We start from the raw sequence: 1,153,433 nt of genomic DNA on the forward strand, positions 1-1,153,433 counted from the left end.
AGAATGTAGACAAACTGAAATATGAAGTGGAGAACGGAGAATAATGTTCGCGTTTTGTATATACATGGTGTTACAAAAAGGTACGGCCAAGCTTTCAGGAAACATTCCTCGCATACAAATAAAGATGTTATGTGGACATGTGTCCGGAAACGCTTAATTTCCATGTTAGAGCTCATTTTAGTTTCGTCAGTATGTACTGTACTTCCTCGATTCACCGCCAGTTGGCCTAATTGAAGGAAGGTAATGTTGACTTCGGTGCTTGTATTGACATGCGACTCATTGCTCTACAGTACTAACATCAAGCACATCAGTACGTAGCATCAACAGGTTAGTGTTCATCACGAACGTGGTTTTGCAGTCAGTGCAATGTTTACAAATGCGGAGTTGGCAGATGCCCATTTGATGTATGGATTAGCACGGGGCAATAGCAGTGGCGCGGTACGTTTGTATCGAGACAGATTTCCAGAACGAAGGTGTCCCGACAGGAAGACATTCGAAGCAATTGATCGGAGTCTTAGGGAGCACGGAACATTCCAGCCTATGACTCGCGACTGGGGAAGACCTAGAACGACGAGGACACCTGCAATGGACGAGGCAATTCTTCGTGCAGTGTACGATAACCCTAATGTCAGCGTCAGAGAAGTTGCTGCTGTACAAGGTAACGTTGACCACGTCATTGTATGGAGAGTGCTACGGGAGAGCCAGTTGTTTCCGTACCATGTACAGCGTGTGCAGGCACTATCAGCAGGTGATTGGCCTCCACGGGCACACTTCCGCGAATGGTTCATCCAACAATGTGTCAATCCTCATTTCAGTGCAAATGTTCTCTTTACGTGTGAGGCTTCATTCCAACGTGATCAAATTGTACATTTTCACAATCAACATGTGTGGGCTGACGAGAATCCGCACACAGTTGTCCAGTCACGTCATCAACACAGATTTTCTGTGAACGTTTGGGCAGGCATTGTTGGTGATGTCTTGATTGGGCCCCATGTTCTTCCACCTACGCTGAATGGAGCACGTCGTCATGATTTCATGCGGGATACTCTACCTGTGCTGCTAGAACCTGTGCCGTTACAAGTACGACACAACATGTGGTTCATGCACGACGGAGCTCCTGCATGTTTCAGTCGAAGTGTTCGTACGCTTCTCAACAACAGATTCGGTGACCGATGGATTGGTAGAGGCGGACCAATTCCATGGCCTCCACGCTCTCCTGACCTCAACCCTCTTGACTTTCATTTATGGGGGCCTGGTACGTTCTGTTAATGTGTGTTTCCATTCCATGATTAATGTGATTTGAAAAGAAGTGATAAAATGAGCTCTAACATGGAAAGTAAGCGTTTCCGGATACATGTCCACATAACATATTTTCTTTCTTTGTGTGTGAGGAATGTTTCCTGAAAGTTTGGCCGTACCTTTTTGTAACACCCTGTATATGCTTTGCATAGATGTCTGGGATTTCAGAGCCGGTCGGAGTGGCCGTGCGGTTCTAGGCGCTACAGTCTGGAGCCGAGCGACCGCTACGGTCGCAGGTTCGAATCCTGCCTCGGGCATGGATGTGAGTGATGTCCTTAGGTTAGTTGGGTTTAAGTAGTTGTAAGTTCTAGGCAACTCATGACCTCAGAAGTTAAGTCGCATAGTGCTCAGAGCCATTTGAACCATTTTTTGGGATTTCAGAGATGCTGATTACAAAAATAAGCAACATATTGCTGCTCGTGAGACCGTCATGTGCGATCAGAACATAGATAGTTCGGCAATATCTGAGCTGCAGGGCAAAATTTATTGAATTAGGAGCATATATACAAGTGAATTAAGAAAAATACATGCAAATGTAATACTAGATGTAGAAATACTCTTGTCTATAAGACTAAAATCCCATCGTTCGAGTTGGCCCACTTTTTTAAAGGAATATTGTTGACAGGAAGGAAGGCTACGCAAATCAAGAAGCTACATTCTTTGTTCAATATTTATCTACTTAAAACGTCGCAGCAGTGCTCCCCATTCACATACGTTCGAATTTAGAAACATTGCCATCTTCAAGAGTAGTAGTTTGCAAACCATTCTTTTCTTAAATGCGGCCTGCTTCGAATAATTACTGCTGTTAATGTTAATAATTATTGCTGTTAATATTTATTGGTGTTAATGAAAAAGCGTCATCACCAACTGAAGCCGCATCTTATAACATGCCGAGTGTTCCCGATTGTAATGCATGCAATGTGATACGTAATTTCAGTTCTGGCCACAGTGCTTCATGCATTACAATATCTTTATTGCTTATCACATAATTAACTCTATTTAGAAGAAACGTTAACAGTTCTGGTGACATTCTAAGATAATTAAAATAACTTCTTGTGCCTTCCATTATAAATTATTTCAGCATGGATGCTTAGCAACCGAGCTGACGTCTTTTCATCCAGTCACGAATCGGAACATGTTTCTTATTTTTATTTTATGCAGCGATTCCACGCAACTAGCTTTATCTCCATCACAACTCGTGCGACGTGTAGCTGCCAAAACTTTCATTTCAGCCACGACTCAGGAACCCATAAAATGACGAAACTGAAGTATATACTGGTTTCGTCGTGTCTACAGTCAAATATGGAACAATTCGCGTGCAACTCATTCCATGCACCGAGTGGCGCAACCCAATTTCGTCGTGTAAACTAGGCTTAATACAGATCAAATTAACTTCTGTTCAGTTAAACAAAGGAAATCAACTTCCTGCTCAGCTAAAAACTTCATTCCACATCAGTTTAGTTCACAGAATGAATCCACTGTACGGCGGATTGTGCTCTGATTCGAAAATTGCTGGCAGATTAAAAATGTGCGACGGACCATGACTTACTTCCTTGCAGGAGTGCTAGTCCCCCGAGGTATGTAGGAGAACATTTGAAGCGACTTTTCTATCTTTCCCGACGGATCTGTTGCAAATACACCCCTCGTGTTTGCCGCCCGATCACACTGTGCAAATCCCACAATAATTCGTTGATACAACTGTTGGTTGGACGTCTTCAGGTGGCGGCAGCTGCTGCAGCACGCGACTGCTGATAATCGCGAGGAGGCGTCGATCGATGTTTATCAGGCGAAGAGCGGGCAATACGCGTACAGGGAAGACGTTCGCAGCTGGAGGAAAGCGGCGCTTATAGCGCCATAGCTACGTCTTTAGGAGACGAGGTACTGGTGCAAGGAAATTGAGTGTGCGGGTCTTTAAACGTGCTTGGATGTCCAGTCGGTGTAGCACTTTCCCCGCGAAAGGCAGAGGTTCCGGGTTCGAATTCCAGTCCTGCACACAGTTTGAATCTACCAGTAAGCTTCAGTTTCGATCAAATTATCCAACGTTTTAAAAACCACGTAGCAACCTGACAATCCTACAGGACTGGAAGCTTAGATGTGGCAGGCAAACCGCAATTCCCAGAAGCGATATGGGAATGTACACAAGTGATTACGTAGTTGACCGACCAAAAGCAGCAGTAGAATATCAGTTTACGGAAAACTATTTTGGAGCTCGTGTGAAAGTGTGTTGCTTGCTAGAAGCCGAAGTTTTATCAGAATGTGTGTCACGGATCTTCACAGGTACAGGAGTCCCCACTTTTCCTGTGCTTGCCGCAGCTCGCTTCGCAGAACTGCTATTTGTAACTGTCGGCTGGTTGCATAACTACAAGGCTCTGCTGCGGCCTGCTCTTGAGCAACAGTCCAGTATCACTCAAACAAAAACACCGCAGGTGTGGTACCGCAGCCAGCCACCATAATAGTGGGGTACAGGAACAAGGAAAGTCTACAGCAAACCTTCGCGGAAGATGTGACATCATCACACGGTTTCTAGCCCGTGTTGCAACTCGCCAATGTACATTAAAGTCGGACCCCTCTAACGTATCAGACCCTTACGTCCATATCGATCACCCTTTATTGCAGTTCTTTTATTTCAATTGGGGGAACGGATCTGAAACCGTCTGCACTGCAACTTCATACAGTCACTAATTCCGATATACTTTAAATACGAAGGTTTAATGTCTTATCAATCAGCTCCATGTCAAATTCTCAACACGTGTATCTATATTTTGCTAGAGGTGGCATCATTGACAAAAATACGACGAGCCATATGCAAATCAATGAAGACCATATTCATTTTTAGTAATAACAGTAGCTCAAATAGTTCAAATGGTTCTGAGCACTATGGGACTTAACATCTGAGGTCATCAGTCCCCTAGAACATAGAACTACTTAAACCTAACTAACCTAAGGACATCACACATATCCATGCCCGAGGCAGGATTCGAACCTGCGACCGTAGCGGTCGCGCGGTTCCAGACTGAAGCGCCTACAACCACTCGGCCACACCGGCCGCCAATAACAGTAGCGTTGAAAATATTGAGGCTGCTGATATGCTGTTTTCAGACTGTGATTTAATTCCTGAAATTTACACTCCTGAAGATGAACATTACTCTTAAGGGGCTCCGGAAAGGCTCAAAATCATGAAAAGTTCAATTTTTACTTTTTTGCGTTTTCTGAATCTGCAGACTATTACCTTTTAATAGATATATAATTTATTCAATTCCGAAGACTACAACTATTTTTAATTTTTTTTTTGAAATGTGTTCTACATGGGCGTGACCCACTGTGGCGCTGTTAAACTGCTGTCAAATGGTGTTATTATTAACGTCCGTGTTCATCAGGTACATTTTAGTGATGTGAGATAAATTATGTGTTGTGGCTAACCTGTGATGGTTCAATATATATCGCTGGTGTGATTGTCGATTGTTTCATGTTTATTTACTCTGCCGTTATCACGAAAATATTCGTAATTAATTCTGTTTCTTGAGTGTTTTGTTGAAGTATAATAATGAGTAAAAGTAAAGTTATTAGAAATCCTCTGAAAGCTTTTAAGAAAAGGAGAAATGTTGGAAAGCCAAAGGTATGTGTTATTACTGTAAATAATAACATTCTAACATGGTACGAGCGATGCTTGCTTTAGACAAGGAACGCCTGCGGGCTGCAGACAGGGCTGTAAAGAGTCTAGAAATACAAGCAAGAGTAAACAGGAGGAGGAACAAGAGGAAGCTGGAGGAGGAGTTTGCAGAGGATGAAGATAATCCATCCTATGGACCTGGAATGCACTAAAAAGTTAATCCAATCTTTGTCACTCGATTCCCAAAACTTTTATTTTCTCATACTAATTACATCTTTTCTAAGGATCTTCCAAACATATTTGTTTCAAACTTTCAGTAAATGTTACACAGTACCTTCTGCATAATTTAACACAGCCTTTTTCCAAAAAACTGTATATTTTTGAATATATAAATAAAAAATTGCAAAAATGTTGTGAATTTTCATTACAATTGAAAAAAAAATCATCTTTAATAACTGAACTAAAATTTTGTAAAATCCCTGTGTTAAGTTGTAGCCCATATTCCAATAAATAATCTGTAGAAAGTTCAACTTCCTACCTCAAATACTTTGTGAGGAAAGATGTAATTTATAAGCGTTATTTTAACACTGCAAGTATAGGGCGTTCCGGAGCCCCTTAACTATACTACCTGAAGAATAAACTTGAGAATATATGTGCTAAAGAGATTCGTTTGTTATTCGACTAACATTTGCAACGAAAATAGCTCGAAGCGTATGTGCTACGAACAGAATGTAGCGAGTAATTCATTTAATCCAAGGTCATTTTGAGCCCTCCGATTGTCCACATGCAATGGATCCCAAAGGAACACAGCCATACAGTTAACTCTACCATCCACAAGAGCGGGTCCCCTCACAAAGGACAATGTTGAAGCGTCTGGAAGTGCGACGCTAACGCAGCGCACTGAGGACAGCTTCCCAAGTAACGTTCATCACCTCTGTTGGCATTTACTGCCGTCAAGTCAGAGCTTTTGCGGTTGAGGTTAAATACGGAAACAAAACGACGAGGATATGATGCTGCAACACTGCACTGCACACCGCACGTTTTGCGTCATGTTTCTCGAGCATAATAATCACATTCGAAGATACACAAAAATTATTTTTACTTCCTGAATACCTATTCATAAATATGGCAGACGTATGCTTTTTATCGATCGCTAGCTAGAACCTGGATGGTTTTAGAGTATGAAATAGGTGTGCCATATTGTGAATGTCACTGAAATGCCTTAGTAGCAGCTTATGGTTGTTTTCATTAACACCTCAATCATCTCTGCAAGTTCCTAAAAAACTATCATTTCTCTCATAGTGCATTCCACACTATTAATGCGAGCGTTGCGAGTGGGTGAAGACGTGAGTTACATTTTGGCGAATGTTGCGTGCAGGTCTAAAGACGCTATACCTAACTGCAAGCGGATTTGGACATGTAAACTGATTTCATGTTTCACGAGCTATGATTTTCCCGTAATTTAGTATGGCCTCACTTAATTCTTCTTATCTAGTTGGAAAGTAACAAAAAAATCATGTAACTGTAAAGTGCAGTATGTGTATGCAAATATCATACAAAACACAAAACCGTAATTAGCAGCACAACCAAAACCTACCGATCCTCATCAGGAAACATTTAGACAACATTATTGACCAGGCTATCGATCATATCTCTGACGAACAATAGTTTCCTAACGTAACAACTACGGAAAAGGTAAAGGCACCAGAGAATTAGTTCCGTCCCAGAAAAAGCAGTCGCCAATGTAAAATGCTACAAGATGTTCGAAATTCTCAGAAAAATAGGTGTAGCTATAGGGAAAGGCAGATAATACACAATATGTACAGTAACAAAGAGGGAACAATAAGAATTAAGACCAAGAGCGAAGTGCTCGGATTAAAAAGGGTATAAGACAGGGATGTAGACTTGCGCTCCTACTGTTCAAACCGTACATCGAAGAAGCAATGACTGAAATAAAAGGTTCAGGAGTGGAATTAAAAATTGCTATCCTGAGTGAAAGTGAAGAAGAATTACATGATCTGCTGAATGGAATGAACATTCTAATGAGTACAGAATATGGACAGAGTAAATAGAAGAAAGAGGAAAGTAATGACAAGGAGGATTTGAAAAAGACTAGCGCAGGTAAACAGGGCATTCCTGGCCAAAAGAAGTCTACCAAACATAGGACTTAATTTGAAGATTCAATTTCTGAGAGTGCACGTTTGGGAAACGAGCGTTGTATAGTAGTGAAAACTACAAACAGAGTATCATCTAAGGGTTTGATATGTCTTGCTATAAAAGGAATCTGGAAATTAGCTGTACGGGTAAGAAATAATGCGATTCTCCGCAGAACCTGCGAGGAGCGAAACATACCGAAAACGCTGACAATAAGAAGCAACAGGGCGATAGGATGGGTGAAGACGAAAGGGAATAACCTCCCTGCTACTTGAGGGAGCTGTAGGAAATACAAACTATAGGGAAAAGACAGGTATTTGAATACAAGAAATAACTGAGGATGTCGGCTGCAAGTGCTGTTCTAACAAGGTGTCAACACAACAATCCGGGTTTTGCAAGTTTTTATATTAATGGTATTTTATGTTTAGAAGTATCAATCCAGCAAAGCAGTTCAAAGTAACACTCAAATATTCTCGAGAAAATATATTGATTTTTTCTGAGCATCATTCACTACAGCCCTTATGATTTTTCCGTGTAGCTCTGTGGTAGAATGATCACCTGTTACGTGGAAGACATGGGTTTGATTCCTGGCCGACAAACTTTTAAACAAATGTGGGTGTTCTATGAGCATTTTCATGAAGCGTAAAACAAATATGAAATTTGTAACGTTTTTAATTTAAACAATATTTATTAACAATCTAAATACAAAAGGAACTGTCCTGATGTCCTGTGCCTCCTCTTTGCCCAGCCCAAACCGCTAAGGATAGAAACTTTAAATTTGGAGAGGGTGCTGATCTTATATTGTAGACATTGTTTAGTAAGGGACTGTTCAAATTCAATGCTTAAGGGAGTGAAGAAGTGGATAAAAAGTTTTTTGAAAATATGTCGCTATTAAGACAATTTTAAAGCTAGAGCTACGAAAACTGATATTTGGTTTCTTGATTAGGAATGAGAAAAATATCACGTGTTTCAATATTTTTGGAAATTCAACCAATAGGGGTTATACTAGGGAAAGTTTTTCCTAATAAATCCTTATCAAAGAAATACTAAAACATTTTAAAGCATCTATGAAAATTCGTATTTCACTTCTTGGTTGCAAATAAAGAAATTTCTTAGGGGATGGAAGTTTTTACGGAAATATCACCACAAGAAATCAAAAGGCAGGATTAACAAAAACCTGTTACTGCAATTAGCAATATCGCTTTGTGGTTAGTAATATATTCGGGAAAGACCATGCTATGATCTTTATTAGTGTGGGAAGTTTAGATGGTGTTGAAATTTGTGAACGACATAAGAATTCCGCTACAAAAGAAAGACGGTGCAGACCGCACAGTCTACGAGAGCGAAGTAGCCTGGCACTTAGTGTTGTATAACTGATCGGTTATTAGGAATTTGCAATAAAAATTCGAATTTTGTATGCTATATGTGATTAGAAACAGTAAGACGTGCACTATTCGTGAAAGAATGACGCTTACGTGTTCATCAGCAAACATTTCATGAATTTTATCTTTAAATTATGTACATATTCGAACGACACTGGAAAGAACGAAACAAAATAACGACCAAAATCATTAACTAACGGTTAACGGAGTAGAACGCTACGGTGTTTTTTTTCTTCATCTTCAGGTGTTTTACGCTTCATGGACATACAGAATATGAACCTCCGCTTAAAAATTTGCTTGAGGGGTGAGCATTCCATCTTAGAGCCATGTGGCCTGTCGTAAATTCGTCCTTGCTTTACGGACAAAAATGCTAGGAAAACTTAGCTATTTTCTCCACAATTTTTTAGAGTTGCATCGATATGCTGTGGCTAATATTTGAGTTCTGAACATCGGTACCATAAATACAAAAAGTTAAAAATCCGAATGCCGATGGGCCGCTTATAAGATGATAAGAGAGGAATTCGTGGAAGACTGCATGAAAGTAGTGAGAAGTATGACGTCAGAAAACAGCTGACAACTAAGAATCTTATTCACACTGACGCCACTAAGTCAATGAAAGCAAGCTAATTGTAGTACCAGTATTGTTTATATATTTACGACAGGATGGCAATGAACGACTTGTTTATTAGAGAAAATTTATGATCTTACGAAATTTTGTTCATTTCGGTTGGTCACCTTTGAAGCAGTGTCCACATCAGTCCACAGATCTCAATCTCTCCGCGAGGCCCAAGCGGAGCTCCGCCGTTTGATGCAGAACAACGCATCTGCATTAAACATCTCTGACACTGACTGAGCTGAACGGTTTTGATTAAACTTTGCACAGCTAAAATTCGAATGATAATCGCACACTAATACGCCACGACACTTGAGGGTGCAAACTAAAAGCAGAAATACTGAACTTTGCTTTTCGAATGTGCCTTATCTATGGAAGATACAGATGTACTGTCCATGGTTAAGTTTCGCGCCACAGCAAATACGAGTGATCTGGTTGTTAGTGCCAGTGGCGTTTAGAAACAGAAAAAATAGCTAATATTAAACAAGTCTCCAGGTCCAATGGATTCTCAGGTAGATTCCATATAGAATCTGGATCTGTATTAGTTCTCATTTGAACTACAGTACGTTGTAGATCCTTTTAACCTAAGACTGTGCCCGGAGAGTGGAAGAAAGTACGTCACAACCGTATACAAGAATGGCAGCAGAAGTGATAAACAACACTACCGAACAATCTGTTGCAGAATCCTAGAGAGCTTGCCGAGCTCAAACATAATAAAGGAATGACCATCTGGATTCTGGAAACACTGTTCAAACGAAACCCACCTTGAGTTTTTCTTGCATATCATCCTTTAAGTCATGAATCAAAGTAATCAAATAGATGCAGTATTTCTTGACTTCCGAAAATCATTTGAATCGGTACGGCACCGACGCTTATTGATGAAAAATCCGATCACATCGGGTGTCTAAGTTTGTGACTGGATTGAGAATTTGTCTGAGACAGGACAAAGAATGGACACAAACAGAAGTAACTTCAGGCGTACACCAGGTGACTGTGTTGGGATCTTTGCTGCTAAGAATGTTTTACATTAACGACCAGGCAAATAATATCAACAGTGCGCCGGAATGAGATTTTCACTCTGCAGCGGAGTGTGCGCTGATATGAATATCAACAGTGGCCTCAATTTTCCCAGATGATTCTGTTATGTATAATGAAATATCGTAGAAATGACATGTTGCAACACGTGAAGCTGCCGAGTAATTTTTAATTGTATGGTCGAAGACCATGTTTCAGTACCCGCTGTAAAATGTTATGGATACGGAGCAAGTTTCATGCAAAAAGGATATTTGAATATTGTGGTAAGAGAGAATATACAGTGTACTAAGATATACATAGTACTTGCAGGTTTTTTAAATAACTTGTCATATCTCATGGAACACTTATAATAATATAACATATGTAAATAAAAATTTGTTATGCAAAGTTAGATGCATGGAATAATCCCGTAAAGAATTCCTACTATGACCACTATTACCTTTGTAATACACACCACGAAAATTTTCAATGTATTTTTTGTTTATCAGTTCAGGTTGTCCATTTAAAATGAAATTTGGATCTTAGCATAATGCGAACCAATTTCAATCTCTACGATAACATCCATTTATATCTACTTTTCTCTCTTTTGTGTAGAATAGTAACTTTTTAGTTTTGTGTACTATACGCTTTTTCCCCTTAAATGTGCAGCGTATGTCGATGGATTGCTTTTAACAGTGTTACAATGTTCTTTATAGCGCGTACATATTGTTTTACGTGTTTGTCCTATGTAAGTTTACTGCAGTAGTCATTTCACTGTTTTGATATATCTTTGATTGGTGGTAGTGGAGTATCCTATCAGATTTGTCCTATATTGTTTTCCATTGTAATACTAATTCAAAAATCCATTCTTTTTCACGTTCTACGAAATATGAACATAATTTAGTCAGATTCTTGTCCGGTATATAGTAAAACCACACATTTTTGTTTGATTTCCTCATCTATTGAAGTTCCCATCTGTTACTTACCGGACAGTTCTTATCTCTATAGATTAGTTAAAGGTAGTATCCGTTTTCTACAGATGTGTATTTCAGTGTATTCATCTTTATTTCAATGTAATCACTTAGTACTCATGGCATGTAAAAAGGCTTACGTATGTGTCGTGGGGGACCACATGAGATGATACGAATTGTAGCTATCAGACGTGACTAGTTTTAGGAAAACATTAAATGTACGAGTTCTACATCTACGTGATTACTCTTATTCACAATAAAGTGCCTGGCAGAGGGATCAATGAACCACCTTCAAGCTGTCTCTCTACCGTTCCACTCTAGCGGCGCGCAGGAAAAACGAGCAATTAAATTTTTCTGTGCGAACCTTTATTTCTATTATTTTATTGTGATGATCATTTCTTCCTACGTAGGTGGGTGTCAACACAATGTTTTCGCTATCTGAGGAGAAATCTGGTGACTGAAATTTCATGAGAAGATCCCGTCGCAACGAAAAACGCCTTTGTTTTAATGACTGCCACTCCAATTCACGTATCATGTCTGTGGCACTATCTCTCCCCTATTCCACGATAATACAAAACGAACTGTCCTCCTTTGAACTTTTTTTATGTCATCTGTCAGTCCTACAGTCCTACCTAATGTAGGTTCCACACCGCTCAGCAATACTCCGGAAATAGGGCAGACAAGTATGGTGTAAGCAGTCTCTTGCACGTTCTAAGTGTTCTGCCAATGAATCCAGTTTTTGGTTTGCTCCACCCACAACATTATACACGCGATCGTTCCAATTTAGGTTATTTCTAATTGTAATCCATAAGTACTTAGTTGAATTTACAGACTTCAGATTTGTGAGACTTATTGCGTAATCGAAATTTAGCGGATTTCTTTTAGTACTCATGTGAATAACTTCACTTCTTTATTCAGTGTCTATTTCCACTTTTCGCACCATAGAGATGATATCTAAATCATTTTGCAATTCGGTTTGGTTTTCTGATGACTACAAGACTAAATGAGAGCATCAAAAATTGTTCAAATGGCTCTGAGCACTATGGGACTTAACTTCTAAGGTCATCAGTCCCCTAGACTTAGTACACTACGTCTGAGCTAAGTAAACTCTAACGTGGGCAATTTGTTAGTGCTCGTATGGCTAGTGCTTCTGCAACCAAGGAAGAGTTTCGAGAGGCACCGTATCTGAGAGTTACGCCGCCTACAGGAAACCTAGGAAAAAAAAAGAAAAAATCCGCCAAGTCACAACGCGAATCGATCATGGACGCAAAATAAGTGCACGACAGCTGCCAAAGTCAGTGCAGAACAGAATGTCCCTGCCGCGAACCTTCTCAGCACCAACACACTAAGAGCTCTGCGAGCTGCAGAGCGAGCTAGAGTTCCAAAACCACTCGCCAGTGATGCAAATTCCCACAATAGGAAAACGTGGTGCAGAAGCCGTAAAACCTGCTCTATGGAGCAATGGAAGAAAACTATTTGGTCGGTTGAGTCTCATTTCAAACAGTTTTCAACTAATGGTCCAATTTACGTCCTAAGAGCGAAATATCGTGGGGGTTCAGAGAGGATTTGGGCAGCATATCGTGGCATTCCTTGGGCCCCCATGGTTACTTTTCCAGGTAGCATTACTGCCAAGACAATTTTGGCTCATCGGACCCATCGAATGGCAGAACGTTTGCTTCGAATGGTGATACTATGTTCCAAGACGACATTGTTCCCGTCCACACAGTTCACATCGTCCAGGACTGGTTTTGTGTGCAACAAGAATAACTGTATCAACTCCTCTGGCCACTTCAGTCACCACATCTCAAAATTGAGCTTTTGGAGAGAAAGGTGCTTGATCGCTATCAGTTCCGTCATCGCTACACAGATTTGCCACTATTTTGCAAGAGGAATGGTATAAGATACCCTTGAAAACTATACAGAACCTGTAAGTAGACTTAAGGTTTTTATGATGGTAACGCCACGTAGCGCTCTGTATGAAAATCACTGACTGTGCTGTGTACAGTTTGTGGCTGGTTGGACTGTGTTGGAATATTCGCTAGTGTAGCGTTGGGCCGTTGGAGGTGAGCCGCCAGCAGTGGTGGATGTGGGGGAGACAGCGAGAGCGAGAGATATTACTATAAGCGAACGATCTGGACATGTCAGCCAGAAAATTAAATTTGTAACGATGGATGTCATTAATTGAGATTATATATATATAATGACTTTTGAACATTATTAAGGTAAATACATTTGTTGTTCTCTATCAAAATTTTTCATTTGCTAACTATGCCTATCAGTATTTAGTGCCTTCAGTAGTTAGAATATTTTATTTAGCTGGCAGTATTGGAGCTCGCTGTATTTCAGTAATTCGAGTAACGAATATTTTTGTGAGGTAAGTGATTCATAAAAAGTATAGGTTATTGTTAGTCAGGGCCATTCATTTGTAGGGATTATTAAAAATCAGATAGCGTTGCGCTTAAAAAATGTCGTGTGTCAGTGTAGTAATGATCAGAATAAGTAAAGAGACAACTGTCTGAGTACGTTCAGTTTTCATGAGCTGTCTTTGTATCAAATAACGTAGAAGTTTAACAGCACAGACATTCATGATTTTTCTAAGGGGACGTTTCAAACCTTTATTTATCGATTCCGAGACGACTAGGAGCTGTTTTGAATACCAACGGCTTTCCTACACAGTGTTAGACATGGTGAAGTGTTGTGTCTTGGCGTTTCCATATTTTCGTCCAAACCTCTATATAAATAAGAGCGACACGAATGACCATAGATTTGTTGACTAACGACAGAACGTCACAGAAATTTTGAGAAAGTTGAGAAGGGAAACACTTGAAGGCAACGCTTATCATCACCGGAAAGCCCACTAACGAAATTTCGAAGAACCTATAAATACTCTTCAGCCTTCCACAGTGCTACGGAGCGAGGCCGTTTTGGAACTTGCTGGCAGATTAAGGCTGCCTACGAGACCAAAGAAAGATACTGGCAGAATTTTCTACCACGATAGCTCAGTGGATAAAAACACCGCTTCGCTAAGGGAAATTTTCCTGTTTGGAGTCCCGTTAGTGACAGTTTTAACCTGCAGGAAGTATGCGAATACTCTTGTTTCGTAAGTGTCGCGTCTTGCTAGACATGTTTTCTAGTTACAGCTGTCGCAAACTGCTAGCAATTAGCAGTTAGGGCAGTAGGGGGTCTGGTCGATGACTGAACTAGTGACAACACGTTCACCTTAAAGAGAGAGAGAGAGAGAGAGAGAGAGAGAGAGAGAGAGAGAGAGAACGATATGAAACCGGCCAGGGCCTTGTTTAACGTATTTAAAAAAATAAAGAAAATAGGAAAGGGTATCTTAGTCGCCATTTCACAAGTCACTGAAAGCTGCATCATTATCGGTGTTAACAATAGGTAATGCCGACCAACGAGACGGCAACAACAATTCCCAGCGTAACGTCCAGCCATGAGGAAGCGGCTCTCATGAGTCACGAGTACACTGTTCAGCTCGTAACTTCCTTCTGCGAAGCCAGAGGGCATAAAGCGGTAACGTCAGCCAGATAGCAGCCGCGGGGCACGTCCGCCGTTGTGCTGTTAATGGTCGCCGCAGCAAATCCTTATCTGCACTCCGGCCCTCTAATGCCTCTTCCCGATGGCAGTTCAAGTCAACACATTTAGTCCGTACCTGACACTCCTTAACCCGTTTACGATCATGCACAATAAGACAACTACGAATGTCGTTTGATGTGTCTGGTAAAAAGAAAAAGTGTTTCGTAAACAATACACCTTATTTCTCGACAGTCTCCTTTGAGGCACACACACTTCGTCCAGCAATCCTCCAGATTTTGCACCCCGTCCGAAAAATAGGTTCTGTCAAACTCTGCAACTACCACTTCATTTGATGAAAATTACTTCCCAGCAGGCAATTAATTAATCCAGAAGTAAATGTTCTTCCATGATGGTGTAGAGCCAGCGTGAACTTTAACACTATTTGTGCGGCGGTCCAAATCTTCAAATGAAAATGGTTGACAGCCGGCCGGGGTGGCCGAGCGGTTCTAGGCGCTACAGTCTGGAACCGCGCGACCGCTACGGTCGCAGGTTCGAATCCTGCTTCGGGCATGGATGTGTGTGCTGTCCTTAGGTTAGTTAGGTTTAAGTAGTTCTAAGTTCTAGGGGACTGTTGACCTCAGAAGTTAAGTCCCATAGTGCTCAGAGCCATTTGAACCAAGATGGTTAACAACAGCACGAAAATGTCTTCTCCATTATCAATCATAGTCGACACATTTATCACTTCAGACGGATGTCAACAATGTATTTTAAGCTGTACTTCGTTGGACTACTGAACGATCCTTTGAATAACCAAGCTTACCAGACATGAAGATGCAATAAAAATGTTACATCTTTTCATGGAAATTTACCAGACTTTTCAAACCGCCCTCGTACTTTTGGAAGTCACTAGCGTCACATGGCAGCAGACAGCAGTAGAGCAGAACCAAGTGAATAGTTACAGTTAGTAAAACAGTTAAATCTATACCTCATGACACCTCACAGACCCTCCCTCCCCTTTCTCCGTCTGTATCATTCTGGAATAGACCGCCGAAAGCTCCCAGTGAGTTCCAAACAGCCATTCTACAAGGTGTGCATAGGAATACGCAATGAACGATCCCTCGGGGATTTGGCAATAAACTTCTCCGTGATGCACAACCCCTCTTCTGTCGCTTCTGCCACTAGAGTTCCATGATCATCCCTGTGACGCTTCCGCGTTTACCAAACAAATTGACAAGACTTGCTGCTGTTCTCTAAATTTTGTCTACCTCTCGATCATTCTTGACAAGGCCTCCAAACCGACGAGGAATACTTACATGCATGTCTGAAAGAAAGGACACTTGACGTTCCGCTGCTGTATTCGCAATTAATTCGCTGATGAGAATTCCCTGACATCGGCTGTATTAGATATAGATCTACCGTCCAACAGTGACACATGAAAATTTGTGCCTGACCGGGACTCGAACCCGTATTTCCCACTTATCACTTGCGGTCGCCTAAAGCACTTTGGCTACCCGTACGGCCCGGCACAAATATTCATGTCACTACTGCGTAACATATCTATAACTAAAACAGCTGATGTCAAAAAAAGCATTAATCATCAGACGAACGAAGGTTTTGGAAGCTACATACTTACTAAGTATATAAAGTTTTTTTTTTTATACTTCTGTCACTGAGTCTGGGATCTCAATGCTGCATGCCGAAACACTTCTGTTAGTACGAGTGTAGCCTCCACGGACGGCAATGTAGGTATGACTGGCATCTAATCGATCGTAAACATGGTGTTGTTGTGGTCTTCAGTCCTGAGACTAGTTTGATGCAGCTCTCCATACTACTCTATCCTGTGCGAGCTTCTTCATCTCCCAGTACCTACTGCAACCTACATCCTTCTGAATCTGTTTAGTGTATTCATCTCTTTGTCTCCCTCTACGATTTTTACACTCCACGCTGCCCTCCAATACTAAATTGGTGACCCCTTGATGCCTCAGAACATGTCCTACCAACCGATCCCTTCTTCTAGTTAAGTTGTGCCACAAACTTCTCTTCTCCCCAATCCTATTCAATACTTCCTCATTAGTTATATGATCTACCCATCTAATCTTCAGAATTCTTCTGTAGCACCACATTTCGAAAGCTTCTATTCTCTTCTTGTCTAAACTAGTTATCGTTCACGTTTCACTTCCATACATGGCTACGCTCCATACAAATACTTTCAGCAACGACTTCCTGACACTTAAATCAATACTCGATGTTAACAAATTTTTCTTCTTCATAAACGCTTTCCTTGCCATTGCCAGTCTACATTTTATATCCCCTCTACTTCGACCATCATCAGTTATTTTGCTCACCAAATAGCAAAACTCCTTTACTACTTTATGTGTCTCATTTCCTAATCTAATTCCCTCAGCATCACCCGACTTAATTCGACTACATTCCATTATCCTCGTTTTGCTTTTGTTGATGTTCATCTTATACCCTCCTTTCTTGACAGTGTCCATTCCGTTAAACTGTTCTTCCAAGAGCTTTGCTGTCTCTGACAGAATTACGTCATCGGCGAACCTCAAAGTTTTTATTTCTTCTCCATGGATTTTAATACCTACTCCGAATTTTTCTTTTGTTTCCTTCACTGCTTGCTCAATATACAGATTGAATAACATCGGGGAGAGGCTACAACCCTGTCTCACTCCCTTCCCAACCATTGCTTCCCTTTCATGTCCCTCGACTCTTATAACTGCCATCTGGTTTCTGTACAAATCGTAAATAGCCTTTCGCTCCCTGTATTTTACCCCTGCCACCTTTAGAATTTGAAGGAGTATTCCAGTCAACATTGTCAAAAGCTTTCTCTAAGTCTACAAATGCTAGAAACGTAGATTTGCCTTTCCTTAATCTAAGTCGTAGGGTCAGTATTGCCTCACGTGTTCCAACATTTCTACGGAATCCAAACTGATCTTCCCCGAGGTCAGCTTCGACCAGTTTTTCCATTCGTCTGTAGAGCATACGCGTTAGTATTTTGCATCCGTGACTTATTAAACTGATAGTTCGGTAATTTTCGCATCTGTCAACACCTGCTTTCTTTGGGATTGGAATTATTATATCCTTCTTGAAGTCTGAGGGTATTTCGCCTGTCTCATACATCTTAATGACCAGGTGGTAGAGTTTTGTCGTGACTGGCTCACCCAAGGCCGTCAGTAGTTCTAATGGAATGATGTCTACTCCCAGGGCCTTGTTTCGACTAAGGTCTTTCAGTGCTCTGTCAAACTCTTCATGCAGTATCATATCTCCCATTTCATCTTCATCTACATCCTCTTCCATTTCCATAATATTGTCCTCAAGTACATTGCCCTTGTATAGGCCCTCTATATACTTCCTCCACCTTTCTGCTTTCCCTTCTTTGCATGATAAATGGTAAGTATTTTAATTATTCATGCTTTCCCGGCGAACTGTTGACATCATGGATATTCGGGAATCCAGCCGGATGTTCGCGTCGTTCTCGCACTATATTTCAACAGCGTGCCTCGCTGTCTTCTTCAGGTGCTACCTGAGATTAGTCCTTGGGTCGATCGAGTCCAGTATTTATGCCTGTGGTCCGCGCCCGCCAGACTGCTTCAATGGACCTCTCCAGTCGCGGATGTTCCGACTACCGTCAGCGCCCGTTTTGGCCGTCGTCAACGGCTGTGATCGTCATCTGAGGTGTGTCAGACCCGATCTGAGATGTTGAGTACTCCGAGTAGAGTACCCAACATCTCAGATCGGGTCTGACAATGTGTCGTATTTTAAATACAACAGTATGGCATCTTAGGCACTGTATAACACGTAAGTAAGCATTATAAATACGGATTCTTATATGCTTATATCACTTATGTATTTCACTGTTGTTGTTTAATATGCTTTCAGAAAACACTTGATAATGGCACTTTGAAGGCGCAATCATGAATGTGTAAGTGTAAATGTAACACTGTAAATAAACAACAGTCTAATGGCGGTACTGACTACGGATTTACACTACTTTCGCCTGCAGCCTCGGACTAATGGATTGAAGTTACGGCAAACGCGAGCCTAGTGAAGCTCCAAGGGAAGTTTACAACTCTGAATACTCCTCTGTTGGGGTTTAGGGAAGGGGGAGGGGGCAGTGGAGACGCTGTTGGAGCGATTAGTATTCGAAGTGTCCGTGACATCAAGAGGAATTAGTTTGCGAATTACGTTACCAGTGGTTCTAACAGACGGTACAGGAGTAAAGACTATTTTCGTCACAGAAGGAGATAAACCAAGCTTACCGGTCGTAAGTGCGAGACGACCCGACAAATACGCAGCTCGAGTAGTGATTTGGGTCGGTTGGTTTGAGGGAGGAGACCAAACAGCGAAGCCATCGGTCCCACGATCTAGGATGGCAGAACTCGAGGGAGGAACAACACAAAGAGCACAGTCCAGTGAGGGGGAAGGAATAACGTGCAAACAAAGAGGGAAAAGGGCAGCAGGAAGAGGAAAAACAGGGAGTGGGTGAAACGGGGAGAGCAGAGGTGAAACAGAAAAGCTACGCGCGTGGACATCAGCACCGCCACCAAATCGCCCACCTCACACCACGCCACGCCATTATTAAGATACAACGGGGACAACAAAAGGGGAAGAAGACAGAAGAAAAGGGGGAAAACAGCAGAGGAACAGACCAGACCAGACAAAATGTAGAAAAACGGCATGGAGGCCCTGGCCGATGTGGCGGCGAGGCCAAGACCTCCGTAACCAATGCCTAAGCTGAGGTACTCAAATTCCAGAGGAAAATTCAGTGCTGATTTTCTGTGTGGTATCGAACGTACAACATACTCCGGCAGCTGCTCTAGTTTCAGACTAACGATTGCCAGTTTATGACAGGTGGGATCAATTCGAAACAATTCGACGCTTCAACGACGAGAGAAATACAGTATCATTCAATGGCTACCTAATTACAATGTATTAAAGACGTGTTGCCTGTATACACTCCAATAAAACTGTTTACATTGCAAAAATTAAATTTTTTAATTCGAATCACACTGGTATTGCCATTTTGTAATTGGAAACTAAGTGTGAAACCGTGTACGTGACAGAACGACGACTGATTCAGTGCTCAGAAACATGGTATTAAACTATTACCTGATACAACTTCGATTCATTCCCAGGAGATTCCGACAACATTTCTACATGACCAGATCTCGCGAATGCTGCATTTAGAAAGAAATAAGTTATCCGATTTTCTTTAGCCTAGGCAGAAGGTACGAAGGAACTACGGTACTAATGAAGCGTCTGATTTCTGGTAACGCTTTACCAACTAAATCGCAAACTTTTATACCCATAGGAGATACTGAAATGTACGAACTCTTACGATTTTACAGCAGAAGAAGAAAGAATCATAACACGGGAACAGCGATTTTTTAAAATTTTACATTAAGTTATAGTAAAGTAATATATCAATGAACGTATTTTAATTTTCTCTCATCAGTGACTACTTTGTCACAAGTTAAAAATGTAACTGAAGATTTTTTTGACGGTTTTAGGCTGTTACTGAATTACATGCTGATCATTCAGAGGCTGGTTGTGTAGGTGATGTCCAAAAGCAATTTATTAACTGTTTAAAAAAGAAACGTTCTTTCCTTGGCCTGCGTTGTTAAATAATTGAAGGCCCAGGGGAATCTGAAGCTTTGTTAAACTCGCGGAGTTTATGTGCGAAGTAGTGAAACGCTGAGTCAGGAACTGCGTTTGACTTGCATTTGCCTTAAGCGGGTAGGACGTCAAAAATTAAAAACAAATCGACTTTTTAAAACTATGCTGATTTTGTAGCGCACATCTTCCTGAATAATTTGATGTATAAAACATATATTTGAGGAGTTATAAGGTACGTAAATTGTTCTTAAGTGTATGAAGGTGCAGCGCCACGCCCCTCTGCACAGAACTCTTCTGTCATACCTAAGTATTTCGCTCTGTAGAATTCGAATGTAATATTTGTGCCAAATACAGTCATACTATTGTGCAGAAGTTAGAATGTGTGTTACATGTACAGAAAAGACTTGGCACTAGACTTAGAAGGCTGAGACAAGATTTGTCAGGAAAAAAATTATCTGATTGGAAGGGAATAAAAGGGAAAGGGCGGCTGACGGATGCAGAAATTGAACTACAGACATATTATGGTTTGGCAACAAGAAGGAACACAGGGGACTTTAAAAACATGAAACAAGCAGTTTGGGCCTTATACTTCCACAAAATATCCACAGACAATAACCCTATCCACAACTTATGCCCAAAAGGAAGTGAATCATGGTGTGGCTACCAAAGGTCAATTGCTGGTGGTGAAGAATATCATCATAGGAATTCTCTAACAACTGCTGCAATGGAAGCCATCAAGCCTATATTCAGGGACCTTGCAAATTAAAACTTACTGAAGAAATACCTTCATGGTGGTACCCAAAACCCAAATGAAAGTTTTAACCAATGTGTATGGGGAAGATTACCAAAAACCGTTTTGTGGGAAGAAACGCACTAGCTATTCGTGTTTATGATGCAGTTACACGTTTTAATGACGGTGTGCAAATCAGGAAATATGTATTAGAGAAAATGGGAATTAAGCCCGGAGTGAACTGTATCAAAGCTTTGTATGCAATAGACAGAGAGCGTGTAGTGAAAGCAGATAAATCATTTTTGGAGGTCAAAAAATCAAGAAGAGTGCATGATAGGAATGTGAAGAGGAAGGAAACTGATACTGAAAACGAAAAAGAACTTTCTTATGGTGCTGGACAGTTCTAAAACTATGCCAAATACAAGCAGAAACTTTAACGGCCATTTTCCGCAAAAGCCAATTTTCTGTACTTAGGTACATGTAGCATCCAAAATAAATATCCTATTACTATCGAACTCGGTATGCTTATTAAACACAAACTCCTTAATGCAAAACTCTATAGAATTTTCCAAATATATTAAAAATTGTGGTAAAAATTGGGATAATTAACTATAAAATTTGAGTTTTTTCTAAACATGAAGTTTAAAATGTAATAACTCAGTCATTATTTCATAAATTAAATAAATTCTAGAGTTTCATACTCCTTTAAGTATGATTTGTATGCTGTGGAAAATTCATTGAATAATCTCTTACTTACGAAGAAAAGTGTACCTAAAGCAATTAATGCAACGAATGGTAACGGAAAAAATGGTCGAATTTCACATATAAAACAAATTGCTTTTGTTATGTTGTTCAACGTCCACTGCTATCAGTGTGAATCCTGACAAATTTTTATGAATGCATTTGTAAAAGTATAGGCAGTGGAAATTAAAATGACTTGTGGTGCCTCTCCTGCTATAAGTCGGCCCGTTTGACGTCATACCCCCCTTAAACCGCTGTAAGACGCAAAGCTTGTGGACACGGGCTGACACAAGTGGTCGTAGTTGAGCCGCCAGCAGAAAGGTGAACGGTCAGTTGGCAGCGCAGCGCGTAAGTCGTCTTTTGTCGGCACGTGAGGCCGGCCGTCGCACGCGCCTCTATCAATAGTCCTGGCCGACTTCCAAGCAGGCACGGCCCCCGCGCGCGGGTCAGCGAGCTTATATACTTACTCGAGCAGAAACCGCTCCGCCCGCCTACGGCAACGTCTGCATCAGCTAGTCCCACTTATTAAAACACTCTCCACTGTTAACCCGTGGATAAATGAATTTTTTGGAGAAAACCAAAATTTCGTCCCCATTTGCGCAGAACATCTCCAAGCAAGAATGATATTTTCACTTTGCAGCGGAGTGTGCGCTGATATGAAACTTCCTGGCAGATTAAAACTGTGCCGGACTGAGACTCGAACTCGGGACCTTTGCCTTTCGCGGGCAAGTGCTCTACCATCTGAGCTACCCAAGCACGTCCTCACAGCCTTACTTCTGCCAGTACCTCGTCTCCTACCTAGAGCACTTGCCCGCGGAAGGCAAATGTCCAGAGTTCGAGTCTCGGTCCGGCACACACTTTTAATCTGCCAGGAAGTTTCATCTCCAAGCAAGGTTTTAGTTTCTTTGAGGCTCCGGTATCCGATTCACAGCCTGGCTCACTACAGACTGAAAATAAAATTGCTCCAGCACAGCGACACGTTTTCGAAACTGAAGCGCAACTGGTTGTTGTCAGACGTTTATGCCCGATATTGCTATGCCTTTGCAGCCAGAAGGCGATCAGACTAAATTTAAGATGATTAGGGGGGTTAAAGGAACTAAAGATCTTCGTTATCAATCCCTCGTTCCACTGGAAATTCACGTAAATGATGTGGAACAAAGATGAGAATGGTCAGCTCCAGAGTCTTGACCTCGTCGTCGTGGTTGTACATTTGGGTGATAGTAACTTAAAAAAATGAGAAATCCCACGCAACTGGAAACTGTAGCTGGTCAAGACAAACGAAAGTCGGTGCGGAAGCAGAAGAGAAAGCAGCTGGAGTCTCCCCACTGGCAGACATCCGTGGTCGAAAGTGAACACCATCTCCCCCCCCCCCCCCCCCCAATACCAACAAACACCAAGAGGATCATCAGATCAGTTTGAATAAAATGGGCTGAAAGGAGTGAAGACTTGTTGTGGTCTGTTGTGTACATAGTTCCGCGTGGTCAGCGCAGAACAGTGCAGGCGCAGCACTCGTCCGTCTCCGCACTACGAGATGGCGCTGCCATAGGGACAGACCAAATTCTGCTTCCGCCAATCCGCATATTAATATGTAACGCAGCCAGTGATATTGCTGCTCATGTAGAAACTTTTCTCCTCGCAGATCACACTCGCGCAGTGATACATGAATGCGCAAGGTATTGTAACGAGTGTACAGACCTCCAATTAGTCAGTCTGCATTAGTCTGTACCAGCCTGTACGAGTTCTACATTTGTCTGTACCAGTCTATAGTCAAGTTTCAGTCTGCGCCTAATAAGATGATCATATTCCTGTACATAGCCATGAAGATACATGTATAGACACTTTCGTCTAGTATCAGAGATATATGCGAGAATAATATTAACGTACCAATACCAAAGGAACTTCAGATTGTCAATTTTGGTCACCGTCAATCTGCTACTCTAAGAGTGCAAATGGCATTTGTATCGTCTGGCCTAACGGCAGAAGATAAACACCCCACGATAAGACCACGAGACATATTGCTGACACTCGCCTACTTCGTTAGAGCGACAAGTCAATCTGATGGTGTGGGTACCGAAGGTCTTACAGTACGCACACCACACGGACTAAATAACTTATTAGCTTAAACAATTAGAGAAATATTCACATATAAGAACTAAAAAATGCAAGACAGTGCACGGAGAAAGCAGCTGTGGGCCATTAGGGATATGCACCACAGCGAGAGGTTCTCCCTCCACATCCGCCCCCAACATGGAACTCTTGAGGTGCTTTACATTCTGATATACAAGTTCCAGTCACATTAACGTGACCATCGCCTATGTTCCACGCCAACGTGCAATAAACTGTCACACAGCCAGTGGTAGCACTAGCGGTGGAGGGTATATAAAGCGTGTCGGGGGAGGGGGGGGGGGACAAGGAAAACAGTGCAGTTGTCTACGTAATGCGGAAATGGAGAGATTTATCTGACTTCCAAAAGGACGAGATCATTGGCTTCGGGCCAAGGATGGAAATATTTCCGAAACGGCCACGTTTGTTAACTGTTAGCGTACCGCCGTGGTTAAAGTCTTCTCTGCTTAGCAAAATAGTGCTACCAACGGCCATAGATTACAAGTGTGAACGACGGCTGCGGATATGAGTACGGGCGAGTAGATGTACAACTGTTGACCAGCTGACTGCCCAGAAGAACAAAGCAGTTACCAACATTGTCCCCTCAACGACTGTTCAGCGAACGTTGTGCGTATGGGTCTCTGCAGCAAGCGCCTGTTTCATTAACCCATGATGGCTGCTGTTCGTCGGCGTCAAAAGATGGAATTTGCACTCCACTGCCGCAACTGGACACACACTGACGACACGTGGCGTTTTCAGATCAGTCACGTTTTATGCTCCATCGGACCGATGGCTATCGGCGTGTACAGTGTGAAACGTCTGAAAGAAAACACCCTGAAACAATCGGCTGAACCGTCCAGGCCCAATGGGGCAATCCAACGTCTCACACAGCTCCCAGTGAGCGTGCTTGCTTCCAAGAGCACCAGGATGGATTTGCCGCATTCCCTGGCCACCAAACGTACTGGATTTAAGCCCAATCGAGAATCTGGTGGGCCACCTCTATTGGGGAGTTTGTGCCATGGATCTTCAACCGAGACACCTAGTGCAGTTGGGCACAGTAAAGGAGTTGGCGTGGCTCCATCTTCCTGTCAGTACCTCGCAGAATCTCACTGACTTCCAGCGTGTCTCGCGTTGCGAAACAACATTACTCAGGCTTTTTACAGGTGGTCACATTAATGAGACTGGACAGTATAATATCCGCTTTCCCTTAGGAAACTTACGATGCAGAGTCAACATAACAGACTTGTTTGTTGGTTACCGGCCTACATACTTAGTAATTACAGGATCTGATAGTGATCAGAGAATTGGATACTTACCAAATAGTAAACAAGATAACACTCTGTAGTAAAGGGACATAATATTGAGCTCGTGATTGGAACCATTAACTGAGAAATGATAGCGTCATCATTTTCTTGTAGTAGAATCTGCTTCGAAAGGCCAGACATGCCTGCAATCTGAGTGGAATTCAACAATGAAGTTTTGTTCAAATATTTTCAGATGAAAAAGTGGTAGTGATAATATATTTACGAATAAGCAGTTTGTTAAGAGTAATTAGTAGGGAACACTGACTCCCGCACACCTCGACGCATGTAGTAGTATGTGTTCATGAATAAACGTTCAAATTGTTTTAAAGAAAAGACTCGACTTTGATTTTTTTCCCCAGTTAATTTAAGCAAAGAGACAGAAAAAAGATTTACTTTCAAGAAAAATTAAAAATTACCTGTATTTAAGAAACAGTAAAGTTTTATTCACAATCAGTTTACACTTAAGTACTACGCAGAGCGTTAAGAGTGGTAAGAGTACATAACGAATTTGATATCGAGAGCTTCAAGGCAAGATTGCTGTGACTATTTAGCTGATGTTACAGTCACAAATGTTTGATAAATAACAAATTGAAAAGTTTTTAACAAAGAAAAAGAAAAATCATAAATAAAACGTAGTATAATATGGTAAGTCAACGATGTTATGAGCGACTGTATCAGACTAGTCGTGTAGAATCTTAGGTAGACTTAGTTGATAAATAACCTCGCATACGATCAACACAGGCTAGGAAGTAGTAATTTACTTTGATAAAAATATGCCGGAAGCTTATCGATAATAGGTAATATATTATGTGCGATTGGACCCATACGGATCACGCAAAGCTTTTCCGATTCAATTTTTTAATTCTCCAAACTTCTCTCATTCTTTCCCCATGAATTCTCTTTCTTTCCTCTGTCCATTTTGTCCCCTGTCTCTTGCAAACTTCATTCTCGGGTTGTACTTTCCAACTATTGATTTTTTGCCTGTATACATTTCTGTTTATAACTTTTGAAGAATTTATTTGTGCATTTGCTAGATCTGTTTTGGTTTCTTTTATCCAGGGTATGGTTTTCAATTTTTCAATGTATATTAAAATTTTGTGGGAGGGTCTGGGTGTTGGGATTCTGTGGATATGACCGTAAAATTTTAGTCTTCTTTTCCGGATGTCTGCGGCGAGGTTAGATAATTTTTCTGTAGTTTTCCGAGACTGTAGCCTGTATCCATCTTCAGTTCTTTTTGGGCCAAGAATCTTTCTGATAATTTTGCGTTCCTCTTTCAGGATGCCTTCCAGGTCGCCTTTTCTATGGAGTGTGAGTGTTTCGTTGGCATATAGTGCTTCGGGCTTGATTACTGTATTGTAGTGTCGTATTTTTGAGTGAATGGAGAGATTTTTTATTGTAGATGTTGTGGGTTTTCAAGTATGCTCTTTTCAGTTTTTGCAGTCGAACTTTTTGTGCAGTTTTCTCTCCCCCTGTGGGTTCTAGGACCTCGCCTAAGTATTTAAAGAATGGAACTCTCTCAATTTGTCCATATTTTGTAGTCAGTTTTTCAGTTTCAAATTTTTAGCAGATGAATTTGGTTTTTTGGAAGGAAATTTGTAGCCCAACTTTTTCGGCGCATTCTTTGAGAATGTCTATCTGTTTAATTGCTGTGGTCTCGTTTTCTGCTAGAATGGCCACGTCATCTACAAATGCCAAGCATGAAATTTTAATACCATCTTTCGATCTTCCTAGTTGTATAGGCTTCCAGTAATTTTGATGTTGTAAGTAAAAATATAATATTCTTTTTCACAATGTCTCGTTATAACTGAACACTAGACGAGCGGATTGATATCGACACACTTCCAACAAATACGAGGTTTACTGCGAACTGTGCATATTGGGAGGAAGTACGTGTGTGTGGTTGCATGATCGCCGAACAATCCCTGGAAGCAATCACGTACATTAAATACCAGGGAGTACACATATGGAGCGATTTAAAGTGGAACGATCACAAAAAGTAAGGAAAGACTGACGACAAATCAAGATTCGTTAGAAGAATGCTTAGAAAGTTTAGTTCACCCTCGTAGAAAGTTGTTCATAAAACCCTCGTTTGACAGATTCTTGAGTTCGTTCGTCAGCCTGGGATCCTCAATAAAATAGAACTGACAAATGAAATAGAGAAGACCTAAAGAAGAGTAGATAGTTTCGTCGGAGGTTCGTTTAGTAACCCAAAAAGCATCACAGAGATGATGCTACTACAAATCCAGTGCCAGACGCTGCAAGAGATGCATTGTACGTAACAGTGAGACACAGTTTAAAATTTCTGAAGTGCATGATTGATGATGATGATGATGATGATGATGATGATGATGATTGGTTTGAGGGGATCTCAATTGCGCAGTTATCAGCGCACGTACAAATTCCCAACCTTTGCTCAGTCCAAACTCGCCACATTCATGAATGATGATGAAATGATGAGAACAACACAAACACCCAGTCATCTCGAGGCAGGTGAAAATACATGACACCCCGCCGGAAACCGAACCAGGGACCCCGCGCTCGGGAAGCGAGAACGCGACCGCTAGATGACGAGCTGCGGACTTGTGGAGTGCAGTTTCCGAGAGGAGTCAATATAAGCTTCGCCATACGATTATGTCGCGAAAAGACCACACACAAGCTTACCAACGACCATTCTTCCCGTGCACCATGCTTGAAACAGCAAAGTCGCACGACTGACAGTTACACATAACTACCTTCCGTCACACATGAAAAAGATGGCTTGTGTAGTATGAATGCAGATATAGGCGAATATAGAGAAAAAGAATGAACTACACTGGTTTCGACAAGTTTTGCGGCACTAGGAAAATACCCCTACAGAATAAAAACAAAGGAAACTTTGGCGGCAGGGGGGACGAAGATTGGCAGTGGGAGGCAGCGTCGTTGCTAGCAATCCAGAGATCACATGGAGCCCTACAAAGCCATTCGGTTGACACGCTTGACCCTAGCACTTGATTCGCTGAAACGTCAGTCACGGTACGTATAACCAAACTGTGTGTTTACGATACCACCGCGGAGTGATTTCCCGGAAATGCCGTCAAAGCAGCAGTAAGGCACGCGTGCCGTGGTATTCCTCTGTAGAGCCACGGCCGGAAGGCGTTCCGCCACCTGACACGCATGCCTTCGACGGCTCGTAAACAAATCTAGCGACGCGATAACCGCACAGCCAGACACCTCATGCACCGACAGAACTGCGTCTGCCTCGCCACTGTAACTAACCGACCACAACACGATGGGGATTGTATCAGCTACCAAATTTCCCGGCCGGAGATAAAATATTCGTATCAGTTCTGAACTTGTGTGGTAAGTGCCACACCACATTTTCCACGTTTACGACTTTTTATTTACCCACCTCAGTTGATGAGGTTTTTTCTTTGCGTCCTCAGTCTTCTGACTGGTTTGACGGGGCCCGCCACGAATTATTCTTGTGCCAACCTCTACAACTCAACACTTGCAACCTACGCCCTCACTTATTTGCTGGATGTATTACGATCTCAGTCTTGCTCTACAGTTTTTAGAATCTGCAGCTCCCTCCAGTACCAAGGAAGTTATTGCATGACGTCTTAACGTATGTCCTACCATCCTGTCCCTCCTTCTTGACTGTTTTCCATGTGTTTCCTCGGCGATTCTGCAGAGAACCATCTCATTCCTCATCAGTCCACCTAATTTTCAACATTCTTCTGTAGCACCCTATCTCAAATGCTTCGAATCTCTTCTGTTCCGGTTTTACTACGGTCCTTGTTGCACTACCCTACGATGCTATGATACAAAAGTATATTCTTAGTACTATCTTCCACAAATTAAGGCCTACGGTTCATACTAGTAGGCGTTTTAGTAGTTGCTGCTGTCAGGTGTAAGTAGCTTATGGAAATGAAACAAATTTTATGTTCCCGTCTCCAAAGCATTCGTTTAAGGATTCTCTTCAACCTGTAATTTTGACACTAGAGGTTATGGACACAACTAAGATTCCTTTCCAGGCCAGTTCTCCACCCAAGGAATCTGCAGTAAATTTCAAGGTCAGAGTGAAAGTCCTCGTTCTGGTACGGAGAAGGTACTGGTAATTAAATTCTGATTCCATTATGTCCAGAAGTGTTCTGAACCACTGTGTTAGTTAAGTGCTAACTCTGTCTTCGAAATTAATTTATTCTTGTCGGTTCTGCAGCCAAATCACAGTCATCTTGACATTTCAGCAGTTCATTTGGCCGCCATCTTCAGGTGACTATGCTGCCCGCTAGTTCTCGCCGGAACTGAATCCTTCCATGGACTGTGTGACCAGCTGTACACCCAAGAAGAATATGACGAAGTAACAGGACGCGAAAGTTACGTAGTCATCTTCAGAATGTGATTTATTGGTATGGCTTGTGTGTATTTCGTTCAGATAAACAAATACAAGGGTATTTTTTTATGAGTTATTGTCCATGAAAGTGCAGTTGAAGTTGCTTAAAGTTAAATATGGGTAAAATATGCTCCACTGGGAGGACGTTCGGTAATTGCATCTCACATTTACCTTAAAACATATACTGAACTTAAGTTTAAGTTACTTCGGAAAAAAATGACCATCCCGATGGAGACCATGTATTCCGAAAACATCGATCATGCCAAACCCAACTTGAGCTTTTCCTGCGTGACATTCTCAGTATCGTGGATCAGAATAATTAGGTGAGGATACTACGTCATTTCTGAGAAGCATTCGAATCAGTACCACACCATTGCTTATTCACGAAAACATGAGTGGTATCAAACGAAATTTGTGACTAAGGTTTCTTAGTCCAGAGGATTGATATTAGTGCTTTTATAGGGACTAAACTACTATCCCAAGAAAACCTATGTTACGTTAGTACTAAGACAGCAAAGAAGTAAGGTCACGCCATCGTCGTACGTGTACATTAACAGCGAGATATGACAGTTCTGTTCCCGGGAAGTCTTTCTACGGCCTCTATGACACTGATAAGAGTCTGCTAGAAATGTTTAAACATCCTCTCTAGTAGCAAGGCTGGGTGCTCTGCGGGTAAAGTACGTAAGACTTGCGCTTAACGTGGTACTAAACTAAGTTCATACAGATTATTCACAGCCACAATGACCGTTATAAACTTTGACACAATACATTACGCAACAAACAGGAGCGAGAAACGTCCTGATAAACATTTCGAAACAAGAAAGTAAGGGTCGTTTGCAATGAAGTGAGGAGAGCGTAAAAGCTTTTCTGGGAACAGGAGCTTTATGCTGCGTTTGGGGAAATACTGAAACAGTTTTACGAACGCGCTGGAGGTGAAGTCAGGGCGTTAGTAAGGTAATGTGGAATAGAGAGAATGGCGGAAGCTTACTGGGAAGGATTAGCGCACGGTCTCTCTGCCTTTGATTCATCACATATAGTACACATCGAACGAAAACATCTTCAAGCACATTGTCAAGAACTGTTTCTCGTTAGCAAAGCTTGCGTACTGTGAGCCGTTTCAAACGTTATGCTGAGATGAAGTGGTCTGCACAGACTAGACTAGCGGAGAACGCCATCAAACCAGTCTTCAGAATAAAAAGCATAAAAACGGACGCGACTGCTACGGTCGCAGGTTCGAATCCTGCCTCGGGCATGGATGTGTGTGATGTCCTTAGGTTAGTCAGGTTTAAGTACTTCTAAGTTCTAGGGGACTGATGACCACAGATGTTAAGTGCTCAGAGCCATTTTGAACCATAAAAACGGATTCACGAACTCCTGACGTAGTAGTCACGCAAAACTTTACCGTAATGAAGGAACTATCTGCACTGTTGCTGACAGACGCTTAGAGCCTCTTGTGACCAAACGAAATTACTTTCGTCCGGCAAAAAGGAGGTTCTTTGCTCTGGGAGGAGGCTCATCAAAACCTTAAAATATTAGTTCACTTAATAACAAATGAGTAAAACATTTACTTAACTTTGCCACAGGAGTAATGGATAATTTACAACTGTCATTGATTAACAAAGCATCAATGCACTAATTAAACTGTTCTCTTGAGGTACAATGCCCGACACTTGCGAAAGAAAATCTGTCAAAGTTTGACTCACTCGTTAGTGCTGCTCCATCATGCTGACCGATTCAGTTGAGATCACAAATTTGGGGGAATGCTCCCATGCTCGGCTCTATTGAGCTCCGGTGTGCTTTGACAGAAGAATTTGCGAAGTATAAAACCAAACTAATTTACACGTAAAGTGCATGAAAATCCTATTCTTAGTGCCCGAACATAAGGCTTCTCCATTGTATTATCATAGGATTCGCGATATTCCGGAAACTTTTCCCCTTGTCTTACTGTAAACCCAACCGTTCAGTTCATGGAATCAATACTGGCAATACGAAAAATCAACAGATTTACCAGAGCCAATTCTGACGTCCCAAGGAAGATTCCATTATTCAGATACACAGTAGCAATTACTTGTCAACAAGCAAAACCAGATACTAATTAAGTACACTCCAAGAGTAGACTGAAGGATTCAGTTACGGTTAATTCTCACACAAACGTCGTTACTTAATGACGCACACCTTTTCATTTCTCCTGAGTCTGTAATTAGCATTGTGTGTGACTTGTTTGGTCAGGCTGTTTCAGCATGTCGACTGCAAAGTGCAGATGATATGGATCTTTGCTAGTGTGAATATGCGATCGCTTCGTCCGAGACGCAAAGTTATTTCTATTCTACCTTCATCAGCTAATGTGAACGCGAGGCGGTAGTTTTGGGTTGTTTTCCCGTCGCGCGTTTCCCAACACAAGACTCTACGCTGCTGATCTGTTGCTGGCGAACGTTCATTTGGTGGGGCAGCCATGCCATATTTAAGCAGTTATTCAGATTTTTCGTCTAGTGGCCTACTCTGGTATAATATGGTGGAACGCATATGGGCACGCGCATTCAGTCATAGTTTCGTTTGAAATTAGCTCAAATTAGCAAACTATCAGGTCGTAATTTCATGTGCTATGTGTGGGTCTGTTCGACTCTGCACTTCTCTACTACGTGTGATCCTCAGTCTATTTCAAGTTTTTGCATGTCCATCCTTTTGACTGGAGGTCTTGGGGATCATGGCCGTTCTCCATTTTAAAAAATGAAATGCCTGCAGCCATCCTTATGATCGTATTTGTTGTGTAACTACCAGTTTCAGCTCTTCAATGGCCAATCTTCAGGTCTTAGTTGAGGCTGAAGGTGTTATCACGATCCATATATACGATGCGTCAGTAGCCAACATAACTAGTTTAGGCAGACTATCTGTAACCCAGAATGAGATTTTCACTTCGCAGCGGAGTGTGCGCCGATATGAAACTTCCTGGCAGATTAAAACTGTGTGCCCGACCGAGACTCGAACTCGGGACCTTTTCCTTTCGCGGGCAAGTGCTCTACCATCTGAGCTACCGAAGCACGACTCACGCCCGGTCCTCACAGCTTTACTTCTGCCAGTACCTCGTCTCCTACCTTCCAAACTTTACAGAAGCTCTTCTGCGAACCTTGCAGAACTAGCACTCCTGAAAGAAAGGATACCGCGGAGACACCGGGAGTGAGTCGTGCTTCGGTAGCTCAGATGGTAGAGCACTTGCCCGCGAAAGGAAAAGGTCCCGAGTTCGATTCTCGGTCGGGCACACAGTTTTAATCTGCCAGGAAGTTTCATATCAGCGCACACTCCGCTGCGGAGTGAAAATCTCATTCTGGAAACATCCCCCAGGCTGTGGCTAAGCCATGTCTCCGCGGTATCCTTTCTTTCATGAGTGCTAGTTCTGCAAGGTTCGCAGAAGAGCTTCTGTAAAGTCTGGAAGGTAGGAGACGAGGTACTGGCAGAAGTAAAGCTGTGAGGACCGGGCGTGAGTCGTGCTTCGGTAGCTCAGATGGTAGAGCACTTGCCCGCGAAAGGCAAAGGTCCCGAGTTCGAGTCTCGGTCGTGCACACAGTTTTAATCTGCCAGGAAGTTTCATATCTGTAACCCCTTCGGCAGCAACTAAGGCCTGAAGATGGCGCATTGAAGCGCTGAAACTAGTAGCTATACAAAATAAGGAAGGCTGTAGGTATTTCATTTTCTTAGATCAATTATTTCAGTGGTATGTATCCTATACCGTAAGAGACTTTCATGCGACTTCTCACTTTTAAACGATGTATTTATCCCATGTTGCATATTTTTTCTTTGATTTTTTTTTACGATATTGCTCAGATTACATGTTGTAAAGTCAGTTAATTCCTACGTGACAGAACAACCACCGGACATGAGATGTATACTTATTTTTTCAGTTTTAGCTTCTTGCAATTTGACTTCTCCGTTTTCTGGAGCAACACACTTGCCATTTGGTATGGCATCCACGTTAGAATTTTGAATGATGCACTGCACACTACTGTGCTCCCTTTGAAGTTATCTTTCCTAAGTGGATTTTCAGGTGGTAAGATAAATCTGACGCGGATACAGCTTTCTCAGATCTTCCGGTGGAGGAGGCGAACAACTTGCATTCACTAACACGGATCTGTAGGTTATCAAATAGTAATGAACAACTGCTATTAAAATCTCCTCTGAACTCACAATCATTTTTGTGTATTTTCCGTTGCGATCTGAAATAATGAAACAAATCACGTTTCACAAAACATGTTTAACGTTCAGTCAGTCATCATTGTTTTATGATTTTTCACTTCGTCTGTTGCACTATTCCGCAAGGATGCTCCCCGTATCACTATTCGACTGGATCACGTTATCCTTTAAAACTGATTCTTACATTTGAGGATTTACTCCAGGGCATAAATAATTATTCTAAATTTGTGGGTATATGTAAAGTGCTAGTTCAAAAGACGGGGGTAGCTTACTATTAGCTTCATGAATTTCTTAGCAGAGGTGACTAATATGTAGTTATTAATACGAGCTGTAGGCGACGTATAATTTTTGAATACTTTAACGGCAGTGATGCGATGGATACACGTAAAAATTATCACTGGCTCCAGTAGCCCAGGTATTACTTTACGCAATTCAGTACTACGCGTTTTAAGAATTTGTTAGTTTGTAAATGAAATTTTGTTCCTTTTTGTGTGTTCCACATTACCAAGGAGTGCTTCACAGCCTGTCGAAATCATATTAAATTGAAATATATAAGGTTTTCCTTTTGTTGCAGTGTTTAACAGCAAGCATCCATTCGGCCAAGGGTGCGCTACACGTTGTCACTCCTCAGTGGCAGTCTGCTCTCGCTATCACTATGTTGTCTTCGGCCTTCCTAGCCTTCTTTTAGAAATGACCCAATTCTGTGTTTTTGAAGGCCACCGTGGGCTCTATGTCGTTACGACAAATTATCCAACCATCGTATTTGCCACTACTGTAATATGGCGCCCACACGAAACGTCAATAAAAAAACAAGCAAAAGAATCACAGCGCCACTTACCGTAGGTTCGCCTGCAGCCAAAGAGGCCGGTGCTTATTGTTGGATCTAGGGCATAGCTGGCATCCGACACAGCTGCCTTAACGCTCTCTCTCTCTCTCTCTCTCTCTCTCTCTCTCTCTCACTCACACACACACACACACACACACACACACACACACACACACCATCGTCTCTTGCGTGTACGGAACTGATTTTTTCGCAAACAGAATTTCATATTTTGCAAGGGGCAGCTGTACATTAAATATTGGTTTGTTTTACGCTCATGACAGTTCCCAGTGATGCTGCTGTTGGTGTTTTCTGTGTAACAACAGTCTTATTCACTAACTTTTCTTTGCAGTCAAGTTGGAAGATACTCCAATGCGGGTTTTCTGTTAATGATCGACATTTCGGTGAGTGCTTTTTATAGAAAAAGCTGTGCAATAAGCAACGAATACATCAATTTTCCTAATACTTGAAAATGTATATTCAATAGGCGCCAAGGCAAACTGTTTTCGTTGCACTGTTCGTAGCCGTGGATGCAAGAACTTCAACGTAATAAGCCTGTGGCCCATAGGCATGTTCGCTGTTACGTCTGCTTGCTCTCGTTACATTGTGTTTTTTCATCAGCTCGTTCTTCCTTTTCCCCCTCACTAGGCCAGCTTTGAATCAGCTGTTTAGTACTTTATAATGCTGAGTTATTTTATTCCATGCGTGATGTGTTATGGCATATTGTATCCGCTGAACTTGTACCTGGCGATAGGTCCTGATTTTGTAGGTGTCAAAGTTGTGTTTCTGTCAGCGAATTCATTTTTCTACATCCCTGAAATATATTTATTCTAGGGTAAATCAAGAACAATCAGAATTAACAGAACCTACAATTTTAAGAAAACCTTTAGGAACAAGTACAGAAGATGGAATACGGGACCCAAATCCAGTGCAGAAGTCTCCTGATGAATTCCTACAATCACGTTTACAATGACAGGGGACTCTCAGAGACAAGATACACGTAATGCGGCCAACATCAGATTCAGACTGTTCTGATAGATATTGTTAGACCCATCTGGTGCAAACTGAAGACATTAAGCTATTAGAATCGCCAAATTTACAGGACAAAGATGAATGGCCGGCCGCGGTGGCCAAGCGGTTCTAGGCTCTTCAGTCCGGAACCACGCGACTGCTACGGTCGCAGGTTCGAATCCTGCCTCGGGCATGGATGTGTGTGATGTTCTTAGGTTAGTTAGGTTTAAGTAGTTCTAAGTTCCAGGGGACTGATGACCTCAGATGTTACGTCCCATACTGCTCAGAGCCATTTGAACCATTTTGAAGATGAATGCAGGAAAGCCACACAAACACTGGGTTTCGACGAAGGCGAGAAGGACCAAACAAACACAAACACACACACACACACACACACACACACACACACACACACACACACAGAGATGGACGGACGGACGGAGCACACTCGTTGCGCATGAACGAACTATAAGGAAGACCAACACGAGTTAATCTCGTGTGGTCCTAAGCGAGCCATTCGTGGAGGAGGAGGAGGAGGAGGAGAAGAAGCAGCAAGAGGAGAAAATATGTTGGTCGAAGTGCTGCTCTCAGGCTTGCCAGTCACGCTAGGTTCTTCATTCCCAACGATCAAGGCTGCTTATTTGAGCGATACAAAGTATGCAGAACCTTTACGGTCCGAGTTATACATGTGTAGATCCTAACCTGAGACGAAATTAATGGTTTGTAAATGATTTTTTTTTTTATTTTTCAAATTTACGAAACTTCACGCGTAACTCAAATTCACAGCAACTGTTCAAAGTTACGACAACCAGTCTCAGTGCATTCATTACGTTATTGTCTCATTCTTACGTGTTGTACGTATTTTCATCACATCAGCGATACTTATTTCAGAACTCAAAGACGCCATTAAGAACCCCCATCCGTCAACACAAATTATATGAAGTAAGATTAAAATTAACTTCAGGGTGTACCAAACAGTGTTTTAGGGCCCTTACTATGGATGCAGACTACTGTTTATTGTTTATCAAGGCAGCGCCACCAATATCAAGGTGGCGTGGAATTTCCAACCTGTGTGACGTCAACGAGATGTTTCCGACAACATATTCTAGCCATTGCTTTTCAGACTGTCAAAGGAGGCCGCAGTAGTGGGGAGGCTCTGGGCGGAGAAACCTACGATGCAAAACTGGATGGTATTGGCCGTGGCTTTCCTGACTTTTGTAATAAGAATATCCCTTTATATTTTATCCAGGCTTAGTATTGGCTATGCACACAGTACAGAGGCATGTTTAATTTTGTTTTTGTTATTTTTAGTCTGGTTAAAAACGGGAGGTTAAATTGTTGCTCGTGAAATGAGGACTGATGACATTCTTGCTGGTCACAAAATAGTTGCTGTTTATTTCTGATTATGTTGCGATATCCGAGGTTGTGCTTTGGATGGAACCTAAGAGCACGGCGAGTGAAACGGGCAGCAATGACGGTACACCTCTGTTGCCGCGTCAAGGGAAGTCGCAACAGTGGTGGAGGCTACGGTCAAAATATTACGTGCCTAACTGTTTGGTCGGAACTGCCAATGTACCTGCGGCACCTACAAAACGGTCGTAAACGCCGCTGAGAAAGCGCATGAAGCCAATAACAATAGGCAGCCTTTTCATTGTTATGAAACGTAGGCAGAAAAAAAAGTACCTAACTCGCGTAGCTCATTCGAGACTCTGCAGCGCCTTAAATGCTCGTTTCTGACCCTTTTTTCTTATCTCGAAATACTGTGCCCTGTTCAAAATCAATTACCTTCCGAAGAAGTTTCACCCAAATATTTCGGGGCATCCTGCAGAAGCAGTGATTAAGTTATTTTAATTACTATCAATACAAATTTATTCGTGAAAACAGTTGCGGGTTAAAACTACTCCGGTGTAGACCCAATGTACGGTTCTGGAGGGCGGAGGGTCACTGTTTCTGTCTGTTCCCCACTCTCCCGTACCTTTAATGTAATTTAAGGTCTTTCCCCACTTTTAATGTGTGTAAAAATTACTATAATCTGTGCCCGGCATGCATTCGAATGCTTCTGTTTCTAAGTAGGTACACATATAGAAAGCAGACAATGACCCATATACAAAATAAAGAAGACATTGGTTTTTTGCATTAATGTAATTTGGAAAGTTTATTCAAGAGCTTTAGTATATACTGTATACAATATCTCTGGTGTTTCAGTCTTCTGCAAACATGAATTTTTGCTCTCGCACTCTTGAGCATGCAACATTTAATTGGTCGTGTCGCAAGTATGGATTTTTCAACGTTGATCCACACAGGTGCGCCTTCGCCCGAGTACCCATGTCACATATTTCATTCACAAAATAATGTATTATTTGATGGACACCGAACACATTTCACACCTGTTTGTACACATTTCATCCATATGTCTAGCGAGTTTCGCCCTACAGTTTCTTTTGAATTCTGAGGAAACTTTATTGTGCGAGAAACCGTCGTTTCGAGGAAAGGACCTTCGGTGGAAACTAAATACGAGGACTGTTCAATAAAGAATGTTAATTTTTTATGATCCTAATTTCTCGAGCTAAAATTCAATCTTATGATATTCTGTTAGCTTAATGAAATGTCGTGTAGCTAGGGCCTCCCGTCGGGGAGAACAGTCACCTGGTGCAAGTCTTCTTACTTGACGCCACTTCGGCGACATGTACGTCGATGGGGATGAGATGATGAAGACAATACAACAACCATTCCCTGAGCGAAGAAAATCTCAGTCCCAGCCGGGACTCGAACCCAGGCCCCTACGCATGGCATTCTGTCGTGCTGACCATTCAGCTACCGAGGCGGACTGTGCCAAAAAATGGAAATGAGCGTATGGCATCGCCGGCCGGAAGGGCCCTATTCGGGGAAGTTTGGCCGCCAAGTGCAAGTCTTATGTCATTCGACTTGCGCGCCGGTTATGAGGATGAAATGATGAGGACAACACAACACTCAGTCCACGAGCGGAGAAAATCTCCAATCCGGCCGGGAATCGAACCCGGGCCTGCTTGCATGGGAGGCGAGCACGGTACCACCCAGCTAAGCAGGCGGACAGCATAATGTGCAACAAACACGCCGTGGTAGTTTCCTTGTTGCGAGTGTGTTCCCGCCTGTGAGATGCAGGCAAGGGCGTCATGTTCGGTATCGCCTACAGCTGCAATGGAGATAACAAGCGAGGAACAATATGCGGCTTTGAAAGTCTGCTTTCGTCTCAACAAATCTTCAGCCGCGGCCCATACAGTGTTACAGGAGGTCTATGGAGAGTGTTCTTCCCTACAGCTCGAAGGTCGTTTAAAATGTTTAAAGAGGGGAAACAATTTCAAAGGAAGGTGGACCCGGTGCTCCAGTTACTGCTCTTGCAGAAGAAAACACTGATGCTGTCATTGTGAGAGAGGATCGACGAATCACCTTAAGATCACTTCCTGAAATACTGATCATTTCATTGGGTGCCACTCACACGTTAGTGACAAAAGTTACACGTGACGTGTTTGCGCTCGATGGGTTCGAAGACCATGGATTCCCAAACAAAAGGACATTCGCGTGCAGGTCTGCATGCAGTTAAAATTAATGTTACAGGGAGATACGGGGTTTCTTTCAAAATTAATCACTGCTGATGAAACCTGGCTACATAATTTTGTTCCTGAGGGCAAACAGTAAAGCGCAGTGTGGGAATCTCAATCACCAACCCCAAAAAAGCAAAAGTGATTGCATCTGCTGGGAAAGTTATGGTCATCACATTCTTCGATATTCATGGAATGGTTTACAAGCATGTTTTACCTGCACAAACATCAGTAACTGGACAATACTACAGGGATGTCTTGAAAACATTGCAAGTCCATATCAGGCGCAAAAACCACATTTCCGTGAAGCAGGCTGGACGCAGCACCACTATAATGCGCAGCCGCATATTGCCAATGTTCTTGCTGAATATCTTGCGTGCATCCCTTACACTCCCTATAGTCCGGATTTAGCCCCATGTGACTTTTCTATTCCTTAATATTAAGAAACACCTTCGTGGGAGGCATTATCAATCAGAAGCAGTGGTGAAGGCTGCGGAGATGATTTTGAAGGTTCTCTCAAAGAATGGTTTCCAGCATGTATCTGAAGACTTGCAGAAACTCTAGGACAAGTGCATCGCATTCATGGGAGACTACTTTGGGAAGGACCATCAAAATTATGAGGATGAGAAAGTATGCTGTCAAAAAAATCGTTCTCTATTGAACAGCCCTCGTTAACATCTGCAAGATCTTGGGTGGGCTTATCCTGATCACACACTTTCTCTTAATGATTAACGAGCACAAAATATGTTGCCATATCAAAGCAGTGAATGAAAATAGGCATAGTAGGCTAATTTACTGATATGTTCCTCACCAAAATTTGCTTTAACCCTAATATCATAAGTAGCTGAACCTAAACTTTCAGCAGATCATCGATGTGTTTCTTCCAATTCAATGGGAAGTGAGATTGGGCAGTAGTTGTTAGCATCAGATCCACCCCGTTTTTATGCAATGGTTTAACAATAGGGTATTTCACTCCATCTGGTAAAATGCACTGTTTGTGAACTACAACGTATGTGGTTGACAATCCTACTTATCTGTTGGGAAAAGGCTTTTAGTACTCTGTTGGAAATGCCATCAGTTTTATAGGGGCTTTTACATCTACATACATACTCCGCAATCCACCACAACTAGCATCTCCTCTCCCTGTTCCACTCCCAAACAGAACGAGAGAAAAATGACTGCCTATATGCCTCTGTGCGAGCCCTAATCTCTCTTATCTTTGTGGTCTTTCCGCGAAATATAAGTTGGCGGCAGTAAAATTGTACTGCAGTCAGTCTCAAATGCTGGTTCTCTAAATTTCCTCAGTAGCGATTCACGAAAAGAGCGCCTCCTTTCCTCTAGAGACTCCCAGAAGCATTTCCGTAACACTCGCGTGATGATCAAACCTACCAGTAACAAATCTAGCAGCCCGCCTCTGAACTGCTTCTACGTCCTCCCTCAATCCGACCTGATAGGGATCCCAAACGCTCGAGCAGTACTTTTCAGTGAATGTATTATTTTCCTAATTTCAGTAGGGAAGGTAGGTTGAACTCCAGTTTATCAAACTGCATAGGCATTACCTGTCCCACATAAAGCCTTACATTTTCTAATGAACATCTATAACAGTTAGGTACATTAGGGGGCAGACACTTTGTTCGAAACGTGCTTCCTCTGCATTACTACTCTCTAGTGACACTTTCTTCATCGACATCCTGCAACCCCATTTAAAAATCAGTTAAGTTAAAATGTGGCACTACTACTAATACATATATATATCCATAGTGACTCACTGACTCTTCATCGTCCAGCCAAGCCCTGCAAGGATAGAACTTGAAATTTGCAGAGGGTATTGATCTTGTTCTGTAGGCATCCTTTAACAAGGGATTGTTCGAACATCCACTCCCAAGGGGGTTAAATAGGAAATGAAACGCTTTTTAAAAAATGACGCTATTAAGACAATTTTGAAGGTAGAACTACGAGAATTGGTATTTGGTTTCTCAGTCACAAATAAAAAAATGCGTGTTTCAGCATTTTTGGAAAGTCAACCACAAGGGGATAAAATAGGTTAAGTTTTTGAAAATAAATAATCAAAGAACTAGCAAAATATTTCTGAAGCTACAGCTATAAAAACTGGTATTTGATTTCTCGCTTAGAAATGAAGGAATACATATTTCAGCGATTTTGGAAACAACCTCTAAGGAGATGATAAATGTGTGACTAGGGCCTCCCGTCGGATAGACCGTTCGTCAGGTGCAAGTCTTTCGATTTGACACCACTTCGGCAACTTGCGCGTCGATGGGGATGAAATGATGAGGACGACAACACCCAGTCCGTGAGCGGAGAAAATCTCCGACCCAGCCGGGAATCGAACCCGGGCCCTTAGGATTGACATTCTGTCGCGCTGACCACTCAGCTACCGGGGGCGGACTCAGATGATGAAACAAGAGGATGAAAATTTAAGAAAATATTTCGATATATCAAAAAGCTTTTGAAGCTAAATCTATGACACCCGGTACATTACTTCTCGGTTAGATATAAAGCACATGTGTTAGGAGATGAAAGTTTTTATGGAAATACCACAAGAACGCGAAAGGCATAATTAGCAAAAACCTATGACTGCAACTACCAGCATTGGTTTTTGGTCAGGAACCATTCGGAATATTTCTATGGCCTTAATTAGCTAGGAAAGTTTAGAAGGTACATCTACATCTACTACATCTACATCCATACTCCGCAAGCCACCTGACGGTGTGTGGCGGAGGGTACCTTCAGTACCTCTATCGGTTCTCCCTTCTATTCCAGTCTCGTATTGTTCGTGGAAAGAAGGATTGTCGGTATGCCTCTGTGTGGGCTCTAATCTCTCTGATTTTATCCTCATGGTCTCTTCGCGAGATATACGTAGGAGGGAGCAATATACTGCTTGACTCTTCGGTGAAGGTTTGTTCTCGAAACTTTGACAAAAGCCCGTACCGAGCTACTGAGCGTCTCTCCTGCAGAGTCTTCCACTGGAGTTTATCTATCATCTCCGTAACGCTTTCGCGATTACTAAATGATCCTGTAACGAAGCGCGCTGCTCTCCGTTGGATCTTCTCTATGTCTTGTATCAACCCTATCTGGTACGGATCCCACACTGCTGAGCAGTATTCAAGCAGTGGGCGAACAAGCGTACTGTAACCTACTTCCTTTGTTTTCGGATTGCATTTCCTTAGGATTCTTCCAATGAATCTCAGTCTGGCATCTGCTTTACCGACAATCAACGTTATATGATCATTCCATTTTAAATCACTCCTAATGCGTACTCCCAGATAATTTATGGTATTAACTGCTTCCAGTTGCTGACCTGCTATTTTGTAGCTAAATGATAAAGGATCTATCTTTCTGTGTATCTGCAGCACATTACACTTGTGTACACTTGTCTACTGCAATTTGTGAACGTAAAAACTCTAAAAAAAAAGCAGACCATACAGCACACGCGAGCAGCGGGCTGTAAGCTGCTGCTGCTACAAAATATGTATGCCATACAGCAGTGTAGCTACTATTGTGTTGTGCTGTCAATTTGTTCCTTTCTTGCGTAGTGAATAAGCAATTTCTGGTCTATTGCGCAAACTACCTACATTTCTGAGAAGGCATTTACATAGGCACTTAAGAATGTTTGATATAAATGTCAATTTTGCTGTCAGAATAAATGTGTGTAATGAGGAAAATGTTCATTACATTGGCGTCACGCATTAACGCTAATATTGAACACAAAGTATTTTCGATAACTTGTGTAAGCAGTGTTATAAAATGGTGGTAACAGTAAAGAAATTTCAAAAATAATTTAGTTTCATCACTGACACATAACTGATTCATTTTGTCTTTACCCCTCAGGGGGGGGGGGGGGGAAGTTGCCACAGGCTGGGAACCACTGCTGTAGGCTGAGATGATGATGATGATGTTGTTTGGATTGTGGGGCGCTCAACAGCGTGGTTATCAGCGCCCGTACAATTACCCAATCTTTGCTCAGTCCAATTTCGCCACTTTCCTGGATGATGAAATGATGAGGTCAATACAAACACCCAGTCATCTCGAGGTAGGTGAAAATCCCTGACCCCGCCGGGAATCGAACCCGGGACCCCGTGCTCGGGAAGCGAGAACGCTACCGCGAGACTGCTGTAGGCTGTCAGGCCGGTAGACAATCCACGTGAGCAAGGAAGAAGTCGCCTGTGTTACCTTTGTTCTACGATTCTTTACCACTTTCTAGACTTAATTTTAGAGGTTCTTTGTCCTCCAAAAGCTCGCTGTAAGCTTTTGAAATAGATGTGTAAAGATATGAACGCGTCTATAAATTCCTTTAGTGAGGGGGCGTAGGGGGTGGGGGGAGGGGAAGGTGTCATACGACTAAGCATACCGCGGCGGTCAGGGGCGGAAAGACCGCGTATACACAGCGCAGTGTATTTTCACCAGGCGACACGAGATTGCGAGCAAACACTTTGCGTCACCATATTGCATCATTCCCTCTACATCTCTGCTACCGAATCTGTGGTTCGTTCTCACATCCACAAAGTTTCTTTTTCCATATAGTTTAGGTGTAACACTGGAGCAGTAGTACATCACACCACTTCTTTAAATACCAGTTTCATCAAATTCACTGAAATTAAAAGCTAACAATGTTATTCCCACATATGCTATAGGAGACCCTCTGAGTTTAGAGTTTTCAAGTAATAGGTGGAAACTATAGTGACAAAAAATTGAGTTAGGTATGGATGCGTCCATATGGGCCGAAGGTTGAGTTGCGATAACCAGTTTCTAGTACGGGCCTGGAAAAATTTACATGTCACGGAATATTGATTATTCTTTTTACATTTCTGGCCTCAGGAAGACTTACGGAACACCACAAAGTAGGCTCTCAGATTCAAATCACTCGCTCAGGAAGGACAAGAAAAAGGCCTGGATCTGAATATAAAGTAGAACTAGCAAACTGTGTCAGATAACTGCTACGAGTAGAGACTTTCCCATTTCTCTAACATTTTTTAGAACGAAAGAAAAAGTTCCGTAAAGGTGGAATATACTTTGCCTGTATTCCTAGTTTCTGAAACTCTTCCTTCGTTCATATATAACCAAAACTGGCCCAAAATGTTGGTTGTTCGGGGGGAAGAGACCAAATAGCGAGGTCATCGGTCTCATCGGATTAGGGAAGGATGGGAAAGGAAGTCGGCCGTGCCCTTTCAAAAAAACCATCCCGGCGTTTGCCTGGAGCGATTTAGGGAAATCACAGAAAACCTAAATGAGGATGGCCGGACGCGGGATTGAACCGTCGTCCACCCGAATTCGAGTCCTGGCCCAAAATGCTATTACGTTGGCTGCTCATTGTGTGTAATTACGATACTCGACAAAAAGTACTAATGTTTAGTGTAGATCGTGAGGGGATGAATTCTACTGCTCAATGAAATGAAATCCCCTTAACTTTATACCTCTTTTCTTTCAATTCCCAACAATCCGAAATTAATACGCAGCAGCTTTTTCTTCTTCTTCTTTCGATTTCGGCCATCTTTGGACCACGTTCAACAATTCACTTGCCCGGCTTTTTGATCTTTTTTTCTCTCTTCCCAATATTTCCTCATCATTTTCGAGTGGTTCCTCCTCCGCTCTTCCGACCATTTCCTGTTATTATTCTTTAGTTTCGTTTCTTCTGGAAAACACTTAATTTCGTTCACTATTTGTCTAAACTTTTCCCTGTCCCTGATTGACTCACGGGTGACATTAAAATAGGCCAAATCCTTTTTCACCATCTGTATCCATTTATTGTTGGTTTTTTCGTTCCTGTTACTATGTTCAACCACTTTTCTTGTTAGTCTGTTTCCATCCATCCTCGACAGGTGACCATAAAAAGTTAGTCTGCGTTTACGCATTGCCTCACTCACTTTCTCAATAGTTTTGTATATTTCCTTATTACTCTTTAGCTTGTACTCTTCTCCAATCTTTCTCGGTCCTAATATTTTTCTCAAAATTTTCCAGCTTTTTATTCATGAGAGAATTTTCACAGAAATTGGTTAGAACGGGATTATAAAAATAGCGTAAAAAAGTAAAACGGGTCATAATTTCAGTGTGTGTGCGTAATTCTATCAGCCATAAAGGCAGATCAATACATAGATGGTCATTCCTGAAATTCCATGATGTAGCGCATTGTTTCGTTCTGCATTATAAATTCGTAGTTTGTAAGTTTCAAGAATCAACTATTCCTCCACAAAGTTCTTGTTATCGCCTTTACTTATACATGGACCGGCATCATTGTTCACGTACTACAATGAATTTTTAAACGTTCTAAATGTTGTCCGAGATCAATGCGAAAAGTTCTTAAAATAATAAATGGTATATTCAACTAACAAAAATACACAAACATGTTAAATAAGTAACCCTTGTGCACGCGTGCGTTTTTCCTTACATTTAACAATTTTTGATTAAACTAAGAGGGGTTCAGTGTCACTTTATAGCATGAGCTTTGTGTTCAATAGCTCCGATATAAATATATTGAGTTACAAAACAGCGTTGTGAGTTAGAATCATGTGAATGGTACGTGAAAGATGATAAACTAAACAGTATGACCATCGCTGGCATCGGTATGGTCCGCAAGAAAAGAAATTGTGCTCAGAATTGTCTGAGAAAGGTTACTGTAAGCAGCGTAGCTCCAAATGTGCCACTGCCCGAATTCCGAAAATGCTTGCCGTGTGGTGGGGATGCGACAAGTGAACGACGCGTCAGCTGACTGGCCGACTGCCAGTTAGCCATTGAGCACGCGCCGGGTTTGTACGCCTGTTACAACTCTCACGTAACTAGTACCTTTAAACACTCAGCGCCTGTTGGATAGAAGAACACAGGTTCCAGTGCTTAGTAGATACTGAAACAATGACAGACCAACCGTTTCAAAACATTGTGCCAGTCGTGCTCTTGGGCCATTGTAGTCAAACCTCAACCAACGCAAACAATTCTGGTTAGGACTGTGTGTGTCTAATATCAAGCTATTGCTGTGTCAGATGACAAAAGAAGACAATTGCGCACATAAAGAACGTATCCGAAGTTCATTTCGTTAAACAGCTGTGCTCACTGAAGACTTTGAAACAATTTTTATTTTCAATTAAAAAAGAAACGATCATTCGCGGCTGCAATGTCAGCATTCAACTAAGATAATGGATGTGCCGACCAGTATTTCATCGTCAGTTACAACGATGGCAGGTATGGCCTTCCTGTGGTCAATACAGTGGGTAAGAGTCCTTCACTCCAAATTATGTACATTATTCTCTATGAAACTTTAGCTTCTCTCAAACAGATTAATATAAATATATGGTCTAGTGGAGGGGATATCGTATTGCCAGTACCTGTAAGTTTATGAAAACAATGAATGGAAAAATTTGAACATACCTACAGCACAATTACGGACGGTACCTCAACTTCGCTACACAATTCTAAAAGAAACTTTTTAATATTTCGATTCACAGTACCAACAATCTCTCCAAATTTGCAAACAACTACCAAGAAGTTTCACACATGCATTGTTTACTTACGGACATCGGTCTTGCTTTTGAACAAAAATTCATTCGGGGAAGCTTATTCCATGCAACTGGTCTTTCCACTTTGATAATCTGAATTTAGTAGGTTATTGCTAGACAGCTGACTTAGCTTCTATGGATTTTGCCAAGAGAAATGCGTGCCTAGAAATTTCCCAAGATTTTTTGAATCTTTCGTCAATAAACAAAATTTCTCATATGTCGTGAACTACACTTCGCAATGTTTTCTACACAGCAGAATGTACTACTGAATTATAGTTTTCAAATACCTGTCAAGAGTCACGTTATTATGTTAATGAGAAACTGTTCCTAAGAAACAGTATCAAAAACCTTGTTCTGGTAAAATATTGAAACCACATGAAACTTCTATATGAAACAGGAAGGAAAAATACATTAACATTTCAAAATATTGACCTATTGCTTAATAAATTTACTATTATTGAGGAAAATGTCGAGGCATATTTACTTCCTTTCAACCAAATGTAAGTCGCTACGAATTCTAACTTACTGCAACAATTGTTGCAGCAGACGACGAAGTAATCTGCGTAGATTTCCAACATTTAGTTTTATGTGCATTATGAATTAGGTATATGCTTATATGAATACATAATTTAATAAAAGCCTCTGACACACGGTTCATAACACATCTGCTGCTCAAACAGACCAGCAATAAATGAAATATCGCCAAACACACGACCAAAAAACATAGTTATGTTGCCGCTGATATCAGCTACTCGTATAATGGCGTCGCCTTACCTCAGGTAAAATTTCGTGCACGTCGCTCATTTCTGACGGTTGAAGAAACGAAGGCCAACACGAGAAGCTGCGTGCGAATCAAGCAGAACTAAGCAACTAGACGCGCTTCCTCATATTGCCGCCGCGTCCTATGCTCTCGCCAAACGACGCTGCTGCCTCCTAGCGGCACGGACGGTAATTACTCCGCGACGCAATATTCGCGCGAGAAACGGACGCGTCGAAGCCACGCTCAGCTTAAAAGCCTCGGTACTTTCACAGTTTTTCGTGTAAACGGAATCCGCAGGAACGACAATGCGCATTACATGTAATGCTCTTTGCTAATGAGATACAATGAAGTCGTGTTTCGATTTTGCTTATTCCTTGTCGTTAAAATCGCTTGAAATTCCAGGTTCTAATTTCTGAAAGCAGTAAACGTATGACTCGTGGATGGAATACGACAATGAAGCTAGCAGTCTTTTCATAAAACTGAGGGACAGTCACGGAAATGTGATATAAAAAATGATTGAAGAACCATTTTACCGGAGTACTCCATTTGTAAACTAATTTTCACCGCTGTTCCTAAAGTTACGACACGCTAATGTGACGCTTTGTTTGGTGTCTCGCGTCAAGAAATGTATATGCTGTGAAACATAAAATGGATTTAGATATTCTCGAGCTTTCGACAGGCTAACGAAACGTTCGTTACCGGCTCGACATCTACATAAAGAGGACAAACTGATAAAGAACAGGAAATTTGAAAAATGCACTTACGGTCTCCGCGGACTTTCGGTTTCGTTCTGCTGTTGGTAACGTTTCCCGTGATGAATCATGGGAAGTGAACACAACAAATCATTAATCGGATGTGGGTAGCCAATCACATTGCTTGTTCGTATTTTCCTGTGTTTTGTCAATGAAATCAGCGGTAAAACTGTACAAAGGGCCTCAGCGCTCTTATCTTAACGCATATATTGTTAACGGCTGCCGCTAATTCGCGTAGCCAATATGAACGACGTTTTGGTTTGAAACGGGGCGATAAAAATACTGCATTTTTCAGAACATCCTCTATTATAGTGCATGCAGTTAGTGCGGTGGAGAAACACGGATACACAAAAACACGTAATAAATCATTTAACACAACTGCTATCGTTACGTTCTTGGAGGTGTGATCTGTCTATGCAACGAAATAAGATTTTATTTTATGGCACACAGCTCTCGCGTCTTTGTATTTAAGAAAGCACAAGCCAGTAGTGACACTTCGTAAATAAAAGGAAGGGAAACATATACGACAAAATAAACGGACTTTTATCTAGTTGCGTAGACGGACCATATGTCCAAGAAAATAAAAATATAGAAACAACGAAGGAATTCTAAAGAACATAAAATAATAACGCCAGAATTTTATTGGAACCAGCACATGACACTAGGGCTTTTACACTGTTGTTACACTCTTCATGAAATGCGTAAATTAATCCTGCTTTTAAGAGTCCCTCTGCGTCACACGTAGTCCCAAAAGTAACTGTTAAATAGTTTTTTGCACTGTCTGGTATCTTGAAGAGATCTCCTTATGGCCGACCAGGTGCCTTCTTACTAGTTGTGCATACAGCAGTTTCGGGGTCCTTAAATGTCACTTTCCCTTCATCGTTCAAGCATTTGTAAGACCTAAAACAATCGGAAATGTCAGTTGTTCTTGGAATGATGTACTCCTTGGTGATACTGAGCAGCACCTTCTTTGTACAACTCTGAAAAAAACACTTGTGGTTTCCACATTGTATTCCTGCGAAAACCCACCTTCCTGTTTTTTTGTTCCCTCTACAATATTTTCTTCTTCCAGACATAGCCTCGTCGTTCTCGACAATGATTCCGTCGTGACCAAGTTTCTCACTTTCGTGAAGCACATTTCAATAGGGCCTAAATACTTTTCTGCAGAAGCTTTTTCAGTCCACTACTGTCTTCTCGGACAACTGTAGTCCATCCGTAATAAAAAATTTTCCACACCTTTTGACCCAGAGACAAGTTAATTTTTTTATTGCTGTAACTCTGCTATCAATCTTTCTGCAGCTCCACTGCACCTCATCTTTACCTTTTGTACGAGAAATAAAGCTAATATCACCACCACACTTCGGACACTTTCTACAACTGGCTATAAAACCGTGAGCATACAACAGTTAATCACACCTTCGTGTTACATAAGGGCAAGGGCACTGTAGCGAACTTATTCCGCAGGCCATAGCTGAAAACACTATGGAGTCAAATCGAATTTAACGCTCAAAAGAAGCCAAGATCATCTGTTTCGGTATTTCTCATTGGCTACTTACAAGAACACTAAATGCAGCATTAATATGTATGGTTGTCTTATAAGGTGATTAGAGACAAACAAAATCAGGTCAAAAAAATGAAAGGTGATATCTCTGAAAATAAATATGCTTCAAAAAATTTTTCTTTCGGTTAGGCCGAAATAACCCCCCCTAACGTAAACCCACCCCCATTCGATGTTGTCCGATGCGAAATTTCTGCACAAAACAAAACAAATATTAATGGAACTTACTTTAGTAACTGTTTATCACTGCCAGTACTGTTACAAGTTGAGAGACATCAGTCATACATAGACCTTGGGCTACGCTAAATGTCAGTTTGACAACATAACCAGTGTTCCAGTTTTCACATTCGTTGGCTTTGCCTAGGTCTCGGGCTACGCTGCAGGCCAGTCTCTCACCACATCCAGTTTTTCTGGTTTCACATTCGTTGACTTTGCCAAATGACAACCAGTCTGGCCTTTCGACCTAACCTAGGTCTCAGGTTACGATACAAGTCAGTCTGTCATCACAACCGGTTTTCCTGCTTTCACATTCATTTACTTCGCCAACTCGCAACCAGACTGTTGCCTTCCAATCTAAAAGTGGCCTCGGGCTATTTTACAGGTCAGTCTGTAAACACAACCAGCCTTTCTGGCTTCTCATTAGTTGGCTCCGCCAACTCACAACCAAACTGTTGCCCTTCAACCAAATCTATGCCTCAGGCTACGCTACAGGCCAGTCTATCACCATAGCCAGGTTTTTTGCTTGTACATTTGTTGGCTTCGCCAACTCGCAGTCAGACTGGGGCCTTCACACCTAATCTAGACATCGCTAACTACAGATCATAACAAAAACACCAATATGCTGTAACAGCAAAAACTGAAGAAAGGGTCATCTACACAGCGCATGTAAGTCATCTCTCTTGGCAACCACAATTCACTATTGTAATGTGTAAAGTGTACCACTCAGACCGCCCTGATTTCGACCCAGGAGAGAAAGACCACAGTAGATTACGACAGTGAAAAATGCACCACATTGTAGAGCATATCAAAGAATTTATATTCCCGCATCAGAAGTGCCAAGTATCGTCGACAGAGTGCAGCATGGGCGCATGAAGTGAAAATGGCGACTCGCACAGCAGCGCGCGCAAACAGTAGTGTAGTTTGCAGAAACAAAAACGCCGATTACTGTGCCAAGAAATTATCTTCGTATGTATGAATGCGATCCACCTGGTGTGAAAACAATTAAAGAACGGTATAGGATGTTTCTGGCAACAGGAAGTATTTTGAAACATTCAGAAGACATAGCAGAGGACATCAGAAGCCCATGTAAGTCCTTTCGTCAAGCATGTAGGCAGCTAGATGTACCTCAATCAACAATGCATCGTGTAGTTCACCAGCGTCTTCGTGTGTGTGCTTACAAAGTGCAAATTCTGCAACATCTGACGTCGAATGACAAACCATGCTGTCAACAATTTGCTGCGGATATGCTGCAGCGTATTGATATAGATGCCAGCTTCCCAGAAAGATGTTTATTCTCAGATGAGGCAACCTTTCATTTGTCAGGAAGGGATAATAGGCACAATGTTCGGATTTGGGGTTCTCAAAATCCGCACGTTGTAATTGAACATGTTCGTGATAGCCCTAAACTAAACGTCTGGTGCCGGCTAATGCACGACAGGATTGATGGACCATTCTTCTTTGTGGAACAAACAGTGGATGGGTCAGTGTATCTGGACATGTTGGAGCAGATATACAAGACTTGCAACTCAACATCATTTTTCAACAAGATGGAGCTCCGCCGCATTGGTCAACGGCTGTTCGCAAGTTCCTGGGTAGGAAACTTCCCAATCGTTAGATCGAACGCGGAGGATCCATTGCCTGGCCACCACGTTCCCCCGACATTACACCGCTTGATTTCTTCATGTGCGGATTCGTGAAGGACCGCGTGTATGCGACCAAAGCGGACGATATTCCTACATTGCAACATTGTATCACTAATGAGATTGCAACAATAACAAGAGGAAATGTTACGAAGAACTTGGCAAGAAATTGAATATAGAATCGATATTCTTCGTGCTACGAATGGTTCACATGTAGAGGTGTATTGATGATAAGCAAATAAATTCTTTGAGATGCTCTACTATGTGGTGCATTTTTCATTGTCGTATCTACTGTGTTTCTTTTCCTGGGTCTTTGAAATCAGGGAGGTTTGAGTGGTAGGCCCCGTATTTACTTCCGGTCAGAATATCACAAAACAAAAATATCCATAATTTATGCGTACCTCGTAATAACTATTGCATAAAAAACGCTAACCTGCCTAATACATAGACAACAGATACACCAAAATGCAGCTGAACTAAAAAATTAATAAAGGGCCATCCTTAAAACGTGAATTATTCATAGCAGTCCCTCACCAACACCACATACACATTCCACAATGAATTATTAATAATATTTCACCACAGAAAGGGCTATATACATGAGTAAAAGAAATGGCAATATAATGTAATTGCAAAAACTGAAGAACGGGTTGTCTGCACAATGCATGCAATTCGCCTCTTATCGGAACAGAAATTCGCTACTGTATACAAATTACTTGCAATCAGACAGTCATAAAACAAGTTTTCATAATTTAGACAGATCCTGTAATAACTGCTTCAACATAAAAAAGGCCAAACTGCCTACATACGTCGATAACAGAAACTCAAAAATTAGAAAATTAATAAAGGGCCATCCATAAAACGCGAATAATCCATTGCTGTCTGTCACCAACACAACATTCCACATTTAAGAAAAAATCATTAGTAATATTTAGCCGTACAAATTGCTACATAAATCAACAACAGAAGCGTCAAAACACTGCAATAGAAAAAATCTCGGAAAGAGTCACCTAAGAAATACGGTATTCTGATCTTTATTTACTTCGTAAATATAGTTGTGTAAAAATAACGCGAGTCATTTGTCTTTTCTCGTTTTCTGGCTAATTCGTCATTAGCTCTACAACCGCTTGTCTCCAACTGGCTGCTACCATGATACAAGCATTTACGCTTTACCGCGAACAAGAGCAGCTCGTGGACGTCCTATAGTAAAGTTAAGCCAAGTTAGCTGGTATTTTGCTTTACTCACAGCCATTTAACCTGTGTTATTAAATCGCAACCGCGGAAATCGCGATGTATTACGGAAAACACCCAAATATTTGTGATAATCGAGGTTATAAAAGCCTGTTACGTCCCAACCTAAGCACCAATACGGAAATAGTGACATATTCGGATAAAATCGGAAAAGATTGAGCGATTCTCATTGGCTACTTTATAGGCGAGTGTGTTGTACCTAGAGGTCGGGTACCTCGGAACGCACCACTTTTCTTATTTTTTATTTTTTTGGTGTGCACTCCAGTCGAGTAATTGATTTTAGAATCACATGAAGGAATGCGCAGTTTCTACCATTTTGTACAGTTTTTGGTGTTGCTAAAAATGTGGTTGTGTTTTGTGCAGCATTTGTAAATAATTAGAGTGCCACACATTTAAATGGTGTTTGATACATTACAGCAATTTGAAATATATTGTTAATTCTTCAGGTACAGAATTTTATGATGAGTAAATCATAAATATACAGGCTGTATCAAAAAGAATCATCCGATTTTTTAAAAAAAATCATGAGTATTATGTTTATTGAGATATGTGCAAGAACGATGTACTGTTGGAAAGAGCAAACTCAAGAGTTTTACATGGTTCCCGCTAGATAGCAGCAGTGTGCGCCCACTTCATTTCTAGTAAATATGGTGACGGGACAACAGAACCGTTTTGTGCTCTACGTTTTGTGCAGTGCGGGTCATAATTGCTGCTGCGCGTGACTTTCGTACTAGGTTTGGTGTGGATCCTCCTACAGTACAAAGAGACGATGGCATGAAAAATACCGAGAAACAGGTTGTTTATGTAAAGGCAACTCGCCGGGTCGTCCCCGAGTGTCTGACACAAGACGTCGAACGCATCCGCCGTAGTTTCACAACGATTCCGCAGAAATCCATTGGCCGTGCAGCTCGACAGCTCAACATGCCACCATGTCCGTCTGTTGCGTCGACGTTTACCCATGAAACCGTACAAAATTCAGCTGCTGCAAGCTCTTCGTGAAGGTGACAAACGACAACGTATGGAGTTCTGTAATTTCGTTCTTGGAAAGATGGAGAATGACAGTTTTCTTCCACGCTTGGTTTTTTACTGATGAGGCAACATTCCATTTAAACGGAAAGGTGAACCGTCATTATGTGACAATATGGGGTACGGAACAACCACATGAAGTTGTACAAAATGAGAGGGACACTCCAAGATTTAATGTGTTTTGTGCCGTTACACGCGAAAAGATGTATGGTTCATTTTTCTTTGTCGAGAACACTGTTACAGGAAGCGTACATCTCGATATGCTTGAGGAATTTCTTTTCCCACAGTTGGAGACTGGTTCGAACGACAGGATAGGGCACGGCCACACTGACATCCGGAAACACGGGAATTCTTAAACCAAAGGATTACTGAACATTGAATCGGTCGCACTGGAACAAACGATTCAGCCTTTCATTACTGGCCTCCAACGTCACTGGACCTGACTGTGTGATTAATTCTTGCTTAGCTTTGTAAGAGAGTCTTTATGTGCCTTCCTTACCAACAACAATGGATTAACTGAGACATCAGACGTGGGGTAGCGTTCTCGCTCCCCACGCCCGGGTTCCCGGGTTCGATTCCCGGCGGGGTCTGGGATTTTCTCTGCCTCGTGATGGCTGGGTGTTGTGTGATGTCCTTAGGTTAGTTAGGTTTAAGTAGTTCTAAGTCTAGGGGACTGATGACCATAGATGTTAAGTCCCATAGTGCTCACAGCCATTTGAACCATTTGAGACATCAGATAACAGCAGCTGTGGAAGCTGTAGCTCTAGACATGCTGGCCGCAGTGTGGGAACAATTTGAATACAGCTTTGACACGCCGTGCGTCTCAAGGGGGCATATTGAACACCTATGAAACGGTGTGAAAAAAATAAATTTTTTTGAGTTTCCCGATTGTCAGAAAACAAAATTTATTGTGTATGTTTATTAGTTCCAGAAATGTAGATGTGCCAAATCGGATGATTCTCTTCGATGAATCCTGTATTTTTAGAACCACTGTATTTATAAACATGTGGACAGTTAAGCAATACTTCGTTAGGCGCGCCTGATCTTGTACTTCGAAACAGAAGAAGGTTTTTTTTTACCATGGAACATGTGACACTTGCACATGAACTGAGTTTCTTTATTACCCTAACAGTTTTACCATTCTTGGAAATGAAAATCTGTGTTAGTTTCTAATAATGTCTATTTCAAAACGACTGTAGCTTGTAACTGGTTTTTGATAATACCTGTTCTTCGTTTGAGTTCCTTTACTGATTATCGGTATGAAATAGAGAAATAATGTAACAGACGATTAAATACGGGTACGGTATTGACAAGATTTTCTCGCTTGCAACGCTTTTAAATTTACAAAGAATATTTCTCCCTGGGTACATGACCATGTTGTTTTCTTGGAACATATTTTCATATTTGGAAAAACCTTAATTTTCCAAAGTAATTTTTGTAAATTCAGCAACAGTGTGCAACACATAAAAAGAGAATGTCATCATTTAAAAATGGGATAAGGAAGCTACCAGTGTTAAACTAACATGGGTGGCTAGAGGCGAAAGTGTGAAAAACGTAGGTCGCATCAGAGGTCACTTACAGCCAGAGCTACGTATTACACTAATAATAAATAATAAAATGCAATCGAATAAACAGTTTATCACTTGTTACGAAGTCCACACGACATTACGGACGTTTCAAATAGAATTTTCAAAACTAAGTTTCCTTTATGTGTGAAAAGAAAGTGGGGGTCTGTTTCATACATTACGGTTGCTCCCGTACGGAGAACTGTTGTGTGCCGTGGCTGCTGTTGACTCTTCACACTTTGTTGCATTTTGCCGGATTGAGTAGCTAGATAGTTAATTTTCGATTTCATCGCTGTAAAAATTTGTTATGTAAATTTGAGCAGCCAGATCTGTTACTGGAATTACTTTAAAAACAATTGCTTTTCACATAAAAAAAGAAAAGTTCTAGTTTTCATTTCGCACGATTTTTCACGCCGTGTTTCTTACTCCAAAGTGAAAGAAGTATTCGCTAAAACCTAAAATATCTGAATTTTTGAGGTATTCCAAGATGTTACTCCAGGCCGGTGTAAAAATGAATGTGCGCAACGGAAAATACTGATCGCAAAAATGAAGATTTGGCCCTGTCTGACTACCCGCTGAAGCAGATCTTAGGATCTCTTAATGGTGACATTATTTCCTTCTTCTTGCTCTTTAACATATAAATTATAGCATAAACATAAATGAATGATTTAGGGAACTAGTAACTATAAATGATAAATGTTGTTTCTGCTTATACATTTATTGTTACTAAGTCCACACCACATTACGTGCGTTTCAAATAGAATTGTTTTTTAAATTGCTTTAATAGAATTGTTTTTTAAAACCCCTTTTATATATTACAAATGTTTATATATCAATGTCCAATGGACGTAAAGAGATACAAATGAATTTCCTACTAATATTACTGATCAGTTGCCCAAATCTGCACCTTTTTATGGATACGTGATCTAATATAAATATTTCAAGATGACTGACATCATCTACATACCAAACACTAGAAGACATTACTTTCAAAGATGCTCTGCAGTCGTGTGCAACCTCAGTGAAAATAAAATTTACGTGATCACAGCTGTTTAGCTTTATAGCCCTAATAAGCTGAAGCAATTAGCAATATCACTGTATGTACTGCGTCCGGTGCGTCGGAATGATGGTTCTTGTACACGCCTGCGAAGATGGAAGAACTCCAGCCTCAAGATAAAAAACTCATTCAAACACTAGGATGGCAGAAGGCTGTCCTCTGACTGGTCTAATCTAATACTGTCTTCTCCTCTCTGTGTTCTACAGACAAGAAATGCGAACTCCCAGCCACAAGGACATCATTCAGATAACGTCTCAACACAGAAGTGCTCTTGATCATTGAACGCTGCGTACTCAAACAACGACTCTATACCTGGAGGCGAAGTCAGAATCGTATAAGTGCGCAACAGTGCAGTGCCTAACCGTTCTAACTATAAAATCTCCTGAGAGCAAAGATGGCAAGTCCGTCTGTACCGACAAAAGCTGATACTGAGCGACCGTCAAACACGGGTGCTCAAAACAGATGACCCTTTCTCTCCACTGCTGGCTTCCCAGCAAAGCTCGGCTCCCGTCCGTCGTAACTGCAGAAGGCGAATAATATTCCTGAAACCACGGAATATTCTCCCTTTCTACAGAATCTTCTGAACGCCGACTGACCATATTTTAGACTTTTGTCGTCCAGCGCGGAAAGTTTGCGAGCAAATACCTATACCGTTAAATAGGAGTTCATAAAATGGTACGCTTCTCAGAGTAAAAATCCTCGGAAATAACCCAGCCTGCATGATTTCTGAGGTAACGCTTCCTTGCTCCTCTCTGTGGCGTCCAAGAGTTTCAGAGTTTCCGAAGTATTATTCGGTTGACCTTCTGGCCCCGCTACTACACTGGCCGTCCGCCGCTGTATTGTGCTCCAGCGCTCAGGTGCCCCGACCGTCAGTCTTGGGATACCTCCTGTGTTAAGCAGACCAACACACTTGCGTGGGCTTTTCCACCCAGGGCCTGAGTTACGCCTGCCGTTTCATTTCCACTGGCGTTCCAACCCCTACTAGCATAGGCAATCATTCATTACGCCATTTTGATAATAAAGACAATCCATCACCTTTCATGCAATAAGCGTAGACAACTATTACAAGGTGTATGTGATAATGGTAGTCTTCTTTAAATATTCATATATATGATGTAGAACCTATCAAATGATACCTAATTCCGGTTGTAAATCACGGCAAAGTATGTAGATGAGTGCTTGTAGTGTGTGAAATTATAGCCACCTTACAGTATGCTACAATGCCTTACAGTATTTAGCTACAAAATAGCAGGTCAGCAACTGGAAGCAGTTAATACCATAAATTATCTGGGAGTACGCTTTAGGAGTGATTTAAAATGGAATGATCATATAGTGTTGATCGTCGGTAAAGCAGATGCCAGACTGAGATTCATTGGAAGAATCCTAAGGAAATGCAATCCGAAAACAAAGGAAGTAGGTTACAGTACGCTTGTCCGCCCACTGCTTGAATACTGCTCAGCAGTGTGGGATCCGTACCAGGTAGAGTTGATAGAAGAGATAGAGAAGATCCAACGGAGAGCAGCGCGCTTCGTTACAGGATCATTTAGTAATCGCGAAAGCGTTACGGAGATGATAGATAAACTCCAGTGGAAGACTCTGCAGGAGAGACGCTCAGTAGCTCGGTACGGGCTTTTGTCAAAGTTTCGAGAACATACCTTCACCGAAGAGTCAAGCAGTATATTGCTCCCTCCTACGTATATCTCGCGAAGAGACCATGAGGATAAAATCAGAGAGATTAGAGCCCACACAGAGGCATACCGACTATCCTTCTTTCCACGAACAATCCGAGACTGGAATAGAAGGGAGAACCGATAGAGGTACTCAAGGTACCCTCCGCCACACACCGTCAGGTGGCTTGCGGAGTATGGATGTAGATGTAGATGTAGATATGATGGGGTAAGATCTTAGATTCGTAGCGAATACCTTACGTTACCATTGTTCATTATTATCATTAAGAAATTTCTTCATTACTGAAGTACGCGCATTTGTTCAAAAATATTTCGGGCTTGCAGCCGGTGGTCGTTAGCTTCCATCCACGATATTTCGACTGGACACCTGCAAGCCATCCTCAGGTGAGCCATCGAAGACTGACGAAGACGCCGTCCCTTCCGTAACATATAGCGTGCAGCGAGTATTCCGCGCATGCGTCAAAATCACATGGACAGACGAACCACACCGCCCGCCAGCAGCGCCCTCGCTGGTGGAACTGCAGAACTCAGCTGTCAATTGCCGCGGCCATCGGTGTACTCTGACGTCTTCGTCTGGAGCAGATCTTAGAGATGACGGGGTTCCACGCGTTATCTAGCTGGTAGCCATTGTCACGGTTGATAAGATTGTCTGTCATGCGAATTTCCACTGATTCTTTTATGACGGAGTTCCAAAAGGATGTTGCTGTGGCCAAAATTGTTGTCTTGTCATACTCCGTTGAGTGTCCAGTGGAAGTGCAATGTTCAGCAATTGCAGACTTGCTAGGTTGCAAAAGGCGAGTACAGCGTTGTGTTCAGTGCAACGTTCTTCTACTGTTTGCAATGTTTGTCCTATATATGACATGCCACACTGACAAGGTATATTATAAATTCCCGCCTTCCGAAATACTAGATCGTCTTTCACTGATCCCAGCAGGTCGGAACTCTTCGATGGTGGACGGAAAATTACTTTCACTTCGAAACTGTGGAGGATTCTTGCAATTTTGAAGGAAATGTTGCCAACAAAGGGAAGAAAAGCTAAAGATTTAGTAGGCGTGCTCTCTTCTTTCTCCACTCCCTGTTTCTTTGGCTTAATTGCAAGTGTCTTGCTAATTTGCCGGGTAGAATATCCATTCTCTTTGAACACCCTCTTCAGATGGGCAAGCTCTTCAGGCTAACTGTCTGCGTCTGACACTACATGAGCTATGTGTACAAGTGTTTTAAGTACAGTAATTGTTTGCGATAAGTGATGGCAGCTGGACGAATTTAAATACAAATCAGTATGTGTGGCCTTTCGATAAACCGAATGCCCCAGAGAGTCATCACACTTCCATCTAACTAGCACATCCAAGAAAGGGAGGCAATCATTTTTCTCTAATTCCATGGTAAACCGAATGTTCTCATGAATGGAGTTGAGGTGATCTAAAAACTCCATTATTTTTCTTTTTTCTTGGCAAACGTTTCACTGAAAAAAATTGACTGCGTGTAACATCGTTTGCTACATTTTGGGTCATATATGAACCATGGACCTTGCCGTTGGTGGGGAGGCTTGCGTGCCTCAGCGATACAGATAGCCGTACCGTAGGTACAACCACAACGGAGGGGTATCTGTTGAGAGGCCAGACAAACGTGTGGTTCCTGAAGAGGGGCAGCAGCCTTTTCAGTAGTTGCAAGGGCAACAGTCTGGATGATTGACTGATCTGGCCTTGTAACAATAACCAAAACGGCCTTGCTGTGCTGGTACTGCGAACGGCTGAAAGCAAGGAGAAACTACGGCCGTAATTTTTCCCGAGGGCATGCAGCTTTACTGTATGATTAAATGATGACGTCGTCCTCTTGGGTAAAATATTCCGGAGGTAAAATAGTCCCCCATTCGGATCTCCGGGCGGGGACTACTCAAGAGGATGTCGTTATCAGGAGAAAGAAAACTGGCGTTCTGCGGATCGGAGCGTGGAATGTCAGATCCCTTAATCGGGCAGGTAGGTTAGAAAATTTAAAAAGGGAAATGGGTAGGTTAAAGTTAGATATAGTGGTAATTAGTGAAGTTCGGTGGCAGGAGGAACAAGACCTCTGGTCAGGTGACTACAGGGTTATAAACACAAAGTCAAATAGGGGTAATGCAGGAGTAGGTTTAATAATGAATAGGAAAATAGGAATGCGGGTAAGCTACTACAAACAGCATACTGAACGCATTATTGTGGCCAAGATAGATACGAAGCCCACACCTACTACAATAGTACAAGTTTATATGCCAACTAGCTCTGCAGATGACGAAGAAATTGAAGAAATGTATGATGAAATAAAAGAAATTATTCAGATAGTGAAGGGAGACGAAAATTTAATAGTCATGGGTGACTGGAATTCGAGTGTAGGAAAAGGGAGAGAAGGAAACGTAGTAGGTGAATATGGATTGGGGCTAAGGAATGAAAGAGGAAGCCGCCTGGTAGAATTTTGCACAGAGCACAACTTAATCATAGCTAACACTTGGTTTAAGAATCATGATAGAAGGTTGTATACATGGAAGAACCCTGGATATACTAAAAGGTATCAGATAGATTATATAATGGTAAGACAGAGATTTAGGAACCAGGTTTTAAATTGTAAGACATTTCCAGGGGCAGATGTAGACTCTGACCACAATCTATTGGTTATGACCTGTAAATTAAAACTGAAGAAACTGCAAAAAGGTGGGAATTTAAGGAGATGGGACCTGGATAAACTTAAAGAACCAGAGGTTGTACAGAGTTTCAGGGAGAGCATAAGGGAACAAATGGCAGGAATGGGGGAAAGAAATACAGTAGAAGAAGAATGGGTAGCTTTGAGGGATGAAGTAGTGAAAGCAGCAGAGGATCAAGTAGGTAAAAAGACGACGGATAGTAGAAATCCTTGGGTAACAGAAGAAATATTGAATTTAATTGATAAAAGGAGAAAATATAAAAATGCAGTAAATGAAGCAGGCAAAAAGGAATACACACGTCTCAAAAATGAGATCGACAGGAAGTGCAAAATGGCTAAGCAGGGATGGCTAGAGGACAAATGTAAGGATGTAGAGGCTTATCTCACTAGGGGTAAGATAGATACTGCCTACAGGAAAATTAAAGAGACCTTTGGAGATAAGAGAACCACTTGTATGAACATCAAGAGGTCAGATGGAAACCCAGTTCTAAGCAAAGACGGGAAAGCAGAAAGGTGGAAGGAGTATATAGAGGGTCTATACAAGGGCGATGTACTTGAGGACAATATTATGGAAATGGAAGAGGATGTAGATGAAGATGAAATGGGAGATACGATACTGCGTGAAGAGTTTGACAGAGCACTGAAAGACCTGAGTCGAAACAAGGCCCCCGGAGTAGACAACATTCCATTGGAACTACTGACGGCCTTGGGAGAGCCAGTCCTGACAAAACTCTACCATCTGGTGAGCAAGATGTATGAAACAGGCGAAATACCCTCAGACTTCAAGAAGAATAAAATAATTCCAATCCCAAAGAAAGCGGGTGTTGACAGATGTGAAAATTACCGAACAATCAGTTTAATAAGCCACAGCTGCAAAATACTAACACGAATTCTTTACAGACGAATGGAAAAACTAGTAGAAGCCGACCTCGGGGAAGATCAGTTTGGATTCCGTAGAAATACTGGAACACGTGAGGCAATACTGACCTTACGACTTATCTTAGAAGAAAGATTAAGGAAAGGCAAACCTACGTTCCTAGCATTTGTAGACTTAGAGAAAGCTTTTGACAATGTTGGCTGGAATACTCTCTTTCAAACTCTAAAGGTGGCAAGGGTCAAATACAGGGAGCGAAAGGGTATTTACAATTTGTACAGAAACCAGATGGCAGTTATAAGAGTCGAGGGACATGAAAGGGAAGCAGTGGTTGGGAAGGGAGTGAGACAGGGTTGTAGCCTCTCCCCGATGTTATTCAATCTGTATATTGAGCAAGCAGTAAAGAAAACAAAAGAAAAATTCGGAGTAGGTATTAAAGTCAATGGAGGAGAAACAAAAACTTTGAGGTTCGCCGATGACATTATAATTCTGTCAGAGACAGCAAAGGACTTGGAAGAGCAGTTGAATGGAATGGATGGTGTCTTGAAGGGAGGATATAAGATGAACATCAACAAAAGCAAAACGAGGATAATGGAATGTAGCCGAATTAAGTCGGGTGATATCGAGGGTATTAGATTAGGAAATGAGACACTTAAAGTAGTAAAGGAGTTTTGCTATTTGGGGAGCAAAATAACTCATGATGGTCGAAGTAGAGAGGATATAAAATGTAGACTGGCAATGGCAAGGAAAGCGTTTCTGAAGAAGAGAAATTTTTTAACATCGAGTATAGATTTAAGTGTCAGGAAGTTGTTTCTGAAAGTATTTGTATGGAGTGTAGCCATGTATGGAAGTGAAACATGGACGGTAAATAGTTTGGACAAGAAGAGAATAGAAGCTTTCGAAATGTGGTGCTACAGAAGAATGCTGAAGATTAGATGGGTCGACCACATAACTAATGAGGAAGTATTGAATAGGATTGGGGAGAAGAGAAGTTTGTGGCACAACTTGACCAGAAGAAGGGATCGGTTGGTAGGACATGTTCTGAGGCATCAAGGGATCACCAATTTAGTATTGGAGGGCAGCGTGGAGGGTAAAAATCGTAGGGGGAGACCAAGAGATGAATACACTAAGCATATTCAGAAGGATGCATGTTGCAGTAGATACTGGGAGATGAAGAAGCTCGCACAGGATAGAGTAGCATGGAGAGCTGCATCAAACCAGTCTCAGGACTGAAGGCCACAACAACAACAACAACAACAATTAAAGCAAACAAAATGCGGCTGAAGTTTCTAAAAAGTTCTTAAACTGGAAAGATACTGATAACTGTCTCCCTTCATCAGTAAAGGCACATGACGTAAAAGTGTTAGTTCCACACACTACGGTATCGCAGGTCGGTGCTGATCTGCGTCAGCAGAGGAAAAAGTTGTTGCTTTCTGCTCCCTGCAGCCACTTGGTGGTACGACGACGTTATCCGCCAACAGATAGCGTAATGGCATAACTACCAGAGCTCACTATGTGTCTACCGTTTAGTAGGAAATTCTCGTAGTCAGAAGGCTCGGTGTGGTGCAGAATGTGTGAAGCAAGCAGACAACCGTTCCAAGAAGTACTCTTGTTTCCTATAGTCAACTGCGCGTTTTGAAAGGGCCTTCTGTGTAGCGGGGTGGTACTTTCGGAGAATTGCCATACAAGTTGGATTTGCTGCGCCAGTTGTGCAACGATGCTAGTTATCAGCGTTCATGTGGGCATTCTCTCACCCATAGACGAGGCGCTGGACGTCCCCGCAACATAGACGTCCGCTAGGATCGTCGTATTGTAAGGGTAGCAGTGGCAGATCTTACAGCTACCACAGGACAATAAAGATAATGTCGTGTGACGAGGGCCTGCCGTCGGGTAGACCGCTCGCCTGGTGCAAGTCTTTCGATTTGACGCCACATCGGCGACTTGCGCGTCGATGGGGATGAAATGGTGATTAGGACAACACGACACCCAGTCCCTGAGCGGAGAAAATCTCCGACACAGCCGGGAATCGAACCCGGGCCCTTAGGATTGACATTCCGTCGCGCTGACAACTTTTTTTTTAATCTCATTTTGTTCGTTTTCGTTCGTTGTATCTGCTCGGAGCGGACGTCGCAAGACACCCGTTTCAGTTCGTCGTTGATCCATTAACTCAGTTTTTTTTATTACAGAGGGCAGCTAACCCTCTGACCGAACACGCTGAGTTACCGTGCCGGCATTTTTTTTTTTTTTTTTTTTTTTTTTTTTTTTTTTTTTTTTTTTTTTTTTTTTGTTCGATATAGTTCGTTGCGTTTGGTCTGGGCGGACGTCACAAGACGTCCGTTCAAGTTGGTCGTTGATTCCTTGACTCAGTTCTTTTATTACAGAGGGCGGGCAGCCCTATGACCGAACACGCTGAGCTACCGTGCCGGCTTGTTCCATATTATTCATTGAATTTGTTCAGGGCGGACGTCCTATGACACCCGTTCAGTTTAGATTAGATTAGATTTACTTTCATTCCAATTGATCCGTAGTGAGGAGGTCCTCCAGGATGTGGAACATGTCAGAAAAACAACAATACATGACAAATATTTACAACTAAAACAAATAAGCTAATGTACCATTCCACAGGTCCCAAGTGGAATGATCGTCATTTTTTAATGAACACTAAGAGTCATTTTACAAATACTAATGCACTGAATTTAAAATAAAAAAGTTTTTTATTTATTTATAAGGTAATAAACATGTAATACAACTACTGTAATACTTATTTACAATGAACACATTACTGCACTGAAATGGTACAGAAGTTAGATTATACACACATACACACACACACACACACACACACACACACACACACAGACACACAAATTTTCAGTGAACACATTACTGCACTGAAATTGTGCAGAAGTTATGTTGTACTTATATACAAGTCAGTTGGTTTTACTAAGAAATTCATCAATGGAGTAGAAGGAGTTGGCCACCAATAAATCCTTTAGGCTTCTCTTAAACTGAATTTCATTGGTTGTTAAGCTTTTTATGGCTGCTGGCAAGTTATTGAAAACGTGTGTTCCTGAATAATGCACACCTTTTTACGAGACTAAGTGACTTTAAATCCTTGTGAAGATTATTCTTATTTCTAGTATTGATTCCATGAATTGAGCTGTTGGTTTGAAAAAGTGATATATTTTTAATGACAAATTTCATTAAGGAATAAATATATTGGGAAGCTGTAGTTAGTATCCCTAGTTCCCTAAACAGGCTTCTGCAGGATGTTCTTGAGTTCACACCACACATAATTCTTACTGCACGTTTTTGTGCCCGGAAAACTTTAGCTTGGCTTGATGAATTACCCCAAAAAATAATCCCATATGACATTATGGAATGAAAGTAAGCATAGTATGCCAGCTTTTTCATTTTTATATCCCCTATGTCTGACAAAATTCGCATTGCAAACAGAGATTTGTTAAGACGCTTCAGCAGTTCTGTGGTGTGCTCCTCCCACTTGAATTTATTATCGAGCTGTAATCCCAAGAATTTAACACTGTCCACTTCTTCTATCTTCTTGTCATCGTATGTTAGACATATACTCTTGGGACACCCCTTACAAGTTCTGAACTGCATGTAGTGTGTTTTTTCAAAGTTTAGTGACAAAGAATTGGCTAGGAACCAGTGATTAATGTCCACAAATATTTTATTGGCTGATCTTTCTAAGACTACACTTGATTTGCTATTTATTGCAATGTTTGTATCATCGGCAAACAAAACAAACTTGGCATCTGGTAATGTTACTGACGAAAGGTCATTGATATACACAAGAAAAAGTAAGGGCCCCAAAATGGAACCTTGTGGGACCCCACATGTAATTAGTTCCCAGTTGGATGATGCCTGATAGCTTGATACATGTCTCTTTCCTAATAACACCCTTTGTTTCCTGCCAGAGATATAAGATTTGAACCATTTTGCAGCATTTCCTGTTACACTATAATATTCTAGTTTACTTAGTTAGTTAGTTAGTTCGATGATCCGTTCGCTCAGTTTTTTTTATTGCAAAGAGTAGCTAACGCTCTGACCGAACACGCTGAGCTGCCGAATCACTCGGCTACCGAGCCACAGCAAAGACAAGAGGCCATTGTGAGCCCAGACGTGTCAATACCAACTGTTGCGAACCGGTTATTAGCAGTGCGACTGCGGGCATGCACACCTCCTGCCCTTCTTTCACTCGACGATGTGCGCGGCTCGACCGGTGCCTTCAGAGGATCACTTGCAAAGGTGGAATGGCGCGCCACGGTCTCTAGCGATGAAAGCAGATTCTGCCTTGTGCATTTTCAACTTCTCGCGGCGTAATGAATAATCCATTAAATTTCGGGCATGCAGCCGCGCAAATAAAATTTCTTCTACTGATATTTCGGCCGCGTATCGTCCGGCCATCTTCAGAGCGAGTCACAAGACTGATGACAAGGTGCCAAGCGCGGCCTTATATGCTCCACCGCGGCGGTACTGCGCATGCGGGTCACAGATGCTGCGCCGCCTGTGGCGAAAGCGTACGGACGTTCGATGTGCTTATCGATGTTTGATCGGCGGCGATGACACGGTGACGACTTCTCTGCAATTTAATTAGTCCAAGAGCCGGATTCCATGCTTTGTCCAAATTGAAACCTTTATCTCAAGGAAGCCATAGAAATTCGATTAGCCAACAATTTAATAAACAGAGATAAAGGTTTCAATTTGGACAAAGCATGGAATCCGGCTCTTGGACTAATTAAATTGCAGAGAAGTCGTCACCGTGTCATCGCCGCCGATCAAACATCGATAAGCACATCGAACGTCCGTACGCTTTCGCCACAGGCGGCGCAGCATCTGTGACCGGCATGCGCAGTACCGCCGCGGTGGAGCATATAAGGCCGCGCTTGGCACCTTGTCATCAGTCTTGTGACTCGCTCTGAAGATGGCCGGACGATACGCGGCCCAAATATCAGTAGAAGAAATTTTATTTGCGCGGCTGCATGCCCGAAATTTAATGGAAGATTCTGCCTTGATGCAACTGATGGTCGGTTGCGCATACGACGTAGAATTGGTGGGGGTTGTGTTGCAGAGTGCATTCGTCCGAGACACATTGGGCCGTAAGAATAAAGTGAAGCAAATGCTTTTCCTTCGAATTTCGAAGCCAAAGCTTCGGAATTTATGAATAAAATGTGAAGCAAGAGCTTTTGCTTGTGGGAACAAAAAGAACAATGAAAGCTTTTGCTTTCCCCTTGAGCTCTTGCTTCGGTATTAGAGGCTGGTCAGTGGCAGGCTCACGTTCGCAGAGTGCAGATATGGCTCAAATAGCAGCACGTTTACGCCGCGAAAAATGCTACAGACCACGTCGATGTCCACCTGGAGAGCATTATAAAACTCAGTATCGTTTCAACGAAGAAAATGTTAAGTGGATTGCAAAGCATTTTTTGACAGAGACAGGGGAAAGAAGAGGTGGAGCACTATCGTATGTAGCTGATCAAGGATTCCAGTCTGGAATAGCAGAAGAAGTGGGAATTCATCAAAATACAGTGAGTGAAACAGTGAGTAGTGTTTCTAAAAAGATAATGAAAAAAGCTGATTTGTGGATCAAGTTTCCGTCATCAACACATGATATTACTGTGGCTAAAAGAACAATGTTCTTACATTCACTCAGCACTTTCCAGACACTTGAATTTCTCCAGTTTCCGTCATCAACACATGATATTACTGTGGCTAAAAAATGAGTGGCTACAAAAATGTAAATTTCCAAGTCCTGTTGGTGTAGCTGACTGTACACATTTGCGAATTCCAAAACCTGTGCAATTTGGCGACGAATATATCAACAGAAAGGGTTTTGCTACTATAGATGTGCAGGTTACATGCGATATGAAGGAACAGTTCACTAGTGTTGAGGCTAGCTGGCCCGGGTCAGTACATGACAATCGAATATGGAGAAATTCAAGTGTCTGGAAAGTGTTTAGTGAATGTAAGAACATTGTTCTTTTGGGTGATGAAGGGTCTGGCCTAGAGCCCTGGCTGATGACTCCATTTCGTAATCCAACTGAGGACAGTCACAAGTCATTCAATAACCTTTTAAAAAAAGGAAGAGCTGTGACAGAGCGTTGCTTTGGTCAGTTGCAGAGGCGCTTTCCTGTTTTTGCAGTATATGTGTAGAGTTGCCTTACCAAATGTTCCAATCATAATAGCTTGCTGCTTTATACTGCATAATGTTGTGAAACGTCTACAAGATGAAGATTTTGAAGACACGGCACAGGATTTACATGAAGATGGTGATAATGAGGAGGAGGAGCCTTTAACTGAAGCGGATATTCTTCGGAGAGAGGCCGGCCGCTGTGGCCGAGCGGTTCTAGGCGCTACAGTCTGGAACCGCGCGATCGCTACGGTCGTAGGTTCGAATCCTGCCTCGGGCTTGGATGTGTGTGATGTCCTTAGGTCAGTTAGGTTTAAGTAGCTCTAAGTTCTGGGGGACTGATGACCTCAGATGTAAAGTCCCATAGTGCTCAGAGCCATTTTCTTCGGAGAGGACGTTAAAGAAGACAAGAAATTGCAGCTCTAATATAAACTGCAGGATTTTGAATTTTTTATTTATGAAAAGACACAAAATTACTGATCGTCTATAACAAAAGGAATAACACAGTCTACATAACGGTATATACATTAAAACTATTTTCATTTTCCTCCTGTTGCAAATTGTTTACATTATTCATCTTTATATTATGAAAGTTCATTAACATAGCTTCTTTTTTCATTTGCTGTCGAGTGAACTTCAGTTGCTCCAGCAGCACCAGCCTATGTAATTCTGTGGTACTGAGCATCTTCGTCCCGTCTGTATCTGGCAGTTCCTTTCTTCAAGGGTGGTGGCCTGGCATATGGACTTGCTCTAGACGAAGAGGATGGTGCGCCAGCACGAGGTGTAACATCTGTTCCTTGAAAAACATATGTATGCCAGAGATGTATACAACGGTAGAACTTAACGCGTGTTTGCATTTTTATGAAGATTTACTTTACAAAGATAACAGCGGAAACTTTCCTTCGCAAAGGGTTACGAAATGTTGGCGGCCCAAGTTAACTCTAGCCATGGCACTTAATGAAACTGAATAGCAAACATGGCTCTTACATATCATATTACTGCTAGCACCACTAATAACAGGAATAGTAGTAGCAGTATTTACGATACAGTAATAAGAACATTTCACTACTCTCGCAAAAACAAATTTACGCTAGTATCTTTATAAGTAGCAGTAATTAATTTTGTTTGACTAACAAAAACTAGTACTGAATCTTACCAGATGACTTCGAGTGCTCTACTGGCTCTACTGGCGATAGTGTAGATATGGAGGGTGCAACCCCTAGTGTCACTGCCCCTGAAAGTTAACGATTTGAAAAAAAAACTCATTTTAACATTTACAGACTGTGTGTAATTTTTTTAACCGAATGAAAATAAATAAATATTAACATCACACGAGCTTATAATTTATCTTACCTGGTATCTGGTTCATTGTAGGATTCCCATCTCCTTGTAGCAAGCTGTAAAACTTTTTCTCCCAAACATTTAAAACAATCGGTCTATTTCCCGTTCTGTTCATATCCGCTTTCCTTTTTAGTCTCGTTTTCATCTTACTAACTTTCTTTAGCAATTGTTTCCTGTCAATTTTAATGCCGATATTAGTTTCAAATGAATGTATAACATTTAGGATTGCTTCTTCTTTCTTTCTTTTTGCTTCTGAAAGTTGTGACTTTTCTAATAACTCCGAATGATTTTCTAAAGCCGTGACTAAAAACAACATCGTTGTTTCTGCACATACCGAGCTTTCATCCGAATCGGACGAGGACACCATCAGTCGATAAGTGACGGTACTCAACTGAAAATAAATGAAGCAAAACGCAGTCGCACGGCAAAGGAAACTGTGATGAAGCCTGCTCTTGCTCAACAATGGTTCCAAGCAGGCGGCTAGGAGGTTTTGCTACTGTGTTAGAAGTAAAAGGTAGAGAGGAAAAGCAAGAGGTTATTCTTACAATAAGAAGCTAATGCTTTTGCTTTAACCTTTTGCTTCCAAGTGAATGCTCTTACTTCTACCTTTTGCTCCAAGCTTGTGCTTCAGTTTTATTCATATGGCCCATTGGCTCCACGCCAGGCTTTATGTTGTAGGGTGCGATAAGGTACAACTCTCGTTCACCTTTGGTGTTTCTAGAGCAGACACAAACCAGCGCTCATTACGTTCAGGATGTTGTTAGATCCTTTGTTATGCCGTTCTTGCAACCGGAAGGTGGTACGTTGTTCCAATAGGATAATGCTCGCCCCCACACTGCACGTGAATCTCAGCGTGTTCTACGAGACATACAGCAACTTCCCTGGCCAGCACGATCTTCGGACGTGTCTCTAATCGAGCACGTGTGGGATACGACTGGACGAGAAGGGAATTGTAAGACTCGTCGAACAACAACTCTAACAGAACTACGTGAACAGGTAGAGCAGGCGTGGCGTAGTGTACCCCACAACAGTATTCGCCATCTTTACTATTCACTGGGTGCCAGAGAGCGTCTCCGTTGCCGCAGTTGGATGCTACATCACGTACTAACATTGGTTATAAAACTACTGGCTACTATTGAAATAGTTATACCCCGATAATGTTACCCCTGTGAAATGGTTTTTATTTTTCTGACCGTAACAGAGTGTAATGGAAAGGTGTCGGACTAATTCGTTTCCCTAAACATTTCTATTGATAAAAATTGGTACCAAGGTAAACGGGAATCGAACCAAGGCTCTATTAGCAACCTAGTAAACTCTAATTCCGTGAAAAGATACTGCTGCCAGCCTAATTAGGCAAACATGTACCCAGTACTATCATGGGTCATAAAGAAAGTTAACTATTGGGGTTGATTTTAGTTGATCTGATAAGATACAAGACAGTAGTACAGTTTAGCAAGAATGTACCAGTGAATTGACTTGCACTACACAGGAGAAGCATTAATGTGTTTAGGCAACAACTGGCCATCAAAAATGGTTCAAATGGCTCTGAGCACTATGGGACTTAACATCTGTGGTCATCAGTCCCCTAGAACTTAGAACTACTTAAACCTAACTAACCTAAGGACACCACACAACACCCAGTCATCACGAGGCAGAGAAAATTCCTGACTCAACTGGCTCTCAATAACACGTACTATCTGTACATTACAATAGGAATATAATAATAATTATAGGTAAATTGTTACTAATGGTGGAGCACTGCTGACATGGACAAGAGGTTCTTTTGTCACTTTAATTATAAGGAATTACTACTGTTGAAACAGTTATGAAGTATTTATATCTTTTGTACTGATTATTTTTTTCATTATCAAGGAATATTGACTAACATACATCATTTAGCTCAAATAGTATATACAGCCTCTGGATCTAGTATAGTTTGAATAATTGTAGCCAGATGCTTACTCTTGATTGTTGTTATTGTATTACGACATTTAAATTTGGCTCAACATTTAGCATGGGAACCAAGACACTAATTTACCAGTAGATTCAGATCGTGGTTGAACACTTTAGTCACAACACGACTTGGCAAAAACTGTTAACTACATAACACATGAAACTGTAATTTGAATACTGTTATTTCGATAAAAAGAATTTTTGAAATGAATACTTTAACTGTCCATTCATGAAAACTACGTGTTGTGTTTCAAAACTTATCCTCACTAAATAATTATGTAATTTACAGTTCCACAAAGTTTATTAACTTTTGTTAAAAATGATAATTGGTTTTCAGTTCAGTAAAACAGGATACTCGGATTCATCGCTAGTACCTGCGATAGGAGCCTGTCTAGGTAAAAGACTAAGGATAAAATACGACGGCTCTACTTAACGTTTACAGGACACAAAATGATTATTGAGAATGAAACCTTATAACTGGTCCATGCACTTACATAGTTCTCAACTGATAATTTGAGATGAAAGAGGTGGCAGCGTCGATCTCCTGTGCTATTAAAAAAAAGGCAGCAAAAGTATCCATGGCTGTTCCCGGGTAACAAGCTCTGAAAATTCTCTTTTTAGCGTCAGAGTTTCATAGTACAGAGCTAACCAGAGTATGTCATGAATAATAAGCCGCATTACTTCTTAATCCGAGGCTATACAGGGTGTTTCAAAATGAACATCCCGGTTTTAAATCGTTTTGGCATTTATTACGTTCAACTTACAATTGTAAACAATACACCAAATGAAAGAGCAACTCAGTTTTGTTTGTATACCTGTGCGCAATGCGAAGAGCATGGAACGACAGAGTGAAACTGAAAAACGTGTTGAACGAGTGCAAGTCTTTCACGCTTAGCTCCAAGAAATATCCCCGCGGAAAGTTTATGGGCCTTTCTTTTTCGGTGGATCAACTGTGACTGATGTTTCTTATCTTGATGTGCTACAGCTATGGCCCGTGCCTCAATGGAAAGAAGCTGAACAACACATCTTTATTTGGGAGCAAGATGGTGCGCCGTCTCACTGGGATAACTCAGTACGCGATTGGTTAAACGGCGTTGTATCCGACCGGTGGATTGGGTGCAAGGGGCCGGTTGACACAGCATTTTATGTATGACCTCCACGTTCACACACGATCTGACGCGATCATGTGTATGTGCCTCCGATACTAGCTGATCTATCCGACTTTAGGAACGGTATATTGCAACAGTTAATCCTAAGACATTGGTCAAGGTTTCGGAACAACTACCCTATAGACTCGATGTGTGATCGGTGTTCACACTGAATAATTGTAAGAAAAACTGTTTGTGTTTCTCTTTCATTAGGTGTATTATTTAAAATGAGTGTAATATGTACTACAAAGCCTATAAACCCGTATATTCATTTTGAAACACCCTGTATTATATAATCTTGAAGTTCTACTCGCTTCTTTCAGTTAACAAGATGCGCACCCATTGCTTGCTACGCACAGACTAACTCTTGCCACAAAGGAGATTAGCAATTTGACCTATTCCCTCCTAACCAGTTACGTTGCGGAGGGACTTCCCTGCAAGTTCTACATTATTGCAAACCTACTTTTTCTGTGCATGAACCAGTATTATAATTACAATATTAACATTTACATTCACTTACAGCACATTACTTTTGAAATTTCATTCATAGAATAATTACGATTTTATAAATTATCGTAAATAAAGAATAAAAAATTTACATCAATGTTACATCAAAGATCATGTTTATACAGAAGTCACATTTAAACACAAAGGAGTCAGATAAGACCATTACAGATAATGTCGATAATAGTGTTACAAGGTGTTTCAGCACGGATCGATACCTGGTACCTCAGAACTGCTTGTGCTATTGATCTGTAAATGTAATCATTTCATGTACTCCATATGCACTGTAACAAATATAAATCTTGAGTGAACTGTACATCTCTAAAAGGGCGTACTAATTTTCACCAGCAGTATATGTAACTGTGTTTCTCCCCGTGTAGAAAGTCTCAAAGTTTTCATTAATAACTGTATACACTAGGGATGTGCAATGTTGCCAAATCACCGACGTTGCTTTCGAATTCTAAACGTCTAAACGTCGATGCTGATAATTATCGACCCCAAAAAATTGATGTTGAATGACGAGTTTATAGAATGGCATGAAAAGCAACATCCAAATACATCTAATACACGTATTGATCAATAAATACAGCAATAGTTAAGACTGCATATGCCATAACGTTTTGTCTTTAGGACATTTTAAAAGAAATTTCCTCTTAGGTCTATTGTGTTGTTGGTGGAGAAGATGTGCAGCTTTTGAGAACAGTCTTTCAGAAGTTGTTGCTGTACAGCTGAAATATTTTAAGTGCAATTTTTTGTTGCTTTGGTATGTACTTCCAGCTTGAATATTATTCTTACCTTCTGCTGTTATGAGCGGTGTCTCAAAACTGTAGAATCAAATTGAAACATGTGGTAGTGGGTCCACAACCAATTATACTGAGACATGGAAACAGTCGTCGGAAATGCATATTTGGCCGGCCGGAGTGGCCGTGCGGTTCTAGGCGCTACAGTCTGGAGCCGAGCGACCGCTACGGTCGCAGGTTCGAATCCTGCCTCGGGCATGGATGTGTGTGATGTCCTTAGGTTAGTCAGGTTTAATTAGTTCTAAGTTCTGGGTGACTGATGACCTTGGAAGTTAAGTCGCATAGTGCTCAGAGCCATTTGAGCCAATGCATATTTATTGTGTCATGGACATACACAGCGTACACTGCATAACAACAACATAGCTATAGTAACTGTTCAAAGCGACGACCGCCAGTCTCAATACATGTATCGCAAAGGCGCACGCAGTTCTGCCCGCTTTCCATAAGACCCCAGGTGTCGGTTGTGCGATGGAAGAAGAAGCGAATGATAAAACAGCATACACCCCTGACCGCCAAACAGACATAGGCTTACTGTACACAACTTAACTCATAACACGAGGGTCATGTGACGACCGCACCATTGCACCGGGTCCGCCGCTCGTGGTCTCGCGGTAGCGTTCTCGCTTCCCGAGCACGGGGTCCCGGGTTCGATTCCCGGCGGGGTCAGGGATTTTCACCTGCCTCGAGATGACTGGGTGTTTGTGTTGTCCTCATCATTTCATCATCATCCAGGAAAGTGGCGAAATTGGACTGAGCAAAGATTGGGAAATTGTACGGGCGCTGATAACCACGCAGTTGAGCGCCCCACAAACCAAACGTCATCATCATCATCACACCATTGCACCGGCCCATTAACCTGTGCCGCACACACCGCTGTCTCTGGTGACAGTTGTCTGTTGCATCAGACGACTTGTGACGAGTTCGTGGTGAAGTGTGGTACTTTGTACAGTGCATGACGCGCAGTCAAAGATGGAACGTTGCTCGTCACGAAAGTAGGCAGACGTGCATTTCGTGTGCAGTGCGGCAGGATGTAGTGTCCGTTACGCAGTACGAATGTACAGAGAATGCTTTCCCAACAGGCGTCATCCTAACTGAAAGAAGTTTGTCTCCGTGGATACCAACTTACGAGAGACGGTGCCGTTCACACCACTGACAGCCACCCCGGGTTCCCACCAAAGGTATGTGCGAACACCAGAATTTGAGGAGATGGTGTTGGATCGTGTGACCAAACACTAAGCAATAAGCACCCATCAACTTACCCGTGAAACGCACACATCTACGGATACAGTGTGGGGAATACTGGTGGAAAGAATCGTAAAGAATATGTGCAAACTCTGGCACCAACGGATTCTGAGTCTCTCGTTCACTTCTGTCAATAGATTATCCACAATAGTGCCGTCATGCCTAACTTCGTATAGCTTGTATTGTTCACAGATGAGGTCTCATTCACTCGTGATGGCGTTTTCAACAGCAGCAACAGACACGTCTGGAGTGAAGAGAATCCCCACGCCACCCACATCGGTGACAACAGCAACGATTGTCTGTCAACGTATGGGCCGGCATTGTCCAAGATCACGTAATAGGACCTTATTTACTGCATCACTGTTTGACTGGTTACTTTATTTAACGTATGGCTTACATGGATCAAATAATAACATAAAATCAAGTATAGATATCTAAGTCAGCGTTAATATGATGATGATGTACGCTACAAAACAAACTACTATATACATATACACATCTATAATTTTACAGTTTAAATACTAAAAACTATATCCATATTTAGAATTTATTATGACATCTGACAATTAGAACTGTATTGTAATATCGAGGCCATTGATCCAGTCCAGGGCCGTGTCTGCAGCTTGGAAGAAATCGGCTGGGTCTCCAGGATATGATCTTAGTGGGCAGGTGGTTGTAATGCGCCAGATAGTCTGGCGAGGTTCACCACAGTCGCAGGATAATGACTCTGCAAATCCCCATTTGTAAAGTGCATCCTGACAGACACCATGTGAAATTCTTATTCTGTTAAGTGCCTTCCATACGTGGCGATGTAGTTTTGTTCCTGGAATGATCTCAGTGGGGTCGATGATGTTGGGGGCAAGGACTTGCATAGTAGACTTCCAGTAGTCCCTCCATTCGTCATTCGTATTGAAATTTTCTGCTAGTAGGTGTTCTGCCGTAATGAGTGAAGGAGACCTAGATTAAAGTCTTTTCAGAGCTATACCAGGGAGGTCTTCGTGGACAGGTAGACTGTGATTTGTTAATATTTTTTTGTATTCTCTAAGGAGGTGTTCTTGTCTGCGAATGTAGGGGGGGGGCGATATGACACAGGAGGACAGGGAGCCAGGGAACTGGAGTACTTCTTAAGCTACCACTGATTATTCTCAGAGTTTCATTCAGTTTGATGTCGACTTTCTTTGTATGGCAACTATTTAGCCAAGCCGGGGAGCAGTATTCAGCAACGGAATACACCAGGCTAAGAGCTGAATTTCTAAGTGTGGATGCGATTGCACCCCAGGTTGTGCCGCAAAATTTGTGGTTTACGTTGTTCCTAGTATTAACTTTGTTTGCAGTGTTCTCCAAGTGCCTTTCATACGACAGCGTGTAACGCCAGAAATGCATATCCTCCTATTTCCATCTTTTGTACTATAATTTTTTTTCCTTTATTTGTTACCTGAAGATATGACATTTCTGTGTCTTTATATATTGTAATTGTTTTACTATTTGAATATATATATATATATATATATATATATATATATATATATATATATATATATATATGTAGATAGATATATGCATTTATGTCGATGTATAATTGGTTTGTTTTGTAAATATTATTTCTATTTTTACGCTGAGTCTGGCCTAGGGAAAACTATGCTATCGAACGATTACATCGATAGGTCGTGTGGAGAATCGAAGTGTTTAGGATCTTTGGTAGTGTGAACTCTGCCGCATGGAGCGCGGGCAGAGGGAGTCTGGCTGGAGTAGGGCGGTGGAGCAGGTGTGTTGTGTGACGCTCCCGCGAGTTGCCGCGCTTTTGGGGTTTGGCAGCATGTAATTGCGCTCGACTTGCTATGGTAGTTTCTGACACGGTGTCGCGGACGGGAAGCATTAGCTGGCGCACATCAAGAGCCCGTTTCGCCTGGTGACCGTGTCGAGAAGAAGGCGCGCCAACATCCAGCTTGTGCAACAGCGACGGCCGACAATGAGTGACTGTCGCCACCTCCCCGATCGACGACTGCAAACCTTCAATCAACCAACAAGGAAGACTAAAAGCACGTAAAGTTTTAGAACTGTATGGCAGACCTCAGCTTTTCAAACTGTTGCATCACAAAAATACAGCAACTTAGCATGAACATTTGTTGTTCATTGTCGCAATTGCATTACCAAGCAGGGTCCCTTCCTTTTCTGGAATGAACCCGAGAGTCATTGAAATTCATACACCAGCATTAAAGTAATATCATTCCATTTCACTGCTTTAATTTCAAAGTTCAGATAAAGTATTCATAGTTGGCTAGAATATTTAGATTACACAAGCAGAAATTAAGAGTGCGAGTTTTGTTATCATATTTTAGCTTACCTGTGACTGCAGCTCAGCTTGGTACGTACTAAATTTTACTATTGATAATTGTTCAGAATCATTTAATTCAAGTTCAAAGTTAAATCTGTTATTTCTAAATTGCGTAGATTCAAGTAGCTTTTGAAATGATTGTTGAGGTAGCCCAAGACTAACCTTATTTTATTGAATTTCGTAGTGCTTCAGAAACAAAGTTCACTGTTAATTTCAGTCACTAAATTAACTTTCAATTTTCCAGTTTTATTAATTCTTTTGCTAAATTAAGTCAGGGTGTAGCGAAATTTATTACTTCTGACAAACATTCAGTTTTCACACAACATGTGTCAACTTTCAGTTGCCACGCTTTTAGAGCTAATTATATGTGCATTAATCTTTCATTTTCAGTTATTATAGTAGTTGTCCATAGGACTGGCGACCGCAATTTTCCCCAAATCTCAAATATCTAATTAACGCCAATTATTGTTAACGTAACGACCGCACATTTACTTTCTTTATTAATTTTACTCTTTCCTCAAAATTAATTTCCACCAATTTCATTTGCATTTTTCCTATCATTTAGATGTAACCCTTTCCTCCCTCTTTACCGATAAATTAACTTCGGTGACGATTGCTTTTCCCAAATTTCCATTAGGTGCACACGGTTTAATTTTTCACTGTCATTAAGGTCTATAAGTGAGGGGGAGGTTACAAGCGTTCTATCCGGTGTGATGCCCAGATATTTCAGGTATGGATTGTAGCGTAGGAGGTGGTGGTTAAAAGATGCTGCTGGATGCTTATATGGTTGTCCATTGTTGAGGTGGAAACCGGACACTTCAGTTTTATTCATGTTAGGAGTAAGTTTCCAGTCAGCGAAGTATTTGCCCATCACGGAGAGGTCCTCTGCGAGTATATTGCTGGCCTCTTCTATGGTTTTACTGCAGGCAGCTAATGCCAGGGCGTCAGCATAACCGTATTTCTTGGATCTTGTTTGTGGCAGGTCAGAGATATATAGATTGAAAAGAGTAGGTGCGAGCACCGATCCTTGGGGTAGCCCATTATTCAGTTTCCTTATTTTGCTCTTGCTTTCTCCCATGGTTATTTGAAAAGGCCGGTCACAAAGCATGTTATTTATTAAGGATACTATTTGGATGCATGGTATTTTGCACAGAAGTATGTAAAGAAGGCCCTCTCTCCAAACTGTATCATAGGCCGCAGTTAAGTCGACAAAAACAGCAGTGGTTTTTAGTTGACGTTCAAATCCAGCTTCTGTGTACGTTGTGAGGCTTAATACTTGGTCAGCACAGCTACGCTATGGTCTAAAACCTGCTTGTTCCACTGGGACACTTTCCAATATAACAGAGCCTAATCTTTTTAGAAGCATCCTTTCTAGTAATTTGTAGCATGCGCTAAGAAGTGAAATACGTCGGTAGCTCTCTGGCAGGTTCTTCGGTTTATTTGGTTTTATTACTGAGATTATTTTGACTCTTGTCAGATTTTGCGGGAGATATCCTGTTGATAAAATGTTAGAGTAAAATTTATCGCAGCCACATCTTTGTATGTTTTCCACAGTTTTTGAGAAATTCTGGGTGTATCCCATCAGACCCAGGGGCCTTGCCAGATTTGGTGTCATCTAATGCTCTGTTTATTTCTGTTATGGTGAAAGGTCTCGAGTATTCTGGATGAGCTCCTGTTGACCGACGAAGAGTTTTTAGCTGTTTTTTGATATTTTTCGTGTGCTGTTTCGTGCTGGGAACCCTGGAGAGCGTTACAATTCGTGCGGCGATTTCGTCGGCTGTCACCTCTGGTATTTCCCGAGTGGTGGTATCAGTGCTACCTAGTTTCCTCAAGAGGCTCCAAGCTTTCCTGCTCGATCTTTTAAAATCTGTATTGCTAGTGGTTTCTTCCCATTTCTTACGTCGTTCCATGTCAAGTCGGATGAGAAGTTCGTCTCCACCGTTCTGGAACTCATGATACAGCTCCTCGTTTCGCTGTTCCAACCAGGGATATATTCCTTACAGAAGCCACGTGGTACAAACCTCTTTGCTGTGGAGATGACAACTGTTGTAAACCGGTCGTAGTCAGAACTTTTGGGAGATATCCACCTGACAATCTCATCTAACTATCCTGCAAATTTGTCCCAATCTGCTTTCTTCAGGTTCCATCTGGGTCTGGGAGTCGAATGGATAACTGGAATTTTTATGCCAACCTCAAGTATAATAGGGCGATGCTGTGTATGTGGGAAATCGTTCAATACCATACTTGAAACTGTGACGTTATCTGGTGTTCCTGCATGACGTGCTGCCACGGTTCTTGGGGACGATGTCACCCGTTGCTCGCGAAAAGATATGGTTTCACCACGACGGTGCACCAGCCGACTTTGATCTTGATATCATCGAACTCCTGAACAACACGTGCCCTCATCGCTGGATTGGAAGGGAAGTCCTGTGCCACGCCCAACACGATCGCCGGATTTCGAACCTCTGGATTTTTTTCTTCTGGAGTTACGTTGGTCTTAGAACCCCGTAGAAACGGATGAAGTACTGCTTGCTAAGGTCCAAGCTACCTGTCTCATGGTACAACACCAGGGATCTTTGAGAGAGTGCGGCAGAACTGCATGCGCCGCTGCAATACAGGCATTGAGGCTGGCGGTCGTCGCTTTGAACAATTACTATGAGCTACATCGGCTGTGGACACACCACATGTATAACGTTTACTTCATAAATCGAATCTTGTTTCTCTGTTTTCTGTAATGTGTCGACGTGGCATCCTTACTCACTGGCAGTCGTTTCAACAGCTCCAAGCAAATTCATGATGGTTTTGATTGTGTTAGAATATGCTAAAGACTCTCGAAAGTAATTATTTCTGTAGCTAGTATCGGTCAAGTAGATATGGCTAACGCGTTAATATGTTCAGTTGGTAGCAAGAGCATTTTGACTGCTATGTTACTCACAAGATTCTCTCGAACAGTTTGTGTTGGTTGAATGCCAGATATGTTGATAGTGAACATACTAGTAACTGGAGTGACTACTGCTTACAACGTACTTTTCTACACAAAAATATTTCGTTTAAATGATGGAACAATTGTTGACAGTAGTAACAAATAGCCAGTAATCCGTCATCGGATAACGAAATTTTCTCTGTGATCGATATTACGATGTTTCAAGAACCCCATTATCATTTTGATAGGAAATCATCAATTTTGTCGCATGCCTGAGACGATACTCCATTGTCACGCAGCAGCATACTCTGAAAGGAATTTAACTGGTATACAAACTGTATCGGAAGACTTGCCTTTATTAAGTGATTTGAGTTGCTTCGTTACACCGAGGGTATCTCCTAAGTTACTCATGCTGGCAGCAGTTCTGATCAGAGTTCTAGAATATTTAATATTTACTTCGTCTTCTTGGTGAAGGAATTTCAGAAAACTGTATTTAGCAATTCCGCTTTAGTGGAAATGTCATCGGTAACATTATGATCGCTATCGCTGTTGGTTGTTTCCTGCTGCTGGTGTACTTTACATACGACCAGAATCTCTTTGGATTTACTGCCAGATTTCGAAACAGAGTTTCGTTGTGGAAGCTATAAAACCATCTCGCATTGAAATCCACTCTAAATTTCGAGTTGCCGTAAAACTTCGCCAATCTTGAGGAGTTTGTGTTCTTTCAAATTTGGCATGCTTTTTTCGTTGCCTCTGCAACAATGTTCTGATCTGTTTTTATACAACAGGGGATCAGTTGCGTCTCTTATTATTTCATTTGGTATGAACCTCTCAATCTGTTCATACTATTTGATTGAATTTAAAGCACATCTAGTCTACCCGTACGTAGTTTGGTTGGAAGGGATGTAGACTGCCTCTTAGAGAGGCGTAAAGCGAGTTTTTATGAGTTATGATTGTACTATTATAACCCTGAAACTAAACAGCAATCTCTGCGGCCCAAGGAAGCGCACCGAGGTCATAGCAACACTAAATATGAGGGTTGGAACTTTAATAGTGGCAACTATTTATTTACAGCTCGTAAAAAATAGATACTTGATTCAAAGTTTTACTGACCTTCAGAGTAGTCACCAGCATTGTGTATAACCCGTTGCCAACGATGTGGAAGTCGTAGAATGCTCTTGGCAGTTCCAGTTGTGTTGACAGTTCGAGCGGCGCGGTCTATTGCCCGACGAATTTGTAGCAGTTTTGAAGCGGATGCCGTGAAGTGTTTCCTTCAGTTTAGAAATCGAGTTGAACTTACGAGGGCTTAAGTCAGGGGAGTGCAGTAGGTGGTATAGCTCTTAGTAGCCCAATCAGTCAAACAAATCAGTAACAGCTTGCACTGTACGTGCTCGAGCATGGTCCTGCAAAATGATGGTCAGGTCCTGCAGAAAGTGTCATCACTTCTGTCTCTAAGCTGGTCGCAGGTTGTGTTCCAAAACTGAACAGCATAGAGACAGAAGTGATGACACTTTCTGCACGACCTGACCATCATTTTGCAGGACAATGCTCAAGCAAGTACAGTGCAAGCTGTTAGTGTTTGACTGATGGGGCTGGTAAGTGCTATACCACCTACTGCAATCCCCTGACTTCAGCCCTAGTGAGTTCAACTCGATTTCTAAACTGAAGGAAACACTTCACGGCATTCGCTTCAAAACTGCAACAAATTCGTTGGGCAATAGACCGCGCCGCTCGAACTGTCAACACAACTGGCACTGCTAGGAGTATCATACGACTTCCACATCGCTGGCAGCGGGTTATACCCAATGATGGTGACTGTTCTGAAAGTCAATAAAACTTTGAAACACGTATGTATTTTGTACGAGCTGTAAATAAATAGTTGCCACTATTAAAGTTCCAACCCTCGTAGATGCTAAATGTTTTTTAACGTACATGGATTTGCCTGTAAGAAATTTCTACCATGGGCAGAGAAGTTCTACGACGATGTTTTGAGCAGACTGAGATCATATGCTAGACGCAAAAGGCCTGATAGATGAGAGCATCGTGAAAATCCATCTGCACACACTGTGAAGAAATTCCTGGCATCCTATTCGCCTGATCTAGACTCTTTGGATTTCATCTTCCTGAAAAAGAAATTGAAAGGGAAGTGTTTTGACTCTGTAAGAGATTCAAGCGGAGCTGCAACTGATTTTGAACACGATTGAATCAGGAGACTTCCAGCACTTCATCTAACAATGGGAAAAATCGCTAGAAGTGTTGCTAAGAACCGCGAGGGCAATAGTTTGAAGGTGACAATGGAGTTGAGATCTGTAGTGAGTTTTCTGATTGTTACAGGGATACTCTCGGAACTTTATCGTAGTACCTTATAGATGAATACCATAACGCTGGAAAAGCTCAGAGGATGTGCATTGTCCAGTGTTGGATGTGAAATGACGATGACGACGTTGTGTTCCTTCTCCGGTAGTAACAACGTCTAGTCTTAGCAGATCTCGCCTAAGAGCATTTTTGCGTTCACTCTGATTTAAGAAGCGAAAGAGATGAGATCGGTACCCTCTTCGTTACAAAATGCACAAAATGGGGTTTATGTAAAATGGAAGTAATCCGGATGTTTCTAGAATGAAATTTTCACTCTACAGCGGAGTGCGCTGATATGAAACTTCCTGGCAGATTAAAACTGTGTGCCGGACCGAGACACGAACTCGGGACCTTTGCCTATCACGGGCAAGTGCTCTAACGACTGAGCTACCCAAGCAAGATTCACGCCCCGTCCCCACAGCTTTAATTCCGCCAGTACTTCGTCTCCTACCTTCCAAACTTCACAGAAGATCTCCTGCGAACCTTGCAGAACTAGCACTCCGGGAAGAAAGGGTATTGCGGAGACAGCCTGGGGGATGTTTCTAGAATGAAATTTTCGCTCTACAGTGGAGTGTGCGCTGATATCAAACTTCCTGGCAGATTAAAACTGTGTGCCGGACCGAGACAGGCTGTGGCTAAGCCATGTCTCCGTAATATCCTTTCTTCCAGGAGTGGTAGTTCTGCAAGGTTCGCAGGAGATCTTCTGTGAAGTTTGGAAGGTAGGAGACGAGGTACTGGTGGAATTAAAGCTGTGGGTACGGGGCGTGAGTCGTGCTTGGATAGCTGAGTCGGTTAGAGCACTTGTCCGCGGAAGGCAAAGGTCCCGAGTTCGAGTCTCGGTCCGGCACACAGTTTTAATCTGCCAGGAAGTTTCAATCCGGATGTTTGTGGATCTGTGGTAACTAAAACTCAGCCATGTGAGGGTGGTTATGAAGCTCCCTGAACATCGGCAGGTGTCATAGCAGTGACCTACAAGAGGGCGAAATGTGTATTTGCGTCTAAGCTCTGTAGGAGACCGCCAGATGCGGCTTCGTGCTTGAGTTTAGGACAGACGAGCGGAGGGGCGGTGGGCGGTTCCTGTGGAACAGTGGGGCGCTAATGAGACAACATTCAATTAACAGACATTCATCTTCGAGAGTTTTACATTCACTCCCTCCTTCCAGCGCTGCCTAGTAGCAGCCGTGCTGAGTCCGCTTTGCACGAAGGCGCTTGGGAGCACGTCAGCGCCTGGCGAGGAATTCGCAGGCGCAGGCTCTGGCGTTATCTAATGTGAGTGCCGTGATCCTACGCCCTGTCGTAGGAGGGTCCGGCGGTCGGCGCGTCGCTCTAACCTGGCGTGGCTGTGCACGTCTGTCGGAGTCCCAGCGCTCTCTTTGAGTGAAGCTGCGCTTAGACTCTGCATGGCCCTGGAGTCAGTTGCCGAAATGGCGAGCACCCAAGAGTGACCTGAAGGACAGCCAGAGATGTGGTTCAAATGGCTCTAAGCACTATGAGACTTAACATCTGAGGTTATCAGTCCCCTAGACTTAGAACTACTTAAACCTAACTAACCTAAGGACATCACGCACATCCATGCCTGAGGCAGGATTCGATCCTGCGACCGTAGCAGCAGCGCGGTTTCGGACTGAAGCGCCTAAAACCACTCGGCCACAGCGCCCGAGATGTGGTCCCAAATGGTTCAAATGGCTCTGAGCACTATGCGACTTAACATATGAGGTCATCAGTCCCCTAGAACTTAGAACTACTTAAACCTAACTAATCTAAGGACATCACACACATCCATGCCCGAGGCAGGATTCGAACCTGCGACCGTAGCAGTCACGCAGATCCAGACTGAAGATGTGGTCCCAGCATACAGTCGGTAAGGTGATATTCGTACTGCCCAGGAGTGACAGTACAGCCGTCCAGCTCCCCTGTTTGACAGCTCACAGACGGGAAGATCGGTTCCTCATTCACGGAAGATCGGCCTGGCACTCATCTTCAGCCAGCCATCATTGTGACCGGCAGGTGTGCAGCTCACAAAGCCAGAAGGCTGTAGCAGTCAACTCCAGTGGCGGCGGCTGTCGACACCTCGTATTCATCAGAGCATCCTGCAGCTTGTAGAGCTGTGATGCAGATAGCCTTTGAGTGCTCCTTTATGCAAAATTTGCAGCTCGAAACGCGTTCTTCTGTCACTCCTAATTAAAATTACTACACGTAGCCTCGCCACAAAAGAGGGTTGTGTCTGTTCTGCACTGTTGTCTAAGTGATGCATCAGGTTTTCCTGACGTTCTCTCTCTCTCTCGCACACTACGAGGCAGTAAGCTATCTATCTGTCTGTACATCAGTTGTTCCGAGTGTTGACAATGGTTACGCCATCGCTGCGTACCCGGAAGACGTGTTTCACTTAGCGTCGTCCCAACTGGTTCTAACAAAATTTTATTGCTACTATCTGCTGTGCAATAATGCTTCCTCCACTTCTCAAGGCCTTCTGCCATTCTGTGTTTCATACTTATCTACATCTAAATCCACACTCTCCGAACTTCTGTGAAGTGCATGGTAAAGAGCACTTCCCTCTGTAGCACATACAAAGCGGTCCAGAAAAAAGTAGTCACTCTTTGGTAGTCAGTGGTAATGGAACAAAATGACACCGTTACAATTCTTGGGCTGGGGGAAAGTTATTTTATGTGTTCAAAGTGACCCACGTCAGCGGCCAAACAACGTAGATGCCGCTGACCATTGACAGAACTACGGCTGTCATTGTTGCCGGTGTGATTGCCACACAGGAAGCCTCAATGGTTTCTTGTAGCTCGCCCAGTGTAGCTGGCTTCTGTTAAAAACTTCATTTTCCAAGGTCCCCCATAGGTAAAGTCAAGAAGTGTGAAGTATGGAGACCGCGCTGGGTATTCAACAGCTCCTCCTCGACCTATCCATCGTCCAGGTAGATTTTCATCCAAGTAGTCTCTGACATCTCTGTCGCAGTGAGGCTGAGCGCCATATTATTGTAGGTAAAGTCTTTCATTCCCAAACACATCTCCGAAGGCAGGTAAAATCGGTGTTTGATGTTTACAGCTGTGAAGATACACCTATCCAGTTCGGCCAATAAAAGCGCGCAATGACAGACACAGTGCACACATTAACACTCTCTAGATTAACATGAACGTGGTCCGCCTGCATAGCTGTGTGATAACGTGTGTGCCTACCATCCAGCGGGTGCTGGTTCTATTCCCGCCCGGGTTGGAGATTTTCTCCGCTCGTGAACTGGGTGTTGTATTGTCCTCATTATCCATTCATCGTCACCAACACGCAAGTCGTCCAGTGTGGCGTCACCTGAAATAAGACTTGCAACCCAGCAGCGAACTTCCCAGACGGGGCCTCCCGGCCATCAATTCCACACGATCATTTTTATATGAACGTGAGGACTTTCAGCAGCCAAGTACACGCAGCTGTGGCAGTTTAGAGTACCGTTCAGTCTGAATTGCGCTTCGTCAGACCTGATAAGCGTCTCGATAAACCATTCATCCTCGGAAAGTATGCCTTCAAACCACTATCAGTACTCCACCCTTCGGTCCGGGTCGTCCTTGTTCATAGCGTGCATCGATCTTGGGATGTACACTTTCCACTTTGCAGCCTTCAGAATTCATCGTACGCTTGATCGGCTTACCCCGCTTTCACGTACTCCCTTCTTCACAGGTTTTTGAGATGACCCAGTAGAATGCTGCAATACAGCAGCGCTAAAGCTCGACTTGTTGATGTTTTTGGCCGGCCAGACCTTTCCCTAAGCGCATCCTGAACAGTACCGTCGACTTCAAATTTGTCTCGAATACGATAAATTGTTGTACATATTGGTGGCTGAGTTCCGCACACATTACGCCATTGCCGTTGCACCTCCATCATGTTTTCGTGCTTCCAGTACCCCTTCAATTCGATGTTGCGTTGCTCAAACGACAGTCTTATGTCATTGATTGCTGCACTGTCATCTGCTGGAAAGATCTGTTGAGGAAACAATGGACGAAAAACCACCTATAATTGCAACGATGAGCCACTCTGTTCTAAAGATATTGACGGTCAAATATTGTCTGCTTTTTTCTGGACCCCTCTATATAGGTTTCTTCTCATTCCATTTGTGTATGGAGTGCGGCATGGACTCTATGCATACTGTAATTAGTCTCGTCTTTGCAATCCCAGTGGGAGCGATTCGTAGAAGGTTGTAGTATATCCACAAATCCCCCACTTCACACTGGTTTTTATAAGCACTAGATTCACCGTAATAACTCTATCTATCTTCAAGTGTCTACCAGGTCGGGTTACCAGCATTTCCGAGTCACTCTCCTGCGTGTCAGACAAATCTGTACCATTCGTGCTGTCTTTCTACCTATACGTTCAATATTCTCTGTCCGTCCTATTTGGCGTAGGTCGCACACACTTCAACAATATTCTGTGATGCGTCAAAGAAGTCTTTGTAAACATCGTTAGGAACTGCATCGTATAAGACATAGCTGTTCAAAACGGTTCAAATGGCTCTGAGCACTACGCGACTTAACTTCTGAGGTCATCAGTCGCCTAGAACTATGAACTAATTAAACCTAACTAACCTAAGGACATCACACGCATCCATGCCCGAGGCAGGATTCGAACCTGCGACCGTAGCGGTCGCTCGGTTCCAGACTGTAGCGCTTAGAACCGCACGGCCACTCCGGCCGGCGACATAGCTGTAATTATTATTTTATTTATACTATTGATATTGGTCAAATTCTGATGACCTTCGGGTCAAATAACCTGTTCCTAAATTGCAATTACGAATCATTCCGAAAAACATGTGCAATTGCAAACATGTCCTCCGTCTTGCACAGCAAACATTAATGACAAGAATCTCGTTTGTAGATTAACAGGGTTCTCCCACTATCCTACCAATGAATTAAATTATGCCATCTGATTTACTACAACTCAGTCTATGTGATCATTCCTCTCCTCATTCCCACAAACTTCTATCTAGGTATTCGTATGGATTGTAACTCATTAATGTTGTAAATGTAGAAAACTACGTTTTTGCATTTTGTGAGGTGCTCAGTTTTACATATCTGAATATTTGAAGTAACATGTAAATTTTTGCCGGCCGAAGTGGCCGTTGTGGTTCTAGGCGCTGCAGTCTGGAACCGCGAGACCGCTACGGTCGCAGGCTCGAATCCTGCCTCTGGCATGGATGTGTATGATGTCCTTATGTTAGTTAGGTTTAACTAGTCCTAAGTTCTAGGGGACTAATGACCTCAGAAGTTGAGTCCCATCGTGCTCAGAGCCATTTGAACCATTTTTTTGTAAATTTTTGAACTACTATGAAGGCTTATCAAAATTGATTGTCTGTTTAATGTTTTCAGATAACGCGTCATCATAGATATCTACAACATCTAAGAAGGCTAGAGTTACTATTAACGTTGTCTGCCGTCATTAACGATTTTCATGAACAACAAGCGACCCAGCACACTGTAATCTTACCCTCCACACATCACTATTAAATTTTTCTTAGTCTCTTCATTATTTTCAAAAGCTTCGAGAGGTGTAAGATATACAAAAGCAAAACTTCTTTACTTATTTTCATTTCCTCTTCTTGTTGCTGGCTGCAGTTATTGCGTCTAGGGGCAAATTCTTGCGGCTGAAATTTTGATTTATAACGTTATGGTCTAACATTCTGCGTGGTGCCTGTTTGTTCTATATCGTGTCTCCCTACTACTTTCGCTCAACGACGCTCTGAGCGTGTTTTTTAGGGAATTGACTAGTTTGAACCTGGGACCTGTTGCTGGTAAGGAGACGCCAGACCTCACATGACATGTAGAATTCAGAAGAGTTCAGTGAGACTAGCGATGATATAATCAAATACTTAATGATTTCAGCGTCAGCTCCACTGCACTCCCTGTAAAAGAATCTTAATACTAACTAAATTTAGTGGAAGGGGTTCAAGGCATTCCTATTTTTAGTTAGCTGGTAAAATAACGTCGAAAAAGCAGTTAAGTTTACCATTGGAAATGTTATTCTACTCACAAAACATTGTTTATAAATTGCACTGTTGATAAACGGAAATTTTTTAATACAGGATGGTAAAAACCAATTGCGTTCAACAAAAATGTGAACGAATATTCCCTGAATGGGTTTCCAAGTTCTACAATGGATCGAAGGATGACCTATGCCATATCACATCTATAATCTAGGTTTAAATTAAGTTTTATAAAAGAGAAAACTATCAAAATTGTCTACAGTGACCCTCAATTATCTTTAATTACTTATCTAACTTGTCATAAATTACAGTGGCTGATGTGGCTTCTCAATAACTATATAACAGAAAAACCATCGCATTTCAGATTTTTACTTCAAGTGGCAAATGTGAACACCATGAGCTTTAATTGACGATCTACACTAGTATTACGCAAAGAGGGGTGTAACAGATGAGACTTCTGCAGTTCTGAGTGAAGCTTTATGCGCTGTTATGCGGCATCGCGTGCGTCCATTACCTTGTCAGTGTTCGTCAGGGGGCGGTGGACAGCACAGCTCCGCTCACCTCGCCGTCTCGGAAGCAACTCTCTTCTAACTTCTCCTTACTACAATTTACCGAAGTTGGTTTAAAAAAAACTATCTGGCTGTGTTTTCATCTGACCAATCAGGGTCTCAATGTTAACCTTAAGCCCCGCCTAAAAAAATTCTGTCTATCCAATGAGAAACATTATACATTTCGTGGTGGGGCAAAGTTTTTAAAGTTTGCAACGTAAAAGAGACGCGAAAAAGTCTCACGCTAAAACTTGCAGGTGGTGTGGTCCTTTAGTGTTATCGTAAGATCTATACTGTTCTTCTGGAGGGCTCTATCTTTTAACATGGGCTGGGGGGTGGTCCTAACGTAACAGAGACGCGAAAAAGTCTCACGCTAAAACTTCCGGCTGGGGGGTGGTCCTTTTTGTGTTATCGTAAGATCTATACTGTTCTTCTGGAGGGCTCTAGCTTTGATCATGTGCTGGGGGGTGGTCCTGACGTAACAGAGGGCGGAAAAGTCTCACGCTAAAACTTGCGGCTGGGGTGTGGTCCTAGCGGTTAGCTGGCGACGTGGGTGTCCGTCCCTTATCGTAGGGCCTTCCAGCTTAACACGGCTCTGCTCTCGGCTTCTGTTCTCGTTTCTCCCCTCGGAACTACGTTTGTCTCACGGTGGGAAGGTATGACATGCATTTAGGCATTCTTGTGTTAGTCTGTGGTATTCCATTTGCTCACTCATTACTCGTATTACTTTGGTTAATTTAATGTCGCGATTTATTCGGAGCTATGTGACATACTACTGGATTTGCTTATCACGTCAGGGTTTTCATGGAAGGTGTTGGATTTGCCTGACACCTTACAATGGATTCCTGATGACTAAATAACTGATGAAGACCTGTATTATTCTTGAATTTTATTCTTTGTCACTTTTTTCAATATCACACCGACTTTACAATTTCCGCTTCTATCACAGCACAAATTACATTATTAGTGACACAATCAAATACACATCTTCTTCCATCAGAGGCATACCCACTGTTCACTACTTTCTGGGTACTCACAATATTCCAAAGAGTTTCCAAAACAAAAGTTTACAAACTTTCTTGACAAAAGAAGAATCATCAGCAAGTTAAATCATTATTTTATAAATGAATCCAGAAATAAATTATTAATGTGTCGTTAGATTGTGCAATTAATAATATGAATTTTAATATGCCACATATTTCGTAATTTCATATATTTTTAAAAGAAGAGTATTTTTAACTGTATTTATATAGTACTACCAAATTAATTTCTTTTTATACATTTTAGCCTGAAATATAATCATTGTATACAAAATCATACGAAATTCTTTTAGTTAAAGAGCTGAGATAATGTTCACCTATACAAGAATCGATAGTATAAATGGTATCGGTTATTTCTGTTAAAGAAGGTAATGTTAGAAAACTGGATGCCATAACAACACCTCCCTGGGCACCAGTGAAGGAACTTCTACATCTGCTGATGACTCTCCGTCTAAGATCACAACCTGCGTCCTCTACGAAGAAATTTTCAAACCAGACACATACACTGAGGTGACAAAAGTAGTGGGACAGTGATATGCACATTTATAGATGGCGTTAGTATCGCGTACACAAGGTATAAAAGGGCAGCCCATTGGCGGAGCTGTCATTTGTTCTCAGCTAATTTATGCGTAAAGGTTTCCGACGTGATTGTGGCCGCACGACTAGAATTAACAAACTTTGAAAGCGGAACGGTTGTTGGAGCTAGATGCATGGGATATTCTGTTTCGGAAATCGTTTGTGAATTCAATATTCCGAGATCCACTGTGTCAAGAGTGTGCCGAGAATTCCATATTTCAGGCATTACCTATTACCATGGACAATGCAGTGGCCTACGGCCTTCACTTAACGACCAAGAGCAGCGGCATATCCGTAGAGTTCTCAGTGCTAACAGAGAAGCAACTCTGTGTGAAATAACCGCAGAAATCAATGTCGGACGTAAAAGGAACATGAATGAGATTTTCACTCTGCAGCGGAGTGTGCGCTGATGTGAAACTTCCTGGCAGATTAAAACTGTGTGCCCGACCGAGACTCGAACTCGGGACCTTTGCCTTTCGCGGGCAAGTGCTCTACCATCTGAGCTACCGAAGCACGACTCACGCCCGGTACTCACAGCTTACTCACGCCCGGTACTCACAGCTTTACTTCAAAGCTGTGAGTACCGGGCGTGAGTCGTGCTTCGGTAGCTCAGATGGTAGAGCACTTGCCCGCGAAAGGCAAAGGTTCCGAGTTCGAGTCTCGGTCGGGCACACAGTTCTAATCTGCCAGGAAGTTTCGTAAAAGGAACATATCCGTTAGGACAGTGCGTTAATAGTGTATGGCAGCAGACGACCGACGCGAATACGTTTGCTAACAGCACGACATCGCCTGCAGCACCTGCCCTTGGCTCGTGACCATATCTGTTGGACCCTACGGACTGAAAAACCGTGGCTGGTCAGATGAGTCCCGATTTCAGTTAGAGCTGATGGTCGGGCTCGAGTGTGGCACAGACACCACGAAGCCATGGTCCCAAGTCCTCAACAGGGCATTGTGCAAGGTGATGTTGGCTCCATATTGGTATGGACTGTATTTACATCTAATGAACTGGGTCCTCTGGTCCAGTTGAATCAACTGAGACCATTGGCAGCCATTCATGGACTTCACGTTCCCAAACAACGATTGAATTTTTATGGGTGGCCATGCGCCATGTGACTGGGCTACAGTCGTCCGCGACTGGTCTGAAGAAGATTCTGGACAATTCGAGCGAATGATTTGGCCACCCAGATCACCCGACATTAATCCCATTGAACATTTACGAGACATAATCGAGAGGTCAGTTCGTGCACAGATTCCTTCAGCGGCAACACTTCCGCAGTGATGGACGGCTATAGAGGCAGCATGGCTCAGTATTTCTGCAGAGGACTTCCAGCGACTTGCTGAGCCGATGCCACGTCGAATTGCTGCACTAGCCGAGCATGAGGTGGTGCGATACGATATTAGGAAGTATCCCGTTCAAATGGTTCAAATGGCTCTGAGCACTAAGGGACTTAACATCTGTGGTCATCAGTCCCCTAGAACTTAGAACTACTTAAACCTAACTAACCTAAGGACATCACACACATCCATGCCCGGAGCAGGATTCGAACCTGCGACCGTACCGGTCGCGCGGTTCCAGACTGAAGCGCGTAGAACCGCACGGCCACACCGGCCGGCAGGTATCCCGTGACTTTCATCACGTGAGTGTATTTAGTTTATACCCTATGTGAAAATAGTTTCGAGGATAAGCACTGATGTGGTACCGTGTCAAATGTTGACGATTACTTTGCCAGATATCTGCAGTTTCCTTTGCTGCCGCTGATACCATCATCAAGTAGAGGTTAACTTAGTGCTAACAGCTGTGAAAATATGCTAGCAGTTACTATATGCTGTATGCATCAGAATGATTACTTCTCAGGAGAAGAAGCGCTAATTTAGACCCATTAATATAATGATCGTTTTATTTTTTTCGCTGATGGCAGATTCAAATAGAGGTGTTATAAAGACGTTAGTCAGTAACTACTTGAAGTGGTTTGCCTGTTTTCATAGGAGAGCAACAATGCCTGACAACTTGTTGCCGTGTCGGTTGCCACACAGAAGATGATGATGATGTTTTGATTGTGGGGCGCTCAACTGCGCGGTTCTCAGTGCCCGTACAAATTCCCAGCCTTTGCTCAGTCCAATCGCGCCATTTTCATGAATGATGATGAAAGGATGAGGACAACACAAACACCCAGTCATCTCGAGGCAGGTGAAAATCCCTGACCCCGCCGGGAATCGAAGCCGGGACCCCGTGTTCGGGAAGCGAGACCACGAGCTGCGGAGCCACACAGAAGGATACGACACACTCCATTCAAAGCAGCTGACGACCAACAGTACGTGGCTGCGTCTGAAATCAGTGACCTGGAAGTGGTTGCTATCCAGTGTTTAAGTGAAGCAAAGAAGAAAAATTGCGAAAGGAGACCCAGACAACCAGTCAACAAATTTTGTGACCACGAAGGGGCATTTCATGTTCTTTACTGAGAACTGAAAGACTGTTCAGTTCTTCTGTTTTCGAATGTCCGCAACCTCATTCGAAAAACTGCAAACAATTTTATATCTGATGCTTTTCGCTTCAGTATTATGGCTTTAATTATTCAGTAAACCCTACTGCTAAGCCACTGCTGAATAATGTTTTCATGCGCTTCACTTACGGAACAGTCTAATACATAATAACAATTGTCAAGGTAGTTATAGTGTACTGCTGATATTTACTACTTTACCCATTAGTTACTGTCTTGTGCAGAAGCAACAGTCTATTAAACCACATGATAAATCTACAGATTTCTTAATAAAAAAGTAATCTTCAGAAGACTGTTACGGTAACACAGCAATAATATCCTGTTTATCTACATATACGTGGCTGTTCTGCAATTCACACTTACGGGTCTGGAAACGTGCTCATCGAACCACATTCACTATCTTTCTACAGTCTCTCTTCTGAACAGTGCGCGGGAAAAATAAACACTTAAAAGCTCTCCGTGCGAACTCTGATTTCCTTTATTTTATTACGATGATAATCTCTCCCTATGTAGATGGGCATCAACAAAATATTTTCGAATTAGAAGGAGAAAGCTGGAAATAGAAATTTCGTAAAAAGATATCGCCGAATCGAAAACGCCTTTGCTTTAATAACTGCCACCCCAGCTTTTGTATTATATCCGTGACACTCTCTCCTCTATTTCGCAGTGTATTTTCCGCTAATAGGTTCAAAACGCACGCTACAGTAAATTCAGTATCGTATAATGATGTGAGTTCTCAGTAGTATTTACAACTGTTGATTTTTTGATTAATTACTTTAAATGTGAGCGATAACTTGAAATACGCTATGATCGCATAGTCATAAGCATCACACAGCTAGCAATTGAAGAAATACATGGTCAAATGGCGGAAGATCGGTGACTTCATGAGTACAGATAATTCATATTCTACGTCTCTCACAGAACGAGTATAGGCTATTATGTTTTACACGTAGTTCTCATAATTGAAACCGCTGTTTACATTAGCTGCTGCGACTCCAAACTCTTGACCAAAGAAGTATTCGGAGAAACCTTTCCGTGCAGAATGTGATAGCAGGAGAGGACGCAACATTTTATCTTGGGTGGAAAGGCATCGGCAGAGGTAAAGTACACACAGGCGCGCTACAGTGAAGTATGTTGCGAGTCTTGCTGTGTAATGATGATCTGACAGAAAAGAATATTAAGAGTATCTTCAGACTTTGCAGGTGATGCACTTATCCATAATAAAGTACTATCTACAGAAGTTGCAAAAAATATACTATCAGGCAACTTGATTTAAATGTCCGTAAGATAGATTCACAAAACAAAAACGTGTGTTGCATTGACTACAAAATCTATTAGTCACACGTACAGTCGGTCAACTCATACAAGTAAATAAGTTAACAGTTTACGGGGATAAGAAATGGAATCGTCATATAGGCTCGGCCATTTAGGCCCGGTGGCATGCATCAGTTTGTTGGTAGGATACTAACAAAAAACACAGGCTGCACGAGATTGCTTGGAAAACGTTCCTCCGATCCATCCTAGAATATTGCTGAAGTGTGTGGGACTCGTAGAAAAAAGGACTAACCGGGAACGTTGAAGGTATATAAATGTTGAACGTATATAAATAATGGCAGCAAAAGTTTGTTTGACACACGGGACAGAATCACGACAGTACTGAAAAATGTGAACTGGTATAAGTTTGAAGACATATATTAACCATCCCGTGAAAGCCTATTTGCAGTGTTTGAAGAACTAATAATAAGTGAGGAATCGACAGTAGGGATCGTAAAGACTAGATTAGACTAAATATAGCGCGAAAAAGGGAATTAAATACTCATTCTGCTTGCGCTCCACACGAGAATGGAACGGGAAGAAACCCTAATTTGTCGTATGATATTTTTCCCACTATGTTATTGTCTTAAGGGCACGTGCCTTGTCATCTACAGGGTGAATCACCTAAAATTTTGCACCGCATATTGCGGGAATGGAAAGTACTATTGGTGTGTGGTTTTCGCAGAATGGATTAGTAGTCAAGGGCTCGTATTGTTAGCCAAGAAATAGACTGTAATAATATTCAGAAAGCGTACTTTTTTGTGCAAACGTACACCTTTTTTAATGGAACAATGCCTATGAACATTAACAAACTAAAAGTAGAGTACATTAGGATGTTAATAGTGTTTGTTACTACATTCTTGTGCGAGTCGTATTGTCCAAAGTTTCCACACCGATAGTTGTTTGTTTCATTCAACCTGCATGGTTGCTGTGTACGATGTTGTTATGTTTGCTTACAGTGTGTTTATGTGTTCCTTAACTGCACTGAGACTTGCTAGTCGGTGTGTAGGACAGTCAGTAGGTCGTGAGTAGACTGGATTTACCAATGAAGGAAAAGCCGACATACTGACGGTGTATGGAGAGTGTGGGAAGGATGCAGTTCGTTCTCGTACGGTGTATGCGGCAAGATATCCCAATAGATGGTCAACCATCTCGTCAATTACTCATCAAACTCTTCAACCAGTTACGTGAAGGGGGTTGTCTAACACCTAGACAACGTAACAGAAGGAAACAAGTGATGACAGAAGTGCGGGAAATTAATGTTCTGGCTGGTGTTGCAGTTGATTCGCACATTAGATCCCGCTCAGTCGCACGAGGAAGTGGCATGGATCAGACAAGTGTCCTACTTATTGTCCATTGACATAGTTTCTATCCCTATCACATCTCTCTCCATCAAGAGCTGCATGGAAAAGATTTTGAGAACCGTGCTAACATCTGTACATGGGCATTAAGACAGAATACCGCAAATGTACCAAGTATATACATTAGTGATGAAGCCACATTTACTAATCTTGGCCAGATAAAGCGCCGAAACATGCGTTATTGGTCTGCTAACAATCCCCGTTGGCTTCGTCAGCTGTAACATCAGCGTCCATGGAACGCAAACGTGTGGCATGGGGTAGTCTACCATCAACTCATAGGTCTGTTTTTCATAGACGAGACACTGGATGGGCACAAATATCGCAGCCTCTAAACAGACCACCTTCGACGGATGATAGAAGAAGTTCCGCTGTAGACTAGGGGCAACCTATGGTACTAACATGAGGACTGTCCAGCCCATAGTGCACGAAGCACTACAGAAGTCTTCACGAGTTGTTACCGAATCGTTGTATCGGACGTAGAGGAACTGTACCTCGGGTGGCCCATTCCCTGGATTTAACGCCTGTAGACTTTTATCTGTGGAAAAAACTGATAGACCCTGTCTACAACGACGTGTCAACTACATCCGATGATATACAACGACGTATTACTGTAGCCTGTTCTGAAATGCTAGCACGTGTGCAGCAGTCGTCCCACACCAGATTGGAAACGTGTATTGCCACTGCCGATGGTCATTTTGAACACAACCTGTAATGGTCAGTTGTCTCGTTACTGGTCAAAATCCACATAACTAGTGTGCGATCTTGTGTTGTTCTTTAGTGTGTGCTACCACAGGTATTGCACAAGTGTCGGTGTGGAACTTTTCAAAATACGATATCTCGTAAACGACTCTCACTAGAATTCTGCAACAAACACCACTGGTAATTTACCTTACTTCTAGTTTATTAATGTCAACAGACATTGTTCCATTCAAAAAAATGTATGTTTGCACAATAATACAAAAAAAATGGTTCAAAGGCATTCAGCACTATGGGACTTAACATCTATGGTCATCAGTCCCCTAGAACTACTTAGACCTAACTAACCTAAGGACATCACACAGCACCCAGTCATCACGAGGCAGAGAAAATCCCTGACCCCGCCGGGAATCGAACGCGGGAACCCGGACGCGGGAAGCGAGAACGCTACCGCACGACCACGAGCTGCGGACCACAATAATACACTTTCCAAGTATTATTACTACGTGTTGATTGGCTAACAATACGAGCCCCTGTCTGCCAATCCATTCTGTGAAAACCACATATCAATAGCGCTTTCCATTTCCGCAATATTTGCGGTACCATCTGCATGAAAAATAGCAGAATGAGTGACAGACTTGTCGAAGTGTTGCGGAATACTAGCATTTACCGTGAGCTCAAAATGCTAACTTATCTAAAACAAAGTCACACTTGTAATAAACTCTGACGATATCGATCATGGGAAACACAATTCGCGGTGTTGACGAACGACCGTAAAGATCAAGATGTCCGGATGGATTCGATGTTGATTCATTTCTAGAAGCGTTTGTTTCAGTTCTGTGAGGGAGCCAGCAGTGCTTCCAGGCAGTCGCGGGAGCTGAGATGTGCATCCGTGTGCTGGGCTCAAATGTTCAAATGTGTGTGGACTCTTATGGGACTTAACTGCTAAGGTCATCAGTCCCTAAGCTTACACACTACTTAACCTAAATTATCCTAAGGACTAACACACACACCCATGCCCCAGGGAGGACTCGAACCTCCACCGGGACCAGCCGCAGTGTGTGCTGGGCTAAGCCATGCCTGAGCTGTATGCTAGCTTTGAAATGTGCTCGTATTTGGTGCAATGTTGTGCACTCAGCCCCTTATGAACTTATATTTGCTATATTCGGACAAAGAACAGACACCATTGATGACCTGCAGCCGTCTAGAACGAATTTAGAATTATATTAATACCTTCAGCTGCTAAAGGTCGTTGATATATATCAACGGGGACAGGATAAAATGTTTGCCCCGACCGGGACTCGAACGCTAAATCCCCTGCTTTCAGACGCTCTATCCAGCTGAGCCACCGAGGGCACAGAGGACAGCGCGACTGCAGGGATTATCTCGCGCACGCCTCCCGCGAGACCAACAGTCTCACCTTGTATGTTCACACACTACATTCGTTGTGTCCCACCCCACCATACTCATTACTCGTGGAAGACATTCTTACCAAGTCCCGTAAGAGTTCGGGGAATATGTGTGCATCCGCACAGAAGAAGGAGGTCCTGGCCGGTGTTGCCAGAACTATATACTTATATGGATATGGTGTCTGTTCTTTCGGATATACATGTCCGAAAGAACAGACACCATATCCATATAAGTATATAGTTCTGGCAACACCGGCCATGACCTTCTCCTTCTGTGCGGATGCACACATTCCCCGCGAGCGAGGCGGCGCAGTGGTTAGCACACTGGACTCGCATTCGGGAGGACGACGGTTCAATCCCGCGTCCGGGCATCCTGATTTAGGTTTTCCGTGGTTTCCCTAAATCGCTCCAGGCAAATGCCGGGATGGTTCCTTTGAAATGGCACGGACGACTTCCTTTCCCGTCCTTCCCTAATCCGATGAGACCGATGACCTTGCTGTCTGGTCTCCTCACCCACAACAGCCGACACGGTAGCTCAGCGTTCAGAGAGCTGGTTAGCCTCTGTAATAAAAAAAAAACTGAGTGAAAAGATCAACAACGGACTTGAACAGACGTCATGTGACGTCCGCAACGATAAACACAACGATTAACAACGCAAAAAAAAGATGGATGGAGCGTCTGCCATGTAAGCAGGAGATCCCGGGTTCGAGTCCCGGTCGGGGCACACATTTTCACCTGTTTCCGTTTATATATATCAACGCCCATTAACAGCTGAAGGTATTAATATAATTCTAAGCTCCTTATGAATTTTTTATCGCGTGACCTACAGGATGACAATTATTGAACTATAAGAAAAAAAAAAACGAAAACTAGTTACGAACTACCGCGTGCACACACTTTTTTCAAGACGTAAACGTCACTATGGATATTCGGAGTTAGGTTATGACATGTTCGATATGCCTGCCATCATTGACGACGATGCGGCGCAGACGAATAGTGAAATTGTGCATGACCCGCTAAAGTGGCGGAGCATCGATACTGTCTGGCCGTTTTCAGCCCAGGAATGGTTTTGAGCTATTGCTGTACACCTTGTCTTTAATACAGCCCCACAAAAAGGAGTCGCATGTGTTCAGATCCGGAGAATATGGCGGCCAATCGAGGCCCATGCCAGTGGCCTCTGGGTACCCCAGAGTCAATATGCGGTTCCCAAAGTGCTCCTCAAGGACATCAAACACTCTCCTGCTTCGATGGGATCGAACTCCGTATTGCATGAACCGCATCTTTTCGAAATTAGGGTCACTTTGGGTAATGGGGATGAAACCATCTTCCAAAACGTTCACGTACCTTTCAGTAGTCACAGATTACTCCGTGACTGGACGCTGCACACCACACAGTCGCCCGTTGAGGGTGAGGAGACTCTGGATCGGGAAATGCGGATTCTCAGTCTCCCAAATGCGCCAGTTTTGCTTACTGACGAACCCATCCAAATGAAAATGGACTTCGTATCTAATGCAAACCATACTAATTCCCGTCATGCCCCACGGCCAACCGTGCGGTTTGAACGCCCTAACGCAAACTGTTCAGAAGTGATGACGATTTTATTTCATATAGTGCAAATTGTCACCCGTGCGTATTTATTCAATATCATTTGATGCAGATTAATTTGTCTCTAAGGCATCTCTAGTCCTATAAATTCTGAGCAAGTACGTTTAGATGAATTTGCTTTTTATCGAAATGTTCAACGTCTCTTCAAGCGATGGTTACAGAAGTTTTTTTATTATATGCTTCAGCCTCAGTCACGTGGTATTACTACCGATTCAGATATATTACCACGCTATTATCAGATGATTTGAATACTGTACTCATAGCTTGTTAACTGAAAGGGACCAGATAGGTGCACGCAAGGTAAATAGTAAAGGCCTCTCTCACCCTCAATATCTATTACACAATAATAAAAATTGTGCAGTAATACCGGCCGTATGAGATCGGTAGTGGTGTTTCGCGCAATATGGTGAAGAAAACTGCAGACGCCTAATATTACTGACGCTCATTCAACACAAGGTGCAATATATTACACCTTGTGTGAGTGGTATTGCGCAATACGCATCAGTTCCTGCCGGGACAGAGAGAAATTTAGTAGCACAGGAAATTGAAGTTTATGGTGTCATGACAGTAAGCAGAATTGTTTCATTTCCTTTTAGTAGTTCTCAGAATCTGGAAGTAAAGTCAGGTCATCTACACAATGGGCATACATGCTTATTTCTCTTGCAACAGATGTCACAATTCACACACAAGACCATGTAAGCTTTCAATCGGCGTAATTGTTTTATTTCGTTTGTGACCGTAGTTTCAACAGAGAAATACATACCAAACAGTAATGTACACGATAAATCACACAGTACCCTTGTATGTTTGTAATTAGTAGTCGTTGACGTTTACGAATTTATGTTGCGATGCAGAAGAGGAGGAGGAGATTAGTGTTTAACGTCCCGTCGACAACTTGGTCATTAGAGACGAAGCACAAGCTCGGATTAGGAAAGGGCGGGGTAGAAATGCGGCCGTGTCCTTTCAAAGGAACCATTGCCTGAAGCGATTTAGGATAATCACGGAAAACTTAAATAAGGACGGCCAGACGCGCAATTGAACCGTCGCCCTCCCGAATGCGAACGTTGCCATGAAAGGGCTATGTTTAACTTAAGTATTCACGCAAACATTCTAGCCTTCTACTCGTTACGTTTGTGTTTTGCAAAGCAACTAATACATTCGCAATACATGCGAGTTCCACTTCTTCGAGTGTCTAAACGTTCGCTAACTGACGCGTACCGGACATAAATATCGCGCAATAACACTGTGCCGTTATCGACTTCCGCTTAGTATATTGGAACGATATTATTGCATCAATACGACTGAGTGCATAATGGGCTCTTTATGCAGAGGGGCCATCAGTCACGATTTCATTTGAATGATCTGAGGTTGAAATACACTGACGGGAAAAAATCGCAACACCAAAAAATAATTAATGTAGAGTAATGAAATTTCAGGAATACATTTGTCTAAGTAATATATTTAAGTGATTAACATTGCAAGATCACAGGTTAACGTAAGCGCGAGATCTTCTTCTTAAGTTGCCAATCCTAAGATTGATTTGCAGCAGCTCTCCATTCAATGCGATTGTCGGCCAGCCTCTTCAATTCCGTGAAACTTCCGAATCCTAGGTCCTGCATTATCTGGCTTATGTACTTTCTTCTAGGTCTGCCTCTTGCCCTTTTGCCCTCCACAAGGCCTTCCGTTATAGTGTGGAGAAGACTTTCATGTCTCAGAATGTGTCCCATCCATATATCTCTCCTCTTCTTGACCGTCTTCCAAAGAACTGGAACTTCCTCCGCTCTCTGCAGGACTTCTTCATTTGTCATCCTGGCCGTCCATGGAATTTTTAACATCCTTCGCAGACACCACATTTCGAATCCTTCAATCCTTCTTCTTTCGTCCTCTCCAAGTGTCCAGGTTTCGCTGCCGTAAAGAAGCACACTCCCAACAAATGTCTTTATTAACCGCTTCCTTAACGACAGACTTATCATATTTGATGTGAGGAGTCCTTTCCTTTTATAGAATGCAATCTTTGCCTGATTTATTCTACTTATTACATCTTTCCTACTACGACCATCTGATGTTATTCTGCTTCCCAAGTAGACAAAGTCTTGTATTTCTTTCAGCTTCTCTCCATTCAGCCTTATATTCGTAATTGCTTGATTATTTTGTTTGCTTGCAACTAAGATTTTTGTTTTTGACTTATTAATTTTCATGTTGTACCGTGTAGCAAGAGTGTTTTCCATTTCCTCCAACACTACTTGTAATTCTTCCTCATTTTCCGCTAGGACAGCAATGTCATCCGCAAAACGCAGCATATCAACTATTTTTCCCTGGATCCTGTTTCCATTAGCTTGTCCTAACTTTTCTCTGACCTCGTCCATTGCTTTCTGTATGTACATATTAAAGAGGACAGGGGAGAGTGCACATCCCTGTCTCACACCCTGTTTAATTTTTGCTTGTTGTTGATGTTCCCCACATCTCACTATTGCCACCTCTTCTTTGTATATGTTCCATATCGTTCTCCTGTCCTTATACTTAGCTCCAGTTTCCCTCAGTATCTGGAATAGCTTTTTCCATTCAACCTTATCAAAGGCTTTTTCGAGGTCAATAAATGCTATGTAGGTGTCCTTTCCTTTTTCCATTCTTTTTTCTATTATGAGCCTTAGGGCCATAATGGCTTCTCGCGTACCTCTCCCTCTTCTAAAGCCAAACTGGTCTTCTGTGAGCATGCATTCCACGTTCCCTTCAATTGTTCTGACGAGGATGGTCGTCAAAATTTTTGATGCATGTGATGTTAGGCTGAGGGTTCTGTATTGTGCACACGATTTTGCTGGCATTTTCTTTGGTAATGGAACAATAATACACTTTTTGAAGTCCTCAGGCAGCTCTCCAGTATCATATATTTGGCAGATTAATTTATACAATTTATCTTTTATTTCTGTTCCAGCTGCTTTGATGATTTCTGCAGGCAATGAGTCAATTCCTGACAATTATCTCAAGCGCGAGATAAGTCATTGCAAATGTGAAATGCTGGTAAATTGGTAGCCGGTCTAACTGCCAGAATGTTGAATGTAAGCGTGTAAACGTGCATGCACTGTGTTGTACAGGTGCCGAATGTCAGTTTGTGGGATGTTGTCCCACGCCTGTTGCACTTGGTCGGTCAATAAAGGGACGCTTAATGCTGTTTGTGCACGACGCTGGAGATGTTCCACATGTGCTCTATTGGGGACAGATCTGGTGTTCGAACAGGCCTAGGTAACCTGTCGATACTCTGTAGAGCATGTTGGGCTACAAAAGCGGTATGTGGCTGAGCGTTATCCTGTTGGAAAACACCCCTGGAATGCTGTTCATGAATGGCAGCACAACAGGTCGAATCACGAGATTGAACTACAAGTCTGAAGTCAAGGTTCATGGGATAACCATGAGAGTGCTTCTGCTGTCATACGAAATCGCACCCCAGACCATATATCCAGGTGGCAGGTCCAGTGTATTAGGCACGCAGACTGGTTGGTCGCAGGCCCTCAACTGGCCTCCTAACCAACACACGCCGAGAGTGGCACCGAGGCTGAATCACCCTGCGTCAGAAAACAAAACAGACCTCCACCTGCCCTCCAATGAGCTCTCGCCTCAGAGATGGGTCGAACTCCTTCATTGCCGTGAACTACTTCATTCATTTCGCTCTTTGCCGTGAAGCGTTCAAATGAAGTAGTTCATTCATGAAGTACGGAAGCCTGGCGAAGTTGTCCAGTTCGCCGCTCAGCCGCAGCTACGCTCGCTTCGCCTCGCTCGTACATTAAAGCTTCGTAATACTTCATAATTTTACCAACAGATGGCCGAACTATGGAGTAATGTGCACGCAACATTTTACGCTCTTACAGCGTCTGGGTTAACTAAGTAGAGCATGGTCAAAGGGGACAAAGGAAAGATAAATAGAGAAGCCTGTCACATATAAAGAAGGTATTACGTTTAATCTTGCTCGACATTTTCTCATGAAGCGCCCAAAAAAATCTTTATCTGCCAAGTAAAACCTTATTTGTTGTATTGATGGACTGAAAACTAGGGCTACCAACGAAATGCAGTCCAATTTTATGTTCCTTTCAAAATTTAATCAAAAATAGAATGAGTATGTTTACCACTGTCACAAAGTCTATACACCTACGTTAAGTAATTATTCAGAAATTTTCTTGTTGATTTTATTTTTCTTGAGAATAATAACCCTCTAAATTCAAAACGTAAACTGTCACCTGTAGTCATTGGTACGATTTCAGGTAAAATCCCTCTTTATTTTATTCGGAAAGCTGTTTTTGTATCTGTTCACGCATATACAATGGCTAGCACATAGCGATCGCGTAAAAGTAGTGAAATTTGGGGTTTCTTCGCCGATTTAGGTGATGGGAAAGTAAAGTGCAACTGTTGTTCTAAGTGTATTTTGCCGCGCGATTCGTCGACAGACAGTAGAGGGAGCATAGAAGTGAAGGGAGAATGAGTGACGTAGCGCCGACGTAGTGGGAGAGGGGAAGAGGAGAAGAGAGTGAGTGAACTAGAAAAAAGTGTGGAGTGTGCTATCTGTGAAGAGTTTGAAGTACCAGTTCATTGAAATTGAGTGGTTAGTTCACACTTCACTGGAGTGAAGCGTTCATTTGAACGACTCATTCACGAGCTCCCCATCACTACTCGCCTGACGTTAATGAAGTCGCAGATGGCGGTGGTTCTGGGCTAGTGGAATGCACGCTACAGGGCGCCTGGCTCGGAGCTGTCCGTGAAGGAACCGGTTTGTTCGTTGTGCCACTGTGGTGCCAATTACTGCTCAAACTGCTGCTGCAGATGCAGTACGATGCGCCAAAGCCTTACGCCGAACAGGGAAGTCAGCAAAGAGAAAGAAAGTTTTGTTGTTAGGTAGTTCACATGCCAGAGCTGTAGGCCAACTTTTGCAGGACCAGTTGGGATCGGAATACCAGGTAACAAATTTTTTTAAACCTGGTGCTGGTCTGGGTCAGGTGACAGATGATTTAGGTTCACACTGTAAAGATTTTACCAAGGAAGACACCGTGGTTATTGTGGGTGGGCCGGGCAATAGTATTGACAGAGATCCTGGGTACAATATAGAGTGTGGCCTGGCAAAGATTGCATCAGCAACGAGACATACCAGTGTTGAGTTTGTGTCAGTTCTGAGACGCCTCGACGGACCTCATTTAAACTCTTCTGTCGGGAGAGTTAATTTGGAGATAGAACGGCTACTTGGGTCAGGTGCGGGGTCACTTATTGGTTGGGTTCCTGTTGATTCTCTCAGTAGGTGGGATTATACTAGACATGGACTACACCTCAACAGGAAAGGGAAGGGTAAACTGGCTGGGCTAATAGCAGGAAATGTAAGGGGATCGGGGGAGGGGCACTGCCATGAGTGGTAACATACCAGAGGTCATAGGTGTCGGAGCAGCACCTTTTTTAGGATGGGTAGGACAGAACGAATTCAAGTTCTGAGAGAAGTAAAGATTGAAACAAACCTTCAGTTTGAGAAAGAAATCAAACAGCATAATCCTCGAACATTGGATTAGCGAACACAGATGTTGGTTAAAAATTTACAGCAGTCAGCAGAAATTTTATTTCCACCCGATTTCATCTCAGTAAATGTGAAATGCCAACTAACTTTAGTGCATCACAATATTCGAGGGCTTGGAAGTAAAATTAATGAACTACTTATGAGCATTGATGAATTAGAGTCATCGAATCCAGTTGATATATTCTGCCTCTCTGAACATCATGTGACCACCAGTATAGATATGTTAAACCTTACAGAATTTAAGTTAGACTCTTACTTCTGTAGATAAAATATGGAGAAAGGAGGAGTTGCCACATTTGTTAAAGACAGTTTTAAATTTAAGAATATTGACATTAATAAATTTTGCTTGCAACTCTTAGAAGCATGTGCAACAGACATATAATTTCATAATAGGTCCTTTATAATAGTAGCCATATACAGAGCACCATCAGGAAATTTCAACCTGTTTATAAACGGTCTTGAAGATTTATTATCTCATCTAAAATTTAAAAAAAAACAAAGAACTAGTGGTTGCTGGTGATTTTAATATAGATGTCCTGAAAAACACTGTCAGTGAACAGTTACTGAAATCGGTTACATTGACATTCAATTTGATTTCTACTGTAAATTTCCCAACTAGGGTATACAAATGTTCTAAGACTGCCATTGATAATATCTTTATAGAAAATTCTAGGCAACTAAGCCACATTACAAAACCAGTAGTAAATGAGCTATCTGACCATAACATGCAACACCTAACATTAAATTTTGAAAATTGTCAGGGCAAAACTGAGTACAGAAGGCCAATGAAACAGACAAAAACTGAGAAATTTGGGAGATTGCTCAAATAAATTAATTGGATGGATGTTTACAGCATCCAAGACACAAATGGAAAATACAAAACATTTATTAATAAAGTTAGCACCTTGTTTGAAAATTGTTTTCCCCTCAAGGTAACTCAAATTAACCAGAAGTTTAATAAGAAAACATGGATCACACAAGGGATAAAGATATCATGTAAGACAAAAAGGAAACTCTATCTGATGGGTAGGGACACCTTTGATACTAACATTATAGCTCATTACAAAAATTACTGCAATATATTGAAGAAGGTTATCCAGAAATCTAAACACCTGCATTAATGGAAGAAGATAAATTCATCCAGCAATAAAATAAATACAATGTGGGGTATAGTTAAGACAGAGACAGGTAGGACCAGAAATGAGGAGGAACAAATAGCTCTAAAAATAAACGAAACCCTGATAACAAACGCATGTTGTGTTGCAAACCATTTAAACGAGTATTTTGTCTCTGTTACTGATGACATGGGGTTGTCAGATTCAGTAAATAATGCAATGGAATATCTGAGACCAGTACACACAAGCAATCTCAGTAAAATGGAATTGAGGCTTACTTCACCCAAAGAAATAGAATCTATCATAAAGTCCTTGAAATCAAAGCATTCTAGTGGTTATGATAACATATCAACAAAGTTAATAAAAGAGCTTAGTCATATCTTAAGTTATTTGTGTAATCAGTCACTTATCACAGGAACATTCCCAGACTGGCTTAAATATGCTGAAGCTATACCTCTCCACAAGAAAGGGAAGAAAGAAATGCCATCAAATTACCGACCGATCTCACTTTTGACAGATTTTCCAAAAATCTTTGAAAAGGTTATGTTTAAGTGTCTACTTAAGTACCTTAGTGAAAATAACATACTGTCAAAGTCACAGTTTGGCTTCTTAAGGTTTCTGATATTGAGAAAGCTATTTACACTTACAGTGAAAATTCCATTAATTCAACAACAAATTAGAGGCACTGGCGTATTCTGTGACCTGTCAAAGGCTTTTTACTGTGTGAATCACAGCATTCTTTTCAGTAAATTAAAATATTATGGCATCACTGGTAGTGCTGCAAAGTGGTTTCAGTCATATCTTACTAATATAAAACAAAGGGTGTCATTATGTAACACTTCAGCAGTAGGCAATCAGACATCATCTGACTGGGAAGAAATTACATTTGGTGTTCCCCAAGGTTCCATACTAGGTCCATTTCTTTTTCTTGTGTATATTAATGACCTGTCTTATTTGCAGATGATACAAACATTGCAATAAATAGTAAATCAAATATAAATTTAGAAAGGGCATCTAATCAAATTTTTACTGACATTAATACTGGTTAATAGCCGATTCACTGTCATTAAACTTTGAAAAGAGCCTCTATATGCAGTTCAGAACTCCCAAGAGATTTCCTTCTAGTGTGTGTGTAAAATATGATGGCCTGGAAATAGGAGACGTCGAGAGTGTAAAATTCTTGGGATTACAACTTGATAATAAATTTAGTTAGGAGTGACATACTTATGAACTGCTAAAGCGCCTAAACAAGTCTGTGTTTTCAATGTGAATGATGTCAGACATAGGAGATATAAATATAAAATAACTGGCTTATTTTGCTTATTTTCACTCCATTATGTCATATGGTATCATATTTTGGGGTAACTCCACAAACCAAGAAAAACTTTTTAGAGTACAGAAGTGTATAATAAGAGTAATGTGTAGTGTAAATCCAAGAACATCATGTCGAAACCTATTCAAAGAATTGGGCATACTAGCCACAGCTTCTCAGTATATTTATTCCTTAATGAAGTTTGTTGTAAATAATACATCTCTTTTTCCAACTAACTGCATAGTACGCAGTATTGGTACTAGGAATAAGAACAATATACATAAAGATTTAAAATCACTTACTCTTTCCCAGAAAGGAGTCCAGTATTCAGCAAAGTATATTTTCAATAAGTTACCACTAACCATTAAGAGTTTAGTTTCAGACAAGGCACAAATTAAACATAATTTAAAAGAATTTTTGGTGGCCAACTCGTTCTATTCCATCCACGAATTTCTCAACAAGTGCAGTAGACCATTTTAATGAAAATATGTTATACTTTAATTTTTGACAATACTAGGTTGTAACAGCCTACTGTGTGAATGATGGATGTATGGAAAGCAATCTGTAAATAGTGGAAGTTTAATTTTAAATCTTGTACATAATTTGACTGTTCTTAACTGGGGATCATTCAATGAATAATTTACTTTAATTTTTGATAATAATTGGTTGTAATAGCCAAGTAACTAACTACTATGTGAATGATTGATTTAATGAAAGTTGATGTAAATATTAAACCTGTAAATATTAGAAGTTTAAATTTAATTCATGTACATAATTTTACTGTTTATTGACAGAGGATCATTAAAATTAATGAAATTCAAATTTTTCTAATTACATTTTTGTAATGTGTTCTCTGACATGTTCCACATCCAGAAGGATCCCCTCTTTTGTGGGTCTATGGAATGAATAATTAATCTAATCTAAACTATGATCTTCCCTCTTGGTAGTACCACGTGGCTGTCCAGAGTCCCGACGTCTTGCGACCCTGTATTCTCGGGATCACCGCTGCCAACAGTCCTCTACAGTGACCACATTCCTGCCAAGTCTTTCTGCAATATCGTACAAGGGACATCCAGCCCCTCGTAATCCTCTTACACGATGTCGTTCAAACTCAGTGAAGATACTGACGTGTTTGTGTCCTTAGAGGCATTCTTGACTTATATGAGCCCACCACGTCCAACCTCAAAGGTAACTAACGAGCACGACCATTAGAACGTGTATTTAATGCATGCCTGATTTGTATCCTCATAGTGGCGCTAGTACCGACGCTCTTACATGACTGGCGCGAAATTTGAGTAGACGTCGTCTTTCAGATGTAGAAGCACGAGCTTTATCTCGCATAACTCGTTCTTGGTGTTGTAATTTTTTTTCGGTTAGTGCTTACAGGGTGTCCCAGGAGGAATGTTCAGTTTTCAGGGATATGACAGGAACGATCATTCCAAGCAAAAAAGTCTAGTTAGTAAACAAACGTTCTACAATGCACGCAGCACAGCTCTTAAAGCTGTGAGCGTTTCTGCATCTTTGATACTGTGAAACAAATCTCTTTTACTGCAAGTCCTTTGCTTTCCATATTTTGGTCTGAGGTAGCATAGAGCAAAACAAAAAAAATGTCTAAGTAAACATAGCCTCTAAAACGCATACTTTAAGCGTTATGAGCACTTGTTCAGTAGATGAGATGCGTTTCACAGTAACGAAGACGAACAAGTGGTCACAGCTCTTAAGGTATGCGCTTTACACTCCATGTTTGCTGAACTTTTTTTTTCTTGTTTTGGTACATACTACCAGTTCTCAAAGTATGGAAAGCAAAAGGCTTGCAGTAGAAAAAAAAACCTGTTTCACAGTATCGAAGATGAAAACATGCTCATAGCTGTTAAAGCATGTATTTTAGAGCCCATGTTTATCAGATTTTTTTGCTTCAGAAAATCTGAATATTGGCAATTTCCCCTGGAAGACTCTGTGTAGCAATAAAATTGCAAGATATTCATGTTTCGCGAAGGCAGTGTGTCAAGTTTGTGATAGTGAAAAACTTGAATTATTTTTCCTCACAGTCATCTTCGATGCCGTCTGTCACGATCACGCACCACACGCCTTAGGCCACGTTGTGACTTAGCGGATGATGTTTTTCCGCTTTCCCTGTGTGCGGTATACATCTTCGATACGGTGCCTCTTAAAACACGAAACGTTTTTGCTACCTTTGTTATGGAAGCACCCACCATTCTAGCACCAACAATTTGCTCACGTTCGAATTCACTGAGCTCCGATATAATGCACTTCACAATTACACAGAACACCGTTCAGACCGCAATTGACACGTGTAACACGAGGACGTTGCACACGTGCCGTTCGTGCTAAATACGAGCGTTGGAACTTAAATAGTGGCAACTATTTATTTACAGCTCATACAAAATAGGTACGTGTTTCAAAGTTTTACTTGGTTCAAATGGCTCTGAGCACTATGGGACTTAACATCTATGGTCATCAGTCCCCTAGAACTTAAAACTACTTAAACCTAACTAACCTAAGGACATCACACAACACCCAGGCATCACGAGGCAGAGAAAATCCCTGACCGCGCCGGGAATCGAACCCGGGAACCCGAGCGCGGGAAGCGAGAACGCTACCTCACGACCACGAGCTGCGGACAAAGTTTTACTGACCTTCAGAGTAGTCAGCAGCATTGTGTATAGCCCGTTGCCAGCGATGTGGCAGTCGTAGGATACTCTTAGCAGTGCCAGTTGTGTTGACAGTTCGAGCGGCGCGGTCTATTGCCGACGAATTTGTAGCAGTTTTGAAGTGAATGCCGTGAAGTGTTTCCTTTAGTTTAGAAATAGAGTTGAACTCACGAGGGCCTAAGTCAGAGGAGTGCAGTAGGTGGTATAGCTCTTCGTAGCCCAATCAGTCAAACAAACTAGTAACAGCTTGCACAGTATGCGCTAGAGCATTGTCCAGCAAAATGATGGTCAGGTCCTGCAGGAAGTGTCATCACTTCTGCTGTTCATCTTTGGAACACAACCTAAGACGAGCACAGAGACAGAAGTGATGACAATTTCTGCAGGATCTCACCATCATTTTGCAGAACAATGCTCAATGACGTACAGTGCGAGCTTTACTGATTTGCCGGCCGGAGTAGCCGAGCGATTCTAGGCGCTACATTCTGGAACTGCGCGACCGCTACGGTCGCAGGTTCGAATCCTGCCTCGGGCATGGATGTGTGTGATGTCCTTACGTTAGTTAGCTTTAAGTATGTAACACCCCACCCGTCACTTATCTGGTTTTGGCGTGTGTTCGCTCCATCTAATTGACTGACAGATCAACAGAGAGTGCAAAACTGCGGCAACATCGGATAAGGCAAAAAAAGTAATAAGGCAATGTGACTCCTGATTGAACTGCGGTGGCAGTGTTGACATTAATTGATTCAGAATTGATCACTTTTAATTAAAAAGGGGTGCACATTGATGTTATATTCAGCTATTGAACACCAGATGCAAATGTTGAACATAAAATTAATTAAGAATGTCACTTGGGATTTCAACTACTTGACTGAAAACAGATGCAGTCAATTAGCACAAATTTATTTTAACTCCCGACCTTCAATCATCACATTACAAGACTCTCCTATCAGGCAGTGGTAATAAATTGCGTTTGTGTGGAGTAAAGCGCGATAACTCAAAAGTAATTCCTATCGACTGACCCAGGCGTAATGTGAAGTGCGAGAAGAATTCTACAATACAAGGCCCATGAAACCCTCGTGGAAACTTTGCCAACGTGATCCTACCAATTAATCAGTGGCCGGAGCGGGCGCAATATCACCGAATACAGCGTGGCGGAGCGGCGTCGTTGTGCGGATGTCGGCCGACCTCGTGGTGCTGCAAGGCTGCGCTCGTCTATTCACTCCTAGCTATCTTGCTCAGTACATAGCTGAACCAAAACTTCGTATCTCCAAGCTCAATCTTTCCATTTGCTAAGTCCTAAACTGCAGAGATGCTCACTCTTTCTGAGGCAAGCTGAGTAAAGAACGCCACGTCCGCAATCTAGGCAAGCTGGGAACGGAAGACCCTTACAGAGACTTCTCCCAGTCCGCTCTTCACCTCGGTTTCCCCTCCAGCAAAATCACTTACGCCAATTGCAGCGCAAGTCGCGTTAATTATGCGTCGCTTCCCAGCGCCGACCAATGCCTGCTCTGGGAAGTGAACAAATTCCCTCAACATTTCCCTTCGTCTCAACTTCTCCTATTTAGCTCCTCCCAGGCCGTCCACCAAGATTAGCGTCTGCACAAAACACCAATTTTTCCGGAATTCTGACTCCCAGGAGAGTACTTCAGACTCCTCGGTCCTACGTTCCCATTGGAGGCCGGCGTATTTCATTCTGTTGCTCTTCACCTGATTTACTTCAGACTCTGCGGATCGTGAATTCAGCGAGAAGTTGCTATAGTCACGAACACGCATATTTTGGACTCTGGTGACCGCTCCACCGTAGCTTTGCGCGGCTTTCTCGCATGTTTCACTGTAAACGGGACGACGGACATTTATCAACAGGCGTACAAGTTCTCCATCTGCTTCCCGGTACACCAGCATGGGGTCAACCACCCACTCACTGTCACTCATCTTAAGGCAGCCAGAGGCCGCGCCCCGTTACTGCTTTCTCAGAGCTTGAGCCGCCCTAAGCTGCCTATTGTCGCTTCCCTTCGCCGCTCCCCAGCTGGCCACGGTCAACTCGAATACTTCCCTGGGATAAACTAGCCTCCAGTAAATCGACGCGTTTCCACAAAGTTATCGTGTTGTGTGAATTACTTTAAAACCATAACCCGAGATTAATTATTGCAATACGTCCGTACTATACCCTCTACAAGATGCATTGTGTGTTGTCAGTCATTTTCGTTCATCCCTACTGTTCACTCAAAGTGAGTTAGGTGGTCTTTAATGACTTTATGTAAGGGGCATAGTTCTTGCCATCTTACAAGTAGTTCTAAGTTCTAGGGGACTGATGACCTGAGAGGTTAAGTCCCATAGTGCTCAGAGCCATTTGAACCATTTTACTGATTTGTTTCTCTGATGGGGCTGCTAAGTGCTATACGAACTACTGCACTCCCCTGAGTTCAACTCGATTTATAAACTGAAGGAAACACTTTACGGCATTCGCTTCAGAACTGCTGCAAATTCGACAGGCAATAGACCGCGCCACTCGAACTGTCAACACAACTGGCACTGCTAAGAGTATCCTACGACTTCCACATCGCTGACAACGGGTTATACACAATGCTGGTAACTACTCTGAAGGTCAGTAAAAATTTGAAACACGTATCTATTTTATACGAGCTGTAAATAAATAGTTGCCACTACTGAAGTTCCAACCCTCGTATAACAGTGCTGCCCGCAGTCTCGGCTAGCACCCGCATTTATGTTCAAGCATGCATTGCTCGCAGCGTTTCCATGTATTGTCCAAACCCTGTACTTGCATCAGCTGTAGAAAGCTTAAAGTTACTATTAACATATCTCCAAGGTCACTAATATACAAGATGAACGCAAGGGTCCCTACACACTTCGCTGGGGCACACCCTAAGTTACTTTTACATATATCGATTACTCTCCTTCCAAGGAAAGCTTATTTCTGTCATAAATGTCGTTGAAAACCCCATACGGTCAAGCTTTCGACAGTAAGCGTACTGAGTCAAATGCTTTTTGACTCTACCTGACTGTTCTGATCGACAATTTTCAGCGCGAATTGGGATACACACATCAATGTTCTAGGAATGCTGCTGTTTGGCAGGGATGAGGTGATTTTGTTCGAGATACCTCATTACTTTGGAGGTCAGAATATATTCGAAGACTCTGCAACGACTGGATGTCAAAGATATTGGAAGGCAGTTTCGTGGATTACTTCTGTTATCCTAGTTGTAGACCTGTGCCCTGTTTCAATCACTGGGCACGGTCTTGTGTTGCTGAAGCGTATCTGTTGAGTGCAGGTGATGGCAAAGACTATGTCGACAGTGCGGTGTTGTACTTAGGTTGTTGAGGATTAGAGAAGGGAGTATACGAATCCCAGTACCAGTATCATAGGCTAGTCTTCCCGATTAGCACCATGTGGATCTCAGGGCTTAGTGTCCTCACCAGAAAGATAAATCACCCTCACCGTCACCGCTCACTTCACGGGACTATGTAGAAAGGTCTGGGATTTTATTCAGGACAAAGAGGCAACGATGGGTGGTCAGGGGCTTTGTGCTACCATCTCTTCTCCCCTTTCTATCGAAATACTGGCTGTTAAAATTTCTTCCATCGCAAGTATTCGAAAAAATGTTGCTAGGTCCAATTTGAAGACAAGGGATAGTCCAGAATGAGATCTTCACTCTGCAGCGGAGTGTGCGCTGATATGAAACTTCCTGGCAGATTAAAACTGTGTGCCGGACCGAGACTCGAACTCGGGACCTTTGCCTTTCGCGGGCAAGTGCTCTACCAACTGAGCTACCCAAGCACGACTCACGCCCCGTCCTCACAGCTTTACTTCTGCCAATACCTCGTCTCCTACCTTCCAAACTTAACAGAAGCTCTCCTGCGAACCATGCAGAACTAGCACTTCTGAAAGAAAGGATATTGTGGAGACATGGCTTAGCCACAGCCTGGGGGATGTTTCCATTGTGTAGAGCACTTACCCGCGAAAGGCAAAGGTCCCGAGTTCGAGTCTCGGTCCAGCACCCAGTTTTAATCTGCCAGGAAGTTTCACATGGGATAGTGGTTCATAAAACCGACGGAACAAGGAGCTAAAATATGGGACACAAATGAGGGACGTAAATTTTCAAGCATTTTTAACTGATTTCTTATGACATGTTATGAACAAAATTGGTACACTGGTATAACTATCCTCAAAAGTAATGTTCTGTTTGTCAAAAGTATGTACTTTTGGCTGATAATAAAAGGTTTTTTCGCAATAAATGAAACTGGATTTTTCATTCGACTTTGACTCATAAGTTAGTCTTCAAAAGATCCTGAATACAAAAAACCGTGCACTGAAGTGTTAAATAAGACGAAACATACGCTTAATAAAGAAATCTATGCTTTTCGTTTCTGATGAACACTAATGAGAGTTGAAAACGTAAGACTGTTCGCTGCTTGGATTTGTTAGCGTAGTTACTTAATATGCCTATTAGCTTGTAGCTCCGTTCAAATGGTTTGTATTTACGATGTAGACATATGTTCTATAAATTAATTACCAATCATATTTCCACTGACTAAACGAACTGAAACATCGACAGGCGTTGTGCAGACAACTACAAGTCAGCTGCCTCACAGGTTTTGTTTCTCACTAAAAACGAAAGCACGAAACGAACAAGTGGGCAGACACGAGAGGCGGTGACCTCCATGGAAACGAAATACAAAACTAATCGTCTCGCGAAAATAGGTCAACATGTGAGTACATCAGCATCACTTTTACAATAAACGGATTAAGCATAGAAGACATCACAAATGAAATTGGGCTAGGAAAAAGAGTAATTTGTCAGCTTAACTCTTTGCTATGGAGTGACAAACGTACCGAGGGAACGAAGGTCATGCTGCACAACTCAGTCGTAGAGAGTACCGCCACACATGGCGCTGAAATATGGGAGATAATAAACAGGAGAAAAATAAGTTGATGGTCCATGAGACGGATTTTTGGCTAAGAAGTTATCGCGTCCCCAGATTGGAACACGACAGAAATGACTAAATACCGGAGATTATAAAAGGAAAAAAACAACCATTATCGATGCCATACAAGCAAGATATTTACTTAGCACGGCCACCTCCAATGAATATACGATTATACGATAAACGATGGCCAGGAATAATTTACGAATGGACATTAACTAAGCGAAGAAAATGTACAAGACCACCTAGAAGATGGATGGAAGACTTTAAAGATACGATGAATTCGCGAGGCCTTTAGGAAGAAGACTGGACAGAAAGAAAACTATGGAAGTTAAGAAGTGGAATACGACGACCACTGTAAAAAAAGCCAGCTTATTACTTAAAGGGAGTTTGCAGAGCCTATGCGGTCAATGTTAAATAAGCTACGTTTACGTACCTTTATTTGGTAACAAATGTAGATAAAAATCTAAAATTTTACAGATAACTTATCCATTTTATTTATGTGCACTAAAGCACATAGTGAATTAATAGATAAGATGCCACAAATCGAGAGATGTAGGCCTAATGTTTTTAAATTATGCAGCTTTTTATTAAGAATATTTGTACATGTGTGCCTCTAGATTCATATCTATCCGAATGACTACCACAATTGTGCTACAGTATTTATAGTATGTTATAAGAAAGCAGGTCACACAATTTCGTACAGCTACCACAAATAGTTTTTGATATATAGGTACATAAAGTACTAAAAATAGTCATTTTAAAAAAATTGTATTTAAAGTGTTGTAAGGTGTCAGGCAAATCCAACACCTTCCATGAAAACCCTGACATGATAGCAAATCCGGCAGTATGTCACATAGCTCCGAATAAATCCTGACATTAAATTAACCAAAGTAATATGATCAACGAGTGAGCAAATGGAATACCACAGACTAACACAAGAACACCTAAATGCATGTCATACCTTCCCACCGTCAAACAGACGCAGTCCCGAGGGCAAAAACGAGAACAGAAGCCGAGAGCAGAGCCGTGTAGGCTAGGAGGCCCTATGATAAGGGACGGACACCCACATCGCCGGCCGATCACCAAGAGCAGCCCCCAGCCCATGTTAAAAGATAGAGCCCTCCAGAAGAACAGTATAAATCTTACGATAACACTAAAAGGGCCACACCAGCTGCAAGTTTTAGCGTGAGACTATACGTGTCTCTGTAACGTAGCAAACATTAAAAACATTGCCCCACCACGAAAAGTATAATGTTTCTCATTGGATAGACAGAATTTTTGTAGGCAGAGCTTAAGGTTAACATTGAGACCCTGATTGGTCAGTTGAAAACACAGCCAGATACCTTTTTCTTAAACCAACTTCGGTAAATTGTAGTAAAGGCAAGTTAGGGAGTTGCTACCAAGACGGTGAGGTGTGTGCAGCTGCGCCACCAGCCGACCCTGATGCTGCCAAACCACCGACAAGGCATTGAACGCACGCGATGCCGCATAAGAGCACATAAGGCTTCACTCAGAACTGCAGAAGTCTCATCTGTTACATCCCCTTTTTTATGTAATACTAGTGTCGATCGTCAATTAAACCTCATGGTATGGTATGGTATGGTATGGTATGGTATGGTATGGTAAAATCTGAAATGCAATGATTTTATGGTATGGTATGGTATGGTATGGTATGGTAAAATCTGAAATGCAATGATTTTTCTGTTATATAATTATTGCGAAGCCACATCAGCCACTGTAATTTACGACAAGTTAAATAAGTAACTAAAGATAATTGAGGGTCACTGTAGACCATTTTTGATAGTTTTCTCTTTTATGAAACTTAATTTAAACGTAGATTATAGATGTGATATAGCATCCTTCGATTCATGTAGAACTTGGAAACCCATTCAGGGAATATTCGTTCAAATTTTTGTTGAACGTAGTTGGTTTTTATCATCCTGTATTAAAATATTTCCTTTCATCAATGGCGCAATTTATAAACAATGTTTTGTGAGTAGAATAAAAATTCCAATGGTAAACTTGACTGCTTTTTTGACGTTATTTTACCAGCTAACTAAAAATAGGAAAGCCTTGAACCCCTTCCACTAAATTTAGTTAGTATTAAGATTCTTTTACAGGGAGTGGAGTGGAGCTGAAGCTGAAATCATTAAGTATTTGATTATATCATCGCTAGTCTCACTGAACTCTTCTGAACTCTACATGTCATGTGTGGTCTGGCGTCTCCTTACCAGCAACAGGTCCCAGGTTCAAACTAGTCAATTCCCTAAAAAACAGGCTCAGAGCGTCGTTGCGCGAAAGTGGTAGGGAGACACGACTTAGAACAAACAGACACCACGCAGAATGTTAGAGTGTAACATGACAAAAACGCATTTATATTTTTAAATTATGGTTTAAAAGCATGCAGAAGCATATTCAGCATCACCCTCCATCTCTAAAAGCTTCAGCCTTTTGGTTGACCTTGCTTCTTTGGTGGCGAACTCGTCTGCACGCTGTGCCTCAGTAAGTCTCGACTTTTCTAATAATTTCAACCCCTTTACAGTATGACAGCCTCGAGTGATGTTAAGATGTGCTAGAACTCTGATTCTCCCCATGTTTCAATCATTAAATGTTAATACAGCATCACTGACTCCCTGTTTCACTGTATTTAAACATACAAGACATTTTTGGGCACTCGTGTCCAAATAATATTATTGAAAAACTCATTCCGACTGTGCAGACACTTTCGAAGGCGGTCTGGATTAGCTAGGTTCCTATAAATTCGCCTGATGGCTTCCATAACAGACTCAGGAAGAGAGTCCTTGTGTTCAAAACACAAATGTCAAAAATTTTGATTTTTTGCTGGCAGATCCTCTTAACATAAGTCGCATCCAGTCACTGGACGAGAGGTGGGCAGATTTGAAACTGTTCAGGAAACATAGAGATGACCGTAATAATACAACAAATACGTTTTCGAAACGTACGGTTCCGACATACCCTGAGGCCTCCCTTTGCTTCTGTGATTGTGAAGATGGTATCTGTTCTTTCGCACATGTCCGAAAGAACAGTTTTCAACTGTTCCCGTTGATATTTATCGACGCCCGTAAGCAACTAATGGTCTGGATTTCATTGTAATTTCATTCTTAGACAGCTGTGAGATCACCAATGGTATCTCTCCGAAAGAACAGATACCATCTTCATATATACACTATGTGATCAAAAGTACCCGGACACCCCCAAAAGAACACGTTTTTATATATTATGTGCATTATGGTGCCACCTACTGCGAGGTACTCCAATCAGCGACCTCAGTAGTCATTAGACATCATGAGAGAGCAGAATGGGGCGTCCGCGGAATTCACGGACTTCGGACGCGGTCAGGTGATTGGGTGTGACTTGTGTCATACGTCTGTACGCGAGATTTCTCACTCCTAAACATCCCTAGGTCACCGTTTGTGATGTGATAGTGAAGTGGGAACGTGAAGTGACACATACAGCACAAAAGCGTACAGTCCGGCCTCGTCTGTTGACTGACAGAGACGGCGGACAATTGAAGAGGGTCGTAATGTGTAGTAGGCAGACATCTATCCAGACCACCACATAGGAATTCCAAACTGCATCAGGATCCACTCCAAGTACTATGACAGTCGGGGGGGGGGAGGGGGGGAAGAAGGTGAGAAAACTTGGATTTCATGGTCGAGCGGCTGCTCGTAAGCCACAGATCACGCCGGTAAACACCAAACGACGCCTCACTTGGGGTAAGGAGCGTAAACATTGGACGACTGAAGAGTGGAAAAACGTTGTGTGCAGTGACGAATCACGGTACACAATGTGTTTTGGAAGGCCGACTTCGTGCCAGGCCTCACCGACCGACATCGATACCTCTCCTCAGTGCAGCACCCCGTGAAGAATGGGCTGCCATTCCCCAAGAAACCTTCCAGCATCTGACTGAATGTATGCCTGCGAGAGTAGGAGCTGTCATCAAGGTCAATGGTGGGCCAACAGCATGCCGAATTCCATCATTACCGATGGAGGGTGCCACGAACTTGTAAGTCATTTTAAGCCAGGTTCAAAATGGTTCAAATGGCTCTGAGCACTATGGGACTTAACATCTGTGGTCATCAGTCCCCTAGAACTTAGAACTACTTAAACCTAACTAGCCTAAGGACAGCACACACATCCATGCCCGAGGCAGGATTCGAACCTGCGACCGTAGCGGTCACGCGGCTCCAGACTGAAGCGCCTACAACCGCGCGGCCACACCGGCCGGCTTTTTAAGCCAGGTGTCCGGATACTTTTGATCACGTAATGTATAAGGCTTACCGGCCAATGATCTTCAGTGCGGATGCACTCAGATTGCTCAAACTCTTAAGGGAATCGGTAGACTGACTGCCGCGAGTAATGAGTATAGGGGGCAGGGGCACTACAAATGTAGTGCGTGGGAAGTTCGCCGTTGATGTTTATCAACGCCTGTAAGCAGCTAATGGTCTGGATTTCATTGTAATTTCATCCCTTTACTTCATCGGCGGATCGCGCCCTCATGGAGCACAGTATTCTTCTTCGATTAGCACCTTCTAAGAGTTCAGAAAGTCATTTCGGAAATTTCATGTAATCTGCCATTCTTTCAGTGAATACGCCTTGTATTTCGAATTATTAGTAGAGCCCAAAAGTCGCGATATTTGGCGTCTCACGCAAAGTTTACATGGGGCGGATTGTGACACCCCTAAAAATTGTGCCACACCCGCGGAAATAGTTACATCTGGCGACACCAACTGGAAGTGGCTGCCTCCGACTCGAGCACCACTGCACAACCATACGCTGTCGATCTGTGCCCGTATATGAACATGTAATGTGAAATTGCTGGAATGTCTTGCATTCATACTGACAGTGGCAGATACTATTCTTGGCCGAACACAAAACGCCTAATACCTGTTTCCGCTTCTTACGATTAGTGAAATTCCCTTCACGATTTTACTGGATTTTAAGAACAGAGTTCCAGCATTTGGAAGTAAGGTCGTGGGTGCAGTGCAAAGAGCTTCAGGATTCGATTACATCTCTGTCTGGGCATCCAGATTTAGGTTTTCCACGTTTTCCTTATCCTTACGACGGCAAATGCCGGGATGACTGCCAAACAAATGATACTGCTGGTTTCCTTGATTATACTACCCCAACCCGAGTACGTTATCTGCCTCTACTGGGTTCAGAAGCGACATGCTCAAGGTCGTGCAGGATCTCAATTGCCCCACGTGTCTAGCGCCTGAGAAGACACATATACTGTTCACTCAGCTGAAACCTTGAGTCAGAAAATGAACTTGTCTAGAGCGAGACATGTATCATTTCGACGACGTTCGGAGTACTACAGACTGTCAACACGACAATCTTTGTTGCGGCTTCCCTTGGAGCGTACACCGACAACACTGGACACAGATGTCGCCCTTTCAGACGAGCTCGGATTCTGCTGCAGCATCACGATGGAGTGTCCGTGTGTGTTGGCTCCGGCTACAACGAAGTCGCCAGATAGGCATTCGTCATCACCATGGGGTGCAACACATTGTGTGATGGTTTAGGACGCCATTTGGTACACAACAAGTTCACTTCTGGTTCACACTAGCTGGCAATTTTGAGGGCAGCCGATACGTTTCTTACGTTTTAAAGCCGGAGGCTGTGCCCTATCTCTGAGTTCTTCGTGACGTTACCTTTCGATAAAATAACGCAAGACCTCTTGTTGCTCATACTTTGTTGACCTACCTCGACACAGAAAGTGTTAGGCCAGGGGTGGCCAAATTGATTATACCCATGATCTACTGACGAAACGCTGTGTGATCTACCACTTACACACTTCCTGAAATTTTGAATGAAACAGCATAGTTCAATACGCAATTATGTAGTATTTCTTATTTCATTAACAGGGAAAACAAAAAATTGAAAATTGTTCTTACTATTTATTCACATTAGTGTGAGCATTGCGTCTGAGCATCTTGCGCTAGATTAGCAAAGTCAGATTTGTATTTGGAAACTGCCAACCTTAAAGAAGTCATTGTATGAGCATCTGTCAAGCGAGAACTTTTTGTTTGTTTTAAGTAAGAAACTGCTGATTCACGTAAATACGATGAATCAAAACACGAATGCAGTTGTTCAACACATTTCTTCAAATTTGGATATTTCTCTTTGGAAACCAATGCCCAGAAATCTAGACCAAATGATGACCTCGCGTTTATTTAGATATAACGCAGAGCAGAGTAATAATTTCGTTTTGCAGTATCAGGTGTTCAATTTGAAAAATACCTGAATGTTTAGACGTTTCATAGACGTCGCTATGATCAGTGGAATTATTATATGGATAACTGATGAATACCGCCAGCTTCTCAATTTTTTTTCAAGTCTCTAAGGCGAATTTCGAAGTCTGATACCACTGCCTTAATTTCTGCCGTGTACTTGTCAGGAACGAAATCGTAGTTCGGATATTTTTCCATACGATCCTTGATGTTTACAAATTGTTGGAATTTTTTCTTCTCGATGTCAACTATCATAGGTGCTGTTTGACTTTGGATGCTGCAATGTAAATCATAATTTCTGCTACTGTTTTATTCCTGCCTTGTAATTCCAGATTTAACGTGCTCAGTTTTTCGGTAAAATCTGCCAAGATGCTAAATCACATTGCCAGTCTAAATCACGCTGTTGCTGATAAATTTTATTATCTCGTCCAATAGATCTCGAAAGTTTGCAAAAACTTGCTTCGACTCTGCCACCTCACGTCAGTGTGCAATGTCAAACCTGATTCCTCCTCATCTAATTGCCGCGACTCTTTAAAGAGCAGCCTTTGCAGAGAATTTACAATTTGAGCCAAAAATTCAATTACATGTTTTGTGTTTCTTACCTTACTAGCCAGTAGTTGTTGATGAATTATGCAGTGGTAGCTAAAGAAGTCTGGGAAGTCTTCGTCTTTGTGACAATGAGCGATAAAACCATTAGGAATACCTGTCATTGCAGCATTGCAGGAGCCCCATCAGTTCTCACTGATACGAGGTTGTACAAACGTAGCTTCATCTTGCTAATACATGTTTTGAATTACGTAAATAAATGAAGGGCACGGGTATTTCCTCTTAAGGAAATCATTCTTAGCAGTTTTTCTTTCGCCGTCAAACGTTCAAAGACCATCCGAATAAAAATAAGTAATTGTGTGGTATCAGTGATATCTGTTGACTCGTGAAGTTGTAGCGAAAAAGCAACGCAACGGACGACGTCTCTTTGTGGTTGCTCGTTTGTGATTTCACTCATCGTTTCGATCCGGCGCATCACGGTATTTCGAGATAGCTGTAAGCCATGAATAACTCTTTTAATTCCATTTTTATTTTTGAAATTCACGAACAGCGAATCTAAGAATTCTTCGAAAATTTCCTTGAGGTATTCTCCGTGTGAACAAGGTTTGCACTTTAGTGCAATTCTGCAACTTACTTGGAAAGAAGCTTCAGTTGTAGCCTTACTTCGCTCAATAGGCCTACAAAACATGTTTTCTTGGAGTGTTAGTTACGATTTCAGTGCTTACAATTTACTCTTTCTTATTTCGCTGTTAGGTGGTAAAGCTGTCTGATATTTACTATTAATTGTGTTAAATTTACCTCTACAGCAGCAACAGCTTTCTTTAAACATAACAAAGAAGTAGTCTAGTTCCCATTCTTCGTGAAAGTGATAAGTTTTTGATTTTCTTAGAGCACCTTCGTCGAGGATCCACAAAAATGAAATTAAAATGTCAGTAACATAATTCGTATAGTAATAAAAGTAGAGATACCCAACAACTAAATATGCATTAAATTTATTTTCTTAATGAAGGCGGAAAGTTAGCGAGTGAACATTATTTCGAAGTTTTTATTTATTTACGCTTTTGGTCAAGCGGGATAACATCGGACACCGGAGGAATTTCGGACAGTATGGTTTATCTTCTCTCTCCCGCTGCATAGCAACGAATTGTCGCTAACTGTCGCCTCTGCGCGCTGCTTATGTTAAGCATGAGACTATTTCCCGCGTTCTGCGACTTGTACGTTGGCCCGATTGTTTGCTTACGTAATTATCTGACGAAAAGTATCACTGTTGAAAGTTCACGCAGTATTATGAAGCGGCAACTTTCTATTGTTGCGGCCGGTGGAAAAGTATTGTAGCTGCTGTTGTCAACTAGATCAGTAGCCTGCGGCATTGTGACAATTGCTGTACGAGTTTGTCAAGATTTTCGAGTAAAGTTATAAAATACCGAAGGTTTTTACAAAATTATGTCTTGTGTGGGGTGATTTTGTTATACATATACGCCACTACTTCTGTAACAAACAATGCAAACCTGTGTAAGTTATGGTGAAAAAATCTCAAAACCGTCCGCAATCACCTCGTTTGACTTAGTGGGTGGGTAACTCGCCTGATCCACCGGGCACAGTAATACTTAAAATATTACCTTACTTTATTTGATGAACCTTCAGAAGCATTTCTGTCTTCATTTGAAGTTCGTTCAGCGTTTCTATTCGACCGCTTATCCATAGCGTATGTGGCGCGGTGAAGAGTGTAATCCTGCTTTACATCGGTACTCGTTGACGTCGTAGCTACGCAGTCGCTGTCGTCAACTGACGGATTGACACCAGCCCCACCCCCGCATCCCACACGCTTCCCGCCTATTTCCACGACGTGCCGAAAATATAAAAGAGAGCTACAGCCTGGAAGAGAGGATAAATAAATAACGTGACGGAACAGCGATTGAAGTATTGTACAGGATTATGCGCAGAGCGGTTAGTGATTACGTTGCGCAGTGTGTTCTACGTATTACTATTGTTATTAGGTATATACATGTCTGTATGTTGCCACGATCGACTGGACTAATAATCAATTATTCAAAATGACAGCCACAACTAATAGTCGCGATCGACCGGTCGATGGCGATCGACCGGTTGGCCATCCCTGTAGTTAAGCTCTTGCCCTACAGAGCTGGTCAGCACGTTCTCCAGATCTCTCACACATTCATAACCTGTGTTCATAGGTAGACTCGTGGCCACCATCCACCAGCCACTACGACTAATGAAGAATCTGAAGACATACAGACTTTGGTAAGACGTACTCGTATCTGTAATCCACTACCAGTTCGATTCGACGCCCAGTGGTGTTAGAACAGTTGTTGCAGCCGTGTGGCAGCACTCTGCAGTACGTTTCACCTCCTCTTAAACCCAAAAAACACCTACAAATGTTATAACGTATTCTTCATACTACGCCGTTTACACACAATTTTTGAGGTGGCGTTTATCTGGTGGCGCTGTGGAAGCTTCAGCAACATCATCTGCAGCAATCGACCACGAACGGAATTTCTAATTGAATGGTCGGTAAACTCTAATTTTGCGTCCTTTATTCCTTGAGGTCCGCCAGATTTAAGGTTGACGTGATGGCTGTGGGCATCGAAGGTTGGGCTGCGGTGTCGCTCTGCTTCCACGTGACTGGCTCTGTGCCAGTGATGGAGTAGAGCCTGATTTCGTCACAAGACTCTTGTTTCCTCGATGTAGAAACCACAAAGTTTTTCTTCACCATTTGACTCAAGCTGGTTGGTGCTATAAGGGGCGATGAAAAAATATCCGTTTGAGGGCGTTGCTGAAGAGTGTATGCAACGTAGCGTGACTCCGATGCGGGCATATAAGCACCGACGTATAAGTAAAGGATTAGTGAGGCATTCGCGTACGGTACATGCGGAAACGTGATATATGGCCATATTATTGTGATGTTATTACCAAATGCGTCTAAACAGAACCAATGCTGTTATCCTGTTCATGGCTGCCAAGAGACAAACACTGGTAGACGTCTATCGGAGAACGAAGAATGTGTGTGGGGCAACTGAGGCAAAACGCTCGGCAAAAATTGCGACAAGGGTGCTCCTGCTTCTTGATAACGTATGTTTCCATATCACAAATGTCGTAACGGAGAAGTTATGCCAACTCAAAGAAGGAGCCACTCGAGCACCCGCCCTGTAGTCCTGATCTCTCTCCATGTGATTATGAAGCCTTCGGTCCCTTAGATAAGGACCTGACTGGTCGACGATTCCTGTTGGATGAGGATGTGCAGCAGGCAGTTACCAACTTCTTCAGCCAGCAGGACACGATCTTTTACCAAACGAGAATCTTCAGCCTGACTCTTCGGTGGTTCAATGGCTCTGAGCACTATGGAACTTAACATCTGAGGTCATCAGTCCCCTAGAACTTAGAACTACTTAAACCTAACTAACCTAAGGACATCACACACATCCATTCCCGAGGCAGGATTCGAACCTGCGACCGTAGCAGTCGCGCGGTTCCGAACTGAAGCGCCAATCACCGCTAGCCACCGCGGTCGGATGATTCTTCAGTGGGTTGATGGTCTCAATGTTCACGGCTATTTTGCCTGGTTGGATTGTACGGTCCTCGAACAGAAACTTCCTTATCGTCTCTTTCATTTAAAAAAAATTAATAATAATAACAATATAAGACATCCTCCAGTTCTACTGATTTCCTTGAAAATAATGCATCATGTGGCACGTTAAGTGTCATCTCCACAAATAATCACTTTGTAATAATAATAATAATAATAATAATAATAATAATAATAATAATAGATCCCGTGGAGGCCCGGGAAAAGAATAGGCCTCCGGTATGTTCTACCAGTCGTAAAAGGCGACGAAAAGAACAAACCACTAATAGGGCTAACCCCCCTTTTAGTGTGATTACTTGGTTCAGGACAGAACTAAAGAAGCCTCGGACAAGCGCCGTCATGGTCGGGGACGACGCTTGAACCCTATGCCCGCCCACAATGGTAACGACACTGCTATGGAAAATGATTTAAATCCAAATAGAGGTGTTTTGCAGGATATGCTTCCTGCAACCACCCTAGAAGGAAAACAAAGACAGAGGATGAGATGGTCAGATGAAGTTAATCGACACCTCATATTCTGTTATTACCAAGCAACAAACCTAGGAACCAACACAACTGGATACAGATCACAAGTATACACAACATTTATTACGAGATACCCAGAATTAAAATTTTTAACAGAACAACGACTAGCTGATCAGATCCGTGTAATAATAAAAAATAACAGGATACCCCAGTCAGAATTAGAAAACATCAAACAACAAGTACAACAAATACTAGAACAAAATAATGTGCAATCAGAAGAAGAAGAAAATACAGTAACGGACTCAAACATCCCAGAGAAAACAAACAAAGAACAAAACGCGTCAATTAAACAATCAGAGGAAAACGAAATCTTAAGACAGCCACCAGAACAAGCACAAATAGAACACGAAGTGACACACATGTTAGATATAGAAGAGAAATTTCAGCTGAAATATATAGAATACAAAGACACAAATACAGACATTAGACCATTCTTGCATAGACCGCCAAATAACCCACAAGTCGGAACAACAATAAAAACTATCAACACAATCATACACAACAAAATAAATGAAGACACAACTATGGAAGGGTTACAACTACTGGTTTATATAGGAGCACTCACTACACTAAATATACACACTAGGCAGAGATCAGAACCAACCAACACACAGAAGAAACCCACAAAACCAGCATGGCAACACAGGCTACAGATCAGAATAGAAAAACTGAGAAAAGACATCGGACAGCTAACACAATTTATAAGAAATGAAATATCAGACAAAAAACGAAAAAGGTTAGGTAAAATCTCACAACAAAAAGCAAAAGAGCAATTAGATGAAAAGAAGCAGAAATTACAAGCATTGACCAAACGACTTAGAAGATACAAAAAAAGTGAAAATAGAAGTAAACAAAACCAAACATTTAACACAAACCAAAAGAAATTTTATCAGACAATAGATAACACACACATTAAAATAGACAACATAACAGACATGGAACACTTCTGGAGCAACATATGGTCAAACCCGGTAAAACATAACAGGCATGCACGGTGGATACAAGCAGAAACAGACTCATACAAGATGATACCACAAATGCCTGAAGTGATAATTTTGCAACATGAAGTCACCCGAGCAATTAATTCTACGCACAATTGGAAAGCCACTGGAAATGATAAAATACCAAATTTCTGGCTAAAGAAGTTCACCTCAACACATTCACACCTAACTAAATTATTTAACAATTACATTGCAGACCCATACACATTCCCTGATACACTTACACAGGGAATAACTTATCTGATACCTAAAGATCAAGCAGACACAGCAAACCCAGCTAAATATCGCCCCATAACATGCCTACCAACAATCTACAAAATATTAACTTCAGTCATTACACAGAAATTAATGACACATACAACACAGAACAAAATTATAAATGAAGAACAAAAAGGCTGCTGCAAAGGAGCACGAGGATGTAAAGAACAACTGATAATAGATACAGGGGTGACATATCAAGCTAAAACTAAACAAAGGTCGCTACACTACGCATACATTGATTACCAAAAAGCTTTTGATAGTGTACCCCACTCATGGTTACTACAGATATTGGAAATATACAAAGCAGATCCTAAATTGATACAGTTCCTAAACATAGTAATGAAAAACTGGAAAACCACACTTAATATCCAAACAAATTCAGATAATATCACATCACAGCCAATACAGATTAAGCGTGGAATATACCAAGGAGACTCATTAAGTCCTTTCTGGTTCTGTCTTGCTCTGAACCCACTATCCAACATGCTAAATAATACAAATTACGGATACAATATTACTGGAACATACCCACACAAAAATCACACATTTGCTATACATGGATGATCTAAAACTACTGGCAGCAACCAATCAACAACTCAACCAATTACTAAAGATAACAGAAGTATTCAGTAATGATATAAATATGGCTTTTGTAACAGACAAATGTAAGAAAAATAGCATAGTCAAGGGAAAACACACTAAACAAGAAGATTACATATTTAATAACCACAGTGACTCCATAGAAGCGATGGAAAAAACAGATGCCTATAAATATCTAGGATACAGACAAAAATAGGAATAGATAATACAAATATTAAAGAAGAACTAAAAGAAAAATATAGACAAAGACTAACAAAAATACTGAAAACAGAATTGACAGCAAGAAACAAGACAAAAGCTATAAATACTTATGCTATACCAATATTGACCTACTCATTTGGAGTAGTGAAATGGAGTAACACAGACCTAGAAGCACTCAATACACTTACACATTCACATTGCCACAAATATAGAATACATCACATACATTCAGCAACAGAAATATTCACATTAAGCAGAAAGGAAGGAGGAAGGGGATTCATCGACATAAAAAACCTACATTATGGACAGGTAGACAATTTAAGAAAATTCTTTCTAGAACCAGCAGAAACTAGCAAAATACACAAAGCAATCACTCATATAAATACATCGGCTACACCACTGCAATTTCATAACCACTTCTACAACCCTTTAGATCACATAACATCAACAGATACGAAGAAAGTAAATTGGAAAAAGAAAATACTACATGGCAAGCACCCGTATCATCTAACACAGCCACACATCGATCAAGACGCATCCAACACATGGCTAAGAAAAGGCAATATATACAGTGAGACGGAAGGATTCATGATTGCAATACAGGATCAAACAATAAACACCAGATATTACAGCAAGCATATTATTAAAGATCCCAATGCCACAACAGATAAATGCAGATTTTGCAAACAACAAATAGAAACAGTAGATCACATCACAAGTGGATGTACAATACTAGCAAATACAGAATACCCCAGAAGACATGACAATGTAGCAAAAATAATACATCAACAACTTGCCATAAAACATAAACTAATAAAACAACACGTTCCCATACAAGTATGCACCACAAAATGTACTGGAGAATGATGAATACAAATTATACTGGAACAGAACCATTATAACAGATAAAACAACACCACATAACAAACCTGACATCATACTCACCAATGAAAAGAAGAAATTAACACAACTAATCGAAATATCCATACCCAATACAACAAATATACAGAAGAAAACAGGAGAAAAAATTGAAAAATACATTCAACTGGCTGAGGAAGTCAAGGACATGTGGCATCAGGATATAGTTGACATTATACCAATTATACTATCAACTACAGGAGTCATACCACACAATATCCACCAGTACATCAACGCAATACAGCTACATCCAAACTTATATAAACATCTACAGAAATCTGTAATTATTGATACGTGCTCAATAACCCGAAAGTTCCTAAATACAATGTAACATATACCGTACAGTTAAAAGGAAGTCATGCTTGATGAAGGTCCGCGTCACTTTCCATTTTTAACCAGACCTAAGGTCTGAGAAAAATAGAAATAATAGTAACAATAATAATAATAATAATCTCGTGTGGCTCAGTGGCCATGTGCAGGTCTTTCAATTGGACGCCACTTCGGCGAACTGCATGTCTCTAATCTACCCCTATTATGCAACTGGGAAAAGGGGTCCCACAGTTTATCATGGAATCCGAACCGTGTCTTTTCTTGGCGACAGCTCTCATCATTGAGAAGTGAAGGCTACATTATTTGAAGACTGGAAACAGTTAATGTTGGTTCAAATGGCTCTAAGCACTATGGGACTTAATATCTGAGGTCATCAGTCCCCTAGACTTAGAACTACTTAAATCTAACTAACCTAAGAACATGAAACGCATCCATGCGCGATGGAGGATTCGAACCTGCGACTGCAGCAGCTGTGTGGTTCCAGATGAAGCACCTAGAACCGCTCGGCCACCACGGCCGGCTAAGACTGAAAACTTTCATGGTCCAACCGCGATCTGATCCCGCGATCTCTCGGTTTCCAGGCAAATGCTTTACCACTAGACCTCCAGACCCGACTGTTTGTGATTGATGACCAGTTATTTAAAAAAAAAAATGGTTCAAATGGCTCTGAGCACTATGGGACTTAACTGCTACGGTCATCAGTCCCCTAGAACTTAGAACTACTTAAACCTAACTAACCTAAGGACAGCACACAACACCCAGCCATCACGAGGCAGAGAAAATCCCTGACCCCGCCGGGAATCGAACCCGGGAACCCGGGCGTGGGAAGCGAGAACGCTACCGCACGACCACGAGATGCGGGCACCAGTTATTTAAATAAATGTTGTAAACCGTTGGAGTCAGGTATTTTTCTGTTGTTGTTGTGGTCTTCAGTCCTGAGACAAACCATGCTACCCTATCCTGTGCAAGCTTCTTCATCTCCCAGTACTTACTGCAACCCACATCCTTCTGAATCTGCTTAGTGTATTCATCTCTTAGTCTCCGTCTACGATTTTTACCCCCCACGCTGCCCTCCAATGCTAAATTTGTGATCCCTTGATACCTCAGAACATGTCCTACTAACCGGTCCCTTCTTTTTGTCAAGTTGTGCCACAAACTTCTCTTCTCCCCAATTCTATTCCATACTTCATCGTTAGTTGTGTGATCTACCCATCTAATCTTCAGCATTCTTCTGTAGCACCACATTTCGAAAGCTTCTAATCTCTTCTTGTCCAAACTATTTTTCTAATGTTCAACATTCTCTGACGATTGTCCTTACCCAGACGAACAACAAAGTCAGTACAGATTTGATGTTTAATCTGCCATTTTTAGACGTCTTGGTACGACGGAAGAGTGATGGCACACTTGGTCACTCGGTGTACAGAAAGCCCACTCATACAGACATGTATCTACAAGCTACTAGTTGCCACCATCCAGCACAAACAATGGGCGTTCTCAAAACCTTGGTCCACCGTGCCCATACTATCTCTGACGCCGACAGTCTTCAAGCGGAACTGGAACACCTGCAAAAAGTATTTTTGAAAAATGGCGTTTCACCTAGGCAAGTGAACAGAGTGATGAAGACCTACAAACGGCGGAACAAGGAAGAGGAAGAGGCCTTCAGGTCGACTGTTTATCTACCATTTATTGGGAATATTTCTTCACAGACAGGCAGAATATTGAGAAAGTATCAAGTGAGAGTCATCTTTCGCCCTCCTTCCAAAATTTAATCACTGGTGGGATCCGTTAAAGACGACCTGGGCCTGCGTAAACCAGGTGTTTACAAAATTCCGTGTGAATGCGGCAAATCCTATATAGGGCAAACAACACGAACTGTGCAGGAACGCATTGTGGAACACCAACGGCATACTCGCCTTCTCCAACCCACCAAGTCCGCAATCGCCGAACATTGTATTTCCACAGACCATTCCATGAATTACAACGACACAAAAATTTTGGCCCATACATCAAACTTTTGGAGCTCGATTATCAATGAATCTGTGGAAATAAGATTGTCTGACAATGAGACTCTCATCAATCGAGATAGCGGTTATCAGCTGAACTCTGCTTGGAATCCTGTTATAGAGAAACTTCGTAGTCGACGTAGTTATCTGCATAAAGATGGAAATCGACCTGACATCGATACGCCAGGCTTTCGCAGTGGAGGGCGCGAGGCGCAGCGCACGGAGCCGTTATGAACGCGCACGCTGAGCAGCGCATGCGCAATGTCACCTCAGAAGGCTTTAAATAGCGGAGCTCAGCGCGTACTCGCCAGTACTACTATAGTGGCATTCACCTGAAGATGGCCAGAAGACTCTGCGCCGAAATATCGTGGCAAGAAGTTACTGATATCCGGCAGTTCTCCCGTGTTTTTATGGAACAATCAGTACAGATTGATTGTTCTTTTCGAGAGTCTTCATCTATATTGGATACTCGTATACGGTAAAGCTTCACTAATTCAGACTTCACTGTACCGGAATTGGCGATAATACGGACTGGCTTTTTATCGTGGAGTGCCGCCTTCCTGTACTGCGCGTCATTCGTGCCAAGCTCTTTAACTGTGAAATATTGAATGCCGCTCCTCCCTTCTCATTTGCTTCAGATGTCGTCATTGTTGGTCATAGGCACGCAACGAAATCAATGTCTACTCTAATCGCTTGCTGAAGCCTACATAAGAATTTGTTTACAATTCCATCTGTGAGATCGCTTAAATTGTCATACAGTACAATACAGTACCCAAGATGAATGTTAGGAGTTAATATAAATCTTTATGTTTAGGAGATAACATGAGAGTGATCAGTACAATCCAGAGTGCTATGAGTTTATGACAGAGTTGGGTGGTCTGAGGCGCGCTGCCCCCCCCCCCCCCCCTCCCGCCCGTAGGAGGTTCGAGTCCTGCCTCTGGCATGGGTGAGTGTTTTGTCCTTAGCGTGTTAGATTCAGTAGTGTTTAAGCTAAGGGAGCGATGACCTCAGCAATTTGGTACCACAGGAACTTAACAACACCACCATAGAGTTTGTTTGCTACGTCGACTTTCTACGACATTAAAAATTTGAAACTCTGTGCTAAAAAAAGACGAACTAGCCGGAAAACTAATATGGAGATCTGGATCAAAACTGACAACCATTGATAAATCTGGTGCAAGCAGTCTGTCGAAGATCTTGCAAGACGATACGAACTACAGGCTACAACGGAAAGATTTGCAGACAAGTCTGGTACAGGATTTCACATAATATTACTCTTCATCAATATTTTAGCTTCAGATCAGTATTTTACAAATTTTTGCAAACATTACTGAGCTTTCGCTGTATTTAGTGTTAATCTGTTATGCATGAATGTCACCACATCAACGACAGCTGTCTATGTACTGTGATCACCCTCCAGCCTGACATCTGTGCAATGAGCTACTTACAGACCCACACACAATACGACGTTATTATTTGCTATTCAATAAGCAGTTCCTCTGTACGGCTCGATATTCATCTACATCTACATCTACATGATTACTCTGCAATTCACATTTAAGTGCTTGGCAGAGGGTTCATCGAACCACAATCATAATATCTCTCTACTGAATCACTCCCGAACAGCGCGCGAGAAAAACGAACACCTAAACCTTTCTGTTCGAGCTCTGATCTCTCTTATTTTATTTTGATGATCATTCCTACCTATGTAGGTCGGGCTCAACAAAATATTTTCGCATTCGGAAGAGAAAGTTGGTGACTGAAATTTCGTAAATAGATCTCGCCGCGACGAAAAACGTCTTTGCTTTAATGACTTCCATCCCAACTCGCGTATCATATCTGCCACACTGTCTCCCCTATTACGTGATAATACAAAACGAGCTGCCCTTTTTTGCACCCTTTCGATGTCCTCCGTCAATCCCACCTGGTAAGGATCCCACACCGCGCAGCAATATTCTAACACAGGACGAACGAGTGTAGTGTAAGCTGTCTCTTTAGTGGACTTATTGCATCTTCTAAGTGTCCTGCCAATGAAACGCAACCTTTGGCTCGCCTTCCCCGCAATATTATCTATGTGATCTTTCCAACTGAAGTAGTTCGTAATTTTAACACCCAGGTACTTAGTTGAATTGAGAATTGTACTATTTATCGAGTAATCGAATTCCAACGGATTTCTTTTGGAACTCATGTGGATCACCTCACACTTTTCGTTATTTAGCGTCAACTGCCACCTGCCACACCATACAGCAATCTTTTCTAAATCTCTTTGCAACTGATACTGGTCTTCGGATAACCTTACGAGACGGTAAATTACAGCATCATCTGCGAACAACCTAAGAGAACTGCTCAGATTGTCAGCCAGGTCATTCAAATAGATCAGGAACAGCAGAGGTACCAGGACTCTTCCCTGGGGAACACCTGATATCACCAGTTTTGCTCGATGAGAATCGGATGAGAATCACTTTGTCCATGCTTTCATAGTATGGGACATAAATGTGTTGAAACTTACTTAAACTTATTTCCTAGAACCTGTTACTGTTATATTTCTGATTTTTCAGCAGACCTCTGGGGTCTGCAGGCCAATGATGAACGCGACAGTTTCTAACACAGACTCCAAATCACTTCTTCATTCTGTCCTTGTGTCGCCCTGACTATCTGTTTTGTCATATTTTAATGCGTGGATGGCATTTTTCAGGTTTTTCATGGCAAACAGGTTGCAAAAAAACACTCTGAGTAAAATGTAGCTTCGATCAACGTGCGACAGTATTTCACGAGGCCCTTTTTTCTGTTTTCCTCCTGTAACAGTGCGTGCCTTATTTAATAAGCTTTTAGTAAGACTAAGGCCTGGAGCAGCGGCGTAATAATGTGCTAGGGAGATAAAGAATGGAATTATCACAGTGGGTTTGCAGTTTGTAAAGCAACTGGTAGGCCACAACTCATTGATAAGATAGGGGGAAATTTTGGTTTGCTTGCGAAGATTTATTTGTAAATCTTTATCTCTAGTTATTCTGAAGTATTGATCAACTGTATTAGGATTATGATCAGGATGAATGTACCTTCGGAAATTGCAAAAACAAAGAAAACCTCATGAAATAATGCCGCACGTTGATCAAAGCTAAATTTTGCTCAAAGTACATATGTTACCAAGCCAAAGGTTTGGGGTTCTGTCCTGATTGATACGATTTTTTCTCTAAAATTTGCCTTGTTTCACACTTGTTAATTACATGGCTGTCACATTAATGTGACTACTTGTCAAAAGCCTCAAGTACATATGCTACCAAACCAAAGGTTCGGGGTTCAGTCCTGATTGATGCGATTTTTTCTCTCAAATTTGCCTTGTTTCACACTTGTTAATTACATGGCTGTCACATTAATGTGACTACTTGTCGAAAGCCTCAAGCCGACAATCCTTCTTTCCACGAACAATACGAGACTGGAATAGAAGGGAGAACCGATAGAGGTACTCAGGGTACCCTCCGCCACACACCGTCAGGTGGCTTGCGGAGTATGGATGTAGATGTAGATGTAGAACCACCTTTTGCAGCGTGTGGCGCTGCGACACGTGCAGTTAGAGAGTCAGTGATGTTATGGAAGGTACTGACAGGGATGTGGAGCCATGGCGATTCCAGTGCCGAGGCCAACTTCTCGGTTGAGGATCCATGGGGCGAAGAGCCTGATCGAGGTGCTCCGACAGATTCTCGATTCGATTTAAATCCGGGCAGTTTGGTGGCCAGGGGAGTACGGTATGGAAACGAGCGTTTGGCGTAATTGCCGGGAGGCCCCTTACGGGGCAGGTCCGGCCGCGTTGGGGCAGGTCTTATTACATTCGACGCCACATTGGCCGACCTGCGCGCCGGATGGGAATGAAATTATGATGAAGACAACACAACACCCAGTCCCTGAGTGAAGAAAATCCCCGACCCAGCCGGGAATCGAACCCGGGCCCCTTAGGACGGCAGTCCATCACGTTGACCATTTTTTTTTTTACATCTCATTTTGTTCGTTTTTGCTCGTTGCATCTGCTCGGGGCGGATGTCGTAAGACATCCGTTTAAGTTCGTTGTTGAACGATTAACTCAGTTTTTTTTATTACAGAGGGCAGCTAACCCTCTGATCGAACACGCTGAGCTACCGTGCCGGCGTCCATTCAGCTATCGGGGCGGACAGGGGAGTAGTGTAAATTCATCCTGGTGCCCTTCGAACGTACACTGTGAGCTGTGTGACACGTTGCATGCCGACGTTCCAGGAATAATAAACGGCACGTAACGGTGGACGTCCCCCACAAGGATGGATGCGTTCTTATGTTGATACATTTTGCCTTCCTGAATGGCAAGATCATTGAGCCAATCCCAAAAAATTCCCGAGATTGTTGAAGGGTGTCTGCCTTCAAACGTTTCACGCCGTACACGCCAACAGCCATCTGTCCGACGGAACATAAAACGTGATTCATCTGAAAAGGCCACCTCGGTGGACGTCCAGTTGCGGTATATGCGCAGTGCCGATGGTACTGTTACCAACGACTGTGCCGCTAAAGCGGAGTTATTGAACGCAGTTTTCCGAAATTCCTTCACCAGTGAAGACGAATGGAATATTCCAGAATTTGAAACACGGACAGCTGCTAGCATGAGTTTCTTAGAAGTAGATACCTTAGGGATTGCGAAACAACTCAAATCGCTTGATACGGGCAAGTCTTCAGGTCCAGATTGTATACCGATTAGGTTCCTTTCACATTACGCTGATACAATAGCTCCCTACTTAGCAAATATTTACAACCGCTCGCTCACCGATAGATCTGTACCTACAGATTGGAAAATTGCGCAGGTCGCACCAGTGTTTAAGAAGGGTAGTAGGAGTAATTCATCGAACTACAGACCTATATCATTGACGTCGGTTTGCAGTAGGGTTTTTGGAGCATATACTGTATTCAAACATTATGAATCACCTCGAAGGGAACGATCTATTGATACGTAATCAGCGTGGTTCCAGAAAACATCGTTCTTGTGCAACGCAGCTAGCTCTTTATTCGCACGAAGTAATGCCCGCTATCGACAGGGGATCTCAAGTTGATTCCGTATTTCTAGATTTCCGGAAAGCTTTTGACACCGTTCCTCACAAGCGACTTCTAATCAAGATGTGGGCCTATGGGGTATCGTCTCAGTTCTGCGACTGAATTCGTGACTTCCTGTCAGGAAGGTCGCAGTTCGAAGTAATAGACGGCAAATCGTGGAGTAAAACTGAAATGATATCAGGTGTTCCCCAGGGAAGCGTCCTGGGACCTCTGCTGTTCCTGATCTATATAAATGACCTGGGTAACAATCTGTGCAGTTCTCTTAGGTTGTTCGCAGATGATGCTGTAATTTACCGTCTAGTAAGGTCATCCGAAGACCAGTATCAGTTGCAAAACGATTTAGGAAAGATTGTTGTATGGTGTGGCAGGTGGCAGTTGACACTAAATAACGAAAAGTGTGAGGTGATCCACATGAGTCCCAAAAGAAATCCGTTGGAATTCGATTACTCGATAAATAGTACAATTGTCAAGGCTGTCAATTCAACTAAGTACCTGGGTGTTAAAATTACGAACAACTTCAGTTGGAAAGACCACATAGATGATATTGTGGGGAAGGCGAGCCAAAGGTTGCGTTTCATTGGCAGGACACTTAGAAGATTCAACACGTCCACTAAGGAGACAGCTTACACTACACTCGTTCGCCCTCTGTTAGAGTATTGCTGCGCGGTGTGGGATCCTTACCAGGTGGGATTGACGGAGGACATCGAAAGGGTGCAAAAAAGGGCAGCTCGTTTTGTATTATCACGTAATAGGGGAGAGAGTGTGGCAGATATGATACGCGAGTTGGGATGGAAGTCATTAAAGCAAAGACGTTTTTCGTCGCGGCGAGATCTATTTACGAAATTTCAGTCACCAACTTTCTCTTCCGAATGCGAAAATATTTTGTTGAGCCCAACTTACATAGGTAGGAATGATCATCAAAATAAAATAAGAGAAATCAGAGCTCGAACAGAAAGGTTTAAGTGTTCGTTTTTCTCGCGCGCTGTTCGGGAGTGATTCGGTAGAGAGATAGTATGATTGTGGTTCGATGAACCCTCTGCCAAGTACTTAAATGTGAATTGCAGAGTTATCATGTAGATGTAGAAATTCCAGACTTCGTCGCCGATGAACAGCAGTCAGCATGGCTGCATTATAAAATGACTTTTATCTCAATAATATGAATATTTATATATGTGTTTGCCGGCCGGAGTGGCTGTGCGGTTCTAGGCGCTACAGTCTGGAGCCGAGCGACCGCTACGGTCGCAGGTTCGAATCCTGCCTCGGGAATGGATGTGTGTGATGTCCTTAGGTTAGTTAAGTTTAATTAGTTCTAAGTTCTAGGCGACTGATGACCTCAGATGTTAAGTCGCATAGTGCTCAGAGCCATATATATGTGTTTGAAGAGAGAGATTGATTTTTGATTGAGATTTTTACTTTAAGGCGTAACTGGTACGTGAATTTTGGTTGCTGCCTACTTGAATGATCATCTTGTGCACCAGCTGGTGACGTATTATAATTTGGAAGAAATTATTGTTCTTTAAGGTTTAAAATACGACTCTGTTAGTTACTTGGCCGTATTGCGGATAGCTTTGAGCCCAAGTTTTCGTAGCTTTTCATACCTAAGGGACCACTGTTGTAAGTAAATAAGATCAAATAGCAATCTGCTTTTCGTGAGAAAAGAAGATTGCTTAGCACACAAACTTCCTTCAAACTACACGTCCTGGTGCATCAAACTTGGTCAGTGGAGTTCAGCACCATACTACACTCCTGGAAATTGAAATAAGAACACCGTGAATTCATTGTCCCAGGAAGGGGAAACTTTATTGACACATTCCTGGGGTCAGATACATCACATGATCACACTGACAGAACCACAGGCACATAGACACAGGCAACAGAGCATGCACAATGTCGGCACTAGTACAGTGTATATCCACCTTTCGCAGCAATGCAGGCTGCTATTCTCCCATGGAGACGGTCGTAGAGATGCTGGATGTAGTCCTGTGGAACGGCTTGCCATGCCATTTCCACCTGGCGCCTCAGTTGGACCAGCGTTCGTGCTGGACGTGCAGACCGCGTGAGACGACGCTTCATCCAGTCCCAAACATGCTCAATGGGGGACAGATCCGGAGATCTTGCTGGCCAGGGTAGTTGACTTACACCTTCTAGAGCACGTTGGGTGGCACGGGATACATGCGGACGTGCATTGTCCTGTTGGAACAGCAAGTTCCCTTGCCGGTCTAGGAATGGTAGAACGATGGGTTCGATGACGGTTTGGATGTACCGTGCACTATTCAGTGTCCCCTCGACGATCACCAGTGGTGTACGGCCAGTGTGGGAGATCGCTCCCCACACCATGATGCCGGGTGTTGGCCCTGTGTGCCTCGGTCGTATGCAGTCCTGATTGTGGCGCTCACCTGCACGGCGCCAAACACGCATACGACCATCATTGGCACCAAGGCAGAAGCGACTCTCATCGCTGAAGACGACACGTCTCCATTCGTCCCTCCATTCACGCCTGTCGCGACACCACTGGAGGCGGGCTGCACGATGTTGGGGCGTGAGCGGAAGACGGCCTAACGGTGTGCGGGACCGTAGCCCAGCTTCATGGAGACATTTGCGAATGGTCCTCGCCGATACCCCAGGAGCAACAGTGTCCCTAATTTGCTGGGAAGTGGCGGTGCCGTCCCCTACGGCACTGCGTAGGATCCTACGGTCTTGGCGTGCATCCGTGCGTCGCTGCGGTCCGGTCCCAGGTCGACGGGCACGTGCACCTTCCGCCGACCACTGGCGACAACATCGATGTACTGTGGAGACCTCACGCCCCACGTGTTGAGCAATTCGGCGGTACATCCACCCGGCCTCCCGCATGCCCACTATACGCCCTCGCTCAAAGTCCGTCAACTGCACATACGGTTCACGTCCACGCTGTCGCGGCATGCTACCAGTGTTAAAGACTGCGATGGAGCTCCGTATGCCACGGCAAACTGGCTGACACTGACGGCGGCGGTGCACAAATGCTGCGCAGCTAGCGCCATTCGACGGCCAACACCGCGGTTCCTGGTGTGTCCGCTGTGCCGTGCGTGTGATCATTGCTTGTACAGCCCTCTCGCAGTGTCCGGAGCAAGTATGGTGGGTCTGACACACCGGTGTCAATGTGTTCTTTTTTCCATTTCCAGGAGTGTAATATTACTCTTCATCAATATTTTAGCTTCAGATCAGTATTTTACAAATTTTTGCAAACATTACTGAGCTTTCGCTGTATTTAGTGTTAATCTGTTATGCATGAATGTCACCACATCAACGACAGCTGTCTATATACTGTGATCACCCTCCAGCCTGACATCTGTGCAATGAGCTACTTACAGACCCACACACAATACGACGTTATTATTTGCTATTCAATAAGCACTTCCTCTGTACGGCTCGATATTCATCTACATCTACATCTACATGATTACTCTGCAATTCACATTTAAGTGCTTGGCAGAGGGTTCATCGAACCACAGTCATACTATATCTCTACCGAATCACTCCCGAACAGCGCGCGGGAAAAACGAACACCTAAACCTTTCTGTTCGAGCTCTGATTTCTCTTATTTTATTTTGATGATCATTCCTACCTATGTAGGTTGGGCTCAACAAAATATTTTCGCATTCGGAAGAGAAAGTTGGTGACTGAAATTTCGTAAATAGATCTCGCCGCGACGAAAAACGTCTTTGCTTTAATGACTTCCATCCCAACTCGCGTATCATGTCTGCCACACTCTCTCCCCTATTACATGATAATACAAAACGAGCTGCCCTTTTTTGCACCCTTTCGATGTCCTCCGTCAATCCCACCTGGTAAGGATCCCACACCGCGCAGCAATACTCTAACAGAGGGCGAACGAGTGTAGTGTAAGCTGTCTCCTTAGTGGACGTGTTGAATCTTCTAAGTGTCCTGCCAATGAAACGCAACCTTTGGCTCGCCTTCCCCACAATATTATCTATGTTGTCTTTCCAAATGAAGTTGTTCGTAATTTTAACACCCAGGTACTTAGTTGAATTGACAGTCTTGAGAATTGTACTATTTATCGAGTAATCGAATTCCAACGGATTTCTTTTGGAACTCATGTGGATCACCTCACACTTTTCGTTATTTAGTGTCAACTGCCACCTGCCACACCATACAGCAATCTTTTCTAAATCGCTTTGCAACTGATACTGGTCTTCGGATGACCTTACTAGACGGTAAATTACAGCATCATCTGCGAACAACCTAAGAGAACTGCTCAGATTGTCACCCAGGTCATTTATATAGATCAGGAACAGCAGAGGTCGCAGGACGCTTCCCTGGGGAACACCTGATATCACTTCAGTTTTACTCGATGAGAATCACTTTGTCCATGCTTTCATAGTATAGGACTTAATGTGTTGAAACTTATTTAAACTTATTTCCTAGAACCTGTTACTGTTATATTTCTGATTTTTCAGCAGACCTCTCGGATCTGGAGTCTACTGATGAACGTGACAGTTTCTAACACAGACTCCAAATCACTTCTTCATTCTGTCCTTGTGTCACCCTGACTATCTGTTTTGTCATATTTTAATGCGTGGATGGCATTTTTCAGGTTTTTCATGACAAACATGGCTGTTATGGCTCTGAGCACTATGGGACTCAACATCTTAGGTCATAAGTCCCCTAGAACTTAGAACTAATTAAACATAACTAACCTAAGGACATCACACACACCCATGCCCGAGGCAGGATTCGAACCTGCGACCGTAGCAGTCCCGCGGTTCCGGACTGCAGCGCCAGAACCGCTAGACCACCGCGGCCGGCCATGACAAACAGGTTGCAAAAAAACACTCTGAGTAAAATGTAGCTTCGATCAACGTGCGACAGTATTTCACGAGGCCCTTTTTTCTGTTTTCCTCCTGTAACAGTGCGTGCCTTATTTAATAAGCTTTTAGTAAGACTAAGGCCTGGAGCAGCGGCGTAATAATGTGCTAGGGAGATAAAGAATGGAATTATCACAGTGGGTTTGCAGTTTGTAAAGCAGCTGGTTAAGATAGGGGGAAATTTTGGTTTGCTTGCGAAGATTTATTTGTAAATCTTTATCTCTAGTTATTCTGAAGTATTGATCAACTGTATTAGGATTATGATCAGGATGAATGTACCTTCGGAAATTGCAAAAACAAAGAAAATCACATGAAATAATGACGCACGTTGATCAAAGCTAAATTTTGCTCAAAGTACATATGCTACCAAGCCAAAGGTTTGGGGTTCAGTCCTGATTGATACGATTTTTTCTCTAAAATTTGCCTTGTTTCACACTTGTTAATTACATGGCTGTCACATTAATGTGACTACTTGTCAACAGCCTCAAGTACATATGCTACCAAACCAAAGGTTCGGGGTACAGTCCTGATTGATGCGATTTTTTCTCTCAAATATGCCTTGTTTCACACTTGTTAATTACATGGCTGTCACATTAATGTGACTACTTGTCGAAAGCCTCAAGCCGACAATCCTTCTTTCCACGAACGATACGAGACTGGAATAGAAGGGAGAACCGATAGAGGTACTCAGGGTACCCTCCGCCACACACCGTCAGGTGGCTTGCGTAGTATGGATGTAGATGTAGATGTAGAACCACCTTTTGCAGCGTGTGGCGCTGCGACACGTGCAGTTAGAGAGTCAGTGATGTTATGGAAGGTACTGACAGGGATATGGAGCCATGGCGATTCCAGTGCCGAGGCCAACTTCTCGGTTGAGGATCCATGGGGCGAAGAGCCTGATCGAGGTGCTCCGACAGATTCTCGATTCGATTTAAATCCGGGCAGTTTGGTGGCCAGGGGAGTACGGTATGGAAACGAGCGTTTGGCGTAATTGCCGGGAGGCCCCTTACGGGGCAGGTCCGGCCGCGTTGGGGCAGGTCTTATTACATTCGACGCCACATTGGCCGACCTGCGCGCCGGATGGGAAAGAAATTATGATGAAGACAACACAACACCCAGTCCCTGAGTGAAGAAAATCCCCGACCCAGCCGGGAATCGAACCCGGGCCCCTTAGGACGGCAGTCCATCACGTTGACCATTTTTTTTTTTTTGCATCTCATTTTGTTCGTTTTTGCTCGTTGCATCTGCTCGGGGCGGATGTCGTAAGACATCCGTTTAAGTTCGTTGTTGAACGATTAACTCAGTTTTTTTTATTACAGAGGGCAGCTAACCCTCTGATCGAACACGCTGAGCTACCGTGCCGGCGTCCATTCAGCTATCGGGGCGGACAGGGGAGTAGTGTAAATTCATCCTGGTGCCCTTCGAACGTACACTGTGAGCTGTGTGACACGTTGCATGCCGACGTTCCAGGAATAATAAACGGCACGTAACGGTGGACGTCCCCCACAAGGATGGATGCGTTCTTATGTTGATACATTTTGCCTTCCTGAATGGCAAGATCATTGAGCCAATCCCAAAAAATTCCCGAGATTGTTGAAGGGTGTCTGCCTTCAAACGTTTCACGCCGTACACGCCAACAGCCATCTGTCCGACGGAACATAAAACGTGATTCATCTGAAAAGGCCACCTCGGTGGACGTCCAGTTGCGGTATATGCGCAGTGCCGATGGTACTGTTACCAACGACTGTGCCGCTAAAGCGGAGTTATTGAACGCAGTTTTCCGAAATTCCTTCACCAGTGAAGACGAATGGAATATTCCAGAATTTGAAACACGGACAGCTGCTAGCATGAGTTTCTTAGAAGTAGATACCTTAGGGATTGCGAAACAACTCAAATCGCTTGATACGGGCAAGTCTTCAGGTCCAGATTGTATACCGATTAGGTTCCTTTCACATTACGCTGATACAATAGCTCCCTACTTAGCAAATATTTACAACCGCTCGCTCACCGATAGATCTGTACCTACAGATTGGAAAATTGCGCAGGTCGCACCAGTGTTTAAGAAGGGTAGTAGGAGTAATTCATCGAACTACAGACCTATATCATTGACGTCGGTTTGCAGTAGGGTTTTTGGAGCATATACTGTATTCAAACATTATGAATCACCTCGAAGGGAACGATCTATTGATACGTAATCAGCGTGGTTCCAGAAAACATCGTTCTTGTGCAACGCAGCTAGCTCTTTATTCGCACGAAGTAATGCCCGCTATCGACAGGGGATCTCAAGTTGATTCCGTATTTCTAGATTTCCGGAAAGCTTTTGACACCGTTCCTCACAAGCGACTTCTAATCAAGATGTGGGCCTATGGGGTATCGTCTCAGTTCTGCGACTGAATTCGTGACTTCCTGTCAGGAAGGTCGCAGTTCGAAGTAATAGACGGCAAATCGTGGAGTAAAACTGAAATGATATCAGGTGTTCCCCAGGGAAGCGTCCTGGGACCTCTGCTGTTCCTGATCTATATAAATGACCTGGGTAACAATCTGTGCAGTTCTCTTAGGTTGTTCGCAGATGATGCTGTAATTTACCGTCTAGTAAGGTCATCCGAAGACCAGTATCAGTTGCAAAACGATTTAGGAAAGATTGTTGTATGGTGTGGCAGGTGGCAGTTGACACTAAATAACGAAAAGTGTGAGGTGATCCACATGAGTCCCAAAAGAAATCCGTTGGAATTCGATTACTCGATAAATAGTACAATTGTCAAGGCTGTCAATTCAACTAAGTACCTGGGTGTTAAAATTACGAACAACTTCAGTTGGAAAGACCACATAGATGATATTGTGGGGAAGGCGAGCCAAAGGTTGCGTTTCATTGGCAGGACACTTAGAAGATTCAACACGTCCACTAAGGAGACAGCTTACACTACACTCGTTCGCCCTCTGTTAGAGTATTGCTGCGCGGTGTGGGATCCTTACCAGGTGGGATTGACGGAGGACATCGAAAGGGTGCAAAAAAGGGCAGCTCGTTTTGTATTATCACGTAATAGGGGAGAGAGTGTGGCAGATATGATACGCGAGTTGGGATGGAAGTCATTAAAGCAAAGACGTTTTTCGTCGCGGCGAGATCTATTTACGAAATTTCAGTCACCAACTTTCTCTTCCGAATGCGAAAATATTTTGTTGAGCCCAACTTACATAGGTAGGAATGATCATCAAAATAAAATAAGAGAAATCAGAGCTCGAACAGAAAGGTTTAAGTGTTCGTTTTTCTCGCGCGCTGTTCGGGAGTGATTCGGTAGAGAGATAGTATGATTGTGGTTCGATGAACCCTCTGCCAAGTACTTAAATGTGAATTGCAGAGTTATCATGTAGATGTAGAAATTCCAGACTTCGTCGCCGATGAACAGCAGTCAGCATGGCTGCATTATAAAATGACTTTTATCTCAATAATATGAATATTTATATATGTGTTTGCCGGCCGGAGTGGCTGTGCGGTTCTAGGCGCTACAGTCTGGAGCCGAGCGACCGCTACGGTCGCAGGTTCGAATCCTGCCTCGGGAATGGATGTGTGTGATGTCCTTAGGTTAGTTAAGTTTAATTAGTTCTAAGTTCTAGGCGACTGATGACCTCAGATGTTAAGTCGCATAGTGCTCAGAGCCATATATATGTGTTTGAAGAGAGAGATTGATTTTTGATTGAGATTTTTACTTTAAGGCGTAACTGGTACGTGAATTTTGGTTGCTGCCTACTTGAATGATCATCTTGTGCACCAGCTGGTGACGTATTATAATTTGGAAGAAATTATTGTTCTTTAAGGTTTAAAATACGACTCTGTTAGTTACTTGGCCGTATTGCGGATAGCTTTGAGCCCAAGTTTTCGTAGCTTTTCATACCTAAGGGACCACTGTTGTAAGTAAATAAGATCAAATAGCAATCTGCTTTTCGTGAGAAAAGAAGATTGCTTAGCACACAAACTTCCTTCAAACTACACGTCCTGGTGCATCAAACTTGGTCAGTGGAGTTCAGCACCATACTACACTCCTGGAAATTGAAATAAGAACACCGTGAATTCATTGTCCCAGGAAGGGGAAACTTTATTGACACATTCCTGGGGTCAGATACATCACATGATCACACTGACAGAACCACAGGCACATAGACACAGGCAACAGAGCATGCACAATGTCGGCACTAGTACAGTGTATATCCACCTTTCGCAGCAATGCAGGCTGCTATTCTCCCATGGAGACGGTCGTAGAGATGCTGGATGTAGTCCTGTGGAACGGCTTGCCATGCCATTTCCACCTGGCGCCTCAGTTGGACCAGCGTTCGTGCTGGACGTGCAGACCGCGTGAGACGACGCTTCATCCAGTCCCAAACATGCTCAATGGGGGACAGATCCGGAGATCTTGCTGGCCAGGGTAGTTGACTTACACCTTCTAGAGCACGTTGGGTGGCACGGGATACATGCGGACGTGCATTGTCCTGTTGGAACAGCAAGTTCCCTTGCCGGTCTAGGAATGGTAGAACGATGGGTTCGATGACGGTTTGGATGTACCGTGCACTATTCAGTGTCCACTCGACGATCACCAGTGGTGTACGGCCAGTGTAGGAGATCGCTCCCCACACCATGATGCCGGGTGTTGGCCCTGTGTGCCTCGGTCGTATGCAGTCCTGATTGTGGCGCTCACCTGCACGGCGCCAAACACGCATACGACCATCATTGGCACCAAGGCAGAAGCGACTCTCATCGCTGAAGACGACACGTCTCCATTCGTCCCTCCATTCACGCCTGTCGCGACACCACTGGAGGCGGGCTGCACGATGTTGGGGCGTGAGCGGAAGACGGCCTAACGGTGTGCGGGACCGTAGCCCAGCTTCATGGAGACGGTTGCGAATGGTCCTCGCCGATACCCCAGGAGCAACAGTGTCCCTAATTTGCTGGGAAGTGGCGGTGCGGTCCCCTACGGCACTGCGTAGGATCCTACGGTCTTGGCGTGCATCCGTGCGTCGCTGCGGTCCAGTCCCAGGTCGACGGGCACGTGCACCTTCCGCCGACCACTGGCGACAACATCGATGTACTGTGGAGACCTCACGCCCCACGTGTTGAGCAATTCGGCGGTACGTCCACCCGGCCTCCCGCATGCCCACTATACGCCCTCGCTCAAAGTCCGTCAACTGCACATACGGTTCACGTCCACGCTGTCGCGGCATGCTACCAGTGTTAAAGACTGCGATGGAGCTCCGTATGCCACGGCAAACTGGCTGACACTGACGGCGGCGGTGCACAAATGCTGCGCAGCTAGCGCCATTCGACGGCCAACACCGCGGTTCCTGGTGTCTCCGCTGTGCCGTGCGTGTGATCATTGCTTGTACAGCCCTCTCGCAGTGTCCGGAGCAAGTATGGTGGGTCTGACACACCGGTGTCAATGTGTTCTTTTTTCCATTTCCAGGAGTGTATTATACAAGAAGATAATCCAATTACTCCAATTAACAAATTATGAGAGGTTGTTACGTATTGAATGAAAACTATAGAGAATGCATTTCCTTTCCTGTATTTTAGTGAACTTTGTACACTAACAAAAAATAGCTCTAAGCAGTATGAGACTTAATATTTGAGGTCATGAGTCCCCTAGACTTAGAACTACTTAAATCTATCTAACCTAACGACATCACACACAACCATGCCCGAGGCAGGATACGAACCTGCGACCGTAGCAGCAGCGCGGTTCCGGACTGAAGCTGTACACTTACAGTTCTGTCGATTGATAGCCGGCGACGACAATGAAGTTCACCTCCTTTTCCAAAAAACAAGATATTTCTATTCTTCACTTCCAGAAAATTTCTATACATAAATGTCTGGCAACTATTACACATACTTTAGTCGGTTTCATACTGAAATTTCAATTTTCATTAAATGTAACAATATGTTCTGAGCGACGGCCTAGCAACACGTCCTCTTTCCACAAGATACAGATAAACAGTCTTCTTTTTTTTTAATAAATCAATTTTTTTTAGAGTCCATACTCAAAGGTTCAAACTACTATAGTTGCGGGGATTGCGCGCTAAAGAGTTTGTTGGTGTCCAGCTGCGCTTCACTTCACTTCAAGTACTTTTGGAATCAAATTTACATTTGCGGTATTTACATACATTACTGAGCTTCTCAGAATAAAATCAGGCCAAATTAGTTAAAAAAGGGGCAGTTTGGCTCACACAACATCACAGCACGAACCAGGCAGCTGCCGCTGAGACCCATACGCAGCAATGATAGCAGAACTGTCATTGGGGAGACACTGTTGGCAGCCCCTTGTGTCATTTTGGCGGTCACTTGCTCAACAGCTGCGCGTCTATTCGCCTGCACACATCTCCGCAGCTGTCGTTAGCCCTTTCACTTATGGCCTGTGGTGCACCACAGTTGCCTCGGTACCGACATTAGTTAGCATCATTTTAGCATGCGCCGCATACTTTAATCACGGCGGCACACGAACATTTTACAAACTTAGCAGATTCGGATATGCTTCCACCTTTGCCCCAAACACCTATGTTCGTGCCCTTTTGGACATCAGATAAATCGCTCCATTTCCGCATTACAACTACTGCAGCGTTTTCTCCATTCCCCCTATACACTTCATGTACTCTCTACTGCAGTGATGCCACCTGCCGTCTGTGAGTGTTTGTTGCAAGTTGACGTCGTGGTAGTTGTATACTTCGCACATACATACACTCCTCGAAATTGAAATAAGAACACCGTGAATTCATTGTCCCAGGAAGGGGAAACTATTGACACATTCCTGGGGTCAGATACATCGCATGATCACACTGACAGAACCACAGGCACATAGACACAGGCAACAGAGCATGCACAATGTCGGCATTAGTACATTGTATATCCACCCTTCGCAGCAATGCAGGCTGCTATTCTCCCATGGAGACGATCGTAGAGATGCTGGATGTAATCCTGTGGGACGGCTTGCCATGCCATTTCCACCTGGCGCCTCAGTTGGACCAGCGTTCGTGCTGGACGTGCAGACCGCGTGAGACGACGCTTCATCCAGTCCCAAACATGCTCAATGGGGGACAGATCCGGAGATCTTGCTGGCCAGGGTAGTTGACTTACACCTTCTAGAGCACGTTGGGTGGCACGGGATACATGCGGACGTGCATTGTCCTGTTGGAACAGCAAGTTCCCTTGCCGGTCTAGGAATGGTAGAACGATGGGTTCGATGACGGTTTGGATGTACCGTGCACTATTCAGTGTCCCCTCGACGATCACCAGTGGTGTATGGCCAGTGTAGGAGATCGCTCCCCACACCATGGTGCCGGGTGTTTGCCCTGTGTGCCTCGGTCGTATGCAGTCCTGATTGTGGCGCTCACCTCTACGGCGCCAAACACGCATACGACCATCATTGGCACCAAGGCAGAAGCGACTCTCATCGCTGAAGACGACACGTCTCCATTCGTCCCTCCATTCACGCCTGTCGCGACACCACTGGAGGCGGGCTGCACGATGTTGGGGAGTGAGCGGAAGACGGCCTAACGGTGTGCGGGACCGTAGCCCAACTTCATGGAGACGGTTGCGAATGGTCCTCGCCGATACCCCAGGAGCAACAGTGTCCCTAATTTGCTGGGAAGTGGCGGTGCGGTCCCCTACGGCACTGCGTAGGATCCTACGGTCTTGGCGTGCATCCGTGCGTCGCTGCGGTCCGGTCCCAGGTCGACGGGCACGTGCACCTTCCGCCGACCACTGGCGACAGCATCGATGTACTGTGGAGACCTCACGCCCCACGTGTTGAGCAATTCGGCGGTACGTCCACCCGGCCTCCCGCATGCCCACTATACGCCCTCGTTCAAAGTCCGTCAACTGCACATACGGTTCACGTCCACGCTGTCGCGGCATGCTACCAGTGTTAAAGACTGCGATGCAGCTCCGTATGCCACGGCAAACTGGCTGACACTGACGGCGGCGGTGCACAAATGCTGCGCAGCTAGCGCCATTCGACGGCCAACACCGCGGTTCCTGGTGTGTCCGCTGTGCCGTGCGTGTGATCATTGCTTGTACAGCCCTCTCGCAGTGTCCGGAGCAAGTATGGTGGGTCTGACACACCGGTGTCAGTGTGTTCTTTTTTCCATTTCCAGGAGTGTATATCTATGTCCGGATCCCGCTCCAGCTACTGCCGGGTCTGGGTGCTGACGAGTCCTCTCCATTTGGCTCGGTCCTCCCATCACTTTTCTTCCTCCACTTGCTGCCAGGTCACACCTCTCCTTTCCACAGATAATCTCACTCCCATTTTCCACCGTGTTTATGGGCGCCCTCTAGGTCTTTTCCCATCCATCTTTAGTTCTTCCATAATTTTGGGGAGTCTCTGCCCCATACATCCTCTTAACATGCCCAGACCATCTTAACCTCTTTTTTTTCAATTTCTTCTCTCATACATTCTTGTTTAAACTCTTTTCTAATCTCTACATTCCTTACTCTGTCCATTCTTGTTTTCCCCATTTCTCCTGCTTGCAGTCTGCTCCAGTTCCTTTCTGTCATTGTCCATGTTTATCCACCATTGGTGACAAAAGGGAAGTAATAATTCTTATACATAAGGAGTTTTGCTTTTTCTGAAACTTCCTTATTACAAAACAGATGTTTTATTGTGTGGTAGAAATTGCCTCCTTTCAGTAACCTCCTAGTAATTTCGTTAGTTATTCTTCCATCCCTAGATATTTCACTATCTAAATAAGTGAAACTTTCTACCACGTTGAGGGGTTCTCCATTCAAGGTAATATTTCCGTTGATCCCTTTCTCTGTTCCAAATACCATTACTTCACTCTTATCTATATTTATTTTTAATCCATACCTTTTCATTATTTCCATCCACGCATCAAGTTGTAACTGTACATCCACCTCTTTATCACCCCATATTATCATATCGTCTGCAAAAATCATCTTTTTGTCTTTTTAGTTTACTAGATCTTTAACTGCCCTTTTCGTTCCCTCCATCATAACATTAAAAAGTGCAGGCGATAGAATACTTCCTTGTATAAGTCCTTGTCTTATTTCGAAGAATTCAGAGTTCCCCAGTGGTGTTCTAATTCTACAATTGTGTCCTCTGCACATTGTCTTTATTACATTAATGCATCCATCTTCTATATCTATCTTCTTCATTTCTTCCCAGAGTCTTTCCCTATTAACTGAGTCATATGCCTTTTCTATGTCCATGAAAACCATTATCACCCTTTTGTTATACTCCCAACTTTATTCCGTCAGTTGATGGACAGAAAATATCAGGTCGATCGTGCTTCTTCCTTTTCTGAACCCATGCTGTTCTTCACTCAGCTCCTTTTCTATCTTTTCACTTATTCGATTTAGTAAAATTCTTTCAAAAATCTTTGCTGTATGACTCATAAGGGTTATTCCTCTGTAGTTTTTACAAAGATGGGAACAATGTCTTCTCTTCTCCTGTCGTCAGGTATTGTACTATTTCTCCACACACTTGATAGTACTCTATACAGATACTGCATTCCCACTGGACCTGCTGCTCTTATCATGTCCACTGATACTTCATCAAGTCCTGGGGCTTTCCCCCCATTCAACTTCTTCACAGCTATTTCCATTTCTTCCAGTGTAATTTGTCCTAATTCTGCTTCCCAACTTCTCTCAATTTCTCCATTATTTGTTGTTTCCTCGTGTACCTGCTCCTCAGCGATTAACAATTTCTTAAAATGTTTCTTCCAGAGATCTTTTATATTCCCTGGATCTTCAATCACGGTACCGTCCCCTGTTTCCATCTTTACTGGTACTTCAGAAGCCTTCCTTTTATTTTTCATCATTTTATAGAACATTTTCTTATTGCTCTTCACATCTTCTTCAAGTTTTTTTGTAAACTCTTCCCATGCCTTTTTCTTTGCTGTTTCCACTATTTCTTTGCACTTCTTCTTTTCCTCTACGTATCTTTTACGGTCACGAATCTCTACTAACCTTTGCTTATCGTCATTTGCGCTTTCTGTTTTGAATAGAGAATGTAACAGCCTCTGCTTCCTCAGCATTTTCCGAATTTCGTTATTAAACCATGGTGGGTCTTTTCCATCCTTAATCCATTTACTAGGCAGATAATGCTCTGGACCACGATTTACAATCTGTTTAAGCTTTACTGATAATTCAAGTACGTCTGTCTTACTGGAACTAAGTGATTCACTTCACTGTCTAAGTGAGATCCTAACAACTGCTTATCTGCTCTTTCTTTCAGAAACACTGTCCTAGCCTTTTTGACTCATTTATTACCTTTCGTGACGACATTGCTATATTAACACCATGATCGCTAATCCCTGTTTCTATACTGACGTTGTCGATAAGGTCCCGCCTATTTGTAGCTGAATACACAGCTGATGCTGCCGGGACTTCATTTCCAGACGTGTAAAAAACTGATACAGCGACGCCATATGAATATGAATGCACCAGTAAAGACAGATGAAAGGAATCATGTGCTGAAGTGCATTCAGGTAGGTAGTTTGATAAGGTATTTAGTACTTACTCAGTAATTAGCCGTAGAAACATTTGGCAGAAGTGTTTCAGTGCATCGAAATAATATTTCAACGCTTCTTTCATGTGTTCCAGATCAACAAGAAAAAGGACAAGCAAAGGAGAGAATATAGACACGGACATCGAATGACTGAAGTAACAGGCCACAGAAGATCTGGAGACTTTAGTTCCCATTAAGAATATCGGGACATCAGTCAGCAACAGTAGACTGATGACGATGGCACGTTACTCCGTAGAAAATTCGCTGTACAACGACCAGTTACCGACAGACTTTCAAGCCACCTTTGTTTTTATTTTCCTCTCATAAATCTGATGACGAGTTCAATTCGAAACCAGTTATTTGTTCAAACAAATGAAGTGGACGATTAAGACAAAAAATTCTACAGCTTACACTGACTGTTGGTACTCTTGTCGGGTTCGCAGCCGGATCTTCAGGTTAACACGATGTTTCGATGGTCCATCTGGCTGTCATCTTCAGGTGAGGTGCTGGTGTTGCTCAGTCTCGTCGAACTGATGGCGGCGCCCCTTTCAAGGCCAGTAGAGACTACTCGGCGCATGCGCAGAGTGCCGTCGGTGCTGCCTTCGGTGCAAAGGATACGAGCAACATCGGCGGTGGTGACCCCAAACGAAAACAAATAGGTGAATATCTCAACAGGGACTGTTCGGCCAGCTTAAGTAAAAATGTCTCTTAAATTTGAGATCACTTGGTCACAACAGCCAAGATTAGGTATTTTGTATATGTCAAATTTATTAAAAGTGCAGCACTATGTTTCGTTCTGAGAGTGTATTAATTCTGTAAATATTAGCTGTTTACTGTAATGTATTCGCATATTTTGACAATCTCCTGAGAAATTTTCAGTGTAGTGAGTGTTATATTCGGATGTTTTATGTTTTTTATGTTATATCTTCAAAATTGTTCCACACCCACGAGAACCATCTCATTTTCGGGACTACGGAACGAAGAATGTCGTAACGCAGAGTTCCTCAACTTGCTCAGAGGATAGCCCTTGTACCTGCATATTAATAAGATTATCAGCGACTACTGTTATCAATGGATTTCTTCCGAATGCAGTCAGAACCATACGAAGCTGCTACTGCACTCGTAACAGTATTGACAACCCTGCGTACGCCCCCTCCCCTTCTTCTACAATCCATAAAACTACTTTTTTGCATTTTCATACGCAAATGTACCAAATTTTATAAGCAGGATTAGTAAAAACTATGCATTATTGAAAAAATTACTTATATGGATTGTGTATGTTGATGAAAATATGCCAGATAAAAAAAATGAATGTATCAAAAATTGTATAAACTTCCCAAAAATTGTAATTAAAACAAATTCTATTCCTTATTGTTTGTGGCAGCTTTCAAGGGAACCTCCCTATCGCACCCCCCTCAGATTTAGTTATAAAATGGCACAGTGGATACCCCCTTGAAAAACTGAACACAGATCAATCGAAAAAACAGGAAGAAGTTGTGTAGAACTATGAAAAAAATAAGCAAAAATATACAAACTGAGTAGTCCATGAGCAAGATAGGCAACATCAAGGAGGTCGTGAGCTTAGGAGCGCCGTGGTCCCGTGATTAGCGTGAGCAGCTAGGGAACGAGAGATTCTTGGTTCAAGTCTTCCCTGGAGTGAAAAGTTTGATTTTTTTATTTTCAGACAATTATTATCTGTCCGTCTGTCCGATGCGAGGTAACTGCGCACCTAAACACGTTTTTGGGAGAGATTATCACATCCACAAGAAAACCTAAATCGGGCAAGGTAGAAGAATCTTTTTACCCTTCGACAAGTGTACAAATTAGGTGGGTCGATAACATATTCCTGTCATGTGACACACATGCCGTCACCAGTGTCGTATAGAATATATCAGACGTGTTTTCCTGTGGAGGAATCGGTTGACCTATGACCTTGCGATCAAATGTTTTCTGTTCCCATTGGAGAGGCACGTCCTTTCGTCTACTAATCGCACGGTTTTGCGGTGCGGTCGCAAAACACAGACACTAAACTTATTACAGTGAACAGAGATGTCAATGAACGAACAGACAAATCATAACTTCGCGAAAATAAAGAAAGTAAACTTTTGCTGCTCACGCTAATCACGGGACCACGGCGCTCCTAAGCTCGCACTGTCCTTGATGTTGCTTATCATGCGCATGGACAACTCAGTTTGTATATTTTGCTTATTTTTTTCATAATTCCACACAACTTCCTATTTTCTCGATTGATCTGTGTTCAGTTTTTCAAGGCCTATCCAATGTGCCAACTTATAACTAAATCAGAGGGGGGTGCGATGGCGAGGTTCCCTTGTTAGTATGCATTGGCTTTGTATTTTGACCTTTCTTTCTTTGTCAGATTCCGTGTCCTGTATCATTTCGAATGTATCCCATATGCCACTTTCCTTAACACATAAGAAATGTATCGGCTACTGTCGAAATTACCAGATATGTGAACGAAAGATGAATGTGTTGTGTATGCAGCGGCATCCCAAACCTTGACTCCAGGCGCTGCCCGACATGACGATGACGGATGCAATATGGCAACGTTCGCTCTACTCGGAGCCCCCACACACGGACAATCCATCGTGACGCTGTATGAAAAGACGGCGCGCTGCCGCTGCTCCTTTGTCCACCGTTGTCGTTAAACAAGTGACTGTCTCCTGCCGTGTCAAGGGGAGCCACAAAAACGGGTCTGTTCCCCTTGTCGGCCAAATACTATGATGATGATTTCTTAGCCCAACAGGATTAGTATGGATGCGTTCAGCTAGAAACACTGTGCTAGCAAGCATTAACCAAGTGAGCTGTGAAACCTGTCACTCGCATTGCCGAAACGAGCGTGTCGCCATCAGCTCAGGCGTTTTTCCTGAGGTGAAGCCGTCCTCAGCCCAAAGTTTAGTTTCAACATCTCCGTGCTTTGCTTTGCTATGCAGGGTGCTACTGGAGGTGATGCATCTCTGTCTTCCTACGACCTGTGAATTGACTTACACAGTCCATTATTGGAGGACTTCAGTTTAACAGGACGCAACCCGTCGCATCATATACACAAATATGCGTTTCCGTCACACTAGTGTAACCACAACTGTGGTCCAATGTAAAGTCACTAAGCGGATCTAAGGCTTTCATCCGGTCGCTCGTTGACCGGTCTGGAGTGGTAGCAAACGAAAGCAAAAGTTTTAAATTTTGCGTTCAAGAAGTCGTTCACACAGAAAACCGGACAAACGTATCGTTGTTTGATCATCGAACGGACTCCCCTCTGGACGACAAAGTAATAAACATCCCTGGCGTAGAGAAACAACTGAAAGAGTTATAAGCAAATATGTCACAGGTCCCGATTGAATCCCAACTTTGTTTTAAAAAGAGTACTTTATGGTATTGGTCCCTTACCTAACTAGCATTTAACGCGAATCTCTCGCCCAGCTGAAACTCCAAAGTGACTGGCAAAAAGCGCAAGTACACATAAGGGTTAAGGAATGAACTCGCACAATTTCAGACAAATATACCTAATATCGGTTTCCTGAAAAATCCTTGAACAAATTGTCGGTTCGAATGTAATAAATTTTCTTGAGACCGAGAAGCTTATGTCCAACAATTGGAATACTTTTAGGAAGCATCGCTCTTGCGAAATTCAGCTTCCTCTTTTTTCACATGATATACTGCGAACTATGGATGAAGGGCACCAGGCACATTCCATATTTCTAGATTTGTGGAAAGCATTTGACACGGTGTCCCATTACAGGCTGTGAACGGAGGTACGAGCATATGGAATAGATTCACAGACATGTGAGTGGCTCGAAGACATCTTAAGTTATGGAACAAAGTATGTTGTCATTGACTGCGAGTGTTCATCAGAGACAAGTGTATTGTCAAGAGTGCCCTAGGGAAGCTGCATAGGACCGCTGTTGTTCTCTGTATGTTGTTGTTGTTGTTGTTGTGGTCAGTCCAGAGACTGGTTTGATGCAGCTCTCCATGCTACTCTATCCTGTGCAAGCTTCTGTAAGTAGGCTGTTTATGTTTTCTTTATGTAAGTAGGCTGTTTATGTTTTCTTATTGGCAACGTTACGTAGCGCTCTATATGAAAATCACTGGCTGTACGGTGTGCAGTCTGTGGCTAGTTTGCATTGTTGTCTGCCATTGTAGTGTTGGGCAGCGGCAGCTGGATGTGAACAGCGCGTAGCGTTGCGCAGTTGGAGGTGAGCCGCCAGCAGTGATGGATGTGGGGAGAGAGATGGCGGAGTTTTGAAATTTGTCATGAACTGCTATATATATATTATGACTATTAAGGTAAACACATTGTTTGTTCTCTATTAATATCTTTCATTTGCTAACTATCCCTATCAGTAGTTAGTGCCTTCCGTAGTTTGAATCTTTTATTTAGCTGGCAGTAGTGGTGCTCGCTGTATTGCAGTAGTTCGAGTAATGAAGATTTTTGTGAAAGGTGTAGTTTAATGTTACTCAGGGCCATTCTTTTGCAGGGATCTTTGATAGTCAGATTGCGTTGCGCTAAAAATATTGTGTCACTTTAGTGAATGTTTGAGTACGTTCAGTTTTGCTCAGCTGTTTGAAAAGCAAATAGTGTAAGAGGTTTATCAGCACAGTCGTGTATAATTTTTTCTAAGGGGACGTTTCATATCTATCCTGTGCAAGCTTCTTCATCTCCCAGTACCTACTGCAGCCTACATCCTTCTCAATCTGCTTAGTGTATTCATCTCTTGGTCTCCCTCTACGATTTTTACCCTCCACGCTGTCCTTCAATACTAAATTGGTGATCCCTCGATGTCTCAGAACATGTCCTACCAACCGATCCCTTCTTCTAGTCAAGTTGTGCCAAAAGCTCCTCTTCTCCCCAATTCTATTCAATACCTCCTCATTAGTTATGTGATCTACCCATCTAATCTCCAGCATTCTTCTCTAGCATCACATTTCAAAAGCTTCTATTCTCTTCTTGTCTAAACTATTTATCGTCCATGTGTCACTTCCATACATGGTTATACTCCATACAAATACTTTCAGAAACGACTTCCTCACGCTTAAATCTATATTCGATGTTAACAAATTTCTCTTCTTCAGAAACGTTTTCCTTGCCATTGCCAATCCACATTTTATCTCCTCTCTACTTCGACCATCATCAGTTATTTTGCTTGCTCCCCAAACAGCAAAACTCATTCACTACTTTAAGCCTCTCATTTCTTAATCTAATTCCCGCAGCATCACCTGACTTAATTCGACTACATTCCATTATCCTCGTTTTGCTTTTGTTGATGTTCATCTTATATCCTCCTTTCAAGACACTGTCCATTCCCTTCAGCTGCTCTTCCAGGTCTTTCGCTGTCTCTGACAGAATTACAATGTCATCGGCGAACCTCAAAGTTTTTATTTCTTCTCCATGGATTTTAATTCCTACTCTGAATTTTTCTTTTGTTTCCTGTACTATTTGCTCAATATATAGATTGAATAACATCGGGGATAGGTTACAGCCCTGTCTCACTCCCTTCCCAACCACTGCTTCCCTTTCATGCCCCTCGACTCTTATAACTGCCATCTGGTTTCTGTACAAACTGTAAATAGGCTTTCGCTCCCTGTATTTTACCCCTGCCACCTTCACAATTTGAAAGAGAGTATTCCAGCCAACATTGTCAAAAGCTTTCTCTAAGTCTACAAATGCTAGAAACATAGGTTTGCCTTTCCTTAATCTTTCTTCTAAGATAAGTCGTAGGGTCAGTATTGCCACACGTGTTCCAACATTTCTACGGAATCCAAACTGATCTTTCCCGAGGTCGGCTTCTACCAGTTTTTCCATTCATCTGTAAAGAATTCGTGTTAGTATTTTGCAGCCGTGGCTTATTAAACTGATAGTTCGGCAATTTTCACATCTGTCAACACCTGCCTTCTTCGGGATCGGAATTATTATATTCTTCTTGAAGTCTGAGGGTATTTCACCTGTCTCATACATCTTGCTCACTAGATGGCAGAGTTTTGTTAGGCCTGGCTCTCCCAAGGCTGTCAGTAGTTCTAATGGAATGTTGTCTACTCCCGGGGCCTTGTTTCGACTCAGGTCTTTCAGTGCTCTGTCAAACTCTTCATGTAGTATCGTATCTCCTATAATATTGTCCTCAAGAACATCGCAATTGTATAGAACCTCTATATACAACTTCCACCTTTCTGCTTTCCCTTCGTTGATGAGAACTGGGTTTCCATCTGAGCTCTTGATTTTCATACAAGTGGCTCTCTTTTCTCCAAAGGTCTCTTTAATTTTCCTGTAGGCAGTATCTATCTTACCCCTAGTGATATACGCCTCTACATCCTTACATTTGTCCTCTAGCCATCCCTGCTTAGCCACTTTGCACTTCCTGTCGATCTCATTTTTGAGACGTTTGTATTCCTTCTTGCCTGCTTCCTTTACTGCATTTTTATATTTTCTCCTTTCATCACATGTTTCTCTGTCTACATTAATGAATTGGCGTATAGGGTGGACAGCAATCTGCGGCAGTTTGCTGATGATGCTGTGGTGTGTGGTAAGATGTCGACGTCGAGTGACTGTAGTAGGATACGAGATGACCTGGACAAAATTTCTAATTGATTTGATGAATGGTAGCTAGCTCTAAATGTAGAAAAATGTATTTATTTATTTAGCATATGACTAATACAGACATATCATAAAATTAATTTACAAATACAGGGCTATTACAAATGATTGAAGCGATTTCATAAATTCACTGTAGCTCCATTCATTGACATATGGTCACGACACACTATAGATACGTAGAAAAACTCATAAAGGTTTGTTCGGCTGAAGCCGCACTTCAGGTTTCTGCCTCCAGAGCGCTTGAGAGCGCAGTGAGACAAAATGGCGACAGGAGCGGAGAAAGCGTATGTCGTGCTTGAAATGCACTCACATCAGTCAGTCATAACAGTGCAACGACACTTCAGGACGAAGTTAAACAAAGATCCCCCAACTGCTAACTCCATTCGGCGATGGTATGCGCAGTTTAAAGCTTCTGGATGCCTCTGTAAGGGGAAATCAACGGGTCGGCCTGCAGTGAGCGAAGAAACGGTTGAACGCGTGCGGGCAAGTTTCATGCGTAGCCCGCGGAAGTCGACGAATAAAGCAAGCAGGGAGCTAAGCGTACCACAGCGGACGGTTTGGAAAATCTTATGGTAAAGGCATTTCTTAAACAGGAGATTGGAAAACCGATGGATCGGCCGTGGTGGAGATCATGATCAGCAATTCATGTCATGGCCTCCACGCTCTCCCGACTTAACCCCATGCGATTTCTTTCTGTGGGGTAATGTGAAAGATTCTGTGTTTAAACCTCCTCTACCAAAAAACGTGCCAGAACTGCGAGCTCGCATCAACGATGCTTTCGAACTCATTTGATGGGGACATGCTGCGCCGAGTGTGGGAGGAACTTGATTATCGGCTTGATGTCTGCCGAATCACTAAAGGGGCACATATCGAATATTTGTGAGTGCCTAAAAAAACTTTTTGAGTTTCTGTATGTGTGTGCAAAGCATTGTGAAAATATCTCAAATAATAAAGTTATTGTAGAGCTGTGAAATCGCTTCAATCATTTGTAATAACCCCGTATATATGTCCATATTGAACCACAAGAAACTTAAGTTTGTCTTTACAACTCAATATCCAGTCCTTCAATCCATCGCACTGCATCTGCAATTGCTAGCAGGAAGTCCTCTTCAGCACCGTGATAGGCTCGAATCCTGCATTCACTGACAATGTGGTGAACAGTCTGGTATGGAGCCCCACAGTCACAGGCTGGATTAGGCAGCTTTTCCACTTAAAGAGAGCATCCCTGCATCGGCCATGGGCGGTACGGATTCTGTTGAGAGTAGTCCAGGTCTTGCGTGGTAGGTCGAATCCACTTGGAAGTTCAGCACCCGAGGAGATGTTATGCAGGCGCACATCTGCCACTGCTTCCCACCGACCTTTCCATTCTTCAAGGGGTTTGAAATCCTTAGCAACCATGTCAGCAGCATCGCACAGAGTTGGATGGCGTGATTTCAGTCTTTCACGATCCAAAAGTGCAGGTCGCTATGCACAGGTAGGTTAGAATTCCTGGAGATCTTGTGGAATTCTCTCGTAAGGGCAGTACATCTGCGTAGATCAGGAGGCATTATACCGGTTAACAGTGGAAGCGAATAAACTGGAGCAGATCTGATCGCGCCGGATATTATGTGCACTGTCGTATTCAGCTGGGTGTCAACAAGCCTTGTATGATGACTGTTCATCCAAACAGGTGCACAGTACTCAGCACTTGAGTACACCAAGCCCAGAGCTGAAGATCGCAGGGTGGTTACTGAAGATCCGCAGGTAGTTCCGCATAGCTTATGGAGGATGTTGTTTCGAGTCCTCAACTCTTTAACTAAGTTATAAAGATGTATTTGAAGCATAGTGTACGGTCCAGCATGACACCAAGATATTTTGGGTTCCAATTATGACGAAAAATTCTTCCTCTGAAACTTACTTCCGGTTTTACGTACGCCAACCGATTATTTAAATGGAACCGACACACTTCTGTTTTACTCACACTAGGTTGTAATCTCCAGATTTTGAAGTAATGCAGACAGGTCATTGGTTAGAATCTCTTCTGTTGTCTTCATTTCCTGGTGTAAAATCTAAGTTAATGCGCATGTGTAGGAAAAACAAACCAGTAATGTTCGGCTACAGCATTAGTAGTGTCCTGCTTGACACAGTCATGTCGTTAAAATATCTGGGCGTAGCTTTGCAAAGTGGTATGAAATAGAATGAGCATGTGAGGATTGTGGTAGGAAAGGTAAATGGTCAATTTCAGTTTATTGGGGGCATTTTAAGAAAGTAAGGTTCATCTGCAAGGGAGACCGCATATAGGACGCTGGTGCCGCCTATTCTTGAGTACTGCTCGAGTGTTTGGGATCCGAATGTGGTCGGAGTAAAGGAAGACGTCGAAGCGATTCAGAGGGGTGCTGCTCGATTGTTAGCAGTAGGTTCGAACAAGACGTGAGTATTATGCAGATCCAGAATGAGATTTTCACTCTGCAGCGGAGTGTGCGCTGATATGAAACTTCCTGGCAGATTAAAACTGTGTGCCCGACCGAGACTCGAACTCGGGACCTTTGCATTTCGCGGGCAAGTGCTCTACCATCTGAGCTACCGAAGCACGACTCACGCCCCGTACTCACAGCTTTACTTCTGCCAGTATTTCGTCTCCTGCAAGGTTCGCAGGAGAGCTTCTGTAAAGTTTGGAAGGTAGGAGACGAAATACTGGCAGAAGTACAGCTGTGAGTACCGGGCGTGAGTCGTGCTTCGGTAGCTCAGATGGTAGAGCACTTGCCCGCGAAAGGCAAAGGTCCCGAGTTCGAGTCTCGATCGGGCACACAGTTTTAATCTGCCAGGAAGTTTCATATCAGCGCATACTCCGCTGCAGAGTGAAAATCTCATTCTGGAAACATCCCCCAGGCTGTGGCTAAGCCATGTCTCCGCTATATCCTTTCTTTCAGGAGTGCTAGTTCTGCAAGGTTCGCAGGAGAGCTTCTGCAAAGTTTGGAAGGTAGGAGACGAAATACTGGCAGAAGTAAAGCTGTGAGTACCGGAAAGGCAAAGGTCCCGAGTTCGAGTCTCGGTCGGGCACACAGTTTTAATCTGCCAGGAAGTTTATTATGCAGATGTTTCAGAAACTCAAATGGAATCCGTGGAGGGATGGCGATTTTATTTTAGAGGAACGATATTGAGGAAATTTACAGAACCGGAATTTGAAGCTGACTGCAGAACGATTCTACTGCCGCCAACATACATTACGCGTAAGGGCCACGAACGTAAGTTACGAGAAATTAAGGCTGATACGGAGGCATATGGACAGTAGTTTTTCCCTCGTTCTATTTGCGAGTGGAAAAGGAAAGGAAATGACTAGTGGTGATACTGGGTACGCCCTGCCACCCACTGTATGGTGACTTTCGGAGTATCCATGTAGATGTAGCAGATATTCAATGAGCGTGAATGTTTTAAAGAACTGCAGTCTCCTTCAATATATTGTGCAAGACCTCAATACCGCTCTCAGAAGGTCAATATTTTTATGAAGTACTCAGTATTGTTCAGTGGATATTGTGCGTGTGAGGGATATATATATATATATATATATATATATATATATATATATATATATATATATATATATATACTACTTCTGTGCGGATGCACAAACAGTGCCCGAACTCTTACGGGAATCTGGTCCCTTTAGTCCCACAAACCACCACCTCTTACGGGAATCGGCAAAAAGCTGTCCGTTATGAGTATAATGGGCAGGGGCACTATGAATATAGTGCAGGACGGTAAGTTGGGAATGTGGGTCTCATGGGAGGCGTGCAGAGTTAAGTCCCGGCAGTCGCACTATCCTCTGTGTCCTTGGTGGCTCAGATGGATGGAGCGTCTGCCATATAAGCAGGAGATTCCGGGTTCGATTCCCGGTCGGGGCACACATTGTCAACTGTCCCCGTCAACGTATATCAACGCCTGTATGCAGCTAGGAGTATTCATTTCATTGTTAATTTCAGGCCTCTTAAGTTTCAGGCAGAGCTTGTTCTCCAGCATGGCTCCTCACACCCCCGACGGTGAATGTGGGGCCCGACTTTCTCGGCCCGCTTCCTCATCTTCCCGCAAATCCACTTTCGCATCTACATCCACACTGTTCTTCGCGAACCACTATGAAGTGCATGGCGCAGGGTACATCCCATTGTACCAGTCATTAGGGCTTTTTCCCGTTCCATTCACGCATGGAGCGCGGGAAGAACGAATGTTAAAAATGCCTCTTTGCTTGGTGTGAATAATCTAACCTTGTCGTCACTATCCCTAAGGGAGTTATACGTCCGCAGTTGTACTATATTCCTAGAGTCATCATTTAAAGCCTTGTCTTGAAACGCTGTAACTAAGCTTTCTCAGGATAGATAACGTCTATCTTCAAGAGTCTCCCAGGCCAGATCTTTCAACATCTCTGTAACTCTCCTACGGGTCAAACTAACCTGTGACTATTTGTGCTACCTTAGCCTTATTTGGCAAGGGACCCACAGACTTCAGCAGTGTTCTGGGATGGGTTGCACGAGTGTCTTGTAAGCAACCTCCTCTGTAGACTCATTGCATTTTCCTAGTATTCTACCAATGAAATATCCGTATAAATTGTTACACCCAGGTACTTGTATGGGTTGAACTGCGGCTCATTGATGTTATAATAGTGTAGTAATATACTTTTACATATTGCCAAGTGACAATTTTACATTTCTCAATATTTAAAACAAGTTGTTAATCTCTGCACGAATTTGAAATCTCATCAAGATCTGAATGAATATTTGTGCATCTTCTTTCAGATGTGCTTCATTATAGATAACTGCATCGTTTGCAAAAAGCCTGAGATTATATTAATATTGTTCGTAAGATTATTAATACAGGGTGTCCCAAAAGAATGACCCGATTTTAATATCAAATGTCACTAGGTAACTGAAACAGCGCTAGATGTAATCGCCATGATCTAGAGTTTCAGAAAAAATCCGCTAGACGTCGCTACGAGCGCTGTACTGTATCGTGCAGGCAGTCTCGCGCAATATGGGGTCCGTGCAACAGAAGGCGTATTGTGTTATTGAATTTAGTCGTACTCAATCAGTGATTGCAGTTGAGCGGGCGTTTCATATTCGATTTCGTGCTAAACCACCATCACCAAAGAATATTCGACAGTTGTATAAACAGTTTGAAGAAACAAGGTGCCTCTGTAAAGGCAAAAGTCCTGGCCGGCCACGCGTTCCTCAATAAACAGTGGAACAAATCCGACGAGCATTTGAGCCGAGCTCCCGCAAGTCAACGCGTCCTGTTAGCCGAGAACTTGCGTCACCGCGCATGACAGTGTGGCGTGTGTTACAGCGTCGTTTAGCCCTCAAACCATACCGATTACAGCTGATAAAAGCTCTTCGACATACTGACAAAGTGAAGCGAGTGGACTTTAGCAATGCTATTCTAGAGGACACGGAAGATGACACTTTTATGTCACAGTTGATATTCAGTGATGAGGCAACTTTCCATATTAGCGGTAAGGTTCACCATCATAATGTGCGTATATGGGGGCGCAAAAATCCTCATGAAACAATTGAACACGAACGTGATTCACCAAAACTGAATGTTTTTTGTGCTGTTTCGCAAAGCAAGGTTTATGGACCCTACTTTTTTTAGGAAGAAACCGTAATAGGACAATCATATCTTGCAGTGCTACAGAACTGTTTATTCCCACAAATTGACTCTGACAATTTCACCTATCAGCAAGATGGAGCGCCACCGCACGGGCACAACAATGTGCGTAGTTTCCTCAATGCCAACGTGCCTCAACGTTGGATAGGGCGTACAGGACTGCGAGACCAGGCTTTACATTCTTGGCCTCCTAGGTCCCCTGACTTAACACCATGTGATTTCTTCCTGTGGGGATATGTTAAACAATTTACGTTCCTCCCTTACCTCGTGACATTGATGAACTACAAACCAGAATATCAGCTGCTGTAGCTTAAGTGACAGTAGACACCTTGCGCTCAGTTTGGGATGAATTCGGCAATCGGTTAGATGTCGTCTGTGCAGCCGATGGAGGACATATTCAACATTTATTATGGATTTTTATAAACTAGTGTCTTTCCTGTGTAATTTAGTACGCAATTTGTTGGTGTCAAACCCTTCTTCCTAATAAATAATTCTATTTAAAATCGGGTCATTCTTTTTGGGACACCCTGTATACAAAATGAACAGCAACACACTTCCCTGTGCCAAACCCGATGTTACTTATACACATGTCGATGCCTCTCCTTGCAAAATAGCTTGCTGTGTTCTGCCTATTAAAAATCCTCAGTCCAGTTACAAATTTCGCTTGATACCCCATATGATCATACGTTTGATAATAAGTGTATGTGTGCTACTGAGTCAAATACTTTTCGGAAATCGAGAAATACTGCCCTACTTGACTACCTTGATCCACGGTTTTCAGTATGTCATGTGAGACAAGTGTGAGTTGGGTTTCCCATGATCGATGTTTTCGGAATCCATGCTGATTGGCATGAGGGAGGTAATCCTGTTCGAGATACCTCATAACGTTTGAGCTCAGAATATGTTCTAAGATTCTACAACAAATGAGCATCAAGGATATTGGATCATTTCTGTTACCCTTCTTGTAGAAGAGTGTGACCTGTCCTGGGTACGGTTTTTTGTTCGAGGATCTACGATAGATTATAGTTAACAGAGCTCCATACTAGGTATAGAACCTGATAGGAATCAGGTCCTAGGGCTTTGTGCTGGTTTAACAATTGCAGCTGTTTCGCCACGCCAGTGACACTAATGTTTATTTCACCCATCTTTTCAATGGTGTGACAATTAAACTGCAGCAGCACACCTGGTTTTTCCGTTGTAATGAACACTCCAAAACAGAAATAAGCATCCGTACTTCTGTTTTCCTACTCTCAACTGCAGTTCGTGAGTGACAGGACACTGATTTTTGTGGCATTAACAGCCTTTACATAGGACCAGAATTTCGCTGGGTGTGTGAAAAATATTTCAACAATATTATGCTACGATACCCACTGAAGGCTTCACGCATTGTTCTCCTGACAGTCAAACACATTTCCTTCAGCTTATCTCTACCTGTAGCCTTAGACTTTGTTACACATCTATTCTGCAGGAGTCTCTGTCTTTTAGAAGTTTCCTTACAGTGATGGTAAACCATGATGGGTTCCTCCCATCGTGAGCTATTCTATTGGGTACATGTATGTCCTGTGCATGGTCCACTATTCTTCTGAACCTGAGCCATGCTCGTACCCTGAGCTAAAAGTATCAAGTTCCACAGTGAGATATGACTCTACTCCTTCGTCTAGTTTGCTCAACATATAAATCTTTTTACTTGTTTTAGCTGTGCTTTGTATTACGGTATTCATTGTTGTAACTGCCTCGTGGTAATTGATACCACTTCCGACGTAAACATCCACAAAAAGATCAGGTCTACTTATTGGCACTAGACCTAACATATTACTTCCATCATGAGTGGGGTTCGCACCTATCTGTTCTCCGAGAAGGAATTTAGTATTATTTCACAGGATGTCTTGCCACTTACAAGGCTAACAAAACTGTAACTATCGCAGTTGACTGATGGACGATTAAAGTCACCTCCGATGATTGCATTATGATTAGCGAACTTGCGTACATGAGATCTACGGTTTTCCGCAAAGTTTTTGGTTACATCAGGAACTGGATCCAATAATAATTTGATGACTACCCTTGATACTAAGTGTTGGCCAAACAATCACACATGCAGCTTCAATTTCTGTCACGGTGCATTTGAGTTTCTTGTCGATTGTGACAAATATACCATCTCCGTTTCCCATTAGCCCATTCTTTCGGTATTCAGTGCGGTTAAATAAATGCATCGTCCAACTTACAACTAACGAACTGTACTCGTTGATTACAGCAGGTAATGTGTTTACTTTTTGTATCTTCGTATCAGTATATTGTATTCACATTCACATCCCTTCCTCTTTCGCGGCCACAAGCCTTTAGAGTAGAAATTAAGGCGGAAAGACTGCTCAAGTTGTGCGTAAATGCTTGCGCAATTATTTGACAAAGACTCTGTGGAAATCAGGAGGTAAACATTTCGACTAAAACACCAAACACTTAGACACATAATAGAAGAACAGAAGCCAAAATAAGCCGAATTACCATATGGGGGAACTGGGGGGCAGAATGGAATATTTAATGTTTACAATTTTTTTGTAAAATACGGGGACACAAGAAAACACTTCTTAAAGGTACAAAAAATCACCTTGTAGTGTAACATAACGTACCTTACATGAAAATCTCTTGAATCTGTATTTTTTGTCCTTTCTTGCATTTTTCAAAGAAAGGCTTGTATGTTTCCCGTTCTACCCCACCCACGGAACAGGATGGATTATGGTAATTTTTTGTGAAATCGTTACATGAATGTTTAAATTACTAGGAATATCGTCTTAAAACTAAGAAGTAAAGTTTTTTTTAATAATCAGTTTAGACTAAAGAATATGGAAACTTTAAAAAAATCGCTAACAGTACTTCAATGTCATTTTGAAATATGTACTATTATTTTTTATGCTTAATACAAAGTGACTATTACTGATACCTAATCCCGTCATTGTTGCACCAGCTGTACATTTTGGCGTGTGAACAGACATCGGACTTCCAGTAACAAGTGCTGTAACCAAGTTCTGCCCAACTAGACAACTTTCTTTGTCAAATTTATGTGGTAGGCTGTTTATTTCTACTACCCGATAAGGTAATGATCTAACAATGGTAGGTTTCATCGTTGTACTTACGAGTCTGCTCTCCATTGGCTACATGTACGCTACCAACCCATCTTCTTATATTCTGTAGTGAACACGTTTTTAAATTGTCCATCTGATCGGTCAACTCTGCAGTTGGGATTATTCTTAGCTTCATGAATGTATCTTTCCAACGCTTATTTCGGTACGTTAATACTACACGTGAAGCGCCAAAGAAACTGGTATAGGCATGCGTACTCAAATACGGAGATGTGTAAACAGAATACGGTGCTACGATCAGCAATGTTTATAAAAGACAAGTGTCTGGCGCAGTTGTCTGATCGGTTACTACTGCTACAATAGCAGGTTATCACGATTTAAGTGAGTCTGAAAGTGGTGTTATAGTCGGCGCTCGAGCAGTGGGACACAGTATCTCCGAGGTAGTGATGAAGTGGTGACTTTCCCGTACGACCATTTCACGACTGTACCCTGAATATCAGGAATCCGGTAAAACATCAAATCTCCGACGACTGAAGAGAATTGCTCAGCGTAACAGAAGTGCAACCTATCCGCATGTTGCTGTAGATTTCAATGCTGGGCCATCAACAAGTGTCAGGCTGCGAACCTTTCAACGAAACGTCATCGATACAGGCTTTCGGAGCCGAAGGCCCACTCGGGTACCCTAGATGACTACACGACACAAAGCTTTACGCCTCGCCTGGGACCGCCAGCACCGTTGATGACTGGAAACATGTTGCCTGGTCGGACGAGTCTCGTTTCAAGATATATCGAGCGGATAGACGTGTATGGGTATGGAGACAACTTCATGTATCCCTGGACTGTTGAAGCTGGTGGACGGCCGGCCGAAGTGGCCGATCGGTTCTAGGCGCTACAGTCTGGAACCGCGCGACCGCTACGATCGCAGGTTCGAATCCTGCCTCGGGCATGGATGTTTGTGATGTCCTTAGGTTAGTTAGGTTTAAGTAGTTCTAGGTTCTAGGGGACTGATGGCCTCAGAAGTTAAGTCCCATAGTGCTCAAAGCCATTTGAGCTGGTGGATGCTCTATAACGGTGTGGGGCGTGGGCAGTTGGAGTGGTATGGGACCCGTGATGCGTCTAGCTACGATCCTGACAGGTGACACGTAGGTAAGCATCCTGTCTGATCACCTTCATCGATTCATGTCCATTGTGAATTCCGACAGACTTTGGCAATTCCAGCAGGACAATGCGACACTCCACACGGGCGGAATTGCAACAGAGTGGCTCCAGGAACACTCTGCTGAGTTTAAACACTTCCGCTGGCCATCAAACTCTCCAGACATGAACATTATTGAGCACATCTGAGCTGCCTTGCAACGTGCTGTTCAGAAGAGATCTCCATCCCCTGCGGTATTCATGGTGTCAGTTCCCTCCAGCACTACTCGTGTTGCGGCACTTCTGCGTGCTTGCGGGGGCCCTACACGATTTCAGGCATGTGTATCAGTTTCTTGGCCCTTCAGTGTATAACCCTGTACAGGATGAATCGAAAAGGACATCACAACTTTGAAATGATACAGAAATTTATTGGGATACCTTACAGAATCTATGGATGTGTCATTTTGTAGCTAACAATCTCAAGTTTGATTCACTCAGTGCACCAGTACCCCATTTCGCCACCAGGAGCGCCAGCGTAGTGCACACTGCACAGTTAAAATGGCTACTTTCACTGGTGCAGAGCGTGCTCGCTCTGTGCTTTGGCTTCAGATTAGATTAGATTAGATTAGATTAGTACTTGTTCCGTAGATCATGAATACGACACTTCGTAATGATGTGGAACGTGTCAGGTTAATAAAAGATGTCTGTACAAGATATTACATTAGACAAAATATTACATGACACTCAATATTTTTAATTTTTTTTGTGTGGGTGTTGGGAAATTACCCACTTACTATATCCAAAAATTCATCTAATGAGTAGAAGGAGTTGCCATTAAGAAATTCTTTTAAATTCATTTTAAATGCTATATGGCTATCTGTCAGACTTTTGATGCTATTAGGCAAGTGACCAAAGACTTTTGTGGCAGCATAATTTACCCCCTTCTGAGCCAAAGTTAAGATTTAACCTTGAGTAGTGAAGATCATCCTTTCTCCTAGTGTTGTAGCCATGTACACTGCTGTTACTTTTGAATTCGTTCGGATTGTTAATAACAAATTTGATAAGTGAATATATATATTGTGAGGCTACAGTAAAGATTTCTAGCTCTTTAAATAAATGTCTGCAAGATGATCTTGGATGAGCTCCAGCAATTATTCTGATTACGCGCTTTTACTCAGTGATGAGTTACCCCAGAATATGATGCCATACGAAAGCAGAGAATGAAAATAGGCATGGTAAGCTAATTTACTCAGATGTATATCGCCAAAATTTGCAATGACCCTAATAGCATAAGTAGCTGAACTCAAACGCTTCAGCAGATCCTCAGTGTGTTTTTTCCAGTTCAACCCCTCATCAATGCATACACCTAGAAATTTTGAATATTCTAACTTAGCTACCGATTTCTGATCGAAGTCTGTATTTATTAATGGTGTCATTCCGTTTACTGTGTGGAACTGAATATACTGTGTTTTGTCAAAGTTTAATGAGAGCCCATTTGCAGAGAACCACTTAATGATTTTCTGAAAAACATCGTTTACAATTTCACCAGTTAATTCTTGTCTGTCTGGTGTGATAGCTATACTTGTATCATCGGCAAAAAGTACCAGCTTTGCATCTTCATGAATATAGAATGGCAAGTCATTAATATATATTAAGAACAGCAGAGGACCCAAGACCGAACCTTGCCGTACCCCATTCTTTATTGTTCCCCAGTTTGAGAAATCACCTGTTTTTTGCATATTATGTGAACTGCTTATTTCAACTTTCTGCACACTTGCAGTTAGATACGATTTAAACCATTTGAGCACTGTTCCATTCATACCACAGTACTTGAGCTTATCTAGACGTATTCCATGATTTATACAATCAAAAGCCTTTGATGGATCACAAAAAATCCCAACGGGTGACTTCCGGTTACTCAGAGCATTTAATATTCCATTAGTGAAAGTATATATAGCATTTTCCGTTGAAAAACCCTTCTGGAAACTAAACTGACATTTTGTTAAAACTTTATTTTTACAAAGGTGTGAAGCTACTCTACAATACATTACTTTTTCAAGAATTTTGGATAAGGCAGTCAGAAGAGAGATTGGGCGGTAGTTGTTGACATCAGTCGTATCCCCTTTTTTATCCAGTGGTTTAACAATGGCACACTTCAGTCTATCTGGGAAAATACCCTGCTTCAGAGAGCTATTACATATGTGGCTAAGAATCCCACTTATTTCTTGGGAACAAGCTTTTATTATCCTGCTGGAAATGCCATCAATTCCATGTGAGCTTTTAATTTTGAGAGAGTTTATTATATTCCTAATTTCAGAAGGAGAGGTGATTGGAATTTCAATTGTATCAAATGGTGTGGGTAAGGCCTCTTCCATTAACTGCCTTGCTTCTTCTAATGAACATTTAGATCCTATGTTCTTTACAATATTTAAAAAATGATTATTCATAATGTTTTCGACTTCCGGCTTGTTGTTTATCAAGTCTCCATTCGCTTTGAAGGTGATGCCATCATCCTGTACTCTTGGTTGTCCTGTCTCCCTTGTAATAATATTCCAAATTGTTTTGATTTTGTTATCAGAAGTATTAATCTCAGACATGATGCACATGCTTCTGGACTTTTTAATAACCTTTCTTAATGTAGCACAGTAGTTTTTATAATATTTGGCTGCTTCTGGGTCATTACTCTTTCTTGTTGTCAGATACAGTTCCCTTTTGTGGTTACAAGATATTTTTATTCCTTTAGTAAGCCAAGGTTTTTGCATGGTTTCTTATAATTAGATTTAACTACTTTCTTGGGGAAACAGTTTTAAAATTCTCTTACAAATGTATCATGAAGTAAGTTATATTTTAAATTAGCATCGGGTTCCTTGTACACCTCATCCCAGTCTAAATGAAGAAGATTTTCTCTCAAATTTATAATTGTTGAGTCATTAATTGAACGCACAACTTTGGAGGGTAGTTTTGAATTACTGAATGGAGCTTTGTCATATACTGCAACTAGCTGAGCATCATGATCAGAAAGCCCATTCTGAAGAAGACAAGAATTTATGATATTAAACCTATCTTGGTCTATAAAAGTGTTATCTATCAATGTGCTGCTGTCTTTTACTACCTGAGGAGGAAAATTAATGACAGATGTCAAATTGAAAGAACCGAGCAAGACTTCCAGGTCATTCTTCCTATTACACTCTTTCAGTGAATCAACATTGAAGTCCCCACAAATAATAATTTGCTTTCCCCTATCTGGATTTCTTTCTCTGGGGTTTCGTTAAAGACGGTGTGTATCTTCCTTCCCTACCAAACAGTTTGGCAGACCTGAAAAATCGAATCTACGCTGCCGTTACGCCAGATTTGCTGCAACGATTGTGGAAGAAACTGGTTACTGGTCGGATGCTTCCCGCATCACAAATGGTAGTCACATTGAACCAGAATGACAATTGACACATTTATGTGAAACTTGAGGTTGTTTGCTATAAAATGACTCGTCAACAGATTCTGTTGTTATCTTAATAAATTTCTACGTACATCATTCCGAAGTTGTGAAGTTCCTTTTAACTCGACCTGTACATCATACCTGGATATGCACAGGCGCGTACATTCAAACACTCATGACATATGTGCCATCTGGCCACAAAAGGCCGCGCTAAAGTTGTGCACACGGCACTGTACCCCAGTGTTGCCAAGTTAGTGGTTTTCCCACTAAATCAGATGGTTTTAAGTACCTGTCTGGTGTGCAAATTTTGCATCTAGTGGTTAGTGGCCGTCCGCTGTGGTGGAGCGGTTCTAGGCGCTTCAGTCCGGAACCGCGCTGCTGCTACGGTCGCAGGTTCGAATCCTGCCTCGGGCATGGATGTGTGTGATTCCTTAGATTAGTTAGGTTTAAGTAACTCTAAGTCTAGGGGACTGATGACCTCAGATGTTAAGTCCCATAGTGCTCAGAGCCATTTGAACCATTTTTGCTGAATGGCTCCGCGATAGTAAATTTGCAGACTGGCTAGAAAGAATTGAAGGTGATGACACGAGAGCACATTGTAAATTTGTCGTAGTACTTTGTTGGCGTTTTATGTTGACATATTAAGCCACTGTGGTACAAAAAGACAAGCGTAACACAAACAGAAATACCTTTTAGAACCACGAAAGAGTCTTTAGAATGAATCAAGCTGAAGGTTCCCTTGCATAATTTGTTTCCAGCTACGGTGCGATTATGTCATGTGCCCTCATATATTGTGCAAGAGTATATTCACAGACGGTGATGCTACCAGAAAACTTCAAATACATAAATCAAAGTGTAGCGCAGTTACAAGACATGTATTAAGGTCCTATTTTGTAGTAAATTGGCGCCAAGATATCTGTGGCAGCAAGTATAGCATTTTAACTGGCGAATCAGCTGATAGCGTGTACAAATTTTGAGGAATAACAGTAATACACTATAGTGCTGCAACCAACGCGATCAATTCAACATTTTTGAAAGTAGTCAACCTCGAGCATTTTAATGCACAATCTATTGTAACAACAATTAAAGACACGCTTGAGGAATTCAGATGAGATCTAAATAAACTGTAGCGTATAGCCACAGACAATGGGAACGTGTTAACAATGGTGTCCATCAAATTCTGAAAAAGACTTTCCGCATTTAATCCTTACAAAATGTGTATGCCATTCAATTGAACTTGCTAATTCCACTCCGAGTGAAATGCTATCAAGAAATCTTAACTGCCGGCCGGTGTGGCCAAGCGGGTAAAGGCGCTACAGTCTGGAACCGCGTGACCGCTACGGTCGCAGGTTCGAATCCTGCCTCGGGCATGGATGTGTGTGATGTCGTCTAGCGGTTCTAGGCGCTCAGTCCGGAACCGCGTGACTGCTACGGTCGCAGGTTCGGATCCTGCCTAGGGCATGGATGTGTGTGACGTCCTTAGGTTAGTTAGGTTTAAGTAGTTCTAAGTTCTAGGGGACTGATGACCTTAGAAGTTAAGTCCCATAGTGCTCAGAGCCATTTGAACCATTTGAAATCTTAACTTTTAGTTAGGGAAACATGTACATAATTGGTTTTCACATTCTTCGACTGATGTTTATCAGACAATCAATGAAGAGCAGAACCCCTCAAAATTCCTTGCGCATGTGATACGCGGTGGTTGCCCATAAAGCCTGCAGTAACAAGAATTGCAGACCAGAGGTTAGAGCTTAACACCAACTTTCGAAATGACTCGAATCAGAGACCAGTGTTGCACTGCAGAAAATATTCTTTCAGATTTGCAGATGGTCAACAAACATTTTGAATCCAGCTGTTAAATGACCTCATTGTGTTAATAGAGTCATTAATGACAAAAATTGTTATCCCTTATCCTGTGCAAAGCAAATTAAATTTAGACCCTGAGAAGACTTAGATGCCAAACCATACCTGGCCCTTAGCTGTTATGGATGGCCTCTCAGACTGCGACAGTTTCTTGTGTTGCGATATTTCACACACCCCTGTGAGCCGAAGTAGAATCCTCTGTGTACCTTCCTATTGGATGACAACCTACACGTGCCAGAAATCTGGCACTGTTGTTGCAATTTGTTTATTATTTTTGGACCTTGAGAGGTCTCACAGACGTACCGTAGTGTTTGCATGTCGTGTTTTTGTTGAATGTTATCGTTTCTCAGAGGTGAGTAAAGCTAGACCTTCTATACAACATTTTCTATGCGTGGCTGATGTGGGTGTCCTAGAACGCCTCAGTGAATTATGAGATGAAGACTTTGATAATGACCCTGATTTCGAGTATTTAGTGAGGGCGATACTAATTCGGAGATAGAAACTGAAAGTGATGAAGATGTGACGGATGATGACGATGGAGAAGCATATTTCTTCGGTAAGAACAGGATGATTTTTCGATGGAGAAAACAGAAGCTGCTATCTAATGTAAGAACACGGCAACTCAACATTGTCTTGCAGCTGCTTGGATTAGATTAGATTAATGCTAGTTCCATGGATCATGAATACGATATTTCGTAATGATGTGGAACGAGTCAAAATTTCCAATACATGACATAATTAAGTTAATTTAACAACATACTTAAGTTAATATAACAACTTTTTTATTTTTGTGTTTTTTATTTTTTTTATTTTTTATTTTTATTAATATATATTTTTTTAATTTATATCTAAAAATTCCTCTATGGAGTAGAAGGAGTTGTCATTCAGAAATTCTTTTAATTTCTTCTTAAATACTTGTTGGTTATCTGTCAGACTGCAGACTGCAACAAAAAGTCTCGGAAAAAAATTGCCGTTTTGGAGGAGATACGAGTCTCAAATACAGAAATAACTCTTTGAAAAACGAACAAGTCAGCCTTCTGTTGTCTTGTTTGAAGTGGAAAACAAAGTATCCGTGTCAACAGTGTGGTACTGCGATTTGGTTGGAGAACTGTAGGAGGGTCTGCGCGAAATGCATGCACGCTGAAAGCAATTAAAATTTTATTCAGGACCTCAGAAGAGTACATAAGGTATTGCGTTCTTCTTCATTTTTAAAATAAAAATGAGGCAATTTTTTTTCTTGGTAGAATTATGGGGTGGAATAATCTCTCAAAGGCTCAAAAGATGAGTAGTAAACTCAAAGCTGATTCCAAGAACAATTTGCAATAACTGAAATGTGTTTTTCCATGCAGTTATGTTACGAATCTGTAATACTACCTCCCTGAGGATAATCCGTGAGTCACTAGAGAGGTAACTATGTGCTGTTATTTTAGTAATGCATAAAATAAAAATAAACTGCAAATTTTGGTGTGTTTTAGTTTTTAAAGTTTCTTAAATTCTGCATTGTTCAAAAAATGCGAATTTCCGCGAAGTCTGTTTGCAAGAAGTTTAACGAACGACAGGAAGTCATGAAAATATATTCACCAAATAGTGGTTTTATATATAAAAAATAAAAAAGGCTGTCTAAGAGACACGTCCCGTCTGGACTAGTTACTGGCCAAACTCGCCAGGGGCCAATTATTTTTCGCTACTATTGATTTATCTGAAGCCTATTTACAGGTTCTATTGGACAAGGATTCGAAACGGCTCCTTGTGACTAACACGACCTTTGGGTTGTGCCAAATCAGCGCCACCTGTTTGGTGTGGGTAGCGCTCCTGCGATTTTTCAGCTTTTTTTCTTTTTGGAAGCAATTGACAATGCCCGTTTCAGGGTGCATCAGCTACCTCAGCGACATTGTCATGACAGGACGGGTGAATCCATAGACGAACATTTAAACAACTTACGCTCGTTGTTCTTGGTCTTAAATATTTCTGGGTTGAAGTACAATTTGGCTAAGTCCCACTTTCTTAGGTATCAGTTGTTTGTTTAAGGTCTGAGGTTCCTCAGGTGTAAAAACCTTTTCATCGTCATGTCGCAGCTGTCACCGCTCTGCCTCGCTCTGCTTCGCCCTACAATTGTCAAAGAATTCTAAGCACTTTTAGGGAAAATTACCTACTGTCATAAATACATTCCCGCTGCAGTTGGGTTGTCCCTTTCTCTCCACAAACTGCTCAACAAAGCTGCACCTTTTCAGTGGGTGCCAGCATGTGGTGTCTAAATTACATTCTGCTCCTTGTCTGGCTACCTTCCATCCTGGCCACAGACACCTCTCAGTATGGCATCAGGGGCATTCTTGCACATCACTGTGAGGATGGCTCCAAATGTCCGATAGCTTATAGGTAAAAAATGCTTAACTCTGCACAGCGGCACCACTGCAAAGTTGAAAATGAAGCACTTGCAGTCGTCTATACTTTCAAAAAGTTCCATGTTTTCTTGTATGTGTCTAAGTTCCCACTCATTACGAACCACAAGCCTTTACTTTCATTGTTTAATCCTTCTGCTTCATAGCCTGATGAGGCAGCATATTGTCTCCAGCTTTGGGGCTTGTTTGTCTCGCGCTACAACTATGAAATAAATTTTTTAGCCTACCCCGCAACACGCATACGCCGAAACGCTGTCCTGGGTTGCAACGGGGCAAGATCCTACTTTTCATCAGGAAGAGCCCCTTTTTTACTTAGATGTTGAGGCACAATGTACGATGGGAAGGTCCCTGTTATAGGCTCTTCGATTGCAGCTGCTGTTGCTACTGATCCACTTTTGTGCCAGTCTGTGCTTGTTTGTCTCACTGCAACTATGAAATACACTCCTGGAAATGGAAAAAAGAACACATTGACACCGGTGTGTCAGACCCACCATACTTGCTACGGACACTGCGAGAGGGCTGTACAAGCAATAATCACACGCACGGCACAGCGGATACACCAGGAACCGCGGTGTTGGCCGTCGAATGGCGCTAGCTGCGCAGCATTTGTGCACCGCCGCCGTCAGTGTCAGCCAGTTTGCCGTGGCATACGGAGCTCCATCGCAGTCTTTAACACTGGTAGCATGCCGCGACAGCGTGGACGTGAACCGTATGTGCAGTTGACGGACTTTGAGCGAGGGCGTATAGTGGGCATGCGGGAGGCCGGGTGGACGTACCGCCGAATTGCTCAACACGTGGGGCGTGAGGTCTCCACAGTACATCGATGTTGTCGCCAGTGGTCGGCGGAAGGTGCACGTGCCCGTCGACCTGGGACCGGACCGCAGCGACGCACGGATGCACGCCAAGACCGTAGGATCCTACGCAGTGCCGTAGGGGACCGCACCGCCACTTCCCAGCAAATTAGGGACACTGTTGCTCCTGGGGTATCGGCGAGGACCATTCGCAACCGTCTCCGTGAAGCTGGGCTACGGTCCCGCACACCGTTAGGCCGTCTTCCGCTCACGCCCCAACATCGTGCAGCCCGCCTCCAGTGGTGTCGCGACAGGCGTGAATGGAGGGACGAATGGAGACGTGTCGTCTTCAGCGATGAGAGTCGCTTCTGCCTTGGTGCCAATGATGGTCGAATGCGTGTTTGGCGCCGTGCAGGTGAGCGCCACAATCAGGACTGCATACGACCGAGGCACACAGGGCCAAGACCCGGCATCATGGTGTGGGGAGCGATCTCCTACACTGGCCGTACACCACTGGTGATCGTCGAGGGGACACTGCATAGTGCACGGTACATCCAAACCGTCATCGAACCCATCGTTCTACCATTCCTAGACCGGCAAGGGAACTTGCTGTTCCAACAGGACAATGCACGTCTGCAAGTATCCCGTGCCCCCCAACGTGCTCTAGAAGGTGTAAGTCAACTACATTGGCCAGCAAGATCTCCGGATCTGTCCCCCATTGAGCATGTTTGGGACTGGATGAAGCGTCGTCTCATGCGGTCTGCACGTCCAGCACGAACGCTGGTCCAACTGAGGCGCCAGGTGGAAATGGCATCGCAAGCCGTTCCACAGGACTACATCCAGCATCTCTACGATCGTCTCCATGGGAGAATAGCAGCCCGCATTGCTGCAAAAGGTGGATATACACTGTACTAGTGCCGACATTGTGCATGCTCTGTTGCCTGTGTCTATGTGCCTGTGGTTCTGTCAGTGTGATCATGTGATGTATCTGACCCCAGGAATGTGTCAATAAAGTTTCCCCTTCCTGGGACAATGAATTCACGGTGTTCTTATTTCAATTTTCAGGAGTGTAAATTTTCAGCCCACCCCGCAACACGCAAACGCCTAAACGCTGTCCTGGCTTGCAGTAGGGCAAGATCCTACTTTTGATCAGGAAGAGTCGCTTTTTTACTTAGATGGTGAGGCATGATGTACATTGGGAAGGTCCCTGTTATAGGCTCTTCGATTGCAGCTGCTGTTGCTACTGATCCACTTTTGTGCCCGTCTGTTCATCTTATTCATCACTGCTGACCAGACAGACCTCTGATCCTTTATGTAACTATTTTGCGCTTATCAGCATCTTTCAGTGTTTGAGGGCATTGTTCTCCTAGCTATAAATGGGTTATCACCCAGAGTTGTGATCCTAGTCACCCTCCAGTAGCGTGTGCCTTAGCTTCTGCATCAGGGACTTTGGGGGCTTGTCTTGCATACCAAGTCATTTATTCATCAGGTGGCCACGGATATTGCTCTGACCATGGCCTGCATTGCAGTGTCTGTGGCCATGCATCTATACTGATTTCACAGGATCCTTCCTCACCGTTTATTGGTTGTCTGTTGTTGATGCGTTCTCCAAATTTCCCTACATTGTCCGCTGACCTTTTATGTCAGCTGTGGCTGTGATTTTGGTCCTTCCCAAAACTTTTTATTGAAGGGTTGTCGTGTGCACATGACGGATAATAGTTTTCACTTTGCATCTCATATCTTCCACAATTTCTGCGCCAGTCATGTCATCCGCCATTTCTGCATCAATCATGGCATGCTCCTTCTTTCCTGCCCCAGTCTAACAGCATAGCAGAACGTCTTTTGCACATGTTCAGGGTTCAAATGAAGAAGTATATGGCCGACTCTTCCACAGATGATGTGCATTTGAATTCCTGCAAGTTTTATCAGTGGGAGGAACAGAGTCCAGCTGAGATGTTCCGCGGTTGCCAACCCCGCACCCTCCTCCACCTACTCGAGCCACTCCACCAATGTCCGTCGATGCGGCCCTGATCGTGGTTTGCTCCTGGCTCTGCAGACTGGGCACGTGGGTCTGACCACCAGCGAAATGGATTCCAGCCATGATCCACAGCTGCTGCTTCTGTATGGTACGCACCAGTGACGGGCTGCTGTGTTCCCACGCTAGAGTGATCAGCTGTGTCTTCATGCCACAGTGAGTTGTCCTCGATGGTGAGTGTTCATCAGAGGTGAGGGTATCATCTGGAGTGCCCCAGGGAAGTGTGGTAGATCCGTTGTTGTTTTCTATCTATATAAATGATCTTTTGGATAGGGTGGATAGCAATGTGCGGCTGTTTACTGATGATGCTGTGGTATACGGGAAGGTGTCGTCGTTGAGTGACTGTAGGAGGATACAAGATGACTTGGACAGGATTAGTGATTGGTGTAAAGAATGTCAGCTAACTCTAAATATAGATAAATGTAAATTAATGCAGATGAATAGGAAAAAGAATCCTGTAATGTCTGAATACTCCATTAGTAGTGTATCGCTTGACACAGTCACGTCTATTAAATATTTGGGCGTAACATTGCAGAGCGATATGAAGTGGAACAAGCATTTAATGGCAGTTGTAGGGAAGGCGGATAGTCGTCTTCGGTTCGTTGGTAGAATTTTGGGAAGATGTGGTTCATCTGTAAAAGAGACCGCTTATAAAACACTAATACGACCTATTCTTGAGTACTGCTCGAGCGTTTGGGATCCCTATCAGGTCGTATTGAGAGAGGACATAGAAGCAATTCAGAGGTGGGCTGCTAGATTTGTTACTGGTAGGTTTGATCATCACGCGAGTGTTACGGAAATGCTTCAGGAACTCGGGTGGGAGTCTCTAGAGGAAAAGAGGCGTTCTTTTCGTGAATCGCTACTGAGGAAATTTAGAGAACCAGCATTTGAGGCTGACTGCAGTACAATTTTACTGCCGCCAACTTACATTTCGCGGAAAGACCACAAAGATAAGAGAGATTAGGGCTCGTACAGAGGCATATAGGCAGTCATTTTTCTCTCGTTCTGTTTAGGAGTGGAACAGGGAGAGAAGATGCTAATTGTGGTACGAGGTACCCTCCGCCATGCACCATATTGTAGACTGCGGAGTAGATGTAGATGTAGATGTAGATGAGAAGCATGGGTCACATTCACTGTCTCCTTTCTTGGCGACTGTTCAGACCTCGCAGGGCATCCCTGCAATGGGGCTGGATCTGCACTCCTTGTGGATGGTGCCAGCCCCTTCCTCTCCTCTGAGTCCGGTGACGTCGTGACGATGCTCGCCAGCTTTCCTTATTCCCCGCTTGTCCTCGGTGTCGTCGTACTGGCTGAAAAATGGGTTGTGGAAGTATAACAACTGTCTACTGTAAATGATGTAGCCGACAGATGCACAGTTGCATTTCACAGTGTTTTATTTTCACTGTTCACAACCCCCCAATATTACACAGTTATATGGCCAATGCTCTATTGTTCAAGGTTCGATAAGCCTCATTAATCGGTTGCAGGTGAACGTCCACATACTGCTACAATAGGCGTAGTTTCCTGTTGAACGTCTACGAGAAGTAAAAACCTAACCACAAAGTTCACTGTTCTTGAATAATATATAGGTACGTGTGGAGCAAACACTGTCATTATTTTAACACACGGCCTAAATGTGTAACACTTATTTCACTGTTAAGTTTATGTAATGTTGTCGTTCTAACCGACACAGGTTCCTTGCCTGAAAGTCGGCCGTGGAATCACCGTCTTGGAACCAAAAATCGGGCCCTTATATATCCTCACAGTAATAGGGTCCGAAACTACACATTATTCAAAGTTAAATTTACGGAAACTACATTTAAAACTTAAATCATTCAGTTAACTGAATACATCGAAAAATTCCGTCTTTTTAACAGTTTCTTCTACTACGAGGGTTATGCTAAATTATTTGTTTAAATCATGAAATTAACAAATATCGTTATGCAAACAATACTTTTGACAAAACTGTTAATTACTTTGGAATTTATTAAGGGCTGGCTTTGCCAAATTGTTTTCGAATAGTGCCAGATATATACTTTAATATTATGGTACTAGATTTTGTCTTCCAAATGTTTACCATTATTACAGAATTTATATTTGTTTCTTTGTCAACAACTGAATTACTTTCACCCTATAAGAAAACTATTAACTAGGAATAGTCAAACTAAATTATAAAATCAATTACATACATAAAACTAAGCACAAAATTAGATCTGGTGTTGCATCCTTTAAAACTGAGGGCCAACCTTTCTCTTTTATAAAAATGCAGATTTTACTCACGTATGTTAATAGTAATTAGTTCAAAAATGAAAAAAAATGTATTTTAAGGGGGCAGCTGGCAAAACAAGAGGGAAGTAAAAATATCCCAGCTTGCTTCGTCACACCCTGATGCCTGCTGCCGGCCCTTCCAGCAAAGCTCCGCTGCTGTCTGCACTTCCACCATTGCCTGGGCCAACTCCATCGGCTCCTTCGATGTCGGCATTCCTGGCGCTCCTACCTGAACAGTTGGCACCTTTACCATCAGCACAGTTCTGTTACACTGAAGTTCCAGACATCGAGATGCTTTCTGTGCCCTTGTCACCCATTCTTTCTTCTGGTACATTGTGGGGTGGTGGAGGGGGGAGGGGGGGAGTGCCGTGTTTGTCCATGGGCCACTTGCCACTTCAGCCCCTACTCACAGATTCTGACCCAGAATCTCCTTCTGTCACTGTCATCATCTGCAGTGCCCACCAGAGACATGTCAGCGCTCATCCCAACACCCGCATTGAAACAGTGTCCTTTCCCCAAGTGGAACAAATTCTGTCACTCTGTACATCATGCTTCGTTATGCGGGTGTGGCCACCAGTGTGCTACATTCAAACACACGTCGTGCCGCCTACTGGCTGAGGTCAAATGTAATGAGGTATCTTGAACAGGCTGACCTCAATGTCACTCAGCATGAATTCTGAAAAACATCGATCATGTGGAACCGAACTTGCACTTTTCTCACACGACATACTGAAAGTTGTGGATCAAGGCAATTAGGTAGGTGCAGTATTTCTTGATTTCCAAAAAGCATTTGATTCAGTACCACTCCTACCCTTCTACACCTACATTTGCATCCATACTCCGCAAGCCACCTGACGGTGTGTGGCGGAGGGTACCTTGAGTACCTCTATCGGTTCTCCCTTCCATTCCAGTCCCGTACTGTTCGTGGAAAGAAAGATTGTCGGTATGCCTCTGTGTGGGCTCTAATCTCTCTGATTTTATCCTCATGGTCTCTTCGCGAGATATACTTAGGAGGGAGCAATACGCTGCTTGACTCCTCAGTGAAGGTATGTTCTTGAAACTTCAAGAAAAGCCCATACCGAGCTACTGAGCATCTCTCTTGCAGAGTCTTCCACTGGAGTCTATCTTTCATCTCCGTAACGCTTTTGCGATTACTAAATAATCCTATAATGAAGCGCGCTGCTGTACGTTGGATTTTCTCTATCTCTTCTATCAACCCTATCTGGTACAGATCCCACACTGGTGAGCAGTATAGAAGCAGTGGGCGAACAAGTGTACTGTAACCTACTTCCTTTGTTTTCGGACTGCATTTCCTTAGGATTCTTCCAACGAATCTCAGTCTGGCATCTGCTTTACCAACGATTAATTTTATATAGTCATTCCATTTTAAACCACTCCAAACGCCTACTCCCAGATAATTTTTGGAATTAAGTGCTTCCAGTTGCTGACCTGCTATGTTGTAGCTAAATGATAAAGGATCTTTCTTTCTATGTATTCACTGCACATTACACTTGTCTACATTGAGATTCAATTGCCATTCCCTGCCCCATGCGTCTATTTGTTGGAGATCCTCCTGCATTTCAGTACAATTTTCCATTGTTACAACCTCTCGATATACTACAGCATCATCCACAAATAGCCTCAGTGAACTTCTGATGTTATCCACAAGTCATTTATATATATTGTGAATAGCAACAGTCCTACAACACTCCCCTGCGGCACACCTCTTATTATCAAATTTCAGTCATATGGGGTATCAAGTAAAATTTGTGACTGCATTGAAGACTTTTTTGTAGGGAAGACAGCATGTTACCTTGGATGGAGAGTCATCATCAGATGTAGAAGTAACTTTGGGTGTGCCCCAGGGAAGTGTGTTGGGACCCTTGCTGTTCATGTTGTATATTAATGACCATGCAGACAATATTAATAGTAAAATCAGGCTTTTTTCAGATGATGCAGTTATCTATAATGAAGTACTATATGGAAGAAATTGCATAAATATTCTTTCACATCTTGATAAGATTTTGAAGTGGTGCAAAGACTAGCAACTTGCTTTAAATCTTCAGAAATGTAAAATTGTGCTCTTCATAAAATGAAAAAACGTAGTATCATATGATTGTAATATCAATAAGTCACTGCTGTAATTGGCCAACTCATATAAATACCTGGGTGTAACACTCTGTGGGGATAAAAAATGGAATGATCCCATTGGCTCAGTCATTAGTAAAGCAGGTGGTACACTTTGAGGAAGCTCAGTTGGTAGAGCACGAGCCTCTTAATCTCAGGGGCATTGGTTCGAGCTCCACGCTTGGCAAAGCAGAAGTTTGGGCAAAGGCCTTGCTGCAGTGGATACACCGGTTCCCATCAGATCACTGAAATTAAGCGCTGTCGGGTGTGGCCGGCACTTGGACAGGTGACCATCCGTGCTGCCACGCACTGTTGCCATTTTTCGGTGTGCACGGAGCCTCGTGATGAGCTACTCGACTGAATGGTAGTGGCTTCGGTCAAAGAAAACCATCATAATGACTGGGAGAGTGGTGTGCTCACCACATGCCCCTCCTATCCACATCCTTAGCAGAGGATGACATGGAGGTCGGATGGTCCCGATGGGCCACTTGTGGCCTGAAGATGGAGTGCTTTGGTACACTTTGGTTTATTGGTAGAATCTAGGGAAGTGCAATAAATTTACAAAGGAGATTTCTTACAAATCACTTGTGTGACCCATCCTAGAATATTGCTCAAGTGCATGGGACCCGTAAACAAATAGGACTAACAACAGATATTGAACAAATACAGAGAAAGGCCGCACAAATTGCCACACATTTGTTTAATCAGTGGGAGAGCATCACAGAGATACTGAAGGAACAGAACTGGAATATTCTTGAAAATAGACATAAACTAGCCTGAGAAAGACTGTTAACAAAGTTTCAAGAACTGACTTTAAGTGGTGACTCTCGGAATATACTTCAATCCCCTACATATTGCTCACATAGGGATCATGAGAATGAGATTAGAATAATTACTGAATGCACAGAGGGATTCAAACATTCATTGTTTCCAAGCTTTATATGTGAATGAAACAGGAAGAAATCCTAATAACTGGTAAAGAGGGGCACACCTTATGCCATGCACCTCATGGTGATCTGCAGAGTACAGATGTAGATATAGACTTCTTCCCTATAGAAGGACAGCATGGCAGGCACTTATCCTCAGATGTATTGTACTGCTGATGATACTGTTTCTGTGCTTGTGTGTTCTTGAATTTGGATTAATAAACACTTGTTTCTTGTTGCTACACTATTACTTTTGTTATATTACAACAGTTGATCTCTTTAGATAGTTTTAAAACTCTTATTTCAGAAGACAAATTGGCTGAAACTGATATTTCCATTGATTTAATATCTCATTGCTGGCTATCAGTCTTTCTAAGGTAAGTTTACATCTCTTGGATAAGCAAGTAAAAAAAGAAATATGTAACTTGAAATCTTCTTGCATCATTCTGCCCATCCACTTCAGGCCCAAGAGCTCACTTCAGGTTAACATCTTTTATGGAGCATAATAAGTTATGCATTTAAACGTATTATATAATTTAAATATAAAGAATGGCATGCACTTTAAGATTACATGTCATTTAAGGGCATACAATTAATGGCTTATCTTGTGTTGAAATTCAACAAAAATTATAATAACACAACTGGAAATCTGGATAACAACCATTTGCGCACAAGTCACACCCCAGACAAAGTCAAAATGGCTGTTGCCCATTCCCTTCCATTCAGAGACATCACTAAAATATGTTACAGCATTCTCCAACCTAGAATACTGCACAATCTCATTACTGCCCCCCCCCCCCCCCATCATGTAGTGCCCATAGTTGCCCTACCAGTACTAATAATCTCTTCTGAATGTTCCTCTCTTGCATCCACCCCCCTAGAGTTTGCCCACAAACAAATCTCGTTGGCACTCTCCTCTGCTGAATTCAGCTCCCACTTCCAAAGAAATTAGCATAACCCTAGTGACCCAGTACCACTAAGTCCAAGGCTTGAAATGTGCTGAGTTTTTATGATAACAAAATTACACATTTGAAAAACACGGGCTCTATTAAAAGGGGCAATCAGAAAGTTTTCGTTTGACAGTGTTGCTGTAGCATATGTGCAATGTTGCAGGACTCTGATTCAGTTATATTAGCAGCACCATGGAGGCAAGGGATTTGTGTGATATTCATATCTTTTCGACGTATGTGCAGTAAATGCAGAAACATGAACTATGGCAACATTATTACCAAATGCAGCCATAAAGGACTGACATACCGTTATTATTTTCCTGGCTGCTGAGGACAAACACTGGCAGACATCCATCAGAGAATGAAGAATATGAATGGGGCAGCATGTCTGTTGAAAGTCACCATTGTGGAATGGTGTGCCATGTTCTGTACTGGTCGCAAATCGACACTCCACAGATTGCAAATTTCATAATGCAGAAGTTATGCCAACTCAAGTGGGAGCCACTCAAGCACCTGTCCTATAATATTGATCTCTTCCCATGTGTTTACCATGCCTTTGGTTCCCTAAAAATGGCCCTGAAGAGTCGACAGTCCCTGTCCAACAAGGATGTGCAGCAGACAGTTACAGACTTTTTCACACAGCCAGGACTCAGTGTTTTACCGAATGGGTATCTTCAACATGATACATTGTTGGGATGATTGCCTCCATGCTCACAGAAATTTTGCCTGATTGGCTACCAATTCGGGACTGTATATTCTTCAAATGGAAACTTTTCAATTGATCCTTATAAATAGAACACAATGCTCACCACAGGTTCACAGAGATTACATAGACACATACATACATACTTATGTACCTCCAGCTGTTGAATATAAAAATACAAGCTTCAGTTATTAAATTATACATCAGTACTCTTCCTTATTTCATAATTTGGAATTTCCAATATTATTTTTCAAATACTGAAAGCTATCTTTGATGAAACTCAGGATTCTGGGGAAGCAGATAGCTGCTTCATCGTCAGTCTGTAAATTTGGTGTTTCCTTAACTGGCCAAATTACTTCAAAAGCTTTTTGATCCAGAAAATTTTTCGAGCAGCTTCACTGGCAGCCACAACCTCAGCTTCATTTGTGGGTATGACAATACAAGATTGGCTCAAGATGCAGGCAAAGAATATCTGATGTTGAGTGCCATGACCAAAGATCATCATCATTATCATAACACTAAAATTCCCCTATTAGAACTCTTTCTGCAAATGAGCACATAATTATTGTGCCTCTCAGGTATTGTTGGATCTTATTAACTCTGACTGCATCACAATCTGTTGGGTTTTCAAGATTTCTTGATACAACACTGACGGCATATGCAATATCAGGGTGTGTCCCATACATCAGACATGTTACTGCTCCGAAAGCTTGCCTGTATAGAAATTGAGAGTTGCGAGGACTTTCTTGTGTATCACTGTCTCCCTTTGTTGTTGAAGTATTTCTGACATCTGCTTATCTCTCATTACATTCTGCAGATCCCTCTGAGGAACTTCTTGATGAATGTTAGTTTTAAGTTAATCTTGGTTTGTACACTATCTCTTCTAATGTCCCTGAGAGATAAAAATTACAGGGTTTAAATCAGCAATGAGGGAGACAATGTTGTTAGTGATAACTCAATCTTGAAGAAAGTCATGAACCTGTAATGAGAAGTTGACTGCATGTGCCACCACAGAGTCCCTATGAAAGGCCAAGAAAACAAATTCTCCCTCAGTTAGTTAGCCAAAAAAGGCTACAAAATGTTTTCCATGTAATCCTCACTGTTAATTGATTCCTGAAAAAAAAAAAAATAACAGGGCCTGTTATTCTCTCACTGCTAATAGCACACCTCACTCCTATTTTTTAACCATGCAGAGGTTCCTTATGTTTTACTCTGGTAATGGTTATTTGTGAATTAGCATAATCACTTAGGTGGCACCATGATTCGTCCAAATTTACCCTAATGTAACTACATTACGGTAAATTTTTCCATCATGCATCCTATTTGAAATCCATTAACAAAAACCACAACCTCTTTGAAGGGTCATCTGGTTTAGGGTCTTGCACTGCAGTTATTTTTAAGGACTGTAACTTTAGTAACTATGAAGACATTTGAACAGAGTCACAGGAAGTTCAATTTGCTGGGAAAGGTGTCGGACTGGTTTTCTAGGGGACCATGAGCATTGTTATCCAGAGTTTCTTCTGTGAGTGCTGTATGTGGTTGTCTATATTGCCTATTTACCAGTCGATGACCACCCAGGGGGCTCACCGCTTTTTGGCGGGTTCATGCTTGGCTACCACAAGGACCCAGCCTTTGGAGCATCTCTTCCCTTCCATGCTGCATGTCTATCCTCTTGCTGTTTTCCCCCTCCCTTTGGGAACATGTCTGAGGTATCTTTTGGAATGTGTTCCACATTTTCAGTGGTTGACATCGGAACAAACTTACCACTGTTTTTTCAATTCTTTTATCTTTCTTCATTCACCTTTTCCTATTCTTCCTCTGCTTTGGCATTTGAGGTTCCTCTTTTTCTTCTTCTTCATCCATGTGTGCTCCTGAAGGTCGGCCCATGCGTCTGACACATAACAGGTGACTGGGCAACACATAATTCCAAGCCCTGGGTCAACAGGTAGGGTTTGCATGTACCCCCTGGTACAGGCCAGGCTAAGGGAGGGGTAACTGACTGAGCTGCTACCTTCTCAAATTGCCGATTGGTCCCTCTGTCATGTGTTAGGGAGGTGTGACCTGAGGCGTAAACAATCACCTAAGTCAGGTGCACCTCCTTCTGAAGGGGGCCCCTAGTTGGAAGGAGCACACCATCAGAGACACTGATAATCATACAGGATTTTCTCACAATGAGCCAACCATCTTCACAGTCAATGGCTACGAAATGTAAGCAGAATGAGGCTAATGATTCAAAGACCCTTCTGGCTGCACCAAGGTTCCTCGTGCTTTTCCCATTTCGCATACCGGAGATGGTCAATCCTTTGCAACTGTAAATTTCTTTTTTATACAGAAAATGTTGATGCAATTTCTGGCCCTGTTAAATCCTGTTCTAATTTACACAATGGTACCTTGCTTTTGGAGAGTACTTTTGATTTTCAAGCACAACAACTGCTTGCACCTTCGGTCCTCCACAGCTATCCTGTTTGTGTCATTGCCCATCAAAAGCTGAATTCTTCCCATGGTGTTATTTACACTAGGCTGCTCGATGGTCTGACACAGGCAGAAATCCAAACGTACCTCTTTGATCAGGTTGTCATTGCCATCCATCGGGTGATGAAAAAGATAAATGCCTCCTTAGTGCCCACATGCACTCTCTTTCTCATTTCTGATAGAGTGATTCTTCCATCAAAGATCAAAGCAGGTTATGAAGTTATCACATTCAAACTATACATTCCAAACCCAATGCGCTGTTATCAGTGTCACACCTCAGAATCCTTTTGAAACCAGCCAAATGTGTAACTTGTCTGCCTCCTTTTCCCCATTGCATCAACTGCAATGGCGACCATGCCACCTCCTCCCGGAATTGTCCCACGTAATTTGATGAGTGGGCTGCCCAGGAGATTTGGGTGAAGGAAAAGGTGCCTTACCCTGTCACTTGCAAGGTGTTGGGTAGTCATAAACCTGTGTTCTACCATCTGGCACCTATAGTACTGTTCTTGCTATCTCTCACTCTACAAAGGACATGGCCATGCAGACATGCGACCTCAAATTTAGCACCGTGGGTGTGAAATCGCCCAGCATCATGGTAGTGTCCTCGTCTCCTCCTTCAGCTGTGCAACACACCATCAAACGTTCACCTCACAGGGCAATGTTGCCATCTACACAACTGGTGGGCCAGAAAGGACGAAAGGAATACTCTTGTGAAGAGACTTCCTACGTCCCTCCAGCCAATCAACATCTGAATGTTCCTCTGCTACCTGGAAAGGCTCAAAGAAATCAAACAATGGCAAACAGTTTTCTCTTTTGCCAACTCAAAGAACCTCTTTGATGGTGTTACCACGTGATAAGCTCTCCCAGCTGACCTCCATATAACTGGTGCATACTATCAACCATTTTGCTGCACTGGACTCCTCAGGCTGACAGCAACAAAATATCGATGCACCTGTCTACTTCATGGAGCAGGATCCTCCTGCCTCTGTGCCCTGTAGCAATGAGTCTTCAAAGGCTGGCACTCACCAGCTGCCGAGATGACACCCCTTCTTGTTTTCCAAGTCATGACTCTTCTCCAATGGAACATTTGTGACCTTTGATCCAACAAAGAGAATTTACAGCTGCTCTTAGCATCGCAGGGTCCACTTGTTCTTGGCCTTCAGGAAACAAAGTTGCATCCTCATGACCACTTTGAGCTCTTGCATTTCTTCCTGGTCCATTTTGACATCCCCCCCCCCCCCCCCCTCCCCATGTTGGCATTCCATCTCATGTGGGAGTCATGCTGCTCAAATGGGATGACGTCCATAGTCAAGCCATCTCCCTGACTACCCGCCTTCAAGCTTTGCAGTTCACCTTTCCTTCCTCACTTGACATTTTTCCTTTGTACAATTTACATCCCTCCATCATGCCCTCACCAGGGCAGACTTTCTCCAGCTTATTGGGCAGCTACCTCACCCCTTTCTGCTGCTCTGTGACTTTAATGCACATTATCTTCTTTGGGGTTCTCCTAGAACCTGTCTGAGTGGTGCCTTCTTGGCTGACCTTCTTAACCAACTTATCCTCTTCTGCCTTAACACAGAGCACCCAAGTTCCTTTCAGACTACACATGCACCTATCCCCATTTGGACCTATCCTTCTACACTGCCCAGCTTGCCCATCGTCTCGAGTGGTTCGTTCCCTTGTAGCATTGCTCTTGGGGCACGAAAAGAAAAAGAATTGTTATTTTATATTTTTTACTTGAAAAATTTCGAAAAAATGAATATTTCTGGTGGGCCACTTGGCAACAGAATCAGGGATTGATTACACTATTATAATAACATACGTTGAGCATTAAATACCTGAGGAAGAGCAGCATATTGATATATTTGAGATCGTTCGGAAGAAAAATTATTATTTCTGTGCATTTTTATAGTCGCGATGTAGTCATACCCAGAATAACACTAAGGGACACGAAGATTTATAGACTTTGAAAGAAATGCAACACTATGCAATTAAAAAAGGAATTGATTCAGAAATGATAGGAAAACGATAATGTTCCTTCAACCTCATGCTGCGTTCAGCCGATCAGCGTGATTGTAATTTCCGGTGATGAACTAACACAAAATAATTATCATTCAAGTAAATAAGGAGATGGAAATCATCAAGGTTAATTTACTAAAGTAAGCACACTTATCTTTAACACACCTTTTTATAATGCTATGTACCTTTTCATATTAAATTACAATAGATGACCATTGTGGTTAAATACTTTATACATAACAGTCAAAATTTCCTTGATGCTGTATGTTCGTAATCAGTTACAAGAAACTACATGTTTTCTGATTGGAAAAATAACAATTAGCATATTCACTCAATATTTTCACATGAAATATAAAATACCATTGCGGAACGCAGCAAATCCGCGTCCGCCTTTCATGGAATACAAACAGTAAAAAGGTGAGGCACCAAATGCCTCATTTGTCTTTAAACAACAGAATTCTTTTTCATATCATTAATCGATATATGTAAATAGAGATTTACAAGCACCACGCAAGAACGGCAAAGATAAAGAATAATACATTCTTTCGCTGTTATGCGATGGGTCATTTCTTTTACTTTACAATTGTTCGATAACTTTAGGCCATCAGGCCTTTACTATTGAGCGTATATTAATGTTTGTGAGACGAAAATTACTAATATTACAGCCTCTGACACATACTCGAGCAACCATTCCCATGTGCTATCCATTTGCTGACTCCTACCCCACCTTTGTGCACACCCAACTGGCATCTTACTACGGCTGACTGGAGGCTTTACTCCTCCCTGGCGACCTTTGATGAACAGCATTTCCCCATTTGTGATGACCAGGTGGAATATCTTACAAATGTTACCCTTACCACCGCAGAACATCACATTCCTTGCACTTCCTGTTTACCATGCTGTATCCTGGTCCCTTGGTGGACTGAGGCATGCCATGCCATGACAAAATTCCTGGCCTGACAGTAGCAGATGATGTTATCATGGACCCCATTGCCATCTCCAACGCCTTGGGCCGCCATTTTGTGGAGATTTAAGGCTCCTCCCACTATCACTCTGCCTTCGTCCATTGGAAACAAGCCGAGGAGGATCAGGCAATACCCTTCCCTTCTCCGAATTGTGTGTGCTACAACGCCATCTTTACTATGAGGGAGCTAGATTATGCTCTCACTTCATCCCAATCTTCTGCCCCCAAGCCAGACAATGTTCACATTCAGATGTTGCAGCACCTCTCTCTTGCGGGCAAGCATTTTCTGCTTAATAGGAACAACAGCATCTGGGTGGTGGCACGTTTCCCAGATGCTGGCGTGAAGTCACCGTCATACCCCTACCTAAGCCTGGTAAGGACAAACACCTTCCTTCTAACCACTGCTTCATTTCTCTCACCAGCTGTGTTTGCAAAGTGTGAGAACATATAATTCATGCCCGGCTGGTATGGTGGCTCAAGTCTCACAATTTACTAACCACTGCACAGTGGGGATTTCGAGTGTGGAATTCTGCAGTTGACCATCTTGTCGCTTTGTCCACCCATGTTGTGAATGGTTTGCTGCAGAAATCCCAAACTGTGGCCGCATTATTCGATTTGGAGAAAGGATTTGACACCTGCTGGAGGATTGGTATCCTCAGTACTCTTTACACGTGGGGCTTCCATGGCCGCTGGTTGTGTTTCCTTCAGGCATTTTTAAGAGACAGAGTTTTCAAGTCGTAAGTGGATTCTGCCTTGTCAGACAGCTTTATGCAGGAAACAGTGTGCCTCAGGGTTCCGTCCTGAGCGTCTTCCTCTTTGCTGTTGCCTGTCTTCCAAAAAATGATTCAAATGGCTCTGAGCACTATGGGACTTAACTTCTGAGGTCATCAGTCCCCTAGAACTTAGAACTACTTAAACCTAACTAACCTAAGGACATCACACACATCCATACCTGAAGTAGGATTGGAACCTGTGACCGTAGCAGTCGCGCTCGGCCACTCCGGGCAGCCCTGTCTCCCACTGAGCATCTCTGGCTTCCTTTTTGTTGACGACTTTGCCATCTATTGCAGTACTCCATGGACTTGCCTCATTGAGCAGCATCTTGAGTGATGTCTTGATCATCTGTACTCATGGAGCATCGACAATGGCTTTTGTGTCTGTTCCTGGTAGCTGAGTGGTCAGTGTGGCGGAATGTCATACCTAACGGCCAAAGTTCGATTCTCATCTGGGTTGGAGATTTTCTCCATGCAGGGTCTGGGTGTTGTGTTGTCCTTATCATCATCATATCATACCCACTGATATGCAAGTTGCCGAAGTGGCGTCAACTCAAAAGACTTGCACCAGGTGAACGGTCTACTCGATGGGAGGCCCTAGCCATACGGCATTTCCATTTCCAATGGCTTTTGGTTTTCCACTGATGGAATTGTTTGTATGAATTTCTGGCGGTGCAACTGGTGTCTTCCACTGTCTGTACATCTTGGACCTGTTGCTCTTCCATTCATTGAAACTACAAAATTCCTGGGGCTCATGCTTGACAGGAAACACTCTTGGCCCTCCCACGTGTCTTATCTGGCAGCTTGCTGTATAAGGCCCCTCAGGGTCCTACGTGTCCTCATTGGTACTTCCTGGAGTGCCAATTGAACTGCTCTCCTCCATTTGTACCAGTCCCTTGTCCGTTCAAAACTAGACTACGGGTGTTTCACATATGTATCTGCACGTCTGTCCATCTTAAATTGCCTCAATACTATCCACCATTGTGCACGCATTTGGCTACTGGCGCCTTTTACACTAGCCCTGTTGAGAGTCTGCAGGCAGAAGCTGCGGAGCTACCACTGTCCTACCGCCGTGACTTCCTCCTCAGCAGACATATATGCTGTTTGTCTGCCACGCATGGCACCCATTTTGTCCCTCCTTTTTCAATGACTCATTCTATTGCCAGTATGGGGTGCGTACCTTTTCTCTGTTACCTGCTGGAGTTCACTTCCGGCTCTTGCTCCGGTAGCATAACTTCACGCTATCTGCAGTTTTCCTGGTGGGTGTGAATGCTTCACCAACTTAGTTTCGTGTGGCGGTCAGTATTCACCTTAGCCTTCATTCACTTCCTAATGACACTACTCCAGCCTCGACCTATCACCTTCAGTTTCATCACCTTCGCACAGAACTTTGTGATAGTATCTTTGTGTGCACTGTTGGCTCTCAGACTGACTGTGGTGTCAGTTGTGCCTTCATCATTGGCGCCAACATTTTTCAATATCGGCTTCTGGAACACTGCTCATTATTTACAGCAGAGCTCTTCACCCTGTATCAGGCCACCCGGTACATCTGGCAACACAGGCTTTTCAATTGTGTCATCCGCTCAGACTCTCTCAGTGCCCTTCAAAGCCACTCTCCATCCCTTAGTGCAACAGGTCCAGGATAGCTGTCACTAGCTCACTCTTGATGGATCCATTGTGATGTTTATGTGGGTTACTGGTCATGTTGGTCTGACAGGAAATGAGACCGCTGACACTGCTGCCAAGGCTGCAGTCCTCGTACCTCATCCTGCTAGTTCTTGTATTCCCTCAGATGTTCTCTGTGTTGCCGTGTGTCAGCAAGGGGTGCCATTTTGGCATCGCCACTAGTCATCCCTTCATGGGAACCAGCTCCGGGCAATTAGCCTCTCCCAGTGGCTTAGACAACCTCCTCTCGGCCCTCTCACTGGGAGGAGATCATTTTAACTGGGTGGAGTATTGGGCACTGTCTGTTTAGCCATCGCCATTTGTTCACTGGTAGTCCCCCACCACTTTGTGCACATTGTGCCTCACTTTTAACTGTATGCCATTTCCTGATGGAATTCTCTTTTTTTAATCTCTTATGTTTTGCTTTGTGCTTGCCATCTGAGTTATTGGCTGTTTTAGCAAAGGTGTGTGGGCTGTTGATGGCATTTTACTTTTTATCCATTGTGGCAATAGGCCAAGGACATTTAATTCTTAGTTCTGGACATCTGTTTCTCTATGGTGTATTTTATAAACTTTTGTCCACATCTTTGTGTTTAGCTGTCTTCTCTTACGTTGATTGGGATCGACATGCAGTTATTTTTAACTCCTCTCTGTCTTTGTGTTCTACAGTTTTGACATGGGTACATATGACCCTAGTTGCTTTTGCACCCTAAAACAAAACAAAACAAACAAACAAACCAGTCGATGAATTGTACTCTGATTAGGAACATAAAAATCAGGAAATTCCTCTTGAAATAATCTGCATACTGCACATGCTGATTCTGTACTCACATATGAACCTTGCATGAATAATCTTTGTCTAATAGAATAATTGTATTTTTGCATTTCACTTTAAACACTTTTCCTCAATACACTGTATTGCATTACCTATCATACACTTGCTATTTGCACTAGATTTCTATACACACAGAAGTGATGCAGGAGAGGGGGAATATATCCCTTCCAGGAGCATTGCCAGCCAGCTGCTGGCTGGAATAAAAAAATCCCCACCAAGCAGCAGCATTAAGGATTGATCATCTTGTATATAGAATCTTTTAAATCTTAATAAAAAAAATCAGTTGAAATATCAGTTTGTACGAGTTTTGTGCTCTCACTTGCAGTAACACTGAGCAGTGCTCATTTTGTGGACGTTCTGGCTACAGGACTAAAGGTTTGGTCACATAGTCAACTCCCCAGTGCTTCAGTAGCCTGTAATCATCAATCTTGCCTTAATTTATTGACTGAGGCATCAGCAGTTGTTTTCACTGTATGCACTCATCTTTGGGGAATGGCTCTCTTTCAGGCTGGTAGTTCAACCAGGTCCCATGTTTTATTATTTATTTTTATCTTTTTTATTTATTTATTATTTATTATGTCTCACAATCCATGTATTCTATCCTTCTGAACACCCTTGTGACTTAATTCTGTGTCAAGCACAAGAGATTCATGACATAATCTTTAAATTGTTGTGGTGCTCTGGGAGTTAATTTATCATGCAGATGTGGTAAGCCTTCTTCAGTTGTGTCTTCCTGGTCTTCCTTCTGAGGGTCCTCATCTACATTCCAGAAACTGTCATCCTCATCATTTACACTATCAGTATCAGACTGATTCTCATTCTGAAGTGCTGAAATATGATGATTAAAAACATTCACAGGAAAAATTGAAGCTTTTTCATTTTTCAGTGGCCTCTCCTCAAAGTTGCCATCTTGTGGTCTAATGAGTTTGTGCTTCTCTTCATGATTAATTCTGTAACGTTCATTGTGATCACATCCAATAAGAATTCCTTTCACTGCTATCTCATCCATCTTCATTTTCTGTGTTTCAGAATATGGATCTAGCAGGTGGAGCCAATCACCTTCAAATGCTTCAGTCTTGGTTTCTTGCTATAACACAGTTCATGTGGAGAGGTTCCTAGAATACTCAAAGGTTCAATTCAGTTCAGGTTGTAGGTTGCAGTGTTTACCATCTCCGCCTAAGGCTTTTGTGGAATATTTCCATGTACATATATTATGCCCCTGGCACTTTTCACAACTGTAGGGTTCTCTCTTTCACTGTGTCTATTTTTTTCCTGATTGACTGACGTTTTGAGGTGCTGAATTATTCATTCATTCAGAAGAATTTCCTTTACTTGCTTGTTGTTAAATTCTTTTCCCTTGTAACTCAGAAGTTCCTAGATGGTATGTCCAGGAGTTTTTGCTTCAGCTATGTACTGACAACTTCTCTGCAACTCCAGATTTTTCTTTGGTGAAATATTTTGCCCCAAACTTCAAAATCAAAAAGTACAGAATATCAATATCCTGGCAGTGAATTGTGAAACAGGCCACTCAGACTTGGGTGAGTAAGCACACCTGGTTCCACTGTCCTCCTCCTGGCACCAAATGGTAAACAATGAGCCTTGCCATAAATAAAACCTACACACAATTCCCTGTCCATTTCTACCTTGATATTTAGCTGACAGCTAACTACAGGCTTCACATGGGACGTATTCTTCTGTCCAAACAAATCTTTCATGGTAAGGCTCCAAAAGACTGTCTCTGCAAGTCACACTGAGGCCACTACTGGAGACAGGTTTCAATATTCTCACAGCCAGTCTAACCCATTATTGTCAGAATTGATTTTTTTTATTTTTATTTAGTTTTGACTTATTATGTTTCAAAGCTAATCAAATAAATCAATTGCAGTGTAAGAATGATTATCAAATTTTTAATTTTCAAGTAAATGCCATAGAAATATGGAAATGTTAGGCTAATATTCCACATCTGTATAAACACTCAGTATGATGTGACCATATTTAGATATACAGGGTGTATCAAAAAGAATCATCCAGTATGGGATGTCTATATTTCTGGAACTAATAAACATATACATTTAATTATATGGTTATAATAGAAGGAAACATTCCACGAAGGAAAAATATACCTAAAAACAAAGACGATGTGACTTACCAAATGAAAGTGCTGGCAGGTCGACAGACACACAAACGAACACAAACATACACACAAAATTCAAGCTTTCGCAACAAACTGTTGCCTCATCAGGAAAGAGGGAAGAAGAGGGAAAGACTAAAGGATGTGGGTTTTAAGGGAGAGGGTAAGGAGTCATTCCAGTCCCGGGAGCGGAAAGACTTACCTTAAGGGGAAAAAAGGACGGGTATACACTCGCACACACACACATATCCATCCACACATATACAGACACAAGCAGACATATTTAAAGACAAAAAGTTTGTCTTTAAATATGTCTGCTTGTGTCTGTATATGTGTGGATGGATATGTGTGTGTGTGCGAGTGTATACCCGTCCTTTTTTCCCCTTAAGGTAAGTCTTTCCGCTCCCGGGACTGGAATGACTCCTTACCCTCTCCCTTAAAACCCACATCCTTTCGTCTTTCCCTCTTTCCTGATGAGGCAACAGTTTGTTGCGAAAGCTTGAATTTTGTGTGTATGTTTGTGTTCGTTTGTGTGTCTGTCGACCTGCCAGCACTTTCATTTGGTAAGTCACATCGTCTTTGTTTTTAGGTATATACATTTAATTATGATTTTTGATGAATGGGAAACTCAAAAAGTTACTTTTCATACCATATGCCCCCCCCCCCTTAAGATGTATGGCATATATCAATGGGGTATTCAAATTGTTCCCACACTGCAGCAAGCATATCTTGAATTACAGCTTTCACAGGTGCTGCTATGGGATGTCTCATTTTATTCATTGTTGTTGGTAATGGATGCACATAAACAGAGTCTTTTATAAACCCCACAAGAAATAATCACATACAGTCAGGTCTGGCGACACTGGAGGCCTGTAATGTAAGGCTGAGTTATTTGGTCCAGTGTGACCGATCCATCATTCAGTAATCCTTTGATTTAAAAATTCCCACACTTCCAGATGCTAGTGTGGTGGTGCCCAATCCTGTTGCTAATTGAAGTTGTTCGAATCAGTCTCCAACTGTGGGGAAAGAAATTTCTCAAGCATATCGAGATATGTGCTTCCTGTAACAGTGTTCAAAAATGAACCATACACATTTTCCCATGAAACTGTACAAAACACATTAAATTTTGGAGTCTCCCTCTAATGTTGTTCAACTTCATGTGGTTGTTCTGTACCCCATATTCTCACTTTATGAGGGTTCGTCTTTCATTTAAATGGAATTTTGCCTTGTCACTAAACTCTAAGTGTGGAAGAAAACTGTCGTCTTCCAACTTGCCAAGAATGAAATTCCTGAACTCTACACATTGTTGTTTGTCATCTTCTTGAAGATCTTGCAGTGGCTGAATTGTGTATGGTTTCACATGTAAACGTTGATGCAACACACGCCAGATGGACATCGGGGGCATGTTGAGCTGTTGAGGTGCATGGCAAATGGATTTTTGTGGATTCCTTGTGAATTTATGGGAGATGTGTTCAGCATCTGTGTCAGACACTCAGGGACAGACTGGAGATTTGCCTTTACACAAACGACCTGTTTCTCGGAACTGTTCATGCCATCATCTAATACTCTGTGCTGTAGGAGGATCCACACCATACCTAGTATGAAAGTCATGCTGAACAGTTATTACTGGCCCTCACTGCATAAAACATAGAACACAAAACGCCTTCTGTTGTCCCAACACCATTTTTACTAGGACTGAAGCAGGCACACACTGCTGCTACCTAGTGGGAACCATTAAAACTCTAGATTTGCTCTTTTCAGCAGTACATTGTTCATACACATAACTCAGATAACATAATAGTTATGATTTTTTTAAATTGGATGATTCTTTTTAATACACCCTGCATAATTAATCCTTTAGCATGAAACATTGAAAAAAATATAGATATGGCAAAATTAACCATATATGTATATATTAAATTAATTATTAGATGAACAGTATGTCATACAGCTAGCAGAAAAGAAAGAGGATGAAACAATCAATACATAACCAGACTTTGTATTTTGAATACATTGTTCTTACAATCAACTTACTTCCACCACACCTTTTCCTTTTCTTCTCTTCTGAGTGTTGAATGAAATGATCAGTCTGGTAAAACATTATGGAATCGGATATCCATCTATCTGTTGAAGCATCTGATGCAGATCATCTTCTAGCTCCTTTGCGAAGGACGTGGAACTTAAATAACAGTGCATTTGCTATTTTCTGTTTGAATTTTAGTTGAGAAATTTTTGGTCTGCCTGATTTATTACATAGAATCCAAATATTCTGCATAGCTTCATCAAGCATGCATGTCAACAGGGGGCAATATCATTTCTTGCTATGAAGTTCAATTTGGCAGTATCCCAGATTTTGGCCCATTTGGTCTGTTCCTGTGATCTGTAAGTTATACTCTGCAATGATTTGAGGCCTTGGAATTGCTACATTCCTCTTTATTTCCTGAAAATCTTCTACACATACCAACAGGTTGGCTGCCAAATGAGGAGATCATTGTAACTATGGCATTGCCCATCCAGTGGACACACAGTAGTCCACCATTTCTCTCAGTTACTGTTTCATAGTGCCCATGATCTTTCTTGGAAAAATAGCTTTTACTCTGAAGAGGTAAGTTTTTGGAATTCTATTCTCTCTTATAGTTCCAATGGCTGAATATTTGAAGAACTTTAAAAGTGAGAAAAGTGCAGTATCAGAAAATAGATTATCCATGAAAAATATATGACATAAGTCCCTCTTCTCTGCTGGAGCTTCATCAGGTAATAGCAGTAAGAGACTCATTATCTTGCCAAATACTTTCCCATACTCTGTGTTCCCCTTTGGACCTTTGCCCTGGTGTAGCACAAAATTGACTAAACAGCCATTCTTAGCATTGATGCTCCATATTTTGTACCCAAATCTTATTCACTTATCCATAATAAATGGCTTGCAACAATGGCATCCAAAATATTTAACCATGCTTTTGTCCTGTGCCAGGTGCTCTTCTGGTACAAAATTATCTATACACTGCTTCTTTAGCATTTTAATAACCATATATATTGTCCAAGCCTTATCATTAAGATCAATTTTTATGTTGTGCAGTGCAGTGCATAAGTTGACAGATTTGTAGAAGTCTATCCCAGATCATGGAGTTAATCACAGCTCAGTTCAGATCATCATTACTGCTGTAGTAACGTTATTTAGATGGCAGAATACTGTTCACATTAACAAACAAAACCCCATTTAAGCAATTAATCTCATCAGCTGTTAAATTCAGATCTGGATAGTAAATAAATAATGCATAATATCTTGTTTCATTGCTCAGTTATCTCCTTGTCTATAAACCTTTCAAAAATCTCCTAACCGACATGCCCTTGTATTTACAATAACTGGGTCCAAGGAAAGACGTATTGGATTCAGTGTCAAAATGTGCTCAGTTTATTCACTGTGATTGACTTGTTTCTTTCATTGCTGTATGTCAACATCTTTGACAGTGAAGTGGTTGGTATAGCACTGTCATGTGTTGTAGGTAAAATAAGATGTGAAGCTGGGTCAGGCAAAAGGGAAAGACCTGCTAATGAAGTTTCTGTGTCTTAACCAATGCCCAGTTTTTCATTACTGTGAAGTCTGACTCCTACATTAGTCCTTAACTGCTAAGATGATAAATTACCAGCAAGCTGATACTGGTATATTCAACACTGGTACATGATACGTAACACCTTAACTGCAAAATTGTGAATTATGTAGGAAATAACATGTTTACGTGCCCTCCTTCTCATCTCCTGAATCCTCATATGTTTCTATGTTGATGTCTGGAGACTCCACTAAACTATCTCCAGTAATATAATCCATTATCAAAGAATGGAAACTCCAGGTAGGAATATCAACAATATAGGAAAAGACAGATTGCTACTTACTGTAAAGAAGACATGTCAAATTCCAGACAGGCATGATTAAAAGACACTCACACACAGCTTTTGGCCACAGCCTTCATCAGTAAAGACACACACACACACACACACACACACACACACACACACACACACACACACACACACACACACAAGAAGGCTCATCTCATGCACTCATGCCCGCCAATTCCAGCATCTCGGGCCAGAATGCAACGTCATATGGGATGCCAGCAGCAATCTGGAGGGGGTGGGGAAGGGGAAGAGACAGTAGTGTATGGGTGGGAAGAGAGCCAAACGTTGTCTGGTGGAGTGTGCATGGACTAGACTGCCAACAGGCGCAGTGTAAAGAGGTTGTGGGGCAGAGAGGTGGAGAAATAAGGAACAAAAAAGGAAAGGAGTGGCAAAAGATGGGTGGGGGTGGAAACTGTTGGGTGGAGGGTATGGGGACACTATGTTACCATAGATTGAGGCCAGTATAATTATGGGAGCAGAGAATGTGTCATAAGGATAACACCCATCTGCAAAGTTCAGAAAAACTGGTGGTGGAGGTAAGGATCCAGATGGCTCAGGTAGTGAAGCAGCCATTGAAAGCAGGTGTGTTTTGTTCAGCTGCATGCTACATCACAGGATGGTCTACTTTGCTCTTGGACACAGTGTGTTAGTGGCTGTTCATCCTAGTGGACAGCTGGTTGGTAGTCATAACAATATAAAAAGCTATGCAATGATTGCACCAGAGATAGTAAATGACATGGCTTCTTTCAACAAGTGGCCCAGCTTCTGATGCGGTAGTATAAACCTGACAGGATTGGAATAGGAAGTGCTGGGTGGGTGGATTGGCCAGATTTTGTACCTGGGCATTCCAAAGCGGTTGGGATAGAGAGTGGGACAGGGATGGACTAGGATGTTGTGGTGGTTGGGTAGGTCATGGAACACCACTTTAGATGGGGTGGGAAGTATCTCGGGTAGGATGTCCCTATTTCAGGGCATGATGATAGGTAATCAAAGCCGTGGTGAAGGATGTGATTGAGTTGTTCCAGTCTGGAGTGATACTGTGTGATGAATGGGACACTCCTTTGTGGCTGGCTTTTGGGAGCGGTGGAGGATTGGGGTTGTGAGGGGAAATGGCATGGGAGATCTGTTTGCGAACTAAGTCTGAAGAATAGTGCCTGTCTGTGAAGGACTTTATGAGACTCTCAGCATACTGAGCAGGGGAGTTTATGTCACTGCAGATACTTTGTCCCTGGGCAGCCAGGCTATATGGGAGGGATTTTGTGGTGTAAAATGGATGACAACTGTCAAAATGCAGGTACTGTTGGTGGTTGGTGGGTTTAATGTGGACAGAAGTTTGGATGCAGCCATCAGAGAGGAGGAGATAATCTTCCTAGGTGGAAAACTGGGTTGAGGAGGACCACATGAAGCAGATGGGAGAGAAGGTATTGAGGTTATGAAGGAAAGAAAATAGGGTGTCTTGGCCCTGGGTCCAGATCATGAAGATATCACCAATGAACCTGAATCAGTCTAAGGGTTTGGTGTTTTGGGAGGCTAGGAAGGTATCCTCTAGATGACCCATAACAAGGGTAGCATAAAAGGGTGTCACGCAAGTGCCCAAGGCTGTGCCACGGATTTGTTTATATACCTTCCCTTCAAATGAAAAGTAGTTGTGTGTTAGAATAAAGTTAATAAGGTGTATGATGGATGAGGTAGTGGGTTTTAAGTAGGAAGGTAGTGTCAATAGTGGTAAGACCTAGAGCATAAGGCTTGTTGTTGTATAAGGAGGTGGTGTTAACAGTGACGAGTAGGGATCTAAGATGTAAAGGGGTGGATGGAGGTGGTGGAGAGTTGGTGAAGAAAGTGGTTTGTGTCTTTGATGTAGGAGGTTAGATTACAGACAATTGACTGGAGGTGTTGGTCAATGAGTGCCAAAATTCTTTCAGTGTGGGCACAATAACCAGCCACAATGGGGCATTCAGGATTGTTCAGTTTGTGGATTTTGGGGAGCATGTAGAAGGTGGGTGTGGAGGGTATCATAGGGGTGAAGAGGGAAATGGATTCTGGTGAGATGTTCTGGAAAGGGTCTCAGGCTTTAAGTAGTGATTGTGTTGGACTTCTGGGATTGGATTACTCTGGCAGAGTTCATAGGTGGAGGAGCCAGAAAATTGGCAGAGGCCTTCTGCCAGGTAATCACTGTGATTCAAGACAACAGTGGTGGAATCTTTTGTATGCAGATAGGATGATTAGGTCAGGATTTGTTTTGGTGCTGTGTATGGCTGTTCTTGCATCGATTGAAAAGTTGGTGCTCTGAGGAACGGACCTGGTGAAGGATGGTGAGGCTAAGTTGGAGGTAAGGGATTCTTGGAAGGTGATCAGTAGGTGGTTAGGTTGGAGGGGGGAGGATCATTGTTGGATGGTGGTATGAACTGGAAGAAGCAGAGTTCAATTTTAGAGTTAGGGTGGTTTTGGTTGGAGGGATTGGTGGTGAAGAAATGCTTCCATCACAGTGATTGGCAGAAGGAGAGTAGGTCTCTGTAAAGTCCAGCATAGTTAAATTTGGGTGTAGAGCTAAAGCTGAGTCCTTTGGATAGGACTGAAACTTCTATGGAGCTGAGGGTTTTGGTGGAGAGTTGGTAGGGAAGCTTGGGGGCTGTGGAAAGTTGAAAAGGTCAGCTTGGCAGGATTTAGCTGCTATGAGGGGTGGCTGAGGAGGAACAATGTGGGTATGATAGGGGTTGGATAGTGGTGGCCCGAGGCAGCAGTAGGATGTCAGCAGGTTGGATAATTTGTGGAGGTGGTGTCTGGAATGCTCCTCCAGGTGCTGGACAGCAAGGGATTCAATTTCAGAAATGTAAAGTATGGAGTAGGGATTGCAGAGTAGTAGTATCTTGCAGAGGGTGCAGAGGTGTTTCTCGAATGCCTGTGCCATGGAGATGTGTTTTTTTTCCAATAACAGGTTTGTGAGGGCCAGGGATTGGTGGAATATGAAAAGGTGTAGGTCATTGTGATAAGAGGGGTGGGATCCAGAGAAAGGAATCCCCATTTGCGGGGATTCCATGGTATAGGCAGTATTTGAGAAACAGGATGTGGAACTGGGTTTTAGGCAGGGAAAGGCGTGCTTTTCTGAACTGATCCAGAAAGATGGGTCAAGGATCCATTGTGGCAGGAATGGTGCAAAAGAAACGGGAATGACGCAGAAATGGGCAAAATAGGTGTTTATGGTTGTGAGAGGGGCTGAATACGCGAAAAGTCACGTAAATATGATTAAAAATACGTAAAGACACGCAAAAACACGAGCAGATACGCAAAAATACGCAAAAGTACTGTAAAATTTTACGTAAAATCACGTAAAAATACGCACAAATACGTCAAAAACATGCAGAAACGTGAGTGAAAAGGAATGATGAGGTATGGGAGAGCGTGTGTGATGCCATAAGTGAAGAGAGAGGGATGTGGGATGGGTTAGGTTAAGGAACAAAAGTTCATGTGGCACGGACAGCTATGGAAAACAAAACTCTTAAGAACGTCAGGATGAGGGATGTGGGATCAATTGGAATAAATGTAACTTACTATCGGATGATTATTCCTCATGCACCTTACTATCTTTATCCTAACCCACAATCGCTTCTCATTTGAAGGGAAGGTGTATAAAAAAATCCCATGCCACAGTTATGGGCACCCGCACGACACCCTCCTACGGCAACCTGTTTATGGGCCATCTAGAGGAAACCTTCTAGCCTCCCAAAACACCAAACCCCTAGTCTGGTTCAGGTTCATTGATGATATCTTCATGATCTGGACCCAGGGCCAAGACATCCTATTTTATTTCCTTCACAACATCAATATCTTCTCTACCATCTGCTTCATGTGGTCCTCCTCAAAACACTTTGCCAACTAGGAAGGTGACCTCTGCATCTCTGATGGTTCCACCTGCACCTCTGTCCACATTAAACCTACCAACCACCAACAGTACCCGCATTTTGACAGTTGTCATCCCTTTTACACAAAAAGTCGCTCCCATATAGCCTGGCTACCATGGGATGGCATATCTGTAGTGACAAAAACCTCCTTGCTCAGTATGCTGGGGCTCTCACCAAGGCCTTCACAGGCAGACACTATCTTCCAGACCTAGTCCACAAACAGATCTCTTCAGCCATTTCACCTCACAACCCAAATCCTCCCACTGCCCCAAAAATTAGCCATTAAGAAGTGTCCCATTCGCCACCCAGTATCACCCCTGACATTCATCATGTCCTGAAATGAGGGACATCCTACCTGAGATACTTCCCACCCCTTCTTAAGGGGTGTTCCATCGCCCACTGAACCTCCACAACATCCTAGACCATGCCTATGCCACTCCAAGTCCCAACCCCTAGCCACAAGGCTCATATCCCTGTGGAAGACCTAGGTGCAAAAATGACCTAATTCAGCCACCCAGTAATTTCTGTTCCAGTTCTGTCACAGGTTTATCCTATGCCATCAGGGGCTGGGCCACTAGTGAAAGCAGCAATGTCATCTTTCATCTCTGCTGCAATCATTGCAGAGCTTTTTACATTGGTATGACTACCAGCAAGCTGTCTATCAGGGTGAATGGCCACCGCCAAACTGTGGCCAAGAGCAAAGTAGACCACCCTGTGGCACAACATGCAACTGAACATAACACACTTGATGTCAATGGATGTTTCTCTACCCAAGCCATCTGGATCTTTCCCTCCACCACCAGTTTTATGAACTTTTGAGATGGGAGTTATCCTTCCAACACATTCTTCATTCCCGTAATTATCCCTTTCTCAATCTGCGGTAACATAGTGCCTCCACACCCTCAACCCATCAGTTTCCACCCCCTCCGTCTTATTATCTCCTCTCCTTTCTTGTCTCCCACCCTGTTTATTTGATTTGTAGCCTTCTGCCAATACAGCTGCCCATCTTTTCCCATTCCTCTCCTTTCTTATTCCTTTTATCCCCACCTCCCTACCCCACAACCTCCTGACACTGCCCCTGTTGGCAGTCCAGTCCCTGCACACTCCACCAGATGGTGTTCATCTCTCTCCCCACCCACACACTACTGTCTCTTCCTCTTCCCTACCCCCTCAAAATTGCTGTTTGTATCGTACGTGATGTTGAATTCCGGCCTGAAATGCTGGAGTTGGCAGCCTTGTGCGCATGAGATGTGCTTACTTGCATATGTGTGTGAGAATGTTGTGCTTGTGCCTTTCTTTACTGATGAAGTCTGCGGCTGAAAGCTATATGTGAGTGTCTTTTAATCATGCCTCTCTGCAATTTGATGTGTCTTTTGTACAGTATGGAGCAATCTATCTTTTCCTACAGTGTTAATACCCTCACTTAGTAATCTGTCTAGGGCTTCAGCAAGCAATAAGCCTGGCCTAAAATATGAAAGGAACATAAAAAATAATATGGGTAGTACAAAGGTCTAGCATTGCCATATGACAACACTGATATTCAGTCTAAGATTTGCTGGTCATTTTATTTATTCAAATTAGTAAACATTATAATGTCACATTCAGCAGTGTATCTACAACACCACTATATTATCTGCTTCTAAAAAAAATTATAAGCCCAATAGAGAACCTACGGAAAGGGTACACTCATGTTTCTTGCAGCATCTGTCAACAGTGTTGTTATTTTGATAATGTCTCAGCAACAGAAAGACATAAACCAGCGTTAATCTCTGCTACTCACCAATGTAGCTTGAAATCTGAATATATAGCAAAATTTGAAATAGTCATGTGCACCATTGCCATATGGCAACATGAGGCACCAATGGTTTAAAAAGTCCTCAAAAGTTATCCCAGACACATGACAAAATCACAAATGTCTGCAGTTGATATGAATGTACTCTCTAGATGTTTATCATTTGCAGCAATGACAGAGAATAGATACTTCTGAGTCTGAGGTATACCTCATACATCTGCCAGAGAAATTCTGAGTCACTTTCCTCAAAATGCTGCTTCAATGCCTCTTGCCTATTTTCCAATTGTTTGAATTACGTCACCATCAATTGCAGTTACTTTGTGCTTTGCTGAAAAAGGATGAAAAGTCATGAAACAATTCCTGTTGTTTATAATTTGGCTTGTTGCACCATTGTCTATGTACCAGTTATCATTTCCACATTAACAGTTCATCACAGTGGTTGTAACAGCAAGAAATTTCATATTTGTACCTCTATAACAATAATGGAAATTACTGGACAGAGTAATACATAAAATAAGGGGAAGCCAACCACTCACTATAGCGGACCAATGCGTGAAGCACAGACACACATACCAGGAAACAGCATTCACACTATCTTTTGAACTCAGCTCTTTTTTTTGGCAAAAGTACATACATTCATATACACAACAGCACAGACACCCAAACACGCACTCCAATGGGCATGGAAAGACTGATTATTGATACTCAGTTATTGAAAGCAGGTGCTTGAGCTGATGGATGTGGAGAGAGGGTGGGGAGGCATGCAAAGAGGTGGTAGTGGGAACGAGGCAAGTCTTTGGACTGATGACTCTGCAGCCACACAACAAGATGAATGGAGTACAAACAGTAGAGCAAAAAGGGATTTAAGAAGAGGGAGAGGGGAAAAGAGAGGGGGGAAGGAGAGGTTGGAGATAAAGAGGGAGAAAGAGAGGTGGGAGAGAAGGGAGAGGGGTAGAAACGGAAAGAGAGAGAGAGAGAGAGAGAGAATGTCTACATTTGGTGTAGAGTGGGAATGGTGGGGGAGGTGAAGAGTGGTGGGAGAAGATGATGTACAATTTGGTCAGGGAAAGAATAGTGTGGTCAGAAGGGTGAAGAGAAATGGTAATGTGAGACAATGGAAACACTTTAACAGAGGTTTAGGCCAGAAGGATTGCAGGAAAGCAGGATATTCTGAAGAGGCAATTCCCATCTTCATGATTCTGAGAAATTTGTGCTGGAAGGGCATATCCAAATAGCTTGCATAGTGAAGGAGCTGTTGAAATCATTTTTGTTGTAGTGTGCAGCATGTTTGGCTACTGGATGGTCAAGTTTGCTGTTTACCATAGTTTAGCAGTGGGCATTCAGTTGAATGGACAGCTGGTTACCTGTCATTCCCACGTAGAATGCTGTATAATAATTGCAGAAATGTGGCTTGTATAGTAATTACAGAAATGTGGCTGTATAATGTGGTTGCTTTCACATGTGGCCCTTCCTTTTATTGGGTAGGAAACACCTGTGAGTGGACTGTGTTAGGAAGTGGTGAGTGGGTGTATAGGATGGGACTTGCACCTCGGCAAATGACAGGGAAATGACCAGTGGGGTGCAAAATTGGAGAAGGGTAATCTGTAGGTTGTTTGGATGGTGGAACACTAATATGGGTGGTATTGGTAGGATTTTGGGTAATCCCTCATCTCAGGGCACAACAAGAGGTAATCAAAGTCCTGGTGAAGGATCTGATTGAGCTTTTTGAGGCCAGGATGATACTGGGTGATCAAGGAGTAATGGTCAGTGGCTGGTTAACAGGTTTTCTTGTGTCAGGTGAGGATGACATGGGAGATTTCTTTATGGATGAGCTGGATAGGATACTGTCTGTCACTAAAGCCTGTGGTAAGGTTTTTGACATATTTTGACAACTCCTGCTTTCCGCTGTAGATGTGGTGTCCATGGGTGGCAAGGCTGTAAGGGAAACTTTTTTACATGGAATAGATTATAGCTGTTAAAGTGGTGGTCTGTTAGTGGTTGTTGGCTTGATATTTATGGAAACATCTGAGAGGAAGAAATTGACATCCAGGAAGGTGGCTTGGTGAATTGAGGAGGACTAGGTGAGACAGACTTGGGAGAAAGTGTTTAGGTTATGGAGAAAAGACCAAAGGCTGTCCTTGCTGTGAGTCCAGACCATGAATATGTCACCTACAATTCTGAACTGGATAGGAATGATTTCTCCAGTTGACCCAACTGTCAAAGGATGGTGCTATGTGAGTACCCATGGCAGTACCATGGATTTGTTCATAGATTTGGCATTCAAAAATGAAATAATTGTAGGTCCAGGATGTGGTTGGCTGGGAGGATTAGAAAAGATGTGTTGTGTTTGATATCAGGACACAGAAATGTGGTGTTCCATGGCCACAAGGTTGTTGGAATAGGATGTTGCATCCACTGTGAGTGTGGTGGTAACAAGACAGGAACTCTGGAGAAGCAGTGAAGGAAGTGATCAGTGTCTTGAATTAGGATGGGAGGTTATGGACAATATTTTTTGAGATGCTGGTCAACAATGGCAGAGATTTGTTCTTTGGGAGCATTGTACACAGCCACAATGGGATTGCCAGTAGGGAGATCTGTGGGGTTGGGTTTGGGGAGTAGGTAAAGGGTAGAAGTGCAGGAGATTGCTGTGGCAGGAGGAGATGGGTTCAGGTCTCATGTTCTGGGATGGATCTAAGGCCATGTGGAACTGCCTGAGGTCATGTTGGACCTCTGGGGTAGGGTCATCAGTCTAATATTTTTCGTGCAAAAGCGTCAGAAAGTTAGCGGAGAAATCAGCCACATAGCTGTTATGATTCATGACCATAGTGGTGGGGCCTTTGTCTGCAAGAAGGATGACAGGTCTGGATTGTTTTTCAGTTTATGGATGGCAGTGTATTTCATAGGAGTGATGTTGGACTCATCTGGGAGGGATTTAGGAAAGGGAAGTGAGGCCAGGCTAGAAGTGAGGGATTCCTGAAAGATTAACAGGGGATGACTGAGTGGATGGGAAGGAGGTTCACTGTGGGAAGGATAGTGGAACTGTTTTAAACAAGGTTCTATATGGAATTTTGGTTGGCTGTTGTCAGTGGGTTGTGAGAAGACATGTTTCCACTGCAGGGAACGAGTAAAGGAAATAACGTCCTTTACAAGTGCCCACCATCGTTGAAATTAGGTTTGGAGCTAAACATGAGCCTCTTAGAAAGTACTGAGACTTGTACAGGGGTCAGCATTTTGACAGAAAGACTGACAACAGTTTTATGAGATGGAGACAAGGAACAGTGTGCTTCCTGGATGGTGGAAGAAGTTGTTTGGGATGTGAAAGATGGAGTGTGTCTGCAAAGCATAGTTGGGGGGAGGGGTTGGGGGGGGGGGGGGGAGAAACAGAGTGGTAGGCTTTTTCTTGGCTGCAGGAGTCAGTTTAATAATGAATAAAAAAATAGGAGTGTGGGTAAGCTACTACAAACAGCATAGCGAATGCATTATTGTGGCCAAGATAGACACGAAGTGTACTACTACAGTCATACAAGTTTACATGCCTACTAGCTCTGCAGATGACAAAGAAATTGAAGAAATGTATGATGAAATAAAAGAAATTATTCAGATATTGAAGGGAGACCAAAATTTAATAGTCATAGGTGACTGAAATTCGGCAGTAGGAAAAGGGAGAGAAGGAAATGTAGTATATGAATATGGATTGGGAATAAGAAATGAAAGAGGAAGCCGCCTGGTAGAATTTTGCACAGAGCACAACTTAATCTTAGCTAACACTTGGTTTAAGAATCATGAAAGAAGGTTGTATACATGAAAGAAGCCTGGAGATACTGACAGGTTTCAGATAGATTATATAATGGTAAGACAGACATTTAGGAACCAGGTTTTAAATTGTAAGACATTTCCAGGGGCAGATGTGGACTCTGACCACAATCTATTGGTTATGAACTGTACATTAAAACTGAAGAAACTGCAAAAAGGTGGGAATTTAAGGAGATGGGACCTGGATAAACCAGAGGTTGTACAGAGTTTCAGGGAGAGCATAAGGGAACAATTGACAGGAATGGGGGAAAGAAATACAGTATAAGAAGAATGAGTAACTTTGAGGAATGAAGTAGTGAAGGCAGCATAGGATCAAGTAGGTAAAAAGACGAGGGCTAGTAGAAATCCTTGGGTAACAGAAGAAATATTGAATTTAATTGATGAAAGGAGAAAATATAAAAATGCAGTAAATGAAGCAGGCAAAAAGGAATACAAACGTCTCAAAAATGAGATCGACAGGAAGTGCAAAATGGCTAAGCAGGGATGGCTAGAGGACAAATGTAAGGATGTAGAGGTGTATATCACTAGGGGTAAGATAGATACTGCCTACAGGAAAATTAAAGAGACCTTTGGAGAAAAGAGAACCACTTGTATGAATATCAAGAGCTCAGATGGAAACCCATTTCTAAGCAAAGAAGGGAAAGCAGAAAGGTGGAAGGAGTATATAGAGGGTCTATACAAGGGTGATGTACTTGAGGACAATATTATGGAAATGGAAGAGGATGTAGATGAAGATGAAATGGGAGATATGATACTGCGTGAAGAGTTTAACAGAGCACTGAAAGACCTGGGTCAAAACAAGACCCCGGGAGGAGACAACATTCCATTAGAACTACTGACAGCCTTGGGAGAGCCAGTCCTGACAAAACTCTAACATCTGGTGAGCAAGATGTATGATACAGGCGAAATACCCTCAGACTTCAAGAAGAATATAATAATTACAATCCCAAAGGAAGCAGGTGTTGACAGATGTGAAAATTACTGAACTATCAGTTTAATAAGTCATGGCTGCAAAATACTAATGTGAATTCTTTACAGACGAATGGAAAAACTAGTAGAAGCCAACCTCGGGGAAGATCAGTTTGGTTTCCGTAGAAATGTTGGAACATGTGAGGCAATACTGACCCTATGGCTTATCTTAGAAGCTAGATTAAGGAAAGGCAAACCTACATGTCTAGCATTTGTAGACTTAGAGAAAGCTTTTGACAATGTTGACTGGAATACTCTCTTTCAAATTCTCAAGTTGGCAGGGGTAAAATACAGGGAGCGAAAGGCTATTTACAATTTGTACAGAGACCAGATGGCAGTTATAAGGGTAGAGGAACATGAAAGGGAAGCAGTGGTTGGGAATGGAGTGAGACAGGGTTGTAGCCTATCCCCAATTTTATTCAATCTGTATATTGAGCAAGCAGTGAAGGAAACAAAAGAAAAATTTGGAGTAGGTATTAAAATCCATGGAGAAGAAATAAGAACTTTAAAGTTCGCCGATGACGTAATTCTGTCAGAGACAGCAAATTACTTGGAAGAGCAGTTGAACAGAATGGATAGTGTCTTGAAAGGAGGATATAAGATGAACATCAACAAAAGCAAAACGATGATAATGGAATGTAGTTGAATTAAGTTGGGTGATGTTGAGGGAATTATATTAGGAAATGAGACACTTAAAGCAGTAAACGAATTTTGTTATTTGGGGAGCAAAATAACTGATGATGGTTGAAGTAGAGAGGATATAAAATGTAGACTAGCAATGGAAAGGAAAGCATTTCTGAAGAAGAGAAATTTGTTAACATCGAGTATAGATTTAAGTGTCAGGAAGTTGTTTCTGAAAGTATTTGTATGGAGTGTAGCCATGTATGGAAGTGACACATGGACGATAAATAGTTTGGACAAGAAGAGAATAGAAGCTTTCAAAATGTGGTGCTACAGAAGAATGCTGAAGATTGGATGGGTACATCACGTAACTAATGAGGAGGTATTGAATAGGATTGGGGAGAAGAGAAGTTTGTGGCACGACTTGACTAGAAGAAGGGATTGGTTGGTAGGACATGTATCTCATAATCACTTCCCAAAAGAGAGATCTGAACCAGTTTTGACATGCCCTTCTTCTGACTGCTATCTGATGATAAGACTTTTCTAGTCTCTCTGGTATTGTGCCCTTTACAGTCAGACTGCTTCTGAACTTTTTGGGTTGTGTGAATGTATTTGTCCTCAATCCTCAGCATTGAAGCCTTTCCCTTATTTTACATATTATTCCATCCAGGAGTTCCCATTATTGTCAAACGAATATATACTCAGTCACAATAAATGACACAAGACTAATTTTCATGCAAACTTTGCTTCCTTGTGCAGGGGTCAGAATGGAGTTACATACTCTGGTAGTAACACAGTCAGCAAGCTCCCATGTAACATAAAGCAAGAAGTCAAGAATCCTTACCAGTTCAAAAGAAACTTAAAAGATACACCGGTAACCACTCTTTCTACAAATTATCTGAATAGCTACATTCAGGGATTCAAATTTTCTGTTAGCTATGGTGGTGGTGGTGGTGGTGGTGGTTAGTGTTTAACGTCCCGTCGACAACGAGGTCATTAGAGACGGAGCGCAAGCTCGGGTTAGGGAAGGATTGGGAAGGAAATCGGCCGTGCCCTTTCAAAGGAACCATCCCGGCATTTGCCTGAAACGATTTAGGGAAATCACGGAAAACCTAAATCAGGATGGCCGGAGACGGGATTGAACCGTTGTCCTCCCGAATGCGAGTCCAGTGTGCTAACCACTGCGCCACCTCGCTCGGTTGTTAGCTATGTGGCAAGTGGCAGTGTTTGTCATAAATCTGTATAACAAATAATAATTTATTATAAACAGAACTCAGTCTTTATAAATGTAAAAATATTTCCTATTGTAACTAAGTAAAGATGAAGCTATTGATAGTATATAAACAGCAGATATACAGCAAAACTGAGGGAGCTGCACGGTTTCATAGTAGCAGCTTTCTTGCAAATTTACTCAACTATATATAGATGGTTTAAGTGTCAAATCATTAAGGAACATGCTGATAACTGACTGTTTTTGTATTATATAAAGTTACTATGACATCTTTGTCCAAAGTTAATGCATTAGTTTGGCTCTTTCCACATTTCTCAAGTTGATCTTCTTGGTGAGGTCAACAGATACAATTTGACAGAGCATGACGTTTTAGAAAAGTGTTGTATTTGCCTGCTCAGTATGCATATCCTTTGTTTGTCTTGTATAACACCTATGCAGAGGTTCATTATGGAAGATACAGGAATGCTGCTGCTCAGTTTTTTTCTTTTATAATAATTATATTTTCTAATATGTACATACAGGGAGTACTACAATCTTGTTTTCTATAAATACTTTCCTCCATAACTTCCTTTGATCTACAGCTAACACTAATCTAATTAGCCTATAATAAGAATATGAAACAGGATAGAATGCTACTCAGTACAAAGAGCAGGCACTGAGCACCAGACAGGCACATTTAAAAGTAGACTAAGTTATCAGACAGATTCAATCTTCAGATATAAAAAAAACCACATACCAACATTCACACAAATGCAATTCACAAACACTCACACTTGGGCCTCATGTCTACCTCTAAAGGACTGTGTCCAATAGTAATGTTCACTTTTAAATGAACCCATCTGCTGCTCAATATCTCCTCTACATGGTGAGGGGCAATCTATCCTATTGCATATTTTTGCTATTCCATCATGGATTCTCTATTCTTTGGGTTGGACTAACCTAATTATCTCTTTCTGCAATCTGAAAGACTTCTGGCTTGCTTTATACTTTCTCCAAAATACTTCACCATATTTCAATCTTGAGTGAACATATGCAAAATATTTGCTCCTGAAATTGTTGTATGAGACAGCTCTATATGTTTTATAATGAAACATGTCTTGCTCAATTTTCTGTACACATTATCTGTAGGTGTATTCCATTTCATGTCCATTATACCCATACACCTAGAAATTTTGTACATTCTGTTTTGGTGATTATTTGCCCATTTAATTCATTAGTGTATGCCACATCATGTGTGGTAAATATGTACATTTCAGAAGTCTTTTTTTTAAGTTAGTAAACAAGTTATTTACCTCAAAGAAATCTACTATATTCTCCATGACAACAAGGTTTTCTTTTCATATATCTTTTGTATTTCTCACTGTTTAGATTCTTGTGTTCTCTACAAATTTGTATATTTTACTGTTACTGTTGTTTGTGTTTGAGTTGTGTACATGCAGTAAAAACAGTTTTGGGATGGGTATGGAGCCTTGAAGCACACCATGTTTGACTGCTAATAGATCTGATTAATGGATATTAACTTTGCCATCTGCAAGTTGTTTTCTCTGACGGAGGTAGGATTTAATCCAGTCATGTGCTATACCCCTAACCTGCAAATTATCTTATTTTTCTAAGTGACTCATCAAGACTGATTGTTTCAAACATCTTTGATAGGTCTAGGAATATGCTCAAAACACAATCTTGTCTGTCTGTTGGTTTGCACTTGATGTAAAAAACAAATATTGCTATTTGAGTTGAGTTGTTTTCTTCTAAATCCATGTTAGAATTATGTTGTTGTTGAAGTCTTTAGTCTGAAGACTTGTTTGATGCAGTTTTCCATGATAGTCTGCCCTAAGCAAGTCCCTTCGTCCATGCATAACTACAAGGGTTGACTGAAAAGTAATGCCTCCACCTTCGTAACTCTTCAACAGTAGTAGTATGTGGCAGGTATTGGCTTGTTCCATATCCTCTTCTCTACATCTCCAGTTGGTGGGAAGCCTTAGCATTGAATGGTTGTGCTGTTACAGTGTAAAGTATGGAACCCTGCAGAGATGGTCAGTCAATGCGATTTAAAGAATGTGCAGTCACTGAATTCTTGACAGCAAAAGGTATGATCCCCAAGGAGATTTGTCAGAGATGAAAGCAGTTTCTGGTAATTGTGTTGATTTGAGTACTGTGTGTCATTGGGCGAGTAAGTTTAAAGATGTTGAGGCCGGAACATCTGACCTGCATGACAAACAAAGAGTTGGACATCCTGTGACAGTAACCACCAAGTTCCACAAGCAAAATGTTGACAGACTGATTCAGGACGATCTCCATATCACTCACAGAGAAATTTCCAGTACAATTGGCATCTCCTGATCTGTGGGGACATTATTATGCTTCTGATGAAGATGTTGAGAGAACAGAGAGACTGTTGTGGAAACAAAGTGTCAACTTCTTCCATGACTGCTCCAGAAAACTTGTTCATCATTGGCAGAAATGTATCCAGTTGGCTGGCAATTATTTGGAAAAGTGAATATTGATAATTAAAAATCACATTCTAAGGATTAATTCTGCATTTGATTTATTAAAATATTCCCATCCAAACCCAATTAACAAAGGCGGAGGTATTACTTTTCATTCAACCCTCATACTGCAACCGACATCCACTTGAGCATGCTTACTTTGCTCGAGCCTGGGTCTCCTTCGAGTTTATCCCCCCGCCCCCACCTTTCCCCACTACCAGAGTGGTGATTCCCCCATGCCTCAGGATGTGTCCTGTCAAACTATCAATTCCTGTTGTCATGTTGTGCCTCAATCTTTTTCCCCCAATCCAATTCAGTACCAGTTATGCAATCTACTTATATAATCTTTGACATACTTCTGTAGCATCATGTTTCAAAAGTCTCTGTTCCCTTCTAGTCTGAACAGATTATCATCTATTTTTTGCTTCTGTATGATGTTGCACTACAGAAAAATACTTTCAGAAAAACTTCCTAAAATTTTAATTTTAATTCAGAGTTAACAAATTTTTATTTTACAGATATTCTTTTCTTGCTATTGCCAATATGCATTTTATAGCTTGTCTACTTCAACTATCATTAGTTATTTTTGTACACAAGTAGCAAAACTCATATATTACTTTTAGTGTCCTTTTTCCTAATCTGATTCCCCCAACATCCTCTTATTCAATAGGATTACTTTAAATTATTGACATTTTACTTTTCCTGATATTCATCTCATAATCTGTTCACCTTATAACCCATTTTCAAGACACTATCCATTCCATTCAACTGATATTTCAAGTCCTTTACCATCTCTGACAGAATTAAAAAGTCATCAGAAGTGACTCTTATTATTGTGACCTACAGTCAGGATTGCTGGCCCGTTGTATGTACTTCACTCAGTACTGTCCCATGGCATATTATTCTGGAGCAATGTACCGTGACTAAGGTCAATAAAGTATTGCTTGTGCAGAAGCATACTGTAAGATAACTGTGTAGAGTTTATGACCTAATGTCTTTCAAAAGCATATTCAGAAAGCTATAGATAGATTCATAGACTTACATACCGACTCTTCCCCATGATATTTTTAGTTAATAAAAGGCGTGAATTTATAATGAATTGTGCAGTTCACAACCATAATAATAGAACTAAAAATAGCTTCCCTATAGATTACACATCCCTTTCTAGGGTTCAGAATGGAGTTTCCTATTCAGGTGCAAAAGTCTATAACAGGTTGCTGGTAGACAGCAGAAAGGAAATTGAACGTCCCCAGATACTGAAACACAACGAGTGAAAGCATGTCTTAATAGCTCCTTATCTAGTTCATGAGAATATTGGAGCTCAGGGACGTCAATTTTGCATAAGTACAATGTTTATGTTAAGCAGCTGTTTGCTTTGTCAGTATTCAAACAACCAGTAATGTTCTGTATAAAGTAACATAAATGCTTAGTATGAAGTAATAGATAAATAAAGCAGCTGCAAGAAGAAGAATGATTTTTTAAAAGGATTCTGCTGACCATTAAAATTGCAGCACCATGACATGCAATGAAAGTAAAATTGGCATGAAAGCAACTACTTGTCTATATGTAAGTGATTATCATTTGAGTGCAATTGCAGAATGTAGGTTGGTGTAATACCATCTATGTTCTGATATAACTAAGGACTGTGCAGTGGATTTCTCATATAGAACAGATGACACACAAGCAACAGATCTGGTTTATTCATCTTATTGTAGAATATTGTCCATGAACTATGGACCATGCCTTTGATGGGGAAGCTTGCGTGCCTCAGCAATACAGATAGCTGAACCATAGGCAACTACAGTGGAGGGGTATCTGTTGAGAAGCCAGACAAATGTGTGGTTCCTGAAGAGGAGCAGCAGCCTTTTCAGTAGCTGCGGGGCAACAGTCTCGATGATTGACTGAGAAACAAAATTGGTGTCCTATGGATCGGAGCATTGAATGTCAGATCCTTTAATCGGGCAGATAGGTTAGAAAATTTAAAAAGGGAAATGGGTAGGTTAAAGGTAGATATAGTGGGAGTTAGTGAAGTTCAGTGGCAGGAGGAACAGGACTTCTGGTCAGGTAAATACAGGGTTATAAATACAAAATGAGATAGGGGTAATGCAGGAGTAGGTTTAATAATGAATAAAAAATAGGAATGCAGATAAACTATTATGAACAGCATGGTGAATGCATTATTGTACCCAAGATAGATGCAAAGTCCACATCCACAACAGTAGCACAAGTTTATGAGCCATCTACCTTAGCAGACGATGAAGATATTGAAGAAATGTTTGATGAAACAAAAGAAATTATTCAGATAGTTAAGGGAACGAAAATTTAATAGTCATGGGGGACTGGAGTTTGATAGTAGGAAAAAGAACAGAAGGAAAAATAGTAGGTGCATATGGAGTGGGGGGAAAGGAATGAAAGAGGAAGCTGCCTGGTAGAATTTTGCACAGAACGTAATTTAATCATAACTAACACTTAGTTTGGGAATAATGAAAGAAAGCTGTATACATGGAAGAGACCTGGAATACTGGAAGGTTTCTGATTGATTATATGATGGTAAGACAGGGATTTTGGAACCAGACTTTAAACTGTAAGATGTTTCCAGGGGCAGATGTGGACTCTGACCACAACTTATTGGTTATGAACTGTAGATTAAAACTGAAGAAAGTGCAAAAAATTAGAAATTTAAGGAGATGGTACCTGGATAAACTGAAAGAACCTAAGGTTGTAGAGAGTCTCAGAGGGAGCACAAGAGAATGATTGACATGAACAGGGGAAAGGAATCAGTAGAAGAAGAATGGGTAGCTTCGAGATAATGAAGGCAGCAGAGGGTCAAGTAGGTAAAAAGGTGGGGACTAGTAGAAATCCTTGGGTAACACAAGAGATATGAATTTACTTGATGAAAGGAGAAAATTTTAAAAAAATGCTCTAAATGAAACAGATGAAAGGGAATCCACATGTCTAAATAATGAGACTGACAGGAAGAGCAAACTGGCTAAGCAAGAAAGGCTAGTTGACAAATGTAAGGATTTAGCAGCATGTACCACAGACCTTTGTAGAAAAGAGAACCATCTGTATCAATATCAAGATCTCAGATGGAGAACCTAAACAAAGAAGGGATAGCAGAAATGTGGAAGGACTATATAAGGGTCTATACAAGGAAGAGGTTCTTGAGGGTAATATTATGGAAATGGAAGAGGACATAGATGAAGATGAGGTGACAGATGTGATACTGCATGAAGAATTTGACAAAGCACTCAAGACCTAAGCTGAAACAAGGCCCCAGGAGTAGACAACATTCTGTTAGAACTACTGATAGCCTTAGGAGAGCCAGTAATGATGAAACTCTTTCATCTGGTGAGAAAGATGTGTGAGCGAGGCAAAATACCCTCCGATTTCAAGAAGAATATAATAATTCCAATTTCAGAGAAATCAGATGCTGATAGGTGTGAAAATTACCGAACTATGAGTTTAATAAGTCATGGTTGCAAAATATTAACACAAATTCTTCATAGAAGAGTGGAAAACTGAAAATCAAATCTATGTTTATAGCATTCATAGACTTAGAGAAAGCTTTTGACGATGTTGACTGGAATACTCTCTTTCAGATTCGTAAGGTGGCTGGGGAGTGGGAGTGGAAGGCTGTTTACAATTTGTACAGAAATCAGATGGCAGTTATAAGAGTCAAGAGGCATGAAAAGGAAGCAGTGGTTGAGAAGGGAGTGAGACAGGGCTGGAGCCAATCCCTGATGTCATTGAGCCTGTACACTGAGCAAGCAGTAAAGGAAACAAAAGAAAAATTTGGAGTAGGAATTAAAGTCCAGGGAGAAGAAACAAAAACTTTGAGGTTTGCTGATGATATTGTAATTCTGTCAAAGACAGCGAAGGATTTGGAAGTGCAACTGAATGGAATGGACAGTGTCTTGACAGGAGGACATAAGACGAACATCAACAAAAGCAAAATGAGTATAGGGGAATGTAGCTGAATTAAATCTTTTGATGCTGAAGGAATTATATTAGGAAATAAGACACTTAAAACAGTAGATGAGTTTGGCTATTTGTGCAGCAAAATAACTAATAATGATCAAAGAAGGGAGGATATAAAAATGTGGAATGGCAATGGCACAAAAGGTGTTTCTGAAGAAGAGGAATTTTTTATCATCAATTATAGAGTTAAGTGTCAGGAAGTCTTTCTGAAAGTATTTGTATGGAGTTAGGCATGTATGGGTGTGAAACATCGACAATAAAAAATTTAGACGAGATGAGAATAGAAGCTTTTGAAATGAAGCGTTACAGAAGACTGCTGATGATTAGATGAATAGATCATGTAACTAATGAAGAGGTTATGAATAGAATTAGTAAGTAGAGAAATTTGTGGCACAACCTGGCTAGAAGAAGGGATTCGTTGGTAGGACACATTCTGAGACATCAGCGGATCACCAGTTTAGTACTGGATGGACACACTGGAGGTGGAGGGGGGGGGGGGTGTAATAACTGTAGAGGGAGGCCAAGAGATGAATACAGTAATCAGACTCATAAGGATACAGGTTGCGGTAGTTTCTCGGAGATAAAGAAGCTCGCACAGGATAGAGTGGCATGGAGAGCTGTGTCAAACCAGTCTTTAAACTACAGACTGCAACAACAACAACACAGCAAAATTCAAAGTTTTTATTTACTCTCCCTGAACTTTAATTCTGTATCCAAAATTCTCTACAGTTTCCTTCATACCTTGTTCACCGTATATATTGATAAAAACCGGGGATAGGCTACAGCCCTGTCTCACACCCTTCTCAACTCCTGTTTCCCTTTTGTGTCCATCAACTCTAATAACTGCTGCCTGGTTCTGTACTAGTTGTGAATAACACTTCATTCCCTGTATTTTGCTCCTGCTACATTCACTTCACTCTCTCTCCATCTCTTCTTCCCCATCCCCACCCCAATCTCTGTATTTCCATCTCCTCCTACTTTTCTCTGTCTCTCTCTCTCTCTCTCTCTCTCTCTCTCTCTCTCTCTCTATGCCTATTTCCTCCTTTCTCCTCTCTCTGTCCATCTCCTCCTGTCCACCCTCTCTCTAGCCATCTCCTCCTCCCCTCACTCTATGTCCATCTCGTCCTTCTCTCTCTATGCCCACCTCCTCTCTATGTTCATATCCTCCTCCTCCTCCTCCTCCTCCTCCTCTCTCTGTCCATCTCTTCCTGCCTACTCTCTTTCTCCATCTCCTCCTCACCTTCTCTCTCTATCCATCTCCTCCACCCTCCCTCTCTATATCCATCTCATCCTCCCCCACCTCTCTGTGTGTCCATTTCCTCCTCTACCTCTCTCTGTCTGTCTGTCTCCTCCTCCCCCTCTTCCCCCTTCTCTCTGTCCATCACCTGTTCCCTCCTCTCTCTGTCCAACTCCTATGTGAATCCCATGTTGTTCTTACCCCACAGTACTTCTTTCCAGACAATAATTGTTATGTGTACCAAATATAGATCCAGTGACTTAGGAGAAGATGTGGAACACACACACAAAGACACACACACACACACACACACACACACACACACACACAAACACGTGCGTGCGTTTTGTCTACCGGGTCTTGTCTTTTTGCTTATATTGTTATTTGCTTCCATCACTATTTCTCACTTATCATCTATATTTCTTTCCCCTGTATCAGTTAATAGTGATATGCTCTCTTTGAAACCCTTATCAACCTCTGGCTTTTTCAGTTGATTCTGGTTCCACCTCATTAATTTTGTATGCTTTTCCAATTTCTTCAGTTTTAATCAGCGATCCAGAACCAATAAATTAAGACCAAAGTCCATATGTACCCCTTGAAACATTTTGTAGTTTAAAATCGGATTTTGAAATCTCTGTCTTATCATTACATATTCTACTTGAATTCTTCTGGTGCCTTCAGGTCTCTTACAGCCTTTCACTATTCATAAACCAAGTGTTCACAATGATTAAATTATGCTGTGTGCAAAATTCTACCAGTTGCCTTCTGCTTTTGTTCCTTTCCCTCAGTCTATGTTCTGCTATTTTTCTTCTCTTCCATTTCCAGTGATTTAATCTCAGTCTCCCTACACAAGTAAATTTTCATCTCCCTAAATTATCTGCATAATTTCTTTTATCTCATCATACATTGCTTCAATTTCTTCATCTGTGGAGCTAGTTGTCAAATAAACTTGTACTATTGTGCTGGGTGTTGACTATTCACCTATCTTGAGTACGATAATATGTTCACTAGGCTGTTCATAGTAGCTTTTCCATATCATTATTTTCTTGTACAATATAATTCCTACTTCATTTTGTATTTATGACCCTGTCTCGCTTGACTACAAGTCCTGTTCTTCCTGGACCACACCTCATTAATTCCCACTCATCCTCACCATTTCCACTTATCCATTTACCTGTTTTAATTCTCTAATATTACACACTCAGAGTCATAGAACACCAGTTTAGCTTTTCTGTATTACAACATCCTCCTGAGTAGTCCCCACCCAGAGATCTGTAGGATACTACTTTACATCCAGAATATTTTACCCAAGACATTGCCATCATCAATAAACCATACAGCAGAGCTGAATAGACTACCCACTTGTTTTCAGCCATTCACAATACCACCATATTGTGGCCATGCTGACTAACATTACAAGAGCAGATCAGTACATCAGCAAGATTGTTACCCCTGCAGCTACTGAAAAGACTGCCCCTGCAACCCCATGTTTGTCTGGCTTTTCCACATATACTGTCCCATGCTGGTTGCACCTGCAGTATGGTTACCTGAGGCACGCAGCTCATCTGGATCCATAGGTAATGGGGGAAGGGGGGATTTTTATATTTATTTAAAAAATCTTTACAGTCTTTTATAAAAAAAGTTTTGCAAGTATTTTTAAAGAATATGGACTGTGAATAAAGAGGTCTGTAGTTTATCACCAATTCACAGCTTCCTTTCTTATGAAGTAGTTTCATTTTTGCAATTTTTAAAAAATGGTTCAAAGATTATGTCTGCACAATTCTTTACCATCAAAGCTGGTATGTTATCTGTACCTGGTACATGCTTAGCTTAATTTCTCGCTGTACTTTCTGTTGCCATGAGAAATACTGTTTTGTATATTTGCTCCATCTCTGAGCTCATATGTGTGTAATTTTTATGAATGGTATTTTGATCGACAAGCTTTTCAGCTCCATCTACCAAAAAATTGTTAAACAAACTACCTAGATTTGTTGTATTGCTGGTAATTTGGGAATTTTTATTCAGATTTATTTTATTAATGTCCTTTTTATTATTTCCTATTCCTATTTGGTAATATTCCAAAATGCTTTCGTTTTACTACATGCATTTTTATGAATGTAATGTTGCTACCCTTTGGCACTTTTTAATTGCTCTCCTGGGTATTGCTTTATATCTGTTGTGGTTTTGTAAAACCCATTTTAGAAGTGCTGTAGAGGGGTAATTTCTGAGCAAATGCTTTCTTATAACAAGAGTGAACCTGCTGTTTCAGCTGTTAACTTTCTGGTTTTAACTGAAAAAGCTGCATCGAAATATTGTCTTACTGTGTCTGAGAATCTGTTTCATTTTTCAGGTGAGCTTTCTTGACTCTAAATTAACACCTATGACTCTTCACTTAAAAGACACCAAAATACTTAAAGTCCCTGATGACTATAACATTATGATTTGTATGTTGTTTTCATTTCTGGTTAGTACTGATGCTGCTTGGGAGTGATTATTATTTGATCTATAAAGGACTTTGTACAGGAAATTTTTCATCTGGGAAAATTTATAGCATTTTGTAGGTTGTAAGACAGTAACAGATTCATTACCTCAGTTCATGCACTGAGTGATTTGTGAAAGACTTTACTGAACTCAGCACAAAAGATTACAGTTTGCTCATTTCTTACAGTTTGTGTTATTGTATTTTCTAGATATTTAAGCAATTGCTTCATTTCTCTATCCAGAGACCCTCTTTAGGTATACTACATTTATTCTCAATGCCCATATTTATAAGCTGATATTTCAAAACTTTTTTTCTATTAAGTAACTTAAGTTGTTCTACAGGCTTAGGTGCTATTCCTTTTTAAATGAAGATGTAGTTTCCACCATAACAAAATTGCTTTCCCAATTGTAGTGTGCTAATTAATAATTCTCTATATTCCATGGTTATTAAGGATCCTCCCTCAACTGTTGTTGTTATTGTGGTCTTCAGTCCAAAGACTGGTTTGATGCAGTTCTCCATGCTACTCTATCCTGTGCAAGCTTCTTCATTTCCCAGTACCTACTGCAACCTACATCCTTCTGAATCTGTTTAGTGTATTCATCTCTTGGTCTCCCTCTACAATTTTTACCCTCCGCACTGCCCTCCAATACTAAATTGGTGATTCCTTGATGCCTCAGAATATGTCCTACCAACCGATCCCTTCTTCTAGTCAAGTTGTGCCACAAATTTCTCTTCTCCCCAATTCTACTCAATACCTCCTCATTAGTTATGTGATCTACACATCTAATCTTCAGCATCCATCTGTAGCACCATGTTTCGAAAGCTTCTATTCTCTTTTTCTCTAAACTATTTATTGTCCACGTTCACTTCCATACATGGCTACACACCATACAAATACCTTCAGAAAAGACTTCCTGACGCCTAAATCTATACTTGATGTTAACAAATTTCTCTTCTTCAGAAATGCCTTCCTTACAATTGCCAGTCTACATTTTGTATTCTCTCTACTTCGACCATCATCAGTTATTTTGCTCCCCAAACAGCAAAACTCATTTACTAGTTTAAGCATCTCATTTCATAATCTAATACCTTCAGCATCACCTGATTTGATTCGACTACATTCCATTATCCTTGTTTTGATTTTGTTGATGTTCATCTTATATCCTCGTTTTAAGACACTGTCCATTCCATTCAGCTGCTCTTTCAGGTCCTTTGCTGTCTCTGACAGAATTACAATGTCATCAGCGAACCTCAGAGTTTTAATTTCTTCTCCAAGGATTTTAATTTCTACTCCAAATTTTTCTTTTGCTTCCTTTACTGCTTCCTCAATATACAGATTGAATAACATCGGGGATAGGCTACAACCCTGTCTCACTCCCTTCCACGGTGAAGTGCATGGCAAAGAATAATTTCCATTGTACTAATTATTAGGGATTATTTCCCTTCCATTCTTTTAAGGAGTGTGGGAAGAATGATTACTTAAATGTTTCTGTTCAAATGAAATGATCAGATTACAAGTAACAGGCAAGGTGAACTCTAGATTGTGGTTTATTTGTAGAATCCTGAAGTGATGCAGTCCTTCAACAAAGGAAATAGCTTACAATACGTTAGTTCGTCCAGTCTTAGAGTATTGTTTGTCTGTGTGGGACCCTTACCAGTTGAGTCTGATTCAAGAGGTTGAGAAGGTCCAAAGAAGAGGGGCAAGATTCATGACTGGTACATTAGCCGTCGCGAGAACGTTACAAATCTCATAGCAATTTTGAAGTGGGACACACTTGCAGATAGACGGCATGCTAAATGGAAGGGGCTGCTCACTAAATTCCAGAATCCAATCTTCGCTGAGGATGTAGAGCTTATTTTATTACCACCAACTTTCAAATTGCGCAATGATCACAATTCAAAGTTAAGGGAAATTAGAGCTCATACTGAGGTGTTTAGACAGTCATTTTTCCCTTGCGCAATGTGGAACAGACGGGGGGAAATATGACTTTGGCACGTATTGTGCCCTCTGCCACACACCACTTGGTGGCTAACAGAGTATATATGTAGATGTAGATGTAGATGTGCATAATTAGTCTATTCTTGTTTTTTTGTTCCCTATGGAAATGATATGTATGGCCTGTAGTGTGTTCCTAGATTCATCACTTGAAGCAGATTCCTGAAACTTTATTATTAGACCTTCTTAGGGTGGTTTGTAATTATCTACAAGTGTCTGCCCAATCAGTTCTTTTAGCATCCCTGTGACACTCTTCCATGGTCCAGCAGATCTATGATCGTTCATGCTGGCTTTGCTAGTATATGCTTGATACCACTGTTAGACCTATTTGACATGGGTCCCACACACTTGAACAGTATTCTAGGATGGACTGAATTATTGCATAGGGACTGGATATTGTGATGGAACAGCATAAAACCGTGGACCCCTTTTTTAGGATTGCTTGGTTCAGCACTCATCAGTACTTTTCTTTTGGGTTTACAATATCTTTGCCTTATTACCTCTGCACTTAGGCCTTCCATTGTTTTGTTAGAAAATTTGTGTTATCTGATACATTCACATAATCAAGTTTTCACTATATGTTTGGCATTTTGAGCTAGCACGTCTGATTTTTCATTCCCATCACATCATATTAGTTTTCCTTGTATCTGATGATTTTGTAGATGACAGTAAATGTCCAGCTGAATGTTACAGACAACAATCTATTTAAATGCAGATTATTGTTTCCTAGGTAATTCATTTTTTCACCTTGTTAATAATGTTTTATTCACTGCTGCCTTTTACTGAATTTGTTCCATTGTGCTTAAAGACACCTTGTATTTACACCTGAGCTCATAATCATGTCCAGCAGTAGCTTGTTTAGCACTTATCATGTTTTTAAAATGTTTGTTGAGGTGCAGGCTGCACTTCGATTTTGCAGTTTTGGACACAACATTTTGCAGCTGAGAATTGTCTGTTAATAGAAATTTATTTTTTTATAATCTTGCTCTTAGGTGGAGAACTGTCTAAGAAACATTGGATATATTATTGTTTTCAACAAATTTCGTTTCCAGAGACCACTGAAGTTGCAAGTTCAGTCATTTTGACTTTTAAACAGCCGCCATCATGCAAAACCATGGGATGAAGCCTGGATTTTGCACTCCTCCTGGTGTTCTCTGTATGTAAAAAGTACGTTTTTGCCGTTGGTTAAAAGCAGTTTTGTTCTCCCTGTTAATTTTTCTTTGTGTTCAGTGCTTTACAATAGGTCTGGCAATAGTAACTCTGCCATGAAATTTTATTTATACATATCTTGACATAGTGTGGTCATGGACTGTGATGGCTGTGTTTTCCTTGTTATAGGTATCAATCCTATCAAATACCCTCTTCTCTCTGGCAGTGACTTTAACTTTTCTTTAGCAGCTGTAAGCTCTTTGTGAACACTCTATGCTGCCAACACATCAAAAACAGTAGCTTCTGGATACCCCTAATAGACCAACTAAGTGTAATTGACAGTTCACACTTGCTGAAAATCTGAGAGATGTGATAAACACTACGACGATCAGAGATGTATTGCTAGCTCACAATGTTTCCAAATATGTCATAGTATATGGAAAAACGATTAAAGTCAGTGTGATATGTACCACTAAAAACTAAAAAAACTCCTCCTGAACAGGCAATGAAGGCCCAATGGTACTGACCGGCTGCCGTGTCATCCTCAGCCCATAGGCATCACTGGATGTGGATATGGAGTGACATGTGGTCACCACACTGCTCTCCCGGCCGTATGTCCATTTCAGAGACCAGAGTCGCTACTCCTCAATCAAGTAGCTACTCAGTTGGCCTCACAAGGGCTGAGTGCACCCCAGATATGTACCACAGATACCCATAATTATGGTCCTGAAGTGCAACTGTGGTCGATATTGGTTATGATGGCTCCACACAGTATTGTTTAGAAATAGCAGAGTGTTACCACTGCAGTTGAAACATTCAGGTGGTCTGTAATCTACTGGTGTGGTAAGAAACTGCAAGATCCCACATGATAAAGCATCTTGCCAGCCAAAGCATAAACATGAAGAGGCTTATTTTTAACTTCATTGTTCTACTTTCCCTCACACTGACAGCAGGGTATGAGTTACCTCATGTGAATTTTCTTTATTTACCTTATAATATATTTGGGATGTATAGTTTTGTGCTATCTGCTGATGGCATATATGAGAAATGTGCAATAAAAGTAAAATGTATAACCTTGAGAACAATTATGGTCAGCATTCCAGGGTGGACCACTGTTGTGTTCCATATTCTAGACTGATGAAACTAGCTATATGAGTGTGTAATGAAAAGCATGAAGACAAATTAATAGTGATAAGGCAAGTTGTGGATATTCCTTTGACAGGATTGTTTGTAGTCTCAGCAACAGGGTTGTCCAGTTGTTTCGTGACTGCAGTTTATCGGTGGCCATTCATGCAGATAGACAGGTAAGTGGTTGTCATTCTCATGTAGAATGCAGCACAATGGTTGCAGCTTAGCATGTACATCACATGACTCGCTTCACAGGTGGCCCTGCTTTTGATGGGATAGGCGATGTTTGTGACTGGACTGGTGTAGGTGGTCTAAGAGAGCAGAGATTCTGTCAATGAGGGCACAGTAATCGGCCTCCACTGAGAGAATCTCTGCTCTCATAGACCAACATCTTCAGACTATTACCCACAACCTACCCTCCTACATAAAAGGTACCAACCATTTCCTCCACTGAGTCTCCACAGTTCCTAATCCTTTACCAAATGGTGCCTTGCTTGTCATCACTATTGATGCCGCCTCTGTTTACACTAACATCCCTAATGCCCATGGCCTTACTGCTATTGAACACTACCTTTCCCAATGCTCAACAGATTCCACACCAACCACCTTCTTCCTAGTTGCCATGACCAACTATATCCTCACCCACAATTACTTCTCCTTTGAAGGCATTACCTACAGACAAATGCGGGGTACAGCTATGGACACCTACATGGCACCATCCTATGCCAACCTGTTCATGGGCCTTCTAGAGGAATCCTCCTTAACACCCAGAATCCCAAATCTCTCACCTGGTTCACATTCATTGATGCCATCTTCGTGATCTGGATCGAGGATGATGACAATGTATCCACATTTCTCCAGAACATCTTGTCCCCTTTTCACTTCCCCTGGTCCTACTCAACCCATCAAACCACCTTCCTCGATGTTGACCTCCACCTCAAAGATGGCTATATCACTGCATCTGTCCCTATCAAACCTACCCACCACCAGCAATGCCTCCAATTCGATAGCTGCCACCCATTCTATACCAAGAAGTCCCTTTCAGACAGCCTAGCCACCCACGACCATCGCATCTGTGATGGCGAGCGGTCCCTCTCATAATATACTGAGGGTCTCACTGAGGCCTCTGCAGATTGTATTTACCCACCCAACCTTGTACGGAAACAGATATCCCATGCTTTATCTTTCCAGTCACCCAACACCTCCCAAAATCCTGATGTCTGGCCGTATAGGAGCAGTCCCCTCATGACTGAGTTCACCTAGGACTGGAGCAACTGAATTATATTCTCCGCCAGGGATTGATTACCTACCGTCATGCCCTGAAATGAGAAATGTCCTACCCACTATTCTTCCCACCTCTCCCACAGTGGCATTCCGCTACCCACTGAACCTATACAATATCCGTGTCCATTCCTACACAGCGCCTGCTCCAAACCCCTTGCTTCATGGCTCGATGACTTGTATCCCTATAATAGACCTAAATGCAAGACCTGTCCCATACATCCTCCTGCCACACCTACTGCAGTCCGGTCACAAACATCATCTATCCTGTCAATGGCAGGGCCACCTTGAAAACAGTCATGTGATCTATAAGTTAAACTGCAACCACTGTGGTGCATTCTACATGGGCATGACAACCAACAAGCTATCTGTTTCCATGAATGGCAACTGATGAACTGTGGCCAAGATACGACTGGACCACCCTGTCACTGAGCATGCCACCCAACACGATGTCCTTCATTTTAGGGACTGCTTCACATCCTGTGCCATCTGGATCCTTCCCATGAGCCTTTCTGAATTGTGCAGGTGGGAACTATCTCTGCAATATATCCAATGTTCCTTTAACCCTCCTGGCCTCAACCTTCATTAGTGATTGTCCTTACCCATCATCTAGTCCCTTCCCTCTTCTCAGTCCAACACTACACAGCCCTCATTCCACAAATGCATCCAGTCGTTTTACTTCTCTCCTTTTCTGCTAACCCCCCTCTCTCTCCCCCACCCTCCACTTAACCTCCCGACTGCACCTAGCTGTCTTACTCTCCACCTTGTCCCTGCATGTTTCCAACAGCACTTTAGTGTACCCCACCCCTACCCTGCTATCCCTTCCCCATCCCACCCCAGCCTCCACTGTACCCCAACCTGGTTGCCTTTCCCTTAATGTGCTGCTGCCCGCAGTCTGGCTCCAGCTTCCAGAGACTGTGGTCATGTGAGTGAGTTGCGTTTGCATGTGTGTGTGTGTGTGTGTGTGTGTGTGTGTGTGTGTGTGTGTGTGCGTGTGTATTTGTTTATTTTTGACAAAGGCCTTGTCGGCTGAAAGCTAACTTTCTGACAGTCTTTTTGCTGCGCCCTTCTGCAACTCAGCATCTCCGCTATATGGTGGGTACCAATTATCCTTTTCGTTATATTATTCTGGTGTATGTATTTGAAGATTGTGTTAGTGATTAGTATCTGGCATCATCAAATAATTACATATTTTGTGGGAAAAAGCTGTCCATAGATAAAAATGTCTTGTGTCCTTGTTTTTTAATTAATATGCCTAAAACTTCAAATACAAAAACACTTCCACTACCACTATTTTAGATTTGCAGTTCTGAAACAGAAGCTTGTCACGGTAAGAACAGTATCAACAAAAACATTTCAAACATGACAAATGTGTTCAAAAGTGTGTTCAAATGTGTGTGAATTCCTAAGGGACCAAACTGCTGAGGTCATCGATCCCTAGACTTACACACTAGTTAAACTAACTTAAACTAACTTATGCTAAGAACAGCACACACACCCATGCCCGAGGGAGGACTTGAACCTCCGGCGGGAGGGGCCACGTAATCCGTGACACGCAGCCCCTCAAACTGCGCGGCCACTCCACATGGCACAAGTGTGTTCTGAAGACCTTTAACCAAATGGGCCTGGCTTACATGTACAGATACAGATGGATATAGCTTTCAGTAGTTACACTGAGATGAGAAGACATGCGTTTGATAGGCCAGTATGGTGACCTGTACCAAACTGCTCTTTGAACTAAAGAATATATCAACAGAAATGTAGGTATCCTCCATTCTCCCCTTCATGTATTGACACAGTGAATCAACACATCTGAATTCAACCTGTTTTATTGTGCAAGATTAGTTGATACAACACTTGAAAAGTGAATCATCACAGAACTGTCAAAACTATAATGTTCCAGTGTTCAATGGATTCCCTCAAAACTATAACATCAAAGAGTAAACAATATACACTAATGTGTGTCTGCTATCCAAAACACACAGTGCTTCCCACTCAGCCCCCCCCCCCCCTTCCCCCGCTTCCCTCCCGCAGTTGAGTGGAGCTTCTGGAATTTGCTGGTAATTGTACCACACTTGCTGGCCTACCTCTGGTGTAACCTGTTGGTTTCTCTGGCATTTCTTCCCAGTTTACTTGCTGTGCTGAGGGTGATGCTGTGGTTGCTTGCCCAGTCTCTCCACTAGTTTGCTTCGGAGTTGCAGGTGCAGCTTTCTTGTTTTTGTTATTACATTGTACAGGGCAAGAATTATTGTACTATACGAAAAAATGTAAATTAGTTACAAACTACAGCATGCAGACACTTTATTCAACAAGTAAACATCACTGCAGATATCAAATTTAGGTTATGACATGTTCAATATGCCTGCCATCATAGGCGACCATGTGGCACAGGCAAATAGCAAAATTCTGTATGACCTGCTGAACTGTCGAAACATCAGTGCTGCCAATGTCCTCATGAATGGCTGTTTTCAGCTTTGCAATGGTTTTGTGGTTATTGCTGTAACCTTGTCTTTAGTATAGCCCCACAAAAAGGAGTTGCATGTGTTCAGATCTGGAGAATACGGTAGCCAATTGAGGCCCATGCCAGTGTCATCTGGGTATCCCAGAGATGGAATGCAGTCCCCAGAGTCATCTTCCAAAACCTTCACATATAATTCGGTAATCACCATACCAGGGTGTGTACAGGGACAAGGAAAAAAAATTCCCGGATTTATCCCGGATTTCCCGGTTGAAAATACACTTTCTTCCGGGTGAACATACACTGTTCCCGTGTTAAGTGATAGGCTGGCTCTGAGCACTATGGGACTTAACTGCTAAGGTCATCAGTCCCCTAGACCTTAGAACTACTTAAACCTAACTAACCTAAGGACATCACACGCATCCATGCCCGAGGCAGGATTCGAACCTGCGACCGCAGCGGTCGCGCGGTTCCAGACTGAAGGGCCTAGAACCGCTCGGCCACACCGGCCGGCGTTAAGTGATAGCATACTTTTCCTCGGCACTGTAAAACTTATCAGTCCTTTGAATGTTTATGGTTTTATATGCCGACGTAGAATTTCCCGGCACTTTAGAAAACGAAACTAAGGGGGAAAAAAAGACGTTTTGGAAAGATCTTTGATGTACAGCAACATGTACGCTGTATATTTTCATGTTATGAAGTTATAAATTAGAATTCCATCATACACTGCATGTTACTTTCCAAAGCATTGAAATCGAGATTGCCACGTGCTTTTGTAAGCCAGTCATAGCTCATGTCACGTGATCTCACCAGCCGAAGACAGCACACGACACGTGATGTAGTCAGCTAATAGTAAGATCACTCTTACGTAGCGCGAAAACACAAATAGGAAAAGTTAATGGTTTAAATTAATATACATAGTGTTACTACAAGAAAAACAAAGCTTTCACATATAATCGTGGTCTCGAAGGTTAATAATTTGCAAGAGACACCAAGCTTCCACATATAATGTTGATCTTTTTTGCGCGTGTTACGCTTTCAAACATATCACGCAAATGTGCCAGTAAAATTTTTAATAAAGACGTAAATTTCTGATCTTCTGAGCTCAAAATTCTTCTAGACGGTCGTCCTCAAAGAGTTGATTTTTAATTGAGAGTCAAATGCTCTGTGATTTAAGAAATTCATTGTACATTCTCGCATATTGTTCATCTTGTGTAAAAGTAAATTTACTTTGAAAGTAACGCTTTCAAACAACCATTCGCAATATTTTCCTGTGACCTGTTAGAAATTGATTCTTTACAGCAGTTGCCAGAGAGCGCCAGATAACAGGCGCCACTGCTCATGCGCAGCTACGATGACGCAGGAAGCTCGTATGTTTGTACATGTAAAACATTAAAAGATTTTGCACTATGTAACAAAAGAAACTAGACATCAGAGGATACTTCAAGAGTATCGGAATTTCGTGAACCATACTAAAATGCGTAATTTGGCTTAAAGTGCACATTCGTATGTCCAGATTCGGATGTAAATTTTCTTGAGTACCAGTACTGTCTATTACGTCACACTCATCGGAAGCAGTTTGTTGTTAGGAAGCATTGCATAGTCTTCCTAAAGCCTTTGACACACTTTGCTGTTGGCAGACGCTTGTATGAGCACTGTTTTGCTGTTGTATATGGCACATTTCCTTTGCGACTTATGTTTTATTTTCGTTTTTTTCCCCTCTCATTCATGTTTTGTTGCTGCAGTATTATTCCGCAGAAGCGGGATACAGTAATATCGTTTGTTGGAGAATTGATTCTTACCAGTCAAAATCACAAAAATTTAACTGAAAACTAAAACAATAATAGACTCCCGGAATTCTAAAAAATTCCCGGGTTTCTCCCGGTTTTCTCCCGGATGAAAAAATTCCCGGGTTTTTCCCGGATCTCCCGGTTGTCCCGGGTCGTCGACACCCTGCGTACGATCAAGGATCATACTGATTATTCTTTGACTGGACATTGCACACAACACAGGCACCATTTAGAGGTGACAAGACTACTCAATTGCAAAATGCTGATTCTCAGTCACCAAATGCACCAATTTTGCTTATTGATGAACCCATCCAAATGAAAGTGGATTTTGTCACTAAACCAAACCAAAGTAATTTCCATCATGACTCATGGCCAGCTGTGCAGTTTGAATATCCTAACACAAATTGTTCAGAAGTTATGATGACTTTATTTCGTATAGTTCAATAGCTGTCACCCTGTATGTGTATTGTATTTTTGTCACATTTTGAAACCTTTAACAGACCAGAGTATGATGGTTGTAATGGTCTTTAACATTAAATGCCTATTTTCAGACATCCATGTACGAAAATATTATGTTCCCCATGGCATGATGCTGGTGAAGGGCATAGCTTGGATATCTGAGACTTCACTTGCTGTAGCAAATATGGCAGTTCTGTCTGCATCAGTATTTGTTGTGTTAAAAAAAGTCCGATGGCAGATGTAATTTCTTGTCATAGACTATCTCTGCTGTTGATGACCCTATGTCTGGATTACGTGTAGTGTGGAAGCTCAATAAAACCAGCAATAGTGCAGAAGTCCAACTGTCTTCAAGACACATGAGCACAGCTTTTGAAGTCCTAAGCCAGAACTCTATCATGCCACTGCTTGCCGGGTGGTACCCGATTGTGAAGTGGCATTGGAACCAACACAACTTGGACAGCTTCAAGAACAGGGTCAATTCAAACTGCCATCCTTGACCCTTAATAACATGTGACAGACAGCCAAACTCTGATATCCATGCCATTAAAAAAGTTCTTGCTGCTGTCTGTGCGGAGATGTCAGTGACTGAGACTGCCTCTGCCCATTGAATGTATGTCAATTGTGGTAAATATGTAGCAACATTCTTTTGATGAAGGAATTTGATCCACAATACCTATATGTATGTGGAAGAACCAACCTCTCACTTCTGGTTATCCTCCCACAAGCTTGTGTACATGTCTGCCCACTTTACTTTGCTGATACACTATGCATGTTCTTGCCCATTGGAGACAGTCTTTCTTTATGCTGGGCCACTGGAACACTTCTGTCAACAGTTTAATGCTTGTTTTTGTGCTGTATATACTATTGAAAACTGCTTTACATAACTTTTTCAGCACAAAAGGCCTAGTGCTAGTTTTGGAAACATCACACCAAATCATGTCATTAGCTCCTAATAACCACACCTCTTTAAGCTATAGCCCTGTTGAAACGCTTTGTAAATATCCCTGCATCTGTATATCAGTGGCCTGTGCTGTGCTGAGTTGCTTGTAATCAACTTTGCGTGTAATAGCTTTGATTTGTGAGAAAAAATTGGATACTACCTTCTCCACCCCCTTTATGTGCCTTATATTCATAATGAACAGACCAATAAACTCAAGCTGGTGGAATTGTCATGGGGAACAGCTTTCCTTACGTGCAAGTGCTGGCTAACTCTGAAGATGGCTGGACAATATTCAGCCAAAATATTAGAAGAAAAAGATGAATTTATGTGGCTGTATGCCCGAAATTTTATGGATCAGCTATCCTTATTTTTGCTAAAGGGAAACATAAAAGGTTTATAGTCTGTAAAGATTATGAAAGACCTGGCTAGCATTCTTCCACATAAGAGCAAAAGTGTTGCACAGCTTCTTAAATGGCTAATAACTCCTAGTTATATGCACTTCATTTGGATTGAGCCTCTATGAGTTTATGACTGAAAAAAACCTAAAGGCTGCCAATGTTTTCCTTCATACTGCTGAAGAGCTGCACCAATTATCTTCTGGCTAGCATCTAAGACTATCATTAACAGTGCGTCACAAATTGTGTGGGCCAAAAGAACTGCTTTTTGCAACCTAGCTTTTACCTTTTCAAAGGCTTGTTGTATTTCTGGTGTCCATGGTAGAGGACACTGGTGCATTGTGTAATTACCTGACATGTTTCCATCTGGTGTGTTTGAATCTCTGCTACTCTCACTAGGTGTCAATGGTAAAAATTCACAGCTCAAAGGAATCTTCATAATTGTTGATAATCCAATGAGTGTGACATTTCCCCGATGACATCAGTCTTGTCTTTTGACAGACAACTACTGGCCACTGAAACTACCTGATCAAGGAATGTCACTTATTTCTGTTACAGAGTGCATATATACCATATATACATATTCTGTCAAACATTGTTCTAAGATACTCATTGTGCACTGTTGTCACCTTTCCTTGAGAGGGAGAAGCTTCTATCCACAAATTTGTGCAAAACTAAATTTTCTTAATAGTGCTCCTTGAAAAGAACATCGCCTTCCTTCCAGTGATTCCCATTTGAGTTTTCTGTAATACCTGTGTGTTGTTCAAACCTACTGGTGACAAATCTAACACCCTGTCTCTGAATTGTTTTGTCATCTTACTTCAATCTGACCTGGTGCAAATCCCAAACAGTCAAACAGTGCTCAACAATGAATTTCTCAGTGTCCTATAAGTGGTCTCCTTTACAGATGAACTACACCTTCCAAAAATTTTCGCAATAAACCAAAGTCAATGATTTGTCTTCCATACTCATGCTCATTTCATTTCATATTACTTCACAGTGTTACACCTAGATATTTAATCGATGTGAATGTGTCAAGGAGCACACTACTAATACTGTATTTGGACATTGTGGGTTTGCTTTATCTACTCATCTACATTAACTTGCATTTTTCTACATTTACAGCTATCTGCTGTTCATCTCATCAACTACAAATTTTTCATCTTGTATCCTCATACAGTCACTCAAAGATGACTCCTTCCTGTACACCACAGCTTCACCAGCAAACAGTTGCACCCTGCTGCTTACCCTGTTTGCCAGATCATTTAAGTATGTCGAAAATAACAGCAGTCCTATTACATTTCCCTGTGGCCCTTCTGATGATACCCTTATCTCTGATGAACACTTGCCCTTGAGGACAACATACTGGGTTCCGTTACTTAAGAGGTCTTCAAGCCTCACACACATGATAACCTATTCCATATGCTTGTACTTTTGTTCACTGTTGTCACTATGGCACCATGTCAAATGTTTTATGGAAATCTAGGAATATGGAATCTGCCTGTTGCCCTTCATCCATGGTTCACAGGACCTCATTTGAGAAAAGGACAAGCTGAGTTTTGCTTTCTGAAACCATTTTAATTTGTGGACAGATCTTCTCCCTCTCTAGGAAATGTATTATTTTCAAACTGAGAACATGTTCAAGGATTCTGCAGCAAACCAATGATAAAGATATTGGCCTGTAATTTTGCAGTGTTAACTGTGCAGAACCACCAGGTGTAATCATTGTTTTTGACCAGATGCAGTGGTGATGCCCATGGGTTGTCTGATTTTTGTATAACCTCCAGTTACAGCATCTCCTCAAATTCCACTTTTGCTGTGGAACAGTAGTAGTCTGGTGGTAATCTTCTCGCCCATCAGAAGACTGGCATGCCAGATAATGTCTTAATATGATGAAATGTATTATGCAATACTTTCCTTATCTGGTCCCCACCTTACTGTCGGTTCTCCTGTACAATTGTGGAGTGGGCGGGTTGAGTTCAGAGCACTTCAGCTACAAAACCTGTTATGACTTCCCTGCCCATCTTAATTTGTGCTTTAATGAGATTTACCTCTAGTTTTGCTGATTAATAAAGTCTGCTTTTAATATGGTCTCCGCCACATCTGCAAGCACAGATCTCCATTTGTACTTCTTACTGAAGCCCACACCCACTTCAATTTTCAAGTTCCCATATGTAGCTGTTGGCAAACTGTTGGCTGTTGTAAGATGAATGAGCATGGCTGTTATTACATTATTGACTTGTCTGACTGGTAACATGCTCACATCTGACCCCAAGTTGACTAGGAAGCAACAGTTCACTTTTCTGTCTCTTATGTGCAGTCATCACAATAATGAAAGCAAGCTTGATTAGCTCTCATTGCATATGGGTGTTACTTTTGAATGCATTACGGGAACAGCAGTGATCAATGTCTTGTAAATAATTACTATTAAAAACAGTCTTGATCACGATTTATTTAACAAGGTGACCGGTTTTGACCACTACTGTGGTCATCTTCAGACCATTGAGTAGGAACCTCTTTCTGTTGGAGAATCAGTGATTCTCCAACAGAAAGAGGTTCCTACTCAATGGTCTGAAGATGACCACAGTAGTGGTCGAAACCGGTCACCTTGTTAAATAAATCGTGATCAAGACTGTTTTTAATAGTAATTATTTAGCATATGGGTGTGTTGTCATTGATTTCTGGACTAATTTTGAACACAGTGTCCTGTTGAACTTTGCTTGCATGATTGTTGATTCTTTTGGGACTCGTGTCACTTTCTTATGTTTGGATTTGGTGCTCTTGCAGAGTTTGCAGCCTGCTGTGCCTGTTGCTAGCTCCTGAGACTGTTTGGGTATCTACAATGGGGCGTGCAACTTGTAGCCCACTCATCAAAATGTTCATGGTTCCAGCACACTGTAGTTTGTTGCATCTCTTGTGTCATTTGTTTAACTGCTTGATTTTTTTTTAAAACGATCTCCTCCTATATTCTCCATTCTTGCCTGGTTGGGGCCCTCTTGTCCACTGTCAGTATCAACACTTGTGTTTGCAGTGCATCCATTTGGCTCTTCAATGATCTGAACTGCTTACTAATGTCTATTTGTTGCTCCTTCCGAATAGCAGATGCTGCTCCTGGAACAATTTCATTGATGGTCTTCCTCATCTTTGATGCACTTCCTTGGTCTATTGTTGCATATACTTGTCTGCTATTGTGATTACAGAACTGATGTTGGTTCTCTCGTATATCACTACAGCTGCCTTCACTGCAACTGGGAGTTGGTGTAACATTGCATCAGACATTTCCTCCTCTCTTCTTAAGTGCCACCAGAACTCATAAAGTGTCCTATCACCAATATGTTTACTATATTAAACCTATTGTACATGTTGTTCCAATGATTTGCACAATCAGCTGATTAATGTCTCTCTTGAGCATAGATACTGCCATTCTTGAGGTGGATTCAATATAATATCTTAGGCAATTTCGGCTGCCATAGTATCTCAACTGTACACTGTCACTGCAAGTTTTGTGTGACCATTGGTAATATTGTTTTGAGAAAATGCTAACTCCAGCATCACAAATCACACCTGTAGTTTTTCTGGCAGGAACTTCAGAATTTGTGCCTCCATACATGGACTAAGATCTGTCTCATCTTTGCTGGACAAATTGTGTGCCAAGCATATGTTATATTTCATTATCCATGTAGATAATTCCACATTCTTCTCCATTTCAATTTTAGCTTGGACTTTCAATTTGTTTCTTCAAATCATCTGAATTAATCTGACGTCTTGACATGAAGTCACCATACGTCTTTGCATAGTCACTGAGGTTTTCACATCCTTCAGTATTTTTGGGATCACTAGTTTGTAGAAAATCCTCCATTCCATTCTACATTATTGACACAATGAAACAAAATTTCTGAATTCAATGTATTTTTATGCAAAATTGTCACAAGAGTCAAGTAGAAAATCATCACAGCACTGATAAAATTATGATGTCAAAGAGTAAACAATACACACTGTTTGTCTGCTGTCCAAAGTATAATCAAATACACTTCACATGCTATATTCAAGTCAGTGCTTCCCACAGGTACATTTATTCTTTTTCTGTTTCTCAGAATAATTATTTTTACTGTAACAAAAATTTAATGGAATCACATGTTCCTTTGAGAATTCAGTGTCTGTTGTTAAATATCTGCAAAGAGGAAATGCCACCATCAATATGTCGTCAGGGAGACAAGATTGTATTTAACACCATATGTAGTATGTCGTTTTTCTTTCCCACAGGTAAGGAGGAAATTCATGTAACTAGCAAGAATATACCTATTTCTAATTCAGTTGCCCTAACTTGCAGTAATTTCATCTTTTCAACATTTTATACAAGCTCATACAAACCTTGTCTCATTTTGCAGTTCATCTGTCTTCCTCTGGTATCAACCAGCACCCATATCTATATAGCTATTTTACTGGAGACATGCTAAGTATTTTCAATTTTTGCCTCTGGCAACATGATCATTCAACAAATATGGTGTTACTGAATCCCAAGCAACATGAAATTATGGAATTGGTTATAATTTCAACATGTATGTGCTCAGAATAAGAAATATTATGTTCTACAGAATTAATTAATTTAATTAACTGGTTTTTGTGTTACAAGACCATCACCAGACATTAACTAAGCATTGTTGTCAAAGAGGCTACATTGCTGTGAAGTTGGTCTACCAAAAAGTGACAGAAGAATCAGTTAATGGAAGAAATATTAATCTGAAATATGCCTTTAGTTCATTTTTATCAGTTTTTTAAATTTCTTAACATGTTTGTCACCCAGTGCAACTCAATTGAGTGTCATGCGGGGCCCACATCTCAATGTTAGAACACTGAAATGTAATGATGCAACTTGAGTAGACCCATACTTTACTGATGATCTAATGCTACAGAGCCTTCAGTTCACTACAAAGAATAAAATGTTTAATTCCAAAATGAGGAAAGTGATAAGCACTTCGGCTGTAGGACTGCCTATGATCTCATCGCTGTTATCCCAGATCTGTCATTGAGTCGAGAAGCATACTGTGTTTGAGATGCACATCAGTCAACTTTGTATCCTCAAAGTGTTCCTTGGATCATCATCATCATTTAAGATTGATTATGCCTTTCAGCGTTCAGTCTGGAGCATAGTCCCCTTATAAAATTCCTCCATGATCTCCTATTCAGTGCTAACATTGGTGCCTCTTCCTTGGATGGCATAAAAGAATAATTGAAAGTGAGAAGAATAATGATGATGAAGTAGTGAGTTTCAGACAAAAAGTGATAAACAGAATTTCATCAAGTCCAGACCCCAATACGAAGGAATCATATGCAAGTGAAGACCTTCATGACATGTTTCACATGTTGCAAGAACTTGCTGCAGATGAAGAAGAAGAACTAAACTCTGTTGGTGATTTATTGGACAATATCCAGTGGAACATATCTGCTAACAGGCAACAGCCATTTTCGTTCACTGGAAAAATGGGCTTCTGGTGGTTTTACTGTCTGATATTAGAACAGGTGAAGTGCTTTTGCTACTCTTAGATAACAAAGCACTAAGCCTTTTAGTCACAAAGACTAACAGATATGGAGAACAAAAGCTGCATCAACATTAAAAGACTGAACATGCACGGCTGAACATACGGAAACTCGCCACATCTGAGGAAATTACAAATTTCATCGGACTGACGATTTAGATGGGTCTAGCACAGACACTACTCATTAGGTGTTGGCCAGTGAACTCTGTTTACAACTTTCCATTTCTGTGCAGCAGGATTTCCCATAATCGTTTTTAAATACTGTTAGCAAACTTGCATTTCGCGAATAATGAAACAGTAAACAAGAGCAGCAGACTTGTAAAAGTCTGACCACCTCCTAAACATATTGACAGGCAATTATCAAACAGTCTTTTCACCAGGTGAAGATACTGTACATCACAAGACAGTGGTTCCTTGGAGGGGACAACTAAATTTCAGGCAAAACACACCAACGAAATCATGTAAGTATGAGATAAAACTGCCCCCCCCCCCCCCCCCCCCCCGAAGGGTATAAATGGTCTGTGAATGTATGTTCTGAATGAGATACCAGCGGAAGAAAGCAAGTTGGCATAACTGAAAACTTCTGCATTGAACTTGCAGCTAAATTGCTAAATGAAGGACAAACTTTCCTGGTCAACAACATCTATCAATATGAGCTATGAATTAGCAGTCAAATGCTTAAAATTCAAAACTCATTTTGTTGGGTCTGTAAGGTCAACAATGGTCAACAAAATATTTATGCCATGTTTTGTAATGTTATACCCATTGAAGAGAGGTGAAATGATAGCATGTGAAGATGACAATGGTATTGTTGTGCTAAAATGGATGGGTGTTTATGATGTTAGGATATTATCAAGGAGCATGTGCCTACTATGATACCTAACTCAGACTCTATGCATCATCGTTGTCCTCCAAAACAGAAACCATTGGCAATACTGGTATATAATAATGGAAAAACTGGGATTGACAGAAGCAACCATATGGTATCATATGCCACAACAATATGGAGATCATAAATTAGCATTACATTTGCTTTTAGCACAACTATAGTAAATGCTCACATTGTGTAACAGAAGGCCACAAATAGGAAAATAGAAAACTTCAGGAACATTTCGTTACCAAATGGTTGTCCACAGAAAATGCTATGCCTGACAGTAACAGAAATAAAACAAGGAGTGTGTCCCACCATTTAGGGAGTCATAAGAATCAGCAGGACAGGCCTGCATGAAGCGTGTGTGCCCCATTTTACCAGAAGAAGAGGCAAACTGCCAAACACCAGTAAGTGAAGAAAAATGTAAAAAGAATTGCAGCTTATTTTTCCAGTTGTCCAAAATCACCTCAAATGTGTTTAGCATGTTTTAATGAACACCATGCACCATAGAATAATGTAATATATTATCCTAAATATAAATAAATAAAACATATAGTATTGTGTGTATACTGTTTGTATGTTTATTTTATATATCCTGTAGTTAAATTTCAGTGCTTGTTCCATTAAATTCCATTGAAAATTCCAACTCCAAATCCAGTTAACTTGAAAAGGAAGAATGTCACCCCTATGTTGGTGATGGGGCCCATAGTGAAGCTTACCTGTCATCCAGATATGGGTAGCGACGAACCTGTTAATTGTGGGATGATGGCAAACAATGACTGATGATAATTTATTCATATTTAAGTTTTCTTATGCTTCAAAACTTATGTGGACAAGATTGGAGAGCTTGTTTCTGTGAAAGTGAACTCTCTTTTGTCAAGTTGTTTCCAAACATCATATGCAGTTAACTATTTATAATTTTATTTGGCTTTTGGCACTGCTGCACCATATAGCCACAGCCTCTGTTAATAATGCTTTTTCACTTTTGAAATTGAGTTAAAATTAATGTGGAAATTAAAATTTTCTTACAATTATGATAGTGTTCACAACAGTGTTTTTCTTTTGTTATGAGGAACACTAGCTTCATTTTGTTTATTGTTTCTCCTCCTCCTCTTTCCGTCCCCCTCTTTTTCTTATTTTTCAAATCTGAAGCAATTTTACTACAGCATTATAATCCAAAGAGTGTAACATCCTCCTCTCCCCCTTCCCTTGATGTCTCTCCCAGGAGTTCTGACAGTTCAGAGTATCATTATGAGAAAATACTCATTTCTTACATTATATTCCCAAAAATTTGCCACAGGTATAAAAATATGTTCATTTTTCTGCCTTGCAATTAACACCTTCCATGGACCTTTTCATGAGCCTATAGCTCCCTAGGCTTGAGTATGTATAAATCTGAAGAATTCTGGCATACAGTACATCTACGCCAAAATTACAACCTCCGCAGTCAAATATTGCCTTGGCACTTGAGCAGACAAAATGCCTTTGTTCAAAATTTCTCTTTTTAATTTTTGTAAAAAATGATATTTATGTTACAGAAATTATGTGGTAATGAAATATGAACTTCAGTTATATAAAATACTAGCTGTTTTACCCACAGCTGCACTCACATAATGGTAAACGATTATGAGTAAGTAAGCTACTGTGCATGGAACAATGTCAGCTGTCCACATGCGTCTGCTTTTTTGGGTAAACACAGCACAGCTGAGTGATACATATGGAGGGGTATGGAGATTCGTACATTATGTCTTCCAATAGATTACATCCAACCAAGTGGATCTGACATCTGATGGTAGGAATTTATGATAAACATTTGGTCAACCTCTGCTCCAGTCTGTCTTATTTAGTGGGTGTACTGGTGGATACTGAAACTTGGTATAAAAAAGCTGCAGAATGGTGGAGGGATTCCTCCTCCAGGTAAGAAATATGCCTGCACATAATGCAGAGGGGGTTCTGCACCATTTATGAATATTGGTGGTGACATGTTGATTGGACCACAAGGCAATGAGCTGTTGACACATATCAGTAGCTTTATTATAATGAGTGATGGTGATGACACAAAACTAAAATGTGTATAATTATTAAATAGCATTAAACTAATGAAGGAAAAAAAAATAATCTGTAGTTCTGTGCCTTGCTAATTTTATTATATTCGTACATGCAATAATGTCAGCTGCCTTCACAGATCTGCTGATTACCTGTAGCTGCACTTGCATCTCATAATTAAATGCAGCCTCACTAAAACCCTCCCATGCTGTACAACAAAGGCATGACATATCTCTGTTTGTTGTACAGCATTTAAACAACATTGTAGCTGTGAATCTTCTTGTGTCTCAGAAACTGTAAGAGATGGTCAATGGGTAAAATGCAACATGTTCTTGGGGGATATTAGTATGGAAGTATGGATTAAACACATTGAGGATTGTGTAAGTATTGTATTCAGTACATTGAGTCATATTTTGTAGAACCTTTCTACAAATGTCAATAAGTAAATAGCTTTTTTCAAAGAATAATTATGTCTCCATATTTAGAGTTGAATTTAAATCAGAAAATATTTTGTTCTACACACTTTCTAAAGTAGCCTATATTATTCCTAAGCTTCAAGCTACCTCCACACCAAATTTCATCAAAACTGGTTTTGTTATGAAAGTGTAACAGATAAAGAGTTACTTTCACCTTTATAACATTAATATGTATTGAAGTGTAACAGCAAGGATAAAGCAAATGTAACAGCTTTGTTTGAAATATTAAAGTGTATTTGTTCCCTTGGTATGTCATTGCTCATAACACATTAGGGAGTCAAGAGTTTGTTCCCTCTGCTCCTTGCAGATTTCCTGTCATGCAGCTAACACTATCAGGGCTGAAAGGAAAGTTTGTGGATAGTTGATGTCCATGACATGCTGCTACTGTTTATTAGTTTTTCACAGCTTCCTCTCTAGCAGAGATAATAATACTATTTCATGTGACCCAATGGCTGAGTGCAAGTCTTTCAGTTGGCCAACACTTCAGCAATTTGCATATCTTTAGTTCACCCGGTATCTAACTGAGGATAGGGGACCCACAGTTTAATGTGGCATCCGAACCACATGTTGTTCCTGGCAGATCCTCACCTCATTGAAAGATAAAAGCTAGATTAAAGGCAGACTGTAAATTTCTGTGGTCCGTTTGGGATTCTGATCCCCTGAACTGTCAGTTTCCAGGCACTTGCTTTACCACTCAAGCACCAGACCCCACCGATACAAGCTTCATTTTTCGACATTCTAGTTATACTATACATTACCTCTTCCACTTGTATGTTCCCTAGCTTTGTGCTGGCCCCAGTCTCACAAAGAGTAAAATATAAAACTGCTGTCATTCCTTATCACACAACCATTAAGAATTTAAAACAGGTACCTAGAGCGAGTTGGACTAAGTTGTCACACCCATCACATTGTGTGGCTACACTGATAATTATTTAAGATGTTCAAAAGTAAGCCTTTATGTTTTTTAAAAGAAAAAATAATTTTTGTGGTAAATAGCCTGAACATTTCATATAATTACATTGTACAGCTGTTAATGTGATTTGAGAATGTAATGAAAAGGATGTACAGCAATAGTGGCACCACACTATAACAACAAACTGCTGCAGAATAGATTTCATCTGAGAAAGTCACTGGCTTGACAAGAGGGTAAGAATATCCATGGAGTGAACATGAGATGTGCAGAACAGGATTCTTTCACCAGTATACATTACTCCCCAATTCATGTCACTTTGTGGTATCTACTTATGAAAAATACATGTTTTCCTTTCACATATTTAAATCTGAAGGTATAGCAGCAATATTTACCACCACTGCCATTGCTAATATGTAAATGTGTAAAACCAGAACAAGTAAATACAATATTAAAGTTTTGGTCTTAGTGGAAAACATATACATCATTGCTAAAGTTGTGTTAACAATTCTGCTTTGACATTGGAAGCATCCCCAGTATGTTATGCTGACTCCACAGATATCCCTACTCTGTGACCAATGACCTGTTTGTTTTTTACTTGTTTGAAGTCCTAGTAGTTGCTCTGTTTTTCTTGCAGTATGAACTGGTGCAGAATTTGGAAATATTATGGTATAAACAAAAGGAACATGTCTGTAGTATTTTATTTGCATTCAGAATATGCTTCCTATTTGTACTGAGACTGTACTGTGGTTTGTTATAGGTTACACGCTGGAATGGTAGCTGTTTATTTTCATGACATTGCAAGTAAATCACATAAACCTGAGTGGAAATGGCCCATTTAAAAATTATACCCAATTGAACCAGCACCTTTTTAGTGGTTATTACCATTTCTAGAATTCCATAAAATGAGGTGAATCCTATCAGATGATGTGCGTCCGATCATTTACATATTGTTCAGTGTTTGGATATCTGAGTATGATGTCTTAACAAGAACACCACAGCTGACTCTTTTTGTGAATTCTTGACTGATTTATGTGTAATAATGGCATGTTGGGATGCAGGTTACCAACAAATGATATTGTCTGAGGAATACAGTTCATGTGCCACACTCATGAAGTAAATGCATCAGCATGACAACTTCTGCCGGCATCAGGTACTTCCAGTGCATAATTAGTATGCTGTAATATTTTTACTTGCATATGATCATCTCAAGTGCTACGTTTCATTTTTTGTTCATTGTTAATACTTCTTAGACACTATGTATGCCTAATTACAAAATTTCATTTTTGTAGGGTGAATGTAATCATGTAAGAATACAAGATGATTCTAGGGCAAACCCATAAATCCAACTTCATCCCAGAATTTCTTCTAAATGCTGTGAAAACCAACAAATCAGGAAAATTAAGAATTTGCAGTACCGTATACAACATTAAATGACAAGTTCAAGAACAAATACGAAGTAGGTGACAAAACAGTGTTAATCAATAGTGAGGAAAAAATCTGGTTGAAGGAATATTATGTTGAGCGAATTGGGTTTCCTTTGAGGAATAATTACGTTAGGAACATCGTATAGGCATATCTTCATCGAGCAGAGTGGAGTGAAAAAAGATCTCATGGCCATCAGTCTGGTCACAAGTGAGTAATTCTTTTTTTTTTTATTTTTTAATAAGAAATTAATTACAGTGAATGAAAGTGTAAAGAGGGCAAGAGCAGCAGTTACTTGAGAAACAGTGAGTGATTATATTAAGAACCTTGAAGTTTCCTTGAATAATGTTCCTCCCTCCAGCATTATAAACTAAGACAAGACCAACATTTATGATGATCCTGGACAAGTGAAAGTTATAATGAAGTGACGTACAAGATGTTCCAAAAGGATTGTACTGCTAGCAGTGGTTGCAAATGGCACAGTCTGCTCACTGTACACAGTTTATAGGGCAAAACACTCTAAGATACTTGGACTCAAGGGGGTGTAACTCGTCCAGTTTATAATTGGAGTCATCACGATGATTTGACCTAGCAATATTTGAATCGTGGTTTATCCACGTTGTCTTTCTTTCTGTTTGGCATTTACATGGACTGAAAGTGACTGTAGGTGTCAATCTATCTATCACTTAATGTGATTAAACTGTACCAGGAACATGACATTCAGTTTATGCTTCTACCATCTAACTCTGCTCACTACTGTCAGCCACTTCATGTGGCCTTTCTTAGATGTCTAAAACTTTCATGGAGAAATGTGGTAGATGACTGAGAAAGGGAGAATATTGTGTTAATTGAAAATTCCAGATTTCCTAGGTTGTTGAAATGAGCCTTTGAAAAGATAGCTTTCACTTCTAAATCTAAAGTTTGTATCTAGGTTCAAAAAAGCAGAAAGTTTTCCTTTCTGCCCGATAAAGTCCTTTCACAGATTTCAGAAGGAACAGATACACATGCCACTGACTCATCAGAAGTTTCTTGGACTGCAGCCTTTGAAATGCAATTGAAATAGGTTCTCTCTGATGAAATAAAAATAATTAACTCCACGCAAATGTACTGTTGTCAGGTACCTCAAAGAAAGTGATAATAACAGTGCTGAAAGCAGGGAGTCATATCTTGAGATACTGATTCTATGTCTAGGACATCTAACAGTCATGTAGAACAGCACGAGTCAAATGAAAATGAACAAATGGACACAGAGGACAAAGATGGCTAACAATTCAACAAAAATGATATCATCATAGTGACATTTACTATGAAAAGAAGGTTAAGATATTTTATTGGTAAAACTGAAACATCTCTAATGAAATGAAGTTTCTGAGAGAGTAAGTTCTTCGTGGTAATGTTTACTTTGTCTTTCTGGAAACTGAGGATGCAACTGAGTTAGAAACAGCCCTAATTTTTAATTTTGCCAGAATGAAGGTGAGGTAAATATATATTTGAAGGAATAGATGATTATGATACTGAGGAAACATCTTTCACATTGATAGTGTCATAAAACTACTGAAATTGAAAACTTGTTTGTCAACTTTCCTGAATGCAAGTGTTTTTATAAGAGTAATGTTGGAATTTAATACACCTATGAAAACTTATTTTGGTTATAAAATGTAATACATTGTTGTAAATACACCAATATATTTTTTACAATTTAAAATAGTGATTGGATTTGCTACACTGGAAGTCTGATCCTGTTCTTAAATGCAAAATAAATTAGTAATCGGAGTCTCCCTACTTTGCGAGGTGAAACTGATCAATTTAATGATAAGTGCAGGTATGGATTAAAAATAAATTAATACTGAATATACGGTCATCAAGGTTGAACAGTTGAAACTTCAACATTTCACAGCAATATCACAACAGTAAATGGATGACATTTAAAAAGAACTGTTGTTCTTGATTGAATTCACACCATCTTACTGTACCTGATTCTATGACAATGACCCCGGTAAATTTTATTAAATTGTGCGAGTGCTGGCATGACATTGAAGGAATTCAGAGTTGGGCTGCTAGATTTGTTACAGTTTGGTTCGAACAACTCATTAAGTGTTACAGAGATACTTTGGGAATGCAAATGGGAATTCCTGGAGGGAAGTTGATGTTCTTTTCGAGAAACACTATTGAGCAAATTTGGAGATCCGGCATTTGAAGCTGACCGCAGTACAATTCTACTGCCACCAACATACATTGCATGTAAGGACCACAAAGATACGAGAAATTAGTGCTCACATGAAGGCATATAGATAGTCGTTTTTCCCTCTCTATTAGAGAGTGTAACAGGAAAGGAAGTGACTAATGGTGGTGCACTGTCGGTGGCTTGTGGAGTATCTATGTAGATGAAGATGTAGATGCAGATGGTTCTAGTAAAACCTCTGTTAGGAGTTGCAAATGAATTTGACATCGTGTTTATGGTTATCAGCTAGCTGAAATGGTCAGTTTTGCACAGAAGATGAGTTTCATACTATTATGAAACACATGAAAAATATGATCAAGGTTACACAAAGTCTGCAGTGGTATTATGACTATTTGCTTCTGAATTAATGAGTAGGCACACAAGCACAGGGTACAAGTGCACTCCTAGCGAGGTCATCACCCGGGAAACCCTTCCTGATATAGTTCTGAAAGAATACAAAATTAATATGCTCAAGCTAGTTGGTATGCAGAAATCTCAACTGAACAAACCAGTATAAAATTTTGAAACATAATTATATTTCAGTGCTAAAGCAGTAATCAAAATCATTGGTAAGAAAGTTGTGAGAGTTCATCAAAGACAGAAAAATGTGTTTTTTTTCATTTTTGATTGTTTAAAACAGTTTATTAAAAATGTGATTGGCCAAATGAAGTGCACCTTAATCAGGAGAAATCTCCAGTCATCACGGCAGCAGACAAAACTGAGAAAATCTGTTGGGATCAACATTGTTTCCTGATTCACATTATTCTGTCAAGTTAGTCTCAAGTCACTTTATTTCTGTTTCTTAGCTTGAAAATTTCAATCATTAGGAAGAAACTTTCATCAGACAAGGACGTGATTGTTTCCAAAGCAGAATATTTAGTACAGTTAACAAAACCTCTGAAGGGATCAGCATGGTGGAATGCCTTGTATTCTAGGAAATTTAAGAAGAAAGACACAGTGATTAATGGAGAATGTAAATGGGTACTTAAATCACTGGAATTAGCTAATCAAATGTTGCAGAACTCCCTCTTGTGTAAGGTTGGAAATACTGACCTACTGGAAAATGAAACCTCTAAAGGGCAAGAAAATGTTGGATATTGAATAGGCTGTAGATCCTAACCCTTGATAAACATGATGATCTCATTGAAAAAAAAAATGTAGATTTCAAAGGATATGATTTTGAGAAATAAAATTTTTATTTCAAAGACCAACAGCAATGGTAATGCCAGGATGAAGAGAGGGAGAGAAAGAGAGAGGCCAGCTGGGGTGGCCGAGGGGTTCTAGGCGCTACAGTCTGGAACCGCGTGACCGCTACAGTCGCAGTTTCTAATCCTGCCTCGGGCATGGATGTGTGTGATGTCCTTAGGTTAGTTAGGTTTAAGTAGTTCTAGGTTCTAGGGGACTGATGACCTCAGAAGTTAAGTCCCATAGTGCTCAGAGCCATTTTGAAAGAGAGAGAGGCGGACCGCTCAGTGTAGCTGGTTGATTCGTTACACGTACAAGCACAATAGAACAGAGACTTAACTTACACTTGCTCTCTTTATAGTGTAAAACACACACACTCACTCACTCACTCACTCACTCCCTCCCCTCTCTCTCTCTCTCTCCAGGTATCCTTGTGCGAGTGTACTTCCTCCAGGAAAAGATCAGTAGTTCAAGAGCTGTTATGTTTATATGTCGCATATCACTCTTCAAAATACTATTCTTTGTTGCTGTTCTTGCCACATTCAGTACTCTATGTACACACCAAAATCTACATACCTTACAAGGTGACCATATGAACTGCCCCTCACCTATTTGATTCATATTGACAGGGAGTGTAGTGCAGGACTAGTACTTCAACATATCTAAAAAGGAAGACACAACTCTCAACCATTTTTGAGAAAACTGAGTTTTAAAATTTTAGACATGCTTATACACTTCGTATAATCATTAGTATTCAAGGATTCTACAGCTGAATGGGTAATCACTTAGAATTATAAGCCATTAGACATGCTGTATGTAGTAATAATAATAATTACTGTTTCTCTTGTTTTTAAAGCCAGTATCACCCGGATTCATTCAGTGCTCCATAAGTTATACATTATACTTGTGACAAGTGTAGATACAATAATATAAATAAAATGACTATACTAATTTTATTTCAAATCTTCTCACAATTTTTTCTACTTTTTTCTGGATAAAGATTATTAAAGTAGATAAGTGAATCATTAAATATTGATAATTTGCAGTCATAATAAAACTGTTGTTAGAATTACATGGGAATGAAGAAAAAGGTACAAGCATCAAGATTCAATGCAGAGACCTCGTGCTTACAAACATTAAGTGCTTACTGACTCGGCTGCAGAATTGTGGAATAGCAGTGACGAACAAAGTATACAGTCATGCCTAAAATTATTAATCTTAGTTTTCTTGAAGACGGGTGAGAGTCGCCTCTTTATATTTAGATATGCTAATTGTGGTGTCACCGCCAGACACCACACTTGCTAGGTGGTAGCCTTTAAATCGGCTGCGGTCCGCTAGTATACGACGAACCTGCGTGTCACCACTGTCAGTGATTGCAGACTGAGCGCCGCCACACGGCAGGTCTAGAGACACTTCCTAGCACTCGCCCCAGTTGTACAGCCGACTTTGCTAGCGATGGTCCACTGACAAATTACGCTCTTACTTGCCGAGACGATAGTTAGCATAGCCTTCAGCTACGTCATTTGCTACGACCTAGCAAGGCGCCATTATCATTTGCTATTTATCTTGTGATGCATGTACCGTCAGACCGATGTTCACCAATTATGGATTAAAGTTAAGTATTCCAGAAGCTACTTACCTTTTTTACTAGACTCAACTCCTATAACTGTTCCAGACCTCACGCCAGCCTGCGTGAGCTTAACGCGTGCCTTTCGGCTACCAATCATAGTGGCTTGGCTGTCTTGCCAAGTCACAACACTAATGTCTTAGTTGTGCTCTACATACCCTGTCAATAGGAATCAAATCGGTGAGAGGGGGTCTGTGTGGTCCCCTTGTTAGCATTAGGGTCTTCCAGGGCTCTCAAGTTTCTGTCCTCTTTCCAGAACATTGTTTCTATGTTTTCTCCTTTAAGGTTTTTTTCCCCTCAACTGGTCTGAACCAAAACCATGTTCAACAGTGCACTAATTCTGAAGAGACAAATGAGTATTATATTTGGTTTCTTGATCTAATATGATGCACACTGAATGTAAAGACCATGTTGTGCATCTTTTTACTTGCAATCTAGGATGTCTTCTACTATAATACATGAACAAAAATGTGTCCTAATTTGGGTCTTAATTTTTAATTCACAGACTGAGTACCATGTGTAAGCTGCAGATAGAGTCTTTAGATCTGTTCAATAACTGTGTGTGTAACAGGTCTTCAGTGTGTATTTTACAGAAACGTAATTTAAGATGGAATGAAGGAAATGGATGGGGAATGGGAATTCACCATGAAAACTCTCTTTGCCATGAAGAATTAACACCAATATTTATCAAATAAACACAGTTCACATTTTTTTATAATTATTTTATAAAACATAAAAAGTTTGATATCCAACAAATATAACTAGGAAAAACTCCCCTGGTACAAATAAGCAATGCCAGGCACCAGGAAGTGGCTGATGGTAATTTTTTTCTTTTGAGTCCCTGGTGCAAACAAACAGTGAGCGAAGGGCAGGCAACAAATGAGTTCCCAAGCGGCGAGCTAGCATTAACAGCCACTTCCCGCCACCCAGAGTACGTCATACAAAAATTAGAAAAATGTACAAAAATTCATAAAAATAGTAGTAGGTAGTGGATGAAATGCACACAAAGTACCCCATATTAATATCAGAATACTAACAAGTGCTTTTCTGTTTACCTAGCAAAGTGAACTAGAACAGTTAGGTGATACCCTCAGGGGCAATGGGATTCTACAGTCAACACAGCAAGGGCTGCAAAACTCAGTTAATTCCACTAAAAACCCTGCTTATCTACAGAATTTCTCGATTTACTGAGGGGTACTTTTCCCATCCTATTGCCACAACTGTCCTAATGTCACAGGGCAAGTCTTCCACAGATTATTCCCTTGGCTTGTTGGACATGGACAGCTTTGGGAGTCACTTTTAGCTCTTGCAGCTAGCACGAGTTATGAAGATGGTAACAATCCACCAAATACCTTAACAAAGTGAATTCAAATTGCATAAGATGTATGTCACTTATTACACACTTACATGTTGCCGAGGGAATTTCTTACAGTATTGCACTAGACAGTAATAATGGAGAATAGTGGTCATTTGCATTATTCTGCATACAAAGTTCAATAGCTTAGCGTAGGGATCTTTGGGTTATCACAATCAAAATAATTATCTATTACTGTACAACAAGAGATCTCTATCACAAGCTGTTGTGGGGAGATATGTGGTTTGTTCTCCTCTCAGCAAAACAGCCACTAAACTTCACTCGTCTTTCAACCAAAATATTCCAAATTTTCCAACAAGTCTAGGGTATACATCCAATGCCAATAGCATTAGGACGAAGGTAATATCCTGTTGCAGCCTGAAAAGGATGGGGATAGTGGAGGCATTGCAGGGTAATACTCTGCAAACCATACAGAAATTTTCACGTATACCCAGAAAAGGACTATTTCACATAGTATGAATAATTCAGTATACAATAATACTGCACAGTAGTAATAACTAGAGGTTAAGTGTAACAAGAAACTTAAAAAAGTCTTTATATATTCTCCTGCTCATGAGATGCATAGTATTACTATTTTATATCAAGAGTTATGTGTGAAATTAACAATTTTTTTCTTCTCAAATGTACAAAAAATAAAAAATATACATAATCTAAAAATGAAGCACCATGTAGTTTTGGATGAATATAACCTCTGTATCGACTAATACATTAGATAAAACATGTACAGGACATAGAAAGGACAAAAATTTACATGACTGGTTTTTTTTCTTTCAATGTCCAGTTCTTTACAATTGTTACTCAAAAATTGAATTTTGTTGTAGCTGTATTTCAACAACTCTTTTATGTTTGGATAAGAAAATAGATATACACATTTATAATCCAGAATTATGAAATGCTATTGGAATTGTGTACATACAGGATATGCAAACCTCTCTCTAAACTACAAGAAAATGGGACAGTTTTTGAGTATCCAATAATGTTAATGCCTTTTACTGAATGAAATTTCCATTTAATCAGGTAACTTGGAAACAATTTTAACATTATATATCCCATTTTCATGCAGCTACTCAGCACCTTTGTTATCTGACCAGTTCCTACAGTTCATACACTTCCACAGTAGCACTTTGTAAGGCCAAAAGTAGACTTTATAAACAAGTAAAGCATTACAATTTCTTTACCTACAACCATAAATTTCATTTCCATGTTTCAGATGTAAAAGGTGACATACCCTGTCTACAACACACCTTTCACTGTGAAAGTGCTCAGTAATTTAACATTCCACATGTATTGCTATACAAACAGAACTGACAGCATTCGTACTGAGACTGAACGTATGATAACCCAGACAGCCAATTTGGAACACAAAATATAGCATGTAACATCCAACCTTAGTATTATTACAGGAGGAGTTCATGATGCATACATTTACACAGCACAAACCAGTTTGTTACAATTCTAAAACTAACAACAGGATAATGAATCAATCACTATATGCTCATTTTGATAAAGCGTCCTCATTTGAGTGCCAAAAAGCCTCTGTGTTTAACAAGAAAGATGGTAGAAAATCAAACTGTCAGACCTGCTGATAATGCGCCAGATTCTACTTGCTATATAGTTTAAAATTTTTGTTTACCTCCATGACACTATTACTTAATTTAGTGGCATGTCTGTTATTATATTCCTATGTCACACAGAAACCTGTACTTTTGGTGTTTGTGCTGCTGAGGCATATCCTACCATTAGGAGGCAAACCTATAAAAGTTATTGATTGATTACATTAGAATACATGGAATCATCACACTGGAATATTTTATACAATTTTATGAAGTCTTATTAAAAAAGTTAAATATAGTGCTAAATGTTAAATAAGTTACCCAAGGCTACAAAATAATCACGTGTAGATTTTGTATTAAATACAACTATCACATAACATCAACTGTTCTTTTTTTATATATTTAAATTGCGGTATTCTATTTGTAGAAAAGATACAGTATATTAGGCCAGCCTATCATCTGACCATTTTTCTCTCCTTTAAGAGTTGGGTGAATGGCTAACTTCCCTCAAGGGTCCCAAGCGTACTCATTGCAATTTTAAAGATTGCCACAGACAAAGTAGGATTACTCTATTTATGCAAGTATAAAAACAAGTATAAAACTTGAAGCCAATCTATTATGTATATTCTTCCTACCTGCCAACCCTTTGCCTCACTTTTCAATTTGGAAAGCCCAGCATTACACTGCCATGGACCAAGGAGACATTGGCTGCTAAGCAGCAATTATTAATGGTCGTCACAACAACAAATAAACTCTAGGATCACATCTTGCCATGCATATCATGAGGTTCATTTCATTTATATGCATTTCAAACAAAAACAAAAAGAAACAATTACATCTACAATATAAAACTCATTAAACAAAGAGCAACATAACTAGTTTAGGAAAGTAAAAAAGTTAAAATACAGAATCTTTTCAATCAATAAACTGAATAAATATTTCAAACACATATAACTATTTAACAGTTAAAAATAAGTATTAAAAAAGGTCACTGAGAAATCTAAAAATAAGCAAGGTAATATTGCTTGCTGAAACGCCTCTTTTCTTTTACAAAACTAAAACTCTGTACATCTTCCCACACCCCAAATTGATGGCACCAAACAATAAAAAAATTAACACTTTTCTTCCCTGACACCTACAACGAATTTTACAACAGCTAACAGGGCTATCATATGAGCCTAAAACTCCAAGAGACGTATTTAGAAATTCATTCATATTTCATTATGCAAAATTATCGTAATCCCTTGGAATTTGAAGCATTATAAACAGTACAAAAGGGGGAAGTTATATATCTTTTACAAACAATGTGATATAAAATGAATAATTATTTGTACCAAAATGGTAGTTGGTTATGTCAATTACTGTCACCAATATTCCCAAGGTAGGAACCAGTATGTTTCTACACCAAGACCAAAGCTTGCCCCAATACTAACCCCAACAAATGACTAGAGAACTAACCAGGCAAACCCAATGTGCACAAGTGCTACAATTAAAATTTACACAGAAATTTGCTGGATTTGAAATTATAAATCTTGTCAGAACTGGTGAAAAAGGGCATCAGAGTAACAACCGTAACCCAATGCAGTGTTGGAATAAAGTGCACCAAACTTTGGTACATGACTACAATAAGTATCATAAACAGGTTGCAGTTTGCACCATTTTGCACTACATTAGACAACAACTATTGAAAAACATATCAATTTATATTTATATTTTATCTATGTAAATTAAAAAAGGAAAATATCTGTATAGAAAAGCGATCCACCCGACGAAGAATGCAGTGGGTTTCACGAAAGAAGGAGCATCTTTACATTAATGTTTCACATTTTCTTTGGTATGGGGAGATCACGTGCAATTGTTGTAAACACGAGAAGGAAAGTGAGAATATACACTACCTCTGCTTGCTTTAAGCACTCGTCTCTCCGTCGAGATAAGGAGGTGCACTAAGAGGAAAAGACAAAACACAGAGGTTTGACCTCCTCTGGCATAAGATAAGAAATGACTATAGATATGGGTTATTTTTTTTCCTCCCGGGGAGGTCAATCTAATGCCAGCAGTTCGTCTCTTCCACCTGCACAGAGAACGACTAATTTTAAAAATTGAAGAAAAATAGAAAACTAAAAGGGTCATACATTTCCTGCCGGGCCACTCCAAATTTTCTTTCTCACACATTTACATCACACCCTTAACTAAGATAACAACAGCAGTATAAAAAACTTTAACACTCAAAAATACAAATCTATGGAAAAAGACTACATTCGTGCAAAGTACCTACATGACTTATTACACTTTTTATCACACAGATTACGAGAAGATGGGCAATTCTTTATGTAAAATGCCCTTTACAACTAACATTTTTTCCATACAAAACAAGCCCTTCCAAACAATGCTTGATTGACACATTTGAACAAAGGATTATTAAAAAGAAGGGTGAGTCCCATTCCATATAAGGGTATTAGTTATTGACATTTGGCTCTCCATATGCAGAGCAAAAATGCACATAGCATTCATGAATCAATGCGGAAATTACCTGCATCGTCCACGAACTGAGGTAAGACACACAACATGGAAACATCGAGGTTCTACTCGAGTGAGTTAGAGGTTGGATAAAATGGTAACCCGTGCCTGGCAAGTGAAGTAGCATCCACACCCTCTGTTTGAAGGCAACTAGATGACTAAACATTGGCCAGATATAGCAGTGAATGAGCAATTACACACGGGCATATATCTGCAACTACGCCAGAATAAAATAATGTCACTGACCATCAATGTAGGCCCACTTCAAGTGCACTATACCAGTCTTTAAACAGAAGGTACAGTTGGCAAGAGTTACCCATACTATGATACATGATGTTGGTACACCTATGACATTTACAATACACTGAGGAGGAACAGCCTGAGCATTTCTATGGGATGACACCTAAAATATGGACTATTTTTCTGTATAATTTTCCATAAAATCTACCAAGGATACAAATTACTACATAGCATTATGTATGCACGTCACATTCAAAATGGCTGTGACACCATTTACTGGATCGCTGAATTTTCTCTGCTTTTGGTTTTAAGCTTTTACCATCAATTTGCTCATAAATAGAAAATTTTAAAACTGTTGAAATGAAGTAGCATTTCTGAAAGGTGACTGGATGACAAAAAAGCCAAGATAAATATATATATAATATATATGTATATTTAAATATATATTTTGTATATCAGCTGACGATATACGTAGTTTAAAAATGTGTGCACGATAAAGCTACAAAAGTTAAATTAGTTTCTCTGCCAATATCTTCTCTTAAATACATCATAAATATTGTAATCAATATGTAAGGTATGTAGTACAATACCTAGGACACGTATAAAAAAGTCAGTCGAGGACTTTCATCCACTGACAAATAGTGACACGAGACTTTTAACGGTAAGTGTCTGTTGGTGGCAAAAATTCATTATGTACAAAAATGAGACCTAAAAAATAAATATGAAAGGTACACTTCTCAATATGAAACAAATTAATACAAGAATACTACATTATTTTTACAGTGACTATTTACACCAGGATATACGAAAATCACAAGGATAAGGGAAAGCAGGAAATAGACCAGGAGATGGGCAAGCTTGCTTTCTAAACAGGCTGTACACACTTTGTACGACAAATACAAAAGTTGATTGAACTATCAATGCATATTTACAAATACCCTGAAAATTCACAAAAATTCTGCACGAATATTGGCAGAGAAACTAAGAAATCACACTGTTACACCTGCTACGTACATTTTATATCGACATTATCAGTGGCCACGACAGGGATTTCTTTCTTTTTTGCCTCATGCAAACTGGCGAGTAATTAAAAAGAGTAAGTTGTCCAATGTACAATCCGTTCGATCGGGCTACATTGTGAAGGACTCATTCTTTAAAAAAGATATTTAAGAATGTGTGGTTACATACCGTATATGTATATATATATATTTTACTATATAATTGTATGTCTATGTATATATATATAAACAGCGATGAAAACAGCTAGCCTACAGTTGTTACGACGGTGGTCTCCTGCGACGCGACAACACACTTGCTACAGAATTTTTCTATTTGCCGTATTTGCCCAGTAATTAGTGCAGTGAAGTGAAGTGGGTGCCACATCAGAGCCGTTCGTCACACACAGAGCTAGGGCGCTCCAACGTTAACACCAGCGGAACGGCACAGCCCTCGGTCTATCTGCTCCTTCCTTCACTAGAGGTTTGTGGAATTCACGTCCTGGTCTTGAGTGGATTGTAGCCCAGCAGTGTTCACAGTAGTACTACAAAAGAAACAATGTTTAGTTTTTTTCAAATGGTTTTACGAATGAAGATTCTGTCAGTTATCTTCAAAAACATTCACTAAGCATGCAAGATAATAAATATTACAAACTTTACCTCTAGCTCCTCTTCTCTTGAACAGAAATAGGATACAAGTGATTCCATAACAACGTTTAGACTCACAAAATTTTCAACCTCACAGGCATACAAGGTACATGGCAATCCACAGGAAAAGCAGATATATGATACATGAAGTTCTGTGTAATACAAATACCATACTAGCAACATATAACTTTCAATAGTGCATATCAGTTTTAATTCAGCAAAATACTATCTACAGACAGCAGTATGGCCTAATTTCTCAGCCGTGTATTCCATCCCTGGTATCAACACAACTTTTGTCTTTTATTGTCTTCTCATTACCAGATAACTAGCAAAAACTTTGGTACAAATGTCAAAAATAAATGAGTGGACTATAAGTGATAGGTTAAAACTGCCATGCTGGGCTAGGGCTTTAGTTTGGATTTGTGCTTTTATCATGTAGTGTCCATTACTTTAAATCTGGGAGGTGCTAGACCTAAGGCAAGATGGAACAGCCTCTACAGAGGCTGAATGGAATGGTGAGAAGCTTGTGGTGAATTGAAGCTGAGTCAGTGACTGAAATATGTTTGGGTAGTGAAATGGGTGCCACTCTAACTGTAAAAGCCAGCTATTTGGATAAAAGTATCACTTTCTCACATTGTTAACACATCACATTCTTATAAGATCAACACAGTGTACATTACGCATAAACAGCGTGCCTGTAAAATAATGTCTCAATTTCTGTGGTATGTTATAACAGTATGATTTAGGTTTCTCTTGATGGGACATCCATAACTGTTAATATTCATCATCAATAGTAAAATCCACTACAGTTTTTTACAACTGTGGCAGATTTTGTGATTGACGGATTTTAATTTAGAATATTTACAATAAATCATACATCAGACTGAAGGTAAACTAACCTAGTTTTTCTTGCAAATATTAAATATGTGCACCTTTAGTTTTACGGCACACATTCAATGAAAATCCAATTCTTTTCATACTTTGATTAACAAGTCTTGAGTAATGGAAGCAGTAGCCTCTTCAAAAAAGGAAAAATCGTGAGATCAGGTGAACATGAAGGTCAATGGAAAACAGTTCTGTCACATTGACCATTATTATGACCAATCCAACAATAAGGGGCTTCAACGTTCAACCACTCTCATACAAAGAGATGCTGTTGGGGACGGGCTCCATCTTGCTGCTTTAAAGTTTTCAGGTTCACATTCTAATTGGGGGAAGAGCCATTCTTGTAACATATTAAGACAAGCCACTTGTCTTATAGCTTCACTTATTCGATGTCAGGGTACAGTGCAGAAAAGTTTAATTCTGGGGAATCTCTTTGATACTGTACAAGTTCATGAGGATGTTCCGACCCCAGATATGAACATATGGGTATATACCTTCCCACTTAGATGAAAAGTTGCCCCAGTACTGAAAAGCACATGATCAAGAAATTCATCTTCTTGCTGCAACATTTCATTTCCAAAGTTATGATGTACACATAGACATTTGTCTTTACAGCATGCACCAACCATAACAGGTATGGATGCATGTGTAAGCATTTTCTTAAAAACTTCCATACTGTAATCTTTGGCAACTGAAGTTCATGACTTGCTTTCTAAACAGACTTCTTAGGACTATTAAAGTGCGATGATCTGACATGGTCACCATCCGCTTCAGACACTTTGGGTCATACTGTGTTTTTCCTTTTACATACAAATTGACTGTATCATTGGCAGGTGCTTTTGCCATATGGGGGATTACAGTTAAACTTCAAATGAAACACACACTGAACTGAAATTACAGATTCACTCTTAGAAAATAGCAGAACACAGAACACTTTACACTTAGCAGTAGCTATTTTACATATATGGTACATATAGTGGTGCAAGTATACAAACAACAAACCAGTAATTGCCCATGTGCCTATCTAAATGCTTACAGCTGACACTTTTAAAGTTTATATATGGGACTTTATTTTATGGACACCCTGTATTTGAAAACAGAAATTATAACTTTTAGTAACTTGTTTGTTAAGTTTCCTTGTTAATCCTTTTCTCACATAGCAGTTCACATGTATAAATATATTTTCACAATTTTCATATTTTTTTATCACGTCTTTCATTAATTGTAACTTCTTTATGATTTGTGTTCCATTTTTGTGTTATGAAAACTCCAAAGACACAATTAAAAAAAAAAAAGAAAGTCAGTCATGGCACTTCTTTAAAAGTACTTTTTGCAACTCTAAGGAAAATAATTTGCAAGTATTAAGATAATATGTGCAGATTATTTTGCATCAACATGACTTTCCATTACTCCTTACTCTAGTCTTATTTTATGCTCAACAAACTTCTTCCTTGTTAACCCTATTATACTATGCAGCAGTGATTCATTTATAAAAGATTTCCCTTGATTCCTATGTTTGTTTTTGTTCTATTTAATGGCTCCCCATTACATAATGAAAAGAAAAGAGAGGGGAAGAAAAACAATATTTTATTTGCTTATTACCTCTCTCAGCGTCACATTCCTTGCCCATCACACGTGAAATTTGTGAAGTAGAAGCTCTGATTTCTATCAGTAAGAACTATAGTACTGTAACATCTAAAAATCAGTGGTCTTTTTCTGGTGAAATATACTTTTGCCGTAACACTTTTACTGGCTTGCACGCACTGTTCTAGCAATAGAAAGTGTGGCTGAATTTTAATTAAATCTGTCCAGTCTCAACAAAACTATCAAGAAATAATAAAAAAGAAATGCAACAAAACTCACTATATTTCAGAAATGCCACACTCAAATTTTCAGGACCTACAGCTTATCAGCTTAAACTAATGAGAAAGAAGAATTGTAATGAAACTTCCTGGCAGATTAAAACTGTGTGCCCGACCGAGACTCGAACTCGGGACCTTTGCCTTTCGCGGGCAAGTGCTCTACCAACTGAGCTACCGAAGCACAACTCACGCCCGGTCCTCATAGCTTTACTTCTGCCAGTATCTTGTCTCCTACCTTCCAAACTTTACAGAAGCTCTTCTGTGAACCTTGCAGAACTAGCACTCCTGAAAGAAAGGATACTGCGGAGACATGGCTTAGCCACAGCCTGGGGGATGTTTCCAGAATGAGATTTTCACTCTGCAGCGGAGTGTGCGCTGCAGCGCACACTCGGGAGTCCCAAGTTCGAGTCCCGGTCGGGCACACAGTTTTAATCTGCCAGGAAGTTTCATATCAGCGCACACTCCGCTGCAGAGTGAAAATCTCATTCTGGATACATCCCCCAGGCTGTGGCTAAGCCATGTCTCCGCAGTATCCTTTCTTTCAGGAGTGCTAGTTCTGCAAGGTTCGCAGAAGAGCTTCTGTAAAGTTTGGAAGGTAGGAGACGAGATACTGGCAGAAGTAAAGCTGTGAGGACCGGGCGTGAGTTGTGCTTCGGTAGCTCAGTTGGTAGAGCACTTGCCCACGAAAGGCAAAGGTCCCGAGTTCGAGTCTCGGTCGGGCACACAGTTTTAATCTGCCAGGAAGTTTCATTATCAGCGCACACTCCGCTGCAGAGTGAAAATCTCATTCTGGATACATCCCCCAGGCTGTGACTAAGCCATGTCTCCGCAGTATCCTTTCTTTCAGGAGTGCTAGTTCTGCAAGGTTCGCAGAAGAGCTACTGTAAAGTTTGGAAGGTAGGAGACGAAATACTGGCAGAAGTAAAGCTGTGAGGACCGGGCGTGAGTTGTGCTTCGGTAGCTCAGTTGGTAGAGCACTTGCCCGCGAAAGGCAAAGGTCCCGAGTTCGAGTCTCGGTCGGGCACACAGTTTTAATCTGCCAGGAAGTTTCATATCAGCGCACACTCCGCTGCAGAGTTAAAATCTCTTTCTGGAAGAATTGTAATGTTTATACTATCATAAACACCTTCTCAAAAGAAAATGCTGAAATTGGGTATACAATTAAGAAAGTGGGAAACAACAGTGATAGGCTGTAGGATTATAATATTATGCAGCTGGACTAAGTTACTTGTTAGGGGTAGGGGTAACACATATGCATACACTTGGCCACAGTTGATTTTTAAATATGCCTGCCTGCCACTCATCACCTCCCCTATGTGATGAATAACAATGTATAATAATTCATATTGTTATATCAGGTGTACCATTTCTGTGAGTTTAGACTGCCAGAACCCTGGCAGAAAGACCAAAAACAATGTCTTTTCATTAAGCAGGAAATATGTAAAATAAAAAATGATCATGTTTACACAAATGAAAAATAGTTGTAAGTCTTCTGGTGGTTAGTAATTTAAATTCCAAATCTTACATTTTCAATCAATACTTGGAAAAAGGCGAAAGGTAAAAATCAATACTTAAAAATAGCAAGAGGTAAAGGTAAATCATAATACTAAAAGCTGTCAAGATACTTCACAGAATATTACAGTAACAATAATAAATCTGTGTGCCTCTACAGCCTGGTGCTTACTGCTTCAGTGGCTTGCATATCCCTTTGCAGTATTTGATTACTAACGCCAACTGAGTTAATTAATTTTTAAAGGATACACTGCCATTTCACCGTATATTACTGTATTTTTCTTCTGTACAATCCTGATCTAGGCTTTCATACCATTATTGAGTACGATGTTCTTAGATCATTGTACTCAATAATAGTATGTGAGCTGAAATCTAATGTGTACAGAAGAAAAATAGACCAATACACAGTCAAATGGTGATGTATTCTTTCAAAAAATATTGTATGATTGTAGCTCAGTGCCATTGAAAAAGAGTTTAATTTAGAATTCCCATTTCTGACAGGAAGGGAGTTATGGCACTTAAAAACAGTCAATACGCAAATCTGTGTATGCCACTAGTGATTGACTGGGTAACTACAGATATGATCCACTCTGTGGTTTCCTTTGTTATTCTTTTAAATTCCATTGGAGTTCATAAATTGTAAATTATTCTATGAATATGAATTGATTGAAGCAGGAAGTATTTCAGGTGATTACTGACATTAATCATGAGGCAAAATACTGTTGATGTTGAAACAAAGGATGTAATGATTAGCAAGTACTTTATAGAAATTAAAATCTTCAGTATCCATTTACTACAGGTCTCTGAAGCCTTGCATGTGTATCTGAGGCAACACCTTGACATGTGGTACCATACAACTAAAAAATCTTTGGTACAAGAGTGATGGCTGAAGAAATGTTGCATCAGTTCAATTGTGTTAACTGTGGGGGTTCATAATCTATCAACAAGTGAGTACAGGTAACGACATTTGTGTTTGCCACTGTGAACCAGAATTGGTGAAACAACTCGACAACTTTGTGTAGCAGGAAGTTAAGCTACTTCATTATATACTGATATATTCCTCAGGATTCCTTTAGATGGATTTTGAGTGCCAAACTCAGCAACTGTTTAAGAGAAAATCATTGTAAAACTTGGAGGAAACTGACATGACATCATATGACAATGGAGTGTAACTGGTTCTTAACAACATTCACAGAATGTAAATCTCATCATTGAAATATGCTTGAAATCTTCAGAAAGTGGTACGTGAACATCTGAAATATAAGGATGGAAGTTCTGGGGACTTTAAGGGAGCTAAGGACTGAATATCTAAGCACAGTGAACTGATTAAATTTGCTAAGAAACAGGTCTTGAAGCACAAATACATATTTTTTTAGTAAACTGTTGATTTAGTAATTAATAACATTTCAAGAAACAAATATCTACTCAATTTCTGTAGTTTATGTATGTATTATTTGTGATTCTGCTCTTACCTGAAGGCATGTCACATTAGCACAGAAAAATGGTGCAAACTTTCCACCACAGCGCTGTCCCTGACATTCATCACACATCTGGTCATCAAGAACATATGGCTTCACTTCAACCTAGAGGAATGGAATAATAAATAATTACATCATCTGCAACTTCCCACTAATGAACAATATAATAACATCTGAATGTGAACTACCAACAAAAGTCTCCAAAAATGAGGAAAAAAGAAACAAACACAATACAACAACTGTGGCAATTCTGAGCTTGCATTATGAAAAGGAAAAACAGTGTTCAGTTAAAAGATACTATTATTTTCATTATCATCATTTTGTAAACTCAATTCAATGCATAACAATTTTTAGTTTAAAGCAGCACCAAATTTAACAAATGTGATGTAGAAAAAAAACCTAGGAATTTGTTACCTAAAATTTATCCTTATTGGAAGGGAATCTGTTCAGGTCAAGAGAAAGCACAGATAGTATTAAAAAGTCCCAATAAATGTGTCTTGTAACAGGAAAAACTGCATGAAATGATTTTGTTTCAGTTTAATTTGATCTCTACAACTTTAATGATGAACATGAAATTACTGGAAGATGTCAACTCCACAACACACAATATTTTTTAATTATTTAGCTGAATGAAATCTTGTTTCAGAATCAGGTGCAGCTCTTAATCAAAGGCTCTGAGGCAGAATTGCCCCAAAGTATGTATTAAAAATATTTCCAATAATGTATTTACAGAATTTAAATTATCAGAATACGTTTCATATGCTTTCCACATGGATTTAAATAACGGTGGTCAACAGTTGATATCAAGCGATATTTTTCGAACAAGTAGTCGCCGGTCTAAGGCTGTGCCTTGAAATGCCTCTTAGGTCTATGTAGCACAGGTTTGGGGGCATGGCTTCCTCAGAGTACAGCTCAAATTTGGTCATCCAAAAGACTCTGGTGTTTCAGCAAAAGGGTGTCCTACCAACCCGCACACAATTTTCATGTTCCACTGCTTACATGAAAAAGGGTTCATAGTGCTTTAGAAAGTTTTTTGTTTCTGCCATTGGCTATTCTATCCACCACTGGAATAAGTTTGCAAATGTCTCGCCAGAGTGCACTAGATTATGCTAACATAAATATCACTGCCTACCGAGATTTTCACACATGATTAGAGGAAAAACAGTGTGAAATATACCTTGTGAGCGAAGTATGTTCCCTTACTTTAGTTGCCTTGCCTGATGGCTGTGGGTAATCTGGGTTATTAGCAAGTTTCTTTTTGTAAGTGTGTTATTCATGGGTTCAGTGAGGTATACATTCTTAGAAATAACAGCAGCATAACATGAGTGCGAAAACAACACAATATAAATTCAGTGTGCAATTTATCACGTAAAATTTTGGAACATGTGGTCAGGACGAAAGTAAAGGAACTTACTGCTTCAAAACCCAATGCAAACATGAATCAAGAACAAAAACTGTGTAAATCCTGGGAAGGGCATACATGCAATTTTAACAGAGCAATGTAAAAATACATCTGAGTCATTGTGTGCGTTTCATCACATATTTTTGTTACATGCAAGTATAAATATGACCAGCATGGTGTGTAAATTCCTATGGTGGTTGTTCGGGTTGCTCATGTCAGCCAATCACAGCACAAGATCTGTGACATCTTGGAAACATCACTGTTTCACTGTGCAAGCTCACAAACACTGCAGTTTCAGCACACAAAGCACTAAACATTTGAAGTTGAGAAATGCAAATAGCAAAAACATTAAGCATGCAGCTGAGGTAACATACACCACATTAAAAATCTCTCCAAAACATTGATTATGAAACGGAAAGAAGATACAATATTTAAATGTTAGCCAGAGTGTGATATTGCGCCCCCAGCCCTCCTGAAATCTTGGTTGTGGTGACAGACTGATCTATACTGTAGCCCGAGGCCTAGGTTAGTTCCAATTGATAAATGTCGCAGCCTTCCCCATTATGGAAACCACGAGTCATGCCTGTTCAGAATTAAATCAATTAGTTGTAACTAATATTTTATTCCTAATGCTAGCATTAGTCTGTGTGGCTCACTTTTGGTAAGCCAGCATGAAAGTTACAGGAACCCTAGTATATGACACAGACTTGTAAAGGACGAGGCTGTAAGGTCGTTAGTGAACTACAAACAAAGGGAATAAGAAAACAAAATGAAACTTTATGGATTGAGAAGGTATGTGATGTTATTTCAGTGACTACACTATCAAATCAAATCTACAAATAACTTGGAACTACGAGCCCACTAATAGTATGAAATTGCACTCCCTCTACGCTAGACAAATGCACCAGTTGGGAAGTGTGTCATAAAGCCACTGCATCCTCTCCTCAAGCAAGCTGGCCTGTAACTGTCTTAAATGGTCCTTGATATCCCGAATACTGCAGTGGGATGGAGTTGACATCTAAGCTGGTCCCACACATGTTGCATGTGTGCTCCCTGCCGCTGTTGGATAAGCAGCTGCAGCGGCAAGTCGTATATCCCTAGCTTACTTATTTGTTACATAGTTTAATTCTTAATTTCTTTTCGTGTTTTTGGGTACTTGCATTGTTTAATTCATAAATTTCGGGCATATTATAGTATTTGAGAGTTGTAGCATCGCGCTTTAGTACTTGAATAGTGTAAATTCGCGTAGTCGTCTGTCTTCTGTTTTTGTTTTGAACCGTCAGTGTCGGTTGGTCACAGCCAGTGTGCTCCCTGCCGCCGTTGGATAAGCAGCTGCAGCAGCAAGTCGTATACCCCTAGCTTACTTATTTGTTACATAGTTTAATTATTAATTTCTTTGTGTGTTTTTGGGTACTTGCATTGTTTAATTCATAAATTTTGGGCATATTATAGTATTTGAGAGTTGTAGCATCGCGCTTTAGTGTTTACTTCATAGATTCTTACTTAAATTGCGTGTGAGTTTCGTATAGGAGGTGTAATTTCGAGTCTTAGTTACTGTAATCGTAAATTCAGGCAGATTGTAGTGCAGTCGTTAGGCATTTGTACAGGTTAGTTAATACATTCTTTGTGTGTTCCCTTGCGTTATCTAGGCACTGACTCATGTTTCAGTAACTGTTGTTCAACATCGATTAGAATGGACAGGGACTGTGATTGCTATGTTCAGATGAGGGCTGAGTTGGCATCCCTTCGCTCACAGCTGCAAGCGGCGCTGACTTCGGTCGCGCAGCTTGAGGCTGTTGCCAATGGGCACCACTGTGGGGAGCCAGACTTGGGTATCACGGGGATGTCAACCTTGTCCCGTCTGTCCCCAAATCGGTCTGCCACTGTGGTTGCCCCGCAGTGGGGCTGAGCCCTTGCCTGTGGTTGATTGGGAGGTCGTTCCAAGGCATGGCAGGTAGCGAAAGACATCCCTGGAGGCTGATCAGAAAGCCTCCCCGGTGCGTCTGACAAACAGGTTTCAGGCACTGTCTCTGGCTGAGCCAGATGCAGCTGCCTGCCCTGTTTCAGAGAATGATTCTCAGTCTTCAAGGTCTGGGCAATCACAGAGGGTGGGCTTATTGGTAGTTGGGAGCTCCAATGTTAGACACGTAATGGGACTCCTTAGGGATATGGCAGCTAAGGAGGGGAAGAAATCCAGTGTGCACTCCGTGTGCATTCCGGGTGGAGTCACTCCTGATGTGGAAAGGGTCCTTCTGGATGCCATGAAGAGCACAGGGTGCAGCCAGCTGCAGGTGGTGGCACATGTCAGCACTAATGACTTGTGTCACTTTGGATCTGAGGAAATTCTCTCTGGATTCCAGCGGCTATCTGATTTGGTGAAGGCTGCCGGTCTTGCTTATGAGATGAAGGCAGAGTTCACCATCTGCAGCATCATTGACAGAACCGACTGCGGACCTTTGGTGCAGAGCCGGTTGGAGGGTCTGAATCAGAGGCTCAGACGGTTTTGTGACTGCGTTGGCTGCAGATTCCTTTTTGATTTGCGCCATAGGGTGGTGAGGTTTCGGGTTCCGCTGAATAGGTCAGGAGTTCACTACACTCAGCTGGCGGCTACACAGGTAGCGGAGGCTGTGTGGCGTGGACTGGGCGGTTTTTTAGGTTAGAAGGCCTCGGGAAAGTACGGGATGGGCTGCAATCTCAAAGGGTGCATGGCAAATACAGGACGTGCTTGGATCAAGGAACAGTCGGAATTGTAGTTGTAAATTGTTGCAGTTGTGCTGGGAAAGTCCCTGAGCTTCAAGCGCTAATAGAAAGCACAGAATCTGAAATCGTTATAGGTACAGAAAGCTGGCTAAAGCCTGAAATAAGTTCTGCAGAAATTTTTACGAAGTCTCAGACGGTGTTCAGGAAAGATAGATTAGGCAGAAATTGGTGCTGGAGTGTTTGTGTCTGTCAGTAGTGGTTTATCTTGTAGTGAAGTCGAAGTAGATACTCCGTGCGAATTGGTATGGGTGGAGGTTATACTAAACAGCCGAACTAAGTTAATAATTGGCTCCTTCTACCGACCCCCAGACTCTGATGATATAGTTGCGGAACAGTTCAGAGAAAATTTGAGTCTCGTAACAAATAAATACCCCACTCATACGGTTATACTTGGTGGGGACTTCAACATTCCCTCGATATGTTGTCAAAAATACTTGTTCAAAACCGGTGGTAGGCAGAAAACATCTTCCAAGATTGTCCTAAATGCTTTCTCTGAAAATTATTTCGAGCAGTTAGTCCACGAACCCACGCGAATTGTAAATGGTTGCGAAAACACACTTGACCTCTTAGCCACAAACAATCCAGAGCTGATAGAGAGCATCATGACTGATACAGGGATTAGTGATCACAAGGTCGTTGTAGCTAGGCTCAATACCGTTTCTTCCAAATCCACCAGAAACAAACGCAAAATAATTTTATTTAAAAAAGCGGATAAAGTGTCACTAGAAGCCTTCCTAAGAGACAATCTCCATTCCTTCCGAACTGACTATGCAAAATGTAGATGAGATGGGGCTCAAATTCAAAGATATAGTAGCAACAACAATTGAGAGATTCATACCTCATAAATTGGTACGAGATGGAACTGATCCTCCGTGGTACACAAAACAGGTCCGAACTCTGTTGCAGAGGCAAAGGAAAAAGCATGCGAAGTTCAGAAGAATGCGAAATCCCAAAGATTGGCTAAAATTTACAGACGCGCGAAATTTGGCACGGACTGCAACGTGAGATGCCTTTAATAGGTTCCACAACGAAACATTGTCTCGAAATTTGGTAGAAAATCCGAAGAAATTCTGGTCGTATGTAAAGTACACAAGCGGCAAGACGCAGTCAATACCTTCGCTGCGCAGTGCTGATGGTACTGTTACCGACGACTGTGCTGCTAAAGCGGAGTTATTGAACACAGTTTTCCGAAATTCCTTCACCAGGGAAGATGAATGGAATATTCCAGAATTTGAAACACGAACAGCTGCTAGCATGAGTTTCTTAGAAGTAGATACCTTAGGGGTTGCGAAGCAACTCAAATCGCTTGATATGGGCAAGTCTTCAGGTCCAGATTGTATACCGATTAGGTTCCTTTCAGATTACGCTGATACAGTAGCTCCCTACTTAGCACTCATATACAACCGCTCGTTCACCGATAGACCTGTACCTACAGATTGGAAAATTGCGCAGGTCGCACCAGTGTTTAAAAAGGGTAGTAGGAGTAATCCATCTAACTACAGACCTATATCATTTACGTCAGTTTGCAGTAGGGTTTTGGAGCATATACTGTATTCAAACATTATGAATCACCTCGAAGGGAACAATCTATTGATACGTAATCAGCATGGTTTCAGAAAACATCGTTCTTGTGCAACGCAGCTAGCTCTTTATTCGCACGAAGTAATGGCCGCTATCGACAGGGGATCTCAAGTTGATTCCATATTTCTAGACTTCCGGAAAGCTTTTGACACCGTTCCTCACAAGCGACTTCTAATCAAGCTGCGGGCCTATGGGGTATCGTCTCAGTTGTGGGACTGGATTCGTGATTTCCTGTCAGGAAGGTCGCAGTTCGTAGTAATAGACGGCAAATCATCGAGTAAAATTGAAGTGATATCAGGTGTTCCCCAGGGAAGTGTCCTGGGACCTCTGCTGTTCCTGATCTATATAAATGACCTGGCTGACAATCTGAGCAGTTCTCTTAGGTTGTTTGCAGATGATGCTGTAATTTACTGTCTAGTAAGGTCATCCGAAGACCAGTATCAGTTGCAAAGCGATTTAGAAAAGATTGCTGTATGGTGTGGCAGGTGGCAGTTGACGCTAAATAACAAAAAGTGTGAGGTGATCCACATGAGTTCCAAAAGAAATCCGTTGGAATTCGATTACTCGATAAATAGTACAATTCTCAAGGCTGTCAATTCAACTAAGTACCTGGGTGATAAAATTACGAACAACTTCAGTTGGAAAGACCACATAGATAATATTGTGGGGAAGGTGAGCCAAAGGTTGCGTTTCATTGGCAGGACACTTAGAAGATGCAACAAGTCCACCAAGGAGACAGCTTACACTACATTCGTTCGTCCTCTGTTAGAATATTGCTGCGCGGTGTGGGATCCTTACCAGGTGGGATTGGCGGAGGAGATCAAAAGGGTGCAAAAAAGGGCAGCTCGTTTTGTATTATCACGTAATAGGGGAGAGAGTGTGGCAGATATGATATGCGAATTGGGATGGAAGTCATTACAGCAAAGACGTTTTTCGTCGCGGCGAGATCTATTTACGAAATTTCAGTCACCTACTTTCTCTTCCGAATGCGAAAATATTTTGTTGAGCACAACCTACATAGGTAGGAATGATCATTAAAATAAAATAAGAGAAATCAGAGCTCGAACAGAAAGGTTTAGGTGTTCGTTTTTCCTGCGCGCTGTTCGGGAGTGGAATGGTAGAGAGATAGTATGATTGTGGTTCGACGAACCCTCTGCCAAGCACTTAAATGTGAATTGCAGAGTAGTCATGTAGATGTAGATGTAGATGTGGGAGCTCTTGCTGGCCATGGAATACCTCTACATCATGGGTACAGTTCACAGAGTTACATGCCATGTGTGGATAAGCTAAGTCCTGCTCAAAAGTGGCAGCAAGATACTATCGCATGAGAGGTAAAATGTGACAATGCAGAATTCTGTGACTTATCGTTTTGCCATCAGAGTTCCTTCAGTCACTATCAGCCACAACCTGAAGTCATACCGATGACTCACCTCACCAATATCCCAGCAGTAACACCACTGTGCCTCTCCAGAACACTGGAAGAATGGGACGTCTCCATAGGTCACAGCCAGACTTGGCAATGGTGGTCGCCGGGGGAAGTGGAAAGAAAGTAAGGCAGGAAGATTAAAGTTTAATACCCCATCAAAAGTGATGTCATTAGAGATGGATCACAAACTTGGATTAAGAAAGGAAAAGAAAATAAACTGGCCTTCCCCTTTTCATAGGAACTCTCTTAGCATTTGCCTAGAGCGACCTATAGAAAAGCCTAATGCTGTCATCCTCCCAAACACACGTCCAGTGCAAGAGTAGTGCAGAATCACCATTCATTACTGTACATAATGTGATGCCATTAATTGGCAGTCCGTGCTTCCCAGCACCACTCCAAATGTGGCTGTTTGTGTTGTATTGTTAACAGCAACCTACACTATGCTTGCCCTCACATTCCCTTGCACTCTAATGTCAGGCTCGTATCACATCCAATGCCCCACAAATCTGGACATTGCACAATTCAATCTGCTGACCAAATGGAGTTCCACAAGGAGGTCCCTTTCAAATTCTGTCAAGAGCTGATAATGCAGTCTCAAACAAGTACGCAGCATCTCTGTCCCCTTCACAGTGATCATTCTACATATGACACCATGAACACCCTGTATGTACAGGTTGCACACATTTACTTGGTCCCTGAGGGAAGGATGCTGCTGAGAGTGGAAATTTGCTATTGTTTCAAAGCACACTGGCTGCTGAGACAAGCCCAGCCTCCTTTTCCTAGAGCAGCCTCTTTATAGCATATAAGGAAATGAAAATGTAATGGATTAATGCATCACAACAGTGAAACAAAAATTGATGGCCAGTTGTTAAAAGGTCCAGGTACAGCCTTTTTACTCATTTCTGTAGATAATATTAACAATCACTACGCACAACACCGCACATGGTTCAAAATGGTTCAAATGGCTCTGAGCACTATGGGACTTAACATCTGAGGTCATCACAGCCCCCTAGGACTTAGAACTACTTAAACCTAACTAACCTAAGGACATCACACACATCCATGCCCGAGGCAGGATTCGAACCTGCGACCCCGTAGCAGTCTCGCGGTTCCGGACTGAAACGCATAGAACCACATGGCCACTGCGGCCGGCACCGCACAAGGATCAACACTATATTCACAATGGTTACTCATTGTTAAGGCACACAATACTGTTTTGTAGCTAAGGTTGGCAATGAGTGTAAACATCCCAGGGAGGCACAAAGTCAGCTGACTTCAACTGATTACAGAATGGCTCAGCAAAGGTGTGCAGCTACTACTCTAACATACTTGGAAACAACACTAAACACAAACAATGCTAATGCACGCTGGTGGCCTGTCTACCTGTCACTGTTTCCATTTAGATACCTGCCAACAGTGTGCATGTGTACATAGTTACATTGACATTCTGGATGCTTCACTTTTTTCTCAGGCAAAGTAGACCAAGTAAATAAAATGAATCAAGTGAATGAACAAATAATGCCCTAAATATAGTTAAGATTGCACAGTGACACTTTATTAAATATTAGAAGGATGACTCAAGTGAGATAGTTATTCACATAGCTGACTGGGAAACAAGGAAGGTAAGTTTCAACTGCCAGATTGGACATGATATTTCTTCAAACACAATGGTAGCTTTCCTTTGTGAAATGTAAAGGTTGTACATTTAGTGTGTGCATGGTTTTGTCATGTTCGAGTTGTTCCTGATGGTAGACAGAAGGTGGGGGAGATTGGAAAAGGTGGAGGGGGGAAGGGGAAGGGGGAGGAGGAGAAGGTAGAAGGAGAGAGTAAAAACCGGTGCTGGCACATAGCTTACTCCTCCCAAATGGCATCACAAGAACCACCAATTTTAGCACCCCCAGTCAACCAATCAAATGAGTGATCCATCAATACCATTAATTCCCTCACTCTGTGAGGCACTGTGGAGAAGTTTGGGGTTCAATCCAGGACATTGATGCAAGGAAATGTATCGAGGAAGTTTGAGTTGTGTAAAAGTAGGAAAAGAAATCACAAACTAGTTAGAATAGAAAAATATCTGAAACAAGGGAGTATACTATGCACGCTAGTGAATGTAGTATGCAGGATATCAAGATAACTCATGAAATGATGACAGGAGACTCGAGACCTAAAGCAAGACTGAGAGACAGATGGATCATTGGAATCAAGCAATGTGTGAAGAAGAAAGGAGACAACTTGCAGAGAGTGGAGAGAGAAACCGGGTGAGAGGAAGGGAAAAGATGGAGACTCATATGTTCCGAACAGTCCCAGTCAGAGGTTGGAAACTGCAGAAGAAGAAGAAGAAGAAGAAAAAGAAGATGATGATGATGATGACACTGGTGGACTGGCAATCAGAAACTATATGACACCACTTTCATCCCCTTGATAGCCAAATACTGATGAAAATTTCTTCTACCAAAAGAATTCAAACCAACTATGTTTCAATCGAGCACTACCACATTAGCACGTGTTAGTGACCTTGGCTATGGAGGTAGATAATGACTAGAGTGGCAAAGCTGAATTGATTACAATCAAAAACACGAAAAGGACAAAAAATGCTTGCATAATGGTGGATAAAGCAATTAAAATTAGAACTATTACCAGTTTTCCACAAAATTCAATGAAAGCCTGAACAGCTGGCACTAATTCATTACTGAGTTCTAATCATTTTAAGCAGCTATAAATTTCCAGAAACTTCTATAATAAATTTTTACTTTGAGCCAATCATTCCACAACAAACATAATTTCCGATAAAACATATTACTGCGGTATGAAGGAAGATAAAGATGAAGAGGTAAGCATTGGACAAGCAAATTAACAAAGTTGTTGACCAGTACAAGTCTGATGCTCTCTCTCTTTCCTTCCCTTCCCCCCTCTTCCTATGTGTGTGTGTGTGTGTGTGTGTGTGTGTGTGTGTGTGTGTGTCCACAAATATCTGTTGTTGACCAGAGGTCATTGCTCATTCCATTGTTAACAGCTTACTAAACAAAGATTTCCCATAAATGAACCAAATATTGCTGTGAAATATTGTCTTGTACTGGTAGATTTGTACATGTACATCTGCATCTACATCCTCTACATCTATGTACATATTCCACAAGCAACCAAACAGTGTGTGGTGGAGGGTACCGTGTACCACTACTACTCTTATTTTCTTTCCTTTTCCACACACAGAGCGAGGGAAAAAGACTATCCATATGCTTCCATATGTGCCCCAATTTCTCATATCTTCAAGGTCCTTATGCAAAATGTATGCTGGCAGCGGTAGAATTATTCTGCCGTCAGCTTCAAATGTCAGTTCTCTAAATTTTCACAATAGTGTTCCTTGAAAAGAAAATTGCCTTCTCTCCAGCAATTCCCACCTGAGTCCCCGAAGTATTTCCGAAATACCTGTGTGTTGTTCAAGCCTACTGGTAGCAAATCTAGCAGCCTGCCTCTGAATCGTTTTGATGTCTTCCTTTAATCTGACCTGGTGCAGATCCCAAACAGTCTAACAATGCACAACAATGGATTGGACTAGTGTCCTATATGCAGTCTCCTTCAGAGATGAACCACACTTTCTAAAATTCTCCCAATAAACCAAAATCAACCATATGCCTTCCCTACCACAATCCTTATGTGCTTGTTTGTTCCATTTCATATCTCTTTGCACTCTCTTCAACCAGCTATTTAAAAGATGTGACTGTGTCGAGCAGGACACTACTAATGCTGTATCCTAACATTACACGTTTGTTTTCTCTACTAAACCACATTAACTTATTTTTTTCGACATTTAGAGATGGCTACCATTCGCTAAACCAACTAGAAATTTTGTCTAGGTTATCTTGTATTCTCCTACAATCAAGCAATTTCAGCACCTTACCATACACCATAACATGATCAATGGGCAACCATAGATTGCTGCCTACCACGTTCATCAGATTATTTATGTATATAGAAAATAATAGTGGTCCTATCAAATCCTGTAGTGCTCCCGATGATACCCTGTCTCTGATGAATGCTCACTGTCGAGGACAATATACTGGGTACAATTACTCCAGAAGTCTTTGAGCCAGTCACATATCTGGGAACCCATTCCACATGCTGTACCTTCATTAACAGTCTGCAGTGGGGCACCTCGTCAAATGCTTTCCAGAAATCTAGAAATATGGAATCTGCCTGTGGCCCTTCACCCGTAGTTTGCAGTATATCATGTGAGAAAAGGACAGTCTGAGTTTAGTGCAAGCAATGTTTTGTAATTCAATGCTGATTCATGGACATAAGCTTTTTGGTCTCAAGAAAATTTATTATATTCAAACTGAGAATATGTTCAATAATTCTGTAGCAAACTGGTGTTAGGGATATTGGTCTGTAATTTTTGGGGTCTGTTCTTTTACTCTTCTTATATACAGGAGTCACCTGAGCTTTTTTCCAACACTTGGGACTTTGCAGTGGGTGAGAGATTCACCATAAATGAAAGACAAGTAAGGGACCAATGCTGTAGAGCACTCTTTGTAAAACTGAAACAGGATTCCATCTGGATCTGGCAACTTATTTGTTTCTCTAAGCTAGGGACGATTATTACTATGTCATCCATATGAGAGTCAGTCTGATGGTCAAATGACAGCATGTTTGTACAATTCTCCTATATGAACATTTTCTAAAACACAAAGTTTAAAACTTCAGCTTACATTTTGCTATCTTCCAACTGCCACACCAGACTGGCCAACAAGTGACTGACACAGAAGCAGAATTTTCCCAGGTTCTCGCCAAGATCTTTTGCTAAGGTATGACAATGATAGTTGTTGTATACTTCCTGCACAGAACTTTTCATAGATGCCTGAATCTCTACTAACCTTTATGTCGACATTTGCATATTCTCTTTTGAACTGAGAGTGCAACATCTTTTGCTTCCTCGGCATTTTCGAAATTTCGTTGATAACCATGGCGTATCTTTGGATCTTTTCTGTCCTCATCGCACTTACTAGGCACACAGTTCTCCAGATCACAATTTACAATCAATTTAAACTGTCCCCATAATTCCTCTACATCCATCTTAATGGAACTAAGTGATGTCAGTTCACTGTCTAAGTGAGATGCTGACAACTGCTTATTTGCTGTTTCTAGCAGAAACACTCTCCTAGCCTTCTTGACTGATGTAGTAACTTTCATAACCACAGTTGCTAAAATGACATCATGATCACTAATCCCAGGCTCTATAATGTAGCTGTTGATAAGGTTTGGCCACCTCCAAGTAGCATTTCATGATCCGGGTGTTTACATTACTTTCTTTGAATGACTCTATAACTGTCAGAGTGGAACAGGGTGGCCAGTAAAAACATCCAACAATTAACTTTGTTCCACCTAGACCAATAGTACATAACTAGATTACTTCACTGACACACTCAACTTCAAACTCAATATAGGCAATAATTTTGTTAACTGCAATGGACACTACTCCTCTTATGGTGTCTAATCTGTCTTTCTGATAAACGTTCCATTTCTCATTAAATATTTCAGGACTTTCTTCTTTGGTATCAGTCAGCTCTTGTTCCCTAGACTACTTTCAGCACGAGAACTTCCTGGAAGGCTGTATATTCGAGAACTTTGTTACAGATACTTCAACAATTTTCTGATCAAATTTTGATAGTCAAAGTGTCATTACTCTGAGACTGGTCTGACTTCCCTTTCTGCGTTAACAACTGGCAAGCATTCATCAGAGAAGCTCAAATTACCACCTAGACTAAAAAAACTCCATGTGGGCTCCACAATTATTCTGCTACCCAAGTAGCTGCTTCCTTTGTGTAGTGCACCCCTGACCTATCAAAGGGAATCCTACAAATCTCCACCTCATAATGCATGTCTAGAAATATTGAGCCAAGATTGTCAGAGTTGACAAAGCCTTTGGTTGAAACTCTACACTCAGTTGCAAACCAAAGGACCCCGATCAACTCTGGAATCAATGCTGCAAACTGTGAGCTCTGCTTGCACTCTGTGCGTGATCTCAGAACCCACACAACAGGTGTCGTCGGTGCTGATGCGAGCCACAACTTGCAGACGACTGCACCTTGCACCTCAATAGCTATAGGCAAGGCTACCTCCACATCTATGATGAGACCTCCCCCCCCACCCCTACCCCCTCTTAGGCAGACATACTGATGCACATTGGCTTTCATTCCAGCCCCAAACACTATTTTCCTAAGGGGCTCCTTAATGTGTCTAACACTGAATCTTCTGATAACTAGCAAATCCCTCCCCATGTGTGCCTGCTCAGATCTTGCTGAAGGAATGGCCACATGTTCACTCACAGAGTGAATAGGCAAGGCCAGACTGTCAGCCTCCAAACTGGCCCTCCACCTCGAGTGCAACGCGTTACCACCTGCCAGTCACTGTGCTGTGAGGGTGGATCCACTGTGTCAGGTACCCTAGGAGGCATCTCGGCAGCAGAGCCCAGGGCAAAACAAGCAACACACAGGGTGTCCCATGTGAAATGTGATTCTCTGCCACAGCTGCAACCCAAGTCAGTGGCCTGAAGGCGGCTGACCACAGCCAAAAGCACATTCAGCTGTTCAAAAACTGCGGCCAGCTACTCCTGCATCCTTTCAATCCTCGCAAAACTCTGAAGAAGTAAACTATAGAAACTGAAAAACCTAGATGTGCAAATTGCTACCCTCCTGATGTGCCACCAGTAGATGCTGATGCCTGAAGGAGTTGTAAAGCTGGCTGTTCAGAGGAAACGAAAACTGTGCTGCAGTCTGGCTAAATGTACACTTACACTAACAAAACTCTAAACTTCTTAAAAAGAAAAACACACAGAAAATTTAAGAACTATGCTATTAATAAAGGAAAAACTAAATAAGTAACATGCCACTCTGGAGATGTGAACAGCCAACGACAGAAGGCTTAACAGTAAAAAACTGAAGTTCAGTTGTGATAACAAAATTTAAGAATCCTCTGATGCAGATTTTGTGTGATGTTTTCCCTGTTTTTTCCAGACTGATGAAACATTTTGAAAAGAATGGACTCATAAATGAGCCCAGGAAAAGCCACTCAGGACAATAGGCCTCAGTCGTAACCCTGGAGAAACTGGAATGAGTGTGAACCTTGTTCATGAGGATCCCATTACATCAACAAGACCTGCAGCACAGCAAATATGAATGCCATTACAGTCTCTACAGAGGGTAATGAAAGAGAAATTCAGGTTGCCAACCTTTGAAAGACAGGGACTTGTAGTGTCGATATTCTTCTACAAGAAATGAGAGGACTGAGGATTTTGAATTAGGGCAATCAATAAGGATCAGATTTGGTTTAGTGATGAGGCACACTTCCATCTCCATGGGCACATCAAAACTGGCACAACCGGGGTAATGTGAATCCACATGATCAACGTTTAGTGCAAAAAGCATTACTTGGCCCAGTTTTATTGAGGGATCTGTTACAGGAGATGAATCCAGACAAGTTCTGGAATATGAATATGTACTGCCTACATGCTGCCACCTAATGCTCTGAAACTGCCCGTTCATGGAGGATGAAGGACATTCATATCATGCTGCAGATGTCTTTAGTTTCCTTCAAGCAATATCCAGAGATTGGATTGTTGTCCAAAACACCTTAGCATTCATTCACTGGACATGATGTGTAATGGCCCCTTACAGACCTGTTCTCATACCCGTACTACAATTTCCAGAGAGATTTGTGTAGTCACATCTCCAGAGTGACTTTCTTCAGAAAGTGATCACAGATTTCAGTTCAGGGCTCTACACACTCACCCCTGCAGAAGGAAAGCACTTTGAAAATCTTCTGTATTGAATTTTCAGTTGTCCGCTATAGAATAAATATGACGACAAGAATCTGTCACCCCATCTTATGTAATAGTAGTCAAAACACTAATGCCTATTTTGCACCATTCATTGTGAATATGAAGAGTCATTGCCTGCAGTTTTCTTTGAAGAAATGACTAGCATTTGATAAAACTGGTTTGTGTGTATATGTCTGATATAACTATTGAACATGAAATACACTGATTTGAGTTATCCTCAAGAAGAGGCAAGAAATTTATGATTTGTAAAAAAGTGTAAGGAAAAGGATCTAAAAATTAATAACGCAATCAAATAAATCAGACTATAATCTTCTACTCACTAAGCAACACAGAACAGATGAATAGTTTGGAGGTAACAAGGTTATTTGGAGATTAAGCAGGAATGCCACTCAGCAACTCAAGTCAAGAGAGATACAGCAGGATCTCTGCTACAAGTTAGCAAATTAGTATTTCACCAGTAAACCCCGGCCCTCCCTCCACCCTGATTCTATAGAGTCAAACTCCCACATATAGAACAGCTTAAAATGTCTGGTTACTCAACAAATCAGTTAATGCATTAAATGTCTTCCATTAAGTATGTAAATCCTTTATGGTTAAAGATGCAAAACCCTAATTGTGTTGTGTTTATTAGTTTTAAATCACACATGGATGTCTTCAGTGGTATATAAAACAGTGGATGTGTTTAGTCTAGGTAATTTGTGGTCCACTTTTACAAAAACTATTTTTTCAATCATCTCAGTGTCTACAACATAGTGTCTCCTGAACTGTATGTCACATACAACATAATTCCGCAGGTAAATTCAGTGAGTATGTGAATACTGTTTGCAAAATGTGTTGTGAATAGAGTTAGTACTAAAGAAGAAGTAAATTAAAATGTCATGTCAGAAGCTGAAATTTTACTGCATAAACAGTCAAAACATAGTAAGTGATCAACTTTATTCCTTTTGTTATTATATGGTGGGTGCCAGAAAGAAAAAAAATTTGGAAGAGTTTGAAATTGTGTTGTTGGAAGTTGATAAGTGCTCTCATTCTCGAATATTGGATGAATATGAAGCGGCTGGTGGATAGGAGTGCTAGCCCTCAGTTTAGTAAGGATCAGTTTGGTCTGTTGGGTTTTCGAGTGCATCATATTCTGTTAACAAGTGGTTCCTTATGCATCACTTGAAAATGCTGTCTACTACATTAATTCCTTTGTCTTATTGGTTTTATGCATTTGTCTAAAATATAACCAAAATTATAAAGTGAAGTACCTCAAAATAAACTGCTGTGGGTCAGCACTTTTTTCTGACAATCCCTTGTATAGTTTGGGTAATTTGCACTCTGTGAGTTGCGCTGTCTCAAGACATGTACACAGTTTCTAGTTTTAATACTTGAGTTATTATGTTGAACTTTCAATGTTAAGAGTATAGCTCTTAATGTGCAGATTTTAGCATATTACATTCAGTTTAAAAACACTGTCCGGACAGGCCTCGAAGGTCCAACAGTATCGACATCCTCGGCCCTTAGGTGTCACCGAATGCGGGTACGGAGGGTATGCGACAGCACACTGCCCTCCCGATCACTGTCAGTTTTTGTGACCGGTGCCGCTACTTCTCAATAAAGTAGCTTCTCAATTGGTCTCACAGGGGCCGAGTGAACCCCGCCTGCCACCAGCCCTCGGCAGACCTGGACGGTGACCCACGCAAGTGCTAGCCAAACCCGACAGCGCTTATATTTGGTGTCCTGATGGGAACCGGTATTACCATTGCAGCAAGGCTGTTGGCTATATAAAATACTGCTACCAAATTTTTGTTGCTCCTGGAAGCTGGTGGCTACACAGCCTACAACTGGGACCAGGTGACCATTTTAGTCACTTCCTAATATGGCTTTTATATTTCTTTCTTAGACATACCTGTTAGCTCTTCTTTAACACAAGGCTAACCAAAGGAAGAAAATAAAGAGTTTTCTTGTTTTTGTCTAGATTTGCTGTTCCATGGGGCAAAGAAGTTCTGTTTTTTTTCCTAAATTGAATTTTAATACGAAAATCTTAGCAGTTGATGTTTAGTATCAATACTCGACTACTGCCACTTTTATCCTTTTAAGTTTAAAGAACACATACACCATAAGCTGTGAGACTGTTGCTTTCAAGTTCCCTACTGTTTCACGAATAACTGTCCAGAAGGATTTGAGAAGATAACAAAAGATTACTCGCTCTTTCAAAATTTTAAACCAGCAGTATTTCACTTGATGCAAGACTCAGGGAAAATCAAGACTTGTTTATAGAATGTCAACCAGAAAAAAGCATTAGACAATGTAAAATGTACACGGTGTTCAAAATTCTGTGAAAATAGGAGTCAGCTATAGGTAAAGATGGGTAATATACAACATGTACAGGAACCACAGGGAACAATAAAAATGGAAGATCGAGAACAAAGTGCTAGGATCGAAAAGGTTGTTGCCCTTACTGTTCAGTTTGTACACGGAAGATGGAACGACTGAAATAAAACAAAGGTTCGAGAGTGGGATTAAAATTAAGAGCGAAAGGATATCAACGATAGGATTTCCCCGGTGGCACTGTTACCCTCAATGAAACTGAAGAATTACAGGATGTGTTAAATGGAATGAACAGTCTAATGAGTACAGAATATAGATTGAGAGTAAACTGAAGAGAGACAAAAGTAATGAGGAATAGTAAAAATGAGATTAGATGCAAACATAAAATCACAATTGTGACCAAGAAGTAAATGAAATTAAGGAATTCTTACAACTTTGAAAGAAAAATAACACGTGACGGATAAAGCGAGGAGGACATAAAAAGCTGGCTAGCCCAGGCAAAGAGGGCTTTCCTGCACATGACAAGTCTGCTTGTATCAAACATTGACCATAATCTGAGGAAGAAATTTCTTAAAATGTACATTTGGAGAAGAGCATTGCACGGTAGTGAATCACGGACAGTGGGAAAATGGGATCAGAAAAGAATCAAAGTGCTCGCAATCTCGTTTTACAGAAAAATGTTAAAAATCAGGTGGACCGATAAGATGAGGAACGAAGAGGTTCTCCACAGACTCGGCGAAGGAAAAAACGTACGGGAAACACTGACAAGAAGAAGGGACAGGATGATAGGACACATGTTAAGACATCAGAGAATACTGTAGAGGATGAAAACTTCATGGAAAGACAGAGACTGGAATACATCCAACAAATAACTGAGAAAGTTGGTGCAAGTGTAGCTTGAGGTGGAGAGTTCTGGCACAAGAAAAGGGACCGATGGTGGGCCACAACATACTTGTCAGAAGACTGATCACTGTGAGACTCACACACAGTTTCACACTTGCTTAATTCACAGTGTTAAACCTTAAATGTAATATTATACCTCTTAAATTTTTAAATTCAGTCAACAGTTATATTAAATACTGAAAATCAAATTTTTGGCCACGGTACCCACTGGATAGGCACTCTGCAACTTAGGACTGGGCGATTGTTTCGGCCATTTAGTAACACAGATAAGAAAGCCGTAGTCCGAGAAACGGAACGTGTAGGTTACGGTTCGCCCATCCGAAGTTGCTACGTCACGAATTCCTCCGCTTCGAAGATGCGTACATCGTACAACGCGATGCTTTCGATTACACTGTCTATCACTACGTCGCTATTTATCTTCACTTTTGATAAACGATTACCATTTTCTTCTTCTGAACTTACAATTATCTTTCCATAATTCATATACATTTTCTCCTGAATACTGAAGTATGTACTGTTGAGCACTATTGGCAGTTTGCTTATCTTAAACTATGGAAGTCTATCACTTTCTATTGATCTTCTCCACATGTAAAATTACAAAGACTTCTAAAACTTACCCGTTTATCAATATCACCATGCTGCAGCTGAACAAAGCGTGCACTAATAGCTGCAATGTAGCTCTGCTGACTGCTGAAAGCCACACGGCCAGCACCTTTTGGGTATTTTAGTTCAGGATCAGTATCAATACCGGCGTAGCAGACACCACCGTACAAACGGTCCATAATCATGGCCAGTTCCACTGCAGAGAAAAAAATTATGTTAGAATGCTAAGTGCAATTAAGAGGATTTGTCACTCTATTGTACACAAAAAGTAACCTACGTGTCTCAAAAAATAGGGGAATTAGACAAATTTTACACCTAATTGGTGGTATGTAACACCTGTTGCAGTATAATCAAATGATACAGATTTCTGTCCTCCTACACTCTCGCAAATGCACAACTGCAGAGGAACAATAGGAATTAAAATAATTTTGTTTTACAATTTTTCCAGACTCTGATTTTTTTGGTCACTCAATACCATCCTCTGAATAAACTAGTTAATGGCCAGGTACTGTCTTAGAAAATTTAATGAGTCGCAAATTTTACTTTACGTAAGTGTACGATTTTCGTGAAAAAACTGTTCAGTAACTCCAAAGTCATTTTCATATAATTATAATAAACTGTGTATTTCCATGTTTCTATATAATTACTCATTCTTATTTAATTATGAAACCTACACGAGTGCCATATTTCATTACAGATATGGTTAGAACCTGGCATATTTAAAATTTATATTCGTTGTTCAACGTATTTTAAACAAGTTGTGCAACTGAATAGATTCATAAAATATCTTCGAGAGTTTTCCTTTCATTGTCTGAAAAGAAATGGCCATCTACAGTATTTCACGGCCAGCCTTTCACTATTCCCTGCACCATCACATCTTCAGCTAATGTGTTGTTAGTTTGTGGCTCCTGCATTATTACAGTACCAGGAAACATCAAATCCTTTAAAAAATCAATCTCTCATGTATAAAACAGCTTCAAGGTGCGATTACTTTACAAATGAGTTAATGTGTTAAATATTTGACATTATGCACATAAGTGAGGAAAAGTTTATAAAATGTCTGGAATTATGTTTAAAGTTTACTGGAAATCATTGAGTGCTCTCATTATGAAACACTGGATGAATATAGTTCTGGTAATTTGAGCTCTGTTTCAAGTAAAAGCTAGTTTTTCATGAATCTCAATGTTTGCGATGTCTTCTCTCTTCAACTCTGTGTCATACAATGACAATTGCAGCTTCATTAACTGATATACATAGATACTGTCTAAAAACTGTGTGGCTGATAGAGCTGGTAGTAAAGATGAAATAAATTTAAATGTCATGCTCCATACTGAAGTTTTACTCCATGGCTGGCCGCGGTGGTCTCGCGGTTAAGGCGCTCAGTCCGGAACCGCGGGACTGCTACGGTCGCAGGTTCGAATCCTGCCTCGGGCATGGATGTGTGTGATGTCCTTAGGTTAGTTAGGTTTAAGTAGTTCTAAGTTCTAGGGGACTCATGACCACAGCAGTTAAGTCCCATAGTGCTCAGAGCCATTTGAACCATTTTTACTCCATGAACAACATTGATAACCTTTTTTGCTGTCATTATTTTGCAGGAGGTATCACTAAAAAGACGTTTTGCAATGGTTTGAAAATATGTGTAAAATTTGCATGAAGTCACTAGATGCTCTCATTCTGAAATAATGGATGAATATAGTCTGGATAATTTGCAGGTCATGAGCTATGCTGCCTCAAGACTTATACACAATTTCTAACTGTAACACTTGTCTTATTGTGTGAAATCTTTAATGAGATTATACCTCCTGTTGAGTAGTTTGTGAAAGCACTTTAAATATTGAAATTGAGTCAATATTTATAGGAAATACTGAAAATAATATTTCCCCCCTCCCCCTCGGAAGCCTTCAGATATGCTACCGAGTGGGTAACCTTGCATCAGTTAGCTATTAAGTATTACGGATAAGCAGCTGAATGAGGACTATTATTGAATAAATTATGTATTAGTCCGTACTTTATGGCATTACTTATCCGACTGGAATTGAAATACAGTGTGGGAACTGATGTTTTATTTCCAGCTATGTTCTCTGCATATGGCTCAGTTATCCAGCAAAACAATACTGTACTTCTCTTGTCATGCTATTGAACAAAAGGTTAATGTAGAAAGAAACAAGCCTTTCCACAAGGATCCTACAAGAAGTTAACACTGAAGTCATCACACCTTGACAGTTTCAACATATTCACTTTTGCAAGTGTATATCTTTAAGTAACAAACATAATGCTGCATGAAGGATACACTAGAAAATTAATTATCAGTTGCCTCTACAACTACAACAAAGTTTAAATTAGTTACAAGTGTGTGTGTATCATTATTTATTGTGCTGGAATGGAAAAATGTGAGTATAAAGATGCAGCATATATATTTGAAAGGGAACTTTCAGAGTGGATGCTAGATAACAGCTTCTCGTTCTCTAAATACATTCAGACATTTCACAAGGCATTGTATGGCTCAGCCTGCAACATTTTTAACTCCTGTGAAGCAAGCAAGCAAAGTAGACTATTTTTTTCATGTAACAAAATAAAGAAGGTTGGAGATGACAATAACAGAAAAGATGAAAGATCCAGATTCTTATCATCCAGTCCAACACCAAGTCAAAAGCATTGCACCCTGTTGTTGGTAGATACAATATCACCCATATTTACTTGAAAATACTGCAAACTGTTGTGTACACATTACAAACAATGTACGACAAAAATTGTACCTTTTAAAAAAATTACTTGACAAGTATTAATTTTATATCTTTACTTGCAAAAAGTTGACAAACCATTATCCGAGTCATTTTTTCATCACATGAATCTTGCATAAATATTTGAATTTATTAAAGCCATACGAAGTGGATTCCATAAATAATGTGATCAATTTTTTCCTGACACGGTGATGCAACGCAGTGTGTTTCAACCAGCTGGGCTTATTGGTGTTCAAAACACACCTGGTCTCAATCACCTCCTGCTGGCAGAGTGTCAGGACATGCGTTACTATGAACGTCATTTTGAGGTTTAGTGACATGGCTCAATGGATCATTCTGAGGAGGAATGTTATGCTATCAAACTTTGTGTTTAACATGGAAAGTCATCCACCAAACATTTCCATTAATTCAAAAGGCCTTCGAGAGTGATTGCTTGTCCAAATCATAAGTTCTTTGGTGACACAAGTCAGTGCAAGAGGGCCAGAGGAAGTCACTGATGAATCCAGCAGTTGACGTCCATCGACCCCCAAATTGACAAAAATGTGATACAATTCTCTGAATTCTGATTGATGGTTGAGCCTTCAGTTCATAGCAGAAACTTTAAACATGATGAAAAGAACTGTTTATCACGTGGTAACCAAAGATTCAAACATGAGATAGGTTTATGCCAAACTAATCCCAAAAATGATGATGAATAAACAAAAGGACATGTGAGTTCTCTGGTACCAAGGACTCTCGGAAATTTATGAAAAAGATCCCAATTTTTTAAACGTAGTTATCACCAGTGATGAGTCGTAGATTTTTGAGCATAGTCCAAAGACAACAAGGCAGAGTTTACAGTGGTACACTCCAGCATTGCCCTGCCCTGAGACAGCAAGCACAAACAAGTCCAGGTTCAAAACTGAGCTCACTGACTTCTTTGACGTAAGAGGCATTGTCCACTATGAATTCATAGCTAGGGGAGGCCAATGTGAAAGCAGCTTTCTACTGGAAAGTGTTCATCAGACTAAAAAGAAGAGTTGCACGCTGCTAAGTGAAATCTCCATTGTAACTACATGCCAGGCCACAGCTCCTTGATTGTCAATGAATTTCTGGCCAGAACCCACAACCCATTGCTTCCCCATCCTCTCTACAGTCCCTGACTCCCCTAGATCTTTTTTTTTTCCTAATAAGAGGCCTGAAAGGGAAACACTGGGACACAATTGAAAACACCCTGGCTCATGTCACATTGGATTTAATGGACATCACAGAGGAGTCCCCCCATGCCTGGAAACATTTCCTCAAGAAGTGTATCAATGCAGGAGCATGCTGTTTTGCAAATTTTTGACGCATATGAATATGTTCAGTAAATGATTTTTCTATGAATTTGGTCACTTTACTTATGGAACCCACCTTGTATGTAATGAGTATATAGGCATCCACAAAAATATATTCAAGTGTGGTCAAGGTTCTACAATTGGCATTTTAGGTATGTAACTGATCTGGTGATTTTGAAGATATGTCGTGCCCCAATAACTACCGTATTTACTCAAATCTAAGCCGCACCTGAAAAATGAGACTCAAAATCAAGGAAAAAACATTTTCCCAAATCTAAGCCGCATCTGAAATTTGAGACTCGAAATTCAAGGGGAGAGAAAAGTTTTAGGCCGCATCTCCAAATCGAAACAAAGTTGGTCCATTGTAATAGAAGACACAATTTAGGTCGAATGAATGACAATACATCTACAGTAGTTTGGTTCGAGTCGTAACCTTAGCAGTTAAGCTTTACCAGGTAACCATTGCTATGCGTCAGGCGCTCCGTCCGTATTTATACGGGTACCCTTCCTTTTTCATGTGCTTCGTCTGCTTTGAATTGATTGCTTATTTTCTTTGATCTGAAAAGCGCCGTTTTCTTTGTTATAGGTGTTTAAGTCACTCTAAGCTGAAAATGCGTTACTGTACTGTGTCATGCATTGTTTGTCGCATTCTGATAGTGCGTGTTTACGGCCTGTCGCCGCTCGCGGCATGGCTTGCTTTAGTGCGCACTACCGCCGCTTACAATTAAAAAAATAAAAGAGAGAGGAATCGTCTCATTAGCAAAACAATGGCAAGATACTGCTGTTTGTTGTTACTTACACTGCTGCTTTCTTTGATAATGATCAACAAGAACCAAATAATATACTGCGTATGATAGAAGATGTTCTGAACGAGATTTTAGCTAAATTTTTTCTCCGTTTGAAAATCTTTGCAGGCGCCTCTTTAGTACATTACATTCTGCACAGAAATTAGAGTCATCTTAGATTTAAAGATCTAGTCAATTGATGTGCTTTATTTCTAACTGTATCACTATTAGCCATACGAATAATATGAATATAAACATGACATGATATGTATATTCTTCCGCGTTTGCTGTTGTCTCACTCTAGTTTTGTAGTTTATTAGGCAGACAGGATTTAAATGAGATGGCAGCAAACACGAAACAATACATGGCAAAATGTTTATATTCGTATTATTCTTATGGTGAAGAGAATACTGCATGTGATTCACAATTAATAGAAGTTCCTATTAGCAACCATCTCTTCTCACATACATGGCAAAATGTTTATATTCGTATTATTCTTATGGTGAAGAGAATACTGCATGTGATTCACAATTCATAGAAGTTCCTATTAGCAACCATCTCTTCTCACAGGTAGGAAAAAATTCAGAACGTAGAGTTGGTCATATTGACAAACATCCCAAACAGTCTTACCAGTCGGATTTTCGTAGTACACTGAAATGCTGCTACATTCGAAGATGAACAATACGCAATTTGTATTTACTTCGTTGGATAATGTATGAAAATGCAGTGCTCAGAACTCGGGGCAGAGAAAAAAAGCTCGTCTTCCACCTTTTTTTTTTTTTTAATTTATTTACTGACGCAGAGGATTTGGTGCCAGTATTTATCTTTGTGCCTACAAAGCATGCCTGTGTAGCACTACATATATTCGACGGCAGGAGTTAGTTGTGGCGGCACCCACCAACATTTCTCAGAACTTCCGCTTGCTTTGCACACGATTCTAAGCCACAGGCGGTTTTTTGGATTACAAAAACCGGAAAAAAAGTGCGGCTTAGATTCGAGTAAATACGGTAAATTTTGTGGGAGACCCATAACATTCACTGTTATCTCAAAAGAATGATAATTGTCCATATACTATTTTTTGAGGTGGATTACTTTCACACCCAAAATTGTTGCATATTTCCTTAGAGAATGCAAAGAGCATCTTTTTTACGTTATAATTATGATGCTGATGTTACCTTTTTCAGTTAATGATCTGAAATTACATCATTATTTGATTAGATACAGCTTTTCCAGTAGGTTAAAAAATAAAGCTAAAAAATATTCACTAAAGATATTTTTTCACGTAGCAGAAATGGCAGACTGATGCTGAAAATTCAAAATCTGAAATGGAGGAAAAAACCTGAATGACTAAACCTCAAGGTGAGCAAACAAGAATTTCATTTTGAAAACAATTTATTTAACTTCGGCACCACACGCAACATTTTGCTTACTAGTCTGATCACGGTGAGTTTATTTCATTATTTTCATGACTTCCACGTTTTAGTCTCAACTGGCATAATTAAAGTTTAACCAGATGTGATAGGTGTTTTGTGTAAAATGAATCCCAGATCCAATGCTCAACTAAATGAGTGTGAAAACGCAAAACCACTTTGAAATTCACAGTAGAACTGACCCTCAACAGCCTAGAATTGAACAAAGATTTTCCTTGTTTTCCTTGTTTGGCATCTTCTTCTGAAGATGTGCCAACTCTGTGACAGAGAATTACTTTATGAGTGCATGTTGCACCCCACAGATGCTGAATAGATGCCAGCTTCTGGAGAGGATATGTTTCAATCACAAATACCCACTTTTTTTGCTTCTCTAGGAAAAAAAAAAAAATATTTTCTCTTTCCAGCTGTTGCAATTTGGTCTACAGAGGAATCATTCTCGTATGTAAAAGTGAGTGTCATAAGTCAGCAAGAAGTCACAGATCTAGTTTGTCCACAGACAAATGGTGAACCACTTTTGAAATTAAGTTGTGCTATGGAGGAAGAATGTCCCTGAGTGATTTTTGGAGGGATGACAGCCAGGCACACTCCAGCCACATTCATGTTCTGCTGGTGAGAGTGGAGAGCAATGAGCTGGTTACTGATAACAGGTTCCACATTGGGAGTCCCAGTTCGATAAGTGTGGTGCAAGCAGACAACAGAGAAAAGTTCAAGTTTCTGTTTTGGCAATGTTCTGCAAAGACTGAATGCAAAGTAGCGCAGAAACCATTACCGAGCCAAGGGAAAAGCATAATTTTCCATGAAAAACATGACAATGAGAGAAACCTAATTTGTACAACAATTGCTAAAACCATAATATTTCCTATTACTTCCAGCAATATGATGCCAGAATAATTCACCTATTGTCTAAATACAACCATAGACAATCATAGAACTGCATCAGAATTCTGATGTGAATAAGAAGTCTACTTCCCAAATCCCAGAAGGGCATCTGCCACCTGACTCTGCCCTCCCCCCCCCCCCCCCCCCACTCTTGCACACACCTCCTGCCACCCCCCCCCCCCCTGTGAAAGCTTGTGACAGGCTGTTTCAGAAAATTTAAAGGAACAAGTCGTATAGGTTGATTGCTGTCTTTTGCAAGAAGTTATAGATACATTTTGCAATACATCTGTCTTCTTCAATTGTTGAGGTACGGTGTTATTAAATTTAATTGTCTGACATAATTTTCAGCAGAGAATATATCTTTGTATTTTCTGACATCTCAAAACCACTATTTGACATAGTTTTCTACAGTGTTTCTCCTGTCTCATCTTTAACAGAAACTTGTGAAGAGTGTTTTGTACTGCTATGCGAGTTAAATATTTACTGACTTCATTGACTGTTCATTGGAAGATGAATCAACTTCATTCTGTAATCTGTTTCAAGTGCTTGTTTATTTACCTCCTTTTCCTCTTTTGTTTCTCTGGCATACATCTTTCCAAACACAAACATGGACAAAGAACATAAATTTTACAACTGTAGCTACCAGAAAACACTCCTCAAGTTGCTAATTTTTCTAAGAACACAAATCTCTGTAAGTAAGCCAGCATAGCAGGGCATAATTTTAAATATAAATGACACAGTTACTGTTTATTAAAAATTTTCCTATACACTATATGTAAATGTAGTTATATAATCAAGTTCATGAGTAGAATGAAATATTAACTCAGTAGCAAAGTGTGTATTGGTATGAAACTTTCCTGGCTGATTAAAATTGTGTGCTGAATCATGACCAGAACTTGTGACCTGTGTGCCCTTAAGGGGGAAAAGCTCTAATGAGTGAGCTAGCGAAGCAGAACTAACAATCTGTTCTCACAGCTTTACTTCCACATGTACCTGATCTGGTAGGAGGTGACTGGAAGGTAGGAGATGAGGCACTGGTGAAGGAAAGCTTTGTGGATGGGTCATGAGCAGTGTCTGGATAGTTTAGTCAGTGGAGCATTTAGCATCTGTGAAAGGCAAAGGTCCTGAGTTAGAGTCTCAGTCTGGCATATAGTTTTAATCTGCCAGGAAAGTTTCATATCAGCACCCACACTGCTGCTGAGTGAAAATTTCATTCTGGAAACATCCCTCAGGGACGGCTATGCCATGTCTCTACAATATCCTTTCTTCCAGCAGTGCTAGTCCTTCAAGTTCGGGAGGAGAATTTCTATGAATTTTGGGAGGTAGAAAATGAAGTAGTAGTGGAAGTAAGGCTGTGAGGGCTTGTTGTGAGTTGTGCTTTGATAGCTCAGTCAGTAGAGCACTTCCCTCAAAAGGCAAAGGTCCAGAGTTCGAGTCTTGGTTTTGCATACAGTTTTTCAGCTGTCAGGAAAATTTCAAGTTCCCAAAAAAACCGTGTACACAGGGAAAGACACAAACTCAGAAACTAATTTCATATCAGAAGAGAGTGAGGACTCTAAATGTTTGATGGCCATACGATATGGATAGCTTATTTCTGATGGTGTCTTCTGGCATTTCTTACAGCACTGGTGAAAAATATGTTACCAGAAACTGTATGTTTTGGCATAAACCAAACAAATGTTGTAAAAAATCCTTTCTGCAGCAACAAATCTTTTTAATCCTCAGTTTTCAAGATGATCAAATGGAATATATTGAAGAATGATACATTGATGTGTAAAGTGCACGACATTTGATATGTCTACAGCTATTTACCAGTCTTGACTCTCTGGAGAGCTTCATTTCACCAAGTGATTTAAGAGTTTTTATAAGTAAATCTGACAGTAATTCCAGAATATAATATAATTTGAAGATAAAGAAAAGTGCAAGCTTTTGGAGTCAGGGTGAAGGGTTGAAGAGGAAGGAACAGGGACAAAGCAAAGTTACTGGTGAGGTTTAGCAAATGAAGAGAGTCACAGGAAAGTTGCCCAGAACCTGTTATCATGGGAGGCTTACCAGACACAAGCTTCTGGGTGACTTTTCTGCAACTTCCCAATTTCCTAAACCTCACCACTCCTTTTCCTTCATCCCTCTTTCTTCCCCTTCAAGCCTTCTGCCACTAGGAGCAACTGGGTCCAAAAATTTACATATTTTCTTACTTTTGTATGTTTTTCTTTTGAAGCTGTTTTCTGAATATTTTTTTAATCTATCCAATTATATTATATTTTCAAAAATGGATTAATTTTATTGATATGTTGACAGTAATTCCAGATATTCCATTTACCCCTCCAGTGATAGTCCAGTCTGGCTGCACAAGTTTTCAGACGAGATTCCCTTTTCGTATTACATAAGCATCTCAAAATGTTATTGCACTCCCCCAAAAAACTAGCAGTCACTGGATAAGTGCAGTAATGATGTATATCTTGTACCCACATCTAAGCATCAGATTTTTCAAAAACGAAAGCACAGGAAAACATGAACTGAATTGAAATCTGAACAAAGCTTTCCCAAATTTCAGTCCACTGCTACACATGTGCATCACTTCATTTGAGACACTGTATACATAATAAATATTTAATAAAGTTTATGAATGTATTTTTCAGCACAATTTCATTTTTTGTTACTTGTGATCATAGTATCTCAGTTAGCATTCTGTATGTAATTTTTAATTATAACTAAATATGTGGATAGTAAAAGAGACAACAAATTTTGAATTATACAAGATGAAAAGCTGGGAAAGCACTAACAAATTCTGTTACCTGCTTTCAAAGGACGTGGCACACCCCCAACGAATACTGTCTTACGAGGATCTAGTGGCATCGAGGCATCTAGCACAAAGTCCGCATCTGATAGACGCCATGGCCGGATTTGCACAGGCTTGTCTTTTATTGTCGGTGAAGACACACACAGGTACAGTTTATCATCATCTTGGATGCAAGCGTCAATTAATTGCTGTACTGAGCTCTCATCCTGTAAAGAGGAGCACAGTATTAATAATAAAGTATTATTTTAAAAAATGACAAAGTATTTTGTTATTATTGCTGTTCACAGATATACCAATGATCAGGGACTTTGGATATTACCAGTACTTGCTATGAACTCATAATTTGGTTTGTGTGCATACTTAGGACCAATTAAAATAAAAGAAATGTCATTTGAACAGTTATCTGTATTGATTTAATGTAACACATACCAAATTTTACGTTTATCAGATGAGCAGCTTTTGTCTAACAGTTAAAGGTAAGTTCTTCAATGAGGAAGTCATCAACTGGACACCACAGACAGGACTTTTTAACTTTCACAGGTTGATAACCTTTCCATTATTACAAAATAGTATGATAATAAATGTGTTACAACAAATTTACTGATAACTATTTTTAACGTTGCAAAGTCTGTATGGAATTAATTACAGAAAGAATAGAGTAGTGAAGTTATGACAGTTTCCTTGGCAAACATAAAAATATTGGTGTTTCAAACTTTCCCTGTCTAGTAACCTTGTTTTAATGTTAACAGCATGAAAATGATAGAAGTAAAACAGATCAACATTTTTCCTGAGTCCACATTAGGTTCAAAGAAGTAATATTTCCAATCTTTGTGCAAGTCTCCTTCTTTAAAAAGCACATTTTTCAACGATTTTGTAAAAATTTCCATTATCCTCATTGGAATATCTGTCACAGGACAACAATGCCTGCATACTATCACCCATAAATATAATTTCGCAATATATTATTCACAGTTACCCAATAAATAGCATTTCTGAACCCACACACACCCACCCACACACACACACACACACACACACACACACACACACACACACACACACAAGCTACACTCCATAAATTTTAATCCCAATTAGCAAATGTACGATCAAGTTATGGAATACGTTCAAGTAAAATCTTATGCATAACAATTAATGCGGAAATTAGTTTGTGGTTATTGCAAGTTTAATTAGGCCTATGTTAACTTATGCATCACAAAAATTACTTATCAAACTTTACCTGAAATAAAAGGAAGGCATATCCCTTTGGAGGGAAATAGGACTTGCTTTCAGCTTTATGTGGCCAGTCAACAACCAGTGGACCAAACCGTCTGAAACTAGCAGTGATTTCATCTGCAAACAAAAACATTACATTAATATAAATACTGTCTCTCACATGGAAGGATATTCATGTAATTATCTATCATTTCCAATCATTATGCCTAGCTGCCATATTCATTTTTTCCCTTGGTAAACCAAACGGAAAGTGTTTATCATTTCAGAGTGGCTGTAAGATTTTGTTGTGAATTATTATCTGTCTTATATTTATAACTTATCTATCATTACTTTTGGGTTCTTAAACACATCTACAGGTACTAATTTATCTGGTGGTGCTTTTTAAATCATTAAAATATGTACAAAAGAGTAATGAAACTGGGGAGACTGTTTATCATCCTATCCACAAAACACCCACTGGAGTCTCCTGATTATTTGATGGCCCATTCACCTGTTAAAAACTTTTAAGAGGATGGTGACACATCATATACACACCTCTGTAAATGTGAATCACAACTTTCCATGTACGATTTTGTAATAACAGCTAACTAATGCATGCATTACTAATCTTCATATTACGTTAAGATGATGTGCACTGTTCTGAAAAAATGCTGTCTTGCACTGAGATTTACAGAATGTGCATTATAACAGGTTGTAGTCAGAGCTGGTGACACAAGACACCACTAGGGGCATATCACAATTAGTAACAAAAACTGACAAGGGGGGGGGGGGGGGGGGTGCCAATGAGTTGCTTGCGATGGGGTAATGTTCTCGAACCGGCCGTGGTTGCAGTCAGTACTGTTTGTCCACAGTAAGTTGACGATTCGTGCGGCGGCTGTTGCGAAAGGCAAAGGCATTGCGAGGGGAGAGGAAAGGTGAGCGGAAGGAAGCGTCTGCTGTTACCACAGTCCTGGCACCGTTACTCAAGTGTCAATTTCGTCCGCTTCTGGCAGCACCAGTAAAATCGTCAAGTTACTACTAGAGTAAATAAATGTTGTAAATGAAGAACACAATACTGTGTTTTACATTTATAATTACAGTGTTATTGATTGATTGATTTTTATTGCCCAAAAACAAAACGTTTACAGGGATGTAAAGCTTGTATAAGCAACGTCAATAAATGTACAAACAACAATGACAATAAATACACAGATAATTAATCTATGTTAGTAATTATGCTCACAGAAATCTTCCATTGTATAAAAACAAATCTGAATTAATACAGTTCTTACAAATATCTTAAATTTTTTCAACTCCAGGCTCTTAACTGACTCTGGTAGTTTATTAAATAGCTTTACAGATGTGTATTTGAAGCTGTTTAGAGTTTTGGTATACGAGCAGTAGTCTTTTCTTACATCATTACAGTGTCGTGTGTTATAACTATGTACATCAGAATTCAGATGAAAACTAGACAAGTTCTTTTTAATGTACAAGAGACATTGAAATATGTATATACATGGCAAGGTTATAATACTAAGTTTAATAAATAATTCTCTATAATGAGTCCTAGGTGGTACTTTACATATCAGTCTGACAGCTTTTTTCTGGGCTGTAAATAAGCATTTTGAGTAGCAGTTATTTCCCCACAAGATTGATCCATACGTCAAATGAGAATGAATATAACTATAATAGACAGAAAGCAAAATTTTCTCATCTACTGTTGCTTGTATTTTTCTGAGCATAAATATTCCTTTAGAAATTTTTGGTGTTAAATAATTCACATGTGCCTGCCACCATAAATTGTTTTGCAAAGCAATGCCAAGAAACTTTGCAGGAACTGTCTCTAAGGTGATTCTATTGTTATAAGAAATGTTTAATTCCTGTGTTTTATTTATGTTCATTGACGGGCTATTGGCATTGCACCAGTCAGAAAGTATATCTACCTTGAGTGAGGTAGAGTTACTTATGTTATTGTTCGTAGGCACTGTAACACTTAAACTGATATCATCTGCATACAAGCAACAGTTTGTAGTATCATCTATTACATTGCTAGATAGGTCATTCATATATAATATGAACAACAGAGGGCCCAAGATTGACCCTTGAGGAACACCATGGTTAATGGGTAGGAAACTAGAATATTGGTTATTGAAGTAAACAGTTTGAGATCTATTAGATAAGTATGACTGAATAATTGTAACAGCAGAGACTGAGAAACCTACAGTTTTTAATTTCAGCAGCAGAGTGTTGTGACACACAGTGTAAAAATGCTTTTGATAAATCAAAAAACTTTGTACTTACAATAGTTTTCTTCTTTTGCTTCAAGACAGTTACATATGTAGCTCATAACAGCATCACATGTTGATAAATTTTTCCTAAACCCAAACTGGGTATTTGAAAGTAATTGATGAGAATCTAGAAAATTGATTATTTGAATACTCATTAGTTTCTCAATGACCTTGGATACAAGTGGTACAAGAGAAACTGGCCTATAATTGCTAGGAAAATTATTGTCACCTTTTTTGTGGACTGGGATTACTTTAGCTACTTTTAATTTTTCAGGGAAACAACTTTCACCAAAGCAGTAGTTTATGATGTGACAGAGAACCTCTGCTATATTATGACTACTAAGTTTCAATATTTTGGAGCTGATATTGTAAATATCCAGTGAATCACTTTTGCTAAGAGAAAGAATGACAGAGTGTACATCTTCTACACAAATGTGTTCAAAATAAAAACACATTTTCCATAACATTTTGGTTTTTATAGGCAACATCCAAATACTAGCTAGGTTCATGTTTACTATCAGGTATCTTAGTACCTACACTATCTACACTGTTTACAAAATAATTATTAAAACTATCAGAACTAAGTTTGGATCTAGATACAAATTCTTTGCTACCCAATGCTAGATTCTCATTAGGCTAATGAATTTCCACATTTCTTTTGGTTTATTGATAGCTTGTGCAACCAATTTGCAATTATATTCTAATTTAGCTTTCTTAATACCCATTATGTACTGATATTTGCATTCTTTATATTTTACTTTGGCATGCAGACAAGATGAATTCTTAGCTAGGTAGTAGAAATTGTTGCATTGATCTTTAAGTTTTCGTAGTTCCTGTGTGTACCACTTATTTTTATTGATAGTCGATACCCTGCTCATTTTAACACATTTGTTCTTTAGTGGCAGGCCAATGTTAACTGCCCACATGAATAATTCAAGAAAGGTGTTGAACTGGTTTTCTGCTCCAGTGTTACCATACACACACAACCAATTAATTTCTCTGAGACATTTTAGAAAAACGGATATATTACAGTCACTAATAGTACGTTGTGTCTTATAAATCACAGAAGGCTTGGTGACATTAAAAATCATTGCATCCATGTTTAGATGTATAATAATTCCATGATGATCAGAAAGAAGAGTGTCAATCACATTTGTATCGTATTTTGAAGATTGAAAAGTTGTAACAATATTGTCTATACAAGTACCAATGTTTACACTACCAGGTCTGGTGATTACATTCTTCAGCATGATATTCATCCCATAGCTTTTAACTAAGCTATTTAGTTCCAAGTTGTCAGAAATACTGGAGTTGAAATTAATATTAAAATCAGCCATTAGAATTACATTAATTTTCATTAAAGACAATGTGTTTAATAAGATGTCCAACCTTTCAAAAAATTCTGTCTTATTTTCTATTACTGGGTTTCTGTAAATACAGATAAAGGCTATTCCATAAGTCACAATGTAACAGGCAGATATTTCAAAAGTTTCCTCCATAGATAAATTTGTTACACTAGGTAGTGGCTCAATAACAAGGTGGTTCTTAATTAAAATGGCAGAGCCACCTCGTTTCTTATCTTTACGGCAAAAGTAAGAGGCTACTTTAAAATCTGGAATGCCTGTCAAGTTGATGCCATCAGGGTTCATCCAATGTTCAGCTAAACCAAGGGCTTGTATTTGCTTTTCCTCAACCAGAACATGCAATGCATCTGTTTTATCTAATAAGCCCTGTATGTTCAGAAACAATCTTAGCAGTATAGTTATGTATAATGTTATTAGATTTGGAGATACTGTCTGCTGAACTATTTATTTGCTGTTTTTTTTTTTGTATGGGTTAGGCCCTGGTCAACAGGAAGTGACCAAGCCTGGTCTGGACTAGGCTTGGTCAGTGACTCACGTTTCCCTGGTTCTTTAAACCTGCTTTCATTTTACTAAATTGGATTGATGTAGAACTACTCTCACTTAATTTAGTGCCAAAGTCTGATACTACTTTTTTAGAAAATTCGAGAATCCTTTCACTTACATATTTTTTACCAGGACTGTTCAGGTGAAGTCCATGTAATGTATGAAATCTACTTCCTAATGTACTGATGTCCACAAATAATACATTTGTATATCTCTTAGAAATATTAAACATAATTTCATTTGCTTTTCTTACTTCTAAACTGACGCAGGACCACTTGGGTAGATCATGGCGGTGAGGCACTGAGAAAACTAGGACATTAGTGTTTCTTAAACGATGTAATGTTTCGTTAAGGGAAAGCTGAAGTCTTCTTGTTTCATTCCTAGCCACATCGTTTGTGCCAGCCAGGAACACTGCAACACATTCAGACTCCAGATCATCCATTTCAGCGTTTCTTGCTGCCACATCTTGGAAACAAGCATTTGGCTTAATTGTACTAGTGATGTCTTGTAGATACTTTTCTCTCATCACTCGAGCACTTTTTCTACCATGGCTGTCTGCATATATACATATACGCACTTTCTTGTTATTGCACGGGTCAGGCCTAGGTCGGCTGTTAAACAATGGGCACACCATGTCAGATTCTTCTGCTTCTTGTAAATCTGACAATGGCTCAAAAGAATTGTTTATTGACAAAGTTTCCGTTTTGTTTTTCTGGGCCACATCTTTTCCACTACCACCTTTCAAAACAGTTCTCCAGTCTGAATTGTCTTGTTTATTTGTATCTGAAACGGTAATCTGACTGGTATTGTTTACGTGTGATGTTTCTGTATCAATGTTATTTGGTTTTGTTAGTTCACACAATGCATTGTCGCTGTTGTTTATTACCGTTTTATGCCTGCAGGAATCACATCTCCATTCTTTTGTGCATTTCCTGTCCTCTATTAATGAGGGATCCACCTTACCACATCGAAAGTGAAATAAGGCATCACACTCAGTGCACAAAATACCACTTCTTACCGTTTTCTTACACTTTCTGCAAGGATTATGAGAAGTCGTATTTATTGCCGCTTTTGTGCCTACTTCCTGTTCATTTTTTAGTTTGTACTCGACCCATTTGTGATTTAAACCACGTATTTCTTCAATTAGAAATTTAATAATTTCAGCTGTACAGTCCTTGTTGGTAAGTTTTTTACTGAGACTGTCACAACGTGAGCATAACCAAATTTTTTGCTTTGGATTCACTTCCGCACAATTAAAATGATACACATTTTTACATTTTATGCACATCATACCTTTTCCTGTGCGCTTTTCGCAGTAGCAGTGATCAGTAGTCGACTCACTGCTAGGTTCTTCATAGTACGATGTTGATGGTGTACACACTATCTCACTCGGATGTTTCTTTGGTGTCCCATTACGTTTTTCACCGACTTTTGTAATAATGTAACGCAAACACATGCATTGTCACAATAAACGTCATATTTGTTGCATATTAAGCAGTAGCACTTTCCTACTGTGTTTTGATATTTATTTATAGAGCTAACATGAAACGTATCTATACTCAGAGCCATATTGAAGCGACGGAAGAATCAATTAATATGAATGAATGCCTACAGTCTATTAATATGTCTTTATCATTAACGCACAACAGTTGATGTACCAGAAATGTTTTTCCTCGGCAGCAAGCAACGAAAGGGTTGAGAGCACCGTAGTGCGATATTACCTTTTACCTCTGCTAGTGTCATGGGAGCACGATCTTCAGATTCGAACACACTAAAAAGTAAGTGCACATTACCATAACGGAAGTCTCCATCATTGGCTTCTGAGGTGTTCCGGTTATCTAGTTACTAAAACAAAATATATTCATAGAGATTACATTCTTTGATATTAGTACATATTCTGATAACATCATGAATGAAGGTGACGAAAAGATTATGGAGTCCTTATTATTACAAGTTATTCGGATTTTCCGTACGTTAGAAGAACAAGTAAGTACTTTGCTCATTGTCGTCGTGTGAAATATTGACTACCAATAGCACGCGCATCCGCCAGTCGCCATCGTAACGGATCGCGTTCTCCAAATGAAACGAGTGGTTTTTGGTGAGTACAGTAATAATCAGAGCCTTTATGTTCAGTAACTGCAGAGTTCGAATAGAATGTTGCGTTTACAAACTTTTACTTTCTTGTTTCATTGCCGGCCGCGGTGGTCTAGCGGTTCTGGCGCTGCAGTCCGGAACCGCGGGACTGCTACGGTCGCAGGGTCGAATCCTGCCTCGGGCATGGGTGTGTGTGATGTCCTTAGGTTAGTTAGGTTTAAGTAGTTCTAAGTTCTAGGGGACTTATGACCTAAGATGTTGAGTCCCATAGTGCTCAGAGCCATTTGAACCATTTTTTTTTTTTTTGTTTCATTGTTTGCTTACATCGATTACCAGGAACGAACATGGAAAAACAGAGTATTTAAGAATTACTTTCTGGTGAAACTAAAAAATATGCGTGCGCCCGGTAATCATACATGAAACAAATAATTTGCTACAACTGTGTGTTACTTGGGCGATATGAGAGTGTACCGATACGCAACATTGTTACATCATTACTTGTACTACGTGGAGGAGCTATATTTTCTTTATACACCTTATCAGTTTCTAACAGGCTGAATTTTTAATCTGACTTGGCTTTATATGTAAAAATTTGAATAGCAGCTAAGACCGTGATAAAAAAAAACAGTGAAAAAGCGCGAGGTACATAAAGTATAGAAAGCTTATTGGTAGTTAATATCTACTTATTCCTCGTGTCTGACCCACGTCGGCTTAGTATCAGTTACCGGCACGTCAATCATCCGTAGTACAGGTATGAAAATTTGGTGCTCCTCGGCAGGGGTTCTATTTCATCAAAAAGAAAACGTGAATCTAAATAACAAGGGGCAAACATAATCGGCATATGTTAAGGGTAAACTCTATTGTGGATGTATGGTGTACTAGGTAAGTCTCCGTGAAAAAGATGTCACGATAAACGCAGTAAAACGCGCGGGACAGAACGATCAGTACTGTGAAAAAGGAGAAGGCAAAGTGAAAATACAAGATCCTGTATGTATTTATTCGCCTGATTTTTCCATTCCTGTTTCCTGAAAGAATATTAACCAAAATTCGAAGGGGATCGGAAATTGAATGTGCCTCACTAGCGCCAAACGACAGTTGTTGCGGGATCATGTTAAGACGAAACAGAAATTAGACCTTCCACAAGCGGAATACTCAGCTGATATATGGAACTTGCTCGTGTGTTATGTGTCAGATACTGTAGCATAACTGTGTGAATGCTGTACAGAGTACAGGTATGCAACGTTTTGTTGGTGAGAGCTAACGTGGAAATGCATTTAGTACGTGAAAACATATTAAATAAATGTATAAATCTTATACCTTACTTTCGCTTGCTTTTATTCATTGTAAACAGTTTGCAAATTGGTGGATGAACGTTAGCAGCGACTGACACGATCTGAAAGTTTAAATGGTGGACTGTGATGCTACTTATACCACTATATGAATTAGAAAAGGATGTGTTATGCAAAAAGTACTCTAAACTTTTGTCTTAAGAGTGAACTTATTTCACTAAGAGCTCACATATGGATGCAAAGTTATCTTTAAGCTATATATCTTTAAGCTATCTTATACCGCTCTAGCTGTTGCTTTGGAGTACATTTCATACGGGAAATACGAAGGTATAGTTTCAGATGCGGGCAAGACAATTGCTTTTGCTAAGTCTCCTGAAAAACGTACACGTTTATCGTGAAAACTTGCGTGTAAACTAATTTATTTATTTAAAACTAGTACTAAAAGCAACAGATATTTCTCTTTATTGTCAAATGCAGGGGTTGTTTACCGTAAAAAATCACCAGTTTTATACATCAGATAGCTGTCGATATTTAGTACCTCGTTTCGTTTCAGGAAGATTGCAGGCTGTCCTGTAATCTATTCTTTGGTTCACATCTCGTCGTATAAAAGAAAAATGCGATTTCCCACCACTGAATCTAGAACCATCAACTGTAACGAGTGACTAGTAACAGGGAGATCATACACTATGCGATCAAAAGTATCCGGACACATGGCTGAAAATTACAAGTTCGTGGGGCCCTCCATCGGTAATTCTGGAATTCAACATGGTGTTGGCCCACCCTTAGCCTTGATGACAGCTTCCACTCTCTCACGCATACGTTCAATCAGGTGCTGGAAGGTTTCTTGAATAAAGACACCCCATTACATGGATGTTACTGCCGTGTAACCAATCCGCCACAGGCCATGCAGTATGAACAGGTGCTCGATCGTGTTGAAAGGTGCGATAGCCATCCCCGAATTGCTCCTCGACAGTGGAAGCAAGAAGGTGCTTAAAACATCAATGTAAGCCTGTGATGTGATAGTGCCACGCAAAACAACAAGGGGTGCAAGCTCCCTCCATCAAAAACACGATCGCACCGTAACACCACCGCCTCCGAATTTTACTGTTGGCACTACATACGCTTGCAGATGACGTTCACCGGGCATTCACGATACCCACACCCCGCCATCAGAGCGCCACATCGTGAACAGTGATGCATCACTTTACACAACGTTTTTCCACTGTTCAATGGTCCAATGTTTACGCTCCTTACACCATTTTTTGGCATTTACCGGTGTGATGTGTGGCTTATGAGCAGCCGCTCGCCCATGAAATCCAAGTTTTCTCACCTCCCGCCTAACTGTCATAGTACTTGCAGTGGATCCTGATGCAGTTTGGAATTCCTGTGTGATGGTCTAAATAGATGTCTGCCTATTACACATTACGACCCTCTTCAACTGTCGGCGGTCTCTGTCAGTCAAAACACGAGGTCGGCCTGTACGCTTTGTGCTGTACGTGTCCCTTCAGGTTTCCACTTCATTATCACATCGGAAACAGTCGACCTATGGATGTTTAGGAGTGTGGAAATCTCATGCAGATGTATGACACAAGTGACACCCAATCACCTGAACACGTTCAAAGTCCCTGAGTTCCGTGGAGCGCCCCATTCTGCTGTCTCACGATGTCTAATGACTACTGAGGTCGCTGATATGGATTACCTGGAATCAGATGGCAGTACAATGTACCTAATATGTTTTTGGGGGTGTCCGGATACTTTTGATCACATAGTGTAGATTCCAGCATTCCTGTGGAATAGTTTATCGTAGACTACCAAAACCTAACGTAGAAACACACCGAGATACCTTTACGCACTAAAAAACATGTGATTTCAGAATGAGGTGGGCGCAGCTTCATGGCTGGCACTGCTTCCAAATAATACCTAATTTTCGTGCGAAACCATAAAAAATAAAAACCGATAAGCAACTGCAAACTGTCGGATTTTCCGGCAGAGGCACTAGCAAGATAGGCTTGCTAACACAATACCGCGTCCGCAACATGACTTAAAACTGTGGCAAGAGGAAATAGCGTTGAGACAAGTTGTAAACAGCTATCATCCGCTAATCATCGGAAGTGTTTAGAAGCGGAAGTGTTTAGATAACTTTGTTGGTAAAATTTTGGCAGGCGTCGGAAATCCAATACAAAAAGATATATATTGCATACATATATATGAAACAATAAAAAACCCTGGACGGAATAATGACAATATTATGAAAAGGATAGACTGCTACTCACCATATAGTGGAGACGCTGAGTCGCAGACATGCACAACAAAAAGACTACCAAATATATATACATATATCATGTGGGTAGTATATATATATATATATATATATATATATATATATATATATATATATATATATATATATATATATATGCGTGAATGTGAGTGTGTTTTTTGTGTATTTCCGAAGAACGCCTTTTGGCCGAAAGCTAACTTGCTTAGCAGTCTTTTTCTTGTGCCTGTCTGCGGCTCAAAGTCTAATATACGGTGAGTAGCAATCTATTATTTTCATGATACATACATATGTGATATTGAAATGTAGAGAAGAACTATATCTACTACTAAAATCATAAAACTTCTTGAACCGTACGCAAAAAATTATTTTTTACGAAAAATATGCTAAATATGGAATAGCAATTGGAAATGGGTCATGCTGACCGATCACCCTGCCAGTGGCAAGAACTGCGTTTGATAAACTGACGTAGCCGAAGAAAAATACACGGCAGTATAATGAAATCTAAATCTGTTCGACATGATATACAGCGAAATATGCAGTTAGAGTTTAAGTTGTGCTGTTTTAGGTCCCAATCTAACCACCTCGGTCACGGGGATATACTGTATTCCGAAAGAAGTGCCGAATGTAAACCATGTGTGAGACTTGTGGTCCAATATTTGGGCCAAATGTGACTATCACGAGCCTGGCACGCGTAGGTAGGTCGAGCGAAATGTAAAATGCACGGCCCTGGCCCGAGATACGACGGTCGAGACTTGTGATGAGTCTCGCTACACACAGCACAAGCCGTAAAACACTGATAAGGGGAGGCCACGACGCTGGGATCACGGATTTACTTTGTACACCTTTAGTAGGCCATTAAAACAACGAAATGTGCAAGTAGTAAAGGTGCACTACTCTGGCAATTCCGAAAAAATCTCAAGTGAAGTTTTACGCGTCTGTTATGTAACTGATGTATCAGTGCGAAGGTGCCGGCCGTAAGAAATCAGTGTGGTCAAGTGGGCAGCGTTCGCGCTTTGCGAGAGCGTCGCGGACGAGGCCACAGTTTGAAGCGCCATCACATTCATTATCTGCAGTAGTCGAAGAACAGCGAGTCACTTTCATTTGTGTATTACAAATGTAAATTCTGTGATATTAATAAAAATTGCACCTACACTATTTGTTCTTACTACATTAGCAAAGTCTCATCACTACGCTGTTTAACTGTCAAATGGGGCATGCCTCTGTGTCTGCATCTCGATCACGACAGGCACAAATTTTCAGGAAAACTCTATGCCTTTCTTCGTTTACCTGTCGATGGTTATAAATATGTTTGTTCTAATAATTAAATGTACCAGGTGATCAAAAAGTCAGTATAAATTTGAAAACTGAATAAATCACGGAATAATGTAGATAGAGAGGTGCAAATTGACACACATGCTTGGTATGACTTGGGGTTTTATTAGAACCAAAAAAATAAAAAAGTATGCTAATTATTGCTATTCTGATCAGATGAAGCGCCATCTGTCGGACATTTTTGAACTTTGACAAAGCAAAGATGATGTTCTTTACAGGAAATGCTCAATATGTCCACCATCATTCCTCAACAATAGCTGTAGTCGAGGAATAATGTTGTGAACAGCACTGTAAAGCATGTCCGGAGTTATAGTGAGGCATTGGCGTCGGATGTTGTTTTTCAGCATCCCTAGAGATGTCGGTCGATCACGATACACTTGCGACTTCAGGTAACCCGAAAGCCAATAATCGCACGTGGGACCTGGGAGGCCAAGCACGACGAAAGTGGCGGCTGAGCACACGATCATCACCAAACGACGCGCATCTGTCAGACATTTTGTGAATTTTTTTTAGGTTCTAACAAAACCCCATGTCATTCCAAGCATGTGTGTCAATTTTTACCTCTCTATCTACATTATTCCGTGGTTTATTAAGATTTCAAATTTATACTGACTTTTTGATCACCCGGTATTGAAAAATAAGAAGCAGTCAAATAATATGAAATTCACTGAAACTTCATGCAAATACACGTAGGTTTTTTTTAACTATATTACCTTTCAAATGTCATATAAAATAAGTAATACGACCAGTAATGAAAAAAATATAGATTAAAGGTCATGTTTGAGCGGGAGTTGAACCGTCGCCACAAGTCGCCTTATTCACGTTCGTTTTACGAAACTCGGTCGCTAACCACTTAACCACCATTAACGTTATCGTTCAGCACCTACGCACAGATACATACGGCACATAACAGACGCGTAAAATTTCTCTTCCGATTTTTTAGGAATTGTCAGAGTACTGCACCTTACTAGTAGCCCATTATGTTGTTTTAGTGGCCTACTGAAGGTGTATAAAGTTTGAAGTAAATCTGTGAACCCGACGTTGTGCCCTCCTCTTGTGAGTTACATGTTATTCTTTCTCAGTCACGTTCGCATGCCGAATTATATGTTCCCAAATATTACGGACGTATAGCCACAAAATGTTTTCAAAACGTAAATGTTGTGATGAGAACATTGAGCTTTATGTCCATACTGCCCATGGTGATGGCAGTGGCTTCGTACGTCCTGTACGACAAAAATGCAGGTCGTTAGTTAGGATGACACCGCTGACGAAGATCAACTCCCAGAGCCCTGGATTTGCAAGAAATATGAAGTACAGTAGAGCGTCGATTACCCGAAGTAATTGGGGGACATGGGTGTTCGGAAAACTGGTTTGTTCGAATAATCGAACTGTACATGTTTATTTGCATAAAGAAGTACTGTACAGTAAAATTTTTCATAAAAACAGGGATCTCTTTTAATATTACAAAGTAAGATACGAAGGCAACCTCAGTAGGAATATATAGTAATAATCTCGTACTTGTCCCTCATAGAAAGGACAACACGTTTACGTTTAAGCATTTTGTATCGTCAAGTTGACTTCATCACGCAGCAGCACACAAGTGGTCGTAACAGAGAACAGAAGGTGAGCTCTTCTTGGGGGCGCGCAATCCTAAGTGCGTGGAGCGGCACGCCTCAACTCCAAGCTGGCGCAGCTGTTGCTGTGAACAGCTTTGATACTGCCGCTACTTCTACTACCAGTGCCAACCCGACAGAAGTGTGCTGATTGTTGAAAAGCAGCGACTGGCGGCTCGGCCAGTCACAGGCCCCATTAGAAGCAATGTTCCGCCAGCGGTGGCCCAGTGCTGCGACTACTGTGGGAAACTTGGTTTGGGAGTGAGGGGGATGATGGACGGTAGGGTGGGAGAGTAACAGGTGCGAGCGAGTACACAGTTCGGTTAAGCGGTCGTTCGTCGTAGTCCAAAAATCTAGACCAGGGCTTCCCAACATGTGGTCCGCAGACCCCTTAGGGGTCCGCCGGCTCTTTCTAGGGGGTCCGCGGCCACCTTTCACCAAATCGTGTAAAACAATGAGTAAAATTATGGAATAAAAATGTGAAAATCAAACTCATCACTATTTTTTTACGGGTGAAAAACATGTGTACTTTTACTTGAGGTCGTATCCCCAAGCAGCCTTTGCGGTTCCTAAGTGAGGACGTATACACAGTTTAGTGCCGGAGAATGCGGCTTCTCTGATCGGCTGTTTAGCAACAATACGGGGGTCGTTTATGCGACTGCTCACGGCGCTAGATGCGCTAAACCTTTAACGCATGCGCGGAGCGAGCTCTGTCGACCAATCACAGCACTCGCTGGCACGTATGCGGCTCCAGGCATCATTAAATGTTAAACTTGCTTTGTCAGTGCACTACCTATTTCATAAGTTGATTTTTGACCAGGTTATTACTTCTAACATGGATCGGCGGCTGAAGTCAGGATCATTGAAGAAAAGTGCAGTTTCTCCATCGCCTTCACAACAAGGGCAGTTTCCAGTTGAAATGAATGAGGAGGGAGGACGACCAAAGGAAGACTTTACATACATTTGAACATTTTTCTTCGGATTTCACGAAAAAACCACACACACACACACACACACACACACGACTGTTACGAAATATGCATGCTCCTTACACCGCAGTAGCCAAATAGTGGAAGTGCACAGACCATAAGCGGCAGCTTGTCAACAGCGAACAGTTTGGACGTGACGTTGATTGCTGTTGGAGGAAGACAGCTCCATCGTGTGAAATTTCAATTACCAAATAATTTTAATCTAGTGTTTTGAACGAAGTGAGAAAACCACTAGTAAGTGTCTGGATACAGTGGGAATTCAAACTGGATCGCTAATTTCAAGTTGTTTTCATTCATCTCTAAACCAAAGACTGTTGATGCTTCGCCGGGGGGGGGGGGGGGGGGTCGTTGGGAACATGGCACTTGCATTAAGAAGCTTTCAGTTCCCATGGGTTTCGCTCTGAAATATAAAGTTACTGTGCTCTTGGCTGACTAGAGGTCCGCCATGGATCTTCGACTGAAGAAGGGGTCCGCCAGCTGAAAAAGTTGGGAAGCCCTGATCTAGACTATACATGAGGCAGCCTTAGATCAGGAAGGAATAAATAAAAGAGAACTAGAATTATTTGAGAACATGTTGGAGAACCGTGGGGTGGCTCGGAGGCTGGGCGATCGTGTTTGCAGTATGGTCCCAGGCCGTAGGGAATAAGTCCCCAACGTAACCACTACCTCGGAAGTCGCTACATATTCCGAATATGCATCACTTAATAATGCCTGAAGTTAGAGGCGACGATTCAGAAGTAGTTGGTAGTTACCTTCGTCGATGTCCGGCGGCAGGCCGCCCACGAAGACCTTCCTGGAGTAGCGCTCGCCCGTCTCGGAGCCCTGGCTGTGCGGCGAGGAGCGCGACGGCGAGCTGAGAGAAGGCGCGGGCGGCGGCAGCACCTGTCCGTCCACCAGGTGCGGCCCAGACTCCTCCAGCAGGGCCGCCTGCTCCTCCAGCCCGGGGAAGAACGGCGACTTGCCTGCGCACACACACACACAACCTGTCACACAATTTCACCCACGGCGCTATCAGTAAGCGTTCGTCGGCTGCACGGAGTTTAGTTATTCGGATTTTAAAGTGAAATTCGCTTCTTCGAGCTTTCCGTCTGAACCTGGCGAAGCAGTCGCACCTAAGGAATGCTACGGTGTTATATAAGAGCAAAAAGGTACACTCACTGGTTAAAAAACAGCTACGGCGCTAAAAAATACTGGCATGTTGTTAAAATCTGCTTCACTGGTTGCCCGAGATGAAACTAAGTTGTTTCGTTTTCACTTGACATGCGTCGTCAACAAACGTACTGTAGCTTTGAAAATATTGAAAATAAACATCGTGTGTGGCCCAAGATATTCGCGTATGTTAATTATACTCTTTAGGTATATAACAGATGTGAAAATTACCGAACTATCAGTTTAATAAGTCACAGCTGCAAAATACTAACGCGAATTCTTTACAGACGAATGGAAAAACTGGTAGAAGCCGACCTCGGGGAAGATCAGTTTGAATTCCGTAGAATTGTTGGAACACGTGAGGCAATACTGACCCTACGACTTATCTTAGAAAATAGATTAAGGATAGGCAAACCTACGTTTCTAGCATTTGAAGACTTAGAGAAAGCTTTTGACAATGTTGACTGGAATACTCTCTTTCAAATTCCGAAGGTGGCAGGGGTAAAATACAGGGAGCGAAAGGCTATTTACAATTTGTACAGAAACCAGATGGCAGTTATAAGAGTCGAGGGACATGAAAGGGGAGCAGTGATTGGGAAGGGAGTGAGACAGGGTTGTAGCCTCTCCCCGATGTTATTCAATCTGTATATTGAGCAAGCAGTAAAGGCAACAAAAGAAAAGTTCGGAGTAGGCATTAAGATCCATGGAGAAGAAATAAAAACTTTGAGGTTTGCCGATGACATTGTAATTCTGTCAGAGACAGCAAAGGACTTGAAAGAGCAGCTGAACGCAATGGACAGTGTCTTGAAAGGAGGGTATAAGATGAACATCAACAAAAGCAAAACGAGGATAATGGAATGTAGTCGAATTAAGTCGGGCGATGCCGAGGGAATTAGATTTCCTTGAGACAGTTAAAGTAGTAAAGGAGTTTTGCTTTTTGGGGACCAAAATAACTGATGATGGTCGAAGTAGAGAGGATATAAAATATAGACTGGCGATGGCAAGGAAAGCCTTTCTGAAGAAGAGAAATTTGTTAACATCGAGTATTGATTTAAGTGTCAGGAAGTCGTTTCTGAAAGTATTTGTATGGAGTGTAGCCATGTATGGAAGTGAAACATGGACGATAAATAGTTTAGACAAGAAGAGAATAGAAGCTTTCGAAATGTGGTGCTACAGAAGAATGCTGGAGATTAGATGGGTAGATCACATAACTAATGAGGAGGTACTGAATAGAATTAGGGAGAAGAGGAGTTTGTGGCACAACTTGACTAGAAGAAGGGATCGGTTGGTAGGACATGTTCTGAGGCATCAAGGGATCACCAATTTAGTACTGGAGCGCAGCGTGGAGGGTAAAAATCGTAGAGGAAGACCAAGAGATGAATACACTAAGCAAATTCAGAAGGATGTAGGCTGCAGCAGGTACTGGGAGATGAAGAAGCTTGCACAGGATAGAGTGGCATGGAGAGCTGCATCAAACCAGTCTCCGGACTGAAGACTATAACAACAACAACAGGTATATAACTCACGAAGCGAGATTATTGTTAAAGACTATAATTTATCTGTTGTCTTTTTTTTTCGGCCTCTTTTTTCCGTAGTTTTACATATACGAGTTGTGCAGGTTAACTGCTGTCGTTAGCAACTGTAGTAAAAGTCTTATTGAGACCAGACGCGTTTCGCTTGATTCTAAAGCATCTTGAGTGGTCAGCTTTTATGTTTTTTGCTGTTTGTTTTATTCTTCCATATTTCACTTGTATGTGCTGGGTTTTTGCACGCCTGTTATTATATTCACGTTTCTGTGTTGGGAGGTATCACTCTCTCGCCATTTCGCCTGTTTTGTTTTTGCTACATCAAAACAAACGAAATGGCTAAACGACAGTGATACTTTCCAACACAGAAACGTGAATATATTAAGTGCAGTGAAAGTGTTTTGTACAAAATCCCAACACATACACTTGGAAGACGAAGAAGAATTTTATAAACAACTCAAAACCCGACCACTTAAAAATGCTTTAAAATAAAGTGAACTGCGTCTGGTCTCATTAAGAATTTTATTACAGTTACTAACGACGGCAGTTAACCTATACAACTTGATGATAATTTTCATACTACTATGAATAATTGTATAAATCATAACTAACACAAATTTTAAGATCTTATTTTATCTTACCTTGTTCTGTTCCTTCTAAGATAATCTAAAAATGGTAAAAACACCCTGTATCTCTTTTTATTATGATTTACGTATTTCTCGGGGAAATTAATTTTTCTGACAGGCCTCTTGTTCTCCAATTTATCGTACCCATAGAGCAGAAATACTTTAAGCGAGTGTCTTTGATGAGAAGGGATGTTTATTTTCAATGTTTTCATACCTGCAGGAGTGTCGTGGACGACGTATGCGCAATGAAAACCAAACAAGTTAAGAAGAATTTCGCCATGCGCCACCAATGAAGTAGATTCTCGCAATATGTATGTGCTTTATGGCGCTGTAGTAGCTGAGTGGTCAGCGCGACGGAATGTCATACCTACCGGCCCGGGTTCGATTCCCGGCTGGGTCGGAGATTTTCTCCTCCAGGGACTGGGTGTTGTGTTGTCCTAATCATCATCACTTCATCCCCATCGACACGCAAGTCGCCGAAGTGGCGTCAACTGCCTGGCTGCACCAGGCGAAGGGTCTACCCGCCGGGAGGCCCTAGTCACACGACATTTCCATTTCCAGGGTTCTGTAGTTTAGTTTTCCTAGCGACCATACGTTTTTGTACTTTCATAACAACATAACATCTGTCATGTGCGACTGCTTCACTATGTCCTGACGCAAAGGTTCATGTCAGTCTTGGAATCCCTGAGCAAGGAGCTGTTGTTCCGAAATACAGTCAGTCGACGGACTTTTATTCGTAAAATATTTATCGTTTACAGTCCCTTTGTGTGGAAACGGAACGACTATGGACCCGTAAACAAAAAGGTCTGCCATTATTGAGCCTGTCTTTACGTTTATCTGATGCTGGTGTAACAAACTGCGGACAGTACGATTTTCGATTTAAAGACAGATCTTTTACTGGCCTTCGTTTCCAAATAGAGTATGTCGACAGAACCTTCCTCCACGAGGGCAACTAACGGTTTGCGGCGACACCGACGTACTAAACAGTGACGGGCAACGTTATACTTTCCTCTGAACTAAATAGATCTCCCGAAGTCTGCACAATTTAAAAACAACGATGAAAAACCGTCGTCAAAAAATGAAAAATCAAATTCGGCTTTTATTAGGGGCTCTTTGCTTGTTGAAAATAAATAATAAAAACTGTATTACCGAGTAAATCGTACCTCAGGGAGGTAGAGACATGAAACAAAAAACTGGAAAGGCCTTATGGGACCAAACTGCTGAGGTCACCGGTCCCTAAGCTTACACACTACCTAATCTAACTTACGCTAAGAACGACACACACACCCATGCCCGAGGGAGGACGCGAACCTCCGACGGAGGAGACATGAAACAAGTGTGTCACACTCCTCTGCATGCTTCACATTCTACTGAAATCGAAGAATACCGCTCTTCAAACATCATTTGTGCACATTTCAGTATAGCATTTCAGAATAGCAACTTAAATGTGTCTTTACGATTTGTGCATTTTCTTTTCTCTGTAAGAAAATAACAAATAACAACCATTTCGACGCTCGAGGAACTGCTGATGGGAGTGTCTAAATAAAACTTTTGCATACACATTAAAGCGCTGTTTCTCCTCTTTCTGCCTTTTTTTTTATCATTTTAGCATCATTGATAAGTCACTACCCTTAGCGATCGTTAAGTCTTACACACAGCCTTAACACGAAACTACCATAAGACACTGATCTCTCAATTTTATTTGTTACTATACGAAAATTTACACGATTAAATCGACACTTATATTTGCCTAACAATATTCTTGAACCATCCACGAAAGATCACCGAGTGGTAATTGTTGATGATTAGTTACTCAGCACGAGTTGATCCTGTACCTACATTGCCTAGTCGATTAGGAATAGCATATACACAGGTGAAAGAATCACATTCTAAGAAAGTCATCACACTGTGGCAGAATGTTGAATTAAGAAATAGCTATACCGCATAGCTATCCATTAGGAAAAAACATGCAGATATTATTGTTCAAACGTGGTACAAGCCAAAATCTAATGTCTGTGCAATAAATTATTACTATGAACGTGAGTATTTGCATGCAGAGGAGAACTGAAAAGACAATAAAACAATATTTTTCTTCGGATGCTAGTAGGAAAGACGAGTAACACGATAACGAACCTCAATTACAAGAAGTACGCAGAAATTGTAGCGGTCTCTCAAACTCGTAGCTAGTTGTCTTTGAGAGTTTGACGGCGAAGGCCAACACATTAAATTTCGTCTCTGACTGAAGAATATATATGTTATAGTACTCGGGTACTTACTTTTTAAGCAGTCGCTGCATCTAAACTTGATAACAGTAACGCGATGTCCTCTTTCGAAAAAGTTCTCCATTATTACAGAAATTATTCAGTCTACTTTCTAATTGTTATACAAAATGCTATCGAAGTGATCGTCCTCTTTCTGCCTCAAAGAATATAACGCGCGAGAAGCACAGATGGAAGCTGTCTGTGTTACGATTTCTCCGTGTGCTCATTCTGCAGTGTCATCAAAGACATTATCGTAACCGAACAACTTCCGCGAGAGGCAGCATTACAGAAAAGACGCCTTCGCAGGCTTCCGAGAATGATAGCGGATGACGTTCGAATACAGGAGAGCAGGCTACATAGTTAACAACGTATTTGTTACAAGGCAGGGTTCTATATTTTTTTACTGTAAGGTAATGTTAAGGGCCTACACCTCTCATCTTTTTTAAAGACATTGAATATTATACGTCTCATATCTAAATTACGCTCTTTAATTTTTTTCTGATAAGAAAGTAACTTGTTTATCAGCTGTTTGGTAACTGCAGCACGGAAGAACTGCAAGTGCGAAGATCGACTTTCCCGTCATAGTGACAAGAAAGTGCACTAGATCTGGCAGTAATATGTAACACGGGTTATATTTGAAAAAGTAAGGGGAACGATCACGTTGTGTGCACGCGAATAAAAGGACGCGAAGAGTCACGCTGCAGGGTTATTTTTCTGAAGAATGAGGCTTAACTTAAAGTAGAAATTTTCCTATGAAATTTATCTACTTTTCCTATGAAATTTCGCACTTATAGTTGGGCCTAAAATTTCCGTTAAAGCTACAGCTCCATAGTGCAGCAACAATATGACATACGAAGACAACTTGCAACTCTATGGCGAAAATTTCTAAGCAAGTGATAAAATTTCTTATCAGTCCCCCTCTGCTGCTGCTCTCACAGTTAGGTATACTTTTTCCATTGAGTAACAGGTCAAATATAAAGATGGGTTTAATTGCTGTATGAATAAACTAAGTTCTGAGCTTCGTTCCACTTCCGTATTTTGCGTAATGAGATTATAAAAATTTTATCGATGTGTAGTGCAACGTAATGTATTGTTGTTAAAATCTTTGCAGTAGTTGATGGCTTCGTCATGTCCATGCTAAAGATTTTTCTTTTTAGATAAGTTAGATAAGGCCTTGAAATTAACTAATACTTAATGACAAAATAAGTTAACGAAGTATGTACTCACTGAGTGCCACACTATCAATGGCATTGGCGAGGCGGAATAAATAAATCTAATGTCTAGAGATTGTAAATTTGTGGTACGGGCAATATTCATATGCGGGTGGCTTATTATGTGCACAAGCAGGAGAAAGCAGTGAATTAAGACGTGCGCATGATTCTACCTCGTCTACGTCCAAAGCCTCTTGCTGCATGAAAGAAAATACGCTGATGTTAGTATATTGGGCACAGCATAAAGATGATCAAAGTTCACTAGAAGACAGGAATTTCTTATTGTTGTCAAAACGCAACAATGAGAACTATAGAAAATTTCTCACTGTAACGTGACGAATGAAACAAGAAATATGTTAATATAATATAATTTTCCAGAACATAGTGCTTGCACAGCCGATGTATCAGTTGATACACAATCAAAATTCCCCGTTTCCGGCGCTATGATTAAAAAAATGTTCATGTTCCGTGAGATATCGTCCTCACCTGATGGCGTCTCATCCAGAACTTCACGAAAACGACCGTTCAGCAAGAAATGTTTACCCGCAGTCGAGGCAATAATTTTATAGAATAACAATTTAACCTCGGCTGAGAGGCTTAAATTTTTTCCCTACGCTGCGAAGGGTAAATGTTCTTTGTTTGTCATTGATCGGGAGTTATTTTATGTATAATTAGTACGATACGTTGTAAAGATACATATTTATGTTTGCTGTGTGGCCTGAGCAAACGATTCTCGCGTCTGTGGCAATCCCCGAGCGTTGTATCGCATTGGTAAGACACTGGACTCGCAAGAGGGAGGACAGCATTTCAAACCTCCTTCTTGCCATCCAGACTGGGGTTTTTCGTAAGTCGCTTATGGAAAATGCCGAGATGGTTCCTTGATAAAGAGAACGACCGATTACCTGCCCCACTCTTGTGCTACGTCGCTAGTGAAGTCGTCGCCGACGGGATACTAAATCGTAATCCTCCTCCCCTCTGCAGCAAGGATCTTACGAGTCTTATTATTAAAGTAGCCCATAACCATTACAGGGGTCATCCTGACCCTCAACAGATATCAAGGTTTCTTATTTATTATCCCACCTGGACGAAAGAAGAAAAACTGATGAATATAGTAACTCGCTGCGAGAAAAATGAGAATATTCTACTTCTAATGTTACTTTTGTTTCATTTCATGACTTCTTCACACAACATTGTGCAAGAAAATACTAATAAAGTCGATATCCGTGGAGTATGCGGAACATGTCATTATTTGCTCTGTATTGTACAATAAGACACCCATCGTCAACCTACATTACTTCTATCGCGGTTTTCCTTCAGCGTAGAAAATAAACAAATCGGAGGCCTCACGAGAAGCTAGAGAACAATTAATGGCGAATGCTGCGGAAGTTAAGATCGATAAGAGTCGATGCAACCGGCAGAGCAACGTGGCTCTCGGCGCGGTGGCTGACAGTAGCTGTTTCGGTAGGAATCAGAAGACGGTGTAGAGTTCGGACCTATATTTCGAACGTTAGCTCTCAATACTGTTTGCTAATACACGGATATTATTGTATCCATGTTGGTTCTATGTAAACATCGTCCTGTGACATCTATTGCCCAATATTTGATACTTACAACGTACGTTCGTTTAAGAGTGCGTAGACGCACTAAACGCAGTATCTTTGCCTGTTTAAGTTGGCTGTCGGTACCGACCGAGGCCACACGACTTCTGACCCGTCAGCCACCGCCCCGAGAGCTTTCTTTGAGTAAACGGTTAGTATGTACCTTGTTTTACTGACTCGCCCCTCGGTGTCGACACTTTCCAATTACTGCTCTTTCCTTACGACGACTTAAAGCGAAGTTTTCACTCTCATACGGAGTGTCGTGTCAGAAGAAGTCGAATTATAAATTTACAGCACTATATCGCCAGTGCTGAGCGAGAAATGGCGTGGCCACGAACGGAGGAAATGCAGTTCAAATTATAATCACCTTGTTCAAAAATTGGCGCGAATACAGCGTTGAACTGCGTGGAACACATTGAAGATGGACAGCAGAACTGTTCACTGTGCTGCAATGCATTATATTGTTGCTAAGGAGTGTTGAAACGTTTCGAAAGAGAGGTCGTGTCCGTCTTTATAGAACCTGCAACGCAGGGAGGCTCTGACGTGAGCCTGGTAATACCCATCGCAAACAATGGAGCTGTAAACTAAGAGAACAAAGGTCCGCTCGTAGTATATGCACAGTGGCTATTACAGCGTGAGAGACGGACGTGAAAAAAAAAAGTTTACCTGATCCCAGCACAGACAGCAAATAACAATTTCTTGTTTTGTGGCACATGTGTTTGTTACAAAAAACGTCACAATGTTGTTTCCATCGCGTTCCCAAAGTGAGTGTGACGTCATTAATTTCATGTTTGAACAGAAGGAGACCAGCCAACAGCGCCGGTGTATCACACCGAGCGGTTTTTTGGGTGGTGTCATAAGAAACCGTCACAAGCTTACTTTTTATCGTTTTTATTCACAGTCGCAGAATTTTCCGTATATTTATCGTAGGTGGGCTCATTTCTTGTATATCTGTAATTCGTACTCCCTTTTACATAAACTTGGTTGGAGACCTGGGCATCAGTGTACTGTAAATATTAAGAAATACAATACTTCAGCTTCAGTACCTGGCATAGTAACACACACTGTAAAACAAAGCATTGGCCTTTCACGTATGCGAACAGTAATCTGAACTTAAGCCGCAGGTGCAGCGTTATATTTCGCTAAATAGTTTTCAGTTGTCTGAAGCGTTGTGCTGTATATAGGTTTCTTAGCGGGAGTTTGTCTGCGGAATGGGTATTCTTCGGTGTTTCTCGTACACCTCCGAAAGCATGGTATTGTGTCTGCTGAGGCCAGGGACGTATTATTTATCACGACGAAGTCACCATATCAGTCTGATATCAATACCAATGAACGAAGAAGTATCCAGATTCACTATAGCCCTAAATACATTAATATGCCTCCTTTATTCGCCACATGAAAAAGTGCCAAGCAAGGTTTGCAAATGATTGTTCATGAGTTTTGTACAACTAAAGGATGATTTGAAAGCAGTTCGTGGCGCAAAGTTCATCAAAGACATTCATTTAATGTACAACAATGCCACAACCACAATGGCCAAAATTGTTTACCAAATAAACCTCTGATTCTTTTACTATGTGGCTCTACATGTACACGTGTACTCCTCAAACCACTGTTAATTGCTTGGCAAAGGGACCTTGGTATCAGTACTATCGTTGTGCGAGAGGTACGCCATTTATCCTCCAGAGATTGTCATTTAAATTTCCCGAAGACCCCTGTTACACTTTCTTATGTGCTATTCCGAGCAGTTACGATCATAAAAGGCCTCTGAATTCGTTCGATGCCTACTTGGTAAGGACTGCAGACGATGGAACAACACAAGGAAACTGATTTTACTGGCGTCTCGTGTGCAATTTCCTTTACAGATGCATAGCACTTTCCCAGAACCCTTCCAACAAATCTAAATCTTCCATTCGCGTAGCGCAATACTGAATTTAGGACTCAGTCCCATTTGATACCCCTTATTAGTATTAGCCACTGAATACTTATTCCACGTGACGTGCTCGAGATGTTCAGCAGTAATCGGGTACTTTTCTCTCTTTGTTATTGGCATTTCCGTGCGCATTTATCCCCATTTAAAGAGAGATGTCATTCATTACACCAACCGGAAATTTCGTGTAAGTCTTTCTGCGCTTCTTTACGAATGCCTAATACTTTCGTGTAGATAACAGCAATGTCAACGAACAATTTTATAGTGCCGTTTCACAATATACACAAACATTTGACGTCCTATAACGCTTCCTTTAAGCGTAATCGGCATTACTTTCGCTTCTGAAGAATATTCCCCGTCCAATATAAGGGAATGAATTCTGTTGGTCTTCGTCGAGCCGATCGCACGAGGGTGTGCTCGAAAGTAATGCCTCCAAATTTTTTAATTCTGTTCTCAGTATCGGTTGAGGTATTACGTCTCATGGATATTATTCGGTCGACTTTTATGCTTCGCTGATGAAACTTGCAACACCTCTGCCACTACATGCCGAATTGTAGCGTTTAACAGGGCGATGTGTAAAGTAACTATGTTGGTACGTGATAAACAGCTTGCTGTAATTGAGTTTATAACCGCAGGAAACGTGCCTCCAACTGAAACGCTTAGAAGAACTGAAGCTGTGTACTGGTGATGATTGTATCGGCATCAGTTACGTGCGAGGTTGGGTTGTTCGTGCTCGTAATGAAGGAAACGTGTGGGACGGAGCTCAGAGCGGACGACCACGTACGGCAACCGATGAGACTCGTCGGAATCTTATTGATGAACCCATCAGAGAAAATCGTGTACAGGTCATCAGCGGTACAGAGAAACAGTGTGCGCGGTGGCTGTCGCGAATGCGTCACTCGTGACATGAAACAGAAGAGGTTGAACACCTTCGAGAATTTCTTTCGCGGTTTGAGCATGAAGGTGGTGAGTTTCTCAACAACATTGTGACAGGTAATGAAAGCTGGCTTCGCCATTTTGACCCCGAAAACAAGAGGTCACCAATGGAGGGGCAAAGCGTCACCGACGTCCAAAAGCTTCAACACTATGCCATCAGTAAGCAAGGTCAAGCTCACAACGTTCTGTAATGCTCACAGTGTGTGGTGCATTTGTACTTCATGCCTAGCGGCACCACCATAAACTTTGGAAGGTACTGCGAGACCCACAGAAAACGGAAAGCACGAATGCGAATTGTTCGTCCAGATATGGAGCACGCTCTCCTGTAATATGACAATGCCAGATCACACATGAGCGATGCGATATCCGCAACAATCCGGCGTCTTAGGTCCACTGTCACTGATCATTCTCCAGGCAGTCACGACTTGGCCCCATCTGATTTTCATCTGTTTCCAAAACCTCAGTGACCCGTTCGAGCATTTCACTTTGATAGTGATTCAAGCGGTGCAAGCAGAGGTGAGGTTGTGACCCTGTCAACAAAGTCAAACCTTCTATGGTGACGGTATCGACAAATTGTTTCTCAATAGGAGAAATGTATTCGTCGCCAGGGTGTCTGTGTTGTGAAATAAATATGAAGACATAAAGAATAAAGATTACAATGGAATGAACACCCTTAGCTGCTTACAGGCGTTGACATACGTCAACGGGGACAGATGAAAACCTGTGCCCCGACTGGGACTCGAACCCGGTATCTCCTGCTTACATGGCAGACGCTCTATCCATCAGAGCCACCGAGGGCACAGAGGATAGCGCAACTACAGGGATTTATCTCTGGCGCGCCTCGGCGCGTTGCCGATTCCCTAAGAGTTAGGGCGCTGTTTGTGCATTTGCACAGAAGAAGAAGATGGTCAAGTGGCCGGTGAGCCTTAACTATATATATATATATATATATATATATATATATATATATATATATATATATATATAACGATAACGTTTGTTTTATTTAAAAAGTCTTTAAGAGCTTTCACATTAAAAAACCGTCGGCATTAGTTTTCAGCATGCCCTCGTATATTTGCCAAGATACTCCGTTCTGTATTCCACTAATCCCAGCGTAAAATATGAGGAGTAAATTTTCGGTATAATTTCCGCCCTTCCCCAGTGGTTTTCTTTATGGTATAATTACGAATATTTTTTACTCATATCGTAAGATATTCCCATCGATTACGGATTGTGTGTGGGCCGAGCGACGAGCCGGCTATATCTTGGGGGGAGGGGGTCGTTGGAGACGCGGGGCGAATGCCTGGGGGGAAAAAATGGAGACGCGCGTAGGAAACACAACTGGGAAACGAGTTGTTGGCGCAGTTTTAGCAGGCCACTACCGTTACGCTCCGAATATCTCTTCTAGGAGCGGCGTTCAGTCATTGGACGTCACGTCAGCCAGAACTGTAAGACACAGCTATATTTCTCCCTCCCGTAGGCGAATAGGACAGTAATGGCATCGCCGCAGTCCCGGCAGATAGATACATTTCGATTTGTCGCAGGGACAGGAGGGGAGCGCTGTTTACGCCCGTAAAGGAAGTAGCTGCAGGCGGGAGATGGGACACTGCAAACGGCACTTTAACTAGCGCACAGATTCCTTCCGGGCCGGCACTGGCTTCCGGCTGACAATTTCGGGAGCGCAGTGAGCGCCAGAAGTATTTCGATGGTGGGGGGATGATAAATGATAATTGTGCCAACGCTTTTACCCCGGCGCGCCTCTGACAAAAGGCCGGTTAGGGACGCAGACATTCATCTCGTGTTTTCGGTGGGAAGATGGCGCTCGAGCTATGGCCGGCCGCAGATAGCTGGCCGCACTTGGCTGTCCGTGTTTCTCATTACGCTGAGAGACCCGGCACGTCATCCTACGGAGTGCTCTCAGCAGCACGCGCCTTCATCTGGGCTGGAGTGCTGTCGCCCAACATGCACGCTTTTTCTTCAAGTCTTGTATCTGTCGCCTTCACTGGCCAAAGAAGAGGAAAGCGCGTCTCCATCATTACCGGTGAAGAAAAAGTCGCTTTCGTGCACTTCTGAAACTATACAAGGCGTATCACAATTAATAGCGAAAGCTCACTCTGACCATCTTCAACCCGGCAGCAGTGTGTAGGGGTGTAGTACATCCCTTATGACGAATTTCTGCATCTACATCTACATACATACTCCGCAGTCCACAATATGGTGCCTGGCGGAGGGTACCTCGTACCACAATTAGCATCTTCTCCCTGTTCCACTCCCAAACAGAACGAGGGAAAAATGACTGCCTATATGCCTCTGTACGAGCCCTAATCTCTCTTATCTTATCTTTGTGGTCTTCCCGCGAAATGTAAGTTGGCGGCAGTAAAACGGTGCTGCAGTCAGCCTCAAATGCTGGTTCTCTAAATTTCCTCAGTAGCGATTCACGAAAAGAACGCCTCCTTTCCTCTAGAGACTCCCACCCGAGTTCCTGAAGCATATCCGTAGCACTCGCGTGATGATCAAACCTACCAGTAACAAATCTAGCAGCCCGCCTCTGAATTACCTCTATGTCCTCCCTCAATCCGACCTGATAGGGATCCCAAACGCTCGAGCAGTACTCAAGAATAGGTCGTATTAGTGTTTTAGAAGCGGTCTCCTTTAGATATGAACCGCATTTTCCCAAAATTCTACCAATGAACCGAAGACGACTATCCGTCATCCCCACAACTGCCATGTGTCCCACTTCATATCGCTCTGCAATGTTACGCCCAAATATTTAATCGACGTGACTGTGTCAAGCGCTACACTACTAATGGAGTATTCAAACATCACGGGATTCTTTTTCCTATTCATCTGCATTAATTTACATTTTACTATATTTAGAGTTAGCTGCCATTCTTTACACCAATCACAAATCCTGTCCAAGTCATCTTGTATCCTCCTACAGTCACTCAACGACGACACCTTCCCGTACACCACAGCATCATCAGCATACAGCCGCACATTGCTATCCACCCTATCCAAAAGATCATTTATGTAGATAGAAAATAACAGGGGACCTACCACACTTCCCTGGGGCACTCCAGATGATACCCTCACCTCCGATGAACACTCACTATCGAGGACAACGTACTGGGGTCTATTACTTAAGAAGTCTTCGAGCCACTCACATACTTGGGAACCAATCCCATATGTTCATACCTTAGTTAGGAGTCTGCAGTGGGGCACCGAGTCAAACCCTTTCCGGAAGTCAAGGAATATGGCATCCGTCTGATACCCTTCATCCATGGTTCGCAAGATATCATATGAAAAAAGGGCGAGTTGCGTTAGGGCGAGTTGCGTTTCGCAGGAGCGATGCTTTCTAAAGCCGTGCTGATTTCTATATTTAATTGCTAGATGACATGTGACACTGCTTTGTGGTTCCAGGTTGCTACTACGAGATGCCAGTAGAGTGGTATAAGTGTATTTTTTTAACTTAAGTTGAGAGTAGGACGTCGTGAGATGCTGTTGAAACAGCTTTGAGAATGCTGGGGTTTGTGCAACTCCAACGCACCACTGTCGACCACTAAGAAGAAAAGGTCAAGGTATGTATTTTGCGGAAGATCTGATATTTGATCGGACAACGAATATCAGACATTGTTATATACGGATTGTTATGGGCTACAAGGGGCAACGTTCGATCATTGATTGATCACGTACCTGATGAGGAGCCAATTCATTTCTCGACGGAGATGAAGAGGGTGATGTTATTGTCAGTGATCACGACATATCGTCAGAGCAGGAATGAGACGAAGAAAATGAAGATGAGGTCAGTGATAGTTATTACCTGGCAAAAGATGGAACTAAAAATTGGGGATAACAATATCCACGGCGTCGTTTCAGAAGGTCACATATTATTACCCATCTTGCAGGTGTCGTTGGTGATGCCAAACAAAGAGTTACACCATTAAAGTGTTGCAATGTTTTTACATTTTCTGATATCATTGAAGAAATTGTTTTGTTTACAAATAAGCGCACAGACAGTCAGAGAGGGATGTATTCACAAGAAAACGCAGTAAAACTTATAATGAAGCTCGAGATGATGGCAGTGGGCTCCTGTGTTTAGCAGCACCCTAAAAGCAAGTGAATTGAATTTGGAATACCTTTTGGGCATCTGATGGAACTAGGATAAAGATTTTTTGGGCTACTGTGTTCCTCCAAAGATTCAGATTACTCTTCCGCTGTGCTCGTTTTGATGACAGAGATATTGGAGGAGCCGTGAAGGAAGTACAAACATTATCTCCAGTTAGAGACGTTCGTAACCAGTTTGTAACTATAAGGAGCTCTTCTCTGTTAGTTAATATGTTACATTGGATGAGAAATTAGAAGCGTATGACATAATTTTTGTAACTAGTACGTGACTAATAATTAATAAATAATATTCTATTTTATTACTGTCACTGTGTATTAATACTATACAATAATATTAATCCGTAGTAATAACCTACGGTTGATTAAACCACTAATTTCAATGTTAAAACGTGTGAAACCTGTAAACAACTAGATGGGATGTGCTATACCCCACGCACCACCAGCGTTAGAATTCCAGGTCACATCACTACCAGGTTAAGCGGCTAAAACGATCTAGCAACGATGAGTTCGCAATCGAGCCGTTGCGAATAACAGGTTACGAGCCGACACTGGCTCCACTATGAAATATTGTCCTAGTTAGTACAGATGTACCTAAGATGTAAACTTGTCGTTTAAGTCGCCATCTGATCGAAACCAAATTTCACCCTTGACTCACAGTTGGCGCATGTGGTACATGCATGCTGGTGCTAATTTAAGACGACATCTAACGCGCCTTTATGTTTAAAGACGGGTGTGTCGAGCAGGGGTACGCCTTGATGTCAACGATCACCTGACCTCAGTCCTCTGAATTTTCCTGTCTTGTGTCATCTCAGAAGCCAAGTACAAGCTAGTCCCTCTGATACGTTCAAAATGCTGGAGCAGTGACTCGTAAATTGTATCGGCGTAGTGCAGAAACTAGACGTGGCATGGACTCAACATGTTGCTGGAAGCCCCCTACAGAAATACTGAGCCACGCTGCCTCTATAGTCGTCCATAATTGCGAAAGTGTTGCCGTTGCAGGATTTTGTGCACGAACGAATCTTTCGATTAGTCCAAATGTTCGATGGAATTCATGTTGGGCTATTTGAGTGGCCAAATCATTCGCTCGAACTGCCCAGAATGTTCTTCAAACCAATCGAGAACAATTGTGGCCCTCTGACGCGGCGCACTATCATAAAAATTTCATCGTTGTTTGGGACCATTAGGCCAATGAATGGCTGAAAATGGCCTCCAAGTATCCGAACATAATCATTGCAAGTCGGTGATCCATGGGGCCAGTTTGCACAGTGTCTTGTTGACAACTTGGGTCCATGGCTTCGTAGGGTCTGCGCCAAACTAAGGCCGCAGGTTCCAAATCGTGCCTAGGGCATGGATGTGTGTGATTTCCTTAGGTGAGTTAGCTTTAAGTAGTTCTAAGTTCTAGGGGACTGGTGACCTCAGATGTTAAGTCTCATAGTGCTCAGAGCCATTTCAACCATTTTTTTTCTTCTTCTCCGAACTGTCTATCGTCCATTTTACTCTTCCGTACAAGGTAACAATTCAGACAAATACCTTCAGAACAGACTTGCTGATGCTTGGATTTAAATCAGATTTTTGCATATTCCCCTTTTTCAGAACCGCTTTTCTTACTAATCTCTGGCAGCATTTATGTACTCTCTACTTCTGCTACCCTGTGTTATTTTGCTGCCATAATAGCAAAAGCGTATCTGCTACTTCTAGTTACGCATTTCAGAATATAATTCTCTCAGCATCGCATGATTTGGGAGAACGATAGACAAAAACCAGTAGAGTATTTCGACCCTATGGAAGCAAGGAAGGAGGATGACGTCTTCAACGACAGCGACACCATCAGAGGCGGAGCACAAGCTCAACTGGGCAAGGAAGCGGCCACGGCCCTCTTCAAGGGGCCACCTTGACATGGTTAGAGGAAACACGAAAAAACGCAGCCTAGAATCTGGACACGGTATTTTACACGTTCTTCCTTAGTGAGTCTCGTGCTTTGACCACTCAACAGTATTTGACAGTCATATCTCCTGTGAAGCGAGAGGCGTGATACTGCTGACTGAATGAGGAGATTAAGGTCCAGGGCGCCTTCAGTGTACTTCAGCAGACAACAGGCGTTATTTCTGCTAATAGATAGTTCTCACGCCCGACCTTCTGTAATGAAATAGTTTAGATGTTACTTGTGAGAGAAGCAACGAAAAGCTGTTCGGGAGAGCTGTGAGATGCAACTGGGGTGGACGCAGGGCACTGCCCGGGTGAATGTCACGAATGGCCCAAAATCAATTGAGCTGGCCGGTCGCTCGCTTCGCCGCACGGATGACGCCGCGCGAGTCCTCGCGGATGGCAACACACGATGCCCACGATTACAGTTGCCAGCTGTGCTAAACAGAGGGGTCTCATTTTGGTGTTAAATGATTCAGGAGACGCAACGTTCGTCAGAATTTCTCTTCAACTTACTGACACGTCATTTTCGTTTATCTGTTACAGTTTTATTGCATTTTATGCTTTAGGAATAAATAACCTAAGCAAACTGACTTCCGGAAGTATCACTTCCCTAGACGCGCGCTGCTCGCCTCCTTACATATAAATACTGCTTCTACAAGAACAACATAGTGGGAAAAAATTCGGCGTAGATTATAACGTGCGACTGTTGATTGTAGTAAGGATCATATTTTATATTTAATGTATGCTTCTTTTTCCTTTCTTCCCATGCTAAAGTCTTGTATCTTACGATTTTCACAATCTTCCGTTCATCCATCCTGTCTATGAGTTCGTTCCATTTCTGCTTTCTCTTATATACCCACTCATTAACGGGTCCACTTAACATCCTTTTCTAATGCTTCCACTTCTCTGTCTCGCAGTGTCTTTCTGTCCTTCGTAGAATTTTCATTTCTTTGGTTTCCAAAATCTTTTTGTTTTTGATGTTTCCGGTCTTGTCTCAGTTGTGTATGGCATAATTGGTCCCACTACTGTCTTTTATATCCTTGATTCTGCATCTCTTCCTATGTCTTCGCTCTTCCTATGTCTTCGTTTTTTTTTTCAAATAGTATCATTTAAACACCCTGCCACATTATATGCATTTTCTACGTGTTCTATCACTTCCGTTTCGACATTTCCACTCCTGCACAGTTCAATGTCAAGATCTTTAAATGTCATTAAAATGCCATTACCTACTGAATAATTTTTCCGTCCACTTCCAGTTTGCATGTAACTGGTTCCACAGATACATCATACATTTGGTTTTCTGAGAGAATATGACCACATTTAGATTTTTGGCTGCCATGTTAAATATATGTAAAAGTTTTTGCAGGTCAGTGGCTTCTTTATCACCTCGTCCATGACTACATCAAAAGTAGCGGGCTCAAAGAGTCATCGGAAGTAATTTCTTTGGTATTAATTGTGACACACTTTCGTTCACAGTCCGAAGGCAAAGTTTGTGTATTACATTTGATGATAGTTGTTATCGAAGCCTGAAGAAATGTTAAATGAAGGTGTATATACCGCGAACGGTCACAAATCCCTCACAGTTGCCGTTCGGAAAGATTTCTTATTGTTGTTTGCATGCGTTTGGGCGCACTACAGATTGTTAAATCAATATAAATGAATTAACCTGGTCTCTCCTTTCGAAGAACGGACTGCGACTACCGTAACTGCGAATATTAAGCGTTGTGTAGAACATTCGGTAACGTTTCAGAAGGTGCTATATTCGAACATCAAAAGCTGGGCCATTTATAAATTGTAGTATCCGAAAATTCATTTTAGAAGCGCACTTCCCAAACCGGTGGGTTCAATATGTGAATGTTAACATTACACGACAGCCACTTGCAGATACCGTACGTAACCACCTACCCACACTGACCCTGACGGGACAGTGAGCGCCGGCGGTGGGGCGCTACAGTCTGGAGCTCGGCGACCGCTACGGTCGCGGGTTCGAATCCTGCCGCGGGCATGACTGTGTGTGATGTCCTTAGGTTAGTTAGGTTTAAGTAGTTTTCAGTTCTAGGGGACTGATGACCTCAGAAGTTAAGTCCCATAGTGCTCAGAGCCATTTGAACCATTTTTTTGGACAGTCACCACCGACCGGCCACCGTGTCGTCCTCTGCCAAAGGAATCGTATGGATGCTGTATGGAGAGGCTTGCGGTCAGCACAATGCTCTCCCGACAGTTGTCCGTTCCTCAGGCCTCTGTGGCGCTACTTCTCACTCAAGTAGCTCCTCAGTTTGCATCACCGGGCTGAGTGCCTAATCTGGTCCTTCCAACAAGGATAAAATCCTTGTCAGTACTGAGAATTGAACCCGGGTCCTCTGCAGAGCAGTCAAATAATGAATGTACGAGGGCGTGCCGAAAAATAATAATCTTCGAAGGAGCATTTGGCTAAAATGATTTAGGACAAACCCAGGTGTCCGGAAGGAACAGCCCCTGGCCCGGATCTCATTCAGTACATCGCGAGATGGCAGAGATATTTTTAATACTGTGTGAAATGACCAGTGCGCTTTGAAATACCAAACCGTATCAAGATACTCAATTGTAAAGGCATTATGTCGTAAAGCATGCGACCGACAAGGAGAAATACGTCAAGAAAGGATGCAAAGCAGTAATCCTCGAACTGAAAGCCAACCTGTCAAACGAAGTAAGTTATCATTATTTTAAAAAATGCTCTATGTGATCATAAGTATCCCAACACGTGGCTGAAAATGACTTACAAGTTCGTGGCGCACTGCAGAGGTAATGCTGGAATTCAGTATGGTGTTGGTCCACCCTTAGCCTTGACGACAGCTTCCACTCTGGCAGGCGTACGTTCTTTGGCTTTCAGCAACTTTGCTCTTCAGCCACGTACAAAGCAGAGTAACCTTCGTCAAAGATGTATTAAAAAGAATAGAAACGTGAGAAGGTTCACGCTGTCGCGTGAGTCCACAGTTAGGAGAAGAAATGGTCGGACAAGATATTTGCGACAAGGATGATTGGTCGAGACAGAAATGGTAGCGCGCCTGTGAGGCTGGCCGCGGCAGCCCAGCGCGTGTGAGAGCGGGAGAGGCCGGCGCGCGACGCTAACTGAGACGGAGGGCCGCCGTGTCGCCGCAGATGGAGAGTGATCGTCGCCACGCCTAGTGCACGCACCCCCTGCCGCGGCTCGTCCGCTCCCCGACACACACAGCATTCCGCCTGCGCGCTAAAAAACACCAAGGCTCTGGTAGCAAAGTTTCTTTTGTTGGGCGAAATCGCTGATTAAAATTGCAGCACCAGGAAGTTTACTTACGCTGAGGTGACAAAAGTCGTGGGACAGCTCTTAATGTCGTGTGTGGATCTCCTTTTGTAGTGCAGCAACTCGACGTGGCATACACTCAATATGTCGTTGGAAGTCCCCTTGCTGCCCTAGTGCCGTCCGTAATACTGAAACTGTTGCTGGTGCAGGACATTGTGCACGAACTGACCTCCTGAATATGTCCCATTCGCTCGAATTGCCAAGAATGTTCTTCAAACCAGTTACAAACAGTTGTGGCAGGTTAAATTTGGCAATAATGTCACCGACGAGTGACTTCCTGCAAGGCACAGAATTATCCTGCTAAATTCGCTTGATTTTTGGTGTCATTCTCATTGAATTATCGTCGTGGTTTTCTGTGTATGTTGTGCCTCTTCTCTCGGAAATGTCCAGAAGAACGGACGCTGTTTTGATCCTACAGGCACTATGAATTAAGGCACAAAGGAATTAAAGACATCAGCAGGTGGCAGTGGGCACAGATTTACATTAAAGGGTCAATCTGGACACAGTGGTCACCACAGCCGCAATGACTACCCTACGACGCCACCCGTTAGACCCAAATTCTCAAGTTGTACCACACACTACTGCTGGTAAGCCTCATTACTGCGGCATCTCGCCGATTCCCGTACGAGTTTATATCTGACAGAGCAGGCACCACACACACACACACACACACACACACACACACACACACACACACATATATATATATATATATATATATATATATATATATGGCAATGACGGACAATGATGCCTTGAGTGAAGAAGCACAGCAGGTTCGAAGTCTTATGGGAGTCGGCGAGATGCTGCAAGTAATGAGGCTAATGAGCAGGGGCATTACATCAGCAGTGTAGTATAAATTCAGAATTTTCATCTGATGGGATGCATGGTAGGGTAAATTGTCCGGTTGTGGTGACCACTGTTTCTGAACTGCACAGAGGTCAGCGCATACTTCTAATAAGCAGGAGACTTGGTTTGAATCCCGATCCGCCACAAATTTTCAACTTGCCCGATTGGTATAAGTCAATACCCACGGGAAGCTAATGTCTTTAATTCCTTTGCTATGGCGCATTGTCATCCATAAAAATTCCATCGTTTTTTTTTGGGAACATTAAGTACACGAATGGCTGCAGATTGCCTCCAAGTAGCCGAACGTAACCATTTGTAGTCAATAATCGGTTTAGTGGCACCAGAGGACCCAGTCTGTACCATTATTGAGCCACCATCAGCTTGCACGGTGACTTGCCGACAACGTTGGTGCATTGCTTCTTGGGGTCTGCGCCGCACTCAAACCCTACCACCAGCTCTTACCATCTGAAATCGAGGCCAGTTTTCCAGCCGTCTAGGATTCAACTGATCTGATCACGAGCCGAGAAGAGCTGCTCCAGGCGATGTCGTGCCCTTAGCAAGGGTACTCGCGTCGGTTGTCTGCTGCCATAGCCCGTTAACAAATTTCACCACGCTGTCCTAACGGATATGTTAGTCGTACGTCTCACATTCATTTTTGCGTTTATTTCATGCGGAGTTGCTTGTCTGTTAGCACTAACAACTCTATGCAAACGCCGCTGTTCTCAGTCGTTTAGTGAAGGCTGTCGGTTACTGTGTTGTGCACGGTGAGAAGTAATGCCTGAACTCTGGTATCCTCGGCACACTCTTGACACTGTGGATCTCGCGATATTGAATTCTCTACCGATTTCCGAAATGGAATATCCCATACGTCTAGATCCGACTACCATTCCGCGTTCAAAGTTTGTTACTTCCCGACGTCCGGTTATAATCACACCGGAACCCTTTTCACATGAATCACCCGAGTAAAAATGGCAGCTCCGCCAGTGGACTGCACTTTTGTACCTTGTCTATGCGTTCTTACCGCTAGTCTTTTCGCCATAAGTGAGCAAGAGGAAGGAGAAAAATGCACAAACGCTCACAGCTTATCAGGTTTGCATTTTAGAGCCCATGTTTAGTAGACATTTATGATGTAGACATTGCAGACCTGTCTACATTGTGCCGTTGCGCTGAAATGCTAATGATTTGCATATGAGTATCCACGCATATAGTACACTTCATGTTACGTATTTGTTTCTCAATATAGTTACCCTGGTGACAAACGCGTATCTCCTAAAGAGGACTAGTATGTTGATACCGTCACCCTCAGAGTGTCGCAATTTTAATGGGTAATTATAATGATTAATATTTCAGACCGCCTGTCCATTTGTTGGAAAAGCGAAGCTTCTAAACAAAGAACAGTTGAAATGAAGTTATGATGGGTCAGTAACTAATACTTTTCCCTTAGTATTGCTGTTTTGCTTTGAAGTAATAAATGTGATTAACAGTAAACATTTCAGAATTGGTGAACTTTTCGAAATTGCTGGACACTTAGTAAACAAAATGAAGAATTCTCCACTTTTCATGAGGCGTGGTGAAATGTAATGCCTTTGTATGTGAAAACTCTTTTTCAAAATAAATAAATAACAACGTCATTAACATTCTACATCTCTATTCTTTATGTGTGCATGTCTGCATCCCTCGGCCACTAGGCGACTCCGAATTGTAATGTGCAAAATGGCGGTGTGCAACGCACACTACTGGCCATTAAAATTGCTACACCACGAAGATGACGTGCTACAGACGCGAAATTTAACCGACAGGAAGAAGATGCTGTGATATGCAAATGATTAGCTTTCCAGAGCATTCACACAGGGTTGGCGCCGGTGCCGACACCTACAACGTGCTGACATCAGGAACGTTTCCAACCGATTTCTCATACACAAACAGCAGTTGACCGGCGTTGCCTGGTGAAACGTTGTTGTGATGCCTCGTGTAAGGAGGAGAAATGCGTACCATCACGTTTCCGACTTTGATAAAAGTCGGATTGTAGCCTATCGCGATTGCGGTTTATCGCATCGCGACATTGCTGCTCGTGTTGGTCGAGATCCAATGACTGTTGGCAGAATATGGAATCGGTGGGTTCAGGAGGGTAATACGGAACGCCGTGCTGGATCCCAACGGCCTCGTATCACTAGCTGTCGAGATGACAGGCTTCTTATCCGCATGGCTGTAACGGATCGTGCAGCCACGTCTCGATCCCTGAGTCAACAGATGGGGACGTTTGCAAGACAACAACCATCTGCACGAACAGTTCGACGACGTTTGCAGCAGCATGGAGTATCAGCTCAGAGACCATGGCTGGGGTTACCCATGGCGCTGCATCACAGACAGGAGCGCCTCCGATGGTGTACTCAACGACGAACCTGGGTGCACGAATGGCAAATCGTCTTTTTTTCGCATGAATCCAGGTTCAGTTTGCAGCATCATGATGGACGCATCCGTGTTTGGCGACATCGCGGTGAACGCACATTGGAAGCGTGCATTCGTCATCGCCATATTGGCGTATCACCTGGCGTGATGGTATGGGGTGCCATTGGTTACACGTCTCGGTCACCTCTTGTTCGCACTGACCACACTTTGAACAGTGGACGTTACATTTCAGATGTGTTACGACCCGTAGCTCTATCCTTCATTCGATCCCTGCGAAACCCTACATTTCAGCAGGATAATGCACGACCGCATGTTGCAGGTACTGTACGGGCCTTTCTGGATACAGGAAATGTTCGACTGCTGTCCTGGCCAGCACATTCTCCAGACCTCTCACCAACTGAAAACGTCTGGCCAATCGTTTCCGAGCAATACGCTCGTCACAATACGCCAGTCACTACTCTTGATGAGCTGTGGTATCGTGTTGAAGCTGCATGGGCAGCTGTACCGGTATACGCCATCCAAGCTCTGTTTGACTCAATGCCCAGGCGTATCAAGGCCGTTATTACGGCCAGAGGTGGTTGTTCTGGGTACTGATTTCTCAGGATCTATGAACCCAAATTGCGTGGAAATGTAATCACATGTCAGTTCTAGTATAATATATTTGTCCAATGAATACCCGTTTATCATCTGCATTTCTTCTTGGTGTAGTAATTTTAATGGCCAGTAGTGTAATTATACCGGTGCGTGAGAAACAGCGTGCTGTAATCGAGTTTGGAGTTTGAAGAGTTCCTCCAGACATGGAGCGCCCTCTCCTTCAGCACGACAATGACAAGTCCAGGCACGAGAGCTGCGACACCTCCAAGAATACGACACCTCGGATTCATTGTCATTGATTGTTCTCTTTACAGTCGCGACTTCTGTTTCCAAATCTTAAAGAAGACCGACTTCACTTTTTTTGATAGTGATGAAGCGGTGCAAGGACAGATGAAGCCGTGGCTCCGTTAACATGGTTAAACATTCTGTAGTGACGGTATCAACAAACTGGTCTCTCATTGGGAGAAACGTATTCGTCGGCAGGGCGATTGTGTTGAGAAATAAATATGTAGACTTGAAAATAAAGATGCAGAATGTTAACGTTTGTTTTACGTAAAAAGCTTACAAGGTGTTCACACAATAAATTTGGAGGCATTATTTTTCAGCAAGCCCTGTAGGAAACTAATGCCTGATGGGCGAAGAAGGAATGACATAAGAAGCATATCAGCATACAAACAAGACATTTCTCGCTAAAATAAGTGTGCTGGTGTCATCAGCCTCAAGTGAATTGAAGTGAACGCTGAAAAGACTTTATGTCTTCCTCTCATAAGCTTTAATCAGCAAAACGTAAAAGCATTTAGGTTCTATTTCCCGTCCAAGATCAAACTAAACGAGAAAAGCAACGCTGTCTGGGGCTAGACTCACACTCATTCACTGGTGTGTTCACAGCCCATATTGCAGTACTTACTGACTGGAAATGACGAACAGGGAAACGGAATACTACCAATAGCAAGATAAGCAAGTTATCTCGATCTACCATTACTATGAATTAAAAAGATACTTTTTTTAAAAAGATACTGATTGAACAGCTACAGAACATTTGGTAAAACAATTTTGTGTTGCTGACTCTACATCTAACAGCAGAAAATCAATCGTCATTTCTATGGCCAACTTTACTTACGACAACTCGTCTTGCATCTCCATCATCGATGGCGAGAACAACTCGCGCCTTCGGCGTATACATGCCGGCCTTACGGCGCTGCGCGGCGTATTGCGGGAGGTATACTCCGGAGGCGTTCGCCACGAAACCGGGAGTTACCACTTATAGCCGTCCTCGAATGAGAGACAAAATGTAAAAGTCAACTGTCTTTATGGGTTAATATATCCCACGGGGTTCCTTTTTGGAACACAACCTACGACCAGCTTAGAGGCAGAAGTGATGACACTTTCTGCACGACCTGTCATCAATTTGCAGGACAATGCTCAAGCGCGTACAGTGCTAGGCTGTTACTGATTTGTTTGACTGATGGGGCTCCTAAGTGCTATACCACCTACTGCACTCCCCTGACTTAAGCCCTCCTGAGTTCAACTCGATTTCAAAACTGAAGGAAACATTTCACGGCATTCGCTTCAGAAGTGCTACAAATTCGTCGGGCAATAAACCGCGCCGCTCAAACTGTCAACACAACTGGCACTGCTAAGAGTATCCTACGACTTCCACATCGCTGGCAACGGGTTATACACAATGCTGGTGACTACTTTGAAGGTCAGTAAAACTTTGAAACACGTACCTATTTTGTACGAGCTGTAAATAAATAGTTGCCACTATTAAAGTTCCAACCTCGTAACTTACCTGCTATGAAAGTACGTCGGCTTAAGGCACAAGTGCATTGAAGATTTATTGAAAAAGCGTTGGTTTGGTTCCACGTGTTATTATTAAATGTGAGGTAACTGTAAATCTGCAGTTAAAGCCTCCAGGACACGACAAAGGGAAAAACATAAACTCAGATGTCTGTTTTCTGTAGTATAGTTAATTGGAATGTGCTTTCTAAAAGGTTTTTTCCTTATTTTCTCGTTTTGTGAAAAATTCTACAACTTTCTTCTTACTTTAAATGCAATATGTTCTGCAACGTTCGATATTATGTATAAAGAAGAGCAATTTCGTTCAGGAGCGAGGTAATTAGATTTTGCGAATATTACAAATCTGTGTGAAATCTTATAGGACTTAACTGTTAAGGTCATCAGTCCCTAGCGAATATTACAGAACACGGCACTGGCTGATCCCTCGCAATTCAGGACAGACAGAACATGACAAGCTCGTCGACAAAGGAGCAAATGTGCATTTTAATAGACGCAATGGATGGGGAGCAGTGTTAGTATAATGTTAGAAGGAACAATTGCCACAATAAACTTTGCCAAGCCGAGGCGCTTTCCCTCGTCTTTGAAAAAGTAAATGCATTAGGCCGGAGTTGACAGTTCCGTAGAAATACCAAATAAAGATTTTAAATATTCGTAACATTTGTTTATTGTTAAGTTTCTCCGCCTATCTTCGACGATTCATTTACGTTAACAAACTGTGAGGTGTACCTGCCAGATATGTCGATAACTACCGTTAAAGAACGTTGCGATCGCAGATCACGTTGAGTAGAACGTTTCGTATAATGTGCTAGCTCGTTTCTGAGCGAGTAGTTAAAAACCACGTTCGGCGTGCTCAATGGTGAGAAACACATTGCTTGTGAGGACGGATTGACTACTATACGTTGTTGCTTTCTCACTGGATTGACAAGGGGACCTCACTCGAAAAAAATTGCGTTCAAAATTAAAGATTTCCGAGGGTTGTTGAGCACATTACGTTTATTACGTAACTGACACTGGCGCAGGTAAAAGAGTGTACAGCGTGAAAGGCTTGTAATCCTAACATCACTGGTTCGAATCTCGCTAGTAGCAACGTTTTTATACTTTCATTTGAACTCCATATATATAAGGGTGGAAGCGTTTAAAAAAGTATTGGATCATTTTTAATAAAAATAAAATTTTTTAATTTTACTGAGTAATCGGATGAAAATGCCAGTATTCACAAGAAATTGAAATTTAGTGGAAAATGCGAAACATGAAATAGGGAATGACATGCTTTCTAATTTGTAGAACTTGAACCGTGTTATTGATATATATAATTTTTCATTTAACCTAGTTATTTCAAATGTCTGTATCAAATTTTTATATATTTTCATTCGGCTGGTAATTAAAAATTAGAATAAACTATTTAAAAATTTGGTTCAGAATTCGTTATTCAGCATTTGCATTTGATAATAAATATGTAACTGAAGTGAAAATAAAACAAGTTTCTTTAATGAGGATTCGAACTAGCGACCATACGATTACACAATCTGTGATACGCTCTCAGCTATCGGCAATACCAGGTAAATAACAAACGTGATGGCCTGTTATCATGTGCTAATGTGCTACAGCACACTGTAAATATTGCACTGAAATGATGACATTCCTCTCAGTTTCTGAGCTTGAAATCGATCTAAAATTACGCGATTACGCTTCGAATGCGTGCTGGTATCCAAACAAAATGGACAAAAACATGTTTCCTCGATAATTAGAAACCAGTGTCAATTGCTGAAATGATTATCAGCCGCGCTACGATCAACTCAGAGAAGGGACGCAGCTGTATCTTTTCGACTGCGTGTGCTCTGCTGCGCTACGAGTGCTATCTTGTTACATTGGTAAAACTATGCGCGAGCTGTCACTAGTCACAGTTAACGCTCGGAAATCTTGTAATTTCAGAACGATTTTTTCGAGTGTTTTTGAGAATTTCATTGTCTTTTATAGGAAATTCGTGTCCAGGCCCTGACCTTTAAATACTGTGTGATGTAAACTGTTGACGGCAGAGCAGCCTGCGGGATCCCCTTTTGAGACAAGAAACGTGGTCGTGTAAAAGGAGCTTTGGTGCTTGTAAGGATTCGAAATAGCGTTGTGAACCGAGCACTAGGAAAGACGTCGCGCACTAACAGCGGGCTAAGGCCGGTAGAGATTTTAATGCAATGAGCGCCAGAAAGCTGTAGCGAGGGACCGCGTCAAAGAGCCCCGGCCTAGCAGGTGGATGAGCGCCGTCACTCGATTATCGCTGCCCGGGCAGGCACGGGCCTAACCGCGTTAGGCGCCGAGCTGTGCCGCCCCGGGCCGCGCCTGGCCCCGGGGCCTGCGACGGCCAGGGGCGGCGCCGCCCGCGCCCACACCCACACCCACACCCACACCCACACCCACGCCACGACTCAGTCGCCGCCAATTTATTTTACGGCTCCGCAGACACGGGCGCATAAAATGCACACCGGCTGCTCTTCTTCCCTTTTTGTGCACCCGACCCGACACGACCCGAACGACCCCTTCTCTCTCTCTCTCTCTGTACACTATATATTCCTATATTCCTTCCTTTTCTCTTTGGCCGCGCTGTAGCCGGTTCCGGATGCGCTCCGGGCAATATTCGCCTTTCCTGAGCTGCACTCCTCTCCTAGCAGCCGGCATAATTGAAACACTTAGTCCGTCCGCGGCTAGACGGGACGCTGCAGCGAGACACCTCGAATAATTAAGTCGTCCTCGCCATTTGCTTCCGAGATAACAACTGGCTGCCGGCAGCTAAATAGTTCCATCCAGTATTTTCACGGCGCAGAAAGGGGAGTATAAAAATAATTAAGCTTGTTCTATGTCGAGGGACAGCCGGAAGAAAGAACGCCGTGCTCTTCGTCGTTGCACGAAATTCCTCAGACAGCTTGAAGTTCGTTTTTCGAAAGGATATTTCCATCATCAGACTGTATATTATGTGTTTATTTAACTATTTAGATTTGGGCGTTAGACCATTTTCAAGTCAAAAATCATCTTATTTGTATGAAACACATGTCATCGTCGAAAAGTATATGTCACATTATATAAACCACTTGTTTCATAAATAAGTGTGAGAACATATCTGTGATACGTAGAAGGGCTGGAAACCAGCGTGTCTAGCGAATGTAGTGAAGCTGCGTTGTAGATTAGACGTCCAAATAACAGGTTTGACTTCATGTTTACATGCAGTAAAACGATGTGTTTTGGACGCCTAATTTACGACACAGCTTCACTACATTCGCCAGACATGCTAGTTTTCAGCCTTTTTACGTATCGCGGATATACTCTCATACTTACTTACGAGACAACTGGTACATATAACCCGATATGTATTTTTCGACGCTGTTCTTTTCAAACTCCAGAATTATGCACTTTCCATCAACTACGTCCCCCTTATTGCATCCTTCCTCTCCAAGCGCCGATCCTATGTCATTGTTAGCAACTCCAATTCCTGTACCTTCCGCCCAGCTGCAGGAGTGCCCCAAGGTACCCTTTCCTCCCCCTCCTTCACCTCTACATCTACATCTACATTTATACTCCGCAAGCCACCCAACGGTGTGTGGCGGAGGGCACTTTACGTGCCACTGTCATTATCTCCCTTTCCTGTTCCAGTCGCGTATGGTTCGCGGGAAGAACGACTGTCTGAAAGCCTCTGTGCGCGCTCTAATCTCTCTAATTTTACATTCGTGATCTCCTCGGGAGGTATAAGTAGGGGGAAGCAATATATTCGATACCTCATCCAGAAACGCACCCTCTCGAAACCTGGCGAGCAAGCTACACCGCGATGCAGAGCGCCTCTCTTGCAGAGTCTGCCACTTGAGTTTGTTAAACATCTCCGTAACGCTATCACGGTTACCAAATAACCCTGTGACGAAACGCGCCGCTCTTCTTTGGATCTTCTCTATCTCCTCCGTCAACCCGATCTGGTACGGATCCCACACTGATGAGCAATACTCAAGTATAGGTCGAACGAGTGTTTTGTAAGCCACCTCCTTTGTTGATGGACTACATTTTCTAAGGACTCTCCCAATGAATCTCAACCTGGTACCCGCCTTACCAACAATTAATTTTATATGATCATTCCACTTCAAATCGTTCCGCACGCATACTCCCAGATATTTTACAGAAGTAACTGCTACCAGTGTTTGTTCCGCTATCATATAATCATACAATAAAGGATCCTTCTTTCTATGTATTCGCAATACATTACATTTGTCTATGTTAAGGGTCAGTTGCCACTCCCTGCACCAAGTGCCTATCCGCTGCAGATCTTCCTGCATTTCGCTACAATTTTCTAATGCTGCAACTTCTCTGTATACTACAGCATCATCCGCGAAAAGCCGCATGGAACTTCCGACACTATCTACTAGGTCATTTATATATATTGTGAAAAGCAATGGTCCCATAACACTCCCCTGTGGCACGCCAGAGGTTACTTTAACGTCTGTAGATGTCTCTCCATTGAGAACAACATGCTGTGTTCTGTTTGCTAAAAACTCTTCAATCCAGCCACACAGCTGGTCTGATATTCCGTAGGCTCTTACTTTGTTTATCAGACGACAGTGCGGAACTGTATCGAACGCCTTCCGGAAGTCAAGGAAAATGGCATCTACCTGGGAGCCTGTATCTAATATTTTCTGGGTTTCATGAACAAATAATGCGAGTTGGGTTTCACACGATCGCTGTTTCCGGAATCCATGTTGATTCCTACATAGTAGATTCTGAGTTTCCAAAAACGACATGATACTCGAGCAAAAGACATGTTCTAAAATTCTACAACAGATCGACGTCAGAGAGATAGGTCTATAGTTTTGCGCATCTGCTCGACGACCCTTCTTGAAGACTGGGACTACCTGTGCTACCTGTGCTATACACTGCTGATATGCCCAAACCACCTCCTCCCATCCATCTCCTCCAGTATGCTGATGACACAGTTTTCCTCTCCCTCTACCTTACGCTCTAGAAATTCCAACGATCCCTCCAAATCCACCTCAGTCAGTTTCTCTCCTGGTGTAACCAACGGCTCCTTAAGCCTGACCTGTCCAAAACCCAGGAAATAATTATAGGACGCACTACCCACACCTTCCGTCTCCATGACTTCTACCTCACCATTTATGATCGTTCCATTCAACTAATTAACACACTAAAATATCTTGGACTAATCTTCGACCGGCAACTAAAGTGGAAACCCCACCAACAGAAAGCCCTACCAAAACTACTAACCAACCGAACATGGGACTACACTGTCCTTCACACGTACAAATCGCTAATCCGCCCGGTCGTTTGCTGTGCAAATGTTGCACGTATATCCGCCCCTTCCAATTTCTCTAAGTCCCTCGAGATTCTCCACTGGCTGAAGAGCGGGTTGCCTGTACCACTGACAGGACAGTTTTTTTCAGCGCCATGTCCTTGTATTCTATCCAACGGAGTACCACTTGTTACAAATCTTACCGAAGAAAGGAATGATTTAAACAGTGCCGACGAAATTTTATTTCCCCTGTCACAGATTCTGGCAGTGCTTTGTGAAGGTGATAATAGGAAAGCTGAACCGTTGCTCGTAATCCACCTTAAATTATACAAACCCTGTAACTGGTAACTATGTCAGTTCGAAGGTCACTGAAGCGAAAGGGTGCATCACTTCCGATGGATAAGAGAGGCACCGTGATGTTACAATCAACCCTCAGATTGAGGAAAGATTTACTATTTCAAATTTCAAGAAAATACTCTTGAGTACTGAACCGCTGCTCGTCAAATTTATCTCTGGTCGAAAGTGCCAAAAGCAGAATTTATCGTATTTGTGTCGATTAAAGACGATTCCCTTTATGGCCTATAAACCACAAGACTACAAAGAGAAGTGGACCATCAAGAACGAGGGCGTGCTGAAAAGTAATGCTTCCGTATTTTTTATTCTGTTATCAATATCGATTGGAGTGTTACATGCTATCCATATTACTCCGTCGACTTTTCCACTACGCTGACGGAAACTGGAACCCTTGGCCGTGACAAGGTTCAGAACTGTAGCGTGTCGCATGACGGAGTGTAACGTAACAATATCGGTGCGCGAGTAACAGCGTGCTTTAGTCGAGTTTCCGAAAGCACGAAACCGGTGCGTTCGTCCACAGTTGGAACCTCCTCTCCTTCAGAATGACAATGACGGACCACACACAAGCGCTGCAACATTTGCAACAATCCGACGCCTTGGTTCACTGTCATCGATCATTCTCCACATTGTCCCGACTTGGCCCCATCCGATTTTTACCTGTTTCCAAAACCGAAACAACGTCTTCGAGGACTTCACTGTAATAATGATGAGGCGGTGCAAATGAAATTGTGGCTCCGTCAACAAAATCAAACATTCCACAGTGACGGTATCAAAAAAACTGGACTCTTGTCGGGAGAAATGTGTTCGTCGCCAGAGTGACAATGGTGAAAGATAATTATGTAGACGTGAAGAATGAAGATATAGAATGTTAATAACGTTTGTTTTATTAAAAAGGCTTTAAGAGTTTTGACAAAAATATTCAGAGGCTTTACTTTTCAGCACGCCCTCGTAATACGCCAGCTGATGTATATAATTTTATCCATAAGTTTATTATTAACAGTTCCAACAGTTTCCAGAGATTTATATCAAATCATTGAGCTCTTGAACTATTAGAATATTTTTCTGTGTTTTCGGTTAATCATAGCTGCAGCGGAACTGAAATTATTAAAATAAATGAAATGACAGAAAAGCCTTATTTTGCCGAGATCTGACTGGACATTATTTCAGTTATTTCTGTTTTTATCAAATAAAAGACCTTCATAAGTACCCTCATTATCTGCTGAAAGTCTGAAATTATAACGAAAACGTTAATGGCGTGTTTTCAACTGGACGAATATACGTAAGTGGCTCTTGAAGCAGTAACCGGTATGTTTCCTTAAACTGAGTAGACAGAAGAGTAAAGACATCTTTTTAGGTTTTGTTTTCATGTAAAAGCGTGCTGTTTAATCGTTCTGCTGCTGGGATTTTCGATGAAGCTTAGTCTTCATTACATCTGTTTCTCTGATGTGACATGGAATGACGGAGTAACAGTCTGTTTGAAATCGGCGTTCTTTTATTGACGTTTGCAGCGTTGAACTGTACACCTCTCGATGTTAGTGCACTACATAAACAGGTACACGGCAGTGACTCTCCATCGCTAGGAGTGCTATCAGTCTAATCTCGAGCAAGGCAATTGCATTGCGCAGAAAGTAGAGCAATTATAGTATGAGTAGCAACCAACTAAACAGCAGTTCCACTTTTCTTCACTCCGGCTCTTCGAATGACAATACGCAGTTAACACTTTCGCTGCGGCTGACGCTTATAAGCGTCACAAGAAGCCACGAGCCAGTGCGGCTGACGCTTATATGCGTCCGCGCTCACTGTCGGATTACTCAGTCTAGTTGCAGCGTCTAAGCTACCATCAAAGCGTGTAAACTTCTGTTTTGTGTGGGCAGTTATAGAACGTATATTGTTCGTAATGGCGACTAATGAACCGACACCTGGACCTTCCAATGTGAAAAGGAGCAGCAAAAGTGTTAAATTGACAGAGGAACAATTACTTAGTGTACTAGACGACGGTGATTTTCTGTGTAGTGAGGCGAGGCATACCACGGAGCCGGCCAGAGTGGCCGAGCGGTTCTAGTTGCTTCAGTCTGGAAATGCGCGACCGCTACGGTCACAGAATGAGATTTTCACTTTGCAGCGGAGTGTGCGCTGATATGAAACTTCCTGGCAGATTAAAACTGTGTGCCCGACCGAGACTCGAACTCGGGACCTTTGCCTTTCGCGGGCAAGTGCTGTACCAAGTGAGCTACCGAAGCACGACTCACGCCCGGTACTCACAGCTGTGAGTATCGGGCGTGAGTCGTGCTTCGGTAGCTTAGATGGTAGAGCACTTGCCCGCGAAAGGCAAAGGTCCCGAGTTCGAGTCTCGGTCGGGCACACAGTTTTAATCTGCCAGGAAGTTTCATATCAGCGCACACTCCGATGCAGAGTGAAAATCTCATTCTGGAAACATCCCCCAGGCTGTGGCTAAGCCATGTCTCCGCTATATCCTTTCTTTCAGGAGTGCTAGTTCTGCAAGGTTCGCAGGAGAGCTTCTGTAAAGTTTGGAAGGTAGGAGACAAGATATTGGCAGAAGTAAAACTGTGAGTACCGGGCGTGAGTCGTGCTTCGGTAGCTCAGATGGTAGAGCACTTGCCCGCGAAAGGCAAAGGTCCCGAGTTCGAGTCTCGATCGGGCACACAGTTTTAATCTGCCAGGAAGTTTCGCTACGGTCACAGGTTCGAATCCTGCCTCGAGCATGGATGTGTGTGATGTCCTTAGGTTAGTTAGGTTTAAGTAGCTCTAAGTTCTAGGGGACTGATGGCCCTCCGATGTTAAGTCTCATAGTGCTCAGAGCCATTTGAACCGTTTGAACCATACCACGGAGATTGTCATTTAGAGGCTGGAGATGAATTGCAGGGTGATGATAGCGTGGACACGATGGGGGACTCGAGAGGAGCCTCCACGTAGGGTGTGTTTCGCTTACTAATTTCTAAACATCCGGGCGTCCCCTGGGTGTCTATGATAAATGTAGACGGCTAATTCTCTCATAGGAGCAAACGTGCTACTAAATTGACGATCTCTATCAGAGTCAATCTTAAAAATGCACATTTGAAGTAAATATAATTTCAAATGAATCCAGTTTCCTTTTTTTTCCTTCTTAAGAATTTGCGTTTTGGAATCCAAATTTTTCCTGAATGCAGTGGATTTGTTGCTTGTTTGAATTGTATTTTTTGTTACATTATCAACAAATCACGAACATTTGAATGACGCCTGTGACCCCCTATAGGTGGCAGACTACAGACAGACTTTAAACATGACCACAATACAGTCGATGCTTATTTGAAGTAATGGATCTAAGGTGTCATCATTAAGTCAGTATAGAACATGATCCTTCAGATCTTACAACGTCTTGACGTCAGCCTATAGCTCAGGTGTGCTTAGGAGCGTCGGCTCCGAGCGGTACCTGCCGTTTCAGTGTTACCAGCCCGCACTCGCACGTTGCCGAGCCGCACTGGAGAGTTACGCGCCTGCACCGATGCTGCAGCGAAAGTGTTAATGTGTAGTCTCGGCTACTCACAGACAGTGACATGTCTCTGGCCTACGAATTACAGTAGTTACGTGCTATTCATCCCATCGAGTATCATACTGGAACGGAAAAACATGCTAGCTCTATTACAAACAGCAAGGGTCGATGTGATGGCTTCACTTCGGTGTTGGATAAAGCTACGAAAACACGTCGGTCACAGTGAAGCGATCTCCGGTACCCTTACGTGCCATACGGTAGTGCAAGCGGGCCGCTGTTTTGCAGCGTGGACAGGCCGGCGAGTGGTGGAGGTGTGGTTTGTAAACACGGCGCTGCGGTCGTTGTCGGCGAGGCCTGCGGGCTGAGCCGTTGCCCAAGAGGCGGCCTTGGCACGGCCTCCGCGCCCGTTTGCGACACCTCGGCGAAAGCTCCGCCGCGGCTGCCGCGGAAGAGCTGCGAAGTTAATCCCGCAGAGTCTGCGCACGGACGTGTTTACCTCTTAGAACGAGACGCACGGGGGCACCGAGCACAGTGTGCACCAGTCAGTAATGCCGCAAGTTGCTGTGAAGATGACTTCCATTTCTTTTCTTCTTCTGATTTCCTGGCTGTTCCCTAACAACTATTCTGAAAATGTCTCTTCCTAAATACAACGCCATTCTGGCGCCAACGAGAGAGAAAACGTTGGAAGTCTTTTCCACTTTCACCATCTCGTGAACCTCACACCTCTGGTATATTTATTTAAAAAGGAGAGAAAAATTAAAATCCACCTTCTCTCATTCCTTTCAGCGATGATAGAAAGAAATCTCATTTTCTCTACGTATCAGCATATCTCGTAATTCCGTAGTTTTTCCTTCGACTGGATGCAAGATCTTTCACAGAATCTTCCTGTCTCAGGTTTCAAGTTATTCTTGCAGACCTTTTTCATTTGGAGTGACAAATCAGTTGACCGTAAACCAGTGGCTAATCTTGGCATATATGGGATCCCATTGTGCTATACCATTTCTATATTCTTCGTCATTAACATAAAAGCCACTTTCTTTCTCAGAGATGGTTGGTTGACTCTACCCACTCACTGAGGTATTAAAAACTTTGCTTGCCCCTCTATTGCGCTCGATTTACCCGTAGCTTTTTTTATACCCTCGATCCTCTGTAATTCGCACGAACCCCAGGATATTCATTTTTCTTGTGACTAAATGTCGATTTCGCCTGCATCCTTCCCTGTGCAGGCGATGTCGACTTTTAGGCTTGAAAATGAAGTAAAATGAAGTTTCTGGGGTTCGTGCGAGCTGCAGAGCACATTCGTCACGAATTGTGTTCCCCAGATGAGGTCCGAGAGATCGTCTTTGCTGTTTCTATCAAAGGTTAGTTCAACTACTTAGCGGCGACACATTTGCATCCATATTCTGCAAACCACTGTGAACTGCATGAACATACAGAACGAGAAGACTGGTGCGAGACGGCAGAAAAATGAACTATTCGAGAAGGGAACGTAAAACAAAAAACAATAAGAGACGGGGGGAGGGGGGAGGGGTGAGAGAGAGAGAGAGAGAGAGAGAGAGAGAGAGAGAGAGAGAGAGAGAGAGAGGACGAGGAAGTACTCCTAAATATTCTCATCTGTTGTAGCGTCTCTTCTCCCTGGTTTTCGCCTTTACTTTTGTTTGGGTTCCTTTTTTCTGACGACTCGCTATTGTCTAACAGTAGCTTGATTCACCAAATGTTTCTCTCCGGCTATTTGGGGTACACTTGGCGACAGCCAACCAACGGTTTGCTGGACGAGCGCTTGTATGCAGGCGGCCTTCATCTACGAATGTTGTACGTCTACGGCACTTCTAGCTTATCTACACCAATAATAGTACTTTTTTACTACTTTTCTCATTTTGAGAAAGGTATTTTATACTATTAGCCTCAGTTCCGCCAATCAGAGAGCAGATAGATTCAAACTGCGAGCGCCTCTCTGGGCCTATTAGTTGACGAGTAACTACGAAAAACACTCAAGTGCGTATAGTTGTGTATACAAGTTAGTTTGAGTTGTAATTTTCAGTTGACGAGTAACTATGAAACCTACTCAAGTGCTTATGCTTGTATATACAAGTTAGCTTCATTTGTAATTTAGTTTCCTAGTATTGTACTATCACCTTTTTTCTTCCTTTGTAAACACATCATATGATACCTACTTGGTACTAAGTCCAAAGTGGTTTTGATAGCATTCACGTGACCTGAGGCTGAAATAAACAGGGTGTCCCATTTATCTTGATCACCCTAAACAACTTCTCGACCGGCAGCAAAATAAAAAATGTATCAAGCAAATGGTGTAAAGCTATCAATGGCACATTAACCACCATAACTTCTTTTTTGTGACTTTCTTCGTTACGAAGATATGAACAGTAGTACGTCTATTTTAAGTAGTACCCTACATTTTTTATTCGATAGCCCGCTAGTGGTGTAACGGGATATGAGAACTGATAGAATGTGATGGCATGCAGCCGAATGCGAAACATTCTATCGTGGAGCTTATCGTGACACAGGCTATACTTTAAGGCGTAGCTGCACATAGTACGATAATATATTTTATAGGCACGGAAAATACGAACATCCAGCAGCTGAATTTGTCCAGTGGTTCCAGGTAGAATGTACTGCAATGTCACCCGCTTTTCAGGAGTGGTAATTTGCTCAAAAGGAGTGTGATTTTTATACACAAATCAGGTATCAAGCTAAAGCAAGTTATTTTGACCAGCTGTTGGCCAAAAGCAGTGCTCATGGTGTAGTTGTAGTTCTCTTTCGTCAGTTTTTTTTTGCTGTGGCGTAAATATTGCCCACTGCCTTTGCAATACCATGCACAAGAGAAAGAATCGTAGGGTGCAGAGCACCTCCAATTTCCCGCAGCACGATAATAACTTTCCAGCCAATTTACCATCCATATTAACAATCGGCATAATTGTATAAGAATGCGTTACGGCATTGATATTAGTTGATCGTGATACAAATCTCTTGGTACCTCTTATTTCTAGGATTCCTTTCATATGCATTTCCTCTTCAAACCTCGATTGGTCGGAGTTGAAAACAAATTCCTTACTGAGCGACGGGGTAAGTTTGCGTATCACATCTGCAAATTTCCGGGTTGATTCCGCAGTTTGCTGTGCATCGTCAAGTTGACGCTTTGTTTAAAATTTCGTTATCTTACGTCTCCAAATTCTGTACCGCTGTTTGAAGTTATGCAACCATCCACTGCTTCCCTTGAAATCACAGTAGTGTATGTCGTGCACAAATTGATGAGCATAACGTAGCAGGTCACTATCGAGCACATCCTGTACGTTGTACCGAGCATCCTTGAAACGCGCAAACACCAGTTTTTGCAGCAAGTGCACCTTGTCCTACCTTGAATATCCGTAGTTTTATTAGGCACTACACTGATGTATTGCTGAGGGCTTATTCGCAATCTATTCATCATTGTTTTTTTGCTATGTTGCGGATGATTTTCCATGTTTGTAATTCTGTTCAGTACCCGCTCCTGAGACAACGGTTATCCTTTACTAAGTTCAACTGCAGACGGGATTTGTGGCTCCCTGTCCGACAAGGATGATGATGTACAAGGATCGCCTGCTGTTTCAGTATCACTTTTTCGCTTTTTAAGCACTTAGCATTTCATTGCACCCCTCATGCATATCGTCCGCAGAGTCAAGTGTACACACCACACTACACATTCCACAGACTCATCTTGCAGAAACGCTAGTATTCTTTCTCACTCTGCGGAATTCCCTGGCTTCCTTTGTGACGATATATCAACTCTGGCAAGTGTTTTACCATTGCTATGCTTGGTATCGACACGACTGGCACTGTAGCACTGTTGTGAGTCACTCCTCGACTAAGCAGTTCATCTACGCTCCGTAGCCACATGCTGTGCTCACCATTGTGGTCGCATGGTGTTCAATATGTGGGGCACCGAATGCCGAAAACATCACTGGTCTTTTGCGGCCTCGCACTCAAGACATTGACTCTCCTGCTGTAGCACAGAGTGCGGGTGCCCGGAGTTAGAGTTGACAGTAAACAGATGGGAAAACAAGGAAAATTCATATCGCACATACAGTCAACCGTCTTCAGTTGAACGTTTGTGTGAGTAAATTAACTCCAACGAATAAACGGTAGAAATGCTACTCGTCTACGAAGAATGTAAGTTCCCGTTAGCTGACGCGACACGAGACGAGAAAACAATACATCGGGAAAGTAGGTCCTTGTCAGGATATCGCTCGCTGTACAATTCCTCCGTCGGAGTAGGGTTACGCCTATCATCAGTCATAATAAGAGAACAGTAATGATGATGCAGATTTCAGTCAAAGACTGTCCTTACTGTATACAACATATCGTTTAAAAGTGCTACAGTACTGAAACTTGCTGGCAGATTAAAACTGTGTGCCGGACCGAGACTCGAACTCGGGACTTTTGCCTTTCGCGGGCAAGTGCTCTAGCACTCGGTCGGGCACACAGTTTTTATCTGCCGGCAAGTTTCATATCAGCGCACACTCCGCTGCAGAGTGAAAATCTCATTCTGCTACAGTACTGTGCAACATGTACCCGTATTATAAATAAGAATGCATTATTGCAAATACTGTTCTGCTAACTTATATGTTTTCGTTGGTTTAAACAGTACTCGAGCAAACCTTCAGCTGAAGGCGAAGTTCATTTTCCCTGTTTTTCTACTTGTTTACTGTCAGCTCCGCCAAGTGGACGAATTACGTTACGTTACCCCAGTGAGGTACTACAGGAGAGCCAAAGTCAATTTATTTTACGATTTTAATAACGTCATGTTTAAGTGAACGGTACACTGTAATATGTTCCTGAACAGTCCTGAGGAGAGGAAGTAGACTACGGAATAAGAACGGAAATAAAAAAATAACTGTCCATATCTTCGTAATTACGAGAATAGCAGTCATGCTTGTCAGTGTCCTCCTGATAACTAAACAACATTTGCTTGTTACATTTTTTTCGTGATAGAATCAGGTGGTATTTAACCGCTTCAGTCGTAAATAGTTTTATCGGTTCAGTCACGACCGGTTTCGGGCGATTGTAACCCTGTCTTTTGGTGTACAAGAACCGCGAGGCGCGTGGTCGCTACCCACTGAACACCACCGAACGAGGTGACACAGTAGTTTAGCACATTGCACTTGTATTCGGGAGGACGACGGTCCAAACCTGCGTCCGGCTATCCAGATGAAGGGTTTCCCTAAATCATTTCAGGCAAATGCCGGGGTGGTTTCTTTCAAAGAGCACGGCCGACTTCCTTCACCATCCTTCCCTCATACGATGGGAGCGAAGACCTCCCGTCAGATCAGCTAACCGACATACTGAACAGCAGGCAGCGGGCAAGTGACAGCCGCACATGAAGCCTCGGCTCGTAGGCACGAAGTTATTTGGGTTGGTAGAGATAAATCGGACACCGTACACAGGATGTTCAGAAATTCTCGTTACAAAATTCTAGGACTTGTGGAGGGGAGTGAGGCGTAATATTTGGAATAGGTTCCCATGTCCGGAAACGTTGCTACAACCGTTCGGAAACGTGTTTGCTAGATAGGTATGCGACCGGGTAGTCATTGTGGGGGATGGTTATGTCGGATCGGCAGGTATCGTTTGGTATCATTTGACGTCTATTCTACCGCTATGACCTAGTTCGAGCGTTATTCACATGTCTGTGAGTGTAAGAGCAGCATGGTTGAGTATACGTTTTGAGAACACAGCGACAGTATCCTTCTGAATGGCGAAGCTCACGGTAAAGCTCGTCGCCATTCTCAACATCGTTCTTCACAAGGTCCGACTCTACTGCATACCCTTTCGCCACAATTATGCAACGGCTTCGAGAAAGGGTATCTTCACCTTCATCAGGTGTGACTGTGGTGCTCCAGGGACACGCCGCACACAGGACTCGGAAGAGGCCATACTGCATCAAGTTGAAGAAAACCTGTCAATGAGTACACGAGTAATTTCTTTGGCTATTAATGAATGGAGTTGTAAAACAAGTCATTTACTGGGCCACGACTAACCAATTACTTGTAAAAGTAGTCGCGTTACCAATGTTTTCAAATGGTTGTAGCACGGAAACAGTATGTTTCTGGATATGGTTTCCAATTCAAAATATTATCCACTCACTACGCCTTCCGATTCCTAGAAGTTGGTAACGGGAATTTCCGAACGCCTTGTATGATAAGAAAATATTTATCATAAACATCGCTGAAAACGCCGTCACGTTAACTGTATGTACGCAACTTGATGCCGTTAGTTTGCAGCTAGCTGCGTGGAAGCTCGGGAGGAAACCGAGCCGCCGTGTCATAGCGCAGAAAACAGCTGCGCGGCAGGAGGGACACAATGGGAGCCAGCGTGGCGTGTCGCGGCCGGCTAGGGGTGCGGTATCGCCGCCATATCGCCGCGCCGCGCGGGGTCGCTGACCCCTCCCCTGTCCCCGGCTGGCCGCGCACCGCGGCATAAAGCGGACAAACTTCCGTCTCCGGCGCTCTTTCGTAGGAGCCTTTTAGGCACCGCGGCGTCAGCTCCACGTTTTCCATCTTAGTCCGCCGGCAGTTTTCATTATAGCGTATAACTTACATGCAGCACGACGGCTTTTCGTAATTAAGGACGACCCCTCCCCTCCCCCTCCTACGTCGTCGGTTTCTCCAACTTGGCTGTTATAAATTGCCGTCATCCTCAACAAACTAGGCACTCGGAAGAGATTATTAGATTTAACCTGGGCTAGTAATTGAATCGGCGGAAAACTTGGCAGCGGAGGGCCATAAAGGCTCGCATTGTCTCTTACGAGGCATTCGCTTTACAAATTACCTCGGGGACATGACAGAGCACTCCGTTCTGATATGCGTGCAGGAAAAGTTGAAATAGAACTGAGCGAGCCACCCCTTCACTGCTCGATAATATTATCTAAAAACAAGAAACGAAGGCAAGAGCGTGGAAACTCCGCGTAATACAAACGAGCTTCGTTGATCGATAGGGTAACGCATGGCAGTCAGGTTCTTATAATTTTCCGTATATTTATGATACGTGAAGTTCAGAACACAAATATACCTCTCCCAAAGCAGTTTCATGCAGCTATCAAAAATTCGGGAGAAAATCAACTTTGAGGTTTTCCAACAACTTTTAGTATCTTAAAATAAGGTACATATTTTTCGACGAGCAGTATGGTTCTGCGGTAGACAGCTCGCTCGATGTGTAGAGGGCCTGGGTCCGATTCGTTGGAAGCAAATTTTTAAACAAAGCTGCGTGTTCTACCAGCATTTCCGTGACACGTAGAATACGTAAAGAACACGAGAATGGTAATCGCTAGATCGAGGGTCACTCAAATCATTATTTCTTTCGTTTCCTTCCGTTCATTTCGAATATCTGCGTGATTTAAATCTAACATTTATGAAATATAATCTAATTAACTCATCTAATTGTCATTTTTATGAAAAATAGGTGTTTTCTTATTTTTAATTGTATACTGCACACAAAAATCCAGTTTTCATTCCAAACAAAAATTCTTAATTACCTAGCTTTCATAAGGGATTGTTAATCAACATCATACAATTTAAAAAAATAGAGATTAATCTTTCTTTTTTACGCTTCGCGTAAATGCTCGTAGTACATGCATCTCAGTTCAAAAATTTTATTCCGCCAGGATTCAAAAATGGCTCTGAGCACTATGGCACTTAACTTCTGATGTCACCAGTCCCCTAGAACTTAGAACTACTTAAATCTAACTAACCTAAGGACATCACACACATCCATGCCCGAGGCAGGATTCGAACCTGCGACCGTAGCGGTCGCTCGGTTCCAGACTGTAGCGCCTAGAACCGCTCGTCCACCCCGGCCGGCCCGCCAGGATTCGAACCCACACACGGCCACGTTGTTTGTCGTAGGAACACCACCTTCGTTTAGCCTGTTTAAAATGGTTTGATAATTTCAAAGTCGATTTCTCGAGTATTTTTGAGATTTGCCTCGGATTCTATTCGGAGAGGTATATTTGACATCTGAACTTCACGTGCACTAATATACAAAAAATTACAAGAATCGTTGCTCCCACCAGAGGTTCGAGTCCTCTCTCTGGCATGAGCATGTGTGTTGTCCTTGGCGTAAGTTAAGTACTGTGTAAGTCTAGGGACCGATGACCTCAACAGTTTGGTCCCATAGAAATTCACACACACAAAAATCATTGCCGTGTGGGCTCCATTGTCAGACCCAAGAGGAGACCGAAATGATCAGAAATTTTCAGAGCTGGAATTAACCGACAAGATTTCTTTCACACACGCAGTCAAAATGAATGTGGCGCAATTTCGTCGGCAGACAGTAGTAATATTAATCATTATATCCATTGTGGATGAGAAACAGGAATGTGATTTAAATTGGCTATTTCTATAGGTGCGATATGCAACCAGCCGCTTTTCGAATTTATTGTAGCATTAATCAGGTTTCTGTCCACTGCAATCTCATCAGATGGAAGTGCTAATAGGTAATATTATTTTGTGGACAACATGCACCTAGACACTAGGGCCGTGGTGATTACATTGCATCTTAATATCTATGAAAAATTCATTCGGATAGTATGTATTGTAGCCATCTTAAACACACACACACACACACACACACACACACACACACACACACACACACGCACCGCGAGCCTGAATGACATCCCCATTTGATGAGCCTGCGGTGGCTCGAAAAATAGTCAGTGGTGCATTAAATGGTATCAGATTCGAAAAGCGACTTGTTACATATCATTCTATAAAAATCTGCTACTGTAATATTATACACAAGGAGTAGGCCTACATTTCGGTGAGAAAGTCTGTGGGGTCGTCGTATGCTCAAATGCTACAGACAGAGTGCTTCTATACCATGTTAACGGAACTAGTGCTGCTCAACGTCTTCATGCGGTTAGTGTTCAACACCACAGCGCTAAAATAGGCGTGGTCCCTATTAGAGGTCGCAGGTGCTTGCTTTGCCTTCAACTTTTGAACTGACTTCCCCAGGCAATTATTGGGGCACCTACAGCCAGGACTCCGAACCAAAGTGCAACTTTGAATTTTTGACATTAACATATCATTGCCAGGGGTGAAAAAAGGATGGTAAAAAACAAAGGCGACTGAAACAGGACTTTTGTATTTGTAAAAGAAATACATTCGCAACTGCGAATATGATCAGACAATTATTAGTGACAATGAAAATTTGTGCCGGACAGGGATTCGACCCGGATTTACCGACTTATGTGAACGGTCGCCTTAACCGCTATGGCCAGCTGATCACGCCTCTTCTCTGCCTCGTGATGGCTGAGTGTTGTGTGACGTCCTTAGGTTAGTTAGGTTTAAGTAGTTCTAAGTTCTAGGGGACTGATGACCATAGATGTTAAGTCCCATAGTGCTCAGAGCCATTTGAACCTTTTTTTTTTTTTTTATCACGCCTCCAGGACAGACCCAAACTTCCATATGTCGCCATGTGTCTGCTTCCTGTACCCGCACAGCAAGACACTTGTAATTACTGTCGCGGCCTTGCCTCATGAAACACTATATTGCAGCGCCTGTATACTCTGCAGTGTCCTTCAGATATGCATGCATGTCTGAGGGCATTGCGTAGTGCACCGTAAAAATACGGGCACTGCAGTGTACTACTACTTTTATTTGTGATCTAACACAATCACTTTTTTTAAAATGACATCATGTTCGTCAGCCAATGCTCTGTTTATCATAATTTGCACAGTTGCTATTTCGAGTCTTAAGTTATTTTCAAGTGCCTAAGGTTGCTGAAAACACAATAGCAGTCTATGTTAGTAAAATAAATGAAAATTATGTGAGCCTATACGGCTCATTTCAACATTTGTCACATACCATCTGTACCATCTGTTACATACCGATGTTGTATGTTACGCATGCTAATATGAACCAGATAGGCTCACATCCTTTTTACTTATATTACTAATGTAGACACTGATGCATTTTGAGCACCCTAACAACTTCAAAATGACCTAAACGTCGAAATTGCTATTGTGAAAATTATAATAAATACAGCAGTGATGACGAACATGACGTCATTTAAAAAACTTAGGAGACTGCAATCCCAAAACAAATACTACGTCCTCTTTTCTTTTTTGTCTACACCGTATCGGAGGTCACTAACGCACGCGAGAAAAGGAACCATTGTGGGTGGAGGAAGATCGCTCCGGTAGTCTCCAGTCAACAATACCATACGAGGCTTTCTTTTATTTTCTTAGCACGTTGTGCTAACACTTCTATAGTTACAGTGACCTGAGAAAAGAGATACTTATGAGTTTTGGCCCATATCTCGTGACGAATTAACCAATGGCAGCTAGTAATATCTGTACCTCGAAAGCCGGCCGCGGTGGTCTTGCGGTTCTGGGCGCTGCAGTCCGGAACGGCGGGACTGCTACGGTCGCGGGTTCGAATCCTGCCTCGGGCATGGATGTGTGTGATGCCTTTAGGTTAGTTAGGTTTAAGTAGTTCTAAGTTCTAGGGGACTGATGACCTAAGACGTTAAGTCCCATAGTGCTCAGAGCCATTTGAACCATTTTTGTACCTCGAAAATCGATATTCTCAATGTAGTCTCCTTACGGGCAGACACAACTTCGCCTTTGTATCAGCTGAGAGCGACTTTTCCGGAAACAATAACAAGTGAGTCGACGAGCCAGCGACGCTCTGGAGGACGGCATCACTTTGCCAATTACAAACCCGCTTCTGCAGCGGCGCCGCTGTTTGTTAGTCAGCTCGAGGCGTTAATTAACGGGGAGTAGGCGGCTGCGACTTGCCTCCTTAGAAGACTGCTTGTTAGAAAGATTTATAAGGCGGTCCCTACGAAAATATAAATAATGTACACAGGCAGTCGAAAAATTCGCGCATCTGACAGAGTGCTTGAGAGACGTTAGCCGTAAAAACGAATGAAAACAGATTTGGCCATACGGGCGTGATGTATGCGCTTCTCGACGAACAAACGGAAGGTCTCGGTTGATGTAAACAATGACGTTGAGCAATATTTTTTGAAGCAGGCAGTGACAATATTCCAATTTGTTAGCAAAATTTTTATTGATTTCTTATATTTATTTTGGTTACTGCATTAATATTTGTTTATAATTTGGCAGTGAAATTCATTATTCTCATTCGCTAGGATGTTTTTATGGTGGCCATCAGATGAATACAGAACTAATTACAAATTTCAGTATCATACGCACTGCATTCAAAGAATAATGGAAAACTCTAAAAACAATGAAAAACAAGAGAACGATTAGGTGTACAGAGGAGAAGTAGCTCCGCCAGAAAAGTTTGATTCTTGAGAAGAAGCTCCGCCTTCTGCATGGTTTTTCGTTTCCTTAGTATTTGTCCATACACGTTTCGACACCTGTTTGTCATGGAAGCGAGCGTTAATTAGGGGGAGACGAGATAGTACTACCTGCAGTTTGATCATGCCTATTAACTTACTATGGGGCTGTAATTCAACTTCGGATTGACGACAACTTTATTGCTCACCTAACCTAGGTAGGATTCAGTTTCAAAAATGATCAGCCTTCAGAAGCAAAATGTAAGACAACATCGCGCCACGACAATGATTATTTTGTTTAGAAGTAGAGTAAAAGTAAATTCACATGTAAACTTTTTTCGCGTTACACCGATAAAGCAAAGGACAAGATACCACCTTGCAATTCAATACTAGTCAACAAAGCGTTTGTTTGAGGCTGAGTATTGTTACAGCTCTGCAGACGGCTACTTTCTGCGCCTGCAGCCGTTAGCGCTTTGCAGTTGAAAGCTGACAACAGCGCGACGAGCTGTCAGGTATCTACTTATGCCATCTCGACTATAGGAATGGCGATACTTGGACTTTCAATTTTGCGCTTGGAGTTCCAGCGAGTCGAGTGACAGGGACCAAAAGCCAGCCAATCTTAGTTCTCTCTCTCGCGTCATGTGCTCTCAGTGGCGGCTTTTATGCAGGGACACGGCAGAGCCTCGTCTAACATGGCTGGCTACACGCCGGGAACATTGTCTCCCACCACTGCAGTCCGTCAATCACACAGCTGAATTACGCGCCGGCTGCAGTCACTGGAATATAAAGGGTAGGTGCTGGTGCTGAAACTGCCGCTAGAGCACGCATCCTACGTCAGTAGGCAACAGCGAATGGAAATCGTGGAGTGTTGGTGTGCAGCGAACGACGGGCCGTAGCCCGGTTGGGGTGTTGTGCTTTGTTTGGGATTCTGCGCCGCTGCGACGTAACGAGGTACGGCTGACTGGCAGGCTTCGCGCCTCGTTTCGGGAACCGACACTGATTGGACCGGACTGTGGCGACAGCGACAGAACAGGGCCTCTCTCTGTCAGGCGCGCACCGCCCAGAGGCTGCCGTAGTAAGGACGACGCGCAAAAACAGTACACGTCACGCTAATGCCGAGTAATACTTCCTCTAACCCTGATTACGTCCTCAGTTCGCCGAGAAAGACAATTCAGAAGCTTCTTCAGGCATGCCATACCAGGCGGAATCTACTTATTGGTGATTAGCTTTCTAAGAGCTAGCAACTGCGGGGAATGTCAATTTGTACGTTTCTTCCAAATAGCCACAGACATTTTCTGTGGGGTGAAGATCGGGTGATTTTGCGGACCAGTCAAAGTTCGACACGATGTCAAACTACGAATGTATGCGTGCAGCCTTGTGACCTCTGCCGTGTGTCCACAGCATACTCGTAATGAAGACGTAGAAGGAAAGACAACATTTGGTAACGGAGAGTGTTGAAACAAACAACCTGGTTCGTGGTAATCCGGATAGGCACGAAAAACATTCCAAAGACGACGTGCTGCTACTGCTGTGTCCAGTGTAGTCGCTGGGCTGCACCGCTGTCGATCCATGAAGAGAAGCCACAACCGCGGTCGCACACGCTGACAGTCCGTGACGCTCGAGACGTCGTCGCACTGTCCGCGTGTACTTGGCTTCTTGCAACCTAATCCAGACATGGGCGGCCGAACTAACCAATGTTTGTTCTGTCGGGCGCTAACCGTATGGCGCTGTTAACATCCTTCATGAGTACGGCTCTCCTGAAACCATTGATTCCACATTCGGAATGCAGCTGTAGGATACCGACCAACTCGAGCAGCAATGTCGCGGGGCGACAAATGGCAGTCTCCTCGATAGTCAACGAGCCTGCCGTGGAATTCCGACACGTCATTATTTACGTTTCTCTTTCTTAAGCTGCGTTTACACCTGTGTGCCCTGTGCCTAGTCGCCGTGCGGTTGTACATGCCCTCCCGCAAGTAGAAGCACGCGTGTGGGTTGCATGCCACTTCCTCAACATGTACGTGCGAGTCATTTCATTCACACCCGTGTTCGCGCTGGGCGCTTCTACTCCTGCGTGGGGCAAGCTACAGGCACACGGCGACTATCCGCAAGGTGCGCAGGTGTAAATACACTTTTACTGGAGTCATATCAGGATCTTCTCACAACCAAACCGACACTAAATTGCGATTTCTGGCCGAGAAACCCGCTGTGTGATGCTTCTTTATAAATGGTGGTCAGACACAGTCTGAAAAGCTTGTAAGAGTGTCGCAGGGTAGGGTGTGCTGAGAAATAATTGTTAAGAAAAAAATTCCATATCTTGTGCTGTTTCCGAGCTAATTAGCGCTGAAGTTAGCCAATGAGGCCGTCGAGTGCAAAGTCAAGCTGCCCGCCAGATACAATTAGTGTTAGTTGGCCTCGTAGCGTGGATGATAGCGTACGAGACAGCTCAGCCTTTGGCTCGTGTTCTATCCTTACTACCGTCCCTTGTCCGATTTGTGTATCGCTCTCGTGTTTAGTTTTAGGAAACAAATCCGAGAACACGTTTGGCGACACCGTGTGTGGCGGACCGCTTGAATTTGCGCACGCAACGGCCTGATTGGCTAACTTCCACGCTAATTAACATGGAAACGGCGCGACGTATCCAATTTTTTTGTTAACTATTATTTGCAAGCTTTTCAGGCTGTTTCTGATCACCCTGTATGCGGGTTACAAACGATAACTGTTAACAACGTAAATTAAGCCGAGACGAACAAATTGATATAGGATAATTATGGTTTCTGAGGCCGGGAAACACCCTGAATTTGGCCTACAAACGCCACCTAATCTGCAGCGCATGACTGCCGAGCGACACTTTGGCTAAAATTGGCACTGAATATTAAAAGCACCTCGTTACTGGACTTATAAAATGTAATATTGATGTTTGTGTACATTTTGGCTCAAAATATTATGAATTTCAACAGCACAAAATTAACAATTAACTCGTAATTGTTTTTCTGGATTTCATACGACGAAACTACTGCGTTTTTAAGGTTTAGGTTTATATCGAATTGTAAACGTGTGTAGTTTTTGCATAACGTTTACAAAAATCCTTTTTCTTTCATCACTCTAACAGGAGAAATTAAATTAATAATGTTACCGAAATATCCGACGTCGGTTGCGTAAGAGTGTGAGACGGTATTCAAAATCTCGCGCGGAGCGCAAAAAGTACTGTAGTTTTGGTGGGTGGCGTTTGTAAGAGAATTTGAGATTATTCCACGGTTTGGCAGACTACAAGTGTCCTGTAACACACTGTTCGTCTCAACTTCCCCTACACCACTGCGATGCGTCGCAAACAGACCGCGTTTACACCCTGTTTAGCATGTGGACCGCGTTACACTGTGCGGTTGCGCTTAAATGCTATCACTTGCATATCCAGAGTCGAATCCAGGATTTTAGTCGGGGAGGGGGGAGACAGAGGTCATAGAAATCTTTGCATCACAGTACTGTCTTAAATTTCCTAGAGTAATCTGTTATAATACCGATTAAAATCACTTAATAAAAGCAAGTCTTCTGGTCCAGACTGTATACCAGTTAGGTTTTCTTTTCTGGGTATGCTGATGCATTAGCTCCATACTTAACGATCATATACAACCGTTCATCGACGAAAGACTGGAAAGTTGCACAGGTCACACTAGTATTCAAGAAAGGTAGTAGGAGTAATCCACTAAATTACAGGCCCATATCGTTAAAGTCGATATGCAGCAGGATTTTAGAACATACACTCCTGGAAATGGAAAAAAGAACACATTGACACCGGTGTGTCAGACCCACCATACTTGCTCCGGGCACTGCGAGAGGGCTGTACAAGCAATGATCACACGCACGGCACAGCGGACACACCAGGAACCGCGGTGTTGGCCGTCGAATGGCGCTAGCTGCGCAGCATTTGTGCACCGCCGCCGTCAGTGTCAGCCAGTTTGCCGTGGCATACGGAGCTCCATCGCAGTCTTTAACACTGGTAGCATGCCGCGACAGCGTGCACGTGAACCGTATGTGCAGTTGACGGACTTTGAGCGAGGGCGTATAGTGGGCATGCGGGAGGCCGGGTGGACGTACCGCCGAATTGCTCAACACGTGGGGCGTGAGGTCTCCACAGTACATCGATGTTGTCGCCAGTGGTCGGCGGAAGGTGCACGTGCCCGTCGACCTGGGACCGGACCGCAGCGACGCACGGATGCACGCCAAGACCGTAGGATCCTACGCAGTGCCGTAGGGGACCGCACCGCCACTTCCCAGCAAATTAGGGACACTGTTGCTCCTGGGGTATCGGCGAGGACCATTCGCAACCGTCTCCATGAAGCTGGGCTACGGTCCCGCACACCGTTAGGCCGTCTTCCGCTCACGCCCCAACATCGTGCAGCCCGCCTCCAGTGGTGTCGCGACAGGCGTGAATGGAGGGACGAATGGAGACGTGTCGTCTTCAGCGATGAGAGTCGCTTCTGCCTTGGTGCCAATGATGGTCGTATGCGTGTTTGGCGCCGTGCAAGTGAGCGCCACAATCAGGACTGCATACGACCGAGGCACACAGGGCCAACACCTGGCATCATGGTGTGGGGAGCGATCTCCTACACTGGCCGTACACCACTGGTGATCGTCGAGGGGACACTGAATAGTGCACGGTACATCGAAACCGTCATCGAACCCATCGTTCTACCATTCCTAGACCGGCAAGGGAACTTGCTGTTCCAACAGGACAATGCACGTCCGCATGTATCCCGTGCCACCCAACGTGCTCTAGAAGGTGTAAGTCAACTACCCTGGCCAGCAAGATCTCCGGATCTGTCCCCCATTGAGCATGTTTGGGACTGGATGAAGCGTCGTCTCACGCGGTCAGCACGTCCAGCACGAACGCTGGTCCAACTGAGGCGCCAGGTGGAAATGGCATGGCAAGCCGTTCCACAGGACTACATCCAGCATCTCTACGATCGTCTCCATGGGAGAATAGCAGCCTGCATTGCTGCGAAAGGTGGATATACACTGTACTAGTGCGGACATTGTGCATGCTCTGTTGCCTGTGTCTATGTGCCTGTGGTTCTGTCAGTGTGATCATGTGATGTATCTGACCCCAGGAATGTGTCAATAAAGTTTCCCCTTCCTGGGACAATGAATTCACGGTGTTCTTATTTCAATTTCCAGGAGTGTATATTGTGTTGTAACATTATGAATTGCCTCGAAGGAAACGGTCTATTGACACACAGTCAACATGGGTTTAGAAAACATCGTTCCTGTGAAACACAACTAGCTCTTTATTCACATGAAGTGCTGAGTGCTATTGACAAGGGATTTCAGATCGATTCCGTAATCCTGGATTTCCGGAAGGCTTTTGACACTTTACCACACAAGCGGCTCGTAGTAAAATTGCGTGCTTTTGGAATATCGCCTCAGTTATGTGACAGGATTTGCGATTTCCTGTCACAGAGGCCACAGTTGGTAGTAATTGACGGATAGTCATCGAGTAAAAGAGAAGTGATTTCTGGTGTTCCCCAAGGTAGTGTTATAGGTCCTTTGCTGTTCCTTATCTATATAAACGATTTGGGAGACAATGTCAGCAGCCGTCCTCGGTTGCTTGCAGATGACGCTGTCATTTATCGACTAATAAAGTCATCAGAAGATCAAAACAAACTGCAAAACGATTTAGAAAAAATATGTGAATGGTGCGAAAAGTGGCAGTTGACCCTAAATAACGACAAGTGTGATGTCATCCACATGAGTGCTAAAAGGAACTCGTTAAACTTCGGTTACACGATAAATCAGTCTAATCTAAAAGCCGTAAATTCAACTAAATACCTAGGTATTACAATTACGAACAATTTAAATTGGAAAGAACATATAGAAAATGTTGTGGGGAAGGCTAACCAAAGGCTGCGTTTTATTGGCAGGACACTTAGAAAATGTAACAGACCTACTAAGGAGACTGCCTACACTACGCTTGTCCGTCCTCTTTAAGAATACTGCTGCGCGGTGTGGAATCCTTACCAGGTAGGACTGACGGAGTACAGCGAAAAAGTTCAAAGAAAGGCAGCACGTTTTGTATTATCGCGAAATATGGGGAGAGTGTCACAGAAAAGATACAGGATTTGGGCTCGAAATCATTAAAAGAAAGGCGTTTTTAGTTGCGACGGAGTCTTCTCGCGGAATTGCAGTGACCAACTTTCTCCTCCGAACGCGAAAATATTTTGTTGACACCGACCTACATAGGGCGGAACGATCACCACGATAAAATAAGGGAAATCAGAGCTCGTACGGGAAGATATAGGTGTTCATTCTTTCCGCGCGCTATACGAAATTGGAATAATAGAGAATTGTGAAGGTGGTTTGATGAACCCTCTGCCACGCACTTAAATGTGATTTGCAGAGTATCCATGTAGATGTAGATCGAGAAAATTGTGAAGACTGTTAATTAAGCGTGACACCTATGTTGCAAGGATTTTTTTAATTAAGAAGAAAATGTAGTTATGTGGGGGGGGGGGGGGGTGTGCAGCTCATAGCCGCCGCCGCCTCCCTCCCCCATTTCGATTCGCCTCTGTGAACACCCAAGCACGTGGTGCTCCTAATGCCAGTTTGACGTCTGTTGTGAGCTGCGTTCACCGTGTCGCTATCTTAATGGCCAGCGACGAGGCGGTAACATTCGGGGAGGGCGAGCGCTACGTCAGCGACTGTGAAGCGTCACTCGAGACGCGAGTGGCGGCGAGATGACGCGGCGCTTTGCTGTTTGCGGTAAGGGCCGGCCGGCGCTGCGCTGCGCTGCGCTGCGCGAGTCGCGACGCTGCGTGCCGTAAACACGGCGCCCTGTGAATCAATGTGCAGGAGGGCCGGTCACTGACCTCCGCAGCACGTGCCACGCCACGCCACAGGCCGCTCCCATTCATGGCCCTTCCCTTCCCTCGCTCGCCGCCGCACCCGCCTACCTGCTCTACAACTCTACAAACGCACGAAAATATTGCTCGTATCTCTTCTGTCGTTCTCCGCTCTCAATTTGTGTGCGGAGAGAGACGTCCTCAAACGCTTTACAAATTTCCTCACTGCGAAGCGTTGGTATAGCGTAACGATTACGTATGGGATAAATTACACTGGTGTACAATACTTATGGACGAAAGTAAGATTCACGCGATGTATCGTTGCCCAGTAATATACAGTAGCGCTCAAAACTATTTAGTACTTACATGACTTTGAAAAGGCATTTGACTCCGTTAGCCATGTAGCTGTCCTCCAAGGTTTGAGTGAGCAAGGAGTGGGAGCAGCATACATTGAAATGCTCAGGAAAATCTACGAGAATTCTTCAGCTTATGATATCTTATTTATCGTATGGCAATACAGACACATAAGAAACAAACAGACAAATCACTAATATAACAAACGTTAATAATTGCAAACCAACATTACTAATATAACAAAGTTTACGGATTACAAACAAACATCAAGTATATTAATATAATCTATCGACACTGGAGTTGCGAGCAGGAAGTCGTCGGGGCTCCCATTATAGGCTCTTCTGGGACACTCTTCAACAATGTGGCTGATGGTCTGACTTTCTCCGCAGTCACACTCAGGGGATGGTATTTTAGCCAATTTATACAGGGAGTAAGCACATCTGCCATGACGAGTTCTAATCCTATTTAGAGTGGACCACGTTTTGCGTGTTAACATCGACGAATCAACTCAAGAATTCCGCATCATGAGGGGTGTCAAGCAAGGCGATCCCATCTCCCCAAAACTGTTCTCTGCTGTATTGGAAATGTCTATGTCAAATCTGAGTTGGGAAGGTAAGGGAATTAGAATTAATGGAAGAAGGCTTACCAACTTGAGATTTGCTGATGATATTGCCTTACTGGTCAAAGACTTCGCAGAGCTCCAAAACTTAGTTACTGATCTTGCATCGGAATGTCAGCTGGTTGGCTTGAACATGAACCTTTCCAAAACAAAAGTAATATCCAACAAATGGGTCCCAGCTGGAGATGTGAAAGTCAAGGACAGTCTACTAGAAGAGGTCAGTGAATATGTCTACGTTGGCCAGATTATAAATATGAAGGGAGACATAAGGCCAGAAATCTATCGACGCATCAAGCTTGGCTGGGGAAGAATTCAACAGTATTCAGATCAAAAATGCCAGTAAATCTGAAGAAAGCAGAATTTGATCAATGCATTCTTCCTGTGATGACGTATGGCTGCGAGACATGGACACTGAACTCATTTACAAAAGGGAAACTCAGGACAGCACAGAGAGCCATGGAGAGATCAATGCTGGGCTATACAAGAAAGGATAGGAAATGGGCAGATGACATCCGGTCTGTGACGAAGGTTAATGACATCTTAGAGACAGTAGGTTCCTTGAAATGGCAGTGGGCTGGCCACGTCGCAAGAAGAAAAGACAACAGATGGACGAAGCTAGTACTGGAGTGGAGTCCGAGAGAGCACCGGAGGCCTAGAGGAAGACCACCAGACAGATGGGACAAAGACATGAAGAAGATCGCTGGTAACACCTGGCAGAGATCTGCCCAAGACCGTTCCACTTGGAGAAGACTGCTGAAAGCCTACCTGAATCCACGACTCGAAGAGGCCACATCATTTAATGATTGAAATGGCTGATAATGATGATGATGATGATGATGATGTTGCTAAGTGGAATCAAAACAAACCGGTTGTTCGGACAGAAGAGTGCTTGACCTCGCCGCGGTTACACGTATTGATTGCTAACTGCCGGTAAACATGGACTTTACCCGTAAACAGTGTTTCCGAGGGGTTCATAAGTATTTGTGGAACGGAAAGACTGCAAAAAATCTAACTACGTAGAGCAAATCTATTTTTAATATTTTTATTTACGTATGCTAATGTCTTAAACTAGAATATTCAGTAGACTGCAGACAACATGTCTAAACCGCACTGAGTCAAAGGCCAAACTCAGTCCTTCGTTGCGAGAGTATTTGGCATCTCGCAGCAACTTGTGAGTGTCTGGACCCGGCTTCAGAACAAAAGGGGGACGATAGAAAACGGAGCACACAGCGATCGGCCCCGAAAAACCACCCAAAGAGAAGATAGGATCATCCGAATGCAATCGGTGGTTGATCCAGAAAAATAATCGCGGGCAGTAAGTGATGATCTACACGTAAAACATGGGGTGGAGGTCTATGTTTCGACAGTTAAACATCGCTTAGCAGCTATAGATCTGAATGGCAGGCAACCTTGTCGAAAACCTATGATACGTGAGAAAATTAGGAAGGCCAGACTACAGTTCGCTAAGAGGTACACGTCATAGACCATTGCCGGCCGCTGTGACCGAGCGGTTCTAGGCGCTACAGTCTGGAACCGCGTGACCGCTACGGTCGCAGGTTCGAATCCTGCCTCGGGCATGGATGTGTGTGATGTCCTTAGGTTAGTTAGGTTTAAGTAGTTCTAAGTTCTAGGGGACTGATGACTTCAGCAGTTAAGTCCCATAGTGCTCAGAGCCATTTGAACCATAGACCACTGAAGACTGGTCAGAAATTCTATGAAATGATGAAAGCAAGTTTAATATCTTCACCTCAGAGGGTACACAGTACGGTCGATGGCCGAAAAACGAGAGGAGTGACAGAAAGTACAAGTATCCCACATGACGCAACGGAGGTGGAGGTACCACGGTGTGGGGTTGTTTCTCACGAAGTGGTCTAGGTCCTCTCACCGAAATTCATGGGGCAATGAATAGTTTGAAGTATGATAAAATGTTAACGGACCATATGCTACCTCACGAAAGTCGAAATATGCCTCATAACTGGCAGTTCCAGCGTGACAACAATCCGAAGCACACTTCTGGCCGTATGAAGATGGCTCTGAAGCAGCACAAAGCAAAGGTTATCGAATGACCAAGCCAATATCCAGACTTACACCCCGTAGAACATCTCTGAGACGAGCTGGTTCGTGGTTCGACGTGTTCGCCAACAAAATTGCATAGGAGGCTTTCTACAAATAATTGTGTGAACAATGGAAGAAGATTCCTTAGGTGCGATTGGCCAAACTCGTGGATTCTATGCTATCCAGGCGTGCTGTAGTAATACATGCAAAGGACTGTGCAAGCCAAGAACATTGTTGGTCAACATTTATTTGTTGTTTTTCTTCTGCTTAGTTTTAACAAAATACTTTTGAGCGTACGTAATCTGTACCTTTGTGTTATATTATTTTATTATTGATGCAAAAATTAGACTCGTATAATATGTGAAAGAAAATAAAGTACATGTTATAAAGATTTGATGATTAAGTTCTTTCATTTAAATTTTTCTCCTAAAGAATTTGTTTTCCGAATTAGTTATCTGTACAAAGTACTTTTGAGCGATACTGTAGCTCGATGAAACTTGAACGATACATACAAGAAATTGGTACAGTACAATACTGTACAGAAGGTAACTGAAAGAAATACGCAATGATCCAGCGTTACGCATACATTATGCCCATACCACAACACCTGTACCACCAAAACGACCATATTCCACCAAAACGACCATATTCGACAGTGCTGGACGTGTATCATTGATTGTTACAATGTCTGTGTTACAGTGTCCTTCAGGCATGCGTGCAAGCATGCACATCAATGATGTATCCATGCTTCGAACGGCTAAAATGACGGTACAATATTTGTCTCTATCTGTGCCCGGAATCACGAAATATGCGAGTGTAATCGTTGTGGACTTCGTGACATATGGAAATTTGGATCGGTCCTGGGGGGCGTGGTCGTATAACCGAAGTGGTTAAGACGACCGCACGCGATAAGCGGAAAATCTGGGTTCGTGTCCCGGTCCGACACAAATTTGCATGTGTCACAAAGTGATCAATTTCGTAATGCTGGACGTATCCTCAATATAGCGAGAGGTGCGAAAACGTAGTGCACCAAAGAACATTGTCAAACATGACCGTTTTGGTGGAGCAAGTGTCACGGCCTGGGGAGGCATGACGTTGCATGCTCGTACTGTCCCCCAAATCTTTGAACACGCTACATTCACCGATCAGCGTTATTGTGTCACTGTACTTCTTCTCCACATGCGGTTTTTGATGGCTGCTTTCAGTCGATTTTCATGGATAACAAAGAGCAGCCGATCGAACAATGCAGGTGGAAGAGCTCGTAGAACGACAGGATATTCGGCGAATGGCCTAGCCTGGCCGTTTCCCCGACTTAAGTATTCCAGCACTTCCACATGCACGAACGACAATGCAGCATCTCTCAATCTCCCTACCGCAAGAACTCTGCGATCTTGTGACCACTGCGGCAGCACGTTGCAGAGCACGTTTCGCCGTCCGTGGTGCTCACACATGCTATTAAGAACCATGTGATGTGTAAGAAGCATGTTGTAATCTCCAGGATACCATCAGGAATCGCGGTGGCTTTAATGTAATTATTATCTCCCAGTAAAAGTGTCATTTCTGTTTGTGCCATTACCTACTGTACTATACTGTAGCAGTTCTTTCTATGTACGGTCCGCAAGTTTCACCGACCTGTGTTACTTGGTAGTGCCACACCATAAGAAAGGCAACTTCGTCTTCGAGTTTTTGTACACCAGTGTACTAATTACGAGCAGTAGGTTACAACGTCCCAGTCCTAGCAACGTAATATGCTCCAGAACTCTGTGAATTATTTGGTTGTCTCCGCGTGAAACCAGCGAAATAGTTCGCATTGTCTTGCGCTTGCAATACTCAGATGTTGGAGATAGTAATCATTTAATCTTCATTTTTTTCCGAGTTCCACTCACATAGAGCGGAATTCCTTGCAGAACTGAAAACACTCAAGGTACCATTCGCTACAAAGCATTACTGCTACTTTACTACAGAATGACAAAGCTGTTCTTAGATGTCTTATAAGATTTATTTCTGTTAGCTGTTTTAAAAATTGGCTGTGAGCACTATGGGACTTAACATCTGAGGTCCTCAGTCCCCTAGAACTTAGAACTACTTAAACCTAACAAACCTAAGGATAACACACACATCCATGCCCGAGGCAGGATTCGAACCTGCGACCGTAGCGGCCGCGCGGTTCCAGACTGCAGCGCCTAGAACCGCTTGGCCACTCTGGCCGGCCGGCCGCGGTGGTCTAGCGGTTGTAGGCGCTCAGTCGGGAACCGCGAGACTGCTACGGTCGCAGGTTCGAATCCTGCCTCGGGCATGGATGTGTGTGATGTCCTTAGGTTAGTTAGGTTTAAGTAGTTCTAAGTTCTAGGGGACTGATGACCTCAGAAGTTAAGTCCCATGGTGCTCAGAGCCATTTGAGCCAACCTATCGCCTGTGGGTTGTTACTGAACGTTGACGTCCACCATAGGCGCTTAAGTCCGGAACCGCTGCTGCTACGGACGCAGGTTCGAATCCTGCCTCGGGCATCGATGTGTGTGATGTCCTTAGGTTAGTTAGATTTAAGTAATTGTAAGTCTAGGGGGCTGATGACCTCAGAAGTTAAGTCCCATAGTGCTCAGAGCCATATGAACCATTTTTTGAATATTTTGTACCTCAAATAGCAGTGACTGTACAATATTGACCGTACATTTTTTGTAAACGAGCATTTAATTTTTGCTGCTAGAAATTAAGAAGCTTATTCTCTTTCTGCTAACAGTGAGAAATATTGTTTGGTTAATTTTAAATAACGTGTATAGTTGTATGTTTTCTTTTAAATCAGTATTTTTGTAATTGTCGGTGGATGAATAGTATAACTGAAGGCTAATCAGTGTTACTGTTCATGGCTAAACAGTGTACCCATACTGAGGGGCGAATAAATAAATAAGTTCGCATTACTGTAGCATAAGTTACTGTCTTCGCGTCCCTGCAGTGTATAACAGCTGTACGATACGCCAGTACAGGCCTGCAATGAATAAAGCACTACACACTCAGCAGGCCGTCTCTGTTAACTGCTGCTGCTGAAACGATTACATCCCGCCTTCTGAGCAACAGCAGGTCCGGATACATTGCCGGCGCGCGAACAACACCGTGACCTGGAGCTCTGTGTGTGTAAGAGGTCGGAAGGCGGCGCTATTGCGGTGTCGGCGCGCGATTTTTATTGGTTTGTTAAAATTAGTGCAATTTTAACATCGAGGAGAAAAACATTTTACTAAAACTTAAGAGCTTTCTCATTGCTATCCAAAAACGAGGTGAATGGTGAAAACACGCTTTTCTGTCGGTGATTCTTTACCTTACTAAAAATTTAATAGGGCCCAGTGGGGAAGCTATCACTTGCTTAATAGGTACGACACATTAAATGTAGTCCATTCCTAGTAGCGATACAGGTCCCTCTGATGCGTTGCAATATCACTGAAACTAATGGGATGTGTAATAGAGAGCGGCTGGTCCCGGAGGAGGTTCGAGTCCTCCCTCGGGCATGGGTGTGTGTTTCTTCTTAGCATAATTTAGGTTAAGTAGTGTGTAAGCTTAGGGACTGATGACCTTAGCAGTTAAGTCCCATAAGTTTTCACACACCTTTTTTTTGTGTAATAGAGTGGTACCACTAGAGATATTACACAGTTACTACGAAGAGAAATGTTTAGAACTTTCGGTGCCTGCAGAGATTTAAAACAATATTCGTAAGTTAGATAGAACTGATGTATCAGACGCTGCAGTTACGTAGCGTAGGGTACTAAGTCGCTACGCAACTTATTTTGGTACTTTCCTGTGTCTCAGTGAGGCCCAAAAAACAGATGTTTAACATTATCTAATGTTCTATTTATATGCCAAATATCAGAATTAAAAGTTGTGCCTTGAATCCTTCTTATCATTCCAATTTATTAATTACTCTCCATTTTTATTCCCCCATTTTTAACTTCATGCTGTCGTTTTGAATTTCAAAAATACTGTGCATAAAGCGAAATTTTCGTTGCTAGATCTATCGATTGGTAGTTTCAATTCGTTGAGTTTGCATTATCTGCATTGAAAAGAAATCTGATTGTTGTGGAAAGTTTTGGAACCCCTTACTTGTGTGCAGTTTGACATATTTAAGGATACAGACTTTTTAGAAGCAGTTTGCTGGGCAGTTCTTTTTTCACGTGTTAGTCTTTAGAGGTGTTACTATTCGGATTTTTGTAAAGCTCTAGCTGGAGCTACGTTTTAAACGCAATTCGTTACGCCATGTTCTGTACTCAGATGGAAAGTTAGATTTGTAAATCGCCAAATGAAGTGCTGTGGGTGCTTTTTAAAAACTTTCCAGTAGATCGTCATAGGCCAAACATGGAAGCAGTAAAATTAATTCGAAAGTGTGAATAGCAATTGAACGTTATGGACAAGGGAATTGGGACATCCGAGATCTATATCTAACGATGGTTCAAAAGCAATAGAGAAGTATAACAGAAGTTACACGAAGTTGCTTTAACAATAAAAAGAAATCATTGTAAACCTAAACATTACTTTGTGGAACTCACAGTGCTGAGGGCCGCTATTTAACTTGAAATCCTAATAGAATGATATACGGCTTTTTGCAGGGCCACTTGTGTAAGTAGTGGTAATAACTAGACACAGGCACATGGCCAACTATCGGATATCAAACCATGAAATTCGTCAGCTAACAGTTTTCCAATGATCTTCAGAGAACGAAAAACAGTCCTTTAAATTTCAACCGTGCCCGCTACGCTCCTTGGCTATTTATATGCTTTTACACATAGTGGCCTCTGTAGCAGTCGCGGCGTGCGAACGCGAGGTGTAAGCGTCATTCGTGCCACATGCTGTCATTCAGCTATTTGGAAATATAAGTGGCGAAACAGCAGAGATTGCGTGCACACTTCCACTGCGGGGCGCTTAGCGTGTTTAATGTCTACAATAGGTGCAAATGTTTTGCGGCTATCACGAAAGCGTATCTAAGATCACTCGGGCGCCGTCCGAGAGTGAGAATAACGTCGAAGAAGGAACTGAAATTTCGAGATCCACGAGTAGCTCGTGATGAAATTTGTGCAATAGGTAGCAAAAATTACGTAACAGTGCAAAGTGGAACTACTGTGAAGTTAAGAAAAGGCAAAGGAAGGTTCCAGTATTTCTGTCGACCGATTAAAAGACGGCTCGGAGGAGATTTATCAGGAAATCTTTGTTCGTGTAAGGAGACATACTTTTTTCCTTGGAATGGATCGTCAGTGAACCGTTGAACTTCAAATGGCTCTGAGCACTATGGGACTTAACATCTATGGTCATCAGTCCCCTAGAACTTAGAACTACTTAAATCTAACTAACCTAAGGACAGCACACAACACCCAGTCATCACGAGGCAGAGAAAATCCCTGACCCCGCCGGGAATCGAACCCGGGAACCCGGGCGTGGGAAGCGAGAACGCTACCGCACGACCACGAGCTGCGGACGAACCGTTGAACTTCAGAAACACTAATGAAACGGTTAATAAAAGATGAATCAGTGTTTGGTAAAGACGAAGGACCATTTTCCTGATGGGAACGTTGTGTTTGTCATTCTTACACGGATGGCATACGGCAAACGTGCTACGGTCAGTTGTTGACTTTCGCAAGTTAAGCAGCACTCACAGCAAAGAAACAAAGGCGCCATATTGTGATCTCTGGGGCTCTGCTTCTTCGTACTCTCTATCGGAAGCATTTTTCCAACAATTCTTGCCTTCCTACAATTCTTGCCTTAGCGTATCAGCTCACTGGCGTAAGTTGGGTATCGCCGGCGACCGAAAAGGAAGAAGAGGAAACGCCGAGCTTTGCTGAACAACGTTTAAAACAATCATTTATTATTTATTATAATAACCAAGGAAATCAAATACCTGTAACAAAGCTTCTGCGAAGACTTATAATTAAGGAAAACGAGAAAGAAAAAAAGTGAATACCGCTGTGATCCTTATTGGAAGAGAGAAATATGCAACAGTGTTCTTCGCTTTATGTAATATCATCCTCCCGCAGGGAAATAAAAAGAGGCGTTGACAGAAAGCACTTAAGAGACAGAATCGAGAAATACCCGAATTATTAGGAATACTCATCCTCCAGTAGACTTAGAAACAGAGGCTGGTGAACAGCTGTCAAGAGATAGGGGTCGAGAAATGATCGGATTATCACTAATATTCGAGATGTGGTTGCTTTTGCAATCACGGAGGCTATGTTCCAACGAATTAGTACGTGAACTGTAATTGAGGAACAAAGAATTACAGTTTTAATTATATTGTTTATATTGTCTATTATTGTCATTTTCCAGATAGCAAAATGAAAATTTCGGAAGTAGTGTTGCACCAAGATAACTGCGAAGTGGGTACTGAAGACTTCAATAAATAATAAAGCAGACGCCGCTTTGAAGCAAAACTGGGAAATATGAGGAACGAGCCAAAAGAAACATTACATATGCCATCAATTTGTAGCATAAATACAAAGAGCATTAAGATGTCACACGTATACTGAGAGCGGAAGAGAAACCAGGAATTCCTATCATAGCAGAAACTGCTGTTAAGAACAAGTTGTGTTTTTAGATGGCAAGGAATTATTGGGAACGGTCTGCCCTAACTATGGCTGTGACACCAACAGTGAATTACCGAGACACGCATCACGATTCGAAACGAAATGGCATTGAACCGAAGTATGTTGCGGAGATAATGAGATGTGTGCCAGCTAATTGCCTCCTAGTGATTACGAAAGCCTGTTGCGTTTATCAAGTCTACGTAACAACCTCGATCTTGCAACTAAGAGGCCAGCTCTTTATCTCGAGAGACGGATGATGCCATCCACTTCGGTTAGATGGCACTGAGATAGTGGAGAGAGGCACCAACCTGTTTAAATTAGAACTGTGAGAAGCAAGGAAAGTTGTGAATTCTCTGCGCCAGAATGAAAAGGAGCGCCGCACCAACTCTGCAGTTCCTGGAGAGTACTATATCTTTAATCAGAATAGGAAATCAATGGCATGTGAAAGGAACAAGCCACCGGTTACTTGTGAAAAGTCAAAGTAAACTGCCTCATTCACAAGCAACGATTATAACGTTGTGATATGTTACGGCATCTGGACTATGCAGTGGATTTAAAGCCTCTAGACATCCAATATTAATATTACGTAGCGACCACAGTTTCCTTATCTGTATAAAAGACATACATTTGAACATGTGTCATTTCATTTCATGAGTTTTATTACTTTTGTTTATCTGACGTAAACTTCCATGATAAGTGGAAACAGTAGCTGTGTATATGTTCTCCAGGAATGAACTGAACTGATACAAAATAAGAACTGGTACGACGTGTTACTTGTTGGCGCCCGTCTCGGGAACTTAGACCGACAGTCGTTCAATGTTTTTATGACGTTTTTACAGCACGAGGATTAGCATTGTGCAACATTCACCCTCCACTGGTTGTGGCCAGACCTCCACTGTGGCTGAATCGTTGACAGTGCTAGCCACTTGTGCCGGCGACATGTCAGAGAAACCACTAAACGGCCGCACGCAAGACCTAGACGAGCACGAACAGGCAACGCTTCAAGTAGCGGGCGCGAAGGCTCGACAACTTTATAAGGACTCGTTCTTTTGAAGCTATTTCCTGTGTTACGTTATAATTTTAATAGATGAGGGAAAGAACATACACCGTTTCGCCAGACATCGTTGGGAAACTCATCTCTAACTCGTATCGTGTTCAAACGATAATCGATCACCTACCGCATATTCGAAAGTGTTAGTGATATCATAACGGCCCCCGTAATCCTATCACGGAATTCTCTAATATCGGTCACACACGTGCGAAACGCTTTTTCGTTAACTTCCCTCTAGTGAAAGAAAACTAACGGAGGCGAGTTAGGCTTTCGCGGTGACCATAGTGTAGGTTATCGTTCTTCATTCTGCTGTCTCGAAGTGACAGGTAAGGAGTGTATTACGTTAAGGGAGTGTGGGAATGCTCCTTTCTGTTGAAAAATGATTCCGGCTGGCAGTCGTGGAACAAAATTATTTATCGAGCGTACAGCCGCTGAGGGCTCGATAAAATAAAGCACGCCAATTATGTCAGCCTTTCTCAGGGCCTTGCAGAACTAGCACTTCTTCCAGGAGTGCCAGTTCCGCAAGGTTCGCAGGAGAGCTTCTGTGAAGTTTGGAAGGTAGGAGACGAAGTACTGGCAGAATTGAAGCTGTGGGGACGGGGCGTCAGTTGTGCTCGGCTAGCTCAGTTGGCAAAGATCCCGAGTTCGAGTCTCTGTCCGGCACACAGTTTTAATCTGGCAGGAAGTTTTATGAAGTTATTGCTTCTTTACTTCGTGGAGGGGGGGGGGGGGGGACGTGCTTCGAATTGGCAGAATAGATGCGGTTTGTAACAACTATAAACTCAAGCGAATTTGTTCGAAGGACGATAAATGACCACATTGTCGATCGAATGTACAAACTTTGAGATGGAACGTGTACTTCCGTTTCACATAGACGTTGCAGTAAATCTGCCAAGACTTTTGACTGCAGCGAGAATAGTGCGAGAGGGTACGTCAGTTTCCGGTGCACTCTGCGCAGTGTGAGGCGGCCGTGACTGACTCACTGGGGCTGGTGTGGTGTGGTGCGGTGCGGCCCTTGCGCAAGGCCATTGTCTGTCTGTCTCCCCCCCCCCCCCCCCCCCGCCGTCTACAATCACCGGCGTTGTCCTGGATACCACGGCCGCTTGCCTCACCGTGCCGTACCCGCCGTGGAGGAAACCCTCCTCTCAACAATGGGGTTCCTCTATTTCAAAACATCGACCGCTGTATTTCGGCGCTCCAGGCGTTGATACCTTACAAAACTTCACAAAAAACACAGTCTTCACCACGTTTACAAAAGTTCTGAGCCCACGCTGGTCAAAGAGTAGCTTCCCACAAATGTCCCACTAAAATGGGGATACGCCAGTTTCATCCACGTGCGTTCCAGTATGCCAGAGCTCGTCCATACAGCTAACGGACCCGGTATCACTCCACAGTTCTTTTCTTATGACAGTTTCATAACTAGATAAAACTAAACTTACATTTCTTTACAACGGATGAAGTGCTTTTTCATTGCCTCTCTCTGTTTATTTATTATTCTGACACAGAGAGGAACTCCCGAGACCTAACGAAGCCACAGGAAACCCACGAACATATGAATGCAATGATTCAGAGTTTCATAATGGTGTTGTAGATAATGATGGCAACAAATGGTAAGACATAATTTCTAAAACGAATGTATTTCGATATTCGAGATTTGGGATTCATTTAATTTTTCAATATCTTGTCAATTCGTGCACTATTAAGTGTGTACACGACAGTCAGTGAGCTATTAAGGTAAAATTACAGTTGTTTAATCTGTTGCCAACAACGTGAAATGAGTGGCCAGTGAGTACTGTTCTGGAAGTACGTTAAATAAGCGAAACTGATTTTCGAAATATCAGTTCCTTCAGTGAGTGGTTCAAATGGCTCTGAGCACTATGGGACTTAACATCTGAGGTCATCAGTCCCCTAGAACTTAGAACTACTTAAACCTAACTAACCTAAGGACATCACACACATCCATGCCCGAGGCAGGATTCGAACCTGCGACCGCAGACTGAAGCGCCTAGAACCGTTCGGCCACACCGGCCGGCCCTTCAGTGGGGCTAATTATATAGACTGGGTCAAATTACATTAACCAAATACATAGCTATCATCATTTGTAAATTTACCTGGCACCAAGGCGGTTCTAAATTGCTTTTGTTTTTTATGTTGGTCCTGCTGTTGATGCCGTGTTGTCTGAGGCAGTCGTCGTCACAGCGTGTCGACTGCATTGCACAAAGCACGAATAGAATGTAAGGTGGTTTAACACGTCGGCCAGTCTACACCTTTAGGAAAACACTGTGGTTCAAATGGCTCTGAGCATTATGGGACTTAACATCTATGGTTATCAGTCCCCTAGAACTTAGAACTACTTAAACCTAACTAACCTAAGGACATCACGCAACACCCAGTCATCACGAGGCAGAGAAAATCCCTGACCCCGCCGGGAATCGAACCCGGGCGCGGGAAGCGAGAACGCTACCGCACGACCACGAGCTGCGGACGAAAACACTGTGCTCGTTCCTTGCTTTCATCTAAGTAACTTACACTCGTGAACCAAAACATGATAAGATCAGTGGCCACCACGAGATTAATGCCGCCGGGTGGCACTGTAGGCACGTGACGCAATAAGGAGAGTGTAGACAGGGTGTAACGGGTGTAAGTGTAAAGATTTCTATTGATGAACCACATTGCATCAGCATTTACGTCATTTGCAACAGCCATTACAAGTCTTATGTTTGTAGCTACAGTAATGACGGGAGCTCAAGAAATGAACTAAAATTGGTGCAATGGCCAGAACTTGAACCCACGTCTCCTTGCGCACTAGGAAGGTGTACTAGCCATTACCGCGTTACAGCTAACAAGCCTGCACGGACTATCCTAGCCCAATGCCCTCCCTAACACAAACTTAACAGTTTACCTCTTCAGCTTATTTTCCCCTTCTTAGATCGTAACTGCTTAATTATATTAGATCTATAGTGCCGGAACAGCAAGCCACTAATGCTTATTTTCCCCTGGGTGGCAGATCAGATGTTAAAGTGTATACGCGTAGACACGAAATGGTTAGTCTCTACTTACAGGCGTACTTAACTTAGTGGTGCAGTACCATCATACAGAAAACATCAGGTCGTGAAGTTTGTGGCATGTTTGTGGGAAGACTGTTCGACACAGAGAAACAACAACCAATACATTGACATTTGTACATACTAAGGTACCACGTATAAAAATATTTGCACTTATACACATTACACTGTCTACAGGATGGTCCATTGATCGTGACCGGGCCAAATATCTCACGAAATAAGCGTCAAACGAAAAAACTACAAAAAACGAAACTTGTCTAGCTTGAACGGGGAAACCAGATGGCGCTATGGCTGGCCCGCTAGATGGCGCTGCCATAGGTCAAACGGATATCAACTGCGTTTTTTTAAAATACGAACCCCCATTTTTATTACATATTCGTGTTGTACGTGAAGAAATATGAATGTTTTAGTTGGACCTTTTTTTTCGCTTTGTGATAGATTGCGCCGTAATAGTCACCAACATATGGCTCACAATTTTAGACGAACAGTTGGTAACAGGTAGGTTTTTTAACTTAAAATGCAGAACGTAGGTACGTTTGAACATTTTGTTTCGGTTGTTCCAATGTGATACATGTACCTTTGTGAACTTATCATTTCTGAGAACGCATGCTGTGACAGCGTGATTACCTGTAAATACCACAGTAATGCAATAAATGCTCAATGCATTTGGCAATACGTGTAACAGCATTCCTCTCAACAGTGAGTAGTTCTTCTTCCGTAATGTTCGCACATGCATTGACAATTCGCTGACGAATGTTGTCAGGCGTTCTCGGTGGATCAGGATAGCAAATATCCTTCAACTTTCCCCACAGAAAGAAATCCGGGGACGTCAGATCCGGTGAACGTGCGGGCCATGGTATGGTGCTTCGACGACCAATCCACCTGTCATGAAATATGCTATTCAATACAGCTTCAACCGCACGCGAGCTATTCTGTCACGCAGTGAAACATCTTGTAGTAACATCGGTAGAACATTACGTAGGAATTCAGCATACAATGCACCATTTAGATTGCCATCGATAAAATGGGGGGTCGCTGATGTTCCACTTGTCGCAGCCATCGTGGATTTTCCGTTGCCCAATAGTGCATATTATGCCGGTTTACGTTACTGCTGTTGGTGAATGACGCTTCGTCGCTAAATAGAACGCGTGCAAAAAGTTTGTCATCGTCCCGTAATTTCTCTTGTGCCCAGTGGCAGAACTGTACACGACGTTCGAAGTCGTCGCCATGCAATTCCTGGTGCATAGAAATATTGTACGGGTGCAATCAATGTTGATGTAGCATTCCCAACACCGACGTTTTTGAAATTTCCGATTCTCGCGCTATTTGTCTGCTGCTGGTGTGCGGATTAGCCGCGACAGCAGCTAAAACACCTGCTTGGGCATCATCATTTGTTGCAGGTCGTGGCTGACGTTTCACATGTGGCTGAACACTTCCTGTTTCCTTAAATAACGTAACTATCCGGCGAACGGTCCGGACACTTGGAGGATGTCGTACAGGATACCGAGCAGCATACATAGCACACGCCCGTTGGGCATTTTGATCACAATAGCCATACATCAACACGATATCGACCTTTTCCGCAGTTGGTAAACGGTCCATTTTAACACGGGTAATATATAACGAAGCAAATACCGTCCGCACTGGCGTAATGTTACGTGATACCACGTACTTATACGTTTGTGACTATTACAGCGCCATCTATCAAAAAGCGAAAAAAGTGGTCCAACTAAAACATTCATATTTCTTTACGTACTACACGAATATGTAATAAAAAATGGGGGTTCGTATTTAAAAAAAACGCAGTTGATACCCGTTTGACCTATGGCAGCGCCATCTAGCGGGCCAACCATAGCGCCATCTGGTTTCCCCCTTTACCCCATTCAACCTAGACGATTTTCGTTCTCTGTAGTTTTTTCGTTTGATGCTTATTTCGTGAGATATTTGGCCCGGTCACTATCAATGGACTACCATGTATATGAGAAGTATTCACGAATGGAGACTCATTCTAACGGAGATACAGTCCGCAAATGTGGCGATCCAAAGTTGTAAGCAACTTTGACGGATAACTGATATTGGAGTCTGGTGAATGGAGACATGTCGCCTGGTCGGATGAATGAAGTTTCTAGTTACACCAGGTCGGTGGTCGTGTCCAGATACGCCAGTCATACCTACGAACGGATGCCGGTAACAGGTACTGCACTGTGGACACAGGCCGGGTGGAGCAGTGTCATGCTGTGGGGACTTTCTCTTGAGCTTCCGTCTGACTCGCCGCCTAGGCAGCTGTGGGTTACTTGAACATTAGTATGCACCACTCTCATTCCTTCGTGCTTGATGTCTTCCTCAAAGGTGATGTCATTTTCCAGGAGGATAACTGTGTGTGTCACAAGGCCAGAATCATGTGTGTGTGTGTGTGTGTGTGTGTGAAATCTTATGGGACTTAACTGCTAAAGTCATCAGTCCCTAAGCTTACACACTACTTAACCTATATTATCCTAACGACAAACATACACACCCATGCCCGAGGGAGCACTCGAACCTCCGCCGGGACCAGCCGCACAGTCCATGACTGCAGCGCTTTAGACCGCTCGGCTAATCCCGCGCGGCTCCAGAATCGTGCTTCAGCTGTTTAAGGAGCACGACAATCAACTCATGTCTTGGCTACCAAATTCGCCTGATGTGAACCGGATGGAACTCGTCTGGGTCGCTATCCAGTGCTAGCTCCGTAAATGTAAACTGCCAGCCCGTAATTTCATGGCGTGTCCGTAGAGATCTGGTACCGCATACCTCGGGAATCCTACCAAGGACTTGTGGAATTAATGCCGCGCACAATCGCTGCTACATTGTATTCCAAAGAAGGACTAACTTCCTATTAAGCAGGTCATCGTAATGTTGTGGTTCATCAGTGTACAAACAATCGAAATATGAGGTCACATAAGACATAAACTACACTACTGGCCATTAAAAGTGCTACCCCACGAAGATGACGTGCTACAGATGCGAAATTTAACCGACAGGAAGAAGATGCTGTGATATGCAAATGATTAGCTTTTCAGAGCATTCACACAAGGTTGGCGCCGGTGGCGACACCTACAACGTGCTGTCATGAACGTTTCCAACCGATTTCTCATACACAAACAGCAGTTGACCGACGTTGCCTCGTGAAACGTCGTTGTGATGCCTCGTGTAAGGAGGAGAAATGCGTACCATCACGTTTCCGACTTTGATAAAGGTCCGATTGTAGCATTTCGCGATTGCGGTTTATCGTATCGCGACATTGCTGCTCGCGTTGGTCGAGAGCCAATGACTGTTAGCAGAATATGGAATCGATGGGTTCAGGAGGGTAATACGGAACGCCGTGCTGGATCCCAACGGCCTCGTATCACTAACAGTCGAGATGACAGGCATCTTATCCGCATGGCTGTAACGGATCGTGCAGCCACGTCTCGATCCCTGAATCAACAGATGGGGACGTTTCCAAGACAACAACCATCTGCACGAACAGTTCGACGACGTTTGCAGCAGCATGGACTATCGGCTCGGAGACTATGGCTGCGATTACCCTTGTCTCTACATCACAGACAGGAGCGCCTGCGATGGTGTACTCAACGACGAACCTGGGTGCACGAATGGCAAAACGTCATTTTTTCGGATGAATCCAGGTTCTGTTTACAGCATCATGATGGTCACATCCGTGTTTGGCGACAACGCGGTAAACGCACAGTGGAAGTGTATATTCGTCATCGGCATATTGGCGTATCATCCGACGTGATGCTATGCGGTGCCATTGGTTACACGTCTCGGTTACCTCTTGTTCGCATTGACGGCACTTTGAACAGTGGACGTAACGTTTCAGATATGTTACGACCCGTGGCTCTACCCTTCATTCGATCTCTGCGAAACCGTACATTTCAGCAGGATAATGCACGACCGCATGTTGCAGGTCCTTTCTGGATACAGAAAATGTTCGACTGTTGCCTGGCCAGCACATTCTCCAGACCTCTCACTAATAGAAAACGTCTGGTCAATGGTGGCCGAGCAACTGGCTCGTCACAATATGCCAGTCACTACTCTTGATGAACTGTGGTATCGTGTTGAAGGTGCATGGGCAGCTGTACCTGTACACGCCATCCAAGCTCTGTTTGACTCAATGCCCAGGCGTATCAAGGCCGTTTATTACGGCCAGAGGTGGTTGTTCTGGGTACTGATTTCTCAGGATCTATGCACCCAAATTGCGTGAAAATGTAATGACATGTCAGTTCTAGTATAATATATTTGTCCAATGAACACCCGTTTATCATCAGCATTTGTTCTTGGTGTAGCAATTTTAATGGCGAGTAGTGTATATAATCCACAATAAAAGTCGCACGCTTCTGTCAAATTTCAGATGAACTCGTATGGTCTCCACAGGCGCACTGACGCAGAGACGAAGAAGGAAATCGCAGCTCGTGTAACTGAAGGAGGGAGGAGTGATCAAAGTTAATAACTGAGAGAACAGTGAGGCATTAGAACTGCTTTGTTTGCTCATGCAAGGAATATGCTGGTTTTATATCCTGCAACTAATGTGTTGCATTGGAGAAGTCTTACTCTTACAGCGCACACGCGGAGCCGAATCCGACGGATGATAAAGGTAAACTTCTGTGACTTTGGGATAGAGATGATTTAAATACCATTTTTAGGCGGTGTCCACAAGCCACTGGGTGAATACCGTTCCGGAACCCAAGTCCCATCGTGGCGATAGTAACATGTAACTATTATGTCCACTGGTTATTTGAAGCTCCATAATATGATGAAACGCGTAATATTGGATTAATAAAGTCATTATGCATTCGGCCAATGAGATTTCCCTCAGCGACCTTATTCAGCAAGTCTGTAAAACAACCGTGCCGACCCAGCGCCGATACGGGACAAAGACACAAGAAAAAGAAGACGATTTTGATACCGATAATGGCACGACACAGACACTCTGATAGAAAGTCAATCATACAAGGAGAGAAACCGAGTTGGTGGTGCAATTTGTTTCTCCCTGGCAGCCATGGAGACGGCACGATTCGATAACTGACTGAGCTGGCGGAGGATGCCCGGGGTCACGATCGTACCGAGCAGCACGGCTTTCGCCTTCAGTGCTGTCGTGTCGCGAGTTATACCACAGTTTTCACCAACTCGAGTCTGTGTTCGTAACCTCATAACGGGCGTACCTCCTCCAGCGTGCAGTGGCAACCAGCAGCTCGGAAATGAGACAGTCACAGGGAAATATTTAACGAACGCTCTGTAATCATCTGCAGAGCTCATTCAATCTTTTTGTTACGTTTATGTACCGTTCTACCATTTCTTACAAATCTCAAGGATTTCGCCGTTAAAGCTCTCCTTTTACTGTCTCAAGCGCTTCGTAGAGTCGAGTGATGAGTTTCGATGCTGCATCTCGGGAGTGACGAGACAAACCAGGCGGAAATTGAAGCGTACGCTCTGGTAAATCTTAAGCTGCTTGCTGGAACGTCTGCAAGACGTGTCATTCCCTTCGCTGCGATGTTCATTTCTGTGCCTCCGTCAATAAAAGTGAAACAGAGAGCACGTTAAGTAAAAGGCCGTTACAGTTTTCCAGTGGTGGATTTTTTTAATCAAGGCGGCTTCCTGAAAAAGCGGGCGGTGGGCTGCCCTTCGGCCTGCCGGAAATCGGCTGCGAAATGGGGCCGCGAGCATTCCGGGGAAGTTGGAGCGCCAGTGCCAATCTGCCCAGACGGACGGATAACGGCGGCAGGGAAAAATCTCCAACTGTACACACAGCGAACGCTTGTTACGGGGATTGTGACCCAGCAATAACGCCTAACGGCGTTGTAAAAGACGGGCCTTTAAAGAGGTTTCCAGCCAGCCTCCGTCCGTCCGAGATCCCATCGTAAAGTGGGCGGTGGGGGAAGGGAGGGGGCTGTTCCCTGGCACACTGCTGTTAACGTTTAATGGCGTCTCCGCATATTCCGGCGGGCGACTCGCCTCGAGCGCAGATTCCCGCTGGAGGATTAACTCTCCGTCCGTCGTAAAGTGTTTGTCGAGTTTCCGGGAGTCGCGAGCGGCGAACGACAGGCAGTCGATATCGGGACGGCATTCTGATTATAAATGTTAAACTGCTTAGTCATCGCTACCTGGCGTTTTAATAAGGCGTAAGCGTCTTTTATTTCCCGACTTGAACGACGGTGGAGTTCACAGCACGCTATGTAGTAGACTTCGATTTAAAACAGACTGTACAAACAGTATCCTTTTTTTTTTAATCTTTGAAATAAACTGTGATGTGGAGTCCAATCGTAAGGATCAAAGGTAATGAACTACACTATCGCACTTCACCCAGTCTGTACTTCACGGCCCCGAAACATGGACACCTGGGAAGTCAGATGGTAAGAAACATGAAGTTTCTAAAGAAAAATAAAGAGGAAAATCTCTGTCCCCATTTACGATGGAAGAGATATGAAACAGAATGAAAAAAATAAAGAAGTTTGTGTCATGATGCGCGTACCGCTGATAACAAACATTTTGAGAAGCAAAGGAATGCTGACAGCTGCTCGTATGCTAAAATTCCTGAAAGGACAATGTCCATAGTTTCGATCGAGGAAGACGCACGAAAAACACATCCAAAAGGCAGCAAAGACCCTAGGCTCAGATGGCAAACTGTCTAAAATAGATTATAAGAAGGAGGTAGTGGAAGGTTTTAAATCTGCACGCGGTCTTCGGAAATAGGGCGATGATTATGATTAGTAATGATGTCGATGTGTGGTGATGATGATGGTGACCTCGAAAAGCTCGACGAATGTCGCGATACTTTGATTCTTGTGGCGGTTTTGTTCACTTTGTCAAACAGATGAAACGCCCTGTCGTTTGTGGCAGCTATCTTACGAGGTCGGACTCACACATTTCCTCCTGCGTGTACTGAACAGCGACGAGACTTCTATTTAAATCTTAGCCTGTGGTCCAGGTACAAACTAAGTGGAGAAAAGTTCCTAAAGACACCGTATCAACACTCTAGCTCCTATCAGACTGGAGTATTAACGGTAAAACTCGGCTCTGTTGCAGTTTTGGGCGCTCTTAGTATACTCGCCCAGATAACGCGAAGGAACAGGCCATCGTCTTGTTTAACAGGTTACCGAGACAGGTGCCCCACTGGTTGCCACAATAGACACCATTTCGGGAAGAGCGGGTTTCGGATCCAGATTTTTGTTTCCGCTGTCTTGCTAAATCGATTAAACCGATAGCCACGATGATTCCTTTTAAAAGAATACGACTGATATCCTTTCATGTCCTTACTCTTTCCCAGCAAATGCTCCAGTTCGAATGACTTTGTCGACAGCGGGTTGTTGCACTTTAATATTCTTTTCTCTTTCGTTTTTTAAGATGCTGAACTAAAGTTCATTTGGATTGATGTGCCTAAGCACACTACAAGTCGGAACAGAATTGGTCTGGCGTTGTAAAAGTGAGGCCGTGTTAAGAGAGAACGTGTTCCTATAATAGCAACAAACTCGGAAATGGCATGTCAATACGTAAGTAGTTATATTTTCTATTGAGACAAAATGTCCGTTCCACAGGGAGGCGGAATACCGGTGAGCAGAACAGGCAAAGGAACCCTGAAAGAAAACATCAAATACAGAAATCAGTGTGACTAGAGAAATATTTAACCCTTCCTCCTAAATTTTAAGTCCACTGTCGTCAACATAAAGCGACATCACACCAAGCGCGCTTGTACCAACGAAAGCTTTTAAGCACATTTTATACTAGTTGCAGGAGGTTCTATGAACGTACATAGATCGTTACTGTCTGGGACCTCTTTTCTGTACGATGAATACTGGTGGGGGGGTTCCCAAAATGTCGTGCAGACGCACCAACGGTGTGCTTTCAGTCTGTTCGTGGACAGTAAAATACAAGGCGTCCACTCTTCGCCTACTTACGATGGCTTGAGCTCCGCTGGGGGATACATTCAGTGAGGTGTCTGAATGTCTCTAGAGAAACGACTGTCCAATCTTCCTGAAGAGCCGAAAGCAGAGAAGGTCTTGCTGTTAGACGCTGGGATCTGGATCAAAATCGACGTTGTAACTCATTCCTTGCACGGATTTCCTCATGGTATAGCGTGATTCAAATACTCCACAAGTCACTCGTTTCCATTTGTCCACACCTGTCGGTGTCTACCACCTCAAGCATCGGCTAGTATTAACTGCAGAAACGTGTGGCTTATGAGGAGACGCTCGACTATTGCACTGTATTCTTTTCGACTCCATACACACAGTCATTGTGCTACCTGGAGTACTGGTGGTACTTTGGGACTCTCGAATGATTCCTTCTGGTGATTTCATGCGATTTTTTACAACCCTCCTCCCCAGTGCTCTAAGGTTCATGTCCATTGCTGCATGAGGTCTGCCTGGTGTTTGTTTAGTTGTGATTGTTCCACCGCGTTTCCAATGCACCGTTTCACCAACAGTCGAATTGCGCAGCGTTAGAAAGACTCAAAAGTCCGTGATGGATTTGTACTCAGATGACATCCGATGACTAGTCCACGAAGTCAATGAGCCCTCCTGACAGATCCACTCTGCTGTTGCTGCTTCTCTGCTGACAGCACTTCTCCCTTCCTCCTCGTATACTGGCAGGTCCACCTTTCATGGCAGCTAGTTCGTCAATTTTGCGTTACATCGGGGTGTCTTGATACTTTTGATCAGCTAGTGTATGATATAGCATTTCCGGCAAGTTTGAAGCACATTGTGGGGTGGTGCATGTGTTCTATATTGAATCCAGGTAAATTCATTAGATTGATTGCAATGGCGTCTGGAACGAGTGAAATGAATATAATAAAATAGTAAAGAAAGGTGTCATGTAACATGCAGTAGTATAAAATATTGGATTTTGAGGCGTTGGGGTCGAATCACAGGCCGACCACCCTAATTTAGATTTTCCGTGGCTTTTCTTGATCACTTCCGGCGAATGGTAGGACAGTTCCTTTCGTAAATTATTGGGCATTCTCCTCCTCCATCTTTCTATAAAGCAGAAACTTTCAATTGTCTAATCAGCGATCTGTGGACTTGCGAAAGGTAGGTAACCTTCTATTACGGCTAAAATAATTCCTTACTTCCCAGCTAACGCCCTGTTTTTACTTCATAGTTCCACTGAGGTTTCGTGCAGTATTGTTGGAGATCTCTAACTTGATTGCCAAGAAGGGAGAAATACTACACTGGAATCTGACATAGGCTTTAAAAAAATGCAGCGACAAGAAGTCTTGAATATGTGGGTCTCTGGACTGTATCTTAGAGAGGAGTCACACTGCCAAAATCTGCAGTGTGGTGAAACAATCTACCAGTAACGACATACCATAAGCATAGAACTGTATTGGAAGAAAAAACCGTAACATAGCCCAGCGAAACAAAATTTCCAAAGCGAGAGGTCAAAAGGTGATGAAAGAGTATTCCGGCAGCAGCTATAAAATCCAGACACTGTTGGCAAAAACTGTTGTTTGCACGATAGATTCTGTGCTGCGCCCATCTGACAAATTGGGACGTGCCGCAGTGCGCCGGGTACGCACGGGACGCGTGGGCGAAGAGACGGCAGAACACAAAAGAAGAATGCGAAGTGGCGGCGGCGGCAGCAGCAGCGATGCGTCCGTCCACCCACCGCCTGTATTGACAGCGATGCGAGGCAAGCGCTCATCCGCCACGTGACACGTGCGTCCTGTTCGCACAGGCGCAGCCAATAACAGCCGCTATTTGCAGAAAGTTTCAGCGCGGCTGAAAATGTGCAAAAAACCGCACGCGTGGGGGACGAGCACGCACTAGCTGCTTTGGCACTGGAGAAGCCCTAATCCAGGTGCTCGAAAGGGAAAAGCAGGGAAATAGGGTGCGCGGTGGCAGATGGGAGCGGCTGAGCGCCGACACGGCTGAGAGGAATGCAGAGGAAAACCACTGCTACGTTTCTGCGTACTGAGACATACTTTTGGCATTGTCACTACGTCACTTTACGACACGACCCGATGCCTGGTCCACTGTAGTGAGGCCACGCTCCAGAGGTTTACTATCACTGTTACTGCACGTCCGATTATTTGGTACTGCCGCAGCAAACCATATTTCCTAGAACCATTTTCTTCAACATTCGTTAAACTATTTGTGCAGTCTTGAGCTTCAGTTATACCTGACGTATCACCTTCTACGTCCGAGGCCCAATCAACTTTCATTCGCGAATCTGCATAAAGCACCTCCTGTGTTTCCACATATCTGTATTACCAATAAATGATTCAGTAGCAAGCGCCGGAAGCCTGTTCGCGGACGATACGGATGTCTGTAAGAAGGTAGCTACCCCAGAAACTTGTAGCGAATTAAAGGATGATCTACAGAGGAAGTGTCATTGGTACCGGGCCTGACATTTGACTTTGATCTTAAATAAATGTAACTTATTACGCATAAATAGACAAAAACTCCAGAACTGCAAACTTACGCTACTGATGACGAATCGCTGGAAGCTTTAACTACTCTAAAACAAGTATGAGTAACAATTTGGAGCGACCTAAAGTGGAATGACCACATAAAAAAACTGTGGGGAAGAAAATGCTAGACTGAAAATCATTGGAAGAATGTTAGGAAAGTGTAATGCATCCGCAGAAGTAGCTTACAAAACACTTGTTCGACCGAGGCTTGAGTATTGTTCTTCAGTCAGTCTGGGACCCTTACCAGGTTGGATTATTACAAGAGATAGAGAAGATCCAACAAATAGCGGCGCGTTTCGTCACGGAATAGTTTAATCTACGCTGGAGCGTTACGAAGATGCTTAACAAACTCCAGTTGCAGACGCTACAAGAGATGCGTTGCACATCAGCTACATAACTACGGTTCGGTAGTTATGGTACGGTACATAAATGACGTAGTAAATGGTGGAATTACCGGCAATACTGGTAGCATTGGTAGGGAAAGAAACATAAGTGAATGTGTGAGAGACAAACTGGGAGCCGACGACTTTTCTTTGTTCGTTTTGTTCGTAATTTGAAACACGTATCGTTCAGTATTAGTCCACTGAGTAGTTTATATCCTTAGAAAATATAAATTGCATTTTATAGGTAATAAAAATTGATTGATCGCGTAACCTTAGCACTTGTATGTAATCAAAGCAATTACTTTTGATGCAAATAGAGTTTACATGCACAAACATAAAACAATCTGTACAGTTATTGTTGTTATTTTGTACTCAATACAACGTTTTTCACCATTATCAAAGGCAAGAGTTTCCTGCTATTATTGATGCTTTCGAAGGTGTTTATGAATAACAGGAACATGATTTATACAAGCTCGACGAAGTACTGAAGCGAGGTTTGATATATTTTTGTTTTGTCGTAATTTTTCCTGTTTTCCGTCTTTCAAGAACGTCTCCAGATTGCAGCGCCTAGAACCGCACGGCCACTTCGGCAGGCTTCCGTCTTTCCCTTAGTTGCTTTACACTCGTGGCGGTATGCACCGTCTATGCAGCTAATTGAAGGCAGTTTGTTTATTGCCATAAGCGTTCCGCTTTTTTATCTGGGAAGCATCATCAGTGGCCTGTAATACATGTTTCCTTTTACACATGTATAAAGGGAAACGTTTATTACAGGCCACTGATGATGCTTCGCAAATAAAAGAAGCGGAACACGTATGGCAATAAAGAAAGTGCCTTCAATTAGTTGGATAGACGGTTCATACCACCACGATGTTTTTTTATTTTACCTTTTTATAGAGGAAACTGCGTTTTCTAGCGCCATATATATACTATCACAACCCTCCGTTTCACATTACAAATCAACAATTTTCGAATAAAACCTGAATTAAAAATTGACAATTTTAATTTTGCTATAAACACTGTTTTTTAGCCCGCAGCTCGTGGTCGTGCGGTAGTTTCCCACGCCCGGGTTCCCGGGTTCGATTCCCGGCGGGGTCAGGGATTTCCTCTGCCTCGTGATGGCTGGGTGTTGTGTGTTGTCCTTAGGTTAGTTAGGTTTAAGTAGTTCTAAGTTCTAGGGGACTGATGACCATAGATGTTAAGTCCCATAGTGCTCAGAGCCATTTGAACCATTTGAACTGTTTTTTAGTTACAGAGAGGACGATAACGATGTAGAATAAAAATGTCCCGTAATTTATGCGGCCTTTTATATATCGTCACTCAGTTTCTAAACGGTTAATCGCCGCCGATTTCAAGGGGAACTTAATAAGAGATTGGTCGCATAGGCAAAGAAGGTGATACAAATGAGGTAACGCCCGACGGGTATGCAACAAAGGTGACGTACAGGAAACACGGTTACGATCTTATCTCACCAAAGCTACTACGAAAATACCGTAGTCTACGCTAACTTATGATAGTCTGCGGTAGTTTTACAAATGGTTCAAATGGCTCTGAGCATTATGGGACTTAACTTCTGAGCCTAGAACCGCTCGGCCACAGCGGCCGGCGTAGTTTTACAACTTAAGTCGAACAACATAGTTCCGCCCATATACGTCTCGCAAAATGTTCACGACCAGATCAGACAAATTAGAGCGTGTACTGACGATCATTCTTCCCGGGCACCATTCGCGAATGAAAGAGGGAAGAGTGGAAAAGGCAGTAGTGCCAAAATTTACCTCCGCCGCCTACAGTCAGGTGTGTTGCGGATAGATGCAGATGTACTGTGGAGTGACGCCGCTCCAGTGGAACCCCGGTTCATTTGCTGTGCGTGGCCGGGCTCGGTTACCCGTGCTGCGGAGGACCGAAGAGGAAGCGGTGATACGCGGAAGTGACGCCGGCGGCGGCAAGCGCCGTTGCACACAGCGGGTCATTAACAGCGCGTGCCGCTGCCTTTGTTTATGGTAGAGCACTTTCTCCAGCAGTCGGCATGTTGCGGCCCGCCATGAATAATGCAGCAGTGTCTGCGCGACATAATGCCCGGAGCCGCTGCCTGAGGTCGGCGCGTGGCCTACGACACCGCGTCTTAACAGGCCCACTGCTGCTACACAACTTATAGGGGTCAATCGGGCTGTCTTGAACAAAAGATTACCCTTCCCTGGTTGGTCGAAGAGGACTGTAAGCTGTGCAAATCATTCTCCTGATCTGACAACACAATTTTTTCTCCCTCCGGCAAAAACAAGATGTAGTTTGCGAAGACATATCATCTGCTACAGCAGATGATGTTAAACGTCAAATGAAAGCAGCCTGTGCAGAATGTTCAGCGCTTGTTACTCGCGTATAGTGCAGCTAATGGCCATCATTCTGAATCCGCGCGGTGAAAGGACGCATACAGTAGCAGAAATCAGAATAGAGACATGGATATGAGTAGGAAAATTAACATTGTCGTTTGGAATAGTTGCGCACAGTGTGTATGCAATAGTATGAGATGCAGCATACTGACAAATTCAGTCAAATGTTATCGCATTTGTTGTCAGTTGTACAGTATATAACAAGACATCAACGATTCTGGTTTTAGCGGGTGGAACTCTACACAGGCATTCGGCTCTGTGCGGTATTAGTGTGTGCAACCGTGCCTTTCCTGCAGATAGGAAACAGACGCTATTAGTGACAGTGCGTATGGTGCACATAAACCACGACTGTGACATAGCCACGCGGAAAAACATTATCATGTGATGAAAGAGCAAAAATCATTGCGTAGAAGGAAATGGGACTTTCTAATCGTTGACTCGCCAAGAAGCTGTACGTAGTTCAGTGATTTCTAATTTCCTTAGATTCGGTGCAGAATATGGACAGAACGGAAAATATGTGCAAAGCAGAAAATTATCTGAAGCAACGAAACAGTTACTTTTGCGCAAACCAAGGGCTACAAAACGTTGTTCTTCTCAACTTGTTACTGATTTACCGATGGCAGTAAATGCCAGAAGTGTACAACAAATTTTGTCAAATGAAAGCTTGTTGTATTGAAGATATCACTGCAGAAACCTACTCTAATACCCAGACATAAACAGGATAGATTGGAATTTGCCGAACAAACATATGTCACGGACTTGAGAATGTGATAAAGTGATCTTCAGTGATGAGAAGAAGTTTATATTTATGGTCCGGATGGATTTCAGTATGAGTGGCATGATCTGAGACCAGAGTAGCAGGTAAGAATGAGCACAAATTTTGATGGTGGAAATGTTATAATTTGAGCAGCCTTCTGCGCTAAAGGTAAGTCACCTACTGTTTGGCTGAACACTGAATTAATTCTAACAGGTACACTGGGACGCTAGAGGCAGAATTGATTGGAATGTATGAGGGCCTAGGGGACCAAAATGTAATATTTCATAAAGCAAATGCATATGCATATGTTTCTGCTACGACCAAAAAGTGGTTTGAAGATATAGATATCGATGTCTCGCCTTGGCCTAACCGTAGCCCGGATCTGAACCTCGTCGTCGAAAACTTCTGTGGAATGCTTGCGATGCCTGTTTATCGCAATGGAAGGCAGTTTGAGGCCGTATCTGAGTTGAAAAGAGCGACACGAGAAGAAACGAAAAGAAAAAATGAATTATGTTCGTGGTAACACCTTTGAAATAGTCGTACAAAGATCCAGAACAGTTTCTGTACTGTAGACGCATCCGCTTAGCAATGTGATTTTGTAAACGTCTCTATAGCATCGCCACTTCATGGCTGCAAATACGGCTATTGTTTTCGCGTACAGCCGTTTGCGCTGTGCGGATGAAAGCTGCCAAAAGTGCTGCCCGGTGTCAGGGATTCCCTTAAGCCGACTCGACTGTAGAAGTGTCTTAGTGGATAAAGAATAAAACTTTATGCATGATGCGGCGTTTTTTCACGCATCTCAATGTTTATGATGACATATCTCTTGAAATACATGTCGTACACTGATACATTTGTGTGGGTACATTCAGCGGCTGCTACGGTCGCAGGTTCGAATCCTGCCTCGGGCATGGATGTGTGTGATGTCCTTAGGTTGGTTAGATTTAAGTAGTTCTAAGTTCTAGGGGACTGATGACCACAGATGTTAAGTCCCATAGCGCTCAGAGCCATTTGAACCATTTTGAACCATTCAGCGGCATATGTGAATACCGTTTGCAAATGTTTTGCGAATAGAGTTAGTAGCTGAGAAGAAATAAATTTAAACGTCACATATGATACGACAATTTTTCACGCATCTCATTGTTTATGACGTGATATGTCCTCTACTATGATATGTAGTAGGTGGTTCTTGCCGCCGCAGCGATTGTTGCCTGACAGTAAGGGATATATGTACCAATGTTAGTTGAAATCGGTCCGATGGTTTAGGAGGAGACGTGGAACATACACTTATATACAAATCCATTTTTACAATATGTGTGGATATAGTCAAAAGCACAGAATTATTATTGTCCTTCAGTTACATTTGTTTTCCTGTAACTGTTTCCACATCTTTATTCACAAATACTTGACCCTATAAAAACTCCTAATAACACTGTCATCTTTTCGTGTGCTGTTTTTAATTTTGTAAAGAATCAGGCTGCAATCCTCCTTTCTAGAACTTGGCTTCAGGATTTCCTCCCTCTCTCCAGTAAAGTCCACTAGCTGTTTCCGGAGTGCGCCTAACTTTGTCTCTGCGCCAACAGGATCTGGTCGCGCCTTAGAAGAGCTAAATCGGAGTTGCAAGTGAAAATCCTACGGCGATGCTGGAAACACATTTGCAGATTAACGTTGCGACTGCAGGGAGAACGAGGTAGGCAAGCTTGTGCCATGTGTGAGTGTGTGTGTGTGTGTGTGTGTGTGTGTGTGTGTGTACTGCGAGGAGAGCCCGGCTGCAGCCGGAGCAACCGCTAATCGGGCTCGGTTTTAGAGCGCCCCGACTAACCAGCTTAGCCCTGCGTTCGCCGTGTACACAGTGGACACCAAGAGCCGGCGGCTGCCTCCTGTACAGAACGGGGCCCAACATACTGTCTCCGCCGTCTTTAACCTTACTTATGCACGACAGTAAGGAGCGTCACTACAGATTTTGAAACACTAGACAAAGGTAACTGAAAGTTTACCAGAATTTCGACGGATAATATTATCTGCATATATTTCAAAAGTTTGTGGTGTAACAGAGTCGTACGTGGGAGCTCAGTGACCGATTTTTTTTAACGTTTTCGCTTCTTTGCTGTCTGTAGAGTCCAAATGGAAAGAATGCGCAGTCCACATGCAGTATCAGAAGGCAGTAACAGTGGTTTTAAAGAAAATTGCTTCTGCTTGTAAGCGTCGAGCTGTACACAGTATATCAACACTGTAGCTGAAGTGACTACAAAGCAAACGAATATCAAAAATGTCACACATACAATGTGTAAAGATCGCTCCAGTGAGTGTACTTGTCTTTAAACTTGTGTGGAACGTGAAGTATACGTGCCACGCTTGTGAAAAATCGTGGTTAAAAAATGGTAAAATTTGGTATTTATGGATTTAATTTTTTTTTTATTTTTTCGTATCTACGATTAAATGTTTCGGTTTAAATTCCTATGTTTAATTTATTCAAAACTCTATCCCGTTTTTATAACTACTTTACTCGCGTCTCATTTGTTGCATCGATTGAGAGTAACTTCTCCACCTGTAGGCTTGTTTGGTCAAAATTAAGAAATAAAACGTAGTATTAATATAATAAATTCTTCTGACGGTAAATAGCTGCCTGCAATAAATGTGATGGCTCTTTTAATTTGTGTAAGGCTGACTATGTAACATTTTGTATCTTAATTTGACAGTAAATAGTTGCCTGCGATAAATATGATTGTTCTTTTTTATTTAAGTAATACCAAGTTTGTAACTTTCTAAATGTTAATTTAATTTCCATAATTAAATATAGTTGGATTTTATTGTTTTTTGATGGGTTTTTTATATGTGTTTTTGGATCAAGCTAAATTACAACCCCTGTGCTTTCCCTATAGACAACTGCCATTCTGTGTCACAGAGGCATTTACGGACCGTGTGCCTCAGTCGAATACAGAAAGGAGGACGCGTTTTGTTTCAGTTCCACGCCAAAGAACAAAAAAGATCACACAGTGTGCCACTACGACAAAAATCCTTGTTTCTCTTATAGCATCTTAATTTTTCCCAGATACAGTTGCCTCCAGTTACAGATTTTCTTGTAGCTGCGAGACCATGTTTGCTCTCTTCAAAATTCTTCTGTATATAAGTTGTAAGTATTTGGAAGGTCTCACTCTGCAGTGGAGTTAGGGTTTTCTTGAAGCTTCTTGGCAGATAAAAACTATGTGCCGGATCGCCACCTGGAACCAACGACGTTGCCTTATCGACTGAGCTATCCAGGGACGTTTTACCCACCTGCAGAAATTCACTTCTACCGCTACCACTTCCCTTCTTCCAAATTCGCAGAAACTGTCCTGTAGATTTTGCGTAAATAGAATTCGTGGAGGAAAGAATAAAGCGAAGAAATGACTAAGCCACAGTCTAGGGCATCTTTTCGGAGTAACGGTCTGGCACACGGTTTTAATCTGCCAGTAAGTTTCAAAACAGCGCACACTCAACTGCGAACGATCTACCATTCGTCCATGGATAGCTCAGCCGGAAAGAGCATCGCCCGTGGATGCCTTGATTCCGGGTTCGAGTCCCGGTTTGCTACACAGCTTTAATCTATTAGGAAGTTTCAAAGAACTTCCAGTCGTCGATATTGTGACTTAATGTCTCTAAGTCTGATAAACGAAGAGTTTTCTCGTTGTAACAGTGCTCCAGAATGCTTTACAAGGGTGCTGTACTAAATAATAGCAGTTGTGTAAACAACTGAAAGGGGATTACGTGTTGTTAAGCTTTCCGCAAGATGACATTTCAATGGTGCAGAAAGTGGCCGGCAGAATATAAGCACTGCGGAATGCGTTACTAAGTCGCGAAGTAGAGTGCTAGAGAGCAAAAGACATAAAGTAAACCTGTGTTCGATCTGCAGCGTACAACGGCTGCTTTATTGTTGCCAATACAGAAATGGGTTACGAATTTAATGACGGCATGCATCCGTTCCTCTAGATCTGCATTCGTGCAACTTACTTTCGAAGATAACCAAACATCTCTACGTATGTGCAGATTTCGGAAGTGTAAATTTACACTAAGATTTCAGAGGACTGCAATATTTCTTCCTTTCAAGCCATTGACACAAACATAAGGAAGGGTAAAATACATTAAAATGACTTAAGACCACTTCCTGTTCAAAATTTCTTTTTGCCTCGCAACATTTTGATCACTGTCGAATTACTATTATAAGACCGACAATTGCTATTTGCATTCCTAGGCTTGACGCCTAGGTTGGTTGGTTGGTTGGTTGGGAAAGGAGACCAGACAGCGTGGTCATCGGTCTCATCGGATTAGGGAAGGAAGTCGGCCGTGCCCTTTCAGAGGAACCATCCCGGCATTTGCCTGGAATGATTTAGGGAAATCACGGAAAACCTAAATCAGGATGGCCGGACGCGGGATTGAACCGTCGTCCTCCCGAAAGCGAGTCCAGTGTCTAACCACTGCGCCACCTCGCTCGGTTTGACGCCTAGTACAGTGCCAAAAGATTCATAGTAATTACTTGCTGACAAGCGCAGCACTTCCCGGGTATTCATTTTGCCAGTTTTCTATTAGAAATACAGATTAAAAATGAACCGTGTTTATAATGTAATACCGAAAAAATGTATTCTTGAAAACACCTAACAGTCGTACAAAGAAATATGCATTATGTACAAATGTATAAGTACAGTTGCTTCGCGTGTATAAAACGCGATTTTAAACGTCTCTAAGATAACTCCTCTTCATAGCTCTAAAGGCGGCTATTGTTTCCGCCTAGAGCCGTTTGCGCTTCGCAGTTGAAAGCTGTCTTAAGCGCTGTCAGGTGCCTGGGATTTCCTTGACTCGACTGTAGGAGTGTCTCAGTAGTAAAGAATAAATGTATTAAAACTTCATGCGTGATGCAGCAGTTCTTCACGCATCTCAGCGTTTATGGCGTCATATCTCTTGAACAGTGTGTCGTACAACCTGCATCCCATATAGGACAAATAGTACCATAGCTGTGAGTGTACACTTAAGTATGACAGACAGTGCGACAGATGGCTGGTTGTTCCCGTTCATCCCAATTGGCATAATTAATGACGCCTTTGATGACCTACGCACTTCAGTGAAACACAGAGTAATAGGCTTCGTTAACCATTCGTCAGATTTTAAAAGCGAATCCGAGATAATAATATGGAGAAAGACGGAAAGGGTTGCTGTGAACACTGGAGGCAATTCCGACTGGCCAAAGGCGGATGCTTAATTACCAGGTTCACTCAACACGCGCCGGAGGTTCCGTGTGTTCTACGCTTCGCCTGCTCGTCACAGAAAGCGGGGCGTATTAAATTTTCAGTTAATTTCTTACGCGGAGTGACGCAAACCGTAATTACAACGCATTGCTGAAATCTCTGCGGGGTAACTAAGCGAGGCGAGCTATAAAAAAGGAGGCAAAGGGGAGCAACGCGAGCTGCGCGGGTTTTGTTTCAGTTCTGTTTACTCGCGCACGAGTTTATAGGGGGCGCGGCGTAATTTTCGCTATTGTGAATTCCTCGCTAAAGTGTCGTCTGCGTCACAACAGTCGGGTAAGATCCCGAAGAGAGAGTCTGTTGCTACGGTCGCCGCAACCGTGATACAGCTACGAAAGCAAAAACGATACTGATGTGAGGTAGCTGAATGCTTTTTGTTTTCGTTGTTCGTTAACGTTCGGCACAGCACAGCAATGTTTGACGACGACACTGAGAGGAGTTGGTTGTGTTCCTGCTCAGAAAACCGCACCAGCATTCCCGCTGAACGACACATTAAAATCATAGGAAATCGGATTGAGGACAATGAGGACTGTAATTCTTTCTATCTCGCCCCGACTATCGTTTTTTACTGTGTAGCAAGGACGTATCTCAAAATGAGAAGAGTTTTACGCCAATTGACCACCAGTTCATTAGCTCGGGTAGGACAAGGACAGAGATATAAATCAGCCATGTCCGTTTCGAAGCTATACTTGCCTTAAGTTATTTATGGACACCATAGAAAATGTAAATCTGGATGGTCAAATGGTGATTTAAACTGGTTAACCATTGCACAACTTCTTTCACCTCTGGAGTTTCCTTGGAAATGTGCCACCCAAGTTTTAACACCCAGTCGTCTCGCATATTCCTTCAGCTCAGTTCAGTGATACTCTCTGGAATACGATGAACGCACTAGTGCAAAACTTAAGGACGAAACTAACTTTCGCATGATGTGTTACAGCAAAGTACCATAGCTCAATGAGTCTTGTACCATACACAGAAAGAACTGCTACAGTACAGAAGTTAACCGAAAGACACGAACAGGAATGATACTTTTATTCAGAGACAATAATTACACTGAAGTCGCCGCGCTTCATGATGGTCCCGTGGACATTACAAAAGGCGGGGACATGGTTGTTAATAGAGTGTGCGACCACAACGGACGGCAGTGCTTGCTCTGCAACGTGCTCTTATGCTGTCCACAAGGTTGCTAAGGCGTTCCATTCATCCACCAGCTCTATTGGTAACTGCCGGATGCTCTTTGGTGCAATGTCTCTGCATTGCATCCCACACGTGTTCTATAGGATTTAAGTCAATGGAACTAAGATGCTCATCCATTCGCCAAATATCCTCGCGTTCTAAGAGCTGCTCCACCTCCGCTGTTCGAAGGGGTCGCGCACTGTCATCCATGGAAATGAAGCTAGGGCAGAATATTCCGCTGAAAACATGTGTGTGGGACAGGAATACAATGTCACTTTATTTTGACTGGTGCGTGCCTCGTGTTCAAAGACTGCACATGCAAAATTGTGCCCCCCCCCCCCCCCCCCCCGTACCAGAACACAAGGACCATCAAAACTATCATATTCGACAGAGTTGGAAGGTAAGCGTCTCCATCTAGTCCTGTTTCCCAGCATCTTTCTGTGTCCACTCTGGTCCCGTCCTCGCTTCTTTTCTCCCCACACCTTTCAGCGACCTATCCCTTGATCTTCCTCTTGGTCGTTTCCTTCACATGTCCATTTCATGCACCCTCTCTGGACTCCCCTTGTTTTCCGTTCTCTTTAAGTGCCCATGCCATCTTAATCTTGATGTTTCTATCTCGTTATGCAAGGATTCCTCTTTCACTATTCCCATTACCTTTTCATTCCTCATCTAGTCCTCCGCTTGTTACCCCTACCTTACTGCTGAGCAACTTCATTTCGCATGTTTGTAATCTGTCTACATCTCTTTTCTTCATGAAATGAAATGCTGCGTGACTAGGGTCTCCCGTCGGGTAGACCGTTCGCTTGGTGCAAGTCTTTTGAGTTGACGCCACTTTGGCGATGAGGATGAGATGGTGATGATTAGGACAACACAACACCCAGTCCCTGACGGGAGAAAATCTCCGACTCAGCCGGGAATCGAACCCGGGCCCCTTGGCATGACATTCCGTCGCTCCAACCAGTCAGCTACCCGGGGGCACTCTTTTCTTCGTGACCCATGCATGTATCAATATTGGGATGTAATAACTTCTATATATTAGTGCTTTGCTTTTTTGTGGGACGTCTTTGTTCCAAACCAGGCTCCTAATACCTCGTAGGAATGCTTCTGCCTGTCTGCCAGGCGTACTGGTCTCTTTCTCATTTCTTCCACTTTCTTGTGTCACATTTCCCAGGTGTATAGTCTCTTCCAGCAAGTCAACCCAACCCAGCGCATCCAGCTGTTCCTGAATTTCCTCCTCCTCCTTTTCCCAGGTCATCTTAAGTCATCCCCGAACACCACTGCCTCCATCTTGTCTTCTCCAGTTTTTTCTGCCAATCAGTCATTATCTCATTCAAGACCACAGTGAAGAGGAGACGTAGCAGCGCCGGGCGCTTAGAGGCGCAATATCACGGATTGCACGGCCCCTCCCGCCGGAGGTTCGAGTGCTGTCTCGGGCAAGGGTGTGTGTGCGTGTGTGTGTGTTGTTCTTAGCATAAGTCTAGGAACCGATGACTTCAGCAGTTTGGTTCCTTAGAAATTAACACACATTTGAACATTTTAGAGGTCGCAATGCACCGCCCTGTTACAAACCACTTGTTTGCTGGAACCAATCAGATTTTTTCACACAACTCAGACTTCCGCAGTGCATCTCCTCCAAGCTGTCAAATGCCTTTTCTGTAACGACTAAGGCCATCACAAGTTCTTCTCCAGAACCATAGTGGTGTTCCTGGAGCTGCCTCACTGCAAATATTAGGCCAACAGTTGATCTCCCAGGTCTGAAGCCATGCTGCTTCTCTCTCAGTTTGTTGTCGATCTTGGGTTCTGTCCTCTAGGATCTTTTCAATTACCTTGTCACAGTGTGGTATCAGTGTGACCGCCCTGTAGTTTCTACAATCCTTCCTACTATCTTTCTCGAATATACGGACCATTAATGCCCTCTTTCAATCTTCTGGAGTCGTCTTCTCTTACCACACCGGTCTCACCAGACGATACAGTCACTGTTTCACAACAATCTGCCTCTGAAGGCAGCAGGGCCTTCACCATTTCGACACTTGCTTCGTCCACACGTAGTGCCCTTCCTCCTTTCATCTTTTCCAGTGGCATTTTCCGTTTCTTCCCATGACAGGTCGTCCACCCCCCCCCCCTTCCTCCCCCAGAATTTCTACCTTCTTTAGTCTATTATCCTCATCTCCAAGTCCATTCGGATTTACCAAGTGTTCAAAGTACTCTTTCCACACTATATTCAGTGTCTCTTTGTTATTAACCTCTTTCCCATTTTAATCCATCATTGTTGCAACCTGCCTCAATCGTCTCCTCTTACTTTTCACCATTCCGTATAGTACTTCCTTACTTCCGCTGCTTTCTTGCTCCATCATCTTTCTTCTCTCCTCAGCCGCTGTCTTATTTGCCTCTTCCTTCTCTTTCTTATACTCCTCTCTCGCTAATTCGCTCCTTGCTTGGAACAACTGTCTGAAGGCTTTGTTCTTCCTTGGCACTATCTCCTTGACTCTTTCATTCCACCACGGTGTCTCCTTCCACCGTTTTCTGCCACTTGTCCTTCCGCACACAGCAACTGCATTGCGTCTCATTGCGCAGGTCAAATATTGGCGTCGGGTGTTACGGACGACGTGATCTACGCGTGAGGAAAGTTACCCCGCGGCTGTCAGGCACTTGCAGCGCACGTACAGCCGACTCGCAAGCTCGGACGCTTTCGCAATAGTGTTGGCGCCTCTACGGCGGCGCAACGTCGGCTGTGCCCCGTGCGCCTGACGGAAGCCGGCTGCCTCCTGCTGCTTCTACGTGGGTAGCGTCGTTACAAGGTGCAGGCAGACCTTCTCACGTTTCTACCGCCCTCCTAAGTTAGACACGGAATAGTCGGCCGCAGGTTGAGCCTCAGTCTAAATTACAGTTTGTTAAATGTCTTGTCGTCAGTGATTTCGCTACCACCAACACATTCACTCAACTACAGACACGCAGCTCACGTTGGTTTTAATATATGTTAATGCATATTCCGCTTGTTAGCACGATGTTTTCAGATGTAGCTGATGTTTGATTAATTTTGATGTGTACTGTCTGCGGCAAATTGCCACTGTAATAAGGTAATAAAATATACTATATTTATAAATTAGTAAATTGCGCCTGCGAATTAATTAACGAAATAAATACCTGCACACTACTGGCAGCATTTGATACACTGTTTGCAGTGCGCAAGATGAACTGAACGCGAAACTAGAGTGATGTCACTGTCATAATAAACACCATTAGGAGCATCAGTACTTAATGCGCTCGGTGCAGTCTTCGCGAACTTTTTAACTCTGTAAGGGGGGTGTTTTCCTGTGGAGTCAACTTGTACTGCCCGTATGCCGTTGACGAGTTCTGAAAGCGGCGTAATTTTTGTCCCAAATGCGCGCGCTGTGCAGTCTACAGCGCGAACTGAAGAGGCTCAGGAGAGAATACAGACAGGATCTCATTATTTCTGAAAAAATAAGTGTGTTTTGAGAAACCTAGTGTAGACTACCGGAAACATCGTAACTACCAGCTACACATGTGCGGAAAAGTATGCACGCGTTTAGGTCAAACTGTGTGGCTACAAAGGATTTTGATATGAGTAGCTAAGAATAGAGCTGTCCATTCTAGAACTGATCATTATCATTAGGATTGTTAAGAATTTTTGTTTGCTTGCAGTATACCGATGAAGAGAGACGATGCACGGCCTTTCGGAGTAGTAGCAGGTATGACATTTACCTACCTTAAAACGGGAGTGACTTCCAGTTAGCAATATTAAGTCTCAAACATCACAGATACAACCACGTGTTATACTCTAGCTTTGTAATCCCCCGTGCCAGCCTTAAACTGCATGTATAAAATACGATAAACACGTCGCGTCAACTATAAGAGCGCGCGTCTATTCTCTGGAGGGGCAGACATAAAGTTTTGATCATCACTTTAAAAGAAGTTACCTAATTAATTTTTTGTTTGTTTACAAATAAATGCCTGCATTTCGGATACACATTGAAATCCCAGCGGCACAGTTACAGTTCCACATTCTACAGCGGAAATGTTGCTATTAGGCCAGTCCAGGTGAGTTCTTTACCCGCATGGATTGGCCGGACACTGCTTCTATACTTCCGCTTTTACGAAAAACAGTTATCGTACGACGCCTCACTTTATTAGTGAGCTGCGACACTGTTTTGCCTCCCTACCGGCTGCTGTAGAGTGGCGTGGGAATTTCAGTGTGTGCTTGCAACCAAACGAAATATTAATTATGTATGTCGTAAACAGGAAGAGCCGACACCCTATCGAGCGGAAGATCGTTAAGAAAGGAAAAAACAGCTCATTTGTGACTAAGGTAGATAAAAAAAATATGCGTGACCAACCACTCGCCGTAGTTTAGGCAAACAAAACAAAAAAAAAAATTAAGACGAACAATCGAGGTTCCAAGCGATAGTCATCAAGCTACGGATCTAGCACTTCTGTAGCGAAAATTTTTCAGAATTAGTCAGCACCTGATAATTCACAGAACATGATACCTTCTTTTCTGTTTTGAACAGGTGTGGACATAACTCTAATGTCTTTTCAGACAGATTCCAATGAAATGAAAGTGTGATAAGCGTCTTCCCAATTTTCACTATTTGGGACGGGAATTCCAGTTCTATCACATACTTTCACAACCACTGAGAACCTCTTCACTGCCTTGATTTGAAGAGGAGGGTCTGATCTGTTTTAATTTAATTGTCGAATAAGTACTGTCCCTGTAATTTAATTGTCGAATGAGTACTGTCCCTTTCAAACGTTAACTGGCCTAGTGTTTGTAAGTTTATTTGTTTGTGAGTGTCAAAGAGCGAATTCAAGACTTGGTCGAGGTGTAATGGAGTGCACATGTCGTTGAAGTGACCTATATAGGTAGATGTAACTTCAGCTTTTAGGGGAGACGTACGACTAATATGCCCTCATAGAAGCATTTTAACTCAGAGAAATTTCGCTACGAAAACATGCAACGTTCATGTGCTCTGAGGCGAGAGGGTCGGAAGGGAGCGACAAGAATTATTCCCTTTCAGAAGTGTGATGCGACCGTTGTCGGAGCAAGTTTTGTACCTCCCCCATGGTGAAAGTTATTAGGACTACCCCCGAGGGCGCTGCCCGATATTACGTGCAGTTTCCAACATTATATCGAAGCCGCAGGTTTCCTAACAAAATTTAGCAACGTGATAAATCGCTTAATTTTCCCACAACACCTAGGTTCCGCCAACCATAATTTTCAATGTCTTTCCCGTGGTTCGTTCCTAAGACGCTAATACGGGGAAGGTCCATAAATCACTAACAAGTTCGTTTTCCTCGCTATTATTCTGATATCCTGAACTCCTGACAAAAAACAAAGTAGCGTCGTTCCAGCGTAGGCATTAAGGATAATCTGAGAAATAATTATTTCGCATTGACGCCTAAGAAATTTTGAGTATTTGAGATGGTGCCTAGAGGAACACGTAGTGTATAGGAAGCCATGCCAGGGAACCTAATTCAAAGAAGCTACCGAAAACCGAAATCATGGAGTCCAACGTCAATTGGTAGATCACTAGAGCAATAGTTACTATATTCATCATTAACTCGAAGGGTTTACGTGTTTCCTCCAGAATCACAGCCCGCGTGTCGCATTCGCTATACGCTGAACACATTCTTTAATTTGCATATGCCGTGCCACTTGAATGCTCCTCTCATTTCGCTAGGTTTTCACGAACGCTGCAAGTTAACGCAGAGAAATAAGTCAGGTCAACGGGGGGAATTGAAGTCCGAATTTCCGAAACTGTCTCATCGCTGGAGTAGCTTTCAGGACGGGGATTCCTACACTCAATACGTTCCTCCAGGTAGTGTCTACAAATACCGTCCTTGTGTCATTATGTGCCCGTTACTTTGTAGTCCGAAAGGCACTTCTCAGAAGCTAAAAATATAAAATATTATTAGTCAACTGGTATTTGAAAGCAATTTTCTTATACTGAATCACTGACTGAAAATATTTGAATGAAGTGTAGCCTTTATGTTCTTGGCACTCTCAAGAGTTATTAACTTTCCAGAATACAAGCTTGAGATTTTTAAGAAATCAGAGGTGACTTAACCCTGGATCCAGTCAGTTCTGTATAACTTTGAGTGCAGAATGCATAAGCAATATACAGTTACGTCTGATACAAAATCTAAAGATTTCCGCAACTTAAGATTACAAAATGAAAATGGTGGGCAATGCGCATCAGTTGTAGGGGATTCCTTATACCCTTTTTGCGTGTGCATACTGCATATGCATCGAAAAAAAGTACTGTACGTCACTTTTACATGGCTGCTTCTCGTCATCATCGGACGTAGTAGTGCGGGAAAAGTGGAAACTACAAACTATAGATATGTCCAAAAGAAAATATGTGCCCAGAGAGTAACGTTAAATTGGTTTCTCTTGTGAATATTTTATCCTTGAACATAAGAGACGTAGCAATGATAGCAGAAAAAAAATTATAATACATATGCTCATAAGAATTTGCGTAAAGTAGTAAAACTGCTACTCAGATTACGCACAGAAATTAGATATCGACAGCTCCACTAAGCGGTGAAAATCTAGCTTTGAAATAGTGGCATATTTCATATTCTTAAGTAAACACATTGTGCGAAACACGGTGCCTTCTCAGTATTGGAATGCGTTCCAGAGTCTGTATGAGCGGATGGGCGTAGCTGACCAGATGGGGTAAGAAGACGACGGATAGTGAGGGGATGGGGTACACAGAGAAAGGAGGAGATGGACAGAGGGGACAGGAGGAGATTTGATCAGTTTGCCACGCCGCATCCACACGCTGGCGAAACCGCTGGTAAAATTGGTACGTCTCGAATATGTTTTACAGGCATTCTTCACTTAGCTCGTAAAAATTCAACTGGCACAATTGTTAAGTAATATTTTTCGATCACGTAATTGTTATAATAATGGTACAGTTCTATATTAATGGCAATTATACTATTTTCTTACTTAGTAGTGTAATCGTCTTATCATGAAAGTGAAATAAAACAGTACATTCTCGACTTTTTCCCAGTGAATAGTGTCAAAATAGAGCTAAGTGTGATAGATGTAAGTGTTAATACCAAGTCAAAGGAGGACAAACAAATTTAGAAAACTTGACAATCTTGCAGTGCCAATTCCCTTGTGCTATGTCATTTTTACGTGATGCATTCATTTCATAAGATAGACGTTACTTATAGTCCTAGTTGAGAGTTGGTCTTTGAACTCATGAAGACTATAAGTATAATCTGCACCAGTGGTTCAGAACAGACGGTAAGGCAGTAACGAGAGATAGTTCCGGCCTACACCCCTACAGAATGTTGGCGCCCAAATGCAGTCCCAGTACGTCTTGATTGCCTAACTCGCAGGCGCAGCAAGTCACTCGCATCCAGCGCCGCCATATGCTCTCCTTCAAATCCGTATGTGTCCAAACGACCATTCATAAATTAACTCTGTTGATATCTATAAAAAAATTTACAAATTCGGCTGAATTCAGATGGCGCACTCTTCTTTTTAACACTAGCGATACTTGAGGAATTGTTCCGAATACACCAAGCGAACTAGCTGACGAAAAATGGTTGTTTTCTCATCCAAATAGGAGTTCTCTCTTTCTCGCTCTGAAAGACAGAAGGAAGGGAGGGGGGGGGGGGGGAAGCTCGTAGTTTAAGAAAAGTGACGAACGCCAATTTCCTTAATGTTTGTTGAAGAACCAGCAACGGTAGTGAAGAACGTACGGGAGATTCGTCGATAATATGCGACTAGTGATTCGGGGTGAGAGGGTTTATAATCAGAATGAACTTCCTATACGGAACGGTAAAGTATCACTCACGGGCTCCGTAGACTGCCCAACGAAAGCTGAAGTAGGCCTAATAGTTACACACTACAGCCGTTTGAAGAAATAATCAGTACATAACTCGACAACTGTCAATCTATTTCACACACCTACGCTGGGTTGTGAACTTCACCAATCGTTGCAGTTACGTGTCATGCTGGTAACACACTCGACACAGAGGTGTGTCTAATTAAATGCTGGAAACATTCGTGAAATGAGTTCTCAAGTCCTCGCCGCCTTTCCCGTCTTGTTGATGACAGCTTCCTGATATGGTCCTCGGAGATCGCTAAAGCCCTCAGTGTTCTTGTACCCAAGACGGCGGAAGCTGTTTACGTTCAGAGAACTATGGATGTAGGTAGATTTTCTGTACACCGACTGACCGAGCCTACTATCTGCCTTGCGCTCGAGTAAGCACATCTCCATCACGAGTGTAAATTTGTTGTAGGTATGTACAGCTTTCTTGTGTTCCACAAACTGCTGCCATGTAAGAAGGTATCACCAGTGTTCCATGAAGAAACTCGTAACGCCACAGCAGCAGAAGAGGCCAAGCCTGGAGCATTTCTTCCATACTGCGACGCGACGACTAGCAAGACATATGCCATAAGTATGGGTTGAAAACTGTGTTCCGGCCCGCTTAGAAGATTCGGGAAAAGTTAAGTGCTAAGTGTGTACGCTATTCCCTGAGAATGCGACCGTGTTACTCGGTACACCCCATCCTTACTAAGCCGGAGGGTTAAGCTGAACACAAGCACCGTATAAAAGTAAGAGAAATGGTCAAGTCGTGTGTGGCAGAACATTGTCTGGAGAATGATCACTACACACTGTTTAAGCAACGATGATCTTGACCCGACAGCTAGGCATCGGAATTCCACTACAAGGGAGCCAGCCGACATCGGATTACGGTGCAATAATTTCAGCACAGAAGAGTGGTATCAGTCTTAGCAGGGCATTTGGACGAGACTTGGACACCGAACGGAAATTAAAGGAGACGTTGTGTCAGCTACAGGTCGGTGGCATCGGTTTCCAATGTGGGGAGAGTCGCTCGTTAATCTACCGGGGCCGTTGGTGGGCTGCGCAACTTAGCTGCCTGAGCGTGTTTGCACCTCTGTAACGTTCTGGACGCTGCTGCCTCGCATTTGTAAGTTGTAGATTTGTCTATTCCGGCAGTCAGAAGGTTTAATTCTGGAGGACGACGACGACAAATGCTACTAAAAACTCGACAATTCTCTCTCAATTAGGCGGTTTGAAAACAGAAAAAATTCTATCTATCTAGTTATGCCGTCGCAAAAGATTTAGAGCACACAAAGCCTTGCCTTTGTCTCTGATATAGTGTTGTGTGTTTTTCTTCTCCTAAAGGAAGTTTTGCAAAAGATGAACATTTAGACGAAGGCCAGGAAACTACAGCTTTTCTCTTTCTAACATGTTTTCCTTAAATAGCACAAAATAATTAACGGGCTTACTGATTTATTTAACGATGTCGTGACTGGAATCATAACACGCATTTTTGTATTTCTTGAACTTGATAAGAGCTGCTTTTCTGACCCACCCAGTAGCCGCGAGTGTTAACGCAATCACTTCGGGGTCGGGGAGGTATGTCGGCCCCGCATCGAATCCATCCGGCGGATTAACGACGAGCGGTCGGCATACCGGCCAGCCTGGATGTGGTTTTTATGCTGTCTCGCACATCTCACCAGGTGAATCCCGGTCTGGATCCCATGTCCCGCCTCAGATACACGAGCCGCGCGGGATTAGCCGAGCGGTCTTAGGCGCTGCAGTCATGGACTGTGCGGCTGGTCCCAGCGGAGGTTCGAGTCCTCCCTCGGGCATGGGTGTGTGTGTTTGTCCTTAGGATAATTTAGGTTAAGTAGTGTGTAAGCTTAGGGACTGATGACCTTAGCAGTTAAGTCCCATAAGATTTCACACAAATTTGAACATTTCAGATACACGCTGCGCCACATTTAGAATACTTTCTCACACTTGCACACAGGATTTATTCTATACAGACACACTGGGTACACTGCTTCTGTTCTGTAGACTGAATACAAGACTGATGACCTTCGCTGTTTGTTCTCCTTAAACACGTACTCAGCATTAGTAGCTCTTTTTCTGATCCAGTCGAGTAATAAAAATATATACCACAACACAATTTTTCAGTAAACTGGTAGAGATCATTATGAAATAGCCATATTCTGTAGCAAAGAAAACTCAAATAATGCGTTTTGGCAGCATAGTACCATGAATACATCGTACCACAACAAATGTTTTATTCGAGATGTACCACGTAGGTTCAGTCGACGTAATACATTTTCGGTTGAAAGTAGTATAACACCTAATGACAAAAGAGAGCAGCAGTGTTGCTTGAATAAGGCTACGGCGGACTGCTTCCACTAGTTTCCTCCCAGAAAACTAGTGCTCCGTCTTTTAATGACCTCGCAGTCGACTTTAACCTTTGTGAGCGAGGACACACTTCCTTGGCAATGTTGTGCTTAGTTAGCAATATTGTTATGTACAGAAGTCATGAAGTACCGTGAATTAAATATGTGAATATCAAGAGACTTAAAAAGCAAAGCTAATGGCACTCGCATCCTAACTACGAGAACTACATTTGTAGGTGTAAGTCAGCAATAATACATGACTGAGCATGCAGTCAGATAAATTTGAGTAGACTTTTCGACAATATAGTAGTACACAGTGTCAGAAGCACCCTCCACTACACACAGTGAAGTGGCTTGCGGAGTACGGATGTAGATATACAGTGTGTCCGAAAAGCTCGTACTCAATGGCTCTGAGCACTATGGGACTCAACTGCTGTGGTCATAAGTCCCCTAGAACTTAGAACTACTTAAACCTAACTAACATAAGGACAGCACACAACACCCAGCCATCACGAGGCAGAGAAAATCCCTGACCCCGCCGGGAATCGAACCCGGGAACCCGGGCGTGGGAAGCGAGAACGCTACCGCACGACCACGAGATGCGGGCGCTCGTACTCATTTTTGACTTTGCACAATTTGGGAAATACAAAGTTGTCTTTGAAGACAATATCGTTCTGCTGTGAAGCCGCGGCTGATGCGAGCGGACGCAGTTGCACCATAGAGGAACAATTAGTGATGTGTGTGTGTGTGGTGTGTGTGTGTGTGTGTGTGTGTGTGTGTGTGCACGAATGTCAGCAGACAGAACAAACCGTGATAGAGGTAACTGAGTGAGTTTAGAGATCACTTTGGCAGGACTCCATCTCGTCAAACAAACCTGCTCGACTGGTAATGGTGGGGAGGGGGGGGGGGGGACAAGCTTTTGTTTGAGGCGATGTCAGAGACAGGGCTCTTAGTGCAACAGAACGTGAGAGGGAACATGTTCCGTAGTCGTTCAATCAACTGAGCAGTTTACAGTGAAATCGATCGCAAAAAGCAGCGGTACTTAAAGTACAGCAGTCAACAATACATGGCCACAAGGAAAAAGATCTGAAAATGGATTAGTCGGATGCTTATGAATGAATTAACAGACAACGACTTGGAGCAGTGAAGTGCAGCCTGTCGTGCTTTGTTAGCGGAATTTGCAAATCCTTCAGTGAGTTTTCGTTTTATTCTGAAAGATGTACGTACATAATTTTAAGTAGTATAGGAATATGCTGACACTAGATCTGTTGTTGTTACTGTTGTTGTTTAGATTACACATGGCGGTTGGAAATCGCATTATGTGCCCTGTGGCTGTCAATCGAAATAAAGCACAAGTCTATAATAATACAGCATGTCATCTGCAACACAGTTCGAGGGAAACGTTTGGTATGGCGTGGAAACTACCAAAATAGAGTTTGAACTATGTTCACGCATTTGCCAGGGATAATAATGTTTGTGGAATAAAACAAAATTATGTTCTTGCAAGAAAGCGGACCGTTTTAATTGTTTATTACTTTCTGCAGGCATGGGAACAGAGCTGAAATGCAATTGTGTGCCGGCCAAGGTGGCCGAGCGGTTCTAGGCGCTTCAGACTGGAACTGCGCGACCGCTACGGTCGCAGGTTCGAATCCTGCCTCGGGCATGGGTGTGTGTGATGTCCTTAGGTTAGTTAGGTTTAAGTAGTTCTAAGTCTAGGGAACTGATGACCTCACTGATGACCTCAGAAGTTAAGTCCCATAGTGCTCAGAGCCATTTGAACCATTTTGCGATTGTGTTGTTTTGTGATACATGTACGATATATCGTATTTAATGCAGAAGGAATGTGGTTTTATGTTCTAACAGTAAGGAAAATGTGCAAGAGCTGGAATAGAACCCGCTTCATATTGCGATATGGGATGTGATGTCATCAAGATACCATAATTTTTTGAAGGGTAGGTGAATGGAAAATGTTATCTGAATTCGTTGCAAACGTTGTTAATACCTTAGGTGGAGGACAAGGGAATAATGAATCACGTGTGGTTATAGCAGGTCGAAGATCCAGCGGACTTCGCTATTCAGGTACTCGAGATGCTCGATAAATAATTTCAAGACCGCCGAATCGGGCGCGATTCAGCATACTGGTCACCACGAAGCCCGAGCCACGTCACAGAATTGCCCAACGTACCCGGTACGAGACTAACGAAGTGTTGAGGAAGCCCTCGGAGGCGTAACAGATGCTGTGCGAGATGATGTGTGACGCGGCGAGAAGCGAAACTTCCAGAAAGTGAAACGCCTTATCCCCGACCTCCGCGCAGAATCTCGCCCTGACAGATCGCCCGCCGGCGCTACGCGAGGGGCGCCCACTTTTCAGGTAAAGCTGCACGGCGGCGTAAATAGCAAGCTACGCTGACCCGCGGGCCGCGACGAATGCATCGGGGTCACGCGAGGCGAGGCGAGGCGGCCGCGGAGAAAGCGTGTTTATCGGCTCGTTGACATTTAGACGGATATCTCGCGCGTCGCGTCGCGTCGCGGCGTGTCGCGGGTAGCCCAAGCCGGGCCGGCTCTCTCCCTTCGGCGGGGCTCCGTTTTGTCAGAGACGGGGGACGTCCGCGGGGATCGGATGTCGGCGACGCGCAAATGAGATGCTAACCGCGCCCTGAATGGGCCGCGCTATCTCCTCTCCTCTCAAAGCCCGGCGGACCCGTGCCGCCTTCCGCCTGCCGACTGCCGCCTGCCGCCTATCGATTTTTTCCAAACGAGAATACCGAATATGTACCCTGCCGTGGGCGAGTGGCCGCGTCGCGGCTGCGGCTGTTTACGCTAAAGGATGTCTCAAAGAGCTACGGCTTTCGTGGTGGCGTGGCGAGACTCCATCTTTGTAAATGAGGGCGTCACAGACGTAGAAACTACGGAGCACGTATACACAGGCATGCGACACAGGACGATAGTCCGCGTGGCGACGGTACCCCTCCACAGAAACCTCTCCTTTGTTCCATATTTCTTACAAAAGTTAGCAGAAATTTCCGCGACTAAAGATTACTCCCCAGAATACTGAATTTTGTATAAAGCACGATAAAATCAACCTCTCACGAAATGGATCCTTATTGATATAGAATACTAGTGGCTGATTGAACGTAACCGTACAGAGAAACCTAAATAACAGTATTTTGCTGTGGACGTCGGTCAAAATGGTGAAGTTACTGGAATTTCCGTTTCCACGTTTGGCGAGGCAACGGAGCACGTGCGGTGCAGAAACGCTTTATACTGAAAGAAATATGTTCGGGGCGTCACGCAAATCTGCATTCATTCGCTAATCGCCGTTAACTAAGTAAAACTTAAAAGAGGTCAGGAATAGAGTGCTGGCTTCTGAGTCTTCATTTTCCTGAAACTTGCACCGACAAAAGGAGTTCTAACGAGGAAATATACGCATTGCATGAGCGAAAACAACTCCTCAAACCAACTAAATTACTAATTGATTTTTCTTACTGCTCTTCGATTTGGCACGGGAACCATTGGAATGAATATTTAGTACTTTCAGAAATAACGTGGTACTTCCCATGTACATAAGAAACAGTCGATACGCTAACGAAAAAAATGGAGAACAGTTCATTCTAGGATAATACGACGCTTTACAAAAAACAGAAAAGAACGTTAATTAAAAAAATGGTTCAAATGGCTCTGAGCACTATGGGACTTAACATCTGAGGTCATCAGTCCCCTAGAACTTAGAACTACTTTAACTTAACTAACCTAACGACATCACAAACATCCATGCCCGAGCCAGGATTCGAACCTGCGACCGTAGCGGACGCGCGGTTCCAGACTGAAGCGCATAGAACCGCTCGGCCACCCCAGCCGGCGAACGTTAATTAAAGACGCCAGTAATTAAAATAACACTCACCATACAACACATTTTTCGAAAAACTAGTACTGTAACGTAAGAAAACGCTAGTCAGGAGTGAAATAGCGAATCTTTGTTGACAATACAAAATAAGATAATGATAAAAGTGCTATAAAAAAGGAAATAGAAAAGGAAAAAAAATATCAGGGGAAACAAAATCGACAAATTCATATTACTAAATTTGGCAAATTACGTAACAAAACTTCGGTAAACGCTTGTTAACTGCAGATGACATACCGAAGGGCAACATCTATAGCTGTACTGAAAATACCCAAGAGCCACGTGAACACCTAATGTGTAATACTAAGGTATATGCCTGTATCTATTTATTCTGTTCATATTTCTGTAAGTTCTTTTATTAAAGTAAACATTATAGTCTGAAGTATGTATTGTAATGTACAATTTCTTAATATATTATTTAACAGAGAATAAATCAACCCATTGAAGATGGAAAAACTTCTCTGTAACATGTTTGAGTGCTAAAACAAGAAAAACTATATTTGCTCAAGGCAGAACCACGTTTCCTTATTAAAATATAACAATTTTTAGTTTCTAAAACTGCTTCTGAAGTTATCAAAAAACAAGTAATGGAACAATATGTTAAAATGTTGGTGAACGGCGAAAACAAGCAGCAGGAAGAAACAACTTCAATCTCCTTTGCTCTCTGAGGTCGTAACTAAAGAAAATATGCTTTTTCCCGTTGAAATTTCAGTCCTGCTCACCATGCGGCGAAAAATCAAGATAAAGAAAAGAAAGATTATGCGTGCATAAAGAAAAGCAAAGAAGACAACTGCATAATTGTACATTGTCTCAAAAGATTAACTAAATGCAACAATTTTCCTATACGAAAGCAGGTGGAAAAACAACTTCGTTTATGTAAGACAGAAAGCTACAAAATTAACGAAAGTTGTCTCACTCACAATTCTGCAGCAGATAGTAGGAGAGAAAAAAAAAGGATGCACCAGAAAATGAAAAAGTGATATCAGAAAGCGTATCGATGAAGAGATGACTGTTTATGCGTTTGAACCCAGTGTATGAGCTAAAGAGAAAGTGCGTGATCAATTCTGCAGCGACAATTGTAAAAAGTACATAGATTATTGAATGTTTTGCGCGCATCTCGTGGTCGTGCGGTAGCGTTCTCGCTTCCCACGCCCGGGTTCCCGGGTTCGATTCCCGGCGGGGTCAGGGATTTTCTCTGCCTCGTGATGGCTGGGTGTTGTGTGCTGTCCTTAGGTTAGTTAGGTTTAAGTAGTTCTAAGTTCTAGGGGACTGATGACCATAGATGTTAAGTCCCATAGTGCTCAGAGCCATTTGAACCATTTTTTATTGAATGTTTTACGAGGGAGACAAAGTTTTAATATCGTGTGGAAAAATGAAAATACGTAAATTACTATTCTCTTTTTATATGGCACATATCTGCAGTCGTCGTACACATTGACATGTCCGTCCATAGTACCGTAGCACGCCGCTAGAGAAATCGGAGCACCGTGTGGGTATTGTGAGGGTCGTGCAGAAGGAAAAGAACATGTTGTCATAACCAAATAAAAACGAAAGACATCAACACAAAAGTTTATAGACAAAGTTACAGTACCTTAGGCTATTTTTCAAGTAGTCGCCATAACTGTCAACGCACTTACTCTAACGTGAAACCAGTTTTTCAATTCCCAAGTTGTACTCCTCTACCCGCCAAAGATTTGAGCCAGTATGTCACTGCTTGTTTGAGTTCTTCGTCGTTTGCGAACTGTTTTCCACCCAAAAATTTCTTTAGTTACAGGAATAAGTGACAATCACTTGGTGTCAAGTCAGGGCTGTAAGAAGAATGTCCAAAATTTCCCTCTTACGACGTTCTAGTTCTTGCTGTGTTGAGCTCATGTGTGTGGCCTTTGCCGACAATATTCCACGTCACTGAAGGCTCGTTCACTGCGCTTTCACCATTAACATTGTTTATTTTCCAATAAATTTGGATAGGACGAACATTTTGTGCATTCAGGAAACGTATGACTCTACGGACTTCGCATTTGGCGGGATTCTCAGTGGGCGTCGCTATTCCGATAGGTGACAGAACAAAGAGGCGTGTCGACTCGGCAAGAAAATTCTGTTCACAGTGCGACGGGGAAAGGAGCTAACTGGCATGCTTGCGATACCGGTGGTGGGGTATCTGGATGGCCCTGTAGTTTTTTGCATTCAGAGGGGAAAAATGCTGCAACAATCCATGTGGAATTGTTGAAATTTTACGGCAACAATGCTCCATTATATAACACAGTGGTTAGGTAACCTCGACGGTCCCACTGCGGCGAAACAAGTCTGAATGACGAAGAACAAGTGGCAGACCATCTCTCTGCGAAGAATCGGGAATCGCGAGAGAAGTGGAGGCTCTAAGTTAGGAAAACTGAGTATGACAATCGAGGCGATAGTGAAAAGACTGAAAATCTGTCATGGATGAGGTTTCGTCGTCTTGCCACATTTTCATCATCTCCCGCTCACACCCATTCAAAGGGCCCCCCGAACCGACTACGCAGCGGAAATATTGTAGCAGTGGCAGATCAATCCACACGACTTCTTTACTCGACTTATCTCCTTGGAAGATTGCTGGGTGACCCATAGACAAAGGAATACAGCAAACAGTGGAAACATGTGGATTTGCACCGCGGTAAAGACCAAAGGCTCAAACATCAACGTTTATTTATTTATTTTTTTACTTCCATGCTGTGGTGCCAAAACATTATGCGTGTGAACCAAAACATTATGCGTGTGAAAGACAAATCATCACGGAGTATCCTACCGAAATCTCCTGCGAGATTATGGGAGTCTATCGAGACGAAGCGTTGCGGGAAGTTGCTACACGACAAAGCCCCTGCTGTTTCTTTGTTCTGTCAAATTTTGCCTCCTCCCCCCTCTCCAGGCCCCATGTAATCCTGATATCACACGATGACGTCTTCCTGTTTCATCGTGTGAATGAATCATTGCGTGGCAGCAAGTTTCACAACCGATGACGAGGTAATTTTCGAGGTTGCGCGGCGTCAAGTCATCGGCATTGAAAAACACGTGCTAAGTTGGAGGGTGAATGCATAGATAAGGGCTACTGCCATCGAGTTTCATGGTCGTAGCTTAATTCATTCGAGGTGATAATTAAGACTTAATGATTACCCCCACTGAAATGGACTATATCACTGTGCGTGATTTTTCTGCAATAAATGCATAAGAAAATACATCTTCCACCCTTTCCCTATTCAGTAGAATTGAAGTTCGAACGAAGATAGGCAACATATAAGAGTTGTACACTGAGTGATCTTTGACATGGCGTGACCACACTGAAGAGTGCAGGCTCGCTGAAATACGGAAGAGCCACATCTGGAACGTGTGGACGCTGGAATGTGTGGACGTGGCGCATCGGAAGCGTCGCATTACAGGCGCTGGTGCTGGGTGCTGGGCCCGTGGCAGTTTCCTTTGTGTCGCGGGCGTCGCGCCGTGATCGATGAGACGCGGGCGCCGCGACGGCGGGGGTGGCGGGGGCTGGCCGGCCGCGCATGCGCGTTGCCGGCACGTGGCAGCACTCACCCCGCCTCGCCTTGTCCCGTCCCTCACTACAAGCTGCGACTGCTGTTCGCGAACAAATATGCAGTAGCCAGAGTTCGCTCCCAGCACTGCTTGCGCTGCTCTCTGCTACCATTATCGACGCCTCCGAGATGTGAGGTTTACAGATGTAGCTTTATAACAACTGGAGTAATAGATAAATATCGTGGCTGAACTCCTTCCGGGACGGTGGGAAGGGCGGGTCAGTGGCGGAAGTGCACCTTGATTGGCGTGACGAAGGACCCGTTGTGTGTGTGTGTGTGTGTGTGTGTGTGTGTGTGTGTGTGTGTTAGGAGCGCTCAGCGTCGGGGTTGTCGGCGGCCAACTGTGATACCCGTCGCGGTAACGATGAATTTTCGTACTGAGATTGATCACCTAGATGGAAGTACACTGCATGGATAACACAATTATATTCGCATCCGTTAGTCCCTTATTCCAATCCACAGGCGCAAATCTTTTATTCTCATCCGCGATTATTGGACCTTTGTAAACCACTTTAACCCATTCAATACTACTGAGTTCCGACGTTGACCGCATTTTAATATACAGGCCAAAACGATCCCGACGAACTTCCAGGGGTTATAGAGCATGCCGGAGGAACAAAGTGAGGGTAGGAACCTGCGTCCAGAAATGTCATCCAACGACGCTGCAGAGCGTCGAAGCTACAGGCTCTGGCGCCTGCCTCATGCCACCCCTTCGGCAGCAAACGTGACTTTTACGCTGACCGTAGACGGAACGTCTCGCAATGTTGTTTATTATTCAGTGATCGCGACTGATCGCCACGATCGCCAATGGAGAACATGATGGAGCTAGCTGCTGCGTAGACTGGCCTTGTCTCCTATTAATGCGATGCTCCGTTGCCGCGTTGTGTGACGGTTTCAAACACTGGTTTCCAACCGCAGTTTATTTTTCCCCAGTACACCGAAACGCACTGGAGATTTTGGAGAGTTCAAGAAGAAAAATAAACTGCGGATGGTGTGGTATCGATAGCTACGATGCCACGGCGTAGGTGCAAGTTCCTAGGTTGGCACTACGACACTGACACCGAAGACAGCGCCCTCTAGCCGGCGCTGTGCAGCTCTACTAACGCCGCTCCGGATTCAGCTCATTTGTTTCCGAGTAGACGACCAAGCAACATTGTGTCATTTCATAGTGGGCGAGCCACTACAGATTTTGCCTGTGTAACTTCTGGGAGCTTGAGACATCCGGCTTCGCACCTACGTGCTCCTCACTGCAAAGTTATGTATTCATCTTCTTGGTAAAGTAAAGGTGATTTAAATTCACGCTACAGTACCGAGAGTTCTACTCACCTGCTCCTCCTAACTTCCTACATTCGGCCTACGCTTCAGTTTTCAGGAGCAGACCCACGCGCTGCCTTCCAGGCGGGATACAAAAGATGGAAACCCGTTTCGAAAACCATCAGCCACCGAGCTAACAGAGCTTAGCACATTCATAGAGGAGAAGGCCTCTCTGAGCAGCAGCTAGCAGCCAGTCACATAACCGCTCATATTCTTGGTACGTTCCGCAAGTTTCTGTCGTAATTACGGAAATGGGTTCTCTGAAATTTGCTTGTAACACTGGTAAGTGTAATAAAGTACCGTTAGATGCCGTAGTTATCCTTTCCATACTGTTAACTGTCCGTCTTTTAGTTAGTTTATAAAAAGTACATTAATTAACAATACAGTAAAATCATTTTAACGTGCTACAATTCTCAATGCAAAAAGGATTGCGCTGAGTGCCCGTGAACGTATGTCAGAGGAATGATCATACAGTCTCTCAGTTTTCACTAAACATTATTTATGACCATGCATTGTAAATATACGAAAATCGTAATACCGACACTGCGCTTTACCATTTAACAAAAAAAAAAAAAAAAAACTTTAATGCCGACATCCGCGGACACGCGCAGTTAACCACATGGGCGCAGGACTTGATCCGTGAAGTAGTTCTTACCGCGCAGACTTGCAACTATGGCAGCGTGGCAACACACGATATCAGAACAGTTCACATTTTAAGTAACCCCGGCGGCAGATGGCCTCGTGTCAACGAGAACATTCAGCACTTCCCAAAAATACAGAAAGTGCAAACGGTTCTAAGCACTATGGGACTTAACAGCAGAGGTCATGTCCCCTAGACATAGAACTACTTAAACCTAACTACCCTAGGGATATCACACACATCCACACCCGAGGCAGGATTCGAACCTGCAACCGTCGCAGCAGCGCTGTTCAGGACTGAAGCGCCTAGAACCGCTCGGCCACAACGGCCGGCTAGACAGAAAGGACAGTGCATTTTTTCATAATTTAAATCACGAGTGATACAGTTCCAGGTTTTCCTAAAACTATGAATATGATGAATGAAATTAAGGATGTCCTATCGCTGAAGGGGGGTGGATATTAGAAAAAACCGTATTAAAGAAAATTGAGTTTTTATATCACTCAGTACTGACTGTAAAATTTGGTCTTCTTGTTATCTCAAGAGTCTCCGGGACATGTGGAGTATCGTCTCTGCTCACGTTGTGATAAACCATAATGAGAAAAAATGCTTATGGTAGTCAGCTAATCAAAAGCTGCAAAGTGCAATACACCACAGCTTGTACGGTGCGCTCACAGTCAATGAAAGCGAGGCGAAGAGCGACAAGAAAGGGAAAGCAGGGTGGGTTCTTGGCTTTTGCCGGTGCCCGCTGTGGGAACCTGCAGCCTGGACGCACCACAACAGTAGCCGGCCAACGAAAGCGTGACAGCCGGCGCCGCGGTTTACCAACCTTCACCCGCGAGCCGCTACACCGATCACAGCGACCGCGTTCCCAGGAGAAATGCGCCACCGAGCCGGGTTCCCGGCTTGTGCCAAACTCTACGAGTACGTTACGCCGTACAAAGAGCGCACTCCGAAACCGATTGCCGTGCCGCGGTACTAAATCAGTTCTCTGTGGTTGCACAAGGCTCTCCGAACTACAGCGTTTCGCAACGAGAATGTGCCCGCGGAAGTGAAAGTCGCTGACTATGCGGACAATACGGTAGCTGCACAGCCAGATCAGGTGCAGTTTCAGGACAGTGTGCAGAACGCTTTTATCTCGTCAGAAATTGCTCAGTATATACAAAGACGACAAAAAGTCATGGGATACCTCCTAACAAAGTGTCGGAGCTCCTTTCGCCCAGCGTAGTGTACAACCCGACGTGGCATGGATTCGCCAAGTCGTTCGAAGGCCCTAGCAGAAATATTGAGCCATGCTGCTTCTATAAAATGGTTCAAATGGCTCTGAGCGCTATGGGACTTAACATCTAAGGTCATCAGTCCCCCTAGACTTAGAACTACTTAAACCTAACCAACCTAATGACATCACACACAGCCATGCCCGAGGCAGGATTCGAACCTGCGACCGTGGCAGCAGCGCGCTTCCGGACTTAAGCGCCTAGAACCGCTCGGCCACAACGGCCGGCGCTGCTTCTACAGCCGTCCATAATTGCGAAAGTGTTGCCAGTGCAGGATTTTGTGCACGAAATAACCTTTTAAGTCCCACGAATATTCGATGGGATTCATGTCGCGCGATCTGGTTGGCCAGATCACTGACTCGAATCGTCCAGAATGTTCTTCAAAATCAACCGCCAACAATTGTAGCCCGGTGACATGGTGCTTTCCCATTCATAAAAATTCTATGGTTGTCTGTCAACATGAATTTTATGAATGGGGCAAATTGTCTCCAGGTAGCCGAACGTAACTATTTCCAGTCAGTAATCGGTTCAGTTCGACCTGAGTACCCAGTCCGTTCCATGCAAACACAGCGCACATCTTCATGGAGCCACAACTTGTTTGCACAGAGCCTTCTTGAGAACCTGTCTTCATGGCTTCGTGGGGTCTGTGTCACACTCGAACCCTACCATTAGCTCTTATCAACTGCAGTCGAGACTCATCTGACAAGGTCACGAATTTCCAGTCGTATAGCGTCCATCCGATATGGAGATGCGGCCGATGTAGTGCTGCCAGCAGAGGTACTCACGTCTGTCGCTGCCTCCATAGCCCGTTAACGCCAAATTCTGCAGCACTATCCTAACAGACACCTTCGTTGTACGTCCCACATTGGTTTCTGCGATTATTACATGCAGTGTTTCTTGTCTGTTAACACTGGCAACTGCACGTAAACGTCGCTGTTGTCGGCCACTGAATTGTCTGTGGTGAGAGGTAATGCCTGTAATTTGGTATTCTGGCCGCACTCTTGATACTTTGATCTCGGAATACTGAATTCCATAACGATTTCCGAAATGGAACGTCCCGTGCGTCTAACTCCAACTCTCATTTCGAGTTCAGACTCTGTTAATTCCCGTAGTGCGGCCATAATCACGTCGAAAAACTTTTCACATGAATGACCCTATTAGAAATTAAAGATCCGCTAAGCCGGCCGAAGTGGCCGAGGTGGCCGAGCGGTTCTAGCTGCCTCAGTACGGAACCGCACTGCTGCTACGGTCGCAGGTTCGAATCCTGCCTCGGGAATGGATGTGTGTGATATCCTTAGGTTAGTTAGGTTTAAGTAGTTCTAAGTCTAGGGGATCTCAGATGTTAAGTTCCATAGTGCTTAGAGACATTTGAGCCCCTTTGAAAGCTCCGCTAATGCACTGCCCTTTTATACCTCGTGTACGCGATACTGCGGTCATCTGTATATGTGCGTATTCCTATCCCATGTCACCTCAAGTGTATATGTATGTAATATATAATGGAGAAACGTTGTTATCAAACATCTCGACAAGTAGTTCGCCAATATACTTTTAATTTATGCATTCAGATGAAACAATGAACATAATTAATGAAATATTAAGTACCTAAGAAACGAAATATATCGAGGTAAATTGACCAATTCCTATCGCGAGAATAAATTACAGCGGCAATACCCGTCTTGGAGGTAGTACCGTCGGACGTCTCTAGGTCGCGAGACGAGCGAAAGCTCGAGAACTAAACAGAAGCATAATTGGAAACTCTTATTTATTATTAGTTGCCGTTGTTACACATGAATATACCCTTTTTTTATTAAAATCCACAGTGGGGTATAAATGCTAAGGCAGGTCGCAAATATAAACTACTGGCCATTAAAATTGCTACACCAAGAAGAAATGCAGACGATAAACGGGTATTCATTGCAAAAATATATTATACTAGAACTGACATGTGATTACATTTTCACGCAATTTGGGTGCATAGATCCTGAGAAATCACTTCCCAGTACAACCACCTCTGGCCGTAATAACGGTCTTGATACGCCTGGGCATTGAGTCAGAGCCTGGATGGCGTGTACCGGTACAGCTGTCCATGCAGCTTCAACACGAAACCACAGTTCATCAGTGACTGGCGTATTGTGACGAGCCAGTTGCTCGGCCACCATTGACCAGACGTTTTCAACTGGTGAGAGACCTGGAGAATATGCTGCCAGAAAGGCCAGTACAGGACCTTCAAATGCGGTCGTGCATTATCCTGTTGAAATGTAGGGTTCCGCAGGGATCGAATGAAGGGTAGAGCCACGGGTCGTAACACATCTGAAGTGTAACGTCCACTGTTCAAAGTTCCGTCAATGCGAACAACAGGTGACCGAGACGTGTAACCAATGGCACCCCATACCATCACGCCGGGTGTTACGCCACTATACCGATGACGAATACACGCTTCCAATGTGCGTTCACGTGATGTCGCCAAACACGGATGCGACCATCATGATGTTGTAAACAGAACCTGGATTCCTCCGAAAAAATGACGTTTTGCCATTCGTGCACCCAGGTTCATGTTGAGTACTCCATCGCAGGCGCTGTCTGTGATGCAGCGTCAAGGGTAACCGCTGCCACGGTCTCCGAGCTGATAGTCCATGCTGCAGCAAACGTCGTCGAACTGTTCGTGCAGATGGTTGTTGTCTTGCAAACGTCACCAACTGTTGACTGAGGGATAGAGACGTGGCTGCACGATCCGTTACAGCCGTGCGGATAAGATGCCTATCATTTCGACTGCTAGTGATACGAGGCCGTTGGGATTCAGCACGGCGTTCCGTATTACCCGCTTGAACCCAACGATTCCATACTCTGCGAACAGTCATTGGATCTCGACCAACGCGAACAGCAATGTCGCGATACGATAAACCGCAATCGCGATAGGCTACAATCCGGCCTTTATCAAAGTCGGAAACGTGATGGTACGCATTTCTCCTCCTTACACGAGGCATCACAACAACGTTTCACCAGGCAACGCCGGTCAACTGCTGTTTGTGTATGAGAAATCGGTTGGAAACGTTCCTCATGTCAGCACGTTGTAGGTGTCGCCACCGGCGCCAACCTTGTGTTAATGCTCTGAAAAGCTAATCATTTGCGTATCACTGCATCTTCTTCCTGTCGGTTAAATTCCTCGTCTGTAGCAGGTCATCTTCGTGGTGTAGCAGTTTTAATGGCCAGTAGTGTAGTACCAAGAAAAGTCACTAAACTGCAGTTTTCGAAGCGGGTTGCTTTCGCTTTTGAGTATCAATAAGGGGCACAGGGTCATCATTTTGTGTGGAAGATATTACACAACCGGGGCAAGGCCGGGCACTGCAGCTATTCTTTTATAAAAACTAGCCCACGCTCTAAACTTTATAAAAGATGTGATAAACGTATGCCAGTACGCCGTCACAGATTTTATAAAAAAACTTTTATATAAAAAGAATTTTTTTCCAGTGTAATATGGGGCATGGCAAGCTGATTTAGCGGGCGACTCATACAGCGACTTTGTTTCCTCTCTCCCGTAAACGGCGGCGTCACGTGGGCTACCCGCAATAGGCAGTGGACACGCTGTAACGGGCCTTGAGGCCACATCACGTCACGCCACGTGATCCAGTGGTCTCCGGAGATGGATAAAGCTATCAGCACAGCGACAGGAAGCTACTGTCGTAGTCAGTATACACGCTTAGAGCGTGCGCGCTTGTTGACGTGTTACACTGGGAGCCTGGAGTACGTTTGGTATTCGATTCTGACTGGATTTCTCATAACAGTACGATGGACTTTGGCCTGTAATCACGCATTTGGAGTGATTAGCAGTGTTAATTCGTTTTGTAACAGAACCCAACTAGAAGTTTGTGTTGTGCACCGAACTCTCAACCTGTAAGGAAATTGTAATAATTCGTTTTGGTTCAAATACAGGGAATAGAAGCAACGTTCTATCTCTGACAATACTGTTCGCACTGACATTGTATATTTGTATTTTGTAGTTAGCGGCAATAACTTGTCAGTTTCAACTACATACAATCATTTATGTAATCGTTACCACAATGCTTCACTTCAGCTTACACAACGATGCGTGGTATTCCGTTCGCAGCGCAGTGCGCGCCAAATGCTGAGTTGTACTGCTGGTATAATACGGTCTTGGTACGTTCTCTAAACACATCGTACAGCCAGAAATCCTCGTACCCCTCAACAAATGCAATGTGTCTGGTGTAAGGATAAGCACCCAAAAGTATGCAGGAGTAGGAAAAATGCGCCACATTTTTTCTATTTCAAACAGGGAACAGAGATATTACTCAGAGGTTACGATGCGACACTGTTGTACAGGCTCACAGAAATCTCACAGGCTGTCGTCACTGGAGTCAACAATAGCGGCTGTACCAGTACTTTTACATGGTTGATATTCCTTCTGCAACAGGAAAGTGAGCTTCTCTGTTGTAAAACGCTACGGACGAGATTAGGAGATTCCGAGGGTCGCAGGCGGTAAGGGAGGGCTCTGCATACGGTACGCCGCCGCCGTGGAAGGTCTGGGGCGAGAGCAAATTAACAGGTGTTTGCTCTGCGCTCCGCCGAGGATTAATTTTCGGGAAAACGCTTTGTGCGGGAGCCGGATTGAGAACTAATTAAAGTTGTTTTGCGGGTGTCAACGCTGGCGGGGGCGCACCTCGTTGAACCTCTCGTGCACCGTGTTGCCCTGCGGAAGGCTCTTCCAGCTATCTCGGAGACGGGTGTCATATTCGACATTTGTCTCCTAACTGCAGATGCTACGTAAACGGAACAACTACATGCATAGCAGCTTAAGTACAATTTTAAGCTCATTGTACGCAGGGGGGGGGGGGGGGGAGGGGGGACCATTTTCTTAATTGTTGTGCATATGATCGTTAGGGTTGTGGCGGTGGTGAAAACAATGAAATTGGTTCAAATGGCTCTGAGCACTATGGGACTTAACATCTGTGGTCATCAGTCCCCTAGAACTTAGAACACACATCCATGCCCGAGGCAGGATTCGAACCTGCGACCGTAGCAGTCCCGCGGTTCCGGACTGAGCGCCTAGAACCGCTAGACCACCGCGGCCGGCTGGTGAAAACTATACAGTTCAGCGAAGTGACATTAAAATTGTGCGTACGCTGATCGATGTCCCGTAAAATAAGCTGTTTTTTTTTCGTGCGCTACACCATGTTTTTAGCAATGTGCTAAAATAGGTGTATATAATTCCTTAGGGTCTGATCAACATGCAGCGACTCCAAAGAAGTCCCAAAAGAAAGTAAAAATATTTTTCCGAGACCAGAAAGCCCGACTCGTTACTGCTCCTCCCAGACATGGCTTCTGTTTTCGCCGCAGGTGTACTACTCAAGAACGTTCATAATGAACAAGACAAAATTACTCCCTATATTATCTGGTAGCGGACATTATTCTTTTTTTGCTGCCAGAGCACACCGGGAAATTCACTAACACACAGTATGAAGTAATGACGGTTGTCTGTAACACTGGGATAGAGGTATTGCTTTCCAGGGTGGGGGAACTGTAGAATTTGTGACTAAGAAAATCGAATTTGTCGCTTTATAAAATTAACGTGAAGGTGCTAGAAGTCGCCAGAGTAGACGGAGGGGGGAAAATTTGATTTAGACGAACGCGAGATGGTCCTCAATATGGTCTATATTAGTCGACCACAATATTTTTGCACCTACGAGCAGGGGCGCTTCAATCAGCTTATCATGAGTTTTTATCGTGATATTTTACCAGGACACGCCGAACCACTTGACAGAATATACACAACTGTCTTGAAATACATTCAGAGTGCTATGCGCTTTTCTTAGTCATCACTATACTTGTTTACTATAACGTCAAGGCGTGTTTCCGATAACGACCGCCGGCCAGGGTGGCCGTGCGGTTCTAGGCGCTACAGTCTGGAACCGTGTGACCGCTACGGTCGCAGGTTCGAATCCTGCCTCGGGCATGGATGTGTGTGATGTCCTTAGGTTAGTTAGGTTTAAGTAGTTCTAAGTTCTAGGGGACTGATGACCTTAGAAGTTAAGTCCCATAGTGCTCAGAGCCATTTGAACCATTTTGATAACGACCGCGGGAAGTGCAATAATATTGTGAACGAGTAGTGCTTGCAAAGTCCACAAACAATGGAGAATAGAACAGCATTTGTTCACAACCCCAACCTGCTCCCCTCTTATGACGTTAGTAATTTTGCATCCCAATGAAAATACTTAAGCCAAGCTCCGATTCTACATCGCGGCGGTAGGAGCTGTGACTGCAGCACGCAGATGCCTCCGACCGCGCTGAATTCCGTACGTCGAAAGGACGTGTGCGCTGTCATGTAATGCTAATTATTTGTTTACTTCCATGTACGCAGCTTGTAACGTAGTATTTCTTTTATTCATGTGCATTTTTCTGGATACTCAGTTTACACAGTGATGCACATAGTGCAGAGAAGGAATTGGAGAGAGCACGTATTACACACGAGCGTGTACAGTAATGTTCTTCCACCTTAGTATTCGTGAATGTAGTGGAAAGGGCGACCCAGTAACATTACCAGTGTCGTCTGGAGATGGCTTGTAGAGCATGGATATAGAGTTAAATATAAATGGATTTTTGGTTTACTTTAGTTTATGTATTCTATTCATTCCTTACAGTCCAGTTTCTCAACAGCCGAAGAACTGTTACGTATTAAATGTACATGTATGTAAATATTAAGACACTAATTTAGAGCGTGTTTCTCTACACACCGTCAATGTTTTTCTGTCGTTCCTTAATTGCTTCCATAATATGATATCATCTTATTGGAGATGTAATACGTAAATACAGCTAAGTAAAGATCTATCTTTTTATAGCGAAGCATCATCAGTGGCCTGTAATATATGAGTGCGTTTGTTGTAAAATTATATTGCATGATGGCTACAAAGATTCTACTATATTACAGTGTTTTCGAGACTCTCTTACTACAAGATCGAAGTAGAACCAAACAGTAATTTAACCTTACGAGACTTGCGCTAAAAAATTGTTGCTTACCTAACAATAAGAGAAGAACTAAAAAGCTGAAAATAGTTACACATCTCGAAACATTGTGCAACATAATTATTCAGTTCATAGACCAAACATGCCTTAGAGGTCACTGAAGGTGCTTTATAAATAAACTGAAGTGAAACGCTATGGCGTAAAAAGAAACAGGCTTTGACTTAGTTACCTAGATGGATAACATCTCCTAGAAGATAATAATAACTTAATCTAATTTTACAGTAACTGTCGTGTTCCTCTTTCCTTATTTCTGTTCATTCCACTTCAACATTTCGATAGCTACCTACACGCTGCTCTACATGTGGACGGGATATGCCACCCCTACCCCCAAACCCAAAAGAAAAAAAAAAAAGAACCGACAAAACCTCTGGTAAACATGAGCTGTGAATTGCATACCATAAGAGCTACAAGTACTTCTTCAGTGGAAGAGACGTGTGTCACACTAGCGAAGACGAACAAGTGCTCACAGCTCTTAAGGTATGCATTTTAGTCTCCCTGTCTGCTGGACATTTTTTCTTGATCTGATGCATTTTCCCTCCTCCCAAAACATAGAAAGCTTAAGTTCTTGCGATAGAAGAGATCTGTTTTAGAGTATAAAAGATGAACAAGTACCCATGGCTCTTAAGGTACGCGTTTTAGAATCTATGCTTGCTAGACATTTTTTCCTTGTTTTCTTCCAATTACACGACGCTGTGGCGCATTATGGCTTGAGCACTATGTCACTTAACTGCTGTGGTCATCAGTCCCCTAGAACTACTTAAACCTAACTAACCTAAGGACATCACACACATCCATGCCCGAGGCAGGATTCGAACCTGCGACCGTAGCAGGCGCATTATGCTTACTACATGAGCCCCCATCTTACTCTGTTACTCGCTCCTGTGAACGGGAACGCGTTATGCAGATCTTGGTGCCTCTCGTTTTATATTTCAAGTTTTTACTGAGTTTAACGAAGGCGATGTTGACCTGATATATTTGACGATGCCCTTTGGCTACACTGAGTAAAGGATTCTTCTAAGAAATACCAAATTAAGGTATTTGCTCTTCCAATAGGTGATCTCTTTATACATGCTTATAGGTTATCCAGGTCTGTACAACGCGATCGCGATTCCTAAATAGATGTATTTGTTCTTTGTTTTCTATTTAGACAACCTGAAGATGCCTAAATAAGGCGAAACGCGTCGTTGAAAAATAAAAAAAATAAAATTGCAACCATGACTGTTTTTAACCAATACTTTTCCTTGTTTTGTTGTAAGGAATTTGCCCTTAAAGTTTGTCTGTGTGTATTTTTTTGGGAGGGGGGAAGGGGGGACCCTGTAAAGGGTATTTCAAAGTCCGTGCAGCGATGGTCTAGTGGTTATAGATCGACGCATGGGCAACAACTTTTGTTAGAGATACTTCCCGGCGATTCCAGGCGTTCGTTTGTATAGATTATGCCCGTAAGAGGCTGCAGGTAGCGTGTATATGCCTGTATATTGCCTATAAACCAATCATCTCTCCGTATGAGAGAGGGTAGGCAGCGTAAAATTATTGCTCCTGATTTGTCTCTAAAATATCTTCCTCTATTTAAGGTTTCTTGTTGAAAATCACTCCATCAGTTTCCTGGCGGTCGACGATATGCAGGACACCTGGTTAGTAGACCGTGCTAGTTCGGTGAAATCTCACCGTCGCAGGGCCGACGAATACTGAAGGCATCCCTGGGAAGATCGGCGAAAGTATGGTTTGTAACATAACTTGTTTCTCATGACGTGATCAATCGTCTCTAACGTTAGATGGAAAGACTTTGAAACAGCCGTTGCCGTCACAGAAGGATAGCGACAGGTTTTGGTCGGACGTAAGCGTGTGTGCAGTAAGGAGAAGGCCAGCCTTGGCAGTGCAGGTAGCGGGCGTGCAGCAGACGAGAGACGAGGCGAGGCCGGCCGCCGCCAGCTGCGCCGCACGCCCGCCGTGTCGCAAGCGGCCAGAATGCCAGGCCGCGCCGCACCGCGCCGCCCCCAACTGGGCCGCCGCGACAGCCGGCGGGCGGCGGGCGGCGGGCGGCTCCGCACTCTGTTCACGGTAGCCACTCGCTCCACTGCTCGGAAACCACCTTGTGGCTAACCCCGCCGTCAACACAGTGCCGAGTGAGGAACAAGGCGCCGCACAGACCCACATACAGAGAGAGGACAAAAGTCGTGGCGTACCTCCTAATATTGTGCCGGATCTCCTTTTGCCCGGCCACTGCAGCATCGCGACGTGGCATTTGAAGTCCCCTGCAGAAATACTGAACCGTGCTGCCTCAGCGACGTGTTGCCGGTGCAGGATGTGCACGAACTGAGCGCGCGATTATGCCCCGTTCGCTAGGATTCAGGTTGGGCGATGTGGTTGACCAAATCATACGCTCGAATTGGTCCAGAATGTTCTTCAAACCAATCGCGAACAACTGTGGCCCGGTGACACGGCGCGTCGTGGTTGGAAACCAAGTCGACGCATGACTGCAAATGGTCTCCGCGTAGCTGAACATAACCATTTCTAATCAATGATCGCCCGCCCGGTTAGCCGAGCGGTCTAACGCACGGCTTTCCGGGGTGGGAAGGAGCGCCTGGTCCCCGGCACGAATCAGCCCGGCGGACTTGTGTCGAGGTCCGGTGGGTCGGCCAGTCTGTGGATGGGTTTTAGACGGTTCTGCCTCGGCGAATGCGGGCTGGTTCTCCTTATTCCGCCTCAGCTACGGAGCCTCTCCGTCGTTTCTAGGTCCCCGGTTAACATATATACAATCAATAATCGGTTCAGTTTTTTCAGAGTACCCAGTTCAATCCATGGAAACACAGCCCACACCATTATACAGCCACCGCCGGCTTGCACAGCGCCTTTTTGACAATTAGGTCCATGGAGTCGTGGAGTCTGCGCTACAATCGAATCCTTCCATCAGCTCTTACCGACTGAAATCGGGACTCATCTGACCAGGCCACGATTTTCCAGTCGTCTGGAGTCCGGGCGATATTGTCACGAGTCCAGGAGAGGCACTGCAAGCGAGCTGTTAGCAAATGCATTCGCGTCGACCGTATGCTGCCGTAGCCTGTTAACGCCAAATTTCGCCGCAATATCCTAACGGATATGTTCGTTGTACGTCCCACATTGCAGTTATTTCACACAGTGTTGCTTGTCTGTTAGCACTGACAACTGTACGGAATCGTCGTTGCTCTCTGTCCGTGGCGAAAAGTACTACCTGAGATTTGGTATCCTCGGCTTACTCTTCGCGCTGTGGATCTCGCAATACTGAGTTCCTTACAGATTTCCGAAGTGGACTGTCCCATGTGTAACTCCAACTACCATTCCGTGTGTTACGTCGTGCGGCCGTAATCCTGTCGGAGACCTTTTCACCTGAGTACAACTGCCAGCACCACTAATGCACTATGCTTTTACGCCTTGTGTACGCTTTCTACATCTGTATATGTGCATTTTGCTTTCCCATGACTTCTGCCACCTCAGTGTATTTGTCAGAAAGTCTGCAGCATACTACCAGCGACAACTGAGCGAACAGGGAAAACCCAGAGTTGAACGACTATTTAGTGAGCAATTAGTTGTCACTGAAGCCACGAATCGGTTAGTGAGACGAATGACTCGAATTTAATAGCGTTGCCCGCAAAAGCTCGGTGCATAGTCCGTGTCGGTGCAGCATACATTTTTTCAACTTGTCAGAAAAGAAAAGAGGCCATCAGAGTAATAGGCGAAGTTTGTTCAAGAGGCATGGCAAAATGCCGTATACGCTAAAAACAATACGAACATAAAGAAAGAATTGTGGGGGGTGGGGGAGAAGAAGAAGTGGAGGTGGATTATATCAGAATTAAGAGAGGTCGGCAGACAACGACACGAAAATTGTTTGCATCGAATAAACTGAAAAGAAGGCCATGTCGCGGATACTGTAAGTTAAATCCTCGAGACTGTATGATGATACGACAGAAATTACAGATGCTGCGGGATGTTACTGGACTCTGTATTGCACATATTACGCTTTCTGTAAAGGAAAATGGGCGGCGAGGGAATTAGAGACAGAGCACAAGCGGCTTTGGTGAAAGGATAAGAAAAACGAATCGGCCGTGGTCTTTCAAGGAAACCGTTCCGGCATTTGCTCCACAGGGGATTCACGGAAAACGTAAATTTGGATGGCCGAACTGCGCATATTTGGTCTACCATCCTCCCAAATGTGACTCCAGTGTGTTACCAACCAACGTCGCACACTCCGGGCTTTGTCAGAAGTTAGCGAAATCAGATCAGTTGCTAGATGATTGGTAGATTGTTTATTTTAGGAAGTCCATTTCGTATTCAGTTGCGAAACTGTTTGGGACGCTTTAGGATTTGTTCTTGACCACTGCCGCCACTATCGGGTTTTGCAAATAAATGGACAATGTTAAACTGTGTGTTTCATTAACACTGACGTCGTACCCCTTTTACAAACTCTGCTGTTGCTAATTATCTAGGGACCGCGATACTCTACCTCAGAGGTGGTACAGTGTCTTAACGTTATTAGACGCAGTCGTGGGCTGTCCAGGTCATTTCTGAATTCAGTGATGATTGTCTCTTAATACAACAGTCTCAGAAGAAACAATGAATACAATTTTCTTACCGCTGGCTCAAAAATAATTACGCTCTCTCTTTCTCCCCGCCATCAATCCCCTGGGCGTACTCACTACCACTTTGTGGGCGATTTCGTTTATGCGTAACTAAAATAATGCAAGTCACAATTACAAGATGTATAAACCACATACTTAACAATATAAGTAATAAACTGCAATGATTATGTAATAATAAGCATCTCAGATTTCGTGTTGAACAAGTCCTGTTGAATATGCAAGCAAGTAAAATTAAAATTGTTAACTATCAGTCCTCAAAATAAGTTTTTAATTTATAATTTTTTTCGTCAGTTATGTAAATGGAAATAATAATAACTCTTATACTCTATCACATCACAGTAACATAGGTAAAATACGCACCACTTGAGTAATGTAGTACTGTCATAATTATATTAAATCGTTTCAAACGTAAGTGCAAATGTGAAAGTGCTTCACCGATGGAGAAGACGAAAGTTGCGTCCTTAAACGCAGGCAATACCTTACCAAACTTTACTTCTCTCATTTATCTAGCTTTATCTCACTAATCCCGCAAGAGATAAAGTTTATTTAGTTAAATCTAATATTCATGTCGTCCTGTCTCTGTCACGCGAAAAACTGAAGCAGATGCAACTCAGTATATCAGAACAGTTCTTGCAAATGGAACTGTAACTCCGAAACGCGTTGGGTAGCAATTTTAAATTAAAATTTGTGACCCATGACAGATTATTATTAATCAATAATTCACAGCTGTGTAATGTCAGTCACAAATGTAGGAAGATGTAATTTACCTGTAAGCTACTTTTCATTACTTTCACTGTAATTCACATAGTAGCGCGAGTTTATGCGATACATTCAGTGTAGAACGACGACCTTTCCAGTACTGGTTGGTAGAATAAAGTCGATAACATTTGTAATAAGAAGCGACATCTTGACATCTTTCACAGTTTTTCGACTTTTCTATGGTTACAGAAATTATTCTGCAACGAAGATGATTAGACAAACGGTATATCGCGAGGAGATCTTAAGATTGTTGATGCGTTACTGAAAATTTATCGTCCTGAATTATGGGCACCTTTCTTTGATGCAAGTAAACGTGTTTTTCTTCTTTCAAGTAATCATATTGTAAACAGAGCTGTTGGTTGAAAAAGGGAGCATACTGTTTACGACCAATTTTACTAAGAAGAGATATACTGCATCTACAGTTAATATGTCCAGTGCTTTGAACAGGTGAATGAAGAAAGCTGTTGAACTCACGTCGCTAATAATTCTCGTTATACGCATTTAGACTTGTCGTCATCAGTCGAAAAATTGTTCTATTGGAAGTGGTATGCCCTTTGAACACGTTTACCCGACGAATAAAGGGAGACCCAGCGTTTAGCGTTGACTTCGAACCACGCCGAAACTTGACATTTTTGACGATAACGAATCATTGATAGAGATAAAATGGGGTACAAGTAACAGAAAAAAATCCTAGGATCGGCCGCCTACCTTTTCTTCTCTGTCTTGCCGCCGCTGTGCTTCTGCTCACCGTGGAAGCCAGTAAAGTTGCTAATCAGTGATCTGAACAAAGGTTAGAGATGTATTCCCGTTCAGTTCAATGCTACTGAAGTCCTTCCTTACTTCTGTGAACCATTTATGGGAGACTTTAGGGCTATTGTCCAATACATCAAACAGTCTGCTCCGTTAGTGATGTTGCATCCACTCTGAACAGCTACCCGTACAACTTCAATCGTAGTTTCCTTATTGGTCACCCTTATATAAAGCTTCTCTTCCTCGTAGTGTATACTGTCAACCTGTTAGTTTAGACCCCATTATTTTCCGAACGATGCTGCGCTCAAGCTTTTCGGCTTCTTTCAGTGCAGCATTTCCTGTCGTTCTGTGGCACTTACGTGCGTACAGACATTCGGTTGTGATTATTGTAGTGCCAGAGTTTAGCTTTTCTTGAAAATGGCTTCTTCTTTTGCAGGACATGCGTCCTGCGAAAAGCAGCGGCCACCATGTCTCTTCTGCTTCTGTTTACAACTCAGCCTATCCATTTTTTTATTTTCCCGTACCATGTCGTTAGGTGATGAAGCGCTGTTCGAATGCTGCTTGTATACGAGGGGCCTTCAATACGTAATGCAAAAAATTTTCTTTTCGACCAGTTTCGGTTGAAAAATGCGGACATGTGGGACAACGTGGAATATTACCGCTTCAGTCCCTGTAACGTCCTGAAGTTCCGCTATACGAAACCTTCAAAATGGTGTCTGTGACGCAGGTGCATTCCAAGCAGAGGGCAGTTATTGAGTTTCTTTTGGCGGGAAGCCAGAGTATCGCTGATACTGATGGGCGCTTGCAGAAAGTGTACGGAGATCTGGCAGTGAACAGAAGCACTGCAAGTCGTTTGGCGAGACGTCAGTCACCATCGCAACAAGATCTCGCAAACCTGTCCAATCTACCATGTGCCGCTCACAGCTGTGACTCCTGCAGTGTTCGACTTAAGCTGTTTGTCGACCCAAAAATGCAAACGAACTTCTCCTCCATGACGACGCAGGGTCTTTCCCAAGTCTGCTTATCCGACAGGAGCTCACAAAACTTCACTGGTCGGTTCTTCCTCATCCACCCTACAGCCTGGACTCGCACCTTCCGACTACCATCTGTTTGACCAATGAAGGATGAACACTGCGGGAAGCAGTACATGGATGATGGCGAGTCACTGATGCAGCAAGACATTGGCTCCGACATCGAACCATGCGGGCATATAGGACCTCCCAGAAAAGTGGCGTAAGGCCGTCGCAATGAAAGGAGCCTATGTTAAACAGTATGGTTTTGTAGCCCAAAGAGTGGGGAATAACATGGTGTATTGGAAACATGAATAACACCAACCTGCTATCAAAACAAAATGTGTTGCATCACTTATTAACACCCATCGTAGTAAGCCTTTATTGACGTTCATGAAAATTTCTTTAGCAGCGCTTTCTAAAATTGTAAGTATTTTGCTATTCATCAAAATATTGTATCACTCGCAGACAAGAAACGTTTAGCAGTGATGGTGTGCCTGCCTCTCTCGTGGCGTGGCGTGGCGTTCCCCGAGAGGCGCTCCTTCCTGCAGATAACTTTTTTCTCCTTTCTCGCTTTTTTTACTGTCGCATTTGGCACTCTTTTCAGAAAGGCAAGCAGGTGCTCTCTCACGGCCGGGTGCGCCGCAGCACGGCACAGTTCGGGCAAGGCGCCCTCGGGGGCGGCAATCAAAATGTATTAAGGCGCCATCCCATAAAGGCGGCGCCGCCGCCACCGCTGTTGGCTCCAGAATTGATAATTTACGAGTACACGATCCGCGGAGAAATGTGCGCGCATTTAGGGGCGGCGTCTGCGCCGCGAAACGTCGTCGAGCCGGGGGGGCGGGCTCGCGCTCGGATAAAGAGGCGGTGGAGGCGGCGCGCTGGGCCCGTTATTCTGCGAGTCTGCCGGCTCCCCCGGGGGCCGCAGAACGCAGCGCGGCTCAGCTCAGGGAGATAGCGGCGGCCGCCGGTCAGCTGGAGGACCGCTGGAAGCATAAAAGGGCCCCGCCGCTCCCTAACCTGCACTCGACTCAGCTGGACCGCGTATCAAAGCGATAGCGTGGGACCCTCGTAACCGAGTAAAAAAAAAAAAAAAACTCTGACGGCCACAAAAGCGCACCTTAACTTTACGATTTACTCGACAAGTCTAATGCAGTCGACTTCAATTTATGGTGAGGCCGACATTCTCTACACTCAGAGGCAACATTAGTATACCAGTGCAAACTCAACATCTCAAAGATCTGATTCCATACGAATGAAGTCGTATTCTGAAATTTCTCTGTAAACCGTGGTTTTAAATCCCTCTTACGCAGCGCTAACTTGCTACAGTTTTACCTTGAAAATGGCTGTGTGGTCACCTGTCCAAATATCGGCGGTTGTCAATGACGTCACGCGGCTGCATTCCAGTAAGTTATTTTATTTCCATTACGCGTCTTAGGTGTTACAACCTGCATGATCAAGTGGATTTACGTTCTTTAATAAAACGTGTATCCGTTGTGTTTAGGGCACATGTTCCTTCTTCTGTCGTGTTACATCACACAAACAGGAGAGAAAAAATGAGCTCGTGACCAGCGGAGCCGATGCCATATGTTACCCCAAAGTCGCAAACACTGAGCGTACAGGTTTTACTAATTGAATATAAATCCACTAGATCAGTGGTCGTCAAGCATGCGTCCCGAATCAAGAATTCGCTCGGTCCGCGGTTGTATGCCGTTGTTTTATGAGACGCAGCTAGCAACTAATAGCCGAATCCAAAAACGTCAGTTAATGTTAAGAGCTTCTTATGAGTGTAATTTTACTGCTCAGTAAGAAACAAAAGAGACAGCAGTATTTTAAGATGTACTTAATTTTAATTGATGCCGGTGAGTTCGCTCGTCATATAAATAAGGTTGGTCGCTTACCGCAGTAGCAAAGGCATAAGTAGGGCAGCCACTCCGGATCTGCAGGATGTGAGAGGGGGAATGTTCTACTGCTTGTTTTCCACTGACGACCCACGGACGCGCGCGAATCAGCTATTACGTTATACATATTAACAGGGAAGTAAGCCGGATTCGTGAATGCGCATTATAGAGACAGTAAAGAATATGGTATTACGTTAAGGCTGTTGTGATGTAACACAGTGAGTAGAAGAAAAGTTCCATTCAAAATGTTTAGTAAACATTTATGATCGTGTCTCGTATTCCATAATACATTTAGATATATGTATATTAATATTATTAATAATCATTAATATTAATCAATTAAGAACCTGCTCACACAGACAATACAACAGCACTTCGTCAGGCAAATAGTGTCACAATTTAGGATTGCTGAGATTGGCAACAATCTGAAATAGTGAACAGTCGACATGAAGTGCTCCTAGTAGAGCCACCGGCCAACTATCCCGTCCTCACTTTAGCTACTCTATTGACGGCTCATAACATACTGATTTACGTAGGTCACCAATTAATAATAACATCGGTACACATGCCGCCGAGGTGCAGTCCACAGTGTCAGTACTGGTTCGTGACAAAACGTTTGATGACCACTGCACTAGATGACGGAGGTTTAAACCTTTGTAACGCATAGCGGAAGTAACATGAACAGTGACTGGCAAAAATAAACTTGTTGTTTCAAACGATATCGGTAAAAGTTACGGTAACCTTAACAGAAATTGTTCGCGTTTGAGTACTTTAAAATAAGGAGCTAATGATCAGCAGTGAGTAGTAAGCTTTTAGTAACATAAACAATTAATACCTGATGACAACTGTGCCTCACAGCTGCTTTTCAAACTGACAAATCTGCGGTCTCAGTGCACGCACTTGAATACATCATACACTAACTCGTCAAAGTTATTGTGTAACGTATTCAAGCTTGTATAATTTTGGTAAACATTTTTGGAAAGCAGTGATCAATTAATTGTTATATTTTGACTAAAGTTCAGTCTTGATCACTCATGTATGTTTTAATGATATAGGCAACCGGTTTCGGTTCTTTCTACAGAACCATCATCAGACCCATGGCTCCCTTAGGATGGTAGGCGGAGCCCTCCTCGCTGCTCACATGAGTGATCAAGACTGAACTTTAGTCAAAATACAAGCTTGTATAGTTGAGTATACATGGAATTTGACTATTATATGAGCAAAAAAGACAGGGCTGTAGCAGGAGTATCATTTTGTCATCACTGAATACGATTTGTCGCCTTTATGAAAAGTGGTAGGCTGATATCACGATAATAAGTTGCTACTGCTGATGACGACGGTGGAGGTCACCAAGATGTCGGAACTTAATCGAATTTGAAGCGTCAGAAAAGCCGAAAATGTAATGAGCCGACCTTTATGTTCTAGAGTTTTTTTAAGTGAAAATTCTGCGTGAAAAATAAAAGGTTTTAGTCGGCTTTTAAGGACATTCGATAGAGAATTATCTACTGTAAAAAATAGTGTGTTTTTGCTTTTTTATGTTGATACTTTTTTTTGTCGACATAAAAGAGTATTTTTGACACGTTCCGCTTTTTGCCAGAGCCATAGAGGCTGCTCGACAGTTTTGTGAAGTGTATGGCGAAGAAGCAGTGCCTCTTAGGACGGCTAAAAAAAAGGTTTAGGCGGTTCAAAGACGGCAATTTCGATATCAAAGCAATCCACGATCCACCTCAAACTGCTTGATCTGAAGCAAACAGTGAATGTAGAACTTTATGTCCAACAAATGCGACGACTCAACAACGCTATCCAGCACAAACGATCCGATCGGTGACATGGCGTTATTCTGCAACACAACGCACTCACATCGCCAAGGAAAAGCATTCCAACACTTGGTTGGGTCGTGCTGCAACATATTCCGTATTCTCCCAACTTGGTGCCTTTGGGTTTCCACCTGTTCTGGTCCCTGTCGAACGCATTGTGTTGATCTGCAGCAAGCACAGAAATACTCGTTTTGTAAATAGAAAATTGTGCCAAGTGCGAGTAGGACTCGCGCACTGAGTAGAGCTCGCTCATTGATAGTTCCGTACAAACTTAGTAAAGTATGTATAGCTACCTATATCAATACTGACAAGATACTGGTCCGGGACTCGGACTAGGTAGGACATAAAAAAAAGAAACAAGCAGGGGACTCGAGTTTACATATGTAGAAAGAGAAGACTTAAGAAACCATTTTTTATTTACTAACTAAAGCATGATTGCTACTTACATTTTATATTTTCATGCGGTAATGTTCGTCTGTTAGGCTTTTGGCGGATGATGAATGCAATGTATGTTCAGATCGCAGAAAGAGATTTGATGTACTGGTAAAGTAATTACAGTTTGCCAAGTTTTGGATTTTTTTTTCCTTTACTTGTACTGTGAAACCTTGTTTACTGCAAAATTTTAAGATTCGAAGTCAACGGCAAATAACCTATAGGTTTCGATGAGTGAGTTTTCGAGTATCAGGTTATGTGACATAAACGGCCGTATCTATTGACCTACTAGACTTAGAAGCTTAAAATTTTTACACCGCCAAAAGACCATAGACCTTAATGTGTGACATGAATTTGAACTTGAAGTCTTCCACTGGCTTGGTTGTTGCTTTGATTCAGAATCTTCAGCATAACACCAAGTTTCGTCAGCTGTGGATAGCTTTTGAAAAAAGTTTGGATCATTTCGCGACTTCTCTTTCAAACGACAGCATGCTTCCACGCGAATTGGTGTCTTTTTTTTTCCAGCAGTCGGCAGTCGCGACACGAATTTAGCAGCCACCCTTTCATTCCCAAATCTTCTTGTCACAATTCGCTGCACTGAACTCTTAAGTTACTCCCGACAGCTCCACAATTTCTTCAGTGATCCGAATAGTCCGTCGTCGCTCATTACTAATGACTGCACGAATGTTTTCAACATTTACATGTGTTAGGGCCGTCCAAGTACAACCAGAACATTGTTCGTCATCAGTTGATATTTCATTTTTGAAGTGCGCCGTTTTCAACGTCTCAAAAAGTTTCAGTTCCACTTTTTCCGAGCAAAAAGGAGAATTTCACCGCCGCACGAAAATCAACCATTGCAGAAACGACACCTCCTTCAGCGACGGCACTCGGCCTACTGGCTTTGGAATGTTCGCTCTATGCGCTCCTAGCGGCAAGACGCTGTACTAAAAAAGCTCTGCCCACCAAACAATTAGTTCGGCTTCTTTACGGACTCCCCTAGTATGATGCCGCCGTCGCGGAAAATTTTGTACTCGTGAGGTGGCAGCATATTTAGAGGTGCTTAGCATACTTCCGTTGCCCCAAACTCGAACGCTGCCCCCGGCGCAGCAGACGTACGTCGGCACGCGGATTGGAAAGCACGTGTCAGGTCAGTCGGCGCGCCCCGCCCACGGCCAGGTTTCGCCACAGCGCACGCCGCCCGCCCGCCCGCCTTTGGCTCGCGCTGTTCCCCGGTCGCTGCACTGTTCCGATGCTGTCGCCGAGCTGCGCAGCACAAATAACTTGATTACGGCGCTGATTAATGAAATTTAAATAATCGGTCCGCCATTTGCGCTACAGCGCTCCAAAAGCGCCACGAGCGGCAACCAATTAATCACGAAACGCTGAAAACAAATGCGATTCGTAAATAAAAGAATCAATTACGTAGTATGCCCCGGCAGTAGCGGGAACGAACCGCAATTAGTGCAATGGCGCACGACGCCCGCGTGGTTCCCTCCGAAAGTAGATAGCGCGAAAATTATTGCCGCTCGTAAAACCTGAAGCTCGATAGGGCTGATTTTATTTCAGTTCAGGTGCAAATACAATCCATGATTGTGGGCAGTAATACGGTTCGGATTCATTGCGATAAAATGATGTGCTTTGCGATTCCGTTGTATTTCCGTAAAGCGACCGTGTTGTCAGAGCTCTCAAAGAGAAACTCTTGGCGCATTATATCTGTATTTAACTAACGCACATGTCTCGAAATCTATGTGGATTGAATGTAACCACCTTGAAGAAGCATTCATTTAGTCTTGATTCCTACAAAATTATACACAAGAAAAAACAAGCGTTGGAAACATTTAGGTACACTTCACGAACAAAAAATAAAAATCTGCACCGTGACAGAAGGGTTTTACGGTCCGTCAACAACGAAGTTATAATAGAAGAGGCATACGTTAGGTTTGGAGAAGAATACATTGACGTCTTAGGAGTTTCGTGGGTAGTATTAATATACATTCCAGAATGAGATTTTCGCTCTGCAACAGTGTGCGCTGACATGAAACTTCCTGGCAAATTAAAACTGTGTGCCGGAGCGAGACTCGAACTCGGAAACTCGTGGTCCCGAGTTCGGGTCTCGGTCCGGCACACAGTCTTAATTTGCCAGAAAGTTTAATTAATCTGCATTGATCGTCGAGTTATATTACGGAGAGAGGTGGCGCATTGGTGAGCACACTGGACTCGCATTCGGGTGGATGACGGTTTAAATCCCCGTTCGACCATCCATATACGAGTATAAGTTTTCCATGGTAGCAGCTTTGCTTCTGACGTACCTGATTAAATTTAGCTAGAGGAAGCTGAAAAGGCATTAAGCATATGGTATCTAAGAATGGCTTCCCTCGACTAACTTCCACATCGCTTAAGGTACTTCCTCTTGATGGAGTCTACAGGACATGATGAATGAATGGGGAAGAAATCGAACAATCGCCTCGTGGTAAAGTGATACAAGAATATCAGAAATAAGCAATGTGCGCGATGCGTTCAACATTACAGAAAAAATTTCGTTCCACGTCACACAGTTTTGGCGCAGTGTGTTGCCCCAAAGCAATTGAATATGAAGCAATCAAGGAAGCGAAATGACTGGTGTTCGTTAGCGCCCGGCAACGCCTTTTTGGACGTCGCTGCGTAGCTCTGCGCCGTGACTGCAGAGAAAGTTGCCAGCGGCGCCGCACCGGAGTCGTGTCGCAGGGAGGTGACGCCCGGGGCGCTGCAGTCTTACGGAATTCCTTCGCAGACTTTATTCCGTCCCCATAGCCTGCCGCCTTGCTTCAGCGGTAGCTGGCTGCGTACATTTTACTAGTTCCATAACAGTGGTATACAGCAGCGTTCAAAATGTATCTTCACGAAGATACGAACACAAATTAGGCAGGTAATCAAAATATTTCAAAATCGTTCCTTCCTTTTCAGTTATTTATTTATGGGATTCAGGCAGATCCCGTATCATGAGATAAAAAAAAAATGGTTCAAATGGCTCTGAGCACTATGGGTATCGTGAGATACAACTATGTCATGTAATGAAAGAAACTAGATATTTGTCTGACTTCGTCACAAAATATAAAACACGACCCTACGACATAGTAAACAAAGTACATTAGCATGACTGCACCATTACCATAGAAGCCACAAATTTTTAATTTTAAACCCTCTTTGTGTGTGTGTGTGATAAAACATGAGAAAAGCTTCTCAAATTTTAAGGTTCTCTTTTACAAAGACGTATGAAGTGCCAAATATATTTGGCACCCGACCTGTTTATGCAACTAAGAGCTACTCTAAGAGAAAAATAATCCTTAATTTTCAAAATATTGTACAGTATATTTGTTCTTGGGTGATACCATGTGTAGGAAATTATATTAGCATATGTACAGTAGCCTTCTAAATAAGGCAGGAATCACAGCTTGGAGATTGTGTTAATTTTAACAAATATCTCTCTCCTCATTACCATTCAAGTGACCCGGTGTTAGCCTGTCAATAGCAACATTTTTTTTCTCGTGAACGCCGAGTTAAGAAACCAAGGATGAGGTGGAATTTGTTGCTGAATCGCTCAATACCAGTACCACGTGCCTTTGATGTTACGGCCCGTGTCCAACACGTTCCTTCTTTTCCGGTGGTATTCAGGTAAAAATAGTGAGCCCTAACCTATTTTTTCGATATTATTTGCAGTGTATGGCAAAAATTAATTCCTCTGTATTCGCAGGAGAACAGAACACCGGCAGATTGACTTGAATATTTATTAGAAAGAAGGAAGTACTGTATATTGTGACAAAACAAAGTCAGTGTTCGGAGGTGGCGCAGCCTTTTCAAATCTGAGCTGACGTTCCTTCTCAAATGCACCCAACTTCAGTGGAATGTCAACCTTCTTCTTCTCATTCCAATAATCTCTATGAAGTCTATACGGTACCCTATGGTTTGTGAACGTGTATATCGACACACAGCGCAGCCACTTTTTTCTTAATCAGTGAATCGGTAGAAGTCTAAATACTTCGGAACGCTGGTGTTTTGTGCCCGGTCGCTGCCAACCTCAGCAAGCTAAAACGCTGGGCAATCATTCAACTCTCACCTCGAAAAAATGTCATGTATTTCATTTGAACTCTGCTGGGGATATTTTCAATAAGTTCCCTGTATATCTGCGGAGGAAAATGGCAGACCATTGGCAGGCAGCGATATGGACGCCGGGGTCCGGAGCAAAGTCGACTTTCTAACTCATCCCAAAGGCGTTCACAGATGGGTTCAGGTCGGGGCTCTGGCTCTTTCAGGAATGTTACTATCCACATACCATTGCCTCACAGATGGTGCTTTATGACTGGGCGCATCGCCATGCTGATACGACTCAACGTCTCTGTACTGTTTCTCTACTGTATGCAGTACACAACGCTATAAAATGTTTTCACTTCCTTTCGTATTCAGCGTAATAATTGGGCCACACCTTACCAAACAAAACATCCCCATACCGTAACACTACCTCCTCCTCATTTCACTGTTGGGCACTTCGCATTGTGGCAGGTAACATTATCCAGCCATTTGCCAAACCCAAACCCTTCCATCGAATTGTCACAGATCATAGCGCGATTCATCACTCCAAACGAGTCGTTTATAGTCATCCATTGTCCGACGACGTCGCCCTTTACACCACCTCGAGCGTCGCTTAGCTCTGACTACAGAAATGCGGGGCTTGTGAGGAGCTGCTTGACCTCTGTACCCCAGTTGGAGTGCTGGTAGCACTTTGGAACTCACGAGTGATTCCTTCCACTTCACACGGTTCCGTACAACCACCCTCCGCAATACTCGATGGTCCCTGTCCATCAATACACAAAGTCTGCCTGTCCTTGATGTGGCTGTGGTTGTTCCTTCGCGTTTACACGTCACTACCACATCCCCAACAGTCGATTTTAGCAGCTCGACAAGAGTGTAAAAGTCCCTGATGTATCTGTTACCCAGATGACATTCATGATAGAAGTCACAGGCCGATTCTGCTATTACTACTTCTCTTCTGACAACACCATATTACCTGCCGCTTTGATACTAGCGGACGCCTCAATTGTCTTCTTGTGGGGAATTCTGCATTAGATCGGCGTGTAGGGGTACTTTTGATCAGGTAGTGTGTATATCTGGTGTAGTTACGGGATATGAGTCGAGTGTCGAGATGGCAGGTGGTGAGGTGGGCGGGCGTCGTCCACATTCGCGACCAGGGCAGGGCTGGAAAGTGGGCGGAAAGAAAGAAAGCCAGCCAGAGGCTGCGGCCGGCGACGCCCTTTCTCCCGGGGCGGCTGGCTGTTGGCTTACGCAATAGCCGGGCCCTCTGCGTCAGGCGGCAGCAGATCGTGCCCCGGGGACGCCGGCACTTCGGCCAGTCACTGCACCGTCATTAGTGCAGACCGGACGAGCCTCGACAACGAGGTTATTTGAGACGGAGCACAGGCTCACATTAGGGAAGGATGGAGAAGGAAAGCGGCCGTGTCCTTTCAAAGGAACTACCTGGCATTTGCTTTACGGAATATGGGCCGCGCGGGATTAGCCGAGCGGTCAGGGGCACTGCAGTCATGGACTGTCCGGCTGGTCCCGGCATAGGTTCGAGTCCTCCCTCGGGCATGGGTGTGTGTGTGTTTGGCCTTAGAATAATTTAGGTTAAGTAGTGTACAAGGGGAAAATCAAGCGGGTATGAACCTTCGTCCTCTACAATTGGAGTTCATTGTGCTAACCACTGCGCTACCTCGCTCGGTCGTGGCGTGGGCAACAGCTCGCTATCAGCGCCTATGCTGAGTGTCAGTATTTTTACTTAGTGAACGAAGTCTTTACTTTTTACTGTGATCGTATCTAGTGCAACGTATTAGAGGGGCTTTAAAGATATCTGGCAATGCTGCCCTTTAGAAGGGCGAAGGAGGCCCTCCTTCGAAGTGAAACACCCAGGGTGAGCCGGCTCTCCCATTTCGCACCTACTCTAGGTCATCTACAGTGTCCAGTCACGTTAATGTGACCACCTGCGAAAAACCTCAGTAACTAACTTTCGTAGCGCGAATCGCCGCAAGACGTGCAGGAGAGAGTCATGAGATTCTGGAAGGTGCCGACAGTGATTTGAAGCGATGTCGGTCCCTTTGCCGTGGTCAGCTGCACTAGTTTTCTCGGTTCGGGACCCACAGCGCGAACAACTCGATCGGGGTGGTCCACAGATTCTCAATTGGGTTTGAGGTTTGAGTCTAGAGTGTTTGGTGGCCAGGGGAGTAAGACAAACTCATCCTGGTGCTCTTCGTACCACGCGTGTACACTGAGAGCTGTGTAACACTTCGCATTGTCCTGTCATCGTGCCGACGAAAAATAAACTGCATGTAGGGGTGGACACGGTCCCCGAAGATAGATTCGTATTTGACTTAGGCTTACTCGATCAGGTTACCGTGAACATGAAACAGGATGCTTATATCAAAATTCTCGATAACTGATTGTCCTTTTTTATACGTCTTCATGACGTGGGTGTCGTGGACACTTACGTCTTCCAAGATGACAACAACTGTGTCCACAAGGCTGCATGCAAACCTTCCTGGTTTGACGAACACTCAAGCGTCCTATCACGCCTCGACTGGCCCGCTGACGCGTAGCAGTCATCATCCACCCAATCTGGTATCTCTGCGAGATGTGAACACTAGTGGGTGGCTCCAGCTGTATGTGGCATACCTGAAGGAACACCACATAAATTTCTGGAGACATGGGCTACTGGCAAATCCTCCTGGCAAGAACCGGCTTAAGTGCAAAGCGATATACAAGCACAAAGTATATGTTATAAAAGATCTTAGCATCGTTTTCTCTTCACTCACTCTGCTTGGGTTTCACTGTGACTGGGACGACTTCATAGCAGCCTATTTCATCGTTGGAAGCTTTCGATAGCGGACAACTGATGTTACGGATGGTGATGCGCAACATACAATATGTTACTAACTAATCAAAATAATCAACAAATCGTCACGTGATCTCATTGCACTTTGATAAGAGAACAACACTACAGGTAAACAGATACATGCGCCTGGTCGATCGCTGACAAAAATCCTTGTCTTGTATTGAGATACCAGTACCTGTCTTCAGTGGAGAAAATGGCAAGATAGTAACGTCAGTCTGCCCTTCACCGCAAAAAAACTGGCGTAGTTTCTGTTTAACGATTTTAATTCAGAAACCGAGAGTATTGCACAAACCGAGAGTATCGCACCGCGTAACAGCAACGTTATTTTTCCTACAGGAAAAGGAAATTCGATGTGTGGCGTCGTTCATCAAAGACGTACGTATGCTTTCATTCCATTTCTTGACTTGTACAGCTGGCAACCACCACGGAGAGTCCACAAGGGAGTCCTTCAGCTGGACTCCAGGCGCGTCCTTTCTCACAGCTGTAGGTTAAGAAGCCAAGTGATGATCTCCAAATCTTTTTATGCTGTAGAAGGGAAGAGGTGCGGGATTTCGCCACAATCTCGCGCCAAAGGCCCTATCTGGTAGCTTCTGACAAACAACTTCTACAGCATTCCCTTATCTCCAGTCAAACTGCGTAGGCGCCGATTTCAAGCGTTGCCGCAAGTTCTCCCCAGAAGATTCTTGTTAGTAACTGTTTTTGACAATGTAAAATTATGTTACGTGGATTTCTATTGCTCCGGAAATGGTAGTTGGGCTGCTGTTGGCACCAACGTGTCACGCTAAAACGTAACAGGCATTTCAGGAGCAGCGGGCGTCCAATCGCCATCTCGTCGCCCAGAGTTATTTCTACCGCTGTTTCTGTATATCACTTAAAGCAATGCAGTGATGAACGGATCTTTGTCCTGCACCTTCCTTGTCCCTCGTCACATCCGAGCTTGCGTTGCTCCAATGACCTCATCATCAAAGGCATATTGTCGTTCTGACGTAGCTATCTTTGAACGTTCAAGTTACACTCAGTTGAGTGTAGCTGCGCATCGTCACCGCGTTTTGTACCTTTGTCACCGATTACACGCAGCACGGGCGAGGGTGAGTTTGCGTATGTACCATGCGGATGGATGGCCACAACATACAAGCACCGTGGCGTTACTTATTAAGTGCAAAGTATGATTTTAACGTGGTTTCAGTTGTGTAAAAGCGTGTGACGTGTTCCAGAAAAATGCGCTCTAATAAGATCCGATGAATATAACGCGTCCTGAGCGAGGTTTAGGCATACAATCCACACCGCCAAGAACGGTTTATTACCGTGCCAGCGAGGATAGGAAACCATTAAGCACCTTCGTTTATAAGTGATTAGTACGCTTACATATCCCAGTCATCCTTACTTCTTAAGAAATAACTAACCTATAGTTGCAACTAGTATGTCGCTACAATTGTGTTCTTTAGGTGTTTTTGCTTGCCTCAGCTCTCCTATATCGACCGATTAAGATCTTTTAACTTTTGCACATGTCTGATTGATTCGTCAAGGACCATTTGATCAGAAGAGACGTTACGGTGAAAAATTTTTCCCAAAAAACGTTAGTTACTGATATTAAACTAATTTCGTCCAACTAGATATTTTTGAAGAAGGACATTTTCCACCAGGCTGTGTTTTGAATTATTTTGTTTACACTGCTGGTGTCTGGCACTGCCCAGACTCAAGTGTATCTGCTAGTGACAGCTATGGGTATATAGTCCTCGTTCTGTTCTGCTCGTCAAGTACGTCTTCACAAAGGTACTAAATGTTTCTGCACCGGTGCTTATGTGTGACACAGTTTTGTTTCGTAAATACCCATGTCTTCCATAGAACTGAAAATCGAAACCAATCTGAATCTGTACAATACGTTGGCAGGAAAAGAAACTAGCAGTTTCCGTTAGCCTACACTGTGCGCCATCCACGTGCAGATTAACCAGCGAAACAACAGACTACGGTGGTAGGGCAGAACGGTAGGGGGAAAGCACCTGCGGAAAGGAATGGAAAGGAAAGCAGCTTGCCTACAGGCACCCGAACTGCACGTCGCGCCCACATGGGAAAGCGCGTGGCGTAGCCGGAATGGGTGTGGCCCACTGCGTGCTGTCTTTGTTTCTGTCCCTCTGCACACACGTCTGCCCATGCGTCGTCAGCCTCGTAAAAAAAGGAACGAGGGAAACGTCGGTAAGGGAAAGTACTGACTGCGGTCAAACGCTGCGCCGCGGGAACTACTTGTGTACGACACCAGGTGTCACAGACGAGGGGAGCCGTCCTCTGAAGAACAATATAGCTACACAAAGCAGAGTATTCGAAAAACACCTGTTGTAACTCCTAGTAGGCGTAGAGAGCGATAGTTTAAGTGGGAATCCATATTCACGAATATGCACTTTCGTGCTCTAGCAGTGGTCTGTAAAGTCATATCCCCTACCGATGACGTACATCTTCCCGTTAGGTTCGATTTAGACCTTCATACTTTTGCTCGTTTTTTTTATCGGTATCTTTTTCCGTTGTCAGCGAGCTCGCTTCAGAAATTAATTCCGCTGTCTGCGTAACATTCAGATGTCATCAGAACTCGAAGACAAAAGAAATCAGAGATAAAAACTTCTTTCACTTGGATGAAGACGAAAAGCGAGCACAGCCGTGTGGCCAGTTCCACTAATTTGCACGCGAAGTTGTAATAACGTGAATTTGTTATAATCATCATTATACGAGGACGTTGGGGAAATAACAAGGTAATTTTCGTATTCTATTTACGTATTCACTTCTCTTGATAATTTCAGTCTCCTTAAGGCATTTTAGTGCAACTGTTTTAGTACTGGTAAAAAAAGAGATAACATAAGGGGAGATGTCCTGAACAGTTAAAACGAAGTGTTACCTCCTCTAGGCTAGACAATGTGAAATGATTTCGGCACTCAATTCAAGGAATTTAGGGAACACGCAGGAATCCTAAATGCGCGAGCCAGACTGGCGTTTAAACTTTGCTCCTCCCGAATGCAAGTCTGTGCCTTACCTAATGCGCCATCTGACTCGCGACTAGCTAATAAGGTGACAATAAACATTGATAACAATTGAAACAGCACGCGACCGTCAGTGCAAGAAGAAACGTGGAGTGCCTAATGCGTCCCGCTAACACAGTGTTTTCCGATCGTCCTTACTGTGATAACGTCGGTTAGTTGGCTGTCAGCGTAAAATTATGAATAATGCAGCAGAATCGCTAAAGAACTATGAGCAGACATATGAAGGAGATCCTTTATCACCCGAGCGTTAAAAGTGTAATAGTTCGAGGACTCACAAGTGTCTGGAACTACGACCTCGAATGAGGAACTATTCCGACATTCTCCTAGTCAAACAGTTAGTGAGCTTCAGAAAATATATATCAAACTGGAGAGGAAGGTTCGAGTCACAGGTCTGCAGAGTACGAGTTTCACCGGCGCACCATCCCGCTGTGAACATCGCTAAAAGCAGTCTTAATGGACTGCCTCGCGGAATATACGATTAAGATTTCTTCGAGTGGAAAATTCGCACTGCGAAGTTCGCGCTGATTGGTTTAAATTCTTCCAAAGGACTCGAAAAAGAGAGAAACGTAATGCAGCCGACCTGCTGTGAGGAGGAGGTATAGTTAACAAACTCTGATATCGCTGCACAGGAAAGGATAGTTTGCTGCTGGAAAAGTTGCGTTCACTTGCAGCAGTGAACAGTCAAATGTCGGTAAGGTGGGAAAACCATGTGTGGCGAACTACCGAAAAGTGAAATGACTGAAGCGTCTTTCAAACAAGGACGTCTTACGCACCTTCAACCTGCAACGACACTTTGGGAGTAGTTGCAAGATAAAAATGATACTCTGAATCTGAAGACTAGTTCTTGGAATTTTCTACACATCGGTACTGACATCTTCGGAGTTTTAACTTCTCTAGGCGAATATCCCGTGAGCCAAACAAATCTGTTTTCATTTTCCCTGCTCTGCTTTCAATAAGCTCTGTACACACGTGATACCGATACTGCAAACTGGATCATAACACCGCACAGGTTATGCAACTATATTATAAACAACATCCTTCGAAGCGGACAGCAGTATTCCAGTTTTCTCGAATGTATCGGAGCTTTGGATTTAGCTTACCCACAACTAAAGTGGTATACCCTTCGCACGACGAGCGGAGTTGGGTTATGCTTGGTAGTGAGTCTAAAACGAAGATCATTTCGTTCAGTATGGCCTGTTGTCCAATGAATCCATTATCACCTCGATACGTACACCCGGTTCTGAGAAGCTGAAATTATTTTTGTGGCAGTGTGTTTTATAAAATGACTCCACAATTGAGATATCACCCACTGTCAAAATCGTTCGGATTTATGTACTTGATGAACAAATACATAACAACATTTGATGTTACTTCCCGAGTACTGACTTATTCGTGCGTCTTCCTGTAGGGTTAAACAAATTCGATGATTTTGAAATTCCATCTTTAAAGGAAATCAATAAGTCAGTTATGTTTATTATGGGCTGCGCATGTCGAGCAGCGAGGAAAATTTAACATATTAATTACATAAAGCTCACGTCGTATTAATTACATAATGCCCACGTCGTGTTAACTACATAAAGCTCACTTCGTAACCATACCACAGGTTAAGCGTTATGTCATTCGATAGAAACAACTTATCTTTAACAGAAAGTGAATCAACTGCATTGTTAATATACCAACGATCAGTTCAGCGTTCATTTCAACTAACCAAACGTAGATAAAAGCAAGGGCCATATCTAGAGATTAGCTGCAGGTAAATATTTCTGTAGCAACTTATGTTATCAATTAACCTTTTGCCGGCCGAAGTGGCCGTGCGGTTAAAGGCGCTGCAGTCTGGAACCGCAAGGCCGCTACGGTCGCAGGTTCGAATCCTGCCTCGGGCATGGATGTTTGTGATGTCCTTAGATTAGTTAGGTTTAACTAGTTCCAAGTTCTAGGGGACTAATGACCTCAGCAGTTGAGTCCCATAGTGCTCAGAGCCATTTGAACCAAATAACCTTATGAAAACTGCAATACCAAGAGACGGGGATAAAATTGGCACAACATTTACACTAGTGTATCCCACGTAAATAATAAAGGTACAGAAAGCCAAAGTCAGTGCGCGGAGTGAGCTTCGCTCTATGAACTTTACTAAAGAGCAGCGTTGAACTTCGTGTACCACTCTTTGCGAGCGGTAAACTATGCCTTATGACACCACTATTATTGAGCAACACAAACAGTCACCGTATGACAAGGTTACATAATTTGCGTTCATGTGTGTGAGAGTTGGGTTTGTGTGAGTATGTGTGTGTATGTTCTATCTCCGACGAACGCCTTGTAGACCGAAAGCTCATTTTCTGACAGTCTTTTTGTTGTGCCTATCTGCGACTCAGCAACTCCGCTATACGATGAGTAGCAATTACCCTTTTCATAATATTGTTACATAATTTGAAAATTTTTGATGTGTTTCCAGGACATGGACTGCGAGCAGGTATTCAATTTAATTTTTTGGTGTTTTGTGTGGAAGTGTTTGTGAGTGGGATAGAGTTCCTCGGGGTGACTGAGGATAACATTTTATGTTTTACCATGTACTGCATATTTTTTACAATAAAAAACCAAATTCGTCTCCCATCGATTGAGTACAGACGCTGATAACCTCGCTGTTGAGCGTCCTATACATTCCAGAACCACCACCACTACCATCTTGAAGATAGACGAATCGTCAGTCTTCGTGAATGTCGTTTGCGCTATAGCTGAACTGCAGCCCAGATGCGAAACTACGCTAATAACAAGTAAGAGGGTGTAGTGACGAGAGCTGAACTAATCGTGAAACACGAAGCGTCAAGGCCACGTTGTGTGACAGGCCACAGCGCTCTGTTTCTAAATGTTAACAGACCCTGCGCTCACACTTCGCTGTAGTATGTTTGATATGGACTGTGGGAACTTATTCAGTTGCTCTCGCTACCCCTGGAGCACTTCGAGAGGTTCACTAACTTAGCGACGTACCGTCTATCGCCTCTATTTGTGATGGATGAACACTTTAGCTATAAATAGCGTATCCCCGAATGCACTAATCACCGTCACACCGTACACCTTCCACCTCTCTGAAAGGAACTGGGGACGTCAGCTATTACGTACACTTACTGCGGCGAATAATTGAACGTTGTTCTCTTTATTATGGTATCCACTTCACATGCTTACATTAAAGTTTGTTTATTGATCACTATCCATTTCGATGCGCTCAGTGTTTCGTGAAAGTCACACGTGGTGACTCGACATATTCTGCAACCGCAAAATATATTATGAAATAATCTTGGATCGTTATCAAGTATGGCTCCATTTTACCCCGGCAGCAAGCGTCACATCGGACGAATGCCTGCAGCGATGGTAAGGGAATCCATTTCCCCGAACTGTGTGGATTCTTTCGACATCGACAGCTACGTGAAAGTACTTCTGATAGCATCTGCCATTCAAGGTATTTGTGGAGCGGTATTGTACCAATGATGGACGAACGTGGGAGGAGGTAAGTATCAGCATTAATCCTGCTCGGGAGAGCGTTATGGTATACAACATATCCGATTATTGTATTGGTGTTCCGTTTAAACAGCTGTGTTCTATCTGGAAAAGTGTACCGACATTTGACTTATTCAGCTTGAGGAATTACGGAGAACCTGAATCCAGACGGCCAGACGGGAATTTGAAGCGCCGTCCTCCCGAATGAGAGTTCAGCGCTTTAAATCACTGCGCCACTTCGCTCCGTATAACCTCATCTCTGATTTCGTTGAACTATCAGGTGACCTAGATCTTCCATTGTTACTTTTCGGTTGCCGCCCAATAGAACGGAGACGCGGCGAAAACAGACCTCTCCCACAATCACCCCTACCTCAGGAACTGTTTCGGCATCGCCTGAACGTTTCCTTGAGGCAGAAGAAGCAATCAGCAGCAACTACGAGGGATGTGGAAGAGAGAACTCAAGAGAAATTGGCCTGTGAAGTAGCTGGAAACCAAACGCTGCAGAGAGGTTACGAGGTAACCGAAGCGATCGTGCGTCGATGGGAGCTAGATCGTAATCCACGAGTCGAAGGTAACACCAGTCTCGTACTGGAGGATCGCCGCTGCGAGAGACTGACAGCTGGTCTATCGGTTTTCCAGTAAGCTGACAACGTCGCGTTGCCATTGCTGTCTCGTGGCGTTGATGTGCCACTACTTTTGTGCTGTGTATTTTTAAATATTCTGGCTAAGGGTTCCGCTACTGTACAGAAGTCTTTGTAAACGGTGCATCCGAATGTTAGTGAGAATAGGTCTGCAACAGATGTCAGTGCCCAGGCAGCCGCCGAACGTCACCGGAGGTCGCCACACTGGCTCCGACAGCGGTCGACGACGCCCGGCCCGCGGCCATTGTCGTTTGCGATAACCGTCTAGCGGGCGCCCGTATTGGCCGAACGGTCGCTCTGCGGGCGCCGCCGATGCTAGCGGATTACGAGCCGGAGCTGTCGGCCATCAGCTCGGCGCATACATACGGGAAAGACGGTGCTGCTATCTAGGAAGCTCCGCGTCGCTCTACTGTGTTCGCAGTACTATTCCGGCGATAGGAATAACACTTCATGCCGATACGATATCATCGCGACCATGCCAGTCGCCAGTTCTCGATGCCCATTGCAAATCGAGCGCACACTCTGTCTGTCTGTCTCTCTCTCTGTCACACACACACACACACACACACACACACACACACACACAGAGAGAGAGAGAGAGAGAGAGAGAGAGAGAGAGAGAGAGTTTTCGCGACCACAAGACAAAATCTCTCAAAATGATTTGATTCAAATAGACGCTTTATTTACGCTGCACAGTAAGGGAATCCAGGTGTTCTTCCAGAGCTATTGCTATTCTTGAAGATGAGTTTTCAGCGTCTCGTAGAATGCTAGGCAACCTAAGAACAGGTTTTTACTTATGCCGTAAAATTGAATTCGCAAATGTTACATATGTGACACTGCTGATTTTGAACCTGCAACAGATAATTAGAACGGATCAGACTTGTTGAATATCTCTATGGGGAACAGTATCTAGAAATGTGATCGAGAGATAGTTAAGTATATCGCTAATCACACTTGTGCTACTTCTCATTACGTTGATCTTGCTTCCGTTTACTCTCAGTCCGAAGTGTGTGCTCATTATACTGATCACGCCATTCAACAGATCCTGCCATTCTTTCTTACATTCAATGATAATAGAAACGTCATCAGCTAATCTTATCAATTATCATCGATGTTCTTTCTCTCCACAGTTCAATCCGGCTCTTGTAAGTTTATTTTATTTTGCCATTGCTTCTTCGAAGTATAGATTCAACAGTAAGGGCGAAAGACTACACACCCGTCTTAGATACTCTCCAATCCAAGGACTTCGTTCTTGGTATTCCAGTCTTATTGTTCCCTCTTGGATCTTGTACGTGCCATACATTACCATTTTTTCCCTTTAGCTTACACTGATTCTCCTCAGATTTCGAACATCTAGCACTATATTTTAAGTTGTGGAACGAATCCTACGAAGTTGTCTTGATTTTGTTCCTTGCTTCCATTATCAATCGCAACGTCAGAACTGCCTCTTGAGTGTCTTTACCTTCCATAAAGCCAAACTGATCGTCATCTAATGTTGTTGTTGTGGTCTTCAGTCCTGGGACTGGTTTGATGCAGCTCTCCATGCTACTCTATCCTGTGCAAGCTTCTTCATCTCCCAGTACCTACTGCAACCTACATTCTTCTGAATTTGCGTATTGTATTTATCTCTTGGTCTCCCTCTACGATTTTTACCCTCCACGCTGCCCTCCAATACTAAATTTGTGATCCGTTGATGCCTCAGAATATGCCCTACCAACCGATCCCTTCTTCTAGTCAAATTGTGCCACAAATTTCTATTCTCTCCAATTCTATTCAATACCTCCTCTTTAGTTATGTGATCTACCCATCTGATCTTCAGCATTCTTCTGTAAAATCTTCAGCATTCTTCTGTAGCACCACATTTTGAAACCTTCTATTCTCTTCTTGTCCAAACTATTTATCGTCCACGTTTCACTTCCATACATGGCTACACTACACACAAATACTTTCAGAAACGACTTCCTGACACTTAAATCTATACTCGATGTTACATCATCTAATAAATCCTCAAATTTTGATGCTATTAAAAAATATATCTATCTCCGTCACATGAAACAGGCGAATATCAATCAGTCATGTCATGAGAATGAGTGAACTTCACGTACCCCTATTAACTACGTAATAGACACCGCCAAAACGAACGTACTGTAGCACAACACAGAAGGAGATAGGCCAAAATGTAACAAGACACATTGCCTAATCCAGGGTAAAAATGATCATGATTTGTGTTTTTAGATATGCTGGGCTGTATGAGGATAAATATCTTCATTTTTTGTTAAAAAAAAAGTTCAAATGTGTGTGAAATCTTATGGGACTTAACTGCTAAGGCCATCAGTCCCTAAGCTCACACACTACTTAACCTAAATTATCCTAAGGACAAACACACACACATGCCCGAGGGAGGACTCGAACCTCCGCCGGGACCAGCCGCACTCTTCATTTTTTATCACATCTGTATTCGACTGGTAATCCATCTTCGTGACAATTCGTTAATATACGTCATTATCGCAGAATAACATTTGAATTCACATACAAGTCATGACGTCGACATTATTGCAGACAGAGCAGTAGGAAAACACGGAAAGGGGAGCAGGAACGGTTCTTGCGCAGTGAGAATGAACACGAATGAGATTTATCTGCACAAACTGCGAGGGAGCAAGGCAGTGGTCATTAGCCGGATGACACCTCCTTCCCGGTCCCCCCCAAATCTCATCAGTTTGAGCGCGAAGCAGTTCTTGTTGCCTCCCCCTGAACTGTCAAGAGCAAACAGGAGCGGAGAGGTGAACAAACAGCACGATAGACTCTCCGCGTGAGTGAGGAAGCTATTACGTCGTCAGTGGGAGCAGACAATGGTAATTCCGCCAGCCGCGTTATGCCGCCAACGCGCGCCCTCCCGCGCTTTGCACATTGTTTTTTTTTCCTCGTCTTTTGCTTTCTGGTGGCGCGCGCGGCAGAAACCGCTGGAGGGAGGCGGTGTTGACGCCAGGTCTCGCCCAGTAAACGGGGACGGTGATAATCACTGGGGCCGGGATTTGCATAGCGGGCGACGAAGCGGCGCCCAGCACGGACCAGCCACCGCCGGCCAGACCTGTGGTCGCCGTCGCTTCGCTGGCTTCCTGTGCAATTAATTACTGTCGTTCCTAGCTGTCTTTATGTGCCAAGCCTGTGACATACCGATTACCCTACAAAATTTTTGTTCGGGGATACCACGTCCACATGACAGGCTCATTGTCCACGGCACAGCTAATTCTAGCAAGAGTACCGCAGCGTTCGGTACTTGGCCCCCTACTACGCTGACGGAAAGAAAAACCCAAGAAGGTGTTGTGCGACATCAAGTTGGTAGGTGTGTTTCTACACCTGAAAGATGATTTCTATTCAAATTTCGCACCAGTCGCATAAGAGTGGCGCCAGTAACGCCACTACGAGGTGCATTCAAGTTCTAAGGCCTCCGATTTTTTTCTCCGGACTGGAAAGAGATAGAAACATGCGCATTGTTTTAAAATGAGGCCGCGTTCATTGTCAATACGTCCCAGAGATGGCAGCACCGTACGGCACATGGAATTTTACCGCCAGCGGCGAGAATGAGAACTGTTTTAAATACTTAAAATGGCGACGTTTTCCTTACTTGAACAGCGTGCAGTCATTCGTTTTCTGAATTTGCGTGGTGTGAAACCAATTGAAATTCATCGACAGTTGAAGGAGACATGTGGTGATGGAGTTATGGATGTGTCGAAAGTGCGTTCGTGGGTGCGACAGTTTAATGAAGGCATAACATCGTGTGACAACAAACCGAAACAACCTTGGGCTCGCACAAGCCGCTCCGACGACATGATCGAGAAAGTGGAGAGAATTGTTTTGGGGGATCGCCGAATGACTGTTGAACAGATCGCCCCCCAGAGTTGGCATTTCTGTGGGTTCTGTGCACACAATCCTGCATGACGACCTGAAAATGCGAAAAATGTCATCCAGGTGGGTGCCACGAATGCTGACGGACGACCACATGGCTGCCCGTGTGCCATGTTGCCAAGCAATGTTGACGCGCAACGACAGCATGAATGGGACTACTTTATTTTCGTCGGTTGTGACAATGGATGAGACGTGGATGCCATTTTTCAATCCAGAAACAAAGCGCCAGTCAGCTCAACGGAAGCACACAGATTCACCGCCACCAAAAAAATTTCGGGTAACCGCCAGTGCTGAAAAAATGATGGTGTCCATGTTCTGGGACAGCGAGGGCGTAATCCTTACCCATTGCGTTCCAAATGGCACTACGGGTTGAAGAACAAATTCCTTCCTGCACTGCAACAAAAACGTCCGGGAAGGGCTGCGCGTGTGCTGTTTCACCAAGACAACGCACCCGCACATCGAGCTAGCGTTACGCAACAGTTTCTTCGTGATAACAACTTTGAAGTGATTCCTCATGTTCCCTACTCACCTGACCTGGCTCCTAGTGACTTTTGGCTTTTTCCAACAATGAAAGACACTCTCCGTGGCCGTACATTCACCAGCCGTTCTCCTAATGCCTCAGCGATTTTCCAGTGGTCAAAACAGACTCCTAAAGAAGCCTTCGCCGCTGCCATGGAATCATGGCGTCAACGTTGTGAAAAATGTGTACGTCTGCAGGGCGATTACGTCGAGAAGTAACGCCAGTTTCATTGATTTCGGGTGAGTAGTTAATTTAAAAAAAAATCGGAGGTCTTTTAACTTGAATGCATCTCGTACAACTATGCAAATCAGGTTTGCTTTAAATACACGCTGCAACGGTCGTGAGCGTTAGTTACCTTTGTTATTGGACGTCGTGAGTTGATTTTAGTCAAGAATGCCTTTAAGGCGAAGAAGACGTTATTAGGAACACCTAACTGAGTTTGAAAGAGGCCGTGTAATATGGGTACCAGAAACTGGATGTTCCTTCGACGATACTGCAGAAAAACTTTGCAGGAATGTATCCACTGCACATGATCACTGGCAGCAGTGGCCACAATAATGTACGCTCGCTAGAAGACCGGACTCCGGACTGCCACGTGGCACTACCGAGAGGGGAGACCATCGTGTTCGGCGTAGAGCTCTAGCCCATCATACTGCATCTGCAGCAGCAGTTGGCACCGCAATGGCACAACGAACTGTTACAAATTGATTGCTTTAAAGACAGATCCGAGACAGACTACCCGTGGCGTGAATCCCACTGACCCCAAACCACCACCACTGGATAGATGTCTCTACCTATTACCCATTACGACCCTCTTCAAGTGTCGGCGGTCTCTTTCACTCAGCAGACGAGGTCGGCCTGTAAGCTGTTATGTTGTACGTGTCCTTTCACGTTTCCACTTCACTGTCACATCGGAAACATTGGGCCTAGGGATGTTTAGGAGTGTGGAAATCTCGCGTACAGACTTATGACACAAGTGACACCCAATCACCTCACCACGTTCGAAGTCCGTGAGTTCCGCAGAGCGCCGCATTCTGCTCCTTCACGATGTCTAGTGACTACTGAGGTCTCTGATATGGAGTACCTGGTAGTAGGTGGCAGCACAATGCACCTAATATCAAAAAGTATGTTTTTGAGGGTTTCCGGATACTTTTGATTACATAGTGTAACTCTGTCATTTTCTTTTCTTTTTTAACATCACTATTCTTAAATCTTTTCCGTTTGCATTTATCAGTAGTGGGACTATTCTTTCTGAGTTGCATAGTGAATGCTCAACTTCGAGTGTGGCACCAACAGTTGCAGCTGTGGTTCGAGTTTCTACGTTTGCCAACAATTGCATCGCGACGTTCCCGAGTCGCTCATCGTCGCTCGGTGGACTTTTTTATGATCGCCAAAGAGAAACTGGGAAGCAAAGGCTACCGAAAAATTTTTTAGTGGAGACTCGTCTGAAAGTGGAAGTTAAGACAGGCTGGGGTCTTACAGCGTCTGCTCTGCAGTGATGGCATGGCGCTGAAAGGCGTTTATGCCGAGAGCTGCTCGCTGGCTCCCGTTTAGAGGCGGGAGGCGAATAGGGAGAAAAGGGAAAAGACTAAAAAAAAAGAAGAGCGAAAGAACCAACCTATTCATATTGTAATTCAGAATTTTCTAGAGCGGAATGAATTGTAGTGTACTTAAAAATCAGGATGGCCGTCCCTCAGTGAGTATGTCGGGTAAAAGAGGAAGAAGGCTAGCGAGAGCGAGAGAGGGAATGAGAGAGAGGGAAGAAAGTCTGAAGAGAAAAAAGGGGCAGAAGAGTGTGCAGCAGCGCGGCGCGGGCGGACATTTGCATATTAGATAAATTGCAGCGCGTCGCCGGCGCCGGGTGCCCTATGGAGAGCTGCACATGCATAAGAGGTAATCTACTCAGGCCGGCCGACCGTGGCTTCCAACCGCGGCGACGCGCATGCGTTATTCGCCCGGTGACCGTAGCTGACGCTTGAGACCTGACGCGACAACGCACTGCCAGCGCGTGTGCGCAGCAGCCCACATTCTTAGACGAAGTACTGTACTTACTGGACTAGCTGCAAGTCAGCGGTTCACCATCTCTTATATCTATTTATCCTGGACATTTGTCGTCGAAGACATTTAATTTGAGCGACGCATGAGTTTATTGAATGTAACTCTGCTTTAACATTCCCGGAAAATCATTTAAATCCCCTACCGTCGTCCTAGAATCATTATAATCTCCGTCGTCGTTTTACTCCGCCCTCAGCCCAATATTGAGCCACTTCCCGGGCTTCTTTCTTGTTCATACACAAATAGTCGAGGCTGTATCTGCAGGGACAGTTAGGACGGGCTATGTTTCGCACTTGTCTCTATTCACGTTACTATGACCCAGTCTGATCATATTTGATTTCACCTTCCTTGCTCCTTTAACTTGTTTGAACTTCGGTGTCACTGCCAGCGACGTCGTCGTCGTGATCATGGTCGTCATAACCGGTGATGAAGCACTCTCTCATCTGTTCCGAGTCCACGTTCTTCGTGGTCACCTCATGTTCCTCATTGAGCCTGATTCGTGCTAGTTTCCGTAACCATTGCACTACTGTTCGTGTAGTTTGTTGGTGTCACTTTGCCTGCAGTTATCAGTTTGACCATTCTGGGCAAAGATATTTTGTTGTTTTCGAATTCCGCCATTAAAACGTCGTGTAGCTACGTACATACCTGAACACCCTCGCTGTTGTTTAACTCGAATATTGTGACTTGCTGGATATCCACGTCATTTCAGCATGCTATATCACCGACAATCTGTCCCCCTTTTGAGTCATCGGTATTCTGATTGATTTAACGCGGCCCGCGCGGATTCCTCCCCCGTGCCAAGCCATTCATCTCAGAGTAGCAATTTCAACCTACAACCTCAATCATTTGCTGGATATCTATCAATCTGTGTCTTCCCCGGAAGTCATGTTCTAATGTGTGACCAACCAATCTTCCAGTTCGACTCATCACGTTCTTTATTAGGCTTGTCGTCTCACAGCGGGAAGTCTTATTTCCTTACTCGACCAACCCAGCTCAGCTTCGTGAGTCACAGTAACACCACATTTCAAGGGTACCTAATCGCCTGTCTGTCTCTCTATCACGACTCGTACCCATACAGAGCGTTTCTCGATGTTTTTTGTGATGTCAGATTTAAAATTTTTGAATACTATCAATTTTTTGTTTTATAAAAAGGCCTTACTGTAGTGTCTTTCTAGTATCTTCCATCCTCATCGAGTTTACTTCCGAGACAGCAAATTTCGTCCACGAAAACTTAATTTCAGTCACCTGTTTTCTTGCGTTTATTCTTAACTCAATTTTAAATACAACACAAAAGAAACAAAACGTCGAAAATATTAACCCGAAACTGATAATGAATAAGGAAAGTAGCTTCTTTGCCGTCAATTTCTAAATTTGACAGAGCTGGAAATTATTAGTCAAATAAATACTTGTTATTTCGAACAGCTAGAATATTTACCATAATTTGATGGTGGAATTCAATTTCCATATTCGAACCAATGGGTCGTCTGTTCTGATGCACCATAACATTTCTATAGTTACCTTTCATTCAGTATATCAAAGCAGTTTGTAAACTGTAACCGTTGTTTTGGCTCATTTCTTATTTTGCCGGGAAAACAGCAGATCAGGTGCTCCATTCCTTCCGCATGCGAGTTGAGCGTTCAGCGATTTAATGCATCTTCTCGCCATGTTCAGTACTACTAGATAACATCTCTTATTCTTCTTACTGTTACCGTCCCATAAAGTACATCAGGCTCATTGTTGTACCTAGAACTTAATTTTTTGATCAAATCTTAGGCCATCTGCTTGCTAGACAGAACTGACGGTGAACATTACTTTCGTCTAAGTCGTCAGAGTTTCTGGAATGCCTTGAGGACTTCATCGGAAATTAAAAATGGAAGAAAATTTGTCGACAGTGGGGTACACCGAGAGTGAAGTTAAGCATCAGCTCATTTTCTTCTTCTTTTTCTGCATCGTTTTTCCCACCTGGTGGCAGGGTCTGCTGAGTAGATCGTCTGTCTCCGTTTTGTTCTATCGTGGGCCTTAACTGGATGAAGACTTACAGCCTTCACTTAGTTTACTAGAGTGTCGGCCGATGGCGGTGTAGGTGGTTCTTGCAGTGGTATCGACGTCGCGGCACGTGTCCAAACCATCGCAGACAACTTTCACGCATTTTCTTCTGGATCGATCCTACCCAGACACGTTTCCCGATGGCGTCGTTCGAAACTTGTTGCAGTCGAGTGATGCCACTTGTCCATCTAACCACCTCAGTCTCCATGACTCCAAATCATCGTTCCGCCTCGTCTGTAGCTGGCCAGCACTCGGTGCCGTAGAGAGCAAGAGGACGGATGACAGTCTGGCAGATATTTGACACTAGATTATCCTCCATCCGACGACTGCAGGTGACGCCTGTTGTCGTTCGCCACTTCATCCAGGCTGCCTGCGTCCTGACGTTGACCTCGTCTGTAAGATGGCCATCGGTAGAGACTGTAGAACCGAGATACTTGACTTTTGCTACCCTTGGTAGATATTCTCGTCAATGTTGAGGAGCGCCAGCTCCTTACTGGAGAAAAAAAAAAAAAAAAAAAACAACGAGAGCAGGACTACTTTATGGCGACGCTGAAGAAAACATCGTGCTGCCAGCCTGAAATAATCTGGTGAAAGGTTATTTGCTGGGCTTGGGTTGAAATTCCGGTCTCTTTATCCGGTTGACCAACAGAGATTCTGTCTCATATGAGTTGTGAAATGCCACTCCCAAAACCACTGGCCACCAACACTCGCTGTGATTACAAGCAGACATATTCCTGTAATCACACTTACTAAGATGTCATACGAAAAGCTCCTACCGAGGAAGCACTCTCGAACTCCCCGTACGTCATAAGAACGCTGAAAGGCGTGCCCCGAGTTTCTTCGCAGAGGAAAAAGTAAATTTACGGACCTCACTGAGAGTCGAAGTGGGGAGGGTAATGCACGGCAAGCTGGCAGCCGTAATGGATAGCGCAGAGGTCACGGCGTGGGTGCCTGACAATAAAGCGACGGCAGGCATCTTCTTGTCCGCCCACCGACGCGCCCACGGCTTTCTCCTGACGCGGCTACGCGCTGCGTGCCGTCTCCCGGGGCGCGTATGATGTTCTGTGCTGTTCTGCGCTGCACACCCCGGGAACAAAGTGCCGACCGCACCGCACCTGCGAGAAAAGGCCAGCCGCACACGCCTTCGCATCACGGGGGGAAAGCTACTACTACTCCTGGTTCTCCAGCTATTCTGCAGGCAACCTCTTCAGGAAGACGCGTTCGTGCGGTCGTAACATTAATTTGTAATAAGACAGATTATTGAAAAAAGGTTGACAGTTTGGCCCAGACGCATCTGCTATTTCTTGATTACGAGAAAGCCTTTGATGAGCCAAAAAGACCCCTTTTGTAGAAACTATTTGAAATAGGTTTTTCTAAATACCTTAATGCCTGCGAATTTTTTATGCGAAAGCACTGAAATCTTTTTAAATAAGACAAACGTTAGGAACATTCTAAATCTTTATTCTTCACGTCTACACATTTATTTCTCAACGTAGCCAACCCGGCAACAAAAAGAAAAAGTTTGATTCCGTTGATGGAGCCATAAGCTCACCTCTTCTTGCACCGCTTCAGCACTATCAGAGTGAAGTCCTCATGGTGTTCTTTCTGTTGTAGATACTGATGCAAATCGGATAGTGCCAAGTCGGGACTATATGGATGTTGGCTGATGACAGTGAACCCAAGGCATCGAATTGTTGCAGATGCCGCAGCGCTCGCGTGTGGGCTGGCATTGTCGTGCTGAAGGAGAAGATATTACACGTGTGGACGAACTTTTCGAATTCGAAACTCGCTAACGGTACGCTGTTTCTCATGCACCGACATAGTTACGTTACACACTGCCATGTTACATGCTACAATTCCGAGCCCTCTAGCGCCAGGCGGTTGCAAATATGTAGAAATGCAGAATTAAGATGTAGAATGTTAATAATGCTTGCTTTACTTTAAAAAAGCATTAACACTTTTCACACAAAAGATTTGGAGGCATTACTTTTCAGCATGCCCTCGTAAAACCATAAAGAATATATTTCTAAATATGAAAATAGTTTTAGGTTCAGATTTCAAAATCTTGGTTGAAATTTTAATAAACCGAGGTGTTGGACGAGAGTGTAGTCCGTCACCAACTTCATTTAATTTATATATTCACAGCATAGTTATGAAATGGAAGTATGAATTAAGTTGAGAATTAAAATAAGATTTTATTTTATGCTGAAATCCAGATACTTACACAGGAAACAAAGACAGTTTACAAAGAGCAGTATATAGATGGAGCCAAAACGCAGTGTACTGCTGTTTAACCCTATCTCTAATGGTTTTCAAAGGGAAGAATCCAGTCACATCGAAAATAATAATAAATGAAAAAACTTTTGAACAAATATCCCACTTTAGTGCTCTAGAATATGATATTAGTTATAACTATGGCAAAGACATTGAGGAGAAGGTTAATGAATTTCAAGCTATCTGCGGAGCAGTTGAAAGAAATCTGAGCAGAAAAAGAAGGAAGGAAACACAAACGAAGTTTTATAAAGTTATAGTTATATCTACCGTTGTATATGGTTCCGAATCATGGACAATAAGAAAAAAAGCAAATATCACGTATACAGGCAACCGAATTGAAGCTCATGATATTTGTAACGAACTTTAATAAAATGGATTGAATGAAACAAGATCACGTTTAAAAATCTTTCAATTAATGACAAGATGGAACACAATAGAATGAAGTGGAAAGATCTCGAATGATAGAAAATTGATTGCAGAAGAAAAATTACTAGGAACCAGGGAACTAAGTACACCTCGTAAGAGGTGAATGGACGATAGGGACCGAAACAGGTCGCTATAATACCTGATCCTTTGGAGGAGTTGATCATGATGCCCCTCTTCTGGGTGAAGTAATATTACAGATTAACAACATTTGCGATACACCATTTTAATGTATCCTGCTTTGAAATCAAGTACGGTCATAATTTCAGTCATAATTTGTACCTGATACGTTTGCACGTACAATGTGGTTGCAGAAAGGTGTGGGACGTTTTCATGCACAGGCTGAATAACGTAACAGCCCTTTTATTTCGTGAAGTTATCAGGACAGTTTTCGACAAACGGCACTACTCAGATGGGCACGTAACTTTGTGCCGTGGATAATAGTTGCAACTCTTTTATCACCTGCGACATTCAAGCAAGTATTTTTAATATAAAGGTATTGTTCCTTAACGGCATTCGAAAACTAGTTCACTTATACAACGCTCGTTAATTTTGTATTGAAATTTTTCTAAACGTAATATAAGAAAGTGCTGTTAAGTGGCAAGCCTCCAGGATTGCGCTATTGTGGTGTAAACAACGTTAAGGGCAGTAATGGAATGTTCGTCGTTATGTGCAGCAAGGTTATGAGTGTCTACAGCGCTGTAGTGGATTCCGGCCGCCTTGTCTCTGAATTTAAACATATTTCTTAGATACTTTTGCAAACCGTGCCAAAACCACATTAACAACCGCTACATTTCTGACTCGTCTTTGGAAAAGCTTTCATATATCATGAAGTAAAATGCCGGATTCAATTTCTCGAACGATACAAGAGTTAAGAGTATTAACTATGTAGCAAAATTACGTACGGTGCCTTTTGTTTTTTTAAAGAAAACGGTTAACGAAATCAAAACGTCGTACGCGTCTCGTCCTCTATATATAATCGACTCTGGTTGGTTGTCTGAATACTCACTAAGATGTAATTAAGCGCCTACAACAGATTAGTTAAGCTTCGTTTTACTCCCTCGATTCTCCATTTTCAGAAGATAGTCTCTTGTGTTTGCTCGTCCTAATTAATCACAAGCAACGGAAAAGCAAACTGCATCACTTGAATGATTCAGAATTATTATTTTCTACACGAAACATGGTGTATAGTTTCAGATTTTCATTTCTGAATTACGCCTGAAATAGCACGTGGTAAAGGAACACAGACAAATCTTCGTTTTCTGTGATAAATTCTCTATATTCCATTCTGTAAAGTGACGCGACGACTTACGAACTTCATTTATCCCATAAAACCCATTCATTATGATTTCGCTTGGAGAAATCTAAAAGCTGTCAACCGACAATATAAATTACGGCGCCGGTACCTATCTCCTAAAGGAATCATTCCAAAAATCACTTCAAATTTTGCCAACTTTCATTAATTTTCGTCATTAAATAAAATGTAACAGGTGGCATTGGCATTTCTTTTTTTCCTTCGATTAATATTCGCAACTAAAATAGTCGTCTACACAGGAAGTGGTAAGAACGTTGAGTGTCCGGTGGCATCCACGGCAGAGATTAGTGTCAATAAATTTCTTCTTAGTGTATGATAGCGGAATAACGTAAAACGTTCTACCGTTTCGGCCATTATTGCGTTTATTTTTCAAAAGCGTGATAATGAACTCGGTGTACGCACGATTACTTCTACATCATGTTTTTAGATCGTTGAAAGTAATTTATTGGCGTCATGGCTGGGGTGAATACTTGCGATTGATTCAGATTTCACTGGAAAAATTGAGACAGGCGCAATAGTATCCGTTGTCACCATGAGAAAGTTATCCGCAATTGTGACCGAACCGGTGGACAGTTTTACGACGGCAATGTCACATAAAGAGAACTGTACTGAAATAAGAACGTTCCTTTGCACATATTTCTTACAGCATCATTTACATACTTACACTCTAAAGAAGTAAAAATGAGGCAGGAAATCAGTAGTAACTGCACCATTTGTTATGAGTTTTCTCTCCAGTAAACAGAAGGAAAGCGGGGATATACGAAAATAGCGATTCGTGGCTTGTGCCAATTACTTTTCTCCGTCACGCTGTGCACACTGAAATGAGCTTCGTGAAGAAAGCAGAGCTGCTATATTTGAAATGCCACAGGACTCATCAGCTGCTGGAAAGGGTATTTAGTCGTTTGTAAGACGGCACAGCTTTGGAGAGATTGTCTGATGTCGAAAGCGGCGCTGAACGTAAAAATCGTGATGTCCTCGAAAGCATTTACTCGGAGACTAATCTTTTATTTCTTGCCGCACGTTTAGGAATTGACGAGTTTCACTACATAACGAACTCTACGCTTATTTGGTTCCATGGATTTCGTATGACCGAGTCTTTTAAAAATAGCTACTTCTGCCTCAGCGCTTGAAAACAATACGACGGGAAGGTGCCATTTCCAAACTTACAGTTGCGAAGATAGAATACATTCTCGTACGTGATTTCCATTTGTAAAGGCGAGGATGAACTTGTCTTTTATCTTTATTTTTTTATTTTTACGCGGAGTACTCAGAGAAACCAATGGCTCAGTAATAAAGTGCCAGTCTGTGGATCCATCAATTGGTTCACATCTGGCAGTGTTTATTTGCACCGTGGCTCGCAGTCCACGACAAGCTTCAGGTCTCCCTATAATTGGCTGTACAAGCGAGTTCAAAGGTCGAAAGAAGGCAAGGGCATACCATCTCTAACAGGACCACGCCCAGTAGAGCAATCTTCGGTTTGATAGCAACTTCACTGTACTGCACTGCTGGAAAAATACGCAACACCCTCATGGACAAGGTCATTTGATGACAAAGGAGCTGACAGGAAGTTCATCGTTGCAGGAGTATATAATAACGAGATACAGATCACATGAAATACATGTCAAAGTGAAGGTTTTTGTAAAATTTAAAAATGAACAGTCGATATCGCAACAATATTTCTATATTGCGATCTCGACTGTTCATTTTTAAATATAGAATCACGTCGCTGCTCTGCGTGGACTATTTTGTCAAAATTTATGGACACGAAGGTTGCCGAAACAGTCGCTTCACTACACAGTGCATCTCTCTCTGGTAACAACGCAGGCGTGTAATTTCGCTTGCAAACTATCATAAAGATGCCGGATAGCATCCTGTTATCGATTGTCACAAGCACCTTGCTCCTTTCCTTGCAACCCGGCAAGGGGTGTTGCATGCCCTGGAGAACGAGGAAGTTCCTACTTCATCGTGCCCCGTTGTGTGTTCATTGGGCGAAAAATCTGATGATCTTGCCGACCAGTGCAGTTGTACACCATGAAGAGCACGTTGCATCGCAGCAGCCGTGTCTGGACGGGCATTGTCCTGCTGAAAAAACGCATCGTCTTCCTAACAAAGAAATGGCAGTGGTACGGTGAAACGATCTGTGCATTGCACTGGGCACTGGTTACTTTACTTTGCAGAAACACCAAATGTGAACGCGAGTTGTGACTGACTGACTGATACCCCCCCCCCCCCACACACACACACACACGCACACACAACACGAAGCCTGGGACGGGACCTTGGCACCAATGTGCTGTGGACGAATGTACTCTAGAACAGGCAGAGCACCAGTTCTACGCCATACACGTGTACGTCTGTAGCTCGCATACAGGCAGAATTCCTCTGTCATCACTGAACACAGCAGAGCGCCATTCCACTCTCAACTCTTTCACGACACCACCGTAGACATACTTGGCGATGTCGAGGAGTCAGCGGCGGCCTGGCCAGGGGCACATGTGGCTGCAATCCTGATGCAAACAGGCGGTTCCCAAAAGTCCCTGCTGACACAGTAGGTGTTACATGTTCCCGAATTTCGTCCACGGATTAATATTCGGTCGGCCACCGCTGCCCGCTCAGTGCGTCGATCTTGACGTGCGTCTGGTACTATGCGGGACGCCAAGAGCCTGGTCTACAGGTGTGGGTATGTTGCGCTGACCACTGCTGAAAGCAGCGACACATTGTGCGCAACATGTGCAGGAATCTGTCGATGCGTCCACCGTCTTGCGGCAGTCCTGCTACGCTGGTTCAGATGGTTGCAGTTGTTCACCAGGAGTACGTACTCGTCAACAGGGCACGGTTGTCCCAAGAATGACTGTTACAAACACCTTTCTGAACTCGCACACTTACTGCCTGCAGAGTCGAAACACATGGTGCACCGACAGGCCTCCAGAGTATCATCTGCTCACCGATGGCCGTCGCAAATGACTCACTAACACTGCAGCCCTTCAGTATGCACATATTACGTCCTGGTGCCAGTGAAAACTGTCTTTGAGGGTGTTGCATTTTTTCCGTCAGTGTATAAAATACTGATCTGTGCGTTTTGACCGAATTGTCTTTCATCAGTTTTTGTTTTTTGGTGACTAGTTGTAGAAAATTTTCAACCAAACCTAAAACGTCATACAAAATGCATAAATACGGTAGTGGATGTACTTGTTACATTGGCGCCGGTTTGTAATATATTCGACAGATTGTCGTTCAGGATGTCAAATTGATGACCTCGTCCCTTTCGTGCTGTGTGACAGAAATTATGTCGAAAGACGATTATTACGCAGTGCCTTTACTTTCCTTTGAATATGGCATCGGATTATTCGGTTGTAACGAACACGTTTGGAAGCCCTGTAGTCTCAGTCGAGAGTAAAATGCTGGCGTTATACAATGAAAAGGGTTCAGCATAACTCGGGCATAAATGTCGGCCTCGCCTTAATTACAACAGTAGAATCGTAAAGTTCCTGTAATTTCCACTTGAAAGCACATTGGGGGGACAAAGGATAAAACGAGACGTGGTCATATTTCCTTCGTGTAGCAGTTACGAGTCCGCGAAGGTAATCCTAACAGCGGTTAGATGGAATTTTCATTTAAAGTTCATTCCTCCCCTTTTTTTTTTCTCTCTCCTTAGAGCTATTAGCGGGCGGAGGAAATTAATTTAGGACAAAATTACAAAATATCTGACGCTCTAATTTAGGATGACCAAAAAAAGTTTTTGCTGTCCTGTTAACGTAGAGCGAGTGGATAGCAAATAATGCAAGATAACAAGGCGCGGAACTCTGAGCTGGAAATGAGATGTCCACCTGTCTGAAAGAGACGACGCCGGCCAAAAAGTACGCATCGCGATACGAACACCCACTCGAGCTGCTGATCTGTGGCCGCAATGTAGCAAAAAAAAATCACGAAAGCGATCGCGCCTCTTTTTGAATTCATTATCCCTTTTAACTAAAACAAAAAGGCGTTTCCCATTTTTTCATATCTAGCCATTAAGGTCGATATTAAATTATCAAAACGAAATTCAGTTCTTTGTAATCAGTGGGCAACAGGATATGCTCGTAGGACAGTAGCCTTCCATTCATGCACTCGACAGTAGTGTGTGTGAGTGTGATTGTGAGTTTGTGTGTGTGTGACGAGAAGGGAGTGATTGACAGCAGTTAGTCGAGGAATACGTCTCTAAAGCCAAGATCAGATCGTTAACGCCGGACTGTACGGTGGTATCTGACACACAAGGTGGTGGAGGAAATTTTTGGTACTACGATATTTTGGCCTGCAAGGTATGCAACGGTGATAACGTAAAGTTCCTGGCCACGGAATTATACTTCAGTGTTCTGAATTAAATCTCAAACGTTTCGCATTGTCTCTTGGGGTAACGTCGTATGACAGTGTTGTTGAATAATCGTGGAACTTATGCACGGCGACCTACTGGCATTCAAGAGGTACAGGCTATGGCCCTCCACGGTCTTTTTACTACTTATTTTCTGTCAGCATTTAAAGTCCACATTACAAATACAAGTTTGCACAGACTCATCACTATCAGAGACATTATCCAATTGCACATAATGCAGTCCAGAGGGAATGCATTCCCGTCAGCGAACCATTAGGAAAGAGAAGGAAGTTCTGCACTTCAACATTCTCAGTTCCATAAAGTTTCGCTACTGATTAAAGTTACATCAAATGCCGCAGAAAGATGATTGGAACAATCGCAGATTAACTGCAAATTTGATGTACTGGACCGTTAGCCACACGAATAACCGCTGTTCGCTCTTTTTCAGTTTCCGAAAAGGATACGAAATTGTCGATGAAGAGACGACTAGAGCTCATAAAACTATACAACTTCTCAGACTGCAGAGGAAATGTGGTTCGACAGTCGTGAGATGCGATACTTAGGCAGTAACCCTTTTCTTAGTTGATAACTAAAGGTGAGTAGGGAACATAATGAAACCTTGCGTCGAGCGTCGAGACGACGATATTCCCTATTCATTGAAGACTTTTTCAGAGAAACTCGTCCAGAATGCCAGGATTCTCGCACAGTTCTTTCTTTCTGCCGAAACTAACGGCTTGCAAACGGCCTGTTGAATTTACTTCTAAATAAAATGTGCACTTAGGGGCAAAGCAAATATGATGAGGTGAGAGACGGTTATAGATACTGTTTCACAAAAGAGCGATGTGGGGAAGAGCTGTTGTAAGCCCCAAAATCATTACAGAAATAGATTTTGGTACCATTTTCGTGAGAAACATTTCTTCCCCTTAACCAATATTTCTTGCACATTTGTGCAGCATCTTAAAAACAATAACTTGCTTGTTATTATTGTGCCCGCATCTCGTGGTCGTGCGGGTTCTCGCTTCCCACGCCCGGGTTCCCGGGTTCGATTCCCGGCGGGGTCAGGAATTTTCTCTGCCTCGTGATGGCTGGGTGTTGTGTGATGTCCTTAGGTTAGTTAGGTTTAAGTAGTTCTAAGTTCTAGGGGACTGATGACCATAGATGTTAAGTCCCATAGTGCTCAGAGCCTTTTGAACCATTTTTTTTCTTATTATTGAAAGCAAGTTTATGCCAAAGCTGTGGTGAGATGATCCAAGGCGTCAACGTCGAAATATTTACAAAACTCATTAGCAACGCTATTCTCCTCGATGACCTGCTTTTCCTTCCAATTTGCGGTTTGGGAAGTATTAGGAACGCATTGTCAATCAGGCGATAAACATCTAGCTAGTGAAATCGTCCCCGTATTCGTAAGGAAATAATGCTTTCACGGGGAGAGCCGTGCCGATCATATATTGAGATGTCAAAGGCACTTCGAAGAGAAAGCCCAAATTGGTGAAGCTGTCAGATACAGTGATATGTTGGTGAAGAAAGTTAATTTGCGATACAATCGAAAGGATGCGTTAAGCCATCAAAAAGAGTAGCGAGCAAGGCGATGCAATGACTGAGGCGTTGAACAGGTATTTCATGGAGCTTTCTTTCCAAGCGTGAGACCAAAATAGCTTGCTGACTATCTAAGGTGCGATGGAGCGGGAATTTACAACGTCTCGTGGAGAAAGGGAATTGATACTCGGGCAGCAACTAAAAACTAATCAATAGTATCGATATTGCTCCAATAATCTTACTTTCTGATCCGAAGCCTTGTTTGAAACGGAAACTGAACGTAGACCACCGTATTTGTAAAAGCAGGGGGTGAAGTCGTTCTGAGGAAAAAATGCAATTGTGAACTTATTACAGTTCACTGTCGGGTTTTTGAGATACCTGACGTTAATACGAAAGATAAACTGTGTATAGAATATTATCGCCACCTATAACCAGAATCATTTCAGAAATGACAGGGCGACTATAATTAAACTTTCGCTACTTGAGAGGGCCCCCATGAAAAACGAGTGCTCCTACGGCAATGAAACTGTGTGGAAACCTGTGTAAGAACGTGCAGAAAAGAAAGAACGAATAAACCATTGAAAGAAACTAATTTTAGCTTAGCGGCTCGCAGCTTCAGTCGCGCAGACTGTATAGGCTGTACAGATTTTTATATTATCTATTTTTGTTATTTTTAGGTTGTTCAGAAATTGAAACATCATCTAAATTTTTCAAGCTAATTAAGGCGATAAAAGCATGGTCTTTTACCGTAGGTACTTGTGACCAAAAACCGATTGGAGGGGAGCGGGGGGGGGGGGGTTTCCTGGAATGCTATTTTTTGTTAATCATGCCTTTTGCGTTCCTGTGGTGACATTTCCGTAGAAACTTTCGCCCCCTAACAGAAGTTTCTTTATATTCAAGCGAGTAGTGAAATATCAATTTTCATAGATTTAGCTTTAAATTTTTTTTAATATAACGAAATGTTTCCTTAGAAATTTTCATCCCTATATCACCCCATTAGGAACTGAATTCCCAAAAGCAGTGAAACACATTTTTTTTATTTCTATCAGAGAAACCAAATACAAATTTTCATAGAGTAAAACTGTACGTCCCCTTGCATTAGAGGAAATTTCAAAAACTTAGAATGGGACATTTTTTATTTCTAAAGGAAATCAAATGCCACTTTTCATGGGCGTAGCCTTGAAAATACTTTAGAAGTTCGTTATTAATGATTTATTTTCAAAAAACTTTCACCAATTATTTTATGCTCTTAATGATTGAATTTTCAGAAATACTGAAACACGTGTTTTTTTTTAGTTTTTATTTGTGAGTAAGAAAGCAAATACCGATTTAAGTAGGTCTAGTTTCAAAATTGCTTAGTAGTGTCATGGTTTCAAAAAGCCATTCGTCCCGTATTTCACCCCCTTAGGAGTGGAACTTCGAACAATCTCTTCTTAAACGATGCCTACAGCCAAGATCAACACCTTCTGCAAATTTCAAGTTTCCCTGCTTAGTGGTTTGGGCTGGGTCAGTCAGTCAGGGCATTGCCTTTATATATAGAGATAAAGCGAATAAATTACTTGCCGTTTTTTTAAATATCGATTCTTGTTGGGAATTTTTTGCGACTACCAATCCTTATAGCAATAGGGAGACGATGAGGTGGTAGTTGTCAAACTTTTCCTTGTCTGACAGTTGAAATGTAATCTTCATACGTGGTTATAGCGTTGTATTCGTATGTAACTTTCTTTTTGGCATGCCGCATTCTAGTTTTACTACAAGCTATTCTCACACAAGTGGCTCTTCGGTGTCGCGAAGCTGGTGGGTACGTTCCAAAAATTCCTGCTTCTTTAACGACTTCTGCTCGTAAACAGGATGTCCGTTATCGCTTTTAGCGCAGTGCAGCGGCGGTACGGGTAGAAAGAAATTCACTGGAAGAGACAAAATAACCATTAACGGCAAAGCGCACGCACTTAGGCGGGATGCGCGGGACAGGGCACGGCATTATCACCTGGCGATATCCGGCGCGGTTTGTATTCGCACTGCGGGCGGCGGGCGGCGCTGCGACCGAAATCCCAGCCGCGCCCGACAACGACAGGCGATATTCGCGGCATTTAACGACACGGGCACGTCCCCGACTTTCGCTGATGCTCTGATGCATATTCATGCGCGGGGCATTGCGCGCATGCTTAAACTCGTGTAAATCTTGGCCGGTAATACGTTTCCGCCGGAACGGCCACCGCGGAGCACATTTAACTGCAGTTAGGGGTGATTATTCGCTGCCGCAGCCGCTGCATTGCGGGCGACTGCCAAGTGCCGCGCGGTGCCAGATTTAGGGCGGCTGCCCACACACACACACACACACACACACACACACATGGGAACACCAGGTCGCGAGAATGCATCCTCATCACTCCTCGCTAATGCTGTCAATATACAGCGCAATCGAGCTAATAACGGAGGCAAATTAAGTAGTAAATCAGTGTTATTCTCCGCGACAAGATTGTTCTAACGCTGCCGCGTGTATGTCCGTGATTAATATTATTTACTGTAGGACAGTTTACCTGATATTCGCTAATCTGTAGTATTGCGAGAGTCCCCGGCTGAACCGCTTCCGTATTCAGTAAAAATCGACGGTCTCCCGACAGATATTCCTCAGTAATTCTTAAGTTAGCAACTCTGCTGAAGGAGTAGTCCAGCAACTTGGTGGTAAATGCAGGCTATAACCTTCAGCTTATCATACAGTGACTGACTTGTACCGAGTCTAACATATTAGTTATCAAATTATGTTCATTACAAAAACATCAGTTCATGTTCGGACGTAACAAAAAATGCCGGCACGACAATCAAGAACGGAAGAGCAGAGAGGGCTGTGAGACGACGTCAGCCAATAGTACGCTGACGAGCACCTCTCTAGGACGACAACAAGACAGCAGTGGCCTCTACACGAAGAGAATATAAGCTCCTTGCCGCGGCCGGAGCGGAAGACGAACCGTCATACAATCTCTGTCCGCTCCCGGTAGCTGAGTGGTGAGCCGGCACGGTAGCTCAGCGTGTTCGGTCAGAGGGTTAGCTACCCTCTGTAATAAAAAAAAAAAACTGAGTGAAAAGATCAACGAACAACCCGAGCGGGTGTCATCGGACTTCCCCCCCCCCCCCCCCCCCCGAACAAATTCAATGAACAATGTAGAACGAAATGTGATTTAAAAAAAAAAAAAGTGCTCAGCGCGACAGAATGTCAATCCCAAGGGCCCGGGCTCGATTCCCGGCTAGTTCGGAGATTCTCTCCGCTCAGGGACTGCGTGATGTGTTGTCTTAATTATCATCATTTCATCCCCATCGACGCGCAAGTAGCCGAAGTGGCGTCAAATCGAAAGACTTGCACCCGGCGAACGGTCTACCCGACGGGAGGCCCTAGTCACACTACATTTATTTATTTATTTATACAAACGCTACAGCAGTGACTTATGAACTGTATTGTTTTGCTTGCAATGAAATTGTACATACCGAAGGACATTGATTATTTGCATGTCGCTATTTGCTTGCGACACACGTTTGTGAATAAGGAAAGTTAAGTATCCTGTCCATTTAACTTACTGTGATAAACTCCATTAATACGATTTGCTTTTATTGTTGTCTAGCGATCCGAGAAAGCAGATTTCTAGCCACCCCATATTAGACGAGTGGGCAGAACATAATAGTTCACATTATTGTCCGTCGGAAGTTCAGGTCATCGATAGTCCTTGGAGCTGCGTACGGCGCGGATGTGCCTTTGCTGCACTTTTGATGACGTCATGCGCAACTCGACTAAACTCAACGCCACACGAAACCCAAAAGGAGTACTTCAGTCAAACAAAACAACAGAACGTAATAAAACAAGAGATAACTTTGATTCTCGATAAGATGATATTATCCCTCTTCCCACTAACATGAAATTTGTCACGCTTGTACATTGTACTAAGGAACGGAAGTATCCGATCAGACCATTAACTTCAATTAGAATTATTACCGATATAATCATGGAAAATTACATCACGTATCAGAACCTACTTTCTTCCGCTTCTGAACCCTTGTAGCAATATTTTAGCTTCTGGTTAATGTCTAGTGGTGGGTCGTGTATATTAGTGATATTCAGGGTTGGATTAAGTTTGGGGTCTGTCTAATTGAAGACCTGATGCTTTGGGAGTGGCGAAATGTAAAATGATGGTAGGGCGAACGGATATCCAGTCCCACATCGCGAAAAATGTGCCGATTATATACATTTAAAATTAAAGAGGTCGTGAAAAGGCGGAAGACCTGCTGGCATTAAGTAACAGTTTGTATCTATTATTTGCTACTGCATGAAGTAATATGGTAAAAACTTACCGGAACAGAGAAAGACGTTGTTGATGACTTCCCGTATATGCAGAAATGTTGAGGCTCGCACATGACAGACGAAACTGAGCAACGCACCTTTGACTAAACGAAATAATGGATGCAACAATGAAAATATTCTTTGGATGCACGTGGCCATAAAATAGGGTATCACTTAGTAATTAGTTCGATATCAATTGCCAATAGCTATTAGTTGCAGAAAAGCTCACAATAAACGGAAAGAGAAACAAAGACATAGACACATACCGACAGTAAAGAAGGACGTCTAATGTTCATCGTATTGCAATACTCATATGGGTATTACAACCTTTCCGGTTTCAGCCTAGCGAGGAAAACTGGCTAGGAAATTTCACCTTATCGAATTGGTGAGTTGGAAAAGGCGTCATTCCCAGAAAGTAATTTTTTCAGGAGACACAGAAAACTGTTTACTACACGACGGGTTTAAACATGGTGTCGTGGAGTTGCCACGTAGCAGTTGGCCCCAGGATGAAACAGTATACACAACAGTACAACTGTGATCTGTAGTTCACTTTGAAACTACTGGAGAGGACCCATTTTCGGACCTGGTGATATTGATGAGGCAACTAGCGTTCTATAAGCATTGGCTCCCGCAGGCGTTGCCACTATCAATAAAATTGTTCTGGGCTGCTGACCGCATTGTTAGTATATAAAATTGTGCGACGTTCCGGGCAACATTGATAATGGCCTTCCTTAGGGCTGAGCTGACCCAGCTCAGCTCTGAGGAAGGCAACTTGCAATAGTGGCCGAAACGTCGGAAAAATTTATATACTGGCAATGCTGTCAACATCCCAGAATAGTTTTATTGACAGCGACAACTTGCGTTCTGTTTGCAACAGAAGGATTATGTTACGCATGTTTATATTATTTTTATTCATTTTAGCAATAAAAGAGTGTGTTATGAGCATACAGATTACCCACAATGTACCCAAAATACAACCACAAGCAAAACAAAGCAAAGCAGACGATGGTGGTTATGCTTCATCCTTAACTTTTCCATCTTTCGCTGGCGCTGGCAGATACTGTTATAAAATGGTTTCTGCTTGTCAGGTATGTATTGCAGATGCACATCGTCTCTTCTCTAACTCAGCATCCTTCTAACGAGCACTGCTATTGCTGGGACATGATCCCATGTTATACCAAACGATGCATTCAGATATATGGATCAATTATCTCCGGTAAATGTTGTTTAGGGGGAAAAGTTGACATGACCCCTTTTACAACTCATAGATTCGATTATATAAGCAAAAACTGCGGTTTGTAAAAATCGTTATAGTTTTAATTGCAATGTCACGAACATCGCAGAACTCTTATTTTTAAACTTTTCGGGACAGCAAATAGGTACTCAATTCATACACCACGAAAGGTGATAAAATGTATAAGCTGAAAGTAAACCAAACTAAATGCATCATACATGATTGAAGTTATTTATATTAAATCTCGAAAGAAAAAATGGTTCAAATGGCTCTGAGCACTATGGGACTTAACTTCTGAGGTCATCAGTTCCCTAGAACTTAGAACTACTTAAACCTAACTAACCTAAGGACATGACACACATGCATGCCCGAGGCAGGATTCGTACCTGCGACCGTAGCGGCCGCGCGGTTCCAGACTGTAGAGCCTAGGACCGCTCTGCCACTCAGGCCGGCTAATCTCGAAACATGTGTGCTTTATGCGCCTGCAGTATATACCCCCACTGGATTTCTGTTCAATCATTGTCTAACCTGTTGCACTCAGAAGAAACACCAGACGTTATTTATAGTACACATATTTTCCGTTAAAAGCAAAGTTAAGGTACCGTGTTGCAGTGCTCAGGACGAAAGTGAAAGTTAATCGTTTCTCGTCCCAGCTTCGCCGAATGTAATAAAAACCAGCACGTCTGTCAGAACTTGTCCAAGAATTACCGTAGTACTTCTGCTGTCACCAATGTTTAAAAGAATCTGTAAATAGTTTCGTAGCTGCACCTGCAGCCAGTTTCGTGAAGGAGACCTCGATTTTAGTCAGGTTGATCCCTGTCGACAATTGAAGGCGTATAAAAGCCCGTTTTTCCACTCAGCCTGCGTGCTTTTCCTTCCTTTCGTAATGCAGTTAATCTTCCTGCTGTGGCAACAGCAGTTCGAAATCCTCGCTTCAGTCACGATAGCATGGTGTGTGTCTCGGTTACAAACACGCCTGGCTGCTTGGAGCCGCTTTTGTTTGTTTTGCACCCCAGAGAACAAACGCGCGCCGCCGACTAGTGTGACCCGGCTGCGCGCGGCACCGCGTATTGGTGTCAGCAGTGGCGCAGGTTAGTTCTGTGAGTCAGCCGCTTCGGCATCGGCAGGTAACGCTGACTTGCATTTCCGCCTCGCGTTTCGCGGCGCAGCGCCGGAGACAACGGCTGGCTGCCGCGAAAATTTCTCCCGAGACAGACCGCAGTCACGCCGAGCCGCCCGCCCCCTCCCCCGTGTTAATTTTATGCAGGTTTGAAAATTAGTCTTCGCTATAATAACTTTAATCGCGTTCGTTAATGAAGCTATCAGAATGCGCCAGAGACGTGTTCGGGTGCAATAAAACGAGACACGAGAAGTAATTATCTTTCGCCGTAATTACTCTGAAAATACGAGAAGCTACCGTAACAAGCCGCCGCGAAGTGCACGCTTTTTCTCCGATGCCAGCCCTTGCGTAAATACCTCGCGGCCGGGTAGCGGAGGAATATAACCCGCTGCGCAGCCACCAATACACGAAGAGTACAACGCGGACGTGTATAAACATCCGAGATTCCTTTTCGCTTCAGTGTTACAGCAATTTCGAATACCGCCTGCGATCTAGGAGCAAATTACCACTTCAAAACCTTTTCATCGTATCTGTTTGCGACTACTAAATTAAAGTAAATTTTTCTGAAAAGTTAAACTAGTTATCTACCGCATTCGGGCTTCATGCACAACTCTGCGCTTTCAAAAAGTGATAAGAAAAAAAATGTGAGTGTGACTTTATATCGCACACGACAAAACAAAATAAATATCGGTAGACGATGCAACAAAGCAGTTTTTGTGCAATTTTTTTTACCTGATTTGTTGCGTCTTTCTACGTACTCGGCAATACACAGACGGTTTTTGTCAGACCAGATTTCCATCGTGTATAAAATTGTGTTAATAGTTTTAAGAATATTTTGTTTTCTGTACCGTTATTTACGGAATACGAACGAACGCAATTTTCTGTACATCTCCTTTCCCTCAAATTTCCCAGTTTTAGGGTACCTCAGACGATAAAACGGAACCCTCAAAAGATCGCTTCCTTGTCCGTCCGTCCGTCCATCCGTCTGTCAACGAGACTATTAAGACCCATTTTTCACAGCAAGGGGTAGAGATATCAAGATGAAAATAATGTCACATACTAAGGTTTACCGTCCCCTCGTGATGACAAAAATTGAAGTATTTAAGTCAGTACAGTCAAAAGATACGGTAACTTATATACTTCGATACTCGCAGACTCCCTAATCATAACCTAAAGGATACTTCATGACGACCTAGAATCATAAAATGTGGGAAGATACAACATTTCACAGTACAAATAAAGAAAAAAATCTGAAAATTGTTAACTTGTAACTTAATTAATCACATTAAAAATATTTTTTGCTTCTCATTTGTTTTCTGTTTGTCTGCCAGTTCGTCTCCTTTCTTCAGGAACGTGTGGACGTATGAAGCTGAAATGGTGTCAAATACTAATGTCTACGTCCGTTGACAATGTAAATAATTTAAGCTTGTAAGTCATTGCCATCAAACATACGACCATATGCTTCGCATATTTTTCTACTCGTAATTTTTTGGGCTTGTCATTTAAATGAGGAACCCTATTTTTACGTGAAATAGATGCACTTTTCGTGAATTATACCCATCAGAATTCTAGAAAAAATATGAATGCGGCACTTTATTAAGGCGTTTAACGTTAATTGCACGTCGTTCGGACAGAGGCTGTTTCCGTATTATCAGACGCAAAAAAAACGAAATATTTTTTCGTGTTTTCCAGCCGTTAACATGCGATAACTAGAAAATATAATGATGTGCGAGAGCTTATTGATTACTATAACGGTGGAAAATAAAAATGCAAGGGTCTACATCTGCATACATACTCCGCAAGCCACCAAACTGCGCATGGCGGAGGGTACCTTGTACCACTGCTGGTCATTCCATTACCTGTTCCTCTCGCAAATAAAGCGTGGGAATACAACTAACTATATATTTCCGTGTGAGCCCTAATATCTTGTCTCCGTGGTGTTTGGGCTATACGTCATGTTGGTGGCAGGAGAATCGTTCTGCAGACTACCGCAAATGTCGGTTGTCTAATCTTTCTGAATAGTGTTTCGAGAAAAGAATGCCTTCTTCCCTCCAGTAATTCCCGTTTCATTTCACGGAGCATTTGTCTGAGAGCACTATGCGACTTAACTTCTGAGGTCATCAGTCGCCTAGAACTTAGAAGTAATTAAACCTAACTAACCTAAGGACATCACACACATCCATGCCCGAGGCAGGATTCGAACCTGCGACCGTAGCGGTCGCTTGGCTCCAGACTGTAGCGCTTAGAACCGCACGGCCACTCCGGCCGGCTGAGATTTAACATCTGAGGTCATCAGCCCCCTAGAACTTAGAACTACTTAAACCTATCTAACCTATCGACATCACACACATCCATGCCCGAGGCAGGATTCGAACCTACGACCGTAGCGGTCGCGCGGTTCCAGACTGAAGCGTCTAGAACCGTTCGGCCACACCGGCCGGCGATTCTGTCATCCTTTAGTCCGAACTGGTAAAGAGAATCTATACACCCCAGCAGTACTCAAGAATGGGTCCCCGAACTTGTGAAGATAATCCATACACTCCAGCAGTACTCAAGAATGGCTCGTCCAAGTTTTTTACACTGTCTTCTTGATTGATGAGCTACAGTTTCCTAGAATTCTCCCAATAAAAGACCATTCGCTTTGACCGACGTGACTGTGTCTCGCAGCGCACTACTAATATTGTATTCGACCTTTACAGGACTGTATGTCCAACTCATCTGTATTAACCTACACATGTACTTTCGTTCAAAATGTAAGTCAAACAAATATAAAATTGTAAATGCTTCGCATAAAATTTACAGAAGATGATAAACAGCTCTTTTTTTTCGAAAATACAAACCTTCTGGCAACCAGCAGAATTACTTTGTTTAACAGGGTGGTTATAATTCTACTTGGACCAGTGTGGACGGAATGCTATTTACCGCATGGGTACCAAACTTTATAAAAATGATGTCCAGACTGCTCGCTGCTGGATTTGCGTTGTTGGTGGTGTTACTCTCGCGACTTCCCATTAGGCACCTGTACTGCTATAGCGACATGGCCGGCCGCTGTGGTCGAGCGGTTCTAGGCGATTCAGTCCGGAACCGCGCTGCTGCTACGGTCGCAGGTTCGAATCCTGCCTCGGATATGGATATGTGTGATGTCCTTAGGTTAGTTAGGTTTAAGTAGTTCCAAGTTCTAGGGGACTGATGACCACAGATGTTAAGTCCCATAGTGCTTAGAGCCATTTGAACAGCGACATAGGATCGAAACACATGCGTCAGTGTGCGTTACAGCTGCACAATCAACATGGGTCTGGACAAGGTGAGCAGGACTTTACTCGATAACATCAATAGTGCTGGTGTCTTCGCGAGTATCGACGCGTTAAAGGCACCGTACTTGGTTTAAAGAACATGATTCGGATGTCCGAATTAATTGGCAATTTGGGAACTGCTCCTGGAGAAGGCCGACGGGCAAATGCGCCACGAAATATAGTGCAAACAACTGTAAAATGTATCCGTACAAACTTCACGATACTCGTGGATGCAGATGGTCGTCACATTGAGCAACGCGTGTAACCTGGAACGTAAACATGATACGCAAGTAACAAATTTTACCCTCTGATGTGGAAATTAAAACGTGTTTCTTTGAATGGTTTATTCGATATTTATCTTCCTCATGTCCTTCCAAATGTTTCCATACAGTTTCAGTGCCCTACGGTCACTCATTTTTCATGCGGATGGTCTCAAGTAAACAAAAGTTTAATTATAACCACCACATATAGCTGTCGTAGTTGTGATTCTCAGGAGTTAAGAGCGATGGCTTGCCCGTGTGGATGCCGAGCACATTATGACTACTATTGCTCACTTCGCCAGCAACTTTTTTCTAACGAACTACTCAAAGACTAGAATAACGGCCATTTGGACCCGTATTTCCGAGACGTGAGTGCAGGGCTGTGGCGAGGTAAGCCAGTTGACGGTGGGCAGGTGGTGACCCAGTGCGGCGGCGCTCCAGGAATGTTGGTGGCGGCCGGCGCTGCAGGCGCGACCTCGCCGCCGAGGCGAGTATTTTTAAGTGCGCGGCTAGAGAGTGCACGGCTCCCCGAATAGCCACACGGAAGGTTTCGCGGCGGACACATTTATAGCCTGCGGCCAGGCGAGCTCTCTCGCCTCCTACACCAACAGCGCCCCAGTCGCTCGTGAACGCTACCGTCACCAGCAGAAGCGTATACGTCTTCTGACAGATTGTACCCACGTATTCTGACTGAGGCGTAGGACCTCACCCCTATAGGGCGGGGGACTCTGGCGTGAGGTACGCTGCTTTCGCTCAGCAACGGATTCTGATACAGTGGATTCGGAGAGAAGCCTCCAGAGTGAGGAGCCGCCAGCAACGTTGTTCGCCAATCGTAAATCACTTCATGAGCGATGATTTTGCTAGTGATATACGATCACAGCCCATCGAGATATTCCTTCTCGTAGGATACTGCACGAAGTACTTGAGTGCCGAAGTGTCCAGTATCTGAAGTAAAGCCACTCGTGCTAGCGACTGTGTGAGAGACAGTAGCTCTCTCGCAGTCGAATGCTTATTGTCTTCTTCTTTTTCCCTAACGTCTATCCCGTCTAGCAAGGGGCCCCCATTGTCAGTATTTGGCAAATTGTTTCACTATATAACGCTGTTGCGTCTTGACGTCGAAGTCGTTTAGGTGACCGATGGGCGCAATTTGTCTGTGAAGCATGTAATCTTTTCTCTTGTCAGGTCATCCATAAATGTTCATATTCACCATCAATGATAAAATCCGCTACAGTTGTAAAAATTATTACACCTGAAAAGGAAGGCACAATACGGTTTCAGCAACTATGTCCCATCTTCAGTTTCGTCTGCAAAATTATAAATAAAAATAATACCTTTGCTCATAGTTAATATGAGAAAAGCTAAACAGAACCAACAGAAATTCGTAGAAAAAAAACCTGTACGTACGTTAAAGTGTGAATCCACAGTCTTGTAACTGGGATTTGGGATGTCGGGCTGTTAATACTTCATATTTGATTCAGTTTAGCGGTAGTTCCGCTCTTCTATGTGGATACCTTTGCCCATTTATTTAGTTCCTCCTCCGCGAGAGATTTTCTCACGGCCTCCTCCGCGAGAGATTTTCTGACAGGTCTAGCATTGAAGGGGATATCCTGTTTCACAGCATGTACCAGGGGTGCACTGTTTTAACATATTTTAACCTTTTTTAACCTCAGTTATGCATCGTTTATGGACCTGCATTCAAATGTACGCACATGGTTTTTTTGCTAAGAATTTCTGTTGGCTCTGTTTAGCTTTCCTTATGTTAACAATGTAGTTAGGTGTTACTAATGATTTATAATTATGCAGGTGCACCTTAAGATGGGACAAAGGTCATGAAATCGGGTTGTGCTTTCCTTTTTAGAAATGGCTTGATTCAAATGGCTCTGAGCACTATGGGACTTAACTTCTCAGTTCATCAGTCCCCTAGAACTTAGAACTACTTAAACCTAACTAACCTAAGGACATCACACACATCCATGCCCGAAGCAGGATTCGAATCTGCGATCGTAGCGGTCGCGCGATTCCAGACTGTAGCGCCTAGAACCGCTCGGCCACTCCGGCCGGCTTTTTAGAAATAAATAATTTTACAACTGCAGCGGATTTTATCATTTGATCACGTAATCTTTGTTCTATGTGTTATCTTATTTTAACAGGTTCTGTATCGTATTGTCTGAAGCGGTATATGGAGAGCAATTCAGCTTTGCCTAAACGTGCTTGGGAAACCTCCTAAAATTAACTCTTTGGCTGGCTGGTGTGCCAGACCGCGGTTGTTAATCCCCATCGCGGGTTCCACACGGATCTGGCTCACCACCGTGGCTAGCAACCTAGCACGCTGCGCGTTACTCTATATGAGCAGGTCGTTGAAAGGCTTATGGTATTACATTTTTAATTCACAGTGTACCTTGTAAAATGTAGCAGTGCTGTACCAGTAGCCGTTATATCGATATTGTTTTAGGCAACCAGTTTCGATATTCCAGTCACGTCATCTTCAGGCCTGTCGCATGAATGACATCAGGTGCACTCGTGCATATATAAGGCAAGGCACCAATCTTTGCATCTGGTCCCGCAGATATCCGAACTTCATAAGCATATGTGGTCTTCACACGTGTGACAGCTGTGGGTTGTCACACATGTGCAGAGCATACATACTCGTGAAGTTCGGATATTTACGGAACCAAGAGGAATATTGGTACCTTGTCTTATATATGCACGAGTGGCACTTGGTGTCATTCATGGACAGGCCTGAAGATGACGTGATTGGAACGTCGAAAATAGTTGCCTAATAATGCAATATCAAAATAACGGCCGTTCGTACAACACTTTTACATTTCACCGACCAGCCGCTGTCTCACGCTCTTGAGCCGATGACGAAGTTACATTTACCTTGTTACTGTAGCCTTGCGGCTGGTCATGCCAAGGTTTTGCATGGTTTCTTACAATTATTTTTCCAAATCACTTGAGGCGACAACTGCTATGGTTCCTCCAAGAAGATCACCCTCTTCTCGTTCCCAATTCACGTCCAGTTCGGGGTGGTACTTCGTTTCTAATGATTCCAGCATAAACTGGACTCTTCCTGCCTGCTTTACTTATTGAGAAAATTTTCTCTTATGTAGGAGTAGGTTTCCAAAAGCAATAATTAAATGTTGCATAAGATAAAAACGACGAGAGGATTGGGCACAGAGTTTTGGTAGCTTGGAGAAGGCTGTTGGAAGCAGTCAACCGATGCCAGTTTAAACAACCACTCAGACTCGCGTACAGTGTAATGACTGAGGGGAAGCAGGGAAAATCTATATTAACGGTGACTGAACTGCTAGACGGCGTCCACTTTTACCGAATACGACTGCAGTATGTGAAGACTTCCACCACCATTAGTGTATGTATCAATACACTTTAACTAAAAATCATTAGTGTCGTAAATCGGCGCTGGTAGCTGCTCGATGATAGTAAAATTTTCCGTTCAGAGTTTGATTCGTCGTTTGAAATTCCGTAACAACATGCACATACCTCAGGTTTACTCGCCGGAATATATGATTTCCAAGACTATGGATTTACAATTGCAGTTGGAGTTCGAACAGGAGGAACTGAATCTGCGCTGACACTTGACAGAGACAACTAGGGGAAGGTGTTAAAATATCGTGGAAAGAAAAATGGCAACCGAGGCAGTTGCAACTCAACATGCAAATCAATTGCATATAGGCGAAATGGCTGCAGAATATCTCCTGGCTGTAACACGATCCGCGTTCCTCGCAAGCGTTCGTCCATTATAAATATACTGAGGGTTCGAATTCGATTTGTGGTCAAGTACGCAGTTGTTATGTCAACCAGGCATGGGGAAGACAAGTAACGCTAAGCACAGGACTTGGTGTAAAACCCTAATACATTTCTCGTCCATTATATGGAACATTGTGCGGCAGGTACCGCAACTGTAGTAACGATTTGAAATCAAAATAAAAGCACCGGTTTCACTTTTATTTTCCTGTTAAGTGCCACGACCGGTTTCTGCCTGTGTGTCACGGCGATAGAAATATAGCCACTAAAATATGACCTTGGGGACCGAAACCGGGCGTAGCAGTTAAAAGGAAAATGAAAGTGCAGCTGGTGCGTTTATTTTGATTCCAAAACAACTCTAATATTTTGAACATGTAGCTCCAAATTGGAAACTCTTAGCCCCCTTTCGTTAACGTACGCCTTTTTAAATGTAAACTCATGGCCTTGCTTTCTCCGTTAACTACTCTCCATTTGTGATCATACTGAATTCGCTAAGACTGCGGAATGTCGAATTGAGCTAACAGTTGCAGAAATGCTGTTTTTGACGTTTTGTTTTCCTGTAGCCGACATGTTTGTTACAAATGTGTGAAAGGAATATTTACAACCTCCACAGCTACTGCTTTTCACTCTTTCCGCAGCTGCTTGCAGTCTTGGATCACTGTGGGAGTGTATAAGTGCACGTTAGTGAATTCTTTGCAATTAACTAACGTGCAGTTGTACCACCCGACAATGATACAAAACAGCAAGCAGCTGCGGAAATAGTGAACGAGTTCAGTAGCGGATGTGATAGTTACAATTACGTCGTTCGTACAGCATTTAGAATCTACGGAGCAGTACAAGAAAATAATATAGGTAGAATTGTCCAAACTCAAAGCTTACCACAGCAGATAGATTGTAAGTGGAGATAAGAGAAAAGGTAGCTTCATGAAGCTGAAAGTACAAAATGTGAGAGAGTGCAAGTGAGATAACGGATCGCCTAGAACTTTCCTCTCCTAGTCGACCCCTATCCCTGTATTACACAAAACCCATCACTAAGAAGTCACAGAACTGAACAGCTCAAACTTAAGTTCCTGAGCAACGATCAGCACCAGTCATTGGACTGGAATCGGCGGTTCCTAAGGCGAATGCTCGACTTCGATTTATTGGAAGAATTTGGGAAAGTGTGATTCGTGTGTAAAGGAGACCGCATATACGACACTAACGCTCAAATGTTTGCGATCCACGCCAGGTAAGATTAGAGAAAGGCATCGAAGCAATTCAGAGGCGGATTTCTAGATTTGTTACCTATAGGTTGGAACAACACGTAACTATTATAGAGTTGCTTCGGTAACGCAAATGGGAATCCCTGGAGGGAAGGCGACGTTCTTTTCGACGAAAATTGAAAAAAATTATCTAAGGGCATCTGAAGCTGACTGTCGAACGATTCTACTGCCGTCAACAAACATACACCTTGCGTAAGAACCACGAAGGTAACATACGAGAAATTAGGGCCCATACGGAGGCACATGGGAAGTTTTTCCCTCGCTCTGTTTGCGAGTGGAACAGGGGAGCGAATGACTAGTAGTTGTACATGGTATCCTCCGCCAGCGAAGTGTGTTTGCGTATGTAGAAGCAGAACAAAGTGATCCTATAAAGGGTTCCGTTGTTACCGACTGAGGTACGGAACCCTAAAAAGTGCGCCCTGGGAACCTAAGTGTCATTTCTGAGGGCACGTACTCCTGCTTAATAGCTATGGACAAAACATACAAGCGATCTTCAATCCTTGGAAACCGTGTCAGGAATGTCCATCGATGGTAACATTCCCGCTAAACTATATTGCCGAGCTCTTGGCATCGTACTCTGCCGTTGTGGCCGACTCCAGCAACTAGCATCATACAAACTGCTCAAATAAATGTTGCATATTGCCAAAACTTTTATAGTGAACGTTGTGATCCAGAAGTTCTGTCCTAATTAAATACATTGGTTTGTTTGTAATGAAATTCTAGCAGAAATAGTCCATATTTCTAAAAGGGGGGGGGCAATAAGTACAGTCTATGGCAACCGTGTCACGTTTAGACATTGCTGTACTTGTGCTACGTGTAATTACAAGAGTTTTTTTGCTTTAGGATGGTTCAGAGAACAATAACGTACGATGAGAGGTACCATACAGTCACACTAATGAAGCACGGACTGAGAGCGGTGGACGTCGCAGTGAATGTCGCTTTGACTCAAAAGCTTGTCTCTAGAATCTGGAACAGGTCTCTAACGACAGAATCATTTGAGCATCTTCATAGAAGTGGTCGCGGGAGAAATTCAGCAGGTGTGCAGGGCTGATATCTGCGTATAACGGCAAGAACAAACCCTCAAAACAGTGCTACACGTCTACGGAGGCAGTTCCAAACAGCTACTGCAGTGCAGGTGTGAACAAAAACGATACGAAATAGACTCCATGAGCAGGGATTACGTGCCAGAGGAGAGGGTCTCGTGTTGCATGGTCCGCGGCTCGTGGTCGTGCGGTAGCGTTCTCGCTTCCCACGCCCGGGATCCCGGGTTCGATTCCCCGCGGCGTCAGGGATTTTCTCTGCCTCGTGATGACTGCGTGTTGTGTGATGTCCTTACGTTAGTTAGGTTCAAGTAGTTCTAGGTTCTAGGGGACTGATAACCATAGATGTTAAGTCCCATAGTGCTCAGAGCCATTTGAACCATTTTTTTCGTGTTGCATGGGCACGTAACCACTGTGTGGACTGGGCAGTAGTGGGCTGCAAGGCTCTTTTGTGATGAGACCCGCATCAGTCTCCCCCCTGACATTGCTGACATCCGTTTGCGGAGGCAAAGAGGACAGCGTTTACACACCAGCTGTATCGTAGACCACCACTCTTATCGAGGCGATTCAGTCTTGTTTTGGGATAGAATCATGTATGGCCTAGGGAAGCCCTAGTTCCAGTGCGCGGGAGGACGACTGAGGTGAAATATTTGGACGACATCCTTGCACGCATTGTGGCCCCGTTTGGTGAACATACTGGAGCGTGATTCAGGCTGATGGACAGCAATGCACGTTCCCATCGTCACAATCTTGTGAACACCTTCCTAGTGGGGCATAGAATCAGTCGTACGAAATGGCCTCTAAACCAGCGGCTTGTAATCGTCGTGTCCCACAAGAAACCTCACAGGATCATCGTAGAGGCAGCTGTGGAGGAATGGGATAACATGCCACAGCCTTATGTGGACAATTTGGTAAGGAGTGTGCCTCGCTGCATTCAAAAGTGTCTCTAGTTACGAGGAGAGCCAGTTACTTCTTAAACAAAGTGTTATGCAAGATGACAGTGATAAGAAACTGCAGTGTTTGCAGTGGAGTCTGTCGTAAGGATTTTTATCACGTGGAAATGTATTTATTTTCTTTATTCTTGTTTTCTTTTGTCTGTAGCTGACATAACAGACTGAATTTTATTTCTTATTATGTCCAGTAGTGACCTGCGTTTAGCCTGGAAGCGCGCGGAGGAGGCGACTGCCGTGTGCTCGCATAACGAGTGCCACAACAGGTAGGAGAGGAGGGAGAGGGCCCGCAGCCGAGACCACAATGCAGCCTCCGGCTCAGCGTAATCACGTATTTAGGGCTGTGTTCGCAGAACGGATCCCCTTTAATTAAATATGGCCCGGCCGCCGGCAGCCAGCAGCCGGCTGCCAGCCTAACGTGTAATTATTACATTAATTAGGACGCGTTTACATTCGGTTGATCTGATTCAATTAGGACAGCGCCATTATGGAACACGGGCGACCGGCGACTCGCGCGGCCTCGCACTTGCCCGCCGCTGCACGTGCGCCGACACGCAGCGCTGCCCTCGCTATTGAATGGCCCCCTGCCTTCATCACCAACCCGCACAGACGTTGTGCGATTGTGAACGCGCCAGTCATCTGAAATTTCCGTATTACGGCCCGGTCTCGATCTGTCTCTGACGCGCTTGACGCTACATTCCATGCGAAGGACGATTTGCGTTTTACGTTCCATCGAGATGTAGTACTCCACAAACGGAGCGCAAGATCGGACTGGGTAACGAAGCTGACGAGGAGAAATGTCGAGAGAGGTTACACAACTGCTCATTTCAGGTAGAACAATTCAAGTACGCATATGCTCTAGGCCGAACGGTTTCCGAAAGATAAAATGTATCATATTCTTTTCGTTCTATAGTGACGCGCCCCTATTTTTAGACAATGAATGAGAATGCAATTTGAACAACTGGATGGCGTTCCGATAGCTACACGGATTGTTCTGTACTTGCAATATGATGAAGCCTTTCCTATTCAAACAGGCACATATTTCCACAGCTCTATCGCACTTTCCCTAGACGGTGAATTGGTCGTGATAGGATCATTATCTGACTATCAAAATATTCAGATTTAATACCGTGAGCCGGCCGGGGTGGCCGAGCGGTTCTAGGCGCTACAGTCTGGAACCGCGCGGCGCTACGGCCGCAGGTTCGAATCCTGCCTCGGGTATGGATGTGTGTGATGTCCTTTGGTTAGTTAGGTTTAAGTAGTTCTAAGTTCTAGGGGACTGATGACCTCAGAAGTTAAGTCCCATAGTAGTCAGAGCCATTTGAACCATTAAGTCGTGGGACTGGGTTAAAACAAGTGTACGTTAGAATGGTAGTTAGTATGAGCGGGAACGTGTGGAACGTAGAGATGCACTAAGGCAAGCAGCGTAACTTGTTCTGCTCGGAGTACAGACGTTCATTACAGCTGATGATAACCTTTTACATTTATCGTGAGCTTGAACACTGCAATCTTTGGGAAATTTAATGAACAGAACAGTCTATATCTCGTTTTATTAAGTGTTATTACTTAATGAGGCCACCTTCAGATTTAACAGTAAAATGCAGGACTGTTGCTAGCACCCAGCGTCAGCTGGCAATCGCCCCTACAACACAGCGACGCACGCCAGCTGACGCTGCTGTACCAATAGCCCTACATTTCACTGTTAAATCTGAAACTGTTAATAACAGTGAGTACAACGACATCTAGACAGTGTTCTTCGTCAAATAATAAAACGTGTCAATTACTTTTCCTGCGACAAAATGCCGCCTTCTGTGTGGTAAAGACAAAGAAACAGTAACTAACCTATGGTAATAAATAATACCAGAATGAATCTCTCCCTTTTCATCGGGACTGAAATACAGACTCTTGTCTTTCGCGACCGGCGATCTAACCGCGGGATAGGTGAGCTGTGAGCCGCCCTTGGATGCCGCCACAGTCAGCAAGAGCTTAATCCGTGATAAACAATGGTCCAAGTCACTACGCCCTGCGCCATACAATTTTAACCTCTCAGAAGCTTTAAAAACCTTTCAATAACGGTGATCGCTTACAAGCGTTTACTAAATCGTTGGAAATGCAGTGTATGTCTAAATGATCATTTTCATTCAGATTGCTACTTCCTTCACTTCCATGAAAATTGAACATCTCTCCTGCATGTCTCCTGTTTTACCGTGGGTCTTACAAAATATTCTCGTCGCCAAACATGGTGAATCTTCTTTGCACAAATCAAGATGACTCAACAAAAGAAAATTTATATCGAGCATTAAACTAATACAGCGACATAGCAGGACTCCTTTCGTTGTCATCCGCGACACGCGTACAGCACAGCGGAATGTCGACGATATTCTACGCCCCGCTTGGCCGTCCTTTATAGCTTGGTTTTCATTTCAGCAAGATAAGGTTCGCTAACAAATGGCGCGAATTTCTGCTGCTTGTCTTCGTGCCTACCAAACCCTATTTGGTCGACAAGGTCCCCGTATCTCTCCCTAACTGAGAACGTTTAGATCATTTTGGGCAGAGCCCTTCAACCAGCTCGGGATTTTGACGATCAGGCGTGTCAGTTGGACAGAATCTGACACGATGTCCCTCAGGGGGATATCCAGCAACACTCGCAGTCAGTGCCAAGCCGAATAGCTGCTTGCACCAGCGTCGTCAGAGGTGGACCAACGCGATGTTGACTTGCTCAATTTCCTCTTGAATAAATCACAAATTTTTCTAATTTTGCAGTCATTTTTTGTCTGTATGTATACATCACATCCAGCGATTTCCTTTCCATTCGAATAATTTCTTCGTGGTGCCTCCCTTTCTTTAATTTTTTTTATTTCCAGTATTTCGTATAATTATTATTCGCCCATTTTAAAAATTTAGAATATAGCCATAATCGACTCACTAAGAGGTATAATCTCAGGTTGAAGGTTTAATAGAGTAAGACAAGTACTATTGCTACAAACTTTGTATATGTTTTGAGGCGGCGTAACTGACCGCACGCAAATATCCCGACTGCGGTCATCCACTATCTGAGAATGAGAGCTGGTAGCGGCTTCCAACAAACTTTACACTTAATTACAGTCTTTACGAAACTTTTCCTTGCAGACACCCGCCACAAAACGATGAAGAGAAGAAGCGTATAGTATACCTCATTTTCACTGTTCACGCAATAAAACTCCCGCATCAGGCATGACCTTTAAATTTATTACTTCTTTACTTCTATGTCTATTCGCAACACATTTTGCAGACAATATCCACATATACCACCAATATAGCTGCAAAATTTCATCGTTGCACGACACAAAGTTCGGGAGATATGACGTTAGCCGGCCGCTGTAACCGAGCGGTTCTAGGCGCTTCAATCTGGATACACGCTGCTGCTAAGGTCGCAGGTTCAAATCCTGCCTCGGCCATGGGTGTGTGTGATGTCCTTAGGTTAGTTAGGTTCAAGTGGTTGTAAGTCTAGGGGACTGATGACCTTAGATGTTAAGTCCCATAGTGCTTAGAGCCATTTGAACCATTTTTAGATATGACGCCATAAACATTGAGATGCGTCAAAAAAACTAACTTTTGCTAAAAACGGAAAGCAAATTACTCAGACTAAACTCATCCAATTTCAAATCTTTTCTAAACTTTTTCTCGCTTACATCCATGATATAAAATATTTGATCCTTTAACACATTTGTAAAGTAATCACAAGTTTGTAGCTCTTACACACAAGGGAGTTCAGCTCTTTAATGCTTCGGGGTTCATTATTCTATATGAAACGAATAGCTTATGAAGATGAGATTGGGAAGGAACAGTTTTAGCGTGACGGAGGACAAACTGAAACTGAAATCTCTCTTTGGCTTAGAAGTATTGTACGTCTTTAGATGCCATCATTTATTCTTTTATGTAACATCTTAACTCATTAAAATAATCATACGAAATGTTGCATGCGACATTTAGGAAGCAACCAGGAGATGTAGCTTACTCTCTCCCTAAATATTTGTGTCATTTATGTGCCTGTTAAATTATCTGCTCTGTCTTCTGGTGTTAAGATGCAGATTGAAGTGTATGCATCGAGACGAAAGACGACAAACATAGGACAAGATTTTCTGGCTTCCTTCATCCGACCATCTTCAGTTTGCGTAATATACACTTAAATCTTCAGTTAGCACGTAGTTGAAAACATGACTACAGTCTGGATGTTGTAGGTGCCCTGTGAAAAATAACAATTTTGTTTATCTAGTACACTTCGCGAATTGTGTATTTACAATATATTACCTGTTCTCCATATTGTGCTCCTATTTTCCGCATTTTTAGTCATTAAGATGCTTAAATTGAAAATACACTGGCAGAAAAAAATCGCAGCACCAAGGAGTTGTGCAGCGTAAACGAAAGTTGGTAAGCGTGTTTCTACATCTAAAAGACGGTGGTATATTTCGTGTCAGTCGCTTAAGTGTTGCGTTAGCAGCGCCACTAGGGAGGTGCAAGTCAGGTTTGTTTTAAATACACGCTGTAACGGTCGTGAGCGTTCCCATTGACATAAATTATTGTTACAAATCAGTTACTTCAACGACAACTCCGAGGCAGAAGCAACCGAGAGCTCATTTGAGGGCAAGATGGAGGTCTGTTGTACTCTCTGATGAAAGCTATTTCTGCGTGGATGCCAGTGACGGCTGTCTGTTGGTTACAAGGAGGCCGGTTGAGGGCCTGCAACCAACCTGTCGACGTGCTAGACACACTGCACCTGCAACTGAAGTTATCGTCTGGGTTGCTATTTCGCGGTACAGCAGGCGCACTCTCGTGGTTATCCCACGCACCCTGACTGCAAAAAAATGGTTCAAATGGCTCTGACCACTATGGGACTTAACTTCTGAGGTCATCAATCCCCTAGAACTTAGAACTACTTAAACCTAACTAACCTAAGGACATCACAAACATCCATGCCCGAGGCAGGATTCGAACCTGCGACCGTACCGGTCTCGCGGTTCCAGACTGTAGCGCCTAGAACCGCTCGGCCACACCTGCCGGCCCCTGACTGCAAATTTGTACGTCGATCTAGTCGTTAGACCTGTTGTTCTGCCATTCGTGAACAACATTCCAGCGAATCTTTTCCAGCAGGATAACGCTCGCGCACATATCGCCGTTGAGACCCAACATGCTCTACAGCGTGTCGCACGTACTGCCTTGGCCTGCACTATCACCAGATTTGTCTCAAATCGAGCTCATATGTGACATCATCGGACGAGAACTCCAGCATCATCCGCCAATAGCATTAACCATTGCTGTACTGACCGACGAAGTGCAGTAGGCATAGAACTCCATTCCACAAACTGACATCCTGCACTTGTACAACACAATTCATGCACGCTACCATGCTTGCATTCAACATTCTGGAGGGTACATCGATTATTAACATACAAGCATTTCACATTTTCATTGGCTTATATCGCGTTTACAATAATCTGTGATCTTGCAATGTTAATTACTTAAATATGTTACCTAGACAAATGTATTCCCGAAATTTCATTACTCTACATTAATTATATTTTGCTGTTGCGATCATTTTCAGCCACGTACTTTCAGAATCCGTGAGCAAAGTGCAACTTTTCCAATATAAACGAACATGTCAGTTGGCGACGTGGCACATACTGTGCTGTTTTTGCGCATCCTACATGAAAAAGTGTTTATCCATAAGAAGTACTATACTGTAACTGCGCAACTCGCGAAGCGTATTAGATAAACAAAACTGCTATTTTGCACAGGCAGCTGCAGCATCCAAATTGCAATCTGTGTTTTTAATGATGTGCTAATTCAGGAAAGCCCGGAACGCTGATAGGTAAAATTAAAAATACGTAAGAAGTGTCTGGTTGCCGTATTTCTTAAAGTAATGATAATGCCAGTTCTTCTTATCGTCCTCCTCCCAGTCCTCTTTCTTTCTAGTGCACCCTTTCTGGTGCAGTTCCTATTCGTCCAGTGTGCTAGCGCATTTGTTGGTTGGTTGATTTGGGGAAGGGGATCACCCAGCGAGGTCATCGGTCCGGTCGAATTAGGGGAGGATGGAGAAGGAAGTCGGCCGTTCCTTTATAAAGGAACCATCCCTGAAGGAAAATCCCGTAAAACCTAAATCAGGATGGCCGGACGCGCGTTTGAAATGTCATCCTGCCGAATTGGAGTCCAGTGTGCTAACCATTGCGCTACCTCGCTCGGTGCCCATTTGTTTTCTTCCTCTTAATTGCCGCAGCAATATACTTATTTTTTTGGACAACAGTGTAACCTCCGTTGAGAGTGCGGATCCGTCGGAGCAAGTGTAAGCTAGGCCTTCGGCCTGGTAGACGGACGGCGATACGCGGCCGAACAGAGCGCGGGCGAAAGTGGTGTGACGTAACGCAACGCGGTGCGGTGCGGCCGGAAGGCACGGCTGCGGCGGGGCGCACGCACGCGTCCGTAACTCGTTCGCAGACCGACCAGCTGGTAAGGGCCGGGAGAAATCGGGGCAGGCAGTAGCGGCGGCACGCGAGGCCCGCTGCCAAAATCGCCGTACAGCTGCCCGGCAGAATCGCAGTCTAGCGTGACAGCCGGGGAGGGGGAACAATACACGCCTCTGGGTACTGCCGAATAAGCGGGAGGACGGCAATGGGAGGTCGGATCATTAGTTTCGTTGCTACAACTTTGTAATAAGTACCTACAATGTTTTTAATAGAGAGAATAGAGTCTATGAAATTTATAAGTATTATTTCACAGTAAGGAAGAGAAATTTCGGATGAAAGCAAAACCACTACTGGCCATTAAAATTGCTACACCAAGAAGAAACGCAGATGATAAACGGGAATTCATTGGACAAATATATTATACTAGAACTGACATGTGATTACATTTTCACGCAATTTGGGTGCATAGATCCTCAGAAATCAGTACCCAGAACAACCACCTCTGGCCGTAATAACGGCCTTGATACGCCTGGGCATTGAGTCAAACAGAGCTTGGATGGCGTGTACAGGTACAGCTGCCCATGCAGCTTCAACACGATACCACAGTTCATCAAGAGTGGTGACTGGCGTATTGTGACGAGCCAGACGTTTTCAGTTGGTGAGAGATCTGGAGAATGTGCTGGCCAAGGCAGCAGTCGAACATTTTCTGTATCCAGAAAGGCCCGTACAGGACCTGCAACATGTGGTCGTGCATTATCCTAATGAAATGTAGTGTTTCGCAGGGATCGAATGAAGAGTAGAGCCACGGGTCGGGACACATCTGAAATGTAACGTCCACTGTTCAAAGTGCCGTCAATGCGAACAAGAGGTGACCGAGACGTGTAACCAGTGGCACCCCATACCATCACGACGGGTGCTAACGCCAGTATGGCGATGACGAATACACGCTTCCAATGTGCGTTCACCGCGATGTCACCAAACACGGATGCGACCATCATGATGCTGCAAACAGAACCTGGATTCATCTGAAAAAATGACGTTTTGCCATTCGTGCACCCAGGTTCGTCGTCGAGTACACCATCGCAGGCGCTCCTGTCTGTGATGCAGCGTCAAGGGTACCGCAGCCATGGTGTCCGAGGTGATAGTCCATGCTGCTGCAAACGTCGTCGAACTGTTCATGCAGATGGTTGTTGTCTTGCAACTGGCCCCATATGTTGACTCAGGGATCGAGACGTGGCTGCACGATCCGTTACAGCCATGGGGATAAGATGCCTGTCATCTCGACTGCTAGTGATACGAGGCCGTTGGGATCCAGCACGGCGTTCCGTATTACCCTCCTGAACACACCGATTCCATATTCTGCTAACAGTCATTGGATCTCGACCAACGCGAGCAGCAATGTCGCGATACGATAAACCGCAATCGCGATAGGCTACAATCGGACCTTTATCAAAGTCGGAAACGTGATGGTACGCATTTCTCCTCCTTACACGAGGCATCACAACAACGTTTCACCAGGCAACGCCGGTCAACTCCTGTATGTGTATCAGAAATCTGTTGAAACTTTCCTCATGTCAGCAAGTTGTAGGTGTCGCCACCGGCGGCAAACTTATATGAATGCTCTGAAAAGCTAATCATTTGCATATCACAGCATCTTCTTCGTGTCGGTTAAATTTCGCATCTGTAGCACGTCATCTTCGTGGAGTAGCAATTTTAATGGCCAGTAGTGTAGTTTCCACATATTTATGAGGGGCAGTTACATGAAAACTGATCACTGTTCACGAGGGGACCACGGAATGTTTCCACTAAAAACACACGCGTTAAGACATTTATCCTCCTGGGAGACGAGACGATGAGTGCCTGTTTCGTAGAACGCAGTCGGCCGCTTACGGATCCACAACCGCACCCTCTCCGGCACTTCTTCATCCAACTGAAACCGACACCCACGCATCGTTTTCTTCAGTTCGCCAACGAAGTGAAAATCGCTCCGCGGACGATCAGAGCTGTACAATCAAATCGCTGAAGCGCAGCCTTCAGTGTGGGGGCGTGCATTATCGTGCAACTTCGACTGGATGGGCGCACTGCTCGTCGAGTTCCTCGAGCGTCGAACCACAATAAGTGCACAGCACTATGAAGGTACTTTGCATAAGCTGCCGTAACGTCAAAAGGCCGTCAGACAGAATCATCAGTACTTATGAAGCCTGCCCTCACACTCCAACAGCACGACGAATACGGTTCAGCAGTTTGGTTTGGTTGGGAAACACTGCAGCATTCTTTGTGCACGCTGGATCGTTCATCGCATGATTTTCACACCGTTGGTGACTTGAAGAAAGGTATGCGTGGACGTCGGTTTCAGTCGAACGAGGAAATGTAACAGCGGGTGCGGTTGTGGATCCGCCAAAGGACACCCGCATTCTACGAAATAGCATTTGATCGTCTCGTTTTTCGTTGGATAAATGTGTTAACGCGTGTAGTGATTACTTTTGATTGAAACCGTTCCATGGCCCCGTTGTAGCGGGTGTTCGGATTTCACTGGATTGCCCTTTATATTTTAGTAGGTTCCTGAAGCGAGAGGAAACATCATGGACGTCTGCATGTATGCTGGAGCGGAATGCGGGTTTAATTTGCAACAGTTATATTTTTGAAAAGGGGGGGGGGGAGGCAAACGTTCCTATGTACGACATCTGCTGGCAACGTGTCGGGAATTCTAGGAAGAAGGCGGTTTCGAAGACGCCACCCGGCTGCATTCCCGTAAGTTATTCGAACATTTCATACGCTGATAGAAACTCAGGTTTCATAACTTAGGTATAGTTTTAAAAATTAATTCTTTTGCCGTACGAGTATACTTCTGTCAAGCTGTGGAAAGTCGTGAGTCAGAAAGTAAATAAAAATTAATAATAATATCGGCACGACATGGGCCAGTTACATACCAAATTTTGTCGGTGAACATGTGCTCTAATTAATGAGCAAAGGAAAGGCAATGAAACCCTCCAGTCAAAAGGCACGATGTTACTTCACCTTATTACTGTACCACAGACAGTACGCACATCCGTCAGTGAAGCCCAGTCAAACTCTACTACGGTTTCAGTGGAAAAGGGCTGCTTCCATTGCATCAAATCCGCACAACTTCTCGTCTTCTACCACAAGTTATGATTCGCAATAGCCTAATTTTAAGTACCAAATAATGGATTCTGAAGTTTTCGAAATGTCATTCATAGTGCTCAGGGTGCCCAAAAGGAATTATGATTCCATGGTTCTACACAACAATTTGGAGGTGACTCGGTCGTTGTTGTTAAGTATTTCAACGATGATGCGTCAAGTACACACTGTCTGCAGCACGTAGAAGACGGGGATTCGTTGCACTTAAGGACGACAAGGAGGAGAGTCGTCGAAACGTACTGCAGAAGAATTAAACTGTGAAGCCTGGAAATGACGTCTGTCAAACGAGAATTTCGAGAAAATACTTTTTAGCGCTGAATACAGCCTGTCGATTCCGTGTACGTTAAAAATATCTTAAATGCACATAGTATGGTTCGCTACTGAGTCATGTGTACAGCATAAGGAGGTCTTTTATTCCGACTGTAAAGGTGTCCTGCATTTGTAAGCACTAATGTTATTATTTAAAAACGGTCATGTTAAGATACGCGCCGTAATTTCCGCAACTGATAACCATACCCTAATTCAAAATTTTTTTTGTTTTCTAGTACAAGCAATTGCGTCTCCGGGAAAATCTAAAAATATTGAGATACTTTTGTACTGTACATCTCCTGACTTGCCGCCTCCGTCAATTTCTGCCATTATTATTTGAGTCTCATTACTCCCTTTTAATTCTTGGTGTATTTAAGTTCAGAAAAACGGTGGTGCTGTCAGAGATGGAAACAATAAAAGAAAGTAGGAACTTCAGCGCATAAAAGATAAAAACTGTTTCATACGTACTGAGGAAAATTACAAGTACGCGAGTGAAGCATGCTGCTTGGTAATGTATGAAACTGATTTTTGATACTTTGTGATATTGATACAGAATTCCGAAGGGTAGACTGCGACACTTCTTAATGTCTTAACGTGAAGCACGTAAGGAGACCAATATGTTCTTGGATCTACATTTACATAAATACTTCGGGGAAATCAACGTTCAGCGAGTTAGTGGTGTAAGTACGGATATTATAATCATTGGTACCTTAATATGTACCCACTTCATTGTGTTTCCTTTGCATCTAACACTCTTTCCTCAAAAACATCACACAATTTATTGCTTGATGTTTTCTGCACTGACATAACTGCACCGCCTGTCAGTATAGACTGTCCACTTAGCTTCCAGGCGTCCACAATTCAATGTCTGTCCTGCTGCCCAGGTGAAAATAAATATTAATGGCTTGCCTTCTGCCATGAGTACTTAAGTACTGACCATCCTAAAAACATGCTTCTTGTATTAGCTAAATGGCTATAATCATTAATCTGCAAATGAAGTAACTACTGATGTAACTTTATTCAGTACTCTGTCCTCAGTCATTAATATAAATGTGTGCACTTATACTCCTACCATACCAACACCCCATATTTCTTGGCTTTAAGTGTGACAAGATGTATGAGTGTTGGCACATCTATTAGAAGAAAAGTCTGCTGCAATCAATTTAAGGAGTCGTCGCCTCTCAGCTACCAGATAGTGGAATGTATGCGTAGCTACATGTCCGTGCGGTAAGAAGCGCTCTACAGCGTTACATGCGGGTTTGAAATTGCCTTTCTAGCAAAAACGTGGTACCCTCTGGCAGCAGTGTCAGTGAGTCATAATTGGAATCAGTCACTTCATACATAGGTGTAACTATTTGTGAGTATATGAAATAGATCCAGGCAGGTAAAGCAGCTGGCAGACTTCCATCCATTCATAAGATAATGCGAAACTGTAATCCCTCTCCGAAACACTTGTACGACCCATCCTAAAATATTGCTGAAGAGTATGGGATCCGTGTCATATAGGATTAACAGGAGGTATTGAATATATAAAGGGCAGGACGAATGGCTATAAGTTTGTTTGACTGATGGGAGAGTATCACAGCGATGCTGAAAAAAACTATGCTAGCAAACGTTTGAAGATAGTTTGCTTCTATCACTTGAAAGCCTATCTTGTAAGTTTCAAGGACCAACGTTACAGGATGGGAATTCACTACAGTCCTTTAAGTATCGATTCAATAGACAAGATTAGACTAATTACAATGCATGCAGAGGCAGTTAAGCAGTCATCCTTCCCATGCTGTATATGTGAGTGGAACGGAGAGGAACCACGATATGTGGTACCCTGGGAGTTACACCTCGCCGTGCAGAGTGTGGATGTCGCTGTAGATGTAGACGCAAATGTAGCGGCGTACTCGGGCACAGTGGGAGCCTATGCAGCGCCTGAGCGCCGAAGCGTGCGTGGTGCGCTGTTGACAGAGCCGATGCGTGGCGACAGCTCATCTCCATGCAGATCGGGCGCCGCCTGCACGCGTGCACCCGTCTCCCGCTCAGTCTGGCCACAACAGCTGTCCCTCACAGTCCGACAGCGGAACTGCGGATCAATGCATTTTTAACGTTCAGTTCCTCTGTTCTGCAGTTTTACCTGAACAGCACTACCGTATACCAAACCAATTAAACGAACACGCGATGAGATTGAGCGCGGTAGCAAACCAACATAATTGTAATGAAATAGCAAACCAACATAATTGTAATGAAATAGCAAACCAACATAATTGTAATGAAACTGGCGTGACTATAGAAGATTTGTGCCAGACTGGAAAATGAACCCAGATAGCCTACTTTTACCAGCAGTCTCCTGAATCTTTAACCGACCTGAAAACGCCTGACGCAGAACTCCATTCTCAGTGTTGTCTCTACACTACTATAATGAGTTCTCCCACATGATTGTGGGGAAACTGCCATAGAGGGGAAACATTCGCTGGACCTCAACAAACAGATAATATTGATAGGAAACTGAAAATTATGTAACATTTTTCTTGCAAACCAATATTTACACAGCTATCACTCCTTTTATGCAGCTCCCAATCGACAAGTCAGATGGACATAAAAGTAACTAATAAATGAATAAATAATTACTAAAAACCTGAAAAGACAATACTATGCATTCAATATGTCTACGTTCGTCCAATAAATGTCAAAATAATTACATTATACATATTTCATGGGCCTGTTTCGTCTAAACGAAGCATTTTCGTGGTCGCAAAACGCGCAAAAAGTGTCGCTATTGAAGCAAGCGAAACAGGACCATAATATTAGAAACAGAGTACCTCCACAGTCTTGGTTGGCAAAGCTACTTGGCGATCATCTTTGAACGAATCTTGCGTACTTTATCTGGAGCATACTACATGGTGATTCAGCTGCCCCTTCTGCTGGGTTTTATGCAGCCCACAACGGCTCAAAATACCATGCGCAAGATTTTCATATTCTCTCACTCTCTACACACGAACTATTGGTCCCACACAAAAAAAATGAACACGGCTTTTTTGTAGGAAATTTAACGTAGTTAAATTTAGTACTGGGATACGTTTTTGCTGCAGAAAACGGTTTTCGAGTTATTGGACAAAAATGGGTCGAAGGTCACTTGTTTACGTTTTTCTTGAGTAATTCGAAAACCGTGGCCTGTAGTGGTAACGCATCCCAGTGGAAAATTCAAGTACATTAAATTTCCTAGATGAAGTTCCTTTTCAATTCTTTCTGTAGGACTAACAGGCTGTGCGTAACGAGCGTGTGGTATTTGAAAGCATTGTGGGTTGCACAAAATCCTGCAGTAGGGGCTAAAGCGTTGCGGGTTGCATAAAACCCTGAAGTAGGGGCAGTTGAAACACTCTACAGGCTCTTGGCCGCACCCTATCAAAACCAATCAGAAAATCTCCCGACAGCTATTTGTTCCGATATGCGGCTGCCCGATGGTTAACATGACTGCTCACAGAATCAGAAAATCCAAGTTCACATCCCAGTCTGTAATACATTTTCAGTTTTGAAGACATTCATCACATTGCAGTTGAGCATTTCCAAACAATTTGTACTGATTCATTTCATTCCATTGGTTCTTCGTTTATTTCGCCCCCATCAATCCATCTATTTCACTTCAGTGCAACAAACTGTGCAACTGCTCTCCATAGTAGATACCTTGTTCATAATATATTCTGCTTCTGTATATCTTTCTTTGGGGTTTAGTGTTTCGTAATCAGTATGATAACAGACGCTAACGCCTCAGCTAAAGTTAAGGCCTCAGCCATGATCAGAGTAAGATGCTGGACAGAGAGAAATAGTACGAGACAATTCACGAAGGACGTTTCTTTCTAAGCATAAGTACATTGCCTCAGTAAAGAAGGTTGAGTCTTAACATTTCGCCCACAGGTAATTAAAGACAGAGTACTAGTTTGGATGGTGAGAGATGGTGGGAGAAATCAGGAATCGGCAGTTACCTTCTGAAATGAGCGATCCAGGCATTCACGTGAGGTGGCTAACTAAAACCGGGGATGCGCGTCGCGCCTTAATCATCAGGCCATTTAGCTGCATGATTGCCTTGTTCGAGACGTTCAACACGCAGCCATGAGGCCACAAGTTATCGAACTGACTTTCGCCGCACCAGTATTACTGAAATGGTTGTGGATTGCTGAAATTAACTAGTTTCCTACTGGATCGTCGTTGTTAAGAGGGTGAAATGTCTTCTGCCACTGTCTAGGTGTAACAATATTTCCACTATCGCCAAACCTGTCGTGTGACAGAAATTTTATAATAATTGGCATTTGAGTGGCATTCAGCACATATTTGGATATGCTTCTTTGGACCTGGTTACGACCAAGCAGAAAACCAGCTGTTTAAGTAAAAGATGTTCTGTCCCTGTAGACGCTTCCCCTCGCGTTTCCTATGTCTAGACTGACCTCCTGAAAAAGACTATGGCCATCCTTTAGATAGCCGTGTCAAACACCATTCTGGATTTGTCCGTGTGAGAACGGAAGCGAATACTTTGCAGTTCCCCATCTAGAAACTCTCCGACGCTGACTTCTTGTGACCGTTTTTGCGGCTGCGCCAGGGAGAGGAGTGCTTTGTGAAGACAGCGAGTGTCACTTGTTTGTGTCAGAGCGCTCGCGAGCGGAAGGTGACCTAGACGGCGAGCAGTAAACACGTTCATTACACCGCGCCACACGTCGCCAGTAGCTGCCGCACACGGGACGCCAGTTTGACGAGCAGTCGCCGCGCCGCGCAGCGTATTGTAATGTCACCCGCCGAGCGAACTGGTCCGGGTTGCCGCAATCGCAAGCACGCCGCCATTGTCCCGTCTTTGCGGACAAATGGCTTCTCCCTCCCCAGAGCAGTTTGCTCTTATCGCCGGCGTTGCTACGGGCACACGTGCTGCGTTGTCAACGCTCTCCTCGCTATGTTCGGTCTGCAGCAGGTGCACAATCCAGAGAACTGCTGCACCTACTTCTGCGGCGAATTTCATACCAGTGGAATGGAAATGATCTTACATCTACATCTACATGGATACTCTGCAAATCACATTTAAGTGCCTGGCAGAGGGTTCATCGAACCACCTTCACAATTCTGTATTATTCCAATCTCGTATAGCGCGCGGAAAGAATGAACACCTGATTTCCCTTATTTTATCGTGGTGATCGTTCCTCCCTATGTAGGTCGGTGTCAACAAAATATTTTCGCGTTCGGAGGAGAAAGTTGGTCATTGCAATTCCGCGAGAAGATTCCATCGCAACGAAAAACGCCCAAATCCTGTATCATTTCTCTGACACTCCCTCCCATATTTCGCGATAATACAAAACGTGCTGCACTTGTTTGAACTTTTTCGATGTACTCCGTCAGGAACAGCAAAAGGCCTATAACACTACATTGGGAAACGGCAGAAATCACTTCTGTTTTACGATGACTTTCCTTCAGTTACTACGAACTGTGACCTCTCTGACAGGAAATCACAAATCCAGTCACATAACTGAGACGATATTCCATAAGCACGCAATTTCACTACGAGCCGCTTGTGTGGTACAGTGTCAAAAGCCTTCTGGAAATCCAGAAATACGGAATCGATCTGAAATCCCTTATCAATAGCACTCAACACTTCATGTGAATAAAGAGCTAGTTGTGTTTCACAGGAACGATGGTTTCTAAACCCATGTTGACTGTGTCTCAATATACCGTTTTCTTCGAGGTAATTCATATTGTTCGAACACAATATATGTTCCAAAATCCTGCTGCATATCGACGTTAACGATATGGGCCTGTAATTTAGTGAATTACTTTTACTGCCTTTCTTGAATATGTGACGTTCGTAGTTTTTCAATAAAGTCACCAGTGCGGGCTGCTGCGGAAGAAGACAGCCAAAGAACTTACACGTACAGTGAGGAAACGGAAATATTACGTGCTACCATTTGAAGAACTTTGCTTGGTTTTGTATCCAATGTGACATTAAAAAAGAACCCGCCTCTGTAGCTGAGATTGTTAACACAGCCCTGCATGGTGGCGCACGATTCGTAGATAACCTTTTCGGATCTTGTGGCGTGAGGAGCAATGTTAACCACTTGTCTTTTGCCGATAAGAATAGAAGAGGTGGTGATGCAAAGTGCCAGGTCGCCAGATTTTGCTACGGTATCCTTGATTAAATTTCCAATATGTATGAAGTGTCTGATGAAAAGAGGGCATGCGACACTGTTGATGGTGATCCGTCGGACGGATACAGATTTTAAGATCGGCGTCCCACTTGATGCTACTCGAGAGGAGCAGGCTATCGGCTAGCACCAGTTTTCACTCTCCCCCCCCTCTCACCGTAATACGAGGCGCATTCAAGTTCTAAGGCCTCCGATTTTTTTTCTCCGGACTGGAAAGAGATAGAAACATGCGCATTGTTTTAAAATGAGGCCGCGTTCATTGTCAATACGTCCCAGAGATGGCAGCACCGTACGGCACATGGAATTTTACCGCCAGCGGCGAGAATGAGAACTGTTTTAAATACTTAAAATGGCGGCGTTTTCCTTACTTGAACAGCGTGCAATCATTCGTTTTCTGAATTTGCGTGGTGTGAAACCAATTGAAATTCGTCGACAGTTGAAGGAGACATGTGGTGATGAAGTTATGGATGTGTCGAAAGTGCGTTCGTGGGTGCGACAGTTTAATGAAGGCAGAACATCGTGTGACAACAAACCGAAACAACCTCGGGCTCGCACAAGTCGGTCTGACGACATGATCGAGAAAGTGGAGAGAATTGTTTTGGGGGATCGCCGAATGACTGTCGAACAGATCGCCCCCAGAGTTGGCATTTCTGTGGGTTCTGTGCACACAATCCTGCATGACGACCTGAAAATGCGAAAAGTGTCATCCAGGTGGGTGCCACGAATGCTGACGGACGACCACATGGCTGCCTGTGTGGCATGTTGCCAAGCAATGTTGACGCGCAATGACAGCATGAAAGGGACTTTCTTTTCGTCGGTTGTGACAATGGATGAGACGTGGATGCCATTTTTCAATCCAGAAACAAAGCGCCAGTCAGCTCAATGGAAGCACACAGATTCACCGCCACCAAAAAAATTTCGGGTAACCGCCAGTGCTGAAAAAATGATGGTGTCCATGTTCTGGGACAGCGAGGGCGTAATCCTTACCCATTGCGTTCCAAAGGGCACTGCGGTAACAGGTGCATCCTACGAAAATGTTTTGAAGAACAAATTCCTTCCTGCACTGCAACAAAAACGTCCGGGAAGGGCTGCGCGTGTGCTGTTTCACCAAGACAACGCACCCGCACATCGAGCTAACGGTACGCAACAGTTTCTTCGTGATAACAACTTTGAAGTGATTCCTCATGCTCCCTACTCACCTGACCTGGCTCCTAGTGACTTTTGGCTTTCTCCAACAATGAAAGACACTCTCCGTGGCCGCACATTCACCAGCCGTGCTGCTATTGCCTCAGCGATTTTCCAGTGGTCAAAACAGACTCCTAAAGAAGCCTTCGCCGCTGCCATGGAATCATGGCGTCAGCGTTGTGAAAAATGTGTACGTCTGCAGGGGGATTACGTCGAGAAGTAACGCCAGTTTCATCGATTTCGGGTGAGTAGTTAATTAGAAAAAAAAATCGGAGGCCTTAGAACTTGAATGCACCTCGTACTACACAAACATGACACCACACTACACTGAGGCGACAAAAGTCATGCGATACCTACTAATTCCGTGTCGGATCAGCTTTGGCCCAGTGTAGTGGAGCAGCTCGACTTGGCATGGACTCAACAAGACATTGGAAGTCTCCTGCAGATATATTGAGCCACGCTCTGTTTATAGCCTTCCATAATTTCGAAAGTTTTGCCGGTGCAGGATCTTAATGCACGAACTAACCTCTCTATGTCCCATAAATGTTCGATGCCATTCATGTCGGGCGATCTGGGGATCGAGATCATTCGCGTGAATTGTCCAGAATGATCTTCAAACCAATCGCGAGCAACTGTTGCCTGGTGACATGGTGCATTGTCAGCAATAAAAATTTCACCGTTTTTGGGAAGGAATGGTCTTCAAGTAGCCGAACACAACGATTTCGAGTCAATGAACTGTTCAGGTTGACCAGAGGACCTAGTCCATTTCACGAAAACACAGTCCACACTATTATGCAGCTACCACCAGATTGCGTCAATGGATTCATGGGGTCTGCACTACACTTGAACCCAACCATGAGCTCTTGCCAACTGAAATCGGGACTCATCTGACTAGTCCACGCCGGCCGTTATGGCCGAGCGGTTCTAGGCGCTTCAGTCCGGAACCGCGCTGCTGCTACGGTCGCAGGTTCGAATCCTGTCTCGCGCATGGATATGTGTGATGTCCTTAGGTTAATTAGGTTCAAGTAGTTCTAAGTCTAGGGGACTGATGACTTCAGATGTTAAGTCCCATAGTGCTTAGAGCCATTTGAACCCTTTTTGTTTTCGACCAGGCCACGATTTTTCTGCCACGTAGGTTCCAAACGATATGGTAACGAGCACAGGAGAGGCTCTGCTGCCATACCCCATTAACGCCAAATTTTGCCGCACTGTCCTAACGCATACGTTCGTCGTACGTTCCACATTGATTTTTGTAGTTATTTCACGCAATGTTGCTTGTCTGTTAGCACTGACTACTCTACTCAAACGCCACAGCTCTCGGTCGTTACGTTAAGGCGGTCAGCCACTGCGTTGTTAGTGGTGAGGGATAATGCCTGAAATTTGATATTCCTGGTACTTTCTTGAGACTGTGGATCTCGCAATACTAAATTCCCTAACGATTTTCGACACGGAATATCCAATGTGTCTAGCCCCAACTATCATTTCGCGTTCAAAATCTGCTAATATCCATTGTGCGACCATAATCACGTCAGAAACCAATTCACATGAATCACTCGAGCACAAGTGACAGCTCCGCCAACGCACTACCCTTTTATACCTTATGTAGGCGATACTACCGCGGTATGTTTATGTGAATATTGCTATCGAATGACTTTAGTCATCTCAGTGTATGTAGACACCCATTACTGTCATATACAGTCAACAGATACATATGAGATTTAACCAGAATTTCTATTAGTGGAATTGAGTGAATTCTGAAGAGAAGCGGAGAGATTATGGTTATCGTTCCGTCGATAACGAGACGGAACAGATGCTGTTATTGGATAAAGACGGATAGCAAATCAACCCTGAGCTTATAAAACAACAATTCTCGTACCGTTGTGGTTTTAAGTGATTTAAGTGGACCTGGTCGTAAGCAGGAGGCATTTTCATCCCATACTTTCAGAGTAGATTATTCTCGATCTGTAGCACTTCAAACGTCGAGGTTTCATGCCAACAATGAATGACATTTGGTGTTAGAAATTGTATTGATTTATCACTGACAATTCAATTACAACAGCAGTTTGTCTGCGAGACGAACTTTGAATGTACGTTTAGTTTTCGGTACTATTATCTGGGGCATCATGCGTCTGATATCACTGAAAGTGAATTTTATTATGACTGACATCTTATAGTCTGGATTATAGATGAGAAAACAAGGAATATTTTTTCATCTAATCATTATTTGCTTTAAGGATTAAATCAACAGTAATGTGTTGTATATCCCAAACAAGTGGCGAGTTGTGAACAATTTTGTCGGTGTGGTACAGTGCAGTGGCCTATGGCCGTTTCACTTAAAAGGGTAGTAATCATAACGAAATTAAATACATTAATTTTATGTACATAAATTGAATTGTTGGATAAATTTAAATTTTATAATTAATCGTTTAACAATGCCAGCACCCAAAAGTAAAAATTAAGAAAAAGAAGATTAGTAGCAACGGGAACCAACCCAAGCCAATGAATTGCCAGTCAGTGCGCTTGACCAGTCGGATACGTGCCCTTACGTGAACTGCTCCGAAGAATCCCTTCTTGCTCTACGCTTGCACAGCACGTTACATTCACTTTCAAAGAGAAATACCGACCTGTTGTTCGTGCAGTCGAAAACAGACACCTGCGTCCCTTCTCCCAGTTGATCGTAGCACGGCCGACCATCAGTTCAGCACCTGACACTGGTTTCTAGTTATCACGGAGTGAGCGCAACGAAACATGTTTCCGTCCATTTTACTTGCAGACCAGCATGCATTCGAAGAGAAATGGCGTAATTTTAGTGCGATTTCCGGTTCTCATTCGAAGAGAAGGAACATAATTTTAGTGCGATTTCCGGTTCTCATTCGAAGAGAAGGAACATAATTTTAGTGCTGTTGTATTGTAACACCTGATAACTGGTCACCACTGCTCCAGTCTATAAGGAGTCAGGGATTTTCTCTGCCTCGTGATGAATGGGTGTTGTGTGCTGTCCTTAGGTTAGTTAGGTTTAAGTAGTTCTAAGTTCTAGGGGACTGATGACCTAAGATGTTAAGTCCAATAGTGCTCAGAGCCATTTGAACCATTTTGAACCAGTAATGTGAAAGCGTTACGGAGATGATAGATAAACTCCAGCGGAAGACTCTGCAGGAGAGATGCTCAGTAGCTCGGTACGGGCTTTTGTTGAGGTTTGGAGAACATACCTTCACCTAGGAGTCAAGCAGTATATTGCTTCCTCCTACGTATATCTCGCGAAGAGACCAAGAGGATAAAATCAGAGAGATTAGAGCCCACACAGAGGCATACCGACAATCCTTCTTCCCACGAACAATACGGAACTGGAATAGAAGGGAGAACCGATAGAGGTACTCAGGGTACAATCCGCCACACGCCGTCAGGTGGCTTGCGGAGTATGTATGTAGATGTAGATGTAGATGTAGAGATATAAACCCTGTTCCTTCGTAGTGTGAGTCCAATGTACTGACCGCGCTACCTCTCAACATGTGGCGAATAGTTACGAGTCCCTGTCAAGACACCTTCGGCTATCTTTGGTAAGAACTTTGTAACGTTTGAGGCATTTGAACTGCAAAATATGGCCAGACCACCAAGTGGCCGTCGCCGAGTCAGGATCCAGAGGAGGAAACTGGGGTGGAGGAAAGAGAATCTGTGGCTGGAAGAGGCTCGGAAGGTACGTCTGGTGACGAATCGGCCCTCACTCATGTCGCAGAAGGGAGGGTGCTGGCGGGGACGAACATCCAAATGAAGTGAGGAATGGGCCGCATCAATATTGCACGTGGCAGGAAGCGGTAGGGCGCTATGCGTTATTCACGGCCGTCGACGGGCGCAGTAGGTGCCGATCTCAGCTCCTGCCTCTGGCGGAGGTCTGCGCGTTCACGCCTCTGTTCACTGTCACCTGCAATCAGCAACCCTTCATACCCTCATTTATTTACGTAGCGAGTAGTAATTTCCTGTTATTTTTCTCTCCGCATTTTCCCTCCCGGCCGTTCCCGTACAGCTACGGCCCCGTCAGCTGTCAGAATGACAGGGTATAGTCCATAAATCCATTAGCTGTAGTGCGATCCGAGCAGAAAAAAAGCGAACGCTGGGAACAGGACGAGTGCGTGGGCGAGGAGCGGGCGGATCGTGTTTCCGCGGTGTTACCGGCGCCCCTGGCGGCGACCGCGCGCAACGCGCACCGGCGCACCGCAAATATTTGTGCGCTTCCGCGGCGCGACCGATGCAAGCAAATTCGTTGAAGCAGACGAATAACATCGAGCAAAAATAAAAGTCTGGCGACAAACGGTGTGTGAGGGGAACATGGGACCTGGTTTCAAACTATTTCTATCCTGAAGTGAAGTGATGAGAAACAGAACAGTAACTCGCCCGCAAGAAAATGGGGGAACGAGTCGTCCGTAGTTTGCTAAAGGATCTGTTCCGACATCCGCTTACCCGTAGCCTATAAACGCTGGATTCCAGCAGCACGTCTTCAATAATACGCCTCCAGTTTCATAACTAGTGATGTATTTACGTTCCTAGGATAACAGCCAGCCGGCCGTTGTGGCCGAGCGGTTCTAGGCGCTTCAGTATGGAACCGCGGGCCCGTTACGGTCGCAGGTTCGAATCCTGCCTCGGGCATGGATGTGTGTGATGTCCTTAGGTTTGTTAGGTTTAAGTAGTTCTAAGTTCTATGGGACTGATGACCTCAGCAGTTAAGTCCCATAGTGCTCAGAGCCATTTGAACCATTTTTTGAATAATACACTGTAGTGTTCGAAACAATCTTCTGGTCGATGACAACTTTACCTTTCTACTACTTTCACGTTGAGTCTTTGGCTGTAACAATTTAAAAAATAATAATATTTCTGTGAAAAAAAAATGAAACCATACCATGAACAGAAATACCAAACTGCCTCTTATACGATGATTGTGCACGCAAACTCCACAATAGGTAAACACGCAAGATAACACTCATTCCAGCTGGAAAGTCTCATAGAACGTAAATGAAATTAGATAAATATTACAGGGCGAGTGAGTAAAATCATAGAAGTACAGAAATTTACAGTTTAACAATAAATTAAGGCTCCGCGGTGTTTGTTTCGATGCACGTCCGTCTTCGAGAATTGCAACTATTATCCACACTACTTGTATCTTGCGATATAATATGGGGTTCGCGTTGCGCTTAAATTTTGTAAAAACCGTCCTGCTCTTTCTTCAGCAAACTGAATGGCACAGACTAGAGAGAGAAGTTTATAAAAATACACTTAAGAAACACTTACGATCAAGCGGAGCAAATTACTCTGTATTTCTACATTCAAGTTTGCTAAACATATAATTAGTTGTCAACGTTATCTCTGGAGCGTAAAACGCGACTAGGCACGAGTGTACAAGATTATAATTTATCCTCAACCTCCTCCCTGTAGCCTCGCCTTTGCAGATCAGTTTGTGTGCTTTATTTCACTAAGCAGTCACAGGAATTCAAAAACAGCTCTAGGAACACGTGTGCTTTTGTTAAAGATCATGTCATTCGAAATGACTACAGGTGTACTGAAGATTTCTCATACCGTGCGAAAAATACACACGCTGAGTCTGTTAATGCATGTACGAGTTGTATGATTGAGTCGAAAACGTCATAATGAAGTAGAAAATATCAAGGCGTACTGTTGTGGATCCCCCGCAGAACACCCGCTCATATACTAGCACAAGCGCTCAAGGGTAGCTGTTTTTAAATAATGGTATGTGTTATTTAAAGCGTTTTTCCTTGCGCAGGCACTTTAGTCTAGCTGCTCACGTAGCAGTATTTGTGGCACAGACTGTACATCAAAGAGAACAGAGCTGGTATGCGGTAAGCGGTGACGTATGACAGTAGATGTCCGCTTTCCGGTTGCATGTGGGAAAGGCCTTCAAAGAGCGTCGTTGCGCCATACTGGTGGGAAGTTACACACACACACACACACACACACACACACACACACACACACACACACACACACAAGGCAGTGACGGTCACGTTATGTTTGGTAATAGTACCAGCCGAATGAACAGGATACGATTGTGGTGCTGCGATACGCCATACAAGCTACGTTGATGTAATACACTCCTGGAAATGGAAAAAAGAACACATTGACACCGGTGTGTCAGACCCACCATACTTGCTCCGGACACTGCGAGAGGGCTGTACAAGCAATGATCACACGCACGGCACAGCGGACACATCAGGAACCGCGGTGTTGGCCGTCGAATGGCGCTAGCTGCGCAGCATTTGTGCACCGCCGCCGTCAGTGTCAGCCAGTTTGCCGTGGCATACGGAGCTCCATCGCAGTCTTTAACACTGGTAGCATGCCGCGACAGCGTGGACGTGAACCGTATGTGCAGTTGACGGACTTTGAGCGAGGGCGTATAGTGGGCATGCGGGAGGCCGGGTGGACGTACCGCCGAATTGCTCTACACGTGGGGCATGAGGTCTCCACAGTACATCGATGTTGTCGCCAGTGGTCGGCGGAAGGTGCACGTGCCCGTCGACCTGGGACCGGACCGCAGCGACGCACGGATGCACGCCAAGACCGTAGGATCCTACGCAGTGCCGTAGGGGACCGCACCGCCACTTCCCAGCAAATTAGGGACACTGTTGCTCCTGGGGTATCGGCGAGGACCATTCGCAACCGTCTCCATGAAGCTGGGCTACGGTCCCGCACACCGTTAGGCCGTCTTCCGCTCACGCCCCAACATGGTGCAGCCCGCCTCCAGTGGTGTCGCGACAGGCGTGAATGGAGGGACGAATGGAGACGTGTCGTCTTCAGCGATGAGAGTCGCTTCTGCCTTGGTGCCAATGATGGTCGTATGCGTGTTTGGCGCCGTGCAGGTGAGCGCCACAATCAGGACTGCATACGACCGAGGCACTCAGGGCCAACACCCGGCATCATGGTGTGGGGAGCGATCTCCTACACTGGCCGTACACCACTGGTGATCGTCGAGGGGACACTGAATAGTGCACGGTACATCCAAACCGTCATCGAACCCATCGTTCTACCATTCCTAGACCGGCAAGGGAACTTGCTGTTCCAACAGGACAATGCACGTCCGCATGTATCCCGTGCCACCCAACGTGCTCTAGAAGGTGTAAGTCAACTACCCTGGCCAGCAAGATCTCCGGATCTGTCCCCCATTGAGCATGTTTGGGACTGGATGAAGCGTCGTCTCACGCGGTCTGCACGTCCAGCACGAACGCTGGTCCAACTGAGGCGCCAGGTGGAAATGGCATGGCAAGCCGTTCCACAGGACTACATCCAGCATCTCTACGATCGTCTCCATGGGAGAATAGCAGCCTGCATTTCTGCGAAAGGTGGATATACACTGTACTAGTGCCGACATTGTGCATGCTCTGTTGCCTGTGTCTATGTGCCTGTGGTTCTGTCAGTGTGATCATGTGATGTATCTGACCCCAGGAATGTGTCAATAAAGTTTCCTCTTCCTGGGACAATGGATTCACGGTGTTCTTATTTCAATTTCCAGGAGTGTATGTGGTGGATCGTTCACCGAGCTTTGCAGCTGCTGGTCACATGGTACAATTCATTTCCTTGTTTTCTGATACCGACTATTCTGCTCACCGTAATGGCCACTACAATAGAGTACAGACTGTATATAATGTACATCACAGAACACAACTATGTCGTCCTCACTGTCGATTTATTCGTCCAGAATACTGAAGAAAGCAAATGCATAACAGACATCTTGAAGTTGCAAGCTATAAATGAATACCAAAAATGTGAATGTGTATCAAAATTTTATGCTAGCACATGGGTTAGTAAGCCAAAGACAAGGGGACATCGTTAATACGAATGACATGTGATTCATTCAGTGAATAATTTTCAAAAAGCAGACGTTTATATCGCTGTCAGAATCAAGCGGAAGAGAGCTCGACACATGTTTTGAAACAGCGTAAAGCTGTAGTTCTTCTCAAAGACACAAAAACATAAAAACGAAGAAAACCAGATTCATTCTTTAACCGAAGCGATAGTTGCTGGCCGAATGATAGCAGAGGGCGAAAAACTGTAATTGTTGCTTATCTGAAGTCACTGTCGCATTGACGATGCAAAATGTGGGGCATCGTGCTATCAGAGAGGTGCAGTTTAGATAAGAACATTAGGTGAATGTACTGTCACCCATTGTCTGAGTTCGCAGTCTAGGTGCTTGTGTTAACGCTCTTTCTTTTTTTTCGCTTAACTGCTCTTATAAGGACTGTTTTACAAATCATATGTGCCACGAGACGTAGCGTGGCCACAAGCAGGATCGTGTTTCGCAGGTTGAGTGACGTCGTTACCTCGATAGCCCCTCGCCAATGAAATCAGAATTCGTCCTTCAGTTGGCACTCCATGTAACGCAGAGACAGGATTACGCCATTTCGTGTTAGCATATGGAGACAAGAAGGTTAAAACAGTTAGGTTTGCTTTTAAAAGCTGTCAGCGAGTGCGTGTTAAATGTTCACAAGCAAGGAAGCGAAGCTAAGACGTTCAGTGCCGGAAATACAAGCGAGTCCTTCCAGCCTCTGCTTCATTGAATTCTGAACGTCTCAATTGAACATGACTTCTGACAACAACGGTAACTCGAACTGACAAAGATTTCAGTACAATAACGGCTATATCGAGGATTTGAGCTGCCGAATGTTTCGTGCATCTCTAATGTTGAGGTTATGTTTGTACGAAGAAACATCGGAGGACAAGCTCGGGTAGAAAAAGCCCGTGGTTTTTCTAGAGAAACTTTCCCTGCATTCGTCCTAAATGATTCGAGGAAACTTAAGAACACCTAAATTTGGTGGTCGTATTAGTAACTGTTCCTTACTTCTCAAGAATGCGAATCCAGTGCCTTTTTTTAACTGAATCATCACGATCGAATCATTCTTATGGTGCGCCACCCAAAAATCGACATTTTTTTCTGTTGAGTAGTAACTAGGCCTACAAGAATCTTAATTTATTGTCGTCTGAGCGCCTGGCAAAGCCAAGCAACGTGTAACACGCAGCTACCGTTTTACATTATGCCCCAGCTACCGTTTTACATTATGCCCAGAATATTGACTTTATTGCACTGTATGGTCTCGTGTTTGAGCTGATTACGTTCATAGACTGCGTTTAAACTCTGAGAAAACAATAACACTGATTTTCACTTTTCTGCGACAGCTTTTCTAAGGGAACTGAAATTATCGTTTCTGACATTTCTTCGTTATCGACCAACGAGTATTACCACTCAGGTCAGCTGGCACTGAACCCGTCACGTAAATGTCTTCGCAACACGCAACCCTACCTGTCCAATGTAGAGCAAGTGACAGTATTATACTGTTAAAAAATTATACAACCAAGCTTTTTATATGGATTCTTTTTCAGGTAATCAACATATTAGCAGCACTACTCAACCGAGATGCGCCGTCCTGGCGCCAGCCACAACTGCAAACTTACTTTCTACTCATTAAGCATAACGTGGCTTCGCACACTTGTTGCCAAGACCTACCCAGTTACTAAACCCAGGGAAACAGAACGATGTAAGTAAAAGTTTGCGGTACGTTCCGGGTACTACACTTCATCAGAAAAGGTGGTGACAACAGGTGATATTGCAGAACTTTTACCGATGACACATGTCTGGGCTTCTCAGAAAACGGAAGGAACTAGTGAACATGTTTCGTTGCAACTTGTTCTCCACAAGACTGTTGTTGATTGCAGGAGGCTCGAGAGCTTATCCTACACATTTAAGGCGAAAAAGAGAAATATCAACATAGTGAAAAAATGTAATGGGACTCAACTGCTTGTCACAAGAGCTGTTTGTATGTTTCTGAGTAAATACCCACCAAGTTATTCTTCTTAAAAATGTATGGTAATCTTAGTGAAAAATAAAAGATTCCTTACGATGTGTACCAGATCCGTGCCAGGCTCAGGCTGAAATGCTGACTAATGAGTAAAGTTCCGCAGTAAAATGAAATCTTAATGGATACAAGGAGTGACAACTGTTTTAATCTGTAAGTATTTATGAGCTTGGGACCCCTTTTCATTCAGCAGTGTAGGAATGTTGTTACGAAATCTGTCTGCAGTACTAGCGAGTGGTGAATTTGTACTATTTCATTTCAGTCGGTCGTTAGTTTCCTGCTTACTGGATAAGCTGTTCAGTACAACTTTCTGATGATTTCCAGGCCACATGCCGGTCGTGTGATAAGCTTGCAACGTGTAAGCACCGTTTTGCAAGTGAATCAAAAAGCTACTTCCTATTACACTTCGAACTGAAACACATGGAGCTATTGTGTACTTTCACACAAACGGGACCCACACAGTGTATATGGAACACGCAGTATATCATTTTGCTGACCATTATAGTGCCATCTCTTGATCGAAGATCGAGGACTATCTGTATGTAGTGGACCTCAAGCAATTCCAAAATGCGACACGTTGGTCGGTTTTAGAAACACACTTCTCTTCGTTGGGCTATAATGAAAAGGCACAAGTGAAAACAGGAGTGTAATGACAATATTTCTTGATAAACGTATTAGCTTTATAAGTACCTTCATTACTGCAACACAGATATGTCGAATTTGGTCATGATAGAACTGATAAAGGTTTGAAAAAGAAGCTTTTCGTTGAAAATCTCGACAACTCACGAAAGAAGTGAAAAATCTGAGGTATTGTTATCGCGAGGGGTGCGTGAAAACAGAAATGCACAGAAAAAGCAGAGCAGGTCTAGTCGCATGAAGCAGCCACGTGATTACATGTAACAGTGATGGATGGCTGTGATTCAGCTAATAGACGTAATAACAATTGTACCAGGAAATAGCTCAAGGAAGAAACCATCACATATTATTTCAGATGTGCGTAGAAAAAAAGATTTTAGGGGCAACGGGCCAACTCCATCTGCAACAGCCAGAGCGCTACTTTTGTTGCTTTCGATGACTAATCACCTACAGGAACCATGGCCAGTCAGAAAACTGGATTTACCATGGTTAGGGTATGACATGTAATGCCCTCACACTATGTAACCCTACAGCGTTGTTGATAAATGCCTCGGGTTTTAGGAGACACCTGGCCGAAAACTACAAGCCATACAGACAATAGGCAGTGGTGGAGCATGCCTCCACGTTTTTAACTCAGGTTATAGGTGATCAGTGTGATACAGTTTGTGACGTGGCAAACGTCAATACAGGTGGAAGAGCACATGCGATCCGCTGAAGAGGGTCCTGCTGTTGTCCGGAAAGGCGCAATGCCAGCAGCTCGCTTTGCAAATCTCTTCATTGGGTCGAATATCTACAGGCGCGAACTAATTAGATGCGATAGCACGGAGCGGATGAATTGTGTACATATTCTGACACGCCCGTCGCCTAGTGCAACTACGTCGCCGCGCATATTACGAATCGAAACTTGGGGACATGCTCTTTCCACCGATTTGTATTTATCTTCTGTATGTCTTATAGTTTTCGCACAGCCGCCTTCTGAAACCCTGGAGGTTCTGGGTGGTTACATTTAAAGTGCAGCTACTCACTGAGTTCCACTGTTGGCTGTAATTATAGTTGGCAGCGAAAGTTGGTAGATATTGTGATGCGTTAAAGCGAAACCGATATTTGCTGTAAAAAAATTGTTGCAATTTTTCTCTCCCAGGTGCAAATCTGGCGCTGTGGATGCAAGAAAGACGTAAGATTGAAATGTTTCCATATGTGATGGATTCGGCACGGAATGTGGGCAGAAAAGATCAAACAAATGAGAAAGACATTGTTGTTCTTGTTGTTGGTGTTGTTGCTGTGGTCTTCAGTCCTGAGACTGGTTTGATGCAGCTCTCCATGCTACTCTATCCTGTGCAAGCTTCTTCATCTCCCAATACCTACTACAACCTACATCCTTCTGAATCTGCTTAGTGTATTCATCTCTTCGTCTCCCTCTATGATTTTTACCCTCCACACTGCCCTCCAATACTAAATTGGTGATCCCTTGATGCTGCCACAAACTCCTCTTCTCCCCAATTCTGCTCGATACCTCCTCATTAATTATGTGATCTACCCATCTAATCTTCAGCATTGTTCTGTAGCACCACATTTCGAAAGCTTCTATTCTCTTCTTGTCTAAACTATTTATCGTCCGTGTTTCGCTTCCACACTCCACACAAATATTTTCAGAAACGACTTCCTGACACTTAAATCTATACTCGATGTTATCAAATTTCTCTTCTTCAGAAACGCTTTCCTTGCCATTGGCAGTCTATATATTATATCCTCTCTACTTCGATCATCATCAGTTATTTTGCTCCCCAAATAGCAAAACTCCTTTACTTCTTTAAGTGACTCATTTCCTAATCTAATTCCCTCAGCTTCACCCGACTTAATTCGACTACATTCCATTATCCTCGTTTTGCTTTTGTTGATGTTCAACTTATACCCTCCTTTCAAGACACTGTCCATTCCGTTGAACTGCTCTTCCAAGTCCTTTGCTGTCTCTGACAGAATTACAATGTCATCGCCGAACCTTAAAGTTTTTATTTCTTCTCCATGGATTTTAATACCTACTCCGAACTTTTCTTTTGTTTCCTTTACTGCTTGCTCAATATACAGATTGAATAGCATCGGGGAGAGGCTACAACCCTGTCTCACTCCCTTCCCAACCACTGCTTCCCTTTCATGCCCCTCGACTCTTGTAACCGCCATCTGGTTACTGTACAAATTGTAAATAGCCTTTAGCTCCCTGTATTTTACCCCTGCCACCTTCAGAATTTGAAAGACATAATACTGATATTATTGAATGCTACTTACACAATTTCTTCAGTATGAGCACCGGTGACGTCGATGGGATGTTTTAGAGCGCCAGGTTTGCAGCTGATGGCCAAAATTGGAACTAATTTTTCCAGTGTAAATCGGTTCCGCAGTAACGCGAAAGTATATCTACCAAGTTTTGTTGCCATACGATAATGACATCACACGCTGGACCTCTGTGAGTAGCTGCACTTTAATTATGACCCCTCGGTACGTAGGAATAACCTTGTAACTGCTGTTGGAAGCGAATCAGACAGCAAAGAATGCAGAAACTTGGATCTAAACGCAAGACGACCAAAGTAAGTGTGTGACAAGCGGGCGGCAGCGGCGCCCTTTCGGACATGGTGCTCCCGCTTGGTCACGGGTTGTAACCTTATAGCAGCGAGCACCTCGGCTCGCCTCACTGTGTACGAGACAGGGACAGGGACAGGTGTTGTGCCATACGGGCCGGCGACACGCGCAGGCGCACATTGTGGCCGTGGGCGGCGGGCGCAGGCAGTCGCCTTCGCCGCAAGTCGGCCGTGGGACGCCGTTACGAAAAGTTCCCACAGGCGCGTTCGTGACACGTTTTTGGTCCGAAGGAAACCTCCCAGAAAGCCATACTCTGGCACAATCGCCTCCTTCTGCTAGGAAGGAACTCACTTTCTGACCGCAGCGGCGACAATTTTCTGCATATTTTAGCAAGTTATGTCGACTCGTAATAAAACCACACGTAATGCATTTCAGTGTAAGGATGTCATCGATTTCCATACATTTTGCCGCCCAAAACGACAGTGTGCGCGTTGCGATGAGACACAGGACGACGTTGTTGACAACCTTCAATACTACTGACACCCTTGGACATTTCAACCGTTCTGTAAGTGCTTTGTTGGCATACATCGTCATTGAAAGCGATCACACTCCATTGGAGTAGAGCGCGACTACGACTATAATTTTTGCTCTCGTGTGCATTTTCAGCCACTTTCACGCCCTCCTTCGGCGTGACCATGGGGGGGGGGGGGTGGTGATGATGATGATGATGTTTGGTTTGTGGGGCGCTCAACTGCGTGGTTATCAGCGCCCGTACAATTACCCAATCTTTGCTCAGTCCAATTTCGCCACTTTCCTGGATGATGATGAAATGATGAGGACAACACAAACACCCAGTCATCTCGAGGCAGGTGAAAATCCCTGACCCCGCCGGGAATCGAACCCGGGACCCCGTGCTCGGGAAGCGAGAACGCTACCGCGAGACCACGAGCGCCGGCCGGGGGGGGGGGGGGGGGGTTGTGCGACATTGACATAAGAGTGCGTAAAAAGTAAAGGGTCCCCGCAGTTTGGCAATACCCTCGCTTGCACAAGCCCACATTTCACATTTATTGCGAATTTTAAAACTGTCTCTTTAGAGAAAACTGCAAAGTAGCCACACATGCCTGTATGGAGGCAACTGGTATCGAAGGGGTGTCAAGCAGTTGCCTGCCTGCAGGGGCCTAGGATACTTCACAAGTTTTGTCTGTCAAGGCAATTTTTTTTAAATTCTCAATAAATATGAGCGGATGCCACCGGAGGTATTGCTGAACTTGCGTGTCGTATAGTGACTCTTTGCCGTTTAATTCACGCATATGTCAATGTCGCCGTCCTCCCGCCCCCAACCCCCTGATAACGCCACAGGAGGACGTGAAACAGAAAAGCTCAAAATGCATAAGAACCCTTTGCTGCTTTTGATTACGTTCATCTTTCATCAAATAGTTTTGAACGGTCCCTAGTGCTCCCAACCTGTACACGAGAGTAAAAATTTAGGCCGCGCTGTACTCCAACGGGGTGCGATTACGTTCAGTGAGGATGTAGCACCACAGTGCACTTAGAGAAGAGTTGAAGATGTCAGCGGCGTCTTCCTGTTGCTGATCGCTATGCGAACTGTCGTTTTCGACCGCGAAAGGTGTGGGAGTCAACGCCCCAGGGAAAGGGGAGGTTTCATTGACGACCTTTATGCCACTCCTGTAGCCTTTTGGTGTCTATTCTGAGTGTCGGTGTCTCTGAAATATTTTCTTCGGGCACCCATAAGAAAACCGCGTGATTTCAACGCTGGGCGTCGCGGTTCTGACTTCCATCGCAGAAGCTACAAAAAAAGGAGTGAAATGTGGGTGAGATGGGGTTGTGAAGACCTTGCCATCTTCAGTGAATGTAACTCTATCTTCTGGTGGAATATGGGACTACGGCTGTTCAGTTACAATAAAAACAATACCAATCGCCGTTATATAGGTTTATTTCTAGGCATCCAGTTTCGACATTACACTACGTCATCTTTAGGCCTGGAATGGAGCAGTTTAGGCCTGAAGATGACGTAGTGTAACGTCGAAACTGGCTGCCTACAAATAAACTTATATAACGGCGATTGGTATTGCTTTTATCGAACCTTGCCATCTTGCGACAAATCCATGGTGGTGCTGGGCAGAATTTTGGTGAAATTTGGTGCCAGTATGACATCATTAACGCACATTATACGTCCCATGAACTTATGAGTTGCGGTCTTTTTTTTTTTTTTTTTTTTTTTTTTTTTTTTTTTTTTTTTTTTTTTTTTTTTTTTTTTTTTTTGATACCTTGCAGTATGAGGAAGATTGTAGGCACATTGGATTTCAGACTTTTGCTTCGAAATGTGTGGCAGTTATGTGGTTTCGAAAAAGTGATCCTTTAATTATACTGCACAAAACTGTTATAACACGTAAATAAAAAAAGAAGAACCCCGGCATGAAAACCGAAACAAATAAAGTAGATGAAATCAATAAATTTAGTTACTTCAGCTTCTTAATTATAGAAGACAACAGAGGCAGCACGGAAAGCAGAAAAAGAATTCAACTGCTAAACTTGCATTCAGTGAAGGAAGCGAAGTACTAGTGAATAAATCATTTAGTATAGAAAATAAAAAAAATAGTTTATGGACAACTCGACTTGGAGTGTGCTCCTAACGGCTATGAAAACTAGACACTGTTGAAGCGTATAGAAGCGATGAAAATGTAGGTAGCATTGGAGAAGGATAACGAAGACCAGCTGGGCACAAAGAACGTCGGATGAAAGTATTTTTAATGAGATTGCGCAGTAAAGACACCATATAGCAAATATTCGAAAATGGGAAACAAAAGCTTTTGGATGTTTATTTAAACATAACAATTTTAATAGGCATACTGGTACAAAATATATTCGGGAAGAAACCGAAGGGCCGGCCGGTGTGGCCGTGCGGTTCTAGGCGCTTCAGTCTGGAACCGCATGACCGCTACGGTTCGAATCCTGCCTCGGGCATGGGTGTGTGTGATGTCCTTAGGTTAGTTAGGTTTAAGTAGTTCTAAGTTCTAGGGGACTGATGACCACAGATGTTAAGTCCCGTAGTGCTCAGAGCCCGAAGGGAGGCGAAGAAAGAAAATAATAGAAGATTTATTAGAAATAGCAAAGTGTTAAAATTACCAAGAAACGAAGAAGACAGCTCAAAATAGAGAAAAGTGGCTGCAGTGACGAAGTACGGCGTTTGAAAGCTGGTTATGACGAATTCTACACTGAGTTTAAAATCTGCTAATTCGTGTTTCTCTCTAAGTAAGAGTATGAACGATATAACCCCTTCGCAGCTCGTAACATCGAGATCCACTGACTTGTATCGACAATAAAGAAACTCAATTCGTGATTTGACTTTTGGTGCAATAACTCGCCCTAATCTCGCTCGGACCTGAGACTACGTCAGATAAGTCTTTCACAAGACGCCCCAGCAAAATTCCTTCACAGCTGCGAGTGTCTGCCTAGAACCACAGCACTGGCTAAGAGTTTACATATTATAGAGAGAACCAAGGACGGTAGCAACTGACCGAAGAAGGTAAGTTTCGTTTCGAACTTAAAGGTCGGGCTCAAAGGCGTGTTATCAGCACGGAAACGAACTAAACACGCGACGAAGTCTTGTTCTTCGACGTAATATGGCAGCGTATATTCGAAATACGACGGGAAAATAAGAATTTTCCTTGCAGTTTTACATAATTACAAAATACGATTACGTTTAAAAAAATCATTGTCTTTTCTGGCAGTCTGTATGCTTCCTGTCATCGGCTACCATTTAGTACGCAAAGGAAATTGCGTTATGGAATCTTAATATATAACTAAAAGACGTATACAGGGCTATTTCGCTACTTTCAGCACAACAATCCATACGTTTACTACCTTCTCGTTCGTCGAAAACCGTTACAGCAGATTTCCAGCTCCTGACTTAATGATTAATAGCGAATCTTTTTAAGAGAGAGAAAAGATCCTGTTGTATCTGCATCATTGTTTCAATGTTTCACACAGACTCATTTACAAATATTGCAATACCATATCATATTGTACATCGCTGATCTACCATTTGTTTCCCGTAGCTGTAGCCACGCAAATTGTAGGATGCTTCTTTAGTCACAGCAGATGGAATGCTAATCTCAACATAGTACACACCGCTAAAGGGAAAACGACAATCAAGATAAACGTAGTGAGCGCAGCGTACATTGTTTGTTCGTGATGCAGAAGACAGATAACTTGGCGTACTCACCATGCAGCTGGGCCAGCGACTGCAGCGCGTTCGTGTTGCAGTTGATGAAACCTGCAACAAAAATGAGAATCGCTCAAGTCATGGAGTACAGAGAGGATATCACTTTTCCCATTATTTACGTAATATGAATCAGTGCTGTAGTTAGTAGGTGCAGCACATCTGGTTCTGACGCTGCTATCGGTAGTCTGCTTTATCGATGTAGGGACCGGAGAGCGATGGACTCACTCGTTTGCACCCTGCACAGTGCTTCGTTTGTGGGTTATGGCATTTGATAGATAACATTGGATTACTGTAGCTGCAGACAGCTGCATTGTCGTAAAATGTCAGCTTACTACACTGCGGACCACAGTTAAAGGGTTACTTCTTTGAAACTCCGTAATTATCTCCCATTGCGACGCAGAAGTTCGAAGTTCCACTCAAAGGTGCGTACTACGTTTCTCTGTAATGCTGCGAGAGCGTGGCGTCCTGTGACGTCACCCGCCCAGACAGCAAGGTGCCGACGCAAGCGAGAAAGAGGGCACAGCTCAGAAGTTCATATCAGGTGTAAAGTGAGTTAATAATGTCACACCATAAGAACATCCTCACACACACTCTTCCTCACATTTCAACCCTTCTTTTGACGCCTCTACGACGTAGATCAGAATCGCCCAGCGTTGTAATCACGCAATTTTCTTATGGATTACCGAGGACAACATTTCAGACACATCGCCGCTCAGAATCGACACGAAAAGGGTCCTGGAGGTGGCACAAGGGGCGTCAATGAGTCCACCCTTCCACTTGAGGTCTTGAGTCCCACACATTCTGCAGACGAAAACGACAGTTAATGAATGAGCGTATGGCATTGGTGGCCGGGAGACCCCTCGCGGGGCGGTTCGGCCGCCGCACCACAAGTTCTCTAACGCCACTTCGGCGACTTGCGGATGAATGAGGATGAAATGATGATGAAAGACGCACAACATCCAGTCATCTCGAGGCAGAGAAAATCCTTGACCCCGCCGGGAATCGAACCCGGGAACCCGTGCGCGGGAAGCGAGAACGCTACCGCAAGACCAGGAGCCGCGGACAAAACGACAGTTCACAGTGCGATGGTCAACACGAGGACGTTCTTGCTCACACTCCCAGACGATTCAACCATTCTCCAAGGACATCATGAGGCTGCAACCCATTGAACTTCATGACACCCCTTTGGAGTGTAGTGCGGCCGCAGTTTTATACAGGTTGGAGCCACTAGGGACAGCTCAAAACCATTCGACGAAATTTAATCGCGATCCGAAGAAGCAAAGAGTGTTTATGCTTTTTCGGCTCTTCTGTTGTATAAAATAGCAAAGAGACCGTCTGTAAGCCCCACAGTTGGGCAGCACCCTCACTGCCAATCGTGCATCTTTATCGAGCACTAAAATATGTAGCTATAAAGAGACTTAGATACCGCTTTAACTGAGTGGCGCTGTGCTGCTGCTCTAGCACCTGAAGGCAGGCAACGCCTTCGACACCCCCCATATTGTGTATGCCCGCAAGCAGGTGCTGGAGCAACGCCAGAGCGCCACGCAGTGGAATGGTTGTTGAAGTCTACGTACAGGCACATTTTTAATGTGGTCAACAATGTTGCACAAGTGGTACTGAGGATGTTGCCGAGATGTGGATCTCCCCGTGATCACACCGAGACGTGCGCTAAAAAGTAGGACCGGATAAGCGCAAACTACTTTTGCTGTTTCGGGTCACTTCCAAATTCTGTCGAATGGTTTTGAACGGTTTCTAGTGGTCCCATCCTGTATACCAGAGCAAAAAATTGAAGCCGCACTACACTCCAGAGAGCTCAAAGCACTTTCAATAAGGTTGCAACCCTACGATATCCTTAGAAAAGGGCTGAATCGTCTGGAGTAATGTCAGCAGTGTCAGACATTGCCAAGAACGCCATCCTGTTGGTCATCGTACTGCGAACTTTCGTTTGCGACTGTGAAATTTGTGATCATCAACACCCCAAGTGAAGTGTTGGTGTCATTGATGCCCTTTGTGCCACCACATGAGGCCTTTTCGTGTCTATTCTGAGTGGCGGCTTGTCTGTAATGTTTTCTTCGGCCATTCGTAACAAAACCTCGTGATTTTAACTATGGCCAGATCTGATCTCTATCGCAGAAGGTTTGATACATGGGGGAGAGTTGGTGTGACGACGTTCCCACCGTATAGAACATCATTAACTCACCTCACCTGGCCTGTTTTTCGCATGTATCGACACCTTGCTGTTTGAAGCGTCGCCGAGCCCGAGAGTGACGTCACAGGGCACCATGCTTATGCACCTTTACACTGGAACGATGAACGCATCTTCGAACCAAATTTTATGCTTCTGCGTCGCAATGGAGACAGTTACTGGGTTTCGAAAAGTGAGCGTTTAATTGTGTTGCGCAGTTTAGTTAAAAAGTCATATGACAATGCTACAGGTTTTTTGTCTTGCTTATATTTATCGTTTTATATTGATTTTATTTTCGCTTTTTAAGCCACGCCTTTCTACCGAGAATTTTTGTGTAATGAACGCATTGTCTGTTCCGTCATTAGTCCCTGGACTGATGTTTACAAAAAAAAGCTTGTCATAACCTAAACGTCTGTGGGAACTCCCTTATCTATTTCTACAGCATGTAATCCTTGGGAAAGGATTTCCACTAAGTTGTCGTACAATGGCGACGATGAAACTTCCTGGCAGATTAAAACTGTGTGCCGGACCGAGACTCGAACTCGGGACCTTTGCCTTTCGCGGGCAAGTGCTCTATCAACTGAGCTACCCAAGCACGACTCACGCCCCGTCCTCACAGCTTCACTTCTGCCAGTACCTCGTCTCCTACCTTCCAAACTTTACACAAGCTCTCCTGCGAGAGGTCCCGAGTTCGAGTCTCGGTCCGGCACACAGTTTTAATCTGCCAGGAAGTTTCATATCAGCGCACACTCCGCTGCAGAGTGAAAATCTCATTCATAATGGAGACGATGTTCGTTCTCACTCTTCCTACAGAACGGTGAATGGTTATAGCCGATTTGTTGATCGAGAACTCAGCCTGCGCTCTAGTTAATAGTGAAAGATACACAATGTCATTGAGGCCGGGCCTTTGTGTAGACCGGATCCACACATCACATTCGAAGCGCGATGCAACGGTTCAGAAGTTGTGGACCGGAATACTTTGCCGTTAGGGAAGTGGGCCGTTTCTAAATTATTGCCACATTGTGACAATAATGCCATTGGCTAAAATCTTTCTATTAATAGTGTTTCTATAAATAGCTGCGTTAATGTTTTGAGCTGAAACCAGGACTGCGCCGGACCACCGCAACACACACACCAAATTTCACGTACGTCATGAAACTTTCGGACCATTTCTGCTGAGCAGCGTTTCGCTAGGCACTAGAGCACTATACTCCTTGTCGTCAGTTACTACTGTCCTACTGCTCTGTAGTTCAATGGCGGTGTGTGTTGGCACCACTCTAAGCAACAGTTCGATTTCCTTCTAGTAATCAACGGCATTTGGGCAGCAGAATAACCACGAAAACCGATCTATCGTGCTGCCTCTGTGTTTATGAGCTGCAGCGGAAGCATTCTGGAATAATTGACAAGGATGTCAGGCGATTGGCTAGTTCACTAAACTTGTTCGGTATTTGCTGTCACTTTCTTGGACCTACCAGACTGACGACTTTGTGACATTCCCACTTGAAAACAGTGTCGCTAAAAGTTGACTTGTCTAAATGAAATTCCTGTAAAATGTATCTCACGTACGTGCAAAACGTCCCCTGCAATGAAACGCAGTCACTGAATACTCAGTACACTTTCTTTGCCATTTAAAACGTCTGTGTTGACGTCAACTGCATGCACGCATACCGCTTCGGATGCGTAACCTGACGTCACAGGGTGAGAGTTTTTTTTAATAACATTATTCTTTTCTTAGGCCAACGGCCTTGCTGCAGTGGTAACACCGGTTCCCGTCAGATCACCGATGTTAAGCACTGTCGGGCTGGGTTAGCACTTGGATGGGTGACCATCCGGTCTGCCGAGCGCTGTTGGCAAGCGTGGTGCACTCAGCCCTTGTGAGACAACCTGAGGAGCTACTTGACTGAAAAATAGCGGCTCTGGCCTCGGAAACTGACATACGGCTGGGAGAGCGGTGTGCTGACCACATGCCCCTCCATATCCGCATCCAATGACGTCTGTGGTTGAGGATGACACGGCGGCCGGTCGGTACCGTTGGGCCTTCATGGCCTGTTCGAGAGGAGTTTAGTTTTTTGGTTTTATTTTTTTGTTAGATGTTAGGAAGAAGTTCCTGAAGCAATATAAGATGGGCATTACGCAGTTATTATATCCCTGGAAAGGGATTAACGAATTTATCTTGAGTGCTCACGACGTCTGTATGGCGCCACGCTTTATCTTATTTCTAACAATTCACAGTGCCTGCTGGACCGTACGCCTTGTACATTAAGCCAACACTCATGGATGGTTCTTTTGGCCATAGGAAATATGGTACTTGCGCATACAATGAACGGCGTGAAACGACAGCCTTTCCCAGCCACCACGCTACGCAGAGGAGGGACTGAATAATGTTAACGGGGCAAGGTTTTTGTACAATATTGCTGTACCTGTCTTGTTCAGAAGTACGACGCAGTATCCCTTCGGACAAGCATGCAGGAAATTTTTGTTAATCGTGATCCTGAAAATCTTCATTACTCTGTTGGTTATGACTTTTGAACGGCGTCGTCAGAAGTGAATTACCGAACTCTTCCCCCGCGACTTCACGTCGCACCTTTAAAAAAATTTAATAACAAGAAACACGGACTTGCCACAACGGGAATTAATGTTATAACTCAAAGTTTCTCTGGATAACATTGTACCTACGGCAAAGCACGCAATATATCTTCTGCCTGTTTCTACTATTCGGAATGCCGTTCGTCTGCCCTACGTCTGCGACTCACTGCAACTGACTGCGTACACACAGTGGCAACTACCAGCTGGTCACTTTTGAACGGCGTCATCAGAAGTGTCCTCACTACAAGAACAGTAGCTTTGAACTGCAGTTTAGACTTTGTGGTAGCTGCTGAAACACCTACCGGCGTGAAATGGAATTGTGTTTGGTAACACGAAGTTAGCGCGGCGCGAGGCAGCGAGAGTGCGGGGGATGAAGCCCCAGTTTTGAGAGCCGGGGGAGCTGGCTCTCATGTGTATGCAGGCGCCGGCCGCCGCCATTCAGGGCGGCTGTTGTCGCGACCGCGGCCACAGGCGCCTTCAATAATTCATGCCGGCTGAGCTTGCCGGGTCTACTGCGCTCCGCTGGCGGGCAGGTCCGGGGCATTTTCTGGAACGTCTTCAAAATCCCAAGCGTGAGTGACATTCCGTAGCCCGCCTCTGATACGCGTCTTACGTCAAAACATACCTCTCTGCTGCGTGTGGACGCACTGTGAAAGCACGACATGCTGTTTGACTTAGCCCCGCAGACACATCTTACAGTCAATTCAGGATCAGTTCCCCGATTACTATTGGTTCCAGCCAGATTCAAAAATTCTCCAGTGCAATCGCATTCCTGTCTGGGTTTCCATGTGGGGAAAAAAGAGGACCTCCAGACTCAAGCAAGATGACAGTTGGTTGAGTAACTTCCGGTTTCTGTGTTGTTACTCAGCATCGAAACACAACACGGTTCAGAGGCGAGACGTAGTGGCTAACTGGACCTCGAGATGGAAACATTAAGCCTCTGGATCGACGTTGTGAGTTTTGAGAAGACTACCCAACGCTTTGGCATCTTGTATCAATTTCTCCCTTCCTTTGACCTCTGTATTAATTCATTGTAGAATAGTCACGACGCTACACTTAATGAGTATCTATTAACCACCTTCAAGACACCGTCACACATACTTGTATATACGAGACAACTGGAGAGACGCTACCTCGTCTTATTGTTGTTGTTGTGGTCTTCAGTCCGAAGGCCGGCCGAAGTGTCCGTGCGGTTCTAGGCGCTACAGTCTGGAACCGCGCGACCGCTACGGTCGCATGTTCGAATCCTGCCTAGGGCATGGATGTATGTGATGTCCTCAGGTTAGTTAGGTTTAAGTAGTTCTAAGTTCTAGGGGACTGATGACCTCAGAAGTTGAGTCCCATAGTGCTCAATGCCATTTGAACCATTTTTCAGTCCGAAGATTGGTTTAATGCAGTTTCCATCGCTAGTTTACCCTGTGCAAGCGTCTTCATCTCTGTCTGCCATTTCAATTTACGTCGTTTCAGTTCGTCTCATTCCCTATTTCTTTCTGTTACCTTCTGTGCTATACTGCTGCAGTTCTTTCTATCTATAGTCCTAGTTTCATCTAGTTGTGTTAAACGGCAGTGACGCATCATGTGGAAGTTACTTTCGGCCTTAAGTTTTTCACACCAATGTTTAATTCATCCTCGTAAAGAGTGACTAACAAAATACTTGTTGAGAACTGTTCATTAGCCTGGAACTCTTACCAAGTAGGATTAACAGAAGAGATAGGGAAGATTCAAAGAAAGGGGGCATTTTCCGGGATCGTTTAGTCGACGTGGATGCGTTATGGAGAAGCTCAACAAATCCAGCGGCGGTCGCAACAATAGATGTTTTGTGTATCACGGAGAGGACTAGTGGTAAAATTCGGAAACCATACGTTCGAAGAACAGTTCGGCAATATGTTACTTCCTTCCACATATGTCTCTCGGAATGAACGCGTCCAGAAAATCAGAGAAATTACAGTTTATAGACAGCCGTTCTCCCCACCCACCATTCGCGAATGGAACAAGTAAGAGGGAAAAGGTTAGGGGTACTAGAGGTAACCTCTGCCACACACCGCAAGGTGGCGTGCTGAGTATACACGTAGATTTAGGAAACCGCATTTACTGAAGCAGGAAAAACACTACAATAGTTTTTCACAACATTCTACAGGGTGTTACAAAAAGGTACAGCCAAACTTTCAGGAAACATTCCTCACACACAAAGAAAGAAAATATGTTATGTGGACATGTGTCCGGAAACGCTTACTTTCCATGTTAGAGCTCATTTTATTACTTCTCTTCAAATCACATTAATCGTGGAATGGAAACACACAGCAACAGAACGTACCAGCGTGACTTCAAACACTTTGTTACAGGAAATGTTCAAAATGTTCTCCGTTAGCGAGGACACATGCATCCACCCTTCGTCGCATGGAATCCCTGATGCGCTGATGCAGCCCTGGAGAGTGGCGTATTGTATCACAGCCGTTCACAATACGAGCACGAAGAGTCTCTACATTTGGTATTGGGGTTGCGTAGACAAGAGCTTTCAAATGCCCCCATAAATGAAAGTCAAGAGGGTTGAGGTCAGGAGAGCGTGGAGGCCATGGAATTGGTCCGCCTCTACCAATCCATCGGTCACCGAATCTGTTGTTGAGAAGCGTACGAACACTTCGACTGAAATGTGCAGGAGCTCCATCGTGCATGAACCACATGTTGTGTCGTACTTGTAAAGGCACATGTTCTAGCAGCACAGGTAGAGTATCCCGTATGAAATCATGGCGGTTAATCGAGGAAGTACAGTACATACTGACGAAACTAAAATGAGCTCTAACATGGAAATTAAGCGTTTCCGGACACATGCCCACATAACATCTTTTCTTTATTTGTGTGTGAGGAATGTTTCCTGAAAATTTGGCCATCCCTTTTTGTAACACCCTATATAAGTAGTGTCCAAATCGAGGATTAACTTAGTTCTGCGAAAGAACGTTACCGTAACAGTGGTACAGGTATACTAGTTACGTGGCTCCGTCTTAGTGGTGGGGCTACTTCCAGTTTTGACTTTTCTCGGTGCTCTTCTGGACATTCGAGATGAATTTATCTTCAGCCGCGGAGCAGGCGGGCGTGACACGGAAAAATTGCGCGGGAAGCGAGGCAGTAAATTCGCTAGGCGCCTGGCCAGCTGCTCGCTCTTTATTTGAAGAGAAAACTTAATACTGAGGAGAGCGGCCGAGATTTATCTGGCGGGCGCCGCGTCGCGATATTACGCGCGCTGTGCAGTCGTGGCGTGAGCTGCGATCGTAAAACGTGTCGCATCTGCGGCACGCACGGCCGTCGGGCGGCGACCGGCGCCGCTGCCGCTGCCGCTCCAGTCCCGGGAGGCGTCGCGCCGGGGGTGTGGTTGCGCGGGGGAGCTACGGCGGTGCGCTCTGGTGGCCGCAGCAGCGCCGCCCAGAGCGCAGCGGGTATCACCTGAGCGTTAACCTAAATGTTTGCAAGCAGCAGTAATATTTTTAATGTTCTAGTACTTTTAATTGCGTTACAGTTATTTAGTCAACTTACGAAACACAAATATCGTAAAGTAGATTCGTAGTTTGCATTAGAAACCATTTGTGAATTCCACCTATTTGTTAGCAGAAGACGTAACAAATAGATCAGAAACGGAGCGATTACGAGTCGTACGTTGCGGGTTGTGTACATTAGAAACCAAGCCGCCGCTCTTACGTCAGTGCTGTAACGACTTACTTCCCGCCGTAGTTCCACAAAGTACGATGAGTCTGATAAGATAACAGCGCGGTCGCCTCCTATTCGTCGACTCGTTCTCTCTTACTGAAATGCCAAAGAGAAGACGCCTAGTCGTGACTTAGTATGACCGATCGCTGGGAGTACATAGCCCCTTTAACGAAGTTGAATAGAGATGTATTAAATTTACAATGATCATAAAAAAAAGTTTTACATGTACATACCCGGAAACACATATACATACACACACACACACACACACACACACACATATATATATATATATATATATATATATATATATATATATATATATATATATATATATATTTTCTAACAATACTACAACTTGCAAAGTTGGTTTGAAATCAGATTGATAATGTTGCTCACGCAGCATATGTTCGCTTTATCGACCAACATCAAAGTTATTGACTGTGGATGGTATCGTCAGGATGGAAATAATGAAGTCACTGTAAAAAAGTCATTAATTTTGGCACTTATCTTGATTTCGTCGAAGTTGTTATGGCTCATCTTGTTGATTCTAGGGTGATTACACTTTGACTGCTAGAAGGTCTAGATCTGTATTTTAGCAATATTTGAAGACCTAACAAATGCGTTTTTCAGGAAATTCTTAGTGATCAAACAATCCCAGATCAGAACAATGGTATGGTAGAAATAATTTTTGACTTGGTGTTCACGATCCACATTTTTATTAAACTTCTTGTAAATTCACATATACTTCTTCTTAATTGTCACATCATCAAGAAAACAGTTTTGTATCAACCTTCATATATTTCATTTCCACTTTAACCAAACACAAGACTTGGCTGTTCTTTTACAAAGCGAAATAACAACATCTGCTAAGTGAAACAAAGACTGCTCTGTGCGCATTCGCGCCAAAACGGTTACAAGTAAGTCAAAGATTATGACGGTCTCACAGAAATGAATACACACAAGAACCATATCACTGTAATACATCGATACATCGGAGTACCTATACATTAATAAAACCAAATGTGAATATTGTCACAAAAATATGTGTGTTACTTCGCAGAAAAGTAGTACGATATTACTGGTATCGAGAACTGGGGTTGGAGAGCCGTAATGGTCACGTAAATAAAGAATCATTACAACATACATACCGCGTGTAACAAAAAGGTATGGCCAAACTTTCAGGAAACATTCCTCCTACACAGAGCAGCACAATGTGTCGTACAGACACGGGTTGTCTAGCGTAACCAGATCCAGAAGCACAGCATATTTTACATTTTTGGAGGTAATAACTTGGCTGTAGAAAGTCTTGGGTCACTACCAGACAATTAATTTGTTAGCAACACTTGTTTATTAGTCACTACTTTACAGGCACTGGAACACACCAGCTAGTACTCCAGCTGCTCTCCATCTCGCTCTCTGACAATGTGTAATTATACATCTTTTAGCAATTACGTTCTCTGACATTATTATGTTATTTCATGTTCGATGTTACAATTGCAGTAAGTTAACCCAGCAAAAACTGACATTACGGTTCTTATTGTTCAGTCCAGAACACTCTCGAATATCTTTACGTAATTTAATTCATTATGCGATTTTATGGAACAATTTAGAGTTGATAATATTTCTACAACATCAAAATTACAATTCAAACGTTCAAAATGACTTTATATAACATTTGAAGGCTAAAATAATTACGTACAACCCAAAATCTTTAAATCGTGTTACAAAAGATTAATGAATCGTTCTTCTAACGTTATTTATGATACAAATTGTCTTTCTGAATCAGGTTATGTCTCCAGTTTAAACGAATCTTCTCTAGTTTTCGTAATTTGTGGACATTGCACTGAATTTCTCTATAGAATGTTCCAGAAGCAGTAATTAAGAGCTTAATTACAGATTTTTAGTTGTTGATTTCTGTAAGAACTATGTTGTCCTTACTTGCAAAGATACATAAATGTTAAGCTTTTCCAAACTTAATGGTTTACAAAGTTAATTTGCGTTATGCAAACAATGAATTTTTACAAATTGAATAATAATTACAAAACTGAATGAAAAAGGTTACTAACATTTATACACTATTATCATTGATTTCAGAACTTGTTCTTTTTCTTCAGAACATCTCGAAATTCATTTCAAAGTGGTAATGACTTATCCTAACTGTACATCACTTTACCTGACTAAGAACATACATTAACTGATCTGTGACACAGTTTTAACATTTTTGTTACAATTATTTCACAAAGTGTCTTTATACACCACTCACATCTGTTTTAGCGTGTATCGCATACTACGAAACCTGCTGTGTCGGGTATTCCACATGGCCCAATACAGCGTGTTTCATTACAGTTGGAAACGCTTTATTTTCGTGTTAGAGCTTATTTTCTACTTCTCTTCATAAGCACACTAATCATGAGATACACCCTGCTTACCTCATTGTTCTTCTAGCATCTGATGTGTAGCAGTAGTAGTAACAGTTTAGTTAATACTGAGCTTCCGGTTGTTCTGCCGAGTTGTTACTTTCATATTATACACAGTATTTCGACGACCGATCCAGCTGTCTTCTTCAGCTGCTGCAGATTTCGCTGTTGCGTGTACTCGCTGCCTGGACTACAACTAGACCGTGAACTATTGCTGGTCCGCAACGGCGTCTGATGCTCTTTTGTTTTACAGTGCAGGCACTGATACTTCTTGCAAGTTCCCCGAGAATTTGCTGGAGATGATGGTCGGCGAAATTTTAATAAAGTGAGTGCTGGAGTCCAGGCGTTATTTAAATTGAAACCTTCAGTGCTGGAGTCCAGGAGTTATTTAAATTCAAACCCCCGTCTCTTTTTACTAGGTTTTCTGACATCTTTATTTCAATAGCCTCCTTAGTTATACTGGCACGGAATCTTGGCGTTTGCACCACGATACTGGTCTCATCGTATTTCATCTCTTGATTATATTTCAGGCGCTGCTCGGCGACAGGTGTTTTGCCTGGTTGTTTTAGTCGGGTGTGTTGCTGAAGTTCCTTGCAATTCTCTTCGACTGTTCTGATATGCCACATTCGCGTGGAATGCGACACACGCCCTGCTTTCGGAGACCTAGATCGCCTTAATTACAAAGAATACTTTTTATCTTGCCTGAAGGAAGCTAAATTCTGTTGGCAGATGCCCATTTGCTATACGAATTAGCACATGGTAATGACCGTGGCGCTCAAAGTTTGAATCGAGAGAGATTTCCAGAACGACGGTATCGCGATAGGAGGAAATTTGAAGCAATTCATAGCCGTCTTTGGCCCTGGGGGAAGCTAAGGCCTGCTACTCGCGACTGGAGAAGGCCTAGAAGGAAGAGGACATCTCAACTGAAAGACGATAACCCTCGCGTCAGCGTAAGAGAATCAACTGCAACAAGTAGTGTTCAGCACATGACGGTCTGGAAAGTGCTACTAAATGAGAACCTGCTGTGTAGGTGCTATCAACAACTGATTTTTCTGCACGGGTACACTTCTGCGAATGATTTATTCAACAATGTGTCAACCCTCAACCACAGGACAGTGTTTTATATTGTGCTGGTGAGTTCTTTTCCTTTGTGTTTCCCACGATGAATATGGTGTAGAGTTGTAGGAACAGAGCTCTAACATGGAAATAAAGGGTTTCCGGGCACTTGTTCATAAAACTGTTAGGAATGTTTCCTGAAAGTCTTGCACATACCTTTTTGATACATTGGGTGTCCCAAAAAAGCTCCGACAACGCTTAATGTCTTGTGCCGGAAGGCAAACTCATCGGTTTTCAAGAGGGAACCCACAGCCGCGAACTCACGGCTTGGGCGCTGGCTAGCGTCGAAGTCTGAAAACGAAAGTTTGTGGCGGTGTGTTCCGAGTCGTTTTGGTGTCTGAATACGGAAGGTATGCAACTCTTTAGCCAACTGTGTACTGCGGATGGACGACCTGAGCCTAATAACATTCCTGGGCATGCGCTACATATTCGTCCACACGACCTTTGTGCCCATCCTACTGCGGGACTGGGGTGATGACGTTGTCAGCAGTGCGGAATGCATTTGTACACAGTTGCGGAAATAACCGATATCGTGCTTTCGCATGGTAAGGCGGACTGCAGTGGGAGAGCTGCTGCAAGACTGAATGCGGAACGTTTTCCAAAACAGACGTACCTCACATCAGTCCACGTTTGCGGCCATCGAGCGACGGCTCAGAGAAGCCGGAACGTTGCACGTAAATATTTTGTGCGCGAGGTGTGTCTCTCGTACAGTACAGTAGTAGCACTTTGCGCTTGGTACTTGCGAGTACTGTCCTCAGTCTATTGTTTGTCCTCTGGTGGGTCGTCCACGCTCGGCTCGAACACCACAGCTGGAGCAAGATGTGCTGACAACGTTCGGAGAGGACCCAGCCACCAGTACCCGGCAGGTGGCACAGGCGGTGCTCACGAGTAAAAGTTCCACATTGTCCATGAACTCTGGCTCCGTCCGTACCATCAGCAGAAAGTCCAGAAAATGTGGGAGGAGGACTGCCCACGACGAATACAGTTTGTGCGGTGTTACTTAGAACAGTGCGTACTCCAGGCAGGGTTCCCAAGCTTGCCGCTATTCACAGATGTATGCATGTTTACAAGAGGATGCATATTAAACTTGCACAACATGCATGTTTTGGTGGACGAAAACCCGCGTGTCCAGGTGATTCAAAATCACCAACACAGAGTTGGTATTAACATATGGGTCAGAATAATTGGTGACCCTAACATTGGGCCATATCTACTGCCAAACAGACTAACAGCGACCGGTGGCATCGCTGTTTGGTCCCTCCGCCAAATCAACCAACCAACCAACAGACTAACAGGTCCGATCTGCCTCACGTTTACTAGAGATGTTTTGCCTACCCTGTTATTGGATATAGTGCCACTAAATGTTCGGATGGCCATGTGCCTGCAACACGATGGAGCTCCAGCACACTTTGATGGCCATGTGCGGAATCACCTCAACGTCGCATATCCGAATCGACCGACACTCAGAGGTGGACCAGTTCCATGGCCGGCACAGTCATCAAATCTGACACCTCTCGACTATTTTCTGTGGGGTAGTAGGAAGAGTATGCGGTTTGGCACGCCTGTAACGTCAGCAGAGGGCCTTGTTGCTCGAGTCCACGGAGTGATTGAACCACTTCAAGAACACCCGAACGTGAGCCCCAGCATCTCCGATGCAGGCTCTGCATTGACGTCCGAGGTACGCAGTTCGAAACCAGTTCGTAATGCAGACACTACTGATGTTGGGTTTACTGACGTAATGTGGAACCCACACCCAGCTCAGACTTCGACGTTTTCCACCGCCCAAGCCGTGCGTTTTCGGATATGGGCTCCTTGAAAACCGATCAGTGTGTGTGTGTGTGTGTGTGTGTGTGTGTGTGTGTGTGTGTGTGTGAAAATGAAACAACGTTCACTGCTAACCGATCAGTCCTTGAATTAATGTATAATATTCGTCTGCCCAACGATTGCGTATGTAACGGCAATGCCGTGAGTGCTCGGTTCTAATTGCGAACTCCTGTACTGACTCTCTTTTCTACGTTGGTACAGTCCACTCGTATCCGACAACAGACTCAAGTGATGAGTTTTCGTTTAAAAGGGCAGCGGCGGAGACTCGCGAGTCGAATCTCCGAGGACACGGAGAGGATGAATTCGGAGATCACTTCATAGGACCCGCTGGCGAGTATACAGAACTCATTTTTGATATCTAATCAGTACTAATAATAACAGATGTAGTCACTGCTACCAACTCTAGGAGTTGGGCCCTGATGACGCTTGAGCAGACCTGAAGCGGTGTACTATTAAAATTCCTATAGCGTATATTCCTAGAAAAGTCAACCAATATATTGTCTCCGTCTACGTACGTCTCTTGAAAATACGATGAAGGTAAAATCAGAGACATCACGTGGTGGCTGAGCAACAGTGGTTATTCCCGTGGATCATTCATGTCTGAACAAGAAAGGGAGAAGTGGCAGGTGTACACAAAGTCCCCTCTGACACACACCATAGAGTGGCGTGCAGTGCATGGATGTAGATCATTTTTTGTTCCTCCATCACTCCCATAACCAGTGGATTGTTGGTGGGAATCCGTAAGTTAAATTCTTTTTTTTTTAATTGATGGGTAGTTCATTTTGTATTAACAAGTTTGATTTTTAGATTTAGGTTTCTAATTATGTTTTTTCACTCCTCAGTATTATAAGTCTTTTCCTTTTCAAGTTCCGTGATCTGTAAATTCATTGAAATAATGAAAGTACTTACACAGCGTAAATTTTCCAAACACATTGCGTGCAATTCAGTGCTTTTTAGGTAACAAAGCAAACGGCTTTTATAAATACAGCAATAAATAATAATAAATTAGTAGAGGATATTCACGTACATAGTCCATTAGCCACTAAAGCCGGACTTTACCTTCGGTATAACCGCATACATCTCAAATAAAACTCTACAACCGAACTACGTAGAGAGATTAGGCGCAGTTTATGAAATTTTGTGCTAAACGCTGTACATCTTTCCTGTCACGTAACTCACCTCCCTATCTGGCGCTCAGCTTGATGGTAGCAACTTCGATCTCTGGCGATGGAATAATTTCCACCTTCAGTATTCGGTCGGCAAATATGGCATATGGTGCAACGTACCTAATCAAAAGATTTCGCGTCGAAGTTGCGGATTAAATCGCAGATCCTTCCGCAAGGGTTGTGACACTGTTTACAATGAACTGCCAATTGATCTGTAAGTTCAGCTTGGCATTGCGCTCTGTTATACTACAGGCTGGGTGCTAGCACTGCCATTAACTCTCTCTCTCTTCTTTTTTATGGTTATCATAATCAAGAACAACTGATACGGCACCAACACTCCACTAGCACTTGTCAAAAAAATGGTTCAAATGACTCTGAGCACTATGGGACTTAACATCTTTGGTCATCAGTCCTCTAGAACTTAGAACTACTTAAACCTAACTAACCTAAGGACAGCACACAACACCCAGCCATCACGAGGCAGAGAAAATCCCTGACCCCGCCGGGAATCGAACCCGGGAACCCGGGCGTGGGAAGCGAGAACGCTACCGCACGACCACGAGATGTGGGCTAGCACTTGTCGCAGTAACTTACATTTAACAGTCACATTTACAGAAACAAAACCTACGCTTCGCCGAGGTAAGTCATGGAAGAGAATAAAGAAAGGCTTTCCAATTTATTCAGCTAAAGACCTAGGAAATGGCCCAGTTAATAATTACATACATTTATCATATTATTTGTTAGGTAAAGATACACTGAATCAAAAATCAATAATAGACTATATTATAATTAAACAGCAAACGAGGATAAAAATACATGACATAAGAGTATATAGAGGGGTAACTCTTAGCGATAATTATTTGGTAAATTCCAAATTTTTATTCCCCTTCAGAGGAAAAAGCACTGAAGAAAATCGAAATTGTCCTATAGAAAATATACAAACAGAAATCAAAATTCCTAAATATAATTTGAATAGTTTGGAGAATGAAAGCACAACATTTTTATATCAAAAGAGATTAGATGAAAAACTGGTAGAAACAGAGTTTGATAATACAGAAGATCAATATCATTATATTGTAAATAAACTACATGAAGCCGCCAAGGAAGCTTTAGGAGAAACAGAAGAAACACATACAAACCATCCATTATACTACTGGAATGAAGAAATTAAAAAGGAAGTGAAATTAAAGAAAGAAAAATATTTAAAATGGTTAAATACCAGAAATCTTCAAGATAAAATAGAACTTAATGCACAACAAGCGAAAATCCGGAAAAAGGTTGCAGAAGCAAAAAACAAAGTTTGGGAACAGTCATGTCAAAAAAATTGAATCCTATATTGGTGGTAAAAGAAACACAGAAGCATGGAAAACTATAAAAAATTTAAGAAGGAATTCCAAAGAAACAACACATATTAAATATATTACTCATGACTCTTGGGAAAAATATTTTAAAAGTTTATTAACAGAAAACAGGGAAGAATACTTGGGAAACCCTGAATATAATGAAATGATAGATCTACAAGCAGAGAATTACATCCGTTTGGAAATAGAGACAGTAAAAACTGCAATAAAATCTTTAAAGAATGGAAGGACTACAGGCATTGGAGGTATTCCTGCAGAATTATTAAAATTAGGAACAAAGAAATTAATGGAATTGTTAAGAAACCTTTTCGAAAGATGTTTAAATGGGGAAGATGTCCCAAATGATTTGAAAGTAGGATATATTTCAGTGATACATAAAAAAGGAGCGAAAGATGAGTGTAAAAATTATAGGGGAATAACAGTGACCAATACCTTCAGTAGATTATATGGAAGAATTATTAAATATTTGTTAGAACAAGAATACAAAGAAAAGGAGGCTGAAGAACAAGCAGGTTTTAGAGCTGGAAGATCAACAATTGATCATATCTTTTGCCTACAACAAATTATTGAAAAAAAAATGGTTCGGGCACAACCTATACATTTAGTATTCATAGATATAGAAAAAGCCTATGATAGTGTGCCTTTATCCAGTTTATGGAAAGCTTTAATATCAATAGGAATAAATCCAAGAATAATTAAAGCAATTCAAAATTTATATAAAAATTCTATTTCAAAAATAAAAATTGGTAAATATCTATCACATGGATTCCAAGTCACAAAAGGATTACGTCAAGGATGTAGCATCTCACCTACATTGTATAAAATATATACAGAAGTAACTTTACAGAATTGGAAGAAAAAATGTCACGCTATGGGAATACCAATAAATGATAGAACAATATACTCGTTACAATTTGCAGATGACCAACTGAAGTACATGGTAATTGGTGGAGTGAATGGAGACTTAATATTAGAAGAAGGGATGGGAACAATAACAGCTACTGAGGAATATAAATATTTAGGTGTGAAAATTACAAATGATGGGAAACAGGACAAAGAAATTAGATCAAGAATAAATTCTGGAAAGACGACAATCTCTATATTGAATGGAATTCTCTGGGACAAACACATAACAACTGATAACAAAATAAGGATTTTTAAAACAATAGTTAGGAGCATTATTACATATGGTTCAGAAGTGTGGACAACAAAATGGCAACTGAAATCAAAATTATTAGCCACAGAAATGGATTTCTGGAGACGTTCAACAAGAATATCAAGACGAGAAAGAATAAGAAATGAAGTAATCAGAGACAAGATGAAATGTAAAAATTCAATTATTGATTTCATCGAGCACAAACAACTTAAATGGTATGGACACATCAGACGAATGGAACAGGAAAGGCTACCAAAATGCATAATCGACTGGGTACCAATTGGAAGAAGAAAAAGGGGACGACCACCTGATACATGGAAACAGGGAGTTCAGTCAGCAATGAGGAAGAACAACATTCCTGAAGATTTATGGACAAATAGAGAAGAGTGGAGAACAATAATTAGTAACTTACTGTAATCTAGAATAGGTGCTGGAAAAATGTACTCACATTGTAAATCCAGAATAATAAAAAATTTGTTAGGTGCATACACTGTAACATATTGCGTTCGTATATCTGCCGATACTTCGGTTCTGGAACATTATATTAATCTACATCAATGGTTCCGTGAGATATGAGATAGTTCCCGCCCCCACCCTGCTCCAACCGTCATCAACATAAGCGCCTAACTAACGTATAGAATGAAAAAGAATTTTCTGTGCTCACTTTCATTTTTCAATAACGTAAGATTAAGTTTTTGTAAGTGTTTTATCAACCTCGAACTAATGCGCCAACGAGCCAATTGATATTGCTTATTTCCAACAAAATTTTATTGCAGAATGATAAATCATTTCTCGATGCATCACAAGTGGTACCTAGAAGTCCTTTTCTCAAAACAAAGCTGAGTACCCACTTGTTACAGAAACATGCTTTCTGAAGGCCACTCCTGTCCTCTAGTGACAGTTCGCATCACCCACATTATGCATCGACATTAAAGATCAATCAACTTAGAATGTGTGCACGATACTTAGGTCTACTGTTTGTTAGTCACTTGATTGCTCGACACCTTACTTCTGAACCACTAACAATCATAATAATAATACAGTATAGGACCTATAGCAGCGTAGTAGAGATAGTTACTGTTTTTATCATAGATCGTTTATTGTTGCGAAGTGAATAATGAAGCAATTTCTAGTCTATTGCAGGAAGTACTTTCAACTCGGAGGCGGCGTTTTTATAAGGCATTTAAGAATATGTGATGCGTATGCCTCAATTTTACTGTCTGAGATGAACGGTACAGAGTATATTTGTAGTGGGTGGGCCAAGTGAGGGAGACGTTGTTTATACATGTGTTTCTGAAACTATAACCTGCATTACATGGTGTTAAGCGTTAATACTAGCATATGAAAAACACTAATCATTGCTAACTTACGGAATCAGAATTAAAGTCTTTCGAAGTAGTGCTAATAGTAGTGATCTTCTAAAAATAATTTAGTTTCGTGGCCAAAAAACAATTAAACCCTTTTGGTTCTACCCCAAAGAAAATAACGTTTTACTTTTTACCCCCTGGGTGGGAACCAGTGACCTACACCTATACACAGCAAGACGTGTTTCGGTATGTAACGGAGGATACTTTTCGTATTCCTATGATGTTCCAGTCGCGGTTGGTGTGTGGGAAGATCGACACTGTACGATCTGGAATGTTCGACATTAGGTATTTGTCCTCAACGGGCGAAAACATTAATAAGCAAAAATATCACCCGTCAGAGGACTGCGTTTAGGTTGACTGAAAGGAAATCGAAGTTGGAAGCTCTCAAATACTAATTACTACACCAAACATATTTTTTAGAAATAGCTAAACAAACGTGACTGTACTGTATTAAATGTTAGTTGTATTCATCGAGCTGATTTTGCAGAATATCGCTTCGTATTTTTTAAAACTAGTGATAAACCTAATGCTAAAAAGCACTTTTTTTTACGGCCATCTGAGGTTAGCGGATATACCAGCCTCCTCCTGCCCCTGCTCCCTCTTGGTATTTCCCTCCTCTCTCCACCACCACCGACCACCCACGCTCCCGGTCCTCCCTCTAAAATACTTTTGAGTTGTATGAATATCTGGTTGTGATTTATTTCCAGCAAGACTGTTTAGTTACTGAAAATAGTCTTTCATTATACCAGTATTACCAAATCTTCGGCCACGGAGCGTTTTCTAACATTCGTACCGTTCATCTCGCGTTTCGATGCCATGGTTGTTAACGTATGGAAGTATCTGCCCAGTGATCGTATGCCGTAAGACTTCTATTCAAGGTCTTTTACAATCTAATCCACTTGAAAATAGTCGTATTGCCGAAATCGGGATTATTTTCATTAAATGAGCGTGGCGGAAATAATGTCTTCATTCAACCAATAGAATTAAACTTAAAAATCTTGTCCTTAGAATATAATGCCTTGCGAAAAAAAATCCAGTAATTAAGCACGTTTGGTAGAAGAAGATGAAAATATTATTCTACCCTAACATGAAGGCTATCAAACTTAGGTCCATCAAAAGTAACACTACTTCCACGTATTACACTACCGCAAAAAGTGCTTTGAGCTATTGCAGCGGAAAATAGAACAATTTTACAGGAGAGCCACACAAACAGCATAACTAGGAAATTAATGAAAACAGGAGGCAATAAATACCACAAAAACGACGGACGGTGAGCATAGAAAAGTAACAGTAACGAAATGAATGTCTTACATTGTGGACCAGAAGCTCCAAACCTTAAGAACACAAAGCGACGCAGCCATTATTCATGCAAATGAAGTCCCACAGGGGATATCGTTGGCTGTCGCAATATGATGAAGTGGAGTGCGAAACTCTAAGCGAAATAATGGTCCCTGGGTGGATGACATTAGGCGATACCGATCAAAAGATTACAGTACTAGTGAGTGCCAAGGAAAAAGGAAAAAACAAAGTTACATCAGCTTTATAAATCTGTTTATACAGCACTGCCGAAAAAGTTTATGACTAGTGGTCTAATATTGACAAATGTGGCTCTGAATTACGCGTAAATAATGGCTTGAAGGGTGCAGGCGCGGTTCATTCTTGTTTAGTATAAATAACGAGAATTGCTGACATCCTGAACGTATTTCTGCTTTTACAGATGGATGATCCACAGCGAGCGGTATCGGCAGACCGAGTGAATACTAACCTGCAGGATATCATAGGTAAGAGTAAGTTACTTTTATTATATCATCATACGCTATACGAACCCGTGTTTCCAGGTCTACTGTGAAAAGAAGGTGCACTGGTATGAATTTTTGTACTTTTAACTTCGGAAGAAGAAACTGGTAAGAAAATATTACCAGTTAGAAGGACGGAAGGAACATTGTGGTTAACGTAGTAGATCGAGCTCGAATGCGGGAAGGATGAGTAGGAAAATTGTCCGTGTCCTTTTGAACGAACCAGCGCAGCATTTGCCTTAAGCGATTTAGGGAAATCACGGAAAACCTAAATCCAGATGGTCTGACGGGAATTTGATCCGCAATCACAATATAAAACTACACGGCGGAGAAATTTGGATATTAGTAAACACACGCCAACCGCCTGAAATGAAGAATATAGTCTTTGCTTGTGACAAGGTTGTCAACTACTAATCTAGATTTGCCAGAGTGGAACAGACCGGGCAGTATTTTTTCCTTTTTTGCAGTTCTGAGAGACATCCCAGAGACCTTAACTGTTATCAACCTGAGAACGTCCCTAGAAGCACCTGCACTGTAATCACGCTCTTGAGCTTTTGATTTTGAGAGTTAGCAACGTACGGCACCCCATATCGGAGCGAAACAGCGGCAAAGCGTCGTAAAATGGACTCAACGATTCAACAAAAATTTTGGGTAGCCATCTTGATCCGCGACTGCTGAACCCTGCAGCTCGCAGTTCGCGAAGCTTGTTCGGAGCTGAGGCCCAGGGATGTACGTTTAGCTCTATGGAGCTCCATATGTGTTCAGCAAGCTGGACGTACATCCCAGGATCCTCATGTCTGCTCAGTGTTCCTCAAACCATTCAGACATATTTCGGGAGCGATGGAGCGGTACTTTGTCTTACTGAAGGTACAGGTAGCCTGCTGGATACTGTAGTCAACCAAACGGATGCTCATGATCGTACAGAAGGTTCCCGTATTGTTCACTGGCGAGAGACGATGGCAGACATATCAGGGACTACATTTCATTCCACGATAACCCTCACCCCACACCAACCCCTCCAACCACCCATATGCACACGAAAATACGTCCACAAACTGCGTGGAAGGTGTCCTGACAGCGAGATGCATTGGCTCATGCGGTTCTTGGCGCTCTAATATTTTCCTTCTCAAGGACAGGAGGAGCTATTATGATGATCATCATTACCTCAATGATTGGAGAAGCGGCTATGAAGATAATCGTTATCGTTATGTAGCGTACAACACACAAATGTGAGGGATACAATCCACAGCTAAGCGTTTCGGGAGTCTACCTCCCATCGTCTGGCTGTCTGCTTTTAACCCTACGGTCAAATGATGGCAATTTGGCTCCCGAAACGCGTAGCTGTGGATCACATTCCTCGCATTTGTGTAATGTTTACTAAATAAAGATAACCGTTTTTGACGGTTCGATAACCTGCGACCGGCGAGTAACGCGACTCATCAGTCAAGGCGACGTCTTTCCGTGTTAATAACGTCCAGTGCTGTCGTTTTGCGCCTTCGCGAACCTCTGAGCCACCTGCCGTGTGGTGAGCGAACGTAGACGTGTGAGGGAGTGGCTTCCCTATCCCGTACCGTGGAAGTGCTTCTGGTTTGAACAACTGCTCAGCAGCTGCAGTTTAATTTGGCGAGTAATGTGGTGGTTGCACCATGATTAATCTACCCGCTGCTGCAGTCCACAATAGTTATACAGACTCCTTCATCGCTGCGTTCTTATCTACGGTAGATGACTGGCGGCAGTGCGTTTACCCAGATCGATGTATTTGCGGCACAACCTTGTCATGGTGTCAACTGAAAAGGCCAGTGCCTGCACGATATCGAAGCTGGCGTCCCACCCCTCAAGCACTCGCGATCTGGCCACGTTCAGAAGTTCATATAGCACACCTTGAGTGTTTTGTACGTGGCTGTCACGCCGACTTCCTGTTCACAGTGTCGCATAAAATCATTAAAACGAATACAGAGAGTGAACACGAAATTTCTGGGAAGAACGCAAGAGTCCTCTAGAACAGAACACGTAAGAAACGAGACAACACAGCAATAAGTAGAGATGGAGCCACTGCAGGAGAAAACAGAGAAGTATCGCAACAACTGGTTTGGAGATTTACAAAGAAAGCACAATAAAAGATATCCCCAATTAGCTTCGTACCAGTAACCCCCCGCCCCCGATTCTTTAAAGAATCGAACTCCATAGGCCTATATAAAACATCTTGAAACGTCTGATTTCTTTACAAATCAGTTAATGTGTAAAATAATCGTCGTTAAGCATGTAAAACATTAATGATCGATGACGCAAAACCCTGATCATGTTCGTTTCATTACCTTTGGGTTACTCACCCATATTCTAATGGAAAAGTTTAGAAAAGATTTGAAAATACGATTGAAGTTTGTTGTAAGTTGCTGAGTGCTCTCGTTTCGATGAATATAGTCTCCGTAATTCGCGATCAACTTTAAACAGAAGCTAGTTTATCAACATCTCAATATTTATAGCACCGCACGTCCTGAACTATGTGTTGTTCAGTTATATAATTCGTAGGTTCATTTAACGGTATATGTGAACATTGTCTGCAATATGTGTTGCAAATGGAGGCAGTAGTAAAGAAGTTTATTAATTAAAATGTCATGATTGATGCTGAAGTTCTATCGCATGAACAGCGAAAATAAAATACACTCCTGGAAATGGAAAAAAGAACACATTGACACCGGTGTGTCAGACCCACCATACTTGCTCCGGACACTGCGAGAGGGCTGTACAAGCAATGATCACACGTACGGCACAGCGGACACACCAGGAACCGCGGTGTTGGCCGTCGAATGGCGCTAGCTGCGCAGCATTTGTGCACCGCCGCCGTCAGTGTCAGCCAGTTTGCCGTGGCATACGGAGCTCCATCGCAGTCTTTAACACTGGTAGCATGCCGCGACAGCGTGGATGTGCAGTTGACGGACTTTGAGCGAGGGCGTATAGTGGGCATGCGGGAGGCCGGGTGGACGTACCGCCGAATTGCTCAACACGTGGGGCGTGAGGTCTCCACAGTACATCGATGTTGTCGCCAGTGGTCGGCGGAAGGTGCACGTGCCCGTCGACCTGGGACCGGACCGCAGCGACGCACGGATGCACGCCAAGACCGTAGGATCCTACGCAGTGCCGTAGGGGACCGCACCGCCACTTCCCAGCAAATTAGGGACACTGTTGCTCCTGGAGTATCGGCGAGGACCATTCGCAACCGTCTCCATGAAGCTGGGCTACGGTCCCGCACACCGTTAGGCCGTCTTCCGCTCACGCCCCAACATCGTGCAGCCCGCCTCCAGTGGTGTCGCGACAGGCGTGAATGGAGGGACGAATGGAGACGTGTCGTCTTCAGCGATGAGAGTCGCTTCTGCCTTGGTGCCAATGATGGTCGTATGCGTGTTTGGCGCCGTGCAGGTGAGCGGCACAATCAGGACTGCATACGACCGAGGCACACAGGGCCAACACCTGGCATCATGGTGTGGGAAGCGATCTCGGCATCATGGTGTGGGAAGCGATCTCCTACACTGGCCGTACACCACTGGTGATCGTCGAGGGGACACTGAATAGTGCACGGTACATCCAAACCGTCATCGAACCCATCGTTCTACCATTCCTAGACCGGCAAGGGAACTTGCTGTTCCAACAGGACAATGCACGTCCGCATGTATCCCGTGCCACCCAACGTGCTCTAGAAGGTGTAAGTCAACTACCCTGGCCAGCAAGATCTCCGGATCCGTCCCCCATTGAGCATGTTTGGGACTGGATGAAGCATCGTCTCACGCGGTCTGCACGTCCAGCACGAACGCTGGTCCAACTGAGGCGCCAGGTGGAAATGGCATGGCAAGCCGTTCCACAGGACTACATCCAGCATCTCTATGATCGTCTCCATGGGAGAATAGCAGCCTGCATTGCTGCGAAAGGTGGATATACACTGTACTAGTGCCGACATTGTGCATGCTCTGTTGCCTGTGTCTATGTGCCTGTGGTTCTGTCAGTGTGATCATGTGATGTATCTGACCCCAGGAATGTGTCAATAAAGTTTCCCCTTCCTGGGACAATGAATTCACGGTGTTCTTATTTCAATTTCCAGGAGTGTATATGAAAAACCTTTTTCATTTCATTATTTTGTGAGGGATGTCAGCTAGAAAAGTTTCGAAATGGTTTGAAATTATGTGTAAGATTTGTTGAAAGTATCTGATCCCTAAATACTGGATGAATATAGCCAGGGTAATTTGGGCGCCGTCAGTCGTGCTGCCTCAAGGCGTATGAAGTTTCTAACTTTGACAGTATTTTCGGTTTTTAAATTTTGTCATTAGTTATATGAAATCCTCAAAATCAGAATTTGTTGCTCCTGGAAGGCATTAGACGGACAACCTGCAACGGAGACGATGCGCCGTTTTAGCTGTTTAGTAATATACAGGGTATTCGGGTTAAACATACAATAATACAAAACGTAATAATTTGAGAAATAATAGAAATGTTTATTCGCGGTATGTTTCTACAAGTATGGTACATCAGAATGTTTTTTTTACACACCTAATATACCTCGATATGCGCACCATTAGTGGCGCTACAAAGTATTCCACTTTTCTCCGTGTGTTTTGCAGCATCGTTGGCGCATGTGAATAGCATCAAAATGCCAATGGCGCAGATCTGATAGATCACGAACTGGTGTCTCGTACTCTTGATTCTTGACGTACCCCCCCCCCCCCCAATCCCAAAAAAAAAAGAAATTCCTGTGGCATAATGATTCTAGGGCGCCAAGCAATCGATGAACTACCTCTCCCAGTCGAACGACCTGGGAACTCATGATCTAGAAATCCTTCACAATATTCGCAAAATGGAATTGTGGGCCACGTTGTTGAAAGACTACGTCACGATGCATGTGTGGCGCAGCATACAGCTCCAACATGTCTACGTACATTGTTGCATTTACCGTAGGCTCCGCGAAGAAGAAAGGGCCTATAAACCCGTCCTTCAACAATCCATACCATGCATTCACTTTCGGAGAGTCACTTTCGCACTCCCATCACTATGTGAAGAGGTTCCGTTCCCTATATGCGGCAACTGTACCGCAAGGGTGGAATGTAGCCCCGTCAGAGAAACAAACGAAATCGGCGAATGACTCGTTTTCACCCGTTTTTGCCAGAACTGTCTCCGCGAATGGCTTCTTGTCACGGCCTGTCCTCAGGGTTAATTTTGTGGCGAAGCTTCAGTCTGTATACCCATAGGCGCAACCTCTTATGGACGACATCGTGTGCTGTCGAACTGCCTAGTTGCTTGTCGGATTGACTTACAAGGGCTCCGATATGGAAAGACGTATGGGTTAATTCAACAGCAGTCTCTGTCACTGCATGCTTGCCTTGGTGGCCCGACATCGAAAGCAAATTCCCAGTTTCCTGAAGCCGGTTGTCCCATTTCTTGACTGTTATTTCAGTGGAAAGATCGTCAGGTCGGTCTCAGTCCATACTCACGCAGAAATCGACGTCGTGCCTGTGCAACAGACTTCAACTCCGCGAGAGAAAGGACAAAGAACACTTTCTGCTGTGGGGTGGCTACTGACGAACGTTTACGTGAACGAAATAGTTGTGCATGCGAACGCAGTATCAATTGCCGAAAAACATTTGGAGCTACCATACTTGTCGAAGCAAACCGCCAATAAATATATTAATTACGTCTCAAGTTATTACATTTTATGTTATATGTTTAAACCGAACACACTGTAGATTATAAACAAGGAGTATCCAAGAAGGACCCAAGAAGAGACGGAAATATTTTGTGATGACGAAACGGGCTTAACAGCCTTACCCACAAAGTGAAAAAGTAAAGAAGAAGGTGACAGCACTTCAGCCGGTGCTCTCTCGGAACCACTGCAACAAAGGAGCGTCCGCATTTATTTTTCCCGAAGTGCGTCGCACATCGTAGAGCTCGCCCCTCATTGTGGATTGAGAGCGCCACAGCGCGCTAGAGTTTTCTTCTAAGCGCGCGTCATCCACCAACAGCGTGTGTCGGCTGCACTTGTGGCCCACCAATAAATTAAACGCCAGCGTGTAATACGATACTCCGCCTACAAGCTATTTCGAATTACGATAATCGAAGTGCCGTCACCGGCGTTTCATGGTCCCAAAATACGGCGCAGAGCGTCGGGAGCGCTGCGGCGGAGCAGATACAGGTTTAAGTGCCCGTACTGCCCGCCGAGCCGAGTCGTCAAAGAGAATCACAAATTATTTACGGCGCGCGTTAAAATTCTGAGCGGCGGCCCGGCGCATTTTGTTCCAAGCATTATGTACAGGGGGGGGGGGGGGGGGGCAGTAACGGCGCGGTTCCAGGCAGCTGGCGCCATAAGCGTGAACTCTGATCTTTGTTGCAACTCTTGCGGTGTTGTCAGAGACTTCGCATGGCTGCTGGCGTTACTTCTTCTTAGCAAATCTTGTTTTTAAAGACATAGTTACTTAACGCTCTTCGTTTCTTAGATTAATATGCGATAGTTTTAAATAAACAGCAAATTGGAGGATTTTTATGTATTTACTAGCTGACAAATATGGCATTGTCTGGGTATTCATTTTGCCAATTTTCCGTGGAAAGAAAAAATGTACTGTGTTTATAGTGTAATATCGAAAAAAATGTAATTTCCTAGTATTCGCGAAAACACCTTTAAAATTATGGAACAGTTGCACAAAGAAATAATCACAACTTAGTATAACTACAGCTGCTTCGCGTGTCTGCAACGTTGTAAATGTCTGTGTGGCAACGTCGCTTCATAACTGTATACATGGGTACTGTTCTCGTCTGCAGCCATTAGTGTTCCGCATTTGAAAGCTGTCAAAATCGCTGGAAGGTGTCAGAGATTTCCTTCGTGCAAGAGTGTCTTAGCAGAGAATAAACGTATTAAAACTTCATGCATGATGCGGCTTTTTTTCACTCGTCAGAGTGTTTCTGACGTCATATCTCTTGAATTGTATGTCCTAGAATGACGTATTTGTACACGTACATTTAGCGGGATATGTGGATATTGTCTGCGAAATATTGTTTCAAATAGAGTTCGTAGCAAAGAAGTAGTAAGTTCAAACGTCATGCATGATGATGCAGTTTTTCACGTATCTCAGTATTTATGGCGTCATATCTCCTGAACTATAAGTGGTACCATGTTTTAATTGTACAGGTGCATTGAACGGCATGTGTGGATATAACATGTGAAATTTATTGCGGAACGGAAGAGGAACTTTCTTGACAAGGATAGGTGGAAGAATCAGTTGTATTTAATTTCATGTGGGTAATCACCTGCCATTGTTTACGACATTTTCGTGACTATGTCGTGCTGCGATACGCGGTGTTTCCATCGTCTAGCAGCAGCGCCCATTGCCTGTTCAGCAGATGGTATCCAAGTCTTTATAACGTAACATACAAATTGCAAACCTCTGGCCTTATCTGAATGGTTCCACATAGTTCTTGACATAGTCACGTAGTCAGAATCTACAGAGAAAATGGTGTATATAACTAGCATGCAGAACGGATGTGAAAAAACATGGCATGTCCTACCGTATTAGAGACACAGTAAACGCGGTAACGTTGAACGGCTACGTAAAATAGAGTTCTCTTTTAGTACTTCTGAAAGCTAACATTATAAACGTAAAATGCCGGTGGGAAAAACTATAGCAAGGACAGGATAGGAAGTGTAGTACAGTTCTTCATCACCAAAGTTGTGGGTTAAATTTCAAACCTCTCCGCAGTGCCATAAGGACAAAGGTGATAATATACTGGTGATGGTAACCTACCCATTATATTCCGATTAAAAGAACTTTTTGATTTAGAGACTGCAGTGGCGGGGAACACTGTTGCCAGGATGTGGTCAGCCGCGCTAAGCAAGGTATGAACCTATAAAAAAGGCAACACAGCAAGGACGTGGCGCTCGAGAAAGAACTCAGGTCTGACGGTGGCAGGCCTCCTACCATCACGAAAGAGTTTTAATCCGAATGTACAGGATGTTTCAAAAATGACCGGTATATTTGAAACGGCAATAAAAACTAAACGAGCAGCGATAGAAATACACCGTTTGTTGCAATATGCTTGGGACAACAGTACATTTTCAGGCAGACAAACTTTCGAAATTACAGTAGTTACAATTTTCAACAACAGATGGCGCTGCGGTCTGGGAAACTCTATAGTACGATATTTTCCACATATCCACCATGCGTAGCAATAATATGGCGTAGTCTCTGAATGAAATTACCCGAAACCTTTGACAACGTGTCTGGCGGAATGGCATCACATGCAGATTAGATGTACTGCTTCAGCTGTTCAATTGTTTCTGGATTTTGGCGGTACACCTGGTCTTTCAAGTGTCCCCACAGAAAGAAGTCACAGGGGTTCATGTCTGGCGACTAGGGAGGCCAATCCACGCCGCCTCCTGTATGTTTCGGATAGCCCAAAGCAATCACACGATCATCGAAATATTCATTCAGGAAATTAAAGACGTCGGCCGTGCGATGTGGCCGGGCACCATCTTGCATAAACCACGAGGTGTTCGCAGTGTCGTCTAAGGCAGTTTGTACCGCCACAAATTCACGAAGAATGTCCAGATAGCGTGATGCAGTAATCGTTTCGGATCTGAAAAATGGGCCAATGATTCCTTTGGAAGAAATGGCGGCCCAGACCAGGACTTTTTGAGGGTGCAGGGACGATGGGACTGCAACATGGGGCTTTTCGGTTCCCCATATGCGCCAGTTCTGTTTATTGACGAAGCCGTCCAGGTAAAAATAAGCTTCGTCAGTAAACCAAATGCTGCCCACATGTATATCGCCGTCATCAATCCTGTGCACTATATCGTTAGCGAATGTCTCTCGTGCAGCAATGGTAGCGGCGCTGAGGGGTTGCCACGTTTGAATTTTGTATGGATAGAGGTGTAAACTCTGGCACATGAGACGATACGTGGACGTTGGCGTCATTTGGACCGCAGCTGCAACACGGCGAAGGGAAACCCAAGGCTGCTGTTGGATCACCTGCTGCACTAGCTGCGCGTTGCCCTCTGTGGTTGCCGTACATGGTCGCCCTACCTTTCCAGCACGTTCATCCGTCACGTTCCCAGTCCGTTGAAATTTTTCAAACAGATCCTTTATTGTATCGCTTTTCGGTCCTTTGGTTACATTAAACCTCCGCTGAAAACTTCGTCGTGTTGCAACAACACTGTGTTCTAGGCGGTGGAATTCCAACACCAGAAAAATCCTCTGTTCTAAGGAATAAACCATGTTGTCTACAGCACACTTGCACGTTGTGAACAGCACACGCTTACAGCAGAAAGACGACGTACAGAATGGCGCACCCACAGACTGCGTTGTCTTCTATATCTTTCACATCACTTGCAGCGCCATCTGTTGTTGAAAATTGTAACTACTGTAATTTCGAAAGTTTGTCCGCCTGAAAATGTACTGTTGTCCCAAGCATATTGCAACAAACGGTGTATTTCTATCGCTGCTCGTTTAGTTTTTATTGCCGTTTCAAATATACCGGTCATTTTTGAAACACCCTGTAGATGGCTACATTGCACTCCCAGACCCTCCACAAATATAGTTCGTTCGATTCCCTTCTCTATCATTGTCATCAGCAACACACACGGTACTATATCTTCAGTAAAAGTTACACTTGAGACAAAGAACTTACACTTCCCGAAGAAAGGATGCCAATGTTCGTTCAGGAAGAAAGTCTTACCGCTTACGCATCTAAACCTACTCCTCTACGTTTCCCAATAACATCGCCATATAGTCATTATCATTTGGTTTTTGACACTCTAAAACCAGCCATGTTTGCACTATAAATTACAGAAACCGAATTACGCCTTATTGTGCAGACGAGGGGTATGGTTTTGCAGAGGTTTGAAAATTGCTTACGGAAAAATTTCTGAGTGAAAAATTAGGCCTAAAAACATTACTTGTGCCCACATCTCGTGGTCGTGCGGTAGCGTTCTCGCTTCCCACGCCCGGGTTCCCGGGTTCGATTCCCGGCGGGGTCAGGGATTTTCTCTGCCTCGTGATGGCTGGGTGTTGTGTGCTGTCCTTAGGTTAGTTAGGTTTAAGTAGTTCTAAGTTCTAGGGGACTGATGACCATAGATGTTAAGTCCCATAGTGGTCAGAGCCATTTTGAACATTACTTGTAGCTACGGTAGTTTTTACCTTAGCCTGTAGAAGGTTACACTTTGTAGGAACTTTCCGAAATGATCATATAGCTTGTCATCTGCAAAGACACAATGGTTTTGTAAAGGTGGCTTGTTGACATAATCACTTTCTCTTTAACCCCTATTTCATTTCGCCGAACTATTTAGTGACACTATTTTATACTCGCAGTTTCTCACCTTGACGTAGGCCACACATACGCATACCTCTCTCGTAGACAGAGCACAAAAAATGGAACGTGTTACTTTCGTGAACAACACACACAATTTAAACCACTATACTTCGAAAAAACGACGTTTATATTCCTACTGCGTGCTACGTTCCATTTGAAGTTTGACGGTTGTATTTACGTGTCTGGCATAACATTTGAAATTCTTTCATACTTTTTGTTGTCCCACCTCTCCGTGTGTGTATGTGTATGTGTGTGTGTGTATGTGTGTGTGTGTGTGTGTGTGTGTGTGTGTGTGTCCAGAAATATCTGTCAGATCCCTCTCACATCTTTTTTTCTTTTACAAACTGTTCATTGACTGTTGCCATTTCCTAAGTGTTTGCAAATATTACCAGCATCTCGGAAAGAAGTGTCCCATAGTGTTCGTTAGGTTTACATGTCTGATAAATTGTAATTCTGGTCCGCTCTCCTGACTTCTTTCCAGCTAATATGAAAATCTGGTCTGACAACGGATGACAAGAAGATACCGGTATGTGGCTCACTACTTGCACTATACCGAGCGAGGTGGCGCAGTGGTTAGCACACTGGAATTGCATTCGGGAGGACGACGGTTCAATCCCGGGTCCGGCCATCCTGATTTAGGTTTTCCGTGATTTCCCTAAATCGCTCCAGGCAAATGCCGGGATGGTTCCTTTGAAAGGGCACGGCCGATTTCCTTCCCCGTCCTTCCCTAATCCGATGAGACCGATGACCTCGCTGTCTGGTCTCCTCCCCTGTCTTAACGGGGAAAGGACTAAGCAAGTCACATTTTATTGAGATAACAGTATGTTTCGAATTCTCACTCCAGTCGGGTGTCTCTAAGGGCAGAGTGACCCTCGGTGTCCCTCACGTAATGTATACAGAACATTCTGCCGTGGCCACTGGCTTACTTTTCAAACTCGCCAGGGTTCCTGCACGCCAGGATTTTGGTGCAGTGTGCTGAAGTGGACTGACTCCTGATTAACGATGGAGTTCGCTCCTGGAGACACGCAGGCGACAGCAGCGAGGTGAAATTTACGATGGGTTACGTCCACGACAGACTTCTCAACGGCAACCGAGAGTTGGCAGTCAGTTGATTGAATAGGAAGTTACGCCCTCAGCAGACTTAACGTCACCAAAAGTGTTTACAAGAACGGCGAGAACTTTCGTTGTTTAGTTAGACGCTTTCGAAAACAGTCTGCATAGTAGGAGAAGATTTTTTTTTGCTCGTGTCTCATAGGCTAACGCCAGGTCATGAGCTCTCACTGGCCGCTAGTATGTGATCTTTTTGAGGCTCAAAAGACGAGAGGAGTGGAGTCGAGATTTATTTTCTCTATTCCGGTGGGTCAACAAAGAATCACAAGGTCTGATTGGCTGACACGGGTTTGTGGTGAAATTATTTTTGGTGTTATGACAGAATTCGGTGTCAGAGATCGGTGTAGAGAGTATTCGATTTTGGAGAGTGGTGAAGGACAGTGGCTTTTCTGGTTCTGAGATCGGCGGAGAGAAGTTGGAATTCGTTCAAGATCAGATACTGCACCCGAATGGTAAATGTTCTTCCTGTGATGTTAGGATGTAACTGATGTTAGCATCGTTTGGGGGTTAGGTATCTTGCGATCAAGTTAGAGTCGTTTTACAGCCGTAGTGGCGATCCTTAATTTTGTCATTTCCATGTTTCATCATTCGGGACAGTGAATCATGGGTTACCATGACATGCTCGTTACTTGTCGAGTGCTTGTACTAGTTGCACTGCATGTCTAACATCTGCTTGATACCATGTGGAAAGCAAATATTTCTGCATTTCATTTAAAGTCGATTCAGTCGCGATCTCTGGAAGTAACACCTCTTTTTCACTTTGTTTCCCAGTGCTTTGCAGACCCACCATACTCGTATTACTTGTCACTGACATAGTTTAGTCCTTCGTGTGTTTCATATTATTTTAAACAAAGACGTTCGTCATGTTTGGTTGCTCTCATGTGTGTAGACGTTTGTGAAGTAAATTGCAGTTATCGAATTCTTCTTGATATACGGTAGTAAGTTGAACCCATGTCACTTGATCATAGATTAACCAAGGCCGTCAGCCATACTTTCGTGATGGACATTGTTTCTTATGACAATTCCATGACGCAAAACGTCTTTTATATAACAGATAGCTTCCGATCAGCTTACACCGCTTAGGATATATTCCTTTATTTTGTATTAGTCATTGATGCTGGGGCGTCTGGTGACCCTTGTACTGAATCATTATTAGAATCAAGCAGCTGCTTACTTGGTTCCTCACCCATAATATATACATTTCCTTTGGCGCCACTTCAAGGATGTTATTCTTTATCAGCTTACGATACTACAATTTCATAATGTGTGCGCACACGTTCTGGTCAAACGTCAAGTTGTTCCAGGTGACGAGCTATGGAACAATTTAATGAAGGCCAACCTTCTAAAGACTAAGGTAAAATTGACAGTAGAAATAGGAAATTTAGGCCTTGTTTTTCACTCAAAACGTACTGCGAAAAAATGGTATTTTCAGACCTCAAAAAAAAAGGAAAGAAACATTGCCATGGATGATTGTGCGAATTTGCCGAATAGATGTATGTGAAATAAGATTTTGTTAGCTACATTATCAGGTGGGACCGAAGGCCCCTAACTAAGACTATACAGTTTTACTCCTTAGTCATTGTGACTGTGCCTAAGATCGAGACAAGGAAATTAACGACGATCAGAGAGAAGTGTGGGGGAAATGGGCCCAGACGTAGCGGCGGGTGGCGGCGAGGCGGCCTTGGGGACTGCCAGTAAACGGTGCCTGTGCCGCTGCCGACGCCGACGCCTGGGGGGAAATGAAAACGCCGGAGCCGTAAACAAGGATCGTAAACGCCCTCGCACCGCCACTGTCGCCGGAAGCACAACGCCCTGTCACAAACCTGACAGCGCGCTTTCACTGCCGATGCTGCGTTTCTGCACTGTCTGCTCTCCACGGACGCGGCTGCGCGATGTTATCACTACTGCTGCTACTCCTGATCCGGAAAATACTCACTCTCTGTAAAATATCTAAAGTGCTCCGATCGTACTTGTCTTAAGTTTAGCAGTAGAACATTGCCTTAGGGACAGTCACGCTTTCTTTCAGACATATCGATACGCCTGCTGCGCAGTTGTAAAGCGTCGACTGACACAGACCGCGCCGCAGCGCCGCGAAACGGCATCAAGAAGGCGCTGACCCGCGCGTCAGTGGACAGAGCAGGCAGCACCACGCCTCCGGGAAGACAGAGTTCAGCGCCCTCTGTCAACGCTGAATTAATCAGCCTCGCATCGCTGGTGGGCCCAGTTCGGTCGCAGACTTGCAGAGCATCACTACTGAGCGATAGGGTGGCGTTACTTAGCCTGCGTTCCGCGAGTAGTAATACAGAATCAAGTACTTTTATGTAGGAGGTACACGAAGCAATCTAAGTTTCTTCTCTTTTTAGAAATAAAATAATCAATTAATCTTCAAATGTGATATAATACAGAGATTCTGCCTCTGCTACACTATGACGGCGATTGCTGCGCAAACAAGTTTTCCACGTACGCGTACACCACCATTACTCCACCACGGGATCATAGGGGTTACAGCCGTCTGGTGTGAGACGTTCCCTGGGGGAGTCCACCAGGGGCCGAACCGCACAATAGCCCTGGGTTCGGTGTGCGGCGGAGGGCTGAAGTGGACTGTGGTAGTCGTCGTGGAGTTGTGGACCACTGCGGCTGCGGCGGGGACGGAGCCTCTCCGTCGTTTCTAGGCCCCCGGTTAACATACGATATAATATACAGATCCTTTTGGATTCGTGTCACCGGCCAACGCAACGTCTCTCCTTTCTTTTTTGTGCCGGTGCTGATTCCCACAGTAGCTAGCACAATACCTACAAGGCAGCACAGCCGTGCCGTGGTTAAGTACACAGTAACTTCTACAGAAGTGTTTCTGAGGAACCTGAACAAGTTCAGCGACAAACCGTTCTCACAATACCTACCTGTGTAACCAACTAACCTGTCTGGATTGAACACGGACCCGCATTCGAATTCCGACAGAAAATTTGAGTTAATCTCCTAGAAACTCGATAGACCACAAGTGGCCCAGAAGAAAGACAACGCAGTGCCACTTCGTCTGAGGGAGACAACTCCAACATGAAAAATACCAAGCTTTGGGACAGGTAAGCATCGGTAAAGTGGTTCTGTTATGAAACTGGCATTCTCTAACTTGAACTGTTACCTTACGAGTGACACCTAGGATTCACGGCGAGAAGGGTGTGACATTTACATTTAACACGTGAGATATAGTTTACAGTCATTCGACGACTTGCTGGACACGTGTTAGAGCAAAAAATATTTCTATCCAATCGCGCTCACCACCCGCGACCTCCTCTTTCACTTCGTCGCCACGTCATACAGATTTGATAATTCTTGACAGGTCAATACCGATCGTCGAAAAATTGTATTCATTGTCTCTGTCGATGTCGACAAGTATTGGCACTCAGTCTTGGACACAAATGTGCTGGTTAAATTAGTTTCCCGCAGTCACCTTGTCGACGCCTCCACTTATTCGCTTTATCTGTACTGCATCAAAGAACAAATGTAATCAGTCATGAACCTGAAGGATATTTTTGTCTCATATATGCTTCACGTTACTGAAGTGTGGGAACGACCTAGAGTAACTTGAAATATAGAATTAAAAAAATTCGACAGCCAAGATCGCTAATTGTAATTTTATTTTTGATAACCGACTTCGGAAAATCTAAGTTGTCATCATCAGATCTTACACAAACACACCTCAATCCATCTCTATCAAATGTACAATATATCGTCTCAAGTCACGTTCTTAATGTTCCTGCAATGACGCATAAGACCGGACACGATACATCACGAATATGATAGAGATGTATTTGCATAAGATCCGATGATGGCAACTTAGATTTGCTGATACCGGTTATCAAAAATGAAATTATAATTAGAGATATTGGGTGTTTAGGTTTTTTTACTTCTATATTCCAGATATTTTTATCACCATAGTGGTTTATGGGCCTGGTCCTATTGGAGGTGGCGTGAGTTAGCCTTCCTGCACCAGGTAACTGTGATAGCTACAATTTAACATAGAAACTAGATCAAAACAAAACTTCATTTTTCACACATTTCACAAATAAAAATCGCGATGAATGCCAGGAAAGGAGTTAGGACCAACTGACGATTCACATTGTTCTGCGGCTCCCAGTCTCGTATAAGCCTTCTGTTGACACACCCGTAGCGGTTTATTTATAAAATTAATTTCTCATGTGATCCACGAAGGTTGGATGGCCCCGGACATAGAGCGATCGATTTCAGAAACATCTTACGTGGTCACTGGGCTCTAAAACGAGACCTCCGAGTCAGCAGCCGGCGACTTCAGCCCTCCAACCACTAGTCCACGGAACACCAGGGAAATGCACAAAAAATTATATCCAATATAGCAGGCTTTCCCAGTCGGGGTTTATTTCGATAGTAAAATCTGTCTTATACGGCTAAAGTATCGTACATTAACTGTTGATACGGGAAACATTCAGATTCTTTATACACTTTATCGACACGTATCGCAACGGTTTACTTTATGACATTTCTCATAGGCACATTAGTGCGTTCCGCATTGGTGACTGGAATAGGAAAGGGTGATGATACACGGAGTACCTCCGACGCACAATAAGGTGCCTTGCAGAATTAAGATGGAGATCACGAACGTGCTGAAAAACTATGCCAGCGAAGTTTTATGGGAAGAGTCTTGTAGCTTTTTAAATAAAACAAACGTCATTGACATTGTACATCTTTATTCTTCGTATCTACATATTTGCAGCCCTCTGCCGCTGGAGGACTCCGAATCGTGGCGTGTAACGTGACGGTGTTTCACGTAACTATGTCACTGCAAGAGGAATACAGTGCTGAAATCGAGTTTCGCACTCGAAGAGTTCGTCCACACGTTGAGCACTTTCTTCTTCAGCATGACAATACCAGAAAACATACGAGCGCTGCGACCTCTGCAACAATAGAGGCCTTCAGTTCACTGGCGTCGATCATCCTCCATACAGCCCCCGACGTGACCCCATCCGATTTCCATCGTTTCTAAACCTTGAAGAACACCTTCGAGGGCTTAACTTTTAGAGTGATGAAGCCGTGAAAACAGCGCTGACGACGTAACTCCGTCAACAGAATCAAACATTCTACAGTGACGGTATCAGGAAACTGATCTCTAGTTGGGAGAAATGTGTTCGTCGCAAGGGTGACTACGTTGAAAAATAAATATTCATACACGAAGACTTAAGATGTAGACTGCCAATAATGATTGTTTTACTTAAAATTTCGTTTCAGCACGCCTTCGTAGATTTCAAAAATTGTTCAAATGGCTCTGAGCACTATGGGACTTAACATCTGTGGTCATCAGTCCCCTAGAACTTAGAACTACTTAAACCTAACTAACCTAAGGACATCACACACATCCATGCCCGAGGCAGGATTCGAACCTGCGACCGTAGCGGTCACGCGGTTCCAGACTGAAGCGCCTAGAACCGCACGGCCACAACGGCCGGCCTTCGTAGATTTACGTGTTATTTAGAACGAACGGGAAAACCATGTTTCTCGATATGATATTTTTGTTTCCTTTATTGAATTTCAATTCCCCCCGAAGGGGGCGGGCTGGCAGCAGCTTAGTATGCCGCTCTTCAGCCTACAGACTTTGTTAAAAAGATGAAGAGAATAAAGAATAAAAACAGGCGATAAATCGTTTTTTTTTCTTTATTGAATTTCAATTCCCCCTGAAGGGGGGCGCTCGATCTGATTTTGGTCCCCAAATTACTACTATTAAGTGGTATTACTACATTCGAGAGCTAAAACTACTGCATCGAAAAATTACGAAAAAATGTGGCGATCAAACGATTGGCTACCTCTCTATAGCGACGCTCCCTTTCACGCATTGTTGACTGTGAGGCAGTTTCTTTACCCAAATCAAAACGACACAAGTTTCACGCACAGCCTACACTCGGTCTCTCACGTATGAACTGTATCCCGTTACTTAGAAGAAGCCGAGCGGTCTAAGGCGCTGCAGTCATGGACTGTGCGGCTGGTCCCGGCGGAGGTTCGAGTCCTCCCTCGGGCATGGTTGTGTGTGTTTGTCCTTAGGATAATTTAGGTTAAGTAATGTGTATGCTTAGGGACTGAGGACCTTAGCAGTTAAGTCCCATGAGATTTCACACGCATTTGAACGTTTTTTTTTTTTTTTTGGACTTACTGTAATCGAACAGGGAAGCGTCTTCTGCGCTCCCGACTGAACGTAACGCTTCCGCATGAACGATTGGCCAGGTCACTGAAAATCGCGTGTAGCAGAGGCAGCTAAGACGTGCCACCGCCGAAAGTAGAGCCGTAAGAAAAGAATTCGTGGTATCTCCAGGTTCTATTTCGTAGATGAATGCGATGTATCATACAGCGTTCGCAGTGAGTAGCGACAGCGGCAGCCGTGAGAGGTGAGTGAGAAGAAGCCAGCAGCGGCAGCTCGCGCCGCGCCGTGCCCGCTTGTTTTGCAGCAGGAAGAATTCGGCCTGAATGCCGGCGCGGTCCAGGAAGCCGGCTCGCTACGTGAGGCGCCTACCGGCGGGCTCATCTGCATGCGCGCAGCCCGCCTCGCCGCGGACACGTACGCTCTGCAATGCGTCCTCAGCTGTACCGCACAGCCGTTGCGAAAAACAAGAGTTTGATTCGCTTCCGACAAAATCGAGCCATCTAACTCTAAGCTTTCGAGTGGAGCGGGTCTCGAACGTCCACCCAACTTTGCAGATTTGGCTTCTCCGTCGTTTCCCTAAATCACTAGTACCCCTTCTCACAAAAAGCTATGATCTATTTCCTTCCTATCGTCGATGCCGAGCGAGGCGGCGCTGTAGTAAGACGGTGGACCCACATTCGGACGGACGACTTATACTCCCGTCCGGCCATCCAGGCTTAGGTTTCCCGTCATTTCCATAAATCGCTTGCGGCGAATGCCGAGACTGTTCTGTTCACAGGACACGGCCTATTTCCTTCAGTACCCTTTCTCAGTCTGAAGTTGAGCTCCGTCGTTTATGCCCAGTCGACAGAACTTTTAAATCCCATCTTCGTTCCATTCCTATTCCAGAAAACTTTTTATTCCGTTTTTAATGGCCGCTACGTAGCGGGGACGTGAAGCTATAACCTTTCTGTCTTCCAAAACTCCGATTGTACTTTATACTACAGACATTCATGTAAATGTTTACAGGGTGTTTCACAATTCTACTACGGGTTCTAGGGGACTGATGACCTCAGATGTTGAGTCCCATAGTGCTCAAAGCCATTTGAACCATTTTTTGTTTCACAGTTCCTATTACAGACTTCAAGAAGTTGTAAAGGGGACTTTGAATATGGGACTACTTCCAGATCCCCCGATTCACTGTAGGTACACAGCGCACAGAATCGACTTTGATCTGTGTGCCATGACATGAGCAGCGTTTCGAGTATTCGTCGTCGGGTTATCTTCTGCGTGACGAAGCATATCGTCTTCAGAGTCGAGAGTGCGACGCATCCGTGGAGCACCGCAGTCTCCCATCCTAGTTGTGAACGTACCAGTTTTCGCAGTCGTCGTTGTAAAATGGTATCTCTTGTCATAATTACAAGAGGGACTGACGACGGAGACCTCTTCTCAGCTGGTGTGCGTACAGTGAAGCGGGCTATTCGACAGTGATCCGATCTTCAAACTTATTTTCACACAAAAATTCTCCGGTCGGAGTACAGAAAATGCAATCACGCTCCTGTTTTAAAAGATTCAGACTGAAAAACGAGATTGGGATGTTTCTCAATAACGGGTAAATATTTTTTAAAATGTACCGTTAAAATTTGAGTAATTTGCTATATTTTTTTAAAATACTAAGGTTTCGCCTCAAACTGGATTTTATGTGCGTATTTTACGTCACAAGTAGCGAAACTTTGAACCTCTTCATCTCGGAAACGGATAAAAATTTCAAGAAAACTTCAAAGATTGCTCGAGATCTGCGTCTTAGGACATATCGTAAAAAAATCAGCCATTTTCTGTGCATTGCTGTCTTGGAATCCGCGACACGGTTTTGATACCCAGAAACCATGTTTTTCGGGCTTCTTCAAGAATCTCCCGTGAACTAAATGGTGTCTCTATAAGCCCCTTTTGGCGTACCATAGACCACGTAACCGATTTGCTCCACTTGCCTAAGCTGAAGGAAGTGCGTATTATTCAAACTTTGACCCTACTCTGTAGGGTAATTACAGTAAGACGATCCTTCTGTTGGGTATACAAATGATCCCTAGCTCAAGGACTACCCAAAGCATTTGATCCTACCTTTCCGTCACCGATAGAACCCGAAGTATGAGCCCCGGAAAAATCCCGCGATAATGCGCGGCGTTTTGGAACATACGATCTTATTGTAATACATATTCTAACAGTGGAAAGCGTATAATCGACTGCTGTTCACGAGGAAAATTAAATACTTGAATGGCTTCATCAAATAATAGACCCACTGGCTTTGTTAGGTAGTCCATATACTGCATAAGAATTAAGCAAGATTCGAGCATTTATTTGTTATATTTCTTCTTAAGCGTAACTGAAAGGAACAAAGGAAGGTTAAGTTGAGCACTGCATCGACGACGAGGTGATCAGAACCGGAGTACAAGCTGGGAAAGAATGGGGACAGAAGTTGGCAATGCCGTTTCATAGAAACCAAACCGACATTTGCATTAAGGAATGTACTTCACTCGGGGCGCAGGCACGTGGTCGAGGTACATAATACTTTAGGAAGAAATGATGGTGTGAGGTGCACATTATGTGTTATTAAAAAAAACTAAAGATGTTTATCGTTGACGGTGGTATATTGTCACCTAAACGGGTCTTATAAACCTAAACCCGAGATAATATCCCTTTTGAAGAACGAGGCTCATTTTAGCGACTTCTATTTGACTGACGTATTCTGAAGCACTCAGCTTACCTGGGTAAGTGTCGCTGTTCTGTACTCGAGGTACTGCCTTCTTGTACTCACGAATGTTGCTGCCTCCAGTGAGTCTGAAATCTTGCCAAAACTGGTTGCAGTGTTGTTATCAACCCAAGAAGAGTGCTCTACCACTAAATGCGATGTTCAACCACTTTAATATTTGTGATCTGACTATGTCCATGATGCGTAGATTTTTGTATGATGCTATATTCTCTTTTTTATTATCATGGTATAATCATATTGTAAGTACCTTCTAGTGGTGTTATGTATCAATAATTTATTCGATCGTAACTTGCTTTTGTAAACAGCAACTTACGAAGTGCATAGGAGAATAATCATTAAGAATAATGCTTAGTAAATGTGATGGATAGCTCTATAGCAGCGTCCAAATATCAATCAAAACGTGTCCAAACGACACTCGATGGTAAGACCTCGCCGTATTGCTTAACTGATTCAAGGTTTCCATTGTTACTAGTGCAGTATTTCAGAACATTACAGAATGGGTACAGGAAATTATTTCGAAGGCCGAGAAAAAATAGTTTGTGGCATTCTGCTGTAGTTACATGCATTGGATTCAGCTCAAACACAGAATATGTCATGCAAAGAAGAAAACGGAAAAACTTCAGTGTGAATAACTTGCTCCAAAGTTTGGGAGGATTGATCTGTTTATTTAATCCCGTATTGCACCACTGACAATACAGTTACAACGTTCCTTCGCGTACTGGCTGGCTGATGTCACTCGACGAGTCAGCCACTGTTTTCACAATAGCACGTGCGCGATGAGGTAATGTGTTGCGTCGCGTGCCAGAAACACCAGCAGCATGCAGACGACCTCGCCCGTGTGACTCCTTGTAACTCCAGTACCTTAGTTTTTGTGATTCCCTTAATTTGGCTTCGGGACCTCTCCCATTCTCTCAGCTTTCTTATAGTGGCACTACGGAGCCACGCCCAAGACGGGAGTCGAATCCATGACTTCTGACTTAGGAGGCAGAACTCAGGGTCGCGTAGTCCGGAAGTATCAACGTTCGAACTCACTGCCGACCGAATTTTCACTGTGCAACGGAGTGTGCGGTGAATCGAAGCTTCCTGGTAGATAAAAACTGTGAGCTGAATCGGGACTCGAACCGAGAACCATTGTCTTGTATGCATGCACCTCAGCCGAAACTGGGACAAGGCCTTGGTTAATTTCTAAGAACGACGAAAACGCCTGCGAGCTTCGTGCTTATTTGTATTTGTTTTGCAGACTTTCTGCGTCTTGTCGCAGGGAAAGAATTTTAAGAACTACAGTCTGTTCGCGTGACGAGCCCACCAGCCGTTGACTGCGGCGGAACCTGAAGCGTTTAGTACTTCAAGTAGAGACCCAATCCGTTTTACTCAATAATGGGAAATCTGGCGAAGATAACATGAGTCTGAAGAAACGAGAAGCAGTAACTGAATACAGTGGTTCTCTAGAGTTTACAAAAGAGTATGATAATCACTATAAATATCTACTTCGCTGTAAAAGTTCATACTTCTCTCACCATTGCAACCATCATTTAAAACCATTCTCGTACCACAGGTGAATCTGCGAGGCAAGGATAATCCGTCCTACCGCTTCTACGACAGTTCCACGCAGCTTTGCTACAAACTTGAATTCTGGCCATGTCATTTAAGATATTTAAGATACGGAGCGGAATTCAGTTGCTGAATTTCCCCGTGTTACATGAGAAACTCATACTTCTTATCACTTGTTTTTATTTCGTAAGGAACGACCCTTGCGTTAATTACAGTGTCAGGTATCAGACAGGCAGGCGATGACGACACGTGTTAGGATGGGTTCTTTGAGGATTTACTCGTTTCATGTACGTGGTTTTCAAATAACACATTTTCCGGGAAAGTAAAGCACAGCAGTTTAGACACGCACTAATTTTCTGAGCGACTGTGTCACAGAATAGCAAAAGAGAGTTTGCGGCGATCTTTAGCATTTCATAACTTTTTGCTATTTAAGTGACAAAATCACACATTTCTTTGCTCGTTGTGCATTCCCTTAGAATCTCGTAGTATATGCAGGCATAAATGTGCCTTTTGACGCAGGATGCAAAAATAAGTTTCAGTGAACCACTCTGCAATCCAAAGACTGTTTTCTACAACCTGTTTAACGGAGTATTGTTGGTTCCACACCTGTAATTTGTTGTTAAAATTGTATGCATGACGGCCTCTTTAAATGTTATATTTTATGATGTAATTAATTTAGTAACTATCATTTCAGAATGCTCATATTTCATTTGATACAACAAATGCAAGAATATAGCTAAAGCACCAAATAATCCCTGCTACAAATTCATAAACTGCAACGAAATAAAATGGATAGAAACATTTTAAGAAACGAGTATTAGATTGCAATTTTAGTATGGAATACGTTATATGAGAGAAGTGGATAACACACAGAAATTACCATTCAAGACACTACCACCGACAACCACATGTCCTGAAACACGGCATCATGATCGTAAGCGAAAATGCAAGCTAGTTCACTGTTTTCGCCTTCCTGGCTAGCTTTCAGGGCCTCAGTATATCTCAGGCGGCATCACAGTAACTCAATTGACTATAAAACGAGGCGTGGTATACAGTTCCCAGAATGTTGCTTATGTGTCAGTCGGGAATTCCTCATGCATATGAGGAAATGAGACGAGATGCTTGCGTCACTGGCAGGTGGCAGGCTAGAATTACTGGCTTCCGTGAAGCACACTATTGTAATACATGTACAGGCAGGAACCAGTCAGGCTGTGTTTCATTCGTCAGGCAGGTTGTTGGTACAGATGTATCTGCTGAAAGCAAACAAACAAAAAAATCCCTCTCTTAACCCACGCCTCGACGGAAACTTTCGACAAACGCGAGTCATCGGATGCTAAACGAAAGAAACAGCGAGGGCACAAGCGGACTGCACAGCGTTAGCTGACAATGAGTCCGAAAGTCACACCCCACTGCTACTGCAGAAAGAATGGATCGTTCTATTCTATTAAGTTTTCTCGAAAAAAGGAAGTACAGAAAAGCGGAACAAGGGCAGCTCTTCAGCGAGCAAGTAGGGCAGGTGAAGAAAGTCGCTGCTCGAATCGCACCGCTTAACAATCTGATGAATTATGCACGTTTTTCTTTCTTAGCGAGAATAACGTACCATAACGAAGTAGAGTTTCTTCGGAGACTTGAAACTATTCCGTGAGGGAAAAGTTTTGTGCTTGCAATGGATCCATTATGGCATTTCGCAATGAAGCCTCCGGACAATAACGCAAGCTAGCAGAGAACTGTGCCGTATATTTCCTGAACGGTGTCTTATTCAGCTACATGTCATGTCGGGTCTGTAACCAAGCGGAAAATATCTTCTGAATTCTTGCACAAAGAATTTTTCATAAAAAGGTACACTGCAGATTTTCGATGACGTTGATGAACGTGTTAAGGTAGCAAGAACAGAAGCGCATGATTTGAAGTCCAAGACAATGATAGGCTCTCCTCCTACACGAGCTTTGGCAGCACGGCAATTCTCATTCTGACCATGCAGCGAGCGGGAAATTAAACTGTAACTTCGGCGGTGTCGTGGTGGATACTTGGAATTCTGCTTTGTAGGCGACATACAGCCAAAGCGTGTCGGAGATTCGAAAGGAACAGCATTAACATACTCGTGACGGAAGTATCGAGAACAAATGTATTATGCAGAAGCAGTCAATATTCTCGCAGACACTGATGCGTATTACTATCGCTGCGTTCTCTCCTGTCGGTATGTTCCGAAGCCTGCGTACAAATGAGCGTCGGAAGCTGGTTCACGCAGCACAAGGCACTGGACTACACACCTAACAGATATACTTCAGTACAAGTCGAGAAATTCTTCGAAGACAATGTCCACAAAGATATAAGAAAACTGGGAAATATACAACAGGCAAAACGATTTTCTCGTGTGACGGTATTAGTCCGTCAGCAAGACAAAATAAAGTCCAAATACCCTTAGTGCCGACGGCCAAGTTTTCCAGCGATTTTCGTAGTTTGTAGGGAAAATTTACCTGTCGTATATTTCCATTTGGAACTCCCTTGCGCAATTCCCTGCTCTTTGGAGTCTTAAATGGCCTGGCTTTCGCGTCCGGGATAAGTGAAACTTTAAAAAAGGGAAGACGATGAAGAATATACGAGTTGTATATTGCTGAGTATTCTGCAACAACTGTTGTGGCGCTCACAACGGAGCTCATTCCCGTTCTCTTCAGGCGTTATATTTTTTTCCATTTAGAAGTTTCCTATTTCACAGATACCCAGTTTCAATTATTTTGCAAGAGCTAAGAAGTTCACTTGCTGTTAAATATATTATCAGATCATAAGAAAGCAAGAACAGCGCATGACATCCAAAACGAATGCATAACACAGGTCACAATTCTCACTGAAAGTAATAGCAGTCACCAGCCAAGGGTACATCCTATTATTAAGAACAGAGCAATTCATTCCCACGGAGCTGTACACATCCTATTTTTTCGTTTTTCACGCTAGACACGAAAAGTTGCGGACAGTTTTTTTTTTAAAGGATGTTTTTCTTGTAAATCAAGCCTAATTAAAAGACACGGCAACAAACCCGATTTTCTTCTGGTAACACATGTGTTGTTTAGTTGCTACTTAGGTCGAAAGTGACATCGTTTTTGAGGGATTCGTGTATGGCATCAAAATGCTCCGAGGGCAAAGAAACATAACGCAGGGCAGCATTACACTATTATAAAGTTTCACTACAGTGGGAGAGCGCCGACGTATTGTCATCAGCACTACGTAAAAAAACATAAAATAACGAAGCTGTGAGTTGCACGCCGTTGACGCCTCTGTTCCAATTACTAGAATAATTAACAGTGGCTGTTAGCTGCTGTTACTTTTGGCGAGAGTTCACATGTATTTTCTCACAGTTAAAGTTTCATGATGTTTGTGATCAATAAAATCCTGGAAATCAGGGAGACGGGTCCACACTTTTAGCATCCGTAAATCCCATCGCCGTTGCTTGTCAGTGCGGACGGTTCCCTTAGTACTGTTCCATACCGAAACGTTAATACGCTGGTACGCAATGGCCGCACTCGTCGCTCTTACGCCGTTACCTCAAAGGGGTGGCAAACGCCGCCACTTGGTCAGTATGGGCGCGCACGTCCTGCATAAACCCGTTTATTCTCAGTTCTCCACTGGCGTCTGTGCCGGATGTGGTTCAGAATTATGAAGTGGAATGATGCGACGAAAACTTAATCAAGTTGACTGACGTGTACAGAAAAAGACTGATTATCTGGAACCAAAAATATCCACGTAAGAATTCAAACTGAAGTAAAAAATAGAAGTAAATGTGCAACGCCGGATTGGCGACCGGATTTACAATTTCATTTACTAAAAGGAATCTCCCATAAAAATAAATTAGGAATCTCACTTTGGCAATTTGTTGCCTTCTTATCTAAAGTTCATCACGAGTCAGTTCGTTGCGCCATTCTAAACGATATTGTGGGCGTGTGTTTCAAACAACTTGCTCCTCCTGCAGTCTCCTTCAGTTGCTTACTGTACTCAACGACGATTTTTCTAATCTTCACTGACCACATTGTGAAACACTATACTTAGATTGCTTAGTCATCTTTTAAATTCGATATGCACTTTTCTAAAATTGTTCTTTAAAGGTAACTGGTATACGTATTTAAAAAAAAATTAAAGTCATATTTTTAGAATACGCAGTTTCACAGAATTCATGGTGGTAAGACTAGCTCTTTTAGATATTTTTGAACAGAGATTGCATGCAAACAGACTAGCCTTCATATTGCGAAAAAGCGCAAAGCTACAAACGATCTTTCTTGTACATTAACTACATTCCTATACGATTTATGCGAGGGATTTTCAATAAGTAATGCAACACATTATTTTTCTCGTCCAGTTTCGGTTTATTTTTCTCGTCCAGTTTCGGTTGAATAAACGCAGAATTTGTTGTGAGACACGGTGGAGTGTTCCTGCTTCAGCCCCTATAGTTTCATGAAGTTCCGATAGGTGGCGGCGCTATACGCAGCCTTCAGAATGGCGTCTGTAACGTAACGGAGGTGCGTTCCAAGCAGAGAGCTGTCATGGAGGAAACCAAGAGCATTCCAGATATTCACAGGCGCTTGCAGACTGACTGCGGAGACATGACAGTGAACAAAAGCACGACGAGTCGTTGGGCGAGGCGTCTGTGATCACTGCAACGAGGTCGCGCAAACCTGTCTCCGATCTCCCTTGTGTAGACACAGCTGTGACTCCTGCAATGTTGGAACGTGCGGACAGTCTCATTCGAGGTGATCGACGAACCTCCACGACAAGACAAGACTTGACACATACACTCCTGGAAATGGAAAAAAGAACACATTGACACCGGTGTGTCAGACCCACCATACTTGCTCCGGACACTGCGAGAGGGCTGTACAAGCAATGATCACACGCACGGCACAGCGGACACACCAGGAACCGCGGTGTTGGACGTCGAATGGCGCTAGCTGCGCAGCATTTGTGCACCGCCGCCGTCAGTGTCAGCCAGTTTGCCGTGGCATACGGAGCTCCATCGCAGTCTTTAACACTGGTAGCATGCCGCGACAGCGTGGACGTGAACCGTATGTGCAGTTGACGGACTTTGAGCGAGGGCGTATAGTGGGCATGCGGGAGGCCGGGTGGACGTACCGCCGAATTGCTCAACACGTGGGGCGTGAGGTCTCCACAGTACATCGATGTTGTCGCCAGTGGTCGGCGGAAGGTGCACGTGCCCGTCGACCTGGGACCGGACCACAGCGACGCACGGATGCACGCCAAGACCGTAGGATCCTACGCAGTGCCGTAGGGGACCGCACCGCCACTTCCCAGCAAATTAGGGACACTGTTGCTCCTGGGGTATCGGCGAGGACCATTCGCAACCGTCTCCATGAAGCTGGGCTACGGTCCCGCACACCGTTAGGCCGTCTTCCGCTCACGCCCCAACATCGTGCAGCCCGCCTCCAGTGGTGTCGCGACAGGCGTGAATGGAGGGACGAATGGAGACGTGTCGTCTTCAGCGATGAGAGTCGCTTCTGCCTTGGTGCCAATGATGGTCGTATGCGCGTTGCACACAGGGCCAACACCCGGCATCATGGTGTGGGGAGCGATCTCCTACACTGGCCGTACACCACTGGTGATCGTCGAGGGGACACTGAATAGTGCACGGTACATCCAAACTGTCATCGAACCCATCGTTCTACCATTCCTAGACCGGCAAGGGAACTTGCTGTTCCAACAGGACAATGCACGTCCGCATGTATCCCGTGCCACCCAACGTGCTCTAGAAGGTGTAAGTCAACTACCCTGGCCAGCAAGATCTCCGGATCTGTCCCCCATTGAGCATGTTTGGGACTGGATGAAGCGTCGTCTCACGCGGTCTGCACGTCCAGCACGAACGCTGGTCCAACTGAGGCACCAGGTGGAAATGGCATGGCAAGCCGTTCCACAGGACTACATCCAGCATCTCTACGATCGTCTCCATGGGAGAATAGCAGCCTGCATTGGTGCGAAAGGTGGATATACACTGTACTAGTGCCGACATTGTGCATGCTCTGTTGCCTGTGTCTATGTGCCTATGGTTCTGTCAGTGTGATCATGTGATGTATCTGACCCCAGGAATGTGTCAATAAAGTTTCCCCTTCCTGGGACAATGAATTCACGGTGTTCTTATTTCAATTTCCAGGAGTGTATTTACGCACCCGAGAGGACATCACAAAACGTCGTTGGACTGTTCTTCCTCATTCACCCTGCAGCCCGTATCCCACATCTTCCGACATCCGTGTGTTTGGCCCATTGAAGGACGCACTTTGCGAGAAGCAGCACGTGGATGCTGAGACGGTTATTAATGGAGTAAGACATTGGATCCGACGTCGACCGGTAGAATGTTACCTCCCAGTAACGTGGCCAGAGGCTGTCGCATTGAACGGCGATTATGTTGAAAAATAAGGTTTTGTAACCAATACAGTGGGGAATAATACACTACTGGCCATTAAAATTGCTACACCAAGAAGAAATGCATAAGATAAACGGGTATTCATTGGACAAATATATTATACTACAACTGACATGTGATTACATTTTCACGCAATTTGGGAGCATAGATCCTGAGAAATTAGTTCCCAGAACAACCACCTCTGGCCGTAATAACGCCCTTGATACGCCTGGGCATTGAGTCATACAGAGCATGGATGGCGTGTACAGGTACAGCCGCCCATGCAGCTTCAACACGGTACCACAGATCATCAGGAGTAGTGCCTGGCGCATTGTGACGAGCCAGTTGCTCGGCCACCATTGACCAGACGTTTTCAGTTGGTGAGAGATCTGGAGAATGTGCTGGCCAGGGCAGCAGTCGAACATTTACTGTAAACAGAAAGGCACGTACAGGACCTGCAACATACGGTCGTGCATTATCCCGCTGAAATGTAGGGTTTCACAGGGATCGAATGAAGGGTAGAGCGACGGGCCGTAACACATCTGAAATGTAACGTCCACCGTCTCAAGAGCGGTCAATGCGTACAAGAGGTGACGACGTGTAACCAATGGCACCCCATAACATCAAGCTGGGTGATACACGCTTCCAATGTGCGTTCACAGCGATGTCGCCAAACACGGATGCGACCATCATGATGCTGTAAATAGATCCTGGATTCATCCGAAAAAATGACGTTTTGCCATTCGTGCACCCAGGTTCGTCCTTGAGTACACCATCGCAGGCGCTCCTGTCTGTGATGCAGCGTCAAGGGTAACCGGTCTCCGAGCTGATGGTCCATGCTGCTACAAACGTCGTCGAACTGTTCGTGCAGATGGTTGTTGTCTTGCAAACGTCCCCATCCGTTGACTCCGGGATCGAGACGTGGCTGCACGATCCGTTACAGCCATGCGGATAAGATGCCTGTCATCTCGACTGTTAGTGATACGAGGCTTTTGGGATCCAGCACGGCGTTCCGTATTACCCTCCTGAACCCACCGATTCCATATTCTGCTAACAGACATTGGATCTCGACCAACGCGAGCAGCAATGTCGCGATAGGATAAACCGCAATCGCGATATGCTACAATCCGACATTTATCAAAGTCGGAAATGTGATGGTACGGATTTCTCCTCCTTACACGAGGCATCATAACAACATTTCACCAGGCAACGCCGGTCAACTGCTGTTTGTATATGAGAAATGGGTTGGAAACTTTCCTCCTGTCAGAACATTGTATGTGTCGCCACCGGCGCCAACGTTGTGTGAATGCTCTGAAAAGCTAATCAGTTGCATATCTCAGCATCTTCTTCCTGTCGGTTAGATTTCGCGTCTGTAGGACGTCATCTTCGTTGTGTAGCACTTGTAATGGCCAGTAGTGTATGTTGTATTGGAACCCTGAATAAAACCAACCTGCTTTCAGAAAATAGTGTTGCATTTACTTATTGAAACCCTCGCATTTATTTCATATTTTTGGTCTAAATACATCAGAGTTCTGAACCTAGCGGATACAATCTGACTGAAAATTAACTCGTTCCACTGCAAAAGTTCCTACTTGTATAAACTATGAGCACCTACGCAAGCCGCGATTTTTTTTAAATAACTGAGACAGATTCATACTGCCGCTGCTGTGCTTACAGCCGTCAGCGTTACTAATTAAGTCTATGGCCAGACGCGGAACATCGAACTTCTCTTTTGACAAGTATGGGCGATACGGGTACACGGTACGAATACGTATTTAGCATATGGTGTCACTTATTTGGGTCGTCATTGGAAGCACGGTTTGGTCCAGTGATTTGGTGACTATTACCGTTTTGTACAATAACGCAAGGAAATCAGTGACAGTAGACGGACATTCTGGAAAATGGAAAGGAGAAAATGCGAACGCTCCGTTTGATGGTGATATCGCGCAGTGCGTGTCACGGAAGTGGCTGTTTAATCCGTTCCCAGAGTGCTGCCAGCAAGATGGCCACAGAAACAGAAGACTTGTCGCTCCATTAGCCGGGGGAGCAAGGCGCGGGCAGAGAGGTAATCACGAGCGGAGGAGTATCACGCTTTAATGGCCCGCGCCTGCCATTATCGTGATGAGGCGACGCGCAGAAAGGCGACAGGCGGCGTGAAAGCGACGCCCGGGACCCGCTATCACGACTGCTCCACGATGCGTGCTGACAAAGGCACGCAGCCGGCGCGCCGCCGAGGAAAGGCACTGCCTGTGAAATTCCGCGCCTCTGTGCCTCCACACTGCACGCGTTTTACGGTGGGCCTGCCTTTTCCGACAGACACACCACACTGAGTTATGTTCCATGTACTCGCTCTGTGGCGGACTGTTTACAACGCAGACAGAATTACACAGATAAAAATTTATTCATATTTTCTGCTTAGAGTTGTAAAACTAGCGTAGGCTACCGTTAGTAAGCGTAGACGATGTACTTTTCCTAGTAGCTTTGGTCACTTAAGTCGTACATGCATACGCTGCGTGTGTTGCATACCCATAGGGCGGTACCTCGTAATGGTCGCTTCCTTTACGTGTATGATCACTGTCTTACTAGATTCCCTTGAAACTGGTAGCTGTGAACCATCTACAAACTGAGTGAGGATAAGGACCGTGTAACCCGCGGAACAGTTTTAGCCGGCCGAAGTGGCCGTGCGGTTAAAGGCGCTGCAGCCTGGAACCGCAAGACCGCTACGGTCGCAGGTTCCAATCCTGCCTCGGGCATGGATGTTTGTGATGTCCTTAGGTTAGTTAGGTTTAATTAGTTCTAAGTTCTAGGGGACTAATGACCTCAGCAGTTGAGTCCCATAGTGCTCAGAGCCATTTGAACCATTTGAACAGTTTTATCTACGTGGTTATCCTCCTGTTCGTTACTTACGAAGAAACAATATAAATACATCAAACATCGCTCCAATACTTTGTCGAACTCACATAAAACATGCTTTTGTTATTCATAAACAACTTTGCATTTATCGGTAATAACAAGAAGCTCTTGCCTTTAATCATCACGAAGAACGTTGTATTGAGTGCAAAACAACAATGGTTCAAATGGCTCTGAGCACTATGGGACTTAACATCTGAGGTCATCAGTCCCCTAGAACTTAGAACTACTTAACCTAACTATCCTAAAGACGTCACACACATCCATGCCCGAGGCAGGAGTCGAACCTGCGACCGCAGCGGTCGCGCGGTTCCAGACTGAAGCACCTAGAACCGCTCGGCCACATCGGCCGGCATAACAACAATATTTATATATATTTTTATGTTTGTGCGTGTAAACTGTATTTGCATAAAAAATAATCGCTTTGGTTATATAAAAGTGCAGAAGTGACGCGATCAACTAATTTTTATCACTTATAAAATTCAATTTATATTCTGCAAGGATATAGAATATGCAGTGGACTAACACTGAATGATGTATAGTTCTAATTATGTGCAAAACAAACAATCACACAAAAAACAAAGAGAAGTCTTCGACTCCCATTTTGTCTCTTACACATTCATTTATTTTCCTTTCCCTACCAGTTCTACCAATACTGGAGCTATACCAATACTGCGAGATTAAGTACGTAGTAAAGTTTGTGAAAATTGCGACTCTAACGAGACATGAGATTATAGTGAAATTTGTTGCACATATTAGGGACGCAACAATATACAAATTATTTGAATTACAGAACTGTAAATGTACTTTGACCGAGAAATTTTCAGTACGGTGTGAAGCCGCCACGAGCCATCTCAGGGCAATTGTCCGCGCTTTGACTTCGGTTGACACCTCTGCACGGACTGAGCGTGGCCTGACACTGACTTACCGGCTCACACAAAAGAGGGGGCTGCTGGGCTAACGTGCTTGCTACTTCTCCGCAGTCTTTATCGTTAGTTACCGTTTTCGCAAACAGTACTGTACGTGTTACAGCAACGTCTGTAACTCAAGTTTGCAGGACAAAAGCCTGAGCCAAAATCAAAGCGAACCATTTAACTCGCATCATCAGCGATTAGTACCGTCTTGTTGTAAAGATTTGTGGTAATGAGCAGGCGGCACGAAAGACCTTCGCAGTCTGAATGTTTTCGTGTGACTGGAGTTTCGGAAGTCGTTCTACCTGGGATCTCTTTCGCAGAGGAGCGCATGTTTTCACTAAGTTAGCCATAGGTTCTTTCGCAGCGCTCTTGCAAAACTTACTTGTTTGTCTATAAGTTTTCCCATTACATCAGGCAACTTTTCTAGCCATTAGCCTGGTGAATTATAGCAAGGGAGGTCCTGCCAGGAGGCGCCATCCTACAGAGGGTCGCAGTCGCTGAAACAGGGTTCACAAACTATTGAGATGTCAGCGACTGAAGTAAAAGTCAGTCGAGTTGCAACTGCGGCACTGACTGACTAAAAGGTAGAAGGGTTTTACGATTTTCGGGAATCGTGACGGTCTGTTTTTCGAGAGGAGCAGAGTACGAGTGTCGTCAGGCTGATGCTACATCACTATGTGTCTAGGCGTGGAGGGGGGCGGTACAGGGACGGCAATATTTCGGTGGTCCTGTGACCTTTGAAAGTTGTATTCGTGGCTCATAGCGACCTGTCGACTGACTACCTGAGTGGTTGCGGTTGTTTCCGCCGACGGCTAATATGCAAGGAGCATGTTAGAGACTCGGTTGTATTCAGCCCAGCTGCGAGATACATTTCGACGGCACAGCTGTGTACAAGCATAGTGATAACTGCCAGTAGGAGAGGGTATAGTAGAAAAGAAAAGATCTGGCAAGCTTGGATTAAACTGAATATTGTGTGATGATTCAGGGGAAACCATACTGACGTAATATAAACGTTTGACTCTCGAGCCATTTAGTTATTATCCCGAGACTTTCCTCTCCAGAGTTTATCAGTGCTTTTAGTGAAGTAGCAGTGGAAGGTTAATTGGAGGCGACATGTAGTGCCCAGTGGTCGGATGTATTTAGTTCTCTGACGAGCAATCAGGTTTTTTCTAGGCATAATATGAATAAGAGATGTAACTATTTAACATAGATTTGCGTATGAAAGCGGTTCTGACAACCCTTAAGAAAAAAATTCATAGATATAGGTGTGTGTAGGAAGTTGATCCTAGTAACCAGTTAACGTTTCCTTTAACGACAGTGGCGTAATTACAACGCATAACAAACTCGTGCAAGTTGCCTCTCGCCTGCAGCACGTGGGAAGCGGCGGCAGAGTTCGCGGAGATAAAGAAAAATTCTGACTGAGCGGCGAATGGCCAACCCGCACATCTTTTCAAGGTAGCCTTCCATCCACAAGTAAGGCCATACAGTTTCCCCATTTTTGCTGTCGGATACACAATGAACAAGCAGAAAAAACTTCAAATCACTATTGTCAGTATGTGTCACGTACATCTGTCAAGCTATGTCTTAATTTATTAAATCGACGATTGTCGTCGTCGCATAAAAACAGTTTTGGCGCAAGTCTGTATAGGAAGTACTGAAAAGCAGTCATTAGTCCAAGCTCCCCGAAACGAGAAAAGGAACGGAAAGCATGGATTAACCTCTCGTCGAGAACGGGGTCATTTGGGACGGGGCACACACTCGGATTCGATAATGTCGAGTCAGAAATTTAGTGTGGATCTGCCAAAGCAATGTGATAGCATTCGTCTAATGTGATTTTGGCAATCCACGGAAAATGGGAATGTGGTTCTAATCCCAGCTCCTTCCGATGCGAATGCAGTTTCAAAACAGTCCTAGTCTGCAACTGAAACCTCACTATAATCAAAAATATGGAAACTATATCATAACGAATTTTTTACATTATCCGAGCAGACTGGGCTCATAGCTTCTAACCTAAAAATTGAAATCTAAGCCAGTGTAAACTGGCTCGGCTATAAGGTATTAACAGCAGCAGTAATAGTAATAATAATAATGTTGTAATAATAAAGCTCGGAGGTAATCGTGAAAAATGGAATTCGACAGAAAAAAATAGAGTGTTGGACCATTTTGTGATTTACATCATTGTCTGCTGTAATTTCATTGTCAGTTTCAGGATTTCGCCCTTTCTCTGTCCTTTCTCAGTGTTTCATTCATTTCTTTTGCATACCTTACAGTTGTTTTTCTGCGTTTGAACTTCGATGGCTGCAAATAATTGCCATTGTATATGTTACATGCACTGCGATTTCAATGAATCTCTTTCGTTGTCCGTCGTATTGCGTCACATTCAATAGTATCTTCAGATGTAACTGCTTTGGTTCCTCTTCAATAAACAATATTTGGTTCCAGTAGTGGCTCAAATATATTTTCGACTGTGCAAATGATACACCGGGCCCGTATCACAGCACTTACAACTTCAAAACACGTAACTTTTTGATTTCTTGATCCGATATTCAAAATATAAGAGAAAACGCAGCCTTAAACGCCATTTTACCCGTTATTTAAAATTCAGAGTTCCGTTTCCATGTTTCATCATCTGCCCGTTCCGTTTTCGCCAACATACGTGAAACAGCTAAACTGATAGAGGCTTATTCTGTATCAAAAGAATGTGCTGTTCTGCGAGTTCTGTGAGGTTGACATAATATCAACAAACGTTACTGACAGACCGAAAGAAATTATGTGCCTAACGGTTACATCGCAGGCCTGAGCGATGGCCGAACGTGCAGGCCAGCGTTTGCAACCTTCCCTCTTCTAAGTCCTGCGCATTTATCATCAAATGTGTCAGTACATTACAGTCTACAGCTCAGCTCTTTAGCGACGGTTTTCTCGTGCACATTGCAGTGTGAGGAGTTTGTCCTTTCTGGAAAACAGAAGCCGATGCAATGACAGACGAACCCACAAAGCCAACGGAGCTGAACTAAGCTGTATGGGCCTTCACAGCCATACGGGCACACGGCGCTAGCTCATCAACGCTTACTGACGGGAGGTGCGATCATACGCGTTGCCAAAAGAAGTTTGCAACTACAATGATAATTTTTTGGTAGGGAGAACGCAGCATGTTGTCTTGGAAACAGAGTCGTAGCAGATGCAGGATTAGGGTAACTTCAGGCGAGATCAAAGTCAGGGTGTTGAAACCTTTACCTTACTGTTGGTGAGTTATGTTAATGACTGAATACACAATATTAAGAGTAACCTCAGACTTTTTGCAGATGACGCAGTTATCTATAACTAAGTACAATTTGTAAAAATAAATTTGCACAAATATTCAGTGGGGTTTTGATAAAGTTTCAAAGTTCAAAAATGAAAAATTTTATACTTCAGAAAACGCAAAAAGCCTAGTATCCCCTGAGTATAATATCAACTGGTCACGTTTGGAATCAGTCTGTGTAAAAATTTGTCGGGATATGAAATAGAACGCTCACTTAGTCTCAGTCACGGAAGCAGGTACCAATATTCAGGTCGTTATTTGGACACTGGGAAAATGCAGTAAATGTTAGAAGAATAGTAGTGCGGTCCAAGTGGTTGGGAATCCTACCATAGGACTAATAGGAGATATAAAAGTTAATAGAAAGAAGGGAGTCGCGAATGTTCACAGGTTTGTTTGACTCATGAGAGACTGTCATGGAAACGCTGGAAATCCTGTATTGGTGAACATTCAAAGACAGAGGTTAATTATGCCTCGATGGCTTCAAGAATCAGTACTGAGCGAGTTATCTTAGTAGTATACTGCAGCCCCTATGTATCGCTCCCGTCTGGACAGCAAAGATGACAGTGGACTAACATAGCGTGGACTGGGCCATTTAAGCACTCATTCTCTCCGCTACCCAATACGCGATGGAACGGGGAGAAACCCCAGTATGTGCTACAGTGGGAAGCACCCTTCAGAGAGATTTGTAGAATATGGATGTGGGTGTAGGCGCAGGCCGTCTCACGCTGCACTCACAGAGCTTTATCCAGACAGCGCTCTTAGCTTCGCGAGAGCTTCTTTTATCACATCTGTCAGTGCATAAAACTAGTCAAAAAGGCATAGCGTGACGAATTAAGTTCACGGTGTTCGGTCGGCCAGCCGCTTTAGGCTGATATCAAGTCTTTTGACGTCGATTAAGGCTACTGGTCGTATAGTTTTTCCGCTTCCAATTCATCTGACGTCTCTTGTATGAGCGATTTAGACGTAACAGCGACAGTTACGGTCACATAAGAGTTACTGCGGGGCGCGCGTGAATGACATATCTTTGCCATTTGGATTATTTGTTGCTAGTAAACCATACTACGCGTATTCTGCGTCTGTTTCCAGTCGGACCCTAGTTTGTGAACACGTCACAAGCATTAGCGAGGCAGTACCACGAAATAAGAGCCACGCTGCTGGTTTCCTTCAATTGCTACGAGCGAGAAGCCACCACCGGTTCCTCTTGTAGTCAGCCAGTCGGTTACTGGGCGACCAAGAAGTCGCAGAGGCGAGATGTGGATGAACCCGGTAGACGCCGCGCTGCGGCTGCAGATGGGAACTCCGTTTCGAGGACCTTATCTGCGGTCCACCTGACACAATGGTTTTTGCGTTCGTGCTCGGGAAAGGCAATATATCTCGCACAAACTGCCGTCAGGCAAAGCAGAAACTTAGGATGGCTTTTAAGAAAATTTATTTTCTGCACGCTGGATTTTGAGTAGCATCGGAGCATAAAGTCTGTTTCTGGACAGAATCGCGGATGAAATTGAGCGTGACGTTGTTTTCAAAGTTCTATATTTTCCAAAGTATTACGTGCACAAATATGACATGCATGAACAGAATTGTAAACTCACCAAGTTAACACTGTGCCCACCAGCTGAAGCTAGGAGCGCAGCGCCTTGTCAGAAATGGCGACAAACCTGAACAGGATTGTAAACTCACCTAGAGAATACTGTGCCCGCCAGCTGAAGATAGGAGCGCAGCGCCTTGACAAAATGGCGACAAAAGAAGAAAAGGGTTTCTGTGAATAGGAATATGTGAGACGTTTACCATTTACAACAAAGCAACATTCTATTTTATTTGGGAAGGTTAAGCACAACCATATGACAGTCATTGAAAACGCTCACGAAATTGTGGCGCGTAAACTGGATCCGCCGATGATTAATGTTTTACGTGCGTCGTCATAGCTGAAGCTGTATGGGCCGTTTTTCTTCTGTGAGAAGACTGTGTGGGTTACCCCTGACCTTGATATGCTGCAGATGTGGTTGTTTTACAACTGGTTGCTGATTCCGAGAATTTTGTCTTCCCATAAAACTGTCATTGGAGAATCGATGTTCGTCGCTACCTAACGACGAATTTCCCCTTCGCTTGACTAGGCGTAGGGAAAAGAATGATGTGGCTCTGTTCCCTTGCCCCTCCCCCCGTCCCAAGTTGCCTGACCTAACGCCTTGTGATTTCTTCCTTTGAGGGCACATTAAGAACGGATTGTGTTTACATACTCCCACTGCCAAGAACACTGATGACCATTGACAGAATATTACTGCATGAGGTATGGAACGATGCTGACCACCACTTGGACGTGTGTCGATTGACCAGAGGGGCACTCATATAAATTTACTAATTTTGTAGAGCGAGAATGCAGACTTGGTGCGTTTATGGTTCTATTCAAGCACCAGTCATACCTGTACATATGACACTTGGGAAAATATGACACTTGGGAAAATATACAGGTCTGGACACGAACGAATCATTTATAGTACACCTGTACTACTTCTGTCCGCCCCGGTTGCTGAGTGGTCAGCGCGGCGGCCTGTCACGCCAAGGGGCCCGGGTTCGACTCCCGACTGGGTCGGAGATTTTCTCCGTTCAGGGACTGGGTGTTGTATTGTTCTCATTATCATTTCATCATCGTCAGTGGAAGGCAACGGGAAACCACCACTGGAATCACTTGCCTAGACGCTCATGAGATGGACCTCTCTGACGAGGCTTCCCCCATGACAAGACCTGCCGTAAGGCAGAACACACACACACACACACACACACACACACATACACACACACACTCGCCCTTTTTTTCTTTGCAGGCAAATGCTCAATCTTTTATAGGATTCTGTACGCCATCCCCTTGCGGCATCGACGCTGCGAGTAAAGTTTTCGGCAGATTAAAACCGTACCGTCCATAGTGTCACCCGTCCTGGCATTCTCTTCTGCGTTTCTAGAAGAGTGCTCGGATGGCTCAGCCGGTAAGAGCGTCGTGCGCGTGAACATGACGTGCAGGTTCGAGTCTCGGTCCCGCCACAAGGTTGTACTGTGCCTGGTTGTTCCGCGAGAACTCAGAACAAAACCACATTCCTAAATTCTGATTTTCTTTGGAGATGCTACAAATGTAGTTATGCGTCCTTTTCTTCCTCCTCTCCTAGTATTGTCGAGAGGTACGTACTACTATTAGTTCTGGCATTCGTAGCAACACTGAGATATGAGGGACCGGTAATACACCTAGTAGCGTGCACCACGTTTAGTTCTATTCACATTTAAAACGCCGAAGTAAAAATGAAATGTAATCCAGACGTAACAGTGACCGGAAAAACCCTTCTCCGAGAAGCTAGAAGTTACAGTGAGGAACAAATGGGAGGTGGGCTAACATTCCGTGAAGGGAACAGCGAAGAGGGGGAGGGGGGCTGGGGGGGGGGGGGACTTATGATTCTCAGAATGTTGGAGGACACAGTTTTGTCTTACAGGATCTACGCAAGCCATCAATAAGCTGTTGCAGATGGTTGCAGGACGGTGACGTAAGGAAACCGCACTGCTGCGTGGAAAGTACAGGAAAGCAGCGGGTTCGCAGATCACGGCTGCCACAGTCTCTCCCGGACTGTTTGCGGTTTTTCTGCCATCAACCAAGCCTCATGTTAGGGGAATCTCCCCACAATTCATTGTCAATTACTAAACGAGAAGTGGAGTGAAGCACGACAAACATTTGGCTGGTGGTTTTCTTGGGAAACGAATATTTTCGAGTGTACAGCATTACTTACTTCGCGGGCGTTAGTTTTTTGATGATGTTTCTCATTCAGCTTTATCAAAAATCTCACGAGATTTCGGGAGAAATGAAACTGTCATATATATCTGCGCCCCTCTGCTCTCCATATCGAGCCCTCAGTGGCCAGGCGTGGCTCTGTAGGCGACAGGCGACGTGTAGAGGGAATACCTCACAGCAGTTCCAAATACTCGTATTTGCTACTGTTGTTCTTTTCTCATTTAGGCTTTTTGGATCTACTTGGAATACAACTCTTCTCTTCTTCACTGTGTCTGATATTCGTTCTATTCTTTCATAAAATCTTTTATTACTTCGCAATTTCCTTTTCCCGTTGTCATATTTTGGTCTCAACATTTTAATGGCAATTTTCCTTTCCTTGTTTTCTGTTTCAGCTAATTACTTGGCTGTATTTAACGAAAGACATTCTGAATCATAAAGGTATTTTGGTCTAAGGACAGTGGTGTAGCGCTAGAGTTTTGCATTCTTGGATAAATATTTCTTGTTATACACGTTTTTTGTTAATTGAAAAGGTATTCCTGTTTTCCTTGTCATTGCTATTCTAGCTTTAATGTTTTAACTCTCGCAGCAGCAACGCATTAAACATGTGCTACCAAGGGGGTGGAGGGTACTTTATGCCCACCCTGAAAAATTTTAGAAAACAAGATTCGTTGATTGTTGTTGACTTTATTACCGACATTATTTTAGAAGAGATACTGATGCGTAAGGAAAGTCCAGAACCTGAAGATATCTTTCAGCACACTGTTAGCGATACCAACGCACTTTCAATGACGTCTCCTACCAAGGGGAAAGGGGAGGGTACTTTACGAGCACTACAAAAAATACAAATTTCGTTAATTGTTGTTGACTTTTACTCACAACACACTTTTTAAAGAGTTACTAATGTGTAATTAGGGTCCTGAATCTGAAAATACTGAATAAGACATTCGATGTGAAAAGTCACAGTTTAACTGAAAATTTTAAAAATTTGGGGATACTGATAGAAGACTTCATTAAAAACAATATTTTTTTTTCAAAATTTTAAAATGTAAAGTACCTGACTGGATTACAATATTTTCAAAAGAAGGGCATAAAAGTACGTTCCCTCCCTCGCCTGGTATTGCGAGGGTTAATTTTATTACTCTCTTTGTTTTCAATAATTTATGTGCCTACATTAGGTGCGCACTAGGTGCGTGACCCACAGAAACTACGCACTGAAGCCGGTGTCCATCAGAGTCTGATGACCTCGGTGCTGACAGAAAGTTAGCTTATGTCACGTCTCTCTCCGCATCAGCCTTACTTAAATTACGCCATGAAGCCGTGGACGCCAGCCATAGGTCCCTTCCACCAATGTATTTTCTGTCTGCCGTGTGTGTGGTGCTTCGCAATTGCCATGTAACACAGGAAGATAAGAGTTTTAAGAAGTCGCGTCGACAACGAGGTCATTAGAAACTGATCAGAAGCTAGAACTGGGCGACACGGGGAGAAAATTCGTATGTGTCATTTTCAAAGGCACCAGCCTGGTATTTGTGTTAGTGATTTAGGAAAATTTAAATCTGAATGGCCGGACGGAGGCGTGAACTCAGCTCCTCTTGAACGCGAGCTCTATCTTCCCATGCATCACATCGCATGGTACCAGGCGTTAATGTGTAAAGCGAACTGAAGTCACTTCATTCCCAGCGGGACTAAATGTTTGCGGTAGGTAATTCGCTGAAGCGATGTGCGTAAGTCAAGCAACAGCGATGGCGTGTCTTCCAGTCCAATGACGTAGTACCTCGCACGCCCATTGTTTCTGTCAAGTTTCTGCAACCAATAAAAGAGTTGTGTCAAGTAACCGTTGCGAAATTTGCTCACAACCAATTAAAATAAAATGCATTTGCTTTTTGGATATCCGTTGCATTGGATAAGCTTTGAAAAACACGCACTGCGAAGAGATCTCGCCATGTTAGTGCATACAATTATGTGAATCGCTTCGTATTGCTAGATGTTTTTCTATTGTACAAAGGACAAAGGATCGTTACCAGGTAACCGCTCGGAGAGGTTTGACGTTAAACGCGTGGGGCTGCCAGTCTCACGTTATCAGATAACATTGCTCTTTGCAAACACGCTTGTGCTTGGCGACGTTGCTTCAGATACCATATCTATCATAGCTTTCGCCGATAAGCGAATCGAGAGTCGAACAATGTAAGATAGATACCAAATGCGGCTGGATTTATTGATCTGTGGCATATTGAATTTTTTGAGTAAAAGTTACGTGAAGTGCATAAAACCCTTTGGTATCTTCAAACCACGCTCCTCAGAGTTTCTTTAAGGATTCACGGAAGGACGATCTTTCACTTCAAATTATTTAATCTATTGAGACGAACTTAATGGAGACGTACAAAAGGCTGTTCAGACAAATGAAATTTAATGCCTCTGTTTCTGGCTCTGATATGCAAAAGCGGTTTGGCCATACTCGTACACTAACGAAGATGGCTGGAATAGATAATTCTGTTACTACCCCCTTATCGTGTTGCAGATAAACTATAAAATTTCAAGAAGTAAACAGCACAATATATCGAAAAGACTGAATAATTTCTGTATTTTTAGGGTTCCGTACCTCAGTAGGGAAAAACGTAACACTTATAGGATAACTTTGTTGTCCATTTGTCTCTCTGTATGTCCGTCTGACTGACTTTTAAGAGCCATTTTTATCAGTAATAGGTACAAGTATCATGTTGAAATTGATGTCACATACTACAGTCTACGGTCCTTTGATGGAGTAAAAAATTTAAGCTCCTAAGTCAATGCGATCAAAAGATATGGCCATTTATGTCACGTATTTTGATATTCGCACACTCACTCATCGAAATCTATGTGGTATTTCCTGTTGACACAGAAACATGAAATGTGGTAAGAAGCAAGATTTCGTAGTACAAGTAAAGAAAACAGTCGAATAGTGCCATGTGTAATTAAGCAGACAAAAGTATTTTTTTCCATTATAAATTTATATTGCATTCGTAATCTGTTAAAATTCTCAGGAAGTAGTGTAGTGATTCTAATCGGGTTTTCCGTAATACGTAGAGTGATTCACAAGGAAGGTTTATAACTTACAAATATTTCGCGGTAATTGGCTGAGTTACGATGCAGTGAAGTCCCCTGCCGCTTTGAAAACGATGGCTTTGCCGTCTAGCAGTGATAGGCGTACGGTCGCCTGACTACAGCTCTGATAGTCTCTGCCTGTGACGCGTTCAGAATGTGTAACGTTTAAAACGGGGTAATAATGGTATCTGGTGCAGAATTACGCTTCCATATTATAGGCTGAGGTTCCGATAATCCATCAAATACCCACTGAAGGTAATAGTGGTAACTGACGCGGAATTACGCTTCCGTATCTTGGGATGAGATTCCGATATGCCATAAAATATCCATTGAAGCGTTCCACTGAACAATTTATCATTTTCGTAAGAACAACAGTTGTATGGCCGGATGTAGTGTATTCTTCTCTGGAAACTTCCGCCAAATCTTACCGGCAATCGCAACAGGAACGAGAGCAGACGAAGTGAACGCATCTGCAATTGTCAGTTAGCATGATACATACGAGGTATGTTCAAAAATTCCAGAACTTAGTCCACAAAATTTTTCTACGCTTACCTATTACTTATTGTGCCTGGTCTCCTTTAAAATACTCTCCTCCTTAATTGATACACCGCTCATAACGCTGTTTCCACCTTCGGAAGCAGCCTTTTGCTGGATCGCGCGAAGCGCCGTCTGCAAATTTTCTTTTATATGGTCTATCACTGCAGATCTTCTTCCTTTCAACGGAGAGGGTACGGAGGATGATTTTTGTGCAATAGTCACGCACCAACGGGATGAATGTGCGTGATGCAATAACCATGAATAGTCTCGCCCCATTTCAGGCCATTTCCTTCTCACATTATCTCGCAGACGTCGCAACACGTCCCGACAGTTCCACCGATTAACAGTGTGTCCCTCTTGCACTACTTCATGATGAACTAATCCTTCAAAGTCAAAGAAAACTGACAGCATGGCTTTGACATTTGATCTGACCCGACGAGCTTTTTTTTGGTCCTGGAGAACCTTTCCCGACCCATTGTGAAGATTGAATCTTGGTCTCAACATCATAACCGCACCCCCACGCGTCATCATCAGTTACGATTCTCTTAAGTAACATCTCGTTCTCATTTGCGCGATCCAAAAGCTATTTACAGATTGCGAGGCGTAGGTCTTTTTGGTCTTGGCTCATGAGCCGTGGGTCGAAATTGGCAACAACACGATGCATTGCAAGATGCTGTGTCAGGATTTGATGACATGACCCACTGATATGTTACACTCTCCTGCAATCTCAGCCTTTGATTGGCACGCACAGTTTCGTTTACGTTATTGACATTAGCGTCGTCGGTAGACGTCGAATGGCGTCCTAAACGAGTGTTATCGTTAACTTCCGTTTGGCCATTTTTGAACAGTGTGAACTACGCCTGCCACAGAGTACGGCTTAGGCACTCATCATCGTAGTGTTTCTTAATCATTTGGCGAATCTCCATAAAGGTTTCCTTGAGTTTCACGCAAAATTTAATTCAGACGCGTTGCTACTCCATCTCTTCCATCTCGAAATTCGCAAACTGTGCGACACAACGTTCTGCTCAGTACAGCACTGAACAATAACTAACAGGCATACAACAATGAAACTTCTGGCAATTACACATGTGCAGGGATTCCAAGTATTTCGCTCCAACACACCACACCACTTTCTAAAAGTGAGCTGAGTACGACTGCAGCAATAACAATTCCATACTATTCAAATGAAAGCCGTAGTGCTCTTCTTTCCGCTGCTTATTAAAAATGGTGAGCCATTGCACTGATCTGATAGCCTACACGTTTTCGGATATGGGAGTACCTTGGAATTGACACTGTGAAAGCCTTAAGTAGATTGCTGATGGGCACACCCTAATTTATATTATATGCAGCTTTCTATACCGGCGTCATTATGTCTTCAAAACCGCGGCATACTTCTCACCCTGTTTAAAAAATTAAAAATTGTAACCTAACAGAGTGACTGAATGTAGACACATTGTGGTTGCCTTGCTAATTCAGTGACGTATCATTATTTGATCAATAGTGATGTAACATCGACAGCGGCTACTATTTGTCATTATCACTCATATACTGTCAATGGTTCCACCGAACGTCAGCAAGTATGAAGGATAATGCACGCCACAACCGATCCGTTATTCCATCTGACAAATATCGAGTCACAGTGCTGTGTCATAGCTGATGCTGTTTGTAAAATAAGAACTCTCATGGCGTATAAATTTTAAAATTGCGTCGCAACGGTATTATCGGGAACGGCTCTCGGGAGGATTTTGTATTGACAATGGAAACTGGGTGATGTAAAATTTATTCTAATTTCGAACGACACTGCCTGTGTTAAAATGAAACGCTGAATACAGAGTAGGCGGGGACGGTTAACGGTCATCATTTGCAACATCGAGAAAAATGCAAGTTAGTCACGGAAAAACGTATACTAAAATTCATCAAAACTAACTTGGAATTGCTGCTAAGACTGGAGACACAGCATAGAAATGTGCAAAATAAATGAAACAGAAAATGAGTAACAATTTCTAGGTATTTTCTACAATAGAACTGCGATGTTCAAATCAACCTTCGGTTTTAGAACAATTTTAGATCTCTAGTCTCCGTGTCATTCGGAAATTTATGTCATAATGCGCTTGGTACGGCAGAATTCTTAGATGAGCGTTCGCTCTATTCAGGATGGGCAGTTGCGACACGTGACTGCTTGTATTGTTCAGCTCATTCCACATGTATGATGTAGACTATTGAGAAATATTTTAGAAACCTCAGCCAGAACTGACATCCGTTTTTTAAATATTTCTCACTGCTTTTCATAAATTTCATCACTGTCTACATACTTAGTACTTCCCATGTTTCACCTACATCGTGCATGAAGAGAGCAATCAAAACATCATTGTTGCGGCCACTTTCTGCGTTTCTTCAATGTAATAAGACGCTTTCACCGAAGAAGACCTTAACAAACACCCAGTTTGAATGTCGATGAACACAAAAATTATGGAAATAACTGTCTGGCGAAACAAAAATCAACTGGAGTACCTAGATACAAGAAAAATGTTTTAACTGGGCGGACATCTTAAGAAGTTACGTATCAAAAACGTAGCTGTAGTGCTCTCCCGTAGAGTTACTTCTTATCGTAGGACTCCATACACGTTTGATACTGTCGATTTACCGGTCAGTTCGCTGAATTAACGTCTGACTACAAGACTTCTTTATTTAAATCGGCATAGATTTTGCAAATAGCGATCATGTCAAGCGCAAATGTATTTCGTGATTCGCGTGATTCAAGAAGGGTGGCCAGATGGCTTGGGTGTTTCTTTGCTTTTGATACAGTCCCCCACTACGGTTCGATAAGCAAGATTCGTCCTTATCGCATACCTGACCAGATATGACAGTGGATTACTAGCTTTCTGACAGACAGAGTTCCACACGTCATTCTAGATGGGAGTTCAGTATTACAATGGACCGCTGCGTAACGAATACCTCCAGTAAATTTGACGGAAGCACTGCTACAGAGTTCGCTTGAGAATTTTATCGCATACATATCTCCAGACTGTTCACAGACGGTAGCTTTGTCCACGGGGAGAGGGACCCATGGTAAATGGTTATGAAACCAGGAAGTCTTGCTGTAACTTAGCATCACCACATGCCGCCATTTCTGGCATCAAGTTCACAGTACGACAAAATTCAGAAATCTAGTAGGTGGTTGATTTGAGACATAGCTTAAATATAGGTTAGTTTAATTCACTAATCAGTCTCATCGGAGACATTTAGAGAATTGGTACATGATTTGCTAAAAAAGAACGAGAGTGTTACAGAGTTTCTTCAGGTACTGTTGCGTACGCACTGCAACAAAGGTTTTGTACATAAGGCTAAAACTCTCCACATTTTAATAAGTGCTGTTCGCAGAAAAAAATCCAACTCATGTTGGTACCTGGCACCCTTCTCTTAGGCCGTACGATGTTTTTCAGAATTTGAAGGATAGTCAACAATCATATGAACTGTGATGGACAAATGTTCAGTTAGGTCCATCTCGTAGAATGTGAAAGCCTTGCAACTCGATTGGAAGTCTTGGTCGCGCTATTCTAAGTATTTGTTGTTGTTGTTGTTGTCTTCAGTCCTGAGACTGGTCTGATGCAGCTTTCCACGCTACTCTATCCTGTGCAAGCTTCTTCATCTTCCAGTACCTACTACAGCCTACATCCTTCTGAATCTGCTTAGTGTATTCATCTCTCTGTCTCCCTCTACGATTTTTACCCTCCTCGCTGCCCTCCAATACTAAATTGGTGATCCCTTGATGCCTCAGAACATGTCCTACCAACCGATCCCTTCTTCTAGTCAAGTTGTGCCACAAACTCCTCTTCTCCCCAATTCATTTCGAAAGCTTCTATTCTCTTCTTGTCTAACTATTTATAGACGCTTATAACCTACCAGCAAGGCTTATTATCTTGCTGAATGATATCGTCTTCTCTGAGAATCCGAAAGAAAATCAGTCGAGAGTGCCTTTCACGTGGTTTAATGTACCGGGAAACGTCACGAAAGCATTTCACAGACTATTGAACTACGCCGTCTTGTGTTCTCCCTGCGCTAATTGCAGAACGTTTGCTCCCCATGGCTTCTTCGTGTTCGCGTTATCGTCCACCCGTCTAACTTAGCAAAAAACGTGACGCTTCGGAGAAAGCTACCAGTCGCCAGTCAACAGCAATCTCGTTTCGATACTGTCGAGTAATTTCTAGCTTCTTCCGTCGATACACAGAGGCACAATACCGTCAGTCCACTTCCAAGTTTTGCACGAAACAGCGTTTGGGACATGTTGGGGGCGACCCTGAGGCTCTTTTACTGTAGCCCGTCAGTAGACCTAGACTGCTCTTGAGATCTGCCCTTCTTGGCCAGGCAGTCTATCACCAACCTCATTTGCAATTCGTATGAGTAATTTCCGTTAGCCATATGGTAGCAGACATGGTTGTAGATACCAGATGTGTGAGAAAAATAATGATACTTATAAGACTGCGATCGATTTGGCAACGCTGTGTTGTTCTGCTTGTGTAAACCGGTGTGTTCATCCCATCCAGATGCTCAGTCCGAGTTTCAGCTCCGTACAGCCATCATGTGATTTTTGAGAGTGTCCAAAAATGGAACATCCAAATTCCGAGCTACGTTTTGCCATCAAGATTTGTGTTAAACTTCGGGAATCCTCGAGTTTGAACTTCGAAGAGTTGAAATACGTCTCTGGAGAACATTCCTTATCAAGAGCAAAAGTTTTTCGTTGGCACAAATAATTTTTGAAAGACCGAGAACATGTCGAAGATGAACCTTGCTCAGGGAGACTTTGAACTGCAAAAACCGACGAATACATCGAACGTGTACGTGCTCTTGTGAAGTTAGACCGTCGTGTATCAATAAGGCTGATGGGTGACCTGTTAAACACTTTGACAGTACATCAATTTTTTACAGAAAGTTTTGCACATGAGACTGCGCATTGTAGACAAGTGGATGCTGTACATTGCAGACAAGTAGATGCTGCACCATGATAACGCTCCATGTCACACAGCCACTTACATCATGCAATTTTTGACCCAAAAAGGCATTCCTGTTGTTCCACGCCCCCCCCCCCCTTACCCCATTCATCTGAGTCCTCGTGACTTTTTTCTTTTCCAGAAATTGAAAAATGTCTTAAAAGGAGGACATCATCTTTCGACTCTGGAGAACATTCAAAAGAATGTGACCGACATGTTAATGGCCCTAGCGCTGGTACCAACACTGGGAATGACGACTTCTTCAGTGTATAGCTGCCGAAGGAAACTACTTTAGATGGGATGATATTATTCGAAAAGAATAGTAAAAACTTTGGTAGAAAAAAACCTGTCTCATTACAGTTCTCATACGCCTCGTGCAGACAGTCAGTCAGTCGATTTATACATATACTTCGGCAGTACTCATCACGTGACATTCATCAAGCAAGTACTCGAGAGAGCCATCGCATGTCGAAGGTGGTCATAACAATGTGATACAATCCTGTTTAAAGGTTGTGGAATTTTGACGACTTCAGAGACAGTTAAGCGGTCGAGATCCGTGGGAACGATGTGGCTGGCGTCCCTGCAGACGACAGGAAGTTCGCGGCACGTAACCAGCTTGCCGGCTACTACATAGCTCGCCGGGCAGCGGCGCGCCTGGCCGCGTTGCGTAAGACTAGCGGTAAACAAACATTTGCAGCGCCGCACACGGATTATCAGAGGCCGAACCCGGCTGCCAGCGTTGCGTAAGCCGAGCGGATTGCGTGCAGCCCGCTGTTCCGCTACTGGTTTATTTTTCCGCGTGCTTCTTCGCACACTCCGTGCAGCACCACCAGTTAATCTAAATGTGCTGCAGCTCACCTGAACAGCAACGAGGACCAGTACGTTTGTCACCAACCCGTGACACGTCTCATCTTACGTAGGGTATCGAGTAACGGCGACACAGGGTGTTAAAGAAAGTGTCCCATTTTCATATAGGATATAGTACTGGTGAAGACGAAAAAAAGGTTGTAGAAGCATGTATTATGATACATACACTTATTGAGATATGGGACATTTTACAAATTAACACGTGCTAGATACCACCAATTACTCCGAGACAAATCGCGACGTTACACCTTCTAAAAACAGCGCATGTTGCTTTGCGCAACGGGTCATGACACCATTTTCTACATATCGTATAACAGAGCATAACACAAACTTTTAATGGCTGATGCAATGGTCTGTGAGGTCTCGTAGCGTGACCTCCCCGTTTATCCAACGTTAATCTCTTACATTTATGACTAAAAGGACATTTAAAGGTATCAACGTACATCACGTCCTTCGATAACGTTGACACGTTGTAGGAACGTGTCCTAACTACATGACTAAATCTGACGGCAGTACGGTATGTTCGCACGACTGATTCTATGAGCACTGAAGAAATTCTATAAGGATTGAAGAAATTCTAAGAATGAGTGGTGGCCACGTTCAGCAGCTTTAGTGTCACCACATAGATGACTATGACAGGACATAATGACGCACATCTCAACAGCTGTTTGTTCCTGAACGTGTGTTCAAATGGTTCAAATGGCTCTGAGCACTATGGGACTCAACTTCTGAGTTCATTAGTCCACTAGAACTTAGAAGTAGTTAAACCTAACTAAACTTCACACACATCCATGCCCGAGGCAGGATTCGAACCTGCGACCGCAGCGGTCGCTCGGTTCCAGACTGTAGCGCCTAGAACCGCACGGCCACTCCGGCCGCCCAAGTTTTAACCTGAAAGAGTTTGGAGCACACTAAAAAAAAACACTCCCTATACTCTCCATATAAAATGGAGACATAATACGTGCATGTAAAGTCTGCAAATGATCAACTGGACGCTTAATCAATAACAGAAGGCCTAAGTGGCAAAGACGATTTCTGTTATTCTACTTCACAACGAAGAAATTTGAGACATAATGCCTTTTGAGTAATTACAGCAATTGGAAATTCATAAAGAATTTTATTGAAGATACACTCGAAACATCAATTTCCACATAAACATTGCTAGTTTAAAGTCAGTTATTGAAGTCATTTTCAGACTTTTCCTTATCCGCAAAGCATCCAGAATACAAACCATCATCCGTCCAGTTACCTCTCTTTTGCTTAGTACTTAGACTGAAGCGTCTGTTCACATACTGTAGGAACAGATAGTAAAAAAAGTTTCTGTATAATAATAGCCACTCAATGGCATGTAGGCAACTGGACGAAAGAAGGAAGATTAGTTATTAACGTCCCGTCGACAATGACGTGATTAGAGATGGTGCATCTGGACGGTGGAGACTTTGCATAGCAGATGGATCCAGTGCTAAGCAAAAGATGATGTCGTCCCAATAACTGGCTTGAAACCTCCGTCATTTATTTGGAGATGGCGTTCAGGACAGTATTTTAAGGGAAATTAGTGTGAAATGACTTAGCAGTTGATGCCCTCTACACATGGGTGCTTTGTTGTAAAGGGAGGTTCTAGGAACCGTGCCCTACTTAGAGGGATCGGTTGATATTGGAGGCAGCGAATTTTATCCCACACTATAGAGACGCAACGATAACGTGCAAACAGTAGGTACAAAGCAAAAATAGCCTTATGGTACTTAAAAGATAGAGAAGATTTCGCTCGTGCAAATTGCGATTGTAATATACATACAAAGTGAGTCGCTCTCCTTGCCGTCTTGAGTTTTATGCAACCCGCAACACTTGCAAATACCACGAGCAAGTTGCAGTTTGTCTAAAACCCGTAGGTAGGGGCATCTGAATCACCCCATTCAGTGATACGCTTTTGCAGAGCTACGTATTACAGAAAACAAGAAACAGTTGGCTAGTCCCCCGAAACTGGGCATAGTCCCAGCATTGTGAGACCAGCAGTGCGAGAACATGGCAGCAACAGCGGCTGTGAATACTAACAGTATTTCAACAACAATCAGTGATTTATACCGGACGAACCATTTAAGAGTATTACCCCGAATATTTATCAAGCGAGATATAAAGTTGATGTGCTTTTGCTCATGTACATAATGGACGTGCATGAAGGTTCAAATGGTTCAAATGGCTCTGAGCACTATGGGACTTAACATCTATGGTCATCAGTCCCCTAGAACTTAGAACTACTTAAACCTAACTAACCTAAGGACAACACACAACACCCAGCCATCACGAGGCAGAGAAAATCCCTGATCCCGCCGGGAATCGAACCCGGGAACCCGGGCGTGGGAAGCGAGAACGCTACCGCACGACCACGAGATGCGGGCGCGTGCATGAAGGGCTTAGAAGTATAAGAATTACATTGATTTCAAGAATAATGTGAAAGATATTCAAAAGTAAGAAGCGTACATCTTTAATGTCATAAATATTACTTATGTACGAAACTTATCGTCTCTAATACCAAATCATTAGTAAAAACTTGCATTTTTTTTATTTAGAAACTATACCATACTTTTTGTATAACTGTGGATATCACTGTACTGATTAATTTTATGTGTTTTCCAGCGGTAGACCCACAAATTTCAGGGAGCCGAGTTACTCCACTTCGGCGAGGGAAGGTAAGAAGCAACTCACTGGATTAATGTTGTTCATATGTGCCTGTCCGCATTATCAAATTCTGACAACGTAATCTCACGAGGTTATCGGATACAGAAAGACAGGAATCTCTCCTTCGGTTACGGGCAAGAATAGAGAAGAATAAGTCTCTTCCCATGCATTCTGTCATTCAGCGCGGTTCTGCAATCCGATCGAAATCTCGCCAACCAGCCTAGAGAACCGTCATGACCTTGTTAGACAGCGCTGGCAATCCTGTGGCTGCCCCGAAATCGGAATGCTTATCTTTACTCCAGCAACGCTTATTGCCAGTCGAAAACCCTACTATCAAACTCCCTGGCTTCAATCTTCGTCGCGTCGCCTGACGTAAACTGAATCGAAGTAGAAGAACCGTCGCTTATCTCTGCAAACAAGGGTAACGAGACCCTCCAAGCTGCAACTGCAGGCACGTGATGCAGACAGTGCCACACGTTTATTGTTCAGGGCTGCCCCTTAAGCACTTTCGTCAGATCCTTCAAGAACTAGGTCTAAAGCAATTGAGATGTTGGAAAACCTGGACACTGATTTTTTGCTTTTGTTTATGTAACTGGTTGTTTTAATTTCTTTGATTGTGAATGTTGGGTAATACACATCTGTCAATACCTCCTCAAAAGTGACGTCACTCTGAAGTCATTTGCAATATCGTCATCGATGCGGCAGTCGAGATTTAGCTATTTTGTATTATAATCTTGCAGTATGACGTTTCAAGGCAACGTCGCACTTAAAATGTATCACAAACATGTCACCCTTATCATTAAATGTCAGTTAATAACGCTTCAAGGATATAAGTTTTCAACAAATGATAACAAATACATGGCACAAAAATCACACGACTAAGCTCTAGAGTTTTGAAAATGTCGTGATGTAAGGACGGTAGGAATTAAGGGTTCGCGTTCCGCTACATGCAAATGTTTTTTTTTTTTTTTTAATTTCAGCGTTGCGTTGTTAACACATTCTGGGACATTTCTTATGAGTGTAATACAAGTATGTTCTTTTGATTTCGAAGTGTATGCCATTAAGCAGGAAGCTAGAGGACTGAAAGTGAAACGAGGAGCAATAAAATTCATATTCTCACAAATATTTGCCTCTTCATTTCCGAATATCCGAGTGTGTGGTTAGACAGGAAACTAAGAGGACAGAAAAATTCATATTCTTCCTTGTTCGCTGTTTATTTCAGAATATGTGACGATTTCAGAGTGTGTGGCTAGGCAGGAACATAAGAGGACAGCTCAAATGGTTGCGAGTGACACTATAAACAGGAACATTCCTTGGTTCAAATGGCTCTGAGCACTATGTGACTTAACATGTATGGTCATCAGTCCCCTGGAACTTAGAACTACTTAAACTTAACTAACCTAAGGACATCACAAAAACCCAGTCATCACGAGGCAGAGAAAGGGAACATTCCTTCTCACAAATATTTCGTGGCTAGCACTCGTGTCACATGTCATCGTGCAAACCAGTGGCACTTCCGATTGTTATGTTTCTGCCGCTAATGACATGTGTGAGCTGTTACCCATACGAGAGAGGCCGGCATCGAACGTTAACGATAGTCGATAGCAGTTCCTTCGGTTGTGGATATTGCGTGTGAAGTCAAACTGACGCCACGTCATCAGGAAGTCATGTGAAATGATTACCGGAAATGTTACTGTACTTGTGGTTGTCTAAGAACATCAAGCCGCGCGGGATTAGCCGAGCGGTCTAAGGTGTTGCAGTCATGGACTGCGAGGCTAGTCCTGGCGGAGGTTCGAGTCCTCCCTCGGGCATGGGTATGTGTGTGTGTTTGTCCTTAGGATAATTTAGGTTAAGTAGTGTGTAAGCTTAGCGACTGATGACCTTAGCAGTTAAGTCCCATAAGATTTCACACACATTTGAACAGAAGAATATCAAACGTTAAACACATAAATAAGCAAGCTTGGACTGGTGGTGGATGCAGAAGGCAATCGGTCGTGTCCTGTCTTAGTAAACATCGTGGTATTCACGTACATCGATTTAGAGGAACCCCCTATAAGCTAGACGCGAATGGCGCGTTTGTCATTTGGAAGCCAATCCTCCGGTAAGCGGGAGCGGCGCGATAGAGCCAGTGCGCCAGCTCATCGTTACGACGCTACAGTAAGCCACTGTGTGACTGCAGTAGCGGTGGGTCTGGCAGCGGCAGCGTGGGGAAGCTCGGCGCTTCACTCACTGACCTCGCCGGTTTCCGCAATCATCGTCGCTCAATGAGAAGCGCGCCGTCACGAGAACCGAACTAATGGCACCGTGGCTAGATTTCACTTGCTACGCGCTCCTTGCGCAACCTTCTAGGCCACGTGACTCTCTTTTGCGGACGTATAACGAGAGGAAAGTACCTACGGGCATTCGGCACAAGCGCTTCATTACGCTACAGCCATTTGGCCAGCAGGAACATTGTGTAAAAGGTGAACCGCTTCTCGAAAGGTATCATTCATGCAGAACGTAGAGCTGCGGTAGCAACATCTGCCAAGTACTTGCTCATCTCTCTCAAATACAGTGCTTCACCACTCTGTTACCGACGCGATACTAAGTTCCCTGGTTCTGCACATGAGTCTGACACATCACACAAAAAACAAGACACGAGATAAGCGCACTAATTGACATTTGATTTCGATGTGAATACGTAATGCATTTTGGCACGAAATTTTTGACCTAAGTAGATAGAAAGTATGCAAAATGCAAGTAGCAATAACCAGAAAAACATTTCTGTAAATCTAAATTTGTTGACATCGAATATCAGTTTAAGTGTGAAGACATCGAATATGAATTCAAGTTTTAGGAACTCTTTCTGAAAATGTTTGTCATGTCTGGAGTGTGGCGTTACCCGAAAGAGAAACGCGAACGATAAACAGTACAGACAAGGAGAGAACAGAAGCTCTTGAAATTGGGTGCTACAGAAGAATGTTGAAGATTAGACGGGTTGTTCGAATAAATAATGAGGAAGTACTGATTCGAACTGAGCAGGAAAGTAATTTGTGGCACAGCTTGACCAAAGGGATTCGGTTGATAGTGTAAGGGGCGATAAAAACGTTTCCGTTCGAAAGCCATGCAGTCCAGAATAGGTATACAAATATACATTGTGAGCAATGTGACAATCATCCCACCGATGCAGCAGATTGAAGATACTAGTTTGGTAATACATCGTCTCCTGCTGCGTGAACTGTCCGATGCTGCCTGCTGCACGTCCTCGTCTACCCTTCAAGGCCTTTTTTTTTTCATGGACCGAAGGCCTTATAATCGCATGGTGAGAAATCACGACTATAGGGCGGCTGCTCGGGTGTCTCTCACTTGAGTTGACATCATCCGTAATGGTCTCCTAGACCGGCCGGCGTCTTACGTCGAATCGCTACCACTACGGAACTTCGTGCACCATTCTACAACGATGTTTTTCAACATACATGCTGCCCCATTCACATTCTTCATTCTCAGATGGATGTCTAACGGTGTTTATCCTTGGGCAGTCAAGAAGAGAATAATAGCACGTTCGTCCTCTACCGGAGTCGCGCTACGTTGCATATACACTGCAGCAACGCCCTCTGACGGAAAGTTTTTGATAGTCCCTTATACAAATCCTGCGGCATTATGCAATCGTCTATTTGGGTACGGAAGGTAGTGTGGTGGATAAAAATTGTAGAGGGAGACCAATGCTTTAGTACAATAAACACGTAGCAGTAGTTTTGCAGAGATGTAGAGGCTTGCATACAATAAACTAACTGCATCAAACTACTCATCGGATTGAAAACCACCATAACAACACATAACCTACCAAATTACTTATAAATTTATAAAATATCCACGTTACTTGGCACTCGCTTGCTAAGAAATAGTCTCATGGGAAAGAAAATCACTGCTTACTAGGCTCAAGTGCACGTTATCTAGAGCATAATAATAATAATTTCATATGGCACAATGGCCGCGTCCAAATCTTTCAATTGGGCGCCATTTCAGCGAAATTCGTTCGCTCACCCGCCCCATTTATCCAACCGAGGAAAGGGGACCTACAGTTCAACATGGATTCCGAAGCACGTGTCATTCCTAGTCTTGGCGACTTCTCACATCAGCATAATCACTTATAAGTGAAGGCCAGATTAAAGGCAGACTGAAAATTTCTATGGTCCTGCTGGGATTGATACCACGACCTCTCGCTTCCCAAGCACATGCCTACTACCCGGCTCGAGAACTAGATGATGGTAAATGCAAGTCTTCCGTACTTTGCTAACTGACCTTGACAGTTGTTGCGTTAGTTCATGTATTCGAAGTTCATGCAGGCAGACAAAAGAAAAACACTTTTGGAACTTAACTTTATGACTTCAAAGACTGATCCCAACGGAAAGACGCCGAGCAAACTGTCTCGGTCCCATTAAAAATACAATAAAGATCCCAACACGGTGACGTTCTAAAATTTATCGTCATATCTTGAAGCGCTAAGTTAAGTTCGTTGTAAAATCTGATTTAACTTTTGTACTCATAAAATATTTCACAATGTGCAGAACAAGGACACCAATCGCGCGCACTATTCCTAACGGCTAAGAGATATCCTCTGGAGGCGACTGACCAGCGCTGAAGCAACATCTCTGACTTAACTTCATAGTTTCACGTGTGCTGTCTGACGAGAAATATATTACCGTGATATTACAACGTTTTAGAAAACTTTCAAATTAATGATGATGAACATTTGGTAAGTCTTGGTGATTCAAAATTTTCTGTAAGACTGTCCTTACCTGCCTAGATAGCCGAGCCAGTTAACATGCCGCTTCTGAGATTCGGGGAGGTATGCCGACCCCGGATCGAATTCGCCCCGCGGATTAACGAAGAGCCGGATAGTCTGCGTGTGGTTTATAGGCTGTTTCCCACATCCAACTAGGTCAACAAAGTGCCGGTACCCCCGTCCTGCCTCAGACACACGCTAAGCAAATATTTAAAAAACGCTCTCATGTTTGAACATAGATATACTCAACAAGCAGAAACATGGTGTACACAAAAACCCGTCCCGTTGGGAGCGATTGGGTCAGGAATGCTGTTCGGCTACCACCTATCACTAACATTGCCAAAACCCGTACGGAAAGGAGAGGAAGACGTCTATAAAACTCTCCTCAGCTGCTCTGTGCAACGTCAAAATTATAGCCTGTTCCTTTCGGTGACCAAAACTACGCAGGACCAAGGCGGATGGCGTCATGGCCACATTTCTCTTACCTCCGCGTGTACGTTCATTCGTGTACCACAATGATGTGAAACGTGGTACTTCTTATGCTAGTACTTGCTCGCCAGCGCCATAGACTACTTGTGCTAATGGTAAGAAAGCTGCTGCGCTCTTAAGTACTATGCATACGCGTGCGGCGAGATGAACGAAGTTTTCTGAAACTTTCCTTAACTCATGAGTAGTGTATAATACATAATTCGTCTTCCGCGTTTTATGTTGAGTACGTCAATTTATTTCTCTCACTGGCTCGCAGGATAAAGTACCAAGCGGACAGAGGTCACGGCGCGGTGAATTGCTGTTACGTGTCCAACGATTCATACTCACGCATACATGCCACAATCTCACCTTTGCATCCATCTAAGACGCACGAGGTTGCTTATCGCTAGACGATGTGAAACGGGTAGGATCTTTAAAGTTATGAAGACTTGAACCAAAATGACACAAGTATATTACGACCTACGCGAAAGATATAATCATCTGTCGTAGACAGGCATGGGCTAATGACTGCTGGTATAAAAGTGCGACTTGCGATAACCTGCAACAATTGCCCGAAACAATCGACACTTAAAAACAGCGAACTTCGCGCCTGAGGTCCGTGTAAGATCAATTACACATGGATTCGACACCATAGCGCGGCCTTCATTAGCTTCTCTGAAATATGAGAACAATGCCTGTGTCAAGGCAACAGCGCACCCGGTGCGATGGCCGCTACGACACGTTGTTTGCAGACAGTTAATACGAGGGTGAGTCAATCAGTAAGTCGCAAACGCCAGAATACTGCATATAGTTTCAAATTTCGCCCCTGTACGTATCTCGTATCGCGTGGAAGGTAGCCGATACACAGTATTTCGCGGCCAACGGTTAATCACCTACAGTTGGGCCAAGATAGCAGGTGTGCTCTGTGTACCGGTTTAGAACAAGGCGATTTTTGTGGGCAGAGGAACTGTCCGCAGACAATGTCCAAAGCGAAATTCGTCCCGTATATGTTTAGAACTGTATTTCATGGAAATTTGTGTTCAATTGGATACAGAAATTCATCAAAGGACGAGAAAAAGTCACGAACAAAGAGCGTCCTCGACACTTTGGTTATCCAGTGATGGCCCATTCCTTCCCAGTATACGGGTATTTCGCAACCGCTACAACACGACGGTCTTGTGGGTTGCAGAAATTTAAGGAACCAAATAAACTTGTATGCACAGAGTTCACTCATCAGATGAGAACGAAACCATAAGGACTGCTGAAGCCCCAAAGAAACTGGTATAGGCATGAGTATTCAAATACAGAGATGTGTGAACAGGTGGAAGTTGCAGTCCGCAACGCCTATATAAGACAACAAGCGCCTGATGCAATTGTTAGATCGGTTACTGCTACTACAATGGCAGGTTATAAAGGTTTAAGTGAGTTTGAACGTGGTGTTACAGTCGGTGCACGAGCGATGGGACACAGCACCTCCGAGGCAGCGATGAAGTGGCGATTTACCCGTACGACCATTTCACGAGTGTCACGAATGTCAGGAATCCGGTATAACGTCAAATCTCCGACATCGACACGGCCGGAAGAAGATCCTGCAAGAACTGGACCAACAACGACAGAAGAGAATTGTTCAACGTGACAGACGTGCAGGCCTTCCGCAAATTGCTGCAGATTTCAATGCTGGGCCATCAACAAGTGTCAGCGTGCGAACCATTCAACGAAACATCATTGACACGGACTTCCAGAGCTGAAGGCCCACTCGTGAACCCTTGATGACTGCACGACACAAAGCCTCGCCTGGGTCCGTCAACACCGACATTGGACTGTTGATGACTGGAAACATGTTGCCTGGTCGGACGAGTCTCGTTTCAAATTGTATCGAGCGGATGGACGTGTACAGGTATGGAGTCAAACTCATAAACTGATGGACCCTGGAGGTCAGCAGGGGACTAGCCAAGCTGGTGGAGGCACTGTAATGGTGTGGGGCGTGTGCAGTTGGAGTGATATGGGACCCCTGATGTGTCTAGATACGACTCTGACTGCTGAAACGTACGCAAGCATCCTGTCTGATCACCTGCACCCATTCATTCCATTGTGCATTTCGACAGACTTGGGCAATTCCAGCAGAACAGTGCGAGGCCCCACACGTCCAAAATTGCTACAGCGTGGCTCCGGGAACACTCTTCTGAGTTTAAACACTTCCGCTGGCCATCAAACTCCCCGTCATTGAGCATGTCTGGGATGCCTTGCAACGTTCTGTTCAGAAGAGATCTCCACCCGCTCGTACTCTTACGTTTATGGACAGCCCTGCAGGATTCATGGTGTCAATCCCCTCCAGCACTACTTCAGACATTTGTCGAATCCATGCTACGTCGTGTTGCGGCATTTCTGCGTTCTCGGGGGGGAGGGGGGGGGAGGGGAAGAGGGCTTAATGACGATATGCAGGTGTACCAGTTTCTTTGGCTCTTCAGTGTGTATGCTGCAGGCTTTTAACCCCTTGTCGAACGATGAGATAAGCGTCTTAAGTTTACAAAGAGAGTATGTTGCAAAGGAAAATAAATTTGAGGCTTGTACACGTGGCTCTAATGTCTATCGCAGTTTGCGACTTATTTATTGACTCACCTTCGTATATTTTTACATACGATCACCCATGTGGTGGTTACTCTATTAGAATAATAATTCCGCTCGCAGGGAAAAAGGTCCAAGGAAGGAGTAATGATGGTTGTGTATGTTTTTGACAGTAGCATTCCCTACATGATATGAACTGAACGGAGCACCTACAGGAGTGTTCTCTTCATACACAACATCCTCCACGTCGAAAAAACGGAGTCGTCTCCACATAAGCTGAAGGAGTCTGTTGCAGCATTTGCAGTCGCCCTGCTACAGGCTTCTTGCTTGGCCCCACTCAAAGTGTACTACTGATGATTCGCGAGCCTGCTTCATTCTACCACCGACCAGTGCCATCAGATTTCACCTCGCAGTACGAGACCACCTCAGCTGCATACGCCCGAAATTATGAGGACATCTCATGTACGTTCTTTGTCATGATTGCGGAAGTCTGAGGAGAACTGTCTATTTTATACCGAACACCGCCCAAGACAAACAACTCAAACTCAGCATTTCTTCTGAGGCACACCAATACACAAGTCAACACATTTTCCTAATGAAAGTGTTCTGGATGCATTGTGGTTGTCCCTAAATGGACTGGCGAATCTATGGACACCCTTAAGATTCACTCGGGAAATCTGTAATTAATTTGCTCCACGAATACGACGACAGATGCTGAAGCTGGCGTAGGCTGTCGGCTTGTGACTGCTGCGGCATATGACAAACGAGCCTTTGATCCGAGTAACCAGCAGCCGAGTGCAGCTTGTCCATCCGTGCAGGTATGTGGTGCGCCACGCGCAACCTGGGGCCGCCGCTCGCCTGTCTCCGCAAGTGAATTGAGTCTGCGTATCAGCAGCTGCTTTACGCTCGGCACATAATTAACATCCTGCCTTTGAAGTTCCAGCATTCCAGGGCGCTACGTGGCGCGGAGAATGCCGCCTGATTCATTAGCTCGCGTTACGTGAAACACGAGAGCGAAATGACAAATGGATGCTGCGAGGTTCGCGGGATTCGCGCAAGACCGCGACGTGCGGAACTCAGCTGCTCCCGAGATAAAAAGCGGACCCTTCTTCGTCTGTCACACAGCCAGCGTACTTCGCTCTGTCACCCCGTTTTGTTTTCCCCACAAAAGATAGGAACGGTATGCACGACTTTGTGACGCTGACAAATTGGATTGCGGTGAGTCAAAAGCTATTTCATTCCATTTGCTATTGCCTGTTTGGTGTGTCGAGACGCTAGTGCCATTTCTAATTTCGTAAGATGTGTTACGTATATTCAAGATCCGAAAAGTTAAACAACTTAAAAGTACGTAACATAAAAGCAGACGATTCAGCAGAAAGAGAGATTCTCAGAACGAAAGTGGTCTTTTTAGAATGATTCGGAGGCAGAAAAGTAAGAGATCAGTTGTGAAGCGTCCTAAAGAAAGAAAAAAATGTTGGAAAGATAAAACAGTATGGAAAGATGAGAAGGATTCAAATGACAAGGAACTGAGATCGTCAAATGATTCCTAGTCAATCAACCAGTAAGGAATAAAATGTAGACTATAACGTATCCAAAGAAGGCTGTATCGCAGAATCGCTGAGATGCTACGATAGCACCACTGAGTTAACTGTGTAGGTACAAAACTAAACTCTCATACCACAGCTTTGTTTTTCAACAAAATCTGTTAAGTGTTCAAACTATTGATGCTAGAAATTTCGATTTCGTCTTGTATAAGAATAAAAAGAAAAGCATTTCGGTATCTTTAATTATTTATAATTTTTATTTTTTCGCTTCACATGCCAAGAGAAAGGACGCTTCTTTATATAGTGAATGTACCACTTCATTTTTCTTCATAATGACGAAAATCATCCAGACAGTTGTCGAAGGTTAAATCGCATTTTTTTCTCTTGACATTAGGATGTACGTTTTATCTCGCGAAGTCATATCGCACTCTGACATCGATTAACTGAACACCTTCATTGAGATGCATCACAGCCTTTTAAAAGGTCGCTACAATATTTTTCGTGAAATCTACAGGGAAAAATCGTTAGCACTGTTGTGCTAGCGGATGGAATCGCTTTAAGCCTTTGAGCCCCGAAACCACCATTTCATTATTATTATTATTTTTTAAGCACCACTGCCTTTCGCATGAAACCACTGATGCTGTTGCGAGACAGAGACTTCCAGTGGTGGACTGAGCTACTTCTGCGCTACCGAATGGAGTGCACTGTAGCATACCGAATGGAGTGCACTGTAGCAGTCGAAATGTTCAACGCAACAGTAGGTTTTGAGTTTGTGGGGGGGAGGAGATTAGTGTTTAACGTCCCGTCGACAACGAGGTCATTAGAGACGGAGCGCAAGCTCGGGGTAGGGAAGGATTGGGAAGGAAATCGGCCGTGCCCTTTCAAAGGAACCATCCCGGCATTTGCCTGAAACGATTTAGGGAAATCACGGAAAACCTAAATCAGGATGGCCGGAGACGGGATTGAACCGTCGTCCTCCCGAATGCGAGTCCAGTGTGCTAACCACTGCGCCACCTCGCTCGGTATATTTTTGAGTTTGTGCTGTAGGAGATTCTGACATGCGATTTTTTCTACAGTGGCCATATTGAGGAGATCTTTGACAATGACAGTAAGTATAACTAAGTTATTTTAGAATGTATGTGTTACTGTTTTTATAAGTATTATCGAAATGAAACCACTGGCACTGTATGTAGTTATGTTACAAAATTTATTAAATTTTAGGCGTATTTTTGTTTGTTATTAAGAACTGTAATTTTTTTAGGTGTTATGAGTTCATGGAAGTTTCGAGATTTGAGGATTTATCTAGGAAATATGTGAAACTGGTTTCATATATGTCACATGACATGGCAGATGGGTGAAAACCGTATGACCCAGTGGTTCCAAAGTTAAATCGCCTCCTTAAAACAACTGATTGTTGACTTTTTGCTAATTTCGTCTTGTATTAGTTGCTTACTGTGAAAATGAAGGTTAATAACGTGAAAAATTTGTAAGTTATATTTTTTTCATATTGATGGGACTCAAGAGGGTTAAACGTCTTCAGTGCCATTGAATTTCAGTTTTCTCATTCTGTTCTTGGGGTGTTTGATCGTGAATATCAGGTAGAATCCAATGTCTTTCGACAGTCAAAACAGATTGATTGACCTTTTGTGACTTTTCGGTACGCACCTCTTCTGAATCGCAGCAGTCGCTGTGTCAGATTTATTTATTACTGATGAATGATGAATGTAATTGGTACCACTTAATGATACTGCTACAATGGTGAAACACCTTTCTCCCCCGGCAGCAAAATAAGTGTTTTCGAGTTTCGGTTTATCCTTCTGTGTCTGCAGGTTAAACGTGTACAGCATTTACCAGCATTTCTGAAGAAAACTGACTCTTTGAACCTCGTGACCTGTCTTAATGGTGGCAGAATTATCTGATTTCTTGTTTTCTATCAGATGTACTTCAAACACAGTTTCTACTACCTCTATCAATGCAAGCACGACATAAACAGAATAATTTAGGTAAAGGATATACTTCTAGACATAAATCGTTGGTGACACGTTCAACAGTTATTTCTAACTACTCCTTTTTCTGTTTCAGTGTGCAGTTACTTGAGACACACATAGACACAAGTACAGTTCTTTATTCTGCAATTAACAAAAAATTTCATTCTCCTCCTGCAAAAAATAAAAAAAAAATTAGAGACGATTGTGCAAAACTTTTTGAACGCCCTTTTTACATTTCGCGGAAGGACCACAAAGATAAGATAAGAGAAAGTAGGGCTCATACAGAAAGTCGTTTTCCGCTCGCTCTATTTTCGAGTGAACAGGAAAGGATATGACTAATGACGGTACGAGGTGCCCTCCGCCACGCATCATACGGTGGCTTCCGGAGTATGTATGTAGATGTAAATGTCAATGGAAGCATTTTCATTGTTGCTATTTGGCTGCAAGCGAAACGCAAAGGCTTATGTACAGTGTTCAATGAGCAGACTGTCAATCAAATTGCAAAACTTTTTCCCATAATTTTTTTAAATTTGTTATTATTAGGCCACACTGCATTTCTGACTGTGATTCTCGCATCTAATGGGAACATGAAACCTTTTTGCTACGGAGCGGAGCAGTTGGCATAGTTCCAGTCTGATGTTGCATCTAGCACGGTTGCTTTGTTGTACGATCACAGATGTGTATGGCGTACGTTCCAAATTAAGAACGGGTCAGATTTCGACAGGAGGGAATGAGAAACATATGCATCAGGGCCCGACAGCATCCGCTTGCTTCCTTTAGGGCTCGGACATACTGCCGGCGCGAACCAGTTTGGTAGCGTTTACTGGGACAGCCTCCGCTGTGCCGCATCCAGATTACCTCGTCTCCTCTCCCTGACGACGGCTTTCTCATTTCGCGAGCCCGAATTGCGCCGCAGGTAACATTTAATTTCATAGCGGTGGAGGCGAGGGCACGGTGTGTACGCTGAGCACTCGGTCACCGTGTAGTCGCCGCAGACGGATATTTCATAAAGGGCGCGATAATCAAAGTGGAGGTAGACGCGGGCAAGTGGTTACAGCTAGGAGGGAGCGGCTGTTAATGAAGTGGGCTGCACGGCAGGTCAGCGACACAGGGCGGGTGGCACCCGACACTCCGGCAGATTGCCGAGCGGGACTGCGTGCGTCTGATGTCAGTAATACAGTATATAACAAGACATCAATCTTTCTGGCGATAGCGGGTGGAACTCGGTGTAAAGGCAGTCGGCTCTCTGTGGTCTTAGTGTGTAAGTAGGTGCCTTTACTACAAATTGAAAGACTTCAATTTTTATTTGTGGGACATCCACAACTGTTCTGCAACATATTCATGGTAAACAAATCCACCACAGTTGTAAAATACTTTACTGACCGAAGTCTTGCGCGACATCTACATCTACATCCATAATCCGCAATCCACCATACGGTGCGTAGCGTAGGGTATCTCGTACCACAACTAGCATCTCCTCTCCCTGTTCCACTCCCAAACAGAACGAGGGAAAAATGATTGCCTATATGCCTCTGTACGAGCCCTAATCTCTCTTTCTTATCTTTGTGGTCTTTCCACGAAATATAAGTTGGCGGCAGTAAAATTGTACTGTCAGCCTCAAATGCTGGTTCTCTAAATTTCGTCAGTAGCGATTCACGAAAAGAACGCCTCCTCTCCTCCAGAGACTCCCACCCGAGTTCATGAAGCATTTCCGTAACACTCGCGTGATGATCAAACCTAGCAGTAACAAATCTAGCAGCCCGCCTCTGAATTGCTTCTATGTCCTCCCTCAATCCGATCTGATAGGGATCCCAAACGCTCGAGCAGTACTCCAGAATATATCGTATTAGTGTTTTATAAGCGGTCTCCTTTACAGATGAACCACATCTTCCCAAAATTTTACCAATGAACCGAAGACGACTATCCGCCTTGCCCACAACTGCCATTACATGCTTGTCCCACTTCATATCGCTCTGCAATGTTACTCCCAAATATTTAATCGACGTGACTGTGTCAAGTGCTACACTACTAATGGAGTATTCAAACATTACAGGATTCTTTTTCCTATTCATCTGCATTAGTTTACATTTATCTATATTTAGAGTTAGCTGCCATTCTTTACACCAATCACAAATCCTGTCCAAGTCATCTTGTATCCTCCTACAGTCACTCACGACGATACCTTCCCGTACACCACAGCCTCATTAGCAAACAGCCGCACATTGCTATCCACCCTATCCAAAAGATCATTTATGTAAATAGAAAACAACAGCGGACCTACCACACTTTCCTGGGGCACTCCAGATGATACCCTCACCTCCGATGAATACTCAACATCGAGGACAACGTTCTGGGTTCTATTACTTAAGAAGTCTTCGAGCCACTCACATACTTGGGAACCAATCTCATATGCTCGTACCTTATTTAGGAGTCTGCAGTGGGGCACCGAGTCAAACCCTTTCCGGAAGTCAAGGAATATGGCATCCCTCTGATACCCTTCATCCATGGTTCGCAAGATATCATGTGAAAAAGTCGCTATATACTACCACGGTTTCGGGGCCTTAGCCCCATCATCAGATGTATCTGAAATCTGAAGTAAAACTACAGTTGTAACCTACTCCTTTAGGCAATTAAGAAATTTTTAAACAATTAAAGAATGACATTTAGAAACTGAAAAACAGATAAAATGAACAATATCCTACCTAGAAGTAGTGTCAAACAATTGATAGGCACACTATTGTAGGTGTACCGTCAAATAACATCCCAAACTGTGGCTGAAAGGAACTCCAAGTTTCAGCTACAGCCTGGGAAAATTCCTCTTGTCCCAAAATTGCCGCCAGGAATGCCTGTATGTCATAACAATAAATCCAACGTAGGACAGTAGGTGGAAGTCACGCGCTAAACCAATGTTGAACTAAATAACGACCCTGCGCTGCAGAAAGCGAAATTCAGCTTATAGCCTGATACGACGAGCCACCAAAAACGCCTACATTCGAGGCCAACACTTCCCAATTGCTGTTCTGCGCTCATAGACAGCACACCGCGCCTGGTACACGTGGCGCTACGACACCTGAAGATGAACTTATAACAGTCCGAAACCGGTCGTGTGAAAATAAAGAAATTGACAACTGAAGCGGTATTTTCAACCTCTGCTATAATGCTCAGTTGCGTATGTTCTTCCGACAGGATTGTTTGTGTTGTTTTATTTGTTTTACAGTTCATAAATGTCAATCTTTAATTGTCTAATCAGATCTCAGATACACCTGATGAGAGGCTAAGACCTCGAAACCGTGGTAGCGTCTATCGACTTCTGTCGTGCGAGACTGTCGTGCAAGGCATCAGTCAATAAAGTATTTTACAGCTGTGTAGTATTTGTTTGCCATGAACAGATAGAAGAGAGACACAGTTAGTGAGAGTGCATGTTGTGCACATAAAACACGGTTGTGACAATGCCATGCACAAAACAGCTGTCATAGGATGAAAAAGCAAAAATTGATGAATACAACGAATGGGTCTCTCCAAGGAGCTCAACTGTTCAAGTATAGTGATTGAAAATATCTTTAGACTGGACGTACGATATGGACAGAACGGAAAATATACGGCAAAGTAGAAAATTATGGGAATCATAGAAACAGTTACTTTTCTGAAAAGCCAGGGCCACAAACCGTTATGCTTCTCAACTTGTTGCTGTTTTACGTTGCCAGTAAGTGGCAGAAGAGCAAGAAAAATTTTATCAGATGACAAACATCTTACATTCAAGAAATGACTGCAGAAATCTACTCTAACACCCAAACATAAACACACTAGATTGGAGTTTGCTGGGAAACATATATCATGGACTGTATAATGGGATGAAGTGCGCTTCAGTAATGAGAAGAAGTTTAATTTAGATGGGTTGGATGGATTTTAGTATTATTGGCAAGATGTAAGAACAGAGCAGCAGGTAAGAATGAGCAGAAGTTTTGGTGATGGAAGACTTATGATTTGAGCAGCCTTATGCGATAGAGGTAAATCACACTAGAATGAACTGAAGTATGTACCCTGAGATGCTAGAGACAGAATTCATTAGAATGTATGAAGACCTAGGGAACCGCAGTCTAATGTTCCAACAAGATACTGCACCTGTGTGTGTTTCTGGTACATCCAAAAAGTGGTTTGAAGATAAAAATACCGATGTCTTGCCGTAGCCTGCATTTGAACCCTGTGGAAAACATTTGGGGCGCGTTTATCGCAATGGAAGACAAAACAGCGATAAGAGAAAGGTGGGCGACAATTTAACTGCAAGAGTTACAGCATGTAACGAAATCAATGCCAAACACAATTTTTGAAATAATTAGAAAGAATGGACTTAGACAAAGTATCCAGCCTACAATGAAGTAACATAACTAGACAGTGAGTGCTTCATAACCAATTTCCATTCATGAAATGCAAACTCTTTATTTTGTTACTCGTGTTAAGAAAGAAGCTATGTAATTCCGTCACGAGAGTAGTATCGTATCTGATTAGTTGGCCACAGCACGTGTCGCATTAGCATTTTCGGTTTTCAAACCTATTGCTTATCCGAACTTAATTACCGAAACTCTGGAAATTCTCTTCGTATTTCCTGCGAACTACTGGATGTACAAGGGGGAAGGCCGTGCAGCCCAGAATCGGTATGCGTATCATGCAAAACCGCCGTCAGCTTTGTGGCAGTCATCCCACAGCCGCACCACGTCGAAGATACCCATTTGGTAAATCATTATGCCCTGCTGCGCAGCCGGCCGGGGTGGCCGAGCGTTTCTAGGTGCTACAGTCTGGAACCGCGCGACCGCTACGGTCGCAGTTTCGAATCCTGCCTCGGGCATGGGTGTATATGATGTCATTAGGTTAGTTAGGTTTAAGTAGTTCTAAGTTCTAGGGGACTGATGACCTCTGAAGTTAAGTCCCATAGTGCTCAGAGCCATTTGAACCCGCTGCGCAAAGATGTCCGTAGCTTTCTAGTGCACATCCTCGACTGGCAGGAATCGTCGACCCTTCAAGGCCTATTCTAAGGGACCGAAGGGGTGATGATCCCTTGGGAAGAGATCCGGACCACAAGAGTGATCCTCGAATGTCACCCCCTTGAGTTGGAGTGAAGTCTGCGTTACAGATCGACCGGTGTCTTGTGTCGAATCGCGACCAGCACGGTACTTGGAGCCCCATTCCACAACAATGGTTTTCAACAAACATGCTGCTCCATGCACATTCGTTTCCCAATGGAGGTCTACTGGTGTCTCTCTTTCGGCTACCAAGAGAATAATAACATCACGTTTGGAAGTATTTGGTAATAACGTCGCCATATTTCACGTTTCCGCGTTTACCGCACGGACGCCGCGAAGACACGAATGCCACACTGATCCCTTGCCCACATGTCGGTGCTTATATACCAGCATTGGAAGCTCTCTACGTTGCCTCTAAGGGGTGTTTCGCAATGTTTTGACGATTTCAAATTCGAATAATACAAAACTAATCGCGTAACAACGTTGAAGATTTTACACAAGGTACAACATTTATCTAAGTTTACTTAAGAAAAACTACATCGGACAAATCACGAACCTTCGCGACTACACAATACTAGTTTCGTTCACCCAGTTCTTGAACACATCTTTAACTACAGGAGGTATTCTCTAAATTTCATCGCGAACTCGACATCTTAACTCTTGCGAGCATCTCGTCCAGTCGGAGTACTCTCTCGGCTTCAAATAAAAAAACTTAACACCGCCCGAACAGACCATGAAGGCCTAACGGTAACAACCGGCCGCCGTGTCATCCTCATCCACAGGCATCACTGGATGTCGATATGGAGGGGCGTGTGGTCAGCACACCGCTCTCCCGGCCCTACGTCACTTTACGAGCCCGGAGCCGCTACTTCTCAATCAAGTAGCTCCTCAGTTTGCCTCACAAGAGCTGGATGCACCGCTCAGCAGACCGGATGGTCACCCATCCAAGTGCTAGCCCAGCCCGACAGCGCTTAACTTAGGTGATCTGACAGGAACCGGTGTTATCACTGCGGTAAGGCCGTTGGCCGCCTTCAAATAAACACAAAGGTAAAAGACTGGCAGTGTTAAATCAGGCGAGCGGGGCGGCCTTTGGACACAAGGGCGCTTTGAAATTAAGTGGTTACCAAACGCTTGCAAGATCTTGTTGAATGTGTGGCATGTCGCGCCGTCTTGTTGGAACAAAGTTTTCTTAACGAACGATGAGAGCTTTCCTGTAAACTGCTATGCACACGCACAGTCTACTCGGGAGTTCGGACGATTTTCCGAGGGTCGTTGGACTTTCTATTTGATGCACTGGCAGTTGCACGGAAGTTTCTTACCCAGGTCAATATTTTTCCATGAACGGGAGATGGATATCGCGGCCGAATCTTGAAATGCTCACAAAAGAGATTTTCATTTACCGTAAAACAGCCCACAATCCGAAGGCTGGCTTGAAGCACACGGTGCTTTAGCAGCCATGGGCCCACTGGAGATTGCATAGCTAGCCCGTCCTCCGACGTTTGAAATGACCCACTGGTTATGGCGCGACCTGCGCTTTAAAATCAACTCCGAACCACCCCAACAAATAATTGCCACAGGCGAAAGAATCCATTCACCAACACACCCATATATTTGCTGTTTAACTCCATGATGGTTTGAGGACACCGCGAATTTCTCGTAGGGACCGATGACCTCAGCAGTTTGGTCCCACAGACCCTTAGCTAGCACACCGCGAAAATATCATTGACGTGACGTTAGTTATAAAGATAAGAGACATGAACACGGGTGTACGCGATGTTACGTCCAGCTTCGTACATGGCGCACACCAAGGAAGCAGACTTCTGTCTTGTAATAAATAAGGAAATCATTTCTTCAAGTAATTATATAGGGTAAAAGCTTTTGTGAACCACAAAGTCACTTGTACTCTCTGACATTACGTGATAAAATTGAGACATCTGTGCGATAAATCCTCGTTTCAGTCTGATTTCAGTCTGATGATGTGTGTAGTTTCGAAACTAATTACGGAGAAATAAATTACTCATTCAAGAACAGTGTGGTTGGTTGCAATTTTCTTCCCCGTTACTATTAAGGGTCAATATTTAGGGACGTGGCAGGAACGATCATTCGAAACAAAAAATGTCCAGTAAACATGGGGCCTAAAATGAATACTTTAAGAGCTATGAGCACTTGTTTATCGCCACCATTGTGAAACACATTTGTTTTACTGAACAAATGATCCGGTTTTAAGGTATGCATTTTTGAGCCCGCGTTTAGTAGCCTTTTTTCTTCGAATGGTCGTTCCTATCATATCCGTTAATATTCATCATTTTCCTGGGACACCCTGCATATTTTTTATTTACTATATAACTGTTTTATTCACCGTCTTGGTTATTGTAATGTTGGTATTACTGTTGTTGGAGATTTATGTAGTAGGTGCAGAAGCGCTGTTGTGAGAATCCGCTTCTCTTTGTAGCTACAAACTGTCGCGAAAGCACTTCCCAGCAGCGTCATGCGTCATACAAGGCGTCATACAAGCTGCAATCAGCAAGACTGCTACACCGTGTAGTTTCATCACTGTCGTCAAGGAAATTATTTACGAGGCGTGTTCTTTAAGTAAGTATCGTTTTGAAATTAAAAAAAGATATCTGGATAATTTTATATTTACACGAAAGCCTGTACCTTAATCTACTTTTCTACATAATTTCCGTCAATATTGAGGCACTTGTCATAACGTTGTACCAGTTTTTGAATACCCTCCTCGTAGAAGTCTGCCACCTGACTTGTTAACCACTGCATCACCACTGGTTTGACTTCGTCATCGTCCTGAAGACGCTGACCGCCCAGATGTTTCTTCAAGTGCAGGAACAGATGGTAGCCACTGGGCGCAAGATCGGGGCTGTACGGAGGATGATCTAGAGTTTCCCATCGAAAAGATGTGATGAGATCTTTGGTCTGATTCGCCACATGCGGACAGGCATTGTCTTGCAGCAAAACGTGACCACAATTTTCGGGACGCCCACTCCGTAGTTCACCATGCACATTTGTGCGGCCTTCTTTAAATGCTCTCACTCACGTTATTACCATTCCATCACTCATAATGTTTTCTCCGTAAACTGCACAGATCTCACGATGAATATCGATCGCTTTTAGGCCTTTAGCGCTAAGAAATCTTATAATAGCCCGTACTTCACAGTCGGCGGGACTCACGATTATCGGAGGCATCTTAAACACTCAGTGCACAACGTAAACAAGGAAGAATCAGACTGTAATGGCGTCAGTGCGTAGATTAAGATACAGGCTTTCATGTAAAAATAAAATTATTGAGATATATTAGCACGTCTTTTTTAATTTCAAAACGGTACTTACTTAAAAAACACGCCACGTAAATTCGCTACTTTGTTCGTGAAATAGTTTTTGTAAGAGTCGACAGTCTCGCTTTAATCACCACCACAACAACAAGCGTCCCAACTGTAGCTCCACTCCAACGTTCTCCTGTACTGATCTGGCTGCAGTCAGTGAAACAGCAACATCCAAGCCATCTCTTATGTCGCTGATCTCAAACAAAGTTGCGACCAAATAGCAACACCAGCTTGAGGTGGAGACAGTACCCTGGATTTTGAAAGTCTCAACTGCCGATCAAGTTCCACTGGACCGAAGCTGCCACCGCGCAGTCAAGGGCGCCTGACTTAAATGGAAAACGCTAGAGCCGCCGACAACCTTCCCCAACCAGTTTCCGCCGAACCTGCTACTTCCCGATACGACCGACTCACGATTTCTCAAGTTCACGGCAACTGTACAAAGTTTGAACATTTGAGACCCGTTAGCCAGGCCCCACTGCAGCTACACATTGACTGACTTGTTTCTCGTCAGAGGGCCTTCTCATTCGTTCAGTCCATTCTGCAGCTAATATTGAACCATGTACTGAGTGCTGCCGCCTAGCAGAACAAACACGAAACAGAATCTTGCAAACTAAGAGCGGAAAAGCTCGCGGCAAACCCTGTGATTGTGAGTAACGGTCGGGACTGGGGCTAGTCCTGAAACTCCAGCATTTTGAAAACTCTTCGGAGTGCCATACTACGCTCGGATTCTGTAATTATTTCAACCCACCCCTATCCTTCCCCGCTTACCCTAAGCCTTGCGACGAAGACTGTACTCTGCGATCCGGCACGTTTTTCTCAAAACCCCGCTCATATTTACGTTCTTCAGAGTGAATAAGGCGGTCTCTCGTATTGCAACTAACGGACGTAAAATTACATTTCCAGGTTGAAATGTCGATCGAATAAGTTTCAGAAGACACTTTAGAAAAAGAGAAGGGAGTAAGGATACCTCTGAAGTACTGACATATCGTCGAGAGAAATGTTCCTGGGATTGCAGTTCTCCAGCACTGTATTGTGTGGACCTGAAACGTGTACCTTGACAAAACATCGAAATAAAGTGCAAGCGTTTAAAACGAATGGTACAGAATGAATTTAAAAATTACATGGACGGCAAAAAACGAGAAACAAAAACTAGATCTGAATCCCTATGTTATATGTACTAGGTATTCAAAGATGACACAATTATCATAAACTGTGAAGGGTTGGAAGACTGCACGAAACTGTTGGAAGGGCTCATGTCTTAAGAGTGCGTTCGTCACCTTTCGACACAGAATATTCGGCTCGAACATTATTTGCTCATCCTTCTGGTGGTGAAGCACACCCTTTACAATCAGCGCCAACTACTGGACGTTTGCGCGTCTTTATTAGCTTTGTACTCTTAACGAGGCAACTGATATGATCATATGTGAAAATACTCTCTTTTACGGTAGAGCTATAGAGGATAGAATATTGGAGATTAATGTACTGTCGAAATCATAGTGGTGATAAACGAAACTCAGCTCATTTCGAAAGCTCAGTTAAGCGAACTATTTATGAAAAGGTAGCGACGGCTTTTCACAGAAATTGTAAAATTTTACCACTAATTAAAGTAATTGCTATAAAAGGACCTTATATTATGATCACTCTCCGTTATTCAAATTGAATTCTATAGGATTGTCCGTCATGTCTTCTGCCACAATGGAACAAGCGTGTTCTCAGAACGGACATAATGAGCTTTCCATCTCTTCACATATACTGGAAAGTTTGTTATTTAACGTCGTGAATGGATGAGGGTGCCTTCGTGAAACACCATTGGCTGCATAATTCGTTCGCTAAGTACCACAATGTTGGGAGAAGAATAAGCTACTCGAGTTTATGCTGTATTGCATTCTTTAGGGTGGCCGATCGGTTCTAGGCGCTACAGTCTGGAACCGCGCGACCGCTACGGTCGCAGGTTCGATCCTGCCTCGGGCATGGATGTGTGTGATGTCCTTAGGTTAGTTAGGTTTAAGTAGTTCTAAGTCTAGGAGACTGATGACCTCAGAAGTTAAGTCCCATAGTGCTCAGAGTCATTTGAAACATTCTTTAGGGATGTGTTTAAAAAGCTGATGATAGCCAGGAAAACTGATCATAGCCACAACCTTATTGAAGGATGCGATATAACGCTCGAAACGATCATTAGAGACGACAACAAGCTTGGATTTGCCCAAGTCTGTTTCCAGACCACTATCCTGATGTTTGTCTCAAATAATTCTGGGAAATCAGGGAGATCCCGAATCTGTATGGCTGCACGCGAATTTGAGTCTTCGTCCTCTCGAATGCGACTCCAGTGTATACTGTGGGTGAGTGACACTGATAAGCCAAAGCATTATGACCACTGTCCACCGTGAGCTTGGATGTAGCCTGGTGGCGTTGCGAGACACGATAAGTAAAGTATGGAAGTGGATAAAAGACGGTTGGGGAATCATTCTAGCGACGACATGGGCCGCAAAGGGAACATAAGGGACATTGACAAAGTCGCGCGGGATTAGCCGAGCGGTCTCAAGCGCTGCAGTCATGGACTGTGCGGCTGGTCCCGGCGGAGGTTCGATTCCTCCCTCGGTCATGTGAGTGTGTGTGTGTGTGTGTGTGTGTGTGTGTGTGTGTAAGTAGTGTGTAAGCTTAGGGACTGATGACCTTAGCAGTTAAGTCCCATAAGATTTCACACACATTTGAACATTTTTTTTTACTTTGACAAAGGTGTATTATTATTACCCATAGTCTGAACGGTTATCTCGAAAACGGCGTAGCTGGTCGAATGTTCACGTCCTGCTGTTGTGAGCGTCTATGGAAAGTGGTAGGACGACAGTGAAACTACCACTGGGAGATTATGTGGCTTGACGTCTACGACTCTTCACAGAACATGGGATCTGGAGGCTTGCCTGCTCTGTAGAGCAGGATAGGTGGCGATCTGGGACATCTCCGCCGAAAGAGCGCACTGCTGGAGCACGCGTAAGTGTTTCGGAGCACACTGTTGAACACGGGGATCCGCAGCAGACGACCCCTACGTGTTCACATATTGGGCCAACGAGATCGTCAGTTACGACTGCAGTGGCCACGAGATCGTCGAGATTGGCCGCGGATCAATGGAAATGTGTCGCCTCGTCGGATTAATTACATTTTTGCTACAGCAGATCGATGGTCGTCTCCACAAACGCCGTCATCCTCGCGAATGGCGGTTCGAAATTTGCACTGTCCCACGGGCGCAGGGTGGTTGGGGAAGTATGATGCGATGGGAAACATTCTGTTCCGCTCCCATGGGACCTGTGGTAGTAATCGAAGACACGCTGACAGCTATGGACCACATGTACGCCTTCATACTTGATGTCCTCCCCGCCGGCGATGTCAGGATAATTGCCCGTGTCTCAAAACCAAAACCGTGCTACAGTGGTTTGAGTAGCAAGACAGTGTGCTCACGTTTATGTCTTGTCCAAGAAATTCGCTTCATGAGAAACCAATGGAACCCATCTGGGTCGCTATCAGGCGCTATCACCGCGTACACAAATCAGCGACCCCACTGTTTAAGGAAATTACATGACCTGTGCGTGAGCATGTGGATGCGATATACCTCCACAAACGTACCAACAAACCGTCAAATCCATGATAGGCAGAATAGGTGACGTATTGCGTTCCAAAGATGGGCCAATAAGTTATTAAGCAGGTGGTCATAATGTTTTGGCTCGTCAGTGTAAATGAACTAAACTGCACTTACATTCCTTTTAGAATCACTGTATATTTCTACCTCAGCGTCGCCTCGTTACGTTTGTATTAAGAGGTGTTCCCTTTTCTTTAAGCCGTCCGGTGTGGCCGAGCGGTTCTAGGCGCTACAGTCTGGAACCACGCGACCGCTACGGTCGCAGGTTCGAATCCTGCCTCGGGCATGGGTGTTTGTGATGTCCTTAGGTTAGTTACGTTTAAGTAGTTGTAAGTTATAGGGGACTGATGACCTCAGAAGTAAAGTCCCATAGTGCTCAGAGCCATTTGAACCATTTGAACTTTTCTTTAAAATAAAAAAATAAAGAGAGAGAGAGAGAGAGAGCGAAAAGAAAATAGACTACTTCCTGGTCTGTGCATTACGTCAAGCAGCCGCCGCTATGCTCGATACACGAGAGCTATTCGAAAGCATGGTCCAATTGGGAGCGAAATGGAAACCACAGTGAAAAGCCTATGCAGTTTTACACAGATGTGTTGGGCAGTGCCTCTAATATGCCCGTCGATCGCGTCACGTCGCTCTTTCCTGTGAGCGCGTAAAGATGTGTAGATAATAGTGCATCCCACCAAGTATGAGAGCCTGCTGAGAGATTTCGCCTGATGTCATGTGGCCCACATAACATGACTGTCATGCGTTTCCTCCTTCATGACAATTCTCGACTGCACTCTTCGGGGGCAATGAAAAAAAAATGATGCTCCTGTAGCGTTTTCGATGGAAAGTGTTTGATCATCCACAATAAAGCCCGTAATTGGCTCACCCTGAGTTTCATCTCTGCTCATGTGAACCGCTGGGCATGATGACAACATTTTGGCACAGACAACGTAGACCAGCGCAGAGAATTGACGGAAAGCACAGACGGCTGCCTTCTGCGAAAGTTGGTACAGCGCTACGAAACATGTGCAAGTCGGAGCGACGACTGTGTAGAAAAGTAACAGGAATGTATAGCTTCGTGCGCAAATACGCTTTTGATTTTCACAGTGGTTCCCTTCGCGACCTTATCTCGTAGTAGTTGATAGAATTTATTGCCACGTATTTTATTTATAAAATTTATATTTAAAAATGGAAATGATATTTTCTTTGGTACTGGCGGAGGAAGAACGCCTGCGGCCCGTGAGCAGGCGGGAGCATCAGCGCCGTTGTCCCGTGGCGCGGACCGCGGGTACACGGAGGGCGGGCTGTTTGTCCACGCCGCAGCAGCTGACCCATTAGCGCTGTTGATAGACGTGTCGCGGCGGCCCATGCTAAACACGCACCCTGCCATTCCGACTGTTTGTTTCCACATATGTGCGCGGCGGATCCAAACTGCGGCGACTCCGGTGGATTACAGATCCGGCAGAGTACCGATACGCACAGTGAATATTCTGCACGTAAAAACATCTGACTTCTGGCGTAGTCATCAATCTAGGCGTAGTCATCAATTTACACGATGAATCTCAGTATCTTTGTTCGGTTATTATGTTGCAGTGCCAAACGAGTGCACCCTAAAAACAATCTCTGATTCACAACACATCGCACTCACATCCGCCGTATTGTTGAGTCAATGCGTCAACAACTTCTACTCACAAGTGACACGTCGTGACAGCTGCCGTAACAATGGCTAATAAAGGAAAAATAGAAAGGCCAGAGAAGTTCCTTGTAACTGACAGAGTAGACGTCGAGTTGGTCAAGAGTGTAGAAATAGCACCGGGACGTTCTACAAGGTTCACTCCCACTTTCGTTTCAAGTGACTTAAGAAAATAACACAATATCCAAGTTAGGGCGTCCGGGTGAAGATCCGGAGCCTATCCTTCCAAAATACAAAACCCCTGCCTTAACCACTGCACCATTTCGCTCGAGAACTTTGATACAGAAAGGAGTGAACAGTTAGTCAGCAATTTCGTAGACGACATGCCCGTTTTACTAAGAAGAAGCTACGGCGAATGAACATTTAGTAATCAGTACAGTCTTGAGTCACCAGAACACGTGCAAACGTCATCCATTTGCCATTACACTTCATTAAAGCACCATATTCTGTATCTTTTACGATTTACTGTGTAACATTTTCAGACCATTTGACGATGACTTCCTAAGAAGTTCAAACAATTTACGCTGAAACCGTGTTCCTTGACTTCCGCCCTACCAAATGGTTCAAATGGCTCTAAGCACTGGGGGATTAACATCTGAGGTCGTCAGTCCGCTAGACTTAAAACTACTTAAACGTAACTAACCTACTTAAACGTAACTAACCTAAGGACATCACACACATCCATGCCCGAGGCAGGATTCGAACCTGCGATCGTAGCAGCAGCGCGGTTCAGGACTGAAGCGCCTAGAACCGCTCGGCCACAGAGGCCGGCTCCGCACTACCACCTAATGAACAAAATAAGAGCGTACGGAATATCAGACCCGCTGCAGAGCAATCACTGGAAGCAGTCACATCCGTAAAATAGCTAGGGTATGCGTACGGAGTTTTTTGAAGTAGCTACGGCAGATGCGAGACTGATTCATTCGAAAAGACCTCATGAAGTATAATAATAACAAGTTACAGAAATAGATCTGTCAAACGACTTAGATTAGTAAAGAATTAAAAAATTTTATCCTGGTTCCTTTACAATGGCTCTTTCTCTTACTCTGTGACATGTCCTCACCTCCCTTCTCCCTTCGAGCGGCTAGATGGCTGGCAGGGTCTTTCACTGAGTGATACTTCTTGCAGTTTCTAGTATATTTTTGTACTTGGGTAACTTTGAGCGGGATTTCGCGCTACAAGACCAGAAGCCACCAAGAACACAACGTAAAGCACGAATATAGGACATTATCGAAGCAGCAGCGGCCAGTATTGAGGAAGAGCCGAATGTTTCAAGACGATCTCAACCGTTGCGGCTACCTGAGACATCAGCTTGGCAAATCTTGCGAAAATATTTGGGCTTGCATCCATACAATGTTGTACTCACTTAAGAGTTGAAACCACTTGTGTCGGACAGGATGATTTTAGTCTATTGGAGCCATCGTGTGCGTCAGTGTGTACAGAATCGTGGTGAACATTTGAACGGTGTTTTGTTCAGAACATAACTGAAGTGCCTAAGCTTAAAAATAAAGCACAATTTCCTTTGATACGTATGTTGAGTGTATTATATTTTTCTCAAATTTTTGAAAGTATCACTCTTCATGAAAGACCCTTTATAAACATTCGAATCATACATACTCGTCTAATGAACGCAATCTTCGCGCAACTACATCGTTCCTTCCAAAGATTCGGTGGAAAACCGACTTGGTTTACACTTCAAAATATTTCTTTTTCGGGAATTAATTTCGATGAATACCACGCATACAATAACATCGTCTGAAAAATCCATTGTCTGTGGTTCCTCGTAATAAAATCGCAGCTGTTTTACTCGAAATTGTTTTCATAGAAAAGGTTCAAAGTATTCATCATTTACTAATCCAAGTCGTTAGAGAAATTTATTTGCCTACCTTATTATTCCTTAATGATTTACTTACCTTTATAACTGCTCTGTTCCAACCTATTTCGATACGAAAAAAGTACAAATAAGAAAAAATGCAGAATGCATTTATTAACAGTACACAGTTTCCCTTCTCCCCAGCCAGATGCCTTGGTCGCTACGCCAGCGGCGCTTTCGACGAACAGCGATTAGCGTCTGGCTACATAAGCGGCAGTCGTAACGATTTCTTTCCTGGTTTTATAGGAAAATGTGCGTTTGCGGACCCTCCCCCCCCCCCCCCCCCCACATGTGATGATGGAAAATTCTCAGTTTTCAATTATCTATCGATCCTGTCAAAGTTTAGTCTATTGTGCGTCATGAAATTTAGGGGTGGTTTTCTCGAAAACGAGGAGGTATTTACCCAAAATATCTCAAGAGCCTTTCACATTAGGTTGCATGCAAGTGACCTGCTAAATATGAGCCGAATCGGTTGGCCTGGTTAATGTAGACACCCATTACGACTGTAGAAGTGACATTATTGAAAAGTAAACACGGATGTTGATTCATTTATCGTACCGAGTACACAATCATAGATATTGTACTGCCATGGGACATAGTTTGGGAGATAAATTTTTCTCAGACAATTTATTTAAAATTCGTAATGAATCAAAGTAAAATAAACTGCAAGACAGCAGTGATTGGTGATTTCTTTATTGTCAGAACCGGCTTTGCTGCATTAAAACAGCATCCTCGGGTGAAAACAGCGTCACACCAGCGCACCAAGACGCTCCCATCGTTCCCAAGCAACGAAGCTGTTTTAATACAGCGAAACCGGTTGTGACAATAAACAAATCACCAATTACAGCTGTCTTTCAGTTCAATTTACTCACAATGATTATGAAGTTCAACGGCTGCGACTGCCCGCATTACAAAATTCTATGTATTTAAGAATTGTATTTCTAAACAAATCAGCATATTAGCTTATTTTATTTGGCAGGTTTTTACGCTAACGTTCTAATCATAATGTTATATGTCAGTGTAATGTTTACGTTAGTTCCGACGCGAAATGTCAGATCTGTAAGGAAGCACCGACTCCATGATGAATATGAGGCAAAATCAGCACTTAAAAAAATATGCCGAACTCGCGATCAGTAGCAACAGCGGTTACCTCCCGTGTCCATCGATCTGATTTGGTTTTCTCGTGGCTTTCTAAATGATCTGAGACTTATACTGGTGTTATAAAAACGTGTGTGTGTGTGTGTGTGTGTGTGTGTGTGTGTGTGTGTGTGTGTTTTGCACGTCTGCTCCTAAACTACTGACCAGTTTCAACCAAACTTGGCTCACGTATCCCTTAGTGGCAGGGAACAGTCGCTGTGGGGGTAAGAATCAACTACCTTTCATAGTTCAGGGGATATGACATCATAGACAATGAGATGTTTGACAAACTGCCGCATCATTCATCGTGTTTAAATTTAGTGCTTCTGTGCTACTAACTCAGTTCGCGGTAAATTAGCAGACAGTAGCCACATACGCCGCTAAATGCACCTACCAAATTATATTGTGGTAGGGGACATAGTTTAGGAGATATGACGTCATAAACAGTGAAATGCGTGAAAGACTGCCGCATCATGCATGACGTTTAAATTTCTTACTTCTTTGCTAGTAACATATTTCGCAGATAATGTTCAAATATGCCGCTGAATGTACAAGATGTACAAGTTTGCTTCCGCCGTTTTTTCAACATTTGAGGCTTTAATGAAACAAGTTGGTTACACCTGTATCATTCAAAGCATTTTCCATCGCTGGCCACTACTTTTTCCCATCTTTCGGGCAGTGTACGAATCCCGCGTCGAAAAAATTGTTCATCTTTCGAAGCGATCCACGAATCGATCCAATTTGTGACTTCTTCATGAGATCGGAAGTGTTGGTCAGCCAGGCCAAGCGCCACTGATCTAAACAGGTGATAGAGGGAGCAAAGTCTGGAGAATACGGCGGGTGGGGTAGGGCTTCTCATTTTAACGTTAGCATTTACGTTTTGACCTGTTTTGCAACGTGGGGTCGAGCGTTGCCGTGCTGCAAAATCACTTTATCGTGCCTCTCGCTGTATTGCGGCCGTTTGTCTTTTAATGCTCTGCTCAGACGCGTTAATTGCGTTCGATAACGAGCACCTGTGAGTGTTTCACTTGGTTTTAACACCTCATAGTACACGACGCCGAGCTGGTCCCACCAAATGCAAAGCCTGATCTTGGAGTCGTGAATATTTGGTTTGGCCGTTGACGTGGAAGCATGGCCGGGATATCCCCATGATTTTTTGCATTTAGCGTTATCGTAATGAACCCCTTTTTCGTCCCCGGTCACAATGCGATGCAGAAATCCCTTCCGTTTTTGCTTCTGAAGCAACTGTTCACAAACACATAAACGCCGCTCAGCGTCTCTTGGTTTCAGCTCACAAGGGACCCAAGTACCTTCTTTCTGAATCATGCACATAGCCTTGAGACGTTTTGAAATGGCTTGCTGTGTCACTCCCACTAAACGTGCCAATTCTTCTTGAGTTTGACGCGAGTCTTCACTCAGCAATGTCCCCAATTTTGCATCTTCGAAAACATTCTCTCTTCACCACTATGTCGGTCTACGACGTTAAAATCACCGTTCTTGAAGCGTTCACTCACGACACGTTCTTTCACTAATAGCGTCCTTACCATACGTACTTGAGAACATTCGATGAGAGCCGCTTTTTTCTTTATATTGAAAGAAACACCTTCCGAAAATGACGAGAATTGGGCTCGTGAACTGACATTTTCAATCAGGAACAACTTTATGATGCAGACACAAATAGACTAATGGTTGAATGAGGTTATGTTGACAGAGGTCCAAGCTAACTGCCTGACGTTTGCGATCTCTTTCTTTCGACCGCTACTTACCGCCGTCGCTACCTATCGGCAAACGGCGGAAGTAAAGTTGGTCACCTCGTACTTACACAGATACATCATTGTACGGCACATAGTTCAAGAGATATGACGATATAAGCACCGGGAATCGTGAAGAAATATAGCATCATGCATTAAATTTTAATACATTTATTCTTTACCACTAAGACAGTCCTACAGTCGAGTCAGCTTAAGGAAACCATTCACATCTGGTAGCGCTTTTGACAGTTTTAAACTGTGAAGCGCAAATGGCTGTAGGCGAAAACAATAGCCATCTATAGAGCTACGAAGAGGTGTTACCAGTTGCTATAGAGACGTTTAGAAAATCGCGCTGTAGACTCGTGAAAGAGCTGTACGTATACGTTTGCACATTATGCGTATTTATTTGTAAGACTGTTTCATAATTTCCCAAGAGTTTGGGAATGAAATTTTTTCGATATTAGACTACAAACGCAGTTCGTTTTTTGTTTTCGTTTCTAATAGAAAACTGGCAAAATGAATACTCGAGCAATGCCGAGTTTGACAGCTAGTCTTACAATAAGGCGAGTGGCAGTTTCTGAACCAGTCGCTTCCTTCCCGAGGGAGTGCTCCGCGTCATTGACGTAGCGCTAGAGCTCCAGGCTCCTGCCTGCTACCAACCGCATTTCCTGGAACACCGCTGTCGTCATTTCGCCGTAGCAGCGTTCCAGGAGACCGTGTGGTTGCGGGCGCACTCTGGATCTGTCGCGCTTGTTAGCAGTCACACGGAGCAGAACGCGCGGCGTGCAGGCGTGGAGCCAGCCAGCGCGGTGACCTGTGCCTACAGAGAAACACAGTCCCGCCAGCTGCGAGCAGGCGCCGAGCACCAACCACAAGGCAGCGTCCGTTGGCACGTGGCCCGCGTAGCGATACTCCGGCCGCGTCGCTTCATTTACTTCCCACTCGCTTCCACCGGCTGTTGCACCTCAGATGCCTTTCGATTTTCAAAGGCCGTCGGGATAGACCCAGTTAGCTTAAACCGCCTCCCACCCTTGTCAGAGCGTTAGAGAACTGTACATTCCCTGGAGAATGTCAGCCTCTCCCCCCCCTCCCCCTCCTCTCTTCCTGCGCGCGCACAGAGTGTGTGTATGTGTGTTTTGTGTGTGTGTGTGTGTGTGTGTGTGTGTGTGTGTGTGTGTGTGCGTGCTAATTTTTGTACCGCAGTTCTTGTGGTTCCGTCGTAGCCATTGTTGGAGTTTCCTTCTCCACCTGATGATGAGTGCATGCCATCTTCAAAACACGGTATTGTTCCAAACAGTTCACTGATCTTTGTTCAGCTCCACATATGGAGCCAAACCCAACCATAACTTTACGCACGGTATGGCGGAAAAGCGTATTATTTATATTATTATTATTATTAGCTGGCATTGTTATTACTAGCTGACATTGCCCGACTACTCATTTTTCCGATATCGTAATTGTACTCCTGCAGTAGGCTCCGTGTGAGATGATATCTGACAGTTTCAGTACTCCGGGCGCAACTGCTTCGCTTTTCTACAACGCGATTTTGTAAATGTCTCCACGACAACCGGCAACGCCTCTTCATAGCTCAATAGATGGCTGTTGTTTCCGCCTACAGACGTTTCCGCTTCGCATTTGAAAGATGTCAAAGACACTGATAGATGTCAGGGATTTCCTGAAGTTGACCCGACTGCACCAGACTGAAGTGCCTAGAACCGCTCGGCCACACCGGCCGGCCTACGCGTCATACAGTGATATAATTTTGTAGGGATATTCAGGGGAATACGTGGACGCTTTCTGCAAAATATGTTGTGAATAGATTTAATATTAAAGAAGTAATAAATTTAAGCGTCATGTACAATGAGGAAGTTTTCACGTGTCTCATTGTTTATGACGTCGTATATCCTGAAGTATGTGTGGTACCATGATATAACTGAATAGGTGCTGTTAGCGTCATATGTGAATACTATCTGCGAAATTTATCGCGAATAGGGCCAGTAGCAAAGTAGTAATAAATTTCAACGTCATTCATGATGCGGAGGTTTTTCACGATCTCACTGTTTACGGCATCATATCTCCTGAACTATGACAGGTAGGTGGTTCTTACCCCCACAGCGACTGTTGCCTGACAGCAAAGAATATGTGCTCCAACTTTGGCTGAAATCGATGCAGTGGCTTGCGAGAAGATGCGGAACATGCACACATAAACATACATGTACACATAAATACATCCATTTTATATAACATGTATGCGTTATTAGTATTATTTTTATTGTTCTAATTTAAGAGTGTCTCATTGGTCTGTACAGCTTGTGAGCTCTCTATTCTTCACACAGAACAGACTAAGGAACAACACTTTCCTTCCTGTAAATGGTAATTTCTGCAGCAAGTTTTTGTGTTCCACTGTTAATGCCTTCAAATTACTAAACTGCCTCTAACACATACAGCACATGGAGTAAACATTGCCATAGCGAGGGGCAGAGATGGTACTCCTTAACATGTCGGCCTAATATCGGGAATGGACTCTTTTCTCTTGTTGGAGAGACTGCTTCTTGTTACTATTACTGTTAAATTACTGAAGCCGAATTTCTAATGGATTCTCAGAAACTCTCGTCGCATTTTGGCAGACTTACCACGCGAATAGAATATGACACGTTCACTAAAAAGAGTAACACGCTACAAGGAGAAGAAGAAGAAGAAGAAGAAGAAGAAGAATAAGCAAAACGGTAACTTAGAAGTAAAAACACTTATTAAAAATCGAGCAGGAATTTTTTCGCTTTCGAGTTACGTATCAAGAAAGAGTTACATATTAAGTATGTGTGTCAATAAAGGCTATGTTGTCTCATTAACAAGATATATGTGTCTCAAAAATATATTTACCACTACCAAACGTCATCGGTTTTAGGTGTGTATTAAATACGAAAGTCCGTCCGGACAGGCTTCGGAAGGCCCAAAGGTACCGACCGACCGCCGTGTCATCCTCACCTCAGCCCAGAGGGGTCACTGAATGCGCATATGGAGGAAGAAGTGGTCAGTACACTGCACTCACGGCCTTTGCCAATTTTCGTGACCGGATGCGTGTATGTTAATATCAGACATTTTGGCAAAACAGGATTTTCAAAAAAATATCCTATTTTCTATGGTGGAGACAGAGCAGGCTGTTGTGGAACTTTCAGTTGTTTTCAGGCACATCCCCAAGTCTGGTATCAGATATCGACATCACCCGACAGGCGTCTTTAAAGGAATAGCAAGTTTCCGTGAGATGCCAATAGTGGTCATGCGGGATTCGGCGGACCCAATGGAGCACACCAGCTGAGCAACGCCTCCAGTGGCTCCGTTCCACGAGCGCCGTTTGCCGCTGCAAAACAAGACGGCCGGCGGTAGCCACTGAATTGACTCGCGCTTGGAGTCTCTTCCCTGTGACACCATCGTTTTTGCCTTAGTACATAGAGTCTCTTTTTTGTTGGCACTGAGAGCTGAACTCTTATTTCTTCCTACATTATTTGCTATGAGTCTTCGTACACTTAAGTAAATCTCCTTTTTGCTGTGCTTGTTCGCTAATCATTTTTGCTCCTGTCCAGCTTTCCTACGATGACAGCTGCCACACCACTCTGTAGCCCACCTCTCCTTGACACTGTGCACGAAGTTCTACACAACGCTAAGGACTTGATGTTGGAGCAAAAGCATCCAAACTCCAAGCTATGAAAAAAGACTTAACAGAGGATCTGAAACGGTGGATTTCCACGCGAAACTCAACTCAACAGCTGAAAAAATGTTTGCGCAGTATAATGAAAAGAAGCATAAATGTAGCACACGCATGTGTGTCTTGCGTGTGTGGGGTAGTGCAAAGTGAGTGACTGCGCTGTAGGTGTACTTGAGTGAACCTACTCACCCGCGAATGACGGGGCGCTTGTAAAGGCAGACACGAGGCTACGTTCGGAATGTGACCCCACCGCTGCAGCCGACACGCCACCGCCGGGAAGACCGAGGCGTCGACTTCCGCAGTACGCGTAGTTAACGGAGCACGTCGTTATGAAATCAGTGCCCCTTAAAATTGGACACGTTTTTCGGCGTCTGGTGTACGGCTTAATACCACAATAAAGACGTTTACTGGGTGATAAACTGGCGGTCGAAATCCATAATCAGCAGCTGCGGAGCGCGGGTCGCGTTTTACGGCGCCGTAAAGCGTGCGCGCGCACCCGTGCCCCCCCCCCCCCCCGGTTCCCACCCCCACGGCGGGTTCCTCCGCCCTACCCACCCCCCTGATTGAGTGAAAAAGGAAGCCACCGTGTCTTCCGTAAGGCTAATATTTTCCCGCTCAAATTCCGAGTGACGCGAAATCGGATCGCTCGCCTTTCGGATCGGAGTAAATTACGATGCACTTAAATGCGGGGCGTCGCCTAGTTCCAATTAACGCTAAGCATACGGATAAAGAGGATAGGGCCGGTTGTAAGTGCGGAGGGTAATTATTTCGCGCGACACGCGTAAAGCCGGAATCCGAGCGAATGTCTCAATAAAAGTTTTAGAGCGCCCTGCGAGGAGCAGCGCGCCGCGTAACAGACAGCTCGCCCGAGGCGGGATGTTTCCCAGACCTGTTCACACCTGCTGGCCTCGTCGTACACTCTGGGCCTCTCTGGTCAACCAGCAGAGACCCACGATGACTGAAGACTAGTTTTACGAGATCACCGAGGCTGAACTGGGAGGAATCTTCACCATGTTGATAGGGATTATTGGCTGATACGCGAACAGGGAACTTGCGTGATTTCTCAGCTTCTCCCGGCGTACTTCGTGAAGAACTAGTTCACTAGTTAACGATGGGCTGCCATTTAATTCACGATTAAGAAGAGTATGGAATTACCCAACAATGAAATGACTTCCAGGGCAAACGGAGGAACGGCAGAACTAATGCTAGCACATGTACCTGGGCGAGAACCGGCAATGTGTCGGCTGGAGGAGTGGGGGAGGAGCTGCTGGTCGAGGTTGGCGGATAGAATGGCAGATCGGAAGGTGGAGACGAACAGGTAAAACCGCTGCGCCGGCCACAAAGCGGTCAGTTCATCAGTGCATCTGATGATAGGAACGTGGTCGCTAGCCAAAATATTATCGCTGTTGGACACTGACATCCGACTGTTCACCCGTGGATTATTTCATCAGGGAGCTTACGCCACAGCCATCATTAATATAGGATTTTTTGGCTAATACCTAGTCAACACGCGACTGGACTGAAAGTTTCTTCAGAGGCAGAACACAGCGAATTATCTTAAATAGAGTAGTCGACAAACCCAGGAGAAGTTCGTAGTATCATCCTAAGAAACGGGACGTGGCAGCTAAAGTCCTTGATACATTAATGACTTAAGAAATAATATTAATGGCAACCTCAGACTTCTTATAGACTACGCAGCCACTTACGTCGAATTTTTATCCGATAAACACGGCAGCTTGGGCACGTCTTCGACAACCGTGAATCGGGCGAGTGATGAAAATAACGAGATAGAGCTTAAGTCTTTGGCATTTTTGCCTTACCTGAGGAGCTACTTGATTGAGAAGTAACGGCTCGAGTCTCGTAAACTGACAAAACGGGGCGGGGTGAGCGGTGTGCTGACCACATGCCCCTTCATATCTGCATTCAGTGACGCCTGTGGGCTGAGGATGACACGGCGGGCATTCGGTACCGTTGGGCCCTCATGGCCTGTTCGAACGGAGTTTATTTTTTTCATTTTTGCCTTACGCAGGTATCATTTCTAACAGGATTGGTCGTATTGTGTGAAAACAAGGTATGAGGTGTGTTTTTCGACCATCCAAGATTAGTGCTCCTTCTATGGTCCGTAGAGGATGATCTTGGTTTGCGTTAGACGTTTGTCTATCGTATCCCTTGCAGGTGCGTCACATTTTACTATGGGTTGACCATCAGGGCAATGAAGGACCGGAGTACAGAGCATAAGCGTCATACACACGCTTACAACAGTTGAGAAAATCTGCTATTGAGATCATCGCCTTGGTACCTGTAGACCATCGCCTTGGAACCGGTTATCCTATGGAGTACAACAACCCGAAGATTCAGGTGTGAAGTTACAGCTGTAGGGATAATCCTTTACTTGTCTCTCTGACGAGCGTGCGGTAAATGCGGGGACGCGAAATATGACGACGTTATCACCAAATGCGACCCAACAGGACCAACGTGTCGTTATTCTTTTCTTGACTGCCGAAGGACAAACATCAGTGGACATCCATCTGAGAGTGAAGACTGTCTGGGGCCAAGTAAGACGAAACGTCCGGGAAAACTGTGACAATAGGTACTGCTGCTTTACGATAACGCACGTCCCCATATCGTAAATCTCTTAACACAGACGTTATGCCAACTAAAATCGAAGCCATTAGAGCACCCTCCCTATAGTCCTCATCACTGTCCATGCGATATTCAGGTCTTCGGCCCCTTAGAAAAGGTCTTGAAGAGTCGAGGATTCCTGTCCAACGAGGATGTGCCACAGACACTTGCGGACTTATTCACGCAGCAGAACACGGCGTTTTAGCAATCGGGTATCTTCAATCTTGTGCGTCGGTGGTATCATTGCTTCAGTACTCACCGTGATTCTCCTGATAGGCATACCGATTCTACTCTGTACGGTCTTGTAACGGAAACTTTTTGATCGCCCCTTTTATTAAGGCAGCAACTGGGATTAAATTAGCAAGTGGCCTTATAAACAGAGACGGTGGTTTTTGCTTAAATTCTGCATGGAATCCTGCTCTTCTGCTTGATCAAAAGGACATATTTTAGGTACATGCTCACCTGTTGGAAACTAGTTTCACTATCGGTAACTTGCAGCATTTGCCATCTTCGGTCGTGTTGCTGCGCTAACGTGGTGTTTCTTTTTTATTTTTTACTGTGTGTGTGTGTGTGTGTGTGTGTGTGTGTGTGTGTGTGTGTGAGTGTGTTTGTGTAGTGCCATGAGTTGTTTGAACATATTAAGTTACGTACTTATGAACGTACAAAAATAACTGCCTTTAATCTTATGCCTAATGGGTCACAACTGGCGTCTGTGTGTCTGCAAATGCTTTTGAGTAAAAGCGCGCAGGGTTAGGATGTGAACGATGACATTAGCAGTTATAGATCAAACAAATAACAGGCTTCGATTTATTGCCAGGCGCCTGGTAAAGTGCAGAAGTGCTTGGGATCGATATTAGGTTGAACTAACAGTGAACCTGGAGCATATACAACAAAGGGCGATGTGAATGGTGCAGCGCTTACTATAATGCAATGTAATGAAAATTATACAGAACGTGAAAACGTGCAATACCCATCGGGAAACATAAGTAAGAAATTTCCTAAACTCGTTCTCTGCCAGTACTTTTCGGCACCGCTGACATCGCTCCTGCGAAGACCGTAAAGACAAAGTCAAGTTAGTACAACTCACGCAGAGGGTTACAAGTATTCGTTCTTCTCTCAGCCAGTCCGTGAATAGAACGATGAAAAGCCCTAATCTGTGGAACTCAAACTTCCCTTTGAAACACTTTTTCTAGTACTTTGAACGCATGGCTGAAGAAGGGGTTCCTCGATGAGATATGGAGCGTCTCCGTGGACTTGACATACATCGAGACAGCAATGAACGGGTTGATGTCATTGGTTTATTGTTATTCGTCGCAAATACTTTCGAAATGCCACGAACGAATGATGTGGCTAGAGCGCAGATCTGAACGTTTCTGTGATAATAGTGTGGCATGCACATCGGAGTGACTGCTACGGTCGCAGGTTCGAATCCTGCCTCGGGCATGGATGTGTGTGATGTCCTTAGGTTACTTAGGTTTAAGTAGTTCTAAGTTCTAGGGGACTGATGACCACATATGTTAAGTCCAATAGTGCTCTGAACCATTTGAACCACATCGGAGTATTTTCTTTTCTTGAGTAGAAACACTGTAGAACTAGCAATCTTGGTCAAATTTTTACCCGTAATTTATTTGAACATATAATCGGTTTCGTTGTGCCCATCACAATATACGTGATCACGTATACTGTTCACCAGTTAAGCTAACGATTACACTATCTCTGTGTCGCTGGCTTTATAAAATTTGATAATGGCTGTAAATTCGAAACCAGTCATCTATCCAAGTAAATTAAAGTATGTCAAGACTGCGAATTCGGTCACCGACCTCCTCCAAAAGCCAAATCCATCTTATTTCACGCTTTTTAAAACTCTTTGAGCAGCGCAGCCCAATTGCTCCGATGACACATGGTCAGCGAGGTTAACAAGCATAGTTGCAGATTACGGATAGCGGATTTCGGGGCTAAATGGGTGATGACTTACCGATGTTGACAAACTGGAACGTGTTCTATTCCTTTTATAATGAATATATGACACCAACCTAGTCATCAGGCAGGAATTCTACAATAACTAAGTTTTTAGGGACGGTAAAGATAGTTTGGACGCAATTATCATGTTTTGTGTATGAGTTGTTTTCTAAGGAAATAGAATCTTGTGCAGCTAGATTGCAGGAAGTACGGTCATCTACTTCTCTTCGAATGAGACGGCTCCAGTACTGATCACCGAGTGGAACGAATATTTGAAACTTAGCTAGTTCACGATTGACGTGATGTGAAAAATGTCAACGCAACAAAGATAGAAGACACACACAAAGTCGAGAAAAATGTTTATAATATTACATGCTCTCCATTTACAATTTTTTCTGTATAAAAAGACTATTTCTATTCGTGGATTGCACTGTGGTATAGAAGGGGTTGTTAAGGAGAAATAATGCTAATCTACATTTGAAAACACCTCTGTTATCTGACAGATATTTTATTTCAATGCCGTGTTGTCAAAGAGTTTTATAGCTGTAATTTTCATCCCTTTGTGTGGCAAAGTGTGATTCCTGAAAGGGCAATTCAAATAATTTTTCCTTCTAGTGTTGTAAATATCTCTATTTACCCACAAACTCAGGTCTACTGTTGATAACAAATTTCATAAGTGAATACATGTATGCGAAAGTCAAGGCAAAAAAATGGGACTATTAAACGACCAGTATTACGACTGAACGTATTGTTTCTCTGGCGCATCATAAACGACAGAGTCGGCGTGAATGTTACATATTCAACAGTATTCGGAAGTTGTCGACTCGGTATTTTTGCAATAAAAGTAATGCCTGTTGTAGTAATTGTCTGTGTAGCATTATCCACCAGTGTGAAAATAATCTGAGGTATAAGAATCAGCAGTTACTTTTCGTACTGCCTTACGGAAAACAGCTGTGCTACATATACGGTAATACCGCTGACCATTAATGTGGTTCCTTTCCTGTTGAGCCAGTGACGATACCAGGGCTGGAGGTAGCACAAGTGTCTTACAGGTCCAAACATCTGAAGGTGATTGACTCGTTGTCAACAACAGGGTTCCAGCTGCTGATCTGCAGTGATAGCCAGTGTGGCGTTTCGCTCGATTGACAGCACTGATAACGATCGCGGAAGTGCCGACTCCTGGCTCGCTTTCTCCTGCAGCGAGAAGACCACCAAGGCCGCGACGAGACAGCCGGACCTACCCTGCCTGCAGCTGAGGCACCGCCTCTGCCTGGTTATCACATCCCTCAAGTATAATCAGTCACTCGTCCTCGTACTGTTTACCATCTTTATTGTTGTCCTGCGCTTGAATGAACTGGCGCTGAATTTGTTCGTTGAAAATACAAAGCAACGCTCAGTTTACTGTAACTAGCTTATGGTGAACTCTGTGGAAGGTCCTTACACTCTTCGAAAATGTCGCTAGGAATGTCATAGTTTGGCTTACTGTACTGACGCTATTTGTATTCGCGTGACATGCACAAATGTTACTAAAATTCACAAGATTGACGATTACTCTACTTTTTCACACACTAAATGGTTTTATTGTAATCTCGAACTCCTTCAGTAACATTTAGCAGCTCAAACACGTAGAAATCGAATGGAACTAGACTGGTGCGACTGAAGATTGTGGTGCCACTGGCATTCCGTATTGGACTATCTTCTGAACTGTAAGGGTCCAAATGACATTGTCCGTTATCGTGTTGCACCTTTATATCCATTACATGTACTTCCCACATCTTTGTTCATACGATAAAATACATTTTGTCCAATAACGAAGTACATCGTCATTGGTGTCATTCCGCGTTCGCGAAGAATGTAATCACCAATACGTTTCCTGAGCAGATAAGACGCTGCTTCTTTCGACGTGGAGATCCTGAATGCATTTATTCCATCGACTGTCGTCGTATTCTCAGGTTAAAAATGAAACATGTGATGATACTGTAAGAGTATTATGGAGACTACCCATAGAAACTTCGAAAAATATAACGAACGTTCTGTAAGATCTGCAGTGTCTGCTTGTCAAGGTACCTAGTCATTAATGGGTGATTCGTTTAATCGTGAGAGTTATTTAAGGGTCTGCCTGTACTTGGCTGGTCCTGAATGTCGCAGTCACCACCTGAAACCTCTCAATCCAATGAAATTCATTAGCTAAGTCACTGTGTTGCTGCCTTGACTGGAACAGCTTACCGTCAGTTGGTGTTGCTGGGCTATACTCGTTTAGCTGAGCAATTCGATCGCTGCAGTTTGGCGTAGAATAATCATCCGTCCTGGCTTACCTGAAACAAAAGGAAACAAATATTAGGTATAAATCAGTCAGTGAACGGACAATGCTGTAAAATTTAATTTTTCTAGAGAGTTATTAGCAAGCTACAGTTGACTATGAGTTACTAAAGACTGTTCTTGTACTTCGATACTAAGCCAGACAATTTCAAGATACTTCTGTTTTCTGACTGTCATATCCCGCTACCATTAACTGGTAAGGCTAGGGTAACATTGGCCAATGCCCTGAGCTAAAATTAATGTCTAATCACGCTGGGACTAAGGAAAACGATGCTTCTAGATATTTTTAAAAGGAAAATCTGTCCCAGACCATGTTCGCAATTTCTCCCATTTGTACAAAGTACTTGCTTGATAATATGTTGATTCGCAGAACATATGCGCAACCGCACTCGTAACGTTGGAATACAGATCGTGGAGACGATGTCACACACTTTAAACTGTATGATACTAAGTGATTATGTTGCTGTTAAGTGGCTAAGACGTAATTTTCACTTCAATTTATTTATTTGTTATAAGATTAAGAATTGTGCTTCAACTTGAAAAAAATATTGGAAACAGTAATTTATTTTTCGATTTGTATTAGCTTTGTTGACTTACATTCTCAATGTGCCCGCTTCGTGATATACCAATTTAATCTTAGCAGGACCATAATTAACCTAAATGTGGGGGAACAGATCCATGTAGACTGTCAAAGCACCTGATGATGAGCCCACCAGGGCTCGAAATCATCGTGCATTGAAGTAAAATTACGATTGTGATCCAATGTGGTTGTTCTTTACTTTACAAAAATAATACAGTCACGTAAGAAACACTGACAGCAATGTTTAAAATTTAAAAAAGATATATATTGAAGTTAAAAAGTTGGAGACTATGTAATAGCACCCTCAAAACGTACTAATATTTCATACAGCTGTAAAAAGTTAGTAAATCTATGGAATTCATTTTGTGACGACACCGCAAAGAGGGAGAGGAATTTGTTAACATCGAATGTAACTGCAAGTATTAGGAAGATTTTCTGAGGGTATATGTATGGAGTGCAGCCTTGTACGGAAGTAGACGATAAACAGTTAAGACGCGAGGAGAATGGAAGCTTTTGAAATGTGATGCTCCAGATCATGCTGAAGGTTACATGGGTAGATCGCGTAAGGAGGTGCCGAACCGAATTCGGGAGAAAAGAAATTTATGGCACAACTTGACTAAGACAACAGATCGATTGATACGACACATGCTAAGGCATCAAGGAAGTGTCAGTTTAGTAATGGAGGGAAGTGTGAGCGTAAAAAATTGCAGAGGGAGACCAAGGCCTGAATACAGTGAGCAGATTCAAGACGATGTGTGCTGCTGTAGTTATGCAGAGATGAAGATACTTGCACAGGACGAACTACCGTGGAGAGCTGCATCAAACCAATCACGGACTGAAAACCTCAACAATAAATACCTTAGAAAAAGTGACTAAAGACTTGAGTCATCACGAACTATTTCTTTTTGGCCTTACATCTTTATTCATCTGAGGAAAAAATGTGACGCTTTGTTAACTATAGCGAATACTTAGAGGTGATTTTGGCCACTTAGTTTACAACACTGTGGCTGCCGAGGTCGGCTGCGCGAAGACGTTTTGGTCGGCTGGACGTAAAGCCAACAGGGGGCCCTGGATAGGCAAACAGCACGTACGGCGTGCTGCTCGACTGGGGCTGTTTCCTTGGAGAGGCATCGCTTTCGCGACCCATCGCCAAGCGAGGACGTCGGACGTGCGCCGGAGCGGCAGCGCAGATGGAAGCTCGCGAAAGCGACCATGTGTAAAAGCTCAAGGCGCCGACCTTGGCGCACTCGCCGCCAGTGGTGCACGATTCGTGCCAGATGGGCCTCCAGGTCTGCGTGGTGCGATCCTGGGCTCGGCCACTCATTGGCGTCCTCGTCGGATTCGCTGCGGCCTTAACGGTACCGCTGGAGAAGACTGGCGTTTTCGAATAACCTCCGACGTAAGCAACGCACTGCCTCACTGCAGACGGACGAGGACCTACAGTTACACTGTTCTTCGGATTTCTGATACCTGAAACCTGAAACCAGGTAATGGTAGTAAGTGTTTAATAAAGGAATACCTAAGCGAACTAGAATATTCCGCGTGTGAAGAATCAGGGCGATGTTGAATAACGATGTGCGGTATCATTCGCCGTGCACGTATCGTTACCAAACGAATGCGATAAGAACACAATGCGATAATACAGGATGCAGGAGGTAAATAGGCAGGTTTCAGATGTGACAGCTAATTGGAGCATAGCTGCAACGGAACAAAGTTCGAAACGTAAGCTTACACTTCGGACCTACATGAAGGACAATTTTATGTGTTGTGCTACTATTTCTCGCAAATGGTGTAACGATACGGTTATCATATGACTATTTCCATTCGCGGGCGCAAAGAGCTGTAGAGTTCTGAACTGGAGTTGAGAGGCATCTCGACTGTGCTAGTAATAGAGCGCACTGCGTTCTCTAGAATTTTTTCATACTACTGGATATCCGCAAGTCGACAGCACACAGTTCTGATACAAAATCATTTCCGAATGATTCCATTTGATACTTAAGAGTTGGCACTTATGCTTTAGACCACAAGTGGGCAACCGGCGGCCCGCTCGCCGCATCGAGCCCTCGTTCGGCTTCAATCTGGCACGCGGAAGACAGTCCGAGTAAACCTAAAATGAACGTTTTCTCAAAAACGCGAGGACTGGCTTGCCCGGAAAGGAATGCCATTCGATAAGAAATGCGTTATCCCATAAACATTAAAGTCATTCTCGTTACAGTTTTGACTTTATGCTTTAAGAGCGTTGCTGTTACATAGTGACGATACGGCCCGCGAGCTTAAGTAACTACGTGAGTCAGGTCCGCAGGTCGCCTAGGTTTGCGCATGCCGGCTTTGGATTGTAGTGACGACGTCGTTTTACCTTGCGTATTCTGGAGCATTGCAACGAACCATGTTTTTCAGATCACAGCAAATACGTTTTAATACCGCTTCGATGAAGCTGTGCCTGTCTTGGCCGATGTGACGTTTACCATTTGGCCGCTCAATATAAATGAAACTTAGACTCAGATGGAAACAATCGCATTAGCAATACCACAGCTCCTCTGACATTAGTAATACCACAGCTCCTCTGATTCGATGCACTGACGTAGATAACTTTTGTGTTTCACGCAACACAGATGTTACTCTAATAATATACTACTATTGCTCTGTAATTTTAAAAATTCAACTGTATCAACTTTAGCCACGTATGACTTACATTTTAAACACCTTCAATGATTCCCTCATGGTGTTGAAATAAAGTTTATGATTTCAACTACTAGAATAAAGTACCAAAGAGTTTACTGTTTGCAGAGAGAATATGTTACGGAGGCAGCTGCCATTTGGAATGGATTAGAGGGAAGGAAGTGTTTTCCAGCGGATGACAGACACTTTATGCTTGGTTCAAAAATGGTTCAAATGTCTCTGAGCACCATGGGACTTAACATCTGAGGTCATCAGTCCTCTAGAACTTAGAACTACTTAAACCTAACTAACCTAAGGACATCACACACATCCATGCCCCGAAGCAGGATTAGAACCTGCGACCGTAGCGGGCGCGCGGTTCCAGACTGTAGCGCCTAGAACCGCTCGGTCACTCCGTCCGGCCTTTATGTTTGTTTTCAGCAGTGCTATGAAACGATCTGTGATTTCTGCGAGTGACGCTCCTAGTCACTGAGCACGGTGCACGCCCTGATCACTATCACTTGTGGTTACTAGAAAGCCCGGATGGACTGATGGTACTATTAACCAAAAATGTGTGGCCCTCGTGCGTTTTCTAAGTAATTATATGCAGCGCTGAACAGTTATTTGCTACTGTTCCGATCTTTAAAAACGCTCAACTCTTTTAATGGGGTTCCGAAAGACATTGTCTGTAGACCACGGAAGTCAACTTCCTGAGCATTGTTTGAATGACAGTAAATATCCAAAGTATCGGAGCTAATCTTTGTCGAAACGTGTAAAATGTGGAGCGAGGTGAATTATTATAGAAAGCAATGTCAGTTATGTATTGAAAGCAATAGATGACTCTACGAAAGGAACTTACATAAACGTTCGATCAATTTCTAAGTATTCTTCGTCGCCTGGAAGTCTCTTTAGCAAGTTGGATTAACGAAATTAGAGAAGATTCAAAGAAGAGCTGTGCGCTTTGTTACGGGAGAACATCACAGAAGTGCGCAACAAAATGAAATGCAATATAACAGAAGTGCTGCGCAACGGCGAGAACTTCATAAGCTACGAGGGCGCATGCTGCAATGCGAGTCAATAAAGATGTAGCTCTCTTCAGCTTGTTGTTGTTCTTGTGGTCTTCCAGAGACTGGTTTGATGCAGCTCTCCATGCTACTCTATCCTGTGCAAGCCTCTTTATCTCAGAGTAACTACTACAATCTACATCCTACTGAATGTCATGCGTGTAATATTAAAGAATTTAGTGTAAAAACAGAATACAGATGGCTACCGACAGCCTTTCTTCCTTCTAACTATCCGCAAATGGAACAGGAAGGGGGAAGAATGACGCTGCTACGCCATGTATCCTCAGTCTTACAGTGCACGATGGCTTTCCAAGGACAGATATACAAAAGTACACATAGAGGTCGCAAAAAAACTCAGGCTTTGCTGGAAAACATTATCTCAGAAAACTGTGTGCAGCCTAACTGCAGAAGCTCTCTCGACATTCGTCTGAAGTGATTTAGATAAACGGTGGAAGGGGGGAGGAGGCAACAAAACTGGAATAATCATATGGAAGTACTCCTCAACATACGAGTCTAGCCTTAAAACGGACTTGCGTGAAACACGCAATTCATTAACCGCATTTAGAAATTCCTGATGCGTTCTGCTTTATGTAGCGACCTCCGATAGTGCATTGACTTATTAAAGCCTTGAGTACTAGTGGTGTCTGCCTGAATCCATCATTACTTATACTTACAATTATTGATTACAGCGATGTTAATCTGCAAGGTCTTTTTCAAGAAAGCTCAAGGTGCCTGGAACTGGTTATCATTGCCTGTGTTCGATATATCTGTGACGTTCGATCCTTTAATCATATTCCACTATCATATGCACAGCTATCCTGGCAGCGCAGAGATTTCCATACCGTTTCTCTTCTCTACTGTCTTATCAACGTTCACTGTCCTCGACGTTTACGCTCTTGTCTGAACAACGTCGCTGATACACCGTTCCTATCAGAACAAAATCCTTTCTGTCCAATTCCATCACTCAGCCAGCCACTTCCTCCAAGTCTTCCCAGTTGCAGGAACCCAACTCTGAATAACCTACCTCATTATGTTAGAGAACTCGGTAACACCTCCAGCTTCAGAAGGCAGTTAATGACATATCTAGTGAAGCAACAATAACGACTACCGTGTGTGTATATTGTGTATTGAACCGGGGAACTAGAAACGACGGAGAGGCTTCGTCCCGCATTAGCCCTCGGTGGTTCACAACCCCACAACAGGCCACAGAAGTTCACCCACCCCACCGCCGCTCCACACCGAAACCAGGGTTATTGAGCGGTTCGGTCCCCAGTGGAACCCCCCCCCTCCCCCCCCGGGAATATCTCATACCAGACGACTGTTTGCGTGGTGGAGTAATTATGGTGTACGCGTACGTGGAGACAGTGTTTGCGCAGCAATCGCCGCAGAATAAGGGGAACCAGCGTGCATTCACCGAGGCAGGCGGAAAACCGCCTTAAAAACCATCCACACGCTGGCCGGCACACCGGACGTCGACACTAATCCGCCGGGCGGATTCGGGCCGGGGACCAGGTGCTCCTTCCCGCCCGGGAAGCAGCGCGTTAGACCGCGCGGCTAGCCGGGCGGGCTTCCTGCACGCACTCGTTACCACTCTCTAGCCTTCTTTCCGACCAGATCTTCTTCATTTCCCAGTAGCTGGTGCAGTCACCTGAAATCTCCTTTCCCCAAAACTCGCTATATCAGAGAACATGTATTTTGTACATTTATAAACTTTTTTATATCTGCCACTCTCATTATCGTTATTATTGTCATTATGATTACTGTCAGTGACAGCAGCAGAGCAGCAGAAATAGTAGTGAAACTTCTGACAGAATTAACTTTATTAGCTCTTAGTTCACGTTACTCGCACAGTCTCTACTGACTGTAAAATCATTATAATACTGTTTTTCGTATAAAAACTGTTATTCCTTAGTAACTGTGGTGCAAAAAAGGTACTGTATGTGGAAAACCTGGAGCGTTTAAGAGAGGACCTCACTGCCCTAATCAAATTAGGTGAAATAAATAAATATTCTTTTGTTAATTTTTTTGAAGTATCAGAGTTTTTCACATGAAACCACCGATGCTAGTGCAAGACAGAGATAGCGATCGTATTGAGGAGATCACTGACAGGGAAAGTAAGTATATCTAAAGTTATTGTAACGTAAATTTGAGTCTGTACTACTACTTTTAAAAGTGGTTTAGAAATGAAACCACTGGGACAGTACGTACTTTTGACGTAAATTTATTAAATGTAGGCCGATTTTGGTTGTTATGTACGACTATAATCTATTTTAGGTACTATGAGTTTATGCAAAAATTCGAGATTTGGTGACAAGGAAAAATGCGAAATTCTTTGAACTATATTTACTAAAATAATGGGTGGTTAAAACAGTGTCCCAGTGGTTCCAAACTGAAATCACAACCTGGAAACAGCTGACTGTTTACGTTTTGCAACTTTCTTCCTTTATGTGTTACTGACTATAAAAATAAAGGTTAATTTTGTGACAAATTTTAAAATTATATTCCACAGTAAATTATTGAGTGTTTACGTTTTGCCAATTTCTTCTTGTATTCTTTGCTTACTTTGACAACGGTCAGTTAAGTGAAAATTTTAATGTTAAAGTTCTTTTTTTTATATTATTGGGACTCAAGGGATTAAAGAGCAGTAGCCAGATCGAGAAGCTATAAGTAACCCAACCAGAAAGTATAACAAGCAAGGATAAGCGTTGTTACCTGACAGTTTACGTTCCAGAAATTCTTTTTTTTGGTTTCTAATCCGAAAGTTTTTCGCGTCAAAGTAAAAATTATATCGTTCACTTAATGTTGTGTATAAACTGCAACAGGTGTTAAGTTTATAAAAGGTAAATATTAATCCTTGATAATGGATTTGTAAATAGGGGAGAGCAACATGTTGTCATTGAAAAGGGCGGGGTCATTAACAAACAAAAACCGTTTGCTAAAATCTGAACTGAGACGGGAGTTCGTGTCCCGGCGCGAGTGCGCGATGAAAGCGTGGCAGCAGGGGCGCGTGTCTAGGATTGCCTCTGCAACAGTATCCGACACGTGGTCGGCGCGCAACACGACCTGCTGACGCGGCATAAAAGACGGCGAGTTCGCGTTCTGGAACGGTCGCTTTCTCCGGCTGGCGGCCGAAAGTAAAACTGGAACCGAACCGGGCCGGGCTCGCCTTACGACGGCTGCTACACATTTACATGTGTGACGCGCCCCTAGAAAGCAAATTCGCGCCGCTGCCGCTGCAGCCACGGCCGCCCCGCCACTTTCGCTGCCGCACTGATCGCGAAGATAAATATTCATGGCTCCGCCGGTGGCGGCCACGGCCTCTAAGCGGGTGGATCAGCCTGCTCCGCGGGAATTGACGTCCAGCAGAAGTGCGTGCAGCACGTGAGGACAAATGTCATTTCGACATGCTAAAAATGAGTTGCCGCTGGGTAAACTGGAATATGAGCTGACGATATAGAATTTGGTCTACTGTTGTTTCACACCAAACAAATATATGGGGGCTACTTCAAAGGAAATTCACATCTGTTTAAGGTTTAACTTTTGTTCCAAATCTTTGATGCTTACAAAATAATGTAACAAACAGTATAGAGAAAAATAATAGTGCATCTGTTGCATACATAAAGCAGTGTGTGTGTATGCCTGTCATCCCCTGCCGAACCCCACATCGATTTCAACCAAATTTGGCACAGACATAGCAAGCCTCAGGGATGAGCACTGTGGGAAGTTCTAGACCCAATAGGAGCAAAGATACTGGGGAAATGTTTCTTTTTTTCAGCCTCTGGCATATAGGCTGCCCTGCACGACAGGAATGTTGTGTGGGAGCAGTATAGGCCTGATTAATAAACCTGCTTTGCAGGGTGCCCTACACATCAGGGGCAGTAATTGTTTTCCAGCCCCTGATACACTATATGATCAAAAGTATCCGGACACCCCCAAAACATACGTTTTTCATATCAGATAGACTGTGCTGCCATCTACTGCCAGGTACTCCATATCAGCGACCTCAGCAGTCATTAGACATTGTGAGAGAGCAGAATGGGGCGCTCCACAGAACTCACGGACTTTGAATGTGGTCAGGTGATTGGGTGTCACTTGTGTCATATGTCTGTACGCGAGATTCCCACACTCCCAAACATCCCTAGGTCCACTGTTTCCGATGTGATAGTGAAGTGGAAACGTGAGGGGACAAGTATAACACAAAAGCTTACATGCCGAACCTTGTCTCTTGACTGACAAACTGCCGACAGTTGAAGAGGGTCGTAATGTGTAATAGACAGACATCTATACAGACAATCACACAGGAATTCCAACCTGCATCAGGATCCACTGCAAATACTATGAGAGTTAGGCGAGAGGTGAGACCCTTGGATTTCATGGTCGAGCGGTTGCTCATAAGCCACATATCACGCCGGCAAATGCCAAACTACGCCACGCTTGGTGTAAGGAGCGTAAACATTGGACAACTGAAAAATGGAAAAAACGTTGTGTGCAGTGACGTATCACGTTACACAATGTGGCGAGCCAATGGCAGGTTGTGGGTATGGCGAATGCCCAGTGAACGTCATCTGCCAGCGTGTGTAGTGCCAACAGTAAAATTCGGAGGCGATGGTGTTATGGTGTGGTCGTGTTTTTCATGTAGGGGGCTTGCACCCCTTGTTGTTTTGCGTGGCACTATCACAGCACAGGCCTACATTGATGTTTTAAGCACCTTCTTGCTTCCCACTGTTGAAGAGCAATTCTGAGATGGCTATTGCATCTTTCAACACGATCGAGCACCTGTTCATAATGCACGGCCTGTGGCAGAGTGGTCACACGACAATAACATCTCTGTAATTGACTGGCCTGCAGAGACTCTTGACCTGAATCCCACAGAACACCTTTGGGATCTTTTGGAACGCCGACTTCGTGCCAGGCCTCTCCGACCGATATCGATACCTCTCTTCAGTGCACACTCCGTGAAGAATTGGCTGCCATTCTCCAAGAAACCTTCCAGCACCTGATTGAAAGTATGCCTGCTAGAGTGGAAGCTGTCATCAAGGCTAAGGGTGGGCCAAAACCATATTGAATTCCAAAACCATATTGAATTCCAGCATTATCGATGGAGGGTGCCACGAACTTGTAAGTCATTTTTAGCCGGGTATCCGGATACTTTTGATCACATAGCATATGTAAGCTGCCCAGCGTCAAATGTGTGCTGTGTTGGAAAAGTATCGTCCGATTTTATCGACCTGCTTTGCTAAGGCTACACATGCGGATGGGCATGGCTGACGTGAGAAAAGGGACAGGAGATGGATATTGAGAAAGGGGGCAGATGAGGTGGGCAGAGAAAGGGGAGAGGTGGGGGAGATGATGGTCAGGGAGAGAGAGTACAGGGGGGGGGGGGGACGGAGATAGAAATAGAGAGAGGAAGGACGAGGGGAATCGACAAAGAGGGGAAGATGGACAAGAACAGGGAGAAGGAGATGGACAGAGAGTGGGTTTCTGACAGGACTGAAAGAGAGATGAGGGGAGGAACAGGTGAACACAGAGAGAGAGGAGGGCAAATGCGCAATATATGTGCCAAAAACATATGCAAGCGAAGCCTGAGGGAAGAGGCTAGTGTGTACATGTGGGGTGAATCACCAGAAACCTGCAGCACTTTTAGTTCGCGAACAGTTCAGGAATTCGAATCAAAGTGTTCCGCAAATGATAGTTTTCAGCAAATGATAGTGGTCAGAGGAAACATAATTTTGTTGCATGGGTAAAACCCTTTACTCTGTACCAATATAGATAGTGAAGTATGTTTTTTTTCCAAATGGAATGATATTTTTTAACGGCGTTCGATAAGCTCTTGAAAAGACGAGTGCAGTGACATAATGTTCGTTAATGTTGGCGTTAAAAATTCTCTCTTAAGTATCTGAGAAGTGCGCAGAACTTGAAAAGCAAGATGGAGGGGATCCGCTACTGCGGTATAAACTCCGACAGTATCGGCTCTCAAGCCAATCTGCGTTCTTATATGCAGCAAGAAGGTAGGCCAACGATGCTAAGAAAAAACGTATTTCCTCTTGGCTCTAATTTGTGCGAAATTACCCAAAAAAATGCTTGCTTCCGAAGCACGTTTGACGTAAGAGTTAACAAAAAAATGGCTCTGAGCACTATGGGACTTAACATCTTAGGTCATCAGTCCCCTAGAACTTAGAACTACTTAAACCTAACTAACCTAAGTACATCACACACAGCCCGATGCAGGATTCGAACCTGCGACCGTAGCAGTCGCCAGGTTCCAGACTGCAGCGCCTAGAACCGCAAGACCACCGCGGCCGGCTAAGAGTTAACAGCATTACCATACAGCAAAATTAGCTACCCTTCTCCCTCCTACGATTTGCTGCAAACCTCATTTCGATATCTTTAGCCATTCATGAAATAAAACGCTTTACTTATTTTGTGCTTAGCATATGCACATTACGATTATTGCGATTCCTTTTGTGGCATGCATCCACGAGCAGAAAAAGAAATATATGCACGACCTTTCCCATCAAAGTTACAGCTTGCATCTCTTTTACCTGAGAGAGTATACATGAGCAGCCTCTTAATCTCGAACTCGAGCCCGTGCAATATGGGACAGTGTTTAGCAGTCATTGCCATTCCCCAATCCATATTGATTTTCCGCGGTTTCCCTAAACGGTGTAAGGTGCTGCCGTTCGTATAGATTATCCGTGGTTTCCATAAATGGAATAAGGCGAATGCTGGGCTGTGATACCTGCCTGTATCTGCAGAATTCGCAAGTAGTCTGTGTGACCACAGATCTTCCGTCATTGTCTTCACACACATTTTCGACCTATTGTGAATCTTTAAATTCATTCTCTCTTGACAAGTGCTACAGCAACTGCTTTTAACAAATGCCATGTACGTCAGTTAGATTCACAGAATGCAGCATTACGCGTAGAAAGTGATTAAATTTCATCTTTATTTTGTGACTATATAAAATGGAGAACAAACCAATATTTTTTAAAAAGTTGTGCTGTATTTGGTAGCGACCCTCGCTTGAATTCCGACATGATTCCAGAGGAAAGCCTTTCACAATGTAGCGACTAGTCTGTCTGCAACAGCGGGAGAGCTAATTCATGTGCAGTTTGTACAATGAATATGCAGCGGCGTAGGGCTCCCTGTGCCAGCTATTGTCTGCTTCAAGTCACCGGAAAAGCGGAGTGCTCCATATGGCAGAACACCTCGTGGGTCTCTGTACTTGTTTCAAGAAGGTGCACAACAAGGATGTTCTAAATTATAGACCAATATCACTCAAAGTTATGTATGACTTCTCGTTAGGTGCTGAAGATTGTCTTTGGAAGTATTGTGATTCTCTCTCCACACGGTGAATTCTGTGTTTTTTTAGTTCAGTTTTTTAGTCGGCCCTAAATATGATGCATTCTTGCGGAATATCCTCCAGAATATCCCATTAGATCTAATTATGTTTGCTTTTTACAGTGCGAATTATGTGTATCGTTGGAGATGGGAGTATATCATTATGAATCTCCAAAACACTGAATGTACGCCTACGTATTTTGACCTCTGGAGACTTCGCTACACACAAAACACTTCGCTGGCATCGCCTGAAGATTCTTCGCTAGCATCATTTTTATTTAAGGAGATACTCTGTCACCAGGAAAGTCTGTGAAAGATTTTCAGAGAATTAATACTATTTTAAGTGTCTCATAAATTTCTTTAAATATAGGAAAGCGGTACAAGATGAACATGGTAGAGGTAAGTTTCGTGAACCGTATAACTGTAAAATTTATGTTTAAGTGCTCGGCTCTGTGATGTTCATCAGATACGGTTCTGAAATGAAATAAATGGATCTGTGGGGTTAAAATTTGTCAGGATGCAGTGGCATGAAATGATATCATCGCAAACCGATCAGATGCGTCAAACTTGAAATGTAATGAATTTGTTGTGACATATGAAAATTTGCACCAAACTGGGATTCTAACAGGGGTTTCCTACTTACCTCTAGCAGCCTGGCACAACGTTTCAGTTATCACGACATATTCTTTAAAAGATTCCTGCGTGACATTTCTAAGCAGTGCAAGAAACAAAAATACAGTAAGGATAGGGAACGCAAGAGCCAGACCACGATTCTTTGAATGCCTCCTAAATGAGAGTATTGAAGAAATCCAGACACCGTCCGTGTCGCTTTTCCTTTTTATTCCGATTACCAGTTTCGACCTTTGTTACAAAGCATATTCAGATATACATCTAATAAAATAAGAAAATGGGGAGCGGTAATACAAAGCTGATTGTGTGACACAAAAATACACATAGCGGCATTTACTGTATGAAGACGCTGCAGTATGTTGTCTACTTCGTGAGAATGTGCTTAATTTTCCTTATAGTTCAGTTTGCACAACTTCTGAATGCTCGCCCCGTTCGCTAATTTCGATTTGTGGTAATTATGTATCAAAATGTTTTATGACGTTTTATTTTTTTCTTAGTATACTGCCTCTATGTGTACTTTCAAGTCACGTTACGATCATCTTTGTACTATACATCTTTCTCTTCTTTAGTTAGGTATGGATCTACAGACAACCTGTAACAAAGACCGAAACCGATTATCCCAATCAAAATAAAAAGTGACTCAGACGGAGTCCGCCTTTCTTGATGATACTAGAAATGACCACGGTACCCCCAAACGCCATGCTTTCAATTAAAAAATAAGTATGCCTCTCAGTTGAAAGAATTCGACATATTCCTGTATTACTGAACACCCCCTGAGCGTACCACCCGTAACAGATCACCTGATTTTATTGAAAGTAGTCAAGTTTTGTGTATAATTTTGACTTAAGATAAAGTAAGCATCAGATTCGGGTAGGGCGCGCTTTAATTTCTCATACGCGCCGTAATCAGACATCTGCAAAGGCCGTGGCTGAAAATGGTAGACATTGTAAAATCATTCCTTATATTATAGCTTACGTTATTAAATGCTGTGTATAGTTGCGCCATATGGAAAACATTAGAGTTCTTACCGAACTGCTTTGCCTGGAATCCCATGGTCTTTGTCTCGACTCCATGGGGACTGTATTCCATATCCGCACTAGTGGTGCATTCGTATTACGCTTCCATACCTGCTCTAAACATTTTGGAAAGGAGAAATGTTGGTGAAAGGGGATTATATGTGTCTTAACCTAAGGACATCACACACATCCATGCCCGAGGCAGGATTCGAACCTGCGACCGTAGCGGTCGCGCAGTTCCAGACTGTAGCGCCTGGAACCGCTCGGCCACGCCGGCCGCCATGATTTGCAAGCAACGTTCCTATCAGGCTCTGTCCAGTAGACGTACTTATTTGAAGCTTGTGGAAAATGAATTCTTACGTGGAAAGGATCCTCTTTCTATCCAAGCATAGGTTGTTTCAGAATAGTAATCAGTCCCTGAGCAACAACGCTGGTTTTGCCAACCTGTGGGTGAATGGGTCCTAATTCCCTCCATGTGTCCTGGTGGCGTTGAGGTTTCGTAGTCGTCGTTTGTCTGCACTATTCTCATTTGTTCTCAGTTAATAAATTATTTTGTGCTATCACTTAGTCTTCAAGCTGTTTCTGAATCACTGAATATGTTGATAGTACGTAATGTCTGTCGGTGTCGAGTACATCACTTTCACTTGCCAATGCAGTTTACTGGGAGGGCGTTCCATATTGATTAACAGTTTTTTTCCCATCACTCACGATGCACTATTTGACTCATCATTACAGTTGCAAGTATGCAGTAACGTAGGTGGCAGGACAATCATTAGAAGGGTATTCCTTGCATTGTACAGCCCAGCTTCCCGTCTGCTGTCATTACGTGAGCAGACGAGCTGTAGTGTGATCGTCAAGGACAGCGCTGCATAACGTCGACACTGTGGATACTCGCTGTGTGGAGAGTGTGCACCGTCACGAAAAGTTCTTTTCCAACACGACAATGCTTGTTCCCGCATCAGTCGGAAAAAAACCTCTACCACCCCTTCTGATTACATCTGTTCGGAGCTAGGAAGAAACTTCTGCGCGGACATCATTTCGCAGACTTTCATGTAATGCGAGCAGCTGTCCTGCGGTGGGTGCGACAGACTCCAGAAACGTGGTTCGATGAGGGCTCAAAGTACAGGTTTATTACAAATTATTGAAGCGATTTCACAGCTCTACAATAACTTTATTATTTGAGATAATTTCACAATGCTTTGCACACACATACAAAAACTCAAAAAGTTTTTTTAGGCATTCACAAATGTTCGATATGTGCCCCTTTAGTGATTCGGCAGACATCAAGCCGATAATAAAGTTCCTCCCACACTCGGCGCAGCATGTCCCCATCAATGAGTTCGAAAGCATCGTTGATGCGAGCTCGCAGTTCTGGCAAGTTTCTTGGTCGAGGAGGTTTAAACACTGAATCTTTCACATAACCCCGCAGAAGGAAATCGCATGGGGTTAAGTCGGGAGAGCGTGGAGGCCATGAAATTGCTGGTCATGATCTCCACCACGACCGATACATCGGTTTTCCAATCTCCTGTTTAAGAAATGCCGAACATCATGATGGAAGTGCGGTGGAGCACCATCCTGTTGAAAGATGAAGTCGGCGCTGTCAGTCTCCAGTTGTGGCATGAGCCAATTTTCCGCGGGCTACGCGTGTAACTTGCCCGCACGCGTTCAACCTTTTCTTCGCTCACTGCAGGCCGACCCGTTGATTTCCACTTACAGAGGCATCCAGAAGCTTTAAACTGCGCATACCATCGCCGAATGGAGTTAGCAGTTGGTGGATCTTTGTTGAACTTTGTCCTGAAGTGTCGTTGCACTGTTATGACTGACTGATGTGAGTGCATTTCAAGCACGACAGACGCTTTCTCGGCTCCTGTCGCCATTTTGTCTCACTGCACTCTCGAGCGCTCTGGCGGCAGAAACCTGAAGTGTGGCTTCAACCGAACAAAACTTTATAAGTTTTTCTACGTATCTGTAGTGTGTCGTGACCATATGTCAATGAATGGAGCTACAGTGAATTTATGAAATCGCTTCAATCATTTGTAATAGCCCTGTAGTTAAGGCGTCAACTCAGGAGAATAAGGTGGGTATGGCAGTACCGGGAACCAAATTTCAGCGGTGGCAGTCGTTCTTTTGCGATTCTTATGGAGACAACCGTTTCGTGTTGGGAAACCACTTTTCGTGGCGCTGCAAATCTTCCACATACTGTCACCAGCTGCGTGTGAATATCTGCTGTTTTTACACCATCCTTCCACAGAAGCTCCTCCGTCGAGCGCTCTTCTTGATGATCACACTACATGTTGTCCGTTAACGTAACAACAGCACTTGGGAAAGTGGTGCCGTACAATGCAGTGATAGTCCTGCCATCTACGTTTAGACCAAAGTACTACACACTTGCAAATGTAATGATGAGTCAAATGGCGCATCGTGAGCGATGGGAAAAAAAATAAAGTGTAAATCAATATGGAACACCCTCCCTATAAACTGTATCGCCAAGTGGAAGTGATGTACTCGACACTTACAGTCACTGACGGGAATAAAATAAAGTGTAAACCAATGTGGAACGCACCTTGTATTTAATCAAAAAGCTTATCCCCTTTGAAACGTTTCAATTGGCTGTACGCCTTGCTTGTTCATTTAATTATCGAAGTCTGAAACTGATTTCATTTCAAGAAATTTGGCGTGTGTACTGGAGGATAGAACTGAAGTGTTCGTTGCACGTCACAGCACAAAATCACATGTTTACACGTCCAAAGGAACAGGCACTGCGGCAACTACAGCCGTTATGAAATACATTTAATGTATTCGCAGTTGCGAATATGGACAGCCATCAGCCGTAGAATGGAATGACGATAAAATTTGTGCCAGACCGGGTCTAGAACCCGGAGTACAGGGTGTAGATGGGTGGCGGACGACATATGGAAGTTTAGGTCTGGCCGTGAGTCGTGTACGGATAGCCAGATAACCGGGAAATCCGGGTTCGAGCCCCCGGCCCGGCACAAATTTTCATTGTCGTCATTCCATTCTACACCTGAAAGTTGTCCACATTCGCAACTGCGAATACATTTAATGTAAAATAGGTACGGGAAGCTGTTTGTGTAGTCAGGTTTTATTTCGTAATGAGCGTCGTTCGCGAAACGTTGCATTATCTTGCGTTGGACTTCGCGTTTGGGACTCAGTAACTTGTTCAATATGTGTTATTTACTACTTACAGTGTTAAATAATTTCAGATGTGTTCTGCTTCATTCTCTGGCTTGGTCAGATAGCAGTAATACAGATTGTATGGAGGATCTACAGACGAGATACACGATTAATGGATAGATTTGTTTAATCATACACAATTGGCCATTAAAATTGCTACCCAAGAAGAAATACAGTTGATAAACGGGTATTCATTGAACAAATATATTATACTAGAACTGACAAGTGACTACATTATCACGCAATTGGGGTGCATAGGTCCTGAGAAATCAGTACCCAGAAGAACCACCTCTGGCCGTAATAACGGCCTTGATACGCCTGGGCATTGAGTCAAACAGAGCTTGGATGGCGTGCAGAGGTACAGCTGCCCATGCAGCTTCAACACGATACCACAGTTCATCAAGAGTAGTGACTGGCGTATTGTGACGAGGCAGTTGCTCAGCCACCATTGACCAGACGTTTTCAATTGGTGAGAGATCTGGAGAATGTGCTGACGTGGGCAGTCGAACATTTTCTGTATCCAGAAAGGCCCGTACAGGACCTGCAACATGCGGTCGTACATTATCCTGCTGAAATGTAGGGTTTAGCAGCGATCGAATGAAGGGTAGAGCCACGGGTCGTAACACATCTGGAATGTAACGTCCACTGTTCAAAGTGCCGTCAATGCGAACAAGAGACGTGTAACCAAAGGCACCCCATACGATCACGCCGGGTGGTACGCCAGTATGGCGATCACGAATACACGTTTCCAATGTGCGTTCACCGCGATGTCGCCAAACATGGATGCGACCATCATGATGCTCTAAACAGAACCTGGATTCATCCGAAAAAATGACGTTTTGCCATTCGTGCACCCAGGTTCGTCGTTGAGTACACCATCGCAGGCGCTCCTGTCTGTGATGCAGCGTCAAGGGTAACCGCAGCCATGGTCTCCGAACTGATAGTCCATGCTGCTGCCAACGTCGTCGAACTGTTCGTGCAGATGGTTGTTGTCTTGCAAACGTCCCCATCTGTTGACTCAGGGAAGTGGCTGCACGATCGGTTACAGCCATGCGGATAAGATGCGTGTCATCTCGACTGCTAGTGATACGAGGCCGTTAGGATCCAGCACGGCGTTCCGTATTACCCTCCTGAACCCACCGATTCCATATTCTGCTAACAGTCATTGGAAATCGACCAACGCGAGCAGCAATTTTGCGATACGATAAACCACAATCGTGATAGGCTACGATCTGACCTTTATCAATGTCGGAAACGTGATGGTACGCATTTCTCCTCCTTACACGAGGCATCACAACAACGTTTCACCAGGCAACGCCGGTCAATTGCTGTTTGTGTATGAGAAATCGGTTGGAAACTTTCCTCATGTCAGCATGTTGTAGGTGTCGCCACCGGCGCCACCCTTGTGTGAATTCTCTGAAAAGCTGATCATTTGCATATCACAGCATCTTCTTCCTGTCGGTTAAATTTCGTGTCTGTAGCACGTCATCTTCGTGGTGTAGCAATTTTAATGGCCAGTAGTGTAAAATGAACCGGGAAGGAGACGCTGCTAGATCGTATGTCGTTATTCTAACGGTAAAATATTCAATTTCACGAACAGACAGTAGTTCCGTCCTCGGTCCATTCCTGAACGGCACGAGAAAGCTCAGGGCGGGCATCGCTATTTGATACTCTCCGCCTAACGCCGCATTTTGTTTCGTAGAATGTGATTAAAAATTTCATAATTGAGAACAAGAGAATCAGTCTCGTTCGCAGTGCGAGACAGACGAGCTTTGAGGTACACCCCCGCTGGGAAGCGCGAACTTTGCAGCGGCGGTGGTGGTGCAGGCACGTGGCGCCATTAGCGCACCGTGATGGGCTCGTTACGTGGTGATTAGGAGCTGCCGCTGGACGCAACGTTATTCATCAAACTGCGTCGCGTCTCACCGCTCCAATTACGCGGCCCGCGCAGTCGAGCGGCAAGATAATGGCTATCGGGAATGTTTTGCAATCGCGATAAAAGCTGGCGGGAGCGAAACCGTATGTCCCCAGCCGTTGTTCTGGCCGTTCCGCGCTAGATGAACTCCGCACACCGGTAATTCGCCGCGGCACGGGAGACCACTTGATTCGCACGAGCAGTGTTTCGTACAGTTCCGTTATTTATGGTTCGCCGTACGAGAGAGATGCAGCTGTGGACAGATAGCTCGTGAAACACTGCGTGAAGGCTGTTCGCTTCGCTCGGCTGGGAATCGTCGATGTTACTAATTAATATTGCGAACTAATGTCCATCCAATTCAATACACACTCCCACGTCCGTAGTTAGCGATTAACAAGCGACGGAGTTTCGTGGCATTCCGCTCCCTAAGCAATTTAATACCCTCGGCGAACTTAGTGGACTGTTGCGAAAATCGACACGCCTCCACCGATCTGCAAATTTTTAAATGATGCACTCGCAATCGACAATACGGTGTTCATAGCTTTCGCGATCGGACAACAGCAGGAGAATCTATGCTTTGTGTTCTTTGATTGAGTGTGTGTTTACATCTGTCAGTTTGCATGGAATATATAATTTTTTACCACCGTGTGGTGCGTGGTAGAGGCTACGTCCCACTGAACCAGTTTTTATAGAGTATTTCACGTACGGGGCGCGGGAAGAATGATTGTTCCGATGCCTCTGTGCGTGCTGCAATTAATCTGATCTTGTCCTCACACCTCTCTGGAGGAGTTATGTAAGGGGTTGCAGTATGTTCCCGGAGTCACCGTGTAAAGCCAGTTGTTGAAACTTTGTTACTACACTTTCTCGGGATACTTTCCGTCTGTCGTCAAGAGTTTCCCAATTCGGCTCTTTCAATAGCTCTGTAGCATTCTCCCGCAGGTCAAACAAACCTGTGACATTCGTGCTGCCGCTCTCCGTATACGTAGTCCTATTTCCTACTGGTCCCAGACACTAGAGCCGGCCGGGGTGGCCGAGCGGTTCTAGGCGCTACAGTCTGGAACCGCGCGACCGCTGCGGTCGCAGGTTCGAATCCTGCCTCGGGCATGGATGTGTGTGATGTCCTTAGGTTAGTTAGGTTTAAGTAGTTCTAAGTTCTAGGGGACTGATGACCTCAGAAGTTAAGTCCCATAGTGCTCAGAGCCATTTTTTGAACCCAGACACTAGAGAAATACTCTAGGACGGGTCACACGAGTGATTCGTAAGCAATATCTTTTGTAGACATGTAGCATTTCCCATACTTCAAGAGAAGATAAAAATGGGACAAGTACTTAAGACTTGAATCCTCTCACATTTGCTGTACGCCACTATATACAGCGGAGGATAATTCACAAAAAGCATTGGAAAACATTCAGTGCTGTCGCTGCAGAATATGTTATTGAAAATTGACAGTAAACGCAGAAGAATAGTCAGTGCTGGCGTGGTTGCTGAACCAGTTAAGGAAGTTTCTTTATTTAAGAAAGAAATTCGCCAAACAGCCGTACAAATTGAGAAGTTATTTTATTTTGGTTTCGCTATCAGTTTCGGCAATTCAGTGTGCCATCTTCACGCCCCATATCCACCTCGCAAAAATTATCGATATTGGCGTACTGGGGCCATCTGTTTCTAAATGTCGTGACTTGACTACAGCTCTAAGTCTCCGAAGGAGGCACTTGAGAATTCACGATATCCAGAAACAGATGGCCCCAGTATACCAATATCGATAATTTTTGAGAGGTTCATATGACGCCTGAAGATGGCGTATTGAATTACCGAAACTGGTAGCGAAAAAAAATAAAAAAACTTATCAAGGTGCACAGCTGTTTAGCGAATTTCTTTGTTAAATATATGACAAGCCGCTGTCCCACGTCCACAATGGATCAAAAGAGACAGTTAAGAAAGTTGTCATTGTGAAACCAATGATAGTTTTACACTGCGACTCACTCTCTCAAATTATTTTACTTAAGAACGCGATTGATTCAGTGTAACCGTTTACCTCATGCACACTCACATAGTCACGGTTTTCTGTCTAACAACCGCAAATCTCTTCCGTTGATACTATAGGAATCTCCTGAGTTTAAGTAATCTATCACCGAGAGATTCAGAACTTAATAGAGAGTCTTACTGGTCTGGAAAATCATCCATCACAGATACTGATTTTGGACGGGGTCGACAGGTATTTGTGTCTATGCAGATACACGAGATATAAACCATCAATCACCAGAAAAATTATTACTGTCTTGACACGGCAGATGACATACAACTGTAAGTTCCCCCCCCCCCCCCCCCTTACAAAATCTGATCTTATATTGTGATTTATTGTTTGACTGACTTATTTAGCATATACTGTGAAATTCTAAAGAGAAGTTTCAAAAACGTATCGAACTGAGTTCAGGATATAGAATCGCCATCTCAACTACGGGCAGGTACTATCTGCATATATGTTTAAAAGCGTTACGATAGATGATATATATACGTACTTATTTACAGATATCTTTCTCCGAATTTGCAGCGTGCAAACGGGATATAACTGGAAATGCAGCCGGATCGCCCTGCGCACGAACGATCCCCACAACGACATCCCTCAGTCGAATTCACCGACCGGCGTCATTTTGTCCGTGCAGCCGATAGGTAATTACCGTGGACACCGGCACAATCAACGCGTCGTCAGCACACATTAATTGCCTTCCTGCCCTCTGCCCTCTGGGGAACACCAGTAGTGTGCCCGAGGTAGGCTGCACCATGTGCTGCTCTGCGAGCATCGTGTTTACGCTCGTGTCTCTCCTCACCGCCTTGCGTCCCACGAATCGGAGAGTGCCCCTCTCCAGTAAATACTAATAGATAACTGGTTTTTATGAGGATAAAATGTTTTGCACTGTGATCGTATTTTTGTTGGAAGAGCGCTAGAGGCGGTACAGTCGCACCATTTTTTCAATGTAGTCACTATATTTTTTATGCTCATTTTCTAGCACAACACAACATCAGAAAAATTTTTATTCATTGCACAGCACTAAACGAGGTGCGTCATATACAAGTTGGTCAACAGAACGTAGCCCATGTCTCAACGAACAGGCAAGATTGTGAACTCACAACCACAAGCAAGATGTTCTAGTACCCCAGAGCTCAGTTACTGAAGTGTTTCAACAATGCGTTCCGGGTGAGTGATCACGCTGCCAAAAAAGTACCTTCTAAAAGCAAACATCGACGTTCGGTACGATTTAGGCGCCAGTTTAATGGGCACCACCTCATTGTAACGTGCATTTTGCCAAATATAGCTCACTTGCAATTTTCAATTTTTTTCGAAATTTGTGGTAAGGTCTTATGGGACCAAACTGCTGAGGGCATCGGTCACTAAGCCTACACACTACTTAATCTAACTTAAACTAACTTACGCTGTGGACAAAACACACATCGATGCCCGATCTGGTACGTGTGTCGCGAGCTCTTTTAGCCTCTACCGGCTGAAATGACAATGTAATGTTTGTCTCCCTGTGCGGGAATAATGAATTGTGCGACCATAATCGTTGTGACTGTGTGACATACGGAAATTTGGATCGGTCCTGGAGGCGTGCTCGGATAGCCGAAGTGGCCAAGGCGACCGCTCGCGATAATCAGGAGATCCCGCTTCGAGTACCGGTCCGGCAGAAATTTTCATGTGTCGTTTAGAGCTGACGTCAATGCATAATCGCAGAATGAATCTATTTAATAATTAGTCTGGCCCTCACATGCAGAGTCTTTGCTGAATCGTAAGCACATACCACTTCACTGATAATGGTTTTTCAACACCATAGCCGGACTTTGTTAGCATCGTCGTCAGTAATTCACTTGCTGGGAGAAGCCTCTCTCTCTTTGTCTTCCACAGTTGACGGTATTCTCTTCTCCCCCCCCCCCCCCCAGCTAAGTGTACACTTTTTCACGACAAATCACTCAATGAATTTCGGCCTCGGACATCCGGCTGCAATTCCGGAGAACGGAGCGACGAGTTTCAACAACTGGAAATGCGAACAACGCGGTCTTATGTGCTACTGCATCAGCTGCAACGAACTGAGGGACGAAGTTCAAACACGCTGGGGGCAGTGTTTTGTTGCGTAAGACATTGAGACAGCAGTGCAACCAACCGTTGGTTAACGAAATCAACAGTGCGGATGTTTATTGACTGATTGTTAACATCTACGAAAACCAAACACAAAATTGAACGATGTTCTCCGAAGCCCGACAGCGTTAATACCCAGAATCTACGCTTAGCTGTCGACAGTCTCCCTGGGTAGAGTCTCCATACTCAACTGGGAGAGAAATGCAAGAAGCAAATTCTCCTTGCTAGCCCGTTCGGGATTTTTCAGATTCATATGGCGTGCACCCAACCAACGTACACAGAATCCATGAGATCGAATCGCGAAATGCGCGTGTACAGATGGCGGTAGTATCACATACACAAGATATAAAAGGCCAGTGCATTGGTGCAGCTGCCATTTATACTCAGGCGATTCATGTGGAAAGGTTCCCGCGAAGGGAATTAACAGACTCTGAACGTGGAATGGTAGCTGGAGGTCCACAGTGTCAAGAGTGTGCCGAGCATACCAAATTTCAGGCATTACTCTCACCACTGACAACGCAGTGACCGAGAGCCTTCACTTAACGACCGAGAGCAGCGACTTTAGCGTAGAGTTGTCAGCGCTAACAGACAAGCAAGACTGCGGGAAATAATTGCAGGAATCAATGTGGGACGTACGATGAATGTGTCCGTCAGGAAAGTGCGGCGAAATTTGGCGCTAACGGGCTGTGGTAGCAGACCAACGACGCGAAGCAGACGAACGACACGAGTGCCTTTGCTAACAGCACGACACCGCCCGTAGCGCCTCTCCTGGGCTCGTGACCATATCGGTTGGAAAACCGTTGCCGAGTCAGATGAGTCCTGATTTCAGCTCGTAAGAGCTGATGGTAGTATTCGAGTATGGCGCAGACTCCATGAATCCACGGACCCAGGTTGTCAACAGGGGACTGTGCAAGCTGTTGGTGGCTCCATCATGATGTGGACTGTGTTTACATGGAATTTACTGTCTCCTCTGGTCCAACTGAACTGGCTAGTTGCAGACCATTTTCAGCCATTCATGGACGTCACGTTCCAAAACAACGATGGAATTTTTATGGATAACAATGCGCAATGTCACCAAGCCACTATTGTTTGCGATTGGTTTGAAGAACATTCTGGACAGTTAGAGCGAATGATTTGGCTACCCAGATCACCCGGCATGAATCCCATCGAACAGTAATGGGACATAATTGAGAGGTCAGTTCGGACACAAAAAGCTGCACCGGCGGTATTTTCGCATTTATGGACGGCTATAGAAGCGGCATGGGTCAGTATTTCTGCGGGATCTTTCAACGACTTGGTGGGTCTTGCCACGTCGAGTTGGTGCAATACGCTGAGAAAAAGGACGTCCGACGCGGTGTTGGAAGGTATCCCATGATTTCTCTCACCTCAGTGGACATTGCCCACATGTTCTGAAGGTTGGGAGCAATCCGGTCTCAAACATGTTAAATAACACAGGTACCGCTGGTCAACATAAATATCGATTGCTTCCTCAGATGCCATCTTCACGCGAATCTCCACAGGCAGCTCAGTATAAGAAAACGCAAACGCACGGCTTTCTCGCAACTTCCACAATGAGCAATCACTCACAAAACTGTCCTACACAGTTTTAAATTGTTTTTCTGTCCACTAATCAATGTTTCCGTAATAGAAAACACTGTTCCTCTCACATTACCGAGATGTACAACAAGTATTTCATCTCTTTTGTAAAAGACTGACTGACTTGTATTGAGTCTTAAAAGTAATTTCTCCCTGGCTTCTGTTGCATCGTTGCTTGTGCCCATTGTTCTTAATGTAATAGCACTGCCGGCTCTTAATTTTGCTCATAAAAGGCCGACGACTGAAATAATCTGATGCACGATTTACGAAAAAGAATATTGCGAGTTGAGGTACCGGAATCTGGCAGCTTCTATTCCGTGGAGGTTCCCAGACTTCTGAAAGTGGAGCGCGCTGGCATTTCGTAATGGCAGTGGGCCAGTCAGTCCTCAAACCAGATGTGAATATTCTCGCTCAAACAGGATAGGCGGCGGTCAGCCGGCGGAGGAGAGAAAATTAGCCTATTAACTAAACGCCCGGCTAACAAGTTGCACGGGCAGTGCGGATTACGACGCTGTCCCTTCCAGCCAGGCAACCACGGCGACATTTTGCTGGAAACAGCTTTCTGCGTGTTTAGCTGCAGCTTGATGGATGGGTAAACTCTCCCTACTTGTTCTCTGGTGTAAATTACCTGGCATGCTAATGCGATAAATCCATCATGAATGAAGCTTGCTAAGTGAATATCAACACTGCAACAGGCACCCAAAGCAATAGTCACTGGCGGATAATCCTTTGTTATTATGAGTACATAATTAAAACTGAATGCTTATTCAGTAACAGCATGACACACGCGCAGATCACTAAGAGAAGTCAAAATGAAGCAGTGGATCACGTACAAAGGCGTACTGAAAAGTAGTGCTTCCGAGTTTTCTACTTGCAAACTCTCTTAAGCATTTTAAATAAAGCAAACTTATCTACATGTTTATTTCTCAACACAGTCACCCTAGTGACGAACACATTTCTGCCAATCAGAGACCAGTTTGTTGATACCGTCACTGTAGAATGTTTGAATTAAGAGCCACAACTTCACTTCTGCTTGCACCGTTTCATCACTATCAAAGGTCCTAGAAGGTATTCTTTAACTTTTGGCAACAAATGAAAGTGGCCATTAATAAACATGTAGCAAAGAATCGTGACCTGGTCCTAATGACCAAACACAGCTCCATTATTACCTTTACTAAAGTAGCAATAACTAGTTATTATTTCTCTCGTCATTAGATAATAAGCTTGTTATAACTGTTCCACAATCACGTTCCATAGACTTCTTTCTCTCCCTTCCCCCCTCCCCCTCGCACCCTTTTTCCGGATTGTTCATCACATTCACCAGTTTGTCTATATCACATAGAAGCCTGTGCCATTACTCATTTACACAACATATTTGCCTTATACATTCATTTAATTTAATATTAGAATAAACTGTAATATAAGATTTATTTGTTCAGAGTCTCTTTGTGTACTACATTATGTTTGTGTTTTCTATCGATGTTGTTGCTGTTGTGGTTTTCAGTCCTGAGACTGGTTTGATGCAGCTCTCCGTGCTACTCAATCCTATGCAAGCTTCTTCATCTCCCAGTACCTACGGCAACCTTCATCCTTTTGAATCTGCTTAGTGTATTCATCTCTTGGTCTCCCTCTACGATTTTTACCCTCCACGCAGCCCTCCAATACTAAATTGGTGATCCCTTGACGCCTCAGAACATGTCCTACCAACCAATCCCTTCTTCTAGTCAAGTTGTGCCACAAACTTCTCTTCTCCCCAATCCTATTCAATACTTCCTCATTAGTTATGTGATCTACCCATCTAATCTTCAGCATTCTTCTGTAGCACCACATTTTGAAAGCTTCTATTCTCTTCTTGTCCAAACTATTCTATCGACATAGTCATAAAAGGTCTCATAGCTTAGTATGACAATCCTTTGTACAGCTAAGAATTCTCGCTGGAGTTCTGTGGACAGTCTGTTTAGTATAAAATTATATGATTACGGCTTAAGAGGCCGAAAGCCGTTCATAATGAATTACTAGTTTAAATATTATTGCGGAACATTAATACTGTGTATTCTAGTTTTTAATATGTCTGTGTTCCTGCAAGGACCGACGAAGTATTCCATGAATACTGATTTCTTTAGCTTACACAAGACTTTCATCAAATTCTTATGAAAACTGGATCATGCAGCGTTCAATTGCTAGACAGAGGAGGGAAAGAGAGATTCAGTGTACTAACTGTTTTAGCGCATTCCTGTTTACAGTTCGCGTTGGTGTCGTGTAGACGTATGAAAGCAATAGTGATAGTTGGATAGTAACTTTTAATGGAGAAAATGGGAAGACGTTTGTGGCTGTCAGTGCGTTCATTCTCTGTGTTATGGTTTGCACTTAACTCGCAGAGGACTTGATATTTTTGTATCGGTACGGCGCCACCAAGCTTCGCTGGGGCGGCAGTTGCACTTACTGCTGGTGTGGCGAGAGGGCGCGCGCTACATCAAGAGACGAATTTAAAGGTCGGCTCCCATTAAAGAGCTTGTGGTGATCAGACGTGACTGACCGCAACCTTGATGACGAGTACACCTGCCCTAATGTTCCCATGCAGTCTAATATCGGATTACAGGGACACCCGAATGCCACACAAATCTAAATACTCCACGATTCGACCAGTCGACCAAATGGAGACCCAGAAATACTGTCAGATGCTGATAACGCTGTCTGATACGTATATGCGACATGTTCATGTCCATTACAGTAACCACTCAACTTCTGACGCGATGGTCGGGGAACTGAAATGCGAAGCTTAGGAAGAAAGTCGACCTCTTTCTCATGAAACCATGTTGGGTAAGTTTATACGAGGGTTGGAACTTAAATAGTGGCAACTATTTATTCACAACCGATACAAAAGATTTACATGTTTGCACCTGTTACTATCCGTCAAGCGTTGTTCAAATGGCTCTGAGCACTATGGGACTCAACATCTGTGGTCATCAGTCCCCTGGAACTTAGAACTACTTAAATCTAACTAACCTAAGGACATGACACACATCCATGCCCGAGGCAGGATTCGAACCTGCGACCGTAGCGGTCACGCGGTTCCAGACTGAAGCGCCTAGAACCGCAAGGCCACACCGGCCGGCTTCAAGCGTTGTTTAGAACCCGTTGCCAGCGATGTGGAAGGCGTAGTATACCGTTATCAGAGCCTGTTCTGTTGATGGTGCGAATGGAGCGGTCTACTGCCTGTCGAATCTCTGGAACAGTTCTGAAGCAAATGCCACGAAGTGGTTCCTTCATCTTCGGAATCAAATCAAAGTCACAAGGATTTATGCCCCGGGAGTATGGTGGATGGTACAGTACTTCCCAGTTCCATCGACCGAACAGAGCAGCCGCAGCTTGCGCTGTATGTGCATTGTCGTTCATTGCGCAAAAAGTGTCGCGCAAAGCTGGTCGCAGGTGATGCTCCAAAAATGAACAGTAATACTGTGCACTGACGGCCTGCCGTGGAGGAAAATAATGCGTTACGATAACACCATCACAGTTATACACGAGAATCACCATAACTTTCACCATACTGGGGCTCTGACGCACTTTCGACTTTCGCGGCGACCCATTATGACGCCATTTGTTGGATTGGAGTTTCGGTTTTGGCTCGTACAATGTGGCCCATGTCTCATCCAGTGTTACGATACGGCGTAAGAAAGCCTCTCCTTCGCGCTCATAGCGCTCCAAGTGCGTCTGAGCAGCGTCGTAAGGCATCCATTTCTACATTCCCGTCAAGTCATGCGGAACCCATCGTGATGCAATTTTTCGCATGCCCAGGCGTTCCTTCAGGATGCGAAGCACAGTCGTATACGCTACTCGGGTTTCGTGGGCGAGCTCACGAATCGTATGGCGTCGATCAGTGTCCACTGATGCGGCAACAGCATGCACTACTTCTTCAGAGACGATAGGACGACTTGCCAGATGCATGTCTGCCACAGTTTGCCGACCTTCGTTGAAGGCTTTTACCCAACGTGCCACTGTTCTGTACGGCAATACCGATTCCCCGCACGCCTTGATGACACTGTCGTGCTGTACGACTTCTGGCACATTCAGTCTTGATCCAACTCCGTTGTTCTGAAGACACCGTTAAGTTAGACCCGCTCGCTCACAAGTGACTGTTTTTCCCTCTATTGTGCGCACGCCGGTGACGTAAGACGGGCGAGTCCATTTGCTCGGAGGTAAGGTAGGTATGCCAACAACGTGTGCTATCAGCGACAATAGTAGATTCCATTGCATAATGTCTCCACAGCAGTGTTGTCACAATTTAAGTTCTAACCTACGTGCATAAGGTATTCGAGGGAGGTTGTCAGACAACTACGTTAGCAGTAGCACATATCTCGCAGAGAAGCGTGAGAATAAGACAAGTCAGATTAGGATGTATATAGTGGCCGCTCAGTACGCGAATGGCACAAGGCAGAGAAGCAGTAAATATCGGTTCGAAGTGCCCTCTGCCGCGGCACAGCTGACTGTCTGGGGTGACTTGGTGAGCAGGGAACCGCTCCTCAGGGAGGAGTTCCGCCAGAAGCTCCGCTGTCACGCCTCCGCGCTGCCTCTCAGCCCATTCACGTTAGCGAGCCAGCTTTCATCGTTCGCGGCCACGAGGGGCGCGCGCTGTGTGGCGAAGAGCTGCGGATCGCCCTCGGTTGCCGCTTTTTGAACCCGCGCTCGATGGAGAGGCATTCTAAGGTGTGCTCCTGCGAGGGTCGTAAACTGGCGTGAGGCGTCGCGACGAGAATGGCGCCAGGCGCGGTGCTTCGCCAGCCGGTGGGAAGAAGAGTATATCATCATTTCTGTTGAGCATCAGTGACCTGAACTTACTCGGCGCCTTAGGCACGGCCCTCGTGCCCGACTGCCACGTGCCTCGGCCGTGAAAGGATGCTTTACGAATGCCGCATTTAAACAGCAGTAAAAATGTTTATGAAGCGCATAAACTACGGCCGAAGTTGTCTCATAATGCAGAACTGCGCGGTTATTCAACGCCAACTTACGCTCACCCTCTACTCGTCCTTGTCGTAAAGCGTGTAGCAACTGTAAGCTTGGAATAATTTCTTGAGAAATATTTATTATGTATTCTTGTTTTTCTGACATGTTCAAAAAATGGTTCAAATGGCTCTAAGCACTATAGGACTTAACATCTGAGGTCATCAGTCTCCTAGACTTAGAACTACTTAAGCCTAACCACCATAAGGACATCACACACATCCATGCCCGAGGCAGGATTCGAACCTAGTGCCTAGAACCGCTCGGCTACCGCGGCCGGCTCTGACATGTTCCTCATACGTCCTGGATACATTGGAACGAAACGTACATCTAATGCAATCTTCCCACGTCACATGTTTGTTTCGTGTCGCTTGACCTTATTTAACGAAGCCACTGTTTAGGCAGGAATGCCCGTCACTACGTCCGTCACTTTCTTGGCGACTGTACATCTCTTCTGCTCTTGTACGGATACTCCACAATGCTTTTGCTTATCTGCAGGTACACTTGCATCTAATACGAGACGACGATTTCCTTCTCTATTCATTTGCAATCGTAATGGTTGCATTGCTAATGTGATATTGTCTTGGGCAGCGCTTATCCGGTTTCAGGAAATGCAGTTCTGATTTAATGCAGACACAATGATAGATTGAGATAATGTACATTTGAGAAACTCCACTGCTGTCTACGAACCAAAAAAGCCGTGAGACTCTTTGGTGATAAACTCAACTCAAAAAGCAAGGGACGTAAGAATAGAAATGAGTTCACTGCGAATGAAAACTTGACTTGTGCGGCTGAAGGCGTCAACCTCGGCAGCAAACTGGTCAGGTCAAAAGTCTTCACGTGGTAGCCATCGTATGAGAACACCCTGGCAAGAGGTTGAGGCAAACAGTACTACACATGAACGTTAACACTGCACTGGAATCACGTCTCTTCATTACAACTGGACTGCTGGTGAAGTACAATTTGGAACGTATGATGTTATGTTTGTGTAATTATGAATCAGAATTATGGACGGCTACTGCTAAAACACAGAGTTCACATTGCAGGCCTATTTTTCACGTGACGTACCACAAGAAAGAGAAGAAAAAATACGTTCTAACGCTCTTCATTGAGCTCAATAAACTTCGATATCGGCTGTAGGTGATGTTTTCTTAAATTTTTTCATGCCGTACCAGTATCTGACAACATGCTCAACTTCAGCGGCACACAAATCGCTAGGCCCGATGTGGATTGGCACGGGCATTTAGCCCCATACACGCCCAGCATGATAAAATATTAAAAGTAAATCCCACACAGCTGATATCAAATATAATTTATCAAAAATGGAATTCCTGAGTTTTGTGCTTGTCGCAAGGAAACCGCACCTATAAAACTTTAAGTTTTAAAGTCCTGTTGACGACGCAGTCATTAGAGACGGAGTACAAGCTCACACTAGGGATGAACTGGGGTGGCAATCATCGGTGCTCTTTTCAAAGTAAAAATCTGGGCATTTCCCTTGAGAGTTTCGCAGAATCCACGGACAACCCACTCCCGAACGGTAATTTAAATCACCGTCATCTCGAATGCGAGCACAGTGTGTTATTGCTGCGCTACCTCGTTTGGTGCAGAGTACCAGTAGATCAGCGCTATAAATGTCTCTGTACCACCAAAAGGTCTTGTCCTCTTCCTCTATCCCAGAATGCAGTACGGCCGGCCGGAGTGGCCGAGCGGTTATAGGCGCTACAGTCTGGATCTACGCAACCGCTAGGGTCGCAGGTTCGAATCCTGCCTCGGGCATGGATGTGTGTGATGTCCTTAGGTTAGTTACGTTTAAGTAGTTCTAAGTTCCAGGGGACAGATGACCTCAGAAGTTAAGTCCCATAGTGGTCAGAGCCAATACAGTACGGAGTAATTCAAGATTTAACGACGGGACAGTAAATACGCACTCCTCCGACACATTCGTCGTCAAATCTGCAGAAATGGAAATTTCTTCTGCCAGCGAGATTGGAAAATGCTACCTCCGAATTAAACTGCACCGTTTGGCGTACGGCCGTCGAAGAATGCCGAAACGTATATTAACTGGCACCCGTAACCGAGACAGTGTAGAAGGATTACTATCACTTCGGCATTCCAGTTGTGAAAAAGCGCCGACGGGAAATGAGTGACTTTCGGGCGACTGACACCAGGAAATGACCGCTGGCCATCGCTTTACTTCGGGCACTGTCAGAGGCAGTGCACCGCGCGGAGCAAAGTATTAATATGGAAATGGCGCTTGCAAATGAGGCGAGTTGTGGTGCGGTGTTACGGCTCCATCGTGGTGCGACGCTGCGGGCGCATTAATCACGGCCTCCTTCCCATATAGATGGCGGCGCCGCAAATTGAATTTAAATGGCCGCAGTCTACATCATCGGAGATCGGTCGCGGGCGCAAACACGCGCGGCCGAGGGATTGGCGACCGCAGAGGGCCGGCGCTAACAACTGGTGCCGCGGGTGGGATACCGAGCACGGGCCGGTGCGCACTCTGCTGGGGCTCGCTGACCACACGCCGACAGCTGGCGGCCCGCAGCCGTGGCGAGTCGCGGAGGGGCAGGCGGAACCAGCTGTTGCAGTGGCTGTGTTGTTAAGAAGGACGAGGCTATGTCCCTTCGGACATGCACGCATCCATCGATACCGGGCAACGACTTTAAACTAAAAATGTTCTCCCCCTCTACACGAATTACGTAAAGTGTACAAGTGCAGACTCTGGCCGTGTGTCGTGCACGGGTAGCCGAAGCGTTAAAGCGAGCGCTCGCATAAAGCGGGGAATCCAGGTGCGAGTCGTGGTCCGTCACAGATTTTCATTGACGTTATTCCCTCATACAGCTGATGGTTGTTCGTATTCGCGCCGGCCGGTGTGGCAGAGCGGTTCTAGGCGCTACAGTCTGGAACCGCGCGACCGCTACGGTCGCAGGTTCGAATCCTGCCTCGGGCATGGCTGTGTGTGATGTCCTTAGGTTAGTTAGGTTTAAGTAATTCTAAGTTCTAGGGGACTGATGACCTCAGTAGTTAAGTCCCATAGTGCTCAGAGCCATTTGAACCAGTTGCGAATACATTTCATGAGCTATACTGTTGTCCTTATACTTTCGTTTAAGCGATTACTGCTTCACGCGAAAAATACAATACATATTGCACGAATTGACTAGAACCTTCAGCTGCTAATTAAAATAATAAGTTATTAATTTTGAACAGAGGAGGACTACCGAAAAAGTGAGAGAAGATTTGGATGGAAGAGCAATGTGAGGAAATAGAACAATTAGAAAGGCAAGGGAAAAATATACGAAATGTGAAGAGATGCAGAGAACCGCGAAAAATCATCAACCAGGGAACACTAGAAAAACAGGCGAAGGTAGTAACGAATACTGAAGAAAACAACGATGTCTGCAAGGGATGCACAGAAGATCTGTATGATTCTACGGCTCAGAGTGAAGAATTAGAGTATGGACAGGAATATGACGAAAATCACTGTGGACCAATAAAAGAAATATGGGAGGTGGAGAAAGCGACCCACTCTTTTTTTTCCTCTCTCTCAGATGAGTGCGTCGTCGACGGGACTTTAAATCACAATGTTCCTTTCTTCTTACAACAGATGACAGCAATCGGTTATAACAACAAATGTTTTTTTGAACTCTTGTTGCTTTGACTAGCTGCCTGTTAGTCCAAACTAATGCCGAAACAGCGGCCAGCAACGACGATTATAACGCACTTCTTAGGAAAACGCGTTTGTGAAATGCTGTGGAGGAAGAAGGAAAGAGTCGTCAGCTACTGACGAGAGGTCAGAGCTTCGTTTCACCTGCAGAGAGACGGGCGGTTGGCGCCACGCCGGCGCGCGAGTGATACCAACCAGCCGTGGCCCCCTGTTTACGTTTTCACGTGCGCCTGCGGCGTCTGTCAGCGTGCCGGAACGGTTAGCAGCTTGCGAGCACCGACGTGCAGTCAGCACGAAGGAGCGCAAAAACCGCAAGCCACGCTTAAAATTCGGTGGCGACGGGAATGACGGATCGTCAGTGCGTGAAAGTGAAAGCGAAAGCTAAGTCTGTGTTCCTGCATTTGCCCTTTTTCTGGCGGAACATTTTCTAAAGGCAGGTACGCGTTGTAATTTATACACGTGGCTGTGCAGGAGTGTGGCACATGAATCATATGGCAGAATTATGCGGCTAAAGAGTAGTCCACAGCGATGCACGCCCTTATATGCCAGTTACAGGATCTCCAACTTGTTACTGCGTAGCTATTGTCAACAACAGTGACCTCAAGATTTCAGCTTCCTCTGTTGTAAGCTACATGACAAACCGCCTTTGGTGCACTCTCTATACATGCACGAGCTTAGTTACTACAACATTTGAGCTCGGCCTTTTGTTACTCTAAGTATATTCGTCGCTCGAACATAGTCACTCTCTCCTGTCCCTATATTTTTCCCATACATTTTGCAAGAGGATGCTGTTATCAAATAATTCAGAGATGCCATCGTCAGGTTTTATCAACTTTTCGTCGTTTCGTAGCATTTATTCCTTATTCTATCAGTGTGATGGTGGTTAATTTACTAGTCAGCGCATGAATATATTAATCCAAATTTTTTATTAAAATCCTTCGTAATGTCGTCATCTTGGTTGAAAATTCGATGCAAGCTCGTCGCAGTCAACCCATTGCCGACCAAATTAAAACGCTTGCGAAATGGCGGTTGCTTTTATTGCCACACAAACAGTTTCGACAACATTCAATTAATCGCAGTTCTCCCCTCTCCTCCTCACCTCTCTCAGTTAAATTACAATTACTTTTTATGCAGTTGATGAATGAAATGGTCAGTAATCACAAATGCTTCCAGATCATTCACAGGAAATGTCTCGAGGTGTATTGACATTTCCTTCTTCTTTTTCCTTCTTTACTAACTGAACTTTCCCTACCGTGGGATTCCCGTTTGTCACAAGCTGTGAGCACATCAACTGCTCGTTAGCAAAGAGCGACGCCCTGTCATTATAGCTGTCGAGGGAGGATGGGGAGCATCTTCTTATGGACTCTATGTAAACAAATATCTGAATGTAGGTAGCTCATATCGCAATGGCTTCGGGGCCACATAGACACCGACTAGATTGCTGACTTTTTAACCAAAGAAAAAATTCACAATGACAGTGATAACAGGAAGCGTTGTGTCGTGAAAGTGATGGAACTTGGTGTGACCTGACGTAGATTAAACACGAGAACTGAGGTTCAGTACGAGCTTGAACGTATTTGAAATTTAGCTACGGTGGCGCACAAGTAACGTCGATATGGGATGTGGTTACACGAAACTACTCCGATACACAAAGTTGTTTGATTTAGAGGGTAGTCCCACAAAACTGTGCGGCTGGTCCCGGCGGTGGTTCGAGTCCTACCTCGGGCATGGGTGTGTGTGTTTGTCCTTAGGATAATTTAGGTTAAGAAGTGTGTAAGCTTAGGGAATGATGACCTTAGCAGTTAAGTCCCATAAGATTTCACACACATTTGGTTCAAGATATCTAATGGAGGTTTCCAGCAAATTACCGAACGCAAAGGACATTTGATTTTGTTGGCGGTTAATATTCTTATCCCATTAATCAACGAGTTACTTAAGCAAGTACAGTTTCTTTGACGGCCTTAGAACGTTTTGGGTAAGATGAGTTCCGTGATGTAACACACGTTAATGTTGGATTTGAATCTTTTCGCCAAAGTATGTGAGAAATATGCTGAAATAGAACGGTAAGGTGGCCGGTATGTGGTCTTGCGTTGTTAACGCCGTCAAATGGGGCTCTTCCGACAAGCTCCATATTTTTATGCAACAAGCGCAATAATATTTCGATCGCCTTGATTCACAACGTTGGCAAATTTCTCACATGATTCGGCGTAAAGTTTCGAAGCCCATATTAACAAGCCTTGTATGCCTGTCATCTCTCCGAGACCTTTCGAATGCCGTCAAAAACGTATACTTTCACACAAAAAATACTAGTTGCTTCATTATCTCTGTTAATATGAAAGTATTAATCATTAATAAAATTACGTGCTACCTTGCTTACTACTATCAGCCACAAACTTGGTTCCGGTATCTTGAACAGTTCACAAAGCAACAGATGTGCTTTCTCTTACGACACCTGTTCTGTTTACAAATGTTGACCGCACCCTCACGGGTGTGCCTGTAGAAGTCTTGTGCGGCACTATGGCGACGATAACAGACAATTTTTATGTTTTTATGTTTCTTGCATTGTTACTGCTTTCTGTATAAAATTTTAATAATTTATAGAAACTATTATTTAAATTGAAGGTGGAGAGGGGAGAAAGGAAAGGGAAGGTAAGGTAAGGAACTAATGATATCAGCTGCGTCGGGACTTAATGCGCAATCATCGTCGAAAAGTAAAAATGTGTGGCGGACCGGGACTCGAACCTATGATCCCGTGCTGCTTAGACAGTTGCGTTAACAACTGCGCCACCCGGTCACAGTGTTTATCGCAAAGGCGCGGGATGTCTCAGCACGCTTCCCGGCTGACCCACGCTGCCACCTAGCGCCAAATATCCACCGCCCCCGTCCACGTCTTCCGTGCTCGCTAGTTTAAGATCCCCGCTGGTTGTTGGACGTAAATGTGCATCCGCACTGAATGTTGTGGATAAATTGCCCATCGAAGCAAATCAATTATTTGAAGTCTTGGTGTTCGTTCTTTCGGAAATGACACCACGCATTCGTATTATAGAAACTACACACATGCACATAAATTAAGGATAGTTGCAGAATGTGGTGCCACACAACGTGGCACTACACGAAACTGGCGCTGATAGCATAGGCACATAGGGAAGACACACGACAAAGATCTGTAAGTCCACGGTTTGGTGATAAGTTGAGAAAACCGTCCTAAGTTGAGAAAACCGTCCCGAAACACATGTGCTACAAAACGCCACTGTCACCTGCACATGTATCCTGACATCAATATGGCATATGATCACCATGCCCACGTACACAGGCCACACAACGGGTTGGCATACTCTGGATCAGGTGGTCGATCAGCTCCTGGGGTATAGCCTCCCATTCTTGCACCAGTGCCTGTCGTAGGGGTTTGAAGACGTGCAGCGATACGTCGACCGAGAGCATCCCAGACGTGCTCGATGGGGTTTAGGTCTGGAGAACAGGCAAGCCACTCCATTCGCCTGATATCTTCTGTTTCAAGGTACTCTTCCACCATGGCAGCTCGGTGAGGCCGTGCGTTATCATCCATCAGAAGGAAGGTGGGACCCACTGCACCCCTGAAAAGGCGGACATACTGGTGCAAAATGACGTCCCGATACACCTGACCTGTTACAGTTCCTCTGTCAAAGACATGCGGGGGTGTACGTGCACCAATCATAATCCCACCCTACACCATCAAACCACGACCTCCATACAGATCCCTTTCAAGGACATTAAGGGTTTGATATCTGGTTCCTGGTTCACGCCAGATGAAAACCCGGCGAGAATCACTGTTCAGACTATACCTGGACTCGTCCGTGAACATAAATTGGGACCACTGTTCCAATGACCATGTACTGTGTTCTTGATAACAGGCTTTACGGGCTCTCCTGTGACCAGGGATCAGTGGAATGCACCTTGCAGGTCTCCGGGCGAATAAACAACCAAGTCTGTTCAGTCGTCTGTAGACTGTGTGTCTGGAGACAACTGTTCCAATGGCTGCAGTAAGGTCCCGAGCAAGGCTACCTGCAGTACTCCGTGGCCGTCTGCGGGCACTGACGGTGAGATATCGGTCTTCTTGTGATATTGTACACTGTGGAGGTCCCGTACCGTAGCGCCTGGACCCGTTTCCTATCTGCTGGAATCGTTGCGATAATCTTGAGATCACACTTTGTGGCACACGGAGGGTTCGTGCTACGACCTGCTGTGTTTGACCAGCCTCCAGTCGCCCTAGTATTCTACCCCTCATAACGTCAGCAATATTTCTTTGAGACATTTTCAACACGCGGCCACCATTAGCACGTCTGTCTGGAAACGTCTGCACACTTACTCGTTGCACCGTACTCTGACGTGCACCAACAAACACGGGCTCTCCTGTGACCAGGGATCAGTGGAATGCACCTTGCAGGTCTCCGGGCGAATAAACAACCAAGTCTGTTCAGTCGTCTGTAGACTGTGTGTCTGGAGACAACTGTTCCAATGGCTGCAGTAAGGTCCCGAGCAAGGCTACCTGCAGTACTCCGTGGCCGTCTGCGGGCACTGACGGTGAGATATCGGTCTTCTTGTGATGTTGTACACTGTGGAGGTCCCGTACCGTAGCGCCTGGACCCGTTTCCTATCTGCTGGAATCGTTGCGATAATCTTGAGATCACACTTTGTGGCACACGGAGGGTTCGTGCTACGACCTGCTGTGTTTGACCAGCCTCCAGTCGCCCTAGTATTCTACCCCTCATAACGTCAGCAATATTTCTTTGAGACATTTTCAACACGCGGCCACCATTAGCACGTCTGTCTGGAAACGTCTGCACACTTACTCGTTGCACCGTACTCTGACGTGCACCAACAAACTTCTGTGTATGTGGACTGCTGCCAGCGCCATCGTGCGACGACCGCAGGTCATACCCCGAGGTGATTTAAACCCGCAAACCGTCCACCAGAGCGTTGTTTCACTATGTATCAACATTACCCTTAATTTATGAGCATGAGTATAGTTTACACCGAATTTTGCTCTGGACAGTACTGTGCAGGGCACGTGGCCCGTTATTACACAGCATGCACAAACTGGTGCTGCGTTCTTTGTCAGCAAGACAGCACAGACGTTACAAGACTAAGGAGCGCCCTGCACGCTGGGGATTAGCGCGTGAGAACGGCCGGTGGCAAGCCGCGGAGAAAGCGTCGCCGAGCGGCGGTGGAGACAGTCATCAGCGGCGACGAATGGATTGGCACGGAGCTGACTGCGGTTGGCTGCCGTCGCCTCCGCGATCGCCCTGCAGCCGAGCACGTTTCCTCGCCGCTTTTTGCCTGCCTCTTCAGCAACCGTTGTCTCTCCTCTGGTGGCTGGGCCTTCCGACAAATCGCACAAGAGCGGTAAGGCAGTAGGGATGGCGGTTATCGCTGAAGCAAACGGTTTTCGGTTATATAGCGTTTTTCCCACGCCAGTTTAACCTGACTGTTAAAACCGCTCAAAATAACCGGTATCTGAAATAGCCGATTTTCGGTTTTTTATTCCGATTGTTTCCTGTAATAAACGTACAAATGGAACGTTTCACTCACTCAGTTCCAAGACACACAGAATCGAAATATCAAGTAGGCAAATAAAGGAAAACGTAGTATTTTCGCAGTTCGCTGCTTTTCTCGAAAAGTGGTAAGTGGTTCTACAAAAAAAACAATGATACTAATTTTTTCGAAACTCTGCTCAGAACTCACGTTTTTATCGGGGATCGTACCACTATTTGGGTATTACCAATAGTCAGCATTATAGGGTGAAGACTTAGGTTCAAGAACGCTGCTTTTCGTGTTACTTGCCCGTTTTCAAGGACTACAAGCATATAAGGGCATATATGTAGAAAAAGGCAGGAGATCAGCTACTTCCTATTTTTACTGTAGATTGAATCGTTGCTAGGTTTTTAATTTATTACAGTTATCATAATTTCTTTCCTCTTTTATTATTTCATGGAAATGGGAGACAAATTTTTATTCTTTTAAAGCAAATGAAGCATTTAATTGCAACGTGACTTTGTAAAAATATTTCCGGACTATGACTGGCGCCATTCTGAAATACAGCGCATATCCCGCGACGACAGCGAGAAACTATCGTAGAGACCAGGTGGGGGCAAGTCTTGCGCACTGCACGTACACGCGTACCTTAAGTCACGACACACGTAACAGGGACTTCATTGTCTCAGAAATACAGTACCAATTCTTATTCCATATATTTGTTATTGTTTGTGTCTGCACTGTTATTAAAATTCCGCTGTTCCCTGTTTCTGTTTTCTATAATAACGGAGTATTTCAAACCAATGCAAAGTTTAGGAATAAAAATTACTCCTTTTTAAAATAAGGTTTATTTGAAAACGAAACATTTTAGCACTGATGCAATGGCTAACTGATATTTCGTTTCGAGACACCAAACATATGCAGAAAAATGCCGTTTGTTCAGAACTAAAATAACGGTATCGGTTTCAAACGGTCCATCCCTGTGTGGCACCCCAAATTCCGCGGTGACATTATCCATCCTTCACCGTTAGCAGCAGAAGTTCGGAGGAAATGGGAGTTCTGCACAATATCATGCAGATCACATTGCACCACTTTACACTGCTATGAGCTCCAATAAATCTCTTCACGATTAATGTCGTTTTACGCTTTGCGCGCGAGATCCATAGAAGCTAATTAAGAACGAATTAAGTCAACAGTAATACTACAGCGGGACTCTTTGCTAGATGATATCTTCCAGACAATTTCTTCTAATCATTCATGTTTCCAGTACGTTAAGGGGCACTGTGTCTGTCTTACTACGGAAGAATAATCACAAGTTTTGTAGATATTATTTATATGTCATTCTGAGGGAGAATAATTGACATAGTTGTGTATTCACGAACGTAGATACACAGTAACTGTGCAGTACGCTTATTTCCATTAGAAACGTCACGTTCCTTTCCTATCGTTCTTATTAAAACCTAGCTTTTCCTGGCCACGCGTTGCTGTGGTTCTATCTAGTTAAATTTTTAGACAACATAGTTGTATGGAGATAAACAGCGACTAATTTACTTACAATCAATTATTCAAAATGACAGTCACAATCGCATTATTTATTTTGCCGCCAACCGGTTTCAACCCCCGATGGGGTTATCTTCAGGGCAATTTACACCATTTGGTCGCTCGCTGGAGTCGTCACCCTGCTTTAGGGCAATTTACACCATTTAGTCGCTCGCTGGAGACGTCATCCAGCTTGTGTAAATTGCCCTGAAGATGACCCCATCGTGGGTTGCAACCGGTTGGCGGCAAAATAAATAATGCGATTGTGACTGTCATTTTGAATAATTGATCAATCTAGTTACATGGAAAAGAAATAAAACAGAAAGCACACTTTTTAACATCTATGGGAATCGGATACGCCTACTACTCTCCTTCTCCCCCTCCCCCTGTCTTTATCCATCTCCTCCTCCTCCGCCCTCTCTCTGGCCATCTTCTCCTCCCTCCTCTCTGTCTCCTCCTGCCCCTTTCTCCCCCCTGTCTCTGTCCATCACCCCCTTCCCCTTCCTGTGTCCATCTTCTCTTCCCCCCCTTCCTCCATCAAGCTTCTCCTGCCCCTCTGTCTATGATCATCCCCTCCTTTCCGCTTTCTACCTTCATTTCCTCTCGTCCCTCTGATCAATCACAAGCCGACAGGACACACATTAGTGTGTGAAGAACTTTTCGTGATTTTCGCTAATGACGTTTCTCCTTTATATATCACATATTTATTGGCGCACTACATATATTTAAAAATAGGCATATAAAAACATGCGCGTATTTGAATGCAACGCGTCATAATTTCAAAGCAATCGGTGACGTACTTTCGGAGATTTAAGATTTTGAATACACGGAAATTTATATTTTTATTTATATAGAGGTATATGTTCCGTTTGTACAAAATCGAGAATCTCCATGAAATTTTGACACAACGTTGCATTCGAATATGCACATGTTTTTATATACACACGGAAGTACCGTATGGTACACTATGTGATCAAAAGTATCCGCACACCTGGCTTAAAATGACTTACAAGTTCGTGCCGCCCTCCATCGGTAATGCAGGCATACGTTCAGGGATGTTATTGTCGTGTAACGAATCCGCCACAGGCCGTGCATTATGAACAGGAGCTCGATCGTGCTGCAAGATGCAATCGTCATCCCCGAATTGCTCTTCAACAGTGGGAAGCAAGAAGGTGCTTAAAACATCAATGTAGGCCTGTGCTGTGATAGTTGCACGCGGAACAACAAGGGTTGCAAGCTTTCTCCATAAAAACACGTCCACACTATAACACCACCTCCTCCGAATTTTACTCTTGGCACTGGACACGATATTGCAGATGACGTTCACCGGGCATTCGCCGTACCCACTCTCTGCCATCGGATCGCCACAGTGTGTACCGTGATTCGTCACTCCACACAATGTTTTTCGACTGTTCAATGGTCCAATGTTTACGCTCCTTACACCAAGTGAGGTGTCGTTTGGCATTTACCGGCGTGATTTGTGGGTTATGAGCAGCCGCTCGACCATGAAATCCAAGTTTTCTCTCCTCCTGCCTAAGTGTCATAGTACTTGCAGGGGATCCTGATGCAGTTCAGAATTCCTGTGTCATGGTATGGAAAGATGACTGCCTACTACACATTACGACCCTCGTCAACTGTCGGCGGTCTCTCTCAGTCGACAGACGAGGTCGGCCTGTACGCTTTTGTGCTGTACGTGTCTCTTCACGTTTCCACTTCACTCTCACATCGGAAACAGTGGACCTGGGGACGTTTAGGAATGTGGCAATCTCGCGTACAGACGTATGACACAAGTGACACCCAATCACTTGACCACGTTGGAAGTTCGCGAGTTCCGTGGAGCGCCCCATTCTTCTCTCTCACGATATGTAATGACTACTGAGCTCGCTGATATGGAGTACCTGGCAGTAGGTGGCAGAACAGCGCATCTAATTTGAGTGTGTCCGGATACTTTTGATCACATAGTGTATATATAGATAAATATGTAAAGATGATATATTATTAGCAAACATCTCATGCTCTTCGTTCAAAATCTTAGATTTCCGAAAGTTCTTCATCGATTCCTTTGACGTTATGCCACAACGTTGCATTCAAATACACGCTTTTTTTTATACAGCCCCCCCCCCCAAAAAAGGGAGCATAAACAGCGTTAAGCTTTACGGACAAGTTTAATACATCAAAACAAGAAAAAAATGTGTAGTAAACATGGTCTCTAAAATGCATACATTAAGAACTATAATTTGGGAAGGCGGTAGTATGGGAAAAAAAGTCCAGTAAATATGGTGTCTAAAATGCATACTTTAAGAGCGATGAACACTTGTTCATCTTCGATAGTGTGAATCATATCTCTTCTACTGAACTTGTGCTCATAGCTATTAAGGTATGTTTACTAGATATGTTTTCCTGTTTTCGTGCACGGAACCTGTCCCTAAAGATTGTCGGTAATTTTTGGGAGACTATGAACCTACTGGAGAGCTATATGGTATATAAATACAAATATTAAACACTAATGGAAAAAATCGCAAGACCAAAAAAATAACTAAGATACAATAATGAAATTTAGGGGATACACCTGTCTAGGTAACATATACAGTATAAGTAATTAACATTCCAGGATCACAGGTTAAGGTATTCCAGGATCACAGGTTAAGATAAGCGCAAGTTAAGACATTACAAATGTGAAATGCTGGTACACTACTAACTAGTGTAACCGTCAGAATGTTAAATCCAAATGTGCATGCACTGTGTTGTACAGTTGTCGGATGTTAGTTTGTGAGATGGAGTTCCACGCCTGTTGCACTTAGCCGGTCAATACAGGAACGGTTACTGCTATTTGTGGATGACGTTGGAGTTGCCATCAGACGATGACCCATATCTGCTCGATTGGAGGCAGATCTGGTTCAAATGGCTCTGAGCATTACGGGGCTTAACGTCTGAGGTCATCAGTCCCCTAGAACTTAGAACTAGTTAAACCTAACTAACCTAAGGACATCACACACATCCATGCCCGAGGCAGGATTCGTACCTGCGACCGTAGCAGTCGCGCGGTTCCGGACTGAAGCGCCTAGAACCGCTCAGCCACAGCGGCCGACAGATCTGGTAGTCAAGCAGATTAAGGCATCATACCGACACTCTTTAGAGTATGTTGGGCTACAACAGCGATATGTGGGCGAGCGTTATCCCGTTGGAAAACATCCCCTGCAATGCTGTTCGAAGTAGCACAAGGAGTCGAATCACCAGATTGACGTGCAAATTTGTAGTCGCGGTGCGTGGGATAATCAGGAACCTGCTGTCAAACGAAATCGCACCCCGGACCATTACTCCAGATGTAGGTCCAGAGTGCAGGCTCTCAACTGGCCTCCTCCTAACCAACACACGACCATCACTGGCACCGAGGCAAAACCGGATTTCATCCGAAAACGCAACAGTCGTCCTTGCCTACGCATGAACTCTCGCTTGCCACCATTGAATTCGGAAATGGCGGTGGTTTGGGGTCAGTGGTCTGGACGATACAGGCGTCTGTCTCGGAGCTGTCCTTGAAGTAACCGATTTTTAATAGTTGGAAATTTGGAAATTTGTGGTAAGCTCCTGTGGGACCAAACTGCTGAGGTCATCGGTCCCTAGGTTCACACACTACTTAATCTAACTTAAAGTAACTTACGCTAAGGACAACACACACATCCATGCCCGAGGGAGGACTCGAACCTCCGACGGGGGGAGCCGCTTGAACCGTGACAAGGCGTCTGAGACACCGCTTCTTTTTAATAGTTGGTTGTGTCACTGTGGTGCCAACTGCTGCTGAAACTGCTGGTGCGCCAGAACCATGCGCCGATACGATGAACTTCCCTCACGTGGCCGTCCGGAGCCTGGCTTTCTTGCGACGGAACATTCTTGTGACCAACGCTGTCAGCAGTCGTTAGAGTGGCTACATTCTTGACAAGTCTTTCTACATTCAGCTTCCCGTAGCCCTATTACACCGCCTCAGTGAGGTGTTGATAATGGTATCTCTGTCGCCTTAAAGGTATTCTTGACCTACATCAACTCACCATGTCCAGTCTCAAAGGTAACTAACGCTCACGACCGTTACAGCGTGTATTTAAAGTAAACCTGATTTGATTCCAATAGTGGCGCTACTAGCGCCGCCCCTATGTGACTGGCGCGAAATGTTAATAGAGATTATCTTTGAGGTGTGGAAACACGTCGACCAACATTCGTTTGTGTCGCATAGTACCTTCTTGGTGTTGCGATTTTTTCCAACACTGTGTCAAAATTTCAAGGCAATCGGTGAAGAACTTTCTTGGATTTACGATTTTGTAAAAACGAGCACTTACATTTTTCTTTATATAGGTGATTGCTCTAGGTCAAGTCGCCTTCATCAAAAGTAAGGTAGCTATTTTAAAGTCGTGCTCAGGAAGAGTTACCGGTGGCAGCGTATCGGTAGGGAGCAGAGGGTGGGATAACAGACGACCCGCGTTGGAATATATATAGAGAGAAGCAAGAACTGGTCGTAACGTTTGCAACAATGTCAGTCTCTGAACAACTAACGACCGGAATGTAATCTTATCCGAAAACGTTCACATTGTAGAAAATCGAAACTCAGAGAAGATTTCACTGATCAAAAAAGACGCCACCGTAATAGGTAACTACTGGACGTGGGTGTTAACAGGATTCACCATTTAGTAGCCCGCACACATAGCATTAACAAAAAATTCGAGCAGCGGACATAACCATTTTCAGAATGCTACAGAATCACATATAGTTAATGATTTAATTAATTAAAGCGCACGAGTAGAATCTGTGAGAAATAAAACCGCTTTTATGTATATTGTAGGCTACACAGTTACGCAGATATTATTGTGCTCTCGGGTTGAAGTTTTAAGAACCTTAGTAATAACAGCGTCTATTGAAGATTGTACACCCGCTCCAAGACAAATAGGGCGTTAACTAAAGATTTTTTATCACCTCATTTACTTTTACATATAAACTCCGCAAAGCTCTGTGCCCTTTGTACCGATATTAGTATTATCTGTTCCATTCCATGTGCATGTTGAAAAATCGGCCCTTCGTAATTGGCACCATCCCTCTGATAGTATTTAGACAAGAAACCGAAGACCTTCAATCATCATGGCGGAACCATGATTTAAAATTTTTCCAGTGGAACAGAGGACCATAAGGGGAAATCGTGTACACCCAAGTTACTGCCGGCCGCTGTGGCCAGGCGGTTCTAGGCGCTTCAGTCCGGTACCGCGCTGTTGCTGCCGTTGCAGGTTAGAATCTTGTCGTGGGCATGGATGTGCGTCATGTCCTTAGGTTATTTAGGTTTAAGTAGTTCTAAGTCTAGGCGACTGATGACTTCAGATGTTAAGTCCGGTAGTGCTTAGAGCCATTTGAACCATTTGAACCCAAGTTACTCAGCAAAAGCTTCTCCCGGTGTACCAGTAATATCTACAAGACGTTTTCTTATTCGTGTTTGTAGCTCTAGTACGAGTACATCAGCGACACGGTATCGTTTGGCGTGAATTCATACAACTGTGTATCATACTTTTCAGAAGGAGACAGGAGCGCCGCAGTATCTCCAGCAATAAATGCTTTATTAAAAATCCTCCTGCTGGATCTCCAAAACAGCGTTTTGTAGCAGCTGAGAGATGAACAGCTTGCCGCAAAAAGAGGCTTCGCTCAATCCTTGCTTCAGAAAACGTACACTTCGAGCAACTGAGCACTTAATAGTGGGCGGTACAGTCTCGCCTTTAAGCGATTGTTGAGATGGTAATAACAGAGGGGTGTAACACGAGAAATCAGAGAATCCCAATGAGCGCAGTGGCGGCAGGCATTGTTGGCACGCACAAAGGAGCTACTTGTCATTCCGCGGCACGCGGCGGTCCTCGCTATTGAAATTCCGCCACGCTGAATACGGGCACTCTGTGCGGCCGCGGGTCTTGCGAGGCGCGTGCCGGCCGCATGTCGGCGCACTCGTTACGGCACGCCACCTAACTACGCACATTATCTGCGCACAGTTGCGCGGCTCCCGTGCACGGCGGCGTAGGGACTCGCCAACTGTTAGCTTTATGTATGCAAATGCGCCTGTGAAAGGGCTAACGCACCGTGTCTCGCCTGGCTCCTCGGTTCCGATTCTCGGCTCGAGGAAACTGGTCTACACTTCTGGCACTGGAGTACCGTAAGCGCGCCTGAACAAGTCGTAACTGCCGTCTGCTTCACGTCTGCTGTGCAGCGTACGTTAATTTAAGTATTGACTGTATTTTTCTTACTTGTCACTTCTTCTTCCGTGTGTTTTTGCTTTTAGGAAGCTTTAATTGTCGAGTGCTAGTAATAGTGTTCCATAGATTTCGTGTTTGTTTTGAATACAGTCAGAGAGAGTCCCTTTAGTCAGCCATAGTGCCAGTAGTGCTAGTGTTTGTTTTCAATACAGTCCAGAGACAGGTAGTGCTATTTTCATTGTTTTCTACAAGAAGTGTCTAGCAACCACAGTTTACTCAACAATCAGCCACCTTTAGTGAATTAGCAGTCTAGTTAAAAGTTGATTAACTCTCTACAGTAAATTGATTTCTTAGGATGGATAGGATGTGTGACTGCTGTGTACGGACGCAGGAGGAGCTGGCCACTGTTCGCGAACAGCTGAATGTGTTGATGGCCGCGGTCAGTCGTCTTCAGGCTGCTGCCTCGGTGTGTAGCGGCAGTGGGGAGTCTGGTGCGTCGCGTGGTACACCCCAGGTGTTACATGCTTCACCCACTGTCCCTGCTGTCGAGACATCTTCGCGGGTACCGGGCGCGGTTGGGCCACCCTATCTCCAAGGGGAGTGGCGGGTTCAGCGGCGTTCGCGGCGCACAAGGCAGAGGGTCAATGTGGAGGCTGGCCGTGTGGCATCGCCCGCTCTGCCTGTGAGTGGACATGTGGCCGCTCCTTCAGCAAGGTCCGAGCAGGCACACGGGGGAGGAGTTTCTTAGTTATTGGGAGCTCCAACGTTAGGCGGGTGATGGAGCCCCTTAGGGAAATAGCGGAAAGGTCGGGGAAGAAGGCCAGTGTTCACTCTGTCTGCTTGCCGGGGGGGGGGGGGGGGGGCTCATCCGAGACGTGGAGGAGACCCTGCCGGCGGCGATAGAGAGCACTGGGTGCACCCGACTGCAAATTGTTGCTCATGTCGGCACCAATGACTCCTGCCGTCTGGGTTCAGAGGTCATCCTCAGTTCGTACAGGCGCTTGGCGGAATTGGTGAAGGCGGAAAGCCTCGCTCGCGGGGTGGAATCTGAGCTAACTATTTGTAGTATCGTTCCCAGAACCGATCGCGGTCCTCTGGTTTGGAGCCGAGTAGAAGGCTTAACCCAGAGGCTCCGACGATTCTGCGGAGATCTGGGGTGCAAATTTCTTGACCTCCGCTATCGGGTGGAGAAATGTAGGGTCCCCCTGAATAGGTCAGGCGTGCACTACACGCCGGAAGCGGCTACAAGGGTAGCGGAGTACGTGTGGAGTGCAGATGTGGGTTTTTTAGGTTAGAGAATTCCCTCCCCAGGTCCGACAAGACGCCTCCTGAGATGCGGCAAGGTAGGAGTAGGCAAAATGCAACAGGGAATAACAATATTAATGTGGTGCTGCAGGAGCGTCTATAGAAAGGTCCCAGAACTGCTCTCATTAATAAACGCTCACAATACCCACTTAGTACTAGTGACAGAAAGTTGGCTGAAACCAGACGTAAACAGTAATGAAATCCTAAACTCAGATTGGAATGCATACCACAGAGACAGACTGGACAGTGAAGGGGGAGGCGTGTTTATAGCGATAAGAAGTGCAATAGTATCGAAGGAATTTGACGGAGATCCGAAATGTGAAATAATTTGAGGGAAGGTCACGGTTAAAGCAGGCTCAGACATGGTAATTGGATGTCTCTATAGGCCCCCTGGCTCAGCAGCTGTTGTGGCTGAGCACCTGAAGGATAATTTCGAAAATATTTCGAGTAGTTTCCCCACCATGTTATAGTTCTGGGTGGAGATTTTAATTTGCCGGATATAGACTGGGAGACTCAAAAGTTCATAACGGGTGGCAGGGACAAAGAATCCAGTGAATTTTTTTTAAGTGCTTTATCTGAAATCTACCTTGAGCAGTTAAACAGAGAACCGACTCGTGGCGATAACATATTAGACCTTCTGGTGACAAACAGACCCGAACTATTTGAAACAGTTAACACAGAACAGGGAATCAGCGATCATAAAGCGGTTACTGCATCGATGATTTCTGCCGTAAGTAGAAATATTAAAAAAGGTAGGAAGATTTTTCTGTTTAGCAAAAGTGACAAAAAGCAGATTTCAGAGTACCTAACGGCTCAACACAAAAGTTTTGTCTCAAGTACAATTAGTGTTGAGGATCAGTGGACAAAGTTCAAAACCATCGTACAATATGCGTTAGATGAGTATGTACCAAGCAAGATCGTAAGAGATGGAAAAGAGCCACCGTGGTACAACAACTGAGTTAGAAAACTGCTGCGGAAGTAAAGGGAACTTCACAGCAAACATAAACATAGCCAAAGCGTTACAGACAAAAAAATTACGCGAAGCGAAATGTAGTGTGAGGAGGGCTATGCGAGAGGCGTTCAATGAATTCGAAAGTAAAGTTCTATGTACTGACTTGGCAGAAAATGCTAAGAAATTTTGGTCTTATGTCAAAGCGGTAGGTGGATCAAAACAAAATGTCCAGATACTCTGTGACCAAATTGGTACTGAAACAGACTAAAGGCCGAAATACTAAATGTCTTTTCCCAAAGCTGTTTCACGGAGGAAGACTGCAATGTAGTTCCTTCTCTAGACTGTAACAGATGACAATATGGTAGATATCGAAATAGACGACAGAGGGATAGAGAAACAATTAAAATCGCTCAAAATAGGAAAGGCCGCTAGACCTGATGGGATACCAGTTCGATTTTACACAGAGTACGCGAAGGAACATGCTCCCCTTCTTGGAGCGGTGTACCGTACGTCTCTGGAAGAGCGTAGCGTTCCAAAGGATTGGAAAAGAGTAATCCCCGTTTTCAAGAAGGGACGTCGAACAGATGTGCAGAACTATAGACCTATATCTCTAACGTCGATCAGTTGTAGAATTTTGGAACACGTATTATGTTCGAGTATAATGACTTTTCTGGAGACTAGAAATCTACTCTGTAGGAATCAGCATGGGTTTCGAAAAAGACGGTCGTGTGAAACCCAGCTCGCGCTATTCGTCCACGAGACTCAGAGGGCCATAGACACGGGTTCCCAGGTAGATGCCGTGTTTCTTGACTTCCGCAAGGCGTTCGATACAGTTCCCCACATTCGTTTAATGAACAAAGTAAGAGCATATGGACTATCAGACCAATTGTGTGATTGAATTGAAGAGTTCATAGATAACAGAATGCAGCCTGTCATTCTCAATAGAGAGAAGTCTTGCGATGTAAGAGTGATTTCAGGTGTCGCAGGGGAGTGTCGTAGGACCGTTGCTATTCACAATATACATAAATGACCTTGTGGATGACATCGGAAGTTCACTGAGGCTTTTTGGAGATGATGCTGTGGTGTATCGAGAGGTTGTAACAATGGAAAATTGTACTGAAATGCAGGAGGATCTGCAGCGAATTGACGCATGGTGCAGGGAATGGCAATTGAATCTCAATGTAGACAAGCGTAGTGTGCTGCGAATACATAGAAAGATAGATCCCTTATCATTTAGCTACAAAATAGCAGGTCAGCAACTGGAAGCAGTTACTTCCATAAATTATCTGGGAGTACGCATTAGGAGTGATTTAAAATGGAATGATCATATAAAGTTGACCGGTGGTAAAGCAGATGCCAGACTGAGATTCATTGGAAGAATCCTAAGGAAATGCAAAGGCAGTAGGTTACAGTACGCTTGTGCGTCCACAGCTTGAATACTGCTCAGCAGTGTGGGATCCGTACCAGATAGGGTTGATAGAAGAGATAGAAAAGATCCAACGGAGAGCAGCGCGCTTCGTTACAGGATCATTTAGTAATAGCGAAAGCGTTACGGAGATGATAGGTAAACTCCAGCGGAAGACTCTGCAGGAGAGACGCTCAGTAGCTCGGTACGGGCTTTTGTTAAAGTTTCGAGAACATACCTTCACCGAAGAGTCAAGCAATATATTGCTCCCTCCTACGTATATCTCGCGAAGAGACCATGAGAATAAAATCAGAGAGATTAGAGCCCACACAGAAGCATACCGACAATCCTTCTTTCCACGAACAATACGAGACTGGAACAGAAGGAAGAACCGATAGATGTACTCAAGGTACCCTCCGCCACACACCGTCAGGTGGCTTGCGGAGTATGGATGTAGATGTAGATATAGAAGCAGCTTGTGAGATTTGAAGCTGCTTTTGCACGAGCCATTTTCTTGTCTCAATCGACTACTCGTGACAAGTGACTGTGCTCCAGCGCCTCTGCCGTTTTACTCTTGTACTTAGTCTTGCTTACTGCAAGTGATCGTTTTCATTCACACGCCGCGCGGGGTAGACGCGCGGTCTCGGCCGTCTGGTAACGGTCCGTGCGGCTCCCCGTGTCGGAGGTTCGAGTCCTCCCTCGGACATTGGTGTGTGTGTTGTCCATAGCGTAAGTTAGATTAAGTAGTGTGTAAGCCTAGGGACCGATGACCTCAGCAGTTTGTTCCCATTAGACCTTGTCCAAAAAAAAAAAAAAAAAAAAAAAATCATTTACACGTCAGCGCCAAAACTGCGTCTGCTGTGAGAGCAGTCTACTATACAGTATGTAACCTAAAAGGTTAAGGTTAGGTTATAAGAGACGATCCTTTTTACGAAAAAAAATCTAAAAGTAGTAACATAACATTGGTAGAAGCAATATTAAGTTCACAGTGGACGTTTTTAACAAAGATCGTATGCTATAAACTACACGTACCTGAGAACTGAAAGAATAAGTAAAGCGTCGTCCAAACATATCAAAACATCTACATTTATTTACTTGAGAAAATGTATACACACAAACACACAAAACAATCCAACCCTCGCAGCTTTAGGATGTTTTGTGAGCACAGGGTTGCTTTTTAAGGTCGGATATGAAACCCTCACTCTCCCTAGTAGGCGTGGAGGTCTTGGGCTAGACCACGTCCGCGACTGCACAATAATCAAGATATGACACGACACCAGACCAAGTGTGATAGGCGAACTGGCACCATCTTGTCGTCTGGCACCGCTAGCAGTGGCTCATATCTCACCGTCACAGGCCCACATACGAATCATTTTTGTGGAACTCAGTTATGTACATATGGAAATACCAACTACCAGGACGGCAACAGTACGTGACATGCACTATGTGATCAAAAGTATCGGGCACTTGGCTGAAAATGACTTAAAAGTTCGCGGCGCCATCCAACGGTAATGCTGGAATTCAATGTGGTGTTGGCCCACCCTTAGCCCTGATGACAGCTTCCACGCTCCCAGGCATACGTTCAATCAACTGCTGGAAGGTTTCTTGGGGAGTGGCAGCCCCTTCTTCAGGAGTGCTGCACTGAGGAGAGGAATCGTTGACCCTCGGTGAGGCTGGCATTAAGTCGATGTTCCAAAACATCCCAAAGGTGTTCTGAGGATTCCGGTCAGCACTCTGTGCAGGCCAGTCCTTTACAGGGATGTTACTGTCACGTAACTACTCCGCCACAGGCCGTGTATCATAAACAAGAGCTCGATCGTGTTGAAAGATGCAATGCCATCCCCGAATTGCTCTTCAACAGTGGGAAGCAAGAAGTTGCTTAAAACATCAATGTAGGCCGGTGCTGTGATACTGCCACGCAAAGCAATAAGGCATGCTAGGCCCCTCCATGAAAAACAAGACCACACCAGAACACCACCACCTCCGAATTTTACTGTTGACACCACACACACTGGCAGATGACGTTCACCGGGCATTCGCAATACCCACACCCTGCCAATCGGATCGCCACATTGTGTACCGTGATTCATCACTCTACACAACGTCTTTCAACTGTTCAATCGTCCAATGATTACGCTCCTTACACCAAGCGAGCCGTCGTTTGGCATTAATCGGCGAGATGTGTAGCTTATGAGCTCCGCTCGATCACGATATCCAAGGTTTCTCACGTCCCGCCTAACTGACATAGTACTTGCAATGGATCTTGTGTGATGGTCTGGATAAATGTCTTCCTATTACACATTAAGACCATCTTCAAGTATCGGCGATCTCTGTCAACAGACGCTTTTGTGCTGTACGTGTCCCTTCACGTTTCCGCTTCACTTTCACATCGGAGACAGTGGACCAAGGGATGTTTAGGAGAGTGGAAATCTCGTGTGCAGACGTATGACACAAGTGACACCCAATCACCTGACCACGTTGGAAGTCCGTGAGATCTGCGGAGCATCCCAATCTGCTCTCTCACGATGTCTAATGACTACTGAGATCGCTGATATGGAGTACCTGGCAGTAGGTGGCAGCACAATCCAGCTAATATGAAATACGTATGTTTTTGGGGATGTCAGGATACTTCTGATCACATAGTGTATATCGCATTTTGACTCTAGGACGGTCGAGTAATACCATAGAGAGGCGACAGCCAATAGTGACTTGCTCAGTGTGAAATCTTATGGGACTTAACTGCTAAGGTCATCAGTCCCTAAGCTTATACACCACATAACCTAAATTATCCTAAGGACAAACATACACGTCCATGCCCGAGGGAGGACTCGAACCTCCGCCGGGACCACCGCACAGTCCATGACTGCAGCGCCCCAGACCGCTCGGAAAATCCCGCGCGGCGTGCTCAGTGATACAGTGGCGTACAGTGCACCACGGACACCTTGATATGGCGAAGCGCGCACTGTGGTATCGGGTAGTAAATGGGTAATATGTGACTGGTTTTAGGTTACATACAGTTCTCATGACGGATACTCCACTGTGTCTACATTGCAAGGTTATAGACAGAGACGAAAATCGCCTGATATGCGGGTCTTCGCGGCAGTGTGGTGTGTGGTCCAACAAATGATCGCCTTCCTCCTTCGGGTGGTGTCCAAGCAATAGAACCACAGATACTACATCTCCCAGATATGACATTTTCCCCCCTAGCGACGACCAACGCAGTGACTTGGATTCGGGGTCTGACAGTACATTACCTTTTCCGAGAGACTTTTGGGCCTTACTACAAGAGCGCCACTCATTGTTTATGAGAAATCCGAGATATCGAGCATATTATGCCAATTTCTTAGGGAATGGCTTGCTTGATCAACCACCCAGTTGGAGTGTACCGGGTAGGAGAATGTAATTATTCCATAAAATTATTCTGAGCAAGAAAGAACAGGACAGTTGTGGGAGGGGGGGAGGGTTTACCCACCAGTGTACGTGAAGACGTACCTGGCGCCAACGTGAGGTACAACGGGATTGGCGAGAAACGCACCCACGAAGAGCGACTTGGTCCGTTATTGTTTTGTATTGACCGAAGCAGTGTGTGTTTATTAGTTCAAAAAATGGTTCAAATGGCTCTGAGCACTATGGGACTCAACATCTTGGGTCATAAGTCCCCTAGAACTTAGAACTACTTAAACCTAACTAACCTAAGGACATCACACACACCCATGCCCGAGGCAGGATTCGAACCTGCGACCGTAGCAGTCCCGCGGTTCCGGACTGCAGCGCCAGAACCGCTAGACCACCGCGGCCGGCTGTGTGTTTATTAGTGTTACACCATTTATGTAACCAAAAAAAGTTACTAGAACACTTGCTTCCGAAAGGCAGTGGTTCCAAGTTCGAGTCTCGGTCCAGCATACAGTTTTAATCTGCCAAGAAGTTTCAAACTAAACAGTATTTAGAAGGCAGTAAATAGTGCCTTTCTTCTTTACCTTTTTTTTCTAAATGCCAAATAACATCAAAAATTATTTTCTCATTAAATAGATCTAATTTTTGCACCGTTAAAACAGCCTTCATCAAAAAATAATGATATGTATACGTTCATATTTACACATAGTGCAGGTCTTTTTATTTTCCTACGTGATTCACATGCAAGGACATGACGCGCACTCGGCAGCAAATAGTCGATTTTGACCAGAAAACCGCTAATGTAAAACGGGCTTCGGTTAGTGCAACCGCTACACGCTGAACTATCAACATTGCCCACTTACCACGCTAACAACGAAACGTTTGATGTTTGCCGCTGTGATATCGCTACGCGCGTTGCGCACCATCGACACTTCAGCACGGAAGCAGACAGGAGTGTTCCCATATCTTCTGTCATATATTCGTAATTAAAAAGCCCTCGGACGAACATGGATGCACAGGACATGTCGCCTCTCCGACAGCGGACCTCTCGTGGCATTACCGTATTGTTTCCGCACTTGCTGGGCTGTTTTGCAATTCTGTATCACCCACTCCGTTCAAATCGACCAGCTGTACTGGTTTCGTCTGTCAATCCAAAGGTTCGTCTGACGCAACTCTCTCCATTACTGTCGTTTCTCAGTTGATCGTCAGCACTCCCGTGCATCACCATATTTTAAATGATTCTAATCGTTTGCCGCCTGCATTCCCCATAGTCCACATTTCGCGTCCATTGCGAGCGATGCTCGAGACCTAGTTCGTCGTGTACCTTTTTCTCCAAGTCTATTTTTGTTGTTGTCAACAGTTGTTTCTTATTAAATAAAGGCATTCTGTGTTGTGCAGTTCTCGTTACTATCATCCTTGTATCTTCCATCGTTAGCTATTCTAGTTCCTAGAAAGTAATAACTGCAACTTTGAACATTTCGCCATGTAGCATGTCCAGCTTTGTATATGTTCTTATTATGTTACGCAGTATTTATTTCGTTAAGAAAATGAGCAGAATATGGAAACTTTGCACGTATGGCAAATAAATCGAATGGTTTACAGTATCTTAGCGTTAATATAAAGTAAATGCCAAGTTCGAAATAAGGTGTTCTTCGTGTACTATATCAACATGAAGCCTTACTAAGTTAACGACCACAATAAAAAATAAGCACTATACGAAAAATCTGCCTGTGAGAGGGCAGTTGTTTTCAATTAATGTAACCACCTAATCACTTTCGCCATAACACCCGACTGTCGTAACATAAAAGAGAGTGTTAAAACTATACACTCAGTTTCTCAAGTCTCACTGTTGGTCCGCTAGTAGGCTGGACAAAGCAGAACACTATCTGGCATGCCTGTTCCTGCAAAGACAAATCTCTGCACATGAACTCGCATTAATATAATACCTACTTACCCTGCTAAAAGTCCTCCATTTACGTGTGTAACTGTATAAGCAGGCAATGAGAACAAAAGTCCAATACGTAAAGTGGGATTAGTGTTGACAAATTGCACAAAGACGAGGAAGATTAGCTAACAGGAACTCATCTAGTCGCGTGACGTCTTCGCTGGGAAATCTAATTGCTGTTAGTGGGTTGACGTCACCTGAAACGTTCGCACGCGCAAATACGGGAAATCGGCAATAAGTGCCCCCTCCCCCTGCCAGCAGATGGGAAGCAGAGATCCCCTCAGTTTCACGATCTCCTTGAGAATTACGTGTTTTAGTTTTATTTCTTCAAAGACGTTCCGTCTCAAGTGCTCGTCTCCAGGCACCACTGAGATTACTGCATAGCCTCCGCCTCTTTAAAATAATTGTTGAGGCACATTCGAGTTTCTAAAGCTTCTTTTATTAAAGATTCGCAGTAAGTCGACGAAAGGGAGAGTATCTTTGTATCCTCAAAGTTGATTTTGTTCCCTTCCGTAAGGCTGTGTTCCGCTGTCGCTGATTGTCCAAGATTTCTACATCTCATGTTTTGTCTACGTTGAGTGCACCTGTCTTTTACGGTGCGGATTGCCTCCTCAACGTAATTTTCATCACATTCACATGGCACATTGCAAACAACGGGTACCCTCAGCTCGATTTTTAACACTGATCTTACACATCGTGAAGATTTTGTACAGGGATGCCGTCGCAGAAAACTTCGACGTTATGGTGTATTTTACAGTCCATGTCGGGTGAACACGCAATAGATGCCGAGGACTCTGTCATAATGTACCAACTCTCCGAAACGTAATATCTTTTTTTTGTACGAGAACAAGGTAACACATTTGGATTTCGATTAAATTCAGTAGTTCCTGTAGAGCATTTTAGGTGTCCTCTAATTGTTTTAAAATTGCACAAAAGATAATTACGCCAACATTACAAGGGCCATTCTAAAAGTAAAGAACGTTTCTCCAGGCACTTTCATTCGAGATAGTGAAAGTAAGCTTATTTTACAATATATTTCAATATCGTAGCTATTTTTCTACGTAGTCGCCTTTGAAGTTTAACGGTTTCTCCTCCAGGCACAAATATGATGACTAGGGCGCCCTTTCTATCCCAAAACACTGTGGCTATAAACTATGGTGCTCAGAATTGGTTCGACCTTTTTGTTTTATTTTGTTGGGGTTCGTGAATGACGCCATCTCTTTGACTGGCGCTTAGTTTCTGGACTTCTGTGCGAAACCCACATTCCGTCACCATTAGCAATGTAGTTCATAAACTTCTCGCCTTCCTTGTCATACTGAGTGAGAAAATTCATTGTATCTCCCATTGATTGTCTTAGTAGTTCATCTGTCAAAAGTCGAGGAACCCACCCCGCACGCATCTTTAAATAGCCAAAACCACCTCTAGCCTTTTGATAAAGAACTTAACGTGAAATTTCAGGAAAGCTTGGTCCATCAACAGTTGATCGTGCATTCTGTTGAATTGTCTCCACAAGCCGAGTGGCCGAGCATTTCCAGGCGCTGCAGTCTGCCTCGGGCAAGGATGTGTGTGATGTCCTTAGGTTATTTAGGTTTAAGTAGTTCTAAGTTCTAGGGGACTGATGACCTCAGAAGCTAAGTCCCATAGTGCTCAGAGCCATTTGCACCATTTTTGTCTCCACAATTCTTTGTCGGTCCGGACTGAAGGTACGCCTGAACGCCCTTCAACGAGAATATTCATTCGTCCGTCATTTTCGAACTGAAGCTTCATTAATGACATTTCCATAAACTTCGGTTCTCTGTCTGTCCATTCCCGCGTCCGGCCATCCTGATTTAGGTTTTCCGTGATTTCCCTAAATCGCTCCAGGCAAATACCAGGATGGTTCCTTTCAAAGGGCACGGCCGACTTCCTTCCCCGTCCTTCCCTATTCCGTTGAGACCGATGACCTCGCTGTCTGGTCTCCTTCCCAAAAACAACCCAACCCCTGTCTGTCCATTTTGATATGGTGGACTTCCTTTGGTTTCAGATACGCCGTTACGCTACGAACTTCACCCTTGGCGGAATCATTAACTTCGTCACACATTTTAAAATAGTACAAGCAGACAGCAAACGATCGTTCCAGATCGCTGGCGCCGGTAAGGAAGGTGTATGAAACTGCGGCGGTGGCGGGGGAGGGGGGACTTGCGCGGATCGTCGTATTAAAACGTTCTTTACCTTTAGATGACCCTCGTACGACTGCCGTATTGGGGTATGACGGAAGGGTTGTTGTAAAGCACTACGCAACGCCAGGTGGTGGACTAGGCCTCGCGCCCCACGGCAGCGGCAGCCACGTGTGGCCACCGGCGGGCACGTGCGAGGGCCCTCGGGGTCGGAGCCGGACGTCGTAGCGTTTACGATGGATGACCTGCGCCGCCGCCTGCACCTAGATTTCCCCCGAGTGATTAACTTTACACGCTGCCATCTTTTATACACAGGTCCGCGCCGGACACTGCTGATGCATTACGCCTCAAAGTGTCCGCAGTTTTTGCCGGGGAGAGAGATAAATTGATAAGTATCCCGACACGTTTTATTTAACAACAGAGGTAGAAACCGTGTTTCACAAAATAAAAATAAATTTCAGTTAGTATAAAACAGCAGTAAAAAAAGCTCCAGGGAAGTGTGATAGGACTGCTCTTTATTTCCGTTCAAACATAAACGAACTGACGGAGAGGGTGAACAGCAACCTGCGACTGTTTTTTGGTGACGCTGTAGTGTTAAAGAAGTTGTGATGAGTGACTGTTCGCTCTAAATGTGGGAAAACATTCCTACAATATTGGAATAATATGCAGGCAGGCAGCCAGGGGTGGCGAATCAGGTTGCGCAGTCTGGACGTCTGGCGGGTAGCCTACACTACATGAGCCTACCCGCGGACGAGTTCGCGAGCCCTAAGAGGTAGCGTTGGAACAGCCTGGAATAGGGGGATCCTCACACGCTCAATATATATTGCACAATACCGAGGGCTGCACAGTAAAATTGACCATATGAAAGCAGTATTGCTGGTTTGTGTAATATAATGAAGACTACAGATCTTCTAAAATACTGACCCTCGCTTCAAATATTGCGCAATGTATTGTACCGTGTAAGATATTGTGCAATACGTGGCAGTTCCTGCCAAGACGACGTGATTTGCGGACGTGCAAACAACTAATACAGTGACAGTATACGAATACGAATAATCCAGGAAAGACAGATGAAAGGAATATCTGGTTAAGTCCATTCAGGGCAGTAATTTCATTACATATTTAATAATTATTTTGTAATTTGCTGTAGAAGCATTCGATTTGAGTGTTTAAGAAAAGGGAAATAACACTGAAACTGCATATTTGTTCGTTACAGAAGCTTCAATTATTTACTGAAGAAATACATACGGCGCTACCTACCGATCCTCTGCAATAAATGAATCTTACTCTTTTCAGGCTGATAGATCGCTTCCAGCATTGTGCAAAGCAAACCCTACGAGTATACTCATGTTTCTGTACACATCTTTTCTGTGTACATAAGGCGCAGCGAAGTTCACCAGTTCGTTGAAAAGTCCCTTGTACATCTTTACAAAACTCCGATAGTCATCTGGCTAGCATGTTACTATGGCCGTGTGTTGAGCGCCTTCCAAGCCACTTTTCACCCATCATCACATCCTCTTGCTTTTGTTTTTGCAACACGTAGTAATTGCAATCGCAATACTTGCTAGTTCTACATTATCGAGGGCCGACATGTTCGCTACGGAGGTAGAGTTGTAAGTTACGAGTCCCGGGTATGAATACTGCAATATTGTACCGTTCTCGGCCTTGCACTTTCGTGCAAATATCTTATCACAGTATTATCGAGCAATAAATATTGAACGTCTGAGGGCCCTATTAGTTTCGTGCTGCATGACGCTGTGACGTCATTCAAATACACTCCTGGAAATGGAAAAAAGAACACATTGACACCAGTGTGTCAGACCCACCATACTTGCTCCGGACACTGCGAGAGGGCTGTACAAGCAATGATCACACGCACAGCACAGCGGACACACCAGGAACCGCGGTGTTGGCCGTCGAATGGCGCTAGCTGCGCAGCATTTGTGCACCGCCGCCGTCAGTGTCAGCCAGTTTGCCGTGGCATACGGAGCTCCATCGCAGTCTTTAACACTGGTAGCATGCCGCGACAGCGTGGACGTGAACCGTATGTGCAGTTGACGGACTTTGAGCGAGGGCGTATAGTGGGCATGCGGGAGGCCAGGTGGACGTACCGCCGAATTGCTCAACACGTGGGGCGTGAGGTCTCCACAGTACATCGATGTTGTCGCCAGTGGTCGGCGGAAGGTGCACGTGCCCGTCGACCTGGGACCGGACCGCAGCGATGCACGGATGCAAGCCAAGACCGTAGGATCCTACGCAGTGCCGTAGGGGACCGCACCGCCACTTCCCAGCAAATTAGGGACACTGTTGCTCCTGGGGTATCGGCGAGGACCATTCGCAACCGTCTCCATGAAGCTGGGCTACGGTCCCGCACACCGTTAGGCTGTCTTCCGCTCACGCCCCAACATCGTGCAGCCCGCCTCCAGTGGTGTCGCGACAGGCGTGAATGGAGGGACGAATGGAGACGTGTCGTCTTCAGCGATGAGAGTCGCTTCTGCCTTGGTGCCAATGATGGTCGTATGCGTGTTTGGCGCCGTGCAGGTGGCAATCAGGACTGCATACGACCGAGGCACACAGGGCCAACACCCGGCATCATGGTGTGGGGAGCGATCTCCTACACTGGCCGTACACCACTGGTGATCGTCGAGGGGACACTGAATAGTGCACGGTACATCCAAACCGTCATCGAACCCATCGTTCTACCATTCCTAGACCGGCAAGGGAACTTGCTGTTCCAACAGGACAATGCACGTCCGCATGTATCCCGTGCCACCCAACGTGCTCTAGAAGGTGTAAGTCAACTACCTTGGCCAGCAAGATCTCCGGATCTGTCCTCCATTGAGCATGTTTGGGACTGGATGAAGCGTCGTCTCACGCGGTCTGCACGTCCAGCACGAACGCTGGTCCAACTGAGGCGCCAGGTGGAAATGGCATGGCAAGCCGTTCCACAGGACTACATCCAGCATCTCTACGATCGTCTCCATGGGAGAATAGCAGCCTGCATTGCTGCGAAAGGTGGATATACACTGTACTAGTGCCGACATTGTGCATGCTCTGTTGCCTGTGTCTATGTGCCTGTGGTTCTGTCAGTGTGATCATGTGATGTATCTGACCCCAGGAATGTGTCAATAAAGTTTCCCCTTCCTGGGACAATGAATTCACGGTGTTCTTATTTCAATTTCCAGGAGTGTATGTAGGAGTAACATTGCAAAGCAGTATTAAATAGAACGAGCACGTAATATCAGATGTAGGGAAGATGAATAGTCGACTTCTTATTCTATAACTGCCCCGTGAACATAAATAGGATCCTGCCTCGGGCATGGATGTGTGTGATGTCCTTAGGTTATTTAGGTTTAAATAGTTCTAAGTTCTAGGGGACTCATGATCTCAAAAGTTAAGTCCCATAGTGCTCAGAGCAATTTGAATCATAAGTAGGAATCCCAGGGGGGGAAGAAGGCATCCTTTTCGCGATACGCTATTGAGAAAGTTTAGAGAACCGGCATTTGCGAAATACTGCAGAACAATCCTAGTGATCGCACCATATATCACGCGCCGAACCGCGAAGACAAGACAAGAGAAAGCAGAGCTTCTACGATTGCGTGTAGACAGTAGTTTTTTCCCTAACATCACGGGAAAGGGACTGGCTAGCGAAAGTACCTTCGGCCATAACCGTATGGTGGCTTGTGAAGCATGCAAGTCGATGTAGGAAAAGAAGAGAGTATCAGTGTTGATTTTCTTCACTTAGAGAAGCCTAGCATGCAGAATCAGCGCACACTGGAATTCGTCAGGCTGTGAAAATTCTCATCCCACGTCAACTGGGAGCATTGTTTCTGAGACACGTGAGCACTATTAAAAAGGAACTGATGTGGATGAAACATGCATAATAAAACTCATTGGTAAAACTGTATGCTATAAAAATATACGAGAAAACATTACTTAGTGGTCGACACAACCCCATTTCCTTTTCGGAATATGTAAAAGACGCTCACGTGCCCTGTTCTGAGTAGTTCGAAGTAATACAGGGAGCAGTCAAGACGATGCTTGCCTCGCGTGATGTCACTTCAGAGCTCGTATACTCCGGCGAGCTGTCAATAAGGTGAAGGTTTTAAAGACGTATCAGGGGTGGGGGCGATATTCAAACCGACATCCTGATTTAGGCATTCCGTAATTCCCCAGATCACTTCGGGATGACTATTTAAACGAGACTGTAGGCGATTTCCTTCTCCATCCTTGTCCAAATGAGTCATTGGCTCTCGTTTGAGACCACTACGCCGACAGTAAATAAGCTGTAACATCCTGCTTCCTTTTACTCCTGCATTAAAGCGAATAAGTGGTTAAATGAGTATTGCGGGCCTATGCCCTTTCGGTTCCGTTAAACTTGGAACACAGAAATGCGAGAATAAATGACTTTATTTGTGGCAAGGTAAACCTCTTTGTCGCACCGAGATTCAAATGTAAACTTGTTTTAACTTGAAACTTCCTGGCAGATTAAAACTGTGTGCAGGACCGAGACTCGAACTCAGGACCTTTGCTTTTCGCGGGCAAGTGCTCTATCATCTAAGCTACCCAAGCACGACTCACGACCCGTCACCACAGCTTCAATTCCGTCAGTACCTCGTCTCCTACCTTCCAGGTCCCAAGCAGTGAACCGATATATATATAAGCTCTGTCAGTGGTTGCGGAAATGTTTCTCATTACTTATGAATGTCCCTACTAGATCCTCTACTCAGACATTTTCTTCAGGCCGTTTTTAAAACAGTTGTCTAACGATCGAAGCTCATATGCGATAAACTATGCAACCAAACACCGTTCTCAATGAACAAGCAAGTCTGGCAAGCTAAAGCTACGTGCTGGCCTGAGATTCGAACTCTGATCACTGCTTTCCGTGAACAGTGCGTTACCCCTTACGCAATCCGAGCACGTCCCAGAGAACAGCACGGAGTTTCAGTTTATAGCCGCCTCCCTCTCTGAACTGTTCTTACATTACGAACGCACCATGTTCTTTGGACAGGATAGCAGAATTCATTCACCGTTGGCGTCTTACGACGGAGGACTTCAAAAAGTAAGTTACAGATTACGTATTATGGAAGGCCGAGTAACTTTTATTGAACGCAGCACTACACTTCAGAGTGACACAGATACATGACACTACCTTTCAACGAATAGCGGTCGGAACGCTCTACCACTCGGTGAGTTCTCGACTACAGAAATCCTCTCCTTGGTCACCGAATAATTCGAGAACCGCTGTGTGAATGTCCTCATCGTCGGAAAATCTGCGACCGCTACGAATCAGTTCCTCCGCTGCATGGACATCGACGTCAGTGGTCAATGTAGACGTCCTTCCTTCCCGTGTGTGTGCGGGTTTGCTCAAATTATTGGCAACTTTCCACATATAGTTTACACGTTTTATGGACAAGGGTCGTACTGAACCTCGTTTGTTCAAAATGGTTCAAATGGCTCTGAGCACTATGGGACTCAACATCTTAGGTCATAAGACCCCTAGAACTTAGAACTACTTAAACCTAACTAACCTAAGGACATCACACACACCCATGCCCGAGGCAGGATTCGAACCTGCGACCGTAGCAGTCCCGCGGTTCCGGACTGCAGCGCCAGAACCGCTAGACCACCGCGGCCGGCGAACCTCGTTTGTCACTGATTGCATTTCCAGCATACTTCTATCGTTAAACACGTAAATTTGTATCATTGAGGACTTCAGTTTGGTTACAGAACAGTCTTCTAACATGCACCGCATGTTTTGATAAATACTTCAGTTCTGGCATGCACCGCATGTTTTGATAAATACTTCAGTTCTGGCAGCGACTGTTTAGTCGCGGCGCGTGCCGCGGCGGCGTGTCGGCCGCCGCGCCGGTTGTGTCGCGGGCCGGTCCTTCCGCGTGTTTCGCAGTCTGTCGCGCCTGCAGCATTCCGACCGCGGCCGCTAGTCGCCCTGTCACGCTGCCGGGCCTGGAATGCCAAACACACCGGACTGCTCCCGTCGGCTCCGCTGGCTGTGTGTCTGACGAAAGAAGTGGCGATTAACGTTCTAAATTAGATTGTCAAGCATCCATTTCCTAGAGCGTAGCTACACGACGACAGTCAGGTCACCGTATGTAGTCACTGGCGGCAAATGGACACTAAAGGTTCAAAGCTGGACCAGCGAACAATGTCTTCAAACTGTAATTTCTCACTCAATTTAAATCCAAGAGACATTTGTCTCACTTTGCACATGCGATAAAATTGCCAAGCGGCCGTCCGGCGACAAATCAGTCGTATGTTGGCTTAGTTGCGGTCCCAGTATCAACAACATCGCTGATTTCGCCGGCGACCGGCACGGAAAAATATCTTGTCAGGTCAGTACACCAGTACGTGCGCTCTATCAGTACAGCCGCTCTGAACACCCTGGAGTAAAGAGTACTGCCGATAATTGGAGGAATGCAAATCAATTTGTTTCCTTCGGTCCACTCGGACGACGTCATCACACGAAAAACGTGATTGCGAGATACATGCCAGAAGTATCTGGATACTCCTACGTAAAGCGGAATTGATCACTGGATGTCACGAGAGGCGAACCCGACAGTACAGCAGCAATAACAGCAGAATGGGACAGCCAGGAGATCTCAGCGACTTCGAATGTGGACTTGTCATTGGACATCACCTGAGTAATAAGGCCATCAGCGACACATTTCAGCCCTTTTAAAGCTGCCCAATTCGACTGTTGATGATGTGGCTGTGTAGTGGAAACGCGAAGGAGCGATCACAACTAAGGGAAGATCAGGCAGTCATTATGTACTGACATACCGCGAGCATTGCGCCAGGTGGTTGTATCAAATGACATTAAATCAGCAGAAGGAATCACTCGTGAGTTCCAAACTGATACCATCAAGCCAGCTAGCACTATGAATCTGCATAGAGAGTTAGAAAGAATCTCGCACAGCGGTCGAGCAGCTTCTCGTAACCAAGACATTTCTGTACTCAGTGCTAAACTACGCCACTGGACAGTGTATGGCTGAAAACGAGTGATTTGGAGCGATGAATCACATTAATAACATGTGGCTATTCGATGGACGGATTCTGGCTCGGCGAATGCCTCGAGACCGTTACCTGCCATCCTGTGTAGAGGCAACAGTGACGGAGGAGATGGTGTTACGTACGTTGCGAGGTATTTTCCGTGGTTTGGGTATGGTTACCTTACTGTGCGTAAGAAAACGCTAAATGCTTAAGAATATGAACACATTTTACAGCATTCTGCACTGCGTATGGTACAGGGATAGTTCGGGGACGATGGTTGTTTGTATCAACATGACAATGCACTCTGTCATAAAGCATCTGTGAAGCAATGGTTTATGGACAATAACATTCCAGAAATGAACTGATATGCCCAGAGTCCTGGCCTGAACCCACTGGAACGCCTTTGGCATGAGTTATAAAGTCGACTGCGCTCCAGATCCCAGTGTTCAACATCGCTACCTTCTCTGGTTTCGGCTTCTGACGAAGAATGGGCTGTCATCCCTCCACAGACATTGAGACACGTCGTCGAAACTGTCCCCAGCGGAGTTCAGGTCATCAAGAAGGTGAAGTGTGGACACAAACCTTATTAATGTCCACTAACTGGTGTACGGATACTTTTGGTCAGATTGTGTATGTTTAGTACAGTAAAAGTGTTTGTGACATCCTGAGGATGAGAAATGTAACAGCGATATATCTTGGAATCTGTGTCCTGAAGACGCTAGTTACTATTCTAATTTGTTTCATGTAATTCGATATAATTTGTAGAGAGAGAGAGAAATAGAATGACCTCAGTTTTTATAACACGGTATTAAATAGAATAAATAAGAAAAGTTACTACGTCTGCGGTTGCCTATCTTCCCCTGACATGTATTTGCTGAACTTGGATTATTTCTCACTGGCATTACTAATCATCTAGAGTATGGAGTACCACGTTTTTCTCTTCGTTGTCATATATTCGAAAAGCTTGTCTGGTTACTGCAGTAACTGTATAAAGAGAGTATGGTATTCGGCACGTTCTTCTCGCGATGGATATAACTGATTCACATGCATTCGGCGTGGTTTTAATAGCAAAAGTCGGAATGTAGGACTCCGGGCTAAGCACAGAAGAGTCATGACATCAGAATGACAAAAACTGACAAACGGGATGGGTGGCACTGTGACCAATCTGTCGGTCGATGTTATCGTGCGACCTCTAGTGTAGGCGTCCGGCGACCTTTCTCGATACCGCTGTGGCCGCAGCCTTAGGCCCGACACACACATGTGGTGGAGAGGACCGCAGCGCATGATCGAGCTCTAGCATATATGCTTTCAAATTCTGACCAGAAATAAATTTAAATATTGCTGACGTTGAAAATAATGTCAGAAACAAACAACGTTAAATCTTGTAAGCGTCACCGCTGTCATACTCGATCGTCTTCTTTGAGGCTCTCGGGACTAAGGTAAAGTTTATTTATTTCTTACTTCTGTTTAACGTCAGCAATGTTGAAATTTATTTGGCAGTGAAAACCGCACTGCTTGCTTGCTTGCTCGGTTTGGGGAAGGAGACCAGACAGCGTGGTCATCGGTCTCATCGGATTAGGGAAAGATTGGGAAGGAAGTCGGCCGTGCCCTTTAAGAGGAACCATCCTGGCATTTGCCTGGAGTGATTTAGGGAAATCACGGAAAACCTAAATCAGGATGGCCGGACGCGGGATTGAACCGTCGTCCTCCCGAATGCGAGTCCAGTGTCTAACCACTGCGCCACCCCGCTCGGTCGCACTGCTCTCAGCCATCGATCAGGTGTGTTTCGACCCTTAGGCAGGTCGATCACCTGAGTGATGCAAGTAAAGAGGCACGTGGCGTGACAAAGGGCAAGCATTTCGGTTGCAGCTCCAGATGTAGGCAGTTGAATGGGGCAGCGCCTACAGGAATGGCGCGACGTAAGAACTTGTGTGTTGCCCTGCTGGTGGTAGCGGATCTGTCGCCTGCAGGGGCAGATGTTGGTGAGCACTGTACGTACGTTAATCAGTATGGATCCGAAAAAGCGTAGAATTGATACCGAAAATGGAAAGTGTCAGATTGGGTGGACCTAACTGTACTGTTAGGAGTAAAGCAGTTCCAGTTTGCATAATATGCAACCAAAATGTTCTCTACTGTTAAAAGTGATAATTTAAAGCGACTCTACGAAACAACTCATCAGCAGAAAGTTCCACAAAAACTTTCCCGCTGCCAGTGCAGCGCGTTGAGATAAAACTTCAGGCATATTTAACGTTTTGCAAAAAAAAGCACGCTCAAACTAACTCGGTGAATGAGTTAGCAAGATAAATCTGTGGAAGCTGTGTTGTGCGTGTATGCTTGAACGTTAATAAGAACCAGGAGGGATCTTCAGAGTCACAGATACTGAAAGAGTGTGTGTCTTTCCGAAGAGAAGAGGAGTCGCTATACAAGATATTTCATCGCTATTCAAGGTATTTCATTGTCTGCAAGAAGAAATACAAGAAGAACAGAAATTTTGGCTGCTGACAACAAATGCAGCTTGCTAGAACTTTCACAGAAAGCACCTTGCTACGCCATTATACTTGAAGAAACGACACTATTGATGATGAACTAATGTCAGTTTTTGAGCAATTTATGACATTGAAAGTGAAGTGTTTAGTGATGCGTTACTAGGACTATTGCCGATCAAACGCAAGACTCACGGAAGAGATATGTTTAAGAGTTTCGATGACTTCATCACAAAACTAAACTTTGATTTGATACAATGGCTTCTCTTTCAGGTTTGTCCGGTGATGATGGGCTCTTCAGCACAGGCAGTTCAAGGACTGTCTGAATGTGCATCGGCATATTCTGACTTACTGCACCACAGAAATTTTCATTACCTACGTGAAAGCTGGCAAACAAGACAACACAAAAATGTTCATTAGTTAAGTATACGCTGGCAAATAAGACAACAGGTAATCTCTTTCTTGGTAGACTTGGACGCAAGAAGCAAGGAAACACTTCGAATTTCTAGCAGACTGATAGCTATGGTTTTCCTGGAAGACATTTTGAGATATTTCAATGCGTTCAACACCGAGTTTCAAGGGAATCGGATGGTAATATTTGGTATGGTACAAAGTGCGTCGGCTTTCCGGGATATCATTTAAAAAGATATTGGAAATTAAGAATTCATTAATTTTCCAACAATATTATAAAAAGAAATATACATAAGTTGACACTGCATTGTTTTATATCAGATCTTGGCTAGGAATTTGGTCCCAAGAACATGCAAATAGCCTATACAGTAGCTATCGCAATTTTTAAAAACGCTGTATGATGTTTCTCTATCTGGGCAGAATGGACTGATGGAGGTGCAAAGTTCTTCATCTTATAAAGCCTACAATTCAAATGGAGATAATCGACTCGCAACAACAAATTTCCTTGCAAATGTACAAAAATGCATCCACTGAAGAATTTTGGGTTAAATACTCGTATGTTTCGGAAAAGTATGCAAATTGCAAAAGAACTGGCTATTTTATGACTTTCTAGTTTGGCCCCACATAGATTTGGGAAATATTTTTCTCAAAAATGAATTTTTTTTTGAAAAATGAATATAGTTCGTGTGCCTTATATTACTTTTCAGAGTAAAAGTAACAGTTAAAAACCTATCTGTATTTGTAATACGAGCGTCTATAAATAAATCAAAGCCTATTCGATAAACTAAAATTTACCTGCATATGAATTTTTCTTTTCTCTGGATTTTGATAAAATTTTACAAAAGTATGGCGGATCCTAATAAAATTTACTTGCCGTCTCCTAGTATACAAGATATGCACAGGAAGTCGAAAATCTTATGACCGCAGTTTTATAGCGTGTAGATTCACATTTAGAACACAGTACATGAATGAATGTGCGTGGCATGGATTAAACAAATCCTTATAACGTTTCCGGTGGTCTGTGGCACGAGACTTTCGCGCAAGTCAAGCAATCCCGCTGATTACGGACCGATGGTTTGAGATGGTGGAACCGGCCGGAGTGGCCGTGCGCTTCTAGGCGCTACAGTCTGGAACCGAGCGACCGCTACGGTCGCAGGTTCGAATCCTGCCTCGGGCATGGATGTGTGTGATGTCCTTAGGTTAGTTAGGTTGAATTAGTTCTAGGCGACTGACGACCTCAGCAGTTAAGTCGCATAGTGCTCAGAGCCATTTGAACCATTTGAGAAGGTGGAGTTGACACCCGACAAGTTCCTCTGACTAGGTGCCGTGTGTTCATCGCGTGTTGCAAGCTGTAAGCCGCAGAATGGTCCGTTATTAACGTGGGAACAAGCCGAAGTGGTATTTATGTACGGCAAAGCCGATGGAAACGGTCGAGAGGCAGCACGGCTGTACCAAAACTAGTGCCCTCATGGACACCAAGCACATCACACAACGTTTCAAGCCCTTTTTGGGCGTCTGTGTGATCCTGAGCCCTTCAAGACAGACGAACGTGCAGGGAGGCGGCGGAATGTGCGTACACCAGATGTGGTGAACCGAGTTCTATACGATACTGACACGAAACCTAGAACAAGCTCGATGCAAGCGGCCGGCCAGCATGTTGTAAGCGAAAGTGCGAAAGAATGTGACAGTCCATCATGCAGCGTGTGAACGCGCGCACTGCACCCCACTGAGTCCACTTTGAACATCTGTTGTGACGTGGGTGCGATACAGCTCTGTGCTGTGTTCCGAGACGATTTGTTGCCGTAGCACGCGCACCGTCCGTTTCCGGACACATGTTCAAAAAAATGGTTCAAATGGCTCTGAGCGCTATGGGACTCAACTTCTAAGGTCATCAGTCCCCAACTAACCTAAGGACAGCACACACATCCATGCCAGAGGCAGGATTCGAACTTGCGACCGTAGCGGTCGCGCGGTTCCAGACTGTAGCGCCTAGAATCGCTCGGCCACCCACGCCGGCGACACATGTTCACAGGACACACACACACACACATATATATATATATATATATATATATATATATATATATATATATATATATATATATATGAGAGAGAGAGAGAGAGAGAGAGAGAGAGAGGGAGAGAGAGAGAGAGAGAGGGAGAGAGTGAGTAGGGGTACTGCAATGAGAAAGCTGGTTCACCGTAAGATCAACAGATGTTAGGAGCACGCGTACATGTTGCAGTCTCATTATCGACAACGGTGTGCTTCAGGCCCTTATGGTTCTCATATCATCTGTGGTCCCTGACCCACTTTCTACAGTCCTATGCTTGAAGAAATTGTTTTGGTAGAAGCCCCATGCTCGTTTTGACTTAAGAGACGAGATTATTTAGAAACAGCTCCTGAACCGTAGTTTTTCAGTCAAAACTCCTAAAGCATAGTTTCGAGTGCATTAAATTATTGGCCGGCCGGAATGGCAGAGCGGTTCTAGGCGCTACAGTCTGGAACCGCGCGACCGCTACGGTCGCAGGTTCGAATCCTGCCTCGGGCATGGATGTGTGTGATGCCCGTAGGTTAGTTAGGTTTAGGTAGTTCTGAGTTCTAGGGGACTGATGACCTCAGAAGTTAAGTCCCATAGTGCTCAGAGCCATTTGAACCATTAAATTATTGACTGGAGTGGAGGGAAGCGAGGAGGGCGATCCAGATTTTACACATGTAACAGTGCGTGGAATTAATGGAATTAATTCGGGTTTGCCAATAAAATATTCGATTAAATCCGTGGAGCAGTAGGTCACGTGATTTGTCTCGCACGCCACACTGTGCCGAAAGGACGTCAACTCTGCCGCCGATCGCGAATGTGACTTCGCGCGACACTACGGAAGCTCCGACGCGCCGACGAAATGACCATTGCACTCAGATTTTATTGGTACGAGGGCGCTTTCCCCACAGACTGAGGCGTCGAGGCGAGATGAGCCGCGAGCGCAGGCCGGCGGTGGCTGGACGCTCGGCGTGACCCTCCCGCTGGCCTTTCTAACCGGCACGGCGCGCTTTTTCTCGGCGCCACCGCAAAGTTCACGGTCCGCCGGAGCGGCCAGCGCAGCGGCTCCGTGGAAAGTGAGTGGCAGCTCGGCCGGACCAGCGCACTCCCAGGCTGCGGATGCGGCCGCACCAGCCCGCTCGGCAGCTCACTCCTGTCGATTCGGCGCACGCCGTCAACAACGGACTTCACGTGAAAGCGACAGCTTTTTCTTCCTCTACAAGAAACAGTGAACGTCGGACAATCGTCGCAACCACCTGAAAGCGGAATACCTCCATGAAAGCTGCATCCAAACTGTGCATTTTAGGACGCTGATTCTCGGCTTTTAAATGTCGCTCACCAGAATCCTCACTCCAACATTCTGCTCTAAAATTCTACCTCTACTTTGGCATTTCAGTGGCAGCTTGTCACAAGCTTTCTTCGAGTGTAAAATGTTACCTTTTTAAGTTTCTGTACGTGGTGCTTAAGCGAAATGAACAATGGCGGAGTAGAAACATTCTGCAGTAAATTTCAAATCCTGATTCTCTAAATTTTCTCAATAGTGTTTTGCAATAAGAACGTTGTCTTCCCTTCAGGGCTTCGCATTCGAGTTCTCGAAGCATCTCCGTAATACTTTCGCGTTGATCGAACCTACCCGTAACAAATCCAGCAGCCCTCCTCTTGAGTTTCTTCGATGTCGTCCTTTAGTCCCAAACATTCAAGCAGTACTCAAAATGGGTCGCAGTAGTGTTCTGTAACGGTGTCCGTTACAGATGAACCACATTTTCCTAAAATTCTCCCAGTAAACCGAAATAGACGTTTACAGGGTGACATTTATTGAATATATGAAATAAAATCGTCATAACTTCTTAACTGTTTGCGGTAGGATGTTCAAACTGCACGGTTTGGTTTAGCGACGAAGCCCACTTTCATTTGTATGGGTTCGTCGCTAAGGAAAATTGGCGCATTTGGGACACAGAGAATCCGCATTTCGTGATCGAGAAGTCTCCTCATGCTCAACAAGTGACTGCGTGGTGTGCAATGTCCAGTCACCAATAATCGGTGACTACCGAACGGTAGGTAAAAGTTTTGGAAGATGATTTCGTCCCCATTATCCAAAGCGACACTGATTTCGACAAGGTGTAGTTCATGCAAGACGGAGCTCGACCCCATCGAAGCAGGAGAATGATATCCTGGAGGAGAACTTTGGGGACCGCGTTCTCGTTTTTGGGTACCCAGAGGCCACTGGCATGGCCCTGGATTAGCCGCCATACTCTCCGGATCTCAACACAGGCGACTCGTTTTTGTGGGGCTTTATTAACGAGAAGATGTACGGCAATAACCCCTAAAACAGACATTCAGGATGCCGTCGACAGCATCTGTGTTCCCACACTTCAGCGGGTCCTGCGGAATTTCGTATTCGTCTGCGCCACACCATCGCCAATGATGGCAGGCATGTCGAACATGTCATAACCGAATCCCAAATATCTTTAAAACGTTTACGTGTTGAAGAAAGTGTGTACACGCCGTAGTTTGTAACTAATTTACTTTTTTATTTAGTTGAATAATTGTCACTCTGTACTTTCCCTACTCTCATCATTACGTGCTCATTCCATTTCACATTGCTTTTCGGAGTTAAACCTGGATATACGTACAATCGACGTGACAGTCTAGCAGCACGCTAGTAATGCTGCATACGAACATCGCAGGACTAAATGGTTCAAATGGCTCTGAGTTCTATGGGACTTAACTGCTGTGGTCATCAGTCCCCTAGAACTTAGAACTACTTAAACCTAACCAACCTAAGGACATCACACACATCCATGTTCGAGACAGGATTCGAACCTGCGACCGTAGCAGTCGCGTTGTTCCAGACTGTAGCGCCTACAACCGCTAAGCCACTCCGGCCGGCCATTGCGGGACTGTTTTCCCTGTCTGTCTACATTAACTTACATTTTTCTACATTTTGAGCTAGCTACCATTCATCACACCATTATAAATTTTATCTAAGTCATCTTAGCCTCGCGGGGTAGCCGCACGGTCTGAGGCATGGGTGTGTGTGTCATCCTTAGGATAAGTTAAAGTTAGATTAAGTAGTGCGTGAGCTTAGGGACCGATGGCCTCAGCAGTTTGGTCCCATAAGACCTTAGCACAAATTTCCGATTTTTAAGTCATCTTACATCCTCCTACAGTCAGTCAACGACAACACTTTCCCCTACACCATAGCGTCGTCAGCAAACAGCTGCAGACTGCTGTTCATCGTGTACGTCACGTCGTTGGTGTGTACAGAGAGAAAGAGCGGTCCTATCACACTTCCCTGGGGCACTCCTGACGATACCCTTGAAAGCTCGACGTCGATGATAACGACTTAATACTTTTTGTTATCGAGCCACTCGCATATCTGGGAACCTATACCGTGTGGTCGTATCTTCCTTAACAGTCTGCAGTGGGGCATGTAATATAACACGCGTTCCGGAAATCTAGGAATATGGAGTCTGACTTGTCCTTCATCCATGCTTCGCAGGATATAGTGCGAGAAGAGGGCAAGCTGAGTTTCGCAGCCGGCCAGTGTGGCCACGCGGTTAAAGGCGCTACGGTCGCAGGTTCGAATCCTGCCTCGGGCATGGATGTGTGTGATGTCCTTAGGTTAGTTAGGTTTGAGTAGTTCTAAGTTCTAGGGGACTGATGACCACAGCTGTTAAGTCCCATAGTGCTCAGGGCCTTTTGAACCATTTTTTGAGTTTCGCAAGAGTGATGCTTTCGAAATCCATGCTGATTTGTGGACAGAAGCTTTTCCGTCTCTAGAAAATTTATTATGTTCGACTTGAAAATATATTCAAGAATTCTGCAGCAAACCGACGTCAAGGGTACTTGTTCTTAATTTTTCGAGCCCCTTGATTCACCCTTCTTATATACACTACTGGCCATTAAAATTGCTACACCACGAAGATGACGTGCTACAGACGCGAAATTAAACCGACAGGAAGAAGATGCTGCGATATGCAAATGATTAGCTTTTCAGAGCATTCACACAAGGTTGGCACCGGTGGCGACACCTACAACGTGCTGACACGAGGAAAGTTTCCAACCGATTTCTCATACACAAATAGGAGTTGACCGGCGTTGCCTGGTGAAACGTTGTTGTGATGCCTCGTGTAATGAGGAGAAATGCGTACCATCACGTTTCCGACTTTGATAAAGGTAGGATTGTAGCCTATCGCGATTGCGGTTTATCGTATCACGACATTGCTGCTCACGTTGGTCGAGATCCAATGACTGTTAGCAGAATATGGAATCGGTGGGTTCAGGAGGGTAATACGGAACGCGGTGCTGGATCCCAACGGCCTCGTATCAATATCAGTCGAGATGACAGGCATCTTATCCGCATGGCTGTAACGTATCGTGCAGCCACGTCTCGATCCCTGAGTCAGCAGATGAGGACGTTTCCAAGACAACAACCATCTGCACGAACAGTTCGACAACGTTTGCAGCAGCATGGACTATCAGCTCGGAGACCATGACTGCGGTTACCCTTGGCACTGCATCACAGACACGAGCGCCTGCGATGGTGTACTCAACGACGAACCTGGCTGAACGAATGGAAAAACGTCATTTTTTCGGATGAATCCAGGTTCTGTTTACAGTATTATGATGGTCGCATCCGTGTTTGGCGATATCGCGGTGAACGCACATTGGAAGTGTGTATTCGTCATCGCCATACTGGCGTATCACCCGGCGTGATGGTATGGGGTGCCATTGGTTACACGTCTCCGTCACCTCTGTTCACATTGACGGCACTTTAAATAGTGGACGTTACATTTCAGATGTGTTACGACTCGTGGCTCTACCCTTCTTTCGATCCCTGCTAAACCCTACATTTCAGCAGGATAATGCACGAGCGAATGTTGCAGGTCCTGTACGGGCCTTTCTGGATACAGAAAATATTCGACTGCTGCCCTGGCCAGCACATTCTCCAGATCCCTCACCAATTGGTCAATGGTGGCCGAGCAACTGGCTCGTCAAAATACGCCAGTCACTACTCTTGATGAACTGTGGTATCGTGTTGAAGTTGCATGGGCAGCTGTGCCTGTACACGCCATCCAAGCTCTGTTTGACTCAATGCCCAGGCGTATCAAGGCCGTTATTACGGCCAGAGGTGGTTGTTCTGGGTACTGATTTCTCAGGACCTATGCACCCAAATTGTGTGATAATGTAGTCACATGTCAGTTCTAGTATAATATATTTGTCCAATGAATACCCGTTTATCATCTGCATTTCTTCTTGGTGTAGCAATTTTAATGGCCAGTAGTGTACAAGAGTCATCGCCGCTTTTTCAAGTCGCTTCGGGCTTAGCACTGGGCGAGAGATTCGCGATAAATGCAAGCTAAGTAAGTGGCCAGTGCCGCACAGTACAGTTTTTAAAACCGAACTGGGATTCCACCCCGACCTGGCGGCTTATTTGTTTTCAATTCTTTCAGTTGCTTCTCTACGCCAAGGAAGCTTGTTACTGTGTCCTCCATACGGGAGTCTATACGATGGTCAGACGAGTGCATGTATGTACGATCCTGCGGTGTGAGTGGTTTTTTAAATTCGAAAGTTAAAGTTTTAGTTGTCTTCGTGCTATCTTCAACTGCCACACCAGACTAATCAACGAGTGACTGAATAGAAGCCTTCGACGCCTTTAGCGATGGTAAGCCAGATAAATAACGTCTTACGTAGTAGGTAGGAAGGTTCCGAAGAACAGAACTCAAGTGTTCGGACAGAGGTCGTATTCTTTTTAACGGAACTGTTCCGGCACGCTCACTTACGTGATATAGGGAAACGACGGGCAGCTTAAGTTAGGATGACCAGAACGGGTGCTCTACACTGTCGTCAGCACTGTAACGTGTAGTGACACTCTGGCGTGTAGGAGCAGAGCCAAGTGACGTAACGTGTGCTATCAGACGCAGGAAGGTGAGAGAGGTGCAGTGTGCTGGCGCTCTGCCCCAGAGGTACGTAGTACGAGGGAGCTCGGAGGCGGACCGTGGGTGCGCGGCGTGTCACGAGAGCGGGTGCAGCGCTGGCCGTGACACTGCGCGTGACGTGCCGTGACGTCACGTCACGTCGGCGGGACTGCGCCAAGGTCGCCGCCGCCCGACTCGTTGCGACAGCACAACGCGCTGCTGCCACGTCCCCGACAGACGCGCCCGACTCCCTCACCCCTCGCCACAGCCTGCTCCGTGTTGACTGAAGGTAACCTCCAGCTGTTGACTCTACTCTCCTGGCCAAGTTGCCCTGTTTTAACTTCCTTACGAACGCTGTCTCTTTTCGCAGACGATCAACTCCTACATCTACATCTACATCCACATCCGTACTCCCCAAATCACTGCGAAGTGCATGTTAGAGGGTACGTCGCATTGTACCAGTTGTTAGGCCTTCTTCTTCTACCATTCACGTATGGAGCGCAGGAAGAATGACTGTTTAAATGCCCCTGCACGGGCTGTAATTGATCGAATCTTGTACTCGCGACCGCTAGGAGGTTGGAAAAAATGGTTCAAATGGCTCTGAGCACTATGGGACTTAACATCTATGGTCATCAGTCCCCTAGAACGTAGAACTACTTAAACCTAACTAACCTAAGGACATCACACAATACCCAGTCATCACGAGGCAGAGAAAATCCCTGACCCCTCCGGGAATCGAACCCGGGCTCGGGAAGCGAGAACGCTACCGCACGACCACGAGCTGCGGACTAGGAGGTTGTGGTATGTTCTTAGAGCCAGAAGGCTTTATAGGGATTTTTTGCGTTTACCGCCATCTTCTCCAAGCAGTGAAGAAATTCGGACTGTCTTCATGATCCGGAGTACGTTGGTGATACAACTAGAAATGAGAGTTATGCAGATACCATTACCGCGCGCGAACCTCATTGGAAACGAGCAATTTTGTGGGAATGCTGCTCACTGAAATATGACGAATAATGGACTATACTGTTCACATATAAGTACTTTAAGCTTGTTCGATTGCATGACTTTAAACTAAATTGAGAACTGCGAATGCCTGACAGGCTAGAAGATTTAACTGGAGAAAACTGTTCTGTAAGGAGTTTACAGGCATGTTAATCTGATCCAGCTGCTACAGTTTGTATCCTATTTTTTCTCCCAAATCACGCCATGCGAGTTCTGTAATGATACTTTTCTAATTTCCGATATTTCCTTGGACGCTATTGAGGGTGGGAAAGCTAAATACACTGCTATTCTGTATGTTCATTATTTTTATATTTTGAAATTTAATACTTCACATACATATTATTCTCATTTTTCAATAGTTCCAGAAATTCTATTAGGTGTTTTATGACATTACACGCGAGCAAGCAGACGCCTCCGACAGAAAACGACATTTTCAGGAGCGGCCAAACACTTCCCTACTGCTGGCAGAATATTCGCTGCCGCAGGTATTTTGTAAGTTTAAAATATTCCCTTTCGCAGCCGTAACCCTTGGGTGTCTAGGCGATGTGCTATGCTCGCCTTTCGGCTACGCGACGTAATTACCTCGCGTCGTCAAAGAAATCACTTTTTTTATCGCATCCTGTACCACGCCCACTACTGTGCCCATTAAATTATTCTAATAAGGATCGCCAGGATCGCATTTACCCGAGAGATAAGATTAATTAGTCACAAGTTTTCCACTACTTATGTGCACTCTGTAGCTATCTGCCCACTGAGGCGGAAGTTTATCACCGGTTGCAGTATCCATTTAGCCGAATAGCTAGTTTCTGGAGATAAAAGTTAACAGGATAAGAGAGATGAAACACTCAAATGTAAACATGATAGTTTACACGAAAGTAATGGGCTATAATCACTTTAGTCAAATTTTCATTGCAGAGTCTGAATTTTGTTCGAGTTTGTCCAGCTAGCAGTTAGCTCTCCAACCCGAAAAAGGCTGTCCACCGAAACGTCACGCTCACCTGGACTAAAACACATCCTACTTTATGGATGGAGTTGCACGTTGTTTAAGGCAGTTCGGGAAGAGCGGGCTTCAAGGCCTTACCTAGTCATCGAGATTCATGTTTTCAATGGTTGCGCGCGGCTCCCCCCATCGGAGGTTCGAGTCCTCCCTCCGGCATGGGCGCGTGTGTTGTCCACACAGTAGTGCGTAAGCCTAGGGACCGATGACCTTAGCAGTTTGGTCCCGTAGTCCTTACCACAAATTTCCAATTTTCTTCACTGGTTTCCCTGCATGCTTATGGCGAATGTCATCGAGATGGTTGCCATGAAGAAGACACAGTCGTATTCCTGCCTTATCAGTGTCCAATCTCAACGCATCTTCCGTCCATAATGCCTGACTTCGTCGTCAAGACGTTAAATCCTAGACATTATTTAGCCCTTTTACCATCAAATCTCTTCAGAGGCCCTTGTACCCGGGAAACTAACCCAACCTTTGTTTCCTGTACTGGTTATCCTCTTGAAATGTTTTTCCGCAGATTTCTGATCTTCAAAGAAGCAGAACAACCAAAAATCTATTGTCACCGCTCTTCGCGCGCGGAAAGGCCGAAAATGAGCACCTCCCGAAGAGTATTTAACATGCGTTCTAACCAATCAGTACTGTATTTGCAGTGCTATTGATTTCTGCCTTATAAATTAACGTTCATATCAGCTCCACCTCACCTTCTACTAGTTACACAGCTCGTTCCTGCAACGACCTTTAGCCGGCATAATTTTGTCACATCATTGTACAAAGTTTTAAAAGCAAAAAAGGAAGGAAGGTTAGGGCTTAACGTCCCACCGACCTTGAGGCCTTCCTGGCAGTCCTCCGACGCCTTGGATAGCCCAGAAGCTCTGCCGGTAACATTATGTGAGTGCTTACATCAATCTGTGTAGCAGGCTCAGAAAACCACTCCATCCGCTGACGTATGCTGATAAGAAGGCAGCACCCCATCCATGGGAAGTAGCTTGAAAATGTTCTTCCCGACCACGGACACACGCTGTCTTATCGGCTAGAAATAAAGCCAAAGCTGTGACGTTCCCATTTTATTTATTGGCTTTTAGCATCCGATATGCCGCCAGGTTGCTCATACTGATACTAATCAAACAAACAATACAGTCTGAGGTTTCCTAACTGAACTAAAATGTAAAACTATCTTTAGCACCCTAGTGACCGCAATATGCGAGGGCACACTGCAAAGTAATTACTTCGAATTTCTTATGTGAAGCTTTTTTTAAGATTCTACATCATTATTCTTCATAGTTACATATCTGCAGCTCTCTGCCCCTAGACGGCTCCGAACTGTAACGTGTAATATGGCAGTGTGCAACGTAACTATATCTGTGCGTGAGAAACAGTGTACTGTAATCGAGTTTCGGATTTGAAGTGCTCGTCTACACGTAGAGCATGCCGCCCTTAAGCATGAAAATGCTAGACCTCACACGAAAGATGCGACATCTGCAACAATCAGATGCCGTGGCTTCACTTTCATCCATCATCCTCCGTACTGTCCCGAATTGGAGCCATTCGAATTTCATCTGCTTCGAAAACTGGAAGAACACCTTCGAGGACTTCACTTGATAGTGATGAAATGGTGCAAGCAGACGTGAGGTTGTGGCTCCGTCAACAAAGTCAAACTTCCTACATTGACAGCATCAACCATTTGGTCTCTGGTTGGGAGAAATGTGTTCGTTGTCAGGATAACTATTATGAAAAATACATGTATAGACATGAAGAATAAAGATGTAGAATGTTAATACCATTTGTTTTATTTAAAAAGCTTTGAGAGTTTGCACTTAACAAATTCGGAGGAACTGTTTTTCTGCACGACCTCATATTGGCATTAACTGAGGACAGAGCCAGCGAGTGTATCTAAAGCCGCGTCCACACCGACCGCGCCGCGCACAGCCCAAAACCAAGGTTCAAAATGGTTCAAATGGCTCTGAGCACTATGGGACTTAACATCTGTGGTCATCAGTCCCCTAGAACTTAGAACTACTTAAAGCTAACCAACCTAAGGACATCACACACATCCATGCCCGAGGCAGGACTCGAACCTGCGACGCAGCAGTCGCGCGGCTCCGGACTGAGCGCCTAGAACCGCGACACCACCGCGGCCGGCCAAAACCAAGGAAAGACGTTTGTCGCAGTAGGGCGCAGCCGGTATGGACGTCAAACCGCACCAATCTGCGCGACAACCAACAAGTTCCGCCCTGAGTCGATAAGCCTACCTCAAAGGAAATGGTTCATTCGTGCGCGGCTCGGTTTGGACGGCGTTCACGCGCGCGTGTGCACTCTGGAAATTGCTGTGCATCTACGAACATTAAGAGAGACGTCACACAAGTCCATACGATCGACAAGCTTCGCAAGTTCGTGTAAGACGACTGCAGCAAATTCGCTTTATCTGGGACTTTCAAATACAGAAAGGTGCCTCTATCTTTTAAAGCCTGTGAAGTGATTGGCGAAAACGCCACTGATTAAATTTATGTCTAGCTGTTAAAGTTGCAGCCGGCCGAAGTGGCCGTGCGGTTAAAGACGCTGCAGTCTGGAACCGCAAGACCACTACGGTCGCAGGTTCGAATCCTGCCTCGGGCATGGATGTTTGTGATGTCCTTAGGTTAGTTAGGTTTAACTAGTTCTAAGTTCTAGGGGACTAATGACCTCAGCAGTTGAGTCCCATCGTGCTCAGAGCCATTTGAACCATTTTTTTTTTTTTTTGTTAAAGTTGCCTAAGAATCAATGTCTCTGTTATTCTGATAAGCGATGAGTAAATTTTTAATGTCTTTCCTTTTTTTGGTCTCGTTGTGCACCCCCAATCTCGCTGGGAATCTTCTGTCGTTCTTCCAAATAATACTTATATGTAAACGCTACTTCGGTATTACGTGTGCCCTGCCGTAGCAGCTTCTTCGGCTATACCGTCAACAACTTCGTTGCCGATAATGCTACCATGTGTTTTCACCGAAGCGAAGTTAACAGATTTGCGTTCCCGCATCGACTGCAACACTTCAATATCAAGTTCGCAACAGAGTTTTCGGGATCGCTGCAGCTGTTTTCAGTATGGTCTGAGCAGAAAGTTAATCACAGAGCATACCATTTGAAGCTGGGCATTTGAGAAGTATAGTTCCTTGTGTAAGACCACGAGTTTCGCTGTGATAATGGTTATCTCTGTTGGCAATTCAAATAAACTAGTAACTTCTCCCGAAGTCAGGGGATTTGGAGCGAGCTGTAGTGGTTGATGTCAAAGCCCGAATCAGAATTTTACTGGTGTAGTGCTAATCACGCGATACAAACTGTATGTAAATCTATGTGCCGAATTGAAATCATTGTGAATTGTTGTACACTGGTGGAGCCAAGTAACAGAGATGTGCTGCAGCCATGCGACATGTGTGGAACAGAGGCGCTGACTCTGGGCTCGCGGCCTGTGGCCGAGCAGTCCGCACTCCGCACCCAGCCAGGAAAACCAACAACTCATCAACGTTCGCGTTATCTGCGCACCGCGTGGCAACAGCGCCGCATTTGCTAAGCCAGCCGCTTGTAACTCACTACATGCGCAGTGCCGTTGTAGCCTCGACGCCATTTCGCGTCTGCGACATTGGGCAAATGGTATGGCGCGGGCAGCGGACATCGTCCCCGGCATAAACAGACTGTTGTCAAGCAGCAGACTACCTATGTAAATACTACGGCGGTCGTTGTGGACGCTTCCGTGTCGCCGAGTCTTTAGCGAGTTGCGTTGTGTCGAATACGGGGAATTCGTGGTAGAAACTGACTCGCTGATGAATCTGGGGGTCATTACACTTGCGGGAAAAAATAGAAATTAAGTTTAGAGATGTCGTATCGTGGGGGTGAAGGAGGCTGCGTGGCCATTCCGGCGGGTTTCCTAAAACGCTGGATGTGAGCTGAGCTGTGCACTAGTTGCAGTGGCAGCAGAGCAATGCGAAGTGCCCGCTCACGGACGCCGCCACGTGCAGATCACTCGGATGGCCACGCGCCTGCAGGACTCTGACACGCTGTGTCAAATGCGCCACGCGAGCCTGTCGTGGGGATGGGGCGGACACTTGCACGCGGGCGACTGCCATCTCTTAAACCCTGCGCAGGGGAAACGGCTGTTCATAATCCTCAGTACGAGCACGAATTGCTTTAATTTTACCATCGTGGCGTTTGCGCAAGATATATGTATGAGGTAGCAGAATGTTAATAGACTCTTCTAGGATAGGACGCTCTCAAAATGTTAACAGTAAACCACACCTGGAAGCGGAACGCTTCTGTTTTAGCGTCTACTATTGGAGCTCGATGACAATCTCTGTGACGCTGTCGCGCGTACCAAACTAACCTGTGATGAAACGTGCTGCCCTTTTATAAGGTATATCCTCCGTGTATAGTCTCTGTTCGCTACACAAATCAATCTCATTCTGACATCTGCCTTCCCTACAGTTCCTTTTATGCCAAAGTTCTACGTTAATCGCCCCCGCACACATACTCCCAGATACGTGAACATGTCTGTGAACAACCGCCATTCGACGGTGACATCCCCTATGCTTTCTGTTTACGTTCACGTGAATCATACTTAAAATTAAGAATACGAGCGCCAAACTGCACTCACCACGAGCAGCAGATCGAGACCAGAAAATCGCTCGTGTGAAACGGCATTTGCACAACGCAGTCTCAAGATGTTCGTCAACCGGACATGTCTCTTATTAAGCGTGGGAGGGAGAAACTGGCTCGCACTTCATTATTGTCAACCTGTCTTGATCCACTGCTACAACACGTAGGAGTGGTGTGGAACGCTACTTCCCAGACTGACACTAGACACCTCTCTGACTATCTGTGTGTACAATACCGGGACTACATCGCCCTATGATGAGGCTGTACAAAGTACCAAAACGTTCGTCCGAAACTGTCTGGCCGTAATTGTGTGGCCCCGGTAATATGATCATATGCTGTTTATAACGTGTATATTGAATAAAATTTTACTTAATGTGGTTCCAATCTCTCGGGGAACTCGATTTTCACTAGGGTATAAACTTGCTACTTGCAGCAGGAGACAGCCCCTGGTTTATATAATTGCAACCATTTGTGGCGGGGGAAGCAACTTGTGCTGTGCCAACATCAGTATTGCCCGATTGCCCGAGCTTCATCTACCAGACCGGTGACATGCGTGTTTTGTATTGTGCACCCAACTGTTTTCCACTCGTCCCCAGCTCAAAACACTGTAAAATGTTACCTTTCATGGCCGAACATGTCATACTTGTCAATATATTGCGGCCTATTATACGGCGGTTTGATGAATTTCTTAGAGAAATCCCGTGTATCGTCTCCATCCGCGGAGGACATCAGTAGCGAACCAGTGTATGTCTCGGAGCTTCACAGAAGCCTGCAACCGCCATTGAATGCGCTTAGAATCAGTTTTTTAGAATCGTACGAATGCTCTTCATCCATTTTTGGTACATTAATGCGATGAACGAAAACTTAATCTCGTACAGAGTAATGTCGTCAAAGAAGAGAAATTTGTCCTTGCAAACGTTTTAGCCGGAGTGACTGTACAACCCGCCAGATAATGTCTCATGTTGACTCATCAAACTTGATATAATTAACTCATTGTTGTAATTAATCGATTATTATCGGAGTCGTGTGTGTGTAATTCTCCTTTTGATGAACCTTTTACCGACCCCTTTGGGGCTTAACGTGGGAGAAAAAACCAAAGCAGCTTCATTTCACTTGCGAGTCAGACAAAATGAAACTGTAGTTTTTAACTCCTGGGTACATCGTGAGAAATAAAGAGTTAATGAAAATTGAGAAAGCGTGGTGAGGGGACACTGTGTGGACATTATGGAGTTTTGCTTTCTTTTCGTTTCAATTATTCAAATTCACCGGAGTCAGAATATAGACATATTCTTCTAACTGCAGCTGGTTTCTAGTTTAGGTGTCTGATTATCTTTCTTCCCAACGCCTCCAGCCTAGTGTTCAGATATCGCCACAATTTTATGAGTAGAAGTGGAGAGCGTGCAGGGTGCTTCTACACATTGCTACAAGAACTGGGGGGTAATTCCCATAGTCAGAATATTTATATGAATATATACGATATGAAATGTTTGCTGAGTTACATGCTGCAGAGTTGTAGGTCGCCAAGTAGATGCTCCATACAAGAAACGATGCATGCGTGGAAACGGCGAAACCTCCCGATGCTACCTGGGTCTATTCTAACTGCTGTTGAGACGTACTGCTTTGTAGTGGGGTACCTCACATATTACATGTGCTCCCTAGAAGGTGAGGATACTGTGTGGGCCTTGAGAAGGCAGTGTCCAAAAACAGGTCTACATCAAACAGAATCGCACTGGGGCCTTGCGGAACTGTGGCCTCTCTCATTAACTCAGTAATACTAAACCCTCGTAAAATTTATGGTTGTAGTAGGGTATAAAACAGGACATTTTGTATGTAACATATAAAATGACTTCCTTTGAATAAATGTGAAGTAGTAAACTTCATGATGATTTAGCAGTAATGTAACGTTTTCTTCCCTTAATGTTCTACGGTTAACATCGCACCAGTTACCATGAAAAACCACAGGTTCCATCTGTGTATTACATACCGAGACACATGTAATACGTACTGTGCATGGGGTCGTAGCAGAGATAGCCTTATGGCACTAAGTTCCTTTCTAGAATAAATAGATAATTTAAAAAAAATTATTCGCGAATAAAGGGATTATTCCTCTCGACGTATACAAACAATTATTTGTTACTTATTATTTGTAACTTACATGACGAGTAACGTAGAATATCGCCGCATTGTCTTTGTTTAGAACTCGAGTAGCACTCTTATCACTTACAATCAGTGTTTGCTCTTGCGTCTCTGCGCAGTTTCTGTTTGAAAAATATTCTTTTAATATGTGATGCAACTGTTTGTCTCTGTGGCTCAGAGGGTTAAGTTGCAGACAACGGAGATAAAAGGCCTGGATTTCGATCCCTCATCCGACGTAGAATTATTTGTCACTTATTGCTTCTTCCATCTCTAATAATGAGAAAAATACGAAGTCATACTGCACTATTTTCCGAAGTTCGAAGGAAGGCACGGCACGCAATTTCCGGTAGACAATGCCTAGTAAAGCAATGCGATATTCAAACCAAAAACAGCTTAGTTGCTTTACAGTTTTAGCAACTGTAAAACAAGAAAATTCGTAGCCAAGTGGCCTTAGCCCAAGCAGTTACACTACCGATGCGGCCCAATTCAACCGATTCTGCAGTTGGCAGTACTTTCTCCTCCCCTTGCCAACAAGCGGGAGTACTGCCTAACTATGCAGAGATGAGAATGCTGCCAATAAAAAGAGACTCGAATCTGTACTACTTTTCACAGTTGTACCTAGATTACTAACGCTATCGAAAGTGGATCTCGTGTTCGTAGTGCTACGATATGAGTGGACAAAATAAGGACACAGTGCTTGGTAATGATGGAATTAAAAGTCTCGCAAAGTGGCATTAATCAAAGTGCTTCGCCAAACTACATAAAAACGTAATAATTTCTGTAATGCTGAGAGGTGTCCAAAGTCATCCGAAATGCTCAAAAGTGTTCTAGGATTAACTCTCAGTACGCCTTGCATCACAAGAGGGAACATTTTTCGGCCCTGTGCTGTTACGTACTGCTTTGGGACTTTACACGTTTCATAAGAGACTCAGAATTTGAATACATAAAAGAGTTCATAATACGTAGTGAACAGATCGGAATGCACAGGACGGTTATGGTTAAACTTTCGCTACTTCAGACGGCCCCCATGAAAACCGGTTGATCGTAGGATGGCAAATCTTAGTAGAAACATTTGTAACGAAATGGGGAAGAGAAATAATGAATAAACGGTTGAAAGACACATTTTAACTTTGACAAAAGACTGTAAAATGTGTTAAATTGCGTACCATGTTTAAGTTCCAGTTTACAAATATGGCTCGATGTGACGACCATCTGCATACACGACAGCCTGGAAGTTAGTACAGGTACCATCTCACAGTTGTTTGCAGCACTTTTCGAAAGGTGGGCCAGAGAACGTTCAGCTGCGTGATAGTTCGTGTACTGCTTGAAGATCGCACATAGCGTTCAGCATTCTCAGCCGTAGCAATAGTAACGCTTCAACAATTTATAGTGCAATTAGATGTCAGCCTCTCCAAGGAGCGATTCCCAAATCGCCACTTAATTTGAACCCCGGTGCGGAAAGAGGACCTCTCCGTATTTCTTTGCTGCGTCGATACTCGCGAAGACCAGCAGACTACTGCCGTTGTTTTGATCAAACAGCTTTACGAGTAAAACCCTGCTTACCTTTGACTACCTGCAGCTGTAATACACACTGATGCTAGTCTTTCAGCCTTACGTCGCCGTACGTATAGCGCCTAACCGCAATTCATGACGCTAATAACACTACAATATAACAAGGTAAATTCTGCGACGCAGAGTATGAACATCACTCGTGCAAAGCTGGGTGCCGGCCGGTGTGGCCGAGCGGTTCTAGGTGCTTCAGTCTGGAACCGCGCGACCGCTACGGTCGCAGGTTCGAACCCTGCCTCGGGCATGGATGTATCTGTTGTCCTTAGGTTAGTTAGGTTCAAGTAGTTCCAAGTTCTAGGGGTCTGATAACCTCAGATGTTAAGTCCCATAGTGCTCAGAGGCATCTGAACTATCTGCAAAGCTGGGTACTCATACTGTCAGTAGTTTTCCTTTTAAACCGGCTCTAGTACTCAAAGTTTAAATGTAACCACCCTGTACTTCGAGGCGCTAGGGACGCACTCGTATCATGCTTCATTGTCATTCTCTCAAATATTGCTTCGTGCTGGCAACTTTCTATCGATAAAGTGTCAAGAGGCGATATGAATATTTTCTCGCCTTTCTAAAGCAAAGGGAGAAGATCCAGCCATTGTAGAATTGTCTTACTCACGATTTAAAAAAACGAATAGTTCAACTGTCCATAATCAAAGCCGGCTTATAAGGAACTTTAGAGGTATTAAAGCCAAGGAAATGTAGAAGACATCGCCGGCCGGAATGGCCGAGCGGTTCTAGGCGCTACAGTCTGGAGTTGCGCGACCGCTACGGTCGCAGGTTCGAATCCTGCCTCGGGCATGGATGTTTGTGATGTCCTTACGTTAGTTAGGTTTAAGTAGCTCTGAGTTCTAAGGGACTGATGACCTCAGGAGTTAAGTCCCATAGCGCTCAGAGCCATTTGAACCATTTTTTGAATAATTTTTTCCCCCCCCTCCAGAAGACATCGGATGACAAGTTTGAAATGTAATCGTGCTAGAAAAAGAAAGTTTATTTTTCGATTTTGAACGGGATTTCGGAGGTGAAGCTGACACGTGGAACTACGACGAAACTGTTCCCGAACTAGAGCGAAAATAAGGCTAGTCCGGTGCTGTCATCTGAAGAACAGACTGGTATTGTTCGTAGCCATACTAGGTACTTCAGCGAATATCAACAAGTACGAGCAACAAACAACTGGGCAATTGAGGTTGAATCTGCAGTCACGATGTCAGAATGGAACTAGAGACAATAAATCCAGTTAGGTTTCTCGTTGTCCTACATGTGGTGTCACCGCCAGATACCACACTTGCTAGGTGGTAGCCTTTAAATCGGCCGCGGTCCGTTAGTATACGTCGGACCCGCGTGTCGCCACTATCAGTGATTGCAGAACGAGCGCCACCACACGGCAGGTCTAAGTCTAGAGAGACTCCCTAGCAGTCGCCCCAGTTGTACAGCCGACTTTGCTAGCGATGGTACACTGCCTACATACGCTCTCATTTGCAGAGACGACAGTTTAGCATAGCCTTCAGCTACGTCATTTGCAACGACCTAGCAAGGCGCCATATTCAATTACTAACAGATAATATTGTGAATTGCCGGCCAGTGTGGCCACGCGGTTAAAGGCGCTTCAGTCTGGAACCGCGCGACCGCTACGGTCGCAGGTTCGAATCCTGCCTCGGGCATGGATGTGTGTGATGTCTTTAGGTTAGTTAGGTTTAAGTAGTTCTAAGTTCTAGGGGACTGATGACCTCAGATGTTAAGTCCCATAGTGCTCAGAGCCAATATTGTGAATCATGTACCGTCAAGAGTCATTAATGGATTAAAGTTAAGTATCAAACTAATTACGTCCGCTTTCTGAATACTAATTCCTTGTCATGTTCCAGACCTCACTTCAGTATAGTCCTTCCCTCCTCACGCCCCCCCGTGAGCTAAAACGTGCATTTCGGCGTCGTCTAGTAACACGGTGTTGGCTCTTCTGCCAACACAACACTACAAAGCTTTTGAACTCCTCAGGAGCAAGTAGCTCTCAGTCTGTTCGAAGGAGTTTAGCGTTGCCTTGCTCCGCGCAGCCGGGGGTAACAGGCCGCAGTAAGGGTCCCGTCCTTTTTTGTGCGACAAGGAGCGGTAGTGGCTCGCCCCCTGCCCAACCGGCTGGCGACATTAACTCGCTCTAGGCTGCGGGCGACGACACGGCCTGCTGAATACTTAACGTCCGTGACAAGCGCCTAAATATTTACGAAGCGGTGCTGGCAACAGCAGCAGTAGCAGCAGCGGGGGAACACGCGCCCGAGCCGCTGACGCAGTGCAATGGAAAAAAAACCTCCATTGCGCCACGCGTGCTGCGCTGCACACCGTGCGCTGAGCTAGCTGCCATCTGCACACTACCTCGAGCCTGACTCCTCACGATAACGAGTTCACGGCTCTGCTTGTCTAAAGAGTATTCCCTGCAGATAAGCCTTGTCGTTAAGCAGTCACGGCCCGATGTGAGTCAAGGCTGACAGATATTGCGGCAGCGGAAAGTACTGTTGACCAGTATGGCGGTCGCTTCCTTCCGCAATTCCTTACCATAAACAAGGCACAATTCGCAACGTATCGCTTTGGCCGAACAAACGAACAATTTCTCTCTCTCTCTCTCTCTCTCTCTCTCTCTCTCTCTCTACCCCTCGCACTCTCTCCCTCTTATCCTTACTCCCTCTCACAAATGATTTTTCTTGCACCGTCCGATCTATAATAAAGTGTTCTGGAGGAGCAGTGATTGCTCCTTCTCATCTACTTAAAGTATACATGTCGAGCATCTTAGAGGGAAAACCGCAAATTTATCCTATTGGCTTTTCCCGGTAATAGCTAAACCTCATTCTTCGTGAAACTTTCTGATTCGTTGCTCGCAATAGTTGTTCCCATACTCCCTCAATATCACAGGAAGCGAACGCCAGATCTTTCCTTACTTAGAACACGCTACCCTGCATCCATGGTTAATTTTTCGCGATAGGTCGTAATGATGTGGAACGAGTCATTTTACATTCACGTGGAAATTAATTTGTACATATGGTTACATTCTGAACATTTCAAAAAAAATTTCAAAAAAATGGGTCAGATGGCTCTGAGCACTATGGGACTCAACATCTGAGGTCATAAGTCCCCTAGAACTTAGAACTACTTAAACCTAACTAACCTAAGGACATCACACACACCCATGCCCGAGGCAGGATTCGAACCTGCGACCGTAGCAGTCCCGCGGTTCCAGACTGCAGCGCCAGAACCGCTAGACCACCGCGGCCGGCAAAAAAAATCTCAAAAGAAAGAAAGACATACAGATGTTCTGAGTTAGTAAGTACCATCCACCACCTTCTACACATTACAGTAATAGAAATTATTCTACAGAACAGGAGTTGACAAGGAGAAATTTTCTCAGTTTGTTTTCAAATTTTACTTTGCTGTCTGTCAGACATTTTAGATCACTTGGTAAATTATCAAAAATTTTTGTTGCAGCATTGTAAACCCCTTTTTATGCTAAAGATAACCTTAATTTGGAGTAATGAATGATATTTTTCCTTCTGGTATTCTAATTACGTACACCGTTTTTCATTCTGGATGTAGTGGATTATTTACAACAGCCTTCATGAGGGGGTAAATATGCTGTGAAGGGGTAGTCAGAATTCCCAACTCCTTAAACAGATGTCTTCAAGACGATCATGGATGAGCACCACATATTATTCTTACAGCACTTTTTTACGCAATGAAGACTTATTTTCTTAAAAATGGGTTATCCCAGAACATTATTCCAAATGACATTATTGAATGAAAATATACAAAAAATGTCAAGTTACTGATTTGTCTCTCCTCAAGATTCGCAATGATTCTAAGTGCAGATGTGTCTGATAAGTTGGTTTAGGTGTTCCAAAATGTACTTTTCAAAATTTAGGATCTTATCAGTAAGGACACCTAGGAATTTTGAAGTTTCCACCCTATTTATTATTTCCTCGCCATTTATTACACTTACCATGATGTTAGTACTCCGAGATGTGAAGAACTGATACGTTGTCTCTTTATGTCCATCTTTTCAGAGATGGTTGCAGGGCTCGGCTGTTTGATACAGGATGTCAAATTAAACACCTTTCAGCCGTCTAGCTTCCAAACTTATTTTATTTGGCCACCAGCTTCGGCGATTTACTACGCCATCTTCAGGCCTCTGACCGGCGTGTAGGAAGATTGCACCCCGATTCTGATCAAAATATGGGCTGAAATGCTGGTATTAGTAGATTTCTGCTTGGTATAGCCATACCTTCAACCATCGTCTGTCGGCAGATACTCGCTTGCTATAGCGATATCTTCAACTATCATATGCCGGCAGATGATGGTTGAAGGTATGACTATAGCAAACAGAAATATACTAATACGAGTTTTGTGGGCCCCGTTTTTTATCAGAACTGAGTGGAGTCTTCCTACGTGTCGGTCTGGGGCCTGAAGATGTCATAATAAATCGCTGAAACTGGAAGCCAAATAAAATAAGTTTGAAAACTAGACGACTGAAATTTTTCTAAATGGACATCACGAATACGCTGTGTCTTTAAAACTGAGGTGAGACCAGTCTGAAAACTTTCAAGAATTTTGTTTACCACTTCTTTCGTTTCTGTACATTTGTTTGGATTGATTACGATACTAGCGTCATCTGCAAAAGAATTAATTCTGCTTGTTGTATACTAGACGGAAGATCGTTTACATATACGAGGAACAATAGTGGACCTAAGATTGAACGTTGGGGAACCCCTTCCGTGGTTTCTCCCTAGTCAGAATTATGCTCCAAGACTATACTGGCTGAATTACTAAGTACAAATTTCTGCATTCTTTTGGTTAGGTGTGACACCCATTAACTGGCTACACCATCAATCCGATAAAAAAATTTATCTTGCAGAATGCTGTGATTCACACAGTCAGATTCCACCATCAGCGAGAAATGTTTATTTCTTTAAAAGGAAGTGTTTAAATTTCCAGTAAGCCGTACGTCCAGGTAATTACTGGGAGGAGTGGTCCTACACCATTACCTATTTTATTGGATAACAAGCACCTCTCGTCATTCGTTCCTCGTCACTCGTTACTTATGACAGCATATGTAATGAAACTTCTGTAGAAAAGCTGCAGCTTGGAACTTAGAAGGCATACATATGCAGTCGTCAAGAAACGCGAACTGCACTGCTGTTACGGAACGAATTTCGAAAGGTCAAGGGGAGTTGAGCATTAGCGACTAAGCACAACCAGATTCGGATGAGGATGGCAGAAGGAAAATGGTTCAAATCGCTCTAAGCACTATGGGACTTAACATTTGAGGTCATCAGTCCCCTAGACTTAGAACTGCTTAAACCTAACTAACCTAAAGACATCACACACAGCCATGCCCAAGGCAAGATTCGAACCTGCGACCGTAGCATCCGCGTGGTTCCGGACTGAAGCGCCTAGAACCGCTCGGCCACCTCGGCCGGCTGGCAGGAGGACTGGACGTAACCTCACTTACTGAACCGTCCCGGGAGCAGTTTAAATAAATTAGGGGAACATGGACCGGAAATGTCGCTCTAGGATTTGAATATCCTTCTTCCAGAAATAGTCCCATCGCTGTTCCGCTAAGCTCGGTACATTGCAATTCTGATACGATTGAAACACTCACAATATATAAACAAAAGAATAAGTCTAACGTTTTGCAATGTCTGTTATGTGTAGCGTACTCTCTGCACAAATGCATATCAAACTAAAAAGATACATAGGTTTATAACAAATTTTTATAGTCGTAACAACAAGTTCTGACCTTTCCGAACATCTACGATTATTTTTTAGCTTCTCTGTGCAGTCGAAGTGTACAGGTGGGGGCGTGTGACTGAAGCAGATACGTGTGGAAATGGAGCGGAACAGTTTTCCGCGCTCGGTGCGAGCAAGCCACGTGCCATTGCGCATGCAGCAGGGCCTTGTGGAAGTGTAACCTGCAGGGGAGACGCTAACCGGCCGCTAACTCGAGAAGCGGCCGTCTCCTCGTTAGCGCCGTGGCCTGCACGGCCCAAGTCCTGACGAACTGCCAACTGCGGACCCTTGCGTCCTGCGGCTATTTCTGCTCTGTGCGGCAGCCGTATGCTACTAAACCCGCACGATTACGAGGGCGCTTTTGGAATAAAAACCGTCGCGAACTGGGGTTATCAGTACAGATATCTCACCGATATAGCGCAGCTGCGCCGTCCGATCGCGCAGTGTGGCCAATCAGCTGATGCGAAGGCTACTGACTCCCTGCCAGACCGGACTCAACCTTAAGCTTGTTTGTAAATACCACTGAGTTTGTAACTGACGGGCAAGCCTTCACACTCGCTTCTCCGTCACATAATAAAAACCGCAATTAGCACTGCCGTAGACACAGGCGGCAGCATTACAAATCACTGTCAGCGTGCGTGAACGCGTCCAGCCGAGTGACCAAAAGCAAAAACAGTGTGTGTTGCGTTAGAATCACAACAAATAGACGCACAGACGTTACGTGTAATACGTGTTGACAGCAAAAACAGCAAGATTACTGCTTGATGTCTGGCTGATGCCGCTTTACATCTATAGAAACGTATAATCCACTGCACTTGCAGCAAAGCAGAGACGTAATTACTTCTAAAGTACTGTAGAAAACACGTGAAATGAGCACTCCACTCGACTTGAAAATCACACGAGTTCAACCGTAGGCCAGCAGGTAGCCATTGTTGATTTTTTGGTTCACTAGTGCGAATGAAACTCGTCTGTGGGTGAGAATAAAAAAAATACTGTGAGATCTCCTCGCTGTACCAGACGATGTCTTGGAATTTTTACGAGGAATCTTATCAAATATGTAAGATATAATGTCCACAAGTACTAGTGGTTGTTGCTTTTTGTTGATGTCTTCCTAGAGTGCGAAAAGTAGAGAAGAGTGATGTCTGTATTGTGAGAAGGTTGCTTAGATTATGCTAATATAACGCAATATTACGCTTTTATAGCAACAAAAAAATTAGGATCGGGACCAGTCTCTACTTTACTGGTATTGCGCGATACATTTCGAGAGTTAATAACCGATCTTCAGGTGTATTTGGTCTACAACAATCGGCTAAGTTCAGCTGGGTGATATTATTGTGGGATTTCAACAGGTCACAGTTTTCTTTTACATGACAAACATAGATGCACAATCATATTACTCTATCTTCATAACACTTCTAAGCAAGGATGACAACATTATTCAGAACTGTAGATCAGATGTTCCTAAAAATGACATCATAATCCTCCAAAATGGCCACGGTCGCGAGTTGTTGTCATTCTACTATTTGCTACTGTTGCGCTATGCATAGTCTCAAGGAAGACCGATTTTGATGTTTCCGCGGCCTGTCAGTTATTTTACGTAATTCATGTGCAAGTAGCGATAAAACGTTGCTTTGTACTCCTTCTGTGACTAAATCTACGACCATAGTCCGCAAGCGACATTATCTTCTCCCCCCTTCCGCGTTCCATTCACGAATGGCGTGCGTCCATTCACGAATGGCGTGCGATGTGTCGTTATAAACAAGCCGCGTTATCTGTAAAATTCCTAGCTGTGTGCCATTTACAAAAATCGTGGCACGCGTGTAGCGCATCTCTCGGACGAATCACGTGAGCGGGCGCCAGTTTCAAACCACTCGCGTACACAGTGGAGTATCAGTCCCGACGTACACAGTTACACACGCAGAATGACACTTGTACACGTCTCGGCGTCACCGGGCAGCGTGAGCTCACCTTTTCCGGTGACGGGCGTCGTGGAGAAGAGTCCGAGGCCGCCCCACGGGTAGAAGGGGTCGGTGGCGGTCGGAGTCTCGGCGGGCGCGGTCCCGAAGGCGCGGAACATGGTTGGCGCTAGCGCGGGCGGCGGCGGCGGCGAGACGAGAGCGGGCGCGGGCTGCGGCGGCGTCTGGTAGCGCGCACAGAGTCGGAGCAGCGGCGCGGCCGCCAGGTGAAAGTGTTGGCCCGGCCTGGTCGCGGCGCGGCCCGCCGGGAGGAGGGGCAGGGGGAGGGGCGCCCCCCACCACCACCGGCCTTCACCTTGCGCCGCTCAGTTATCAGCCGCGCGCGCTGATGGATGGCACCGCGGGGATGCCGCGAGTGCCAATACGTCCCAGGCGCCGCCTCTCCACTGCCTCAACATTTACGTCGCCTTCTACCAACACCGGGAGCGACGGAAGCGCATTCTAACCTCGGCGGACATCCAGAAACGACTGCCTCTGGAAGGCTCCTCGTTTTACGGCGAAAGCGTAACTGTTTGTGACTCAGAAATATGATGTTTCCACTATGTAAAGTGGCTTACTCACCACGTCACTTCGTGTTGATGGCAGGAGGTCCGTACTGGCGTCAGGCGTTCTTGCAATGATGTATCAGTTACTAGCACGCTCCCACACTTCAGTCTGGGGGTTGGGTTTTTTTTGGGAGAAGAGACCAAACTACGAGGTCATCGGTCTCATCGGATTAGGAAGGATGTGGAAGGAAGTCTGCCGTGCCCTTTCAAAGGAGCCATCCCGGCATTTGCCTGAATCTATTTAGGGAAATCACGGAAAACCTAAATCAGGATGGCCGGACGCGGTATTGAACCGTCGTCCTCCCTAATGCGAGTCCAGTGTGCTAACCACTGCGCCTCCTCGCTCGGTACTTCAGTCTGTTCATACGCTTTGTAGAGTTTCATTGAAAACTGCTTTCAGTAGTCTTTCTATTTCAAATACACAAAGTAATTCACTACAGATTTTCGGAAAACATGCGTTAATGTCCACTATTTGAAAATTAGAATTCAATATAAAAAACCTGAAATAAAAATATAAAAGTCAAACAAAATACTCACAACTCAACTATTTCAGTTACAAATTATTTGGCACAAAGGTTATTGCAATATTTCTTCCTATTTTGTGGGACATCCTTTTGATTTAATCACTGCCTCGACTTTGGGCGGCATAGAGTCCACCATAGGTCGAAGATCTTCTGGTCTGGTCACTCTGAAGGATGAATTGGCGATGGCTTCTTGGAGCTCCTTCTTGTTACCGGGATTCCATCGGGATACCATCGTTTTAAGCCTAGACGACAAGTTCGGTACTGGGGTGTGGTCGGAAATGTTGCCAAGAAAAAGGCAGCACACTAATTTGGCCGGCCGCTGTGACAGAGCGGTTCAAGGCACTTCTGTCCGGAACCGCGCTGCTGCTACGGTCGCAGGTATGAATCCTGCCTCGGGCATGGATGTATGTGATGTCCTTAGGTTAGTTCGGTTTAAGTAGTTTCTAAGTCTAGGGGACTGATGACCTCAGATGTTAAGTCCCATAGTGCTTAGAGCCATATGAACCATAATTTACTAATTTAGTATACCAAAACTTACTTACATCTCGTGATGTTAAAGTAAATGAACATTCCAACAAAGTTTTCAGAATTAATGCTACTTCTGTAGCTTGTCCCGGGACCTCAGATGTGTCGCCGCTTTTCACGTGGCATCGATACTGCTCATGCATGTAGCGTATCTTTTTTGTAAATTATATAGAATAATTTTCTGATACCGTACGACCAACTGTTCCAGCACTATTCGGAAATGCTGGACTCGCTTTCCGGGCCGTTCAAATCCCTATCTAGTCATCCACATTTGGTTTTGTTATGGCGAGTAAAGGCTGTTCTCTTAATATCGCATATAGACAGTATCACCACAACGACACTTTTAGCAAATAAATGAAAACAATAGACAGATGAGTGGAAGAAAAGAAGTCAGAACATTTTATAACCTTTGTTCTCCATAACAAAATATTTCAGATGTAACAGATTATTACTGCTGCGGAATCAACAACATCCAGATATGATTTTTTGCCTGGCTAGTTCCTTTAAACAGGATACATCCGATTTACTTCTTCCGTCCGAACTTGTTCTCCGTTTCGAATGACATCATCGTCCAAGTGACGTAGAACTCTAATTTAGGAGTTCTATTCTACTTCCTTCCTACTGTCTTTTTTTTTACCTAAGATGCTGTTATGTGAATTACGTTCAGTGCGACAGTTAATTTCCATCATTAGCACCATCATCACGTTAACGTAATATTGTCAGCTGGAGAAGCTTCCGGGTTGTACAGTCGTGGTCCATGAAACTTCTGCGTTGAGGTGCTCCAGGCTCCGCTGATGTTTGCCGAATCTGGAGCACTTCTGTAGATGTCCCGTGCAACTCTAGACGAAACGTTAGGAACAGAAAATTTTCGTGGACCACGACCATACAATCCAGAAGCTCATCAGCAGCCAACGCGGAAGGCCTGAAAGACTTCATTATGTGATAATACTGTCGGTCTTCAAAGCAAAGTTCCTTGACGTCAAATGGATCGACATAGCGTAACTTTCCACGACAGTTACTATGGTGGATCTGTTAGCATACCGATTGCCATGAAAACACAGCGGAAAGATTTCTAGTAACATGAGCAAAATTGCAAATACACGTAGGAAAGTTCTTTATTTGACGATATTCTCAGATTATTTGACGATATTCTCAAGTGTTCTTTTGTAATAGATGGAAGCCTTATATTAATGTACCCGATGGCAAGACAATTTTCGAATGAAACTGATTATTTTGATGGTATTATGTGAAGGAAATAGTAATCTCTACGACCCAGACTAGTTGTCAGTAAGGAATATTATCCGTGTGGCCGGCCAGTGTGGCCGTGCGGTTCTAGGCGCGTCAGTCTGGAGCCGCGTGACCGCTACGGTCGCAGGTTCGAATCCTGCCTCGGGCATGGATGTGTGTGATGTCCTTAGGTTAGTTAGGTTTAAGTAGTTCTAAGCCCTAGGGGACTGATGACCACAGATGTTGAGTTCCATAGTGCTCAGAGCCATTTGAACCATTTTATTATCCGTGTAACAACTTTTTAAGCGAACAAGCCGAATGTGAAAGGCTTTTGCAATAAGCACACATAATCCACGAAATGTTGTAATGCAATTAGAAAAAACCACGAACATCAAATAACTGGGTGTACAATTGCGACTGCTCTTGCCCCACCACTGTGGCGCTTCACCGCACAAAAAATTTGAAAGGTATTGTACTGCACGTGAAACACTGTTAATAATATTAATAATAATAATAATAATAACAATGACGTTGTGGAAACTGGTGAGGCCTGATCTCTCAATGTCTCCGCACGTCAGGGTTGGAAGTTTTAGAAGTCAGACGAAAACACCATTCACATATTTTGATCATTTAATGCCACAAAGTTTGATTGACTTGTTTTGCACATACCGGGAAATTCTAAAGAGAAGTTTGAATATATATATATATATATATATATATATTAAGGGTCAGTTGCCACTCCCTGCACCAAGTGCCTATCCGCTGCAGATCTCCCTGCATTTCGCTGCAATTTTCTAATGCTGAAACTTCTGTGTATACTACAGCATCATCCGCGAAAAGCCGCATGGAACTTCCGACACTATCTACTAGGTCATTTATATATATATTGTGAAAAGCAATGGTCCCATAACACTGCCCTGTGGCACGCCAGAGGTTACTTTAACGTCTGTGGACGTCCCTCCATTGAGAACAACTTGCTGTGTTCTGTTTGCTAAACACTCTTCAACCCAGCCACACAGCTGGTCTGATATTCCGTAGGCTCTTACTTTGTTTATCAGGCGACAATGCGGAACTGTATCGAACGCCTTCCGGAAGTCAAGGAAAATGGCATCTACCTGGGAGCCTGTATCTAATATTTTCTGGGTCTCACGAACAAATAAAGCGACTCACACGATCGCTGTTTCCGGAATCCATGTTGATTCCTACAGAGTAGATTCTGGGTTTCCAGAAACGATATGACACGCAAGCAAAAAAACATGTTCTAAAACTCTACAACAGAACGACGTCAGTGATATAGGTCTATAGTTTTGCGCATCTGCTCGACGACCCTTCTTGAAGGCTGGGACTACCTGTGCTCTTTTCCAATCATTTGGAACCTCTCTTCCTGCACTTTTCGCCGCGGACCGTGCAGCAATAGGTGGTTATTGAGGCTTTTGACAGTTGGTCACGCTAATGTCACTGGACAAGTATGTATCTATCCTTGGGGTCCACGACAATCCCTACGAGCAGTTGCGTTCGCTCGGCACGATGGCATCTGCCAGCAAGACAATGCAAGGTGTGGCACAGATCGCAGCGTACGTGTGTGGTTCGAAGAGCACCAGGGTGCGTTTACCGTACTCCCCTTGTCACTTAACTTTCCGGATTGAAACCTAATCGACAATCTGTGGGACCACCTCGCGATCGGGCTGTTCGATGGATCAGAAACCTAGCACAGCTGGAGACGGCACTGTAGTCGGCATAGCTGCATAACCGTGTCGGTAACTTCCTAATCCTCGTTGACTCTCCTCCTGCACTTTTCGCCGCAGTCCGTGCAGCAATAGGTGGTTATTGAGGCTTTTGACAGTTGGTCACGCTAATGTCACTGGACAATATCAACACAAATCATATCAAAATACCTTCGCATTACAAGACAAATACTTTTCTTTGATACGTGTTTGGCTAACTGTATGGATACATAAATGACATCCAAAGAACCAAACTGGTTACTGGCCACTGTCGGGAGGCGGGGGGTAGTACTGGTGTACAGAATTCTTAGAAGCGGGCTCTATCACGCGCCACCTGTTTATCACCACGGTTACTCGCGACACAGGTTGAACAAAACCAAAATCTGATTCCCAAATCCGAATGCGATGTTCGCTGTCGTGTTTACACGTCGGTTTCCCAGTGTCTCTTACCCAAAACGATTAAGCTATGTAAATCAGCTGTTCCTACTTAGCCAGTTCATTGGTGTACGTTTGTTAATGCCCTCGTAAGTTTTTTAATACAGAAAGAAGGTTGATTAAGAAGAGAAACTTAAAAATCTTTTTGTTTTATCACCCCTGTCAGGTCAAGTGGATCAAGGAAAAAAAATACGAAGTGATTACTGGTTGAACATTAGGCTACTGTAAGCAAAAGTTCTGGATCTGGGCTCTTCGAATGGGTACAAATATTCCGAATGGGTGAAGACATATTCCTTCCTGTACACCGAATTATCAAATATTTTGTCACCAGCAAATCACTGTTTAGACGAGCGTTTGCCAGTAAGAGAAAGTGGGTATAATAATTAATAAACTAACCTGTTATAAAGGATAAAACGGTAGCTGTCTATTTGTTATTTTTACTAATTCAGAAAATATTTCAGCATTCGTATGACCGATTAGACAGGCGCGCGCTAGCGCACCTCTCCTAGGATTCGGAGAGGCGCGCCGGCTACACGTCGAATCCGTACAACAGGATAATAACGAGGACCAGTGTGCTGGCCAGCGTTGGTGTGGTTTTCAGGCGGCCTGCACATTCGACTAACTGAATGCTGGGCTGGTACCCACGCCAGCCTCAGCTATTCGATTCGAAAACATTCACAAAACGTTCGAAAAATTTCACACCAGATAACACTAGACGCAGACAGTTAGAATACAACACAAATTTCGTCTACATCTACATCTACATTTATACTCCGCAAGCCACCCAACGGTGTGTGGCGGAGGGCACTTTACGTGCCACTGTCATTATCTCCCTTTCCTGTTCCAGTCGCGTATGGTTCGCGGGAAGAACGACTGTCTGAAAGCCTCTGTGCGCGCTCTAATCTCTCTAATTTTACATTCGTGATCTCCTCGGGAGGTATAAGTAGGGGAAAGCAATATATTCGATACCTCACCCAGAAACGCACCCTCTCGAAACCTGGCGAGCAAGCTACACCGCGATGCAGAGCGCCTCTCTTGCAGAGTCTGCCACTTGAGTTTGTTAAACATCTCCGTAACGCTATCACAGTTACCAAATAAGCCTGTGACGAAACGTGCCGCTCTTCTTTGGATCTTCTCTATCTCCTCCGTCAACCCGACCTGGTACGGATCCCACACTGATGAGCAATACTCAAGTATAGGTCGAACGAGTGTTTTGTAAGCCACCTCCTTTGTTGATGGACTACATTTTCTAAGGACTCTCCCAATGAATCTCAACCTGGTACCCGCCTTACCAACAATTAATTTTATATGATCATTCCACTTCAAATCGTTCCGCACGCATACTCCCAGATATTTTACAGAAGTAACTGCTACCAGTGTTTGTTCCGCTATCATATAATCATACAATAAAGGATCCTTCTTTCTATGTATTCGCAATACATTACATTTGTCTATGTTAAGGGTCAGTTGCCACTCCCTGCACCAAGTGCCTATCCGCTGCAGATCTTCCTGCATTTCACTACAATTTTCTAATGCTGCAACTTCTCTGTATACTACAGCATCATCCGCGAAAAGCCGCATGGAACTTCCGACACTATCTACTAGGTCATTTATATATATTGTGAAAAGCAATGGTCCCATAACACTCCCCTGTGGCACGCCAGAGGTTACTTTAATGTCTGTAGACGTCTCTCCGTTGATAACAACATGCTGTGTTCTGTTTGCTAAAAACTCTTCAATCCAGCCACACAGCTGGTCTGATATTCCGTAGGCTCTTACTTTGTTTATCAGGCGACAGTGCGGAACTGTATCGAACGCCTTCCGGAAGTCAAGAAAAATAGCATCTACCTGGGAGCCTGTATCTAATATTTTCTGGGTCTCATGAACAAATAAAGCGAGTTGGGTTTCACACGATCGCTGTTTCCGGAATCCATGTTGATTCCTACATAGTAGATTCTGAGTTTCCAAAAACGACATGATACTCGAGCAAAACACATGTTCTAAAATTCTACGACAGATCGACGTCAGAGATATAGGTCTATAGTTTTGCGCATCTGCTCGACGACCCTTCTTGAAGACTGGGACTACGTGTGCTCTTTTCCAATCATTTGGAACTTTCCATTCCTCTAGAGACTTGCGGTACACGGCTGTTGGAAGGGGGGCAAGTTCTTTCGCGTACTCTGTGTAGAATCGAATTGGTATCCCGTCAGGTCCAGTGGACTTTCCTCTGTTGAGTGATTCCAGTTGCTTTTCTATTCCTTGGACACTTATTTCGATGTTAGCCATTTTTTCGTTGGTGCGAGGATTTAGAGAAGGAACTGCAGTGCGGTCTTCCTCTGTGAAACAGCTTTGGAAAAAGGTGTTTAGTATTTCAGCTTTACGCTTGTCATCCTCTGTTTCAATGCCATCATCATCCCGGAGTGTCTGGACATGATGTTTCGAGCCACTTACTGATTTAACGTAAGACCAGAACTTCTTAGGATTTTCTGTCAAGTCGGTACCTAGTATTTTACTTTCGAATTCACTGAACGCTTCACGCATAGCCCTCCTTACGCTAACTTTGACATCGTTTAGCTTCTGTTTGTCTGAGAGGTTTTGGCTGCGTTTAAACTTGGAGTGAAACTCTCTTTGCTTTCGCAGTAGTTTCCTAACTTTGTTGTTGTACCACGGTGGGTTTTTCCCGTCCCTCACAGTTTTACTCGGCACGTACCTGTCTAAAACGCATTTTACGATTGCCTTAAACTTTTTCCATAAACACTCAACATTGTCAGTGTCGGAACAGAAATTTTCGTTTTGATCTGTCAGGTAGTCTGAAATCTGCCTTGTATTACTCTTGCTAAACAGATAACCCTTACTCCCTTTTTTTATATTCCTATTAACTTCCATATTCAGGGATGCTGCAACGGCCTTATGATCACTGATTCCCTGTTCTGCACTTACAGAGTCGAAAAGTTCGGGTCTGTTTGTTATCAGTAGGTCCAAGATGTTATCTCCACGAGTCGGTTCTCTGTTTAATTGCTCGAGGTAATTTTCGGATAGTGCACTCAGTATAATGTCACTCGATGCTCTGTCCCTACCACCCGTCCTAAACATCTGAGTGTCCCAGTCTATATCTGGTAAATTGAAATCTCCACCTAAGACCATAACATGCTGAGAAAATTTATGTGAAATGTATTCCAAATTTTCTCTCAGTTGTTCTGCCACTAATGCTGCTGAGTCGGGGGGTCGGTAAAAGGAGCCAATTATTAACCTAGCTCGGTTGTCGAGTGTAACCTCCACCCATAATAATTCACAGGGGTGAAGGTGAGGCGAGGGGGGAGGGGAGGACAAGAAGGCCACCCTCTACCACTAAATTACCCTCCGCCAAACACGAAAGTTGATATGCCGACCTCGTGAGCATAAGGGATTAAGGCCGGGAAAAAGAAGATCTCAGCATTTGTGTCCCTCGTTTCGTCAAAGAAATATAAAATGTGATTCACTTCAAAAAATAAAGAAAAAGCTTCATGGTTTACCAGATCTTCATTCCACATAAAATCATCCAAACAATGCATATTTCAAGAAGCAAGTAGCAACGTGAGAACCCAATCTCAGTTCAAATGCTATAGAGCCTTTCCAGAATCGATGTCGGCGTGTTCACATGGCTGACCAGAAGCGGTATTGGGAAATCGATCTATAGAAAACCGAATGTGGGAGCCCGTATAATCGTAGTGTATTTCATACACGCCAGTGCCCTGCAGAATTTCGATCTGACTCTTTCGAGAGGTACAGAATTTGATTGTCGCTTCTCTGCAGGTTTCACCGAATATCCGTCGTAATTATCACGCCTTGGGCATTGTGCTAGAAATTTCTGACTGGAACAGTCGGCGGGCGCCTACGTGAATTTCCGTCATTAAGGAGACGGGGATCGCTCTCTTTGCAGTTGGCTGCACACGCACGTGTCTACTACACCCTCACATGCCCGATTTGACGCTGCCTACCCCCAACTGTTGAGCTGGTTTTTTTGTTAGTTCTGCAAGTAACACAGCCAGAACATCAGCTGGCGTCACTTTGCGAATCCAGGACGAACTGTATCTTAGGTGAGCTGCTCACGGAACGTCGTTGGCAGTATGCGTAGAACCACTTTCCACTATGATCTCGTCGTGTTCGTCAGGTGTCGATTCTTCATCTGACGATTCAGTCACTGACTATAATGACTCTCGACAAGAAATCATGCCAACTGATATAGGCCCTAATCTGCTATTTGTTCGTTGAATGGTGTGGCGGGAGTCGGAGCGGAACGAATCCACTGTCTTGCAAAATTTTGTCTGCCGGTATGCAATAAACAGGAGTCGACCGTTGCTCGTTAACTAATGCCAAAAATTCGGCTTTCCGTAGATCTGACTCATAAAGAATATTGTTATTGTGATTCTTGAGTTTCTCCCGGCGTATTTGATAACGGGCCCGTTGGACACTATAGACCGGCAGCACACCCGTGGATATTTTGATTAATATTGTTATTGACCAGCCAACATACATTTCATTTTTTAGAAAAGTAGAGGAAGGTGGTTAATTTTTCTGCTTCTGATGATATGGAGTATAATTAAAAACCTGAAAGTGTACTTTTTTTAATTTTTTGTCCATTTCTGATGTTCGACTTTTTGGTTTTTGAGTTACATATGATAAGCGAACCCGTAATGAAACCTGTGTCACAGTCTACATGCACAACAATTTAACTCTGACCGACAGTTTAGTTCGACAGTACTACTTGCACACTGTCACTTTACCAAAATTTATTTACGGCCATTATGCGTAACTTCAAGTTCCAATCCAAGTAAACCCCTGGCTGCTTTGATTGTAATGCTTCATTCTCCCGTAAAAATCTAATTTAGTATATCCGTTTTGCAATTATGCCCTCTCGTTCATCCGTAACAATACATTTCTTGTGGAACCCCTTAAAACCAAATCACACTGGCAGAACTATTTTTCTGACAGTTTCTTTGTTAGTCTTGAAAGTCTGTTCTGTGTGACAAGAGCTGTGTAGAATGAGATTTTCACTCTGCAGCGGAGTGTGCGCTGATATGAAACTTTCTGGCCGATTAAAACTGTGTGCCCGACCGAGACTCGAACTCGGGACCTTTGCCTTTAGCGGGCAAGTACTCTACCATCTGAGCTACCGAAGCACGACTCACGCCCGGTACTCACAGCTTTACTTCTGCCAGTACCTCGTCTCCTGCCTTCCAAACTATACAGAAGCTCTCCTGCGAACTTTGCAGAACCAGCACTCCTGAAAGAAAGGATATAGCGGAGACATGGCTTAGCCACAGCCTGGGGGATGTTTCCAGGATAAGATTTTCACTCTGCAGCGGGGTGTGCGCTGATATGAAACTTCCTGAGTCGTGCTTCGGTAGCTCAGATAGTAGAGCACTTGCCCGCGAAAGGCAAAGGTCCCGAGTTCGAGTCTCGGTCGGGCACACAGTTTTAATCTGCCAGGAAGTTTCAAGAGCTGTGTAGTTCTGGCATTTCTTCATATCGTACGTATTAACGCAGAAATTATCGGCTGATAACACTTTTATGCATATCGTAAATGGAATAGCTATTGTGAGCACCTTACTTCTCCTTCTTTCTTCTGTGGCCTAGAAACTTGAATTCCACTCCGTTCGGCTTCGCGCCCGTCCTTTCGTAATTTGCAACGATTTTGTTGCTCGGCATCAGCACTGTGGTTGCACATTCCGTCGCCTTGTCCGTCTGCACGATCACTCCCTCCGCATCCGCCTCCTCATCGCCGACGGATGTGATAACGTTCACTGCTTGCCGTTGCGAAGGCCGCAAACACGTTTTCCGCGGTCACCTTCCGTGCTTGTACTGCCAAGTAACAATGCACACTACTTTAACTGTAGCGTGGCATTTAATTCCTGTTACAGCAAAGTTTATCTTTTCCGAAAAATACCTTGACATTACGAAATAAATCCTTCTCTTTGATACAAGTCTGAATATGTGCGTACGTTTTGTAACACAAAACAAGCCTGTGGCATGTTATTTCAGTGAGTCTGCTGGGTGATACTGTAATCTGTAAAGATAACTGACTCTCAGACTCCAGCTGATGTATGGGGACAGTAGGCACGCGATTACACACGAAACTGCTGTCGGGTTACGCAAGTTATTTCCACTGTTAGTCCGACTTGCAGTGAGACACAGCAAGGTCTAACTGATTGATGAAAACTGGAGAACATTTAATATGATATCTTTTGCACCAAAGATGTTTTCGGAATTTTATCCGTCTTCAGCAACTGTATTTCTGTTTGTTGAAGCAATCTGCAACTAGTTGCAAAAAGAAATTTTATTTCCTTTGCCGGTTTCAAGCACCTAGTGCCCTTCTTCAGAAGGCTGGACAGAAAAATGTACCACAAATAAGTAGAAGTTAAGTAAGAATACATTGACGTCTTGTATCAGTCGTGATAATTAATTGCTACATGATTATACCAACTTTCTGTAAACTATTGAAAATAACATACTAATTGCAACTTACGGAGTGTACCCTACTAATTATAACGGTAATGCTACGATTGTGGCACTAATTGTGGCTTACTAAGTAATTACATTCAACCTACGACCGTTGGCAGGTTCCGATAACTAGTTACAGGCAGTAGAGAAATTAACTGTATATCAGGAACTGAATATAAAGCACTGCAATCATTGCCCAAGTCCATCCGAATGCACAATGGACATGAATGGATGCAGGTGATCAGACAGGATGCTTATGTACGTGTCACTCGTCAGGGTGTATCTGGACGTATCAGCTGTTCCATATCACTCCAACTGCTCGCGCTCCACACCATTACAGAGCATCCACCAGCTTGAACAGCCCCTGCTGACATGTAGGGTCTGTGGGTTTAAAAGGTTGTCTCCGTACCCGTACACGTCCCTCCACTCGGTACAAATTGAAACGAGACTCGTCCGACCAGGCAACATGTTTCCAGTCATGAACAGTCCAATGTCGGTGTTGGTGGGCCCAGGCGAGGCGTAAAGCCTTGTGTCGTGTAGTCATCAAGGGCACGCTAGTGGGCCTTCGGTTACGAATGCTCATATCGATAATGTTTTGTTGAATGGTTCGCACGCTGACACTTGTTGATGGCCCAGCAATGAAATCTTCAGCAATTTTCGGAAGGGCTGCACTTCTGTCACGTTGAACGATTCTCTTCAGTCTTCGTTGGTCCCTTTCATGGAAGATATTTCCGGCTCAGCGATGTCGGAGATTTGATTTTTTACCCAATTTCTGATATTCACGGTACACTCGTGAAATGGTCGTATGGGGAAGTCCCCACTTCGTCGCTGCCTCCGAGATGCTGTATCCCATTGCTCGTGGGCCGACTATATCACGTTCAAATTCACTTAAATCTTGATAACCTGCCATTGTAGCAGCAGTAACCGATATAACAACTGCGCTAGGCACTTTTTGTCTCATATAGACGTTGCCGACCGCAGCGCCGTATTCTGTCTGTTTACAAATCTCTGTACTTGAATATGCATACCTATACCAGTTTCTTTGGCGCTTCAGTGTAATTATCACGACTGACACAAGTTGTCACTTGTATTATTACCTTTTTTCTACTTATTTGTGGTATATTTTTCTGTATAGCCTTCTGAAGAAGGGGACTAGGTGCCTGAAACCGTTAATTTCTTTTGTGCATACAGTTGCCGTTTACTTCAACAATAAGATGTTTTCCTCTAGTTTAGGTGGCGAAGTGAGAATTTCAGATTCATCCAAATTCACTGAGAAAGTGGACTAAATTGAAGAACTAATGGTATTGCATTCCTGAGAACGATGATTACGGACCGAGATGCAAACAAGTCACTGAAGATGAACGTAAGCCTCCAAAACTCGTCTTCAGTAATAAATATGAAGTTTAGTGGCAGGCTGTGGAAAAAGGTTCAAATGTGTGTGAAATCATATGGGACTTAACTGCTAAGGTCATCAGCCCCCAAGCTTATACACTACTTAAACTAAATTATCCTAAGGACAAACACACACACCCATGCCCCAGGGAGGACTCAAACCTCCGCCGGGACCAGCGCCCAAGACCGCTCTGCCAATCCCGTGCGGCACAGGCTATGGAGCGTCTATTTTGATTGTAGAGGGTAAAATGTTGTCAAGCAACAAACTGAAGTCTCCTGCGATATAATGTTTTTGAAATATGTGTGCTGATGGGGAAGATAAGAAATTTGTGTTAAATTGCTTGGAAATAAAGGCAATTTATAAGTTTTACAACTACCCGCAACTTGGTCAAGAACAGCACCGCAAATAGTTTTAGCGTGCACTGCCTGTTCCAGTACAGTTATTCCAAAGCGGTAGTAGCCTTCGGTTGTTGGTGTAAGAGTGCGGGGTTAGCAGGAGCGAGAAGTTGGCCGTAGGAGAAGGCCGCGGCGACCTGTTGGGAGCCGTGGCGCCTGGCACCGAGTGATCGATGCTGGCGCAGGTGGCGGCGTCTGACACTGGCTCCTCCCCTGCCCCTCCCCCTCCCCCCTGCAGCGGGCACGCTTTGTCACGGCTGATCGACAGCTCGTGGCTACAACTCGTGCACCATTCTCGTATCGACGGAAGCGCATTTCTGCCCTACGTGTTTGCCAGACATTAATCAAAGCGACACAGTGTACGCTCGAGTCCTAATGGGTTTTCCCCGCCCGCAAGCGTTTCCATTCTAGTGTCACCGGCACCGTTGAAGAGCCACTGCCACACACTACTGAACGTTGACTCATCACAGCTGTACACCGCTGCCCAGTATTCCGTCAGGTAGTATCAGTCACGGCTACGCCGGAAAGACATCTTCGTTGTTCTCCCGCGTCGCCACCCTCGCCCATTCCCTTCCTAGTGTAGCCCAGGAAACAGCCATTGACGAAGCAGTCATTGTTCAGGTGCAAGCGTGATTCATTTTACTTCACGATAAACCGAAGCCGTGGCGCTTTTTAGAAACATTACTTCAAGCGCGGTGGAGCCCTTTAACGAATAGTTCAAAAATGTGTGTGAAATCTTATGGGGCTTAACTGCTAAGGTTATCAATCCCTAACCTTACACACTACTTAACCTAAATTATCCTAAGGACAAACACACACACCCATGCCCGAGGGAGGACTCCAACCTCCGCCGGGACCAGTCGCACAGTACATGACTGTAGCGCCTAAGACCGCTCGGCTAATCCCGCGCTGCCAACGAATAGTAAGGTTACTCAAGAAAGAGAGCGAGGAGGCGCAATGGTTGATATACTGGAATCGTGTATTCCCTTCAAGTCATTCTGATTTGAATACTGAGAAAGTCCTCTTGACTGCATTATTTGGTCGCGGGTAACAACAGTCCACTTTGTATACGCTTTTCTGGCATAGCTCATCAACGCTGTGTATTAAATACTTTCATCTGATGTGGCGATGGGTTGAACCCGAAACTTGAAAATAAATAAATTTTTAGCAAGTGGGCTGTGTGGTCGTCAGTCCGAAGAGTCGTCCGAGACAGCTCTCCATGCTAGTCTGTTCTGTGCACATCTCTTCTCTTTGTATAGCTAATGCAAAGGCCAAATTAAGCGGTGAAAAAGACGTGCTCAGTATTCACATAATGGACGCATGCGTCTAGCACAACTTTAGATCGCAACTTAAAACAGTCCGACTGGCTATCCCCGTGGTTTCCAGATCCCTTGAAGCGAACGCAGGAATGGTTAGTCCACTTCCTTTCCCCATCCCACCTACAGTGACCTCGATGTTGACGAACTGTTCAAACTTAAGCTCCCTACTTCCAGTCAGAAATGTCAAGGGCTGTACACGTCGCATAAGGGGATATTGTAAATCACGAGGGGCGTTCAACTAGTAATGCAAAACTTTTTCTGAAAGCAGGTTGGTTTTGTTCAGAGTTCCAATACATCATATTACTCCCAACTCTTTTGGCTACAAAACCATACGTTTCAATGTAACCTCAATTCAATGCGACGGCCTTACGGGGAGGGTCCATATGCCCGCGTGATACCACTCTACTGGTCACAGCCGGAGCCAACGTCTTGCTGCATCAATAACCTCGCCATCATCCACGTACTGCTTCGGGCGGAGTGCATCCTTCATTAGCCCAGACAGATGGAAATCGGAAGATGCGAGATCCCGATTGTATGGTGCCTGAGGAAGAACAGTCCAGTGAAGTTTTTCGAGATCCTCTCCGCTGCGCAGGCGTGTGTGTGGCCGAAGTTCGTTTGCATTTTTGTAGTGACGAACACGCTGACGTCCTTTCTTCACTTTCCTGAGAGTGGCACAGAACACAGCAGAGTTGATCTTTGCCCCATGAGGGAAGTCATCAAACAGCAGAGGCCCAGAAGACCTGCCGGCCGCTGTGGCCGAGCGGTTCTAGGCGCTTCAGTCTGGAACCGCGTGACCGCTACGGTCACAGATTCGAATCCTGCCTCGGGCATGGATGTGTGATGCTCTTAGGTTAGTTAGGTTTAAGTAGTTCTAAGTTCTAGGAGACTGATGACCATAGATGTTAAGTCCCATAGTGCTCAGAGCTATTTGAACCCAGAAGACCGTCGGCTGAGGGTGCGGCTTTGAACTCTTTCTTCGTAGGAGAGGTGGTGTGACCACTCCATGGATTCCCCTTTCGTTTCCTGTTCGAATTGATGAAACCATGTTTCATCACCTGTGACGGTGTTCGACAAACATTGTTACCATCAGCCTCTTAACGCGCAAATAATTCTGCACAGCTGGTACTTGGTTGTTCTTTATGGTCTTCTGTTAGGCGGCGAGGAACCCAGGGGCTACACGCCTTTGGGTATCCAAACTGGTGGACGAGTGTGCCAGCACTACCAACAGGGACGTCCAGTAGTGCAGCGAGGCGTTTGATTGCGATACGTCGATCACTTCGAACGAGACTGTCCACACCTTCCAACATCCGACATTGCAGGAGTCACTGCTGTGTGTGGTCGACTGATTTTGTTCATTGGTAGGTCTCTGTAGACACTGTGCAAGCGCCTTTGAATATCTGCGATGCTCTGATTTTTCCGCCAAATTAAACTGAATGACAACTCTCTGCTTGGAGGACACCTCCGTTGCAGATACCGTTTTGATGGCTAGCGCCACCACCTGTCGAACTTCATGAAACTATCGGGATGAAGCAGGAATATTCCACGATGTCCCATAACAAATTCCTCATTTCTTCAACCGAAATTGGCCAAGAAAAACAAGTGTTGTGACTTATTGAACGCCCTTCGTATGTTATTCGAATCTTCGTCCGGGAACACTGTAATAGACAGCACGAGGACAGCGTAACAGGGAAAGACACTCCACAAGCTTTCTTGAAACGACAATAATTATTGAGTAAGATGATTATGATATGTTGTGAAAATCGTATCAGAATCAAATAACTGTTGCAGACATGAATAAAAAACAGAAGAAATTTATGCCCCATCTTTTGCCAAAGAAATCGTCAGGAAGCAGTACCACACTAGTTTATAAAGCCGCAATGAATTTTCCGCGAAAAGTTAGTAGGTAACAAACGTTTCGAAAGGTGTGCATGTTCCTTGTAGGACGTGGTAATCAGTGGAATGAAAACCAACCTGATCCTGCTCGCAACTCAGAACGACGCACAGTTCCAGGAAGGTGAGGCCTTAACCAGAACCCACGTTTTCTCGCATATCTGATTTCCGTTTCGCTGTCGTAGCAGCAAATGATTTCGCACGTAACAGATTTATTTGCTTAGAGATTGAGTTCAACCAGAAAAAGCTTGCGTGTAGGTCGTAACTGACAATTGCTGTTCTCCGTAGAGAAATTAAGCGTTCATTCGTACATTGTTTCACAAACTTTTAGTGTTCTACATTCCTTTCGCATCATAGCTGTTGCTCAGAACAATTAAACTTTAATGCTGCCTTTCGATGCACATCCGGGCTAGTTCCTGCAACAAAGGATAGTTAGTTCTCTTCGTTTACTCGTTCCTCTTATGGCAATGGTTTACTTAATACGCTGTAATGGCGGCATAGTTTTCTCGTTTCATTATGACATGAAAGACTTGAATACCGTCGGAGGCAATTTCAGAGTTCTTGGAAATTTCTTTGGCAGTTGTGAATGGAAGAGGTAAGGCGTCGTGTTACACTACTCTCTTGAAACGTACATTTCCTTGTTTCCGTTTTGGATCAGAGAATTCACACGTTGTTTCAGGAATGTTTCTATCTTGCAAGGAAAAATAAATAGTCATTTTAATATATACTGATCTATAAACGAACAGTAAACGTCTGTTGCATTGCTAAGAAAATATCACGAAGTAATCGATCGTTGGTGATGCTGCGTTTATTCCTCTGTAAATTTGTTTAAAACAAGCGCTACATTCACTGTGAAGAGATAGTTAAAAGCTTTATTTCTCTGGATGATGAATAGTCGGGAAGATGAATCGGATAACAATGCTCAGAGTTTCAAAATTGTTCACATTTGATTGAAACTCACATGTACTGCATTAACTGTTCTGACTCAAATAAAAACAGTATGTTACCGCAATCAGCAACATGCTTTCTAGTGGACAAGTGCAAATTCAGCATGGCTCTCTTAAGAGGAGAGTCGAAAGAAGACAGAAAGTGAGCGCCCTCAAGTGCTCTACAACGTCGGAGAGCAGGAATGGAAGCTTCAGTAACAAGCTGTCTCCTCTTGAAGAGGCGAGGGTCCAACCGTTCGAGCAATAAACCCGACTCGAAGAGAAAATACAGACCGCCTCTGCGACAAGTGTGATTCTGCAGCAGTGTACCAAAAAATTCAGAAAAACTCAGACACTTATGACACATGTGACTAATTAATACACAACGTTCCAGGTATGTAAAACTTCATTAATGATGAACATGTTAATTTCTGACCACGTTCTACCCCCATCAGATGTCGGATTAAGAAATGTGTATTGTGTGTTTTGATGTATTTAGTGAAGTAAGAAATTCATCAATTTTTAGAAGTCAGAATGATCCTATCACTGGTGTGGAGCATCGTTGTGAAGCTTTGTTTTCAGGAACGTTCTTGATCATACGCGTCTCCGAGTCCTTGCTTTCAGGGTGGTCCAAGTTGGTAATCGTCATGTGAAGCGTACAGATGTTCCTGTTGACATGTAATCTTATCCCGTAAGTTACTGTAGCTGTTCGGAAGCAAGCTCTAGTTAGACAGATGCTGGTGGTCCTGAAATGCTCTCTGGTTATCATCTTAGGCACTGCAGACGTGGACTGTGCGGCTGATCCCGGCGGAGGTTCGAGTCTTCCCTCTGGCATGGGTGTGTGTGTTTGTCCTTAGGATAATTTAGGTTAAGTAGTGTGTAAGCTTAGGGACTGATGACCTTAGCATTTAAGTCCCATAACATTTCACACACACATAATCAAGGAGGTGGATAAAAGCTGGAAACAATATAGTTAACAATGCTGGCGACAAGGCAAAGAGTTAAATAAACCTCCCAATTCTTATTGCGAGTTAAGCAGTACATCGGAAAGACGATTTTAGATTCCTGAAATCGAAAATAAGCAGTGTCATCAGATGCGACGAAAATATGAAAACAAATTTTTGGATATTTGATTCCTAAGCTTACGCACTACTTAATCTAAAGTAAACTAACTTACGCTAAGGATAATACACACACCCATGCCCGATCGAGGATTCGAACCTTAGACGGGGGTAGCCACGGACCGTGACAAGGCGCCCTAGACCGCGCGGCTGAAAACACACGTAGTAGTAGAGAAGGACGCTTTTTAAGAAAGCAACATTCTGTGTAGACTCTTCAATAAGCACGTAAACATGAATTAAGGAGTAGTCCAGTATAGTGCTGGAACATAGACGCACGCAATATCTAAAGAAAACTTTTCAAGACATTTTAACAAGTGTGTCTGTTCGAAGGTAAAAGCTTGTCAATCGGAAAGAAGGAAGGAGCGAAGGAAAATTAAGGTTTAACGTCCCGTTGACATCAAAGTCCTTAGAAACAGAGTACAAGTTCAGATTGTTTCAAGGACGGGGAAGGAAATAACCGTGCCTTTGCAAGGCAACCATCCCGCCATGTGCCTGGAACGATGTAGGGAAATGACGGAAGATCTAAATCTGGAAGGCCGGATGGAGATTTGAATCGTCGTCCTCCCGAGTACGAGTCCAGTGTGCTAACCACTGCACCATCTGGATACGTCATCGAGAAAGAGAACTAATACATGAGGAAAGGCAAATATCGTAAACGATAAAGAGCTAGGAAAGAAATTTTGTTGAGAATAGGAAACAAAGTAAAGAACGACGCATTTTAAGGGACACTGAGTGGACAAAATGCGGGAGGAAGACAGAATTCCATCTCACGTGTTAATTACCGAAAAATATTTGTTAATGAAAGAGGCAAGAAGTGACGGGAATAATGAGAGAGATACTAACGAAACAGGATAAATAATCTCACTTCTGATGTCTTTCGTTTCCTGTGGTACCGAAAACTAGGTGAATGATCCTAAACAACTTACTATATCTGCCTCTTATCGAACGAGAGAGTAATAGAAACGACTCTTGATCATTGGAACACTGCTAGTGTATATTCTAATGTAACAATGTCTTAATCATGAGTACAAAAAATACAATGAATATTTATGCGCGTCTAACTGGTTTTGTGTATATTATACATAGACAGAGCATGAGTACGATAGAGAGGTGACAGCTTGGAGGACATGTATGTCGGTTTATTTACAGCACTTAACTGTGACGCATTATTTGGACAACAGCACTTAGCAGCGGTTATACACAGTGTATGGCTATGATTAATTCGAGGGTATTAAGGGCTGGCATGGCAAAGCGGCGCTCGTGTGAGCGCGCTTCCACGAGAATCCGCAAGGCTGCTGCACACTGCTTCCGCTGACGTAGTTCGGAGTCCCAAAAACCCATTAAACTTCTGTAGTATGAGAAAACTTTGGCAAAGCTAAATCTACGGCTGCGAACGTCGTGCGGTTTGTCTGAGCAGGCAGTGCACGAAACGCGTCTGGCAAATTTTCAGAAACACAATGACCACACGGACGGGCAAACAACATCCCTGCTGTCTTAACGGAAACAAGTCTTTAGGCTAGTCTCAGAAGAAAGAGTAAGCTTCCAGTTTTCGTGAAAATTCAGCTTGTTTCCTGCAGTACGCGTCTTCGAGGCCATGCAGCCAAGTTGTGGATGAAAGCGATGAGAAACATTGTTCGACCGAGCGAGGTGGCGCAGTGGTTGACACACTGGATTCGAATTCGGGAGGACGATGGTTCAAACCCCGGTCCGGCCATCCTCATGTAGATTTTCCGTGATTTCCAAAAATCGCTTCAGGCAAATGCCTGGATGGTTCCTTTGAAAGGGGACAGCCGACTTCCTTCTCTAATCCGATGGGGCCGATGACGTCGCCGTTTGGTCCCCTCCCCCAAATCAACCAACCAACCAAAAACTGTTTTTTCGCGTGTAATGCTGTAACGTGATTGCAGTAAGATGACAGGCTGTTTCTGCACCACGTAAATACCAGAATTTCTTACCTGACCATATTTGAGCACATACGTGCCATCGTCAGTAGGTCTTTATTTTGTTACATACCTCAAAATAGAAAATGTTTTGCGAAAACGGTGGAGACGAAAAAAATATGTTTTGTTAATATTGCGAGTTTTAGTTTTCGACTTTAATTACTAGTCAATGTTATTCCGTCAAAATATTAAATCGGTTACAGTTGAAGCGATTTACGTTAACTGTCAGTTACTTTCAGAGAAATATTGGGTTGTTGCAGATGTCCGGCTATTCAACTATTTAGTGAACGCTCTACGTCACTAAACAAAGTTGTAAGTAGTGTAACAGCCTCAGTAATAACAACAAAATGTTTAAGCCCAAATTTCAATCGTTACTGCTTTCGTAACTTTTTTAGCTGCTGATACCAATAAAATAAGGGCCCACTGAACGCCGTAGATATCCTGAATCCTTTTTGGACACGAAAACTCGGAAGGATTCGAATGCTGGAGGAACACTTGGAATCTAGTCGCAGAATAGGACTATCCAAAAGTTTGAAGTATTCGTGAATTGTAAATGTATAAGTTGGTAATTACTGTAGATCGCAGCGAAATTAAAAGAGTAGTGATCTTACCTTAGCGCCAGTTAATCACAGTTTCATGTTTTTCTCGCAGAATTTCGAATCTTCGCTTCCTGGAGATGACGTCTAAGGCGGTATAAGGTTAAGAGATCCTTTGCAACCAATGGAAGTTACGCTGAAGAATCGAAAGTAGGTGAAAACTCTGTATAATGAATGGTAGTAAATTGAACCGGAAGACAGCTGTAAGAACGCTTCCCCTCCCCCACCTCCGTTTCGCACACACTGAATAACCAGATGGAACTTATGCACTACGGTATTTTGGGTAACTTTGTCTAAAAAGTAGATTTTAATTTCATTTACTTTGTGATTCGTGCGTGTGTTACTATTTACATAATTATATTCATCATTTCCCTGAAAGAGAAATTCATATGCTTAAAAAGTGGATTTTACTATTACTATTAGTGTTACTATTTTCATAATTATATTCATCGTTTCACTGAATGAGCAATTCATATGCTTAAGAAGTGGTTTTTAATTTCATCTACTTATTTTTACTTGTATTACTTTTTTCATCAGTATATTTACCTTTCCTTTAATAAGCAATTGTTATCTTTAACTTTTTTTATTGCTCTGCCTTTGAATATATTCTTTCACTGTTAGGACGCTCCTCAACCTTCCGTATTCAAAAATCTCACCTCGTATGCCATATGTCGCGATCTTCGCTCACTGGCGCCTCCCATCGTATGTCAACATTCTGTGTTGGTACACACCTGATCACCTTTTGTGCCGTACCCTTGCAACCAACGCAGGGTGTCTGTAGCTTCTCCTTTTATGTTACTTCAAGGTATCTTAGTCCTTTGCTATCATAGTGTGTTAAATCTGTCATCGTTAGGTGCCCTTTCAGTTGATATTATCTGGCTGAAATAAAAATAAACAAAAAAAGTGTCTGTAACTGTCAGTATGTTGCGGTTTTAATTTAGTGTCCTGCATGATACGGATTCCATACGTCTTGTTGGGCAATCAGTCTTACGGTCTTCACATTTGTTCATAATGATGTGAGGGAGAGCGAAGGGGGGTGTGCGTGAGAAAGGGTCGGGGTGGGGGAGGGAGAGAGGGGGGTTGGTTATTTAGCTCGCTGGGGGGCCCAATTTTAATCTTTCCTTATTGATGTCTTCCGTTTTCACTCATTGTTCTTACATATGGTTTTTTCTCGTTGTACGGCATTGCACTGTCCCCCCTGATGTCCCGTTTTATTTACTTTGACGACTTGCTCTCTCCAGTGGTTCCATTTTTGACTACGAACGTTGGGGGCGTCTTGGTGCGCTAATGTGACACTGTTGTAAGTACGTTAAATACTTTGTATGATTTACGAAAATATTCCTTCTTACGTAGCTCACCTGAGAATGTTGTTTTAATGCGGCGAAACCGGTTGTGATACTCGCAAATATAGCTGCTTTGCGGTTCATTTTACTTCCATTCATTGGGAAGTTTAACGGCTGCGGCTGCTAGTTTTACGAACTTACATGAAAACTCTGGTTCAAATGGCTCTGAGCGCTATGGGACTTAACATCTGAGGTCATCAGTCCCCTAGGACTAACTAACCTAAGGACATAACATACATCCATGCCGGAGGCAGGATTCGAACCTGCGACGGTAGCGGTCGCGCGGTTCCAGACTGAAGCACCTAGAACCGCTCGACCACACCGGCCGGCCATGAAAACTCTGTAATCGTTACTATGGCGCTTTGAAACAGGTGAATGAGAGTAGTACAACAAAAGTCGAGGGATATCGCATTTCTGCCACTAGACTAGCAGTTTGAGGGATAAGACGGAAGAGCTAGCCCCCACACAGTTGCAAGTGTCGTTACGTCAAACACATTTTCCTGCTGCTCGATGTAATGCTGCGAGCAAGGATGACGACAGCCGTTGCTACATAGAGTGCTGTAGAGGGTTCTGCAGGCAACAGAAGACGCGTGTAAGGAAGTGAGGGACAGATAAAATCGTGACAATGTCTGGCTACATATAATATTATTTCTAAGGCCAAAATCGGTTGGGTAATGAGCGACAGCTGTCAGACTGCAAGAGCAGTACGGCTCTCTGACCAGGCAAGTGTGTACGCAAGGCTGCAGCTGTGTCGGGTCGAATGGGGCGGGCAGAGCTGTGCTCAGACCTCCCGCGCGGCAGCGGCCGCCCCGCTTCCCCGCCGCAGCTGTGGCGCAGACGCGCGCCTGGCGCGAGGCCGCCGGCTGACGGGGGCACAGAGGCGGGCGGCCGCCCTGGCGGCGCGTGTCTCGGCCTTTACAAATTATCAGTGCTAGGGCTGTAAGGTGGCGCGCGAGTAATTAGCTCTGTTAGCCTCCACTTGCTGTCAGCTGCAACATATGAGGGGCACTCAAATGAAAACAGCCACAGCGGGGCCGAGGAATGGTTCCATTCAAAAGTAATCACCATACGCGTCAAGAGATACATTTCACTGCCAGCCGAGACAATAAATTCCTACTTCATAGAACGCGGTCGGGCGCTCACGGATCCACAAGCGCATCCATTCTTGCACTTACTCGTACGACTGAAACCGTCGTCCACGCATATCTTTCTCCAGACACGTCTTCGTCCTGGAACCTCATTGACTACAGTTCTCTTTAGTAATGAGTCCCGTTTCGAAATGAGCCCCGGTGACCTGCGAAGACGTGTTTTGGATACGCGCCGGACAGACGTGGGATGCCAACCTGACTGTCGCCCTCTGTACCGCCCCACAACCAAGAATGGTGGTACCTGGTGCTATTATATTTCATAGGAGCAACCCTACGGTTTTCATCCAAGGCACAGCACGGCGCAACGTCGACGATATCCTAACCCCCGTTTTGTTGCCCTACATCCTGGGCTTACATTTCAGTAAGATAATGCCCGCCCACACACGCCGAGAGTTCTTACTGCTCATCTTCGTGCTTGCCAAACCCTATCTTGGCCAGCAACGACGCTGGATTTCTCCCCAGTTAAGAACGTTTGGATCATTATGGGCAGGGTCCTCCAGTCGGCTCTTGATTTTGATAACCTAATGCGCCAATTGGACAGAATTTGGCAAGATGTCCTCAGGACATCCACCAACTCTACCAATCAATACCAAGGCGTATAACAGCATGCATAAGGGTCAGAGGTGAACCAGTGCGTTACTGGTTTCCTCAATTTGTGAAGCTTTTTACTTAAATAAATCATCTAATTTTACTGAAATTGAAATCATTTGGTTGTTTGTAAATGTACAATACATCTACCGATTTCCGGCCCATTCGACTAATTCCTTCGTGATGCGTCGTATTGGCTTGTAGTCTACTACTGATATCAGTGCCCGTCAATGTTTGCTAATGTTTGGTTCATGGGATGCTCAACTGCGTGGTCATCAGCGCCCGTACGAAGTCCCAATTTTTACACAGTCTCGAGTTTTTACAGAATCCAATATAGCCACTGCCACGAATGATGATGATTATCATGATATGATAAGGGCAACACAAACACCCAGTCCCCGGGCAGAGAAAATCCCCAAACCCGCCGGGAATTGACCCTGGGATCCCGTGATCCAGAGGCAGAAACGCTAGCCACCTTTTTTGTTATCTCATTTTTTTCGTTATTGTTCTTTCTATTTGTTCGGGGCGACGTCCCATAACGCTTGTTCAAGTTCATAGTTTATCCATTAACTCAGTTTTTTAATTACAGAGGGCATCTAACGCTGGGCTACCGTGCAGGCTACCACCAGACCATGAGCTGAGGACACCCGCCAAATGTGATTTGAAGCTGAGGAAGCATAATTGGTGCGTCCGCTGAGCAGAGTGGACACAAAACCGAACTTCAACCGAACTATGTTTCAATGCGCTGTCACAAGCAGTAGCATGCAGTTCCTTGTCATGCTGAATTTCCAGTGGGGTGCAAACCGCGCAACAGACGTAAATATGAAGATACGTATTTCGTGGCTCAATGTCTGCATAAAAGCAAAGAGCAAAGCTAAGCACAATTCTAATAAAAAGGCTGCTATTGCTCTCAGACGTGCACTGCACTAATCCGAGTCGCCGTAAGATAGCATTAATGGTCTATCTTCATGCCTCTACGTTCAACTTACGGACTTCTACAAGTTTAAAGCTACTGTGACAATGTCGTTGACCGACGCGGGCGAAGCAGATTCAACGGGGAGACGCGAGGATTGTGAAACTTGACACAGAAAAGAATTTGTCGAGATCGGTTTTGGATTTACGTAACTGAAGTGTGATTGTAATAAAAATGATTGCATACCAAAGGATACAGTTCGAGACGAATGAGCAGGGAAAATGCCAAATGTTGGATCTGTATGTCTTCAGAGCGAAATGTGATCCGCATGGAAGGTTTAAAAAAACACGAGAAACAGCCTCGTGTGTTAAATATAAACGGCACCCAAGCACGAACTCCTGCCGAGCAAGCTCGACAGTGCACAGTGTTACATTGGCTGTAGCGTTCGCATGCGTCCTCCAGAATTCTGAAGTAATACTAGCTATGAAACTTGCCGTTTGTAAAAAGGACGCCCACTCGAAAGCCACAAATGAGTTACGAGGCGGCGGGTTACGCAAGGCAGGCATCCTTGACGGACGGAAAACACGGTATGCGCTAAAGCGTTGCGCACTCGCAGCTCGCTGGGCTAGAGGGCAGTTGTCAGTTAGGCCTGCGTTCACAATGGGACACCGGGAGCAGCCGCTTCCGGACCTTACAAATACTGCACGTACTGCGCCGCACCAGCCTTGTGGAACTGGTAGCCGCGAATTCGCTTTGTACATTACGACGGGTGATATTACTTTCACAGGCCTACTTATTTACTTGATCCGTTCGTCATCTACACAGCGCTTTTAAGGATTCAAGGAACCTCCATTTCTTCCTGCCTCCCTCACCTACAACCCAATGCCTTACAGCGCCTCTTCTATTCCATTCTCCCCGATTGCATTTGATGCCGGAATTGCTCTTTCCTCAAAACAGGTAACGTTTTCAGTTTCTTAGGCTTCTGAAGATGACAGATTAAATTGTCGAAACCGCTAAAGCGAAGTAAAAATATCTGTGCAATGACAACTGAATTTTATTCTGAGATATATGAAAACGACTTGCCATACATGGTAAACAACTGTAAATCTCGTGTAGTATTGATGGCTAGGATACCTCAGGGGTGGTTTCAGCAACTTGTCGCTTTTCTTCCTCGCGAATACCACATAGGGGGCCGCCGAACTTAATGTTCTCATTCACCGTTCGGATCACCGTCAACAGTGTCACTTGCCCTCACTTCATTAGACACTGCAGACAGGTTTGGAATTCAATCAAGGACTTTAGCGCAATGACTGGTGGTCGGGAACTTTACTCCAACACATCTCCTTCCCTTGCTGGCCAAATACTAGCAGCGAAAATTTCATCTACCTCCAGGATTCGAACTGGCGTACTTTCGCATCGAGCGCCACCACACAGGCGTGTGTCAGCGACTTCGGCTGCGAGGATGGGAGTCAGATTTGGTCTGTAGCACCGTTAGATTGTTCGCTGAAGAAGCTATCTGTCGTCTTTGGACGAAATTCAGAAAAACTTGAACAAAATTTGTCTTCCATGTAATGTATAACGGCTCTATTAAAATGTGGATAAATGCAAGATAACCAGCACAACAAAGAAAAACAACCTGATCGTATTCAGTTACAAGATTCGTGGTGAAGTCTTGAACACGTTGCAAGATGAATACATTTAGTGGTTACACAAAGAAGCTAAATGATGTTGGCGTAAAAATGCAAAATCAGTAGTGGGAAGGCGGATGGAAGACGATCTGTAGAATGGATTGTGGGAATGTGCGGTGCATTTGCAAAGGAAATCGCTTACAAGGCGCTGTTGCGACCGATTCTGGAGCACCGTTCCAGCGGTTGGGATTCTTGTGTAGGACCTTGACAGATCGGCGTAGACAGTATGAAAATATAACAGAGATAATCGCAGAACTTTGGAAGAAACGCGACTTTGTTCCTGCGCATTCTTGTTGCAAAGTTATACCTCTACTACTCGAGGAAGACTGTGCGATAATTCTTTTGCTGCCGTCTTCTGAAAGGTGGAAAATAGAACACGTTCTAAGTGCAGTTTGTTGTCAAAGCGCTTCCTCAGTGTTTTTATTTTCAAGATACTCTGTTGCATGTCTCTAGACTTGATCTAGGTGCAAAAACAGAGAGGAAGTCTTTCTGACTTGCGTTAGTCGATGCCGCATTGTATTTGTATCAAGTTGTGTTTCCCTCTGGAGTTACAAATTTTATGCAAGAACTGATTTTTGTTGATTACATTTCTAGTAACGAAAAAGCTAATGCTGTATTTCTGCGCTTGTAATATTACAAATAAAACGAAAGGCCTCAGTATTAATAGCACTTGGATCACAAACTTTCTTCCTGCTGTTTTGTCTAAAACTGACATTTTTGACATCGCGGTTGTATAGAAAATACAATTTAATTCTTGCAAAGAAGAAAGCAGCAACAAGCCACTGTTAAAGAATGCTATTTATGTACACAAATAGCGCCGTATCCCGTTTCGAACCGACAGGCTCAATTTGTGACGGCTGCTCACGTTTATATTACAGTTGCTGTTGTTTACATCAGTTGTTGAAAAAACAGCTAACAACTAATGTAGACAATAGCAAGTGTAATGTAGACATGAAGAACTGTCTGAAGATGAACATGTCGGTTCAAAACCGGTAACGGTGCTATTCTTGTACATAAATAGCATTATTATCAGCGCCTGGTTGGTATTTCCTTATCGGTAAGAATCGGCATGTAAAAACTTTCTTATTGGCAATTAGAGCCAGATAGTTTCCAAGACTGGCTCTTCGAGCGCTCTTAATAGAGTAGGCCTATTTATTTTCTAATTTGTCTCATTATTTTTTGCGGTGATGCAGTAAACAGAGCATAATTCTGTGGTGATTACTTTCTCAGACTTTTGGATACAAATCAGTTACATACAAACAGAGCTACGTTGTTTTTTCATCCTCCTGTCAAGTGTCAGACTTAGTACTTAGAACGCTTCCCACGTCGACTCTTCAAATATCTCAAGTACGGACTAAGAGAAAAAATATAACACAGATCAGAGCTCGTGCAAAGGCAGATAGATAATTATTTTTCTCTCGCTCAGTACGCGAATGGAATAGGAAACAAAACTGGTAATATTGGTACGATGTACCCTCCACCATGAACTGTGGATTAAGTTGATGAGTACGGATATAAGTGTAGAAAATCAATGCTCGTTTGTAAGGAGGGGCTTTTACAAGGAAGTGGGAAGATGCTGACTCACCGTGCTGGGAACGCGTCCAGAGAACTTATATAATGATGGCAGCAACAACATTTGCCCCAAAGTTTCCATCTCTCCTACGTCAGTACAATTTCTTAGAAATATCCTTCCAACTTATATCCTTGCGGGCAGCCTGACAACACATGCTCGCCCTGAATGCAGAAAAGTGAACCAGCACACTAAAAACAAAGATCTAGAAACGTTGAGTTATATCGTATAATTTATTCCACGTTGTGAATTCCAAGTGCGGAATTCTTGCGCTGTTTTGAGCTAGTTTGGTAACACAGTTATTGAACTGCGCTGAACTCTCACCCGGTAGTACCGAGTTTCGAATCCCCGTCCAGTCATCCTTATTTAGGTTTTCCATCGCCTCCCTTAACCATTTAAAGCAAATACTTCCTTTGAAAACGACAAAGCCACTTTTCTTTGTCCTTTCTAGTTTGTCTTCCGTGTCTCCCGACTTCGACAAGGGGATGTTACCACAAATTCCAATCTTCTTTGCTTTCCGTGCTGTATGCCATTGTAGCGTACAAAACGTAAATACCGTACAGGAAAAGTCAGTCCAAATTGCATAATAAATCGAAATAAAAACTGACATTTATGTTTCGGTAACACAAAAACATACTATTACTGACAAGAAATTACTGGGGTACTTAGGAAAAAAAACCAAAATTACACATACACATAGGAAATTTCAATAATAAAATAGAAGTTTCTTCGCTCACTATTACTTTACATTCTGCTTTATCAGAGCTAAGCGTGGTTCCCATTGACACAGCAACCACGATCAAGCATTGTTGTTACAAAGAATTCCGCCCCTGAACAGAGCAAAAACCAGTGAGTTGTTTATGATAAAGTGTCATTTTTGAGCTAATTGTCCTTATATTGTAGCAGAGTGCTGCCATCTCTATAGCAGCGTGCTGGGATCTCCAATTGTTTCAGCCATTAAAAAACTGCTTCTGTCTTTGTGCTGCTCGAAACAAATGGGATTTTAAACATCACCCTATCTGGAATTCCTTCGTTTCCTTCCGGGATCGTTACGATAGGGAGGGAAGCTCATTACTTTGTTTCAGTAGCGCATTACTGACACAGCTGCCATACCTGCTTGCGGAGTACTCTACATTTTTATTTTGTTCCCGTACTTTCTCTCGAAGAAAAGCGAAGGGTTTTCAGAATCTTCGGACATTCTGAAAGACATCTGTGAAGTATTGGAAGACGAAAAGCTACACATTTTATACGTGTACTAACTGACTGATCAGCGGCGCGCATTGCAGACATTAAATCTATTCCCTAAAGAACCTATACTGCTGGATCTTCTGTCGACGAATCTACGTACGCAAGACCAAACAGTAGGTAACATACCAACACTCGTAGCTGCTGGATTCGAATGTCAATAAATTCGCAACTTATGTCTGGCGTCCGTAGAATACAAACCCGGTGTTTGCATCTACTGACTAAATGCTACGCCTCAGGACGACAGCAAAGCTATTGACACCTTTTGCAGAGACGGGAGAAATATGGGGAAAGGCGCAGGAGGTTCTACACGCCACCGTTGCCAATGCTAGGATCAGAACGTTATGCAGGCTGACCTTTACTCGCCGCGGAAGAAACCAGCAGCGCCGTGAAGTAGGCACCTGTCTTGCTTATGCGCTGCATGCCTAGTCGCTACAGTGTGCTCGCGGGCGGTGAAAAGCAGGCGAAAAGTGCTTACTGCACGTTTATGCGCCATCTGGTTTACCACTTTGCAGACCTTTATGTGCTGTATAGCAGCGGCACCAGAGAGGCTGAGGATTTCTGACGCTGCGCTTGATAATGGAAGCATGACTGAAGAAAAATCAAAACATACTCATAGGACTCGTCGACCTAGGAAAAGTTCTACAATATAAAACAGTGCAAGATATTCGAAATTCTGAGAAAAATAGGAGTGGATTAAGCTTATCCATTACGGATATACAGGGTGAGTCACTAACTATTGCCACCAAAAGTAACTCCAAAAGTATGAAAACGTTTGTGGGACAAATGTTGCATGGGACAACGGGGGTCTTAATATGACGTTGGTTTTTTGTTGCTAGGTGGGATCGCGTCAGAGATATGAAGGTCAACTTCGTAATTTTGAATGGGATGCTATACTTTAGAACTTATTTTCTGATAGCGGCTATTGAGACGAATCCAATGACGTGAACAGTAAGGTCTTTGAAGGTCGACGAAGGTCACAAAGGTGGCATGAACGTCCATTTACAGAAGGTGTTCGAAGTGATGACCATTGGTATCAATGCAGTACTGCAATTTTCTTATCATGGATTGAGTGGTATTCCTTATCACTTCAGCACTTATCGAAGCACATGCTCTGACAATTCTGTCGTATATCGTGCAAATAGTAAATATTCACCAAACACAGGGAATCCATCTAACGTGCCATTGACTTGTAAACACCATTCGACGGTTTCGCAATACAGCAGTAATAGGATCGGTGAGACTAGTATCGTCGAATCAGGCGAATGTGAATGACGTATTCCTGCGAAGAACAAGTCGATGTACTTCTCATTTACGGAGAATGCCAACGGAATTCAGTGAGAGCTAGAGACTTATACGCTGAAAGATATCCTCAACGTACTCACTCTACACGTCGTACATTTAAATATGTGTTTGATAAATTCAGAACAACTGGATCATTAACGCATCGGAAAATATTCAGCAAAGGAAAGTTACTAGCGAGGAAACGGAAATTGGCACTCTTGCCACTGTGGTTCGAAATCCTTCTGTTAGTTCGTGTCCAATCCCAAGGGAATCGCCGGCCGAAGTGGCCGTGCGGTTCTAGGCGCTGCAGTCTGGAACCGCGAGACCGCTACGGTCGCAGGTTCGAATCCTGCCTCGGGCATGGGTGTGTGTGATGTCCTTAGGTTAGTTAGGTTTAAGTAGTTGTAAGTTCTAGGGGACTAATGACCTCAGAAGTTGAGTCCCATAGTGCTCAGAGTCATTTGAACCATTTTGAACCAAGGGAATCTGGCATGAGCCAGAGTAGTGTTCTTTGTGTTCTGCATCGCCATAAATATCATCCTTACCATATCAGTCTCCACCAAGAATTAACTGGTGCGGATTTTATGCGTCGCATTGAATTCTGCCGATGGGCTCAACTTCAGAGGGATGACACATGTATTAATTTGATTTTATTTACTGACGAGGCTACATTCGCGGAACATGAAAATGTTAATTTGCATAACATGCGTTATTGGGGCAACTGAAAATAGATGTTGGCTGCGGCAACTTGCACACCAAAAACCGTGGTCGGTGAATGTATGGTGTGGGATTCTGAAGGACAGATTATAGGCCCCTATTTCATCGAAGGAAATCTTGATCTTTCACGTACCGTCGGTTCACCAATGAAAGAAATTCATATACAACAAATCTGCGATAGCAACACAAACAGTATGCCTCCACGTTGCAGAATTTTTGTATGTGCTCTCATGTTTGATCGAAAGAAAAACAAAAAAAACCTTTCACAATATTGGTTGCGAACGCTGATCGTTCATTTTGAAGACTCATGCTTGAATGGATCGCAGTTTCTCAGACAGGATTGTAGCCTAGCCACCATGTTATTCAGCTGTACATTGAGCAAGCAATGTAGAAGAAATTTGGAAAAATAGTTAAAGCTAAGGTTCAAAATCGTTCAAATGGCTCTGAGCACTATGCGACTTAACTTCTGAGGTCATCAGTCGCCTAGAACTTAGAACTAATTAAACCTAACTAACCTAAGGACATCACACACATCCATGCCTGAGGCAGGATTCAAACCTGCGACCGTAGCGGTCACTAAAGCTAAGGAAGAACTTTTACATATGACGAAGTAGTTCTGCTACAAACAGGACTGGGAAAAATCAGTTAAAAAATAGAGATTGTCTTGACAGGACACGGTAAGACTGACATTAACAAAAGTAAGCTAAAAGTAGCCGCGTGGTTTGAGGCGCCATGCACGGACTGTGCGGCCCCTCCCGCAGAAAGTTCGAGTCCCCCCTCGGGCATGGGTGTGTATGTTGTTCTTAGCATAAGTTAGTTCAAGTAGTATGTAAATCTAGGGACCAATGACCTCAGCAGTTTGGTCCCTTAGGAATTCACACACATTTGAACATTTTGAAACTGTCGCTCAATTAAAGCAAGTGGTATAGAGAGAAATAAGTGACGACGGCAGAAATAAAGTTGATACAAAACGCAAACTGATAATAGCGATAAATGAGTTCTTGAAAGAAAGAAATTTATCGACATATTATATAAATTTAAGTGTTAGGGGTCTTTCCTCAAAGTACGAGTATTTATACGAAGTGTGCTCTTATACGGTACTAAAGCGAGGGCGATGAACAGTATAGGCTAGAAGAGAAAGAGGCTTTTGAAACGTGGTTAGAGAGGAAAGATCAGATGAGTCTATCGACAAAAGTTGCATGGGACAACGAGGGTCATAATAATGAAGAAGTACTGACTCAGATTGGGGAGAAAAGAGTTTTATCGCTCAGCGTGAAGTGAGAGATGTGTAGGACATATTGTAATTAGTTACCCAGCTCCGCAGCCGAGGTCGCTAGTGCACCCCTGAGCGGCAGGCTTAAGCCTGTTCGAAACCTGCTAGTGGATGAAATTCTTTCTGTCAGTATTTGGCTGTCAGAGGGAGAAAGAGCATCTTTCCGACAGGCGGCTTAAACTGCCCATGATGTCTCCAGACAACAATACAGCACAGATTTACACGTTTTCGATGCTTAGTTACTGTGATAATGGAGAGACGTGTGGATCATGAACAGGAGCATCAAACCAGTTTACGGACTGGTGACCGCACTTTGCAGCCATTGCGTGAGTGGTGATGGCTGAACTCTCTCATGCATCGCACGTTACCATTGTTTACATTTAATATTCGGTGTCAAGTGTAGGACATACGCACAACAGCGCGACATTTAAAATCAGTGTCACTGCCCAAAGTTTGAGTCTACATCTACACCCACACCTACATACATACTCCGCAATCCACCATACGGTGCGTGGCGGAGGGTACTTCGTACTACAACAACTGGCATCTTCTCTCCCTGTTCCACTCCCAAACAGAACGAGGGAAAATTGACTGCCTATATGCCTCTATACAAGCCCTAGTCTCTCTTATCTTTGTGGTCTTTCCGTGAAATGTAAGCTGACGGCAGTAATATTGTACTGCAGTCAGCCTCAAATGCTGGTTCTCTAAATTTCCTCAGTAGCGATTCACGAAAAGAACGCCTCCTTTCCTCTAGAGACTCCAACCCGAGTTCCTGAAGCATTTCCGTAACACTCACGTGTGATCAAACCTAGCAGTAACAAATCTAGCAGCCCGCCTCTGAATTGCTTCTATGTCCTCCCTCAATCCGACCTGATAGGGATCCCAAACGCTCGAGCAGTACTCAAGAATAGGTCGTATTAGAGTTTTATAAGCGGTATCCTATACAGATGTACCACATCTTCCCAAAATTCTACCAATTAACCGAAGACGACTATCCGCCTTCCCACAACTGCCGTTACATGCTTGTCCCACTTCGTATCGCTCTGCAATGTTACGCCCAAATATTTAATCGACGTGACTGTGTCGAGCGCTACACTACTAATGGAGTATTCAAACATTACAGGATTCTTTTTCCTATTCATCTGCATTAATTTACATTTATCTATATTTAGAGTTAGCTGCCATTATTTACACCAATCACAAATCCTGTCCAAGTCATCTTGTATCCTCCTACAGTCACTCAACGACGACACCTTCCCGTACACCACAGCATCATCAGCAAACAGCCGCACATTGCTATCCACCCTATCCAAAACATCATTTATGTATATAGAAAACAACAGCGGACCTACCACACTTCCCTGGGGCACTCCAGATGATACCCTCACCTCCGATGAACACTCACCATCGAGGACAACGTACTGGGTTTATTACTTAAGAAGTCTTCGAGCCACTCACATATTTGGGAACCAATCCCATATGCTCGTACCTTATTTAGGAGTCTGCAGTGGGGCACAGAGTCAAACGCTTTCCGGAAGTCAAGGAATATGGCATCCGTCTGATACCCTTCATCCATGGTTCGCAAGATATCACGTGAAACAAGGGCGAGTTGCGTTTCGCAGGAGCGATGCTTTCTAAAGCCGTGCTAATGCGTGGACAGCAACTTCTGTGTCTCAAGGAAATTCTTTATATTCGAACTGAGAATATGTTCGAGAATCCTGCTACAAATCCATGTTAAGGATATTGGTCTGTAATTTTGAGGATCCGTCCTTCTACCCTTCTTATATACAGGCGTCACCTGTGCTTTTTTCCAGTCGCTCGGGACTTTACGTGGGGCAAGAGATTCGCGATAAGTGCAAGCTAAGTAAGGAGCCAATGCAGTAGAGTACTCTCTGTAAAACCGAATTGGAATACCATCAGGACCTGGCGATTTATTTATTTCTTCAACCCATTCAGCTACTTCACAACCCCAGGGATGTCTATCATTGTCCTCCATACGGGAATCTGTACGAGACTTCAAAATGGTTCAAATGGCTCTGAGCACTGTGGGACTTAACATCTGTGGTCATTAGTCCCCTAGAACTTAGAACTACTTAAACCTAACTAATCTAAGGACATCACACACATCCATGCCCGAGGCAGGATTCGAACCTGCGACCGGAGCGGTCACGCGGTTCCAGACTGAAGCGCCTAGACCGCACGGCCACACCGGCCGGCTGTACGAGACTCAAACGGCGGTATGTTTGTACGATCCTCCTGCGTGAAAGATTTCTCAAATGCTAAATTTAAAATTTCAGTTTTCGTTTTGCTGTCTTCCGTTGCCAGGCCAGACTGATCAGTGAGTGACTGGATGGAAGCCTTCGACCCGCTTAGCGATTTTACGTAAGACCAGAATTTCCTTGGGTTTTCAGCAAGATCTTTTGCTAAGGTAAGACGGTGGTAGTGGTTGAATACTTCGCGCATCGCTCTTTTTACAGCAGCACGAATCTCTACTAACTTTTGCCTGTCCTCATTCTCCCGATCTTTCTTGTACCGCGAGTGCAACTGCCTTTGCTTCCTGAGCATTCTCCGAATTGCGCTGTTAAACCACGTTGGGTCTTTTCCGTCCGTAACACACTTTTTCGACACATTCTTGTCAAATGCATGATTTACAATGTGTTTAAAATTTGCCCATAATTCTTCCACGTCCATCGTGCCGGAAGCAAATGAAGCCGATTCATTTACTAAGTGGAGTGCTAACAACTGCTTCTCTGCTCTTTCTAGTAAGAATACTCTCCTAGCCTTCTTGACCGACTTTTTAACTTTTGTAACCATAGTCGTAATGATAACATCAGGCTCACTAATCCCTGTCTCAACACTGACACCGTCGATGAGGTCTGGTCTGTTCGTGGCTACCAGATCTAAAATATTTCCATTACGCGTTGGCTGTCGATTTAGCTGCTCAAGACAGTTTTCGGATAATGTGTTCAAAAGTAAATCACACGACGGCTTGTCCGTACCACCTGTAATGAATCCATAGACATCCCAGTCTATGCTAGGTAGGTTGAAGTCGCCTCCGACTAATATAGCATGATCCGTGTACTTCTGCGATACAGAATGTAGACTCCCTTTGAATGATTCTAGAACTGTCTCGGTGGAACCCGGTGGCCGGTAATAACATCCCACAATTACCCACAATTAACTTCATTTCCCCTATGTCCAGATAACTTCACAGTCACACTCTACTTCGACCTCAGTAGACACAATATTTTTGTCAACTGCAATGAAGACACCACCTCCTACGGTGTCTAATCTGTCTTTCCGATACACGTTCCAACCCTCACTAACAGCAGACTTCTGCTTTACGAGGCAGTGACGGTACATCCCGACCACGGAGGCGTCCCATGCCCATATTCGAGAATGTAACTGTACCATTTGATCTCTTTGCGTGGTGGAATCCAAAAGCTAACGTTTACGACCGTCGCCCGGCGATTACCAAGCAGCTTAAGGAAATTATGCGACAATAAGGTCCAACATTTCACCAATAGTGTGTCATCAGCAATGGGAGACGTCCAAGTGATTTGACTTGAGAACAAATTGCATAGTGCGTACTTTTTTGTGTCCCTGGTTCTATAACCTTTCAGTTTGTGTATGACACTTCTTGCTGCAAAGGTCCTTTGACAGCAGTGCGGACAACAGATTTGGTCCGCATTTCTGTTGCCGCGCGCCCGTGAGCTATTGCAGACGCCTACCGTCGGCGGTCGGTCAGTCAGTCAGTCGGCGCTTAACTTAGAACTGGTGCAACACGGCCAGTGTGTCACCGTGCAGGCCCGCCTGTTCTGCTCGCGAAACAGGATGTTTGGGCTACGACGTAACTCCGTGACGCGACACGAAGCTGCTACGCAGCTGAGGTCAGCTGCTCTAGCTTACGTCCAACGCGCCTGCTTTGATTCGACACTCCACCTACATGGGCCAGTGAGTGTCACTATAATGTGATTAGTAAATAGTTTATGAACTCTTCTCCTATTTCCAACTACTTCTGTTGTGAGCACTTGGCTAGAGTGTCATATTGTCGCCCTTCTCCTCTCCTGAATCCTTGGCTGTTGTGACAGCAGGGTAGGCGTACTGGTGTGTAACGTAGCCCGAGGTTTTAAGCTAAGTTAGGTGAGCTGGCGAAGCCTCCGAAAGTGGATGCGAGATTCGGCTGTGCTGTCGGATTGATTTATAGCGTAGCTCGATCTACGTTCGCGCCGAATTTAAAGTAGTTTTCCACATAAAGGATATTCGTGCACATTACGATCAACTACGAAAATGCAACAAAGAGGGGGGTCACAACGTAACCAGTCTATTAACCAAGTTTCGAACACGTATATCGCACCGCCTGAGCTCATTTCACAGATCGACTCAGAACTACGAGCTAATAATCCTTAGCAAAGTTATGTAGTTACAGTCATCATGACGGCCGGCCGCGGTGGTCTAGCGGTTCTAGGCGCTCAGTCCGGAACCGCGCGACTGCTACGGTCGCAGGTTCGAATCCTGCCTCGGGCATGGATGTGTGTGATGTCCTTAGGTTAGTTAGGTTTAAGTAGTTCTAAGTTCTAGGGGACTGATGACCACAGATGTTAAGTCCCATAGCGCTCAGAACAATTTTTAGTCATCATGACGTTCATTTTGTAGCTGAAAAATATGTGGAAAATAATGTGATTACTGCATCGCTTCCAAGTCTGCTAATAACAATTTTTGAAAGAAAAGGCTGGCCCGGGTGGCCGAGCGGTTCTAGGCGCTACGGTCGCAGGTTCGAATCCTGCCTCGGGCATGGATGGGTGTGATGTCCTTAGTTAGGTTTAAGTAGTTCTAAGTTCTAGGGGACTGATGACCTAAGAACTTAAGTCCCATAGTGCTCAGAGCCATTTTAACCATTTGAAAGAAAAGTAGTATTTACACCGTTTGGCAGCGGCTTGTATTAGACATTCAGAGAATGAAGACTGTATGTAAAACTGATCTAGAGATATTTACTATCCAGCTACACTGAATCTATTTGTCTCACTTAGAATTATCTATTATTATGAAATTTAGAATGAAGAGTGCTCAAAAGAAGCTACGTTCATTTCGTTCTAAAAAGAGTCAAAAACATGTAATTTTCTCCTACACAAAAACACGAGCAATTAAAGATGTCTTATTTGTGGTGTGGTGACGTGGCACCGTGTCGAAGCATGCACTCCATCAGACGCCGAAAGTGTTGAGGCAGTTCAGAGACAGCCCACGGCCATAGTTCGGAGTCGAATGCAAGGTGCACCTCTCTCAATACTGTCTCCGATCTTCTCAGTCGGGGCGATGTCGGGTGGCCTGGATAGCTCCACAAACTCCCTCATGTGCGTCAAGTGTTCATCAAACCAATCAGAAACAAAATTTGGGAGCGCTGCCTTGCTGAAAGTTCAGTACAGGTCACTTGGGAGTGAGGGGAGGGGGGGGGGGGGCGGGGGAAGTATGCGAACAAACTTACGCACATCATCTCATCTACAGGTGAGAGTAATAACTATTCGGAAAGTCGCACTTCTGTGTGTGGCCTCTCGTCATGCGACAATTTCCACGGTTCGAGCGTCCTGTACTGGTGTCCTTGTGCACTCTCTAATCAACAAGGTGCCATGTGAAAAGCCCGGTTTCTGTCCGACCTTCACAATATACATAAATGACCTGGTGGATGACATCGGAAGTTCACTGAGGCTTTTTGCAGATGATGCTGTGGTGTATCGAGAGGTTGTAACAATGGAAAATTGTACTGAAATGCAGGAGGATCTGCAGCGAATTGACGCATGGTGCAGGGAATGGCAACTGAATCTCAATGTAGACAAGTGTAATGTGCTGCGAATACACAGAAAGATAGATCCTTTATCATTTAGCTACAAAATAGCAGGTCAGCAACTGGAAGCAGTTAATACCATAAATTATCTGGGAGTACGCATTAGGAGTGATTTAAAATGGAATGATCATATAATGTTGATCGTCGGTAAAGCAGATGCCAGACTGAGATTCATTGGAAGAATCCTAAGGAAATGCAATCCGAAAACAAAGGAAGTAGGTTACAGTACGCTTGTTCGCCCACTGCTTGAATACTGCTCAGCAGTGTGGGATCCGTACCAGATAGGGTTGATAGAAGAGATAGAGAAGATCCAACGGAGAGCAGCGCGCTTCGTTACAGGATCATTTAGCAATCGCGAAAGCGTTACGGAGATGATAGATAAACTCCAGTGGAAGACTCTGCAGGAGAGACGCTCAGTAGCTCGGTACGGGCTTTTGTCAAAGTTTCGAGAACATACCTTCACCGAAGAGTCAAGCAGTATATTGCTCCCTCCTACGTATATCTCGCGAAGAGACCATGAGGATAAAATCAGAGAGATTAGAGCCCACACAGAGGCATACCGACAATCCTTCTTTCCACGAACAATACGAGACTGGAATAGAAGGCAGAACCGATAGAGGTACTGAAGGTACCCTCCGCCACACACCGTCAGGTGGCTTGCGGAGTATGGATGTAGATGTAGATGTAGTGTCCCGTGCACCGGGCACCAACTACCGGATCACGATCAAATGCGCTGATACCACGTGAGTTGCCGATACTGCACTCCGCTGTCACGCCGACAGCTAGTGCTAGATCAGAAGACATAACAGCCACGTGGCGCGACGACTTATTCCATTCGCTGTGGCGACTCTCTCTCTCTCTTTCTCTCTCTCTCTCTCTTTCTGTAAGATAGCAGCAATCTCTAATTAAATAGTTCAAATATATACCTCTCTGTTGAACACCGTGACAGTAAAACAAGAACAATACTGCTTTATGTAAAGGGCACCGATTTTATTTCTACCGCGTGTCAACTGCAGTGGGGTAAAATCTGAGCAAAACGACAGTGTGTAAAGGAACTTAATAACTTTTTCTTATTGATAAATAGATAGATAGTTATTCGACTCTCATACCAAAGATTAATGTGAAAAGTATTTAACACTGAGGGACAAAAGAAGCTTTACAATCTTCGTTTATTAGTTTTAGTATTAGTTACCTTTCGTTGTTCTCCTGTCCTGGTGATAAGACGTGTTGTGTAATTTTAAAGTGAAATAGTGTTATACAATGAGAGCAATTCATGATCAATATAATTTTCTGATTTACGATACCACGGATCCCAGCTCCTGTAACTCTGGGAGATGATTATTATTTTAATTTTATATGGAGAATTTAGATGGAGGCGACGACATTCACGACGGCGCTGTTCAACAATAGAGATACGTGACTGTGTTCATCTCTTTCCCTTCGTGGCCGCCATCGTCAATTTCGATGTATTGGCCGCGACATTCAGAACCTGCAGTCTTTCTTTTCATTTAATTTGGAAGTCCAATAATTTTCCTTCTTAGACGAAGAAATGCAATTTAATCACAATTCTTTTTATCTAGGCCACGGGGAATGATAGTACTTAGAACGTACGTGCCTCTGTCCCGATCGTACGTTCGCATACAACTGAGTGTGTACCGACGGAACTATATTTATGACCCATTTCCTTTACGGTATTAATACTTATTTTGAACCACTCACTCGGGAATGTACGTGCCTTCTTATTTTGTGGAGTCATTCGGGCGTATTCTATAATAACTTTACTTGTAATATCCAGTGGCTTAGTTTCCACAATTGACCTTTGCCTGTGTCGCAACGGCGCTTCACGCGAAATACTTATTACGCCTCCACCGTAACAACTCTCATTTCAAAATTACGACACCGGCTGACGAAGCTTCCAACAATTTAACAGGGCGGTTACAAGTGCTACTAGAGCGCTATTGCGGTTTTACGCTGTGTAGACAACGACGCCATTCAGTCTCAAGAACAAACTCATATAAGGCAAGAATAAGGAAGGAAATTGGCCGTGTCTTTCTCAGGGGAACCAGTCTTTCATCTTAGAAAGAGTCCTTATACATTGGCCCTATTCGACTTTCTTCATACTTATGGGCTCAGTGCCCTGATACCAGTTTCGTAAAACAGTACGCAAGTATTAAAAAGAAAAAGCGTCGAAAAAGTCTTCTTTTCAGATAGAAACATTTCACAGCGCTTTTAAGTACAAAAACTTTTTAATTTACAAACGTAGTCGTTGGTAACTGCGTGCGTTGTGTGAAAGTCTAGTAATTGGAAAATCAGTTGTTGGAATCTCGCTAGTAGAATTTATTTTTATTTTTATTGATATTCCATATTTATATACGAACGAAAATTTTAAGTGACAAATATTGAATCATATTTTTAATAAAAGTAACATATTTATTGTCAACTGCTAATCACAAGAAACATGCGAGCATTCATAACGAATTAAGAATTTGTATAAAAATGTGAAGCATCAAATATAAAATAAAATACTTTTTTATTTCCAGAGATTGAACAGTAATATTTATTTATGTAATTATTTAACAACGAATTTCGGATGTCTCTTCTTTCGCTTTCTTCCGCTTACGCCATAGTCCCGCAGTAACTGCACGGTCGGCGTGGTTACAACGATTTGACAATGTTAGTGTTAGGGATGGCCGGATGCCCTCCCTGCCGCCAACCCGTACCCTCCCCAGGACGGAATCAGTGTATCCCAACTGTCTGCATCTAGTGTAAATTGTAAATAGTGAAAGAGTGCGGACGGGTTTCAAATATCTGCGACGCGTGTAACTGCGGCGAAACGTGGGGACCAGTCCGGTATTCACCTAGCGGGATGTGGAAAACCGCCTAAAAACCACATCCAGGTTGGCCGGCACACCGGCCCGCGTCGTTAATCCGCCGGGCGGATTCGATCCGGAGCCGGCGCGCCTACCCGAGTTCAAAATGGCTCTGAGCACTATGCGACTTAATTTCTGAGGTCATCAGTCGCCTAGAACTTAGAATTAATTAAACCTAACTAACCTAAGGACATCACACACATCCATGCCCGAGGCAGGATTCGCGCCTAGAACCACACGGCCACTCCGGAGGGCCCTACCCGAGTCCAGCAAGTAGTGCGTTAGTGCTTTCGGCTACCCTGGCGGGTCGAATTTCGGATGTCTATATCGAATTTTAATTCATTCTGATACGGTCAATGTTAAAAGTTATGATTCAATATTTATTAAATGACATTTCCATTTGATAATTAATATAGAACGAGTTTTAAAAGAAATGCTACTAATGTGAATCGAACCGGCATTTTCACAGTTACATGAGATGTGCGACACTCTTTCAGCTGTCGGCGACTGTTCTATTGCACTAGAAAGGTTCGCACTTAACAACACTCGGAAATCCTGTCATCTTCAAAGGCTATTTTTTCAGTTTTATAAAAATGTGAATTGCTTCGTACTGACTTCCTGGGACTGAGCTTTAAATCATTAAGCGTGGAGGAAATCGAAAAGGCTCTCTCTGTTAGGCCTCCTTGTTAATCGATTTAGGGAAACCACGAAAATCTAAATCTTGCTGGCCAACCAGGTATTTGAACCCCGCTATCTCAAATATGAATCTTCTACCTTCTACTAAATACTGCAAGGTCACTAGTGTCTTACCATTATAAATGTAGGTGATGTAGTTTTGTGTATGTTAGAATTTTTTCAAAGAGTTAGAAGTTGACGAACATGGTACATGAACTATTAAAGCTGTGGCTAATCTTAATACGTCGTATATCTGAACCTTGAATTCCAGTTGGCATCAGTAGTGACCTTACTGCTGAAACTCAAATGCATGTTTGTGTTGGTCATTAGAATAATGGTCGTCGTATAAACAACTCGACAAAGCTGACAGTAGTTAGTCGGAGAAATGAGGTACAGAAACTAAAAAACAAAATATTTCCCCCGGCTTTATCCGTTACAATAGTCCGAAAGGAGGCTGCTTCGGCAACAAGGGAAGGCTACTTTGAGAGCGAGAATGACGTTCCTGTGCGGTGCAAATAGGACGGAGGAGACTCGGGAGATAGGGAAGTGAGATACAGACGCGGGAGCGCCATCGGCGGCTCTGTCGGTGTTTGTGCCCAACGGCACGCGCGCGCTATCTCCACTCTGGGCTGCATTAACAGTATTGGGCCGAGGGCAGGAACGGCTGCAGCCTCATCTCCTTATGCCGAAGACGCCGCACTCCCTTCTGTCGCAATTAACAGTAATGCACCACACGTCCAGAGGCTGTTCCTTCTACCTGTCGTCTATGCCCCTACGTATCGACGCCTTTTATGTTGTCCGCACTCCATACGCGAATCACACTTTGTATCTTGGCCTCCATTAGCGGAAAGCACGACATTTTATCATCTGTGGTTTTTCCATTTGCCTGAAGAGTTACGTGTCTCCAGTAGCACGAGGAGCGGATCTTCCAAGTCTGTGGCGACGTTTATCTTTGAAGGGATTATATGGTTATCCTAACAAATAAGAGAAACTAAAGCGAATGATACATCCGGAATATATTCGGTGACTGTTGGATGTGTCCGTACAGATTGGAAATAATCGACAAGTTACGTAACATTTGTCACTCAGACCAATATTTAGGCCGTGCGGTTCTAGGCGCTACAGTCTGGAGCCGAGCAGGTTCGAATCCTGCCTCGGGCATGGACGTGTCTGATGTCCTTAGGTTAGTTAGGTTTAATTAGTTCTAAGTTCTAGGCGACTGATGACCTCAGAAATTAAGTCGTATAGTGCTCAGAGCCATTTGAACCAATATTCACAGAGCTACACTACTTTCCGTAGCTCACATACGACGAATTCCAAGGTCAGAAAACTGATATGTGCGTAGAATGATCACAGTGTAAAATTTCGTGGAACTGCTTCGACTAAACGAAGCACAGTGGCCGCAAAATGTAAGTTTCAATAGCGAACCAAGCGAAAGAGGCTCGTTGTTTTGGACACACTGTATTTGCTGTGGGCCTGGCTAGCAGCTCTACTCGGAGATAGCCTTCCAGTTAATGTGGCCTTCGTTTCCTAGTCAGCACAAGCGAGGATGACTCTCAACTGGCTGCTTGTTCCGACATCTGCAAACTGCTGTATTGTTCCGGCCACTGGCAGTTTCTGAAGGCCGTTGATATAAACCAGGGGCAGCCAAAAACACTGCCCGCATGTCAGTCTCCGTTGCCCGAGTGCTCACTTCCGCCTCTGCCACGCCACGCTGTCTGAGCAGAAAGCGGGGGAAGGGAGAGGAAACTGCGAAAGCACCGCGTGAGCTTTGTTTCATATTTCATTCTTCTCAGCAACACAGACCACAACCAAACAAATTTATAGTATTATTTAATCAATTTTGGCGTGCTGAGGACGTAATCAAATTTATATCTGGCACCAACTGCCCGATACCGGCAGATGAGACAGCTCACAAACTTCCATCACTCAGGTTGCCACGTAATCATGACTTAGTTACATAATCGGAAACAGCCTTTCATGCACATATGTTGACGGAAACACTGATATCACGTTTGCAACCTCAATATGGAACCCTGAAAACTCTTCCTGAGGAAAACAGCATAAAATTCCTGGATAGTTTTAACATACAATAGAATTTGTCTTTTAAATGGAAATTACACTACAGATCGACCAGTTTCTTCTGCAGATTCATAGGTGTGTTTCAACTGAAACGGCAAAAATCGCTCGAAAATAGATGTAATCGTCCCTTTGTCCTCAAACGTTTAGAAAGTAATCCCTGTAATTCTTTCGACGCTACAATGGATTGTTCAAATTTTGCTTTTCCTGTATAGCCAGTGACCTTAAAGAAACGAATGGTGTTCCTCATGAGAAGTTGTCTGTTTTACAATGTAATTTTCTTGTTAAATGCATTCACTTCCACTAAGTTGCTTCTCGCCTTGCAGCGTCTAACTGAGGGCAGTCTGCAGTCAATTCTATTCAAAATGCAAGTTCTGCAATCCATTCTGGTTCTTCTTATTTCCATCCTTGCTTTTCTTTTTCCTTAATAAATTCAATAAAACAGTGCGTCTTAAATCGAAAACTAGTTCCAGACATGTGCTTTGACCAACCCAACGTACTTTGCATTAACATGTAACGTCTCACTTACATAAAAAACTGTTGCAACTGACGATGTAATAATGCATGCAACTTCAGAAAATTTACTACTTACACCACCTGTTCCATCACAATGTCCATGCCCAAGTATTTAACACAAAATGCGTGTCGATCTACATAACAATGAATCACGTTCAAATTGTCAATCGAATGCAATACTTTTTAGCTGTTTCATCGACAATTAACTTTTTAAATTCTTTCTGCATGGTCTTGTAATTTGCGGTACCCGTCGATTATGCGACTACGTAACAGATACTCAGAGCTCTCATCCTTCTCCTCTGTGATTCCCATACAGTTTTAAAGGTTTTCGACGATAGATCGCTAGCTGCCTCTTTTTGTGACTTTCTCTTTAACAGGGAACAAATAGCGAAAAATGGTTCAAATGGCTCTGAGCACTATGGGACTAAACTTCTGAGGTCATCAGTCCCCTAGACCTTGTTGTTGTTGTTGTTGTTGTTGTTGTCTTCAGTCCTGAGACTGGTTTGATGCAGCTCTCCATGCTACTCTATCCTGTGCAAGCTTCTTCATCTCCCAGTACCTACTGCAACCTACATCCTTCTGAATCTGCTTAGTATATTCATCTTTTGGTTTCCCCCTACGATTTTTACCCTCCACGCTGCCTTCCAATACTAAATTGGTGATCCCTTGATGCCTCAGAACATGTCCTACCAACCGATCCCTTCTTCTGGTCAAGTTGTGCCACAAACTTCTCTTCTCCCCAATCCTATTCAATACTTCCTCATTAGTTATGTGATCTACCCATCTAATCTTCAGCATTCTTCTGTAGCACCACATTTCAAAAGCTTCTATTCTCTTCTTGTCCAAACTATTTACCGTCCATGTTTCACTTCCATACATGGCTACACTCCATACAAATACTTTCAGAAATGACTTCCTGACACTTAAATCTATACTCGATGTTAACAAATTTCTCTTCTTCAGAAACGCTTTCCTTGCCACTGCCAGTCTACATTTTATATCCTCTCTACTTCGACCATCATCAGTTATTTTGCTCCCCAAATAGCAAGACTCCTTTACTACTTTAAGTATCTCATTTCCTAATCTAATACCCTCAGCATCACCCGACTTAATTCGACTATATTCCATTATCCTCGTTTTGCTTTTGTTGATGTTCATCTTATATCCTCCCTTCAAGACACCATCCATTCCGTTCAACTGCTCTTCCAAGTCCTTTGCTGTCTCTGACAGAATTACAATGTCATCGGCGAACCTCAAAGTTTTTATTTCTTCTCCATGGATCTTAATACCTACTCCAAATTTTTCTTTTGTTTCCTTTACTGCTTGCTCAATATACAGATTGAATAACATTGGGGAGAGGCTACAACCCTGTCTCACTCCCTTCCCAACCGCTGCTTCCCTCTCATGCCCCTCGACTCTTATAACTGCCATCTGGTTTCTGTACAAATTGTAAATAGCCTTTCGCTCCCTGTATTTTACCCCTGCCACCTTTAGAATTTGAAAGAGAGTATTCCAGTCAACATTGTCAAAAGCTTTCTCTAAGTCTACAAATGCTAGAAACGTAGGTTTGCCTTTCCTTAATCTTTCTTCTAAGATAAGTCGTAAGGTCAGTATTGCCTCACGTGTTCCAGTATTTCTACGGAATCCAAACTGATCTTCCCCTAGGTCGGCTTCTACTAGTTTTTCCATTCGTCTGTAAAGAATTCGTGTTAGTATTTTGCAGCTGTGGCTTATTAAACTGATTGTTCGGTAATTCTCACATCTGTCAACACCTGCCTTCTTTGGGATTGGAATTATTATATTCTTATTGAAGTCTGAGGGTATTTCACCTGTCTCATACATCTTGCTCACCAGATGGTAGAGTTTTGTCAGGACTGGCTCTCCCAAGGCCGTCAGTAGTTCCAATGGAATGTTGTCTACTCCTGGGGCCTTGTTTTGACTCAGGTCTTTCAGTGCTCTGTCAAACTCTTCACGCAGTATCGTATCTCCCATTTCATCTTCATCTACATCCTCTTCCATTTCCATAATATTGTCCTCAAGCACATCGCCCTTGTATATACCCTCTATATACTCCTTCCACCTTTCTGCTTTCCCTTCTTTGCTTAGAACTGGGTTTCCATCTGAGCTCTTGATGTTCATACAAGTGGTTCTCTTATCTCCAAAGGTCTCTTTAATTTTCCTGTAGGCAGTATCTACCTTACTCCTAGTGAGATAAGCCTCTACATCCTTACATTTGTCCTCTAGCCATCCCTGCTTAGCCATTCTGCACTTCCTGTCGATCTCATTTTTGAGACGTTTGTATTCCTTTTTGCCTGCTTCATTTACTGCATTTTTATATTTTCTCCTTTCATCAATTAAATTCAATATTTGTTCTGTTACCCAAGGATTTCTACTAGCCCTCGTCTTTTTACCTACTTGATCCTCTGCTGCCTTCACTACTTCATCCCTCAAAGCTACCCATTCTTCTTCTACCGTATTTCTTTCACCCATTCCTGTCACTTGTTCCCTTATGCTCTCCCTGAAACTCTGTACAACCTCTGGTTCTTTCAGTTTATCCAGGTCCCATCTCCTTAAATTCCCACCTTTTCGCAGTTTCTTCAGTTTTAATCTACAGGTCATAACCAATAAATTGTGGTCAGAGTCCACATCTGCCCCTGGAAATGTCTTACAATTTAAAACCTGGTTCCTAAATCTCTGTCTTACCATAATATAATCTATCTGATACCTTTTAGTATCTCCAGGGTTCTTCCATGTATACAACCTTCTATCATGATTCTTAAACCAAGTGTTAGCTATAATTAAGTTGTGCTCTGTGCAAAATTCTACCAGACGGCTTCCTCTTTCATCTCTTAGCCCCAATCCATATTCACCTACTACGTTTCCTTCTCTCCCTTTTCCTACACTCGAATTCCAGTCACCCATGACTATTAAATTTTCGTCTCCCTTCACTATCTGAATAATTTCTTTTATTTCATCATACATTTCTTCAATTTCTTCGTCATCTGCAGAGCTAGTTGGCATATAAACTTGTACTACTGTAGTAGGTGTGGGCTTCGTATCTATCTTGGCCACAATAATGCGTTCACTATGCTGTTTGTAGTAGCTTACCCGCATTCCTATTTTCCTATTCATTATTAAACCTACTCCTGCATTACCCCTATTTGACTTTGTGTTTATAACCCTGTAGTCACCTGATCAGAAGTCTTGTTCCTCCTGCCACCGAACTTCACTAATTCCCACTATATCTAACTTTAACCTATCCATTTCCGTTTTTAAATTTTCTAACCTACCTGCCCGATTAAGAGATCTGACATTCCACGCTCCGATCCGTAGAACGCCAGTTTTCTTTCTCCTGATAACGACGTCCTCCTGAGTAGTCCCCGCCCGGAGATCCGAATGGGGGACTATTTTACCTCCGGAATATTTTACCCAAGAGGACGCCATCATCATTTAATCATACAGTAAAGCTGCATGCCCTCGGGGAAAATTACGGCCGTAGTTTCCCCTTGCTTTCAGCCGTTCGCAGTACCAGCACAGCAAGGCCGTTTTGGTTATTGTTACAAGGCCAGATCAGTCAATCATCCAGACTGTTGCCCTGCAACTACTGAAAAGGCTGCTGCCCCTCTTCAGGAACCACACGTTTGTCTGGCCTCTCAACAGATACCCCTCGTTTGTGGTTGTACCTACGGTACGGCTATCTGTATCGCTGAGGCACGCAAGCCTCCCCACCAACGGCAAGGTCCATGGTTCATGGGGGGGCCCTAGGCCTTAGAACTACTTAAACCTAACTAACCTAAGGACATCACACACATCCATGCCCGAGGCAGGATTCGAACCTGCGACCGTAGCAGCAGCGCGGTTCCAGACTGAAGCGCCTAGAACCGCTCGGCCACAACGGCCAGCATAGATGAGTTCCCTCTATAGTTATAAATAACAGAAGGCGTTTCATATTGTTAAATACGGCCTCTGTTTTGATAAATGAAACGGACTAATAATCAGTTTCTATGTACGATCCTTGCTGCGTCAAATACAGACCCACGGTTGCTCAGTGATAGTGATAATTTGAAGTTAGCTGGTTTAAAATGCTGTTCCTTTCGCTTTACAGTCCAGAACTAAGGAACTCTCTAAGTATATTTTTACAGAAAAAAATAAAGCGTAAGATTGATTCATGTGCCGTTTCGAGGGCTGGGGAGGAATAGAGGACACCACACTTTCTTGTTTCCAGTGTTTTATAAATGGCTTATTCGAAAGTCGCGGAAGGCAAATTTTTGCACAAGCGCTTCTATCTTTCAATAGGTGACATAAAACATTTTAAATATTGAGTAATTGTAGCTACTGCTCTAAAGGCAAAAACTAGCCACTTCTTAACTTGTTTAGCGTTACTAAGAATTATTTTCCTAACTGCGCTATACCCCCTAATACGCTGTGGTTCGCATGAGTCAAGAGAGCAGCCGTATTAACTGTTTAACCTTGGGAAATCCGTATGCGACGGGTATGAAAGTTGAGATTTTGCTACGAAAGCAACGCTGCACAAAACTAACATAAGAATACGGCCGACGCCCCAGTCTGCTCGTGTTATCTGTCCATAACAGAGGAAACCGAGACGGACTTGCCAAAAGATCTTGACAAAAACAAGCACCACCAGCCGGAAACAATTTTTGCTCTAAATCTAAAAAAAAAAAAGCATTGTAATCAAGGAAGCATAAAAGAAACTACAGTCAACACTCGATAATTTCAAACTCTTAGTAATTCGAAATTTTTTCCCAATTCGTTGAAAATGACTTGACAAATTGAAATAAAGAAATCAATGCGTTTTGGCTTCCTCGTAACTTGTGTGGTGAGGGCCTCTCGACAACACTTTGTAATTTAAAGTCACGGTTCCCGCACAATCTATAACTTGAAGCCCCCTCCTTCTCTGATTACAAGTACACGCTCGGTCCAACTGTCGTTTGTTTCTCCGACCTGTTTCCCGTTCAGTCTGCAGTCTGCAGTCTGCTTTCTAACTGTGTAGTAGTCAATTCGTGTTTCCTCAAACTGTGAAACACTATGAATGTTAGAAGGAAGAAGTGTTTTTCAGTTAATGAAAAAGCTTGTTATTGAAGGTGTAGAAAGTGGATTTTCCAAAAAAAGATGATGTTGCAAAAAAGTTCGTTGTTTTACCAGGTGCAGGTGTAGATAAATTAAAAAAGGAAAAGATCGTTTCACCGGAAATGTCTTTCACACTGGGAGAAACATGAACTAGAGCGAATTTTCACGTCTTGAGGAATGCTTGCTTAAATGGATTAATCAGTGCAGAGGACGAAACGTTTCCGTGGATGGTTTCATGTTGCCGAAGACGCCAAATGTTTTGCTCAGTCTGTCGTGACAGAAGGATTTGCGGCAAGTCAGAAATGGTTCTCAAATGTCAAAAAATACCACGCCATGATGTTAAAAAATCTGCGGAGAGAGTGCCAGCGTGGGAAGTCTCCTTTGCATTGAACACAACACATTCAGCACAGACGAAAGCGGACATTTTATATGAATGTCTTCCTGATCGCACTTTAGCATTCTAACACGAAAAGTGTCTGTGAGGAAAATTGAGCACGAACAGATTAGCTGTTCTATCCTGTAAGGTGGACGGCTCTCAGGAGTTGCAACTACTGATAGTAGGGAAATCTGCGAAACCACACTCCTTCAAGGAAATAAAGTCGCTTCCTCCAAGTTACCGCTCGAACGAAAAAATCGTGGATGACTACAGAATTGTTTAATGAATCGATGACGTCGGAAACATTGATAAGGCAAAGAAGGAACGCAGAATTCTACCGTTTTTGGACAACTGCACATTACATAACAACTCACCATCATTAGATGACGCAAAATTGATTCTTTCCCCGCCCAATACATCAAGATTGAAACCACTAAAATACGACATAACACAAAATTTTGAAATTCTCCACCGCGGAGAAATTGTTTCACTTGTGCTGGATAGCACTGAAAAAAGTGAGAAGGCGAACAAAACAGTTTTGACCGCTGTAACAATGATTGATAAGGCCTGGAAAAATGCCAGCCCGTCAGTTCTTTATAACAGTTTCGGGAAGTGAAGGTTTGTAATGAAAAAAGAAAGCGTGAAACAGCCACCAGAGTCGGGAGAATTAAAGAATTCCATCTCGCCGCGCGGGATTAGCCGAGCGGTCCAGGCGCTGCAGTCATGAACTACGCGGCTGGTCCTGGCGGAGGTTCGAGTCCTCCGTCGGGCATGAGTGTGTGTGTTTGTCTTTAGGATAATTTAGGTTAAGTAGTGTGTAAGCTCAGGGACTGATGGATGACCTTTAGCAGTTAAGTCCCATAAGATTTCACACATATTTGAACGATTCCATCTCGAACCTTTTTGAGATTTAGTTCGTGTCGACGATGACATCGGTGTCCATGGTGTTCTAACCGATGCCGAACTGTTGGCCTGTCAGGATAAGGACGAGGAAGATAACGAAGAACAGCCGCCAACTCCAGTCACATGGAGCGAGGCAAGGCTATCTGTTCATTCCGTACGCACCTCCGCCCTCAGAACGAAAACGAGTGATGATTTTTTCTGAGCTCTCACCACCATTGAAAATTCACTGGACAATACCAGATGCAAGTCGCTCTCTCGAAAGAAAATCGCCGACTATTTTTCAGAATGACGTGTAAACTTTCATTGGTATGTTTTTCATATACTGTATGTAGACTGTGCGTATTACTTTGCACATTATTAAAATAAAGATGAACTTACTAAAATTTACTTTGAATCAAACTCTCGTTTATTTGAATTTTTCCTCCGTCCCTCTCGATTGTTTTAATTCTCGGTAATTTGAACTTCTTCCGTGCTCCCTTTAGCTTCAAATCATCGAGAGTCGACTGAGGGTGCTGGGCTTACTGGACCTGCGCAGGCACCTGCAATAGGAGGCAGGCTACACCTGCGTGACGAAGGCAGTAACGTGTTTAGCAGTGCCGCGACGTGCGCGAGCATTATGCAGATCGATGTTCTTGCGACGTACCGTGACCGCGTTATGAGTTAATTGTATTCCGAAAGCGCGGAGCTTCTTCCTCCCTGTTCCGTTGTATTTTCAGCGAGGGCGACCGGTTTATTCGGAGAGCCACGATGGGTGCGGAACACGCGAGGCCGCGCGAGTAAAGCTGCAGCAGTGCACTCGCCGGGTCGAGCAAATAGAACAAGGCTGTTTACAACTCGGTCTTTTTTTTCTTTTTCTTTTTTACTCAGAAATACTTCGTGCAACGGCGGAAGCGGCCGAACTTTCGTGACATACATTCCAAGTCTGCCTGAAGATCACAATCACGCCACGCTACGAGCAGTACTTCGGTTTCTGCGTGCTTACTGTCGTCTTCAGGGCCTGGCGTTGTCTACACCGCACGACGTATTTTTGCAACAGTTATCAGAAAAATCATTACTGTGAACTATTCACGAGAAAAATTGATATGAAATTTGAGTTTCTGACAGGTGTAAGAGCAGTTATTTCACTGCTAATGCAACTAGTTAGTACGTATTTTGAACTAGGAGATTTGAGTGAGAGAAAATACTGGACAAGTATTTACAATGGACGGCTAACTAACTTGTGCCAGCACGTTCTCTCTGCATCGAGGGCAGTGGTTGACATTTTGATTAGTTGCGTGAGCAGCTGAATCCACTTCACTGCTTTATATTTGCAAATAACAATAAGTAAAGCGATCAAAAAATTTGAATCAATAACGGATTTAAGTTCTTTTAACGCTCCTAAGTCTCATAAAACTCTCTCTTTCGTTCAGTTTCCGTACTCATTTAGAAACATCCTGCATAAATGAAAGACAGTGTATTTCCGCAGTTGCAGAAAATAAAAAACGTAAATCACGTCGGCGTGAATGTTATTGTCGCATGGGTTCTGAGGCTGTCCTCGGCTCCTTTAGATTTTAGACGGTTGGCTGTATTGTTGAAAACAGCCAGTCAGCCTCGTGCACGAGGCGGAAGCACGCCTAATTATTTGGAGCGTCGTTCCCGGAACCGATGGTGGTCTGGAGCCTAGAGGAAGCCTAAAGCAGGGGCTCAGACGAAGTTGCGTCGCTCTCGGATGCGAATTTCTCGACGTTCGCTATCGGGAGGAGTGTTGTATAGCTCCCTTCAGTAGTTTAGACGTGGAGGTGGAGATCAGTGCTTAACGTTCCGTCGACAACGAGGTCATTAGAGACGGAGTAGAAGCTCGGATTAGGAAAGGATGAAGCAGGAAAGCGGCTGTGCACTTTCGGAGGAACTATCCAGGCATTTGCCTTAAGTGGAGGAAATCGCTGGAAACCTAAATTAGGATGGCTGCGGACGCTCGTTCAAACACTCGTTCTCCCGAATGCGAGTCCACTGCTAACCATTGCGTTAGGCTGCTCGGTTAGCTTATGCATGCGATACATAAATGTAGTGACTAATGGGGTAGCGGAGTATGGGTGGTGTGCACATGGGGGTTTTCTGTGTTAGGGAAACACCTGCATAGTATCAACAACGAACTATTAAAATAATTAGTATTTCAGTACTATTAAAATATTAAAGACGTAAATGTTACAGTAACAATAATAATTTCGTGTGGCTCAATTACCTAGTGCAAGTATTTCAGTTGGAGGAAATTTCGGCGACTAGCAATCCCCTAGTAATCCAACTTGGGAAACAGAATCCACAGTTTAACGTAGAGCTGGAACCACGTGTCATTTCTGGTATACCTACACATCAGTGACTGGTGATACCAGCTTAAAGGCGACCTGAAAAATCCGCGGTCCGACCGGGATTCGGTCCCGCTATCTTTCGATCTCCAGGTGCCCTAAATTGGCGCTGGACCTCCAGGCCCGACGTTGTGCAAATTCCACGTTAAACTGTAGGTCCCCTTTCCCCGGTTGGGTAACTACGCTATCACAGTGATACGCAAGCAGCCCAACTGGAGCCCAGTTGGAACGCTAGCACGAAAGCCACTGAGCCAATGTTACGGTAAGAAATAACAATCAGAATAGAGCTGCAAATACAAAATTCATAAAAAGTATTCGAATGCCTAGCGAATCAAGCAATGACAATTCGATTCTCTTTACATAATTGTTTGCGAGCTACCATTTGGCACCTATAGTGGTTAAAGAAAATACTTATCAGCATGTCTTAAAGTTACTCTAGGGGAGTACTTGTAAAGACGTGTCGTAGCAGAGCCAGGTTTTCCTGAAATGCTGACAGACAGCAGTAAACGCAACCTTTCGAAGCATTATGCTGCAAAAGGATTGGGGATCGTGAACTGACCGTGGGAACTGTGAGCCCATAACAGCTGAACTTGACTTTCTGAACGAGTGCTTGTTGATTAGAGGAGTGTACTGGATTAGTAAATATAGCAGGCACATCGGGACTGAATAGATAAACGTTGTGGACATGCTACGATTGACCCAAGGAAAGCAGTTCCTGTAATAAACTCAATTTCTAAACGGTTATACTGTAAGCCTCCGGAAGTTTGGATGGTCCTTCCAAAGAAGTGATCATATAACTGAAGTGTGGTGTGTGTCAATCTATCATATGGCCCAAACAAATGGTACAACGTGCTCGTTGTCTTGGATACAGATGAGATCGCCTACAAACCCGCCCCATGTCGCCGTATCAAACAGGACTCTTTTGCTAGTCTCCGGCCACATTGCATTCAGAGTGGCAATTAGAAACCCGATTCAACACCGCACTTATTTAGTACATGACGATATTCTGAAGATATTGGTTTTAAAATTTATTGGTTTCTGTCATGTAAACCAAAAGCTATTAACACATATCTTCCATCCATCCATCCTATATACACAGAAGAGCCAAAACATTGTGACCACTACCAGCCGCGATATTGGATTCCGCCTGATACGGTTGCGAGTTGTTGGCACGGTAAGGAAAATATAAGGGTGATTCCGTGATGATGTCAGATACTTTCACGGATGATGGAGAAGGTTAAAGTATCAATTTGAAGTAAGAGTGTCTGGTCTTGAAACGGTCGAATCTTAAAGTTATAAGCGAAAATCGTTTTGATACCTCTGATAGCGGACCTCTTCTGCTGCAAGTTCTTTGCTTTCCATATGGACCAAAAGATGAAAAAAAGTCCAGTAAACAAGGGCTCTAAAGAGTACGTCATAAGAGCTATGAGCGCTTATGCAGTATTAGAGATGTTTCAAAGATGTGCAAGTGCTCATAGCTCCTAAGGTATACACTTCAGAGCCCACGTTTACGGGACATTTTTTCTTGTTTTGGTCCATAAAAATCTCCTCCCAGAATGCGGAAAGCACAGAGCTTGCAGTAAAACAGGTCCAATGTCATAGGTATCAGAACGAGTATAACCTTAGGCTCGGTCGTTTCCAGACCATGGTCCGTTACCTCAGATTGACTCATTTACCCTTCTCCGTCATGCTAAAATGTCTGTTACATAATCACGGAATCACCTGTGTAACTGGAGCAGAGATGAATGGGGAATCGATCTAGCGACGATACGGTCGTAAATCGGGGAATCGACTGACAAAGCGACCTTGGCAATGGATAGACTTTTATGACCGGCGCCTGGGGACGAGCATCACAGATAGGGCGATCTGATCGGTCATTCATATGCTACTGTGAAGAGCATCCATGGGAGGTGGCTGAAGGACGGTGGAACCGTGAGCAGGAGACAAGGTGTTGGACGATCACACCTCATCACAACACGTGCAGGTCGGGCTCGTTCTGTAAAGCAGATTGGCTGCTGTGTGTTACATGACGACACAGTATAGTGCTGGTGCAGGCACACCGAACACTACTGAACAATCGGCTGCGAAAACGTTCCAGTGGGCACGAGATTGTCTAGATTAGACAGTGGATCAACAGAAACGTGAGGCCTGGTCAGACGAATCACATTTTTTATTACACCAGGTCGATGGTCGTGTCCGCATGCGAACGGGTTGTCAAAATATGCACCGCGCCACTGACGCAGGCAGTATTATGCTATCGGGGACATTCAATTGAGTTGATATGGGACCTGTGGTAGTAATCGAAGGCACCCTGGTAGCTGCAGACTACGTTCACGTTATTGCGGACCATCTGCATCTTTTCATGCTTCATATTTCTGACCAACGGCATTCGCATCTTCCAGCAGGATAACTGTCCATGTCACAGTGTCAGAATCAGGTTACAGTGGGTCGAAGTGCATGATGATAAACTGACGCTGCTTTCTTTGCCACCAAATTCGCCTGATACAGCTGGGACGTCACTGGTAGCCAACTCTGCACGCTACAACGTAATTCAACAGCAATTGCGGAACTTTTGTGTTTATGACTGGTGATACATACCTCCGAACACTTAATATGGATATGTCTCATCCCTGCCACGCAGAAACGTAATTGGGTGGTAGTCATAATGTTTTGGCACATCAATGTATATCATATAAAATCAAGCGTACATGTTATTACGGCCCGGATGCTTTTATAAAATTATATTAAGGTCCAGAGAAAAACGAAAAAAATTCAAATGAAGGTAAATTTTTGTTTGTCAAAATGACTTAAGTCTATTCGTGGTTATTCATATTATAGATGTAGATGGGTTTTTAATTTTTATTTTTATTCTTAAAAATATTATAAGAGAGTGGTTAGCAAATGAATGCGAGGTCTTGAGTCAATTTCTTAAAGTTCAGTTCTTGGGGAAGTAAGTTAAGCGAAGAGTGTCATAACGGTGGGTGTTCTTTAACCTTGAACGTTATTTTATGTTTAAAAAATTCATCTTTGAGAAAGAAGTGTCACACACTTATATGGAGCCAAACATAATATCCTAATAAAAACTATTTTTTTTGCAATTTGTATACTTTTCCGAAACTTTTTTTGTACGTCCTTCTTTCATCGATCAACTGAAGTATTTCTCGTGTTACGCATGGTTTCTTCGCAGTTACCTTCTTTGTACCTATGTTTTTCTGTCCAACTTTTGTGATTGCCTTTGTAGAGATGTCCATTCCTCTTCAACTGAACTGCCTACTGAGTCATTTCTTATCGCAGTATCTATAGTCTCAGAGAACTTTGTCTCCTCATTCCTTAGTACTTCCATATTCCACTTCTTTGCGCATTGATTTTTCTGGCTAATCTCTTAAACTTCAGCCTACTCTTCATCACTACTAAATTGTGATCGGAGTCTATATCTGCCGCAGGGTAAACATTACAATCCAATAATTGGTATCAGAATCTTTGACGTAATCCAACTGAATTCTTCCTGTATCTCCCGGCCTTTTCGAACAATACCTCCTTCTCTAGTGATACTTGAACTGTGTATTCACTATTAATAGCTGAAATTTGTTGTACACCTCAATTAGTCTTTCTCCTCTTTCATTCCTAGTACCAAGCCCATACTATTTTCTTCTATTGCTCCCCTTACAACCGTATTCCAGTCCGTCATGACTTATTAGATTTTTATCTCCCTTTACGTACTGAATTACCCGTTCAACATCCTTATATACTTTATCTCGTTGTCTTCGGCTTGCGACGTCGGCGTGTACACGTGTTAACTGTTGTTGTCGGTGTTGGTTTGTTGTCGATTCTGAAGAGAACAACCCTATGACTGAAGTGTTCACTGTAACACACTGTCAGCCATACCTTCCTATTCATAATCAATCCTACCCCCGTTATATCATTTTCTACTGTTTTTGATATTAGCCTATACTCATGTGACCAGAACTTCTTGTCTTCTTTCCATTTCACTTCACTGACCCCCCAATATATCTTGATTGAGCCGTAGCATTTCCCTTTTCAGATTTCCTAGCTCTTGACATTCCACGCCCCGACTGGTAGAACATTGCTCTTTCGTAGGTTATTCAGTCTTTTTCTCATTCTCGGTTTTGCGAGTGGAGGACTATTCCGGAATCTTTTGCCAGTGGAGAGATCATTATGGCACTTTTTCATTACAGAGCACATGTCCTGTGGATACACGTTACGTGTCCTTAATGCAGTGGTATCCATTACCATCTGCCTTTCATGTCGTTGATCACTGCTGATTTTTTCCGCCTCTAGGGACAGTTTCCCACCCCAAGGGCAAGAGAGAGCTCTAAACGTCTCTTCGTTCCTCCGCTCTCTTTGGCAAGGCCGTTGGCAGAATGTGGGCGAGTTCTTATCCCGGAAGTCTTCAGCCGCCATTTCCGATGATTTTTATTCAAAATTTAAGCGGTAGCGGGGTTCGAACCCGTGACAGAGAAAGTAATCAAAGACACTACCCCTGAACCACGGGTATACTCCGAAATTTGATATGAAACATGAAAACTTTACAGTGTTTATTTCGGGATTCTTCATTTTATATTCAAGTATTTTTGCAAAGTGAATGAAATCTCGATTTCCAGTATCTTTTTATGAACATGTCTATCTTTCCTCTAAAAGTAGGCTCCCTTTGTATCGTATCGTCCCGTTTCCTTGTAACTTAGTGTTGAGTACATTAAGAAATACTTTAGAATATTTTTCAGGAAACGGCGGAGCTGCTCGGTAGTTCGGGTACTATTGTCGTGAGCATCTATGGAAAGATGGAGGTTTGCTTGCTCTATAAAGCAGAGCAGGTGGCGATCTGTGGGAGATTTAACGACAGAGTACAGTGCTGGTGTAGAGACAGGTGATTCGTAGCACACCGCTCAGCACACAATGTTGAACATGGAGCTCCGCAGCAGATGATCCTTGTTCGGCAGCGACATCGTTAGTTACGATTGCAGTGGGGGCATGATCATCGCGATTGGATCTTGGATTAAAGAGAACGTTTGTTGTTAATCCAGGTCGATGCTCCTGTCCGGATACGCCGTCACCCCAGCCGAGCGGCTGCTCGAAACATGCAACGTGCAACAGACGCAGATCGGTGACGGCAGTATTGTGCTCTGATGACATCCATTTGGGCATCCATGGGACTTGTGGACCTGTGGACTACCAGCATCCCTTTATGAGTGATGTCTTTCCTGATGGCTATAGTACCTTCCCAGAGGTCAACTGTCCGTCTCACAAGCTTAAATTCGTGTTGCACTGGCTTGAGTACCACGATAATGAACTGACGTCGATGTCTTGTCTACCAAATTCTCCCGATTTGGACCCGATGGATCACATATGAGATAATACCTGGCGACAGTTCCACACCCACAAACCGCCGGACCGTTATTTACGGGAATTGTGTAATCTTGGCTTAGATATCTGGCGCCACATACCTCCACAAAACTAGTAAGGCCTTGTCGAATTCATGTCATGCAGAATCACTGCTGTACTGCCTTACAACCGTGGACTAATCCGCTCTAAGCACGTGGTCGGACTGGTTCGGCTTGGTCCTAATTTCTGCTGCGGTCCCATGAAAATCATTGCTGCAACTAGCGTGTCAGTTAAAGACATAAGGAACCATCTGTGGGAAAGGGGACTACGAAGAGATGTGTCGCTTAGCAGGCTTCCTTTCAAACTGCATCACCGTGCTTGCCTTGTGCGGTGGTGAGACGCAAGGCGCAACAGCTGGCGATGAACTGTGCAAAACCATGTTTAGCGACTAGAGCAAAGTGTGCATTGGGATCAGTGATGATGATGTGTTAGTGTGGCGTCGGACAACAAAGCAGCAACTACCGGCTGGTTTTAGGCTGTGAGACCATTTTCTGGCATCGTGGTGCGCGGACTCACAGGCTACCATTGCTCTTACACCTACGGCATCTGTTGCGAGAACATTCTGCAGTACAGGTTAGATGCAAAGTCAATTTTGTCGCGTTCCTAGAATGTCTGGACGGACTCTGAGTACAAAATTCCAGTAAGGGAAGGAATGAAGACTATGATGTGACATCGCTCGGGCTAGGCAGGGAAGGAGACAGAAGTCTGCAGTGTTCTTCTCAAAGGAACCATTTGTCTTAATCGATTTAGAGAAATCACGGACAGTCCAAATCAGGATGATCGGACAGAGATCTAAACGGTCGTCCTATCGAATGCGAGTCCATTGTCTTAAACAGTACGTCTTCTCTCTCGGTAGAGACGCATCCATTCACCAGTTACGACAAAAGGTACAAGTAAAGTTAAACAGCATCTATAAAATGACATCCGACACTTCTATGATCGCCGGTCGGGGTGGCCGAGCGGTTCTAGTCGCTACAGTGTGGAACCGTGCGACCGCTACGGTCGCAGGTTCGAATCCTGCCTCGGGCTTGGGTGTGTGTGATGTCCTAAGGTTAGTTAGGTTTAAGTAGTTCTAAGTTCTAGGGTACTGATGACCACAGATGTTAAGTCCCACAGTGCTCAGAGCCATTTGAGCCATTTTTGAACTTACATGATCGTATGTAAGCACGACTGTACGACTTTATTGTAGGTATACGAGACTGTGCAAGATACTGCAACTCTCGAGCAAGATCATTCATTCACAGGCGTATGACGCTCTGGTTATAATTATTCACATCTGGTATAAATTGTAGAACTTAGGTAACGGTGTCTGGGACCACAGCATCACACTATTAACTTCTTACTTTTCCTACGTGTCTTAAAAAGAAATTAGGCTTACCTTAGAAAAAAAAGTATTTTGTGAACAGATGAGAACTATATAAATTCGATCAGACGTACTGTAGTAATCTATAATGGAACTGTAATCCTTTGAATAATTTCAGAGAAAAAATCTAAGTGCAAAAGAGATGTTGAGTGTAGCATTGGTAAAGGACTGTAAGTTACTAAACGTCTCAATAATAGAAATATCTGATAAAAGATTAAAACGCTGCATAGTAGGTTTTTCATGTAATTGTTCTACGTTATGTATATCGAGTGAGAAATAAGAAAATCAGCTTAAGAGTTTGTCGCTGAGTGTAGCAGGAAGAATCTTGTAAAGTGATACAGCTGGATCGATATACAAATTCAGAAACTGAAGAGAACGTAAGAATGGGGAAGGCATTACTCGAAACAAATTGTGCAGACTCAGTTGGTAAACAGAATGTGAATGCTGTACAGCTCTTACACCGGCGTTACACTGTGGTACGATAGCGACTCTCGAGATGTATCGGCAAGTATGGAGACAAAAACTATGTAATTAATTGACGACGTAAGGGCATGAGAACGGACCTTAATATGCACAAACGACCGGATGTCCACTGTCACAGGAGGTGTATCAGATTTACATAATTGAAACACTCACTGGAGGCCGCATACGTATGTGAAATTCGGGACTAAAGACTGTGCGAAGTAATAATTATTTCATCGATATGAACTGATGAGTACAATTGTTCCCAAATTTTTTAAAAAAGGAAATGAAACGACACGTAAATATAAACAACGTTGAATTAGAAAAAATTTCAGAAATATTCATCACAGAATTATATTTTGAAGTTTGTTAATAACATTGCCTGACATTGCATTGTCCATCTCGGTATCTCCTCACAAAAGCGTAATACACTAAATGGTTTTAGAATATCGCGTAATATTATAAAAAATAAACAATCGAATGCTTCATCTGAGAGAAATATTGGAGAGCTAATGATTGTATCTTTATCCTCTTTTGCCGCCCGTGGTGGCCAAGCGGTTAAAGGCGCTACAGTCTCGAACCGCGCGGCCGCTACGGTCGCAGGTTCGAATCCTGCCTCGGGCATGGATGTGTGTGATGTCCTTAGGTTAGTTAGGTTTAAGTAGTTCTAAGTTCTAGGGGACTGATGACCTTAGAAGTTAAGTCCCATAGTGCTCAGAGCCATCTGAACCGTTTTTATCCTCTTTTATGGGGAACGATATGTTTATGAACGTCTCGTGGTTTCAAGAGCATCTGAAAGTCCCGTTCCATGAACATCTGTGTTATTTTTCTGTAAAACTGATTACAGTGCATAAATTTTACAGTAATATTGTTTCAGTGAAGACTCATTGTAATCCTATTGTAAGTGGATACTATGCTAAAAGATGTAAAGTAGTCGCGGCCGTACGGTTTAATTTAGCTAACGCGCTTCAGTTGTTTCTACAGCTGTGAAGGCTTGCACAGTAATTGCTATTTTGTATTGCTCACCGACATAGAGATACAAGCGCAATACAAAAATTCTCATTTCACATACCCGCATTAGTCTCTCTCCAAGAGCGGATGTCACATACCCAATAAAAGAGTCGCCAATTGTGCGCAATAACTAATTCGCGGCGGCCCGGATTAACCTGTCAGGCAGTTATTGCATATATTGACGTATGGCAAACTCCGCGAGGATTAAGTGCGTATCCCGCCTGCTTTGGACAAATATGATGAATTGTGTGTAGTCCAGCGCGAATTCCAATGGTGAGTACCGTTCGTACTGTCCGGAAATGTTCCATATTCTCATACTATGAAGTAGAGGAAAAACAATTGCCCACACCTGTAACCGGGAGTCCACAATTCTCTGGGCTATTTAATGGCAAAAATAAGAAAGGGCTGTTTCAAGACAGAACATGGGATGTGTATTGGTACGAAAGAAAAATCTATCAAAAGACTTTCTGCACTGGACTTTAGTCGCAGCAAAGGCGACGTACGTAAAAGTCCTGAAATTAAAAAAATAACGATTCAACTGTTCATAAAAATATCCCCAACTTTTAACCTCAGAAACAGGTAATGGTGATTGGCCTCTATAGAATAGGTTTGCTTCTAAATTTGGCTTAGCTAAATGGGTATATGGAATTACTTTAACAAGCTAAAAGATAATGAAATACATTTTTTTTGAATAGCAGATATAAAATGTCAGTCTGCGTATTGTTGATCTTTTGGTTTCTGATGTGCCATTGTCACTGTTCCTGCAATAAGATCTGTACTGCAATATGTATTCCTTAGAAAATGACTGTAAATAGTGTTACTTATTCATAAGTGAGGTAACATTCCGATACTTTTGATTAACAAGCTGGTTAACAAATAGACCATAAAAAGTACAAACGCATTTTATAAGTTAGAAAAAAAAATCACAGAGACGATTTTCTCAATAATTTCCGAAATTTTAATCGGTAAGAAATCGTGAGTAGCATAATTACACTCGGAATTACACGTCAATCATTAAGGATTGTGATAAATGCTTCTTCCTTCAAACTGTAAATTTTCGGTTATATCTACAAAGTTTTACAAGCGAAAGCAGATATTCATGTCTCCCTGACTAGAAACAAGGAATTCAGTTTCCAAGATCTTATAAAGGACAGCTATCTCTGATACAAGATCAAATAGTAGGTGACGGCCCAAAAATTTCGAAATGTGATACTAATTAAAGACAAAGCTTTTGATCTGCAGCTATCTTCACATAGCAGAAAGGAAATGAGACTCTTTTAAGACATTAATTTTCCTCTTCGCGACACACATACGACGCTTTTTCCGTGCGCTTCATCAGCTCCTTCTCTCTAGCAGTTCGTACAAATGCAGCGTAGGATGACGAGCTAAAAAACAACAGTTTAAAATATACTTTTTGTCGTAGGTTATTACCTCAAACAACGATGATATTCTTTAGTGTAATCTCGTTGGACGGTCATTCCAAGGTTCTTTACCTTCAGTTTGAATTACATCGGAAGTGCTAACGTTAATTTGTAACTGTCATGAAGAGTCTTAAACCGGGAGCTTTTGTTACTGCCCTGTATACCTTAGCATCTGTTTTGCCATGATTAAAACCATAAAGAGTTAGACGCTTTGTTGTTTCAGTACACCATTGTGTGCTCACAATTTCATGTAACGAGACATATTGCTATTGCTCAAAAATTTTTGCTACAGTTACCGTTTATTAACTTTTCCGTGAATTTAGAGGCACGGATACTAAATATCAGTAGCAGCACATGCACCCTACTACAGTATTCGCTAAGTTCAGTACGAACTAAGAAGACCAAGATACAGCTTTCGCTTTATGGTGTATACTTTCTTTATGTGAGTACGCAGTACAGTTTTATACTTTAAAGAAATGTGACGATGATACTAAAGAAGACGAGGAAATATCTTACAAGAATAGATCTTGAGTGCCAAAAATTTGGGCAGATTTGTTGACGTCCGTATCTCGAAATATTGGTGCAGTTTTTAGTATCTCGACAGAAGTTTATCGCTACTGTAACCGCCATTTCCTCATAATTATTTTTAGTTGTGATGATCGGGCATGGGTGCGGGATGGTTAACAGAGACAACAAGCATCGTTGATAAATGAATGCGACTGTGTTGCCTAAAGAGAAACACTATCTCTTTGTTTTATGAATATATGTTTCTGAAATTCAGGTGGAAAATGTTGCTTTAAAAGAATAACAATATTGATCGTTCTACTTCGTGTACTGACTTTTTGCAAGTAACACTATCTATGCCTTGACACTACCATGCTCGTATTAACTTAAACGTATTCCACTTTCACACTGAGGTTTGCTACTGTTGTATTGCTTTTCAGAATCAGTCTGTCGTGTTGTAACTGTCCACGGTAGGTTGTTCTTTATATCATTTCAAATAATAATATGTCCGTCAATGGAAGCCACTGGTTAAAAAGGACAGTAATGTTCCGTTTATTGATTTCGTAGGTAATTACGCACAGATGAATAAACCGAATTATAACTCACTATTAATCTACAAATCGATTTAATACTTCCAGCTCATGATTTATCGTTTTAGTAAACTGTTCAATTAATTTGGTAGGCCCTTCCTCAGAAAACTGGAACAACGACAGTCTTCTCATACTGGCGTGCGTTCGGTAGCGCGTGGACAATGTTGATAGTAAAACAGAGAATGCATCTGCCGGACGAAAAGTGCGCTGCTTCGGAAGTCCCAGAGAACCAGCGATGCGTGAGGCGTACGAGTTACCACGTCAGACTACATTCGATAGTAGTATCCTAACACTACCAAATTATTTAACTTTATAAGTTCGCACTAAATTCCAGAGGGTTTATAAACAACTGTAATTACCCATATTTGCTTATGTAATGGATCTTTGTCACGTTGTAAGTGAGTTTCGAACAAGAGTGTACAGTACTTTGGTCTCCAGTAGACTCACTTTCTTCAGGACCATGATCCAGATCTCTAGCGGGCATCCATATTTAGTCGCTCGTTGTATTCGTAAGACGTTTCAGCCAAATGCTCGGATAGTTTTATCCATGAGACCACGACGGATTTGTTCCCCTCGTTCTCCACTTAAGTTAGAGCTCCTTCCCTAATGGCATTCATGCAGATGGGACAAACTCTAACGCTCCTACCTTCCGTCAGTACGAATGTAATGTTTCTTGTAGGCCTAATGAAGTTGTAACATGAATCCACGTTCGCTGCTTCAGTTGTTTATTTATTGTGAAAGTCACGTTCCTGCCAAAAATACCATTGTTAAACTATCTGCGAATAATACATTACTTGCTTAAATTTTTTTTGTGTTTACATGTTATGGACATGTGGGGTATGTATTCATTGGCACTTACGTCTAGTGGTTCTTGATTTCCTTGTCGCTTATTAATCTCTATGATTCTGTTATATTTGTTTGTAAATAGCGGATTTGTGAAAGCTTGTTGGGCATTTTTCACGTCAGTGGATGCTGTCCAAGTATTTTAGTTTAGTTTGTTGGTAACGAATTTCTGATAGCAGTTTCACAGTTGCATCAACGAAACTATTTGGTGAAAAACTGCTACCATAAATTCGTTACTATATAAATATAAACTAAAATACGCTGAGCAGCATCCGCTGATGTGAAAAAGGATCAGTAGGCGGTCACAAATTCGCTAAAATACAAACATAGATCACAAAATCGTAGACAGCAATTTAATACGCGACAGTATCCATGGATGTGAAATAGAAATCAAGAATAACTAGACGTAAGTACCAATGTATACACACACACACAATACAGCCATAACACGTAAATACAAAAAAAGCAATTAATAATAAAATTCAATGTACTTTTCGCAGATAGCACGACAATGGCAATTACAGCAGAAATAAGGCAATTGCAATAAAGAAATTCATTTGAAGGGGGGGACTTGGATTCATACTTATAATGTCATTACGAGACTTATACCACGCTGCGGGCCCAGAAAAATTTAATTTAACGTAATATTTGTTCTGTTACAGTCTGTGTTTTGTGGCGGCCGTGTTAAACCGTATTGATTTTGCGATTCATACAACTACTTGAACACAATTGACGTCGTAAGTCCTTCAGTAACACGACGCGAAGACAGTAATTTCAAACCGATGTTCCCCGAATGGTTTCACCCGATTTTAAAATACAGAATACACGAATGATTAATTACTCTGACGATAACAGTTTCACACAAAGCACACTGCGGTGTACTTGTTTGCAGTCGCACAGGACCCCCAACAACTGCGACAAAAAGGTTCTACGTGTGCGCGGGAAGGCAGGCGGAAATGCGACATCTCTGACGGAACTGCTATCGCCGCGCGCAGGCCGTCATCCCTCGCGGCGAGATGAGAAAGTGCGCCGGCAGTCGAATCACAAATGGGACTCCATGCACGAGACCAATAACGCCGGAGACATGCCCGCGGGACCGCGGCAGGGGTGAGATATATCAGCAGAACGCCGCCCGCGGCTATCAAGAGGACCCGCCTCTACATTTCAAACATAGCGAGCGAAATAGAGCGGATGCTGCCGCCAGTCGTTTCTCAGTGGGCGAATTCTTCACATCAGCCCTGTGGCGCGCGTCTGCATGCGGGCGATACGGCGCGCGGCCAGGCTGTCGCGCTGTTTCACACTTCGCGACGTGGAGTTTTCTCGTTTCCAGCACTGCGTCATCTCCAATAAAATTCTTTGTAATGTTTCGGCACTGTTGGTTACGCTCTTTATGAAGACAGACCGTTACGCTCTTTATGAAGACAGACCTCCACGCTCTTTTCTGTTGTGTGTTATCGTCACTGTCCGACGACTCTTTGCTTGTCATGGGTTCTGGACCGCGTCCAAAGTTCGAGGGGTGTTCAGTAAGTAATGCAAAACATTTTTTTCTGACGGCAAGTTAGTTTTATTTAGGATTCTAATACACCATATTATTCCCCATTCTTTTGGCTAAAAAACCATATTTTTCAAAACAAACCCCGTTCAGTGCTGTGGCCTTACGCCATCTTACTGGGAGGGACTTTATGCCTGTGTGGTACCACTCTGCTGGTCGACGTAGGAGCCTGTGTCAAGCTACACAACAACCTCCCCATCGTACAAGTACTGCTTCCATCGCAATTCATCTTTCATTCAGCCAAACAGAAAGGAAATCGGAAGGATCTGTCGATCAACTCGAATTAGAGTGTCCGCACTTAGTCACAGCTTTCTGCGGCCGGCCAGCGCACGGGAGATCGGACAGGTTTGCTCAACCGTGTTCCGATCATGAGACGCTTCGCTACCGACTCACCCTGCTTTTGTTCACTGCAAGCCCTCCACAGACATTCAGCTAGCGCCTATGAAGATCTGCGATGCTCTGATTTTCTGACATAAGAAACCTAGTAACAGCTCTCTGCTTGGAACGCACATCTGTTGTAGAAGCCATTTTAAGACTACGTATAGCGCCGGCACCTGTTGGAACTTCATGAAGCGGGAATATTACACCATTTACCGCAACAAATTCCGTGTTTTTTCAACCGAAATTAGCCGAGGAAAAAAAAGTGTTGCGTTATTTGAACGCCCTTCGTCGATACAGTTGAATGGAGTACCACCAGTTCCTTACAGCAACAGATTATTAAGTTATTTCTCAATGTTTTGAACTACTGACAATCGAACTCTCGCTATACAAATGATACCCATACACAATTTGGATGAATCGGAAATAACTTCCCTAGATAACGCAAAAATGGCGTCCATTTAGAATAAAAGGCACCAGGCACTACAACGAAACATTTGACACAATTTAAGGGAGATGATGCATCCCTTTAGTTGCAAAACTTTAACCACTACTCGGCCGGGTAGGGTAGCATTCTTGATATTCATACCTTTAAATAACAGAATGGAAAATCAGTCAACGTTGCAACATTCAAATGTAATCTACTATTGGGGTGAAACAAATGTGCTTAAAACAGTTTAGCTTCTTTAACGACGAACGCGAGAGAGGTACTAGTATGAAGAAGCAAGATTTTTAAAAGCTTGTTAGATATGTCAGTGTGGCGCAGTGGTTAAACCGTTGGACTCAAATCCAAGATAAGCCAGTTTCAAATGCTCATGGAGATATCAAGACTTTATTTTTCACGATTTTCATAAACCCATTAAGAAAAATGTTCTTTCAAAATGCCATGGCCGATTTCCGTACACATCCTGATTATATACGATCCTATACTCCGTCCCTAACGACCTCACCATCGATGATAAGTCACACTGTGATCTTTCTTCCTTCCGTTATGTCAGTTAGCAGGCTGCCAACTTACCTACAATGAACCGACGTTTTTCATGGTGACACTCAGTTGTTTGAACTTGAGTGTATCAAAAGAGAAATTCCGAATGTTTTAAAAAACAGTAGCCGGCTGCTGTGGCCGAGCGGTTCTAGGCGCTTCAGTCTGGAACCGCGCGACCACTACGGTCGCAGGTTCGAATCCTGTCTCGGGCAAGGATTTGTGTGATGTTCTTAGGTTAGTTAGGTTTAAGTAGTTCTAAGTTCTAGGGCAATGATGACCTCAGAAGTTAAGTCCCGTAGTGCTCAGAGCCATTTAAAAAAAAAAAAAAGAACAGTAGGTACTAACTGAACAGTGTTAAGTTTGTCTTGGAGCGCTTCAGAAACGTGAGCACCTATCGCCATCTGTTATACACTCCTGGAAATGGAAAAAAGAACACATTGACACCGGTGTGTCAGACCCACCATACTTGCTCCGGACACTGCGAGAGGGCTGTACAAGCAATGATCACACGCACGGCACAGCGGACACACCAGGAACCGCGGTGTTGGCCGTCGAATGGCGCTAGCTGCGCAGCATTTGTGCACCGCCGCCGTCAGGGTCAGCCAGTTTGCCGTAGCATACGGAGCTCCATCGCAGTCTTTAACACTGGTAGCATGCCGCGACAGCGTGGACGTGAACCGTATGTGCAGTTGACGGACTTTGAGCGAGGGCGTATAGTGGGCATGCGGGAGGCCGGGTGGACGTACCGCCGAATTGCTCAACACGTGGGGCGTGAGGTCTCCACAGTACATCGATGTTGTCGCCAGTGGTCGGCGGAAGGTGCACGTGCCCGTTGACCTGGGACCGGACCGCAGCGACGCACGGATGCACGCCAAGACCGTAGGATCCTACGCAGTGCCGTAGGGGACCGCACCGCCACTTCCCAGCAAATTAGGGACACTGTTGCTCCTGGGGTATCGGCGAGGACCATTCGCAACCGTCTCCATGAAGCTGGGCTACGGTCCCGCACACCGTTAGGCCGTCTTCCGCTCACGCCCCAACATCGTGCAGCCCGCCTCCAGTGGTGTCGCGACAGGCGTGAATGGAGGGACGAATGGAGACGTGTCGTCTTCAGCGATGAGAGTCGCTTCTGCCTTGGTGCCAATGATGGTCGTATGCGTGTTTGGCGCCGTGCAGGTGAGCGCCACAATCAGGACTGCATACGACCGACGCACACAGGGCCAACACCCGGCATCATGGTGTGGGGAGCGATCTCCTACACTGGCCGTACACCACTGGTGATCGTCGAGGGGACACTGAATAGTGCACGGTATATCCAAACCGTCATCGAACCCATCGTTCTACCATTCCTAGACCGGCAAGGGAACTTGCTGTTCCAACAGCATTGGCACGTCCGCATGTATCCCGTGCCACACAACGTGCTCTAGAAGGTGTAAGTCAACTACCCGGGCCAGCAAGATCTCCGGATCTGTCCCCCATTGAGCATGTTTGGGACTGGATGAAGCGTCGTCTCACGCGGTCTGCACGTCCAGCACGAACGCTGGTCCAACTGAGGCGGCAGGTGGAAATGGCATGGCAAGCCGTTCCACAGGACTACATCCAGCATCTCTACGATCGTCTCCATGGGAGAATAGCAGCCTGCATTGCTGCGAAAGGTGGGTATACACTGTACTAGTGCCGACATTGTGCATGCTCTGTTGCCTGTGTCTATGTGCCTGTGGTTCTGTCAGTGTGATCATGTGATGTATCTGACCCCAGGAATGTGTCAATAAAGTTTCCCCTTCCTGGGACAATGAATTCACGGTGTTCTTATTTCAATTTCCAGGAGTGTAAGTTATCAACCTGTTGTCTGCGAAGTCAAGAGTGACTAGTATCTAATATAAATTATGACGAACCATTCCATCTCGTTCCATGACACCACTACGGCATCTCAAAAAGATGTATGCCTAAAATGTCGTGAATACTAAAAATATGGTTCCTATACTCCCTATCAATGCCGCGTTATTCTAAGTGACTACTTGGGTTGATTCAAATGGCTCTGAACACTATGGGACTTAACATCTGAGGTAATCAGTCCCCTAGAACTTAGAACTAGTTAAACCTAACTAACCTAAGGACATCACACACATCCATGCCCGAGGCAGGATTCGAACCTGCGACCGTAGCGGTCGCGCGGACTACTTGGAACTCACAGAACACGTGGTTCCAGAAACTTAATGACTACTTGTGCAAAATAATGTTGATTGCTGACTATAAAGCGAAAAGTGGGAGGGAAGACCGCTGCCAGTATACAGCTTACTGTTTTAGAATATCATCATAGGTATCGCCGAGCTTAACATCTCCATCCGATTTATATGCTCTCTTCACTCTGTGACACAATGCGTAGAAGTCAGGTGTTTCTTTCAGGTGCTGATCCACATTTTGGATCGTAGTTCTCCTGCTCCTGATGGAAAAATATTTTTGATCAAATTTCTCCAAGCAAAAGGATATGCAGGGGGTTGGGTACGGAGGAGACAAACGCTGCCAAACTGGCGTGTGTTGGCAACCTCGTTTACGGTGCCAAGATGCGGTGCCAAGATACAGCTTACCAGTGAAGCTGCAAGTTAAGCACTGAAGAAAGAATTGTGTGATTGTTAGGACTTTTCCCGCCCAGATGATGGCTGGAAGGGCTTCAACGGGATTATTAGAAGTACAGGGTACATGCCCAAAAATGATGGAGTAAGAGAGAAATATTTGAATGAGCGTCAGCTTAAAGAGGAAGATGGATAGATGATAAGGGTTGAATGTTCCCTCGCTTTTTGGAAAGATGAGGAAAGACATCGGCGGTATTCGTTCCATAGGAATCATCGCAGCCTGACGCAGTTTACGTAGCTAACCTAATTTGGATCGCCGCAATTAAAAGAGACTCGTTACAAGCAGGGAGACATATTGACATACCAGCGTACACTGTAAGTACGACTGTGAATTGTTGGTTAACTTGTACAGAAACCGGGCAATAGCTGTAAAAGACGAACGGCTTGGAAAAGAAGCAGTAGTTGGGAAGAGAATGAGAAAGGATTGTAGCTTATCCTGGCGTTACTCAATCTGTAAATTGCGCAAGGAGTAAAGGAAACGAATAAAAAATTAGGAATGGGAATTAGAGTTCAGGGAGAAGAATAAAAATTTTGATGTGTAATTGCAGGCTGAAGCGACGAATGAAAATTTGCACCAAGGCGAGGATTCGAACCAAAGTTTGCTGCTCACTAGGCAGATGTGTCAACCACTATGCCACCGTGGCACAGTGGCGTTGCTACCCCAGCACACCTCTGTCCTCAATCCAAATTCCAATTCACCCCTCAGTCGACTTAGTATTCCCCCTGAGCTCGAACCGCAATGCAGAGGCTTTCCAGCTGTATTGCAATAGCACCTCAGCATCGAACGAAATGGGGGTCTTGCCTGAAACCCAGGCGTAGGTGCTTTAATCAAATGAAACTAATGGTTCCAGAGACCTTTTCAAGCGGGCTGAGGCGCGAATGGGAATTTGAATTGAGGAGGGTGACATGCTAGGGTAGTCTGTGCAATTTTGCGAAGCCACGGTGCTAGGATGGCGTCGTGGTTAGCGTATCTGTCTAGCGAGTAGGAGACCCAGGTTCGAATCCCAACGTTGGTACAAAAATAGTCGATGATTTTTGCTGTCTGAGCAGCAAATTAACTGACGACAGCCGAAGTAAAGAGAATATAAAATTGAGACGCAATAGAGCAACAAAAACATTTCTGAAAAACAGCATATGATATGACAGTTGAACATGAACGATAAACATTTGACACAAGAAATAACACGAGGTTATTCGGAAAGTACGGTCCGATCGGTCACGAAATGGAAACCACTGCGAAAATAAGAAATATTTTATTTGGAACAGTGAGCTACACCTTCCAGCTACTTCTCTACATAGTCTCCACTCCGACTTAGACATTGTGGTAGCGTTGTACCAATTTTCCTATACCCTCCTCACAGAAGGCAGCCGCCTGTGCTTTCCGTCAATTCTCTAAGCTGGTTTACAGCTCGATGTCTGTATCAGAATACAAAATATTGTCTTCATAGCGAGCGCTTCAAGTGAGCAGAGATCAAACTCAGGGGTAGCCATTGGCTTTATTGTGGGTGATCAAACGCTTCCCATCGGAAACGCTGCAGAGGAATCTTCATTGCCCCTGCAGACTGCGGCCGAAAATATTGTCATGAAGAAGGGAACGCATGAGACCTTTGTTATGCAGGGCGCATGACCTGGCGCATGACCTCAAGCGAAATCTCTCACCAGATCCTCAAACTTGGCGGAAGACACTGTTTTCTAGGTATCTTTACGTGCTCACTGTGCGCACAGAACTGAAAAGACCAACGTGACGCAGTAGACGGGCATACTAGAGACACCGCCTAACACATCTGTGCTAAGCTTCTTGGGATTTTCGATGTAGTTTCCATTTCACGCACACTCAAATGTTTTTTTTTCTAATAGCCCAAGTAGGAGTTTTTGAAAAGTGGAGCTGCAGAAGAATAATGAAGAGTTACTGAAATGAATTAAGGAGAAAAGAAATTTATTGCACAACTTGAATAAAAGAGAAGGGGGGAACAGTCAGTTTGGTAATGGAGGCCCGCATCTCGTGGTCGTGCGGTAGCGTTCTCACTTCCCACGCCCGGGTTCCCGGGTTCGATTCCCGGGGGGGTCAGGGATTTTCTACATCTACATCTACATCTACATTTATACTCCGCAAGCCACCCAACGGTGTGTGGCGGAGGGCACTTTACATGCCACTGTCATTACCTCCCTTTCCTGTTCCAGTCGCGTATGGTTCGCGGGAAGAACGACTGTCTGAAAGCCTCTGTGCGCGCTCTAATCTCTCTAATTTTACATTCGTGATCTCCTCGGGAGGTATAAGTAGGGGGAAGCAATATATTCGATACCTCATCCAGAAACGCACCCTCTCGAAACCTGGCGAGCAAGCTACACCGCGAAGCAGAGCGCCTCTCTTGCAGAGTCCGCCACTTGAGTTTGTTAAACATCTCCGTAACGCTATCACGGTTACCAAATAACCCTGTGACGAAACGCGCCGCTCTTCTTTGAATCTTCTCTATCTCCTCCGTCAACCCGATCTGGTACGGATCCCACACTGATGAGCAATACTCAAGTATAGGTCGAACGACTGTTTTGTAAGCCACCTCCTTTGTTGATGGTCTACATTTTCTAAGGACTCTCCCAATGAATCTCAACCTGGTACCCGCCTTACCAACAATTAATTTTATATGATCATTCCACTTCAAATCGTTCCGCACGCATACTCCCAGATATTTTACAGAAGTAACTGCTACCAGTGTTTGTTCCGCTATCATATAATCATACAATAAAGGATCCTTCTTTCTATGTATTCGCAATACTTTACATTTGTCTATGTTAAGGGTCAGTTGCCACTCCCTGCACCAAGTGCCTATCCGCTGCAGATCTTCCTGCATTTCGCTACAATTTTCTAATGCTGCAACTTCTCTGTATATTACAGCATCATCCGCGAAAAGCCGCATGGAACTTCCGACACTATCTACTAGGTCATTTATATATATTGTGAAAAGCAATGGTCCCATAACACTTCCCTGTGGCACGCCAGAGGTTACTTGAATGTCTGTAGACGTCTCTCCGTTGATAACAACATGCTGTGTTCTGTTTGCTAAAAACTCTTCAATCCAGCCACACAGCTGGTCTGATATTCCGTAGGCTCTTACTTTGTTTATCAGGCGACAGTGCGGAACTGTATCGAACGCCTTCCGGAAGTCAAGAAAAATAGCATCTACCTGGGAGCCTGTATCTAATATTTTCTGGGTCTCATGAACAAATAAAGCGAGTTGGGTTTCACACGATCGCTGTTTCCGGAATCCATGTTGATTCCTACATAGTAGATTCTGAGTTTCCAAAAACGACATGATACTCGAGCAAAAAACATGTTCTAAAATTCTACAACAGATCGACGTCAGAGATATAGGTCTATAGTTTTGCGCATCTGCTCGACGACCCTTCTTGAAGACTGGGACTACCTGTGCTCTTTTCCAATCATTTGGAACCTTCTGTTCCTCTAGAGACTTGCGGTACACGGCTGTTAGAAGGGGGGCAAGTTCTTTCGCGTACTCTGTGTAGAATCGAATTGGTATCCCGTCAGGTCCAGTGGACTTTCCTCTGTTGAGTGATTCCAGTTGCTTTTCTATTCCTTTGACACTTATTTCGATGTCAGCCATTTTTTCGTTGGTGCGAGGATTTAGAGAAGGAACTGCAGTGCGGTCTTCCTCTGTGAAACAGCTTTGGAAAAAGGTGTTTAGTATTTCAGCTTTACGCTTGTCATCCTCTGTTTCAATGCCATCATCATCCCGGAGTGTCTGGATATGCTGTTTCGAGCCACTTACTGATTTAACGTAAGACCAAAACTTCCTAGGATTTTCTGTCAAGTCGGTACATAGAATTTTACTTTCGAATTCACCGAACGCTTCACGCATAGCCCTCCTTACGCTAACTTTGACATCGTTTAGCTTCTGTTTGTCTGAGAGGTTTTGGCTGCGTTTAAACTTGCAGTGAAGCTCTCTTTGCTTTCGCAGTAGTTTCCTAACTTTGTTATTGTACCACGGTGGGTTTTTCCCGTCCCTCACAGTTTTACTCGGCACGTACCTGTCTAAAACGCATTTTACGATTGCCTTGAACTTTTTCCATAAACACTCAACATTGTCAGTGTCGGAACAGAAATTTTCGTTTTGATCTGTTAGGTAGTCTGAAATCTGCCTTCTATTACTCTTGCTAAACAGATAAACCTTCCGCCCTTTTTTTATATTCCTATTAACTTCCAAATTCAGGGATGCTGCAACGGCCTTATGATCACTGATTACCTGTTCTGCACTTACAGAGTCGAAAAGTTCGGGTCTGTTTGTTACCAGTAGGTCCAAGATGTTATCTCCACGAGTCGGTTCTCTGTTTAATTGCTCGAGGTAATTTTCGGATAGTGCACTCAGTATAATGTCACTCGATTCTCTGTCCCTACCACCCGTCCTAAACATCTGAGTGTCCCAGTCTATATCTGGTAAATTGAAATCTCCACCTAAGACTATAACATGCTGAGAAAATTTATGTGAAATGTATTCCAAATTTTCTCTCAGTTGTTCTGCCACTAATGCTGCTGAGTCGGGGGGTCGGTAAAAGGAGCCAATTATTAACCTAGCTCGGTTGTTGAGTGTAACCTCCACCCATAATAATTCACAGGAACTATCCACTTCTACTTCACTACAGGATAAACTACTACTAACAGCGACGAACACTCCACCACCGGTTGCATGCAATCTATCCTTTCTAAACACCGTCTGTAGCTTTGTAAAAATTTCGGCAGAATTTACCTCTGGCTTCAGCCAGCTTTCTGTACCTATAACAATTTCAGCTTCAGTGCTTTCTATCAGCGCTTGAAGTTCCGGTACTTTACCAACGCAGCTTCGACAGTTTACAACTACAATACCGATTGCTGCTTGGTCCCCGCATGTTCTGACTTTGCCCCGCACCCGTTGAGGCTGTTGCCCTTTCTGTACTTGCCCGAGGCCATCTAACCTAAAAAACCGCCCAGCCCACGCCACACAACCCCTGCTACCCGTGTAGCCGCTTGTTGCGTGTAGTGGACTCCTGACCTATCCAGCGGAACCCGAAACCCCACCACCCTATGGCGCAAGTCGAGGAATCTGCAGCCCACAAGGTCGCAGAACCGTCTCAGCCTCTGATTCAGACCCTCCACTCGGCTCTGTACCAAAGGTCCGCAGTCAGTCCTGTCGACGATGCTGCAGATGGTGAGCTCTGCTTTCATCCCGCTAGCGAGACTGGCAGTCTTCACCAAATCAGATAGCCGCCGGAAGCCAGAGAGGATTTCCTCTGATCCATAGCGACACACATCATTGGTGCCGACATGAGCGACCACCTGCAGATGGGTGCACCCTGTACCCTTCATGGCATCCGGAAGGACCCTTTCCACATCTGGAACGACTCCCCCCGGTATGCACACGGAGTGCACTTTGGTCTTCTTCCCCTCCCTTGCTGCCATATCCCTAAGGGGCCCCATTACGCGCCTGACGTTGGAGCTCCCAACTACCAGTAAGCCCACCCTCTGCGGCCGCCCGGATCTTGCAGACTGAGGGGCAACCTCTGGAACAGGACAGGCAGCCATGTCAGGCCGAAGATCAGTATCAGCCTGAGTATCAGCCAGAGACAGAGCCTGAAACCGGTTCGTCAGACAAACTGGAGAGGCCTGCCGTTCAGCCCTCCGGAATGTCTTTCGCCCCCTGCCACACCTTGAGACGACCTCCCACTCTACCACAGGTGAGGGATCAGCCTCAATGCGGGCAGTATCCCGGGCAACCACAGTCGTAGCCCGATCGGGGGATGCGTGGGACGAGCTGGCCGTCCCCGACAAACACCCATCCGGACCCCCACAGTGATGCCCATTGGCAACAGCCTCAAGCTGTGTGACCGAAGCCAACACTGCCTGAAGCTGGGAGCGAAGGGATGCCAACTCAGCCTGCATCCGAACACAGCAGTTGCAGTCCCTATCCATGCTAAAAACTTGTGCAAAGAACGTCTGAACTAATCTACAGAGAGCGCAAACAAATCGACACAAAATTTAAACGGTTATTAAAATACGAGATTGCCTAGTAAATGCAGTAACTTGTGCACTGCTGACACACTGCTCGGCGGCGGAAGGAGACTACGCGAATTTACACTATTCAGGTACTAAAACGCGATGCTACAACTCTCAAATACTATAATACGCCCGAAATTTATGAATTAAACAATGCAAGTAACAAAAACACGCAATGAAATTAAGAATTAAACTATGTAACAAATGAGTGAGCTAGGAGTATACGACTTGCTGCTCTCTGCCTCGTGATGGCTGGGTGTTGTGTGATGTCCTTAGGTTAGTTAGGTTTAAGTGGTTCTAAGTTCTAGGGGACTGATGACCATCGATGTTGAGTCCCATAGTGCTCAGAGCCATTTTGGTAATGGAGGAAACAGGTGGAGTAAAAAATTGTAGGGGAGTCCTAGGCATAGTAAGAAGGCTCTTATGGACGTAGGTTGTAGTGATTATTGAGAGATGGAGAAGTCTGCACAGGACAGACTAGGGTGGAGGAGTTCAGAAATCTAATCTTCGGACTCAAGATCGCAAAAACAAGAAGACGCAAACTTGTCTGATTTTGACAGGTGCTGGAGGAAGTTTAAGAGTTTACTTTTTACAGCAGCGTTTGGTACAAACTATACGCATTAGTCCTAGTGCCCACTGTTTTATTGTCATAGGCCGCATTATTTTATTATCTTTGGTCTTTAGATTCCCAGATTAGCCTTTTGCGTTTTTCCACTAATACGGTATAATATTCGTGAAAGAGGGAATTTGCATTACCGTTCAGGCTTTATAATATTTTGTATTTTAATTGCCCTCTTTCAGCTTTTTTTATAAATGGGATTCAGACTTTTCTATACTGTGCTACGTGTATTTTTTAGGTGCAGCCGCCACCCACCCTTCACGCCTTCTATGGCGACATCTTTGTCTCCGTCGCCTCTGACGCCACCTGTAAACATCTTCCGCATTGCAGAAAGGTCAGTATTGCCTTGCTTGCCGCCGCTAAAGCATCTTCCTGCTCGTGGCATGGTAAGGCTGGATTCACTGAAAACGTCTAGGTGCTTCCTTTGTTCGCCATGGTCTTTATCCAGGTTTTATTTCTATAGTTTCTGTGCTATCATTTTCATTTCAACTGTGGATTACCGCTCTTAGCCGGCCTGAGGCGTCTTGTCACGGTCCGCGCGGCTCCCCCCGTCGGAGGTTCGAATCCTCCCTCGGGCATGGGAGTGTGTGTTGTCCTTAGCGTAAGTTAGTTTAAGTTAGATTACGTAGTGCGTAAGCTTAGGGACCGGTGACCTCAGCAGTTAGTTCCCGTAAGAGCTTACCACCAATTTCCATTTTTCCGCTTTTAGCGCGCTACGTGTTTACAACTTGACGCGGAGTGGGTCTATGGCAGGTATGTCTCCGATGTGAGTTGGTAAAAATAATCTGTGATTGCTCTTTAAATAATGCTATTGACACTACTTCTAAGTATTCGTTTATTCTTCACACCATTGTTGATAATTATTTGTAAAAAATTTCCTTTATTTAATTTTGTGCAGATCATATAAGGATGAAACCGGTCGTGACTTTTAATAAAAGTATTTACAGTCGCTGCGGATCATTTCATTTCATTCAAAAATGTTCAAATGTCGAACCTAAGGATATCACACACATCCATGCCCGAGGCAGGATTCGAACCTGCGGCCGTAGCGGTCGCGCGGTTCCAGAGTGAAGCGCCTAGAACCGCTCGGTCTCACGGGCCGGCTGCTAAGGCCATCAGTCCCTAAGCTTACACACTACTTAATCTAAATTATCCTAAGGACAAACACACACACCCATGCCCGAGTGAAGACTCGAACCTCCGCCGGGATCAGTCGCACAGTCCATGACCGCTCGGATAATCCCGCGCGGCCAGCGCAAGAGTTACACAAGATGCAGAGGCCAGATACCGACCAGCGGCGAACCAGGCCGAGTCTAACGAAGCAAGCCGCGGCGCTGGCTATCGACTAGGCCGAGGCTGCTCTGAGGTTATGGAAAATAATTTTCCGCAGTCATCGCGTCTGCCACTACGCTGAAACAATATTTCACTAAGACTGAAAGCTGCCTATTGTCGCTCAAAATACACAGGCTCTAGGCGTTTCACCTCTGTGCGCACTCTCTCCCTCCCTCTCGCACACACACACACACACACACACACACACACACACACACAGAGAGAGAGAGAGAGAGTGAGTGAGAGAGAGAGAGAGAGAGAGAGAGAGAGGGGGGGGGGGGGGAGAGGGAGAGAGAGTCACACACATACATGCACGACCACAGCACAGACGCAGACTGGTACACAATAGACCGCGTTCGCTCAAACGAACGCAGAGCGTAATACACAGAGAGAAAGAGAGAGAGAGAGAGAATAGAAGTACAGAAAGCCGAGTACGGGCGCGGTTTATAGCGCGAAATTTGCAAACTAAATTACCGACAGGCGAGCATTAACAAGAACTAATTCCAAACAACAATACAGGCCGGAGCGAGCCGCCATCGGAATTATGCCGGCGCGCGTCACCGAATTGCATTAACCGCAGCCTGCAAGCAGCGTGCGGGAGCGACGGCGCGGCGCACCGACGCATGCAAATGCTGCGCCCGCGCCCGCCCGACTTATTCGTAATTCGTTCGGCCAGCGCGGTGGCGGCGGCGGCGGCTACATTACCGGCGATGCAAATGGGACCTCCGCCAGAGACCTCGCTAGTCCCACCGAGCCTCGAGTGCGGCGCCGCCCGTCTCGAGCACAGTGTAAACATTCCGGCTCCGGAGTCTCAGACCGTTCTTATCTGATGAAGTCTGCCGCCGCAGATTCCTACGCGGGGATGCCTCAAAGCCCAAGGACGACTTCATGGAGGTGGCTGCAGACTGAGTATAAATTCAATCCCTCCGTGATGGTGGAGGAGAACATCATCAGAACAGTGAATATCAATTTCTCGGAGCAGGAGCAGTTTTCTTTACCTCTAAACTGGAGGCAGCGGTTTTTTTTTTTTTCTCGACTCGCCTGCACAGTTAGCACATCCCTGGATATATTCGTCTCTCATAGACTTAACTCGTACTAGCATTACTACACTCGCGCGCGCGCGCGCGCGCACACACACACGCACACACACACACACACACACACACACACACACACACACACACAGTTATCGTTTACGATAGATACGCTCAATAATCGCACATTTAAAGCAAGCGTCCATGGACGAAATGGGGAGGGGGTGGGGAAAGCGACATTACCCCACGTCACGAAGGCCAGTGAGGATATACTATTAGCAACTTGTAAACTTAAACAGATATGTCAATTTGATTCAATTTTTTTAGGCGTTTGGCCGCGTCATTATAAAACACATTTCCCTGAGCAGAACCGCCGCAAACACGGTCGGAACGTCGGATGTATAGCTGTTTTACAGTTTTATAATGACGTGACCTAACATCCAAAATTTTTTTTTTTTTTCAAATCGAGACCGTCCGTGGAAGACTACGAGCTTGTAATAGAGCTGAAGATGTTGGATATCTGAAAATTGAGCGTTTACCGGACAAATTAACTCTAGTGGATACAGTCACGGGTTCTCAGATTTACTCCTGGAGAGGTCAAGTTGATTCTGCAACACATAAGATACACTGACGGGAAAAAAATCGCCACACCAAGAAGTTGTTGTGGGACATAAACAAAACTTGGTAGGCGTGTTTCTACATCTGACAGATGATTCCTATTGAAATTTCGCACTAATAGCGCATCTATGAGGATGCAAATCAGATATACTTTAAATACACGCCGTAACGATGTTGAGAGTTACTCTGCACGTGGTGAGTTGATGTAAGTCAAGAATGCACCTAAGGCGACAAAGACGCCATTATCAGCACCTCACCGAGTTTGAACGAGGTCGTGTAATACGGCTCCGAGAAACTGGTTGTTCAAAAAAATGGTTCAAATGGCTCTGAGCACTATGGGACTTAACATCTGAGGTCATCAGTCGCCTAGAACTTAGAACTAATTAAACCTAACTAATCTAACGACATCACACACATCCATGCCCGAGGCAGGATTCGAACCTGCGACCGTAGCGGTCGCTCGGTGCCAGACTGTAGCGCCTAGAACCGCACGACCACTCCGGCCGGCAAACTGGTTGTTCCTTCGGCGACACTGCAAAAACAGTTCGCAGGAATACAGCCACTGTACATGAGTGCTCCCAGCGGTGGTCAGGAGGATACACGGTCGCTAGAAGCCTGGGCTCCGAACGGCCCCCTGTTACTACCGAGAGAGGAGGCCATCGTGTTCGGCGTATGGCTCTGGCCCATCGTACTGAACCTGCAGCAGCAACCTGAGCAGCGGTCAGCACCATATTGACACAAAGAGCTGTTACAAATCGGTTACTTCACGTACAGCTCCGAGTCAGTCGTCCTGTAGCGTGCATTCCACTGATACCAAACCACCACCATTTTTTTACTTCAGTGGTGTCAAGCGAGAGCTCATTGGAGGGCAGGGTGGAGGTCTATCGCATTTTGTGATGAAATCTTGTTCTGCCTCGGTACCAGTGATCGCCATGTGTCGGTTAGAAAGAGGCCAGTTGAGGACCTGCAAACTACCTTTATGCGTGCTAGATACCCTGGACATACACTTGTAGTTATGGTCTGGGGTGCGCTGTCGTATGACAACAGGAGCACTCTAGTGGTTGTCTCGCGCACCCTGACTGAAAGTTTTATACGTCAGTATGTTAATTCGACCTGTTGTGCTCTCATTCATGAGCAGCATTCCACGGAGTGTTTTCCGACAGGATAACGCTCGCCCACATACCGCTGTTGCAAGCCAACATGCTCTACAGAGTGTCGACATGTTGCCTTGGCATGCTTGATCACTAGATTAGTCTCCAATCGAGCACCTAAGAGACATCATCGGACGAAAACTCCAGCGTCATCCACAAACAGCATTAATCGTCCCTGTACTGACCGACCAAGTGCAACATGCATAGAACTCCATCCTACAAACTTACATCCGCCACCTGTATAACACAATGCATGCATATTTGCATGCTTGCATTCAACAGTCTGGCGGTTAGACGAGTTAATTATGTACCAGCATTTCACATTTGCAATAGATTACCTCGCGTTTACATTACCTATGATCTTGTAATGTTTATTGCTTAAATATGTTCCAGAACTTTCATTACTCTACAGTAATTATTTCTTTGGTGTTGCGATATTTTTCTGGTCAGTTTACTAGATCACTTTATTTTAACATACCCAAGACGATATAATTAACTTTGTTACTATTTGTGTCTACAGCAATGTCATGAGTAGGCTATTTATTTCTGTCATGGAACATTGCGAAACTAGTCTCTTCGCACTGAGTACAATTAACGATAAACGTTCATCGACAGTTCTTTCTAGTAGAACCTATGCACTGCTGGCTCGGTAGCGAGACGATGTTGTTGTCTTGAGCGATGATCGCTGATGGTGCTGAGCTCAGACGTAAATATGCGAGTCTATTCGGTGGCGTATGGAAACTTTTCTGCGCGTCTCTACGCCACCGTCTCTCTTTCGTATTTGCTTCTGGCAGCGACTATGTTTACTTGTGGTTTCGTCTCAAGGTACCAACGTAGTCTTGGCACTTGGCTCTTCGGACGACACCTCACTAAGTAAGTATTCGGACCGGCACGGAAAGCACATCTGTGGTTGGCGGGCCAAATGAAATCATGGGTCTCGGGATAAGATAATTCCGCCTAGAATCGTTGCTTTCAATAAACTGGAACGCTTGCTACTCGTGCGAATAGCGGATACAGTGGAACGCCAGCTTTCTCACTGGCGAATATGTTTCCATGTAAGTCTAGAGGATTTCGTGGCCATTGTCACTGGAGGTAAAATCTTCTAGGCTGCTAGGGCGATTTCTTCTATTCTATTGATGTTTCGACCCCTCTGCTGGGCTCTTCTTCAGGATCTCGTGGCGTCCACGGCTAACTGAATGCTGTCAAGGTGCAGTGACGGATTCTGCGCTTGTGCTAAAGAAATGTGATTATTGGATAAAATTCTTGTGTCTACCTTTGGCTGGCCATCGTTACAGGATGGAAAGGGAATTTTCCCGCTCTTACGCTTGAGAAGAGCCTCAACCGTTAACCGGCGTTGCGGAGTCTCTAGGACTCCACAGACCATGCCCCGTTCAGTGCCTTCTTAGGGTGGGGACACATGTCGCGTGCACAGGCGACTGCAGTCTGTTAGTGTAATATTGTCCGTTTAATGAATCTGAAAAAAAAGTTGCCGCTACAGATACTAACTTTGAGGAATGTGATGCTGACTGTTCAGCTTAAGATGTCGATCTTGTGAGGAGGGCAACATTACCGTCGAAAATACTATTGCAAGCGATCACTAAACAGCAAATAAACTTTCCGGAGACGAGATACATGTTACTGAAAGTGAAGACGAAAAGTGTATCTTCAATGCATTGTAAATCTACAAGACTGCATAATACTATCTCTTTTTATATGCGTATTCGGAGCGTTGTGGACATTTTACAGTTTGCCTATAGAAGTAAATGAATGCTCTTTTCTTATAGTTTAGTCGTTACCAAACGTGTATTCGTTAAAGAAAGTTTTTATTAGTCAGTTCTTCTTGGAAAATAAATATAACAGACTATTACCTGTACTTTCCGATTGTTTTCACTTTGGGGCCGCGCGGAGTAGCTTGGTTCAAATGGTTCAAATGGCTCTGAGCACTATGCGACTTAACATCTGAGGTCATCAGTCGCCTAGAACTTAGAACTAATTAAAGCTAACTAACGTAAGGACATCACACACATATTGCCCGAGCCAGGATTCGAGCCAGGATTGCCCGAGCCCCATCCAGTCGGCTCCAGACTGCAGCGCCTAGAACCGCACGGCCACTCTGGCCGGCGCGGAGTAGCCCCGCCGTCAAGAGCACCTTGTCACGGTCCGCGCGACTACCCCCGTCGGAGGTTCGAGTCGTTCCTCGGTCGTGGATATGTGTGTTGCCCTTAGCGTAAGTTAAAGTTAGATTAAGTAGTGTGTAAGCTTAGGGACCTATGACCTCAGCAGTTTGGTCCCATAAGACCTTACCACAAATTTCAAAAAAATTTCCATTTTCCCTTTGGTTTATTCCTAAACTGGTTGTACATAAAAAGAACTTTGTTTCCTTGTACGCCTTTGATTACGTGTAACTCTCAAAACAACAACAACAAAATCATTACCAGGCACAATACACATGTTTTGTTTTGGGGTCCCCAGGACTCCGCAACACATTTAGTGTTAAAATTTCCGATCACGCCGTTTAAGGGTTAAAATGCTTCTCACTGCTACACGTTGGCCACCGTCATTGGATAGAAGCGAAACGGGCAGAGCCAGAGAGAGGGAATGCGTACAAAAAATACTATGATCCGAAGAGGTGGTTTCTGAGACGTTGTTTGTATTGCTCGCACAAGGCGACCCCATATTTACTTCCTTGATAGTGGGGAGCCAAGAACCAGGAAGCCCATATCCATCCGCTCTATTTTATTCGCTTCTCGGACTTTTCTTCTATAATTGTTGGTTTTCTTACCCTGCAGACGTATGTTACTGAAATCAGTGTCAAGACCACAGTATTCGTGATGTTCCGTTACCCAAACTTCCACAGTTTGTTTTAGGGGCATGTGGCATTCGCATTGCTTAATACGTTCTTTAACTGTCATTCCCGTTTCAGCTGTTTACACTTTGCCGCACCCCCCAGTGTGGAGATAAGCAGGTGCTTCCGTTTTGTGTCGCAAAAAATCTTTTATTTTGTTTTGACTGAAGAAAGAGGCATGTATACCATTTGTTTCCTTCCTGGTAAATCGTGCAGGGCCAGCTGATGATCCAATTTATTGAGAAGGGCCTGAGAAGAAGAACTGAGAGAACACAAAGCAGAGTTTAACGCCGCATGGACGATGAGACCATTAAGGGACTGAGCACACGGTCGCACTGAACTGCGATGAAGTTAGAAATCAGCTTTGGTCTTTTCGGAGGAATCACTCGGGCATTCGCCTATAGTGAAGCGCACGTAAAGGTTAAATCTGTATGTGTTGACTTGGATTCGAACTCTCCTCCGTTCGCTTAAGAATCCATTGCCGTAAGCACTTCTGCACCTCACCCGGTACGGACAACTGGGGTTGTATCGATTTTTCGGAGCATATGAACCATAGATCGTCATCTGGGTTGACACGATATTATCAGTTAAGATTATCGATGGACGCCTTCTTGAAAAACGAAATGTTTTACGTCGTCATCATCATAGCTGAGCGTAGTATGTTGTTAAATATTCATGGCAAAGGCCATCACCACCCCCAAATATCATCACACATTTAATTAATGCGGGTAACACGCCCGCCAGAGGACGTCCATGGCTCGAGCTTCAAGGAGATTCAGGAGAGAATACTGAGGGTATTGTATTATATTGTATGGACCTCGGCACCTCGAAACGACGGAAGGGCTTCTACCCCGCAGAGGCTCCGACCTCGCCGCAGCCCGCAGTGGTACAGAACCCCACAACCGGCTACAGCAGTCCACTCACCCCACCGCCGCCTCACACCGAACCCAGGGCTATTATGTGGTTCGGCCCCCCGGGAACGTCTCACACCGGACGAGGATAACCCCAAAGTTTGCGTGGTAGAGTAATGGCGTACGTGGCGAAAGTGTTTGCACATAATGTAACTGAGGCGGAATAACCAGCCCGCATTCGCCGAGGCAGATGGAAAACCGCCTTAAAAACCCTCCACAGACTGGCCGGCACACCGGACCTCGACACTAATCCGCCGGGCGGATTCGTGCCAGGGACCAGCACGCCTTTCCGCCCGGAAAGCTGTGCTAACCGGACGGGCATACTTAGGGTACTGGAAATTCTTCGACTGTAAACACCTCAAGCTGAATGCGGGCAGGAGCTAATTCATGGCGTTACATCTAAAGACCTCGATGAACCACATCAAAATGGTGCAGTATTTTCCGAGAACGCCCCCCAGTAGCTGAGTGGTCAGCGGGACAGAATGTCAATCCTCAGGGCCCGGGTTCGAGATTTTATCCGCTCTGGGACTGCGTGCTGTGTTGTCCTAGTCATCATCATTTCATCCCCATCGACGCGCAAGTCGCTGAAGTGGCATCTAATCGAAAGTCTTGCACACGACGAACGGTCTACCTGACGGGAGGCCCTAGTCACACGACATTTACATTTTAATATTTTCCGAGCACCAGTTTGCCAAGGGAATGATATACTGAAGAGAAAAATTATATTTTAAGCTTCTCACCAATCTGGTGGCTTCCGCTGCGACGTTTCGTCACAATAAGTAATCAGCAAAAATGGCTCTGAGCACTATGCGACTTAACTTCTGAGGTCATCAGTCGCCTAGAACTTAGAACTAATTAAACCTAACTAACCTTAGGACATCACACACATCCATGCCGGAGGCAGGATTCGAACCTGCGACCGTAGCGGTCATGCGGTTCCAGACTGAAGCGCCTAGAACCGCAAGGCCACACCGGCCGGCTAAGTAATCAACAGCTAAAGAAAATTACTAGAGGAGCACTTCCGGCTCTTTTGCAGTATAGCACTTGTGTCGTTAAGTGCAAACACGGGAGGAAGCACCGATTTGTACATCTGGAACTTTGTATTTCACTATTTTCGTAGTATGCTTAGTATGTGAAGGAAAATTTTTCGGGATGCACTTGTAGGGACATTAGATATTCTTTTGGTATTTTGAGGTAACGTGACGTGCTTTAAATGTGGCTTATTTAAATGAAATGTTTGTATCAATTTTTTTATTTAATATTTGTTTCATAATCTGTTTCAAGCCATCCATGTTCATATTCGGATGGAGTTGCTAATTTACTCTGCATAGTACATTTCTCTTGATACTGGTCTATTTCTATTAATTAAACGAGAAATAAAAGAAAATTATCTCTTGGCTCCATGTAGGGAATTCTGAGTTACTGTCACGGAAGTCATACAATGAGGAAAACTTCCGTGGTTTCGCAACTGAGACTGACAATGATGTAATGATCAGATACACCTTCGTAATCGTTTTAAATGCATTGCTTTAGCTTCACACAGCAAGGACTGGCCATAGTCAGTTTCATGGAGTAAGAACTGGCGAGAGTGAGAGGTTATGCCAGCGGAAAATACGGTATGTGTTCACAATTTACAAATTTGGAAGATGTAGAGATACTACTGTAGCATATGAAAGACGAAATATGTAGAGATGTTCCCTTAATCTTTACCACTAGTTGAAAGTTAAGTAGTATCGATATTTCCAAGCACGTAAAGAGGGAACGTAAAATGTGCGTAGCAAATGGGTTTCAGTATTTACATATCAATTACCTATGCCAAAAAACTTATTCCAAAGACAGGTTAAGTAGTTCTCAGTGTAGACGCACTGGTTTTAAACATATTATACAACAGTAAATACATAATAAATGAATGTTCGGTTCCGTTTGTCGATTATACGTATCATTAGTGCCAGTGATGGTGACATTTACGTTCTACGTCACACACGGTCAGGTCAGGCTCTAAACGATTGTTGTTCAGTACTACTAGCAAGGAGAATTTAACTAAATACAGTAAGGATTCGTCGTCCCGCCTGCTCACAGTCATAGAGGAAAGCTGGTTTTCTTTACAGTTGCCAAGAAGCCAGATCCCAGAGCCACCCACCAGCGCAACTGGTTCCTCAGCCCATCGAGCGCCTCGTGAAGGCCCCGTCAAGCGTGCTGCTATGAGACTTAATCGCACAACACTTTCGCGCTCGGTTCCGAGGAGCAGTAGTGTTCGGCGGAGGGACCCCTGCGTGCTGCTGCGCCATGTAAATAGCGTATCATTAATCACGAGCCGCGCGCGTTCGTGCTGGTCCCATAAATAAGCTGTATCAAACAAGGGCCGTAATTAATAGCGCGCAAGATGTCACCCGGCGCGGCGCACTAAATACGAGGAGCGTTTTCCAGCCGCAGAGAGCGTGCGCGCCATTACTCGCGGGACAGTAACTGTCGCGGTTGGCAGCTGGACCTAGCACCACAGCCGCTTCCACACGATAACCCGCTGTCCAGGCTCGGCGCGTTTAACGCACCCCCAGGACACCGGAAGGTGCGAGGACACACGTCCACCTGCTCAGCGGCGCTTTCTGACAGATCTTGCACGTGCATACCGAATTTGCACGAATTTCAGTATTGCTCTCTTTTCAGACAAAAATATATGAAAAGAGATTACGCGAGGAAAAGATATTTGCTGGTGCTGGCTACTAGCCTACAACTGCGGTGTGAAAATGGGGCATCTAGGTACAAAATTTTGTGGAAGAGGAACGTGCACGGTATTGTCTAACAGAGAAAGTGAAACTGATAGCATATGATTCTGATGACGTTGTAGGATATTAAAAATTGAGTGGAAAAATAAAGTTACGAAATGAGATACTAGACAGACAAGGGAGGGGGAGGGGGGGGGAGTACAATATGTCAACGGAAAACCCTTATCACGGTAGAAGACAGAGAAATGGCATACCGGGGTTCAAAAGCAAATAGGTTCAAAATGGTTCAAATGGCTCTGAGCACTATGCGACTTAACTTCTGAGGTCATCAGTCGCCTAGAACTTAGAACTAATTAAACCTAACTAACCTAAGGACATCGCACACATCCATGCCCGAGGCAGGATTCGAACCTGCGACCGTAGCGGTCGCTCGGCTCCAGACTGCAGCGGCTAAAACCGCACGGCCACTCCAGCCGGCTACAAATAGGTACTCCACGTGGCCACCCGAGAACACCCCGCAAACCAACTTGCCACTGGCTTCTCCTGATTCCACAGAGAAAGGACTCAACGGTCTGAGTCCAGATTAATACAGGTTTTTCACCTGTCACAAATAATGTGTTGTGCCACCTATAGTCTCTCTTACAGTTACACTTCGTCGCAAAATAGAATGTGAATATCTCCAAGGGCAATTTTATGCTATTATTCATTCTGTGTTGAACATATTATCTGAGTGATTATCTGAATCCAACTTGCACCGAATCATCTATTCTAAAATGGCCAAAAGATCGACGTCATGCAGATCGAAAATTTTACTGAGCCGGGAGAGGAATTGACATTCGATCTCGTGTTCCACCGTCTCTATAACGGCACTACAAGTTGCTGGAAAGTTACGAATTTTCGTTGTTTACAGGGAATAATATTTATTCGCAGATTCTCTTTATCGCACATGCCATTATCACGTACACATAATTCGCTGCACTAAAATATCGATATTATCACTTTGGTTTTCTGATACGTTAAAATGTTTCTGTGCTCTACAATTTTTGTCTTTCCACGTTAGCAAAATATTTAGTCAGCCTTCCTTCCAAATGCCGTTAGTACCACACGAAGGTCGACGGCGATCTGTACGCCAAAATTTTCTTCCACAGCTTTTTTTTTTACTACTTAAATATTTTGGAAGAGGTGGTACTACGCTTATCTCGATAATGTTGTGTTTGGGACCATTCTTACACATAACTCCATCAAAAACATAACTACGTGTTTAGTAACGGAACTTTCGGCTTGAGTAGCCAGGGAATGGGCGGCTCGCTCACTGATGGATGGACTTGAACACAGAGATCAATATTACTAAGAGAACTAGCTTTAGCTGATGGAGTGGCTACAATGTCGGCGTAGCATGTGAGACTGAAAGTTAAATGGCTGCGAACAGTCACTGTACAGGCAACACGTATTGCAGGCGCTCAATGCAGAGGCCAACTTTTCAATATCTGAATGTTTGGCTTTTCATTCTGGCGCGGCGGACTAGGTTTGCAGCGTAAATTACTCCAGGGTTTCATTGAGTGTACCGTACACTGCGATTAAAATAACTTTTCAGAGAATGGAGTGTTCGGAGGCAGCCGCCATCCAATGGTAGTTGTTTCTCGAGCGCAATGTGCTCGCTGTCTTGCCTGTTTTGCAGGGACATGCAGAAGCCCCATTTAGCGCGGCTGACTGCCCGGTGGTAGCACTGCCGCCCGCCACTGCAATCTGTCAATCACAAAGTTATTTCACTCGGAGCGCTTTAGATTTCGGTTTACAATGGTAACAGATAGCTTGTAGGCCACTGAAGCGTGCACTGTTGCAAGTAAAGTTTTCTGTTAATCCTCCTTTTGTTTTCGGAGACAACAATAATTTTAGGTGTGTCATCTCTTTTTCATTTGCGTAGAGAACTGATATGCAGGGGTTGCAAATAAATCATGAAATTAACACCATATTTCTGTATTCTTTCGAGACTACAGATAAACTATTGTCATCAAGCAGGAACGTAACCTTAATTTATCCATTTTATTCGTTGTTGAGCTCCGTGGCTGTGGATTATATTATTTTAAGAAATACGGCAACCAGCCGCTTTTTTTATGTGCTTTTATTGACGCCAATACGCGACCAGATTTTCACCTGCCTTTAATTGGCGTAATACATATTTGAGTTTTCAGTTGGTACAACATAGTTGAAACATTGACAGCAATTTAAATGCCGCACAGCCCAGCCACACACCCAAATTGCTGCCGATGTGTTAGTGATGCACTAACTGACGATTTAAGTACGTATTACGCCACCTGAAGATGGGTGAAAGCCCGAAATGCGTATTTGCATAAATTACAATAAAAAATTTGCTGGTTGCTGCATTTCTTAAAATGATACGACGTAACCTGTTTCATCTATAGGCTTAGTCACATATGTTATGCTGTCCAGACGTCAGTCATTGCTTGTGGGAGGGACTTAATATCTAACGACACTTATTTGGCTCCGCAGGTAATGGAAACCAGCTGAGGACTGCGAGGTCAATTTTTCAGTCAGTCTCGTACCAGTAGGCCCTGCGATTCTGTGCAATTACCTGATTATCGCTACTGTGAAACAGATTACAAGTCTATCTTCAGGGAGAGAATGTGTAAGGTGGGAGATTAAGGGTTGTTTGGGGCAAATTGTAACACGCTAAGCGGAACAATGTAGACCGGTGCATGCAGCATATGCTTTGGTAGCGGAAATATGGATGCAGAGGGAATGCAGACTGCAGAAGGAGACTGGTGGAGCAGAAGCTGGAAATACCCGCTCGGCTTCAAGGTCTTCGCGTTTTATACAAAAAGAGACAGTTAACGCAAGGGATACACCTTTCAGATGATCACGTAACGCTACTCTGCATCACCAGCACCATCCAAACTTTGTGGCAGAAATACGTCACGAAATCTATGGTGTATTTGCCAGTTCGTACCAGCAGAATTTAAAAAAAAACTGATAAATATAAAAATTAAAAGATTATATTGGTGCACAAGTGCCTAAATGCTTCCACAGAGCAATTCCTGTGTGATATAGGCTGTAGTTCAAAATAGTGGTGAATTTTGCAGTGTTGGATACTGATCCCCGTTGTTTAGGTGCAAAAATTTCTGCTGGTTCCAGTTGTTCACCATCACAAAGATCTCCATGAAAATCTTTTTTCCCTCCTCTTTCAAATCGTTCGATCACTGTCATGATAGTACTATCTCCGTTGTCTCAAGCAAATGTCCTGATTCATTCCCTGTGTGCTCTTGAAAAAAAAATTAGGTCTTTCAGTGCTGTTTCACACAGGACGACCTGCTTGACTACATCTCATACCTGTTAGCTTTGTGGCTGTAGGAGACTCACAGCAGGCGCCACCAATTACCGTCACTATTTCCTTGTAGTTCAGAACGCTACCTTTTGCGCAGAAAAAACTATTAACATTCTGTCAGAGATAAATTATATTGTCAAGGGAGTAAAGGCCAAATTTTATTCCTTCTGAGGCAAGACACGATGTCTGAAAAATGCTGTACGAAGTGGTTGCGCATATTATGATGGTTGGTGTACGAGGTGTGATCAGAAAGTAAAGGCATTTTATTAATTTTTCGAGCGTTATACATCCGATATTTAAAAATATTTTTTATCTCGTTGGCACACATGTTCCTGATGCCTGTTTGCATTTTCAGCTGTTTTGAGTATTTGGTTTATTGTTGACAGTCGAAACGGTTATACTTGTTTTCGAATGCTCGGTGAATTTTTACTTTCTAAGACGATGGATCAAAGAATCTGCATTAAATTTTCCTTGAAAAATGGAACAGAGTGCAGCATCGCATTCGAAATGTTTGTTATGGTTTCTGGCGGATCTACTATGAGGAAGACAACAGTTTATGAATGGTGTAAACGTTTCAAAGAGGGTCGAGAAGACACTGAAGACGACGACCACCCTGGCAGCCCTAGCACACCAATTACTGACGACAATGTGGAGGAAATAAGGAAAAGGATTATCGAAAATGCGGAATCACCATCAGAGAGGTTGCTGATGACGTCGGCATATCCTTGGCTCATCCCAAACTATTTTTCGGATGATTTGAACATAAAACGTGTAGCAGCCAAGTTTGTTCCGAAACTGTTGAATTTTGACCAAATATGACGCCACGTAGACATCGCTCAGGTATTCCTGAATGAGGCCGACAACGATCCAGAACTTCTAAAAAACATAGGTACACAGATATGCTGCCTAAAACAAGGCACCAAATCGTCCCATTGGAAACTGCCTGAAGAGCCAAGACCGAAAAAAAAATCGGTAAAGTTCGATCACATATGCTCCTTCTCACTGTTTTCTTCGATTATAATAGGACAGTGCTTCAATAGTTCCTGCTTTATGGTCGTACGGTCAATAAGGAACACTAACTGGAAGTTGTGGGCCGTCTGCATGAAGCAATCCGTAGAACACGAATTGTGGCAGAACCACTCGTGGAAATTGCATCACGATAACGCTCCGCTCACACCTCATTGTTCGTGATTTTTGTCAAACTGGACTCCTATGACTTCTTTTTATTCCTGAGATTCGCTTCCCGCGCCCGGGTTCCCGGGTTCGATTCCCGGCGGGGTCAGGGATTTTCTCTGCCTCGTGATGACTGGGTGTTGTGTGATGTCCTTAGGTTAGTTAGGTTTAAGTAGTTCTAAGTTCTAGGGGACTGATGACCATAGACACGTCCCATAGTGCTCAGAACCATTTTTTATTCCTGAGATTAAAGAGAATTATGAAAAGACGTCATTTATCCACTATTGCTGGGATAAATACAGACTCGCTAAAGGAGCGGAACATCATAACAAAAAGTGATTTCCAGAAGTGCTTCCAAGATTGGAAAAAGCGCTAGCACAAGTGCATTGCTTTTAATGGGACAAAGTTGACGATTAAATAAAGATTCGTTAATAGAAACAAAAATTTACGTTACATTTTAATCACACCTCAAATATGAAGCATACATTTATGTATATAAAATTGGAAGAAGTCATTAAATATTTTACAAAAAAGTGTAGTGGTTGCCGAAAATATCATTTGCGTAACGAATTTTAATAGTGGAAATCACTATCTTACCATTTCGTTGGTATTACTAAGAGCGACTGTTATGTGGTCTTGATCACTGCATTCGTCAAATTCTGTAAGTAGATCCTTACCTGAAACAAAGAGAAACAGACATTAATTATGCGATTTCATCTAAGACAATATGAAACATTATTGTTGTTTGTATAATGCAAAGATCCAATTTTCTTTCCGCTCATTGTTTTAAAACGTGTGACACATCGTCAGTAATAAGTGTTATGATCTCCAGTCCGAAGACTGGTTTGATGCAGCTCTCCACGTTAGTCTATCCTGCGCGTGCCTCTTTATCTGCGGGCAGCTACTGCAGCATACATCGGCTTACTGTATTCAAGCCCTAGCCTCCCTCTACAGTTCTTACCCCAGCCCACTTTTCTCCATAACCAAAATGACGACTACTTGACGCCGCAGGATGTCTACTATCAACCGATTCCTTCTTTTAGTCAAGTTCCTGCCTCGCGTGTACCTACATTTCTCTGGACCCAAACTACTCTTTCCCGAGATCGGCTTCTTTCTATCCTTCTGTAAATAAAAACTGGAAATGACTTTCACTGTTTGCAAATTTAGTGACTTTTTTCTTATGTTTGGGAAAAGGTTAACCAAGCGCTCATGAAGAATTAGTTATAGTGTTCAAAAAAGTCTAATATTGATCAAAAACAGTCACAGAATTCTGCAGAGTAATAATTTCTGAATAAAATAGTAGTAGAGGAAGGAATTCAGCGTTGAAAAATAGCGCCCCTCTTATTCGTATTATTTAAATTAACCAATCTCCTCTACTTTTCAGCGAATAGAATAATCTGGTACGGGAATAACAGATTTGGAAACTGAGTGGAAAAGCGTTTATAAGCGACTAAAAAATGGTTCAAATGGCTCTGAGCACTATGGGACTTAACATCTTAGGTCATCAGTCCCCTAGACTTAGAACTACTTAAACCTAACTAACCTATGCACATCACACACATCCATACCCGAGGCAGGATTCGAACCTGCAACCGCAGCAGTCACGCGGTTCAGGACTGAAGCGCCTAGAACCGCACAGCCACCGCGACCGGCTATAAGCGACTAGCCTTGTCATGAAATTAGTCTCTTGTTAGAGGTGCGATAAGGAGAAACAGCATGATCATACAGTACTGAGGTGCGTACTGTCAGAAGAATGGAAAAAGCACAGAGTTTGGCAACTTTTTCTCATAATACACACCTTACGACACATGAAAATTTTTGCCATGGCTTAACTCGAAGCCAGGTCTCGAGCAATCACCTTAGCAAATTATATCGTCCGAGTGTAGGCTCCTTCTAGGGCCCATCAGAGATTCACTTACAATTACTTTTTATTTTTCTAACAAACAACCAGAGGTTGTTCTGCCTCTGGGAATAGCAACATCAAAGTAACAAATATAAAAAGTGACTGGTAGCAGAAACTTGAAATAAATAATTTTCCCACACAGTCACGGTTACAAACATAGCCATTACGGCTGAAAATAAATATAACATGGCATCTTGACTTACACTGCCTCAGTGATATGCATCAGTTGAATCAAATTAGGTGAAATGAGATCAATGTTGATAACGTCAATGAAATGGGACAAGCCGGAGAAATGGTATTGAAACCCAGTCTACCACCAGTTCGGGTATCTTGAAGAGGTAATTTGAATGGCGAGACATGTCTACTGTAGAATTTTTACAGGTTCACGTAACGGAATACAGTTAACGATATGTTGTGCCGATGAACACTGTTGTGTCGTCCGAAGAGTGATGTTGGTTGTCACCTCGCACCAATACCACAGAAAGGTACCCGTATACAGTCGTTGACCAGTGAGAAACACCGGCGTAGCCACGTCTCCTAGAGCTTTGCTACGCCACCGCAATCGATGGTCTACTTACAACTGGGCGGAGGAATGTTCGCCCCAGTTCGCAGTCAGTCAACGACCAAGACGACACCATCGTCTTAGGTAGGCCATCGCCGTATTAAATGTCTGAGGCAGAACTTAATGTGAACACTACGTCGTTTTCTTCAAGTGAAGAGTCTCATAAATTTATCTGCTTTAATGATACTTGAACATTCAGAAACAGTTGTAAATAGAACTGTGGAACTGGATTGTACAAAGTTAAGGTAAATATTCATATCTGCATTGTAATAAAGTGATCCAATATTTTACATCTTATAGTTCCATTCAGTCTCCTCCCAGAGCAAACAAAAGAACCCAACGTTGTTTGGTGAATATACATTCGTACGGCACAACAAAGCCGAAGCAGTACTGAGAACTTCTGTAACTAATCACTGGTAGTGGTGGTGGAGGAGGCGGGACGGGGAGGGGGGGGGGGGGGGGGGCGCTACAGTCTGAAATGACCGCAACGCAGACTGGCAGTGTAAGACGGTCATAGAAGCATCAGTGCTGTAGATAAGCGCGTTATATACGCGCTGTGGCAACATATCAGCAGTTTAGAATAACGACGGGAATCGCCGAATATTGAAAAGGGTGACCATCAAGAACAACAACGCCCAATCACCGTGTCGAACAGCTTGCACAAGCTGAGCTTCCGCTTGTCCTAGGTACATTAGAGCGAGCATATGTAAATGCAACCTATGTTCTAATTCTGTGTTATTGGTTTCTGGCTATATTCATGAGTCAGTACTTTGAGGGTACACCACAAAGGGGAATGGGTAGATGTCCTGCAGCATATCCTGAAGCTGAGGCTGGCAGTAGCTGCTGAGTCAGCTGCATGCACGGCCACGTACCTAGCAGTCAGTTGTCCACGTCAGAGGACCGAAATCGGCTGTTACTCTATGGGATACCTGTGGATTCTTACTTGTCGCTAGCTTAGAGCTCTCAGACGATGTCCACCTACTTTACAAGGAATACACGCCGTGTGGTTAAAGACGTGGTGCTAGCTGCCTTCGTTTATATACCAGAGGTTTGTAGAATCCAAGAACTGCAGTTGTTCTGCAAGTGAAAGATGCACCTAATATTACTGAATTGTTATATTTTCTTTCTGGTCAGTCACAAAGTTAAAGCTTCCAGATTCGTTGCGTCAACCAAGAAATGAGATAGTTACCGAGATGCATATCTCAAGTAATGCAGCAGACGACTAAAAAAAGATTTCAATTCAGTATGTTTCATAAATAGGTGAATCAAGGAAATTTCACTGGAACTATCGGGATGTGTACTGCGCAGAGCACGAGTGTTGATTCTGGAGAAGGGAAACGGACGTCGTCACATCTTGAATAACAAGCCTCGTTATTCCTGATTGGCGTCCTGAGGATTTCCACTGAAGCGCAGTCTCGAGAGAAATCCGAAACTCGTTAGCTGCTTTCATTAGCTGGCCTCTCTATAAATAAGAGCTTAATTACGCCGTATAAATGGGACGGATTCTTCGCCACGGTTCTCCGTCCCTCCGTGGACGCTCTAGAACAATTTCCGCGCGGCGAATGCTAATGAATTAACACAGTTACGCTAGAGTTGCCACTTGTGCGAGCGCGCTCAGATTGGCAATTCACTACGCTTAGAGAGAGAGCACACAAAACATAATAGTTGTAAAACTCTTCATGGGAAATTGTTGAATGTGTTTTATTCACATTTATTCAAGAAGTTGTGCTTGCCACTTTTTGTTACCATTAATGTACTACGCCAGAAAGGGCAGTTTCGTATTTGAATAACATTCTCATAGTAATGGCGCTGTTTCGACATAGAGATCAGTTAAAATACATAAAGAAGCAAACAATTAGCAACTCGATCAGCTGAACACGAATGGCTTCCATGTACCTCAAAAGCTAGGCCTAGTTTTCCGCCAACACGCGCTAATTTATTTTTCTTCTTCTCCAAAGTAACTAAAAATGTAGAAGTCCCATAACGTAATGCACCTATGAAGAGATCCTAACAACTTTATTGTATTTAGACTGACAACAGATGCAACTAACTTTACATTGGACTTTATTGGTCGTCACGTGCAGTCTTGTAGGTATTACTTGTACTCCACCTTGCTTTCAAGTGAGGCACAGAGATCCTACGATAGTTTCATCAGTATGTAAACGCACTTTGTCAGTTAGTGGCAGAATTATTAAATTTCACTTTCATCTGAATGCAGAGAATCCACAGATTACAGTTAGTACTGTTATCTTATGCACTACTAATTACGCCTTAAGGTCTGTTAACTTCGGTAGTTTTTATAGCTCGTTTACTATACTCAATGTCACCACTGTTTCTCACTGTCGGCCAGCTATTTACCAATCATGCTTTTAACTTTTAATATCTTACAATTTCTTGTAAAAGTAAAGTTTTCTAACACTTTTGTTATTAACAATTTTTTATTGCGCTTAGATTCGTTGCTTCCATTAACATAGTTTCCTAAGTTACTGCTCGTTGTAGTGGTAATTTACAGGAGAAAAACTGAGCTTCATCAAAACAACTGAGCATCATCAAAACAACTGCGCATTCATTTTGGGTTCCCTCGTTTGCGTAAAAACAGAAATTCTCTTAGAAAATTTGTGTCTGATTCTGTAATTTTCTCTCCTTATAATGGACTACGCAATGATTTCTTACCCTTTAAAATTTTCAATTGTGAAATAATTAAAGACCACTAGAAGTTGAAAAAACTAGAAGCAAACAGAGCACTTTAAAATATTGTAAGGACAAGCGTTTGATTTGTGTTTGAGTGTCGCGTCCCGAACACCGAAAGTAAAGTAAATTATAAAATCGCCGCTATAAACAAAACGTTCCGCCAACATAAGGAGTCAACGTTAAGGATATAACTGAATTACTCTTCGGTTGTAATGGCAGTTCGCGAAAACGAAGATGACGAGCGTTCATATTTTCATTTTTCCAACCTCTCAAACTAACGACGAGTACGAAACAACATACATGTAACGTTAATGACTGGAATAAAACTAATCCAACGTTCATCTTAAAAATTAAATTCATGAGGACTGCAGCCGGTGAACGAAACAGCGAGGAAAAGAAACTGGTCAGGTGTGAGTATGGCTCGCGCCCCGAGAGTTCCGTACAAAATTATGTACGAGGGTGGTTTGAAAAGTTCCCGGAATAGAACAGAAAAAAAGTACTTACATCAATGAAACTTTTTTATTTTTCAATGTAGTCTCCTTGTAGATTAATGCACCTTCCAGTGCCTTGATCCCATCTCGAAAATGAGTTTCCTCCAGGCCTGCAAGATAGTTGTCAACTCCGGCTATCAATTCTTCGTTAGAAGTGAATCTTCGTCCACTAAAAAAAATTTTCAGTTTTGGGAAGAGACGATAGTCTGAGCCATATGAGGTGAATAAGGCGGGTGTGCCAACAATTCATATCTTATTTCGTGTAATTTTGCAATGGCGACGGCACTTGCGTGCGGGCTCGCTTGTCTTGATTGGAAGATGACTTTCTTGCTTGCTAAAACTAGCCTTTTTTCGCGTATCTTTTGTTGCAATTTGTCCAGGTGGTTATTATAGTATACTCCAGCAATTGTTTGCCCAGTGGAGAGATACTCTACAAACAGAATCCCCTTTATATTCCAGAACACTGATGCCACGACGTTTCCCGCCGAAGGAATAGTCTTTGCTTTCTTTGGTGGCGGGAAATCATTATGTTTCCACTGCTTTGACTATTGTTTTGTCTCTGGGGTATAGTAGTGTACCAAAGTTTCATCTGTGGTCACAAACCGGAATAAAAAATCTTGTTCGTTTCTCCTAAAACTGGCCAAACATTGCTCTGATATGTCCATTCTCAAGCGTTTCTGATCGCGCCACACATCTTACAGATAATTTTGTCGTTTCTAATTCTTCAGTTAAAATGTGATACATCCTTTCAGATGAAATCTGGCAAGCGTGAACAATTTCACGCACTTTCAATAGGCGATCCACCATGACAATTTTGTGCACTTTTACAATGATTTCTGGAGTAGTGACACATCTTGGCCGACCACTACGCGCATCATCATCGTCTAACCTCTCCCGACCAAATTTAATTTCATTTGTCCTCTTGGCAACAGTTGAATATGAAGGAGCAGAGTTCCTCAGTGTATTCTGGTAATCGGCACGAATGTCCTTTGCTTTCATACCTTTCATTACGAAATACTTAATCACTGCTCGAAGCTCGATTTTTTCCATCTTCGCAAATCACTACGCGGGAACAACAACAGAACCACATCACCGCCACAGCTCTCTTCCAAGAGCACTGACGTGGCACGCATTTCAGGTAACAGTCCAATGAATATCGCGTGTACAACTCGTTGCGCTAGCGTTGACCTCTCATGGTGATTCCGAGAACTTTTCAAACCACCCTCGTATATAGACAGATCATCCACTCTGAGATCGAGAACTCGACCATTTTTGCCAGCTATCGACATTGATGTTGGCAAGACATCAGTCCCAGAGATTTTCACCAGAATGTTTTAAATTCAATAACATACATGTGTCATAAAATCATGCAAGGACCAGGCGACCATTATTGTAATAATCAGGTGTTCTGCATTCAGGGTAACTGAGTCGTAGTGGCAAAAGTCAAACAAACATCGGGAAAGGAATAGCTTAATCGCTGAAATGACGTGCTTCGGAATTTATCCATCATCAGATGTCCATGGACGATTATTGGAGGTAGGTATGGAGTTTAACGTTGTATTTGAAACAAACATTCACAGACTAGGACAGGTAAAAGTCAAACACCAAGCGATCGCTCCTGGATATCCGATGAGGGATAAATTCCGTCATATGAGCAATAAAGTCATTCCTTGCCAGATGTTTGACTGTCAGCCTGAATGCAGAACTGCTGACTGTTTTAATTTTAAGTTCGACGTCGTATAACAAATATTTTCTCGTGTGATATAATTACAAATTTACACTTTTCGGTATTTTCCCTTTGATTGCACTGTGAAACCCTCCTTTTGCCAAGTTTCATGATTCTAGGCCAACGGAAAGTACCCTACAGGTTTTGACGAGTGAATTTGCGAGTGTTAAAATATATGACATAAATGGTAGCATCTCTTGATTTCACTGACTTAAAAGCTTCAATTTCTTACACCGCCAGCCGTACACCTCAGTATGTGAAATAAATTTCGACTTGATACGTCTGCCCTTTCCTGAGAAAAAGTGTTTTTAACGGTCGGAGGACAGGCGGACAAAGCGATGATATAAAGGTTCGTCATTACCGACTGAGGCAAGGAACCATAAAAACGAAAGTGCAGAACGAAATTTTACGAGGTTATAATATTTTCAACAATCTAAAATTGGTAGAAATGTAAGGACAATATTTACTCAAAAAATAGTAACGACTGGCCGTTAAAGGAGGTAAGATATAAGACTTATCGGACAATTTACCTGATCCCAGACGCAACAGAAAGCACTTGTTGGTAAGCATTCCGATGCAGATGAAAGGTTATCAACTTATTCAGAACACACTTTTGAAAACCGTTCTCGTCTGTTGGCGATAAAGTAAGAGCAACTGGAAAGTTGACAAAATTCGCACAGTGAAGGCGACAGCATTGCATATAGACAAAAAACGTTTCGGGTAACAGTTTAGCAAACGCAAGAGATTCGAAGAACGCAGAATAAGTGCCTACATAACAAGCATTTGGAGAACTGGATATTTATTATTTCGTGCTGTTATAACGAATGTTGCCTTCCCGGTAAGTTTTTAGGAAGGAACCGCGGCAGACGTGTCACACACACACACACACACACACACACACACACACACGCGCGCGCGCGCGCGCGCGCGCGCGCAGTGAAAAGCCAAAGGGTGATGATGTTGGTTTGTGGGGCGCTTTACATCGTGGTCATCAGTGCCCGTAACAAGTTCCCAATATTTCCATTTGCATTCTCGCCACGTCTCGAATGATCATGAGGTCAACACAAACACCCAGGGCGGAGCAAATCCCCGACCCGGCCGGGAATCGAACCCAGGATCACGGGATCCAGAGGTAGCAACGCTACCCACTAGACCACGAGCGGCGGACTCAAAGGGTGATGGTAAGGGTAAAAGAACAGCATATAGGCAAGTGCAACGATGAAAGACAAGTATGACAACCCCGCTTAACTGTAGATATTTGTAATTTATCTGGCAGACGGATGTGCGACGTACATGGTTTTCAGTAGATGTATAGTAGCTGATATCCATGTAATACTGTGGTCACGAAGGAGGGTTATGGACTGCGCGTGTGGTGATGGGTCCAATAATGATATACTGTTGCAGTACTAGTAGCTCACAGTCCGCGGCAGGTAGTTAAGAACTAATTTCAGATTGTTGTGTCTTAGGAACAGAATACAAATAAGATGAAATTGTATCGGAGCGTAAGTTGGCGAATGTACAGGAAGATGTATGGATAATGTAAGCCATACAAAGAAAAATACGGAAGGCTTTATGGAGTGCAAGTTTATAACGAATACTTCGCAGCCAGAGATGCAGAACTAACCGAACGGAGCAGAGAATGTGATACTACATTGCCGTCTGCAAGATACATGCGGCGTAATACAATAACTGGTTTTTAATTGGTTTCACTTAGCGCTTCACGAAAAGATATTCATTGGTTCCGCAGCTGCTGATCGATTCATTTTCCGGGAAGTTGGTATTTTGGTTTCTTCTGGAGCAATAAACAAAGAAAACTAATCACCATCAAAACACACATTAGAAGAGGAAATACTATAAGATGAATCACAATAAAGAAGATATATTGCTCACGATCTACTTTCTTTATCGAATGGCTGCAGTAATTTATCATAAAAATGGCTCTGAGCACTATGGGACTCAACTGCTGTGGCCATAAGTCCCCTAGAACTTAGAACTACTTAAACCTAACTAACCTAAGGACAGCACACAACACCCAGCCATCACGAGGCAGAGAAAATCCCTGACCCCGCCGGGAATCGAACCCGGGAACCCGGGCGTGGGAAGCGAGAACGCTACCGCACGACCACGAGATGCGGGCAGTAATTTATCAGTCAAAATTGACGTCTGCTTTCAGAGGCTTCCCATCCGTTTCATCTGCCACATTCTGTACGTCAGCTATGAACTGTTCCCTTCCTGCGCGAGGAAAAGTCGTTTACGAAAAACAAGAAGGAAAACTGAATTACTTCGCATTGGGAATCACTTGTCTTCCTGCATTCGAAGAATCCATAAATCACTGACCTGATATTCTGTGAAAAGTAGATCCAAAACGGAGGTGATGGTGTCGTGACGATTTAATTTCTCCCTGCAGTGCTCATTACACAAGTTAGTGCTTTTCCGTGCGTTCCGCATGCGAAATAGAAAGTTGGTGGGAATCAGGTCAGGGTTACCGCCCGTTTCGTTAAGTAACATCCCCGATGGCAGCCCGTGATCTAAGCGTGTCTTGGCCTTGCGCACAGGAAACAGCTACTCTCCAGAGATTGGTGTGTTTCAAAACCCCTATTACCCTTTACTGCGGACTGACGCACGTCTCCAGCAATGTCTAAAGCATAAGGTTTAGAGCCAATCACGAATTAAGCTGCCAAGCTCTTCCAACTGAGTTTCCCCTGCAAAAATTCTTATTTTGTGTCACGAAGTGTTGACTCACTGTGACAGTACAAATAATATTCTATCTTGTTTACTTTGAGAATGGTTTCATTATCTAGACAACAATGCTGGCGATGCTGTCTAGTTGAAAAAGCACTAAAATGCTAGTACGAACAACAATTGCGATTCTATCTATGTGAGGTAGGTCTAAAAGGTGGTGGTGGGTCGTGAGTGTCAGAAGTCGTATTTTGTGTTAGCTGTCTGAACCTTCTACATTGCCAAGTCTACAAAGACGCTACAGTGAATAGTGCCAGCCAAAATTACCGGGCCATTAGCCATCACACGGGTCTTTTCATGATGATCTTGCACAATGTGGATTCATTTCTCTACATTATCTTTTAATATGGATCCCTCCACGTATTGTCCGACATGAATTTTCCCTCTTAAATTGGTAACATGTGTGTACGATACCTCCATTCATTCTACCACGTGTTATTCAATCTTATTTTCTGCCACTGAGAGAAATTCAACCGCAAATGTAATACATCTCATCTATTTCGACGACGAGCATGTCAGATGGCTTTTTAAGTCCTGAATTCAGATGCTGGGTGTGGACTTATGTACGGGATACGTCAAAAAATTCGATAATTTACGTTATGAAACAAACAAAACGTAGAAACAAATACTAGTATCTGCAACCACAGTAAAATTCACAAGGGCAGCCCACTACGTTGGGCTCAAGGATTTAGTTCAAAATATGTAAATCTTTAGTAGGCCATTGAAACAACACAATCTGCGAGTGGTGAGGTGCACTACTCTGGCAATGCTGAGAAAATCGCAAGAGAAGCTTTACGCGTTTACGCGTCTGTTACGTAAGTGATATATCTGTGCGAAGCTGGCGACCATAATGAGTCACCGTGGTCGAGTGTCTAGCGTTCGCAGTTTACGAGAAGGTCGTGTTCGAGACGACGGTTCGAAACCCGCTAACATGTATTTTCTAATCACTATATTTTTCATCAGTGGTCACATTATTTACTTTGTATGACATTTGAGAGGTAATGTAATGAAAAAAACCACGGTCATTTTCATGAAGTTGTACTGAATTAATGTGTTATTTGACTATTTACTATCTGCGATTAAATTTTCAAGGACAAGGGACAGGCTGGGAAAGCCCAAGTCAAACCTCGATAAATAATGATGCGAATGGCGTTATTGTGTGTTCAAATGTGTGTGAAATCCTATGGGACTTAACTGCTAAGGTCATCAGTCCCTAAGCTTACACACTACTTAACCTAAATTATCCTAAGGACAAACACACACCCATGCCCGAGGGAGGACTCGAACCTCCGCCGGGACCAGCCGCACAGTCCATGACTGCAGCGCCTTAGACCGCGAATGGCGTTATTCACAATCAGTAATATAATAAATCACAATGTGCCAGACCACAAGAGAAATGTACAATTAGTCGTCAGATTTGCTCGCGACATCACACACATTGCAGGATGGTATTGTCATACTGATATTGAAAACGTAAACGGAAACTTCATGCAAATACATGTGTTTTTTTTCATTATATTATCTCTCAAATATCATATAAATTAAATAATATGTCGTGATGAAAAAACAAATTAATAATTAAGTTTGAGCGGGAATCGAACCGTCGCCTCATACACGTTCGTGTTACGAAGCTCGAACGCTAATGACTTTTTTTTTTTATATTAATAGCCCGACCGAGACGCGAACTCGGGACCTTTGCCTTCCGCGGGCAAGTGCTCCACCATCTTTTTTTACGCTACTCCTTTTTTTAGTTCAGGTGAGTTTTTCCGTTTTTTTCTTTTTTTTCTTTTTTTGTTTTTTTTTATTATTTTTATTTTTTCTTCGCTACCCCCTTTTTTATTTTTTATTTTTTTACCGGTGTTTTTTATTTTTTATTTTTTGACGCTACCCCCTTTTTTTAATAAATAAATAAATAAAAAATAAAAAACCTAAGTGCCACCGCCACTTGTCATCCTATAACAAAAAAAATCTGATCCACTTCAGGCGTTGGCTCCTGAGTAAACCCACCCCAGAGAGCTGCCTATAGACCAGGGGAAGTATGGGAATCAAGGTTAGGGCTATCCGTTGCCACTTTTTGTTTTTATATGATTACATTTAGGGAGCGTGTACAAATGAGAATTCTAGTAACTAAGTGTTACAAGTAAGTGTTACAACAACAAAGGTGGCATAAAAGAGTAATCAAAAAATAAAAATATAAACCACTGATGTAATTCTAACTAAAAGGTTCTTCAATAATGTAACTGGTTCCACTTGGAGCCTCGCCATCGTTATATGATATCTCCAATAGCGCCTTTGAAGGACATCTGCAACGGAGTCATTCTGCTTCGCTAGTGCCTCAAGGAAAACAGTATCCTTGCAGCAGCTTGTCTCTTCCTTTGGTCATGGCTGACAAGGCAGAACGTTGAGCCGTTAGTGTGATGCGGCACAGCACATTAACCACAGCCTGGCACTCCCCAGCTGAGTGGGGGGTTAACGAAAACGCTGCGTAAATAATTTGCGAAGAGCGTACGGTATTTCGGTGTGCGTTCGAGGGCATTGTGAGCATTTTGTAGGAACCACCAGTAATCAAGCTGCTCTTTCTCTCCGTCGCTAAAGATGTAGGCGACGGTAAGTCCTTTGAACCATGTAAGCGCATGATATTTTGCAGCCGGAAAGTAAGTTTCATCGGGACAGAGTAGGGTCTGAGGGTCAATCATATCAGGTGTGACCCGGAGGTAACAAGCCAATATCTTCTGTGTTAGTCGCCAAACTCCGGACGATGATGCGCAAGTAAAACGATGTTCATCGGTATCCAAAAGGTGACAATCTGGGCAATAAGGGGAGTCTGCCAGTCCAATAGTGTGAAGTCGCTGGCGTGTGGCATATTTTTTGTTGGCGATCTGATACCACTTGGAACGCACCGTGGATGACAGAAAGTGGTGGTGTATCGTTTTCCACACTCTTGGCCAGTGAACCGTAGGGTACTTGTTTTCCACCACGTTATGGTGAACAGCCCGCAGAAGGTTGGTATAATAATCTTTCGCCTTTGGTGGACGTGTGGCGGAGAGGTTCGAGCTGACATATCTGTAATCAAGAATGAAGGTCGACACATGGGAGAGCTGTGGTGCGACGTGCGCAACCGACACCGGCGGGACGTTAGAGGCTGGCATCAGAACCTGTAGTAAACGACCCGTGAGAGAGGTATATTGACTTTTCCATCGTTTCCTCATGTTGCTCATGTAAAGGGCAGCTGCTCTCGCCCTGACGTTGACCAATCCCAGCCCTCCTTTGTGCACTGGGAGGGTAAGAGTGTCGTATCGTACTTTAAAGATATGACCTGCGGAAACGTAGTAACTGAAGGCCGCCTGAAGCCGGCGACCTATCTGCAGCGGTAGTGGGAGGACCTGTGCCACGTGGTTGAGTTTTGATGCTACGTAGAGGTTCAGGTATTCAACACGCTGTAGCTGATTCAAGTCCCGGAGCAGGTTCTGTCGCACCATTGCGCGTATGATCTGTAATAACCGTCGGTAGTTTGCTGCAGCTGTTTTACGTACATCTTTCTTGAACGTGATTCCCAAATATCGCAGATCAGAAACTGTTGGGAGGGGAGCGAGGGCTTCCGGTCCGAGACCACGCCCAATGTCCAACGCCGCCGACTTGTTGATGTTCAGAAGACTGCCTGCGGCCTGTCCGTATCGCTCAATCCAGGTTAGTACGCTTTGAACTTCGTCATTGGAACGAACCAGCAGTAGCAGGTCGTCAGCATATGTCCTATAGCGAAAGGTGACGTCCCGCAGCGTGATGCCAGATAGGCGGTGGTTAAGGCCCCCTAGGAGTGGCTCGAGTGCGATTGCATAAAGGTAGGTAGAAAGGGGACAACCCTGCCGTAGAGACCTCTTAATGGGTACTGGTCCTACCGTCCTTCCATTGACCTGGACGTGTGAGCTGGCTGCGGTCCAAAGACGCCGTAGGGTGTCGATGAGGCCCGGGGGGGGGGGGGTGACTTGACCACCATGAACTCTTAACGACCGTCACCTACGCACAGATCCATAAGCTGCTTAATAGGGACATAAAACTTATTTTGCGATTTTTTCGGAATTTCCAGGGTAGTGCACCTTACTACTTGCACATCATGTAGTTTTAATCGCCTACCTAAAGATGTACGAAGTTTGAAGTAAATCTGTGATCACAACGTCGCGGCCTCCCCTTGTCAGTTACTCTGGCTAAACTTTTGGCAACGTTTACAAAGATTACGAATAATGTCGGAGGGGTCTTCTCGTGGAGTGAAGGGAAGCATAGTTGCCGCACCGACCTCCACTGAAACTTGGTGCAGACTGGTATGGACTGAAACTGTGTTGGTTGCGTATCCTAACTTGCATCGAAGGGTCGATTGGGACAGTCATCACGACTGATGCTGGTCAGGAAGAGTGGTCAGTATTTAGGTTCAAAATGGTTCAAATGGCTCTGAGCATTATGGGACTTAACTTCTATGGTCAACAGTCCCCTAGAACTTAGAACTACTTAAACGTAACTAACCTAAGGACATCACACACATCCATGCCCGAGGCAGGATTCGAACCTGCGACCGTAGCAGTCCCGCGGTTCCGGACTGCGTGCCTAGAACTACCAGACCACCGCGCCCGGCTCAGTATTTAGGGATACGACGTGAACGATCACTGGAAACAAAAAGGGACTCTAAAATCTCTACACCTACACCTACACAGATACTCCGGAAGACAACGTATGGGGGTGGAGAGTACCCAGTACCACTACCAGTCATATCCTTTCCTGTTCCGCTTGCAAACAGAGCGAGGAAATAACGACTGTCTACCCGTATGAACCCTAATTTCCTTGTCTTATCTTCGTGGTTCTTGCGCCAATGTATATTGGCGGCAGAACACTCATTCGGCAATCAGTTTCGAATGACGGTTCTCCAAAATTTCTCAATAGTGTTTACCGAAAAGAACGCCGCCTTCCCTCCATGGATTCCCATTTTGAATTCCCGAAGCATCTCCGTAACACTCACGTGCTTTTCGAACCTACCATTAACAAATCTAGCACCCCGCCTCTGAATTGTTTCGATGGCCTCCTTGAATTTGACCTGGTACGGATCCCAAACACTCGAGCGGTATTCAGGAATAGGTCGCACCAGCGTCCTGTTGCGGTGTCCTTTACACATGAACTACACTCTCCTAGAATTCTCTTAATAAATCGAAGTCGACCAATCGCCTTCCCTACCACCCTCCTCACGTGTTCTTCCATTTCATGTCACTATGGACTGTGAGGCCCAAATATTTAGCCGGCCGCGGTGGTCTAGCGGTTCTGGCGCTGCAGTCCGGAACCGCGGGACTGCTACGGTCGCAGGTTCGAATCCTGCCTCGGGCATGGGTGTGTGTGATGTTCTTAGGTTAGTTAGGTTTAAGTAGTTCTAAGTTCTAGGGGACTTATGACCTAAGATGTTGAGTCCCATAGTGCTCAGAGCCATTTGAACCATTTGAACCCAAATATTTAAACGCCGTAACTGTGTCAACCAATACACTACTCATGTTTTATCCGAACATTACATGCTTATTTTTCCTACTCACCCGCATTAACTTACATTAACCCACATTTAGAGCTAGCTGCCATTCATCACAACAACTAGAAATTTTGCCTAAGTCATCTTGTATCTTCTTACAGTCACTCAACTCTGGCACTTTACCGTACGCCACACCATCATCACAAGCAACGGCAGTATGCTGCCCACTACTTCCGCCAAACCGTATATGTATCTAGAGATAAAGAGCGGTCCTATCACACTTCCTTTGGGCACCCTGATGACATTCTTGTCTCTGATAAACACTCGCGTTTGACTCATCTGTGAACTTACTCCACATGCTCGTACTCGTTAAAAGCCTGCTATGGGGAACCGTGTCAAATGCTTTCCGCAAATCTACAAATATGGAATCCGCCTGTTGGCTTTCATCCATAGTTCGCAGTATATCATGTGAGAAAAGGGTAAGCTGAGTTCCGCACGAGCGATGCTTTCTAAACCATGCTCATTCGTGTACATGAACTTCTCAGTCTCAAGAAAATTTATTATATTCGAACTGAGAACACGTTCAAGGATTCTGCAGCAAACTGTAATTTTGGGGGTCTGTTCTTTTACCTTTCTTGTATGTAGGAGTCACCTGCGCTTTTGCCAGTCGCTCGGGTCTTTGTGCTGGGCGAGAGATTCGCGATAAATGCAAGCTAGAGAAAGGACCAATGCCCTACGGAACTATTTGTAAAAGCAAATTGAGATTCCATCCGGAACTGGTGACTTATTTGCTTTCAGATCTTTCAGTTGTTTCTCAACGCCAGGGATGCTTACTACTACGTCGTCCATACGGGAGTCTGTCCGATGGTCAGATAACGATGTGTTTGTACGATTCTCCTGTGTGAAGAATTTCTTGAACGCGAATTCTAAAACTTCAGATTTAGTTTTGCTGTCTCCAACCGCCACACCAGACTGGCCAACAAGGGACTTAATGGAACCTTAGACCCACTTGGCAATTTCACATAGGACCATAATTTTCTCCGGTTGTCTGCCAGATCTTATGCTAAGGTATGGCGGTGGTACTTGCTGTTTGCATCGCGCTTGGATCTTTTCGCAGACGCACGAATCTGTACTAACCTTTGCTTGCCGTCATTTGTGCCTTCTCTTTTGAACCGAGAGTGCAACAGCCTTTTCTTCCTCAGCATCTTCCAAATTTCGTTATTAAACCATTGTATGGATCTTTTACATCCTTTATCCACTTACTAGGCACTTAAGTCTCCAGACCACGATTTACAATCTGCCTGAAATTTGCCCATAATCCTTCTGCGTCCGTCTTACTGGAGCTAAGTGACGTCAGTTCATTCTCCAGGTGAGATGCTAACAACTGCTTACATGCTCTATCTAACAGAAACACTCTCCTAGACTTCTTGACTGATTTATTAACTTTCGTGACCATAGTTTCTATAATAACAACATGATTATTCATCCACGTTTCTATACTGACACTGGCGATAAGATCCGGCCTATTTGTAGCTACTAGCTGCTCACGAAAGCGTTCAGAAAACGAGTTCAGAAATATTTCAGACGACTGTCTGTTTGTATCCCCCGTGCAGTGAATCCATAGACACCTCAGTCTATAGTTGGTAGGTTAAAGTCGCCTCCTGCTAGTGTTGCATGATGTGGGTATTTAAGCGCTGCTCACTTTAGACTTTTTTTTGAATGACTCTAGAACTGTCACAGCAGAATCGAATAGCCTGTAAAAACATCCAACAGTTATCTTGGTTTCACATACACCTGTTATAAGCGACCAGATAACATCACTATCGTTCTCCACTTCGCCTTCAATAGAGATGTGGTGTGCGTACTGTAAGACCTTCGGTACACACACCATCAGATTATTTGACTTGTCGCTCTAACGAAGTAGGCGAGTGTCAGCAATATGTCTCGTGGTCTTATCGTGGCGTGTTTATCTTCTGCCGTTAGGTCAGACGATAGAAATGCCACTTGCACACATAGAGTAGCAGATTGACGGTGACCAACTTTAAACAGAACTTGATTAATTTTCACACACATTTATTAAAATAATAAAAAGTAAAGACATTACGTAACTTGATTCTGGATGCTGTTTACAATTGACAATCAGAAGTTCCTTTGGTGTTGGTACGTTAATCTTATTCTCACATATCTCTGATACTTGTCAAAGTGTCTATTCATTTATCTTCATGGCTATGTACAGGAATATGGTAATCTTATTAGGTGTAGCCTGAAACTTGACTACAGACTGATGCAGATTAATGCAGACTAATGCAGACTGACTAATCGGAGGTCTGTACACTCGTTACAATACCTCGCGCGTTCAGGTATCACTGCGCGAGTGTGATCCGCGAGGAGAAAAGGTTCTACGTTAGCAGCAATCTCATTGGCTGCGTGACGTATTAATACGCGGACCGGCGGAAGCAGAATTTGGTCCGTCTCTAAGACAGCGCCATCTCGTAGTGCGGAGACGGACGAGCCCTGCGCCTGCGCTGTTGTGCTTAGCGGGGAGCGCTCTAGTGGGAAAGTTGTGTACGCGCTGACTACGCAGAACTATGTACACAACACGAATTAGAAAGTCGCCTTCTAAATTGTTAACATGTTCTCTGATTTGTCAACTGCAATGAACACGCGGTCTCCTATGGCCTCTAATCTGTTTTTGCCATAGACGTTCCACGACTCATAATTATCTCAGAGCTTTCCACTCCGGGTTTCAGCCAGCTCTCGGCCCTAAGAATAATTTGAGCGCGAGAGCTTTCCTGGCGGGCACTAAATTCTGGATCTTTGTTAAGACAGTTTACTGATAAAATTTTGACAGTCTATGTGTCTTTACTCTGAAAACGGACTTCCCTTGCTGCGTACGACTGGCGAGTATTCATCAGAGTACCTCAGATTATCGTTTAGCCTAAAATACCTCATGTGCGCTCGACAAGTACTCTGCTACCGGAGCAGCTGCTTTCTTCGTGTAGCGCACACCCGACCTGCCAAGGGGAGTCCTAGAAGTCCCCACCCGATAACGCAGTTCTAGAAATCTGCAGCCAAGACCGTAACAGAGTCGACGAAGCCTTTCATTGAGACCGTCCGCCGGCCGGAGTGGCCGTGCGGTTCTAGGCGCTACAGTCTGGAGCCGAGCGACCGCTACGGTCGCAGGTTCGAATCCTGCCTCGGGCATGGATGTGTGTGATGTCCTTAGGTTAGTTAGGTTTAATTAGTTCTAAGTTCTAGGCGACTGATGACCTTCAGAAGTTAAGTCGCATAGTGCTCAGAGCCATTTGAACCATTTGAGACCCTCCACTCGGCTCCAAATCACAGGACGCCGATCAACTCTGGGAACAATTATACCTTAAGAGCTATGAGTACTTCTTCACCTTCGATACTTTAAAATATATCTCTTCTACTGCAAGCTCTTTGCTTTCCAAATTTTGGGAGATGGTATTGACCAAAACAAGACAAAGTTGTCTAGCAAACATGAGCTCCAAAATGCATACCTTCAGAGCTATGAGCACTTGTTCAGTACGAGGTAGGTGCTTCATTGTAGCGGAGATGAAGATACGCTCATAGCGCTACACTCCAGAGGCTAGGTTTACTGAACTTTTTTTTCTTTTTTTGATCCATACTACTTCCTCACAAAATATGGCAATATGCAGTACAAGAGATTTGTTTCACAGTATCGAAAATGAAGTGCTCGTAGCTCTTAAGGTAAGCATTTTAGAGTCAGTGTTTACTGTACTTTTTTGCTTCCAGTGATCGTTCCTGTTAGATCTCTGAATATTGACCATTCCTCCTGGGACATCCTGAATAGTGCTTGTCGAGCAACGGAAAACGCGAACGCGAGCTATGCTGGAGATCTTGTTTACTTTATGCATTGCGTACCCTGTATTAGGAGGCCATCATATTGTTTGTACAATGTCAGTGGTGTGACATCACACGCTGTATCGGTCACTCACAGTTCTTGGTCGGTTTTCTGGCACGTCTTGGACCGCATCATTGTACCATGCGTCAAAATATTGTAGTGTAAACTTTTCTCCGCATCTCGTGTTTCGTCGACCCCTAAGATGTTTCAACTTGCGGAAATGTGTGTATAACAGCAGAGAACATATTCGAATCTGCACGTCACGCTCATGTGACCATTACTGGGGCTCAAGAGGCTGCGCAGAACAGCATGGTGAATGTCCGTCGTAAGAGTTGTGACTCAGCAGTCAACGGTTTACTGCACGGGGACTCCAAGAGTGCACTTGCAGTTAGTGGGCTGCAGTAACGGCAGAAAAGGCAAATTAGTTCAATGAAGACCTGCAGTTAGAGCAGGGGCTGCACAAGGTAGAGGGAGAGGTGGGAGTTGGTAGTGGAGAAGGAAGGGGTGGTAAGAGAGTGTCGCCTCGGGCAGAATTAGACTGCGGAGCGAGCCCAGCACGCCGATGTAGTTTAATTAATTGTCAGACGTAATTAGCGGCGAAGACAATAAAAGGCGGCGTAATTCGAGGCAGTGATTCCGGCACGGAGCGCGGAATGGCTTCCATTAGCGGCTGGCGGCTGGCGCCGTATCGCGTCCCGTCCTCATTTCCTCTGCGGGCTACGCCCCTGGCTACATCGCATCGGCAAGAATGTAGCCCGTGCAGAAGGGACGGCGACGGGACCTTTGTTGCGTCTCGCTGAATTAGATTCGCGCCCATTATAAAAAGTTACCTACGGCAAATGAAAGGCCTGTTACGTCCTACCTTATAGAAAATCAAAGAGCTGTGAAATTCCTGAAGGCGGATGGAAGTGACGGTGATAATGAGTACTAAAGGCAGATGAATCATTTCGACATTAATGAAGCGTGCAGACGCGCTCTCCGCGAATAAAATGAGAGCGAGCAGTATTGAGGTTTGTTCGAAAGGAGCCGAGTGGAAGAAAACCAGAATACGTTTTGTGTCGAAGGACGTGGTAGGATATCAATTTTCAAACACGTGATGAATAAAAATGTTGTAGTTCTGTACACTAATGAATAGTGCTTTCACTAATGGTGACTACTGCATGATAAATGAAACAACACGCAGTTTTACGACACGAATTCACACAAAAAGACTTTTGTAAAGAAGCTTATTGTTTAAAGTAAGTTCCTAAGTGGGCTACTTGTTACATAGATCATATTCACGACTAGGTGAGAAACGCAGCGTTGGCCATGTACCGGGTGATCAAAAAGTCAGTATAAATTTGAAAACTGAATAAACCACGGAATAATGTAGATAGAGGGGTAAAAATTTACTCACATACTTGGAATGACATGGGGTTAATATTAGAACAAAAAAAGAAAATATTGTTAGACGCGTGAAAATCTCTTGCGCGCGTCGTTTGGTGATGATCGTGTGGTCAGCCGCCACTTTCGTCATGCTTGGCCTCCCAGGTCTCCTCTCCTCAGTCCGTGCGATTATTGGCTTTGGAGTTACCTGAAGTCACAAGTGTATCGTGATCGACCGACGTTTCTAGGGATGCTGAAACACAACATCCGACGCCAATGCCTCACCATAACCCCGGACAAGCTTTACAGTGCTGTTCAAAACATTATTCCTCGACTACAGCTATTGTTGAGGAATGATGGTGGACATATTGAGCATTTCCTGTAAAGAACATCATCTTTGCTTTGTCTAACTTTGTTATGCTAATTATTGCTATCCTGATCAGATGAAGCGCCATCTGTCGGACATTTTTTGAACTTTTGTATTTTTTGTTCTAATAAAACCCCATGTCATTCCAAGCATGTGTGTCAATTTGTACCTGTCTATCTACATTATTCCGTGATTTATTCAGTTTTCAAATTTATACTGACTTTTTGATCACCGGTATTTATTTATATATGTGTCCAAGACTCCACAAGAAATTTATTTTTGGCTTATAAAACTTCTCTTTATAGAACGTTTGAAGTAGTATGATTGGGGACATGAACGAACGGCTGGTTTGTTTCACTGACGTGGGACAGAGCCATGTCGACCTGGCCGTGCAAAAAGCGACCGATACTGAGGTACACGCCTGAAACACGCACGCGTCTAGCCTTGTGCTCTGATTATGGTTATGGCATAAGCTGACCGGGAATTGTGTACGTTTTAAGCGAAAAGGTGAACTATTAGCAATAAGTCGGCTTTGGGTATAAAAACTCGCCCACCTGCGCCACTTCCTGTCAGAATTTCTGATTTATGGTGTTACTTTGGAGAGATGTAAGTTTAAGCCTCTGTGAATGGAGGGTTCTGAGGAGCGAGATAATGCATGATGCTCTCCATCGGAGTTACGCCGCGCCTCCCTTTCAGGAGAAGATTTCACGGAGCAAGTTAAGACTTAAGATTTTTGAGGCGCAGCAAGTCTTGCTCACGACCTGGATTGGATTCTTGAAACTGCGTAATCCTCATTCTTTTAACTGATTCCATGCATTCAGAAAGACTCGGCCGTTTATTAGGCATTTTTAATTATAAACACAACGAAATCGAAATGTAATCACTAGGCATCCAAATCACAAAGCAAAATTTAATAAATTCGTTTTTCTTAGCAAAGAATATAAACAAAACCAATCGGATGAAGGAAAGCAACGTCTTTAAGTTTTAATACACAGCGCGAAATCAGTAAGTACAGCCGTACATCGTAGCCAAGTAAATTCGCTGTTGCTAGGTATGCGTAAAAATCTGATTGCAACGCTCAGGTCTGTCACTGACGTAAAATCCCAAAAATACTTCTGTCTGTCAGAAAAAAAAACATTTCCAAGGAAAAAACTCAAATACGAATAAAACCTTTCGACAGACGCAAACCAACGTCGTTAAGCTTTTAATACACACTATTAAATCAGTAAAACCGTATATCGTAGCCAAATGAATACATCACAAATTGATATACAAATGATTAATTTTATTAATTATTTCTGTCAGTGAGCTTTAGTGTTTACTCTTAATGTCAGCTATAAGTTGCCCTTGTACTTTCGTAACATTTACGTTGTTTTTGGCAGATGTTCTGATGATGGGCTATGATCGACACGCGTAAAGAAATATTTTTAACAACTGGACTTCTTGTAAGTGATCAAACGATGAAATAATGAGGTGGGGAAAAAAAGAGACGCGCTCAGTAACTATACTCAACACGTGCAGAATTATTTGTCGGACTCCTGGGGAACAAAGTTAATTTACTGAGAACTTGTTATTTCAACCGCTATCACTGTATCGGTACCATGTAAAAATGAATGAGCCAGTAAATAATAATAATAATAATAATAACAGTGACAGCAGAAGATAGAAAATGTACACCGATAACCCAAAACATTATGACCACTGCGCACCCCCACGTTGGATGCCGCCTGGTGGCGTTGCGGGAAGGTAACAAAAGTATGTCACGCGGAGCAGACACGGACAGGGAATGACCATTGCAAAGATATGGGCTGAAAATGGGGAAATCCACAGAGATAAGCGACTGTGACAAAGGGCAGACTATTATTACGCAGCGCCCGTAAACAAGTATCTCGAAAACGGCGAAGCTGGTTGAATGTTCACGAGCCACTGTCGTTAGCGTCTACGGAAACAGGTAAGAGGACAGTGAAACTACCCACTAGGCGCTAAATGCCTGGACTTCCACAACTCTTCACAGGGCCTGGGGTTCAAAGACTTGTCTGCACGGTAAACTAGCATAAATGATGATCTGTGGCATCTCTACCGACAGAGCACTACGCTGGTACACGCACAAGTGTTTTGGAGCACACCGTTCATCGTACATTGTTGAACTGGGAGCTCCGCAGCAGGCCACACGTACATGTTCACATTTTGACCCGATCGCATTGTCAATTACGAATGCAGTAGGCACGGGACCATCGGTATACGACCGTCGATCAATGGAAACGTGTCGCCCCTCGGATGAATCACATTTTTGCTACACTAGGTCAATGGTCGCCTCGACAAACACCGCCATCGAGATGAAAGGCAGCTCGAAACGTGTAGCGCGCCAAGGATGCAGGCCTGTGGAAGCAGTATTATGCTATGGGAGATGTTCTCCAGCGCTTGCATACGGCCTGTGGTAGCAGTCGAATACACACTGCCAGCTGCGAACCACCTGCATCCCTTCATGCTTGATGTCTTCCCCGACGGCGATGTCATCTTTCAGCAGTATAATTGTCCATGTCTCGGAGCCAGGACCGTGACATTGATATCTCGGCGAACAAATTCGCCTGATGTAAATCGTATGGAACCCAGTGGGCAGTTGTCGGGCGCCATCAACGTGTACGCAAATCAGCGGACCGCTATTTACGCGAATTACATGACGTGCGCTTAGACATCTAATGCCACATACCTCCACAAACCTACCAACAATCTGTTGGATCTGCGATACGCAGAATCAATGATGTATTTCGTTCCAAAGGCGGAGAAAAAACATATTAAGCAGGTGGTCATCATGTTTTGGCTTATCAGTGTGTTGACGGGTGTACGTAAGGGAGATTTATGATGTGCCGAATTTTAAGACAAAAATTCAGATAGACTGGCCCAGCTGGGGACTCTCTTAGGTAAATGGGAAAAGTCGGGTGCGGAAGGAGGGTACTTAATTGTAATGGGGTAAAAGGTTCAAATCGCTCTGAGCACTATGGGACTTAACATCTGAGGTCATCAGTCCCCTAGAACGTAGAACTACTTAAACCTAACTAACCTAAGGACATCACACACATCCATGCCCGAGGCAGGATTCGAACCTGCGACCGTAGCAGTCGGCGGTTCCGGACTGAAGCGCCTAGAACCGCTCGGCCACGGCGGCCGGCTGGGGTAAAAGGTGCTTACAAAAACAAAAGCAGACATCACTGTTGTTCTGATGGGAAAGGAGAGCTTTTTGAAGCTGGTAATGATTAATGTCTCCGGTACATTGAAAAAGATCATTCCAGCAGTCGATTTCCAGCTACCGAAAGGAATGTCAGAAATTAGTTGCCTGATGAAATGGTACAGAAATGAGTTTGCTCATACGGGAACGAGTGTTTCTGCTGTATTATTCAGGCAGCAGCGTGAAAGTCCAAGCGAGATTTGTCTTTTTGAAGGCAGCATGTCATTTAATGTGAAACAGGTAGCAGTTAAGACGACCGGTGTCATTTAAAAACCAGAGGTTCGTCAGAGATGTACGTCAGAAGGAATATTTGGAACAGAAAAGGTGCTAGGTCTAACCGTAGTTTGAGTCGATCCTAAGTACACAGTCACGTGAACTGCTGTGGTCCTGGTGGTGATGGGCCTGTTCGGCAGCTTCCAGCACAAGTGTTGGGTAGGCTGCAGGGAACAATGGCGCGGGTTCCCCTGGAGAAGGCACTACAGCGGCCAAAGCCGCTTACGAGGTGGCCGCGGCGCCGTGCCTGCGCTGCAGATACATAATTAACTGCTCGTGAGTGCAGCGCTGCTTCTGACACGTTACCAACTTGTCGACAACTTGTTCCCCGACTCCCTCACGCGTCCCTACACTCAGTTGCAAGCCTAAGGTTCACTAAGCTGCTCGGAATGTGCCGGCTGGCAGTGGCAGCATTCTCTTCCGACACACGCTGCAGCACAGAGATGTAGCAGCGTTGATTGTAGGATTATTGATCTGGTCACCTCTTCCTGGAGCAGAGGCCTCCTTCGTAACTCAACGCCACCATCTGACTTGCGGAGAACAAGTCCAAACTTACTTCACAATGTGTGACAGCTTCTCTGTTGGTGCCTTCCATACTTGCAAAATTTCCTATGTGCATTGTCCAGTGTTCAGACGCTACACACATTTTCTGTGGCTCAACGCCCTTGTTTTTTAATTGCTCGTTGAGAAATTATGAAAGCGTTACAGAGCAGTACATACTATACGGTCCAGTCACATTAACGTGACAACCGCCTATGGTGGACGTCAATGTTCAATAACAACCCACAGGTGGTAGGTTGGTTCAAATGGCTCTGAGCACCATGGGACTTAACTTCTGAGGTCATCAGTCCTCTAGAACTTAGAACTACTTAAACCTAACTAACCTAATGACATCACACACATCCATGCCCGAGGCAGGATGTGAACCTGCGACCGTACCGGTCACGCGGTACCAGACTGTAGCGCCTAGAACCGCTCGGCCACTCCGGCCGACGTACAGGCGGTAGGTGGTCGCACTATCAGTGGAGGGTATATGAAGCGTGTGTGGGGGGGGGGGGGAGGGGGGGATACGGTGCAGTCTTCGCCGTATTGAGGAAATGGAACAGTTACCGTGCATGCAAAATGCTACTATCCAAAGTCGGTGCCAAAGCAACTGTGGTGCACCACGCCCCTTATATGACAGGGGTGAACGACGGCTGTGGATATGTGTGTGAGCGGATAGACGTGCAACTGTGTAGCAACCGACCGCCCAGGTGAACCAAAGGACTATCAACAATGTTTCTTCAACGACCGTTCAGCGAACGTTACGTGTTATGAGTAGTTGTGTTGTATGTGGTATCGTTCAGAGATCGCGGCACCACACGAAACTGGCACCACCTATCGACACCACGGGCATTAGTGCAGCAGCGCCCTCACACGGAAGTCAATAGGGAGCCGAGCATGAAAGCGCTCAGCCCAGTTCTTGACTTCAACTGAAGCAGTCGACATGATCGAGTAGGACTAAAGAGTTATCCAGTTCTCAGACAGCAATGTACTTTGGCAACTGCTGAACATTGTGCTTCGGGAGAAGAGTCGTAATTGTATGTCTCAAGTGATTCTTTAAGAGTCAGTGACAGTTGTAAGACATCAAGCACTTCTCTGGCAAAGGATTGCATCAAGTTAAGTAAATCTTTTCAGCATTCATACAATAAAGTGAACTAATTTTTTATATGTTGTAATTCCATTGAGCTATCACCCAGAGCAGTGGGAGAATCCACGGTTATGGCTGGACGATTGTGGTTTCGTCTGGTCATCACATTGTGTATCTTTTTAAGGTGAGTGATGAATTGGAATGATTTTTGGATTTGTTATCGTATCATCTCACCCGTACCAGTCTACACAGCCTGATGCAGCCTATATAACGGCCTGCATTGTGCTTGATGATGGAAGATATTCGAAGTGAAAACTAATGTAGATGACTGGTTACATACATCAGAAAAAAAATTACAGGTGTAAACCGCTAGTCCATATGAGGATCAGGGTGTAAGGTCTCTAAACGCGACGTGGAAGAAAATAAAATGTGACTGACGAGATCGATGACGTATTGGCGCTACAAAGCCGTGTGTAGTAGTGGTAGCTGTTCTAATCACGGTTAAGCGTACAAATACGCGCGAGACAGGAGTAGGAACCCAGTGGCGCGGTATGAGGGACAATATTAATGACAGCAAGGGCATTGTTTCCCGCGTGGCGTGCATAAATAAGCGCGGGAAAGTGGCCGGCGGCGGTGGTTGGACGGGGCGCTTTCGCCGGGCGCGGCGCACGTGCGTTCGCGACAAGCCGAATCCCAGATGAGCCGGCACACCTGCTAACTCCTGACGACCATCACAGTCTCGTTCACCGTGCGCGAAAGTGATTCGCGGAAGCCCGCCGAATGCACCCTGGAAGCTGTAATTAACTGGGCACTCATTCTTACTAATGAAGGTGTGTCGGTTCAGACAGAAATAAACTAGCCCGCAGATTCGTGAGGACTTTGCCGGAAATTGTTCTCCGAGTGTTATTAAATGTTTACGTAGTATAATTCAATTTAATTGCAACCCATAATTACATTGGCGCTACTAATTAACACGGAAAATAAACTATCGCCCGGAAATGTTCTAATTGACCGACTGTGGACACAGAGAATCCCTTCAGAAACCTATAGTTTGAAAACAGTTCTGGAAACTAACGGCGTGTCAGTGCTTGTAGACTAATTACTAAATCATACCACAAGTGTCACTCTCAACGTAGCAATACTCTCGCTGAAGGTACAATTCCTCCAGAATTCGGTCGGTAGGCGTTCCACATAGTGCGGCAAGAACGCTTACTTTATATTTCTAAGTGCGCCTTTCATACGGTAAAATTATAATGACGAATAATGGAAGGATACAGTTTAACATACCGTTGACGTCCAGCGCTCAAACTCCATAGGAGAAGTATAGGGAAGAAACGCTGTCGTAGTTCCGTTCAAGGATCATTCTATTGTTCTTGGTGATTTAGGTAATCCAAAGAAAAATTAAATCACGATGTACGTACGACGATTGAAAGCCACTCCTCGGGAATCAGAATAAGCAATGCCAACCATTACTAATGCTATTTCATTACTTCGCGCCAGGGACGGTCGTCAACTGCAGTGACTTTATCTTAACTGCAGACACACGACTCTCTCATTTTCTGCTCCACACTTACGTTAATATTTGTCTAGTTATTTTAAGGTATCATCTTTCAGCGAAACGGTATTACAGGGCGAAATAAATATAGTTTTTCAAACCGAGGAGTAATTTATTATTTCATCGCGCATTAATTTCCTTCAGCCGTCACTAATATCTAATATTTCCGCCACTCGTCAGAAAATGCACTGTGGACGGTTTGTACATGTAGATAACTAAACACCTATAAGCGTCACACGCTGCCAGTTGCCCCTATCTGCCAGCTCTCAGGGCAAAAAAAATTAATTACAGTATTTCATATTTAATTATTACTGTCCGAATTTAAAAATTTACATTGCTGTCATAATCTATTGATTAAGAGATATAGTCTTAAATTAAAAATTCAACAAAAAAAGTCAAGTATTAAAGTTAGAAACGGTGTATAAGTCTTCAGGCATCGTAACTCATGGAGCGCGAGTTACTCACATTATACTGATCCAATATTTGACCATGAGAGCACTTACGACCTGCAACAGACCGTACATATACTTTCATGTCTTGTCGAACCCATATTCAACACCGCGACCGCTAGGTCGCAGGTTCGAATCATGCCTCGGGCATGGATCTGTGTGATGTCCTTAGGCTAGTTATGTTTAAGTAGTTCTAAGTTCTAGGGGACTGATGACCTCAGCAGTTAAGTCCCATAGCGCTCAGAGCCATTTGAACCATTTTGAACCCATATTCGCAGATACTTCGCCACAAAATTACAAAAAGGAAACAAATTTATCACGTACTACTGCTCACGTAGCAAAACTTTAATTATTTTTTCTTTACTACTAACACTATTCGCAACACATTTTGCAGACACTATGCATATACACCAATGAGTGTAGTGTACGGGACGGGGGTAGGGGAAGGCAGCGCAGCACACTTGGTATTCTATTCCCAACAAACTCTCATATCCCTAAACCCAATTTCAGTTTACAGAGCTGTATAAAGCAGGTAACCCTGTAAGCCCAACAGCCATACCTACCTCTTATCTAGTTACGTTATGTGAGAACTGAAAACAGTTGTGAATGGGGAGCGCTACGGTCGCAGGTTCGAATGCTGCCTCTGGCATGAATGTGTGTGATGTCCTTAGGTTAGTTTGGTTGAAGTAGTTCTAAGTTCTAGGGGACTGATGACCTCAGCAGTGAAGTCCCACAGTGTTCAGAGCCATTTGAACCATTTTTGTGAATGGGTAGAGAGTTTTATTTCGGTCATCTTGATTCCTCAGGAATGCGTTGACCTCCTAACGACGTAGAGAATTCATCGTATGGAGAGATACGGACTTGACAAGATCAAGGAAATCGTTTGGGAATGTGTTCAGTCGTTTAGCGAAGTGCGTGATGTAGCGAGACTTCTTTACAGATTAAAACTGTGTGCTCGGCCTGGAAAGTCAGGGGTGCAGGTTAGAGCCACAGTTTTAACTTGTACATATTTGGGTTTCATTAAGAAGTGAGAGTGGACCATCATTTAGTATTCTTTATCCACGAGAAACCTCTGCAAAAACAGCTGTATTTGGGTACAGCAAATGGAATGATGCACCAGTGTCACAGAAGCTGAACCCGATATCCTTGCACAGAGCTGGGAATCACGAGCGAAGCCAAACTGCCGTGTAGCGGCGCGGCGCTGCGTTGCGTTTCGACAGCGACTTGCCGAGCGGGGAGCGCTGTGATGCAAGGCGGGCAAGCGCGCTGGGGACGGCCGCGCGGCACGAAACAGGCGCCCCATCCACCACTCTGCACACTGCCTTGCTCAATCGGAGCCCAGCACCATCGAGGAAGCGGGATTTCCTCTTTATCCTTGGCTCTGAGCACTATGGGACTTAACATCTGAGGTCATCAGTCCCCTAGAACTTAGAACTACTTAAACCTAACTAACCTAAGGACATCACACACATCCATGCCCGAGGCAGGATTCGAACCTGCGACCGTAGCGGTCGCGTGGTTCCAGACTGAAGCGCCTAGAACCTCTCGGCCACCCCGGCCGGCTCTGTATTCGTCGTCAACATATTGTTACAGCGGTGGTCTCTACTGCATAGCTTAAGTATTAATCTATATGCCGTCCAGGCTTCACTACTATTTGCATCTGAAAGTACATAAAGTGATGTCCATTAATAACCTGAGTTCAAAATCTCACCAAAACTCAGTTTAAGGGGAGGGAGGGGGGACATAAAAATCTCAAGCCAACTTTTTAATTAAGAGAATATACACTGAAGCGCCAAAGAAACTGCCGGCTGATGTGGCCGAGAGGTTCTAGGCGCTTCAGTCTGGAACCGCGCGACCGCTACGGTCGCAGGTTCGAATCCTGCCTCGGGCATGGATGTGTGTGATGTCCTTAGGTTAGTTATGTTTAAGTAGTTCTAAGTTCTAGGGGACTGATGACCTCAGATGTTAAGTCCCATAGTGCTCAGAGCCATTTTTGAAGCCAAAGAAACTGGTATAGGCATGCGTATTCACATAGAGAGATACGAAAACAGACAGAATACGGAGCTGCGGTCGGCAGCACCAATGTAAGACAACAACTGTCTGGCGTAGTTGTTAGATCGGTTACTGCTGCAACAATGGCAGGTTATCAGATTTAAGTGAGTTTGAAAATAGTGCTGTAGTCGGCCTAGTCGGCGCACGAGCGATACGACACAGCATCACCGAGGTAGCGACCAAGTGCGGATTTTCCCGTACGACCATTTTACGAGTGTGCCGTGAATGTCAGGAATTCGGTAAAACATCAAATCTCCAACATCGCTGCGGCCGGAAAAAGCTTTACGCCTCGCCTGGGCCCATAAACACCGAAATTGGACTGGAAATGTTGCCTGGTCGGACGAGTCTCGTTTCAAATTGTATCGAGCGGATGGATAGATGTGTACGGGTATGGAGACAATTTTGTGAATCCATGGACCCTGCATGTCAGCAGGGGACTGTTCAAGCTGGTGGAGGAGGCTCTGTAATAGCGTGGGGCGTGTGCATTTGGAGTGATATGCGACCCTGATACGTCTAGATTCGATTCTGACAGGTGACATTGACGTAAGTATCCTGTCTGTTCACCTGCAGCCACTCATATCTATTGCATTCCGACGGACTAGGTCAATTCTAGCAGGACAGTGCGACATTCCACACGTTCATAATTGTTACAGAGTGGCTCCAGAAACACTGTTCTGAATTTAAACACTTCCGCTGGTCACCAAACTCCCCAGATATGAACATTATTGAGCATATCCGGGGTGCCTTGCAATGTGGTGTTCAGAAGAGATCTCCATCCCCTCGTACTCTTACGGATTTATGGACAGCCCTGCAGGATTCATGGTGTCAGTTCCCTCCAGCACTACTTCAGACATTAGCCAAGTGCATGCCACGTTGTGTTGCGGCACTTCTGCGTGCTCGTAGGGGCCCTACAGGATATTAGTTTCTTTATTCAGTTTCTTTGACTTTTCAGCGTATATACATTATTATAACGAACAATATTAAAGGAGCTACCAATCTTTATGGTCTCTCGGAACTGAATTGAACACTGCACATGTGTGCTTCTTAGTGGTTCCCCGAGCTGAAACAAGTGCCGCCCAAGCGTCAGATTTCATTCTGGAAGTCTCCGCCGCGCCGGTCGAAATCACTGCGTGTCAGTCAGTGAGTCAACCATGACGTTCTGCAACGCATGTGAAGCCGATGTCATTATGTTGAACACAGATTGATATCAAAACTTTTACAATGCTTATGTTCAGCCGGCATGCCGACAAGTCGAAACACATGTGCGAACAAAAAGTTAATCGTTTGTGGAAGGAAGCTAAGCTGAAATTCACCGACAAGAATTCTCCTACTGAGCATATAAATCAAGAGATTGATGAGCTACGTAATCAGATGGTTGTCTTTATCCTTAAAGTAAGAAAAGGTTCAGTTAGATTTAATGTGGCCCGCCAGCGTGGCCGAGCGGTTCTAGGAGCTACAGTCTACAGTCTGGAACCGCGCAACCGCTACGGTCGCAGGTTCGTATCCTGCCTCGGGCATGGATGTATGTGATGTCCTTAGGTTAGTTAGGTTTATGTAGTTCTAGGGGACTGATGTCCTCAGAAGTTAAGTCCCATAGTGCTCAGAGCCATGTGAACCATTTGAACATTTAATGTGTATAATACACCAATTTTTTAGGGATCCGTCAAAACGGTTAACATTGTTTTTGTGGAGCCTTATTGTCAGTCTGTCTCTGTCTGTCTGTCGATACTGAGAGTTGGCATGTTTAAAATAACTTTTCTAGTCACGAGTTAAAAACACTATTTAGTGCACTTTGTGAATGAAACGTAGTTTTATGAAGTTTAAAAGAAACAGAAAAATTTCTTTTTACGTGTTTTTACCCGACTACGGGGTAAAACCTATGTGTCGGAAAGGGAGGTTGTCCCCCAACATTCCACCATATCTGACCAAGGGGCGAGGTGGGGGTCCACATTTTAAAGAAAACTCCTCACGTAACTCATGGACGTCTTCTAACGGAAGGGATCTAAGCATACGTACAGAGTACTTAGACAGGGACAGTAAATATTTTAGGACGTGGTACTTGGAATAGGACATTCCATAAAACATGTGCACGACTTCCATTGGTTACAAAAACACAGTTGGTTACAGAGATTAGTTTTCAGGGTTTTATTCATCGATTGTCAATTTTGTAATGAAGTACGAATGGTGAAATTGTGCTCGTGTTTACATAACTGAATTTTCCAACTGTCATTTTGAATTGTTGCCCAATGCTACTGTATCGTTGAAGCAGGTGATACGTGTCTACAAATACTGAGTACGTCGACATGGTATTTATATATGGGAGGAACGCTACTTGTAGAGAATACGATAGACGATTTCGCAACTGCATAGAACCTAATTCAAAATTTCACTACTGTGTGAGTCTGCTGCGGTGCCAGCAGTCACGTCTCCCATAACGCACAAATGAACAGAGTGTGAATCAAAGTAGAAGACACTATTCAGTGGTACAACATAGTCTTTCAAAAAGCACGCACGGAACTTCTACACGTTTCGGTGTTCCACATAGAAGAAAACAGGCGGCCACTACGGATGCACGGCCCCTATCCTTATCATTTACAACGGATTCAACAGCTTCGAGAAGGAAATGAGAGTGACAATTGCAATTTTGTTGCTCGGCTAATTGCAAATCACAAGTAATCCTGTTAATACTGTTTACTTACTGATGAAACCACTTTCACTCGTAACGTTATGCGGTAAATAACAGTCGTAACTAACAAAGACCTGACAAATAAATACGAAATACTCGCCGCAACGGGTCCATGGAATGGTTTCATTCAAAAGTAATCAAGACTCGCGTTAAGACATTTATTCCACTGCGAGATGAGAGGATCAATTCCTGTTTCGTAGAATGCGGTTGGCCGCTGACAGATTCACAACCACACCCACTCTTGCACTTCCTCGTCCGACTGAAACCGACCTCCACGAATGTCTTTCTTCAGGTCACCAAGCTGTGAAAATCACACGGTGAAAGATCTGGGCTGTACGAAGGATGTTACAGTGTGCCGCTGAAGTGTAGTCTTCATCGGTTTGGTTGAGAAACAGCAATATGCTCCGTACAGCTCGGATCTTTCATCGTGTGATTTTTACATTTTTGACGACCTGAAGAAAGACATGCTCGACGTCGGTTTAGTCGGACGTGGAAGTGCTCGACTGGGTGCAGTTGATCCGTCACCGACCGACCATGGTCTGCGAAACACGAATTGATCGTCTCGTCCCTCTATGGGATAAATGTCTTAACACGTGTGGTAATTACTTTTGAATGGAATCTTTTCGTGGTCCCGTTGCGGTGGGTGTTCAGTTTTCATTTGGGTGTTCAGTTTTCATTTGACTGCCCTTCATACATCAGTGGTCCGACGAAAACCCACATGCCTTAGTGGAGTCGTATTTTCAGGAACTCTTCCCAGTAAATATGCGGTGTGGTAAGATAGAATGTCAGCTGATCGAGCCTGTAATGTTACTAAATCGTCTTACTGAGCACTTTATCTAGACTTTCTTGAAAACGAGCTTTCAGCGTTATTTGACTACAACGATGGGTAAGTTCTTCCCGGACGACGGGGCCGCTACACATTCTAGCCGTCAGCTGTGACACATCATCAAAACATAACATTTCCCCAAGGCAGACCGACAGAAGTGATCACGTTTCCTGTCCACCACGTCCACTTGCCTGCGGGAAGTTTGAAATGAGAGTCCTACAAAGAAAAAAATGAGCACAACCCAGGAAATGACCGTTCGGATTATGAATAGAGTAGCCCTCTTCGAAGAACGCCAAAAAAATCATGAAATGAACTACATCAAAACTATTCTAAAGTGCACTGAAGTCGGAGGAGAAATTTATGTAAATCAGCTTTGAACTTAAATCTGATTAATAGCAGCTGTATCTCTGTAGCCAGTAAAAACTCACACATGTATACGGAATGTTTCATTCCAATCAATATATACTACCATGACCGAAAACATTTACTATTTCTTCTGAAGCACCCAATCTGTATAGAATTCATTATCACATGTGTCACATGTGCGGTACTTCTACAATATATAAACTATCTTTTAAGCTGCTCAAGCTGAATATTGTGATCACCATTCCAACTTGAGAATGAGCGAAACGCAAGGTATACACTCATGAACAGATGTGGTAGAGGCCATCTCGGATGCCGCCAGTATGCGTCCTAGCACTGACTCTAAGAGATACCGAAAGCAAGCCATATTGATTTAACAAGATAATTACCCCAGCTATAACGGCTAATTTGACTGTAAAACTCTGCACGTGTATTCAATGGATATTCAGAAGTGAATGAAATACTGCAAAAGCACAAGTCGCTGAAGAAACAATACGATGTAGCACACAACTGTATTGTTGTAAACAAGGCGAACGGCATGCCAGAGGTCTTGATTTTGTACGCTTCCAAACTGCAAACGGCGGATAACATTATAGGATCCATATTTCATGATCTTTCTTCACTCGGTTATTCAGTCGATAGTATGCGCCGAGATACAGGACAAAGTGGTCCATAGTGCTATGATCAGTAATTGCCCAGGCCGACCTAAAGACCTACGTACTCTCACCCACAACTTCGACGACAGAAGATCCTGTATTTCGCAACAGTTTCGCCGCGATAACACGCGAGTGTACACATCAACATCGCCTGTAAATGGTCCGAAGTATTGCCGCAAGGGTCTGCTAGCACATTTACTCACATCAAGCTAAACATTAGACGTACAAGTATCTGTCAATTATATTTCTGTGGACTCGGTAGCAGATTTTTGTGTATTGTTATGAGCGCTCCTCTTATTTATTTTATTTTATTTGTAATGGAGATACGTGACAATGACTGCGGATCGTGATTATGTCTGGTGATGTTTATGTCATGTCATGTGACTGATTTCTGCTACTTGTATTCTGGAAGTACTCTATCGATACCATCAATCCTTTAGTGCACAAGTAAATAAGGAAGGCATGACCACCTGTACTGCACTGGTGTGCTCATCCATCGTATTTATTATAGCCTCCTTCTTGTTGTGGGACCCACTGTATTTGCCCCACGTTACTGTGTAAACGTTTCATATTCTTTCGGCGCACAATTATTCGTCGGCTCACAGAAAGCTCCTGCGATTGTGGAAAGCATTTGCCAACTATAAGACGTGGCGTGATAGTGGTAAAAGAACTCTAGGGATACTTATTGCAGTTTCCTTAAAGAAAAACGGGGACACCATACTTACCAGTGTGCCAGTATCGAAACAAGACATTTGAATAACGAACGTGAAACTGAAAAATCAATCCCTACATCACTGGAAACAAGCACTGTTAACCCAAGGACATACGAACACGTCCCGTGATTTTAGTACAGCTACCCATATTATACCAGCTGTTTCAAAGTGAATTTCGAGGTTTTAAGGCTTTGTGGTACGTTATTTATTTACAATTATAAATAATACATCAAATGAAAGAACAACTCAAACAGTTTTGTTTATGTACCTGCTCTTGCACTTTTTCCTTTGTCTTAAATTAGAAAGCGCTAGTAGGAGAGATGGTGACTAATGAACAGAAAGTTTTCTATGCTTTGCAGTTTGCAAGTACTGAATCTGTTGTTACGCGCACTCGGTATTAAGTTCTATTGTCATCCTCCAAGCAATAATAACATCCATAGATTGTATTGTGTATTCTTTATTTAAACTGGGGACCTAGAAACGACGGAGAGGCTTCGTCTCGCCGTAGCCCTAAGTGGTTCATAACCCCACAACAGGCCACAGCAGTCCACCCACCCCACCGCCTCCTCACACCGAACCCAGGGTTATTGTGCGGTTCGGCCCCCAGTGGAACCCCTCCCCCCCCCCCCCCCCCCCCCGAGAACGTCTCATACCAGACTATCTATTGTAACCCCCAAATGTTTGCGTGGTAGAGTAATTATGGTGTACCCGTACGTGGAGACAGTTTTTGCACAGCAATTGCCGACATAGTGTAACTGAGGCGGAACAAGGGGAACCAGCCCGAATTCGCCGAGGCAGATGGAAAACCGCCTGAAAAACCATTCGCAGGCTGGCCCGCACAACAGACCTCGACACTAATCCGCCGGGTGGATTCGTGCCTGGGACGGCACGCCTTCCCGCTCGGGAAGGAGCGCGTCAGACCGCGCGGCTATCCGGACGGGCACATCCATAGAGGGTATCATCTCTTTGAAATCACCCAGTGTCTTTGCACAGGAGGGAGTACGGGACGACCGACAGGCACTGAAGAACGTGTTGAACGAGTGAGAAGGCCTTTCACACGTAGCCGCAAGAAATCAGTTCCGCCAGCTAGTCGTGAAATAGCAGATACAGTGGAGACTTTTAAGGAGACACCTGCAATTACGTGGCCGGCCGGAGTGGCCGTGCGGTTCTAGGCGCTACAGTCTGGAGCCGAGCGACCGCTACGGTCGCAGGTTCGAATCCTGCCTCGGGCATGGATGTGTGTGATGTCCTTAGGTTAGTTAGGTTTAATTACTTCTAAGTTCTAGGCGACTGATGACCTCAAAAGTTAAGTCGCACAGTGCTCAGAGCCATTTTGCAATTACGTCTTATTGTTTGCAGCTGTTACAGGCTCTAAAGCGTACAGACTAAGGTTTACGTGCCAAATTTTGCAAACGAAATTGTAGTGCATGACGGTGAAGATATCCTGGATCGTGTCATCTTCAGTGATGAATCGACATCTCACCTAAGTGAAAATGTAAACACATAATGTGCGCATCTGGGGTCAACAAATCCCAAAGAGGTGGTACAGTTGGAACGAGATTCTCCTAAATTGGACGTGTTATTTTTTATGCCATATCCCGACGGAAAGTTTATGTTGAAGCAACTGTAACTGGTCTTTCTTATTTTGATGCGCTGTAACTATGGCTCTTTCCTCAACTGGAAGAAGATGAACCGGAGAGCTGTATTTGACAGCAAGATAGTGCGCAGTCTCACTAGCATAACTCAGTACGCGACTGGATAAATGAAGCTGCACCCGACCGCTGAATTGGCTGCTTGTTTCCCAAGGCTCCGCGCTCACCCGATTTGACGCCATGCGAATTTACCTCTGGGGGCTCATAAAGGAACATGGGTATGTGCCTCCGCTACCAGCTGATACCTGACTTAAGAAACGGGACTGAAGCAGTTGTTGCAACAATTACTCCAGACGCGCTGATCATGGCTTGGGAAGAATTCCCCTACATTAATCTTATTCTCACATACCTCTGATACTTGACAAAGTGTCTATATATTATCTTCATGGCTATGTACAGGAATATGATAATCTTATTAGGCGCAGTCTGAAACTTGACTACAGACTAGTGCAGACTGACTAATCGGAGGTCTGTACACTCGTTACAATACCTCGCACGTTCATGTATCACTGTGCGAGAGTGATCCGCGAGGAGAAAAGGTTCTACGTTAGCAGCAATCTCATTGGCTGCGTGACGTGTTAATACGTGGATCGGCGGAAGCAGAATTTGGTCCGTCTCTAAGACAGCGCCATCTCGTAGTGCGGAGACGGACGAGCGCTGCGCCTACGCTGTTGTGCTTAGCGGGGCACGCTCTAGTGGGAAAGTTGTGTACGCGCTGACTGCGCGGAACTATGTACGCAACAGGATGTATTGTTTGTAACTGCAAGTTGAATGTAATAAATGTTACAAAGACTTAAAACGATATCCATTTTGAAACACACGTTACAACATTTTAAATTCGTTCTAACAGTATTGCTACACACGTCTCCGGTTTGAATTATCTCGTTACTCGCCATAAATCTGTTGCTGCTTCCACTGTGTGTGATTAAGTCATCAGCTATGTGACGTTTACTTATGTGTGTGTGTGTTTTATTATTTTTTTTTTCAGGAGGAAGTCAATTACAAAAAGATATCGTGGCATGCGACTGCTGCATCTTGTTGAGATCTTCAAATACGTAATCAACAATAACCTAGAGACGTCAATTCTGTTCTTATTTTTGTTCGTACTTTTTATTTGACATGTAAGATAAGATCAGTACACCACACACACACACACACACACACACACACACAGAGAGAGAGAGAGAGAGAGAGAGAGAGAGAGAGAGAGAGAGAGTGCTCATAGGTGCGACCTACCAGAAGAATCGGACGTTTTCTTTTCTCGTCCTACAAGCTCTGTCCGTGCGACAGACGTAGCGAGTGGAATGCTGTTGGTTTAGAGAAGAGCACCCCTCTCCGCCTGCACCAGAAGTGTTTGCCTGGCCTGCTCGCTGTTCGGCTCGTGCCGTCGTAGGGATCTGTGACAGGTCGCTGGTACCGACAGCTGAGGCGTCGGGACGCTGAAGGTCGCGCCGGATATCGATCTGGGGACCGTGAGAGGGCGCGGCCGCGGCCGCCTGTGGATGACGCGCAAAAGTTGCAGCCCGCCCGGCGGAGCTCCTGCCTGCTTCCCTCCGCCTTCCGCCTCGTCGCCAAACTAATTAGCGACGTCGCCTGCGCCTGGTGCCGCTGCCTCCGCCGCGCTGACGTCACGCGGAGAGCTGCATTTACTCCACAACGCGACATCGTCTGCCGCCGCAATTGCGGCTCCGCTTTTCTTTCGTTTTTGCGCTCGCATCTCACCGTGTAAAGTACTGCTGCACCCGTCAAGTTAGAACCTCAGCCGGGCCCCTTCGATAACGGATCTGGAGGCCGGAGCGAAATCGTTGTTGTTGTACAGTTTGCAGTCTTGGAAATTGAATGACCAAGTCTAATCCCAGAGATACGTTGATGTTTACCGATTCATACTGTTTACTGTGCTGAAGAAATGAGAAGTTTAAGATTGAACGTGTGGTAATGGCAACGAAAGATGTTGTCTCTATTTTTTACGACTTCGCACACGACGGCAAGGATAGGTGCGCCACAGACTGGTGTGGCAACCGTCGTCGTAGGAAATCTGGACAGAAATGATTAGCGAGGAATACAACAAACAGAAGATTTACTTAATTTGTATTTCTCCAAGTCTACAAGGACCCATTACAAATAATGCTGTAAGAAACTCAGTCCAGCTGTTACTGTCAACAAAGATGAGGGTGCTGAACAAAAGCACGAACGACGACGTCAGAGCCGCGACTTTTGCGTAGAGAGTCCAGCTGCGACTGGATCCGTGTTGCTGCTGCCGGCCCTCCTACACTGGTGTCCAAAATTGAAGCAACAAATGCAAATTTTGCAGGGTTGCGTTTATTTTGCCACAAAACAGTATAAATATGTGATAGTAAAGCAGAAACAATAAAAAGAATACCGAACGTTATCGACCGCAACATGCGTAACGGTAGACCAAAATGTTTTTTTCTAACTTTACGGAATTGCAAACACATTCTGACAACTGGGTAATTTGCTCAGTATGGGGTTTGGTCACCTCTGGCACCAATATATGGGTGACAACGACGGGGCATGATGTGAATAATGCCACCAGTCTCATGTTGAGACAATAACGCTCATTCTTTCTGCAGAATTGCTCACAAGTGTTGACAAGTGGTTGGTGGATGCTGATACGACGCAACCCGTCTCCCCAGTGCATCCCAGCCATGCTCTATGGGATTCAAATCGGGAGAACGAGCAGGCCTCGCCATGCGTATAATATAATCCGTTTTCAAAAAAACATCAACCACCCAAATACGAAGTCTGGGCCCACAGCTCCTCTCAACAAACGCGCATCAGATCCCAAGATCTCCTCCTGGTACCTGACAGCTGTCAAATCTTGCAGATTCACCCATACTATTTCATGAAAAGTGTTCGAGTGGTCAACATAATCCCTGCCCACACCATTACGGATGCTCCTCGATATCGGTCTCTTTCTACAGTGTTTGGATCCCGAAATCGTGTTCCACGTTCCCTCCAGATGCGAATTCGTTGAAAATCACACTCCAGACCATGTCGGGTCTCACCTGTGAAAAGAATATCGGCCTACCGCTCGACCGTCCAGGTGATATGTTGAGGGCTCCACTCTAGGCGTTCTCTTCTGTGAAGACAAGCCAAACGCAAACAGATAGCACATCTCCAACAATAAAGGCCAGTCTGCTGAAGCCTTCTGTACACTGTGGCCCTGTCCGGATCTCCGGGATACAGTTTCGGTCTCTATAAACTGTCGCCTCATCCGAGAAACAACAGAACGATCCACATTAAGCCACTGGGCCATATCAGTTTGCGACTGTCCTGCTTCCATTCTTGGTATGGCCCTCCACAGTAGGGAGTCTCTAGGCGTCTTCTCTATGCCATACTGCACCGCCTGTGACTGTGTACACAGCGACTATGGATGTGGGACTACCCTTCAAACATTACCCACTTGATAGGTGCCCTGATGTCACTGCTGGTGTTGTTGTCCGTTGATCGGAATGCCATCTTCCATGCAGAACACGATCGTAACGACATCTGTTGACAGTTTGTACGATCATATGGTGAATTAGACACAAGACGGAGAAATAGCAGTTTGTTGCTTTAATTTTGGACCCCAGTGTACAGGGTGTATCAAAAAGAATCATCCGATTTAAAAAATCGTAACTATAATATTATTTGAGATATTTGCGTGAACAACGTACTGTTTGGAAAGAGCAAACTCTCGAGTTTTACATGATTACCGCTAGATAGTAGGAGTGTGCGCGCCCACTTCAGTAATAGTAAAAATGGTGTCGGGACAACAGCAAGCGTTTTGTGTTCTGTGCAAAGGCAAATCGCCAGACTCCCCGAGTGTCTGACACAGACGTCGAACGCATCTGCCACAGTTTCACAAGGAGTTCGCAGAAATCCGTTCGCTGTGCTCGACAGCTCAACATGCCCCCGATGTCTGTCTGGCGTGTGTTGCGTCGACGTTTACACATAAAATCGCAAAAAATTCAGCTACTGCAAGCTCTTCGTTAAGGTGACAAACAGGAACGTGTCGAGTTCTGTAATTTCGTTCTTGGCAAGACGGAGGATGACGGTATTCTTCCACGCTTAGTGTTTAGTGACGAGGCAACATTCCATTTAAATGTAAAGGTGAGCCACCATAATGTGAAAATATGGTGTACGGAGCTACCACATGAAGTTGTACAACGACAGGGATTCTCCAAAATTTAATGTGTTTTGCGTAGTTTGACGGGGAAAGGTGTATGGTCCATTTTTCTTTGCCGAGAACACTGTTACAGGAAGCACACATCTAGATATGCTTGAGACTGGAGACTGATTCGAACGATTTCATTAACCAACAAGATGGTGCACCGCCATACTGGCATCTGGACGTGCGGAAATTTTTAAAACAAAGGATTACTGAACGACGGATTGTACGCACTGGTCCAAATGATTCATCCTTACATTACTGGTCTTCAAGGTCACCGGACCTACTCTGTTTATGTACCTCCGTTACCAACAATAATGAATGAACTGAGACATCGCATAACGGCAGCTGTGGAAGTTGTCACTTCCAAGACATACTCGCTGCTGTGTGGCAACAATTTTAATGCTGAACTGACCTATGTTGTGCATCTCAAGGGTGGAAAATTGAACAGCTGTGAAAAGGTACCAAAAAATTTTTTTAGTTTCCCGTTCATCAAAAAACAAAATTCAGTGCGTTTGTTCATTAGTTTCAGAAATACAGCCGTGCTAAATCGGATGATTCTTTTTGATAGACCCTGTCCGGAGTGCGCTCGTGGACCTGAGCCGGTGGAAGTGTGGCTGAGTCTGCGCGCATCATTGGGTCTGCTGGATCCAGAGCGACTACTATCGGCGTCTGACGAAAACTTGCAATTCAGTTGCCCGTGGGATGGTATCGATATGAGATATCACAATCTCCATGTCAAATGACACAGGACGCATTTACAGTTGCGACACGTTATTGGGATGATGTCAAATCGTGTACTAGCCGTCGGCGGAATAATGAAGCGCAACCATCTCACCACCCGTGCCATGAAATCGCGAATTACCTCGGCGCTACACTGCGCAATTCCTTGAAGGAAGGAAGAAAGGTTAGAGTTTAATGTCTCACTCGCAGTACTGTCATTAGAAACAGAGCACAAGCCCGGATTGTTTCAAGGATGGGAAAGGAACTCGGCAGTGCCCTTTCAAAGGAACCGGCCTGGCATTTGCGTTAAATAATCTGAAACATAAACCTGGATGGCTGGACTGGGATTTGAACCGTCATCCTGCCGAATGCGAGTCCAGTGTACTAATCACGGTGGCACCTCGCTCTGTATCTTTTCGTTATACAAAAGTCTGACGTAGTTTCAACACTTCAAGGACCTGCGCATCGAGGCCTCTTGCCACCTCGTCACTCTTTATCCGGTGCTGAATCATACCTGCGCCCTGTCACCAGACCTCAGGGTCGGCCGTGGATTGATAATGTTGCATTGCTGTAGGGACCCGCGAGCGATGTATCCACCAACAAGCTTTACCAGCTCAAAAACCGTGCCTTAAGTTGGCGCAACAGTTCAAGCGCTATCTTCCGTCAGAGATCATCAATTAACTGCCCAGAGTCCCACGTTCAAGGGCGCATGTCTGTGAGATTCTGGCGCTTGGTGGTAAAAACTCACAGCAGCGCGTACACGAGATGGATGGACCTGTTCAGTAATTGAATGGATTCAAGTGAATAGGGAAATACAACTTAAGGTTCAAAAAAGAGATTAACGGAAAAACAAAACAATTTACAAGCAGGGACCAATAACAATAACGGAAAGCAAAATCGCAAAATCTCCAACCTGAGCAATCAGCAGGGCTTAAGACCCTTCTCTTCTGCGAAGATCAGTTGGCAAAGACGAGCGCACAATGACCGCACGTGAGTAACTGCTGCCACTAGAGTCAGTTGTCGTGGCGAACAGTGTTGATGCCGGCGATCGGGATCAACAGGCCACAATATAGTAAATGAGTCGCAAATTTAATGCTGGGTAACAACTAATACTGAACAGCGTTCCACCTCAGAGAGGTTAGCATGGGTGCAGGTGCAGGTGCCATTGCAGAAATCTTATGTGGGCTGGCGAGTTGGTACACGCTGATGCCAGGTTACGAGTGCGTCGAAACCCACCAGGCCACCTTCAAGCAAGTGATGGAAGTATTCTCATGTAGGCGATGATTACGCGGGATTGTGGTTGCTGCTCGATACGTGTGCCACCGTGTCTTACCAGTGAGAGGAACCCACTTTTTTCACAACGACCTGAACGAGGGCTCCGTAGTTCTGGATCGGCTGAAGTCGGTCAACGTCCGGCCACTGCCAACATTGGAGATCTAAAAATACAGTACCTGTGTGTGCAATAGCCATTACGAAGTAATTGTCTTATTGGCCATCTGCAACCCCTGAAAATTCAGTCAGGATCTCGTTAACACAAGTACTTCCCTATTACATGGTTCCATTTATTTCGAGCAACTTGCAGAAGACCTGCACCCGGAGCAAGGTAATGTATCTCCCTCCAGATCCTGAATTTTGAGTGAATTGTTTGAGGATTACTTTGCGGAGCCCGCATCTCGTGGTCGTGCGGTAGCGTTCTCGCTTCCCACGCCCGGGTTCCCGGGTTCGATTCCCGGCGGGGTCAGGGATTTTCTCTGCCTCGTGATGGCTGGGTGTTGTGTGCTGTCCTTAGGTTAGTTAGGTTTAAGTAGTTCTAAGTTCTAGGGGACTGATGACCATAGATGTTAAGTCCCATAGTGCTCAGAGCCATTTGAACCATTTTTTACTTTGCGGACATGGGTGTCCGCCCGCTCCCTTCCGTCCATCAAGACACTACATACATTCCTACATTATTTATCACAATCCTGTTGAGTGCAACTGAGACGCTATCGGGAGAGATCTGCGCAGGTTGGACACATCCGACGAATCGCCATTATTTGTGGACGTCGTTGCTGCTGTTGCCTTCAGGGCGAAAGAGGGTACTACACGCTATGTGGTTAATCATTAGCTTTCAGTATAGACGACGTTTTCCAGCATCATGATCTGTCACTGCGGAGCTTCTAACATCCTCCCAGCTATATTTTGTTGATTCTTAATTTGAACAGTCTATTTGCGGTGATTGTGGGCCGGTTAAGAGAGAGAACACACTTCGTACGAAAGTGAACCAAGCTGCCTAAAACGAAAACTAGTCTCTTTTCTTTGCGAATAACGACGTAATCAGTTGTTCAGTTTAAGTGAAAAGTTTACTCTAAAACTGAAACAGTTCACACCATTCACTTCGTCTATTGAACTCTAGTTTAGACACTGTCAAGAAGTGTTATACTTTAAACTACACTACTGGCCATTAAAATTGGTACACCACGAAGATGACGTGCTACAGACGCGAAATTGAACCGACAGGAAGCAGATGCTATGATATGCAAATGATTAGCTTTTCAGAGCATTCACACAAGGTTGGCTCCGGTGGCGACACCTACAACGTGCTGACATGAGGAAAGTTTCCAACCGATTTCTCATACACAAACAGCAGTCGACCGGCGTTGCCTGGTGAAACGTTGTTGTGATGCCTCGTGCAAGGAGCAGAAATGCGTACCATCACGTTTCCGACTTTGATAAAGGTCGGATAGTAGCCTATCGCGATTGCGGTTTATCGTATCGCGACACTGCTGCTCGCGTTGGTCGAGATCCAATGACTGTTAGCAGAATATGGAATCGATGGGTTCAGGAGGGTTATACGGAACGCCGTGCTGGATCCCAACGGCCTTTTATCACTAGCAGTCGAGATGACAGGCATCTTATCCGCATGGCTGTAACCGATCGTGCAGCCACGTCTCGATCCCTGAGTCAACAGATGTGGACGTATGCAAGACGGCAACCATCGGCACGAACAGTTCGACGACGTTTGCAGCAGCATGAACTATCAGCTCGGAGACCATGGCTGCGGTTACCCTTGACGCTGCATCACAGACAGGAGCGCCTGCGATGGTGTACTCAACGACGAACCTGGGTGCACGAATGGGAAAACGTCATTTTTTCGGATGAATCCAGGTTCTGTTTACAGCATCATGATGGTCGCATCCGTGTTTGGCCTCATCGCGGTGAACGCACATTGGAAGCGTGTATTCGTCAACGCCATACTGGCGTATCACCCGGCGTGATGGTATGGGGTGCCACTGGTTACACGTCTCGGTCACCTCTTGTTCGCATTGACGTCACTTTGAACAGTGGACGTTAATTTTAAATGTGTTACGACCCGTGGCTCTGCCCTTCATTCGATCTCAGCGAAACCCTACAAATGGCTCTGAGCACTATGGGACTCAACATCTGAGGTCATCAGTCCCCTAGAACTTAGAACTACTTAAACCTAACTAACCTAAGGCCATCACACACATCCATGCCCGAGGCAGGATTCGAACCTGCGACCGTAGCAGTCACGCGGTTCCGGACTGAAGTGCCTTGAACCGCACGGCCACCGCGGCCGGCGAAACCCTACATTTCAGCAGGATAATGCACGGCCGAATGTTGCAAGTCCTGTACGGGCCTTTCTGGATACAGAAAATGTTCGACTGCTGCCCTGGCCAGCACATTCTCCAGATCTCTCGCCAATTGAAAACATGTGGTCAATGGTGGTTAAGCAACTGGCTCGTCACAATATGGCAGTCACTACTCTTGATGAACTGTGGTATCGTGATGAAGCTGCATGGGCAGCTGTACCTGTACACGCCATCCAAACTCTGTTTGACTGAATGCCCAGGCGTATCAAGGCCGTTATTACGGCCAAAAGGTGGTTGTTCTGGGTACCGATTTCTCAGGATCTATGCACCCAAATTGCGTGCAAAAGTAATCACATGTCAGTTCTAGTATAATATATTTGTCCAATGAATGCCCGTTTATCATCTGCATTTCTTCATGGTGTAGCAGTTTTAATGGCCTGTAGTGTGTATCGATGTTAGCAGTTACGTCTAATTCCTCTACTACACAGAAGTTCTCAATTGCTGAGTTGGTTTTCCAAATGAAACTACACGGTCCCGTCCTAATGAAACCACTGCCTTTGTTTAACGTCAGCGTGGAAGCGTTTCGGAAACGGCCAAGTTTGTAAAATGTTAGCGTGCCGCCCTGGTTAAAGTTTACCGTGGAAGACAAGATAACGCTATCCAAAACCGGACAACTGTAGTGCAAAACTGGGCCATAGATGACAGGGCGGAGATGTGTACGGGAGAAGAGACGTGCAACTGTTGAGCAACTGACCACCTACATGAACCGAAGGGCTACCAACACTGTCTCCTCAACATCCGCTCAGCGAACGCTGCTGCATGAGGGCCTCTGCAGAAGGCTTGTGGTTCATACGCCAATGCTAACTGCTGTTCATCGGTGACGAAGGTTGGAATTTGCACGCCAGTACCTCTATTGGGCGTCCACTGAGTGGCAACAGGTAGCATTTTCAGATGAATCACGTTTTATGCTCCGTCGTACAGATGGCCGTTGTTTACTGTGTGAAACGTCTGAAAGCAAACACCCTGCTACAACCGCCGGAAGGGTCGAGGTCGGAGGGCATTCCTCGTATGATCTCGTCGTTCAGGACAGCACAGTGGATCAACACAAGTACGTAGCTATCCTTGGGGACCATGTCAGCCCCCACATACAGAACTATGTAATGTACCAGCAAGGCAATGCAAAGTGTCATACAGCTCAAGTGTACGTGCGTGTTTCGAAGAGCACCAGAATGAGTTTACCGTACACGGCTGGCCACTGAACTCCCCGAAGTTAAACCCAATTGAGAATCTGTGGTACTACCTCTATCGGGTTTCTCCCGCCACTGATCGTCAGCCGAGAAAGGTAGTACAGCTGATCACGCGACTAGAATCGGCATGGCTGCACATCCCTGTCAGTACGTTCCAGAACCTCATTAACTCTCTTCCTGCACGGCTCGCGGCTGTCCGCGCTACGTAATGGTTATGCGGGCTATTGAGTGGTGTTCACATTAGTGTGACTGGACGGTGTGTGACGCTTTCCACAGTACCCTTCACGAGAATTGTCCAAGTAATGATACAGCCTGTCAACGTGTGTTATTGACTAAAGATGCATTTACACCTGCGCGCCTTGCGGCAAGTCGCCGTGCGGCTGTGCTTGCCCCACACGCCAGGCGAGGCGCCTATTGTGGACGCAAGTGTGAGATGAATCACTCGTGCGCACGAGCTGTGGAAAAGGCATGCACCTATACGCTTGCCTATCCTTGCGCGTGGGGCAAGAACAGCCGCACGGCGCACTGATGTACACTGAAGCGCCCAAGAAACTGGTATAGGCATGCGTATTCAAATACAAGGCTATGTAAACAGGCAGAATACGGCGCTGCGGTCGACAGCGATTAAGACAAGTGTCTGGCGCAGTTGTTGGATCGGTTACTGCTGCTACAACGGCAGTTTACCAAGATTTAAGTGAGTTTGAACGTGGTGTAATAGTCGGCGCACGAGCGATGCGACACAGCATCTCCGAGGTAGCGATGAAGTGGCGTTAACCTGTACGACCATTTCACGAGTGTACCGTGAGTGTCACGAATTCGGTAAAACATCAAATCTACGACATCGCTGCGGCCGGAAAAAGTTCCTGCAAGAACGGGAGCATCGACGGCTGACAAGAATCGTTCAACGTGATAGAAGTGCAATCCTTTCGCAAATTTCTGCAGATTTCAATCCTGAGCCATCAACAAGTGTCAGGGTGCGAAACATTCAACGAAAAATCATCGATGTGGACTTTCGGAGCCGTAGGCCCACTCGTATGTCCTTGATGACTGCACGACACCAAGCTCCACGCTTTGCCTGGGCCCGGCAATACCACATTGGACTGTTAATACTTGAAACATGTTGTCTGGTGTGAAGAGTCTCGTTTCAAATTGTACCGAGCGGATGGACGTGTGCGGATATGAAGACAACCTCATGAATCCATGGACCGTGTATGTCAGCAGGGTGTCTTCAAGCTGGTGGAGGCTCTGTAATGGTGTGGGGCGTGTGCAGTTGGAGTGATACGGGAGCCGTGATACGTCTAGATACGGGTCTGACAGGTGACACATACGTAAGCATCCTGTGCGATGACTTGCATTCATTCGTGTCCATTGTACATTTCGATACGATTGGGCAATTCCAGCAGGACAATGCGACACCCTACACGTCCATAATTCCTAGAGAGTGGCTCCAGGAACACTTTTCTATGTTTAAACACTTCCATTGGCCACCAAACTCCCCAGACATGAACATTATTGAGCATATCTGGGATGCCTTGCAACGTGCTGTTCAGAAGAGATCTCCACCCTGTCATACACGTACGGATTTATGGACAGCCCTCCAGGATTCAAGGTGTGAATTCCTACCAGCACTAATTCAGACGTAAGTCGAGTCAATGCATGTCGTGTTCCGGCACTTCTGCGAGCTCGCGGTCGCTCTACACGGTATTAGGCAGGTATACGTTTCTTTGGCTCTTCAGTGTAAATGCACCTTAAGAATGACGATACTGATATGTCCGCTGTTTCCGGGTGTAATTACGTGTACCCTCGCAGAATAAACCGATTGATCATTCACTGGTGGGCGGCCGTTGTGGCAGAGCGGTTCTAGGCACTTGAGTCCGGAACGGCGTAGCTGCTACGGTCGCAGGTTCGAATCCTGCCTCGGGCATGGATGTGTGTGCTGTCCTTAGTTTCATTAGGTTTTAGTAGTTCTATGTCTAGGGGACTGATGACCTCAGATGTTAAGTCCCATAGTGCTCAGAGCCATTTTTGATCATTCACTGCTGCCTTGCCATTGGACGGAAAGCTTACAGACGAATATTTTATCAATATCTGAAAAGTATGAATATTTTTCCCGGCGCAACTTGACTGTATACTACCGCTTCACTCGAAACCGCAATAACCACCCTCGCCTCGCATTAAGGCGCGTGACCGTAGTGGTTGGACACTGCTGAAGTGAACAGCGAGACAAAGGAGGGCAAGGCGAGCTCAGCTCCGAATGTTCCAGAGAACCGGGATGCGTAAGTAGGTACGACTTGCTACACGATACAACTACGGATGGCAGTACCGCTTGCAAGACTTACGCTCTTTAAGCCACACGCCGGTGCGGGACGGGGTAGAGCAGCACGGGTTAACAGGGACAGCGGCTGGACGGGGCTGCCGCCGGCACCTGTGGGCGCCGCGCGAGCGCAGAGCCCGCGGCGCGGCGCGGCGGTCCCGGGTTTCGGGCTGATTGACGCGCGCGCCGCCGCCGGGCCAGCGGCCAGCTACATCGATCCTCGTTACGGCCGCGCGGGCGGCAGGGCTGCTCGTTAAACTCGCTCTGCCCGCCGCTCAAAGCGCCACTCGCGAGTTTCGCGCGCACGCCGCCGACGTTAATAAAGCCATCTCTCTGGGCGGCAGCGAGCTCGGCGCAACTTCCTAGCCGATAGTCGCGATTGGGGCCGGCGCCCAGCTTCCCTGCGTAGGTTGGCGAAATCCGTGCGGCGCGATTACAGTCGAATGAGCAACTCTGCTCCAACTTGCTGCGTCATAATCAGAGAGTATCTGCCTCTTACGTAACCGTGTTTGCGAAATTATAGTGTCTTTCTTGTCCTCATTCGCGTAAATTATCCAGATAGTAAGCGAAAGAAAAATGAAAAATATTGTTTTTATGGGAACATTAATAAGAATAGAATTTTTTTAAAAAAAGTTTTGTGCGTGGTAGGAGGAGCTAACGTACAATAAAATCTTCGTAGAGAAACAATAAGCTGCCAGTCAGTTGCAAATTGGGTAGTTTCTTCTTCTTGCGTTACGGCCTCTGTAGGATCACGGGTAGCCCCTTCGTGGACTGCATTTTCCTCTTCTTCTCCCAGAACCTCTTCATTCTTTCTCTTCTCCTCTCCGGCTCTTCTTCCGAGATCTTCAGTTTCCGTTTCTCCTGGCGGCTCCACTGGTGACATTCTAATCTTTTCCTGTATTCTTCTCTGTCATTGATCTCCGGCATATTTATCGGTATATATCTGTTCCTCCAATTTTCCTTTCCTTCGACCTTGATCCCCAATTCCAACCAGTCCTTCCAAAGTTCAACAATCCACTTTGTTCCTGTCTTTCCCCTTGTCCTCCCTGTTGTTTCCCACACTCTCTTCGTCATTCTGTCCATACTCATCCTAACTACATGACCAGCAAACCTTGCCCTTTTGAGTCTGATTTCCCCGGAGTTGGGTAGTTTGTCTACACCCCTAGGATTTCAAAATTTATAAAAAGTCTTCTCCACAAGAACATTTTATTGACAATTGGGTTTCATGTTGTAGCGTAGGCACTTTAAAAAATATATCCGAAAGGCGTCAGTAAAATACAAAATTTCACTTCAGTAGTACTAAAAACATGCCCGACATGGTAGTAAAATAGTTGGGCATGTGTTTAATGTCATGGAGATGAAATTTTATATTTTATTGATGGCTTTCGGCCATTTTTTAACGTACCTCCGCTACAACATGTAGCCCAGTTGTCACTATTGCCGTTCTGAAGGCGACTATCTATAAACGATGGAACCATATTCAGGCGGTTTAAATAAACCTTCTATTTTGCAACTGAGTAGCTGCTTATTATTTGTTTGCGAAGAACAACAGAAAAATTTTAGAATTATTTTCGTGTACGATCTGTACAGTACAACAATCGGGTTACCAGGGCGAATAATTTTCGTACTTGGCTCCTTCATGTAACATCTCAACTCTTACCAAGAAGCAAATTAGCTTACTTACACGAATCTGTGGTTTTCATCAAAGTGGATGAAGCTGCATTGAAAACACTTTTTCCACGACAGTGAAAAGCTGAGCTTAACATTGGTATGTCACAGAAATATATAAAACTCTGAACCTCTCTGGAGATCCATCGCGCGACGATCGCAGTAGGTGCTGCATTGACGAGGGCTTCAGTTCTAACAAAAATCACAATAACATGGAAAACAAAAAAACGGAAACTTCTCCTTTTCGCTTCACCTGGACCCACTGTATACACACGAAACACATTGCAGCAACTAGTCGCATTATATATTGCACTGAACCTGCATGTCGTTCCCAATGCATAGACCGTATTATCATTATTTAAGTTTGACTTTCGGCTGCCTGAGTCTTGCGTCTAGCGCATGTTTGAATACACTCATAAATATGTAATATGCACTAAGTACCTCACTTATTCTTCAACATTCTGCCTTTTCTTATACGCTCGTATACACAAATTTTACATTTCCCCACCCACGTTCATCATATTCTGCTCCATCCACTGATGATACACGAAGTAACGGCACATTATAATCCAATACCCATGGCCGTCGAGACGCTCCAACTGGCAACCTCTGCATTAAGGAGTAACAAACAGGTCTCCCAGGGTACACGCAAGCAGTCGAGGGCCGCTGATGTCGGCCGCTGGCGCCCTTGCCTTCGCTCGAGAGACAGACCACGAACTCGCACCGCTCTCGCACCTCCCTTCCTTTTTCTCGTGGCATATAATCATGTAAAAATGTTGCATGTAATCATGTAAAAATGTTGTATCCGATCTACTTGTACCAGTTAAAAAACATGCTAGAAAACTGTAAAAATTAAGTACTAAAGATTAAAAATTACATGTAGGTGGCAGTATGGGTAGAGAGACCTAAAAGCCTATAAATAATATGATATAAGAGTATAACGAACAGTAGTTTTTTGTGTCGTTCCGTTTATGTTCCGGTAGCTTACATTCTGCGCGTAACTGCGTTCTTCATTTGTATGTCTCATGTTGTAAAAATTATTCTAAGCAAAGAATTATACTGAGGAGAAGAAGGCGAACGGAATGTTGTCTGAAAGTCCAATAATTTTTATTGTTCTTCTGATGATAAAATGTCTTACAGAACGGAACCAAATCTTAATACGGGGTGTACATAAAGTCCGGGAACACTTCCAATTATTTATTGCACAAGAACCAAACATTGTACAAATATCATCCATATGTCATTTTGAAGACAAACGCTGAAAGTTTTTTTTCATGTATACCGCCACAGCGTAGTTTGGTAATTTGCTGATGGTCAGCGCTAGTCGCAAACATGGCGAGTTCAGGTGCGGAGCGAGCTTTCTGTGTGTTGGAGTTCGACAAAAACAAGTGTGCTACAGCTGTTCAACGGATTTTTAGAACCAAGTACGGTAAGAAGCCACCAACAAGGAAGGCCGTTTACCACTGGTACAACAAATTCGTTACGACGGGTTGCTTGTGCCCGCCAAAGTGAAGCGGAAGTCCCAGTGTGAGTGAAGTGAATGTGAAGCGCGTACGAGAGACTTGGGCATGGTGCAGCAATGGCTGATGCTTCAAACGCAATCGGACTTTCCGTTCATCTTTCAGCAGGATGGGGCTCCACCCCATTTTCATCGTGAACTTCGTGGGTACCTGAACACGGAGCTGCAGCATCGATGGATCGGCCGTGCTACAGAAGGGGACAGCTGTTTCATGAAATGGCCTCCCCGATCACCAGACCTCACACCGTGTGACTTTTTTCTGTGGGGACACATTAAAGACCTGGTGTATGTACCGCCTTTACCACGTGATGTAGCAAAGCTCTGCGAGCGAATACGGGAAGCAACTGCCACAGTCGACGATGCCATGCTGGGACGGGTATGGCAAGAATTCGATTGACGTCTGCCAGGTCACTCATGATTCGCATATCGAATGTTTGTAACAAATAAATAAATAAAGCTTTCAGAGTTTCTCTTCAAATGCAATATGTATGACATCTGTACAATGCTTAGTTCTTGTGCAATAAATAATTGATAGTGTCCGCGGACTTTATGTACACCCTATAATATGTATCTAAGTTGCAAAATAAACCACTACACCCGAGAACGGAGTTGATGAATCCCGATATGTTCCTAAATATTACACACGTTAGGTATACTTGCGATTCATTACTACAGCAAGTTTCATATTTTCCGACAGCCTAACTCGATACTAGGACACGGTGTCAGTGATAATTAAATACAAGGGGAAGAGACACAACAAACTAACTAGTGTGTGGAAAACGCTAGTGACCAACTTCTGCCAAACTTCGATTACTATCCGGATACTGCTTTTCCCCCCACGTTTCTCTACGTTGTTCTACTATGGTTTTAAAGTAGTAAGTGATAAGTACTTTAAAACTGTTAATTAAATTATTTGTCGTTCTAGATTAAATAAAGTTCCCATTGTACTGATTAAACATATGTATTAAAAAACGTAGGTCACCATTCTGTATTAACATGTTAACTTCATGGCCACCATACATACAATAGCATGCTCCTTGCTCTGTGAACCCTTGCTGTACCCACTACATGACGTCACATCCACCTACTGATCCGGTTGCGAAGCGTACTGTCACACCCCTAACAGTTTAACGTATGTAATACTATGAGAAACGGGAACAAGATACAAAGAGCATAGAAATCTGTTACATTATCAATACAATGGATGTGGACCTATACATATAAATGTGAATTTTTTCTCACTTTTTTTTTTTAATGTTGAGTGTACAAGATCTGCTGTTAGATATTAGAGCGGCACTCCAAAAAAAAAAAAAAAAATGCCTCTGAGCACTATGGGACTTAACTTCTAAGGTCATCAGTCCCCTAGAACTTAGAACTACTTAAACCGAACTAACCTAAGGACATCACACACATCCATGCCCGAGGCAGGATTCGAACCTGCGACCGTGGCGGTCGCGCGGTTCCAGACTGTAGCGCCGTTAACCGCTTGGCCACCCCGGCCGGCAGCGGCACTCCAAAAAGAAACAAAAACAACTTTTGCTGTGCGGGTAAACAATTATAATATTCCACGTTTCTCCCTTTCTGTTCTTGTTCTTCAGGATTATCATAATTTCATAAGATAATTCACACAGTTTTGAGAGAGTCCTCACATTTTCTGGTACTGTTGAAAAGCCCTACTGATGCTACTTACATCCCTGTTAGGAATATTCTAATAACAGAAGCAGAACTGGGCTGAAAGTTTCATTCGGAAAAGACGCATAGCTTTCGGACACCAATGCTCGTTCAATAATCGCTACAAATTCCTGGTGCAAGCCTTCCCAGAAATAATGTTGATTTATAGCCAACAGTCATGCCATTTATAGACATGCGCTACCTGCGCGGCTTACAACATTCGATTTAATCTAACATTGCTGACAGCATCACATACACACGAACAAATGTGGTTTTAAGCGATAGCGATACCTAATGTTTACACATCTCTCTGTGTGGCAAACAGAAATAGGACGTGACCGCTAGTTCTGTTGGAGTGAAACACGAGGAACTCATTTCACATTAAAAAGGCAGACATTAGTTAATGCTGGTACATTATCCAGAGAAGTTGGTACGAGGTTAACCAACTTCGCAACTTTGTCACATTTTCTCCTTACCGCAGAATGTATGTTGCAGCCAAATTGCTACATTTAGACGCGTTCTCCATTACTGTCATATTCCATTACGCGACGAAGCTAACAGGTCAGCGAAATTACGCTTACGTAACGACATGGATGTGACTGAGCACATAATTAGACTTGCCTAATTTCCATTTCTATGAGATGTAAGGCAACGTACGATACTTCCAGCTTCTTAAATGACGCTGATAACAAGGGCACAGCTGTACTGTTAGTACTAATCACAGAAAGTGCTCTCTCGACACGCCCGTCGCAGCGAACAAAATATTACAGGGTCGCTGTGTGTAAACAGATTTGTCACCGAAAATGGCAAATGAAGAATTTGTGATTTGAAACCAATTTCGAATTGTTATGGCATATCCTCATCGGAAGAAAATGACTGATCCTCTTCTTGTGCAACTCTAGCAGTTGTTCGCAACCTAATAAAGTTAAAAATGGACATGTTTGTTGCATAACAACACCGATTGGTAGCTCACCATGTCGCCAAAGATGCACGTGACACAACGAAATATGAGGCATTTGTAAGCCTGTGCTACGTGTTTTAAAATATTGGGACAGATTTTACGATATAAATCGACAATACCTTCCATGGCATTCCACCGCACCTGGTGTACACTTCAGATCTAATCCTGAATGACACACAATTTGGGCCATCTAATGAGTTTAGAATGTCATGGGTAAGATGTTCTGTCTCTCACTGCAATAAATATCCTAACAGATACCTAATAAATATTCAGTAACAGTTTCTATCGTCTGTTTATTTGCGCCTTTACCGGGCACGAAGTTTCTCAATCATTCTAGAAGACACGTGACAGAATAGATTAAGAAGATTAGTAGATATTTAATTCATATTAGTAAATATGCAATCAGTTGGAGTCAAAACCCGCATATATAGTACTAATATTTTAATACATCGTGTCATTCTCAACTGCAAATGAAAACTGAAAAAATAGACTGCGTGCTACAACTGCAGTACAATTCTTCTCAATATCTTCATCACCAAATCTTCCAGAAACTGTAGGCTTTTCAGTGTTGAGATTGTGTGATTAATTTACAGCGTACCTGACAAGGTCAAATACAAGGACATACCTTTTTAGGGGAAAACCCGTTTCCGTAGCCGTCAACGCGATATATATGCTACTTGTTTTTGACAGAGCATCGTTCCAAGGAGAAACTTAAGACAAACATCTCAATACGACACAGCATTGAAAAATCGTATTTCCACACTACGCTCACAAATATTGCCGCGATCGATCGTTCCGTTTCGAAACTGTTGCCTCTTATTCTCGCAGCGCTCCCGAGTTAACTGTACAGGTTGACACACTGCGAGAGGGACTGAACTGAAAAGATGGACGGGGGTGGAGACTGAGACACAAACAGATATTTTCGGATATGAGGGTGTTTGATCATTATGTTTTACGTGGGAGAATATCTTTGTATAGTTCGTTGAGTGTTCTACACAGCGTTTTGTTACACAGTGTTGTATTTTCATTCAAGACCTGCTTTCCTTGCATCATCGCTTTTTGTGTGTGATAGTTCTGCTCTGTTGTTTCGATAGAGACTATTGCTTTACTGATGATCTTAGGATCAGTCTTAATGCTGTTTGGGTGGGATTGATCGGCAAAAGTGGAGTGTGTACACCGCCAAGCGACCACCTTCCTTAGTACGTGATATCAATTTCAACTTGATACACGCTTACTTTCCCAGGGAAAAACGCTCTCAAAGACGGAAATAACAAATCGAAAAACGGATTAAAGGAACTAGTCTTATGTAATTACAAATTAAACAATTTCCTTTACTTGCCTCCAATTGTACTGTGAAACTTTGTTTCTTTCCGCGTATCACGCTTTTAGGTCAAAGCAAATAATAATGACGCCATTTGACATCCGACGGCAGCGGAAACATGGTCGTTGCTACATAACGACATATATTTAAATTTGTTTTTAAGGATGTTCCCGATGTCTGAATCGATTCATTTAACCACTATTTTGTTCATAAAACTCTAAATATTGATTTAAGATGGGAAAAAAATTCGAATTTTTGAAGCAGATTCACTAGCAAGTGACGTTAACAGCCTGTTCCGATTCCTGCAGCACGTGTCTGAATTCGTTCTGCAATGACAGCAAAGTCGTTCAGTGTAACTGTGGTTATCTTGTGGACTGGCTGATTGTCTTGTCTCCAATTTAATAGTATTCCATATGGTTTTAAATATATCAGTATTATTAATTTTTGTTCTGATGTCATATTTCTGTACCTTTCATAATTTTACGTAATGTATTGCAGTAATTTTTGTAGTGGCGAGCTTATACAGACTCTCTACTTGTTCTAGACATTATGTCAATTTCCCTTTTCATTTTACAGGATACTTTAGTCCTTTTAGTTATCTACAGTTTAGTTGTTTTTTTAAAATAATAGTATAGTTGACAATGTCTTAGGGATAAAACTTTTAAATATTGACACATATCAATTTCTTATTAGGAAATGCCTTGAGTTTCAGATTAGCGTACCTCACATACACAAATCCTCAGGCTATGGAAGCTGTCGCACTTGTTGCAGTTAGGAGAAGCCTTGCCGTATGTTTTCCGACTTGCTGTAATACGGAATGCGAATTTGCTGAATCTACAGCCTCTCTCTCTCGTTCTGGTAGGAATAAAGGGCACGTGTTGTATATAATGACACCACGCACGGTCACACTTGGCAGCTGACCGCTAGGCCACACATGCACACAAAAATTATGTCATTCAGCGCCATGCAACTCGTATGCGCCCATAACTGCAGGAGACGTTTGGATCGTTCCTTCATTCGTGATTCGGAGCTTCCGGGTCATCGCGTGAAAGAATGCACACACTGTTGGCAATGTGAGGCGCGCGACAGCAACTACAGTACGCGGAGCACTGCTCGAGAACGTTTATTAGCAGATCTAAATTAATTCTGTGCTCTGCTACGCTACTAATAATTCTAAATAAGGGCACCACAGCCTCGCTTTAAACCGAGAGAAAGGGTTAAATTTTTCACAACTCCAAAGCCAATAATTAAAGCCCTGTGGCTATCTAACTACACTCCTGGAAATGGAAAAAAGAACACACTGACACCGGTGTGTCAGACCCACCATACTTGCTCCGGACACTGCGAGAGGGCTGTACAAGCAATGATCACACGCACGGCACAGCGGACACACCAGGAACCGCGGTGTTGGCCGTCGAATGACGCTAGCTGCGCAGCATTTGTGCACCGCCGCCGTCAGTGTCAGCCAGTTTGCCGTGGCATACGGAGCTCCATCGTAGTCTTTAACACTGGTAGCATGCCGCGACAGCGTGGACGTGAACCGTATGTGCAGTTGACGGACTTTGAGCGAGGGCGTATAGTGGGCATGCGGGAGGCCGGGTGGACGTACCGCCGAATTGCTCAACACGTGGGGCGTGAGGTCTCCACAGTACATCGATGTTGTCGCCAGTGGTCGGCGGAAGGTGCACGTGCCCGTCGACCTGGGACCGGACCGCAGCGGCGCACGGATGCACGCCAAGACCGTAGGATCCTACGCAGTGCCGTAGGGGACCGCACCGCCACTTCCCAGCAAATTAGGGACACTGTTGCTCCTGGGGTATCGGCGAGGACCATTCGCAACCGTCTCCATGAAGCTGGGCTACGGTCCCGCACACCGTTAGGCCGTCTTCCGCTCACGCCCCAACATCGTGCAGCCCGCCTCCAGTGGTGTCGCGACAGGCGTGAATGGAGGGACGAATGGAGACGTGTCGTCTTCAGCGATGAGAGTCGCTTCTGCCTTGGTGCCAATGATGATCGTATGCGTGTTTGGCGCCGTGCAGGTGAGCGCCACAATCAGGACTGCATACGACCGAGGCACACAGAGCCAACACCCGGCATCATGGTGTGGGGAGCGATCTCCTACACTGGCCGTACACCACTGGTGATCGTCGAGGGGACACTGAATAGTGCACGGTACATCCAAACCGTCATCGAACCCATCGTTCTACCATTCCTAGACCGGCAAGGGAACTTGCTGTTCCAACAGGACAATGCACGTCCGCATGTATCCCGTGCCACCCAACGTGCTCTAGAAGGTGTAAGTCAACTACCCTGGCCAGCAAGATCTCCGGATCTGTCCCCCATTGAGCATGTTTGGGACTGGATGAAGCGTCGTCTCACGCGGTCTGCACGTCCAGCACGAACGCTGGTCCAACTGAGGCGCCAGGTGGAAATGGCATGGCAAGCCGTTCCACAGGACTACATCCAGCATCTCTACGATCGTCTCCATGGGAGAATAGCAGCCTGCATTGCTGCGAAAGGTGGATATACACTGTACTAGTGCCGACATTGTGCATGCTCTGTTGCCTGTGTCTATGTGCCTGTGGTTCTGTCAGTGTGATCATGTGATGTATCTGACCCCAGGAATGTGTCAATAAAGTTTCCCCTTCCTGGGACAATGAATTCACGGTGTTCTTATTTCAATTTCCAGGAGTGTATTTTGACGAAAGATTCCGAGATCCAATCACGAGAATGGAATAGGTTCACCGCTAATAGTTCAGTGTACTGCCTCCAATTCTGTTGGTAACTAACAACCCTGCCGATAGTTACAGTAACGCCAAATAGTCACTCAGTTCGAAGTCAATAGGAAAAAGGCCACTCGAAAGCACGCCGCTCAAATTTGCACAGAGAAGTTTATTGGCATGAATTACTCGAGCCAGATCCGCCACTTTTATCCAACGAAACCTCGAGCTACCGTGTCCACGCTCTGCTCTGAGGGCTTCTTTTACCCAACAAGTCCTCACTCACTAATCCACAGAGAATATCAGGAAAATGCCTAAGCAGAATTCAGCATCCACATCCGGAATGCATTTTCGAAAAAGCTTTATAGGCTTCGCAAGTAACCACTCGTTTCACTTCCATTCGATAGATCCACACATGCATCATCGCCTTTGCTGCTTCGTCACACTATGTTAAACCTAAATTGATGAGCCAAGAGATTAAAATTTCCTCCTGGTAACGTGGAAAAGAGGAATGGGGAACCACTGTAGCGTTGATAGTGGCCGCAAACTGGAAAACCCACAGACATAAGGTACTTTGACGAAGTGCAGACTTTTATGGCCTGGCACCTGAGAACGAGTATTTCGGGAATGGAGAAGCAGGTCGGCTGTTTCCTTGCCATTGTCAAGAGCCTCTACGGAAAGTGGTTGAAGGACAGTGAAACCACGAGTTCCCGACACGATTTTGGACGTCCACGCCTCGTCACAGAACGTGGAAGTCGGAGGCTTGCGCCATCTGTAAAGCAAGATAAGCTTTGATCTGTGGCAGATCTTACGACGAAGTATGTACAGTTCTAGTGAAGGCACTAGTGTTTCTGAGCAGACCACTTAACGCACACTGTTGCTCATCCGGCTCCACAGCAGACAACTCCTCCTTGTTCTTAAGGAGCTATCGTAAATTACGTAGAGAAATGGAAACATGTTGTCTGGTCGGAAGAATAACGTTTCTTGTCACACCACGTCGACAATCGTATCTGGATACGTCTTCTAGGTGAACCGATGCTCGAGACATGCACCGCGCCACTGATGCAGGCCGGTGCTGTTCGTTCATCTGGGCTTCTATATGAACAGTTCTAATAATGAAAGGCATCAAGGCAGCAGTGGACTACGTGAGCATTATTACTGACACCCTGCATTACTTAATACTTGATGTCTTCCCAGTCGGCAACGGCGTTTTCCAGCGACATGAATGTCCGAGTCACAAGACCATAATCGTGCTACAGTAGTCTGAGGAGCATGTTAGTGAACTCACGTTCATGTTGTGACCATCAAATTCACCTGATCGGAATCCAATGGATCACATCCACGACACTGTCGGCCGCCAGCTCCGCGTCCACAGATCACCGACCCATAATTTTCGGGCAGTGCGTAGATATCTGATGCCACATACATCGGAGGACGTGCGAATCCATGCCACGCAGAATCGCTACTGTATTTCGTTCCAAAGGTGGACCGTCACGGTAATAAGCAACAGCTCACAATGTTTTGGCTCATCAATATATTTCCCGGAAACCAATCATTACATCTCATTCAAAATCATACACAGTCTGATATTACACCTTCTGAGGTCGACGAAGCAAACTGATGCCTTATTTTATATTTCCGTTTCTTGTAACGGCTTCTCATTTCCAGAGCATGGCGTACCACATTTCTTGTCACACAAGAAAAGGAAAAAGGGAGATTAGCGATGAACGGCGCGTCATCAGAGACGGAGGACAACCTCGGAAAGGGGAAAGGACAGGAAAGAAATCGGCCCCCGCGCTCGTTGAAAAGATCCATCAAGGCATTGACCTTAAACAGTTTACAGAAATCGCGGTGAGGGCTACATCTGGTCGGCCAGTCGGAGATTTAAACTGCCGCCCTTCCAAATACGCGTGCTTTTTTAAACGAAGGACAGCGTACAAACCTTCAAGAGTGGCCTTGCCAACACCTGTGTTTATTGATATAAAACTCTCGTCACCATTGGGATCTCAAATATATCGTGCTCAGCTGAAAATGCAATCAGTGCAGTTGTCGCTCTAGTCTGGCCTGTAATTTAAGTTGCAGTAGCATCCCGTTTGAACAGTACTTTGAAACAAAATTAAGTCGCTGGAACTAGTGAATGCTACTACGATGTTCATTTCCGAACCTTGTAGTGTAAAACGTTAATGGTGAGCTCTTCCATTATCAATTACCATTCTCAACAGCTGTACGTATACATATGTGTACCGAAGCATAGAGGTGACTTTGTTTCCATCGTACTTCGTCTCACAAGGTGCTAACTACTGCGTAATTTAACGAATGTGAATTACATGGACCTTTGATCGGCAGTAGATTACGATACTTATTCTGACTGACGAAATCTGCGAGTCCATTCTTTATAGACCTGTGTTTTATCTTAAATGGGAAATCTGATGTTCGGAAAGGGAGGCTATGGGAACATTTATTTAAACTTCATTCTTTTCCATGTTTTCTGTAATATTTCGAACTCCATTTCTATTTTTGAGTCTAAAGAAATTAATTATACTATGAATTACATTTTTCATGTGACCGTAATTGACATATATTTAAAGTTATGCAGTATCTCGTTACAGAATTTTCTAAGAATATTTATTGTCCATAAAATTAAGAACTGACATAATTTTTCATAAAAACCAGTCACATGGAAGAAAGTATAACATATTTGTTATTTTAGCGACGTGATATACTTGGTAAACTTTTCAAAATCTCCATTTCAAATTATGTTCAATAATATATAATTATTTGGCTTTTGCTTATGTCAAGACTCATGTTTTCTTGCTAACTTTTCACTAAAATATGTATCAAAATTACTGTCATTAACTACCGGTTCTATAACAAGCTAGAACTCCAAGCCAAAATATATCATTGCGCTACGTGCCATAAGTAGGAGAGTCTTGTTTAGCTTTCATGCAAGAAAGTCTTTGTACTGGTCTCAGGGAGGGCAGGCTTTTCCTTAAGTTTTTTTTAATGACCTCAGCAGTGTATTTCGACTGGGCACTCTGAATTAAGACTGCATCATCTACATTAGTTTCATACAAGCTTGTGACTTTTAATTGAAAACGTATCTGAAGGTAATACAATCGAGTCAGTTTGCAGAGCGTGTTTATTATAAAGTATGTGGAAGGCTATCTTCAGCAAACTGCATCAAGCTGAGGTATGCATTTGTTTGCCATGTGTGAAGTGGGAATAAACCAAGATGCCTTGAAAATGTGTTTAAGTATCTTCACTTACATTTGAAACCCTGGACCTGAACATCAAATCCCAGACAGCAAGAAGACGTCTATTGGAGCCACAAAAGCTTCGATAAAATGAGTACTAAACTCGTTGTAACAACAATTTTAGAACAGGTTTTCTGCTCTACTGTGTTCCGCTCTTTCAAGCGAGCATTTATGTAGCAGAGCGTCTTGCTGAAAAAAACAAAATGGATCGATAACAGTTTACGTAATTGCAGTGTTAGAGTAGTTATTCTGAAACTAACAGTCATCAAAATGAAAATGGGTATCCAAAGCGCGACACTGCCTTGCAATGTGATGTGATGGCCACATGGACGTACGCTCGCAGTTACTTTCAGCATATACTCGCAGAGCGTCCGGGTTTCGCCAGATGGCCTTGCAGTCTTAGAGATGCTCAACGGTCGGTTGGCAAGAACGTCCTCGGACAGGGAGAGTTTCTCCCCAGAATCATTCACTCGTTATAGCCTATAGCCCGTAGCTTTCTCAACATTCGCTTGCAACGGTACAGGATTTTAATAACACGTGGCTCACAATGTGCCAGTCACGATTCTTAGCCCCGTTAACGTGAGGTAAGGCAATCGCAGTTGCATGGTTCCAGCTGTTTACCGTAAAGACATTGATTGTATAGTAAAAATGTGCCCGTTGTTACCGCAACACCGCAGGACAGAAACTATTAGTGCTAGAGACAAAGCAGTTTTTTCGCATCAGGCTTAACACACCAGGAATAGAAACAGGCTTGGAGGGCCTTCTCTTTAGTTTAGGAGAACAAATTTTATCGGTTTTTTTCTTTCACAAAGAAAAACGCAGCATATCCTTAGTGACTCAGCTAATACTGATACTTGGCCAACTTCTGATTACTTGTCTGTGCGCCATCCAGACGAGATAAATGTAGCAGCGTCATGTTCTGTGGTACTTCATGGACCATAGAGTGCCTATGTAGACTATTTCCATATAGACTTGTTAATAACTCATCGTAGTAAGGAACTATTGAGCGAGATGGAGCACTGGTTCGCACACTGGACTCGCATTCGGAAAGACGACGGTTCAAACCCGCGTCTGGCCATCCTGATTTTGGCAAATGCCGGGATGGTTCCTTTGAAAGGGCACGACCGACTTCCTTCCCAATCTTTCCCTAAACCGATGGGACCGATGATCTCGCTATTTGGTCCCCTCTCCGAAATCAACCAACCAACAACACTGCCATCACCTACTGTCAGTGTTATCATTACTCTATTCTTCTCAACACGTTCTGTTCTTTAGTCAACGCTGTAACATATTGGATGTCGACGCAAGAATTTGCGCAGCGGGAAGGTGTTAAATCAAACAAAATCTCATTTGTATAACGTTACAGCTAGAAGATATAGTAGTAGTAGTGACTGTAGAACTGCTGCATGTGGGCAGTCCTTAACTCACCTGGTACGCAGAATCAGGTCATAACGTATGCACGGAGACGTCTAAATTTGAATTTTTATCCTGGCACTTTTAAAGGGCGTTCAAAATTCTAACAGTTCGAGACGGAGAAATCAGGGGTTTATCTAACACAGAAGATATACTACTTCTCTAGAACGAGAATGCAGCTGCATGAGCATAAATGTTTGGTCTTGCTGTTTAATAGATCTTGGGAATAGCATAAGTCTGTGGATTCTACACTGACGGAAAAAAATCGCAGCACCAAAAAATAGTTAGTGTAGAGTGATGAAATTTTGGGAATACATTTGTCCGGGTAACATATCTAATTGATTAACGTTGCAAGATCACAGGTTAACATAAGCGCGAGATAAGGCGTTGCAAATGTAAGATGCTGGCACATTAATAACCGGAGTAACCCGAATGCTGAATACAAGAATTCAAAAGTGCATGCGTTGTGTTGTGTAGGTGGCGGATGTCAGTTTGTGTGATGGGTTCCATGCCTCTTGCACTTGGAGGTTCAATACAGGGACGGTTAATGCTGATTGTGGATGACGCTGGAGTTGTCGTCCGATGATGTTCCATATGGGCTCGATTGGAGACAGAATTGGTAATCGAGCGGGCCAAAGCAACATTTCTACACTCTGTAGAGCAAGTTGGGTTATAACAGCGGTACGTGGGCGAGAGTTAACCTGTTGAAGAACACCCTCCGGATTGTTGTTCATGGACGGCAGCACAGCATGTCGAATCACCAGACTGACATATAAAAACTCATGGTGCATGGGATAACCACGAGAATGCTCTTGTTGTCATACGAAATCGCACCCCAGACCATAGCTCGAGGCTCAGATCCAGTATGTCTAGCACGCAGAAAGGTTCGCTGTAGGCCCTCAACTGTCCTCCTAACCAACACACGGCCATCACTGGCATCGAAGCAGAACCAGCTTTCGTCAGAAAACACAACAGGCCTTCAACCTGCTGCCCAATGTGCTCTCGCTTGGTGCTAGAGATATCGTGAATGGCGGTGATTTGGGGTCAGTGCAATGCACGATATAGGGCATCTGCTCTGAGCTCTCGTGGAAGTAACCTGTTTGTAACAGTTCGTTGTCACTGTAGTTCCAACTGCTGCAGAAGAAGTACACGCCGAAACAAGGTAGTCTTCCCTCTAGGTTGTGTCGTACGGCCCTCCGGAGCCCGGCCTTTTGGGGCCGTACATTTTCGCGATCACCGCTGGCAGCTACCATGTACAGTGGCTACATTCTTGCTAAGTCTTTCTGCAATAACGCGGATGGAATATCCAGCTTCTCGTAGCCCTGTTACACGACCTCTTTCAAAGTCTGTGAGCTATTGATAATGGCGTCTTTGTTGCCTTAAAGGCACGTCCAATGTTGAAGGTAATTCCGGCTCGCGACCGTTCAAAATGGTTCACATGGCTCCGAGCACTATGGGACTTAACTCCTGAGGTCATCGGTCCCCAGAACTCAGAACTACTTAAACCTAACTATCCTAAGGACATCACACACACCCATGCCCGAGGCAGGATTGGAACCTGCGACCGTAGTGGTTTGCGTGGTTCCAGACTTAGCGCCTAGAACCGCTCGTCCACCCCGGCCGGCCTCGCGACCGTTACAGAGTGTATTTAAAGCAAACCGGATTTGCATCCTGATAGTGGCGTTACTAATGCCACTGTTAATGCGACTGGCGCGAAATCGGAATAGACATCGCTTCTAGACGGTAACTCCAAGCGTAGGTCCAAAGTGACTTGCGCGAAAATAGGTTAGTTGTAGGCCCTCAACTGCCCTCCTCCTAACCATCACACTGTAATGTACGATGCCAACTTCTTCTTGGGGCTGCGATTATTTCCGTCAGTGTAGTATGCTCTAATTATTGTAGAAACAAACAACGCAAACGAAACGGTTTACTAGTGTGATTTCTGAAGTTTCCAGACATGACTCGTCGTGGGTATGATTTCAAATTTCAAACCGTACAGTGATTCAGTTTGTAGGCCAACATTGAAGCCTGGGCAGCGAGCACTACCGCTTGCAGTACGTGACAAAGACGAAAAGGTTAGCCACCGAACTTCTGGGTACGTGGATGGAACTGCCAGTCCTGATGCACTTTTTTCAACGGAACTGCTTCTACCACTTCACAGAGGACTATACGTATATTATAAGTCTTCTGACTGCATTCTCCTGTGCTATTACACGAAAATTCTATCGCTCGCAAATCTTCTTTTTACAATTTTTTCTGTAACTGAAATTATTTCCTTTTAATGGCAGATTTTTTGGCAGTAAATCTATTTCCTACCACGAACTGTCGACTGGCAGAAATGAGACGGTCATTTGTATGTGTAGCGTTGACCTCGTGACAGGTCTTGAATATTGGTGTTAATAGAAATCTTCGAGCTAGTTTATTTGTTTTTTGCAACTGGTGTACTAGGGTACGTGGAACTCCTGAGACGCTTAATTATGGCAATCTTCGGCTTACTTCTGTTGCCGTACTACCACATTGACGGGAGAGGAACGTAAAGCACTCACTAACACAAAGTGGAGTTCGTATTTTGTCTAAAAATAATAATGAGAACCCCTATGCCAAAAGTTTTCTGAAAATGAAGTCCAGAAATTGAAAGACGGAACGGCGTCCTCATATCTGCTCTCTGGCGGCTGGACTCGACAGTCAAGACAAAAAGCAAAGCTCCGGCTTCTCGCGCTGATGGGCCAGTCGGGACCGACCGACCGACCGCCCTATCGTCCTCTACCAATGGCGTCACTGGATGCGACATGGAAGGCCTCCCCCCGGCGTAGTCGGCTTTCTAGACTTTCGAGCCGCTTTTCCTGTACCAAGTATCTCCCTAACTGGCATGACGAGGTGAATGCACTCCATTTCAGTCCTCCGACCAAGAAACAAGTCACTAGCAGTACCGGATATCGAACGCGGATCCTCTGCATAGTAGCCACACATGCTGACCACTGAGCTACGGTCGCGGACCCACCGTTAAGAGGCCTTTCGTTATTTCTCCGGAAAACACTGTAGCAGGTAAGATCGCGATGAGTGGGCAGCTCGCTGGCAAAATTTAAACACTGAGAAACATTTAGCAGGGTTTTTCGTTTCTCAGAAGCTATTTAATGTCGTAATAATAACAGAGCGCTGTGTTTTAAAGCAATTAACGATTTCTGATAACGTCTTAAATGTGAACCACAAATGAACCTAAGTGATTCAAAATATCCAAATAGCTGATTTTCTGTGCTCACGAATGGATGACGATTTTGCAGTCGAGAGGTCACGAATGGATGACGATTTTGCAGTCGAGAGGTTAAAAACCAACACTCATGCACGTAGTAAACGATCCATTTTTCTTATTATTCCTCTTACTTCAGACTCTCGAGAAGACGACTATTTCATATAGCATATAAAACGTACATTAAGTAGTATGTGACTACTTTGAAAAAAAAAAGTTAGTCTTAAATGAGGGACCGATAACGTCAAGACAGATGATAATGTTACGCTATAGTGCAACTTAATGTACAATGTCTAATTCAATACTGTAAGAATTGTCTTAATAATGGATTCAGCCAGAATATACATATTTGTCAGTTTATTTGCACAGGCATTTTTATTTCACTTCACCAGTGTGCTACAGAAACTTAATTAGTATTGATCTGATGGAATTAAATTTTCTTTGAGACATATGAGTCTGAAATTTATCTTCGATAATGATAAACGCAGAGGAAACGAATAAAATTTGTGCCACAGCTTGTACTTGAAGCTGTGTCTGGAGCGTATTAGGCAGATGTGCTAAGCATTACACCACGATAGCTGCGCGGATTATACAAGTCGAATGCCCTCCCTAACACAAACTTCAATTCAGACCTTCAGCACTACTGACGATATGAGAAGGGGAAAATTCGCTGAAGGCTTGAACTGAAGTTTATGTTAATGAAGGCTTGAAGTGAAGTTCATGTTAAGGAGGGCATTGGACTTGTCCGTCCAGGTGTGGTTGCCAAAACGCTACACTGCTGTAAGGGGTAGCACAACTGCCTAGTAAGCTTGGGTTCAAGTCCCACCTGTGGCAAAAATTTTAATTCACCTCTTCAGCTTCTGTCATTATTTAGTATTGGCTTAGCAGATGTCAATATCTTCCTTGCACAAGCATAATGCCGTGACATGTCCAGGATGGTAGATACAGCATGTAATTATTGCAAACACAGATTTAATTTACAGTAAATTAGTCACATTTATGTACACATCAAGCTGTTGTATCGGCAGCACGAAACATATAAACAGGGAGCATATACAAATATAGTTAATGTGTACAAGGCAGTTATATATAACACATCTGAAAAACATGGCGCACAGTTCTAATATCTTAAAAGAATGGGCCATGTTTTTTTAGGAATGTATCATATACTGCTAACTTATATACCTTAGCTATATTTTTATATGCTTTTATATATGTTCCTTGCTGCTGACGCAACAGTTTGATGTGTACATAGACGTGATTGATTTACTGCAAATTATCAATCTGTGTTCACATCAGTCACATGCTATATACACAGTTTTGGACGTATCATGGCATTATGCTTCTGTGAAGTAGATACTGTCATCTGCTAAACCAATACTTAGAAAAGTTTCTGTAATGTAGTTCTTCCACTTTACATAAATGTATGGCCGAGGGCTGCTAATCTATAATATCCCTAATTTTCTAGAGTTCTCAGAATGACAAATTAATTTGTTGAAACCAGTGAAGGGAAACAAAAGTATGTGTTCAAATGAGGTCTGAATTTTATTCTAAAGTATACACATTTGTTGAAAAAATAGCGGCTACGAATAACTAAATTCGTCAATTTACTACACTTCTAGCAAGGAAATTCGCAAGGTGAAAATGGTGTTGTGCTATTTCTCTTGTGTTGCGCGACTCAGCGTGTACAGTCCACGCTCGCAGTGTGTTAACTTGCGTTGCCATAATTTAAACCATTACATGCCCGAGACGGGAGAAACAGCGATTTCCGCCTTAACGTGAGACCACGGAAAGGGGAAACTTGCTGCATATGAAGAAGACGGATACGCAATCAATACAGCATTTGTGATTCTTCAATTTCTCCAGGCGTATTTTATGACGAAATAACTCTCGGGTGAACAGCCTGGTATGTACATCAGCGCACCTGATGATGGCAACGTGGTCGATTGTCGAAATATTGTCTCCTATGCACACTCATACCAGGCTGTTCACCCGAGATTTTTTTCGTAATATAGCATTTGTTGACTCCAGACTAAAAATACTCGAGGATCTACATTTCAAAATCGCGTTTGTAAAAGTTAGCGAAACGCGAAGGAGTCGCAGCGCCGTTACGCCACTGCCAAGCCGAGACGTCGGCTACAAGCGTGCCGCCACCTAAACTCCGCTGGCGACGACGATCGTTTGCTGCCCTCTAAATTTCGCCGGGCGTGTAAGTGAAGCGGGCGTAGCCGTCTGCGACATATGCAAAGAGACGAGCGTGGGCGGCGCGCGGGTGTCAGCGACGTATCGATCAGGCGGCGACGTCGCCGTCGCCGTATCCAGGCGTGCCGCCGCCGCCGCCGCTGCTGCAGGCGGCGCGCGCCGCATCTCAAACCGGGATTACCCGCCGCTCGGGCGGGCACGTCCACGCTGCCTGCTTACGGCTTAATCGCCCCGCCTGCCCCTAATGGGGGCGCTTAGCAGCGCCAGTCGACGGCAAAAAATAGCCCGCGTGCTAACCCCCGCACGTGTCTTCTGCGCCCTGCGTGCCGCTTCCCGGCGTGCGACGCATGAAATGACCTGGCAAAATACGGTATCGGAGAAGCGGATTTTGGCGGAATCATCGTTCCTCCGCAGTTTATTCGGAACTCGTTCCCCGGTCTCTAGCCCACCGTGAGCTGAGCACAGACCGTGAAACCGTCACGAATAAACTGCAGTTCCATAATGTCTCGTTGCGTCTCTAACTGTAACTGACATGTGCTATCATGTTTCTGGCCCAAGAAACGGTTTCTTTTTTACATTTGGTTCACTTGTCTTAGGAGGACCTATATGTAACCTCAACGTAATTTTTTCCAGCACAATCAGTGAGAAGAACATCCAAAGCTCACATATAAATCCAATAATATCTGAAAAGACAGCGTTTATTAACATGTGGCTGATAAAGAAGTAGAGGAAAATGGCTCAGATGGCTCTGACCACCATGGGACTTAACATCTGAGGTCATCAGTCCCCTAGAACTTAGAATTACTTAAGGACATCACACACATCCATGCCCAAGGCAGGATTCGAACCTGCGACCGTAGCGGTCGCGCTGTTCCGGACTGAAGCGCCTAGAACCGCTCGGCCACACCGGCCGGCTAGAGCTATATGACGAGGTTCAGTAGCAGGAAACCTCGATAACACTCGAAGTGATAAATGTAGCAATGCAACAAAGGAAGCAACAAGCAATCAAATTGACAGAAAGTGTAGAGTGGCAAATCAGGAGTGTGCAGAGGAGAAATACAAAGCGGTAAAATACTGTAAGGCAAAAGCATGGTCAGTGTCAAGTGTGGAAAAATTAATCAAACCTTCAGAGATAAGGAGCAGTTGAATGAACATCAAGGGCAGAGATTGAAAGCCAGTCATGAAAAAAGAATAAGAGGTTTGAACGCGGAAGGAATATATGTTAAAATGTGTGTGAAATCTTATGGGACTTAACTGCTAAGGTCATCAGTCCCTAAGCTTAAACACTACTTAACCTAAATTGTCCTAAGGACAAACACAAACACCCATGCCCGAGGGAAGACTCGAACCTCCACCGGGACCAGCCGCACAGTCCATGACTGCAGCGCCTTCAGACCGCTCGGCTAATCCCGCGCGGCGGAAGGAATATACTAGATACCTTTTCGATGTGCATGGAAAATCAAATGACATATAGAAAATGCTGAAGGAATTTACTTTTCTTGACACCAACCAATATGTATGGAGTTATACCTACATTTCTATAGCTGACAAACGCCATATCGAAATAACATGAAATTAATTAACTGATACACGTTCAGAAGATTTCGGGAAGCTGCTACGTTAAATGAAGCACATTGTTCGCAAAATGCACGAAAAGTTTCAGATTTGAACCAATTGAAAGAAGGAAGGAGCTTTGGAAAATCCATTCCTCCTCCAGGCTTGGCCACTGGGGGTACCTGCTTTAATGTCGTCGTAGTCGTACGAATGTGGCATACGAGCGTTGTATGCATCTTCCGCATATAGTGAACATGAACCAGGAAATATTACGTGTTTCATCATCTTCTGACATTGGCGCGCTGGTGCCTGTTCCGGTCACATTGTTCCCAAAGACAATCCTATAAACAAAACCGTTTGACATTCATTATTGACCAAACAGCTGGCCAAACAAAACAAAAAAAAGAGGAATTTTCGTCTCCATATTACCAGTAGTTCCTGCAGGCGACATATCCATACGCATCAAAACCACTCATTATACAAAACCTGTGTAAAGAGAAGAAGGGTGAAGCCAATGTCATCTAAAGGGAAGAGGAACTGGATGACGCTTAGATGGAAGTCCGCGGTACGACGAAACGAAAGACCTGACTCTAAATGAGACACCAGGCGTATTATTGAGATCCTTGTGGAAACAATAACAAAACTGCTCCACCTGATTTGCGGGGATATGTGAGGTAGGGCAAATGTTGTACGACTTCCAGAATAATCCCTGTACCAAAGAAGGCACGTGCTGACAAGCGTGAGTACTGCTGGGTCTCACTTCAATATGTCGTGGTTGCGCCGGCAGTGGTGGCCGAGAGGATCTAGGCGCTTCAGTCTGAAACCGCACGACGGCTACGGTCGCAGGTTCGAATCCTGTCTCGGGCATGGCTGTGTGTGATGTCCTTAGGTTTCAGTAGTTCTAAGTTCTAGGGGACTGATGACCTCAGATCTTAAGTCCCATAGTGCTCAGAGACATTTGTCGTGGTTGTATCAATGTATTATCTACTGAAAAAAGTAACGACTCGTAGAAGCCGACCTGGGCAAAGATCAATTTGAATTACCGAGAAATAACAAACTTACATATATAGGAGTTGTATACAGGGTGTTACAAAAAGGTACGGCCAAACTTTCAGGAAACATTCCTCACACACAAAGAAAGAAAATATGTTATGTGGACATGTGTCCGGAAACGCTTACTTTCCATGTTAGAGCTCATTTTATTACTTCTCTTCAAATCACATTAATCGTGGAATGGAAACACACATCAACAGAACGTACCACGTGACTTCAAACACTTTGTTACAGGAAATGTTCAAAATATCCTCCGTTAGCGAGGATACATGCATCCACCCTCCGTCGCATGGAATCCCTGATGCGCTGATATAGCCCTGGAGAATGGCGTATTGTATCGCAGCCGTCCACAATACGAGCACGAAGAGTCTCTACATTTGGTACCGGGGTTGCGTAGACAAGAGCTTTCAAAGGCAACCATAAATGAAAGTCAAGAGGGTTGAGGTCAGGAGAGCGTGGAGGCCATGGAATTGGTCCGCCTCTACCAATCCATCGGTCACCGAATCTGTTGTTGAGAAGCGTACGAACACTTCGACTGAAATGTGCAGCAGCTCCATCGTGTATGAACCACATGTTGTGTCGTACTTGTAAAGGCACATGTTCTAGCAGCACAGGTAGAGTATCCCGTATGAAATCATGGCGGTGAATAGAGGAAGTACAGTACATACTGACGAAACTAAAATGAGTTGTAACATGGAAATTAAGCGTTTCCGGACACATGTCCACATAACATCTTTTCTTTATTTGTGTGTGAGGAATGTTTCCTGAAAGTTTGGCCGTACTTTTTTGTAACACCCTGTATTTAGGAAAAACTACTGACAGTAGCAGCTGAAACTCTATGAAATTTTATATTGTCAGGTGCAAGATAAAATCATCGAAATAATGAAAGATTTAAAATGTAGGACGAAAACATCAAGATGTGTTTCAGTTCGAAAGACGTCACGCATCAGAATTAAGGCTGAGAAAGATATTCTTATACAGGAATGGGTTTTACATACATTACCCGGCGACTAATGTCCCGCAATAGAGGAGAAAGGAATAACTTAATAATAATTGGCTACTGAGTATTTGTGGTTAGCGTAATAATGGTTTTTCTGTGTTATCAAAATAATTGCCAATATTCCATCCATTTACTGAACTGTGTACTTCATCTAGCTCTATCTGACGACGCAGGCACAAACACACTGTCACCTCCTTCCACCGAAATAGCAGGTTATTTACGAATAATTACATAACCTGGATTGGTTCAATTGGCTCTGAGCACTATGGGACTTAACACCTGAGGTCATCAGTCCCCTAGAACTTAGAACTACTTAAACCTAACTAACCTACGCACATCACACACATCCATGCCCGAGGCAGGATTCGAACCTGCGACCGTGGCGGTCGCGCGGTTCCAGACTGAAGCGCCTAGAACCGCTCGGCCACTCTGGCCGGCATAACCTGGATTACAACAGTCTTACGTCTGCAGGAATGCCTGTTCTTGACATCTGGCTAACATACTAAAATGTATTATACATGGTTATATCTGATTTGAACTAATTTAAGGAAAGAAAAAATACCGAAGCGATTACTTCGCAGTATATCTTTAGTTCCATCCATAATAATCTTGTTTAGCAGATCTGGATTTCAACATTTTTTATCACAAATGCTGTTAAAAAATTTCAAAAAACGTCTTTAAAATATCACTAGAATACTGCCTAGTTTTGGTGTTTTTGAACCTAACTTCCTGCACAGCTTTGAGAACTGAATTTCAGATACTACCTGTAGCTATGATATGACACACATCAAGAAACTTTTCGCATCACCCCGGTTCCCAGAACTCCTGGTGATAGACGTGGATATTGTATCTCAGATACAGTCCGTCTGACTGTTCGGAGATGTCACTAAACCCGCCCAAAGATGGAAACAATCATGCATGAGCAGCGCCTATTAGACGGAGGGGGCCCGTCAGCCGATCAGTTCCAGTCATTCCACCAGGAAGGAGGTACACACCTCGTGTTGTCTGTAGTTCAGCCATGCCTAGACGGTCAATACCGCCGTTCTATCGCGTCCGCATTGTTTATTTGTGCCAGGGAGGCCTCTCGACAACGGAAATGTCCGGGCGTCTCGGAATGAACCAAAGCGATGTTGTTCGGACATGGAGGAGATACAGAGAGACAGGAACTGTCGATGACATGCCTCGCTCAGGCCACCCAAGGGCTACTTTTGCAGTCGATGACCGCTACCTACGGAATATGACTCGGAGGAACCCTGACAGCAATGCCACCATGTTGAATAATGCTTTTCGTGCAGCCACATGATGTCGTGTTAGGACTCAAACCGTGCGCAATAGGCTACATGGTGCGCAAGTTCACTCCCGACGTCCATGGCGAGGTCCATTATTGAAACCACGACGTCATGCAGCGCGGTACATATGGGCCCAACAACATGCGAACGGACCGCTCAGGATTGGCATCACGTTCTCTTCACCGATGGAGGATGAGATTAGTGTTTAACGTCCCGTCGACAACGAGGTCATTAGAGACGGAGCGCAAGCTCGGGTGAGGGAAGGATGGGGAAGGAAATCGGCCGTGCCCTTTCAAAGGAACCATCCCGGCATTTGCCTGAAGCGATTTAGGGAAATCACGGAAAACCTAAATCAGGATGGCCGGAGACGGGATTGAACCGTCGTCCTCCCGAACGCGAGTCCAGTGTGCCAACCACTGCGCCACCTCGCTCGGTCTCTTCACCGATGAGTGTCGCATATGCCTTCAACCGGTTTGGAGGCAACCCTGACAGGCTGAACACCTTAGACACACTGTACATCGTATGCAGCAAGGTGTAGGTTCCCTGCCGTTTTGGGGTGGCGTTATGTGGGGCCGAGTTACACCGCTGGTGGTCATGGAAGGTGCCGTAACGACTGTACGATACGTGGACGCCATCCTCCGGCCGATAGTGCAACCATATTGGCAGCATGTTGGTGAGGCATTCATCTTCATTGACGACCATTTGCGCCCCCATCGTTCACATCTTCTGAATGACTTCCTTCAGGATAACAACATCGCTCGACTAGAGTGGCCTGCATGTTCTCCAGACATTAACCCTATCGAACATGCCTGCGATTGATTGAAAATGACTGTTTTTGGGCGACGTGACCCACAAACCACCCTGAGGGATCCACGCCGAATTGCCGTTGAGGAGTGGGACAATCTCTGCACCAGCAGTGGCTTGATGAACTTGTGGATAGTATGCCACGACAAATACAGGCATGCATCAATGCAAGAGGACCTGCTACTGGGTATTAGAGGTAACGGTGTGTACAACAATCTGGACCACCACCTCTGAAGGTCTCGCTGTATTGTGGTACAACATGCAGTGCGTTTTCATGAGCAATAAAAAGGGCGGAAGTGATGTTTATGTTGATCTCTATTCCTATTTTCTGTACAGGTTCTGGGACCCCTGGGATCCGAGGTGATGCAAAACTTTTTTGATGTGTGTATAACAATGAATGTGTGTATGTATGTTCCACATCTGTTCCTAGATTACTGGACCGACTTCGACCGAACTTGGTACACATATCCTTTACTACCAGGCAACAGTTGGTGTTGGGGTAAGACCCTACCTGTCATAGCTTAGGACATACGACGTTATAAAGAATGAGACGTGTGGGAAACGGTCCCCTCATGCATCACGTTCAAATTCATTAATTACGTGTTGCTACCTCTATTTGCAATAAAATTCGTAGACAGTGCCCACATAGAGTGCAAAGTCTGACTGAATTTATGATGAAAATTACGCGAGCTTTCAGTCGGATGGAACAAGACTACTACATGTAATCGGTGCGATATTTTTACCATGAGTAACACCAGATGCAGCTCCAGATGCCCTCGTTATCGTGGCATATCCGTTCTGTATTAAATACGTGCAACGGTGTAAACATGTCGATGCAGGGGACTTTGGACCGTGCGCGGGCTGCCCGGAGCGCCCAGCTGGTACGCTGTGAGCGTCGCGGCTGGCTGTTAGTCATACGACCTGCCGGCTATTCCGGGAGCGCGCCCGTGCCACGGCACACGGCAGCCGCCAGACGGTCGGTTGCGTCACGCGAGCACGGGATGCGACGGCGCGCCAGCGACCTGGGGCTCCCCCTGTGCAGCCGCTGCACGGTTATACACGCCACTACACACTGGCCACCAGGCGCTGCCGCACAGCTCAGAGGACCACTACAGCAGAGTCGGCGAAAAATTTCCCTGACACTTGCATTGGGCACGGCGCGGCTGCTTCGCGCGCCTGCCTCAGTAAATCACACAACACAATTTTGGTTATGTCTCCATGGCAACGCCTCAGTGTTGTCGCAGCTTTATACGAGACTTGTTGTTTCGCTTGCAGCCGTTTGTTCTTCGCAGTTGATTGCCGGCAGGGGTCTTCTTTCGCCGACTCGACCATAAGTAATTGTTTACTTGTGCACACTGACCTTATCATACAACCCGCAGAACAATACTTCTGATATTTTTACTGATTCTTACATGCCCTATGAATGTCTATACAGGCATTCACTTGCTTCCGCCCCCCCCCCCTCTCTCTCTCTCCTCTGCACGGGAACACAAACGACTTACATGTAACTGAAAATTGTTATATCATTTTTCATGCAAACCAATATTTACAGAAATATTCCGACTTTTCCGCAGTTCCCAAACAACAGGTCAAAAGACCTTATAACTAATTCAGTTGTGTCGGGGATGTTCAAAAGAAAAGTCACGAAACAACACTGAGGGTATAACCAAATATCCTATAAAGAACCCTAAGTCACTCCGATGCTTGTGGTATTCAAGTACGTGTGAGATTTGGTTATTTGCCTCCCCCAGCTAGCGTTACAGCTGATTTCACTGAAATGTGTTACAACCTATTTGACATTTTCAATTCATCAAAATGTAGCAGTCCCAAATAGTATAGAAAAACACTTTTCTGTGGTTCTAAACATTTACAGAAACTGTTGGAAATACAGGAAACTTTAAAGCAGCTATTGGTTCTTAATAATGGAAAAATTCACAGTGGATTCAAGGTTGGATTGATAATATCACTACTCTAAAGTGTTGTGGTCAGATTTAAATGAGAGGTTTAATTTTAAATTTCTTTTTACCAGAAGAATGACACAGGATTGTATTAAAAATGCTTTTTCTTAGTGAGAGGTAAAGGGGGCAACAATGTTACCAGAGATGCATCAAAATTTCGCAGTGCTCTTACGACAGTTATGATAAACAGCTTGTTATCCTCCATCACAAAGCAGTAACTGTGAATTCGATGTTGCAGCATTTTTTATTACACGGAAAGGTCTGCAGTGCGAAACATCAGAGTTTGTGTCAACAATAGGTCTGTGTGTAATGTAGCCACTGATGGAGTTAAAGATGCAGTAGATGCTGCACAAAGAAATGCAGATAATTATGTTATTTGTTGAGCAATAAGTAGAACTGAGCACAATGAGTGTAAAATAGCTTTAATATCAACGGAACATAATTATCATGGCCCAGCCACCTTTGATATATCTGTAGAAAAGTATGAAACAAGCAAATTTTTTTTTCCGAACGAGTGTGTAAAATTCTTGTCTCCTACAATGTCTGACATTTTCAGGAGTCATTTCAGTAATTTTTTATTGAAAAGCAGTTGTGAAGTTAGAAACAAATTGGTCCATAGACTAATGAGTGTGTTGCTGTAGATGGTGTCTGCGAAAATTGTTTCCTCTAATTGGCCAACAAACACTTTTCGGTACTGATTAAAGCGTATGTAAATAAAACAGACGACTCTTCTGGACCTCTGTCATCGAAAAAGAATGCCAAACTGCAGAAAATTACCCATGTGTGATGAAATAACTTTTGTAAGAGGTCAAATGTCAGTAGTGATACAGTCTCACATTCAATTCTCTGACGAATAAAATTGTTTATTCCACACCAAAAATATTTCCTTTATGCCAAGATTCCCAACCTATGATCAATTAAATGCTCTCTTGTGCCCATTACTTTACGTGTGAGAGCCAAATCCAAGACATCTCCTACTTCATTTCATGCGTGAATTACGTGCTAGCAGGCGATCAAAATACAGTTTTCATTTCGAGCGGCTAGATGTCACTGCTGTGCTCTGTCTCGTGCGGAACTAATGCATTCTTGCGTAAGTATCCACTGTTGTGTTTATAGGCTATATGGTGTAACTGAAGTCTTTATCCAGAAATAATCATCAGATGTCTCAACACAAATACCTCAATGTTTCACGAGCCGAAGGATACCCTGTTACATAAATCCTGTGGCAGTGAGAGGCGCCAGTGCTCCACTGTGTCCTTCAGTTCATCGTCCGAGTTGCAGCGCTTCCCCTCGAGATATTTTCTTTTAGCGGATCAGACACACAGAAATCACAATGCGACATTTCCAGGCTGTAGGGCGTATGCTCAAGCTGCTCGCACTTGAACTTGGCCATTACACTTTGTGTGACTCTGGACACGAGTGGACGCGCTTTATCGTGGAGCAGAATCACTCCCTCTGTGGGCAGCCCAGGCCGCTTGCTCTTGATGAACTTGTGTAGGGTACGGAGAGTGTCCCACAGTACACGTCATTGTTGACAGTTGCATACCAATTGGGGGGGGGGGGGGGCAGTAACTGACCCCAGCGAAGTTTTTAGGCTAAAACTCCTGTCGTGTTCAGTAGTTTATTTAATAAATACATGACATTTATCGTAATTATAATTGCTACAATCGACAATAAGAACAGCTTTTGGTTTACTACAATCGACAATAAGAACAGCTTTTGGTTTACACTCATTATTGAGGTATAGCGATTGTTATAACTGAAGGTGTAGCAGGTCACCAATCACCACTCGCAGTCAACCGGTAAACAGTGTGGTGAGTGGAAGGTAATATCTTTGTGGCATTTGACAGAATGTACAAGAAGATGAAACTGACAGATGACGAAATTAGAAATTTGCATGAGAGTTCAGACAATGCATTTAGTGGTGAACTATCCGAAAGCTCAAGCAGTGAAACTGAAGATGTAGCCACGGAAATTCCAGATCAAGCAGTTTCTGACAGCAGCGAGTCGGATGAAAGTGAACAGGGTAAGTATTGATTTTTATTACTTTTTGCAGATATTTTGGAGTATATTAGGATGTGTGTCTCGGTAGAGTGGTTTGTTTGTTAGTGTTCGGTTCTGTTTTCATATTTTTATAGATATTCAACCAACAAGAAGACGACCCAGGCCGAAAGCACGAATTGATCAACTTGGAAAAGACATGATGGCCACATCAAGTATGACATGGAAGAGAAACCCTTACGTAAATAAAAGGAGGAGGTCTGCTGCTAACGTAATGAGAACTCCGAAAGGAACTTAGCCAGGGATAAAACCTGATACACCAGGTAAAGCTTTTCTCGTGTACTTCTATGATAACATCCTGGGTAACACTTTGATGTGGATCAATCAAAAGCTTGGAAAGCTTAGGAAATCATGTGAAGATATTTTCATAAAAAATTCGAAAGCATTTGAAAGGGAAGAAATTGTGTCAGCAATTGGAATTATATTGAACTACGGAGTCCATAGACAGAACAAGGAGAGTTTACGTGATACATTTAGTAAAGAAAACTTTCCGATGTACCGAGCTTCATTTTAAGAGCATAGACTGAGGCTCTTACTGAAGTGCTTGCGTTTTGATGATGCTCTAACTCGAGCAGCTAGAAAACAGACCGACAAATTTGCTCCCATCAGGAATATATGGAACATGATAGTAAATTTCCTGAGTTTTATAATCCTAGTGAGTCAGTCACAGTGGATGAAGAACTTGTGACCTTCCATGGGCGACGCCCATTCAGGCTATATATTCCAACAAAACCAGGAAAATATGGAATAGAGGTGAACCTGTTATGTGATTAAGATACGAAATACTGCTTCGCTGCGGATCCCTACGCTGGAAAGCACGCTAATGAGAAGAACCATAAGAGTGGCCCTGAAATACTTAGAAGATTGATTGAAATATCTAACTTGAAACAACCTGGAAGAAATGTTACCATGGACAGAAAGTTCACTACCGTTCCAATCGTATCTGATCTTTCGAAAGAGAAAATAACTACAGTTGGTACTATTCGAAGTGACAAACGCGATGTTCCTACAGAACTCCGTCCTGTTTCTCTAAAAAAAAAAAAGCTACACCGGGAACAATCCGATTTGCCTTTAGTGATGATGCCACTTTAGTCAGTTACGTGGCTAAGAAAGGAAATGTTGTTACAGTATTGTTAACCCAACATCATGATATGAATGTGACGGAAGAGAAGCCAGACATCATCCTATTCTACAATTGTACAAAGTCAGGAGTGGATACATTCGATAAGTGTGTAAGAACGTACAGCTGTCGTCGAGCAACGCGTCGATGACCAACGGCGGTGTTTTTCAACTTGATTGACATTGCAGCATACAATTCATAAGTTGTATTTCAAGATACACACAAGGAATGGACAAAGAATTACCCGACAAAGAGTTCTGGAAGAAAGAAGTACCTGAAAGATCTTGCTCGTGAACTTTGTGACCTCAACATGAAAAGACGCGCTCAAATGCTGTAGGCCTACACTCAAAATACACTACAGCGTTATCAACTTTTGGGTATGAGTGTAATCAAAATCAAGGTGCTGTGAGCAGACGAAACAGCGTTACGGAGCCGCGACGAAAGTAACACGTACAGCTGTGCATAATCTGCCAAAGAAATGACGCTGTTACTTATGCGCCAGAAGCAAAGACGGTAAGTACGTGAAGGCTTGCACTTCTTGCAGGAAGTGTATCTGCCCTGCACACAACAAGAAAGAAAAAGTAGTTCGTATTGTAAAGTGTTCTGAATGTGAATCTGAGTAATCCTTGTAATTGTGAAATTAATACAAATAAATGTAAAAAAATATTTATTTTTTACAAAAATGTCCCAGAAACCCTTTTCCAGTAATAATAATCAACATTTTAATCTTCTAATCTGCCTAAATTATGGAAATACTTAAGTAATGTGATATTTCCTAGATGAGAATGTGTGATGGTTGTGGGGTCAGTCGCTGACCCCTCCCATTGGCGTTGGCCAGTGCAACATACAGCATTGGTATGCAACCGTTAACAGTTTCTCCGTGCTAGAGGACTACTATGAGTATCGGACCTCGTACGTCGAGAAAGACGGTGAGCATCACCTTCTTACTGGCGACAAAGCTTTGAATTTTTGAAGGGCAGGTGACGACAGTACATTCGCGTCCGTAGATGTCGCACTACTTTATCCCAAAACGGCATATGCTAATTTCAATCCATTTGTTTGTTACGACGTTTAGTACCTTTTGAGCTGAACATTCACTACACAATTAACACTATATAAAGTTTTCCTGGAGCTGTTTCGCCCAACGAAGCACTTTTCGTCGTACGTAATTGTCAACATGGAACAGTACGTCTGCCACACACCTACTTGTTCCGACGTCACCTGTTCAAGCCACAGGCGGTTGCTGAAAGCTGTATCTTTAAACAAATTACCTTTGACGTTAATATGCACTCCCTAACACAGCTAAAAGATCACTCTTTCGAAACCCCGTAATTGTCTCCCATTGTGACGCGTAAATTTGGAATTTCGCTCAAAGATGCCTGCAGCCTTGCTTCGTAATGGCGCAAAAACGTGGCGTCCCACGACGGCGCCCTCAGACTCAGAAAGCAAGGTGTCGGCAAGTGCGGAAAAAAGGACCAGAGCTCAGAAGTTGACGTGACGTGTACTGTGGGTGAGTATCACATTGGCGTCAGATCGCACCGAAATTCTACCCAACACAACTGTGGACGTGTCCCACGATGGGAAGGTCGTCACACCCTGTCTCACCCACATTTAATCCCTTCTTTTCAAGCCGCTGCGATGGAGCGCACAACCGCGACGCCCAGCTTTGAAATTTCTTCTGGGCGGCCGAGGAAAACATTTCAGACACGCCGCTGCTCAGAATCGACACGAAAAGGCCCCAGGGGGTGGCATAAAGGGCGTCAATCAAATCACACCATTCGCCGGGGGCGTTGACCCCCTTTATTTCGCTCACGAAAACGATAGTTCGCAGTGCGACTAGCAAAAGGACGACGTTTTGGATAAGCTATGACACTGTTTACATACCCCATCCCCGGAAAATTCAACCCTTGTCCGAGGACATCGTCGGCCAGCGACGCCAATGAACGTGATCGCACCCCTATACGGTGCAGCGCGACCGCAATTTTTGCTCTGGTATACAGGATGGAACCACTAGTGACCGTTCAAAGCTATTGCACGGTATCGGAATGTATCTTATTGAAGCAGGAGATATCTATACTGAGCTTCTGTACGTGCATCTACCAGTTCAAAGCAACTAACATCAGTGTTAGTCAGAAATGAGAGTGCAACTTTCAGCTTCCTACTTGTGGCGATTCTAAGTCTTTGATGAAACTAAGGCCACTCGTAACGTGATAATTCAATGTATAGTACTGCCATATGTTAGATCTGCACTTACTAATTTCCTCCTGTTCTGCTATTGCGTTGCTCTGCAAGTCATACATTTCACTAACGTCCGTTATTCGGCTTTTGAGGATACTATGCATTCCGCCTGAAGAAGTGAGAATCATAACTACGGAACAGGAATACCCTCCCTGGAAGCCAACCATGAGGATGTGTCATACCGAAACGTCACTGTATAGGATGTAAAAGGTATACCAACGTTTTATTAAGCGGTTGGCTATAATGTTTTTGTTTAACTACATTGATACGCTTGAAATGTACACTTTTATCTCGACTGCATGTTAATCAGCTGGACCTTTAGATTTCTCAAGTGCCTTCAAAGTCAGTTGACTATCGTACACAAATAGATTCTATACAAGCTATTCATACAAAAGTTTTCATCAACAGGTGCAGAAACTGCACTACATTTGTTGGGCACGTCTGTTGAGGCAGCAAAGTTCTCATCACGTTTATATGGGAGTAGGTGTACAAAAATGTACTCATGACTGTCACAATTTGTTATCTCGTATCTTTATTTCCGAGCGCTTCCGTTGCAGAAACATTAACAAACCATTATGTCGCTGCGAGTACCTTAGAATGGGTTTCGGAGTATATGGTTTTTTTCAGCGTTATATAACGTTCAACTGCTTAAGATTCTGGACCATGGAGCTGTCGCCTAGGTGGGCGGCCGCGGCGCCTTAAGTATGATGTGTTGGTACAGGGTGTGCCCTCACTTCAGTAGTCCTACCTCAGGCTGGCACCTGAAGCTGGTTCGGCAGAGCCGGCCGCTGTGGCCGAGCAGTTCTACACGCTTCAGTCTGGAACCGCGCGACCGCTACGGTCGCAGGTTCGAATCCTGCCTCGGGCATGGATGTGTGTGATGTCCTTAGGTTAGTTAGGTTTAAATAGTTCTATGTTCTAGGGGACTGATGACCTGAGATGTTAAGCCCCATAGTGCTCAGGGCCATTTGAACCATTTTTTTGGTTCGGCAGATGACCGCATGACTAGCAGCAAGCTCTGCCGTGCGTGTAAGTCGTGATCTCCAGCTCAACTCTTCACTGACAGTTTCCGCCTCCATCAGCTAGTCACCACCGTCGCCACCCTAATTCAATGATGTATTAACCTACAACTACGCCATCCACAATCATTTACTGGCATCTGTTCTCCACTCCCACCTCCACCCCACTCCTTTCTCCCCTATCACTGTGCTATTCATCCCTCCTTTCCCTCACTAATCGGATGACACCCCATATGCCTTCTCACTCTCACATACTGTGTCCGCGGAATTAATTGAGTCCTCATTTGCAAATGTCATCAATCCTCATACACTCCAGCTCCATTGTCGCTGCCGCCACCAGCGCCACCCTGTCACCAAATTCAGACCTTCTCCAGCCAGCAGCGCCACCAGCTCCTATTGCTGCTCCATTGCCACTGCTGTTACCATCACATCTGGATCTAGAAGCAGAAGCACCAGCCACACCTACTCCAGCAACAACGAGACCACCAATAACATGTGCCGCAGGTGTGGCCGCAACAGCCACATCTGCATCAGCTTCAGCCCCTGCAACTCCAGGTAAGAAAACTAAGAAAAGTCGTACAAAATCCTGTCCCACTCCACAGTCAATATTCTCTGATACATCATCCTCAAACTATTCCTGCAACCCACCTAGCACAGATACCCCACCTACGTCGGGTACCCAACTGCTGCCCCACCAGCCCCACTCACCAGAACCAGAGTCCAATCCCATCTCACCCGACAAATCACTTCCATCGATTCCTTCATCCTATCACGTCTCAATGTCATATTCCTCAATCCTAACACACTTTCCCTCGAAATAAAAAAGTACCTTCTAAACCTCAGCATATCACAACTCATACCCCGCAAAAACTCTGTAATCATCTACATCTACATCTACATCTACATTTATACTCCGCAAGCCACCCAACGGTGTGTGGCGGAGGGCACTTTACGTGCCACTGTCATTATCTCCCTTTCCTGTTCCAGTCGCGTATGGTTCGCGGGAAGAACGACTGTCTGAAAGCCTCTGTGCGCGCTCTAATCTCTCTAATTTTACATTCGTGATCTCCTCGGGAGGTATAAGTAGGGGGAAGCAATATATTCGATACCTCATCCAGAAACGCACCCTCTCGAAACCTGGCGAGCAAGCTACACCGCGATGCAGAGCGCCTCTCTTGCAGAGTCTGCCACTTGAGTTTGTTAAACATCTCCGTAACGCTATCACGGTTACCAAATAACCCTGTGACGAAACGCGCCGCTCTTCTTTGGATCTTCTCTATCTCCTCCGTCAACCCGATCTGGTACGGATCCCACACTGATGAGCAATACTCAAGTATAGGTCGAACGAGTGTTTTGTAAGCCACCTCCTTTGTTGATGGACTACATTTTCTAAGGACTCTCCCAATGAATCTCAACCTGGTACCCGCCTTACCAACAATTAATTTTATATGATCATTCCACTTCAAATCGTTCCGCACGCATACTCCCAGATATTTTACAGAAGTAACTGCTACCAGTGTTTGTTCCGCTATCATATAATCATACAATAAAGGATCCTTCTTTCTATGTATTCGCAATACATTACATTTGTCTATGTTAAGGGTCAGTTGCCACTCCCTGCACCAAGTGCCTATCCGCTGCAGATCCTCCTGCATTTCGCTACAATTTTCTAATGCTGCAACTTCTCTGTATACTACAGCATCATCCGCGAAAAGCCGCATGGAACTTCCGACACTATCTACTAGGTCATTTATATATATTGTGAAAAGCAATGGTCCCATAACACTCCCCTGTGGCACGCCAGAGGTTACTTTAACGTCTGTAGATGTCTCTCCATTGAGAACAACATGCTGTGTTCTGTTTGCTAAAAACTCTTCAATCCAGCCACACAGCTGGTCTGATATTCCGTAGGCTCTTACTTTGTTTATCAGGCGACAGTGCGGAACTGTATCGAACGCCTTCCGGAAGTCAAGGAAAATGGCATCTACCTGGGAGCCTGTATCTAATATTTTCTGGGTCTCATGAACAAATAAAGCGAGTTGGGTTTCACACGATCGCTGTTTCCGGAATCCATGTTGATTCCTACATAGTAGATTCTGAGTTTCCAAAAATGACATGATACTCGAGCAAAAGACATGTTCTAAAATTCTACAACAGATCGACGTCAGAGAGATAGGTCTATAGTTTTGCGCATCTGCTCGACGACCCTTCTTGAAGACTGGGACTACCTGTGCTCTTTTCCAATCATTTGGAACCTTCCGTTCCTCTAGAGACTTGCGGTACACGGCTGTTAGAAGGGGGGCAAGTTCTTTCGCGTACTCTGTGTAGAATCGAATTGGTATCCCGTCAGGTCCAGTGGACTTTCCTCTGTTGAGTGATTCCAGTTGCTTTTCTATTCCTTGGACACTTATTTCAATGTCAGCCATTTTTTCGTTGGTGCGAGGATTTAGAGAAGGAACTGCAGTGCGGTCTTCCTCTGTGAAACAGCTTTGGAAAAAGGTGTTTAGTATTTCAGCTTTACGCTTGTCATCCTCTGTTTCAATGCCATCATCATCCCGGAGTGTCTGGACATGATGTTTCGAGCCACTTACTGATTTAACGTAAGACCAGAACTTCCTAGGATTTTCTGTCAAGTCGGTACCTAGTATTTTACTTTCGAATTCACTGAACGCTTCACGCATAGCCCTCCTTACGCTAACTTTGACATCGTTTAGCTTCTGTTTGTCTGAGAGGTTTTGGCTGCGTTTAAACTTGGAGTGAAGCTCTCTTTGCTTTCGCAGTAGTTTCCTAACTTTGTTGTTGTACCACGGTGGGTTTTTCCCGTCCCTCACAGTTTTGCTCGGCATGTACCTGTCTAAAACGCATTTTACGATTGCCTTGAACTTTTTCCATAAACACTCAACATTGTCAGTGTCTGAACAGAAATTTTCGGTTTGATCTGTTAGGTAGTCTGAAATCTGCCTTCTATTACTCTTGCTAAACAGATAAACCTTCCTCCCTTTTTTTATATTCCTATTAACTTCCATATTCAGGGATGCTGCAACGGCCTTATGATCACTGATTCCCTGTTCTGCTCTTACAGAGTCGAAAAGTTCGGGTCTGTTTGTTATCAGTAGGTCCAACTCCTCTGATCCTAATTTTCAAACCCTTCTACTGCAATGAGTCCCTTCCATCACGTTTGATCCATATACCTCCCTGCTTCCACTCAGCCCACTTCAACACGGACAACCCCAACTCACGCGCTGCCCACTGACTGTTACTGCTGCAATAAAGGAGGTGAACCCTGAAATCACAGTGGGGGAAGTTCAGCAGGAGCTAAATTCCAATTCTGACTCCCAAATCTGAAAAGCCCTTCGAATTCATCACCATTGCGGTCCTAAATTCTTCATTCGCTTTTTTACCTGAAGATCCCTCGACTATAGATCACTTCCTTCAGAATGGAGCCTTAATCTATCACTGCAAACACAAAGTTGAGTCTTTCTGCTCCCAAGGTCAAGCCTACCACTGCCACAAATGCCTCATCTACAATGATCATTTAACTTCTGCCTGCAAAATCCCTCTTATCTGCCACCACTGCAAAGCCAACCACATGTACCAACGCTGTCCCAACCTCCAGTCCCCTCTCTACTGCAACACTTGCAACCAGCCCCATCCCACTTACTCCTACAAGTGTCAAATCCCCTCTCACCAAGCCTGAGCTGACTGTCCCAATACCCCCTACTGTCACACCACTCCGCCCAGACAACTTCCTATGTCCTGTCCTACTTCTAATGTTGAAGAAATAATCCTCTTCATCACCACTGCCCTTCAAATCATCCACCCATTCAAGCGGTCACATATCCTCTACCAGGTCACTCTGGGAGCCCATTCCATATTTCATTTAAATTCTAGTGCTACATATTCCCAAAACCAATCCCATTTTCTCTTTTCCCGAGTAGACACCTTCATATAATACGTTACACCCCATCCACAGGTAACCCCTCCAACCCAACAGCACCCTCGATCCTTTCCATTACCACCCCTTCCACAACCACACCAACAACCTTTCTCCTTCTCCATAACTTCATGCTAGCTCTCTATTCTCATCTTTTGATTCACTCTCCTCTGTGATACCACAACCTCTTCCATCTACCCTTTACCTGGAGCTGATCATCAAGGAGACACCACATCAGCATTATCTCCTGCAACTCGTCGCCTCTGAGCAGCTGTCCGAAATGCCAACACCACCGCATCAGTGTCATCCAGAAATGTTCGGTACTCATATATTGTTCACCTTTTCTGTGTTCTAAACCTTCCACTTATTATGTTGAAAATTGTAGGCTGAAGAGCGGCTACATCGTTGCTGCCAGCCCGTCCCGACGTGGGGGAAGGAAATTACAATAAAGGGGAAAAAAGTGGTAGAACTGTGATTTGTCCACAGATAAATATTTTTGTGGCAACTTTTATGGACAGAGATTATAACTATTTCCCTTTTTCATCGTGCTCCATGATGTCTGCGAAGTCTCTGTGAGACGTGGCGGTAGCGGGCCTTCCTGGTGTGGCATTTCTTTAAATAAAGACATAAACGTTCCTGCCCCATTCCTACTATACAACACACAGTTTCAAAATTAGTGCAAGTCAGCTAGACTAAACTGCCATATTAGAGGGACAACTTTTTAAACTCTGAAGTTTGAAATTAGGGCAAGTGAAACTTAATGATGGAGGAGTGGGGAAAAATAAAGATTTTTGAGTTCCCCACCAGGATAGGATTTTGTACTTAGCACACTTGATCTAGCAATAATGAAGGCTGTGCTCATATTCCAGTCTTGATTTGTGACGTCACAGGGCTGTGCTCGTATCACTATGTCGGCCATCTTATACTGTGATGTGATAGAACTTATGCTCATATTCCCTGGTCAGCAATCGTGGATTTTCAACCCACAGAAAATTACACCATTTTAGAATTTACCACGATTTTACTCTTAGGACACTGCCCTACATCCAGAGTGACATCATAGGAGTAGGAGAAAATACTGTACCACAAATGGGCTATTTTCAGTTTCCCTCCATTTTATACATAGGGCGACTGGCCTATGAAGTCACAGGAGTTGGGGAGGGAAGGACGGAAAATCTGACAACGCTGCATGACATCTCAGGGAAAGGAGGGGGTCGGGGTAAATCTGGCAGCAATGCGGGCTGTGCTCGGACTTTTACAGCTCTGCTGCGACAGCTCGTGTTCCCATTTTGACCCACGACATCGTCAGTTATGACTGCAGTGAGCATGGGATCATTGAGCTTGGACCATAGTTCAGAGTTGCCTGGTCGAATGAGTCAGGTCTGTTACAAGAGGTTGATGGTCAGGATGTGCCGTCATCCAGGCGAAGGGCTGCTCGAAACATGCACTGCGCCATATGCGCATTATTCTACTGTGGGGGCATACACTTGCGCCCCCTTGGGCCTGAGGTAGCAACCGAAGGCACCACAACAGCAGCGGATTGTTTGAACATGTTTGGAGATCACCTGCATCCGTTCATGCTTGATGTTTTCCCCAACAGCGATGCCATCTTCCAGCGGGATAAGGTCCATTTCATTAGGCCAGGATCGTGCTACAATGGTTTGAGGTGCATTTTAGTGAACTCACACTGATGTCTTGACCAACAAATTCACACGATCTGAAATACATGGAACACATTTGGCACGCTACCGAGCTGTATCTCTGCGCCCGCAGACCACCAGCCCGTAGTCGTAGAACTGCATTACCTGTGCGTAGACAACTGGTGTCAGATACCTCCGGAAACATACCAAGGACTTGTATTCATGCCCTGTAGAATCGCTGCTGTACTGCATTCCGACGGGGGATCAACACGCTATTAAGCAGGTGGTGGTATTGTCTTGGTTACTAGTATATATTTATAGGACTCTTGTACTAGTTTTGACCAGTTCTATCTTTCGTAAAAATACTGTTTTTAAACACTCTTTTTAAACACGACGTAGAGACAGATAGACATCGGCTTTTGGTGAACGTTGAAAGACCTGGTGCTCGAGGTAATTGGTGAAGGGCGAAACGGAGAACGCTACTTGAAGCAGCGGCTCCTGAGAGCCGTCGCGAAGGGGGAGTTGCAGATGGCCACCGCCGGGATTAGTGGGAAGGCCCCGCCCCGCCATCCGTCGCCTTCCGGGAAACGCGGTCAATTACCTGCCGGAGCGGGTGGCGTTGGTGGCGCTGCTGACTTACGGGGGCGGGCCGCGACCCGGGCGTTTAACGCCCCGCCATTTGCATTTAGATGGCGCCGCTAGCTCGCGTTAGCTCAGCGCTCTCCGACGTGATGTGCACTCTTCTGGCGTCTGTGCTAAGTCATCGCTTACAATAACGATGGCCTAGTACAACGGCCGGGCGTATAGCCAGAGTGAGGTTACTACCAAGTTCTAAAAAGCTACCAATTAACGGGCGCAATATATAGATTCCGCTGATGCAAAAGAAAGGAAGACGGTGAGCTAAATACTGAAGGAACACATCGTGCTATGCGAGCGGGATGGCTATGAAATCAGTGCCGTCAGTTGTAATTTCATTATCAATTTATTGGCAATCGGTTTCGACGATACATTTTGTCATTATCAGGTCCACTAAATATGAAGTGTCAGAGTTTCCCCGAAAGGCATCCATCAGAAAGTCCCACGTGAAAATAACCGGTATCCGCAGCAGCTTTTGTAATAAGCCGGTGGGACTTTCTGACTGTTGTCTTTCGGGGAAAGTCAGTCGGTATTCGCATCAGCCTTGGCTCACTACAAGAGCTGATGCGGGTGCCGGTTATTTTCACATAGAACCTTCTGACTGATGTCTTTCGGGAAAATTCAGCCACTATGTATTTAGAGGGCCTGATGATGACAAAGTGTGTCGGCGAAACAGTTTGCCAATAAATTGACAATGAAATTATAGCTGACGGTAGAGTCGAAAAGGACATGCCGCGTATGAAACCGATGGCGGTCATATTTAAGACACTATTTCGATATTCGCATGAAATCTTTTAGGACAAGAAAACCAAGAAAAACCTAACTCTAGGTGCCCGGTCGTATTCTGAACCTTGCCGTTCTCAAACGTGAGTCCTGTGTCATAACAACTGCGCCACTTCTCTAGAGCTTCCAATACAGAACTGTTCTTAGATTAGCATACTTAATAACAACAAACCGTGTTTAGTTACTCTACTAATATATTGTTCCTGCTACTTCCCAGATCTTCCGGAAATAAAAACTTTATAGGATCACAATCCGGATTTTCAGCTTCCTTCGATTTCAGTTTCCCATCCAGCATTTCACTAAGCGGAACAAAATTAAGAGCTGTGTCGTTTTGTTTAAAATCAGATGGAAAAATGAAGCAGATGTAAGCTGAAAATCTGGTTTATAATCCTCAACAACGGTTGGCTTTACAAAGCCTGGTGCCTAGAAGAAAGGACATATACTGACGATTTACCGATATGCAATATCCCAAAGTGACAGTGACATTCAACATACGCACACAGACAAAAATGATAAGCGTGCCGCAAGTGGCAAACTGCTTGGCACCAAACATAACAAAATCTTAACAAACCATGTGGGATACAAATATCTGTAATTAAGCGGTTTCTACGATTTCACTACCCCTTTCGAAGTATTACTCCTCTAACTTCAGGTGAATCACATACTAATAAAAACAACGCTTGTCATGTATTAGTTTGAACTGAATCCATCCGAGAATCTGTACCACCACCCTGAAACAAGTCGTCAAATCGTGAAATAAGAGTGACTGGTTCGATTTCTGCAACATTCACGGTTATATTTAACCGTTAAAAGAAAATTAAAACTGTATAAGAGGTAAGAGATTAATCATTTTGGAAAACTTGTAAAAAATTTTACTAGAATAATGTAATGTAAAACGAATCAAATAAATCAGCCCAGTTTTCTGAACAAACTACAGTGAACACCCCTATGTTCCATGTCTGTATAACTATAAATACGACTACACGTGTGGTTGGCAATAACATTCTTTTAGGCATCATAATGTTGAACATCAGCCTTCTGAGATCCACTCGTCAAGACGCACCCATCTATTACCGTCTTCGGTCATAAGCATCCATGCTGCTCCCGCACATTTCAGCGTCATCCGCAGTCTTTTCTCACCTCGTGCAATCCAGAAACACTCGTATTTCAAGCATCTGTTGTGCTTTCTCCTGACTTAATTTTCATTAAGTTCATAATTATGTCATCCTGTCCAGTCTGTTCCCAAATCCACTTTGCTAAGCAATGCTCAGCATTTCAGTGGTTTTCGCATTAAAAGTTCTTATTTCACTGCCGCAAGTTAGAGCTGGTAACAAACACTAATTGTAATCTTTTTCTTTTCAGAAACGTCAGAAACTTAGTTTCGGAAAATAAATTCAAATCACAATCAACTGCCCCAAGCACAAGTACTCAAGCACTGGTACCATGACTCCATTGTGAGTTTCTGCCATTTTCTTGACTTCCGAGCCTACTCTATAAAGTTCTTACATTTTTTGTTGAAACTCATCTACGCTGAAGGCACACAGTACGATGACATCAGAAAATCTAAGATGGTTCAGTCGTGTTCCATTAATGCGTTTTCCTTCTTCATTTCCCCAATTCAAGGATCCGAAAACATCGTGTAGGATTTCTGAGAATAGTTTTGGTGATAAAAATTCTCCTTGTATTTTACCGTTGTAAACGTACTAATATTGGAGGCACCAGAAGGAATAACATATTTAGTTAAAAACTTTCCCGTCCTAGAAGCGTATCTCAGTATAATTGGATTTTTGTCAACTTTAAAAGTTTGCTTTGAAAGGCCATCTGGTGTTGTATTTCGAACAGTTAACCAGAGAGAACCGAGAGAAAAAGAACTGAACTTATCTATAATGAGTCATGTAATCGTATTTTATGTCGATTATGCCTCAAAAAAGCGCATCTCTGGCCTTGAAAAGTTCCATTCAGTTATGCACATCTACGCTTTGCAAACTTAACTAGTCTACTTAAACTTTGGAAATACGAGGTGCATTCAAGTTCTAAGGCCTCCGATTTTTTTTCTAGTTAACTACTCACCCGAAATCGATGAAACTGGCATTACGTCTCGACGTAATCGCCCTGCAGACGTACACATTTTTCACAACGCTGAGGCCATGATTCCATGGCAGCGGCGAAGGCTTCTTTAGGAGTCTAAAGACCACTGGGAAATCGCTGAGGCAAAAGCAGCACAGATGGTGAATGTACGGCCACGGAGAGTGTCTTTCATTGTTGGAAAAAGCCAAAAGTCACTAGAAGCCAGGTCAGGTGAGTAGGGAGCATGAGGAATCACTTCAAAGTTGTTATCACGAAGAAACAGTTGTGTAACGTTAGCTCGATGTGCGGGTGCGTTGTCTTGGTGAAACAGCACACGCGCAGCCCTTCCCGGACGTTTTTGTTGCAGCGCAGGAAGGAATTTGTTCTTTAAAACATTTTCGTAGGATGCACCTGTTACCGTAGTGCCCTTTGGAACGCATTGGGTAAGGATTACGCCCTCGCTGTCCCAGAACATGGACACCATCATTTTTTCAGCACTGGCGGTTACCCAAAATTTTTTTGGTGGCGGTGAATCTGTGTGCTTCCATTGAGCTGACTGGCGCTTTGTTTCTGGATTGAAAAATGGCATCCACGTCTCATTCATTGTCACAACCGATGAAAAGAAAGTCCCATTCGTGCTGTCGTTGCGCGTCAACATTGCTCGGCAATATGCCACACAGGCAACCGTGTGGTCGTCCGTCAGCATTCGTGGCACCCACCTGGATGACACTTTTCGCATTTTCAGGTCGTCATGCAGGATTGTGTGCACAGAACCCACAGAAATGCCAACTCTGGAGGCGATCTGTTCAACAGTCATTCTGCGATCCCCCAAAACAATTCTCTCCACTTTCTCGATCATGTCGTCAGACCGGCTTGTGCGAGCCCGAGGTTGTTTCGGTTTGTTGTCACACGATGTTCTGCCTTCATTAAACTGTCGCACCCACGAACGCACTTTCGACACATCCATAACTCCATCACCACATGTCTCCTTCAACTGTCGATAAATTTCAATTGGTTTCACGCCACGCAAATTCAGAAAACGAATGATTACACGCTGTTCAAGTAAGGAAAACGTTGCCATTTTAAGTATTTAAAACAGTTCTCATTCTCGCCGCTGACGGTAAAATTACATCTGCCGTACGGTGCTCCCATCTCTGGGACGTATTGACAATGAACGCGGCCTCATTTTAAAACAATGCGCTGTTTCTATCTCTTTCCAGTCCGGAGAAAAAAAAAAATCAGAGGCCTTAGAACATGAATGCACCTCGTAATTCAATTACCTTATTTTCTCCGCCCTTAGGTATTAAACCGCCAGCTTGATCAAAATTCTGTAAAATATAAAGTGCGTTTTACGTAGACATACAATATTATTGTAACTTTATATTAAAGCAGTGTATTGACTACACGCAGTCCGCCCATTCGTATCGACGGTGTTTTCTTTTTTGGCAGTGGTACCTGACCCAGGCGCCACGTGTATTGCCAGCACTGTAACTCACTTGGCTGCCGTGTCCGTTTGTCACGTCAACATTGTGTGTAAACAAGTCTGATGAATAAATTACGTATGGTCCATCGACGTGAATGTTTGAATCGCAGCCACTGCGATGAATACAGAACAACAAGGCAAGATCAGAATCCTTTTTTTGAAGGTAGCCGTATGTCGAGCCGATCACCGGTATGCAATAATACAACACCATCACTCATTTTTAACCGACGATAAAGCCAAAGGACAAATTAGGTGAAAGTATTCCCTTTTATAAATTTCAGCTCGAGAAAGACCTGATTTTTCACCATTAGAATTCCTGTGCGTTATACTTAAACAAGTAGAGGCGAACCAGCCAACGCCAAATAGATAAAATTTTGTCGTTACTATTGGCTTCAGAAATTTTGTTACAGGGAATTTAAATGCAGTTTACAGTACTAACGAATTTCTGCTAGAAACAGTATGAACACCTGAAAGCAAAACGAGTTCAAGTCATTATTTCAAAACACAGATTACGGTAACAAATACATCTCAGTAGTGGAAAAAGCAAGTGCATAATGTAGAAAAAATGAAGAAGGGGAACTGCAAGACTGAAGTCTTTCTAAATGGCATTTATGTTGCATCACTATGTTTGTGACAATCAATTTTGATTGCAAGCTTACAAAACGGGAAGGAGGTGACTACAAAACGGGCCAAGTGTAAGAAAGATATACTGGAAGGAATAGCTTATCAAACTTGGGAAAATTATTGAATGTTTTAAATACAGGTAAGTGTTATTGTGCGAGGGAAAAAGGAGTCTGTGTCTCCCCAGGAGCTGTTTGCAACATCAAAACATTACAATACAAAGCAGACCTGCAGCTGATCGGTAACAGGTGCAGTGACTGGCAATTGACCCTCAACATACACAAACGTAAAAATATTTGCAGCAGAAAGACACATTATTGTTACACGACTGCCGAAAAACACTATAAACAGGCCCATCCATTACATCCTGGGCTTATACGTAAGCCGTGCTTTGAAGTGGATGGACCATATAAACTAACTGCAGGGGTGGCAGATACCAGGCTGGGTTTCTTTGGAAGAGTGCTCACGGAATCTAGTCTATCCACGAAAGAGACATGTAGCAAAACCCTCGTTCGACGGACACTTTAGTACTGATCGTCAATCTGGGATCCTTACCACGTAGGAAGCAGAGAAGGTACAAAGAAGACCGCGTTTATCCTGGGTTCGTTTAGGAATCGTCATTCAAATCTAGTAGCAGAGGCTACAAGCGACGCATTATACATCACAAAGTAGGTTACTATTAAAATAGCGAGAGCGTAAGGTTCTGGAAGAGTAAACTAATCAATAGTTTCTTCCTAGATATACGAAGACCACGGAGGGAATACACTCTAAGATAAGAAAAAGAAAGGGGAGAGGTTCGGCGAACTTGCTGGTCGAGGCGGGGTTTGACAAGCACGAAGGCAAGCGGTAGAAACTCTTGCCGTTTGCGGGCCGCCATTATCTTGCTGAAACGTAAGCCCCGGATGGCTTGCCATGAAGGTCAACAAAACGGTGTGTAGAATACCATCGACGTACCACTGTGCTGCAAAGGTGCCAGGGATGACAACCATGGGGGTCCTGCTATGAAAAGGAACGGCATCCCAGGACGTCACACATGGTCGTCGGCCGTACGTAGGACGACAGTCATGTTAGTCTCCCACCGCTGTCCAAGGCGTCTCCAGCCACGTCTTGTGATAATCGGGACTCATCACTGAAGCCAATTCTACTCCATTCAATGAGATTCCAAGCCGAATACGTGTCTGGAGATGACCCAGACAGCGTTGGGATACCAATGTGACCGTCGCCCACCGGCAACCAGGAGTGATGACCTGGGATGCCGCTCCTTTTCGTATTAGTACCCCTAGGTTGTGATCCGAGGTATATTTACAGCACAGCGGTACGTCGACGATATTCTATGTTCCGTTTTGTCGCCCTTCATGGCAAACCCGTCCTTGGATTACATTTCAGCAAGGTAATACCCGTCCGTACGTCGGAATAGTTTCTACTGCTTGTCTTCGTTCTTGCCAAACCGAACCTTGGCGAGCAAGGTCGCCGGATCACTTCCAAATTGAGAACGTTTGGAGCATTATTGGCAGGGCCCTATAACCAGCACAGGATTTTGACTATCGAACGCACCAGTTGGACAGAATTACGCACGATATCACTCACGGAGACATCCAACAACTATCAATCTATGCCAAGAGGGATAACTGCATGCATTAAGGTTGACCAACGCGTTATTGACTTGCTTAATACACTACTGGCCATAAAATTGCTACACCAAGAAGAAATGCAGATGATAAACGGGTATTCATTGGACTAAATATATAATAATAGAACTGAAATGTGATTACATTTTCGCGCAGTTTGGGTGCACAGATCCTGAGAAATCAGTACCCAGAACAACCACCTCTGGCTGTAATAACGGCCTTGATACGCCTGGCATTGAGTCAAACAGAGCTTGGATGGCATGTACAGGTACAGCTGACCATGCAGCTTCAACACGATACCGCAGTTCATCAAGAGTAGTGACTAGCGTATTGTGACGAGCCAGTTGCTCGGCTACCATTGACCAGACGTTTTCGGTTGGTGAGAGATCTGGAGAATGTGCTGGCCAGGGCAGCAGTCGAACATTTTCTGTATCCAGAAAGGCCCGTACAGGACCTGCAACATGCGGTCGTGCATTATCCTGCTGAAATGTAGGGTTTCGCAGCGATCGAATGAAGGGCAGAGCCACGGGTGGTAACACATCTGAAATGTAACGTCCGCTGTCCAAAGTGCCGTCAATGCGAACAAGAGGTGACCGAGACGTGTAACCAATGGCACCCCATACCATCATGCCGGGTGAGACGCTAGTATGGAGATGACGAATACACGCTACCAATGTGCGTTCACCGCGATTTCGCCAAACACGCATACGACCATCATGATGCTGCAAACAGAACCTGGATTCGTGCGAAAAAATGACGTTTTGCCGTTCGTGCACGCAGGTTCGTCGTTGAGTATATCATCGCAGGCGCTCCTGTCTGTGATGCAGCGTCAAGGGTAACCGCAGCCATGGTCTCCGAGCTGATAGTCCATGCTGCTGCCAACGTCGTCGAACTGTTAGTGCAGATGGTTTTTGTCTTGCAAACGTCCCCATCTGTTGACTCAGGGATCGAGACGTGGCTGCACGATCCGTTACAGTCATGCGGGTAAGATGCCTGTCATCTCGACTGCTAGTGATACGAGGTCGTTGGGATCCAGCACGGCGTTCCGTATAACCCTCCTGAACCCACCGATCCATATTCTGCTAACAGTCATTGGATCTCGACCAAAGCGAGCAGCAATGTCCCGATACGATAAACCGCAATCGTGATAGGCGCCCTTTGTCAAAGTCGGAAACGCGATGGTACGCATTTCTCCTCCTTACACGAGGCATCACAACGTTTCACCAGACAACGCCGGTCAACTGCCGTTTGTGTATGAGAAATCGGTTGGAAACTTTCCTCATGTCAACACGTTGTAGGTGTCGCCACCGGCGCCAATTTTGTATGAATGCTCTGAATAGCTAATCATTTGCATATCACAGCATCTTCTTCCTGTCGGTTAAATTTCGCGTCTGTAGCACGTCATCTTCGTGGTATAGCAATTTTAATGGTCAGTAGTGTATTTGAAGCTCTTTCTGTTCAGTAAATCGTCCAACTTTTCTGAAACTGTAATCATTTGTTTGTCCGTACGGGTTTATTAGAGAAAATGGTGCTCATACTTACACGGAGACTTACCAACAGCCGTCCTTCGTTCGTAGCATTTGGTAATGGGTGAGGAACGGCAGCAGGTCAGACGGGCCGCAAGGTGTCTTTCAGAGTAGAGACGGAGAGTAATCAGTAGGCGCAGCCGCCGGGGCCCGGGGACGGGGCAGCAGCAGAGTAATGGCCAGCGGCCGCCGGCACGCCCGGCACTTGGCCACTGTGCCGCTGCGGTGGCCGCAGGTGCGAGCATCGACCGCCGCGTAATTTGCTTAATGGCGGGTACCCATCACTCAGCCATTTTCATTACGCCGCACTTTCGGAATGTGTAAATTAAACAATTGACCACCTGGGCTCAAAATTGCTTCCGGTTACTTGTATTCGGCTCCATTTTACCACATCGACAAAAAAATTAACACACTTAATACGAAATCCGGTTACCGCTACCTTAACGTATTTATGGTTACTGCCCAACGAGTAACAAAGCCAACACACACCACGGTATTACATGTTTATATACCAGTTAGCTTTGCATTTCATGAAGCGGTTGAAACAGTTTATAATATGATAAAATAGATTATTCAGGTCGTTTAGGGAGACAAAAATTTGTTAAAATCTTGTATGCTTGGTGCTCCGCAGCTTGTACCTATATTTTAAAATACACCTTGCTGTACACTATGAGTTTCATGTGAAAATATTTAATAACCAAATCAGTTCAAAAATGGTTCAAATGGCTCTGAGCACTATGGGACTCAACATCTTCGGTCATCAGTCCCCTAGAACTTAGAACTACTTAAACCTAACTAACCTAAGGACATCACAGACACCCATGCCCGAGGCAGGATTCGAACCTGCGACCGTAGCAGTCCCGCGGTTCCGGACTGCAGCGCCACAACCGCTTGACCACCGCGGCCGGCTAACCAAATCAGTATTCGGGCACATAGCACATGGGTGGCATATACACTGAGGTGTCTAAAGTCACAGGATAGCGATATGCACACACACATGGCGATAGTATCGCGTAAACACGGTACAAAAGGCAGAACACTGGCGGTGCAGCCATTTGTACTCAGGTCATTCACGTGAAAAAGTTTCCGACATAATTACGGGCGCACGACGGAAATTAACACCCTTTGGTGGCGGAATGGTAGCTGGAGCCAGATGCAGGGGACATTCAGCTTCGGAAATCGTTAGGGAATTCAATATTCCGAGGTGTACAGTGTCACGAGTGTGCCGAGAATACAAAATTTTAGGCATTATCTCTCACCATAAACAGTGCAGTAGCTGACGGCCTTCACTTAACGACAGAGTGCAGTGGCGATGGGCTAGGGTTGTCAGTGCTAACAGACAAGCCACACTGCCTCAAATAACCGCAGAAATCAATGTGGGACGTACGACGAACGTATCATTTAGGAGAGTGCTGCGGAATTTGACGTTAATGGGCCCGAGGCGAGTGCCTTTGCCAACAGCACTTCATCACAGTTGCAGCGTCTCTCCTGGGCACGTGATCATATCGGTTGGACCCTAGACGACTGGGAAACCCTGGCCTGGTCGGATGAGTCCCGATTTCAGTGGTTAAGACCTGATGTAGAGTTCGAGTTAGGCGCAGGTCCCACAAAACCATGGACCTAAGTTGTGAACAAAGCACTGTGCAAGCTTGTGGTGACTCCATAATGGTGTGGGCTATGTTTACATCGAATGGACTAAGTCCTCTGGTCCGACTGAACCGTTCATTGACAGGAAATGGTCATATTCGGCTACGTAGAGAGCATTTGCAGCCATTCATGGACTTCATTTTCCCAAACGACGATGGAATTTTTATGGACGACAATGCGCCTTATTACCGAGCTACAATTGCTCGCGACTGGTATGAAGAATATTCTGGAAAATTCGAGCGAATGACACGGCCACCCAGGACATAATAGAGAGGCCAGTTCGTGCACAAGATCCTAGACCGGCAACTCTTCCGCAATTATGGACGGCTACAGAGGTAGCATGGCTCAATATTTCTGCAGGCAGAATGTTTCAATATTTCTGCAAGGGATTTCCAAGAACTTTTTGTGTCAATGCCACGTCGAGTTGCTGCACTACGCCGGGCAAAAGGAGGTCCGACACGATGTTATGAGATATCTCATGATATTATTATTAGCCAGACCGGTATTCGGGCATATACCACATCATGGCTGGCATATACTGATATCAGATGACGTGTGTGTCAAGTGTGAAATCTTTACGATGTTAAAAATGATATGTATCTCTGCGCTACACAGGTTGTTGTGTGTACATATTATAGCTGAGAAACACTAAACGCCCACATGTGTTGGTTATATTGAACACTGCTGTCTCAGGATGAAAACATGGAGCTGCTAACTGGTGATGAGGGCAAAGAGTCTGTGTTTTCATACCGACACAGTAGTGACCAGTACGACCATTACGTGTGGTGGTTTTACGTTTCTCAGTTATAACATGTGCACAGACAAGCTGTGTACAACATCGTAAGGATTTCACCTTTGACACACGTGCCTTTTGATACAGTATATGTCACTGGTGATGTGCTGTATGCCCAAACACCGGTCTAGCTATTAAATGTTTTCACATCCAACTCATGGTATACAGCAAGGTGTCTACACCTTTTAGCAGGTGAAAAGCCGCGCGGTTTGAGGCGCCACGTTACAGATTGCGCGGCCGCTCCCGCCGGAGGTTCGAGTCCTCCCTCGGGCATGGGTGTGTGTGTTGTTCTTAGCATAAGTTAGTTAAGTAGTGTGTAAGTCTAGGGACCTGTGACCTCAGCAGTTTGGTCCCTTAGGAATTCACACACGCACACACACACACACACACACACACACACACACACACACACACACACACAGATGAAAATTTGATTGTGATGCAAGGCTGGAGTTCGATAGAAGCAAAAGGAAGAGAATCAAAAATAATAGAAGACCATTCACTGGAGGAAAGGAATGAAAGACGAAGCTACCTGGTAGAATTTTGATCAGAACACTGTCATTGCAGCACTTGGTTTAAGAATCAGGAAAAAATGTATACTTGAAGAGATTTGGAACTAAGACACTTAGCAACTTAGCGTTTTCTCAGAAATTTTCGGCTTCAGCTTGCTTTACACTGATACTGAACAGGAATGCTTAAAAACTAGTTTTTCATTGTTTCAGCTTCTGGTGTTCTTCATAAAGGGCAACATAAATTTCCGATTCACTTTATTTACATGAAAATATCTATTAATTCCCATCCAATACTACATACAGTTTTTGGAACTTATACACACATAACGTCTGATGTATAAATTTCTACAAGCTTATAAAACATAAAACAAAGAAAGGCTTGTACGAGGGTGGTTTGATTAGCCGTGGTAAAAAAGCAAGAAATAATGGTTGTTTCGTAAGCAACTCACCTTACTTCTCTACATAGCCTGCTTTGAAGGGTATACACTTGGTTCAGCGATCCTCCAGCTTTTTCATCCCTTCGGAAAAATTAGGTTCTGTCAGACTCTGGAAAATACTCATTAGCTGCAACTATCACTTCCTTATTTGATGAATTTTTCTTCGCAGCAAGTCAAAATTTCAAGTTGGGGAACAGAAAGAAATCAGTCGGGTCATAGTCTGTCGAATAGGTGGATGAGGAACCAACTCCATTCCCAATTCATCCACTGCCGTCATTGTTATTGCGATGCGTGGGATGGGGCATTATCCTGGTGAAACCGCACATTTTTGCGTGACAACTACCGTCTTTTTTCAGCCAGCGCACACTTCCCAAGTAATCCACAAGGATTTTCCTTGAGAATCCTAAAAAACAGTGGCCATCACCTTACCAAATGACAAAATGGACTTTGCCCTCTTCGGTGCACTTTCACTAACCTTCGCCCATTGTTTTGACTCTGGTGTGTGATAATGGATCCAAGTTTCACTAACAATCACAAATTGGCACAAAAAATCTTGCAGATTCTGACAACATTATGTTCAAATGGTGTGCGATGCGCTCTTGGTCGACAACGAGCAATCGCGGCAGCGATTTCGCAAACAGTTCCTTCATAGCTAATTCTCCGTAAAGTATATCATAGACTCGCTCAGGTGAGATGCCTACAGTCTCAACAGTCTCACGAATATTTATTCGGCGGCGTTGCATTACCAGATGAGGGATTTTGTCAGTGATTACCATTGCAGTGACCTCAATTGGGCGGCCGGGGCGTGCTTCGTCTTTGGTGCTTGTCCGACCATATTTAAATTTATTAATTCAAAAGTAAATATACTTCAATGATGGTGTAGAGTCATGGTGAACTTCTTGCAGTTCTGTTTTAGTGTGTGTGACAGTTCAGCCCTTCAAATGGAAATGTTTAATAACAGCACGAAATTCAGTTTATTCCATTTTCAACCTCAGTCGGCACACTGACCAATTCAGACGGGTTTCAACACTGAACAGTACGCTGAACATTGTTGAAATTCTTTATACGTCCCTTGGAATAATCAGGTGCAACAAAAATGCTCCATTCTTTCATTGATATTTACCAGACTTACGAAACCAACCTCGTAAGCGTCGTGACACTAAACATCGTGTATATTTTGCACGAATTTCGGCACTGATTTCCATGCCGCACGTAACTCAGCATCTTACTACCAGATACATCGTTCGTCAAAAAGTATGGAGACTGATTTTATTCCAGGCGTAAAAGCGACGTCAGCGCAATTGCTATGGAGGCAGCTTGAAGTTACAATTGCAAATAACGAATGTGTATTCGACTATCAGTTATGAGCAGGCGGTTTTAAGTACTGGACGTGCGGCTAGAGTATGTCAGCGTTGTGTGAGAAATCGCAGTGAAGTAACGTCTCTAAATTAACTGTTCAGGACATTCTCAAGAATGTTTTGAAGAAGAGAAACACGTGTCCAATGTTTGTCGCACACGACTTGTCTCTGACAAAAACAACGACGCGTCGACGCCCCTGCGAATTGATTCAAAGGAAAAAAGAGTGTAATTCTTTTCTGAAAAAAATCCTTATCGAAGGGACCTACCAAAAAAGAACAAAGTGCAGAAATTCGTCAATGTTTTGACGACATAACGGACTTTCAAGCCAATGTGACGCCTGAGTTGGACAACGTCCCAAAGAAGGGCTTTTCTGACTGTTTTACATTGTTGTATGAACGTTCTGAGTGGAGGGGAGGCTATGTAGAACACCTGAAACATTAAAACAACACTTTACCGCTATTCTATTTTTTGTTAACCCAGTCTAGAAAATTTGGAAGTGATGGGATATGCTGAAAAAGCTGGTTCATAGTGTACAACAGCGCCTGGAAGGTATTTTGCTTCGTTTTACTGTATGATCACTGTCATTCAGATTTAGCGTACATGGTGCGGTTTAGACGCCAGAGACACATTGTTGGTAAGCACGATTCAAATCACAGTCTATCGTCTAATGTTTACTGTCGACTGTTCTGGCAGTTTCAGGGTAATTCAAAATTGTTACTCCAATGAAGATGCTCCGAATTTCTTTGCTTGCACGTTAAGCTCACGAAATGTACTGATGGAGTTTCGAAATGGTCAGCAGTTATCATTTCAATGTACAGCGGACCAAGTGTAGCTAGATGTTGTCCAGAATGACAGGAAGCATCTTCTCTGTATACATGGTGGCGCAAATAAAAGTGACCCGCAGAACAGAGTTCCAGGCTGCAAAGAAACACAGCAGAGGAAAGGAAATACAGTACTAGCCTCACTATAGCAGATCCTGAAAGTGACCACCATTGACCTCTTGGCACTTCGGGACCCTGATGAGCAACTTGCTGGAGGTGAAGCGAAGCTGGACTCCTGGAAAGGTTGCAGTCTCATCCGAAATGTTCTGCTGCAGTTCTTGAACACTATGAAGGTTGTTGGGATACACCGTAGACTTGAGGGCTCCATACACGAAGTAATCGCACGCTGACAGATCAGGTGACCTGGGTGGCCAGTCAAGGTCGCGACCACGCTGCAGGTAGAGGTTGAGTATTCGTCCACATGATCGGCTGTGGTATACCGGTCTCTGCGACAGGCCTCGGGTCGATGAACTAGTCAGCTGCAGCCACAATTTCTGGTGTGCCGGCATGTTGTGGAATGTTTCTTCACTTGTTCAAAACAGATCCTATCGGACGCTATTTTCGAACTAAGCGTTGCTTGGCACTCTGTGCTGGCACTTTGGCGCCAATGAACTTCTTAGCTAACAACTGAACACATTTCCACAACTTTGTTGTCATGTAACTTTCCACAAGCAACATCCGATGCTCCACTATGAGCACCATCGTCGCCTTTGCACTGCTCGATTCACACTGACACAGCCCGCACTACGCTCTGAACCGGTGTGGATCACGTGGTGTACACGTCGTCTGAACATCAAGGGGTGTGGTTATATGCATACATTCACGTTCAATAGTCCCCACTCGTCCGGGCCACTTTTATTTGTCCCACCCTGTATGAAAGAAAATATCCTGACTGCCTGACGCATCATCGCACAGCCAAAATCGCTAGAGATAGAAACTTGAAATTTGGAGACGGTGTTGATCTTACAATGTAGGTGTCATTTCGGAAGAGATTTCTCGAAATTTCACCCCTAAGGAGGCTAAATTGGGGAGTAAAGGCTTTTTGAAAATATGTCACCATTAAGGCAGTTTGGAGTTAGAACTACGAAAATTGGTAATTGGTTTCTCAGTCATTTTTGGAAATTTAATCCGTATGAGGGTGAAACAATGGATAAATTTTTATAAAACATAAATCATTATTAAAGAATTACTAAAACATTTTTAAGGTTTCTCGGTCAGATTTCTTGGGAAATTCAACCCTTAAGAGGGTGACATAGGAGATTAAAGTTATTATGGAAATATTTCATTATAAAAGCATTATTAAAGGTAAATCTACGAAAATTTATATCTGGGTTCTCGGTAAGAAATAATAATCATGTGTTTCAGTGTTCTGAGAATTCAACCCCTAAGGAGTGAAGTAGGGTCTCACTGATTAACCGACCAGTCATCGGCGAGCCCAGACCACTAAGGATAGGAAATTTGAAATTTGGAGAGGATGTTGAACTTACACTGTAGGCATCATGTAATAAGTGAATGTTCGAAATTCCACGTCCAACTTCATCCCCTTAGGAGGCATTTTGAAAATAGATGCTATTAAGACAATTTTGAACTTAGAACTGCGAACACTGGTATTTGGTTTCTCGGGGAGAAATGAAAAAGAAGGCGGTTTGGCGTTTTTGGAAATTCAACTACTAAAAGGCTAAAATATTGGGTGAAAGTCTTTTAAAGTAAATCATTATTAAAGTACTAATAAAGCTATATCTATGAAAATTGGTATTTGACTTCTCGGTTTGAAATTAAAAAGGTGTGTTTTCTGAAAACATTTCGCTGTGTTAAAACATTTTGAAAGCCAAATCTATGGAAATTGGTGTTCTGATTGCTAAAGAAATATGTATTAGGGGATGAAAGTTTCTATGGAAATATAACCACAAGAATTCAAATGGCAGGATTAACAAAGACCTCCGACTCCAGCTACCAAATTTGCTTTTTAGTCAGAAATACATTTGGCAAAAACTATACTTCTATGGGCTTAATAAGCGTGAAAAGTTTAGAAATGCTGCAGTATATGAACACCATAAATTTCGATTAAAGGAAAAAAAGTGTGCAGACCATACAGCCTATGCAGCGGACGCTAAACTAGCAACAAATAACATCCTTTTAACCTTTGGTTTACGTAAAGGCAAAAATGAGAAAAGACGAGAAGGCCAAACACAGTGTAGAAGTTAATGAAAAAATGAAACTGCAGGCAGCTGGATAGGTGGAAGTTAGAGGCAGCGACACAGTTACGGTTGGCGAGAGTAGATACTGCGATCGACTGGGCAAGTGTTGATGTTCGCTGGCTGCACGACGAGACTGGTTGTAGTGATCTCGCATCCCGGAGAAATTCATTTTGCTCGAGGTAGGTCGTCACGTTTTGAGCTGGGATCATGTTCCAGAACTGTGGTGCAGTCGTTGTGCGCTGGCTTTCCTCCAGACGGCTCGGCAGTTACGCCAGACGGCGACCGGCGCTACACCCGGCCGCCACTTCCCGCCAGCTTCCATTGTTTTTCCTCCTCCCGCTGCTCCAGCGCCCCCTCCTCCCTCCCTCCCTCCCCCCGTTTGCGAAACGGGACAATCGTGGTCCGGTGGCGACACCGCGACGCCGATGTGCAAGCCGGCGCGGCCCGGCTACACACGCTTCGGAGCGTCTCCGCTTGCGCAACGCCATTTGCAACACGCCGGTATTGCACGCTTTGCGTTCGCGCTGCTTCCTATTTATCCCCGGGCTGCAGCTTTCTACGTCACGACGCCGTTACTCGGCGGCTCCTCTCCGGGGTTAAGCGCTCGCAACCTCGGAGTCAATGCGCCAGATTTCTATACCGAGATCTGTTGTCAGCGGCCACGAGACTCACGACGGCAACAAATTGAAACGTAAGGAACTGTTAAGCTACCAGGGTGAAACATGTGACGCTTCCGGTTCAGGTTGTAATTTCGTCACGATTTCCTCTTCACGCCCTTGACATGTACACTGAGCTGATAAATTCGTGGGATACCTCCAAATATCGTACTGGACCTTACCTCGCCCGGCATAGTGCGGCAACTCCACATGCCACAGACTCAACGAGTCTCCTGCAGAAATACTGTCTCTACAGCCGTTTACAATTGCCAAACTGTTTCTAGTGAAGGATTTCGTGCACGAACCGACCTCTCGATTATATCCCATAAACGTTCGGTGGGATTCGTGTCGGGCGATCTGGGCGACCAGGTCATTCGCTCCAATTACCTAGAATGTTCTTCAAGCCGATTGTGGCAGGGTGACATGGCACAGTGTTATCCATAAAACTTCCATCGTTGTTTGGGAAAGTGAAGTCCATGAACGGCTGCAAGTGGTCTCCAAGTAGCCGAACATAACCGTTTCCAGTTAACGATCGGTTCAGTTGGACCAGAGCACTCAGTACATTCATTGTAGATACAGCCCACACCGTTATGAAGCCACTATCAGCTTGCACAGCGCCTTGTCGACAACATGTGTCCATGGCTTCGGGGTCTGCGCCACATTCGAATCCTACCGTCAGCTCTTAACAACTGAAATGGGATCTCATACGCCCAGGCCACGGCTTTCACTCGTCTAGGGTCCAACCGATATGGTCAACAGTCCAGAAGAGTCGCTGCAGGGGATGTCTGCCGTTAGCAGTCACTCGCGTCGGTTGTATGCTGCCATAGCCCCCTAACGCCAGATTTAGCAGCACTGTCCTAACGGTCACGTTCGTCGTACGCCCCGTATTGATTTCTGCGGTTATTTCACGCAGTGCTGGTTGTCTGTTAGAACAGACAGTTCTACGCACACGCCGCTGCTCTCGGTAGTTAAGTGAAGGCCGTCGGCCAGTACACTGTCCATGGCATGGTGAGAGACAATGCCGGAAATATGGTATTCTCGGCATACTCTTGAAAATGTCGATCTCGGAACATTGAATTCTCTAACGGTTTACCATGCATGTAGCTCAAATTACCATTCCGCGTTAAAAATCTGTTAATTACCGTCGTGCGGCCGTAAACACGTGGGAAACCTTTTCACATGAACACCTGAGTACAAATGACACCTCCGCCAGAGCAATGCCCTTTTATACCGTGTGTACGCGATATTCCCGCCATCTGTATACGTGCGTATCTCTATCTCATGACCTTTGTCACCTCAGTGTGTATATTGTCTCTCTGCGGCATTTACTTCGTCCATGCGAAGACACAAATATAGCGCTGCGACTTCGACTGCCATCGTGGTTTACTGGTCAGCGACGAGCTACTGATGGAGAGAGTGCTGGTTACATTCCCGGTAACCACCTAGGATACAGAAAAGCCTGGACCTTGTCCCACACGGCTTCGCGAGGCATTATGAGTCTGATTGCGCAAATAAGGCAAAATCTATACCCAGTCAGCTGAAGTGGCTTAAAATCGAAAAGCGTTGAAGCCACTTGAAATAAGTTCATTTACACGCAAACTGAACGAGAAACTGGTGTGCCAGATTCCATGAAATAATTCGTTTAACTGATTTTAAATCAATGGAACCATATTCGAAAGAAACCAAGTTCTTGCCATCTGTTATTTTCTTTCTCTGTTCTTCTGAATTAATTCGGGAAAAGTCGGAGTCGCTTCTTAAACAAGGCTACGATCGAGTAATGCTCAGTTTTTCCAAACTGAGGTAGTGATCAGTTTCTGATGGCCTTTCTACTGACGGAAGAGAAGGCCAGAGGCAAGAGGGGACATTTTGCGCGTAAAATCTTAGGATGGTGGAGTTTGCAACCATGTACACAGTGTATGTTATTTGGATTGGAAGCACTCCATAATTTAGCAGAGTTCGTGCGGAAATTTAATGTTGATGGCAAGAAATATCACTTTGTCTCTGTTTGAAAGTAAGTCCCGCTTGGACATGAATAGGATTTGCGAAAAGTCGCCGTCATATGTGTGAATGTGAGAACGAAGCTCGTTGTTTAATCGGGAGACATCTGTAATGACCGAGGAGGAGCAGCTGCACCATGCTTAGTTGAAAAATTGCAGAAAGGCTGTTTGCCAGACTCATCAGAAGGTGTTTTATAGGTAGAAATCTGCGAGAACGGACGATATTTTCAGCTGTGTATATGCTAAAATAAAAGTTGTGGGACCTTAAAGCTCGTCAACGAAGGCAAAAATGTCGAATAATAGGGAAAATTCGTGTAGTAAAAAATTTTTGTACTGTGGTAGGCAGGAGTGCCAGAAACAGTATTCTAAAAATCCTGACCGATAGAGGTGTGTGAGTGGGCATGAGGAAGGGGGGAAGGGTCGTTTAAAGGTCACTTTTTTATATTGTTCTTAGATAACACGAGAAAATGTTTCCCAGTGCCAAATTAAACGACATCAAACATCCTACAAAAAAAAGGTTCTTTTCATTTTTTGTTTAGGACTAACAGTTTCCACGCGCAGGGGACAGAAAAACAGCAGATTATTAAAAATATCGGTACAAAATTAATTTATGTTGTTAGATATCGTGAGTTAAGAACAAAAAGTAAATGTTTGTACTAGTATAAGTGCAGTAGAACCGTATTAAGGGATGAATTTTCTTCAGTGGGTGTAACAGGTTGGAAAGGCGCAGTTGGAGTTTAGAAACGTGAGGGAAGTCAAGTCACCAGGGTGTGGTATTCATACGTCTGTAAAATGAAGAGCGAGCAGGTAATTCCCCATTCTCGCTGCCGCACTACGTCGCAAATAGCAACTACAGGGTATTTCACACGGTTACACCGAATCTTCCGCAGCTCGCCTCATGAATCACTGGGGACGCAGTGTGCATGCAGGGTAAGAAGCGCATGTGGACAGATTCTACGTAGATTTCTGCACACTGTCTTACACTGCAGAGGGGGAACTGATTCTTAGTCATCCTGTAGGACAGTTGCAGCATTCTTCTGGGAAAGGCGCCTTCCCCCCAACAACAATGCTGTTTGCTTGTCGGTTAACAGACGGACTATACCTCCCCAATATTTCCTGTGCAGCTTTCTTATCTGAGTTGACAAAATAACTACACTGAGCTGCTGTTTATATAGCAGAGATATTTGCAGTTTATTGAGTACTTGTTTGCAATTGTTAAGTGAGCTATTACGCCCATATTCCATTCGCGAATGGCGCGTGGAAAGAATGGGTGTCGGTAAACATCCGTGCGAACTCTTAATTTCCCTGATTTTCTGATCGTGGCTATTTCACGAGACATTAACTGGAATCCAAAACATCTTTTGAAGCGTCTATCGCGGGAGTTTGCTGAGCGTCTCTGTAGCATTCTCACTCATACTAAAAGCTCTAGGGACGATACGAGCCTCTCTTCGTTAGATCTTCTATCTCTTCTATTAATAGAAGATTTTAGCCACGGTAGTGTGGTCATCTATCTTCCTGTCAACGAGATGTCAGGGCGTACTTGGATGACACACTGTCTACATGACGTAGAGGTCAAACAGTCGTCGGTACAATTACTTAGAGGGTGACAATTATTGAGCCATATGAAATAAAATCGTCATAACTACTGATCAGTTTGCGTTATAACGTCCAATCTGCACAGTTGGCCATGCGGCATGATGAGAATTAGTATGCGCATGCGCACGCGCCTTGTTGTTGTCGGCCACTTTCATTTGGATGGGTTCGTCAATAAGCCAACTTGGCGCTTTTGGGGGACTGAGTATCCGCATTTCACGATTGAGAAGTCTCTTCAGCCTCAACGGGTGACTGTGTGATGTGCAATGTCCAGTCACGCAATAACTGGTGCGATATTACTCGATGGCACGGTGACTACCGAAGGTATTGGAATATGATTTCATCCACATTATCCAAAGTGACACTGATTTCGACAAGATGTAGTTCATACAAGACGGTGCTCGACCCTATCGAAGCAGAAGAGTGTTTGATGCCCTGGAGGAGCACTTTGAGGACCGCATTCTGGCTCCGGAATGCCCAGACGCCACTGGCATGGCCCTCGATTGGTCGACAAATTCTCCGGACCTGAACACATGCGACTCCTGTATTAAAGACCAGGTGTAGCGCAATAACCCAAAAACCATTTATGAGCTGAAAACAGTCTTCAGTAGGTCATCGACAGCACCGACGTTCCGACACTTCAGCGGGTCACGCACAATTTCGCTATTCGTCTGCGCCACATCATCACCAAGGATGGCAGGCATATCGAACATATCATAACCCAAATCCGAATATCTGTAGTGAAGTTAGGATGTATATAGGACCTGAATCAATAAGTTTATTCATGAAAGCCAAGTGCATCAAAGGCGTTACCAGAATGCATAAAAGCGTCCAGAGCAGTAATTGTTAGTTGTTGTTTGCGCGGGAACTGGGCGTAATTCTTTTACTCGCCGACAGTAGCCAGTTCTAGCACCTGCAAGAATGGTAGCCACATTTCATTTTGTCGCAAAGATAGTGGCGGTCGAAAGGAGTAATTTTTTTACGTCTGCCTATAATTGTGACGGTGTAAACCACAGCACAGCACAGCACAGCAGCAGCAGTTACGTCGACGTAGATCGACGTAAAGAGCATTATGGCGAAAGCAGAGGCAGCGGCGGCGCCTCGCCTCGCAATTAGTCGGCCGGGGGCGGACGTCCACAAAGGCCGGCGCAGCGCGGCGCGGCGCGCCTCGGCTCAGCCTTCATTACGTCGCCCGCGGCCGGCGCCACCAATAACGCCACCCAAATTACTCTCCGGCAAACACCGCCTCCACCAAAAACCCATCTGTGCAAATTTAATCAATATCCCTTCCCGTCCATAACTAGCAGGCTGCATTAATTCCGATGTGATTGCTTCCTCCACACCGATATACTCCTACTTCCCTGGTCGCTCCGCGGCGAGATCAGATACCAATAAGAAATAGAATCGAGTCTGTACTGTTCCGTCTCACTCGCCTGTGCCACAAATATGGAAAAAAACTGAGGTCTCTCTTTGCGGCAAAAGTTTCGTCGAAGAAGCCTACGTATATTATTGACAATCTCACGCACAGAGACATTAGCCGAAATGGAGCATCATTTTCATTGGTTAATTAACTAAAATAGACAACTGAGTGCATCAGTAGTAGTTAGATGCAAAATATGATATGTGCAGAAAATGAAAAGAACGGAACTTGAGCCGGCCGGGGTGGCCGTGCGGTTCTGGCCGCTACAGCCTCGAACCGAGCGACCGCTATGGTCGCAGGTTCGAATCCTGCCTCGGGCATGGATGTGTGTGATGTCCTTAGGTTGGTTAGGTTTAATTAGTTCTAAGTTCTAGGCGAGTGATGACCTCAGAAGTTAAGTCCCATAGTGCTCAGAGCCATTTGAACGGAACTTGAAATATAACACGTTTATGATTATCGTTACAGTGGTTTGATCATTATGTTCAGCAAGTTGCCAAATAATACTACGTAATTCTTACGGAATCTTATTCTTTTTACGGGGCGCATTCAAAAAGTAAGGTCCGATCTGTCGCAAAATCCAAACCACTGTAAAAATCAAAAAGGTTTTATTTGCAACAGTTAGCTTGACCTTCGAGCTACTTCTCTACATAGTCGCCTCTCCGACTTAGACATTTGTCGTAGCGTTGTACAAACTTTCCAATACCCTCGTCATACAAGGCAGCGGCCTATGCTTCCTGCCAATTCCCTACGTTCGTTTACAATTCGTTGTGCGTGCCAGAACATTGTCTTCATATCAACGGTTCATGAGAGCAGAGATGAGCGAGTGTCAACTACGGTCTTTATTGTGGGTGATCAAACACTTCACATCGAAAACGCTGCAGGAGCATCTTCATTGCCCCTGAAGAGAGCGTCCGAGAACAGTCATGCAGAAGGAAACGCATGACAGCTATGTTATGTGTCCTGCGTGACACTATGCGAAACTGCATGACACTGCGAAATCTCACACCAGGCCCTCATACTTGGCGGGAGACACTATTGTTCTAAGCATCTTTACGTGCTCGCTGTGGGCTCAGAGCTGAAAAGAGCGACGTGACGCGATCGACGGGCATACTAGAAGCACTGCCCAACACATCTGTGCAAAGCTTCATCGGATTTTCACTGTGGTTTCCATTTCGCACCCAATCGGACCTTACTACTCGAATAGCCCTCGTCTATTCTTACTAGCTGTTCCCCCAGTTGAGCTCATGTATCGGTAGTGTTGTTACGATGTAAGCTAATGTATGCGCAATAATGTCAGCTGACCTCATGTTGTAATGAACCTTGCCTCCTCGGAACTTCCGCATGTTAACCGAAATGTTGGATTCCCTACAAACTTTCAGTAGACTTGGGTTAATTTTCTTACTTAAACTATACGTTTTTCATCTGGAGATATTTCTGAATATATTTGACTGCAAAAAAACTAATTTGCTGGTACTATTTTATTTTATTATTCATATCGATCCGTTTCGTACTATCGATTGTTTATCATGAAAATTAGTAATCACAAATATCAACTTAAACGTTCTAAAAACAAATTTACGGTAAACATAATATTTTTATGCTTCAGTTTTCATGCAAACAAAATTTCTATCTTCATTTATAATTCTCTAATGTTACTATCGATAGTGAATTCGATCTGATAAAATAACAGGAAGCTGCTGTTTGTCATATTATAAAAATCTGCAACATTTGTTATTAACCATAAGGTCTATAAAACTTCAGTAAATAATTATTTCCAGAAGGCATTATATAAATTGCATCTGAAAAACAGTTTCAGTTAAGAGAGTCATAAAAATACTAATTTGGGCTCTATCATGTTCTAGTAATACAGGAAGCTGGACTGCTAACAGATGTACCGATTTTTTTCGCAGCAAGTGTGGCAGAATGGTTTCAGTATCTATTGAGCTTGGTACATGATTTTTTTCCGTTCGACTGTCTTCTCTGTCTAGCTCAAGAAAGTTGCACAATATATGTATGAAAAGTGTTGTTGTCAAATGTGTGTCAAGAACATATAAAAAATAAGAAAATACTTGAAAGCAACATAATGTTCGAGCGACTTATCTCGTCAACAATCCTGGACAAAATTTTGTAATAGGTTATATAGGTACAAAGATAAATACTCTTTAAATATAGTGCTTCTGCCCGAACTAAATTATTTTGACGTTGTTTGTACTATAAAGTAGTAAGTACATCACAGTAGTTTTTGCTTTGTTAGGTATGGACAATAAGTAAGGGGAGGCATTATAATGTGCCTAACTGTTCGGGTAAGCATAGATCGTGATCCCCCCACCACCCCCACACAGCTGCCGCAACGCACGTGCGTGTGATGGGTGTGGGTAGGAGCGCACGTCCATGCAACGTGCTACTGAAGTGGGTTCGTATTATACGACGTGTGCATTATGCAACAAACTTAATAATTTTTTATCGTGGTTTATGTTTGCTGACGTGAAAAAGATGTTCCACTCCCCACTTCACTGACTTAGGGTAGATATCTTTTTTTGCTTTCTGAAGTAGCCAGTATTCCTTCACGGACTTCAATCTATCTCCATACCAAATTTTATCAAAATCAGTCCAGCGGTTTAGTCGAGAATATGTAACAGAGAAACACAGTTTCGCATTTGTAATATTTGTATGGATTATGTGTGCGAGTAATAATCATAGAAAGAGGTTAAGCCATTGTGAATGAGGTACGTAGCCGGGTGTCCGATACTCCGGTCATCCAGGTTGTTTTTGAATCGTTGGTACCGCAGCTTTTGCGGCCGTTTCAGTGCCGTTACGCGGAAGCAATGTGGGACTGTGCGATCTACAGTATGTCCACATCTCAGATGTGGTTCCGCAAATGAACCTGTACACTAACGAGTCTGCGAGAGCATTAGTTTCACATGTGAGGTAACAGTTTTATAATTTTTCATAAGTTGCATTTTTTCGTTGAACATCGGGTACCATATGGGTTTAGCATTAGACGATAGGATATTCCTATGTAGATGCCTCCAGCTGATTTTCCAATTTGAAGGGTGGATTTCCTTAGGGTGATTTTGTTTGCAATTCTCCTTTAAAACTTCATAGAGCTGTTTGCTTGTTACGATATGCGGTCGATTGTGGCTCTCGTATAGTAGCTGCACTCGAAAAAAAAAATTACCTAATATGTTTTAAAACAGTTGGTATCGCTGTTAAGTCGACCGGCAGCTCCGTGGCCTCCATTTCTTTTAGTAATATTGTGGTTCCCGTTTCCCTCACATCTGCACATGCCGTTGATTAGGAGATTTTTCATTTTTGCCTTAGGGCCTTGTACGCTAAATTGAACACCATTTCTAAGAAATACTAATTGCTGTTAAGTCACTTCAATATATGTTTTGTCGAACAGTATATGCAACATATGCAATGTGAGTACATGTAATCGCGCCTATATCGCGGGTGCCCGTCGTATGTGACACTTCGATTTCCGAGATGTTGCTGACCGGCTTTTTCACGTGCTGCCGTCGTGTCAGTACTGTATACAGTGCATCTCGGTTCGGAGAAACCACAACTGCCGGGGTTAGATGCTGTGTTCCAACAACGTTTACAGACAAGAGTCGACGTACCATAAGGTGGATTGTAACAGCGAACAGACAAGCAACAGTTGAGGAAGAGTATTGCCAAGTAAGTGCTAGACGATAGCAGTTCGTGAGCAGCCATACTGGCTACCTCCCTATGGAAAACAGAAATCGAGTACACGTCTGCTCACCGCACGCCGTAGGACGCAGACAATAGCTTGCCTCCAGTACAACTCCCATTGTATACTCGAAGCGTTTTCACTCACAACCTAAGTTCTGAAGTAGTTTGCAGAATAGGGTGATGGCCCTAAACCCAGGTTGTATCACAGTAACAACATCGTAGTGATGTATATGTAAAATAAAACTGCACTTCGATGAAAAACGGAGACTGGAGATAGAGTTTTGTGAAATGGAATGAATCTTTCGGAAACACTCTGTACTTTCTGGCACTTACATCTGATGTACCGACTGCAAAGATTCGGTCTAGCACGAAGGGCAACGAGGGTTGTGGTGGGTTCGTGGGCCTTCCAACATTTTTAGGTGCCGCAGGTACAGTGGGACTTCCGACCAAGCAGTTTGTACCATGGGTTTTCCGACCAGAGCCTCCCTCACTGTTGATTTAAGCCAGTCTTTCAGCAACGGCGGATGTGTTGTCACCGTCAGTCAGGCTGTACCCTCGTCGACATCTTTAGTTTCGGTATAGTTTCATAGGGAATATACTTGAGTTCTATATACAACAAGTGACTGAAGTAATTACAACAACGAAAGGGAAGCCATGTCTTCTCAAGGATGGTCACCGCTACCGGGTGCACAGAAAATGTGATGAGCATACGAACTGGTTGTGCGCTAATTCCGAACGGAGTACGCACCGAGGCCGTTTAAAAATTGCAAATGGTAGAATCAGGGCTGAATAGCAACATTCTTGCCCATCTGACAAAGAAGAATCCATATTACATGCGAATGCATAACTGCACGAATAAAATTCACGAAGAAAAGACAGCACCAGTTTTCGAAATTTTTAAAGAGGAATTTCAAGATTTGAAAGGCAAAGGTACACATTTCGTCGCAAATTAGCCTGATGATGAGAACTCCAAGACTGCATTGTATAACGCAAGAAGGGAAGCTATTAGGACGACCCAGAACCCTGGCACATGTTCGGAGATTCAACAAGCGAAGGTATCGTGCAATTAATTGAACGGTCTGTTCCTGACAAAACAATCCTGGTGTTTGGTAGTGGAGAAGCGGAGAAAATCCTGTGTGAAAATGGAAACGTTCTTATGGACGAGACATTTAGCAGTCGTTCGAATCATTTCAGACAGCAGTACACCTTACACGTTGACTTCCCGGAGCACAGAGGATGAGACGAAGGTATTTCCTGTTTTATTTGCTGTACTCCAAGACAAAGGCCAATATACAGAAGGAAGACTTTTTTCTGGAGTGAAAAATACGCTACATTGGTGGTCACCGAAAACTGCAGTCCCAGACTTCGAAATGGCTAATATTAAGGCTATGAAAAGTATTATCGGAAACATCCTTTTCCGGCGGAGAAGAAAATACAAGAACTGGAATTAACGGAAGAACATAGGCATGGAGAAGAAGTCAGACTCTTTTGCCGCGTGTGTTCTGCGGTGGCACGTCTTGCACAACACAGTGTTGATGAAGCGTTAATAATGGAGGCAATGCCCAGGGGAAAAGGCCACAAAATGCGCAGACTATGTAGTCAATTAATGGATGGAAAATCCTGGTATACTAACCGAAATGAGGGATCTTTTAACCAGCGTCACAGGAGCACGAATGCTGTCGAAGGAGAGGCTTAGGAAACTGAACTCCTCAATAAGCCGAAAAGATCCGAACATATAATTTCTGACAATTAAGTTGAAGGAGGAAGCAGTAAATAGTATATGTGAAAACTAAAAAAAGATTCCATTGACCTGCTTCTTCAAAAAAGAAGAAAAGGCTACATTGATCTTGACAAAAGATTAAAAAAACATAACAACAATATGTAACGACTCGAGGGATTAATAAGATGTTTAAAATCTCTGCCTTTCTTAGGAAAAATTTAGTAAGAAAATAGAATTCATAAAATAAGATAAGAAGTTTAATTATTTGCTGCAGTAATGTTCTAGAACGAAAAACGGTATAAATAAAAATAAATACGGCACTGGTGCATAAGTTCGTAGCGTTTTTCCGTAAATTACAACAGATACAAATAACGGAGACTTTAGTCATCAATATTATGTTCTCCTTCACTATTTACAACAGTCTGCCAACAGTGGGGTATCGTTCCTATTCCGCGACTGTAGAAATCACGTAGTTTTTAGGCGAAGAACTCGTCGACCCATGTTCGGAGAGCATTTTCATCCGGAAAGGAAGTTCCTTGAAAGTTGTTCGATAGACCGTGGAAGAGGTGAAAATCTGAGGGCGAAAGATCAAGTGAATAAGGTGGATGCGGAATGACTTCCCAGCCCAACTCCGATAGTATAGCAGATAGTCTAGCAGAATGCGGGCGGCTGTTATGGTGGAGTACTGTCACTTCAAGTAGACTTCGTGGTCGTTGTTCTTGGACTGTCTGAAAGGCGGTAGCGTTCTCGCTTCCCACGCCCGGGTTCGATTCCCGGCGGGGTCAGGGATTTTCTCTGCCTCGTGATGGCTGGGTGTTGTGTGCTGTCCTTAGGTTAGTTAGGTTTAAGTAGTTCTAAGTTCTATGGGACTTATGACCGCAGCAGTTGAGTCCCATAGTGCTCAGAGCCATTTGAACCATTTTTTTGTCTGAAAGGTATCTCAGTTGTTGACAGTAAATGTCAGGAGTGATGGTTACACCTCACGGAAGCAGTTCTGCGTAGTTTTACCTTTTGTAGATGCGCTCAGGTCTCTGTCCGCGGAGTTGCTGCTTTTTTTGGGTTCAACCATCCTTTCTTTTTCTTATGTTAGCATAAAGGCGCCATTCCACCACCAGCAACGATACAGGACAGGAATGGTCGGTGTTGTTCACGAGCCAGTGACGATAGCAAGCAGAGACGCGTATATGGCTACCCGCTGATTTCTGTGATTTTGGCTTACAGCATGATACCCTTACACCTGGTTTTTTAACCTTCCCAACTGCATGAAAATGTCACACAATGGTGGAGTGATCTCAGTTCATCACATCTCCCAGTTCTCGAGTACACTGGCGTGGGTCATTGTGGATTAATGCATTTAAACGATCTTCATCATACCCCGAAGGTATTCCTGTACGTGGAGAGTCACTAATGCCAAAACCATCCCCTTTTAAAACGAGAACACCATTTTCTTGCTGTGCTCTGTCCAGTGGCATTCTCTCCACACAGGACGTAAATATTTCGGGCTGCCTTCGCTGCTGTCACCCCTCTACTGAACTCAGACAGAAGAGTATGTCGGAGGTGTTCCGATTTCTCTACTTGGTACTCTGTTTTCTAGCGTCCACAGCTGTGCTCACTATCTCCAGGTGAGTAAAATGACAATATGTCAACTCAAACAGTAAGATGAACTGAAAATGATAAATGACAATCGATAAATAAACCCATAGCAACCGGAATACCAACATGCAAAACAAAAACGCTATGAACTTGTGTGCCAACCTAATAATAAATAAAATAGTAAAAAATAAAAGAAACAAAACTTAAAAAATTCCTACATACTGTGTCCATAGCCAGTCCTAAGCCTGCATACAATGTGAAGCGATGCTCTTATTACAAAACGGTCAGCAGAGCCTCCCTACATTTGCGGCTTCCTCTGACAGTCGGATAACCCATGGGTAAAATATTTGTGGTCGGAAATACCACGCTGACATGACGGGTCGCAAAGTCTACAGGATCAGAACACCGTTTACCGTTACGGAGCAAAGGCCGCATATGCTATACGAAAGTGGTACGGGGTGGTAGAGGTACACTGTGGAGATCAAACTTAGATGTAATTGAGTAAGGACGGTAGAACGCTCGAGGACGAGCGTACCAGCGTATCCTCGCCATGAGAGTGCCCGGCGCAGTACGCGACCCAACTCACGAGTGTGGGGGCTGCAAAGGGCTCAGAGAAAGCCGCCGCTTCGCAGATGCGCCTGCCGGTATCTTACACCGCGCACGCTGGATAATGCACTCTCTGCCACGGCACGCTCACACATCAAAGCTCACCGCCGAGCATGTTCCCGTACTTAAATGGGTTCGCGTCTTCTGCGGCCATGCGCGCTTTGTGTCTCAGTCGTGGAGCGCGCGCACTCGCGAATAACCGTACCAAGCTATATACGTCGCCTGCGCCTTTGTTCTCTTCTTCCACGAACGAAAAAGTGACAAAAAGACAGCTTTCAAACCCTTTCCGTCTTTTTATCGAGCGTAGCTCCACAGAAATAAGGTTGCCAACTCAACTTGTAAACATGGTGCAATTTGCCGATCGCTTATGAAGGTAACAACATTTTAGTTCAAAAATGGCTCTTAGCACTATGGGACTTACCATCTATGGTCATCAGTCCCCTAGAACTTAGAACTACTTAAACCTAACTAACCTAAGGACAGCACACAACATCCAGCCATCACGAGGCAGAGAAAATTCCTGACCTCGCCGGGAATCGAACCCGGGACAACGTTTTAGTAACTTAGTAGTAAAGTTATTGCTTTAAACGCAGTTTTAGTCACAGTGTGGTCCAGGTGTATGTATTTTTGTTTGATGTGCTTAAGATTATACACTACTGGCCATTAAAATTGCTACACCAAGAAGAAGTGCAGCTGATAAACGGGTATTCATTGGACAAATATATTATACTAGAACTGACATGTGATTACATTTTCACGCAATTTGGGTGCATAGATCCTGAGAAATCAGTGCCCACAACAACCACCTCTGGCCGTAATAACGGCCTTGATACGCCTCGGCATTCAGTCAAACAGAGCTTGGATGGCGTGTACCGGTACAGCTGCCCGTGCAGCCTCAACACGATACCACGGTTCATTAAAAGTAGTGACTGGCGTATTGTGACGAGCCAGTTGCTCGGCCACCATTGACCAGACGTTTTCGGTTGGTGAGAGATCTGGAGAATGTGCTGGCCGGGCCAGCAGTCGAACATTTTCTGTATCCAGAAAGGCCCGTACAGGACCTGCAACATGCGGTCGTGCATTATCCTACTGAAATGTAGGGTTTCGCAGGGATCGAATGAAGGGTAGAGCCACGGGTGGTAACACATCTGAAATGTAACGTCCACTGTTCAAAGTGCCGTCAATGCGAACAAGAGGTGACCGAGACGTGTAACCAATGGCACCCCATACCTTCACGCCGGGTGATACGCCAGTATGGTGGTGACGAATACACGCTTCCAACGTGCGTTCACCGCGATGACTCCAAACACGGATGCGACCATCTTGATGCTGTAAACAGAACCTGGATTCATCCGAAAAAATGAGGTTTTGCCTTTCGTGCACCTGCTGTTTGTGTATGAGAAACTGGTTGGAAACTTTCGTCTTTTCAGCACGTTGTAGGTGTCGCCACCGGCGCCAACCTTGTACGAATGCTCTGAAAAGCTAATTATTTGCATATCACAGCATCTTCTTCCCTATCGGTTAAATTTCGCGTCTGTAACATGTCATCTTCGTGGTGTAGCAATTTTAATGGCCAGTAGTGTATGAATACAAGAAAAAGTGCTAGGAACGCTCTGGACGAACTCTTGACTACACTCTCTTCACCAGCGGTCTTCAACTTATTTGCTCAAGAGTCGATACTGACATTGTGGAGCGGCACCACGACCTCATATACACTGATGTTATTGTTAATTGTTTGCCTACGTAAGTTAGTATGTTATGAGCCCCCAATAGACTTGATATAGCAAGGACGCGGTAAGTGGGCAGCCGGCACCCAGTACTCATTGTTAACAGTGTCACTATTCGGGACACTTTGCGATTAATGACAGTAATAAATTGTACTTATATTTAAATGCATTATGCAGTATGAAAAACGATCAAAAAGTTTTACTAACTGTCTTGAATGCCATTTTTCTCCTACTCAAAGCGTTGCATTACATCAGCCTTATTTTAATGTCACATTCCTTGCTGGGTACAAATAGGTAGCGCATTTCCAGACGGCCGTCTCTACAGTCCGCATTCACGAATCCATGTCACTTCCATCTCGCAATTTATACCATAGCCGCCTATCTGTGCGCCGGCCGGAGTGGCCGAGCGGTTCTAGGCGCGTCAGTCTGGAACCGGGCCACCGCTACGGTCGCAGGTTCGAATCCTGCCTCGGGCATGGATGTGTGTGATGTTCTTAGGTTAGTTAGGTTTAAGTAGTTCTAAGTTCTAGGAGACTGATGACCTCAGCTGTTAAGTCCCATAGTGCTCAGAGCCATTTGAACCAACCTATCCGTGGGAGTCGCGCACACTCGTGAGTCATCGGTACCGGAAGACGAACAATACAACATTCCCCCTCTCACCTCCTCAAACCCTGCAGTGGCCACGTTGCTTACCCCTCTGGCCATTAGGGAAGCGGCCGAAATCACCAACGTCAATTAAAATGAACCACATCCTAAAATATTACTGTCTTTGTATTTTTGTTTGTTACTGAGAAGGAAAGTTACTCTCTTATGAAGCTATTAACAACAATAATTGACGTTTTTGGATTCAGCTGTTAACTGCCATACACACATCATTATAAAACACGGTTGAGAACTGCGGGCCGCACGAAGACTGGATACGGGTCGCAGTTTCGGCTCTGCGTGTCGCAGTTTGACGACCACTGCTCTACACTGACTCCATCAACAAAACTTAAAAAAAGTTGCAAAAGTAGTTTGCTAAGTCACTTTCATGAAGATTTCTAGGCCGGTAACTCATTTTGAGATGAATAAAATACACTCCTGGAAATTGAAATAAGAACACCGTGAATTCATTGTCCCAGGAATGGGAAACTTTATTGACACATTCCTGGGGTCAGATACATCACATGATCACACTGACAGAACCACAGGCACATAGACACAGGCAACAGAGCATGCACAATGTCGGCACTAGTACAGTGTATACCCACCTTTCGCAGCAATGCAGGCTGCTATTCTCCCATGGAGACGATCGTAGAGATGCTGGATGTAGTCCTGTGGAACGGCTTGCCATGCCATTTCCACCTGGCGCCTCAGTTGGACCAGCGTTCGTGCTGGACGTGCAGACCGCGTGAGACGACGCTTCATCCAGTCCCAAACATGCTCAATGGGGGACAGATCCGGAGATCTTGCTGGCCAGGGTAGTTGACTTACACCTTCTAAAGCACGTTGGGTGGCACGGGATACATGCGGACGTGCATTGTCCTGTTGGAACAGCAAGTTCCCTTGCCGGTCTAGGAATGGTAGAACGATGGGTTCGATGACGGTTTGGATGTACCGTGCACTATTCAGTGTCCCCTCGACGATCACCAGTGGTGTACGGCCAGTGTAGGAGATCGCTCCCCACACCATGATGCCTGGTGTTGGCTCTGTGTGCCTCGGTCGTATGCAGTCCTGGTTGTGGCGCTCACCTGCACGGCGCCAAACACGCATACGACCATCATTGGCACCAAGGCAGAAGCGACTCTCATCGCTGAAGACGACACGTCTCCATTCGTCCCTCCATTCACGCCTGTCGCGACACCACTGGAGGCGGGCTGCACGATGTTGGGGCGTGAGCGGAAGACGGCCTAACGGTGTGCGGGACCGTAGCCCAGCTTCATGGAGACGGTTGCGAATGGTCCTCGCCGATACCCCAGGAGCAACAGTGTCCCTAATTTGCTGGGAAGTGGCGGTGCGGTCCCCTACGGCACTGCGTAGGATCCTACGGTCTTGGCGTGTATCCGTGCGTCGCTGCGGTCCGGTCCCAGGTCGACGGGCACGTGCACCTTCCGCCGACCACTGGCGACAACATCGATGTACTGTGGAGATCTCACGCCCCACGTGTTGAGCAATTCGGCGGTACGTCCACCCGGCCTCCCGCATGCCCACTATACGCCCTCGCTCAAAGTCCGTCAACTGCACATACGGTTCACGTCCACGCTGTCGCGGCATGCTACCAGTGTTAAAGACTGCGATGGAGCTCCGTATGCCACGGCAAACTGGCTGACACTGACGGCGGCGGTGCACAAATGCTGCGCAGCTAGCGCCATTCGACGGCCAACACCGCGGTTCCTGGTGTGTCCGCTGTGCCGTGCGTGTGATCATTGCTTGTGCAGCCCTCTCGCAGTGTGCGGAGCAAGTATGGTGGGTCTGACACACCGGTGTCAATGTGTTCTTTTTTCCATTTCCAGGAGTGTACTTTGAAACGGCGAAGATATGTCATTTAAAAATAGAGGTGTACATCGTCGGATATTCTGCCAAATGGTTTAGATGTAATGCTCTGTATGGTAGCGGTGTTGGAGGAGCGGTTGCCTTGTCATTTTCTCGTGCAGAAATTTGTGCGCTCAAGGACGACTAGACATGTGCATACAGGTATGCACTGGAGTAGTCCAGTATTCGCCAGCACCTACAAGACATCGCTGACAAACATTCACTCTTGACGCCCACAGCTCCAGTGCGCAGTCGTTTTAAACGCGGCAACTAGTTTCTACATATTGCAAATTAAAGCGGGGTTCTCCCGCATCTCGTGGTCGTGCGGTAGCGTTCTCGCATCCCACGCCCGGGTTCCCGGGTTCGATTCCCGGTGGGTCAGGGATTTTCTCTGCCTCGTGATGGCTGGGTGTTGTGTGCTGTCCTTAGGTTAGTTAGGTTTAAGTAGTTCTAAGTTCTAGGGGACTGATGACCATTGATGTTAAGTCCCATAGTGCTCAGAGCCATTTTTAAAGCGGGGTTCACCAAAACTGTGATATCTCGGGCAACCAGTGGGACGCAACAGAAGCCACAGTATTAATCGTATTTCGATTAAAATAACCAGCACGACCGGCAGGAGGACTACGAGGCTATTTTTGTGTGAAAAGGTATTATTCGCCTTGATTCAAATTAATTACAGAAACATTTAGTAGAAAGAAAGAGAAAGATTACTACTGACACTATTACATTTGAGAATATTTTAAAGGATATAAAACGAGAAACTGCTTCGTCAAACGATTAATACTGATAAAGGATGTATGAGACCTTAATACTGATGGAGCGTTTCGATCAAGAACAAAAAAATCTGAATTACCATAAATCTGTTTGAAATTTCGTTGTAGGAAAAATTCTACTGTTGGACATACTTCGTTTACAACAAGAGAAATATACGTAAGGTTTATATAACAAGGGGAAAGGGGTAGATTGGAAAGAGAAACGACTGATACAGAATCTATATTTACACCAGAAGGTGAGGATAAGGATTGGAATTGAAATGTCAGAAGGAAGCAGCATTGGACGAAGTGTTAGGCAAGCTTGTTGCCTTGCCCCACTGTTGTTTAACGCATACCTTGAAGAGATTATCGCGAAAGGCTTAGATGGGTAAAGAGGAATATGTACTGGTAAAAAAGAGAATAGAATGTATAAGATTTGCTGATGACATGGTATTAGTGGCAGAAAGTGAGCGGACAGTGAAATAACATTCCGAAAGATCTCAATGAAGCTTGTGTGGAATATGGGATGGAAAGAAACACAGCAGAAACAACGAGTATGGTCATCAGGACAAGACACAGACTGTCAAATATTAAAATAGGACAATCTACCATTAGCCAAGTAAGTGCATTTAAATATCTTGGAAGTACAATAACTGAAGACTTGAGATGTCGCCAGGAGGCGAAAACTCGAATTGCCATAGCGAAGGAGAGGCATTCAACAGAAAGAGGACACTGTCATGTGGCAAAATTAGATAAAGGTCTAAGGAAAAGGCTTGGCAAGTGTTTTGTTTGAAGTGTGGCACTATATGGGGTAGAAACATGGACGCTGAGACGAGAGGATGAAAAAAGGTTAGAAGCATTTGAGATATGGATGTGGAGGAGAATGGAGAGGTTAAGCTGGATGGAAAGAGTGAGTAATAAAAGGGTATTGGAAAGGGTTGGTGAGAGAAGATGTCTGCTGAAGGCTATAAGAGAAAGGAAAAAAGAACTGGTAGGGACATTCATAGAGAAGGGAGTGCTTCCTAGCAGATGCTTTGGAAGGACTGGTTTGTGGGAGAAGACAGAGGAAGAAGGAAATACAAGATAATAGACGACATAAAGAGAAGAGAAAATGATGCGGACGTGAAGAAGATGGCAGAAGACTGGACAGCCTGGAGAACTACCATGTGAAAACCTGCCTTTTGGCAGAACACTAATGAAGGGATATAACAATATTCGTATATTTTTTAAAATAATGTCGATAATTATAATTTAAAAAAACTTTGTTCGGTTGGTTGATTTGTGGAGGGGGCCAAACAGCGAGGTAATCGGTCCAGTCGGATTAGGGAAGCATGGGGAAAGAAGTCGGCCGTGTTCTTTCAAAGGAACCACCCGGCATTTGCCTGAAGCGATTTAGAGAAATCACCGAAAACCTAAACCACGATGGCCGGACGCGGGTTTGAACCGTCGTCGTCCAGAATGCGAGTCCAATTTGCTAACCACTGTGCCACCTTGCTCGGTAAAAAAATCAGTCAGTCATACTGGCGACCACATTTATTCAAGCTAGTTGGTGAAGTTCTGGTGAATGGTGCAAGTCGATTTCGACTTTGTAATCCATTGCTTGCTTCCACGAGGGCGTGATGAAAAGTAAATGAATTTTATATGTGAAAGCTCTTAAAGCTTTTTAAATAAAACGGATGTTATTGACATTCTACATCCTTATTCTTCAGGTGAACATATTTTTTCCTCAGCATAGTCACCCTAGTGACGAACACATTTCTTTCGACAAGAGACCAGTTCGCTGATACTGTCACTGCAGAATGTTTGACTTTGTTGACGGAGCCTCAACTTCACCTCTGCTTGCACCGCTTCATCGCTATCAAAGTGAAGTCCTCAAAGGTATTCTCTGAGTTTCGGGAAAAATGAATTATATGTGGGAGCAAGTCAGCATCGTTTGGAGGATGATCGACGACAGTGAACCCACAGTGTCCGATTGTTGCAGATATCGCAGCGCTCGTGAGTGTTTTTTTTTTTTTTTTTTGTTGTCATCAGTCTACTGACTGGTTTGATGCGGTCCTCCACAATTCCTTTCCTGTGCTAACCTCTTCATCTCAGAGTAGCACTTGCAATCTACGTCCTCAATTATTTGCTTGACGTATTCCAATCTCTGTCTTCTTCTACAGTTTTTGCCCTCTACAGCTCCCTCTAGTACCATGGAAGTCATTCCCTCAAGCCTTAGCAGATGTCCTATCATCCTGTCCCTTCTCCTTATCAGTGTTTTCCACATATTCCTTTCCTCTCCGATTCTGCATAGAACCTCCTCAATCCTTACCTTATCAGTCCACCTAATTTTCAACATTCGTCTATAGCACCACATCTCAAATGCTTCGATTCTCTTCTGTTCCGGTTTTCCCACAGTCCATGTTTCACTACCATACAATGCTGTACTCCAGACGTACATCCTCAGAAATTTCTTCCTCAAATTAAGGCCGGTATTTGATATTAGTAGACTTTCTTGGCCAGAAATGCCTTTTTTGCCATAGCGAGTCTGCTTTTGATGTCCTCCTTGCTCCGTCCGTCATTGGTTATTTTACTGCCTAGGTAGCAGAATTCCTTAACTTCATTGACTTCGTGACCATCAATCCTGATGTTAAGTTTCTCGCTGTTCTCATTTCTACTACTTCTCATTACCTTCGTCTTTCTCCGATTTACTCTCAAACCACACTGTGTACTCATTATACTGTTCATTCCGTTCAGCAGATCATTTAATTCTTCTTCACTCTCACTCAGGATAGCAATGTCATCAGCGAATCGTATCATTGATATCCGTTCACCTTGTATTTTAATTCCACTCCTGAACCTTTCTTTTATTTCCATCATTGCTGCAAGACCGCTACGGTCGCAGGTTCGAATCCTGCCTTGGGCATGGATGTTTGTGATGTCCTTAGGTTAGTTAGGTTTAACTAGTTCTAAGTTCTAGGGGACTAATGACCTCAGCAGTTGAGTCCCATATTGCTCAGAGCCATTTTGAACCATCATTGCTTCCTCGATGTACAGATTGAAGAGTAGGGGCGAAAGGCTACAGCCTTGTCTTACACCCTTCTTAATACGAGCACTTCGTTCTTGATCGTCCACTCTTATTATTCCCTCTTGGTTGTTGTACATATTGTATATGACCCGTCTCTCCCTATAGCTTACCCCTACTTTTTTTCAGAATCTCGAACAGCTTGCACCATTTTATATTGTTGAACGCTTTTTCCAGGTCGTCAAATCCTATGAAAGTGTCTTGATTTTTCTTTAGCCTTGCTTCCATTATTAGCCGTAACGTCAGATTTGCCTCTCTCGTCCCTTTACTTTTCCTAAAGCCAAACTGATCGTCACCTAGCGCATTCTCAATTTTCTTTTCCATTCTTCTGTATATTATTCTTGTAAGCAGCTTCGATGCATGAGCTGTTAAGCTGATTGTGCGATAATTCCCGCACTTGTCAGCTCTCGCCGTCTTCGCAATTGTGTGGATGATGCTTTTCCGAAAGTCAGATGGTATATCGCCAGACTCATATATTCTACACACCAACGTGAATAGTCGTTTTGTTGCCACTTCCCCCAATGATTTTAGAAATTCTGTTGGAATGTTATCTATCCCTCCTGCCTTATTTGACCGTAAGTCCTCCACAGCTCTTTTAAATTCCGATTTTAATACTGGATCCCCTATATCTTCTAAATCGACTCTTGTTTCTTCTTCTATCACATCAGACAAATCTTCACCCTCATAGAGGCTTTCAATGTATTCTTTCCACCTATCTGCTCTCTCCTCTGCATTTAACAGTGGAATTCCCGTTGCACTCTTAATGTTACCACTGTTGCTTTTAATGTCACCAAAGGTTGTTTTGACTTTCCTGTATGCTGAGTCTGTCCTTCCGACAATCATATCTTTTTCGATGTCTTCACATTTTTCCTGCAGGGGTGGCCGAGCGGTTCTAGGCGCTACAGTCTGGAACCGCGCGACCACTACGGTCGCAGGTTCGAATCCTGCCTCGGGCATGGATGTGTGTGACGTGCTTAGGTTGGTTAGGTTTAAGTAGTTATAAGTTCTAGCGGACTGATTGACCTCTGCAATTAAGTCCTATAGTGCTCAGAGCCATTTGAACCATTTTTTAAGATTGTATGGATGAGATTACAGCTTGTCGGATATGTTGTTTATAACGTGGTGATGCGCGGCATCCATTGAGACATTCGCTCTAAGCCCTTCCGGCAGTGCTATGCAGACCAGTCAAGTATGGACTGCGTTGTAACTCAGAACCCTGGCCTGACTGCAAAAGTTTCAGTTTTAAATGCCTGTTCACATTAGCGAGGAATTCTTAGGCCGGGCGAGTCCCAGTCTCTTTCTGAAATATAATATGTGAAGGAGCACATGTAAAATACTGCTGGTAAAGAAAAGTATGTGAGGCAAGTAAGATGTACATTCTGACACGCTCTCTCTCGTCTCGGGTGCATGTACCCGACTTCAACAACAGGTTATGCATCGCCTGACGCGCCGCCTTTCGGGCAGTCTCTTGTATCCATAAGGTACGAACGAAGCGCAGCTGCCCACTATTTGTGGAATACTGATGGAGGAACATGTGACAGGACATCTTCTCCCGCAATCTCGTGCTTCACTCGGCTGCGAAATCCCGGCCCCGCAGCTCCCCCGCGGGAGCATCAAGGAGCTGGTGTCCGCAGAGGCACATGTTGCGCAGCGTCACCGCGGCCGGCGAGTTGCATGAATAAAACATGTGACACCTGGCATCCGCCGGGCCGCACTGCTGATACGCTACCGCTGCTGCAGCGGCCAAAGTAATTCGCGCTCGCCGACTCCATTTCCAGCCGTGAACGGCTCGGATGCGTTGTGACGCATCCCAAAAATTACATACTAAAATACTCGCAGGAAACTGACCGCATCGTGTTTTGTTTTGTACCCGTTAAGACAAATACAATCAGAACTTTAAACTCTTCATGGACTGCTTGAGTAAACAAATGCCGAGAACTTATATCCGCGGTTAAAAGAAACGTTAACAAAGCGCGTGTTAGTCTAGAAGTCATTACACACGCTGAACACAGTTGCTACGGCAGTAGGCAAGTCCTTTATGCTAGCTATGGGTCGTCGGGCGCATTTTCTGTGGTGTTTCGGCGGGTATATGGAATTCCGTTTTTGCAGCGTGTAGGCGGTGTCAGCCCAAACTGATCCTGCTGATCGCTTCTTTCATACGACGCCCAGCGTCGACGGAAAAGCGTCGGTTTGTTTCCCCATTACAAACAAAATGATTTTGAAATAGAAATCTGACGTTCCCCTTCGACACAGCGCTACCAGATTAGGTGCGATATTCGTTTTGCCGATATGTATTAACAGGAACAGTAAAACTCAAGAAATAATCAGCACGCCAGCAGCGACTGAGCAGCGCGAATGGCGGCAACAGTCAGCGCGGGCAAGGCGCTGCTGGTGTACTAGTTACTCCTCGTGTGTCATTGTCCTTCTTAACACATTTCGGTAAAACGAATATCACACTAGGCTAATATGGTAGCGTTCCATCGAACAGGCACGTAAAATTCTACTGTAAAAGTCATTTTGTTTCTAAGAGGGCGTCATATAAAAGACGTGATGAACAGCTACACGTTGCAGAAATTGCAAATATTTGCCGAAACACCAAAGAAAATGCGGCTGATGACTCTTAGGAGAGACATCATATATATAACACCAGGGACATGCGAAGCCAGCAATGTCTGGATGATAAGAAGTACCGACCATACTCCATCAGAAGCAGTAGCTAAATGACGCTCCTACCGCCAGCCGTCATTGTTCTGTTTAACAGACATGCTCCGTGTCCCTTACAAAGTTTGATGGGACATGATTTAGCTTTAATTATTTGTAATTGTTGTAGTCTGTAAAAACATAAATGACATCAGTTGCGATCGGATTCAAGTTCAGTAAGGTGACGTTTACTTGTATTTATAAGACGAGCATTATCTGCGCGTTCCTTGCCAGTGTCTAAAAAAGGAAACAATCTTATGAAATAGTTAACTGCACAGGTATATGGACAAGCACCTAAGTTGTCTTAATTTACTTACTATGACAATAATTGCTCCTGCTTCGAAAACGTAGTGAAACCACAAACTTCACGCGAAAATGGTTATTTGTATTCGTTTACTTATTTATTCAGTTTTTCAAAAGTTTGTAGTTGAAGAACTTAGACAAATCACTTAGTAAACTATCAATGAATGAATAAATAAATAATAAAATGAATATTGTCAGCCAGCGTTACAAGGTAAAATTAAAATAATTGCAGCCCTCGGTCACGAAAATGAACTCTTTTTGACCTAGGTTTCGGCCACTTCTGAAGAGTGCCTTCATCAGAAATAAAAAATTTAAAACTGGCATGTCACGTATAAAATAAATATGAAGTGATAGCGCTTTGGTCACAAAATATTAAAATAGAAAACATATAGGCAGGCACTAAGGGCTGCACCACATGTCGAGCTGCGGTAACATGAGACTTACTTAGTGGACTGCCTCTATGTCTTCTATTTTAATATTTTGTGACCAAAGCGTCATCGCTTCATGTTTATTTTATATGTGACATGACAGTTTTAAATGTTTTATTTCTGATGAAGGCACTCTTTAGAAGTAGCCGAAACCTAGGTCAAAAAAAGTTCATTTTCGCGACCGAGGTGTGCAATTGTTTTGATTTTAATTAGCGTCCACTGTTTTCAGTACAGAATCACGCCTGAGGCGAGTACATCTTCGTGAACAGAGGGACGAAGACACATCTGAACTGTGAGAATGAAATAATACTGGACAGAGATAAAGCCTAATCCGAATTTACCAAAACAAAACTAAGAAGACATAAGCCAATAATTATATGGTACTCTTAAAAACAGATAATAATAAAAATAATGCCAACACTTCATTCCTTGAACTGCTGAGCTCTGGAAAAATACTTGTTTCATCCACTTATACAGGGTGCCTCAGCTGCCCTTACCTATGGGTTTTATGCGACCCATAACACCCTCAAAATCCACGCGTCAAATTTTCATATTGTCTTGCTCGCTACGCGCACACTATTAATCCTACGGGAAAAAATGAACAAGCCATTTTTCAGTAAATTTAATTTATTTAATTTTCTACTGGGATACGTTTTCGTTGCAGGCCACGGTTTTCGAGTTATTGAAGAAAAACGTACGAAGTTGACCTTGAAACGCGTCTTTCTTGAATAATTCGAAAACCGTGGGCCTCCAGCGGAAACGTATCCAAGAAGAAAATTTAACTACACTATACTGACTACATAAAAGGTCTTTTTCATTTTTTCCGTAAGGCTAATGGTTTGTACATAGTAGAGGTATGAAAATGTCGTGGGTGGTTTTTGAAGGCGTTGTGGATTGATTGCATGAAACATATAGGTACGTGAAACGGGTTCACCCTGTATACCAAACGAATTTAACGTCGTTTTAAGTTCTGCACAAACACATGAAGTTGTGATTTGAATGCCACTTAACTTCTATTGAAAGTCTGTTACATCGGATTATTCTAGAAGTTTGAAAGTGTATATCAAATCTACGAAGCTAGTAAGAAACCATACTTCAGGTAAGTTTCAAAGATCAAATGCTTTCGCCTATTATAGAGCCGTCTTATCTTTCGTTTTCACATGACGGGTACTTCGTGACTCTTCAAAAGAGGTGGACTACGTGGACAGATTGTTGAAGCAGTTCATCTAAACAAACCAAATTAATAAAAATAATAATTTGGTGTGGCTCAGAGGCTTGGTGTGTCTTTGAATTGGGCGCCACTTCGGCGACTTGCGTTTCCCTACTTTACCCGAGTGATCGTATCGGGCAAAGAGGACGTGGAATCCGAAGCACATGTCATTCCTGTGAATGTTAAAATCATTGAGAGGGGAAGGCTAGGTAAAAATCAAACTGAAAATTTTCCGTAATTCGACCTATTAGTTTCCAGAAGGTACCCGTGGTCTAGGGTGCCGGCACGGTAGCTCAGCGTGTTCGGTCAGAGGGTTAGCAGCCCTCTGTAACAAAAAAGTGAGTTAATCGATCAACAACGAACTTAAACGGATGTCTTACGACGTCCGCCCCGAGCAGATTCAACGAACAAAAGCGAAAAAAATGAGATCACAAAAAAAGGTAACGTCTTTGATTCATAATCAAAACGTCTTCGGTCCCGGGTTCGATCCCCGCCACTGCCTAAATTTTGATAAATAATCAGCATTGGCGGCCGAAGACTTCCAGCATAAGAAGTCAGCCTCATTCTGTCAACGGCCATGTCAAAGAGGGCGGAGGAGCGGATAGAGGTTCACGGCACTCTCTTGTCCTAGGGGTGGGAAATTGCCCCTAAAGGCGGAAGAATCAGCAATGATCAACGACATGAGGATGCAGAAGGCAATGGAAACCACTGCATTAAAGACACGTAACGTGTATCCACAGGACATGTGGCCTGTAATTGAAGAAATGTCATGATGATCTCTCCATTGGCAAAAGATTCCGGAATAGTCCCCCATTCGGATCTCCGGGAGGGGACTGCCAAGGGGGAGGTTACCATGAGAAAAAGATTGAATAATCAACGAAAGGATAACGTTCTACGAGTCGGGGCGTGGAATGTCAGAAGCTTGAACGTGGTAGGGAAACTAGAAAATCTGAAAAGGGAAATGCAAAGGCTCAATCTAGATATAGTAAGTGTCAGTGAAGTGAAGTGGAAGGAAGACAAGTATTTCTGGTCAGATGAGTATCGGGTAATATCAACAGCAGCAGAAAATGGCATAACAGGTGTAGGATTCGTTATGAATAGGAAGGTGTGTTACTGTGAACAGTTCAGTGACCGGGTTGTTCTAATCAGAATCGACAGCAGACCAACACCGACAACGATAGTTCAGGTATACATGCCGACGTCGCAAGCTGAAGATGAACAGATAGAGAAAGTGTATGAGGATATTGAAAGGGTAATGCAGTATGTAAAGGGGGACGAAAATCTAATAGTCATGGGCGACTGGAATGCAGTTGTAGGGGAAGGAGTAGAAGAAAAGGTTACAGGAGAATATGGGCTTGGGACAAGGAATGAAAGAGGAGAAAGACTAATTGAGTTTTGTAACAAGTTTCAGCTAGTAATAGCGAATACCCTGTTCAAGAATCACAAGAGGAGGAGGTATACTTGGAAAAGGCCGGGAGATACGGGAAGATTTCAATTAGATTACATCATGGTCAGACAGAGATTCCGAAATCAGATACTGGATTGTAAGGCGTACCCAGGAGCAGATATAGACTCAGCTCACAATATAGTAGTGATGAAGAGTAGGCTGAAGTTCAAGACATTAGTCAGGAAGAATCAATATGCAAAGAAGTGGGATACGGAAATACTAAGGAATGACGAGATACGTTTGAAGTTCTCTAACGCTATAGATACAGCAATAAGGAATAGCGCAGTAGGCAGTACAGTTGAAGAGGAATGGACATCTCTAAAAAGGGCCATCACAGAAGTTGGGAAGGAAAACATAGGTACAAAGAAGGTAGCTGCGAAGAAACCATGGGTAACAGAAGAAATACTTCAGTTGATTGGTGAAAGGAGGAAGTACAAACATGTTCCGGGAAAATCAGGAATACAGAAATACAAGTCGCTGAGGAATGAAATAAATAGGATGTGCAGGGAAGCTAAGACGAAATGGCTGCAGGAAAAATGTGAAGACATCGAAAAAGATATGATTGTCGGAAGGACAGACTCAGCATACAGGAAAGTCAAAACAACCTTTGGTGACATTAAAAGCAACGGTGGTAACATTAAGAGTGCAATGGGAATTCCACTGTTAAATGCAGAGGAGAGAGCAGATAGGTGGAAAGAATACATTGAAAGCCTCTATGAGAGTGAAGATTTGTCTGATGTGATAGAAGAAGAAACAAGAGTCGATTTAGAAGATATAGGGGATCCAGTATTAAAATCGGAATTTAAAAGAGCTGTGGAGGACTTACGGTCAAATAAGGCAGGAGGGATAGATAACATTCCATCAGAATTTCTAAAATCATTGGGGGAAGTGGCAACAAAACGACTATTCACGTTGGTGTGTAGAATATATGAGTCTGGCGATATACCATCTGACTTTAGGAAAAGCACCATCCACACAATTGCGAAGACGGCAAGAGCTGACAAGTGCGAGAATTATCGCACAATCAGCTTAACAGCTCATGCATCGAAGCTGCTTACAAGAATAATATACAGAAGAATGGAAAAGAAAATTGAGAATGCGCTAGGTGACGATCAGTTTGGCTTTAGGAAAAGTAAAGGGACGAGAGAGGCAATTCTGACGTTACGGCTAATAATGGAAGCAAGGCTAAAGAAAAATCAAGACACTTTCATAGGATTTGTCGACCTGGAAAAAGCGTTCGACAATATAAAATGGTGCAAGCTGTTCGAGATTCTGAAAAAAGTAGGGGTAAGCTATAGGGAGAGACGGGTCATATACAATATGTACAACAACCAAGAGGGAATAATAAGAGTGGACGATCAAGAACGAAGTGCTCGTATTAAGAAGGGTGTAAGACAAGGCTGTAGCCTTTCGCCCCTACTCTTCAATCTGTACATCGAGGAAGCAATGATGGTTCAAAATGGCTCTGAGCAATATGGGACTCAACTGCTGAGGTCATTAGTCCCCTAGAACTTAGAACTAGTTAAACCTAACTAACCTAAGGACATCACAAACATCCATGCCCAAGGCAGGATTCGAACCTGCGACCGTAGCGGTCTTGCAGCAATGATGGAAATAAAAGAAAGGTTCAGGAGTGGAATTAAAATACAAGGTGAACGGATATCAATGATACGATTCGCTGATGACATTGCTATCCTGAGTGAGAGTGAAGAAGAATTAAATGATCTGCTGAACGGAATGAACAGTATAATGAGTACACAGTGTGGTTTGAGAGTAAATCGGAGAAAGACGAAGGTAATGAGAAGTAGTAGAAATGAGAACAGCGAGAAACTTAACATCAGGATTGATGGTCACGAAGTCAATGAAGTTAAGGAATTCTGCTACCTAGGCAGTAAAATAACCAATGACGGACGGAGCAAGGAGGACATCAAAAGCAGACTCGCTATGGCAAAAAAGGCATTTCTGGCCAAGAAAGTCTACTAATATCAAATACCGGCCTTAATTTGAGGAAGAAATTTCTGAGGATGTACGTCTGGAGTACAGCATTGTATGGTAGTGAAACATGGACTGTGGGAAAACCGGAACAGAAGAGAATCGAAGCATTTGAGATGTGGTGCTGTAGACGAATGTTGACAATTAGGTAGACTGATAAGGTAAGGAATGAGGAGGTTCTACGCAGAATCGGAGAGGAAAGGAATATGTGGAAAACACTGATAAGGAGAAGGGACAGGATGATAGGACATCTGCTAAGGCTTGAGGGAATGACTTCCATGGTACTAGAGGGAGCTGTAGAGGGCAAAACCTGTAGAGGAAGACAGAGATTGGAATACGTCAAGCAAATAATTGAGGACGTAGGTTGCAAGTGCTACTCTGAGATGAAGAGGTTAGCACAGGAAAGGAATTCGTGGAGGGCCGCATCAAACCAGTCAGTAGACTGATGACCAAAAAAAAAAAAAAGTTTCCAGACGGGGACTTTACTACTAAACCGCCAGACACGAAATATAAACCAGCGTAACGAAGATAAAACAAATTTTAATCAGACAGGGAGAATGAAACATCTCCACGCCCGCACACACAGTATCTTTTCTAACGTTTGTGGTCGTCTTAAGATGCTGCTGTGTGGTCTATGCAGCATCTGTCGGTCCTCCATGGGTCAGTTGCTTTTATATAAGAGAGTAATTTATGACACATTATCACTGTTATCAACAAAGAACGTGACATGTATTCCTGCTCACTGTATTTGTTAATAGGATGTACCAATAGCTCCTTTCACGCATTGTAACCATCACCTGAAATCAACGGCTGTCAGCAGTTGCTCGCTGTGTCGAAGGGGGCTCGCACGACTGCACTGCAATACAGTTTTTATGGCAGCAATGACTATTAGAGTAATCGATGATATACGAGTATGTTGCGCTCCTTCGAAAGCGGCTTAGGTCGTAAAAAAACTTACGAAATTCAGTGTATTCACTTCTGTACGATGTAACCTAGAGGAGTGTCAACTGTGCACAAGATAACGAACCGCCAACGCAACTGTAATAAACACGTGTGTGTATGGATTAAGGGCGGCTCCTCTTATGCACCCTCTGCTTCCCTTAGCGTAGTTATGATTGGTGATGGGAGGTCTGAACCAAGATGAACATAAAACGCGTCTTTGTCGCGTTCGATTTTACGACTACGTTACGCGCGGAGAACTCCCTGACACATTTAGTCACATTCTGCACTTCCGACGTAATAACGAATCGTTGGAGTTGGCAGGAGCGCTGAATGAGCTGCGCTGACTACCGGAAACTCACAACAAAGCAGAACCGTGTGTGCCCTGCGAGCTGTGCTGCGCTGTGTGCAGACAAGAGGGGGACGCCGGTCGCAGAATGCCACCGCTCCAACGAGGCGCCTGCAACACTGGAGCGACAAAAACCAAAAACTTCCTTCGCGAGCACCCCATGCCACGCACAATCCCAACTGTCTGCGGCAGCTTTCGGTGCGCCGACGTTCGCGCCTGGCCCGTCGTCAATAAGAAAGGCGCAGCATTGTTCCGACTCCATTAGCGTAATTGCGTTCGCTTAATGGTGACCGTGCCAGGACGCGCTTTCTGAATGCGACGACCTATACCAGCTCTGCCACTGCTGATCTCCAGTGCGCACAGAATATAATTAGTGACAGGTATCATTGGCTCATGCAACATTAGCCGTGAATGTGGAGAACTTACTGTACTTGTAACAATTACATTATTTACCCTTTTTTCATAGCTAGATCGAGCTCGAAACATCAAATTTAACTGTGAGGTGCACCTTTCGCAGCATCAACTTGGAAATTAGGAACATACTGTGCCGTATCGTGATGTTAGGAGAGTGCTGATAATTTGTACAGATACACATGAAAATGGAATTAGATATTTAGAAAAACAAGCTGTGCTAAAAAAAAAGTAAGTAGCATTGCTGTTAGAAGGAAATTAACTACTCCAGACTGTAGATGTAGCACTGGATCTTCAATGAGATGGACGAAATTAAGCAAGCATTTGTTCCTGTAGGTGGCAGGTGATCCACACACACGCACTCGCGATTAAACTATTGTTGGAGGACAGATGGTCGCCCTGAAGTTCCTAGTGGCGCTCTAATACATCCACTCTTTTTTCTATAGAGCCTAACACTTATTACGCCGACGTAAATGAGAAACTGAAAATGTTCAGAAAAAGAAGATTTACCCCTCCCCCCCCCCCCAAACGTCGCATCTATATTTCTGATACTCCTTGATTAACTTTTCATGCGCATCTGCGGTTTGGGTTAGAAATAGCTGTCGTTTAGCAGGTTTTCGTTTATTATAACAGGTGACCCCCGACATATGTCTTTACTGAGAATCTCGTCATCTAAAAGTTGCAAGGCGATCCGCGAATAGGGATTGATCCTGTAACTGATTTTTCACTGTATTAGGCAAAAGTATTTTCAAGAGTCAAAAAAATCTTCAAGGGCAACCGGGAATCCTGCCTGGTGCCCCTGCATTTACTGACACTTCATCAGCTGAAACACATATGTGTGGAACTGTAACCTTATATCGCAGTGGTTTTGGGAACTTCAACAGTGCATGTTCGCTTTTCGAGGTATCCGACATTGGACATATAATACACGAGTCGAATATTTCTATAGATAGAGATATTTAAGGCATGAAACACTACAGAAGTATGTTTCCTACTTAGAAAAGAGACGGGAAAGAAATCATAGGCTTACATGAAATTAAAATCATAGAGAACAGTTCTAGCAGAGTTCCCAGAAGATTTCTGTTTTGTGAAGAGTGAAATCGTTATGGGATTCCAATATGTAAAACAGATTTTACTCATAATCAGGGATATATCATTCTTTGCTACACCTCAAAGTTTTCTTTTATTTATGTGTCACCCGGAACTTGGACATATTGGGCTGCGCTGGGGGTTCGGTACCAAATAATGAGAAATTAATTGCCAGTCAGCATTAACTCGTTGCTATCTAACCACCTGAGGGCAAGTACACGACCTTAAATTTGAATAATGCTCAGATCAACAAGACTGCTTTGGTCATACACTGTTGCTTTAAGCCTTTATAAAACCATGGATCATTCACGAGACACCTTAATTTAGTACAGACATGCCACTGAAATAATTAAACAAATTAAAAGAAAACATTAAAAACGTGATGCCAGAGGATAATGAAGTGGGCTTCAATCAAGTAATAATGTTGATTATCCGTTTACTCAAATCACACAAGAATGTCTTTCGAATGGTGGTATCACACAGGTTCTTGCTGAATGATGGTTTCTGAAGTGCAAGCAGAGCGTTCCGTGCATGAAGTCACTTAAACTGCAACAAAATCCATAAGTTGAATCATTGTGTACAAGTCTTTATACAGTACCAAAATTCACCCTTTGAAACGTTCAGTCACTGCCTTTTGAGTCTATGACCACTAGTTTTGTTACGCTGCATAAATGATAGCGTCAGTTGTCACATGTTTATGCTGTGACATGGTTATTCCTATATGACTCTTCTGCTAATGCAGCAATGAGGACTTTGTTATAGTCGAAATATAGATCTGCAATATATAACGGACTCTGCGACTTACTACTGTCCTTTACATTTGAATATTCAACGGTCGCTGTGCACAACCAGTATCCACTGGATTCCAGGTTAGTTTAACATAGTTCCTAGTCACTGTGCTGCACTTCGTTAAGCACGCAGCGGTATATTCCGTCATACCTCCTTGAGATTTTCCAGCTTCCAGTTACGCCGTGGAAAGCGGGCGAGTGGCTCCCCACTTCCATTCACATTTCGCTACAAGAATCGAGACACATTACCATGGTATATTAAGACGTAAACATCGAGGAGCTTCATAACAGCAATAGTAACGCTGAAATTTAATCATCGGAAGTTCAGAAAAACGCTACTATCGGATTACCCTAAGCAGCGCCACCTCTCTCTGTGTTTGCAGAGAGGAAGAAGAACCATACATTCTTACAAGGTCCTCTGAGAATATATCAAAAAACGTACTTGCAAGTAATGTTCGGGCTCTTGGTCATCAGTTCGTAAGCAGCTTCCAGACCTTGATATCATGCAACGGGAACGTATAAAAGACAGTGCCAACATCTAGAAATGGCTCTCTTCGCCGCTTATCTAATGCTCTTGGTAATTAGGATTTCAGGGGAATAACAAAGCGCAATTAACTATCATCCCACGTGCCACTCAGCAGGATACGGAAATCTCACCCTGTAAATGATAGTTTCTTTGTACCTCCTACATGTACGTGTCTGAATAATCGTGTGTACGCGGTCGGTTCAAAAAATTCCAGAACTTTGCCCACAAAGTTTTCTACGCTTACCTTTACTTATTGTGCATGGTCTCCTTCGCCGCGCGGGGTAGCCGTGCGGACTAAGGCGGCTTGCCACTGCTCGCGCGGCTCCCTCCGTCGGAGGTTCGAGTCCTCCCTCGTGCATGGGTGTGTGTGCTGTCCGTAGCGTAAGTTAGTTTAACTTACATTAAGTAGGGACCGATGACCTCAGCAATTTGGTCCCATAGGAACTTACCACAAATTTCCAAATTTTTCTCCTTCGAAATACTCTCCTCCACAGTTGATGCACCGCTTCCAACTCTGTTTCCACTTCCGGAAGCTGTCTTGGTACGCCCGTTGCTGGATCGCGCGAAGCGCCGTCTGCGAATTTTCTTTTATCTCGGCTATCGCTGCAAAGCTTGTCCTTTCATTGAGGCTGTCAAATTTGGAAATTAAAATTTTTTTACGGAGGATGAGGAAGCACAATAATTTAGTTTTTTGTGCAGTTGTCACGCACCAATAGAGCTGAATGTGCGGGTGCGTTGTCGCGATGCAAGAGCCATGAATTGTCTCGCCACATTTCAGGCCATTTCCTTCTCACATTTCCTCGCAACATGTCCCGAAACTCCCATCCGTTAACAGTTTGTCTCTGTGGCACGAATTTATGATGAACTTATCCTTGAAAGTCAAATAAAACTAATAGCATGGCTTTGATATTTGACCTGACCTGACGAACTATTTCGGTCTTGGAGAACCTTTTCCGTCCCATTGTGAAGACTGAACCTTGGTCTCACATCATAACCGTAGATCCACGTCTCATCACCAGTTATTATTCTCTTAAGGAACTTCTCGTTCCCATTAGCGCTATCCAAATGCTCTTCACAGATTGCGATTGCGAGGGGAAGGTCTTTGTGGTTTTGACTCATAAGCCGTGAGGACGATCTTGGCGACAATACGAAGCATTCCAGGATGCGATATCAGGATTTCATGACATGATCCATCTGAATTCTTCTGCGGTCTCTCGGGCAGTCAGTTTTCGACTGGCATGCACAACGTCGTTGAAGTTTGTGACATGAGCTTGGTTATCGTATAATGTACTCAGTTCTGTCTAGATTGGTACTGACAGACCTGCACAAATGTTTAATTCTCTCTCCGCAGCTTTTACATCGATTCTTACAGGACATTCAAAATAACGTTTTTCTGTAAATTTAAATCCACAGTCATTAATATGGATTGAGTTGGGAATATTTCACTGTGTATCAAGGGCGATTTATCACTTCTTAATCGTGGTTCCAGTGCGATTCTTATTGCACACTGTCTCTGTGTATGCTGTGTTACATTTCTGTCTTGACTCGCTTCAGTATACAGTCTGAATCTGCCGTTTGTTAATCATATCTAACTTTGTACCCGGTTACGACTTAAAGTAATGTATGCTCTGAACTGCAAAAAAACAAACTGTGGCATATTTCCAGTGTTGAGATGGCTGAAATGCCTGATGCACAATAAATAAATAAATAAATAACAAAAAATAGGTACATTTCTCGCGCTCCTCTGACATACAAGGCCCGGCGACTACATAGTAACTTGCCACCCCATGTCCCTCAGCCAAATACTCTGTTTTTCAATACAGTGCTTAGCGGGCTCGCCTCTCGTAATGTCACGAAGTACGATCAAGGTTACTTCTGTCTGTAACTTCGAATTACGAATGTGAAGTATCGCACTGTTTAATTATTTATTTTGTGTGTAAATGAATGGGTATCTCACGAAACACACTTATTCGAAAAGTGAACTCTGGCGATAGTTTTAGATTTCCCACTAGTTTTAAAAATAAACTGAGTGAACCAGAAGAGTGACATGGCTCGCAGTCGGAAACAGGTGTTCTTAAACCCCATATAGCTTCCGTGATTTAGATTTTTCGTGGTGTCAAATGGTTCTGAGCACTATGGGACCTAACTGCTGTGGTCATCAGTCCCCTAGAACTTAGAACCACTTAAACCTAACTAACCTAAGGACATCACACACATCCATGCCCGAGACAGGATTCGAACCTGCGACCGTAGCGGTCGCGCGGTTCCAAACTTTAGCGCCTAGAACCGCTCGGCCACGCCAGCCGGCTTCGTGGTTTCCCTGAATTACCTAAGGTGTGCCTACGGTGATTCAGCAGAACAAGTACTTCCTTCTTCGCCTATTCTTGTCCACTCTGAGCTAATACTCAGTCCCTAATGACTAAGTAAAATATGTAGTCAGATTTTTTTTTCATAATTACAGCACTTCCTAAGGCAATACGGCGCAATTCTCAAAAACTTTGAAAAAGTCGCCTTTGGAGATGGAATATCCGAGCGCTATAAAGGACAAAGATTTCTCGAATATTAAAATAGTCGCCAGTAGCTGAGAGCGTAATGGTGAAGTCGCTAGTTCGAATCACGCGTGCAGTAACTTTTTATTTAAATACATTATTTTTATCAGATGGAAATTTTAATTAACAAATAGAGAATCATTACTTTTCAACACCATTTTTTTACTTTTAGTTACTGCTAGTTTCACAATAAATTAAATTTTTTTCACAATAAATTAAAATTTGATAGAAAGTCGCAAAGTATCGTACCGAAAATAAAATACTTATTTATTTCTACAGATCGTACAATATTATTGATATATATAACCTTTACTGCTTGACAATGAGGTATTTCGCGTAGCTACATCAAATTTTAATTTCTTTTCAAGCAGTCGGCAACTAAAAATGAAAAGATAACATTTTTACTGAAAATTAGGATTGCATGTTTATTAATAAATATTGCCATTTGATACCCAATAAATAATTCAAATCAAAGTTGCTGCGAGCAAGATTCGAACCAGAAACTTCATGACCGCGATACCTGTGCGCCAAGGTCTCAGCTCCCGGCTACTGTTTTAATAAACCAGAAATGTTTCGATGGTACTTAATAGCGCTCTGAAATTTTGTTATCTTCAGAGGCAATTTTAGTAAGTTTTTTGAGAGTTGGCCCTACTGGTTTAGGAAACTGACGTGTTAGTATGAAGTATCAAATGGGCCAGTTTTTGAGGGCACCTTAATTAGTTGCAGTTTGAACAGCTACTGTAAGAGTCAGAGTAGGATCCTGTATTATGTTCGAGTATAATGACTTTTCTGGAGACTAGAAATCTACTCTGTAGGAATCAGCATGGGTTTCGAAAAAGACGATCGTGTGAAACCCAGCTCGCGCTATTCGTCCACGAGACTCAGAGGGCCATAGACACGGGTTCCCAGGTAGATGCCGTGTTTCTTGACTTCCGCAAGGCGTTTGATACAGTTCCCCACAGTCGTTTAATGAACAAAGGAAGAGCATATGGACTATCAGATCCATTGTGTGATTGGATTGAAGAGTTTCTAGATAACAGAACGCAGCATGTCATTCTCAACGGAGAGAAGTCTTCCGAAGTGAGAGTGATTTCAGGTGTGCCGCAGGGGAGTGTCGTAGGACAATTGCTACTCACAATATACATAAATGACCTTATGGATAGCATCGGAAGTTCACTGAGGCTTTGTGGGGATGATGCTGTGGTGTATCGAGAGGTTGTAACAATGGAAAATTGTACTGAAATGCAGGAGGATCTGCAGCGAATTGACGCATGGTGCCGGGAATGGCAATTGAATCTCAATGTAGACAAGTGTAATGTGCTGCGAATACATAGAAAGAAAGATCCTTTATCATTTAGCTACAATATAGCAGGTCAGCAACTGGAAGCAGTTAATTCTGTGAATTATCTGGGAGTAGGTATTAGGAGTGATTTAAAATGGAATGATCATATAAAGCTGATCGTCGGTAAAGTGGATGTCAGACTGAGATTCATTGGAAGAATCCTAAGGAAATGCAATCCGAAAACAAAGGAAGTAGGTTACAGTACGCTTGTTCGCCCGCTGCTTGAATACTGCTCAGCAGTGTGGGATCCGTACCAGATAGGGTTGATAGAAGAGATAGAGAAGATCCAACGGAGAGCAGCGCGCTTCGTTACAGGATCATTTAGTAATCGCGAAAGCGTTACGGAGATGACAGATAAACTCCAGTGGAAGATTCTGCAGGAAACACACTCAGTAGCTCGGTATGGGCTTTAGTTGAAGTTTCGAGAACATACCTTCACCGAGGGGTCAAGCAGTATATTGCTCCCTCCAACGTATATCTCACGAAGAGACCATGAGGATAAAATCAGAGAGATTAGAGCCCACACAGAGGCATACCGACAGTCTTTCTTCTCACGAACAATACGAGACTGGAATAGAAGGGAGAACCGATAGAGGTACTCAAAGTACCCTCCGCTACACACGGTCAGGTGGCTTGCGGAGTGTGGATGTAGTTGTAGATTACTGAGCCCGACAGGAGCACACGGTGCGGTGTGCAATTGGGAGGTCTCTCGCCCGAGCGACGCAGTGAGGTGGGCCCCACACAGTAGCCTGAGTCACGAACTGCGTCTCGGCGGCGCGTTGCAGGTAAAAGTTGCCCCGCGGCCCAGCAGCGGTGGGCGGCAACGCCAGGTGCGTAGCAGCGGCAACACGTCCCGGCGGCTGGCAGGCGAGCCGTGTTATTTCCGAACCGGCAGCAACAAGCGGCGGGGCTTATTGTTGTGACGAGGTCGTGGGCTGCACTGACATTTCTAGCGGCCGCCCGCACCGCTTTCTCCGGCGACCTTCCGGCCGGCATGTTTGCCAAAGGTCAGGGAAGCCACCGGCCGCCCGACCCACTGCCCCATCTTCGTATTGTGGGAGCTTCGGCACAGCTGCCTTCGAACAGCCAGCACCTACCTACATTATTCGACACCATAATAATGTCGCCACGAGTGCCATCATTTCATCTCTCACGAGCATTCCAGTAACGTTCTCTTTCCATTTTCTCACGAAAGACTGTTCTTCGACCTAACTATTGACCGGCAGTAGCGTCAAATGGTTTAAGAGTTACTTGTCATGTCCACAATCGTATAGGCCGTACACGATACACCATAAACTCGTTTAATAAATCTTGAACGATGAAAGCATTGTATTCCAAAATGAATTGGCGCAGCAAAAGGAACTGCGTGCAGCTCGTGATTGAAACGTTCCTTTCGTCCGTTCTTGGAGCTTCCGTGACGCCCGCGCAATCCCAATCGCCGGCACGAGGCTACACGTTCCCGGCAATCCGCGGCGCGTGACACTTAAGTTCGCGACCTCCTGTTCTGCCGATTTAATCGGAAACTTTCATTGGTGAACTCGAGTCAATGTTCTGCATTGCAACGCTTGTAAAATCAGCACAAAATAAGGGTCACTAGTCTTCCACTGACTTGCGAAACGGAGTTGAACTTGTTTCTATTCGAAAGTCAACACAGTAACTACTTGACTACTTATAGAAAAATGCGAGATACGACGACTAGATCGGATAACGTCACTGCAAACTGTTCAGACACCACCTCCAGCTGGCTCCGAAAGACTTTCGACGATTTCCTCCATAAGAACAAAAGTGGAATATTGTACAAACTGAGCAGCGAAGAAGTCACACAAAAACACCACATTTTGGAAGAATAATCCGCTATAGCTGTAGAACACTTTTTATTAAAAGTCACGACTAGTTTCGCGCCACTAGGAGACACCCTCAGGCGATAAAGATCTTTTTTATTAGATTATCCCCGAAATTTAACTGCCTTAGAGCCACTCCCCATGAGTCGCGTCATGTTGTAAAGAAACAGCACGCTAAAGAAGGACTACCGCTTTTAGCTGACACCGCGAATGCTGCCAGCGTACTCCTCTGCGAAATTACAGGGGCCGTGAGTTATCATCCATCAGGAGGAAGGTGGGACCCACTGCTCCCTGAAGAGGCGGACATACTGGTGCAAAATGACGTCTCGATACACCTGACCTGTTACAGTTCCTCTGTCAAAGACATGCAGGGATGCACGTGCACCAATCATAATCCCACCTCACACCATCAAATCACGACCTTCATAAAGGCCCCTTTCAAGGACATTAAGAGGTTGGTATCTAGTTCCAGGTTTAGGCCAGATGAAAACCCAGCGAGAATCACTGTTCAGACTATACCTGGACTCGTCCGTGCACATAACCTAGGACCACTGTTCCAATGACCATGTACTGTGTTCTTGACACCAGGCTTTACGGGCTCTCCTGTGACCAGGGATCAGTGGAATGCACCTTGCAGGTCTAAAAAATGGTTCAAATGGCTCTGAGCACTATGGGACTTAACATCTTAGGTCATCAGTCCCCTAGACGTAGAACTACTTAAACCTAACTAACCTAAAGACATCACACACATCCATGAGCGAGGCAGGATTCGAACCTGCGACCGTAGCGGTAGCGCGGTTCCAGACTGAAGCGCCTTTAACCGCGTGGCCACATCGGCCGGCCCTTGCAGGTCTCCTGGCGAATAAACTATGTCTGTTCAGTCGTCTGTAGACTGTGTGTCTGGAGCCAACTGTTCCAGTGGCTGCGCTAAGGTTCCGAGTAAGACTACCTGCAGTACTCCGTGGCCGTCTGCGGGCACTGATGGTGAGATATCGGTCTTCTTGTAGTGTTTACACTCTGGACGTCCCTTACTGTAGCACCTGGAGACGTTTCCTGTCTGCTGGAATCGTTGCCATAAACTTGAGATCACACTAAATGATCTACGGAAAATGACATAACTAAAACTAAAACATGGAGGGCCCGTGCTACGACCTGCTGTGTTTGACCACCCTCCAGTCCCCCTAGTATTCTACCCCTCATAACGTCATCAATATGTGTTCTTTGAGCCATTTTCAACACACGGTCACCATTACCACGTCTGAAAAAGTCTGCACACTTACTCGCTGCACCGTACTCTGAAATGCACCAACACACCTCTGCATATGTGGACTGCTGCCATGGTCATACCCCGAGGTCATTTAAACCCGCAAACCGTCCACCAGAGTGTTGTTTCACCATGTATCAGCATTATCCCTAATTTATGAGCATGAGTGTAATTAACACGTGGCCCTTTCACGCAATAAGTGTCAGGAACATAATTCAAGCATTTTCATCTACTGCTTGTAACACTTTCTGACTGCTGCTTCCTGCCAGAACATCATTTCCCGCGCCCGGTCGGCCTCCGTCCCAAAAAATTTCGGAATATTGGGGAACGTTCGACCCGTCTCTTACAGGGTACAGAAAGCTTCCATCTCCAGGATAACGGAAACCGACTCTAGCGCTCACAAAAGACAGAGGATCGGTCAGGAAATGAAAAGTTACATGGCTTTAGTCTGCAACAATATAAAAAATAAAAGAACATAATGAATCAGTCGCATAATCTCCATGGGCAGTATGTCTTTTCCAAATAGTTCGGTAACGAGATGTTGTTGCTCAAGTCCAATGAAAAGTGAAATTAATTTTTGAGCGACCATTAAATTTTGTGTAGCCGTGAACATTAAATGAATGTCTGTTATTATCGTGCTTGTGATGATTTACTTTATAATTTCGCAATGGTGGTACCCGAGTGAAAGCTGGTAATAATTACAGCAATGTTTGACTGCTTCCAGTACAGACACTATTATTTTTCTGTTCTGAACTGTGATAAAAACTAATGTTATAGTGACTTTCATTTGCACACTTATTTCAATCCTTCGTCCCTGATAGTTATACTGAAGCTAAGCAACAAATCAAACATTTGAAGAAGAACCCAACCATGTGATGTTAATTAGTGCTATACCTAAATTAAGGCGTTCTCTGGAACAACAAATAACTGAAATTCAAGTCATTCAGTAATTCTTACATACATTACCGGAAAAAAATTTGTACGACTGGAGAAACGTCGTCGATTTTGAACCAACGATGGCATTTGCGTCCTGGGGGGACAGTACATGTACTGATAATGTTTTCAACGTCGTCCGCCAACAGAAAACATAGTGGCGTAGCTACCGAAGCGCCACCTGTGTGTACCCTTTTATAGGGAATGCTCACAGCCAGATGGCTCAGTGTGGTGCAAACGTGTGAAGCAAGCAGGCAACCTTGCCACGGAGACGCACTGTGCTTCCTGCAGCCACCTGAGCGAGTATGAAAGGCGTCAAATTGTGGCCTTCCGAGCGGCGGAATGGTTGATTGTGTTGGTCTGCCACATAAGTTGAACGTGGTTCAACGATGCTGGTACCAGTGGTCACGTGAAGATTCTCACACCATAGACGATGTTCTGGACGTTCACGCAGCACAGACGGTCGCCCGATCGTCGTATTGTAAGTGCAGCAGTGGCAGATCGTACCACAACACAGAGGAGACGGTTTCTGAGCCCAGACGTGACAACACGAACTGTTGCGAATCGGTTATTAGCATTGCGACACGCACACCTCTAGCCCGTCTTCCACTCACGCCATAGCATCGACGTGCACGGCTCGGGCCTTCGGCGCTGAAAGCAAGGAGCGTTCACATGAGGTGGTACGAAACATAGAGCGCGGGCACATGACGCAGGAGAGCAGCACGTAGTTTTGTGTTCCGTCCATTTGACGTGGCAGTGCATGTGAGGACATCATGGTGTTCGTTGAAAAAGCGACGTGTTATCCGATTCCTGACTGTAGAAGGTGTTAAACCGGTCGACGTTCATCGCCAGATGGTGGGGAGACTGTTTGTCTGAGAAGTCAGTGAGGCCGGGAGTGTTTGGAAAATGACCCGAGACCAAGGAAACACGGTAATCACTGTCGAACCCATCGACAAGATGCACAACCTGGTGATAAATGAGCGGCATGTTACAATGTGAATGTCGGCAGTGATGGTGGGAGCCACCGCTGGAGTAGTGTGGACAACTGTGTGCGGTAGGTTGGGGTACTGGGAGGTGCGCGCGCAGTCGGTTCCGAAGAGGTGCAGGAGCTGCTCCATTCTGTAGCAGAACGTTGCCGGTGACGAGAACTGGTGCCTTCACTTTGAGAAAGAGACAGAGCGGGACAGCATACAACGCCTAAAACATTAAATCTGTGTGCTCATCGTCTTTTTTGGTACCCATCGTCTTTTTTGACACCCGAGGTCCTATATTCAACGGGTTCCCCGAGCACGGGAGGGCCATTAACAGTGATGTGTACTGTAAGACCGTAGCCAATGCAAGTTCATGAAGAGCAAAGGACCCGGGCTGCTCATGGAGGGAGTAATTCTGCTCCACGATAACGTGCGTATACGCGTCTCGAAGGTCACGCGAAGGGTAATGGCCAAGTTCAAGTGGGAGCAGCTTGACCATCCACACTACAGCCCAAACATGTCGCCCTGCGACTTCCGTGTGTGTGTTCCGCTACAAAAGTATCTCAAAGGGAAGCACTTCAACTCGGACGACGAATTAGACACAGTGGAGAACTGGTTCCTGCCACAGGCACAGGAATTCTGGGAACAGGAAATGTCGGCCCGTGAGGCAATGCAATAAAATCGGAAAAAAAGAACGTTGTAGTAATGATATCAATGTGTTACGCCAACTGAAGACGGGTGACAGACCGAAATATGTCTTGGCACGGGTGATAATCTGAACCCGTCCTCGCATAAATAAAGCTGTGTAGGAAGTGTCTGGTTGCTGTATTTATTCAAGTAATAAAGGAATATATGTCGTTCCTTGAAAGAAGACGTGATGTTATATCACACATACTGTGACTTGCAAGGTCACTGCTTTGAAAAGCAGTGCTGACCGTTCATGATTGACAGATCAGTCTCCAAATCAGTGAAGCAAAATGATAAATTAACAGACTGGGAATTTAATTGTGAAAACTGAGTTATGCTGTGCACCTACCTCTCGTCCTTCGTTGGCACAAATCCTATGCACAGATTGGAGTTTTTCTCACTACAGTCAGGTTGTAAAATCCATCGCTTACCTGTAGGGAGGAAAAAAAGAAAATATTAATATCTCTGTAAACGGACTCAACTAGTGAAGACTAACTAAATTATTTTATGTGCTTTACTAGGCACTACCAATATGAGCTCTGCCTCACAACATTCACAAAGTCTGTTTATATATGCTGCATACATGGTTGATACATACTTCATGCATGTGAGTAAAATTACGTTTAACAGACATAAAAACATTAAAATTCGACGCTATTCCTGCGCTAGCCACGCAAGAAACAAAAATAGGGCACAGCGTAGTACCGTGGTCAGCACTAAAATGTATAATTCATGTATGGCTACCTTTGACGGCTGTGTTATTTCCTCATCGCAGAAATCATAATATTTCCAATGGGCGTACAAATTTATTGCTTGCTTCCTTTCGAAGAAGGACACAATTACAATGACGTTCACTGAAACATTTTTGCGAACCACTGTTTTCAAAGTCAGTATAAAATATGAGCACCTTTGGATCTGATATCGGTTGTTGATGTGTCCGCCTTCAGATATGGTACACAGCTTTATACCCCTTTATACCCACAGGGCGCCTATTATTTATGGTAAGTCGCAACAGAGGACGCATCTAACAGGGTCCATATTATTCTTCCGCCATAAGTGATACCAATCCACAGTGATCATCCTATGACATCACAGAGGGCGCTGGTGGCAGGGATTAAATCCTGCTTTGGCCTCATGTCAGACAAATAGTTCACAAATGAACATTCTTCCCTTGGCCAGGTGCTATAAGTAGCCATCATTTATCTAGCAGCCACTGAGTAGTAACAGCACAGTATCACAGTATACGCCGAGAATGGTAGTGTGCATGTGTTAAGAGACACACAACTTGGATACAGTCACAGCGATGCTCAATCGCTGCTAGGGTACTGGTTAGTCTTCGCGTTTTATTGTCCCTGTTGATACATATCGACAAAACGAATATCGCACTAGACTAATTTGGGAACGCTCTATCGAATGTTCAGTAAAATTTTGCTTTGAAAATCATTTGTTTGTAACGGGAAACAAATGGTTCAAATGGCTCTGAGCACTATGGGACTTAACTTCTAAGGTCATCAGTCCCCTAGAACTTAGAACTAATTAAACCTAACTAACCTAAGGACATCACACACATCCATGCCCGAGGCAGGATTCGAACCTGCGACCGGAGCGGTCGCGTGGTTCCAGACTGTAGCGCCTAGAACCGCTGGGCCACCCTGGCCGGCTAACGGGAAACAAATAATTGTTACTCAGTACGTTGTCAGCATTATGTTTGTCGTAGTCTGCTTTTTCCCTGCGACGAGACTCTTTACAGTGTGCAAGCACACCACCTCAATGCGGCAACTACGTTTTGTGGTAGTGGGTTCTTCCTCCTACCTTCATGTAGGGCACCAAACTCAATCGGTAAATGTGACAGTTATTCTACAAGTTTTATGTACTTGCAGTTTAATTTGTATTCATTCGTTAGGAATGTTTAGATGGGTTGCTGTGCTGCAGGAACGAAACTAAAGATCTGTGTGTTACACATATAAGTGGACCGTGCGGTTCTAGGCGCTACAGTCTGGAACCGAGCGACCGCTAAGGTCACAGGTTCGAATCCTGCCTCGGGCATGGATGTGTGTGATGTCCTTAGGTTAGTTAGGTTTAATTAGTTCTTAGTTCTAGGCGACTGATGACCTCAGATGTTTAGTCGCATAGTGCTCAGAGCCATTTGAACCATATAAGTGGAAGACAAAAAGCTGCAACCTACGGAATAAAAATCAGTTGCAGAATTATAAATGCAGACAAAAACTTTATACTGATAAAGATATACACGTATTATGCCAATTAAAGATGGTTAAAAACACGAAACACGTCGTTATATAAATAAATCTATATAAAAAGTAGCTGTGAGAGTAATTTAAAGCACAGCCACGGAGCTTAAACACCATTATCACAGACAAATTAACGTATTGATACTTACGGTATTCATATCAGTAATATCGGAGGTCCCTAGTGGAATGGAATGTCGTCTTTGTGCGGCTAGTGAAGAGAAAGAAGAGAGACGATGGAACCCGGTAGCAGCACATCGCATGCTCCTCTCACCTCTCGGAACCAAGGTGGGTGGGTGTGGGGAGGGGAGGCTGCCGACCTCAACGTCTTCATCCAACTGACGGATCCCAGTCAACTATAAAAAAATCTTTTATAGCCAAGATCTCGCGCCTAACTATTTTTACTGACTGGTTTCGACAGGTACACCTGTCATTTTCAGATCTTCAAAAACTTTTTTGGCTGTACATCATGTTTCATTGTGCGTTCGTTGCTCATGCCATATTAACGTCTTAGTGGAGATTGGAGAGTACTGGTGTTGAATAATATATTTCGAGTAGAAAGGGTCCAATATAAGTTTCACTCATCCTGTAAATGTAAACATTGGCATAAATGTGCACCTGCTATCGATGTATACCCGCCCAGGCGATAGCAGCGTGATCTGCCGAGGAATGACTCTCATGTGTAGAATGGGGAAGGTTCGAGATCTGTCTGAGTTTCACCGATGGCAGACTGTGGTGGTCCGGAGGCTCGGCACGAGCATTTCGAAAACGGCACGACTTGTCGGGTATTCAAGGTTGAGGGTGTTCAACACGTGGTGAAACCACGTCCAGACGTCGTGACGTTGGGCGACCACCCCTCATTATAGATGTCCGACGTCGCAGACTGGGCAGACTGATAAAACAGGTCAGGCTACGAACTGTGGCGGAACTAACATCACACTTTAATGCTGGGCAGAGTGTAAGTGTACCTGAACACACAGTGCACCGAACACCACTAACGACGGGTCTCCGCAGCCGGCGACCGATGCATGTGCCAATGTTAACGTCGGCAACTACGGCTGAAGTGGGCACGTGACCATCGACATGGGCCGTTGGCGCAGGGACAGAGAGCGATGCATGGTCTGATGAATCCCGATACCTTCTTCATCATGTCGATGGGAGGGCGCGAATGCTTTGTCTTCCATGGGAACAGCTCCTTCACACCTATACTACGGGACGGAGACAAGATGGCGGCGGCTCCAATATACTCTGGGGGACATTCACGTGGGTACCCATGGGTACAATGAAGCTCGTGCAAGGCTCGTGACGGCCAAGGACTATCGTGCACTTGTTGCAGACGATCATGTTTCCTGACGGCTGTGGCATTTTTGAACAAGATGATGGACCACGTCAAAAGGCAAGGAGTTAAAAACCATTCAAAAGCCATGATTGCGCAAAACATTTTTTATTCAAGACAACCGGTTACAGCAGTCTTAGCTGTCATATTCATGTGTTAAACAGTTTTTTGGTAGTAAAACATGTTCCTTTTACGCTGATCTCAAGCACAAGATGTCGAGTGGATAAAACTCAGCACATTATAAACGTTTGCCATCGTTAAAATATTTAAAAAGACAGAGCGTCTTGTCCAAAAGACCATGCCTATTAACATATTTCTGACAAGGTCAGCGTAAAAGGAACATGTTTTACTTTAAAAAAAAAAGTTTTAAGACCTGAGTTGATAGCTAAGACTGTTAAAACCGGTGTCTTGAACAAAAAATATTTTGTGCGATCATGGCTTTTGAATGGTTTTTAACAATTAAAACACATCGCCCTTCAATATTCTCACAATGAGAAAACTCAATTAAGACCAAGAGTGTGATCGAGTGGTTCGACGAACACAGTGGTGAGTTCCAATTGATGGTTCAAATGGCTCTGAGCACTATGGGACTTAACATCTGAGGTCATCAGTCTCCTAGAACTGAGAACTACTTAAACCCAACTAACCTAAGGACATCACACACATCCATGCCCGAGGCAGGATTCGACCTGCTATCGTAGCGGTCGCGCGGTTCCAGACTGAAGCGCCTAGAACAGCTCGCTCACACCGGCCGGCTTCAATTGATGTGCTGGCCCTCCAGCTCTCCACATCTGAACCCGATTGAACACGGCTGGCATGTGATTGGGTGTGGCCTCAGAGCCCATCGCCCCCTCTCCGGAATTTACGGGAATTAGGTAACTTGTGTGTGCAGATGCGGTGCCATCTCTCTCCAGCGACCTAGCAAGGCCTCATTGCTTCCGTGCCACGACTCCGTCGCCGCTGTTATGCGTACTGAAGGTAGACATACCGGCTATTAGGTAGGTGGTCACAATTTTCTGGCTGATGAGTGTATATTGTGTATGTTGACAACCGACAGGCGTGAGAGGAGAGCTACATATGTTCCACTGGGTGCATTTTAGCTGTGTATATTTTTGCTTGTGACAAACTTGTTGTTAATTTTATTTTTGGCAAACCTGTGTGGAATGTGAATTATACTGCCCAGTAAAATGTTTACATGGCATGAGTAACTGACGAACTATGGAACATGATATGTTGTTGTTGTTGTTGTAGTCTTCAGTCCTGAGACTGGCTTGATGCAGCTCTCCATGCTACTCTATCCTGTGCAAGCTTCTACTGCAACCTACATCCTCCTGAATCTGCTTATGTATTCATCATTTGGTCTCCCTGTATGATTTTTACCCTCCACACTGCCCTCCAATACTAAACTGGTGATCCCTTGATGCCTCAGAACATGTCCTATCAACCGATCCCTTCTTCTAGTCAAGTTGTGCCACAAACTCCTCTTCTCCCCAATTCTATTCAATACCTCCTCATTAGTTATGTGATCTACCCATCTAATCTTCAGCATTCTTCTGTAGCACTACATTTCGAAAGCTTCTATTCTCTTCTTGTCTAAACTATTTATCGTCCACGTTTCACTTCCATACATGGCTACACTCCATACAAATACTTTCAGAAATGGCTTCCTGACAAATCTATACACGATGTTAACAAATTTCTCTTCCTCAGAAACGCTTTCCTTGCCATTGCCAGCCTACATTTTATATCCTCTGTACTTCGACCATCATCAGTTATTTTGCTCCCCAAATAGCAAAACTCCTTTACTACTTTAACTGTCTCATTTCCTAATCTAGTTCCCTCAGCATCAACCAAGTTAACTCGACTACATTCCATTATCCTCGTTTTGCTTTTGTTGATGTTCATCTTATATTCTCCTTTCAAGACACTGTCCATTCCGTTCAACTGCTCTTCCAAATCCTTTGCTGTCTCTGACAGAACATGATACACAACCATAATAGATTTTTAAGATCTGAAGACGACAGTTTTACTTGACGAAACCGGCCACTAAAAATAGTTTTGAACGTGATCTTGGCTATAAGATTTTTTTTAAAGTGCGTACAGATCGCTCCTTCTCACTTCTCATTAAGAGAAACCTCAACCAATCGGCTGTGTCCATTAGAGAGTGCAGAGAAATCTGGTACTGAATGTAGGATATTGGCGCAAATCCTAGCTGTCGGAAACTGTAGGCCATTTACGCTGCTCTCGGAGCCGCCCAAACAATGGCGACGTAAACCTCTTCCAAAAGCCGTCTACCTGCGACTCTAGCAGAGGCGTGAGGTGGAGCCGGAGCAAGTTGTGCGAGGCCGTGTCCACCGTGCGACTGGCCCGAGGTGACCACCGAGTGTCGGCACATTTAATTAGCGCCGGGCCAGGGCGGCGTGAATTTTGCAGCAGGCGCTGCGCCGCGCCGCGCCGCTCCGCTCCGCCGAGGACGCGACGGCCCGCCGGCCGCTATTATTAACTGCGCGCAGTGGCAGCGGCGGTGGGCCGCTCCTTGATGGGATTAGGTCGCCGCCGGCTGCCGCTGCCGATGCCTGCGCCCGCGCGCCGTAATTGCTTTCCATTAGCCACCTGGCATGCAGATTAATGTGCAGCCCCACCAACTATATGCCAAGTGCCGTGCCGCAGTTCCGACCGTAGCCCAAACGCCCGTGTCCAGCCACTGTCGCCGCTCCCCGGGGAATCACATTGTTGTTCGGCCATGGAATGCTCCGCAGAGTTCGGCGGAACGATCACGTTATCGCGAATGTGATTTGCTACCGGTGTGGCGGTGGGTGATAGCTGTTGAACCCGGGACCAGATAGCCCGCTAATACTTAATGGAGAGGCAGCTGAACGCCGCGTAACTAGTCGTACCAACTATCGGTATAGAGCGGAAACTAATAGTCACATTGCATGAAGGTCCGAGAAAGAGCGGCAGTAAGGCGCCTCGCTTCCGTAAAATCATTACGACCTATCACCAGCCTGAAGTACCAATGTAAAAAAATTTGCTTTTGTTTAGGCTGTCTCTAAACAGAATATCATTCTGGCCGGCCTAGAGGTAATCATGAATTCATCGAACATGTACCATAAGGTTTCCAGTATTTACCATACATTTACTTTCTAGGTTTCTACAGTAATATTTATGTTCTTATCTCATTTCAGATGGTAGAACTGGATTTTTATTTTTTAAAAAGGGTATAGTTAATGCTATCTATTACCTTGAAATGCTAAAGGTGTACGTATTACATAATTGGGTGATCCTGAACCGGTATTTTCGAGAGAGACGGGGTTCCTATGCGTTAGTATCTTGAGGTATGACGCATCTTGAGCAGCATCATAGCAGAGCAAGCAACAACAATTCCCGACTGAACTTGGCCAAAGGCTCACCCCGCCTCCGCCAACCCCCCCCCCCCCCCAAACATACGTACAACCTTTGAGCATAGAAATCATAAAACACATCCAACACATAGCAACACCGCATTACACTAAACCATGTAATTTGGTGTAATAGTGTGTGTGCCGTTGGTGTCGTCTGCTGAAATTTATTTTAAGTCTTTCAGGCAAAACAACAACGTGATCAGCAGCACCGCAAGAGCGTGTGTATAACATCAATACACACAGTAAATAATGACGCATATACTGAACAAAGGGTGCCTAGGTCGAAACTCCAAAATGTGTGGAATCTTATGGGACTTAACTGCTAAGGTCATCAGTCCCTAAGCTTACACACTACTTAACCTAAATTATCCTAAGGACAAACACACACACCCATGCCCGAGGGAGGACTCGAACCTCCGCCGGGACCAGCCGCACAGTCCATGACTGTAGCGCCTAAGACCGCTCGGCTAATTGCGCGCGGCCTAGATCTAAACTGTTTGTAACTTACAGGCATTGGCCAAAAATATTCAAACACCGCGAGAAATGCATGCTTCAACATAAATGCGGATGCTAGGCAGGCCTGCAGGTTGCGCTGTTGTATTTCACCGCCAGCGACACCTCTGCAGTGTCCCCAGCTTGTTGCAAGTGCCAGTAGCCGTGGTGATGACAGTGATCTGTGTAGTTGTGAGTGCCTTATGTCGTAGCCAAGTGAATCCGAACCTGTACAAATTGTTGGTGCTCGTGTGGAGCGTGCCTCGTTAATCAACGTAGCCGAAGTGTTTGGTCTTTCACGAGGCACCGTGTCGAAGATACAACCGCATACAGAGAAATCCGAAAAACATCATCCGCTAAGTCACTATGTGTCTATTGAGAGATAGTAACAGACGGTCATTGAAGAGAATTTTGACTACGAGGACGAGAGCTGCAAATGTCTCTGCAGAACTGAATGTCGGCACTCGCGAACCCCATCAGCACCGAAAAAGGAACGAAGGGAGCCGCTTAAGCTGAGAATTGCAGGACGAGCTGGAATTCCAAAGCTACGGATCAGTGACGTAAATGCCCGTAAGAGAAAAGTGTGGTGTCAAAACCACAAAACATGGAATATGGAGCAATGGAAGAAAATCATTTGTTATTACACCCCTTTTCCAAATTCTGGCCGAGTTTATGTCTCAACAGTGAAATATGATGGGGATTCGGAGATGATTTTGGCAGCCATATCATCGTAATCCTTTGGCCTCATAGTTACTGTGCAACACCGCATTACTGGCACGAATCGTGCGACTACACTCCTGGAAATGGAAAAAAGAACACATTGACACCGGTGTGTCAGACCCACCATACTTGCTCCGGACACTGCGAGAGGGCTGTACAAGCAATGATCACACGCACGGCACAGCGGACACACCAGGAACCGCGGTGTTGGCCGTCGAATGGCGCTAGCTGCGCAGCATTTGTGCACCGCCGCCGTCAGTGTCAGCCAGTTTGCCGTGGCATACGGAGCTCCATCGCAGTCTTTAACACTGGTAGCATGCCGCGACAGCGTGGACGTGAACCGTATGTGCAGTTGACGGACTTTGAGCGAGGGCGTATAGTGGGCATGCGGGAGGCCGGGTGGACGTACCGCCGAATTGCTCAACACGTGGGGCGTGAGGTCTCCACAGTACATCGATGTTGTCGCCAGTGGTCGGCGGAAGGTGCACGTGCCCGTCGACCTGGGACCGGACCGCAGCGACGCACGGATGCACGCCAAGACCGTAGGATCCTACGCAGTGCCGTAGGGGACCGCACCGCCACTTCCCAGCAAATTAGGGACACTGTTGGTCCTGGGGTATCGGCGAGGACCATTCGCAACCGTCTCCATGAAGCTGGGCTACGGTCCCGCACACCGTTAGGCCGTCTTCCGCTCACGCCCCAACATCGTGCATCCCGCCTCCAGTGGTATCGCGACAGGCGTGAATGGAGGGACGAATGGAGACGTGTCGTCTTCAGCGATGAGAGTAGCTTCTGCCTTGGTGCCAATGATGGTCGTATGCGTGTTTGGCGCCGCGCAGGTGAGCGCCACAATCAGGACTGCATACGACCGAGGCACACAGGGCCAACACCCGGCATCATGGTGTGGGGAGCGATCTCCTACACTGGCCGTACACCACTGGTGATCGTCGAGGGGACACTGAATAGTGCACGGTACATCCAAACCGTCATCGAACCCATCGTTCTACCATTCCTAGACCGGCAAGGGAACTTGCTGTTCCAACAGGACAATGCACGTCCGCATGTATCCCGTGCCACCCAACGTGCTCTAGAAGGTGTAAGTCAACTACCCTGGCCAGCAAGATCTCCGGATCTGTCCCCCATTGAGCATGTTTGGGACTGGATGAAGCGTCGTCTCACGCGGTCTGCACGTCCAGCACGAACGTTGGTCCAACTGAGGCGCCAGGTGGAAATGGCATGGCAAGCCGTTCCACAGGACTACATCCAGCATCTCTACGATCGTCTCCATGGGAGAATAGCAGCCTGCATTGCTGCGAAAGGTGGATATACACTGTACTAGTGCCGACATTGTGCATGCTCTGTTGCCTGTGTCTATGTGCCTGTGGTTCTGTCAGTGTGATCATGTGATGTATCTGATCCCAGGAATGTGTCAATAAAATTTCCCCTTCCTGGGACAATGAATTCACGGTGTTCTTATTTCAATTTCCAGGAGTGTATTTTATTATGAGGTCCATCCTGTGGTACAAAGTTTGTTCTCTAATGGTGATGCTGTGCTTCGAGACAACAGGACCGCTGTTCACATAGTCCAGGGCTGGCTTTGTGGCCACAAGGATGAAGTGCCGCTTCTCCCCTGGCCACCGCAGTTTTATTGAGCCTTTCCGGTCGGAGGGTGCGTGATCGCTGTCTACCCCCATCATCGTTACCTGCACTTGCCATTATTTTGCAGGAAGAGTGGTGCAAGACATTAAAATCATGTAGGAACTGTATTTTTTTTAAAATTCTTTATTTCATCATTATTGTGATACAAAGTAACCTACTACCTAAATACATTAGTAGGTCCTATTTTTTACTATTTCTAGGTTTCTATCTGCAGCTATTATTATGTTTAACATTATGTTTAACACTACAGGTTTAACTACAATCGATCACCACTATGGGGGTGTTCTGCTACTATGCTATACTATGTTATTACTGATGGTTGATTATTATTACTACTCTACCTGCAGCGTTACAAGTGTGCCAGAGTACAATACAAACCTATAGGAACTGTATTTATCCATTATAGACGACTGCACTTTAGTTTGAAGGCCAGCGGGTTTCCTACACAGTGTTAGGCACGACAATGTCCTCCTTTTTTCGCGTTGCGATACTTTTGTCCACCTAGAGTAGATTGGCGTGTACGGCGAAAACGTAAAAGTGTTTCGACAGAGACCGACAACCACTGAACACAGTTATGAAGAGGAGACCACGTATTTAGGACATATCGCATGAAATGAAAAATATTGACTTAAACTAAACTCCGCCCAGACAGGCCATGAAGGACCAGCGGTACCGACCGGCCGCCGTGTCATCCTCAGCCCACAGGCGTCACTGGTTGCGGATTTGGAGGAGCAGCACACCGCTCTCCCGGCCGTACGTCAGTTTACGAGACCGGGGCCGATAGTTCTCAATCAAGTAGTTCCTCCGTTTTCCTCACAAGGGCTGAGTGCACCCCACTTGCCAACAGCGCTCGGTAGACCGGATGGTCACCCATCCGAGAGGTAGCCCAGTCCGCCAGCGCTTAACTTCGGCGATCTGATGGGAACCGGTGTTGCCAGTGCGGCAAGGCCGTTGGCACTTCTTATAACTGGCAACTAAAAACAAAACTGAAGGTGGAAGAGGGAATGGACGACAGAGAATGTCTTGTCTGTGTAACATTGGGCAGTAGATGTGAGTGGAGATAAAATTCAATCACTCGTACGTGCATAAGGAAATATGAAAGCTACGGAAAATATGAACGAATGCACATATATGTCACTTCTTTGAGGGAAATATTATGGAACTAGCGAAAATAAACGCTTCAGGATTTTTGTTAAATGCAACAGGACCTTGAATGCTGCCATAGTGCTGAGCAGCTGGTTCGAGTGATCTTTATTCAGTTGCATAGAGACCGTCCTACACTAAAAGTCTTTAATATATTAGTATTAGTGTGTAAATGCTCCACTGTGGCTCGGAGCCTGAGTGAAGATCGAAAGGTGGTTCAGACAAGATGCATTCAGCGTATACATGCAACGTATCCTCTGATAACGTAAAGCATTTATTGTTTCCGTCACCTCCTAAGTCTGCCCAACAGTGCACGGCCAGTGGGTACAGTGTACGGAGGTGGTGCTCCTCCGCCGCTTCTCTCCCTCTGTACCCCTCTACTCGCACACACACACAGACACCCTGCCCCCGCGTGGCGCGCCCATCCATCACGGCAGCACTGGGAGCGCGGCTATCGGAGCCCGCCGCCGCTGCTCGCGCCGTGATGGATGGCCGGCCGCTCCCGCCGCCGACAGCCGCTCATCCCGGAACACGGCGGCGGCTCAGGCGCATGCGCGCGGGCCACCATCGCATCGCATCGCATCTCGCCGCTCCGCCGGCTTTGTTTCGCAAACGCCTTTCCGCCGATTTGCGCCGGCCCCCAGCCGGCCTCGCCGCAGCTCTTGCGAAACGGCGCCGGCTGCACAAGTAGCGGCCGGTCCTCCCTGTTTGCCCGCTCGCTCGATCGCTTCCCAGTTCCGCCGGATAATTGTAATTGGTGATCGCGCGCCGAGAAGGGCCCGTTATTTACTCGGGGCTCGTAATTTTCCCAGCTGCCACGCATGAGCGAAGATGAGTACCTAATAACTCCTCGCTGAGCCTACTCTCGCTACAGTTACTGCTCAGTAAACCCGCTGCGATCCGGCAAAACCGTAACACCGAGGCACCTGCAAATAAAGAGCCCCGTTCTAAACTCGACGTAACGCGTAGCAATTTACCACTTACTTCGAGAAATACGCGTAATACTCTTGTTCCGGAGAGATAACGACCAATAAATTATGCTTGGCACTCGAGAGCGACGGAGACCCAGTTTCCGTAGCAGAGGCCGCCATCTTACTTGAGCGAACAGTTGCAACCGTGCGAAGATACCAAACAACTGTGCTACGTGAATGCAAACGCGCGGGACAGCGTGCGACGCGCGGTGCGGCGAAGCAGACGCTATCCGTTGGTTTGATGTTTTCGTGGGAAGTGGATGTTAGTGCTTCAACTTACAATACCTGAAATTTTGATCAGTGCTGTTCAAGAACGTTCCGTATTATGGGTCAACGGGAATAAAAATTATAACAACTTTTTAATATTGTATTGTGAATGGATGTTCCCGAAATAATTTGTTCTGCAAGTAAGTACATGTAACACAATTATAAACCAGAACATTTTACAATCTTTGTGTACCATTTTGTTCAAAATGCAATCTCAAATTTTTCCTCACTTGCACGGCTGCTCCTGATGAACGTTTATATCTCCTTTGTAAATTGTCTTGTGCTGTCTTTCGTATGGATCACGTATGACGCTGTGTAATGAAGTTACATCTTTCACAATAGGTAACGTATTTGCGACACTAGTTTCTATAGTTTTATCCAAAAATGTAGATGTTATACAACCAAAAGAACATTCTATCGCTATTCGCGACCGAGATGCCTTTAGCTAAACCTACAATTGTTGTCCTTCCTTCACATTAAATATTCCTTAAGACCAAATGTTGCTACATCCCCTAGTAAAACAGATGGACACTTGACAGCTGATCCTCGCAAAAATTCTTCTTTAGGTATTATTAGTCTTCCCATTTCCATTGCATGTTGGAAGTGCATCGCCGGCCGGAGTGGCCGTGCGGTTCTCGGCGCTACAGTCTGGAGCCGAGCGACCGCTACGGTCGCAGGTTCGAATCCTGCCTGGGGCATGGATGTGTGTGATGTCCTTAGGTTGGTTAGGTTTAATTAGTTCTAAGTTCTAGGCGACTGATGACTTCAGAAGTTAAGTAGCATAGTGCTCAGAGCCATTTGAACCATTTTGAAGGTGTATCAACAACTGCGTCGTTGTATTTGCCGTAAGAGCCAACATTCACCATAACAGACCTATAGTTCGCACCAGTGCCAGATAACAATTCAACTGAAAACAAGGATTGGTTGCAGTTTTACTTGGGACCAGATTTACTACGTTTTTAATGCGACCGTGTTTCCTGTCAATACTTCCAAGACAGTTGGGGAATTCCCGTTTGACCCAAAAACATTGTGTTATTTTTAAAGACATCTTCTTTGTCTCAGGCATATCCTTTCCACAAGGATTGTGGAATAGCCGTTTCGAAATTCTGCCCGTGGCTAAGTACCTCCAATGAATATTGGTTAATTGGTTGGTTGATCTATGGAAGGGGACCAAAAAGCGATGTCATCGGTCCCATCGGGTTAGGGAAGAATAGGGAAGGAAGTCGGCCGTGCACTTTCAAAGGAACGATCCCGCCATTTGCCTGAAGCGATTTAGGGAAATCACGGAAAACTTAACTCAGGATGGCTGACGCGAGTTTGAACCGTCGTTCTCCCGAATGTGAGTCCAGTGTGCTAACCGCTGTGCCATCTTGCTCGGTGCAGTGAAGAAAAACGTGTATTAATTTCTTATCTTTTATAAGAAGCTTAAAAAAAAAGTAGGTCAAAAATTCTCTTTTTTTATATATATATGTAATGATAACAAATAACAACATTGTTTTTTGTATAATCTGTATCTTTCGTAAATGCTGAGGTAGTCTTTGTTGCCGGGCGGTGTGGCCGAACGGTTCTAGGCGCTTCAGTCTGGAACCGCGCGATCGCTAAGGTCACAGGTTCGAATCCTGCCTCGGGCATGGATGTGTGTGATGTCCTTAGGTTAGTTAGGTTTAATTAGCTGTAAGTTCTAGGCGACTGATGACCATAGCTGTTAAGTCCCATAGTGCTCAGGGCCATTTGAACCATTTTTCGTTGCGCGCGCAGATTCAAGCGACCCGCCAGAGACAATGTCACCAAGCAGGTTCTTCGTTTCCTTTCCTCAAATCGAACAAGAGAGGTACACATAAATTGACATAGGATCGAAATAAAGGCAGAGCGGTGTCTAATTTTTTGCTTTGCAGTTATTTCTCAGCGTAACCTATCTTGCAACATCCTTACAAGCTCTTCAGGTTGTTTCTGACGAACTATATACAGGCAGTTGGCAATAGTTTAATTCGTGCTATTTTTAAAACATATTTTAAAACCGCGAAAAACAGACGGGGACGTTCGTCAAGAACACTCGGCACAGACCCAATCTTCGGATGTGACATAGGTGACATTCCTGTGGGAACGGATTGTTTCCAGATTAAGTATCTTATATTGTTCAAGTTTTAGTAAAGTGATGTAATATTTGTGTGTGTATGTGTGTGTGTGTGTGTGTGTGTGTGTGTGTGTGTGTGTGTTGTGGTATCTGCTCGACCTGCTCCAGAAGTAAATCTAGGCTTGCTAGGATCCACCGCTGTGCCGTCGCGAATGTCAGAATGTATTTTCGTCCGCCACTTTAGAATCTGTGATCCGGAGCCACGTGGCATGACCTTTGGCCCCGAGACACGTCATGTTCAACAACACAAATGAGAGACAGACTGCGTTTCATACTTGTAAAGTATTCCACGTGAACTAATTACAGAGCGTTCTGAGACATCACACATCCTCATCCCCAGCCCTTGCGCTAACTGCCTTAGCTTACTCCCACAGGATTTTTGTACACGTAAATACCAAATGTGGTCGAAATAATCCAGGCGTTCCTCAGTCATGAGTGCTAGGGGTGTTTTCCGGTCACAGTAATTTTTTCCGGACAACAAGCGATACGATTTTGGCAGAAATATCATCAGGCATTATAGGGATGTGCTAAAGCGTCACTGTCCATGCACCACTCCCCCTCCCCCCTGCCCCCAACTCTTAGAGGTGAAACGTCATACTGACTGTCACCAATGAGTCTAGCGACACGGAAGACTATGCACTTGACACTAATATCGGTCATTATCGAATGCTTTTACATGTCACACCTTCTCAACCCCCACCATCAGCCCTATGGGCGCTGGGGATATATTACTCCCACAATATTTTGTTACAAATAATGTGTCACGTATATACAAAATTTGGCTGAAACTTCTCCAGACCTTCCTGAGTTTAGCTTCAATGTCATCCCCCTTTCACCCCACCCCTTTGGGTGCTACGTGGTTCTCAGTTCCACAGTAACCTTTGCGGAATTGAGTACAACTCACTGAAGTTTCGCCATAATTGGATGAATGTTATAGGAACATATAGAAGACGAAGAAACAGTTGTTCTTTTTTATATACTGGATGACAAGTGCTGACTACTATGACTGGATTCATAGCGAAAGAAATAAACAGAACGTTAGACATTGCCTGTCGTAGTAAGAGCAAGGGCACGTGGAATTTTAAAGTCAAACAACTACAACGAAAGGTTTTTCCGTAATAAATGCAGATATACCTGATGAAAATTGTTAAGAGAAACGAGAAAAGTTCAAATGGTTCAAATGGCTCTGAGCACTATGGGACTTAACATCTGTGGTCATCAGTCCCCTACAACGTAGAACTACTTAAACCTAACTAACCTAAGGACATCATACACATCCATGCCCGAGGCAGGATTCGAACCTGCGACCGTAGCAAACCAGAAAAGTAAAGAAAAGAAAACAAAGATGGGTCGGCGAACTCATCGAACCAAAGGGTTCAGTTATCATTGAAAATGAAATGCAAGGACACGAACCAGGAGAATAGGTGGTAAATGTAACAAAGAAAATTCCACGCTGGTTTTCAGGAAATGAGAAAAGGCAGATATGACGACCTAATGAAACACGGGCAGATGACAGCAGGAAATTGACAGGAGCAGCATCGATGCTTATCGATGAAGACCATAATATAAGGGAAAGCATTTAGGAGGCCTGTATCCAGCAGTGAGTGTTAAATCACTCAGTAGGGTATATTTAATATGAGAGTTCGGCTACATAACGATAACAGAAATATTTCACAACTAATTTAGAATCGCGACAAAACCATATTCGAAGTATTTTCTTATTTCTACTCCTGAGCAAATTTAGTTTTATCCCAACCCGAGGCAATTACTCCCAGTTTGGGAACTACTACTAGACGAGACTTTCTCGTAGCGTCTGCCATAGCACTTCTGTCGCCCTCTTCCGCGCTGACTAAGCAAACCAGCGATGAGTTTTGTAGAGCGTCTCGTAAGCTACTGCCTTCGTAAGGAAATTACCCTTCTCCATTCTTCCAATTAATACACACATTCATCTATCTCTGTTGATTTTCGCTGGCGCTATCTTGGGAGTTATTAGTAATTACGTGAAAAAGAAAAAGGCAAATAAAGGACGCCACTATTAACGAAGATAGCTAATTTTTGACGGCACAATTAGTTACCAGCGCTTGTAATGAACCTCAAAATTTCTGGTCATACTGTTTGAAACGGCATATGAGAAAGTCTTGGAGGCTTCAGTTCGTTCACAATAATATTGTATTCTACTGTTCTGCAAGACATAGTCCATGTATATCTTTATAAAACTGTTGAGCCTATCTCGACTACTTCTTGACGTGTTGCCTGTTGGTGCTCGTCTTGGGATCTTCGAACGTGCTTTTGTCTGATGTTTTGTCTGATGTGCTAGCGTTTTCAAAGTCTGCCATCAGCAACGGAGGGTGGATGTTCGATGATGCTAGCCTCTTATAACGGCGAAATATCAGAAGAAGCACTAAACGACCAACGGTCGAAGAATCCAAGACGAGCGCCGACAGGCAACATGCAATAGTTTCCTTTTCTCGTAACGTTCTACTTTCAGTTTTGTGTCACAGGGGGCAAGGACTAAACTTGTAAAAGGAAGCAGTAAATTCGCTCCGAATCGAACGTTGGTTACAATGTCTATGACACTGGTCGCCAAACGATTTTTCTCCAGAGCCAATATTGACATTGTGGGGCGACAGCTTATGTCGCATATGTGCCGATCTTATTACTGATTAGTAGGTTACATAATTTAGTATGTTATGAGCCCCGAATGGTCTAGTTACAGCAAGGGCGCAATAAGCCGGCCGCTGAGCCGCAGCTACTGATCATTAAATGTCTGCACTCTTCTAAACACTTCTTGTCGACTGTTCTCTGTCTCAGATTGCTACCACTCACAGCGTAACCAACGTTTTAACACCGTAATTTGCTGACAAAGTGCTGTGTTGTCTGTGTGAGTGAATCTCTAATTGATTATTTACAGTAAATACTTTACGCAATGTGAGGCACGATCACAGATGTTTCCTAAATGTTCTGATTGCCATTTTTCTTCTACTCATTGCGTTGTATTTCAACAGTCTTAATTTAATTTCATATTCCCTGTTACAAATATGTACCGCATTAGAAGACGACTGTATCTATAATGCGTATTCTTGAATCCATGTTACTTTCGTCTGAAACTTACAGTATAGCAGCTGATCGGTACGAGTCGCCGTGAGTTGTCAGTACTGTAAGACAAAAAATGAAACACTCCCCCTCTATCATCCTCTAAACCCTAAATAGCCGCGAAACTTACCCTTTGTCCCTAATGTAAGCGGTCACTGAGCTCAAGGCCGAATTCACCAACGCCAACTAAAATCCAGCAAATCTTAAACAGGTCGCAGTTTGACGACCACTGGCAGCTTCTATCGATACTGCGCTTGATTTCTGACTAGTTGTACATATTCAAGTCAGACGCAATTTACAACAACCATGAGACAACACTTAAACTAAGCTACTTTCTGACTGATACCTTGGAATGGCAACTAAGAACTGATGATGGGTAAGAAATAAGAACATGAGAACACTTGTAGATGCAGACTCGATCATCATGAAATCGGACAGAAAAGAAAAAGAAAAAAAAGAAAGAGAAAACGGAAAGAGTCGTGTATCATCCACAGACGATTGCGATCTAGCGAAGATTTGCGACGTTTAGGACTGAAATTGGTCCATGGTTACAATCATGGGATCGTAGAGCGTGGTTCACCATGTACTAGGGAAGCCGGGAAATATATGATTAGTTTTGTGAGTGGATTCAGACAGGAGCCTCCAAATGACGAGTGCATGGGTTTCTACTACTACTACCACACAAATAGAGGAGAAATGTTGTTAGTCGTCGATGCTTTCCTCCCGGACAGATATATCAGTTTTGCATGTATCTTCTACTTTTAGTCGCTCCGCAACTATTTTCATTGCCATCGCTGTCAATCCAGACATGTTTACTACTATATGATCTGATACCTGCTTTATACACTGTGTTGTATACAGTTAGCCACGTTGCTGAAGGCTACGGATTCTGCAGCTCAGTGTTGGTGGATCCCGACAACGCTTTTGGGAAAAAGTACTGGGTGATTTCTAAGAGATCTGAAGGTAAACCTTGTAATCGTTATGTAAAGGGGGAAATTATTATGTTCTTTTTGTAGACGTAGGGGTCTGTTCCAGGAAAGATATGCGCTACATGACGAGTATCGTACTGAGAAACGAAGACTGAATCATTCACCAGTAAAATATATTGATTTGATACACAACCAGTATGAAATAGTGCATGTAGTTTCATTAGTGCCCTATGTATAGCAAATAATATGAATTTTTGACAGTAGCAATTTAAGTAAGGATATAATATAGAGCCGGTTTTCAGGAAACAGGCTACAGTGTAAGAGATAAATAAATGAAATAATAAATCCAGATAATATGCAACAAGTGAAAAACTTCTGTGGTTGTCAGTGACGAAGATATGAACACAGTGCTCACAAAACATCCTGTGATTTCACCTTTTCCCGTCTTTCCAAGAGTTTATAATAGAAATTAATTTTAATTTAGTGTGTACGAGTATATTCACTTTCACCAACAACAAAATTGTGCATAAAAATTGGAGACAATAACAGTATTTTTTCCTTTAGAGCATGGATACAGTGCTAAATACAAAAAAGATATCGTCAGCACTGTTTTTCTTCGCGGTCGGAGGAAAGGTAATACATCCATGGATACGAGGAATAACAACGCAACTACCACACGACAGTTTCTAAAATACCTTTTAACTCCCGCTATTGCATGATTTATTCTCATCATTTCGTCAAGTTAAATGTGAAAGTAAGCGTTTACATCGCTGTAAATTGTGTCGGGGAAACCTTCCTATGCTTTCTCATATTAATTACTGGTTGGATATTACCAGACAGTTTTCACTTCAGCACAACGGTTCATCTTAAAATAATACAGGTGTAGACGTCTCTTTTCTTTATTGTGTTTGTCTGCTGTCAAACTGGCAGTTTATCTTCGCACCATAACAGATAGCTAACGGAACTTGACACTATGATGTGCAGTAAAGCTAGCGGGAAGCACCAAGCGCATACGAATTATTATCGCTATTATCTGTGTAGTCAACCATCCTCTCAAGTAATGATTGTTCAATTAAGTGAACGTTATGTTACAGATTATCCGTGTATTAGTCTAGATGTGTGCATAACGCTTTAAATGGGTTTTTAATCCTGGATATAAAACCTATGTTCGGTAACAGATGCGTTGTTTCTATTAAATAGTTGCCTTACATTGTTGTGACAATGTGAGCCCCTATATGAAGTGTTTCTCTAGCGTGAATAAATGTCAGACGCCACATTAACGTGCGAAGAACGTATTTATAAATTGACAATCAGCTAACCAGTGAATGGAGGTTTAAGCTAGTGTCATGGTTCATATCTAATTTGTGATCGTTTCGAGCACCGCAGCTGGCACTAATTTTAATCACTGATGAAAGCTATCTCAACTGTATTCTTACACACACCAGTCGTAGCACAATAAATGTGTGAAGATACAGCTGAGGTGGTTTTCATTGACCATTAAAAATATCTAACAGTCCCACAGAGACTCATTGGCAGAGGTGAAGTCCAGTCCAGGATACTGGAGGAGTGGGGTTCAATGCTCATCCGGCCATCCTGACACGGGTTTTTCGTAGCTTCTCTAAATTATTTCAGGTTAATGTCTGGATGCTTCCCTTTAATAAGTCACAGCAAAGTTCATTTTTCATCCTTGCTCATTTGAGCAAGTGCTGAGTTTTTAATGACTCCAGACCTCCCTTCCTTTGAAAGTGAACTAATCTAAACCTGAATTAGAGTTCCAAACCCAAGTTTCCGTCGCAAGATTGCATGTTAAAAAACTGACCAAACCAAGCGAGATGTCTTAATGGTTAAAATTCTTGACTAACATTCATGGCGAACGGGGCTCTAATCCCCGTCCCGCCATCCAGATTTTCGTTTTCTTTGGGTTACCTAAATCGCTGAATACCTTTTCACAGTTCATGCAGTAAAATTTCAGTATCATGACGATTTAGTTTGTTACTTCTTTACTACTAACTGTTTCTCACGGCCATGGCGTAAAGCATACAGTATCAATATACATCACTGAATGTACCTACTGAATTACATCATTTTTAAAATTTTGTTTATGTCGGGATCCTCAGCGTGTTTTGAGAAAGAAAACATGGTCCAAGAACTCTGTATTCTTTTTTTTATCTTTTCAATTGGCCTGTTTCAACCGTGGGTTATTTTCAAGAACATATTTTAAGCTTCACGCTTCATTTCACATTCTAATACATCGCTGGAACATGTGGACTAGTTTACATCGTATTTCTGTGCGTATGTAGCAGACATGTACCAGCGATGTATCAAAAAGTAAAGTGAAGCGTCAAGTTCTTGAAAATGACCCACGACTGAATTTGGCCACTTGCACAGATAATAAAACGAATACAGCCTACTTGGACCATGTTTTGATTCTCAAATTACATCGTTGTGTGACACATAGTTCAGGAGATATGAGATCATGTGCATTGAGATACTTGAAATTGATGTTTTATGCTTGGGAGTTCTATTATTGCCGGCCGCGGTGGTCTAGCGGTTCTAGGCGCTCAGTCCGGAACCGCGCGACTGCTATGGTCGCAGGTTCGAATCCTGCCTCGGGCATGGATGTGTGTGATGTCCTTCGGTTAGTTAGGTTTAAGTAGTTCTAAGTTATAGGGGACTGATGACCACACATGTTAAGTCCCATAGTACTCAGAGCCATGTGAACCATTTTTTAGTTCTATTATTTTAGGATCGAGGGTACGGTTACTCGAAAGTTACAAACTGCTTAAAAATTACCACCCTCGTGAGTTACATAAGTTTCTTATTCATCGGACTCTTTCTTGTTAACACTTTGATCACAGGATCGCTACGATCAGACACTGAACCTTCGACGGAGGTAGAAGTAAACCCAGTAGATTGTGCTGTGTCTCAGCTCAGCCAACGTACACCGTGCGTCCATGATCATTTTACGGCAAGAAGGGTTGAGAGCACGGGAAGTTGCCCGTCTAATTGGCGAATACCACAGAGAAGTCATCTGAACATTCAGGGGCTACAATGAGGAACAAAGCACAGGATATCTGCCTCGTAGTGGTCACCAGCGGTCAACAACACCAGCTGATGACTGTTCCCTACAAATGATGGGAACAGAACTGCGCGCCTCTCCTTTGAAGGCCCCTATGTCGAGCGAGACAGTACGAAACCCTCTTCACACAATCATTTCGAGGAACAATAGTATAAACTCCTCAGCACCGTACTGCTCGGGTATGAGGGCAAAGGGTTATCTGCAATGGTGCCTGGACCAATGGCGCCGCGTTCTTCTCAGTGACGATTGCAGGATTTGTCTGACGCATGATGACCGTCGTAAAGGCTTACTGAAGCGCGTCAGGTTCGAGTGCACATATCAGGCGTGACGTCGGTGGGTCAGTCATTTTTTGAGCCATCGTGCACAAAACTCGTGCATTTCTCTGCGCTGTCGAGGCTCATTTGAGGGCTATGTAGAATCGGCAAGATACCTCCAATCTTCTGTGCAGCCGTGCACTCAAGTTTCCTGCAATGTGTTCGGTACACTGCGCCCAACTCTTGAACACCTTCCTTTATTAGGGGTCAGGAATCAGTGGAATGAAATGCGCTGTCTGCTGATGTGGACCTCGCGACAGCCGCCGTCGAAGAGTGGAACAGGACTAAGCGCAAGCGCTTGGGTGATAACTGTGGACAGTGTGCTAAAAGGATCAAAGCACGCTGCAGTGTATGGGGTGGAGCCACACGGTACTGAATGTTACCCCATAGATGTGCAAAGAGGTGTGGTTTAGATCATGCTCCCTCTAATTTAGTATTCGTTTTGTTTTTACTTTAAAGTAAATTTATTTTATGTAGTTGCAAAGGCTCAGTCTTTTATTCCCTGCTCCCCTTCAATTTAAGTCCAGATATGTTCCCGGATTTCCAGATGGTGCAAAAACTTTCTTTTCTTTCTCAGTTACTGATAGCGAAACTCTGAAAAATACTGCATCACAGATTCTTTGTGAAATTTTGTCACTGAAAACGGGTTGGGCAGTAAATATTTTTTGCAGGAAGACAACACCAACTCATCTCCTCCCATTAGAACGGTGTTTTTCTTATTTTCTGCGTGATTTATTGATAACATACTACATTTTCGAACTTCTAACAGAGCTGACGATTGGTTGTGAGCACTATACGTCAGCTCGGCTAGAAAATAGAAAACCTTCCACCCACAAACTGCTCTATGTGGGCCGTGCTGCAAAGACATATTCGCTTATAGTCAGTATAGTTTTATATTACTTTACAGCATTTAATTGCAATGAAGAGCGGCGCCAGAGCGTTACAGATATGCTCAACAAACTCCAGTGGTAGTCTCTACGAGAGTGGCTTTGTGTATCACCGAGAGGGTTGAAATTCCGAGAGGACGCGTTCAAAGGCGACTCGGGCAGCGTATTACCTCCTCTCTCATAAGTCTTGCAAAATAACTACGACGAGAAAGCCAGAGAAATTAAGAGCTCATGCAGAGGTTTGCCGACAAGAATTGTTCCCGCACGCCATTCGCGAATGTCACACGGAAGAGGGCGAAAGATACTGATTGCAGTAGTACCCCCTTCTACACACCCTAAGGAGTTTTAAATAAGTGTCCATTTAGACATAGATCTTCAATTTTCCCTCATTATTTCCATTTTAAAAGTTTCGGCACATTCATTACTTCAAGACTCAAGTTCCAGTGACAGCATATCGGTTCATAATGGCATACACATGGTACGCTTGACTTCAATGTGTTGTAGTACGCAAACTAAAACATTCACACCGTATTTGCCCTGTTGTTGTCGTGGTCTTCAGTCCTGAGACTGGTTTGATGCAGCTCTCCATGCTACTCTATCCTGTGCAAGCTGCTTCATCTCCCAGTACCTACTGCAACCTACATCCTTCTGAATCTGCTGAGTGTATTCATCTCTTGGTCTCCCTCTACGATTTTTACCCTCCACGCTGCCCTCCAATACTAAATTGGTGATCCCTTGATGCCTCAGAACATGTCCTACCAACCGATCCCTTCTTCTGGTCAAGTTGTGCCACAAACTTCTCTTCTCCCCAATCCTATTCAATACTTCCTCGTTAGTTATGTAATCTACCCATCTAATCTTCAGCATTCTTCTGTAGCACCACATTTCAAAAGCTTCTATTCTCTTCTTGTCCAAACTATTTATCGTCCATGTTTCACTTCCATACATGGCTACACTCCATACAAATACTTTCAGAAAAAACTTCCTGACACTTAAATCTATACTCGATGTTAACAAATTTCTCTTCTTCAGAAACGCTTTCCTTGCCATTGCCAGTCTACATTTTATATCCTCTCTACTTCGACCATCATCAGTTATTTTGCTCCCCAAATAGCAAAACTCCTTTACTACTTTAAGTGTCTCATTTCCTAATCTAATTCCCTCAGCATCACCCGACTTAATTCGACTACATTCCATTATCCTCGTTTTGCTTTTGTTGATGTTCATCTTATATCCTCCTTTCAAGACACTGTCCATTCCATTCAACTGCTCTTCCAAGTCCTTTGCTGTCTCTGACAGAATTACAATGTCATCGGCGAACCTCAAAGTTTTTATTTCTTCTCCATGGATTTTAATACCTACTCCGAATTTTTCTTTTGTTTCCTTTACTGCTTGCTCAATATACAGATTGAATAACATCGGGGAGAGGCTACAACCCTGTCTTACTCCCTTCCCAACCACTGCTTCCCTTTCATGTCCCTCGACTCTTATAACTGCCATCTGGTTTTTGTACAAATTGTAAATAGCCTTTCGCTCCCTGTATTTTACCCCTGCCACCTTTAGAATTTGAAAGAGAGTATTCCAGTCAACATTGTCAAAAGCTTTCTCTAAGTCTACAAATGCTATAAACGTACATTTGCCTTTCCTTAATCTTTCTTCTAAGGTATTTGCCCTATCTGACAGAAAGTCACAAAGTTTTGTTTATGTATGCTCTAGGTAGTAAAGCATAATGACAACCGTTCAACAAAAGGCGACGTGTGTGGAATGGGACCAAATCGGACTCTCAGGTTCAGGGGAACTTCCAAACACGGTACAGGAAGCAGCCTCCCTCGCGGACGTCGATACCCCAGTGGTATAGGAAGTTTTATGCCGATAGAAAGCGTTGATGTGAAGCATCATACTGGACGATTTGGAACAAGTGAAGTCGACACAGAATGGACGCGGTTGGCTTTTCTACGTTCACCCCAGAGGTCTGTTCGGAGAGTGTCGCAGGAGCTGCAAATCCCTTGGGCGACTGTGCACCGAGTTCTTTGGAAACGTTTACAGATGTAAACTTGCAACTGTTGCACGCATTGAAAACAGACAAGCCACAACGAATGCAATTCGCAGTGGACGCTTAGAGGAGAATGGAAATAGTCAAAAGAACTTAGGCTTTTCTGATGCAGCAACATTCCACGTGTTTGGTAAGCTAAACGAACACAATGTTCGCATCTGGAGCAGAACCAGTCTGCGTGTTGTGACGGAAGAGGGCGTGACAGCTCGAAAGTGAATGTGTGGTATTGTTTGATGGCTGATCGCGTTATAAGACAATTTTTCTCAGAAAAGAGAGTTAGTTCTAAAAATTACCTTGATACGCTGGAGCTTGTAAATAATAGATTTCACCTATCAGTCGTCCTTTTTAAATTTTATTGGCAGATCTAGATTTCAGCTAGGAACTAGCCATTCTCATTGCACTACCATTTTTGGTCAATGCATGTAATGCCTGTTGGTAGGGCTTCATCCACAGTTCATCGAATCATGCTGGAGCTATTTGCGTTACACAACTGGCTGACTGTGCTAGATGTTAAGAGTAAATGTTTCCAGACCGCTGGATTGGTGGGGGTGATCCAGTTCCCTGGCAGACTTCTTTCTATGGGGGTACGTCAAGGACAAAGTCTACCAAACCTCTGTCAACTATATCAGTCATTTCAAGAACTGAATTGTTGGTGCCGTTGTCACAGTTCAGTTGAATATGATGTGGCGAGCGTGGACAGAGCTTGAATACTGACTGGATGTTGTGCGTGCCACCAAAGGCGCACATGTTGAAAGTGAGTGACTGGCATAAAACTTTGTGAGATAGTGTCTCATAAGGCAAACATGGAGTGAATATCTTAATTAGTTTGGATGCTATAACAAATTAAAGTTGTACCTCCCTTTTGAGACACCCGGTACTTAAATTTTTCACCTCTATCTTCTGTATTGTACAGTATAATTGCTACTTGTAACAGCAAAAAGGTCTACTTACGCACATCCTTGTCTGAAACCGTCGAACTTGTATGCAAATGTTTTTAAATTGCCGAAATATTTGATGTACTTAAAACAGAAGTATTAAATGGGCAATATGTTGGTTATCGCAAAAGGCAATAGTTGGCGGACGGCTGTTGCGATGACTAGTCTAACTAGAAATGACCCGGTGTAAGAAAATTTGTGTTAACAACTATTATTGACAATAAATGGTGGAGATGGTGGTTTGTACGTGTGGGGGGTGTCATAGGGAGAGAGAGCAAAGTGTGACGGGAAGGAAGGTTGCAGATAAATTTTCGAAGAAGAACTGGTGTAGTTGTTTAAAGAGGGAAAGAGGAAGAAAATGACGATGATGATTTGTGTGGAGGGGGCGCTTGACATCACGGTCATCAGCGCCCTGACGAAAAATCAACAGAAAATCTCATGGGTGGGGACGAAGGCTGTCCCCACATGCAGAGCAATTTATAACGTACTAAAGTCTGCCGCCCTTCCCCACCAGTTTAGTGATGAGCCATGATAGTTCACAAAATTTCACCACTCTGTTAACACTGGTATCGGTATCTGCGAGGAGGGTGGGCAGATCTCCAGCGAGACCAAGGGCTGCCCTATTATCAGTATACAGGACACACGTAGCCACAATATGCTGAACTGAAAGCGGCACGCCACAAACTTCACACAAAGGTGGATCCTCCCCCGCAGGAGGAAGCTATTTGTGAAAGGGCTATACCCGATGCGCAGACTGGTAAGCAAAACCTCCTTGCAGCGGCGAGGCTGATACGAAGTCCGCCAAGCTTTTGTGGTCGGTTTGAGTGACTGCAGTTTGTTGTCCTACACCAGCAACCATTCAGTCTCCCACTGAAGCATGATGCATCTGTCAGAAAATGAGATAATTTTCATGCCCGAGAGATCCAGATCCTTTAGGCAGGCCGTAGCACGTATACCAAATGGCTGGGTCGCGTGGGGCCGATTCCTCAATAGTCGTTCGAAGGCGAGTTGGATCACTGAACTAAAAGCCAACGACTGAGATGACGCTGAGATTTTCAGCGCCTGTCGAGCCAAAAGGATACGTCGCCAGAGGAAGAAAAAGGAGAAGGATAACGAGAAAGTGAGTGATACAGATTCCTCAGAAATGATAGGACTGTAAAAGAAGAGACTTTTCTTTTACAGCCAAAACTGGCAATAAGCCACAAGACGGAGGACGAAATGAAGAGGCAGTGATGTTGTGACAGCAAACTTGTGCTGGCTTCCGCCCGCCCAGGGCCGACGCGCGCACCAGCCCATTTTGTCTGAGAGCGGCGTGTGCTGCCCGCTGCCGACACGTGCGGCCCAGATTGGCTCTTCCGCCCCCTGGGAGAGCGAGCGCTCAACTGCGCAACCTTCCCGAGATGAGTTAACTCCCTTCCGCTGCACACGCGCCACAAACGGCAACGGTCGCGCAAAGTGAGCCCTGGCCACTCTGACATCAGAACGGCGGCAAACTACACCAATAACGACGTCGTCGCTAACAGATCCAAAACAAGGCACCATGAAATATGATTACCGTTCTTATTGTTATTGTTATTGTTACATATTTGTGGTCGATGTTGCTCTTCGTATGGCGCAGTGAATTATTTAAAAAAATTAAATAGGACGTACTTAAGAAACGCACGATTCGCAGCTTGCTGTCTGACGCCATGAAGCTTGTTTACGTTTTCTTCGTTAATTACTATTCGATGCTTGTCACTTCTGTTTTGCTTATCACTTACTCTCACTGCTTCTTCATGCGCTCTGGATCTGTTTCCATGCAGACTACCGGTGCCACTTGTTCCCTACATACTGTTTCCGTTGCAATTACGTGCTACCGAAGTATTTCATCGTCATAATCCGAGGGGACTTCAGAGAGTAAGCTACACATATCTTACGTTGAGATCGTTGCACAGCAAAAGGGGTGCACTGTCAAAAAACAGAACATGTTCTGAGTTTGCTGCAGACGGAATCCTGCAGCGGCACGTATAACAGGTGCATCACAGAGTGGTAGTGAAATGGCACAGTAACTGGAAACTTGCTCCAAATTTGAAGTACGCGAGATAGTTGTTGTGGGCAAAACGTCGAAACCGCACACAGATTCACCTAAATTCCGACGGTATAAGGATCAAATGCAACGCTGCATCCAGCCGTAGTGAAATGGTGCCAACAACTTGACCACTCCCGCTGACCATTGCCATGAAGAAGCGCTTTGCCTGATGACAACATTGTTCTGAATTGCCCTTCGTAGGTGATTTTCTCGGATCGCCTGGCCCACTACGAACAAGACACTGCTTACTTCCCCGACTGGCTGCATAATGAACATCTCATCTATACGCCCTGCTCCAAAGCTACTGCATTTTACTGTCACACATTACAGTTACTTTATGTCAGCTACACGAAATCAGGCGGAATACTTCAGCTTGAAGAATTCGACCACTTGGTGGGAGACTCACTGAAAAGTCCGACGTGACACGATCCACATACGTACTAGAGACACTGCGCAACACATCTGTGCAAAGATTCATCGGATTTTCACTGTGGTTTTAATTTAGCGCCCGATCAGTTTTTAAAAAAATAGGCTTCGTATTCCCACGATATATGCATGAAGGTGGGAGCTTAGTGCTTTGGAATCGATCGGAAATATTGAGACCACAATAAATATAAGGGAATTCGTGAATCGATGGAGAACCCAGATTTGGATGACTGAACGGGAATTTGACTCACGCTCTTCCGAATGCGAGTTCGGTGTTTTACCACTGTGCTGGCGCTGAATAACAAGAGTACAAAGCTAAAATTGGGTCAGTACATGGAAATGCATGTCACAATTAAAACTTACAAGGCTCAACTTGATCACAGCAATATTTTGGTCAAAATCGGCGATTTTACGAAAAATTGAAGGCGCTAAATATTAGAAGGATGAACATTTGTGTGTGACCTCAGTTACATGTAAAAACATACATGAGACACCGATAAGCTACCTCTATTAGTTTTCAAGTTATTTACTAAAAACCAAATTTGGAGCGGAAATGTCCTTATTCATTGTAGATTAAGTATCATTTCTGTTTATAAAAGAAAGCTCTAATTACAGCACTCGATTGCACTGAGGCAAGTTTCAAAACTGTATTGATCATAATAATAATTACAATCAATCTTAAAGAGGCAGTTCAGAGGTCATGTGCTGCTGTCGGTTCCGTTCTAAAAATTCTAGCCGGCAAGATTTTAATGCAGTCGAGTTAAAACTTTTTCAGTAACTAAAGCAAACTTAAATCTATTGATATGAAAATTAAGAAGATTGTAAACTGTTAAACAACAGAGATATTAATTAATATGGGGCTGAGAAAATGGACATTTAGATACTCCTACCTGTGGCCAGGGCGGAGCAGAGGTTTCGTTTGGCGGTCCGCTGGGCCCAAATACAAATACAGACAGAGAGGCAGTGGCAGAGACACTTGACACCTAGATATCAATCTGCTCACGTCAGTCAAACACCTGTGCCTCGCACGACGTCAGAGCGGGGCAGCCACCAAAAGCGTTTTCGGTAAACGTAGGAAGTGAACTATCGCGGACTGTTCACCGTCCTGGATCGCTTACACTTGTGTGCCACTCGTGATGTTGACAAAACTGCGTGGCATGTGCGAGATTATTTTACACTTTGAAGGCGAACAATTAACTTTGGTGATTAGAAGTCAGGTTCAAATGGCTCTGAGCACTATGGGACTTAACAGCTATGGTCATCAGTCCCCTAGAACTTAGAACTACTTAAACCTAACTAACCTAAGGACAGCACACAACACCCAGCCATCACGAGGCACAGAAAATCCCTGACCCCGCCGGGAATCGAACCCGGGAACCCGGGCGTGGGAAGCGAGAACGCTACCGCACGACCACGAGATGCGGGCTAGAAGTCAGGCTGATAGACCACTTTACTTGGAACTTCCCGTACAGGTTACTTCTGAATTGTTAATAGTACTGTTTCCGATAGGGATATTATTATTATTAGGGATATTATTATATTTTGTGAGGGTGAACTTCTAAAGAATATATCAATCAGTTAGAATTCAAAACTTTTATTTAGAGTCATAGTTCCTACTCTCGCTGAGTAAATAACAAGTGGGAACATTTTCTTTCAGTGAGTACAGACAATAATGTGGACTTGCAGATTGGAAATTATAGTCAGTATGTTCTCCATCACTTTCTGGCTGACCGCAAAAATAGTTTTCAAGCTCTTGTAAACGGCGAAGGTAGATGTAAAGCACACACAGAGAGTTTATGTGTCTTTTTCATAACGAAGTAACGACCATTCTCATTATCTGCCCGCCGCCCCACAGGCTGCTGTTCAAATTGCCCTCGGCGGGCACAGCCGAGAACGCATGTTGTGTCCAGTGGCATCTCGAAACTTTACAGTCGGTGTCTGCCCGCTCAAAACGGCAGGCTGGTGAATTGCGGTCACCATGATAGCGTCGAACGTAGTAATTCAGTGTTGCTCAACGACCTGGTGCAAGTCTTTTAACTGGACGCCACTTCACCGACTTGTGTGTCCGTTGCAGACCCCAGTAATCGTGCTGTGCAGAGGAGACCACAGTTTAACGTGGAATCCGAAGCAAAATGTCACATCACTGAGAGGCGAAAGCTAGGTTAAAGGCAGACTGAAAATTTCGTGGTTCGACTGGGATATAATACCGCGACTTTTCGGTTTGCAGCCAGGTGACTTAGCACCATCAGGCTCTACAAAGCTTCTAGCCCGAACTCTGACGGCTTGTATTGAACACCATCAGCATCACTACACTTTGTCAACTAACAAGCCAGTGGCGTTTTTCAGGTTTCCGCTGCAGTCTGAGGCGTCTGTACTTGTAGCTTGTGAGAAATGAGAGCTTTCGCTATGGCATGTGCGCCTGATGAGCTCGATATTGAGCACTCTGTATGTACACCCCACAACAAATGGTGTGTTAGCAACAGGCTCGCTCCAGTTTTAGTGTCCGGCGACCACATAAAATTGCACAAAGCTGTACGGTCCGTTACGGCAGTCATCCAGAGCTGATGTCCCATTGTGTGATCCAGTAAGAGCTCGTCGCTGCGTACAATACTCTTCTATCCACTGGGTCAATGCACGCATCAGCTTCGTAGCAGTACGCTACATACAAGACGGTGCGTACAGTGCGATAAACCCGTCCCTGAAGGCTGGTCATCCTGCCTCTTCACATGCTGACACTGTGACCTTTAATGTCGACACTCCCTTCGTGTTTCCATTTCGCGTAAAGCTCTTCGCTACCTGAGCTGAGGGTGACAGAGGAGGGGCTACTGCTGGGCTTAATCGCAGAACGCCATCTCTCTGCAATCACTTGTTGCTGACGCACCGCCCTAGATACTGTCGCACTTTGTACTGAGGGCATTGTTGCAATTTTCAGAAAGGTCCACCGTGTTACGGCAAGTATTTGGGGTTTTGGGACCGCCGGCAGAGAGTCCCGAACACAGAGAACAGGAAGGGGCGTGTTAGCGAAGAGCGGCGCGCAAGCAGATAAGCGCACGAGGGCGTCGGCCCGGAAGTGAGTGCGGCCGTAAGACCGCCGGCTTTTACCCCGGGAGCAATCACGGCGCACCCACCACCCGGCAGCCGGCAATCTCGCGATAAGTGGCGCCGCCGGGCAGCGCCTAATTGGCCGGGCCTCGAGTGCGCGACCCACTTATCTGCATTCTTGTCCGCCGGAGAAAGTAATTGGCGCAACAGCAGGGGGGCCGAGCGCCAGGTAACACCCTCAAGTGTCACGGTCTGCCCGAGCATCCTGGCTAATACCAGCCTGCCTTAGCTCACCATTACCTGTTGAGCGCCATTTCTGGCTCCTCCTCACTCTAGTATCCCTCTAAGTGCTGTCCCTGTAGAGTTAACAGTGCTCACCAAATATCTCGATGCCGCACTTTTAAATTTCGTTTCCTAATTCCATATTGACTTCTTAACCCTTCAGTGACTGGTACAATACTAACAGAACGAATGAGGGAGATGATGTCTTTGTCGGATGATAGAAAGGAGGCATCGAACGATGCTTACCTGAGGAAAGCATATTCGACTGTCGAGAGTCTTTTCCTACTGATACTCGCTTAATTTTCTCTCCACGTGGTATTACTTTAGATAAATAGTTCTCACGAAAGACCTGAGTGTCACACACCTACTTCTAGTTAGCACATTCAATTTTGGCTTCCTTAGCCTAATGTGACTGATGAAGCGTTTCCAATGTTTTAAAGTGGAATCAAATCGCCTGAGAAGTGTGAGGAAGAAGGGCGGGGTTCTCTCTGAGAGAAAGAAAGCAGTGGCCGATTAGCACAAGAGTTGTTAGCGGGATGAAAAGACATTGAACATTAATTCTCACTAAACTCAAATTGAAAAATATCAGAAAGTCTAATGTACGTACTTTGGTTAAATAGATGGACGGCGAGTCGACTCTAGGGTACTCGACACCGTGATCCGCGGGATGATTATTGTTAGAAATAATTTTAAAAGAAACGATTAACAGATATGCTAAGATTCACGAAGCAGCTTCTCCTATCCAGTCCCAAAAAAGCAACATTACACCAAAGGCAGTTGTTTTCAGAGGTCTCAAGGTGAAAGTAGTCCGTGAATAGATATTGTTTGAAGTAGTATTCATTCTAACACTCGACAAAGACGCTCCTTATTATGTAAAAGAATTAAAAGTTCTACTGTATATATCTGCCGTTGGTAACATCAGCCTCTCTGCAAATATAGCAAATTCACTTAAAATAACGCTTTTGTACACTAAACTTTTTGTAAGCGTCATCCACGTAGAATTCTCTTGCGTTCATCCGCAAACTCCAATTCGCGACCCTGGAATGCTACTAGGGGTACTATACCATAGTGCTTCCCGAAAATGTAGCTAACAGCCAACAGGTAAAACTGCAGTTCTGTACTTCCCAGTAGTTTGATATCTTAACGCATCAGCACCTACGTGACTTTCGCGGAGTAGGTAGTGTTTGCCATTTTCAAGGTATTTAACCACTGGGATGCAGGTGAACCAGTGTAGGTATGATCGATATGAAAAATTTCAGGACTGAGATTCTTTATACGTGTAAGTATGGTGCCAAATATTATTACATTTATTTTGAACAAGGAAAATATAACCATATTATAAAGCTTAAATGACCTGTTGTTTTAAAATAAGTATAGAGGATAACTGAAAGTTCTCAGGAAGTTGAATTCCTTTAGATGAAACAAAATGACATCTCGGAAACAGACCTTCCACTTACCAAGAAAGAGAATATTATCGAAATATATTGTATGTCCTTCAGTTCAGTTTCTGAAGGTCTTTATTCTGAAATTATGTGTTTGATGAAGAGGATTGTGAAATTCCAGATTTATAATCAAAGAAGAATCTGAAAGTGAAGATGAACAAGGAGATAATCTTACAGGTGAAATTCAGTGTCCCGTTTCGCCAGCTTCTTATTCTAAAGAAGACAGTCCAACAGAGCGTCTTCAGAGTTCTCATCCATCGAAGGTGAATGTCGTAACGACTCCAAATAAATTCTATGGGAAAAATAATTTCTAGCAGAGAGGGGAAAGAGGAGTTCCTAAAAGCAATATTTTAGTGCGATTATCAGGGAAGAAAAACGAAGAAAGACAAACCAAACAAATAACACAATGGATTCTTAGCAGCTATGTTACAAAATAAAATTTAGATTTGATTACATAGGGCACTAAAGAAGAAACTGAAGCTCGGAGATCTCAATACAACAAAAATATGGGAAAAAATCATAGAGAGGCTTCTCCTAAAGACAGTAAGCCTCCATACAACGAAAAAAAATGGATTATATTGAAATGCAAGCTTTTGTAAGATCGTTGTTGTGTGCTGGCCGTCATGAAAGCTGGAAGTGTCTTTACAAAAGAGGTTTTTGACTTCAACAGTGAAATGGGAATATTTTGGGCAACCATGCCTGAAGCACGTTTCAGATTTTTAGTAAGATGTCTCAGGTTTGATGACAAAGACTGCAGAGAAGAACTGAGTAACAAATTGCCCCGTTATCGGAAGGTATCTGAGCGTATCATAAACAAAATGAAACAATTATACGTACTTTCAGAACACACCATTATAGACGGACAGTTAATTGGGTTTGGAAGCCGGTGTGCATTTAAAATAGTGCAGAATCAAGATAGCGATGTGCTGCAAATGCAAAAACAGTTCGTATGCTCGATGATTAAGTGTATACAAGTATATACAAGTAAGAGGTCTACACCAAACAACATACCGGTGGCTCAGTATTATTGAAAAACTCAGTTCTGCTTCTTTTCATAGAACCAACTGAAACTTGGCTATGGACAATTGGTTTACGTCCATATAAACAGCAGAGAACATTACAGAGAAGAATATTACCACAGTTACTCTGAAAAAAAAAGGGATTCCCCCATCATTCCTCAATATCAAGGAGAGCCAAAAGCTGCAAAGTTCTGCTGCCTTACCCTGTTATCATTCTGCTTACTAAAACAAAAGAACAAGTATGTTCTTACGATATCAACTATTCACGAAAAAGGGGATGAACAAAATACAGTAAATCTTACAGAAACTATTCAGTTTTATAGCTCGACGAAAGGAAGTGTTGACATGTTGGAGACATGTTTTGTTATTCGTATTCTCGTGCTAGGAAAACTCATCTTTGGCCTCACTGACTATTCTACAACTTATTAAACGTCAATGGATACAGTTCTGTGTCACTGTTGAGAGGGAGTACTGTAGGTGATAAAGAAATATCCCGGATCGTAAGATCTTAGCTAAAAAAGTTGGCTGCAAATATGACCACATCACATATGTCAAGACGTTTGGAAAACCCAACTTTAAGAAGAGAACTCCGTCGAAACATCAGTCGTATTTTTGATCCGTACAAGAAGTCCAAAGAAACCAGACTCCACAGCAGGTCGGTGTATTTTATGACGTAGAGCTCGAGACTGAAAATCAAGGGTAAAAGGTGATATTTGAAAATAACTATTTGTTTCGACCATCAACGAAAAGTGTGTCCTTCATGCTTTCAATAGTGTGATTTTGTCTGTGCGGACGTTTTTTCCTGTTTTAAGAAGTATGATTTAAGTTTTTATTACATTACGTTGAAATAAAAAAAATTAAACATTTTAAAAGTTTTATTCATTTGGGGTACAACAGTAGCCCAGTGCAGCAGACCAGTCGATAAAAATAAGCGTAGCATTTCTGGGTTAAAGGCTTCAGCAACGAGGAAATGATGCTCAGCGGGGCGACACGTTGTACTCCTCCACACGTCTCCTCACAGTTAGCTCAGCTTCGTACCCTCCACATTGTTATGCGTGTTGCGTAATCACAGCATTGACGTTTACTATGGATACTGCGTGCGCACGATGCTTCTGGTTATATTCTTTATTCGGTGCATTGACTGAAGATTATGGACACTCAGTTCACCCGGATGAAAAAGTGTGTCATCAAGGTTTATTTGTTCCGCATAACAGACCGAAAAGTCATGTAGGAAATAGGAAAAGGCTTTCTTTTTGAAAGCTGCTTGTGTCAAGCAGTACCTACCGAAACAGGTCGGATGTGAGTGTACCCCCTCCCTTCTTATAGTATTGCCAAGACTCAAACAAGGACAGCTTATGACCATGCCCCTAACAGCAAGGACCCTTTTCGTAATGTTTATGAACTCCCAGTATTTTTCACAATATCTGGAAATGCACTAACACATAATTAACATAAATAAATAAATAGCTGATGAGTCTGCGAATTGCTGCACAGCTTCTTTTGAGACTTTTCAGTTTGGTAACTGCTGAAGTTGCGCCCCATTCGGGATTTCTTTCGAAGGACCGTTTCCACCATGAGACACAGACGGCGAGAGAAACTTGTTACGGCTATTCAGAGAGATCATATCGGACATGCCTAAAGCCATTTCCATCTCCTGTGCGAAACTTCCTGCTGCCGTTCCACTCCTGTAGAATATTCACACCTGACCTTATAACTTATCTTAGAGGATAATATAACAAAAAACAAATCCATGTTTGTAGCATTTGTATATTTAGAGAAAGCTTTTGACAGCGTTGAATGGAATATAGTATTTGAAATTATGAAGGTGACAAAGATAAAATACAGGGATCGAAACGTTATTTACAACTTGTACAGAAAGCAGTTGCAGTTATAAGATTCGAAGGACATGAAAGGGAAGCAGTGGCTGAGACGGGAATGAGACAGAGTTGTACCATATCCCAGATGTTATTCAGTATGTTCATTGTGCAAGAAGTAAAAGAAATAGAGGAGAAATTTGGGAAGGTAATTCAAGTTCAAGGGGAGGTCTGCTGACGGCATCGTAATTCTGTCAGAGACAGCGAAGGGAATTGAAGAGCAGCTGACCGGAATGGATAGTGCGTTGAAAACAGGTTATAATATGAGCACCAATCAAAGTAAAAGAGGTGTAGAATGTAATCGAATGAAATTAAGCGATTCTGATGGAATTAGATGGGGAAATGAGACACTAAAATTAGTAGATGAGTTTTGCTATTTTGGTTACATAAAACTGATGACAGACGATATTGAGAGGATATAAAATGCAGAGTGGCACGCGGCTGCTACGGTCGCAGGTTCGAATCCTGCCTCGGGCATGGATGTGTGTGATGTCCTTAGGTTAGTTAGGTTTACGTAGTTCTAAGTCTAGGGGACTGATGACCTCAGATGGTTCAAATGGCTCTGAGCACTATGCGACTTAACTGCTGAGGTCATCAGTCGCCTAGAACTTAGAACTAATTAAACCTAACTAACCTAAGGACATCACACACATCCATGCCCGAGGCAGGATTCGAACCTGCGACCGTAGCGGTCGCTCGGCTCCAGACTGTAGCGCCCAGAACCGCACGGCCACTCCCGCCGGCACCTCAGATGTTAAGTCCCATAGTACTTAGAGCTATTTGATTTTTGCAGAGTGGCCACAGTGAGGAACGATTCCTGAAATTGTATGGAAGTGAAAGGTGAACGCTAAATAGCTCAGAAAAGAAGGGAATAGTGGCTTTTGGGACGGAGTGGTACAGAATAATAGTGAAGATTAGATGACCAGATCGGTTAATTAATAGGGAAGTACTGAATCTAATCGGAGAGAAAAGAAATCTGTGGCCCAACTTGACCAAAAGAATGTTTCCGTTGATAGGACGCATCCTGAGGCGTCAAGGAGTCGTCAAAATGGTAGCAGAGGTGAGTGCGGAGGGCGTAAAAATTGTAGACGGAGACCAAATCATGTATACAGCAAGCTGTTACAAATTGGTAGAGCTTCCCGTATTTACTCGGAGATAAAGAGCCTTGCATTGGGTAAAGTAGCGTGGAGAGTTGCATCAACCAGTCTGCAGACTGAAGATCGTAACAGCATCATTCACAACGCTGTGTAGTTGTGACTGCTGTCTGACGTGGAGTCCACCCAGATGCGGCCCAGAGAGTCTTTCACGGTGTGAAGTCGTGACAGCGCTGTACAGATGTGCGTGCACGCAGCGACGCACCGCGTAGCCGCCGTGGGACAACTGCGCAGTAGCCGCTGGCGTCACCGGTCGGTCCCACACCGCTATTCTCGGACGGGCTGCGGGGTCATTTACAAAATACGTACAGCGCGCTGTCACTCCTGCGGCGATCGCATACGAGTCCCTGTTTCGCCATGAGCGCTGCACCGCCATTTGAGAGCATCACGCTTCATACTCTGTTCTAAGCGAAATTAGCTGCGACTGAATGTCCCAGTAGCAGGAGTCACGTACTGAGCAGTAGCGTTACGGTGATTGCGATACACCAGTATCATCCGAAAAGTAGATTTACTTAGGAAGAGTAACGAAAATACTCAAATATCAAATAATACGACTCCGTCACAATATTATTGCAGTGAGGGCGAGAGCGCTTCGGTCACCTCATCGTGTGTTTTTGCCGTGATATATCACGAGGACACGCTGAAACACTCGATAGTACATCCACAACTATCCCAACAACATTCGCAATGCGATGGGTTTTCCACAGTTATCACTATATTTGTTTAGTGTAACGTCATCGCGTGTTTCTGCTAATGGCAACGCGAGGCCAAGTGCAATAATATCGTTGTCGAGTAGTAATGGTGCTTATTGTACAACTGTGGCTAAAGATACGACATATAGTACCGAACAACATCGGAATTAGAAGGAAAAGAAAAAAAATAATCATATTCGCCTTCAAAGAAATGTTCATGACCACGAAGCGCTCTTCTTTTTACAAACTGTTGGAAAGAGTCAATGACTTCTTTTTAATATATCGAATTACTGATGGTGTTGCCCTTCTTCACACGTCCGTCGTAATGTAATACCGACAACGACATCAGTGACTGCCGTTCCTCAGTCCAGATCCAGAGCCAGATTGTGGCAACAGGTCTTATCTCCTGGTCTCCTGGACTGACAGTTTTAAGGCCATATTGTGCAAAGTATTTTTCCAATCCTGAAGGGACGAACTTTGGATGAACAGTTATCACATTCGGTTTGCAATTTGGACAAGGATTATACGGTCTTTTGAACCTGACTTGGTAGACAACCCTGTGCCCCGTGGACGCGATCCTGGTTGTTAACGACGCAAGAGCCGGCGGACAACGGTGTTTCCGTAAGCTTTGTCTTCGAGTCTGTACATGTTGAAGTTGGTTTTTCTCTAATTCATACAGTAAAGTAAACTGAAAGGAAGACTCAACAATAAACCCTGAATGTTGGTAGGATGGATTCTCGATCAGAGTCATTTAGATGACGACAAGTATTCTCCCAGTACCGCTAAGTTGGAAATAATAGTGCGAGAAGTCCGGCTAGGAGGAAACACTTCTAGAGCAATGCTACACTACTGGCCATTCAAATTGCTACACCAAGAGGAAATGCAGATGATAAACGGGTATTCATTGGACAAATATATTATACTAGAACTGACATGTGATTACATTTTCATGCAATGTGGGTACATAGATCCTGAGAAATCAGTACCCAGAACAACCACCTCTGGCCGTAATAACGGCCTTGATACGCCTGGGCATTGAGTCAAACAGAGCTTGGATGGCGTGCAGAGGAACAGCTGCCCATGCAACTTCAACACGATACCACAGTTCATCAAGAGTAGTGACTGGCGTATTGTGACGAGCCAGTTGTTCGGTCACCATTGACCAGACGTTTTCAGTTGAGAGAGATCTGGAAAATGTGCTGGCCAGGGCAGCAGTCGAACATTTTGTGTATTCAGAAAGGCCTGTACAGAACCTGTAACCGGTCGTGCATTATCCTGCTGAAATGTAGGGTTTCGCAGGGATCGAATGAAGGGTAGAGCCACGGGTCGTAACGCATTTGAAATGTAACGTCCACTGTTCAAAGTGCAGTCAATGCGAACAAGAGGTGACCGAGACATGTAACCAATGGCATCCGATACTATCGCGCCGGGTAATATGCCAGTATGGCGATGACGAATACACACTCCCAATGTGCGTTCATCGCGATGACGCCAAACACGGATTCGACCATCATGATGCTGTAAACAGAACCTGGATTCATCCGAAAAATGGCGTTTTGCCATTTGTGCACCCAGGTTCTTCGTTGAGTACACCACCGCAGGCGCTCCTGTCTGTGATGGAGCGTCAAGGGTAACCGCAGCCATGGTCTCCGAGCTGATAGTCCATGCTGCTGCAACTGTTCGTGCAGATGGTTGTTGTCTTGCAAACGTCCCCATCTGCTGACTCAGAGATCGAGACGTGGCAGCACGATCCGTTAAAGCCATGCGGATAAGGTGCCTGTCATATCGACTGCTAGTGATACGAGGCCGTTGGTATCCAGCACGGCGTCCCGTATTACCCTCCTAAAGCCACCGATTCCATATTCTGCTACCAGTCATTGGATCTCGACCAACGTGAGCAGCATTGTCGCTATACGATAAACCGAACTCGCGATAGGCGACAATCCGACCTTTATCAAAGTCGGAAACGTGATGGTACGCATTTCTCCTCCTTACACGAGGCATCACAACAACGTTTCACCAGGCAACGCCGGTCAACTGCTGTTTGTGCATGAGAAATCGGTTGGAAACTTTCCTCATGTCAGCACGTTGTAGGTGTCTCCGCCGGCGCCAACCTTGTGTGAATGCTCTGAAAAGCTGATCATTTGCATATCACAGCATCTTCTTCCTGTCGGTTAAATTTCGCATCTGTAGCACGTCATCTTCGTGGTGTAGCAATCTTAATGGCCAGTAGTGTATTAATGGGAACTACTAATTAGAATACTAAGACTTGGGTGGTTGAAAGCCGTCAGTGTTTGAACACTTACTTAGGGTGTAGGAAGCTAGTTGTGGGTCCTCTGGGGTGGATGCGCTGTCTGGTAGCGTTACTAGTTGCCGATGTCAGAAGTTAGTGAAGCATAGTGATCGGCAAACATAGTCTTGCAATGTTCAGACCTTACAAGAAACTGTGCGTCCCCATCAGCGGTCACAGAATTCTGATCGGGTTTTCCGATGATCGTAAGGGTTTGTTGCGCCTTAGAAGGTGCCCATATGACCGGTAATAGGAAGAGTCCTCGTATTAGGTCGCGCAGCTTCCTGTCAGCTGGAAATAATGTTTAATGCAAGAGACAGGCTTGCCAAGGTTTAATTAACACTAATAAACTGTGGTTGCTTCCTTGGAAACTCGCAATGTTTTGCTATTGGCGTGACTTTCGAGCTAAGCAACTTTGAACTGGTACGTGAAGATTCCTGCACAAGTGGCAAGAGACCAGTTGGAGCCGCATTGACAGGAGGCGGTGCACATTTTTTAGTCCAGTTTTTCAGTCTTCGAATCTTTCCGAGTGCAGATAGATTACTACAGGGCTTTTATTACTAGTGACCCCCTCTATGGGAGTATTGACTATTAACGATTCAGTATGTAAAAAAATGTCTACTACGAGCTGCTGCCTTCCGTTCGTCACAAATAGGAAACAATCTTCGACTACCTAACGCTTTCTGAATGATGCTGTAACTGTCGTAGCGCGTCCGCAATTTTTTTTTTAAGTTAGTCCCAAGTAACAATAGTCTGGTGGCAGTAACTGGCACACTTGTTCGCTGTCTGTCGCTGCGCCAGAACATGGAACATCTTTAATAGCCTGCCATCCAGCGCGCAGCGCCTGTACCAGTCGTGAGCGCACTCTCACCATTTCCGTGCTACGCACCTGAAGCAATATCGCTGGTCATCGGAATCCTCAACAAAACTTGCCGATTCCGCACTTCGACACAAGCGTTAACACACGCTATTTTCGGCGGCAGCGGTTACTATATTTGAAACTACGTGCTCTCCTCTCGCATTAGCGCATTTTAACGCTTGTTGCTGTTCAGATACCGAGCTATTCACCGATATTTTTAGCCATGCTTTGTACATGGAGCTCCATATATTACACAACGTAATTGTATTTGTTGAAACATTTGTCACAGAATTGGAACAGTTCTGGTATACTCTGGGTGTGGAAGTTTTTCACTTGTGGTGACAAAATAAAATCGTTATCATTATACAGTTTCAACTATCAGAAACTAATACAGAAGCAAACGATATAATACAAAATTATGTACATACAAAATTTCTGGAAACCGCAAGTTAAGTGTCAAGAAGGTAAACCATGTATCGTCTCTAATCACAAAATTGTTCCTCTCCACTAATTCTTTTTCTATATTTGACGCTCGCCAGATTCGCTGTTCGTTGTGAACATTCCCCTGAACCGAACACTGGTACCGACATAAAAGTCACTGAGGCATACGGAACCGTAAATCTCACAGATGTAACGATGTATGCCTGATGTAATTTTTTGCGACGTTAAGAACTGAGTCTTTGCCGGAATCCCACACGTGACGACAGCTTTGACTCTGCTCGCCTTTATAAGCCCCGATGCAGCACCTACAAGTTCACAGTTCAAGAATAAGTGAAAACAGTTGTATATTTCCAACGAACACTACAATCTCTCCATGACGCATCTGTTCCACGATGTTGCCAGTACACCGTGACAGGACTTACTTTCCAGACGCTCTACGAGAAAAAACGACATACGTAACAGAAATGATTAGCTGAGTTCGGTGTTATGGTAATAGCGAAATGGATACGCTCTTCCTAAATTACTCAGAGCGAATTGCGGGATGGTTTCTCGGAAAACGACAAGGGCGATTGCCTTCCTCAGCTCATGTTCTATCTCTAACGATCTCGCAGTCGACGGTACGTGAAATGCTAACCACCCTTCCTAGATTAGTACGGAATCTATATTACGGAACAAATAAAATGAGAAGGACTTGTTGCGTAAAATAAGCGAGATTTCTGATAACAACGGCTGTCATGCAAGTTGTCTATTAGAGGGGAAATATCATAAAATTAAAATACATGTCAGTACACATAACAAACTCCATTATGAAACATTTCTGTCCATTGTCTGCTGACAATCATGCCAATCGGGTATGGAGTGTTGCTCTCCCGTGCGGGGGCTTCAGTTATTCTGTTGCACACGTCAGGATTCATCAGTCAAACAATGCTGTGTTAGTTGCATTGTCTAGAACTGCCTGTGTGTAGTGACCTCAAAAGTTTCGCTTTCAACGTAATTAACCGAACGCAGCATCGGAACTGCTGGAAATGATGCACTGTTATCTGGCCAGTGTGCATATTCTGTGATCGCTTTGTACATCGTGCTGGACGCATGTGAGATGATTACAAGAAAGTCGTGCTGCAGGAGCCGCGTCTAAACAAACTACAACGCTAGAAGCCAGCTTTCTCCCAAATACAGGATGACAGCGGTGTCTTGTTTATCAAAGACGCAGAGTCTCTGTTCATTGGGCAAAAATTCTGAAGCTACTAAAGCTTATGCGAAAACGCTTCTCAATTGTATGTTTGGACAAGGGACGTGAATAAACTCGAGAAAGTGCAGACTACTGCTCCATAAATGAAAATCCTTTTTACACTTCAGTAGCAGTTTTGAGTGAAAAAATATACGACTGCAGCATGAGGGGAGAAACAACACTCACTCATTGTGGTAGATTAAACCAGTCTTTCGGAATCCCAACACATGCTCTTTTTGCGGCAGACTTCACTACGTTGGCTTAAAATTACGAATGCCAGATGTGAAAATATGTTTGTGAAGCGTAATGCTGAAAAACATGTTTCGAAAAAGAGTTTATTTTTCGACACAATAACAACAACTTAAATAATAAACTCTTGGTTTCGATCGGCATCGGCCACCGTCAGAGCATAAGGCGAACGCAGTAGTTCACTCTAAATACTGAGAAAACCACACTGAAAATAAACTTTCAGAACAAGGATTTGAACAATCACTGACGTCTCCAGTACGACCGAAATCGGTAGTGCAACGGCGATGACGAGGGAAAGAGGAGATGAAGGACTTCATCCAAGAGACGGAACATCGTAAACTTCACATCACAGGGCAATGAGTTTGGAACCGAACATTGGCGGTAGCTGGCAGTTAGGAACTTTGTCGTCTGCTCCTGTTTTCCGTAGCAAAAATTGATTCCACAATCACGATTATACATGGGCCCCCGCGCACACACACACACACACACAGACACACAAACACACACACACACACACACACACACACACACACACACACACACACACACGCCCGCGCGCGCGCACAAGGAAGTAGAAGTAAGACAATATATGCTTGTCGGAAGGACCGCAGCTTAATAACAACGGCACATATATACGATGTGCAGAAAGGAGATATGTGAATGAATATCTTGCTGATTTTAAAAAACGGGCAGCTCATAGCCGCTTGTGTCCGATTTCAAAAAAAAGCTGACCTTCTAAGGCGATGACTCTGTTCTTGCTGGCAACAGCCTTGTGTCTGGGAAAGTGGACCAGCAGCTTTTTCGCTAGGTGTCCGCGACGTTGTGGCTCTAACTTAACGCCTTTTAAACTCGTGGTCGCAGTGCAGGGCTGACGACTGCACTATTCAAGATAGTAACTTAACGTTCATCTTTTTCAGATAGTTCGGGCAGCGAGCTTGGGCAGTACTGATTTCGACGAAAATAGTTTCCTTCTCCTTAGGGTGATTTGTAGAATCGTAACTGCGTTATTTCAAACCATAGAAACTATAACTGAAGATAAATGTTCGTATATTCATCAGTCAGATGTCAGTATTGGGTTGCATTTGGCAAAATTCTGAGCGTCTTTTGTTTTTTTAATACATTTTACATCTTCAGTGATGGTCTATCACCCAAGTAACAAAATTGACCGTTTTTCCTAAATAAAATTATGTAACATGTTATGTAAATAAAAAACAGGTAGTTTTTTGCTGTTATTGCTAGAGTAACTAATCTGTAGTAGTCATCTCGTTACCTGCCGGCTGAGGACCGTTCGAGCAGCGTGCCTTCCTCTGGATTCGCTTTTTCTGTAAGCTGTTACTAACTTACCCGTTAGAGCTACCCATTAAAACTACCCCTCGCTTAGCATTACAGAAAAAAACTAATAATAATACTGTAACTAAGGACCGATAGCAATAAACAATGAGAGAGGGGGAACAAAAAGAAGTATGCAAATGAGAATGAAATAAAGAGGTTTATCGTTATTACCAGTATAAGACAGTTTTATGAATAATCCTAAGTAATTTCAGTGGCTAGGGAATTCTCACTCAGTTTCCTTTTCACAGGAAATTTTAGAGCCTAGTGGATCCTAAAGCTAGTCCATGGTATTCTTGATTATTTCCCATTCTACCACCTGTCTGGTAGGTGCAGAACTGAAGATCTAGTCTCCATTTCAGATTCTGCATTGCAAACGAAGAAAATCTGACGGCCTACTAAACCTTTTTCCTTTCATTTTGGCGTCTTTGGACAGCTGTCAAGCCATCTACCTGTGTGCCTATAGCTCTGTACACGTATTCAAGGAGATACTCAGTTGGCTCACAGTGACTGAGAAACTGCAGCGTCACTCTTCGTGAAAAGTATGAGACAATCTTAGCAATCGGACTCAGCACTACTGCTAGCTATCGGCGGCGGTAAGCGCTGTTTAACCGGGAAGGTCGGAACTGCTACACAGAGGGCCTCATTGTCAGTTGGTGAAGCGCCAAGGCTGTGGCGCCGCCCCCGCGGTGCATTTTAGGAATGGAGCTGGGCGTCGCCAGGCGGCAGCGCGCTGCCAAAAAGGGAAAGTGTGCCGCCGCGGCGGGCAGCGGCCGGGGCCGGGGCCGGCCTTGCGTGTACACCTGGACGTCATTACCAGCTGCCGCTTCCCGCCGCGCCGTGCCGGTGGCCATCGCCTCTAGGGCGCTCATAAACATTCCTCATATCGACAGTCACGTCACGCTCTGCAGCGCACAGCGATCACGTCAGCTGCTAGGGATCATCACAGAAATTTTATCGCGATATGCTAGAGACAACCAAATTACACAAGACATACACCGATCAGCCAAAACATTATGACCGCTGCCCATCACGACCTTGCCGCGGTAACGAAAGTATGTATGCGAAGCTAAGCGACTTTGACAAAGGGCACATAATTACACTCCTGGAAATTGAAATAAGAACACCGTGAATTCATTGTCCCACGAAGGGGAAACTTTATTGACACATTCCTGGGGTCAGATACATCACACGATCACACTGACAGAACCACAGGCACATAGACACAGGCAACAGAGCATGCACAATGTCGGCACTAGTACAGTGTATATCCACCTTTCGCAGCAATGCAGGCTGCTATTCTCCCATGGAGACGGTCGTAGAGATGCTGGATGTAGTCCTGTGGAACGGCTTGCCATGCCATTTCCACCTGGCGCCTCAGTTGGACCAGCGTTCGTGCTGGACGTGCAGACCGCGTGAGACGACGCTTCATCCAGTCCCAAACATGCTCAATGGGGGACAGATCCGGAGATCTTGCTGGCCAGGGTAGTTGACTTACACCTTCTAGAGCACGTTGGGTGGCACGGGATACATGCGGACGTGCATTGTCCTGTTGGAACAGCAAGTTCCCTTGCCGGTCTAGGAATGGTAGAACGATGGGTTCGACGACGGTTTGGATGTACCGTGCACTATTCAGTGTCCCCTCGACGATCACCAGTGGTGTACGGCCAGTGTAGGAGATCGCTCCCCACACCATGATGCCGGGTGTTGGCCCTGTGTGCCTCGGTCGTATGCAGTCCTGATTGTGGCGCTCACCTGCACGGCGCCAAACACGCATACGACCATCATTGGCACCAAGGCAGAAGCGACTCTCATCGCTGAAGACGACACGTCTCCATTCGTCCCTCCATTCACGCCTGTCGCGACACCACTGGAGGCGGGCTGCACGATGTTGGGGCGTCAGCGGAAGACGGCCTAACGGTGTGCGGGACCGTAGCCCAGCTTCATGGAGACGGTTGCGAATGGTCCTCGCCGATACCCCAGGAGCAACACTGTCCCTAATTTGCTGGGAAGTGGCGGTGCGGTCCCCTACGGCACTGCGTAGGATCCTACGGTGTTGGCGTGCATCCGCGCGTCGCTGCGGTCCGGTCCCAGGTCGACGGGCACGTGCACCTTCCGCCGACCACTGGCGACAACATCGATGTACTGTGGAGACCTCACGCCCCACGTGTTGAGCAATTCGGCGGTACGTCCACCCGGCCTCCCGCATGCCCACTATACGCCCTCGCTCAAAGTCCGTCAACTGCACATACGGTTCACGTCCACGCTGTCGCGGCATGCTACCAGTGTTAAAGACTGCGATGGAGCTCCGTATGCCACGGCAAACTGGCTGACACTGACGGCGGCGGTGCAGAAATGCTGCGCAGCTAGCGCCATTCGACGGCCAACACCGCGGTTCCTGGTGTGTCCGCTGTGCCGTGCGTGTGATCATTGCTTGTACAGGCCTCTCGCAGTGTCCGGAGCAAGTATGGTGGGTCTGACACACCGATGTCAATGTGTTCTTTTTTCCATTTCCAGGAGTGTATTAAGCAGAGCCTGTGAACGAGCTGGTCGAATGTTCACGTGCTATTGTTGTGAGCATCTACGGAAATAGGTAGAAGGACAGTGAAACTACCACTAGAGGATAAATGGTTGGACGTCCACGACACTTCACAGAACATGGGGGTCGCGGTTTGTCTACTCTGTAAAGTAGGATAGTTTGTGAACCGTGGTGGCATCTCTGCCGAAAGAGCACAATGCTGGTGCACGCACAACAGTTTCGGAGCACACCGTTCATCGTACATTGCTGAACATTGGAGATCCGCAGCAGACCACCGCTGCGTGGCCACATGTTGACCCAACGAGGTCGTCAGTTACGATTGAGTGGGCCGGGACGATTACAGCGGGCACGGGACCATCGGTATGCGACCGTCGATCAATGGAAACGTGTCGGCTCATCCGGTGAATCAAATTTTTGCAACAGTGGGTCCATGGTGGTTTCCATAAACGCCGTCATCGAGGTGAATGCCGGCCGAAATTTGCATCGCGCCAAAGACGGAAGCTGGTGAGAGCAGTGCTATGGGAGACATTCTCCTGCGCTAGCGTGGGACCTGTGGTAGTAATCGAAGGCACGCTGACACCTGAGAACCACCTGCATCCCTTGTTGCCTGGTGTCTTCATCCCTTCTTGCCTGGTGTCTTCCCCAACGGCGATGTCATCTTTCAGCAGTATAATTGCCGTGCCTCGGAGCCAGAAGCGTGCTACAGTGGTTCGAGGAGCATTACAGTGAACTCACGTTGATGTCTCGGCGACCAAATTCGCCTGATGTAAATCCTATGGAACTCATCTGGGTCACTATCGGTGCCATCACCGGATACGTAAATCAGTGGCCCGTTATTTATGTGAATTACATGATTTGTACGAAGAGAACTAATGCCATATACTTCCACAAATAAACCAACAAACTTTCGAATCCCTGATACGCAGAATCAGTGATGTACATCGTTCCAAAGGCGATTAACCAGATGGTCATAATTTTCTGGCTCATCAGTGAACACTGAGGTGGCAAAAGTCATGGGATACCTCCTAATATTGTTTCGGACATCCTTTTGTCCAGCGTAGTGCACAAGTCGTCCTGGCATAGACTCAACAAATCGCTGGAAGTCCCCTTCAGAAATAATGAGCCATGCTGTCTGTGCAGCCCTCCATAATTCAGAAAGTGTTGCCGGTGCAAGTTTTTGTGTGTGAACTGTCGCATAAATGTCGATGGGATTCTTGTCCAGCATGTTCCTAAAATCAGTGTGAACAATAGTCGCTTGGTGACATGGTGCATCATTGTTTGGGAACAGGGAGTCCATTAATGGTTGCAAATCGTCTCCATGTAACCGAACATAACCATTTCCACTCATTGCTCGATTTAGTTGGACCAGAGGATCCAGCCTTCCATGTAAACACAGCCACCGTCAGCTTCACAGTGCCTTGTTGACGGACCCACGGCTTCGTGGGGTCTGCGCCACACTCGAACCCTACTATCAGCTCTCACCAGCTGAAATGGGGACTCATCTGACCACGCCATGGCTTTTTAGTCGTCGAGGGACCAAGCGATATAGTCACGAGCGCAGAAGAGGCGCTGCAGGCAGGCGATGTCGTGCTGTTGGCAAAGACACTTCGCGTCGGTTGTCTGCTGCCACAGTTCATTAACGCCAAGTGTCGTTGCACTGTCCTAAAGAATACGTTCATCGTACGTCCTGCATTGGTCTCTCGGTTGTGTTGCTTGTCTGTTAGCACTGAAAATTCTACGCTAACGCCGCTGCTCTCGGTCGTTAAGCGAAGGGGGTTGTTCACTGCGTTGTCCGCGATGAGAGGTGATTCCTGAAATTTGGTATTCTCGGCGAACTCTTGACGCTGTGGATCTCCAGCTACCATACCCCGTACAGAGTCAGTCAATTCCCGTCGCGCCGCCATAATCACGTCGGTAACCTTTTCACATGAATCACCTGAGTGCAAATGACAGCATCGCCGATTCACTGCCATTTTTATCTTGCATACACGATACTACCGCCATCGCTATCCCGTGATTTTTGTCACCTCATTGTAATGGTTCGCCCTCCTGAGAAGACAGATGCTGGAGTGATGATATGTTTCCGCAACTTGAAAAACTGCTAAGGAAATTCATAATGTACCACCTGCCGTTTGTGGTACAAATGCGACAAAGTGACGAAGGCGACTTCAGTGCCGGGGAATCGAGCCCGAAATATGATCCGAAATGTCACCGCCCACCTCTCACACGGGATATTAGCTGCAGGGTAGACAACTATCTATTCCTTGGTGAGATTGTACATGCTGAGGCAGCAGCTTATTACCTGCAGTAAGTTACTATTTAGAATACGTTATCGGTATGCGACATCTGCTGCTATTTAAATGTCTTCACTAACGTGTTGAAAAAGACGTTTCGGTTACGATAGAATTTGCGGGAGGTTGGTCTACAAAAGTCTCGGTCGGATAGTGAAAATGAGACGTCATGTTTATAAAAACATTATGTTCTTCAACATAATCTCCTTTACCAGTAATACACCTCACCCAGCGGCGTTTCAATGACATTCTACCTCTGAAGTGCTGAAAATACCAGTCTGTAAGTAAACTTCATACCAGTAAAATAATATTTCACGTTTTTTCTAGATTTTTAAGATGACCAGTTAAGTGAATTCCTTATAGATGTGAAAACGACGACGTCACGATTTTTCCCGCAGATGACATCACGTTCACCTTGTGTACGGGAAACGGCTCCTGTGCACTGTTTCGATTGTTGTTCTGATTTGGTATGTAATAGTGAATATACGATTCATCCACTGTCACATACAGACGCACAAAATCATTTTTTTGCGAAAATGCGCCAAATTGTGTTCGGAAATTGTCACCCGAATTTGTTTATGGCCGGCCGTGAGCAAGCGCGACACCCATTCCGCAAAAAGGTTTCTCATGTACAGTTCTTCAAGCAAAATGTAGGCGACAATTTCTCTTCAAGTCCATGGAATCTCAGCAGTTTTCTGCAGCTTTGTAACCCGATCTTCCGAGACCATACGTGCACATGTTGACGATTACTGGTATGGTTACAGTTTTCGGACGTTCTTCGAGTGGTACACTTGGGCACTTTCGCGACCTCGTTTGAATTCAGTAACCTAGTTTTCCACGATGGAAATTGAAGGAGAAGAGTCATCATGCACTCGATTTTCTCTACAGCCAATTAGTGGACAGACTATCAATTTCACATAAAATCTGTTGAAAGTCGTATCACGTCTGGGGAAATAATCACTCACCTAGCGGTGCGATCTGGGCCGAGAACTTCCAGACAATTCTTGAATACTGATAACATGTTCAGTAGATGGGGAATTGTACGGGTTCTGAGTAGGACAGCTGTGCAAAACACTCATAATACATCTAGTCTGGAAGCACATTCTTCTTTCTTTTTAGCATTGTGTTCATTCCATGGGCGCAAGTGGTCATTCTCGGTTGTAAAAGCCCCTCTGTAGGACAGTTAAACAGTTAGATGTAGAATGCCACAGACCCGAGTGTGGGTCAACTGTGTTTGTTGCTGAGGGAAACACATGTTACAACATATCATAAAAAGAAAATATAGAATTAATATTTGTGAAGTCAAGAAGCGTTCAGCTTAAAATCCATCTTTTTCGATTTCCATCGTGACCTGAATTTGTCTGTGATCGAATTCAGATGATTTAAAAATTCTTTTAGATTGTCTTCACCATGGGGCCACACTACAAACGTGTCATCAACATACCTCAAAACACTGTGGGTTTCGAGCTAGCAGATTCCAGCGCTTTCTCCTCGAAGTCCTCCATAAAAAAGTTGGCAACCAAGATGGATGCCTTCCATTTTTGGATGTGCTGGTACGGCGGAAAGGCGATGGCACTTTGGGACATGCAGGATATCGAAAATCGACCATTGCGGATTTATATTTACGTGCAAATAGCTGCCACCATCCTTCGCAGACGATGAGTGTACTTAGAACTCTAGTGCACAGAGCACGCGTCATTGCTGACGAGAGCAGTCTGGAGGACGAGCTTCTACACCTGAGAAGAGTTTTTGAAGCCAACGGATACTCTCCACAGCAGATATGTGAGGCACTACAAATGAAATGGGCACAAGAAAAGAGGAAGACGACACGGCTTTCCTGCAATACATGGGAAGCTTTTCGTCAAAAATAGGACGGAACCTCAGGAAACACAAAGTGAAAGTGATTTTTCGCCCTTCACCAAACACTTCAGCACTCTTGGGTTCCGTTGAAGATGATTTGGTGCTTCGGAAGCCTGGGGTTTATAAGATCCCCTGTTGAGTGCGGCCGTTCATACATCGGACAGACGACATGTACAGTCCTGGAGAGATGCACGGAGCACCGCAGGTACACCCGTCTCTTACAACCTAATAAATCTGCGGTGGCGGAGCAGTGTATTGACACTGGGTACTCTATGGTGCACAATAATGTCCAAATTTTAGCCTCGACGTCATCTTTCTGGGACTCAGTAGTGAAAGAAGCAATTGAAATTCGGTTGGCGACGAATTTGATTAATAAAGATAGCGGCTTCAGCTTAGACAAATCATGGAATCCGGCAATTTCTGTAGTAAAATCACAAAGACGTCGCGACGGTACAGCTCTCCGAGACACATCGATATCACCATGTGGATCCACTGCGCAACCATAGATTTAATTTCCATCCATATGTCACACCTCTTTGCCGTTGGTGAACGTCTCTGGCGCCTTGTGTATCTTTGACCACAAACGCAGTGGTTCGGTCCTCGAGTTTCAAAGGACGGAGCAAGTGCTGGAGCGTTAGTCACCTCGGCTCACTCTGAAGAGGGTTGGACGAGATATTAGAAGACACTAAATTTATGCGGCTGCAAGCCCAAAATTTTATGGAACTGATACAATTGTGACTATACGGTGCTCTCGTAACTAAAGTGTGTAGCCATTCATTTGTTTTTATTTTGTTTATATTCAGTTGCCAGTAACTACTCATAAATAACAAGGTGGCCGGAAACTTGTTTTTGGAGCAAAGAAATTGGATTTTTATGTGTTATGAGAAATGTGAAAACATGAAATAACTGCAGAGACGATGGCGATCAGAACGTGTAACAATAACGAAATTACGTGACAAATTTGAGAGGGTAGAAAGTGCGCACGATCTAAAGAAGGAACGGTGTGGCGGGAAGGAATCAGTAGCGGTAAAGAATCTCACAAAATCTGCAAAGAAGCCCATACCGCAAGCTCTGCGAGAATCGGGTGTAAGTTAATCAAGTGTTCACTTATTTTAAAGCAAGCAAAGTGGAAACCCTATATTCTCGTTGCTTCATGCGACGAATGAGTACGATCCGGGCAGGCGCCTCGAATTTTGTCAACGAATTTACAGTAATCAACAGCTGACTGTTGTCATTGTTTTTTTGAAAGAACAGTGACTGGTGCAAAGTACTTAAGCGTGTTGCAGGGACGAGTTGTACCAGCAAATTTATCAACTGTACCGACATGTAGATTGGGTTTTGTCAACAATGCTGTTCGTCTGGAACCGCGTGACCGCTACGGTCGCAGGTTCGAATCCTGCCTCGGGCATGGATGTGTGTGATGTCCTTAGGTTAGTTAGGTTTAAGTAGTTCTAAGTTCTAGGGGACTGATGACCTTATAGAAGTTAAGTCCCATAGTGCTCAGAGCCATTTTTTGAACAATGCGGTTCACCGTCACATTACCATAGTGACATGCAGCAATTCCGGGACAAAACGTTTATTCGGAGGTAGAGAGGGCTGACGAGGAAGTGTCGAGTTTCCACGCAGATCTCCCGATCTAACGCCGTTAGACTTTTTCCTGTGCGGGGAACCACAAAAGCCACGAAAGCTGGATGACATGAAAGAGGCGATTTTGACTGCATGTGAAACCATACCATGGCAACCATAACACATGTGTGTCGATCTGTTCCGCAGCGTTGCAGACGCAGTACTGCAGCCGGTGGAGGACATTTTGAACATCTTGAATAGTAAAACGTCGAGAGTAAGATCGTGACCATCTATTTTCATAGTTTTTGCTATTTCTGAACGAGTTATTAAAGCTGAAATAGTGTAAACAACTTTCTGCGAAATCCTGTATTCTTCAAACACAGATCAGATTTGAGGTACTCTTTCCACTATGAGAGTCACCAGTCCCACAACGCTAGACTGTCAGTGGAAATAGCCTAGTTACGCACGGTAAAATACTTAAACTGAAGAAGTGTTGTTAGGATGAAGTTCGCTTAGTCCAGTTCGTGGCACGTTTAAACGGAATGACAACATGGAACCAGACAAGGTAACTCCACGCTTGCATAGAAAACAAAGAAAACGATTCTAATTTTAAATGCATTCGGGGACGGGCGGAGTTGGGGGAGGAGAGGAACTACACACAGAGAGGCACGTGGGTTGTTAACTAGCCTTGAGTGTTGCAGAGGTTCGTTGCGAGGAGCGGCATGGAAAGCAGCGCTTGCTACCTTAGCGACAACACGGGGCGTCCGGCAGTTCGTTGCGTAGACTGTAGGCGTCCGGCAATCCCACACGCTCGCGACGCGACTGACTTAATAGCAAGGCTTCACCCTCCAAGTCTAACTCCAAGGTGATGCAGGTCAGAGCATCTTGTTATCTAGCATGGTGGCCGACTGTTGCACCAGTGTTCACGTTAACAAAAAAACGAATAAACTGCAAATGAAAAAGAACGAGAAACGACTGACACACAACTGAGCAACGAATGTACTGGAGCGTGGTATCTCCGGCCGTTCCGAAGTTTGAACGGGAAAATCTTTTGCTAACAGCCAACTACACCTTGATATTTTAATAAAACTGATTTCCTGTAATTATATAATTATTCTCACATCGCTGTCTCATAGTTATATTCACGCACAAAACGTTGGTAGATGCGTATAATTAATTTAATAGGACAAATTTGAATATTAATTTTATGTACTTGCTTGATATGCATGTAATCGATCTGTGACTGCGGTCATTCAATTCGTAATTTCATCAGCTGTTGGAATCTGTGATTGGATTTTACGGGGAATCCATTCCTAAGCTCTTTATGTGTGTGGGCTGGATCCAACGATCGACTGGGCCTCGGCGGTGCTAGCGTGTATCGCTCTAGGAAAGTCTTTGACCTACAAGTGGTCTGCTTGTTGAGTAATGGAAACGATTCAGTCCCGGGGAATCCCCGGGCTCGACAGGAGCGCACGCCAGGAAGATGAGACGTGGGCCTGGCTGTGGCTGTGTGTGTATTCAGAGGCGGCGGCCCACTGGAGAGCTGAGCAAACCCCTGGCGACACAGCCGCTAGCGCGCCCGCACGCGATTACGTCGCGCCGCTGCCGGTGAATGGCCTTCTGCGATGCCCAGGCAACTCATTTGCGAGTCGCGCCCTTATAATCATCAGCCCGTGTTCGCGCGTGTGACTGTCTGCGACTGCTAGCCGTTCATGAGAGTTTGCAACTTATGCAGCCCTCAGATCTTAACATAGAGGGCTTAAAACCTTCAGAAATGTATACTATGCTTCTCCGTCAAATAACTCAAAAGGATACACATCACCTAGTGGCGGACAGCATTGCAGAGTGTTCTACATTTTCCTATCATATACTTTGATATAATAAAAACAGACACTTTTGTGTAGAATTTATCAACATCTGCAAATGACGAAGGCATCAGCTTTACCTAAGCGTAAACACTACCTTGCTCATGTATAGCTGCACATCAACATACCAGAAAGTGAAGGTAAAATTATTTTTGTTAGCTTCCACACATCTAAGAGCGTAGCATAAAATTTTTCTGTTCGAATGAAACTACAAACATAATGCAATAGTACATGCATGCTCTCGCGGCGATATCCATTAATAAAATGTTCTAGGGTTTCAACCAGTGTCAAGTGGTTAAGTGCCCATGAGCTTTCGGCACAGATCTCCGCTGCCATTGTCAAGTGGTTGGCTATCGTGTAGATGCCACTGCTGTACTTATACAGCCACGCCTTTGCCAGTGACGTCATTGGTGCTCAGTCCCGCTCTATGTATGGTAATGTTTTGTTGGCACGACCGCCGCATCTGCTTCAACTTCCAAATCGCAGGATCCCAGGCTTTAATAATCTCCAATCCGCCTTCCTTATTGAGGGTCCGATATTTTAATCTCTATTTCATCATTTATTACGCCACCCCGTTGGTCCGTTTAATAATAGAAGTCTCGTCCAGTGCAATTCGGTGTCAGTTTTCCAGTGCATGTTCTGCGGACAGTTTGACCGACATACAACTGCGCACACCCACACGGTAGTTTCTATATTCCCATAGGCTCGCTTACTGGAACGCACTATTTGAAATCCGCATGATGACAATGACTGCACGGTTTTCTTGCCCCCCCCCCCTCTCTTCCAGTCCCCGACATGTTTTATGCACCATCCACTGCTGGCGCTACCGCCTCCCGTCTGTGAGTGGTTATTGCACGTTGACGTGGAACACAGACAATGGTCATATTAATGTGAGTGGACCACGTACAGGGTGAAAATTATTGAACTGTATGAAAAAAACGTAAATTAGTTACAAACTACGGCGTCCACACACGGCGTGTAAACGTCACTACAGATATTCGGGTTTAGGTTACGACATGTTCGATATGCCTGCCATCATTGGCGATGATGTGGCGCAGACGAATAGCGAAATTCTGCGTGATCCGCTGAAGTGACGGAACATCGATGCTGTCGATGATCTCTGAATGGTTGTTTTCAGCTCAGAAATGGTTTTTGTGTTATTGCTGTACACCTTGTCTTTAACATAGCCCTACAGAAAGCAGTCGCATGTGTTCAGATCCGGAGAATATGGCGGCCAATCGAGGCCCATGCCAGTGGCCGGTGGGTACCCCAGAGCCAGAATGCGGTCCCCAAAGTACTCCTCCAGGACATCAAATACTCTCCTGCTTCGATGGGGACGAGTTTTGCATTTGTTCGCGGAAAATAAAAACAACAACATGCTGACATTGGTGTTTTAATCGTCTTCCACTCTCGCCTAGCCAGATTTTTTGCCAAACTCTCCACTCCGCGTCTTACACTTTTGTTTGTCCAGAGAAGCAGGAGCAACGAAAATTTTTATACGTGCTTGGAGTATTATAAACGAAGATACGCGGTCTGCCAGTTATACAACTGTTCAAGAAGGAAGGCGTTTTATTTATTAACCCAAGATCTGTTATTTTAAAAGAAGCTATAATAAAAAAGAATTTACTGATTTCCTGCATTACTTTTTTTGTAGAGCCCTACAGAAAACTGATTACTTGTATCAAATAAGAGAGTGTAACAACCTGATGAAGCGTGTCATAAAATCCCGCACAGTTCGTAATTCGGCGTTGCAGCTCTTCCGTTATTTTAGTCTCTAATCAAGGAAGGGACAAGTAGAAGTATTTCTCTTGTTCTTGCTATCTATATACGCCTAGTCAGAGTAGCACAAGACTACTAGCGGAGAGGAGAATGTTCCAGATGACCATTTCAGGGTGTAACAATTTGTGGGGACATGAATGTGAATTACAACGTGAGCTCAGTTCTAGGTAAGACATGTGGCAAAAATTGGTTCAGAGGTAGGGTACTGGGAAACTGAAATATTTACACAATACTCGTGAGATCCATACTGGAAATGTGTATCACTCATACAAAATAGGTCTAAACCTGGATGCTGACCGTATGCAAAGAAAGTTAGCACGAATGGTCGCACGTTTGTCTGGTCAGAGGAATGCACGAAGGTGTTGCCGAAAAACCTCAACTAGCTGACAGTTTTCAGTAGACGCCAACTATCCCGCGAATGCCAATTCCTAAGTTTCAATATCAAGTATTATTTAAGAAAACTCCGAATGTGCCACAACTCGTAAGATGTCGCTTCCATAGAGACTGAGAAGAGAAGAGTGCACTAAATACAACGTGTACGGAGGTATGTAAGCAGACAATCTGCTCGAACTCCATGTAAAAACATAAGAGGAAGAAGACCTAATATACACTGTTGATCCAAGACTGTGACCACTGCCCATCGTCAAACTGAATGCCAACTGGTGGCGTTGCGGAAACATGACACAGTAAAGCGGGTAAATGAGCGAAGCAAAAACGAATGGGTAGTAGTTCTAAACACACTACACAAATGGGAAATCCACTGACATAAGCAACTCAAGGACAGGTTGTAATGACCCGGTGCCTGGGAATGAGCGTCTCGGAAACGGCGAAGCCGAAGCTGATCGGCCGTTCGCTGTCGTGAGCATCTGTGGAAACTGGTTTAAAGGTGGTGAAGCCACGAGTAGGCGAAGTGTTGTGGGATGCCCACGCAACATAACAGAACGTGGAGCTCGGAAGATTGCCCGCTCGGTGAAGCAGATCAGGCCGCTATCTGTGGCAGATCTGGCAACAGAGTACGGTACTGCTGCAGACACAGGTGTTTGAGAACACATCGTTCAGCGGAGATTTTTGAACAGACGTGATCAACGAGATTAGACCGTGGATCAGTGGAAACGTGCAACCTGGCCGGATGAACTACGCTTTTTGTTACACTAGGTACACAGTTGTGTCCGGATAGTGGAGCAGGTGCTCGCGACATGCACCGCGCCACTGATGCGGGCTGGTGGGTGCAGTATTATGCCGTGGGGCACACTCACCTGGGCTTCCATGTGGCCTGTGGTAGTGTTCCAAGAACCGCAGCTGTGGACTACGTGCACGTTATTGTGGACCATCTACTTCCCTTTGTGCTTGATATCTGATAAGCTCTCTCAGGTTGCTTGCAGATAATGCTGTCATTTACCGTTTAATAGTCATCAAAAGATAAAAACCAACTGCAAAATAACTAAGACACGACACCTGTGTGGTGCGACAAGTGACAATTGTCTCTCAATAAAGAAAAGTGTGAGGTTATCCTCATGAGTACAAAATACATCCGTTAAATTTGGGTTATACCATTGTTGTTGTTGTTGTTGTGGTCTTCAGTCCTGAGACTGGTTTGATGCAGCTCTCCATGCTACTCTATCCTGTGCAAGCTGCTTCATCTCCCAGTACCTACTGCAACCTACATCCTTCTGAATCTGCTTATTGTATTCATCTCTCGGTCTCCCTCTACGATTTTTACCCTCTACGCTGCCCTCCAATACTAAATTGGTGAACCTTGACGCCTCAGAACATGTCCTACCAACCGATCCCTTCTTCTTGTCAAGTTATGCCACAAACTCCTCTTCTCCCCAATTCTATTCAATACCTCCTCATTAGTTATGTGATCTACCCATCTAATCTTCAGCATTCTTCAGTAGCACCACATTTCGAAAGCTTCTAGTCTCTTCTTGTCCAAACTATTTATCGTCCATGTTTCAATTCCATACAGGGCTACACTCCATACAAATACTTTCAGAAACAACTTACTTAAATCTATACTCGATGTTAACAAATTTCTCTTCTTCAGAAACGCTTTCCTTGCCATTGCCAGTCTAAATTTTATATCCTCTCTGCTTCTACCATCATCAGGTATTTTGCTTCCCAAATAGCAAAACTCCTTTACTACTTTAAGTGTCTCATTTCCTAATCTAATTCCCGCAGCATCACCCGACTTAATTCGACTGCATTCCATTATCCTCGTTTTGCTTTTGTTGATGTTCATCTTATATCCTCCTTTCAAGACACTGTCCATTCCGTTCAAGGTTACACCATAAATCACACAAATTTAAAGGTTGTCAATTCTAGGAATTAGAAGCACGAATAACTTAAATTGGTACACTCACGTAGATAATACTGCGGGGAAGGCAAACCAAAAACTGCATTTTATTGGCAGAACGCATAGAAAACGCAACCGGTCTACTACAGAGACTGCCTACGTTACGTTTGTTCGTTCTCTGCTAGAATATTGCTGGCTTTGTCCTCTGTTAGAGTATTGCTGGCTTTATGGGATCCTTACCAGATAGGATTGACGGAGGACACCAAAAAGTTCAAAGAAGGGCAGCTCGCTTTGTGTTATCGCGAAATAGGCGAGAGAATGTCACGGATATGATATGCGAGTTGGGATGGCGATCATTAAAACAAAAGCGTTTTCCGTCGCTGCGAGACCTTTTTACGAAATGTGAATCGCCATCTTTCTCCTCTGAATGTGAAATTATTTTATTGTTGCCAACCTACGTAGGACGAAATAATCATAAATAATAAAATATGTTAAATCAGAGCTCGTACAGAATGATGTAAGTGCTCATTTTCCTAAGCGCTGTTAGATAGTGTACCTCTAGAGAAATAGTCTAAAGGTGGTTCGAAGAAGCCTGTGCCATGCACTTAAGTGTGACCTGGAGAGTAGTCATATAGATGTAGCTGCCATCCCCAACAGCGGATCAACCTCCAGGAGAATAGCTATCCGTTTTACAAGACAGAATTTTGCTACAATAGTTACTATCCTGACCATGAAATTCGCCTCATCTGAACCCGACTCATCTGGGACGCCATAGGATGGCTGCTCCGCGGCCACAAGCCACCGGTTCCTAAACCTCTGGAAACCTACCAAGTAATTGTTAAACCTGTACCACGCAACTGTATTGCATTCCACATGCGGAGCCATACGCTAACACGTAAGGGGTCACAAACGTTTGGATCATCAGCGTTTTTAGAGTGGGAAGTGCTCTCTGCCACCCGCTTCACAGTGGACGTAAAAGCAGATAGTGCTGCCTTATTTGAGCAGCATTTGTCGTGAACTGCAATGCCACATTACTGCCTGAAACACTTTGAGCGAACTTCATTTCTGCCGTCCCGTCGGAACAAAAGCAAGAGGAGCCAGTCTGCAGGCAGATAAATGAGCGAGCGTTCGTCCCAGTCAAGTGTGGCAGCTGAAGGGAAGAGGAAGACGGCAGTGTCGCTAACGCCCGGAGTGACTGCAGTGTACACGAGGCGGCGTCGTCGTCGCACGCTGTTGCCGGGCGCCCCGGGCGCGCGCTGAGGGCACGCGGAAGCTTGCCTCATTAAGCAGCGCAAACACCGTCGCCTCCCCACCCCACGGCAAACCAGAGCACACCCCCGCCTCGCAGTTTTCCCTCCGTACCTCGTTCTTTCTTTTCGTCAGGGCGTAACGTTCCATCGACAGCGAGGTCATTACAGCCACAGAACTGGATCCTACTTGACAAAGAGTGGAGGACGATATCGGCGGTGGCCAAAACTGACGCTGGAGCGTTTTAGGCAAGCCACGTTAAATCTGCAAGGGCGATCGCAGTCCTCAGTGTCGTCTTCAGTGTCAAGAATATTACGTTTTATGGGTCTACCGCATCGAAAAATGGATATGTGAGTCGTATTTCACAGCTATTACTATCTTCCGGATTAGATATCGGCACCGTTGTAATGTTGAACTTCTCATATGAACAATGCCTGAACCAGATTATATAAAATGTATTAGGGGTCTCAAAAGAAAAGATACGAAACAACATTGTGGCTATAACTTAAGTCGTTATTCAAAAGAAGTCATCAGATGTCTCAGCAGAAATACCCAAGTGTTTCACAAGCCGAAGGATTCCCCTGTTTTCAGAATTCCTGTGCCATTGACAGGAACCAGTCCTCCATTGTGTCCTTTAGTTCGTCATCCGAGTTGAAGTGCTTCCCTCAGAGATGTTTCTTTTTTGCGGACCAAATACATGGAAATCGCAGGGTGACGTATCCGGGTTGTAGGGCGTATGCTCAAGCTGATCCCACTTGAACTTGGTCATTACGCTTTGTGTGACCTTGGAGACATGTGGACTCGCGTTATTGTGGAGCTGAATCACTTCTTCGGTGGGTATCCCAGACCGTTTGCTCTTAATAGACTGCGTAGGTTAGGAAGAGTCTTACAGTACGCGGAACTGTGAATCGTTTTTTTCGTGCACGAGGAATTCTATGAATATCGGAGCTCGTATTCAAGGTGCCTGCTGAGGACGCAGCTTTGAATTTTTAGGGGAAAGTGACGACTCTGTATTCACAGTCCCTGGATGGCTCACTACTTATCCCAATGCGGCATATCCAACTTTCAACCAGTATGGTTGCTACGACGTTTCGTGCCTTTTTATTTGAACGCTCGTTATACTAATATTATTTCAAAGAGCAATGCAGCATGGTTCATGCGACAGATGTCACAGGCTGCAAATAAAACATACTGCGCCAATCCCACAATTATTTTACCCAAAAGCGTTGCATCGGTCACCTTGCCATCGTTAGGAACATTTCCACTTTTTTATACATTGGTGAGCCAAAACATTATGACCACTTGTTTAATAGCGCGTTGGTCCACCTTTGGAATGCAATACCGCAGCGATTATGGATTATGTGTTCCGGGCGGGAAGAAGCACCTGGTCCCCGGCACGAATCCGCCCGGCGGATTTGTGTCGAGGTCCGGTGAACCGGCCAGTCTGTGGATGGTTTTCAGGCGGTTGTGCCTCGGCGAATGCGCGCTGGTTCTCCTTATGCTGCCTCAGCTACACTATGTCGGCGATTGCTGCGCCAACAAGTTCTCTATCTACGCGTACACAACCATTACTCTACCACGCAAACATAGGGGTTACACTCGTCTGGTGTGAGACGTTCCGTTGGGGGTCCACCGGGGGCCGAACCACACAATAACTCTGGGTTCGGTGTGGGGCGGCGGAGGGGTGAAGTGGACTGCGGTAGTCGTCGTGGGGTTGTGGACCACTGCGGCTGCGGCGGGGACGGAGCCTCTCCGTCGTTACTAGGTCCCCGGTTAACATACAATACAATGGATGCTGTGGATTCGACAAGTCCTTTGTAAGTTTCCAGAGGTATGTGGCACCGTATGTCTAAGTATAGGTCACACAATTTCGTAAATTACGGTTTGTAGCCGTAAAGGTGGTGCTCGGTAGCGTTCTAGGTGTGTGCCACTGGCTTAAGATCAGGAGATTTAAAGCCCAGACATAAATGTGAGCTTCGTGTCACGCTCGCTGAACCACTGTAGCACGATTCCTGATGTGTCTTAAGTGGAACACACTTCAGTAACTGATTGTACCAGATCGTATGCAATTAGCACTTATTTTCATTTAACACAAAAATGCGAAAGTACGAAACAAACTTGTCTTTCACTAGCTGATAATTGAGGCAAAACATGACTACGGATGAATGAATGATAAACAGGGTTATAAGTTCTACAGAAGAAAACTACGATGACCTGAATCACAGTACAAGTTCTGCGATAAAGTAGCACTGACGTCCGTTCCTGGAGAGCGAAAAGTCGATGTGCGTTCGGTCGCAAAACGACGACAGCTGCTGAAGACCGTTAATAGTCCAAGTTCCAAACAAGAATAGCAGACTTGGAGCATTGGTCCAGTGGGAGACCAAGCTGGAAGAGGCTAAGTTTCCTGGCCGACTTCTGGCTGCTCGTAGTGGCTGCGGTGAGGTGTCTTCCAGATTGGACGGCTGCTGGAACCGCGAAGTGTTCTGCTTCGGAACCGATAAATGGCTCAGCGAACTGAACTACCGGGAAATGGCTGGGCACGCCCATAAATACATACTCGGCGGATTGATATCCTGTTGCCAGGGATGCACGCGTCGCTGGTCTCGAGAATGGAGCCTCTCGTGACATCTTTCCGTGGTGTCGGCTTTACTTCCACTTCAAAACAGACAGGTGTGTTTTGGACACAGTCCAACTTGTTGTGGTAGATACGCCTACCGTGTTGTCGACACCTCGACATCTGGGTCTGTGAAGGGAGTGTCTCCTGCAGAGCTGGAGCATGAGCAACGTGCAGATCAGGTGTGTGTAGCGGGTAGCGGTTGTCGCAGGCGAAAGCCTCGCGTACATCAATTCTGGCCTTGCGATATGCACAGTTACCAGCTATTCTTCGTAGAAAATATATTTAATGTGAAAAGTTATTTCTACCGGGGAGGACATTAAGCATTAATGGACGAAAAGGTTTCGCAAGAATGTTCAGGTAGACCAAAGCCGCCATGGTGCCTCCGTTTACTGCCGAAGGTCCCATGAACGCCCTATTGAATGTCTCCCATAACATATCACTGCCCCCATCAACCTGAGCCCATGGCAGGGTGCATGTTTCGAGCTGCAGTTCGGCTGGACGGCGGCGTATCCGGTCACACCACTGACCTAGTGTAAGAAGAAACCTGGTTTATTCGACCATCGTTCCAATCTCGATGACACCGTCTTCAATGCAGTCGTCATTGGATCAATGAGGGAACACGCAGGGATCATCAGCAGCAGAGCCCATCTTCAACAACAATGCGTGCTACGCGATGTGCTCCGAAGCACTCGTATCCTTACCAGCACTGTACGTTGTCGCCATATCTGCCACAAATCGCTGCCTATTCTGCTTTCCAGAGCGGACAAGCCTTCGATCCCCGAGTTCTGTGATGAGACGTGAACGCCTAACACCTTGTCGCCTACCTGTGGTTTCACCGTCTTTCGACCACTTTCAGTAGATACAACAGCACGCGAGCAGGCGACCAGCTTTGCCCTTTCCCGAGATGCTCGATGACAGGAGCCGGGACATAACAATCTCCCCTTTGTCAAAGCCGGTTATACAGTGGATTTCCCCATTTCTGGCCCGTGTCGTCGCCGGAATGATTCCCCATTCGTCTCTTCTTCACTTATATCCCTTCCTTACCGCGTCTCTTACTAAGTTTCGTGAGGGCCATTGGTCAGAACGTCTTTCCTCATGTGTGTACTTTTTCTCCCATTACTTCCACTGCTCAGGTCATTTAAGCGCATTGTTTTCCGTGAGGTTGCGCAGTGTCGTTTTTGTCTTTCGGTGGAGCTTGTCTACAAATTAAAGAAGATACCATGACCAGTTACTTGTAATAAGTTTTTGTCATTAACTGTTTAGAGTCGAGAAGCGCAGGATCTGACGTAGTACACTGTAGATCCGTACGTCATGTAAAAGGTCATCGGTATTTAACCGACGCACAGCGTAGGTATATAAGTGTACATTCACGTGTGCAATGGTTTCTGCGTATGGTGCGATCTAATTTTCGTATAAATATTCTCTCTCTCAAGTCCTCCGTAAAGGCCTCCGAAGACCCTACCGTTACTGACCGACTGCCGTGTCATCCTCAGCCTATAGGCGTCACTGGATGCGGATTTGGAGAGGCATGTGATCAGCATACCGCGCTCCCGGCCGTTGTCAGTTTTCGTGACCGGAGATGCTACTTCTGAGTCAAGTAGCTCCTCAGTTTGCCTCACAAGGGCTGCTGAGTGCACCCCGCTTGCCAACAGCTCGGCAGATCGGGAGATCACCTGACCAAGTGCTACTAGCCAACCCCGACAGCACTTATCTTCTGTGATCTGACCGGAACAGGTGTTACCACTGCGACACGGGTGTTGGCCGTATAAATATAGTAATTATCTTTTATTTCCTTACTCTGTCTTTTGTTATTAACCTTAGAACACTAAAAGGGGAAAATATTACATTGCTATTAAACCACCGTAAATTGTGTTACTTCAAATTCATTCAAAGGAAATCATACTTTACAGGTAGCGTATTAGTTTATTACAGTTATTAGATATCCAATGGTATGACATATACCAAATTAAGTATATGTTTTATACCCCACTGCAATCGTAAATTTTACGAAGGTTTAGTAATATAGGTTCCTAAGAAGTCCAGAAGAACGGAAAAGTATGCAATGCGTAATGTACTCGCATGGAGTCCCCAAACGAACTAAACATTTGGAGGAAAAAAAAAGGCCTCGTTAACTCACATACTTTGCGAAACGTTAGACTGAAATATACGCGTACTCCGTTCACAAAATAACTCTAAAGGCGCCTGTAAGCAGTACAATTTTTATACAGCTGCTATATTGTTTGTCATAATTATATTTAGTCTGAAGAATCTCAGAGGTGCTGTTACAGAGCAACAACGCTACCACAGCTAAATTGCCCATTCTGCTGCGATTAATATGTGTATTAATTTTGTTATATGAGAAAAGTAAACGAAAAGCTTTTTTACATTTTTATATGAAGTTTGGTCCTCGCCACTCGCAGAAGGTAGTTAAACATGTCCTGTTGCAATTTATGCATGCAGATCGCACTTATCGACATATTGCGCACCTTCTGCATAAGAAATATTCTAAATGTTGAATAATATTTTTATTTTGTTATTCTTTGTTTCTTCCCGCCTTAAATTAAACGATGTCGCTCTCCAGTTTTGAGCATGAACACTGACTATTTGCTGATTAGATTCATCGTCAAAACTGATAATAGCATTAATAAATACGATGCAAAGTTAATTTAATTCCCCCTTGGAGTTTGATAGGCTACTACGGCAAATAATTCTCAAACAAAATGCACTATTCCCGAAGAACTATGACACTTATTATTTTATTTCGGGCGCAGTGGATTGGTCCAGTGATGAGACAGCGGACTCATATTTGAGAGGTCAGCGGTTCAAACACGGCCTTGTCATCCAGACCTTGGCTTTTCCATGGTTTACCTAAATCGCTAACGGAAATACCGGGATGACAGTTTTGAAACGGACACGTGCGACTGCCTTCCCCATCTTTCTCCCTGCGAGCTTGTGCTCCAGTGACACCGTCACTGATGGGACGTTAAACCTTAATTTATCCACCGCTTTTGCGGCTGTCCGTTCCGTAGACCGTCCTCTGGTCTCAGCTGAGTACCTCAGCAGCAGAAAAAATAACCTTTGTCAGGTAGCTTAGTTAATGCAGACGGAGTGACATTTCCAAAACTTAAACTTATTCTTCAAGAAAAGTGTTATATTTCGTAATCGTTATTTAAAGTGACTCATTGTTGTAATTACTCCTTAATCAGTTCATTTCACCCTAACACACTGAGCCCACAATAACACTTACAGTCGCATAAAGCACCTCACTGGGATGCGACTGGACAGTGTTGCGTATAGAGGAGGGGCGGCTTTTCCTTTATTATGAGGTGCGCCAGCACACAATCAGAGCAGTGCTGCGCTGGATCAAGCCCCCTCCTCTCCCCCCCCCCCCCCCCGCGTTATTAGCCCAATGGCTGGCATTCCTCCCGCAGATGTTATCAGATAATTGCGGAAATAGCCGCGGAACAGTACCGGTCGAGGCTTTGCAGATATCGCCAAACGCCGTTAAAGGAAGCCAACCCCGACCATCGCCCCCGCACTGTGCACTTGCCGATAAATGTCTCGGCCAGCTCCGCCCATGAATTTGCTGCGTTCACATAGCAGCAGAACTAGGATTAAGTCTGATCGAAATTTGCCTCACACAAAGTACAATTATCTCTCTCGATGACAAGGCGAGAGAGTGAAAACATTGTCGATGTTGTAAGAAACATGTACGAATGAAATACGGCTAAGCAGGATATGGAGAACTAATCAGTGAAAACAGATAAAACACACTTTGAAATAGCCTCTGTTTTAAATTAACTTAGGTCCTTAGCATTTCTAACAACAGGTGCGGCAGCGAAACGGGCGATTTTGAAACCTCCGCCAGCGATAGGAATTAATTCGCAGCGATATAAAAGAAATGTAACTCGGATTTACAATGCTTGCATTTTAAAATGCCTTGAAAATGACATCATATAGGTGGCCTCCCATTTTCCTTCACGCAAATTTCAAGCCTTTTACGGAAGCTAGACGACACATATTGCAGGACTGGCGCTGGAATTGAGTTTAACTTACTCCTGAATTTGATCCTTTTGTTCCTGGATGGTGTGTGCTGGCTCATACCGGAAGATCTGAGATTTAAAACGACCCCAAAGGAAGCAATCGCACGCTGAAAGGTTAGGGAATCTTGGAGGCTAGGAAATGTCCCCGTCCTTGGAGATGAGATGACCAAGAAAGATGTTCTTTAGTGGGTTAATGGAATTGCGCGAATGGCATGTGGCCCCGTCTTCTTGGAAGAATATGTTTGCATTTACAGGAAGACCAGCAAGCAGTCGCACAAGGAAATGGTTCAACATGTGAACATAACGTTGTATATTCACAGTAACAACAATGCCGCGATCATCTTAAAAAAAAAAGGTCCTATGATTCCAAACTATGACATGCCGCACTACAATTTCTGACTATGAAGTGGCGTTTCATGAAGCATCTCAGGACTTTCAGGTGAAAAGCATCTAAAGTTTTGCTTATTAACTAAGCCTGACACATAAAAATTCGCCTCATCGCTCATAATCAGAATGCCGCACAGATCTGGGTTGTTGTTCATGAATTCCAACAATCCTCGGCATAAGCGTAGCCTCCTTGGGAGGTTGTCCGCATTCAATTTTTACACTGTCTGAAATTTGTATTGCAGTTCATTGCGCATTTTTTGCCATATACTGCGATCCAATATGTCTAGTTGCAGTGAATGCTTGCGTTCAGAATGTCTGAGACTTCAGCTGTAGGCTTCTTTCACTCTTGTAACATTCTCGTTTTGCACTTCCAGCCCTCTTCCGCAAAGTTATACACTCAAAGTTTGATAGTATAAGACGACAGGACTTGAGGATTGCATGCGAAATTGTAAAGAGCACGAAATACACTCTGCACGGTCACGTAGCTGTCGCTGTCTTCGTAAAACGCGTTCACAGCAACAGCGCGTTGTTCGGCGATCCACGCCATTTTGATTGAACATAAATATCAGTCAACGGCAAAGATTCGTTGTCCAGATAGCGTTACTTACGATTTCTGATTCCTAACGTAACATGCTATTTACAGGGCTGCCAAACCACCTGTTTCAGTGCCGCACCTGTTATCTTAGCTAATTTCTCATGTACGGCTCCTTTATTGTAGATTTCCAACACAAAATCTTCAACACAACATCTGAGGCCCTCGAGAAAAATTTTAAGAATCATCTGACACATTTCATACTCCTCGCAGTTGCAATATTCATTATTTGTACAACCTAGATATTCTGCACTGCCATCGTTTCATTTCTATTCTTTATAGATACTGTATTAAGATCGAGAAAGCACCAATGCGCTTCGACATATTTCTCCAGTTGTGAATAATGATTCATTCCTTTATATCAATGGTCCGTTAGAGAAAGACGAGCTGGAGGGAACATATAGCCTACACAATAAAATTGGGATACTTCACTGTAATCAAAAGATAAAGTTCTACAGGAAATTACAAGAATATCCCATTTCGATTATTCTATTTGCACATAATACTGTATAACCTAACACAGTGAACGTCTACGCAAATCTACCATGCTGAATATGAAAGCAAAACTGCAAATGTAAACGAGAAAGCCAGAAAGAGAAGCAGATAAAAATACAATTAAAATTCTCTTTACAAGAAAACTTTTAAATACTGTATTAAGATCGAGAAAGCACCAAGGCGCTTCCACATCTAGTGTAATTTCTAGGAAGGAAAGACGAGCGTTATGTGGAGGTTGATTTCTTCAGGACGTGAACGTAGACAGACGATCTTCTTCGTAGACCAAACCAATGTTAATACAATGCAGGGTTTCACGACGGGATGTCTTAGTTACTGCTGAAACTTTCGCGTTGTATGTCCGTGGCCCATTACACTTGGTTATCGCCAACGTTTCGTCCACATCTTCAGAGGCGCTCTTGGTAGCGCTGAGTCTTGCCGAGTTGCCGTGCTAGGAGTATCTCTGAAGATATCCATCGCAGCTCGAGACGAAACGTCACGAACAATGAAGTTTCATGGACCACGACATAGAATCCAGAAGTGTCACCAGAAACTCAAACTACTGTTGCTTCTACTTCGTCAAATGCAATAATGTTTAAACTCTGTCAGCTGATTGAATGATTTTTCTTTGTTTCACTGTGGCCATGTTGGATGTTCTTGGCAAAATCTAGACAGTTAAATGAATGGACAAATTCCTTCTACTGTCTTATGAATACCACATTTTATTCGCCAATGGCCGTTTAGAAAGGTCGTATCGTCTTCAAAGTTTCAGTTGGCTATCTATGAAAGCTCACCTGAAGCCTCGAAGACGAAGCAGTGCTTCGAAATGTATATTGGCGAATGAAATACGGGATTTAAAAGACAGACTTCTTCTTCGCCTAATGAGTCAATCGAGACAGACTGGCCGCTGTGTCATGTTTAGCCAGTGGCGTCATTCGGATGCGGAGTGGCATCACGAAGCTGAGTGCACCTCAATCCAGTCCGCCCACAAAGGAAAAGTCCCTGGCAGTACCGGAAATCGAACATGGTTCCGCCGCATAGCAGCCAGACAAGCTGATCGCTTAGCTACGGAGACGGCCGAAAAGACAGCGGAGGGATTGTATTATTAACTTCCCGATTTCTGACGAGTTTCATCAAGTGACGTCGTATTTAGATACCACCAAAGGACTTCTGGTATATTACAGTTCAACTTACATGAAAGTGTCCGCATTTCTAGTCTCGGGAGAGTATAAACAAGTTTACAAACATATAAAAACTGCTAACGCATATCCAGTAGCTCAGTAGTCAAACATTACCTAACTTTGCTACCGCAGTCCTAGAGACATTCTATGATCCGCCGGAAAAAACTAGTGGTAATTACGAAATAAACAGTTCAAATAGGATTCGTCGTCATCCACCATAATGAACAGACACAACTTCTGTATTTAATTGCATATTCTATGGCTTTTTCAGATCCTGAAAGCCAGCAGTGCAGAGATACTACTGGAAGGAATATAATCTAAAGACCGTCACCTCAACGGCATGCAGACTTTTGTGGCCAGTACATCAGCAGCGAAGCGCCGCTAACCTATCATGCGTTCGAGTTTGTAGCTGGTCGGGCCGAGGAGGCAACACATTGGCATTCGATAGTTCCGCGTCTTTGTGAAGTCGAACGTGTTTTGAAAAAAAGCAAGCAAGCCTTTCTCTAGTAACAGATTTAATACCTGCTTAACTGGAACTGAGGGTCTGCAATTATTGTTCCGTGAACCATTGTATCGCGCTTCTACATGAATAGTTCATTTCTCCGTTACTAAGAAAATGACAGTATGGACATTAAATACAGGATATTTAAAAATCTGTCACATTTTCCTACAGCAGAAGAGTTCCAGGAATGATACGTCCGGAAATCAATACCTCTTGAGGTACGGGATGGTCTGTCTTCTCCTTCCCATTAGCCCGTTAAGTAGAAGTAGACGCTACAGCCAGTGCAGCATGTCGCTGCCACGCACACTATCACATCTTTCTGTCCTTCTTCACAGTAAATCACGCACTCTATCGAATACTCATGGCTCCATTCAGACTGCGTCACATGGATTTGTCAGACGCTCCGTAGCATCCGCATGTTGCCGATTGGTTAGGCATGACTTTAAATGTCTCCCATAGTCTGCATCCAACAGATCCAGGTGAACTGGGAGACGGTCCCACCGGACCTCCTGGACCAGTCCATAGTCCATGAAACGTTCCGTTGAGGTATGATTCCGTAGAAGATGGGATGCGTAGCGAAAGGGGTGATGCCCCGTCGCGCAAAAACTATAGTCGTTGTCTTTCTTGCACGGATTAAGTTCTCCACTAGCGGCGGTAATTCATAAAGCAGAAATCGATGGTATACAGCACCTGTTAATCTATTTGATAAAAGTTCTAACCAATACTACTTCTTGTAATAATAACTGACACTTCAAACACACAGTGCGTCGCCAAACAAGGTTAAGATTGCAGACAATACAGAAATGCGGTTTACAGTCTAAAGTCAGTGTTCGGCTAGTTGGATCTCGTCAGTAGAGAAAATCAGTTTATGGCACCATAAACAGTCGAACTGTGCTCACTGAGAGGACTATAATTTTGTGGTCGGAAAGTTGTAACCTAAGGACGCGCGATCTATATTGATTATGCAACGGGGCAGGAAGGAAATGAATGTTTCAAGGCAGTGGCACTCGACAGCATATAAACTTAATCCAAATTAATGTTACCGTTTATAGTTGTAACCTGCAAAGAAGTAAGTAACGCCTACGCCTCTCGTAATTTAGAGTTTTATAAAACTAATGTTAGGTCGTCATCGGTTGTATTTAATCGAGGGTAATTCTAAAGTTGTATTACAACGTTTGTAACAGCTATACACATTGTGAAATTGTGTGTGTGTGTTTGGTGTTTAGGCCGGTCGAAGTGGCCGTGCGGTTATAGGCGCTGCAGTCTGGAACCGCGAGGCCGCTACGGTCGCAGGTTCGAATCCTGCCTCGAGCATGGATGTGTGTGATGTCCTTAGGTTAGTTAGGTTTAAGTAGTTCTAAGTTCTAGGGGACTGATGACCACAGAAGTTAAGTCCCATAGTGCTCAGAGCCATTTGAACCATTTTTTTGTTTGGTGTTTATGTGCTGTCAACGGTTACAATTATCAAACGAAACGAATGTGGATAAAACGGCTAAGAACGTTGTCACTCTGTGAGGAGATAACCAACGAAATGACACTCCCATCTCAATCCCGTTGACACACATTCACACGTTGTGAGACAATTGAGAATGGATGAAAACCGCTAAACCAGGGATTAAGACATTTGAGGCGTGACACAAAAGAAATCAGATTTCTCAAATTGCTAAGGAAGAGTTATTTGTTGCGCATAATTAGAGCGCAACTGTTTTATGACGTTCAACTGTCTCCAGACCCTGCGACGAGTTTCGCAAAACAGATCAAATCTGTGGCAGTTGACGAGCGCTCTATTACAAGTGTGCTGTTGCTCTCGTCGTAAAATGTCGCGTATGGGTTCTGAGAAAAAGAGGGAGAGAGGCGTCTGATGCCAAAAGGCCGTGTTCTAAACCAATATTACCAATTACTGCTGACCACGTTCAAAGGAGGACACATTTGAGTCTGTACTCGTTTTCATCCATTCTTTCCATTGCTAACGTCATTTCTGTACGTCGCTTTCCCCGAGGCTGTGCAATAAACGTATCTGAAGTAAACTACTCATTCACTGCCACTTAAAAGGTCAGTCATGTTCAAAATAGCAAGAGCGCGAGCATGCAGCTCATAGCGTGACGAGAGTGGCGCAATAATACACCACGACAAATAGCGCGTCAGTAAAGCGGCCGATCTCTTTTCTATGTCATCGCAAAGCAGTCTGGAAAAAATTACATATATCGAATAATCTAAGAGACTTACATCTGGCACTTTAGGGAAATAATACCGTTGCGAGTTTTGTCGACGGTTAATTCACTTCCAGTTTTATACTCGATATCGACAATCATTGCAACATTTACTGTTCGAATGGCGCATATCCTAAAACTGAAAGCAACGCACTATGTTGTCATTCAAACTGTGCGGAAAGTACGGAGATTGGAAGATCGGCAGAGAGAAACGCTACGAGAAAATTTCGCAGGGTTGTGGTGCACCTTTAGATTGTATTTATTACGCGTGTGAGGTCATGTTCACGGCAACAAAGAAAGGTAGAGGTTTCTGATATAATTTTATTCGTAGTGACTCCATGACTCTTAGTTATTTCATCGACAGCCATTAACATCTCCTCGAGAATAAGTATTTATTTCTTGACGTTTAGTTTGAAACCAAAAGCGTACTCTAGGTGGCAGCGTCCATATCTTGTTACACTACTTAATTCAAGTTGTTTCAATATACTCCCTATCTCATGAAAATTAAAATCTTGAAAAATGTAATAATTTCGGATAGTACCTGGGTTATTTAATTTCGAGTTAGTATATTTAAGAAGAATCTCCAGAGACCAACACCTCTATTCTGCTCACTCGATAAGAGGCAACTAAATCTGAATATACAATGAGAATGAAGAAAAGCTTCATTTAGGTAAGAAATGTAACAAGAGAGCTACCAGCGATGAGCTCATTCTTGAAGCCAGTTTTTTGGACTGAATCCCCTCTTCTTTAACGACAGCACCTTCTACTGAAAGTCTTGTCCTCCTGTCCTCAGAATCAATATCACTGTCTTTTACGCCTTTTCCTATGAGACTATTTCTCGTTTATTTACGATGTTAACACCGTTTTAAAAGTGCTAAAATGTCTCTAAGCACTATGGGACTTAAAATCTGAGGTCATCAGTCCTCTAGACTTAGAACTACTTAAACCTAACTAACCTCAGGACATCACACACATCCATGCCCGAGGCAGGATTCGAACCTGCGACCGTAGCAGCTGCGGGGTTCAGGACTGAAGCGCCTAGAACCGCTCGGTCCAACGGCCGGCAAGTGCTAAAACTGTAGCTATTACTGTTTCTATGATTGTTTGGCAGACAGTATCATTGTTTTATTTCTAATTTTAATATAAATTTAACCGAAACACAACGGTGGAATTCAGAAGCGTCAGAAGTGTTGTGTTTTTTTTTGTTTTTTTTTTTTTTTTTTGTCGCCATTGTGTGTATAGTGGCGGTCCAATACAAGTATATGCCCGAAGGTGCTTGTCTACTCAATTTAAACAGATCAAATAAATAAATAGTAATAGCCAATAATCTACGATAGTGTGGTGGTACTCCGAACGAAAGATTTTAACGTCAATTTAACTTTCATCGCGACATCTAAGAATATTTGAAGTGACTGTTGCGTCCATTACAGAATCCCTTTTCACTCAGTGATGGGGGCGCCTGTATCTTGAAATACTTCAGCAACTGTCCGACAACGACCTACGTCAAAGGCGAAAGAATAAAAGAATTATTACTGGCTTACTCTGCCGTCCTAACCCGCAGATTCAGAAGAGCCGAATTAACTAAGCGAGTAATCCAACTTTTGGAGCAGCTAGATGGACGGGATTCCCGCCAACTTGTTAGGAAACTCCTATATGGCATCTTTGAATTTAGTGACAAATAAAGAGCAGCGAAAACGGGCGAGGAAAAGCTAAGAAGGGAACAGAGGAAGAGAAACAGAAGGACGGACGGGCGAAGAGAGCAGTCGGCTCAGATTTCTTTCTTTCTTGCGCTAGTTTTTCCCTTGACTCATTTCCCGAGACGCGTCTGTGTTTCGCTTTGCTTTCTCGCGACCGGCCTGATAAAAGGAGGCAGGGAGCGTGCAGAGGGGGCGGCTCTGGGGGCAATCTCCTTAAGAGATTTCTTGTCTCTTCATCTGCACGAGCCAAGCGTTCTGTTGCGGAAAATAAGAGCCGGGCAGGGATAAGCCGGTGCCGCTGTCGCGGCGGAACGCCCGCGTTGCCGACTGCCTCCGCGGTCCACCCCAGAGCCTCGTCTGCATACGGCGCGCCGCCGCCGCTCCTGCGGGCACGGCGATTGGCCGGGAACCCCGCTGCTTAAAGCGCCTCTTATTAAAGGACAAATGAATTTCTCTTCGTCGAGATGTTTCATGCGTGACGTTTTTCCGGCACAGGACTATCCGTAGCAAGTACGTATTTGCGGACCCCTTCTCGGTATGGTCTTCAAAGGTCTTAAATAGGGAGCTCTGGATACTGCCGAAGAGCTGTTTGGGACTTTCTAGCTTCCGACATTATTTCGGAATACTTTGGTGAACTACAGATTTGTACCAAAGACGCGAATTAGTAATTCGTATTTCGATTTGTTACTGAAACGCGATTGTTAATATAGCTAATATTTTTGGATAACATAATTTTGAGTATTGGACCGCGTCATCATAACTACTAAAAGAGTTAAATTGCCGATGTTCCGACCGAATTGTTGTGGTCCTCTTCAGGGCGGTTTACTTTTTTTTTTTGTTATTACAATTCCTCACAACGGGAGCGGTCTGGCAGCGGATAAAAACCGATCTTCAGCTAAAGATTGCATAAACAGTATTTAACGATGTTAAAACACGTAAAAGATGACAATAACAGATTATTTTGTAAAAAATAAATAGGTGGGCGATACTGACAATTTTTACATTAAAACTGTGGTGTCACCGCCAGACACTACACTTGCTAGGTGGTAGCCTTTAAATCGGCCGCGGTCCGTTTGTATACGTCGGACCCGCGTGTCGCCAATATAAGTGATTGCAGCCCGAGCGCCGCCACACGGCAGGTCTAGAGAGACCCCCTAGCACTCGCCCCAGTTGTACAGCCGACTTTGCTAGCGATGGTTCACTGCCTACATACGCTCTCATTTGCAGAGACGACAGTTTAGCATAGCCTTCAGCTACGTCATTTGCTACGACCTAGCAAGGCGCCATATTCAGTTACTATAAGAATGTATTCTGAACAGATAATATTGTGAATCATGTACCGTCAAGAGCGACGTTCATCATTAATGGATTAAAGTTATGTATCGGACTAATTACGTCGGCTTTCTGTATTCTCATTCATTGTCATGTTCTAGACCTCACGTCAGTATAGTTCTTCCCTCCTCACGCCAGCCTGCGTGTGCTAAAACGCGTGCATTTCGGCCTCCACTCGTAACACGGTGTTGGCTCTTCTGCTAACACAAAAAAAAGAAGTGACAATAAATGAGGATTTTGTAAAATATACAAAGATGGAAAATACTGATGGTTTTTAAAACTCGTTTGATTTTATATTACAGTTAAATTACAGTCACTGATGAATGGGAATAATGCCATGGTGTAATGGCGTTGCTAGAAGAAACATGAAAAAATTGTCATGATGAGGGTGCGATGGTGAGTATGACTGTGGGGCCGCAGGTAGCATCTAGAAGTCAGCAAGGTGGATGAAGGGGAAAGCACATGGAGGAAGGTGTGAGATGGAGCGCTGTAATGAGATTTGGAAAGAGGGGTATATCGCGGGACGGTTTCCATCGCTGGGGAGTGGGAGTTGGTTAAAATTCCGGGGGGAGAGGAAGGATAAGGCGTGGAGGTGCATAGAAAGTGGAATATTGCATACTGGTAAATGTCTTCCCATGTATACTATCATTTTCGATTATCTGGTGGCAACGGACTCCACATATCTGAGGTGTCATTTGAGAATTTGAAGAAGTCGTTATGTAGTGGTGGCTGTACCAAACACGGGTCAAGTGGCGCCACCGGCCAGCGAACACACTCCGTCCGTCGGGCTGGAATCGCCGGCAGCCAGGCCGCAGGTAACTCGTAACCATCCTCCCTGAGCATGTTGTTAGGACGTTTAATTATTTCAATAGGCTCTCTTATTTTCCGTTTCTGCACACGCGAGGTTTTTGGAAATTGGTAGGACGGCCACATTCTTCGCCGTGTTATGCTATACCTGACTTCTTGTTCTGTCCCAGTAGTATTTGACGTTCATGCTCCGAAACGCAAGTGCTAATCTCATACAGTTTATTTCTTTATATTTTACTTTTATCTATAATTCACATTTGTTGTCGTGGCAGTGTTGAATACACAGGAAGCATAAACTACTCTGCTTTAAATAATGAAAACTGCACCGGTTACTTATTTTCTACGGCTTAGCTTAACGAGCTTCGAGAATTTATTCTCACTTTCAAGTGCACTTCTCCGTTTGTTTACATGAATATGTTTGGTGATGTTTGCATGTCTGTTTTTCTGCCCGTCTTGCTTCTTGTGCCTCCTCCATTATGCAGAACAGTGCACAGTGCGTAAGCGACGATTTGTGTGTGTGCAGGATTCTGTATAATGGACGATGCACGATACATTTTAACTACGAAAAGACGCAAGAAAGGCAGAAAATCACACATGGAAACATCACCAAATATATAGATGTACACCAATGCACAAGTGCACTTGAAAATGAGAATAAATTCTCGAAACGCATTGTGGTAAGCAGCGAAAACTATGTAACTGGTGCAGTTTTCACTATTTAAATAATGAATGGCACATCATTGCCCATGGCACTTGACTATAGTGCGGATCCTTTTTTTCCGAATCTACGTACTCATGGGACAAAATTCGTGTTTGTACTTTACAGCCACGGGTCACATAAACAGTTTCATTAGCAGTTTCTACTTGTTAGCAAATCGTCATCAGATGTCGGTTTACAAAGAAAGAAAAAGGGAGGGGGGGGGGGGGAGGGGAAAGGCGAGAGGGGGCGCAGTAAAGTACGAGCACCCTAAATTATAAATGAATCTAACTTGTGTACGCAACTATGCGTACTAGGATAAAAATGGTTCAAATGGCTCTGAGCACTATGGGACTTAACTTCTGAGGTCATCACTCCCCTAGAACTTAGAACTACTTAAACCTAACTAACCTAAGGACATCACACACATCCATGCCCGAGGCAGGATTCGAACCTGCGACCGTAGCGGTCGCGCGGTTCCAGACCGTAGCGCCTAGAACCGCTCGGCCACCCTGGCCGGCCGTACTATGATATGTTACACAGTAATTAGACAACTGAACAAGCCTGAAGAGCCGTACACAATGTAAACATATCTGTACTATATTACTCACGGTACACCCCTGACACGGTGGCACTTGGAAAGCCGAGTGCCCTGTACTAGCTTAGAGATGCAGTGTCCCCTGCGTCCAGTTCTAGCCACGAGCTTCTGCACTGATTTCGCGATTACTGCCAGTAATTCCTGGGCCGACAGGAGATTTCTCCCTCCCTCCCTCACCCCCCTCCCTCTCTCTCCCTTTCTCTCTCTCTCTCTGTCTCCCCCTCAATACGGCAGCTACCTCACATTTATTTTCACAGGAATGCGTTCATTTCGAAAACGTACTGAATTCAAACTTCAAAAGGAACGTGTCAGGTTCTGGCAAGGACCAGAGCACAGTTTGCCCATAAGACGGATGCGCCAACAGAAAGTTATCGAGGGCCTGCAAAAATATTTCGCGCTTCGTTCCTCGTTGGCCACTAGCGCTGACTACGGGCTGTTTTCGTCGCACGAGTAATGGTCCGAAACGGCGGGACATTAATCATTTTCGATGCTGGTGCTAATCACAAAAGCGGCGGTGCTAATGAGGCGCGTACATCACAGTCGGCAATAATTAAAGCGGGCGCAGACAGAGCGCTGCCGGAGGAGGGTTCAGCGGCCGCTGCCTGCGCGCGCGGCGGCAGCTGCGGAGGGCGCGACCGCCCACACACACGCACGCGTGGGACACAGAGCGCGCGCTCCGCACGGCACGCTACACGGCACTCGGTTCCGCCAGCGCAGCCGCAGCCGCAGCCGCCGCCTCTGGCGTGCTTCCGCCCCCTGACGCAAGGACCGTGCCAACCCCGCGCACCTGCCGGACGCTGACCTCTCCCAGAACTCTCTGCTGTACACAAACTGCCGGTCGGGACGCTCCGGCGAGTCCCACTCTATTGAGGGGAACTGCGATCTGCGTCTAGATCTACACTCCGCAAGCTACTTCATGGCGTGTGCTATTTTGTGTACCACGGTTCCAGTCGCGAATGGAACTATTTTTGGTTGCACCTCCGTGTGAGCTTGAAGCTCTCAAATTTTACCTTCACTGTTGTATTGCGAGATACTATGTAAATGTCGCATAGGACTACGCACCAATTATGACACTAGATGTAAAATTAGGTTAGATGTATAAGATAGGATAAAGCTTTTAGGATAGGCTGCAGCGATACCAAGTTACTGGCCAGCCCAGTGCCAGGGGCATGCCCACTGGGATTAGCTCAGTGGGCCAGGCCAACATCCATCGGGTTTATAGAGCACTGGCACACCTGTAACGCTGCAGGTAGCATAAGTTTCCTTGTAGATTAAGTAGAATTAGGAACCACATAGCGGTAAGGTCATAACTAAGATTACCTGTAGTGTAGAATAGAGAGCTGCATTTTTGTGTATGAAAATAGGACCCACTAGTGTAATCAGGTAGTAGGTTAATATGTATAATGTAATGAGTTGAAGAAAGAATTAAAAAAAAAAATGTAAATGTCGTGTGACTAGGGACTCCCGTCGGGTAGACCGTTCGCCAGGTGCAAGTCTCTCGATTTGACGCCACTTCGGCAACTTGCCCGTCGATGGTGATGAAATGATGATGATTAGGACAACACAACACCCAGTCCCTGAGCGGAGAAAATCTCCGACCCAGCCGGCAATCGAATCCGGGCCCTGAGAATTAACATTCTGTCGCGCTGACTACTCAGCTACCGGGGGCGGACGCGAGATACTATGACGTGACAGTGATATGCACATTTACAGATAGCGATAGCATCGCATACACAAGATATAATAGGGCAGTTCATTGGCGGAGTTGTCATTTGTACTCAAGTGATTTATGTGAAAAGGTTTCCGACGTCATTATGGCAACACGGCGGGAATTAACAGACTTTGAACGCGGAATGGTAGTTGGAGCTAGACGCATAGGTCATTCCATTTCGGAAATATTTAGGGAATTCAATACTCCGAGATCTACAGTGTCAAGAGTATGCCGAGGATACCATATTTCAGGCATTACCTCCCACCACGAAAAGCGCAGTGGCCGATAGCTTTCAGTTAAACGAGAGAGAGCAACGACGTTTTCGTAGAGTTGTCAGTGCTGGCACACAAGGAGGACTGCTTGAAATAACTATAGATATCAATGTGGGACTACGATGAAAGTGTCTGTTAGGACAGTGCATCGATAATGGCCTGCCGGCTGCGGTGGCCGAGCGGTTCTAAGCGCTACAGTGTGGAACTGCGGGACCGCTACGTTCGTAGCTTCGAATCCTGTCTCGGGCATGGATGTGTGTGATGTCCTTAAGTTAGTTAGTTTAAGTAGTTGTAAGTTCTAGGGGACTGATGACCTCAGAAGTTAAGTCCCATAGTGCTCAGAGCCATTTGAACCATTTGATAATGGGCTATGGCTGCATACGACTGAAGTGAGTGCCTTTGCTAAGACAACGAAATCGCCTGCACCGCCTCTGCTGGGCTCGTGACCATGTCGGTTGGACCCGAGACGACTGGAGAACCGTTTCCTGATCAGGTGAGTCCCGCTTTCAATTGGTAAGACCAGACGGTACGGTTCGTGTGTGGCGCAGACCCCATGAAGCCATGGACATAAATTACCAACAGGGCACTGTGCGAGCTGGTGGTGGTGGCTCCACAATGTGGGCTGTCCTCTCGTCCAAATGAACCGATCATTGGCTGGAAATGAGTATGTTCGACTGTTTGGCGACCATTTCCAGCCATTCATGTTCCTAAACTTCGATGGTATATTAATGGATGACAATACGCCATTTCACTGGGCCACAGTTGTTCGTGACTGTTTTGAAGAACATCCTGAAATGATTCGGCCACCAAGCTCATAGAACATTTATGTGACATAATCGAGAGGTCAGTTGTGCACAAAATCCTGCACCGGCAACACTTTCGCAATTATGGACGGCTATAGAGGTAGCACGGCTCAATATTTCAGCAGGGGAATTCCATCGATTAGTTGAGTCCCTGCCATAGCGAGCTGCAGCACTACGCTGGGCAAAAGGAGGTCCGACAAGATATTAGGCGGTATCCCATGACTTTTGTCACCTCAGTGTATAAATTATGTCGGACTAAACAATGTATTGGTTGGCTTTTATGGGAACGAAAGCTATCGGAATTTTAACAGTACAGCACAGCTTGGGAAGCTAACGTCCTTTCCACATTAAGTCCCCATAAATTGTCGGCATATTTTTTAGCCGTCAAAATACGAATAATTCGGAAATGCTCTTTGCCCGTACATTATGTGAGACATTAGTACAGTCAGAGGTTTTATACCTATTGTGCGTAGTGAAGAAGGTCAATCATGAATCAGCTGCGTGTAGCCGATGACATTGTGGTTCTTCATTTGTTTCGCATCGTAAAAAATTCTCAACAATTGAAGTCAGCTGTGCTATTACGTTCCTGCCTCACTACATTCTGCAAAATCTTGACATAGGACCTATTCATGGACAACAGAAAAATATTTTTGACAAGGGAGACTGCTTCTCGTTTCACTCGTAGCGATTCAAACTGTGCTATCAGGTTCCTGCATAATCAAGTTCTCAAAAATTTAATAAACTAGCATCTTACGCTCTAAAAAATAATTATATTCAATGATTATCATTAGCTATTCTATACTATCGCGACCTCCAAATAAATCAAGCAATATATTATCTAAAAAGATTTCGCTACTCTGAACCCTAATAGCACAGCGCTAATTTCAGAGACTGACGTCGGTTGTGAGTTAACTATTTCCATATAGGGAACGCGGCGAGAACAGCTAACTTCCGATGCCACAGGACGACGCACTGTCCACCTACCAATGTCAACATCCTGCCGCTATTTGCAAATATAGTATGCAATTTTTGACATTTCGTTTAGTGACGTCTGCTTTGAATCGATCGTCAGTCAGCCGACCTACACACTACGTGGATAGGCAAAATCATAATCTACTTATTTTCTTTGGAAGATTCGCGCAACATCCACACCCGGCAGGATATGGATTACGAACAACGTCCCAAGGTCAGCGCAGGGACACTTTTCCGATTTCGAAGTTGTAGAGGGATTTTCATATTAATAAGAGTACACTACATAGGTCTATATTTCTGGCGCTATTTCTGTAACAAAGTCTTCGGTTTTCATTTGATTAAAAAAAGTTCAAATTTACTTTTTCGCTCGCAAGTTCGTTGCGCAATGTATCCCAATCGATTTTACAAAAAATACCAGCTAAAAAGTCTGAATATTTCAGGAAAACATATTCGTTTCGCGTTGAACGTGTTACTTCATTTTTACATGGTGGTTCAGCTGCCCCTGTTGCAGGTATTTTTTTGTTTTTTTGTTTTTTTTCCAACTAGCAATGTTATATCTGGCGTTCATAAACCAAGCGCGAGGTTTTCATTTTCTCTCGTTCGCTACTTGCAAACTGTTAGTCCTACAGAAAAAATGAGCCGGATCGTCCTGTAGGAAATTTAATGCAGTTAAATATTGTATTGCGATACGTTTTAGGTAGAGGACACAGTTTTCCAGCTATTCAAGAGAAACGTACGGAAGTGATCTTCAAACGCACTCCCACTCCCAACTCAGCCCCTGCTGGGCAGGATTTCTAGCATATTCTTCATGCCACTCTATCTTACCACTGCACAAATATTTGCGACTGCACGAATTATTTCCCAGATTCGACTTTCTTTGGTCTTCATTGACTGGAGTTATTACGCCTCCAAATTAATGGAGCACTTACAAATTGTAAAATCGACGTTTGTGTAATTTTTACCTAACAATTTTGTGAATGTTAACGGGATAGAATAAACAACTACACCGTTGTATTTATCAGGCCTTCTGACTATGTAAGTACTTGTGCTTGTAAGGATTAAGTTTGGATCGAATTGCCGACGTAATTACTGTTAGCGTAACGTCTGAAAAGGCCGTTTTCCGTTCATTATCCTCATGGGCACGTTTAAATTAATAATGTCAACGAAGTAGCCGAGTATGGTGTTGGCGATATAGTCCAATCAATAGGGACCAAAAAAGAAGGAATATCGGGAATAGTTCGAGTAGTCGGAAATTTTTTCACAGTGGTAGAAGGGAGTACCACGAACAACATACCAAAAATCCTGACTGTGAGGAATGAGTGTGGGGTGGAGGTGCGTTTGAAGATCACTTTTGGACGTTTTTCTCGAATAACTCGAAAATTATGGCCTCCAGCGAAAACATAACCCTGTACAAAATTTAACTACGTTATATTTCCTATTTAAATGTCCTGCTAATTTTTTCTGTAGGACTAATACTTACTGTTTAGCGAGCCAGAGAATACGTGCAGTTTGTGAAGGCCAATTGTAACACTGCGGGTTGCATAAAACGACAGCGATAGGGGCAGCTAAATGACCCTGCATATCACAATAGTTGCGGAATCTCGCTATTAGCCAGAAGCGCGCACTCGATTCCCAATGTCGTACTGAAAAATGTTATTGCCTGCTAGTTTACATACAGTAACTTTATATGTTTTATCATGTTCCACCACCTTCTCCCCTCCTATGATTTCTCTCATGTCCACTGCTGCCATAGTCCACAGTCTAAATATACCTGCCTGTCATATATCTTTATTATTCTACTTTCCACAAATAAATATGAACTGTGGTTTTATTCTGTCATAACTATTACTGTTAAAAATAATTACGCCATAAATATTTCTAAGTACTGTACTCCATACTGGCAGTATGCAAGATAATTGAATGAATGTGATACAAAAGTGCTGGCAACGTGAACGTCTCACGTATGTAACTGGCAGTTTTTATTTATGGGCGTGTACTGGTAAAATATGTTCGATTTATCGAACACATTGTCTGGAAAACAAATTGGATGCCACTACGGCCACAGCCAAATACGGAAAGCGTGCTAGGTCTTTTTTTAGGGACTCATGTCCTAGATGTTGACACAAAGTAACAAAATTATACGTCCCCTTCCCCCCCCCCTCCCCCTCCCCCCCACCACGAAGGGGAAAACCTGTATTAACTTCCGGAATGTTAAATCAATTTTGATAGATGCGGTACCTCTGGTGTTACAGCATAGCCTGAGATCCTGCTTTCAACGTATGCAGTAACTAAAGTTATTCACCTTCTATCAGCTGTGTTACGCATTGCACTATCAGGTGAACCCTCACAAGAAAGAGAGCATGTGTGCCCCCTGTCATCTAGTGATTCAACCAAGCGCATATAACGTGACGTCTTAACGCAGTGCAAGTTACAAGGGCAGTGTGGTTGATTAAAGAAGAATGGACTTCCCGTAGCTGCAGATGCCATGTAGCTTGAAAAACTTACCGATGCATTACAGCTCCACGTTAAGACCCATATCTGGCCATCTCTGTATTGTGGCGTCGTACCGCTGCAGCCAGAGTACTGCCAGAGGATCTCAGAAGGGCCACTGCAGCCGCTAAGTCGGATCAGACTGTAAGGAACAGATTACGAGAAGGGACCTTACGACCCAGACGTCTTGTTCGAGTACCCCGCTCGACGCAACACCTCGCAGCTCGCCTTCAGTTCTGCCGTTACCATGCCAACTGGTAACTTCGCCACTGGCAAAACGTGTTATCACACACTTAATATTACAGTTAGTACAGTCCGGATTTCCTCTGACGCAAAGAGATAACCGTGTACGTGTGTGGAGACGACTTGGTAAGCGCTACCTGCCAAATGTTGTCCAAGAAATCGAAAGATTCGGCTAAGGTACTGTGACGGTGTAGGGAGGCATCATTGTTACCAGCGGTACGGATATTGTCCTTGTGCAGTGTCGCCTTACCTTCAGGCAGTACATCGAACAGATCCTGTTGGACCACGTAGTGGCTGGTGCATACGGTGGTGGCCCTGAATGCCTACTTATGCCACGGCCCTTGTGGCGGGCGTCACCAGGGATGTCTTGCGAAGCCAGGACATTGAATTAATGGAATGGCCCGCAGTAAGTCCTGAACTAAACCCCATCGAACATGTATAGGACGTGCTTCACAGACGTGTTCGTGGTCGTCTTATTCCACCAAAGGCTCTCCAAGAAACGCTCTAATTGAAGAATGGAAACGGATGGCAGGAGGTGACCTCCATAAACGTATGCAGAGCATACCGTTTAGGTGTCGGGCGCTGATAAACGCTCAAGGAGGCCATATATGTTAGTGAAGCTCTCAAAATCCAAAGGAAAGTACCCAGAATGACTGGATGAATGATTGTGTGCACTTTTAGTTCTTTTTATGTAAATGAACGAGAGTATAATGACGTTTTGTTGTGTACTGGTTGATGATAGATGAAGGTATAGTATGGTAGCATAACCAGTCCTCAATTATTGCTCAATGGAGTACGGCAGATGTCCAAAGTATGTTCCCTTAACGTGACTGTTATTTAAGAGATATTCAAAATGTCAATCTTTATGCTTTGGATGGATCACAGAGCGAGGGAATAAACGCCTAACTAAGATACACAGTCTCAAAGAAGATTCGTTTGTTTTGACAAGCGCTAGAGAGCGATGGGTGGACGCAATATGAAAAAGCTATGGCTAAAAGAAAGGCTGATACTGCATATTACTCCATCGCAGCCTCTCACTGGGCAGCGCTGGGAGTCCATAATACGTCATTAGGCAGATATTTGGAAACAGCCCCGCGCTTCTTCATTAATGAAATTTTAATGAAAGTGCAGCGAGAGGACGAGAAGTTTTGCCGCGCCTTGATCGTAATTGGTAACTGTATAGCTCGGGCGACGCACGAGGCGGCGGACACGGACAGAGTGGCGGGCGAGCTCGGTTTCAAAGCGCGGACGGGCCGCGACCCTTTGCCGGCCCTCTCCCGCGCACAATGCGCCCTTTGGCCGGCCGGCCAGCCTCCGCGGCTACCGATCGGCGAGCAGAGGGGGCTCCGCCTAGAGTTACAGCGCCGCCGCACGACTGTGCAAATAACAGTCCGCGCTCGTTATCTAAAACTGCCGCGATTCGTGCAAGCGCACAGCCACCGGCGCGATAAAATCTTGTATCACATTTGCCCAGGAAAGCCAGAATGCACACGGAGCGCAAAGGACAAAGAGACGAAAAAGTGGAACACGAATGCGGGTGCCATCCCGTAATTGGCTGCAGCAGCAGTTGTGCTCGCCTACGTGTGCGGTTTCAGACACACAGGGTTATGTAATTCTACTCACCGTGAGGAAAATGATCGCTGCACCAGTGAGAGTCACAAGAGAGGCAAATGCTTTTCTAGCGAATTTGTTACAGAGGAGTACAGACGACACGGCGTACTGCGGTTGAACGTACAGATATATTTCGCCTAGGTTACGCTGCTGTTAACACTCTAACACCCTCGCTCATGTTTCCTAAAAGTAAAGCTGCCATCAACTCGACGGTTGGTTCGAACCCGTAAGTGCTTTACTGGGCGTGGTCATACTGGAGGTGGTAGCCCTTGCCTTCCTCCGACCTTCAGTGTTACTTATCCAACTAGTAGGATATAACATTTCATTTCCTAACTGCACATGTGTGCTTTCCTTTACGCCAGAGTAGGTCCGACTGCGCGTACCGCGTTTTAACAACTGTAACCCGCTCGCTGGCTGGTACCGAGATGAGATTTATTTCTTCCAATCGAGAAAACGTCGCACCATCTCTACCGAATCACAGACCCTTGGTATACCGACTGGAATTATAGCCGCATTTTTAAGTGTAGTGCTGCTCGAGATTATGAAAACGTGAAGAAAAACACAATCGTAAGCACAATCAGGACTGAAACGCTCAGAACGGAAATGTACCGTATTGTACAGGCGAAACTTCAGACGCTAGAAATTCGCTGCGAAACTATCTAAACATTTGTATGTTAGTTACAGTTTCATGTCATATCTTATAAAATATTAACCTTCTGTTCCTCTGTGCAGTTATTTTTTTCCAATTGTAGAATGACAGCATCGTTCATACGTAGGTATTTTTTCACCGAAAATACTCATTTAGGTTCCAAATATACATACCTTTTCGTAGGAAACCAGGGGTGTCCTCCAAGGTTACAACTGCTCTCTTCAAATATATTACGATATGTCGTAGATATCGGAACATGTTTTCGACAACTGATAATATGAAAAGGAAATAGAGTTTTGCTGCATTTTCCATTCCATTTAGTTGTTAATTTTGTCTAAGAGATTGATTTTTAACTTTAATCTTCAATTTCTTTATGGCAGTGTTTGCGCGGAACTTGAAAGCTCTGAAGAGCCCATGTTCTGGATACTCGTAGTTGAACAGGCCTACACTGTGAGCAATTTAAACTGTTAATCGCACTTATTTCAGGATATAATGGAAATATCGACACAATGTTTTAGTCGATTTACTATAAACAGAGGGAGTGAATATTTTTTTGGTACTTAATGGAATTGTGAACTTTTTTCATAGCATTCAATAGTAATTGAAAGTAATGATGTTATTTCGATAATACTAAATACAAATTTCGTCGAAAAAAGGGAGTGAAACATGTTAAACGTGAAGGAGAAGAGTGCTGACACAACCGAGACACCCTCGTTACTAGATCTTTGAGTGAAAACATGCGATAAGTTTAGGATATCACTGTTTTCGATGGTGTCGAACTGCGTAAACGCACATTGTTCTATGAAATACCTACAGTTGCTTCACTATCTCGATAAACAAAGAATTACGAGCATTGACCACACAGCCAGACAATTACTACTTCTAAAATATCTTTTCAACAAACCTAATCGAAAAAATGAGAAATCTATCATAATTTACTGCCTTAAAAGCTTATCGAATGTTGATAACGGGAGCGTAGTACGTTCCAACATACGCGTTATCTTTTTACAACGTAGATTCAAAATATAGGTTATAGTCAAGAGTTTCACGGGTTAGAAGCGAGTTAGTAAAGATTTCGTAGCTTAGGGAATATTTAAACTGGTACCGTAAAATACGGATGAATCAGTCGTCCGAGACATAGTGATGGACCACGGTAGCTCCAGCACATGTTGACTAATGTTATCAAAGGTATAAAATAGATATCGAATTCTCTGAAAAACATACAGAGATCAGAATCGAGATTTTGTTCAATAATGAATGTGAAAATAGGGCTGCACGTAGCTGCGTGAGCACTGAAAACTGCGTAGTGTGTTTCTGAGCGCCTTCTACCCAGTGTTGGGATTTGTAGTGTAAAGTGATTGGGTATCATTTAGAAGAGGAACATGCCGCCCTCACGCCGCAGTAACAAAACAAATAAAATTGTTTATTCGGCTCATCAGCATTTCTTGATGCAACTGTGATAGTAACACCCCAAGAGCTTATTTATTATCACATGTTCAATAAACTAGGAAATGATGGTACGTGTGCCTAAAGCTAATAGCTGTTGCTATGAGAGAAGATACACAGAGTGCGCGATAGGAATGTGTCACGTGATTATTGTATTTTTCTTTTGTTCCTTAGCGCTAGGATATGTTTCTGCTATAGTTACTTGGTTTCAAAAGTGAGAAATACCTAAACAGCTACATAAATTCACCCGGTGGATATACACGAGTGAAATAAACAAATGTTAGTGTTTGTCCGCGTAGCAGAAAGTCAGTCGTTTCCGTCGTATTTCATTATTAAAAGTAATGGTACAAAATGTACGAATACATGGTTTGACGGCGATGTAAATTCATTAAATTTTCTCGAGGTTCCAGCTTCGTCAATTGGATAAAAATCCAGGAGTTGTCGGCTGAGTGCTACTCGGCCGTCCTCGTGTGATATAATACTTTGGTTTGGGAGAAGATAATGTTTTGCTTCTTTACTAAGACTTCGATAGCTGCAAACTTGACACGAACATATTTAGCTAATTTTACGTGAAACAAGTAATATCGTCAATACGCCTTTTTCAAACAAATGAATTTTCTTTATTTTGGTATATTAAAACTGTTGCATTATCAACGCTTCATTTGCTCATACGAAAGTAAAATAAATCACGCATAACCCTTAATCAGCCAAAACTGAAGGATTATTCTCAAAAGTCGTCATACTCTTTTTATGAATCGGATTACGGGGATAAAAAACTATATACGTGCTATTCGGCTTTTTCTATCGATGAGCGACACCAGCTACAAATTGGAATTACACAGCCAAGACCGATGAGAAAGAACTTACAATCAAAAGTATCTGAACACCTGGCTGAAAATGACTAACAAGTTCGTGGCGCCCTTCATGCTGAAATTCAGTATGATATTTGGCCACTCTTAGCCTCGATGACAGCTTTCACTCCCGCAGGCATACATTGAATCAGGTACTAGAAGGTTTCTTGGGGTATGGCAGTCTATTCTTCACCGAGTGCTGCACTGAGGAGAGGTACCGATGTCGGTGGGTGAGGCCTGGCACGCAGTCGGTGTTCCAAAACATACGAAAGGCGTTGTATAGGATTCAGGTCAGGACTCTGTGCAGGATAGTCCTTTACAGAGACGTTATTGTCGTGTAACCACTCCGCCAAAGCCGAGTATTATGAACAGGTGCTCGATCGTGTTGAAAGACGCAATCGCCATCCCCGAATTGCTCTTCAACAGTGGGAAGCAAGAAGGTGCTTAGAACATCAATGTACGCCTGTGCTGTGATAGCGTCACACAAAATAACATGGGTGCAAGCCCCCTCCATGAAAAACACGACCACACCATAAAACCACCGCCTCCGAATTTTACTGTTGGCACTACACGCACTGGAAGATGACATTCATCGGTTGTTCGCCATACCCACACCTTGCCATCGGATCGCCACATTGTGTACCTTGATTCGTCATTCCACACAACGTTTTTCCACTGTTCAATCGTCCAATGTTTACCCTCCTTACACCAAGCGAAGCGTTGTTTCGCATTTACCGTCGTGATGTGTGGCTTATGAGCAGCCGCTCGACCATGAAATCCAAATTTTCTCACCTCCCACCTGTCATAGGACTTGTAGTGGATGATGATGCAGTTTGAAATTCTTCTGTGATGGTCTGGATAGATATCTGACTATTACACATTACGACCCCTTCAACTGTCGGCGGTCTCTGTCAGTCCACAGACGGAAGTCGGCCTGTACGTGTCCCATCACGTTTCCACTTCACTATCACATCGGAAACAGTGGATCTAGGGGTGTTGAGGAGTGTGGAAATCTCGCGTACAGACGTATGGCACAACTGACACCCAATCACCTGACCACGTTCGAAGTTCGTGAAATCCGCGGAGCGCCCCATTCTGCTCTCTCACGATGTCTAATGAGTACTGAGGTCGGTGATATGGAGTACCTAGCAGTAGATAGCAGCACAATGCACCTAACACGAAAAAAGTATGTTTTCGGGTGTATCCGGATACTTCTGATCTCATAGTGTGCATATCTGTGGTTAGGTCTACAGCAACACTGACTCGAAAAACATAAGTTATATAGAATGTTTGATTATTACGATGTGGGCAGTAGCTAACATTCCAATGAATCCCCAGGTGAAGTTCTCGAGAACGATCGTCAGAATTATTTACATAAAATAACAGGCCTGTACTCGTAAGTACGGAAAATAAATGCATAAAGCAAAGATAATAGTAAAGCCCTCGATCGTGAAGGCATTAACAGCCAGACTGCCGAAACTAGCTCCAAGTTTTCGAAAACGTATTATAACCTGAGAAACCGTGTTGCATACGTAGAGTCAGTGAAAATGAGAGATCCGGTGTGCGCATGTAAGGAATCGAAGGTATAAGGCGATAGTGGCACGCAGTGGCGGTGGTTTCGGATGGCGCTTGCTCTAGCGCGGGTGGTGTGACCCCGAGCAGCAGGGCAAATGAATGGCGGCTTCCGCGCCGGTGTCCCCCGGCCACGGCCCGCCGCACATGCGCATGTTCAGCCGAGCAGCGTGCGGGCGCACTGAGGCGCCACTTCAGAAGAACCTCGCCCACAAAGCGCCTCAAGCCCCGTCCGTCCGGCCCAGCGGTCGCCAATGCAGCCGCGTCCGCTGTAGCGACACCGCACCACGAGCGCGCCACCTATAGCCACTCTCTGGGTTATAGAGGTCGACTTAAAAAAAGGACACCATGTCCTCCACAAACTACATCACATTACGTCAGATAAACCAAAACGAAACTCAAGTGAACGAAATCTGACATAGCACAATACGTAATCCTGATTGTATTTCTAAGTACTCTGCCACAGAAATTTCTCAGCAGAAAAAATTAAGATATTAAATTATTCTGCAATATCAGGTACGCCAAGTTCACTTCTAAACCTTTTTATTGTTTACCGGTTTCGACAAATCTGTGCTGTCATCATCGAATCTTGTAACACATTAACGTAAGTGCATGATCTTTACAAATTGGCAAATCGTTTTACAATAAAAGGTAGCAAGGAACATCAGCTTGTCAAACACGAAATACCACAAATATAAAATATACCTTATGTTGTGCTAATGTCCTAGAACACTTGTTCACTTAACATCACAAGATGTTGTTGAAAAAGTGTCGAATTTAATAGAGAAAGAAAGGACATAATAAAAATGTGCACTACTTGTCGTCTTATGATCAGCCATTTAATATTATTTAAAAAATAATCAAATTTACCGATGAATATAAAACAAAAAAATTCTCTAGATTGTTGAAGCCTACGCGACAGTAGGTACGATTAGATAATAAGCAAGAAACAAACCGACAACTATGCTATTAAACTGATGACACAATAAAATTCCCAGTAGATTGTCAGTGCAGTGTTAGTGACATATCGCCGGACTCGTTGAGGCGATTCAGCTTTGACGACTGACAATACGAAGCGATATGAAGAGGAACTAAAAACAAACAAAATCATTTGTTGGGAGAGCAACAGGGTGACGTCGATATATTGGATATATTCTGAGGAACGAGTTTTGCATCTGCAAAGCACAATCTTCAGAGGACTCTAGAGGTTCCTTGTTACTACTCGAAGATAGGGTGTCCTCAAAGGTTTGGATTAAAGGAGGGGATTCAGAAGTGCTGCTGGACTTTTAAATTGCCGGTTCCGTCAGTATGAGAGAATTAAGGAAATGCCCAGGAATCTCGCACAGAATTCTTTGAAAGAAAGACCACATTTCGAGAAATTCTGTTGGAAAACTTTAAAGTATCAATATCCGAAACAGACTGCAAACCATTCTACAGATTCCGCGGAATATTTCACGCAAGGGGCGTAAGGATAAGAAAAAAGGTGATGAGAAGCTGCCGGGTCTCCAGCTGTGTAGCAGTGCTGAGATACTGGGAATATGATAATCATCTTTTGGCGTCAGAAGATGATGAGTATGAGGCTTGTCGAAACGTCACGGTATCTCAACACTGCCACCTGGCTGCAGATTCCGAGAGCTTTTCATCGGTAATATACAGCAGAAAAGTCTACATTCAAAGATAAAAGGTATTGCGACGTGTTCGGGGATATAAGTTCTGCATGAGAAAGAAGTACCGTGCACACCGCAATATACAGTTGCTTTCAATAGGCCCACGTAGAAATAGATGGAGAGAAGAGAAAAAAAATCAGCATAGTTCACCAAATACGAATATACTCTCATAAACTGTATGCCCTGAACAACTGATACAAGGTGAGAAAACAATGGTAAACACTCTTTTAGACTCTCGTATTAGCGCACCTACGGTTGTTAAAACTCTTTTTTCAACAATTAGATTGTTGAGTGAAAATCATAAATGACAAGACACCGATCATACCCTGGTATGAAATTTTATGAATGGCAAAACCTGCCATACTTCCTACCGCAACTTGTACTAGAGTATTCTTATATTACGTATTTACCAATAGAGCATACTCTCGCCTGCGCAGCCATCGTTAAGTGTGCGGTATAACCTGTCAAGCTGACATATTTGGACTGCACTCAAGACTTAGGGGAAGGCCAGGTAGTATCTGACAGAGGATTGTTTCGGAAAATAGCTGTTTCTAAACTCTAGCGCCAGTGGTAGCACCTGTCTATGCAGAATGAACTACCAAGGAACAAGACCGCTCGAGGAATTCTAAATCAAATTACAGTCCGTTACGCAGTGGCAACAGGTTATCTGTTACTAGTGGGTTCTTCGGTGCAGGAACTTACCTTTGAAGTGTTGTGTTTTGTTTGTAAGTAAGAAGTAATATATTTTTACTGTATCTCAAGATACAACTGTTATTATCTATATAAAAAAAGGAATGTTTGTTTGTATGTTTATCCTCTGTCCGTTCCTAAATCATTCATCCGATTGCCATGAAACTTTAGTAAGTTGTTCTCCCTACCTCCGTGAAGGTTCCTACCCCCAAAAAAGAGTACGACACATAGTTCAAAAGATATGACGCCATAAACAATGGGTTCCCACAGCGCGAAAATACCCAGACTTATGCATCCACTATTTGATATGAACACTTAGCGACTAGGAACAAATGTTACATAATTTATAATTTCAAAACTTTGAGAAAATTTTTCTCGCTGAGACCTCCCACACTATGATCAAAAGGAAAAAGGTTATCGCTTACTACATTTTCACTGTACACGCCATGAAACTGCGGCGTCAGGCACGACGTTTTAATGGTCGTATTAGTTACTACTAAATTTGTTCGCAATATACACTATGTGATAAGAAGTATCCGGACACACCCAAAAACATACGTTTTTCATATTAGGTGCATTGTGCTGCCACTTACTGCCAGGCACTCCATACCAGCGACCTCAGAACTCATTAGACATCGTGTGAGAGAGTAGAATGGGGCGCTCCGCCCAACTCACGGACTTCGAACGCGGTCAGGTGATTGGGTGTCACTTCAGTCATACGTCTGTACGCGAGAGTTCCACACTCCTAAACATCCCTAGGTCCACTGTTTCCGATGTGATAGTGAAGTGGAAACGTGAAGGGACACGTACAGCACAAAAGCGTACAGGCCGACCTCGTCTGTTGACCGACAGAGACCGCCGACGGTTGAAGAGGGTCGTAATGGTTCAAAATGGTTCAAATGGCTCTGCGCACTTGGGACTTAACTTGTGAGTCATCAGTCCCCTAGAACTTAGAACTACTTAAACCTAACTAACCTAAGGCCATCACACACATCCATGCCCGAGGCACGATTCGAACGTGCGACCGTAGCGGTCACGCGGTTCCAGACTGAAGCGCCTAGAACCGCTCGGCCACCCCGGCCGGCTAGGGTCGTAATGTGTAGTAGGCAGACATCTATCCCGACCATCACAGGAATTCCAAACTGAATCAGGATCCACTGCAAGTACTATGACAGTTAGGCTGGAGGTGAGAAAACTTGGATTTCACGGTGGAGAGGCTGCTTATAAGCCACACATCACGCCGGTAAATGCCAAACGACGCCTCGCTTGGTGTAAGGAGCGTAAACTTCGAGACGATTGAACAGTGGAAAAAACGTTATGTGGACTGACAACTCATGGTACACAATGTGGCAATCCGATGGCAAGGTTTGGGTATGGCGAATGCCCGTGAACGTCATCTGCCAGTGTGTGTAGTGTCAACAGTAAAATTCGGAGGCGGTGGTGTTATGGTGTGGTCGTGTTTTTCATGGAGGGGGCTTTCAACCCTTGTTATTTTGCTTGGCACTATCACAGCACAGGCCTACATTGATGTTTTAAGCACCTTGCTTCCCATTGTGGAAAAGCAATTTGGGGATGGCGACTGTATCTTTCAACACGATCGAGCACATGTTTATAATGCACGGCCTGTGGCGGAGTGGTTACACGGCAATAACATCCCTGTAATGGACTGGCCTGCACAGAGTCCTGACCTGAATCCTATACAACACCTTTGGGTTGTTTTGGAACGCCGACTGCGGGCCAGGCCTCACCGACCGACATCGATACCCCTCCTCAGTGCAGCACTCCGTGAAGAATGGACTGCCATTTTCCAAGAAACATTCTAGCACCTGATTGAACGTATGCCTGCGAGAGAGGAAGCTTCATCAAGGCTAAGGGTGGGCCAACACCATATTGAATTCCAGCATTACCGACGGAGGGCGTCACGAACTTGTAAGTGATTTTCAGCCCGATGTCCGGATACTTTTGATCACATTGTGTATTTTTCGTACATTGTCCACATATATCACTAACTGTGCCGACAAATTTGTACCATCGTACGACATATAGTTCAGGAGATATGACGTTATAAACAATGGGGCGTGAAATAACGCATCATGAACGACGCTTTAATTTATTACGTCTTTAGTACTAAGTTTATTCGCGACACCATTCGCAGACAATATAAAAATATAGCACTCAAATTACTTGCAAAATTATATCGTTGTATGACACATTGTTCAGGAAACATGACATAGAGATCGAGCTGCGCGGAATCAGAACTGCAGAACTAAATTCGTTGAAGTTATGTATGAAGTACGGTAAATATATGTGAAATGTACGTATTCCGTCAAAGCCGCGGGTAAAAAGGTCCTCCTGAAGTCTTGGATCGATTTCAACCAAACGTGATACACCTATTACTTACTATCTGGAAAGAAATACTGTGGGGTAAGAACCAACATCCTCCAGTTGGAATGGGGGTGATAATGTGGGGAGAGAAATGGGCATAGAAGAGCTAGACAGACGGAGAGAGAGAGGAGGACATGGAAGGCGGACATGGGCACAGATATAAGGGAGAAGGAGATGGACAGAGACAGGGGAAGGAAGAAATAGACAGAGAAATGGGAGGAGATGGGCAGAGACAGGGGGAAGACGAGATGGACAGAGGAAGGTACAGAGTGGCAATGGGCAGGGAGAGGAGGAAAGAGGAGATGAACTGAGACAGTATAGAGAAGGAGACGAGCAGAGAGGCAGAGAGTACGAAATAAACAGAGAAAGGGGAGAGGATATGGGACGAGTGAGGGGGGCCGAGGAGACTGAGAGAGGGGAGAAGGAGATGGACAGAGAGAAGAGGAGGGGGAAATAGACAGAGAGATGAGAGTAACAGATGGACAGAGACAGGGATAGGAGTAGACAGGAAGTGGGGGGGGGGGATGGAAGATGTGGGCCGAGAAGAGGGAGGTGAAGGAGATGGATAGAGAAGACACAGAGGAGACGAAGAGAGAGAGATAGGGAAGGAGCAGACGGATTAAGAGAGTTGGAATAAGACATACCAGGACAAGGCCGGTTATCAGAGGGTAAAATGAGATAGTGGCTATGGGTCGCACGCTCGTGGTGTGGTGTTGCTACAGCTGTGAGAATAGCTAGCGTAATAATACGCATTAATAAGAGACATGTTATGAATGGACAGAGCATCTTCAGCTTGTTACGGACAAAAGTTACCATAAAAAAGTAAATGTATACAATTTTTTCTTTAAAAGGCAGAAATAGAGAACTCAAGACATAAATGGGATGAAAATAAAATGAAAAAAATCATACAAAACGTCAGACTTTTTGAAATTACCGTTAGAGAGGAGAGTGAGAATTGTTCAGTTCCAAGAAGTACACTTGGTGATGAGGTTAAAGCTCTACGTGAAAAGAGAGAAGAGAGTCTGAACATGTTTTAGATAATAAGTTTTCTTCCAAGAACATCCAGTGATGAACACGAAACAGTATTGTACGACAATATTAAAAATTTGCGAGGGTTGTCCAGAAAGTAATGCTCCGGATTTTTTTTCTTCAACAATTCTTTATTGAGCATAATGAGTATTAAACACACGAAAAAATGGTGTTTTATCTACACATCCTATTTTTTCATGTAATCTTCATGCCGTTCTATGGCCTTCCCCCAGCGGAAACAAGGGCGTGTATGCCCTGTCGGTATCAATTCTTGTCCTGGTGGCGGAGCCAGTTCTTCACTCCGTGAATCACTTCCTCATCGTCCTCAAAATGTCTTCCACGAATAGTATCCTTTCATGGTCCAAGCAAGTGTAAGTCCTAGGGGGCTAGGTCAGGGCTGCCAGTTGTGTGAGTCGTGGATAGTCTCCCCGTTCACTGTAAATCGTGGAGCTCCGTCGAATCGCCTTCTGATGACCTCACCCTCCGTGCCCAGCGATTAACTGTACTTCTGTCGACAGCAGATACTCCATAGACGTTGCAAAAGCGTTTGTGAATATTTCGCACTGTTCCTTTCTCTACAGTGAGAAATTCAATGACGGCACGTTTCTTGTAGCGTACATCACCTACAGACGCCACTGTCCTACAGCTAGGCCATCTGTCGGAAGTGACGGAAACTTGGCGCGCTCACTCAGGAGACTTCAAATAATACATACGTAATGTTTCGCATTCGTAGCATTATTTTCGGCTGCATTACTTTCTGGGCAAAACTCGTAAAAAAGAGAGTGTGTGTCTTTGAATAAAGAGGTGTTCTTAAATGTAATGTACAAATCTGCAAAGCAAATGAAACTTAAGTACTGGCTCAATAACACAAAAATGACAGAGGCTGAAGACTTTACTAAGATTTTATGAAAAGATACAATGACTTAATGCTGAGGACAGCTGAGTCCACTAGTTTGCAGCGAGAAGCCGACAGATTCTTTGACAAAATTGTTGAGCTGATGGATAAATTCAAATTTGTATGCTCTTATGATCAAATGAAAACAGTTTTGCAACATTTTTACACATTAATATTTCATGTCCGATAAAATCTTCCAAAGATGAGATTTATGGTTTCAACAACGTGACTCATTTGTTGAATGAAGGGAACGTGTTGTTGAAACTAGAAGTCTACGTTTACTAGCTACTTAATACTAGCGCCTATTTCGACTGCACATAAGGTCCTACATGCTGGTCAGGGGGCCTGAAGCTGGCGTAGTGGAACGCCGAAACTGGTCGAATAAATAAATAACATTCATAATATACATTTTACACTGAACAGCCGAAGCTCCTCAACCATTTTATACAAAGATGGACTTCACAGAGACTCGTGGCCAACGCGTCGGAGATAATGTCTGGTAGCGAATAAAACAGAAGTGAGAAGACAAGTATGTTCCGTAGAAAGAATCTTAAGTTATCAGCACCATTAAACAATTTTCTATCTTAGAAAGGGAGACCACTGCAGTATTTCAATCTGTGTGCGAGCTAATCATCCCTGTCAGATGGGCGACATACGAACTTCCATAAAAATATGAAATAAAGACTACGAGAGACGGAGGAATTTGTAGATGCAAAGTACGCCGTAACACTGAAATACACTAGGTAGCAGAGACAGCAGAAGAAGCGTCAATAAAACGTCGAAAAGATATGGTATCGACCGAGCGCAGGTAGACCTGTTCCCCCTGGGTCGCTAGACGTCCGGATATACATAAGGGGTGTCTGCGGGGTACGGCGACGGAGCATCGGTTAGCCACGGCGGCTGCGGGACCGAGACACGCGACTTAACGAGAACTCTCTCTCTCTCTCTCTTTATCAAACAGCCGCTTTGACTAAGGAGCCGGAATGTGTAATGAGAAAAGAATTGCGCCGCAGAGGGAACAGAGTAGATAAAGGATACGTCGGAGCAGAAAGCGTAGGTCGCCACTATTGACGTACAATTAATATGCAACGAGCTCCGTCGCAGGTTCTAAAGGAAAGACGCTGTCTTCTTTAACTTGTTACCAAGCTCTGCAGACTAGGAAGAGCAGAACAGGAGAACTGCAGTACGTACTAGTGGCCACTCAGCTGACAAATGGAAATCTGGCTCTAGCAGTAACAAAATCAAAAGTAGGTGATAAAAGTATGATGAAAGAATTCAGAAGACTACTTCTCGATTCTTATGCAATGACCACGAAACAGTCAGTATTAGGAAAGAAATGGAGGATTCGCAATAAAACTAAGATCAGTTATCTCATGAACTTGAAACTATAAATGATATTGCGCCGGTTGACAAAATACTGAGAAAAATTGAAATATACTATCAGGATTTGCTGATGCTCTCTTAGTAGGCTTAGTTAATTAGACATGATGGCATTTCAGCCATTACATCTTATGTGCCTCCACAGCCGAGGTGACTAATTCATGATTTTTCGTAGCTGGCACGAACACTGGTGCTGGATGGAGTTTTCATTGCCAGGATTTACCTACCAACGGAAGGAAAGGCCGTGGCGTGACGTTTCTGAGCGACAGACTTTCCGCCAATGTGCTGTGTTAAATACCAAACCACTTTGCAGTATTTATTAGTGTGTTGATAGTAATCCGACCATCGATTTGGAACAGCAAGACTGAAAACCACCTGTGTGCTGTACCACAGGAGTAAATCGTCCTTCTTCTACCAACATCGCCGCTACCACCTTCACCACCACCGTCACCACAACCATCATCATCATCATCAACAACCGCAATAGTAATGACACAGCCTGTTACACGCCCTCAAACCAGGGAATTTGCGCCAAGTAAACAGGTCTGCATGTGTCAGTAAGACTCACCGAAACATTCCTAGGAAAACTAGCAAGATCCATGAAAAACTTCGAGAATAAGCTATAATGTTAAAAAAATTCAGATGTACGACCTATCACCAGTAAAAATTTTGCTTTTGTTTATGCTGTCTCTAAACAAAAAAAAAAAAAAGGTTCAAATGGCTCTGAGCACTATGGGACTTAACTTCTGAGGTCATCAGTCCCCTAGAACTACTGAAACCTAACTAACCTAAGGACATCACACACATCCATGCCCGAGGCAGGATTCGAACCTGCGACCGTAGCGGTCGCGCGGTTCCAGACTGTAGCGCCTAGAACCACTCGGCCACTCCGGCCGACCTATAATGTTCGACGATACAAATAGCAGAGGAGAACTAATGTCGCATTCTGATGGTCGAGTTGGTTAAGTTCACCAAACTGAACTATCACGATACTCAATCACGAGTTCTTGAATAACTGTGAAAATCTTGCGGGTGACTGAGTGAAGCAGACCAATAACGTGTGACATGTCAGAGTAGACGCAAAGAAGTAGACTGAGTAACACTCTAAATTCCTTGACGTTTTCTAGAATCCTGCAACAAACGTGTGGTCATTTATGAAAACAACTCGGTGTATCACGAAACGGCAGTAACAATACGTAGTACATCATACAATAGGGTGAGTATAGAGCACTCTGGCAGAAAGGACGTATACAAATCAGTACAAGAAACGATGACGCGGCTAATGAATATGACAGGCCGCGACGTGGGCAGAGCACTGACTCCGACTTTCCAGAACGTCTAAGAAGGGCCGACAAGCAGACGTCGTTAACATTTCATTTGTGCAGCACCGGCATACGCTTGAAACCTGTTTGTGGGAGTGGGATATTTCGAAATTCTGAGGAGAAACTTCCTGGATTCTGGACGATCCTCTCAAATGTCAAGAGTTGTATTTACGTATTTTAATAAAATTTTATTTGAAAGGAGAGTGCCATAATTTCTCTGTTTTTGCTCTTTATAAGGTATTCAATGTAGTAGCTTCAAAAAATATATAAATAAATGAATGTGTTAGAAGTGAATTAACCATTATTAATTACGTTTTAGGCGTCATTTTATTCATTTAACTGTTGCCATAACTAGCTCGAAGCAAACATTTCTAAACTATCCTAGTAAAGAAGAATGCACGCCTTTATTAACACGTCAGCTGTTGCCCACGTTCACCTTGAATGATATAAATTCTAGTGAATTGAACGGTCGTGCCATGCTTCGCTATCTGAGGTTACTTATATCCATATAAGGATACGGAGATGGTAAGTGTTGCACCAGTTTACAATGATACAGAATGTACTGAATATCCAGAAATAAAGGTAAATTGGAATGTTATTGGCTGCCTTCGCTTTACATCAGTATACGTCGAAGAACCGTAGGGTCTGCTTTCCCCTGCCACCAAGCGAGTAGGCTACGTCCACAACGGAAACGTTATGCGGGAAACATATTCATTTGTTTGCAGGCGCAATCCGCCAATTCTGTGGCTCATGCCTTCACGATTTATATACGGGGTGATACCGTGATAATGTTACATACTATCAGGGATGATGGAGAAGGGTATATATCAATTTGAGGTAGGGGTCCCTGGCGCGGAAACGACCGAATCGAAAGTTATAAGCGAAAATTATTGTGTTACCTTGACAGTGGAATAGATGCACTTGTGCAGACTACTACGATTGTACAATAGGCAATATTCAGTGGTGGTAGTATGGACCAAAACAAGACAAAAAAGGCCAGTAAATATGGGCTCTAAAATTCATACCTTAAGGGTTACGAGAACTTGTTCATTTTCGCTAGTGTGAAACACATCTCTTCTACGTCACTAAAAAAGTGCCCATAGCCCTTACGACACGCATTTTAGAACCCATGTATACTAGACATTTTTCCTTGTTTTGGTCCATACTACCATCTCTGTGAGTTGCCTACCCTACAATCGTAGCAACAGCAGTAGCAGTGCACGTATACCACTGTCAAAGCTATCAGAACGACTTTTGCTTGTAACTTTCGACTCGGTCGTTTCCAGACGAGTGTCCCTTACCTCAGGCTGATACAGTTACCATTCTCCATCATCCCTGAAAGTTTGTAACATCATCACGGGATCTCCCTAAATATCAGTCCTAATCGAGATCTCCGGAATATTTTATGTTTTAGAAGCCCTGGTGCTTAGGTTACGGCTGCAACGAGAATAATAAGAACGCAACGAGACGTGCAATACGTAAGATTTACGAAACAAGGATTAAATTCTCTTTATTACGTTTCTTTAACACAGTTGAAATCGTTTATAAAAATCAGCAAACACAACTTTGGCATGTTACTGGCTGTCACAACAATGGATTGGTGACTAACAGATTTCTTTTAGTGCTGTATTCTTCAAAATCAGAGGTATCATAATGGTTCAAAGAATACTTGGATGAATGGATTTTGGTTTTATGATGCTCTGCGGCTTAATGATCAGACGCCCGCTGAAAAGTGTAGGAGACAGTGAAAAGAATATTAATTTGAATGAATATAGGAAACAAATGGTGAAGTTGTGCCAACAAAGAATCGTGTAATGGAGTAATCAACGGTTCAGTTTATTAACAAAAGAAGAAAGGTTTAATTAGGTGTTAAGACGGCGGACGATGTTGCTCAGAAATGATTCTATAATAAATGTTCTAGGCACAGCCGAGTTGTGTAAGTTTCCTACTGAATCGTTGAATCATTCTTAGATTATTTAAAAAAAATATAAATCAATTAACGGCACAGACACGTGCTACGTAATGTTACCGCATACTACAATCGGAAGAGTGGTATTGGTGAAATTCATTTGACTGTAGAATCCAGAAATTGGAAATAATAAAGTCCGTCGTTCTTAACTTCGGATTCTAAGTCTGATTCTATTGCTTTGAATCAAAGTTAAAGAAGCACACGGCTATTTTTGTCATTGTTGGACGATACTAGTACATTTGAAATTTTAGAATTGAAGTCACTGATACGTTACGAAATCATCTTACCATTCGATTTGTATTACTTACAAGCCATCACTGCAGATTAAAAACATAACATATGTTAAGTCTTGCGAAAATAAAAGTCACCAGGTAGTTGATAAGCTAGTGGCGAATACTTCGTGTATCCGAATCTATTTTCTATCGCTGGAAAGGAAACTTCTGCGTTATAATGTTAACCAAATGAAAACACGAATGTTGCACTAAAATAACTGTCTCAGTACAATGAATACAAACTGCTTTCCAAATGGTCTCCGCTTATAAAATGTATAGCTTTGTTACGTGTGGGTAGAGCTTTGATCCAATCACTATAAACATTAATAGTTTTCTCTCTATTCACAAGCTGAAAAATTGTCTGCAAAAACGTGTAAATGGCATTCACTTGATGACAACTGCGATATACAGAGATAACAAAGTGGTTCATTTATTCATTTTGACAATGGCGAAAGAAAAAAATACTGGCAGAAAAGCATAATGCTCAATTGCTGCCCTTGGCGAATAGGTAATACATCTGCATCCATGGTGTGTGTGTGTGTGTGTGTGTGTGTGTGTGTGTGTGTGTGTGTGTGTGTGTGTGTGTGAATTCCTAAGGGACCAAACTGCTGAGGTCATCGGTCCCGAGGGTTACACAGTACTTAATCAAACTAACTAAGGCTAAGAACAACACAGACACCCATGCCAGAGGGAGGGATCGAACCTCCGGCGGGAGGGGCTGCACAGCCCGTGACACGCGCCTCAAACCACGCGGCCACTCCGCGCGGCCGCAGTCATGGTGGATGATCGCGTTTTGATAGGGTTCTATTTTTCCTTTTTTTGGCTTGCCATCATACTTTTATAAACACCGCAAGAGGAGCAGCAGAAGTAAGCGTGGTTGTCCTCTGGAACTGTACTTATCCGGCAGTTTAGTCAGACACAGACGCCCGAATAACGTCGCCTAATCCCAGATCCGACAAAGGCACTGGCGAACTACTAACCACAAAAAATTTCCAAAATTCGGTCGGAAATTGTCGAAGGGTTGAATCCTATTAAGCACCCGATTTCATTATAAATTATTCATACTAAAAAGACTTCGTTTTGCGAATGACAGTAAGCGACTGTCACGTTTGTGAGACGAGGTATTCACGCAGCTGCTAATAATTTTTGTTATCTATCAATAAACGTATACTGAAGAGCCAAAACGTTAGGGCCACCACCCACTGCGAGATTGAACACCCCATGGTGGCGCAGCGGGTACATGAAGCGGTAAGACAAATATGCGGGCGCAGCACAGACCAGTGGACAATAATTCTCGCGACGATACGCCGGAAATGAGGAAATCCACAGAAATAGGTAAGCGACTTTGACAAAGTGAGCATATTTGTTATAGCCTAGTGCCTCGTGAAAACGGCGAAACTGGTTGGCTATTTGAGAGCAGCTATCGTGAGCATCCAACGAAAGTATTGACGAAAGGTAGGCGACAAGATGTTGAACGTCCACGCCTCATCACATAATGTGAATGTCGGTTACACGGATGCATCTGTAAAGGAAGACTGGCGACCATCAGTGGCAGATTTGACGACAGAGTATAATGCTCGAGGAGTCAAAAGTATTTCGGAACACAAAGTTCAGCACTGATTGTTAAAAATGGGACTCTGCAGCTGACGACCTCTATGTGTTCCCATGTTGGCCCAACGAATCCGTCAATTAGGATTGCAGTAGATACGGGAACGTCGAGACTGAACAATGGATATAACAAGGAACCCCTTGAGTGCGAGGTCGAATGTTAATCTTTAGTAAGGCTCATTTGAAAGTAATATGTTAACAATTACCACAGGGAAATTATTAACTGCTAATGACTCGCCATGTGCATCAGGATGGCGACAGAAAGTGAGTGTCCGGGAGGTGCACGGATCAACCTTCTACGGAATGTACGTACCACATTTCACAAAATGGACACCGTCTACATTCCAGAAAAGTTCAACACAAACCCTTAAGATGCACCGTGAAAACGCAATGAAAAACGGTGCACCAGAGTGATCGAAGGCGAACTCCTTGGGAGTTGCAAACCGTGCAGGAGGTTAAGCTAAGAATCCACTACAAAAGGAATGCATATATAATCATATTGGCGTAGCGGGGTGACCGAACTGATTGAATGTGATGACATACAATCGAATTCGAAGTAGTCTGTAGTGGAACTTACAGTAAAACTGGCTATCTTTTACGACATATCTGCAGGTAGTGCCATAAAATATTTTATAGGCACGGAAAAAACAAACATCCAGAGACTGAATTTGTACAGTGGTTCCAGGTAGTCTGAATACCAATGTGACACACTTTTCAGTAGGGATAGTTTGCATAAAAGAGTATGATTTTTATACCAGCCCAGTAATCAAGAAAAAGTTACTTTGATCAGCTATTGGCCAAGGGCAGTGCTTATACGATGGTAGTAGTTCTGTTACGCCCATTTTCCTACTCTTGCTTGTTGTGACGTAAATATTCACTATTGCACTTGCAGAATCACGTACACGAGAAAAAATCGTAGGGGCAAAACACCTCCATTTCCCGCAGCACAATAAATAACTTTCCATCCAATTTACCATCTAGTATAACAGTCGGCATAATTGTAAACGAATGCATTAAGGAATTGATGTTAGTTGATCTTGATACTCTCTTGGTACGTCTAATTTACAGGATTCGTTTCATGTGCATTTCCTCTTCAAATACCGATTGGTGGGAGTTGACAATAAAGTCCTCACTGAACGATGGGATAAATTGGTTTATCTCATCTTCAAATTTTCAGGCAGATTCTACCTTTTGCTGTGCATCGTCAAGTTGATAATTTGTTTGAAATTTCGTTATCTTACATCTTCCATTTCTGTAGCACTGTTTGAAGTTATGCAACCATTCACTGCTTCCCAGAAATCGCTGTGATCCATGTTGTGTCACTATCATGCACACCCTGTAAATTGTATCAAGCATCCTTGAAACGCGCAAACATCACTTTTGTAAAAAGTACGCCTTGTCCTCCATTGAATATCCGTAGTTTATCTTACGCACTACACGTTCATACTACTGGGGACTTATCTGTTCATAATTGTTTTTTTACTATGTTACGGATGATCTATCATGTAAGCAATTACGTTTAGTTACCGCACCTTGGGCAACGATTGTCCTTTACTACTTTTCATTGCACACGGTATTTGTGGCTCCCTGTCCGACAAGGATGAGGAACTACATGGATCGACGGTTGTTTCAGTACCACTTTCACTTTTTAAGCACGTATCGTCATCATTGTACTTTTCATGTACATTGTCCGCACAGTCGAGCGCATACGACACCACTGACAGAAACGTTAATATTTTATCTGCCACTTTCTTTCTCACTCTGTAGAATTCCTTGAGTTCCTTTCTGACCAAATGTCAACTTCGGCAACTGTTGTTGTAGATAGAATGCAGTGTTTGCTTTGTTTGTCACTGTCATTGCTCTGCTTTGAATCAATACCACGAGCACTGTAGCACTGTTGTGACTAACTCGTCGACTAAGCAGATCAACTACGCTCCGTAGCTTCATGCTGAGCTCTCTATCGAATACCTCCAGTCCCACACCCAGTTGCTATTAGCGGCGAGTAGAGTGTCGTAAATACCGTTGGTCTTTTGCGACCTTGCACTCAAGGGGTTCCTTGTAAGTAAACGTATAGCCTGTACGAATGAACCAATTTTTTGTTACACCAGATCGACGATGGCGCCCGGAAAATGCCATCACCCAGTCGAATATCTGCTCGAAATATGGGCCGCGCCACGAACGTAGACCGGTGGGGGCAGTATTATACTATGGGGGACATTCACCTGGGCTTCCGTGGTACCTGTGGTAGTAATCGAAGGGACCACGACAGCTGTGGACTACGTGAATATTATTGCGGACCACCTGCGTCTTCGAATCCTGCCTCGGGCATCGATGTGTGTGATGTCCTTAGGTTAGTTAAGTTTAAGTAGTTCTAAGTTCTAGGGGACTGATGACCTTAGAAGTTAAGTCCCATAGTGCTCAGAGCCATTTGAACCATTTTTGAAGCACCTGCGTCGCTCCATCATTGATGTCTTCGGTTACGGCGGTGGCACCTCCCAATAGGATAACTGTTCGTGCCACAGTGGTTTGATGAGCACGATAAGTCAAATTTATGTCTTTGTCACCAAATTCACCTGATGTGAAGCCCATGGAACACTTCTGGAACGGTACGAGGCGCCAGCTCCGTGCTCACAAAACACTGGCCCGCACAAATACTTTAGGGGAGCACATACCTGGTGGTATGTACCTCCGGAAACCTACCAGCAACTTGTCGAATCCATGCCACCCTGAAGCGCTGCTGCATTGCATTCCAAAGATGGACGAACATGCTATTAAGCTGGTGGTCATAAAGTTTTGCCTCATCAGTGTATTTCGTAATATTATTTTAGACATACCACTGTACGAAGACCACTGTATACAAGCGCTTTCAGCATTGAACTCTATAAGTACCATTTACCTTAAATTCAATATTTTCGTAACTCCAGGTTGAATACACGCTGCCTGCAAAAACGTCAAGTACCCATAAGATGTAGTCATATATCAATGTAACTTCGTACACCAATGCATCATAGACGGGTCTATACATGATTCGTGTTGCAATTCTCTGTGACAGGTATAACGACAACCAGAGGGCATTAATGTTGTTTGTTTCCAGGTTTATTTACAATTAATCTAGATGGTATATAAATGGTGTGAATAGCGTCTGATATTGAGTGGTTTTTCTGAAAGACACGGAGATGCCTCGTACGTGTGAGAACGTTGTCAGGACATGATTGATTTAAAGGAGCCTTATTGTGGGTCTCCATTTGGGTAGCTGGTCGAATCGTCCAATATCCAGATCTTGTGGTCGGATGTTAAAGTAGCCGGTCGTTCTACTGTATCGGAACGTGAGGGCAGACATACTTGTCATCAATGTTCCGATCGACCACGTCAGAACACTACAAGGGAGGATCATGAAACTGTACCCCAAGCAATATCGTAACCCGTCCACATCTACGGCTGTCATCCGAGAGTAGGTGATGGACTCGCTGCAACAGCCCGTGTCATCCTACGCCACTGGCCAGAGATAAGGAGCAGCTGGACTAGGGAATTACGGTTGTATGCGTAGGCTGGAGTTAACACCACAACAGAAAGGGTTGCCTCTGGAGTGGTGCCGTGACCGGGAAGCATGAACTGCTAGTGAATAGCATCGCATTGTATTCATTATAGTTCTCAAATAACCCAGACGACTATCGAGGAGTGGGGAGCAATCTTCCACGGCTGTAGGTCACGGCCGGTATGATTAAGGGAAGTCTTACAGCACAAAGGTGAGTCCTCAGGTGTTACCTCTCATGCGAAAGTATCGTCGAGACATTTTTCAACTGGACAATGCTCGTTTACACATGGCACATGTCTCTACGAACTGTCTGCGCGATTAAGTTTCAAAATGGTTCAAATGGCTCTAAGCACTATGGGACTTAACACCTGAGGTCATCAGTCCCCTAGACTTAGAAACTACTTACACCTAACTAACCTAAGGACATGACACACATCCATGCCCGAGGCAGGATTCGAACCTGCGACCGTAGCAGCAGCGCAGTTCCGGACTGAAGCGTCTAGAACCGCTCAGCTATAGCGGCCGGCGCGATTAAGGTACTCCAGTGGGCAACATGATGACCAGATCTATCCCTCATAGAACATATATGGGATGAGGTCAAAGTCTTTTCTGTCCCAGTGGCAGTGTTGTAAATTTGACTCGATTTTGTAATGAATGAAATAACATTACATATCCTCTCAACCCCTGAAGTTTCATTTCGTTTGCTCCCCCCCCCTCCCCCCCCCCATCTACGCTTCTGGATGCTTCAATTTTGTTATCAATGTATGTAAGGATATACCGAAATGTCTCCATATTGTCCTACAGTAGTTAATAATTTAACCATGCTCTTCTTTAGCTCTTTATTATACATTCTTGTCGTAGGCTGTCAATTTTTTCTAGTTTGTCTAATTTGTTTTGTAAGGAAGTAATCTAGTCTTTGCCTCACTTTCGGAGTTTTTTAATATAATGGTCATCGCTCTCCCTTGTGTCCAGTCTGTGCCGAGCGCTAAGGCAGGGATGCAGGCCACACTGGACGGCGTTGCACCCTTAATAACAATATGTAGAGAGATTCCGTGATTATGTTAAAAACTTTCAGTGTTGGTGGACAAGGGGAAATGTATCAGCCTTAGGTAAATGTGCGCTATAAAATGCACACTTTAAGAGCTACGGGCACTTCACTAGAAGAGATGTGTTTTGCAGTAGCGAAGATTAATAGGTGCTCCCAGCTCTCCAGTAGAAGAGATGTGTTTCACAATAGTGAAGTTGAACAACTGCTCATAGTTCTTAAGATAAGTAATTTAGAGCCCAAGTTTATTAGACATATTTTCTTGTTTTAGTCCATACTACCACCTGTGAAAGTTGCTTATTATACTAGCGTAGCAACAACAACACCGTTCGTGTGATCTACTGTCAAGACCGGTTTTCCCCTATAACTTTCGGACTACGTCGCTTCCGGACTGGGTTCTGTTACCTCAAATTGATACATTTACTCTTTTCTGTCATCCCTGAAAATTTTCAACATCATTACATACTCACCCCCTATATTGTTCTAAGAGGCTGTCTGCGTGTTTTTGATCATATATCAAACGCGCGCAACCGTAGCTCGAAACCCTTCGTCATATTGTTCTGCTTTCTTCGACACGTGTACAAAGCCTTTGTTATATGGGTGCTAAGGAGTGGTAAGACACTCTGAGAGGTCTGCAGTGTGCTAAGGAGTGATAAACACGCTTGAAGAGGTCTGTAGAAGGACTTTAATGACACTGAAAGTCAGAAGGGAAGCTTAAGTGGCGCACTCTAATGTTCTCGAAAAGCGATAGTGGAAAGTGCGGGGCAAACACACAGTATCTGATCAAAAGTATCCGGACCATATTAGTGAACATTAACACGGGCTGTGTCCACCCTTAGCCTTTATGACGTTTTGAACTCTGCTGGGAACACTTTCAATGAGCTGTCTGAATGTTTGTGGCGATGTGTCAGCCCATTCTTCCGCAAGAGCCGGAACCAGAGGACATAGCGATGCTGGACGCTGGGGTTTGAAGCAAGTCTACATTCTAACCACTATGACTACTTGGCCCTCTTTTAGAAAATCCTTACATAAAGACCTTAAGTCCTCTGTCTCTTACTTAGCGCTGCATTTAGCTTGAGAATGCTGGTGGCCTAGTACGCTACCCCTAAACTTCCCTGTAACTGAGGGCCTGCACTTCGCCCATGGCTACTGCCTAGCAACAGCAATTATTTCTTCCAAACACTTTGCATTCCTAGGCTTCCAGACGTTGATTGGAGTGTGTTGCACTAATCCTGCAGCTAGTCCTGTCTAAGAGTCTTCTACATTTAACTCTGGCAGTAGCTGAAACTTGATAATAAAACTATCAGATCGCGTTCTCTTTCTCCCTATTTTCCTACCAATAGTCAGTTCCCAACAACCCTGCTCTCTTCTAACTCGCTTGATCCTGATCAATTTCTTCCTTCTTTCCTCCTACTGTGCCTGAAGGGCATATATTTCCCTTCCCCTTTCTCAGTTATAATGGCCCTACTGCATACTCAGCGGTCCCAGGAGAGAGCCTCTTCTATTTCCCCAAAGTTTTCGTCATTTCACCCCGCCCCCCTCCCCAGTGAAAATATTTCCTACAAAACTGGCAATAAATCCCTCTCCTCTCTACCCTATAATAGCTCCCTCATTCCTTACACAAGATCAATATCGAAAGAAGAATTCAATTTAAATTTAAAGAATGTATTAAGAGTGTCAAGGACGCGAGATTTGCTTTTTGTAAACAAAAACGACAATAAGAGTTTTCTGTGCTGTTATCGCTGTTTTAGAGATATAATGACAGAAGAATGAATGAGTACATCTTCGTTTTAGAGAATTCGCCAAACTAATATTGTTTGGTTAGGTTTTAAAATGTTTATAGCTCGGACGATTTAGGCCTAGATCGCGTCTATTTAACTAGCAAACAATACAAATTGTGTTGGCGAGAATAGACACTACTGTGAAGGTTTCAAATAACACGAGTCGTTTTTAAAAAGAAGAACAGTAGGAACGCCAAGTATTCACTTGTGTAAACAAGCACAGGCACTACAGTAATTATAAAAAACAAAAAAATCAAATTGAATTCTAATTTTTCTTAAATAAGTATTTTTGAGGAGGAAACATTGGGCTAGTGCACTAGTTCGTAACGTTTTTCTGTACGTCAATAAACACAACAGATACACGTAACAGAGACTTTGGTCATCAGTAATACATTCTCCTTCACTACCTGCCAACGCTAGGCTAACTTTTCGATTTAGCGGCTGTAGAAATCAAGTAGTTTTGAGGCGAAGAACTCTTCGGGCCATGTTCAGAGCGATTTTATCACGAAAGGAAGTTCTGAGGGCGCAAGATGGTTCAAATGGCTCTGAGCACTAAGGGATTTAACTTCTGAAGTCATCAGTCCCCTAGAACTTAGAACTACTTAAACCTAACTAACCTAAGGACATCACACACATCCATGCCCGAGGCAGGATTCGAACCTGTGACCGTAGCGGTAGCTGGGTTCCAGACTTTAGCGCCTAGAACCGCTAGGCCACTCCTGCCGGCGAGGGCGCAAGATCAGGTGAATAACATGTGTGGGGAATTACTTCCCAAACCAGCTCCGGTAGCATCACTTCACGCAGTCCTCCCGGTCGTTGCTCTTCGATTGAGTCTGGAAGACGTCTCAGTTGTTGACAGTAAATGAAAGCAGTGAGAGTAACACTTCGGGAAGCAATTCACCTACACCACATTGCCCCTGTTCCACCAAATGCATAACATTATCTTTCGTGGATTCGCGCTAGCCTTTGTACGGCGAGTTGCTGCTTTGTTTGGGCTCAACCATTCCTTTCTTTAGCATAAAGAAATAACTTCTGGTTACCAGGAAAGATACAGAATACGTATGGTCGCTTTTTTTTTTCACGAGCTGATGTGAATGTAAATGTGTGACTAGGGCATCCCGTCGGATAGACCGTTCGCCGGGTGCAAGTCATTCGATTTGACGCCACTTCGGCGACTTGCGCGTCGATGGGGATGAAATGATAATTATTAGGACAACACAACACCCAGTCCCTGAGCGGAGAAAATCTCCGACCCAGCCGGGAATCGAACACGGGCCCTTAGGACTGACATTTTATCGCGCTGACCACTCAGCTACCGGGGGTGGATCTCGAGCTAATTGATGACGATCAAGCAGAGATGCGCATATGGTCACCGGCTGATTTTTGTGGCTTTGGCTTAGAGCGTGTAGTACCTACATACACGATTTTTGAACCTTCCCCACTGCATAAAAATGTCGCACGAGAGTGTAATGATCACAGTTCACCCCATTTGCCAGTTCTCGAGTACACTAACGTGGAGCATTGTGGATTAATGCGTTTAAACGATCTCAATCAAACATGGAGGGTCTTCCTGAGCGTGAAGAGTCAGTAACGTGAAAACGATGCTCCTTGAAACGAGAAACCATTTTCTTGTCGTGCTCTGTCCAATGGCATTCTCCCCATACAGGACATAAATGTTTCTTCTTCTTGATGCAATAATTTACCAACAGCAGTATGATTTGTAGAAGTTTATTTTATTTTATGAACTTCTATGTGGTACCAGTTTCGGCATTACATTGATGCCATCTTCAGGCCCCGCTCGTCATAGTCGTGAACTCGCTTGGTGGCCAGGCATTCACGGATCCAGTTACATGGCTTCTTCCGTGTATAGCGATTTCACGACTATGACGAGTGGGGCCTGAAGATGACATCAATTTAATGCCGAAACTGGTAGCACATAGAAGTTCATAAAATAAAATAAACTTCTACAAATCATACGGCTGTTGGTAAATTATTGCATCAAGAAGTTCATGCCAGCCGTCGTCCCACGATCCATATAGAATCAACGAAGAGTAAATGTTTCTGGCCGCATCCGCTGCTGTCACCCCTATACTGAACTCAAAGAGAGAAATATGTCGGAAATGTTCCGATTTCCCCATTTGGCACTCCATTTTCCAGCATCCACAGCTCCACTCACTATCGCCAAATGACAAAATGACAATATGTAAACTCAAAGAGCAACAACGTATTACAAATAAAAAGTGATTTTCGGTAAATAAGCAATAGCAACTAGAATACCAACGTTCAAAACAAAAGTACTACTATCTTATGCACTAACCTAATACATTTGTCTCTGTCGGTCCATTATGGCCCGGGTGACATCGGCTGTTACGTATTTCTTGATTAAAAAAAAAAACTTTACCAACAGCCGTATGTTTTGGTTTATTTTATTTTATATCTCAAATGCTACCAGTTTCGGCAACTCGTTGCCATCTAAAGCCGGCCGGAGTGGCAGTGCGGTTCTGGGCGCTACAGTCTGGAACCGAGCGACCGCTACGGTCGCAGGTTCGAATCTTGCCTCGGGCATGGATGTGTGTGATGTCCTTAGGTTTAATTAGTTCTAAGTTATAGGCGACTGATGACCTCAGAAGTTAAGTCGCATAGTGCTCAGAGCCATTTGAACAGTTTCGTTGCCATCTTCAGGCCCCATACGCTATTATCGTATTAACAATCTTGTCGAGTGGTGCCATAAAACTGGAGTCGTAAATCCGTTATGCAACAGATTTCTGTGAAAGGGTGACAACGGTGTCTCTCACTCGGCGGCCACCGTGAAAGAAGTTGTCCTCCACCCCGCAAAGAAAGAACTGACTGAGAAGTCGTTTGTGTGTATTGAGAACGTAAGAGGTCGTATTACGTTTCCTTGGAGGACATCCGACGTCACTTCAGTATAACATACTGAGTTCTATTATTCAAATTTTCATCGTTCCATTTATGTATATGTGCAGATCTCAGTATGACGGTATGTTGGTTAGTAGTCGTCAACGTGGCACAATGTCGAATGTCTGTCGGAAATGTAGGTAGACTGAATCTAGGTGTTCACCTGCATCGTCTGTACCCTTGACGCTGACGTCCCGTTCCGTTCCGATGACGGTCTGCGGGAATGGCGCCATTTGAAATGCATTGTGGAAAACGTTTTGACGTCACGTCCAGAGTGAATCGATGAGTTTTCGCGATGCGACAGGATAGAGGGAGGACAGGCTTTCGGGAATGCGTCACGCGGCCTTTCGACGTAGCGAGGGTGGCTGGCGGTCTGCGCCCAGCGTGGCCGGGCTCTGTCGCTGCAGGGCCGGCCGGAGCGTCGCGGTGGAGGGGGCGGGGCGGGGGCGGTGTGCCCGCGTGGGCGGCGATGGCGCGTGGGCGTGAGCGCGGCTGCGCGCACCGCTACTGCGCAGCGCGGCGGCGCCGTGTTTTATGGCCGCCATGCTGACGGCCGGCAGCTACCGCGGCGCCGGCGTCACAGCCCGGGCCGGCCGCGGCCGGTCTGCCCGACCTACGTGCCTCGCACGTCTAGCGGATGATGTATTGCCCGGCGAAGCGAACTAATAACGCAGTGTTTACGCCCCAAAGATATATGGAGATAAAAACGTCGTACGGTCCAGTGCGCTTACAAGAACAGTGCTGTCACGGGCTGCGCGTCTAGTGTCCGTTAAACATTTGATTGATAATTTCCTTTAAAAATACTTATAAGACTTTCTCAGTCTTTATTAGCAAAATAATATACCGTAAAATGGGGTGAATGGAAACAGTTTTCAGCTTTAAAACTAAAAAAAAAATCATGATTTTAAAAAGAAAAATTATATGTGCATATTATAGGTCTTGAGCCTAACGTTAAGCTTATAATAAAATTTGCGAGCTAGCTCATGCTTCTATAACATAAAAACAACAATACATGGTGTTCCCATTCACCACACAGAAAGGGGTGAATGGAAACAGCAATGTTAGCCTTTTTAAGTTTTCTATTTCGGTGTGAATAAGGACATATAAAGATCTGTTTTCGATGTAGGAGAATAAGAAACAAAATGTATCTGGTTCAATAAAGTTTTGTTCAGCACGAAAACTTAAAACACAACATGAATTGTGTATGTTTATGATCTTTTGGAAAAAATGTTATATCTCTAATCACTTTATTGTAACATTAAACCGATGAAATTTGTTTGTTTGTTAATTGATTAAGTCACAAACATCATGTTTAAAAATGACCTCTTTGAATCTATAAGTAGTATTCCCAGAAGTAACGAAGAGCTTTCAAACAACTTCTTGAGTAAAAAATGACCCGTCTTCTGTTAAAATAAACGTTTTAAACCAGTCTCGTATTTTTTTTTAAAAAACATAGCCCTTTGCCGTCAAAATAAGAAATTTTGCTTGTCTACAACCTAAACGACTGCGCACTTTTTCAATGTATAGTACTTTAAAGACAGCAAAATTTCCTGCTTGAGAGCAGTGCGAGGCGAAATTCCGCCAAATTCTTAATCTTCTCCTTAAGAAACATTGACAATTGCTGTTTCTGTTCACCCCACAAATTCCGAAAATATAACCCTACATTTTCAGTTTGCCGAAACACAAATCAGATTAAAATGTACTTTAAAACTGAACTTATGAGGAACGAAACTGAAGCTGGAATTTGCTGACCACGTACTTACATTAAAACAATACAAAATTGATTGGTACTTAAACTGTGTCCAACTTTGAAATTTCCTCGTTAGTTTGGTTCGCCACCAATCTAGAGGGACAAATCTTTGAAGGCTATTCCCATATGTTATCCGAAACGATAGCATAGAACATTTTTCGAAGTGCCGTTTCTATTCACCCCCACTGTTTTGATTCACTCCATTTTCCGGTATGTCACTCTAGTAAAATAATAACTGTTTGGATTTTGATGCCTTCATTACAAAGCAAAAACCCAGGTTGTGATTTATCGTTATTTTGTTTCGTGTTTCATCACAATCACTCTTACTATCGCCGTTTTCTGGAACTGAAATGAAATGACCGTTTGACATTATTGGTCCAGAAGACCCTGTCTCGTGTGTTCGGCCGCCTTGCGTGTCGATGAAGATGAGATGAAACGTAGGGTACAACGCAAACGTCAATTCTACCAGCGAAGAAAATCACCGATCCGGCCGAAAATCGTACCCAGGATCCCGGATTCTCGAGGCTTCGAAGCTAACCACTAGGACAAGATGCGGATATTTTTTAGAACTCAATACCATACGTAAAATGCAGGGGCGGCCATATAGTTTCAATTGTCTCCTCGAAAAAACGAAGTTATACTATGCATTTTTTTTGTTTGCTTCCAGGTACACGTCTGCAGCCGTGGTACGAAGTGAGATGCCCACGTTACAGTGCCGTCGCACGCCTCTAACAGAGCGTCGCACTGCCCTTGAGTAGAGTGATGTGTGGTGTGGCGATTCGTTTTGGACAGCCTGTAGCGTCAAAGCTAGACTAACCGAATTTTCCCACATATCAAGAGAAGAAATTATTGCCGGCTGGAGTGGCCGTGCGGTTCTAGGCGCTACAGTCTAGAGCCGAGCGACCGGTACAGTCGCAGGTTCGAATCCAGCCTCGGGCATGGATGTGTGTGATGTCCTTAGGTTAGTTAGGTTTAATTAGTTGTAAGTTCTAGGCGACTGATGACCTCAGAAGTTAAGTCGTATAGTGCTCAGAGCCATTTGAACCAAGAAATTATTAAATGATAGGGTCTAGTCCGTTTAAGTGAAAAAGTATTTAATTTTATTGATTCCACCGTCCATCTATGGACTGCAGAGATGCATGAACCTTGTAACTAGTATTCAGATCAAAGTTACGCAAACATAACAGCGTTAGAATATTATAGAACGACATGTACGAGTGTGAGAAACTCTCTTGCGCTCTTGTATTGTTATCTGCTTGCTCTTGCGTGGAATTAGGTGGTCGTCGCTCAGTTGTATTACTAAATGTGAGTTGTATTTACGTGTATAGACCGATTGTCCACTAAAAGCATTAAAAAAATTTGTGGCATTAACACTATATCATTTGAAGAATCTCTTTCATTCTGGGTAAAAAGAAAAGATAAATTTCATTCGGTGTAAGTGAGATAACTAAATAGGAAGCTTTTCGTTTGATTCATGATTATTTCAAAAGCCATTTTATGTGTGATTACTACAGTGAGGTGACAACACTCATGGGATAGCGATACATATATACAAATGGCGATAGTATCGCGTCACTAGGTATGAAAGGGCAGTGCATTTGCAGAGATGTCATTTATACTCATGTGAAAACGTTTCCGACGTGATTATGGCCGCACGACGGGAATTAACAGACTGTGAACGCGGAACGGTAGTTGGATCTATACGCATGGGACACTACATTTCGGAAATCGTTAGGGGATTAAATATACCGAGATCCACAGTGTCAAGAGTGTGCCGAGGATACCAAATTTCAGGCTTCACCACTGACCACGAACAATGCAGTGGCCGACGGGCTCCACTTAACGACTGAGTAGGCAGCGGCTTTTGTGTAGAGTTGTCAGTGTTAACAGACAAGCAACACTGTGCGAAATAACCGCAGAAATCAGTATGGGACGTACAACGAATGTATCCAGTAGGATAGTGCGGCGACATTTGGGGTTAATGGGCTATGGCACCAGGCGACCGACGCTAGTGGCTTTGCTAACGTCACGAAGTCGCCTGCAGCGTCTCTCCTGGTCTCGTAACCATATCGGTTGGACCCTAGATGACCGGAAAACGGTGGCCTCGTCAGGTGAGTCTCGATTTCATTGTTTAAGAACTGATGGTAGGGTTCGAGTGTGGCGCAGACCCCACGAAGCCATCGACCCAAGTTGTCAGCAAGGCACTGTGCAAGCTGGTGACGGCTCCATAAGGGTGTGGGCTGTGTTTGTATGGGATAGAATGGGTCCACTGATCCAACTGATCATTGAAGGTAAGCGGTTCGGTTCGGCTACTTGAAGATCATTTGCAGCTATTCATGGACGTCATGTACCTGAACAAAGGTGGAACTTTTATGGATGACGATGGGCCATGTTACCCGACCAGAACTGTTCGCGATTGGTTTGAAGAACATTCTGGACAATTCGGCCGAATGATCTGGCCAGCCAGATCGCCCGATATGAATCTCATCGAACGTTTACGGGACATAATCGAGAGGTAGGTCAGTTCGTGCACAAAATCCTGTACCGGTAACACTTTCGCGATTATGGACGGCTGTGCAGACAGCAGGGCTCAGTATTTGTGCACGGGACTTCCAACGACATGTTGAGTCCCTGCGATGTCCAGTTGCTACACTACGAGGGCAGAAGGAAGTCCAACACGATAATTAGGAGGTATTCCATGACTTTTGTCATCTCAGTGAATTGGCGAATTACGCTCTTGAAAACTCAGACTCTTTTATTTTTCTGAAAGTCCCATAATTTTCTTGAGTGCAACTACTCAGAAACGAAATTTTATTTCTTTTCACGGTCAACAAACTATCAAATGAATTGTTTCCAATCTAACTGTGGGCTGTAGCTATTTTGCAGTTTTGAAGCAAATAAAAGTTAACATTATTATTATCATTGTTGACTTTTACGAAAGTAAGTGAGATTAAACCAAAGACATAGTTTACCACCAGTTTTCTAAAAACGTTACGCCCAAAGACCGAGTTCCAATTAATATTTTTACGTAACATTTAAAGCTCTTCATCATGAGATTCGGAATATAAAGAAATTTCACTTACGAGTCGCATTTCAAAATTAACGTCCGATGACCAATATTTTAACTAATGGTAGGCCTGACTGAAGTTTCACGCATGCACCGCTGTCTACCAACTCTTTAAGGAAACTACTGCAGTGTTGTTTTAATTCAGTAGTCGTTGCCAGTCGGTGAGAGCAGGTCGGAATGGCCGAGACAATCGTAAATCCCGCCAGTTGTGAAGAGCGCGATGATATTAGATTTTTGCTCGCAAAAGGTTCTTCAGCTGCTGATATCCTTCGTGAGTTACACCTAGAGTATGGATTTGAAATAATGAGTGACGAACAACTTCAAAAATGGTGTTGAGAATTTCAGAATGTCCGCACAAATGCTCACGAAGAACGGTGGAGTGGCAGGCCTAGTATTCGTACCGACGAAATCGTTGATCGAGTGAACCAAAAACTTCGAAGTGATCGGCGATTGTTGGCGCTGTACACGACAGTTTTTGGAGCGCTGTAGAAAACATGGAAATGATTTGTTTTCCCACAATGTTACGGGCGACGAGATATGGACATCGTACACCAACGCAGAATCGAAACAACAGTCAATGCAGTGGCATCATTCAGGTTCACCCAAACCAAATAAGTTTAAGCAATCTCTGTTCCCGAATCGAAAATTGATGGCTACCGAGTTTTTGGGCCTACTTTTGATTGCTTTCAAGGACCGTGGGCCAATAATTTCTGCTGAGGCATTCTGTGAACCACTAACCAAACTGAGATATGCGATCCAAACTCGATACCACGGTATAATCCTTCTTTACGACAACGCATGCCCTCCCACCGCTGCCAAAACCAAGGAGAAGATTCAAGATTTTCTTTGTGAACTTTTTCAGCACCTTCGGTACAGTTGCGATCTTGCACCAAGGGCCTACATACTCTTCTTTCATTTTGAAAAAGTCGTTGGTTGGACTACGATTTCAAATCGATGATGAACTTAAGAAACACTTGGTTCAATTCCCAGGTGGCAGACTTCTTTGCAGAGGGGTTAAAGAAGCTAGTATAGCGTTACAGAAAGTGTATAGGTGTGAACGGCGATTATGTGGAAAAAGTAAAGTAGATATGTAGTAAAATATTACTGTCAATAGTAACATTTTCTCATGAGCTGTTTTTTTTTCCTTCTGATCAAACGGATCTTAGTTTTGGAATAGGCCTCGTAAAATACAGGCGGTAATGTTGTAAGCTGCATCGTGCGGTGATTCGTTTTGGACATCTGGCTGTGTAAGAAGTCTACAGCAGTCACATGGATTGGCCTGACACAGCTGCAACATTCCGCTACTGCTGCAAATGAATTACCGCACGGTGTACCACTTCGTTTGCCACTGCCCCGTTTTGTTTTGGCTCGTCTTTCGATGTGGGGCGATGTCTAAAAGAGTCTACCAAGACTGCAGACATGAATGTGAAAACAAAAAAAAAGTTTATTACTTAAAATTATTTTTTCAAGAGGATAACTAAAACTTCAGAACTGCACCTGGTAAGTTTTCCGAAGATGCACGCGCGATAAAAGTTGTCAAGTTTTCGCAGAATTATATGTACTTACATTCTTCACAGTATCATGAAATTGCTTCCTAATAGCACATCGTCAATGGAATACTTAATGCGAGTAAGTGGTTCTCTCCTTTTGGGAGAATCACGAGGAAATCGTGTCTCACCTCTCACTGCACAATGACGGCCTATTCAGCTTTACCATTTTGCAAGAACTTAGCAATTTCTCTCCTTCTGATCACCGTAAATTTAAATTCATTAGATCTAATAGCAAGCTATTGTGCCATACCGCAAAGACATTTTCCACAAACACTCTTGTTCTTTTTTTGTACAGCGAGGTGACAACGTCCAGTACCTTGACTTCGCTGTGCTGAGTCACGGCCCCAAGTCAGTTCAGACTACGGAAGGTAGCTCAGTTAGCTTCATCCAGTAATACATCTTACAAATAAAATGTCTTGCACGTATTGTCTCCTGCGCCTGGCATAGTTCTTCCAGAAAAAAAAGCACAGCGTAGTCGGCTCTTTTATACAAGATGTGTCAGAAAAAAACGGACACTCATTGAGATGCGAAAGTACGGGCCACTGCGCAATGAAAACATTACATAGAAAATTATTAGCAGGGATTCCTAAACTTTTCCGCTGACGGAACATTTTGAGAATCCTGGTGCTTTGATGGAATATGTTGTTTATTTTGATGGTAGATAAATTGATAAAAACTTGTTTCATTCAATGATCACTTCAGTTTTAAATCGTAACAAATAATACGGATATAATAATAATTTTTAAAAAAATAATTAGTATCGTCAAAATTTCAAAAAAAAAAAAAAATAGCTTTTCGCGCAGCACTTACTCACTTCCCGGGAAAGCAATGTTCCACGGAACACAACTTGGAAAACCCTTCTTTAGGAAAAAAGCTGAAAACCTGTTCCGATACCATTCCAGCCTCAAATCTCCGGTCTTGAAACACATTTTTTCCTACGCGTTCTGTATTTTATTACTCGTTTCACCCACAATACCAATATGTCGTTTCCATTTCAAAGAAATTTAAGTCTATGGTTAATGTCATTGCTTCTTATCCATTCTGTAACGACGCAACTTTTCATTCTTCTTAAAAAAAGTCGTCTGATTAATAGTTTCCATATTTGTGATTTGTTACGCTCTAAACTATAAGTATTTACAGAAAAAGTTATAGGAATACGAAATGCAATTTCCTCGCGATTCCTGTACCCGTCAGCCTGAATGCATCTTCTTCGAACTACAAAAAATGGTTCAAATGGCTCTGAGCACTATGGGACTTCACTTCTGAGGTCATCAGTCCCCCAGAACTTAGAACTACTTAAACCTAACTAACCTAAGGACATCACACACATCCATGCCCGAGGCAGGATTCGAACCTGCGCCCGTAGCGGTCGCGCGGTTCCAGAGTGTAGCGCCTAGAATCGCTTGGCCACTCCGGCCGGCCTTCGAACTACACACAACAGTAATTCAAGTTTAAAAGAATAGTAGCAACAAAAAAGATTTTGAGTTAGTTTTTCGTCGATACGGTTATAATTGAGATGAACTTGAAAATTCAGACATCCGAAAACGTGAAACGGAAAATTTTTGCCGTTGTAATAAGGACAGGTATTTAATGTTTTCAATTAATGGTTATGAAGAATACACCATTGCAAAATCCGTTAACTCTTAACGTCTCATCAACAACTCTCGTAGATAAAATGAAACGCCTCGTAGGACTTTAGCGCTCTTATTGTTACGGTCGAAAACAGCGAAAATTTCAAGCTGGCAGAAGTCTATATGCTTTAGTACGTAAGGTGCGTACGTTGAGGGCGAATAAGATTTCCGCCAGAAAAAATAGTCCTATTGCTCATAATTCTTGAATATAGGTATCAATTGTTTTATTGTTACGATTTTCAGTCAGTTTCGTATCTCGGACGTTGGCACATGATGGGCATAACAAGTAGATTACGGGTTAATGTAGCGTCTAGTAGTCGTATCATGAGTGAGAGTGTGTTACGTCACAAAGTATAAAAATGCGAACGATTACTACATCTTTAAGTGCATAAGTAATTAATCAGAATATAACACAAAAAAGAATTGTGTCTCAGTGAATATAATGAATTTTAAATAGTTCTGTATTAAATTACACAAGCGTTGCAGCAATGTACCGAAGAATACTACTAGATTTCGAGTAACGAGTTTGCGTAATGTAATTCGGCATGTTTTCCTTTCTATTTCGACGTAAATATGGTTAAATTGGATATCTGATTTTGTCAAGGATCAGGTTTAGTTATTTTCAGCGTTTGTGAAGGGAAAACAGTATGATTATAATTTATCTCTCCATGTTATATGTTACAGAAGGCGTCTCGCGAGGCTGCTTCCTGCACGAGTTTTTCGGTTCAGACTTACCGAATTACAGGAATTAGTTACGTAGTGCTGCCCCACTTCATCGTTTGCCACGTTAAGGCTCTTCTGATTACATACCTGCATTCACATAAGAAATCAACGAAACGAGAAATTGAGAAGTCACCCACTTGTTTTCGTTTATATGATCCTCACTACTGACGCTACAACCCCCTTCGACTGTTAATGAGCGACATACGCGCTATCACGAGTTCCAACACGATCGACACTCAGTCAAAATTTCTTAGCATGTGCCAGCTTTAATGGGAGGCAAATGGATTACAGAGATTACGCTTTGGAGACAGCAGAAGCAAACCGATTATTTATGGGAAGCCGTTTCACAAGAAAACTCCATACGATTCGGGGCCTGTATACACACACACACACACACACACACACACACACACACACACGGCCGTGCGATCGCAGTATAGCAAGGATGGAGAGAAGGAAGGAGAGTAAGGAAAGGGGAGGGGCTACGTGGAGTTACAGCAGAGGAAGAGCCTTATCGCAGTTGAAACAAAGAACGAGGAAGAGAAACAGAAAGCAAGAGAGATGGCGGTGATAGAGAGGCCAAGTTGCGCCGCCGCGGCGGGACGCAGCGGAGAGCTCTGCGAAAACAGGCGAGTGTAAATTAAATTGGGCGCGTCCGGCGAGATAAGCCACGGCGGACTTCCAATTTCCAGGCCCGACCGCCGCAGAGTGGTGCTCGGCGCAGGGCGAGGCCGGCCGTGCTTACCACGCCGCTACAGCGGCCGGCGGCACTTTTGCTGGCTGCTGCCGCCGCCGTGGCTGTAACCTCCCCGCTACAGCCTCCGATATTTATCTTTTCGTACAGACTGGGGCACTGTCTGGAAGGAGAAGAAAGTGTCGACACGGCTAGAAAGCTGTGCACGGAGATGACCCGTATTAAACAATTATTTCCCTTTCCTCTTGTCACCGTATAACTGCAAACAACCTGTGTAACCGGAAATAATCTTCACTTTTTCACCAACCCTACATATCAAAGTTTTCATTTATTTCCACACAGTTTGACATCTGTTTGTACTGACAGCCAAGGGGTATTAGGAGAAACATCAGCGTAACTCAACTGGGTGCGCTGTTCACATTTGATGTTCTGCAGTCCTACAATAAAAGAGGGGCGTTCAAAAAGTAATGCCCAGTGAACAAAAGCACGGTGAGTCGTTGGGCGAGGCATCTGTCATAATCGCAACAAGGCGGCGCAAACCTGTCCAGTCTCCCACGTCCAGGCCGGCCGCACACAGCTGTGACTCCTGCAATGTTGGGACGTGCGGACACTCTCATCCCATATGTTCGACGGATCACAATCTAACATCTCGCTGGGAATCTGGACGTCACTGTTGGTAGTGCTGACACACTCGTCGATCAGTTGGAGTACTCAAAGGTGTGCGCCCGCTGGGTTCTCGCTGCATAACACAAGACCATAAAGAGCGACGAAGGATTATCTGTGCGGACTTACTTGCGCGTTACGTGGCTGATCATCACAATCTTTTGTTGAACATCCGTCATAGTCGGCGAAAAATGAGCTCATCACTTCGAACTGGAAACGAAACGGCAACTCGTGAAGTAGAGCCACACCACCTCTCCTCCGAAGAAAAAGTTCAAAGCAGCACCCTCAGCCGGTAAAGTCATTGTGACGATGTCCTGGGCCTCTGAAAGAGTTATTCTGTGTGATGACTTCCCTCGTGATGCAACGAGCATATCCGAAGTGTATTTTGTAAGTGTCAGGAAACTGAAGAAACGATGTCAGCGTATTCGTCGCCATAAAAGTGCTAACTTCTTCTCCGTGACAACGCAAGGCCTCACATTAGTCTGCGCACCCGAGAGGAGCCCACAAATCTTCACAGGACTGTTCTTCCTCATCCACTCTGCAGCCCGGATCTTGTATCTTCCGACTCCTGTCTGTTTGGCCCAAAGAAGTTTTCACTTTGCTGGAAGCATTTCGTGGATGATGGGGAGGTTATTTATGCACCAAGACGTCGGCTCAGATGTCGACCGGTAGAGTGGTACCATGCGAGCATAGAGGCCATCCAGTAAGGTTACATAAAAGTCGCATTAAATGAAGATTATGTTGAAAAATAGAGATTTGTAGCCAAAAGCGTGGGGAATAATATGGTGTATTCCAATCCTGAATAAAATGAACCCGCTCTCATAAAAAAAGGTGTAGCGTTCCTTATTGAACGTCCCTCGTTTACCGGCACTGAAACTTGCATGCAGACTACAATTGCATCCCAGATCATGACTGAAATCCTGAACTTTGCCTTTCGCGGGGAATGCTCTTCCCGACTGAGCTGTCCAGGCCTCCCTCCTCCAAGTCCACCACGTTACGGCTAAGCTACTTCTCCACAGTATTCTTCCTTCCAGGAATGCTGGTCCCCCGAGGTATTCAGGAGAGTTTCTGGCGAGTTTTGGAAGGATGGAGAGCAGTACTGGCGGAAGTGAGGTTGGGAGGGGTCGTCAGTCGTGTCTGCGAAGCTCAGTCGGTAAGAACATTTCCTGCAAAAGAGAAGACTCAGAGTTGGAGTCCCAGTCTGGGACACAAATTTAATGTATCAGGAAGTGTACACTCCGCTAAAGATTGATAGATCCATTCCCGAAAATATATCGGTGTTACTGACACCCTCTGGTATATCGTAGAACCGGAGTCGCCAAATTACGGCCAGCGGAGCGGATCCGGCACGCGACGTCAGTTTATCCGGCCCACCGACGGTAATTGAATTTGCTTTATACAACGTATGGAATATGAGACACAGTGATTCAGTTTAAATTTAAGTACTACGTTTAGAATACTAGGCGATCTTAACAAGGACGGAAATCTCCTGGCTGCTATGTGTCTTGAATTTACTACACACATAAAAAAAATGTGTTATCACCTCGGTTCCGGAACCTGTACAGAAAATTGGAATATAGATCAACATAAACATCATTTCCTCCCTTTTTATTGCTCATGAAAACCGCACACTGCATGTTGTACCACCATACAGCGAGACCTTCAGAGGTGGTGGTCCAGATTGCTGTACACACCAGTACCTCTAATACCTAGTATCACGTCCTCTTGCACTGATGCATTGCCTGTATTCGTCGTCATATACTATCCACAAGTTCATCAAGGCACTGTTGGTCCAGATTTTTCCACTCGTCAACGGCGATTCGGCGTAGATGGGTCAGAGGGTTTGGTGGGTCACATCGTCCATAAACAGCCCTTTTCACTATATCCCAGGCAGTGTCGATAGGGTTCATGTCTGGAGAACATGCTGGCCACTCTAGTCTAGCGATGTCGTATTCCTGAAGGAAGTCGTTCACAAGATGTGCACGTTGGGGGCGCCAGTTTTCGTCCAGGAAGACGGATGCCTCGCCAATATGCTGCCGATATGGTTGCACTATCGGTCGGAGGATGGTATTCACGTATCGTATAGCCGTTACGACGCCTTCCATGAACACCAGCGGCGTACGTCGGCCACACATAATGCCACCCCAAAACAGCAGCGAACCTCCACCTTACTGCTCTCGCTGAACAGTGTATCTAAGGCGTTCAGCCTGATCGGGTTGCCTCCAAACACGTCTCCGACGATTGTCTGGTTGAAGGCATATGCACACATCGGTGAAGAGAACGTGATTGCAATCCGGAGCAGTCCATTCGGCATGTTGTTGGGCCCATCTGTACCGCGCTGCATGGTGTCGTGGTTGCAAAGATGGACCTCGCCATGGACGTCGGGATCATGCAGCCTACTGCGCACAGTTTGAGTCGTAACACGACGTCCTGTGGCTGCACGAAAAGCATTATCAGCATGGTGGTGTTGCTGTCAGGATTCCTCCGAGCAATAATCTGTAGATACCGGTCATCCACAGCAGTAGTAGCCCTTGGGCGGCCTGAGCGAGGCATGTCATCGACAGTTCCTGTCTCTCTGTATCTCCTCCATGTCCGAATAACATTGCTTTTATTCACTCCGAGATGCCTGGACACTTCCCTTGTTGAGAGTCCTTCCTGACACAAAGAAACAATGCGGACGCGATCGAACCGCGGTATTGACCGCCTAGGCTTGGTTGAACTACAGACAACATAAGCCGTGTACCTCCTTCCTGGTAGAATGACTGGAACTGATAGGCTGTCGTACCCACTCCGTCTAATAGGAGACGCTGATGCATGGTTGTTTACATCTTTGGGAGTTCTGGGAACCGGGGTGATTGAAAACTTTTTTTGATGCCTGTATTTTCAATGATCAGCACTCGGATTGAAGGTTTGCAAATTCCAGGAGCTCTGTTCACACACTGCATGAAACATCAGCAAGCTCTCTGTGTGGAAGACTTAGATATTTCTTGTGCACTGAAATCAGTGTTTCCTGCTATTAACTTCATTTGGGGACATTCCATCAGTCGCCGCCAGTTGCAGACTTTCCTTGGAGAAATTGATTCTGAATTCTGTGGCATTCCTTATCACACACCGGTGAGTTGCCTCAGCTGCGGTAAAGACGTGTTTTGTTTTTAAAAGCTCCGGAACGAAACTGATGTTTTTCTAATCTTGGTCATGTTGAGCCCAAAGCTGACATCAGTGTTACTGAAAACTACCTGAACTGTAATTTTTACAACTCTATTGTATTATGAAGGGTTTCGTTTCTTTGAACATTACACACTGCCGAGTTCTGCTGAAGTGAAGATACAGACGCAGCAGGTCGTATCGGCGTATCGTCTCGCCATACTTCCGGCAAGCGGTCGGCAGAATGTTTACGATCAGTGTTCTTGGATGTTGTTTTTAAAATTATATACTACCAGACCATCTATGTCTTGACTTCAGTTACACAATCCGTTCGATTGTAACCTTGATAATGCACTAGTCGAACTACAGTTGGAGCTCATTGATTTACAACTATAGTATGCAGCAATACGAAATCAACACTGATAATATCTTGAAAGCCAAACGTCAGTTTCACAAAACACACCAACGTTCCTTGTTGCTTAGTTTGTGCGATTCGGACATGTGAACACTAGGTCTGCTCTGTCTATTATTTTGCTAACATCCCCTTCTCTTATAACTTCATTAGTAAATAAAAATGTTGGCTGACCTTGTTTCTTGTAGATTGCATGCCACTCGCCCATAATTAACATGGAATGCTGTACTTAGTTTTTCCTCCTTTTCACCCCAGAGCTTTCGTCTGACTTGCAAGTATCGTTCAGAATGATGACGCCGCCTGCGCTCGTCATTTTTTCAGTTGTCCGTCCAGGTGTGAAGTCTGGTGATCTCTGTCGTCGACTGTAATAGTTAATTAACGTACCAATTCATCAGAGCCTCCCAGTGTAGAAGTTGCTGCGTCCTAGACTACCTAATTCAAATCTGTCAACTACAGTCATGGACTGAAATTTATGATTAGTTCATTTTTGCGATGGTATTTTACGATATTAAGCAATCCGACGTCTCTTAAAATATTCTTCGAGGATCAAACGATCCAACAAAAGCACAGCATCCCTTTTAAAATGCGTTCAGTGTCTGTATCGTTAGCGCAGTGGCTCCTGGCTTTTTGTACCTCTCTTCGATCAGGAACATTTTGTGAATTACCTTGTTTGCTTACCTTCACATGAAAAACAGCGTTCATGATATACAGTTGCAAATCCGGCAACATGAGAATTTAAACCCTTATGTTTCATGCATCGGCATGCGAGCCTAATAAATCTTTCGGGGTGACTTGTCAACAGCAGTGATTTGTGGTCGCGTCCGTTCCCAGGTAGGCGGCGAAAGCCGTACGTCCAGTAGTAGACGTAAATTTATTTTCGCCGATGCGCATTAGTGATGATGACAGATCATACTACTGGCGTAGATCAGATTAATTTTTCACACTATCGTCAACTGAATATTCAGTAACATTCGCTATCAAAATCGAAAATTACCTTCGGTGTCGCCGTTTCTTCTTTACAGACAGCCAAACAAAATCTGGAACAGAAACTTTCGTTCTTTAAGAGAAAATTTAGTTCTGTAATTGGTTTAGACTGTATAAGAAATTGGAAACATAAGAAGACATTTTCATTCGGCTTTCGTGTACGCATCCAGATCTGACGTCCTGTCCCTGAAGCACAATCCGGGTCTGATTTGATCACGTAAAAGCAGAGCGACGTCGTTAACAACGGCTGTCGGTAAAGCTCCGTATGAGGTTTAATTTCTCTGATTTTCTTGTCGTGGTGATTTCGTGACGCGTATGCGAAAGTAATGTATGGCCCAGCTCTTTGCAGAACGTACTCTCTCTCGAAAATTTAGTAGCAGAACTCTCCGTGCCATACAACGATTCTCTTGTGGCGCCTGTCACGCATTTGCTGAGCGTGGCCGTAACGCTCTTGTGGCATTCAACGATCCCGTAACGAAAGGAAACGCTCTTCGTTGGATCTCTCTGTCTTTTCCATTAATCCAATCTTATAAGAGTTCCAGACTAAGGAGCAGTTCCAGAGAGTCGGAGAAACGAATATTTTGTAAGAAACTTCCGTCGTGAATGAATAACACTTTCTTAAGGTTCTCCGAATGAATGTCAGCCTACCATCTGCTTTTTCTATAGTTTATTTTATGTGGTAATTACATGGTACACTGCTATAATGGTAACTCACGTATTTTTTACGGTAGTTACTACGGCTGTTGATGTAATATTGACATTTTTTTGCAAAAACAATCGAAATTCGAAATATATGGTGGTTTTCTTTGCCCGATACATCGATATCAAAAGGCAATGTCAAGTGCTGATATTTTTATTTTACACTGTACATTTTTCACAATTTTTGGTAAATTTTTGAAGCTGTTCTTCTGAAATTGTAGTACAACATAACTTTACTTTCACTCTGTGAAAGAGTCTTACTACTTTTTGAGTTTTCATCGCGTCTAGTGTTTCTCTATGACTTGTGAAACAAGTATTTCTGGCACAAAAGAAGAAGTCTGATTTTTCGGCGTGAATGAAATGATAAAAACAATTTTTAACATGACAAGATTGGTCTTTGTGGTGGGCGGAGACGCGTGAATGGAATGCTGACGTAATCGGCTTCACCACGCAATTTTGACACTACAACTGCTAGTTCGCTGTCGTTTTCAGAAATGAGAAAAAAATGGGAAGTCGACATGAAGTGTTCATGACAAATCCGATATGTGACGAAACCTTACGACGGACGCATTGGACACATTTTATTGCGTTACTTACATGCAGTTGCCATTGTTAGCAAAGTTGTTACTGCCAAGTGCGAACGTGCATCATTTTCCTTTCAATTCTTGCTCGAAGGAGGATAGGCGGGGGCTGCTAGCTTGTTAATGGACAGAATATCTAATACTAAATCAGTACTTGAATATACAGTTCTAAAACCGGGAGTTATTTACAACGTGTGGTCGATATTTTTATAGGCAGTTACGTCGATATCGTATCCATCGAAAGATCGATACTATTTTTCGATACACTTTCTTAAATATTGATATATCGAATTCCCGGTATTTTAAAGTATATCAGCAGTCCTAGCAGCTATTGTTTCCACTCATTAGAGGCGGAGCACAACCCGGAATAGGGAAAGGATGCGACTGTGTCCTTCGCAGAATTTGCCTCAGGCGATGAAGAGAAACGGCAGAAAACCTAAATCTCTATACTCGAATGGGGATTCAACAACTGTCCTCCTGAATTCGAGCCTACTGCGCCAACTGCTGCGTCACCTTGCTCGGCATTTTATTGCATTACCTCCGTTACTCAATGTTGAAATGTAGGCTCAACCACTTTCAGAACTCAAATGCACTAGAATCAGCTCCTGTCGAAGGAGCAAGCTTTCATCATTAGAATTATTCTACACGATTATTATGTAGGGGATAAAAATAACAAAAATAAATAAAAATATTAATTTTTAATTTATATTTATTTTTTTATTTTTATCGCTTTTAGAAGATTCTTCTGGAGTAATACTGACGGTGGAGGCGTGCTCCTTCAAAACATATCAGTTCTAAGGAAGGAAGGGAAGAAGATCAGAATCTAATGTCCTTTCGACAGCATGTTCATTAGAGAGGGAGCGCAAGCTCGGATTATGAAAGGATGGGAAAGAAAATCGGGCATATCCTTTTCAAAGGAACCAACCCGGCATTTGCCTGCAGCGATTTAGGAAAATCATATGTCAATTCTAGCGCTTTTGCATTGTAAAAAGTGGTTAAACCCACATTTTAACATAGAGTTTAACAACCACTCTCTACTATCTATTGTATATAAATTCAAGGCTAATATACAGGGTGATTCAGCTGGGCCTACTAACAGGATTTACGCAACTGGCAACACCTTCAAAAACCACGTGCAAGATTTACATAATCTCACGCTCGCTACATGCAACAGAAAAAATGGACAGGACCTTTTTGTGGAAAATTTAATGGACTTAAATTTTTTACTGGCATACGTTTTCGCTGCTGGAAGCTATGGTTTCCAGGTTAATCAACAATAACACATTTCAAGGTAAATTTTGCAGTTTTTTTGTTTTTTTTTAATAACTCGAAAACTGTGAACTCTAGCGAAAACGCATGGCAGTATGAAGTTTGAGTGCATTAAATTCTCTACAAAAAGTTTCTGTTCATTTTATCTATAGGACTAATGTAGGACTATTAGTTTGCGAACGAAAGAATATAAAAATCTCGCACCTGATTTTTGAAGGTGTTGCGGGTTGCATAAAACCCATTGGTATGGGGGCGGCTGAATCACACTGTGGAGTGTCTGGATGCTGCGAATCCTCCTTGATAATATGCGTCACAGTTACGAGGTGCTTTACTCTGTTATGGAGCCGACGATATTAGGAGTGTAACTGCAACGCTGCGAAAGAAATAAAGGGTATCTGAGGTGGTCTCGCGGCAGGGCATTCGCGGTGCACGTGCCTCGCAATAAACGTGGCTGACGGCGCACGGTCGTAGCTCGCAGTGCGCCATAAACGCAGGTAGCAGGCGTCGCATCTAGGCGGAATGCGGCGTCGCTGTGTAATGGAGGCCGCGTGGAGGCGCGCGGGCCGCTGACGCGCGCGCCGCGCCCTGCGTTATTTATGCGAGCCGCGCGTAATTAAATGCGTTGTCCGGCAGCCGGTGCGTCTTCAGCCGGACCATATTTCACGGCGGGTCGGGCCGGCAGATTGATCGTGGTCCGCGCCGGCCATCGCTCTCGCCGCTATGATTTAGCGCGCGCGGTTAAGCGCGTCTCACCGCTACTTTGTGCGCTCCATTTCTCTCCCCCTTGTGCTACGCTAACGAAGTCGCTTTTCTACCCAGCTGCCCTTAACAGCAGCCAAAGACTCTTTTTTTCACTCTGTTTTCCCTTCGCGTCTGTGCTCGCACAAGGTTTTCCTCTAATAAGGGAAGACAGATCTCTCTTAAGGAAACCAGTGCAAGACCTTCGGCATCGTGATGTGGCCTGTCGTTACATCCTTGTTTCCCTGCCTTTTCTACATACCTGGTGGTTATAATTAAAGTGTAGCTACTCACAGAGGTCCAGTGTCGGCTGTAATTATCGTACGGCAGGGAAACTTGGTATATATTCTAATGCGTTAACGCGAACAGATTTACTCTGGAAGAAAATTAGTTTCAATTTTGGCCGCCGGGTGCCAATATGGCGCTGTGAATGCAAAGAAGACGTATAGAAATGTTTCCATATCTACTGGACCAGGAAGGGGAAGTGGGCGACAAGATCAAACAAGTAACAAAGGCGTAATTTTGATTTTATTATTGACCGTCTCTTACACAATTTGTTCAGTATGAGGACCTGAGACGTCGAGATGCCAAGCAGCGCCAGATTAGCACCTGGAGGTCGAAAATGGAACTAATATTTTTCCTCTGCTAACGGTTGTCCATTAACGCATTAGCATAACTATCAAGTATTGCTGCCGTTACAGCCAAAACTTGAGCTCCGCGAGTGGCTGCAATTTAATTATGACCACCCAGCATGTATCCAATAAGAATGTCTTTCCGAGGAGCGTTCAGTGAATTCTAAAGAAATAGCTTAATGTTCCTCTGAGGAGTAGTTAAGAACTTCTGATATTCACGTCGAAAAAATGAAGTTAATTAATAAAGATTTTGTTTGTTTGCAGGCATGTGTCAGTCCTAGTACATATTTAAGTCCGCGCGTGACAGTTTCGTAGCACGCCGCTACAGCTGCGAAAATAAATGGCACTGTCGACTGATAAAGTGAAACTTCCAGCTGGAGCACCTGTACAGCAACAGCGCACTATCACAGAACACAACGGTTAGATGGCGCAGATGCATCCTGTGTGATCATACTAGACTGACGGAGAACAACGAAGTTAAATGGTCAACATACAGTAAGACGATACTGTACACAAGGGAAACATGTGCCACGAATTTCAGTTTGCAGAAGTAAAATGAATGACACTGTTAAATTAATTGTGGATGGCACCTCTGCAGACTGCGTACCGAACACAAATTACTAGAAATGAATATTGATTCTGAGTTGAAGATGTGTGAACACACAAAAATACTTGGCAACAGAATGTCATCAGCTGTTATGTCTTTATAGTCTTGTCGTGAGTGTGTAACATCCAGCTTATTTTACTACATATCATTCATTTGTTGAGTCATTTCTTAAGTATGGAATTCTGTCGTAGCAAAAAAATGCACAAAATAAGAATACAGTTTTGAAACTACGGAGAAGAGCTAAAGGAATAATACCCACAAATAGTAGTGCAGCTCGTCGTAAAGTTCTGTTCAGAACCTGGGGATTCTAACTACCGCATGTGACAACATTTACCAAGCAGTTGTACTTATCAAAAATGACATTGATAATTGCTGCACAGACAGCTCTGTTCATGATCATGGAATTTAATATAGATTCACTTTTATTTTTGAAGAAATAATGGACATAAAATTCAAAACCGTATTTTCTGCCAAGGAATAAAACTGTACAATAAAATGTCCAAGGAGACTAAAGAGATTACGAAACCTATTTTAAAAGGCAGTTAAAAAGCACCTGTTAAACAGTAAATTCTATACAGTCAGGACTACTGAGCCGGTGGCGTAAAAGAGCGGCGTATGCGCTGTAGCTCACGTGACTTTCGTAGGCCAGTCTGAGGCTGTTCCGGCTTGATGGACCACAAGTGTCCGGTATCAACTTGTTCGTCTCGGCTTCGTCTGCACCACTGCGTTACATTGTAAACAGTTGTGATTTACATCTTGTGTATGCAACAGTCACCTAAATCTTATTTGAAATACTGCCATATTATACCGTTAGTTCCTATGTAATACGCAGGGTGGCTGTAATTAGATTTCGCTGCTTGAATCAGTATAGACGGAAAACTATTTATCGTACGGGAACACAAATTCATAGGAATGATTCTGAGACAGTGCGCCGCAGAATTTGCATTGTTAGTAGTGTTTGTGTCATGATTTCTCGTTAGGTGCCGGTACGGATACGGCAACGTGGGTTTGGAACACAAGGAGCAGTGTGTGTTACAGTTGGAGACAGTTAAAATGGTTCTGGATAAGGCGAGCAGGACTTTAGTGGTAAATCTGTGTTTCATCGCGAGTATCGACGCTTTAAAGCAATATGGAGACGTCCTCTTTCCGCACCGGGGTTGAAGAACATCATTTGGAGATTCGAATTAAGTGGCGATTTGGGAGTTACTCCTGGGAGAGGGCGAATTAAGTTACTGTTGCCTTGCCTGCGAATTCTGGACGCAATGTGCGATCTTAAAGCTGTGCAAGAGCTATGTCACAGCAGCTAAACATGTTCGAAAAGCTCTGCGAACAATTGTGAAAATGTATCTCTAGTGCCATTACAGGCTGTCGTGGATACATGTGGTCGTCACACTGAGAAACGTTTGTAACCTGGAAGGTAAACATATAATACGTAATTAAGAAACCTTACCCTCTCACGTGGAAATTAAAATTTAAAATTTCTTTCTTTCTGTGCTTTATTCGTTATTTCTAATCCGCATGTACTTACAAATGTTTCCACAAAGATTATTTGTCCTGTGGCCAGCCACTCTTTTTTTCTGGGGACCCACTCAAGCAGAAAAAACGGGAATGGCGATGGGGGTTCTAAGATGATGGGTGCATATGGCTAAACAAGATTTTCTCAAGAAAATGCTCACCTCATGTCTACGCAGCATCTGCTTTGGATGCGGATAGAATCTCGATACCTGGAGAAGAAAGTCGCCGCATTTGAATAAATGTGACACCAAGCGAGTAGAAGCCCTTGTGTGTTGGCTTGTAAGGTGTCAGGCAAATCCAACACCTTCCATGAAAACCCTGACATGATAGCAAATCCGGCAGTATGTCACATAGCTCCAAATAAATCCTGACTTTAAATTAACCAAAGTAATACGATCAACGAGTGAGCAAATGGAATACCACAGACTAACACAAGAACGCCTAAATGCATGTCATACCTTCCCACCGTGAAACAGACGCAGTTCCGAGGGGAGCAACGAGAACAGAAGCCGAGAGCAGAATCGTGTAGGCTAGGGACAGACACCCACGCCGCCAGCTGACCGCCAGAACCACCCCCCAGCCCATGTTAAAAGATAGAGCCCTCCAGAAGAACAGTATAGATCTTACGATAACATTAAAAGGGCCACACCAGCTACATGTTTTAGCGTGAGACTTTTTCGCGTCTCTGTTACGTTGCAAACGTTAAAAACATTGCCCCACCACGAAAAGTATGACGTTTCTCATTGGATAGACAGAATTTTGTAGGCGGAGCTTAAGGTTAACATTGAGACCCAGATTGGTCAGTTGAAAACACAGCCAGATAGCTTTTTTAAGCCAACTTCGGTAAATTGTAGTAAGGAGAAGTTAGGAGAGAGTTGCTTCCGAGACAGCGAGGTGTGGAGCTGTGCCGCCCGCCGCCCCTGACGCTGCCTAAACACTGACAAGGTAATGAACGCACGCGATGCCACATTTTTGAGCGCATAAGGCTTCACTCAGAACTGCAGAAGTCTCATCTGTTACATCCCCTTTTTACGTAATACTAGTGTCGATCGTCAATTAAAGCTCATGGTATTCACATTTGCTACTAGAAGTTAAAATCTGAAACACGATGATTTTTCTGTTATATAATTATTGAGAAGCCACATCAGCCACTGTAATTTACGACAAGTTAAATAAGTAATTAAAGATAATTGAGAGTCTCTGTAGACCATTTTTGATAGTTTTCTCTTTTACTTAATTTATACCTAGATTATAGATGTGTTATGGCATAGGTCATCCTTCGATCCACTGTAGACCTTGGAAATCCATTCAGGGAATATTCGTTCACATTTTTGTTGAACGCAGTTGGTTTTTATCATCCTGTATTAAAAGATTTCCTTTTATCAATAGTGCAATTTATAAACAATGTTTTGTGAGTAGAATAAAATTTCCAATCGTAAACTTAACTGCTTTTTCGACGTTAGTTTACCAGCTAACTAAAAATAGGAAAGCCTTGAACCCCGTCCACTAAATTTAGTTAGTGTTAAGATTCTTTTACAGGGAGTGCAGTGGAGCTGACGTTGAAATCATTAAGTATTTGATTATATCATCGCTAGTCTCACTGAACTCTTCTGAATTCTACATGTCATGTGTGGTCTGGCGTCTCCTTACCAGCAACAGGTCCCAGGTTCAAACTAGTCAATTCCCTAAAAAACACGCCGGCCGCGGTGGTCTCGCGGTTCTAGGCACTCAGTCCGGAGCCGCGCGACTGCTACGGTCGCAGGTTCGAATCCTGCCTCGGGCATGGATGTGTGTGATGTCCTTAGGTTAGTTAGGTTTAAGTAGTTCTAAGTTCTAGGGGACTGATGACCACAGATGTTAAGTCCCATAGTGCTCAGAGCCATTTGAGCCTAAAAAGCACGCTCAGAGCGTCGTTGCGCGAAAGTGGTAGGGAGACACGACTTAGAACAAACAGACACCACGCAGAATGTTAGAGGCTGGGTGGTCATTTATCATTTAGTAATCTGACTAATGCACTCGAATCAGAGTTGGCTTATATCCCAAGCTGAAAGTCAAACAAGTTACACTGCCGCTTGTCTGCAGCGAAATATCCCACGTAAAATCGATCTCTTATGCGCCAATGGAAATCCCGTCCTCCCCGTGTAGCGCGCTGTGTCGTCTCTCTCGTGGCCGGCAGAGTAGTTCCGCAAACGAGGACAGGGCGTAAAGCGTGTCTCGTAGCGGATAAAAGTGTGGAATGCAGCGCGCCGTGAGCTATATCGAGTGCGGCAACTTTGTTTAATGAAATAACTGGCGCGCCCAGCCGCTACTGTGTGGCCGGGGCAGTTTGCGACCGCGAGCCACGACCGCCACTAACTCAGCGACGCCAGCAACCGTGATGCGACGCATGCCTCTGGACATGCACGTTTAATGCTCTCCTCTGTCACTCTTTTGAACTATTCCGCAGTACGACGACAATCGAATTTTTTTCTGGGTATGAGCCAGCTGTTTATAACTCCGCAAGTAATGCGTACATTGAAACATTATGCTTTTATGAGCACAACAACCACCGACGAGCCTAAATAAGAAAAGCCAACAGTCGAGGAAAATGAAAATTAAATTTTAATGGTACCGATTTCGACATAATTATTGACAGAATAACTAGCTAGGATTGAGAACGAACCTGCCGTGGCTACGCACAAATCAAAGTCCCAGAAAAAATGATTTAGAAAATTTGCGCAAAACCTAAATCAGAACGGGTGGACAGCTACCTGAACCTCACTTCTACTCTCAACCAAAATACTCTTTCTCTTTTCGTACTTTCAGAAAACGTATATACGACGCAGGATCGAACAGCCAAGTCCCACAACCACCTCTGAATAGATGGACATACAGAAGTATATACGAGGGTTTTCCAGAAAGTAATTTCCGATCGGTCGCGAAAAGAAAGCACAGTGAATATCAGAAATATTCTACTTGCAACAATTAGCTACAACTTCCAACTGCTTTGCTACATAGTCGCCTCCCCGACAACTTTGTACGAACTTCCCGTAGAAGGCAGCTAGCCGCTTGTGCTTTCCGCCAATTCTCTACGCTGGTCTGCATTTCGTTGTGTATCAAAATACTGTCCTCACAGCCAGCGGTTCATGTGAGGCAAGAGATGAAAATTACAGGGAGACGAGTCCGTGCTGTATGGTTGGTGATAGAACACTTCCCATGGAAAACGCTGTAGTAGCGTCTTCATCGCCCTGCGGTGTGCGGCCGAGAATGGTCCTGAACAAGGAAAAGCAAGACAGTCACATGTGCGGTAACAGGAAGTCTCGCGAAATTTCTCGGCACGCACCCATACTTGACGGGAGACACTATTTTCTAGGCATCTTTACGTGCTCACTGTGCACTCAGAACTGCAGAGTGCAATGTAACGATATCGACGAGCATACAAGGACACTGCCCAACGAATCTGTGCGAAACTTCGTCGAATTTTCACTGTGCTTTCCATTTCGCGACCGAACAGAATTTACTTTCTAGACACCCTACGCACCTTGATATTCCACTTGCAGTGATCATAGTCACGCAGATTCATGTGGCACTATGTTTTGCCGAAGAATGGGTACTCAGTTTCAGTATCAGAAACATCTTTAGAGATGGGTAGTAACCAGTGAACAGGGAGGCAGCAGATTTTACCGTCCGCCTCCCATGACGGCTGTCTGTTACCACGGTACCTAGAAGCCTTGAGATGTACGACTGCATATTACTGGCAGAGTTCATAACGTTGCATTTTCACGAAATGTCGAATATGACCGCTCACTGTGCCCCAAAATGAAAGGTCGAGGAGCCCCAAAATGAAAGGTCGAGGATTCGACGTTGGCATTTGGTTGTATAAGCCAGGTAGTGGAATCGTGTTGTCATTTGTAGAGATCAATGCGCCACTGGCGTATGGGCGAAGAAACAAATGTTAATTATGTTCAGCGGGCACTTACACGGAAATTAGAACAAAATACCAGCCTTGTGACTAAATCTGGAGGTGGATGAATAAATTCGTGACTGATGACGCATGTGTCATTGAAGCAAAAGTGAGTCGCTAGTCGCCAAGCTTGAATGAAGATACATTGCATGAAACGTCCGAAAATTGTCTAAGCAGTCAGAGATAAAGCAGAAAGCTGCACTTACAACATCAACGGTCATAAATAAAGAAAAGTATAATTTCATTCCCAGCAGGTGCAAGCCTTCCTACTTGACGCCATTTTCCTGAATTGCGTGTCAGTTTCGCTGCTTATTTTTTCAATCAGCTTTTCATTTAGCCTTATGTGGCTGAGTGGACCACCAACCGAACTTTCTCGGGCCAGAATGATGAAAGACATTCACCAGTAATCAAACACGAATCTTCGCAGCAACCAGTAACGCCGATAAGTAGATCACGGAGAAGTCCAGCTGTGAGGCAGACATGTAGGAACGAAATTCAATGCTTCTTGCCCATCAGCTGATGCATAAACGGAGATTAATATTCCTGCTTCGTCCTCCAGCGAGACGGTAGAGTAGGGCCCGCCACAGCGTGACGTGGACGCGCCGTGGCTCAGCCTGCCTCAGCTTTACTCGTTCCTTCCCGGAAGTACTGGGTACAGTACGACATTTCAATTAGCACTGAGATGCAGCATTTTTCGGCCGGCACGACTCCCTTCAGCTCGGCAGAATAACGCTGTTTACCATTCGCTGTTTGTTAGTGGTATGACGGACGTTCGTAGGTCCAGTGGCTTTTTGCACAAAAAGAGTCAATCTAGCAATCTGTCGTCATAGACCTTTAAAAGTCACTGTTAATAACAGGAGAGAGGGATGAGAATTCTCAGTACATGTTCCGCAGTTGCATAATAGACGTGTACGACATTACAATACTATGCAGAAAGAATTAAAAGAGTTATCTGAGAATAAAATAGCAAAAAAATAGGCTACAACGATCGACAGACGGGGTTCATCATTCTGTGCATCAACAAGCATTTTGTGCTAATTTTGCATTTATGGACCACGTTAAGAAATCGAAATGAATTTCTGAAGTCGCACGCATTATTCCACTGCCTATCCAACAGTTTTAGATGGAAATGAACAAACAGTATGGAGATTTATATATCACTGCCAAGTACATTGATTAAGTTAATGGGCATGCATAGAATGATTATTTGATTTAAAGCCCTCTGTTGTTGAATTTCTGAAGTAAAAAGAGTGCAGGAACGAAAATTAGGATATCCGGAATGGATTGCTGACCTCACATTTTGAGTGTACTTCACTGCACACTGCACATTGTAACACAATGCAAAGTAAGAAACAACTGATGTCTGATTTGATGCGGATGCATTTAAAAAGAAAATCACACTGTAGAAGGGACAAATTTTGACCAAAAAACACATTCCAGTTTCCTAAGCTCACAGGCGTTAAAGAAAACGCGAGGTCTGAAAGAATTCATTGTGGCCTTGAAAGATTTAGGATAGCTTTCTAAACGTTTTTGAGGACATTGCCAGGCTTACATCTGTTTTGGAACTGTTTTCGAGACTGTTTTCTGCTTCAGTTGAAAGCGCCCCTGTGCAGGTGCAGATGTGACTGGTTGATCTGCCATGTAGTTCTCCTTTTAAAGATAAATCCTTTTGTGTTAAAACTACGCAGGACGTCTACATTGTTTTCCTGAGGGAGTTTGCACGTCTCCATAATGAGTTTTCATACGTGATACAATATTTCGACCAGAATATCTGTGTGAAAGACTTTTTTCGATTATCAAACTAAATAAATCACGAGTATGTGGGAACCAGACGGCGAAAATCCGTGATATTGTCCTCGTCGGTCTGTATGCCAACAGTTTGTGTGAGATAAAAATTATATTTTGTCTTCAGTGTACCAAAAATAATTAAGCAATACCGAAAGCTTGTTTCGTTTATGATCTGTGTTGTTCATAAATATGAAACCATGCCATAGGCAGTATGGCTGCACTGCCATTTAAATAGGCGCTCTCGCCGTTTACACCTCTTTCCGCTCTGAGAGCCTGGCATGGCGGTGGGGGAAATGTGCAGTCCCACAGAACGTTACGGCACACGTGCCAAGGACGGCTCGCAAGCTGAATTCTTTGCCATCCCTGCGGTAGAAGATATGCCGGAGCCCTCTCCCTGTCTTTCATCCGTAACAACGCAAACCCAACAGTGCACTGTGCAAGCACTCATGACAATCGTCGACACTACGCAGACACACAATTGACACTTGCAGCGCTTAGCTGGACTCGCATTCGGTGAAACAGTGGTTCAAACCCGTGTCTGGCCATCCTGATTTAGGGTTTCCGTGATTTCCCTAAATCGCTCCAGGCAAATGCTGGGATGGTTCCTTTCAAAGGGCACGACCGACTTCCTTCCCGATACTGTTTCGGCCCCCTCCCACAAATCAACCAACCAACCAACTAGACACTTCATAATAGGCCGAAGGAAGGCAATGACAAACCACCTCCACTAGGCTCTTGCTCAGAATGGCGAAGCAGGATTCCAGCTTCCACACACTCATTCACTCAGTATGGGAATCTATGCTATGCGGACAGAGAAGTCGGTTTCCTGACACATGCCGTCAATTATGCTAAACGTCCCTCCTTGAGACAGCGCGACAGATAAAGTGTTTGTGTTTGGTGCAGAGACCAGTGTTTACACGAGCGCCGCCGTCGCCGGCAGGGCCGGGTTGCAGCGGCGGCCCGGTTCCCGGAACAGCCCCGCCCCACGACCTGTGTGCTCGCAACCCATCGATTCCCAGCGCCGCGCCAGGCCACGCACCACGCCGCCTCTCTCTCCTCCGCGGCCTCGCCTCGTGTTATGCTTCCATAAACACCAAGTTTACTCGCGCTTCCGGACAATGTGCGCCGCTAATTAATTCCGGGCCCGGCGCGCGAGCTCGCATTAAAACTCGCTCAAACATTTCGCGCACTGCTCCCAATAAATATTCATCGCCGACACCATAGTGGAAGCGTTGCGCAATATCTGTAAAACGGAAAGAAACGTGATTCAATTCCACCAGTCGATTCCCCGAAGAGAATCGTGCACTTTGCTTGCCAGATTCATTCACTCGTATAAACTTCCTATTTGGATAGATTACATATTTAGTAAAACATTTAAAAGAGGGAAACGCTATTGGGTCGGAGCAAAGTCATCTGAGAAGTTTAATTGAAATAACCCCATCAAAATTCTCTAGAAAACATGAAGATCTTTAACTGAAGCAGATGAAACACAAAAACATAACTACTTCATTCACTGGCATTGGTCGCTGGTACATGTAGGTAATCGTATCACGTTTACACAATTGTAACGAGAAAATTTTGAGAAAATAATAGATCAAAATAATGTGAACGAAATTTCTCCATTCAACTGATGTACAGAGTTTAGTTTTCAGCTTCAACTCTACTTCAGATCAGCAATCTGGGATGAAACTTTCCTTCTCCAGTCGAGTATACGCTTTAATGAGACTTCCGGGCAGATCATAACTGTGTATGACCGAGAATCGATCCCAGAACTTCCCGTATCGAAAGGTAAAATTCTGTGTTTCAGCCCTAACGCAGCGCACTGTTTTATTTTATCTGGGAGTTCCATCCGTGTTCAGACGTACATATTCTTCGTTGTAAAGGGAAAGCTGCTCATTCCGGTTGAAGAATCTCTTGTATTTTCGGCAGGATATCTAAGACTATGGTTGCTTTCTCAACTACACTTACCTTGGGGTTTTCAAACCCTACCTTTCGAAAAACACAACGTATTTCATTTTCTATTCAACCAGATACGTTTCGACACCTAGGTATCATATTCGGCAGTTATGGATTCATTTCTGTGAAAATATCATAAAAAATTTCGTGGTTGTTTTTCTACTTTAGTCCTATGAGCTAAATACGAGCATTTCATGTATTTTGTTTCGGATGCTCACATGAAACTACGTTACTTATGAGGGAGGATTTCTAAAGGTCGGTTTCTTTTTATGCCTTTTATCGTTTGACAGCAGATCGTCTACAAAGTAGTCGTAGAGAACATCATTATTATTGAAAAATACTTAATCGTGTTGAATGGTTGTGAATATCCTGTACCGACTTTTTCGTCCAGTTATGTATCTCTAGTGCGTGTTCTTTTTTAAAGTGTAATTATGTGCGCTGATTTACACACCTTTTTCTCTTTACTCTCACCTGTTTACACACGATTTTCAGATAAAATCAAGATTTCAGGAAGCACTTACGTCGCGATGCTCATATATAGATGCTGTGTCATTGTCGTCATCCACTTGTTCGTGGTTTTGATCCTTTTCAGCGTTGTGCTGATTTGGAATGATTGGTAAAACTTTTTGTTGTTGTGTCTGCTCAGGAAGAACTTATTTCATAGTGTGTGTGTGTGTGTGTGTGTGTGTGTGTGTGTGTGTGTGTGTGTGTGTTAGTTTTTCGGAGGGAAAACGGAAGAAGAACCAAGAACTTCGAATGATATTTCAGCATAAATAAATTGAGACCCGCAGAAGATAACACATAGATGGCGAAACATGTATGGGCAGATAAAGAAACAAATACATTAAATTTTGCAAAAGGTGGAGTTTAAAAATCCAAATTTAATTTGCAAATGCGGAAAAACTTTTCTTTTTTTAAGGTGCATAGTATTTTTTCTCATGCCTCGGAGCCATTAAAGCAGTTCAAAGGAAATTTATACTGAGCATAATAGCTATACAGGAATATATACATTCACTGAAAAAATGTTAAATTCAGAAACCTGACTTCATAATATATGCAAGTGTTCAATTGGTAAATGTGTACCGCAGTTCCGAATCAGCGACTTCCAAAATACAGTTTTGATGGCAGCTACTGCTAATCACTGAAAATCAGCGATACTGTTATTTCTATGGGTTACAAAGGTTACCTGATTACATTTTTCAATTCTTGTGATAGTTTCGTAGAATTTTTCGGATAAAGTTCCTATTTTCACTACTACTTTTGGGTTTTCAGTTCTGTGTGTCAAGAAGACACATACGCAGAGGCTTAAGACCACTGTAATTTGTAAAAAATTTCTAGACAATGCGCTTTTGTCTCCCGTTTGGTGCATTTCGGTCTTTATACAGCACACATCTTACCTTTTACTGCCTCAGCTGACTTTCATTTGGGCAAATTAGGAATGCGAGAATTGTCAGTACTGTTATTTGTCAGTACGGAGGAGTACTGTAGCACTCACAGTAGTATAAAGTACTCCCAAACAAAAAAAAAAGCTATATCGCTTAATTTACTTTGTTTGATGTTGCTCTGTAACGAGAGATATTGAAAGAACTGTTGAAGACGTTGATTTCTGAACGAACACTAAAACTGAGCATATTACATACAATCTCCTTCACAAGAAAGCCTTCGCTATTCTCTTTCATCTTTTCCAAAGGAAAATCGCCAAAACAGCAGTATATTTCGAGAAATCATTGTTTCGGCATCTCAATAATGCCATCTTGAAGCCCCTGCTTATTAAAAACGATTATACATGTAGTGTATGGCACAGTTGACCTTACAAATAATGAAGCGTAATAATAAAAGTCCTTCAAACCTACAAAATGCAATTTGCAAGACAAGTACCTGTGCACATACAGCACAATAAAGCAGTTTTTAATATGCAGATGCAGAGGCCTGAAGATGGCATTACTGAGATGCTTGTCTAAATAAAATAACGTCTCGAAAGATACGGCTGTTTTGGCGGTTTTCCTTGGGAAATATTTGACCGGCCGCTTTCCCTTATCCACAGTGGATCAACATCGTTTTCATATTTGCTGAAGAATGTACTGCTGTCCAACTGATTCAACAACAAAAACGGCCACTGTTCGGAAATCATAGAACTCCATTGATACGAAGCCACTGCCCTGGGCTCCTGTGTTATACCACTACTCAGAAAAAGATCAGAAAACATGGACAAGTTGCTGCGTGTCATACAGCCTAAAAACGTTCGTCCGTCACGGCTATTGAGATGCTACGTTCAGAGTCCGTCGCGTCCTCCTAAATATTGTGCTTTTTCATACACATCCAAGAAAGTAAGGCAGGTATTACAGAGATCACTAAAACATACAAGGTGTGTGAGAAAAGAAATCAGACTCACTGACAACAATGAGAGAGATCTAGCAATGCCGTTTCTTCTGCTTCTGTAGACCGGTGTGTTCATCCCTCGCAGATGCTCAGTCCGAGTTTCATCTCTGTGCAGCCATAACCTGCTGTTTTAGAGCGCCGTCAGTGAAGTTATGTTTTCACTGTGTGCTACAAAAATGGAACAGTGGAATTTAGATGCCATCAAGTTTTGTGTCGAATTGAGAGAGTCCACGAGTGTGACCTTTGAAGAGCTGAAACAGGTCTATGGGGAACATTTCTTACCTAAAGCACAAGTTTTTCGCCGGCACAAATTATTTTTGGAAGGCCGAGAACGCATTGAAGATGAAATTCGCTCAGGGAGGCATTCAGCTTCAAAAATCGACGGAAACGTCTAACGTGTGCGTGCTCTGGTGATGCGTGCTCTGGTGGGATCAGACCGATGTTTAACAATAAGGATGATTGGTGACCTGTTAAAGTTAAACACTTTCACCGTACATAAAATTTTGAGCGAAGATTTGTACATGAGAAAGGTTTGTGCCAAAATGGTGCCGAAAAACCTCACGCCTGATCAGGACAATCGAAAGAATATGTGCGTTGATTTTCTTGAAAAGATTGGCAGTGGCCACGAATGGTTCAGTCGTGTGATCACAGGTGATGAAATCCTGGATTTTTGAGTGCCATCCTAATACAAAGCGTCAAAGTAAGTAGTGTAACACTGAGACATGTCCTCGACCGTTAAAAGCTCGAATGCTGGTTTGCTGTTTCGACAGGAGGGGTATGTTGCATAAAAAAAATTGGTCCTCCAGAACAAACTGTCAACCAAGTGTTTTACAAAGATGTCCTTGAAATGCTCAGGGAAAGGGGGAATTGTGTCAGACCCGACTTTGCAGACTAGTGGATGGTACATCACGACAACGCCCCATGTCACACGGCCACTTCAATCTCGGAAGTTTTGATCTCAAAAGGCATTCCCGTTGTTCCACAGCCCCCCTATTCACCTGATCTGTTTCCTTGTGACTTCTTTCTTTTCTATATAGTGAAAAAATATGTTAAAATGACGTCGTTTCCGGACTCTAGAGAACATAGAAAAGAATGTGACCGATATACACTCCTGGAAATGGAAAAAAGAACACATTGACACCGGTGTGTCAGACCCACCATACTTGCTCCGGACACTGCGAGAGGGCTGTACAAGCAATGATCACACGCACGGCACAGCGGACACACCAGGAACCGCGGTGTTGGCCGTCGAATGGCGCTAGCTGCGCAGCATTTGTGCACCGCCGCCGTCAGTGTCAGCCAGTTTGCCGTGGCATACGGAGCTCCATCGCAGTCTTTAACACTGGTAGCATGCCGCGACAGCGTGGACGTGAACCGTATGTGCAGCTGACGGACTTTGAGCGAGGGCGTATAGTGGGCATGCGGGAGGCCGGGTGGACGTACCGCCGAATTGCTCAACACCTGGGGCGTGGGGTCTCCACAGTACATCGATGTTGTCGCCAGTGGTCGGCGGAGGGTGCACGTGCCCGTCGACCTGGGACCGGACCGCAGCGACGCACGGATGCACGCCAAGACCGTAGGATCCTACGCAGTGCCGTAGGGGACCGCACCGCCACTTCCCAGCAAATTAGGGACACTGTTGCTCCTGGGGTATCGGCGAGGACCATTCGCAACCGTCTCCATGAAGCTGGGCTACGGTCCCGCACACCGTTAGGCCGTCTTCCGCTCACGCCCCAACATCGTGCAGCCCGCCTCCTGCGGTGTCGCGACAGGCGTGAATGGAGGGACGAATGGAGACGTGTCGTCTTCAGCGATGAGAGTCGCTTCTGCCTTGGTGCCAATGATGGTCGTATGCGTGTTTAGCGCCGTGCAGGTGAGCGCCACAATCAGGACTGCATACGACCGAGGCACACAGGGCCAACACCCGGCATCATGGTGTAGGGAGCGATCTTCTACACTGGCCGTACACCACTGGTGATCGTCGAGGGGACACTGAATAGTGCACGGTACATCCAAACCGTCATCGAACCCATCGTTCTACCATTCCTAGACCGGCAAGGGAACTTGCTGTTCCAACAGAACAATGCACGTCCGCATGTATCCCGTGCCACCCAACGTGCTCTAGAAGGTGTAAGTCAACTACCCTGGCCAGCAAGATCTCCGGATCTGTCCCCCATTGAGCATGTTTGGGACTGGATGAAGCGTCGTCTCACGCGGTCTGCACGTCCAGCACGAACGCTGGTCCAACTGAGGCGCCAGGTGGAAATGGCAGGGCAAGCCGTTCCACAGGACTACATCCAGCATCTCTACGATCGTCTCCATGGGATAATAGCAGCCTGCATTGCTGCGAAAGGTGGATATACACTGTACTAGTGCCGACATTGTGCATGGTCTGTTGCCTGTGTCTATGTGCCTGTGGTTCTGTCAGTGTGATCATGTGATGTATCTGACCCCAGGAATGTGTCAATAAAGTTTCCCCTTCCTGGGACAATGAATTCACGGTGTTCTTATTTCAATTTCCAGGAGTGTATTAAACGCCCTACCAGTTGAAGCCTTCATGCGCTGCTACCAAGACTGGGAGCAATGCCTTCGCAGCCGTCTCTGGTGACCGAGCGGTTCTAGGCGCTTCAGTCTGGAACCGCGCGACCGCTACGGTCGCAGGTTCGAATCCTGCCTCGGGCATGGATGTGTGTCATGTCCTTAGGTTAGTTAGGTTTAAGTAGTTCTAAGTTCTAGGGGACTGATGTCCTCAGATGTTAAGTCCCATAGTGCTCAGAGCCATTTGAACCATTTTGAATGCCTTCGCTGTGTATAGCTGCTGACGGGAACTACTCTGAAGATGACGTAGATAAGAAATCAGTCTTATTACTTTTTTCACACACCTTGTAGTTTCATTTAGATATATTTCTACTCGGGGTCGCAGTAAATCTCAATGCTGTGAGGTACTTGCTTAGCGAGAAATAACGTACAAAGCAGAAAGCAACAATTTTTAAGTAAGAAACGAGTCACTCCTTTTGCAAGGGCGTGTGTGCACTGTTCTGTAACTTAAGGACAGATAAAAACCATATTCTAGCCTCTGACTCGAAACTCCAGGCTTGCGTTTCTTTCTTTCCGGCAGAGCTACCAAGACGACATAACGCACGACCAGTACTTTAAAAAAGCAGTTACGTGGGAGAGACATAATGTCAGAATTGAAGCAGGATGAACGGGTCTTGAGTCATGGGTCGATAACCCAGTCGGTAAGAGGAGTGACAGGAAAAGCAATATTCCAAGTATTGGGACGGTGCACAGTTTTGATGTGTCACGAAGTCTGAGATAAGTTTAGTACAGAGTTTATCGGGGAAACCACTAATAAAAGCTCAAGCTTTTCCGTTATTTTAGATGATGATAATCATTGTCACGATAACGAAAATCAATATACTTTTATGACATTTAGCTCTGTGAAGCTACATTGACACTTTAAGAACTTCAAGAGTCAGCAGTGAGACAGTATGGCGGAAAAAGTTACAATGCAGTGTTTTTAAATATGCACAAGTTTATGCACCACGGTCATCTTTAGTGCGCAGTCGTTTGGACGCTATCCAAGCTAAGTAGTTCAGATTTGCGTACCTAAAAATTCATGAGGATATTACAAAGAAGAGCTTATCAAAACGCCGGGAGGAGTACAGACTTCCGTCCATAAAGCTGCTTAACGTGTTAGCGTGCCGCAAACCTGTCTTCTTGGATAATCGGATTACACTTCCAAATGACTGACCCCTAAGTACTCTCCGATAAAAACTCCATTTTTTTTACTTTGGCTGCTGGCACGAATAGCACGAGATGCAAGGAAGGCCAACTTTTTTTCTATTTTTAAACACGGCTGAATATTTATTCTTCTATTAAAGCGCGACGACCTGCAGTTACCTCGGGTGATCCGCAGAATGACATTACTGTAACCTAAGTGTTGCGAGAAATTCCCCTAAAAAAGAGCAAGAAACGAGACGTAAACGCAAAACACGCTCTCCTCCTTTAGCTAACATAGAAAATATAGGAAATTATTATGAGCAAATCACAGGGGTAGTCGAGGAGCATACAATATACGTATTAGTTGAATAAACTCATAGCTCGTAAAACAACTAAGGGTGCGGTCTTCTCCTTGTTTAGCCCACGTAGCAAATGTCTGATTAAGACTTAAATATACAGCACTGATGTACCACAATATGATTTATTTAATAGTTCGCTAAGAACTGGCTTTCGGATTTCTAGGCCATCCTCAGATAACTTAATACTAACACATTACCGAGAGTTCATAGCGTACAAAGATTGTTTTCTCAACGATATGTGACATTTTACGACCGGACATCGATACAAAAACACAAGAATGATGAAATTCACGAAGAAGCTCTGAACAAATAAATCTTATATTGCTTTATACAAAGCAAAATTTACAATGTGAAATTCACAAAGAGGATCTGATGAAACAAATCTTATATCAATGTATACAAAGTAATGTAAAATTTCTTTGTTCAGACGTTCTTCGTGAATTTCATCATACTTGTGTTTTTGTATCGGTATAAAGGATGGCCGGCCGAAGTGGCCGAGCGGTTCTAAGCGCTACAGTATGAAACCGCGCGACCGCTACGGTCGCAGGTTCGAATCATGCCTCGGGCACGGATGGGTGTGATGTCCGTAGGTTAGTTAGGTTTAAGTAGTTCTAAGTTCTAGGGGACTGATGACCTCAGAAGTTAAGTCCCATAGTGCTCAGAGCCATTTGAACCATTTTTATAAAGGGTGTCAGGGGTAAAAGGGCAAATATTGTAATCATTGGTACCTTAATATGTACCCACTTCAGTGTGTTAACTGTTTTTTGTCTGCATCCAACACTCTTCCTACAAACATGTCACACAATTTACTGCCTGATGTTTTGTGCATGGTTGTAACAAGAGCAGTAAGTGGTCCACGCCTGTCAGTATAGATTAGCCATTTTGCGTCCATGTGTCCACACGTCAACACCTGACCTGCTGCCCAGGGGAAAATGAGCATTAACGGCTTGCTCTTGCCATAGGTACTTCGTTGGTTGGTCGTAACCACCCAAAAAACATACCACTCCTAACAGCTATAATTAACAGCGTGCAAATGAAGAAAATACTTATTTAATGTTGTTTAGTATACTGTCCTCAGTCACCAACAAAAATATCTACATTTATGTGCTATCACACTGTGTAATGGCAAAGTGTCACATATCACTGAAAAGCAATCATTGTACAGCTGTGTTCTCTCGCCAATGTACGGACTATGTTTTTAGTATTAGTTATTGGAGTATTACCTAGAAACCCGAAAGCAGGTTCGTATAGAACTTTTAAATAAATATTATTGCGGATCATCAACACTGTGTGTTTCAGTTTTTCTCCAAGTGGCGACAGAATATTCCATAAATATCTGAAGTTAGCATGAGGAAGTCATTGGGAAGTGCAGGAGCTATTGTGATATATGTAGCAGTTACAAGCTACATATTCCCCCCAACTCCCCCCGCCCCCCCAAAAAAAGAAAATACCTGTACTTTATGCGACACTGTAGGTGCGGCACAGTGGCAGTAGTATACGAGATGCATGGATGACGATCGTGATTATCTGATTATGTGTCGATAGTGAACTGCTGACCTTGCCTGCGTTTGGCGTGGATAAATACTTGGAAACAGAGAAAGAGCTATTGTCACTAGGGACATTACCGGAGGAGCCCTATTCGAGTTGAAGAAGACCGGAGAAAGGATTCCCTCGTGACCGCAGTGGTATTTCGCTCACGTTAATGGGAAAACTACAGAGCTGGATCCAGGTGGAGATTTAAAGTGGGCTCCGCTGGCGGTGTGACGTGTCGGTGCTATCTGTCCGCAGAATCGCCAGCGGGCAGCGGGCAGCGCGTGTGCCGGCAGTTAATTGCGGCGCCCCCGCAGCGCCCGGCGGCTGCTCCGCTGTGAGCACAGGGACGCACGCGCCACCTGCTCATCAGCTGAGTGCTGCGGGCCAGGTGCCACAGCGCGGCCCAACTCCACATCAGTCACGCCGGCTGCGCTGGTTCCACAAACATTAAAACAAACGTCTGGACGGTTCCTTTGCAGAGGACGCCGTCGATTTTCTTGCCAGTCTCGAATCCTATCATAACGAGTTCCATCTGTAATGAGTTCATGACCAACGTGAAGAGTAACCCGCCAGTTACACACCCATATCACTCATGTCGATTTGCAGTAGGAGTCTGGAACACATACTGTGTTCGAACATTATGAATTGCCTAGAATAAAATGATTTATTGACAAACGGCCAACATGGATTCTGAAAATTTCGTTCTTCTCAAACACAATTACCTCTTTGTTCTCACGAAGTAGTGTGTGCTACCGACAGCGAATGAAAAATCGATTTCATGTTTTTCGATTTTCAGAAGGCCTTTGAGACCGTTCCTATAAAGTGGACCGGCCGGGGTGGCCGAGCGGTTCTAGGCGCTTCAGTCTGGAACCGCGCGACCGCTACGGTGGCAGGTTCGAATCCTGCCTCGGGCAAGGATGTGTGTGATGTCCTTAGGTTAGTTAGGTTTAAGTAGTTCTGAGTTCTAGGGGAGTGATAACCTCAGAAGTTAAGTCCCATAGTGCTCAGAGCCATTTGAACCTCAAAAGTGGCTTCCAATCAAATTGCATGTCTGTCAAGTATCGTCTCAGTTCTGCGACAGGATTCGTGATTTCCTGTCAGGAAGGCCACAGTTCGTAGCACCTGACGGAAAGTCACCGAATAAAACAGAAATAATATCTGGAGTCTCCAAGGAAGTGTTATGGGCCCTCTACTACTCCTGATCTACAAAACGATTTGGGAAATAATATGAGCAGTCCTCTCAGATTTTTTGCAGATGATGCTGTCATTTGCCGTCTTGTAAAGCCACCAGATGATCAAAACAGATTGCAAAATGATTTAGTCAAGATACATGTGTCGTACGAAAAGTGGAAATTGATTCTGAATAATGAAAAGTGCGAAGTCATGCACATTAGTACTAAATGAAACCCGCTAAATTTCGGCTACACTATAAATCACACAAATACAAAGGCTGTAAATTCAGCTACATATTTAGAGGATACAATTACGAATAACGTAAACTGTGACGATCACGTAGTTGCTTTCGTCGCGGCAGGATCTTCTCATGAAAGTGGAATAATCTCGTAGTTAATATTGTGGGTAAAGCGAACAAAAGACTAGGATTTATTGGCAGAGCACTTAGAATATCCAACAGATGCACTAAAGCAACTGGTTACACCACGCTTGCCCCTCTTTTATAGTATATTGGTGTGCAGTATGTGATTCGTATCACATAGGATTATCACGAAATAGAGGAGAGAGTGCCATGTATATGGTACCCGAGTTCGGGTGGTTATCATTAAAGAAAGGTGTTTTTCGTTGCTTTCGTCGCAGCAGGATCTTCTCACGAAATTTCAATCAGCAAATTTCTCCTCAGAGTGTGAAAATATTTTGTCTGTGCCCACCTACATAGGGACAAATCACCATCATAATAAAACTGGAGAAACCATAGTTCGCACGGAAAGTTGTGTGTGTTCGTTTCTCCCGCTCGCTGTGCGAGAGTGGAACGCTAGAGAATTAGCTTGAAGGCGGTTCGATGAACCCTCTGCCACGCACTTGATTATGAATTGCAGAGTAATCATGTAGATGTAGATGTGGTACAATTTAGGCAACTCTCCCCTATAGCGTATGCCCGTCCGCACACCAGGGACTGCAAACGTGCCAGGACAATAGAGGCGAAGCTTTTTTCTCCGGCCGGATGCCGCAGAACAGAGCGCCGAGAAAGAACTGAAGTGGCAGGGCTTCTATTAACGCGCAAGCAGGGGAGGCGTCGCGCAGCGCAGCAGTGTACGGTGCGGCGGGCAGGTCACCGGGTTACGAGAGGGAGACAGCGCGAGCGGCAGTTTCACTTAGAATTAATTAACGCCCGCAGCGGCGCCATAATCATGGCATTATCGCCGCGGGATGTCATCCGTGCGCCGTGTTAATTAAAACGTATCTGGCGGGCGGCGGCTGCGGGGGTGGAAGAGGGCACGGCGCCGAATTTACTGCACCTGTCGACGGTCGCCGCGGGAGCGTTCGCCGTGACAAAAATGTAAACACTTCAAATAACGCTGCAGGTGGATGCAAGCTCGCCATTCTACACGTCAAAATATTCTACCCGGTTGCAGGGGCACAAGGATCCCGCGCGCCAGAAGGGTACTTTTGAATAGGTACCCACGTTCCCTGTCACTGAAGATGACCCATTGTTGCTTTAGCTGCTTGCTGGAACGGTTTCCTTTCCCCTCCTGCGAAGCTAATCAATATGGCTCGCGTGATTTAAGAAAAGGCGGACTCAAGTAAAAAATTCGTAGAGCTAACGTTCATAAACGACACCTAAACTTTACACTTTGCACAAGTTCGCCAAAAAATAATAAACAGGCGAAAATCTGAATAAAAAGTAAGAAATTAACTTAATCAACTGTAAAATTTTATGAATATAATGCATGTAATTCACCAACTGCACATTAAATGTTATGTTCTCAACATAAGCGAGCCTTCTGCGAAGAATGTGATTGGGAAACTAAATCAGAATAACAATTACATCAGTCAAAATGCAAAACATTAAAGAAGTTTCATAGAAACCAGATACTGACACGGGTCACTAGTAGAGGTCAGTAACGACGCTGGTTTACACACGCACAGTTTTTTTTATTTAAAAAAAAATGGCTCTGAGCACTATGCGACTTAACTTCTGAGGTCATCAGTCGCCTAGAACTTAGAACTAATTAAACTTAACTAACCTAAGGACACCACACACATCCATGCCCGAGGTAGGATTCGAACCTGCGACCCTTTCAAAAGGGCATACAAATTCTCTTGGAACAAATGTAATAAAACATCTCCGTCAAAAGTACAAAACTATTGCATCATAATTCACAGAGAACCACGAGGAAACGGCGATTACAATTTTATGGTCACTTACGTGGAATTAACGTAATGGGAATACAACCACATGAGTGCCAGATCAGTGACGCCGTGAAATACGTTGGACGCCAGCTCTTTACAGTACCCGAACCCGTACGTCAATTGAAGCGCTTCCCTGTGATACAACTGACAGAAGTTCGCTTTATATTGGGCCAGTAGCAGCGGAAATTATGTAAAACTCGTCGAGTGGCACGAACTCTGTGCAAATCGGTATTGATCTGAGCCACACTTCCAAACATCAAGCGAGGAAGACAACGATTCGCTTCACAGTAATGTGCTGTCGGTAACAACCATGTTTGTTTCTGCAAGCAATGGTGTAGGGCTCTGCTACGTCGGTAAGACTATTTGGCACACATGACATTTTATCCACCGCTAAAAAAGGGTGAAAGGATATTAATTTAATGACATCTTTGCTTTTATCGGGAAGTGCTTCATCGTAGATGGCAAAAAGCAGTGTGGCGCACTGTTAACAATTTGAGAGACACTCCAATCGCTGAACTTCCCTCTTCTAAAACGAGGAGTATGTGCCATGTTTCTCAGTACGGAGGAATTGTGATCATGCTCATCAAGTTGATGAACTTCTTAAAGATACAGTAACGACTGTGATAGCTTGAAACTAACAACAGCCAACGAAATCTCGTCCATGGGACTAGCACCGTCCAGGTGTCAGACGAACAGTAATAGTACCCAGAAAGAAAAAAAAGCTAACTTTTCTGCTGCATCCACATTTAAGGTTAAAATCAAGGACTAGTTTCCTGCACACAGTGGCAGCAGTGCCACGGGCGATTTTGCCTGAAACCCACCGCGCCGAACCTTGGGGACTTGGATATGGTTAGCGGATCCCGTCTGGGATGTAGAGAGCCGAATGAGACATGAAATGTCGCGGTGGGGAGCTAACGTGAAGAAATTACGCTTCTCTGAATCAGGAACCTGAACTAATACTGGTCTGCAGCAAGTGGAAGTAAGCTGCCACGTGTTGTATACAGACGACTTCAGCCGTGAACAAGAATATAGTCTCACTAAAGAGTTACCGAAGTTAGAGATCAACAGTTTAGAGCAGTGGGTTGGCATTCAGATCGTCACATCAATAAGAAAACAACAGGGGGCAATTTACGAACTCAATCACAGGTAATTAGCGCTGTATTCACACACAGCGTTATAAAGCCGCTCACCAGATTTTGAAGAGATCTGGAGGCTGCGCCTCAGGACACAGTCAATGGCGTAGCTACGTTCACCATTTGCCGGATAGCCTTACCTGAAACAAGAAAAAATTTTATTCGTTACAACATGGACGTCCGCAGAATTTTTTTTACAAGAGAGGGCAAGATTCAAAATGTGTCATTTTTCATATAACTGATTCGCTGAGTCTGAAAACGTGTTTTGCCCAAAAAACTAAATTTGACAAGAAGTAAACAAAATTTACTGTATCTCAAAAGATTCATATTTTTCTTTTTAGTACTTTTAATGTAGATTACCTGAACGGTAAGCATATTTCAATAGTACATACAATGTACGTCCTTTTATGTTACTAATATGTGTACGCATGTCACTTTCTGACTAAACAATCCGAAATTACATTCTCATATGATTAACTCCAGCATATCCAAAGAGTTATGGAATAAAGTTAGAAAAATCCACAAAAAGAATTTATTCTTACCCCCATGATATTAAGTTTAGACAGAAAATTAAAAACGAGAAATAAAAAAATTCAGAACGATTACGAAAATCATGTTGGATTTCAACGTGAATGTCATATTAATACATCTCGAAGTGGGGAAACAGGGTATAAACTTTTAAAAAAAGCTTATTCAACATTATTTGTTTATAGACGTAACTTTGTGTCAAAAGATTCCTTCCGTGTTAATAGGCTCCTTCCATTACTCTCATGAGTTCTAGTTTTTAGTGTCGACTAGAACAACTAAAGTTGAACAAAACGCATTTTGAAAGCTATGTTTTTGGAACTGTTTAGGTATAGTGTGGCTCTGGGCCAATGTACTACAAATGAATGCGAGAAATGTTCTAAAACCATCCTCAAAATTTCCAGTAGAATCAATTCATTCAGTTTTATACGACAGAGCTATCGTAGTACACTCGGAAGAATACACCCATGCTATATTATAGGTGTTTACAGCTATACTTAATGCTAAATGTATAAGTCGAAAAAAATACCATTTTCTCTGCTATAAGAGAATGACAAAAGCGTGAAATTTCGAGGTCGAAAAAATGCTCTTCAAGATTGGGATCTTGTCAAAGTCTATGGGTGCAACATACCGCCACATTCAGTCACAGAGCTGCCAGTTGTTCATTTCAATTGACACACTGCACAATAATGTTTTGACAAAATTGAAGTGACCCCTGGTGACGTCAGGAATGTATATGAAACTGAAGTCACTACAATCCAGAGGCCTGACAGAAAAGTGACTCTAAGGGAATTACATCAAACAGGACGGGTAACATCTATTGAAAGAGGATGACTTATCACTACGGCTTTAGCTGTTATATCAATTAGGAATAGCACGTCGCCATTTTTCATATTACTTAGGGTTAACTTCAAGCTCCATTTTATCAGGGACGGTCCTGTTGGTATCAAAGGTGTTGCCCATCTCTCATGTTGGATTGCAGGAACTACACTATGTGATCAAAAGTATCTGGACACCGCCAAAAACATACACTTTTCATATTAGGTGCACTGTGCTGCCACCTACTGAAAGGTACTTCATATCACCGACCTCAGTACTCATTAGACATCGTGAGAGAGCAGAATTGGGCGCTCCGCGGATTTCACGGACTTCGAACGAGATCAGGTAAGTGTGTGTAACTTGTGCCATACGTCTGTACGCGAGATTTCCACACTCCTAAACATCCCTAAGCTTACACACTACTTAACCTAAACTATCCTAAGGACAAACACACACACCCATGCCCGAGAGAGGACTCGAACCTCCGCCGGGACCAGCCGCACAATCCATGACTGCAGCGTCAAAGACCGCCCGGCTAATCCCGCGCGCAGTATTTACCGGTGTGATGTGTGGCTTATGAGCAGCCGCTCGAACAAGGAATCCAAGTTTTCTCACCTCCTGCCTAACTGCAATGGATCCTGATGCAGTTTCGAATTCCTTGTGCTGGTCTGTATGGATGTAGGAGTGTGCACCTAATCACTTGACCACGTTCAAAGTCCTTGAGTTCCACGGAGTGCTCCATTCTGCTCTCTCACGATGTCTAATGACTACTGAGGTCGCTGAAACGGAGTACATGGCAGTAGGTGGCAGCACAATGCACCTAATATGAAAAACGTGTTTTTGGGGGTGTCCACATACTTTTGATCTCATAGTGTACTTACTGATAATAAGAATCGACTGTGAATTCTCTGTCGTCAGTTTAGCACAACTCTTTCAGAAGTGACTGGAATAACCACAAACTCTTGAACGTGTTTCGAATTTCATCGTAGCTGGGCTTCAGTTTGAAAACTGTGTAACATTCATTTCTTAAAATCAGACTTTCCCTTAAAGCAGATTCATTAAAACTGAATTTCAGTTACATTGTCCTTACAAGAATTTCACCAAGACCTATTGAAATATTCTGTGAAGTCAGTTCACTAATACAGGTCGTTACTGTACTGAATTATTCAGAATGGTAGGAGGTGTTAAGGTGGGATTAAAATACTGTAGATTCAGAAATTAATCCAATACTGGATTATTATGACTGTTTTCCTGAAAATAAATATCGTTTTGTGTTACATCATCTCAGCTGTTCTTTCTCACTGTAATAACATTGTATTCAAAATAGGCATTTACACCTCTCTTCCATTTAATTTGTTGTGGCGTTGCTGATGTACATTGGAGGAATTCAGTCGTTTGATTTTTTTTTGTGTTTGTTATTCTGTCCTCTATTGTAATTTCAATTAAGCCACACATCACGCCAGTAAATGCCAAACGGCGCCTTGCTTGGTGTAAGGAACGAAAACAGTGGGCGATTGAACAGTGGAAAAATGTTGTGTGGAGTGACGAATCACGGTACACAATGTGGCGATCCGATGACAGGGTGTGAGTATGGCGAATGCGTGGCGAACGTCATCTGCCAGCGTGTGTAGTGCCAACAGTAAAATTCGGAGGCGGTGGTGTTATGGTGTGGTCGTCTTTTTAAGGGAGGGGGCTTGCACCCCTTGTTGTTCTGAGTGACAATATCACAACACAGGCCTGCACTGATGTTTTAAGCACCTTCTTGCTTCCCCTGTTGAAGAGCAACAGTGCATCTTTCAACACGATCGAGCATCTGTTCGTAATGCACGGCCTGTGGCGGAGTGGTTACACGACAATAACATCTCTGTAATGGACTAGCCTGAACAGACTCCTGACCTGAATCCTAGAGGACACCTTTGGTATGTTTTGGAACGCCGCCATCGTGCCAGACCTCCCTGTCCAACATCGATACCTCTTCTCGGTGCAGCACTCAGTGAAGAATTGGCTGCCATTCCCCAAGAAACCTTCCAGCAACTGATTGAAAGTATGCCTGAGAGAGTGGAAGCTGTCATCAAGGCTAACGGTGGACCGACACCGTATTGAATTCCAGCATTACCGGTGGAGGGCGCCACAAACTTTTAAGTCATTTTCAGGCAGGTGTTCGGATACTTTTGATCACATAGTATAGCTTCTTGAAATACATGCAACAGTTTTTATCACGTGCTCGATGCTCAAAAGATCATCCTTGTTGACACCAACTGACAAACGTAGTTCCCATTTATTCACTAAAGTCTTAGATTTCTGCAAACTTCGAAAAATTTGTAAACTAAGCATGCAATTCATGGGTGACGGGAAACAAATGACCAGTGACGATATACGATCTCCTAGTCTGTTAAAACTGCACTAGCGACAGCAATTACATGCAGCAATACATTGGCTGGATTCAAAGTGACTGGGCCCCGCCCTTCTTAAACAGGGACATATTCTCCAATGGTGACTTTCTGCCTTCGAACATAAGATACAGCCCTGATCCTAATGCTGTTTGTGGTTTAATTGGAGAAGCTTGTCCTTCAGCTGCTCAAGAATACTGTGATATTCCTAATCTGTCCGTAACAAGGCCTATTTATTTAAACTTCACTTCACGTGACCAGTCTTACTTCCCAATGCTTGAAGAAATCGGGCCATTGGAGAAATCGCCAGCAAGAAAAAACACACAAACAGACAAATTAGTATTTCAGAAATACTGACAGATATACGAGAGGAAAACGAGTTACAAAGCAAACAACGAGCCCCCACAGACAGAAAAGAAAGCTCTGGAAAGAGAAATACGAATGTTCTGTGTAACAAGCTGTGTCCGAAAAAAAGTTGCCGTGGTCAAGGTAAATCGCATGATAAACTCCTCAAATAAATAGCAAAAAGAAAGTAGGCATTCCTAAGAAGGTCCTTCATGATAAAGAAAATTAGGATGAGGATGCCCTGTATCTTCGGAGACAAACCATTCCTCAGAGCAAAGCACAAGCTTTTACCGGTGGGAACATCTGTTATGTTTTAAAAATGAAGTGAAAGGATTTTTTTTATAATGTCTGAATTGAGAAAACCCCGTCGAACATTTAGAAGAAGACATAAAAATTTTGGACGTACTTATCTGTCAAATATTTATTATTACAATGGTGACAGAATTTATGATTGTAGTTCTTGTCATAAAGCTGTATTAATTTGTATTAAATTATCCTATATAAGAGTCGATAAATTTTCAATAAAATAAGCAGTGTCATAACTTAATTTAAATGATGAAATCATATGTGCCAAAATGCCCCAACTACTGGCCCAACTTGCCCTTTGAAGTGGCGCAGTGATTAGCATTCCGGACTCGCGTTAGGGAGGATGACGGCTCAAATCTCCGGTCGGTCATCCAGATTTAAGGTTCCCGTGATTTTCGTAAATCGCTCAATACAAATGCCGCTATGGTTCATCTGAAAAGACACGGCCGATATTTTCCCCCATCCTTTCGTAATCCGAACTTATGCTCCATCTAATGACCGCGCTGTCGACGGGACGTTTGACTAAGGTGACAAAGTCTTGGGATAGCGATATGCAGATATCCATATGGCAGAAGAATCGCGTACGTAAGATATAAAATGGCAGTGCACAGGCAGAGGTGTCATTTTTATTCAGGTGATTCAAATGAAAGACTTTGAACGCGGAATGGAGCTAGACACATGGCACTTTCCGTTTCACAAATCTTTAGGGAATTCAATATTCCGAGATCTGTAATGCCAAGGGTGTGCCGAGAATACCAAATTTCAAGCATTACCTCTCACCACGGACAACACAGTGGTAGAAGGTCTTCATTTAACGACCGATCGAAACGGCATTGGTGTAGAGTTTTGAATGCTAACAGATAACCAACACTGCGTGAAATAACCGCAGAAATCAATGTGTGGCGTACGAAGAACATATCCGTTAGGACAGTGCAGCGAAATATGGCAGCAGAGGACCGACGCGAGTGCCTTTGCCTACAGCACGACATCGCGTGCAGCACCTCTCGTGGGCTCGTAACCACATCGATTGGACCCTAGACGACTGGAAAACCGTAAACTGGTCAGACGAGCCCCGATTTCAATTGGTAAGAGTGCGCCCAGACTCCACGACGCCATGGACCCAAGCTGTTAACAAGGCACTGTGCAAGCTGGCGGTGGCCCCATTATGGTGTGGGCTGCGTTTACGTAGAATGGACTGGATCCTCTGGTCCAACTGAGCCGATCATTGACAGGAAATGGTTACGTTCGGCTACATGGAGACCATCTGCAGGCATTCAAGAACTTCATGTTCCCAGGAGGAAGTGTCGTGTCACCGGGCCACAACTGTTCGCAATTGGTTTGAAGAACGTTCTGGGCAAGGGCTTCCAACGACTTGTAGTGTCCGTGCTACGTCGAGTTGCTGCGGTACGCCAGGCAGAAGGAAGTCCGACACGGTATCAGGTGTCATTGCATGACTTCTGTCACCTTTTCCTTTCTTCCCTCTTCCCGTGGGGGCGTTAATTTGGCTCAGGTGGTGTTACTGTTGTTGTTGTGGTCTTCAGTCCTGAGACTGGTTTGATGCAGCTCTCCATGCTACTCTATCCTGTAGCTTCTTCATCTTCCACTACTTACTGCAACCTATATCCTTCTGAATCTGCTTAGTGTATTCATCTCTTGGTCTCCCTCTACGATGTTTACTCTCCACGCTGCCCTCCAATGCTAAATATGTGATCCCTTGATGCCTCAGAACATGTCCTACGAACCGGTCCCTCCTTCTTGTCAAGTGGTGACACAAACTCCTCTTCTCCCGAATACTATTCAATACCTCCACATTAGTTATGTGATCTACCCATCTAATCTTCAGCATTCTTCAGTAGCACCACATTTCGAAAGCTTCTATTCTCTTCTTGTCCAAACTATTTATCGTTCATGTTTCACTTCCATACATGTTTACACTCCATACAAATACTTTCAGAAACGACTTCCTGACACTTAAATCTATACTCGATGTTAACAAATTTCTCTTCTTCAGAAACACTTTCCTTCCCATTGCCAGTCTACATTTTATATCCTCTCTACTTCGACCATCATCAGTTATTTTGCTCCCCAAATAGCAAAACTCATTTACTACTTTAAGTGTCTCATTTCCTAATCTAATTCCCGCAGCATCACCCGACTTAATTCGACAACATTCGATTATCCTCGTTTTGCTTTTGTTGATGTTCATCTTATTTCCTCCTTTCAAGACACTGTCCATTCCGTTCAACTGCTCTTCCAAGTCCTTTGCTGTCTCTGACAGAATTACAATGTCATCGGCGAACCTCAAAGATTTTATTTCTTCTCCATGGGTTTAATGCCTACTCCGAACTTTTCTTTTGTTTCCTTCACTGCTTGCTCAATATACAGATTGAATAACATCGGGGAGAGGCTACAACCCTGTCTCACTCCCTCCCCAACCACTGCTTTCCTTTCGTGCCCCTCGACTCTCACAACTGCCATCTGGTTTCTGTACAAATTGTAAATAGCCTTTCGCTCCCTGTATTTTACCCCTGCCACCTTCAGAATTTGAAAGAGAGTATTCCAGCCAACATTGTCAAAAGCTTTCTCTAAGTCTACAAATGCTAGAAACGTAGGTTTGCCTTTCCTTAATCTTTCTTCTAAGATAAGTCTTAATGTCTGTATTGCCTCACGTGTTCCAATACTTCTACGGAATCCAAACTGATCTTCCCCGAGGTCGGCTTCTACCAGTTTTTCCATTCCTCTGTAAAGAAATCGCGTTAGTATTTTGCAGCTGTGACTTATTAAACTGATAGTTCGGTAATTTTCACATCTGTCAACACCTGCTTTCTTTGGGATATTATTATAGAAATGATTTCTGTTTGTTTGCAAGTGTTGTAAAGCCGTCAGAAGACACTCTGGTATGTTAGCAATTACTGCAGTAAACAGTTTTTTTGTTAATAGGCAAACTGTAAGAAGTGTTAATTAGTTAGGTGTAAAGGTGTTGAAACAATTTATCGATGTTTCCACACGAAAGAAAACAATGGAAACATTTAAAACACGAGCTGGGACAAATAATAAAAATGTGGACGAAGCTGCCCCGGTCTCCTCTGCTAACTTTTCCAAAATGTGCTACATCATTTACAGCATGACGTAATCTCAGTCCAAAGAATATTATAGAAATGATTTCTGGTTGTTCGCAGCTGTTGTAAAGGCGTCAGAAGAAACTCCATGTTAGCAAGCGAAAGCAGTTGATGGAAAACAGCGCTCTAAATAAGAAGCGGGCAGCAAAATTGGGAGCGGCAGTGCGAGCAGGGTTTCGGAAACAGTCACAGCTAATTACAGGACTCAATAGTTCCTGCACAAATGTCGACGAAGGAAATGGAAGTTAATAATCTGCGCCTGCGGTCGGCGGGTCTCCTCGCGCCTCGTGGGGAGCGGGCGCAGCGCCGGCGCCGCTGGAAGCCCCCGGCTGGCGGAGTCTCAAAAGTAAACATTTGGCGGCCGGAAATTGAAAAGCTCGCCGACAGCGGCGGGCGGGCCGGTGGGCGACGCGGCTCGTCGCCGAGGAGACGGCGAACTGGAGCGGAGCGGAGCGCAAGTGGGATGACTCCGGCAGGCGAGTGTTGCGTGATTAAAGCGGCGGACCCGGGCGCCCCCTATAATGGCGCTCGCCATCCTTCCCGTCGCTCTAATTAGGCCGCTTCGGCACTTAATGAATCGCGGACAGAATGTTCACTTGCCGTGGCGAGGCCCCTTCCGAGACGCGGCAGCCAGTCTACACGCAACTTGGGGGAAACGGTTACGCTCGCCACTGGACGGGAGGGCTGGGATTAAACCCTTCCGTCTTACAAGTGCCGCTGCCGCCGGCCCACCTGCCGCTGGAAGCGAGACTCTTGGTGCGCCGTTATGTAGAATGCAGGATAACATTCTAACTGATTCGCAGTTTCCCTCCAATTAGTCTGAACTTAATTGCGGAGCACTGACTGCCAACGAGTTTAAAAACCATAAACCTAGGATATATCATACCGGAAAGAAATAGCAAACGTAGCAACTAAATGACGAGTCGCAGCGAAAAAACTGTTTTATTACGAACCCGTTAACCATTAACTGTGACCTCCTTCGATGTAGAGGATGGTTATCATTAAACTTCCGCTACTTGAGAGGCTCCCCATGAAAAAGAGTGATCTTAGAGCAATGAGACTGTATCGGAACATTTTTACGGGGACATAGAAGAGAAATAACGAATAAACCGTTGAAATCTACATGATTATTCTCTTATTCACAATAAAGTGCCCGGCAGAGGGTTCGAAGAACCACCTTCGAGTTGTCTCTCTACCGTTCCAGTCTCGAACGGCGCGCGTAAAAAACGAGCACTTAACTTTTTCTGTGCGAGCCCCGATATCTCTTATTTTATCGTGATGATCATTTCTCCCTATGTAGGTGGGTGCCAACTAATATTTTCGCAATCGGAGGAGAAAACTGGTGATTGAAATTTCATGAGAAGATCCCGTCGCAACGAAAAACGCCTTTGTTTTAATGATTGCCACTCCAAATCACGTATCATGTCTGTGGCACTATCTCTCCTATTTCGCGATAATACAAAACGAGCCGCCCTTCTTTGAACTTTTTCTGTGTCATCCGTCAGTCCCACACCTCACAGCAATACTCCGGAATAGGGCGGACAAGCGTGGTGCAAGCAGTCTCTTTAGTAGACCTGTTGCACATTCTAAGTGTTCTGCCAATGAATCGCAGTCTTTGCTGTCATCTACCCACAACATTATCTATGTGATCGTTCCAAATTAGGTTATTTGTAATTGTAATCCCTAAGTTCAAATAGTTCTGAGCACAATGCGACTTAACTTCTGAGGTCATCAGTCGCCTAGAACTTAGAACTAATTAAACCTAACTAACCTAAGGACATCACACACATGCATGGCCGAGGCAGGATTCGAACCTGCGACCGTAGCGGTCGCCCGGTTCCAGACTGTAGTGCCTAGAACCGCACGGCCACACCGGCCGGCATAATCCCTAAGTATTTAGTTGAATTTACAGCCTTCAGATTTGCGTGACTTATCGCGTAATCGAAATTTAGTGGATTTCTTTTAGTACTCATGTGAATAACTTCACACTTTTCTTTATTCATGGTCAGTTGCCACTTTTCGCACCATACAGATAACTTATCTAAATCATTTTCCAATTCATTTTGGTCATCAGATGACTTTACAAGGCGGTAAATGACAGCATCATCTGCAAACAATCTAAGACGGTTACTCAGATTGTCTCCTATGTTGGTAATATTGATCAGGAGCATAGAGAGGGCCTATAACACTTCCTCGGGGAACGCCGTATATTACTTCTGTTTTACTCGATGACTCCGTCTATTACTACGAACTGTGACCTTTCTGACAGGAAATCACGAACCCAGTCGCACAACTGAGGCGATATTCCATAGGCACGCAGTTTGGTATAAGACGCTTGTGCTTAACGGTGTCGAAAGCCTTCAGGAAATCTAAAATTATGGAATGAATTTGACATCCCCTGTTGAAAGAAACACATTTTAATTACCACATGAGAGGGTAACAATTTTTAATTGCACACCGTATACACGGTCTGGGTCTGTTCAGTGTGCCGACCACCTACATCCACGACAGCCTGGAACCGCACTAGTTCAAAATGGTTCAAATGGCTCTGAGCACAATGGGACTTAACTTCTGAGGTCATCAGTGCCCTAGAACTTAGAACTACTTAAACCTAACTAACCTAAGGACATCACATTCATCCATGCACGAGGCAGGATTCGAACCTGCGACCGTAGCAGTCGCGCGGTTCCAGACTGTAGCGCCTAGAACCGCTCGGCCACCCCGGCCGGCGAACCGCACTAGTGATTGGTCTACTGCTGCCCGAAACATCTCAGGAGGGATCTTCATTTTCCAACGAGTATTAGTGTCCAGTTGATATACCCCGTTCTTCAGGTAAACCCACAGCCACAGATCCAGCGGATTCAAATCCGGTAATCTTGCTGGCCACGCGGTTTGGCACTACAACTTCCGAATCACATCCTTCAACCCCGGTGCGGAAAGAGGACCTCTCCGTACCTCTTTAATGCGTCGTACTCGCTTAGAGCAGCAGCACCATTGCTGTTGTTTTGATAAAACAGTTTTGCGAGTAAAGCCCTGACCCATGTTGACTACCTGCAACTGCCATGCACACTGATGTTTGTGTTTCAAACCTACGTCACCGTGGCAGTGTCGGCCGCTACCGTGTAGCCATGACACAGACACTACTAACAATCTGAATTCTGCAGCGCACAGTCTGAATATCACTCCTATACAATTGGACAGCCATACGGTGAACAGTTTTCCGTCTACAGTGCCTGAAGTAGTGAAAGTTTAGTTATAACCGCCCTGTACTTCATGTACAGACAGTTGGATACACGTCTTCCATTTTTTGGTGGACTGTTATAGCTCATCAGCTGTTGCTAGTCTCTGTCCTGTCGTATTTGCTTTCACATCTCGCACTGATTGAAAAGCATTGAATCTTGTATATACATTAGGCTCCACAAAGGACAATTTTTTGTTTCCATCGAGCGTCTAAACAAATTAGAAATTGCTTTAGTTTACTAGTTGAACGAAGGCAATAGTACAAATTAAGACTTTATTTATTGCCCTCTTTATAGCCGTCATACTAATAATATAAGAAACAGATTGTAATTACAACACGAGTAAGAGGTGTTACAACATGGTTATTGCAGTTACGAAAACTTACATATCTAAAATACATACAAAAATAGAAGATAATTCTCTAGATGTTATTAATTGCGATAAAAACAGGACTAAACAAAAGAAGGCAGAAGAGAGAAAGAAGTTGGAGAAAATGGTCTTCCCATTCCGCCGCTGTCAGATTGCAGTCCTCGCAATAAAAAAGTCTTGCGCTTCCCAACGACACACTACACGATCCAGTGCGTAATTTCTAGCTTTGTCCCTGCGAGTTTAGCATCTAGCCCGTTTTCTTAGATGGAACTGCTTGAGAATGCTCGATCACTACTGGAGTTTGAACTTAACTAAATATTTCTATTACAGATACCTAATGTAATTTGCGTTAATACTAGGCAATGACAATTTGAATGCGAGACTCTTGGACTATTATTTAACATACCTGCTCTGCGATTATGTGTATTACACTTACGTAATACACACTAACAGCTATGTAATAAGTTCACAGTTGCTACAGACTGCAGTTCTATCAGCGCCAAACTCAGTGTAGCTTTACCTTATTTTCAGAACCTATAATGCGAAAGATTATCTACGTTGCGGAGCGTCCCTGTATCATGCAGTTAACCAAAAAACCACAATTTGTCACTTTAAGCGGAAATTTTTCTTAACTTGTCAATAGCGATGGGGTGTCATTTATTACATCCTGCTTCAGAGCTGTCAGTGACAGGGTTATACAACGATCTACATAAAAGAAGCAAGCGTTCCAAGGCCGAAGACGGAAAGAAAAGTCTAAGTTAACATAAAGTCTCAAGCCCGATTTCTGCTTACTAGTCCTTAATAATTAGGAAATATACTACTTTCTTTTTTGGACGTTATTGCATACGTTGCAAATGTTGCACATTATCCATTGAACAAAAGCTGTTTGAGCGCCTTATTTTACAAGCTTTCCGGGCGACACGATCTCTGAAGTCTGAGTTGCGTAAGACAAACTAAACGTTTTGTGTGTGTCTACACTCGGTAGAAAGAGTGTAGTAAGCTGAGGTCCGGTTAATGATGCAACCGTACCACAAGGACACACAAATCAGTTCATTGGGTCATTACAGATCCTTCTCCTGGAAGCAAGTGAGTACGGCTTCCTCGCACACATGCTGAAATCGTCGAAGATTGTCTGCTTCGGACGCCCTTCCTTTAAAAGGAACGTGCACGTCATTAAAATAGTACGACACTGCAAACTGTTTTAGCAACGTCGAAAACGCCTGTGTTTCAAGAACATCATATATGTATTGGATCGAAACGACGCAAGGTCGAGCTATTTCAGCTCCTGGCATAATGGTCGGAGCTCGAAATGTTAATTACGACTTCTAATATGGCATTTGCAATAACATGTTGCTTGTGTTGTACAGTCTAAGAGACAGAAGGTGGATAATATAATTAGTAGGTAAATAGAGATATAATGTAACATAGAATTCGATTTTAATAATTGGAAGGAATTTTGTGCAAGGCGAGAGCTGATGACTATCATAAGAAACACTCGTTGCTCAGCGAATGCATGGGGGTTGTTAATAGAGTATGAAAAATAGAGAGTGGAAGAAAATAGCGCTCGTCATAAAGGCTGAAGAACTGAGAACTGAGATTTCAAAAGCGTGACGGAGAAGAAAGAAGCTGTTGATCTGATTGCCACACTAGGTCTTCAAAGCAAGCACAAGCATTTTAATTTCATTTTATTACACAGTAAGGATAGTGAAGTGTTCAACAGAGCTCGTCGTGTGCTTCTGCACGGCACAGGCACAAAGTAACTCGTTTGTGCTTTCTTTGTGTTACATTAGTGTTTCGCCAGACAAACACATGCACGGCCCTTCGGAAAGCACACACTCGTATGCATCTCGGCGCAGCCAGTGAAGTCTGAAGCGCAGTGCGGATTCAGTAACAAAAGAGGGTCCCCAGACAGGGGCGTGGCGGCGTGGAGCTGAGGAGGGCCGACAGAGCCGGATGAGTCGCAGGCGCGCGCCAGATGAGGAGAGCCGCCGCCGCCGCCGCGCCGTCGTGGAGGAGTCGCGTGCAGCGGCGGACACCGCGCCGCGCCGCGCCGCGCCGCGGCCCCATATCGATCCGGCCGTTCTTTGTCCGCCGCTTCTTGGAATTACACCGTGATTAATTAATGCCTTACGCCGGCAGTGTGTAACGCGAGCGTGAGCTGCTACTCCCGTAGCGACGACGACGTCACTGCTTTTCGAGAACGCTAACGATCACACAGGAGCTAAACACTCGGCTATCTTCTCTGTGATGACAAAGTACTCAAAACTGGAAATCACGTGGCCTTAAGTAATTTTTAGCTGCAAAAATATCTAGTAAATATAAATATATCCAAGTCAAATCAACTTTCATTGTTTCACGTTACTTCTAACTTTTCTGCAGAAAGATATATCTTTTATAAATCGATTTTATATACTTAAGACATTCTAAAGAATCTTACAGATTTTTTATATAAGTAAATCCTGTATTGTCCCCACTCATACGTTACGCTGTCACAAAGTTTTTGTCACCCGCACAAATTAATTTATGTAACTGATTTTTTGTTTGTTCAGAGTATATGTCAGCAGTCAAGAAATTCCCGCCACAGTACCTGGACGTGTCAAAATAAGATAGCGTACCCTACTTCCACTTTATCAACTTCGTTTCGGCTCCTATGGCGGAGCGCTACCGTACTGTGATGCAAAAATTTCAATCTGTACCTGCTAGCAATCTTTCGCGGCGATAATTCAAATTTCATGACTGTTTTTGCTTTGGTCCTTGCATCAAATGCTAGTTTCTCACTCGCGTTACGCTAGCGCAGTGGTTTTAAATATTTGTTATATCCAGATCAAAAACTGATTCCATCATCACTAGCGAGATGGTGTATGGTTGAGACACTGGACTCGTATGCTGGTATACCGAACTTCAAAATCTCATCCCGCAAAGCTGATTTCGGTTTCCCATGTTTCCTCTAAATCACTTTAAGCAAAAGTCTGGAAGATGCTTTCAACGAGACACTTAAGCTGCAACTGGTTTTAGCTTTTACTGAGCAATTTCAGGCATGAATAGCTTTAGTACTGACCACTTTTACACCGACTCACTGTGACGTCCAGATTCACCGCTGGCTGTATTTATTCTGACAGAAAAGCAGTAGTTACGTACATTACATATTTTTTTTAGAGTTCCATTTTTTTGTTCCCGCCTGGAAGGCGGCGCGTGGGTCTGCTCCTGAAAACTGAAGGGTAGGCCGAATGTAGGAAGCTAGGAGGAGCAGGCGAGGTAGTACTCTCGGCACTGCAGTGTGAACTAAAATCACCTTTACTCAAATTTGCATACAGATGATCACGTAGGTGCGAAGCCGTACATCAAGTTACTAAGTTACAAGTAGTGGTTCGCCCACTGTGAAATAGAAACTGTGGTGTCACCGCCAGACACCACACTTGCTAGGTGGTAGCCTTTAGATCGGCCGCGGTCCGTTAGTATACGTCGGACCCGCGTGTCGCCACTATCAGTGATTGCAGACCGAGCGCCGCCACACGGCAGGTCTAGAGAGTCTTCCTACACTCGGCCCCAGTTGTACAGCCGACTTTGCTAGCGATGGTTCACTGACAAATAACGCTCTCATTTGCCGAGACGATAGTTAGCATTTGCTACGACCTGGCAAGGCGCCATTACCAGTTACTATTGATGCTGTAAAACATGTACCGTCAAGAGCGATGTTCACCAATTATGGATTAAAGTTAAGTATTCCAGCAGCTACGTACTTTTTTTACTAGTCTCAATTCCTTTAACTGTTCCAGACCTCACGCCAGCCTGCGTGAGCTAAAACGCGTGCCTTTCGGCTTCCTGTCATAGTGGGTTGGCTGTCTTGCCAATCCACAACAGAAACAATGTTGCTTTGTCGTCTCCTCGGCATCAAATGGGCAGAATCTGGAGCGGAGCTCGTAGATCTCCACAGCGCCGGCTAGAGGGCGCTGTCGTCGATGGTGTCGTAGTGTCAACCTAAGAACTTGCACCTGCGCCGTGGCATCGTAGCTATCGATACCAGACATTCCACATTCCTTTTGATAAACTTTGCTGAGTCAGAGGTATCTGTCGCTCGAAGTACAAATTCGAAAGTATTCCGAGCTTGCATTGGAATACCTGTACCACTAACAAACATCGCTGCTCCCGTAAACTGGCGTCGAACAAATTCGGCTGACTTCAGACACAGTGTGTGCGCATACAATAGCCCCGGTTGGTGAATTTTTATGGATATGCAGACAGATGGAGCCGAGACTGTGGAACTCTCTCACTGCACGTAATTCAAAGCTTCTCTCGACAATGTCAACGAAATTACTAGCCCGCATCCCCCTGAACTGAAATTCAATTAGTAGTCGCTGAAGCGTATAAATCTTTTGTTACCTAACGAAGGAATAAATTTCTGCTGTGTATTTCAGAGACCAGAGAAACTTTTGTCTTATGATTCTGGATTTTATACACTGTTGTGAAGAAGTTAAGGACGAATCTAACTTTTGTATGATGTGTCACTGCCCAGCAGCATAGATCGAGAGAACAATGAACATACGTTGAAAGAACAGCTACAGTACACACTCCTTACCAATCTTGTGTCCAGCATGGGAGCACGTTGAAGAGCATGCACTGCTGTCTGTCGTGTTCAAACTTCCTGTTAAGAACCATGTCCCCCCCTCTTGTATTATTCAGGAGACCATCGTACATGTTAGCGACTTTAGTGTAATTATTTTCTGTTCGTCTCACTGCGCATTTCTTTCAGGTACCTTTCTGTACTGCGCTGTGGCAGTTCTTTCTATGTGTGGTCCGACTCCATGGAGCTATGTTACTAGGTAGTAATAGATCATGCGAAGGTTACTTTTGTCTCTTACGTTTGCACACTAGAGTACATTTATGGACATAACATCTAAATGCAAACTTCACGAGTATAAGACTTCGCCAAAAAGCCGCACTGTAATTTTTGGATAACTTCTAACGAATGGAATGTATTGTGAACCAGAGTAAAGAGGTCCCTAACGGGAAGGTTGGGTTGAATAACGCAGTGATTGAAAGTGATATGTCGTTGCCTTCCTGCGACGTTTTAATTGACATACCTAGGCTGCTATAATGTGGCCTACAGTTTAACATAGACGCCGAATAATGTTTTCACTGTATTGAAATATTGCCTTAAGCGATAGAAGTGATAAGTGACAGAAAAATGCTAGAATCGAAAATTGTAAATTTGTGGTAAGACCTTATGGGACCAAACTGCTTATGTCATCGGTCTCTAAGCTTACACACTACTTAATTAACTTAAACTAACTTACGCTATGAACAACACACATACCCATGCCCGAAGGAGGACTCGAACCTCCGACAGGGACTAGAATCGACTCGGGATCTAACCCTAACTCTTTGTATTTGTATTCTGGCACTTATCCTCGAAGCCATGCATGGAACCTATGAGAGAAAATTACTTGTCTAATTTACTCAACTTGACCTACAAAGATCATAATATGAACATGGTACCAGGCTGAAATTGTACATGATAAATGAAAGTATTTCCAGTTATTCATTGCATAAAACTCATCTCACCACTGTGACGGCGTAATTGAGCATACATCATAGTTCCAAAGAATCGGAAACATGTGACATAGCATGAAACGATCTTGCCAGAAAAATCACACAATGTTTTCGTGTGTGAGCCAACTTCGCTCTAAAATTTTTCTGCATAGTATTTCGACGACTGATTTTGCTGTTTCCGTCATGTGCTTCAACCGATGGTCTTCTGCGTATTAGCTGCCGGGACAAGCAAACTGCGTGGTCGGGTTTGAATACAGGCTGTCCTAAACACCTGACGCAGGTAATTATATCAGTGGTCACAATACCTGATGCAGTATTGTAATATAATATATACGCTGGCGAGCTATCGGCCGCCTGAAGTTACTGAAATCATTAGTGTTTTAAGTATTGGCCGAGGCGACAACGTGTGGCTGGGCTGATACAGGCAGCTGGGTGCCGCAGCAAGACCAGAGCGGCCGCCTTGTCGAGCGAGTTACGGGAACGGAAGCTGGGGTTTACCGGGATCCAAAGGAGCAAGGACAAGACGGTTGGCTTCGGTACCAACACGTGAATGTTTGAAATGACTCGTCATACGGCGGAGTTCACAATGAAACAGATATGGCCACTCTGAAATACTTCGAAATTCATTACTATGTAAGTGTTTCATCGTAGCGCAAAACCAATCATTACACTCGCGGCACCGAGGTGCGCCTACTGAGACATTAATTTTATAAACATCACAAAAATACAGATGTTAGGTGGACACGTTAAATGAATATTCTTACTAAACCACTAAATATTACTAAGTACTGAACACTTTATACGATCGTAACAAACAAAGGATTTGATGACACCTTATGCCTCTAACTATCATACCTGAAATCCACACATTTACACATATTTTATTTATTGAGTTATTACATTTTTGATGTCTTTTTAATTACGTAAATGTGTTAAATCATCGTATTCTCCGTAGTTACAAAGCAAATAAAGGCGGTATGACATTCGTTATATCTCTCCCTACTTAACCAAGTAACATATGTCTATCTTGTTATTCGATTTGTAGTTTATTTAATTAAAGGTTAATTCAATCAGTATTAAAAAAACACTCGTAATTTAAAAGTGATAACTTGCTTGCAATATTTGATACCGGAACTAGATTGAGCGTAAAAATGGTTCAAATGGCTCTGAGCACTATGGGTCTTAACATCTGTGCCCTAGAACTTAGAACTACTTAAACCTAACTAATCTAAGGACATCACACACATCCATGCCCGAGGCAGGATTCGAACCTGCGACCGTAGCGGTCACGCGGTTCCAGACTGAAGCGCCTAGAACCGCATGGCCACGCACGCCGGCAATTGAGTGTAAAAAGACGTACATCTACTGCTTGTTATTTGTAGTCAGCGCGCAAATTCATGTTTTAATTAATTGTGCTTTAACTATTATATACAGCATAATGTTTTTAGTGTTAATGGAACTGGAAGAAAAAGCGCTTTTATTGAAGGTATATGTCAAATTTTTAACTTTATTAGCCGGCCGGCGAGGCCGAGCGGTTCTAGGCGCTTCAGTCCGGAACCACGCGGCTGCTACGGTCGCAGGTTCGAATTCTGCCTCGAGCATGGATGTGCGTGATGTCCTTAGGTTAGCTAGGTTTAAGTAGTTCTAAGTCTATGGGACTGATGACCTCAGATGTTAAGTCCCATAGTGCTTAGAACCATTTGAAGCAATACTGGAAAGTGTACGTGAAACTACTTGTGAATTTACGGGGTTTAATGTATTGATCACAGAAGTGAATTTCCCGCATTTATGAGCTGGCGAACGTGTTCAGCTTAACGGAATGGGGCTCTGTTCCTGTTTGTTTACACGGCATTTGGGTATTCTGCTACTACTCTAAGTACACATTTACGCGAGATTAACTGCGCTTGAAAATTATTTTTATTTTATTTCCTGTTTAAATCATTTATTGTAGGATCACCATAGTCAACAGTTTCTATGTTTGACTGACTGAATAAATCAGTTCCTTCAACTTAAATCTTCTAGTGTCGTTTTCATCAATTTATCAGTAGATAAAAGTCCTTTTTGTTATTTTATTATTATTTAATTTCAGTGCAACTGGTTACTGCATAAAATCCGCTTAACTTGCCAGTGCTTAAACTATCTGAGCGCAGGATCACAATCTACTCGTACAACTATTTCTGCACCTATCTTAGCTAATGGGTATGAAAGCAGAGTGTACGGCTCGACCCTATCGAGTTTCAAATAGAGCCGCGTACATCGCCCAATCATGTCTACTGCTGAATCTCGTCTCAGGGATGTATTTAGTAGAATACAATTAGTACCGTTAGGACGCAGTGTCTGACTGTGATTCGAATTTCCCACCGAGCCTCAGTATCGATATAGAAAACAGGTGAGAGATACTTGGTTACGTTTCACACTCCTGCTGCCGCTTGTACATCGCGTGAGACCGTCCACTGACGCAGGAGTTCCGGTAAATACCGCGGCCCGACACTTGCCACGCAGTGTAGCCATCTACTAGGAGAATGACTGAACTTGCCTGTATTACGTTCTGATCCGGATTGCTCCCTGGACTCTTAGGGCAGGCTCACATAACAATATCTCCCACATACATAAAGACAGATGCTTGGGAAGCATTTTAACTTGCGCTTAGGACTGCAAGGTTCCTACACTACTGGCCATTAAAATTGCTACAAAAAGAAGAAATGCAGATGAAAAACAGGTTATTCATTGGACAAATATATTATACTAGAACTGACATGTGATTACATTTTCACGCAATTTGGGTGCATAGATCCTGAGAAATCAGTACCCAGAACAACCACCTCTGGCCGTAATACGGCCTTGATACGCCTGGCCATTGAGTCAAACAGAACTTGGATGGCGTGTACAGGTACAGCTGCCCATGCAGCTTCAACACGATACCACAGTTCATCAAGAGTAGTAACTGGCGTATTGTGACGAGCCAGTTGCTCGGCCACCATTGACCAGACGTTTTCAATTGCTGAGAGATCTGGCAGGGCAGCAGTCGAACATTTTCTGTATCCAGAAAGGCCCGTACAGGACCTTCAACATGCGGTCGCGCATTATCCTGCTGAAATGTAGGGTTTCGCAGGGATCGAATGAAGGGTAGAGCCACGGGTCGTAACACATCTGAAATGTAGCGTCCACTGTTCAAAGTGCCGTCAAAGCGAACAAGAGGTGACCGAGACGTGTAACCAATGGCACCCCATACCATCACGCTGGGTGATACGCCAGTATGGCGATGACGAATACACGCTTCCAATGTGCGTTCATCGCGATGTCGCCAAACACGGATGCGACCAACATGATGCTGCAAACAGAACCTGGATTCATCCGAAAAAAATGACGTTTTGCCGTTCGTGCACCCAGGTTCGTCGTTGAGTACACCATCGCAGGCGCTCCTGTCTGTGATGCAGCGTCAAGGGTAGCCGCAGACGTGGTCTCAGAGCTGATAGCCCATGCTGCTGCAAACGTCGTCGAACTGTTCGTGCAGATGGTTGATGTCTTGCAAACGTCCCCATCTGTAGACTCAGGGATGGAAACGTGGCTGCACGATCCATTACAGCCATGCGGATAAGGTGCCTGTCATCTCGACTGCTAGTGATACGAGGCCGTTGGGATCCAGCACGGGGTTCCGTATTACCCACCTGAACCCACCGATTCGATATTCTGCTAATAGTCATTGGATCACGACCAACGCGAGCAGCAATGTCGCGATACGACAAAACCGCAATCGCGATAGGCTACAATCCGACCTTTATCAAAGTCGGAAACGTGATGGTACGCATTTCTCCTCCTTACCCGAGGCATCACAACAACGTTTCACCGGGTAACGCCGCTCAACTGCTGTTTGTGTATGAGAAATCGACTGGAAACTTTCCTCGTGTCAGCACATAGTAGGTGTCGCCACCGGCACCAACCTTGTGTGAATGTTCTGAAAAGCCAATGATTTGCATATCACAGCATCTTCTTCCTGTCAGTTAAATTTCGCCTCTGTAGCAAGTCATCTTCGTGGTGTTGCAGTTTCAATGGCCAGTAGTGTATTTTTATAAGAACCATTCCATTTAACAAGGCCAAAGCTTTTACATTTATCCACACCCAACTTGGGGCACATTTACAGTTACGTTTGCAATCGAAGTTTTGATTTACCTGTCGCAAATGCTCAATGCCCTTGTATGTCAACAGGAATGAAGTATGTAGTAGGACGTCTGTTGCGCTCGGAACACTGGTACGACTGTCCGAGCGGCGAACGCTTTTGGTCTCCGGATTAAATGCGCCCAAGCCGAAGCTTGCGGTCCGTTACTGCGCTCGTTGCAACCGCCAGACTGGTCTGACGCTCATGGCTCTGTGCTGCTGCACGACAAGCATCTGTCAGGGGGAATGAAAAAGTTTCCGTTTGAGGGCGTTGCTGCAGCGTATATGCAACATAGCGCGACGCCGATGCCAGTATATAGGCACCGACACGTAAGCAAGGGATTATTGTAGTATTGGTGTCTTAATGAAGCGCGTGCTGTAAATGCGGAAACGTGAACTATGGCGACTTTATAACCAAATGCGTCCAAACAGGACCAACGAGCTAATATTCTCTCCTGGCTGCCGAAGGACGACCACCGGTAGACATCCAGTGGAAAATGAATAGTGGAAAAAGGGCAGCACGTCTGGCGAAAACCACCGATATGGAATGGCTCGCCAAGGGGTGCTGCTGCTCCATGATAACGCACGTCCGCATACCGCAAATGCCGGCCGGGGTGGCCGAGCGGTTCTAGGCGCTACAGTCTGGAACCGCGCGACCGCTACGGTCGCAGGTTCGAATCCTGCCTCGGGCATGGATGTGTGTGATGTCTTTAGGTTAGTTAGGTTTAAGTATTTCTAAGTTCTAGGGGACTGATGACCTCAGAAGTTAAGTCCCATAGTGCTCAGAGCCATTTGAATCATATCGCAAATGTCGTGACGCCGAACATAAACTAATTCAAGTGGGAGACACACCAGCGCTCGCTCTATAGTCCTGATCTTTCTTCTTGCGATTCTCTCGCCTTCGGTGCCTTAAAATCGCCTTGCAGGTTCGACTAGTCGTATCGGATGAGGGTGTACAACAGATAGTTATGGAATTCTTCGCGGAGCAGGACACGGTGCTTTATCAAACGGGTATCTTCAGTCTCGTGCGTCGGTGGTATGATTGCCTTAATACTAGCGGCGATTTTGCCTGATTGGCGTACCGATTCTGGACTGTACGGTCTTCGAACGGAGTATGTCTGGAGATACTGCATTCACATTTGGTGCCTTCCGGCGTTCCAGTTCACTCACTGTTGCTGGAGGAGGAAGCGCTCAGGCGGAGTTTCCCCTTTAAAAAAATAGAGAGGAAGAAACAAAGAAACAAAAAAACAAAAAACGCACGCAAAAACATGAGGCAACCTTGGAGGGCAATGGTGCAATGCAAGATAACTGGGACCTCTACCATCGTCGAGGCAATGCTTTACTCTCGACGAAAGTCACAACTGTAACTGAATTGCACCTTTAACTTCTTGTAATAGTAGTCCACAGACATTAGAAATGGACACGCTTTCCAGCAAGGCAAGGAGTGTCCTACTAACATACGAAATATTAAATCTTGTGAGTATGTTATGTCTTTGCAGGTGCTTGATAATGGCACAGAAGCCTAGATTGCTACAGCGCAATAAAATAGCTACAGCTACAGGCGCACATGGAGTAATTTTAATTGCAACTGTTGAAACGGCGAAAGCAAACCTTCTTTCGTTGTTGTATTGTCGCCATCTCGATTTGACACATTTTGTAATGAAAAAGCCAGCTAGTAGCATTGTGGGACACCCCTACCGACAACCACATGAATCGTCAACTTACAACTAGCCCAAAATAGCTTTTTGTATCGATATGCAAGTTAAGATTCACCCTAAGTTCGTATCTTGATTATTGTAGAAAATATAGCCTTGTGAAACAGGCTGGATCTTTTTGGAAATCAGTGTACTTTGCTTAAAAGCAGAATCGTCAGGCACCCGAAAAAATACCGTATATTACACATTAGTACCCGCCGTAAACAGTAGTCAAAGCTTCCTTTTGACAGTGATTTCGATGGATACCATGTAACAATTGTCACAAAACTTTGTAAAAAAGGAGACACAAATGTGGTGCGCTATTGCACACACCGAGTTCGTTGAGCGCCCCCAGCTGTCCCGGTACCGCGCCGGCTGCGGTCCTAGGCGAGGCGAGAGGCGAGCAATATATCGGCGGAGATCTCCCGGGACGGGACGCCGCCCACACCTGCACGCGACCGCCATCGATCGGCCGGTATTCCGGCGCGGCCCGCGCCCTCAGGTAATGCATTTATACGACCCAAACAATCCTGCTGGGGGGCGAGCCTTTGCGCAACTTACTCATGAATTTCATCCGCTCGATAAAATGTCGGAAGCAATTTCGTCGATTCCCGTCTCAGAGTTCTTCGAGCTGGCTTTTGTGCATCAGTGTTTAAACAAAGTTTTCTCCGAAGTTCTAGCCTTCCAACTTTACAAAACGTAGCTAAAGCATCCGTATTATAATTCCAACGATATTTCCTATCCCGTAGGTCTCTAACCGAATACATTTCCATATTCTTCCGTGCCCAATGTGCAGTGAAAAAAAATTTGAATGTAATCCTATACTACTCATCGAACTGGAAGTTTCTTTGTGATAATTGCTTTTGGACAAATGTTTCTTAGACGAAAGTATGCAAGAGATGCAAATCCAGAGTACGGTGTTAAGGTTTGTAAAAACTGTCAAGGGATATAAAAGAACAGACAGAATCAGAAACGATCGTATCAGATGAGCAACGTAAAGGAGAGTTTAGAAGAAAATAAGATGGATTGAACACCTACATCGAATGGATCGTAAAGCATTACGAGTAAAAATAAATAAAAGTAAAAGGCAAACGAGATCCTGGAAGACCGTAACAGGCAATAAATAAAAGAAGAAGAAACATATCTTTCTCTGAAGACATAGTTCCCATTCTGAAAAAGGGGGTTCTTCAACATAATACAAACACACTGATATAAAAAATGTATTGCCGTAACTGTTATTCATTACTTGTAAGGTAATATCAGAACTTTATTTTCACTATACTACTACGTACGGACTTCAGACAGTAAGTTCCACATGTCGTCTCACACTATGCCCATCGAGCAACAAGAGTGGCGCATTGTCACAAGAGAGTACATGTTCTGGGTTTTATGTAGGACAGATCTTTTCGAAAATCACTGTACTTTGGTTAAAAACAGAATCGTCACACTGTTATGCCGCGATACGGATAGCAGGAGCATCACAGTGCGCGAGGGAAATGGAGCGGCAACTGGACACGTACTCCAGAGTTGAAGTACGGGGACAGTGACATTTTTGTGGGCAGGACGTAAAGACCACTACGCATCGAAAATTGAGCAAAGGCATTGTTCTCCTGCTCGACAGTGCAACACTGCGCGCACAGCATAAGCTTTGCTCTAGTGTTTCCGATGAAAGTTTTTCAAGCATTCGCAACACAGGCCAGGTCTTACATCATGCGATTTCCAGTTTTTCGGCAAGCTGAAAGAACACCACAGGGGAAAGAGATTTTCCTATATGAAGTCGTGCACACAGCGGTTTTCCAATGGCTCTGTGACCAAACAGCGGATTTCTATGGTTGAGGAATCGAACCATTGGTAGAACTTTCCGACTACTGCTTACAGTGACTCGGTAACTTCGTTGGAAACAATGAGACTGTTACAAGTGTTTTGAGTCTCCAATCCTTGTAGCACTGTGCTGATGTGCCGACATGTCCGATTCGTCAATATTCAGCTTTACCGACGCTGTAGATGCGTAACGAATTCTCGGACATTTTCGCGCGTGAGAATGACTTACATTAATTTTAATAAATTTGTTCTTGTCCTAATGTGTTTCATATTGTGAATGCTGAATTACGACCCACAGTCACAGCTTTGGTTCTGCCAGTACTTCTCCCAAACTTCACAGATCTACAACTCCTTCTGGATTGTATAAAGCAGCCACCTACCACGGCCTTGAACTCAAAGTCAGCAATCTTTTTACGACAGAAATACAATTTTCGTTTCTAACTTGACGATTTATTGCGTTCACATTGATTCAAACACTTGTTGTAGTAACCATTTCTTTACAATCAAGACTTTCACAAATATCGATCTTCCTTCTCAAAAACTTCCGAGAATTATAAATTTAAACAGTCCAAGCAAAACATGTCTGATTTCTTGTACAGCAGATAACCAACTTCATGGTAGGTGCTGTAATGGCGCATGTAAAAGTCCAAAGACAATCTTACACCGAAGATACCTATCTGGATTTTTACATCGAAACCAATGTTCTCACTGGTGTCGACAAAATTTTGTATTCATCCGTTAATTTGTATCATTAGATTATTTTTTAAAAGGATACTCCCGTGAAAAAATAGCAAACTACTCAAATACGACCAAAAGTTGTACAGGGCCAGTCATAAATACATAAACTGGCATCAGTCGATTCAGTTTTGAAAAGAGACAATCAACCTTCGTTCATGAAACTAGCATTCCGTGAATTAACAGTACTGCGAAGAAATGCGTTACACAGCCCACCGAATGTTTGCAGAACGAATCTCTCATTCTACAGCAGAATGCGCACTATTTTGAAACTTCCTGACACACACACCGTTATTGCACAGTAGGTAAGAGGATCCCCAAAAATGCTAATGCTTTCGCTAGCAGGGCTGCAAATTTCGTATCGGTTTGATGACCACGACGATGAACCAATATGTTATCGTTGTCGTCCACAATCGCTAGGTCTGAAAACTGAACAAGCGTTACGGCTCTTAGAAAAACTCATCTGGGAGGAGTGGACACCGTTTAGGATTTACTTACGTCGAACCCCTAGAAGTGTCCGGCATACCAAACGAGGTACTACGTTACGTACAGTACCTGAACTTCTAATGCTGGAGCTACGACACTGCAGTATGAAGTACAATGTAATTATCTTCCTTGTGAAGTCTATGACATTCTCTTACCACTGATTTTACCAAAATTATAATTAAAATTTCCGTTCGAAGGCCATATAGTCCAGGATCAGTAGGCCAATAACGCAAAATCGCCGTTGGTATTGATGAGATCATCCCACCAACGTGCCAGGTTGAAGATACTTGTTTGGTAAAACATCGTGTCCAGCTGCGTGAACAAGTCCGTAAATGCCTGCTGCACGTACTCGTCCGAAAGGAATGGTCGACCTTTAAAAGCCGTTTTTATGTACCGAAGGCGAGGTAATCGCATGAGGAGAGATCACGACTATATGGCTGTGCTCGAGTTTTACGACATTTGCGATATGGGACCTGGGTTGTCATGAGCATCACCTGACGGGCACAATTCCACAACGGTGGTTTCCGATAAACATGCTGCTTCACACACAGTGTTCGTTATCCAGTGGATGTCTACCGGTGTGTGTCCTTCGGCAGCCAAGAAAGGAATAACAGCACATTGGTCCTGTTTGGACGCATAGTTCACGTTTGAGCATTTACAGCGCTTTCGTCTTAAAGACACGAATGCGACACTTGCCTACAGGCCGGCGCTCATATACTCGCATCGGGATCGCGTTACGTTGCATGGATGTTGTAGCAACGCCCTCAAAGGGAAGCTTATTGATCGCCACTTATGTTAGCCTCGTGTTCTTGTGCCTAGTGCCAATTATTTGTGTGTGATCATAGCGAGATCTCTGGGGAATGGGGGAGGGGGAGCACGGTCTTCTTCCATCGTTACTTAGCTCGAAGGTAGCTAGAAGCATAAGAGGAAAAGCGTCGAGTTCTTTCTTCACATGAAAATCTTGAAGTATTCGCTCATGGATTCCAAGTGTGACAGCTGGTTTCTTCACACTTTACTGTCAGAGCAACAAGATAACGACCAGCGATTCCAAGTGTAACGTCTGTTTTCTACACCCTTTCCTATCAAAACTACAGGATAAAGACGTGAGTATACAATGGCTGGCGATTATTACGCCTTATTCTGTAAATCATCAGCGTAATTCCTCTGACAACGGCTAAAATTATTTTCCTCAAAATATTTCACCTAGCATCGGGCAAAACAACAAGAATTTCACTTCTCATAGGCTCAAGAGCACCCACACATCTAACTATTCCAATAAACGGGTTGCGTTCTACAAAGTTAAGACGGTGGCTTTGCTACTGGGCAACACTTATTCTACATTAATACAATGAAGAAATAGTTTGCGATCTCTACATGGAGTACTTTCAATTCCTTTCGTGTTCATTTTTGTAGTGCAAGCAGTCAGGTACTCGTTGGTGTGAAAGCGCTTTAAAAAAGTGTAACGACACAAAGAACGCTCAACTGCATCGTTTCAACTACGTATTTTCACAGCGGAATGGCTCATTAGAACTTCAACGAACAAACGCAAGTGGAATGTCAGTACTTCTCTTTGCCAAAGATGTTCATTGTCTCTTCAAAATCGAAAACTAAGACTCCTTGAAGATCCCATGGAAGTCTGTTTGCTGTGACTGAAGAAAGGTTAGAATATCTACACATTGTGCTTGGTATGTCCTTGCAAAAAACGGATGCGGTTTCTGGCAAGACTACCTACAAAGTAAGCACTAAACAGTAGCTCAGAGGCGAAAATTCAGTGGGCACACCTTGAAAGGTACCGTTTTTTTAAACACGTATCAGTTGTATTATTGATACGTTTTTCAAAAAACGGTACCTCTCAAAGCGTTTATAACAGAATATTTTTATGTGATTTCTTTACGTCCACAATAATCCATAGTGTCAAGTTATTAATGTACAGATTTTCCATTGAAACATTATGTAACGGGTACATACAGGCCTAATTCGTTATCGCCGTCATCGTGTCGTTACTGGGTTCGGTTTGTGACGCTTAAAGTGGCAAAATTATCGCTTCATGAAAACTTACCAGTAGAAAAGGAAAATCGACTGAAAATCACATAGCAACCGTGCGGTGGGTAAGATACCTTAGAATATTTTTCACATAGATCTATCTATTCCACAGGCCAGCTCACGGTATGCATGGTGGGTACTATCTTTTCCCCTCTTCCCTATTCCATTCGCGCATGGTGTGAGGGAAGTTTTCAGATTTATCTCTTGTTGTGGTGAACGCTGTGTTACAGTGATTTTCACGTGTGTAGCAAACCACAGATCTCGCTCACTAGATCACAAATCATGCAAAATCTAGGTTGAGACCGGCATTGTAGTCTCTGCACGGGTGAGGATCTTAACTTCCAGTATTTTTCCGAGCAGCACTAGAAGTCACGCTGACCTTTGGCAACAGGGCTCACATATCTTGTCACTACAGCAGGCTCTGAAGAAACGCCGATGGCTAGCGCGAATCTCGAAATGTCACTATTTCGTATTGTTTTGTAGTCATTAAGCGAATTGTTTCTCACTGACTGCCGGTGAAATGTAAGCAGTTTTTATTAATAATGACTAATCATTACAGCAGAGATGAAGAAGCCGTACCAAGTAATGTTTTAATATTTAATATAGAACACCAGTTAAAAGACTCGTGACACTGTAAGCCGCTAATGCTATTTATGTATTATTTTATTTAGTATATGGGTACCGGATGACGGTCAGATGACAGAAACTGGTTGTACAAATGAAGAACTTTACCAGCAGCTCAAGGCGGTAATATGACATTTTTCAAAAATATAAGAGCTGAGGTGTATACCTCCTGAAAATTAGTATTTCAGTTGTTATGGTCTCCATACAAAATGTAAAGTTTGTCGGGACATTGTAGTTTTCACAATGTATTTTTAAGATTTTTCGAAAAAGGTGGGCAGAGATGGAAAACGTATATAAGAGCGCGTTGTACAGCAGCGAAGTGACAAATTAACGATCTACTGCAGTACAAGCCTTACAAAAATTATTTCAGAACTCAGAATATTTGTCAAGGAGCGTCACTATATAAACGACACCTCCCCCTCCCCCTTTCTCTTCTTTCACTTAAATTAACGTGAACCAATCAGTATCTTGAAGAAGAATGTTACTCACGATATGGATTTGAATAGAAAGTGTATGCGGATTGATTACTTCACAAGAAGTATTTGAACTTGACGCAATTTTACTTTGCCTTCCATTGAAAAATGTTGAATTTTGAATTGTGTCGCGTCTGAATCGCGGGTGCGTCGATACGAATGTATGTCTCCTATTTGGCATTAGCTGTTTGTTCATAAATGGAAAAGATACGTGGCGACTGCATCTGTTGTTGTTGCTGTGGTCTTCAGTCCGAAAACTGGTTAGCTGCATCTCTCAACGCAAGTCTTTCCAGTGAAAATCTTTTCATATCTGCATAACTACTGCAGCCTACATCCATGCAAACCTGCCTATTGTTTCACCCCTTGGTGTCCCTCTGTAATGTTCAGTCCCCAAACTTCCCACTATTCCTAAACTCACGATTCTTTGATTCCTTAAGAAGTGATTTATCTACCGATCACTTCTTTATATCAAGTTGTGCATACCGAGCGAGGTGGCGTAGTGGTTAGCACACTGGACTCGCATACTCCAGGCAAAGGTCGGGATGGTTCCTCCCAAAGTCCACGACCGACTTCCTTCCCTATCTCCCGCCCTAACCTGAGCTTTCGTTCTGTCTCTAACGACCTCAATGACCACGGCTCGTTAAAGCCTAATGTTCCTTTATTCCTTCAACTTGTGCTGCAGATTTCTTTTTTCCCCAGTTAAATCCAATATTTTCTCGTTAATTTCTCGATCTACCCACCTACTCCTCAGCATTCTTCTATAGCACCAAATTCCAAAAGCGTGTATTCTCTTTCTGTCTAAACTAGTTATCGTCTACTTTCAGTTCCGTACAAGGCTACAAGCACTCCAGGCAAATATCTCCATAAAAAAATTGTCTCTCGCTTAAATTTAAAACAGAAGTTAACAGATCACTCTTTTTCAACAATCAGTTTCCCTCTGTAGGCAGTGTACTTTTTATATCCCACTATCATCATCAGTTATTTTGCTTCTCGAATGGCAAAGCTCATCTACTACTTTTAATGTCTCATTTCCTAAACCAATTTCCTCCGCATCGGCTGATTTAAATCGACTAACTCCATCACCTTTGTTTTATGTTTGGCGACTGGATCTGTGAGTGGGCTGTGGAAAGCCCGCCCTGTGCTGCATTCGGACGCGGCCAGCTCGTGCAGCTGCGGTACTGCACACTAGACATAACGAGGCCAGCAGCTGCGGCTAGGTGACCGCTGCAGAGCAGTGGCACTGCGCTATCGGCCGCCGCCGGCAGTAAAGCGCTTTACTGCCGCTTCGGGCAATCACGGCTCGCGCAGAATGGTCTCTGCAGCTCCTATCCGGACGAGGACGGCCGCAGACACGGGCAAAAATAAGACCGGCACGTAACGGCCCCCTCGATCCTTTTCTTCCCACATAAAACTGGGCGATGTACTCCAGCGCTAACACTCTCCAATACTGCACCCCGAGATCTCAATAAAGACTCTAACTTCGAATACACCCTTGTGTGCACTGTGACACTTTCCCAAGGTCAACTTTTTGCATTACCAGAAACAATTTCTCCGCTTTTTAGTCACCAACGCATTGCCAGAACGTTCTACCCTCATCAACAAAGTTTGATAATCAGGCTTCTGTCCAGTCAGGGTCGCCAAATTACAAAAAATTAAAATTTATTTATTTATTTATGGTGTAAGGTATAAAACTGAATGTCTTGTTTACTTTGCATACATAACAAACTTCTCTATAACACAAGATGCCAATTTTAGCTATGAGTAACGCACTTCTATGTTACAGCAATAATTATAAAGAGAAAGAATAATAATTGTCGAGTTAGAGAGATAACGCTATTATTAGTGGTAAAGTTTGAAATTTGTGGTAAGTGCTATGGGACCAAACTGCTAAGGCCATCGGTCCCTAGGTATACACACTACATAATCTAACTTACGCTAAGGACAATACATACACCAATACCCAAAGGAGGACTCGAATTTCCGACGGGGGGAGCCGAGCGAACTGTGGCAAGGCGCCTTAGACCGCACGGCTACCCAGTGCGGCGCTGTTATTAGTCAAATAATTTTGGCGTGGTATGTGACTGATGATGTCAGATCTTTTCTTAGTCGTTTATGAAACAGTTGAGCAGACAATGGGTGTAACGAGAGCTCACTGCTTTTGATCGAATCCACACAATCGGTACAAGAGGTGTGAGGCAGTCCATCTAGTAATTCGGGCGGGCGTTGGGCTTTTCACGTGATACACGTGATACTGTGTCCAGGATTCAGCATGAGTAGCGGCGCAATGAGGGTCAACTTCTGCGAACAGCAGTAGCCGCATGATAGCAGCTGACGGAAGATACTCTGTATTATAACAGGAGACACACAGTGTAGCTCAGCTCCTCTTACAAAAAAACGTTATAAGAAAGGGAAAAAAAACGCACCATGACGGAATTTCCTGAATTGGACGGAAGTAGGTACATGTGATGTTCACGTTCAGAAAACAAATGATTACAGTTTCAGTAAAATTGTATGATTAATTCACGAGAAACAGCTTCACAAATTGAGCAAGTCAGTAAAGCATTGCTTCACCTGAAGCCCTCATGTAAGCAATTATCCGGCTTGGGATTGATTGGCAGAGTTGTTGCATGTCCCCCTGAGGGATAGCGTGCCAAATTCTGACCAGTTGGCAATTGAGATCGTCAATATCCGGAGTTGGTTGGAGAGCCTGCCCATAATGCTCCAAATGTTCTCAGTTGGGGAGATAGACTATCTAGCGACCTTGCCGGCCAACCGTTTGCAGGCGGGCATTATCTTGCTGAAATGTAAGCCCGGGATGTCTTGATATGAAGGGCAACAAAACGGGGCGCAGAATATCATCGACATACCGCTATGCTGTAAAGGTGCCTATCATGAAAAAAAAATGGTACCTCAGATCATCATTAGTAGTTGTCGGGCCGTACGGCGGACTACAGTCGGGTTGGTATCGCACCGCTGTCTGGGGCGCCTCCAGACACGTCTTCGGTCTTGATTCTGATTGATTGGAGCAGAATTGTCTTCAGTGATGAGACCCACTTCGAACTGAGTCCCGATGACCAGCACAGACTTGTCTGGAGACACTCCAGACAACAGTGGGATACGAACCCGAGTGTCGCCCGCCATATGGCCCCACAACACCTACCTATTTCCGTCCCATTTGGATAATTCCCTCGTGGTGCGTCGTTTTTTTTGTGTTTGTGTGTATCTCCAAACTGTTGACAAACTCTTTTATTTATCACCAAATCTACAACATTACTTCTTTATAGTAGGTATCTATTAACTACAAAGTACATAACTGAGAGAATATGACTTTAGTACATATTATTTTTTTGTCAGGCACAGAACATTCAGGTACATGAGAATACCTTTTTGCATTCTCATTTTAGCAGATTTTTAGCTGGTAATAGGGAAAATGTTGCGAATTTAAGATACGACGCTAGAGAAAACTTTTAAACCGAGACCCACCTGGAAAGTCCAATTGAAAGGATAGTAGTAGCGAACAACAAACAGTTTTGGGATAACACGATCAATGGACATGAGTACACTTGGTACTAATCAACATCCATCATACGATCGTCTTCAACATAATACTGTACTGATACGTCTCTCTGTGTGGCGGTAGCATGCGAGCTAGGTACGACTTCGCCTACGCAATAAAATGCCAGTGCTGAAATTTCCAGATTACCTTTCGGATACGGTGGTAATGTCATGTACTTAAGTTCAATGTTGATGACAGTACACACAGCCTTTTTTAACGGGCCAATAATTTATAATAACCCTATGACTGAGTTCCATTAATAATGGGTATGACAATGTTTACAATTTACGACAACGATCCAAGCTGCAAGGCATTCGAATACAGCTGCCCATCAAACTGGGCTTCGCTAGGTCTTCGCAACTTCGCAATCCCTTAACGAAGCGTCGTTTAAAGGGCGGCGGCGATGTCGTTACCGAGGACACGTACCCTGGTGGCGCGCAGAGAAACAATGGGCCATTGGCGATTTTACTGGACGCTTAAGCGGAGCCAGTGGCGCGAGCAGCCGCCGCCATAAAAAAAGGCGCCGCCATACGCGCCCGTTACCGCTTGCAGTGCGGGCGCTGCCTGGATCTACTGATAACGCAACCATGCGCTCTTTCGCTAAAAGTACCTCGCGATACGACCCACTGGAGATACGGCTTTAGCGCAGATGCCAACATCGTCTTCGATAACACTACAGTCCCACAGTCAGCGTATGACAACGGGGCGAGTAACCACAGAACAGTCCGAGTCTGAGGTTCTCTCTGCCAACAAGTGCACCACATACACTTTACTTCTTTTACATGTTTCCCGGCGTTAATTTGTCAAAACTGAAATCTGTCGCGCGTTTTAGTCGTTCCGTACACTAAGAGCTGCTACAAACGCTTTGAAAGAGAGGAAGGAAACTGAGAGTACAAAGTTTTTTCTATGTCGATGTGGCGCACATGGTAAGAATACACAAGGATGGGGGGGCGATGTCGGTTCGGCATTGTACAAAGAGTCATCAGAGCATTTTCTGAACGAACTGGGAGAAAGAAAACACGAAGGCCAGACTGGGACGTGAAAGTAACGCTGTATGCAGCGCAAATTGTGGGTGCACTATATGACAGCAGTGCAGTTTGGTGCTGGTAGGTCGTCGCTGTTGCTGGCTACAGTGTATTACGCTACCGCAGGCAGATGCGCGGAATAGGATTCACAGAACGAATACAGCGACAGATTTTCCACACTCACTTGCGATAACACCCGCGAGCTTTGGTAAAGCGCCGGCCTCTGTGGCCGAGCGGTTCTAGGCGCTTGAGTCCAGAGCCGCGCTGCTGCTACGGTCGCAGGTTCGAACCTGCCTCGGGCATGGATGTGTGTGATGTCCTTAGGTTAGTTAGGTTTAAGTAGTTGTAAGTCTAGGGGACTATTGACAGATGTTAAATCCCATAGTGCTTAGAGCCATTTGAACCATTTTTTTGGTAAAGCCGTGGCCGCACTTTTTCCAGTAGTGTGAGTTTGTTGATGTACTTGACGTGTCGGATACTGTAGTGTCGGAGCCGAGTAGTGTTTTCTGGGACAAAACGCTGTCGGTTGTCATACATTATGTGTGACTTTTACACCAGCACCCGTTCGATAGCACAGCCACATGGATTTTTTTTCCTGTGGTCAGCGTACACATTGTTAACATGGAAAAGTCGTTTTCGATGTCTCGTAGACGATTGATAAATCCTGAGAGTGAAATGTCCCACAACAGTGTGTCATTACCTACTCGATACCTTCGGAATTCAAAAACAACAAAAACAACAAAGGCATGCGACGCTCCACAGCTCTTATCTGTCCAGTTGCAGTGAAAGTCATTTCATTCATAATCAGGTGTACTTCAGAGAAACCGCCACCCTTGTGTAAAAATTTAGATTTACTATTTTCTTCAGCTCGAACTAAACTCCCAACAAAGATAAACGCGACGAATGGTGAACATGATTACGAGCTACCACACATTGCACAAAAATGGTTCAAATGGCTCTGAGCACTAGGGGACTTAACATCTGAGGGATTCAGCCCCCTAGAACTTAGAACTACTTAAACCTAACTGACCTAAGGACAACACACATATCCATGCCCGAGGCAGGATTCGAACCTGCGACCGTAGCGGTCGCCTGGTTCCAGACTGAAGCGCCTAGAACCACTCTGCCACCCCTGCCGGCCACATTACACATAATTATCTTTCGCATCAGGGCGCAATGTACACGTTGCTGTCTGCAAATGTAAAAAACAGTTACACTGATCAGCCGAAACATTACGACCTGTTGACGCTGCCCACCGCGACGTTGAATGCCGCCTGCCGGCATTGCGGGCACGTGGCGCGATAACAAAAGTATGTAAGCGGAGCAGATACGGATGGGGGATCACCCTAACGAAGATATGGGCTGCAAATGGAGAAATCCACTGCGATATGCGACTTCGGACAGATTATTATTACGCAGAGCCTGTGAACGAGTATCTCGAAAACGGCGAAGCTGTTCGAATGTTCACGCGCTGCTGTTGTGAGCACCTACGGAAAGAGGTAGAACAACACCAAAACTACCACTAGGCGCTAAATGGTTGGACGTACACGACTCTTCACAGAAAGTCGGGGTCGGAGTCTAATCTGCTGGGTAAAGTACGATACATGGTGATCTGAAGCATCTATGGGCGCTTCAGTCCGGAACCGCGCGACTGCTACGGTCGCAGGTTCGAATCCTGTCTCGGGCATGGATGTGTGTGATGTCCTTAGATTAGTTAGGTTTAAGTAGTTCTAAGTTCTAGGGGACTGATGACCTCAGATGTTAAGTCCCATAGTGCTCAGAGCCATTTTTTAAACACCTCTGCCGAAAGAGCACAATAATGGTGCACGCACACTGTTCATCGCATACTTTTTAACATAGAGACCCGCAGCAGACCGCCACTACGTGCTGACCTGTTGACCCAACGACATCGTCAAATACGATTACAGTGGGTACAGGACCATCGGGATTATTCGACCGTCGATCAATGGAAGCGGGTGCTCTTCGAGTGAATTACATTTTTGCTACATTAGATCGATGAACGTCTCTACAAACACCGTCATCGAGGTGAACGGACCCGAAACGTGCAGCGCGCCACGGACGCAAGCTGGTGGGAGCAGTATTATGCTATGGGAGACATTCTTCTGCGACTGCAAGGGACATGCCGTAGTTATCGAAGACTCGCTGATAGCTGCGAACCTCCTGCATCCCTTCATGCTTGATGTTTTCCCCGATGGCGATGTCATCTTACACCAGTACAAATGTTCGTGTCTCGGAGCCAGAAGCG

General features: G+C 43.7%; 2 protein-coding genes and 1 pseudogene across 2 annotated transcripts in view; 1 reads left to right on the top strand and 2 right to left on the bottom strand.

The window, feature by feature from the left end:
• The window catches only part of LOC126187976 (hexokinase type 2), a 424,860-nt gene extending 377,404 nt beyond the window's left edge, over positions 1–47,456 (bottom strand). Inside the window, exon 1 of the mRNA XM_049929372.1 lies at positions 47,326–47,456. Coding sequence (XP_049785329.1) covers positions 47,326–47,355 — 30 coding nt within the window. The 5' untranslated portion in view covers positions 47,356–47,456. The remainder of the gene's footprint in view (positions 1–47,325) is intronic.
• A 203,952-nt stretch (positions 47,457–251,408) lies between these two features.
• Positions 251,409–724,702, bottom strand: LOC126188771 (translational regulator orb2). Its single transcript, XM_049930383.1, has 9 exons — positions 724,691–724,702; positions 724,237–724,312; positions 518,739–518,789; positions 308,338–308,547; positions 293,818–293,930; positions 292,576–292,786; positions 282,644–282,825; positions 263,802–263,912; positions 251,409–257,967 (listed from the first exon to the last, which is right to left on the bottom strand). The coding sequence occupies exons 1-9, from the start codon at positions 724,700–724,702 to the stop codon at positions 257,851–257,853; spliced, it is 1,083 nt and encodes a 360-aa protein (XP_049786340.1). The 3' UTR covers positions 251,409–257,850.
• Positions 522,659–522,776, top strand: LOC126189780 (5S ribosomal RNA; annotated as a pseudogene).
• Positions 724,703–1,153,433: the final 428,731 nt, after the last annotated feature.

Source organism: Schistocerca cancellata, chromosome 5 (assembly GCF_023864275.1).
Source record: "Schistocerca cancellata isolate TAMUIC-IGC-003103 chromosome 5, iqSchCanc2.1, whole genome shotgun sequence".
Taxonomy (NCBI): domain Eukaryota; kingdom Metazoa; phylum Arthropoda; class Insecta; order Orthoptera; family Acrididae; genus Schistocerca; species Schistocerca cancellata.

Coding starts and splice junctions, on each gene's coding strand:
- LOC126188771 (XM_049930383.1), bottom strand. Junction 282,826..292,575: donor GCCACGTCCTTTGAAAGCAG/GTAACAGAATTT, acceptor TTTTCTCTGCAG/TGGAACTGGCCATGATTATG. Junction 257,968..263,801: donor CTAATGTGACATGCCTTCAG/GTAAGAGCAGAA, acceptor TTTCTTTTGTAG/TACTACTGTGAACACTGCTG.